Source organism: Lissotriton helveticus, chromosome 5_1 (genome assembly GCF_964261635.1).
Source record: "Lissotriton helveticus chromosome 5_1, aLisHel1.1, whole genome shotgun sequence".
Taxonomy (NCBI): Eukaryota; Metazoa; Chordata; class Amphibia; order Caudata; family Salamandridae; genus Lissotriton; species Lissotriton helveticus.
Genome location: NC_136065.1, coordinates 1,424,774,812 through 1,425,928,244, shown reverse-complemented (window position 1 = coordinate 1,425,928,244; position 1,153,433 = coordinate 1,424,774,812). Strand labels below are relative to the sequence as shown.

At 45.3% G+C, this 1,153,433-nt stretch overlaps 2 protein-coding genes across 7 annotated transcripts in view; one reads left to right on the top strand and one right to left on the bottom strand.

The window, feature by feature from the left end:
* The window catches only part of MAGI3 (membrane associated guanylate kinase, WW and PDZ domain containing 3), a 1,411,302-nt gene extending 911,336 nt beyond the window's left edge, over positions 1 to 499,966 (top strand). Inside the window, exons 10-22 of one of the 3 annotated variants that reach the window (XM_078644435.1) lie at positions 8,821 to 9,429; positions 106,096 to 106,127; positions 203,534 to 203,696; positions 231,913 to 232,004; positions 249,469 to 249,661; positions 260,204 to 260,389; positions 341,089 to 341,274; positions 393,800 to 393,902; positions 415,374 to 415,482; positions 427,939 to 428,082; positions 490,794 to 490,932; positions 495,567 to 495,655; positions 497,741 to 497,873. In XM_078644435.1, the coding sequence (XP_078500561.1) occupies positions 8,821 to 9,429; positions 106,096 to 106,127; positions 203,534 to 203,696; positions 231,913 to 232,004; positions 249,469 to 249,661; positions 260,204 to 260,389; positions 341,089 to 341,274; positions 393,800 to 393,902; positions 415,374 to 415,482; positions 427,939 to 428,082; positions 490,794 to 490,932; positions 495,567 to 495,616 (2,006 nt within the window). In that variant the 3' untranslated portion in view covers positions 495,617 to 495,655; positions 497,741 to 497,873. Of the gene's footprint in view, positions 1 to 8,820; positions 9,430 to 106,095; positions 106,128 to 203,533; positions 203,697 to 231,912; positions 232,005 to 249,468; positions 249,662 to 260,203; positions 260,390 to 341,088; positions 341,275 to 393,799; positions 393,903 to 415,373; positions 415,483 to 427,938; positions 428,083 to 490,793; positions 490,933 to 495,566; positions 495,656 to 497,740 lie in introns of all 3 variants that reach the window. The other 2 variants (XM_078644433.1, XM_078644434.1) reach the window with 2 other exon arrangements.
* Positions 499,967 to 659,953: 159,987 nt separating this feature from the next.
* Positions 659,954 to 1,150,166, bottom strand: PHTF1 (putative homeodomain transcription factor 1). Of its 4 annotated transcripts, XM_078644429.1 has the most exons (21): positions 1,149,973 to 1,150,144; positions 1,114,912 to 1,115,097; positions 1,112,602 to 1,112,676; positions 1,072,026 to 1,072,082; positions 1,066,727 to 1,066,796; positions 1,017,365 to 1,017,523; positions 985,365 to 985,518; positions 977,277 to 977,402; positions 941,219 to 941,239; positions 937,384 to 937,519; positions 863,611 to 863,787; positions 863,431 to 863,520; positions 859,534 to 859,755; positions 855,188 to 855,316; positions 830,692 to 830,964; positions 819,732 to 819,863; positions 804,605 to 804,691; positions 726,210 to 726,365; positions 678,219 to 678,314; positions 664,160 to 664,285; positions 659,954 to 660,620 (listed from the first exon to the last, which is right to left on the bottom strand). In XM_078644429.1, exons 3-21 carry the CDS (start codon positions 1,112,644 to 1,112,646, stop codon positions 660,600 to 660,602), a joined length of 2,277 nt encoding a protein of 758 aa, XP_078500555.1. In that variant the 5' UTR covers positions 1,112,647 to 1,112,676; positions 1,114,912 to 1,115,097; positions 1,149,973 to 1,150,144; the 3' UTR covers positions 659,954 to 660,599. The 4 variants fall into 4 exon arrangements, with proteins under 4 accessions (XP_078500555.1, XP_078500556.1, XP_078500557.1 ...); XM_078644430.1 differs by lacking the exon at positions 977,277 to 977,402 and having other exon boundaries at positions 1,149,973 to 1,150,166; XM_078644432.1 differs by lacking the exon at positions 726,210 to 726,365 and having other exon boundaries at positions 660,239 to 660,620.
* Between the last annotated feature and the right edge of the window lie 3,267 nt (positions 1,150,167 to 1,153,433).

Genomic DNA, 1,153,433 nt, shown 5'->3' with positions numbered 1-1,153,433 from the left:
CATTGAAATTTATCAACATTGGCATATACCCACTTAAATCAGTGGTCGCTGACCAATGCCAGGTATCAGTAACTTTGTTGTCCTTACCAAAGACATCTTCTCAAATTTGATCTCCTTCAAGTGTACATAGTGACCTCGAATCCGCTGATACTACGTTTTTTAACCATCTAACAATATCATGCATTCAGGCATGGTATGTTTCCTGCCATCACAAACGCTCAACAAATCTTTAAAATCAGACACACTCAACACAATATTCTTCACTCCTACTTAAACTGCTTCAGTGTGGCTCTCAATACCCCTCTCTTCTCTTTGTAATGTAATGTAATGTAATGTAATGTGTGTCTTGTATAGCGCATACTACACTCCAGGGAGCATCTTTGCGCTTTTCGAAAGAGAGCCTGAAACCGGGGGTCTGGTGGATTGGTATAGTTTAGATTAGGGATATACTTTGTGTTTCGGATAGAGTATAGATCCAAGTTTTAAGGGTCTTTCTAAAAATGGATTCATTTGGGATTAAACGAATGTGTGGTGGGAGCATGTTCCAAGCTTTAGAGCCCAAAACTGCCAAGGCTTTCCCTCCTCTCATTTTGAGTCTAAACTTGGGAATGGTGAGGAGGTTGGCAGTTTGGGATCTAAGACAACGTGAGGGGGTGTAGCGTTTGAACATACTCTGTATGTAGCTAGGTCCTTTACCATTAAAGGCTCTGTAGGTGATCAGGAGAATCTTAAAGAGCACCCGTTTGTGAATAGGCAACCAGTGCAGGATGTTCAGTGCTGCTGTGGCTGATGTTCTCCTTTTCCATCCTAACACCAGTCTGGCTGCGGCGTGCTGCACCATTTGCAGTTTATGGCAGATTTCTCTGTTGGTCCCTGCATAAAGGCTGTTGCAGTAGTCAATGCGGGAGGTTATAAGGGCCACTGCAACCATTTTCCTTGCTTTCTTTCCTCTTCATACGATTTTATGTACAGTCTCTTCTTTCCCACATTTCCTGCAGGTGGAATTCCTAGAATAGCAATTGGGACTGTTAGCCGTAAGCATATTACTCCCACATCTGTAACACTATACTACAGTATGAAAATACTGAACGATCCATGATGATTTTACAATATCTTCTCCATTGAGACCTGTTACTTCTTCAACTTCAGAAATATTGTGTTCCTCCTTCTGCATCTCCCTCACAGACCCTGAAGTATGTTTCATTAGTTCTTTGATGGCAATTGCCTCCTTCAAATTGGGATTTTTAGACAATAACTTTTCTGGCACTTTGTGATTATTAGTACAGCACACCAACTGATCCCTCGTTAACAAATCTACAAGTTCTTGCCATGTTCCGGCAGGCCCGGACTGGCCATTGCAGGCACGGGGCAATCCCCCGGTGCGCCGCAAGGGTGGGGGCCGGTTTTGGCCCCCTGGGGGCCGTTTTTGTTACAGGGCCACGGCCCTGTAACAAAATCGGCCAAAAACCGGCCCTGGCAAAGAGCGCGGTCGCACCCCCAACCCCCCCGGGAGGTGGGCGGGGGGCCGGCCGAGCACTTTGCCAGGGCCTGTTTTGGTTCCCAGTCCGGCCCTGTGTTCCGGAAACTGAAAAATAGAAAAAAGTGATAAATGGAATCCTCGAATGAATCATAAGCACAGGCAATTACTCAAGACCTCATCTCAATCCATCTTGTTTTTGCTCACTATGCCACATAACATTAGACACATCCATTTGCAAATCAGCCTTGACCCTGTTCCAATAGGAATATCCTAGTCCAATCTGCTAAACTAGGTCCTCTCTGAACTGGAACATAAGCTCAGAAACCATGGACTTGGATGCTACCGGAGTAATTTTCAGTGGCTGTGGTTAATTCAAGCATTCCTTCCACCAGTTTTTAAAAATGTTGTTGATCTAAGTGAGAGAGGTGTATGCCCAGAAGTGTGTCCTGTGCTCACTGTGAGCAAGTTGCCTCTGATTGATAAGCTCAAGTAAGCTGGAACCAGTCTTTGGTTGTCTGTGTACCGGTTCAGAGAAGACCTGGTTTGACAGTTTGGGCTGGAATGTTCCTATTGGAGCAAGGTCAAGACTGATTTTGCATATGTCTTGGCCTAATCATAGGTGGCATGGTAAGCAAACACGGATGGACTGGGATGTGGCCCTGAGTAATTATCAGTAGCTACGATTAATTCAAGAATTCAATCCATCTCTTTTTTGTATTTTTCGATGTTCTGTACACTGACAGCCTTGTCTTTCCCTGCTAACATGCGAAAAAATAATCTCTGTCCAATGCAACATTTATTTATGTACCAAAATACTATTTAAGCATTCTTACATACGTCTTAAAGAAATCCATGAGTTTGCCTTCTCCGTAACTAGTATTAATGCATTTCACTCTTTCGTAGATATTGCTTTGCTCCTCCCAGGTTATGCAATAACATGCCTTCTTTCCTGGCCACACAAGTTCCCTAAATAAGAGTCAGGTCGTTTCTTACATCTGGCCCAAGGTAACAAGGGTTCTCTTACATCTGAAAGGAATTAAGAGGGCCGTGAGATTCTTGTGGCTACCATTTTGCTGAACACGAAAAGTTAACACAACAGACTAATTAACCCAATAAACTAAAAAACAAATCTAAAGTAATGGGTTAAAATAATTAGGAGTACTCTTATAAATTCATATAGCTGGCACATATATATTTTTTTTTAATTGTGTTGCTGTGCTGGGTCACAAAGAGAAGGAAAATAATCAGCAGTTTATTAAATTCCCTTATGACACTGCACTCTCAGTGCACTTGCTGCAGAACACCACAATACTACGATGATCCTTGTGTGTGTGTGTCCAGTGTCCATCCCATTCAGATGGGCTCATAGTTGACAGCTGTGACAGGAACAGTGCCAGCATTAGCACTGGTGACACCCAGCACGACAAGCAGTATTGGCGCTCTCTTCCCCATAACCTCCTTTCGCCATGGATTCCTTCACCACCACCTTCCAACAATGCCCCCTCATCTCCCCATAGCCCCTCTCTCACAAACATTATATTTGTTTTATAGGCCTACTCATACCAGTGTACGGTGTCAGAACAATTTACATCACACACATGTTCTACAAAGACAAGGAATCATATATGTGTAAATCAATCTGTAGGTAATGTTACAAAAGACCGCGAGTATTACATGGTGTAGACGTCACATGTCACTGATACTACTAGGCAGTGTATCTTGAGAGTGTGTGGTCTACAGAAGCACAAACTCAGTATTTAAAACGTGTCACAGTGGTTGGGGTTGGCTTTAATGATGAGAATGTATTTCTACCCAAATTAAGCCTTTTTAGCAACAGTAGGATAATGAAAAACTTGGGGAGAAACATAACGTTCTAACCTATACAAACTGTAGAGTTGGTTCGTAGGTTGCTCTGCTGTATTAGGGTTGTAACTTATGTAATGCAGATAACAAAACGATCTCTGTGACAAAAACAGTAACCTTTCGAGCTATCCACATAAAATACAGTGCTGTGACCTGCATGGTACACTTTTTTTGCAGCAGGCATGTTCTCTATCTGCGCTACTTTAGGATGAGTCCAAACTACCACTAGACAAAAGAACTCTCTCCAGAATTAACTTGACATTTTTATTGTTGTTGAATACACCAAGAACTCTGCAGCAAGTGCTTTTAAACACATAAGTTCTTTCTAAACACAGCGCCCCCCTCCACTGCCCCTCAGCTCAGCGCCAGGTGCGGCTGCACCGGCACCACCCTAAAGGCAGCTGTGGATAGGAATTTGTTGCAATCATTTCCACAGTGGGGAACTATGGCCCTGAAAATGAACCTCCGACATTACCTTTGCAGTATTGCACCATGGCGTACGGAATGACGCGCTTCAGATAGCACGTGGCTAATACCGCCATGTGTGCTGATTAGTGCTTGAGCTTGACTGTAAGCTGAATTTGAGTGATGACGGGTGCTATGGATAAACACGCACTAGCTGTGCGCCCCTAAGTACAACATGTACTCAATTAAACTAAAAGAATAAAACTTACGTCTTTTAGTGTACCGGTAGAATGATTCCTTAGTCCTTAACCAAGGCACTGCAGCAAAAATAGGGAATTTCGGCTTCATCATCAGGCCTTGTGTTAAGATAGATTAATGATTGGTCTGTCCAAAACCTGCCCATAGCACAGGCCAACTTGTCTCCAAATATGCTGTGTTCTCCAAGGAATAGTGCTCCTCACGGGGTTTACAGAAGATGAATTAGATTAATATAGGATGTATCAAACGCCCTGCAGAGCAGCCAAATCCTTCTCATCTGACCCTGGTTCTACCGTTGCAATTCCAAAAGTGAGCTACATGACCCACCAGCATTCTAGCTAAACCCATGAATGAAGTTAAAGGCACACAACCTAGCAGATTACTGGTGGACTATGCAGTTTCTGGTTACGAATAGACGAGCAGTATGTTTGAGCTTTTTAGCCATATGCTTTATGGCCTTCGTGCATTTGTAAATAAAATGTAAATCCAGTATTTGTGCATTATTGGCCCTGTGGTCTTTCGGTGTGCTTAAAGGGCACCCAGTAAACACCATTATCGTCTGATGGTGTATTCCCAATCATCCCATTACTCTGAGGTATAAAACATTATATTTTCAGAGCAGTGGTTTCAATACAGTTGTTTTCCCCCCATCTCTTTCTTCTAACCCAGTGGTTCCCAAAGTGTGCACCGCGGCTCCCTGGGGAGCCGTCAAACCTTGCCAGAGGAGCCACGCACCAAGCACTTCAATGCATTAAATGTTGAAGGGTCTATTGGCTTCAGTTAAACTAATTAGACTTAAACACATGATGAAGATGATTTGTAAGGGACATGCCTAAAGCTGTAAACGTAGTGCTTAATTGAAGGCATGTCGAGGGGACTTGACCCATATATTTTTACTGGATCCCCATGTTCCAACACTCTCAAAGTAAGTTGAAGATGCCTGATTTATTTGGTTAGACTCGTTAATAGTTTTGTTTTTTCCAAATGCATTTTACACCAATGCAAGTTATCAGGAAAGTACAGTTGTCCGGTCTAATAAACACACTAAGTATTGAAATTTGTACTTGAATCATAGGTATTTTCAGTACACATTTCTTTCAATACCCACACATTTCTAGACAGTCTTGCTCTCTCCTTGAGCAGGGCAGTAAAACACCATATACGGCATAATGCCAACATTTGGAAGCAAGAAAGAGGGATGTTTAAAAAAAATAATTATGAGGAATTTATTTTACTTTCATTGATTTGGAGGGAATTATAGGGAGGAGACCGCAAAAATAAAGCTGTATGTGGTGTAAAAAAACTTGAGTCATCCTACTGAGACAGGTGTTGACACATATGGCATGGGTAGAAATGGAAGTGCATGCAAATTTTCTTCAAGCACAGAAACACTTTGGCAAAGGGGCCTACAAGCATAGGGGTGCTATTAAGCACCGTAAGTGGGATAAACATCTTTGAGAGGGTACTCTAAAAAAGGCATGGGCAAAGAAATGTAACTAGGAATATTTTATTAGAGGAGCTGCCTTGGTAATATTAAACACCCTGCTTATAGGATTATAATACCTTCATCAACTTCATTCCAATTATTTTCAGAGAGAAAAGTGCAAGGACTGCTGAGGACGAGCTTACATCCACCCCACCTTCCAAAAAAAGTAACAGTGGGGAGCCACGGCCAATGGCCAATGGGCCAAGGGAGCCACAGGTCAAAAAAGTTTGGGAACCACTGTTCTAACCTACAGTCACCACTTACGATTGAAAGCGCTAACCACAGTCTTTCCCTGAAAGTGGGAACATATTTTGTCTTTGGCTGCCAGCTTGGATTTAACCTCTGTTGTGGGAGCTTTCAAAAAGTGTACAATACAAACGCAGTTGATGCATTCATTTTCATTGTGTTATTTTTGTTTAATTAAGTGAAGCTTTTTTCCTAATTTCCTAGTGCCTGTATGTGATTGTGGGTGTGTGTCAGACTTGACAACTTTAACAATATTTGTACTATTGAAGAGGGGACAGGCCTTAAGGAGGTGGGGTCTGGGACGAGGTGCACAGCTTTGAGCCCATCCACCTGCCAACCATAGACGGGCAGGGCTTAGAACCTGTCAGTGCTCCAGCCAACCTTTCCCCAAAAACGAATTCAAAGACTTTTGATGGGTGTTGGCTAACCAAAGCCTTCAGACACGAGCTGGAAACCCACTCTATGCGGATGTTTGTAGTTCACCTGGTGCCCAATTACACCTAGGGGGCACTGTCCCTGTTTGCACCAGGCACAGCTTAAAACAAGTGCACTGGGGAAAAGAGCACCCTATTACATTGAATGTGCTGCCCATAGGTCGGCCGTAAAGTCGAGCTGCCCTGGGGCATTGCTTTCAAGTGAAAAACGGACCGGCTTTGAAGCATCAGTTCCGTCTTTCAGTGTGCAGGATGCAACTTACCTTCATTTTGAAGAGGGACAAGAGATCCCTGTGCAGGCGGGTGCAGTGAGTGACTGCACCTGCCTACAAGGGGATGTCTGGAGGGGTCCATAGGACCCTCTTTGCCCCCTCGTGAGGGATGCCATCAGGGGGCGCAACAACAGTGCGCCTGCTGACAGTTTCTTTGCCTCTGTGCCCATGTCTGTAATGCAGCGCAGGCTCAGAGGCAAAGGGATTCCGTCATTTGCATGAGGCCACGCCCCCATTCAAATGAGGGAACATCCTCAGGTGATATGTGCACCAGCGCTATCTGTATTACAGAAAGGGCTGCATAAGCGTTGGTGGCCTTTTCTCTAAATCCAAAGTGCCCTGGGGCACACAAAGTGGGCGGGGCACTTTTCATAATGCAGCCCCTCGTGCTTACCGTTTTATATCTACTCTTCATCGGGAGACGGATTGAAGGCAGCTGGTATCGTGAGAGTTAACAGGTCTTGTGTGTGTGTGTGTGTATACTTTTTCCCTTCTCTTTTTCCGCACAGGTCTGCAGCTGGTTTCCCCTCTAACCTGTTCCATCCTTCACCTTGTAGGGGCTGGGTTTCCTCCGATTGGACAGCCGCTCACGTCATTTAACTACCTCTTTCGAGCCCTCCATACTTGCCCCTTGTAAGCTTTCACCCATAGCAACGACATCTCCCTTTTCTGGGAATCAAGCGTGGATGTCGAGACTAAGGCTGTTTCCCCCGGAGATGATGTTACGAGTCTGGGTGAAAGGTGAATGGGAAGTACCTGTAAGGATAAGTTACGCCTGTCATCCGCCCCCTCTTTTAACCCCACGGCCCGGGACCTTATCTCTCCCCACTGGCTTCTGTTGATTTCCATCTGCTTTATCACTTTCTATGTTTTTCACACGCCACCAACGCCCATCCCTCCTCTTCTTTCTTCGCTGCTTGAGCTCTCTTTTCCCGCTCACTCTTTTAGCAGTATCTCACAGTTTCGTCACGACCCTCCCTCAGTCTCCACCTCTGGACCATCCTTCCTTGGCTTCCAACATTCTGAGCGCCCGTCATGTTCGTTTTCGCCTGCTCCTTTAACTCTTTCCCAGTGCTTTCTCTAATCCTTTTTCTTCACGAGGGGTGTCTTGGCTTGTTCATTTACTCTAGCTATGGTTCGGTTGTTTCCCTCTGTTAAGTTTGCACTGTGTGTGCTCCTTCGTTCTACGCAGGCTGCATGTAAATGAAATACAATAATAGTCCGCGGTAAACCTTCAGTTGTGCAAGCTGATGTGCTGCCTCCACCCCTGGCTTGGAGCATTGATGAGTCTTGCAAACCCAAGAGTCACTTACACTTCTGTCCACATATCTATCGTCTTGTCTTTGGGCTAACTGAATGGTCAAGGTTTCCGGTGTTCGGTGTAGTATGTTGAAGGACAAGGTGATGTAAATCATCTAGTTATTGAGCTATTTCGAAGAGTGCTGAAGCCTTGGGGAATCTGATGTCTGTATACACCAAAGCGCGTTTCTCAAACTTTGTTTATGCATGTTGTGGAAGCGGCCAATTAAAACCTAAGAAAACCCCTAATTTCAATTAAGTTAAACCTATTAGTTTAATGGCATATTTCAGTATAAGAACACGTCTGCTGCCTAACTCTTAACAAAAAGTTTTAGGGTGATTTTGTTGATAATTTACATGAACCAACATCTCTGCTTCAATTCAATAAATGCCATGTTATGTAGTTAACTCCTATATAAACCTGTAACATCATGCACAGATGGGAACTTAAACACGATAGAGTACTTGCTGCAGGTCACTGGAGGTGGTACTCAAACATTTGCTTTGATATACTGGGACCCTGCCATAGAAGACTCGAATGTGTGTGTGAAATGTAGGCTTACCTTCAGTGCTTGTTGAGAAAAATATCTCTGCTCATCCGTTGTCTTACATAACATAAGGTGTATTTGTAAAGCAAACGTTCACCCCATGTGGCAACTTGGCGATAACAGCTGCTTATTGTAAGCAACAAAATGGTACTTATTTTGTATCAACCTTAGAATGATGAAAGGCTGAGTAGACCCACAGTGATTTGATCCTGTGACCCTGCAGTAAACACAGATCCCTGGAGTGGATGCCTTATTTCAGTGAACCACCAGATGCGGAGCGGGTATTTATTCTTCACAAGTAGTGCATTGGACCTTACTCATTTAGAATAATCATTTCTTATTCTGCCCACAAAGTTCAGTAACCACGTTTTCCAAACGTACGTACGTTCCTGTAGTTCTGCACCCATTGATGTATGGGTGCTTCAAGCTTCGTTATATATATCTTAGTAAATTCATGAGAAGAATGTTGAAAGTCATGTGATTTGTTGACCGTACGCCTAATGACTTTCTCTCTCCCATTCTCTTGCAGGCGATGTTATTGTTGACATCAATGGCACATGCGTTCTTGGCCACACCCACGCTGAAGTCGTGCAGATGTTTCAGTTGATACCTATTAATCAGTATGTGAACATGACACTATGTCGCGGATACCCTCTCCCGGACGATGCTGAAGATCCAACTGTAGATATCATCAGCGCTTCACCAATTGTCAATGGTCAGACGGGAACCAAAGGAGATCCCAACATGAACAACCTGGACTTGAAGCCTGGTGCTGTGGTTGTGGACCAGAATGGGAAACCAGGCCATATTTTAATAAATGGCCGCCTCAATGGACCCTCAATGGACCCACTTGAACAAAGAGTTTCTACGGCCTCGTCTGGGAGTTCTGTGCCCGAGCTGATCACAATTCCCTTGGTGAAAGGTCCCAAAGGGTTTGGGTTTGCAATCGCAGACAGCCTCACAGGACAAAAGGTGAAGATGATTTTGGATAGCCAGTGGTGCCACGGGCTTCAGAAAGGAGACGTAATCAAAGAGATATACCATCAAAACGTACAGAACCTGACACACGTCCAGGTGGTGGAGGTTCTCAAACAGTTTCCCATAGGAGCCGAGGTGCCGTTACTCATCCTACGGGGAGGTAGGTTTCTTCCAGTGGCTGCTCTTTTAATTACTCCCCATTAGGCACCATGGAGACTGCTCTCCCTGTGGACTGTCCTGTAATTAGTTTGCATTTAGCAGATGACTGTGCTCCTGCTCCAAGTTCCCTTGCAACTTAGCCGTCTTGTTCAGGTTGCCCTTTGCAGTAAAGCTTGATTTCCTAAGTGAGCATGCTGCTTTGGTCTTGATAATTAAACATCTTTTTACTTAGTTGTTTTTTTTGGTATCGTATTGGGAAATATATGTCGTATGAATTAGCTTTAACAGAAGTGGTAGCAAGCTGGTACATTAACTACTGTGGTTGCAGGGTGTGATTTAGCAGCACTGGTGCTCAAAGCACGGAATGGCCATAATGCTGGATCCACGGTGACGTTTATTAATTTTCAAGTAGGTATGGTGAAAAGGCATATCAGAATTCACTCTTTCACGGTCTTAGAACATACTTGGCGCAGCCTAGTCTAGACGATCGAAGCCGAGCTGCTAGAACATGCCTCAGTACTATCTATTTCATCAAAGAGCTTTTTTCAAGCAGTTACATGGGTATCATTTTGGGTGAGGTGAACATTGACTTCCTTGTGGGTAGAATGTTTTTCTGCTTTGGCAACAGACTTATATTATAAAATAGCCCTATTCCTGTACACAACTCGAGGTTACAAAGTGCTTTCAAGTTTCTAGTCTGTTTGGGATTGTGACAAAGTTGCTACTTCAAGTTATCATTATTCAGCACCACTAATATAGTGGGTGAGTTCAGTAACTTGATAGCGTTAATTTAGAGTCTTACACCGTGAAAATGACAGTTTGTGCAGATATTTCATTATGTTTCTTAACCCATCATTTGACGTGTAAATATTGGAGCTTCCATCACCATTTTTATAATTGCACTTACTGGAGGATGACTCTGTTACTCACATTGCACGAGGGTAAATATTATTCAGTACCCCTAAGCAAAGGGGGCAGGTTAGAATTCATTTTATTAGAGAGAGCTCTCTGCATCGTTTTCTTAGAAAAACGTTTGTTGAAAGTAAAGTAGTAAACATGTTTGCACTGCTTTCTAAAATGATTTCGTGTTACCTCGAATTAAATCTGAAGGCTGTAGAAAAATGCTGCAGCACAACTGAGCTGAAACAATATTGATTGACTGTTGATAGAACCTGAGACTACACACTTAAAATACACGACGTCCTCCTCACGTCCTGCATCTGTTATGATCAGAGTCAGCCCTTTAAATGGATAAAGGGATCTTCAGGTCATAGATTTTATAAGTTTCAGAAAAATAGCCATCTCCAACATGCAATTTAATTTACCTTGAGTTTCCATTGCATTAATTGAAGTTGCATTTCTCAAACACTTGGTACCCAGACCTGGCACCACAGCTGTTTTGATGGACGTGTAGCAAACAACCATAGTACACCATACTTTTTGGACTGTATGTGAGAGCTCAGCGGAAAGAGTATGCGCTTTTATTCTCTGCCTCAGTTGGATAAAAAAAACATTCTGCTGGAGGCGTCCCTGCCCAGTGATATACTCATTTTGCTAAAGAACTTTACAAAAGCACATCAGCGTTACAAATTATTTGCCACTTTACAGTTAGGTATTTTTGGCTTTCCAAAGAATTGACCTTTCATTTGGTTTTTAATAAACCCAATTGTACTGATTTTCACAAGAAAACAAAGCAAACCAAAACCCACCCAGCCTTGTACAACCACCACAAGCGTGTATCATCATTCTGTGTGCAGTCAACCAATCGTGCCCTGCAATCCATAATAATCCCACCATTTCACCCAGATCTTTTTATGTTTATGAGGACATCCACGAGCAGCGTATATTGGCTCCTCCAATTTCACGCAGCAGTTAATGGCTACTTGCCACACGGCCACAATCGAGCGATGTCCTTTTTAGCTACCAGTGTCCCCAGACCCACCAGCAGGCAGTCACTTCTGGAACCCCCAAGGTCTTACATCAAACCAAGAAGAGCAATGCGAGAAGTAAAGCCAGTTGGGCCGTGCAGTGTGTGTAGAAGTGTTTGGAAGACAGTGGACCAATACTTCTTGATCACCGGACAGGACCAAGTCACATGGAAGAAGTCTGCTGGGTCTCTATTGCACGTGGAGGAGGCGGGGGGTTGCCGTGGTTCCACCTGTCAAAGCTTCAGCGATGTCAAGTACGTGGTGTGTAAAATTTGAGCTGGATCATGCAGAACTTAGACGATCAATTCTCTAGGTGCCATAAGAGCCTCCCTCCATTTACTGTCTTCCAGGAGACCAACCCGCGATTCCCAGTGTGCCTTCAAAGTCCGGTGAATTGTTAACAAGAGAACATCAGACACTAGAAGTAACCCCCTTTCCCGGGGGACCCATGAGCAATTTAGCCTCCTGGGGGCTAAACAAAGGTGCTTCCCCAATAAGCTCTTGGTGGGAGTCCAAGGCGTGGCGGCACTGCAAGAACCTAAAGAACTGGGACTGCTTTAAATGAAAGTGGGCCTGTAAATCTTGAAAGGATAACATGTGTACCCTGCCACACATCCCCCTGTCTAGAGATGCTTATGAGGTCCAATGTGCCGAAACCTGCCAAAGGGGGTGTGTGCAGTGTGATCCTGCCCGTCCACCTAGTCCAGGGCAATGATGATCTCCATGTCAGGAACACAGTTCTAGTGAGGTCAGGGAGGGTGTGAGGAGTGGGAGTTCCATACAGCTGTTCATAGTGGTGTCCCAGCTCAAAGATATCATTTTGATCTTAAAGGCTGGGTCGCCCCACCCACTTCAGGAGCCAGTTATATAGAACCACCAACTGAGAGGACCAGTTATAGAGCTGTAAATATGCTGCTGCTACCCCCCCCCCCTCCATCAAAAGTAGCGTACACACTTCCCAAACACAACGGGAGGCACCCAACTGGCCCAGAGAAAGGAGCGCACAGCAGAGTGTTACCCTGTGAACCAGTGTTTGGGCAGGGGGTGGGGAAGGTTCTGCAAGACATACAAGAACTGTGGTAAGATCATCATCTTAAAAAGAGCCACTTTCCCCGGATGATTACGTGGCAGTTGGGCCCATCTATATAGATCTTTCCGCATTTTTACGGAACTGAGTCAAGTTAAGCAACCAAGTGAGTGTAGGAAGCAGGGAAATATATATGCCTAGGTAAAGGAGAGGGGTTGGCCTAACGGCTAAGGCGCTCGACCTCGGACCTGGGGATCTGAGTTCGAGTCTCGGTAACGACGCCAAAAACCTCCTGTGATTCTGGGCAAATCACTTAATCTCCCCGTGCCTAAAATGAAAGTGTATCCTCATGTAACGTAACTGGTGCTATGTAAAGCGCTCTGATTCCTGATTCGGTTCGGGTCTAGTTCGCGCTATATAAAACTCTGCAAAAAAAAAATAAATAAAAAAGGAAGCTCAATCTGCGGATCGGTAGCAGAGAGTGCTAAGATGTAACTATAGGTGGCCTGTTCAAGGGGACCAAAATCAATTTGGATGTATTTACCAGAAGGCCATAGGTCTGCCCATATTGTTTCAGCATATGACGTAGCCTTGGACCAGTAGTTTCAGGGGTAGAGACGAAAAGCAAGATGTTGTAAGCATACAGAACTATCCAATCTTCTATACTGTCCCTCCATCAGAATCCCTAGACTTGGGTGCCACACCGCACACAGAATACCAGCGACTCTATTGCCACGGCGAAATGGAGGGGTGACAAAGGACACCCTTGTCTGGTGCTGCATTGTTGGGGAAAGCCGTTGACAGTACCCCATTAACCTGTACTTGTCCGGCTGGGTCAGCATACAATGCTCGCACATATGATATGACTAGAGCCTTCTCCGGGTATCCCGCAGGAAGTCCCAGTCAAGGGAGTCGAAAGCCTTTTTGAAGTCTATCAGTAAAAAAGTGTTGGACCCTGCTAGATGCTGTTGGTATCCACAACTGCCTGAAACCTGTGGATGCAGTCCTGTGTTCTGCGTTGGGGCTTAAAGTCACATTGGTGTGGGTAAATCAACTGATGTACGACCTTAAGGACCCTGTTAGCCAGGACTTTGGCTTATATTTTGAGCTCACTGTTGATCAGAGAGATTGGGCAGTAGGATGCGCAGTTGCTGGGGGCGTCAAGCCTTCTGAAGAACCACAATAGTGGCCGCATTGAGCCCATCCGGAAAGTGACCCTTAGCAGAGGCTTCCCTGTACATGCCAATCAAGTGGGGAAGTAGTAGTGTGCGGCGTTTTTGGTAATATTCAGCCAGGAAGCCATCTGGGCCCATTGTTTTTCTGGTTTTATATCAGAGAGGGATACATTTCTTTTGTTGGGGGTTGGGGTAATCGTTTGCGATCCAACAGGACCGGGCCTTGCAAGGTTACTCTGCCTCAGGTAGGCTCTGTCAATCCCCACCTGATGGGAGTCTTTTTTATCTGCACCCGTGTGCTCTTCCACATGAGCTATACAGAGTTTTGACCTATCTTGGGCCCAGATATACAAGTCGGCAACACCACGCATGTAAGCCTTGCCCGTCGCCTACAAAGTCCTGGGAAACTCCATAGAGCCCGCGCTTAGGGTGAGGTTAGTATCCAGCTTCTGAAAAAGGAGGTCAATAACCTCAGGATTACTCAGACACCACGCATTCAGCCGCCAGATAGGATGATTGGAAGGCACAGCCATCCAAAAACGGTTTAATACTGGGGAATGGTCCGAAAGTCCCCGGGGGAGAACGAAGGCACCCATGGTAAGAAGCAAGTCAATGGTGGGCAGAAAGAATAGGTCAATTCGGGACCGTGCCTTGTGTGCTGCTGACGGGTGAGTGTATGCCAAAGTGTATGGGTTCCAAACTCGCCAGACACCACAGAGCCCAAGACTGGTCGTCCAGTCTGGCAGCTCCTTGTTCAGGAACAGGCCAGTGTGGTCTATGGAGGCCGAAATTATCATATTGAAGTCTCCACCCGGCACTGTAATGCCCTGTGGGAGAGCTAGTAGTATGGTCTTCACCACTTTGAGGGTGGGCCCAAGCAATTGGGGTTGTAGACTTTTAGGCGCACCAGGGTAAATGCCTGGCTCGCAATTGCGCCATCCACTACCACGTATGTTCCCGCTGGATCTGACAAACTGCGAGAGGCCTCCATAGGGATACTTTTATAAATAATGATGGTCATCCCTGGCTACTACCCATCATCCACCCCCTGGTGCCTCTGGAGTATACTCGTATTGGACCTGTAACGGGCAGCGGGAGCCTAAATTATGTGTCTCCTGTAGCATCATGACATCTGGTGTTGTGTCTCACAAACCCCAACACCGCGCTACATTTAATGCAGTCATTAAGGCCGTTAACATTCCATGTCAGGATTTTAAGCACAGCCGTGGTATAGGACAAGGGAGTAGCGAGACCACTGCACTTGTTTTCCCTCAACCTTCTCCAGGGTAACCCACAGGAGGTGATTAACGCTCTGAAGCCATGTACAGGGAGAAGAGTGCAAGTGATCAGAAGTGTGATCTCCACTGCTAGGAGAACTGAGCCCAACGGGGTCAAAACCATCTCTCAAAAGTCCCCCAAATACCCGTCACCCCACATCTCCACCAAAGAAGCATCTGTTGCCCCAACAATAACATAACACAAAGGAAATTATCATTGCTGGGGACCTCCACCTAGATTGTCCCTCCAGGGGCAGACTCCACAAGTAGGATAATGAGCTGCTGGCAAAGCTAGTCACATTAACTCCCGGGTAGAGTCCTCGTATCAGCCGGCCTGGTGCTCAACATTGCTCCCTTGAAAGGATAAGCCATTCGGCTGCGGGGTCCCACTCAGTGTAGGGCTTGCCATCCTGGCCATACCGCACCGGCGTCAATGCTTAGGATTGTCAGCCCCCACAGCAGAGGAGGCCGATGAGCCATCTGTGCTAGCTCTCCTCCTGCTGGCCCGCTACATTGCATGTGGCTCTGGGGGACTGGCTCTGGCCACCTGGCGCCTTTCCTGGTGTGATGGTTCCCAGGATGTAGGAGTGCGTCCGCGCAAGGGTCACTCTTCTGTCACCCACTCCCTTAGGAGTGTAAAAAAAAAGGTGTTTGGAAGCATAAAGGACTTTGATTCGGGAAGAGGAAAATGCATGTGATGTTCAAAGACCTCGGCTTCTGCTTGACACCTTTGAACAATTTCCACTGCCACTGGCCAAAGCGAGTATTGTCCAGGAAGATGATAATCTTGGCGGATTGATAGCGGGCTTTTTGCTTTTCCCTGGCGGAACAAAAGGTGTGATCTCGGTCCTGACAGTTTGGGATTTTGGCTATCAGAGGTGGAGGATGTCTCAGGGCCATCTCCTCAACCCCCTTGGGAATCCCCAAAAACCTCTGGTTGTTCTGCCTGGCTCGGTTTTCAGTGCCTTTCTATACGAACTTCCAAGATGCGGGACAGCAGCGTCAGAAGAGTAACCTCTGCCTTTAAGGGTCACAACAGAGTCTTCCAGGTCAGATATGCTCCCCTCCACAGGTCGCTGAAGGGCAACAATGACCCCAGCGTTACCAACCTTTGTTACCATGACCAGCCAGGAGGCCTGTATAGCTTGTATTATCTGTGGGGGCAGACTGTGATGCTGAGGCACTGTCCCCGCCATCCAATTGGCCATAAACTTTTCGATTTTCGTTTGTGCTGGAGTCAGGGTGGGTCCCCATATTGAGACCAGGCATGGCAGGGAAGCCACAGCAGAACATTCCAGGGGGAGCAGCAATGGAGAAGGAAGCAGTAGAAAGGTGGGGTGGAACTTCTGTCCCGCAGAATCTATCTCATCGACCCACTTACTCAAAAACCTGTCCGTGTTCCCGGCAGCACGAGTAGTCAGGAAGAATACAGTGGCAGGGGTCCAACCAAGGGAAATCTAGGGGCACGCTGACCAGCACCCCAGGTCCCCACGAAGGCAGGACAGGAAAAGTCCATGGTGGCCAGACCCCACACTGTTTACGACGGTCCAGTGGGCAACAGGCACAGGAGTGGGGGTCAATGATGAGGAGGCCTCTCTGCACGAAAACAGGACTCATTGGACTAGGTTGGCACACACCAGAGAGACTCGGGCACCCACCAGCACTGGGGAAGGACAGCGGCCCAGCAGAATGAGCAATTGGGCTCCCCACACCAACTCTAGCGCTAGGCCCCCCTGCCGCACCCTGCTTGGTACAGGGGAGGAGGCCACTAAGGAGATGAAGACACTTCAATGGAGGGGCACCCCGAAGGCCTCTTTCCCACCTGTAATAATATATATTTATCCTCCCGAATACTAGCTGACCGTATTTTCAGTTGTCTGCAAGTCCAAAACAAGGGGTCTATTTACTAGTTTCATGCTCAATTTTTGTTTACAGCAAATAAATGTAACATTCACTTCTTTACACTTTTTCTCCATAAATGTGTGTTTTGTTTGGATGTATGACAGTACAACGCGTACCGTTTCAACGCGTGCCTTTACAACGCGTCTTTAACAACGCAAGTCGTTACAACGACTTGCGTTTTTGGGCGCGGATAGTGAATAGTATAATTTACTATTCTAACACTAGTCCCCGTGGATAGTAGGGAAGGTGTTGGAATAGTAAATATACTATTCTTTATCCTTTAGCGCCCTCCAGCGCAAGTCGTGGTTACGACTTGCGTTGTAAAGGACGCGTCGTAAAAGCACTGCGGGGTAACATCCGCGTTGAAAAGGATGTTCCCCGTTTTGTTTTGTCATAAGTGTTAGCAATCATTGGCAAAGGCATAAGTCTTGCCTTTGGGACCCATTGACTTAGTACATGTCCGAAGCAACGACGGACAGAGCGGGGCCTCTATATCCTGAGCTATGTCCAAGTGAGGTGAGGTGAGGTGAGGTCCAGTCCCCGGTCAAGATGGATGCCATCTGCATTCCTTGAAGCGGAGGATCGGTATAAGTAGGTTGTATTCGTTCCAACCTCAGAGAATGTTCGTTTTTTTACCATAAATAGTTTTTTCACTGTAAATAGTTTCTTCACTTTACATTTTGTGTATACCTTGTTTTTGCAGTAGCAAAGTTTGAGAGCAGAGGCCATGAAGAAAGCCGAGGGCATTATTTCCCTAGTGTTGGCCTTAATCATTGCAGTTATTTGTTGAAACTGCCCCTTGCACTGTTCTGTTTTTAGACTAGGGGGTGAGGTGACATTTAAAATAAAAATTTCTTGTTTTTTCTCCTCATTACCCTATTTTAATCACCATGCACTGCACGTAATTCCCTTGTGATCTGTAATTTAGAAACGTACTATCGTTTTCTCTTTTCATGTGATTTTGGGTCTGATACTATTGAGCTAACCTACTCTGGATGGAAGATAGTCTCTATGATCAAGAGACACACCATCCATATGGGTGGATGACCAAATGATAAGATTGATCACAGCGATAAATTGATGGGAATCCAATAATTTGCGCCAGGATCGCTCTGTTGAATACTTTGTTTTAGCTCTTTACTTTCTCTGTTTCTCTTTCTTGCTTTTGTTTGACTTGTGTTCTGACTCACTGTTTGGAGGAGTTTAAGCTAGTTGGCGATATTGTTGACTTGAGACCCCCAGTTCTATATGTTGTTGGTATTGAAGTAAAAGGGGGTGGGAACCTGGGCAGGTCTTTAAATATCCCTGTGACCCTATATCTCTCTGTTGTGTTTATTGACCCATTGACTTTGCCAATTGCTTGTGCTGGTGCTGCACAGCATTAGAGCACTGTGAGGCATCATTAGAACAAAAAAAATGAAACCAATGAATTGCGTTCTCGTCATTCGACTGACACTCACATGAGAATCCATTTGCTCACCAGTGGATTGACACTGGTGCCATTTGCTTTAATTTTTTATTTTCCGATCCAGGGAGGTGGTGAATGCCACTTAGATTGGGGGACGTGAGTAGAAACACAGAAGGGAAGAACACCACAGAAGGACATGGTCAGAGAGAGCAATGCGGAGAGTAGGGAAGAGAAGCACATGGAAGAGGGAGAGAGAGAGAGAGAGAGAGAGAGTGCATCATGGGAGAGACATTATTTTTGGTAGTGCTGGAAATTCTGCCCATATCACCCCCAGCACCACCAAAAATAATATGTTGCTCCCTACCGAAGGACTACTATCCTGAAACATGTGTCTAGAGATACACAGCTGCACCAACACTGGTGAAAAACTAAAACCTGACACTGAAGTAAGTGTTATCATGCACTGCATTTACTATGATGCATTGGGGTAAACTGAGTGCTGGGTGTGAGGCAGTGTGCGCCCCCCTCCGCCTGTCTGAAAAGGCTCCCTTGAGCTAATGAGCTGACGAGCTCTGGTTGATGCATGTGCGCCCAGCGAGTGGTACAGAGACCTGAGAAGACTTTGGGCAGCGTTTCCAGCACCCCTGAAAAGAATGTGTTGCTCTCTACTGTTATCATACACTGCATTTACTACGATGCATCGGGGCAAACTGAGTGCTGGGATGTGAGGCAGTGTCCGCCTACCCTCTTCAAATATGAAAAAGTAGTTCCCTAAAAGTGAACAGTGGAAGGGCACAAGTAAAGAGAATGTTCCAGTGGAGGGGAAAAACAGAATATGAACACGTCAAACATTTGAATAAGAAGCAAACAAATGCGAGTGACAATCAAGCTAACCAGTTGGAAGCAACACTTTAAGCCCACTGTGAGATTTTGTTAAGCTGACAATCAGTCTTTTGCAATCAGACACCTTGTGCTAAAAAGATCACCTCTGTTCTTTTTTTTCCTTAGAGGGGTGTAAAACAGAAGTGTTGTTCCTTCTTGTTATTTTATGTTCTGTAAACTACATTTATTAATTTTTCAATCGGATCTATTGTTAACTCTATATATGACCTACACTTTTTGTGCTGTATTCTAAAGACTTCTTGCAGCCGTCAGTCACACCTAGATACACAGTCTGCAAGAGTACGGCTATGACTAAGAGGCTAATGTGCAAGAAATGCCTGCATTTGACTCGCAGGTTAGAAAGGAGGGCATAGAAATGTTTATCGGGGAGGTAGTGTGGGGGGCGGAAGAGCTCAGAACTCGCCAGTCAAACTGACACCACTGTTCAGCCCAGTGCTTATCTTAGTAAAAAGAAAGCACTTTGATGGCACAGCAAAACATGCACCCACACAATTCAATGGGGCCCAACTACAGGGTTGTGATTCCAACTATGATTCCTAGCTAAGCGTTTACACCCTTTATGGTGACCTCTCCCCACTTCTTCTAAGAGTTTCACCAGTGTCTATGGAACTTCAGCTCAAGCGTAGGCATAGTTCATTGGGTCTCTACTCATGCAAACTATTTAGGAGTTCAGTTCTTCGGTCTGTACTCAATAAGGTGTTGTTTAATTAACAGTCAATTTTTCTGCCACAGAACACAGTCCGCACATCTAGATCAGTCCTTCGCATGTGAGGCCCCGTCACTTGCTCACATTGCTGTGGTTGTGCGTTGTTGGCAGGTGTTCTCCTGGCCGGCGCTTTCAGCTGCTGCTCTGCTGACACTGGACTGTAGCATGGCTTCACTCTGGAATTTGGCTGCAACATGTGCGCATGGCAGGCCAGCTCCGTGGTCGCCTATTCTGTCAGACGCAGGCTCAAGGCTATCATCTGATGGGCACTCGTTGCGGGCCGTGGTAGCCTCCAAATCATGATCACACAAGTTGCTTCTCTGGCAGGTGTAGCATCTGGGCCAGGATCAGGTGTCTGCTTCAGTGTTGATTGCAGTTCTTCCACTGGATGTTGCTTTAACTCAGGCAGCAGCAGAACCAAACATTCAGACAGTACAAAGGTGCTGGACAACATGTAGTTACTTTTCAAGCTGGATTGCTGCACATGGTCCACTTCTAGGGCCGCAGTGGGAGACCTCTCACAACACGGGTTGGCTTTGGCACACTAGCAGCAAAGCTGGCGTCTTCCCCTGAACAGCATCTCCTTCCGCTTCCTTGTCTGAGCAGGCAGGCTTCTAAGCTCTAGGCAGCCCTTCTGCTTTTTCAGCAAGGTGTGCTGACTTCAGCTGGCCTTACCTAGTGGATACTTGCTGCCCGATAGACACTAGCCCTGGTTGCACAGCAGCTCTTAGAGTACTCCATGGAGAACTCCATTCTTTGTTCAAGAAGAACCTGGGACTGGAAGAAAGTAAGGTGATTTGAATCCTAATTTTATACACATTTTCCAGGCAGCATTGCCTAGGGTTTTCAAGAACCAGTTTTAATTTGTTCTCTTTAAAATTTAATTTTTAGGCTGCTCTGTTAACACAGCCTTTGTGGAAAGTGATGTTTCTCATCACAGGTAACAATAGGGCTGGCTCAAAGTATGAGTACCCAAAACATGGGCACTATTAAGTATGAGTTGCTTGCACGAGGCGGTCATCAGCCTATCTGAAGAAACAGAGATGGACAAAAGAGCCGGCACTGCCTACAAACTTTCTTAGCTTGTAAAACACAAACTGCCCCCCCCCCCTTTACAATCGTCCAAATGGCATTGCTCAGGAAGAAATAATCATCTGCTCCTTTTCTAACAAGCACTTAATTGGCTATCTCCATCTTTAAGTCCTGCTCTCTCCAGTGCCTAGGTCTCCCCTTCCAGACACAGAAATGGAGGCAGTACACCTCCACTAACTGAGAAAGCTATTCTCATCATCCGTCTTGTACCATGCTAAATCATGGCCATCTGGAATGGGTGCCACTGTCCCCAGTACTCACTCATGCAACTCATAAAGTCCTAATACCATACATATGCTACTCATGCACTGCACATACACGCACTTGATATACACACAAGATGTGAGTGCAAGCTTGTCCATTTTGCATAACAGCAGAACTTTACACATGAGGGTCAGTCGACCGTACTCTCACTGATAAAGAAGAAAAGCTCTGGTCTCACTACAGATTCACAAAACACTATATATCGCTTAACATAGTGTAGCGACAGCAGCACACTGCTTATTGTGAGGGGACACTTCACACTTGATGTGCTCCTCCAGGTTCTGGACATCACATTGCCAAGGACAGACATATGCCTTTTCACACGTTAGGTTGGCATGACGTCAAGGCCAAAATAAAAGAATACTAATTTCACATGCAGTTGTGCACTCGGGACAGAGATATATGCCCTTTTCACATGCAAGGAATATAACCAACCCAACAGGATCTATCTGGGCTCTACCACCCACCCCGGTTCTAGCAAAGAATCCTGGTGCAGAAACGAACAAATCCAGGCCAGGACACAGTTCCTGATGAACGTTCTGATCTTCATAATACTAAACAGTATCTCAAGGTTGATAGTAAGCAGCAGAAAATGACTGGCTCCACCATTATCCTGTACACGTTGAACATCACACAGCACCTGCAGAGGGTTGTATGACACAACCACGCATGCCTTAACCATGTGCATCTTTACCATGCATGCCTTTACAATGAATTTCATTGTAAAGGCATGAATGGTAAAGGTATAAGTGTGGTAACGATCCCACTCCAGCCCCCCTGTCCTGAGCCCTAAATATCAGCCCTCCTGCTTTGTTGTCTACCTGCCCTAGCCCTAGCCCTATTAACTACCCTGACCCCCCACCTTGAGCCCTAAAATCAGGCCCTCTACTCCAAAGAAACGACACTGTCCCCAGCACCCCTGCCCTGAACCCTAAAAACTGGTCTCCAGCCCTGAAAACTGCCCCCCCCCCCAGGCCTTAGGCCCTTAACTCATCTCCTGTCTTAAAAACTACCCCAGCCCCTCACCCTGAGCCCTAAAATCACTATATAGATCAACAGCAAGAGAGAGCGGGAAAGTCTGAAGCCACTCATAGGCAATACTAAATAAACAACAAAAGAGTGTATCACAACTGGGATAGAGCTAGCAAGGACACTCACTGTGTTTTAAAAGAACCCTCACTCACCAACCTAGGTGGTGACATGCTTGATCATAGGGTTCCCACCAGAGAGGCCGAATGCCTCTCTGGTGTGCTTCGACGCCTTATTACAGCGGAGCAGGTTTTTGTGAAGTGGGTGCAGATCGTGAGTAGTGCAAGTAGGTGATTGTCTAAAAAGTACCTCAGTTTAATCCCAAAATTATTTTCATGGTGGAAAACTGGGCACTACTAAAATCAAGTGTGACAGATGTGTAAAAGCTGGTTTTAATAGACCAGTTACATCCTAGTGTGAAAAGAAACTGATGGTCAACATGTTTCTGCTTCTAGGTGTATTCAGTGAAGCATTTGTCAGGACCAAAAAAGGGGGGGCACCACAGCAGTATGCGCTCTCTAAGGCGCACCCTGACCTGTGGAGTCAAGGACCGCGTACACGCACGGTTCTTGTGAAGCCTTCAGGATTTCTGAAAGCCTTTAAATGTGAAGTTTGAATAGACCTCACTACATGAGTCCCGGTGGAGGGCGGGACTCTTATTCAAACTTAGTTCTAAGTTTCCACCCGCTGGACACCTGCCTGATTCCTCCAAGGACTCCGATGATGAAAATCACTACCCACCACTAAAACCTACCACCACCTCCCCCCCCAGCCCCAACCCAACTTACCATGATGCTTCCCGGTCCTTCCTGCAGTGATCCTTCCGGTTCCCCTCCCTGTTCATCTGCTCAGACAGCTCGAACACCGCATGGTTTAAGGCATTTGCGTGGTTAAGGCAAGCAGTGTTCAGCTTTGCAGGGAAGTGCCACACATGCTTAAGACCACATTGTAAAGGCTATTTCCCCCTGAAGGGTGCCTGCTTCAGTGCTGCAGGTAGATCAAGAATGAGACTGATAGGGCATGTAAAGTTTCACACGTTTGCCAAATCAACCTGTTCTAAAGTTGTCCTCCCCCAATGCACGAGCTGTGAAGGGCAGGAAAATGTCTAAACAAGCAGCATCCAGTTCGTATTTTTATGACTGGTGTGTAATGGCCCTTGTGCCATTTATGGCAAACATATTGTACTTAATACAAACCCCCTTCAGCCATTGCCTCCTTTCGCACAAGAACCTTCAGACCTTGGGTTGAAACATTTTTACTGACATTTAAGATAATCCCAGTGGATTATTGTAGTGTTGTGTTTATTCTATTTGCTGTTTGTGTGTATCCTACTGTCTCCTTTGGAATGTTTGCGGTAATATTTTACATAGGAAAAATTCACTCCGTTGTCACACATTTATTTCTTTATATCATACATGCTTTGCTTCCACAATCCGGTCTTTTTCTAATTATATTGCCCTATGGCAGGCATTTTTAATTGCTGTTGGCTGTGTCAGACCTGTTGGCTTTGCCAATGCTTGGTTCCATAATACACTGACTCGTACATATTTGCCTCTGTCCTCACAGCAGTATTGTGATGGTCCGTGGGGTGAGAAAGTCAGGACGAAGTATTTGCCGAGTGTTGTGTGCCAGAAGAAAGTGGAAGGGTGTGGCAGAAGGAGTTGGGGGAGACGTCATCGGCTCTCTATTCGTTAGCACCCAAATCAGATGTAAATTGCACTTTGGATATTATGATAGGCCCATCATGCTTGGGATATTATGATAGCACTTACATGCTTGATAAAATCAGCTCGCACAGTGAAATGCCATATTTGTCATATGGCTCGAGGTGGTTCTCTTCGTGCCCACACCTTTCAAAGCTTTTAGTATGGTAATTGTTTGAAGAAATGGACACTTTTTTTCAGTTGCGCTATAAAAATGCTTTGTCTCACGCGTCTCTACTCTGTACCTCTTGTAAATGCCCCTGAACTGCGCCTTTCTTGCTGATGTGAAGAACCGCCGCGGGTGCGCAGTGCATCCAGCGCGCGCCCTGTATCTGTGAGCCAATTGCAGTTTGAGCAGACTTGAGTTAGACGGCCTGAAGCGCGAGGCTCACCTGTAATCCTCCAGTGCTTGTTTGTGTGTCCTACTTGTCAGGTCTCCACACAAAAGAAGCCTTGTTTACCCAAGTAGCCGCATTACTAAAACTGGCCTTGCTTTGTGGGCACTTTTAGAATTTGACTTTGAAGCCAGGCTCTTTAGTTGTCATTTTATTGATGCGTTTGTTAGTGCTCAAGGCTCTGGGCCTGCATGTTACTTAATAACGTGAGTTGCTAGTGAGCGTCAAGCAACGACGTCCTTGTTCTTTTTTTTTTTTTACATGAAAACATTTGATGAAGGGCATTCTGGGAATGCTTACAATTGCTGAAGCGGGCCGCAGCGCTCGTGTGAAGCAGAGGCGACCGCTGCTTCGCAGTAAAGCCCTACCCTTCGGACACCCCTCAACCAGGGACTGACTGCTTCTGCGAGCACTGTCCGAAGGACCGGTGTCACCGTTTCTCAGTGCCCTCTGTGGGCCGTTTTTAGGGCTCGCCTGCCGATACACTTGCGCATAGCTGGCGAGCTATATTGTGGCTTAACGAGAGTTTAACCACTGGCGATTTGATGCAGTGCACGTAAGCGCGTGCACAATGCCACCAGCCTCCCTCCCACAAGCTTCCCCCAGGCCGTGTCTGCATTTGTCCTCCCCTAATTATTCACGCGCGCTCGCCTTTATGTAGTGCCTCGCTTTCCCCATATGCTTGAAGGCAATCTGCTTCCCCGCACCCCTGGTGTTTCTGGCTTTTCTCGCTTGTCTATTTGATTAAGCACTCTGTGATAGTGGATACGTTTTCCAGCTGTCTCCTTTGTGTACTTGTCTTCATCCTGTGCTTCATGTTGCTCTTTCTCTCCCATGTGCTTTTTTTGTTATAAATGATTCACTCTCCCTCGTTTTCTTCTCCCCGCACCTTTATGGGTTTCTCTCTCTTGTGTGCGTGTACCCCCACCCTTCATTTTGCTAGTTTCCTTTTGGACTTCTTTCCCCCCCCCCCCACCCACCAGCCTTTGATGCCCTCCAAACCATGCTTTCTAATTTATAAAAATAAATAAATATATATCTATTTTTTGAAGGGCAAGACAAGAAATTGTGTGCCCCCCCCCCTCCATTTTCGCAAAAAAGTGCTTTTGCGTTATTACGACTTCATTTATTTCTTTTTTCCAGATCCATGTTGCTTTGGTATAAAAAATAAATAAAATGGCACCCACATAATTTCGTAGGCGCACACATGCTTGGTGATGCATGTGCCCTTCTATGATAGCACATGTGAGTGCCTACAAAATGATGCACCCGCTGACAGCTGTGTATTCGTGACTTTTTTCTTTCTTTCCCTTTTGGCCATACAGCATCAGCAAGAAATGTTTCCTGCTGATTCTTTACAGCATCCCCAAAGGCATTGGCAAAGCCAATTTGTCCCAAAAGCGAGACCTATTGGCTTTGCCAATGCTTGTTATTCTCCTTTCCCAGTCCACAGAGGGCACTGGGCACAGTGACGGCTGGTGAACTTCATACATGTAGGGCGTAAAACGAGGTGACATTTCAATGATTGAGTGTAACTCCTCTTACCACTGCTCCCCCTGTATTGGGGGAGCAGTGGTAAAGTCATTCTGCTACTTTATGTTTACATCTTACTCTCTACCGCTCGGTTTTCCTCTATTACTAGTTCTTCACCTGTGTTTATGTTGCAAACCTTTTAGCTCTGAATTGTCTCCAGCTTTCAATCTCTTGGTCCTATCTTTTTCTTGTTTTTCAATTTTATCCCATCCACTTTATCTCTTGTTTCTCTCTTTAAAGCTTTCTTTGTCTTCATTTTGATTTCTAACACCCCAAAGTCTTCCTTACTCTGTAACTTTATCTCACACTTTCATTCTCTCGCCCTTTGACTCACACGTGTTCATTTTTCTGTTGTTATTTCTCTCTCTTTCTCTCACATACAGTAATACACGTGAGCAGTTGTGCCACATTAGAAAGGTACATAGCTATTTATTTTAACACAACAATTAAAATGTAGCACCTACTGGAAAGCATGGCCTAGAATATTTTTGCATGAAGTAGCTCCACAACTCAGGCACCTTAACTCACTAGTGGGGAAGGAAAGTCTAACAAAACGACCAACACCAACGTCAGTGTCTCGACTGCTAAGGGCTTGGACAAGTTTACACACAAATGTAAGCATGGTACAGTTAAATACTACATATTTCTAAAAGTGGCCGGCTGTTTGTGTCGATGTCGGGGGCGGCTATAAAACAACAGTTAGAAAGCTTATGATGAGGTTTTTTTTTTTTATTTCAAAGTATTGTATTGAGTTTTTCATACAGGTACATTCGCTTTTCTGTTACAGGGTACAAGTCAATCTTGGTTATAGTTTTCTGACCTGATGCGTGCTACGGGCTGGAACTTGAAGGCTGGTATCTGTCTTTCGCAGGCAGATTAAACCGATCAATGGGCCTCCCGGTGATCAATGTGTGCCAACATTTGTTATTCTGCTCACTGTTGGTTCCTTCTTTTGGGTCTCTGTTGTACGAAATGAGATGAGGCACCCTCCGATGCAACAGGTTTGGGCTCAGTCAGGCTGCTTTCTTACGTTTTCATAAGCAAAACCATGCAGTTTAGTTTAACACGTGATAAAGCAAATTATTCAGGAGAGGCACCCCTCCTACACCCTGCCCCCTCTCGGGATGACCAATCCACTACCTCTTTGTCTCCTTCGGCCGCAGACTGGCCCACCCCCTCTCACTGAAATGAATACAGTTTTGTTAACTCCTTCCTGGGCCACTGTAATGTGCACCAGAAGGCCTCCTTGTAGATGGCAATGTAACTCGCCACTCCCTCTGAAATGATGTCACTGCTGCAGCTTCTGCCTGCGGGTCAAGCAATACCTCACCCTTGGCACATGCGCAGCAGAACATGTCCACAATGAATTTAACATGTTTTTTGCCGATCAGCAAGTCCAGTCGTCATTTGTTTCAAGCTGCTGGGCGTTTTTGCTCATCTTGCTTCTCCCTTTGGGTGGTAGGAAGGGCAGCGCCCTCTACGCCCATTAACACCAGCCACCACTGCTGGACAGGGAGAGTAAAGCAGCCTCGCTGGGCGACCATGTGATATGGCCGTTCAGCGATTATCAGCTGTGTCCTCTCCTTGACCCCCTTCCCTGCCAAGCAATCACGCTGATGGTGGCCTGGAAGAGGGTGATTGGGTGCCAGAATCGGCCTCCCTGGCCAGGTGTTGAGCCATTTTCACCTCGGCCCCCCTGGGGCCCAGGCAGCCCAGAAACAGGGTTTGCATTTGCCACCTCACCCACAGCCCTTCTCATTCAGGACAAACTGGGTGAGAAAGAATGGGTGTAGCTGTGGGGGCCAGGCAGGGCACCGGGTGCCAAGCTCGGGTGGGGCGCTTAAAGCACACATGGTTTGGAGCTAGCAAGGTGCGTGCCTACTCGCCCTTCTTTCTGTCCTTGATCTTAGAGGCTGTGTGAGAGCGCTCACACCACTCCTCACACCAGTAGAAAGATTATGACAGCAGCAACAGTTTATTATTTAAAAAGATCACAAGCTTGCTTGCAGTGACGTAGAAAGATCAGGTGGTTCTCGGTGCGGACAATATTCTTGTCACTCCCGCTTGACAAAATGGCAAAAATATGTGTATAAAACACATATTTGTGCCATTTTGTCACCCCCCTCAGTGACGTCACCCGGGGCGGCCCGCACTCACCGCACCCCCCTTCCTACGCCACTGCTTTCTTGTCTTTCTTTTGGTGCGCAGCAGGGCAGGCAAATTCTGTGCGGAAGAGGGCCAGAGATGTCATTGGCTTGTCATGGGAGCAGGAGGCCCTGTGGCTCCAAAATTACCATGGAGGCTTTTTAGGTTTCGCCTGGCGACCTGCTGCGCAGCAGCGTTCGCGCAGGCGAAAAACTTTTGTTTACAGTATGGGGGACTTGAACCCGCCCCTTCTTCCATTGGCTAGCTCCATTAATGGAGGCTAGCCATTGGAAGAGATTGGCTGTCAATCACTCTTTCCCCGTCGGAACGCGATTCGGGGGCGTTTCCATGTCTTTTTTTAAGTCCCGCCCCCCACACCCTGATTGCTTGGCAGGAGCGCGAGCTGTGCTCTGATTGGCCGCCTGCGGGTGTGCACGTGAAGGGGGCCGTGCAGCAGCCGATAAGCAGCCAAGCCAGACTTCACGTCTTGTTAAATGTAATGCAACATCCTTGTTTATTTTCATTGCAACAACCGTTGGGAACTATTGTTTCTCTAAATATGGCATGTACATTTTTGCCTAGGGACCACTGTAGGTAATTTTATAACATAAATATTATGACATGCAACTATGTATGGCAAATTCCACAAGGAACTTTCAGCATTCAATACACACGTGAGCATTGCAACGGAGTTCTATTAAAAAAAGGAACACCGATGGCCTCCAAACACCCTGCAGCAAAGTGTGAATATGATAGATTTCACAAACACCCAAGCTGAGGGATCTACAACACAAATAGCCACAGTGCGACCCCTATAGCAGAGTGTGAGCATGATGGCTCACCCAAAAAAATACAGCTCGAAGTGAATGTACACTACTATTGCACAGGTGTGCTCCTCCAGCCCCACAGGAGATTGTAAGCACTTTAGCTTCATTCTCCCTGGGCAAACTGAGGCAAAGAGTTTTAAGGCTTACCCAGCACTCACTGCTGATTTAGCCAGAAGTACACATTTGAACAGACTGTGCCCGATGGTAGCAGAAGCTTCTAGTGTTCAGGCAGACATCATGGGCTTGTCGCGATGACGGTGCTCTGGGTCTTTTCCATTTATGCAGCAGCGAGAGCACTGCCTCTCACACGAGAATAGAAGGACACGGCCCAAAACTCATCGGCGCCACTGTTGGTGTGACACCTCAGTGTCCAGATGCACACAGAGTTTACACAGCTGACCGAAAGAAGATGCTATTAAACTGTGCCTCGAGCTCGGTGCGATGCCATGCCCGGAATACCAAATGCGTGCTGACGATGGACGTGTGCCTCTGAAGCAGCACCGCCCGGCGGGAGCCTGGCGGGCCGAAGACAGGGGCGAGTAGTCGCCATTTGTTAGAATAAAAGAAACAATTGCCGGAAAGTAATGGCAATTCATTTAAAAGGTGTTTTCCTTTCCATAACATAAAACATATTTCCTATATGTTCACAGTTCCTCAACTGAAATAGAATGTTACCTTTTCAGGACTTGAGTTTTTACTCTCGATTGTACGTTTTTCACCCGCCTAACATACATCTGCCCCTGGGTTCCGCCATGAAGGCTTATTTTGCTGTTATCGAAAGCGCTTCCTTTATTCTTTGGAAACAGCCGTCTGCGCCGACCTTATTTCCGGAAAGCTGCTCCATGCCCCATTCTAAGCGCTGTCCTACAAGAAGATGCCAATAAACACAACTTCTTGCGTCTGTCTGGCCATATGGTCAGAGAAACTCTATGATATAGATAGTTCGGATATTGACAGACCCTTCATTCCCTTGCTCTGAGAGAATGTTTTTGAACTCCGTCACTCAGCCTCGAGCATTCAGTCCTGGTGGCTGAGCCTTCCTAACTGCAGTTCATAGGTTCAGTATTAAAGTCAGACTAAATAAGCTCTTCGTCTTTTCTAAGGTATGAAAAATGGTGACTCTTGTCAATGAATTATGATAATATGTGTGGAACTTTCGAGAGCATGAGACTGGCAGAGCATTATGTGCATCGCTAAGCAGATGACCTGACCTTTCTCTTGGAACGCAACATTTCTAGGCCATTAACACACAAATAAACTGCTTGCAGGTAGAACACTAATACTGACCATCCAGGTCAGACTTTTTTTTTTAAGGTTAACATAATGAATATTCCAAATCTTTTTCTCAGAAATAAGCTTATGGAACGAGAACCGGTATGCAAATATAGGCTTTGTGATTGGATCATCTAATCTAAATGCCCTGCAAGGCGTGTTGAGCTTAGCTAATATTCCATGCTAATGTGGCATTTGCTGTTTTTAAATTTTTTAAACTTATTTATTGGGGTTTACATTGCAAACAATCATTGGTACTTGCATGGCGTTTGCTGTTTTAATTGGTAAGTAATGGTGTTAAAAAAGCTCCTCCCTTTACGGAACCATTGAAAGAGAGGTCCAAGTGGGGATTTTTTGCTTTCTGAAATGTTCTCTAGTCCCCCATGTCAGACAGGGTAGCTTCTGGTCATATTTATTTTCTTTTACATACTGATACTTCCACCCTCAAACTTGCATTAGAAAATAAGAATACGAATGCAAAAAAGAAAAAAAAATGACTGGCACTAAACATGACTAAGAAATTACAACTTGTGATCTCCCGTCCTCACCCTGTACCCCTCCTGCACATTATACCATGGCAGTTACTGCACATCGCCCTTTTCCGTATTAAGAATGCAACAGGGCGCCTCTTGAAACACATCAGCCTGTGGTCCCCTCATTTGTACGATCCTGTGACCTTCAGCTGTACATCATCAAATGCTTTCCAGGGGTCACATTACATAAAGTGCCCAGAGTTGTAATGGACATGTGTGCCCACTTTGTGCACTACTGTGGGAAAAACCCGAATCCCTGGGGTTGCTGTAATGAGCCAGGGCAGGAGGTGACGAGCAGAGCGGTCCTCTCTCATCCCTTCACCCTTCAACGAAAGACAATTGTAAGTACGCCCTAGCATACATGAAACATGCCTGGAAAGTGCTTAGCTACGCTTTCAACCAAACACCAATTTTAAATAAAGTAAATGTCTGAAATTCCAATTAAATAACTATATATGTACATGCCTTCCTCCTCAAGAGGAAATGCCCAATCATTCTTTTAGGCATTAAAAAGGTTTTTAACTAGTAAGCAACATGGTGGAACTAGTGTGTTGTTCCAGACAGAGAATATGTGCATTTAACCTGTTAAAAAAAAAGTAATTTTACATTTTTAAGCACAAGTAGACATGTAGCCACACTATTTTAACCTTCTATTTTTTCACAAAACTATAACAAAATGTCAACTCCAGTAAGGCGTACATTTGCTGCAGGATTACAGACCATGTTCTCGATGGTGTTATTGTTAAACAGTTGCATGCTTATCTTATGGAAATTTTGGGAAACATAGAAAACCCCCATAATAAATGTGATCAGAAGTCTTCCAGTCTGTGTGTGTGTGTGTGTGTGTGTGTGGCTCTGTGTGTGTTGGGCTCTGTGTGTGTGTGTGGCTCTGTCTGTGTGTGTGTGTGTGTGTGTGTGTCTGTGTGTGCCTCTCTGTCTGTGTGTGGCTCTGTCTGTGTGTGTGGGGGTCTGTGTGTGTGTGTGTGGCTCTGTGTGTGTGGCTCTGGCTCTGTGTGTGTGTGGCTCTGTGGGGGTGCAAATGCAATAGGTCTCGCATTTGCGAGAGATTAAGCTATTGGCATTGTAAATGACAATGCCATTTATTTATCTGTTTTCAAAACCAACACATAAATAACAATTTTGTAATTTACAATGCCAATAGCTCTAACTTTTGCAAAGGGCGAGACCGTTGCATTGTAAATGCTTGTTTTGCTTTGAGAGAAACTGTCAGGAGAGCCACAGCATTTACTTTTACATTTCTGACTGTGCTGTGTGCAGGGAAGGGCCCTGCCAGTGGTAAGCACTTTAAGTAAATACAGCCTACCATTGAACTGTAATTCTATGTGCTCTCATATTAAAGTCTTTAACTTTTCAAATAAAAAACTCTGATCTGGTTCTCGGCAAAGACGGTAAAAACCCTTAAAGTAATTCAAGACAGCCACGCAGTCCTCTTACATTTCACTCATTTTGAACATGTTGCATGGTATGCTCCTAACCTGTAGTAGTATTTCCTTTTCTCTGATGATTTTCTGTAGTTTTGGTTTTCATGTAATATGAGTCTTGTAAAATGTGACTTTAAAGTGTGAATGGGTTTTGAGGATGGGACATGATTTAGAGCTGTGGAGCTGAGACTGAAACCAGTGTATGTTCTTGTCAGTGCTTGTCACTGGGTCAAAAAAGTATCCAAATTACATGATCATCTATTCATTGACCTCTTTGCAAGTACAGAGAGAGAGAGACGAATTTGGTTACATATGGGCCAGTGGGTACCCCCTTTCCTGCGTGTTCCCTCCTTATCCCGCACTACATCATCCATCCCATGTCCACTGCCCTCCCTGGTAGGAAGATCAGATGGAGCACGTGCCTACTGCACATCTGACAGCTCTGGAGACAGATTAATGGTCACATATGGACCAAGTGAAATTGTGATTCTATCGAACTATGCGGGTACACAGCTGTGAAAGCACAGGCAGCACCAAAGAAAAAAATGCATAGTTTGATGTGTGGGTAAAGGGGGCGCCAACAGTGGTTGTCGCACAGGGCGCAACCATTTCTAAAGCCAACCCTGGGGCCAGGTGATGTTGTAAGCTCACACCATCTTCACCTTGAATGTGGGCCACTTTATTCGACAGTCCCTGGGCCAAATTGAAATCCCAATCCGACCCTGCCCCATACCCTTCAAAGATGGCCCTTTCATTCCAAGGCCAATGAGTATCAGTGAAATTTGGGAGAATCAGGGTCTCTCTTAACATTCTGTGGGGGGCCCTAGCATTTAGCATTACCCCACTGGTATGAAGGAACAACCGCCTTGTGAATTTGATGAAATTTTAACCCTGCCGTGCTTGTTATATATGTTGTGTCCATTTCCATCAGCATAGACAAGCTAGTTTGTGAATCCAGAGGTGACAGACATTGTGAAACAAGTATCAGATGTATGTTACTGATTCACATCAGTGACACGAGATTAGGTTTGATGAGATTAGATTTCATTGATTTTTATTCAGAATATAAACATTAAAATCATGGGCTACAAACAACATTTTACCAACACTCTGTTATTCATCTCGATGTCCCCCAAAATACCTGGAGAAGAAGGGTAACATCCACTCAACAATGTGACCTGTTACCAACTAAGGACCTCATTACGATGTCCAACACCATTGCGGGAAGGAACTGTCCAACCATAGGACAGCGGTTCTGACCGCAGAATTAGGATGTGACCGGAAACATCCATTCTACAATAGCAGCTTGTGCGGTGCGTGGAAAAGGCCTGCAGCACAAGCTGCCATTGTAAAATGGATGTTTGTAAACATTGCGGTGCCTGTCACACAGTGCAGGGATGTTGCCCCATTGCCCTATGGTGGAGGGCCAGGAAAGAAGGGGGCACGGCTTGGGGTCCCCAAAGTCATGTTTTGACAGCCTTCCATGTCGAAAAAGCCGACATTGAAAGGCTGTTGCAACATGACATCATAATTCCGACGATGAACCTGAGGCTGGCACAGCTGTCATTAAGGGATCATGAGCATTTCCGATGCTCTGACGGGCTCCACCATAATACTGCCGCCGGACCGCAGTGCCAGATGTCAGGCAGACCGCAACAGACTGTCAGTCGGTTGCTGTCCACCCAACATCATAATCAACCCCTTAGTTCTATCACCTTGAAAATGAAAAAAAAACCAGCATCTTACTTACAGAAGAGCAACTTCAGTGGAGAGGAGAGCCCAGACATAACAGGAGAATGAACCGTTGATAGTATCTAGCTATACAGCCTCCACCCACCCTCTGAGGCTTAGATCTCGACCCACAATACTTGAAGTAACAACCCCTCCTCATATGCATAACCTAAGCACCCCAGTCAAACAGCAGATTGAAACACAACTCTGACCCCACAAGAAGGCTGATGCCCGGCCTTCTTATAAGGACACAAAGGTTTCCCATTATGAACACTTTTAGCTTTACCAGAATTTTCTAACACTCGTCTACTGTAACTCCTGCTTGATAGATATTGAGGACTTTTTCCTATCTTTTATGTAAGCCATGACTGCAGTCTCTAGAGGGCGATTTTTTCTAGTAGGGACAGAACAAGATGATCTACAGGGTGCATTAAAAGGGATCAGCGCAAGTCAAAATAACTACTCAGTAGTACTGGACCTCCGCTTACTGATCCAATGACGCACTCTCACATACTGGTCCCGGACCAGGCTCATACACAGATGAGACACAGCAAGGACCACTTCAGGGTGTATCCCAAATTGTGGGCCTTACTCAAGGAGGGGTGCTTCAGGAAATTTGCCTTTCTGCAAGGTCACCCTGTATTTTCTGCCTTTTTATGGATATTATGTTTTTGCTTGTTGTAGAACTCTGCTTTTTAGGTCTCGGCTAGCGTAGGCTGCGCACATGCGCAGTCTCGGTTGCGAGATTTAATGACTCTGAGTAGTGAGGTTAAGCCCCACCCCTCTTCTCCATTGGCTGGCCTCCTAAACGGCGGCCAGCCATTGGAGAAGAGGTCTCAGTGACGTTCTCTTTTCGATCTAAGCCCCATCTTTTTTGGATTGGGGGGGCATGTTTTTGACTTTCTTTCTACCTATTGACGTTCTCAGGCAAAAACACACACCCCAGTCTGAAAAGGACGGGGCTTACAGCGGGGTATGTTAGCTTGATTTCTACTTTGTTTTTCGTATACGGGCTTCATGGACTATTAATTTGGATCAACGCAATGCATCCCACTCATTTCCAAAAAAAGACAGTCCAAACAGCCTTAAAACTGATATATAGAACAGCTTAGAGATGCACTCACACCAACTTCTTAGTACTGGGACTGCATGACCCTCATCACTCGTAAGAATTGTGAGGCGGCGAGAAAGGCATATGGGGTGCGGGGGGGTTTGATCTTGGCGGTGCGTACCCCATTTACTTAGAAATGTTTTCGATGTCCCTTTGGGTGCTCACGCTCACAAACACAACCTCACACATCTTTCACCTGGACTGGTCTGGAGCTTGGCTGCTCTTGCTTGTAACCGCTGCCCGGTGCGCCGTGAGCCTCATCCCCGTGTGGACTAGGATGCCTTCCATCAGTTGTATGGATGTGCTTGCACTATTGCGTGTCTGTCATACACGGAAACGCTTCCGCTTTCATTTCCCATTCAAGCACGTGCAGCTTTGCGGGGGCTTGCAGTTCCCAAACGGTTCTTCAAAGCCCTTTCACAAGTTGGTGCCACATTACAACTCCTGTCATACGAATGGGCGGGACCTACACGTAACACAGAGACCACCTTGATAACATCTCATTGGTTGTGACTGACGTACGGCTTGCTCAAGCCAATAGGAATGATAGGTCGGATTAAACTTGGGCGGGGCCAAGTTAGTAACGGTGGCCATGTCTTGGTCAGGCACAGCTTTGCTAGTTGAGAAACATTTGCAAAGAAGTCATTAAGGAGAGTAGAACTTGAAGAGGTGGCTGTAGTAAAGGTAAACTGTGCTGTCGACTGTTCTGTCAAAGAAACAGCTGAAGCCCGCAGTTTACTTAATACATGTTGAAACTCGAGAGAGAGTCTCTAACAAAAGAGAGGGACTCAAAAACCAAAGGGGTAGGGTGCCAAAAGACAAATTGTCAAAAGAAGTTTCCCCTTTGGATGGACTAACAAACAGCTAACACTTATATCCACATCATTGCATCCACAATTAATTTGAGCAACACGTACAAAACAAAAATAATAGAAGTGATAATAATAAGTTAATAAAAAGTATACAATTTATTCCAGTACGAATTAAAAAGCATAATATACAATATTATACTGGTAAAATACAGTTAAACACATAATATTAAAAACACACAAAAGTGGGACAAAAAAGTACGGAAAATGGTTCCAATCAGAAAGAAGTGAATACTTTAGTCACAAAACATATTCAAACTCCAACTCATATGTTCAATATCACAATTGGAGTAATTATTTCCAACGACTTAATGTATCACAATCTCCAATTTGCATCGACACGTTTCGGTTTTGGCACTTATTCCAAAGGCCAACACCTTCTTCAGGATTAAAAATCAATTCCCACTAGTAATAACAATACATCTGAAACACAAAAATATATAATACACAAAATAAGAAGTGCATCAAAGAAATCTTTTTTTTACAAAGAACATATTACATCACTCTACACAATGTTATTTTCTACATTAAATGCTCAAAAACAAAGACAATTCTGCCATACATCACATTTTTGTTTCCAGTTAATTTATCGGTGTATCCCCAATTGCATAGCAATTTAACTAGAGAACACAATAACATAGCATCTTGTTCCTCACCTTTCTGTGTAATAGCATACAACAAGAAGATATATACTCACTAAGGATTCCCATTAATACCTTTAGTGGTCTGACTTTAATACTTGTTGAATTTAACTAAGTTCTCACTCAACAGCCAGCTATGTGGTATCCTATATATAAGGGTGGTATCTACATAAATCAACAAGGTTATTTTTACCTTTTCGCAAGATACCTATAGGCCACAGACCTTCTGGTTTTTTCAGCGATACCATATAATGGTTATCTAAACAAATGGAAAAGGAATAGGGATTGTATTATGCTGTGCCAAATTTCCTCAAAGTATGCTATAAAAAAGTTATTCAATATTTCATATAGCTTGCACACCTGTATTGGAGATGAAAATCCTATGTATAACAAGATTTGTTGAGACAGAGGGAAGTGTTTCGATATACTCCCCAGTAGTTTCTACATCGGAAAAAAGGAATACCATTAATTCCATTCAACAGTACTACTGTATACATCTGCTAGAAACGTGCAATTTTACGCGTCTACACAGCAAGAGGTTTATTCAAATCAGTTCATATTAAGTTTTTTTTATAGAAAAACAACTAAACGCATATCGCTAAAAACTCTAAACCCTTGTACGGAGTAGTTAGATTAACAAAACGTCTAACCGCCTCCCTATCGCTCATCACCTTCGCGGTAATATATTTGTACGAAGCACACATCTCTCTTAGTGTATCTATATTAATTCTAGCCCATGCCGCATCCCGACTACAACATATATCTAAACTCCTACGGGAGTTTTAAATTCAAGGAAGAACTTCCTATTACTGTAGGGCAAGCGATCGGCACACCAGCCTTTCCCCACATGCCTATTTTCAATATGATGGACTATTATTCTTTGTCAAACCATTTCTCGAAAGTAACTAACTATACTTGTAAGAAAAATGTGACCTTTTTATTAATCTTAAACTCGAAAGTAACTAACTATACATGTAAGAAAAATGTGAAATTTGTATTAATCTTAAACACAAAACTCACGATTTTCGGCTATTGCGTGGAAAACACAATTACCTAAGAATGTTTGCAATTTCAAAATGGCTCGACGTTTCAGAGTACTGATTACGATAGAAGTCCAACGAAGCCTTGCTTCTCCCGTCACCTTGTGGTTGAAAGGCGTGGTAACTCATGTACGCTTGAGCCGGAGAGCGGCAGCAGCGCCTCTACTGAGAGTGTAGACTCTCTTCCTGGAGGCCGGTGTTTTCTTGCGCGTGCGCAGTGGTAGCGCAAGCGCAGACAAGTTGGGGACTCGCGGGCGATATAATGGTAGGTGAATAAATCCCCTACTGTCTTCGGGTGCTGTCACTGGAGGTAGGCAACCATGCTAAGGTTTTGACTGTAGCCGCCTCGCCTCTGAGCACATGGCAATGGGGGAGGGTGGCTGTAATAGGGTCTGTGTTACAGCAGAATCATGTGCTTGGACCCCTGTAATCCTCCTAGCTGGGAAGGTCACTGTGGGAGGAGGGTGGCGAGGGAGGTTGGTATTTTCAGAGCTGAACCTCGTACCTTTTTCTTTTTAGGAATTTGGCAGTTTGTGCTGCTGCAGCCTTCTCTCCACTGCACGCATTGCAGATTCCTGCCCACGTCTTCAAGATAAAGTACATCCTTAAAAAGAGAGAGGACAGGGTGAACAACTCCCTTCCCCAGTATGTGTACACACAATAAATTTACGATCGACCGCTGGAAGTTTCTAATCCCACCCACCTGATGTAGAAATCAGCAGGGCAGAGTTTTACGGTCAGCTGTTTGTCACAAGAGCTTGGGTGGGGGCTTGTGCATGTCTAATGTCACCCCCTCGTTGACTAAGAAGACATTCTTAGGTGTGGTTGATGTATTTTTGTCTTGCATTAATGTTGTCTTGGGTGTGTCTTGTTAGCAGAGATATTTATCTCTGTGTTTTGTTAGGACAGTATCTCCATTTCTCGCGAACTGACTGACCCCTACAGCCCTCCGCCCAATCGACCACTTGCTTTCACTCTCATCAGATCTCAATCAGATCTCGCTATTGGGGAAGCAGAGACGAAATGGGCACTGGGAGATCGTCACCTTCGTTTGAGTAGCCGCGAGGTAATGGAGATAGTGGGAAGACTGCACCCCTCACAGCGTCACTAAATGCAGCAGCAAGACTCATCACTGGATCAAAAAAACATTCGCATATCTCCCCTGACTTCAAATCCTTGAACTGGCTGCCTCTTGAAGCCAGAATACAGCTGAAAATTGCCTGCATGACGCACAAGGCTATACACCTGAAATCACCCAGCTACTTCACTCATAAGTTGACAATTTCCGGCGGGTCCAGAACTACCAGGAGCACAAACAATCTTCTGCTGAAACCGCGGAGATTCCGGAAGGAAAAAACGTACAAACGCTCCTTCTCTGGAATGGCGCCCAGGATCTGGAACGCACTTCCTCTTGAAACGAGGCTCATCTCCTCCTCTCTTCTTTTTAAGAAAGAAGTCAAAAATATCCTTATGGCTAAATGCACTTGAACAATTCGTCTGATTTACATTGCGTCGAACAGTATTACCAGTATTTTATTATGATATAGCCTATATATGCCTATGCACGTGTGTTTTGACTTATATTAGTCTAAAGTGCTTAGATCCTTTGCTCCTTCATATCAGTTTTTTCTCTATTTCTGTATTATTTACATCGTTTTGATGACCTACGCTCCAACTATGCCTTGCTACCTCATACCTATACTATACGTAATATTTTGCTATGTACGTGAACTTGATGATCTACCTCCCTACTATGCCCCCTTGTTCCCCTACCCACCTGCCTGTGTAAAGCGCTCTGTTATCTGCAAAGATCTTGTTCGCGCTATATAAAACTTTCAAAATAAAAAAATAAAGGTATGCGAGAATTTAACTTACCTTATTTTAATATAGGACTATCCCTCTGAGTAGAGAACCGGTTGGATTATTTCCTCCAATTTGCGAGCTGTTTCTTTCAAATTAAACATATGCCCTGTTGTACTAGTTAATATACTTAACCCGTTCGCTGCTGCCGTCGGCCGTTGGACGTCGCGTGAGCTACTTCCCTGGTGCTGCGCACGTCCAATGGCCGACGCGGCCGCACCCGTTTCTTCGAACGTTCAGCACTGGCGCTGAACGTTCGAAGCAGCAAACGGGTTAAAGCTGAGTTTAATTATGCATTGTTCTGTTGTCATGCATCGTGGTCCATATCACTTGACATGAGCCCAGTCAGGGGAGTCAAACTGACTGAATGTGGATAGATCACAATTGTGGTGATATCAAATTTTTTTCATAGCTTAGCATATACAGCTTACAAAGCTTCTCAGCGCTTTTGATTTTGTTGTGGCGATTTGTCTCAGTTAAGAGTTATTCCATACCTTTAATTGCCCGATGGCTCCATGTCACGGGCAAACAACATTTCTACTCCCTCACTATTATAAAGTAACTCACTGAGTTGTGGGAGCTGAACACTTTGGTGAGGTTGGTCGAAAATATGACCATAACTAGAGACTGAATTTTAAAAACAAAGTGGTATTCTGGTGACATGACGTCCTCTTTTAACTTCTTTTCTGGGGAGTTTTATATTCTAACCTTAGACAGTACCTGTACTTGTACGTTCCTGTCCACGTTCTTCTGTTCATACTTTGATGTTTCTTCTCTAGAGCCATATTCATAAAACTCATGGTTGCCACAATTTATTGATTTGTTATTTATGTTTTTGTTGGTGCAATCCGTACTTTGTTCTGGCTTTTTATGGATTATTCCCGTAGATGTCTACATCGGGAAGAGGGAGCTGGGTAATGCAACCTGCCTGTCTGTGCATATCAGAATATGCATTGCTAATGGGTGATACTGGAAGTTGTGCTGTTGTTGAATCCCATGAATGGGTTACTTTACATGCTGTCTATTGTGTAGTGATCTAGCATTTTTTTTCTCATACAGTGTTCCCTTTCTGAGGTGGCAACCTGGGATGTTGCTTGTTGACTCTGGTTAACTCTGGTAGGACTAGTTGGGAAACATCCTTTACAAAGAAACTTTTACAACGCAGTGCTATTACAACGCAGGTTTTACAACGAAAACCATTACAACGCATTGCACTGGGGGGCGCTCTAGGATAGGGAATAGATTTAATTTACTATCCAACACCTTCCCTACTATCCACGGGGACTGGAGTTGGAATAGTAGATTAAACTATTCACTATCCAGCACCCCAAAGCGCTATGCGTTGTAACAGCATGCATTTTAAAAACTGCGTTGTAACAGCATGCGTGGTAAAAGCATGCGCTGTAGTGTCATACATCCAACTAGTTAAATCATATCCTGTTGCCTCTGTGTGTGTATATGTATGTGTGTGCAAATACTAAAAGTACTACTCTCACTACTACTCACTATACTACTCTACTAATGATACAACTTTCTAAAACTCCATAATCAGTCTACTACTCACTCTCTACTGCTAACTATATTCACTACTACTCACACAAGTACTCTCGCAAAACTGTATTACTCAGTGCTACTCACTATTGATAGCTATTACTCTATAGTACTCACTACTACTCTACTACAAGCTCTCTACTCCTCTACTACATACTATCTACTACTCACTATTACTCACTCTACAATTCACTCTGTACTATTAACTACTCAGTTTCTACTACCCTACTCGCACTTTACTAATGACTATCTACAAACTACTATACTCTCTCTTACACCTCAAATAACTCTACACTACTCACTCAAATACTCTATAATACTCTACTCACTAATACTCTCTACTGCTCGACTCACTACTAATCATTCTTTACTACACACTCTCTACTACTCTAAATAATTATACTACTCACTTTCTACAACTCTATCCTAATCACTCACCACTACTCTACTACTCATTACTACTCGCTAAAATACTCTCTATTATAACTGTCTAATACTCTACCACACTTTACTAACTACTAGTCACTCTCTACTACTACTCTAAGCTACTCGCACTACTCAATCTCTACTACTCTCTAATACTCTCGATTCACACTCTAGTACTCACTCTACTAATCACACTTCAATACACCCTCTAACTACTCTCTACTACCTACTAGTCACACTCCTCACAACTCACTCAATTACACTATCCACTATCTTATACTCACTCTCTACTACTCTACCACACTCTACTACTCTATTGTACTAACTACTGCTCTCTAATATCTACTCAATTTTAATAGTCTTTCGCTACTCACTCTACTAAATATATCTACTACTCCATATACTATCTACAACTCACTAGACTACATCTATTTCTATCTAGTACTCTTCATTACTCTCTACTACTGTCTCGACTACTCGCTAACTCCTACACGCTCTCTACACACTATCTACTACTCACTCTATACTACTCTCTACTAATCTATACTACTCTCTACTACTGCCTACAACTCACTTCTACTCTACTCTATACAACTATACTCTATTAATCTACTAGTCACTCTCTACTAACTACGAGTCACTGCCACTACTCTCTACTGCTCACCTATTGCCATTGTAAATGACAATGTCATTTATTTATCTGTTTTCAAAACCAAAACATAAAAAAAATAATTTCATTTGCAATGCCAATAGCTCTAACTTTAACAAAGACGAGACCATTGCATGGTAAATGTTTGTTACCCATGCTAACAAGTGAAGCAGTGCCTGTGCTCTCCCTTTCAACATGGTGAAATTGGCATAACCCTGACTGGCATGTTTAACTTACTCGTAAATCCCTAGTGCATGGAACAAAGTGTTTTTTCTGTAAATTAAATTTCACTAGTGGACTGCTACACCCATTGGGTCATCCACTACAGTGCAAACATAATTGCAGGACTACCATATGTGTAGCCTGGCTGTTGCAATTTTAAACTGCAAGTTCAGCTGCCCAAAAGTTTACTTTTAAAAATATATAAGACACCACATTATAGGTGTTATTGCCCATAAAGCAGGTTGCATGATATTTTAAAGTAGGAATTTAATGCTGAACATGTCCTTAATGGGAAAAAAAGTTATTTTCACTGTAACATGGATAGCTGTTCATAGGAAAACCCTGTGTTACATAAGTACAATCAATAAAAATAATTTTGCCTATGAAACAGCTAGAAAAATAATTAAACAACAATTTTTAATAGGTATTAAAAGTACAATTCAATGGTGAAGTCTGATTTTGATAAATATTAAGTAAAAATTACTTTTAGACAGTTATCTATTCCCTGCCTAAAGTCTCTGGACCGCGCTGTGTACCTGGACGGATTCACTTCCCCCTTTCCCGACGTTGTACTTATTGACGACGGTCTACAGAGCAGCGGTTCCTCCACAGTGTGTCCGACCTGCGGGGGGCTCCCGAACACAATCATCGACACAATCATCGACTCAATTGGATGGCAGATTCACCATCATCACCCACTGAATTGAAGTTTTCTTGCCTGGAAGAGTTTCTTCTCCTTTTCATCTCCACCTGAGACAAGCAACCGGCTGGTCTCCTGCCCCGTCCTTGTCCTGATGAAGACCCCATTGCAAGGAACTAACTAACGCCTGCCACCTCCAGGGGGTCGAAACGTCGATAGCTTTGTCTATTTCTCCAGTTTCACCCCAAAAACATAACATTGAATGTATTATGTGTAGCATGTTCATCCTATTCAATGTTTACATTGATGGTCCTTATGTCTATGTCTGACTAAAAATACATAGTACAGTGAGGCCGTTTGGTCGTTTTTTGTCACTATCCTACCTACACTACCCTTCACTATATCACTCCCTTCCTCCCAAGGGGCACTCCTTTAAATATCTTTGAAATACATGATTATGCAAAGTGTGTGATATACAGTATATTCCTACATTGTGAATAAATAACAATGTATGTGAATTAATTACTCTTACTTTGTTCTATATGATTATTATCTATTTCAAGTATCTCTGTTTTTCAATAGCTGGGACCCCTTCTCTCAGTATCTAAAGTCTCTGGAGGCTCATATGCCCTGACACTTCTGAAAGCCAATAATTAACATTTGAATAGGTGAGCATGGGTGTGAAGTGCTTCCCAAGAACAAATAATAGGCTGATCTGAATGGGCAGTGATGACTCCTCGGAGCCTGACTGAATGTGCTGTGTGAGGCTGTGGGTAAACGTTTGTCATTATAGTGCCAAATTCTTCTTGAATGTCAAATCCTGCTTGGCAGGTCTGCTGAAGTTTTACTTATAACACTTGGGACACACTTTTGAAGAGGCTTCCCCTTTCACAGTCATATTTTAGCTGATACCTGGCCAGCTGGGTCCTTCCTTTGACCCCAGCCAGGCAGGCTCCAAACACAGTGAGCCTCATTTTGACATTACAGTGTCAAGTCCGGCTTGAATGCCAAATCCTGCTTAACAAATCTGTTTGAGTTTTACTTGTAACACTTGTGGCACACTGCAAAGGGTGTCAAAGGATGCCAAAATAAATCATGTATATCCACTGACTGGTTGCTGGAAAACTCTGCTTTGTTTTACCGGGTTTCTTTTTATCATTGGTTTTAATGGAGGTTCAGTAACTGCCCAAAACTGGATTTTAGTGTTAGATGTGGGAAGACACTAGGATTATTTAGCGTTTAGTACGCACACTCCCAGCCTTCAGAGTTAAATGTGGCCGAAGACCTCCGCCATCTTGAAAATACCCATAGTGGGTAGGGTTGGCCCTAGGACCTTTTAATCCGTTGGTTTGGGCATGCCCAGGAGTGATATCCACCCACTAGCTTGTGCCAATCATAAACGTGGCACCTCCAGGCATCCAATTGAGAACACTTGTGATCCTGGAGAAGGTCAGGGGAGGACTGAACCTGCAGTCTGAGACCGGAGAAGAGCCAAGAAGATGCAGCCTACTCTCTCCCTCCTGTACCCAGGACAAAGAAGTGGACTCCAAGGGTCATGAGGCTGACCTCCTATTTAAGCTATAGGAACACAAGCAACAAAAGGCCTTTTCCTGCAGTCATTGCCAATAACAACGTTACATGTTCAAAGCAGTGGAGAGGCTGGTGGTGGGCAGAGAGTCACAGCTCAGTAATGGGCTACTGTCAGACTCAAACTCCAGTGCTCTGGTTGGGACTGCACACTCCTCCCGCTCTGTGGATTAAACAGTGACTCCTATACTCCGAGAGGGGTATGGATCGGCAGGTGAATGGGACCAAATAAAGAGCTCACAGTACATGCAGCCATCTCGGGCCCAGGTCAGGGCTCCCCCAATGACATAAGAGTAAGCTTCATACAATGCAACAATTCACAATACTGCTACCTATCTTCTTTTACTTAGCTAAGTTTGTTGCTTCGTCTGTTGGATTAGTTTCCTGCTCTCCTAAAAGTCAATTTTTCCAGTAGTTAGCCTTGCTTTTTTCAGCCCTACATGTATTCATTATTGGTTCCTCGTAAGAGACTGGAGGCTTACGTATCTATTTTTAGTTTTTTAGTTGTATGGCACTTTCACCATATCTGACAGTCATGTAATCAATACTACTTTGAGGGCTTTTGGGTCTGCCTCCTGCAGCCATTGGCTTCTGTTGCTCCTGAACCTTCAGTGATTGGCTGGAGACATTGTCAATCAACTTTTGGATCAGTCCAGAAAAATATTTTTTTCTGTTTGCCGTTTGGGTGTGTTCCTCCGCTTTCTGTGGGATATTGTTTAAAATCAGTCAGCAAGTCGTTCAGTAGCAGAGTTAATTACTGCAAAAAGAATCTGAATAAGGGATGCTACAGAGAAGGAAGCAAACCCTGTTTAGGTCTCACCTGAGCCAGCGCATGCGCTGCTCTGTGAGACATTTAGTAAGTGAGCTTTTAAAAGTGCTACCACACGCTTTTGCTGGCCTCAAGCTTGCGGTTACGCACGTGTGCAGCCGCCATCTGGCTTTTTGTCGTGGCTCATTAAGCCTTACAGCACGCTAATCACTTTCGTTTTAATGCTCCTCCACCCCCTTGCTCTCTGCTTTCACTACCCCCTCCCTTCTCCCCCTCCCTCCCTCTCTCTCACTACCCCCTCCCTTCTCCCCCTCCCTCCTTGTTAGTTACCGGGCTGAATTTGTGCGTCCGATGTTTCTTAATGTGGTGCTCTTAAGCTACCTGTCTCTGTACGGGGCAAAAACTGTCTCAACAAGCGAACCAGCCAACAGCGACAAAAAGTCTAGGGGAGGTCTTCAGCACGAATCACTTTTGTTTTAATGCTCCCCCACCCCTTGCTCCTCCACCCCTTGCTCTCTGCTTTCACTACACCCTCCCTTCTCCCCCTCCCTCCCTTTCACTACCCCCTCCCTTCTCTTCCTCCCTCATTGTTAGACACCCGGCTGAATTTGTGCAGCCGATGTTTCTTAATTTTGTGCTCTTAAGCTACCTGTCTCTGTACAGGGCAAAAACTGTCTCAACAAGCTAACCAGCACAACAGCGACAAAAAGTCTGGGTCAGGTGTTCAGCACTTTACATAATCTCCCCTGTAGCTGTCTAACTTGGTGGAATGTTGGCGCCTTACTCCTGCTAAATCCCTTTCAGCATCCGCCATCAAACTTACAGACATCGGGTATTTTTAATTAATTACTTCTGCGCAGCACTCATGAAGTGTTTCTGGGTTGTTTTCAGCCCTTTTTCTCATCTCCCGGTAGCAGTCTAACTTGGTGGAATGTTATTGTCTTATTCCTGCATACATCCCCCCCGCTGCCCTGCCGTCGAACTTCCGGACATTATATATTTTTATTTATCTCTGCAGAGCTCACGAAAAATGTTTTTGGGATGTGTTCAGCTATTTACCTGATCTCTTCATAGCTGTCTAACTTGGTGGAATGTTGGCCGTATTTCTCCCCGACATCGTGTATATTTAATTATATCTGCATATAATTATATTTGAAAATGTCAGAGTTCATCTTATTCATCAACTAAGCACTAACAGGCGCTCTTAAAGTAGCAGTCTCTGCAATACCATTTGGTCCCACAGGTGTACACGCAAGGCAATATTCCCAATCTCTTCAAAGTGGATATATGTCAGAAACAGTGGTGCAAATTTAAAGTTTTTCAAATCGGATGTGGTGTGTTGCTTTTGTGATTTTTTTAACTTACCAGGATTCAAAACACAAATGTTGATAAACTCCCAGAAGATGGCATTATTTCTCGTTCGTGGCATCTGGAGAGTTGAAGAGAAGGGTTTGTTTTTAAGTGTTCTGAGTACTGTCAGTGGTGCAGAACTTATATGCAGAGGCAGAAGGCTACAGAGAGAATTCCACAACACAGTACCACCAGCCCTAGCCTGTAGAACAATAAGTAGAAAATAAATAGCTGTGGCATGTTTTAAAGGATTATTTCAAAGTGTGGCTACCTGGCAGCTCAAACTTTTTGTACCTACCAAAATAGTTTACAACACTATGTTCAACATCATGTTATTTGCTATTTAAAAAAAATCCAAACTAGAGCATACCAAACTTAAAAACTACTATGACGTACAATTACGCAACCAGATTATGAACAAGTTAATGAATGTGCTGGATGCCTAAACACTTATAAGGTCCCAAAAGCGAGACCTGTTGGCTATGCCAATGCTTGTTACTTTTGGTCGGTGGCTGTATAACTTACGAATAAGGTTCACTTGTTTTGACAGCTTGTAAGTGAACGAGGTGCATGGTCTCGTTGTACGTTTCTTGCAAACTACTACATTAGGACCATGCAGTGCAATTATTGTGTGTTTTTAGCAGGTGTAGAAAGTATTGTTGCTTTTATATGTGTATGTTATGGCGTTGTGATCGGTTGCACTTTACTGCTAGTAGTGTCTTTAACAGAGAGCAGGTCAAAAAAAGCTTCTCTGTGTTTACCTAATAGGTTTTTACCATATTGAATCGCACTTACACGTATCTGTTATCCTCAAGTATCCCTGTTTACTTGTTGCATGTTCTTCCACTTCTCGAAATAAATGAGCATCACCGGGGTCTCTAGATGGGAGAGGGAGCAGGTGTGGCTCATATGCTTCCACATTAAACAGCGGTAGTTGTTGATCCAAGCTCCGTCTTGGGTCAACCACCACAGCTTTTCAACGTGGCGACATAGAAAATAAGCATTTGCAATGCAATAGGTCTCGCGTTTAGGCGAGTTAGTTATTGACCTTGCAAATGACAATGAAGACATTGTCATTTACAATGCCAATAGCTTAAACTCGCCTAAATGCGAGACCTAACGCATTGCAAATGCTTGTTTCCCTTAGCATCTATTTTTCTGATGTTTTCGCTGGACAAACGAGCATTGGCAAAGCTGCCATGCTTGACTTGTGTACAGTGTGTCTATACTCCATCCGCTCAACATACAAATGTCTAACCTATTGACAATTCTTGTTCCACTGGTTAATCCTCTGGATTTTGCAGATGTAAACTTGTCCTTGCAATATTTTTTCCTGTGAAATGAGTGATACGTGTGCCAGCTTTGACTACTTTGCTACACTAATGTACTGTTAGAGGTCGACCGCAGTAAGTTTCACGAGACATCATTGCATTGCAGCATATTGAGCAAAAATGTTCATGTCATGGCGCTTTATCATGAGACAGATGCTAATCGGATGAAAACCATTCTCAATAATTTAGCAGCTCGAAATCTGAAATGCAAATGTATTCAACCAGCTGCCAGGGTGGAATACAGCCCCTCTAGAGAATGATGCTTCAATCTAAAGCACAACACAATTTGTTAAGTAAGGGCCGTGCTATGAATCTAAAAAAAACATTTAAAACGCAGGGCTGGATTGATGCATGTTACAGAAATTATTTCTATGAACCACTGCATCTGCAAGGACATCAGCTATACCCAAAGGGAACACAACTTCTGCTGGCTAGGTGCCAGGTAATAAGCTGAGGGCAATCACCTTTCCGCTTGAGACAATGCAAAATATATTCGGATGGGAGACCAAATTTGTTCAGGGAGCTCAAAAGAAAAATTGTGGTCCACATTTGCTGAGTACAACCTTTGAAGAACACATTGCCCGGTCAGTAAGTGAAGGGTAGTTTGGTGAGCAATTCACAATAAATGTATTGTTTTAAACTTTGTACGGCCAATAACATAGCTGAAGACAAGAACACCATTATCACAATGCAGCTCACCTGCCAGCTGATCTACTCTAATTTTCTGGTCTGTAAATCTTTCTTTGCCCATTAGGTCTCTGAATCCAGTCCTCAACCTTAGGTTAATTAGCTCATGCTCAACCTTTGACCTCACTGCCAGCAGACCTTAAATATCCTGCTCTTGCTTAGTGATTCTCACTTCCCATTGACCAACAGTTAGCCAGAGATGGGGGGGTCATTTTATTTGGGCAAGTCTGAGAAAACATGGCATTAGTTCTAAGGGTAATCTTAAGGGGTTAGCACCTTCAATCAATCCAATTTCCTTTCCAATGAAATCCCAAACGCCTTCCTTAAATGTCTCCCTTAAATAGATAGGCAAATGCAGTGAGAGCTGGATAGAATCTGACAACAGGCTCTGGGAATTGCAGTTTAAACTCAGCATCAGCTTCCTGGGTCCCAATTCCTATACCATCCTGTATAATATATGACGCAGTTCAACTTGCAAAAGAGATCGCTACCTAAACAGTTTACAGGATCCGAATAAATTGATAGTGTTCTTTGATATCTACTATTTTTATTGGATTAGGGCAGTGATTTGATTAGTGCGCTGCTGATTCATGATTCATACAACTTTTACCTCTTTTCCAAATAGGAATAGATTAGGGACCTCAAAAGTTCTAACTGTCAAATGACTAGCTCCTGTGTTTATTAGAAAAGATACAGGATACTCTCCTTCAACATATGGTTCACTCTAATGCAGGTCTAGGACTGTGCCAAGTACTCAATCCTCTTCCTCCCTCAAGTACCACCATTGGTCCTGATTTAGGGCAGTTTCAAACATCATGGGGGACTGGGCCTCCTTGCATTGTCATGGTGTTTTGGGGAACTCTCTAATTTTTCACTTGGTGTGGAATATTTCCCTGCTTCTGCATTGAATTGTAACTGGTAACACTCTGGCCTTTGGACCTTTCTGAACGGATATAGGGCTTATTTTTATTTATTTTTATTTTGAAAGTTTTATATAGCGCAAACAAGATCTTTGCAGATATCAGAGCGCTTTACAAAGCCGGGAATACCAACAAGAGAGTTGCATTAAACATATTAGGTGGGGAGGGTAGGTACGTGAGGGATCAAAGTAGTACAACACATCAATAATACAAATAATACAGTTGAATGCGTACATAGTCAGTAGCGATAATCATACAGGTGAAATACATAGTCATAGAGTTCTGTGTAGAGTCTTTCCAGCTCCATGCTAATACGTCAAGTGTATTTGGCCATAAGAATAGCTTTTACTTCTTTCTTAAAAAGTGTGATGGAGGAGATGAGCCTGGTTTCAGGAGGGAGTGAGTTCCAGATCCTGGGTGCCATTCCTGAGAAAGAGCGTTTATAAGTTTTTTCCTTCCGGAATCTTCGAGGTTTTAGCAGAAGATTGTTTGTGCCTCTAGTGTTTCTGGAGCCGCCAGAGATTGACAGCTTCTGATTGAGGTATCCGGGAGAGCTCAGATGTAGGGCCTTGTGTGTCATGCAGGCGATTTTCAAATGTATTCTGGCTTCAAATGGCAGCCAGTCCAGTGTTTTCAGGTCAGGGGTGATGTGCGAGTGTTTTTTTGATCCAGTGATGAGTCTGGCTGCAGCGTTTAGAGAGGCTCTTAGGGGTGCAGTGGTGGTTAGCGGGAGACCGCAGAGGGCGGTGCTGCCGTATTCAATTCGTGGGATTACTAGTGCTTGTACTGCAGTTTGGAAGTCTTTGGCTGGTAGGAAGGGTTTCAATTTCCTCAGGGTATTGATTTGGAAGTTCGCTCCCTTAGTAGCTTTGCTGATATGATGTTGCATGTTGAGGTTGGAGTCGAGAGTTATGCCTAGGGATTTCGCTGAGTCCACTATGATTGGTTGGACATTGAGTGCAGTTAACTGTTTAAGCCAGTTTTGCGTGGTGGAGATCTTCGCTGGAGGTGAGATCAGCAGGAATTCTGTTTTCAGAGCATTGAGTTTGAGATGATTATCAGCAAGCCAGGATTGGGTGCTTCTGATCGTTGAGTTCAGTAGTAAGATGTCTTTGGGGGATTGTAATTTGAGATATAGTTGGGTGTCATCTGCGTACATGTGAAAAAGTACATTGGATGCTTGAAGCAAGGTGGTGAGAGGTTCCATAACTAGGTTGAACAAAGTTGGTGATAGGGAAGATCCTTGGGGGACGCCTAACGAAACAGGTATTGGAGAGGACATCAGGTTGTTACTCTTGAATTTCTGCGACCTGTTGTGTAAAAAGGAGGTGAACCATTTGAGAACAGTCCCAGAAAGACCCATTCTTGTGCTCAAAAGATCGAGTAACTTCTCATGTTTAACAGTGTCGAATGCTGAAGAGAGATCAAGAAGGATGAGGAGGCAGGTGTCACCTCGATCTAGTATTTGAAGGGCGTCATCAATTATGTGAGTCATAGCAGTTTCAGTGCTGTGTCCTGCTCGGAAGCCTGATTGATGAGGGTTGAGGAGATCAAACAGATCAATGTGTTTAGTCAGTTGTAGTTGTGCACATTTTTCCAGTAATTTGGCGAGAGTGGGTATATTGGTAATGGGACGGTAGTTGTTTAGGTCAGATGGGTCGGCAGTAGGTTTCTTTAGCAAAGGTGTGACTTGTCCAACTTTGAGGGAGTCAGGGATGGTTCCTTCTTGGAGCGAGCTGTTGATTATTTTAGTCCAGACAGGAAGGAGCAGTGGGGTGAAGTCTTTGACAGCGTTAGCAGGGAGGGGATCCGTGAGGTGATTGGAAGGTTTCAAAGTGCTGAGCAGTTTGCCTATTTCTTCTTTGGAGTAGGTTTCAAAGGTTGACCATGTTGCATTGTTTTTAGGTTCGGTGGGTGTTATGCAGTTGAGTGTGTTGTGGAGTCTTGCGTCAGCGCGGAGATCTTTCTTTATGTTGTCAGTTTTTTGGGTAAAGAAAGCGGCGAAGTCTTCACAGGAGGGTGCTTCGTGCAAAGTACTGAGAGGTTGGGGTTGTTCCTTGGCTTGTGTTCTGATTAACTCAAACAGTTTTCTAGGACGATTTTTTGCTTGGTCGAGCTGGAGGCTGAAGAAGTTTGCTTTTGAGCGCTTTATTTTCCTGAAGTAGGCGTTTCTCTTTTTCTTCAGGGTTTTCAGGTGCAGTGCAGAGGGAGCTGTCCTCCAGGTGCGCTCTGCCATTCGCATGGCTCGTCTATCTTCATTGAGACTCCCGTCGTACCATGGATTGGAGCTTTTAGTGGAGACTCTTTTTAGCTGCATGGGCGCCGCCTCATTAATTATTGAGGTCACGGCGTTAAGATAGTGGTCAGTCAGGGATTGGACATCTGTAACGCCCGTAGGCGGGAGTAGGAGGTCGCGACTGTTCGGGGGTATGGAGGATGGGTTGAATTTTTTCAGGTCTCTTTTCCAGACTTTAGGTCTGGGGGGTTGAACCGAGTTGAGTTTGACTTTTTCATTGATGTGGAATGTGACAATATGGTGGTCTGACCAGTCACATGGTTGAATAGACTCAAGTTGAGTAGCGTCCTCTTTGGCGATGATAAGGTCGAGGATAGAGCCTTTCTCGTGGGTCGGGCTGTTGCATAATTGTGTGAGGTCCAGGGCGCTGAGGAAGCTTTTAAGACTATTTACCACCGCATCATTGAGGTCGTTCCAATGGAGGTTGAAGTCACCCAGGTATATTTGGGTGAGCTGTCGTCCGGCGTTGGTTGAAATCAAGTCCATCATTTGTTGGGCGAAGATGAGGTGGTCTCTGGGAGGGTGGTAAATGCTATGAAGAGAGCATATCGGTTTGCCATCACTGATGATATCGAGGCAGATGTATTCGTAGGAAGTTGGAAAGGGTGGGGACAGCGCGGAGACTTTCAGAACAGAAAGGCTGTTCCTGTAAATGCATGCGATTCCGCCCCCTATCTTGCCAGACCTGTCAAGCCTAATGATGTGGTAGTTAGGGGGGACCAGAATGTCCATTATAGGTGTAGATGATTCGGTTAGCCAGGTTTCAGTCAGGATGATTAGGTCAAGGTCCAATTTTAGGATGAGATCAGCGATGGCGGAGGAGTGTTTAGAAGCCGATCTGCAGTTTAGGAGAGTGCATTTGAGACTGGGTGTGTCGGGGGAGGAGGAGGGTACTAGAGAGAGGGGGACTTTTCTAAGGTTATTCGGGACAGATATTCTGTTGTTAAGAGTGGAGGGTCTACATGGATTTGAGTGTATTGTGGGAATGGGGAGGTGCGAGGCCGTTGTGAGGTTTAGGGGAGCTGGGTCGTAGGAGCGGAGGAGGGAGAGAGTGTCGAGGTCCGAGAGAGGGTTGCATGTGCGCCGGGGGCGGTCGTTGCGATTGTGGGCAGGGATCGCGGTCCAGTGAGTGCGGCGGGTGTGCTTGTTGCGATTGTGGGCATGGATCGCGGTCCAGTGTGAGGGACGTGGCTTAGGAGCGTCAATAGGACGGGAGGGGAGCAAGTTGAGAGGGGGGGTGGTGGTGAGTGAGGTGAGTCTAGGGGGTGTGGTAGCTCTTTGATGGTGTGCATGTCTTCTTTTATGGTGTGGATTTCTTCTTTGAGTTGAAGGAGGGATGACATAATCTTGTCCAGCGTGGGGTAAGTATTAGTGCTGGGGGTGGAAGTCATGGGTGAGTGGCTGACCTGGGGCTTATCGTGCGGGTGGGGGGGAAGGTTGGTGTTGGTGTTCATGCATGGCTCCGTGTTGTCGTCGTCGTACGGGTTGGTGTTAGGGAGGAGAGAGGGTAAGGGGGCGATGGGAGTGGATGAAGTACGGAGGATGTTGGAGGCGTGGAGGCGGGAATTCGTGGCAGGCGGAGAGAGCGAGGTGGAAGTAGAGTGTATGATGGTGGAGATGGGGGAGACTGACGGGTATTGAGGGCTGAGAGTGGGGGGGGAGCTGGCATTGGAGATGGTCCTGTCGTGGGGAGGGGGAGTTAAGATAGTGAATGTGGTGTGCTCTGCATGGTTGGTTAGCGTGTGAGAGAGGGGGCTGAGCGAGGGGGGGACAGAGTGTGGGATTTGTCGCTATGTGTGTTGTTCTGGTGCTGCGCTACGTTAGGGGGGTTGTGGGCGGGGTCTGTGATGTCAGGGGGGAGAGGAGGAGTGGGAGTGTTATGAGTGGGGGTCCCCGGGATGGGAGTGTGGGGGCGGCTGGTGTATGATGGGAAGTTATTTGAGTCTGTGATTGCGGAGTGTGGGGTGGTTACAGCAGGTGGGTGAGTGACTGGTGTGGTGAGGGAAGAGGTGAGGTGCTTGTCGTTCTGGTGCTGAGCTGGGTTAGAAGAGTTGTCGGTGGGGGGTGTGAAGTCTGGGGTGATATTACTGGAGGGGATGTGAGTGGAAGTCCGATGGTTGGAGAGATTCTCTTTGAAAGTGGGGAACAGGTTGTCTAGTAGTTCCAGGTTCCTGTCTGTGGATTGAATTAGGACAATCCCGTTATTGTAGATAGTAATGGTGGTTCTGCCTAGGAAGAGTTGGGATGGTGTGATGGAGAGAGTTAAGCCATGAGCAGATTTCCTGGTGGAGGAGACAGTGAGTAGGGTGAGGAACGTTTTTCTCCATTGAGCTCTGCGAGAGGTGTGGAAGATGATATCGATGTTCGGGGATCCATTGACCGGTGAGAAGTAGGTGTCGACAAAGGGGGTTTCAGGGTGGGACCTCAGGAAGTTGTGTTTAAAGCTTAGGGACTGCTAACTTTTTTAATTGCCTGATCAGATGTACTCCTTTGGAATCTATTTCTAATCGTTCTGGGTTGTATCTGTACCGACCCCTCCCACCCCTTTCAATGCCTCACCTTGTGGCATATGTTACATGCGGTACCTTTTTGCAAGGCCCTTATGTTAGACCCTGTCTCAGTTCCCCTGCCTCTTCCAGGTATATGTCCACCATAGCTTGTGTGAACTCCTTGCATTTGTGATACACAATTTGGATCTAACTCTGTACCTGAACTGGGCACTTCAAACCCTTTGTCCCTAAGTTCTGAGCAAATTGGGTCTGGGCGATTATGAACCTTTCTTTCAATCCCTTTAGTTTTGCTTTGAGATTCTCACTTAGTATAGTATAGAATGTCTTCCGCTGATTTGCTCTGCCAACAAATAACTCCTTGAGTAATTTGATTACTAGTTTTTGGTCTCCAGCTATGCACAAAAGAAGCATGAAATCCTCCCATATTTACGGCTGTAGGATCATTCATTCCACTATGCTTTCTATACACCTGCATTAATCTCTCAAAGTACTTATTCACTGATACTTTTTGAACTTGTGAGGTTCGAAATATTCTTGGCCAATTAATCTTCTTTTGTGGGACTTTAGTCTAGAAATGTCACATTACTTCCTCATATTTGGTCTTAACTATAGGTGAAGGGGCATTACTCCCTTGCACCTGCGGTGGTTGTTGTGTGGGCCAGTCAATGTGGTTGTTCTGTGGGCCAGTCAACGGCTCTCTTGCATCCCGCCCATTAGTGTTTTGGGGCATCTACTTCAAGTAACACATATAAAACTTCCCACAAAACCTTTGATATGGTCACAATGTGCTCCATCTTGGTATACCATTTATCAGGATTCCCTCTAAGTTTTGGAAGAGTATTTGTAAAGTGCATAAGATCTGAAACGAGACCTTGGAACATGTACATATGCGCCACCCTGATTCTTTCATAGTGGCAACCTTTTTATATTTTCACCTGTCTCGGTTTCTTTTCCCTCTGTCCTCTTTAGTTTTGTCTTAACCTTCTCTTTCTTTGACCATAAGTCTCTGAATTTCTCTGTATCACTCCATTCTCTAATATTCTCAATTAACTCCTACATATGCGTTCGCAATCCTCTAACTTTCAGCATTCACAGCTCTTTTTTTGGTTGCATCCATTCTAGTATTTCTTCACAGCTCCTTTCGTTGTGTTATATCAACGCCACATTCATTCACCACTTTTCCCATCTTTGTGAATAGCTCTCTTTGCACTTTCGCGGCTTCCTCGCATAAATAAAGCATTTTGTTTTCCCCATAATATCCCAGGTAATCTAGTCTCATATTTCCTTTCACTAACTCTTCAAATTCTGTTTTTAGCTGTTCTAAATACATTTTCTGTGTGGGTTTCCCTTTACGGGGATAGGCAATAGATAAATTCCTACTAGTTGATTGTCCCAGACTTTCTCAACAAATGTATATTTCCTCCTTGGTAAGGAACTATAGTCATACTTCCTGCACTTGGTGCTGCATATTTTGGAATGCTCGGGATAAGTTTCCTTTGGGTCAATTTAGCGGAAGTCTCCATTATAGAAGCTGGTACTATACCAGGTAAAGGTAAGCTCACATTTGCAAATGGTACAGGGGTCAGAGTCGGGACAGATGTCTCCACCAAAGATCCCACAGTTACCGTATTCTTTGGCATTACCCGTGCTTTCAAAGTAATGGCAATCTACAGGGGTGGACTAACACTAAGCAATTTTTCTGTCAGGGCGTCTTCTTCCTCACTTTCAATATCTGCTTCTTTCCCATGTTTTACTTTCACCTTTTTCCTTTTCCAACAAATTGTATAGGTCTAGGTTGCGGCTTTAATTCATACATTTTTCTTCTCAAATTCTCTGTTTTTGGGATGTGGAAGGTTCCACTCAGAGGAAACCATTCCCCATCTTGAGCTGTCTATTCATGCCATTAGGTAATTCGTATGAACGCTGTAAGAAAACAGGCCTTTTTGCAGGTGTCCCCGCACTTTTTGCCCCCATTTAGACTACTAGATTCTGGTTTTCTACTCTGACAGTGCACTGAAGCCTGCATTCCAGGCCTCAGTGCCAGTGCTCTCTCCCTAAAGCTGATACATGTGAATTGGCAGCCCCAATCAGCAAGGACTTTAACCACCTTATAAGTCCCTGGTATGTTGTACCAGTTGTACCCAGGACAAGGGAGTTAAAGGGGTCACCAGGGCCTTAAGAACTGTTTGTGCCACCCTGAGTGACCAAAGTAAACCGATGACAGCAGTCCTACCATTGCAGACTGCAGGAGCAGTGCAAACTGTTTGAACTCAACTTTGCCCTCACCATGTGTGGCAAGCCAATGCACTATTTTTAATAAATGCCAGTCAGCCCTAGGGAAGGCCTCCCGAGCCCAGGAGGCAAGGTACATTATATTAAAGATGAGAACATGCAAGTGCAAGCGTATATGTCTTTATAGTGGCCTTTTCTATTAAAGTCTACTATGAGTAATCAGGGTCTATTTGATAACATGGGCTGGCACCCAGGCAAACCCGAGATTGGCAGCTCCATTATGGTACCACTGAAATTTGTCATGTTTGATATCAAACAACCTGCCTCATCACCTCTGACATGATTCTTGTGTCTTGATTAATGAGGCATTCACTCAGGTGGCTACCATGGAGGCTGCCCACCTGGTTTCCCCAGCCTTTCCTATGCTCTGGGTGCCAGCCTTCAGCTGCTGCCACCAAGACAGGAATATGTCCCCGTGCCAGGAGGTGTGAACTCTTCCAGGAGTCAGAAACAATGGCCTGGATTAGAAGGAGGTCACACATGCCTCCATGACAAGATGGCTATTGAAGTGGTACATCAAGACAGTGAGCGTTAAAGCCTTCACCGCCTGTGATATGCAACCAGGCTGCCTCCAAAGGAAGAAACAACCTTCCTGCTACCCGCAGGCACATTTGCACCTGGGCATGGAGGAAAATGTGGTATTCTGGTGGTGTACACCCCAGAAGGCTAGCCACACCCCTACGGGGGCTACCTGGTCTGTACAGCTAAGAAAGGTTTCTGCCAATTTTTAAATGTGGATATGTTGAGGCAGGTGCACCGCCTTGTTTATTGGTTTGAATCGCTTATATTGTTCTTTTGAACTTATTTGTAGGTGCTCCACAGGAGGCGTCTGTCGTCCTGAGACGCTTGAAATTGTAACTGAAAACCGTGCTCCTAATGAGACATTAGTTGCATCCCTGTAGGCACTCAGTCGCCCCTCAGCGCGAAATGAGGGTTCTAAACACAGTTTTTGTTTCAAAATATTTTTTTGTTTAAATGTATTTTCAAGTCTTTTTCATATTTTCCTTCATGTTTATCTCAATTCATTCATTTCCTTATTTCACTGTTATCAATCACAATCACTGTTATATATGCGGCATTATTTGCGTGAAATCCAATGCATTTCGGGCATAATTCACTGCCCTTCATTAGGGAACAATACTAAGAAAAAGAAAAAATACACGATAAACCAAAGTAAACATATATCATATGATCTTAAATGTGGCGATGACACTTGTATAGCCTAATATCCTGTGCTTGTTTGTGGATTTTCAAATGTCACCTTGTAACCATGATACTCCCGTGGAGTCCACAAAATCAACTCTGTGTAACATGCTGTCGAAAAACAAAAGAGGCGTATTACCATCCGGTCGTGAATTTAATTCGGCGCCCTTAATAACCTTAAGACCCGTGCAGTACACAGCCTTCAGAATTACAACGCACTTATATGCCGGTTCGGTCGCGTTTAAATCGTCCGTGTATCAGAAAGCTAACAAGAAACATCAAAATAGGGATCAGGTTTTAGTACCATGTTTCATCTTATGGGTTGCATTAACTGTCTCCATCTATCGCGTTCTGATCAAACTAACCTGATTTATACTCGCGTGTCAGACTTCCTCATGCTCCCGAAAGTTCCAACCATTGAAAGCACCATGGTTGCTTCCTTCAATATATCCGGGCGCGTATTCATTGGGTAAAGTTCCGATCACATGATTAATCGAAGTAGACAAAATACTTCTGCTTAAAACGTTACCATTGCTGTGAACCAGGCGGATGCTAGATGGAGTCTAAATTATCAGGGGATGCTCAACTTAATTGGATGTCACATAATAAAAATGATAAGTCAATGAAAAACAAACAGGGGATACGAACTCTGCACTATCTCAACTGTGATGTAAAAGGTCTGCTGGGATGTCGTGTGTGTTGAGCTACCATGTTCACTATGGTGACCATACACAAAATGTAGAAGTATTCACAGGCGTGGAAATGTCACATTCAATACTAATCATACTAATATACAGTATAAAACATATAAACCATATAAATCATGAATTCGCAAGAATCGCCTCCTTGACCAAGGAATATTCCCCAAGTTCATAGATAGCATGATAGTTCAATTCGGTCCTTGAGACCATTCGGTTTGTGTGAAGATAATTTCTGTATCCAAAAATTCTCCCGCTGTAGGAGATATTTGGTGTTGTCCCTTCCTTCTTTTTTGTCCGCAGTCTCCAGTACGATGTATTTTAACTGGGATATGTTATGTTGCTCCTTAATGAAATGTGCAGCGATTGCAGACTTCATATTTTTTGTACTTTGGATTTGTGTTCTGTGAGTCTTATTTTTATCCGCCTTCCGGTTTTCCCAATATATAGTTTTCCGCAAGGGCATTTCAAAGCATAAATAACATTTGCTGTGTCGCACGTTGCATTAACCTTGAGTTTTATCTCATGCCCTTTCATATGGTGGTTGATCTTATTTCCCTTGATAATGCTGTTGCAATTTCCGCAATTCAAACAAGCTTTTGTTCCTTTGAATATCTCAACCTTTGGTGGTTTATTTTTCAGTATTTCTCCTAAATTGCGAGCTCGGGTGCAGGCGAACAGAGGTGGTCTCTCAAACACTCCATTGAAATCTAGTTCTGAGTTCAGTATTGCCCAATTTTTTGTGACTATTTTCCTGAAACGTTCACTGAGTGTAGAAATTTTTGAAACTGCTACAATTCTTGTCTCCTCCTTTTTAGTCTTGATTTTTAGTAGTTCTCTTCGCTCAATTGAATCCACTCGCTTCCTAGATTCATCAATAATGTGTTCTGGGTACCCTCTGCTCAAAAATGTTGTCGCCATTTCATCCTTTCTAGATTTTAGTTTGGTGTTATTGGAAGTAATTCTTTTTACTCTCGCCATTTGGGAGAAAGGGAGGTGTTTTTTGAGGCTTTGCTGGTGAAAGCTCAGAAAATGAAGCATGTTATTCCTGTCAGTACTTTTCCTAAATATATCAGTTTCAAAACCTTTGTCTGTTATCGAGACTTTTACATCCAGGAAAGCAACCTGTGTTTCTGAAATGTCCCAGGTAAGTTGTATGCGGCCATCCCTTGCATTGAACTCTGTGAGTGCATCATGTAGTTGCTCTTTTGAGTTTTTCCAGATAATGAATATATCATCTATGTATCTCACAAGTAATTTGAGGTTATCCTGCCATTTTGTTTGGTTGAAAATGTGAGTCTCTTCCAAGTCCTGCATGAATATATTGGCGTATACCGGCGCCGCCGAGTTGCCCATGGCCGTTCCAACTAGTTGTTGGTACCATTCATCTTTATAGCGGAAGTAACTCTGGTACAAAGTGAATAGCATCAGTTCCATGAGGAATGTCTGGAATGAAAGGTCTAGGTCAGTATTGAGCAAGGCTTTCTCCACTGCCTCTATCCCTAAAGAGTGGGGTATCGATGTATAGAGTGAACGTACATCAGCTGTACATAAGATCAAGTGTTCTCCAGGTTCGATTGTTATTGTTTCTAGTTTAAGTAGAAAGTCGGTGGTGTCTCTAACATATGTCCTTATGTTCTTGACTGTTGGCTGAAGGTACTTATCTAGCAGCAGTCCTATCGGTTCATGTATACTTCCACATGTTGAGACGATCGGTCGGAGAGGAGGATCCCAAAGATTCTTATGGATCTTAGGTATCATATATAATACCGGGCTACTTGGGTTGGTTTTAGTAAAAAAATTCTTTGTCTTGTCGTTGATTATCCCCATTTCATGGGCTTTGTCAATAATGTTCCTTAAACATTTCATGTATTCCATAGTGGGATTACCTTCCAATCTCATATAGGTGTTAGTATCCGTTATGTGTTCTTTAACCTTGTCCTCGTACATTGTGGTGTTCATGATAACTAAGGCGCCACCTTTGTCAGCCTTAGTGCATGTAATCTCAGCATTAGATGCCAGTTTTTTTAAAGTATCCATATCTTTTTGGGTGATATTTTTTGATAGGTTTCTGCCAATTTTTAAATGTGGTCATCTCCGGGGCGGACTAGCCACTGGGACTAGTAGCCAATTGCCCACCTCCCTAAATCTAGGATTTATGGGACAACCCTGGGACCAGAACATCAGTTCTGATTTGATTTGCAACAAAGGGCACAGGAGAGACCCAGTCTGAGACAATAGGAGCTGCACAAACCAAAGTTGCTATGCTCTGCACCTGTCGCAGTCTTTCTAGAACTGCATGTCTGTGACTTGCCCTGGTCCAAAGACCGGTTCCCCCAGACAGAGGGACTCCTTTCAGAGCTAAAGGCAACTCTAGATTCCCGTGGACTAGTGGCACTAGTCCCCTGCACTATAACACGGAGGCATGGGGGAACCCCACACGGAATCCTGAGGAGCTCCTAGAAGGTCCTAGCCTTAGAGATTTCAAAAATTAATCAGGTGCACATCCAAAGTTTTCTGTACAAATTTAATCCATATGGTCATATATTGAAATTCATATAGACAAGCGTGGATACTTTGGTGAGTTCAATGTGTAGGTTTAAAAAATGCAACAACTCACCAAAGTATCCAAGGCTAAGATCTTCTAGGAGCTCCTCAGGATTCCGTGTGGGGTTCCCCCACGCCTCCGTGTTATAGTTTCCAAGTTCGTCTCCACTAGCCGGAAGAGACGCATTCCTGAGGCGCCCATAAAAATCGTACACAACCTCGTGTTTGCATTACCTGTCTGTTGAAGTCACGTTAAATTATAGGTGTGCCACACCACCTTTCACTAGTCCCCTGCACACCACAGGTAAAAACAAAATACTGGAGCCAAAGATTCACTGGCCATCAGACCCTCCGAGTGATCGCCCAAAAGTAGATGGTTATTGCATTGTGGGAAATGTAGTCCTGACCTCCAGCAAGTTTCAGGCAGCTTCCGGTTTCCCACTGACCTTCACCCGACATAAGCAGTGGCTTCGGTGTTGATTTTTGCACCCATTTTCTCCCCCACACAGTGTAAGCGGTAAAACCAGATCCTCCACGGTTCTTGCTTCAAGGACAGCCAGGACAGTCTGGCACCCGGGCTTTTGGAGCCAGGGAAAATTGAACTGACTGTCGTAGCTTGGTCCTGGGACCCGCATCACCTTTACCCGCCTTGGATTCCATGCAACTCAACCGGCAAGTGACTGATTGTCACTAGTGCTTTTTACTAATTGACCGCTATGATAAAGTTTTGCAGTATTGTCTTGCGCTGATTTAATTTTGCTTCTAAAATCCATAACTCTGGTTATACTTATCCAATTAACTTCGTTTTGGTGTCTAAATTCATATAAAAATCGACTTTCGTTTTATAAATTGGTGTTGAATTTCTTTCTAGTCATGTCAATTACTTATCGTCCATGTTGGTACTCTGAAACGCTTAACTCATGTTCCTGTAGTAAAGCCTGACTGCTCTTTACCACTCTACCAGGACTGAGCTAATAATTTATAATTGTGACTCCAAGGACCATCTTTCGGGTATTGTGAGAGTATTGCATAGTGAAACCTAACCAGCCAGCATAACTACATAATACACCACCTTCCTACACTTGAATGTAACCCTTTCTTTGCTGTCATTTCCCTAGCAGGGGTACCTTCTGGAGGCAACTTGTCTTCCTTATATAAGTCTTTCTCCTTTGGACAAAGGAATCCCCATTTTAATTTAGATTGCAAGTAATTCTAAATGAAACTTCCAACCTTTCTGCACTGACAGTCTCTGTAACTCGTCCACTAATACCTGCATGTGTCTGTCAAAGGTCACCCTATCACAGCGCAGCTTTGCTACTTACTAGCCAATCACTGCATGACAAAGCAATGCCACATCGCCCCAATCACAGCGCGGCACACTAATGAGTGAACACCTCAATCATTTCATTGTGTCCCAACTGTATTCCATTTCCTGCTCCTTCTACACAATGTTTCCTATGAAGAAAAATGTTCTACTTGCTCTCACACTAGTGAGCTCTTGACCAGCAAAAGTCACAGTATGTCCACCCCTTGTACACTCAGGAGCAAAATCATTACCGAGCTCTGTAATACATTCACACAAGGAAATTAGACTTGTAACTTGGTGTGACTGATAGCGCGTCACAGTATAACTTTCCTGACAAGCAAGATTACCGATTCAAATTATAACTTGAGGTACTTCTTGTCTAGAATTTGAAAAACATCAGCAAATCCACAACGATAACTCCAAAAAGACCAACAATCAATCCATTTGTTATTCATGCCCGGTTTTTCCCACAGCATTCCTTTCTCACAGTGCTTACTGTAACTCCCAACATGCAATGCAATGCTTAATTCATGCAATCCCTATTGATGAGTTGTTCTTCCATCAGCCACCTCTCGTCTCTCTGGAACCAGGATCGAGTTGGTGGGGTCAATTTAAATTTTGGGGCAAACTGTATGGACCATGAAGGTACTGTACCCGGTACTACAGCCAATCAATATTGACACATAGGTCAGTTCCAGTTGGAACCGTCCTCTGCTACCAAGATCAGCCGGCGTGTGGGATCCTTATAAGATTCCTAACTAAAGCCATACAAATTCAGCGCTGCAGTTTTAAACCTCGAACCGGTGTAGTTCCTGTAGCTCGGACTTTGGTGCTCCCTGATTGGAACTGTCACTTTAGAATGTAATCAAACCCACGTTACACTTCTAAAACATTCCTATGAGACTGACAGACTTTATATCTTTTTGAATGCTTTATGTAAGTATTTATTTCAAAATAAAAAATATGCCATCAGTAAATTAGCAGCATAGCATATAAACCATAATTAAAAGAACTCTGTACTTTTCAGTATGGAACCCGGCATAGATTCGCATTCTAAGAATGGGAGTAGTGGTCTCTGCTAATGGGAGAAATGGGCACTCTTTTATAGGACTTTGAACAATGGGATTCATACATTCGGTGGGAACACATGAGGAAACAGTATGAAAAACATTTCTACATAGACCATATTCAGTGATTTTGCCACCACCAATACATTGTGGTTCTATCGTTCTAACAGTCTTGGATACAATCAGCGGCGTAGCTAGACCCTCTGGCTGCCTGCTTTTGCTGCCCCGTGGCGGCTGCTTGTAAGGGGGGAAATATGGGGGCTGTCAATTCCTGCGTTTGCCACCCACCCACAGGTAAGAGGGGGGAAGGGGAGGCCACCGCCACCAAAACACGTGCTGCCCAGGGCAGATACCCCAGCTCCCCTCTTGTTACACCACTGGATACAATGTTCGCAGAGCTAGGATGTGCAAGATTTGTCCTTGCCTTAGTACATTCAGGAAGGGTTTTCTGAGAACCTATTCTGCTGACGTGAGAAATTATAAATGTTTATTTTAGAAGAGGAATCAACAATATCACATGACATACGATGATGTCTTAAGATGAAAGCTGGTGGAAACACAGTTCATAGTTATCAATAGTCCAAATATAGTGCATTATTTTATTAACAGAAAATTAACGCCCACACAAGCACACCTGTACGTGTCTGCCCTCTGGGGAGGACCATATCCTCTATGCTGACTTTTTAGCCCACTGCAACCTGTTTGGCCGTTATCATTTTCACCTATTGCTTCAGTACATTACTGTACCTGATTTTACCAGTGTGAGCCAGTATGTTAAAGATGTAAGAGTTTTTAAAGAGTTTAACCTTCTTTATCTACAACTCCTGCAGAGGCTGAGAGGGTATTTTTGCAGGTTTCACTTTTAAATGTAAAATAGGCTCTCAGCTACAGAATGGAGTTCTTTGACGGATTAACAGCGCCACGTGAAGTACACAATTGTCTTGTGCGTTTCATGTCATTATGGGTTTGCTGCATTTGCCTCATAATCCAATTTATGCTGTATAATTTGCAGATTACAAAAAACGAAGTTTCTCACTCAACCATATCAAAAGGTACTAAACATCAGTGAAGACTGGTGACCTTTAAATGTAGGAGGGCATCACATTTGACTCATTTCAGTGAACCCACCTGATGTCTTGGTGTTTTTCAGTGGGGGACTCACTCACTCAGTCCCACTCTGACTCACTCACCCTCACTTAGTCTCATTCCTGCACTAACTCACTCAATCACATTCATTCTCAGTCAGTCAGACTCAATCTCACTCATTCTCACTCCATTCATTCTCACTCAATCAATCTCATGCTCACTCACTTATCACTCAGTCTAACTCTTACTCCCCTAGTCTATTTGAGTCTCACTAATTTCCATTTAGTGCCACTCATTCAGTCTCACTCACGCGGTCCTACTCATTCTCAATCAATCAGACTCAATCTTACTCATTCTCACTCCGTCCCATTCATTCTCGCTCAATATATTCTCGCTCTGTCTCACTGATCACTCAACCGGACTCTGACTCCACCCAGTCCCACTCATTCTGACTCAAGCTCACATTGGGCCCGATGTAGGTAATCCCAGATTACTGATTCTTAAATACCGAATCATACCGATTCGGTATTTTAGAACGGGCAAATGGGATGTAGGTAATTTTTCTTTGAAAATTACCGAATAGTTAAGTTTCGGTAATTGCCGAATCGGTATTTACCGATTCAGTAATTGCCATTCATTCCTATGGGCCTGGAGGCCCATAGGAATGAATGTCAATTACAGAATCGGTAAATACCGATTCTGTAATTTACCGATTCGGTAATTGGGTGAAACATTGAAGGGTGGCAGGGTGTCACTTTGACACCCTGTTGCACCCCTCAATTGTGTATGGGTGCACATGTTGTAGACATACATGCCCTGAGGGCATGTATGTCTGCAACAAGGCACTGTTGGAAAAGCAAAGAAAATGCTTTTTCAAAGGTTTTCATTATTTACCACCAACTTGTAGTTGGTGGTAAATAACGAATCCTAAAATGGGAAAATCACTCATTTGAGTGCTCCCTACATATCAGGATTCGGTAATTTACAGAATCGGTATTTAAGAATTCGGTAATTTACCGATTCCTTAAATGACATTCGGTAAAATACCGAATCCTTAAAAAGTGCCACCTACATCTCAAAAACCCAATACCGGTCGGTAAGGGCCGAAATTACCGAATTTCGGCCGTTACCGACTGGTATTTGGCTACCAACATCGGGCCCCTAGTCTCACACATTTTCTGACTCACTCAGACTGTGATTTACTCAGATTCACTCACTCAGTCTCACTCATTCTCAGAAAGCCTCACTTAGCCCCACTCATTTGAACTCATTCTCCACCAATCTCACTGATTCAATCAGTCTCACTGACTCATTCTCAATAACTCTCCCTCATTCCTACTCAGCCCCATCCATTTAGACTCATTCTGAGTAAGAATCAATGATACTGATTTTGTCAGTCACTCATTCTGTCTCACTCAGACTGTGACACTCATTACACTCACTGTCTTTCTCCCTCACTATAATTCATTCTCGCTCATATTTGATAAAGTCTTCTAGCCATAGATTCTGTACCTTAGAATTATCCCCACGTGTCAGACTGGATCTGGACATATTTCGCGAGCAGTACACCTGCGCACCAGCAGGTGGCGTTGTTCAGCTCCACATGGCGTCATCTGTGCCGGAAGTGTTGTGCGCAGTGCCTATATAAGCGCTTCCCTGGCTCACTGACATCCGTCCGTTTCTTTCCACACCAGTCAGCACAGATCGTGAGAGAGCTGACCCCAGTCATTTTCTGAAAGCTCTTTTTTCAACATTTTGTCAAAGTTTTTTGAGACTTGTGTTCTGGTGTGGCAGAGATGTCTCCAAGGAAGTCCGGATTCAAGCCCTGCAGTGCCTTTAACTGACACATATCTGTGACTGACCCGCACCTTCTCTGCCTACGGTGTCTTGAGTGTGACCATGACGCCTATACCTGCATCAGTTGTTGCATCATGCACTCCAAGGCCTTGAGGGCAAGCTCCTTGCCGCTCAATGTGCTACGCTCCTAAAGTCTCAATCCTCCTCAAGAGGCAGATTCCAGTATTGATTACGGACCCATTGACCTTCGTCTCAGTCAAAGTTGTCCCACTCCGGTAAGCCCTACAAGAAGAAGCATTCGAAGTCGAAGCCATCTTCCACCTCACCCCACCCCTCAGTCATCCGACAAGATGAGGGAGCATAGTCACTCGAGGCCTAGCGCCATGGTTGAGCCTGTCCCTGGCCCATCTGTGTCTCCCCAAATTTCCGGGAGCATGAATGACCCCCGTCCAGCTCAGAGAATTTTATGAGGTCATGCACCTTATATTTGGTGTCCCGTCCCCGCTGGAGCGCCTTCGGGTTCCATGGGTTCAGTTGCGGCCCCTACTGGTTTCCCGCCGGCGGGTCCGCCCCCGACACCAGTCGGGCCCCTTGGAAACACAAATGGATCCTGGCTGGTGCCAGTCGTACCACCTCCATCTTCTCCTATGCCAGTCCCGATGTCAAGGCTCCCTGCAGCCTCCCCATTCTCATCCCCAACTCCGACATGGAGGGGTACCACCCGACGTAGACTCCGGTGCCGACTGAAGCCATATCCTCCAGACCAGACTGGAGCCTGAGCGATATTCCTATGGGTTGGGACGTGGGGAAGATTGGGATGTGCCACTAGACTCATAAGAATGCCAGCCCCGCGACCCATATATAGACTGGTGTGAGGAATTGGTGAGTGTCAGGGGACTGGCTTGGTCTCTCCTGCTAACCATCGCTACAGAGGAGGTAGCTTCTTTTGCTATAGTAGTGAGGAGGGCGGCTGAGGTCCTGCACCTTAGCCTGCCCTCAGTGCAGTTAAGACTAACATCTTGACAGAGGTACTTCAGCCGCGAGTTACCCCCTCAGAACCGCTTCTTCGATTTATTGAAGTCCTTACTGACGTCCCGCTTGGGGCCTGGTCCAAGCCCTACACAGGGGATCTTTTGAACAGGACAATTGACTTCCACCATCGTCCTGTCCCAGGGGACCCCAGTTTCTTCATGTAACACCCTTCACCAGAGAGCTTGCTGGTCTATGCCTCCACTTCTTGCGTAAACCCTGGTGTATTAATTACCACCACACCGTATAGAGTCCAAGAGGCTGGACACTATAAGGCAAGAAAATGCTTTCTTCAACCAGCCTGATACTGTGGTCTGTGAACACCGCATGCCTTTTGGGCCATTACTTCCATTTACATTGGGATTTGGTTGTACAGGTGCTGCTCATGGTCCCGGAGAAGGCCCGGGCCATACTCTCTCAAGCTACGGCAGACAGGAGTGACACAGCTAAGTTCACGATCTGGTGTGACTGGACACGACCTGCTCGCAAGGCTGAACGTTTTCTTCTGTTGCCTTTCAGCGCCAAGCCTGGCTGAGAATGAGTGGCCTTTTCAGGGCATGTCCAAACTTCACTTATGGACATGCCCTTTAATGGCTCCTGTCTCTTCGGAGACAAGGTGGACTCAAAGCTAGAGCCCTTCAAGGATAGAATAGCTATGTCCAGTTACTTGAGTCTTTCCATGAGCCCCGCCAATCCCAGTCCACCTTTCGCTCGTCTTTACCCGCCCAGCCACCACAGCACGCAAGCTCCCCAGCCTCTGCATGGCCGAGGATGTGCTACCCCCAGGCCCTGTGTATTAGACAGCCAGAGGTTGGGCCAGTATACCCCCCGGCAGCCGCAGCCTCCAGACCTCTTTAGTAAGCCCTCTAACTATCATGGGCAACCAGAGGGATGCTGGATACCCCATCACCTAAACCACTGGAGGTCGATAGCATCAAACCGCTCGGTTCTCCAGATTGTCCGAAGGGGCTACCACCTCCCCTTCATGACTGTCCCTCCACCCTTGCCACCCATCTGCGACATGCTGATGGAGGACCACCTCTCCTTACCCCGCCAGGAAGTGCCGGCCCAATTGGCAAAGAGAGCCATAGAAAGGGTGCCAAAGTCGTAGAGAGGGTGCTGATGCCAGATGTAGGTTGTGGTTCTTATTCTCGCTACTTCCTGGTGCCCAAGAAGGACGGAGGCCTTTGTCCTATCCTAGACCTGAGCCCTCTCAATTTCTTCTTGAAAAAGTAAACATTCAGAATCCTCATTCTGGCTCAAGTTCTGTATGCCCTCGATCCAGGAAACTGGTTGGTAGCATTGGACTTGCAGGACACATACTTCCGCATCCCCTTCCTGTCTGCCCACATAAGTTACCTGTGGTTTACAGTGGGTCACGACCACTTTCAATTCGCTGTGCTCCCTTGTGGCCTTACCAACGGCCCATGAGTTTTTACCAGCTCATCTGCAGGGACCAGGTGTACCAGTTTACCCCTATCTCGACGACTGGCTGTTGAAGGCGGGCTTACCCCTGGCAGTCATTGCCCACCTCCAGACTAATGTTGACCTCCTGCACTCGCTGGGGTTTACTGTCAACGCACCAAAGTCACATCTGACCCCCCTCTCAGAAGCTCCCTTTCATCGGCAGGGCCGGACTAAGAACCAAAACCGGCCCTGGCAAAGTGCTCGGCCGGCCTCCTGGGAGTGCGACCGAGCGCTTTGCTGGGGCCGGTTTTCGGCCGATTTTGTTACGGCCGATTTTGCAGCTATGCTGCTAAAACGGCCCTGTAACAAAAACGGCCCCCAGGGCCCCATACCGGCCCTCACCCTTGCGGCGCACCGGGGAATTGCCCGGTGCCCGCAATGGCCAGTCCGGGCCTGTTCATCGGAGCAGTTCTAAACACATTGCAGGTTCGGGCTTCTCCTCCTGAACGATGAGTCCAGGGTATTCAGGCTATAATACAGATGTTTCAGCGTCTATCCTGGGTTTCAGTGAGACGGACTCTGAGGCTGCTGGACCTCATGGCCTCCTGCATCCACTTGTGACACATGCCTACTAGCATATGCAGGCTCTGCGATGGGACCTGATGTTCCAGTGGGCACAGCATCAGGGGAACCTCTCCGACATGGTCCAGATCTCGGAGGGAACTGCAGAAGATCTGCATTGGTGTTTAACAAACTGTGATTGGCTAAGCAGCAGATTCCTCTCCTTTCCCCTATCAGATCTGACAGTAGTGGCAGATGTGTCACTCCTGGGATGAGGGGGCCATTTGGGAGAGGTGGAGTTCAGAAGCCTCTGATCTCTGGCTGAATCCGGACTCCACAACAACCTACTGGAGTTTCGAGCGATCCTGCTGGCATTGAAAGCCTTTCTACCCTCCATGAGGGGAGGGTAGAAAGGCTGTTCAAAGACAACACCATCCCATGTGGTACTGCAACAAACGGGTCAGGGTGAGGTCTTGGGCCCTTTGCCAAGAGACCCTGCGCCTCTAGACTTTGCTTGAACATCAGGGCATATCCTTGGCGGATTCACACCTGGTGGCATCTCTGAAAGCCAGGGCGGACAAACTCAGCCAAAGATTCCTTGTATATCCCCAATGGCATCTCCATCTGGAGGTGCTGCAAGGTCTTTTTCAGCAGTGGGGAGCGCTTTGGTTCGATCTGTTTGCTATGCCTGAAAATGAGCAATGTCAGCTGTTTTGGGTGCTGGATTTTCCTAAGCAGCTCTCGGTCTCAGACGCTTTTTATCTTGAGTGGAGCTCTGGCCTCCCGTATGACTTTCCGCCCATACCACTCTTGCCCAGGGCTCTCAAGAAGATCAGGAATGATCCTGCCCAACTCATCCTTGTGGCTCCAGACTGGGCTTGGAGAGTTTGGTATCCCAAGTGGTTCAACATGGCCATAGATCCTCTGACAAAGCTGCCCCTTACGTAGGATCTTCTGTCGCAGCAGCAGGGGAGGGTTATCCATCCAAACCTGGAAACGCTCCGCCTTCATGCATGGAGATTGAGCAGCAACAGTTGACAGCTTTCACCTTCTGGTCAAAATCTACAATATTATCTTGGCAGCCAGGTGTCCCTGCACTAAGACAGTATGCACCTGCTGTTGATGTGCAGAAAAACAGGTTGACCTCCTGCCCGGCTTTCTTAGGTCATTCTGTTCATTCTTTCTCTTGCCCAGCAGGGTTCTGCTTTGGGCACCTTAAAGGGATATCTTTCAGCCATCTCAGCCTTTCTGCGGTTGCCAGATCCGCCCTCCCGGTTTAAATTCCCTTTTGTGAATAGGTTTTTGAAAGGTCTTCCACTCGTGTTACACCTTCACCCTTCATCATGCTTCAGTGGGACCTCAATTTAGTACTCACCTTTCTGATGTTTGCTTCTTTCGAGCCACTGCATAACTGTCCTCTCAAGCTCCTTACACTCAAGACTTCCTTCCTAGCGAGCATAACATCCACCCGGAGGGTCAGCAAATTCCAGGTTTTGCCATCTAAGCCTTCCTACTTCAACATCTTCCCAGACAAGCTGGTCATTCACACCAGAGCTTCCTTCCTTCCGAATGTGGCCAATCCATCACCCCACCTACCTTTTACGCTCCTCCACATCCCTCTAAGGAAGAGCAGCGACTCCACTGACTGGACCCAAAAAGAGTGTTGTTCTTCTACCTTGATGGCACAAAAGGGTTCCGAGTGGATGATCAACTCTTCGTGGGATATGTCAGAGCAAAGAAGGGAAAGGCCTTACAGAAACGGACCATCTGCCGATGGATCATGCTCTGCATTAAAATCTGCTGCCCATTGGCCCAGAGAGATTGCGTGCTCATTCCACCAAAGCAAAGGCTGCGGCCACTGCGTTAACTTGCGACGTCCGGGTCCCGGACATCTGCCAGGTAGCAATGTGGATTTCTCTGCACACGTTCACCAAGCACTACTGCCTGGACAATCAGTTCTGTTGCGACAGGCACTTTGGCAGTTCGGTCCAATAGGACTTTTTGGTGTGAAATTGTTTTGCAGACCCATCTCCTGAGAGTTACTTGGGTCTCTATTCTAAGGTATGGAAGCTGTGCCTAAATGTCTCCATCAGATGAGCAAGTTACTTACCTTCGGCAATGCCTTATTAGGTAGAGTCTCTATATAGCTGCAGATTCCTTACCAACATGCTCATCCTTCCCTCGTTGCGAACAGATTTCTTGGGACAGGGTTTTTCCCTTTCAGGGACCTAGATTTTCAGTGGTCCGTGTTCTTCGTGGCTCTGCGCTCCTGACATGGAACGTCGTGAAAAGAAACTGATGACAGAGCACTGGGGTGGTGCATATCACTTCCCGCGTGGACAATGCCAACAACGCCATGCAAAGCCCAGTGATACCACCTGCTGGTGCACAGGTGTACTGCTACAGAAAAATGTTCGGATCCAGTCCGACGGCTGGAGTTAATTCTATGGTAAAGAATCTGCAGCTAGATAGTGTGTCTATCAGAAAAGTCATTACAGAAGGTAACTTGCTCTTCTCAATTACTGACTCCCTCCACTGATTCTCTCTCACTTTCACTCACACATCACAGACATGCTTCTCCATACACATGAACTCTCTCGCTCACAGATACACTTTACCCACAGACACAAATTCTTACCCATATGCACAGCACACTACATTTATAAGTGATTTATTTGTATTTATCTTGCTTCAAATCCCGTTGGACTCTTGCTTCTTTCTTCTTCCGGCGCTGGGGCATAAAACTGACACCTCTAACCTACACAGTCGCAAGGACCAGGTTTCAGTTTCTACTTTTCCACCCCACCCTTTCCCAACTATGTGACAAGTTGGGGAAGGGTGGAGTGACAAGCTGATTGTAGCCACATGCACTGCAGGGCTTAGGCCTGGTGTGCTTGTTTTTAGTAGTATTTCAGGATTGATGCAGTATCTTCGACATTTCTGCCACAACTTTTCTAGTGACCACTAGGTGGCACTGAAAAGCATCAAGCGGTTGTTGGTTAACCCCTTTCTTGCGCACGTCGGCCAACGGCCATCGTGAGCACTACTTCCGTAGTGCTGCGCACGTCCGTTGGCAGGGGCGGCCCGCCCACTTAATGGAACGGCCCGCACCCTGGCTGAATTGCCACCGCAGTTAAGGCGTTAAACAGTGCTCTGTTTGCGATGCTGTTTTTGGAGTAGGAAGAATGGGAAACCTACTGACTACAAAACCAACAAGCATTGAAAATGCAATAGTATTCTATAGCAAAGCAAATGGCTTTAACATAATGAACGGCGAGACCTATTGCATTTTTAATGCTTGTTAATGATTCGCAGGGTCTCCAGCCAAAGTTTACCAGAGTGGGGAAGGGCTCGCAAGTATGGACTCTGTTTCCAGCCTTGGAGATTTTTGTGATAACCTAATGCATTCTGGGAGTCGTAGTCTTGCTCTGCTCCCATGGGACTAATTAGACTGACAAACCTAAAAACAATCATTTGTAGGTGAAGAGGTGAGACACCACCCCCTTTTGTACCGCTTTGGCCGCCATAAGTGTGGCAGGGTATGCTCAGACGTGAGTCCCTTGCTCACTTTGCCACTGGATTCAAGCAAGCCGGGCTGAAGACGGCTGGAATGCCAGAAACCGGTCCTCTGAAGCTTGTTTCCGGTTCAGGGAAGGCATGGCTTGGCAGTTCGGGCTGGACTGTTCCCATGAGGCACAGGGTAAGACTGATTTGCATATAGCCATGTCTGAACTGGGGTGGCAGAGTGGGCTAAAGAACGGTGATGGATCAAACTCAGATCTTTTGACTGGGTGTGAGTGTTTGATTGGTTCAGATGCTCCGTCCATCACCACCCCCTTTTGTACCGAGGTGAGACCTGGAGACAGGGTCCATAAATATTTGGAATGAGGTGGTCATTCTAATCGCTGACCCTGCCCATCCTGGCTCAAGTCAGCCAGGTGAAGGCAAACGAGTGGCTTTCCCTGTTGAAGGAGAAGCCATGGGTGCCACTGCCACCCAGCATCTCTTCCGCGCTAGCAGTTTGATACTTGAATTAAAAATGTGTGCGTGTCTCTCACAATTAGTAAAGTGGTTAGAGCAGCTGTTATTTCATATCAAACGTACAAGTATCTGGCCCTTGCAAACCAGGAAATCAGAGCACAGTCACCTCAGTTATGTATAGATGCTCTAAAATGAAGTAGGAAGCTGAGCTCCGGCAGACACCTGCTCAAATTAAGCCCTGTCAAGGCATCTCCTTCTCTAGGCACCACCACCCTCCCAGGATAGAACTTGGTAAGGTTCTCTATCAACATGCGCTCCAGTGACCTAGCTAAATAATTGTTGTATACACCTTTATATAGCTTCTCCTTCCAGCCCTAGCGAGACAGCTCGGTAGGTTAGGGCTCCTACTACAGCGATGTACTCCCAGGGCATACGTTTTAGTCCTGCTAAGACTATGTAGTGAGTTAAAGTGCATACAGCACATCTTTGTGTACTACACAAACTGTGTGTAACCTCAGGTGTCGGGGGTGTGCCTATTACAATAGCTCAGTGGGTTTGTTCGTCTGCTTCAAAGATCTGTGTATGCATGGAATCCACATGCACAGGTTTCAACTCCACTAGGATAGCTTACTGGGTTAATGCACCTGCAGCACAACTCTGGATGTAATATTCAGGGTCTGTACGACAGGTCGGTGGGTTACAGCTCCTAGATCACACGTCTGTGCACATCCTGCAGGCCTCCTGCTCTGTTCCAGTAGCACGGCTCAGTGGGCCACTGTGAATGGCTACAGGGCAGCGTTGGTTACTGATTCCTACTCAGTGAGGTAGCTTAGTGGGTTATCATACATGCTGCACTCCTGAGTATACTCTGCAAGGGAGGGATGACTCTCAGTGGGTTTACCTTAGATGTTAAAATCACTTCTCTGTGCACGCTAAAGCAAGTTCTAAACTAATTTAAAGTCATAGAGATTGTGGGCTGAGGTGCCTACTGGGTTTTTGTGATCTTCCTGCAAGTCAGGGTTGAAGTAGAGGCAGAGCCAGCTACAAGATTAATAGTGAGTTTATCCTTCATTACAAGGCTGACAGTGCGCGTGGTCCGAGTGACCCTCACTGGTCTGAGTGTCCCTCACCCCAAGAAGGGAGAGAAGCAGAGGGGGTCTATGGTCCGAGTCTGTCCCACACCCCAATAAGTCTGAGAAGCAGAGGGGGTCTATGGTCTGAGTCTGTCTCTCACCCCAAGAAGGGAGAGAAACAGAGGGGGTTGTTATGGTCCGAGTCTGTCCAGTGAGAGAGACATATGACACGCGTAGTCTCAGTATGTCCCTCACCTCAAGAAATGAGTGACAGAGGAGACTCACCCTCTGAATATATCCCTCACGTCATAGTATGGCAGAGACAGGTGTGAATCATAAAATGTGAGTGCCCCCACACTTCAAGGAGGCAGAGGGGACTCAGTATCTTGATGTCACTCACCTCACGTGAAAGTCGAGGACTGAGCCTGTCATAGACCTAATGTATTCAAAATCTCACGCCCCACCTGGTCTGTGCAGCCTCTCTACCCTACGCCGCACTCCCTGCCTCCCCACCACACCGGCCTCCAGGGACTCACTTGGGGCAGTGAGAGCTCCGGATAGAGATTCGCTGACGCCTGCCCTTCTCTCCCTGCACTCAGAGGGGTTCCAGGGATGCACAGCGACGGCATCGGAGGCCTCTCACATCCAGTGACCATCAGAAGTGACGGTGCCCTGGGGCCCCACCAGGGGACAGAACTGCAAGTTGGCCAGATACCTCGGTGTGCGGCCTCGGGCTATCTGGGGGTGGAAGCGGGGGTGGAGGTACGCTGGAAGGCATATCACAGGGCACCTTAGAGTGAGGGGGAGGGCGACAAAAGCCGGGCCGCAGGGTGAGAGAGAACAGGAAAGAAAGAGGAGTCGAGAAAGTGTGGAATACAGAGACAATTGAGAAAGGGAGGGATGGAGGAGAGGGAAGCAGAGCGGGAGAGAGGATAGATAGACGCGGGACAGGGAGAGAGAGGGGAGGAAAGAGAAAGAAAAGGAGAAAATTAGAGATGATGTAACAGATAAAACAGGAGGGGAGAGAGAAAAGGATGAAAATAGAGAAGATGTAAGAAAAACAGAGAGGGGGAGAGAGACACAGGAAGGTGAGAGGGAGAGCGCGAGTGAGAAAGAGAGGGAATGGTGGAGGGGGCAGGAACAGTCAGGAACGAAGCAATATGCTGCTGTGTTTTTTGAAGTGACTGTTGTTTCCAAGCATGCACGACCTCAGAGCACACAATCAGCAGCAGTTGTCGCCGCTGTCCGTGCAGCGCGAGCTGCTGGGAGCAAATTGTGTAGAACTCCTTGAGCCCGGGCATCTCATGCTGCTTGCCCTTTGAGTCGATGTTTGCACCATCATGAGCGGTTCTGTGCACGCAGACCCGGTGGGGACGGAGGGAAAGTGAAAGCACGCCACCATGCATATCAACATTTGAAAACAGGCAAGTCGGAGAGAGGGAGGGAAAGCGAAAGCACGCCACCATTCACACGCGTGCCCATCTCTTGTCAATACGCAGGCCGCCATGTCGCCAGTGTGAAAAATATAGTGTGGCCGTGTCTCCCGCCGTGAGTAAAGCATCCAGTCCCCGCGTGCACATTTTCTGTCTTGGCAGTCCTCGTGCACATCTGGAATCCGTATTGATTTCAAAAGGCCCTCGCCATGGCGAGAGTAGCGCATGCAGGCTGCTAACGCCAGGCGAGACCTAAATAGCTCCTGTGGGAGGTTGAGAAAAAGAAAGGAAGGAAAGCAGCAAATAGAAGTAATGCACCTGAGACTGACACAAAAATCATCCAATCTTGAGCAGGAATTGGCTCTGTGGAGTGTGATATACAATGATGTATTCTGACACATAGCTAGAACTTTGATGAGACCTCAATAATGACCTTTATTCTCGTAGCGGCGGCTCTTGTGCTGGCACAGAGATCACCACAGGGCTGCTTTTGATATTTAGATATGGCGTAAATGTAAAGATATATTTATATAGTGCGACTATCACTCCGAGGAGCATCTTGGCGCTAAGGCGGAAACCAGAGATGGAACTCCGAGCTGTAAAGGATAGGCGATCAAATCAAGTATTGCAGAGTGTGTCCGATGCACCAAAAATCCAGGTTTTAAGTGCCTTCCTAAACAGAGACTCGGATGCAATCTGGCGAAGTTGAGGAGGGAGTTTATTCCATGCCTTTGAGCCTATGACTGTGAGCGATTTTCCTCCCTTCGACACCAATCTGAAAGTTGGAATATTCAACAGATTGGCGTTTGATGATCTTAAACTTCGGGAGGAAACATAACGCTTAAAGCCAGTTCGAAGATATTGGTGGCCTTGGGAGTGGAAGGCCCTGAAAGTAATGATAAGGACCTTAAACAGAACACGTTTATGAATTGGCAGCTAGTGCAGGATATGTAGTGCCGCAGATGATCTCCTGGGCCACTTCAGTACCAGCCGTGCAGCCGCATGCTGGACCATTTGAAGCTTGTGCATAACTAATCTGTTAGTTCCTGCATCTAGGCTGTTACAATAATACAGCCTAGATGTAATAAGGGCAACAGCAACAGTTTGCCTGGCTGAGATGGGAATCAGGTCGAAGAATTTCTTTAGGCTTTTTATGATGTGGAAGCAGGTACCCGCAACTGCCAATGTTTGCTGTTTAAATGATAGGGTAGTATCAAATTTTATTCCTAGATTCCTAACCACGTTTATTGTGTTGGGTGAGTAGGGGGGAGTGCATTATCTGGCCACTAAAGTTTAGGCGAGAAAAGGTTTTGTTGACCTAGAGGTAGGATTTCGTTTTTTTCAGAGTTACACCTCAGATGTGTGCAGAAGTCTGGCCATGGTGACAAAGGTAATGACCCCTGCCTCTCTAATGGATGATGGCCTACCTACCATTTCATAGCTCAATCCCTTAGAGTTCAAAATAATCTTACTAAGTTACATCTCTTTTTAAGGTTTGGTGGTTTGATTGTTACTGCAGGTTTGATTCTTGTTGACAATAGGAGCCTCCTTGGCACAGTGACATGGAGTAAAGCTGAAACTGAAGAAAATGTTGACACATATGGAAACAAGACACCTTTTTTTTGTTTAAATTTGTTTTATTGAGTTTTATTGATTTCCCTTGCATCAAACACAAAGCAATGTGACAAACATAGTCCCCGGGGCCACCCCGTAAACCAGTGCTGTAACCCCCCCCGCATCAATGAGATAGCTACGCAAGCTACCAGGTGGTGAGGTGTGTCCATGACAGCAAGTAAGAAAGGAAAAACTTGGTCAGTAGTGGGTCTAGATGCCCCATAAACAAACAATCCCCCCCCGCTCCTTACCCAACCCCCTCCACTCTCCCCCCAACCCCCACGCTGTTTCACTTCTTTCTTCATAACAAGACACCTTTTTAAAAAAAAAATATTTTTATTAACTTTTCTTACAGGGACATAAAACACATAGCAGCTTTCATTTAGTAGGAGAGAGTCCGTAATCACTTGTACATACAATGGGCGGGTCCAAATGCGTTCAAATACCACCACCCATATTACTCCCCACCCACCTCCCCCCCCTTTACCGCGGTATTTCCGCCAGTGACCCCAGATCTTCCTCCATTTCTTCACAGACCCCCTGGCCTTGTAAATTGTCTCCTCCGCCCTCTGGCACCAATCCAGATCCCTCCGCCACTGGTCCCATTGTGGGGCCTCCTGCGCCCCCCAACCCCGGGCTACATTTCTTTTTGCCACCCGGCCGCCAATACCAGCCAGATCTCCTTATACCTGGACCAGTCAGTCGGCCCTTTGATCATTAATAAAAAAACATCTTGGTTCCACAGGAACCGACGATCCCACTACTATCTCCATGGTGCGAGCCACCTTAGACCAAAAGTGGGCCACGCTTGGACAGTCCCAAAGGATATGGAAAAAAGTACCCTCTTCATGTCAACCTCTCGCGCACAAAGGAGATAGGGCCCTGCCCCATGAGAATAAATGAGTGCGCGGGTAGTAGACCCTAGGTAAAATTTTAAGTTGGACCAAACAAAACCGTACCCGTATCGCTATCTCACGCAGGCTCTGCACGGCGTCCTGCCAATCATCATCGTCTAGGGTACCCAAATCCTCCTCCCACTTTGCCCGCAATGACCGCAGGGAATCAGGCATGTTATTAATCAATGTGCGATATATAGTGGCCGTGAGCCTTTCTAAGATGGGGTCAAGTAAGAGCCTGTCCTCCATTGGCGAGTACTCCGGGATTGAGGTCCCCGCCGGGATGTGAGAGCGCAGAGCATGTGTAAGACGCAGGTAATGATAGTGTTGTGAGGCGTGCATGTGGTATTCCTTCCCCAAGAACTCAAAGGACCTAGGGGCATCTCCCTTCCAGTCCTTGAAGCCCGTAAGGCTCTTCACCTCCTTTAGCTTGTCACCACACCAAAGCGGGGTCCTGCTGGTTACAAAGTTAGCCCAGCCCAGGAACTTGTTAGCCTCCTTCCAGCATTGCAGCACCACCCCTGTATGCAAGGGCAAATCCTTCCGGCGCTTCCGCCAATAGAGAAGAGGCTCACAGCCACCCTCTGGCATGGCGTACCTATCCACTCTGTAGGCCAGCTGTGAGTCCGCCGCGTAGACCCAGTCGTTGATAACTTGTAGCTGAGACGCCCAATAGTACAGCCGAACGTCCGGTAGGGCCAGCCCCCCGTCGTACACCCCCCTCGTAAGTTTGTTCAGTGCGATTCTCTGGTTGCCTCCATCCCAAAGCAACGTCCTCAGGGCCTGGGATATGCGTTGGAACACCCCGTCTGGCACCGGATATGGCGAGTTTTGTAGGATGTATTGGAGGCGCGCCAACGCCAACATCTTAAAGAGTGCGGCGCGCCCCATCAGAGTGAGAGGCAGGGAACACCAGTGAGCGACGTCTGACACTAATCTTACCAGATGCGGCTTCAGATTTTTGGAAATGAACTCTGCCCTGTCCCTAGTAATGTTACACTCCAAGGTATTTAAAACCCTTCGTGACAACCACGGCTGGACGAAGCGACGGGACCCTGGGGGGGAGCCCTGAGAGGGGGTAAATCAAGGATTTGGACCAGTTGATCCGGTAGCCAGAGTAACTGCCAAATAGTTTGAAGAGTTGAAGCGCCTGCGCCATGGAGTGGTAAGGTCTGGCCACATAGAGGACTATATCATCGGCGTACAAAGATATACGCTCCTCCCAATCGTCCGTGAGCACCAAGCCCCAGAATGACCGTTCTCTCATAAGCCAGTGGGCCAATGGTTCCAGCGCCAGGGCGAATAGAAGAGGGGACAGAGGGCACCCCTGTCTCGTGCCATGCCGCCGGGGGAACACCCGGGAAAGTATTCCGTTGACCCTCACCCTTGCCACCGGCCTTTCATACAACAGGCGCACCCAACCACAGATGTCCGGCCCAAATCCAAGACGTTGCAGGACCATAAATAGATAGGGCCATTCGATACTGTCAAAGGCCATCGAGGCGTCCAGCGCCATCAATGCCATTTGAGTGTCACCCACGTCCTCCGTCATATACAGCGCTCCGTAGGACTTTCGTAAATTGTGTCGCGTACTCCTATGGAGCATAAATCCCGACTGGTCAACATGGACCAGATCTGGCAGAACTGTGAGCAGGCGCGTCACCAAAACTTTAGCCAAGACCTTGGCCTCCACGTTGATGAGAGATATAGGTCGATATGAAGAGCAACGGTCCACCGGTTTCCCAGTCTTATGAATTACCACTATCGTGGCCTTGCGCTGGTCTGGTGGCAGTGTCCCAACCTGCTTCGCCTCTAGAAACATGCGTCTCATGGGCTCCGTCACGACACTGGCCTGGTGTTTATAGATTTCCACCGGGAGCCCGTTCGGCCCCTGCGCCTTCCCAGCTTGAAGCGCTTTGAGGGCTTCACCCAGTTCCAGGACCGTGAGGTCTGACTCCAGGCTGTCAGACTGCTCCCTCGATAGCGAGGGAAGCGCAAAGTCAAGCAGGAACTCCTCGCAATCAGATTTAGATCTGGTGCACACCGGAGTGTACACCGCCTCATAATATGAGGCAAAGGCCTCCGCTATGTCCACTCCCGCCGATACCAGGGTCCCTGCTTCATCGCGACCCAGGACCGCCCCTGATTCCGGCGTTCTAACCACGCCAGTAGCTTCATGCTCTTATCCCTGGCATCATATATCCGGTATTGTGTGGCAAGGGAGTAGGCCCGCGCTTCGCCCTCCGCTAATGAACAGAGTTCCCGCTGCTTGAGGGCCAGTTCGTGGCTATGCTCCACCGATGGCCACCCCTCTCTCCAGCGCCTCTACCTCCCGCTCCAACTCCGTCATCCGGAGCGTCTCTTCCTTCTCCTTTGTGCCAATTAGCGCCTGGGCCTGACCCCTCAGAACAGCCTTAAAGGCTTCCCATGAAATCACCTGGGAGTCAACCGAACCCTGGTTCTCCTCAAAGTAAAGCTGAGACCCGTCCCGCAGTTTGTCCATTATTGAATCATCTTTGAGACGCCATGTGTCTATCTGAGGGTAGGCCGCTCTTGTCGTGATCGCCCCCTTGAGAGTGACCCCCACTGGAGAGTGGTCTGATAACCCCCTGGCCAAGATACACAAATCTACAAAGTCTCCCACATGGTCTACTCTGGTTAAGAGATGGTCTATTCTGGAGAAGGATCTATGCCTAGCCGAGTAGAAAGTGTACTGTCTTTGTGTGGGGTGGTGAACTCGCCAGATGTCACTGAGGCCCAGCGCTGAGGTAAAACCACTCAAACCCGCCTCCCCCCTATGTCTCTGCCCCACTCCCGAGCGGTCTAGATTTGAGTCTATAACCGCATTAGTGTCACCTCCTAATATCAGAGTACCCCATGGAAGCTCCGCCAAGTGGGACCCCAACTTTGTGCAGGTCGAGGAATGCAGCCCCGGTGGAATGTAGCAGGAGCTAAGCAGTATCGCGCAACCCTCCCACTTGGTCGCAAGTGTCACTAAGCAGCCAGAGTCCTCCTCCCATTTATTCGTGACAATCAGTGGAAGAGCTGTGCGGATTAAAATTCCCACCCCCTCGAACCTGACGAGAACCCGGAGTGGGCCAGTAACTTATATCCGAACCGGTCCAGCGCCCTGCAGTTATTCCCTCTCAAGTGAGTCTCCTGTAGGAGAACTATATCCGGGCCATGGCGTTTCAGATGCTGCAGCACTAGTGTGCGCTTTATTTTATTGCCCAACCCATTGACATTCCATGACGAAATCCTTAACCTTGACTGATCACCCATGTACGTAAAGAGTCCTAGAATGCGCCAGACCCCCTTCATTCCCTCGCTGAAGACCGATGACCACCCTATGTAGCTGCCATACTAACACACCTGGAGCCATACAAAAACATTTCCCCCAACACCCCCCCCCCCAACCATACCCCCGCCCTGCCTCCCTGCTCAGTGGGCCCCCAACCACCCACAATCGTAATACGCATAGTGCCTGTCGCCCCGTAACCCCACAAACAACCTAGTCAGGAAACGTGAAGCTGCAGCCGCCGAAGAAGGCATACTGTAGAAACGGAGTACACACCCCTATTGAAATTCTGCAAAACAACCCCCTTCACCCCCCATTATTACACCCAGTACCAAAGGCTCTGTGAGTCCATCATCTGGCTCAGTAACAGCTTGAGGCTTCCAAGTTCGTAGACCTCCACGGAACTTCGGACCCCCCTCTACGGAGAATGAGAGGCCGGGACCCTGGGGGCAAGCCGCCCCCCTTACCTTCCATATCCAGGCCCCTCTCAGTCAATGCCCCTCAGTTCTGTCACTTCAAAGGAGGATGTCCAGCAAGAGGAGGATCTTGCGACGGGGTGATGCCGGACTGGGCCCCCTGGCCCCTGTTGTTCTGGGACGGGCGTTGCGATCCACCTCGGCGGCCCACGGTCCGCCATCCTTCCGTCCAATCGCTCGCCTCCTCCGGTGAGTCGAAGAAATACGCCTTCTCCCCGTCGAGGACCTTTAGGCGTGCGGGAAACAGCATCATATTCTTCACTCCTTGATCCCTAAGGGCCCGCTTCACTCCCTCAAACGATCTGCGCTGACAAGTCCGGGAAGAAGCGGACAGTGGCATTCTCGATTTGTAAATCGTCAGACACCTTTGAAGCCTGCAGGATGGCGTTGCGGTAGTTCAGGATCCGAGCCCCCGGCTTTGCCTCCCCACTCCCCCCCCCCCCCAGCGCAAGGTGGGCTTGCTCAACCGAGAAAAAGTTGGAGAGGCGTTGAGGTGATTGAGTATAAGATCCTCCACAAAGTAGTCCATGGAGGGGCCCTCCAGTCCCTCCGGGACCCCCACGATTAGGATATATGCATTATATACTTACATATAAGGGCTTTCATCTAATCCATTGGTCTGTTGTTGTCATTCACATTTTGCTTCTGTCCTCTACAGCATATAGCATGGGGCAGCCTACTTAGCCACTGGTTAACTTCACTTTGAGTGACTCTATTTTGCTGTCTCACAAGGGTGCATTTCTGCACATAAACTAGTTCCCTTCAGTGGCACTGTTTTTTGTTTTTACTTTATAGTTACTTTAGCGTTGCCTTAGTGCTTAGAGCGTGATGTGATAGCAGGACCATTCTGATCCACATTCCATCTTTATCAGATTTCATCTCCCTTCATTGCTGTTGTAAATTCGTTTTGGAGTGTTTTGCTTTTATTACTGTTGTGTTTTTTCAGAGCATATCAGATTATATCCATCTGAAACTTTGTATTAGGATATATTTTTTTTACTTTCTTGCTTTCTCTCCTTTCTTTCTTTCTTTACGTATTTCTTTCCTTATGTTTCATTTTCTTCTTTCTTTTTCTTTTTCTCTTTCCTTCTTGCTTTCTTTCATTCCTTTTTCTTCTTTCCTTATTTCTTCCTCTTTCCTGCTTTCCTTTTCTTACTTCCTGTTTCTTCCTTTATTCCTTTCCTTTATTTTTCCTTCTTTTCCTCCATCCATCCTTCTTTTATCCTTCTTTCTTTCCTTCTTTCATTCTTGCCTTCTTTATTTCCTTTCTTTCACATTCTCGCTTTCTTTGTCTTTTCTTTATTGCTATATTTTCTTTCTTTCTATTTCTTTCTCTTGTTCCTTTTTTCTTTCCTTCTCTCTTTATTTCTTACTTGTTTCTTTCATTTTCAGACAGATTAGCATCACCATTAATGTCAAATATAAAAACAGAATAAAACGTTGGCTAGAATAAAACCATCATACCGTGGCAACAAGTGATAAGCAGGGTGCTTATGCCATAACATGTTAGAAGCATCATCTGAATTCTTCTCACCGACATACCAGTAAAGCATAGAACATCGCCACATGAAGTTATACTTTAAAGTGCATAGCAAGTTCAGAGTGCAGCCAGATCCCCTCCTGAGCCTGGATTTTTCTAAACTACAAAGTATGACCGTGACAGTTTCCAGGAACTTTTGGCGTCCTACAACTGGGAGGCTTGTGGAGTTTTTGGTGTGCCCCCAAGACTCTTCAGGCCTCCATAGACCGGATAGGGGGTGCAGTATTCCTCTCACACCAAATGCACCCCCTAGCAGCCCATCTTTCAGGCACCTTCTGTGCCCAACCGTGCCCTACCATTGGCACCTTCCAAATATTAAGGGACTCTAGGGCCCCACCTACGTAAATCTTTACCCTTAACCAAACTTTTAAAAATATCAAGAAACTGCTCCCGCTGAATGTTCACCTTGATGTTTCGAGGATTTAGAGATTCCATGGCCGCTGAGCTGCAAGCTCGTATTCCTAAGGGTGTAAATTCATTACATATCAGGACCCTCTGATGCACAAGTAGGCATGAACAGAGGCAGAGGACATGCAATAATGTTTCCTTTGCCAGATGGCATAAACAGCACCTCATATTCTCCTGTTGCCTCTCCTCCTGCCACTTGGGCTTGAAATCCAGGTTAAGTAACAGCCCCAGTCTCCTCGCCATACATTTTCTCTTGAAGTTTACAGAGTAGCAGCTTTGAAGTAGGACTGTTCGTATTGGACATCGTAAGAATTTAGCATTAGCCGCCCATGTGCCTGCTTGGCTTTTGTCATTTGTTTCTCCCACCGACTTTTCAGCCAGATACTTTTGTTCCCAAGTTTCTTAAAAACATGCTTACTTGTGTCCAGGTGGCATAGTTAACGGAGACCGAGGGTCTCAATAGTGTCCTGCAGATACTTTTAGAAGCAACCGTTCCCTCTTTGTAAATTGATTTCAGACCATACATAATGTGCCATGGACTCTTTAGGGATGTTCCTCATTCTGTGAAGTAACAATTATGTTAAGGACTTGGAGACATGGATTATACTTTTTTTAACTACATAGAAGACAATCTCCTCGATGATCCTTAACACCAGGGTGCAGCACAAAGACAGCAGTATTACACGTAGCAGATGGTACATTACAAATCGCGGTCAAAGGTATATCGGATATTGCAAATCGCCTAGAAGTAAATGCTTTAGACAATGTATAAAACATGTCACCTCAACAGCAGAGAGTTCCACAATGATCCATCAACTCTCCTAACTCTTCACTATGTACATGTAACCCTACTGTTATCTCCCGAGACAAGCAACTCTTTCCACCTAAATGCAGATGACACTCAGCTCTGACTCCAAGTTGTCTGATCAAAAGACTTAGCAGGTCCAGTACAGACCCTATGTTACTGGCAGACATGGATGACCAGACACCATCCTAAACTGATCACCCAGAAAATGAAATTACTTTTGTTCCCCAACCCTCTTCACCGTGACAATCTACTGAAAGTTTGTCTCTGTGTAATCTGCTCAACTGTAAGCCTGCCATTGCCAGAGCAGTTCAAAAAGAAAGCCTGTTCAAAATGGAATATATAGTGCATAAGGTCAGCAAATTACCGAACACCTCAAGTGGTTTCCACTCCCAAATTGCGAAATCTCTCCGTTTGTAAACTCCTCACTTCAAAAAAGGAACAACACTGATGCAGGCTTTCTCTAAGAATGGTGCGTGTTAGACCTGACATCAAAGACGCGGTATTCCCTCAAACGCTATGCCTTCAGCCCTCCTGTTTGTAGAATTTATTTTTGTTGGCATTAGGACTCTGTGCACCTGACCACCGCTATTCAATGCTTGCGTGCTTTCCTTAAAACATGGTAAAATTGGACTACACCTAATTGCCACATTTAGTTTTCCTGTGAGTCCCTACTAAACAGTACTACCAGTACCCAGGGCCTACAATTTAAATACTATTATGGGGCAGCAACACTAATTGTGCCATCCCCTAAAGTATATTTTTAAAAACGTGTCCCAGGCCTGCCACTGCAGCCTGTAGTGCACTTTTAAATTTTCATTTCTACCTGGAAAAATAAAACTTTTGCCAGTCCTAAACATTCCTTTTTTACAATTATAAGTTACACCTAAGGCATGCTTTAAAGGCTCCTAGGTCAGGGTGCATGTATTTAAAAATGTAGGACATGTGTTTAAGTTGGGCAGAGCGAGAGTTCCGCTGAGTGAAATTAAAGCGCCCACAAAAACAATATAGGATTGACACCTTTGGAAGACACTAGATTTATAATTTGTAAACGGCTTTTATTGTTCAATTGGATTGAATAACAAAGAGCACATATCTTTTCTCCACATTGGTTTTGTGTTTCCTAAATGTGAAATGTACTATGTATAGTAAAGTGTACTGTGTATAGTAGTGGAAAATCCAATCAAGTGGGAAGGATTGAATTGTGTGTACATGTAACTGTTTGTATATGTTAATTGTATTTATTTGTCAAGTAATGTGATAAATGTTAGTAAACTGTATGTGTGGTTCTGAGGAGAACGAAGTCCTTTTTACCTAAAAGAATGATATTTTGAAATAATTAGGTGATTAAATACCCCAACCACAAACAGAAGTTAGTGTGGTTATTTCATAAATAATTGAAACATAAGGAACAAGGAGATCAGGTCATCACTTTTGATACTATTTGTAAAAGGCCCTACCTGGCTCCGGTCTTTTGGGCCTATCCCCCCCGTTTAACTTTTAGAAAGTTAGCATTTTCGTGCCCCTACTAATTGGGCCTTCTGCCAGTGTACTGGGTCACATGATGGTGAATGTCTCGGCGTGTGTGTGTGTGTCTGTGTGTGTCTGTGTGTGTCTGTCTGTGTGTGTCTGTGTGTGTGTCTGTGTGTGTCTGTGTGTGTGCCTGTGTGTGTGTGTCAGTGTGTGTGTCTGTGTGTGTGTCTGTGTGTGTGTCTGTCTGTGTGTGTGTCCGTGTGTGCGTGTCCGACCTCCCTCTAGAGCCATTAATCAGCACACTCCTGGATTAGTGGCAGATTCAGAAGAAGGACTGCCCTCCTGCCAGAGGACTGCTCTGCTGTCTTAAGAAGGAAGGCTTGCTGCCAGGCTACCCAGAGTGACACCAAGGGTCAGTTGGCTGATGTTCTTCGTGCACTACAGGGACACAACACGCTTCAGAGGCTGCCCAGCTGCAAATGGTTCAGCTTGGACCTGCCTGAACCCTGCTGCTTGTCTCTGCTGAAGTAATTCCTGATCCCCAAGGAGTGCCCACCTAGGTCCTGGAACCTTGGTTGGCATCAGTGGGAGCTCCACCAAGAGGAAAATGTGAAAATCCTGATGTTTGGGCTTCTTTCAACCATGAACGGGCCTGTTTGCACTGAAACTTGCCCCGCAACTTCCAGCACTAAGCTCCGGTGACACTTGCTGCTTTGGGATTTAGGTGTAATTTTTACTTAAAAATTTAAAATGGAATATCTCTGGTTCCACTGATTATATGTTTGTTGTTGTGGTATCATTTTATGTATTACATTTTACTCTATTGTTCTAAATTGGTTTGGATTTTTTCTTGTGTTTTTTTCTCTTTATTACGGTTTGAGAGCTGCATAAATAGTTTATACATTACCTTAAAGTTAAGCCTGACAGCAGCATAGGTTAATCTTGGGCTAGATTTAAAAGGCACTTTTGCGGTACGCAAACAACCCTATTTTGCGAATTGGACCGTTTGTGACAGCAAAAATGCTTTTTGTGTACTACAAAACCCAATTTGTGATTCATAACTTATTACTGAATTGCAATTTGGGTTATGCAATTCAGTATTTGGAATTGGTGTGTTGAGGGCATCGCTGCCAAATTGGAATTGTATATACAAATGTTTTACGACCGAAATGAGGTCGCAAAGCATTCGTAATTTACTACCAAAGGACTTCTTCTCCCTGGAGAATGGTTGAAAAAATATTTTTGAGATCTGGTAGTGGTCCAAGGGACCATAGTCTACTCTTAAAAAATCAAAGTTTAAAGTTTCAATTTTTTTTAAAATGTAAACATATCTCGTTTTCCTTTAAGGAAAATGTTCAGCAGGCCACCATGTCTGTGATGGCAGCGAATCGTAGTGGGTCACAAAAGCCTCCTACACCTCTGTAGTGTGGGTGGTCATAGGCTATGAAGCAGTATATCTTTGTCCAAGGTCAATGTTTACTTATTGGGACCTATGTATGCTTAGCACTGTATCACTGTAATGTACTACCTAATTTCAAATGCCTTTGGCGGCGCTCTTGCTTTCCATTTGGACAATATGATCAAATAATCAAAAAATGTGTATCTATTGAAAAACTAACAATCTTAATTTACAGATAGGAAATGTAGGGTAGCTAACAGATGAGCAAAGAAACAAACCAGAGAGAAGAGAGGATGTAGCCTAACGGTTAGGGCGGTGGACTTCAAGTCTGGGTAACTGGGTTTGAGTCTCGGGAACAACGCTCAACATCCTGTGATTCTGGGCAAATCACTTAATCGCCTCATGCCTAACCAAAATGAATATGTCCTCATGTAACGCAACTGATGCTCATGTAAAGCGCTCTGATTCCTGATTTCGGGTCAAGTTTGCGCTATACAAAGCTTTGAGAGAAAAAAAAAGGCCCGAGTACCATCTGGAGTCAAAATATGACCACAAGCAGCAACTAGGGCGAAACTGTTCCTGGGTTGGTTGTGTTCCAGTTCAGAAAGGACCTGACCTGGCAGTTCGGGCTGGACTGTTTCCACTAGAGCAGGGTCAAGCCTGATTGTTATATGGTTGGGTCCAGACTGAGGTGGCATGGTGTTCAAGATAACAAAGGGCTGGAATGCAGCCCAGAGTAATTACCAGTGGCTGAGATGAATTCAGGCATTCCATTCATCACTTTTTGTAACCCAAGCAGCATCTATACAGTGAAATAGTACAATTCAAATAACGCAGGCTTCTGTGAATAATGTTGTCCTACAGGGTACAGTACTGCGTTTGCAGTTATCTTCTTCAAATATAATTGCCTTAGTTCTGTGTCCATTGCTTTGTTTACAGCTCTCCACAGTAAAACTCAACATGTTGGACAGACAGTTACCATGTTTCAGGTATACCATGATACATCTGAACTTTTCCGTGTTTTTGGGCAGTCCAGTGTATGGTGGGATGTCGGTGGGAGTGACATTCTGTGGGAGCTTATCTGACCAAGTGGTCAAACTGGTTTAGGGGAGACTTGTGTTCAGTCAGGCTTCTCTGCTGAAGATGATTTCAGACAGATACCATGAAGGAAATTGCAGTTAGATACCATATAAGGGTGAAAATGTGACTGGGCTTCTACGGCACACGCCCAGGAAGGAGCTGCTCTAAGGACAGGCAGAAAGAAATGATTTTACCCTGATTAAGGAACAGTAATGTTGTGTTCTATTCAGTATAAAATCGTAAGGGTACCATTCATACCTCTCATGGTTTCCACGCCACATGGCAATGAAAGTAAAATACACGCTTTTGGGTGAGAGAAGAACCTCCGTTATGGGGGACTAGATGAATTGTTCCCAGAAATAAATGATAGGTTACTTTTTAGGGGATAAAGGTTAAAAGCCCTTAATCCCTCGAATGAACAGGCTGGATAGCATAGATGCCCTGATTGAGTCAGTGATCAGTCACTGATCAACTCAGAATGTAGTTGGATTGACTCTGCCCCCTGTTTTTCCGCGGTAAATCGGGGGCAGTCAGAATTGTCAATCTTTGAACATGTGTCTGAAATTAGAATCTTTCTTCTCCTATAAACCTATCTCTCCCACACCACTCTTCCCTTTCTTCCTCACAAGGATCAGAGGCTGTCATTATGCATAACATGTGTATTGCTACTCCTCAACTGCCATAGACAGCACCCGAGTACAACTGAATTTTCAGAATTAGAACAGTTTAAACCCAAATACTTCTACTCTTCCTCTGCTCTTTGTCATCTAAGTGCTTTTATTTGTTTCTTTTTCCAATGACATTTTTTTTATAGGTGTGACTGTTTTTAACGATTTTGAAGTGTGTGCGGAGCGTTTCTGTTGGCTTTGCAGCTCGCTTGGTTTATCGAGGTTTCCAATTCATTTAGACTGCTTAGTTGTATGAGTGGTTTGTTTTGTGGTTCGTTAGTTGTAGGTTTGTGAGTGAGGCGATTATCTAAAAACGAACAACTGAAATTATCTTGTAGACTTCTTTCCACATTTTGATGAGTTTTGAATATGGTCCATACCATGTTGGGATGGTGCTTGAGGTCGCTCTTAGAGTTGTTCAGGGTTCTTTTTATGAGTTCACCATTGATTTTTGTAAACAGTAGCAGTGTGGAGGTGGAGGAAATTTCATTGAGCGTACAGTGAGTATAATCATTGCATTGCAAGCACGACATGTTCTGGCTCGATTTGCCTGGCATGGTAATGACAGGTGCTGTTTGTGATGATCCCGTCAGCAGTGTTAAGACATGTGACTTTTAGTAGAGCTGAAGAAGGACTAATTTTGTCATGTGTGATTTTATTTGTTAACATATTGCAATAAAATTATTGTTTTTGTATGGTTGAGTCAGTGGATTCAGTTGTGACTACCACTAGGGAAGCTGCCCCGGAGCAGATTCTTATGAGAATGATTGAGGGTGATTCTCAGCTACATTCAAGAGGCTATGAAGTCTCTATTTTTGTGGAAGCGAAGGATGAATGAAGCTTCCAAAAAGGAATTCTGATCAGTACATGCGGGTGGTGACAAAGAAGGCAATAAAGATGGTAAGAAAAAACATAAAGAAGCATTTGACTCAGTTGAAATAGATTTTCTGGCAGAGGATTTGGGCTAAAGTTAAAAGGGGACTGTACATAATCATGGAGGCGAGTACATGTTATATCCTGAAATGATTCACCATCCTCAGAGTGCAGATAAGTGGCCATTGAGCCATGTTAGTGAATATGTATTAAGCTGTGTTTACCTGCCCCCTTGGAAAAAGAGGCAAAGGGTGTAAGAGAGCTCAGTGCTCTTCTACTATAATGGAGGACATGGTGTGCATTACCACAGATTGGACCCGGATCTTATTCGTTTTTAGGTCGAGGGACCGTAGGCTGGCTTGCCAGCCGGAAGTCAGGAGAATTAATGTGTCTTAGTGTGGCAGCTTAAACCCGCCTCTCTCCTTGTCTCTCCTCCATTGGCTGGCTTCCTAAACGGAGGCCAGCCATTGGAGGAGAGAGGCGTCCCTCGAAAGAAGCTCTGTCTCTTTCGGATTCGGGGGCGTGTTGGTGCTGTTCTTTCCACTTTTAAGCTCCGCCCCTTTCGGCCAAAAACGTCCCCGAATCCGAAAATTTTCGGAAGCTTGCGGCCGCCATTGTTGCCTGTACACCGCCGAGTCTTCAAGTGCAGAGAGCCTCCTCCTCGAGTCGCCCGCGAGCCTGAAGGCAGCACCGCAGTGAAGGTGAGCCGTTTTCCTGCCTACCCTGGCCGTTGCAAACAGCGCTTGAGCCCGCGAGCCTGAAGGCAGCACGCGCAGAGCGCTCCTCGTGCTCCACCCCCCCCCATTGTCGGCGCCGCACTCCAGCTGCCTCGCGCTGCTTTCCTCCTTCCTGCCGCCGCTGAGCACCGGCAGGAACCGGCGGGTGGGGTCGCCCGATTTGGATTGGTCCAGGGCCTTTCTGATCAAAGGCAAACTCTGGGTATAGTGTTCTAGAGTGATTGGAGGCGCCTACTTGTCACTCATTAGCGCTGAAAAATGCTATACACACCTCGTTATCTTTTATTATTAGTGATCGCGTATTTAGAGATGGTGAGCGGTAAACGACTGAGGGGTGAGCTTTGATGATAAGAGCTTTCATTACCTAAACAAAACACTCTGCCTCCAAACTCTGATTCTTCACTTTGGATAATTCACTTCATCTTCATATGTGTCATGATCAGAGGGAATGTAGCTTAGAGGTGCGTAAGTGGACTTTATTGTCAGCAGCAGTTACTGTATGGACATGTTAGTGGTATTAAAATAGCACTATCTTGGCTCGCTTCAGTGTTCGTTTGCTGCCACAGAGCATGCGGGCGCCCAATAAAATCTCGTGCGGAATGCATTTTTAAACGTTTGCTCTGTCAGAACCTTGCCTACATCCAGCTTGCTTATGATTTGTCATGAAACTAAGACGCCTGTTTTTGGAATTCAGCCACTTTCTGAAGTTCCGAAGGCAGGTGCGCAGAACCTCAGCGAAGAGACGAGGAAGGCTTGACTCACGCGCCTCTCTCGCCGGCTGTGACGTCACTGACACGCTTGGTATCAGTCTTTCGCCTGGCGCGCACGGCTCGGCGCGAGCCCACATGTGACGTGTGACCTGGGAGGGACAGGGAGCGACTGGCGGCAGCGGATGTGAAGAGACAGCTCACTCAGGTGAAGCCGAGCCTCTCAGAGTGGTAATTTCTCTGCATTGTTGTGGGTGGTTTAGAAAGATGCCTAGTCGCACTGACTATCGGCGGGGGGAGGGGTAGGAGGGGGGTACACAGCCCCACCCCTCGCACCCTCACAGCCCCATCCCTCTGTCACCTCTCACCCTCATAGCCCCACCCCTCGCACCCTCACAGCCCCACCCCCTGCATTATACTACTGCTTTCACTCTCTGCGGTGTCTCTTCCCATCCTCCTCACGCCCTCTTCCTCTCAGCTCCCCCTCCCCCCACAGTGTTAACCCTGCATCACCACGAACCGTCTGCCCACCGACACTCCTTCCCTGCATTTCTCCACCCTTACATCCTCACCGTGTGTAGCCCCCCGACCTCACATCTCCCACTCCTCCGTCACCCACCCTGTCACACCTCCCAGCCTCGCGTCGCCCCCTCCTCACCTCGCCCTCACAGTCATATCCCTCACCTGTCACGCGCCTGCATGCTCTCACCATCCACTCACTTCCTTCCCATCGTACCTCTCACCCCTGCATCACCTTGCCCCCTGCTTCACCCCACCCTTACACCCTCTGCCTCACCCCACCCTCATTTCACCACCCTCGCAGTGTCACTCTGCATCATCCCTGCCCCTTTCTTCATCCCTCCCTGTGCCTCACCCCAGAGCTATTGGCATTGCTTATGTTTAAAAAAAAAATGAAAAAATGTCATAAGCAATGCCAATAGCTCTACCTTTAATAATGCCGAGACCATGCTTGTTTGGTTTGTTAGGTCGTGATCCTTGGATGGGTTTGGAGCTAGCTTAGAAACCGGACAAGCTGCTTTATATTATTGGTCCCTTGACTCGTAGTGTGGGTATGGATGTGGAGGCACCTTTGAAAATAGTGCAGGTGGATATCTCCGTTTTATGGGCAGGATTCAAAGGGCTATCTTTTTCTTGGAGCAAGCTAACTTCTTGAAGTTGGCAAGAGATTTGTTAGAGAGTCTGGGGTTGTGATGAACATAGAGAAATTCATTATGGAGCCATGCAAACAGGTGGAGTGTTTTTGGGTTCCACGTGGGTATAGTAAGGGCAATGCCGAGGCTTCTGGGAAGGAAGGTGTGATTTATCAAGTCAGAGGTGTAGCAAACCTTATGCACAGAACTGTTGTTTTTGGGAATGTTCGCTTATGTGCTTGATCTTCTTTCATTGTCCGGTCATGTGGTATTTCATGGCCCTATGCACTACAGAGCTCTTCAGTGCTTAAAAGCAAACAGTTTGAAAAGAGGTTTTTGATATGATGATCAAGTGAGGTTGTCTGAGGATGCAAGAGAGGAGATGGTCTGGCCATTTCAGAACTTGGAGGCCTGGTATGGTCGATCAGCTTTTGGTAAAGGTCCCGATTTTGTTTTGAAATTGGATGCAAGTCTTTATGGTTGGGGTGCTTGCATCAGTTAATCAGAGATAGATGGTCAACGAGGAAGAAAGATTTACACATGCTTGGTGATGAAAACAGATTTTTATTATGCTCTGAAGAGTTTTGAATCGAAGCTAAACAAATGCAATGTTCTTTTGAGGATGGACAGTGTGTCTGCAGTACGGTATTAGGGGGAGTTGGTCTCTTAGGTTGTCATAGTTAGAGTTGGAAATATGACAATTATTGTTTGAATCACTAAACTGGGCTCAACGCAGAGTACCTACTTGGTCAAAGCAATTAGGTTGCATATTTTAACGCCAAGAGTTTGCAAGATTAGAGTAATTGGATGTTAAATTGGTAAAATTTTAGTTTTGTACTGTAACATTGGGGACCTTTGGAGGTACATCTTTTTACGTCCAGGTTAACAACCCCGTTTCAGAGGTAGTTAAGTTAGATACCCGATCCAAGTGTTGGTTGGGGAGATTTTAAGAGGGTATGCGTCCCCTCCGCTTGCAATGATCCAGAGAGTTAAATCGGGGGGATGAAGCTGACTGTAAAGGAACCCTTTTTGATTCTGACAGAAAACAATCTTTTGAAGAGATCAGGAGGTGAAATGGATCCTCTGGTTGTTAGCAGGGTTATGAGCCTTCCTATTTGGAAGATATTAGGGTACAAGATAATTTGAGTGTCCTTTTTCAGGAGGCATGTGACAACCTCCAGGGTTCCTAGCCACCCTGTTCCAGGATGAGATATAGATAATCAGTAAGAGATATAGAGGGTCTTGGGATGACTGGGTTCGTTGGTGCTTGCAAAAGAACATGGATTCCGTGTAGGCATCTACAGTAGTGTTATTTAATTCTTTTTATCAGAGTTATTTTGGAAGAGTTCATATTACAGATAGGTCATCGGTTGGAAGAAGGGAAGTCTGTTAGTAGAGATGTTTCCATTTGAGAAGTTGATTGATATTAGGGCACACAGAGCACCTAGACATTTCCATGTGGGATGATTTTTCATTTGTTTGAAGGATGATCAGAGAACAGAATTTTGACTTTACATCAGTTGGCTAATTAGTGTGCCTGTTTGTTTGGCTTACTTTCAGAGGGTTTTTGATTTGTGGCTTTTGGAAGTTAATAGGTTTTAGAAGTGGGATTGGGGATTGTTTCATATGACTACAATGACAAAAGCTATGACTGCATCAATTTTGTTTAAGTTTGATGAGGATCCTTCTTTGTTTGTTCTTTACTTGAACGAATATGAGGGAAGTTCCTTAAAGATGACGATCCTCAGTTGTTGCTATCTTAGTGATGAATGTTAGCTGGGTTAAGATGAGTGAATGAGGCTAGAGTGGACTTGCCTGGAGTTGATTCATTTATTTTTATGCAAGGGGTCCTATGACAATGTAAGTCTGTTTTTCAAGAGGTCATTTAGAAGACATTTTGAAAGTGGCTGTTTGAAGGAATGTAGGCGTTTCTGTGAAGTGTTACGTGAGGCTGGTTCACCACATAGAAAGTGGGGCTTTCAACATGCATAATGATATCTAATATTTCCTTAAAATGTATATTCTCTAAGTGTCTCTTAAGGGGAATCTGGATTTTATTACAGACACGGAGGCTGGCACTGTTCCTTCTTACTCATACCTCTTATTCTACCCAAAACCAAATCTCTCTCTCTCTCTCTCTCTCTATATATATATATATATATATATATATATATATATATATATATATATATATTTGTACTGCATATTTTATCAGTGTATATATTTATTTATTTAAAGGCCACCTTAAAAATTCTAATATTTATGTCTACAAAGTTAAGATGATTGGTATAAAATGTGCATCATGCTATATCTTTATCTTTTTACATCTTTGCATTTATGCTGTAATGTTGTGCAAATTACGTACTAAATGAGTGAAGGAGGTTTGTACAAACTACAAGTCCCAGCATGCTTATTTATCAAGTGTTTCCTTCATTTTTATTTATCACATGGAGGGGGTGAAAGCATCACTAATTGAGAAACAAACTGTATAAAAACTAAAGGTGGACTACAAGTTTGTAATTGAGAAAGAATACAGAGGTATTCGAAACGCGTCTGACGAACTGGTGAATAAAAGACCTGCATTTTCCACAAATACTTGGAGTCTGTTATTCGTTCTTTGGTGGTGGTCCGGCTGGGTGCCACAGAGAGAATTGAAGATATCAAGATATATATATATATATATATATATATATCTATCAAGATGGATATATTTACAGATATAAATGAATCACCCTGAAACTTTCTAAGTAAGAACTAAGGGGGAGTGCTTTTTTAGGAAAGTTTCGTGAAGATTCGTCAAGTGGGGCCAAGAAAGATCGGAGTACCAAAATGTTGTTTCTCATCATAATTCCCATAAGACATTTTTGAAAGCGATGCAGAAAAAACTGTTGAACAGAATTACATCAAATTTGTAAGAAAGTTAGAACTTTACTTTCATGATTTGGTGTCAGTCCATTCATTAAAGATGTGATCAGTGGGCCTGAAAGTGTTAAAAACAACAGGTATATCTGGACAGTTGGGTACTGCAAATTCAAATAGACAGCTTAGATTGGCTGAGTGAGCTTTTTACCCCCTATCGGTCATCACGGTTCCGCTGGACAGAGCGATCCGATTGGCTGATGGACCTAAACAGAAATGTTGCAGCTGCCGTTACAGGACATGTGGACTAGGTCCGCTGGCGTTTCTGGGGCAGGATGCAGAGGTTGCAGCGGGACCTTGCAATTTTCAATAAATGAAGCTTGCATAATTCTGCGGTACCATGGAGGTGGAAATTGTGCGGCTGAACTGCAGGAATACTGTAGGGCTTGCGTTTAGCACCATGTGGTTGATGACCAAAGACGGAGCGTGGCGAAGGATTGATCACCCACAGGGGTTAGAGTGCAGTTAGTGGGAAAAATATGGTGTTGGCTGTTCACAGGGGATTAGGCGCAGAGCCTTGCCATAGTTAAGGATTGAAATAATACAGAAACTAATGTTTAAAGCAAAAAACGCTGTAATTCAGTTATAGTTTACTGAGCTAGCTATAACGTGTGCCCCTGCCATGCACTGCTTATGAAGTCACATATTGCATCACTCATGACATGTTGAATGACATCACAGATGATATTTCAAATGACATAGAGTGATTAATTAATTTATTTATACAGTGCCAAACAACACACAACAAACTGACCTATTTCGACAAGATTAGGTCTTGATCCTGGCCAAGAGATAGCTAGATAGGCAAAATACATTAGTTCTTCTTTTGTATTTTTTTTGCCAGAAGGACAATAAAACTGGTGAAAGAGTTCAACTGAGACTTTTTTGGAGTTTAGAAGATAATATGAAATAGAGTTTGTGTTTTATTTTTTTCTCAAAGGTCGTGTACCAGATGTGAAGAGGAAGCTGGGTGAGGTCAAAGGGTTTATCTGGACTGTTACTGTTGATAATTCTGTGGATTGTCTGCCTGGGTCTGCTCACATATAATAATACGTTATCATCATGTAAGAAAATACCTTCCTCCCACTTGCCCCCCACGTCAATACCTCGAATCAATCGGTCCTTCCGGACTCACGCAGAGCGTGGTTCCATCATCATTGCGAAGATCATGGGGTATAGGGGACACCCCTGATGTTTGCCCCTGTTCAGTGCAAAAGATCTGGAGACCGATCTGTTTACTCGAGCCATTGGGTCGCGGTACAGCAGGCGGACCCAAGCACAGAATTTGGGGCCGAAGCCCAGCCTAGTCAGGATCTCTTGTAAGTAGGGCCATTCAATGCTGTCTAACGCCATGCGCAGGTCCTGTTGAGTTCGTCGCCGTCCAATGCATTACACCATAAAGGCGCCGGAGATTCAGCCTGGTGCTTCTCTGGAACATAAATCCCATCTGGTCTGGGTAGATTATTGTGGAGATAATGGGATTGAGTCGATTGGATAGTACCTTTGCAAGAACCTTTGTTTCGAAATTGAGTAGGGAAATGGGCCGATAGGAGCCACACTGCTTCTATGGTTTATCTTTCTTTGGCATGACCACAATCATGGTCATTCTCAGGTCTTCATGTAGGCTCTCCTCCTGAAGAGCAGTATGAAACATATCTATCATCGGTTGTGCCACCATTGATGCCAAACATTTAAATAATTCCGCTGGCAGCCCATTCGGTCCCGCAGTCTTTCCCGATTGCAGGTCTCGGATGGCCCCTTCTAGTAGTTCCTCCTTACGGTCTTGTTCTATGTCTTCCAGGTCCTCCTGTGAGTGTTAACAGAGAGAGTTCTCTGAGCAGTTCAGCACTCTCCTCTCCTGTCCTAGTTGTTGCAGGTTGGTATAGTTTCATAATAGGATGCAAAGGCTTCAGCTATATCCTTGCCTGAGCTTCGTACCCTACAGTCTGTCTCTCGAATCCTAGCAACCCAGTTCCGCTCCCTATCTCGCCTTTCCAACCATGCCAAAAGCCTGTTAGTCTGATCTCCCAAATCGTATAGCCGTCTCTGGGTGGCTACTGCATGCTTGTGTGCTGCAACTTCCTCTGTCTCTCAATTCTTATTGTTTGAGGCATATCTTCTGTCTCACTTCAGGGCCATCTGCCCCATTGTATAGCAGTGATCTCTCTAGGGCATCTATCACTTTACAGTTTCTTGCCCATGGCTCTCCTCTTTTTCCTCTGCCTGCACATAACCCCGGGCTACTGCTTTGTGTGCTTCCCAGAGGGTACTGCCCAATGCCCCTGACCCAGAGTTTTCACTAAAGTACAGTTGCGTTCGTTCTCTAAACTTTTCTTGAGAGTCTTTGTCTTTAAACTACCAGGGGGCTAGGCATGGTGGTAAGGAATAGGCTCTAATTGGACCCTGGAATTGGACCTCTACAGGAGAATGGTCAGATATGCCCCTTGCTTTATGTTGCATCCCTCCGAAATGTCACACGTGTATGGATTGTATAAAGAGGTGGTCTAGCTGTGCCCCGCTACCATGTGCTGCCGAAACGTGTGTGTATTGTCTGTTGGTCAGGTTGTGAAGTCTCCAGAGTTCCGAGAGGCCCATCGCTTCTGTAAACAACCTTAGGGTGGCTGGCCTCCCACCACGGACTATCTCCGTGGTCCGATCGAGATCGGGGATCATCACTGCGTTCGTGTCCCCTCTCAATATTAGTATACCTGGTGGCATATCTAACAGTGTTTTTCTAAGCTCAGGGATAGTCCCCCCATGGAGTTTTGGTGGAATGTAAATGGAGCACATGTTCAAATTCCACCTCTCCCACGTCCCAGCTATCCCCACAAACCAACCCAGCGGGTCCTGCCAAATACAATTTGTCAAGAGACTTACTGCATTTCTTGTTATTATCGCCACTCACTGGGAGACACATGTGAAAGCCATGTGGGCTCGAAGGGTGTACCCAAACCTGTTGAGTGCTAAGTAGTGGTTGCCTCGTAAGTGCATCTCCTCTAGGAAGACAAGGTCAGGGGAGTGCCTACAAAGGTACTGTAGAACCATGTTCCTCTTTATTTTGTCACCCAAACCATTGAAATTCCATGTCATGATTTTCAGTGTAGCCGTGGATTGTGGTGCCATGTCAGAAATTGAAAATTTGGCATCCCATCCCCCCTCCTGCGTGCCCGCCCTGCCCCCTTGTACCGGTGCAATTGCCCTACATAATGTGCTTGGAGTGTTCTCAGAAGTGGATTGCATGAACCATAAAATAACCATAACTTTTAAACTTTATAAAACAACCCCATTCCTGATGACCCTCCACCCTGCTACCCTGCTCTGTAGTTTTAAACTACCCACGTCCCCAATTTGCAGAGCGCCTGTCGCCCAACTGGAACCATTAGTCTATAAACTGGGGTTGGGTAGCGCTGCCACATGTAATCCGAGGGCAGCCCTCCCGCTCACCTTCCTTTATCAGTTTTGATACTTGCCCTTTAGCACGACGTTATTGAGGACCCTACTTCTGTACTCCCTACAAATGTGAAGGGCATCTGTGTACAGCCATGTTTCTCAATGTTTCCACTATTTCTTGTGATCAGTACCACTTCTCTTCTTGCCGTGGCCCTCCAGATGTGCCCCCTGCTATTCCCCTGACTTTTTCTTTCATTCTGGCTCAGGAGCAGAAGAGGGCTTCTCCCTGAGCTTTCACTGTGTTGCTCTTGTGGCGACAGACATCCTCGTACTCAGAACCACCCCATCAGCATGGACAACACCTGGTGGGCTACCGCACTCTGCAGCCCTCCGACCCCCACGGACCATGCCAGAAACCTCGGCATCGTACTGAACACCTCCCTCTCCATGAACACGCAGGTCAACGCCGTCCCGTCCAGCTGTTTCAACACCCTCCGCATCTGCCGAAAGACCTTCAAATGGATCCCTCCGGAGTCAAGAAAGACTTTCACCCACGCACTCATAATCAGCAAATTGGACTACGGAAACGCCCTCTATGCCGGTATCAACATGTCTCTACTCCACAAGCTCCAGAAGATACAGAACACTGCAGACAGACTCGTTCTCGGCATCCCTCTACATGAGCACATCAGCCAACACCTACGGAACCTCCATTGGCTCCCTGTCGAGAAAAGAGTCACTTTCAAGATACACACCCACGCCTACACAATATAGGACCTCAATACCTCAACGAGAGAATCACCTTCCACGTACCCAAAGGAAACCTACGCTCCACCAATCTCGCCGAAACCCCGCGCCTCCACAGAGCCAGAACAGGGGGAAGAACCTTCTCCTACATCACGGCCAAGATTGGTAACGAGCTCCCTATTGGCATCAGATGCGTCCCCTCCCTGAACACCTTCAGGAAGGCGCTCAAGACCTGGCTCTTCGACTGAACGGAACTGCTGTCTCTCCACCCCCCCCCCCACCTCAGCGCCCTGAGACCCTCATGGGTGTGTGGTGCGCTTATAATTCCCTGATTGATTGGTTGTGTCTTTTGGGTCCCTGCGTCTTCGGGTGTTTTCTTGTCACGGTTGTTTGTTGCCTGTTCTCCCTTCTTCCAGCTACAGCCCCATTCCTCATCAGGTGATGTAAAGTACCAAGACTTGCCGTTGTCTAGCACCCTGATTTGGCTGGAAAGAGCATAGTATATTTGATGTTCTCAGTCCGCAGTGCTCTTTTGACCTCTTGGAATGTGCCTCTTTGACCATGAAAGTGAAGTCTGGGACGAAATGGATTATAGTATTTTCATATGGCAAGTCATCCTTGATATGAGCGACTTGTAAAATTGTGTCACAATCTCGATAATTAGAGGTCCGTGCAATAATAGTCCTTGGGATGGTCCCCAGCTTTGACGGTGGTATTGGTGCCCTGTGTGCCCTTTCCACTGAGAAAAAGGTTGAGTGTCTTTTGGGCTGTACATGGTTCACTATGAGGTCCTCCAGGAACAGATCCACACTGGGGCCCTCTGCACCCTCCGGAACGCCCACCACCCTAATGTTGTTTCTGCAGCCCGCCCTTCTTGATCTTCCAACTTCGCCGTTATTATCTTGTGGTGATGTGTGAGCTGTTGTATCTGTTCTTCCATTTTCTTGGTGGCGGATTGCAGTTCTTTAATGTTTGTTTCTGCCACAGCGTGCTTCTCTGAGGTCTTCTTCATGTCTGCCCGCAGGAACGTCACCTCAATAGTGACTGTTCCGCCATCTCTTGAATTTCTGGTGCTGTAGCGCCTTCTGTTATTGTCTTCCTGGCTAACGCGTATTTATCCAACTTGTTGGTCCGGGGGTGGCACCCTTGGGCCGCACGTCGTTCCAAAGTGTGTGTGTGGGGGTGTGTGGTCTGCTCTTTCTGTCCCGGCACCAATCCCTTTTCAGTTCTGCATGAAGTTGCCTGCTGAGTTAGCGAGTGGGGGTGCCTCTATGGCCCCCAATAAATGGAGATGTGACCTGGAGAGAGCCTTTCTCTCAAGGCCAACGATTCTTTTCCCCTCACCGGCTTGATACCACAGTCTCTCCAAAGAGCACTGTTTCACCAATCAGCCCACAGTCCTGTATGAGCTTGCATCGCCCAGGATACTCTCCCCGTTCCGGGCTCTGGGATTTCACCTGGTCGGGGCAATCTTCCTCCGCATCTCTAGCCTCTGTCCCCCACACATCTCACCCGGCCTCTGTGTAGCGAGTGCCTGACGTGCACCAACCGGTCTCTCCTACTCTTCCGTTGCCTCTCCCCACGTCCGGCAAGCAGGGCAACATGTCTTTGCCTTTTTCTCTCGGACCCTCCCCTCCTGCCACTCGATCCCACTGGGGAAGACTGTGTCAGGCCTTGCCAACTCCCACTGCCTGTCAGTCTGGCCAGGTTACCTCCCGGCCCGCGGCTCCCGCAACCCTCGGCCGAGTCCCCTCTCACATTGGGAGATACACAGGGGACTCTAGTTCGGCTCCCTGTGCTAGTGAATCCATATGTGGCTGCCCATCCCCCCCTGGCCAGGGATAAGGCAAGCCACTGGGTCGTTTTTGGCCTCTGCATAGGCCCGTGAAGCTCTTTCAGCACCTTCCGGTGCCCTCTCACACCACTGGGGCAAGGTGTGCCGAGGAGGAAGGGAGTTTGCAGTACGTCGACCGCACCCTGGTGTCTGCAGGGTCTCACCTCCAGGCAGGTTCAATCTTCAGCTGGAAGGCCGGCGTCTGCGGCATCCTGCCGGGCCACTCACAGGCCCGCCACCCCTTCCTCCGACCTGCCTCTATGGATGTCCTTTTTCGGCCTCACTTCGGCCCCAGGCGTGAGTCGCTCCTTGCAAGTTGTGCTGAGGGGGTTCAGAGTACGTCGCCTGCACCCATGTGTCTGCACGGTCTCACCTCCAGTCCGGTTCATTCTACCACTGGAAGGCTGGGTCTGTGGTCTCCTGGCGGGCCACTCGCAGACCTAACGCTCCTTCCTCCGGGCCTCTAGGGACGTTCTTTTCCGGGCTCGCTTCGGCCCCAGGCGCTCCTCACATCGGCACTCCGGTGACCCTTGATTCATAGAGTCGGGCGGATGATAGGCGGATTATGCTGATAGCCGGTGGGCCGCCTCGGAGCTCTTCCTGTTATGCGGCCATCTTGGCTAGCGCCAAGCCACGCCTGTGAAAAAGATATTTAATAGTTTTAAAAGATTTTAAATGAGACCTGTGCGCTTGTTTGCTAAAGTTAAACATAAACTAAACCAGCAGTTCAAGCACACTCCTGATAATAACAGACCTAATTATATAAATTGTATTAAAGTATCACAAATACAACTCAAGATGGAAGAGATGGGAAACTGTTTTCCTGTCATGGCAGAAAAACACATTGAGGAGGACCCTAAAGTAAGAAGCCAGTATTCTGAACCGGATACTGCTTCAGGATATAAAACTTCAAAAGACTAGGACATATCTCGAATGTGAGCGATGTCTTCTGCTGACAGTTTGTAAGGTGCATCTTTACTTTAAGGCAGATGAATGAAGACGTGAAGTGTCAGCACTGTCTTCCAACCAATGGGGACTATAACCCCCATTTGTTTGGGTATCGACAACGAGAAGCACATTTGGCAATTTAGTGTCTGCCTACAAAAGGGGATTGTTTTCACCTCCTTTCATCACCAACTTCATCTTTAGGGTTCCGTCCACTAAAGCAGACCTGCAGCCTGGTGGTGACGTGCAGAGGACCACAGAGCAGCGGAAGAGTACACGAGGATACAGAGACGGATGTCCATTATTAAATATTCCGTTGCCAGTCGTATAAGACAGGCAAGCAGAGACAAAGGCGGTCCCAGTGGCACATTCTGCACAAGTATATAACAGTCTGATCTCTTACTGCACATTCCTATTCTGCATACTGCTCTAACAGCGTTAACATCTCCTTCCTTAGAATAGATATTCACCACAGAACATAAATCAAGCCTTTCCTTAACTTTTCTGTATTTGCTTGGAATTCATATATGTAATTTTTTTATACAATAAAGTCGAAATCCAAGCATTCAAATACCACATTTTTCAGCTATCTTTATGCTGTGCCTAGTTCCTTCATGCTTAGCTTTTATAGCATAAATCTAACCCGCAGGGATGACAGAGATTTTGAAAGTGATGAAAAGAATCGAACATAACCCCTGGCTCAATGGACAACAGAAAAAGGCCAGTGTGCAATACACAATTAACAAATATGCATAGGAACAGGGAAGTGGCTGCATATCTGGTCCTTTGTGGTCATGCAGAGAGGCAGAATCGATGTGACAATTCATTTGTTTTAAAATAAAACCGGTAGTTGAAGACTATAAAATGGAACACTTAAATTATAATGAATTCACAAAATATTTATAAACTGAATAATTCAAATGAAGATATCGAAAAACCCAAAAGGGGGACAGTGGTGTGATTAAAAAAAAAAGGAACTTAACTATAAAAACATTTATTTATAAAGAAATGAGAGAAGGAGGAATAAAATGCATTGAAGCTGGCCAACGAAAGGCAGCGAGTTTGAATAAATATTTTATGGAGGTTTAGGAAGTCCATCTTAAGAATAAGAACGTTGACTACAGGTAGATTTCCCTGTTAAAAAATGGCTAATGACCAGAAAGTATTAGTTTAATTACATTTTGTATGGAAAAAGCATACCCACTATCAGTTCTGTGGTTTGTGCAGCTCCCCTTGTACAAGCATTGTTTTTTTTTATTTTCTTTATTTATTTTTTAGGTACAATACGAAATGATATTCAACATTGTTTGCAAAAGCATGGTTAGAACAATTTAGAAAACCCTTTCCCACATGAGGACATTTTCTGAAAAATAATCAAAATAAAAAAGATGTAATATTTTATAGTTATTAATATTAGTATTGTCCAAAAGAGAACCCAATAATACATTTGAGAAAGTGAGAGGTACGTAATTTTTAAAAATATAATTTCCTGTATACTTTGTTTCTGTCCATAAATTAAAAACTTTAACACAAGAAAATAGCATATGATATTTGTCAACATTGTTTTCAGGAAATGACGAACATAAATTATCGGCAACAGTAACACTTATTTAGGTTTTTACTGGTACAACTAGTAATACAGTTAAAATAATGCTTGAGTAATTGTGAGAGTTTTGGAACATTTGTTTGTATTGACTCAAAGAAAGTTTTAGTTTGGATTGGGGGGGGGGTGTTTTGTATCTTTGGGTAGCTTTGGAGCAATTCTCAAGAACCATTAGGCAAGAGTTCTTTGTTTCCTGTAATGCAGAGGTTCTGATAGAAGAGAGTCAGATTTCGTAAAGGACTGTCTCCCAGGTCAGCTAGACTGCTTTTGTGTCAAGCGTTTCAGGTAGCCTGAGCATATGGCTTGCGACTGAAGGAGGCATTTTAAAACTAATCTGCGCTACTATAGGAAAGCCAATTAAGAATGATGAGGAGGGGATGCTTTGTTCAAAACGTTTTTCTCCTTTCATTGTGAAATTAAATCAAAAAGCCTAGAGAACATCCAAAATAGTTAAGGTAGGGTTTGGTGAATCCTGACCTGACATCAGGGAAAAAAATGTATCCATTGTCTGGAAGTTCAAATTAATTATCAGTGGTGCATTTTAATTTCTATGTTTCTATGTTTTTCCTCATTCATTAGTCAAGGGCATTGCCATTGCAGTTCCATAGCAGCTTATCATTCCACCACTGTTTCTAACTCAGAAGAACAGCACGCAAGCCAAAGTGTTTTTGGTCCTAATGGAGGAGGGTGTGTTGTGATCAATTTCCAGGCACTAGTGGTCAATGTTGTCCTCAGTCAATCTTTGATTGGGTTATATTATATTTCTGGCATTTGCAGGGCATACAACGCTCATTGATAGGGCCTCAAAAATGTTGTTCGCCAGGTGGTGCCTCTCTGGACCCGCACAGACCAGGGAAATCATTAATGGCTGCCAGGGCATTGGGTCATGCCCATAGCCGTGTGCATTGTGTTGATGCGGATACTGCATGCACATGTACTGCATAGGAAAGTTTGGTGCTGAGAACGGAGGACAAACCAGCATCCCTAGACTAAATAGGTTGTTCCTAGGGTCCTGGGTTGGCATATGACCCTGGTAACAGTATATGTGGTGTCATTGTGTCCTGTAATGTAGTCCTCCCGTCTAATGCGTGCATAGATACGAGGGCAGTGGTTTGGGTTGCGAGATTCAAGTTAAATCAAGCAGTTGTTACATGGATGAGTAGCTATGCTGCTGCTTTTGTGAGAGCACCCCAAGTCAGAAATGTCTGTGTCATGAATAGTGGTCCCTGAGATTTTACTCTAAGCTAAGGCTTGATCTCATTGTGCACAAGTCGCATTAGTCACGTCCATTTTTTGCAGCTACCTCTTTTGGGACGACTTAAATGAATATTGGTTGAGTGCATAACCTGATATTGTTTCATTGATATTGCTGAATTATAATTATTTTGAGTGACTCAGCCTCCCAAGATTTTGTGAGGCTAGGCCATGGCAGCACGAAGAGTTCAGCAAACTCGCAGAATTGTGAGACTGACTCGTCTTATGAAACATTAGATGGCAGCGGACTATTTAACGGTAGATCGTTTGATTGTCACTAGTATTGGTGTAAATGTTTACTCTGCACAGTCCATTTTCATGCCACTTCAGTATAAACCTGATTACTTCTCAAGTTACTTATTCACCTCGTGGGGTTTTGTGGCATCTGCATTTTTTTTTTCACCTCCATCATCTACAAACAGATGTAAAGATTTTACACCAGTTGCCGTATTACCAGCTATGGCATCAAGGATTCGACTTATCACGTGATGTCAGTTCTCACTTGTGTTATACAGAGCAATTTGGTGTTAATGCTGAATATTTGTACTCTGGGAAGTGCTTCTTAATCGGCAGTCATCTTGCGCTGAACTCTAAAATATTTTCCCTTCATTTCCCGCAGGTCCGCCTTCACCAACTAAAGCTACAAAAGTGGTAAGTGCTTGCATGGTTCAAATGTTAATAGTTTTGAATGTATTGCCCTACAATATGTGGTTCAAATGTTATTAGATAAGAATGTTTTATCCTGCAATCTGTGGTTCAAACGTTATTAGTTGTCAATGTCATGTCCTACAATCTATTGTTCACGATCTCTTCTCTCTCCCTTAACCTCTATTTTCACTCATTCTTATTCTCTTAGCGGGACAGTGGATAGGGGGACAGCCTAACAGTTACTGTGTAACTGTAGTGTCTACAACACAGCCAGTTTGGGCTGCCACCCTGTAATGACAAAGCGTTGATGAATATATGTGTAAAAATCATTAAAAACATGTTGAAATAAACATTAATGGTTGTGAATGTCTATGCCCTACAATCTGTGGTTCAAACGTTAGTAGATGTGAATGCCTTATCCTACAATCGGTGGTGCTGACGTTAATAGTTGTGAATGTCTTGCCCTACAATCTGTCGTTCAAACATTAATAGATGTGAATGTTTTGTCCTACAGTCTGTAGTTCAGACGTTAATAGATGTGAATGTCTTTTCCTGCAATCTGTAGTTCAAACTTTAAAATATGTGAATGTCTTGTCCTACAATCGATGGTTCAAACGTTAATAATTGTGAATGTCTTGTCCACCAATCTGTGGTGAATATATCGCAGTCACATGGTTTGTGGCATCTTTTACAGCAGAATACTTTGCACATTAGCCATTTGTTCTTTGTTAGATGTGTAAAAGATGTAATAAAGGTATGCACAATGTTTTTCATAAATCAGATATAGAGTATATTAGGAGAAGTCCTGAATGTAATTTTCTATTTATTATATATGTTTGGTGAGAGAGGGGTCATTGGTCATGAAACGAAAAGCCTTCAGTGTATAATGACACAACCCTCTCCTCCTTCAACTCTGCATGTATGGTTTACTTGGTTGGACTGACCTATAGGGCAATCAGGCAGTACCTGAGGGGCTGGCCTGGCACGCCAGTGTGTGGCTATGTTTTTTGGAGATTTGTGTACCTGTCTTGTACCATGGTAGGTCGGCTCTTACTGTTGATTTCCCTGATATTACCACCTACCGTGCCTGTAGCTAGTACAAATACATGCAATCTCCCATTCCTTACTAAACATCTATACGTATTTAAAAGTTCAAAGCTGCCCTATTTGTAAACATGGGACTTTTTTTTTAAAGCTATTTGATACGCTAATGCAGCCCATTTTGGTTTCAGTCCGACCATGATGGTTTATGCAATGCGTTTGTGTTGAATTGATTGAACAAGGTATGTACCCAAGATCAAAGCGCAAAATGTGTTAGTCACTTTAATAAAATCCGTGTTTCACAAATAGCTGTGAAATATTTTCCACATTTCACGGTTTCCTTTGAAAAAATGTTTTTGTACCACTCCATCTAGGGCAATTAAAGCACCCAAACATACATGTATATGTGCTGAATGTAATATGCCAAAGGCAAGCCCATCTGCGCCCTTCCATGCCTGGACTGCCCCCAATGCCAGAACGCCTGGCTCTTCCACCCAAAGAAGCCACATCTCCGAAAACCTTCCTGCCCTGGACCCCACCCGGACGCACCAACAATCTCTACTGATGCACATGCCCACGGACCACCAAAGGACCATGCTCTTGCCGACACTATGCCTTCAGCACTGAAACAACCGACGACACCAACAACAACGCCAATGCGTCCGCACATGCTACTTCAACTGAGACCCCTGCGATGACACTCCAGTGCATCCTACTCAACACACGCTCTCTCGGGAAACACACCACTTAGTTTTGGAACACGATCTCCTCCCTCACCCCGAACGTCATCTTTCTCACAGAAACCTAACTCCACTCTGCAACTGCACCGGACATCACCACCGCCATTCCCGAAGGTTACAAGACAGCACACCCGGACAGAACCAACATGCACGGAGGTGGAATCGCCATCATCTACAGGGACACCATCCGCTGCACAACATCCCCGACGACTCAACACCTGTAATGAAACACCTCAACTTCCAACTCCACGCAGATGGGAAATGCACCATCAGAGGTACCCTTGCCTACAGACAACCAGGACCACGCCCCAGCTTCGGCAGCACCATCCTGGAAATCATCGCCCCGCGAGCAATTGACTCTGAGGACTAGATCTTCCTAGGGGACCTCAACTTCCACTTTGACTGCCCCAGCAACGCCAACTCCACCGATCTCCTGGAAAGCATGAGCAAAATTGGACTCAAGCAGCTGTTCACTGACCCCTCCTACACAGCAGATCACATGCTTGACCCCATGTTCACCTCCAGCGACCGAGTCAGATACATCCACAATACACCACTCACCTGGTCTGACCACCACAGTGTACACTTCACTATCGCAGGACCCAACTACACCGACTCCTCAGATCAACACTCAGACTAGAAAAAGAGATCATACGACCAGTGAAACGAATCAGTCTGCTCCCAACTCCCAGCCCCAACACACAACCCCAAACAAGCAGCAAAGAACTTTGCCCTGTGGATCACAGAATGTGCCGACGTCATTGCCCCCGCCAAGTCACCCAAGGGCAAAAAGCAAAGCAAAAGAGCAAGCTGGTTCACTGAGGAATTACACTCCACTAAATGCAACGGCTGACAACTCGAAAGGAAGCGGCATACCAGCAAAAAGCCAGAACACTGCACCGCCTACAGGGCTGCTCCCAACCAGTACCACCACCTCCTGAAAGAAACCAAGAAGAATGACCTAGCAGAAGTCAGCGTGAACCACAGCAAAGAACTCTTTGCTATTGTGAAGGAGTTCACCAATCCTGCAGCGGTCATAAACGACATCACCCCCTCCCAGGAACTGTGCGGCAGCCTTGAAGATTTCTTCCAAAACAAGATTGTGGACATCTAAGAAAACTTTGAACGCCATCCCTCATCCACAGACCGCATCAACCAGGTCACACCCATGAACACAAACGCCGAACACCCTCTCACCCACTGGGATCTCCTCACCATGCTTGACACCACCCCCATCATGAACTCTGGGGTACCCACAAACCCATACCCTCACCACGTTTTCAACCTCGGAAGCAAAACAATTGGCAACCAGCTCAGAAAGGTCGTGAACACCTCCATCACACTGCCTCCTCCCTGAGGATGGGAAACATGCTGAAGTGAGGACCCTCCTGTAAAAGTTGAAGAACTACTGCCCCATCTCACAGCTCCCTCACCCAGCAAAAGTCCTCCAGAATGTGATTAACCAGCAACTCCTCAAACACCTAGAAGACCACAACCTCCTGGACTGCTTCCAATATGGATTTAAAACTAACCGCAGCACCTAGACAGCCCTGATAATCACTGACGACATTAGAGCTCTCCTGGACCATGGGGAAACCACAGCCATCATCTTCCTGGGCCTGTCCCCCGCATTTGACAGTCTCCCACCACATCCTGGTCAACAGACTCCACCACATCAGGATTCACCTCAGAACCCAAGATGATTATCTGCGGAGTCCCCCAAGGAGCATCCCTCAGCCTGACTCTCTTCTACACCTACATGACCCCCCCGGTCGACACCGTCAAATCACACAGACTCAACATCATCGCCTACTCCAATGAGTCAAGCTCACCCTCTCTCTCTCTCACAATGAGTCATTCTGTCCTCCCCGTGGAACGACTCCTGGTGAACGCCCTCTGGCTCACACAGACCACGTTCGCAACCTCAGCATCATCCTGGATAACAAGCTATCCACGAAGAAAAAAGTCAGCGCAGTCTCTTCCGCCTACTTCCACACCCTTCGCATGCTCCGCAACATCTTCGGCTGGCTCCCAGTAAACACCTGAAGGACCATCATGCAGGCCCTCATCACTAGCATATTGGACTACGGAAATGCGCATAATTTAGGAATCACCATTCTCCTCCTGAAGAAACTTCAAACAATACAGAACTTAGTGGCAAGACTCATAGTCGAACTCCCTAGAAGGACCCTCATCACACCCCATATCAAGAAACTACACTGGCCTACAAGGCCCTGCACAACGGAGGATCAGCATACATAAATAATCACCTAACCTTCCACCAACCATCCAGACACGTCCGCTCAGCCTCCCTCTACTTTGCAGACACCCCATGGATCCGCCGAACCAACAACACAGGGTGCTATTTCTCGCACCTGGCAGCCAAGGCTTGGAACAACCTCCCTTTGCACCTCAGGACCCCACCGTCACTCCAACAATTCAGAAGAGACTTAAATACCTGGTTGTTAGAATAAACTACCTCCACGCAGCAGCGTTCAGCTCAAGCGACTCAAGACCCTCACGGGAGATTTGCCACACTATACAAATGATTGATTGATTGATTACCACTGTATAGAGTGAGGAGTAAGTCATGGGTTTTGCCGTGACATTTTTTTCAAGTATTTCTGTTTTTGAAGGAATATTAGCTATATAACCCAAACCATGATGGATGACGTTATGTTTTGTTGAAGACTCTTTCGGCTGAGCAGTAAACACCTTTTTTTCTCATATCAATTTTCTATGCTTTAGTAATGTGTGAATGTACATTTATTAGTACAGTTCCTCTAATTAAAAAGTGTTATTGGGCCCCAAATTTGATATATTTAATATCAGGATGCAAAATTGTTAAATTGTTGACCTATTTTGCAATAAGGGGATCTGGTGACGACACAAGCAGATAAGCAACTAGACCAAAGGCTAAGCGGTTTGTAAATGTTACCAGAATGGCAATTAGGGGGACATATCACCAATTATGTATTTTTTATAATACATGTTTATTTGGTGGTTATCTTGAAAAGGCTGATTTTTTAATAATAGACTCTGATTAGAATTAGAACACTTAAATTTTGTTTACCTTTCATGAATAAAATGATGATAAAATATTGGTACGGCCAACTGGATGTATGCAATGCGATGGCTGCAGCATTTACTGCATATTGATGCATTCATCACGTTGCCACTTAATTTGTACAAAGAAAAATTCTATGCAATATAATTTTCCCCTTTTCGCACATATTTTAAATACCCATGCTGCATAATGTGTTGCTTACTGATGTATAATCCTAGTAGCTCTGACAATGGTAAAGTTCAGTAAAGTGGCTTGGGGGAGGTCTGTAATTACGATGAAGAAGACTGTATTTCATATAAACGTTCAATAACAACAATATGGCAAATTCCTATGGGATTATCCAAGTTATATAATGTGTGTTTGTTTTTTAAAACAATGTTTCTAACTTCTGAGAGGGTGTGTTTAAAAACAGTCACCCGGGTGAAATTTGTAGTTGTTGTAAAAGTGAATTGTGTATTTTTATAGCTTTTATGTGTTATTGTGATTTGTAGTGTGAGCACTTAGAGTTCTCCTGCAATGTGTTTTCGCTTCCCTCTGGAGTGGCGCATAAATCCTTTCAAAGCCCCAGTCCCCGGAAGGATAACTGGTATGACAGTTGCTCATATTTCTGGCGACAGAGGAGCAAGTGCCCACGTAAAAAGGCAGTGTCCTCTTAAAAGCAATACTGCCGTGCAAGTGCCAGGTGTCGCTTGATTGTGTTGAACACATTTCAACCCTGTCAAGTATTCGGGGAATCAGGTTGACGCGTAAAGGCCCTTTCAGCAGAACAGGAGATGTCACCGAAATTACATGTCTGACAAACTGTCAGCAGAAAGGAAAGACTCCAGCAAAAGTACCGAAGGAGGATTTCCTTTCAGAACGCCACACCTGCGTGTGGCACCGCAATAAAACCGCCGCTCGCGTGCACATTACCAGCGTTGCTTGGCCTGGTAAACGCGCAGTTTCGTACCATTGTCAACAGACGAGGGATGAGTTATATAACCTTTGTGTGTCTTAATGAATTCTGGCGCTCGCTCGCTCGCCCGCCCGCCCGCGTTTCTTATCGATGTTCGTGGTCCTGAGTCAAGTTAATTTCCTGGAAAGATGAAAAGACCCTGAAACGAAGAAATGTTATGAGTTCTGTCATTCTCATCACAGCAGGGCAGAGGTGAAAAAATGTAATGCGTTTTGCCCGACAAATATTTGACTAGGTTACAAAACTGATAGTAAAGTAAGAATTCTGCTAGTTATAACCATATAATGCATTTTAAAAACAGTTTTTAATATGTTGTAGGTGTATGCAATAAACCTATCCATGGTTCTGTTTTTAGGTCTAGTTTGGGCAGCAGATGTTCTGCGCTGCGCTGTGCTGTGCTGCACTGCGAGGCATGTTGTATTCGAGTATAGACTTGCGGCCCCGCCCACTCTCCACCTATATTTGTCATTGGCTTGTGTTATTGTCCTTCGTTAATGCTGGTTTGTGATTCGTTAACTGGCTTGTTAGTCCCTCCTTAGTACCGCCTTGTCTTCATTTGTAAACTTCCATGAGGACTGGCCCTTTTACTTCTGTTGTTACACAGTATGTCTTATTTTACTCTGAAAGCACTATTTTCTTTAATGAGTTTCTCCTACGGCAGGCACAACATGCTTTCCTGCAACATTCAGCGCACGCTGCACGCTTTCACTTTCCAAGCAGCCCGGGACAATGGCGGCTGCTTCTTTGAAATGAAATAGGTCTCGCATTTACAAGTGTTTGAGCTATTGGCATTGTACATGACAATTACTTTTATTTATGTTTTTTTCAAAACAGATAAATGAAAGGCATTGTCATTTACAATGCCAATAGCTTAAACTCTCGCAAATGCGAGACCTATTGCGTTGCAAATGCTTGTTTAATGACTAGCTTGTCAGTAACAGGAATGCAGGCATATGTCTTATTTGAAGGCAACGTGGTTCTAGCTTACTTCTGTTACTGACTTTTTGTCTAGTAGTATCTTGCTTGCTGGGACTAGTGTGCATAATTAGGAGAAACGCTCTACGGACCTGCCAACGCTTACCAACTGTCATCATCATAATTTTCTTTCACCATATCTGCCATCAAAGTGCACATAATCAGCACATATCACTGCTTTTACAAACGATTAAAAACGCCATTACATAGAAAACGTAAAATAGTATAAAAACTTTGCTATGCATTTATACAACTAAGATACATTAATTCATCAAGTGATGAAAAGAATAAAAGCATGAACAGTTCAATATCAATGCATGCATGTGATAAAAAAAATCCTGTGTCATATAAATAGGCATAATAAGGGCAAAGGGAGAACCTAAAGGACTGCAGTTCCAATTATGCATTGACAACTGGACCTAATGCTGCATTAACCTTTTTCTTTCTAAGCCTCCTGATCATTGAAACCCGTGAAACTGCAAAAACTACACATTGGCTTCTTAGTTTTTAGAATTCTCATTGCAGCTTTATACTCTCTGACATCCTTATTGCGACATAGAGGTAAGATCCACTTTTCCCTATTACTTTCATATGCAGGGCAGAATAACAATATGTGCTCTACCAACTCTGTAATATGATGGCAAGATGGACACAGCTTTTCCAAAGCTCCAGGTTTTTTTCAGTTAACTGTAAAAGAGTGGAGCAGCAGGGACTCATATCTGAATCGTAGATAGAGCTTCTTGGCCGCTACAGGCTTTATTTCTTCGAGGAACATCACTTCTGCAAATTCAATCCTTCACCATGAGGAAGGAACAGGTCAGCTGACCCAAGCTAGACTGACCTTGCATGGAGCCCTGTTTGTGTTGCCAATAACCTCTTTTAATTGTTTCTATGGTAACTGAGCAAGCCTCCTCGGGGGTAGCCCAGTTTGTCCAGGATTTTTTTTGACATGCCCAAGCCAGGAAATGGTGCCTGAACCTGGAATACGCAGCACCTCCTCAAGGCCTAGTTGGTATGTGCGATGCTCTGGATAAGCCCAGAGTCTCCTCCAATATAAAACAGGCCTAACATCAGCTCTATCCGAAATATGCCTGAGCCCAAATCAGTTCTTAGGGGGATTACCGGGGAGATAATGGAGAGGCCAGTCAATTGTCTCATAAAACAATTTTCAATTTCCCCCAGCGTGGTTGCTTCCGTCTTGCCCAACAACTCATCCCCATAGAGTACAGTACCTAATGCCTCGCTGTTATACATTTAAAGTGCTGGTGTAATTCGGTAGAACTTTACTATTAAAACCCGATTATTCTCCTGTGGATTATACTTCATTTTTTCATAATTGTAATGTGCCTATTAAAGTTCGTTAAGAGTTCGAAGACTCCGCCTTCTACCATGTGTATGGGATAGACTCAAACGCATCCGGAGTGCCATTCCTGAGCCAAGTAACTGATGTAACCCATCCAAATCACTTTCAAGCTGCTTTAAATCAATGCAAGCGCTGAACTGTAACAACAAAATACGTTTGTTCCTCTATTGACATGAGGCAATGAACATTAATATCTGGTGTAGCCCTCTGCATTGAAAAGAACACAGTAAAGGGCTTCCTTTGCTATAACGTCTTCCATGGTGTTTTTTTTTGCTTCAAAATTCTTGTGGCTTGCTCTCTGACAGAGACTAAGGATGGTTGATTTTGGCTGGGATGCTTGAGAGCCATGAGAAGATGAGCTGAAGAAAAAGAAGGCCTTGTCACTGTGCATTTATGATGCCGTTCTCCAACTGAATGAGATTCACAGCACCGATTGTGCATACTGGTGTACATTATTTCTCTTGTAATACTACATCCAGTTTACTCCAGTATTGGAACTTTCATAGATTCCCATTGCTTGTATCATTCCCCGTCGTCGGACTGGGAGCCTCGGTAATAATAAATATATATATATATATAAATATATACTTAGGTAAATACACCCTCATAGGTGTAAAAAATAAAAAATTAGGCCTAGGCCTCATTATATTTTGTAGCCTATAGGTGTCCTTATGTAAAAAGACCCAAACTCACATTAGCAACCAATCAGATTAGCCTCACCCTGTGGAACCTTCCTGAGAAAGCTCAGAGCCTCAGATTTTCTACCGCATCGTTGATGACAGGGAGTCTCCTTAGAGCTCTGCTCTAACTTCTACTTTGAGGTACTATTTAAGCTGTTTTTGACAGGATTTCTTTGAATTTTTACTATGGCTGATAAGGAAAAGAAGAGCCTTTTCAGGCCTTGTGCCACTTGTGGCAAAAAACGACTTTATACTGAGGATAAACACAAGGATTGTATATACTGTTTATACCCTGACCACAAGCCAGAGGGTTGTAAGATATGCAGAATGATGTCTGTTAAGACCCTTCGTGATCGTGAAGGAAGGTTACTTCTTTGGCTTAGAAAGTTGGAAAAGAAGGAGGAAGTGGTTTCTAGTGACGATGAAGATGCCAGATCATCATCTTCCAAGACATCTTTGAAGAGGGGTGTACCATCTGTGGAAGTTTCATCTGAACCCCCCTCAAAGGCTATGCGTGGGACCTCTGATAGGTCTGGCAAGCCCGGGCCTAGCGAATCTCCTCACGAGAGTGTAAAGGAGAGGGAAAGGCAAGCACCTCAGGTGCAGAAGGCAAAACTGGATGAGGGCTCGGCTGGGCCTTCACATCAGGAGAAAGTTTCTAAGTCCTTCAAAAAACCAACTGTAGAGGCTTCAACAGTGGTCAAAAAAGGCTCTAAAGCCTCTGTGGTGACTTTGTCTCTTCATACGTCGACGAGCCATCCATCGACGACGAGGATGACGACGACGACGGCGTCGACGAGGACCTCGACGACGATGCCGTCGACGAAGACTGGGTCGACGACAGCGTCGACGACGATGACTACGTCGACGGTTACCACCTCGTCGACGAAGACAATTCCGTCGACGATGACTATCCCGTCGACGGTGGCAATCTCGTCAACGATCTCGTCGACGAGGGCGAGCCCGTCGACGATGGCCGTTCCGTCGACGATGACGAACCCGTCGACGATGACGGGCCCGTCGACGATGGCGATCCCGTCGACGGTGAAGTTTATTTCGTCGACAGTCCCGTCGACGACGGTTCAGACTATGGAGATGCCGTCGACGGCAGGTGATAGAGAGGGCGCCAGGAAGAGGAGAATAACTCCGGATATGACTTCACCTAGAAAGGTGTCATCATTACCCCCAGCCCTATTGTTGGACGAGGATGAGTACTCGGAGAATGAGATGTATGGGGATGCATATAGTCCATCTCAGTTGCATCTGAAATACCACGATTCTGACCAAGATGATGAGTACTATTATGGGCAGGAGCCGCGACAACAAAAACAGGTCGCATACCAGGAAACTCAGGCACAACAGGGCACGGTTACAATGCCTATGAGTCTTTTGACAGACTTGAGAGCAATGCTGGAGGAGTATAGAAGCAGGCAAGGGTCGCGACCAGTGGAAGGTCAGGCGCAGGTTCAGCCACAGGTGATGGCAGTTCAGTCTGTAGCTCCTTCACAGGGGGAAGAAGAGAGGGAATATCCTCGGCAGACACAAGTCCAAGATGATACCTCGGATGAGGATGAACACAACCAGGATCAGAATCCTGATAACGAATGGAACCAGTATATAGCACAGGATCCGGCTTCTCCGGTGCCGGACCCGGTAGATTCACCTCCGGCGGATGTGGGAGGTTTCTTCAGCTTGATGGAAAGAGCCACGGCACGCTTTAAGCTAACCATGCATACCGTAAGACAGTGCGTTCGATTCCCATTGTAGAGCACATTTGGGATGAAGGAAAGAAGGTGATGCAGTCTCCAGCGACAGTCATTCCAACACTTCCACGCTTGGAGAAAAAGTATAAAGCTCCGGATGACAGTCCCGCCTGCTTGATTGGACAACCTAGACCAGACTCGGTCATATCGCAGGCGACGCAGAAGAAATCACGGAATCCTGCGGCCACCCTCACAACTCCACCGGACAAGGAGGGTAGAAGGTTAGACAACGCTGGAAAGCGATTTTCGTCTATGGCTAGCTTGCTGGTCAGGGCGGCCAATGCCTTGGTGATTCTAGCAAGATACGACCGCCAGATGTGGAGTGATGTGGCACACTATGTGGAACTGCTGGCGGATGACCCTAGAGCCGAAGCACAGAAACTTCTGGAAGAAGGACAACGGTCTTCTTCGGAAATTATTGATTGCGCGATGGACATCGCCACCATTTCTTTCCGTGCTCTGGGCAGCGCGGCTGTTCTTCGACGGCAGGGGTGGCTACGAGCGACTTACTTTCGACCAGAGGTCCAAAATAAGATTCTGGACTTGCCCTTTGATGGGGACATGTTATTTGGGAAACATGTCGATGACACCCTACAGGGAATAAAGAAGGACACAGAGACAGCAAGGGCTCTGGGGAACCTACAATATAGAAAGACACCATTCCGTGGAGCGAGAGGAAGAGGCTTCACTTCGCCAAGAGGTGGTTATCAGCAACAGCGATACTCGTCGCAGTCGTACAGACCGCAGTACGGCAATCAATATTATCAGCGACAGTCACAGTCTCAATCGTTCTCTCGTCAGAACGCTCGTGGACGTCAAGGGCGTCAGGGCAAAGACGCTGGCAAGCGTCAATAGCGGCCTCCTGACTCTGCCAACTGTTGCTCCGCCTCTGGGATCTCCAGTGGGCGGCAGGATATCTCAACATCTGAGCAGCTGGGAAGAAATAACATCGGATCAGTGGGTATTGAACATCATCCGACATGGGCATACGCTAGAATTCCAGGAGTTTCCACCTACAAGAGCTCCCCACGCCACTACTTCAAAACATCTAAACCTTCTGCAATTGGAAGTTCAACAAATGCTTCGGAAGGGGGCGATCCAACGTGTTCCCCTATCACAAAGAGGAGAAGGTTTCTATTCAAGATTTTTTCTGATCCGCAAAACGAAACTAAAGTGGCGTCCGATCCTGGACTTAAGGGAGCTCAATACCTATCTCGTAAAGCTGTCGTTTCGGATGATTTCACTCCAGGACATATTGCGCCTCTTGAATCCAGGTGACTTCATGGCTACACTAGACCTGGAAGATGCCTATTTTCATATCCCGATCCATCCGGCTCACAGACGTTTTCTTCGCTTCACAGTGGGCAAGAGTCACTTCCAGTTCATGGTGCTCCCATTTGGATTAAAATCCGCTCCTCTGATATTCACAAAGGTGCTGGCCCCGGTAGCAGCTTTTCTGAGAAGACAGTCGCTGGAAGTATTCCCGTACTTAGACGACTGGCTGCTGAAGGCACCAAGCTTCCAAGAGGCAACAGAAGTAGTGGACACATGCTTGAGCCTCTTCATTCATCTGGGTTTGCAACTCAACAGAGAGAAATCGGTTCTTCAACCGTCAGGTACGGTGAAGTTCTTGGGAGCGATACTCGATACTCAGGTGTGCAAAGCCTTCCCATCGGAAGAGAGACAGATGAAACTCATGTCTTCAGCCGCTCGGCTGCAGAGGAAAACTTGGATGACAGTCAGGATGTACAAATCTCTTCTAGGGTCGATTTCATCCTGTATTCAATTGATTCCGCACTGCAGGCTGCGAATGCGCCCCTTGCAGGAGGAACTGGACCTTCAGTGGAGACAAGTGGAAGGGTCGTTCGACGACAAAGTAACGGTCACCCAGCAGATGAAACGGACGGTTTCATGGTGGATGAAGAAATCTCACCTCGCAGTGGGTCTCAGTTTCAGAGCGGCACCGGCTCCTCGCGTCATTACCACAGACGCCTCCCTTCAGGGTTGGGGAGCGGTCATGCAAGATCTCCAGGTCAGTGGCCACTGGACACCAGTAGAACGTCGCTTGCATATCAACGTTCTGGAGCTAAGGGCTATTCGGTTGGCAATGTTGGCGTTCCTTCCAAGGATTTCAAATTCGGCCATCCTGGTGCGTACGGACAACACCACCGCAATGCATTACGTCAACAAGCAGGGCAGCACAAGATCGCAACTGCTTTCTCAGGAAGCCCAGCTGCTGTGGGAGTGGGTGATCTCACAGAACATCACGCTCGTGGTGGAACACCTTCCAGGAGTATGCAACACGAAGGCGGATACGCTAAGCCGCTTGAGGGCAGTCTCACACGAGTGGGAACTGGACAACACAGTGGTCAAGGACATCTTCTCCCGTTGGGGAACCCCAGCGATCGACCTGTTTGCAACACCGAGGAACAAGAAATGCCGGTGTTATGCGAGCAGGGAACACCATTGGGGGTCGCTGGGGAATGCCCTTTTGATGTCTTGGTCCGGCGCATTCGTTTCCGCCTTTCCGCCATTTCCCCTGATTCCTCGAGTCCTCAAGAAGCTCAAGCTGGACAAGTGCAGGATGATACTAATAGCGCCTGCCTGGGCTCGCCAGTTCTGGTACACGGAGTTGCTTCTTCTATCGGAAAAGCGGCCCATTCATCTGCACCCCAACCAGACCCTTCTATCAATGTACAACGGCCAGGTTCTCCACCCGAACCCGAGCTCGCTTCAGTTGACAGCTTGGCTCCTGAACACAGAGAGTTTAAGGATTTAGACATTTCAGAAGAATGCAGGAACATTTTGTCACAGGCACGAGCTCCTAGCACTAATAAGACATATAGAGCGAAATGGAAAAGGTTCTATTTATGGTGCCAGAGAGAAGGAGTGCATCCATTCTCATCAGCTCCGCATCAACTCTTGCCATACATTCTATCTTTGGCACAGGCAGGTCTGGCTCATGCTTCCATCAAGGTCCACTTGGCAGCTATTTCCAGGTACAGAAGAACAAGATCGGGCCCTTCTCTACTATCAGCAAGGATAATAAAGCAATTCCTGAAAGGACTGTTTAGAGTTTTTCCGCCAGTTAGGCCCCCACCTCCGGTTTGGCACTTGAATGTGGTCCTGGCTCAACTGATGAGATCGCCATTTGAGCCAATACATAGGGCGGACCTGAAGTTCCTATCATGGAAAGTGGCGCTTCTTCTGGCACTCACATCTGCAAGGAGAGTAGGAGAACTTCAGGCTTTAACTATCAAAGAACCTTTCTTGCAGTTCAAGAATGATACATTGATCCTACGAATGAACCCCAAGTTCATTCCGAAGGTACCGACAGACTTTCATCTTAATGAACCGGTGGTTCTGAATTCTTTTTTTCCTCGGCCTTCCACTCAGGCTGAGAGGACACTTCATTCTCTGGACGTTCAGAGATGTCTGAAATTTTATCTGCAACGCACAGCTGGATTTCGGAAGACGCCCCAGCTGTTTGTGGCTTTCGGAGCTCCAAGAAAAGGATTTCCTTTGTCAAAGCAGGGAATTTCCAGATGGATATCGAGTGCGATCCGTTTCTGCCACCAGGCGGCAGGCAAGCCGTTGGAAGGACAGGTGAAGGCGCACTCCACAAGATCGATCTCATCGTCAACAGCACTGTTTGCTGGAGTATCGATAAAGGAAATTTGCAGAGCGGCCACCTGGAGCAGTACTCACTCATTCACGAGGCACTACTGCCTGGAGGCGGCTGCAAAGGGGGATTCGGCTGTTGGACAAGCAGTCCTGAGAAATCTCTTCCAGTAAGAGGTGAGCTTTCCTCTCTTCCCTCCTCCTGTTTTTTCAAACATTTCGTTTATTATGCTATGGTTACTGATTTATTGTTGTTATGATGTATAATATCATTGGTTTATAATGGTTCTATAACTATGCACGAAATGTTTGAGGTATGCTAACTGCTATCTACTCTGATACAAGCAATGGGAATCTATGAAAGTTCCAATACTGGAGTAAGAAACAAGTTACTTACCTGTAACTTTAGTTCTCCAGTATTGGTAACTTTCATAGATTCCCATGCGCCCACCCGCCTCCCCTGGGAAAGCTCACTTCTGGGCTAGGTGATTATTTGGCAAAGCAACGGCTACGAAAATCTGAGGCTCTGAGCTTTCTCAGGAAGGTTCCACAGGGTGAGGCTAATCTGATTGGTTGCTAATGTGAGTTTGGGTCTTTTTACATAAGGACACCTATAGGCTACAAAATATAATGAGGCCTAGGCCTAATTTTTTATTTTTTACACCTATGAGGGTGTATTTACCTAAGTATATATTTATATATATATATATATATTTATTATTACCGAGGCTCCCAGTCCGACGACGGGGAATGATACAAGCAATGGGAATCTATGAAAGTTACCAATACTGGAGAACTAAAGTTACAGGTAAGTAACTTGTTTCTTCAAGTAGATGCCACAGGCAGTGGAGGAGGTGTGTGGCAGAGCTCTTTTACACATCCATTGTCCTGAGAAAGCAAGTTTTGTTAGGGTAGCCTATCCATCTCCTTATAGGCTTTGCATGGCAGTCCGGGGTGCTGATATTTTCCTGCTCACCGTGTTGATGCCTTTGCATCAAACTCACTTAAATAGTACCTGGCTTACTCTGTTAACCGCTACCGCGCTAGCGGGTTTTCCCGCTGTGTGCTGAAATTAAAAAATCGCGCCGTTTGTGACAAAGCCAGCTCGTCATCCGCGTAGCGCAGGTAACGCCCTTGACGAGCTGGCTTTGTCATCCGCATCGAAGGGGTTAAATAACTTGGAAGATGAGTGGTTATCTGCCTCTAAAAACGGCCTGTCCAGTTATGAATCACAAAAGACCACCTGTCCAACGGAGGCTGCAGTTTACCCGGTCAAAAGAATATTGATTATGAAACCTTTTAACGTCAACATTTTAGGTTATGCAGATTTGTAGAGCGCACTATCACCCATGAGCGTATCCTGATGCTGAGCAGGTGTGAGCCAGCCTAAGGCCTGGTGGGACTATTTGAAAAGCCAGGGCCTCATTTTCCTGCGGAATTTGAGAAGTGAGGAGGAAGCTTTTATGTGTAGTGACAGGTTGTTCCACGCTTTAGGAGCGATGTGGGCAGATGTTCAGCTGTCTGATCTGGTTCTCCGAATGTGTGGGATCTGAACAAGTAGGATTCCGGACAAACAGAGGTGTCTGTAAGGTTTGTGAAAGCACTTAGGGATGTTGAGGGTATGCTGGGCCAGTGTTATGTAGTGCTTCAAATGTAAGGTAAAGAGTTTCAATTGTGCTTGTTGGTGCATGGGAAGCCAGTGGAGCTCCTTCAGGTGTGATGTAATACGAGTGAGGCATGGGAGGTTCAGAGTGATTCTGGCTGCCGAGCTCTGAATGATCTGCAGCCTTCTGATGAGTTTTTTTGTTGAGCCCGGCATAGAGGGTGTTCCCGTAGTCCAGCTTGGTTGTGACCAGGCCGTCAAGCGACACAATTACACTAGTCATTTCAGTTGTTGGTGCCTTTACGTGTGATCTACATTCTTTTCTCCCCTTTCAATGATTTATATACTACTGTAGGTCAATATTTCTAAATCACATATTTGTTTATTAATTTATATTCCAGCAACATAAAGTGCTATTCTCTTACTTGTTTCCTGCAAATTGAATATATTATGTTAATGCAGTGCATTTGTGATTACTGATCAGTTTTTGTTGGAGTTCCCCATAGCTCCCTCTGCCAAATTGTTGAAAGCTTTGTGTTAATTAGTGCTCCCGAATGCCAACATTTGTATCATATTACTCGCATTCCCGTGTTAATATTTCAAAGGTCCCTTATTTCACTGATTGTAGTGATTTAAAATCTGCTGGTTTGCGGACTTGCCTTTCCCTCCATCTTGTTCAATCCGGATTGCCCATATTGTTGCTAATAGGAGTTAAAATGTATGTAACTGATATAGTTTCTCTGGATTTCACCACAATAAACGAATTTCCAGTCACTAAAACTCTTTTGATTTTCTCTGATAAACATTTGAAACTTTGTATTTTACTTCGCTTTTAATAGTATGTTCTTTAATGGAGATATAAAATAAGACATATGTCTATTAGTAACTAAAGCTCACCTCATTTGCCATTTAAATTTTTTTTTTTTTAAATAAATGGCTGAACACTATTTTCCATCATTTGAAGTGTCGTCCTGTGCCCCTCGTCTTTAACTCTGCAGGTGTAATTGTTGTTTTTCTATCGTTCTTCTTCTATGATTGGATTATATGATATGTAGAATTCGGAGCTGGTTGCAAATATATTGTTAACTTTTGCTGGGTGGTGTTACAAATAGAAGCCATGCCTTTTATTACATGCAGTGTGCACATACATGCTTAATTGTGTTGCTGAGTGCAGCATTCTGTAATTTACCATATTTTGTTTTGGTAGCCTAAAAGGGGCAATGTAAATAAAATGGCATTTCACTGATCCCCTTTCAGTGCAGCGCCCCACTCCTTTTGCGATCAGTAGCACAGCTTCATTGTGATAGGGGGAGGACCTGCGCAGAGGGTGATGCGGGAGGGAGGCATGTCACTAGGGAGTACGTTTTAGGTCACAGGGCAGCTTTAGGTTGATTATGACCTCATGTCATCAGTTCATCAAACAGTTACAAAAAGAAGTACACAAAAAGAGTGGGCTGTAGATTATCACCTGCCTTCAGTCACTGATTTAGATATGATTCTCATGGTTTGCCGTTGCTTCGGTAGTCTGTCCATCAAGGTCTTTATATTTTGTGGATGGCTATATTGTCCCATTTGCGTTCCCATGAGGTTTTGACAGTCTGGCTCAATTGTCCTTTTGTAAGACTTGAGCAAGTGTGTGCTCTTTTATGCATTTACAATACTGGGCTAATCCTATGCTTAAAAACTCAGAGAAGCAGATATTTGATGTGAGCAATTTTGGAGTGTCTGTGGTTTTGTAGGGTGCTCCATATAAAGGAGCTACTCTCCACCTAAACTTGGGAACCTACCCAGAGTGACCGATTTCCTTTTTTGTGTATATATTTTATTTGATCGGACATGGGACTGTTCTCCTAGGGGTCATGCAGCAGTTGGCAGGACTGCTCAAACAAAAAGGAGAGGGAGAAGCGTAGACCCGTTCGCCTTCCCAACCATTCAATTAATTCAACAGAAACAGAACAAGTCTCCTACTTATTATACCTATGTTCCTAAAAAAAACAAATTTTTTGCATGCCGTCTAGTTTCAGTGACACTTTTTACTAGGAACCCCTAGTAAATGACATGCTTCATCATTGGGTTCCCACCCTGGTTGCCAGATCCTTCCTTGGTGTGCTGCAACGCCAGATAACAGCGGACCTGGGTTTGGTTTGGGGGGTGATCTTGTGACTATGTGTGTCAAAGTGAAGTGCTGATTTTAAAATTGTCTCGAGATTCCTTCTCACATGTCTTGATTTTATTTGTGGGATTCTCTGTCTATGTTAAAAACAATGGTGGATAGATGTGGGATAATTAGTTTCTCCCACTTATCATAGGTATGGTCTACATGTTTCAGCCATCTTCATATGCCTCTCAGGGTCGGTGTGGTTTTCATCAGGACCAAAATCTGATCATTAGCATGAGTACTAAGGTATGCAAGTGCAGGGTGGCTGTAGTAGATTAGTAGATACTTACAGACCCCCGACGCTTTTGAAGACAATACATCTTGTCTCTTGTCCTATAAGACCAAATGTTTTAGAAAAAAGTCGAAATTAGCGACATATAAGTAGTTTTTATGGAGCCAGGTAAGGTACTTACAGCCTGATTCATGAAGCTAAATTGCACTCGCAAAGGGCAAGATTCTCAGAATCTTGCCTTTTGCGAGTGCAATTTTGGCATTTGGGATTCACAATCCCAAATGCAAAAATCGCTAATGAAGAATTAGCTAATATGCGAGGATTAGCATTTAAGGAATCTCTATTAGAGATTCCTTAAATGCTATTCATGACACTTTCAAAAATTGCGATTTTGCAAATTTGGGCCGCTATTTACCGAGAGGTCAGACCTCTCGGTAAATAGCAAAAACTTAGAAAAATGCTTTTAAAAGCATTTTTCTAAGTTGCATGTTGCACACACACATGTCCTTTGGACATGTGTGTGCGCAACACCTGTTCAAATGTGCATTTTAGGGGTGCTACAGGGTGTCCTTTGGACACCCCTGGCACCCTTAAAATCGCTATCTTATTTGCGAGTAGTAAATTGCTACTCGCAAATAAGGGATACTCCCCATTCATTCCTATGGGCCTTTTGGCCCATAGGAATGCATGGGGAGTTTTTCCTTTTTTTGCGAGTAGCAATTTTCTACTCGCAAATAGAGAACATGTAGGAATCGCTATTTATTTAGCAATTCCTACATGAATACCGTTTTGCGTGTCCTCAATAGCGAGTCGCTATGATTCGCTATTAGGGCCACGCAAAACGGCCCGTACATGAATCAGGCTGTTTCTTCCTGATGCTCCTTAATTTGAAGTTGTATATCTTACATACCATTATAGTATCATATACTACGATACAGCACATTGTTTGTGAAAGAGGTTCATATTCTTATTGAACCTATGAGTATTTACACGAAAACCAACAAGAGAATAGAGTACTTGACATTTGTTTCTTTTCAGTGGAGTAACCCAGTGGTTGTGCTTTATTTCACTCACCCAGGTTGTGTGTGAATAAATGTGCCATTTCCCCTGTTCATTCGTAGGGGTATCTAACCACTGTTACTCCTTACTTAAAATTGCATTTTCATACTGTCATGCATTGTGATGTTACATTATTATTGTGAATGTGTTTTACATTCTTTATGTACATGCAACATTGCATGTACATAAAGAACCAGCAACAAAACCATGCAACAAAACCAGCCTCATTTATAATTTTGTGCACTTTTATTTCGTATTTTTGTGTGATACAGGTTCACATCCTTTTATATCATGCAGGTGTTCAGCCACAGTCAACATCCAAAAAACGATGTTTGACCTTTCCTTCGTTTTAGTGAACATACGAAGTGAACAGGTCTTATTTTTCCCAACCCGAATGAAGCACGCTTGCCCTAGTTAATTGAAAGTGGTGTCTCGCCACATGCAGTGTATAACTAGTTTGTTTTGGCAAGCAAAGTAACTTAAATTTCATGGGGTGATTGTTTTTTTATTATTGTCACCCAGTGTGGTTTATTGCTTTTGCACCGTCATGTCGTGAGGCATTTTGTAAAAACGAATCAAAGTAACTAACTTATTGTTATTTGGATTCTTGCTTCCTCGGATACTGCAAGGGGGTGGGCCCTGTAGGCACACTCTGCAGACAGTGAGAAAGTTATTAGCCCAAGTGTGTGCTTCACTCAATTCCCCATGATTCAGACTCCCCATTACACTTACTTCCTCAAAGTGCCTCACCCGCTTCTGAACCTTCCGCAGCCTAAGTAGTTCTATATGTGGTGGACTGTGCATGGGCTGCTTCATTAAATGGAGGATTGCATCTTCATAATGTCCCGCTTCGCGCTGAACACCGTGACTGGCGTTTGACCCTAAGGGGGGAGGGCAGAGCTTGGCCACATCGCGTTAAGCGTAAACCGTCACCGTGCATATAGCCCTACGTTTAAGCGTCTTGTGATTCTCTATTGTATACATTGTTCATTGTCTGGGTGACTAAATACCTCCTTGTCCCAAGTGTAGACTGAATGTGCTTATGTAGATCCCCGCCTGTTTTCTGATTTTTAGGTCTTGGCCTAGCATGAGAAGTGCAAGCGCTGCTCTGCCATGAGAGGCCTTTTGAAATTGATACGATTCCCGCGTGCACACGGGGAGACAAACGAGACAAAAGATGTGCACGCAGGGATTGGATGCTTTACTGAGGGCGTGATACACTGGGGACTTTTTTATTTATTCGCCACCAGTAAAGGCAGGCCCCGTGTGCAATCTTCTGTCATTACAAGCACGAGGGAGCAATTCACAGCATGTCAACGGCTGGTGTTAAGGGCACGCTTGTTCTCATAGGTTTCATTGACGGAAGACTGGGCTTTGCCAATGCTTGCTCTGAAAAGGTGTCTGGATTAATACACAGCCATATCATGGCTAATTTCAGGGTCTTCCTATATTTAAACCAAATAAAGTCCATTTCATTAGCTACACCCCAGCATCTATCTGGGGCTGATTGGCACAAGTGTCCGTTCAAGAGATTTCTAGGAAATGCTTTCGCTGATCTAAGCTATTTCATTGCAGCTCTTGCGATGAATGCGATACACACAAGCCTCCGGGTGAAATCCAGCATGAGATTTTCCCTGCAACAGTTCACATACAGATACATTGTATTGGCAAAGTGAACTGTTGAAACTCGGCGGTGCTTGCCTGTTTTGCTTCTACCTCCCCCCGCCTCCCCCAGGTTTTGGTTTCGTTTCTCCAGCTGCTGACTGTAGGGAAGAGGTAGTAGGAATGAGGTTCTCTCTCGGTTCTGCTGAGAAGCAGAACCGGGGCAGGAGGAGAGCAGGCAAGCTGCCGGCCCTGCAGAAAGGCGAGGGCCACCGTGGCAGTGAATGGCCCCACACAACATTGAGGTGAGAGCCGGAAATGCCACACCGGAGAAGAGGTTAATTTCCGAGGTCTTCAGAAGTCATTACACCGTTGGCAGCCTAGACCCAGGAGTAACTGGCGTCTGGGGTCTTTATGTGCTTACAGACACCTTTAAGTAATGAGGTATCCACTACGTTTGCTTCATAGTCCATCTGCTGCCCAATTTGAAGATTTTAAGAATTGTTTCTAGATCATACACATTGAAAGTTCTCCAAATGAATACACACAGGTTGTAACACTGTGACAGACACCATACAAAACCTAACTGGTCACCTAAGGCAGTTCATTGCGCTAATCTTCCTTTTAAAGAGAGGAAATGTGGCCCAAATAGTATAAACCGGGCTTTTCCACCCGGTGGTTCGAGTGCTACCAGTAGCTCTCCACCTACCTATGAGTAGTTCTCCTGTGTCCAGCCAGCCAACTAAATTTGGATTACTTGAATTAATATATTTAGAGAAACATTGAAAAGTGTGCGTTCGAGACAACGGTGTGTGTATTTTGATAAATAATAAGCTGATGGTTGGGGAATAGTGACAACATTTTCTAAATATATTTACAGCTGATATTTGAGTGACAACTCATAACTAGACTTTGAGCATTGTCTATGCTATTGCAATTCTGTGTACGATACTCCTTATTACAACCCCCTGTTAGCCAATTACTCCTTTCCTCCACGCTTGAATATATGTGAATGACAACCCTCTGGGAAGAGATGTAAGCTTTCTGCGAGATGTACATGTGCCTGAGTTAAAGCCACTTTCTTTGCTATACAATACCATTAGCAAAGCAAATGGCTTTAACTTAATCAAAGGCGAGACCTATTGCGTTTTCAATGCTTGTTTTTTTAGTGTGCGTATACCTCTGACTGGCTCTTTTCTCGTTTGCTACATACGAGTAAAACACGATTTGGCGTTGTTTACATAACTAGTTGTTTGTTGTCGATGAGACAATGTGCCTTCAAGTTCCCTGTGTGGGGTAGTGTCCATGTGTAATTCTCTTACTTGATGTGGTTATATATTCTGCTTAATGCCAATTTTCCTGACATTAGTACTTTTTTGTGATGTGCTTATCAGGAGATAAGCCCATGTTCAATGAGAATCACAACGGCAAAGTGATAGCCACAGTACCACTGTTAACTTCCAATTGTGGTCTACAGTAAGGCAAAATTTCGAGATCAGATTATCTCGTAGTGGGTTTAGAGGCATAGTCCCTTTGTTCCTTCTAGAATATAGCCCTATGCATTAATCGTGTTTAGAAGCAGTTTTCTCACTCTAGCCCCGGGATGCCAATGGTTTTGTGCATTTTCATCTTAGTACTGTTACTGTAGTTATAGTTAGTTGGTCCAAACTGTTTTGACTATTGTTCGCTTCCTACTAAGGTCTTGTTGTATCCCATTCTTCCAATCTCTTGTTCTTCATTGTGCTTGTCTTTTGTAAGCTATTATTCCAAAGAATATTATCATTCAAGCCTGTCTTATATGTTGACATCCAGTAAATTCAATGATGTTCTTTTTCAAACAAACGGCCTTCCAGATTTTCTGAGGCGTTTTCCAATTGCGCTATTATTACCCAGGTCATATCATTGGGAGTATGTCCTTGATGGATAAAGTGCTCTGTCATTTTCGTTGTTTCTTCTGCATCATATATTGCTGATGTACTCGCTTATCCGGTTCTTGAATTTTCTTGTGGTCATGCCAACATATCGTAAGCCATAGGTGCATGTGATTATGGTCATTGAGTTGCAGTTGGTCTGTTCACGTAATGTCCAAGTTCTACCTGGTTCTAAGTTTAGGATTTTCATTGTACTGGCTACAATTCCCAAAAGGAGTGGTGGCCTGTCACCTCGGGTAAGCCCCATAGGCTCTTACCGTGGTTATCAATGGAAGTAGGGTTTTGGGATCTCGTTCTTACGAGGTTGTCTTTAAAGCTCTTAGCTCGTTTAGAGGAGAAGAGTGGTTTCTCCCACTTTAGATTGCCTTATTGGACTATGAGCAAGTTTCTGTTTATGATTTTTTTGGCGTCGTTTGAGATAGTGTTGTAGGTACACACAACAGTAGAATTCCATTCTCATTTCTGACAGAGGGTTCAAGAAGACCTTCTCTATTCTGGTTACTTGCTCTTTTGTAGGTCTTTTTGATGATCTTCTCTGGATAGTCACGGTCCTGCAGCTTTCCTTTGTGTTCTTTAGCTTAAATGATAGTCTGGGTTTTTTTTTACAATTTCTTCTCAATCTAAGAAATTGCCCGGATGGTAGATTTTCTCTGAGGGTCCTTGGGTGGAAGCTGTCAAATTTTAACATAGTGTTTTTATCCGTTGGTTTTTGATAGGTCCTTGTTCCTAATTTTCTCTTTTCAGCATATTTAGTGACATCCAGGAAAGGTAATGGCTTCCTTGTTGATTGTATTCGTAAACTTTAGATTAGTGTCACATATGTTGATCCATGTTAGAAATCTGCTCATAGGTGTGCTATCTCCTTTCCATATCACTAAGATATCGTCTATGTAGCGTTTCCATATTTGGATATTGCTTTTGTGCCTATTATCATTATGTAATATGTATTTTATTTGGTTGCAAAACTGCATACGTAGAGACCCGCTACACTGGGGGCTAAGATGCTGCCCATCAATGTTCCGAAGGTTTGTAGGTAGATTTTCTTTTCATAGTCAAAGAAGTTTTCTTTTAGTGCAAGACAGGCACATTCCATGATGAAGTGTTAGGGTGTCATAAAGTTCCATGTTTCCTGGTCAGAAGTATTTTTTTATCACTTCCAATGTGGTGTCTTGGGGTAAGCTGGTCCAGCGAGAGTAAGGTATAGGTTTCCAGATCAAATTCGATGTCCTGTAGTAGGCTGAGAATATCTTTAGTGTCCTTCAGATAAATGTTAGTCTTTTGTACCTTGGATTTGAGGTAAAAATCACAGAACTGGGATAATGGTTCTAACAGGGATCCGATTCTCGACACAATGGGTCTGCCTGTTGGGATTTGATTTGTTGATCTCCGGTAGTGTGTAGAAATATGGGACTCTTGTATTGTGAGTAATGAGGAATTCTGCTTCTTTTTGTGAGATCCAGTCCCTATCCTCCGCCATTTCCACTAGCTGTGTGATGTCTGATTTCTGCTTTCAGGCTTGTGGTCGGATCATCTTTTAGGATTTTATAGTTTTCCCCAACTACTAGGAGGCGTTGGCATTCCTGTCTATCGTCCTCTTGGTTCTGTAGGACTATACCCCCTCCCTAGTCAGCAGGGTTTATGATCACTTTCAGTTCTTTCAATCTCCTTGGTTGCTGGTCGCGGAGTGGAAATCTGGTCCAGTGGTGGAACTCCTTCTACTCAGCGTTATCCTGAGATGTTTCCCTCGCCGGGTGTTACTTCGGGACACATTGTCTCGCCTACCCTTGGATCCCACAACCCACCTACCCGTCGATCGATCCACACGCCCCCTCTGTGGACTCTATACACCTTGATGCTACAATATCGTTCATTGGCCATCTTCTACGGTCCTTGATGCTAGGACCTACACATTCAATCTATTGAGTCCAAGGCAATTGCCTCAGGCATTTATACTTTTGTTCTGAAGGTGATCCCTGTATTCATGTAAAGGAATCTAAACGTCGTCGACTTTTCGCACCCTGACACAACTGTATAATTTTATTAATAGGTGCTAGGGTATTTTCATTGGTGGCCAGGTTGTTGTATGTTGTTCGGCCACAACCTTTTGTTTGCCTGAATCTTTTTGTACATTTATGTTCCCACTTGTATGTTTCTCTTTTACTGGTTACATTAAATAATCATGTACAATAGGACATAAAAAGTAGATGATATTGTATTTCTACGTTCATTTACTGTGACTAACCAACCTTCTTGTCAGGGACCATTGTCCCTTAAAACAGCTGACTCCAGTCTCGTCATGATTTTGCACGTACTGGCTGTATCTCCTTTTAATGTTTCTACCTCATTAGATCATGCTTGTTCAAAAGTGATTATTTCAGCGGGTACCGTAGATGTTGGGAGACAGAACCTTGATTTTGTTTTCAAATCTGTGTCCTCTTTTGGAAGGGTCTCTTCTGCTGGATTTCTCTTCTCAAAGAAGGCTTTTAGTTTTAGTTTTCTGAAGAATTCTGCTAGCTCGCAATGGAGGTGGAACTTGTCCAGTTTGGTGGTGGTTACAAAGCTGAGTGTCCTTTATTTAATACTCGTTTTTGTTTGTTTGTCAGTGCCCATGTTGAGAGGTTCGTTATTATATCTTTCCTCAGCTCATTCCTGGTTGATCGTCTTTTGACATGCTCCTTTTGACACCAGTTATTTCTTTTTCAAAATGGATGTAAGAGGAGGAGATTTACCTTATGGTGATGAGGTCGGTGTTTAAACACAAGATGTTTTTAGGGGTACTGAGGTAGGTGAGATCATGTACATTGCTCACTGTTGACCCCCCCCCCCCCCCCCCCCCCCCCTCATACCTCTGCACTGCTGGTCTGAGCCAGGGAAGAGGAGTGGGAAAGCAAAAAGTTGTAGATGTTTGGAAAACAAATTCGTTTTTGGCAGTTCCCATCTAGAATTATGTATATTTGGGGAATAACAGTTTCAGTAGGATCTAGTCAATGGTCATACGTTTATTTCTGAAGTATTTGTTTTGAATATCATTGAGATCCAGTTCGTATCAGTATGTGTTAAAATGAAAGAATGGTGACCTAATACAGCCACAGATTTTGCCGCAAAGTATGAGCTTCTACTGCTGCATAATTCCAGCAGCCCTGAAAAATACTTAAGCAGTCAGTAAGCCAAAGCATAGCCATTAGAGGGAATATACCCACCCTTCAGCTAGCAACAGGAAGCAATGACACATAGTCAAACTTGTTTATAATCAGACAGGCATGTTGAAAAATAACTATGGCCTGTTTTGCTGAACTATGTAAAGGCTTTTAAGCAGTCACAGTCGCTGCAAATCGAAAGGGGGAGGGTTGGTCGAGGACGGGGAATTTAGGGGGAAAATAATCGTTTTTTTAAATGTACCTGTCGCTGCCGCTGACTGCTGCCTCGGAGCTTCTCTCCCGGCAGTCAATGGGAAAGGCCAGGCTCCAAACCCAATCCGGGCGCTGCTCTCATGCTACAGATGCTAGGATTGGTCTGGGCGGTCTGGTCTGCGGCTCAGACAGTGCCTGGGAGTCTGTGCCTTTTCTCCAGCCCAGCTGTGCTACACAGCTAGGTTGGAGAAATAGAAGTGTGAATGTCTGTCTGTTTGGCCGGCCTAAGACTGCCGGCAAAACTGACATGCGCACTTGTAAGTGCTCACCGCTCCTCCTTGTTATGGCTCAACCCAGACCACTCTACACATGCATGCCTAAGTCAGAGCCAGTTACAAAAAGCATAAAATGATATTACTGTTTTATTACCATTTTTTTTCTGTGACTGACTGTCCAGTGGAGCAATGCTCCTCCGCCATTGGCTGGAAAAACCCAGAGCGCCCCTGCACATTAACTGGGCAGAGGTGCTTCTGCCAGTTGAGAATTGGTTTTCAACTCAAACGAGAGAGAGAGAGGAGCTGCAGCACAGAACCTGTCCTGCCAAATATAGCTTTAGAAACACATTTGTACCTTTAAGAATGTTAACACTTACTGTGAAGTGGTACAAAACTGGCAGTGGCGTGGCCCAAAGCTTTCAATGCAGTCCAGCCCCTCCAGCTATAACCCTTTTGCCAGACTACTCCAGGCAAACGGCAACATGTTTAGATGTCAACGCATCCTTTTTTTGTTTTGTTTAAAAAGGAGTTAATTAATACACCTGTTAAATGTACACACATCAGTTGAATTCGATACAATCCACAAATATTTATCAACAATTATTTCAGAAGTGAGTTAATAGGATCTGATGTATACAGTGTATTCGCTGCACAGTAAGTCTGATAAAACGAGTGACAATCGAAAGGTTTAATTTTTTGATTCGAGCAAAAAAAGAAAAGAGAAACAAAAAAAACCCTAAATAAATAAAATTAAATAAGTATGACGAAGTAACCAGGGAGTCATGCTAAAAAAAACTCTGCAAATATATTTATGCGTTCAGAATAGAATGACTAGTAATACATTTAGTAACCTATTACTAATCAATCCAAAAACAGTTAAAAAAGAAATGCTCATAAATACGTAGAAGGTTACTACATTAAAAATATCACGCTCCGAAACCACAGAGGCATCAAGCTTCGCTGTGATCTGACACTATCTTTACATTTCCTGCTTCCAATCCTTAGTGTGTCTTATGTATTTCAAAGCAGAATGGTTCCAAGTCTAGAAATAATTATGAATTCTACAGATTTACAGTTTTACCTCGAGACGTAATCTTCAACCTATATATGTTCCTTTAAGGTGAAGGACTGCTGGAGCGCTTGGTGCTTGGTCTACTGCAGCCCAGCTCCTGGCCCGAGAATTAAGTTTACACATTGTTGCTGGAAAAGGAGTTGAGTTGGACTGCAGTGTCTATCATAGCTGTCTATAAAATCAGAGCTAATGGCAGGTCTCTGTGGGCCTTTGGTGCTAAAACTTGATTGGTTAGGCTCAGGGCAGGTAACCAGAGACCGCCTTATTACTGAGGATGAAGAGCTACACAACCGTCTCTATAACAAATAATGCATTCTGGTGTTATAACATTAATAAACATCAATTGAATCAGCTAAACTAACGGATTACACTGGTTTGTAAAAAGGCAAGGCTCGAAATATAGAGTTGTTCCTGAAAACATTGAATCACCTGGCATATCACCCCATTGCCTGAGATGCAAACAATGGGGAAAGGTGATCAACAGTATTATTGGGCCGCATCAGAGAGAAGGGCAGCAAAACCACACTGGGAGGGTGCCTGGGGCTCCAATTGCAGAAATATGTATTCGTGCTTGTGTGCTCATGTGGAGCCCAATTGGGCATGGCTTAAGTACAGTGTAATACCTCTATCTCCTCTGGGTAAAGTAATAAATAGGTTCGCAATAGCTGCCATATATATAGGCGGCTGCAGTGTAGCATACGTGTCACTAGTAATGTCCCAATACATTAGGTCCAGAATCCAGGCCTTCACTATTGGGACAGTGGTTCAACCCCAGTGTAAAGAATCCTGCTTTTTAGCTAGAAGTAAAGCACTGGCACGTAACACCAAACTCCCGTGGCTAACGGCTTAACATAGCCCAATAGTGCTATCAGAGGGGTCAGGCTGAGTACGGATTCAATCTTGCGAAAAAGATGCTGAAAAACTTCCTCCCAGTACAACAGTACTGGTGCACAATTCCAAGCCAGATGTGAAAAGTCAGCATGCTCTGCTGGCCACGTAGAGCAGCAGTGTGATTTGGTGGGATCTATTATTGCTAGCAAGTGTGGCATAGCATTGCCCTCTGTAAATATTTGTAGTAATTTATACCGATGATTGCTAGATATGAACCGAGTTTGCTCACAGCAATAAAGCCATGTCGTGTCTGACAGAGGGTGGCCCAGATCTTTCTTCCACACTGCTCGGGCGCCCCACCTCGACCACTAGCCAAAGTGTCAAGGATATGTGATATAGCTGGGAGACAGGTTGACACCACTAGTAGACGTGATGACTAAGGTAAGTGGGGGAAGTCCGCCAGCTCCGCAGTGGAATACAAAAGTGTGGTCCGAATGGTATTATATAGTCTATGTAAAAAATTAATCTGTCCATATAAGACACACCATGTCCCTCCGATAGGGCAGCTACCGAGCACAGCAGGGCATCATGAAAAAGGTCGTCCAGAGTGCGTAATTTACACAAGGCTAGGGTTCGCTTGGTTAGTGCTTCTGTGGTTAGAGGAAGCCAAGGGTGTCTTAAGAGTGGTATGTGTGAGGAGTAAAGGAGGTCAGCGTTCAGATATTGTAACTTAACCCAGGCCCAGTAATTGGTTGGGAGTGTTTGTATCTCTGAAGGAGTCCTAAGTAGATCTCCTGGTATGATAGTGGAGAGTGAGCATGGGCGAGCCTGAGACCATTCCGGCTTCAGGAATTGCAGCCGCATGTCAGGATGGTACCATTGCAAAATTTGCCTGTGCAACTAGGTAGTACAAATAAAAATCGTGAACACCAAATCCCCCACACAGATGCAGCATAGTCAGTGTTTGCCAGCTGATTACTGGCCCAGACAAGTCTAATGAGCATACTGGGGAGGGTGATTTGGGAAAATGGGGACCCCTACAAGGAACATATGAACTTGCTAGCCGTAGGGAAAATAACACCAGGGGGAAAGAAAGATGCTAAATGCAAGTTATTCAATAATTATAGGTTATACTTTTCAGGCTACATATCCAAGATGATATATAAAGCAAAGTGCATTAAATATATACACATGACTATGTTGTTTAAATTGTTTAGGTTTGTCAAAAAACTAATTATTCAAAGTATTAAATAGATTTTTGTTAGAATACTGAATTTCTTGTTGATAAGTTTCAAAATGTATTTTTATATACATTTTCTGATAAATATTAATACATAAAACATATTACAACATAATCAAATATCCATGAAAAACATATGTACAAACATATAGAATACACAGAAACAACTGATTGACTTCGTTATGTATTGACATACAGATAGAAAAAGGAGCAGATGAACTGTAAACAATTGGAAGGCTGGCGGTAGATGGAAGAAACACGCGTTTCGGCTGGGGTGCCTTCATCAGGGGAACGTCTCCACTTTCTCTGCATCAAATACATAATAGACATGTACTAAGGATACATTTGCACAAAAAAATGGTCTTAGCCTGAAATAGAAACTCTCTTTATGTGAGCAATTATTGCATCTTAAGGATATAAGCTACTTGTTCAGTGCAAATACTTCAAGGGAAAATGATCATATATAGTGATTTAAAATATTGGTTAGATTAAAACACATGCCTCAAAAATGTGTGTGCAATATGGCAAATAACACCACCCATCACCGTTCTGCATTGTTAAAAATGCAGCTCCTTCTATACCCAGATAGTGAGATGTTTATGAACGATGCACCTCAGTGCCAATTTTGGATAAGCTGTATATGGACCATCAGAGACTGCACCCATGCGGCCTTGCAATATTGCATCCGGTGCATAGTGATCCAACGCAAGCTTGTGTGCAGTTCATGCAAGACGCAATGATAGCAGAAGTACATTTTACCTATTTTCTTATATATTTATATATCGATCTGGGTACTAGAATCAAGCTCAACGTTTCTTACGGTTCCTCACCGTCGGGGAAAGCCAGTTTTACTTGAGCAGTAGAGAAGGGAAAAGATACAGGTTTACCCAAAAGGGACCTGTGACGCTATCTGTTTTTTGTTAAAACATATAGAGGTAAAGGGTATGGTATGCCTGTGCTTAAATTGAAAGGAAATGCTGAATGTGTAGACTTTGTAAATCGTCAGTTTCGTTATTTGAAGCCACTCTGTAGAAACAGATATGCAGAATACCTGTATTTTCACAGCTGAAAAATATGTACAATGTAAGTATATTTTAGTACGTATTGGGGCACTAGAAGTTGCACATCAACCCCTGTGTGATCGTACGTACAATAAAGCTTGAATGGGCCATAATGTCAATATGAAAAACGTAGTCTTAAAGGGAATCCTTGAATCAAGTACTCCTATGTTAATCCTGTATAGGTCGAATGCTAAGGCAAAGACACAGCATTAAAGGAGTGTGAAAAGAGATCTATCTGGTAGACCCCTTAATTTGTGATGATAGTAATAAGCTGTACATACAGTGAGGTTTATATTTAGTGGGCTATTGAGTCCATGCTGGCGGTAAATAGAATAAAAGTCCAAACTTCTAAAAGTCGACTGGCAAATGCCTATTTGGATGAAACAACACCAATGAGGGCTAGGACCGCAAGGGACATGTATTTATACATGTAATGCAAGAATGCAAAATTAAAGCTATCGCGTATTGACAAGCCTGGGATGTGAAGATCGATTAGCCTGGGTCTAATGGAATGATATAACACTACTGGGCAGTGCGATTTTAAGCCCTGATTCTGTTCAGGCCATGTGTTAATATCAAACGTATAAATCGAAACAAATACTTACTTGCACTGTGGTAATGTCGGGAAAACATCTCTCCGTGGTCGGTACAGGAAAACTAACCTCCCCGTGTGCCGCTGTTTTATACGTGATGGCGGACATCGAGAATGCGTCTAGGATCACGTGTATTACATAGCCTGTGACGTAAGTGCAGAGTAGAGACAGAAACTGACTCTGCGAACGATAGTACGGTTCATGGAGATAAAGGATGTGTAGTGTAGTTCCTATATTCCCAATAGGCTCTGCGCATTGGAATAATATATCCTATAGATGAGACGTAGGACTTATGTCTACTAGATCCCTATTGAATATATTAGACTTAATTGTGAGTGCCAGCTAGCTCAGAGGTCACTAGAAACTTTCTCGAATTCACAAGAAGGGATTAGTCTCTGACAACCGCATAAACATGACAACTTTGTTTCCCCAAGATAAAACTGATCTTCAGAGTCGTGAAAACAATAGATGGATATTTCACTCAGTCAATCGTGCATACTTCGTTTCACCAGAGGTGTAGAGAAAATAGAAAGACGGGCGTTTTCAATAAAAGGATTTATTGAACAGTCTTCTTTCTCAAGCATAAGAAATGAACTGCTACAATCGTAAAACGGGTTGCAAAATATAATGCATACAGTAAAAATAGTAGTATAAAATAATACTGTAAGAGCATTTTATGGTTCCTAGACCATAAATAAATACATACATAAATAACAGAGACTAAAAGTACTCAACTGGTGCTTCTAAAATACGCCTAACCCGGTGTACCTAACCTAATCTTAGTATGAGGGAAGAAGTAAGTGAGGTGTAGAATAAATAGATTATTCTTTTGCCAAGAATCTGTCCAAGAGTTCTCTTAGGGTCTAATCAGCTCCATGCCTTTATTTGGAATGAAGGCGGTCAGGCTCAGGACTCGATTTCCCAACAACCCGCAAGGGTATCTTCGAAACACTGGAGCTGGATTTCTCGGCAAGAGAAAAGACAGCGTCTCCTGGAGGGTCGGCTTCCTTCAGCACTTGCAGTAGCAGGGCGGCGCGTAGGGCAAGTAGATAGTCGAACTGCTCCAAACCACCGTGTGTTTGCTATGGCAAGTGTAGGCATATTTATACCGTGAAGTTGCCGAGTTTGACGTAAAGGTGGACATAATAACGTCATTAAAGACTCTCAGTTCTTTGAAAACACCATGAGTTCTTGGACAAGTCAGTATTCGAGCAAGGGGAAGTCCCTAGTCGTTGAAGCTGAGTTTTCCAGGAAATCGTTGTAGATTTTCGGAACTAGTGGAAGTAGCCCTGCGTATTTGGACTGCAGGAGCTGTGTCTAAATATGGCTATGATTCTTATGCCTATATAAGGGCATGAATCGGGAAATTTACAATAGTGTCCTAAAATGGTTCACAACACCCACTCCACGTTATCATCATGTGCATCTAAGATCAAGTACTTAAAACATATAAGCTAGAGCATGTGTTTTTACAATCCCACCCAAAAATACATGAAATGTATTTAAAAAATGGTTGTACACAAAAATGAGCATTTGTACAGTATGCATTTAAAAGCAATGATTTCATTGTAAGCATATGATATTAGCAATGCTAACCAAATTAATCACGAAATGTACATTTTATGAAATGGCTCTAGATACAGAAAAGAAAGAAGTCAAGACCATCCCATAGCAGAATATACAAGCTATTTTTGTTTGTGTATTAGGTCAATATTGTTTCTAGGAAGTAGTCGAAGAATTCTTGTTCTCTAAGAATAGTTCTACTTTAGGCAGATCACTTTGTACCAAAGTTTAGTTAGTTTTGGAAAAAAGTAAAATTAAATCGAAGTGAAATAGAGTTCCAAACTTGGAAGCTTTTGTTTTGAAAAAGTGAAGGTCGAATTTCAGAGTTCGGAAGAACGCTGTGTACTTATTTAAAAAGTTATTCTCGGTGTCAGGAGAAAACATGAAATCATCAAGGCTGACAAACCTTCTAAGTATTCATGTTTTCTAAATGTTGCTGACATTTCCAAGTCTGCCATCATGTTATTAACAGTTTCAAAGTCCCAATCATCAGAAAATGTACTTGGTGAAACAAAATCACTCAATGAAATCTTAAATTGGTGTGGAATCTTCAGCAGCTCGACAGGGCCATAAATGTCATAATCCGTTCTATCCCATGCTATACCACCAGGTAGAGGAACGGCTGTGATGTTCACTGATGACAGGTCTCGTTGTTCACGATTAGATGATTTGTATGGTTTCAAGAGCAAGTTGATGTTCTTACTTGCTGTGTCCATTTTACTATATTTTCCATCTATCAGCTTTCCCAAACTTAAAACAAGTATGAGCCATAGCAGGAGAAACAGTACACCTAACACAATCCAAAATTCAACCCATGCTGAAACTAGTTATGTATTTGTGATCTGGTGACAAAGTTCCATTAATTGTTCCTTGAAAGTTTTATTTGCTGGCGTTGTTTCTGGCTCACTTGGTTCTTCAGAAAACGTATCGAAGTTGATGAAATAGCCAGAGGCAGTACTGTCAATAGTTGGTATTGCATCCGAATTCTTTGAAATTGCTGTAGTTGCTTGTTCCCTTGACATGTTTGTACAGTCATATGTGTAATATACAAATTAGAGCGATTGCCAGAGAAGCAAGGTATATGCATTTTTTTAGAGAAAAACACAAGAAATTGGTGAAAGGACCTGATCGAAAGGCTAAAGACTGGTTAATGCCTAGGCCCATATCAGTTTCTAGTTGTGCAGTGGCTTCTATAATCAAATGCTAATAATTTAATCTTATTGCTTGTTCCCAGGGTATTTCCTGGTTCAAACCCTTTTTGAAGGTATCTAAGGTGAAGATCCAATAGACCTCCCGGCGCTTTCTGATTGCTTCATTATCCTGACCCTGTTTGGATTGGATTTTCTCAGTGATGAACCACTGAATATCATCCCTGTGTGGTTCAGTGCAATATAGTGTTGTACTGCGGAGTGTGTCAGAAAACCTAGCCGTCAGAACTAGGAGAATGTTGAGAAACAGGTATAAAAAACGGGGCAGTAGCACCATTTTGATGATGGCAATTCTGTCAGCAACCGATAGAGGGAGCTGAATCCAACGGTCAATTTGGGTTGATAATCTATCAACTACGGGTCTGTAATTGAGACGATAACCTCTTCAGCGCTACGATGTAGAAAGACGCCTAGGTACTTGGGGGATGTCAGTGCACTAGCGCAGAGCGAAGTCTAAAGTTAAGACTTCATCCCATGTAATGGTTAGGCCCTTATAAATAGAATGAGACTTCACTTTCATATCTACTTGTGTTACTTGAGACTGTTTTTTTTAAGATATTTGAAACCTCTCCTACATCTATAGATTTTAGGAGACTCCGCAGAACCTAGTTCTGCCTCGCTCTGGCTCTGTTCACTGGAGAGCTTTAGCATCACCTCCTGCAGTTCTGGGGAACCCTGCTCTGTTTAGGTTGTGCGTAGGCAGCGCTGTCTACAAACGCTACTCTACAAGACCTGCTGTAGTCAATAACCTGATTTTGTACACGTCTGCTGCTTACCATAGGTGTAATGTTGCTGTTACCATAAATGAGGACGCTGCACATGTGAAGGGTTATCTGGTATTTATTAGTAATCAAGCTCTAAGGAGCGCCGAGCCACCAGCCCTGCCCTCGGCCTGAGTGCTAAACCCTTTTCGCGCCTCTTGCGCGCGCAGCCTAACATCGCCGTCTGCACGTCACGTGGTGTACGTGACGTGCGAACACTAGAACGCGCCACTACATATCTCCCCTTTTTTCCCATACAAAACTGTTAACTCACAGTCCGCCATTCATGTCAAAGTCTCGGAACCAGGCTGGCTTGACCACCGCTCTCCCCCTCTGGGTCAGTCTCACCGGGGTGGACGGGGTACTTCCTTCCTGACTCCCTTCCCCGCACCTTTCCCTTGTTAGTGCGGCCACCTTACTTTCTCTCCAGTCCGTGTTGTCTTCACTGGCCAATGCCTGGTTGGCACCACCTGATCTCTCCTCCTGTTGCTCTCTGCTCCTCTCCTCGGGATCTGCCTCTGGATGTCCATGCTCTACGGTTTCCCCTTCATCGTTTTCCAGGTCTGCTCCAACTCTGTCCCAACTCAGCACTTTGTTGCATCTTGCCATGCGGTCCATAGACCATGTGTTTCCGTCGCTTAGCCGAGCTGCTCTGCCCAGCACCTCCTCAACCTGCATAGGTTTGCTGTACTTGCTGTCACCCTTCCTTTGTAGGGTGGCTAGCTTCACTCGCACCCATTCTCCTTTTTCCAATCTCGTCTCTTTCACGTTCCTCCTGTTGTAGTATTTCGAGTAGACAGTCTGTGCTTTTTCTAAGTTGGCTCTCACTACTGCAGGGGACCATTCGCTCATTATGATTTTTTCTTTCCATACTCAGTTGTCTTGGGTGAATGGTTCACGGCCCCTTAGTATCTGGAAGGGACTGTATCCTGTCCCTGTAGGGGTAATCCTGTATGCCCAGACCAAATGCCATAACTCCTTTTCCCAGTCCTTGTTGCTGGAGATGGCTGCTTGAACCGACCCCATCACCACTCTGTTAAATCTCTCTACCAATCCGTTTCCGGCTGGGTGATATATGGACGTGTGTTTCATCAGTATACCGTTTCTCTGCAAGAAATCCATCCATTTCTCTGACTTGAATTGGGGACCGTTGTCACTCAAGATGGACTTTGGGATACCTTCCCTCACAAATGTGTCGGCCAGGAACTTAACGATCGTTTCCGCATCCATCGCCTCACCTATTTTCAGTTCCGGCCACTTGGAATATCTGTCCATCAGGACACAGACATACTTTTGGGCTCCTTGCGTGTCCAGTATTGGCCCCAGAATGTCCACCGATAACTCTTCCCATGGGTTACTCGGGAGATCGAACTTTCCAAGGGCAGGGCGTAGTGGTTTGAGGGTCTTATCTGCCCCTTGGCACTGGGCGCATTCCCTGACATGCCTCTCGGCCCTTACATCCATCCCTGGCCACCAGTAATTTTGTTTAGCTCTCAATTTCAGTTTTGCTATTCCTAAGTGACCTTCATGGAGCATGCTCAATAGCTTGGGGATGATTCCTGCCGGGGGAATGACCTTCTCTCCCCTGTATACGAACACTCCTAGGTCATCCATCGACAACTCCTCTCTGACTTCGAAATAGGGCTTGAGGTGCCCTCGTGTTTGTTGCTTGTTTGGCCATCCTCTGGTGATGCACGTCTTCACTTCCTCCATTATCTGGTCTTCCCTGTATGCTTCCTTCCATTCCTGAAGCCCAATGGTTTTTTCTTGGTCTTCTGTGAGCGCCACCATCTCTTCCGTTCCTGCTTGGTCTTCTCCACTCACGTCCGTAGCTGCTGCTCTGCTTAGATAGTCAGCTACCCGGTTCCTGCTGCCCGGGATATGTTCTACATCGTACCTAAATTCCAGTAACTTGATCGTCATCTTTGCAATTCTGGGCGTCGCACTGGCATGTCCGCTGGACGTTAGTACTTTCAATAGGGGTTTGTGATCTGTTCTCAACAAGAACCGTGTGCCCCACAAGAACTGCCTGAATCTGGTCATGGCCCACACTACCGCCAGCATTTCCTTTTCAATTACACTGTACTTCTTTTCGGTTTCAGTTAGCGTGCGGGAGGCGAAACTGATCGTTTCCATTCTCCCATGACCTCTGTCTTGCATAAGGACAGCACCCAATCCTTTGTCGCTGGCATCGGTGGTGAGCACCATGTTACCTTGGGGGTCATACCCTTGTAGCGGTATTGCTCCAGCTACCTCTCTCTTTATGACTTCAAATTCACCTTGTGCCTCCTTCGACCAGTCGAATTCTGTGTTGTCCCTGGTCAGCTGCCTCATGTGGTGGGTCTTGGAGGCGAAGTGCTGGACGAATTTGCTATAGTATTCCGCCATTCCAAGGAACGAACAGACTTCCTCTTTGTTGGAGGGCGGTGGAGCTTCACAAATGGCTTTCACATTGTCTGCTTTCGGGGTAACTCCTCGTACCCCAATTTCATGTCCCAAGTATGTCACAGACTCCATTCCTATCCTGCATTTGAACCATTCAGCTGTGAGGCCCTTACTCTCAAGGATTTCTAGTACTTTCTTGAGTTTGTTGTCGTGATCCTGCTTGTCTTGTCCCATCACCAGGATGTCGTCCTGGAAATATTGGACGCCTTCGGTGTTTCTAAACAGTTGGTGCATCAGCTTTTGGAACACCGCAGCCGCTGAGGCCAGCCCGGACGGCATGCGGCAGAATTGGTAGCACCCAAACGGGGTGATGAAGGAGGTGAGTTTACGGCTTTCCGGGTGCAAAGCAATCTGATGGTAGGCGGAGGTCAAGTCTATGGTGGAATACCATCTGGCCCCCTTGGTTCTAGCCAGCATTTCCTCGATCCTAGGCAGCGGGAATTTCTCCACCACGATTCTCTTGTTCAGTTCACGCAGGTCGATACATAACCTGACCTTCCCGCTGGGTTTCATCACTACTACCACCGGCGCGAGCCACTCGGCGCACGTGATGGGTTCTCTGATTCCTTTCCTCTCCAGCTCTTGTAGTTCCTCTTGTACTGCGTCTCTCACTGCCAATGGTATATTTCTCACCTTTTGGGCAACCGGCACGGCGTTTTCCTTCAGGATTATTTTGTGGGCAAATTTCTCCATCTTGCCCACGGTGCCTCCAAATACCTTGGGGTGTTCTTCTTTCCATTTTTCTAGATCCGGCGAGGATGCCGGTTCCGTGAGAAGTATCTGTTCTTTGCCCCCTGGGTCCAGCTTGATTCCCAGGTCACCTTGGTCAAGCCATCCTAGCACCGAGGGCCCCCTCTCCGATACATAGAGTTTGCAGAACGCTGACCGGCCTCTGAACTTGAAATGCAACGGCCTGAACCCTGCCATGGGAATGCGGTCCCCGTTGTACGTCACCGGCCGGATGTCCAACTTCTCCAGCTCCGGGCCCAGGTGCGGCACAAAACACTCCTCCCATACTGCTCTCTGGACGATGGTGTAGGGCGAGCCAGTAACGGCTACCACGGTTGTCGGTACTCCTCAATCGACATCTCCAAGACTGGTTTCATCGTTCTCTTGCCGTCGACACTCATTACTTGACCGTCCATATCTAATACCTGGTCCTCGATGTAGATGACTGTGACGACCTCTTCCCCCACTTCTTCGTCTTGCTCTTCGCTGTCTTGTCCAATGTACTTTACTACGCTCTTCGATGCCTTTTTCCGACATACCTTCTCGTAGTGTCCCACGATTCCACAGTACATACATTTGGCGCGGAACGCTGGGCATTTCCTGTCATGCACCTCGTGGGAGCAGCTCCCACACCTGTAACATGGCTTCTTGTTGTTTCCCGCTTGTTTGCCTGGTGGACCAGGGTTGCCTTGCCACTTGTTGTGTCCTTTCGCCCCCGACCCCCTGTACTTGAAGTCTCGGCGTGGTCCCTCATCATCGACTCTGTTCACCATGGCAGTGGGCACCGTTTCCTTCCTCGTTGCTTCCGCACACCTTCGCGCTAATTCTGCTCTTTTGACGATCACCATCACTTCTTTTAGGGTGGTGTCTCCGCTGGCCCATAGTTTGTCTTGCACGGCTGTGCACGTGGTGTGCATCACCACTTGGTCTTTGATGAACTCTTCTTCCCAATTGTCGTATTTGCACGTGGATGCTAGTCTCTTTAAGGCCGCCACGTATTCCTCCACTGTCTCGCCTGGGCGTTGTTTCCTCTGTTGGAAATTAAATCTATCCACCGATACGCACACCGCCAGTCTGTAGTGCTCATTCAGGTCATCGATGGCATGGGCGTACACGTCGTCGTCCGTGCTCCCTCTTTCCTTCGGCACCAAGCTCTTGTATATCCTCAGGCCTTCGGGGCCTAGATTGAGTAATAGGATTTGTTTTTTCCTCTTGGAATTGAACTCCTCCTCACTTTCGTCCTCCAAGACTCCTATGAAATTGTCTATGTACTCTCTCCAGTCCTCCCACTTCATCAGTGGCTCACCCGGCCTGGGTAGAAATTGCACCGGCGCCATCGCATATCCCGCTTGCGCACTCATCTTTTCACTTTTGACCTTGGTTGGCGCGCTCCCCTGGTTCCTGGGACTTCCTGGCGTGTTGTCCTGCTCCTCCTTACTTGTGTGCTGCTGGGGACTACTTCCGTCCGCCCCCTCGCTCTTTGGTGGAGGATCCAGCGCTGTTTCTCCGTCTCTCCGGTCGCTGTTTGATTCGGCGTACCTCGTCCTATAGCCGTTTGGTTGGGCGCGCTGTCTCTTGGGTGGCGCCCCGCCTCTACAGTGTCTATTCCTGCTTTCTCGAGTGTCCCTGGGCTCTGCCACGCTCCTTAGGGCTGATACCTGTGTGTGTTTCCTTCTGTATTGTTCCCTTCTGGCTGGTCACTCCTGGCGTCCAGCTCCTTTGCTCTTCTGGCTCCCCGTTCTCTTCCTTGCAGCGTGGCGCAGTGCCCCGGTGTGTTTGTTGGTTCCCTCGGTGGCTCCTGGTCTCGCTGTGCTTGGTGGGGTTGGGTCTGCTATCCCACCCTCGTCGCCATTGTAATGTTGCTGTTACCATAAATGAGGACGCTGCACATGTGAAGGGTTATCTGGTATTTATTAGTAATCAAGCTCTAAGGAGCGCCGAGCCGCCAGCCCTGCTCTCGGCCTGAGTGCTAAACCCTTTTCGCGCCTCTTGCGCGCGTAGCCTAACATCGCCGTCTGCATGTCACGTGGTGTACGTGACGTGCGAACACTAGAACGCGCCACTACAATAGGTTTTTTCCACTGTCGCTCTTCTTTCCTGCCTATTAACTGGTTCCTGCAACCAAAATATCACTTTCTGTACAAGCTGAGGAGCACCGGCCAAGTACGGTTATCTTATGCTTACAGTGTTTAGCTGTTGTTGGGAGGAACTCTATTTTTTATGTTTGTTCTCCCAGTTATGTATCGATATCACCTTTGTTTCGAGCATTTACATGATGTCTCTATCTCCTTCGGGCCCCCATCTACATAAATAAAGTGCGGGATGTTTTTGTTGGGTGTGTGTGTGGTGAGAGCTGGTTAGGTCCTCGGCTGTCACTTTGCGTTGTCATTACCGGACCTTCACGGTGTTTTTGGAGATGAGATTTTGTCTGAACTGCTTCTGGTTCCAGTGGGCCGCCACACCCAAGTGTTCTGCCAAAAGTCACCGTTGGTCTGGAACCTTATGTGTCGTCTACAGTTTTCTCCAGGCAGCTAATTTCTTGACCAGCAGTCCTGGAAACTGAAATATTTAGTTTAGGAACCCACCATGGTGTGTGGCGAGAGGTGGAGGGGTCACCGTGCCAGGTATGTAATAAAGTGCCAAACCGAAAGGCCCTTTGAGCCCCAAGTACCACCAGAGCCGAACACACCTCAGCGCGGCGGCTCAACTTGAAATATTATTATCAACGCTCTTGTACGCAACAGCATCTCCTTCGCTGTTTTCCTTTGTCGTTTTGGGCGTTTTCCCTTCCTTTTTCTCCAGCAACAGTGCTTTAAGAATGGTAAGAAGCTGAAAATTCAAGGGGATGGTGGTGAAGTCCAAAAATGTTTTACAGTGAAGGACGATTACTGGGGTCAAGAAGGCTAATGCAAGGAGGATTGTGTGGGCACGGTGCATGTTTCTGTTTAATGTATTTAATTTCTTATTCCCGTGAGCCTACATTGCGGGACCTATTTAATAATTAACCCAACATTTCACTTGTGTTAGAAAACCGCATTATTTACAGTTGCTTCACATTATAGTCTATTAAATATTACTTGACTACGACGTATAAGACAATGCTATGGGGTGGTGCAGTTTTAGGCCTACTTCTGTTGCACTGCTACTGACTAACTTCCTGTTTGATTCAGTAATTAACAACACTCTGGGAACTCAAAATGATGGTTGTTATATTTTTCTGTCCAAAAAAAAGGTACAAGGAAGCGCATTATTCGTTTTCATCATCGGATGAAACATTTATTTTTCAAAAGACCTGCCATTACAGTGCTACATCATCCATTCATGCCAGCATATAAAAACGGTAAAGTGGGAGATTTTGAAAAAGAAAATCGGGGGAATGTATATTCTCCATTATAATTTATTGGTTTACAATATAGAGTGCCTACTCCTCCTATGTGGGGGCACTGAAGCGCTTGCCTATACACCATGTAGGGTGTATGGTTGGAAGGATGTGTTTTTTAGTTTAGCGCATATCTGGGAAGCATACCTGCCAACTTGAATCCTCATATTTTTCTTGCTGTTGTTTCTCTCAGCCTCTCTTGTACTGCCACCACGGGCCCTTTAATTTAACACTCATTATGAATAATAAGGCATCAGCACAGCTAATTCTGTGGTAGTCTCCCTTGACGGGATTCTAGAGAACGTCTGGAAGCCACTGTGCAAAGAAACTCCATGTAAAAATATTTTTCAGGCACTGGTTAATTTCTTTCCGCAAAGCTAATGATGGAGACTCTTGGAGCCAACTGGTGCTGAGTGGAAGCTTCCCAAACCCACGCTGGCCAACCCTAGCCAGCATGGCTTCCGAGTTCCCACAGGATCAAAGCCCATGGTGATGTGGCTTTAGACCAACATAGAGTTCCAAAATAAACATCGTATGTGCTGTATTTCTTCTATTTCTTTGAGACATGGAACCAGGAAGTATTTTTCTCTCTCAGGACCGCCTGCAGTGTTTGATGATGGAAACTCCCGGCTGCTATCCCTCTGAATTTTAAAGTGTTGTCATACATATGGCATGTCTGTGTTTACCTGCCAGCGAAGCCGGAGTCCGACCTGCACAACTGGTACTTGTGTCACACAGGCCAAGCTCCACCGGGCTCGCGTTTCTAGGACAGTCTCTGCAATATGCTGCTTCTGCTCCTGGCAGATGCTGGATCTGGATTAGCCCGAGTGACACAATTTATCAATGTTGCATCTGTTCAAGGACACGCTTTCAGAAAGCCATTTTCCTGTTCACTGTAGAAAGAGGCCAGCTACTGCCAATGCTTCTTTCCCCATTGGAACTTTCCACTTTGAGAGAGGTGGCATCCGTATATCCAGCCTAAGATCTCAGGCCTGAAAAGAGTTTGCACTGTGGTTTCATACTCTCTTTGTGCTTATATGCTTTATAATCAATGCCATTTTGCACTCATTGAAAACAAGCATTTGCAATGCAATAGGTCTCGCACTGAAGGACTGGACTTTTTAACAGTACCAGCGGTGCCAGGGAACAACACCTATAACCTTCATGGGATACCTGTTTCGGCGCACAAACTACAGAGACACGGGACACTTCCTTCGGCGTCAAAGATTCAAGGTTTATTACTGCAGGGAACACAGAAGTCACGACAAGTACAACACGTGCAACTTGGGGAGACTGCTTCAAATTGGTTCTGTGGATCGCTCCTTTTATACAAAATTAACTCATAGGACAACATGGTACACAAAAGTTTACAACCTGGTTCCCATAATTATCCCCCAGAGGGGTCGCTTTGGTCACTTTGGTACACATAAGGTCCGGAACATAAGTGCGGAAACATTTGGCGGTTCCCAACTGTAAAAACCCATCTTCCCAACATTAGTGAATTCCAATCGGCAGTAAAAACAGATCGAAATAGGGACAAAGACAGGTTCAGAGGGAGATGGAGACAGTGGGGAAATCGAAAAGGGTGTAAAAGGGGAGGTATCGGGAAACACGAGATACAGGCATCAAAGGGACGTGCCTAATGAGATGCACGGCTGAGACAATAAACCGGACGGCAAGATGAGCCTCGAGCGGGGCCATCTGCCTTACAGTATCATCCCCCTCATCGTAAAAGATATTTACAAAGTACATGTGTCTTCCACAAATATCCTGAGAGTCCCAGGGTGACGAAGCGGACAGTGTCCGTTCGCTGGCTACTTGAGGGCAAGAGACAAAATGGATGCCGTATCTAAGATGGAACCCGTGGGTACAGATGAAAAACTCACATATCAAATGAACGGTTTAAGTTAGCACAGCGAAACTGCGCACACTTACTAAACTCGTCATTTGCGGTTCTTAGATACCAGACTCGACCATATTCGTGCGAGTCGAAAACATCACTTAAAATTGTCACGGAACCTCAGACGCTCCTTTTGCCCTCATGTAGGCAAGCACTAGTCGGAATCATATTCGATATTCATCAGACCCTCGAGATGTTGTTGTAGCATAGCTCTGTCCAATCGAGACCCTTTGGTAACAGGTGGCTGTCTCATACACGTTGTAGCACAGAGGCCACATAAGGCAGGACCGCACTGCACGCAAAGGCAACACGTGAACAGGAACACTACAACGACTCCAATGATCGTCAGAATTTTCCAACCCCAAGTCGACATCAGGCCCCAAAACCATCCAAGTAGCGTCCAATCCCCTACATCCACGTGTATGGATTCGGAAATCTTATGCAACTTCGAGATGGCTTGATAGACAGTCGGGGCGTTATCAGGAATGAAAATACAGCAGCTCGAATGGATCACCTTACATACCCCACCTCGATCTGCTAAGATCACATCTAAAACCATACGGTTTTGTAACGTCATAAGTCTATCCGCCTGAAGTTCTGTGGTGATATTACCAAGGGCACTGGCAGTAATATTAGCTGTCGATTCTACCACTCGAGTCAACTGTCTTAGGTTCCTACTATTAACCATAGGTCCCCAGAATGGGAGGAAACCCTTGAAAAAGTCTCCTACTTCTTGACCGGCAGTATCCTCTTCGCTAATTACGCCCCTCACAACTCTAGTTTTGTGATAATCTGCATCTACAGTAAACGTCGGAGGCAACAAGTTTGCGATAAAACATGAGCCCATGAAGTCAGAGGGCAACCATGCATATGCACGATCATGACAAATAAAGTATGTACCCTTGGCAGCCAAAAACACAGGGGACGAGACCATTGGCAATATATAATTTTCAGTGCAAGCACTCTCTCCAAGTCGGGCTTTCGATCTACGGCCGCGACCTATTAAACAAAAATTACCAATGTGGGGTACGACCCATATCGGAGGCGAGCTTTTAAGCTGTTTTTCACCAGTGAACACACTATATTCGCCTCTACTTAGGACCCTATAGGCTTGTACCTCTTCTTCAGGGATAAGCGAGGGATCATAGATATCGCTATCTAAATCCTCTAGAGCTATAGACAAAGATTTTTGGTACGAGGTAGGACCAGAGTAAGGGGAACGTGGTTCTCGAATGGGGTGGAAACCCAGTGCGCTTCGAAACATTGTTTGAAATGCTCGAGCAGACCCTTGGGAGCTATACGGTAACACCAGATATGGAATTCCCTTATCCGTAGTATGTGGCATCAACCCACACACCCAACAATTAGTAGTGTTAACCACTAACTGATGCTGATGAAGGAGTTGAATAAAGGAATTGTTGCGGAATTCTGCACGTCTAGCCTGCTCGTGTTCAGGTAAGATGTGAAAAGAATGAGGAGAGTCAGTGGAGATGAGTTTAAGATTAGGGGTAGGAGTAGGTATAGTAGAAGGCAAGAAGTAAGACATTGTGTAATACACTCCACCCGCTAATAACGCAGAACCAGTCACAAACAGTACAAATATTTGGAACACAAAACATTTGGTACGACTGAGTTGCTGCAGCTTGAATCTTTGTGCTTGAGCTTTTTCCAAGTCCATCAGCTTCAAAAATGCCATTCCCTATGACCGTCCGCAACGTTTCTTGACGCACTTCGTTCTGTGTAGCAATAGTCAATTCCTAGGAGTTCCCAGGAATCGACGGTCTTTAACCTAGCGTCAAGACCTACTAACCAGGAGGAAGTACACGCGCGGCCCTACGGCCTTTATTTCACAAATATATATATATATATATGTATAAAAACAAATGTCTCTCAGCTGTGGAAACAAAAAGTGTAAGGAACGAAGCTCAATGAATATATACAAAATAATTACAATGGTATGAGTGTTCAAACTGATCATGGAAAACGGGATAATGCACTTGTCAAGGGACAGAACGGGGTTTTTTATTAGTCTTTAGTGCTGGATCTTAAAAAATATCGGGTTTTCCCAGGACGTGTCTGTTCGTTAAACAAAAGATCCGTTGAAGGGACAACGCCCTGTTGATCAGCTGAATGTTCTGGTCTTGAGTTTTCTGATGACAAGTGTTCAATAATGCCTTTTTGCTGCACTGAGGATTCTCCGACAGGTTGTGCGTCGCTGAAAGGTACCAACGCCGGCAATCCTTCGGTTTCAGTTGATGCAATGCCTTTCCTTACCCACGAGTCTGCTGGCAACGGAATGGGGACTTTCTTGGTATGGGTGGCATGTACCCAATTTTTCCGCCCCTCAAGACGAACTGCAGTTCTCGTGGCAAGGAGGACCTGATAGGGTCCAGTGAACCTGGGATCCAAATTGTTCTTGCGCGAAAAATTGCGCGTTACCACCCAATCTCCGGGCTGGAGCTGGTGGCCTGGACCCTCCGTCTGTGTTGGCAATGCTTCGTGAACCTGTTGGTGAATTAACCTCAGTTTAGCAGTCAAGTCATGAAGATAATCGATTAACATTGGATACTCAAGTTCACAAAAGGCACCCGGTCTAGGGACCCCCCAAACATTGGCAGGACGACCGAACACTATTTCATAGGGACTGAGCCCTACTCGGGAGTGTACAGTTGCCCTTGTTGACAGTAATGCTAAGGGTAAAGCGTCAGGCCACGAAAGACCTGTCGTAGCCTGAATCTTTGCTAGCTTAAGTTTAAGGGTGCCATTGTACCCTTCAACCAAACCAGCTGACTGAGGATGATTGGCACTATGAAATTTCTGTACAATCCCTAACCCGCGACACACACTCTTCATCACGCTCCCAACAAACTCACTTCCGTTGTCTGACCACACAACCCGAGGCATTCCGTAGCGGGAAAAATACTCTTTGAGTAAAATTTTTGCCGTGGATAAAGCCGTATTATCCTTAAGGGGGTAGGCCTCAATCCACCTAGAAAATGCACACACCACAACCAGCACATACTTCAAATTATTACATCTCTCCATGTGGATAAAGTCCAACTGGATAACTTCGAAAGGGTACGCAGGAGGGGCAAAATGACCAGGTGGAGTGGGAGTGCCCTTACCAGGATTGTGCATCAAACACACCATACAATTCTTAACCAAGCGTTCAGCACATTTCGTAATACCATCATTCTTCCACACAGGAAACAGCAATTTACAGATACCTTTCGCGCTAATATGTGCTAACCCGTGTGCCATAGTCACAATAGCCAGCACATACGCATCAGGCAACATCCATCTTTTCTGTTCCGATAAGTCAGTCCAACAACCATTCGCATCCAACTTTCCCGTACTTTCTTTCCACTTCGTCTTTTCAGTTTCGGTGGCCTCATTCTGAATTGCTTTCACACTCTCGATAGTGTTTTCACACATACTTGATTCTGCAGGCCACCTAACCGAACTCGTCACATACATTCGAGTGCTAATGTTTCGGGCAGTCTCTTTAGCAGTCTCATCCGCAAACGCATTACCACGACCAACATCATCCATCACTTTACGATGCGCACTACATTTAACAATCGCCACTTGCTTAGGCAACGTAAGTGCATCCAAAAGATCATTTACAAGCTGGCCATGCTGAATCTTCGTACCATGTGACGTAAGGAATCCTCTCTCTCTCCACAGTCGTCCAAAACTATGTGCCACACCAAATGCATACTGGCTATCTGTAAACACATTCACCCGTTTATCTTTAGACAATACACACGCTCTCGTCAAAGCAATTAGCTCAGCAGCCTGAGCCGAATTTTGATTTAATCTTGCACTTTCCACAATCGTTCTCAATGTAACTACAGCATACGCGGTCGTCACATCACCGTTCGGCAACTTGAAACAAGAACCATCTACATACAAAGTACCATCGGGATTTGTCAATGGAGTATCTTTTAGGTCAATGCGACCCTTGGTTTCCTCTTCAGTTTTGAGATAGCAGTCATGTACTGCTTCACCACTTGATTCTGCGTCGATCGGCAGCAATGTTGCTGGATTCAACACATTACATCGTTTTATCCGTATATGACTGGCCAGCAACGTCAACTCATATCCGGACAATCTTGCACTTGTCAGATGTTGAGTTTTCGTTCGGTTCAATAGAGTGTCGACTGCATGCGGAACCATTACCGTGAGTATATTATCCATGACTAGACCTGCAGACTGTCGAATGGACGCCGCAGCTGCCGCTGTTGCTCTTAAGCAACTTGGCAAAGCCCTTGCTACTGGGTCTAAAGTCGAAGAAAAGTAGGCACATGGGCGTTGCTTACCACCAAAAGATTGTGTCAAAACACTCAACGCGCAACCATCCCTCTCGTGAACGTATAGTGTAAACGGCTTACTGTAGTCAGGGGTACCCAACACAGGAGCCGAACACAGCGCATCACGCAATTCAGAAAAACTTTTCTGACATTCTTCAGACCAAGGTACTGGGGATGAAACATCCTTGCACGTAAGGGCTATCAATGGTTTCGCCAACAATGAAAAATTTGGAATCCATTGTCTGCAGTAGGACGTAATACCTAAAAAGGCACGAACATCTCTCTGGGTTTTTGGCACAGTCATTCGGGAAATCGCTGCAATTCTCTCTGGGGTCAACCTTCTCCCTTCTTTTGACAATAAGTGACCTAAATAGGTAACTTCTTGGCAACAATACTGTAGCTTTGAAGGTGATACCTTGTGGTGCAAGTCATGTAGATAGTGCAATAATGATACTGTAGCCGTCTTGCAAATAGCTTCTGTATCAGCTGCCACTAAAAGATCGTCAACGTATTGAATCAAAGCTGCACCTTTAGGCAATACAAAGGCATCAAGCTGACCTTTAAGTGCTTGGCTGTAGATTGATGGACTCTCACAGTAGCCCTGTGGAGCGCGTTTTAGCCTAAAACTGCGACCTCCTAATGAGAATCCGAACAGGTCTCTGCTTTCCTCTGCAATCGGGATGCTAAAGAAAGCATTCTTTAGATCGATCACTGTGAACCAGGAGGCAGATGCCGGAATCATTGTTAACAAAGCCGTAATGTCAGGGACCACAGGAAATTGCGGAACCACTATTTTGTTTACCTCTCTCAAATCTATAACAAAACGATACACAGGAGGTTTAGTTGGGTCAGTTCGTTTCAGAATTGGCAATACAGGGCTATTACACACGTTTCCACGAGTTTCTTCAACAACACCTTTTCCAATGAGATCATGAACGATTGCTAACAGTGCTCGTTCGCCTTCAAGAGAAATACGATATTGAGGTAAACGCGGTAATCGCGCATTTGGTTTCAATTGAATCACATAGGGTGGAATGTCTAACAGGTCCACATCATTGGGACCTGTGGCCCATAAGGACGCAGGGAGGGAATTCAATTCCGGTGGGAATTTATCGACCGATAAATACATGGGAGAGATCACTCTCCTTCCCAATGTAAGCTCCACTCCTTCGGGGGAACAATACAATGTTGCATATAATCGTTTCAACAAATCCAGGCCCAAAAGATTTTCACCACAACCTGTAGATAGAATCAGTGGAGCCGTTAGCTCACGAGGTCCAATCATAAGAGGCAAAGGGTTAGAGACTGGGTTACTAACAGGGGCGCCAGAGAATCTGACGGAAACGTTCGTTAAGCCAGACAAAGGTGCGCCAGGGAGTTTTGAATGCATGATGGAACTTTTCGTCGCACCAGTGTCTAACAGAAAAGGCTCAATTACACCCGATGTAGTCACTGCAACGTAAGGCCCACTCTGATCGACCGGAACTGACACTACTCCCTCTCTTTGTCGTTGGCTGTCCTAGTAGTGGTCATTTATAACAGTCTCGTGGTCTATATAATAGTCATCAACATTATACTGTGCAGATCGAACTGACCCCGCATTTCGCTGGTCAAAATAATTATTTGCATCCGATTGATTTTGATGACGATCAATCTGATTGTGGGATGAACCACGACCTCTACCACGTGGTGCCGGTTGGGGACCACCGCCACGATTTCCTCGTGTCGACACACCATTCAGACGGTCCCGTAAAGCAAGACAATCATATTTTAGGTGTCCCTCTTTCCTACAATATGCGCACTGATTATACCCAAGTGAAGATCTGTAATCAAAGTTGTCAGAGCGCGGCTGTGTTCTATCGAGCTGTGCTCGTGGTCGATACTGCTGTTGTGCATCATTTTGATTTGATCGTGGAGGGTATGCTTGCTGCAACAAAACCTTCGTTTTGAGTTCTTTCGTTTTCTTTTCTACACGATCACTTTCTTCCTTTTCCCTATTCTCATAATACTGAGCCGTTGCTAATATTTGCGCAGGGGTTGAAACTGCCCACGCACTTTCTGAATTCTTTAATTTGTTGCATAGCTCAGGCAGCAAATTTGACACAAATTTGTCAACGAATAACCGCTGACCTCCTTCAGCGCCCATGTCCTGGCCGCTGTGGTCGACAAACGCTTCCTCAAACCTTGTAAAGAAATCTGAGACACTCTCGTCTTTCTTTTGTTTACAAGCTGATAACTTATCCCAGTTCACCTTCATCGCTGGCATGAGAGTTTTCATGAGCGTAATGATTCTCTGAGGCAAATCCAAGATCAACTGTTCAGGTTTAGCCCCACCAACTTGTAATGCATCAGCTGCTAGCAGTGCAGCCCAATCACCCCCTAATTCAGTTGCGTGATTGGCTTGACGAATTTTAGCCCAAACTGGTTGCGGTACAACATTGCCAAACAACATGTCGATGTCGGCAATATTCATAATAGAAGCTTATATCAGTTGTGATAACTCCTTATAATAACCAGCCGGATTTTTACGCGGATCGGGTAAGGATTGCTTCACTTGCAAAACTTCCGATCGTTTCCATGGAAGATGTATCCACACCCTTCGAAAATGTGGTAAAACCGGAGGGTTTGCACCGGGGTCACCAGGTACCCATAGCGGCGGAACCTCTCTCATAGGATACTGACCAGGAACCGCTTTCCAGTTCTCAGTGGTATCATCTAATGACACCCGAGAATGTGCTGTGGGTCTGAATGCTAATAAGCGTTCCACAGCACGTCGTACATCGTCTCCTATAATCATACCGTTCGAAAAGTGACTCTGGAGTTCAATTATGTCGGATGGTACATTCTCTACTTCATCATTGTACCATTCTTCTCTCAAAAAGTTACACATCTCCTCAAATACGAATCTCTGCGTTGGCTCATTAAACTGAGAAAACGTATCAAATACTACACGCGGAGTGTAATTAGCAGGATGTCTTATCCACCTATGTGCCATTGTTACTAACGTCTCTTTCTCCCTACCACTAGGGATCTGACTCCGTCTCTGAGGAGTTTCAGATGAATCAGACGAAAATAACGGACCAGAAAGAGGTGAATAAAGGGTAGCAACAGAGTTAGGAACACGCTTACGAACAGAAGGAGAAAGAAAAACAGGAGCAACAACACTAGAGGTGAAGGAAGGCATAGTAGGAACAGACAAGATAGTCGGAGTAGCAGAAACAACAGTCTGCAAAGGTACAGGTACAGGAGCAGTAGGAACGAGGACAGGTGGTGGAACAAACGTAGGGTTAACAGCGGGCTGGCCCGCAGCCGCTGGAGCAACAAGAGGAACAACAGGAGGAGCTATAGGAGGAGCTACAGGAGCAGTAGCACCCTGTACATAAGGAGGTGGTGATTTCATCAAGTATGATAGCAAGGAATCCTCCTTCAAATCTTCTTCTTTCTTTTCTGATTTATTCGGTAAAACTGGGTAACATTTATCTATTTTCATGTGATGCAATCTAGTAGCGATTTCCATATCTTTTTCTTCTTTGTCTTGTCTACATTCTTTTATAGCTTGCATTATCGGAACAAATTCTTGCTTTTTATCCTTTTTAAGTTGTTTGATTTCTTTCTGTTTGGCCTCTTTACGCCATATCCGAAAGGAATCAAACATAGCTGGCCTAGCTTTCTTTAAAAATAATTTAGCTTCAAGATTATCTAAAATCGAAAGTTCAAAAGTTCCGTGTGGTGGCCATCTAAGGTCACCGTCTTTCTTTGTATAGTGGATCCAGTAATCATTATAAATTATAGGACCCACCCCATGTCGACTATATAGATCATGTATCGGAGTTCCAACTGGAGGTATCGGACACGAGTCCTCCAACCGGGAATCCATTGCGCAACATTTGAAAATACGAAACAAATCACTATGGCTAGGCATCGTGCACACTAACCTAGTATCAAACTTCAAGGATTACCGAAGCAATAAAAACCTCGTGTAAGTCAAAACCCTCGGTTTTTGGCAATTGCAACTGTCAAATAATACTAAGAACCAATACTAAGAACCACAAATGCAATGGAACCATGCAATACAACAAAGCCTTAAGGCTATTACAAAGCTCGGAGAGCTATTACCACAAAGCCTTAAAGACTAACCACAAAGCTTTCAAAAAGCTAGAACAACCACTAAGGACTGGGAGCGACCCACAAATACTTAACTCAGAACTTCAATGGCGTCACCAGGAAGGCCCGTCTATCGTCTCGCTTGTACATAAGGTCTACGCCGGGCGTCGAAGACAGGTCGACAGTCAGGGCATCGGTCCGTCGCAGCCGTCAGGAGGCGGGAATCTTCGCAGGGAAAAACTTCGGGCCACTTATTTCGACAACAGGATCGATGAAGCGGGGTGCACCTTCCCTCGGAGATTTCACACGAAGTTCCTCACGATCATCAGGCTTTGGACCGGACCGGTACCGCTGAAGTCGCCCCACGTTGGGCGCCAACTGAAGGACTGGACTTTTTAACAGTACCAGCGGTGCCAGGGAACAACACCTATAACCTTCATGGGATACCTGTTTCGGCGCACAAACTACAGAGACACGGGACACTTCCTTCGGCGTCAAAGATTCAAGGTTTATTACTGCAGGGAACACAGAAGTCACGACAAGTACAACACGTGCAACTTGGGGAAACTGCTTCAAATTGGTTCTGTGGATCGCTCCTTTTATACAAAATTAACTCATAGGACAACATGGTACACAAAAGTTTACAACCTGGTTCCCATAATTATCCCCCAGAGGGGTCGCTTTGGTCACTTTGGTACACATAAGGTCCGGAACATAAGTGCGGAAACATTTGGCGGTTCCCAACTGTAAAAACCCATCTTCCCAACATTAGTGAATTCCAATCGGCAGTAAAAACAGATCGAAATAGGGACAAAGACAGGTGCAGAGGGAGATGGAGACAGTGGGGAAATCGAAAAGGGTGTAAAAGGGGAGGTATCGGGAAACACGAGATACAGGCATCAAAGGGACGTGCCTAATGAGATGCACGGCTGAGACAATAAACCGGACGGCAAGATGAGCCTCGAGCGGGGCCATCTGCCTTACAGTATCATCCCCCTCATCGTAAAAGATATTTACAAAGTACATGTGTCTTCCACAAATATCCTGAGAGTCCCAGGGTGACGAAGCGGACAGTGTCCGTTCGCTGGCTACTTGAGGGCAAGAGACAAAATGGATGCCGTATCTAAGATGGAACCCGTGGGTACAGATGAAAAACTCACATATCAAATGAACGGTTTAAGTTAGCACAGCGAAACTGCGCACACTTACTAAACTCGTCATTTGCGGTTCTTAGATACCAGACTCGACCATATTCGTGCGAGTCGAAAACATCACTTAAAATTGTCACGGAACCTCAGCATTAGGAAAGTGTGAGCTATTGGTATTGTAAATGACACATTTTTTAAATATGTGTTGGCTTTTAAAATATATAAATTGATAGCATCGTTATTCACAAAGCCAATAGTTTAAACTTTCCTAATGCGAGTCCTATTGGCTATGGCAATGCTTGTTGGTAGCAAGCAAGGACAGTGCTGTTGTGGTGCTGACTGATGATGTGGTTGGGCTGAGTGATGTGGTGGTGTATTAGTGATGTGGTGGTGTCCCAGAGTGATGTGGTGGTGTTCCCATGGTGGTGTCCCCGAGTGATGTCCCCGAGTGATGTGGTGGTGTGCCCGAGGGACGTGGTGGTGTCCCCAGAGTGATGTGGTGGTGTGGTGGTGTGCCCGAGTGATGTGGTGGTGTGCCCGAGTGATGTGGTGGTGTGCCCGAGTGATGTGGTGGTGTGCCCAAGTGATGTGGTGGTGTGCCCGAATGATGTGGTGATGTGCCCGAATGATGTGGTTGTGTGCCTGAGTGATGTGGTGGTGTGCCCGAAGGGTGGAGTTGGAGGGTGGAGTTGGAGGGTGGAGTTGGAGGGTGGAGTTGGAGGGTGGAGTTGGAGGGTGGAGTTGGAGGGTGGAGTTGGAGGGTGGAGTTGGAGGGTGGAGTTGGAGGGTGGAGTTGGAGGGTGGAGGTGGAGGGGGAGGTGGAGGTGGAGGGTGGAGGTGGAGGGTGGAGTTGGAGGTGGAGGGTGGAGTTGGAGGGTGGAGGGGGAGGTGGAGGGTGGAGTTGAAGGTGGAGGTGGAGTTGGAGGGTGGAGGTGGAGGTGGAGGTGGAGGTGGAGTTGGAGGGTGGAGGTGGAGTTGGAGGGTGGAGGTGGAGTTGGAGGGTGGAGGTGGAGTTGGAGGGTGGAGGTGGAGTTGGAGGGTGGAGGTGGAGTTGGAGGGTGGAGTTGGAGGGTGGAGTTGGAGGGTGGAGTTGGAGGGTGGAGTTGGAGGGTGGAGTTGGAGGGTGGAGTTGGAGGGTGGAGTTGGAGGGTGGAGTTGGAGGGTGGAGTTGGAGGGTGGAGTTGGAGGGTGGGGGTGGAGTTGGAGGGTGGGGGTGGAGTTGGAGGGTGGGGGTGGAGTTGGTGGAGTTGGAGGGTGGGGGTGGAGTTGGAGGGTGGAGTTGGTGGAGTTGGAGGGTGGAGTTGGTGGAGTTGGAGGGTGGAGTTGGTGGAGTTGGTGGAGTTGGAGGGTGGAGTTGGTGGAGTTGGAGGGTGGAGTTGGTGGAGTTGGAGGGTGGAGTTGGTGGAGTTGGAGGGTGGAGTTGGAGGGTGGAGTTGGAGGGTGGAGTTGGAGGGTGGGGTTGGAGGTTGGGGTTGGAGGGTGGAGTTGGGGTTGGTGGGTGGAGTTGGGGTTGGAGGGTGGAGGGTGGAGTTGGAGGGTGGATTTATATATTGTTTACTACTCTTGGTCGATCTGTTGAATTCATTTACACCGAGTAGCACGCTACTCTGGAACCCAGGTTTACTGCTTAATCTAGTTGTTATTCATTATTGCTTGCTATTTGGGGTTAGTTATGTGCTCCCAAGAAAATCATTCTATACATTTGCTCCAGTTTAATTGTGGTAGATTAGCTTAAAAGCACACACTCTGGCATCCACACAATTTCCCCCTAAGGACCCAGCTCAGGTGTGTTTTGCCCTCGTACTCAACCCTCTAAAAGGGCCCCAGGTGGTCAATGGAGCTGGAATGGCATCAGATACTGGAAACAATTGACACCCTCTAAAAAAAACAATAAAGTCTCGAAAACAAATAAAGTTTGTTGATGCTTTGAATTCACTTTTGAGCAAGTTCTAGAGAATTTTTTATCACCTGTAGCCTGAGAGATGTAGCAGGGCTCGGTCTCTGGGGCTTGTTTGGGGCTGGGGGTGCGGGACGTGGTGTGTGGGGGGCCTTACCCCACCCAGGTCTGTCAATCGTATAACATATTCATGCCGTCCCAATGCCATGACCCCGGGCCTCATTGAAGGCTTGGGAATCCAAGGGCTTGCGAGGGCAGCATCACCTCCTCAATGGAATCCTTTTATATGGAAATTGGTTCAGTGGGCAGATGGAAAACAGCAGGAGAGAGTGCCAAAAGGAGCTGGGGAACAGGGGCCTACGGGGAGGGGCGCTGGCCGCACCAGAGTGGCTGAGAGACTGGCAGGAATGGGGTCTGAGCCACGGGGCGCATGCATTGGTGCCGTGTAATTAGCGCCTTCTCTGCTGCGAGGCTCTGGAGAACTATTAGAGGCGTTCATAATTGAGTCTGGGCGATCTAGGCAAAGAGAGAGACAGTGAGAGATAGAGAGAGAGGGGAGCTGAGGTTAAAGAGAGAGAAGGAAAGAAGGACGGAGAGCGAAAGGGGAGAGAGAAAAAGAGTGAATGAGAGTAAGAAAAGGAGAGAGCCGAGGATATTGGAAAGAGAATGCGTGGAGAAAGAGGGGGAGAGGAAGGATGAGAGAAAAAGAGAGAACGCAGGATTGACAGGGGGTTTGTGGTACAGTCAGGAGTTCAAAGTTAAGATTTTAAAAGGAATACATACACATGCACGAGGCACGAAGGCTGGGGAGCAGGGGATCATATGAATTAATCTAATTGGCTAAAGAGAAGATGCAAAAAATAGGTTCAAAGGGAGAAAGCAAGAAGGAATAAAAGTGGATTAAAAGGACTGCAATTTCAATTAGCATGGAATGCAAAAATAGAGGAAAAGGTGTAACAAAAAGAAGGTAAAAGAAAAAGACAAGCGTACAAATAAAGTAGACAAATTAATGCAAAATGAGTAGGAATTAAAAGTGGACAAAAGAGGGAATTATTGAGATGATGAAGGGGGAGAGCGAATAAAGGTGGCATGCAAGCAGCCTATGAAATGAGATTCCGATAAAAGAGGACTGCGGGAATGAATTAACTGTTGGATAAAAGATAGAACTAAAATAACTGTTGGATAAAAGATAGAACTAAAAAAACAGTCATGTGTTTTCTCTTCTACTTGTAAAATGTGCGCACGCTGACGTTAGCTCTCTGTGACAAGGATTATTTTCCACCTCTGCACAAACTGGAAAGAGTTACTCAGAATCCCCCATTTTGAGGCTGACAAAGGAGCCTGTATGATCGTAGACGGCAATCAACGGACATCAAACCAAGTTGCTGTGAATTGCTTTTGAAGGACAGGCAGCGCTGGGAGGAGGGCTGATTCTGCGGAGCGCATGAAGTGGCCGAGGGGGGCAGAGCATTCCTTTGAAGTCTGAAGCTCTCGGCATTGCTGTGGCGGGTCTGATGCGATGATGCGATGCGGCTGGGGGGGGAGCAAATGGCAAGCGCGTGCACGGGAACATGCACTGTGAGTAATCCGCCTGCCAAAGCCCTTGGTTTCAAGAGTTTGTTTCAACTGCTATAAACTCGCCTATTAATCCCTGCGGGATATAATAGGCGAGCCATAAAAAGCAAGTGCTGTGAGCATTGAAGGAAATATATGATTTTAGGCGTGCACCCTTTATAATTTGCTGTGTCTACAGCAGAAATGAATTCTGCGGCTCCACGTGTGTTGGTTTCTAAATGATGCGCAATGTTCTATGTTAGGCACATTGCAGGTTTTGTATTCAACCGGACCTATGAAGGTGCTCTATATATGTGCATGGTCGGACTGGCCTATAGAGCCCAGGAGCAGTGCCCGAAGGGCTGGTCATACAGGTCAGTGTAAGGAACGTTTTTGGGCGGTTTGTAGGCCTGCCTTATTGTCTGCTGGGTCGGTATTTAGTGTTAATTTCACTGACATGAAAACAGACATTGCCTGCAGCAATCTTCAATCAATGGATCTTCCATGCCTTGCAAAACACTTATACAGTGTCTTTACAAATTTAAAACTGCCTTAATTTGCAAACATGGGCTTCATTTTTTAGGTCTCGCCTGAGCCAGGGCACGTGTTGCTCTGGCGAGACTTTTAGTAAGGGGGCTTTAAAAAGCTGACCACACAGCTTTTTGTGTGGTCTAAAGCTTGCGGTTACGCGCACAGGCGCCATCTGGCTTTCCTTTCCCGTTACGGCTCATAAAGCGCATCGCTGCCGGGCACCCTTACAGTGCGCGCACATCACACACAACTTGCCAGACGTTCCTCCTTGTTTACAAAAGTGTTTGATCTCTCATTCCCCTAAGCCCATTAGAGGCCCTGTCTTGCGTCCTGCACTCCATTGCATAGCCCTGTGTGGGGTTGATGTGAACTTGTTTCTCGGCATGGGCGTCCGCAGTGGGGGGCAAGGAGGGGCGCTTGCCCCCTCCTGGAGCAACCCTCCTTACTCCCCCTGAGGACGCCCATAAAAACCGTGACTTCAAGACGGGGTTCTCACTCTCTTTCCTCTCCTTTCTTTTATTTGCTTCCCTGTGAAATGGATCCAAAAAAGAAAGACGCTTTTGCTGGAAATGTCATATTTTTCGGACATTTTAATTCCAAAGTGCAGCATTAGGAATAAAAAGCTAAAAATATGAAAAATAGATAAATAACTAATTAAAGTAAGACAGAGTGGTAACAAACTGGCCTAACTGATTTTATTCACACTGAAACACATTAGCGCCACTTTTACAGAGTTTGCCAGTGAAGCGCTATTTTTGTCTTTGTTTTCCCTGGACTTGGAACTAGTACCCCAATCCTGGAGGTACTGCAATGTATGGATTGGAAAACAAAATGTGTGCTGCGGCTTTGCATCCAGGGATGTGGTCTTTTTACCATTCTGCTTACGTTTTGTAAGGATATAGGCAATGGCCATTGAAATGGGTCCATTCAGGGCCCTGTAGTCGTGTCCTTAACTTTTCAGGCAAAAGCACTCACTGATTTCTGCATAGTGAGTGTAAAAGCATTAAGGTAACCATGTTGTTCCTGCTTACACTTCCCATGGTTTGCTAAATTTTGCATTCCCTATAAGTGTTTGCTTTTTCCAGGATGTTGTTACTGGTTTTTTTTTGTAGGCCGCATATTGCTCTTGTCTAGCGCTTAATTTAATTTGAGCCGCATCCAGGTGTTTATAGCAGGCAACAATGGGGTTGTAGTTGAAGACAGTGGGAGTTTTTCTCAGTGGGGCAAAACGGTGTTCAGTGGGGGAGAGGATGTGGCACTATGGTCAGAGCTGCTGAATTTGGAACTGGGAACCAGGTTCAGCCTTAATAACCAGTCCACCAGACCACTCTCCTGCGAGAGCACAATCACATGCTAGACCTTAGAAGGCTTCGCAACACCTTAGAAGTCCTGGTTTCTTCGCTCCAGCCGGTGGACCCTACCATGACAAGTGTAGGTTAACCCTCAAGGCATGTCCACCACTATCCATACTGAAGTTCACCTCCAGTCTTGCGGGTAGGCCTATGAAGCAGCACACCCTAGAACAACAGTCACTGAGGTCACAGGACCCTTGAGAAGGCCCACCTATAGGGCGTTGCAACCAGTGTGACCGCACCGGGCGCTGACTTTAGGTGGAGGCATCATGTTTGCAAGTATATTATGGTTTTAAAAACGCTTGCTGCCTCCCTCCTGGCCTCCAGCAATTTTCGGCAACAATAAAGATGTCATGATGACTCTGGTGATTAATGTTCTTCCTAGAGAGAGATCAGAATTTTGTCTAGTGGACATTTTGACTCATGGAAAGGTAGCTCAGAGGGTTAATGTACTGGCTGCAAAGAACATACGCCATGCAGATCACAAAGTACACATAATGTAAATAGGTCAGTGGGCTACGCTTTTGTCAGAGAGATCCTTTTGTTACTTGCAGTTTATAAGTTAAAATCCTAACTTAGAACAGTGAGCTATTAACTGTCATCTAAGAGCTGCATACAAACTGCAAGGTTTAAATTAGAGCGTTATGTTCCATCCCCCCACCCTCCTCACCCACAGTCTTTGATTATTCTAATGTCCCAAAAAGTGTTCTTTTGGACCGAAATCAATTCTGATTATTAAGGAGAACCCCCAACCATGGTATTACGTTTTAAATTCCGGGTATTGTGTTTCTCCAGACCAATCACTATAAAACTATACGGGCTACTAGTATGGTTGTCATGTGACTTCTACACCTTGTAGTCCTTAGTCTTATGTAACATTTTCTAAACAGTGATTTACACACATATTGATTGTCTCTGTGTAATGTGTGTGATGTAAAGTTCACTGACACCCTACAATGGTATGAGTGGCGCTGTAAATCAAATTAAATGCATCTGAGAGAGAGTGGTTATGGAAACTTCGGGGGCACAGTTAAAGGGTGGTAGTGAGGGAATCCATGGCAGAGGTGGTCATTGGGGGGCACTAAGAAACATTAATGCACAGGACACCACCAGTGCTATGGCTGGCCCTGCCCTTGAGGCCAGCCTGCCTCACCCATAGGTACCTCCATTTGCCTTGTTTCAGCAGTAGTAGCTGCAACTCACCAAGGATTGGCAATGCAGGATTTGCACGCACACCAAACTAAGTTCGCAAACTTACAGTCACCCGGCTTCATTCACAAGCACTTTTAACATGTGCTGCCTGCTGTGGGGCCAATGGAATTAATTATGCAGCAAAGGATGACAACATTATGTCGTAGTGTTGACTAAATTATGCATTAAAAAAAGGCTGCAGCATAATGCAGTATATTTTCAAATATTTTATTATTTTGACGTGTGTACACATGCTAACAGTCTCTGGAAAGATTTTGCCTTATTAGTACCAGTGTAACATACAAAAGCAGCAGTGAGAAAGGTGACCAGTCAGCCTTTACAATAGGCCATCCACTCCGCAGCAACACAAGTCACATTTTATATTAACTTTTGATATTTTTGAGCTACAAACAATGTATTAGTTTAAATGGTCAAATCATGCAGCAGATCTTGCATTATGAGGCAAATATGGCAGAGCCATAATTTTAGAGAAAACATTTGCAAACTAGGATATTTTGGCATTCATGTTTGAACTGCTGTTGTGGAAAAAGGGAGTAGTGCTGATTACAGAAACTCCATAGCTCGGAGACAAATGGCTTGTGTTTCCACATTTTATCGTATTTTGTACATTCTGTGATTAGAAGCATATCCCACTTTGTGAATATATTTTAATGTCAATAACTCATTATAACCTTAAATAATCCTGTGTATCCATTGGTTGAATAAACTGGGCAGCGAAATGCCAAACGAATACTAAAAATTGGGATGTCTGCGCATTCTGGCCACACCTCTAGTTCCACCCACAGATCCAATCCTTGGGTTATTCCTGCCCTTTGATTCTCCGCCCACTGTTCCCCTACTTCCCCCCCCCCCCATCTACCACTGTGTACGACTCAGCATCCCTGGACCTGTGATGTGCCGCCGCTGCGGGCGCTGCATGTTCCACACATTTACGGTGACGGGCTTCCGTATAAGGGAGCTGGCCATTATTGTATCCCTAAATGTAGGCACGTTGTCAGTTTGACACTGACTACACGTAGCGGGACTCTAAGTTTCTTTTAAAAAATATAGCTAACATTTGGACCTATACATTTTATTTTGTATAAATTAATTGAATGTTTGTAAAATTTAGCAATGCCCGGGGAATTCCTGTAAAGGGAGCACCCATTGGCGAATCACTAGCGTGTGTGATTGCTGCATTATTTATTACTAACTTTGACTTTGTGCTTTAACTTTGGATAAAAGTTATCATGAATTCTAGCACCAAAAAGCCAATATTGGTAAATATGTGTGCAACAAATAATCCCTAACATACACTGTGCATACAGTATATTTAATCTGGTGCTTTAATCAAAGACTGTTTTAAAGTATTCTGATAAAAATCAAATCGTGCTGAAGACCGCCTTGATTTTTGTTGGATCGAGGCCCCGGAAGTCTGCACACCTAGCAGACAGAGATAAAGCACCTTATCAGAAAGTTTAGCGTTTTCCCTACAGGTGGTGTTTGTTGGCCTGTGGCAGGGTCAGTCACATGTCCTGGATTCATGGCATTTAATTGAGTCTATCCCAGTTCTGCGCCCCAGTGTTTCTTGTGCCCCACCTGGCACACATGTCGGAGGATGGTGATGACGTTAACATTTTGCCACCCCCTCTCCCCCCCCCAGCCCCCTCGGAAAAATGTCTGTGGACGTCCATGTTTCTCGGGTCTGCGTTTAGTTCCCAGTCCGGCTCGGATTCTACCTAAGTCTCCTCAACCTGATAAGGGCACTTTTAAGGAAAGGAATTTGTCGCGCCTGACGGCTATGGCTCCTGCATCTGCTAAAGCATGGCTGAATTCTGGGATGGTAACAGAAGAGGTCCGCATCTACTGTTTCCACTCCCAAGTCCCGAATGCAGTCATGCTTTAGTTGGTGCAGTACTTGTAGTGCCCCGGTGTGACGTCCACCCGTCCGTATACAGCCATGCCTGTATTCTCTACACAAATAGGGCATGGGATTACGGCATGCGTGCTGTTCACCAGTGTTGAGAAAACAGTTCTTAGCAAGCATCTCCAACAATCGTCAATAATTGTTCTAGAATTAGACTCTATTTCAAGAAGGCCGCTTGGGGTTTGAGTTATGATGTAGTTCAGTGGATGGCCCCTTTAAGTCATCCACAACAGGATGGCTAACTACATGTCAAGAACCAATCGCAAATGTAATGCCTGCGCACCCCTTCTTCTGACAGCACAAACTTTGCAAAGGCACCTTTGTATCTTCTGGTGTTTGCTCAGTTCTATTGGAGTTGAGTACTTCATTTCAGGAAGCCCACGTAAGAGGGAAGCATTTAATAGCATGGGGTAATGCATGTGCTACCTACACTTCTGTTCTGCCTGCACACCTCACGTGTTTACATCATACTGCAGCAGCAACACCCACGACAGATGCCGCTTCTAGATCACACATTGCAGTCGCTTTACTGTGACAACGCACCGAGCTCCACTGTGTTCTCATAGGTGTGTGCTGTATAAATTCCACACTCGTACAATCACTGTACGGAATGGAAGGCAAATACTTCCTCCCCACCCGCCTCCAAAAAATAATAATAATAATAATAATAATCACGCCCCTGTGTTCGTTCAACCATGTCTCAACCAAAGAGTGTGGGCTAGCTCTCCGAGCCACCGCCGATGGGGAGGGTCTGATCTGCAGTGAGTTTCCAGCGCCATCGAGGGAGCCCAGGGCTTGAATGCTTCAGCTGCAAAGCACAGTGCGTCACGTGCAGGTGATCACATGCGGCAGTTAAAGTAAGGGTGATCGAAGGGTTAATGCACCTGCTTATGTGTTGTGTTGGATGCATGTCGCAGGCTCTCAAACAACGGTCGGTGGCAGGGGGTTGTGTGCAACCCCCAGATGACGTATTTGGAAATATCTCGTTTCAGTCCTCCAAGGTCTTATCAAAACAAGTCAGTGTTGATATGTTTATATATAATGAGAGATTGTATTTTCAAATTCGGAAGTAGCGTTTGAGTATTTATTACGTGGGCTCCCTGCCCACCAACCCATTGTGTACAGAAGAAAGGCGCCGTAGAAGTCATCATTTTGAGCTGTTGCATAGTGTTTTATTATATTCACAAAGACACAGCACAAGTGCTGCATGTCAACAGAAGCAATAAGCATTTACGATGCAATAGGTCTCGCAGTGACATTGTTTTTAGCAATTGGAAATGTCTTTTAAAAAATTAAAAGGCATTGTTATTTACAATACCAAAATCTATTGCATAGTGCGGCGTCCGTGAAGACGGCGCCGGGCTTATTAAAGTAAAAAAAAAATTACAATGCCTTTTATTTTGGTTTTAAAAACCAAAACATAAAAAGGCACGTAAATGTGAGACCTATTGCATTGCAAATGCTTGTTAGCTTTCTCACTGTCACTCTTATTTCACACGAAATATGTGCATTTATGCAGGCGTGGAACAGATGAGCGTCTCTCACTCCAGCGAGTAGTTCAGAATCTGCAAATAGATAGTCCAGGCTCAACAACCCTCTCCTGTATCTGAGCTCGGGTTTATTTCTAGTTTGGACCACAAAACATCAGTATGTTTTCCTGAAGGAGAGGAGGGGGCCTAGAGTCACTTTATGCTTATTTCCAACCAGCAAAGTCGTGGGCTTGCAGAGGAAAATTGAGTTTGCAGAAAGTATGTCTGCAGGGGCTAGCTCACATTAAAATCAAACGCAGGGTTCCGGGCCCATGGGACTGATCTTATTAAAAGTGAATTAGCGGCGCGGATAGGTATACATCTTCCCGTCATGTTCTGCGGATTGGGTGCTTTTAGAAAGGATTTTGAATTGGGCCTACATTAGCTCGCCTCGCACAATAACAGAAAGAAAGCATTCACAATTGAACACGGTCTGGCAGGCATGGCCTTTTTTCTCTGATTCAGTTGTATTTTATCAAGTCTCGCTCCACTTTGCTTCCCCCCCAAGGCACGGATGCTCGTTTCAGCACGCGCTTAGTCCCCCTGTGTGCCTAAACCTGACAGGGTCATTAGCTTCCCGCCTTCAGCCATAACTGGGGCTGGTGTTAGCGGGTGATACTCTGTCAGTTCTCGGATTAAATAATGCTGATTTACCGTACACGACGGCAGGTGCAAATATTGAAAATAACAATATCTCAATTGGCTTCCGTTTTCTTGAAAAATTGAAAGATGGGCTAAAAATGAACATGAGCCTTTGTCGTCCTTAGTTTCACAGCAGAAATGCATGTTTTCTCAATTTATCGGAGTCTCCTTCTGCTAATGACAAGATGTGTTTAGAGAGATCCAGACAAGGGGGTGTGAGCTGCACACGTGTGTGGTGAGGAGGAGGACAGTGTGGAGTAGTGTGGCTCACTGGTTAGAGGCGGCAGACCCGGAAGCAGAGAATGGCCCGGGACCAGGGTTCAATTCCCGACGCGGCAGGGTCGTGGACTTGGGTCAGCGGACTCGATAATTCTCGCTTCGGTGCTTACTCTAATCAGGGGTTCCACTCGGCAACTCTGGGCATTAGCTTGCCTAATCTCCACAACGGCCCCATCAATTCCGGGGATGCCTGGCTCCACCTTGGGGACTCCCAGCAGGGACCATCCCACAGGGAAAGCCAGGACGGGTTCCTCAGAGTTATACAGCGCCAGGAAACCTATGGACGGGTACGGGTAGCAGTGCGCTTTACAAGCTCAAATACATTTACATTTACATTTACAGGTTGAGAGTGCCCCATAGGCTGCGCTGGCTGAGGCGAGAGGACAAGCATATAATATCTCGAGATTCTACATTAGCTATTCAACCTAAGGCATGGTGCTGATATATTCTAGTGCTTAATTTGTAAAACAAGCACACAAAAAAGTGCCAGGGCTCGTGTCAGGAGGCCGCTGCAGCTCGCACCACCCATAGAACCTGCCAACGCTGCCTACGACGGCACCTACACACCTGCTAACCATCGCACTGCTACAACAACTGAGGCAATTCAGACTGTCAGGGGCCGAAAAGCCCAAAGAATGGTTACGGGCGACATGCATTAGTACTTTTCAATTAATAAACTACTGTTCTTGTACTCATCTCTAAATTACACAAATAGATGGCACCTGTCACAAGTGTCGGTGTTGACAATTAAGTGCCAGTGCCAAGCACCGGAAACCACCGGCTCAAATTAAGCACTGATATTTTCACCTCTCACCTTAAAAAAAGAATTACTGAACATGTCTGATAGTGCAGCACCCTTGATTTTGTGCTGTTGCAGTCCACAATACACAAAGCAGTCTGGAGGAGATGACCACACTGTCACTGTGATCCCTCACCCACACTTAGTATGCCTTGTGTCACCTTGACAAAGGATGCCACATGACCAGTGGCTTGCCACTGAACCTCTTACAGGTCGGTATATTCAACACATTAGAAAGTGACAAAGCTGAGTGAAGCTTGTGAAATAAATTGCATGTATGGTCTGTACACAGGGGTGGGAGATTAGTTCTCAGTGTGTTAGCTGCATGTTTGTTGCTGAGAGGGTTGGTGCATAATATTACAGTATCAAGCAGTGTGCCTGGCATTGTCTAGTAATATGCCATAGGGTGGCGTTGCGTGGCATAATGTGGTAATGCAACACAAAAAGATGATGGACGGAATGTTGAACATTGTCAAACATTCGCCCCCAGTCACAGATCTAGGTTTAATCCATCGTTATTTTGCTCACCACGCCACCCCAGTTGAGACATAGCCGTATGCAAATCAGTCTTGACCCTGTGCCTCATGGGAACAGTCCAGACCGAACTACCAGGCCATGTCTTCCCTGGACAGGAATCAAGCATCCTAGGACCGGTTTCGAGCTTGCAACCCTCGTCAGCCAGGATAGCCCACGTCTAGGCATACCCTTCCCACCTAGGGTGAAAATGCAACACAAAAAGATGATGGACGTAATGTTGAACATTGTCAAACATTCACCCCTTGTCACAGATCTGGGTTTAATCCATCGTTATTTTGCTCACCATGCCACCCCAGTTCAGAAATAGCCATATGCAAATCAGTCTTGACCCTGTGCCTCATGGGAACAGTCCAGACAGAACTGCCAGGCCATGTATTCCCTGGACAGGAATCCAGCATCCTAGGACCGGTTTCTCCTTTTGTGTTGCATAATGTGGTAATACCTGACATGGAAATGTGTACTTAACAGAAATAAATGTGAGCTAACCATTACAGTGTGGACACTGACCATTCAAATTTTCTAGAGAAGTGTGTCTCAAACATTCTAGAACCACAACCCATTTTTAGGCATGAAAAACATTCGTCACCCCCCCCCCCCACCCCCCCTTACTTTAATGGGCATGAGGTGGGCAATTTTTAATGTAACTAAGGCAACGTGTGGTCGCACACAGTTATTTACAGACATACACTTTTTCGTTAAAATGGTCACTAATTTTGTACTGACATACAGTGTTACTGATAAAACTATATTGCACAGAAATGGTAATGTGTGGGAATCGGGTTTCAGTGAATACTTATCATTTGTACATCACCATATAAGTGTCTTGATTTTATTTGGTCCTATTAAAATCTTTGTTTCCATCATACTTCAGAATTACACAACAATATGCTTCATTTGAGCTCTTCTGAATGCTGAATGTGTACAGTTCATTTACAGGTATTTACATTTTGTTGTGCTTTACAAAAACAAACATCCTACAGCCTTTCCTTTTACACTCTTTGTACATCAGCAAGATTGTCACATAATTCACTTTCCTTGTCTCCGACTGCAAAGTGAAAACAGTTTGTAAACCTCAATCCCCATGTAAAACAAACATTTTTAATTCAATAGCTCTAGCATTTGTGAGAGTTTGAGCTATTGGCATTGTAAATGACAAGGCCTTTTATTTGTGTATTTTGAAAGCCTGCAAGCGTGTGTAAATATGCACTTTGTCCTTGCTTACGAAATGCACGGCTGGCAGTAAAACAGGCACAGTTACTGATAGCCTTGCTTCTCGTAAACAACTACTACTATAAGTACAAAGCGTGTGTTTATGCACTGATTGCAGGTTTTCAAAACACATAAATAAAAGGCATTGTCATTTACAATGGCAATAGCTCAAACTTGCGCAAATGCGAGACCTATTGCATTGCAAATGCTTGTTCTACTTTTGGCCACTCCCAAGTTGTGGGATCCCACAGTAAGTAAACGTTCTTTTAATTTCGAGCACAGGTTCCAAATTGCTCTTTCGTGCCTTTTAAATTTAGTCAGTGACCTTGCTAGCTGCAATCTAAGCAGAAATGCTGTAGTATCAATTTAGCATCACAAGCCAGATGCCAATGCACATGCACCTGTCTGTATCTATTTTACACTGTTGCCATCTGTTGGCTGAACAATCCGAAGATAAAGCAAAATCACAGCACATCCACTTCACAGGGGTCTAATTACAGACATGCCCTCCATGCAGTGTTATTTTCTCACTGGTAGACCTATTCCCGAAACAAACACCAAATGGAAGTATTCAAATAATGGGAAACTGTAACCGATTATTACAGCACATTGTTCCAGGCAAGTAACACTTCTTTTTCTGCAAATCGTGTCATCATGGTACTGCATAACGTTTTTTGTCTCAATATTTCCTGATACCCCGACCCAGGCAAATAGCCACACCATCCTCACTCGTTCAACACTTACTGCTAAAGCGAAGCACTACCTGTACCTGCACTGTAAACCTTGTATATTTCCTGTAATATGAAGTTGTATAGCCTCATGGAGGTATAGCTCCGTACTGGTCACCCACCAAATGTTATGTTATGTTATTTATGGGTCTTGTATAGCGCAACGGCTACTCCAAAGGAGTGTCCCGGCGCTTTTGTGCTCCAGACCCAGAAAAGAGACTAAAAGACATAACAACACAGGAAGCTAAAACATAGGATGAGGAAAGCAGAGCTCTAATCAGAGAATAACCAAGTCTTAAGACCCTTCCTAAAGGCCAGCAGATTGGATGTGGACCGTAATGACAAGGGTAAGGAATTCCACAACTGAGGGGCCAGGAATCTAAAGGACCGCCCTCCCAGGCGTGCCCTCTTTATACGTGGAACTGCAGCCAGTGCTAGGGACTCCGATCTTAAAGATCGCGTCGGCCGGTAAAAAGCCAGCCTCTTCTGTAGGTATTTTGCACCCGTGGCATGCAGTGCTTTGTGGGCTAATGTCAAGGCCTTGAACATTATCCTCTTCCGTATGGGAAGCCAATGGAGGGATTGCAGCAGGTTTGAGGCACTGGCTCGACGATGCAGGCCGAAAATAGCTCGTGCTGCCGCATTCTGGGTCACCTGCATACGCTGTAAAAGGTATTCTGGGAGACCCAGATACAGAATATTAGCATAATCCAATCTGGATCCAATGAGGGCCTGTACAATTATTCTCCGGTGTTCCTGGGACAACAGAGGGAAAAACTTTCGAAGCATCCGGAGGATGCCGAAACAAGTTCCTGTAAGGGTAGCCACCTGGGAATTGAGCGTAAGCCCATTGTCGATTTTGATTCCCAGGTTCTTGGCCCAATTGGAAGCCTGAGCTGGAGGGAACTTGTCGGCAGGCCACCAACCATGCCAGTCTGGTTCCAAGGGACATCCAAAGAAAAGTATCTCTGATTTTTCCGAGTTGCACTTGAGGCTGTTTAGATGGAACCAATGAAAAACAGCCCCAAGGCACTCACGGATACTTTCCCCATCGAATTCTTCGCTCTTACGGCAGGTGAAGAGAAGCTGGGTGTCGTCAGCATATGAGACGATCTGGGCCCCGTAGGACTCCACCAAAGTCGCCAGAGGGGTCATAAGGATGTTAAATAAAGTCGGGCTCAATACTGAGCCCTGAGGAACTCCGACTCCCAATGGCGGCATTTCGGCAGATCCAGGAGGGGCCCAGACCGTTTGTCGGCGGTTGGCTAAGAAGGAGCAAAACCAATTGAGCACCGTCCCCCCTAGACCGATGTCATGAAGTCTTATGAGGAGATCCTCATGGGGGACGGTGTCAAAAACCGCCGACAGGTCTAACATGACTAACACCACCCTGCCTCCGTCATCCAGCACCTCCTTTACAGTCTCTGAGACTTCCAAAAGCGCCGTCTCGGTACTTAAGTTGGATCGAAAGCCCGATTGAGACGCGTGGAGAAGCTCATTTGACTCCAGGAAGTTGGAAAGCACGCTATGGACGTGCTTCTCCAGGATTTTAGTCAGTGCTGGAAGGAGCGAAATTGGTAGATAGTTGGACGGGACTTCTGGGGCAAGATTAGGCTTTTTGAGGAGAGGAATCACCATAGCCTGTTTCCAGGAAAGTGGCAAAACTCCCTGACTCAGTGAAAGGTTGAGAATAGGATTGGCTAATGGGTTGACAACATCTGCCATTCTGGCTAAAAATTTTGCCGGGCAGGAATCACATGGTGAGCCAGATTTAAGGTTCCTCATCAAGGCTAAAGATGAAGCAATTGTAAGAGGCGGGAAGTCCAACAGAGCCGGACCATAGATAGGCTGGTGAGCTATCTCATTAGACAGAATCGAAGGATCAGCTGTCGGTCTCGGAGAAAAGGAATCCTGAATCTGTCTAATTTTGGTCGTGAAAAAATTGGCAATAGTGTCTGCCCAGTTCTCATCAGGCGCCTCCTGATCTGAGATCGAACGCGAGGTGGTAAATTCTCGTACGATCAAAAAGATTTCCTTACAGGAGTTAGCTGCTTCCTCAATTTGTTTAGCAAAGTAGCACTTCTTAGCCTGTACAATTAAAGCATGATAAGATTTCATCATGGATTTGTAGGTCCGTTTTGCCTCAGCGTCATATTGAGCCCTCCATGCGCGTTCAGCGACTTTACATTGTCTGCGGGAATAGGCGACCTCTGCCGTAAACCAGGGGGCCGAGGACCGCTTGGTGTCAGATCTAGGTGGCTGTATAGGGGCTAGCTCATTCAATCTAGCTAAGAGCCAGGACTGCAGGGTGTCTAGGTCAAGCTCCAGATCACCCGTGACGAAAGGAGGATGGTTCACCAGGGCCTGAGCTAACATGTCGGGAGATACCCGATGATACGCCCTATAATTACTTCCCAGTTGTCGGGAGGCCCTGATAGATGGTTTCTCAGTGCCAAATATTTGAAAATGAGCTAGATGGTGATCGGACCACAGTACCGGCAAGAGTGCAGTAACCACAATTGGTGAGGTGGAGAAATCCTGATCTAATGTGTGACCTTTATCATGGGTCGGGCCGGAGAGATAAGGGAGCAGGCCCAGAGCAGATGTAATATCTAGCAACTTAACGACATCCTGAGCCTGCTGATCTTCCATGTGGAGGTTAAAATCTCCCGCCAGTAAGCACTGTTCCGATCTAAGGACTAGTATAGACAAGACCTGCTGGAGATCCTCAAAGAAAGACCCCACAGGACCAGGGGGCCTATATACTAAGAGACCCTTCACAGTTTGTTGAGGTGATAGGGACAGGGTGAAGGCAAGGGATTCGGCACCCGTGATGGTCTGCGTGGGCACAACTGCACACGTGAAAGATTTTTTTACAACAAGGGCGACTCCTCCCCCTCTTCCCTTAGCTCTATCTTGTCTATACATAATGTACTCAGATGGAATGGCTGCCGCTATGTCCGGGTGCGATGATTCATTAAGCCAAGTCTCAGTGAGGATAAGACAAGTGGGGTTGTTTGTAGAAAGGAGATCAAAAATCTCCTGAGTATGTCTATGCAGCGACCTAGTATTGAGGAGTAAACAAGAATGTTTGATGCTACACTCCTTCGTGTGGGAAGTGGTAGGGAGAACACTGGTCAGATGCCAATTACAGCCTGGGCATTTATATTTGCCCCTGTAACGGCCAGGAAAAACAGAGTGGCAGGAGACCTCCACAGAGCGCAAGGAGTGGAGCTCCTTGGATGTATACGACAGCATATTAATGCAGGGAAAAGAGAAGTAGCGACCAAGAGATCCTGCCACGCCACACGCCTCCGGGACGCTGACGGGCGCAGACGGGCAGGACTCTGGCGCGACTCCGGCGCAGATCCGGCGCGTCCGCAGTACGCGTCCGCTGCGCGGAGGGAAGGAAGAGCTTTATGTAGCGCTACTAGAGCGCGAGGGCGGAGAGTCCTACCCCCAAGATGGCGGCCCGAAACAGATCCCAGCCCTCGGCGTCAATACTCGGCCGAGTGGGTGTTCCAAAACTACCCCTTTAAACCTCTCACATAAACCTTCTCAGAGGATTGGCTACAGTTAATACATTTCCAGTTTTTCTCACATGCGTTCCAGAATATTGCAATTACAGCTACTTCTTGACAGGAAGCTTCCCCTTAATGCTTCATTACAAAATGTTTGTGTTTCAAAGTAGGCATACAGGTGAAAGATTCTTATGCATTTACATTTTTCAACATCACAAAGTACTAAGAGCTTTGCAGCAGCTTGAACCAACTGCTGCGAGGTAGTAAACCAGCATTGTCACCTCTGCTAAAGCGATCTATACAATTAAGGCGCAGATTATCTGGTCTAGGCAGATAGTCCCCGAGAGCCTAGAACCTCATGGAAAGAGTTCTAAGGAGATGGCACACGTTACTATGCACAGCCCACCAAAAGTGATCTTGGGTAGCTCTTTCCTAACTGGAGGATAGAACCATGATAAGAACACAGGAGAAAGTCTATTTTACAAAATTAACCTTACTTAATCAACTGTCCACTGTGATAAAAAATAATAATAATGGGGATGTTTTTACACAAGCTTAAAACCGCAGGACAGGCTGTTGTTTCTAATTGCAAATAATTTTGAACCCAGAAGGGAACTGAGGGAGAGATTAGAAATGAATCACAACATTTGAGTAAGCTGGTGTTAATGGAAAATAACTTTACTACTAGGCTGCAATCATCTTAAACTTCCTAATGAATGGGTTAGATCATTTCTGGACAGGCGTTCTCAGGCAGTGCACCTGTCTACTTTCTCTGACTCTTATTCCTCCCTATCCTGCGGAGTCCCACAGGGCTCCGCTTTATCCCCTTTGTTATTTAATTTGTACATGCAGCCCTTGATTGTTTCCCTTCGCAAATCCGCAGCCATCATCTTCAACTACTCGGATGATTTGCAGTTAATTTTCCCCATTGACACCTCCCTTTCCTCCCGTACCAGTTTCCAATTCACCATGCTTGAGATATCGGAATGGATGTACCATAGCCAACTCAAATTAAACCCCACCAAGACCGAGCTTGTGCTGGTGGGTGGAGCAGCCAACCCATGGAACGACAGCTTTTGGCCTCCCTCACTAGGGCCCCTCCCTTGCCCCGTCAACTCTGTGAAGAGCCTTGGCGTAGTCATCTCCAGTGACCTATCTATGAGGCCCCAGATCAGTGCAGTTACGTCATCCTGCTTCTTCCACCTGCGCAGGATACGTAAAATCTGCAGATTTCTCACCAGAGATGCACTTATCCTTGTCATCATGGCCCTCGTCACGTCGAGAATCGACTACGCCAACACTTTGTATGAAGGAATTCCGGCATTCCTTCTCCACAGGTTACAGCTGGTGCAAAATCAGGCAGCACGCCTGGATTACCATCAACCTAAGCACCAGCATGTTTCGCCGCTACTGCGGAGCCTGCATTGGCTCCCGGTGGCTAAGCGTTGCATCTTCAAACTGGGCTGCACTGTATTTAAAGCTCTGTCTGATCTGGCCCCTGTTTTTACTTCTTTGAGTCTGAAGCGATATGTCCCCTCCAGAGATATCCGTTCCTCCTCTCACAACCTGTTAGTCATCCCTAAAATCAAGCGCAAAAAACACGGCGGTTCTTGCTTTTCTTTTTTGGCCCCTAAGACCTGGAACTCCCTCCCGTTTGCTTTCCGACATTGCCCTTTCTACAATTGCTTTCATAGGATGCTGAAAACGTATCTCTTCCAGTCAGCCTTCGAGTAATACCCGTTCCTGCCCGCCGTATTTGTTATGAGCGCCATGAAACCGTTTGGTGACCGAGCGCGGTATGAAAAACTTTAACATAACATAATAAAAATGTATAGCTAAAGACAACTCAGATCTAGAATTAGTGGACAGGATTACCAGTTTGAGGGCTTCGTTGGTCTTTGATCTGACACCAGTTACCTTTTCAGAAATAACGGTGTTTGACTAGTATGTTTTTGTTCTTTCCTGACCTTTGTTCAGTTACATACTCTGAATGCCCTTGAAACAAATTCCTATCCTCAAGCGGTCTTGCCATTGTCTAGGCTGAATAGTTCAATTAATCATTCTGTAACAAGAGGGAGGAGTGCCTCTTAAGTAAGGAAGATGAACATTAGCATATTTTCAAAATGTCACGGCCGATCTTGATTAGGATGGCCCTGGGTGAGATACAGAAACAAACAACCAGTACACTTTCTTATGGTACTTTTATTGCATGAAAAGCATCCACTGCAATGGTTTCTGCAGATCACGAAACCTGCACTTTCTCTTTCCGTTTAAAGTTTGTTGGCCACAGATGACAAATTGTTCGGACAATGCCCAGCACAACTGTCCCTGATGCATACCCACGAGGCATGCACAGCAATAAATGCTGCTGTGCCCAATTACAGCCTCAGACTAGGGTGAGCTTCCATGCCTGTTTACGCCAGACACTTGTGCTTGTGTGTTTCTTCAATAACAGATCATTTAGAAATCACATCCCAAGAGAGGCTGAAAGGAATCTGTGCGAAGCTGAACTTTTCTTCGGTCCGACCGGTACCTCCATAAAGCACAAGTCTCCGGTCATGGCATCAGGAAGGCCACGGCGTTGCCGTGTAGCGAGGCGGTACAGAGTGCGGTGCCCACAGGTCGCGGTGCGAGCAGCGGATCGGTGATGGCGTCAGCAGGCGGCGTAGGTGAGACCAGGGTCGCGGTGCGGCATGTCGGCAGTGCCCATAGCGGTGCCCAAACTTCGGCGTGAAGCAAGGCGGTGCGGTGTGCATTGTCAACAGGTCGTGGTGCGAGTAGCGGCTCGGTGATGGCGTCAGCAGGCGTCGTCGGTGAGACCAGGGTCGCGGTGCCCTCTGCGGTGCCTTCAGGACACGGGTTCGGCAGGGTCTTCATAGACGTCGTCGTGTGGCGTTCTTCGGGTTGCAGCACAAAACACACAGTCCCCAGTGCTGTGGGTCGAAGAACCTGAAATCTAAGCTGTTCCTGAGACTTCGTGAACTGGGGGCAAGCTCTACCTCAAGCCCTTAGAGAGTCTCACCAATTTGGTGCAGAAAGTCTAGTCCAGGCCTTTCACTGCCCAAGACAGACGCAGCCACGCAGGTCAGCCCAGTACAGGTTTCCCGCCCCCCTTGCCCTTTCTCTGATCACCTTCTTGGGCCGCCATCGCCCCCCCCCCCCCCACTCGAAGGGCACTTCTGCCACCAGACACTGGTGCTCTGAATTGTCGACTGCGATGACCTGGTGGAATGCCCCGGGGACTACCTGCGCTTCAGGGACCAGGTGACACCGAACTGAGGTAACACTGGCTCCAGTATCTCTGAGGGCCTCTACCCTTTTCCCGTTGATTTCTTAGTGTTAGGGGGCACCTGGGCTTCTGGGAACATCTCAAAATCTGCGGGGTCCCCACCCTCCTGTGGGTACTCCTCCTCCTCCCCAAGCTTTCCTAGCCAACACTTTAGACTGCCCACCAGTGGGTGGCTGCGCCCCCTTTGAGAACCTGGGGTCCCCCTTCATGTGCCCCACCTGGTCCCATGCGAAACATCTGGGGGGTCCGGTCTTAGAAGGCTTTCCGGTTGAGACCACTGGCTTCTTATCTCCAGGGGGATGGGAACCTTTACCCTGGTTGTTATTTTGGGGCCCTTTAGAGAACTCCTGTGTTTAACCCTTGTCCCCCCCACCTTTCTGCTAGGGACCCTGCCCACCTTTGGCTGAGTCTCCCCCAAACGCCTTCTTCCTTCTTGTGGACCCTGGTACTCACCCAGCAGTCTGTCTCCATAGCAAGCTTCCTGGGGTCATTCAGCTTACTATCAACTAGATGCTGGCGCAGATCTGCAAAACATAGACTGGACAGGTGCTCCCATGCAATTAAATTGTAGAGCCCCTGATAATCTGTCACATTACTGCCTTTTACCCAGCCATCCAACGATCGGCAAAACACATCCACACACTCCAACCATGTGTTGGCATCGGACTTCTTACTGGACCTAAACTGGTCCCTGTACTTCTCAGGGGTAAGACCATACTTAGTGAGGAGGGCGTCCTTCATGTCTGGATAGGTTACCCAAAGCTATTAAAGTGTTTCTCGCTTCTTCAGGGAAGAGAGGCCACAATCCTGCTCCCCAATTCTCCTCAGGGACCCCATTCATGTGGATTGCTGCCTCGTACCCCTGATTCCACCTTTGTATGTCATCCCCCTTCTTGAATTCTTTGCCCACATTCTTAGGGATGTGCACGATTCTGTCTGCCTGTCTTGACGAGTTGCTGCCACCATGTGAGCTGGTTCTTTTCGATCCAGCTCCTTCATCCTAACTTCATGTTCCAAAACCATTCTATTCTCCTCCGTGGCTAATCTAATCTTTTCTAGCTCCATGGCGGCTCTCCTTGCTTCCCGCCTGTCCTCCCGCTCCTCTGGGGACAGGCCACTGCTGCCTGGTCGGAAGGGTTCCCCCCTCCCAAAAGCACATCAATCCTAGGACTAGACTCCCCCACCTCTCCACTAAGGTCACCGGATTGCCCACTTGCATCTCTGGCTGCTACCCAGGCCCTCAGCACCTTTTGTAGTTCATCCTTCCTAGTGGGGCCTCTGACTTGGACTTGGAGGTTTTTGAACATAAACTTCCATTCTCTCACCGTGTACAGCTCCAACCTATCCTCAAAGGCAATGTCCATGGATGCAACAAATGATGCTATTGATTCCGGCATGATGAAGCAGAAAGTTCACCTGGCAAGATCAAAAAAATCAGCCAAAAAGAAAACTGGTTAGTATGTGGTACGTAATAGTCTGCGATATGGCAGTAGTGCACACCAATCACTGTAAGTCAAGTGCAAACGCAAGTCCGATCCTCACCGCTGACAACCAATGTTAGAAATGGGATTTCTGGCTAGCTGAGACTTACGGCAAAGCGAGGCAGAAACCACCACTCTAGTCAGGATAAGGGAGTTACACTTTTAAAATAACCCCTGCTCACCCCCTTAGTAGCCTGGCATAAGCAGTCATGCTTATCTTAGAAGCAGTGTGAAAAGCATTTGCACATAACCAACAGTAATACAGTGTACGCACTACAAAAGGACACCACACCAGTTTAGAAAAATATCCAATTTGTATATACTTACGACAAGACCAAATACAATAAAAATCCACATTAATATACTTCAAAATCTTCACTTATCAAAATATGCTTTTAAAAATTGTTCCTTAATTGTCGATAGCTCAGTCAGGGGCTATTGTGTTGTGAGCAACAAATCCAAAAACAGTTCTGTCTGGTTGCAGGGTCGCAGGCTAACTATGGTGTCGGGAAGACCCGCAAACAGTACCTTTCAGAGATGCAGGGCTATGGGGCCCTTGAAGTCATTCGTATTGCAGGTCGAGCTCCTTTCTGATAGGATCCGGAGCGCTGGCGCCAACAGGCGTTGGGTGCTGCGGTGTGAAGCGCAGCAGTGCGGCGTGCATTACCCCCAGGTCGTGGTGTGAGCAGCGGCTCAGTGGCGTTGCTGAAGCGCTGTCGTCGGCTGACGAACTAGAGTCGATAACATCAGCGTCAGCAGGCCAAGGCTGTGGTGTGAGATGAGGGCAGTGCATCATGTAACTTACGAGCAGTGCCCCCGAACCACGGTGCAGGCAGCGGCATTGATTTTGGCGGGAATTTGCGGCATCAGGAAGGCCACGGCGTTGTCATGTAGCAAGGCGGTGTAGAGTATGGTGCCCACAGGTCGCGGTGCGAGCAGTGGCTTGTTGATGGCGTCGGCAGGTGGTGAGACCAGGGTCGCGGTGCAGCATGCCCTCTGCAGTGCCCAAGCTTCGGCGTGAAGCAAGGCGGTGCGGAGTGCAGTGCCCACAGGTCGCGGTGCGAGCAGCAGCTCGGTAATGGTGTCAGCAGGCGTCATCGGTGAGACCAGGGTCACAGTGCCCTCTGCGGTGCCTTCAGGACACGGGTTCGGCAAGGTCGTCGTAGACCTCGTCGAGTGGCGTTCTTAGCGTTGCAGCACAAAACACACAGTCCCCCGTGCTGTGGGTCGAAGAACCTGGAGTCTTTGCTGTTCCTGAGACTTTGTTGACAGGGGGCAAGCTCTTTCTCAAGCCCTTGGAGAGTTTCACCAATTCGGTTGCAGAAAGTCCAGTCCAGGCCTTTTCACTGCCCAAGACAGAAGCAGCCACCGCAGGTCAGCCCAGCAAAGCACGCAGCAAAGCGGTCGTTCCTTTCAGCAGTTTCTCCGGCTCTTCTTCTGTGCAATCTTCTTGATCCCGATGAGTTCTAAAGTTCAGGGGTCTGGGACCCAGCATTTGTATCTAAAAATTCTTTGATCTTTCAGGCAGAAGGTGTCTGAGTCTGGCCAGAACCAGTTGGACCACCTCTGGCGTGAATGCCTGGCAGGAGTTGGAAATGGCTTTGTCAGAGGCAGACCAGGCCCTTTGAGGTGCAAGGAGATTCTCTCCCTCTTCCCCCATCGTAACCCAGGTCTATTTAGCCCTTTCTTGACCTACCTAGACTATCGGGAGCCACCCCGCTCCCCAGCCATCTGTCATCCCCAAAAACCAGACAGGCAGTCCACATTCCAGCAGAGGCACACGGGAAGACTGAGCAAAATAATACCCACTTTCTAAAAGTGTCCTTTATGAACTCAGAATGAAAAGGGCACCCTTGCTAAAGGCTTCGTCTTTAGACCCTGAGTTCAGGCACACCAAACTTCATTCACTTATACCTTTTTCGGGCCACGTACATGGGTGGCACAATCCGTGCTGCAGGCCCATGAGCAGCGGTGGTTTCACAAGCCCCGGCACACACAGTGCCCGTTACTGGGGGCTGACAAGTAAGTTGCACATCCAATCATAACACAATTTACCACAGGAGCACCAGCGCTTTACCACTGATCAGCAGTGAAAAAAGCACGCAGAAACGTTATACCAGCAAAAACAGAGTCCCAACCGGGAGGGCCAAAAGCAAAAATTCGGGGGACACACGCCAAAACATGCCAAGTCTAACAGACGTTCCCACGCAAATGAGGGAATCCTTTCGCCTCTGTGCCCACACCGTATTACAGACTCGGGTACAGAGGCAAAGAAGCTGTCAGGAGGCGCACGGTGGTGCACTCTCAGGACGCCGGCTGATAGAACTCTGGAGGGGGAAAGGGGTTCTTAGGGACCGCACAGACATCCCCTAGCTGCTGGGTGCAGTCACATATTACACCTGCCCGCAAAGGAATCTCTAATCCCCTTTAAACATGCAGGCGAGTTGCCGTATGCACTGTGAAACATGAAGGAAGTGACCCGAATAGGGCCACCTGGGTCACTCGCGACCACCTCTCAGCTTTCCATAGAAATAAAAAGTCGGTCAGACAGTAGAGAATACGAACCAAGTATATTTTATTCAGGTGCACTTGAGCGGAGCCCAGTCTGACCAGCCTCCTAGGATTGCTGCAGATGGACTGACTTCAGCAAACACAGAGATACATTTTGTACGTTTCTGAACTATGAATGCCCCGCCCATAATAGAAATCTGCTAGCAGGTGCAGCTAAAACAAAGAAGTACAGTAAGATGAGTCTCGACTCTGAGACCAGGCATACATTATCTTTATGCCAAGGTTGTTCTGTTCGTGTCTATCGCTAGGCTAGTGGGAGAAAGCCTCCATCTATGGGAAAGGAATGCATTAATAAGAACAGTGTGTTCGAGGCATATGGGCTGCAGATGGTACATTTATGAATAGATCGCCATCTGGTGTTGGGCTCGGATGATTGCACTTTGTTTTTCTTCTGGAGAAGTCTTTGTCGTCATAGATGACTCCTCCTCTCGGTGTTAGTGCGCATGGGCATCGGCTCCATCCTTAGATTGTTTTTTTCCGCCATCGGGTTCGGATGAGGATCGAAGCGCTCCGGACCGACTTCAACAAAGAAGGTTATAACCGGCGCGTATTCCTTTCCAAATCGACGGTATCGTTATCGAACGCGACTTTACTCCATACCGACGCGGTTCGAAGGACGACGACTACGAGAAACTCGACGTAGTCCAGCCCGGGGTCCATGGAAAGAACTCCATTCAAAAAATGTCCAACGTGTGGTGCTAAGTTCCCACACAAGGACCTACATGAGGTGTGCAACCTCTGCTTGTCCCCTGAACACGAATCCAGGGACTGTGAGGCCTGTGCAGCGTTCTCTTCAAAGTCGACGATTAGAAACCGTCGAGCCCGAAGACACGAGGTATCGAGAATGCAGTCACAAGCAATCCCGGAGCTGTTCGAGGACCAGCACCCAGAAGAGGAGGAAGAAGAGGCCGACGAGGCGGGGTCTGAAGCGGACGAGTCTGACGTCGAGGAAATCGACGTCCAACAAACCGTGAGTGACGACGTCCCTTTACCAAAAAACAGACCCCCCACGGTATCGACCCCGCCTTCGAGCCCGGTCAGACAACCGAAAAAAGTTTCCAACGCCCCGCCTTCGAGCCCGGCAACGAAACAGAAACCGAAACACTCGGTCTCCCATCATAGTGGTTCCGGTTCCGATAAACGGACCACATCGACACCGAAGCACCAAGTCAAGGAAAGCTCGAAGTCGAAGCAGTCCATGTCGACACCGAAGCACGCTTCGGCGTCGAAAACACCCTCGACACAGGGGACATCTTCGATACCGAAGAAATCGGATCCGAATAAAATCTCGGCACCGAAAATACAAATGGACATTCAAAAGAAAAAACACCTTTCGGACCCGAAAACTGCGGTACCGACACAGGAACACGGGACTGATCCTAAACAAAAGACTCTGTTTATTGACCCAAAGACTGGCAAGGTAGTCACAGAACTACCTAAAAAGAGGAAGAATGAACATTCGGACGACAAGACTCATCCGAAGAAGAGAACAATGGGGACGAATACAACTCCTCCCTCTTCTCCCAAACCTAGACACACACCATCTTCTCATCTTCCTCACAATAGGCCAAATATTCCTCCCACACGACCATCTACACCTACAACAGATGTAGAGAGTGACACAGGGGAGGGGGAACAGCCTGGGGATGATGAAGACACAATCCCAGAGGAGGCAGACCCATGGGAAGAGTATAATGTAGGGTCAGATAATGATACCGACCCTGAATTGTATCCCTCAAAACCTTCACCTCCTGATGACAATACTGGGTTTGCACAACTCATTAATAGAGCAGCAACATATCATAAGGTAGATCTACATGCAGAACCTCAAATACAGGATTTCTTATTAGAAACACTACCTACTGCACAAAGAACATCAGGAACACTACCAATGCTTAAGGGCCTTCTCAGTCATACATCTGAGATATTCAAAGACCCAGTGAGGGCTAGGGTATTGAACTCAAGAATCGATAAAAAATATAGGGCAGCTCCAAAAGACCCAATATACATTAAAGGGCAAATTCCTCTAGACTCACTAGTGGTCACAAACGCTCGTAAGAGAGCAAACTCTTTATCTACAGGAGAAGCTCCACCTCCTGACAAAGAGTCTAAACTAATAGATGCCTCTGGCAAGAGAGTAGCATCTCAAGCGGCAAACAGTTGGCGCATAGCTAATACGCAAGCACTACTTGCAAGGTATGACAGAGCGCATTATGATGAGTTAGAAAAACTCATCACACATCTCCCTAAAGAACATCAGAAGAGGGCAGATCAACTCATACAAGAAGGGAAGTTAATTACTAACACTTCAATAAAGTGTGCCCTAGACGCGGCAGAAACTGCAGCAAGGTCTACAAACACAAGCATCATGTTAAGGAGACATGCATGGCTCAGAGTATCAGGGTTCAAACAAGAGGTACAAACATCGTTACTGAACCAACCTTTTGATGGGAAAACACTTTTCGGCACAGGGACAGATGAGGCCCTAGAAAAGATGAAGAAGGATACCGAAACGGCTAAATCAATGGGAGCATTGCAACAGCCGACACAAAGAGGTTCCTTTCGTAGATCCACCTATAGAGGAGGATCCAAAAATACAGGTACAAGCCAGCAGCAAACCTCTTTTACACCTACATCACCCAGAGGTAATTCCAGAGGTGGCTACAGGGGTAACAACAACAAGGGTAGAGGTCGCGGAAACAACAACAACCGCAACTCTCCAACCCCAAAACAGTGACTTCATACAGCTCCCCCCAGACCATATAACACCGGTCGGGGGACGCCTATCACAGTTCCTACCTGTCTGGGAAAACATCACATCAGACAGGTGGGTAAGACAAATTATCCAACATGGTTATTGCCTAGAACTCACAGCTACCCCACCAAACATCCCCCCCAAACAGCGTCCAATGAAACAAGATCACCTGGCACTGTTAAAACAAGAAGTACTATCACTGCTAGAAAAGCATGCCATAGAGAAGGTTCCACAGCACCAACAAGGAACAGGAGTATACTCCCTATACTTCCTAATTCCCAAAAAGGACGGGTCTCTAAGGCCAATACTGGACCTAAGACCTCTCAACGCATACATAAATTCGGAACATTTCCACATGGTCACGCTCCAACAAGTACTTCCTTTACTGAAGAAAGGGGACTTTCTTTCTACACTGGATCTAAAAGACGCTTACTTTCATATCCCTATTCACAAAGCCCACAGGAAATACCTCAGGTTTGTGGTAGAAGGACAACATTATCAGTTCAAAGTCCTTCCGTTTGGTGTCACAACGGCACCAAGGGTGTTCACAAAATGCCTGGCAGTGGTAGCAGCTCACCTAAGAAGACAACAAATTCATGTCTTCCCATACTTGGACGACTGGCTAATAAAGGCCAGGTCACAAGAGGAATGTCTTCAAAACACACAAAAGACAATTCAGCTACTACACCAGCTAGGGTTCACGGTGAACTACACAAAGTCACACCTACAACCAAACAAGGTTCAACAATATCTGGGGGCTACTATAAACACAGAAAAAGCCAAAGTGTACCCCAACCCAGTCAGGATCCAAACAATGCTTACAATCATTCAAAGATTTCAGCCACAACACTCACTAACAGCAAGAGTGTTCATGCAGCTATTAGGCATGATGTCATCCTGCATACTGCTAATACCATATGCCAAACTACAAATGCGTCCGCTACAAGAATGCTTAGCGACACAGTGGAATCAGGCTCAAGGGCAGATTACAGATCTGGTGTTGGTAGACGACCGCACACACCGCTCTCTGAAGTGGTGGAACATAACAAACATTACCAAGGGGCGGTCGTTCCTAGAACCAATTCCACAGGTGACAATAACAGCAGACGCATCGCTCACCGGATGGGGAGCACATATGGACAAATACACAGTACAAGGAAGGTGGAGTGTGCAGGAAAGAACACTGCACATCAATCATCTAGAACTACTAGCAGTGTTTCTAGCATTGAAAGCCTTCCAGATACATGTTACCAACAAAGCAGTCCTGATCAGAACAGACAACATGACAGCAATGTATTATATTCAAAAACAGGGGGGGACGCACTCTCTCCAACTATCCAGACTAGCACAGGAAATTTGGAGATGGGCCATTCCTCAAAACATCTATCTGTTAGCCGAACACCTACCAGGAGTCCAAAACCAGATAGCAGACATCTTAAGCAGACAGTCGGAACAAATACACGAATGGGAACTGCACCACCAAATACTGCAGCCATTCTTCCAAAGATGGGGACAACCAGAGATAGACCTCTTTGCCACTCATCAGAACGCAAAATGCCAAAGCTTCGCGTCCAGGTATCCACATCACCTGTCGCAGGGCAATGCGTTATGGATAAATTGGTCCAACAAATTTGCATACGCTTTTCCCCCTCTCCCACTAATTCCATTAGTGGTCAGGAAGCTGCAACAACATTCAATGACCATGATACTAGTAGCACCCACGTGGGCAAGACAGCCGTGGTTCACCACGCTCCTGCAACTCTCACAAGTGCCACATCAAAAGTTACGAATTCTACCCATGCATCTTACACAGAACCATGGAGAAATAATGCACCCAGATCCAACTCAATTGAACTTAGCGATCTGGCTCCTGAAATCCTAGAATTTGGGTACTTAGATCTACCCCCAAATTGCATAGAGATAATTAAACAAGCGAGACGTCCAACCACCAGAGCATGTTATGCAGCTAAGTGGAAGAGGTTTGCTATACACTGTACTAATAACAATATCAACCCTCTGGACGTATCAACAAAGGAGATTATTTGCTACTTATTACACTTACAGCAATGTAATCTAGCGTACACATCTATCAGAGTACATCTAGCAGCTATAGCAGCGTACCTACAAAGCAGGCAACACATATCACTGTTCAGAGTACCAGCGATAAAGGCATTCATGGAAGGCCTTAAAAGAGTCATTCCACCAAGATTACCACCTTCCCCAGTCTGGAACCTCAACGTAGTACTCACCAGACTAATGGGGCCACCCTTCGAACCTATGCATAGGTGCGAAATACAATTCCTTACATGGAAGGTGGCTTTCCTTATAGCCATTACCTCACTCAGGAGAGTAAGTGAATTACAGGCATTGACAATACAAGAACCATTCCTACAGTTACACCAGAATAAAGTGGTTCTTAGAACGAACCCAAAGTTCTTGCCTAAAGTAATTTCAGCATTCCACATCAATCAGCCAGTGGAATTACCAGTCTTCTTTCCAAAGCCACAGACGGTGGCAGAAAGGGCTCTACATACACTAGATGTCAAAAGAGCCATTTTGTACTACATAGAAAGAACACAAAACTTCAGGAAAACTAAACAACTATTTGTAGCATTTTCCCCAACACATAAGGGCAATCCTATCTCTAAAGCAGGCATCGCTAGATGGATTGTAAGATGTATACAAATATGTTACATTAAAGCAAAGAGAACATTAACTGTTCCTCCTAGAGCTCATTCTACACGAAAACTAGGAGCATCTATGGCATTCTTAGGGAACATTCCCCTAGATGACATATGTAGAGCAGCAACTTGGTCTACACCACATACATTCACAAAACACTACTGTGTTGATGTACAGGCTGCACAACAAGCCAGAGTGGGCCAAGCTGTATTAAAAACTTTATTTCAAACAGTTGCGACAGACACTGGTGACCACCGCTAGGGAGGTAACTGCTTTACAATCTATTCATAAATGTACCATCTGCAGCCCATATGCCTCGAACGGAATATGCTACTTACCAGTATGCATCTGTTCTTGGCATAGAGGGCTGCAGAGTGGTACATGCCCTCCCAGCCTCCCCGGAAACCTGTGTCTGTCCCAACATTATCTTATTTAGATACACTTACATGGGCATATCTTTATGTACTATACTACACTACTCCATCTAACCCTACTATGGCAAAACAATCTAAGGATGGAGCCGATGCCCATGCGCACTAACACCGAGAGGAGGAGTCATCTATGACGACAAAGACTTCTCCAGAAGAAAAACAAAGTGCAATCATCCGAGCCCAACACCAGATGGCGATCTATTCATAAATGTACCACTCTGCAGCCCTCTATGCCAAGAACAGATGCATACTGGTAAGTAGCATATTCCATTCATTAGCAGAGCAAGGCCTAACCTTGGAGAAATTAACATTTCCACAGCCTGCTACTTGAGTCAGAGAATACGTAGCTGACAACATGATTTAACATGGTGGCTGAACATAAAAAGGTGCAGTGAATGCTAACTTAACACGAGAACAAAGCACAAACAAAATAGCAAACCTTTTTCTTTTCATCACATACGGAGCAGCAGCTTCATATTTCACTTGATTGCGCTGCCCTGGGGGCAGAATATTCCATGTAAAATGGCGCACTTTCCCTGTTTGCACCCAGTGCACAAGGGCACAAACAGGGAAAGTGTGCCCTATTCATAATGGGGCCCCTGAACAATATACCTTCTGTATGACTCAGATTAATGAGTGGATGAAGCTTAACTGCTTTAAACAAAACTCCTGTAAAAAGGAGGTTTTACACCTGGGATAGGACATCTCTTTTTGGTCATCTAATTGGTGGCCTACAGTCATGGGTGGACAGCCATCGCCAGTAAGTAAAGTACAAAATCTAGGAAATATCTTTGGCAACAGGCTGACCTTTAAAGATCAGATTAATGCCTTAGTTGCGTCAATCTTCTTTGTCCTAAAGATGAAGAGGAAGGTCTGTCCCTTCATCCCACCCAACCTCCAAAAGATAGTTGGTACCACTTTGCCCTTGTCCAAACTTGACTGTGGAAATGCTATATTCTTAAATCTTCAAAAAAGATTTTTGCAGTAACAACAAATGCTACAAAAAGCTTCGGCATGCCTACTTGTGGACATTCCTACACCAATCTGTTTCACAGGGATTGGCCAAAGTACACTGGCTCCCAATTGACAAAAGGATCAAGTTCAAATCCCTCTGGATAGCTTTTAAAGCGATGCACAATGTTGGTCCAGACTAATTAAGACATCGTTTCACTTAGTACACACAATCTAGGTATCTAAGTTTGGCTACAGCCAAGCTCTTAGTGGTTCCTAGAACTAAAAGAGCCTACTGGGGCGGGAAAACCTTTGTTGCAGGAACTACAAAATTGTGATACTTGCCTCCCATCACACTAAAAGATAGTCCTATCTTATGGTTCTTCATGAAAATACCAAAAACCGGCGTTTTAATAACTGACACTGCACCTTTTTCTTTTATTCCTCGTACATCTCTCATTTCAGATGCAGATCCAAGACACCTTATGGTATTCGAGCACTATATAAAATTAAAATCAATTCACAATCAAATTGATATCAAATCTACGACACTGCTCGCCACTCCATTCCCCTCCACTCCACACCACTCCATTCCACTAACTCCACTCTACCCCACTATCTTTACTCCAACCCAATCTACCCCATTTCAATTAATTAAAAGCTACCCCACTCCGTTCTACCTCCCAATCTGCTCCACTCCAAAGTACCCCACTACACGCTAATCTACCCCCACTCTTCTCCACTACAATCTACCCGACTCCACTCCAAATCTTCCCTACTCCACTCTACCCCAATCTCTGCCACGCCACCCTACATTGCTTTAGTCCATACTGCACTCTACCTCACTCCAATTCACCCCACTCTATTCCACTCCAGTGTATTCCACTCTACCCTAGTCTACCATGCTCCACTCTACCCCACTTCACTCTAATCTATCCCTCTCCAATCTGCTAAACTCCAATCTAATCCAGTCCACCCCAATCTTTCCCACTCCAGTCTAGCACAAGGTACTCCACTATAATCTACTTCACTTCAATGTACTCCACTCTACCCCACTCCACTCCAACCTACCCTACTCCACACCAGTCTACCCCACTTCAAACTATAACACTCCAATCTAACTCAGTCCATCCCACTCCAATCTGCCCCACTCCACTGGACTACGCAAATCCACTCCACTTTTCCCCAATCTACACCATTCTTATCTACCCCAATATACCTCTTTCCACTCTACCTTGACTACCGCAATCCACCAAATTCTACTCAGATTTACCCCAATCCACCCAACTCTACCCTACTCTAATCTACCCCACCCCATTCCAATCTAATCCATCGCACTCCACTAAAATCTACCACACTCCAGTGCAATCTACCCACCCCACTACAATCTACCCCACGCTACACCACATTAATTTACCCCACTCCACTCTAAACCAATCTACCCCACTCTACGTTACTCCAATTTACTCTACTTTAAACCATTCTACCCCATTCCATGCTACCCCAAACTACCCCACCCTACTCCACCCTACTTTAAACCAACCTACACCACTCCACGCTACCTCAGTCTAGCCCTCTGCACAGTACTCCAATGTACTCATTCCACTCTACCCCAATCTACCCCATCTTGTCCACACCACTAAAGCTTAGCCATGCTAAATAGCAGCCACCCTGGTGTACAACATGGCTAAAACACATTGCCAATAGCTCAAGCATAGGCGAATCTATTCGCTTTGCCAATGCTTGTTTTTTTAACTGTCCATTTTGTCCCAGGGATTCCATACATTGAATGAGTTTCATATGTTATTCAATAGGAATGAACCTAATTCGTGTCCGGGGCAGAGGGTAAGTGCCATTCCTTTCATATCTGTTGCTGTCCAACTTCCAGTGGGCGCAAGGATGTGCAGTAAAGAGGCTCTAAGTCTAAGCCCATGGAAACAGACAGCCTCTCTGCTATCGTCCGGCTCCACTGCCCCTCCAAGGCTTGGACATCAGCTGGATTTAGGTGTGGCAGATGCCCTCGGCTCCTCTTAGGTGGAAAGGAGTCAATTATGCTGTATATTAAATAGGATGTCATTAAGTAAATATTTTGGCTCAGTTTTCTTTAAGAGGAAGTGTTGACTTCGGGTTTTACTGTCTCTCTGACAAAACAGGCCCCAGTTCTTGAAATGTGTTCATTTCATTGTATACAGCGTGTTGGACTTAGATGATTTGGGCACTTTGCCACTGATGATCAGTGTCAAAGTGCAAGTGCTCCCTGTGTAAAGTGTAATGGTAATTGGTTGTCCTTGATTGGTATGTTTGCCTTACGAGTAAAGTCCCTAGTAAAGTGCACTATGTGTGCCAGGGCTGGTAATGCAAATGCTACTAGTGGGCCTGCTGGGAACAAAAGGGGTTAGGTCCTTTATGTGGTGAGGGCTAGACCTAATAACATTAGTAAACAACACAAAATGCCCAAACCACAGTTACTCAATACAATTTTTTGATATAGGGTAAGAAACACTTTATTATCGCTTCCCTGGACACCATTATTTTGTGTCAATCATTTTATATTTTCTATAATTTGAAAAAATTGCTGACAGAAAAAAAGACATTGATTGCAAATATTTACAAATATTTACAAGGCTGGACTAATGTTAGCAAACATTAAAGGCAAAGACTATTTACACATTTAGAAATCATTAGAACACACAATAGAAAATATTCTCACATCAGATATTATTGAAAAAATAATAATACAAACATATCAATTACGAACAACAAAAAGCTAACAAACACTGAATGAGAGAAACTAGGGGTTGGGAAGATAAATGATTTAATATCTTGTATATTTTAGTGCTGGACCAGCCGGTCCTAGCTTTAGAGCAACAGTAATACTTTATATCTCCCAACCAATACTGCCGACGCGTTTCTAGACCAGACTGGAGTCACTGGTCTGTCATCAGGGCTGTATGTATCTTGTATCTGTGGGATACAAAAGCAATGTTTTGCTTAATCTAGTGTGTGGGCTCCTTTTTATCATACAGTAGCTGTAATGTCGGTGTGCGCTACATACCAAGGCTGCTCAGTGTTGAATTTCAGATCGGGTCTTTTGGGGGTCCGTTTAAATGAAATAACGTGGCCAAGCAGAGAAGCCTAAAAGAATTTAAGGGATGTTTTTAATTTTTATCATTACGAAATTGGTACAATATATTCACTAGCTAAAACAAGTTGGGGAAGTGGAAGCATACCTTTTACTTTCAGTAGTGCCGAGTGCTGGCATGGTCCATTAAAAGCGGCGTGACCATCAGTTTGGGTTCTGAGATATGGGAAAGATTAATATTCAGGCGCTTAGCGGTGTGCACGTTATGTTAAACACTCGCTTGGAGAATTTGAGAAGGGATTGCCTACCTTGATTTAATCTCTCATTTGCGCATAAATGGAATTGTTGATTTCAGCATTCTACAAAGAAAAACAAAGTGCACCCTTAGTAGAATATTTTAACTGATTCAGCGCTCAGCAAGCGCGTATTAGTGCAAGTGGGACAAATACCAGTGGCTGGAGCTGCTGCTCTGTACTGTGGGATTCGAATTTCTCTCAGTAAAGATGGCCGCCGCTATTTCCTGTTTGTTATATGCAAAAGCTGTACTGATGCATTGTGGGGCATGTAGTCCCATGAGTCACATTTGCTTGAAAATAGAGGCTAGACGTACTGTCTACAGCACCTTATCTTAGTCTAAAGGTAATGGGTACGTCCTTCCAATTGTTTGTTGTATCATGTATTTTAAAAACAAAAAATGAGTACGCTAGATTGTACTAGAATTTTGGGTGGCTTCTCTGGGTCAGTGACCTGTTCTCATGCAATAGAGGACCAAGACCAGCGGTCAAGCCAGGGATGTCTAACCGATGCAAATCAGGACAGATGTGGTCAAATATGCGCTATCTCAGACAGGTTATTTAAACCAGTCTGTGCACTATTGAATTTTAAAATTAGATACGCTTCTTTTTGTAACAGAACGCGTTCGACGTCATGGCATTTTGACCTGGAGTTTACAGTGTATAGGACAGACCATTTGAATTCTTGCTCATTGTGAGACTTCTCGCAGAAATGCGCCACCATTGGAGCAGACATGACCTTTTTCTTAATCCGCGATCGGTGCTGACTTATTCTGTGGTTGACTTGCTGGCTGGTTTTTCCAATATAAATTAGTTGGCACGGACATAGAATCAAGTACACAACGTTCTTTGTTCTACAATTAGAAAATTCTTTGTGCTTCCACTTGGTCCCATGGTGTACAAACTCGTCGCCTTCTATTGTGCTAGAGCAGGCGGTGCAGTTACCACACTTGTGGTGACCCTCGATAGGCTTGAGATTCCATTGCGCCAATAAGTCACTTTTGGGCTTGGGAATAACCACGTCAGCTCGGATGAGTTCCTGGCCAATGCTGCGTTTTTTTCTGTATGCAAAAATTGGTTTGGGGAACGGGCAGCTCAGCCCCTCCAACAAATGCCAATTCTTTAATACAGCCTGTCTCAATTTGTGGGTGTCCGGACAGAAGGTAGTGACGCACACAAGTTTCTCTAGAGGTGCTCGCTGTTTGGTTTGCAGTAGACATTCTCTAGGCGTATATTTTGCACGCTTAAGAGAGTGTTTGAGGAGCTTACGTGGATAACCACGCTCTTGCATATCACAGCAAAATGCTTGGGCATGCAGCTCATAGTCTTGTATTTCTGAGCAATTCCGTCTTATTCTTAATAATTGCCCAAAGGGTAAATTAGCTTTTAGACTGCGGGATGTGCGCTTCTGTGGTGTAAAATCGTGTTTCTGTCAGTGGCCTTCCTGAACAAAGACGAAACCAACCTCCCGTCCACACACCTCATTTCAATATCCAAAAAAGTCATACGACTAGGGCTATTTTCTATCGAGAATTTTATATCTCTGTGCCTAGTATTGAGCCATCCATGAAAGGCCAATAACTCGGTCTGACTCCCCTGCCACAGGAGCCAGACGTCGTCTATGTACCTGTACCACTGTAGTATTTGATGTTTAAAAGGGTTATTCATGTCCACGAACCTTTCTTCATACTGCGCCATGAAGAGCACCGCCATTTCTGGGGCATAAGGACATCCCATGGCGGTGCCCTTCACTTGCATGTAGAACTGGCCGTTGAAAGTGAAGTAATTTCTCTTCAGTGCTATTGCTGCCAATTCTAAAATGAAGGCAGTCGGAACTCGATGTGGTCTTTCTCTCATGTCCAGATATATCTGCATGACTTCTAAGGCTTCTTCCTGGGGGATTTGGGTATACAAGGACGTAACGTCCATTGTAACCATGATTTGCGATTGCGGATCAAAGATGGTACCTTCGACTTTGTTCAAAAAATCGGTTGTATCGCGCAAATAAGATTTAACCTGGCACACAAATGGCTTTAAAAAGAAATCCACGTATTGCGCTATTGGCTCTAAACAAGAGTCACAGCCCGACACGATGGGACGTCCGGGGGGCTCTGTCAAGCTCTTGTGTATCTTCGGAAGAAGATAGAGGACAGGAGTCCTGGGGTACTTCTTTAAGAGGTAATCATACTCCTTATTACCCAGGAAACCACTTTCTTTGCCGGATTCAAAGACTCTCGCAATTTGTCCCTGAATATCCTTTGTAGGGTCCTCTGTTAGTGCGCGATACCAGATGGTGTTGTTGACCTGCTTGCCACCCTCTGACAGGTACATCTGGCGGGGCCAGATGACTATCGCCCCGCCCTTGTCCGCCGGTTTAATAATTATGGAAGGGTCATTTTTGAGCGAACCTATTATGTCTCTCTGTTTTTTACTCATATTTTGTTTGGTAAAGATCTTGGCTTTCTCCATCTTAGTGATGGAAGACAATAATGTCTGTTCGAAGGCTTGAACCTGTTTTGGGATGTTAGTGTAAGGAACAAAAGTAGATTTGTTCCTCAAACCGGTTGTTTCTACACTAGAAGTTAATGGAGCATTGGCGAAAAATGCCTTCAATCTGATTTTGCGGCAAAATTCTATTGCTTCCATTTTCAATTTAGTGAAGTCGGTGTTCCTACTAGGTACGAATTTTAGACCAAGATTGAGTACTGTTTCCTCCTCCGTAGACAGAACTCTAGATGACAAATTAACTACAGTCGAGGAGTTACCTATGACTTGTAATTGCTACTCCGGGTTCGCATTTCCCATGGTACCTTGTACCTGGGTTTTGTTTGTTTGCCTTTGTCTAAAAAAGACACCCCCTTCTTTTGATTGCTGTTGTTAGACCCCGATGAATCTGAGGAAGATGTGCTTGAGAAAGTACTAAATCGGTTTCTAGATCTGCCCTGATATGTTGATAAGGCCTGACGCGAATCTGATTGTGAATAGTAATCCTCGCGTAGAAATGGATACACTTGTTCTATTTTAAACGCCTTGACGTCGCGCTCGTATCTGTTGTTTTTGTCAATTATAGTGTTGTCCTTAAAGATTTGAATATCTTTGTCTATTTTGTCCAGAAGGGACTTTGCATCGGTGACCACCTGGCTGGTCTCAATGGACTTGGTCAATTCCTCTATTTCTTGTGCTTCCTTGTTGCATAAACGTTGTGCCGTTTCAATGGTATGGACCATAAGGTCCCGGCTGCATTTGGTATTAATGTAGCTAAAACCTTTTTTATATTCAGCGTCTTCTGTAAAGATGACAGGCACGTTTTTCACCTGGAGGCCCCAAGGGATCGTTCCACCCTTGAGGTGCTTCAAGAGAAAGTAACCGTGTAGCTCTGTTCTTGCGTGTTTTTTGCGTAGTCGAATCAACTTGTCTGATTCGTTCTGCTCTTTTGCGCTAGTGCTCAAAGCTACCGAGGAAAAAGGAGATGAAGCTATCAAATTTTGAATATGTGTCTCAGTGAAAGACAGAGTATCTTTTTCTGCCATATTGTGGAGAGACTGAAAGTCCCTCCAGTCAAATGACTGTATTTTAATCAAAGGACTATATTCAGTCCAAAGACCCTCGCGGGTATGCACCCGCTCTATCAATTGGGAACAAAAGGGGTTAGGTCCTTTATGTGGTGAGGGCTAGACCTAATAACATTAGTAAACAACACAAAATGCCCAAACCACAGTTACTCAATACAATTTTTTGATATAGGGTAAGAAACACTTTATTATCGCTTCCCTGGACACCATTATTTTGTGTCAATCATTTTATATTTTCTATAATTTGAAAAAATTGCTGACAGAAAAAAAGACATTGATTGCAAATATTTACAAATATTTACAAGGCTGGACTAATGTTAGCAAACATTAAAGGCAAAGACTATTTACACATTTAGAAATCATTAGAACACACAATAGAAAATATTCTCACATCAGATATTATTGAAAAAATAATAATACAAACATATCAATTACGAACAACAAAAAGCTAACAAACACTGAATGAGAGAAACTAGGGGTTGGGAAGATAAATGATTTAATATCTTGTATATTTTAGTGCTGGACCAGCCGGTCCTAGCTTTAGTGCAACAGTAATACTTTATATCTCCCAACCAATACTGCCGACGCGTTTCTAGACCAGACTGGAGTCACTGGTCTGTCATCAGGGCTGTATGTATCTTGTATCTGTGGGATACAAAAGCAATGTTTTGCTTAATCTAGTGTGTGGGCTCCTTTTTATCATACAGTAGCTGTGATGTCGGTGTGCGCTACATACCAAGGCTGCTCAGTGTTGAATTTCAGATCGGGTCTTTTGGGGGTCCGTTTAAATGAAATAACGTGGCCAAGCAGAGAAGCCTAAAAGAATTTAAGGGATGTTTTTAATTTTTATCATTACGAACTTGGTACAATATATTCACTAGCTAAAACAAGTTGGGGAAGTGGAAGCATACCTTTTACTTTCAGTAGTGCCGAGTGCTGGCATGGTCCATTAAAAGCGGCGTGACCATCAGTTTGGGTTCTGAGATATGGGAAAGATTAATATTCAGGCGCTTAGCGGTGTGCACGTTATGTTAAACACTCGCTTGGAGAATTTGAGAAGGGATTGCCTACCTTGATTTAATCTCTCATTTGCGCATAAATGGAATTGTTGATTTCAGCATTCTACAAAGAAAAACAAAGTGCACCCTTAGTAGAATATTTTAACTGATTCAGCGCTCAGCAAGCGCGTATTAGTGCAAGTGGGACAAATACCTGTGGCTGGAGCTGCTACTCTGTACTGTGGGATTCGAATTTCTCTCAGTAAAGATGGCCGCCGCTATTTCCTGTTTGTTATATGCCACCCACACAAGTAGCCTTAAATAAAGAACTCGGGCCTGCCACTGCAGTTTGTTAAACTGCCATGTTGTCCTGACAAGTGCACCCACTTGCAAGGCCTTACGCTTCCATCTCTATGCATATCAGGCACCTCTATGGTAGGTCCAAGGTAGCCCCTGGGCAGGATGCAGCGCATGTGAAAGGTAGGACATGTACTAAGGTGTGTACCATGTCCTGACAGTGAAATACTCTCAATTTCGTTTTTCACTGTTGAAAGGCCATCTTGCCCATAGGACAGAATGGGGAGGCTGTGTAAGATGTTTTCCAGCCTATCTTCCCAAAGGCTTAGGATGGAGAGGTGAAGTTTAGTGAGCCTGAACTCACAATGTAATAACACATCTTTTTATGAAGTTGGTTTTTGCATTGTGTGTTTAGAAACCACTCTTTTCGAAGTGGCTGGGTTTTTGTGCTCTTACATTTCTGTTTCTCGTTGCCTGGTTGTGGATTGACTGTCTGGATTTGAAAGTGATAGGATCTGGGGAATGTCTTGGCCCAGGGGAGGAGGTGAGACAGCAGCAGGCTGACCTGCATCTGGAGTGTAGGGGAGGAGTTGCCACTAGAGGTGAAGAGGCCTGTGTTGCTGCCATAAAACAATGGTCCCATCTCCTGCTGAGTGATTGAGAATCCAGACCCCCACTAATCAAAGGAAGAAGGTGTCACTGGCAGGGAGGCACCCAGAACTGGTTTGAACAGGGGTCAGTGCCCTCCTGAACACAAAGACTTCAAAGACATTTTGGGTATAACTATGAGAGCTGAAGCCCCTGAACTTTAGAGAAATAGATTGATCAAGACTGAAAAGGATTAAACCTACTTCATGGTCAAGAGGAACCTCTGCCAAGGAAGAAAGAGTTGAAGAGATTGAAGGAAATTACTGACACTTGCTGTGTGTTCTGGTGCTGGCCTGCAGTTTTCTGTGTATTGTGTCCCCCTGCTTGAAAGGACTTTGCTGTGTGCTGTGTCCGGAAGTAACTTATCCCCAAGGGCCGGAGGTGAGCTGGCTCACTATTGCGGAAACTCAGGAACACAAAAGTTTCCAGGAGAATCTCAGCGACGCTGTGTGCGTGTGCTTTTTGCAGACTGAGACCCTCATAAGAATTGTTCTGTGATCGTGGGCACCTGGAGTCCAAGACAGTCTCAGCGACGCTGTGTGCGTGTGCTTTTTGCAGCCTAAGCCCTTCGTGAGGATTGTCATGTGATCGTGTGCACCGGAGTCCAAGTGAGTCTCAGCGACGATGTGTGCATGTGCTTTGTGTAGCCTGAGAACTTCGTGAGGATTGCCCTGTTATCGTGCACCCGGAGTTCCAGTGAGTCTTAGCGACGCCGTGTGCCTGTGCTTCGGGCAGCCTGAGACCGCCGTGAGGAGTGCCCTGTGATCGTGCACGACCGAAGCTCAAGTGAGTCTCAGTGACGCTGTGTGAGTGTGCTTTCTTGCAGCCTGTGATCTTCGTAGCACCAGCGGCCCGGACCGGCAGTCCCAGAGGAGCTGAGCCTCCGGCCCGAGCCCGCCGTTGCCAGAGCGGGGCCTCGAAACAACCCCGGAGAGGGAGGGCCCGAGTCCCACTGCCCGGAATTCACAAAGTTGCATCGGAGGCCCAAGTCGTGGGAAGAAGAGAGGAGAGCGAGGTCGCACCCCCCAGGTAACGTTTTGTCAACGCCTGGGGCAGGGGGCGGGCTTGGAGAGAGAAGCTCTCTGCCTCTCAAATTCCGGCAGTACGAGCCTCTACTTCGGCTCGTATCGCGGCCCGAACTTGCCAGGGAGTGGCAGTACCGGGGCCGTAGTGCGGAGCTGCACTTTTGGTTTACATCATACCCGTGTGGGGGCATCTGACGGAAGCTGACCGCGAGTCAGTACAGGAGGCGGAGAGACCGCCTAAGGCACCGTGATGGGTGCTGGAGTGTATTACGCTTTGCATTATTTCTGCATTACGATCTACCTGAAGTGTATTAAGCATTGCATTATTTCTTCATTACGAGCTGCCTGATTGTTGCATTACGCATTGCACAATTTTTGTATAGGGAACTACCTGGTTGTTGCATTACACATTGCGTTAGTTGGCACAACGAACTACCTGATTGTTGCGTTACGCATTGCACTATTTTGGCATTACGAACTGCTTGATTGTTGCATAACGAACTGAATTTTTTTACATTGCACAGTGCCTGATTCTTGCATTTCGAACTGCATAGCATTGTATTAGGACTGCAGTGGATCATTTAGAAATATTCATTAATATCACCAGAACCTACAAGGGCTGGATGGCCTAATAATCGCCCAGGAGGAATATTACAAATACGCATATGCTGGATTTATATCGTGTGGCCTCATCGTATATCTTTTTATATAAATTTATACTCGTTTTTATAAAACTCGTGTGGAGTCCATTTGTGGTGTCATCATTGAGTTACTGAGGGCGTGGTTGAAAATACTTTACACACTTGCCCTGAAGATAAGCCTGGCTGCTCGTGTCAAGCTAACAAGGGGGTGAGCGGGGGCTATCTGAGAAGGTGTCCTTCCTTTCCTTGATGTGGAAACAAGGGTCCCTATTAGGCCTAAGGTACCTACCTCCGCCAACAAGCGACCCCCAGGTATAACACAGCGCAACCTAGTTGAACAGATGTGCCTGTATGAGCATATACTTGTTTTATTCCTTTAATCGCACTCTTAAACCTTTTCAGAATAGCCAGAATGACACATAACATGAAGCCTGACCTAGAACCGGGGTTTTCTAGACGTGGCTCTGGGCCCAGGACTCAGCTAGAAGTTTTAAATATCTGCAGGAGGTACTAAACACCAAAATACGTTCAGTAAAAAGGATTTATCCCTTAGGGTAAGAACTATACCTTTAAGTATCACCAACACACGGAACCATTACTCATTCAGTTGCAACCACAAATCTTGATGAACTACAGTGAAACACTTACAAAAAAAGTTTATATAACAAATTATGTCGAAAATCCACTGTTTATTCTGAAAATTTAAAAACACATACTATTGCAAATTAAAATGAAATTACATGTACATAAAATCAATTTTCATTAAAAAACAACATTACAATTCATACAATTATGCAGGAGAAATCACAAATAAAGACAATCAAATCTGTCGTATACTCAGTTAATTTAGAAACATTTGGTACAACGTGAAGTTTGGAACTAATTCCTTATCCCCTCATAAGTGTTGACCACTCCAAATTTAACTTGAATTGAGGCGTCGACGCGTTTCGGCGGTATTAAATTATTCTAACCACCTTCTTCAGGACAATTTAATTGACTTCTCCTTTTAATCAGCGTAACCTAATGCAAAGATAAAGCATTCATTTATCCAGTGTAAGTGCACAGTTACTTAAACAATCTTATACAAAACGTCTATTATAAAACCACAACTATTATAATCAGAGTCATATGAATTTTTTCCGAGACATCCATTGGGACCCCTTATGTACATGGTCCTATTTTCATAACCTTTACAATGTACCAAATGTTTCTAAATTAACTGAGTAAAAGACAGATTTGATTGTCTTTATTTGTGATTTCTCCTGTATAATTGTATGAATTGTAATGTTGTTTTTTAATGAAAATTGATTTTATGTACATGTAATTTCATTTTAATTTGCAATAGTATGTGTTTTTAAATTTTCTGAATAAACAGTGGATTTTCGACATAATTTGTTATATAAACTTTTTTTGTAAGTGTTTCACTGTAGTTCATCAAGATTTGTGGTTGCAACTGAATGAGTAATGGTTCCGTGTGTTGGTGATACTTAAAGGTATAGTTCTTACCCTAAGGGATAAATCCTTTTTACTGAACGTATTTTGGTGCTCCATTCCCTTTGGGGTTGAGAGGGAGCAACTCTCATTGTGTTTTGAGGTACTGAACACCTCTAAATAAAAACAAGTGTCGCCCAAACGTAAAGGACAGAGTTTGTAGAATACAGAACAAACTACTTTCAACATCCTGCAGCTGAGAGAGCGTTAAGCCTCCCCTATGTTTTTATAGGAAGTATTTTCTTTATGCGAATATGTATGTGCTGTTTAATTTGTACAGTCAATCTTTCTGCAGTGAGATGTGTCACCTTATAATACTGAAGACGTTTAGGGATGCTAATAAACGAAGGCTTGCATCTGTAAAGCAGCCTTACCTCAATTCTTCTACTACTGCACGAGGGATTGTGATTGTCTCAGGCTGACAGTCATGATCCCGAAAGGCAAAGCAGCAGGTGCACCCATCTGGGACATACTTTGATGATTGCTCATTGCTCGATTTGTTTGCTCAGGTGTATGCTGTGCTTTCATAATCTGTTTCTGTTTGAAGCTGGTAATATAAGGCATTCCAATTTATGATGCCCACATTTTTTTTAAGTGTTTGTCTATGCAATATGAAATAAGCCTTACACAGCTGTGATTCTCAGCTGTCAATCTTGAAAATTAAAGGCTCTTGTTCGAAACATTCTGCCTTTTTCGAAATTCTGTTGTATGAAAACATAAAGGGCGCTCTTTTTTTGATTATAGAAAGGCGATAAGCAAGAGCTTACTGGAAGTTTGGAAGCTCTTGTCCCAAATGAATCCGCTCCGCAACCCTTGCCTTTCCCGCCAAATCTGGTCCGATCGGGCTCGCCAAAACTGGACCCTTCGGAGGTCTACATGAAGTCCAAGAATATCTTCGAGGACAAGCGTAAGTAGATGGAAAACCCTTCTTTCAAGATTGTCACTTGTGCTTCATACTGTTTTCTTCAATCATCTGTGCGGATGTCTTACCACCCTGTTCATCAAGCCCAAGTTGTAGAAGTTTGCAACATACTTCCTGGATGGTTACGATTGTGTTTGAAGTAGATTTCCAACGTTTACAAGATTTAAAAAAAAAAATAGATGGTGCCGGAAAGGCAAATGTAGATTTCTAGGAATACTCCTGCAGCAATTACTCACTGGGAATTCTCTTCTGGTAAAAACGTACACCTACTTAATTAAATAATGCTGAATTCTGCATTTGCACATGTAGTTTAGTATATCTTTTTTCATAGGTAAATACGTTCCCTATGCAGAAGCCCCTACCCTCGTGCCCCCTGAAATATAGTGGTGTTCTCCCCTCTTGTACTCCTTAGAAACACTCTAACACATGATTTTCACATAAGTGAGTTTGTTTTTGTTTCCAAGGTGATAAACTACGTGCAACTTGTGGTTGAATATCTATGAATTTACAAGTTCCTGTGTGTTCTCGACAGTTTGCAGGACCATCGTATTAACTCCTCTCGAGCGCCTGCATTTACAAATCCACCAGAGAGAAAGATGTTTCAAAATCTTAATGCAGTTTAAAATAATTTTTTCATAGGTTATTCACACTCGCAAATTGTTTTTTTCTGTAACCAACTGGGTCTTAGGTGAGCAAAACCTTTCTGAGTGCGGCCATTGGGCACCATTAAATCTTACTACACATCTTGGCTCGCCATATTGTGAAAATTACTGTCACGATGTGTTACCAAATTAAGGTTTTCAATTGCTTTTTTTCTTGATACACGGCTCTGGCGTCAGGAAAACAGTACTGTGTTTCAAGAGAAGACCTTGAGCAAAACTAAACTAATATCTTTACTTTGTTAGCCAATGCTTTTATTGAGATCAGGGTCTTTCTTTTCATGGGGAAAAGGCTCACAGCCTTGAAGAAACACAATGCTACTTTGAAATGTCTCGCACGCTTCTTTCGAATGCGCACAGCCATGGGGAGACGCTAACACAGCAGCGCTGCAGAGATGACTGTGTGAAGCATCCCCCCCCCACCCCCCGGCCGCGAGAGCTAGACAGCCACAGAGGAGCAGAGAATAACAAGAAGAGCAAGGCTGGGAGGGGGTAGAGAGGTGAAAGTAGGGTCAGTTAATGCTGTATATCCCACAGCTCCCAGGACACTCTCCGTTCTCAGCTCCACCTGCATTGCAAAGTCAATGTTAATTCGGAAGATCCCAGGCGCCCAGACTCGATGGCCATGTAAGATCCCGGTGCTCTCTGGCCATAGACTCTAGCACCAGGAGGGAGATCGGTAGAAACCTGCCCTCTATAATGTGACATCACACCGGCTAAATAAAAGGCCTTCCATTACATAACATCTCACAGCGTCAAAACCACGATGCTAAACTTTACCAGGGCTTGACCATAACCAGACTGAGAGGAGTAATTGATACATTATTCTCCGCTTCCTCTAAATTCTTCCAATGCTTGGTGATAACCAGACCGGTTGCCGTTTTGAAACACAACCTTCCAAGTGTCCCCATCCTCCCATTGCAAAGGTTCAAGTGCCTGCACTGCCAGGCCAGGGTTAGACAGGATACTTAGATAGGGCATCTCCTTACCCAGGGCACAAGTCGAGGGTACAGTTGGGTAGACGTTGTCTTGTGGAAAAGTAAATTTTGCCATGTTCTGTGTCCCTACGTGTCATCCATCATATGTTATGTGTGCATGATTAAATATGCATATGCATTCCCTATGTTCGATTAATGACGCAATTACAGTTGTGTCCACCTCTAGTATGCCAGTTTCCAGTTCTCGTGAATACTACGAATATCAGGCCTATGTAAAGCTACGTTGCCACGTTTCTCAGTGTGCACGTTATTCTATTGAAAAGTCCCCGTTTCTAGGCCTCAAAAGGGCCCGGACACCAGATTCAGCTCCTGTCTCCTGAAGCCTCGCTGAGGAGCGATACAGCCCCCACCTGTATCCTCGACCCTTCACTTACTTCCTGCCTCGCAGTGCCCGGCTCACCCTGGCTCTGCCTCTGAGTCTGCCAAGAATATGTTATGATTCCAGTTATCAGTTCAGTCCTCCTTCTCTGCATTCCTAAAGCTACTGAATCACATCGATAGTTTCCGTCATTGTCTAGCCTTCACGTCTCCACGTTAGAGAAATACTGCATTTAATGGTCATTTAATATTCTTCATCACGCACTACATGTAGAATAATGCATGGTCCAGTCTTAGAATCAAGTTAGCCTTTCCCCTCTTGACTTCTAGTTTATATCAACATGTTCTCTAAACATCGGATACTAGATACTGTTTAGGTACATGTCGCCCTGACTCTCCAGACTTCAGTCTCTGCTCCTAGCACAGAGTTCATAGCCCCCAGCTTCTCCTAGTAACACGTCATTGCTAGTTTGCGTGCACCATCAGGTTAGAGGTCCCGGCTCCTCAGGTAGCCCCCTCCATGGTTTCCGCCCCATTCATGACATATTCTGTTACGTTCGCATCACATGTCTATGTATACGCCCTGTTACACCTCTTTTCACCCTTATCTTTCGCGACTGCTACGCGTCACGCCTATTGCTCCACCCACTGCTACGCCTATTGCAATGTAATGCTATGTGTTTGCGTTATGTATATATGCTCATGCACTGTTATTAAAAAGTTATTCCCTTGTCCCGATCCTGACCCCGGCAGCGCTGCTGGGCCTTGCCATCCTATTCCTGTGCAGGTGGTCCTGTTCCTGTCCTTTATGCTGTAATAAACCTGCAAACTCCTACTACCTCGAATCTTGACTCTTATTTATTGAGCTATCTGTTATTCATTTATTCATTCAAAAATAGGGTATTATTTATTTATTTACCACATAATGGCGCCCGAATAGGGACTTGCCCTTTCCCCACGCGTCGGTGAAGCCACGCCGACCCCCTGACCCTCTGCAGTCGTGACGGAACTCTTCTGCGCACCGGCAGATATTTCTGCTTCAAGTATCCCTCAGGCCCACGGAGGAGACGGAGAAGGCGGTCCAGCATCCAGACGAGACGGTGGAGGAACGCGGCGAGTCCCGACCAGAGCCCAAGCCGAGAGTCCAAGGTCCGAGGTATCCGGAGGCCCACCCGTAACAGAAGTCCGAAGTTCGTCCGTCCGACGTCGAGGCAGTCCAGTCCAGTCTGAGGCCTTCCGTTCTTGCTGCCCGGTGAGTACCATTACTGGGGTAGTATCTAGACAGGGTCAATTTAATTGACTCTGGTCCGTGGGTTGGTGGTACACAGACCCACAAACGAAGTGTCCCCTTCGGTGGATGCGGGTCCTGACGTGTCTCTGTATGAGACCGGTAAGTTTCGTACTGTTTCAGCAGTGCATCTAGTTCCTGTTCTAGTCAGTTCTGTTCTCGAGAAAATTCATGTATTCTGTGTTCCGTATTCCAGGTAGTATTCTGTTCGAACTGTTATTTTTAAATGTTCTTCATGTATTTTAATGTCGTGGTATGAATGGGGAATAAGTATCGTGTTTATTGTGTATTGTATTGTGTCTAGATTACAGTCCAGTCATGCCCTTGTTTTCTAAGTTACGCCAGTTAAAAACTAGAAAGGGTCTGCTGGAAGCTGCAGTTCCTGTCCCGCCTAGGGACAGTCCAGGTCATTTTATGTATCAGAAGCATGGCATAAGCGCCATACTGTATCTAGATTTATGGGTAGAGTATACCAAACAGTTAGAAGAAAAGTATAGATGGCCCGTATCGGGTACATGGGATGCCGAGTGCATCATGCGAGTAGAAGAGGCATTATGGAAAAAGAAAGCCAGACAGTCACAGAAAGATGCCATCGAGTTATGGCGCAAAGAAGCTCATAAAAGTACTGAAAAAGAAATCAGAAAGTCAGAATTAAGTAGAGAATCCTTGGAACGAGCCCATGAAAAAGAACTAATCGAGATAGGTGAACAAGTCAAAGCCGAACAGTCAGACAGACAGAGGCATGCCCTTATTAGGGGTATGTATCCTCTCCTTGCCGAGGGCTTGCCAAAAGCGACCCCAGAGGCATCCAGTAATTTCCCGCCACCATTAGTTCCGACCAAGCTACGTCACAAACAGACCGCAGCTGATATTTTTATTTTGTCCTATTTGGACGACACAGTCCCAGAATATGCAAATCCTGTTCGCGCTCCGCCAGTCCCTGTAAATCAGGCACTTCCCGCTCCTTCAGACACCGGAGTACCTGTTACAGTACCCCCGGTCCAGCCCGCCATACAAGTCCAGCCTACATTTCCATTTCCCACTCTGCCAGGACGAAGAGCCTCAGTAGACGACTCTAGTTTAGGGGCCGCAGGGGGAGGTACTCCTCAAACCCCGCCGCCACACAAGCGTTTAACGACAGCCGAATTACATATGCAAGCATCACAGCGTACGCCCAGACATCAGACTGTAGCAGAAATAAGAAAATCCCTTGCCGAATGCGGCTATGATCCAGTCCCAGGCGAGGATAATATGGTTTTATATTCATTCCGCGTAAGAAAGGTGGCCGAGTATCTAGTCACCTTACCGAATATGAAAGAAGATCTAGACAGAATATATCGTTTCATCCGTACAGGGGATGATCCAGAAAGCATTGGCGAGGCCATGTCTCAAAGGAAAGCTGAGACCCAGCTCATGATATTAAAGTTTCTGATCAATTGTCTAATAAGAGAACAAGATTACCCGTCTAAAGATCCGGCTGAAATGAAAACCCTGACAAGGTGGAGTGATAATATAGCCGAGGGTAAGCACAAGACCGTCGGTGCTATGGAGAGTATGTACAAGAAAATCCGTAAAGAAATAATAAAGTTACACGAACAGCGTAAAGCAGCACAAGTAAGCGAGAAAGAAAGTAACTCTGATCCTGAAGAGTTAGACGACGAGAATCCCGACAGAATAGCGTATGTAGGAAAATCTAGATTTCCAGATCGCCATTTACGCCTAGAACACAAGTCTATTTTCCATCATCCAGCACCAGAACAAGGTTCTCTAGAACAAGTGTTTCAAGCTACCGATCACATTCTGAAATCACGAATCGGTTACAGTGAGTTAAGTACCATGCATGAACAAGAACTAGCCCGATCAGCAGTCCGATGGATTACTGATTCTACCACTTTTCCAGACGAAATAGTGGCACAAATGTTTCTGAAAATGCCCCCAGCCGAACAACGACTGGCGGGTATGTATATGATTCAGCACCTCATTACATTGTATGAGGGTCAGCACTCTGATCCAGGTCCGTTACACGATCTCCTGAACGAGTTACTCCAGTATAGATGGAAAGGTTTAGGTACCGACTTAATTAGTGTCATTCTAGAACAGCGTCACAAATATAGAACGTTTTTGAATCCGCATTTTGTCCATGTCTCACCCCCAGAAAGTAAACCATTTTACATAGAGAGACAGAATCCGTTACGAGAAGTCCACCCAGTTAGAGGAACGGGTGGCGAACTAGAACGAGTGTTTGTTTACACTCCGATTACAAAGATGGAACTCCTAGAGATGAAGAAATTAATTCCCTGTCATGACAAAGATCCAGCAGGGTTCCATAGAGAATTAAAAGACATGCTCCGTATGGGAGAATACACGTATCCAGATATAATTAAAATGTTAAAGGTTCTGCTGCCCGCAGGGGTGTATGAAAAGCTCAAGGAAAAAGAATGGGAGGTGGGAGAGAAAAAGATCGATTGGGCAGTTCTAGAAGCTGAAGACAAGGCACGAGTACCAGGTACCGGTCTTGGAGCGAAATGTAAAGAATTACCAGAATTATTAATACAATTTTTACCTAGATTATTGACAACTAGAAAAGAAGACTGGGATGCAATCTCAGCCTGTAAACAGAAACAAGACGAAGACATTAGTGATTTTTATTCTAGATTTGAGAAATGTTTTAGCATCAACAGTGGCCTCAAGACAAGTAGTGAGTCATACCCTCACCTTTTTGTTACTAAATTAGTCGAGAATTCAAGTCCACAAATTAAAAATCGAGTTTTGAAAGTCGAAAGTACCTGGCAAGCTAATACCCCGTCCCAGATGTTGCAGATGCTCCAATACCACCAGAATAGGATCAGGGAAGAACAAGAACACGAGAGAAAACGTATGAAAGACACGAAAATGAAAGTACTAGTTGCACAATCTGTTCCTCAAGACAGTCAGAAGAGGGGTCCGAATCAAGCCAGTCATCCTGCAGCTCCCGTTAAAGGGAACTGCAATTATTGTAAACAGCCAGGTCATTTTATAAACGAGTGTGCAGTTCTAAAACACAACATAGCTACTGGTAAGACTAAAGAAAGACCACGTCCGCCTAGACAAGAACAAGTTTCACAGATTCCTCAGTCACAGAATGCACCACAGACAGTTACAGCACCGCAGCCCATCGCTGCAACACAGCACGTTACACAGCAGATGTACCAGTATGCACAGTCTGAGTATCCAGAGTATCAGCAGTATTCATGAAACAGCCTAGAGAGGGAGGTAGGCTTGCCTCTCATCGAGATACCTGTAGATCAAGAAGGTCCCTATGTTCACAGTCAAGTATTAGGGAAAGACAGAAAGTTTTTGATTGATACAGGGGCAAGTAGGACCACAATTAGTCACGCCGAAGTTCCAGGGGCTCCGCTCTCAGGCTCAAGAAATGTTTCCCTTGGATTTTCAGGAAAACCCATTGTAAATGAAATATCAAAGCCAGTTACTCTAGAAGTAGGTCCATTGTCCCGCACTACTGATCTGTTACTTACTAAGTCATGTCCAGAAAACCTATTAGGCATTAAAACACTGAAAGAGTTAGGTGCAGTTATATGCTGTTCCCCAGAGGGAATACGATTGTTCCTACGTGACTTTAAGGGTCACTATGTATTACGAGATTTTGATCCCAGATTGTCTAATGTTCCGCAGCATCTATGGGCGCAAGGTCCAACTGATGTTGGTTATATGCAAATCACACCCTATCGTGTGACTCTCAAGCCAGGTGTAGTGTTACCACGAATCAGACAGTACAGATTGCCACCTGAGGCTGTAGCAGCCTTATCCAAAATTATTGACGAGCTCATGGCTCAAGGAGTGGTTGTAGAAACTGACTCCAATGTATGCAATTCTCCGATCATTCCAGTCATGAAACGTACTGATCCAAATGCACCCCCAGTATATCGATTAGTGATTGACCTACGAGAGCTTAATAAATGTATTATTCCTCAGTACCCAGTCGTTCCAGATATCTCTTCCCTATTGACAGCCATTGATTCCGAAGCCACGTTCTTTACTGTAATCGACCTCAAGAACGCGTTTTTCAGTGTCCCTATTCATCCAGACAGCCAGTTCCTTTTCGGATTTTGTTTAAATGGAAGGAGCTATATGTTCACACGAGCTCCTCAAGGTTTCACAGAAAGCCCTAGCATTTACAGTCAAGCACTTAAAAGACAACTAGACAACATTCACATGCCAACTGACACTGCCCTGCTCCAGTATGTCGATGATCTCCTGATCACAGCCCGTTCTGAACGTGCTTGCGAGCGAGCATCCCTTACAGTCTTGTATTTCCTAGCCGAGATGGGGCACAAGGTGTCCCCTTCGAAGCTTCAATTCTGTGTCCAGCAAGTGGTCTACTTAGGACACTTACTGTCCAAGAGGGGTAGGCAGTTGACACCAGACCGTATCCAGTTAATAGCGAGTCTTCCTCAGCCCAAGACCCAGAAGGAGGTACGTGCTTTTATCGGCCTTACTTCTTACTGCAGACAATGGATTCCTCAGTATGCATTTCTAGCCAAGCCACTGATACAGTTAACGACACAGGAGGCAGCCGTATCGACTGTCCTCCCTTGGACATCTGAACATACACTTAGTTTCAATGAGTTAAAGAAAGCCCTATGCCAAGCTCCAGTTCTAGCTACACCGAACTACAGTAAGCCTTTTACACTTTTCGTCACTGAACGCGAAGGTACAGCATTATCTGTTCTCACACAAGATCAAGCAGGACAATACAAGCCCTGTGCTTATTTTTCGAGCACATTAGATCCTGTAGCCCAGGCTCTGCCTGCGTGCCTCAAGTCAGTTGCAGCCACAGCACTAGCTATCAGACAAAGTGATTCCATAGTCTTAGGACATACCTTGACAGTACAAGTTCCACATTCCGTGGAAGTTCTTTTAAACCGAACACAAACTCAGCACTTGACAATTGCACGTTTAACAGGTTATGAATTAACACTGTTCCAGCCACACATAGAAATCAGACGCTGCAACATCCTGAACCCTGCTACACTGTTACCATCAGTTACTCCGAATTCTGCCACACATGACTGCGTGGAAGTAGTTAACATTACGACAAAGCCAAGACAAGATCTGACAGATATTCCGTTACCAGACCCCGACCTGACACTTTATGTGGATGGTTCATGTATGAGAACAAGTACAGGAGAACTAGTCGCCGCGTATGCAGTGACTACCGACACTGAAGTTATTGAGACACACCGTATTGACACCCTGTCCGCTCAAGCAGCAGAGCTAGTTGCTCTGACACAAGCTTGCATACACGCCAAGAACTTGAAAGTTAATGTTTACACAGATTCACGCTACGCATTTGGAGTTGTACACGACTTCGGAGTGCTCTGGCAGGAGAGAGGTTTCATGACTTCTCATGGAACCAAGATTCAGCATGGTCTCCTTATTCAAGCTCTGTTAGATGCCATACATTTACCGACATCTATCGCTATCATGAAGTGCAAAGCACATACGAAAGTTACTGACACCATTTCTCAAGGTAACGATCTAGCAGATCGCACAGCCAAGCTTACAGCACAGACTCTAGACATTTCAGTTAACATGACACACACTCCAGATCCGATTACATGTATGACAGTTAAGGACCCTACACAAGATGTCATAGATATCCAGTTACATGCTACTCCCGAAGAAATCAAGAAATGGTCCGAACAAGGAGGGGTCCAGACAGATCAAGGATGGTTAACGAAGGGTAGAGCCACATGGTTTCTCCCCGACTCTATGGTTCAAGTCATTATTAATACCGCACATAGTCCAGCACATTTAGGAGAAAAAGCTATGTTAGACAGTATCCAGAACATTTGGTTCAACAAGCATTTACGAGCTGCAGCCAAGCAGAAAGTCCGTACCTGTATGATATGTTGTCAGTTTAATCCAGGTAAAAGTGTCCCGGTGGAACAAGGTGGATTCCAGCCCCCTGACCACCCTTTTGAAGTCCTCCAGATGGATTATATTCAGATGGAGCGATGTCGAGGTTTCAAGTATGTTCTTGTAGTTGTATGCGCTTTGTCCAGGTGGACAGAAGCATATCCAGTTCCAGATTACACCGCCGCGACCACTGCCAAGCAGTTGGTTCGTGAGTTCTTCCCCCGTTATGGACTCCCTAGAGTCGTATATTCTGACAACGGCCAGCCATTCTCATCTGAGTTAATGAAGCATGTTTCCCTTTTGTTGGGGTACCAGTGGAAGTTTCATTGTGTACGCCATCCTGAAGCAGCCGGTCTCGTAGAGAGACATAACCAGACTCTGAAAATCCGCATCGCCAAAGTGTGTAAAGAGAAAGGTGTGGACTGGCTAGTAGCTCTGCCAGTCGCTTTATTTTATATGCGCATGGTCGCACATTCCAGATCAGGTCTGTCCCCGTATGAGGTCGTTTTCGGCCGCCCCCCTAACATGTGGGGTACTCCTAGACCCCGAAGTATTACCGATGTTTCAAGTAATATGCTGACAGATTACCTAGCTTCCTTGATGTCTGCCCTCAACTCTTGTCGTTCACAGGTTGCCGCCGCATTTCCAGACAATACCGAGGTGGCACCGCATGAAATCGTTCCAGGATCCATGGTTCTTGTCCGCAATTTTGACCGCTCAAGTCCGCTGGAGCCACGCTGGAAGGAGCCCCGACAGGTCCTCCTCGCCACCCGTACAGCCGTGAAGTTGGAGGGTCGCAAAGGCTGGGTGCACCTTTCACATATAAAAAAGTTTTATGGACTGAAACCCGTCTCAAAGAACATTTCCCAGGATTTGAAGGATTGCCAAAATATTGTTCTCAAGGACTGTCCCGCAAAAGACATTGCTACAAACCCTCCCCTGTTAGAGAAAACTCCGCAACAGGAGTATAAGTTGAAACTCCGGTCTAGTAAAATAAGTCAGCCAGTTTGATTGTCTAAGTCCTCCCCTAGGTGAAACGGTTAGACTGTTTCTGACATGTATAAAATAGACCCCCATAGTGAGAGAGTTAGTCAAAACTCAATTCGATGTATCGTTTTTCTATGTTTCATATTATTTCTCAGCATTATGATTTCCTGCACCAGTTATGCATTTTTCTTGTATTTCCCAGTTCTTCATGTAAATAAGTCTGCTAATGCTACAGTAGAGCACACGTTTAGTGATCTGCCTCCTCATGAACTCTCTTACCGCCTCGCTATGAAAAATAATTCTTTCATCCGCATGTTACATTACTCACATCAGACCAGCAATGCCACTAATTGTTGGGTGTGTGGTCGACTCCCCCCTTTCCAGATACCGAAGGGAGTTCTGCCACTTTTTCCTTATCCATTTTCACATAATGGTTCGTGTGGAGCATGGTCCACGTTAACGTCATCCTCAACAGATATGTCTTTTCTTAACAGTACATGTTTTCCAGACAAGCAAGGTCTTCCCCACAGAACCGGGTTAGATCTAGAAAATGAAGTGTATAATTTAGGTAACTATTCTTCGAATTTCATGGTCCTGAATGTTCAGTCTGATACTACCCCAGACTTACCTGCTATTTCAGTACTACCAGTTAAAGGCGAATTATGTGTCCGAAATAATGGTTCCGTACATGTAGGACATAGTGATTGTACTACTATTGTCAAGTATAGTGACAGTGGGAAATCCATTTTCAAAGCTTCACGTCATTCTTATTTTATTTGTGGTCAAACTGCATATGTTCGTCTGCCCCTCGATTGGGAGGGAACCTGTTACATTGCCTTCCTACTGCCACCAGTTTTCCTAGCCCCACCTGATTATCATAGAAACACACATCTAGTACACATTAGACATAGAAGGGAGTCCCCAATTGTCGATTATACTGAAACTGCTCTAGAACAGTATACAGATTTCAACAGAGGTTTCTTTTTCTTTATAGGACCTATCCAGAATAGTAAGCTAATCCGTAGGTTAACCAGAACCCTCGAAGCTGTAGTAAATGAGACTGCCTCTGCTTTAGGTAACTTAACTGAAGAGCAATCTGCTATGAGATTTGTCGTTTTACAGAATCGTCTCGTCCTTGACGTCATACTGGCCGATAGGGGCGGGGCCTGTAGAGTCATCGGATCTAGTTGCTGCATTTTCATTCCAAATAACGCGCCGTCTGTTTATTCAGCTATAACCAGACTCCATAAAATTGCCCATCTGTTACACCAAGATCCAGGCACCTGGACATGGTCCGGTTGGTTCTGGAATATAATTTCCGCCTGGGGATGGAAAGTCTTGTCCTTTCTAGGTATTGCAGTAGCGATCATATTCAGCTGCTGCCTCTGTATACAATGTGGCCCTGCGATTTGCGGCATTTGTGCTACCTCTTGTATTCCTAGTCCCAAGCCCCGTTCTAAATCCCGTTCCAGGATAATTCGAGACGAGCAAATGATACTGTATGAAATGATAGATGGTATCATGAATATTGATGTTTCCTGATGGAAACGTAGTGACAAGGAGGGAATGTGGAAAAGTAAATTTTGCCATGTTCTGTGTCCCTACGTGTCATCCATCATATGTTATGTGTGCATGATTAAATATGCATATGCATTCCCTATGTTCGATTAATGACGCAATTACAGTTGTGTCCACCTCTAGTATGCCAGTTTCCAGTTCTCGTGAATACTACGAATATCAGGCCTATGTAAAGCTACGTTGCCACGTTTCTCAGTGTGCACGTTATTCTATTGAAAAGTCCCCGTTTCTAGGCCTCAAAAGGGCCCGGACACCAGATTCAGCTCCTGTCTCCTGAAGCCTCGCTGAGGAGCGATACAGCCCCCACCTGTATCCTCGACCCTTCACTTACTTCCTGCCTCGCAGTGCCCGGCTCACCCTGGCTCTGCCTCTGCCTCTGCCAAGAATATGTTATGATTCCAGTTATCAGTTCAGTCCTCCTTCTCTGCATTCCTAAAGCTACTGAATCACATCGATAGTTTCCGTCATTGTCTAGCCTTCACGTCTCCACGTTAGAGAAATACTGCATTTAATGGTCATTTAATATTCTTCATCACGCACTACATGTAGAATAATGCATGGTCCAGTCTTAGAATCAAGTTAGCCTTTCCCCTCTTGACTTCTAGTTTATATCAACATGTTCTCTAAACATCGGATACTAGATACTGTTTAGGTACATGTCGCCCTGACTCTCCAGACTTCAGTCTCTGCTCCTAGCACAGAGTTCATAGCCCCCAGCTTCTCCTAGTAACACGTCATTGCTAGTTTGCGTGCACCATCAGGTTAGAGGTCCCGGCTCCTCAGGTAGCCCCCTCCATGGTTTCCGCCCCATTCATGACATATTCTGTTACGTTCGCATCACATGTCTATGTATACGCCCTGTTACACCTCTTTTCACCCTTATCTTTCGCGACTGCTACGCGTCACGCCTATTGCTCCACCCACTGCTACGCCTATTGCAATGTAATGCTATGTGTTTGCGTTATGTATATATGCTCATGCACTGTTATTAAAAAGTTATTCCCTTGTCCCGATCCTGACCCCGGCAGCGCTGCTGGGCCTTGCCATCCTATTCCTGTGCAGGTGGTCCTGTTCCTGTCCTTTATGCTGTAATAAACCTGCAAACTCCTACTACCTCGAATCTTGACTCTTATTTATTGAGCTATCTGTTATTCATTTATTCATTCAAAAATAGGGTATTATTTATTTATTTACCACAGTCTACCCACGATTTCCACAGGGTGGATGCCTTCTACCCTCCAAGAGGGTGAGCCCCACAGAAATATGCTAAACTTGTCCCGTTGTAGTTTTCAGGCACCAGGACACTTTCAGCAGCGCCTGCACTTTGTCTGCTTTTGTTCTGAGCAGCAACGTGCAGGTGGGAAAGGGGCTTATCAAATTCCACCTGCGCCCATATCAAAAGCCGAAGTTAAAGGGTCACCAGGCCTCCTTTTGTTGAAGTATCTTGGCTGGGAGTTATCTGGAGCCTCCCACCTAAATGCAATGGAGGGGAAACAAAGCCGCATAAGCTACTATCACTTCACAAGTACTCAAGAGAGGCATGCTTTTGAGATTGTTCAGTCCCTGTATATAAGAGATATGCATGCTCTGTAAGAATGCCAGATGCGTAGGTGTGCATTGCAGCATTGTGATTGGTATGAGTGCTGTGGTTCGGCGCTGAGATGGGGAATGAGAGCCAGGCTGTAATGCAGCCTGGGTGGAGAACATGCACAGTGCGCATGAAGGATTGGCTGGGCCAAGACAGCCGGCCAAACCGTCATGCACACTTTAGAGTGCAGCAACCACTGCTCCTTCCTCATCACAGGAGCCTGGCCCTGCCACGCCTAAACCTGGCGGATACTAAAAATAAAACTATAATCACTCCTGTTTTTCTTTACACTCTCCAAGTGCCGTGGGGCAACGCTCCTCCACTTTAGCAGAGGATCCTCCACTGCAAACAGGTTTCAGAAAATCCTGCTGTAAATGATCACATTGCCTTGAACTGGCTCTATTTATTTGGTTTTCATTTATTTTCCTAATATCACCATGCACCTCACTAATAGTGCTGACTTGGTGCTCTTATAACTGGTGCAATGGCCGTCACAGGCGACAGGGAATCCTACCGACTTTGCATAGGAATTGCAAGGTGCTCACTGCTGCCACCTAAAGGCCAGTGTAGAGAAACACTTGCATTGGCTATCGTCTTTGAATAAATAATATGAATAACTTCTGTCCCTTATTCCAAGGTTGTTTGATAATTAGGCTAAGCTAAATATACTTTTGCCAAATGTGAGAAATAAACCTAGTTCAGGAGGAAATATGCACCACTGTGACGCGTCAAACATGTTTGTTTTTCGTGCTTGTTTATATATTTTTTTACCCTGAAATTCGATTGGATTTTGACTTTTGTACTTGGGTTGAAATAGATCAGTTCTTGGCACCCGTTTCGCTGAACAGGTCCAACTAAACAACCCTCTGAGAGTCTGTAGCACCTGCGGCCCAATTAACTGATGATTGATTGAAGACAAAAATGTTTGCTTAGGCCTAGTAGTGCAAAACCAACCGTGAGTTTACCAGCAAAGAATGTCGAATATGGTATCGCGGACGTAAGTGACGCTATCCATACAAAATGCTACAGAGCAGTGGTGTCAATATTTGAAAGAGGAAGGGACACATTTTTGATTTGAACTTCTCCCTCTTCTGTAGGGCTCGAGAAAATAAGAGCATGGTGGTTAGAGAACAGGTTGACGGAATGAAGCAAACACGGGCAGCTACAGTGAGCAGTGAAGTCAGTGGCGGCACCTGCACTAAGGCGGAGGAGCGTCGTCCCAGTGCCTGGAGCAGCATAGGACCCGGACCCCCCAGCAATGTCCCCGCCTCCTCCTGACTAACATGCAAGCCCACATATAAATCACCAAAGAGATTTTGCGTGGGTATAAAAACGGCCATGTTTATTCACAAACAATCCATAAACATGACAAGCAAATAACATGCATGAATGATAATTCAAATTCACACTTTTAATAATGACTTTTATGCTTGATCTGATCCTCATGCCCCCAGCACCAAGGGGGCCCTCTGGCTCTCATCTCGCAACTGAGCATCCTACGCCAGGTGCCGTGCACCTGCCCCTTAGAGTGGTGGGCCCCAACCTCTGATCCTTGTTCGCCATTACCAGGGCCCACCCCTCGACCACCAGGCTGCCCAGGGACCCAGGAGGCTCGAAATCTGTCGCCCTAGCCTCCCCAGCCGGTGGTCACTTCTTCCCAGCGGAGAGCTTACCGTCTCCCCCCTTAGTGCCTATGGAGTGCGCAAGGCGGACTCCTGTCCATTGTGTTAGTCACTGTTCACTGATCGCAGGTCTCTTTACCGCCACAAGGGGGGCCAAGGCCCACAGGTCTGCCACCCTCCCCACCTGCTTTCAGACTAAACAACCAAAAGTTCCTAGATAAAATTGTCTATGCCCAAGTCCGGCAGATTCACCCCATCGTGGTGATACATAGCGTCCCCTGAAATCCTCCGGTGCTGGATATGACACAAGCGGTAATATTTGACCTTCCATAAACATGACAAGGCATTTCAAATCCATTCTTTAAAATGATCCCACCATTTTATTATTGACTTTCCAAATCTTCTTCAGCCAGATTCTAATCCTCCAGCACTAAGGGGCCGTCCAGCTCACATCTTCCATGCAGAGCAACCACGCAAGGTGCAACCCACCTGCGCACATGAGGAGTGGGCCCCAAACCTATGATCCTTGTCTGCCCTTTCCCGGGACCCACCCTCAGAACCCCCGGCTGACCAGGGACCCAGGAGGCTCGTAACCTGTCGCCCTAGCCTCCCCAGCCGGGGCCATAATATCCAGCGGAGAGCTTACCATCTCCCCCCTCAGTGCTGGCCTAGGGAGTTCGCAAGGCGTCCATTCCGTTGGTCAATTTACTGTTTCAAGGTCTTTCTACATTCCATCATTGTGATACCGTACCTCACTGATAGACATTCAGTGTGGAATGTGACGCGAGCGGCCCTTCGCTGAGCACAACCCGGTCCATTCCCCCTTGAGCCGCCTCGCCGAGACATTCCAGGCTCTTGGCCACGCTCCGGGTCCATACTTGTGATACATCAACTCACCGGAAACCATTTTTTGTGCAGAATATGACGCGAGTGGCCCTTCGCTGAGCACAAGCCGGCCCATTCCTCCTTGGGCCGCCTCACCGCGACATTCCAGGCTCTCAGCTCAGGGGCCCTCCGCCCTGCGTGGAATCATGCCTGACCATGCGAATTCTGCCAAGGGCAAGACCCTTCCCGGAGAGAAATGGAAAAGTTAGGCACAGTCATTACCAAGTTGCAAATATCATTTACCAGCCACCCAGGCTTGATATCAAGGCGAACCCAGCCGACCACCAGTCTCCCATTGTCCTCCCAGTCTTAGCTGATGAGCCTGCCCTTGCTGCTCAAGCGGCCGCCCTAAAACCAAGATTCATCAACTGAGGCTGCTGGTACTTTAGTGCAATAATTTTGCCCCCAACCTATGGAGCACCTGCCGCGGTACAGTTATACCATTAGGGCAATCAGGGCCCCCGACGGCCCGAACTATCTTGCGTAACTCAAGCATAAGGAATGTACTGCTACCTTCGCAATACTGGTTATAAAGTACGTCGTAATAATCACTCACAGACTTATAAAGCCTGATATGGTTTCAACAGGCCATATATTGCTTAAAAAGCCTAAGTCACATACCATGATACAAGATAGCTAAGAGTGTTCAACTGGTGCCTATTGAAATTACGCCTACCCCGATGTACCTAAATCTAGTACGAGGAAAGGACTACGAGAGGAGTGGCCTACATTTAGCAGTTCTCTGCCCAGAGTCTATCCACGAGTCTATCCCAGGATTCTCTACGCGATTAACCAGCTCTGTCTCTTGTATCTCTCTCACAACACTAATACGTTCCTCCTATCCTACGGGGCCCCCTCTGAGATGGGTGGGCCTCCACCCCCCTTCCAAGCATCCTTGGTCGGTGCCCTCAACCAGTGCGCACCAATGACTTGTGGCCAGTAGCTGGTTAGCAACCGCAACTCGCCCGGGAATACCTGTACAACAGCTGACCCTCACGTTACACCATCTAATCCTGTGCGCTCTGTCAGACTGGCCACCCCTGCTTTAACTGCACATTAATGGTACAAGAGCAGACGATCGTATAACTTAGCCTAGTCAAAAAGCTCTCTAACACCATAGCCCGCTGCAGGCTGACCCCTGTTTTTTACTGAAATTCCAGCAGGATAACGGACCATGGTGAATCCTACTACAATCTAAGGCCCTCTGCTACAACGGTGCAGTGCAGACCACCCCCTGCTTCTACATGTTCTCCCATTCAAGCAAACTACACCCTGTTTTGTACTTTGCATCATAAAACAGTGCAAACTGTGCCCTGTTTTTTTCCCTTTGCCTCCCTAAAGCAGTGCACACTACAACTTGCTTTACTGGCATACAAATATAACCACAGGCCATCGTATATTACAGCCAAGTGCTCTGTCCCAATAGTATGCCACAGTTTACACTTTGCCTCTTTAACGCAGAGCAAAATACACCCTGTTTTCCACTTTGACTCTTTTTCAGCAGTACAAAATTGCACCCTGCCCTACACTTCGTCTCTGTAACGCATCGCAGATCAGGAAGTAATCAACTACCCTGTCCCGATAGTATACTACGGACCACCCCCTGTTATTACTGTACTACCAGCAGGCCATGGTATAAACAATGTAGCCACTCGTACTCAGCCGCATTAGTACAGACTTTGAGGTGGAACGCCAACCAGTAGAATAGAAAGCTGGTGTTGTAACTTACTGGGACGTGTGCTCCGAAGCAACGATCCCCGTGCTATCGAGGCGATCTACAGAACGAGTCATGCTGTTACCATACCGTATCTAGGTGAGACATTCATGGCCGCTTGTATAATACCCTGCAGTCCCATCTTGTGTTAATGTAACATTGGAAAATACTACTTACGTCGTAGTCGGACATTTCGGAAAAGGAGTGTCCTGCAGTAGCCTGGTATAGGGCGCCTTTTTTGGAGCGTACTCCCAACTGCCTTGGGACCTGTACTATATAGTGCTTAAGGTCTTCAGTATTAAAGCATAGGGTCGTGAAGTCCCTGCCGTCGTATAGGTCAAGCATTGTCGCTATAGCAATCCCACCTGAGACATGCCCTATAGGGTGGATAGTTAAAAAAAACTGTTACAGAGCGTAGATATGCAGCGCAAAAACAACGCGTGCTTTGTAAACACCTAACACAACGTGCCTGATGAAAGGACCCCACTACAAAAGGTGAACGCGCCACTGACTGCAACCCCCACTGGCAGCCGTGTGCGGGGGACCAACTATACAAACTGCGCCATTCCTTCTAGAAAGAGAGGACACAGCACCTTTCAAAACTGAGGACTATAACCCCTGACGAGCGCCGGGCACGCCGGTCTTAGTATTCGTAAATCATGCCACAGACCATGTACCCCAACACAGTGCCGGAACAATAGCGCGGAATATGCCATGCGGTCCCGAGACAGAGCGCAAAACCACCCTGCCCTAAACACACAATAAAAGCAGACAACACCGTGTGCTATAGACAACGCACCACACATCCCCCGTGGGCCCCAAAGCAGTGCCAAAACCCCCTCTTTCGACATCAATGCACTTGCCGTGTTCCACTGGTACAACATGCCATACTGCTGCAAAAACGGAGTCGCCAGTGTGCTACAGGAGCGAGGGAGAATGTGCTCCGAGCCGCACCCTATAGAGAGGACCTTTCCTGGATACTCAGCCTTCACATGTGTCCCGAGAGGACATTCCCTTAATACTCAGCCCTAACATGTGTACAGCGAGGACGTTTCATAAATAGCTTGCCTCGACATGTGTACAGAGGATGCTAACCTTAACGTGTGTACAGAGAGCACGTTTCATAAATACCTAGCACTCTGCCTCAACATGTGCACAGAGACTCAACAACATTCGCTAAATGCCCAGCTCCCAAATATATAGCCTCAACCTGAGTACTGAGAGAACATTACACCACCAAGCCGTATCACGTATGTGCGTAGCCCTTTCATAAACACCTGGGCTCACCCTATTCACCGGGAGAACTTTCCATAAAACCTCAGACTCCCCCCTGGCCAGAGAGGATATCTAATAACCCCTCGGGCTCACCAGGCATACAGGATGGATATGGCTCACTGTGTATCCAGAGAGGACATTTCGTAAACATAGCCGCTCACCCGGCAGGAGGTAAAGAGAAACTTTCATAAACGCCCAGCTTCCCCTCTGCACTGCAGCCACTATTCTATGTACACCTTTATAACAGAGAGGGCGTATTTCTTAAATACCTGGTTCCCCCTTGCCAGATGGGGGATTTAATAAACACCCAGGCTCGTCATGTCAACTGAGGGGATATCTCTTGAACACACTGATTGACCGCCGCAACGCAGCGAAGACACAGAGACGGTTTCCTATATACCCAAGCTCTTCGTGTGCACGGAAAAAAACATTCCGTAAGCAGCGAGGACCACCACTGTCCTGTGCCCCCTACACTAACAGGCATCCCTGCATCGAGATTACCTTTCATACGCACATTGGGTAACCTCAGTCCCGAGAGGCAATTTTTGAGCATTTTTGAACACCTCTGACCAGAAAAGGACATTTTCGTGAGCACATTGGCCGTCGTGAACACCTTCGATCACCTACCCTCGCACCCGCTCTGCTACGTGCTCGTCCCGGGCTCAAACCCCCCCTACCCGCTCGCTATTGCCCGTCACCCCTATGATGCAGCCGGCTGCCCCGAATGCCCCTGATCCCTGGGCCCCCCAGGTCGGGAGTGAAGATGCCGGTGCCCGCAGCGCACCAACAGAGACGCGAGAACACGAAGCCGTCTCCAGCACAGCGGCTTCTCTAAACGGCCCCCCACCACCCCCACGGCTGCCCACAGCTCCCCGGGACCCCCGACACCCTACCTGCCGAGCTGGTTCCCACCCAGAAGGACGATGCCGCTTCTCCGCCGCCACGTGGTCAGGGATCGTTCTCCGGCTTCTCCCCTGGACGCTGCTCTCCGACGCCGAGCGGTATGAGGCCGCGCCACAACTTCCCTGTTCGCCCACGCCAACTCCGGACCCGGCTCCCATGAAAAAGTCGAAACAAAGGCCGGGAAACAGTCCAGGGGGGTCAGGAGCGTTGGCGCGAGGTCTGGGCGACCGGAGTGGCAACAGGAACAGAGACCGAGGCCACAGGGATTAGCCCCTAAATAGGCCAAAGGTCTCCGCCCTCTCACCCCTTCGGAAGCGCCTGCCCCCTTTGACCCGGAAGTGAAAGCGAGACCAGAGGCGGGGCCCGGGGAGCCGGGTCCTAAGGGCGTGCGGCATGAATGACGCACTTGACAAAGAAAGCAACAAATAAAATTATAATAACTGAATGTTTTCATCATTTTATTTTTTCCTCCTGTTGCGGCAATGGGTGAGAGGGTGGGGGGAGCTGCAGGGGAGGAATGGTAGAACACTCCTGTGTGCAATGACTGTTTGGTCGGCCCTCTCTGGCTGCCCAAAACAGTCATGCGCACTCCCCTGTTCTCCATGAAGGCTGCAGTACAGCCTGCATGGAGAACATGCCCACCCCTCTAGCCCCTGGCTGAGTGCCGTGTCATGGTGCTCAGACCAATCACAACGCTACAATGCATTGTTGTGATTTGTTAAGGGGTTGAGGCTGGCTGCCTGCTTCCTGTTCCGACCTGGAGTCGGACACATGCGAGCAGGAGAGAAGACGGAACACCCGGCGGTGGCAAGGTAAGTTTTATTTTTTATTTTTATCAAAAAGCAGCTTGCGCCCCCCGTCTTCTTCCCTCCCGCCCAGCCAACTACCCCCCACCCCCGCGAGATTTGCCCGTGCCTGTGCTCTGAGTGAAGGTGGTGATCGAAGCCCTGGAACAGGACTGTTTTCAAGAGTTAGGCGCCCAATTGTTTGTGGCCCCTAGCATTTCAGAGCAGGTGGCCCTTCTATAGAGACCTGCTGAAAGCCTGTTGTAGTACTACAGGTGTTAATTAGAGGCGGGCAAGCTAACAAATCAACAGGGAGAGCAGAGTCTAGTGCCTGGCTTAAAGAGCTTATGCATGAACCGAGCCTTGAACATATTTTTCTTGTAAATAGTGCGACAAACATGACATAAAATATGATAGGCTCTTCAAAATGTAAACCCAGTATTTCCTTTACATGCCGAGGTGTTTCTTCTCAGTACATCAGATTATATCACCACATAGAAAGGTATTTAATAGAAGGGATATTTTTTTTACATAAGCTTAGAAACTTTCCTACCCCCGCCTCACACTCACTCCACCTCCTCGACAATACCATTAGCGAACTGAGAGGCATGTCAGTCGTCATGTATACTCAAAATGTGACCTAGATTCTTATTATAGATTGAGCAACAGTATAGCATATTAAATCAAACACAAGAGGTTTTAGTACAGCGCCCAACCTGATCTCGCGTATTTGACGCTTCTCCCACATATGATAACGAAGGAAAAGGAGGCTAAGTGAAATAAACTATTTGCCAAGGATGACACGATTTGCAAGTAGGGCAGCTAGGATTGATCACAGTTTTTCTTGGATCGCAATGTGTAATTCAGCCCTAGATGGGTCTTCTTTTCCGTGACTCCGTTTTACGTCAAAGGTTAGTGCTGTGTCTTAATAGCCGGGTGCACCAGGTTAGAGGTGGCAGACAGAAGACACAAGCTCTGGTCGTTTGGTACTCGAGGGTCCAAGAAGACTTAGAACTGAACCAGACGAGCTTTCAGTGTCTCCCCACCTGTGGTTTGAGTGCGGCTGCCAGATTACGTAGTCATAATGGGCCATTAACCGTTTGGCCCCTTTGGAGACGCTCCAGGTTCCCTTGTTGCCGGATATGGGGCCCGCCCTGTACAGTGTACTGACAGATGAGCTGAAAAACGTAACATTGATGGCCCTTATCACTCTGTGATGACTTCTTCACTTGGGTGGTGTCTATATACTGTTATTGTTCTCTCTTGAAGTGACGCCATGTTTCTGCACTGGGCTGCTGTGCTGCTCTGTGCAGTCCTGTGCTTAGACTCCTTCTGCCGCTCGCACGTGCTTCCAGTGCAAGAGCGCAGCCCCTTTAAAGGTGGCCATTTAATTATGCTCCCTCTGTGATTATGTTTAGATTGCTTTATATGTGGCGCTGTCTCTTTATTTACTTGTAAATTTCACGGCCCTGTTAATGAAGGGAATGGCGTTCCCTTTCATGAGCAGTGCGCCAGGGGTCTACATCTGTCTTGCGTTGTGTGGTTGTGCGGTGCTTTATCACGATGCGCCCATCTCGATTGCATTTCATCCCGTCGATGTAGGTTGGAATGTAAACAACATTAACATTCTCCCCTCATAATGCTCATTAAGCAGCAATAAATTGCATACATAAAGTCGGAGAGCGGCAGCGGCTTCCTTGACTTTGACCTAGTTAGTATTATGTGACTGTCATCAAGATTTAATGTTCCGCTGCCTTTAATTTGCACTCTCCTCCCCGAGTGCTTGCTGTGCGTGCTGTCTCCACTCTCTCAACCCGCGGTGGTGCAATCAGAGGCTGGTCTGTGAAGACACCTGCCAGCGCTTGCAAGGAATCTGGTATCATGAAGTGGGTTTGAGCTGTATGCTTTACGTATACAGCTCTAAAGGAAGGGGTTAACTCTCGTGTGAGGTCCAAGCTTGGCTGACCTTCTGGCAACGGGGTGCACGTGGATCTCAGCATGGACCGTGTTAGTTAGGGGCTCGCACCAGGAATTCAGCTTCATTTTACAGCTTTGAAGCTGTAAGTTACTCTGGTTAGATGCCACTGGACTCTTTCTTCACCTCAGGTGTACCCTAGAGAGTGCTAGATGTCATGTTTCTTGCACACGGTGAATGTGGAGTAGGTATTGCTCAGTGCGTCTTGCTATTTTTGTTATCCGCCTGATATATCTGGTGTCATGTTAGTAGATCTACGGCCAGTGGAGCGGAGTGGGCCAATGAGGGACCGTTGTCCAGTCCATGGAAGATCCTAGGACCCTAAGCAGTAGTTTCTGCCCATTGAAGACGTGTTGCTTTAGCTCTGGCTCAGTTGTAACCCACTCGCGTGATTCAGGAAGTCCTGAGCTTGAGTCGAGACTCCTGACTGACCCTCTGTTATTGTGGGTCCATCACCCCAACGGATGGTATCTCTGTTAAACAGACTGCAGATATTACAGCCTTGGTCCCTGGATTGAAGCATGGCATGTGTACCATATTTATGAAATGGAAATTATTCAAATAGAGCATTTTAGCAATGAAACTGAAGTGCATTTCCAAATGACACTCTTGATGTGTGTGTATCAGCTAGCTTGCGGAAATCATCTGCTAGGACCCCCCCCCCTTGCAGGTGCTCGTAAGATTGTTGTTCGGTGCATTGGACATGTGGCGCACGCTTGAGATGAAGTATCATCACAGTTTGCATGTGATCATTGTCGTTTTGTTCATAATGCATTTGCCTGTAGTTCCTGTAGCCACAAGTGGAACAAACCTGCAACGGATGCTCCCTACCAGCTCTTAACGCCCCAACGCCAGTCAGTGACTGCGGCAGTCATGCACAGTGGACAGAAAGCTTTGGATCTAACTTTGTTTTTTTTCCCTATCAATTTTTCACTTATTTCATTGTCTCTCGTCTTAATTGTATGATCCGTTTTAAGTAGTGACGCCCTCAAACTAGTACTTTCCACCGCCACATTGTGCCATGTTTTCTTGCTGTCTTTTCTGAATGTACAGCTGTAATTTTACATATACTGCTACACCTACTTATTTATATTAATGGAAAAAAACCTGCAAATATACATTAAACTTTTACCTACGAATATAAAACGGGTTACATTAAAAATGGACGAAGCTTTAGTTATTAAAGGACTTGTGACTCTATCCTGTACTGAAGCACCAGAGTGCAATTGGGTGTACATCTAGCAATTTAAATAGCACGGCGAGGCGCCTAGGATATGAATTTCACTGCCATATTTCATATATAATCTTATGAATGCTGTCCAACTATGTTCGGGGGCCCATGGGCCAAGCAGGAGCTGCTGGACTTCATGTGTGGAGGTTGAGGTCATTGGCCTCTGTCGCCCATGGGTCTATCGTTCTATGGCTCTGCAAACTGGATCAAGTGCAACCCCTTCAGCCCTTTACTCTGGTAGTGATGGTGAACCGTAATAGGCTTCTCAGGAAGGAAGAGTGAGAGTACTTGCACTCAGGACTCAAAAAATACTCATCCATGTTAATACTGATTGTCCAACCTAGTGCTTGACTAGATCGCAAAAAGATATGCCCGTCATGCAGTGTAGTATCCTGGCATTTGGAGCGGGTTAGCTCCTGCTCTCGCTGCTTAGCCTGCTTCTCTCTCTCTCTCTTATGGTCCACATTTTTCCCACCACGCCGGGTCAGGTACTTAGAGGGATTAGCCTCAGGTACATATTATCCCTGTACTTAAGTGTAAGTGCTCAGCCTTACACAGTTTGCTTTTTGTTCTCACCTGGAGTCTTTCACTGTCCATGATGGGTGCTTCTTAAGTGGCTGCCCAGCTCCTCCGAGGCTTGCTCACTCACTTCTGGGCAGAGTACAAGCCAGCAGTCTTCCTCTGCCTCTTCCACGATCGCATTGAGCAATGCGATTGCGAACAGGAATACCTGTGTATTGGAGAACTGGATTCTTTGGGCTGGTCCAACAGGTGGTCATTGCAGGTCCACTCGGGCGGTTCAGTTGAGCCCTGACAGTACCGGACTGGAGCAGAGGTGGAGGTCTCGTGCAGGCCTCTCAGGTCCAATGTTTGGCCACAGCTTCAGGCACGTGCAGTCTTGGTTGAACAGCAGCTCTGGGTCATGCTGCAAACTGGGCTGATGCAGTGACTGGAACCACACTGTGAAGTCACAGATCGGGCTGCATTTCTCAGTTCATGCACAGTAGCTCAGGCTATACCATAGCCTTCATGATTCCTGTCAGGAGAATCTGGGACCTCCAACACCAAGGCACACTGATCACTTTTGGCAGTCATTCTCAACCCATTGGTCCAGAGTCATACGGCACCTCGCTTCTCCTGGAAACTCACTCTTCCTGAAGGGATTACAAGCTCCTTTACATCTCTCAGAAGGCATGCAGGCTTCTGGGAACTTCAGAACAGGTAACCAGCTTTGGCAGCAATGTGTGACTCAACTTACATGATGTCCCCTCACCTCTTGGAATCTGGCTGTCAGGCAGACACCAGCTCTGGGTGCACAGCCATCCGCTGCGGAACACACATTTCCTTGGTGATCGAGAACTTTGAAGTGGAACAACAAGTGGGTAAGTGGTTCCATTTTTATAGAGTCAATACAGACAAGAGATGTGGAACCACTGGCTGTACTTTCAGAATCCGTTTTATTTGCTTCTCTTTTCAAGTGTCCTCTTCGGGCACCTTTTCAATACAGCCTTTGTTTAGAGTGGTTCTCCTCACAGAAGGGTAGTCTTCAGCATTGAGCACCCACAACAGAGGGACAAGCTTTCTGCACCAAAGAGAGACTGACAAAGGACTGACCTCACCTCCGGGGTCCCTTTCTCCTTGAACATGTACTGCAGTCCCTCCATTCAGCTCCACCATCTACAGTGCTACAGGAAGCTCTTCTCAGCAAAAGGCCTTATACATTTTCAATAGAAACCTTGTCTCTTCTTTACACACTTGAGCGTCTATATTTCTTCCCATCTGCTTCAGAAATGTCAGCAGTACACTTCCACTGTCGGGGAAAACAACCTTCCCTCATCTTGCCCACAAGATCCAGTTTGGGTTATTCAAAATGGCACCCTCGAGCCTCCGTTACTCTGGGGCATGTATGTACACTATCACTGTACGAACCATGTAGGCTGCATAAAGAAACATGCACAACATAAACTTGAGATGTTAACTCTATGCTCCAGGTTATCATATCGAAGCAGAACTTTGCTTGAGTGGGTTAGTAGGCCTCCACCCTAATGACAGAGACATAAAGTTCTGGTCCCAACTATAGATGTCCAAAACACGGCCCATTGCCACCACCAATCCATTTGCTAAATCTATGAAAAGAACAGTTGTCCACTATCAGTACAGTGAGGGCAGGCTTGCTGCTCCCTTGCAGGGCAATGGAAAGCTCCAAGACGTCACTCATTTCAAAGTACAGACGCACACTAAGGGCCTCATTATGCATTTTCATTGTTTGCGCTGAGCACACCTATTAAAAGGTGCGCCCGGTGTAAACAATGAAAGTGCGCCCTGTTACTGTGAATTCGCTGCCCCTAGGGCAACGCATTCATGTGAAAACACAGAGCGGCTGCTTGCATGAGCTCCGTGTTTTCACAGGGCCCGCCTGCACTTTCACAGAGGATTACAGATCCCCTTGTAGGGGGCAGCAGTCAGTGACTGTGCCTACCTGCACAGGGTTTTCTGGGGGGGTCCATAGGACCCACCTTTCTCTCCTCCAGAGAGCTGCTCTGAGGGGGCGTACTCACAGTGCTTCTTTGCCTCTGCGCTCGTGCTGATAATACGACGCGGGCGCAAAGACAAAGGAATTCCCTCATTTGCATCATTTGCATAAGGCACGTCCCCATGCAAATGAGGGAACGCCCCCTGAAGGTAGCACTGGCACTTTAAGTGCGCCAGCGCTATCGGTATTACTGAATGAGATGCACAAGCATCTGTGCCCCTTATGTAATAGCAAAGTGCCCCGGGGGTACGCAAAGCAGGCGCAAACGCCCATTGCGCCCCAGGGCACTTGCTGTAATATGCCAAAGATGAGTGTTAGCGTAGGGTAAAAGAAAAAGAAAAACAGGATACAAGATACTTAAGCAGAGTAACCCGTCTGCACTTCATGCAATGGCTATTCCAGACCCCAAAAATACAGTTCAGCATGTTTCCCAATTGCAAAAATGCTGTGTACATGTGCATAAGGGATTAATTCAGCGATACCACAAATGGTTCACAGTACTGGCTCATTTATCAATTTCAGGACAAATGTCCTTAATACTCATTTGCACTCCAGAAGCTTTTTCTCAGCCAAGGCCTCATTTGCACCTATGATGGAAGAGCGTGTAAGCTGGACATGCCACATGCGATGATGAGCTAGCTACCCAAGACCAGTCCCTTAATGCCACATACTATAATTTTGTACACTTTCCTAGTCTTCTTTACTCACTTTATGATCATACTGAATACCAAAAGACAAGCAGCTGTCTGTGTCCTTGCCTTCCAATCTTCAGTGCTGTCGTTATGTCTTGGTGGCTCAGAGGCCAGGAAACTGGGTCGCAATGTATAATTTGAGGCTTGTAAGCAATAAGTATGCCAGCTTTCTGGTTTGAGGGTAAGGCGAACTGCCTCGCAGAACACCCTAATTGGTGTTCCTTGTTTCTTGAGACAGTGATGTGAGTAGCTACCACATATGAGTACCGAGGGACAGTAAAATAGTCAGTGTTTGGTACGTGTTTGAGAAATACTCAAGATCAGAAGACCCGACGGAAGCTTTTTCCAGGTACCCACTTGTCCATTGAAAGTAGCCCCACCCCCTCTCCCACCTTTCCTCAGCCTGTGGAAGCCTGCTGACGGAGAGGCCGCCTGTAGTTGAATGTATGAATATGGGCAGAGAATGGTGATCGCACAACTCAATCACATTTGTAAGGGCTTCAATCAATCAATCACAGCATTTATATATAGCGCGCTACTCACCCAGAGCGTCTCAAGGCGCTGGGGGGAGGGGGGACCGCTACTGCTCGAACAGCCAGGTTTTGAGTTGCTTCCTGAAGGCGAGATGGTCCTGGGTCAGGCGGAGGTGGGTCGGGAGGGAGTTCCATGTCTTGGCGGCGAGGTAGGAGAAGGACCGTCCCCCTGTGGTGGCTCTTCGGATGCGGGGGACGGCGGCGAGGGCGTGGCCGGTCGAACGAAGCCGACGTTTGGGAGTGTAGAAGTTGAGGCGGCTGTTGAGGTATCCTGGGCCTTGGTTGTGTAGGGCTTTGTGTGCGTGGGTGAGGAGTCGGAAGGTGATTCTCTTGTTGATCAGGAGCCAGTGCAGGTCTCTCAGGTGTCCGGAGATGTGGCTGCGTCGGGGGATGTCCAGGATGAGTCGGGCGGAGGCGTTCTGTATGCGCTGGAGTCTTTTCTGGAGTTTGGCGGTGGTACCGGCGTAGAGGGAGTTGCCTTAGCCATTGGAGCCACAGCCAGAGTACAACACAAGCCACAGATGTACCTTTATCCAGCAGAGGGGAGGGGGTGGCGGGTGTGTTGTGGGTCCTTTCTCTCTGTCTATGAATAATCTTCTATTTGGATTTTATTCCAAACCTAGAAGTAATGGTGTGCCACTTGGCTTCGCTTTGTGCTTCAGACTTGTTTCACTCCGTCATCGGTGGTTAACTTTATCTCTTTTTTCTTTGTTGCCAGCTCCAAATGCAAAAGATTTGGATGTCTTTCTGAGGAAACAAGAGTCTGGTTTTGGTTTTCGGGTCCTTGGAGGTGATGGACCAGAACAGGCGGTAAGTGAAATGTTACCTTAAATTATGAGGCATACAGCAGCACACCATAGTACCAGTGATTGATTCTCTGGTAGAGTCGTTTGTGTTTCATTTCTGCATGATTCATTTTGGGTTTAGATAAATATGCTAATAGTAGGGCAGTAGCACCATTGAAATGAAGGGCACCGTGTACTTTTTATAAGAAACGGAAGAATAGTCTTCTGTCTCCATGTTTACCTTTTCCATCAATCCGGCGAATGGGTGATAGTCTTAAAAAAGTAAACTGCGCATGAACACGTGCAATTTGGTGTCTGTCTGTCTGTTAATTTATAGAATTAGAGGAATGCCACTTTTTACCACGGGTTCCTTCATACAGCGTACTGAAGATGGCATGGACAACAACTGGTAACCATGTCACCAAATTTAACTTGCACCAAAAACCGCCTGGGCAACAGATGATTTTAAAGTATGATGAAAAATGATCAGGCTGTGTTCTGGAACAGAGTATAAACAATATCTAGATTTATTTATAATTCAGTCATTTGCACAACAACGCATTTCACAACTGGAAAACAGAACATTGGTAGCGATAACGAATCCATTGTATGTCTTGGCAGTAAAGGTTAACAAGTGTACATTAGGACATTATATCAGAACTCGAATCAACAAATGCACTTAAACACCTACAATGCAAAGGGACCTCAAAAGCGATGTTATATCAGAAAGAGTACATAACTGGACATGCACATACAAATGCACCACCAAGGGAATGTGTAAATAATACATATTCAGACTGTATAGTCCGCACTGCGCGGACAGTAACTGAATGCTTACAAGCTCAACCTCATTGTAAGAAATTGGATACATTATTTGGGGGGGGGGGCGTGACTACCTGCCTCAAAGAATAATCACACCTCTTGTCAGGGTGAACCCTCAATCCCTAAATTAACCTGGACTAAACCCCCTAGAAAAATGTCACAGAGCAGACAGGCCTAATTTATGGCAATGTGTAAAGAAAGTATTTATCCAGTACCAAAACAGTAATGAAGTCGAAATGAAAAAAATAAAAATAACAAACTGAATTAGTATTAAAATTAAATAAACAAAACTAGACTGAAATGACAATAATCCAATAAGGGAACCCAGAGATATGATTTTTCAAAGTTTTAATAGGAATAGCTCCAAGTGCCAATGATAGTCAATGGTCATGGGCGAAACCTAGGTGCAATTTGATGCTAACCGCAATAGAGTGCTCGTCGTATACACCAACCAAGTTCTTCCTGGTCAACAATTTTACTTGCTGACTCTAGTACATTAAGCTCCACTCCACCAGAGGGGAGGCACTTAGAAACTGGAAGGGTGTCGGGTAGACATCAACAGCAGTGTCCAGTTCAGGGTCATTTTCCACTGGTCAGCTGAACCATTGGAAGAAAGGGCCCTTATAGCTTGGTGTATCCCTGTAATTTGAACAGGTCATCAACCTTATGACCCTTGGAGCCCACTTATTTGTCCTGGGCTTAAGAGGGAGCAGGTCCAGTCCTTTAGGACTCTACTAAGGTCACAGACAGCTTTAGCCTTCTTCTGATTCTTCTACAGGTCCAGTAGTATTCAGAAGGGGGTACCTGGCGATGCTACATTTATGCCTGGTATGCACTAGTGTGTGGGAATGACTCCTGGGCGCACACTACCCAATGGGGTAAAAGTTCCTGGGGCCAAGCCTATCCACGTTGGGCATTTTCATGATGACAGAAGTCTTCTGCCACAGTATACTTGGGCTCAGAGTTCTGTGTGTGTATGTTGGGAGTGTATTATAGTAATCCTAGTATCCTCCCACATCTAACACTAAAATACAGTTTGAGGCAGTCACTGTATCCACAGTAAACCCAGAGACACAAGTTTAGTACAACAAAGCAATGTTTTCCAACAACCAAACAGTGAATATATATGATTTGTTTTCGCATCCTGTTTTCTCTCTTTGAAGAGCGCCCTAAGTTTTATATGTAAAACCCAAGCAGTCCTATCAAGCAGGATTTAATACTCAAGCAGATTTTGACTTTGTAATATCAAAAAGAATGCTCTAGGGGTCTTCTCTGCCCCTTCAGTTCAGCCTATTGTTGACTCCTGTGAGGTATTACACACACATTCACACCTACTCAAATGCTAATGCCTGCCTGGCATTAGCAGGAGAACAGATGCAAATGGGCCTCCAGAAGCTTTAGGCATGGAAAGGATAACTTTCTAAAAGTACATTTCCCCTAATATTCATCAAAAATCTGACTTCAATATTGACTTGGAATTTTAATAACTATTAAAAATATTTGTTTAATTTTTTACTAGCTGTTTCCTAACCGAAGTTAATATTATTAAATGTAATAATGTAACAGTATATTTTCCTAGCGAACAGCCAGTCTTGCTACAGTAAAAATACCTTTGGTGGCTTTTTCACTTAACGTCAAACATTAAATTCCTATATGTCTTTCTTTGAAATGCTATGCATGCTGCCCTGTGAACAAGTAGGTAACAGATAGGGGTAAGATATTTAAAAGGAAGGTTTTGACCTGCCAGTGGGTTATTTAAACAGGTCAAATTTGCAAATTAAAATTTCAACAGCTAGGCTACAAACGAAAGGCCCACAGTCATGTTTGCACAGTCAATGTAGTGGATAGCTAGCTTGATGGGTGCTGAAGTCCACTACTGGTATTTAACTTACAGGTACTAGATCCCCTATGTACCATATACTAGGGGCTTACAGGCAAGTTAAATATGCCAATCAGGGGAATGCGAATTTCAGCAAGTTGAAAGGGGGAGCACAGGCAATTTATCACTGGTTAGCAGGGGGTAGCATGCACAAAGTTCTACAGACAATACAAAAGCGAAAATCCAAAGCAACCTTGCAGAAAGGGCACATTTCCCGCAGTCATTTGCCTGAAAAGAATAATGAATGACTTTGGTTATTTTTTCTTGCAATAGCCAATAGGGCTGACGTTTTATGCTACCGTTTTAGCTTTGCCAATGTTTGTTTTGTTTCTTTTGTTTGTGAATGATCTTTGTAAAACTTTAATAAAAAAAACAACTATTCACAGATATTCGTCCGTGCATGCGCACACATGCTTTTGACACTAGTCTCTGGAACTGAAAGGGACTACTATTTTCTGCGCAGATGTGCACTTTGTCAGGAGAACAATGCCATCACTCAGTAATGTGAGGCAATGGCTTAAGTGGTCTGACTGTGTATCCCATGATGAATGCTTTCGTTAGCAAAGGCAAAGTGTGAAACACACTACGATATAACAATGGGTAAAGAGAATTAACTGTAAAATCGCAATGTCTTGGCTAATGCTAGACCCAATAAAGGCCAAATTCCTAACCAAGCCAGACTGTTTTCCCATTGGGAAACAGTTTTCCCCAGCACTGGAAATTAAAACTTGGGTGTATACTTGTGCCACAATTTCATGCGTGAAATGTGGTGCTCAAAATGAAGTGTACTATAAACGTGTCAGTAAGTTTGAAAGCAATCGACTAAACTTATATTCTGCGATGAAAAGTTGTTAATTGTTTATACATATATATTTTTTTTAAGTTGTACTGTTTCTGTAGATTGCGCCAGTGCCATCTGACTCTATATTCAGATTGTCTTCAAAACATTATAGGCCTGGATTTATTTTTTGTTATTTCCAATTAATAGCTAGTAACTTATTTTAGTAAATGAAAACATAAGTTAATACTTATGAATGTAAAAATAATATATATCGTATTTTAGGGATGTAAGTAATCTTAATTTCATACAAGAATTCCAGAAATAGCAACTGCTTACCTTTTTTGATCAGATTGACAGTGCAGCCTTTGGGTGCCCATACCTATGCCGTCTCTAGCAGCTGTGCTTCCCTTGCTTCCTGCATCATTCATCTGCAAGTTACACCACAAGGTTTCCCATCATCCATCTGCATAGGCAGCGAACGATCTAGAAGCTAGTCACCCCTGTCCAATCCTAGGATGTGACATCACTTCTCAACTGCTGTCCCAACCCTTCTGCACACCATGCTGGGATAATTCAAGATGGTGCCATCAAGTGGCCACTGTTCACATCTCCTCTGGGGACGCAAGCTCTGCTCCTTGCTGATATCACTGTCATGGACTTTCCCATGAAGCTTCAAAGGGAGCATCCTCCTGTATTGGCTTCCTCCTTTGTTTAGTGGATTGGGTACAGTGTGACAGCTTATTAACAGATGCAGATTTGTTTTCCTACCCCTTTTAATTTCTCATTTTTGTGGGGAGACCTTTGTTCCCTCTGCTGGAAGCAGAGTAATGAACTTGGCCCAGCAATGTGACAAAATGACTGGACTCTGATCCTGAGTTGAGAAAGATAAATATGGAAATTCTGGAAGACCACTAAAGTGTACTTCTGGTATCTTAGGACCTGCCTATTCAAACTGGGAGCACACATTTCACCCCAGTTTCATACATTTTGGTACTTTGTAGCTCCAAGGGAAGCAAAACTGCACTCTAGGGCCCATTTCTGTTATGTGTATAACATAATGTTGCTGCAGATAAAACAGTAAACATTACTGACCTTACCTATGAGTGGCCAAAAATATTTTAAGGCCTATCCTAGGTCCACAATTAACCTTGTAGAGCCCCCTCTCCATAAGCTACCTGTGTGCAGTTACTGGACTGCGCACAACAGTAGTCTCACAGGCACAGTCCGTGCACGTGTTCAGGTGTAACCAGCCAAGTGCACCTTATCTTAAATGGTGGACACTGGCAGTAAACACCCACAGTCCATTCACCATGTGATTAACGTCGGTGACACACAAGTTGTGAGACTCACCCACAATAATAGTCCAAAACGTAGTGATCCGAAAGCAAACAAATCTGGTTGTACTGAATGGATGGACTCCATTTGCAAAAGCCACCCCATACTCATCCAATGCCTCATCCAATATTGGAATCCAAAGACATGCACTCCTATGGATCTGCTCCTTCCTTACTGGAAGAACCTAATGAGTCAGCCTGACAGGGGACACCTTGGATGCCTGCGACCTCATGAAGTTCTTGACTGAAATCTCCCACTTGATGAAGATCCACTGTATGAAGCTGAACACCGACAAGACTGTAATCATGATCTTCGGGGAAAGTACTTCACCTTGGGACTCCACCTGGTAGCCGGCAGAGATATTACCGACACCCATCCCCACCACCCATTCACAAAGAACCACAAGATCCTCATCAACAGTAAACTAGCCATGGTCGCCCCAGTCAATGCCGACACCACCTCATGCTTCCATACCCTAAATACGCTGACGAAGATTTTCAAATGGCTCCAAATAAGCACCTGCAAACCATCACGCACACCCTCATCACAAGCAAGCTGGACTACAGAACACATCCTATGCCTGGATCAACAAAAAACTCATCACACGCCTGCAGACCATTCAGAACTCAGCCGCCAGAATCACTCTCAACCTCCCATACCACTCTCACATCACACCAGACCTGAAAGCTTTCCACTGGCTCCTGATACATGAGCAAACTCATTACCCGCACTTTTGAGGCACTACATAACTGGCCCACCATACCATGGCATTTCCATCTGTTTTCACAAACCTTCAAGAGACCTCAGAACATCTGGACTCCTAAATTCACACATCCCACACACATGGAAAATTAGATGTGGCAGTCAAACCTTCTCCTACATCGCTTCTAAAGCATAGAATGACCTGCCACTACACATAAGAGCCTCCTCCTCACTTTCTGAATTCCGCAAGAAACTGAAGATCTGGGTTTTCAAGTAGTCTCACTAGGCCCTAGGTCTGGCCAGACTCAGCCTGCTCAGCACCAGAATAAGCTCCCAAGAAATAGTGCACTGTACAAATCTGCATTACATAAATCTTCCTATAACCCCCTTTCCCTGTATCTCCCTGAACCAGTAGCCCTCTCTGCCATCTTGCCACTAGCCTGTATTTTCACCCCCCTTCGCCTCCTTTTCCACTGCTTAATTGCACCTGACTATCTGACTGCTTATCAATGTGTTCTACATGTGGAAGCTTGTGCGTCTCTAGCCCTTCATCTCTTGTGTCTCCTTGAGGTGTACCCTCTAAGCCTTTTTGACATTATTATTCCTGCACCTCCTTATCTCATGATCCTTGTTGCCCTTTTTGTTTGGGTTTCCTTGCAGCTGATTGCGCATAATCCCTACATTTTCTTGCTCCTGTGCCCTAGCGCAAACCAACATCAGCCATGTTGAAATAGGAATGACGTATTGCACAGTGTTGAATCATTTGTCCCTGGTTGTCTCTTCTGTATGAATGAAGCTTCCACAGTGCTGTTCCAGTTTTCTATTTAAGGGGAGCCACACAGCAACTACCCATGTCTGTGAGTGTGACAAAACCGTTGAGGAAACCTTTTCACTAAACAACAACCATTTACTGCATTGCGTCGAGCACTACCTTCATGAACAGGTAAAACGAAGTCTGCCCCACGCCTTCCATTCCTGAGCTCGACAGCTCTTTGACTGCTCAGACAAAGCAAGGCCAATCACCTTTTATACTATGCTGTCTGGCCTGTGGGTGGGAGCGACCAATATATTTAATCCCTATTGAAATCCATTCCAGCTCATGTGCGTGATTGGCAAAGATAGTGACAACTTTTCAGTCTCGACAGTGGCATCAAGTAAGAATTGAAAAAAAATGTAAGGATCTCTTGCAAGCAATGAAAAATACCAATGAAGTGCCTCTCAGTAGTATATGAAGGAAAGTATTGTTTTAATCATACACAAATGACCCTACAATTGCTGAAGAAGCGACCAATGTTTCAGATTTGTGTTGAAAAATTTAAGAAGTTTCAAATTCCATAGAAAACATAGCTTCCCAAAAGTACAAATTCCTGTCCTCTTTGCGAACAAGCACTAGCAGAGCTCATTGGTTAGCCTTTTGTCAATGCTTACTTTACCATGGTTGTTGCAAAGCTTGATTGTTGGGAAAGCTTGCAAGGCCCTAGTCAGTATAAACAAAATGGCTAAAAGTCAAAATATTTGTTGGTGCTAAAAGCGCTCATTGCCATAGGAGTCCCAAACACTGGACGGAACTACCTTGTGTTTGGATGTGCTCCTTATTAAAGAGGAGGATTCCATCACTCACAGTGAAGCTAGCTTATTGCAAGGGGGCTGACCCACTGCCGCATGATGTATGCTGTTGCAGGTGCCAGAAAAATGTGAATGACACAATAACAGACCAGTGAATGAAGTGGGCTGGCTGAAAGTTCCCTAACAATATTAGACATATAATTTTAGTTAAATCAGAAGGTTTTGTCTAATTCCAGATCTAAAAAAGAGCACTCACTAGGATAATATGCAGCTTTTTACTCTATCTCTAAAATGTGTCTCCCTTTAGTGTCCGAGCACTCCGCTGTCCTTATAAGTAGATGTTAGTAATGGGGTTCATTTTGATGGGGGGATCCCTACCAACCAGTGGCGTGACAAAACTTTGGGGCCCCCCTGCAATGAATCGTGATGAGGTCCTTCCACAATGCCTACATACTCACAGTAACCAACCACCCTGTAGAAGCCTGCATCAACATAATATCAGCGGTAGTTGCCGTGATACGTTAGCACAGAGAAAAAAGTTATACTAGTCGGATGCTCGTGCTCTACATACATCCACACCAAAAATCGAACTGTTTATATTTTTTAATCATATTATTTTTACCAAATCAGAAAAACAAAACATTGCGTTTCATTCTTCTGCTCTGTTATTGTAAATGTATCATGATAATCATAAAGGAGAAATTTATAGCAATATGTTTATTTTTTGCCCTCCTAAGGTACTTATAGAAAAGGTAGAATCTTTCTGCATGCTTCTATACATTTCCAGCTGATGCACCTTTTAAAAAAAACGGACTCGAACTAAACCAATTCTAATATCTTTTTACAGTTAACGTAGAACAACTTTTTAGAAGTGTTTCATTTTGCACTAGAGGTTATATTTTTTATTCTTCATGTTTGTAAACACGCTTTCTCTTTTTATGAAAGATCTACACACCAATGATTCAAGAGGTTTGTTAGAATGGTGATGAATTGACCTCGTATTATAAGGATTATTGTAAGGATATATACTTCCTGGAGTACATAGTAAGGATGTTGGAAGTCACGTCTCCGTTCATAACCTTATAAAGGAACTTGGCCTTCAGCCATGTTTCTCCATATGGTCATGAAACTCCTCAGTAAGTTGCAATATCTTTATAATGTACGCCAGGGGGTACATTATCGCTTAAAGTACTCCCAACAGTTTAACTATGGCCTAACGTGTGCCCTCCTACTATTTGCTTCTAGGTACGCTACAGAAAGTTCCAGAAGTGGTATTTTTAACAATGCATATAATAAAAAACACATAGAAAAAATAGTGCAGATGTATGTGATAGTCCGCGCAGGCATGAGTAATTGCAGAGTTGAGCAATATATTTAAATGTTTGTAATTGAATTACCTTTTCATATTATCTGCATGGATTGAAATATATTACGTTCCAACAGAACACCTCCTCTTGATTTATTGTATTTGCAGAGGACAGCATGCCTGCATTTAACTATTTTAAAAAGTGCTATCCCTGTCCCCTTACTACAGACCAAGAACAAAACAAGAACTCTGTGCTGGTCATTGAGAAAAAAGGCTGGTGTTGTAGGAGAAGCTTTTGGGGAGGGGGTCAATTTCCTTAGGGCTCACCTACCACAATCACTCATGTGCAATAACCCCTTCACTTTCTTCCTCAGTCATTCAACATTATAGCTATATTTTATCCCTCCACTGCCTCTAAGCAGATTCCTGGTTAATGTTCCGGAGTTGCACACAACCTTTTTTTAGGGTTGTCACCTAACCGGTTTTATATGGGCATGAGCTGTATTTTAATGTCCTAGAGAGTACAACAATTAGAAAAATCAGATTGGTATTTTTCCCCTTATCAGCACAAACCTTAAACAGGTAATGTAAGATGAAAACACTTTAAATGTGTTCTACAGCTTCCCTGCTGGCCCATGATTGACAATGACAAAGACAGAATGGCCATATTAAAACCAATACAGATGATTTCTTATCTATTTAAGAATCATGTTGGGGACTTTGCAGAATGTTAAATTGTAAGCAGATGACCATATCTGTCTCTTGGAAAGATAGGAACCTTACCACTGCCTCCATAAATTCTGTGTGGCCTCTCCCCCTCTCAGACAAGCAATGGTCTGTGGAGGACGCTTTGTATGAGGGGAGGGGGAAGGCTATCAGCGCTTCTAAGGGACCTGCCTGGCGCAGAGTGAAAGTGAAACAAAAGTTATTTTGTTTCTCTTCTGTTCTGAGTCAGCTGGTGTCATCTCAGAGCCCCTCAAAGCAGGCTGAAAACTGCATCTGTTTTACAAGAGACACAAACCCTGGACAGAGAAGCTGATGGGGCTCCCCTTCATATATAGAAGGCTGGGACCTCCCCGCACCGCAGTGGCTGCAGTGGTGTATGTTACGCCACTGCTACCATCTCAATAAACCCACTGAGTTGAGGTTAAAACACAGTTATGTGAGCATCTCTGCTCAGTCCCTGGTAGCTATTGCACAAGCAGTTAAACCCCAGAGAAGTGTGTGCTAAGTTCAGGAAGTACCAGTCATTTTAAGAGAACAACACAATCAACTTCCCCAACCACTTTAGAATACTAGCGAGACATTTAATGTGTGAAAAACACCAAGAGCATTAAAATAAGTTAAGGGAGCTGGAAATATGGGTTTAGGCACAAGAAAAATGGCAAGAAGTTGATGTGCCCTTCAATTTTTCCCTGTCCGTCGGCCTGCGAGACGAGGGAGCATTGGGCTATGAGATGAGGGACCGTTGACGCTTGAGGCATGGTTCTTCGGAGCCTGCACCTGGGCTGACTTTGCACCTCCCTGACTCACCGAAAGCCGAAGTGACTACCGCCCAGTTTCATGAGGCCATGCTTCTCATCTTTGGGCGGCCTGACCCTGTCGACACACCCTTAACCCTGTGGAGTCAAAAGGAATCCCATCTTGTTCTGCCCCGACTGCTCCGGTCCTGGCTGTGGTCGGCCATCCATTCGTGGATCCGGCCCAATGCTGGTCGCGCCATCTCAGTCTTCCCCGCACCGGACCCGAGGCAGACACTCCCAGCGCCGACAGCGACATCCCAATTGTGATCCCTGACACTGACACGGAGCCGGATGGGTGGGCAGGAATCACGCTTCCTAGATCAGAGCCTGATCACCAGGTGCTCGGACGCAGGGAGGAATGGGAAGGATCTCTGGACTTGGAAGAATATCAGCCATACATAGAAGACCCTAATATGGACTGGACTAAGGAACTGGATGAAGCCCGTGGTTGGATACTTCTCCAGATATTGGTATGCTTTCTCCCCCTATTGTAGCTACGGAGGAGGGCGCCTCTTACGCAATGCTGGTGCAGAGGGCGACTGAGGTCCTTGACCTTTAGTTGTACTCAGTGGCTTCAAGACCAACATCTTGACAGAGGTGATGCAACTAGGGATCTCCTCATCTCAACCTCTACTCCTATTCAATGATGCCCTGATGCCTGGTTCAAACCCAACACACTCCTGTAAATAGGGTGATCACCTGTTGCCATTGCCCCGCTCCAGGGGGCCCAGACGTCCTCACCCACCACCTTACCCCTGAGAGCTTGATGGTCTAACCCTTGACTTCCCTGGGCGCATTCCCTACCACTCCCTTGGACAGGGAATCCAAAAGGCTGTACTCTTTGGGGAGGAAATCTGTTTCTTCTGCCAGCCTAGTATTTCGGTCTATGAACACCACATACCTTTTGAGTCATTACTCCCACACTCTGTGGGACACAATTGCGCAAGTGCTGCCACTGGTCCCGGAGGAGGCTTTGGCTTTACTCTCTCATGCTGTTGCAGACGGGAGAGATGCAGCAATGTTCACAATTTGTTGTGGATTGGACATGACTGGCTCACTGGGAAGAACGGTTTCATCGACAGTGGCCCTGAGGTGCCAAGCCTGGTTGAGGACAACTGTCTTTTCGGAGGATGTCCAAGCTTCACTTATAACCTTTGATGGCACCCGTCTTGCCTTAGACTCAGCGCTGGAGCTCTTTAAGAACTCGTGGGCTACGGCCAAGTCCTTGGATTTCTCTGCTGCCCCACATCACCCTAGTCTGCCTTTCGCTCCTTTTGTAGATACGGAAGGGGTTTTGATGGTGTCAGTACCCTGCCAGCCCCCTAACTACACATGCGTGGATGAGGGCTCGGTACCCACAGACGTTGTGGGTCCGTTAGCAAGTGGTCTGGTCGGTCCACCACCCCACCAGCAGCTGCAACCTCCAAGCCTACCTAGTCTTCCTCTTTACCACCATGATCATCCAGTTGGCGGCAGGATTTGCCATCACCTGCCCCACTTGCAGTCAATTACATCGAGCTGCAAATTGTCGAAGAGGCTAATCCCTTTCCTTTAAGACTATCTCCCCCCCCATGCCACCACCTCACGACTGAATGATAGGTTCATTTGTCCTGGCTCCCTGAGCAATTTATGACTCTCTTGGCCAAGGGAGCCATAGAGAGAGTTCATGAACCAGAGGTAGTTTGTGGTTGCTATTTCTGCTACTTTGTGGTCCCAAAAAAGTACAAGGGCCTTCGTCTTATCCTAGACCTCCAAGCCCTTAACTTCTTCCTCAAAAAGGAGAAATTTGAGATGCTCTCGCTATCTCAGGTCTTTGCTGCCCTGGACCCAGGAGACTGGATGGTAGCGTTGGATTTGCAGGATGCCTATTTTCACATTTCCATCCTGCCTGCCCACCGGCATGCTCCGTGGTTTGCGGTAGTCCACAAGCATTTTCAATTCAACGTTCTCCTTTTTGGCCTCACCAGCATCCCTTGGTTGTTAACCAAGGTGGTGGCGTTGGTTGCAACTCATCTGCAAAAGTCAGGGGTCCCAGTCTTCCCCAAGCTTGACGACTGGCAGTTGAAGGTGGGCTCGCCCCATGTTGTCGTCTCCCACCTCCAGACTTCAGCGAACCTTCTGCAATCACTGGGATTCATTGTCAATGTGCCACAGTCACACCTGACTCCATCTTAGACACTCCCTTTCATCTGACCTGTTCTGAACACAGTGCATTTTTGGGCTCATCCTCCCGAGCGGTGAGTCCAGGATATTCAGGCTATGATATCGTTGTTTCAACCTCTATTCTGGGTTTCGATGAGACTTACTCTGAGGCTTTCTGGTCCTCATGGCCTCCTGCATTCTGCTGATGACACATGCCAGACGGCATATGTGGGCTCTGCAGTGGGACCTGAAGTTCCAAGGGGTGCAGCATCAGGGGAATCTCTCCGACTTGATCATGATCTCGGAGGGAACTGCAAAAGATCTGCAGTGATGGCTAACTAACTGCGATTGGGTCAGAGGCATACCTCTCTCCCTTCCCAACCGGATCTGACAGTAGTAACAAATACATCACTTCTGGGATGGGGTGGGGTGATCAGAGGACTCTGGTCTCTGGCGCAACCAGACTCCACATCAACATGCTGGAGATCCGGGCAATCCGACTGGCATTGAAATTCTTTCTACCCTCTACCAAGTAAAGTCTAGTGCAGGTGTTCATGGATAAAACCACTGCCATGTGGTACTGCAACAAACAGGGCGGGGTGGGGTCATGGACCCTTTGTTAAGAGGCCCTGCGTTTCTGGACATGGCTGGAACAGCAGGCCATTTCCCTGGTGGTTCAACACCTGGCGGGGTCGCTGAATGCCAGTGCGGACACACCACGCCTCGCGGATCAAACATTGAGTCTCAATCTGGAGATGGCAAAAGGTCTCTTTCAACAGTGGGGATGGATATGTCTGCCTTCGTTGAGAATGCGCAATGTCAGCAGTTCTGTATGCTCGAGTTTTCAAGATGGCTCTCGCTCGGGAATGCTGTTTGTCTGGAGTTTAGCTCAAGCCTCCGGTACGCCTTTCTACCCATACCACTCCTACCCAGACTTCTCAAGAAGATCAGGAACAACCAGGCCCCAATCGTTCAAGTGGCTCCAGACTGTGCATGGAGAGTCTGGTATACTGAGCTCCTGAGCATGGCCATCGATCATCTGATCAGCCTGCCTCTTTGAGAGGATTTTCTGTCACAGCGGCAGGGGATAGTTCTCCACCAGAACCTGTCTACCGCTGCCTTCTTATGTAGAGATTGAGCAACAGCAGCTGACAGCTTTCAACCTTTCTCCCAAAGTCTGCAATGTAATTCTGGCAATCAGGTTTTCCTCCACCAAGACAGTGTACGCCTGCCTTTGGAAAACATGTGTGGCATGGTGTGCAGAAAAGTCCATAGTTCCTCTATCTGCCTCTCTTTCTGAAGTTTTGCTTTTTCCCTTGTCCAGCAGGGCTCTGCACTGGGCACTAGTAAGGGATATCTTTCTACTCTGCCTTCTTGCAGCTACCTGACCAACCCTCCTTGTTTAAAACCCCTTTTGTACATAGGTTCTTGAAAGGGCTCATCCACCTTCCCCCCACCTTCACCATTCCTAATGCCCTCAGTGGGACCTTAGTTTGGTTCTGATATTTTGGATGTGTGCTCCATTAAAACCTCTACAAAACTGTCCACTCAGGCTCCTCACGCTCAAAACAGGCTTTCTGGTAGCCATTACATCCACCGGTAGGGTGAGTGAGCTGCGGGCATTGCCCTCCAAGTTGCAGTATATCTCTATTCACACTGACAAAGTGGTCATTCTCACCAGCGCCTCCTTCCTGCTGAAAGTGGTCACACTATTCCATGTAGGACAGTCCATCACCCTACCTTCCTTCTTCTCTCCTCCACATACCTCTAAAGAAGAGGAGCGACTCCAGTGTCTGGACCCAAAAAGAGCGTCTACCTTGACCACACACATGATTCTGGGTGGGCCACTAACTCTTCGTGGGTTATGTTGGTGCGCAGAAAGGTCGGGCAGTGCAGAAGCACATCATCTCTGGATGGATCATGCTTTTCATCAAAATCTGCTGTGCACTGGCCAAGAAGCAACCTCCTCAAGGCTTGCAAGCTCATTCCACCCCAACTAAAGCTGCGATCACTGCGCTAGCTTGCGGAGTTCGAGTTCTGGATATTTTCCAGGCAGCAACGTGGACTTCCCTGCACACATTCACCACCTGCCTGAACAGTGAGGTCATAGAGATGGGCATTTCTTCCGTTTGGTCCTACATGACTTTCTAGTCTGAAATTGGTCCACAGCCCTCCTCCGGGGATGGTATTGGTTGGGTATCTATTCAAAGGTAAGGAATCTGCGGCTGGATGTCTCCATCACAGGAACAATTTCCTTACCTTTGGTAACGCCTTATCTGGTAGAGACCATATCTAGCTGCAGATTCCTTACAGACCTACCCGTCCTCCCCGCTCTAAGGACAGATTTCTAGGGTCAAGGCTGGTCCCTTTCAGGTCCCTGGTTTTGGACACACTAGTGTCACTGCACTGGCATAGCTCTGTGCTTCTGGAGTTGAAAGTCTGGGAAAGTAACTGACGTCAGTGCATGTAAATAGGTGCCATGGACGTTACTTCCGGCATGGACAATGCCGATGATGCCACGGGAAGCTGATCAATGCCACCTACCAGCGCGCAGGGCTACTGCTCATGAAAAATCTACCAGATCGAGTGATGCCTGGGAAAATTCAAAGGTAAGGAACCTGTAGTTATAGTCTCTACCAGATAAGGCTTTGCCGAACGTGAGTAACTTATTCTTTAATCCCTCCAGGGGCTATTAGAGGGAAGTCTAGCCAGGCCTACCAAGTTTGAGGGTACACTAATCCTAAAATGTAGTGTGCCATATTTTTACATATTAGTACCCTGCCTCGTGGATTTACAAGGCACACTTTAAAGAAGATTTATGAATATATAAAGATACTCTATTGCTACAAGGCAAAGGCAGTTTTCTGTGCCATATGTCATTGCAGTGCATTAAAATGGCAGTTTAGCCAGAACACAGTGGTGCACCAGATGGAAATATATTTTTGTTGTGTATGTGGGTCGTTTAACAGCACACCCCACGTATGACATTTACCTTTCCATGCCATAGACTCATTTATATACACAAAAATGTGATGGATGGAATCCTTTAATTTCAGCCACTGGTAATTCCTCTGGGCCACATCCTGGTTAATTGTTGTTTCACATCATACCACCTCTGTTTGTACCCAGCCATATACAAAACATGGAGGATCTGCCCTGGCAGTTCGACCTGGACTATTCATATTGAGGCAAGGCCAAGACTGATTTGCATATGACTTTGTCCAAACTGAGGTGGCATGGTGGGCAAAAGAATCATGAAATGGTATTCTAACCTGAGCGCTTGCCAGTGGCTAGACGAATTGCAAGCATTCCTCCCATCACCTTTTGTGTATTTCATCTGCCCTAAGTGGCAAGGATATGCCGAGATGTGGATCCCATGTTAACTGTGCCACTGTGTGAAAAGCAGCAACTCTCCTAAGACCACCACGGCACCCTAATAACCCGCCTCTACAACACTAGGATCCAAGGAAAAGCGCTGGACTGGATCACCTCGTTCCTCTCCACCAGTACCCAGAGAGTCCGCCTCCCGCCGTTCCGCTCCACGGCCACCAAGATCATCTGCGGCATACCCCAAGGCTCCTTGCTCAGCCCAACCCTCTTCAATATCTACATGAGCCCCCTCGCCGCCATCGCACGCAATCACAACCTCAACATCATCTCCTACGCCGACGACACCCAGCTGATACTCTCCCTCACCAAAGACCCAACCACCGCCAAAACCAACCACCAGGAAGGAATGAAGAACGTCGCGGAATGGATGAAGCTCAGTCGGCTGAAACTGAACTCAGACAAAACGGAGGTCCTCATCCTCGGACAATCCCCATCCGCCTGGGACGGCTCCTGGTGGCCCACAGCGCTGGGCAACGCACCGTCACCCACGGACCACGCACGCAACCTGGGATTCATCCTGGACTCCTTGCTCACGATGACCAAGCAACTCAACTCCCATTTCATCCTCCTGCTTCAACACCCTGCGCATGCTCCGAAAGATCTTCCGGTGGATCCCCACAGAAACCAGAAAGACGGTCACGCAGGCCCTCGTCACCAGCCGACTAGACTACGGGAACGCCCTTTACGCAGGAACCACAGCCAAACTTCAGAAACGACTTAAGCGCATACAGAACGCCTCCGCACAACTCCTCCTCAACATCCCTCGCCACAGCCACATATCGGCCCACCTGAGAAACCTGCACTGGCTCCCCGTCAGTAAGAGGCTCCTCACCCACGCACACAAAGCACTCCACGACATGGGCCCCGAGTACTTCAACAACCGCCTCTCACCCCTCTCGTTCTACTCTCCTACCCGCCAGCTCCGCTCCGCCAGCCTCGCCCTTGCAACCGTCCCACGGATCTGCAGAGCCACCCCCGGAGGAAGGTCGTTCTCCTACCTGGCCGCCAAGACATGGACCTCCCTCCACGCACACCTACGACTGACCCAGGACCATCTCACCTTCAGGAAACACATCAAGACCTGGCTATTCGAGCAGTAGCGGCCCTTCCCTTCAGCGCCTTGAGACCCTCGCGGGTGAGTAGCGCGCTCTATAAATGTATTGATTGATTGATTGAATGTGCATCTGTGGCACGCACCGGCCTGAGATGAGCTTTCAAATATACTTCATTTTTGGAATAACAAGTGTATTTCAGTATTAGCACAGAACCTATGATATTGAGGACAGAGGTAGCTGTAGTAGAACTATAGACCTGTGGAAAGATACAAAATACTTCCTTGGAGATGTTGTAAAAAGGCATAGTGTCACTGGTTGAAATTCAGAATTGAAGGCTTACATATTCTGGGTTCTGCGCCTCATCATCCGGGCTTAGTGAGAGAACCAATGACTTAAATTAACAGTATGTTTTCTTCTTTACTGAGAGCTGCTTAAAGTAGCATGGGTTCTGCTCTTTGTGTAGTTACAGACCCATTGGTTTTACTGGTACTTATTTATCAAGTGCAGTGATTATCCATTGCTTCAAAAATTTGAAACTTTGATCAGGAAAAGAATGAGGTTCACCTTCAGGTTTTTGTACACATAAGTTCCGGTGTGTACAGGCTCACCTGAGAGACCGTATGCTCACCATAGACCTTTGTGATCTGATACACAAACTAGGTCCAAAGGGTGCATCTTGCAAAGATTAAGATCCCTATGTTTCACAATCGAGGATATTCCCAAAAAAGTGGCTCTAAAAAACCTTTATGGTTGCCAGCTGAGTTTCCGTCTTCACCGGGGGAGGGGGTGACGGAGGGAGGGGGGGTTATCCTATGAAGATGTGCTTTTCAAAAGAACTTGTGTTTCTGATGAGCAATTTTTGTGCAAAAAACATATGATAGCCACTTAATGTATTCCTAACCTCATGCTTAGCATGTATGACCTAATAAGAGGTTGGTGCAACTGTGCTGGTCAACGAAGCAACGCCTGTACTTGGTTCTCTTTTCAGATATTTATCGGAGCCATCATCCCTCTGGGCGCAGCTGAGAAAGATGGCCGCCTGCGGGCAGCTGATGAGCTGCTCTGCATCGACGGGGTGCCAGTGAAAGGAAAGGCACACAAGCAGGTCTTGGATTTAATGACCAATGCAGCTCGGAATGGCCATGTACTTCTCACAGTCCGAAGGAAGATCTACTACGGGGGTACGTTTGAAAGGAGTGTCTACCCCGCTGTGTCGGCATCCATGGCCCGTGAACTGTAAACGTTGGACATGGCTTGTGTACTTTGTTTCTTTGCGTTATGGAAGGGGCACTGTTAGTGCATTACAAAGGTCTTTGAGTAACTTAAGTTAGAACTGATGGAACGACTGTGTTTCTCTGTTAATGTTTTTGCGCTAATATGAACAGTACTGTTTCTTGAAATAGGAATTCATTTGGTTTCAGTTATTATTTATACTACTTTTGATACATTGACAGAAGAGACTAGTACAGGAAGGATTCCCGAAATCCGAATTATGTTTACTTTGAACATATCTATCTTGCTGAATGTAATCTTGGTGAAGATGTTATGTTATGTCATAGAGATTTTTAAAGCGTGCGATTACCCGGAGGTGTCCTGGCACTAGTTACTTCTCGTGCAGCAGAACTAGGAGGGAAGAATTATTTGTTAAAGAGCCAGGTCTTCAACCCTTTCCTAAAAGCCAGCAGGTTGGTAGCATTCCTCAAGTGGACTGGTAGACCATTTCAGGCCTTGGCTGCACCTAAAGAGAAGCTTCTGCCACCCCACAGGGCCTTTTTTGAGGGTGGGACTACCACCAGTTTAGCTTCTGATGATCTCAGAGTTCTTACTGGTCTATACCACTGAAACTGGCGTCTCAAATTATCAGGTCCTCCCCCTTGCAGCGCTTTGAAAACTATACACAGGGACTTAAACTGCACCCGATTTCTGACCGGAAGCCAGTGCAGTTTTTTTATTTCTTTGGAGATTGGGGTAAAATTTGGGTGTACCCGTAAGAAGTCTGGCTGCAGCATTCTGAAGCAGCTGGAGTTTATACAAACACTTTTGCTGAATATTTAGATATAGGCTGTTACAATAGTCCAGCCTTGATAAAACCAATGCTGTGACCACTGATCTCCGGCATTCTAACGGAAGAAGCCGTATTACCTTCTTGACAATTCTCAAAACATGTGCTGTTTTTGAGACCACTGCATTGACCTGGGCTCCCACGGTCAGTTTCTCATCCAACAGAACTCCAAATTTTTCACCTTGTTGGTGGGTGAGGGGAGCGAGCCCAGAGATGCCGGCCACCATTTGGGAGTCCAAAAATTGGGATAATTTCCGAACAACATCACTTCAGTTTTATCAGAGTTCAATTTTAGGCAGTTTTCTGCCATCCATCTTCCTACTGCCTCCATGCAGGACTGAAAACAGACGTCTATTCTCAGTTCTTGGCCGGGTAATAGAGACACCACTGTTTGTGTGTCGTCTGCATAAGATGTGATCCCAAATCCAAAAGCCCTGATAACAGGGGCCAAGGATGAAACATACAAATTAAAGAGTGTAGATGAATCACCATTTCCGTTTCTACATATTATTGACATTCATGGTTCATGCCAGAACCTCTAGACTCGTGACTGGGTAGAGGTCATACACATGTTAAGGATGCTGAAATCAAGAGGAGCCTCCTGGGTCCAGTTGTCCTGCTAGGCAGCCATAGTGTTGTTCCCTTCTTTCCTATGACACTGGAGCGCCTCTTGCTATTTCAGGTGGTATAACTTCAGGTGTGCAGCTTGCTGCTCTAGTTGCTCTGTGTGCCTTCGTATGTATGTCCTCTGGTCATGTTGGGAGATCCTTCTGTCTTACTTACACACGCAGAGCCTACGAAGACATGAATTCATAGCTTTCTTTGTCTCATCACCCCACTCCAGCTTGGCAGTATCTTAAGTCCCACCAGCCAATGATCTGCATTCCCTTTTTAATTTTACACATGTGCTTAAACCTGATGTGAGCACTCTGTTGTCTTTCCCTGCTGTATTATGTTTAGTGCTTGTTTCATTTTCTCAGAGAACCACCTTTGATTCTGGCTTCAGCTACCAGAGTTGAGGCTAAGGTTGTCCGTCCCAAAGCTGCTTGATCACTGAAGGGGCACACTATGTGTGATGTGGATGCTCGGACACCACTCCCTTTAACTCAGTTGCCCTTCTCTGCTTCTTGGGAGCTCTTCTAGCAAGTGACACTTTCCATTACACTTGTTAAACATTGCATACTATTTTTGTGTGCGAGACTGACTAACCCCACGAAGACAGAGTAATTATTGAAAGTGCATAAGAGTACTTGCAGACATCGTGGGATTCTGCCAGTAACCGTGTAACCCGCAAAAGTAACATCTATTTACAGTTTCCTGCAACAATAGCTACTTCTCTTTTAGTGTGCTTGAGTGCATCAGACACATCACTAGTAAAACTTCTTAAGAGTGCGCAGCTGTTGGGATGCAGATGTCCGATACTTGGCGTGGTAGATCGTGAGCCACTGTCCTGAATTCCCTTGTTACCAAGTCTCTGTGCATTTTCGATTTATTGCTTCAGCCTGCAGAAAAGTCATGCATGCCCCATGAGGGCCTGTAGGAAATGGATTCAGGCCAAGAATGGGGCTGTGTGCTCCAGAGGAGCAGAATAAGTGCAGGCCTCCTTTTTCTGTGAGTGACTTTTTTCATCTCACTTGCTTGAGGAGACCTTGCAGTGGAGACAGCAAATCACTCTAGTTGAAGTAACAATCTTTGTTAGGTCTCGGATGCAGTCAGCATAGGTCGTGTGTTTGCCTGACCTGTTGTTTTCAACCTAGAAAGACTGGTCTTCGGATCAGCCCACTAATCATAATTGGAGGGCATGGCTGTCTCTCTCACGTCCCTGATCCTGATTAAATGGCTCTCCTCCCTGTTCTTGTGCTTGTCTCTCCCAGATGCTTTTAGTTCTCACATTGGTCTGATTGGTTGACTTGTATTCTTCCACTTCTGATGCTGCTTGTGTTCAGGGAAGTATTTTTTCTTTAAATTTTAGAAGTCCATGAGAGTGTGTGTGTTTTCTTGCTCTCTCCCTAATTGTCTCACGCCCCCGACAGGGAACAACCAGTTTCTAGGACCCCCTTACTACCAAATCTGCACTACAAAGAGATATGCCTGAGCAACTGTTGTGAGCATAAAACAGCTCCCCTGAAACCAGATTTAACCAAAAAGTGGACTGGCATTTTAGTTTGTGTAGCCTGGTGTAGGTATGGAGTACATTTGTTAAGATTGTTCCAGGAATCTCTCACTGCTCAGTGTCCATGCAGCCCACCCCTGTGTGCTGGGGATGATGTCTGAGTTCCAGGGCTGGTGTCTTTGGCATATAGTCTTCTTGTCAGGTCAGCAACAGACCTGAGGTCCTGCAGCAACTCCACTGGAAGTGCGGCTTGGGAAGAGGCTTGAAGGAAGGCACTGTCACTAAGAAGAACTGGGCATTGAAGAAACGCACATAGTTAGCTGCTGCCTAGAAGCGCACAGCCAAACTGCCTGGAGAAATACTGAGCTGTGTGTGAAGCACAAGGACCGATCAAGAAACGTGGAAGAAACTGCTTTGTCCAGAGTTGTTTTGCCCCCTAGCCCCCACACCGCCTCCCTTTACTAGTGCATCACCTCGCAGTGTCCCTCTGGAGTTCAGACGCCAACCTCTGGAATTTGCAGAGCTGGAGGAGAGACCCCTTCTGAACCAGTACTTGAGTTTCCAGGGCTTGGATGTGACCAGCTGCTGTTACTGCTATGATTGCCCTCTTTGCATCTGATTGTCCTCACTACTGCTGCTGGATCTTGGTGTGCTGGCATCAAACATCAGCCACAGCCTCCCATTGGCCTCCTCTATAGCTCCCTCCAGCACCTTGATATCGTGACTTGACTTGGTTGGATCTGCCCTCGTATTGTGGAGGGTGGAGCTAAAGGATGTTGATTGGCTCCTTCTGTGACATCCCAGAGCTGGTCATATCCTCCGCTCCCTTGCATTAGCTCATGGCCTGCGTGCTCCTTCCTCAACGTCCCAGAGCTGGTCATATCCTCCGCTTCCGAGCATTAGGTCATGGCCTGCGTGCTCCTTCCCCGACATCCCAGAGCGGGTCATATCCTCCGCTCCCTAGCATTAGCTCATGGCCTGCGTGCTCCTTCCTCAACATCCCAGAGCTGGTCATATCCTCCGCTTCCTAGCATTAAGTCATGGCCTGCGTGCTCCTTCCCCGACATCCCAGGGCGGGTCATATCCTCCGCTCCCTAGCATTAGGTCATGTCCTGCGTGCTCCTTCCCCGACATCCCAGGGCGGGTCATATCCTCCGCTCCCTAGCATTAGGTCATGTCCTGCGTGCTCCTTCCCCGAGATCCCAGAGCTGGTTATATCCTCCACTCCCTATATCCTCTGCTCCCTAGCATTAGATCATGGCCTGTGTGCTCCTTCCCTGACATCCCAGAGCTGGTCATTACCTCCGCTCCCTAGCATTAGGTCATGGCCTGCGTGCTCCTTCCCCGACATCCCAGAGCTGGTCATATACTCCGCTCCCTAGCATTAGGTCATGGCCTGCGTGCTCCTTCCCCGACATCCCAGAGCTGGTCATATCCTCCGCTCCCTAGCATTAGCTCATGGCCTGCGTGCTCCTTCCTCAACCTCCCAGAGCTGGTCATAACCTCCGCTCCCTAGCATTAGGTCATGGCCTGCGTGCTCCTTCCCCGACATCCCAGAGCTGGTCATATCCTCTGCTCCCTAGCATTAGGTCATGGCCTGCGTGCTCCTTCCCCGACATCCCAGAGCTGGTCATATCCTCTGCTCCCTAGCATTAGCTCATGGCCTGCGTGCTCCTTCCTCAACATCCCAGAGCTGGTCATATCCTCCGCTTCCTAGCATTAAGTCATGGCCTGCGTGCTCCTTCCCCGACACCCCAGGGCGGGTCATATCCTCCGCTCCCTAGCATTAGGTCATGTCCTGCGTGCTCCTTCCCCGACATCCCAGGGCGGGTCATATCCTCCGCTCCCTAGCATTAGGTCATGTCCTGCGTGCTCCTTCCCCGACATCCCAGAGCTGGTTATATCCTCCGCTCCCTATATCCTCTGCTCCCTAGCATTAGATCATGGCCTGTGTGCTCCTTCCCTGACATCCCAGAGCTGGTCATAACCTCCGCTCCCTAGCATTAGGTCATGGCCTGCGTGCTCCTTCCCCGACATCCCAGAGCTGGTCATATCCTCCGCTCCCTAGCATTAGGTCATGGCCTGCGTGCTCCTTCCCCGACATCCCAGAGCTGGTCATATCCTCTGCTCCCTAGCATTAGCTTATGGCCTGCGTGCTCCTTCCTCAACGTCCCAGAGCTGGTCATAACCTCCGCTCCCTAGCATTAAGTCATGGCCTGCGTGCTCCTTCCCCGACATCCCAGAGCTGGTCATATCCTCTGCTCCCTAGCATTAACTCATGGCCTGCGTGCTCCTTCCTCAACGTCCCAGAGCTGGTCATAACCTCCGCTCCCTAGCATTAGGTCATGGCCTGCGTGCTCCTTCCTCAACGTCCCAGGGCTGGTCATATCCTCCGCTCCCGAGCATTAGGTCATGGCCTGCGTGCTCCTTCCCCGACATCCCAGAGCTGGTCATATCCTCTGCTCCCTAGCATTAGCTCATGGCCTGCGTGCTCCTTCCTCAACGTCCCAGATCTGGTCATAACCTCCGCTCCCTAGCATTAAGTCATGGCCTGCGTGCTCCTTCCCCGACATCCCAGAGCTGGTCATATTCTCTGCTCCCTAGCATTAACTCATGGCCTGCGTGCTCCTTCCTCAACGTCCCAGCGCTGGTCATAACCTCCGCTCCCTAGCATTAGGTCATGGCCTGCGTGCTCCTTCCCCGACATCCCAGAGCTGGTCATATCCTCTGCTCCCTAGCATTAACTCATGGCCTGCGTGCTCCTTCCTCAACGTCCCAGAGCTGGTCATAACCTCCGCTCCCTAGCATTAGGTCATGGCCTGCGTGCTCCTTCCCCGACATCCCAGAGCTGGTCATATCCTCTGCTCCCTAGCATTAACTCATGGCCTGCGTGCTCCTTCCTCAACGTCCCAGAGCTGGTCATATCCTCCGCTCCCGAGCATTAGGTCATGGCCTGCGTGCTCCTTCCCCGACATCCCAGAGCTGGTCATATCCTCTGCTCCCTAGCATTAACTCATGGCCTGCGTGCTCCTTCCTCAACATCCCAGAGCTGGTCATATCCTCCGTGTTGGAACCTGGGATGACAGGTTACCTAGGGTAGCCTGGCCTAGGGTAAGACACAATACTAGAGGCTTAAGTGTGAAGGTTGCAAACCACCCAACAGTAAATCCACGCAATAGCACACAAAAAGGACACTACACCAATGTATGTAAAAATATGTACTGGTTTATAAAAAAATAATAATATCTCTGCTCTTTTGTTCCAAAATTTACAGCTTAGGACATTTCAGTTTGTCTTGGAAATAGCAAATATACCTTATAAACTGCTAAGCAAATTATCAACTAGCTTTTTCAGTACATTACATTTAGTCAAGCACTATAACCATGTCTGGCAGGTAACACTAATATTTTCATAGATCAGATAATTACACAATGTACTCTGCTTTTACTCCTCCATAATTCTACTCCATCAGGGGGGGCAAGTTGTCACTAATTGTCAAGAACCAGGGGTTAAATGAGGCCTTTATATTCCTTTCACCCCACAGGTAAAGCCAGGCTTCTTGAATCGGTCAGTTTTGGGAAGTTATGTCACTCGTTTTTCAGGCCCTCCACCCTCTTCCTCTCAATCAGGGTTGCCCAGTGTGAGGAGGAAGCCAGACGATCAGGAGGCCTAACCAGCTCTCCCTCGCCACCCCTCACTCTTCCCTGCTTACTTGCGAGGGTGGCCAGCAGGCGGTTCTTCCGCTCACCCTCTGTGCCTCAAGACGCTTCTCCTCAGCTGATCGGCCCTCCCGCCCCCTCACAGAGGAGCGGAGGCCCTCCAAGGAGCAAAACCGAGGCGCTGTCACGGTGATTCAGCCACTCAACAGGGCTGTTCCTCACCGACAAGGATCTGTCCCTCGGCGCTCGGATCGGTCCCCAGCCACTCGACGAAGCCGCCTCCTTCTCTCAGCTCTCCTCAGCGGCGGAAATCGTCGATTCTCACACACGGGTTCTTCTGCGCATGCGCGGAGGTATAGTGTCTCCGCACCGGGCCTGCTCGGCATTAGGCCCCTCCTGCAAGGTAGTCCCCAATTCAGTGGGAAATTAGCGCGCTGGCGCCGGACATGAGCACTTCGCTCTCACTCTCCTGATCCAGCCGGGCGCTGTCACAGAGCGCGGAAGGCGCCCCCGGGGTCCCGATCACAGCGATAGCCTCACAAGACTGCCCAGGCCTAATGGGACCTTTCTCCGCTCTCCGCCACCTTGACAGTTGGGAGAGTGATTGCTCACTTCAAGTCCAGATACTGGTAAGAGGAGCCCAGCGCTACCCAGGCCAGGAGCTTACTACTTGCCCTAGGGAGGGAGGGGGGATCAAAAGGGGGCTCCCACAGGATTAAGCCACAGTGCACTTTTCCAGCACTAGACCACCAGCCCTCCTTACTGGACAGATTTAGGGGCACAGGAGACCTCTTAATTCAGTTCCCAGATCACGAAAGTTAACCCCTACACCTAACTGTCCAGGGTCAGCAGGATGAACTAGCTTGGCTAGGACAACAGGAATGGGCGGTGGGAAAGCCTTGACAGAGGGCTACTCTTGTAGAGCAATCCACCCTTCAGGATCCTACCCCTACCAGACCTCAGCCTTCACTCTAACTGCTCCTCACTGACAGACAAAATGGCTGTCCAGCATTCCGCCTTTTATAGGCTGACCCTCAGGAGTCCAGAAGGGACCAGAAAGTTCTGGAACGCCCTATACTAGTCTATGGGCAAGTTCTGGGTTTGGCAGTTAGGGCAGTTGGTAGCCACCATTTTGTGGTTCCAACTATATTCCTGTCAGAACAGGCCTCTAGGCCTGAGGTGAAAAACTATGAGGGGGGAAAAGAACACCTATCCCCTTGACCAACACCTAGAAAAAGTTAGTGGACACAACAATTAATTAAGGTATGAGGGGCAAAAAGGGGACAAAATAAATAATAAATTGGAGGGACTACGCAGAAAGCCAGACAGGTCTAACACTCCGCTTCCTAGCATTAAGTCATGGCCTGCGTGCTCCTTCCCGACATCCCAGAGCTGGTTATATCCTCCGCTCCCTATATCCTCTGCTCCCTAGCATTAGATCATGGCCTGTGTGCTCCTTCCCTGACATCCCAGAGCTGGTCATGACCTCCGCTCCCTAGCATTAGGTCATGGCCTGCATGCTCCTTCCCCGACATCCCAGAGCTGGTCATATCCTCTGCTCCCTAGCATTAGCTCATGGCCTGCGTGCTCCTTCCTCAACGTCCCAGAGCTGGTCATAACCTCCGCTCCCTAGCATTACGTCATGGCCTGCGTGCTCCTTCCCCGACATCCCAGAGCTGGTCATATCCTCTGCTCCCTAGCATTAACTCATGGCCTGCGTGCTCCTTCCTCAACGTCCCAGAGCTGGTCATAACCTCCGCTCCCTAGCATTAGGTCATGGCCTGCGTGCTCCTTCCTCAACGTCCCAGAGCTGGTCATATCCTCCGCTCCCGAGCATTAGGTCATGGCCTGCGTGCTCCTTCCCCGACATCCCAGAGCTGGTCATATCCTCTGCTCCCTAGCATTAGCTCATGGCCTGCGTGCTCCTTCCTCAACGTCCCAGAGCTGGTCATATCCTCCGCTCCCGAGCATTAGGTCATGGCCTGCGTGCTCCTTCCCCGACATCCCAGAGCTGGTTATATCCTCCGCTCCCTATATCCTCTGCTCCCTAGCATTAGATCATGGCCTGTGTGCTCCTTCCCTGACATCCCAGAGCTGGTCATGACCTCCGCTCCATAGCATTAGGTCATGGCCTGCATGCTCCTTCCCCGACATCCCAGAGCTGGTCATATCCTCCGCTCCCTATATCCTCTGCTGCCTAGCATTAGATCATGGCCTGTGTGCTCCTTCCCTGACATCCCAGAGCTGGTCATAACCTCCGCTCCCTAGCATTAGCTCATGGCCTGCGTGCTCCTTCCTCAACGTCCCAGAGCTGGTCATATCCTCCGCTCCCGAGCATTAGGTCATGGCCTGCGTGCTCCTTCCCCGACATCCCAGAGCTGGTCATATCCTCTGCTCCCTAGCATTAGCTCATGGCCTGCGTGCTCCTTCCTCAACGTCCCAGAGCTGGTCATAACCTCCGCTCCCTAGCATTACGTCATGGCCTGCGTGCTCCTTCCCCGACATCCCAGAGCTGGTCATATCCTCTGCTCCCTAGCATTAGCTCATGGCCTGCGTGCTCCTTCCTCAACGTCCCAGAGCTGGTCATAACCTCCGCTCCCTAGCATTAGGTCATGGCCTGCGTGCTCCTTCCTCAACGTCCCAGAGCTGGTCATATCCTCCGCTCCCGAGCATTAGGTCATGGCCTGCGTGCTCCTTCCCCGACATCCCAGAGCTGGTCATATCCTCTGCTCCCTAGCATTAGGTCATGGCCTGCGTGCTCCTTCCCCGACATCCCAGGGCGGGTCATATCCTCCGCTCCCTAGCATTAGGTCATGTCCTGCGTGCTCCTTCCTCAACCTCCCAGAGCTGGTCATAACCTCCGCTCCCAAGCATTAGGTCATGGCCTGCGTGCTCCTTCCCCGACATCCCAGAGCTGGATATATCCTCCGTTCCCGAGCATTAGGTCATGGCCTGCGTGCTCCTTCCCCGACATCCCAGAGCTGGTCATATCCTCTGCTCCCTAGCATTAACTCATGGCCTGCGTGCTCCTTCCTCCGACATCCCAGAGCTGGTCATATCCTCCGCTCCCTAGCATTAGGTCATGGCCTGCGTGCTCCTTCCCCGACATCCCAGAGCTGGATATATCCTCCGCTCCTTAGCATTAGCTCATGGCCTGCGTGCTCCTTCCCCGACATCCCAGAGCTGGTCATATCCTCTGCTTCCTAGCATTAACTCATGGCCTGCGTGCTCCTTCCCCGACATCCCAGAGCTGGTCATATCCTCTGCTTCCTAGCATTAACTCATGGCCTGCGTGCTCCTTCCCCGACATCCCAGAGCTGGTCATATCCTCCGCTCCCTATATTCTCTGCTGCCTAGCGTTAGATCATGGCCTGTGTGTATATGCAGTAGTGAGCAGTGGGACGGGGTAAGCAGTCTGGGGCACCAAGACCAACAGGAAGGGGAGATCGAGCTAGAAACTCCAAAGACAGTGACAGGTGAGAAGAGTCGGAGATGGCCCCGGGCCCTGACCGCTCGACCCCGCTGCGCAGAGTGCACCTGTGCAGATCCAGCACGCCAAGAAGAGCCTGTGGCCGTGGGGCAGGGGCCCTCTCTCAAATGTGTTCCACAGACCTCCTGTGGCTCCGATCCAATCAAGTAAAAACCTTTATTTGTATTCTTGAATATTCAACATTTCATCCGAGGGTATAAGAAAGTACAGTATATTTTGGTAAGACAAGGACACACGTGGCTGTTGACGTGTGACATGCTGCACAGAGTTCTGGGCATGTTTGAGCTGCACGGCTTCGCTGCCCTGAGATTTATGTTCGGTGTTTTTGCACCAAGTGGGTGTAGTTTGTGGCAGTGTGCTGCCAGTCTAACTAACGTCAACACTTCCTTTGTGTCACAGAAAAGCATGCTGACGACGACGACCCGCAGGCCCTGGCCGCTGCGCAGAACGGCTCCCCCCGACTCAACCGCGTGGAGAGCATCAACAGGGCCCCCCCAGAAGCATACGATGTCCTCCTGCAGCGGAAGGAAAGCGAAGGCTTCGGCTTTGTGATCCTCACCTCCAAAAACAAGCCGCCGCCTGGAGGTAAGTGCCAGTCGGAGCAGCGCCCCCACGCTTCACCTGCGCGGCGCTTGCATGATTACAGAGCTTGGTGGCTTTCAAGCCGGTGTTTGCTTGCTCCCATGCAGGGAGCATCTGTCCTCGCTGCGTGCTTCCGCCTCCTTGTTTTGCCGCTGAGTTGGTATCATATCATACTATTAATTATTAGATGTAAACTCTTTCCTGTAGTCGGTCTCTCAATGAATTCATTCGTTGTGAATCTGGCTTCGTGTTTTATTGCTTCGTTTGTTCCCTTTCACTTTACAGTTTCAGGTTTCAACCTTTGTGTTTTTTGTATTTCTAAAGAAATGCTTTTTAATTTTTGGACTTTCATACGCACCATTGCGACTCTGAAACCTAAGGTACAAAATGCAAATTGAGGTTTACAAAATAACTTTAGGAGTATGCCTGCTTGAAGCACGAATGAAAAGCAGATACTTGGAATGGGACTCCATACTGCTCTAGGACAGATTACAGAATTGGCACATGAACTTGCATTCTTTTAACCTAGGTGAAGGGGTTAACACTCCCGTTGCACGGGCCTCTTTTTGTGCACCTGCCTCGTCACTACCCTCTCTCTGCCCTCTCTAGCCATGTACAAACCCCTCACTCTTTACTTGTCTACTCCACTCTGAGCATTGTGGGTAGCATAAGTGATTTCATGCGCTCTTTGACCCGTGATGACATCACAGCGTTGAGCCCTGGCCCACCTTTGCCCATTATATTTTCTGCTGACGGACTATGACAATTAATTCTTGCCCCCGTCTATAACATCTGAAAGCCCTTTGGTGGACCTAGAGATTTGTTCCAGCCTTGTTTTGACTTGAGAAGGTAATGAATTGTGAGGCTGAAATGTGTCAACTATACACCAGGAGAAGTCCATTTTGAAAGGACAAAGACAAAATTCAGCTGCTGACCGTTGCCGCAATCCCAGTAAGATTTACCACACGTGTTAATATGATCACTTAATAACATTTTATCCAGCTCAAGGTGCTAAATTTAAATATTTTGTATGTCTCTTTTAAAATATTTGTGACATTGGTTGTTTAAATAGAGGCTGCCAATTATTACTGATTATTCAATGATGCTAAAGATGATGGTTTTAACTTGCTGTGTTTTATGTATTTTGCAGTTTTATGTTTTTTAATTACTGAATAAAGTATTTGTGACTGACTGACACCACACATGTAGAGCTCGGTGGTTTGTGACAGTGTACTGTCTCAGGACGAACCATGCTCCGAGTTTAGGACTGGTTGTCTTATTGTTAAACATGTGTTCTATGCAAGGACAGTGCAGATTTTTAACTTTTGATTGCCGCATTATGCAGAATACATTATTATGAAATGATAAGCCTACAGATTTCATGTTTTCATTTAGGTATCTGTTTAGCTATTATGGAGACCTTCAAAGGAGATATCCGCATGGAAGCACTGTGAATATTGTATTGAAAATAATTTCTTACTGTCCAATAATTCATGTTTTATGGTTGACAAAGCACCACGGGTGGGTCTGTCCTGCTAGTACTTCTCTCTTAGTTTGATTGACATGGGGAGGGCATGGAGTGGAATCACATGTCACTGAGACCCCAGATAGGAAGGCGGGGCCGGGAGGTTCAGAGGCCAAGCCAGCATTACCCCCATCCCACTGCTGCTCATCGGCATCTATTCGAACAAGGCCCTAGGGTAAAGAAGGAAATATTTATTTATTTTTATTTATTTAAAGAGTTTTATATAGCGCTGGCTAGACCCGGAGGTATCAGAGCGCTTTACATGAGAATCAACAATTTAACAGAAAAAGTTCAACAATTACACAAAACATTAAAAACATAAGCAATACAATTAGGAGAGGAGAGAAGAGAAAGGAGAGAGAAAAGTAGTGGAGGGGGCAGGGGAGGTGAGAAAGGGAGGATAAGGAAAGAGACAATAAGGAGAGACGAAAAGAAGTCTGTCAAAAGACCGACTGGGTAGGTGACGACCACGGAGGGAATCCACGGCCCATCTCCCCTATAGCTAAACCGAGTAGCTCCATCGGGCATCAGACAAAATAGTTGAGTCTCAAATAAATTGAGAGAGGAGAGGAGAGACATAGATAGAGGGAGGATGCGGGAGGAGCCGACAGGCGAGAAGAAAGGAGGGGCAACAATGTGGTTCAACAATATACCAGAAAAAGATCAGCCAGTAAACATAATATCAAACAATCAGCAATACGTTAGAAGAGGAGCGAAAGGAGAGAAAAAGTAGTGGGGGGTAGGGGAGGTGAGAAAGTGAGGATAAGGGAAGAGACAACCATAGAGACGAAAGGAAGTCTGTCTAAGGACCGACTGGGTAGGTGACGACCACGAAGGGAATCCACGGCCCATCTCCCCTATAGCTAAACCAAGTAGCTCCATTGGGCATCATACAAAATAGTTTGGTCTCAAGTGGCGGGGGAAGAGGTTCGCAGAAAAAACAGGGTGGGGACAAAGGGCAAGGGCAGGTGAGGGTAGAGGACAGAAGCTGGAAAGGGTAGGAGCGGAGAGGGGGAAGTGTAGGGGGAAGGGAGAGGGGGAATATAAGGTTAGTAGAGATGCAGAAGCGTTTGCCCGAAGTCCGGCTGGGTAGGTGATAGTCAAAATAGGGAGCCAAAAGTCAATCTCCCCTATAGCTCGCGGGGTAGCTCTGCCGGGCATCATACAGAAGTAGCTAGGTCTCAGCTTTCCAGGGCAGGGGAGGAATGAAAACATCATAGAGGGTCCCGCTTCTCTGCTCGTGGGACGGGTGTTGGCTCAGCAATGCACGCAGGAGTTCTTAGTAGGGGAGAGTATGGAGACAGCAGGATGTCAATTGTCTCAAGCGGTGGGCCCTCCAACCTGGAAAAAGCAGTCAGTCCTAGCACACAAAACGGGAGTAGCGGTGATCGCCGCCATGTAAGTAAACCACTGCCTCTTGATACCGGTAATAGATCTGAGGTTCTCCCATACAGTCTCTTGTTGCTTTTACTCCCATCTTTGTCTATTTCTGGAGTTTGGATAAGGCCTGCTGGGATACTGCATGACTATATACCCTTATCGGGTTAGTAGCTGATACTAGAACTCTATCCGAAGACCAGGCAGACTCTCGTATACTTACCCGAAACGCCTATATCAATCAATTCCTTTAAACCTTTGGGCACCTGGAACATAATAAGTCACAGAAGGACTACCCTGGTTGGAACCTTTTTCAATTATCATACAAGAGTGCTTCCAATCTCCCCCTTCGTGATAGGCCTCAGCATTACTACACTACAGTCCTGTAAATCAACATCTCTAGGATTTACAGAACATAAAGAACTGTACAAATTAAATCGTATTTAACCTGAAGTATTGATACATTTATAAATAGTCAAGAAGTACCAGCCCCATCATATATAGATCGGCGGTCCATATCAACACAGGAATCTGTGGCTCGATTCCCAGAAGAAGGCTCAAGTGCAATTCCGATAAATCTGAGGTACTCTTTTTCGGGTGCGATACAGAGCCTAGCTGGCAGGCCTGGTGGCCCGTCGCCATGTTCCCTCCGTCCGGCTCTTCCCCTATGGCTAAAAACTTGGGGGTTAAGATGGACAAGGGGCTGACGATGAAAGACCAGATCCTTGGGGTGACCGGTACCTGCTTCGGCCTATTAAAAATGCTGCGGAGGTTTTTGCCTCTTCTGTCAGAGGAGCATAGGAGGCTGACTGTGCAGGCTCTGATAGGCTCCAGGTTGGATTATGCCAACATTCTTTACCTGGGCCTACCAGAGTACCTACTACAGCGGCTTCAAGTTGCACAGAATGCGGCGGCCAGGGCCATTTTTGGTCTAAATCGACGTACCAGCGTCTCTGGGCTACTGCTGACGCTGCACTGGCTACCCATCCGCAAACGGATTGCCTTCAAGGCTATGACTTTGGCCTACAAGGCGCTCCACGCGGTGGGGGCAAAGTATCTCCAAAAGAGACTGGCCTTTTATCATCCGGCTCGCTCGCTGAGGTCGGAATCTCTACTCTTGGCGGTGGTTCCTCGTGTTAAGAGGGCCCGCCTGGGGGGCCGCTCCTTTAGTCTATTGGCCCCACAGATGTGGAATTCGTTGCCGCTCCCACTGCGGGGGGCTACTACTCTTCTGGAGTTTAGGAAAGGGCTCAAAACCTGGCTGTTCTCTCAGTAGTCTTCCAGGTAGTTTCTCTTTTTTATTGTCTGCGTGTCGTTTACTTTCTTTTAACTGTGTTATGTTATCCTGCATTACTTTCCCTTACCTAAAGCGCCGGGACACTCTTTTTGAGTAACCGTTGCGCTATACAAAAGAATAAATAACATAACATAACATAACATAACAGGCGCTGTCATAGCGCCTAAACGCGCATCGGAACTAATCACAATCTCGCCACACTACTATGTACTATACTAGATAAAGACATATCTCTGATTTTAACTGTACTATTATAATTGTTTATTTTGTGTTTAAAATTGATTGTATGCTTACTGTTTAAAAATGAATTGTAGAACTTATTGTACCTTTTACTTTGCCATGTTTTAATAAATACTGACTTTTTAAATAAAATTTTCCTTGCTTGACATTATATTTTTCCCTGCTCAAAAATGACACACTACCTATAGACGCCCACATTTATTACTGCTTAGGAAGATATTTACATTGTGCTTTACCCTGTCCTAGAAGTATTCTACTGAATCAGGGGGTCCTTGTTACTTTAAATATATACCCTTATCCCACATCTGTGTCAGAGATCAGCAGCATGTTCAAACATCAGTGTTTTGGGGCCTGTTCTCCTCTAAGGTGATGGCGCAAAGAACTCCGTCGCCCTGACAGAGGTGCTGACTGGCAGATTTTTAAATGTTCGTCGGCCCATCGGGTATTTCAATCCTTGACGGGAACCAATGTGTTGTAACTTTGGCGGACGGCTCAGTCAAAACTGAGTTTGCGTTGTTAGAGCACCCCGTGTGTGTGCTTTTGAAAAGCAGTGCAACCTCTGCTGTCGACTGGATCTCACCCACAATCTGTGAGGAATTTGATTCTCATAAATGACACAACAAGCTGATGCCTTTCAGTCTGCTTCTAGTTTGTCAGCTAAATTCTCTGCCAACAAACTTGGCATCTGAATTTTGGCTGAAAAACACGTAATGGAGGGATTGTGGCAAAATAAGTACGGTTCATTAGTCACAAACATGCTGTGTTTAGTGCCTCAAGCTGTTCCTCACCGATGAGGCCCAATGAGGACGTGGTCGCCTTTATTGCCTCCTTAGAGGCCATTGCCCAGCAGTTGGGAGTTAGACTGCTCCTTTTCAGGCGGTGGCAACTTTGGTCAGTGTAGGCTGAAACGTGATGTGATGGAAAGCTACCCAGATCTGTGTGGTGAGACGCACTGGCTCCGGTGACCGCACGCTTCACAGTTTGTGGCACCTGTTCATTAGCACAACACCGCACGAGGAATAGTAAAGCACAGTAACACACAATCATAAAATGACAAAGAATAGTGGTTCATAGGTCGCTTCTTGTCCCTAGTTGCACTGTTTACACAATCTTCGGGTAGATAAAAGGGCAAAGAAACATTTCTATACCAAGATTTGTATATTTTCTTTAACTAGAACCATCTACACCAGGAAAGTGACAGAAGGATGCCCAGATTTCGGGGTTGCCCTTACACCCGGCTCTCCTTGTATCCTTTCCTTTATTTACGTGCTCTGAAGTATTGAAGGTGACTTGAGGGCGTTTAATAAAGTTTATTTATTTTTATTCATTTATGTATTTGTGTAGCACACTAATGCGTCTAGGCGCTGACATCACTGTCTCAGACCGGCCACAGGGCATCAAGAGAAGAACAAGAATCACTGCATAGCTTTAGGCCTGAAAGAGCCAGGTCTTTAAGCTTTTCCTGAATGATATCAGGTCTGGTGAGTTTTTCAACGGGAGTGGCATTTGATTCCAAAGTCTGGTGATAATGTAAAAAAAGCCTTTTCCTCCCCAATTGGCAAGGCGTGCCTTGGGGACCTCCACCAGCCGAAGGGAAGCAGACCGCAACATTCTAGGAGGAGTGTACCAACAAAAGTGGTCGATAGGCAGGACCCTGCTTGTGCAGCACCCTAAAGGCGATGCAAAGGGCCTTAAGCCTGATCCTCTTATCCACCGGCAGCCAGTGGAGGGAATTAAGGGCCGCCTTTGCAGACGCGTATTTAGGTAGTTTGAATAGCAGGCGGGCAGCTGAATTTTGCAAGCCTTGCAACTTGGTAAGAAGAGCTTTATTCATACCAATCTGGAAGCTGTTGCAGTAGTCCAGCCTAGACAGCACTAGTGCTGAGACTACTGTTTTCTGTAAGTCAGATGCAGGGGCGGCTGGTGACATTTGAAAGTGGTGAGGCGTAAACTAATTTGCATGTTGCACCGCAGCGAGCGCAGCGAGCGAGCCCGAACCACCTTGCATCCATCCATACATCATTCATGCATCCACCCATCCATCCATCCACCAATTCTGCATCCATCCTGCATCCATCATTCATTCATGCATCCACCCATCCATCATCCATCATTCATTCATGCATTCACCCATCCATCCATCCTGCATCCATCATTCATTCATGCATCCACCCATCCACCCATCCATCCTGCATCCATCATTCATTCATGCATCCACCCATCCATCCACCCACCCATCCTGCATCCATCATTCATTCATCCACCCATCCATCCACCCATCCAGCATCCATCATTCATTCATTCATGCATCCACCCATCCATCCACCATCCATCATTCATTCATGCACCCATCCACCCTGCATCCATCCTGCATCCATCATTCATCCACCCATCCTGCATCCATCATTCATTCTTTCATGCATCCATCCATCCATCCATCCACCCATCCAGCATCCATCCTTCATCCATCCTGCATCCATCCATCCATCCATCATTCATTCATGCACCCATCCATCCACCCTGCATCCATTATTTATTCATTCATCCACCCATCCTGCATCCATCCTGCATCCATCATTCATTCATTCATGCACCCACCCATCCATCCACCCATCATTCATCCATCATCCATCCATCATCCATCCACCCATCCTGCATCCATCATTCATTCATGCACCCATCCATCCTGCATCCATCATTCATTCATCTACCCATCCACCCATCCTGCATCCATCCTGCATCCATCATTCATTCATGCATCCACCCATCCATTCATCCACCCATCATTCATCCTGCATCCATTCATGTGTCCACCCATCCATCCACCCATCCTGCATCCATCATTCATGCACCCATCCATCCACCCATCCATCCTGCATCCATCATTCATTCATGCACCCATCCATCCATCCTGCATCCATCATTCATTCATGCACCCATCCATCCATCCACCCATCCTGCATCCATCATTCATTCATCCACCCATCCATCCAGCATCCATCATTCATTCATGCATCCATCCATCCACCCACCCACCCATCCATCCACCCACCCATCCATCATCCATCCTGCATCCATTCCTGCATCCACCCATCCATCCATCATTCATTCATGCACCCATCCATCCACCCTGCATCCATCCTGCATCCATCATTCATTCATCCACTCATCCTGCATCCATCCTGCATCCATCATTCATTCATGCATCCACCCATCCATTCATCCACCCATCATTCATCCATCATCCATCCATCATTCATCCATCATCCATCCATCCATCCACCCATCCTGCATCCATCATTCATTCATGCACCCATCCATCCACCCTGCATCCATCCTGCATCCATCATTCATTCATCTACCCATCCTGCATCCATCCTGCATCCATCATTCATTCATGCATCCACCCATCCAATCATCCACCCATCATTCATCCTGCATCCATTCATGCATCCACCCATCCTGCATCCATCATTCATGTATTTTTATGACCATATAACTTGCACACAGCTTGTCAGTGTTTAATACCAGTCTCGAACCTTGTACTCCAGCACCAATGATACATGATTAATATTAATTGTTTTTAAAAACATGTATTTATTCGACACCAATTTCACACCTTAGTCGGAACATCATTTTTATTTGTTTTTTAAAATATCTATTTATTTAACACCAAAGTAAGTCATGTATACATTTTTATGGTTCGATAAGAGGCTCGAACCTGGTTTCCCAGCACCAAAGTCGGCCGTGCTATCCGTCAGGGGTTATGTAACCGGGCTATGTAGTGACCAGCCAATCCTGCGCCAGGATTGGCTGGGGGGACACCATGACTCCTCGCCCAGTCGCCCTGTGTAACCCCGGGGGCTGCGGTCCGCCCCTTGGTCCTCTCTCTAAGGGGGAATTCACAAGAAAACGATCTGCGCATGCGCGGGCATGTTTGTGCCCAAAAATACACTTGCGCAGCTGCAGCAGCCCGATCCTTCCCACCCCCCCCTTGCGCACTCCGGGAAGGTCGGGTGTCTCCCGGTTTCCCGGCCGGCAGATAGCGCGATTTTTTAAAATAATTGTGTTTGGCTTCTAGTGACGACGTGGTGGGTCCATGGGGCTTAGTGGGGCTTCGCCCCTACGCCCCAATGGACGCACCGCGCCTGGTCAGATGGTATGAAGCAGAAGATTTTTCTTAAAATCTTTAAGATGAACCAGTTGGCTGATGTGATTGCATTCACATGTTGGGAGAGTGAGAGAGTTGTGTCAACGATGACTCCCAGGTTCCTGGCCTTGGGAACTGGCGTGGGAAGGGGGCCAAGTTCACTGGGTCACCAGTCTGAGGACCCATGGGTGACATCCCTGCCAAAGAGAAGAACCTCTGTTTTATTGGAGTTCAGTTTAAGGCGGTTTTCAGACATTCATTGGCTCACCTGTGTCATACAGGCATGAAAGTTGTGGATGGTACTACGAGGGTCCTCTGAGATGGACACTATAATCTGCGTCTCATCAGCGTAAGCATCCGAAGGATTTATAAGCCTGGCCAGGGGAACAACATACAAATTAAAAAGGGTTGGACTGAGAGACGAGCCCTGTGGAACCCCACAAGGAAGAGTAAAATTCTGAGATCTCAGGCCGTCCTTCTCCACAGATTGTTCACTGTTAAAAAGGAAGGAATTGAACAGTTGTATGGCGGTACCGGCGATGCCTGTGTCTTGAAGGCGACATAAAAGGAGGCCATGGTCCACCGTGTCGAATGCTGCTGACAGGTCAAGAAGGATAAGTGCCACCATGCCTCCCTTATCTACTGGGGCGCCTAATTTCTTCCATGGCCATGATCAAGGCAAGCTCTGTACTGTGGCTGCCGCGAAAACCGTTTTGAGAGGGATCCAGAATGTTATTGTGATTGATAAACATAGTTCTTGATTCTGTTATTTGTCAAGGACTTTTGCTGGCAGTGGCAGACGAGCTATAGGACGGTAGTTGGCTGGATCTGATTTGTCCAAATTCGTTTATTTAAAAGTGGTAGGATGGAGGTCTTTTTCCATAACTCGGGGACGATACCGGTTTTCAAAACAAGTTCCTACTGGAGCCATGGCGCAACAGGCCAGAACACCACCGGAAGAAGCAATGCATGTAGGTGCATGCCATAAGGTCTGGGATTGCGGCTCGGCTGGTGAGGTGGTCGGGCAGTTCGATTTAAAGAGGCTCCTAGACACTTGGCTGTGCCGGCCGGGGGAAGGGGGGAGCGGCTTCTGCAGGGACTTCCAGAAGCAGGACCACTTATTCTTGCGTTCAGTTGTTTGTGCATCCCTTGGTTAATGTTGTAAGGAATCGGCCAGATACTGCAGAATGGTGTCAGAGGGAGCAGAGTGCAATGCCCCTGGAGAGGAACCTGCCTTTGGCCTAATTCGCGGTTGCTAGTGGCTTGTCCAAGGTCACACAGCGCGTCTCCGATTAATCTGGTATTAGATCCCAAGGCCTGCTGGGTGCCTCTTCTGAGAAGCTCCATGCAATGGCGTCTCTGCCAATCTGTCATTTATGCGTTCAGCGGTGTGCCCCTTCTCCCAAGTTGAATACTACAGGGAGCCGCTGCCGCCAAGTTCTGGAAGAAAGTCCGGCTTCAGAGCGTTTCAATTATGATTCCAGCATCAGGTCAGCGGTGGTGCTGGTTTCAGTTTTTGCAGGAGCAGTTGCCATGGCAACATTTGAAGGCTTCAGCCGTCTGATGCTGAGAGGGTGATTATGTGCTCTTTGTTGGAGATATCAGAAGCCTCTCTTGAAGAAGATTGCGCCTTGCATTTGGGTGCCTAATTATTCAGGAATCAGTGAGGAACGGCATACTCAAGTCCCACCACTGCACAGTGTAATCATTTTAAAAGGCTTAGTGTGTTTAAAGCCTATGCAGATTGAAAAGTTGCGGCAGCAGGGCCTGCTGTACTGGGGTGCCTTCTGCACAGGGCTCCTCCTTGAGCGAGGGTGGTGAGGCTGGTGTTGTTGAGAGTCCTGCCCTGTGTCAGGAAAGAACGTGGTGGCAGTCGACCCTGAGAGTAACTAATGGACGAGTAGTTGGTGTAGTGTTACCTTTTTGAGGGGGGGGTTCTATTTTTTGAACTAGTAATAATGTTTTTTTTATACCTACATATATACGCTGATTTGACATAATTGCAATTGAAACTTATTTGGTATGATGTTTAGGAATGGGTTTATTAATCTGTTTTAATTATGCCACAGTTTCATGTAAACAAACATTTTAGGCAAGATAGATGCCATCACTATTCACTCACTCCTGTCCTCCCCAGTACATCTTCAACCCCCACCCCTGTATATCCTCGCCCCATAGGCTCCGCAGAGCACAGTCAAGCGAACGTGTAGTAGTTTATTCCCACTGCTATGATTACATTGCTTTTGATTAACTTTCTCCTATACTCTGTCTTGATACATTGTCAACATCCCTTCTTCTGCCTTCCCTTGTGATCACTTGTCTATTTATTCACTGAAAGTCCTATTGTTTAAATGTTTCATATTAGTTGAAATATCTCCAGATGGCATTAGCATAGAGGGCGTTGAATACATTTTTCAGAAATGGGATGTTATTGTGTGTTAAGGTATTTTTCTTGTGTTCTAATTTTCTAAAGAAATTATACTTTTGATCATGTCACAATGATTTTGCAGTTTTTTTTACAAATTTGTTATTCAAGAAATGTTTATAAGAACCCCTTGATTTTGAGGGTGAGCCAGAAATTGCTGAGATATTTTAAGAAATTGGTTATGCTAGGGGTGCTGTCCTATTTCTTTTTGATTTCCCTGCTTATTTAGGAATTAGAAAGGTTTCTGATATTGCATGCCTGTATATGTTTGCAATTGGGAGCTTATAATGGATTCAGTAACGCTTATTTTTTTAATTTTGTAATGAAGCCCTTTACTTTATTGCGATCTAGAAGTCAATTATTGAGTGGGACTCAATACTGCTAATTGATATTTATATTTATGGGGTGCCTTAACGCGCCGTTTAATCTGTGGGAGAACCGGATGGTGTAAATTATCGGGCTGATTTTTCGTGGTGTGTGTATTTTGGGGTATGTGTTTTTGCTCCAACAGTATCAATCAATGTAAAGAGGGCGACCTCCTCCGGTCGTTCTTTCTCTGGCTGTGTATCCCAATATCTGTCTGTAGACTCGCATCGCCCTTTCTCTAGATCTCCTCTCATTCCCTTCTTAGCTCTCACTGCACCCTCTGAACCCACTGCCCTCTTCAGCTGCCTCCCATTTAACACTCCTATCCTTTGATAACTTGTCACTGTCAGAAAACAGTGAACATTTTTCTATAATCTTTTTTTAGATGTTTACATTTTTTGCTGTTTGAACCTGTAACATCATTCATCAGCGTTTCCTCTCCACAGACCAAAATTCCCAGTAGAAATCAGATACAATTTATTTTTAGCACTCCTTTTTTTAAAAACAATTTTATTAACATTTCGCGAAGCGTGCCATGACAGTATAATTCACACGGTGTACAGTCGTAGATACAATATTGTGCAAATATAAATTCTTTCGTTTTTCAAAGTGGAGACCTATCAGTCCAGTCCCCTACGCCCAAGTGATTCCCAAAGTACGATCAATAAATCTCATTTAGTAGAGTGTGCTCATTCACTGGCATCAGACTCGGACTCTTCTAATGGGGGGGTTCACATATATCACCTCGAAAGGCGTTCCACCCTTCCCAGACCTTCATCCATTTTTTGGAACACCCTCGGTGGACATATACTGACTTTTCTGCCATTATCGCCATGTCCAGATCTTTGCACCATTGATGAGCGTAGGGCTAAGTCTGGACACCTAACGTTGTGCAATGTTTCATTTTGCTACCATCATGCCTAAAGTTACCCAATCTTGAGCAACCGCGTTTAAATCCGTGGGTTCCCAGATGTTGAGCAGACAGCACCTCGGGTCTGGCAGAATTTTTACATGTATGACCTGGAAGAGCGTGCGCATCACCGCCATCCAGTAGCGCGCTATATTCGGGCAGAGCCAAATAGTATGGTAAAAAGTACCTGCTTCTCTGCATTACCGGAGACAGAGCAGCGTATTTGTGCAGTGTATTTTATGTAAGAGTGTCCTAGTGTAGTACGTGCGGTGTAAGATTTTTAATTGCACTAATCTAAGTCTAGATGTTATTGCAGCCTCTCTAGCGGATGCAAGTGCCTCCTGCCAGTCAGCCTCATCAATGTCTCCCACTTCTAGTTCCCACGTGATCTTCAATGTTACCGTGGGGTCAGAGCAGTTATTTACTATTTTACGGTAGGTCAGTGAAATTGCCTTTTTGTAAAGATGGTCCGTTAAAAACCTATCCTCTAGTGGGGAGGATTCTTCGGGTCGCGTACCCGGTGGAAGGAGGGACTGAAGTGCATGCCTGATCTGCGTGTATCAAATTATTTCTGTCTACACTAAGCCGTAGGCGGCCTGTAGATGGGCAAATGTGACCATCTCTCCCTTCTGCCACAAATCCCCAACTTTCGATATTCCTATTAAATCCCAACTGTGAAAGCCCTTGGTGTTGCACAGCATCCCAAGTCGCTTGGTATCCCATGAAGGCATTGCTTGTGTGACCACCCCTTCCCAGCCTAATGTTCGTGGCGCCTCAAACCATATGCGTATTGTGTGCGACGTTGGACCTGTGAGATTGTACTGTCTCTTTTTGTTGTAGAGTGCCCCCATGATCCCAGACGAGCCTAGAAGGTGCCTATCCATCCGAAATGCTGCATCCTCTTGGGGGACATGGAGCCATTGGTTAAAAGCCACCAGCTGGGAGGCCCAATAGTATACTCTGATATCGGGAAGAGCAATCCCGCCGTCGTACCAGCTTCTGGTGAGTTTGTGCATTGCTATACGGGGAGTTTTCCCGTCCCAAAGCAATGTCGTCACTTCCGCATTTATCGCTGTGAAATATGAAGAGGGGACCGGGAACAGTGTATTCTGCAGCGCATAAAGAAACCTGGGAAGTGCCATTATTTTAAAGAAGGCAGCCCTTCCCAGTAGTGTCAATGGTAGTGTGCGCCAATACTTGACGTCTTTTTTTAATCTTGTCTGGGGCTGTGTCAAGTTTTTTTCCGTGAACTGTGCGTGGTCATGCGTTACGAATATCCCAAGGTACTTAAAGCCGTCTGTTACTATCTTTAGTGCTCATCCTCGCGGGAGCCGTGGTGGGGAGCCGTGTAGGACATAGAGGAGTGACTTTTCCCAGTTGATGGTGTATCCTGATACACGGCCATAGGCCACACATATATCCAAGAGGCAGTTGATGGATCGTGCTGGGGATGTCAAGTATAGTAATATATCATCCGCGTAGAGCGAAATACGGTCTTCCCAGTCACCTGCCCATCGCAACCCCCGTATCACCAGGTCCTGTCTGATCCATGCCGCCTGAGGTTCAAGTACTATTGCAAATAAGAGTGATGATAACGGACAGCCCTGCCTTGTCCCTCTACCCAACGGGAATTCAGTTGATAGATGGCCGTTTACTACTACCTTTGCCATTGGCTGAGTGTATAATAATTGGATCCATGCACAGAATTTTGGCCCGAATTCCATATGTTTAAGGACTGCGAAAAGGAAAGGCCATTCCACTAAGTCAAATGCCATTCGCGCATCCAGAGAGAGTATTGTGGCTGTGTCCTCTGCTATAGTCGATCTACGCTCCATCATGCCATGCTGCCTTCTTAGATTAAGCACTGTGGTGCGGTGGGGCATAAATCCGGATTGATCCAGATGGATCACAGCTGATAAGTGTGGTTGCAGCCTGGTCACTAGCATCTAGGTCAGTATTTTTGCCTCCGCGTTAAGGAGGGAAATAGGTCTGTAGGATGTACACTCTTGTGCCGGCTTGCCAAATTTATGTATCGCAACTATGGTAGCAAGGTGCTGGTTCCTGGGCAGGATCCCTTTGTCCAAGCTATCTATGTACATGGCCAAGAGGTGTGGTACAAGTTGAGGAGCTGCTCGTTTATAGAATTCGACCTGAATCCCGTTGGGTCCTAACGCCTTCCACCTGTGTAACGCTCTAATTGCCTGTGTAAGTTCCTCCGGTGTGATATCCTCATCTAGAGCTGTCATTCATCTGTGCCTAAGGTAGGCATGTGTATATCGTGGTGAAATGCGAGGTTCTCTTCTACCGTTGCGGTGGCTATTGGTGTGTACACTGTCTTGTAATGTGTCGCCAGCGCTTCAGTGACTTTCTGTGGTGCAGTTACTAAGCATCCGTCATTTAATCTGATCTGAGTTATCCAGTTATTTGCTCTTTCTTTTTCAACCAGGCCAACAGGCGGCCTGCTTTATCTCCCTGTTCGTTGATCATATGTTGTGTTTTGGTAAGCCTACTAGTGGCCTCTGCACGCGTGAATGCACTATACTCCTGCTGTGTCAGGTGTAGTCTGCGCGTCGTCTCTTCAGTAGTGTCTGCCACCTGGACCGCCTCCGCCAAAGAGACCTCCAATTCTAACTTGTCAATGTGTTTTTGTCGATCCCTCTTCTGTCCCACAATTAAGGAGATTGCGTGTCCACGAAGTACTGTCTTATACACCTCCCATAAGGTTGTTGAAGAGGGGACTGAGTGTTGATTTTCTTCGAAATAACACTTTGTTGCCTTAATGATGCCTTTGCTTATTTTACGATTCTTAAGACACCCTGGGCGAATTGGGAACAATCTTTGGTTTTGTGGGGCAAACGGTGCATATGCGTTGAGCACTGGGTAGTGGTCTGATATACCTCTGGGCAGATGCCTGATCTCTGTCATGCCTAGCATCCCTGTGGCTAAAGAAAAATGTAGTCGAGTCTGGAGAGGCTATTATGTACTACAGAATGAAATCTGTATTGTCGTTCCTCCGGATACCTGGTCCTCCACACATCTAACAATCTAAGTGTGTCTACAACTTCTAGCAACCTGTGGATGGGCCCACTTGGGTCTCTAGGGGGCTGCCGGTCTACAGATGCATTCATGGTGGCATTGAAGTCACCACCAATAATTAGTTCTCCATAGGGAAGTGCGAGTAGGAATTTCCCTAGGTCTGAAAAGGCAGTCTGGTGTAGTGTCGGCGGTATGTATGCTGACACGATATTATATAGCCTACCATCCCATTGGCATGTGATTACCGCAAATCTCCCTGATCGTCTCTGTGTGACCCGGTTACTATCAAAGGGAAGTTCTTGTTCATGAGGTTCTGTAACCGGAAGTAAAATCAGAGTGGACTACCATCCTAAAGCCCCATCGGTCCAGGGCCTTAACAGTCATTCCCTGCAGGTAAGACTCCTGGAGGAGTGCTACCGCCGGATTCTGCCGACTAAGGTAGTGCAACACTAACCTACGTTTAATTTTGTCCCCAACCCATTCACATTCCACGAAATCACAGTCCGTGGAGGGTCTGCTTCTGTAGGACAGTGTCAACATCATCTCAGTTTGTGTCTGTCATAATTATCATTTGTGGTCAATCTATCTTGGACTGTTTTGAACTTGTCTCCTATGTTGTCACCTATAGTGATCCTTGCTGTAACACCACACAGAAAAGCTTCATTCTTAACTAAAAAAAACCTTCAATTAACTGATCCCAACCCTCCACCCCCTTCCTGCACAGCAGATTTAAAACTACCAGCCACCCCAACTCAGCAGAGTGCTTTAGTCCCCTAACTGTGTACTTGCGTAAGGGGGGGGGGGAGAGTCACTCTGTGACCCCCGCGCACCCCCGAGAGCGTCCTTGTAGTCTGCGATGTGCACCGTGCTTCTTTCCAATCCGGGGTGCAGTGTTTATGTATCTTCTCATATGGTCTTTAAAGTATTTATCCTTCGGCCTGTAAGTTCATTGACCCTTGTGCCGGCCTGGCAGCCTGCCTGTAGGTCGTTGTTGCCTTGGCATGATGCAAAGGTGTACCCAGGCGTGGCAACATTGCTCGGGTCATGTCTCGTGGCATTAAAGTGCTTCATCCAGAATGTCATTCAATATCACTCCCGTTCCCTGCACCAGCGTTCATTCCTGTCGGTGTCTCTGTCTCCTCGGGCTGAGCAGTTTGCGAGAGTTGTCTTCGTCTTGCCCCTTGTCTGTTGCTTCCCTTGGCTGGGCGCCAACGCTCCAGCCAATCTTGCGCCACTTCGGCGATGTGAAGAACCAGCTCTTGCCTTCTGCTTCGACTCTCAGCTTTGCCAGAATGAGCATTGCATATTTGAGTTCTCTATTGCGTAGCTCTCATTTGACTTTTCATAAAATTCCGCCGTTGCTTAGTGACTGCCGCTGTGTAGTCCAAGTAGAGGGTTACGTCACTGTTAGCAATCCGTAAGGGGGTGCGACTCGGGCCGCCTGTAGGATCGCATCCCGATCTTTGAAGTTGAATATTCGCGCCAGATTAGGTCACGGTGGGGCTCTAGGCTTGGGTTGTTCGCCCGGGAATCGGTGGGCTCTTTCCACCGAAAAGAATTTTAAGAGTCCACGAGGTTGTACTTGTGTTTTGATCAGCTCTTCCACAAAGAGATGAAGTGCTGGCCCCTTGACACATTCCGGGACACCTACCAGGCGAACGTTGTTGCCCCGCGAGCGTCCTTCTTGATCGTCCAGTTTCTCCGCCAGCTGCTTGGTCGTAAGTTCTAGGTGGCGTACCTACCGTTGCAGGGTTGACGTGTCCGTCGAAAGGGCTGCCGTGGTGGTTTTAACCTCCGCCATTCTTGTGTTCATTTTAGAAATATCCGTTCTGAGCAGCGTTATGTCGTAAGATATAGCGTAAATGGAGGTTTGCATTTGTTGAAGAGTGGTCATAACGTCGTGCAGGGTGATCTCTTTTTGTTGCACTGGCTGTTTGCTGTTTGTAGGGCTCGGGTCATGCCAGGTGTCTTGTTGCTCTTTGGTGATAGCATTGGTGATTGGTCGAAAGGGCTGCCGTGGTGGTTTCAACCTCCGCCATTCTTGTGTTCATTTTAGAAATATCCGCTCTGAGCAGCGTTATGTCGCAAGATATAGCGCCAATGGAGGTTTGCCTTTGTAGAAGAGTGGTCATAACGTCGTGCAGTGTGATCTTTTTGTTGCACTGGCTGTTGGCTGTTTGTAGCGCTCGCAGTCGTGCCAGCTGTGTCTTGTTGCTCTTTGTTGGAGGGGGTCAGTATTTCTTAGCGGGCTGGCTTGAATGATTTATTCTGTTCGGTAATGAAATGTCACTGTGGCTTTACCACCGATTTTCCGTCCAGCCAGCCGGTTTCCCCTCACCGCTGGTGACAGTCTTGTGCAGCCACTGATCGTCGTGCCACTTCGCTGCGAGGCGATCCAATACTGCTGGGTCGCCCTCGTTGCACCTCCGCCTTTCAGCGTCTCAATGGCCGCTCCGCTTCTCCGACTATCCGGTGCCACAGCTGTGCGTTGCGTTATTTACTTTGTGGCCGATGCTGGTCCCCACGTGCCGTCTTCCCTGAATTGCTGTGGGCAGTATGTGTATGCCTCCTGCTGCCATGCGATGCTCAAAGCCACTGTGCACCAGTGTATTTGATCCCCCATGGGCACTTACGCAGTTCTTCTGCCCCTCAGCGCTTGTCCTAGTCCCGCAGTGACACGGGCCCTTATTTACGTCTCACCTCAGCGCTGTTGGTGTTCCGGGCGGCTGCGATGCCAATCCTGTTGCCTCTGCACCACACGTCCATACACCGTCAGAGGCCTACGCACAGTCTGTCGATCATGCCCCCTCTGTGGGCGGCTACTTCAATCACTTGAGGCCCCGGCTTCGCTTCAGGGTCTAGCAGAGGCGCAACTAGAGCCAAATTTCGGGGGGGCTAAGAAAAAATTTCGGGCGGGGGGGGCTGAACCTTTAATCAGTAGGCAGAGTGGAGCTGCAGGGCCTCCAACAAGGGGTGGAACAACAGCAAGGCCTAATGAACATTCAAATGGTCTTTTAAAGACCTGTGAAACGATCGGATGTGGCTGTGTGTGTGCCCGGGATCTGTCTCTTCCCGGGCTGCCACACACGATGGGCTCCATATATTATTGTCTCATTGCTTAACACTTCCAAAGTTCTATTTAGTATTCTCTGGTTGTAATTGTGCCTCCAAGGCTTTGGATCAGGTAGATTCTTAGGAGCCTTTATCTAGTTTTCTTCGATTGTTACCTGTGCCACCAGTTTTCCATACTTACGTTATGTTATGTTACATAGATTTGTAGCGTGCACAGATACTCACGAGTTTCCCGGCGCAGTGCGTTGCGGGGTGAGGAAATGGACTTTAAACAAAGAGATATGTTTTCAAGTTCTTCTTGAAAGCCACTGGGTCCCGTATATTACGTAAGGCAAGAGTAAGGGCATTCCAAGCTCAGTTAAGGTTGCTTAACTGTGCTGCCATGGCTTGGTCTTCAGTTGCTCCTGGGTTGGCTGTACATGGTATTCTGGGCCTGCTTACCCTTACTGTGAAGGCTCATAATCCGGGTCGGATTGGTCATGTTTATGTTTATGTTTATGTTTATTAAAACTTTTATAGCGCGCTCAATTACCACAGGGTATCCTGGCGCGGTCATGCAGGCACTCGGGAAATGGTCGAAGGGCCGGTAGCCGAGTTCTAGCTGTGGGCTGTCTTTTTGGGTAGCCTGGGGGCTGTCTTTTTGGCTAGCCTGGGGGCTTTCTGTGCTGTTAGGGTGAAGCCAGCGGCCAGTGGGTGCTTGAGTGGCCTTTCTAGAGGCAGATGGGTGGAGCTATCACTCCCTTTCTCTCGCTGGGCCGGCCCATTGAAGTATGCTGATTAAACGGGGGCAGGGGGGCTGAGCAGAAGTGGTCTCACTTGCATTTATGTGTGGCTCAGCCGTGTGAACTAATCTGTAATTTTTTTTATATCTAGATGAAGTTAATAGAACATGCCCCCCACCCCCTTTCTTTTCAGAAAACTTCGCTGAAGCAGTGTTTGCCGAATGGCAATCTGCAAACATGGGCCACTTTTTTTTGGTGTGCCCGGGCCAATTTTTGATCCCAATCCAACCAACTATTTTAGAGTTTTTGTTAGAAGTCTGGATAGACCGAGCCAAGGGTCCCTGTGCCTCAGGAACATCACTTGGGGACAAGACTCACTCCAGTAGAGGCCACCAGCAGGGTCCAGTTCAGGTTCAGTTCCTTCCGTTGAGCTGTTCACTTCAGGCAAAAGGCCTTTTACAACTGCTTTGTGACTTGTTGCCACACAGGAGGTCAGCAAACTGACCCTCGGAGCCCACTTCTTTGTCCTGGAATCAAGTGGGAGCAGGCCCAGCCCTTCAGGTTTTTCCACAGATCCAGAGAGTGTTTTGATGGAGGGTCCTTGGTATAGCACATTTATGATTGGTACCAGCAATGGGGTGACTCCGGGCTCCTTTTTAAACAATAGTCTAAAAATTCCCTAGCAATGGTACCCATTTTTGCAGCAGTGCTTGTTTGTCCTTCTGTAAACAATACCGAAATCCAAAATAGGTGATCCCTTCTTCTCTTGTGCAGAGCCTTTGGGCACACCCAGAGTTGTTACCAGGAAAATGTGTAGTCCCTTCCTCGGTGATCACTTCTAACCAGTTCAGGGTGTAGATTCTGCCACCTCATCCCTCACTGTGTTTGGTGCCAGCTTGGCTGAAGAAACAAAGGGCTCTCTTCTCCAGGTCTCACATTGCATTTTTGAAGTGCTGTCCCTGTTATAAGTTAATGAAGTTCCTAAATCCACCCTAACTGTTCTTCTTGCAAGAGGATGAAAAGCATTGTTCTTGCTCTCGGAGTCGTTTTCAGACCTCATTAAGGTCAAGCACTGGCTGAGCTCCTGCTTCAAATTAACCTCCAGGAGTTTCCGGCAGGGAAAAGGTAATATTTTGAAAGTTATTTTTCCTCACTATTTATTACAAATTCAACTTCACTGTTGAATTGGGATTTTAATATATATATAAAAAAAATAGTGGTTGAATTATTTTTCCGGCAGGTACCAACCACAAGATAGTCTGGATTTACTTATTGGGCAGCCAGGGCCTGTCAGAATGATTTAGGTGCCTTGCCACTGTAGTGATATGTTAACATTTCATTTCTACATCCCCACTATTAAATACCATGCACCTTTAATTGTGGGCTACAAGACCTACATATTATTATTTAAAGGCAGGTTTCTGTGTGTCAAAAGGGTAATTATTACAGGTTGAACTGCAGGTTTAAACTGTACTAGCCAGGCTACTCCAGTAGGCCTGCAGCCATGTTTTCTCTCCCACACTAATGGATGGCACAACAGTGCTACAGTCCAGAGGTGACATTTACCTTTTCATGCCATGGGAATATTTCTGCTCCATCTGCTATGGCCTTATAGAAAGGTTATATATGCCTATCTGATAGAGACCTCTAGCCGCAGATTCCTTACCGTAGAATATCCTAGGCGTCAGGCTAGATCCAGAAGAGTTTTGCTCAAGCAATACCCTTGTGCTCCAGTAGGTTGCTTCGGTCTGCTCCGCGTGGCATCGTCTTCCACGCTGGAAGTGACGTCCGCCTCACCTAAAATGGCACCACCTCGGCACGCTGATGTCAGTTCTTTTCTTGCCAACTAGAGTAGATACGTGAAGAGAGCCACTCTCTGTCAATTTTTGACAGACTTTCCTCTTGACTCTTTGTCGAAACTTTTGGGTGTGTAGGTTTTTTCTTCAATAGCGAAAAAGACTTCTGGATGCAAACCGTGCTGAGCCTGCCATCGCGTCATGTCGGTGACAGATTTACACTTAATTTGTCTCTGGTGCCTGGAGAGTGACCATGATTCGAAGTCATGCTCCGACTGCTGGTTCATGGCTCCGAAGACTTCGATGAAGGGTTCCCATGTTCAGCCCCACGCCATTCGGTTTGAAAGTTTTGTTCCAAGGCGCAGTCGAGGGGCAGGTCCGGGCACCACTCTGAAAGTCTGAGGTCCTTGTCCTTCCACTCGAAGTCGTTGAGTCTATCATGTAAGAGGCATAAAAAGCACAAGAAGTCAGTCGTTCTGCGGAAAGTGTGCCTGTGTCGGCCGAATGCTTCCCTGCTGTTCTAGGAACAAGTGCGACCCCCACCCAGTTCAAAGAATTCTATGATGCCCTGTGCCTCATATTTGGGCAACCTGACCCTCCGGACGTGCCTGCGAGCCGAGAGGCTGAGAAGGGACTCCATCGGGGTCTGCACTTATGTTCCCTTGGGACCTTCCCCGGCCCTGTCCTGAGACTCCCTGTGCCACCTAGCGGCGCCAGTCCCATTCTCAGCCCTAATGACCCGGAGCCTTATCAGCACCTATCAACACCGATGATGGCGCCAATGGCAACCTTGGGTCCTAGGTTGAGTCTGCCTTATTTTGAGGGGCTAGGAATAGAGCAAAATTGGGATGGCTCACTGGACCTTATACAGGACCAACCTGAGCCTGAAATGGACCGGTATGCAGAATTGGGTGAGGCCAGGGCCCTGGATACCTCCCCAGATTCTGGCTTGCTATCACCCCGTACGTGCCTATGGGGGAGAGAGCTTCATCTGCTATGGTGGTGAGAATGGCATCCGCGGTCCTGGACCTTCACCGGAAGACAAGCTGAGCATCGCTACAAAAGTCCTGCAGCTGGGTGTCTCCTCCTCAGAACCCCTCCTGCTTTTTAACGAAACCTTGACTGATGTCCTTCTGGGAACCTGGTCCAAGCCCAGCAAGGGATCTCCTGTCAATAGACCAGTTGCCCACCGTCATCACCCTGCATCAGACGACCTGAAATTCCTCACCAACCACCCATGCCCCCGGTGGTCCTGTCTTCTACCTCATTGGGTGCGTTTCCCTCAGCACCCCTGGACAGGGATTCCAAGAGCCTGGATAGTTGGGGCAAGAAGATTTTTTTTCTTCCACTAGTCTTGTGGTAGATGATCACTGCACGCCTTTTGAGCCATTACGCCCACTGCTTGTGGGAAACTGTTGCGCTGGTGCCTCACAGGTCCCAGAGGAGGCTCAAGCCATTCTCTCCCTAGCGTTATCAGATGGGGAGATGCAGCAAAGTTCACCATTCGTTGTGAACTTGACACCACTGACTCACTGAGCAGAATAATGTCATAGACTGTGGCTGTTCGACTCCATGCCTGTTTCAGAACTTCTTGCTTTTCAGGGGATGTCCGGGCTTCCCTTATGGACATGCCCTTTGGTGGCACCCATATCTTCGGAGACAAGGCAGACATGACCCTTTGCTTTAAGTGCTTTAAGGACTTCTGGGTTATGACCAAGTCCTTGGGCCTCTTAGTACCCATACGTCCCTTGTCTGCTTTTCACCCCAGCTTCGCCAGCCAGATCCCACCCACAAGTTTTGCGGGGGCGGCAACCTCTGCATGGCTCTTTTAGACCCCGTGGGTAAGGTGGCCAGAGGTCCAGTCAGTCCACTCTTCCCCTTGCAGCCTCTAAACCTTCCTAGTTAGGCCCTTCAAGATCATGTATGGCCGGTTGGTGGAAGAATCAGTCATCACCTACACCACTGGTAAAAAATCCCATTGGAGAAGTAGGTTCTTCATATAGTCCGAACGGGCTACACCCTCCTCTTACAGACTACCCCTCCCTCCATGCCTCCATCTTACAACCAGCTGATGGAGAACCACCTGAACTTGCTTCAGGAGGAAGTCAGAACTCTGTTGGCGAAAGGAACCATAGAGAGAATTCTGGTGCAAGAAATAGGCTGAGGTTGCTTTGTCCGCTACATTCTGGTCCCAAAAAAGGACAAGTACCTTCATCTTATTCTAGATCTACAAGCCCTCAACTACTTCCTCAAAAAGGAAAAGTTCAAAATGCTCACTCTGACTCAGGTCTTGTCTGCCCTAGACCCCAGAGACTGGATGGTAGCGTTGATCTTGCAGGACGCCTTTTTTCTCATTCCCGTCCTGCCTGCCCATCAGCGCTTTCCTCATGGTAGGCCATGAGCACTGTCAGTTCACAGGGCTCCCCTTTGGCCTTACCAGCTCCCCTCGGGTGTTCACCAGGATGATGGCTGTGGTCGCAGCTCATCTGTGCAGATCAGGGATGCCAGTCTTCCCCTATCTCGAAGAGTGGCTGTTGAAGGCGAGCCGTCCCAGACTGCCCCCTCCCACCTCCAAACTATGGTGAATCTCCTGCTTTTGCTGGGGTTCGCTATCAACGTGCCGAAGTCATACCTGACTCCCTCTCAGACTCTCCCTTTCATCTGAGCTGTTCTGGACACAGTGTAGTTTCAGGCCTATCCTCTCCATCAGCGAGTCCAGGATATTCTGGCTATGATAGCAATGTTAAAGCCTCTAGCCTGGATTTCGGTGAGACTGACTCTGAGGCTGCTGGACTTAATGGCCTCCTGCATCTTGCTAGTGACACATTCCAGATTGCATATGCAGGCTCTGCAGTGGGCCTTGTAGTTCCAGTAGGCTCAGCATCAGGGGAATCTCTCAGACATAGTCCAGATCTCGGAGGCAACTGCACAGGATCTGCAGTGGTGGCTGACCAACCGCAATTGGGTCAGAGGCAGACTCCACTCCCTTCCCTAACCAGATCACATAGTAGTGGCAAGGTGTTGCTCCTGGGATGGGGCGGCCGTCGGGAGAGGTGGAGATCAGAGGACTCTGGTCTCCGGCAGAATCCGAACTCTACATCAACTTACTGGAGTTCCAAGTGATTCATTTGGCATTGAAAGCTTTTCATCCCTCCATCAAGGGAAAGCAGGTTTAGGTATTCACAAACAATACCACAGCCATGTGCTATTGCAATAAACGGGGTCGGTAGGTTCCTGGTCACCTTGTCAAGAGGCTCTGCGTCTCTGGACATGACTGGAACAGCAGAGCATATCCCTGGTGGTTCAACACCTAGCAGGTTCCTTGAACACCAGGGCGGACAAACTCAGCCATCAGTGCCTAGCAGATCACAAACGGCGTCTCCATCCGGAGGTGGCACCAGGTCTCTTTCAGAAGTGGGGAGAGCCTTGTTTAGATCTGCTCACCTCCGCGGAGAACGCACAATGTCAGAAGTTTTGCGCACTAGAGTTGTCAATGCGGCACTCGCTCAGTGACGCTTTTCGTCTAGAGTGGAGCTCAGGCCTCCTGTATGCCTTTCTGCCAATACCACGCCTGTCCAGAGTGCTCAAGAAGATCAGCAGTGACTCGCCCAAGTCATTCTTGTCTTCTCCAACTGAACATCGATCCTTTGATCAGGCTGCCCCTTCGTGAGGAACATCTGTCACAACAGCAGGGAAGGGTACTCCAACCGAACCTGCCAACTCTACACCTTCTTACATAGAGATTGAACGGCGGCAGTTGCTAGTAATCGACCTTCCGCCGGAAGTCTGTGATGTGATTTTGGCAGCCAGGTGGCAGACCATGTATGCCTGCCGGTGGCAGAATTAAAAAAAATATTGTACAGAAAGTTCTATTGATCCTCTTTCTGCTTCCCTCTCTCAAGTCCTTCTCTTTATTTTGACCCTTGCGCAGCAGGCCTCTGCTCTGGGCACTCTTAAAGGGTACCTTTTGGCCGTGTCTGCAGTCTTGAGGCTGCCAGACCAACCCTTTTTATTTAAATACCCTATTGTAAATAGTTTTATAACAGGGTTTGTACATATGTTCCCACCTGCCCCATTCATCATGCCTCAGGTGTACCTTAATTTGGTTCTTACCATCCTGATTTGCTCTCTATTCGTACCTCTCTACAGCTGCCCCCTCCGGCTTCTTTCCATCAAAACAGCCTTTTTAGCGGCAATAACTTCTGCCAGGAGGGTCAGCTAATTGCAGGCTCTGTCATCCAAGCCTCCTTACCTGACCATCTTCCCTGATAAGTTGGTGCTTCGCATTAGGGTCTCTTTCTTACCTAATATAGTAACACCATTCCACGTGGGGCAGTCAGTCACCTTGCCCACTTTTTATGCTCTTCCGCACCCCTCTAAAGAGTAGGAGCGACTAGACCCAAAAAGAGCATTGTCTTTCTATCTTGACCACACTAAAGAGTTTAGGGTGGCCGAACCAACTCTTCATGGGGGTACGTTGGATCCAAGAAATGTTGTGCTGTGCAGAAGAGGACTGTCTCATGATGGATTGTCCTCTGTATCAAAATTTGCTACCCTGTGGCCAAGAAACAGCCTCCTGAAGGATTAAGAGCTCATTCTACCAGAGCTTAGGCTGCAACCACAGCGTTTCAATGTGGTGTTCCAGTCCTTAACATTTGGCAGGCAGCAACGTGGGCATTGCAGCACACGATCACTAAGCTCTACTTCCTCGACAGTGTAGTCCGGAGGGACCGCCTTTTTGTCTGCTCTATCCTGGTCTAAACTTGTCCGCAGTCCCTCATCCGGAGATGGTATTGCTTGTGTATCTATTCTAAGGTAAGGAATCTGCGGCTAGATGTCTCTATCAGATGGACAAGTTACTTACCTTCGGTAGCACCCTATCTGGTAGATACATAATCATGCCACACATTCCTTACCAGCCCAATCCAACCTCCTCGCCCTGCGGACAGGTTTTTATGGTCAGGCTGGTCCCTGTCAGGGCCCTAGTTGTTCTAAACATACCACTGTCAGTGTACTCCATGGATCCGGGCTCCTGATGTGGAAAGTTGTGAAAAGTAACTTGCATCAGAATGCTGAGGTGGTGCCTATATAGGTGACAAAGACGTCACTTCAGGTGCCGACGACAACGCCACATGGAGCTGACTGATGCCGCCTACTGGCGCTCAAGGTTATTGCCCGAGCAAAAAAGTCTTCCAGATCTAAGCTGATGCCTAGGATATTCGAAGGTAAGGAATCTGCAGCTAGATTATGTCTTTACCAGATAAGGCATTACAGAAGGTGAGTAACTTGCATTAGGGGGTTGGCCACATTTTAGAAGTCAGAACCTGGGGCCTGATTACCAATATTCCAGTGCACACAAAGTAAAAAAACAGAGGCATCATTCCAAAACAAATATGGGTGATCACGCCAAAAAGGTCCTTTTTCCCAGTGGGAAATACCAACTTCTGAATAAGCATTCTGTTTACATTGCTATTTCGAGAGAGAAAGCCATTAATGTTAATGCATGCTTTATTAAAGTTCTGTGTTATGCAAAAAATAATTTAATGGGATAATGGATTTATGTCACACAATAGGGATTTAAAGAAATCAAAATGATTGTTATTATGAGAGGTGGAAACGCAAAGAAAGCTGGGGCTGAATATATAACTCTGACTCGGACCTTATACTTTAGGACTGGTGAGCCAGGACAAGAGTTGAGCCAAACATTTATTGTACATGGCATACTAATTTAAGTCACAACATAATTAAATAAGTATTCTTACTTGGTGATAAAAGGAAGACAGCAGGAGATATTAATCCAGTGGATTCATTTTAAAATGCGCAATCGGCAAGCCTGGGCGCAAATACCGACTTCCTACTTGCCTCAGCTATGTGATCCTGTGCAAATCGCTTTACTTCACTGTGCTTTAATTAGAGTTTCAAATTTGAGAGCACTTTAAATCCTGTAAATGCTATGGATATACAAATCCTCACTTGTTTACAGTTTACTAGACTGTATTGCTCCTCATATAACAACACTATTGTCCATGACAAACATACAGTGTAGTTAGGGCCAGATGTACGAAAATGCAATTTTCCATTTCCTAAATAGCGACTTCTTAGAAATTGCTATTTAGGAAATGCTAAATGATTTGTATGAAATATCCAATTTCCAAATAGCGATTCCTACATAGCAGGAATCGCTATTAGGAAATTGTAAATTGGAAGTCCCATGCCATTTGTTTCATTGGGCCAGTTTAGCATTTCAAAAATAGCGATTTTGATAATGCTAAACCTCAGATGGCTATGGGCATAAGCCCCCCGTAAATCACCCCAAAATTAGTGGTGCACATGTAGAGCTCTAGGGGCATGTGTGCACTCTATCGCACTTCAAAAAAGGCATCTTTGGGTGGTATAAAAAAAATTGCACATGGTAATCATCAACTTGGAGTTGATGATAAATTGCATTTCCTAAATTTAGGAAATGCTTTGTACATGTGCATAGGAAGAGCAAATAGGTAATCCCTATCTGCGATTTCCTATTGAGGAGATCTTAGGCCCACATGCATCAAGCATTTTTGCAGTCGCAGACGGTGCGATTCCTTAAAATCGGCCGTTTGCGAATGCAAAAGTGCTTGTTGGGATGCATCATGCCATTTTAGAAGTCGCATCTTTTTTACGATTTCTAAAATTGCATTAGCATTTAAGAAATCGCAATTGTGCGATTTCTTAAATGCTATGCATCATTATAGAAAAATATGCGTTTTTTAAAATTGGAAGTGCAAATTACCACGAAGTTCAACTTCGTGGTAAATTGCGAAATTGATTAAAAATGCACAAAAATGCATTTTTTAAACTGTAAAGTTACACACACACATGTCCTTAGGACATGTGTGTATGTAACTTATGCTGAAAAGTACATTTCAGGGGTGCATGGGGGGGTCCTTTGGACCCCCCCCTGCACCCATGAAATTTTCTAAGTGCCACTCGCAATTTCCATTGACTCCTATGGGCCTTTTGGCCCATAGGAATCAATGGGAATTGCGAAAATTAAGTTAAGAAATCGGTATTTCTTTGGGATTCGGTAAAAAATGCGAATTTTACCGAATCCCACAAGAATACCGAAAATATTGATGCATATCATTTTGCATTTCTTAATTTGCGATTCCTTATTTTTCGCAAATTAAGAAATGCAAAAAGACACAATGATGCATGTGGGCCTTAATACCGATTTCTGCAGGGTAGAAACCGCAAATTGCGATCGCTTAAAGGACTTTGTAGATACAAAAAGGCCATTTAACATTTCTTAACTGCCCGATTGGCAGGTGTCAAGGCAATGATGTTATCTAATGTACTGGAGTGAAGCATAAGACTTTGAAGAAAAAAATATTTGTAATTGTGGAGATTCTTTATTCTGTTACTTGTTGTTTGCTGTGTCATTTACACGTCATATATGTGTTTTAGTCCAGCTGTACTCGTGCTTTTTTCCTCTGCCCAGACTCACAAAGTTTGTCCGAAGCAGCCTATGGGTGTCTTGCAACTCGAGTTTTTACGCAATTTCTGCCGTTGTTCGAGACCAGCGGCCTTTTAAGTTTGTCTGCTAAATCACTCTTCTGTCTCACTCTGAACTTTGAATCGAATGTTCTGAAGCTCTCTTAAGTTAGCCTTCTATTAACTATTTATACACGGAAGAAAGCTAAAGTCTCGCGAGGTATTGACTGGAAACAAATCACAGGAGGGCTGAACATCTACAATGTATGCTTTCATATCAAGGATAAACAGCAGGTAGGTCTCCTCGCTGTTAAATAATTTATTTTTAGGTAGAATACTGCTGAGTCGGCAAACCTCCTAAGTGGGATGGTTAACGACTGCTTACGATTCGTTGAATCATAGCCTTTAACAATTAATATTGATTCTGTCCTGAACAGGAAACCGCAGTGGAACTGCATAAATATGACATATCCTCACATCTACTGCAAAATGTAAATGTATTGGTAATATACTCAATTCGCTGTGGAGAAATGATACAATTTACAATACTATTTAAATCCATTAAATGCCCCATTACTGTATGATTCTGTGCTCCCTTACTGCCATTGGAGCCATTATGTTCCCAAATATTAGGACCTTCTCGTGATTGACGTCCATGGTGAACCATATTGCACACTGTGGTGATATGTGCAGGATGTAAAATGAGCTGTACCCCGCGGTTTTTATATGTTCCAGCTCACGGGATTCATGGCGCGGAATTTTATTGAAGGCTGTTAGCAGCATTTCACAAACTGTGATGTCCTAGATTTTATGGCTTAGTGTAGAGAGAGGGAAGCTGAACACATGGTCGAGTTTCTGATTATTTGATAAAGCAAACTTGATTCTCATTCAAAATCTTTGTGATTTTAACCGCGTCTGTCTGTCTGTCCCACGATTGTATCGCTCACGATTTAAGTCATGCCTTCTGTGTGTTAATGTGTGTCTACACGAGTGACCATACAAAAGTGAAATATTTACAGTATGGATGGTGACCTATAATCAGTTACTACAAATAGAGCAGTGTGTAACCTCAGCCTGCTGACTTCATACACCTATCGGGCTGTGCTTAATTTGTAAAATATTTAGTGCCAGGACCCTTCTCAGAAGGCTGCTGTAGCTTGAACCACCCATTGCCCCTGTCAGCACTGCCAATGAAAGTACCAACACAACTACTGACCATTGTACTCCTTAAATTGTGACAGTTAAGACTTTTCCAAGCCACCGAAAGCTATAATAATGGCAGTAGCAGCAGGTATTATTCATTTTTAATATATATTGACTTATAACCTGTTGTTGTGCTAATAATTAGACAGACAGCACTACCGTGTGGTGGACTGTCATTAGAGCCATTGCTGGCAATTAAGTACCGGTGCCGAGCACGGGAAAGCACTGGCTCAAACTAAGCTCTGCTATCAGGTGATATAAACAGCACTATAAAGTTGTATATAATATATGTGTGTGTGTGTGTGTGTGTGTGTATATATATATATATGTACGAATGTCTATATCTTCTTGTGTTTATATGTGTGTGTGTGTGTATATATATATATATATTACCTAGTTATAGTTATGACCTATTATCCATAGGAAAACCGCAACATTCTATTGCCAATAATTTTGGCGTCGATTGATGAATCTTCTTGAAATTTTCCAAACTTTTGGCCAGCTCAGTTCCGCTGAAAGTTTGGGGGTGATTGGTGAAGCGGGGGCCGAGAAAAAAGGGGGGTCCAAAACCTGTTTTCCCCATGCAATTTCCCATAGGACCTTTAGCCACGGCTACAGCTCGAACAGCTGAACGGAATTACACCAAATTTGGCAGAGAGGTAATCCTCAGTTCCGACTTGTGCCTTTCGCATATCTGGTGTCAATCTGTTCAGTAGTTTCTTTGAAAATTACGGTTAAAGTCATTTATACGTCTATGGGCGCAGAGGATCCGCGGATTGTGCGAGGATTGGCCTCGTAGGATAAGCGCACCGTCCCGATCACGCGCTCAATTCTAATTGGCTGCCAAGCAGTTGTAAACATTCGCAATCAGGAACTGTTGGCAGCCATTTTGTGCCTCGGTAGAAGCGAGGCTGAGGAAGTCAGTGAAATGTGTGCAAAATGTGAAAAGGGGGCAGGGAAGACACACCCTGACCCCCTAGACCTGCTCAGGGGGTCACATAAGGACCCTTAGGGCCAAAAAAGTAAGATAGTATATATATATTTTTTTTTAAGTAGCGAGATGCGCGTACGATCCGTGCATTTCGCCGCTGAAAAAAAAGAAGCATGTATTTTTGAGATATACATCAAGCTTATGTGTTTAGATCCTGGGTGGCTGTAAAAAGAGCCCTTCTGTTTATTGAGAGATTTTAGTGCTTGTAGTTAGGACCTATTATGCATAGGAAAACCGCAATATTCTATTGTCAATAACTTTGGTGTCGACTGTTGAATCTTATTGAAATTCTCCAAACTTTTGGCTAGATCAGTTCCACTCCTTCCCTGAAAGTTTGGGGGTGATTGGTGAAGCGGGGCTGAGAAGAAAGGGGGGTCCCAAAACGTATTTTCTCCATGCAATTTCCCATAGGACCTTTAGCCACGGCTACAGCTCGAACGGCTGAATGGAATTACACCAAATTTGGCAGAGAAGTAGTCCTTAGTTCTGACTTGTGCCTTTCGCCTATCTGGTGTCAATCTGTTCAGTAGTTTCTTTTAAAATTACGGTTAAAGTCATTTACATGTCTATGGGCGCAGATGATCTGTGGATTGTGCGTGGATTGCCTCGTAGGATAAGCGCACCGTCCCGATCACGCGCTCAATTCTAATTGGCTGTCAAGCGGTTGTAAACATTCGAAATCAGGAACTGTTGGCAGCCATTTTGTGACTCGGTAGGAGCGAGGCTGAGGAAGTCATTGAAATATGTGTGGAATGTGTGAAAAGGGGGCAGGGTATACACACCCTGACCTCCTAGGCCTGCTCAGGGGGTCACACAAGGACCCGTAGGGCCAAAAAAGTAAGATAGTATTTTTCCTTTTTTTTAAAAAGTCACGGGATGCGCGTAGGATCCGCGCATTTCGCCGCCGAAAAAAAAGAAGCATGTATTTTTGAGATATACATCAAGGTTATGTGTATAGATGTTGGGTGGCTCTAAAAAGAGCCCTTGTGTTTATTGAGAGATTTTAGTACTTGCAAGTAAGTACTGATGCAGAGTCTAAAGTTCATGAGAAAGACTTTGTTCTCTTCATCTGTAAAATGTCAGCATCTCTCCTATAGATGCCATGCACATTAAAATGCATATTTTGGTGGTATATGGACACCATTCTATAGTCTCGGAGAAAAGTAGAAACCGATTTATTCACATTTTTTCTTAACTTTCTCAATCTGTGGACAAAATAGATTGGAGTAGTTCCATTTCTGCCTTTTGCATATGTTAGAATAGACAAAGGGAGTTTGGGGGAAAAGTGAAATTAGAACAGAAAAGAAATGATTGGTTGTTTGACAACATTATACACAGAAAACTAGGGTGTATGTTTTTGATTTTTAAAAGCATGATTCTTATTGGTTATCAGAACGTGATTGAAAATAATATTATGTAGGATAAGGTAGTATATTCAGAAGTCGAGCACACTTTCTGTTTTTTTAGCAACATTGTATGATGAACTTTTGCGTTCTCCGGGAGTCATTATTGCTTTTTTGCATGGGTAGATGCTAATTTGTATATGGAAATGCAATTTGCTTTGGATTTTGAAAGTGAGAATAGATGTCACTGCTCAGTCTTTCAAAATGCAAACTATGTTTGCTATGGGAGGGCGGGAGTCGTGAGAGTCCCGCTCTGTCAAAGCAAACAGCAGTATAGCGGGGGTAGGCACCCCGGGACACTGCAGGAGCCGATCATAGTAGTTTCCAGGGCCCTCGAGATCACCAGGCGGAAGGCCACGCAGTCTGCCTCTTGTAATGAACAAATTCCCGGAGGTGGTGATTCCCGGAGCTCGAGGGGGGTTGTTGAGGCGCACAGACTTGTAATTTTGTAGGGGGTGGAAGGGTTGGATGCGAAAGTGGTGCAAGGGAGTTGTAAATCTGGAACACAGTGTTTTGTTTTACTTTTCTTTCCTTTCTGTCATGTCGAGGATCCAGGGTAAATATAACGGTTTCTGTACAGCCAGTAACTTTTAACCCTACCCCCAAATGGCTTTCTGCCTGTTACTATAGTAATGGAACACTTACGTGAGTACAGAGGTTAGAAGTTCACCCCACTATGTTGCTAATGGCATTGTACTTTTTATTTTTTTGAATTGGAACTGTAAGTTGTAGCTATACACTCTGGTAAGATCTGGTGAAGAACTAGCCTCAGAATTAAACTTCAAATTATAAATATCATTTCTATTGTGGACTGCTAACCCCACAAAAAAAAGACGTATGAACTTTTAAAATTAACTTTTATTAAAACAATAAATAACTGGAAGTATAACTAAATGATAACAATACAATAAATAACTAGAACCATAACTGTAACAAAACAATATAACACACAACATATAATATGGACTCCAATAGAACTAGTGTGGTTAATCTGCAAAGCAAAAAAGAAAATTAGTGTTTAAAATTAGATCGATGTGACTAAATGAGGTCACACATTACAAGTCAAAGTAACACTTGACGATATTTTCTATTTTTTTAATGTGTGCAGTGTACCTGATAGATTTCACTTATGTTATAGGCTTGCATTCAAACGGTGTTTGTATAAAAGTGCCTAGTGCGTCATATTTGTATTACAGATGAACAGGGTCTTTAAAATGATTCACAGCTGAGACAGAATTAGGTGAGAGATGAAGTCATTATGCAGGACAATATTTTTTAGGGCTTATTTACAAAACTCTTATGCCACTTTTGTGTTAATTTTCTCATGTTGAAAGTGATGCAAAAGTGGCGCAAGGTGTTTGTAAATAAGCTCTTTTATTTCTAATGCAGTTAACTGGAAGTATTGAATATATAGGCCTCTCTACTTACCTTGTGTAAACACTGTGGCCAACAGAGTTCACAACTTGAACTCAGCTTTTTTTGTTACTTGCCGGATATGCAAGACTGCTTTCAAGAGGAGACCCCAATAAAGAGTACTGGTGTGGAACTGCAAGTATGCGGAAGGACTTGCAGACTAAGAATCCAGTCAGCTTTGGAAAGGGGAGAGTTAAGGATATTGAGAGAGGCTTCATGAGAAGGCCCAAGTACCAGTGGAGCAACACCGTCAACCTCTACTGCACAGCCTAATATTCGTCCCCAATTTGGAACCCTTTAAGAGAAAAAGTAAGAAGGTTGGGAGCTTTGTATGCCATTCTAATACCTAATTATCCATTAGTTATACAGAGATCCACCCTGTATCAGACTCATCCATACAAGTGTGAATTAGACATTATCTGATATCAAAAACTCCTCAAGTACTCATATCGGTTACTTTTTAACTTCGTCGACTACTCATATTGAGAGTATTTACCCTAACGTTATCCGTAAAAAATGTGTGAATTTCCATAGTTCAGACAACTAGTAAATGCCATATTTGAGACATCGGTGTAATCAGCTGGAAGAGGAGGATATACTTTTTTTCAACCTCGGCAATTTGCTGCTGATTTATGTAACATTCTGCAAACTGAAAAAAAGAGTTAAACATGTATATGTTGTACATATGTCCAAGATTAATTTTAATGTACTGTGCTTCAGATACTATTTCTTGTAGCAGTGTAGCTCCGCGAGGGCCAATAGTGCAAGGAAGGTTGAATCTTTCTTTCCAGCAGTCAGACTCACAACCTGCCTGAAACTGCATAGTTCAGTGATGGTGAAAAGCTCACAGACCCATCCAACTGTGTGTGGTAATTAGCTCACTGAGCCATCCTGAGTGGAAGGCATGTCAGGGATACAGGCAGTGGTGGGACCACTTGTGCTCTATTCCTTCTGACCATTCACTCATTATTATGGTAACAATGAAAATTATTTTTGTGTTCAGTAAGCCGGATGTATATACAAGGCATACGGCTGGCCAGCAGTTCAGAAACAACTCCTGTCCACGGTCATGGTTATAGTGGATGAGGCTGATTTCTCATACACTCTGCCACAGAACGAAAGTACAGTTGCCGTCTCCTGCTGGACAGTGAGCCCTGATGCCATGTTGGCTTCATCAGCATTGGTCCTGAGTGGGATTTTCGTTGCTGGTCTTGGTGCCAGTAGCAGTGGAATGTCCATTGTATTCAATACTATAGTGACGGCATCTGGGCAGCCCAAAGCGCAGATTATAGAGGAAGTCCCTGTTTTCTTCTCTTCCCATCCACTGTTGTTCTTGTTTCTTCTTCCCCTTCTGCCCGGTATCTGTTTCTACTAGTCCCACACGCCTCATCCCCCTTTCATCAATCTCATCTGCCCCATCACCGTTTCTGCTCCTCCCCACACCCGCCCCGTCCATTTCTCCTCTACCGTCCTGAGCTCCGCCAGTGTGCTTGCCCTTCCAATCACCACCCCAACCGCCTTCTCATATACGACCCCCCCATACTGCCAAAGCCAAGGGCTCGCCCATAGGCAAGACCTTTGGGCTTTGCAATGCTTGTTTAAAATTAAAACCAGTGCTCTTTTTGCATGGCGACCATAGTCAGTTTATTTTTATAGATAAGATGATACTGAAGAACTACAACCAATCCTTCCCCGGAGTAAGCCTTAATTTTTTAGAGTAAATTGATGGATATTTTTCAAGGCTAGGCCTCTTTCGTCCGATCTTCTCGTTGACAGTGGTTCATGTATCCAAGTCACTCCTTGTCACCTTGGGAAGGCCATTCCAGTCTGAAGATGTATTTCAATTCAAGCTGTTGAAGTTTTTGGGTTCAATCTGTTTCTCTCTCATTTTTCTCCACTTGATTTATAGAATAGAACTACAGACTCTGAATCACTGTTGTGTGTTCTTTCATAAGGTTTTGCTATCGCCTAACTGTAGCCCTTTTTCTAGATAGCTCTAATGTGTTTAAATGATCTTTTGTTCAATTTTCAGGTCGGGCTTGCTATATTTTTCAGTCCACATGGACATTCAAAAACGTAAATAGAAAAACGTCAGTTACATTTATTATGACTCTTGATATCTTTAGTTTTTGTCCATTTCTCCATTTAGACTTCTTTTCATTAATCCCATTCAAACATGCTTTGCACTTTTTACAGGTCTTAAATCATTTGCCATTATCCTTTCTCCACTGCTCTTCAATTTTGTCATACTAAAATGACTATGCAGCAATAAGTCTTTGATTGGTTTGGAATTTCTATGTTCCACTATTGTTCCAAGTCCCAACTGTGTTTTTCTCCCACCAGCCATTGTGAGATTTCCATAGCTAGTGGGAAGGAACGGCTAATAAAACAGATAGAGGTGGGTGGATCAGACTTATTATGAAGTTTGCATGAGTCAAAGCAAATTACTTTTTTCTAAAACATGGGAAACTAATTAATGATGATCCATCTACTGGGAGCACACTGGGTGAAAGACCAACAGTGACACAAAAAGTCCAAATCAATCAGATTCTTATTGGTGTATAGCAGGTTTAGTATGTGGTCTCATAACCGCACAGCACTCATTAACGTCTCTGCAACCTTGTTTTTTTAGTTAATTTCTATATTTAAAAATTGCAATTTAATAACTATAATGTCCATGTAACCTTTTGTTTTTTTAGTAAATTTCCTAGGTTTTTGTAATACTATTTCCTACCTATAAAGTCCCTGTAACATTGTTTTTTTCCAGTTAACTGCAAAGTTTTTTTAATTTTGTTTCCTAACTGTAACCTTTCTGTGTGGGTGTGAGTAGAAGTATAGGTTGGTGTGTGGGTGTGTGAGTGGCTGTAAGGGGTCGGTGAGCGGGTGTGTGAGTGACTGCATGGGTCTGTAAGTAGTTATGTGGGTGTGTGAGTAGCGGTGTGGGTGTGTGAGTGGGTTTGTGAGCAGGTGTGTGAGTGGCTGTATGGGTATGTGAGTTGTGAGTAGTTGTGTGGGGGTGTGAGTGGTTTTGTGAGTGGCTGTATGGGTCTGTGAGTGGGTGTGAGAGTGGGTGTATGGGTCTGTACAGTGTGTGGAGAAAGGGGGCAGGGCCTACAGCGAGCTCTTAGTCGTCCCACTGTGTAGGACTTACTGGTGGTTAAAAGGAGGTTTATTTTAGCCTTAGGACCCTCAGCATCGTAGGGGACTTAATCCCCCAACGAGTAGTGCACAAGCTGGCATGTTTGCAGGGTGGTTGAGAAAGAGGGGGGCCTCCAAGCTCTTAGCAATCACACTGTGTGGGACTTAGTGGTAGTAACAGGGGGGATTCTTGGCCCCTAAGGATTCTCAGAATCAAAGGGGACTTCATCCCCCAACGAGTATTGTGCCAGGATGGATGTTTGCAGAGTGGTGGCCAAAGTGGGTGGAGCCTCTGATGAGCACTCAGCAATCCCACTTTCTGGGACTTACTTGGAATAACAGGAGGGGTTCTTGGCCTCCAAGGACCTTCAGCGTCCAAGGGGACTTCATCCCCAACGAGTAGTGCTCCAGGAAGCACATTTGCAGAGTGGTTGAGAAAGGGGGTTGGGCCTCTGATGAGCTTGGACGTGTCAACGTATTACTGTTGGAGGATAAAGCCCTGGGGAGGTGGTGGTCCCTGGCGCTCTTAAGAGCCTTCAGGGGGCTGGACTGTGTGACCCCCTCCTATTAAAATAGCTATCACTCTGCCCAGGGGTTGTGACGGTCCCCGGGCCAAGAATGGCCTTGGGCAGGGAGGCCGCATGCGCCCCATACTCCCATAATATGTAATATTAAGCCCCCGGGACCAGGCCCACCCAGTGGCTAAAGTGTAAACAAGCGCACAAGACTTTGCTTTTTTTATTTAATTTAGCTGTGAACATTCGCAATTTTGTGGCACTTTTTTTATTTATTTTGTTTACCCTGGGGGGTACCTGCGGAACCCCAGCACCAGAGCTAGGGGTCAGGGTATTCCTTGGATGAGGTGTTGGTAGCCTATCAGAGCTCTGCATTTTCCTGCACAAGTTTAACACGGTTATTCACAGTGGACCACCACGGCCCTAGGTATACAAATTTGAATTTTCTTTTATTTCTTGAAAACTACTGAATGCCTTTACACCAAACAACTCAAAGCGTGATCTGTGTAACCAAATCTCCCTTTCTGCCAAACTTGGTGTAATTCTGTCTAGTGGTTCGGGTTCGACTAAAGGGCCTATCGGAATTAACATTGAAAAACACACTTTTCTCAGCCCCCACATGACTGATTAGCCCTAAACTTTCCATGCACAAGATTCACAGGGTTACCTTTTTTGACAATTTCGTGAAGATCCGTCAAACGACACCAAAGATACAGGCAAGTCAAAAACACACTTTTTTTCAAAGGTAGCATTGTAAGAACTACTTACTGGCGACTATATATTTTTGTAGAGCATAGTGTTGGCATCAATGATGTCATTTCAGATGTCACTAACATGTCATGGGTGATGTAATATGTAAGGTCATAAGCAGTACATGGTGAAGGCGTGAGTTATAGTTACTTCAGTTAGATCACCTGGTGCATTTCAGTATATTTTTTAGTTTAAAATGTTACGCATAAACTGACATTTTTACGCAACTATAACATACAACATCACATTAACCTTTTTTTAACGTTAAGTAAGATTTTATTCTTAGGCATAACAAGGCTTCAACTGTGCACAGGCGTGGGTTGTCCACAGGCCTGTATGCATCTACCCCACCACATACACCCATGTTCCCCTTTTTAAAAAACTATTTTTCTTATCCCGCGGGAACCAGCGTGGCTCTCTGCTCCTGTGGGAGTAAGAAGAGGTCACTTTGTCTCCCACAAGAGTCCAGCAGTATGGCGGGCAACCCAAAAATATATTTTAAAAAAATTCCTCTGGTGTGTGAGGGGAGGTAATTCCTCCGGGACCACCTCTTTGCTCCAATAAGGAGCAGGGGGCCAGTGAACCCCTATCTTGCCCGATTATAACTTTCTTTATTTATAGGACACATGTTCTGTAATGGTGGCCGCACCATTTGGCTTTGTCTTGAGGCAAGCCAATCAGGGCGCAAGTTCCCGCAGCACTCAAGTGAAGTGGGTGACAGGAAATAAAACCCTCCTGGCCAATCAAATTGCTCTATTATTTGAGGTTTGCTCCCACCGGGATCTCCTGCAAAACCCAACCGCCCAGAAATCTATACATTTAGAACCTTACTGTCTCAAAAACGATTGAAAAGATTTACACCAACTCACACAAGGCATGATTTGAGATGCCTAAAGATCTAGCTTTCTGTCAAATTTGTTGTAATTCATTTTATCTGTTTTGGTTGTAGCAGGACCTAAAATTCCCATATGGAAATTGAATGGCAAAATAGACTTTTGGTACCCTTTTCCTCCTTTTTTCTTTTTTCAGTGAAAAAAAGAAACCATCATTTATATCATCTGTGATGTAATTTAACATGTTATGAGTAATGTATCATGTGAGGGCAACTGGGTCTGGTGGCTTAGTGGACAAATGCGTCCACTATAAGGGCCTTTGATTGACCTCGTGGTCACAGGTTCTAATCCCGTCGGGTTCACTCAGCCTTTCATCCTTCCGAGTTTGATAAAATTAGTACCGTTGAATAAACATCTGTTATTCAGTGGCAAGATACCCTTGGGTGAACATGCACTTTACAAGGCACATGTTATGTTTTGTTAAGTGGTCCATGGCGGGGTGCAACTTATAGTTAGCTCAGTAAACCATAACATACTCATTTCTGTGTTTTTTTTGTTTAAACGCTGCTACTCGCGTGACTTTTTCAGTTCGCTCTAACGTCACTTCAACCTTTATCTTTTTCTGTGAATTTCTGGGCACCTGTAAGTGAAGGAGAATTTTCCATACCTAACTATATAACTTCTCGTTAACCTTTGTTTTTTATTCAGTGAATGTTAACGTTTTTATCATATTCTGTTAACTTACCAACTACACACAGCTCCTTTGGCCATGCGCTGAGGAGGGTTGACCCAGGCATAAGATGGGAGGTGCGGCCAACATGACTCGCAGGTTGGGGGACGGGGGGGTCACGCGGGGAGGTTTAATTTTAATTATTAAAAAAAAAATGTTTTACCTTGAACGCCCAGTTCCGGTCCTGCGTCGTCTCTGCTTCTCAGCTGCTCGCAGGAAGCAGGCAGTCTCCCTCCCCTCTGCCAATCACAACGCTACAATGGCAGCGTTGTGATTGGTGGGGACGGCGCCCAGCCAGTCGCCTATGGGGAGGCTCTTTTCTCCATGTATGTAGCCTTCGCGGAGAAAATGGCAGAGTGCGCATGACTGGTTTGGTCAACCCAACAGTCAGGGCCCGCAACATTGGGCTAGCCACTCCTCCCCTGCCCTGTTGCAGGACAGCGCACCCACCCGCCTCTTCTGCTTTTCACAGTGCGAGAAGCAGTAACATAAAATGGTATTTTTACCCAGATCCTCAAATACTTGAAAGACAGCTGCCGAAGAGGAATCGACGATTGCCAGTCAAAGCACTTGCGAGATAAGTGTAAGGGGACGAGGATGGACTTGGCTGGGTTAAGCTGCAGGCCGGAAGCTCGTTCAAAAATAGCCAGTGCCCGAAGACAGCGAGGTCCCGACTGGGCTGGGTCCGCCAGGAACAGCAACACGTCATCCGCGTAAAGAGCGATTTTATCCTCCGCTATGCCGGGCCACCTCCAGCCAGTCAAGGAACGATCACTGTTGACAAGGCAACCGAATGGCTCCATTGCCAGAGTGAAGAGGATCAGGGAGCGGGGGCAGCCCTGCCTTGTACCCCGTCCAATGGGGAAGGGGCGGGAGAGAGCGCCATTGACGAGGACCTGTGCCCGAGGACGGCGATAGAGGAGTCCCACCAAGACACGGAAAGGAGTGCCAAAGCTCATCCGTTCCAACACCGCATCCAAGTAGCTCCAGTCAACGGAGTCGAAAGCCTTCTCAAAATCAATAAGAAGGGACAAGTATGGCGTAAGCAGGTGTCGGTTCTCAAGGGCGAGGTGAAGGCGTCGGAGACAGTGTCTAGTCCCTCGGAGAGGCATGAAGCCGCATTGATCAGGGCGGACAAGCTGGGCTAAATGCGGTTGGATGCGATTAGCCAATACGGAAGCGAAGATCTTGAGTCCCGTATTGATGAGCGAAATGGGACGATATTCCGAGCTGCACTGTGAGGGGGGCTGGGACTTAGGGATCACAATGATGGTAGAGAGATCCATCTCTGGCCGGAATGATCCACACTCCGCTACTTCCTTAAACATCGCCACGAGGGGTGAAAGCAGGGTATCGCAGTAGGACGTCTAAAACTCCTGGGGGAGTCCATCTGGCCCATGAGTCCTACCAGCCGCCAGGCGCGAAATGGCGTCTGCCACCTCCGCAGGGGTGAGTGGAAGGTCCAGCGCGGCCGAATCGCTAAGGCGTGTAAGAGAGAGCTCCTCCTGTTGGAGGAGGTCAGGGAGAGAGAGACCTGGTGAACAAACCGAGTATAGGGTAGCGTAGTAGGAGGCAAAGCATTGGGCAAATGCTACCGGGGCACGGTGGAGCGTTCCATCTGCGTCCGTCATCTCAGGTACGATACGGTTGGCCATAGGGTATGTGACGAGGCGGTGGAGGAGCTTCCCATTTTTGTCTCCTCGGGACACGGACGACTGCCAAAGAAGTTTAGCAGCTTCCAGAGAGGTCTGACTCATCTCATCATATAGAAACGCCAGCCTCCGTTCCTGGGCATCGGATCTATCGTCTGGGTTCAACGCCTCAATCAGGGCGGCCTGTGCCTCCAGTCGCGTGAGCTGGGATCAACGCGCCGCACAAGCGAGTTTCAGCTGGCCCTTGGTGAGCCCCCTAATAGTGGCCTTACCAGCCTCCCAATGGGTGGGAGAGGAGGACACCAAGCCTTGATTAGTGGTAAAATAGGTAGCAAGTTCAGTACCAATGCTGTCCTTGAACTCCTCGTCCTGGAGGAAACAGGCATTGAGTCGCCAGAACGGCCGGGAGGCTGGGGGAAGGGCCCCTATATGAAGTAACACTGGGGAGTGGTCCGATAGGCCCCTCGGGAGGATAGATATGGCCTGGAGCGATCGGCAATCCTGAACCGGAAGGAAAGCATAATCGAGGCACGCATGAGTGTGGTGAGAGGCAGAAGTGTGGGTGTATTGCCTAGCAGTCGGATGCCACAGTCTCCAGGCGTCTCCGAGCCCCAAGCTGGCCGCCCATGAGGCGAGAAGACCGGACTGGACAGTCCTGGAAGTAGAGGGAGGGGACCCAACGTCGAGACCAGGGTCCATAACGGCGTTGAAGTCACCCCCAACCACGGTCAGTCCAAGGGGTAAACCTGCGATCAGGGGGGTAAGTCCGCGGAGCTTATGGGCCAGCAGAGCAGGAGGGGAATAGACAGACAGCAAGGTAACGGGCAATCCCCAAGGGTTCCCTCTAAAAGAATAAAGCAGCCCTGGGGGTCGTGTGTCACCTTACGCGCAACTAGGGGAAGAGTGCGACGTACCAGAATTGCCACCCCTTTGGAACCCCTACCTAGCCCAGAATGCCAGACCGCGCCATAGCCATAACGGGCAAGGAAAGGACATCGTTGGCCTAGTAGATGGGTTTCCTGAAGCATGAGTATGTCTACCGCCTGGCGCTGGACGTATCGCAGAACGGCTGCGCGTTTGATTTTATCCAGCAGGCCGTTAACATTCCAGGACATTAGGCGGAGAGGGGAGAGCACGCTAGACTCGCCAAGGAGGAGGGGGCCATGGGTGGAGCCGGGTCACAAGGCAGCTTAGCTGGGATAAAAGAGGCGCGGTAACTCCAAGAGCCTGTGGATAGAGTAGCGCAGCAGTGTATGGGATGTGCTCTCCCAAATGTAGTGGGTCAACGGTGGTGCAAAAGACCGCAACTTTGAATAAAAAAACAAACAGGAGCAGAGGCTCCAACCCCTCCCATCCCCACCCTACTCCACACTACAGGAACGGAAGCATCTGTCGCCCGAACAGTAGCAGAACACTGAAACACCAAGCTTAAAATGCTTGGAAACGGGGTAAGTCGTGGAGGACCCCTCCTCATAGTAGGATGTTCATGTCTTATACCATCAGCGAACAGTTAGTGACCAAATGGGATACTAGACTCAGACTCAGCCACTGGCCACAGACGACTCCAGCCAGGAACCCAAACATTGTATGAAAGGCTAACATCGCTGCGATGTGATCAGGCCGGCCCGGTGAGAAGAGCCGGGCTCCGGGAGAGATCGGTGTCTGGAAGATCCATCAGGGACGGTCGAGGCGAAGACAAACTGGGGTCAGAGTGGTTCAAGGAGCCAGAGCGCCGTCCGGCCGGAGAGGTCTCCCCGGAAGGCCCGCGCATGGGGCCCCGCGAGGAACCCGCCCGAGAGGCAGAGCACGCACGCTGCTGGCCCCTGCACCTCCCCGAGCATCTGCGGCGCGGGCAGAGCACAGGCACGTCCCGCCGAGTGCCTCCGGTGGCAGCTGGCTGCACATGGTCCTGGACAGGCATCCGCAGCGGGCGCTCCTCCCATACGCAGTCGTGCTGGAAAAAGGAGCCTGTATTGAATGTTAAGCGAGCGCAGCTTCTGCTTGACCTCAGTAAAGGAGCGACGTTGGGATTGAACCTCCTTGGTGTAGTCAGGGAAGACCATTATCGTCAAGTTCTCGTGTTTGAGCGGCTGTTTCTTCCAGGATTTGGCCAGGATAGCGTCTCTGTCCCGGTAGTTGAGGATTCGCAGGATAATTGGTCGCGGAAGGGCACCCGCTGCGGCCGGGGGGCAAGCGATCTGTGCACCCTCTCAATCGTGAACTAGGGGGCGATCACGCCCTTGGGCATCTAGGAGTGTAGCCAGCATTCTACTAAGTCCGCTGCCCGACCCTGCTCCACGCCTTCAGAAAATCCAACCAGGCGAAGATTGTTGATGCGGTGTGTGATTTTCCGCATCCTCAGCCCGCCGGTGTAGCTCCTCTGTGTGGGATTGGAGATGGTTCATCTGGGCCTTGAGTTGTTGAACATCGTCCTCCACAGCAGACACTCGAGACTCTGCTTCCTTAATCCGGGTGTTAGCGTTACGAAGGTCCTGTCAGATTAGCGTTCTGTCTACACGGACCTCTGCAATCTTGCCCTCGACCGAGGACTGCGAAGCCTTCATCGCCTGAAGAATCACGGAGAGATGGGGCGCGGCAAGGGCACCCGCGCCAGCAGGACCACCGGCAGCCCCAGCATCAGTGGTGGTGAACCGATCTATCTTGGTTTGGGTAGCCGGATTCTTGGGTATCTTGTCCCGGACCATGGTGATCTCTAGACCGGACGGAGATGCGCCTCCCTTAGGGTAATCCGGACAGGTGGGAGGTAAGGAAATAGGATGGAGAAGAGGGGCCCAAGGCGCAGCCAGCCCTCGCCGCCCTGCTTCGAGCTGATCGTACTCCGCGGGGACCTCTGAAGAGTGTCAGGTTCGCCAGTTCGCCGAAGATGGACGCCAGGGATGCAGCGCTGGGGTCAGGGCCGGACTGGGAACCAAAACCGGCCCTGGCAAAGTGCTCGGCCGGCCCCCCCTCCCCACTCGGGGGGGGGGGGGTGAAGGTGCCGCCGAGCGCTTTGCTAGGGCCGGTTTTTGGCCGATTTTGTTAGATAGGTTGTTATGGGACCAGGAGAAGCACAAACTGTCACTTTATCAATATGTTGATTGCTGAATGCACACTGTTGAAGAAGTGTTGTGATCAAAGTATAGTTCTGAAAGCAAATTATGACTTCTCGTCCTGCCAGTTCAATGCACTCACAATTAAAATATATTTGTTGCAAAAGAGTTTGATTTAGATCCTGGTTCCTCGATATGCCATTAGTAATGTTGCCTCATATTGTTGAGCCTGTTTTGAGTACGGGACATTGGGGAATGCTTCCATTTCTATATTCTTCGACCAAGAATCTTGCAGACTATCTAAATAACAAACGATTCCCTCCTTGAAATTAAATGTAATTAAATGAAATGAAAATTGTTCTTCTATAGCGCATGGCTACCCGGGAGCATCCCAGCGCTTGGAACCACAGAAAGGCAGAAGTCTGACATTGCTCTTGAGTAATCTTAATTATATAGTTTCCGGGAAAAGCCATGTTTTTAGTTTCTTGCGGAAAGTAAGGAGGTTGGGTTCCTGACGAAGGGAGAGAGGCAGAGAGTTCCACAGTTTTGATGCATTGTAAGTAAAGAGGCGACCTCCGGAGCGGGACTTACTTATTCTGGGAACTTCTGCCAGATTGAGGTCATTGGACCGCAAGTTTCTGGGCGTTTTATAGGGTCTGATAAGGTTAGTGAAAATTGGAGGACCTTTGCCTTGAAGATTTTTATGGGCGATACAGAGGGCCTTAAAATGTATCCGTTCTTTTATCGGTAGCCAGTGGAGAGATCTTAGCGCTGGTTTGGCTGAGGAGCGATGGTTAGTGCTCGTCAGCAATCTCGCTGCTGAATTTTGGACCACCTGAAGCTTGCAGATCACCGAAGTCGGGGCTCCCAGGTAGATCGCATTTCCATGGTCAAGCCTGGATAAGATCAGGGCCTGAACTAAGAAATTTTTAGCTTTGTCAGGCAACTGAGGAAGGATTTTGCGTATAGATTTTAGCAGGCCAAAACAAGTGGCTGCTGTTTTCTTGGCTTGTACTTTAAACGAGAGATCCTCGTCTAACCAGAGTCCCAGGCTCTTGATCTCACTTTTCGGGGTAGGACCAGGGCCCATCTAAGGTGGCCATTGTGTGGGGGCATTGAATGATGCCTGCCTGCCTAATAACATAAGTTCGGTCTTCTCACCGCTGAGTTTGAGATGGGACTGACACATCCACTTAGCTACTTCCTCCAGACAGACACTCAGGCTCGTGGGGGACAGCTCTGCTTGGTTCAGAGAGACCACGAGCTGCGTGTCGTCGGCATAGCTGACCAATTCGATCCCATAGGGAGCCACTTTCTCAGCTAAGGGAGACGTATATACATTAAAAAGTGTGGGGCTAAGGGAGGAGCCCTGCGGGACCCCACACTGCAAAGGTACAGGGGAGGAATGGCGATCCCCTTCAAACACCTTGAAATACCTCTCCTGAAGGAATGATTCCAACCATGCGATGGCCTTTCCCGAGACTCCAAGTTTGTTTAGGTGGGCTAAAAGGATACAGTGGTTCACCGTATCAAAGGCGGCGCTGAGGTCCAGGAGGATAATGACCACATTACCACCTGCGTCCAGAATCCTCCTTGACTCCTCAACCACCTTTACGAGAGCCGTCTCCGTCCCTTGCCCGGGGCGGAAACCTGTTTGAGATGGATGGAGAAGATTGAAAGTTTCCAGAAATGATGACAATTGGCGGTTTATAAACCTTTCCGCCAGTTTACTGATACCTGGGAGAAGGGAAATGGGGCGATAATTAGACAAGTCTCCAGGGTCAAGGTTAGGTTTTTTTATCAGCGGTTTGACCATGGCCAGTTTCCAGTCCCGCTGGACTATACCTGCTTCAATCGAAGAATTTACCAAATTAATGATTGGTGCAGTGATAATGGGCAAAACTGATTTCAAGATGTTAATTGGTGCAGGATCGAGTGGCAAGCCACTTTTTATTGCTTTGAGGACAGGGGGTAACAGTTCCTCAGTGAGCGGGGTAAAGTAAAAGAGTTTGGGGAGATTCCCTTGGGAGGGTGTTTCGACTTGCAATTGTGGTTCGGAAGTAGGAATGGGTGGAAGGCCCAGAAGAATCTTTTGGATTTTGCTGTGAAAGAAGGTTGCGAGTTTTTCACAGCGGGATCCTATTGCATCTGGAATTGAAGGGGGATCGGGAGCTTTCAGAAGAGATTTAACAATTCGGAAGATCTCTTTCTGTGCGTTAGAGGATGCAATAATTTTTTCTGCATAAAAAGTGGTTTTAGCTGCCTTTAAAGCAGATTTGTAGGCCTTGATGGAGGCTCTATATTTAATTTTTTTCCCTAAATTAAAGTCCTTCCTCCATTGTCTCTCCACTCGTTTACAGCATTGTTTAAGTTTCCGGAGCTCCGGACTAAACCATGGATGATTGGTTGATCCCATCTTTTGAATTATAGATTTCCTTGGGGAGCACTGTGTCCAGTGAATGTTCTATCCATTAATTAGACTCTGAACTTGCTGTAATGATATCATGGTTAGCGGGGGGTTGGATAGCCCTTAATGCTTCCGACCATTCATTCATCTTAAGTTTGGGCCAATCTCTTGCCTGCGTTCTGCAGAAGGGTTTGATCAGAACCACGAGGGGAGCACTCCAAGTAAATGGTATTACAGAGTGGTCTGACCATGGGACCGGGCTCGGATCCTTGGTAATTAAGTCTGTAATATGGGAGAAGATTGGGTCAAGAAGGTGTCCCTTTGTATGGGTGGCTTGTTGGATTTTTAAAACCATTTCACATGTCGCCAGGTCTTGGGCCAGATGCATAGCTATTGTGTCTTGTGGATCATCAAAGTGAAGATTCATATCTCCTAATACGGTAAAGTTAGAAGCTGAGCTGGCGAAGTTCACTATGGTTTCCAGTAGTGCCTTATGGAATTGTCCTAGAGATCCTGGTGGACGATATACCAGAAGCCCTGAGAAAGAAGCTAATGGTGACAGGGCGATGGAGAAGTGGACATTTTCACAGTCAGGGAGTGGGCTGCCTAGCAAACGACAGACTAGATGTTCCTTATAAAGGATGGCAATCCCTCCTCCTACCTTCCCTGCTCTGTCAATATGCTGAATCAGGTACCCCGGGGGCAGAGCTTGGACAATGTCTGGACCCAAGCTTGATCCTAACCATGTTTCCGTAGGAAAGAATACATCAAGTGCAATGTCGTGCAGTAGGATTGAAATTTCTATGGCGTGTTTGGGCAGGGATCGACAATTCAATAGTGCCATCTTAAGCTTACACTCAGGTTTCCGTCTATTCTCCTTTATCCCAATCATTTGGAAGGGACAGTGTCGGCATCCATGTTGGTTTTTCGCGGGGTTTAGCGAGTACCTACATGGAGAGTTGGTTGTGTCTCTTAATTGCAGGAGGGAGGTGCGCGAGTATATAAAAGGAGCTGCCGTGACTGGGGCAAGGGTACTGGTACCTGGGCCGACCTGGCGCGGACGGGCGCAGACGGGCTTGCCTTTGGCGAGTCTTCGGTGCGCCGCCGGCCCAAGGTCTGCACGCGTCCGCTGCGCGTCCGGTCACGTATGCTCATTTTATTGAGGATGAAGAGGTCAGGAACTATCCCCACAACTAGCCCGCCGACCCTGCACCCACCCAAGATGGCGGCTCCGAAATTGCCCGGCCCTACCCCGTGTTCCAGCAGCCCCAAATCGACTAGGGACGATTGGGAGGGTCGGGTGAGGAAGCGAGCACAGGAGGGCCTCAACCGGTGCAGGTAGGACAATTGCGGGCGAAATATGCAATCTTTAAAATCAGTGCAATATTTACATCTGTATCAGGATATTTTAAAATTACTAAGCGCGGTCCCGGCTTTCCGCCTCAGGACTCCTAAAGTTGCGGGCGAAATATGCTATCTTTAAAATCAGTGCAATATTTACAATCTGTGTCAGGATATTTTAAAATTACTAAGCGCGGTCTCGGCTTTCCGCCTCAAGGACTCCTAACTCCTTGACACTGTGGTGGCAGTTAAAGATGCTTGCTGCAATTCTCGCGTGAAAGGCTGTTCTTGGATTGTCACCTTAAGCTCGCCTCTGCGTGCTGAGGATGGATCTAAGTAATGGAGAGACCTGGAGCGAGGAAAGGACAGCAAAAGAAAGGAGTTAGTTTTCCCAAAACACTAGTATACCAGTGGGTGGCCAGTATGAAGTATCTTTTTGGCAGATGATAGAGAACAGTGCAACTTCCCTTAAAGCAGGAGGCTCGGAAGGAAATTGGAAGTGAATGAGATAGATTATGCATGTGAGGTATCCGATATTAAGAAGAACTAGTCAGTGCCTGACAGTATTCAATCTCAAGATACATTGCACAAGAGATCCAAGAGAATGGCAACAAGAGCGCTGGATGGAAAACCTACCTCCCACCTCACATAATGTATGCAGTCAGACCTCTCATGCAGTTTATCGCAATCTGATACATTAACCCAAAAATCCACAACAGTTGAAGTAGTTGAATAGCGGGAGAGGTGCTCTGATCAGGATCAGACAGACTCTTATAATAGCTTACTGAAGACTTGGTCTACGCATTGCTTTAGTCTGATATGGCCTAAACATAGATTTCAGTACTTGGGGCCAGATTTATAAACCTCTAATGCGGTTGCAAACCATCTGATTCAGCAAATCAAATGCTTTTTACAGCATACCAAAACCATTTTAAGACTCAGAAAAGGTTTTGTTGACTCGTAAAAGGGATTTCAAAATCCTATATGAATTGCAAATAGGAGGAGGTGTGAAAGAGGCGTCCTACTACTGGTTCCAATTCGCAAAGCGCTGTATCAGTGATTTGTGACCAAAGTTACTACTGGGTTGGCATTGAGGAGGCGTATGGGTGGAGAACTAGCAGTGGTCCAGAGGACCACTTTTTACTCCCCCAAATTTTTCCCAGTGGTATTTTATTTTTTGAACCCTCGCCTGCCTCTTTAATGGACACTGGTTACTTTTAAATGTAACAAAACAATGTTTAAAATCTGGGAAACAAAATTCAGGGATGGAATTCTGCTGCCCCTTGAAGACCTCAATCCCCACATTTGCAACTCTTCACAAGGGGTATCAAATTGTGATCTGTCTAATTGATATTAGTTAGGCAGGTCATTTTTGCGAATTTTTGCGAATGGACAATTTGCCTTACAACCTATTACTACGTAGGTCGCTTCGCAAAATTACAATTCCATTAGCAAACCAGTCAGTGTGAAAACTGTACATCTCTTTGTTTATTTTGTTTTTTTTACAAATTTGAATTGTACATCAGGCCCTATATAGGGGAGAGGATGTAGCCTTACGGCTAGAGCGTTCAACCTCGAAGCTGTGGAACCGGGTTCGAGTTTTGGCAACGACACTCAACATCCTGTGATTCTGGGCAAATCACGTAATCTCCCCGTGCCTAACAAAAGTCATCTGTAACAAAACTGGTGCTCATGTAAACCGCTCTGATACCTGATATCTTCGGGTCTAGTTTACGCTATATAAAACTCAAACAAATAAAAAATTGCGAGCTGATCTGTTGACCACAAAGGCTGGATCCAAAAGGTAGCACTAACTCAAATTTATGACATGTTAGGGAAGGATGGTGTAAAACCCTGGCAATTTCCCTTTGGTATTGTTAAAGATCAATTCAAAATGGTCAGGCGATTTCAGTAGATGTTTCCTAAGTTAAATTTGCCCGGCGTAAAACGCCTCTAATACCATACGAAGTTATTCAATAAAGAGGCAGGCGCTGGAGACAGGAAGACAGGAAACAAGTTTATTCCGTCGGAGTAGAACACATCAGACAACAAGGTATCGTCTCGAGGTGCTCTCTCAACCTCTCTGAGACCTGGTCTTTTATACACTGGTCTAAGACATGTGAACATTCTTTATTACAGCAAGGACATTGTGAAGTATGAGAACGACATCCCCGGCACCCCCCCCCCAGTTCCGGCCCATTCCAACACATGACAACAGTAGAGGCCCTTTCCCCTCATATGATTGGGAGGGGCCATCACGCAGCTGAGTGTTCTGCCGATTCCTTTGGCATGTGTGCGCCTGATCGAATCTCAGGGGGTGGGGACGTCATGATCAATAGTGATCTCTTTCAGGAGAAGCGAGTGCATGCAGTAGTGGGCAATAAACTGTATCCTCGGGCTAAGGGATGACCAGCGGTTCGTACAGGCAGTCGGGCTCAGAGGAAGGGGTCATCAAAGGAGGGGTATTCATGGGCGGAAAGGAGGTGTTGGTCAGGCGCGGGGTGTGATTCCCTGAGACAGAGTCATGGGGGGGTTTCATGGCTTGTGCATGTGAGCACGGGGGCAGCCAGGAGGCGCGGGGAAGGCTTGCAAGGTTCAGGGAAGTGTGCTGACGGGCGATCGTGAACAGGGAGACCATGGTACCTAAAATGGCTGTCGTGTATGCTCATACGTGAGTCTGCAAGATGGCATAGATGATGTTCAGTACATGAACTAAAATTCCACAGTCCTCCCTTTAACATGTCTCGCCAGCTTGTCAGTTCGGATCAATCCCCATGAGACCACGCACCTCTATCTCGTATAGGGGACTCATGTGCTCAGGTTTAAAGTTCAAAGTCTTTGGGCACATACAGTTGGAAATGAGTGCACATAAAGGTGGTAAACATTGAATACCTAAGCAACACCCACATAGTATCATGATTGGTATCAATAAAAACGTGAACAATCTCCACCCCCAGTTCTTCAAAGTGTCCCAGAACCAGCCTCCAAGCGACCATCCTTCCTGCTCCTGGTGAACCTCCGAGGACAGTCTGTGGAGGTGTTCGATTGCTTTGTAGACTGAAGGTGAGTTATCTGGCACGTAGGTGCAACAGCTGGAGCCGATGATGTGGCATGCACCTCCGCGGTCGGCCAGAACCACATCTAGAACAAGACGGTTTTGAAGAGCCACCAGGCGGACGGCCTGAAGCTCAGCCGTGTTGTTAGCAAGGATGCCAGCGGTGATGTTAATGGTTGTTTCTAATGCCTGAGTCAGGTGTCGGATAGCGCGGCTATTTGCCATTGGTCCCCACAGAGGAACAAGTCCCTTTGCTGCATCCAGGAACTGTGCTCCGGTGGAGTCGGCTTGTTCAACATCTCCGGCACGCTTTTGCCGGTGGTGGTTGGCTGAAGCCACATACGTGGGAGGAAGAATGAAGGCGATGTAGCACGTACCCCTCCAGCCTCTTGGGAGCCAAGTGTAAGCTTTGGTGCCACAAACAAAGTACATATTCGGGGAAGCAACAAAGGTGGGGGGGGTCAGCTGAGACCAATGTTTTGGTGATGCGACAAGAACTGTGACCCACCAGCTGCGTTCCTTGTCCTTCGCGGCATACGAGTCCTGTGACATTGATGACAGACAGGGCCACGGTCAGGGTGGCAGCCGTTTGTTTCCGCAGGTGGGAGAAGGTGGGTCTGGCTGGATTGTGGAGCACTTGCATTTCGACCCTTTCTTTGGCAGGGATGTTCGTAAGGAAGGTTGAACCTGAAATTGCAGGACAAAAGGGCTTTCCTGTCTTGTTCAGCCAGAACCCATAGTAGAAGTGTGACACGGTTTGACCAGAAGTGGCGTTGTCCTTGTGGCTTTCCTGCATGAGGATCAACCAGGCGAGGCAGGAGCCGTGAACTGAGAAAGGAGAAGGGATGAAGGGGATGGAGTGTCAGGTAGCATGTGGGAGCAACCCACAGATCCAGCAGTTCGTGGCATTTGCAGCAAGGTTGTGCTGGTGCAACAGTTGTACGAAGGAATTGTTCCAGAACTCCCTACGCCTTTCTCGGAGCTGAGGTGAAAGGGTGATCAGGTGGTGCTCTTTCATGGTGGTTGGCTGGGCAGTGGTTGGCAACATCTGGTGAGCGGGTGTGCTTTCCTCCAAGATCCAGAAGGAAGTCATGAGGAGGAGGCAAAAGAGGAAGACAATGAAGAGAGCGATTGTCTTTGATTTGTGCAAATTGTCAGTCTTTGGGTTCCTGTAGTGGGTATTTCCTGTTGCTTCCGACGTCTTCTTATCTGGCGCTTCCATCATCTTCTTGTCTGGCGCTTCCATCATCTTCATCTTCAAGGTGCTCGGTAGTGGGCAGAACCACAGACTTTGTTTAGCTTCTCTCCGGGTAACCCTTGGTTGCTTTGGGTCACCGTTCTGAGATTTTTAACTTAGTCAGTGGCCTACTTAGCCGAAGCTCCCTCCTTTCGACGCAGGAAATACCCTTCTCGGGATGGCACAGTGGGATCAGAGTGTTTTGCAAGTTCAAGTGCCTCGGTATCAGGATAGCAGTTCAGTGATGGTCGGTCTTTGTTCAGGAGCTCTTCTTGGGTGCTGACGTTGTCTGTCATGGCCAGGGTCAAGGAAACTTTCTTGCAGTGGTGTGCATGCAGCCAGTTCTTTTTCCCCTCCACTCGAAGAGCCGTCCGAGTGGTGATCAGTACTTGCCAGGGGCCCGTCCACCGGGGTTCCAGACTCTTCGCTCGTTGAAAGTTCCGGATTAGGATGTAGTCCCCCGGTTGGATATCGTGACCGGGACCCCTGGAAGCATCGGGGATGGCCTGCTGCACCTGTTGATGAATGACAGACAATGTTTTAGTTAATTTGTACAAATAATCTGACAGCAGGACGTCGGGGACGTCGTGAATGGAGGTCGGTTTGGGGGCAGTCCAGAGGTTCATAGGCCGCCCAAACACAACTTCGTAGGGGGTCAAGTGGTGCTTAGTGGGAGTGGAGCGCATCGATAGTAATGCCAGTGGAAGGGCATCTGGCCACTTAAGTCCTGTGGTGGCCACTATTTTTGACAGTTTCAGTTTCAGTGTAGCGTTGTGTCGTTCAACCAGGCCAGCAGATTGGGGGTGGAAGACTGCGTGGAATCTTTGTTTTACCCCCAACCCCTTCAGGATTAGTTGGATAACTTCAGCTACGAAGTGGGGGCCATTGTCGCTCCATAAAATTCGACAAAGGCCGTAGCGAGGGAAAAACTCTTTCAGTAGTACTTTGGCAGTAGTCATGGCAGTGTTATCACGGGTCGGATAGGCTTCCACCCATTTGCTGAAGGCACATACAATGACCAATACGTACTTCAAGCCTTGGCACCTCTCTAGCTGGATGTAATCCATCTGAAGGACCTCAAAGGGGTGGTCGGGGATCCCAAACCCTCCCCGGGGTACCACAGTTCCTTTCCCGGGGTTGTGTTGTAAGCAGATAAGGCACTCCTGGACTAGGCGTTTGGCCGAGTCGGGGATCTTGTTGTTGTGCCAAACTTTGGAAATGAGTTCAATCATGGGGGCAGAGCCTATGTGTGCAGGGGAGTGTGCCATTGTCAGTATGGGGATCAAATATGCATCAGGCAGCAACCATTTGTTCGTGTCTTTTGTCCGCCAGCAGCCTTCATCGTCCCTTAGACCCACCCGCGCCCACTCAGTCAATTCGTGTGGTGTGCTGGCCGATTGGATGTCCCTGATTGTTTCCCTAGCGTCGGTCCATTTTTCTGCTTGTGACCTGGTCACATACATGCGTGTCGTTGTCCTATTCTCAGCTGTGGTTCGGGAAGTGGTGTCGGCTAGTGCGTTTCCCTGTCCAACTACATCTGTCACCTTCTTGTGTGCCTGGCATTTGATCACTGCTAATTGTCTGGGGAGAAGAACTGCTTCAATCAGGGCGGAGACTAAATCTCCGTGAAGGATGGGTGTACCGTGGGACGTCAGGAATCCCCTTTCCCTCCACAGGAGCCCAAAATGATGAACCACCCCGAAGGCGTACTGGCTGTCCGTGTAAATGCTTGCCGTGGTTCCTGCTGCTATGATACATGCTCGTGTGAGGGCAATTAGTTCTGCTGCCTGTGCGGATCGTTGTGTGATGCGAGCGGTTTCAACTACTGTTCGAGCTGTCGTCACCGCATAGGCAGCAGAAGTGGTGCCGTCTGGGAGTTTGATACAAAAAAAAAAAGTTTGATACAAGAGCCATCTACCCATAGTTCTCCATCAGGATCTGTAAGAGCAATGTCTCGGAGGTCAACTCTACTCCTAGTCTGTTCGTCCGTGAGGGTCACACAGTCGTGTATAGGGGGCACATCGGGGTCATTTTCGGGCAAGGGTAACAGTGTAGCAGGGTTCAATGTTGTGCATCTCTTCAGGGTGATGTGGGGTGCAAGTAGAGTCAATTCGTACCCTGTTAGTCGTGCGCTAGTCAAATGTTGAGTCTTAGTCTGGTTCAAAAGGGTGTCAACTGCATGGGGCACTAATACCGTGAGGGAGTTTGAAAGCACAATTCCCTCACTCTGGTGGATAGAGACAGCAGCAGCGGCTACTGCTCGAAGGCAGGCAGGTAGAGCTCTGGCGACTGGATCAAGAGTGGCAGAGAAGTAGGCACAAGGGCGTTGTTTGGCGCCGATGGGCTGAGTTAGAACAGACAATGCGCATCCCTCCCTTTCGTGAGTGAAGAGGGAGAAGGGCTTGGAGTAATCTGGTGTTCCTAGAACGGGTGCCGAGCAAAGGGCATCCCGCAACTCCTTAAAGGATGCTTGGCATTCGGGAGTCCAAGGGAGTGGGAACGGAACATCTTTGGCCAACAGGGAGAGTAGGGGTTTTATAATGAGACTGAAATTTGGTAACCATTGTCGGCAGAAAGAAGTAAGGCCCACTAATGAACGGACTTGCTTCTGTGTTTTTGGAATGGGGGTGTCTAGGATGGTTTGGATTCGGTCGGGCGTAAGTTTCCTCCCTTCTTTGGACAGGAGATGGCCTAGGTATGTTACTTGGGGCTGGCAGAACTGCAGTTTCTTTTTGGAGACTTTGTGGCCATTCTCCGCAAGAAAGTGCAAGAGTTGGATAGTGGCTGTGATTGCAAGTGGAGTGGTGTCGGCCGCCAGAAGGATATCATCGACATATTGGATCAACACCACTCCATCTGGTAGCTGGACGGCGTCCAGCTGTCTTTTGAGGGCCTGGCTGTAGATGCTGGGACTTTCAGTGTAGCCCTGGGGAGCTCTACAAAATCGGTACGAACGTTTTTTTAAAGTGAAGCCGAAGAGATAACGGCTGTCTGGATGGATGGGGATAGAGAAGAATGCATTTTTAAGATCAATAACGGTGAAGGTGGTGGCAGTGGACGGGATGAGAGTCAGAATGGTGGCGATGTCTGAGACTACGGGGTACTGTGGTACCACCACTTTGTTGACTTCTCGCAGGTCGATGATGAAGCGGAACGCTTTCTCATCTCCCTCACCTTGCTTCTTAACAATGGGTAGGATAGGGCTATTGCAGACATTACTTACCACTTCCTCTACCACTCCTGCATCTACCAAGGACTGAATAATCGCTACCAATGCCTTCTCGCCTTCGGGCGATATCCGGTACTGTGGGAGTTTCGGGAGTATTGCATCTGGTCGAACAGTTATGTGTACAGGATCGATCATCATTCGTCCTACATCCGAGTCGTTTCTGGCCCATAGGTACAGGGGTAGGGTATCGAGCAAGGATAGGTCAGCATCTGTTATGGCGTACATATGTCGTGCGGGGTGGGGTCTGGACATGCTTGGGTTGTCGTACAGGATGACTCGGACTCCATCCGGGGAACACCTAATAGTAGCTCGGAAATGTTTCAGTAAATCAATACCCATAATGGCGTCAGGGGAGTTGGAGGAGAGCAGAAACGTTGTGTCAGTGGGATTGTTTCCTAGGTGAAAGGAGATAGGTACAGACAGGGGATTAGTGGAGGGCGTTCCATTGAAACCCATCGAGGTAATGTGTGAGCCAGACAAGGGTGCCCTTGGAATCAGTCGTTTTGATAATACACTACGTGTCGCTCCAGTGTCTACCAAAAATGGAGACCTTGTACCCAGGACCTTAGCAGTGACGTAAGGACCTTGCTGGTCAACACAGAGCTCGACTGGATCCCTCCCTTGCCCCAGGCAGTCCTATGCAGAGTCGTGAGCATTGTTGCAGTCGGACTGTTGGCACTGATTCTGTCGGGGGCGGTCAAATGTGTTTGGTCTGTCAGATCGGTCATTGGTGGTGTCGCGGGTCTGCCCTCGTCCCTGCCCTCCAGTTTTGGAGCCATTTGTCATGTCCCTTGTTTCTTTATTTTTAATCATTTCCCGAAGGGCCAGGCATTGAGACTTCCAATGCCCAAATTCTTTGCAAAATGCACACTGGTTCTCATCGAGGTCGGTTCGTGGAGCGCCAGGTGTGGGGTTGCGGTCTCTAGGGGCCGAATTCCTAGGGGCATTCGACTGGTAGTTTCCCCTATACCGTTCCCTTCCTGTAGTCACTCCCTGCAGTTGAGCAATCATTACTCGTTCCTTTAAGTCCTTTTTCTTTTTCTCAGTTGCCCTTTCGTTCTCGTTCTTTTGGTGTTCGTAATACTGAGCCATCTGAAGGATAGCTGCAGGTTTAGAGGCTCCCCAACTACTCTCGCTAGTCTGTAACTTTTGGGAGACCTCTTGCGATAGCCCCTTTACGTAGTTTTGCACGAATAGGTGTTGTCCGGTTGCGGTGGTCATATCTTGGCCACTGTAGTCGGAGAACACTGTTTCAAATCGTGAGAAGTATTCTGATACATCTTCCTGAGGTTTCTGGCGACAAGCCGTGACTACCGACCAGTCTACCTTCTTCTCTGGGATCAACGTCTTTAGCTTCTGCACTATTTTGTCGGGGAGTTCCAGTATGTCTTTTACAGGTTTCTTTCCGGGCTCTCGCTGCCTATCTAGGTCATCGAGTTGTTTCCAGGTGTGTCCGAACAGGTCTGTGTGGTCGGCTTTCCGGATTTGCTTCCACACATCAGCCGGCAGACACAACCCGAAAAACAAATCAATGTCCGCTAGAGTCATTATGGTTGAGCCCAAGGCTGTGCCTAGTTCTGTATAAAATGCCGTAGGGTTCTTTCGTAGATCGGGCAGGGTTTGCCTAAAAGTTAAAATATCTTGCCGATCCCATGGTTGTTAAACCCAGTTGTACACAACCCTCCCTTTTGCATCTGCGTGGTTGATATCATCGTTTGTTCCCTGACCTCTTGGGGGAACCCAATAGGGGGCGGCTTCTCTGATGGGCATCATCGTGTTGGCTGCTTCTACTGAGGGCTCAATCGTCTCAGGGACTGTGATCTTGACCTCTGGTTTCTGTTCCGTGAGGTGGCGGAAGACCTCAAGCGTTTGCATGAAGAGGTCCGTCACATCGCTCTCAGTTCCATCTCCAACATCGACCCTTCTATATAGAGCCGTCAATTTAGCAGGACCTTTATTCTGGTACCTATCCTCATACGCGTTCAGGGTGTGGTAGCTGAACCGTAAAATGAAATGCCGTCTGTGACTACCGGCATGTGAATTATGCATATTCATCGTATATTCTTCGCTCTCCTTCCGTTCTACCAATGTTTTTGCTATCTTGTCGATTCCATCCCGCTCATCTTTGCTCAACCTATTTGGTCTGGCTGTTAGGTGCCTGCTAGTCTCATGTTCATCTGCTGTTGTTACCAATGCGGCTGGTGCGAAGGCCGTAAGAGCCGGGGCACTAGCGCTAGAGTTACCCACGCCTGCACTTTGAACTGTTGAGTGTTGTGCTAGAGGCTGGCTGGGAGCATAAGGAGGAGGCATGTAGATAATTGGAGGACCGAGTAGTAACTCGTCATTTGCCTGCTGTTTGGAGGGCATCTCCGGGTAGAGCGCAGAGGTGGTCCTGACAGGGCATTGGCCTGCCAGTCCTGATTCTTGCGTTTGTTTAACTTCCTCTCTTCTTCTTATTTCTTCATCTAGTTCTTTTGCGGCCAGATGGGCTGTTTTTCGTAACTCTTTCACTATTTTCGCTTCCTCTCTTTTCCTGCGATGTTCTGCTTCTTTGCGCCACATGCCAATACTATCAAGCATAGTGGGCGTTGCCTTGTTTATTTTTACAGGTACATGTATAAGTGGTCGGAGTCTAATACAAGCAATAGGAATAATCTCAAGATGTCACTTTTTTTCTCAGCGAAATACTTTCATTCTATCAAAGGCACAAATGTCGCTCGACAAACGGAAAACATGTCAATATATTCGGTGCACATTTATTTAGCACATCTTATATTTGTAAATTCCATAAATTTCAACCCATACGGTAGAGGATATTGCAATTCATGCATTGGCAATATAAACTTAGAAACAGCACATTTATATACAATAGATGAATTCAAAAGAGTGTCAACGCGCTCAAGGTGCATAGAGAAAAGGTATTTAGAAGGGGTGGGTAAGTGGGGGTGAAGGTGGGGACCGGGTAAAGGTGGTGTGACTGAGTCAAAATCACAGTGAGGAGTAAAAAGCCTTTACAGTCTGTATACAGATCCAAAGGTTCCAAAATAATCTCAAACATAGGTTCCGTAGTCATCCCTTATTAAGTCCTATGTTTGGAACAGTGTACAGTAACAATAGTCGACGTTTCGACCCCTGAAAGGTACGGGTGATTCAGAACCTCAGGTTGGGGTCTTCATCAGGACGTGAGGTATAACAGGAGCGCCTATAAACAATACGGAAATCATGAATGTATCTAATGTTCCTGTGTACTAATTAATGCACTCGAAATGAGGTGAAAAGTTACCTACTTCGCATGCGACCCGTTTGGGCCTACAGCATTGGGACCCTCCAAGGTTCCTCTATGGTGCGATAAGCCTGTAATTAAGTAAAGGGGGTATTGTTACAATGGGCTGGCCCACCTGGGGATGAGGCACCAGTGTAACATATCATTCAAAAGTAAAAGGGGGAGCACTTACTGGGAGCTTTTCATATACTCGTTCGAATGAGTGGGATTCTGTGGTCCACTGGACCGCCGGTCCGTGGTGGATTGTCGTATGTCTCTGAAAATAAAGTAGAGCATCAAACTCAATACTTGGGGTAGATCAATGTTAAAGCGCCTAAAAGTCACAGAAGGTTATTTTATGAAGAGCGCGGTTAGCATTGAGAAGGCCAGGTGTCTCTGGAGGGAAACTAGAACACAAGTCTCAGTGCTTCGGGTAGATTAATGTTAAAAGCACACAGAGTCACAGGAGATGGCTTTTTTTACCAAGCGCGGTTTCCAACGTATGAAATAAAAGTCTCATTGCTTTGGGTAAATCAATGTTACAGCACCCAAAGCCACAGGGGATTGTTTAATCACAAACGGGGTTTTGGACGTGAGGGATTACAGTTACGAGGGCCATCATCCAAACCATGAATCAAATCACCAAAAGGTAAAAGTACGGGGTGGCCCGAGGCGCCCAACCCGGTGTGGGCAGTGTCTTGAAGGGCACTGACTCGTTCCGCCGGTAATGGTACAATTAAGGCGCAACCCCGGAGTTAAAGACTCTCCGTCATTTGTGTAAGGCTACGCAAAAGCGCTACATTATAGATTTGTGCGCAGAGTTAAACTGCCCAGGGGGAGATGGAATGCGGCCCGGGCTCACCTTCTTATTCGCAGCGCTAGTGTGTCTCTTCTCCTCTCCTCTGGCTGTCAGCATTGAAAGGAGCCGCCTCGAGGTGCCGGCGCTAAATGCTGCTTGGGGGCTCGCCCTGCTCAGGCCAATCAGCCGCGAGTGGCCCAGGGGGTTGGGAAAAAGAGTATTACTATCCGCTGAGAGGGGACTGTTTCTGAACAATGAAACTTCGGTGCAGTCAAACATGTAGAGAATATGTGGGTTGGTTTCAATTACTTATTGTGCAAGTGTGTACCAGCAAGTAATATAACACAGTCCGTAGCATCCAGGTGATCTTATTGCAATGTCCCACGTGGGGAAAGTAAAACTCGTAGGTAACAAATTATCTACCTGAGCAGATTCAAAACACAGTTAACACGTAAAGTATTCACATGATTCACTAAGGATGACACGACCCGGTGTCATCAATATTAAGTGAAATGCGGAAGTGGTATACAGTTCTGTCCTTGCAGTGCCTGTCGTTGCCATTTGGGTAACACATAGAGGAGACATGTATGTGTCTAAAGGCTTAGTATCATAGTCGGCCAGTAATTTTAGGTAAGGGGCTGCAACACAGCCAGAGCCAAGACAGCAATTCTTAAGTGCAGACATTGCTAAAATATACATTGATCAAGTGTGAAAACCCCATACATATGCACATCATTCTATAATATTTTGGTTGGTCCCAGAATAATCCAGTGTACATATCAATGACATACAGTGTGGATATATGAAAAAGTCATCATTACAGCCTAGATTCGGGCAGCCAGTCGCTGGTTCAATCCGGATCCAGAAGGGCCATCTGGGAGAAAGTGGTTTCCAGTTCATTAAGGCCCCTTTGCACAGAGTCAAAAGATTGCATCCATTTGCATTCGCGCACATTGAGGATAGAATTGAGATTGCCACCCCGTGGGCCCAATGTAATTTTCTCAATGACCACCCACTTGAGTGATTCAGGTGTATGTGAGTGTTCCTGGAAATGCTCTACAAGAGGGGCTCCCACTGTTTTGCACCTTATTCTACTACAGTGTTGTAGCACACAATTCTTTATCTTTTGTCTAGTCTGGCCTATGTATATCATTCCGCAGGGGCAGAAGATTGCATAAATCACCCCTTCGGTGTTACAATTCGTGAAAGTTTTTAAGGGCACAGTCAGACCGTTGTGTGTTATTGTTCTAGTCTCTAGGCACAGTTGGCAGGCCTTGCAGCTTCCGCATTTGTGGTTGCCCAGGATGGCAGGAAGGTTCCACATTGATTGTATTGTGGGGGCTGTCGGGCTGTCCAACATGGAGCATACTACTGAGTCTCTGATACTCTTTGCTTTTCTGAAAGCATGCATTGGTAGATTGGGCATCTGGAGGGTCTTTGATACGATGTTCCAGTATTTGTTCACGATCCTGCGTACTGCATTGCTTTTGCTGCAGTAGGTGGTCACACAGATCATCCTGTCATCCAACGGTTGGCGCACCTTCGGTGTCAGCAAAGATTCTCTATCGCTAAACCATGCCCTTTTCCGTGCCTTCTTGACCAGTCTCTTCGGGTATCCTCTTTCAATGAGTCGGAGGATGAGTTCATCGGATTCATGAAAGTAGTCATCTTTCATCGTGCAGTTCCTCCGGATCCTGAGGAACTGTCCGAATGGTAGGTTGTCCCGAAGCGCCCGGGTGTGATGGCTAGAGTACTGCAGCAGAGTGTTTCTTTCTGTTGGCTTTCTGTACAGGGTGGTATAAAGGACTCCCTCACTTTCTTTAATGGTTATATCTAGAAAGTCAATAGATTCATTACTGCAGGTGCTAGTAAACTGGATGTCACTTAATTGGGTGTTGAGCCAGTGCGTAAAGGCCTCCAATTCTTCCTTGTCGCCTTCCCATATTATCAGTATATCGTCTATATACCGACGATACTCCAAAATTTTCTCATGGTATGGATTGTTAGAACAAAGAACCCTATGTTGTTCGTACTCGTTCATATAGAGTATTGCCAGATCCGGGGCAAAGGCCGCCCCCATAGCTACTCCCTTCATCTGCATGAAAAAATCATCTTGGAATATAAAAAAAAATTTTTTGGGTCATAGCAATCTCAAGTAAATCAGAGATAAATTTGGTTGGGACTTCCGCTGGTTGTGGATGGGATTCCAAAGCCCTTCGTATGGTTATCAAGGCTGGTTCTTGGGGAATGCTCGTGTATAAGGACACGATGTCCATGGTTACCAATAGTTGTTTCTGTTTGTCAAATGGGCGTTGGTCTATCAGGTTGATCACCTGCATCGTGTCTCTCAAATAGGTGTTGGTGGCTTCTGCCAGAGGCTTCAGGAAAACATCAATGTATTTGCAGAGGGGTTCGAGGATGGACCCACACCCTGATATAATCGGTCTTCCTGGCGGCTTAGTGGGGTTCTTGTGGACTTTAGGTAGAACGTAAATCGTTGGTATGCGTGGTTGGTCCACATTAAGGTAAGCATGTTCTTTCTCAGAGAGGAAACCGGCTTCCTTTGCTTTGGCCGTGATTGCGACGATCTGTCGTCTGATCTCGTTGGTGGGGTTGGTTGTCAGGCGTCGATAGCTCACATTGTCCCTCAACTGCGAGTATATCTCCTGTTTGTAGTCCTCCGTCCCCATGATGACGATCGCTCCGCCTTTGTCCGCCGGCTTGATGACCAGCGATTTGTTGTTTTTAAGGCCATCCAGTGCTGCCCTTTCGTTCTTAGAAATGTTGTGTCTTACGTATGGCCTCTCCTTCCACATCTTGAGTACGTCGTTCATCACAAGGCTTTCGTACGTCAGAATACGATGGTTGGTTATGGCAGTGTGAGGTGTGAAGGTGGATGGGGGTCGTAGTTGGGTGAACGATCTTGATTGAGTGAATGGTTTATTCAAGAAATAACCTCGTAGGCGTACCTTCCTGAAGAATCTGGTCAATTCTGTTTTGATGGTGAAGAGATTCCCTTGTGAAGTTGGTACGTAAGAGAGGCCCTTGCTCAGGACTGCTGTCTCTGCAGGAGAGAGTATCTGCTGAGATAAATTCATAATGGGGCTTGATCTGGTTACCAGCGGTAAGTCTTCCTCCGTGTGCTGATTTCCCCGTGGTTGGCCTGCTGGAATCTCACCTGCTTGCTGATGTTGTTGTAGCCTTGCTGCCTCGAATCGTCCCAGTTTTGAGGGTCTTGACCTCTGTTCGGTCGTCTGTTCCATCCACCGCCTCTCCCTCGGGGGGGTCTCCATGAGTCGTTCTCTAAAAAAGGCTGTTGTTGTCTGTTGGAGGGATCCTGCGCTGGTTGGTACCATTGCTCTTGGTTTTGATAGTTGCTTGGTCCAGCCGTCTCGTTATCACTTCCTCCACTGTACGAGGAGTCTGAAAAATTGGTGTATCGTCTCCCTCCTCGCTGGCCGCCCTCGTAACCTCCTCTGCCTCTGTAAAAAAAGCGCCCCTGAGTATCTTGCTTAAAGTAATCCTCAGCTAAGTAGGGGTAAGTTTTTTTCTTGTTGTAGTATTGTATATCCTTAGCTAATTTTTCCAACTTTTTGTTCTGGGTTTCAACATCAAAGTCTTTTAATGTTTTGTTGAGGCGGTCAAGGGTGTCCTTCGCACTCGCAAATGCTGAATGACTGGCAATCTCCTCCTTTAGTTCTGCAATTTCCTTGCTTAACTGTTCCACCTGGTCTCGTGCGGTTTCGACTCCTAGGACCATCCAATGGCGGGAACAGTTATTCGCCACAAAACTGAAGCCCTCCTTGAATTTTGGATCATCCACAAAGATTGCCGGTTCGTTGCGGACCTGCAATCCCGTGGGTATGACGTTGGCCCTGAGATATCCAGTGAGCAGGTGGCCATGTAATTTGGTTCGCACTAGTTTCTTCTCGAGTCGTTCGAGTTTATTGATTTTCTCATTGAGTGAGAAATCAACAGTGGTAATGTTGGTTGAGAGAAAAGCTGTACCGGTGTCTCCCCCGATTAGTTCTCTAATGTGATCCTCAGTGTAGGAGAGGGTTTCAGATTGAAGCATGATAGAGCCCTCAATTAAAAATGGTGAATAAATGTCAAGAAATTATTATCACTACTCTGTGCAAGAGCTGTCTTGCGAGGGTTTTTTCTTTCCCCGTTGTAACTCACTATTGTTTATTTTTACAGCTGCTTCTAGTGTTTTTATTTTATTTTTATCAAAAGAACCTATCAGTGGCCACTGATTTTTAGGATCCTTTTTTGTATATTTATGCCATAACCTACTATAAGCTATAGCGACTAGTCCTTGCTTAGTAAACATGTCCTTATTAGGGGTGCCTTCCAGTGGAGCTGGATGGTTCATCTCTAATAAGCGGTCCGGGTTGACCCAACTATGAACCAATGGGGAGAAGATAGGCATGACGGATTACAATGGGGGGCAAAAGCTTGCACTACCTATCTTTTCACTTCTTGCAAAGACTGGACAGAATATTCTATTCTACGCTATTTGCAAATAGAGAATACCTCCGAAAAGAACCAATTCCCAAAACAGTCAATGTTCGGGCAAACAATCAATCAATGAGGAACGAAATAGGCACGACGTGTTAAAGGTTTGCGTTACCTACCCTTCACTATCGGCAAAGGGAGAGAGAATATTCCTATTCTTCCCCGTTTGCAGACAGAGAAGATCCTTAAGAGAACCAACTTCGAACAATTCAATGCTCGATTCAATCAATCAATCAATGAGGAGAAAAGTAGGCACGACGTGTTAAAGGCTTGCGTTGCCTACCCTTCACTATCTGCAAAGACTAAACAGAGTATGGCGATTCTGTGCTTGTTTGCAAATAGAGAATTTCTCAGAAACAGTCAATAAGTAATACTAGTATTTTCAAACAATCAATCAATCAATTTCGCAATTTGTCGTGTATCACGACCTTACCCGGACCGCATGGACAGTTTCTCGTCTTCCGCTTCCAGCGCCCGATCGTCCTCTACTCTCTGTTGCTATCGCGGCACTCCTGGTGGTTCCCAGTCAGGACCGTAGATCACTCGGGAGAGGTCAGCTCGGAATCAGTGAAGTTCAGATGATCGGCTGTCAGACGAGGGTCTATCGGACAGGAGCTCTTTCTGATCGTTGCAGTTGTTCACTCTGTCGTCGGGACCTCTCCCACTGGATCCACGTGTCGCTGATGGGCCCCGCGTTTGGGACGCCAATTGTTAAAGATCAATTCAAAATGGTCAGGCGATTTCAGTAGATGTTTCCTAAGTTAAATTTGCCCGGCGTAAAACGCCTCTAATACCATACGAAGTTATTCAATAAAGAGGCAGGCGCTGGAGACAGGAAGACAGGAAACAAGTTTATTCCGTCGGAGTAGAACACATCAGATCAGACAACAAGGTATCGTCTCGAGGTGCTCTCTCAACCTCTCTGAGACCTGGTCTTTTATACACTGGTCTAAGACATGTGAACATTCTTTATTACAGCAAGGACATTGTGAAGTATGAGAACGACATCCCCGGCACCCCCCCCCCCCCCCCCCCCCCCAGTTCCGGCCCATTCCAACACATGACAACAGTAGAGGCCCTTTCCCCTCATATGATTGGGAGGGGCCATCACGCAGCTGAGTGTTCTGCCGATTCCTTTGGAATGTGTGCGCCTGATCGAATCTCAGGGGGTGGGGACGTCATGATCAATAGTGATCTCTTTCAGGAGAAGCGAGTGCATGCAGTAGTGGGCAATAAACTGTATCCTCGGGCTAAGGGATGACCAGCGGTTCGTACAGGCAGTCGGGCTCAGAGGAAGGGGTCATCAAAGGAGGGGTATTCATGGGCGGAAAGGAGGTGTTGGTCAGGCGCGGGGTGTGATTCCCTGAGACAGAGTCATGGGGGGGTTTCATGGCTTGTGCATGTGAGCACGGGGGCAGCCAGGAGGCGCGGGGAAGGCTTGCAAGGTTCAGGGAAGTGTGCTGACGGGCGATCGTGAACAGGGAGACCATGGTACCTAAAATGGCTGTCGTGTATGCTCATACGTGAGTCTGCAAGATGGCGTAGATGATGTTCAGTACATGAACTAAAATTCCACAGTATTAACAATAGCAAGAAGACAGATTTATGGGAACTCAATTTCATAGTGAGTGACAGCATTTTTCCTAATCACGTCTGCATATCCACATGAAAGGAAGTGCACTTCAGTGCCGTTGCTGGTAGTTTAATACTTTACTGTCCAATATTTTACTTTCCATTTTATATCCACCACAACTCGGAGCTCATCTGCAATCAGAGAGATCAGATGGATGACTGATCAAGGTGCAATTGAGAAAGAGAAAAATGGGGATTGGAGAATGGTGACCTTTAAATAATGATGCAAATCGCTCGCACTGCAGAAACACTGAAAGTCAGCAGGATACCACTGTGGGCTGTCACTTTACAGCCTTCAGGGCTGGGATTGCGGCAGTGGGAGACTGATCAGGTTGCTTCAAGCTTAGCATTTTCCTGAGCTAGAATCCCCATTGAGGGCAGTTATTCTAGGACAATGCTATAGATTTCTATCCTGGATCACTGTGCCACTAGTTCCTTCTTTCCTTCTCACCACCTGTGCTTTTCTGCCTCCCGGGTTCACCCCTCCCCCATTTCCGCAGCCCAAAATCATTCTTGCTGGAGCCTGGTGTCTCTTTACCTGTTCCTCAACCTCGCAGCCTCCTTGCCTGTTTTCCCGAAGCCTCTTCTTTCTTTTGTGCCCAAAGCCTCTCAATGACGAATCCTTTTTGCACAACTCAGTACTTTACCCATGCTGGAGCAGAAGTCACTTCCTCACTGCTCCGTGATCTGGAGCAATGGCCTCGTTTAGCTATTGTCCGTGAGTGAAGCTTGCACTTCTGCATGATGTGTTGCATATATTCTCAGGGCTACCACTAGGTGGGTGCAGAGTGGGCCTTGTGCCCCCGCTTGTGCTTTTTAGGGGCGCAGTGCTGTTGCAGTAAAATGTAATTATAGATTTCAATTTAAAGCAATGTTTTAATAATAATAAGAAGTCCACTTAAGTGACTAAATCGACCAGAAAAGCCAGAGGCAATAACTGTCATATTTTTTTGTTTCCCTGAAGGACTTTTTGTGCTACAAAGTAGGGGCTTTAGGGCAGCTTGCAAAAGCGGACGAATCGCCCAGTGTGCCCCGAATCAAGTTTTTGGTTCCGGCCCGAAAAACCCTCTGACTGGCCTGCATGCGATTTCTCCTTCTCTGTGCAGGCTTGTCTGGTTAACTATTCCTACCTCGGCTGGACATTTTCCGTGTGTAACGCTACTGCTGCCTATGTGCTGCTGCCTCTTGTGATGACCGCTCCACCTTGGCAGTTTGCCATTCCCGGGAATTATCAGACTGGTTAATTTCACTTTCACTATTCCTGTTATTTTAGGGACATTATCCCATTGCTTGTTAAGCCTGGTTTGTTATTCCTTCTCACTGCGTCCCTGCATACACACACGTAGCCGAATGTTCTGTCTCAGACACTGGAATTAGTGAATTGCCATGTGTCCTGTAGGCGTCTGTACTTTTAAATACAATGGCTTGGTGTCCATGGCTATAATCTGCATTGTGACTTTGTATGATTTTCGTTTATTATTCAGTGCGAACCTGTAGTAATAATCCTAAGGCATTCTTTAAGTAGTTGTAATGTATTATAGCCTTATAGCCCGCCGTAGAGGGCTATTCGGCTATTAAAGGCCCTCTCCAGCGTTAAAGGCCCCGAGCCAAAGGCAAGGGCCTTTAACAAGGGAGAGGGACTTTAATAGCTGGTATAGCCAACTACTATAAGGCTATTAGAACATTCTGCCACTAGAGGGCAGAATGTTCTAACAAAAAAGAACAAAGCCTTATGGGAGCGTGAGGGGATTGGAATCCCCTCAGGGTCCTTGAATTCTTTGTTCACAGCCAGAGCTGTGAACAAAGAAACATTGGAATGTTGGAGCTCCAGGCTTATACCAGCCATTATAAGCCCGGAGCTACTCCATTGTTTTCAATGGAGCTCCCAACATTCCAATGTTCTAAATAATTATAGAGCGCAGTGTATTTCTCAGTGGTCAAATGCCCTGACGAACCATCTTTTCCAGGTTTTAATGTAGCAGAAATATTCTAGCCAAAGTGGGTAGCATTCCGTAAAGCCTAACACTGGCCCACAGTTTCTGTGGTTTGGGGTTTGCCGAGTTGTAATACTCTTGAGGGAAGCGGTGCGCTTGGCTGAATCTGAAAGGAGCATTTCTTCACTAGGTCTTCCAGTGATGACGACGGCCTCCAAACCATTGCTGGAATGTGAGCCATTACTGGAATGCGAACTATTGGTGCGCTACGATCTTTTATAAAGTCCTTGAAAACTGCTTCCCACTTTTCTACTCTTTGCTGCTTTGTGTGGAAGAGTTGTGATGTGGTAGAATGGGACATGTTGGCATTGACCTCCCTGGCACCAAAACAGTAGCTGCCCCTAATCTCCACAATTTCTGGCTCTGTTATGTGCATTTGTAAAGCACACTATCACTCGCAAGGATTTCCAGGCACTGAGTAGGTGTGCGCCAAGCTGTACCTATGGCAGGTTGGTTAATTGAAAAGCGAGGTCTTCAACTTCTTGCAGAATTCACAAAGATAGGAGGCTCTCATGTGGAGAGGGAGGTTATTCCACGCTTTAGGTGTGATGTAAGAACGCGCTTGTCCTCCTGATCTGGTTGTGTGTGTGCATGGTATGCTGGCGAGTAGGATCCTATGGAGCGTGGGTGTCAAGATTGTTATTGTTTGGGGAGATTGAATTGAGCGCTTTTGTGTACTGGAAGTGTTGTTTGGTTTCTACTAATCTGTAGGACCCGCACGTTTGTGGACGACATAAACGTTAGGATTGTGCCAGACTAATTCCGTGCATCCCTGCAGGATATCTTGTCCCATAAAGCAGCTGTTTCACAGTGCCACTAAACCCCCCTCCCCCCAACCTATACAGGGAGTGAACAGTTATCGCAACCACTGATCATGACAACCCTGTTCCCTCAGGAACCATGGTGATAGACCTAGAACATTTCACTCATACACTCGTGCTTTCTTTTGTTTAGAGAAATTTACAAAGGATGCACAAAGGGACGTTTTCAATGTTTATTGCACCAACGTGATTCTTGTATAGAATATATGTGCAGCAATGATAATAGACAGAAGCAGATGAAAGTTCTAAGAAGTATCAGGACAGTAAACAATACAAAAAGTTCCTCCATCCTGCTGAAACGTATATATGCAAGCATATAAAATAATATAACAATCTGGTGTACTCGTACTATGCAGACCCTAACCTACGTGTCTAGGATGTATGTGTATGTTCTGCCAAGAATTCCCTTACTGGATGATCCAAACACAAATTGTCACAAAGGCAAATGTGTGTCAAAAGTTGATGTGATAAGTAAAGGCAATCTTAACCCCTTGAGTGCTCGTGACGGAACCACTCCGTCACGAGCCACGGATGCGCTGTGCTGGTGACGGAGTGGTTCTGTCACGGCGCGGCTGCCCCACCTACAGGGCGTCAATTCTGCGCCTGCGCGGCCGTTTTATTGAGTGGGCGGGGCCGTGACGGAACCACTCCGTCCCAAGAAACAGCGCGCCCGTGGCTCGGGACGGAGTAGTTCCGTCACTAGCATGGCGGCGCCGCGCGGACCCCCCTAACCCCCAGCGCCGCGGCAGAATTACCGCCACGGCCAAGGGGTTAAAACACATCACTACATTAGGCGATAACATTTGCACACATTATCGTTCGTGTTCAGTAAAACCTTATTTTGGCGCACATGTAATGGTCATTTCAATTGAAAATGTGTTGTTTGCAATGGCAGTGCGCTACCACACCATATACTCCACACTATGCATCTCAACTCCACACAACGCCCTTCCACTCTATGCCATGCCATTGTACGACACTCCACTCTACGACATACCACTCCACGCCCCTCCACTCTCCGCCACTCCACCCCAATCTACGCCACTCACTCCACGGCACAACACTCCCCTCACCCCACTGTACCCCTCTCCATTCTAATCTATTTCACTCCAATGTATACAAACCTACCCCACCCCAAATCGCTACAGTCTACCCTATACCACTCCAATCCACCTCAATTTACCCACCCCACCCTCCTCACCTCACCCCAATCTACTCCAACCACTCCACCCCTCTTCAATCTACTCCACTCTTCTTCAATCTACCCCACCCCTCTTCAATCTACCCCACCCTGCTTCAATCTACCCCACCCTGCTTCAATCTTCCCCACTCTAACCCAATCTACCCCACTCCAATCTAGCCAAATACACCCCACTTCTATCCAATCTACCCCACTCCACTACAATCTACCCCCACACCACCCCAATGTACTCCACTCTACCCCACTCCACTCAGTTTAACCCATTCAACCCTACCCCAATCTACCCCACTCCAGTCAAATTTACCCCACCCATTCCAATTTACCCCACTCCAAACTCCACTGCAATCTATTCATCTCCTCGTCACTCTAATGTACCTCACTCCACCACAATCTACCCCACACCAATCTATCACAATCTAGAATCTCCACTCCAATCTACTATACTCCAGTCTACCCCACTCCACTCTACCCAAATCTACCCAACTCCACTTCCCTATCCCACACCTCTAGATCTTCCCCACTCCATCCCAATCAAATCTCCCCCATCCCAATCTACTCTACCCCATTCTGCTCCTCCCCCCAATCCGGCCACCCCAATCTACCCCTATGGACTCCAATCTACCCAATCTACTCCACTCCAATCTACCCCACTCAGCCTTAATCTATCTGACTCCCCTCCAATCAACCCCACTCCCCAATCTACCCCACACCACCCCAATCTACCACTCTCCACATTAACCCAATATACCCCCACTCCATTCACCCTTCTATAATCCACCCAATCTAACCCACTTTAGTCTACCCCAGTCCACTCCATTCTACCAGATTCTACTCAAGTGTATCCCACTCCACTCTAATCTACCCCACTCCACTCTTCCCCAATCTACCCCACTCCAATATACCCCAATATATCCCACTCCTATCTAGCCTATTACTATCTACCCCACTCTAATTACTCCAATTCAACCTACCCCACTCCAATATACCATTCTAATTTACCCAACTCCCCCACTCCAATCTACTCCAATCCACCCCCACTCCACTCTTTCCCAATCTACCCCATTACACCCTACCCCAATCCACCCCACTACAATCTACCCCACTCCACGCCACTAAGTTTTAGCCATGCTGACCAGCAGCCACACTGGTGTACATAATGGCTAAGACACATTTCCAAAGCCAATAGCTCTCGCATAGGTGAGACCTATTGGCTTTGCCAATGGATGTATGTATTGTCGGCATGAACGAAGCTCTGCCTAGTGCACCACAGCCCATCACAGTGCAGTGCATGGCACAGATAGGGAATGGTGCTGTGGCTCGTTTTTGCCACCATTGAGAGGGGCAGGAGAGGTATGACTGCTTTGCCAGCTCAGAGTCACAAACCAGCCCGGCTTCTGCCGCAGTGCATGTCATTCCATAGTATACAAGTATTTGCAATGCAATAGGTCTTGCATTTGTGAGAGTTAGAGCTATTGGTATTATAAATAACAATTTATCTTATCTATGTGTTTTGGTTTATAGTGGATGTATGTTGTTTGGAGTGAAAATATGTGGTTTGAATTGGAATTGTTATTTGTGGAATAGTGTGGTGTGGATTTGTGTAGTGTATTTATGTGACATGGTGAATAGAAAGGGGTGAGAGTTGCAGAGAATAGATTGAAAGGAAGATAGGGCTTGCCAGTGTGTGCACGAAATGGTGAATTAACTCTAGATAGAGGAGCAGAAAGAGTGTGTGAGAAAGAAAGAAAGAAAGAAGGGTAGAGTAGGCCATAGATGCATAGCGAGTGTACGCAGAAAAGAACCTAAGAAGCGTAGGAGGGCGTTTGAAGTAAGGAAACGTTCAACAGGCACAGGAAAAAGAACTGTGCTTGAAGATTTGAAGTGAACTAATGTGAGAGTGGCGGAAAGAGTGCATATGAGAGAGAGAGATGGACAAGAAGAAGGGGCACTCAGAGGGTGGGGGGAGATGAGAGGTGGACTTTTGCACAGCGCGAGGTGATACAGGAAGGTAGCATGTGTGCGCAGGTAGTATAGAGGAGCTAGGGAGTGTGAGGGAGCGATCAGGAGTTTGAGTTATGAGAGGATAGAATCTCCTATTGAAAATCTGATTTTAAAGGTGACGGAAACAAATTTGGGAGCCCTGCAATAACCTTCAAACAGTTTGGCTGGTTTTACACCAAATTTGGTAAACTTTAGGATATCTTCCTATACATTGTTCCTGTAAATCTGTCAAAAGACAGATCAGAAGGTTGGACAGATCTGCTAAATCAGCACCAGTTTCCCTGCGACCTTTAGGGTTGAAGATGTGGGCTTTATTTTTTATAACGGCCTCAAATTGTTTTCTTATTTTCCCTTTCGGATGCAATATCTCGCTGGTTTTAGTGTAACTTTGAGACGTCACTTCTGCAAATACGCTATGGAACATCCGTGTATTTATTTGCAAGAACGAACAAATCAATAGAAAGTTATTACCTCAAGTTCTGGCAGAGTTCTACTTTTTACACTTAATTTGTCTTCGTCATTGGGATATCTATACAGATAGCCTTCAGAACTGTTGAATCTGCCCTTGTGTTTTTTTATTAATTTCAGCCGGTCGGTTGCTAGTTGTTCATAGTGACGGAATCAGCACGCTTATAATGCTGATTCAATCGCTTAACCTTCCTTTACAACTGTAAAAACTTGAATCTCTTTTCACGTGAAGGTGTTGAATCCGGAATAACAGTATTGATCAATAAAGCTCACTGTTCTGTGGACATTCCTAGTAGGTACAGAAAAGAAAGAGGTAGGCTGTGCTAAATAGGTGTACAAATAGGCAAAAACTCGTTAAAACTGAGACAATACATGTTTATTTAATGAGAAGAGGGGACGGAGCGATGGGTTAATTCAAAATTCAAAGTCACTGGCTTCTAACTACCAAGGTAACTCGGTGAGCTAAGCACTCACTGCTGATATCTGGTGTAATCTGCAACTCAAAAGAGAAACGGCTGACAATGTTTTTCACACCTTTCCAATGTCAACGAACTGAGAACCGTTAAATTGTGAAAACGAAAATCATTTTTTTATTGCTGAAAGCTGGCCTCCATCTCTTCCGCCCCTCCCTAGGAGCTGGGTAGATGATTCAGGGGCGGCGGGAGGAGGCGATCTGACCAGTGAATAAATACAAACTCCACACACCTCTCAATTAAAGCGCTTTCTTACCAAGGGCCATATTCAGGGCTAATGAAACTATACAACACTGGGGCGGCATCGTTTTCAGCATAATTATGGTTTTGCCACACAATTCATCATCTGCTGCGTAATCTGCACTTTTCAACAGAAACATTGTTTATTGCTCAGACGGATCAAAAGTTAATATACACTCTGTGACATATCGCCGAGCAGTGAAAGGCACTTCGCAAAGGTTGACTGGTCCCTTTCTGTGGGCCATTTCTGTATTTGGGTGGGAAAGTGGTACCAATGAGGTGACAACTTTGCCTAGATACTGTTAACATGTTTAAAAATTACAAGATAATAACACTAATTGTGCTGCATCATGCTGCATAATTTGCCTTCCCTTGCCATATAATTTAGTTTACCATGCCGCATTATTTGGTAGCCCCTCTCCACATAATGCCAGTGTCCCTGGCTATCATGTACTTATCCTGCACTCCTAAGCAGAGGAGGATTTGTGGGCGCATAGCGGCAATATGTTTGAAGTGAGTGACGTCAGAAGCAAAAGCTCTAACAGAAGCAGTGTACGTTGAAGACATTTTTAACTTCCTCTTGTTTTTGCTTCTGTTTTAGACCTCTGCATGGGTTCTGTAACATCATGGCCCAAAATCCTGTTACGACAATTTGGTAGGAAAATGTGCCTTATGATTTGTACACAATGTATTAATCATACACTTCACTGCCAACAGTGCCTTTTCTGGCATTCATCCTTCTGAGGTCGATTACACCTCAGTTTCATTGATAAAATAGGCAGTGTGGTCTTTTTTTTGTTTTTAAATCTTTTTTATTAACAAAACCACAAAAGAAAACATCAGGTGACATGCCTTGCTTCACATTTGTCTAACATACTTTTCCGTACCACAGGATAACACATACAGAGTAACATTTGGGGTTCACGGGGACTCCTGCACTACCACTTCATCACGGACAACTGGAGGAGCACAAATATCACCACGATACCTATTCCAGGCTCCCCAAACCTTCCCCCACTTTGCGAGGCAGCCCGTAGCAACATAGACCGACCTCTCTCTGTACATGCACCAATCCAGGTCCTCCATCCACTTCTCGACCCGGGGCGGTTGACCAGCACCCCACAACAGGGCAATGTTATGCTTGGCAATCATACAAGCCAGGGTCGCCCACTGTCTCTCATTCACACTCAGGTCCGTGGGTTCCCAGACATTTAGAACACACCTTCAAGCCTCCATTGTCATCTCCACCCCAGCACTTCTCGCATCTTACCATGAATTTTACGCCAATAATCCTGTATTGCTGCACAGTGCCACAAAATATGCATGAAGGTTCCAAGCTCCCCGCACCCCCTCCGACACTCCCCCCCCCCCCCGACCCATGTGCACCAACTGGTGCCCCGTGCCCCGTGACATATGACCTATGTAGGATCTTTAACTGGACTAATCGGAGTCTCATCTGAATAGCCACTATCCTCGGAGAGGAGACTGCCTCCCTCCAGTCCTCATCATCTAATTCCACGCCATTGGCGCCCCATTGTGCCCTAATAGTTACCAGCGGGTCCTCCATGTTGTTGATACGTTTTTTATATATTAATGAAATGGTCTTTTCCGGGAGATGACCGTCTAGCACTCGATCCTCTAGAGGGGAGGCTTCTGGGAGTATAGTTCCTCTGGGAATATGAGTAAGCAGGGCATGTCGGATTTGGAGGTAGCGATAATGCTCACTCTCCCGCAGATGGTACTTGTCCTGGAGGGCACCGAATGTGAGAATTGCGTCCTTTCCCCAGATATCTCTAATCTGCGTGATCCCGATGAGATCCCATTTATCAAATCCCTTTGTTTTCCACAGACTACCCAGCTTCTCCGAGTTCCACAGTCGGGAGGCAAGTGTGAGCTTTCCATCCCATTTAAGATGTAGATTAGCTGCATGCCACACACACTGCATGCGCCGATGGTCCAACGCGGGGAAATCAGCCAGCCCTGGTATATAACGCCCTAGTGAAGTCGCCCCCCAGTACCGGTCCACGGTCACGGTCCATAGCATACCTGGAGTCTCCGGGAGACCCATAGATAGCGTGGTTCACCGCCGCTAGCTGGGAAGCCCATTAGTACTTGCGCAGATCTGGCAAGCCAATTCCACCATCATACTAGGGGAGAGAGAGTTTAGAGAAGGCGATGCGCGGCTTGCCCTCCCAAAGAAGCTGTAGTTGAAGGGCCTCTATCTCCTTAAAATAGGACGACGGCACGGGGTCCATTGCATTCTGAAGCACATACAGGAATCGGGGGAGGGCCATCATCTTGAAGAGCACCGTCCTGCCCAAAAGAGAGAGCGGTAACGCTTTCCATCTTGCCACATCCCTCCTAAACCGGCTCAGTGGGGGGTCTAAGTTGTTTGCATATCGCAACCGTGGGTCCAGAGTAGCATAGATGCCGAGGTATCGGAACCCCACCGGCTCAATCTGTATCGGGCAGGAACCCGGGAGCACCGGGGTATCTCCCCTAAGGACAAAGAGCACTGACTTCGACCAGTTAATCTCAAAACCAGAATATTCCCCAAATATAGCAAGCACGTCAAGAAAATAGATCAGGGATTCCCTATGAGTGGTGAGGTATAGCAGGATGTCGTCAGCGTAAAGTTAAATTTTTTCCTCCCATTCCAGTGTCCAATGCAGCCCTCTGATCGACCGGTCCCATATAACCCACGCCGCCAACGTCTCAAGTGCCAGGGCAAACAAAAGTGGGGACAAGGGACACTCGTGCCCCTGCCCAGAGAAAAGTCAGCGGACCTCCGGTTATTCACCATGACCCTGGCGAGGGGGTCTGCGTACAAGAGACGGGCCCAGCTAATGAAAACTGGGCTGAAGCCCATCTTCCCCAAAACTGCAATTAAGTAGGGCCACTCGACCCTGTCAAAGGCCATGGTGGCATCCAGAGACACCAGCACCGCCGGCTCCTGAATCCGTGGGACTCCTCCCAATATCCTGTGCAGCCTCCGCAGTGCGGCATAAAGCCGGACTGATCTGGATGAACCAGGGTGGTAATGACTTTGGCCAGTCTCGTCGCCAGTAGTTTAGCCAGTATTTTAGGCTCCGCATTTAAAAGCTAAATGGGCCTGTAGGAGGAGCAGTGCAACCTAGGCTTCCCTGCTTTATGAATGACAACGATATTAGCTACCCGCTGATCGTAGGGGAGTCGACCCTCCTCTTTACTCTCTACAAACATTGCACGAAGAAACGGAGCCAGCCTGTTTGCGCTCAGTTTGTACAGTTCTACAGGGATACCGTTTGAACCAGTGGCCTTCACGGAATGCACTCCCCACTTCAACATTAGTGAGAGGGGAATCCAGGTATTTCTGGTCCTCCTCTGAAAGTATGGGCATATGAATATCGTGTATCCTCGACGCGTTTTCTGCCTCAGTGAATCCCCCCATAGAGGTATACACTTCACCATAATATTCTGAGAATGCATTAGCTATAAGTTGTGGGTCGATTACCTTTCCGTAGTCCCCTCTCTGCAATTCCAGCACCAGCCTTGATGCCCACTCTCCCCTCTCGAGCCACGCTATCAGTTTACCTACTCTATCTCTGTGTTCGTATATCTTGCTCTGAACATCCGCGGGCTGTGATTTGGCCCTATCTCTAGCTAGATTCCTGTACTCATTCTGAAGGAGCCTCAACCGGTGCACCCCCTCGGGGGTCACATCCCTAGATACCTCAGCCTCCATCCTGACTACCTCCGTTTCCACTTGGTCTACTTCTGCCCGACTTTTCCTTTTTTCCCCCGCAATTAAAGATAATGCCTCTCCTCGGATAACCGTCTTGTACGCCTCCCACAGGTTCAGAGTCGAGTCAACAGACCTCGCATTCTCGTGGAAGTACCTTTCTGTGCACGTGGCAATTTCTTGGCAGCGGGGTCCCTCAGGTGCCATGCATTTATGGGGCTATTCTTCCTACATCATGCTGATCAATCTCTATCCGGAGCCAAATCGGTGAGTGGTCAGAGATTCCCCTACCTAAGTGCCGAACCTCTCGGACCGTTGCTACCTGAGCCGCCGGCACCAGTACATAGTCTATTCTGGATAGGGCGTTGTGAGCAGCCGATGTGTGTGTGTGTGTGTGTGTGTGTGTGTAGTGTATCTCGCCTGGGTTTCTAAATCTCCAACCGTCAGTTAGCCTTGTTGTTTCTAAGAAATCAGGAAGCCACCTCTGGGGCGGCCTCAGAGTTCGAGCTGGGTGTCTTATCTACCTCACCATCGAGCACCGCGTTAAAATCCCCACCCATCACCAATACGCCCATGGGCAGAGTAAGGAAAATTGCACCCAGGTCTCAAAGTATCAGTTTGCAGGCCTGGTGGAACATAGACAGACACAAAGGTGACAGTCCTCCCCTCCCACAGCCCCGATATGCCGATATACCTGCCTCTATGGTCAGTCCACGTGGCCTGGATGGATAAGGGAAATGAGTTTTTCATTAGGATTCCTGTCCCCCTGGTTTCGGTGTTGAACCCAGAATGAGCCACCAGTTTGCATCCCCCCCTTATGCAGTGCCATGCAACGATTACCGACAAGATGCGTCTCCTGCAGCAGCACTACATCTGGGGAATGACGCCTAATCAGCTGGTTCAACATCCCCCTCTTGATTTTGTCCCCAAGACAATTCACATTCCAACTGAGTACATTTATCCCCAATCCCCTGCTAAGAGTAGATATTATGGTGGTACGGAAGCAATCCTATTATAGCTATGTCACCAGTTGCATTAAACTCGCATGAAACAAACCAAAAAAATCGCAAAATCAAAAAAAAACATCGCAGTCAACCCCCAAACCCCCTCCCTGCACCCCTGCCTATGGCCAATGCCCAACCCCAACTAGCAGTGTGCCTGTCGCCCAGCATCTCGACTACAAACTAAGCTACTAATTAACTAAAGGTAGAAAAGAGGAGTCAACCAGGACCCCGCCTCCCCCCCACACTCCCCCATCGAAACAACCGCACTATGTGTCCTTAACAATCCGTCACTCTGGGATCGATAAAAAACAAAGTACACGTGGGTCTAGCCGACTACCTGACAAATGTCAAAAGTCCCAAATAGTCTGTATTCGTCGTCATTCCTGCTCCTCCAGTCCGCCACCTCCATCACGATCTTGCTGTTCCGATCCACCTGGGGGACGATTTTCCAACCAGTCTGAGGCCACCTCTGGATTATCGAAGAACCAGACTCTACCCTCAGCCTCAACTCTCAACTGGGCGGGAAACATCATTGCATACTTCAGACCTCCATCTCTAAGCTTCTTCACTCCGAGAAAACGTTGACGCTGTTTCTGGACTGCTTGGGTGAAGTCCGGGAAAAAAGGAGATAGTAGAGTTTCCGAATTTAAGGGGGCCTCCCGACCAAGAGGCCTGCAGGATAGTGTGGCAGTGTGGTCTTTAAATGTACAGCTATCTTTTGCAGTTTCCTCCTTTTACTGTATAAGGGGTGTTATTGTTATCAGCCTGACATCCTTAAATTCATTCCCTCCCAGTAAAATTGGCTAACTGCAGTCAAAATGTTAATGGCTTTGTGAACGTTTTGCCAGTTCTGGGCATGTGGAGCCTGCTAAGTAAACGAGCACCATTAAGCTGCTGGGTAGATTGTGCTGATGGTGTAATACAAAAACCCAATGCTCTTCACAGCGCTATAAAGGTACTGCTGGAGACCGGAGGAGAGGAAGGGTTTCCGCTTTTCAGTTTGTTTATCGAAGGGGGAGGGGCCAGCCTCGGCTCGTGTTGGGCTCCAGGCTCCAAGAGGCAGGCACGCATCGCCCCTTTGGCTCAAAGGGCTTCAGCCACCCCCGTCGTGTGTGTCAGCCCGGGCTGAGACAGCTTTCGGGGCTGGCGACTGTCTTATTGCAGCCGCACCTGAGTACTTCACAGGTCTTTAAAAGACCATTTACTTGTTAACGACGTTTTGTTGTGTTTTCACCCCTTTTTAGAGCCCCTGGATCACCACTCTGCCTATTGCTGGAAGAATTAGTCACCTTCCTACCCCCTGAAATTTTTATTAGCCCCCTACCCTGAAATTTGGCTCTAGTTGCGCCTCTGCCAAGAGGACCTCAAGTTGAGACAGAGCCTTCAAGGGCTGGCCCACCTCTAATGCACAATCTGTGTATTTCTGCTGACTGACCGTGCTCAGTTTGAGAGGAGGCAGACGATAAAAGTGACTCACACTTCTCCTAAGGAGCACTGTCTGTTAGCTCTGTTCACCAAAGGTAGGACCATTATCAAACATAAACAAGAGCCACCTTCCGACTGCATGGCTGCTCCTCCTTCTGAAGTAGCTATAGGCAGGCCCCACTAGTGGAGTGGTGTGGCTCACTGGTTAGAGGCGGCAGACCCGGAAGCAGAGAACGGCCCGGGACCAGGGTTCAATTCCCGACGCGGCAGGGTCGTGGACCAGGGTCAGCGGACTCGACAATTCTCGCCTCGGTGCCTACTCTAACCAGGGATCTCACTCGGCAACTCTGGGCATTAAGCATGCCTCATCTCTACAACGGCCCCCCACAGATGCCGGGGATGCCTGGTTTCACCTTGGAGATACCCAGAAGGGACCATCTCACAGGGAAAGCCAGGACGGGTTCCCCAGCGGTCTCCAGTGCCGGGACGCTTACGGGCAGCCGTGCGCTTTACAAGTCCAACACATTTACTAGTGCCTTGTTCAAAACGGGTGACTTGAATCTTGTGTTGATTAATCTACCCTGCCGAAAGCCACAAGCATGCGCTTTGTAGCTAAATTTAAACGGCTAGGGGGAAGGGGTCGGTAAGGACGACAACCGTAAACATTTTAATGCACCAAGGTTTTTCAACTGCCGCTAGCAGGGTATTTTGAAATGTTGCATGTGCAGGGAATTGTAATACGTGCACGGCCGTGTGCTGTGAGTGACCTGGTATTCTGGTGGCTAATGATTCAGTATAAAAGAAATGCACTGCATCATTGATGTCCCGACGAGTTCCCCACAGTTGAGGAAAAAAAGTATCTTAAGAAAACATACAAGAAAGCCAGAAGTGTTGCGCTGCTTTAAAAGTAATATATAAAATGGGGTAAGTTCCGAAGAAAATAAAGTTGCGCAGACGCTATTGTAAAAGCGTGTCGCATTGCCAAATAAAAAAAATGCGTACATGAAAAGGTGCACGTTTGCCCTATTTGTAATAAAAATGTAAAAGCAGGTGCCATGCTGAAACCGTAGCGTCGTGCCCAGAGGCAAAGCGGGCACGTTTGCAGGAAAGTACGTCGTAGGTGGAATAGGGGGAAATCATTAAAGAAAATAGTGCTCACAGACTGTAGATAGAACAGACCTAGTAACCACACAAGTAAAAAGTCCAGTCCTCATGGGAGGTTACAGATGCAACACAAGTAAAACGTTCAGTCCTCATGGGAGGTTACAAATACAGACAAGGCGGTATTAAGGAGGGACTACTAAGCCTATTCTTTAATAAAAAGCAACGATTTCGAAAAGACAGTAACAGGAGCCAAATTGAAAGCTGGGCAGAATATGGGCGGAGCTTCAAGTCCATACCTCAATACAGCATGTCTTGAAGAGACGGCGCATGTGCTGCCCTAGCTCAACCTAAAAATGTGATTGGTTCTGCTTCAAGAAATATGCCATGAACTAGTAACTTGAAATAAATTGTTGAACTGAAAACTACTACAGCATGAAAATCTCGAGACTTTGCCAGACCATTCCAACACCTGAAACAAAGCTTGCCATCATTTGTTAAATTATCTCTGCAGGTTTCCTGTCCTTATGTAATGTTTTCTCCTGCTGTATCTTAACTTAGTCACATCAGATTGATCTCTTGTCGCGGTCATTGTGCAATGACCTCTTCTTTACTTCCACTCCTTACCTGTAAATATAATTACTAGCCTTTTGTGAATTTTGTATGTTGAATTCTCGGACGTCAAGTCTTGTGTTTTTGTGTTTTGCAGTGATACCCCATAAGATTGGCCGCGTCATTGAGGGGAGCCCCGCAGACCGCTGCGGGAAGCTGAAGGTGGGGGATCGCATCTCGGCGGTGAACGAGCAGTCTATAATCGAGCTGTCCCATGACAGCATCGTGCAGCTGATCAAGGACGCCGGCAACAACGTCACTCTCACCGTCATCGCAGAGGAAGGTAAGAAGCTTGCTCTACTTATGCTTATTTCATCAGGTAGATCTCTCTTTCATATACAATTGTTTGATCTAAGCAATTCTCATTTTATCTTACTCATTTCCTCTTAAAAAATGATTTAGACGGTGAAAGTGTCGTTCTAACATTGTGGTGCCTTCTACAGTTATCCATTGTTATGTGTAACACAGAATATAACCTTCATTACGTTGGGCATACCTGCAGTGGCGGCTGGAGACATTTGAAAGTGGTGTGGCGCAAAGGTTGCAGCTGAGTGCACTGTGGCGAGCGGGCATAGTGCACGAGCCCGACTGTCATAAGAGGGGATCGGGGTGGTTCTCCCCCGAGAAATGTTTGAAAAAAGAGCAGCCAAATGGTGCCTTTTCAAGCAAATTTGAGAAAGCAAGATGGTTAATAAAGCAATTGTGGAAGTGTAGCTTTGACATCAATAAAGAGATATTTCATACGATAATAATGTAGCTAGCTGCTTATCAATATAACCACAGAACTTCATAACAGACTTCTTGATATCAATGCTGAGTACCTCAGCGATGTCTGTAAACATCATTTTAGGTGAAAAGGGCTCCTTTGGATTCGTTTTGGCAAATCAATGGTAGGTATTGTCAGAGGTGCTGCTGGGTACTATAGCTCACTACGATTTTTTTCTAAAAAATGAGCGGATTTACTGGTTTTGTAATGTGATCTATTGACCTTCACGCTTCACCCAGTACCTGCCCAAGCACTGCCCTATCCTAGGAATGTGCGCAGAGCAGTGGTAATGTGCAGAGTGTTTATATGCCTGCTGCAAAGAACGTGTACCAGGCAGATCACAAAAGTGCATAGAATGTAGATAATTCAATGGGTCAGTTACTGCTTTTGTCAGAGAGATGCTTTTGTTACTTGCAGTTTAAAAGTCACATGCCTAACAAAGCATAGAGAGCTATTTACTATCATTAAAAAGCTGCATAAAAACTGTAAGGTATAGGTTAGAGCGTTATGATTTTGCTCTCCAGTCATCATCATAATGTTGCTAAAAAGGGTTTATTTGGGTATAAATCCGTATTAGTGAAGTCAACACACAGAGAGTGCTAGGTTTTAAATTATGAGTTTGTGCTGTTCCAGACCAAACAGTCAGCCTTTAAATATACTGCTTAGTGTCTACAAGTATGGCTGACATGTGACGCCTGCTGCACCATGGAGTCCTTTTTGTCGTATGTAACATTTCCTATGAACTACGAAACTCACTGTAGTGCACACTTTAGCGACAAGCATTGAGACAAGTAAGTCCCAGGGGGAGTGGATTCGCATGAAAATGAATGCATGTAAGAAATGGATGCATCAGCCTATGTTCTGATATTTAAATCAATGGCTTGAATTTTATTGCTTGCGTTTTGAAGCGGCTGCTTTTAGCAAACCAGTGTGTTTATTACTTCCAAATGCAAGCAGTAAACTTCAAGCCACTTTGCATGCAATAAGCCATTTGCCAAAGGCTTGAATTTTACTGCTGCAAAGCTAGCAAAAGCGTGCCTTGGAGACCACGCCATTGCATCGCATCTCAGCCGAGCCAATTTTGCTCAGCACACATGCATTGCACACACAGAAAGTGTCCAGGAACTTTCCGCCTTACTTTAAGAAATTTTAATACAGCAGGAGCAGCTTAGCAAAGCCTCCTCTGTGTGCATTGCGCTTGTTGCTGGCGGTACCCCACCGAGCCTAGGCTCAGCTTCCTCCCACCACATGTTGCCCTCAAGAGCTTACCTTTTCTCCAGAAAGTCCTGCTGCTCCTTTAGCCTGTCCCTCCTCAGCTTCACGTGGTTGTAATCACGCATTGGTCAGCTGGTCCCGATGTTCCCGCGTCTTTTTGAATCGCTGCTGGTACACGCCGCATCCTTGGGTCTCCCAGGACTTCAGAATGTTGAGCTCCACCAGGAGCTGCGCGTTGTGCTGCTCCAGGCTGCACAGCTTGTCTATGAACGTGGCAAAGCGCTAGATGAGCTTCTGCAGCTCGGCCTTCTCACTGGAGCAGCGGTTCCAGAACTTCCATTTATCCTCCTGTGAGCTGGAAAATCTCAGTTCGTGGTAGGACGGCAGCAATAGCTCTGAGCTGCGGGTAGACTAGTTGCGTTGGCGGATATGCAGGATGACTCGACCTCCCAAGGTTTGTTCAGCATCTCAGCGGTCTCCTCAAATTCTGAGCGAGAGAAGCTAGACGTGGCCGTGCGGGTCTCTGTAGAACTCATGGTGCTCTCATGAACGGAGGAAGTAACCTCTTTCTCAGAGGGCACTGAACTGTGATGCAGGAATGAACTGAACGTCTGAAGAACAGACATAGTATGTAATAGTCAATCTTACAGCTCTTTTTGCTGATCAGGTAACCTTAAAGTGTACCATCCAAGAGCCACAAAGCTGTTGGCATGGAACACCCTTGCTCTTCAAATGAACAGCCTAGTGCACATGTACGGGCTGGTCGAAAAAATTGTCAGCGCTAAACTGAACATGCGCACTCTTGCTGTATGCTCGCCTCCGCCGACCACCTGACAATGTCATCACTTCACTTGCACAGCACGGAACTCCTGCTGCCCTGCCCCCCTTCTGAGCCGACTGCTTCTGGCGGGCGTGGTCCTGTGGCCGGCCGGCCCGCCTGGGAGAACGGGATTGAATATCTATGTAAATGTGAGTGACTGACGGCCAGCACGTAAATTATTAGTGGGGCAGCGCCTAAGCACCCCGCCACTGCATACCTGACAGGCCTCGTGTCGTCATGAAGCCACACTGACCTCTTTCTGGGACCTGTTCAGGTTCAAATAAACTAGGGTGATTAGAATTTTAAAGCCAATAACCAGGACATTTCACAAAAACAGAAGAAGGACTACAATTTGACTTCAAGTGAGTGCACAGATGACAGCGCTCCTAAGCACAGAATTGCAGTACAGGCAGTAAGAACATACATACAATACATTTTTTAAACCCAGTAAGCTTGCCAGTTAATTAAATTGCCTTCTTGAAAAAACTGCTCACTATCCCTGCTTTGTAAAACATAAAAATATAACCTCCCTCCGTTTTCAGATGACCCTCTCTAAAAACCAGGACAAGAGCTAATTTCCTGAAATCTACTGGGACAGTTGGTGAAAACTGGGACTGTCCTGGCAAATCCGGGACGCCTGGTCACCTTAAAGCAGACTCTCGTTGATAAAGGCAGCTTTCAGATGGCCCCTAGGCTTCAGGATACCCGACTTCGAGAAGTAGCCCTGTTAGGAGTCGGCTAGTCAAGGCGTCGTACTGTGGCATGATATGATTGCAGGTGTGTGGAATAATTGTGCTCATCAAGGCAAGGCTTGGTTAGCCCTATTTTGCAGCACATTCTGTACCATTCTCGTATTTATCTCGGAGTACACTTCATGAATAACCGTGGCAACTGCACCGCTTGCCGCACTGGATCTGTGCCGTTGACTTCAACGCTTAAGCATATCTAGAAAGTGCAAATACCGTAAAGGCCCTGCTGTTTTCTAAAACGATTCAAAAGGGGGTGGTGATGGACAGAGTATCTGAATTAAGCAGAACACTTCTACCCAGTCAAAAGATCAGGGCTTGATCCATCACCGTTTTTTAGCTCACTGCACCATCCCAGTTCAGAACCTGGCTACATGCAAATTAGTCTGACCCTGGCCCAGTGCATCATGGGAAAAGGGCAGACCAAACTACCAAGCCAATTCTTTACTGGAAAGGAAACAAGCTTCCGGGGACCGGTTTCTGGCATTACAGCCGTCTTCGGCCCGGCTTGCTTGAATCCTGATGGTGCAGTGAGCAAGGGACTCACATCTGAGCATACCCTTCCACACTTGTGGTGGCCAAAACGATTCAAAAGGGGGTGGTGATGGACAGAGTATCTGAATTAAGCAGAACACTCCTACCCAGTCAAAAGATCAGGGCTTGATCCATCACCGTTTTTTAGCTCACTGCACCATCCCAGTTCAGAACCTGGCTACATGCAAATTAGTCTGACCCTGGCCCAGTGCATCATGGGAAAAGGGCAGACCAAACTACCAAGCCAATTCTTTACTGGAAAGGAAAAAAGCTTCCGGGGACCGGTTTCTGGCATTACAGCCGTCTTCGGCCCGGCTTGCTTGAATCCTGATGGTGCAGTGAGCAAGGGACTCACATCTGAGCATACCCTTCCACACTTGTGGTGGCCAAAACGATTCAAAAGGGGGTGGTGATGGACAGAGTATCTGAATTAAGCAGAACACTCCTACCCAGTCAAAAGATCAGGGCTTGATCCATCACCGTTTTTTAGCTCACTGCACCATCCCAGTTCAGAACCTGGCTACATGCAAATTAGTCTGACCCTGGCCCAGTGCATCATGGGAAAAGGGCAGACCAAACTACCAAGCCAATTCTTTACTGGAAAGGAAACAAGCTTCCGGGGACCGGTTTCTGGCATTACAGCCGTCTTCGGCCCGGCTTGCTTGAATCCTGATGGTGCAGTGAGCAAGGGACTCACATCTGAGCATACCCTTCCACACTTGTGGTGGCCAAAACGATTCAAAAGGGGGTGGTGATGGACAGAGTATCTGAATTAAGCAGAACACTCCTACCCAGTCAAAAGATCAGGGCTTGATCCATCACCGTTTTTTAGCACACTGCACCATCCCAGCTCAGAACCTGGCTATATGCAAATTAGTCTGACCCTGGCCCAGTGCATCATGGGAACAGGGCAGACCAAACTACCAATCCAATTCTTTACTGGAAAGGAAACAAGCTTCCGGGGACCGGTTTCTGGCATTACAGCCGTGATGTGAGCACTCGGTTGTCTTTCCCTGCTGTATTATGTTTAGTGCTTGTTTTCTAAAAGGCAGACATGATTCCAGATTTGGGGCAGTGTTTTTAATGAGCCAGTATACTTATCCACACCCTTTTAAATTATTTGCTCCGTTTAGTTAGGAATCATGACTTATTACAATATAATTTTTAATTTTTTTGTTAACCTGTCCTCGCTTGATATCAACAAAAACAGCAAGCTAATACTGGTCTTGGTCTATTTTGGAGAATCTGTCATTGAAGTTGCATCATCTAACCCAGAACAGAAGCCACCAACCTTGTTTATTTTCAGAGCTCAGGGGCTCTGTGCTTCTGAAAAACTCACTATCCCACACTCTCACTGTCTTTTTGGCCTCCCAGTTGTGAACAGGTACTTATATTAACTGACAATGTTGTTAACGTGTACCTCTAATCGGCATTCACTGTAAATTAATCTACAGCTTGTTTACTTGTTTAAATTGCGCTGCAGTTTAAAAAAAATATTGCATAGAACAAACAGACATTCTACACACATTAATAACACATTTACATTTTGCTTTTTTGCACACAATAAACATTGATTCACCTACCCCAAAATAGCTCATAGGGAAGCAAAGTGGTGCATTGTGGATAAAATGTTCCAAAATAAGTACGTGAATAATTTTTTATTAGTTTATCAATCAGTCAATCAAGCAGTATTTATATAGCGTGGCATATCACCTCTGAGGGTATCCTGGCGCTGAAGTCCCATAGGCCTTTAATCGAAGAGCCAGGTTTTGAGTCCCTTCCTGAAGTTGGCGAGTGATGGCGTGGTTCAAAGGTGTAGGTCGTTCAAGGACTTGGCGGCAGCTAGGAGAAGGAACGACCTCCACTGTGACTTCAAAAGCAGGGGACATGTACGAGGGCGCTGGAGCGGAGTTGTCTGGCTGGTTGGTGGATGGTTAGGCGGTGGTTGATGTAGGTTGGTCTGATGTTGTGAAGGGCATCTCTTCTGGACACGGAGCCAGTGGAGGCTTCTAAGGTGGGGGTGAGGCTTGTCTGTTTGAGGAGGTTGAAAATGAGTCTGGCTGCAGTATTCAGTATGGTCTTGAGTCCCTCGAGGCGCTGGTTGGTGGTTCTGGCATTGAACGCGCTTCTGTAGTCATCGGCTGGTTATGAGGGCATAGGTGACTGGTTTCCTGGTGTTGATGAGGATTCATCTGAAAATCTTTCCAAGCATACAGAGGGTGAGGAAGCGGGAGGATACATTGTTGACCTGGTACTTCATGGTAAGCTTGCTGTCCAGGACGATGCCAAGATTGTGGGTGTGGTCAGTGGGGGTTGGAGAGGGTCCAAGTTTGGTGTGCCACCAAGTGTTGGCCCACAATGAGGTGTTCCTTGTAAAGATAAGCACTTCTGTTTTGTCTGTGGTCCGCTTCAGGCAGTTGGACCTCATCCAGTCAGTGACAATGTTCAAGGCGTTCTGGAAATTGGATCTGGTGGTAACTGGGTCTTCCATGAGGAAGAGGATGAGTTGAGTGTCATTGGCGTAGGGGATGATGTTGGACAGCGGAGTCATGTAGACATTGAACAGGGTAGGGCTATGGGATGAGCCTTGGGGTACGCCGCAAATGATGCTCTTGGGCTTGGAGGTCAAGGGCAGTATGCAGATTCTTTGCATGTGTCCTGTAAGAAAGGAAGCAATCCACTTGAGGGTGTCACCCTAGATGCTGATGTGGTGAAATCTTGTGATGAGGGTGCGATGGTATACGGCGTTGAAGGCTGCTGAGAGGATGAGGAGGATCAAGGCTGCTGTCTCACCTCGGTGGAGGAGGGCTCTAATGTCAGTTACAAGGATCAAGGTGGTCTCGGTGCGGTGGTTGGAGCAGAGGCCGAATTGGGAGGCGTTAGGGAGGTTGTTTACATCCAAGTGTTCGGGGAGCTGGTGGTTCATGGGTTTCTCCAGGAAATTGCTGGGGAAGGGGAGCAGCAAGTTGAGGTGGTAATTGTTGAAATCAATGGGGTCGGCGGAGGGCTTCTTCTGAAGGGGTTTCAGCACTGCGTGTTTCCATATGTCGGGGTTGGTGGCCTTGGTGTTCGATGAGTTAAGGATGTCGGTGAGAGCACTGCTGATATCCTTCCTTCCCAGGTTGAAGATGTGGTGTGGGCAGAGGTCTAAAGGGGGCTCCAGAGTGAATCAAGGTCATGATTGCTGTCATGCTCAGCCTGGTGAACGCTTTCCAAGCAGTGAGCAGGTGGTGGCGGGTGGTGTGCATTCTTGGCAGGAGGTGCCCGAAGTCGGTAGGTTGTGGGACGAAGTTGCTGTAGATGGTTGATATCTTGTTGTAGAAGTAGTCTGCCAGGTGTCATAGAGATCTTGGGAAGGGCGGATCGTGTTCTATGTGGCAGAAGAACTCTCTATATGAAAGAGACTATTAGTTATAGATTCCGTACCTTAGAATAATCACTAGGCGTCAGACTGGATCCAGAGAATACTTTCGCAGCAGTACCCCTGCATGTCGGTAGGTGGCGTAGGTCGACTCCACGCTCGTTGTCGTGATCGCCGGGATGACGTTGTGGTATCTATTTAGATGCAGCCCCTGCGCGCTGACATCAGTTCTTTCTTTTTCCACGCCAGCCAGCACAGATCCGTTACCCTTAGTCATTTTTTGACTAACATTTTTTGACTTTTTGTCGACATCTTTTTTGAAGTCGTACGACTCCTGGTGCATGAGGGGTGTCAAGTCGTCGACCCGGTTTCAAGCATTGTGACTCCTGTCACAAGCTGATGTCGGTCACCGATCTGCACCTCATGTGCCTTTGGTGTCTGGAACGCGACCACGACCTGAAATCGTGCTCCAACTGCCGGGCCCTGAACACTAAGTCTTTGCAGGAGTGGTCACAAAGGCTTTCGCCGGCTCCGTGCTGTTCGAGGTCCCGGTTGAGGGGAAGGTCGCAGGACTGGTCACAGAGCCACCACCACCACCATTCGTCATTAAAGTCTTTGTCATCGGGTAAGTTGAAGCACAAGAAGGCAAAGAAGCATCGTCGCTTCGCCTTCTCCCCAGCAGTTGGCCGACTCGATGCAGGACACAAAGGGTCGTTGTTCTTCGGCTCTGCCCTCGGAGCCTGCTGGGACTGCTCCGCGCTTCCCTCCCTTTCCGGGAGCCGGAGCGTCCCCTGCCCAGCTTTGTGCTTTTACAAAACCCTCCACTCTATCTTTGGGTAGCCCGACTCTGCTGGCGCGCGTTCGGGCCCCGCGGACTCGGGTGGGGCTCTAGGCCTTCGATGCAGAGGTTCCAACCTTGGCGCACAGGGCCCCCAAGGATCCAGGCCTTGGTCTGGATCGACGACGGTCAACCACACTGTACCTTCCCCAGCGCTGATCCCTCTGACGACGCCTCCGCCGTCTCTGACACCGGTTGCGCCCCGGGCCAGCGTCGACCCCAGCCTCCCTCTCAAGTTGGACAAGGAGCCGGACCGGCATCAGAGGGTACTTTTGTACCGCTGCTCTTTGCTGTGAGGAAAAACAGCCCAAATTACAACCGATGCCCAGGCTGCTGGCACAAGACGCCTCTTAGTTCCCATTTTGATCAGTTACCAAATGAAGAGACGGGCGCTGGAAGCGGGAGTGCAAGAACAGATTTTTATTTCTCATGAGGAGAGCCTGTCATTTCGGACACGCGCACAATGTCTTCAAGAGGTGCTCTAACAAGTTTCTCTGAGGCTCCGTCTTTTATACACAGGTTTATGATGCACAAACATTCCTTATTGCAATAAAGAAACTTTGAAGTACGAAAAGGCATGTTTGGAATCCCAGCTTCAGGCCTATTCCCACACCCGTCGCTCGGATGTCGTTTCCCCTCCCAAATGTAACATGTGATTGTAATCTTGCAGCCGGACATTCCAACAGGACACGAGGGCAAGAGGGGGTGGTCAGATCTAAGGTTGGGCAGGCGATAAGATCGGGCACTTCAGTTGGTGTATCACGTTTTGCTATGCGGGGCCAGGGGGGGTACATCCATGAGGCTTCGTTTCATGACTTGGGACCGGGTCGAGAGGCCAGGTGTAGCCGGGGGGGGGGGGGGTCATCAGAAGAGGGGAAGGGTGTTCCTGGGAGGAATGCAGGGGGGTGTCGGTCAGGCAGGGGTGTCACTTTTAGAGCAGGGTCGCGCAGAGGGAGAGGGTTTTATGGCCTATGCATGAGAGAGCGGGAGTGTTCAACGGGGGGGGGCGTGCTGGGGATTTAACAAACGGGCAGAGAGGCCTTGGTGCCTAAAATGGCTGTCGTGTACGTGCGTGCATGGGCCTATGCTGGCGGGATGATGCGGTCAATGCTTCGCGGTATTCGTTCTGCTTACAGCGAGGGGTATGGTGAACACAAATGAACGCCGCTTATGTACATATACATTGTCATTTTCCACAGTCGCCGCTTTTTAACATAAGTTAGTTCATTTCCGTGTATCATAACTGACGGGGTGTACATATAGCCATGTGTGGTCAATGAAATAGCGTTTGTCAATACTGGCGGATTGCCTATAACCATGTGCAGTCGATGCGATAGACGAGGTGCAATACATATGAATTTACATTTGTCGTGTTATATATACGAGTCTAGAGATCGGTATACATCTCAGTCGGAGTCAATCAAGGAAATGTTCCGACACATTATGGAACCATGTTCTGACTCTCTCTCTGGCGGTATCAATGTACAGTTAAAAGTGACCGATGAAACATTTTGAAAGCAATACAAAGTGGTTGAGGGAGGAATTCAGTTCAATACAAGCAAGTAGTCAGGGGGGGTAGAAAGTTCAGAAAGGGGAGAGGGGGTCTTCGCCACAGTGTCTTTTTAGCAGCGAGCCATCACTGGTAGGCTCTAGTAGTTAGTCTTCTTCTGTTGGCGCTGTTGAGCACCGGCAGTGGAGCTATAGGTCCAGCTCGAATCCATCCTTACACGTCCCAGGGTGCGATCTGTCCTCTGCTGTCAGACCACAGTCCTGTTTCCTAACTAATCTTTTTAAGGGTGCCTCATGCTGGGCACCTGCATTTCTTTCTCCTTCCGTGGCAAACCCTATTCTACCTAAATGCTGTTCTTCTTCTATGAGTCAAAATCCATGTGAAAAAAGGGGGGGTTGTCGGATAATCGAAGGAAGAGAGGGCGGAGTGGGATCAGATCTTTGAGACAAACCAAGGGAGCAAAGGATAACGAGCAGGCAGGCCCATCAATCGGGCTCAAAGGGGCGGGGACTTCTGACACGCGTGGGTCAGCAAGCAGAGGGCTTCAAGGCAGCCCTCCATCCTTTCATTTTCCGTGTTTGAGAGTAGTGCCTCGTCCCGCGTCTCGTTGCTCTGCGGCTCCACCTTTGGTCGAGGTCACATGTGCTTCATGATCTGCGGCTAGGCTGTGCGTCACGTCCGGCCCCTCTCCTCCGGTGATTGTGTATCTTTGAATGGGTACAAAACAAGCTTTAGAGAACTGGCAGGAGAAGACATTTATACATTTCAATTCCGCCCCCAATCTTAAGTAGTTGGGGATACGTTCATCGGTCACGGTCAGAAGTTATCACTATGGAGTATGTATGCGGGCATTTCTACTGAGTTTGTACTAAGTCTATTTGGCGTTCATTCATGACGTACATGGAGAGAAGTCAGACTCCTATCAACTGCGTATTCCATCAAACTCTAAATCGGATCCTTCGGTAGAGACTCGTCTTTCTAACCCAAGCCCTGGCAGTCTTCTATCATCATGAGAGAGGGACAGAGGCTAAACATTCTTTTCTCAGGGAGCAACGGTTAATCAGGGTCATCAGTTATACTTCGGGATATGGAGCTGGGGTCAATCGGGAGAAACGAGGACGCTTTGGACATCCGTACTTGGGTGCAGAGAGGTGGGGCAATCTGGGCATTGGGGATTGTGTTTCTAACGAACTGAGAACAGAAGGCCACTAACATATAGTCCCCCTATAAAAAGCCCAGATTAGGGGACATCAGTCGTCTTACCTGTCCTTTCCTTCTTAGCCAATTCAAGTTCCATCATTTTACAGAAAGGAGAGGTAGTAATATGGCAAATTACAATTGTTTTAGTTTCTGTCAATTTTGCCGAACACCTTTGTGTTAAAAAAAACCAATTAGGCTTGTGTCGGCGGGGCACAACGTTACCACACAAAGGAAGAGGGAACAGGGGGACCCTCAGAGAGAGAGAGTCGTCCGCATTTTAAACGAACTATTCGGTACACGTACGACATGGAGAGAGAGAGAGAAAGAGAGAGAGAAACGTGTACAATATTAGGCCATTTAGTGCGCACACAACACAGAACAGCAGGGGTCAAGTTATATAGAAACACAGGCTGAGGGACGACGTAGATCCATACATTACGTACACATGAATTCAGGCGGGGGGGGAATAGTACATGTATTATATACAAGAATCCAAGACAAAACATAGAACAGTACTTGGCCAAAAAGATTTCTTCCTGCATGCGGCGCATCCTTAGTATCCTACTTAATTCATCTGGCTGCCTTTGCTGGTGGCCTCGTTGCAAATACTTACACCTTTGTCAATTGTTCGGGAACTAACCTGGTCGGGCTAATACTCACGGTGGGATCTTCGAATCATTTTTAGCGAATGGGTATCCAGGCTGAGGCAACGGAGGGTGTCAGTCGGGAGAACAATGGGGCAGCTTTGAGTTTCATGTCTATGAGGGTGCAAGAAGGAGGTGGTAAATCTTAAACATTGACAATATTCCTAGTCTTCCAGGAGGAGGGTACTTGGGTAAACCTCACCCCGGAATATTCCTGAACCTTTCCCTATTTAGTTACCGTATGAATTTACTCCTGGGTGCACGTCATTCTTGGTGGCATTATTTGGGGTGCCGGTTGGAGTCATATTTTGTCATACTGCAATAACCTGCCAAGTTTCTGCTTCAGGCCACCCTCCCAGTCGCTGGGTTCAGAGAGAGAGAGACAGTCGTTTCTAAGTAAGGGAGTGCTATATCTTTGTTTGTTCGTCGTGTATAGGCACCATGTTCAGACCCCTTTTCCCCATTCCATCGGCCGTTCGATCATCACTTAAGTCATACATAAAACATTTCTCTTATCAATCCAAATGTGTGCAACGTGTATTCAGTCGAGCTATACACATCAGGGCATACACGCGTGCATTCATATCACACAAATTTGTCACGTTCTCAGGGGCAGTCCCCATAGACAATATACCATTTTTCCGTGCGGAACCATGGCGTGTTGCTTAGGTCTTCTTCATACTTTAGTCGACGTTCCGATGTGACCTGCAGAAAAGAAGGGAAAAAGAAGGGGTGGGGGCAGTGTTTTAAAACACATCAGCGCGCATAAACCCGAAAATGCTTTTACTTACCACATACTCGACCTATCTCCGCGGGATGCAGTCCCTTTCATCTCGGCGTTTAAGCCCAGAGGGACCGGTAGTCCGGGAGAGATAATCATTGATGGACTGTGTATTGCATAGATCGCCCAAGTGTGGTATTACGGATCGTGTGTAGGGAAGGGTCAAAACAAAGGGCAGTCAGTGTAAAGTGGGGGGTGAACTCGTGCTCTCCTTCGAGGAGGAGGGATGGTCTACAGTGGTACAGGGTCGTTTTTGTTCATCAGGCACGGAAACTAGAGGGGCTAGGTGGCATTCCTTCGGAGTGGCTTAGGGGCATCTGAAACAATTTCCCTGATACATGTGGCACATAAAGTAAAGGCTAAATACGGGGACCTTTATCGATTGCTTTACGTTGCACAAAAATAAAAATATAATACAAAAAAAAAAACACACACACAACAAACCTGGACCATTCACATTTGCAATATTTCTGTGTACTTTGCTTTTTAACCTTTAAGTAATCGAGTTGCTTCATTTCACCTGTATTTTACTTATATCGGAAACAGTGGCCATTTATTCGAAACTTACCAATCTAAGCGCTACAACTATGTTTGCTTTTCAAAAAAAAAACTTTATTTAAAAATGTTGGTGCACAAATACGGGTCTACAACCACGTGGGCCGGCCACGGAGCAGACTGGAACTGTACATGAGGGGATATTTATTTGAGGAAAACGTAACGGAGTCGGTGGTCGCTGATTTCATAAAGGTGCGACAAGTGCAATAAAATCATATCGAAAATTCATTGTGGGCAAGTACCATAATTGTCAAAAATTCGAACTTTCAATAATACGGTAATCAATGACGCGTCAGAACTTAATATCAATTCATTGTCCGAATGTTCAATCAGTACCCATCCCCTCCCTCCATGCGCTTCAAAAACTGCATACATATCTCATGATATCAAGGCTGAGCAACCGGAACACAACAGGGAGTTGTGAGTTTCATTTGTACCGGCGCCATTTTGGGTGAGGTCAGGCAGGTCCAAGTATAGTCAAAATGTCTCCACCAACTCGTGGTTGGACCAGAGCCTCTTTCGGCAGTCCAAAAGTTTCGTTAAAGGGCAACAGAAAAGGCCGTCGATATGAACCATCAATCAAAGGGGGGAGGGAGGCAACAATCTTTCCTACCGGGTCATACTGGTGTTCCACCGGAACTGATCAAATTGGTAGTCTGCAGGATTTTGGTCATTCAAACTGAGGCTGGCGCCAGCATGAGAGCGCCAACGTCTCGTGGCTACGTCTTGGTCGTTCCGCGGGCAATCATGGCAGTCATTCCCCATCGGGGGGCCCGCGGGGGTCGGGGGCCCCTGCAGCTCTCATAGAATCTTCAAAGCTGAGGAGAACGCTTCTGGACGGGGGACTCATTTTCTAGCTGGCAAGCGACCAGGCCATCTTTGCACGCCTGGCCCAATCTTGCAGAGTCGACCGTCATTTTACGAGTTCCGCGGCAACCGGCAGTCGTTGGATCGCAAGAGCAGACGGACTCCAGCCTGTCGGGCGTGGCGTTGCACCGCAAGAGTGGACGAACCCTTGTCGGGTGAGTGGAGCGTTGGGGGTGCAGCTGAGGGGCCTCCACCTGGGGAGGTGGGAGAGGCTCGTCCGCGCCGCCTCTCCCTCCCAGTGCACCCCACGCCGTCTTCTGGCGCTGACATTCGTGATGGCCGGACCAGGCGATGAGAGAGGGGGGGGGTCAGAGGCATAAGCAAGACATCCCCCCCCCGTGGCCTGCAAGGCGCTAGAAGAAGAGGATGGGAAGACCAGTACATTCCGGGCCATCCACCCCACGACCTCTCCGGCCGATGGCGGCCAGCCGGGCCCCGCCCTGCACGTGTCGAGGCCTCGTCTTCCGGATGGGCGTGACCGTGGACCTGTTGCACTTCGGGAGCTTACGGAATGGGGGTAGGTATCTGCTGACTTGTATCTATCTTATGTTACCGGTATTGGGCGTGGCGGGCGGTGGGACAGACATGTTAGGAGCAGTGAGGGGCGGCGCAGCCTAGCTACCTCGTGGCTGTCGTAATGTCAAGCTTGGCTTCTCTCACCACTTTCATGTTTCTTATTGCGGGCTATTTCTAACGTTTCTTATTTCTAGCGAAGTCAAAAAGAACTCATCAGTAGCCTACTGATTTTGCTCGATTTCTTTTTCCTTCCTTTTCTAGTGTGTTTCATGCTAAAGTTTCTGTTAACAGGATACAGTGATTACTTCGTATTTTACATATGTCCTTTTTATTAGGGGCGCCCTCCGGTTGAGCCAGATGATCTACCTCTAATAAATGGTCCGGGTGGAACTAGTTTACCAATCAGTGGGGAGTAGATAGGCATGACAGATTACAACGGGGGACAAAGGTCCGCATTACCTACCCTTCACTACTTGCAAAGACTAGACAGAATATTTCTATTCCACGTTATTTGCAAACAGAGAATACCTCAAAAGAACTATTCCTTGAACAATAAATGTCCAGACAATCAATCAATCAGTGGGGAGAAAAACAGGCATGACGGATTACAACGTGGGGACAAAAGTCCGCATTACCTATCCTTCGCTATCTGCAAAGGGAGACAGAATATTCCTATTCTTCTCTGTTTGTAGGCAGGGAATATCTCAAAAGAGCGATAATCAATAAAAAATCGATAACAAACAATCAGTGGGGAGAAAGATAGGCATGACGGATTACAATGGGGGACAAAAGTCTGCATTACCTACCCTTCACTATCTGCAAAGGGAGACAGAATATTCCTATTCTTCCCCGTTTGTAGACAGCGAATGTCTCAAAGAGCAACAGAGCAACCAATCAATCAGTGGGGAGAAAAATAGGCATGACGGATTACAACGGGGGACAAAAGTCCGCATTACCTATCCTTCACTATTTGCAAAGAGAGAGAAACGTTCCTATTCGTCGCTGTTTGCAAACAGAGAATGTCTCAAAGAGAACCAATACTTCAAGTAGCAACCAAGGCTAAATGAACCAATCAATGAACAATACCAGTATTTAAATACCGATTATCAGACGTAAAGACGTCCTACTTAACCTTACCCGGACCGGACCGTGTGGACAGTTCTTCGCCTTCCCTTTCCAGCGCCCGATCGTTCTCTTACTCCATGTTTTTACCGCAGCATTCCTGTGGGATCCCAGTCAGGACAGTAGGTCGCTTGAGAGAGGTCCGTTCGGAATCGGTGAAGTTCATTCAATCGGCAGCCGGCCGAGGGCCCTCTCAAGGCAGGTATACTCCAATCGTTCAGATGTTCTCCCCATCGTCTGGACCTCTCTTACCGGACCTTATGTCGCTGATGGGCCCCGCATTGGGACGCCAATTGAGGAAAAACAGCCCAGATTACAACCGATGCCCAGGCTGCTGGCACAAGACGCCTCTTAGTTCCCATTTTGATCAGTTACCAAATGAAGAGACGGGCGCTGGAAGCGGGAGTGCAAGAACAGATTTTTATTTCTCATGAGGAGAGCCTGTCATTTCGGACACGCGCACAATGTCTTCAAGAGGTCCTCTAACAAGTTTCTCTGAGGCTCCGTCTTTTATACACAGGTTTATGATGCACAAACATTCCTTATTGCAATAAAGAAACTTTGAAGTACGAAAAGGCATGTTTGGAATCCCAGCTTCAGGCCTATTCCCACACCCGTCGCTCGGATGTCGTTTCCCCTCCCAAATGTAACATGTGATTGTAATCTTGCAGCCGGACATTCCAACAGGACACGAAGGCAAGAGGGGGTGGTCAGATCTAAGGTTGGGCAGGCGATAAGATCGGGCACTTCAGTTGGTGTATCACGTTTTGCTATGCGGGGCCAGGGGGGGTACATCCATGAGGCTTCGTTTTATGACTTGGGACCGGGTCGAGAGGCCAGGTGTAGCCGGGGGGGGGGGTCATCAGAAGAGGGGAAGGGTGTTCCTGGGAGGAATGCAGGGGGGTGTCGGTCAGGCAGGGGTGTCACTTTTAGAGCAGGGTCGCGCAGAGGGAGAGGGTTTTATGGCCTATGCATGAGAGAGCAGGGGTGTTCAACGGGGGGGGGGCGTGCTGGGGATTTAACAAACGGGCAGAGAGGCCTTGGTGCCTAAAATGGCTGTCGTGTACGTGCGTGCATGGGCCTATGCTGGCGGGATGATGCGGTCAATGCTTCGCGGTATTCGTTCTGCTTACAGCGAGGGGTATGGTGAACACAAATGAACGCCGCTTATGTACATATACATTGTCATTTTCCACAGCTGGCGTGCCCTATCACCCTGAATGGCAGCCAGAGGAGTTTGAGGAGGACTGCGAGGGGTCTGTTGACCCTCTGGCAGACCAGCTTGAAGAGCTGGACTGGAGAGAGGAGTTGGGTGATGCCATTGGTCTGGATACCTCCCCAGACCTTGATATGCTTTCTTCCCTTACCATTTTTCACTAGAGGACGGAGCTTCCTATGCTGTGGTGTTGTGTAGGGCTTAGGCCTTGGGCCTTGAGCTTCCTACGGTGGCAGTCAGAACTAATCTCCTGACTGAGGTTCTTTAGCCGGCAGTATCCTCTTCGGAGCCCTTGCTGCCTTTCAATAAAGGCCCTCACTGATGTCCACAGAGCTCCTGGTCCAAGCCCAGCACTCCTGTGGATAGGATGATTGCCCGACACCACTGCCTATCCCCGGGCGACCCACTTATCCTCTCCCTACACCCTTCCCCCGAGAGCTTAGTTGTCCAAGCCTCATCCTCGAAAGGAAGTGCTTTCCCTACAGCTCCTCAAGATAGGGAATCCTAGAAGCTGGACTATCTTGGGAAAAAGATGTTTTCTTCCGCCAGTTTAGGACTGCGGTCGGTGAACACCGCATGTCTTTTGGGCTGTTACACACATTCGGTGTGGGACACGGTTGTGCAAGTGCTGCCACAGGGCCCAGAGGAGGCCTCGGCCGTACTCGCCTGCGCGGTTGCTGAGGGTCGAGATGCAGCGAAGTTCACCATCCAGTGTAGACTGGATACCGCTGACTCGCTGGGTAGAACGATTTCCACGTCAGTAGCCCTGAGGCGCTACACCTGGCTGAGAACCTGTGGCTTCTCTGGGGAAGTCCAATCTACCCTTTTGGACATGCCCTTTGATGGCCGTCGCCTGTTTGGTGATAAGGCGGACAATGCGCTTGAGCGCTTCAAGGACTCGTGGGCTATGGCCAGGTCCTAGGGCCTTGCAGCAACTTCTCGCCCCATGCAGTCTGCCTTTCGTGGCCACAGGAGGGGTGCCCCACCAAGTTCCACCCACAGCCACAGGGCCGCACAAGCTAGACATCCTCTGCGCGGCCGTGGACTTGGGACCCAGCATCGTGGGTCCGGGGGCCAGAGGGCGGGTCAGTCCACAAAGAATGTATGTTAATATGCCGCGGGATTTCTCCCTGCAGGGAATCACAAGGCAGTGGTTACAACAATCGCGTTGTGATTCCGCATACCATTACTCCGCAAGTCGGAAGAACGACTTGCGGAGGAGGGGCGCTGGATGTTGGAATAGTATAATTTACTATTTCAACTCCAGTCTTTGCGGACACCTGGGAAGGTGTTAGATTTTAAATCCAACGCCCCCCCGCAAGTCGTTGTTCCGACTTGCGGAGTAATGGTATGCGGAATCACACCACTGTCGTTGTAATGACCGCGTTGTGATTCCCTGCATTGAGAAAAATTTGTGCCCCCTCTGCAGCTGCCTCCAAACTCTCTAGTTCGAGTTTTCAGTGCCACCAGTTGCCAGTGGGTGGCAGGATCTCCCCCCACACTGGCACAACATCACATACATTCTTTGGCCCCACAGGGCTCTGCTCTGGGCACCCTAAAAAAAGTATTCGGCTATTTTGGCCTTTCTTCGCCTTCCTGATTAGCCTTCTATTTTTTCAAGTCCCGTATTGTAAACAGCTTTCTTAAGGGCATTACTCACCTCTTTCCTCCTAATCCTTTCATAATGCCCCAGTGGGACTTGATTCTTGTCTAAACTTATGTGCACTCCTTTCTAGCCACTACATAATTGTCCTCTCAGACTCTTGTCTTTAAAAACTGATTTTCTGGTTGCCATCACCTCTACTCGCAGGGTGAGTGAGCTTCAGGTGCGATCTTCTAAACCTCCTTTCCTTGCCCTCCATCCGGACAAGGTTGTGCTTTGAACTAGGCCTTCTTTTGTACCCAAAGTGGTAACCTCTTTCCACATAGGACAGACCATCACTTTGCCCATATTCTTCCCGCCCCCGCATCCTTCCAAGGAGGAGGAAAGACTCCACCATCTAGATCCAAAACGTGCATTATCATTTTTCTGAATTTCACAAAATCATCCCGGTGGACGATCAACTCTTTGTTGGCTATGTGAGCGCCAAGAAAGGTCGGGCCGTGCAAAAACGGACCATCTCTCGATGGGTTGTCCTTTGCATTGTGGAGAAGCGTGGCTCAGTGGTTAGAGGCGGCAGACCCGGAAGCTGAGATCGGCCGTGGACCAGGGTTCGATTCCCCGCCTCGGCGGGTCTCGGGCTCAAAAAATTCCACAGAGTCGACAATTCTCGCTCCGGTGCCTACTCGACTCACGGGGTCACACTCTGCGACTCTGGGCAATAGCTTGCTTAATCTCCACAACGGCCCCTCGCGGCGGGATGCCTGGCTTTCACCTTGTGGATACCCGGCTGGGGTATCTCACAGGGGAATACCAGGACGGGTTCCCTAAGCAAGCGCCTTGAGACCCCTGGGTTAAAGTGTTGCGCTATATAAATCGAAACACATTTACATTTACATTTACATTAAGATCGGTTATTCCATGGCGAAAAAGGAGCCTCTGGTAGGACTGCGCACCCATTCCACCAGGGCGACCACAGCCACTACTGCTTTGGGACGTGGAGTCCCCATAGTGACATCTACCAGGCAGCCACGTGGGCATCACTTCACACGTACACTAAACATTACTACCTGGATAGTGAAGTCCGGAGAGACTGCTTCTTTGGCCGTTCAGTTCTCCAGGACTTTCTGGTGTGAACTTAGTTTTGCAGACCCACCCCGGGTTTGTTATTGCTGGGGTATCTAGCCTAAGGTAAGGAATCTATAACTAATAGTCTCTTTCAGATGAACAAGTTACTTAACTTCAGTAACAATATATCTGTGAGAGACATATATTAGTTATAGATTCCTTACCGCCCTACCCATCCTTCCCGTTCTGCGAACTGACTACTAGAGTAAGAGCCCTAGTTTTGTGCACCAGTGGTCAGTGTCTTGCATGGCTCTGCCCTTGTGCCGTGGAATGTTGTGTAAAAGAACTGACGTCAGTGCTCATGGTCAGTGTCTAAGTAGATACCGGAACATCATCCCGGCGATCATGACACCGACGACGAACGTGGAGTTGTCCAACACCACCTATCGATGTGCAGGGGTACTGCTGAGAAGAAAATTCTCCGGATCCAGTCTGATGCCTTGGGGTAATTCTAAGGTAATGAGTGTATAACTAATATACGTCTCTTACAGATATATCGTTACCGAAGGTAAGTAACATGTTTGACGCTGAAGAGCTCCTTCATGTGATTGCCGTTGCCTTGATGCAGTTTGTTAGAGTGTCCTCCTTGGCTTCCTTGAGGTGATGGTGGTAGTTGCTGAGAGTTGATTTGCAGTTGGTGAGGTCTGACAGATTTCTGCTAGAGCGCTGTTGTCTCTCTAGTCGCTTACATTTGTTTACTTTAAATGTATTCCCTACTCAAGTTGTCTTTCATCTTATCAGCAAGGCCAATCAGATGTTTGTAATGTTTATATTCAGTATAACTGTGTTTACAGTATGTATGTGACATGATTCCAGGTGATAATGTGTTTAATTCCCTATTCTTCTGCGTGCTCTTTGCTCAATGATTTCCAATGTGTTTATTTTGTTTTTGTAGTTTCTGGATTCGTACAACTGGATTACTTTATGATCGAAACATGGTTTCAGTCACTAGTATGGATTTGAGTTCTGCATCCTAGGATATATAATCAATATGAGTAGGTCTTGCAGGAGAAATCTTTTTACTGATTCTGATTTTGACGTTCCACTGTTGTAGGTTATCTAGTATTGGATCTTTCATAGATTCACATGCTTCAGTCATTCTCCATCGTTAATTATTTCAACATATCAATTAACAGTATTAACTTGTCCTGGTTTAGTAGCACATTCACCTCATTTGAAACTACCCACATTTCAGCCAATGAATCCACCTAGAGGCTTACATTTCTACCACACAAAGTGTGAGGGAGACAGCACTCTCCTCTGTCTCTCTTTAGAGCATTTGTCTACCTAAAATCGTTGGGGCTGATTTGTGAAAGCTTTTTATGAAGTTTTACACGCCTTTGCACATCTCCAACAAAAAGACTGTCACTTTATTTAGTGGAAGTGCAAAAAGGCACAGTTGTTTCTGTGTGTACTAATTGTGTATGAATATTTCCAATGTTTGAGCCAATTCAAAAATGTATGCAAGAGTACACAAAAGAGTTCCACAGGAGTCTTGAGGGATTTTCTTTGCAGAAGCACATTTATTGGACTATTCTAATATTAATATTATTTATGCCCACGTTCTGCAGTTTTGTGCTTTGCCGAGCGAGCAGAGTGTTGATTTAATTAGCGATGGTATTTAGGAACTGGAGGAAATGGGGAATGTATGTGCCTTTGTGACTGGACACCATAGTTTTTTTTAGCTCCCCTGGAGATCATGGACCATGCTTAGCTTCAGCTTCTTGTGTCTCGTTGTTACTCCAGTGCAGGGGAAATAATTTGTCTCATCATAGCAAAAACTCCTTTGAAGGAGAAGACCTCACTTTTCAAGGCATATGCCACTTATAGTAAATGAAATACTTTTGCTCATCATCCTCACAAGTAATGCTTGTAGTGCCCATAGCCTAACACAAAACGTAGGCTATGGGCACAGGGACATCTCAAAGGATTTTCCCTTCAAAACACTGCATGACAGGAAAGGAGATTTCAAGAGAGAAATAGAATTTCCCTCCTCACCGGGAAAGCCTCATTTTCTGGTCATAACATCCACGAAGAAGATGCAACAACGGGAGCAGCTGGGGTTACTGGAGTAGAATTATCAAAGGAAAGACATGCAAGAGGGGCTCTTGAGATAAAAACAGCGTCTTCTGTTGCAGCCAATCCTGTGATTGTTTGAAAATGCAGTTGGAGCACTCTGAACACAAAATATTGCAAAGCACTTTGCGGCTCAGAACTGTGTCCGTCTTTCCTACCAAAATCATCTATGGCAGCCTCCTCACTTGTTTCTAAGAAGGAGAAGCAGGTGCGTCATCAGTGCATTTGTTAACTTCTTCACCTAAGGTAGCTTGGGCGTTCCTTCTTTGTTGGCAACTTCATCATCAGTCCAGTCAGTGCTCTTTTGCTCTTCCATCAGCAGCAAAACAGCAAGTGGTCTAGTCATCAGCCCACTTGTTGATGATGCCGTTCATGGGAGTGAAAATTCCCCGACAACTGGATTTTGGTGTTCCAACCTCACCGGAAGTTTCATTTACTTTTACCCTTTTCTCCAGTGAAGGTGGCACAGCTGCCTGTGTATATTCTGGACACTGAGAAAGAGACTAGGGACAGTGAGCATGGTCAAGACTTCCTACAATTCAGACAACTGAATGTGAAATACATCCCGGTCTACAACTCCTATAAAGAAAAGACCATGCTGCTGAGTGTTGACTCTCTTCACCCAAGAGGTTGTGGACTGTGGTTCAAGTGCAGCAGAACAGCACAATGAGGTGAAAAATCGTAAAGATGACCTACTGCAGGCTATGACCTCCCTCAAAGCTATGGGTTTGCCAAGTTTTACCTAAGGGGCTTTCATCATTACTAAAAGCAAAGATAATTACATCAGGGAGACTCCCATGAGAAAAATAATTCTGAAATTCTTGCATTCTCAGCAGATCCCTAGTGGTATTGCCACCATAAGCTGTACCACTGGGGCCTGTGCCACCTCTGCCAGTGCCTCCACTACAACAGCTAACACCACTTCCACCACTAAAGCCATTAAAGCGTATCCCTCCAACACTTCGGGAGATTTGTTCGGGTTAAGACAGCATAAGGGAGAGGTGGTCAAAGAAGAGAGAAGAGAAGTTAAAAATTCAAATATGGAGGAGTAGCAAGTCTGCGTTGTTCCCCAAGAAGGGTAAAGGACCCGTCTTGGGCAGATACCCTTCCTGGCAACATACCTCGCTTCCATTCACCCAGGAAAACGGTCTACAAAGGGATTTAACTTGCCAATGACCTCCGTAGAGAAACATTGCTTCTTCTGCAATTTCAAGAAACAACCCAGAAAGTCAGTAAAAGCAATTCTTCTATTGAGTTGCCTTTTGCAGGAGGGCCTAAAGCTGAGGAAGGCTTTGACTATATAGTACACGCGATAATCTCTCTCTTGGGAAAGAAATAAGGATCCTCGGCTGTGCTCTGGCATATCTCATGATCTACCGCAGAGCCGATTGCTGCAGTTCATAGATGTAGAAAAGTAGGCAAAAAAGACATGGGGCCAGAGGGTGTGTTGTAAAGGTTATGGCTGCCCCAAGGACTAGGAAGGCACGGCTTGTACAGAATTAGAAGACCCAGGCCTTCAGTTGCTTCCTAAAGATTGCTTCGCTCTGGTGCAGCGGAAAGGTGTTACAATGTTTTGGCTCCAAAAACCGGAAGGAATGACCTCACTGTCTGGCTCTTTTATTCCTCTGTACAAGAGCTAACCTTAAAATAGATGCCCTGTGGGACCTAGGGGGCTGTGTACTCCTGAATCGGTTGTCTGAAATAACATGTTATACGAGGCAGAGGGCCTTACATAGTTTGCTTGCTTTTGGGTGTGTTCTATCAGAGCAGTGATTCCTCTGTATCCTCATTGTAGCAAAACAGGATTGCATGGTATGTTGGCTGCAACTTACGTGATCTTGCTCGGATATTTTTGGCTATTTGCAGTAGGTAAATTGCAGAGTTGTCTTGCTGTGCTTCATGAGTATTGCGTAGGATTTAGAAATAAAATCCTAGCATTACCATGATGATAGGAAATGTGCCTGTGAGAAAGAGATGGAATTATTCTTTTAGAGTGTTCGGTGTCTAAATTAACCTTTACAACATTCTGTATCAGCTTCCCAAAACATTGTCAGTCTTCTCTACATGTTTATTGTGCTCACAGCAGGTAATATGTGCCGTTCCTTTTGAAATGGAATACCACAGGGTAAACCCTCCTTTGATAATGTGGGTTAGAATGCTGCCTGCTCCCTTTTGTATCTTTAATTTGCTGAAGTCTGAAGGCCTTCAAACTAAGGTTGCTTCATTACAGTGAGGTTCAATACTTGACTATTTGCCTGTTTGCAGCAAATAATACCTATTGTATCAGGTTTTCTTCTGTCCTTGGATACTTCATTATCCACTGGTGTTGTCCATAAAGCAAGTCACGATCTCAACCTTCCCGGGAAAAAAGGTAGACTAGTCCAATCTTTTAATTTGAACCTGATCCCTGGAGGTAACAACGTTCTGAAAGCTGCTGTAGCCACTCAGCTTCTTGTTTTTGTGGAGATGAATAATCTTTCTTTATGGTTTCAAAGTTGGTTTCTGTGCCAGTTCTGATTTTCAACATGTCCTCTTGACAGTAGTAAACAATCTGCATTTGCTGTTTGATGTCCGTGGTTGAAGTGTATTGTTCCTGCTCGTCCTTTCATCACCATGTGACATGGTTGGCCACCCTATTTTCTTGTCAACCAGTGTCAGTACTTTGGACCATCTGGAACAGTTCTTCAGTGGTTGCAGTCTTTCAGGATAAGCAGACTACAGGTGTGTCCACTCCAAACACTACTGTCCGTGCAGTTCAACAGGGAGCCCACCAACATTCCTCAAAGTTAACATCTGTGTGGAGCACCTTGATGTGCTTGCGCTGACATTTCAATGTGCCTGCTGATAAAACACTGATGCCCTCTTATATGGATGAGACCTGGGTGTCGCCGCTCAAGTGTTTTCAGTTATGCCTGCTGGTTGTCTGGGGCTGGAAGAACAGCAACTGGCTCAAGCTTAACTCAGAAAATGCACAGATTGTGTGTGTGGGAAGTATTACACTGTACGGATGAGCCCTTTCCCCAAACCAGTTTCATTATTTACATATTTTATGTTAGACCTCTCATCCTTCGGGTCATCTTTCCACCAACATTTTGCCTCCCACTTTTGCTGATTCTTTTTGTTGGCCTTAGGACTCTGAGAACTTTACCACTGCTAACCAGTGCGAAAGTGCATGTGCTTTTCCCCTAAGCATGATGACATTGGTGTACACCTGATTGGCATATTTGCTGTACTAATAAGACACTTGTAAAGTGGTATACTATATACCCAAGGCCTGTACTGCAAATGCTACTGGTGGGCTGCAGCACTGATTGTGCCACCCACAGAAGTAACCTTTCAAACTTGTCTCAGGTTTTCACTCCATTGCCTGTGTATGCAGTTTACTGCCATCTCGACTTGGCATTTAAAACTACTTGCCAAACCTTAAACTCCGCTTTGTTTCATATAATTCGCCCATAAAGTAGGATCAAAGTAACCCTAAGGGCACAGCACAAATTGAGTAAAAGGAAGGAAATGTACTTTTATGTTTTGCATGTCCTGGTAGTGGCAAAAAGCCTGTTTCAATTTTCACTACTGTGAGGCCTACCGCTCTCGTAGGCCAGCAGTGGGAATTCCTTAATATACTTTTAAGCTGGAATTTCTGATCAGAGAGGGAGTAGCCTCTTCATGTTTAATATGTTTGGAATGATAATAATAAATCCTCCTTACTGATGAAGTTGGCTTTAACATTGCTGTTTTAGAAATACCACTTTTAGAAAGTAGAGATTTCTCTGTACTTACTGCCCTTTGTGTCTGAGAGCCTGTCTCTAATACACGTTTGGGTTGAGTGACAGCTACACTTTGTGATTTCCCTCTAGATAGCCAAAAGCACAGGAAAGTGAGGCTCATCTGCAGCCTGAGTACTCCTCTGTATTCATCTACATTCTGATGGGTCTTCCTGGGCAGGAAGGGAATGGGAGGGGCTGACAGACTTCAAATTGTAGTGTCCTGTCCACACACAAACACTGATTTTCCTCCCATGGTTAGTCTGGCAAACAGGACTGGGTTGAACGGGATCCTTGTGCATTACAGAGTGTTCATTTGAAGTCACCCTGTAATTTAAAGGCACGTTTGGGTATAAGTACTGGGTCTCTGACCCCATAAAATCAGACACTTCTGGACCTTGAACTGAACCTCTGTCAGAAGGACCTCTGTCCTGCTTAAAGGACTAAGCTGCTTTTCTGGAAGGACTGCTTTCTGCTTGTTGCCCTGCAACCAGCTGCTCCCTGGTTCTACTGGAAGGGTTCTGCTTTCCCTCCAAGTGATCTCCAAGGGCCTCCTGTTCTTTTAAAGTCTCAGGGACACAAAATACAATTCTGCTGGTGCTGCTGGACTCTTCCTTGTGTGAGTCCTACCCATGCCTGAGATGCCCCCTCCAAACTCTGGGCCTCAGAAGTGGATTCTGCATCCTTTTTTATCAAAAACTGATGCATTGCATTAACTGCATGAGAAATTCTGCCACATCGCCCTTTGATGCTGAAGCAGAAGCTGCCTGATGAACAGTGGTTCCACAGCCTGCGTGGCTCCACGTGGATGCCTTGCATTCACTTCACTGGAGTTCAACAATGCAGGCCCGCCTTTGTGTGGCTCGACGATGACGCAGTAGACTCCCGACAACAACAATAGCTCCATCAGAGGTAGTTCTTCTGCAGGACCTGTCTGGGTCCTGTAACCAGCCTGCCGTTGATTGCCGTCAGCCTGAACTTTCGACTTGAACGGGTCCCTCGCAACCTCAAGTAACCTTTTGGCCACTAATGACTTCTAAGCACTATTTTTTATTTAATCTGTCAGAATTGATTGCTCGACTTGCACTGATTACGTTTTTGTTGTTTTGGTCTCATATTGCTCAGGATTCCATTATTCACTCGGTGAGGTTCCCCAGATTCCAATAACAATTCAGTGGGGTTCTGCAAATTCCAGTAATGATTAAGTGGGGATCCACAGCAATCACCTAGAGCATCTGCTGTGCAAGACTCCTATTTCTACTAAGTAAAAAGACAGTAAGGACAAAGGAGGAGCCAGACTTGAGCAGTTCTGATTGAAATGGGAAGAGTCCCGGTAGAAAGCAGAGAAATCTAAGTAGGTATGGCACGCACTCAGAAGGTATCATATAGTAAGGAGACAGTCTCCAAAAACAGTAGTAAGAAAAGAAAACTCAGAAATAAAAAACACAGTAGACTCTAGAGGTAAGCGCATATGTATAAGCAACCGATAGACGACAAGAAAAGGTATGAATATTACACTGGTGGTTAGGTCAGAATTTCCATAGGATAGGCATTTTTTGTTTTCATAATAACTTCGGTGTCATTCAAATCTGCAATAAATTTCACCCAAAAAATTAGCGCCATTTCCCATGTTAATCCCCCTAGGGTTTTTTGATGTTCAACATGGAAAAAAGACTGAACTGAATTACACGAAATTTAGCACGAAGTTAGAACTTTAATCAGGGATTTCTCTTTTGTCTATTTGTGTAAATCTGTTCTTTACTTTTCAAGAAATAAGCATGTTAAACAAGTGCTCAGGTTGGACTCGAAGAGGTTGCATTTAGAGGATCCTCCCCCAATTCGGGAATATACAGAAAATATGGCCCTGCATTAAAAAAACAAAAAACAAAGGCGCCCATTGAACTAGGGACCATATTTTCCATTTGCACATTGCGAATTCGCAAACCAGCTCCATACTCTCAAATGAATGTCTGACCATCACAGAAACATTTCTGTAAAGGCACCATTTCCAAACATTGTTTACTGAGCACTGTGTTTGGACAGGGAACAAGAAAAAGGGCAGAAGGGGACAGGGTGGAGCCTGCCCTCAACCCCAGGCCAAAAAAAACCATTGGAATCAAAATTAAAACATTATTTCTATTGCAGGATTTACCGACCTGTGGAAATATACCTTTTTAGGGGTACACTGGTGCAGGGTCACCTTTTTGTCCAAGGGTTCAAAGACCAACAAAATGGAGATCTGCTCTGGAGTTGGAAATAAAAAACAATTGTATTAATCACTCATGAGTGGGACCACATCCACACAGCACTCTCAAGTGCTGGAGGAGGTAGTACACTGGCTTCGCAACCAGTGCCCTTTTATACAGGTTTTGTGCAGTGTACGCACGTGAACAGAAATAGGAAGAACATGTTTTAGAAATAGTGTTCAGCAAACAAGAGCAGATGAATAAGTACGTGATCAGCAAAGTGGGAGGGGGCGCATAAATGCTTATGGCAGCAGTAAATGATTGACAGTTAACAGGTTTACTGGCAGCTACAAACTCTCAGCACGTACTTTGCTTTTAGCTGAGTCAGAAGGTTAACTAAAATAGATAACAAGCACAGTAAAAAACGAGCAGCAGAGGATGGGAGAATTACGAAGGAAACTAAATGGACACCACAGCCAAAATGGCTGCAGCTTATGCCAAGTAAAATTGTACACTTTTTCCACAGACCGTATCCTGGATTTGCAGATCTGGTACCTCCCTAGTTGCTACAAACCTCCCGGGCCTCAAGATGTGAGAATCCTACAAAAATAGACAAAATAAAGTATTTAGAGTACTAATACGTTGCATGTCCAGTGGCTACATGTGGGGGTGACAGCAGAGCCTTGCTGCAGTATATTCGCTGCACACGGCCAAAGGACGAGCGCAGCAGGGGTTGGCCGCCAACGGAGGGTGGGAATTTGACCAAGTCTGCTGCACATGTCTGAAGGCCCTGTTGCCAACCCCACTTCACACACAGGCTGTTCACAGCAGGAGTAGGCTGCCTTCAAAGAGTTTGGTGCAGGTTCTGGCAGCAGGCGAAGCCCTCTGGTGAACCCCCTGCAGATTGCTAAAAGCTGTGTGCTGCAGTGGTTGACAAACTAAGGTGAGGTGAGCTAAGGGTCTGGATAAATGCCAGATCCTGCAACCAACCACCATCTAAACACAGCCGAAGACCCTGATCACATAGGCAGGCCTGAGACCATTTGGTGCGTGAGTTGTGGTTTGCTTGGCTGTAATGCAAGCTATCAGTTGTGCTTCTAACCGTAACTTGCAAATTTCACTGTTTCTTTCGATTTTAATTCGTAACCATCAGTTCATTTTACATTGTAGGGGAGTGAGAGCCTTAAAGGGGAGAAGGGATTAGGAAAGGAGGATCACAGGTTTCTTCCACATAGCATTGGGGGATAGTACAAACATTACCTGTAAATGGACACAAACAAATCCAAATGAAATATCAAGGTATTAAAGCAAAAAAAGAAGGCAGTTGAAATTAGTCAAACAAAATAAATGAAAAAGAAACAATTGGAAACTAAACTAATGCATCGATCCAGATAAGGAACAAGCAGGAGTATCCGTATTAGTTAGTCGTGTTCTAAAAGTGTGTTCCCTGCAATATATAGAGTTGTTCGTGCAACTCAACAACCTTTTACATTACCTTGTACCATACGGTAGTTTAAAAGGCACAGAGCTCTAAGTGTGGATAAAATACCAAGCAAAATGGAGGTACTCTGGTGCAGAAAATGTTCTTTATTTAATACAATTTAATGTTCTTCATAGTAGCAGTACGCGAAGAAAACTGTACATTTTTGTATCAAACTTCACTAGATATTTTGAATGCCAATCACTTTCATGAAAAATAAAGGAAGTCACTGCATAAAAACAGTAATGGATTTATTAAAGTCAAAAAGCCGTGCTTCCACATTCTGAGCATCTGCAAACAGCTTATTAAGTGTTTCAGAGTCTGAATCTGACAAGCTCAAGAAGACGGCACATTAAATATTTGCCAGGAATAGGAAATGAGAGTGAACAGTTAGTCCCTTAATCTGTACTCCGGATTAAGCTATTCATTATTCAAATTTATGGAAAGCCTGAGTGCTGAAAAATGATGATAGCTCGTTAGATGTAAACCCACAGGCAACAATCTGAGTGGAAAACATAGCACTAAGCTGAACTAGAAATTAATTTCACCATTTCATTTTTCCATAGCCAAGTTAGCCGGTGCCCCCTACCTGCAGATGGAATTGAATAGTGCTAATATAATTGTAAAAACACTAGATTGTTTTCCAGATTTTCGTCATGTTTCTGACTCCAGTTCTGGTGTCTCAGCCATTAAACACCTACTTGTGGTATCGTCTTCCATCTAGAATATAAATATTTCTGGATAATGTTTCACCCCTCCCATTGGTATGTTAAGATCACAGCATGAACATATTGTTGGAGTTATTTGTACATGAATGAGGACTCCAGGTCAGAAATAGTCCTTAATTTCCCTCCTTATTCATTCGACTTCTGAAGCAGCAAATTGTAATTGAAAAAGTTGAGGGCTGGGACAGTTAAAATATGTGGCAGAAATATCTAAAATGGTGGAAGATGTAATCAAACAGCAAACGCTTAGTCTTGAAAGTGAGGGATAAGGAAGGCAGAGAATAAAAGTTACCACTTGGGAGTTGGTAGGGGATCAGGGTGGTAGAGCAATAGGTAAAGGACTTAGAGAGAAGAGGAACGGAAATAGATGACTGTTTAGTGAGACCAGATCTGAGAAACTAGTGGTGAGAAAACAGACTCACAAAATTCCGTTGTTGAAGGAGCAGAGAGAGGATGAACATTAAGGTCCGAAGGATGAAGAGGAGAGATAGCAAAGGCAGAACTATGGAGATATATCAGAGAGGAGCAGCAAAGAATGCATGTTGTAAGAGACAGAGGAGGAGGAACACCAGGAGATAAGCAAGACAAAAACTGAGGAGGGAAACACTGCAACTCTAAGGAAGGCAGGACTAGCTATGGAAAACACATTTGTAAGAAGTGAGATAAATAAGGGCGAAGGGGACAGCAAGGGGTGAAGACCAGAGAAGGAAAACTGCTAGTGGACAATGGGAAGCACTCTAAGACAAGAAATAGCAAAAGATGAAAACCTGAGAGAGGAAAAGCAAGTGGTAAGGATGCGGACTGAAAATCTTGGAGTGAAACATGAGAGGCAAAAGAACAGTGGGTGAGAAGGAGAGATGCCAGTGGCAGCTAGTAAATTTGAGTGTCTTGGCTTTACCATCTCTCTTTGCATTCCCTTTTTGTGCTTTATTTTGTTTGCAGCCTGTAACATAAAAGAAGATGCCAATACCTCCATTGCTTGACTGCATCTCTGTTGTCCTGTAATGAAGGACCATTCCTGATGACAGTTTACATGCAAAATAGCAGTAGAATACTGTGCGTTGGAAATCCGTCTTTTCTTTGTGGTCACTCTGTATTTTTCAGGTTTTGCTGGACACTACCTTTTAGTTGGAATTAGAACTCTCTTCACTTTACCCCTACTAACCAGTGTTCTCACCTTTTATTCATGGTCATATTGGCATACGCACAATTGGCGTATGTAGCTTACCTATAAGTCCCTAATATATGGTAGAAGGTGTAACCAGGGCATGGAAGTTAAATGCCACTACGAACTGCAGCACCTATTGTGCCATCCACTACATTGGTGGTGCGAGCAATGGCACCGGCCTAACCTTTATAGCCTGGCTGTACCACTGTAAAAACTGCAATTCAACCTGTCCAAATAAACCCCTTTGATGGGTCATAACCTCTCTTTTAAGTATTAATAAGTCACCACTATGCATGGTATTTAAAAGAAGGACAGGTAGAAATTTCATGTCAACATGTCCTTATAGTGACTGGCACCCAAAAGCTATTTTTCGCTGTAGCAGGTCTAGCTGTCCTATCTGGAAAACCAGAGCACAAATTAGAATCCTTATACTTAATCTCGTAATGGACTGGTTAGAAAAATAATGAAACAACTATTTTCAATTGCTTATAAAAATCCAATTCAATGATTAAGTCAGATTTTTAATAAATATTAAGGAAATGTAACTTAGAGAAAGTTACCATTTCCCTGCCTGAAATTTCTAAAGGCTAAATTTATCTTTGGCCTCCCACTCCTGCCAGCCAGAAATTAGCATTTGAATAGGTGTGAAAAAGGTGTGTAATACTTCTCAGGAGCAAAAAACATCCTGACCGGAATGGGCGGAGATGTCTCCTCTGAACCTCACTGAATATGCTGGGTTGGGGCTGTGAGCAACCTTTTTGACATTACAGGGTTGAATCCTGCTTGACAGGTCTTCTGGGCTTAGATATACCAATTTGGGGCGCACTTCAAAGGCTGAGAACAGGATGCCTAGATAATTCTTGTGTATCCACTGTCTGATTGCTAAAGGGCCTGCTTTGTCCCACAAGCTTTCTGTCTCTGGGTTTTACATATAACTCTGGGGGCGTTCTTGAAAGAAAGGGAAACAGGATGCCTAAACACTTCTTATGTGGCCACTGTCTAGTGGCTGGTAGCCATTTATTTCCTACCAGAATTCTGTCTCTGGGTTTATTGTGTGTATAGTGGCTATCCCTAGGATTTTCATAGTACACTTCACATACACACTCACCTAGCCCTCAGAACCCACGTTTAGTGTGGCCAAAGACTTTCCACATCATCAAAATATGCATAGTGGGTAGGGTTGGCCTTGGGAACATTTACACCATTGGTTAGTGTGTGCCCAGGTGTCATTCCCGCCCACTAGCTTCTGCAGGCCTAAATGTGGCACCTCCAGGTACCCACCTCACAATACTTTCTGTACCTGAGGAAGAACAGAAGAGGAAAGGACCTGCTGTTTGTGATCTGAGCGAAGCCCTGAAAGACTGGTCCAGCTCCCTCATGTACCCAGAATAAAGAAGTGGACTCCAAGGATCATACGGCTGTCGTCCAGTAGAAGCCATAGGGGTAAAACAAGTTATAAGATGCCCTTGGCGAATGGTCCTGGACTGGACCCTTCGGCTTGCCACTGACTTCCTGTGAGTCTCTAAGCACCTCCCTAAGGTCCTGGGGGACTTTAGAAGTTTACTCCTGTGATAATTAGGATTTAAAGGACTAAAGTCAGAACGTAAAATCATTGACCAGGGAAAACCTGGTTGGTGTGTCTGACTTGTGCTCCATCGTGGTCAGCACCAAAATGCGCCTAGGTCCCTTTCTACAGCGACCATTAACTATCAATGACACTTTATGCTTCATATCTCCGGTTCCCATAATAAATTTTTGTCATTTTTGTTTGTTTAAATGTTATTCTATTTGTCTAATCCGGCTTTGGATTTTTATTGCTTTGCTTCTCAACTTTAGTACTGTTTTGGTACTGCATAAATACTTTACACTTTGCTGAAGGTGGCTGAACTCAAGTTAATTTATGGACTTTGAGGTTTCCGCTTGACAAGGGTTGTCATTGTTCCTTGAGGTGGGTAGTCACCCACCTGAAATTATCCAATTTCTTACTGTGCATATAGAACTAGCACCGATGTAAATCTACCTCATGGGGAATGTTCTATAATTCTTCGTGTTTTTTGTAGGAAAAACAAAGCATGGGCGTCAGATGTGCAAAATGATTTTGCTATTGTAAACCCTCCAATATGCAAAACCACTGGGTTTGTGACCACAAAATCCCTGTTTGTAACATAAAAAACACAGTTTACGAATCAGAAAATGTTTTCCAACTCATAAAGTGGGTTTAGTATTCCATGTGGAATTTCAGTTTGGAAGGGGTATGGATGGGCTTTGCTTCTAATTTGTGATTTGGTATAACCTATGTATCAATGGGTTGCGATTGAAATTTAAGCTACAAAACATTAATAGGTTACCAACTTGTTAAAGGAGTTGTGTGACCCACACACTGGGGATTCCAATTGCAAACATTTGTGTGAGGGGCCCTTGTTAAACAGCAACATTATTTTGTGATTAGAACAACATGCACCTTCAATTTATGTTGTGCTTTACAAAAGTTTCATGAATGAAGAATTTTGCAGAGTTGATTATTCCGGATTAGTCTGCAGGCAGCCACTGAAATATGCATTTAAAAAGAGAATAATATGCACATTTCACAGGCAGCAGTGTGATACTCTCTCCAGATATCGGGAATGAATACCACTTTTCTCTTTCTTAATTATCATCCATCTTTGGCAGGCAGTTGATAAAACTAGAAGCTGGCATCCAAGTTGCCATCCATACCTCTGCATTTGCCTCGTAGACTGTAGACAACACATTTTTTGTTCGGACTCTTATCACCAGAGCACCCTTATTTAATTTATTTTCAGATTAGCACAGCACTTGCTTTATTTTCTCGACATACTAGGCAGCCCAGAGAATAAGTGGCTAATTAAGGGTGCTATGGGCCCTGGTGCAAGCAGGGAAATACGTAGGATACGGCCTGTGATCTCTGGTTAGGTGGTAAGAGTCATAACTCGGTGGTATTTGTACCTTCTATCCCATGAACACCAGCACTGAGCACCACTCTGTGTACCTCTTACCCTACACTGTGTCCCCAATCTTGTTGGAGGAAAGGTGATTTGTGAAGCTCAAAATTCTTGGATATCAAATGAATTTGTGGGGCGCTAGAGAGTCGGCGAGCAAGATGGCCGCACTCACGTGAGGCTCCTGCAGCCCAGGAGCACTAACCGTCATTATCCTGGAATAGCGGTGCACTCTATAGCCTGTAACCTGTACCTTAAGTTAGTCCAGCATGCAGAGACACTGAGTCGAGCCTAACGCCACTGTAGAGCTGCGAGCTGCTGGTGTGGGAAGATGATCTCCTGTCACCCCGATCGGAGGTTCGTGCTGCTGTTACATTGAGGGGACCTCCTGCTGTGCGCTGCACAGACATTTTCGCCTCCCCGGTGCTGGCTGCCTCGAGGTTGACCCTGCACTGACGCCCTGAAGCGGCTGCGGTGACTTGCTGATGGAGCTGCTGCTACTAAGGTGAGCCTGCCTGGGCGGAGCTCTTCAGGCCGCGAGATTTGCTCGTCTCTGGATCCCTGGACCTGCTGGCGAGATGCTGGAGTACCGGCGGCCCCCGCATGTGGGTCGTGGATGTACCACTCAGGGTGCAGAAGCCTGTACACTGCTTGATCTGCCACCGACTAGGACTGTCGACATGAGGGAATAACAACAGACCCTCTGAAACTGGCACGGGCCGCTTGAGGGGAGGCAGCTGAGCAGAGCGCTGCGGCCCGTTGCACGGGGCAAGGACGGGCCCTGAGCAGCCTGGTGAGCGGCTTTGGCGGTGCGGTTGAATCAAGAGGGCCACTCCTTGCTGCAATGCACCTTCGCATAGCACCAGCTACATCATTTTAAATCGGGGACGGCATTGCGACCTGAAGAGCAACCATTCCTTTCCCTCTTCTCTTCCTTAATTTACGACCCTCAGAAGCAGTAGCCATAATCATTACACTCCTTGGATTTCGAGACATACAGAATACAAGCTACTGGAGTGATGCAAACTCTGCTCACAGTACCTGTACTTTGCTGTGGCGACAATGGGCCGGGCTGATTGCAAACAAGCTAAGCTGCAATTTGAAGGGCGGAAATCCACGTGCACCCCTGCTGAGGACACCGAATCCAATGGGGAAGAAGAGCATTCATCCTCATCCTCACTGTCAGATGCAGATCTGAAAGCTTTACTGCTGACCATGCGGCAGAGTCACACGGCTATCGAGTCCAAAATGGACTCAATGAGTATGCGCATGGACTTTATAGCACAGCGCCTGGATAAGCATGAAGGACGCATTAATGAAACTGAACAAAGGATTGGAAGACACCTCATCGGCAGGCGGAACGACTACAAGATATGGAAAAGCTCCTCAAAGTCATTTCGGCCAAAAATGAATATCTGGAAGCGCACTCACGCAGAAACAATGTGCGAATAATGGAATTCCGGAATCCACATCTACTGGCCGCATGGAGGATTACATTAAGCGCCTGCTGATTGGCCTCTTCAGAGCAGAGGCCCTGTCCAAACTATTAGTGATCGAGAGAGCCCATCGATCTCTATCCCCCAGGCCCCCTCCGGGGGCACCTCCTCAACCGATAGTTGTACGTTTGCTCAATTATAGAGACCGGGACGTGGTCTTAAGACTCGCCAGAGAAAAACGGGATTTGGTTTATGAAGGGAACGTCGTTTCTATATACCTAATTTCACCATAGAAGTACAAGAAGCACAAAAGAAATTCACCCAAGTGAAGCGTAGACTATAGCAGGCTAACATCCCCAACGCTATGCAGTACCCTGCCCGACTCAGGGTTTCCTACCAGGTGAAAACGCACATTTTTACCACTCCTGATCAGGCGCAAAAGTTCCTAAAATTCATAAATTGCCGCTCACCCACAGCCCAGGGCGGAGGATCTGGACCTCGGTCACTGTTTCCAATGACAGAAGTGGAGTAGCTGCGGAATCTGCACATGTACTGCAGATGCACTGCGGCGATACTAACACTCAACATATGCCTATTGAATGTTATTTCCACAAAATTCGAGACTGCAGCACTGATATGAACAACAGAACTACCACATGATACTTTCCTCCCAGGCACCCTTGCACGTGCGAGGTGAGGTGCCTGGCTCTCTGACGCACCCCCCCCATGGGAAACCCCCGGGCTATGTTATGGTTTGTCTTATTCTCTTCTCAACTCTACCTTTTCTATACTGTAGCATATCTTCTAATGACTTTACTCTTTTCTCGCCCTTTGAATGGTCAAAGCTTCTCCTTTAACTGTAACTTTTCTTCTACCATCTTATGTAGGAGTCATTGTTGGATATCTGGGGGGTTATTCATTCGCCTATTGGATGTGGGTGGAGGGAGGTTGGGGGGATTGTTTTTTTCTTGTGCACAGTAGCACTGCATGTAAAGGTCAAGATTGTGGCGCCGTTAGAATGGGTATGAACATCGTGGTAAGAGGCTACTTATGTAATGGTATAGATTTCATACAATCATTGGTATTTCTGCTGTCATATGTGTACACTTAAAGCGCCTGCGGAACATGCTTTTAATCTATTAACGTGGAATATGCGAGATTTATGAGATCCCTGCAGGCAAAGACATGTACTCAACTATCTAGACAGACACCATGTCCAAGTGGCAACGTTACAGGAAACACCCCTAGACCCCAGAACACGGCCCAACTTTGCATGGGAATGGGCTGCTCATAGATGCTTTTCATCCTATTCAACCTATTCCAGGGGAACTGCCATTTTAGTCAGGGCTGGGGTGAGATATTGCCCAGAGGGCACACAGCAGGCCCCGCAGGGAAGATACTGTGTGATGTGACGTAGACTAGCAGAGCAATTTATTACACTGGTAAATTGTTATGCGCTCAATGTGCATGATGCTACATTTTTCGATAAACTCTGGTGCCTCATATTAGACATCGGGTCCACACATTTAATATGGGGAGGAGAATTTAATGTGGTACTGAACCTCATCATGGACCGCTCACAAAGCACTCTTGGCCCCCACACCTAAGCAGGGAAACACTTAAACAATATCATTGCAGACCACCATTTGTTAGATGCTTGGAAATCCCTACACCCCACGCATAGAGAGGACACTTTTTATTCTAGCATGCACTCCAGCTGGTCTCGTATTAATTACTGGGTACTTTCGGGAGGCCTTTGTACATGGCTGAAAGAGGCCAAACATCTCGCAAGGACGTACTCCGACCATTCCCCTGTGTTATTAAAACGATGTCCCCCCGCTAAAGAATCTCCGCACCGATCATGGAGGTTACAACTCAGTGTTACTGGATGATCATTTTCACGAACAGTTGCAGCAAGAGATCTTCGCATTTTTTCCTAGAAATATAGGAAGCTTGCCGTCAGTCTACGTCTGGGAGAGTTTCAAGGTCACCCACCATTCGTGGGCTATCAATTGCAAAGGGAGGGAGAATCCTCAGGGACATCAGAGGGTCGCTGCAAAAACTAGAATGCCACATGATGGCTGCAGACACTCGCATTGCTGAAGCTCCTATGCCGCAGTTACGTGCACATCTCAAGGAATTACTGTTAGACTACTCAGACACTGTGGAGAGGGAATCTGTTTTGATCCAAATATCATCGCGCCTGAGCATACGGAGAGGGTGAGATACCTGGTAAGGCACTGGCAGAGAACGCGGTCCTCCAGATTTGCCAACAATATTTTTCGCATAGAAGACGAAACAGGGAAGTTGCAAACAGACCCCAAGGCAATACTCAACATCTTTGCTGATTATTACTCAGGAATCTATAGCACATATAGAACTGGGCAGATCAATATGGAGCTGTATGTTGAAGATGAGCGTAGAGAATTTTTGGCTGCTGCATTGTAGATGAGCTACGTGCAGCGATAATGCAATTACGGTCAGGCAAAGCCCCTGGTCCAGACAGCCTACCGCCTGACTTCTATAAGTGCTACTTCGGCAAATTAGTACATTCTCAAACAGGTGTACAAAAAGCTCAGAGCACCGGCACTCTCCCATCGTCCATGAGACAAGCCATGATTATTTCACTTCTGAAGCCGGGCAAAGATGCCACTAAATGTGAAGCCTACAGATCTTCATCTTTGATAAATTGCGACACCGCGATCCTGGCTAAAGTGCTAGCCAACAGGTTAAACCTACTGATGGAGGGGTTGGTACTGCCCGACCAGGCAGGCTTAATACCAGGGAGGGCAACTTCACATAATTTACGCACTATATTTGCACTGTTACAGGACATAGACCCTGAGTCGAACGCAGCAGCTATGTTTTTGGACGCCACAAAGGCTTTCGATTAATTGGAATGGGACTGTATGTGTGCGATATTTCGCAGAATGCCTTCCTTTCCTTGGATTGCGCTACTCTACAGCCAGCCTTTGGCTACTGCTCGGGTGAATGGCCTGTATTCCAACCTCTTCCCAGTTTCGAGAAAAACCTGGCAAGGTTGCCCCCTCTCTCAATTGCTCTTTGCGCTAGCTGTTGAACCGCTTGCTGCTAAACTCCGGCAACACCATAGAGAATATGCGATACAGTGCACCTCCCGGCATATACTAGTCTCACTCTATGCTGACGATATTACCCTTTATATACATGAACCGAACATAAGTCTAAACCCCATTCTCAGGGAATTCATCCGGTTTTGCGATCTCTCTGGGATTTATATCAATTGGAATAAATCACAGATATTCCCTCTCACCCCCAACCCTCCAGAATTTCCGCTTGACTTTCCGCTGATGTGGCGTCCCTCTGAAATAAAATATTTGAGGGGTGATCTCCCAAGATAAAGAGGAGATATTGCGTGCAAACTATGGAACTGTTACTAACTCGATAGCCTGCTGGATCTCACAGCCGCTGTCATTGGCAGGACGGGCCTCATTGATGAACATGGTGATTCTACCAAAACTTCTTTACTTATTCCTCAACATACCGTACCACCCCAACCATCCTTTTTTCTATGCACTCAGATCCCAGCTCATAAAGCTGGTGTGGGGGGGGGGGGAGGGGTAAACAGCCCCGAGTGAGTTGGCAGACTATTACACAACCATTTTCACGGGGCGGCTTTGAAGCGCCAACATCAAACTATACTTCCTGTGCTGCCAGGCGCACCACGTGGTATATTGGATTCACCCACCACCATTCATGCCTCATCTAGCCATTGAACAAGGTTACATCACCCTCTGACCCTCGACCTCTTTCCTGGGAGTGCAGGTTCCGGGTGAAGGCACCACCTACCCCACAGTTCCATGTACGAATTTGGCATGGAAGCGACTTGTTAAAAAAGTGGGCAAGCCCTTACTATACTCACCGCTGATGCACCTCCCATATCATTGCCTTACTCCAGTCACTCATGAAGCCACCTGTAGAGGCATTCTCCGTAAGAAACGCTTGCATCTATTTTGGAATTACCTCTATCATTGGGGGAGTGTGCGAAGAGAAGCAGACACTCTTGGGTCGGGGAGTTGCCACGCTTTTGGAAATCTTTCTATACATTAGGATTAGACAGGCACAAGGTGAAAGCAAGTACCCCTTAATTCCTCCAAGGACCACCAACATGCGATTCCCTACATGCCCATCTGCAGATGAGTGGGCCCGCACACGCAGTGTCTAGACTTTACTGCGCTGCTTTACTAGAGCCCCCAAGCACACAACATGAAGTGAGGAAAGGCTGGGACCTCGAATTAGAGGCCCCGCTAACTGATAAACAATGGGTATATTGCTGCATGCAAACAGATGTTATAACAGCAAGTAGCCGTCTGCGGATAATACATTTCAAATGTATACACCGAGTTTACTACATACCCATGCGATTACACGGATACAAATTGAGGGCGTATGACCGCTGTGATAGATGTAGACAAGAGGGAGCGAGTTTTCTCCATTTGGCAGTGTTAGTGCATGTGGAGGTACTGGGTGAAGGTGCCGGGCGCTCTTTACAAGATGTTTGGCTCCTCCAGCCCTGTCTCGCCGCTTCAGGCATTGCTGTGGTACACTGAAGTCATAGGACATTCATTGTGCTGAGCCTGCTACTAGCAAAGAAAAGAGTGGCATGCAGGTGGGGCCAGGGGTGCGCCTCTAAGTTCAAGTGTTGGCTCGCCAACCCGATATACTGTAAAGACCAATTAACAAATTATGCAGAACTTTTACCACTGTTATCTCATCCTAAAGACATCTGGGACCCCCTGCTGACCTACCTGCACGATCATAAAGCGTGAAGGAGCATGCGGAGCCCCCCTTGCAATAAGCTGATCCGACCTATGTTATAGAGTTGAATGAGCTTGTTCATCAGGCCAACACACCATAAATAGACACTGAGCTTTCCAGATGCCTAATGTGTCCATTGTCCTGTATGAGAGACCATCTAGCCACTGAATAATGTTGAATGTCTTGTAGCTGATATTTCTGCACTATCTTCCTCAGTGCACTTAAGCAATTATATTGTATGATGTACACTGCTTGAAAACAATTATCTACTTTCTAGATAACAAAAGATGTCTGCCCATGGAAACAGGACTGTTCTTGGTTGAAAACCCCAATAAAAAATATTAATACATTTGTTTTTAAGATAGCAAATGAATTCTCCTGCACCTGCTCCGAAATATTTGGTGGCAGGCAATGACATGGAGACATGTATGGGCATGGTTGGACCAACTGAGATCAGGGGAAAAAATCTTAAGCAGCTATATAGCACATCATGTAGTCAGGAGGGCTTTGGGTGGTGAAAAATGATGTAAGCAGGCAGAGGAGTTAGTCGTGATGAGCAGATGGAGATTGCTGTACTCCAGGTTGTTGGAATACTTTGTAAGTACCCGCTGTGGGCAGGCTGGGTGAAGTTTGTACCTTAGCTACAATTGAAAAGCCTTGCCTGGGACTTAATTGGGCATTGGCTTATTGCATTTAGACATATCCTGACTCCCTTCTCAAGTGTAACTTGCTCAATGTTAGTATGCTTTCCTGGAGGCGCATACTGTACAGTATAGAATCTTAGCACCTCTGGTGCTAGGATTTGAAGATTAGCACACACTGTTGTTTTTGCTGTTCAGGCGCTCCCCTTTTCTATATCAAAGAGGTATTTTTTGAAGCAGGACTGAAACATCTGTGGTGGATACATGCAGCCACTTTAATGTGGAACTCTAGCTCTTGGGCATCTGCGTCTTTGGAACTTCAGGAAGATATTCTAGAGTCCTAGATGAGGATTCCAGTGCATAGAACAACCTGCTCTAGAATCTTTTGTGCCTCGCTGGTCACTAAGGAGGAAAGATGTTTGTAAGGTAAGTACGTCTAAGAAAGGTATCGAAAATTTACACCAAGATATTAGAGCTACTGAGATCACGAGGCATTGTATACAGGCATGGCTATACAAATGGTAAGTGATTGCTGTAGACAGAGTAGTGTAGGTACGTATTGTTTTAAAAGTACTGGCAGTTTTAGTTATACGAGCAATTATAGTGCAAACACTATAGTATAAACATGGTACTATGTTTTAACAATACTTGCTTGGTAAACCAAAAATACTATATTTAGAAACAATTGCTTTTTGGAGGATTTATTAAATAAACTTTGATTGAAAATGCACAATTTTACCTCATCTTTAAACCTTTTCTTAGATGTAGAATCCGCCAGACACTCACAGAACAGCACAGGACAGTGTTGGGAGTGGTCTTAACCCCCTACCACTTTTGGAGCTTACCAGTCGAAGCTGGATATTAAGGCAGTAGAACAGAGAGAACGGCAATGATGCAGTCTAGGTGTTAGAGGAGACATCTTTGATGGTCTGTTGCTTTTTCAATGTACCTGTTGCTTCCTGCCTGATTTCTTTTACCTACTTCGGATGCAACAGGAATCCACACAAGCCCTCGCTCTTGCACTCTTGATGAGTGTTGCTATCACTATATAAACACTACAGATCCCTGAAAATAGAAACATGTGCACCTAAATCCTTCACTGCTTCACATATTTTATTACCTTGATACACCTTTAGTTGAAAACAGTAAGGCTAATACTGTGTGTGCTCTTGTACTTCTTTGTTTTAACTTGGAGTGAAAGTGAATTGTCTCAATATCAGTAGTTTCAGTCTCTTATTCTGAAACATCTCTATGCAGAAAGAGCACAAATCTTTGAAGCTTTGTCAACCTGAACCTTTTGATTAAACATTGATGTGTAAACTAGACAGAAAGGGTGCATAACATGTTTGAAAAAGTAATTTTGAAGGTGGGTCAACAAGATAAGGTAGAAAAATCATTAATTGCTCCCCATTTACAGTAGAAGAAACGTTGTCTTGAATAATTCTAAGCAGAATAAATATGCTTCAGTTTGAGGGAATACATTAAATTATTTTTGGCTGCGAGACAGTGTTTTGTTGTTCCCCTAAGTAGATCTGTATATAAAACAAGTTTCTGATGGATGCATCTACCTGTGGATTGCTCACCTTTTTAATTACCCCAGGCACAGCCTTCCACAGGAACTTTTCGACTTAGCTCTCCCATGTCGACAGGAAAGTCATAATGGAACAGCTCTGCACGCGACTCTGCGTTATGTCATCGTAGACCATGTCGCCGTGCTGTCATCAGTTCCCTTCTTTCCGCACTGATTATGCTTAATGGTTTTCCCAGGGCTCTCCATTTCTGGGAGTTTCTTTTTTGTAAGTACTTTGTGTATTTGTAGCAGTGATCATGGCTACCCATGATTACATCTACTCCTGGTGCACGAGGGATGCCCAGTTTTAAGGCCTGCGGTTCCCGTTTTCCACTGATGTCAGTGACTGAGCCGCACTGCATGTGCCTCTACTGCCTGAAGCGCGACCACGACCCCAAGTCCTGCTCTGACGTCCGGACCATGGCCCCGAAGTCTTTGCGGAAGCAGTCCCAAAAGCTCCTCGAGGCCTGGCAGTCGGCTTCATATCATTCGAGGTCCCAGTCGTGTGGGAGGTCACGGCACCGATTGCAGAGCTATCATCACTCCTCTTCGAAGTCTTCGAACTTGGGGTCAAGTCGAAGCGCAAGAAGAAGTCGAAGAAGCATTATCGCTCTTCGACTTCCTGCCGGCCGACACGAGAAAGGGGGCAGGTGGTGCCACTTCCGTGGCTCCGCATTTGGAGCCTTTAGGGTCGACTCCGGCCTTCCTTCCCTTCCTGGGACCGGGAGCGACCTCTGCCCAGCTTCGTCAATTTTACGAAGCGAAGCATGACATATTTGGGCAGCCCGACTCTGCCGGTGCACCTTCGGGCCCCGCGGACTCAGCTGGGAGCCCTAGGCCTTCGATGCCGGCGGCTCCGCAGGGCCCCCTTGAATCCAGGCTTCCACTAGCACCATGTCCGCAGCCAGCGCCGGCTGGACCTCCAGCCGGCGTCGTCCCTGGCTTCAAACCCGATGTGGATACGGAGCCGGACCAGCGTCAACCAATGCCGGATCTGGCACTGATAGGTGCTTTTGTGCCTACATTCCACCCTGGCTATTTTCAGCCAGTTTGGCAGCCAGAGGAGGGTGAGGAAGACCGAGAGGGGTCTGAGGACCCTCTCACTGCCCAGCTAGAATACGATCCGGACTGGAGAGAGGAACTGGGGGATGCCAGTGGTTTGGACACCTCACCAGACCTTGGCATGTAGTCTCCTCCTACTGTGGCTACGGCGGAGGGAGGAGCGTCTTACGCAGTGATGTTGCTGAGGCGGCCGAGACCCTATACCTCGAGCTACCTACTGTGGCAATCAGGACTAACCTCCTGACAGAGGTGCTTCAGCCGGCAGCGAGCTCTTCTAAGCCCCTGCTGCAATTTATTGAAGCCCTCATGGACATCCTTTTGGGCACCTGGGCCTGGCCCACCACAGGCGTTCCTGTGGATAACATGGTTACCCGGGGCGAACCCACTTTCCTCTCCCAACACCCCTCCCCCGAGAGCTTGCTAGTCCAAGCCTCAGCTTCCAAAAGTGCATTTCCTACTGCCCCACCGGACAGGGAATCCAAGAAGTGGGATCAGTTTGGGAAGAAGTTGTTTTCTTCCTCCAGCTTAGGGCTGCGGTCGGTGAACACTGCATGCCTCTTGGGCCGTTATTCCCACTCCGTGTGGGATACGGTGGCACAAGTGCTGCCTCAGTGTCCGGAGGAGACGGGCCAGTCTGCCACTCCCCTCTGCAGCAGCCTCCAAACCCTCCTAGTCTGACCTTTCAGGTCCATCAAACGCCAGTGGGAGGTAGGAATCGCCATCCCCTCCCCCACTAGCGCACCATCACGTCGGACAGATGAGTTTTGCAGATAGTCCGAAGGGGCTACTCTCTCCTCTTCTGGACTATCCCTCCAGACATGCCACCCCAGTACCAATGAATGTCGGGGGGACCATCTGGTCCTTCTCCAACAGGAAGTTACGGCTCGCTTGGCCAAGGGAGCCTTCGAGCGCGTTCCTGCCCCAGAAGTAGGTTGTGGTTGCTATTGCACTACTTTCTGGTGCCAAAGAAGGACAAGGGCCTGTGTCCTATCTTGGATCTCAGGGACGTCAACCGCTTCCTCCGGAAGGAGAAGTTCAAAATGTTGACCCTGGCTCAGTCTTGTCTGCCCTTGACCCTGGAGACTGGATGGTAGTGTTGGACTTGCAGGATGCTTATTTTCATATCCCTGTCCTGCCAGCCCACTGGCATTACCTGTGGTTCACGGTAGGCCACGAGCATTTTCAGTTTACCGTGCTCCCCTTTGGCCCTGCCAGCGCCCCTCGGGTGTTCACGAAAGTGATGTCAGTGGTCGCAGCTCAGCTGCGCAGATGAGGGATTACAGTCTTCCCATATCTCGATGACTGGTTGTTAAGGACGGGCTCGCCCCAGGCAGTCGTCTCCCACCTCCAGACTATGGCCGACCTCCTGCATTCACTGGGGTTCTCCATCAACGTGCCGAAGTCGCACCTGAGCCCCTCTCAGAAGCACCTCTTCATCTGATCGGTTCTGGACACGACGCAGTTTCGGGTTTATCCTCCCGAACCGCGAGTTCGGGATGTTCAGGCTATGATTCCGATCTTTCAGCCTCTATCCCGGGTTTCGGTCAAGATGACTCTGAGGCTGCTGGGCCTCATGGCCTCCTACATCCTGCTGGTCGATCATTCCAGGTGGCAAATGCAGGCTCTGCAGTGGGTGCAGCATCAGGGGAATCTGTCCGATTGCGTCCAGATCTCGGAGGGCACTGCACGACCATTGCAGTGGTGGCTCACGAACCAGGATTGGGTCAACGGCAGATCCCTCTCTCTTCCCCAACCAGAACACACAGTGGTGACAGACTCATCCCTTCTGGGATGGGTAGCCATATGGGAGAGGCAGAGATCAGAGACCTTTGGTCTCTGGCAGAGTCCGAGCTTCATATCAACCTTCTGGAGCTCCTGGCGATCCGTCTTGCACTAAAGGCACTCCTTCCCTCTGTCTGGGGAAGGGTAGTGCAGGTGTTTATGGACAACACTACAGCCATGCGGTACTGCAACAAGGTGTGGTGGTCTCGTGGACCCTATGTCAAGAGGCCCCTCCGTCTCCGGACATGGCTGGAACATCAGGGCATATCCCTGGTGGTTCAACAACTGGCGGGTTCACTGAACACCAGGGCGGACGAACTCAACCGCAGGTGCACGATGGATCACGAATGGCGTCTTCACTCGGAGGTGGCGCCAGGTCTCTTTCAACAGTGGGGAGAGCCTTGGTTAGATCTATTCGCCACTGAAGAGAACGTGCAATGTCAGCAATTCTGCACGTTGGAATTTCCATGGCAGCATTGGCTAGGCGGCGCTTTTCGTCGCCAGTGGAGTTGCTATCTTCTTAATGCCATTCCACCTATACCTCTTCTACCCAGAGTGCTGAAGAAGATCAAGTGCGACCGTGCATAAGTAATTCTTGTGGCTCTTGACTGGGCACGAAGTGTCTGGTATCCCGAGTTGCTCAACATGGCCAAAAATCCCCCGATCGGACAGCCTCTTCGGGTGGATCTTCTGTCGCAGCAGCAAGGGACGGTCCTGCACCCGAACCTGCCTAGCCTCCACCTCCTTGCGTGGAGATTGAGCGATGGCAGTTGACGTCCTTTGACTTGCCTCCCAAAATCTGTGATGTAATCTTGACAGCCAGGCGTCCCTCCACCTAGACGGTATATTCCTGCAGATGGAATACGTTTGTGGCATGGTGCACAGCAAAGGCAGTGAATCCCCTTTCTACCCCTCTTTCAGACGTTCTCTTATTCCTCCTTTCTTTGGCCCAGCAGGGCTCTGCTCTGCTGTTAGAGGCTACCTCTCTGGCATGTCAGCCTTTCTCAGGCTTCCTGATCAGCCTTCTCTTTTCAAGTCTCCTGTTGTAAATAGATTTCTTAAGGGCATTACTCATCTATTTCCTCCTGTTCCCTTCATAATGCCTCGGTTTGACTTGAACTTGGTGCAAACCTATCTTATGTGCGCTCTCTTTGAGCCGCTACATAACTGTCCTCTCAGACTCTTAACTCTAAAAACTGCTTTTCTGGTGGCCATCACCTCTACTCGCAGGGTGAGTGAGCTACACGCTCTGTCTTCCAAAGCTCCTTTTCTGGCTGTTCATCCGGACAAGGTCGTCCTCAGAACTCAACCTTCCTTTCTTCTAAAGGTGGTCACTTCTTTTCATATTGGCCAATCCATCACTTTGCCCACCTTCTTTCCGCCTCCGCATCCTTCAAAAGAGGAAGAGAGGCTCCACCTTCTGGATCCAAAATGTGCGCTCTCCTTCTATTTGAATCGCACCAAACAATTCCGAGTGGACGACCAGCTCTTTGTCGGTTACATGGGCGCTAAGAATGGTCGGGTTGTGCACAAATGGACTATCTCCAAGTGGGTCGTTCTGTGCCTCAAAGCCTGTTACTCTTTGGCTAAGAAGGAGCCTCCAGTGGAGCTGTGTGCCCATTCTACAACGGAGACGGCAGCTGCTACTGCTTTGGGACGGGGACACCTCCTACATGACATCTGTCAGGCAGCTACGTGGGCATCACTGCACATGTTTACAATACACTACTGCCTGGACAGCCAAGTCCGGAGGGAGGGCTTCTTCGGTTGTTCAGTTCTCCAGGACTTCGCTCATGACTTTTATATGCAGAGTATCTGTGCTCGCTGTGCAACACTGCATAAAACCCCAGCTTGAATAATGAAACACACGCGAGGCCCCTCGCTTTCCTCATTTGAAACTTTGTGGCGTGTAGTTATTCTTTTAACCAGTTATGACTTTTTATGAGGGTACCTAAACATTAACCTCTAAGATACCTGTTCCAGGGACTCAGCACTGCAAGTTCTATTTTTTCTCAAAACAAGTTAGCTTATTGTGTTATTTCGTTACAAAGATTCAGTAGTCTATCCTTTATCCTGTACATTAGCTGCTGTCTTAGAATTATGTCGCGGTCTGCACAAAGTGTTTTGCTGAAAAAGAGGGTGAAATTTACCTGAGCCTACCCATACTAACCTTTGGACCTAGACTCATTTTCTGACTTCGTAGAACTTTGGTGCTTAGTGCAGAGCAGAATGAGTTCATATTAACACAACATATAATAACACTCACCTATTTGAAAGACATCCTGGTGTTGTCATACTGCTGCAGGTGTTGCCTCACCCTCCCTAGACATCACCAAAGTGGTCTCTTCACGAGCTCTGCCAACGTCGCCATTTTAGAATGACTGAAGCTCTTGCTTTCACATTCAGCTGCAGAGCATCTCACTAGTTGTATAGTCCAGGCTAATATTGATTGTGAATACAAGCTGCAAAACAGCCTCCTGCTATTGGAGCAAGCAGATAGACTAAAAGCTTGGGTGTATAGCAAGACTGTGCTGTGCTTCCATTAACATGTCAGCCATGCATCAGTCTCTCACGGCTGACCGAATGTGGCAAGATGACGGGATAATTCGTTTTTTGTCATGTCTTTCGTTAGCAAAGTATCATGCACGCAACACAGAATCACTAGTAGTTAGTTCGACCAGTTTTGAATAGGGGGTCTTTATATATTTTCAGAAAAGCGTGAAATAAAGTCAGCATGGGTGACAGCCATGTTTGATTTGTTCCAGAGCTTTCATGCCTCTTGAAGCCCCATCTCTGAATTTAGACTCTCATCTTCTGCAGTGAACAATATTCAAATTTTTTCGTGCAATATGATATTTATATTTTCTAGATTTATGTCTCTCGTAAAAAAAAAGTATTTCAAGTGCTCATCTTTTTATGGTTGCTTGCTTTCTTCCATAAGCCTTGTGCTCTTGAAGTTTGGTTCTGACGGGTTGTCATCCTGCATGTTGAACAATTCGTATTTTTCAACAAAACGCAAGTTGCACCTGAATCTGGATTCTGAGTTGTGGTGGAAACACCATGAAATCAATGTTGCCCTGAAAGACATTCTGCCAAGTAGCGCCTTATTATTGGGAGGAAATCCCTCGCCTGGAAATTACTACACACTTAAGTTTCAGTAATTGCAGTGTGTGTGATTTTGTACCCGATTTTATTGTCACTCGGAATAAGCACCTTTGTAGAAAAGCTAGATAAACTCCCCCTTTACTGTTAACACCAAACAACTCTGCTGCAAAAAGATCCGAATTAGTACTTTTATTCCCTCATTGTTCTTTCTGTGTGGTCATTTTTACAGTCAATAGTCCACGTGCCCATACTTTCACATAATTGGAATAAATGTATCCAGAAGGGGACACTTTAAATAAGTTTTACTTTTAGTTCAATTATGGGAGTCTTGATCGTTCTTGACTTGGGAATTTACTGAATTAGTAAAGACCATGCTATTTGTTAATTTAAAAAAGCAAATTGTACTGCAATTTAAAAGTCTGATATTGAAGAAACTGTAAACTTTGTGAAGTTTGGGAACCTTTTCACAATCTTTCCTATGAACGAAATTTCCCCTAAAAAAACAAGCATTTACAATGCAACGGTCTTGCCTTTGCATAAAATTTGAGCTATTGGCATTGTAAATGACAACATTTTTATTTATGTGTTGATTTTGAAAACTGGTAAATAAATGGCATTGTCATTTACAATTCCAATAGCTTAATCTCTCGCAAATGCGAGACCTATGCATTTGCAATGCAATAGGTCGTGTATTTACGCGAGTTTGAGCTATTGACATTGCAAATAACAATGCATTTTGTTTTTGTTTAAAAAAGCAAAACGTAAATAAAAGGTGGCACATACATATATATATATAAATGCATAGGCATATATATATATATATATTCCACAAAACCGCCGTCTCAATCAGTTATAAAGACAACAAGTCGAGGCCCAAACTGCTTTTCGAAGTGAAATTTATTCGACGATTACACCCAACACGAGCAAGCGGCTGAGGCTGCGAAACGCGTTGGGTGTAATCGTCGAATAAATTTCACTTCGAAAAGCAGTTTGGGCCTCGACTTGTTGTCTTTATAACTGATTGAGACGGCGGTTTTGTGGAATTACTTGGGGTAAGACGAAACCCCGTCGAGGCCCGCCATGAGAAGAGGCGCGGGCTTATCTTCGTCAAATTGATTGATATATATATACACACACACATACATATATATGTGTGCGCGTAGAGGTAGTGAAAGGTAGAGAGGAAGAGAGTAGAGAGTGAGTAGTAGAGAGTAGAGTGTGAGTAGTAGAGGGTAGAGAGTGAGTAGTAGAGTAGTACAAAGTGAGTAGAGAGTAGTAGAGGGTGAGTAGTAGAGGGTGAGTAGTAGAGGGTGAGTAGTAGAGGGTGAGTAGTAGAAAGTGAGTAGTAGATAGAGTGGATAGTACAGAGTAGTAGAGAATGAGTAGAGCGTGGTTGAGAGTAGTAGAGTGAGCGGAGAGTAGTACAGTAGTAGAGAGTAGTAGAGAGTGAGTAGTAAAGAGAATTAGAGTATTAGAAAGTAGTAGAGAGTGAGTAGTAGAGAGTCAGTAGTAGTCAGTAGTAGAGAGTGAGTAGTAGAGAGTGAGTAGTAGAGCGTGAGTAGTAGAGCGTGAGTAGTAGAGCGTGAGTAGTAGAGAGTGAGTAGTAGAGAGTAGTATACACGTACGAGCTTCTGCAACTCACGCCCTTGGAGGTCTGGTGGCTGTGGGGACTATTACGCCCACTGCAGGGACCTGTGTGCCACGTAATGGTCACATGTTCAAATCCCAACAGACCCTCTCAGCCTTTCATCCTTTTGGAGGTCGATAAAATGAGTACCACTGAGGGGGGGTAACAAACATCCATTATTTAGCACCCATGTGTGAACGCGCGCTTTACAAAGACACGTTCTGTTATCTCCGAGCGCTACACGGTCTGTAACAGACAGGTTTGTCATAAGGGTCCCTCTGCAGTATGGTGGTATGTAAGCTTCTCAAGGATATATATGTACATCACGTTTTACCCATTGGTAACCACCTGACAGATCAGATTTTGCGCACCAGACTGATTAACCCAGCAGAAGCTACAGGATTTATTAAAGACGGGGTGGGTGGGTTGAAATGAGAACGCGGCGGGGGCTGGCCTTTTCATTTCCGTGCAGCACGCGGGTGTCCCGTGTTTTAATTCCCTGCTTTGGTGGAGAAGGAATGCAGGGCTGGTCTGTTCAATCTGGAACCCCGCTTGTGGGGGGTCCAACTCCTCTGGGCCCCCCAAATCACACACCGCTGGAGAGACCCGGTTGCGGGATAGGAATCCAATATTCTAGCTTTTAATAAAGTCAGGTGTGGGGGAGGAGTACTTAATCACAGACACAGCTTGCGGCCCCGCCACCCCCTTTCAGAACTGTGCCAGACCTCTCCGCTAGGGACCTCTAAAGAAATATATTGAAAGTTTACAATACACATTTGTACTGTACTGTTCTCCCTTGATGTCAGCTTGATTTTCCGCCCTGTGAACTGAACCCAGCAGATCCAACACATGTCGCTTTTTCCGCAGCTCAAGCAGACCCCACACAGGAAGGTTCACTCGATGACGATCTTGCTAGAAGTGGCCTGATCGACGGTTGGATATTTGACACTGGTATAAAACCATCGCTTCTGGATCCTGTTAATGGGAATGCTGAGTGTGGTTGGTGTCCACGCCTGGTACAAGAGTCTCACAAGTTCAGCAGCTCTGTTACCTTCCAATAGTTAATCATCATCTTGACAGGAGCTCTTTAAATTTGCCTTTTAACCAAATTCTTCAAGTCTGAGTAGAAACACCTGTCTTGTCCCATCCTTTCACTGTGCCTAAATATATTACATTAAAATCTTTAAAAGCTATTGCTAGATTACATTAAAACCTTTAAAAGCTATTGCTAGATATATAGTGGTATGTTATTGTTTTTGTAACATAACCTATCATTTCCTTGTTCTCTAAAGGTACTATCAAGACTGCAATAAGCTACTGTTACGTATGTTATGTATGTAGCATAATATGCCACACACGCTATTTGTAGAAACGTGAATGTTGCCTCCAGATTTCAGTTTCGAGTCTTGACCAAAACCACTTTGCCATTCATCCTTCAGAGGTCGGTAAAAGAGTACCGTTTACATGAGTCAGCAACTCTTGTTGAGACATTACAAGAGAGTGCCAGTGATGCCATACATGAATGATTTACTTATTTACACATTCACCAGGCGCCCCGGTTTTGTCGCGACAAACTCAGGAAGTGTCAGAAAATTAAGCAGAAGCTATGGTTTTTCGAGAGGGCCGACTGGACTTAAAAGGAGGCCAGTCTTTATGTGATCCATTGGAGGATTAGTTGGCATCCATTATCAGGAAGTCATTTAATTAACAAAGATGATTGTGTTTGTAATAGATTGTTTTTTTGGGCGGGGGTGGGGGGAGAGTTTTATATAGCGCAAACTCGACCAGAGGTATCAGAGCGCTTTACATGAGCACCAGTTGGGCTACAGATGTGTTAGATGTAAAAGTTGTATTCAATTCAAACATTTCACAAAAATATTCACAGGTTTCACGCAGACCCACCGAGCTACCTGCCAGGCTGGTGCTCGCGCTCGACTCATCTTGAAATGAATCGCATTTCCGCTCAGATCTGTGCCCGGGGCCAGCTCTTGAATGTACCACTGTAAATATGTCAGGGTATTTTAATAAATGTAAACAATAAATTAAACTGATTTCTTCTAAGCAGAAAATGACTCGCCTGAGATCAGAGCTGATATTACTTCTCATTTTAAGTACAAGACGGACGGTAGAAGTGCGATTCTGACATCTGAGCAGCCGCCGCGGTGCCTAGGCTGCATTATTTGAAGACTGCTGGTTAATTTCCGTTCTCCCACAAACGCCCTCTTTCCAGTGGCAGAAACGAAAGGCAATGTATGCCGAATTTTGGCAAATGTAGGAAAACCAGTTCTTGTGGCGTTCGATCTAGTTTGGAGAGCTTGGACACAAGTTCCCCCTCTGTACCTGGGCCGGGCTGCGCTGTGTGGAGAGGAGGCAGAGTCTGCTCACGCTGCCTGCAAGCGCCAGTTGGCCCTCTGATTGGTTAATAAGGAACACCAATCAGAGAGCTGACTTGAGCGTGCAGGCAGCGTGATGAGGGGCTGCTCTCTGCCGATGACGTCAGGGAGAGAAAGAACACCAAAAACACCCCCCCGAATCCCACCTTGAACTGAGTGACGCCCCTCTCCTCCAATGGCTGGCCTCTGTTTAGGAAGCCAGCCAATGGAGAAGAGGGGCGGGTTCAAGCCCCCACACTGTCAACATAAGATCTCTCCCTGCGACTGCGGAAGCGCAGCCTACGCAGGTCTCGACCTAAAAAGGTTTGTGGGAGCATTAACAAACATTTTCCTATGTGGGTTCTCTTTTTCTCTCTGTTTGCTTTCCATGTGAGTTCTACTTTTTGCACATTTTTATTTTTTATTTTGCAAATTTCATTTTAATGTGTAGGCGTGAGGTTCCTCCATATTGCATAGACCTAATTAAGGGATTTTTGATAGAGACATCTCAGAATCCTTCATAGACATAGATGGAAGCCTGTGTCCCACTTTGAGAACCTCTGCATTACATTTGCTCAAAAAACTCAATTTCAGTGATAAATTCCATTGTGATTTAACATTATTGTCTTTTGCTTTAATAGAACACCGTGGGCCTCCTTCTGGAACAAACTCAGCCAAGCAAAGTCCAGCCCCACAGCACAGGCCTATGGGCCAAGCACAAGTGAACTACGGAACCTTGGAAAGGTGCGTATGTTTCTGCTAGACTAGATCATCAAATTGTGTCAGATATATAGGGTTAACTTCTCTTGCACTTTTTGGAAAATATATACACATGATGGGGTCGGGTAGAAGGTGTCCCTTACTTTGGAAGTTAATTGTAAACTAATGGTTCTAAAGAAATTGTCTTGGGGTCAATAGTAGTTGTACTGTAGTAGGAATATGAGTGGCATCAGTAGTTTTACCTCTAGATTGAGAACTAGTAGTCGTACAAGTAGTTGAGGACCTGTCACAATAATAGTTAAGTGGTGTGACCCATAGTAATGGTGCAAATAGTAGTGATAACAGTAAAAATTGTATTTAAAGTAGTCGTATTAGTAGCAGAACTAGGCTCACTACTTCTGGTAGTAATTTATTGGGATATGGAATAAAGGTATTACTAGTGGGAATTGAGTTGCATTGAATTTATAAGGCTGTTACCCAGAGGCATTCTAAGGGAGAGAGGCTTTAATAAGTGAAATTATTCCAGGTTAAAAAAGCACTTTTTTAACCATCTACCTGAACACCGGCGGTTATGGTGTATTTCTGCTGAAGGGAGGTAGTATTTCTGTATATGTCAGGCACATGAGAAAAAGAGCATTCACCTAAGGTTCTTTGAATGTATGATACAATGCTAGGGAAAAGTGTTCTTCTGTTGAGGTGAAGACACACTACTGCATTGGGTACACAGCATCATCACTGCTGGATGATGTGGACGCTGTCCCTCAAGGATAGGGGCTTGCATCACCTGTCACTATCGCGTCACTTCATCTGCTGGCAGCGGCTTCACCTACTTTCTCCAGTCTGGTGGGTTGTCTTGGCAACCTAGAGCAGGGAATGGAGGTGCAGCACCAGGCATTGGAGCGCATCACCAGTCTACTGCAAGAGGAGCCAGTCCGGAGCAGCCGTAGCACAGCATCTTCTCCAGACCCCACATCACAGTGGCAGGCACGGTCAGCGTAGCAATCCATTGACTTCCATCATTGCCCCGTAGCTCGCGCTGCTGCTCAGCCTGCCAGCATGGTGACCGCGGTGGGTGATGTGTCCCGACCAGTGCAAGAGCAGACCCTGCAGGCACATCGGCACCAGCAGCTGGATGGCCGACCACAAATACAGCGGTAACAGTAAGAGGCAGCAGTAACAAGTAATAGTACCAGTGGTGGTAGTACTTGTATTTGCACCTGGTATTCTAATAACACTATTAGCAGTACTACCAGTCAAAATCTGTAACATAGCTGAAACAGCTATTACCTTTTGTAGCATGCTCCGCAATAATATTGAAAAATGAAGTAATAACAGCGCCAGTAGATAGCTGTAAGATTTTGTAAATCCGTAGCTCTCTCAGTATCTTGGAATTCATGATCTGCTCCATCCTTGCCAGTCCGGCTTTAGACTAAATTTCAGTGCAGAGACAGCGCTGATGGAAGTCCTAAACATATTGAAGGCACCTTGGACCCTTGAGGAAGGCCATTCTGATTGTTACAGCTGTCAGCGGCCTTTGATATGGTCCCTCGCTCCGGGCTTCTAGCACGCCTCCAATATATCCAGATAGGTGGACTGTCCTAAACTAGCCTCCTTTCTGAAGGATTGAGGATAGGAAATAAGGATCTCTCCTTTTTCCTCAAGAGCATATGAGCTGACAGTGTGAGTGCTACATGGCTCGCCTTGATCCCCTCATTGTTCAGTGTGTACCTCACTCCTTTAGCCCAGCTGGCAGGGGCTTTGGTGACAAAGGTGATTACATACGCCAATGACACCCAGCTGCTGTTCACATGTGGGAGGGGAGAGGAGATTGTGTGAAAGTCTATTAAAACCTGCCTTTCATTGGTTTTTCACTGGATGAACACCCATCAAGTATAATGTAATGCAGAAAAGACCGAAATATTAGTCTTCGGTTCCAATGCCTCGGATGCATGGCAAACTGTGTGGCCTAAAGATGCCCCACCTGCAGGCCCTCGGGGAGCGAGGGATAGTTAAGAACCTGGGCGTTAAATTTGACCACTCCCTCTCATTTCAACCATAAATCAGGATTTCCCTTCTTTCTCTGCAAATAAGGCAGGCAGTTAGGCACTCATACCCTCCAGGCTGGATTATGGAAATGCCCTATACCTGGGACTTCCGGACCATCTGCTCCACAACCTTCAGGTCTTCCAGAATATAGCCACCCGCATTCTCCTCAGCCTACCTCCAAGAACACATGTCCTCGCAACTGCATGCCCTTCATTGGCTTCCAATAAAGAAGAGACATTTCTTCAAAACGTTAGTTTTGGTTCATAAAGCACTGCCCCATAAAGGTGCACGTTATCTTGGGGCCAGAATCAGTTTCTATGCTTTCTCTAGAAACCTGCGGTCAGTCAATCGCCTTCTTGCATGGCTTCCTAAGATTCGCCACTTAAGAACAGGTGGATGGACCTTCTACTATCTTGGACCAATGGCATAGAATAAACTCCCTCTTGAGCTACGCTCAGTAATTGTTACCTCATTGTGGAAGGAAAGATTGAAGGCCTGGCTCTTCCTGCAAGAGTAAATGATCTCACTGCACTCTGTAGATGACCAAAATGAACAGCACATGGATACTGCAGGGAATAGCTGTTCGCTTTACAAGTCGCATTCATTCAGTAGACCAAGTGGCAGCTTTAAAATCACACTAGCAGGTATTAGTAGCAGGTATGGAGCACTATGATCAGAAGAGACGACATTCACTATTGATTGTTACATTGTTCGAAATACTGAATTTTATGTTTTGTGTCCCTTTTTTTAAAAAGTAGATTGATTGTGACACTTAAATTGACTTAGGTTTTCTGATGACATTGGCTCTGGGTTTGACAGAAGATTCATTTGGATCCTACAAAATAACAGAACCATTCCTACTACTGTTTATTCCTCATTGAAGGAAACAAACATCCCAACAAAATCTGTGTTATTTATTTTGGGTTGTTAGCTGCAAGAGGGGTGATCGGTCAGCCTTGCCCAGCCCTAGGAATAATTAGAGGAGCTTGACAGGATTGTTTGAAAGGCAAACTCCGAGTACTATTGCTAACTTAAAATAATTGAAGAATGTCAGAATGTCATTAATTGCTAGCCTGATTGAGCATGCCCTTTTTTAGGGTATTTAGTGAAGGCGTAAGTAATAGTTGACCGGATGGTGAAATAGCAATCGGAAGCATTTCTCCTTGGCACAGCGGCTATCACTTTAGATTTACACTAGTCCTGATTCATGGAAGGTGGCGAAAATGGATGCCACCTCCACTTGCCTCTGGTGTCGGATGAGGGGGACCGTGTGGGTTGTTCCTCTGTAGGCTTCCTGCTTCTGCCAAGGAGTTCTTTCCTCCTAGTTTGGTACATGCAGACACTTCCCGGGATCACAACACAAAGGTTCCTGGGGTGAGGGCATCTGATGTGCTTTAGTGAATCAACTCTTGCTCATGCCTTCGTGTGAAGCATCATGCGGAGAGATGTGTCTGCAGATGAAGATCGCTGTTCTCAGCAGCACTGGTGCAGTCGTTGTCTTCTACACGATTTGAGTGGATGAATGATGTGTAAACAGCTCCATGCGTGCCAGTACGTCAGCTCCATATTACTAGTCAATCATAATACAAGAATGTCTGCATTTTAGGACTATTAATGACTCCCGTTTGAGCAGGGACGACTCGTAGGATTCCCTTCTCTTGGTTCGGTCTGGATTCATTCACAAACTAACTCCTCGTGCAGGAAGCACATGGATGTTGAGGTTTGCTTTTTACAGGCACTTCTCATAGGAGGTTGCGGAGGAGTGCTGAGCCGACTGAAGTCTTGCAAGCTAGCGAGTACGAAGAGCGTTGCAGTCCTTCACGGATTATGACAGGTCTCTAGTCTGAGGAAGAAGGAGAGACTGAGGTTTACCCAGCACTGGCTGAACCAGAATACAGAGTGTGAAACCCATGACACCAAGGAGGGCCTTTCAGTGCTTCTGCCGGTTCCCCGGGACACTATCCGAAAAAGGAACTTTACGAATTGAGGGCAGTTTTCAGGACTAATTACTAAAGCCCTAATTTGGTTGTAATGCCCTATGCTCATGTATTGTATTGATGTCTGTCATCTTTCTGTCAGAAGACTTTTTAACTCGAGGCTTGATCAGAATGTCTTTCTCGTTCGACTACATCTTGCTGAAGACAATAATATCCATTTAGTATGTTACTCCTAACAGATCACTTACATCCTGATGTATGGACTAATATCTGGTACCCGCTGTCACTGTACACTATTCCACAGTGTTTTTAACCCGGACTACAATCCTAGAAAACAGGATATATATATATATATATATATCATCTATGTACATGCAAAAACAAAAGCCTTAAGGGCAAGAAAACACTACCAGGGAAAGAGCATTAGAGTTGTGTATTTTGTCAGAGTTTGATACTGTCCTGGCTTTGGCTACTTCGTGCATATATTGGGCTACAGTAGTGAATGCTGTGCTAGCGTGGCTCCTTTCTGTGTCCGCTGTTAGTTCAGCCGGGGTTGTTGGATGAAGCATCCGCGGTTGACACTACAGTTGAAGGATCTCGTCACCATGTTCTGGCCTGAGGGCTGTTTCTGTTTGAAAGTGTAGGAAGAAGGTGGTGTATCTCACAGGTAGCAGCTGCTCACGAACATTCATTGATATGGGTCCTTTTCTTCCGTCTTCTGGTTGTCCCTGTCACACTGCTGGTAGTGGTGCTTGTTGAGATGCTGCTCGTCAAGGCCAGTAAATATAATAAAATCTGTGTCCCGACCCTCTGTAATAGCCTGCATGGGAATTGTGGGCCTCCTCGCTAGTTTACCCCTCAGGCTTACACCTATTGGTCAGCCATTTTCCTTTCTACTTGTTAAAGTATTAATATCATGGGGAGTACACGGCACGTGCCAGTGGGTATCGCGCGTTGGCCGGTATCGCAGCAGTGGATGAATGTCTTTAGTTTAACAGCTCCTCGAAAAACCTGCAATAAAAGTTGCAGTGAGACATAGGCATGATAAAGTGAGATGTCATGCATTATGCGCATCTCATCAGCACTGCACGTGTATGAGGTAATTTGAAGAATATCTCATCTCTTGATTGGATAAATACAACTATCAATTTACATTTGATCCGATTGCCAGATGCTTGAAGCAGTTGATGTGTCATCTCAGAAAAGTGCCCTAATCAATTGGTGGGTTTTTAATTATGATGTTCAGGAATGAAGGTTGCAAATAATTTCCGTTGTTTCTGTGCCAGGCTTGGTTGTCAACTATGACATACTTTTTATTGAGGCCTCATTTCAAAGCCATCCACCGCTGGCCCATGGAATGGAAACAAGTACGGCCGAAGGACATTGTAACAGCCAGGTGTACCTAACTGAAACACCCAGAGATGCTGGGAGAGTGCGTGGATCCCCCGAGGCTGCTTTGACAGAGTAAGACAGGGAGGAGAGAGGCCGGTTTTGTATCTTCTGCTGCATAGAATCATTCCGTTCGGTGTGATCCGTTTGCAGTGCATGCCATGAAAGTTCCTGCAGTGCTGAGAACAGGAAGGGTGTATGACTCATTGAAACATACCCGCTAGTGATTTTGTTAAAGATAGGACATTGTTTGAACGTTAAACGTGGTTACTTTCCTGATAATCACTTGTCTAAAGTGTCTAGTGGAAGACCGTGTCTGATGGCGTTGCGTGAGATAGCGGTGGCAAACGTGTGCGTGCTTTTTTCACGCCCTGTACCTTGATAGTTTAGTGAAGTTCTCTTTTTTAGAGTACTGCAGCGCCCCCAAGAGCCTCTTTTGTGACTCTCACAATATAGCAGTGCACATGCTATATTAGTATTGCAAGTCTGTAGCACTATGCCGCACGTTTGCAATGACAATAGATTACTAGTAGGCTACAACCAAAGTGAGGTCACAACCAACCAGTGTAGGCCAAGGAACCCAAGGGCATAGGCAGTCCAAACAGAAAAAAAATAGCTATAGAATGCTTTAGGTTTAGTAGCGAAGATTTTCAATCCACCCTCAACATCCTAAAGTGATTGCTTAGGATTCCGCTTTCTGGCCAGACCTTGAAGCATTCTGTTAGTGTAAACAATCATTGGTGAGCAGTTAGCACGTGTGATGTTTACATTATTGAATTTGCAAACACATGCAATATGCTAAAAAAAATCTTCAAATGTATTTAAAAAAATATAACATGGGGTGGCCCAGCGCCCCAGGCTGTCACTTTTTTTCAGGCCGCAGTGTACATGTGATCTGGAAAAAATGTTGTTGCGTGAGACAGTCAGTTGATGAAGTGGGCTGACCCTTTGCCATATGGTATATTCTGTGGTGGACAAAAATAAAATGTTAATGACAGTTGAACAGACCAATGGGTGAAGAGGACTGCCGAAATTGTATTATATTAGTAACCAGTGTAATCCTTTTCTGGACAGCGCACATCTGAGACAGCTCAAATCCCATTCTCCACCTCTCCCACCAAGGTGGGTGGAGAAGGAGGAGGTAGACGGCTACTTGTGTTCTTCGTCAAGGAGCATCAGTCCTAAAATAAACGACAAATCAAATTATGGAAGAGACTGCAGTGCATTATACACAATAATGGCTGGTGCCATATTGCCACATATAAAATGTTCTTAAAGGCTGAGTGTTCGGAGGACAGATATTCCTTATGTTCTAAAGGCTGCATAGAGGTTTATCAGCAAAGAGTTGGGTCCTTTTCCTTGTTTGTTCGCACATGACAGATCTGAGCACTCATTACTGCAGTGTGCTCCTCCTCTGTATGCCATAGTCCGAATGCCACCATGTTCACAAAGATCACTTCAGTTCCAGTCCGTGGCATTTACCATTTACCTTTGGATTAATCTATGTTGTTTATACGATTTGTAAAACGCTCACTTGATCACGAAGCACAGGTGTGCCGGAGGAGAGGGAGTGCAGGCGCACAAATGTAAATGTAAATCCAGTATTTGTAAAGCGCACAGCTATTCGGAGGCATCCCGGCGCTGGGGGCCATTGGGAAGATTAAGCGAGCTATTGCCCAGAGTCACATGGTGGTGGGCAGACCCCTGCCGCTGGAGCTGGGGATCGAACCATGAGCCCCAGCATCCGGTATCAGTCGCCCTGGCCAGCTGCGCCACACCTCTTCCCTCATGCTGGAGGAGCCGAGACGTTACTGGGACCCGGAGACTGAGTTTTCAGCTTCTGTCTGATTCCACTCAAGAATGAGAGTGGAAGGGAGTTCTAAAGAGTAGAGCCTGGACTGTTCAGGGATCTTTCCTCGTAACATTTGTTCCTCCTTTAATGGAGTGATCACATCTTCAGGAAGCTAATCCTTAGGCATCTTGTCAGCTGAAAGGTAGGAACACATTGGAAAGACAGGCTTAAGGGTGATAGGCAGACATCTTTGAAGTCCATTCAGTCCTTGTTAGAGAGCCACTGCAAAGATTTTCTTGCTTCCCTAATTTGCTCAGTATTGTAAGTGAAATCAGCTCCGGGAGTCAAGGTAAGTGAGAAGTAGTTTGATTTATTGAGGAATAGATAAGTTCAGAGTATCCTGCCTCAGCAACCGCCCCATCGGAATGATCGGAACCTGGAATCAAGTGGATGTAATACATGACTCCAGATTCCACATTCCACAGCCCGAGGCAAAGACAGCAATATGTACAACATATCTTCTTTTCTTAATGGACAAAAACAGAATATAATGCTACAGAATAGTGAAAGGAGCATAACAGCAAATTCATTTTGTCAACTAAGAACATTGGATGAGAATGCTATAATTATGATAGCTCAGAATAATTTAATACAAGTATGAACAGGAAATGCAGAAATACACTCTATAGTTGAAACATATAAAGATTAAAGTACTTATAGTTAATCATGTAAATTAATAAAACTAAACTAATACATCATAAAATCATCATATTTCTTGGGAGTACTACGCCGTCTTTAGGAACGAGGATCTTCTTGCATAGGCTTATTTACTCGTCCACACTCACCAGGGATGATTTTGGAATTGACAACAACTCTAGAATTATCGGATCCAGAAGCACCTTTGGGACCAGAGACATCCTTGACAACACTACTATTCCCTTTCGCAAATAAAGCAATCCTTCTGAAATTCCAATTTTGACCATTCTCTAAAACCACATGCCACTTATGTACCTCCTTAACTTTAAGTGGACCTGAAAACTTATTCACTCCAAACTCTTTCCTACCTAATTTGATCTTGACATAGTCACCAACATCAACTCTACCAACCTTCCCTTTAAAATAACTACGAGAATTCACAGAACTGGTACTTGGACTCTCAACTCCTCGAAACTTAAGCTCGGACAACCACTGAGGGACCATCTTGGTCTTGGGAACCCTACCACGCATGCGTTCAAAGGGAACCTTATTGGTAACACTATGAACAGTTGTATTGTAAGACCAAACAGCTTCTTCCACAGCACTATGAACATTATGTTGACTCTGCACAGCCAGTTGAATTACGCCTTTGATCAATCTATTCATGCGTTCCACAATACCGTTGCCCTGTGGATTGTATAAAGAGGTATACATGTGCCTAATGCCATGATTAGATAGAAATGTCTGCATGGAAGAGGAGGTCAGTTGCGTGCCATTGTCTGTCACTAATATATTGGGAAAACTTTCTTTCATAAAAATAGATTTAAGATGACTAATGACGCTTTCAGTGGTTATATTTTTCATAAACTCAACACATAACCATCGCGAACAAACATCCACTAAAACAATTGCAAAACGACAATCACCAGGCAAATAGTCCATGGGACCAATAAAGTCCAAACATACTTTGCTCCAAGGTAAATCTCCACTGCTAGCAATCGACCCTAAAGGACGTGAATCAACCTTCAACCTTTTTTTACTCTCCTTACACAATAAGCAGTCTTCAACCCATCGCCTCACATCATCATCTAGACCTGGCCACCAGAAGTTGGCCTTCAGTCGTTTGCTAGTCATACTCTGACCAAGGTGACCTTCATGGGCCAAAGTAAAAAGTCTTTTCTTAAGGGAATGTGGAGGTACAAACCGTTCTCCTCTCAAAACAAAGTCCTCAGAACTACCCACACTGAGTTCTTCTTGCACCTTCACATAACTACGCAGAGAAGGTTTAACGTCACCTTCTCGTTTCCACCCCAGACGAATAGCATTAATCAATTCTGTAAAGTCTGGGTCAGCCACAACAGCCTGATGCCATTCCTTTCTAGAAATAGCGTTAAAACAACTTGAACAAGCATCATCAAAACCAGCAACTAAACATACAGTTTCATCATCATAATCAAAGTACTCTTCAGGATCAATAGGAAGGCGAGACAAGCAATCCGCTTGAACATTCTTCCACCCAGAGATATGTTGTAAAGAAAAATCATATTCTTGTAATTTTGCAGCAAATCTCACCAGGCGAGGAGAACCTTTATTGGCACCACCAGGTGAAAGTATTTTAATGAGTGGTTTGTGGTCTGTTCTTAATGAAAAATGCGTGCCCCATACATATGTGCGAAAGTGAGACACTCCCCAAACAGCAGCTAACGCATCACGCTCTATGACCGCATAATTGCGTTCAGAGGCAGTAAGAGTGCGTGAAGCGAAAGCCACCGTTCTCTCTGTGTCATTCATTCTTTGAGATAGGATAGCGCCAATGCCGTGGGCACTGGCATCAACAGTCACAAAAGTATCTCTACCCGGTTCAAATGTAGAGAGAATACCTGCATTGATGATCTCAAGTTTAATTTTTTCAAAAGAATCAGATTGTTGTGGACCCCAATCAAATTGTACACCTTTCCTAAGAAGTTGTCTTAATGCTTCAGTCTTGTGAGAAAAATTAGGAACAAATTTGGAGTAATACTCCACCAACCCCAAAAATGATTTCAATTGGTCCTTATTTGAGGGAAGAGGGGCATATCTAATGGCTTTTAATAGATCTTCTTTGGGTTTAACACCAGAATGGGATATGGTATATCCTAGATAGTCTATTTCTGTTAACAAGAATTGGCACTTATCTTTCCTAAGAGTGATACCAGCATCAGAAAATATATGTAAAACTTTGGCTAAATTATCATTGTGTTCTGATTCGTTGATTCCTGTGATCAAAACATCGTCTTGAAAAAAGTGAACCTGTTTTAAGTCTTTTAACAAAGAATGCATCATGCGTTGAAACACGCTGGCTGCAGAGGTCAGTCCAAGTGGTAATCTTTTGAATTGGAATACTCCCTCTACAGTGACAAAAGCAGCAAGTTCTCTGGACTTAGGGTGTAAAACAACCTGATGATAGGCCGAACGGAGATCTAGCTTGCTAAAAAATTTGGCTTTGTCCATTAGAAGTACCATCTCAGAAATGTTAGGGAGGGGAAATTTATCTACAATAATATTCTGGTTGAGGGACCTACGGTCCACACAAAAACGCAGTTTTCCATCCTTTTTCTTTGTTATAAAGTGTAGTGTAGTGTAGGGAACAATATGTTGTACATGGTTTCTACTCCTTTCTAGTTGCTCAAGCCAGAGTGAATGTGGAGTCTGTGTGGAATGTTGGAGTGCGTGATGTCAGAGTTTAGAATGTGTGTGTGCCTGTGTGTCTGTGGAATGACAGTTGAGAAGAGTGGGCTGAGCAACTAACATCTAGCTCCTGGTGGGACTATCTATTTACTATTTACTTATATTCTTGATATTATCTGAGACTTACATGGAACTTGTATTAATCTTCTAATAAACCTACATCTTGGATAAAGAAAATCTTGGATAAATTATCGTGGCTACCTGTACATTATATCATCAATTACCCACAACATTTTGGCGACGTTTGAAGAAGCGTGCAAGATACTACTTTCAAGCGAACTAAGGTACCTACAAGCAATGAAAATAGAAGGAAATGAAATGAATTAAGGTAAAAGATTTTTAAATGTTAAACTTTATTTAAGCTACCTGGCACTACAAAACCCCACCAGTGACCCCGAAATCGGTCGCCCTACACTCTAAAATAAGTGCCAGATTAAGTTTACTTGTCCATGGTGAAGTCATCTTTAAATGATGTTATGAGCAGTGGAGTGTGCCATGTTTTGTTGCTGCTTGTATTTGAACTGGTGCTGTTATGATACTGAGAGCAACCCACTGATTTTACAAATGAAATATGACCTGCCGATCTCAGGTTGACAAGGAGCTGCAAGAGCGTTTAGAAGCTTGTGAATGAATACAGCTACTGGGAAGATTTATGAATAAATCACATTTAGTGGAGAGCGAAAGACTCTTAAACAAATAGCTTACTGGCTTGGAACATCGTTTTTAAACTGTGTGTTCTCGAGGAAAACGAAATCAGATGTCGTTTTAAAAATGGAAACTGTGAAAAAAAAAACACTCAGGTCTGGATTGTGACATCGTTTTGAAACTGTATGTGTGTAAATTAAACTGCCAAGCAACTATGTTTGAAAGAAATGAGCCAGGTGGAAAGGAGATTTACAGTGCACGTTTGCCTCTTATTTGAAACCGATACACTTGTGCTGTTTATACTGAAGCTTCACTTCCAACTAGTTCCATGTATTTTGGTGTCTGACAGTGTAGGGAACAAGCGCCATCTGGGGGGGCTTCCCTGTTCGTGCGGAGCCACTGACGGCAAGATCAGAAACGAGCTGATTGAAATCTCTTCAGTTTGCTGCAGGTTAGACAGCACAGACAGTACGTTGGAGTTACAACAGTTATACATGCGACATTTGAATTGAAGGCACATTCTTACCTTGAGCCTCTGTCGCGCGATCTTCCATTGTGCCACATCGTACGCTTGAGGGCTCCAGCACTGCTATGATGTTTTGCGAGGCAGTAGGAGCACGCACTGGCCTTGAGCCACCCGGTGCGACGTGCCTTTTTGAAAGAGAGGTCGCAGTGGGACAACCGGAGTGTCGTCGGAAGAGTAATGTACATGGCCAGACGCAGTGTGTAATCTGGATTGCTTACAAGACTGTGCAACTACATCGCATTACCTGAAATCCTCGCTTCTACATGAGTGAAAGTATTTATCCTGCGCAGACATTAACAAATTCGTGAAATTAACCGAATGCAGAGACAGTTGTCAACTCGGGTGAGAGAGTTCGCTCACCGGTGTTGTAATATACATTGTTTAAACTGTATTAATTATTCTACATTAATTTTGAGCATGAATAATCTAATCTAATCAAAAAACTTTTTAGCAAATAATACGGTCTTATATAATATAACACAATTTTCCTTCTAGCTGTATGTTATATTATTCACTGCTTCTTTTAGCCTTCTCATAAAGTAGTCAGGTACTGTATTTATTATTTTGGAACACATATACCATCTTTATTCGTAGGATATTGTTAGGAAGAAGCTGGTCTTCTTGCTCTTATTAATTTATTCAGTGAGAGTAGTGCGCACACTCTTTAACTGTTCAATACCTACATATTTATGTGATGCCTGACTTACTTTCACTATACATCCAGCAGTGTAAGTTTTGTTCTTTTAGCCATGTTTTTAAATTAATTTATTAATAGTGCACTCTAGTTTGTGTAACTTTAGGTGTGTACTATTGAACTTTAAAGCGCAAGTAGTAAGACGCAATGAAATTCTATAATTATTTTATGGTACAAGTATATGGTGCAAGTATTATAGCACAAACTTTAATATTTAGATAATACAGGTATTAACCTCTTCAGTGCTGCGCGAATTTCGCTGCAGGGCTGAAGGGTCATAAATCACATTGACTCATGACGGAAATGTTCCGTCATCAGCACCGGAGCACCGACGCTGATGACTGAACCGTTCCGTCATGAGCATGGAAGGGGTTAAAACACGTTATTCTTCAATTTAGTAAATACAGGTATCAAAACACGGTATAGGTATCAAAACACGTTAGCTTCAATGTTTAGGAATTACAGGTATTAAGACGTGTTAGCTTCATAAATTAAAGTACAGGGTTTAAGACGTGTTAGCTTCATAAATTAAAGTACAGGTTTTAAGACGTGTTAGCTTCATAAATTAAAGTACAGGTTTTAAGACGTGTTAGCTTCATAAATTAAAGTACAGGTTTTAAGACGTGTTAGCTTCATAGATGAAAGCGCAGGTATCAATATGTACAACACTCAGATGACTTTAAATGAACCATCTGTCACTTCAAAGTACTGCATCCTTCTGAGTTTTTTAACATTCTGTTTGTGGAAAGATCCGAAGACAAGCTATTGCAGTAGCCAGACTTGACACTTCCATGGCGTGGATGTGCTGAGCATTGTTGGAGACACAACTTCTCAAAAATTGTAGCAGGTAGAATGTGCACCTTGCAGCAACATTGATTTGAAGATCGAAACAGACGTCACAGTTTACAATACCTTCGTGGTTGTGGACAGTTTATTTAGGCGCTGGGGTGAATGTACATTGAGATCAGTCTATTGAATGGAAGAGGTGAAAAGATGACCAAGATGAAGTGAAGTACAATGGATTGGTGGCCGTGCACTGCGTGTTTTTCACTGGTAAATGTTCTGGAGTGAGTCGTGCTCCTAGGCAATACCCCCCGCTCTGGAGTATTAAATTGATAAGGAAAGATTGCACTAGCACTGACTAGTGCAAGTGTCTCCTAGGGCACTGACAGTTGTTTGCTGAGTACATCAGCTATATATTGATCAATAAAGTTTCTCAATAAAGATTCTCAAAACAATCTTTTGTCTTTTTCACTTTTCATAAGTATTTTATTCATACTCTTGAAGTTTTTGCAAATATTGTTGTTTGACTTTCCACAATGTTTTATCATCCAACCATTAAAGGTATTCCTTTCGATTTATTTTTCAAATTAAATACATTCCAATGCATTTCGGCCTACTGGCCTTCGTCAGGGAAATCTGTGAAACAAAGGATGTATCTATCACTGTATTATACATAATCAAATATCAATGTGTTATACATTGCATTGTTACTACGATATGCTGTTATATACAAATGTTGCCATTACGGTTCAGATTGTGCAAAATAGAGTATACATATGTATTTACAATATAATCACATGAATGTAAATAAGTAGATCAACAACGCCTGGCTAAATGTACTAGATGATCATAATGATTAGGCTTCCCTCATAAGCAGTAAATTATACTTTCTGCTATGTAAATCAACGTATATCGAAATTTAGCCGGATTGTATTCATGTATAAACTGGTAGCTTCACTGGGAGATACGCTAATGCCAAAACGTGCGTGCCGGGTTACGTGTTCGTATTTGAGCAGCTGTTTGCCAGGATGTTAGAAAATATTTAGATGTTCGGACGCTTTGCCTGAACATGCTGCTAGTATTAAAAGTTAACAGAGCAGTTAAGAGTCACTCGCCTAGGTTTTAAAATTCTACCGGCAAGTGCTTACCGAAATGTTTAATCTTCTGAACGCTTCATCTTCAGACTTTACGCCCAAAAGGGATGAATGAACGGACTGAATTTAATTGCTATTTAGGAGTTATTTTGTGTTTACCATGGACTACTTATTAGCACTGTGCTGAGCATATCACCGCATTGTTTATTACACATGATAAATATTGAATCATGAGCCTCACTTTGAGCGTGCACGTTGCCTTAAAAATATAGAGTATCCTCATCCTGGTTAAACAATGTAATCGTTCTACATCGATCTCGCTTCTAGTAATACACATCATCATGGCCCTTTAAATAATCTTTTTTGACATGGCCCCTTAAATATAACGCGCGTAAACCCTCAGGTAACCACACCCCATAGACGTCAGACGCCGACACTGCCGCGAGGAAGATAGCAGAGCTGCCAGCGCGACTGAGCGTTCAGAAGATTAAACATTTCGGTAAGCACTTGCCGGTAGAATTTTAAAACCTAGGCGAGTGACTCTTAACTGCTCTGTTAACTTTTAATACTAGCAGCATGTTCAGGCAAAGCGTCCGAACATCTAAATATTTTCTAACATCCTGCCAAACAGCTGCTCAAATACGAACACGTAACCCGGCACGCACGTTTTGGCATTAGCGTATCTCCCAGTGAAGCTACCAGTTTATACATGAATACAATCCGGCTAAATTTCGATATACGTTGATTTACATAGCAGAAAGTATAATTTACTGCTTATGAGGGAAGCCTAATCATTATGATCATCTAGTACATTTAGCCAGGCATTGTTGATCTACTTATTTACATTCATGTGATTATATTGTAAATACATATGTATACTCTATTTTGCACAATCTGAACCGTAATGGCAACATTTGTATATAACAGCATATCGTAGTAACAATGCAATGTATAACACATTGATATTTGATTATGTATAATACAGTGATAGATACATCCTTTGTTTCACAGATTTCCCTGACGAAGGCCAGTAGGCCGAAATGCATTGGAATGTATTTAATTTGAAAAATAAATCGAAAGGAATACCTTTAATGGTTGGATGATAAAACATTGTGGAAAGTCAAACAACAATATTTGCAAAAACTTCAAGAGTATGAATAAAATACTTATGAAAAGTGAAAAAGACAAAAGATTTTTTTGAGAATCTTTATTGAGAAACTTTATTGATCAATATATAGCTGATGTACTCAGCAAACAACTGTCAGTGCCCTAGGAGACACTTGCACTAGTCAGTGCCAGTGCAATCTTTCCTTATCAATTTAATACTCCAGAGCGGGGGGTATTGCCTAGGAGCACGACTCACTCCAGAACATTTACCAGTGAAAAACACGCAGTGCACGGCCACCAATCCATTGTACTTTAGTTTTACCTGCCCAGTGACTGTAGCACGCATCTAAATCAAAAATGCAATATGATGAAATCACTAATCTCACAGAAACCAAAGCAGATACATTTGCTTATTCAAATGAAGAGTCGTCGAAAATATATTCACTCATTCATGAAGAAGCCATTGAATACACCACCACTAAGTCAAAAGACCAACATGTGAAACAACTCCTGTACCTATCACGAAAAGTCATTAATCAGCGACTGCATGCCAGCACCATGATAAGATATCATAAAGCGTCAAGAATCCCAAGGGGCATGAGAATACTTTTGAAACCATCCCTTTGCAAAAACTCCAAAAAGTTCACTGATAAATGGTATGCAATTCTTAATAAGTGCTCCTTAGATTTAATCCTGCTAATCATTGAAGAATTGTCTCAAATCCTAGAAGAATTAGAAAAAGATATCACCACAGTTAAGGAAGAACTAAGTAAAATGATGACATCTGAAGATTTGAGTAAAATAGTGGATGATATTAAAACCCAATTGGAAAAACACACAGAAGAAGTGAATGAGAGAAAATTACATAAGTACCGGCGAGACACCATTGATTATAAATTGAACGAAGTGTATAATTGGGCAGAACTGTATGCTAGAAAAAGACAAAGCCGGCCATACACACAACAAACAGATACATCTTCTTCAGATACGGAAGGCACATCTGAGTCATCAAGAAAGAGACCTACGGTACCCAAACCCCAGGCCGGGTCAAACACGACAGTGCAGCCTTTTTTAGAAATAGGCCCCAACACAAGAAACGACCCAGGAGGTCAAGAAGAAAATATAGAACAAGAGAAGGAAAGGGAACACCCACAAACGCGACAAGCGGTGACCAAGAAGGACAAGAAGAAGAACAGATAGATAATCTAGTGATCAACATATCTGATGTAAACTTTTCTAAACTACAAATCAAAACTCTCCACAAAGGAACATCATTTGTGCCCACAGCACAAACTAACCTTCTAGAAGTCAACATCAGTCTATTTAAACTCATGAGAAAGCTTAGACTGCGACACTTCTTCAGTAATATTATAGGAGAGACTCAACAGGCAAAAGAAGATTCCCTCAAAGGATTGACCATGACAAGCAGCTATATGGCTCCTGTCAGCCACAAGACGTTGGATTTGTTTGAACAGCTAGTTAAACAAGACTTAAATAACATCAATTACCGAAAACAAACAAAGGGCAGGAATCTCACTCAAAAAGAATTTGCTATACTAAAAACCATAGCCGACAATCCTAATATCATTTGCCAAAGAGCGGACAAGGGTGGCGCTCTTGTGATTATGAACAAGGACTACTATAACTCACAAGCTGCTGTACATCTACAAGATGAAAACACATATATGACACTCCACACTAACCCCACGAAAGAAATACAAGCAGTACTGCAGACCATCATTGCAGAGGGCATAACCAAAGGATGTGTAGACGAAAAGATGAAAAAATATTTAACCATGGATTACCCCAAAACACCGAAATTTTACTTGACTCCAAAAATTCATAAGGATGTCATCAAACCCCCCTGTCGCCCCATAGTATCCACCTGTGGGAGCATTCAGGAACCAGTGGGCAAACTAATTGATAAGTACCTTCAACCCTATGTCATCACGATGAATTCATATGTTAAGGATACAACAGACTTTTTGAATAAACTGGATAGTATAAATCTTGACCCAGAAGAAAACATAATCATGTGCACGATAGATGTTCAAGCCTTATACACGTCCATACCCCACCTCATGGGGTTAGAAGCAGTAGAAGAAGCATTACTCCAGATGGAGTATGAAGAAAATATGAAAATATTCTTGATGGAACTCCTCAACTTTACCTTGATGCATAGTTACTTCAAATGGGAAGATAAATGGTACTTACAAAAGTCAGGTACAGCCATGGGAAATCCGGCAGCTCCAGCATATGCGAACATTTTTATGCATCATTACGAGACTGAACATATCCTACAAATACCACAATGGCAACAAGGGTTGCGCCTATACCTAAGATACATTGATGATATCTTCGTATTGTGGAAAGACACCAGAGAAAGTCTGATTTCAAACATCTCACAGCTCAATCAAATAGACCAACGAATACAATTCACTTATGAGATTCATGAAAGTCAAATCAACTATCTAGATGTAACTATCAAGAAAGTAAATGATAAGTTTGAAACTACACTTTACACAAAGACCACAGATCGCTACAATTTGCTAGATTACCAGAGCTTCCACCCAACTCCCCTCAAGCAACATCTACCATACTCACAACTACTAGGTGTGAAAAGAATAGCCTCAGACCCTGAAGAATCGAAGGCGTAAGCCCAAATCATGATAAATAAATTCAAAAAAAGAGGATACCCAAACGAAGTATTACACGCAGCTCTTGAAAGAGCACAATCAAAAGACAGAAAGACATTACTTTCAGCGCCTAAAACAGAAAAAGCCAAAAAAATTACATGTGTAAGTAAATACTCCACAGTAAGCGCACAGTTCAAGAAGATCATCAAAAAACATTGGAGAATTTTATAATTCGAGCTAGATTTTAACAACATCTTCATTGATGAACCCATCTTTGCGTTTTCTAGAGCCAAAAACTTAGGAGAAATCATCAAGAACACTACAAGCTTGAAACCCAACGTAAAATACAAAGGTACTGTCCCATGCAAAAACTGTTGCAATTGCAATAACATTATGGAAGGCAATACGATTGCCCACCCCATGAGAGGGAATAGAATCAAGCTACGAGTCAATGGAACGTGCGACACAAAAAATATTGTTTACATGATCAAATGCCCATGTGGCAAAGCCTATATCGGACAAACAGAACGTAAACTAAAAACAAGGTTAACAGAACATAAAAGTAACATACGTACAAAAGCACTGAAATCGGCTGTAGCAAACCATTTTGTGGAACATAACCATCAAATCAATCAAATCAAAGCTTGCATATTGGAAATTGTGGAAAGAAATGAAGAAACAGACAACAAAAAGGCGCTGTTAAAACATGAAAATCACTGGATTTACCATCTTCAGACTTTACGCCCAAAAGGGATGAATGAACGGACTGAATTTAATTGCTATTTATGAGTTATTTTGTGTTTACCATGGACTACTTATTAGCACTGTGCTGAGCATATCACCGCATTGTTTATTACACATGATAAATATTGAATCATGAGCCTCACTTTGAGCGTGCACGTTGCCTTAAAAATATAGAGTATCCTCATCCTGGTTAAACAATGTAATCGTTCTACATCGATCTCGCTTCTAGTAATACACATCATCATGGCCCTTTAAATAATCTTTTTTGACATGGCCCCTTAAATATAACGCGCGTAAACCCTCAGGTAACCACACCCCATAGACGTCAGACGCCGACACTGCCGCGAGGAGGATAGCAGAGCTGCCAGCGCGACTGAGCGTTCAGAAGATTAAACATTTCGGTAAGCACTTGCCGGTAGAATTTTAAAACCTAGGCAAGTGACTCTTAACTGCTCTGTTAACTTTTAATACTAGCAGCATGTTCAGGCAAAGCGTCCGAACATCTAAATATTTTCTAACATCCTGGCAAACAGCTGCTCAAATACGAACACGTAACCCGGCACGCACGTTTTGGCATTAGCATATCTCCCAGTGAAGCTACCAGTTTATACATGAATACAATCCGGCTAAATTTCGATATACGTTGATTTACATAGCAGAAAGTATAATTTACTGCTTATGAGGGAAGCCTAATCATTATGATCATCTAGTACAAGATGAAGTGAAGAAACCTCTCCCTTTCCTCCTTGAGTTTGGTGTGAATTCTGTGTAACATTTGTATCTTTTGAGTGGAAATTTGAGGAGCCAATGAGTACTGAATATTGTTGGTGATTAGCCTTGTGGCACCCTGCTTAAGATGGGAGGTGATAGAAAAGTGATACATTTCATTTGGTGAGTGCATGATAAAAGTAATGACTTGAGACATTTTCGGGGGCACTCCCTCAGTGCTAGTTGAATCTTGGAAGCTGTGGAGTTGATTGTGATGTTTTACAATCATTTATGCTGTGCAGACGTAGAGAAGCAAGCGGGCACAGCCCTGGTCTGTCAAAGAGAGCCACTTGTGCCTTATCCTGAGGATGTCGGTTTCTGTGCCACTTTACTGATGGAATTCTAAAAGACTCCTGAGTTTGTGATCTGTCAACTTGCTTGTAAGTCCTCTTTTCCGATAACTTAATACTACCTCGATCAGCTATATTATTCTGCACTTGATTGTTGCCAGTCCAATGTTTCACTTTATCATGTGTACTAGAATTATCAAGATTATAATAGATAACTCAGCAAAAAGTAATATTCTAAGAATCCACAGGATGACCCTCCCAGACATTATTTATCGCACATCCCCAACATAGTCTGATCTCCCTACTTCCCCTTGGCGGGTTTATTATAACTATTATGCTGCCATATTGCCAAGTCATGTAGACCCTCCCGGGATACCTGCTGGAGCCCTGATGGGCTTCAGTATTGTGTCCTGGGACAGCAGGTCTCCCAGCTTCTGATCTCTCCTTCCCGCCTTACGAATACCCTATATTCCATAGTATCTTTTTGCAGGTGGGGGAGTGGATACCTTCCTCAGGACCCCGTGCCACATAAATTACAAACAGAGTCATGTTTCCAGAATCAATGCCTTCATTTGAAGCATCTGGAGCGTTGGCATATCTTGCGTTTGAGACCGGTAATGTGAAAACTGGAGACCTGGCGGGGGCAAAGAAAGGAACGCTGTTGCCTTCAGACTGTTGTCAAAAAGTAGTGTAGATGCAGAAAAGTGCACTCCGGGCTGCAGCTTCAAAATACGACAGTGCATCTTTACATTTTATTCTGTGATATTCTGCTTAAGTCAAGCAATACTTACACAGGCCAGAAAAGTTGTTTCAAGGTCCATCACACCCATGCTAAGGCATTATGTTAATTTACAAGAGCACCATAAAACCTCAGCGTGTTTAGACACACCACACTACCTCCAACTTCCAGGGAGGAGTCCTGGATGTACAACATATCCTGGGGTGGCCTCAGTGCTTCAGCCTCCAGCACAAGGCCGTGCTGCTTCACTTCCTCTCACTGTTTGACACTGCTCTCTGAGGGCTCAGTGAGCAGAAATGAAGGCTGGGCTTGATGCATTGCCGGCACACCGCTGCCAGTCCACCTCCCGCACCGTCCAGAGTAGGGGGGCTTCCTGTCCTGCGCGCTGCCCTGGGCCAGTGCTGAGGAGGGTCTCGGGTGTCCAAGAAGGTATTACTTATCTCGGTTATTCGCTTCCCAAATAGCCTAGCGGTGGCCCCACACCGGGCAGCACCATTAACAGTACTGTGGGGCTCGCCGACCCTTCATGGATAACAACAGTATGAAAGAGGCCCTTTGCAGGCGCCTACCAGTGGCCATGGAGGTGAATGAAGCACTACAATGGCCTGCTGTTTGGGACGTGCATTAGATTCCTTTTCTTTCTCAACCATAGAAATAACAAAGGGCGCGGTGCGCCCCCAGTGCAGTGTGCCACATCTGGAGACATTTATAGGAATACAACGCAGAGTTTTTCAACCAGTAAGAGAAGCTGAATGCTCGCTATTGCTTTAACAAAGTGTAATGTGTTTCTCAGCGTGTTTCAAATACTTTAATAATATGATTAATAACAGTGTCATCTCAGTTAAGATTTGTATTTTCATCTGACCTTTTTCCCTGTTGCAGGAGTGTTCTAGAAACCGAAGGTGGAAACTACAGGTTCTCCTGGTCCGACCAGAAGCATCCTCCGCCCTCTGAGGCCCTAGCCTTGGTCCCGGGGAGCCGGCATTCTCAGGTACGGCACTCAGGAATGACTTTTGTTTTCACTCTTGCTAACATTCTTAGGGCGATCCTTTCAGGCGCTCACGGCCGGCGTTAAAAACCACCTACTCATGGTTAATCTGCTGGTGGGACTTAAAGACTCTAAAAGTGGTCATCAGCAATGCGTTAAGTCAGTGGCGCGACGCAGGGCCGGCCTTTAGCACAGCGAGCTGGGCCAAGGCCCAGGGCGCCAATTTTCTGAGGGGCGCATAGAGCTGTGTGCATTAATGAATGAAATGAAAATTAAACTTATATAGCGCGTAACTACCCTGAGGCCTCACAGCGCTTTAGCCAGGGCCATTCTGACAACAGGATAGGGCGCTAATAAGCTTTTGCAAACAGATGAGTTTTTAGTTGTCTCCTGAAAGTCAGCAGATTGTTGTTCTCTCTCAGGGCAAGCGGAAGGGAGTTCCACATTCTGGCGGCATTGTCCGAAAATGAGCGACCACCCCAGCGGGCTTTGTTTATTTTGGTCGTAGTGGCCAGGTGCAACATGCTGGGTCGTAGGGCTCTAGAAGGAGAATAGGGAATGGCCAAGGGAAACATTATGGATGGGCCTGTCTTGCGAAGGGCCTTCTGAGCCAGGCACATAGATTTGAATTGTATCCTGGCTGCTACCGGAAGCCAGTGTAACTTCCTCAAGGCAGGTCTGGCCGACTGCCATCGAGGGATCTGGAAAAGCAATCGGGCTGCACAATTTTGGGTAACCTGGAGCTTATGTATTGCGGCCAGAGGGGCTCCAAGATAAAGTGCATTGCCGTAGTCCAGGCGGGAGAGGATCAGAGCCTGAACCATGATTCTCCTCCCCTGGAACGGCAATAACGGGAGGACTTTCCGGAGCATTTTCATAAGTTCGAAGCAAGTAACAGATGTCTTGGTTGCCTGGACAGTGAAGTCGAGTGATCTGTCTAACCAGACTCCTAGGCTCTTTATCTGGGGTTTGGGGGAGGGGGAAGGACCGAGACAGGGGGGCCAAATAGGAACCAGAATGGAAGGTGAAGGGTTCCCCAACAGCATAACCTCCGTCTTTTCCCCATTTAATCTAAGGTAGGAGAGCTCCATCCATCTGGCGACCGCCTCAAGACAGGTACTCAAAGTGCTAGACGACCCCTCAGCATTGTTCAATGATACCACAAGCTGAGTGTCGTCTGCATAGGTGACTATACGGACACCAAATGGATGGACAATCTGTGCGAGGGGCCTCATATAGACATTAAAAAGTGTGGGGCTCAGGGCAGAGCCCTGAGGCACCCCACAACTGAGTGGCTGTTTGGAAGAAACAACTTCTCCTTCAAAAACCTGGAAGAAGCGTTCCTCCAGGAAGGAAGTGAACCATAACAGAGCCACGCCCGACACTCCCATGCCTCTAAGACGATGTAGTAATGTGGCATGGTTAACCGTGTCGAACGCGGCGCTAAGATCTAATAATATAATGGCCGCTTTTCCTCCCTGGTCTAATACGATTCTGGCCTCCTCAGTAACTGCTAATAGGGCTGTCTCCGTCCCATGTTGGGGGCGGAAGCCCGTTTGAGAAGCACAGAGCAGATCGTTAGACTCAAGATGTTCCACTAAGATGTTATTAATGTGCTTCTCAAGCAGTTTGCTCACCCATGGCAACAGAGAAATGGGGCGGAAGTTGGCTAAATTATTCTGGTCTAGATGTTTTTTTTTTAAGAGTGCCTTGACCATTGCACATTTCCAGCATTTGGAAACAACACTTGAGGTGATTGAAGAATTTAAAGCGTCCAGGATTGCTGCGCGAATTAGCTCCATGACTGAGGTAAGAACAGGTGGCGGTGCAGGGTTCTTAGGAGAGCCAGAGGTGACTTTTGGGATTATTTTGTCCAGCAAGACCGGATCTAAGAGAGTGAACTTTTCCAGTGTACATGGGGGGAGTGTGTTGGGGCTTGGTACTGTTGCAGCCTCCAGGTCAGTTAGGTCATCGGTGAATGAGGAGTAGATGGTCTGGATTTTTTGATAAAAGAAAGATGCTAGGCTATTACAGCAGGCAAGTGCCCCATCTAATGGTGTTTGTTCGGGGGGGGGGGGGGGGGGGGGGAGGTGATCAATGACTTTGCTATTCGAAAAATTTCCTTGGGGGCATTGGCGGCTAAACTAATTTTAGACTCATAAAACTGTGCTTGTGTTGCCTTAATTTCAGTTTTATAGTGCCTGATAGCGGCTCTATAGTCTGTCTTCCTGCCCTGTGTGCGATCTTGTCTCCAAGACCTTTCCAATTTACGGCATGAAAGCTTCATGTCCCTCAGTCTCGGGGTGTACCAGGGGGCTACTTTTTGCCTTCTCATGCAGTTTAAGGCTTCCTACGGGAGAACTGAGTCAAGGGTGTTATCAATCCATTTATCAAAGTTGGCACTGGCTATGTCAGGACTGGAGGACTTCGGAAGCTCACGTGCTGCAAGTGAATACCCCCACTCAGTGGAGGGGAGTTTTGACCACTTAGGTATTTTTTAGGTTCCTGTGCGGAGAGAGGGGACTCTGTGATCCAGGTGATAGGTAACAGATAATGATCAGTCCATGGTAGTGGAATGGGAGGTTCAGTTTTTAACGTATCAATGTTACTGAACACATGGTCCAGGAGATGACCTTTATTATGTGATGGGAGAAAACCCTTTTGAATCAAGTCAATTGCTTGAAGATTCAGCCGGAGGCTGTTGGCTGCTAAATCCTGTTGATCATCTAGATGGAGATTTAGATCACCTAAAACGGTGAAGTTGGCCGAGGTAATTGCTAGATTGGCAGTTAGGTCTGCTATATCTGATGTAAATTGACCTGGCGCTCCAGGAGGTCGATAGACCAAGAGGCCCAAGAAGGAGTTTGTGGGGGATAATTCTAGGGAGAACAGTAGGCTTTCACAGGCTGGTAGGATAGTGGGGGTCAGACGGCATTTAAATCTATCTCTTTATATGATAGCCAGGCCGCCTCCTCTACCCTTAAGATTAAGATTGTGTCAACATCACCTCTCTTCACGCTTCAGCCTAGTCCTTGTCCTTGCCTATTCGTTTCTGTCTGATTTGGCAGATTAAAGTGGTTTTAGTCCTTAATGATCATACACACCTTTAGCCATCTTTCTTGCCCTTCCTTCACCCTCTGACCCTTGCTGGCACACATCAACAAAACCATCATCTGTGTCCTGCAGCTAATCGCGATTTAGGGATTCAGGGTGCGGGGGGGCGGATCTGGGTCCTGGAATGTCCCTGCTCATCCAGGTACTGACCAGGGAGCACAAAAGGGACCTCATTTAATTAATATCCATCAGCAAGGGGCCAAGTTTATCTCCGCCCACGCACTGGGCGTTATTTTAGCAAATGCCGGCTCTGCGTGAGGAATATCATGCCTTCCTTTGTACCTACAATTTTCGTTTTATTGGCAATTACCGAGTTGATGCATTCCAGTAAATTGAAATATTTCATCAAACGACAATTGTAATTGAAAAACAATACCAGGCATCATTAATGACTTCTCTTCCTTTTCTGGTTACAAGATAATTTGGGATAAGAGTGAAGCATTACCCATGACCATTGGTACAACAAAAGATGTGATTGCTGAGTTCCCTTTCCATTGGCAATCATCCCGGCTTAAGTATTTAGGAATCTTACTTAATAGAGGGTTGGATAATATAGTCACGGACAATCTGACTCCTTTAATCGCACAAATGCAAAGAGACTTCGATAAATGGAAGGCTTTGGGCTTATCCTTATGGGGACGGATCCAGGCGGTCAAGATGGTTACTCTTCCTAGATTTCTTTATGTTTTGGGTATGCTTCCTTTTCACATCCCCTTAACCACTCTGAGATCCATTGACTCCAAAATTAAACTTTTTGTCTGGGGCACGGCTAAACCGCGTCTTACCTTTGCAAAATTAAAATCTCATCAGTTACAAGGGGGTTTGGGTCTCCCTTCTATCGAGCATTACTCACTTGCTCTTCATCTTTCGCAACTTGTCTTTTTTTTACCTAAATCTAAAGACATACCTCAATGGGTCCCCCTTGAACGTCACTTATTAGCTTCTGGTCTTGGTTTGTCCCTTCTATATGGTAAAGGGGTCAGTTCTTCTGATCCTAAAAATCCTATCTTCTCTGCAATGTTCAAATCCTGGCAGAGAAGTCATCGTATACTTAAATCTAATTCACGTATCCATATTAAAGCTCCTTTATGGATTAATTCTGCCGTTCGTGTTGGGGGTTGCACTCGGTCCTGGCCCGTATGGCAGGAAGCTGGTATTCAGACTATAGATCAGTTTTTCATAATAACACTTTTAAATCTTTTTCTCAGCTGTGTGAGCAATTTCATCTACCATCCACACAATCCTACAAATACACTCAGCTTCAGCAAGCTCTCACAAAACACCTAGGCCCTCCGCCTGACTTGATATCTGTATCTCCTCTTTTGTCCTACCTACAGGTATTGGGGAATCTTAAAGGTATAACTTCTGGTCTTTATAAAACTTTTTTGCATCCCCTATTTTCACAGCCTCTCTTGCACGTTCTTCAGTTGAAATGGCAATCTCGCCTTTTTGTACGGAAGACGTTGGTCAATACCATGTCACTCCCTCTACCCCTTACTTCTCTGAATATTATTTTGCATGATTTTCGTAGCCTTCAGAAGCTTTCTAGACCACAAACTCGTCTTCTCCATACGGCTCTGGCCACGGCAAAAATTTGTATACTGCGGCACTGGAAGTCTCCTCTGCCTCCTTCGCAGGAAGAGTGGTTGGTGGCGATGATGCAAACAGCTCTACATGAACGTACAATTTATAATTTGCAGGATCAAGCTTCCATTTTTCTCCAGGTGTGGTCCCCCTTTCTGGATGCTACTGTGCAGAATGATTCTGTTTCCACTCCTTCTTCTCCTCTGATTGTTCCACCTTCTTAATTCTATTCTCTTGGGTTCTTCTCGTATTGTTCAGCTTTACATTTTCTTTCCCTTATCTCTTTTTGTGTTTACTTGTGTTGCTCTGGGACTCTTGCTTATTCTCTTCTTTTCTTTTTTCTCTTTTTTTTCTTTTTTTCTTCCTTTTTCTTCCTTTTTCCTTTCCTTTATTTTTCTTCTCTAATGCATTTCTTTTGTAATCTTCTCATTATTATTGTATTTAGGATTATGGAATATATGATATCTTTATGTCCTCATATTTATTATATTTTGTGTAATACTTCTCATTTGTACTATTTTTACTTATCAAAGTTATTATTTTGCTTTATCTTTTGCATCTGTACTTTTATCTTAAAATTTCTAATAAAAAATGTCAACACAAAAGAAAAACAATACCAGGGTTGAGTTGTGTCCTGCTATCTGATAACTGCCTCATAGAAACCTAGCATGCTCCGCAGATTGCAGTCGTTCCCTGCAGCTGGCTCGACTTGAACCATGCGTGAATTACATTTGATTGAATCTGCCGAGCACGTAATTAATGCGCGCACTGTAGACGGCGTAGCCACGTTTCACGTCAGGATGCACGCTTCAGCTAAACAGATGGATTTGGCTTTGTTTTCATTTTTCAGCAGTACCTAGGTCAAAGCCAAGTGCTCTCAGCTATTCGTTTTTTTTCCAACCGTTAACCCAAATGTTTCCAAAACCTTTTTTCGCGCAACGTCTTGCACGCAGCAACAATACAATTAGCTCTTAATAGCGTTTGCCGTTGCCATGCGTGTTGGGCAGCGTTTTTTTATTCTTCGAGTTTATCAGGTAATGGCAGGCCTTTAATTGGGATGAAAAAGAGAGGGGGTCTCTAAAGGAGTGTGGCCTAAGTAATTAACAGCGTGGCTTGAACACACAAACTCAATTTCTGTGATTCCTGTTTCTGTGCCACTTGACTGGTATTTTGCTTACACTCCGAACTTTCTGTTTTTCTATCCAGATATAATACACCTAAAGCCAGCCAGGACCACTGGCTTTGTCGATGTTAGCTGTTGTAGATAATTGATTAACAACATGATTTTGTTGTACATAATTAATATTGGAAATGTTTCAATTCTGAATTTGTGAGACTGAATTAAACGTTACTGAGGCCTGTGAAAGGGGTAGTGGTCTTCAGAGTGTTTCAATCACTCCAGTTATGTTTTCTCTGTTAGACATATACACCATTTTTCTCTCCACATCTTGTCCATCTGCATATCTTAAATCGTATTCCTTACTTCATCACCCTCTTTTCACTCTTCCAAATGCACTCCTACAGCACACTCCAAACACACTATGCACCTACTCACCTCTAAGCACTGTATTATCTTTTACTTTTGCATTACCAATATGTTGACAACTGTGTAACTTCCTTCACACGTTTGCTCAGAATCAGAATTTCTACAGGAAATGTAAATGTAAATGTCGGAATTTGTAAAGCGCACAGCTACCTCCACCGGAGGTGTCCCGGCGCTGTCTGTATACCGCTTAGGAACCCTTCCTTGCTTTCCTCGGAAATGTCCACTCCTGGGCACCCCCCAGGTGCAGCCAGGCATCCCAGCGCTTTTGGGGCCGTTGTGGAGCCTAAGCAAGCTATTGCCCAGAGTTGCAGCGTGGGACCCATGATCAGAACAGGCACTGAGGCGAGAATATCCAGTCAGGGGAATTAATGAGCCGGAGACCCGCCGAGGCAAGAATCGAACCCTGGTCCCTGGCCAGAGCTCTGCATCAAGGTCTGCCTGCTCTAACCATTGAGCCACACTATAGGTGAACATTGTGCTGTGCGCTCTGCAAAGAGGCCAAGGATTGGATGACCATGTATTTTAAACATCTTTTTGACCCACTGACAGGCACAGTAAGAAACTCACGGAGCTTTCAGCCTCAACTCCAGAGCTCTCAATCTCAGCCAGTCATAAACACCTTATGGCGAATCAGTACAAAGTATGCTCTGTTCTAGAGTAATATGCTGCTCCAGCAGAAACACAGCATCCTGGAAATAAATAACACTTTTAGGGATTGTAAGATTAAGTAAGATGTGAAATATAAACAGGATCAAAATCGCTGGCAGTAACTTATTTACATTGATTGTTCAGAAATCAATTGGTGTTTTTTTGCCAGTGAATTTGAGGGCATGAATATAAGCCCTGATATGAACCGATTTCAGTGTCCTTTTAAAAATGTTACTGGGTCTGAGCCCCACTTACAGCTCTAGATAATCGTATATTACAGAGGAGAACATTGCGTATCTCATTCTTTGGGGATGAACAATACAGCTATGGTACACATTTGTGAACGTTCACATATTTTAAATAGAGGCAAACGCTGGCAAAGATAATGGGTCTGGCTTATAACTGAACATTTGTAAATGCTTCCTTCCACGCAATCACTATTATATCTGTCTGCACTCTCAATATTCATGCTATCAGTCATTCATCCTTACTTTCATGGTTGTGTTCATCCCATTGACTCATGCCTACATTCACTCACTCGGCCAACCACAATACTGTGCACACAAAGTCCATCAGCAAAGAGGAACTGCTGCCGATATGAATGAATGAATGAAAGAAATCTTTTATCTCGCAAATTAGCCCAAGGGCATCAAGGCTTTACAGATACACTTCAGAGTAAAGCCAGGTTTTCAGTGCTTTGCGGAACAGAGCAATCAAAGGTTGCCCTAGGAGTTCGGGGGGAAGAGAGTTCCATAACCTGGGTACAACCGTGGAAAATGCTCTGCCTCCCCATTTGGCGCTTACAAACCTGGGAACCTCAAGGAGATTTTTGTTGGCGGAACGAAGGGGTCGACTAGGAGAGTAGAGGTGAATAAGTGACTTGAGACCCTCAACACCCGTACTGTGGAGGGCCCCATGGGCAAGGCAAAGAATCTTAAAAGAAATCCTGGACTGAATGGGAAGCCATTGTAGGCTTCTCCGGGCTGCCGAGGCCGAGGCAAGTCTAGGGAGGTTTAGAACCATCTTTGCCGCCGCGTTCTGGACCATCTGGAGACGATGGATGAGGCTCTTGTTTATGCCCACATAAAGGGCATTATAGTAGTTCAGTATTGAGGAGACTAGTGCCACAGTGGCCAGATTCCGGGCATCAGGAGAAAGATAGTGGGCAATCTTTCTGAGGACCCTGATGATGCCACAGCAGGTGGAAACAGTCCTACTGACCTGGCAGTCAAAGGAGAGTGCAGTGTCCATCAGAACCCCTAGGTTCTTGGCAAACTGGCGGGGAAGAGGGCAGTCCCCGTGAGAGGCAGGCCACCAATCATTAGACCAGATATCCTGACTGCCCCCAAAGATCAGCACCTCCGTTTTCTCCCCGTTTAGTTTCAAGAAGTTCTGTACCATCCACTGAGACACAGCCTCCATACAGTTCATGAAGTTCAGGGCAGAGTCCTTCAAGGGCTGCGTGAGGGAGACCATTATTTGGGTGTCGTCAGTGTACAACAGTAATTCCAGCCCAAAAGATCTGTCTACCCTGGCAAGTGGGGCCAAATAGATGTTAAATAATTTAGGGCTCAATGAGGAGCCCTGGGGGACCCCACAATGCACAGGTTTAGGGGCAGAAAGAAACTGACCCAGCTTCACTCTCTGTTCCCTTTCATTAAGAAAGGAAGCCAGGAGGCTCAGTGCAGGACCTCCGACCCCTAAATCCCCGAGGCGGGTGACCAGAATGGATGGGGACAGAGTGTCAAAAGCCAACGCCAGGTCTAGCAGGACCAGGAGAGTGTTATGGCCCTTATCTACAAAGAAGGATATCTACAAAGAAGGTAATCCAAACAGGAACACTGCCTCAATGATCAATGTAAGAATTATCTTAAATATGTTGAGTAGTTTGTGCGCCAGTATGGACAGGAAGGGAAGGTACAAAGTGTAGCTGTAACAAAGTCTAGATGTAGAACTACCCTGTATATACTTATCATTGTTGTGAACATTCACTCTTGTAAATCGCTGGGCCTCGGAGGCTCTGTATAGACTTGATATCTTTGATGTGAACATTTACTGTTGTAAAGTGCTCTGATACCTTCAGGTCTAGCTAGTGCTGTATAAAACTACTCTTGAATAATGCTTTCTTCATCATAAGGACTGTAACAGCTTCCCTCCTGTTTTCTTTGAGGGCATGGTTGATGACACACCGTGTACTTATTTAGCAGTGGTCCAGTTTTGCTTGTGAATTAACACTATAGCAATCTTTTCTAAGTGAAATCCTCTTCCAAGGGTTGTGAGACTTGTTGGCCTTCCTTTCCCTGGCTAACAAGGGTCCCAGTCCATCATCCCCATAGCAATTTTAGCACCCCTGCATGTGTGGCAGAGGGCCCTTATCATGAAACGGTACCTGTTCAGTATACTGTAGGATCACTACATTTCGCAAACGCCAAACTACCTGTGTTTGCGCATGCACTGAAGGCCACCTTGCTTGTAGACTAAAACTGGATAGTGCAGCACAGACCCTGCCCCTGCTATCGCATACTGGGATGGAGAGGAAGCAGCTTTTGAGGAAAACCAAGCAGCGGTCAAAATATGCATCACCGCTTTGGAGAGACAAAGAGCACATCAGAACTGCATGACCTTATGACTGATTCCTGTAAAATTCACTACCCACCCATCTTTATGTTATGACAAAGCGGCCATCTTTGGAGTAGAAAATGCACAGCGCCCATGCTGTACTTGCTCTTCTTGTGCACCACTTTGCTGGTCTGTTGCTATCCCTTGTGAAATGCTACCCCAAATTTGAACCACAAATGCCTATTCCCATGAAAGCATTCATAAGTCTCTTTTGAGGTAGTGTGGGTCCCACTTTCACTCAGGGAGTTTAAGAGATCCAAATATACTATAAGGATAGTATTTCATCCTGCAACAAACCCAGGAGGCCCTAAACTCAAGCATATTCCAGAAAAGGTATTCCTTATGCTCACTGATTACAACAAAAACATGTTTAGTTAGTAACAAGTTCTCTCTCTATCCCCTCTCTCTGATTTAAGAAGCCCCTGGAAGAAAGTAAATATGGTTACTTCTCATTTGAAGCACGTCTCTTGTCGTTTCTGCCTCCATGATGCGATTTCTCAGCTGCTTAATCACACTCCACTCTTTCACCCTTTTAAGAGAGTGGATGACTTCAGTCGAAACCGCACCTCCCCTTTGCTATCAGTTCCTCCTGTAAGATTAGCAAGCTCCTTTGCCATTCAGACAGAAATGTAGTTGCTCAAGTTCACTTTTCCTTCATCTAGCACTCTCAAATTCCTTTTTTTAAATTCATTTTCCAATCTCCAATTAATACCTATCTGATTTTTTTTAACTGCCACATTCTTACTTTAAAGTTTTTGGGGATCCTTTCATTTTTGGGGAGGGTTTGGATTGATTTTTCTTGGTTGTTGGATTCCATTTTCTAATGCAGTCATACTTTCCAAGCTGTCGAATTTCGCATTCAGAGAGGATGTCTTTTTGTCAGTTCTCTGCAGAATTTTCAACCATTGCTCACATTGCTGTGATCTCCCAATTTGCTCTTTAAAGGCCCCACCATCTGATCTTTTAGGTGAGAAGAAATATGATTTTTAATTCTTCAGCTGCTAACTTGGTCGGACCCACGATACACGTGCCGGCAGAAGTCACCAGAGCGGAGTCAATGTGCCACCGAGGTGGTGCATTTGGCGTGCAGGAAGGATTCCTTGTCTGCTTCACTGGAACGGTCTATATTGCTAAGGAGTATTTTTTTTCTACTTTGTGACCTTTCCCTTCTAAAGGGGATGCTCTTAAGAAATATGCAACACTCTTCACATATAAGTTAAGTGCATGATGACACCGTGGCTACTGGGAGAAACGCCCTTCCTTCAGGCGGTCACAGTGGGAGCAAGAGTGAGCTTCACTGCTTTCATCCTTTGGTGTACTTTTACTTTCACAAGGAAAAAGTACATTACTTCATACACTTCTTAATATTAAACATCAAATTGCGATGTATTCCTTAAAAACCAGAGCTCTGGCTGTCTCAGAAGAACTCACATGTTCAGCACATTAAAGCCCTGTCCAGTGGTGTCTGTTACGGGTTTGCAGAGTAGAGCCTCTTCCTGTTGTGTTTGAGTGCAACCTCTCACCATTCTATTTGTCAGAGTTCCCAGTGTAATGTAAACCATTCCCATGTTGCATTCGTTGGCGTTCACTGTGTAAATGTTATTCTTGGTGTATTTGTCACACAATTCCACTGGTATGTGGCAAAAAGCACATGCATGATCCCTGTCTCTTAAGGCCATATGTATCAACATTCCGTTTTGCGATTTCTAAATAGCGTTTTTTAAGGAATCGCTATTTAGAAATCGCAAAATGGTATGTATGTAGAAAATCGCTTATTTTTAGCGATTCCTTAAAATTCCTTAATTGCGATTAGCAAATTGCTAATCGCAATTAAGGAATAATTTCCCATTCATTTCTATGGGCCAGGAGGCCCATAGGAATGAAAGGGAAATTTGCGATTCGCAATTTGCTAATCGCAAATTGAGAATATTTTCAAGGGTGTCCAAAGGACACCCTGTTGCACCCCTGCAATCTGCAAGGGTGCACATGTGGCGCACATACATGCCCTAAGGGCATGTATGTGCGTCACATGGCACTTTGAAAAATGAAAAAATATGCATTTTGAACGGAATTCGCAACTTACCACCAACTAGAAGTTGGTGGTAATTTGCGATTCCTTAAGGCCAATTAGCTATTTTTTTGGGCTTCTTACATTGCATTTAGGGAATCAAATAATTTGAGATTCCTTAAATGCAATCGCAAGATAAGGAATCGCAATTTTTGCAATTTCTTATTTTTCAAGCATATTTGCTTGATACATACCATTAGTCCAAATTGCATTCGCAAACGCCGAAATCCTGCGAATGTCGGCGTTTGCGAAGTTAATTTGGCTTGATACATATGGCCCTTAGTTATGAGTAACTGAAATACTTCGAAGACGGACTTACGCCGCTGGTGCCAGGTCAGGTTCCCAAACAGAAGATCGACAAAGGGGTGGGGCTGAATCATCTGTGTTTCTGTACTGCTTTTTGTGTGAATTACGACAGTTCTAGTAGAGCAGCAAAGCTGCCAGACCTTAAGTAAGTGCTTAAATTAATTTAGGGCACACTCCCATCCAGTTTTTCTAGGCAAGAGACAAATACGATCAGTGACGGAAATGGTTTACAGATTCATTCACCCCTTTAGTTTAATTAAGAATGTGTCACTGTAGAAACCATTCATTCATGGTTAATATAATTGTTTTTGTAAGGGCACCTATATTTCTGTGGGTTTATTCATAATGTATGCATTCAACAATATTTATTGCCTTAAGCACAGATTCATTTTTCCATGGTTAATGTAAACATTTAGGAAATTACATCAAGGCATTGCTTTGTTTGAATGTACTGTACATGCTTATAAACAATTGAGGAAACAATCATAATGTAGTCATTTTTTTCCTTCATACGTATTTAAGAAACACTGAACAACTCCTGATCAGTGCTTTGCTCTTGCCCTTTACTTTTCAGAGCGTTGGGTGTTATCCAGTTGAACTGGAGAGAGGACCTAGAGGCTTTGGCTTTAGCCTTCGTGGAGGAAAGGAATACAACATGGGGCTCTTTATCCTTCGACTCGCGGAAGATGGTCCTGCAGTCAAAGATGGACGGATCCATGTAAGTTTGGTGCTGTGCACTCTCACACCTGTTATTAAAATGCAAGTCTCTGATTGGAAGTTTCCAGTAAACCTAGGATAAGTGAGCAAGCATAGATTTTTGGCCGAGCAGATAGCAAGACAGAATTACATCTTTTGTATTGTATGAAAAATCACATGCCATATGAGACCAAAGACAGATTTTAGTCTTATTTTTGATAGCTTTCTACAGGCATCCATATACCGAAAGCGTTCATATTAAAATCACTATTCTAAATAGCAAATAAGTAGAAAAGTACAGATTGGATTGTGATGAAGCAATTGTTAGAATATTCGCAATTTTTATCTTTGGGAGTTGAGAGACCAGAAGTATATATAAGTAAATAGCCCAACATTACCACTTCACACATGCATGATGGGTATCCTAAGTTCAGTATGAGGGGTGCACTCAAATTCGTGTGTGGTTGCGAACGGACCATTAGCTGCATCAAATCATCCGCGAGCCTTAGACCTCCACAGACCAGTCTTATAGACCAGGTTACCCCGGAACCTCGCATTCCATTGCTTATCTCAAATCGGAAGTAATTACACAGCCTGTGTACGGGTGTGAGTCTACGACCACCTGCCCGAGACCCAAGAGGTAACCCCGGTACCTCACTTTGCCTCAACCCACAGAAAATCCAACTAAAATATTTCAAGGCGAATTCAAGGTCCAACACCACCGGTCTGCCCATGGGGGCCCCCGGTAGGTTTCCCGCTGACTCCACATTTGGCCTGAACCAGTCGAACAGGCCACGTCCATCCTGCGCCCACAATCTTTTAGTGAGATCCCAGTCCACCGTGAATCGATGAGACAGGTGACCTGCTTCTAAGACGCTCAGACGGAGGTTCCCCTCTCACATCATCACTGGTGTTCAATCCAGACAACCTGCTGGACCACGGCCTTCCTCCCCCAATACCACTGTTTTTTGTCCTGAAGAAGACCCGCAGCCGAGGTCTCAAACACCCCTGGAGCAATAGGGTCGAAATGTCGACGGTTAACCTTAATTGGCCTGTACCTCCCTCACCCGAATTTTACCCCCCTTTTTAATTAGACGTGGACAGGCTTATAACATAGCGGCCAGCTACCGCCTCTTTTTGTAAATAGTATTATTGTATATTATAACAATTGTCTCTTCTTTCCTTCCTTCTCAAAATCACGAGAGCACCCCCTTTTCCTTTCTTCTTCGACTGTACTCTGACAGTCCTGTACGCCGTATATAGATATGTGTTTTATGACGATGTAAATAAATAGACACATCTTGGTATAACAAGAATACAAAGTGTGATTAACAATTACTTTTTGTTTAGCTCAAATTGCCTTGTTTGGGTACTGTTTTTTCATTGCATTTAATGTGTTTATAATTAACATCCAAGCTAATATATATCTCTCTTTTGCTTGAATCAATGTGTTTGGATTTAATCGCACAAATAAGTTACAATTTATATTTATACATTCGTATTTGAACCAATATCGAGGACCACCTTGTTTTCTATAGTGCACTCAAATTAGCCTTAAGTTTTTAGGTCTTGCCTGAGCCAGCGCATGCGCTACTCGGTCGAGACTTTTAGTAAGTGGGCTTCAGAAAATGCTACCACACGCTATTGCTTGTAGCGGCCCAGAGCTTGCAGTTACGCGGGCGGGCTCGCGCTTACGAGCACAGGCGCCATCTCGCGGGCACTCTTACAGCCCGCGATCACTTTCACTTTCGTGGCCGCATCACCTTCACGGCCACGCGGCTAATAATTTTTTTTTTTTTCAACTTTTATTGTGCCTGACTGCAAGCAATGTGAGGTGTTCCTGACGAAGATTGGTTTTCAATTAGTTGGCAAGTACGAGCATGCAGGCGGTGAACTTCTTTTTTTTGTTTGGATTCTTGTTTTGTTTGTCTTTTGTCTTGAGGTCTGTTTGTTTAGACTTCTTTTAAGCTTGCATAGGTTCTATAAATAGACCACCGCAAACCCAGTTTTGTGTTCACTTCTACGTCAAAGTAACTGGCTGAAATATGAGAGGGCATGAGGTCACCCCTGCCTCCCCTCCCCCCCCAAAAAACAATAGGAGGCAATTCTTTTTCAACTTTACAGGTCCCATGAAAGCCCGGCCTCTAATCCCAGGGTTGTCTGGGCGCCTTTCAGGCTGGGACCGAGGTAGATGCCGCAGCGTGGCTGAGCACCCACTGCGGAGATGTGTACAACTGTCATGTTACAGCTCTGAATATGAGCTTGCATGGGTCTGCCTTCTTTTGCCGAGTTGGCTCACCCTTTCTTCCTTCCGTGGTAAAGAAAATGAAACCACTGTTGTCTCTGAAGACGCATCGTGTAGCGATGGCTCGCCAGCAAGAATATATTAAATCTTTACACTTGTCATGTGCTTCCAAATAAAGACACTTGCCCCCACGCTAGAATCACAGGCCTTCACCCTGCTCAGGGTTCACATGTGGATAATCTGCACAGTACCACATGCGCACCACTGATGCAACGCCCACACATAACAGAACTGCACATTACAGGACAAGCATACCTCCATTCTTAATGGGAAACGCACACAAGCCACAATCATCCACACCTACCAACCAAAGACCAAACACAGGAAAAAGAAAAAAGTATTCCAAATAATATCCGAGGCATCCTTCTCAGACCCAGCTCACAAGGCACACCTCAACCCATTCTCCTTTGTTACACTCAGGAAGTGTGCGTCACTAAAAAGGAGATGGTTTTCATCACCAGGCAAGGGCAACATTGGGTACATTCAAACTGCATGCTGCTACCAAACTAGCCACAATAACAAAATAGTGGCTACACTGAGCCTCACAGCTATTCAGTGTGGACTAAATCTGCGCACTGTCTTCCAGATCCAGCCCTCCTACCACAACAACAGAGTACCCTGCACAATTTAACAACCACACAACTTCATATCTTAAAAAGCATACTATGAACACACACTCACATATGAACATGCCACTGACTGACAACATTGGACGCACACAACTGAACCAGCTCCTTCCCATAAACTGTTCATCCCAGCATCACACAAGCCAGTTAAAAATGAAGGGAAAACACTAACTTCAGCAAATGAAAGTGTCATGCCAAATTAAGTCATCTCCGAATCCTCAGGTACCATTATGCAATGTGCACAGTGTATACTACTTTTCAATTCATTGTTGACTAGTCCTGTATGGGCATAACCACAAGTATGCAACATTTTGATTCACCTTCAAAGCACCAGCTAAGCAGTTCCATTGTTTGTCCCTTTACATGAAGAATACATCTTTAAAAACAAAAATAACACACAGTACACCCAAAATTCCCTGCCTTCAAATAAACAATGTTACAGTTACTTTCTTTACAAAAATGGTCACGCAAAGACCAAGAACCGTTTGATTCACATCTTATCCTTCAACCAATTTCACGGTACCTAACCTCCACCAAATAAATGAGTCCTTTCATCCAATCTGCCCTTAAAAAATAACAGCTTTGGGAGACTCCCCTGCCACTCATTGGCATCCGTTGATTGGAAACGCCTTTAGCCATCGGCCAAGACAGCATCATTTTGAGGCACACACACTCAAGCAGTAGATCTTCCTAACTAGTGATGAGAAAACAAGGTTTGGGCAACATAGAGAACAAACTTGAATCATAAAACTCGACACAGCTGCAAATAAAAAGTGATTAAACACCTTCCCATCCAAAAACAAGCATTGGCAATTGGCATTACCAATAGGTCTCGCCTTTGGGACCTTATAAGTGTTTAGCCATGCAACACTTGATGTTGTTGCACCAAGGATATTGTGTTGGATAACTAAACACTTATAAGGTCCCAAAGGCGAGACCTATTGGCTATGCCAATGCTTGTTATCAAAGGCACCTGAATATATGTAGAGAGTAGGGTTTTCCAATCTTAAAACCTTCAAAATGCATTTCACGTTTAACCACACACATCATTAAGGTCAGTGAAATGGGATGTTACGTCACATGCTTTAGTTGATTAGAAGTCACATATATAAGATATGTGCTTTTTTATGGAATATCTTTGGGGCGGAAATGAGAAGAGCCCTTCTGTGCCCGGGATCAGCTATTATACTATAAAATTCAAGAATGCACTGACATGCACATAAGATATGTTCACTTGTTTTTGTGAGAATTCAAGCTGTTCATGCTTGGTATTTGTATAACTAGTATACTGCCTGATACATCAAAGATCTAGTCACAAAGTACTGCTAAGCAATCCAGTTTTTGCACTGCGATGCAGCACAAAATGGCCATTCAGCAGAATTTGCGAATAGCTACAACTCCGTTCCATTGGTTGTTATCCTGTCATTTGCAACCGCAGAAACGGCTGCCAAGAGGATGAGGCCCCTTTAACGCCCCTTTAGCTTGTAAATTGCAGCGTGGACATTGGCAGTTGTAAACGTATTTGTTACTTGCAATGACTCTTTAGTGCATTCTGACCCTGCTGGGCTTCTAACCTGTGACCTAAGGTCATACACAGATCACTGTTGTGGGTTCTGAATCATTTTATTGCTAATGTCTACCTGATGTCTGAGTAGTACACCACTATAAAGAGGTAGTGTTCCCGGTGAAGCTTTTGAATACAATTGTCTTGTTTGCTGCAAATGTATATACTGTTTCATTACAGTAGTAGATCCCTAAATGCGGTTTTTATGTGGAAAACAAGACCTGTCATCTGGTGTGACCAAGCTAATTTATTTTCAGAGACTAGAACACATTGTGATTCCACATACATTATTTTGAAAGACTGTGACAAAATAACAGATGTGAAGAAGGCTGTGCAGTGATTGGTGTCTTAATATGTGCAAACAATCACTTTAAAAGAATCGGAAGAGACGCTTATTTAAAAATAGCACAGGCAATTAAAACGAATACATTTTATTTTCATTTCTATGGTCTAAATGGTTAAATTTGCTGATATTTCAACCCTGTTTTCCCAATTGGACACAGTCTTCTTCAGGACAGGAAGTCCTAATTCAAGTTAAGGTAAAAAAGCAGATTCACTTTAAAATGACATTCCCAATGTTAATGCTCTTCTGTGTAGAAAAACAAAGCAAAATCCAGTGAATACTGCATAGCACGTCTCTCTCGAAGCCGAGCTGTTTTGACGACCAAGATCTGTTTAAAGATTGCTTGCTGTTGGGCATTATTTTACACCGTTTGTCTGTTGTCTACAAAGATTTTCATCTAATATACAATTGCAAAGGCATCAACATCAGGCAGCCAGAATGTTCCTTTACGCACAAAAGTCTGACCCTGTAAATGCTGCTTTGAAAACAATGCAGGGGCTTCAAGTGGTTGCAAGGATGACGTTCACGTTTCTCTATACCTCACTTAAAGCATAATGGGACATGTGGCTAGGCCACCTGCAGAGGCTAGCACCCCACTATGTGCCGAAGAAGAATTTATGCACGTCAGTTACATGCATGATTACCAATAGGGACACTTGCTTGCTCCTGAGGCGGAAGCCGGGAGCTAGATCTAGTTGTACAAACTTTTTAAATAGCGTCCTATTGCCACTGCACTGTTTTTAATAAAATTGTTATTTTCCCCCACCTTGTGTGTACCCCCTTCACTTTTGAGCGAGTAGGCTCACCTTCATTTGCGCCACATTAAGGACCTGATCGTTTATCTCTTCAGCCGATTAGGAGCTGAATCTATTGCGGGGCTCGGAGGGGCCGATTACTTTCAGCGGCCATCTTGCGGAGGAGCAGGTTGCTGCTCTAGTGTTTGGGGAGGAAGCGCTTGACACGACGCGCTAAAGCGCATAAATTGAGTGGGTCATATCGGTCGGGTAAGACCTAGGGACACTTGCTTGCTCCTGAGGCGGAAGCCGGGAGCTAGATCTAGTTGTACGAACTTTTTAAATAGCGTCCTATTGCCACTGCACTGTTTTTAATAAAATTGTTATTTTCCCCCACCTTGTGTGTACCCCCTTCACTTTTTAGCGAGTAGGCTCATCTTCATTTGCGCCACATTAAGGACCTGATCATTTATCTCTTCAGCCGATTAGGAGCTGAATCTATTGCGGGGCTCGGAGAGGCCGATTACTTTCAGCGGCCATCTTGGGGAGGAGCAGGTTGCTGCTCTAGTGTTTGTGGAGGAAGCGCTTGACAAAACGCGCTAAAGCGCATATATTTAGATGGCCAATCTTACACGCAGCATACGCGGTGCGGACGTGCCCCTCTAGCGCCAAAGGAGCGCCTAAGGAAAGCCTGTCTGTGCCCGTCCGTGCCAGGCCGGGCTAGGACGTGGCCAGGGACGTGAATAATGGGACCCCCTCTATTGGAGAAACTATGTTACAGTGGCGATCAGTTGCGGTCACTGAGAGATAGTTCGAACGTTCTCTGTTTCAGCCACACCCCTTTAGAGGAGGTAAGGATTTTCTGTCCACATTGCAATCCTATATGGCTAGCGAACTGTAAAATCAAATCATATTCATTCACCTTAATTAACTGTCGGTCCCTCCCGAAGCACGCGGTGGAAATCCGTCTGCTTTTGGAGGGGCGAGATCCAGATGTCCTTTTTCTGACTGAGACGTGGTTAACCGATGCATCCGATCCTGATATAGTTCAGGCTCTACCACCTAGTTATTTAATCTGCAGGCAGGATCGCCCAACTGGCGGAGGAGGAGGAGTGGTCATCATCTATAAAAACACAGTTGTCTGCCGAACCTCTGAGGGCCCACTTTTGGAGTGTGAGAGCTTAGGGTTCTCTATGTCCTTCTCCCCCACTTGTACTTTCTCGGGTATTCTAGTCTATAAGCCACCGGGAGCACACTATAGCTTCTGTAGCAATCTCCTGGACAAGATCACCCTTCCTATTAGTCGTACATCTAATTTTTCCATCTTAGGTGATCTCAACATTCATCTTGATAATTCAGAGGCCTCCTCATCGCAAGATCTATTGGACAACCTAGGGGTAGTCCAACTGAAACAAATTGTGTCTGGATCCACGCACCTAGCAGGGCATTTAATCGACAATTTTTTTACTAATCTTGGTAACATCAGCTGCGATCAGCCCATCTTCGTTCTTTGGTCTGATCATGCCTTGCTCTCATTTGTCTGGACCCCACTTGACCCAAAATCATATAGTTAGTCTATCCAAAAAGTTGAATCGGACATGGTCGAAATTATCTTCGGAGGAATGGGAGGCCGCCCTTAAGAGGTCTTCCCCGGTGCCCCACGACAATCCTGTCATCGCCAACGAGGGCTTCAATAAGTAGTTAGATACTACTTTAGATTTAACCCTGCCTAAGAAAGAAGTGTGTCATCGGACGGGCCCAAATAAAAAGCTGTGGTACTCAGGGGAATTAAAGGGTCTCAAACAATGTTGCAAACGGGCTGAAAGGAAATGGAGGAAAGATTTCTCAGTCGTCAGTAAAAACTAATACGGATTAGCGCTTAGAACATATAAGAACCAATTAAAAAACGCGCAAGCTGTGTACTTTCAGGAAAAAAATCTTGGACGCAGCCAACATGCTTAGGGAAATCTTTAAAATATTTCAATCTTTGGTCACGCCCCCCCCCCCGTCTCCTTGGTGCAGCTCATGACCCTCAGAGACGATGTGATGACCTTGCCTCCTTCTTTGCTTCTAAGGTGACTAATATCTACTCTGGCTTTCCGCCAGGTGTCCAGGCCCCTGCCCCGACTGAGAGTATTGACAACGACTCTGCGGCTGCCCCAGACTTCCCGGGACTCCTTCCCGCCGCTCGAGCTTGCCACTGTAGAAAGACTCCTTGGCAACCTTAAATCGGGTTCCCCTTTGGATGCCGCTTCGCCATCGGCGCTTAAACAGGTTTCGGGGACTGTCTGTCCCGCTATAATGCATGTTATAAACTCCTCCCTGGCGGCAGGAGTGGTGCCCCCTACCTGGAAGCTGGCAAAAGTCAAGGCCCTTTTATAAAAATCCAACCTGGACCCTGAAGACCTAGCCAACTATAGGCCCATTTTGTTGCTGCCTGAGCTTAGCAAAATAGCCGAAAAACATGTTAACCAGGTACTATCCTCATTTGTAGAGACCATGGGAGCCCTCCACCCTACCCAGACGGGATTTAGAGCTAAACAAGGGACGGAAACTGCCTTGGTGGCGGTGGTGGAAGCAACCAGGAGCATTGTGGATGCCGGAGGCTGCGCTGCGGTGGTCCTGTTGGACCTCAGCGCAGCCTTCGATACAGTAAATCACCCCCTCCTGTTACACCGTCTGTGCCGGGTGGGAGTTTCCGGAATGGCCCTCAAATGGCTCCAGTCCTTTCTATCTGAGAGATTTTTCTCAGTATTTGAGGATGAGGTGTCATCTCAACAACTTCCACTGCATCACGGCGTTCCCCAGGGATCCTCACTTAGTCCTACCATGTTTAACATCTACATAAGACCACTTGCTGAGGTGGTTCTTCCCTGGGGAATTCAGCTTGTCACCTACGCCGATGATACGCAGCTGGTTGTCTCCCGCCATAGACCAGGGGATTAACAATCTGACCCCTTGCCTCACCAAGGTCTTAGAATGGATGACCGCCTCATTCCTCAAGCTAAATGGGTCTAAAACCGACATCATGCTGGTGGGTTATAAAGCCCCCATCAACCTCGATCCATGGTGGCCAAATATCCTGGGCCCTCCTCCCACCCCTAAGAACCAAATTAAGAGCCTGGGGGTTTGGCTTGATTTCACCCTGGGATTTCAAGTTCAGGCCAAAAAAGTGGCTGCGACCTGCTACGGTCTTCTTAGGGTCCTCAGGAAGGTCTTGACTCTTCTTCCTTTTGAGGCCAGACGCGTGCTGGTCCAGTCGTTGATTCTCTCTCGGCTGGACTATGCAAATGCTGCCTGTCTTGGGGCCCCTGCAGGTTCCATTCAGTTTTTGCAATCGGTGCAGAACTGTGCAGCCCGGCTACTTTTGAATGTACCCAGACGCAATTCGGCGAGGGCTGCACTTCGATCCCTTCACTGGCTGCCGATACAGGAAAGGATCCTGTTCAAAACCATGTGCATGGCTCATAAATCCATTGCCAATACCGGCCCGACTATTCTTAGCCCCCTGTTCTGCCGTCATCAATCCCTTAGGTCTTTGAGATCCAACCAGCGTAATCTGCTGGCAGTACCGAGGGTGAAGCGGGCACGCATGGGCGGCCGCCAGATTTCCTTCCAAGCAGCCAAGTTCTGGAACCTTCTCCCCGACAACATCAGGCTTGAAACTAATCATCTGGCCTTCAGGAAGCTATTGAAGACATTCCTGTTCCACTGAATGACTTTACCCTGTCCTCAGGTCTTACAGCGCTGGGATGCCCTAGGGTAGCCATGTGCTACAGAAGAGCATATTCATTCATTCATTCATAGTGTTTAAACAGATGAAAGATGGAGCCAGAACTCAGGCAGTCATGGGGCTCAGACCTGTGGGATGATCTAAACCAAAGACTAAAAGCAGAATCTTACTATATGTGCTTCAGTAAAAGCCTTAAAATGAAACCCTTCTGGCTTGCCTACAGCTGAAATCCACAAGAAAGAGAGTCCTGATTTCATAGTATTGGATTCGGATCATCCCTTTACTAGTAGGATTTTAGCTTCCCGCAACTCACAAGGTATTTTTTCTGTCATAATCTCCTTTCTTATTGAGCGGAAGTGCTTTTCAAAACTGCACAGTGTATATTACTGGAACATGAAAATGTTGATAACCTCATTGACGACAATCAAGTGGCAACAGGCTATAAACACTAGTATGGGACCGTGCTATCAAAGTACCAGTGCTGTAAACCATAACATCTGATTCTTTCTCCTCTGTTCCTCCGGAAGAACTGTGCAGTAGAGAGTGGGAGACAGGTTATGACTGAAGCAAACTCGCAAGGTGTGCTTCCATCCTCATCCTGTGGCTCATGTTGTTAGAGAGCCTCAGTAGGAGGGAGGGATAAGCCTCTCTGCTTCAATAAATGAGGTAAAACAATATGGCAGAGTCAAGGGACATGGAAGGAATATGGAAACCGCACCGCTCCTGCTGTTCCTACTAGACTGTTGGTGCTGAATAGGCCTGGGCGGTAAATTCCGTTCCGCCTGCAGAATTTACAGAATTTGGGTAATTTCATGTTCGGCAGAGAACGCGGAATTGCCGAAAATTCCCCAATCTGCTGCTTCGTGGAATTTTTGGCTTGTTCGTGCTTTCAAAATGCGTGTTTGCAAGATATTTCTCCCCAAGCGCACACACAGCGTTCGCGAACAGGAAAAAAGCATCGCAAACGGGGGGACCAAGCAATTCCGCGTGTTCGTGGAACTTTTGTGTGCTCGCAGAGATTTTTTACCATTTCACAGAGCTTTGTGTAGCGCGACAACGCAAATTCTGCCCACCCGTAGTGGTGAACACGCATGGCACTAACTGAACAGTGAACAGCACAGCAGCGAAAGTAGAGAGATCAAAAAGCATCCAAAAGTTGTGGGGGTTTTAAAGACTCCTTGTCTGTTAGGAGGATCTATTTTTAGGAGGTTAATGTTCTAATAGCTTTATTGCCACCGCAGCGCTCTATGAGTCAAGTAAAGTCTCGCTCTTTGTTAATAGCCCTCGCCTTCAGCTTGTACCAGGAACATTGGAGTGAGCCTCTACTCGCTGGTGTAGCACAATGCAGACTGTAAAGCTATAATAAAGATTTCTGAATCTGAGCCCTTTGAATAGAGTAGATTGCAGTTGGGGAAACGCTGGGAGTATTCCAAGCTGGGCAGCTTGGACTCCTCAGTTTGAGCTACTTCGTGTTCTAGAAGATATATATCTTGCTTTTGTGATACATTCATGGTGGGGCATGTATGCCAGTTGCCACTAGGTGGCACCATATTTTGTTCCTGCCTCTAAATATTTCTGAGGCCTCTGTTTTTCATTTGAATGAGGTCCTCGTATATCAGAGAGAGGATTCATGCACCAGGGAGAGGCCTCCAAGGGTCTGGGCACTAGAAACTCTTTTGAAAGGCCTGGAGCCCTGAGTTACGATTCAAAACCCTTTACAGTGAAGCAGGATGCTCGTTGGTGGTGAATCCTATCATGGGGAGATGCTGTGTTCACTGAAGAGGTGGGTTTTAGTTGTTTTCTGAATTGCAGAAGGATTTGGGCACAGCAGGAGTACAGTGAACAGCTACTAAGGTACATTCAAAGCCTTTGGGCAAGTGGGCATGGACATATATTGTACTTTTACGATACAGACTTGATCCCATTCCGATGATGGTATAGTAGGTCATGTTTCTTTGTAAATATTGCACACTATTTTTTTGGGCTTGATTGTTGATCAACTTGTTCAATGAGTTCTTATTTTAGATCATTGTATATGGATGTTCTTAAGCTTGCTCCGTTTCAGTTCGCATGTTATTCTGTCTTGTAACCAATACCAATATTTGAGTTTGAGTATTTTAATTTCTTTGCATTGTGGTGCTTGTGAGGAATACAGAACTCTGTTACGTATGTAAGCATGACCATCTTGTTTTCCAGCTCCTATTAAAGTACTGCTATTGCACTTATTCTTTGAAAATTGTTACATTTCAATCTTCTCTTCTTCCATATTTACTAGGCGAAGAGTCTATTCAAAGCATGGGATCAACTCATTCCTAGTGCAGTCTATAGCAAGTGGAGAGGGCCTATTCCCGCCTCTTCACAGGGCCTTGACACCTCCTTTCCCAGAAACCGTATTTCATGTAGCTGTGATCACGTTTTAATCCTTTTGATTAGAAATGTTGAGCAGTGGAAAGTATATTCTCAAATGCTTTATGCTTTGACTTCCTGTCTCAAAACATTGTTTCATAGGGGGTTGCACCTGCTAGCTCGGCATTGGTATTCACAGCGCATGCGGTTCACTGTACAAGCACTAAAGAACTGGTGTAACCTCTCGAGAGCTTACCATGGTAGCTATGCACAGAGTTCGAGTCAGTCAGGCAAACATGTCAGTTTAGATATGAAGTGGTTAAACAATGCCGTTCCATCACGGTTTCAGGGTCCACATCTCTTTTTCTAGCATTGATATGATTTAACGCAATGGGTTATCTCATTGTATTATCAACACTTAACCTTAGTTTTAGTAAATCTTTTCAAGGCATTCTAATATATTCAAATAGAAAATACATATCCGTTGCTAATGCAAAGAGGTGTAGATTATTATTGTGCTGTGTACTCTGTCTGATCAACCATTTACAAATGTAGATGACTCTTAAAATAGGAGAAGTGGAGCCTGGCATACACCTTGAACAAGGGTATGTTGATTAGCTGTCAATAAGGATTCAACTGTAGTTCAAGCAAAGTTCAGCCAAAATTCAGATCTAGGTGTTTGGCCAGCTTTTTTCACAATTGAGTAATGGAATAAAGTACTTAAAGCTACCACTTACCAGAGTATCCTTAATTAGCAGCCCTTTTGTTGCCTCCTTGGCTGTACTCCCCAAGTTAAATCCCTAAGATTTCAGCTTGAGTTCGTATCACTCTAGGTTAAAATTTCCAGTCCTCTATTGGTGTTGCTCCCAGTGGCGGCCGGCACTGATCGGGGGCATGGGTGGGATATGAGGGGTATACAAAAGAAAGGAGGGTGGCAGGGGGTGAAGGGGTGAGGTAAAAAAAAAGGAAATACAAAACGTACCCGATTGCTGCGTCTCTCCTCTGTCATCCCTCCATCGTCTCTCCTCTGTCGTCCCTCCGTCGTCTCTCCCAGTCAGAACAGGAAGCCACAGGCTCCCAATCACAATGCTGCAGTGCAGTGTTGTGATTGGTCCGAGTGCTGTGGTTCAGCACTCAGAAAGGCAGCGGGAGCCTTGGAATGTTCTCCACCCAGGCTATAATGCAGCCAAGGTGGAGAACATGCAAAGTGCACATAAATGTTTGGCCGGCCCAAGACAGCCGGCTAAACATTCATGTGCACTTGGAGTGGGCAAACCACTCCTCCCCCTGCTCCTGTGTGAGCAGCCCAGCCCGCCCCGCCTGCCAAGCTGCTGCAGCAGGAAAACATAAAATGATAATAACATTGAGTTATTATCATTTTATGTTTTCTTTATTTCACTGCTGCAAAGCAATGGTGTGACGCTCCTCTGCCTTAATGGAGGATCAGCCACTTTTTGCTCCCCATACAGGGAAGGCAGAAAACCTGGACACTTCAAAGAGAAACCTCTAGAAGTTTCTCCCACCTCAAAGGAGCTACCGGGTATAAATATTGGAACTCCTACACAAACTCTTCAGTACACTTCTGGACCTGTGAAAGACTCTGACAGGAAGGATTGCTGTGCTGCAGAAAGGACTGCCACTCTGCTGGACTGCTGCCTGTTATGCTAACATTTTTCCTGGCTGAGAAGGATCGGACCTGCAACCTGTACCTAGTAACACCAGTGTGACTCGAAGGGCTAATCTCTTCTAACCAGTATCTTAACTCTGTAACTTTGAGTTCTACCCTGTCAAGTGGTGCCACCCCAGTCCTGGACCCTTTGAAAGTGGGCCTGAAGGTGCTCTGCCAGCCCATCTGTGGATTCAGCTCAACTGACGCATCTCATCTGCTGTGTAGTGCAACCCCGTGCTGAACTGACACATTGCCTCTGCTGTGAAGATTCTTCTATGGCAAGGCCTCCACATCACCCTCGCAGCCGGCAGCCTCATTGGAACATGCACAACACATCCCAGACGTGGGCCCTTGCATCGCAAGTCTCTTGTTGACGACAGCCTTGAGTAGGTCTGAGCATCGAAAGCTCCGCAGTCTCTTCGGAACCAGCCGGTGCTCAACACATCCTCCAATCAGGATTTCACATTGCAAGATTCCCTCATCGACAGCCTCCACGACGACAATGCATGACTTCGCATTGCAGCCCCTCGTAACTTCTGTCGATGTTCAGTAGAGCATTGGACTAGAGGGAAATGCTCAGTAAAATTACCAGTGTCATAACTGCTTGATGTTTAGCCCTGATTCAACTGTGGTGTGCAACCGCTGTATGTGGAAGATAACCTGGAAAACTGTGTTTAATTTTAGTGCAGTAAATGAACAGCAATTACTTATTTTAAAATCAGAAGACTGTCGTGCTATGGACCCCTGTTACCGGTGCTGGTAACATGCACTTTCTTCATGTATTACCCCACTGACCAGACCTGCTTAGGTGTCTGGTGGCGGAAAGGCCACTGCTTATATATAGGCACTTGGCCTAAAGAGAGGGACAGCAGTTGGAGGGAATGACATGTGGCACAAACGAAACTAACACCTTCCCATGCTGTAACCCTCATTTGACAAAGTCCGTGCCCTTTAAAGGAGCCTGGGAAATGGAACGAGGAGGAACCGAGGCTTGAACTCTTGATAACAGACAGCCCCAAACCGAGCAGGCCAAAGAATAGTGAGGCGTCCTTTGAAAGAAACTGTTGCTGTTCCTGGATGGCAGCCACAGAATTAAACCCGTACAAAATCTTTAAAACCACAATTGTTCCAAAATCTGATGTCCCTTAAGATGATAAAATGATTGACAGGTGGTAGCTCTCGATTCCTATCCCTTCTGGGTGCCATTGGGAGCTTTGCATGCCGTGCATGCTCATTACGAAGCAGCATCAACAGCATTGCGTCTAAGCCGCATTCGTTAATCATCTTTGTACCCCCAGAGGCCCTCCAATTGTACTTCGTCCTGTTTCTCGAGGATTGTAAATTTAATTATAAGATCATACCGATGTAACTGGAAGCAGCCAAAATCGAGAAGACTAAGGAAAAGAGCCTTTGCCCCTAAAACTGCAATGGATCCCATGCAGATATACTACACCTTAACACCGCCCTGAATAATATTCAAACCTGGTTCTACTCCGATCATCTCAAACTCAATCCAAGCAAAACTGAAATCCTCCTTTTCTCCCCCAAAAACAACTCACTTCCCATCCAAACATGGATGACTGACTTCAACGCCCTTAACTGCCAACTCTCCTTGTCCAAATCAATAAAATCCCTCGGTAGCACCATTGACAAAAAGTTAACGCTCAATGCCCACATAAAAAACTCGGCTAAAGGAGCACTTTTCACGCTCCACCATCTAAAAAAAAATCAAGCCTTTCATTCCAGCTGAAGATTTCAAATCTGTGGTCCAATTGCTAGTCCTCTCGAAAATTGATTATGTTGTATTTGATACCAATGTTCTGTATTTCATGTACTATCGTCACTCCTATGTAAAGCGCTCTGATACCCCAGGGTGGAGCCAGTGCTATATAAAACCTTTAAAATAAATAAATGAGGGAGGAACATAAACACCAGGCACAAAATGACAAAGCCACATCCTCACGCGCCTTCTTCTCCACCTATGAAGTCCTTCAGTTGCAGAAGTGCTTGTTGAGGTGTATATTGGAACATACCTGCCAACCCTCAGGCGTTTACGTATGTGTTCAGTGATCTCGGAAATCGAAAGCCATTACATAAGCCTGGGTGGAAGGCCAGCTGAAGATTTCAAATCTGTGGTCCAATTGCAAGTCCTCTCGAAAATTGATTATGGCAATGCCCTACTTGCAGGTTCTCCTAAAATTCACCTTGCACCCCTCAAATCGGTACTCAACCTAGCAGCCAGGCTTATTACTGACTACAAACGATCTGATCACATCTCGCCTGCACTTAAGACTCTTAAATGGCTTCCTATCGAAGGCAGATCCTCCTATAAAATTGCATACGTTATGTACAAAGCCCTTCATCATAAGACCCCACTTTTTCTCTCAAACAAACTCAATAGACCAGGTAGTGCCCGACCGATGAGAAGTACCAACTCCCTCCTCCTAAGGCCCCCCTCTGTTAAAAAAGAAAGCTATGCAATCTTGCTCCTTCTCTGGTAAAGCCCCCAGCATCTGGAATGCCCTCCCTAAAGATTTACGACTTAACCCTTCATACGTCAGTTTCAAAAAAGACCTAAAGATACACCTGCTCAACAAATAATGTGGTCCGAAATACTGCCGTTTCAGATTGGCTACTCTACCTGTGAAACTCAAGCCCTCTCGCCCTCTATTAACCTATCCTGTACTGTTCAAGTTGTTTTATTTATTGTTTTCGCTAAGTAAATGTTGTCTGTATGTTGCATTTGATACCAATGTTCTGTATTTAATGTACTATCTATGTTCAGTGACCTCGGAAATCGAAAGCCATTACATAAGCCTGGGTGGAAGGCTAATTATCCTGCTTAATACTCATTTTAACGTGTTACTGTTACCAAAGTAATGGAAACACACGGAGATGATGTACGGAGCGCTGAAACTTTTCAGACACTCTCCCCCGTCACAGATCTGGGTTGAATCCATCATTGTTCTTTAGCTCACTTCGCCACCCCAGTCCAAAGTAATGGTTCTCAGTTTGATGACCAGGTCCATCTGAAAGGCGGATTTGGCCATGCTCTGATCCCCTGGGTCTATATGTAACAGCAGCACTTAACTCACCCAGCCAACTTAGGGGCTGCTGGAAGCCCCAAGACCCTGAGACCCTGAAAGTAGGGTTATTCATTATTGGGTCTGGCTTTCAGTGGGCTTTCGGTCAGTGCCCTTCAGCCATCAGCGTGTTTGGGTCACACACCTTCAGCCACTGTGTTTAGACATCAGCCACCTCATGGGTTAGCCCAGAGGTCCATGCGTCCAAGACCTCATGCTCATGGCAGTTCGATGGATTGTGCAATGGATATTAAAAGAATATGCCACTTTATTATCAAAGGTCCAGGGCTATCAGACTAACCGTCAAGTCCTAAACTCACCTTAACTTCCCTGGATTTGTCAGCTTCTTTCCCCTCTTATAGAACGATGGAGACCTTCAGAATCTCATACTGGGAAAAACAAAGGTTTTTCCGTCTCACGCTAGTGTTCGAGACTGAAGCCCTCTGCCAGTGCAGGTTAGAAATGCAAGCATCTTTCAGTGTCTGGGTTTTTGTTTCGTACATCTGGTCTGCAGGTTTTGATGTTTGACAAGCTTAAAGGTTGTTTTATTCATGAAGCCTTTCGTTGACATCCAAAATGTCACTTCAGAATTTCAGATGACTAGAGATAATGATTTTTTTATTGTAGTTTGAATTGCAGAAGCGTTTCTCAGTTCATACAATGTTTTTATCATAAGCAGTCTACAAACTTTACATCTAATTTGCCCCCTAAAGATTTAGCATGCATAATTTCATGAAGTCTTGACGCACTGGAGTGCTTACTTCTCACAGTTGTCAAGGTGTTTCTGACAATAAATGATGACTGCACTATTAATATTGCAGTGTGTTTCCAACGGTATGAGGACATTTCAAATTGAGCTTAAATGTTGTGGCAGTGTAGGTATTAACTATTAATTATGCTCATGTACTTACACTTCTAGATCCCAGTTTGTTGTGGACTGTCGGCTTTATTCGCACCCCATGCAATACAATGATATTACTAAGAAAGAACCCAGAGTGTGCATTGTCAGTGGCCTCACTGAACCTTTCAATGCACTCCCACCACTCCCCTATCCCAAGTGACCACCGTATTATTCTGTGTTAGTTGGGCTTTACTAGCTATTCCTAAGCACCAGCTGCCAGATTTCTAGGCATTAGGGCGTGAACTGGTGCTTCCTAAGCCATGGCACATCCCCTCTGTGAAGAAAGATTTCTTAAATCAACCTGTACCCGCAGTCAGGTATGAACATGTATGCGGAGAAAGAGAGCTTGGTCTTCTATCACAATTGGTCATTTCTCTCTTAACCTTCTTTTGTTCCTGAGATTGCGTTAGTCGGATAACTTTGGTTGTACACAGAAAATTGTCAATGGCACTGCAAAAATTGTCAAAGGCGCACAGCCTTTTCGTCTATAGTTATTCACTTTTAACAGTAGGTGGTGACCGATTCCTCATAGTGCACTTTGTACAGTAGATCAGATCTGCTGCATTGAGAATAAACAATAACATATCCTGTACGTCTGAGGAAAACTCAAAAGTTAGTTACCAAATTTGCAGAGGTTTCAAGTTTTCCAGGTCCATGTGTGAGTAGCTTATCCAGTCTTGGTTTTATCTGTGAATTCTGGCCTGTGGAGTACTGCATTTCTAAGGGTTAAACAAGATTTTTTTTTTCTTCTGACTACTTTTAACCGCAGATTCCTCACCTTTAAATTTTTTCCCGGAGCCAGAGACTGTATCCAAAGGATTTTACAACAAAACCCCTGGGCACCAGTAGGTGGCGTCGTGCGGCTCCGCTTCAACTCTGCTCCTCCCTAAAAAGTGATAACTAGAGTCACAAATACGCCTCATTCAAGTGCACTGATGTTGGTTCCTTTCTTTCTGCGCCTTCATCTGTCGCTAGCTTCTAACTTTTTCTCGACATTTGAGGACCTTTTTCTCTAGATGTTTTTTTTCAGTATGTAGCGGAACATGTCCCTTCCTGGTAACCAAGGTCAGGAGGGGAGCCATTAATCTCGATAGACCACTTTGAAGCTGTTAGGCAATAGAGACAGGCGTGACCTGCATCAGTTTGAAGGTAGAGAGCTATAGAAGCAGGAGGGAATGTAGGTTTTGACACTGACCTGTTTAAGCACAAGGGACATATTATTGTCGTTTTGAAAAAGAATAGGGTTTCTGTTATTATTATTGTTTTTTTAAACTGAAATATATACATATACAAAAAATTTACTGAATTCGTTAAGCATTAAGCAATAATATGCATGTGATGATAGTCGCCATATTCACTGTTGGTTGTTCTTTATTAATTGTAGTGACCCCTGAAGAAGTGCCTTCAAGCACGAAATGCATTGGGTTTTTTAATGAATAAAACACTGCCCTGAATGCAGTATCCCTCATTCGTGTTCTTTCAAGGAGGTCCGGACGGACACAGTGGGAACAACAGAAATCTGGGAAATAGCAGTTTCACTCGCGTGTGGAATTTGAACAATGTAGTGAGAAATAATATAAACAAGCATTGAAAATGCAATAGGGCTCGCATTAGGAAAGTTTGAGCTATTGGTCTTATAAATCAAAGTTTTTTTATTTATGTGTTATTCTTTAAAATAGCTAAATTAATAGCTTTGTCATTTGCTATGTTTTGTTATGTATGCTATGTTTTGTTGGGTTTTGTTATGCTATACTATATTTTGTTTTGTTTTGCTATGTTTTGTTTTGCTATGTTTTGTTTTGCTATGTTTTGTTTTGCTATGTTTGGTTTTGCTATGTTTGGTTATGCTATGTTTGGTTATGCTATGCTTTATTATGCTATGTTTTGTTGTGTTTTGCTATGCTATGCTATGTTTTGTTGTGTTTTGTTATGCTATGCTATGTTGTGTTGTGTTTTGCTTTGCTATGTTTTGTTTTGCTATGCTTTGTTTTGCTATCCTATGCTTTGTTTTGTTATGCTATGCTATGTTTTGCTATCCTATGCTTTTTTTTGTTATGCTATGCGGTGTTTTCTTATGCTATGCTATGCTATGCTGTGTTTTGGTATGCTATGCTATGCTATGTTTTGTTATGCTATGCTGGTGAGGGTGAGGGGTGAGAGGGTTGTGAGGGTGAGAGGGTGTGAGGGTGAGAGGGTTGTGAGGCTGAGGGGGTGTGAGGGTGAGTGAGGGGTGTGAGGGGGTGTGAGGGTGAGGGTGAGTGAGGGGGTGCGAGTGTGAGGGGGCTGTGATGGTGTGTGAGGGTGAGTGAGGGGGTGTGAGGGTGAGTGGGATAGGCGAGACCTAAAAATCTATCCAACAGCCGTACTGAATGAGTAAAGTGAAGTGCAAAAACCAATCAAATGTCAGAAGTGATCCTTCTGGTGTTAATAATCTTTATGAATTCATAGTTCTTGAACATGCTGGAGAGCACCTTCAAAGCGCAAACAACGTTTTTAACAGCTTAATCGTTGTTATTGGGTGGGTTTTTGGTGGTCAAAAGGACAGCATTCAGGCTGGTTTTCTCAACAATGGAAAATGCTGCATAACCAATGAGTCACCTCTAAATGCACAAAGGCATTAAAGGGCTTTACCTGCAGAGCGGTGTGAACTGCAGTGATAGATCAGCTGCTGCAGGGGAGGAGGAGAGGTGGGCTGATCACCGTGGCCCCTGCAGCTATAGAGGGGATCCGGGAGAGGCTGACCCCGGGCGGCCGATGACGAAGGGCACTCTACTTAACCCGGAAGTGGGGGTGGGAGGAGTGTAGATTTTGGTGTTAAGAGGGAGGGCACCAAACGGGGAGAAATGTTAAAGGTTAATGTGATTAAACAAGTTAAACAAGTTTTTTTAAAAAGTACACTGGGGGGAGGAGAATCACCAAAACGTGCACTAACCCTCTATGAATTTCACGAGCCCGCATTCTGGCGTCATGATGTAACACGGCGTCCCTGCCAAAAGACCCCCCATTCCGCTCCCCCCAAATGATTCTGCATTTGCTAATGTTTTGTGACATAAAACCGGGAGATTATTATTTTTTTCCCTGCCTTAATTGAAGGAAGCATTTAGTGGAGATTTACCCATTATTGGCTCTTGGCGCGCGTGCGGCGCTCTCGCACACTCCGGAGCAGGTTTGGACGAGCTTGCAGGATTTATGCGAATGGGCCTGCGGGGAGAGGCAATTTGTAGCCGAGACGGACAATTATACGTGGCCCATGAGTGCAAGAATGACTGCGCCAGGCGGCTAATGGGTAGTAAGGCTGCGCCGGCAGCCATGAGCCGCACAGCGGTGTGACGGTGGCTCCAGAGAGCGCCGAGAAGGGGTGCTGCGAGGCACTGGCCGCAGCCAAAGAGAAGGCTCGCGGGGAACTTTAAAAGTGAGCGAGGGAGAGGGGCTGGGGTAGAGAGTAGCCAGAGGGTGAGGAGAAAACAGGAGAGGGATACAAAAAGAGTGTGTGGGGAGTTAATTCAATAGATTAGAGTACAGGTGCGTGGGTGTGGGAAGGAAGTGAGAAGGCAAAAGAGCATTAGAGATTTTAAGAGACTGCGAAAAGAAAGTGAGAGTGGGAGAGACGATGGGGGACAGAGAGGCAGTGCTGTAGTGAGGAGAGTGAGAGATGAGTAAGTATGAGAAAGTGATAATGAGAACGAAGATAGGTGGGAGGAGAATTAGTTGGGGTGAAGGGTTAGCAGTAAGGATGAACTGGGAGAGGAAGGAGGAAAATTGGAGGGGAAAATGAAAAGAGGGAGGAAAAGAGGAAAACAATGAAGTGGAGATAAGCGGAAAGGATGAAGAGGGGGAAATAAAATGGACAGGTATGAAAATGAGTGAGGGAACGAGAGTGACGACGAGAGAAGAATACGGGAACAGCGGAAGCCAGAGAGAAAGATGGAGAGAAAGACTGAAAACCTGAAATAGAGGGAGGGGGGAAGAATCACAAAGAAGAGAGAGACAGACTGAGGCTGGAGAAGTGATTTAGAGAGGCACCGAGAGAGTAGCACTGAAAAACAGGTCCAGGGCTCGAAAAGAGAGACATATATGGTCGAGGTGGGAAATGCAGAAATCAGAGACAAACGAGCCAAAGAGAGGGAGGAAGATAGCGAGACGATGAGAGAGAAAGCTGGCCAGTGAGAGAGGCGGTAAGAAAGAGAAAATCAGAGAGAGAGAACATAGCATGTAACTGGGTAATGTGGCCCGATATTGCCATGAGGGGGTTCTAGTAATATCATGAACCACAAGGTGACGAGGCAGAGTGGTTTATAAATGTCACAGGAACCCTAAGATGGCAATGTAGGGCCATATTATGTACGCATGGTACCCATTGTGTATTTTAAATGGTATACATTAAGTTTGGGAAAGTTAGCTTGAAAAAGCAGTTTTCTAAAAAGTGAAGTTGGCACTGGGATTTGATTGGAATTATATATAATGTTTAAGCTTCTTTTAACTCTCCTTTAATAAATTGGTAATTGAAAAATGGTGAGGTGATTGGATTTAGAAGATTCTGTGACTGCTGTGTTTACCGCACAATTATGGACTTACACTGACATTGAGGGAGAAAGCTGGACAGTGAGAGAGGCTGCAAGAAAAAGAAAAGCAGACAGAGAGAGACGAGAGAACATAAAGGCACAGAGAAATGGAGAATCAGAGACAGAAAAAAGACGAAGAGAAAAGCATAAAAGGAGACACGGCCTGCGGCCGTGAAACTGAAAGTACGGCCGGCCGGCCGTGAATAATTAGGGGGTGAGAAATGCGCTGGGAGGGCTGCCTTTGATGTGGTAATGCGAGGCAGGCAGGCAGGCGGCTGGTGGCATTGTGCACGCGCTTTTTAGGGCTTGCGCTTGCGCAATGACCTAAAAAGCACATGCACTCCGTGGAATCGCCAGTGTAATCGTGCTTGATTAAACGCTGTTTAAGCCCCTATAGAGCTTCGCCAGCTATGCGCATGCGCACAGCAGGCGAGCCCTAAAAATGAACCCAGATGAAGTTGGAACAAATGCAAATATATAAAGGAGCCTGTTTATAATGATGTCGCTTATGATGACACAATTCAGCAGTGCGATTGGTTGGGGCGAGATGTTGCCCCATTGTTATGGTGTTTTGAACTACGAGTGCTTTTTGGGCATTGCACTTACCAGTCTGCACGCAAAGCAAAGAAATGTGGTAAAGTTATGGAAAAAACGTGAAAAAGGTGTGCATCCTGGCCCCACACTTAAAGTTTCACAAAACCTGCCATTTCAAAGTCATTTTATTGGGCTTTCAGGGTCCGTATAATCTGTGTGTCCTGTGTGCTCCCGCTCAGACTGTGGTGGTTTATGGTTGTGTCCATGGAGAACAAAGTTATATCTTTCCAGGTATCTGGAACCTCACTAGAAGTAAATGTAGCAGTCTGCTATTGTCACGCTGGGGCATACCAACATTATTATGGCCAACTTGGATATTCCCCACTGGCATCAATTTGATTACTTTGTCTCCTTGTCCCAGACCATGCCCTGGAAGTATACCAGTTCATGCAGAAATTAGGCAAGGAAATGCAAAGCAGAAGCTGCTGTGGTCCAGGGACCACATTGGCATGGCAACTGGAACCCTAAATAACAGTATTGTCGTCTAGCAGCAGTCATGGCTCAAGTCCTTAAACTTAAAGCCAAAGGGCCAGGAGAAAATAGATAATATCTCTTTTATGGGAAAAAATGTTTAGATCCCAGAACAGAAGAGCATTTCCAACATGACAGGCATGGTCATGGCCAAATGGTTGAATGCTATCCAACTTGTGTGGGCCAAGTCATATCTTCTTTACCAGCAAGGGAAGACCTTCTAGTCTTTTCAAAGTCAGGAATTAATGTAGACCATGGGCCCCCAGTGGACCCTCCTTTTCATCAAGAAGCAGGCAGGTGAAACCAACATTTCAAGGAGAAAAACAAGTGTGCATCCCCAACCGAGGCTAAGACCTCCCAGTTACTTCCCCATAGACCAGCCAACCTTCTGTTGACTCACTCCTTAATAGTGGGTGATTGCTTTCTGTCTGCTACCCAGACAACCAAAGATGAATGCTTCCTCTCAGTGGTGAGGAACAGCTGTGCTCTACAGCTGCCACATCCTCCACTATCTAGGCTACTTCTACCCCAACCAGCATTTTAAGAACCTAAGCAAGCAAGCTGGTTTTCCCTCCAAATAGTGGGAAGGGATGCTACTCCCATTACTTCCTTGTAAGGAAAAGTGAGGAAAACTCCATTACTTCTCTACGGACTTGTAGAATGTTGACTTTTACTTGGGTACTACCTACTGTACAAAGTCATGATTGCCTTGATCAGTGGCCCATCAGAATGCTTGCTTTCGTGTGCCCATCCTTATGGTTCAAAGGCAGAACCTTTAGTCCATGGTGGAAAACCAACAGCACTTGTACAGGAAACTGCCAGTTAGTCTCAATGCTGCCCTCAGACACCATTATGAACAGCCTGGACATGGTCGAGGCCTTCCAGCATCAGCAGAAAGTTCACTGTTAGCTTAACCTAATCGTCTAGGGAGAATTCCAATTCCTTATTAACCCCAACACTGGAGATGTTCTACAAGCTTGGGTTATCAGTAAACTTGCTAAAATGTTTTCTGGTCCTCTGCCCAAGGGATGACTTTAGACTTAAGCCTTGCAACTCCTCCAGTGGGTCATTCGTTGACTAGTTAGGTTGGGGCAGCATAGTGTTGAGTGGTGACCCAACCCGAGCTCAGCATGCTTCTCCTACAAACACATGTGGCGGAATACTGGGACCAACTCTAAGAAGTCCTGTGGAAGCTTGTCCTGGCCCATCTATCTTTGGATCTGACCTTGGAATGGTGGGTCCATTCCCCAAATGTCTTCATGTGATACCTTTTCTGGCTGCAGCTCGCCATCAACAACAGTTAGGTGGTGAAAAAAATAAGGGAGAGTATACTTGTTGGCTTTGCAGGCTTTTGCACCAGTACTGAGATAAAGACTTGTGATTGTCAATACAGACAGTACCATGGCCTTGTTCTACATCAGAAATCAAGCAGGCTCACTCTCCCCATAGCTCCATCAACTGGACACCGGTCTCCTAAATTATGAAAGTTAACAACACCAAACCAACAGCATTAGCATGTTCCCATTCTATACAAGAGTGTGAACATCTCTGGGAAATCTCCCCACTCTGTGGGGCAATGGGTTAAAGACTTTCTAAAAGTATTTGCAGTCCTCCTCAAGACTAAATACCATCAGTTCACCTCTTGAACGGGCATGGTTTGGTGAAAGATGGGATGGAGGGGTTTCTTTAACCTACCCTCCTTCACCTTCTGATGAGAGACTATGTCTGCCTTCCCCAGAAGAGAGACCTCCTGTCCTTGGAGAAAGGATTAGTCCTCTCCCTCCTGTTTAGCTCAGCTTGAAATCTTGCTTCCCATAGGAATGGATTGTAGGGCTGTAAACATTAATACCTAGAGGCACTGGTGTATGCCAGGAAACCCTCCACCAGAACGCAGCCTAAAAGCAAATGCTTGTGGTTCTGTCATCAAACAATATGACAGTGTTTTGTTCGTTTTGCACCACATACCTTACATAGGTGAAGGAGAATACCTGAACGACTTATCTTGTGGCCCTTGTCGCCTACTGGAATATGTCTAGTGGCCTTTAACTTCTTTCATGAAAGGGAGCCTTTTGAGCAGCCAAATCGTCAGATGTACACAAAAGCAAGTTTAAGGCAAGATGTTCATATTTTCATGATGTTTACACGATACTAGGTACCCTTCTTCCATCCTGAAAAGGTCTGTGTTCCATCTGGTCGAGGAGATCATTCTTATGACCTTCTCAGTTCCCCGAGGCTTCAGAGGTTGAGGAGATCCTACACAACTTGGATATAAAGTGAACTTTAAGTTTTCAGCTTGATGTAGTCATGGGTCCGCATGCATCAGAGCAACCATTTGGGACTTTTTGGACTAAACATCCTGGCTGAGCAGTAGCAAAGGCCACCACTGCTAGACTGGACATGTGCATCTCCCATCATCCGGTGTCAGGACGCACTCCATCAGAGCTATGGTGGCCTAGGTTGCATTCAACAAACATGGGCCTGCCAAATAAATGTGGCCTACCACAAGCATTCAGACAGTATTACATTTTAGAGGCTTCCTCCTGAAACAATGCTATTTGAAAGGGAAATTCTCTTTTCCCATGCCCAAGCTACCCATGCTGCCTTCTCTTTCGACCTTACTTTCTCGTCCTTTTCTGGGGACCCTTCTCACGTGCAGAGCAGGGAAAGGAGCCTGTGCTTAGGTGTCGCTACCTTTATAGAGGCTATATTACAATATTACTTTTAGCCGATAGGCAGTAATAATGCCCTTGCCATTCACTCCTCTGCCAGTGTTCAGAAAACAAACATTAATTTTCAATTTTATAGGAACTGCTGTGGGTGCACATGCTCAGAGGGATTGGGTGTGCGCCAAATGACTTGCATACTCTTGACCTGTAGATCACTGCTTCGCTAGTAAGTATTCAACTCACTGAGCCATCCTACCAGCATAAAGTCAAGTTTTATAGAAGTGCAGCCTCATTTTGATGCTGGAAAGTACACGAGTGCATTCTTGCACGGTCAGTCGGAACGCCTAATTAAGCATGACCGTTTCCCCGGCCGTAAACAACTGGATAATAAATTGAGCAAACCTTGCAAATCTATGAATACTGCCTAGGAAGCCAGAGTATTTTTGAAACAGCATGTTGTGCCCAGAGTAAGCTCAAAAAGAGGCCAATAAGTTTTGCTCAAACCTGTCAACTTCTCACTCTGCATCTGAAATCTCAGTTAAAAATGGTGATTTTCTCGCTGCTCTGGTATGGTCTCACCAGCATTGGAATCCAAGCAATGCCAAGGACACCGTAATAAAATATACATCTTGTGTGTGAAAGAAAAGGAGGGGTATCTCATTGTTTCCCTTACAGTCAATTATTGAGCAGGCGCATAAGAATGCTCCAGGGCGCACGCACGAGCCCGAGAAAGTGTGACTTATTCATAAGGTGACTGCTTTGTTGTAAATCACTCCAGGGCTGAGGACGACCTCGGCGCGCGGCTCTGTAATGTGCTGCGGCTGACGCGCTCCCAGCTCCCGCCTCATGGCGTAACTAAGGCCCAGAGCGGTGGGCTCTGGCACCTGACATCTGTGTGGGGTGCCGAACAAATACAGTATGTATTGGTAATTTTTAATGCGTTTGTGTTGCTGGAAAGAGGTACTTTAAGGTACTTGGATACGGAGAGAGGCAGCTGGGAAGACGACGCATGCCCTGTTGTAACTACTGTTTTTCTAACATGGTTCTCTTTTGGCGCTGACAAGTTAGTTGCTGCGGCCTTGCAGTGAGCACTTTGGTGACTTTTAGAATGTTGTTACCTTTAACGTCTGAAAGACGGCTCTTCAATGGTGAACATATCGCCATCTTCCAAGCCACCCCAACTCCGCCACTTATTCTAGGTCGGTCCATCACACTCACCCTGTCATAAGTCTGGGAGCCACCCTCTGCTTAGAAAAGACCACTGTCATTCCTACCACTGCCCCTTCTATTCTGATACAGTCTTTTAACTCTCCTAGAGGACTGCCCACTACAAATGTTTACAACCATCATCTACTCTACATGACTGTGCAAACTCATCAAAACCCACTCTAACCAGAGAGAGGCATCAAGCTTTCTAGACCACCAGTGATTACTTTGTTTAGGTATCGAGGAGGGCGGACAACAGGCCTGGTGTACCCCTTTTCTGCTCCCAGGGAGTGTGGGACACATACAGCCCAGTACACCACCAAAGATGATTGAAAGTAGGAGTTGGGCCACTGGCCCATCCTGACATTAGGCTTGCGCCTACGACCCTGGGCCCTTTCCATCATCCCCACTCTTGGAGGGGACAGAATGGGGTGTTTACTCACTCTCTGCCAGTCCATATGTCACAGATGTGCCTAAAGCAACCCAATTTCTTCTTTCTTGCTATGGGGGCTGGCTGCAGTATTCGGGCATTAGGTTGGCTTCTACACAGGGAAGCCTACCCAGGGAATTGCCAACCCTGGCATTTCTGAAACTTATAGACCCAGGGGAATTGTCGCTTGCATGCATCCCAGCACATCTAACTAAGAATGCCTGGCGAACATCCAAACTTTGCCTAAAAACACCCGTGATGCTCTCACGTGCCATCTGGGATCACTGAAGTTTTCAAGCACAGGGTTGGCTAAAACTCCAAAGCCCTACCAAGCCTGAAATTTAGAAACCCAGGTGAATCTGTGATTGTGCAGTTTACATGGATTCTAGAATGCTGTTTTAGGCAGAATACCCTGTAAACCACAAAATTGTCCCTAAAACACTGAGTTTCTTCTACTCTTTCCATGGCGGTCGGTTGCAACTTTTGGGTGTGGCGTCAGCTGGTACCAAGAAGACCCCACTAATACTTGACATTTGTGAAAACTTGAGACATGAGGATTGACAGTGGATTGGGTTGCATGGATCCCAGCAAGTGTTTTTACCCAGAATGTAAATATGTGAAGACTACATTGACTTCACACATTCCATGTTTTCACCAGTGCCTGTCCAGTCCAATTGCCCATCCACAAATGAGGGTACAGTTTTTATGAGGACAAGTATGGGCATTGAGAAAAGTAGAACGTGTGCCGTTGGCTGCAATTTACAAAATCATCTGTCATATAAATAGGAGAACATTGAGTTCTTTCGGCCTTATTTTGAGATTTATAGAAGATTCTAGGTAAGCCCTGCCATCCTAAAGTGCCACAGATTTCTAGTTTAAAAAAAATATCTGGGACTGGTAGATTTCCCTCGGTGACTGCCGACCTCTGGGCTCAATATTGCAGCCATCACCTTTGGCAATGCAAGGAAACTATCGTTTCTTTATGCATAGTTATGACATGGTTAACCTTGTTGCCTGCCCACCTCGGCTAATTTTTCCCCAACTAACACAATCAAGCAATCAACTTCAAATTAATAATCTTGACATTGGCACAGTGTGTTTTAGGGCATTTTCTGTCCCATGCCGTAGGCCCACTCACACATATGGGGTACCTACCGCTTTCATTGGTAGACATGTGGGAATACAGAATACTCGAACTTTTATTATCTGTCGAATTTCTGTAATTTTTTTTGCTTCCATATGTCAGAGTGCAAAACAAAACTATTTTTATCAAACGCCCTCTGACTATTGGAAGTCCTAACTTCAAAGTGGTACAAATAGCACCTGTTCCTAAAGTCTGATTCTTTAGCACTTTTAAAAAATGCAAAGCTCTACTTCATATCATTCATTACATTTTACCTTATAAATTGACATTGTGGAATTGGACGAAATGCAATAAAAAAATGGTTATACACTGCAGCTCAGTGGATGGCTCTGAGAGGCATGTGTTTTGGACATCTGACTAACACTGCATACCAAAGCAACAGACGTAAAGGTATAATACTTTTGTAGATTGGTCATCAGGGCAAACAATTTCAGGTGAAAACATTAAGACCTATTTGTATTTTATCCTACTTACATTCGCAATCTTTTATTTCAACAATTAGCTTATTTAGGAAAACCATGAGTAGTCTATACAAAATACCCCATTCAGTATTCAGAATTTTGTCTACTTTTCAGAAGTGTATACCTTTTACTGTTTGTTCATGGGCCTCACACCTCTTAAACTGCAAGTAGATAGAAACTGCAAAATGGGAGGAGTCAATTGGCATGTACAGGTCCATTTCAATTCTAACAATTTGGCTTGAAGTGGGCTTGTGCTCCACTATAGTGAGACTTTTTTAATCTACAGTGTGCATTTGGACAGTGAGAAAATAACTAATTAGAATGGCCTGCTTTCTTTGTAAGCAACAAAATAAATACTCCATGATTGACTAAGGCCATACGGTCAGCAGTATATCATGGACTATGGTATATGGTATATGTCTGAGGATTGCACAATTAATGAAGCCTCTTTCAAATTAACCCTGTAAAAGCTGTCTATCGGTGTATAACTTAAGACAGGATTGCATTATATCTAAACAATACTTACTCGTCACTCTTCATGGTGATTAAATAGATGGTATTGCCTAAATATTGTATCACGTCTATTGATCCATAATAAACTTAAAGTTTGTAGAATATATTTTATTGTGCTAACTAAATGTATCTAACTTTTAATAAAGAAAATGCATTCTGATGAATATAATATTGCATGCGATTCTTTGTGGCCACATAAATTGAGAGGCGCCATTTGTAATATAGCAACATTACTGTAATTTCTCAAAATTGCTCGTAGATTTTGTGTGTGTAAGTTTGATAAATTGTATATAATGTTTCATGGTTTATATAACCTAATTAGAAAATTGAATTGATAAGTAATGAAGACATACCTGCATAGGCTAAGAAGTAAGCAGGTATTGGCAAATGTCCCCATAGCTGGTGGGACGTCCCACAGTTTATTTTACATCAATAACAAATGACCACCTGGTCGGGCCCATGGCTGAATGACTGTAGAATTATGTATTTTATTGTATTGAAGATAATATACGGTGATTTGCACCCTGACAAGATCACAAAGTGTTCTAATTTTTCTTTTGGGTCCTGGCACCATGTCAGAGTGTATAGTGGATTGAGTGTTGGGTGTAGTTTTGTCTTTGTGGTAGATTTAGCTAAGGATCGCGTGCTTTAAAGACTTATTACCAACATGGTGTGGTGAACGTTTCTGTGCAAGTGGTGTTGCAGAAAGTGTGAAAATAGATGTTGCTACGCACACACACAATTTTAGGAGTAATCAGTATTCTAAATTTGAGACCATCATGGGTTCCTAGCATGTGGATAGGTGAATTAAACCGACCGGTATGACATATAGGCCTGAGGACCATCCTTTAAGGTACTGTTAAATAAACAAGTTATATTTTTTCTATGATGCACACAAAAGTGAGAGAGGACACATTGTTAAAGAACCAGGGTACACAAGATTTTAAGTAATGGTTCTAGGTGTACAATCTGGAGCAGTGTATATTCAAGAACTCTGGTCTTGGGTGCAAACCTGGGAGCTTTGGATAATATCTAACCCAGGGCAGGCTTCTCCAACGAGTGGTAGCTCTCCAGCTACCTGTAAGTAGCTTTCCTGTATGCAGTCCTCCCTCCTAAATTAGAGGCTTTTTTGCATGGCTGAATTAATATAAGTATACCAAAGTTGAGTGTCTAAAAGATGAAAATTTGTGTAATTGCAGATTTCATAAGTGATGTTCAGAGAAAAACTGGCACATTTACAAAATATGCAAAAGCTCACATTTGAGTGATAAATCACATTGGGGAGACTTCTACAAATGTATTACCTTGGTGCCAGGGGTATTGCGGCCATAGCTATTATGTCTTACTCATGTAGAGGCTCCCAAAATTGGAAAAGCTTTTGGTAACCCTGTCTATCGGTGTATAAATTAAGACAGGATTGCATTATATCTTAACAATACTTACTCTGCACTCCTCATGGTGATTAAACAGAAGGTGTTGTCTAAATATTGTATCAAGTCTATTGATCCATAAAAAACAATAATTTTATGATGTTACTTATGAATTATTTCCTGTTCTTGGAACTAACAGGCTCCTGGTATGACATTGCTTTGACGTTGAGGTATTTTAAACTTTGCAATAAGTACTTAAAGTTTGTAGAATATATTTTATTTTGCTGACTAAATGTATCTAACTTTTAATAACGAAAATGGATTCTGATAAATATAATATTGCATACGATTCCTTGTGGCTACATAAATTGAGGCGCCTTTTGTATTATAGCAACTTTACTGTAATTTCTCAAAATTGCCTTTCTGACTCGTATATTGTGTGTGTAAGTTTGAAAAATTGTATGTTGTTTTATTATTTGTATTACCTGATTTAAAAAAATGTAATTGAAACGTAATGAAGACATACCTGCATAGGCTAAGAAGTAAGTAGGTATTGGCAAATTTCCCCATAGCTATTTGTGACGTCCCGCAGTTTATTTTACATCAAAACAAATGACCACCTGTTCGGGCCCATGAATGACTGTAGAATTTTGTATTTGATTGTATTGAAGAAAATATACGGTGATTTGTACCCTGACAAGGTCACAAAGTGCTCTCATTTTCATTGTGGTCCTGGTACCATTTCAGAGTGTATAGTTGATTGGGTGTTGGATGTAGATTGGCCATTGTGGAGATTTGGCTGAGGATCGCATGCTTTAAAGACTTATTTCCAAAATGATGTGGTGAACTTTGCTGTGTAAGAGGCGTTGCAGAAAGTGTAAGAATAGATGCTGCTGCGCACACACACAAATTTAGGAGTAATCCGTATTCTAAATTTGAGACCATCATGGGTTCCTAGCATGTCAATAGGTGAATTAAACCGACCGGTATGTTATATAGGCCTAAGGACCCCCCTTTAAGGTACTGTTAAATAAACAAGGTCCTTTTTTTCTATGATCCACACACAAGTGAGAGAGGACACATTGTTAACGAACCAGGGTACACAATATTTCAAGTAATGGTTCTAGGTGTACATCCTGGAGCAGTGTATATTCAAGGACTCTGGTCTTGGGAGCAAACCTGGGAGTTTTGGATAATATCTAACCCTCTAACCACATCTACTGCTTTGAGGGTGTTTGCATTGTCTCTGGTTAGCCTCCTTGATTCAAGGAGATCTTTTCCAATCTTGCAGACCGTAATCATTCCATAGATTTCAGCTGCTGAGTGTTTTAAATTGGCCTCTATTTGGTTACACTCACTGCCAACTTTGCAATTTAAACTCCCATAAATTTGGGTAGGAATCTGCTAGCTTTGTGGTGGCCATATTAATATGTGAGTCGGTTGGGCACTGCACCTCATGTCTGCCATGCTTTAGAGGAGGCTTGTTCCCTCAACTTCTTCATCTAAGAACACTGGCCATTAGAAGATATTTTTTAAATCTTTTGGCAATGTCCAGCTATTTGAAGCGCAAGTCCAAAGATTTTCATTAGCATTTCCTTTGGAGAGTAGCCAAATGTGAAGCTTCTTCCTCAATTGGAAATGGTCAGTGGTAGACTGTAAGGGCAACTTCTTCCAGGCTGTGGAGATAAGAGGGAAAAGCAACAATCTACCTTTCTTTTGTCTGTTAAAGTGTAGATTCTGAGGGAAAGATTGTGTCTCTAAGCAAAAGAAGTTTTGAGTATGGTGATCAACTTTTTCTCAGAAAAAGAGTCACTGTGGAGAATTTGGTGTACGCATTTCAGGAAGGAGGGTTACATTTCCAAACAAGCGTAAGTGTACGGAATAGAATAGAGAGGCAGACAGAGCCATTCTGCAAGCACCCACTGCTACTCTTGTCTGCTGCATTCTGGATAAAGTGAAAGCGATCCAGTATGTATTGTGTCAAACCAAGGTGCAATGAGTTGTCTTAGTCTTATCTGGACCTGACTCCATAAACTGGAAAATGTACCGAACATGCAGTGGAAACTTGAGGGGAACGGGTTTCAAACCCAGGCACTATCCCAACTTTTGGAAACAAAACGCCTGATAACAGAACTCCACACTATCACCATGAACCATGGCCTCTGCCATATCAGAGTTCATTTTCGGTAAAGTGAATTTGACCAGAGACTTGAAATCAACATTGTACAATGGGGCTGACTGATAGCAAGGGTCAATGAGGGACCCCAGCTGTAAGTAAATAGAATCACTCTCTGCCACCCCGACCTGTAGCTTGCAAGAATTTCATTGTTAAGGCTTGGTCAATGACGTCCAGTGCTGTACCGCCGATAGTGCTAACCTCTGATGGTACAATGCATTTAGAATCCAAAGAAACTCCAGGCAAACACAGCAAGAGCTGGCACATATGCACATGGAAACACACAGAAGTCCTCACTCGCACACCGTACGCACACACACACACACTCACTCTTCCTCATATATTCTTTTATAATATAATATTCTCGAAAAGCCATTCATTTTAGCTGCCCAACAGCAAAGGGTGTAGCCAGTACAGTCACAGAAGGGATCGGGAGGCAAACTGTTCAGAATTTTTGGGCACTTGGTAGGAGTGGCAAAGTGGAGTGGGGGACACACTTGGCAAGTTGAACATTCTGTGAGGCTGTTAAAATTTGTTCGAACTTTGGATTAAAAAAGGGTTGAAGGTTTTCACCTAATTATCCTTTTCCAAAAATGTATTGTGCGTTTGTGCAGTTTAACCCAGAATAGTTGGAGAAATCGTATTTTAGATCAATGAAACTGTAATTCCTTTGCGATGCTATTAAGACTGATTCAGTGTGTGACTCTGTTCCAGAGTTGTTTATGTTGGAATACTGGAATTAGTTGCAAAGTGTTATATGGCCAGAAGGGCGTCACAGGGTTTGTCACTAATAAATCTACAAGTCAACCTTGGAAACTTTGGCACATTGTGATTACAATATAAACCTTCAGGGGATCCTGCCCTCAGAGAATCGTCCAGCTATTGATGAATATGGTTACATAAAAGGCTTAGGTGTCACACAGCAGTATGATCCAAGAGTGACTCAGACGCACTGGCTGTGACATTAAATAGCAGAGTTGTACCCAACAGCCACAGAATTGACCCGCTCAGGCACCACGCTGCACACCTCGCTCACACAACACTGGCTTTACTTTACAGTGGTAACTAAAGAGCTGAGCCGTCACACACCTTAAACAGATGTGAAATCTTTTGAACAGCAGAGCTGTACTGCAGCAGTCACAGACCTGAGAGTTGTTGGCAGGAAGAAGCTGGTAGATATCTCGGGGCCTACAGGATCTACAGGCTCTGACGTCAGATAGCAGAGCTAGCCCTCGTTTGAAGTTGAACTTAAGCCCTCACGCTTCCCATTACAGTGTTATGACAAAGACCTCAGAAGTGCAGGCACCGAGTACCTGATAGTACCTGATGATTTAAGGCACTGCGCGTCACTGTTTGTATAGAGCTATCAGGTGAATTGTCCGTGTCTCACTGAGAGTCCGCGAGGAGCGCCCGCCTGGCTCTCAGCCCCCCGAGTTGCTGGTCTGCTTTCCATTCCACCCTTCCAGTTCTCTGACAGATACTCCATCAGGTTTTTTCGGTGCTCACTACTCCCACTTGAGATCTGTTTCTGTTTTACACATTTTTTTCCCTCTGTTGCTGGCTCTCGCCCTTGCAGACTTTTGTGGACTTTTTCAGTTACAAGCTTTGGTAAAGCCAGCAGTTCTCGCTTTTGAAAGGCATTAGCAAACATTTTGGCATTTGCCTTTGTTTCTTGCCGATACTGAACAGCAAAAAGAAATAAAAAGGTTGTTTCCGATACTAAAGTGCATTAGCCCCCCCCCCCAAAAAAAGCTTGTTAGATTCAGCATGATGAAGTATAAGCAGTTGCCCTTTTTCTGCCCAAAACAACTGTGTCGAGCCAGAGTCCCAGATCACATGGCAGTGAATGACTCTGCTGTTGAGGGTTTTCTGTTGCTTCCAGTGAGGTAGACAAAGGAAGCCTAGGTATGACAGCAGAGTGTCTTCCTGGCATGATGGCTGGGGTGGAGCTGTCCCCTGCCCTGATTATATTTCAAAGGGCTCTTCCTGCAGCACACAAAAGAACCTGACACGAGGCCTGCCCTTGCCTTTGTCACGCTAAACATTTTGGAGCCAGGACCAGGGTAGGGGTAAGAAGTGATTGGAACCAGTTTTGGGGGTAGTTCAGGGAATTTCCCTCTCACAAAAGCTTGGCACAGGATATAAAAATGGGGTCTTCAGAACCTCTAATCTAAACACTCCTGGACCTGTGGAAGATTCAGAAGGAATGCCCTGCTGCTGGATGAGCTGCCTTGTTGTCTGAAGAAGGAAGATTAGACCTGCTTGCCTTGATCCCAGGCTACCCAGAGTAAATGTAAGGGTCAGTTTGCTCACCTCCTGTGTGAGATACAGGGACACAAGCTTCCAGGTGTGCCCCTGCAACTAGCTAGCTAATTAGCACCAACTGGACCTGCCACAACGCCCTGCTGGAGTGAGTCCTGATCCGCAAGAGGTACCCCCCACCCCCCAGATCCTGGACACTTGGCTGGCATCAGTGAGAACTTTTCCCTGAGAGAAGGTTAAAATCATCAAGTTTGGGCTCCTAGCGACTGCAGACTGACTTGTTTGTGCTGAGGATCGACTGGCCATGACGAGCGCCAACTTGAAGCTCCAGCGTGACCTGCTCTTTGCGCCAACAGCGACCGTCTGTGACGACCAGCAATGCAATTCCTGCACTTCGCAATAACAGCAACATTCCTTGGTGATGGACCTGCTCCTAGTGCCGAAAGCCTTCTCTTTGCAACATCTCCAACACAAATGGAACTCTTCGCTCCGGACTTGAGAAGGTCACTCTTCAGGGGGACTAAACTGATCCCTTTATATGACCCATGCTTCAGCGCAGTCAGCCTGAACTTGTGACTTTTCCCTGGTCTAGGGCAACCAGAACACTATCAGTGGCTGTAAAGAAAAGCCTCTTTACACCCCTAGCATTACTTACTTAGAAGCCCCTAGTATATGGTACCAGTGCCTGTAAGTTAGTGTCTCACGAAGGTCACAGCACCTATTTTGCAACCCTTGATGTGACATCAGCAAAATATGCCTCCCAGCCTGCCACTTTAAACTGCTAACTTAAATTTACTATTTAAACTAATGGTGAAGCCCAAACTTCCTCTTCAATATATATATATATATATATATATATATATATATCACCCCCTACAGCAGGCCTATTGAATCCCAAGGCAGGGAGCTGTATAAGAAAGAGTAAAACATATGGTTTTAAAACATATGTCCTAACAGTAAAACCCTATATTGTCGTTTAGTACTGCAGAAACGTTATTAACCCTATTGCCAAGTGCAGGGTTAGAATCTGGCATCTCAGCTTTGCTAACTTCTGACTGGGACTACTGAAGCTAATACTTCAAGGTATAAAAATAATCATTGCATTTAACACAACGTGATGCCCAAGACATGTTTAATGTAACATTTTAAGAAATGCAACTTTTAGATAGTTTCCACACTGTTGCCCAAGTCTTTCTGTGGCCACTTGCAGATGGTGGCCACAAGATAGCCTTCTGCCCTCCTGGGGAGAAGTGTACCAACAATAGAGGTCTGTCATAGGAAGAGGTTTTTCCTCTCCATGGCAGGAAGCCACACAGGGTGTGAGCCCAAAAGGCAAGCTTCAAAGGGGAAGCTGCCTTTGAAGGGCAAACATTGAACACAGACAAGAGGGGCTGCTTTTTTGTTGAGGTAAATGGGTTGGCGTCGTAGACAGAGAAGGGGAGACCAGTTGCCAAACTCTTTTTTCTGTGGCTGTGTACCCCTCTGGTAGCCGCACCTCTAGGGTGGGCTGCCAAGCTCCACAAACCAAGAAAGAGGCCTTGCCATCTTGGGAGTGGGCAGGATAAGCCACTCTGGAATAGCTAGATGCCACACATTGCAGAATGTCACCATCAGGCGGGAGGGTCCTGGAAAGTCATTGACTAGTAACCGCTGAATTCCCAGAGGCCACTTTTTGACCATAGATATGGCTCCCCGGGCATCCAGAACTCGGCTCGACTGAGAACGGACTACCCTGCTGATCCCTGGACCTGGCAAATAGAGGCTGCACTGAAGTCTGGTCTGCACTTGCTGTGCTTGACTGTGCTTGTGGTGCCTGGTTTGAGGAAAAGTCACTCCTGAGCTCCAAACAGAAGAGATGAACTCCAAGAGTCAGTTGGCTGACTTCCTGTCAAAGCACCAGGGCCGCAAAAGCTGAAGAAGCCTGTTCTTGCAATTCGGTAGTCACAATCACCTGATCACCACTGACACCTGACGTGCATTTTGGGTGACCAAGTTCCAATGTTCAACCAATGCCGGACCTGGGAGAGTTGTCGTAGTGCAATTTGGTCACCCAAGACGGACACTAGCCTTCACCAAAGGGAACTGATGATTTTGCTGTGACCAGGGACCACTAAGCCAGTGGCAAATGGATCCACTGGTATGGCTATGACCAGGGACCACTAGTTTAGTGGCAACTGGATATAGCTGGCACAAAGAGCACTTAAAGAGACATTGACCACGTGGCGAAAGTCCCCATCCCCCCTCACCCCCCCCTATCCCCGGACCGTGGACCAAAGAGTAGTGGCCCAGGAAGACCCCCCATTGACTGCACTGCACTGCATCCTCAGCACCTTACAGCCTCCTGTATCACTTGCATCAGGACCACTCTGTCGAAGTCAATAGCGGTTCACCCAAAGCACTTTGAATTGGGCTTTCACCTACTTTGGTGCCAAGGTAGCTGTCCTACTACTCATTATTTGCCCCCTTACCTTCCCCCAGTTAGATTTGGATGCCCAAAGTGGGCCCGATTAGCTGAACACAACTCTTTAAAAGTTTTACAAAGTTTCTAAGCTTGCGCATGTTATCGAGGGAAAATCTGAGATTTGCGTTTCACTTAACAATCTGTATCTCTGGAAGCCTCCAGTGGATTTTGTTCTAAAAATTCATAAAAATGAGGTGTTCACTAATATTACCAGGATGGCCTGCATGCGGACTCAAGCATCCTGAAGTGTGTCATATGTAATGTAGCATGTAAAACTGAAGCCAAATGTAATGTACAACGACTGCTCCTTTCTCCGTGCCTGTCCTACTTCTCCTTTGACTCACCACTAATTTTTCTGTCCTTTCCTTTGTTTCCTTTCTTTCACTCTCAAAATACAAACAGTAAGGGTAGCTATATAAACACCAATGTATAAACGACTACTATTCATTCTTGGCTAACCCTATGTACGGCCAATCGTGATTGTATACTTTATTAAAATAATTCCCAAAAAAATAATAAGATCTATTTTTATACGTTGTTGTTGGATTTCTCTCGAGTTGTCTGGTTTTCTTTGTTGTTGTGGAACTTCTAAAAGCGTTACACTTGTTCCTTTGTTATGCCTGACTGCTCCAAGCCACAGCTGCCTAGAGTTGAGGTAAGGTTTGACAAATGAGCCTAACTGGACCCAAGTTAGTTTCCTGAGTGTATTGCACTGTGAGTTTGCACAGCTACAGAAACACATATGAAACGCCTGGGTCTATTGGAATGGAAGAATACTATCAAAGTAAACCTTCTAAAGGACGGTTTCCCTCACCCACCCCTGGGTGGCATGATTCATCATATGGTAACATCCTCACAGTGTGAACCTTGTCACAAAGCAGTCTACACCCCCCTCTCTGAGAGGGAGGAGCTCGGGATGTTTTGATAGAGAGTGGTATACTAAATACCACAGATGAGCTTGGAGGGGTGAAGAGCAAAAGAAAATATAGTAGGGAGTCTACCCTGTGGGTCTTTAATCCTCCTCCAGCCCTTCTAGTGTGTTGATTGGTTGCACAAACACACCATGTAAATCCATCACATTTCCTCACAGTGGTGCTCTATGCTTCTTGGAACTATTGTTATGTAAAAATTTAAAAACAAATATCCCAGTTCTACTGATTGGATTTTGGATCTGGTATAATTTTATTCATTGATATTTACTCCATTTTTCTAAATTGAGTTGGTGGGTTTTTTGTATTGTGTTTCCACTTTATTACTGCTTGTGTGCTGTATAAATACTTTACACATTGCCTCTAAGTTAAGCCTGGCTGCTTTATGCCAAGCTACCAGAGGGTTAAGCTGCAAGCATAGATAAAGGTAGTGACTTTTGCTGTTCAGCTGACAAGGATTTGGCCTGAGTACATGCGAATGCATGTCTCATGGTACTGCACGGACCATATTTTAATTATTCTTTTTATTTTTTTATTTTTTATTTATTTCACCAAGGAGGTGGACCCCTCCTATGCTCATGACGAGCTCAGCTCGCCATGAGCCACGGTTCTCGTGTGCTCATGACGAGCTCAGCTCGTCATGACCGTTAGAACGCTCAGGTGCTGGGCTAATTCCCCTCCTGTGCTGGGCGTTCTAAAGAACGGGTGTGGTCATGACGAGCTCACATCGTCATGAGCACACGAGAAACGTGGCGCACCGGGGTGCTGTGCGCGACCCCCCCAGCACAGTGGGGGGAATCGGCCCCGCAGCCCAGGGGTTAAACAACGAGTGTACAAAATCACTTTTGAGATACCGGAAAGCAGGCCATAAGTATTGGGATTTGTACAAAATAGATCTTCGACACTAGACCGCTAAAGCTGGCTGTAGGCGAAAAACAATTCAGCCCCAACCTCGGCACCCTACCCAGTTTCACGTTTTGCGGCCTTGGCTGTCGCTTAACTAACGCAGAAGTAGCTGCGTTGCAAGTACAGACACCTTTTCCAGTCGTATATTAAATTACCACAGCCAACGCATCCAGTCAAAATGTAGGTACAGAGCCATTGTATTTAGAGGTGGTGTCAGTTTATTCTCTCCAGTCAATGTGTTTCATTTAAACAGCAGCGCTACCCCCACAGCATTCATAAGGCAAGCAAGTAAATCGCATGACAACTTACCTTTGAATGTGCATCCAGTCATGGCGGAGCTGAGGGGTCCTTTCCGAGCCCATTTCACCTTTCTTGAATTGTACCAGTATCCCTTCCGAAGGCCATTCTATCCACAACACGGGGCCCACGTGGTCCTCGAAAGATGCAAGACGTGTCTCAGCGTGTTGTGTTATTACTCAACAAATTGTCACCTTTCCATCAGCAACACCCCATTTGGGCCGGCTGCTAGTGTGTTTTTTCTCATCAGTTGACCCCCTGCCGCCCATATCTATTTAATCGTTCCCTTTCATGGACGGCAATGAGCAGTGCTGTGGTTGCTTAATGTGTCCGTGACACAGGAGTGAGGGCAGCAGCAGGTATGAGAGATGCTGTTGTCAGTTCCCTCCCCATCCACACACATGGGACCGCTGCAATGAGGGCCGAGCAGTGCGCTGACATTTGTGAAATGACTCGAGATTACATATATTTCACCCGGGCCTGCAATCAATCACTCACCTGTCAGGGCTCGGAGATGCTGGATAATTCCGATTGCAAAACATGCCAGAAATATGCACCTGCAGAAAGAAAGGCTCCAGGGACCACAAAACCCAGAGGAGATGATTTAGAATACGCGCATCTCAGCCTTTCACCCTTTGATAAAATGGGTACTACTACAGAATATTTAAAGTGCTGAAAAATGAAACCTGCTTTAGCAAGGCGTACGCAAAAAGAAATTCTATAGTTAAATGAAAAAACAGGTTTCAGAAAAGTTATGATAAACTCATTACATACTACTAATAACAAAAAACGTCTCAAAAGTACTGAAACACAAGAGTTCAGTTGCTTTTAAAAATCTAAACCTTTTACATGTATCTTAACCCTTCCAGTAATGCATATTGTTGTTGCTGTGTGCTATGAAGTAATGGTGGTCATTCTCTAATAGTTCCGAGTTCTCCATTAGACTATTGCGTTTTATTCAACAACACTTCAATTAACGGCTTTCCAAAGCATAGAGCTGTATATTTTTGTGTGTTGTAGTCTACATCATTGTAAACTGAACTCATGTACAACACTTTGCATTAGTTGGGTTATGAAGTGCACAATCAGGCCTTTAAGAAAAAGTGTGTTCTCTGAAAGGTGCATGGCTTAAGTAGCATAACTAGACTTTTTCCCAAAAGGCTTAGCCTATGAAATTAGGGGATTGGCTTAAAAATTGTAAGCTAAAATCCAGCGCTTCCCATTACATGCCACCTGATGAATATTTTGATGCACCAGTGTGAGCTTTCTGTTATTGCATCCAGACATGTATCAAGACAATGGACATATGCCTGAAACAAGCCAGTATGGCTTTGGTGAGATGTGTCTTGGTGTGATGACAAGAGAAGTACTTTCTTGTGTTGCAGCAATATTGCAAATGCGCTTAACCTTGGAGTGGAGGTCAGAGCAGTGGGATATTCATTTGTCTATGATGATCAATGTGGTTTGTGGGCTGGTGAAGGCAGGTACTGTTTGAGATGTCACCTCTTCTAGAACAGTCATGTCTTTACTGCATTTCTGAATTCCCAGTGGTCTTGGATCTTTGTTGGGAGTGCTTTCCAGATTATCACTCCTGAACAGAGAAGGAAATTCACCAGTGTGTATGTTTTTAAAAGACAGGATGGTTAGTAGGAGTGCTGAGTATCAGGCTCTAGTTTGCATGCATTGCAGAATAATTTAATTCCCCTGTAGACAATGAAACGTGCTTGAAAGAGAAATGGCTGGCCATGGGTAGCCAGTAAAGTGTTTGTAGAGCTACAATTGTTGTGGTCAGCTAGGTGTATTGTTCCTTAACCCCTACCGCGCTACCGCGTTTTCCCGCTGTGCGCTGAAAATTAAAAAATGGCTTGTTTATGACAAAGCCAGCTCGTCATCCGCGTAGCGCAGGTAACGCCCATGACGAGCTGGCTTTATCATCAGCACTGAAGGGGTTAATTGCCTTCCTGCTGCCTTCTGTGTGTCTTCTGAGTAGGTACAGCGAGGTGCCCAGATTAATATGTAATAAGAATGTAATCGGTGGAGGACCAAGTTGCTGTCTGGTGCTAATTCTCCCATTTTCCTCCTGTGAGGATCTTGGTTATTGATGAGCTGAGTCTTGGGTGGTTGGTTACTATCCATTGGTTTCGTGGTTTAGAGAAGGCCGTCTAGGCTGGAACAGTTTAGGTGCACCCAGTTATCCAGCTTGAGGGTGATTTGAGTGCCATCTCTGTAGTTGTAACAGGTTAGACTGAAGGGCTGGAGGAGATTTGGTGATGGTCTGATGTAAGCACTGAAGGGGAGGAAAGAGAATAGATTCTTGCAGTACTCCAGAATTGGATGGAATTAAGTCATTAAGTATGGTGAGAACAAGAGGATGCTGGAGAGGTAGGTGAAGCTGCAGGGTTAGAGTAGTTTGTTGTAAGCAGAATCTTCTAGCCACTAGAATCTATTAGCCGCTTTAGGAGGGTGGAGTGGTGGGATTATCACAATCAGTGGAGAGGTCTAATAGCAATATGGAGCAATCCATTCATATTAAGCCATGGTCTGCAGGTGGTAAAGAGGGTGTATGTCAGTCGGAGAGTAGTTTGTTTTCTTTCAGGAGGTTAAGCTTTCAGCGTAAGCAGCTCTTTCCATCATTTTTGTATGTCCTGTTGGAGATTGGTCAGTAATTGACAGGATGAGCTTGATCAAGATTCTTCTTGTGTATGATTCGCTTGGTGTAAAAGGTCTTGAGGTCATTTGGGAAGATGCCGGAGCTTAGAATTGTTGATGATGGTTCTTACTTAGATGGCAGTGTTAGTGAAGGGCTGGATCTCCTTGAAAGCTTGATCTGCGAACTCGGAAGTTGGTCTTCAGCAATTTGTTTTGATGGGAAGAGTTGCCACAATCTGGTGTCTGTAAACAGCCATTGTAGTGTGTTTTGTGGTCTGAGAATGGAGCTTGCTGAGTCAATCGAGGTGTCTGGCAGAGGCCAACAGCATAGTCCACTGCCAGTCCAGTTGACACTGGTCCTTTGGGAGTCTTCACAGGCATGTTCTGTTAAGCTTTTCTCTGATCCTGGAGTCATCTGGGGCATCACCCTTATAATTCTTGGTGATTTTTCTGTTCCTGGATTTCAAGTTGAAGGGTGTCCAACCTCCACAGATGCTTCTCACAGGTCACAACTGCCAAATGCAGTATGGTTATTCTTCCTGGTATTCTTTCAGTCCAGCAGTATTCTGAGGATGGATGGGTCCAGCTTTGTAGGGTTACCATCCCGAGGCTGGGGGGATCCCTAAGACACTCCTAGTCCCTCTTTGACCAACGGAGTAAATGTTCCCCAGTCCACGCTTCCACGCTTTCAGTAATCCAAGATGGGAAACACCTTCAGCCACTCTAAACTTGGGCTCCGAGATCTGGGGTGTGTAGAGGAGTGCACTATTGAAATTAATGTTGTTCTCCCACTTCTAACACAATATCCAGTTTGAAGCAGCTCCTGGAACGGCAACATAAAATGAGATAGAAGTCTAGAAAGACAAGGCAGGGTCCTTCAGGAACCTGATAACGGATACACAAGAATTGTGATCTGGCCGGTTTGATCCCTTTCAAAGACACAAAAGCTTTACATGTGCTGCAGACGGCTTTTGTGCATGATTTGGCATTGTTGTACCCAGTGGATGGGCAGCAGCAGCACAACCCTGAATATTCTGCTGAGCTCATGCACATTCAGGTCGACCTGTCAATCAGAATGGTCCATTATGAGGCTTCTGGAATGAATTCCAGGCCAGCAGCGGCTGCGGCAGGCTAAGGCTAATGAGCCTACACTGGCTCAGACAAGTAAATCTAAGTTATATGAAAGTTATACTTCCTAACTAGTCAGAAATAAATCTGGCTTTTCTAATGAACTGGATTTTTTAAAACAGAACTTTTTCTGTTGCAGTTTTCCACTGGATAATGCAGAAATAGTGATGTTATCTATTTTACCAGTATTCCCAACAGGAACAACTAAACTAAATACAATGAAAGTCGCATTTGATGATTTATTCACGGTAGGTAAGTGCTAACATTAATTTAGGTATGTACTACTGCACTCTATTTTATGGGCAATAAGGTCATTTTAGGAATGATTTATTTATTTATTGCTTAGAAGCAGGTTTTTAGAGCTGTAGTAGTCTACTTTTAGCAGATCTATCTGCAACCATGAGAGCTGGTAGGCTGCAGGGGACCAACCTTCATTTGAGGCCTGTGTTATGTTTTCAGGGTCCCAATGTGACTGGCACAATTTAGTGCTTCGGTCTATATGTGGCATATCATTATTCCATACCATAACACAATGACCTTATAGTAAACATAAATATGCCAACTGGGGTCCTATGCCCATTTCAACTAGGGATCAGATCACTTACATTGGGCACTGGATAGCATTGTCCCAGGGTTAGAGTTCAAAATTACTAGCAGGTGAGTCTCAAATAAAAATGAAATAATGGGGGCCAACCACTCAAAAAGTGTCCCTTTGCAATAGGTATGTGGCCAGTTTGGGTAACATTTTTGTACTGGGTGCTCATGCACAAAAATGGCAATAGTCAAAGTGCCATCACATGTATTTCACCGCTAATGGATCACCAGTTGCCCCACACATGTGGTATATGATTAAGAAACAACCAACTAAGACGGCCACTAATGTAAGACTGAATGTCACGAAAATATCTGGCATCTCATAGGTGTTTTAGTAAAACCCTCGCACACCAACCTAGTTGGTGTCATGCTTCATCATTGGGTCCCAGCTGAGTAGCCGAATGCTACTCAGCTGTGCTACGACACCTGTTTACAGTGGAGCAGGTTTTTGAAGTGTTAGTGAGTGTGATGAAGTGGAAGTGAATGTAAAAAATGCCTCTGGATACTACCTGTTAAATTTACTCTTGGTGATCCAGGGTATAATTAAAAACGAGTGGATAACTGGTACTATGTGGAGCCTTATATTTATCCAAAGGTGGTCAATGTTTCAGCCCACTAAAAAAATGGGGGGGCTTTCGTCAGGACCTCTCAATTAACGTGTAACGTGCAAGTGAGTGGTAAAAGAAAGCAAAGAGGATTTTTAGAGCTGTGTTTACTTCTATCTTGCGACTTCCTTTCTAACCCCTTTGGCGCGAGAGGTAGCAAGGGCTGGTACCTCTGGTAAATCCAAATTGACGTCCATGTGTGGTTTGAGATTAGCACGTATAGCCAGTCTTGGGTGCTCAGTTTCTGCCCTTCTCTGTGATTGACGTGTGTCCCTCAGTGGCAAAGGTATGTCCACACATGGGTCCCATGCTCAGTATTTCACTGGAACCATGCTACACCCGACCGACGAGCAACAATCAGGGGGGAAACGGTATTGGAGTGTTTTTGTTCTGGTTCACGGAGGGCCTGGCCTGGTAGTTTGGGGTGGACTATCCCTATTGGAACTGTGTCAGGACTGATTTGTATATGGCTGGGTCCAAACTGAGGTGGCATGGTGGGCAAATGAACGATAGGTTGGAATGCTACCTTGAACGACTGACGATGGTTAGACTTATTGCAGGCATTCCTCCCATCAGCTTTCTGAGCTTCATGCATGGTGCTATAGCAATTCTTTCGAAACGTGGGTTACATTTCAGACAACAATATATGATGAGAGTTGGAATACAGAGTACAGCCGAATAAAGATTAAGCATTCTATATGTCCTACATCTTGGGCGGGAGGTGTCCTAAGGTGTCCTCCCCTGACAGCAAAAAAGAGGTCTCCTATACCAACATCCTATCCTGCAAATAACACAAAATATTGTGTGCTGGAAGATGCAGCACAAACTGTACAATGTCTAAGAAATGTGTTTACACTGCCCGATTTGCTATTTTCTAAAACTTTCTATGGGGCAAGAATGTTCAAATACTTTTGAAACGTGTTTTTTATTCTCATGTCTTAATATGTTGATGGACCTGGCACAGTGTGTTCAGAATGTGCTATTTACCGCATTTGTGCCATAGACCGCCATCTGACATTCCACACCGCACTAGGCCTGCTGGCCCCATGTGTGTTAACATAAATCATTTGCCATCATTGTGCTAAAATTATGTGAGGGAAAACCTCAACCCCACCTCAGCCTTAAATATTTAAAATAATCCTGTTTTACTGTGAACAGTGTTTCTGCCAAATGTGCTTTAAAAATGCAGTGCTCACCACTTTTTGTCCAGAGACACGACTCGCCCTGTGTATTGCATAGCACTGGAACAGAGAGAGGGGCCCTCACTCTGAAGATGCCACCCGCCCTCTTCCCTCCATTCCTCCCCCCCTTTATCCCACTGCTCCCGAAGTGATTCTAGCTGCTCCCGTGTTCACATCATAGTTAAAAAAAAGTACATTTTCTGGTCACCAAATCACAAGATGTTCTTATTCTGAATCACAAAGAAAAAGTTGTTGATACTTAGAAATGCGATTTTTAATTTGCTAAACGTAGCCTGTGATGGCATTAGAAGGTATCCAATTAGCACCCACTGATCAAGCAGTGGGTTCAAACAGAATAGAGGAAGACTTGAAAGAAAATGAGGAAGAATGTCAATTTTTTTCTAAATATGTAATACCATTTTCAACGCTTTGTTAGGGTAATAAGCCTTATTTAGAGAAATACACTCGCGTTTCGAAATGTTTTATTTTGCGAGATCTAAAGCTTTTAACTTTATATTGGACCACAGTGCCACTCTGTGGCCAAGTTGTAAAATCATTCTTTGCTCAATAAAATGAATACTGGGACAAATTCACACAGAAGACATGCACGTCGTGTATTTGTTCACCTATTTCTTATATAGATTTCCTACTTTCCCGAAATGAACAAAATATTTAAGAGTATGCCTCACAAATTTGTGGAAGTCGTGGATTTCCAGGCATACTTCTACTTTAATATATTTACTCCTACAGATTGTTGTTGTGACGTGTGGTCTAACCAAAGGAAAATGGGACGCTTTACAAATATCCATGATACATGTATCGCTTATTTCACCTTGTTTGTCCATATGAAAAACATGTTGCCAGGTGTAGAAAGGGCTACTTCTAACCCCCTACGAAAATATGTGGCGGTTTATTTATTTATTTTATTTTTATTTTGAAGGTGCTATATAGCGCGAACATGATCCTAGCGGGTATCAGAGCGCTTTACAAGAGTGGTAGAAAAACCAAAGGAGACCATGTACAAACGAAACATAGTAATTTAGAAATAAAGCTTATGTTCCAACTGGTTGTTCTAAGAGTCATCATCAATATTTAAGTACATTTCGACATAAGAAGAGATTTTACTTTTTTGGAAGTAGGCAGATGAGGGGTTAAGTCTGGTTTCTGGGGGTAGTGCATTCAAATCCTTGGAGCCATACCAGAGAAAGCTTGGTCATATGTTTTCTTCTTGGTAAATCTTTGAGGCTTTAGAAGAAGGTTGCTGGCACTCCTGGATGATCTGTTTCCACATGAAAGCTCCAGTTTCTGGGCCAGATAACTTGGTGTGTTGTTATGGATGGCTTTATGCGTCATGCAAGCAATTTTTAATTGAATTCTTGCTTCGAAGGGTAGCCAATTGAGCGCTTTGAAGTCCCGGGAGATGTGGCTATTTCTTTTGGAGCCTTTGATGAGCCTGGTCGCTGAGTTAAGTGATGCTCTTAGGGGGGTAGTTGTAGATCTAGGGAGTCCACAGAGAGTTGCCCTACCATAATCTAGTCTGGGAATTACTAGCTCTTTGACTGCCAGATTGAAGTCGTTTACTGGGAGGAAGGGTTTTAATTTTTTCAGAGTGCTCATCTGAAAGTTTTCTCCTTTTACTGCGGCACTGATGTGTTTTTGCATGTTTAGGTTACTGTCCAGAGTTACTCCCAGAGATTTTGCTGAATCAATTATAAGAGGTTGGCAGTTGAACGCTGTAAGTTGTTTAAGCCATTCGTGTATGTTGGATGGCTGATTGGGTGGGGTGATTAGTAAGAATTCAGTTTTGAGGGCGTTTACTTTGAGGTGGTTTTCAGTCAACCATGCCTGAGTATTTTGTAAAGTTAGATTGAGAGATTTGATGTCTTCTGGAGAACTTATCTTTAGGTATAGTTGCATGCCGTCTGCGTACATGTGAAAGTGGAAATTTGATGAGTCGAGAATCTCAGTGAGCGGCTCCATGAATAGATTGAACAGTGTAGGTGAAAGGGAGTATCCCTAGGAACTCCTAATGTGACAAGGACGGTTGTGGACAGAGATTGGTTGACCTTGAACCTTTGGGATCTATTCAGAAGGAAAGAGGTAAACCAGTTTAGAACTGACCCCGATAGGCCCATTCTGTATTGCAGGAGATCTAGAAGATTATCATGTTTGACAATGTCAAAGGCCCAAAATATGTCAAGCAGGATAAGTAGGCAGGTTTCGTTCTGGTCTAGGATTCTTAGAGCGTCATCTACTATGTGGGTCATAGCCGATTCCGTACTATGTCCTGCCAGGAACCCAGCAGGTGGAAGTTGGTGATGTGGTTGTCTAACTGGCTTAGAAGTCTTTACAGCGCTCTGCCCATTATTAAGCATTTTAGGAACATAGCTGCATGTGAAATAGGATGGGAACAGCAAATGGAAATGTCTTGATTACTACAAAGTTTGTTTTGTGAGTTTCTTCAACATTCTCTATTCCCAATCCACGGAATTTGATATGTCATTGGCAATTGTATGGCATGTTCTACCATTAGTGTGGCAATGTAGCACTTCACTCAACTTTCAACATATCCAACTTTGCGGATTTTCTGAAGTATTAGTGGGAATTTCCAGTCTGAATATTTAGTAAATACTGATTAAGGGTTCGGGGTTTGGGAATTACGACTGTGAAATTCACTTTTATGGTTGTATCTTATTCTAGGGGGTGATTTACATAGTGCCTTGTCTTTCATTAGTATGGCCTCACAGCTCTGGTTGTAAGTTCACTTCGACTCCACAAAGGTTTTGCGAATCGGCCTGCCTTGGTTATTTCACTTTCTGTTTTTGTTTTTCTTTTTTGCTTACGTTGTATTGAGGAAATACGAAAGATAACAACGAAACCTGTTGTTCGTCTAAACTCAGCCACCAGCATTCACTTTATATTGGCCGAAATAACATTTTCTGAACTGAACTTTACTATTCTGTACATCATCAGTCTAAGGGGTTGGCTGTCTTGCCCTCAGTTGTGCCTTTTAGCGAACTAACCGCTATGTGGTGCTGTTGCAACCTAAACATGGATGTTTCTGTCTCTGGAAAGTCCAAAGCATGAATTCAGCAGAACCTCCCGTGGAGTGCCTATTGAGACGATGCTCATGTGTGTCAGTGTGCACAGACTGCACAAGAGCTCAATTCTTCCAGAATAAGGACTTCATTTCAGCTAACGACATCACCACACTCAAGAGCACCAGAGTCCACCCCATACACAGAGCACTACAGAAAGCTTGCCTTATTACTTAAACACGGCAGAACCTATGGAGTGCCATTGACTCCACCACGACGGCACAAGTATGTAATACTCTCTTCAGGAAACTCTGAAGCAGAGGCCGCTCTCAGCAGTGTGAATCGGTGCAGGACAGAGGCCAGGTGGCGGCTGGTGCATGTGCTTTCAAAACCTTCTACAAGTGGTTGCCTCTTGTGTGCCTGCCTTAAACGCAGGCTTTCAGGCGGTGGCGCCCAACAGGTACCGCTACTGCAACCAAAGTCCAACAGTTTGTAAGTGACCCAGATCTTCATTTTGTTACTTTTCACGGCTAAATATCCCTGTCGGAAGTGACTATCACGCTGGTATTTTGTTCAATTGTGGTACACTGCTTTATTTCCATCTGTGTAATTTTGAACAATGATACTTTTTTTGCACTGGTCCTTGTCAGCATAAAAGCATCCTTGTGTGTGTGCTTTTGTGTGAGTGAAGAATTGAAAGTGCTTGTGAAAAGCATGAGAGAAAGACATGAGCTAAGACAGACTAGAGTATTAAGTACAGTGCTTAATTTGTAAAATATTAAGTGCCGGGGCCCAAACGTTTGCTCACAAGTGGTCACTAGTGCTGCCCCATGTCGTGGAGCTGAATAGCAAGACTGCAGAGTCTCTATTCCCACTCATGCATCTATAAGCCACCAGCAGATACTCCCTGCCACTCAAACTCATCCCTGTATGTTCTCGTTCACGGCTTTCTCCCTTTGTAACAATTTGTTCTGCCTTTATCTTCCTCCTTTTGTGTGTTTCTCCCTTTTTCTCTGTGTAAGTCTGAGGGAAAATATGTGCCAGTGCTATAAAATAAATGTTGGTGGGTCCCACCTGCAACCCCGGCTCAAATTAAGCACTGATAAGGTAGGTTAAGGTGTGTGAGAAGGGAAAGTAAGAAGAGTTTGCAAGAGAAAATAGGGAACGAAAGAAGGAAGGAAGGATGTACGATGAGAAGTGCTTCATTGAGAAATCATGTCAGTCTTAGTGAGATGAGAGTAAGAGGACTTGTGAGAAAGCAAGGTGTAGGGAAATGTCTCTTTTTGTATGATCACCCCCAAGTTTTTGCATTCAAGCTTCTGCTTTTTCGACTCAGAGTACACAGGTCTACTAACCAGACTTCCGTGCCCGTGCCATGTCCCATAAATAGTTATGTGATAGGAGGAGGTAAAAGGAGGTAGATGATAAAATGGGTCAGTAAGTGGAATAAATGAGAAGACTGTAAAAAGAGAGTATGGGATAAGGTAGAGAGAAGAGAGAAAAACAAAAGGCTGTTAGCGAGGGAGGCAAGGCTAAGAGGAGAAGGTGAAAAGATAAGAAAAATGAGAAGTGATTGAGAAAAGTAAGGTGACTGAATGCCAAAGAAGTAAGCATGAAGGGGGGGTGGGGGGGGGAGCAAAAGAGATTTGATTGAGCGAGGTAAAGGAATATCTAATAGTGATAGGCAAATAGAGCGAGCACAAAGGGCGATGCAGGAGTTAGAACATAGAACCATCGTTTTTTAGTTTTTGCCATTTTGTCTTGAAATGGCTGCTCTGGGCACCGACCTCTGGCTCTTGCTCCTTTCACACCACAAGAAGGGAACATCCCTGCATGGGTATGGCAGGGCTAGCCTGTGAGGTCGCTGGCAGCAGGTGGATCACCGTGACGGGAGCAAGACTGGAGGCTAGAACAACAGTGTGACAACGGTTATTACAGGAGGACTTGCAGGTTATGAGAGAAACATCACTGAAAGCATCACAAGTCAAGGCAGGAGGTATAACCGAGAGTGGCAGCAAGTGTGCTGACATGCGAAGTCATCTAAGTGCAAATTGTGGCGGCACTCACAGGCTCACTCACTCATTCACCCATACTCTAAGCTCAGTAGATTACACACCTTCTCCAGGGCTCTCTGTGTGAACTACATGCCACTTATACCTTAACTGTACACGTTCTGTAATCGATGTATACTTGCACTACTGATGATGTGCTGAATCTGTTCTGCACGGAAGAGAGGTTTGTGCTGTCTACTGTGAGACAGGGAGGCTTGTTTGTTGGGGACATGTTGTATGGTTTTCGAGAAAGCAAAGCTTGCACTGTTTGTCTCATTTCCATCTGTCTTTGTGAGAGGACAGCTTTCACTACTGTTGTTCGATTGTACCTGTTCTGTAGGGAAGGTTCATGCCTACGCCTGTTGCCCAATCTGTACCTTTTATGTGAGAGCAAGACACTTGCACTGTTGATGCTCCAGTTGTATCTATTCTGTGAGGAAGAGACGCTTGCACGGTTGCTCCTGGTGTTGTACCAGTTCTCTATGTGTGAGAGAAACCCTAGTGCCCTTTCCTCCTGCTACTGCCCACTGTCCTTTACCTATTCCTTATTTTAGGGAAGCATATACTGCTTCCCCGCATGCTGTGCCTGTGTTGTGCATTAGAAAGATGTGGTATACATTTTTTCACAATACAAAGGCCAAAAAAGCGGTATTGTCAGTGCTTGGTTTAATGCATGATGTGAAAGAGAGTGTGAATCATCACAAAATGTAGTTAGAGCCTAATTTTCGTTTTGCCCTTAACCAAGCACAGTTTTTGAAGTGGCCTATATAGTTGTATGACATAGTATTATCTGCCACGGGCCTCTAGGTCATGTGTGATATCTTCAGCCAATTCTGGCCTTGTAGCCAATATTATTTTGCAAATTGGGATGTTTGAACCTATAATGTGTGTCAATGCTGAAACATGAAAAAAATATACTCCACGTTGGCATGTCTTTGCGAGTAAGGGGGTGAAAACAGATAAGAGGCGTGTTCACAACTAGTGGAGTTATGTGGAGCAAAGTCCAACAGCCCGTGTATACTTTTATCTTGTCAAAAACTCTGCCCTCCAGAGGAATTGGCAAGCAGAATACATGTGATAGTATATCTGTTGTGTTTTATTTAATTGGTCACAACAGTTTGAAATAGGTTACCAGGTTAAGGTCCCTGCTGCAGAGATCTTTGTGTTCCTACCAAGGTCGCCGATATAATATTCGTAAGATAACTCCGATGGTTAATGCACTTGCCTGAGAGATCTGTGTGTGTCTAGTCTAAGGACTGACTCACCATGAAATAGTACAGATGGAGATGTGTAGGTGTGGCGCCACCCTTCAGACGCCCCCAGTCAGCCTAGTCTTGTAAATAACTGCAGGATAGGTGCAGTTGCCCCTCAGCACATTCTGCAGTGGGACCCTATTAATTTCCCCTATGCCAGTGTTAGCGTGCCTGCTACAAAGCATAGGTTGTAACATGCAGGTCATAGATTTATATTTTATGTAGATGGCTCAATGGGTTAAGGGAAACAGCCGCAGGAACACTTGTCTTAAGCAGCCTTCCTCCTCTCACTCACACCATTCAACGTCTCCTTCGAAGGCAACTCCTTCTGCATCCAAATGCGGTTACATTTTGACCCCGGAACTTTTCCTTTCATAAAGACTCAAGGTGACACTTTGATTTCTGAGTTAGGAGTAGTGCGAATTGCCCACAATAAATGTTTTACCTCCAAAATCCAGTCTAAACCATTTACCAATGACTATTGTATGTTTTCAATAATTACTCTGTTGCAACGCTCCACCAGACAATTGCTCCTGGGGAGATATAATGACGTTATGATGTGCTTAATCCCAAACCCCTTAAAGAATTCTTCAAACTCCAGGGAGACAAATTGTTTCCCATTATCAGAGTGAGTTCATCTGGCACCTAAAGGAACAATTATAACTAACTATGGCCAATGTGGACCATGCTTTATCAGGAACAGGGACTGCACTCATACCACTAGGAATTGTCACCTGTGTTTTATCACTGGCCACACAATACACACATTCCCTGACAAACTGTTCTACCTCCCTGTCCATTCCAGGCCACCACAAAATGCCCCTCACTCTCCTTTGATTGGCCCTCATCCTTATATGTCCTTCATGTACTAAAGCCACCACTTTGGACTTCAAATTCTCGGGAACAACTAGAAATCTGGCCTATAGAAGAACCCCTTGACCACAGAGTTTTCAGGGTTAATATGTCTGTACACATCCAACATGGCATCCGATTTTACCACTTGTTCCTTTTAAGTATTTACTTGCTTTAAAGTACTGTCTTTCTGTAAGGCTTCCATCCAGTCATGCTCAATGATAGCATTGTGGAATGCACTTGACAATTCATTGACCACAGTCTCATTATCAGCCTTCCAAGATGTTTCCCCACTTATGACTCTCAACTAGTAAGAGTAATCTCGAAAGGCAGTCAGCCATCACATTTTTAATATCAGGAATATACACCATTCAATAACAGTAATCCTGTAACCTGTACGGCCAATTAGCAATTCTCGATGAGGATTTATCAGCTCCTTTTTTTATAAATAGATCGAACAATGGTTTGTGGTTCACTTGTGCTTCAAATTCTGATCCCCACAAATACCCACAGAAGTGATCTACTCCCCACCAGCAAGCTAACACCTCAACTTACGTTCTACCACAGAATAAGATGCTTCAGCACCCCTTAGACTTCGACTTGCAAAAGCAGCAATTTGTCCTTTCCATTTCTCCTCTGCATTAAGACTACCTCCAACCCAACCTGGCTGACATGTGTGACCTCAATGCTGCAATCCTTGGTATCAAATGGTTTGAGTGGAATGGCTTTAGCCCCCACACTGTTGATATGCTCAAACTCATGGTTAAACTCCTCACCCCATACATATTTGTAATGCGAAACGCGTTAGGCAAGAGCTTGCTTTGCCATGTGGACTTACTTGGATTGTCACATGAAAAAAAAATTCTATCTGTGAGTGCATCTTATCTTGGGTCAACTCGTTTCTTTCCATTAATATGGCTGGCCCGGTGGTAAAATGACACCACCGCGAGTGAAAGTGGGTCTGCAGCTGCCTTGACTAGGGCGGCAATGTGTGGAACAGGAGATGTCACAAGCATTTGGGAGCAATCCTTTTGTTAGTTTCGTCAGCAAAAAGGACATTTCCACGGTGTCTGGTGCCAGCAACCCACTTGGGGAGTACTTGGATTTCCAGTCCCAGAATTCTTGGTAACAACCAAATCGCTCACCTGAGCGTGATGATATTTAAATGAGGAAAAAATGGGAAGCAACGTGTGCTGCGCTGGTCACAAGTTGCCTTTGAGGAAGGGGGTCACCCCGAAACGCGTTAGGCAAGAGCTTACTTTGCTATGTGGACTTAAAATAAATTCTTCCTGTGAGTGCATCTTATCTTGGGGGATATATATATATATATTGAGTTGGTATTTTACCAATTCAAAGCTGTAATATTGTGCCTGGAGTGATAAATGGCTTTTGTTATTTGACAGCTCAGCAAGGACTGCGCTGTACTAGTCCTATGCTTAAAGACTTTGCTGTTTAAATGGCGAAAGACTTTGTCATTTTCTATCTCGGCATGGATAGCACTGTCTAATCCTATGCTTAAAAACTTTGATAGAAAAACAGACATTTGAGGTGAGCAGATCTAGAGTGTCGCTGGTGTTGAGAGTGCTGTAAAGGAGCTGCTTTCCACCTAAACTGAGACCTACCCAGAGTTCTCTCCTTCTTTTTTGCATAATTTATGCGTCACTCTATGCCTGAAAGGGTTTTGTTTTGACTTAATACTGGGTGCTCCCTTGTGTCTGGACAAAGCTATACCTCTCTGAAGAGCTCTAATTAGAGCGAAACACTGTGTCAGGGGTTGCTTTTAATCATTTCAGGTTGGCTTGAGTTGGTATTTTACCAATTCAAAGCTGTAATATTGTGCCTGGAGTGATAAATGGCTTTTGTTATTTGACAGCTCAGCAAGGACTGCGCTGTACTAGTCCTATGCTTAAAGACTTTGCTGTTTAAATGGTGAAAGACTTTGTCATTTTCTATCTCGGCATGGATAGCACTGTCTAATCCTATGCTTAAAAACTTTGATAGAAAAACAGACATTTGAGGTGAGCAGATCTAGAGTGTCGCTGGTGTTGAGAGTGCTGTAAAGGAGCTGCTTTCCACCTAAACTGAGACCTACCCAGAGTTCTCTCCTTTTTTGCATATATATATATATATATATATATATATATATATATATATATATATATATATATATATATATATATATATATATATATATTCCTTCGAACCTCTCTCCTCCTTTCTTCTCTCAGCGGAAGTCACGGCACAACAGCAGGTTGGATTGTATAAATTATTTATTTTCAAACACCATGTGCAAAACGTGCATGAATAGGACGGCCTACGCGTTTCGGCTACAATTAACCTTCAACTGGACCATATATATATATATATATATATAAAACTTGATGCTGGTTCAATTTCAGTGCATATTTATTTCGTAGTGATCGGCATATATATATATATATATATACACACTCTCTCTCTCTTGAGCGCTCTCCCTCTCTCTCTCCAACATCCACATCCACCGGACAATAAGGTCTCCTAACCCTGGAGACATCTGCAAGCAAAACATTTTTGTTCAATTTTGGAATCTGTTCTTTGACGTACTGAATAACACTTTCATCACTCGATTCTTAGGTTCTAGAATCATCCACAGCACTGACAACTTTTTCTCTTTCGTTTTCCTTCTTCTTCCCTTTAGACTTACATACTTTAGCAAACTGCCCATTTTTCTTTCAAATTGCATACCATTTGCCAATAGCAGTACAAAAAGTAGTGTTTTCCAAATGATTGGCACTCCCACGCCTGTAACATTTCAGATTCTTAGATTTGACTTTGCACCTGTCTTTGGTTCCCAACTTGGCCTCTACTCTTTAGATGATTTGGATACAGACATTTGCTCCATACCAGATGCAGTGCTTTCAATGCCTGCAGCTAATTCTAATGCCTTGTTCAAAGTTAAATTGGGAGTGGTTAGTACAACTATTTGAACCTTTCTGTTATAATTATGCTCTACTACTTGATACCTGATCAATTCGTCTTCAAAGTCTTTGTATTCACATGTCGATGCTAAAGTTCTTAGAGAACCCATGTAACTTTCCACAGATTCACCAGGCAATTGATGTCGTTTGTATAATTTGGGTCTTTCTAGAACCACATTTTTATGGGGTTTAAACCTCACATCCAACATTTTACATTAAGACACATATTCATATTTCACATCCTCTTCACCCAATACAGTCCGGCCTGGAAGATGCTTTAATATTTACCACCCTTCCGGACCCAAATAATGTTTCAATAACGCAAAGTTCTTTATGTGAGTAAAATCATCCCCCTCAATAGCATCCTAGTAAGACTCAAAACCGTCTTCCATTGTTCCCAATCTATGGAAGGATGGCCAGGACTATGAAGAAATGAAGATGGAGGAATTATATTTCGCTGCATGTTCCCAAAAAGTGTTGCAAACCTGCCCAAAATATATAAGTATTACAAGTATGATTTCATCAACCACCTTAACATCACATGTAATGCTTAAAGTGTACGTTACTGATGCAAGGTTGTTATAGTTTGTAGTTCAGTAGAGCACAACACACAGTGATGCACAATATCCACATGCCACTATGCCAACATACTAGGTGTGCGCACCACTGAATGCCTGTGCCAGGGGTAGCTGTTTCCTGGATGAGACAGATGTATAGGGTGTGTGCATCACTGAGTACACAGCTGTAATGCTGTAGAAGAAGGTTTTAAAATTGGCTGTAAATCGATAACTGTCATACACAACGGCTGAAACTTTTTGCCTTTTCAATAATAGTAATATTCACATCAAGGTGTATGCATCACCAAATGCACTTAATGCCAAGACATTGTGATTATTCTGTAAGGTGTGTGCGTCACCGAATATACTCTGAAATTTCCTGAATAATAGCTACAGCGAGGTGACAATTGTGGTTAATAGGCTCCCATCGAGCCCAATATGGCCACCAAGTGACGTACAAACCAGCAAGCAGGCAGCTGCGTGTCCTAGTGCATAAGATGGCGGCCGTTGTGACGTGCACGTCACAGTGCATGTAGTGAGCGATGTGAGCGATGTACCGTTTGCCACCTTGAAGCTGCTCGAGACACAAGATGGTGCTGCTGTGGCATGTACACATAGCAAGCGCTGTACCATTTGCCTTTACTTGAAACAGGCTTGATTGCAGCATCGAAATGCCAGGAACAGCTTGAATTTGGCAAGACAGACCCCTCTTAAAACAACAGGCATCCCTTACCCAACATCACTCAGATGCTTCGCTTGGTAAAAGGAGCCAAAGTATTTTCTACCTTGGATATGGCATCTGCTTACCACCAGGCCATCGACGGTCAGAAAGTTTGACATTCAACTTCCTTTACCATCCCTGAAGGAGCCTTCCATTTCATAGAGTATATCTTTTGGTTTGGCCTCTGCATCTGCTTTTTTCAGCGCTTAATAGATACTATGTTTAGAGGAGTGGGGGAGCTACCTACTTCCAAAACGATCTGTTGGTGTATGTGGAGAACAAAACTGAGCATGACAGGAAAGTGGCTCAGGTATTAACGATTTTGGAGAAGGGTGTTAAGTTGAAGACATAAAAATTTAATTGTGGAGTGGAAACTCTGGATTATTTAGGGCACTAGTGACCTGCGCAAGGAGTGGAACCAAAGGAGAATTGGCTGAAGGCCATCGTTGACGCTCCTGTTCCTGAAGGCAAGTACCAATTGTGATTCTTTATGGGCCTTATGGAATTTTATGCAATATTCATTTCAAGATGTGCTGAGAGAACACAGCCTTTGCATGCTCTCCTCAAGAAATGTGAGAAATATGTATGGGGTGAGGAGTGTAACCATGAATTTGAGGACATTAAGGGTGTGGTGGCCAAAGCCATTGCACTTAAACTATTTGATACCAAGGATTTCAGCATTGTGGTCACAGATGCCAACCAGCCTGGGTTGGCAGCAGGCTTAATGCAGAGAAGAAATTGAAAGGACAAAGTTATTACTTTCGCAAGCTGATGTAAAGGAGTGCTGAAGGATCTTATTCTGTGGTAGAAAGTGAGGTGCTAGTTTGCTGGTGGGGAGTAGATCGTTTCCGTCAGTATTTGTGGAGATGAGAATTTGAAGTACGAGTGGACCAGAAACCGTTGGTTGATCGATTTACTACAAAAGGAGCGGGTAGATCATCACAGAGAATTGCTAATTGGCCGTACAGGTTACAGGATTACTGTTATCGGATGGTGTATATTCCTGGTGTTAAAGATGTGATGACTGACTGCCTTTCGAGATTACTAGTTGAGAGTCAGAAGTGTGAAACATCTTGGAAGGCTGATGATTGAGCTTGTGGTCAATGAATTGTCAACTGCAGTCCAGGAGGCTATTATTGAGCAGGATTGGATGGAAGCCTTGCAGCAGGACAGAACTTGAAAGCAAGTAATGACCTATGTTAGGAACGGATGTCCATCGGCAGAATATTGGATGCCATGTTGGATGGATACAGACATATTGGCCCTGAACTCTGTGGTCAAGGAGTTTTTGTTTGTCAGATGTTCTAGTTGTTCCTCATTTTTGAAGTCCAAAATGGTGGCTTTGGTGCTTGAAGGTCATATAGGGATGAGGGCCATGAAGTGGATAGTGAGGGACATGTTTTGGTGGGCTGGAATGGAAAGGGAGGTGGAACATTTTGTCAGGGAATATGTGTATATTGTGGCCAATGATACAACAAAGGTGACAATTCTTAGTGGCATGAGTGCAGTCCCTGTTCCCGATAAAGATTGGTTCAAGTTGGCCATAGATATAATTGGTCCTTTAGGTGTAGGGAACAGTCAAGCCAAGTATGGCATTGTGGTGATTGATTATCATTCTAGATAGCCAGAAGTTGAGTTTGTAAATCACATTATATCTTGTGCAGTGACGAGTATGTTGGAGAATTTGTATTTGAGAAAATGTGTGCCAGAAGGTGTGCCAGATGAGCTAATCTCCAATAATGGGTGTCTATTTGTCTCCCTAGAATTTGAAGAATTCCTTAAGGGCTTTGGCATTAAGCGCATCACAGCGTCATATCACCCCAGGAGCAATGGCCTGGTGGAGCACTGCAACAGAATAATTATAAGCGCATCACAACGTCATATCACCCCAGGAGCAATGGCCTGGTGGAGCGCTGCAACAGAATAATTAAGGAAGACATACAATTGTTATTGGTAAATAGTTTAGACTGTATGTTGGAGGTAACAAATGTATTGTGGGAATTTCGCACTACACCTAACTCAGAAACCATAGTGTCACCTTTTGCCTTGATGAAAGGAAGAGTTCCGGGGGCAAATTTGAGCCACATTTGGATGCAGACGGAGATGCCTTCTAAGGAGACGTTGGATGGTGTGAGTGAGAGGAGGAAGGCTGCTTAAGACAAGTGTGCCTGCGGCTGTTTCCATTGCGGGAGCGAGCTTTGAAACCATCTGTTAATTACAAACAGATGGTTTTAATCCTCGCTCCCACAAGGGAATCGCCAAACGTGCACACGTTGCCATTGAAAGCAATGCAACGCGTGCACGTTTTTTTAGGGCCAAGACAGAATCCATTACTAAAGGTCTCCTATGAAGCACATGCGCGCCGCGTAGGCGAGACCTAAAAACAAGGCAATGCACAAACAAATTTGCTGCCTAGAATGAGATCCTTCATGGCATTTTGGTACTTAGACGCAGAACCACACAGCCTACGTTTCTCATGTGATTAGCAGTTCCTTCAGGCAAGTGTTTGGTGTGCTTTAGGTACTGTTGCTGAAACACCTCTGTGAAACACCATCGCATGAACATCTGTTGTGTAGCAGGCGCTGTGCTAAAAGGGCCAACAATGTTCGAAAGCCTGTACTGTTCTGCTAGGCATTGCTGCAAGAATATTCGAAACGTTAGTATTGCTTTCGGTAGATATCATTCGTTTAAAATGTTGATTTAGGAAATTTGATTCCATAAAACAACAATGGATATAATACAATTACAATATAATATAAACATTGAATGCAAAACAAGTTTATGGACGAATAGTAGATGTATAGACCGTATCCTAGTTCTTACTGTTCCAGTGCTGTCCAACCAACGCCTAATGTGGAACTGAGGCTCTAAACATTTGTATGCATATAGCAGCATTAAACACAGCAATATACAAGCTAACATACTGGATCAATAAAATGAAGAGGAAGGAAATATTTAAAAAGAGAACAGTAATAATATGAGGTTTAAACTCCATAAGGTCAAGAGATAATTCAAAAGTGCATATGCTGCCCTTTAAAAAATCTGTTGTAGATAACTTGTGCAACCTGTACTCCAAAAGACCTGTTTTGTAAACAGTTGTATACATGAACAAGTGCTATATACAGCCCTTTGGCTCAAAACCTATGTAATCAATAAAACATCTTGCATAGTGGGGGATCAGCCTCTAGGGTTTAAGTGTATCATAACTCTAGGAACAGGATTTCAAGTGTCAAAATAATAGTGCTTGCTGAGTTATTAATACGATAGTGTACTTAATTGCAATACCCAAAGTATGAAGTTCAATTGAACTGACAATTTCAGTAATTGTATTTCCTGGATAAACTCTAAAATAATAATGAACTTATAGATATAACCCGCTCGGATTTCTATAGGGCTATAACTTTAGATATCTCTGTTTTCTTAGTAGCCCCACTTCATATAGGTATTTAATCAGGGAAGTGTCTCTTCTTTGTAACCTTGAAGCTTCCCAGTAATGTCAAAGGCCAAGCCAATTACAGAATGAGCAAATTGCATAGGCAATCAAGAGTTAAACAGTCCAGTGCGAGAGAGGGCTGATATGGTTTTTCAGGTGCAGTTGGGTATATCCCACTGCTAATGGGCCAAAGGTAACACTCCTTATTTAAAAAAAAAAGGGCAATGCATAAAGGAGTTTACTGCCTAGAACTTGATCCTTCATGGGGTTTTGGTACTTAGACATAGGACCACACACAGCCTACATTCCTCGTGGGATTAGCAGTTCCTTCACTTTAAAGTTTGTTGTGCTTTATGTACTGTTGCTGAAACACCTCTGTGAAATGCCATCACGTGAACAGCTGCAACATGTGTAGCAGGCCCTGTCCTACAAAGGCCGACGACAGTGTCCGAAAGCCTGTACTGTTCTGCTAAGCATCGCTGCGAAACATTTGTAACGTTAGTATTGCTGTCTGTAGACATCAGATACATTCTGTGTTCCATGATGGTGATCAGCACAATTGACCAGTTCTGGTAACTCCTTTTCCCCATCCCCCAGAAAGCCGTGCAATCCATTCAACATCCTCAATTGCCAGTTGATTATATGTCTGTATTAAAGCTCAAAGAAAGACCATGGTGAAACAGGGAAACTATATAATGTAGGTCACCCTCTGACAGCGATCTCCTGGCTCCCTGTGAGTTTCCAAATCCAGTTCAAGAGAGCACTGACAGCTTCTCGGGCACATTGGGTCCTGAATCGTGCAATTATTTAACCAACTAATTTGTAGATGCATATTTTCAGATCTTTATTGGTAGCCCAGCTTATTGGCTGATGTTGGTCCATGGACTTTTTATTTAATAGTCTTGTACAAGCCAAGCGACGCTTCCTTTACTGTTAGTGAGTTGGTCCGTACTGAAATAAATAGTGGTCATGATTAATACTTCAGGCTAGCACCCTCTCCTCCCAATTTGAGGGTGCATTGTTTGAAAAAGTGATTGAAGGGATATCACAGCTGTCTGCTGACCAATTCTTTATAATTCCTAAATATGAACAGAGTGGGTTTTGGCTCCACCTAGAGAAGTATTGCTCTTGCGTCTCATGGTATGGGTTTGTATTGTATCATTCTGCCCTCTAGGATCTACTTACATTGAAAGGCATAAGGAACTAGTTTACATCTGAAGAGTAAACTCAACCTTCAGACGGTCACATTTCATTATTTACAGCCTGTATGCATTCTATTAAAAAAAATCCTAATTTGCTACTTTTTTCAACAGCTTCGTCAAAGCCAAAAAGCCGGGCTTCAAATTGCTACACAGCGTTTGTGCATGCAAAGAGCATTTGTGCATGTTAATACATTATAGCCAGAATTATTGCTTTTTAGTCATTGCCTGTTTCAGATGCTCTCTACACAACATTGTTAGCTAACTATACTTCTGTAGGAATTTACCCATTTGTCAAACTATGGAACATTGCCAGTGGCGCAACTAGAGCCAAATTTCGGGGGAAGCTAAGAACAAATTTCGGGGTGGGGCTGAATCTTTAAGCAAATGCAGAGTGGAGCTGCAGGGGCTATTAGAAGGGGTGAAACAACAGCAAGGCCTCATTAATATGCAAAAGGTCTTTTAAAGACCTGTGAAGTGCTCGGGTGTGGCTGTATGTGTGCCCAGGAAGCGGTCTCATCCTGGGCTGCCACACACGATGGGAGGGGGGCTGAAGCCCCTTGAATCCAATGGGTGTTGCGCGCCTGAACATTGCCCATAGCTGGCTATTACAATTAAGTAATGGTGTGGACTCTTGCCTCTGCCATGACAGCATTGCATCAGTCGTGTGTCGTGCACCTTATGTTTTTACTGTTGTACACAGAAACGGCATTGAACCCATTGGTGACACTTAATATCTGTTATTTCTTTTGGTGTCTTTTAGGTTGGTGACCAAATTGTTGAAATCAACGGAGAGCCTACTCAAGGTATCACCCACACCCGTGCCATTGATCTGATCCAAGCAGGGGGAACTAAAGTTCTTCTTCTTTTGAGACCTGGAACAGGCTTAATACCAGACCACAGTAAGTCACATCATCTATATTGCGCTTTGGTGGTGGGTACCTGTAGGATTTCGTTGGCTTGTAAGTTGCATCATGAAAGCAAAACGCTGTGTTGTGTTCATAAAGAATGATTTAATCTGCAAAAGGTTACTTTTCAATAACCATAGTGCAAAACGTTACAGTAGAAGTGCTCTTATGTCTGACTCTTGATAGTCCATCGATATTTAAACAAATATTTTTAGGTGAGACATATATTTTACGAAAATCAGATAGAGGTAAAACAGGCGCTCATGCAGAGGCACTGTCTTCTAAATCTAACTTAATTAGTGCGCTTTTTAAATTTTTTATATATAAGTAGTCACATTTACACCCTAAACCGGAATAAGGAGTGCGAATTTTATGTTTTCAGTTACTCTGCGAAGTAGCTATGTCCTTTCACTACACATGATTGTCTGTACACTCACGTTCAAAAACTCTGTATAATTTGATATCCTAGAAAAACAAACTCAACATCTACCATACAAAGCAGAAGATGGGGACAGTTTACAAAATGGCGAGCGACCAAGTCAGAAGAAACATGAAATGTATACAGGACCTTACAAGCCAAATAACGAGAATTAATTGATCTTGGATGATGCAATTTGCATTTCATGGATTGGATATGGTTACAGTAAATATTCCTCTGTGCTTTAAATATGCAGTGGTTGGGTGTCCCTTCTTGTGCTCATCAGTACAATCACTGAAGTAAGAGAAAAAGTAACGGTTGGAATTCTTAATTTAATATCAGCCACTGTTAATTACCAGGGGGTGCATCCCAGTCCATTGTTTTTTTGCCTACCCTGCCACGTGTTAGTAGGCCCAGCTATATGCAAATCAGTCTTCGTCGTGCTACAATAATCAGTCCAGCCCGAACTGCCAGGCCAGGTCCCTCTGAACCGGACTGGCTTCACCCTACTTAGGGCTCTTCAGTTGGGTGAAGTTTTTTTCCAGTGACCCTATTTTTGGCATACCTGTCGAACGTACGGCATCACACCGAAGTACATAAAAAAATGGTGGGTGGGATTCTTGAATGAATCTCAGCCACTCGTTTGGGCTGCATACCAGTCATTCGTTTTTGTGCTCACCATGCCACCTCACATTGTATCAAGCTATATGAAGATCAGCCTTGGTCTTGCCCCTGTAGGAACAGGTTGGCCCGCACTGCCAGTCCAGTTTCTCTCTGAAGCGGAACACAAGCAACCCAAGAACAGTTTCACCATAGTTGGTACACTCCTAAGAGCATATGTGCCCTTTACAAATCAGCTTCATCATCATCTTCAGACGGATGCAACTTTGCTCCAATAACATGGTGAGCAGGGGACTCACTTCTGGCTATACCCTTCGCACTCGGGCGCCGCTCTGAAGTCAATAAAAAGTGATAGGTGGAATGTTTGAATTAATCTCAGTCACTGGTAATTACTCGGAGCTGCATCACATTTAATTTGTTTTTGGCCCTTGTTGTTGACATTTTTTTTTCCAGTCAGGCAATCATCTCACTGTATATGTAGGTGATCTGGAACTTAAAAAAAAAAGGAAAGGCTTCCTCAAGTTTTAGAAGACCTGACGAGTTTCCGCAATCTTTATGGTGCATTCCCTGTGAACTGAAGTGTATAAACACATTTTTTACAGTTTGAAAGGCATTAGTCAAACCGGAAAATTGACTGGTAAGTGGAAATGAGTCTATATGTGTAAGGGAGCCCTCTAATAACGACCATCAAGTACATATATAATTTGCCGATGACCAGTGAAAAATTTGCAAAAGGGATTGCGCTGCGCATAACTCAATAAAGTACCCCCATCAAGGCATGCTGTTCAGATGTCTGAAGGATGGATATTGGGTCAGTAAGTGTACAGAAAGAATGCAGCTAAAATACTTTGAAGGGAATGGGACCTCTCCACTACTGCAACTAGGCATCACTCAGCGATTCCTTGTTAATGCAATGCCACCCTCTCTCACAAAGCTATCAGTGCTAGTGGAAATCATTCATTTTAGCCATTGTGCAAAGAGCTTTCAAATTCAATGTTGTTTGGCAAAAGCCAAAGAAATCACTCATCCTGCTGACATGATTTAGTGTTCTGGGAATATTGCTTTGATTTTAAGGTTGACCACTTCCAATCTGACTTTACATATTGTATGGCCTTCCTTTTATGTACATATCCTTCACTGTTACTGACGTTGTTAAGGTTGATTCCAACGCCTCTAAACTGAAAAAAGTCACACGAGTGGCACTGATTTAAGTAAGACGAGTATCCGTGATTAACTTGTAAAATAATAATAATAATAATAACTCTCGCCCCCGATGCCACCGCAGCTTGCACCACCCATGGCACTTCCAGTGCTGACAATGACTGTACCTACACAATTACTAACCATCATACTGCTACAAGTGTGACAATTCAGAATGTTTGCGGCACCCCAAAAATATAAGGATGGATAGGATGGCAGGTATTAGTTGTATTTAGTGTGTATTGAATTAATAACAGCTGTTGTTCTGCTCATCTCTAAATTACGCAAACAGTGCCACCATGTGCCAGCTGTCATATGTGCTCGTGTTGACAATTAAATGTCGGTGCCGAGCACCTTAATTCACCTGCTCAAATCAAGTACTGAGTATACGTTTTCATTCGTAGCACCGAAGTAGCATAACACCTTAACTTTCAAAGGGACCCAAATATTCTGCCTAAAAAACCTCAGACCAGGTTTAATTGAGTATTACAGCTAAGTTTTGCGGCAGAGTGAAAGATCCCTGATAAACCTACAAGTTCGTTTACTACGACTAAGTTCCTCTACAATATAATAGATGTTTTGGTTTTTTCTAATATGCTCCTAAAATGGATTTTGTACATCACTCTTGTACTATGTGTGCTTTTTCAATCATTGTCAACATTTTTCTATTAGGCTATTTAATGTAGCTCTTAGCATGGTGGTAGTTCACAATCTGCGAAACACATATTTAATGCTTTAGAATTCTCCACATGTTAAATTCTGAAGTTTATCTTTGAAACATTTACATAAACTGCTGCTGATTCCTTCAGTTGTTGAAGATACTGCATCAATAGCGTAAATACCATCTGTTTCATTCCAGAGGACTGAAAGTTATGTCTAAAATGAAGCTTTACTTTTCAAATAGTGAATGCCATTCATTAATTCAGAGCACAGAGATAAAAATATGAATATTGCAACTTTGAAGATGTTAGCAATCACAAATATTGCATTAATTTAGCTAAAAAGGCCAAGTCGGGCATCAATAAGTGTGTATTTTTGATTGTTGGTGGGTGTCTCGGATGTAAGTGGGGTTCTCAAACTAGTTAATGTTTTCACTAATAAACTTGTAATTCACACATCTAAACTCCATGCAAAGAAAATCAGCACATGCCTTGTTTTAACCTCTGGGTCTGAATAATGCAGCTTTTTGCTTTGGGGGCAATATAGAAGCTATACAAAAAATCAAGGCACACCAGTTGGAATGTAACAACCGGCAGCACCATACACCTTAACCCATACATGCCAACATTTCAGGAGAACAAAGTGGGAGATAAAAAAAAAAATCGGGAGAATTGGGCCTTGAATCAGGTTACTGGCATGTATGGGCTTTGGAAGTGTGCTGCTGTAGGATCGGACATTTGAAACGCAAATGCACGTTTTTTTCTTACCTTTCAGAAGCATGGAGCATAATGGCAGGCAGAGAGAGGGTGATGCAAGTGTTGTACACTGGCCTGGCAGGTTGTTGGCAGTGCATGCATCCCCCCCTTCCACCCCCCTGTGGCAGCCAGGGCTGAAACAGGCCCCCCCCCATCCCCCAGTACTTCGCAGGTCTTTAAAAGACGATTCCCTTGCTAATGACGCTTTGTTGATTTTTCACCCCTTCGAGAGCCCCTGCATCGACACTCTTTGCTGGAAGAATTAGAACTTTACAGAATACCAAGCCCTGTCAGCTGAAACCCCCAAGGAATCGGGTTTTTGCTTGTAGGAATCGGGAGGCGGGAGACTAGCCTTCAAATTGGTAGTCTCACGCCTGAATCGGGAGGGTTGGCATGTCTGCCTTAACCCCTTCCGTGCTCCCGTCGGCCAAGGGCCAACGGGAGCACTCCCTCCCCAGTGCTGCCGTCCGCCAACGGCCGACGCAGCCCCGCCCACCCTTTAGAACACCCGCAACACGGTGGAAAAACCGCCGCGGTTAAGGCGTTAAAGCATTCACAACGTAGACCATGGACAAAAGAATGGACGTAGTGTTGGATTTCACACATGGTAGACAGGGGTTGAATTTTTATGCAAATCACTTTAGTTATCGAATCGTCCTTGTACTTGCCCGGATATATTCCTTTGATGTGTTTGAATAGTTTAAAACTCATTCTGAAACTTTATTACATCAAGGTGGTTTTAAAAGGTTTGTAAATTGTGTTGTGCATGTAAGTGCCGAGATAATTATTTGACAACATATATTCTAGGTAAGCTGAATGTGTTTTTAAAAAGGGAATCAACATTTCACAGCTCCAGTTTTGCATTTCATGATCTGCTTGCCAATTATATTTTCTGGTGCAATCTTTTGGTGACTGCTTTGTGATTTTGGTGTGAATAGTACAGTAGTCCTAGGCTTTTTCTCTTCCTTCTTCAGGTTTGGCTCCTTCCGGTCTCTGCTCCTACGTGAAACCTGATCAGCATTAAGGCTTTCAGTGCTTTTCTTGGTCTTTCCTTAAAGACTTGGTAAATTTGCATGTCTTGTGATTGAGCTCTATCTTTTTTCCTTATCACAATCTTTTCATAATGAACCCATTTTCGCCTTCTTTTGAATGTTCACTTTACGGTGGCTTGACTAGCAATACCCGCCCTCAGTAATTGCAAATCTAAATTCCTTGCACTTAAAGTTATAATGTAATTATATACAGTCCATATTAGTAATTGATTTGGTAGACAAAGATAACATTACATCAAAAAAAAAAAAAAAAAATATATATATATATATATATATATATATATATATAATATACATTCACCACACACACGTGCTACGTAGCTATGTACTCATGTCCTAACATCATGCTGTGGAAAATTGTGCAGCTTTGGTGATTGTGGCAATCCCTGCTCTTATCTGCATGTTTGCATGCTTCAAGTTATGTAAATTGCTGCCATGCACTCAGAAGTTATTGGATTGTCTAATGAAACTGAGTTTTTTTCGTTTGAACCCCGGCTTAGGTGCAACTTATACCAAAATGTTGTATAATGCTCGTTACAGTGACTTAAGCTATACTTTCACGCTGCCAGTGGCTCAGGATTTGCAAGAGTTTAATTGCTTGCATGGCAGAGCATCTCCAGTCACAGAAAGCTTATTAGAAAATTATTAGCTATAACTTGATCTAAAGCGGAACATGTTTCTAACTCGTAGGGAGGCAACTTTATTAGAATCAGTAAACGACTTCTGTCTGTTTACCCGTTTCTCAATTTAATGTTGATTCGTCTTCCAAATGTTCATATGGTGGAGAAGAAAAATACATTTTTAAAAGGTTTGTGAGGCATAGTTGGCATTACCTGCATCATCTTAAGGTTTAAGAGCAGGACAGGATAAAAGGAGTTTTTAAAAGTGGTTGTCATGCCATCGAAGAACTAGGGTGTAGAACAAGCTGATGTTCCACATCATTGTCATCATGTAAATCTACACTCTGCAAACCTATTGCTTTTCATTTTTGAGGATCAATTTTTCATGGAAAAAATAAGCTAGTCTACCAGCTGAAGATTAATTGGTTACTGTAAGTACTGCAGTGCCATGATTTATTCTTTGTAATATCATGTGTTCAATGCCTAGTACTATCTCCGTGATCCTGTCATCCAGTGGCAAAATCCTTTGGCCTTTGCAACATGTCCCACAGATACAGATCATAGATTTGGGTGAGATAGTTGTAACCCTTCCTGTTTCTCCTGACTGTCTGTCAAAATCCAAAGAGGCGGAGAACTCTTACATAGTAAATATACAGAGAATGTGTACTTAGGCCCATGTGTTACACTAGGTACTGGAAAGTAACCTAATGAATCATTTATATTGATCAGCGTACAAGTCTTTGTTCTACTAATCCAGAGTTCAGCAATGAGGTTCTTTTGAGATTTCAGATGAGTTTCATAAAAATACATCAGGTGAGCCAAATTGTTGCTGCTTCAGTAATTATTAGAAGGTGGCATATTTTAGCCCTTGCTCCTTTTCCAGCAACTTGATATCGGCTGCAGACATCTGTAAATCACAGTGTAGATTTATCTAACTTTGCATTTGATCACCTAAGAACCCAATGTCATATAATAAATTTGCTGTCCTGATTTTGTTTACCAGGATAGATAACCTTATTGTTTATTATCTTGTTTTCTAAAATATAATACAATGGTTGGCACATTTACAAGTTATTGGTATTATTGAATTAGAATGTGTACCAACTATTTAGAAAGATGCAAATGCAGTTGGGCTTATGCACATTCATAGCAAAAATTTAAAAAGAAGGCTTCCGTTTACCTCATTCCACATCTGGGCATGGATTACAGGAAAACACAATTGTCTTCAGATTTAGTGGTTCATATATTGTCACAGCAAAAGTCAACTTGTGGCAAAAAACATGAATTTACAAACAAGCCAAAATAGTCATTCAATCCTCCTCCAGCACTTAATTTTCCAAATTGTGATGAAAAGATTGTCCGTATCTCAGTAGACTAAAGCACTCCTGGTATTGTACTGTGAATACAAGTGTTTATTCATGTCGGATTATAGTTTATGAAATATTGAATAATAGATTTTTTGTTGGTTTATTTCAGGTGAGGTGGATAGTTTAAATCCTTCTTCAAGTGTTATATACGATGAGATGCTACTGTTTTCTTCTCCTACCCATTCTGATTTCACAAGTGAAGTAACTCATCAAACAAAACCGGATGAAGCGGTAAGGAAAGTTCACATATCTGAGAACAACGATGAAGCAAACAACAATGCTCCTGATGAAAACAGGAACAAAGAGACTGCATCATCTTCTCCCCAACTGGAGAAAGAAAGACCTGAGATGAAGCTTGCAACTTCAGTCCAGAAGAAAGCCAACAAGAGAGACAGGTCCAACAGTCCTAGGACAGCTGAGAAAAAGAAGCCATTGGAAAGTGGGAAAGGTGACATTTCAAGAAGAAGCAGGTCTGTTAGTCCAAGAAAGCCGGACAACAAAAACTCCAAGGAGCATCAAGAACTGGTAGTCAGTCCAAGCAAAAATGATTCAAGAAGAAAACATAGAGATGTTAGAGACACATCTGTGAGCCCAAGGAAATCAAATATTACAAACCTGGAAGTCATTACAAGAGGTACTGTTGCTGCTAATGATCATCCGAAAAGAAACCGAAGTAGATCTGTCAGTCCTAAAAAGCCTCAAAAGACTGACGGGAGTAGAGACAAAGTATACACTGAAAAGGAAAAACCCACTAAAGGTCACAGTAAAAAATCTACTCTTGATAAGGCTGAAAATGTTCAGCACCCAAAGGACAGAAGGGAAAAGGCTGGAAATACAAGACCAGATACTGGACAGCATAACAGCCATAGGAAGAATGAGAAAAGATCTCCAGGAACAAAGGGCAGAGGTGTTGAAGAAAAAGCTGAGTCATCAGATAGGACCTGTGAGTCCTCTAAAAAAATAAATGGAGATGACAAAGTAAAGAGAGTTTCCTCTGGTGATCCAATATCTTATCAAACCAAAACACAAACAAATAGTCGAAAGAGGTCAGAAAAGACCACGGAGGAAAAGAGACGAGCTGATGAACCAGCTCTTTCAAGCAAAGAGCAAAAGAATGAAAAGATCTCTGAGGTGACAGATAAAACCAAAGATGATGCATTGTCAAAGATTGAGGGAAGTTCTGGGATGAGGAAAGTACCCATAACTCCTGGGCCTTGGAAAGTTCCAAGTGCCAGCAAAATCACAGAGACAATTGTGAATGACAAACGGGTGTGATTGAAAAAAAACGTCTATAGCTGTAATTACTTTAGTAATCGATGTCAACTAAAGCATCGCTTGTTTCAGATTAGGTAGTTTTCAGAAGAAATACATACTGTACAGGGGGCAGAGAATGTGCCTATTTCAATTGACTGCAAACAAAAGCAACTTACATGAAGGACATCTAGTGTTGCATAAAATGAACAGTCTTCCACAACTTCATGGTGTGTCTCTTCCTTTTATGAAGGTGTTCTGCTTCTTTTTTGACATTGTACTGCTATGTAGTTTGGATATTCTTGTGGAGCTTGAACAAAATTATATATTGCCAATGTGATAATTTCTCACTTCGTGTTATTGTGCCAAGCTATTTGCCTGATTTGTTTTGTCCTCATCAATTGCAGTTTTCCTCTTTAACAGAACATGCAATATTTTGTTTCAAATCGGATGTCTGCTCAATGGCATGTTGCATGTGTGCATACCTTATGATAAGACTTTGTTTTGAGCAAAAGTAAAAAAAAAGTATCCTCACACTGCATTCAGTCTGGCAAATATTCTAAGTAGGGTTTTAAAATTACACTGGTGGTGCAAAGGGGAAATACCCTGCTATGTATAATTAGGCTGAAACATAATGGAAATAGTGCTAAGTATCTAACAAACATCCTAATATAACTAGAGGTTCAGTAGCCACCTAATTTAATTGACATCTATTTAATAAACACTTTTCAATTTTAATCAAACCTTCTGTATACCAATTACTTTACAGTCAGGCCCTGTGTGAAATCAACCTTAGTGGATTTGCAGCATCAGTGGATTACTACTTTAATGTTCATTTGAAACTATCCATACCAAAAATATTTTTATTTATATATTTGCCTATGAGTCTCTGGGATTTCCCTGTAACCAGTAGTGTGACAAATCTTGTATTTCTAATGATGTAGGGACACTGTGAAAAGGTACAACATATTTAGTTTGTAATTGGGTTATAATTAGAATAATTAGTTCGCATATAAACGAAAAAAGTCCTATTATGTAAAATGGATGCCAGAGCCCAGCTCCATTATCTCCCTCAACCACGACCTCACCTGTTTACAATACAACCCATAGTAAATTGCTTTATCAGTGAGATATGGATGCAAACTATATCATTGACTCTGTTTTTTAAATATCTGACCAGAGTACAGCATTACATATTCAATAAATAATTACCATTCTCGAGTGCACTGTTTAAAACAGAATGAACTACAATTTCTCTCTCATTGAGTGGTTTAAATATGTCTTATGTTATGCTGTCCATTGATATCTGTGTAATTCATAACTTTCAATTATCAGCCAGGGTCACTTGATTGAAAACAAAGTTACACTGTAGAAGTATTCCCCCTGCACTTACTAAAGATCTAGTGAATAGCATTGTAATGAACTGAAAAAGTACTCTGAGGAATTGTTGATGAAACTTTATTGTACATTTAGAAGATGAAATGCAATGATTTTTGTTTTCTATTTTGACATCAAAGTTTATTCTTATAGTATTGCTGCACAAAAACGTCTCTGAAATCAGGCTACATTTCAGTGCCTATTGTGGAAAAAATTTACTTTTTAATGTTTGTGATTTGCCTTGTTAGGAAGGAAGGATAATGCATTAGGGAATGGAAACATAATTTATATTTTGACCTTTTCAAATTAGATTTTAAATGAGTAAATACTAATGGCTGAAACTAAGTAAAGCATTACATTCTCTTGTTTTTTTACCACTCTAAGATGAGAAAAGATACCAAAACAAAATTGCAATTGAATATTTGAATGAGATGAAGGTAGTGTCATTATCTGGAGTATTTATATGCCATAATTTCTTATGGCTGATCAGAGTTGAATTTGTAGCAATGGATGACGAGTGATTTTAAAAAGAGCACCAACAGTGGCAAAATCAGTCAAAATGTTATGAAAGTGTGTTTAGTAACTTATTACGTTGATCTTTTATCGAAATCGGATCTTTATTAAACTGTGATGAAATATGCGCCCACTCTCTTGACAACCATGTTTTCAAAGTTTGATATAAACTCAGTCGGCTCATCTTGAATTGAGTTAAATAAGAGAGTGAAAAACATTGTACCCAATCCATTTAGTGGGAGAAATATGATCAGAGATCATTTCTAAAACATGAATGGTAGTGCATGTATGCATAAAATGTTAATGGGCTTGCTCTATCAGTTTGCTTTTTGTATCTGCATAGACTATGTGTACAAATCCTCTCAAGTTTGACTGTGAAATTAGTTTATGTATTTTAAAATATCTCCAGTTAGGTATTTGAGAGCAACCTGTGTTCTTTTATCTTTCTGCACCTATTATTGCTGTAAAATGTAATATCTTATTTTCCAACCATTGCTCATGTCAGCAGTTCGTGGGAAGCAAAGATTATTGATGTAACAAAAAGGTTTGTTTTCTTCCATACTCAGAGCATTGTTTTATTTGTCTCAGTGTGACTTAATTTAATGTAATGTGCTGTATGTTGGTATGATGTGAATCCTCCTCTCCTGAGAAATGTGTATCTATATTTACTGTAAATTGACTACGAATTGTGGCCTTGGAATGCCAAGAAGAAACAAAATGGATGTACTGGTTGTAAATGTTTATATATTGTACAGCACCTTTATATATAAATATATATATATTATACATACCTCTAACGGCTGCAATTAGAAAAAGACACCTGTAAATTGCTCATTATTTTTTATATAGATATATTGAAAGACAATTCAGCTCATGGCCTTTGTTCATGCACTGCTAAATACATTTTCTGTATACTTAAATTTGAACATATTCAATATTGTTCTACTGTATTATTCTGCATTATAGGGATTTCTCACACATGTAATATAAATGTTGGTTTCCCATAAAATGTACATTGTTTTAGATTATATTTTAAAATTATATGGGCAAATAAAATTACCCGTTGGCATCCTGTATTTACTGTACCGGCCTTATCTTTTGTGTTCACAATTTAGCATTGATTTGACTGCTTCTTGGAAGGACCTGCAATTGGCCCTTCTTCAAAGATGTTTTTTCTTGAAGGTGTAGCGTCCAGGTTCTCTGAAAATATCACATTATTTAAATAAGTGGCGCAAATTTCATATTGACTTAATCATAACCATAAATTGAGTTTAACCGATGCATCCAATATGTCAGTAATTCACATGTAGCCCAAGACAAGGTTTATTGGATAGTTATTAATGGTATATGCCCTCAAAATAAAATGGAATAATACCAGTTTAATTCTTCTGTAAATTCTGCTTGATGTATGTCGCATGGAATCCACAAAATATTTTATTATTCTTTGCACAGTCTTTCTCCATACACATCATTATAAAAACGAAATCTGTGCTCTTTCAGAAACTTTGTCCTGTTGTATACATGTACTACTTCTGAATTTGGAGTCAGACGTTTGTTTCAGAAGTCTTATTGAATTTAATATGCCCGTTATATCGAATAAATTAAAATAAATTAAATGAAAGAAACATTTATAGAGCACATAGCTACCCTAAGGCATCACAGTGCTGTTTGCGGACCAAGACAACACCTTTACTGAACAGTGACTTTGAAAAGCCACGTTTTAAGTAATTTCCGAAAAGGCAGATGGTTGGATTCCTGACGTATGTGGTGGGTGGGAAAGGCATTCCACAGCCTAGCCACATTATAGGAGAAAGAGCAGCCGCCGCTTCTTGCTCTCTTTATTTTTGGCACTGAAAATGGTTTTGAAAATAAACCTATGTGGAATTTTTCACGAAAGTGTTTGCATTCCAGCCTTTACTATATAACCACTAAATCTGTTTATAGCATTTGTAACTTATTATTTTTACTTTGAGTATGAGTCTTGCACGCTGTCATACATTTTATATTAAAAACATTTTCTGGAAGCATAAAAGAGGGCACAGTGTAATGGGTCTGAGTTACAGAAAAGATTGTGAATGCTCAATGTGTTAACATACACCTGCACACTTGGACAGTTAAACCTTTTTAACTAGTTCCAAATGGCCTGTGATGATGGGTAGAGTGAAAGCAGTACGTCTGTAGGCATAGGTCATGCAAGTGTACATTTGTACATTTTTCCCATTTCTTTTTAACCATATGGAAAATATTTTTTCTATTGGAAGAATTCCCTTACTCTACTACCAAATAAAATAGTGGTGTTATCAACACCTTTCCACACTTTCTACATCACCTGTATCTTTATAGGTATATGTTTTAAAAGCTCATTTATTGTGACCACATTTATACTACCCAGTGCCACAACACTCGTCTTGGAAAATGCAGTTTTCCAATCTTTGGTTAGATTTATGACTGCAGATAAATTCATATTTCATATAGATCTTCTGCATTTGTAAATACAATTGCCACATGTATTGATGGAATGAATCTTCGATTTCTATGCAGAGATCTCACTTTTTAGGTCGAGCCTAGAGTTAGCACACAAGCGCTGCTCTGGTGAAGACCTGCTGTAGTTCAGTACCTGAGGGAAGCCCCGCCCACTCCCCCACCTATATTTTTCATTGGCTTTGGGGCACATGCAGCTAGCATTTTACCGATGCATCAAGCCTAAAGGCAATCGCAATTAAGGAAATCACAATTTTTTGTGATTTCCTTAATTGTGAATACAGTTAAGGGATCGCAAATTGCGATTCCCTAAACGTATTCATCATGCAATTGCAAATTGCCATCAACTTCAAGTTGGTGGTAGTAAGTAATTTCTTAAAAAAATACACAAAATACATTTTGTAAGGGCCATGTGGCATACACATATGCCCTTAGGGCATATGTGTGCGTCACATGTGCACACATGCCAGTTTTGGGGGTGCAGCAGGGTAGCCTTTTGGCCCCAGAGCACTCTTCAAATAGCATTGCAATTTGCGTGTACCTATTTGGAACTCACAAATTACAAATGACTTCCCATTCATTCCTACGGGCCTCTAAGCCCTTAGGAATGGAAGGAAAGGCATTCCTTGATAGGGAGTTGCAATTTGCGAGTAGCTATTAAGGAATTTGTAGGAATCAAATTTGTTTGAGATTCCTACATGCATAAGGAATTGAAATTCCTAAATAGCGATTCCCTAAAAATCGCTATTTAGGAATCGCAATTCCATTCTTTGATGCATGTGTCCATCAGTCCTTCGTAAATGCTTCCTTCGGATTCGTTTATAGGCTTGTTAGTCCTTCCTTATACTGCCATGTCGTCATTTGTATCCTCCCATGGCTACTGGCCCCTTTACTTTGAGTGTTACACTGTAGGTGTTATTTAGACTGTGAGCACTATTTTCTTTAATGAGGTTCTCCTACTGCCTTCTCTACTCCCCCCCTCACTCACGTTGTCGGTGCCTTCTCACCCCCTCCCCGGCCCGCACTCCCGTTGTCTGTACCTTTTTCCCCCGCCGTCTGTGCCTTTTCCCCCGCCCGCACTCCCGTTGTTCGTGCCTTCTTCCCCCTCACTCCCATTGTCTGTTCCTTCCCCCGCCCTCCCCCGCTGTCCGTGATGACTACCGTTTGCAATGCAATAGGTCTTGCGTAAATGCAAGTCCTATTGCATTGCAAATGGTTGTCCTGGATAGGTGCCACCAGGAGTTTTTTCATTGTTTGTGTAGGCATTAAGGCTTAGTTTTAATTTATGCACAATCAGTAAGTTTACTATGGCCGGCACGCCTGACTTCCAATAAGTATCCTGTGCGCATGCGTACTCAGGGTATGCGGTGCCCTTTCTAACTCCAATAAGAAGAGCCCTGCACATCTCTGTCCTTATTGGGAAGACGCTGTAGAAACAAGTCAAGGCGCAAACTTTCATTTTGGCCTCAGACGAGACACATTTGTATCCAGTACTCTGATAAACTTTCCTCGACCAGCTTGCCGCAAAATATATTTTCTTCTCACCGCTGGCACATGTTTACCAATGGGGGGGGACTTTCTCCATTTAAGTCTTGAGGCAAGATACCCCCATAACCAGTGCAGCATGCTACAGCTCTTGGCTCCGTTGTAGGTTTGAGTGGTGTTACATCCCGCAATCAATGGTCATGCATCCACAAGCCCCAGGCACTTCCATGTCTGGAAGAGCTGCACGTGTAATTCTTCACTCCATTCTACTGCGGGTCAGCTTTGTAGAACTGCCAGATTTTAAGTCTTTGGGGGATTAAGCACTGTTCTCCAATCAGATCTTGTTTGTTGAGTAAACATGACCGACCTAGGCATTCCTGAGTAGTCTTTTTTGTAACTCTTTTTATTGAAAAATAAAGCATGGTACACAGGTAAAGCAGTTGCAATTGTACAGAGTCAAGCCCCACTGGTGATATCCTCTCTAGCTCTCGGAGGTTCACAAATCTCTCCCCTGTGAACATTTGGCTGCCCCCATATTTGAGTCTATTTGTTCGGACACCCCCTGGCTTTGTAAATGGATTTTTCTGTCACCATACACCAATCCATATATTTGGCCCAGCCTGCTATGCTCGATGGGGTCTGAGTCCTCCCACAAGAGGGTAATATTCCTTTTGGCAATCATCAGTCCCAATGTGACCCATGTTCGTTCCCTGAGTTCAAGTCAGTGGGGTCCTAAATGTTCAACAAGCCCAGCTTAATATTACAGTGGATCTGTTGCCCCAGTGCTTCCTCCATCCGGCGCACCACCCTGTCCCAATAGCCCTGGATCCCTGTGCGTTCCCAGAGAGTATGAATGAAAGTTTCCTCCTTTTTTTTGTTTAAATCTTTTTATTAGGGTTTTACATTGCAGATTCCCATGTAAGACTTCCGATATATCACAGGTTAACCATTATGTTTGCAATTGTGGAGCATCAACGATGGCTACAGCATAACAATTCCATTTAGGTTCTAATCTTCCAAGTACAGTAACATATCGCCCTTAGTTCTATTATTAATTTGCCTCATTATGTGATGATGCATCCTGCTTTGTCTGGTCCCTTAAGCTACATTGTGGTGAGGATTGGTATAGCATCCTCCCCGTTATCTGTGTATGCTATCCCCGCAATGTGTCTGGTCATTGGTACTTTACGGGTAAGTCGGCTTCCAAATCGCCCAGCAGAAACTCAACTGTAAACTGTGGGATGAAATATCTTCCAAATTGGGAGGGGAAGGGAAATACAAGGGGCGGGCGAGGGGGTGTGGCTGTGACAAGTGATCCGTGAGTTGGCTACTGGTCTGAGGGGCGATTAGCAGGTTAATCGGTGTGGGGAGGGAGCTGCCATGAGAATAGACAATAAACCCGGTAGTGTTGTCTATCTACTCTGTTCTGTCCTCCTGCCTGGGTATCACTCGGCCGGCACTGGGATCTGCGATCTGGGAGGTTGGGAAGGGACACACGGCGGGGGCTGTGTTGTCTCTGGTGTCTCCCCTTCTGCCGTCTCTTGTTTGAATTGAATTAATAACTGCGCCCATTCCAAAGATATTGGGTGTTTGCGGGTACCCTTCACTTCCTCCTCTCTTAAGATCTCCTCCTCTGCTGCCCCCCATTTGTTTACCGCCCCTATCCAAGCTGCCTCTGGTGGCTGTTTCTTTTTGCCAGAAGGATGGCTAATGACGCAAATCGCCATTGTAATTTCTCTGACTTCTTTTTCCGGAAGACCCCTAAAGCGCATGCCTCCCATGTGATTATGTTTAGGATGCTGACCGTTGTTTGAAGTTTGTGGTGTACTGTGTCCCAATATTGCTGTATTGATGGACAATCCCAAAACATGTGCCTAAAGTTTGCCGCTAGTGCCTGACACCGGGGCATGTAAATAGAGTATCTGGATAGTAGCGAGGTAGTTTATCTGGCGTGAGATATGCAGGATGATAAACTGTATGTGTTTGAATCGTGCATTTCTGGAGACCTTTTTAGAAATTTCCAAGGCTTGGTTCCACTCTTTATCATGGAATGCCCGACCCACGTCTTTTTCCCAAGTCTGCCGCAATCCGTCCAGGGAGGCATTAGTCAGTAACGTAGTACTGGATGTATCGGGGGCTCCCTGTCCCGCAGGTCCCAGCATTGGCTACTGCTGCCTAAGAGTTGTCTATGCATTAGAAATTGTCCTTGTGGGAGGTCATACCATTCGACCATCTGGGCATATGTCTTCAGTTGCCCCTCGTGAAACAGAGCTTCCACCTCTGTCAGATCATGATCGGTCCATACCTGCAAGGCCTTCGCTGTAAAATATTCCACCTTTCGGGGGAGTCCCACCAGGGGAAGCAGTGGAGAGTACAGCGGCCGTCCCCTCGACATTCGGTGCACTCGCATCATGCATTTTCGGGCTATTGAAACCTGTAGCGGATGTGTGCGGATCGGCTTGGTGCCCAGCAGCAACATTCTTCTAATAGCGGGAAGGGGTAGCCTGCCCGCCTCAGTGATCATTTCCCCTATGTGCCTCTCTGCTGTCCAGTAAGATAACCACTGGAGCTGCGCCGTTAGTAAATATGACACGAAGGACGGAGCCCCCAAACCTCCTCTAGTCGCGGGCAAATATAACATGCGTAGTGCTACTCTATGACGGCCGTCCCCCCAAATCAGTGCTGCGAGCAGCGCGTCTAAATCCCGTAAGAGGGATCGCGGTGGGATCACTGGGAGTTTCGTGAAGTAGTATAACATTCTGGGAACCATTATAATTTTTGCTATGGCTACGCATCCGATGGGTGCTAGAGGTAGTGTCTTCCAGAAACCCACCGCTGATCGTAGGCCCGCCAGTGCTTTGCGGTGGTTACCCTCATAGAGGTCTTCCGGGGAATTATATAGTCGCACCCCTAGGTATCTGGCGCCCGCTGCACTCCTTATTAGAATCACGTGAAAATGTGCAGGATATGGTTCTACTCGAAACGCCAGCTTCACCTTGCTCGCGAAGGAGATCATACCGGTTGTCTAATAGGCGAGTCTGTGCTGGTAAACGAGCCGCGACGAGTCTTCCGAGAATGGTGTAACCATCGGTCAACGCGACACATGCGTATTAAACCGGTGGACTGTCGAGACAAACGGCGGACTGCGGACCGTGGCGGCCATCTTGAAGGAGTGTACATGAACGAAAAAACATGTGTGTGGTATTTGTGCGGTGATTTAAACCCCAAAAATTATGAGATAATAACATAAAATAACTCTTTGTGTAAAATCAGATATACATGGGGTACTGCAAGAACGATTGTGAAATATATTGTGAGTTCAAAACATTTCAAATGAAACCTGAATGTAAACAAAATCATAAGAAGCAACTATACTCCATACGTTCATTTAAAACCTTTGGGCTACAGGAATCCAGTTTCTTGATCCAGTACATCTGTCGTTGTAATAATCTCTTTCTGTTGTCAGTACCTGATTGTACAGAAACAACCTCCAAGACCATGAATCTTATCTGACTGATGATGTGATTGTTCGAAGTGAAGTGTGCGGCTACAGGTGCTTTCATAACTTTGTTCCTGATTCTACTCTTATGTTCCGTCATACGGACCTTTATCTTTCTCTCGGTCTTGCCGACGTATGGAAGTTTGCACGGACATTTATATTAGATTTTTGGTATCACAAGTGGCATTGGTGAAAAGTTTAATGGTCCTGCCGGTGGTTGGATGGTTGAGTGTGTTCCCACGTATAATGTTATCACAGTGCCCACAGTCCAAGCATGGGGTGGTACCTGCTTACGTGATGTTCTTGTCAGTAGGTTCGTTTTCAAGCAGATCTTTCAGGTTTCTGGATCGCTGGTAAGCAAATAATGGTTTTGAAAAAATACCATTGAAGTCAGGTTCATTTTCAATCATGTGCCAATTTTTTAATATGATCTTCTTAATTTGATTACTTCTGTTGGAGAATTTAGACACGAACACTGGCCTGTTAGTGATGGTTTCCCTTGTTCGTGTTGATAACAACTCCGACCTATTGATTGCTCTTGCTCTCTCCTTAGCGTCGTTCAGAACCATTTCAGGATACTTTCTCCCTCTGAATTTGGCTAGTGGTTCGGTTTCATTCTTCATATATGTACTGGTTTCAGAAGAAATTCTTTTAATTCTCAGTAGTTGAGATATGGCAAGTGACGTTTCAATGACATAGGATGACAACTGTCGAAAAGTAATGAGTTGTTTCTATCTGTGCTTTTGGTGTATACATCGGTCTTGATCATGTTATCCTTGCATGTTACCATAACGTCCAGAAATGGAATTTTTTCTGTGCTGACTGCATACGTAAATTGGATGTGGTCATCTATATTGTTAATGAATGTTATAAACTCCTTGATTTCATCCGGAGGTCCTTTCCACACCAGGAAAATGTCGTCAAATCTCAAAATCTTGTCATTCCATCTTGCATTGGTCAGAATGTTGTCAAGTTCCAGACGGTGCATAAACAGGTTGGCATAGCTTGGAGCCACACAATTCCCCATCGATGTACCAGCTAATTGTAGGAAAAAGTCATTGTTCCATGTGAAATAACTATGGTATATGGTGTATTGGAGCAGTTCTAAGAGGAAAATCTTTAATTCCTGTTTGATGTTGTGGTTGATTAGAAATTATTCAATGGCTTCAATGCCCCTCTTGTGTGGAATAGATGTATAGAGCGCGCATACATCAATTGTACATAAAGTAATGCTCATAGTTGGATCCAAGGTCATATCATTCAATTTGATCAAGAAGTCTGTTGTGACAGTCTTTTACACATACAGATAGCTTTGTAACAGCATGCATTATTTAATGGGAGATTTCTACCTCCATATATTATACATACATTTGGTTTGTTTTTTTCGTAGATTGAATGCATTTCCCCTGATGAAGGGCAGAGGCCCGAAATTCATAGGGAATAATTGAACATATCAACTTTGGAAACTGTGACGTGTCTATCAGAATAACATGAGAATGTACGGGACAGTTCATAAAAATTGTTATGCAACAATGAAATTGAATTAATTTTGTCAAGATTAAAAACAAGAGACATCAAGTGAAATTTGAGTTTAATGTGATCATTTGAATTACTTACGAGATACATTGGAAAAACGAGCAGAAGACGCCTGTCTCACAAAGGAGTGTTGTTTGGGCACACTGTTACTGTTTTAACAGTACTTCCACGTTGCATTTAAGTTCAACTCCCCTAGGTCAGAGGGAGCTACCCACCAGCACCCAAACAATACACAAAGGATTAATTATCAATCAAAAACTAGGAGCAAACACAGTGTGCAACACACAACCATTGAGTTTACACTACTGGGATTCCCCACGCCTCCCCCTCCCATCTCATTCTTATGGCCAAGGGCTCCACCGCTAGAGCAAAGAGGAGGGGGGAAAGGGGGCACCCCTGCCTAGTTCCCCGCTCCACCGCTAGAGCAAAGAGGAGGAGGAGGGAAAGGGGGCACCCCTGCCTAGTTCCCCGCTCCACCAGGAATGGGGCTGATATAGGTTTGCCGACTCTTACCCTGGAGGCAAGGCCCCTGTACAGGAGCTGCGTGTACGCCAGTAATATGGGGCTGATATTTATTTTCCGGAGAACTGCGAACAGGTGGGTCCACGTTAGGGTGTCGAACGCTTTCTCTAGATCTAAGATCAAGCATGCCGCTCGTGGGAATCGGTCGTTGGCTCTGTCCTGAATATGAAACAGCCGACGTAAATTATGTGAGGTGTTACGTCGTGGTACAAAGCCACACTGATCAGGATGTATCCGGGTTGGGAGGATTTGGCTGTAGCGGTCGGCCAGTAATTTCCCTAAGATCTTGCAGTCTGCATTTAAAAGTGTTATCGGTCTGTAAGAGGCTGGGAGTGTGGGGTCCCTGTGGGGTTTCGGGAATGTCACCAGTATCAATTCGAGAAGTAACTCCAGTAGCACACCTCTGGTCCATTCATCCTCGTACATAGTTACGAGCCTGGGCACCACTTGGGCCGCAAACATGCTATAATACTCGAGTGGGAGGCCATTCATTACCGGCGCCTTCTTCCGTGCCAATGACCCGATCGCATACTTTACGTCTGAGGGCGTAATCTTCCCATATAACTCTTTCCTGTCCGCGGGGTAGATTTCAGGCATGGGTGAGGGGCTCATAAACTGCGCTAGCTCTCGCGGCGTCTGTCGCTGGGGCTCTATATATTTCTGTGTAATAGTCATGGAATATGTGTAATATGTCGATTTGGGAGTGTTTGAGATGCCCATCCCTGTCTGTGAGTTCTGTAATGGGGTGTGTCGCTGTGTCTTGTTTGGTTAACCAGGCCAATAGTGCTCCCGTTCTGTTACCCTCCCGGTGTGTCCTAGTTGCATACACTCGGAAGTTGTATTTGCGTAGGTCTCGCATCGTCTCTGCGTGTGAGAGTTTAGCTGCTGAAAGTTGCTCTAGCGTAGCTTTCCCCTGATCTACGTTTTTGGACAGTTCTGCCAATTTTGTCTCTGCTCTGTGTAATGCATTTTCTAGTGTTCTCAGCACCCCACCACCTGTTGGATACAGTGTCCCCTGGCGCGGACCTTGAATGCGTCCCACTCTATTAATCTGGAGGAAGCCGTGCCAGCATTTCGCAGAAAGTGTTCCTGGATATATTCCCCTTGAATGTTGTGGAATGCCTGATCTGTGAGGCATTCTTGGGGAAGTTTCCATGTTGGTACTGGGGGGTGGGGTGGTTTCCATCTAAGGGTCCCTGTGTGTGCGTCGTGGTCCCATACTATCCTGCCCAGGTTGTAGAACAAAGAAACTTTCTCAGGGGTCCCACTGATACTTGGTCCTTTTAAACCAACAAAGAAGAAATTTGCACAGAAGCTGAAATATAAAAGGCCCTCTTTATTAACCTCAAATGAGTGAGACTACGTCACACAGAAGCCTTAGCAACTGAATGAGGCAGTCTGAGGAGTGTAGAAAACAGAGGCCTTATATATGCTTAGGGTTACATACTCAGCATAAGACCCAGGGGCAGTCCTGGCTCATGTAAGCATCCAAAAATGACTAAGATGGGCATACAAGATCTGCTTGCTCAACAAAGTGGGAGGAGAGTTACTTCTCCATGCAGCAGCAAAAATAGCCTGACAGTTATACTAGAGAAGCACGTGCATTCTACTAGCTAGGCCCTTCTGGGCATGTGCGAAGGTGGAAGATGCTAAACATAGTTTGTCTCTCGGCACCACTACAAGAGCAGTTAACAAAGTTAGGACAGAGCACATGGCGAGCACATGGAAAACAAAATGACTGCCAGAAATACAAAATGGCTTTCACAAAGCGGATATGTAACTTCTAAATACAGGATGGCTTCTTCTAATGCTAACCCATTGCTGCCAATTTACAACAGACAACCGTTTTAGCATTAGCTGAAGACATTCCTATGATCCAGTAGGAACATAGAAAATATTTGCATGTTAATTTTTCATAAATTTATCAATATCCTAATTCATTGCTAGGTGGGCATTTTCCATTCTAAACATTTCATTAAGCGGGTATAAACAGGAATACAAAGAGAACGGAGCATCAGATCATAATTAACATTCCGATATCAGGAGAAAGTAATGACCACTATCACAAACAGAATTATCATTTTTCCTAGTCCTAAGCAAAATCAAATCCTAAAATCATCTAGTAAACATTATCAGGGCTCCTATACATTTCAGTGACTATTCATTTTAAATTTCAGAATAGCCAACAACACATATCTAATAAAAACATTTTCCAATTGACTTTTACATTTTCCTTTTATGAGGGCTAGAACATCAATCATATCTGGGACCAGGAGGACCACACAGGGCCATAGGAATTAGAACAAAGGGCTGCTCCTCCTCAAAAATGTGACGACTAAAGGGGTACATTATTGACAAGAAAAAGAAGTCGTCCTTGGGGAAATTGAAGTTGCTGTACAACCTTCTCCCTGTGTCTGTTTGAGCCTCAGAAGCAGGCTCTTGTTGTTTCCACGGTGGAGCTGCACAACTCGTAACTCAAAAATCAAAGCCCAGTTTCAAGGGAAAAGTCTCTTCTTTCAGGATAGGGCAGTCACCCACCAGGCAAATGCTCTTAGCGATCCTGTCCAGTGTCTCAGGCAGTGCACCAGTTTTCTTCACTTCAATCTAACAGGCACCAGAGACGCAGCACCTGTACCCTAATCTCAAGTCCTTCCCTAACTCCTGTATTGCTCTGCTGGCGCACTGCTCATTCGTTGGGGCCAAACATTGCATCCAGTGTGCTCAGGCACCTCTTGACCAACAAACAAAGGAGCAAACTTGTATTCACTTTAGGACCAGGATTCAGAGGCCTGATGCTAGGATCTCTGAAGCAACCCTTGTTTCAAAAGTGGGCACATCAAGCAAAGCTTCCTCGCCATTCTGGTCGGTCTGTGACTCAGCTGGGCATGATCGACGATTTCTCCTTTCTGATTTGTGACCCCGTCTTTCGCTCAAGACAGTGGCAGGGGTACACATTTGATCAAAGGGCTTCCGCCTTCACTGAGGTCCTAGTTACCAGCAATGCCTGTGCTGGTTATCTTCACTTTGGCTTCAAGCTGGACTGGTGCTGACTCCCCAGGCTGAATCTGATGTCCAGGCCCCTCTGGCAATGGTTGTAAAGCAGCAAATATCTATTGGTGGACAGAACAAAAGGTCTCTAGACAAGGAACAGAAACAGTCTGTCAACAGAGAGGATAGTTTCAAAATACTTCCTAGTCTTGGGACGCCCCATATATTAGCAAGGCACCCAAGAACCACTTTTATCTATCTATGAGAGAGTTAAAAAAAACAACAGCCTGGACCTATTGGTAAGTATAAAAGGAACATCACCCAATCCCAAGCAGCCAAGGAAGTCTACTAAACTCAGAGGAAAAAGATAAAAACAACAAAGACATACCCTAAATTCTTACATTGGTGTATTTCTGTGTACTAATCTGAAAAACCCTAAAAAAAAGGAAATGTTCTACACTTTTGCTCATAAACTTTACATTACTTCTACAGGACTGCAGACACTTCTAAAATGATTCTTTTTATTTTTTTATTAATTTTAGTATCTTATAGAGCGCGAACTTGACCCGTGAGGATATCAGAGTGCTTTATAGGGTATACAAGGTCTACAAACCAACATAAAATGCAGAGAAATACTAACACATCTTACCCTTACTCCTACATGTAAATGATTACAATCATAGTCCGCTTCAGTGCTCAGAACTGAGATAGGTGTGACAGATTTGTGGTCTATACCTACATTGTACGCTTTAGGACCATGCTCTCATGTTATAGGAGCAGCAGGAAAATCTAAAACTGCTAATTTAACAGGGCTTCCCCCACGGGACTCACAGGTTACCAAGAGTGGAAAACTTTTTCACCAATTGGCCCAATCCAAACAATTATTCTGATCATCTCAGAATCAAAGCCTCCGTTTCTCTGGCTAGCATTTTTCCAATACCCGTGTCATCTTCCTCCACCACAATGGAGGATGTACCTGGGCTCAGTTTCGATGAGGATGCCATAGCTGAAGCATTAAGAGCTGCTCCACCTCTGCTGACCGATCCGACTGCCGCCACATCTGGCACGTCTAATGACGATTGGTCCACCCTAACGATAATGAAAAAAGAACTCATTAAAATCACGCTTCATGGTAGGATGATGACCGAATACTTAAGAAGCAATATTGCTCCACAAGGCTTAATTGTGAATATCATCCCAAGACTATTTTTGGAGGACAAACTATTTAAAGTCGATTGGTGCCAGGTGTCCTGGAAATGCACCAAAGACCTACTTTTCCTGATTTCTCAAACAGCTAAGCGCCTTGCTGATGCCCTACAGGACAAAATTTCAGCCATAGAAGCTACTATGTAAAGTGCCATCAGTAAGAATAACAAAACAGCCTTCACTACTAAGTTAGCTGAAATAAATCAAGAAATGTCAGATCATCATGATTTTCTCCTTAATCAAAAAACAACCAAACTCCAGAAAGACATTACCAAATTCGAGAAAGAAAAAGTCTACCCGTACCTTAAGGATGGTTTCAAAGGGAAGAAGACTAGCTATTCCTCAGATGAGAATTCGGACAACAACATGAGTAGACGAGGTTCCACGAGTAGTGATTCCAGTGGTGGCCACCCTGGCAGGAACACTCGGTTCCAACAACGCTCCACCTGGCAGCAGGGCTACCAACCAGGTCCTACCTTCATGGGTCCCCCTCCCCCCCATATGACACCACCGTGGCAATATCCGTTCTTCCCACAAGGCCCTCCACAATATTACCCTCCAAATCCGCCACCTTTTCAAGGCAGAGGCTGGGGCAGAGGAAGAGGGCGAAAGCGAGGAGGACAGAAAGGAGTACAGTGGCAAGACCAACCGACCCCATCAACCACAATGGAAACCAGGAGCATCACATCCAGGGGGAGAAGAGTCTGATCGTCAATCTCTCGAAGAAAGTACTCTCACCTGTGGAGACCAGCATTTTGGAGAAGGGACTCGGATTCGTCCCGACCCCTACCCCAGACAGCTTCCAGGAGATGATTGAGATCCAACAACTATTTAGGAAAGTACCTCTTCGTGCCTTTTTTGACAACAAACCTGAAACCATCAATGATGACACTGGACTGAGAAAAACGTCCACCTTTACTCCCACCGATGGGATGGTCCCCCCGGAGATCCTGACTTTCGAACGAGCTGTCCTGACTAGCCTGAAGAAAAAACCATTAGTCAAACAGTTCCACAACCTTACGTCCAAAGAAAGACAAGCATCCATAAATCTGGGCCGGGATCAATCCATCGTCATTAAACAGGCAGACAAGGGGGGAGCAACAGTCATCCAAGATTATGAGGACTATGACCGTGAATGCAGACGACAACTGTCCAATACCAAGCATTATCGACCCCTCACTGAGGATCCTACCAAACGGTTAACCACAACTATCATGAGCCTGATAATTGAGGGAGAAACCAACGAATGGATTACCAAGAAAGAGGCGGACTTCCTTACCACCACGGAACCTATCACGCCTTATTTCTATACCCTCCCCAAAATTCACAAGGGGATTACCCCGGTCCCGGGGAGACCCATAGTCTCCGGGATTGGGTCACTCCTGGAGCCACTATCCCAATTTTGTGATGCCTTCCTGCAGCCCCTGGTGAAGCAAATTTCATCATATCTGCAGGACACCAGAGATGTCCTTCGCCTCATTGATGAAGTGGATGGCAGAGAGGATGTTGACCTCCTCCTAACTTTAGATGTGGAGGCATTATACACCAACATCCCTCAACAAGCCACCTTGGAAGCCGTGGAATCTACATTACGACTGGAAGATTGGTCCTCTCCAACTCCCATCGCTTTCATCATGGAACTAGCCCACATAGCTCTCACAGAGAACTTTTTCAGATACGAGTCACATCTCTATCACCAGGTCAGCGGGACATCTATGGGTTCTACCTTCGCGCCCAGCCTGGCCTGTATTTATATGGCAACTTTCGAAAAGATTCACATCTACCCACCCGAACAGAACCCGTTCCGGGCACACCTTACCCTTTGGCGTCGTTACATTGACGACATTCTAATATTCTGGAAAGGTGATCGAACGAGCTGTGAGGCCTTTTGTACATGGATTAACCTACAAGACCCCTTTCTTAAGTTCACAGGCACAATTTCTGAGAAGTCGGTCCCCTTCCTAGACCTAACAATCAGGTTGGATCCCACAGAAATTACTACTACCCTCTTCAAGAAAGAGACTGACCGGAATAGCCTGCTCCTGTACAAGAGCCACCACACCAGATCTCTGAGAGACAACCTGCCGTTCGGGCAATTTCTACGGCTCCGCAGGAACTGTACCTCAGTATCAGACTACAAACAAGAAGCTAAGACTCTACAACATAAGCTCTTGGATAGGGGGTACCCAACGCAACTCCTAAAGAATTCATCGAAAAGAGCCCTTAACAACAACAGAGACTCGCTCTTGGAAACCCACACCAAGGAGAAGGATGACTTGATCACCTGCGTTACGTCCTACACGAGAAATTCCTCGTTCATAAAGAAAACTGTGAACTCACATTGGGGAATCCTAAACACAGCGGGCCTTGATCTACCTCGACCCCGGTTTGCTTTCAAAAGGACAGCCAACCTCAAGGACACTTTAATCCACACCCGCCCTAAGAAGTTCAGCACACGTCCTCTGAAAACCCTGTGGGACCTGCCCCCTGTCGTGGGTCATCATCGGTGTGGCTCCTGCGTGGTATGCCCTCAGACTCTCCAGGGCAAAACTCTTGAACTCCCCAACGACTTCACTTGGCACCGTAATAAGCATACGAACTGCAACAGTGCAAAATGCATTTATATGCTTATGTGCCCGTGCAAATTGCTCTACATCGGGATGACGGTGCGCACTGTCAAATTGCGCATCATGGAACATTACAGCAACATCCGATGCAAGAAGACACACACGAAGCTGTACGAACACTGTAGACAACAAAATCACTTGCCTGCAGATATACAATGGACCATCCTTGAATGCCATCCATCTATCAGTCAACAGGCACTGTACAAAATGGAACAGCGGTGGGTGCACCGCCTTCAGACTGATGCCCAGGGTCTTAACGATTCTATTCCTTGGAATGTGCTGGCCAGATAAATTAAACTTAGCTTTTCCAATTATTAATTGGTGGACCCTATCCGTGAGATTCATTTCTCCCCCTTTGAGCCTGAGAGCCTTTCGGTAAATCGCCAACCTGGTACCGATTATCCTTATGCACATTCAAATTTCCCCACTTCAAGATGGCGCTCCATTTTTGGCCGGCCTGAGGCGTCGCTGGGCTAATTGTCCCTCCTTTCTTTCCACATGACGCTCCCTCGCGCCTCCTAGCAACGCACCCTCGACACGCCCACCCACGGCGCCCGCGGTTACCGGCTTTTATACCTCGCGGACGGACACCGATCCACCGGCTGTCCTGCGATACCGCCGCCGTGGGATGGGTAGGTGCTGACCCGCTTTGCCTCGAGCAACTCAGGTAAGGTGCAGGGGACGGGCACGATGGATGCCCGCTTGATCGATACTCATTAGTATCTGACAACAGTGTGAGACCCACTTCTGTGATCACGCAAACTGCGACCAAAAAAATATATTCCGTCTACCCTTTCATGCAGGGGACTCCTCGCTGCTCAGGCCTTCCCAAGGACAGCCCGTGGGGCCCGGCTACCAGGGATTTAGGGTAAGGAATTGCCGAGAGTCACCCGTCTGATGACCTCGCTATTATTACCCTAGTGAAACACGGTTGGCTTTGTTTTCTCTGTACCCTCAGAATTCCTTTTCACAATTATACTACCGCTAAGCTGTAAAACACGACTGGGTGTCATAGCATGGAGTATAAATACTGGTATATATTCAACCTATGTATTCCTAGCAATCTTTATCTATGGTATACATCATTACCCTCCCGCCCCCCCTTTGAGACATCACACACACTCTCTCTCTCCTCCCTTTTTACATCACCAGGCTATGGATGTACACTCTCTGAATCATAGTAGATTCTTTAGTATGCTTCTACATGGAAGATCCTGCCTGATTGTACCCAGGACTGATTGTGTCCATTTCTTCCCAACATTTAGGGCATGGACCACCGCAGGATCATTCCCTGCCCTGATATACAGGTTGTATATGAAATTTTCTCCAATTAGGTTGAGAATTCGCACGAACTGATGAGCTTCCATAGGTCCTGAAGAATTGCCTTTACGGCATGAAACATGTTGACCACACCATAGGCGAGGGTTGAACGAGGCCAATTTACCTTACCCGTTGTGCTTCGCAACCCCTCCCTTTACCAATTTTAATTAAGCAGTGAGCCATATCATTAAAGTTGTCCTAATGGACTCTACTGACTTAATTTAATCTGTCACTCACGCTCACTATTGCACTCCCTAGGTCCCTCACACACATGCACCCATTGGCTAGGAATAAAAGAACTCCGCTAAAAGAGTAGCACTACGTGCTACCCGGCAGGCATTGCACCGCCAGCCTGTCGCTGGAGCAGGAGGCCAATGATGATACGATACAGTCATTAGGTCGGATGGCTACAGTTGTCCAGCCTTTTAATTGTGTGAGGCATCCTTTATTCCGTTAAGGGTTCACTTGATTCCCTGCTGCATTTTGCTATCTTTCCTAGAGAGAGCGATTGTCTTTTTCCCCTCCCTTAGTTAACTTACCCCTTTGGGGAACTCTGTACACTTTCTTGTTATTTTCCTATCTATAAAACAACATTTTCTTCAAAACAGACTAGCTAATAAAAAACTAGCAATGCCCTTGCAAAACTACAATAATGGTGTTATCACCTAAGACTTGTAGAACAAAACTACCCACATCTAATTCCCCTTAAAGATCAAAATAAGGGAACAACAATCTAGACTACTGATCCTGTCATAATTTCATCAAACAGGATGGGCAGTAATAAAACATATTTGTATTCATTTTATTATTGCTAACAATGTTTAAACAGTATTACTGAATAGCCAATTAAATGTCTCATTGCTATTTCACAGACAGTTTAGACAGGCTAAAATAAATTTGAGAAAAGGAGAGAGCACCATACGTATTACCTAGCCTTAATTTGTAGAGGACCTAGCCTCCTTCCCCCATTTTGACAGTAGGAAACCTGAAACAGGTTTCACTTCTGTCAACACTATCAACCCCTATTTGGAGCAACTGGGCACAAACAAAGTTATAGGAGGTACATAGCACTTTTGAGAGGGCTAAAAAATATGAATACCCAAACCCCAATCCTTTTAGCAAATGTACAAATTTCATTGCCTCAGCTTTTAAGCATTAGTGCTGTATAAATATGGCAAAGCTCATCTGTTAATCAAAGTTCACATATACCATTATATCATTGTCTATCACATGAGTGCATAAAGTGCTTGTTTTTTGCCCCCAAAAAGAAAAGAAGGTAGAACTTCCCCTTTTCCCCTGTCCTCTTTCAAAAAATTGCAGAGGCCAAAATGGCAACGCAGACCTTGCTCTAGGAGCCATGCTATGCTTCTAAATATAGAGCTGACATTTAACGCTTCCCAGCTGTCCTATTCTGTGTGCGAATGCAGCTTTCCCTAATTCAAAGTCACCGTTAAAGCAGAAAACTGACCCATTCCCCTGTTTGTCAGTTTAATAACTTCTGCTGGTTTTTTATACATATTTTCAATTATAATCAGTGTGCAGTATACTTTTGCAGCAATATAAAGGTCAGCTATTTGTTTTATACCTAGATGTATGTATTTACTGGAGTCTAAGTCGCTTTAAATGAAAAAAATGCTGTTTAAATAGTCAATTTTGCCCAATTTCGACTTTGATATTTGGGGCACTTAAAAATGAATATCCAATATTTTTTTGTATAATGTGCATTATCAGAATGTTCTCTACATAGCCCAGAGATTGGACATCAGAAATATCTCATGTTTACCCTTATAAAAATGAGTTTTTTTACGCCTGCGCAGAGTGATATTTCATATGCAAATTTCCTCATTATGCGGTACAACTTAAATTGAATTTTAATGCTAGGATGTCACAGTATGAGTATTAAGCTTTATAAATATTAAAAAACGAATTTAAAAGCACTTATTTTTTAAATAATTTTTCATAATTAATAAAAAAATAATTATAAAACCAATCATTTTGAAAATTCCACATAGGAAAAGCAAGCTGCATCCCTTGCCTATCATATTTAGACGCATTCATTCATACGCCTAAGCACAGAAGCCTAACTTGAAACATTTTTGCGCCACTTTTTTTTAAAAGGACAAATATTTAACATCAGAACCAAGAACGTGCTTATAAAAACGGCTTTAAGAAAAGAAATCCTCACTTGAAATGTTTTCCTGTTATACAAAATAATGAACCTGATTTTTGTAACTTTTTTTAAAACAGCAGTCTAAAATGCAGGGTTTTACCCTGTGTTTAACTGACAAAATCCTGGCTGAGACAACATTCCTGTCTCTCGGTGGCCTACAAAAACAACAGCTGCTTGCTTAGCGGCAGTAAAAGCACAGCCGTCGTAAAGCTTTTTTTAGCGTTGAAATGTAAGCTTGGGGACAGTGTATTTAAAACTGAGACATTTATAGTTCTAAAATGTGTGTGCAGTTCAGCAATATCCAATGTATTTAGATAATGTGTTTGCCTGTTAATATCTAATACAATGTATCTAAGGAAAATGCTGTAAGTATATTTATTGCAAAACACACAATTTCGTTTTTGAGGCCTTTTTTTTATTCCTATTGAATGTGAACTCTAATTTTATCTTTTAAGTATTGGCAGTTTGTACATGTGCATAGTTGCTTTCTCTATCATTTAAATAGTAACATATAATTGATTTAGCATATCATATGGTTCATTTCTGGATTTTTATTTAATTTTTATTTAATATTAATTAAATGACATTTTGCATAACAAACTGAAGACAACAAGAAAAACCACAAACACACACATTGAGCTCATTCCAGACATGTACAGAAAGGGTCAAACACTCAGGACACATAATACAGCACGCTTAATACCCATTATTTCTTAAATAGCGCACTTGCTATTTACTTACAGAAGTATCACTAATGTGAAACCACACAGACATTTAAACACACATTTAACCCACAGATCAACACTTAGGACAGAAACAAAGGACAGCCCACAGACTGTACTTAAACCAAACCATTTGTAAATACTAGTTGTAAGTCACATTTACAAGAAGCACTTCTCAATAGTATTCCAAAAGACTGCAAAAACAGCCCAACAAACTGTTTTATTTCCAAGAAGCCAAAATAAACTCAATTCACTAGCTTTGTCTGGCAGGACACCCAAAAATCGCTCTGCATATCTCCATTCATAAAATTGCACAGAAAAAGGATTCATATTTTGTTAAAAATGAGATCTCTGGCTGACTAGGGCTCGCGCCAAGACCAGTCAGAGACCACCACTCTAAGTCAGGGCACGGGAGTTACACGCCAAGATAACCCCTGCTCACCCCCTTGGTACCGTGACACGAGCAGTAAGGCTAAACTCGGAGGCTATGTAAGTTAAGCGTTTGCGCGCGCACCCAGCAACAACACCCAAGGCCCACCACAAAGGAAACTCCACACAAGGTTATGTATAAAAATAACCTTTGTATTGTAGCAAACACATTAGATAAAAAAACACACTTTACAATGTGCCAACAGGCACAGGCAGAATTTACAGGGGATATATGTACAGGACAGGGCCACGTGGACCACTGTCAGGAATATGCACTTGTAGATTTAGAATACTTGTAGAAGTAGCACTTAGAACATAGAGTATAAAATCACTGTAGCACAAAATAGAACATAGAGTACACAACCATTAATCATTAACAGGTAAGTACCACTTACGCAACCCTAACCACCTTAGGAGAAGGCCACACAGGGAACCAGGACCACACTAGCAACACCTGTACTAGAAAGACCAACCACCTAAGTATCACTATACATGTAGGGGTATAGGCATAAGAACATTACACGTGATGCAAAAACATACATTCAGCGGTGTAGGGAAAAGCACATGACGCATAAAAACACATTCACAGGTGCAGTAAAGAACAATTGCGCAGAAATCACATTAGGCAGTAACACATTCACGCACAAATCACATAAGCCACCACCTGTGACTGTCCCTAGGCCAACCTGGCCTTTCTGGGGCTATGACACCCTGTGTCTCAAATGTCAGGGCAGGCTGCAGGCAGCCAAACAAGACTGCAGGGGGGCTTAAACGGAGCAGCTGCCCACTAAGTGCTGGGCAGCTGTAAAGATGATGTGGCCAACACGGTGGAGCCTCGCAGGCTTTGGCCAAAGCACTCGTGTCCCTGTGAGCCTCGTGGGCTCGAGAACAAACTGTGGGGCAAGTGGGAGCTGCCCGCTGCCTTCCGGGGCCGCTCTACCACGCAAGAACAATGCCCTCTTAGGTGTTGGAGTCCCTCTCGGGGGACTCGAGAACAAATGGGAAACTAAGAGCCTCTCAGGGCTCGCTAAACAAATGTGCCGCTTGGAGCCTCTCAGGGCTCAACCACAAAGCAATGCCCCTGAGCCTCTCGTGGGCTCCAAAAAAAAGCTCTCACGTTGGGGGTGCCTAAAGGGGGAGTGTCCCGCTGCCTTCCGGGGCCGCCCCCAGGAAAATGCCCGGGCCCCCACGGAGCCTTTAAAGAACAATTGGTGCCCCCGGAGCCTCGTGGCTCCCACTCGAAGTCAGCACCGGCAATAGGGGAGGGGCGGGCACCGGCAATGTGCCCCGACGCCCCCCTGCACAACACTACACACCGAGGCCCCACTCACCGGCTTTGCAGAGTCCTGCTGACTCCTCTGTGCAGCGGCTGGACTCTGCTGAGTTTCTCTTGCCAGAGGGCGGGCTTTGCTGGTGCCGCGGGCGGGGCTCCTCTTCGTCGGGGCCTCGCTGGCGGCCGTTCCTCCGCTGGGGCACTCCGGGCAATGCAGGAGCGTGGGTAGGCTCCCGCTGCCTCCTGCTCGTCACCTCTGCTTCCGGGTCAGGCTGGGCACTTCCGGGTCGTGCTGCAACCAATAGCAGCGCGGCCCTGGGGTGTGGAGGCGGGACAGTGCCTCACAGCGGATGATTTTGAGGGGTAGGCTCCCTCTGTAATTATCTCAAAGTTCCTGGTGGGGTGAGCACCCGTCAGGGTTCAAAACACACGGGCGCAAGGTTCCTGGTGAGGTGGGCACTCGCCAGGGATTCCACACTTGCAATCTTGCGGGGAAAATGCCGGGTGGGCACCGGCTACGAACAGAAAGCGCTCCCTAGCGCTAGGGCAAAATAAAGCGCTCTCAAGCGCTAGGGACCAAATAAAGCGCTTCTCAAGCGCTAGGGGCACAAGAGTCCAGCAACAGGTCCTTCAGGAGGTGTTGGGGCAGGGCTGGGCCCAGGTGCCAGCTCACAAGGTCCTCCAATCCCCAGTGGCGGTCCTCCTGGCGCCCAGCAGCAGCAGCAGGCCTCCCCTCTAAAGTAAGATCAGCAAGAGAACCTTTTGTAAGGGGATACAGCCCCTTTTTATACACCAAATCCCTTTGTCTCAGGGTGCAGGGTGGGGGAAAAACCAGTCGCAGCTGGTTTTGGAGCACTTTGTTTTCCTCAGCCACCCTTTCTATTCACTAGGCAGGCTAGGGTCATTAGACACACCACAGGGGGCGGAGCCAGCATGTGTGGGGAAAACCCAGCCCTATTCAGGTCCCAGGTGTACTCCTCCCTCACATCACTCATGCTAATCTCAACACTCACCACCGGGGCAGACCCATCATGACTCATGGAGCCAGGCTCACCAGCCAGCTCCAGCCAATCACAAGCCAGACACAAATTACACAAACATGCCAATTTCTAGAAGTGGCACTTCCACACTAGACACAATCACGCCGCATACATCATTGCGCAGCATTTAATCACACGAGTCCGCACATACCAAACTCGAGCCTGCACACCTCACCATCAGGAACTACCAGGGACACACATTCCCCATGCTTTCCTATGGGAGGGCAGGCCAATCTCACCACACATACGCAGAGTGCGCATGCACTTTCCACTGGGACACAGTGCACGTGCGCAGAAGCTAAAAATCACTATCACCAGGTCACATACCAACAGCAAAAAGTTCAGGGGTGAACCTGCCAGAAGGGCCAAGTCCAACACAACCTCCTTCCAGCCAAAACGCAGGGTAGACCAATCACCACCGTGATGGGCTTCCCTGCTTGGGGTGATAGAACGCGGACGCCGGCCCGCAACTGCGGGGACACCCTCCTGTTCTACGCCAAAGAGTGCTTTATAGGGTATACAAGGTCTACAAACCAACATAAAATGCAGAGAAATACTAACACATCTTACCCTTACTCCTACATGTAAATGATTACAATCATAGTCCGCTTCAGTGCTCAGAACTGAGATAGGTGTGGCAGATTTGTGGTCTATACCTACATTGTACGCTTTAGGACCATGCTCTCATGTTATAGGAGCAGCAGGAAAATCTAAAACTGCTAATTTAACAGGGCTTCCCCCACGGGACTCACAGGTTACCAAGAGTGGAAAACTTTTTCACCAATTGGCCCAATCCAAACAATTATTCTGATCATCTCAGAATCAAAGCCTCCGTTTCTCTGGCTAGCATTTTTCCAATACCCGTGTCATCTTCCTCCACCACAATGGAGGATGTACCTGGGCTCAGTTTCGATGAGGATGCCATAGCTGAAGCATTAAGAGCTGCTCCACCTCTACTGACCGATCCGACTGCCGCCACATCTGGCACGTCTAATGACGATTGGTCCACCCTAACGATAATGAAAAAAGAACTCATTAAAATCACGCTTCATGGTAGGATGATGACCGAATACTTAACCCCTTCGACGCTCATGACGAGCTGGGCTCGTCATGCAGTAGCCTCCTGCTACGCTCATGACGAGCCCAGCTCGTCATGAATGTGCGAGGATCGCGAAATCCCAGCACAGCAGGGGAATTCCCATAGCATCCAAGAGGTTAAGAAGCAATATTGCTCCACAAGGCTTAATTGTGAATATCATCCCAAGACTATTTTTGGAGGACAAACTATTTAAAGTCGATTGGTGCCAGGTGTCCTGGAAATGCACCAAAGACCTACTTTTCCTGATTTCTCAAACAGCTAAGCGCCTTGCTGATGCCCTACAGGACAAAATTTCAGCCATAGAAGCTACTATGAAAAGTGCCATCAGTAAGAATAACAAAACAGCCTTCACTACTAAGTTAGCTGAAATAAATCAAGAAATGTCAGATCATCATGATTTTCTCCTTAATCAAAAAACAACCAAACTCCAGAAAGACATTACCAAATTCGAGAAAGAAAAAGTCTACCCGTACCTTAAGGATGGTTTCAAAGGGAAGAAGACTAGCTATTCCTCAGATGAGAATTCGGACAACAACATGAGTAGACGAGGTTCCACGAGTAGTGATTCCAGTGGTGGCCACCCTGGCAGGAACACTCGGTTCCAACAACGCTCCACCTGGCAGCAGGGCTACCAACCAGGTCCTACCTTCATGGGTCCCCCTCCCCCCCATATGACACCACCGTGGCAATATCCGTTCTTCCCACAAGGCCCTCCACAATATTACCCTCCAAATCCGCCACCTTTTCAAGGCAGAGGCTGGGGCAGAGGAAGAGGGCGAAAGCGAGGAGGACAGAAAGGAGTACAGTGGCAAGACCAACCGACCCCATCAACCACAATGGAAACCAGGAGCATCACATCCAGGGGGAGAAGAGTCTGATCGTCAATCTCTCGAAGAAAGTACTCTCACCTGTGGAGACCAGCATTTTGGAGAAGGGACTCGGATTCGTCCCGACCCCTACCCCAGACAGCTTCCAGGAGATGATTGAGATCCAACAACTATTTAGGAAAGTACCTCTTCGTGCCTTTTTTGACAACAAACCTGAAACCATCAATGATGACACTGGACTGAGAAAAACGTCCACCTTTACTCCCACCGATGGGATGGTCCCCCCGGAGATCCTGACTTTCGAACGAGCTGTCCTGACTAGCCTGAAGAAAAAACCATTAGTCAAACAGTTCCACAACCTTACGTCCAAAGAAAGACAAGCATCCATAAATCTGGGCCGGGATCAATCCATCGTCATTAAACAGGCAGACAAGGGGGGAGCAACAGTCATCCAAGATTATGAGGACTATGACCGTGAATGCAGACGACAACTGTCCAATACCAAGCATTATCGACCCCTCACTGAGGATCCTACCAAACGGTTAACCACAACTATCATGAGCCTGATAATTGAGGGAGAAACCAACGAATGGATTACCAAGAAAGAGGCGGACTTCCTTACCACCACGGAACCTATCACGCCTTATTTCTATACCCTCCCCAAAATTCACAAGGGGATTACCCCGGTCCCGGGGAGACCCATAGTCTCCGGGATTGGGTCACTCCTGGAGCCACTATCCCAATTTTGTGATGCCTTCCTGCAGCCCCTGGTGAAGCAAATTTCATCATATCTGCAGGACACCAGAGATGTCCTTCGCCTCATTGATGAAGTGGATGGCAGAGAGGATGTTGACCTCCTCCTAACTTTAGATGTGGAGGCATTATACACCAACATCCCTCAACAAGCCACCTTGGAAGCCGTGGAATCTACATTACGACTGGAAGATTGGTCCTCTCCAACTCCCATCGCTTTCATCATGGAACTAGCCCACATAGCTCTCACAGAGAACTTTTTCAGATACGAGTCACATCTCTATCACCAGGTCAGCGGGACATCTATGGGTTCTACCTTCGCGCCCAGCCTGGCCTGTATTTATATGGCAACTTTCGAAAAGATTCACATCTACCCACCCGAACAGAACCCGTTCCGGGCACACCTTACCCTTTGGCGTCGTTACATTGACGACATTCTAATATTCTGGAAAGGTGATCGAACGAGCTGTGAGGCCTTTTGTACATGGATTAACCTACAAGACCCCTTTCTTAAGTTCACAGGCACAATTTCTGAGAAGTCGGTCCCCTTCCTAGACCTAACAATCAGGTTGGATCCCACAGAAATTACTACTACCCTCTTCAAGAAAGAGACTGACCGGAATAGCCTGCTCCTGTACAAGAGCCACCACACCAGATCTCTGAGAGACAACCTGCCGTTCGGGCAATTTCTACGGCTCTGCAGGAACTGTACCTCAGTATCAGACTACAAACAAGAAGCTAAGACTCTACAACATAAGCTCTTGGATAGGGGGTACCCAACGCAACTCCTAAAGAATTCATCGAAAAGAGCCCTTAACAACAACAGAGACTCGCTCTTGGAAACCCACACCAAGGAGAAGGATGACTTGATCACCTGCGTTACGTCCTACACGAGAAATTCCTCGTTCATAAAGAAAACTGTGAACTCACATTGGGGAATCCTAAACACAGCGGGCCTTGATCTACCTCGACCCCGGTTTTCTTTCAAAAGGACAGCCAACCTCAAGGACACTTTAATCCACACCCGCCCTAAGAAGTTCAGCACACGTCCTCTGAAAACCCTGTGGGACCTGCCCCCTGTCGTGGGTCATCATCGGTGTGGCTCCTGCGTGGTATGCCCTCAGACTCTCCAGGGCAAAACTCTTGAACTCCCCAACGACTTCACTTGGCACCGTAATAAGCATACGAACTGCAACAGTGCAAAATGCATTTATATGCTTATGTGCCCGTGCAAATTGCTCTACATCGGGATGACGGTGCGCACTGTCAAATTGCGCATCATGGAACATTACAGCAACATCCGATGCAAGAAGACACACACGAAGCTGTACGAACACTGTAGACAACAAAATCACTTGCCTGCAGATATACAATGGACCATCCTTGAATGCCATCCATCTATCAGTCAACAGGCACTGTACAAAATGGAACAGCGGTGGGTGCACCGCCTTCAGACTGATGCCCAGGGTCTTAACGATTGTATTCCTTGGAATGTGCTGGCCAGATAAATTAAACTTAGCTTTTCCAATTATTAATTGGTGGACCCTATCCGTGAGATTCATTTCTCCCCCTTTGAGCCTGAGAGCCTTTCGGTAAATCGCCAACCTGGTACCGATTATCCTTATGCACATTCAAATTTCCCCACTTCAAGATGGCGCTCCATTTTTGGCCGGCCTGAGGCGTCGCTGGGCTAATTGTCCCTCCTTTCTTTCCACATGACGCTCCCTCGCGCCTCCTAGCAACGCACCCTCGACACGCCCACCCACGGCGCCCGCGGTTACCGGCTTTTATACCTCGCGGACGGACACCGATCCACCGGCTGTCCTGCGATACCGCCGCCGTGGGATGGGTAGGTGCTGACCCGCTTTGCCTCGAGCAACTCAGGTAAGGTGCAGGGGACGGGCACGATGGATGCCCGCTTGATCGATACTCATTAGTATCTGACAACAGTGTGAGACCCACTTCTGTGATCACGCAAACTGCGACCAAAAAAATATATTCCGTCTACCCTTTCATGCAGGGGACTCCTCGCTGCTCAGGCCTTCCCAAGGACAGCCCGTGGGGCCCGGCTACCAGGGATTTAGGGTAAGGAATTGCCGAGAGTCACCCGTCTGATGACCTCGCTATTATTACCCTAGTGAAACACGGTTGGCTTTGTTTTCTCTGTACCCTCAGAATTCCTTTTCACAATTATACTACCGCTAAGCTGTAAAACACGACTGGGTGTCATAGCATGGAGTATAAATACTGGTATATATTCAACCTATGTATTCCTAGCAATCTTTATCTATGGTATACATCATTACCCTCCCGCCCCCCCTTTGAGACATCACACACACTCTCTCTCCTCCCTTTTTACATCACCAGGCTGTGGATGTACACTCTCTGAATCATAGTAGATTCTTTAGTATGCTTCTACATGGAAGATCCTGCCTGATTGTACCCAGGACTGATTGTGTCCATTTCTTCCCAACATTTAGGGCATGGACCACCGCAGGATCATTCCCTGCCCTGATATACAGGTTGTATATGAAATTTTCTCCAATTAGGTTGAGAATTCGCACGAACTGATGAGCTTCCATAGGTCCTGAAGAATTGCCTTTACGGCATGAAACATGTTGACCACACCATAGGCGAGGGTTGAACGAGGCCAATTTACCTTACCCGTTGTGCTTCGCAACCCCTCCCTTTACCAATTTTAATTAAGCAGTGAGCCATATCATTAAAGTTGTCCTAATGGACTCTACTGACTTAATTTAATCTGTCACTCACGCTCACTATTGCACTCCCTAGGTCCCTCACACACATGCACCCATTGGCTAGGAATAAAAGAACTCCGCTAAAAGAGTAGCACTACGTGCTACCCGGCAGGCATTGCACCGCCAGCCTGTCGCTGGAGCAGGAGGCCAATGATGATACGATACAGTCATTAGGTCGGATGGCTACAGTTGTCCAGCCTTTTAATTGTGTGAGGCATCCTTTATTCCGTTAAGGGTTCACTTGATTCCCTGCTGCATTTTGCTATCCTTCCTAGAGAGAGCGATTGTCTTTTTCCCCTCCCTTAGTTAACTTACCCCTTTGGGGAACTCTGTACACTTTCTTGTTATTTTCTTATCTATAAAACAACATTTTCTTCAAAACAGACTAGCTAATAAAAAACTAGCAATGCCCTTGCAAAACTACAATAATGGTGTTATCACCTAAGACTTGTAGAACAAAACTACCCACATCTAATTCCCCTTAAAGATCAAAATAAGGGAACAACAATCTAGACTACTGATCCTGTCATAATTTCATCAAACAGGATGGGCAGTAATAAAACATATTTGTATTCATTTTATTATTGCTAACAATGTTTAAACAGTATTACTGAATAGCCAATTAAATGTCTCATTGCTATTTCACAGACAGTTTAGACAGGCTAAAATAAATTTGAGAAAAGGAGAGAGCACCATACGTATTACCTAGCCTTAATTTGTAGAGGACCTAGCCTCCTTCCCCCATTTTGACAGTAGGAAACCTGAAACAGGTTTCACTTCTGTCAACACTATCAACCCCTATTTGGAGCAACTGGGCACAAACAAAGTTATAGGAGGTACATAGCACTTTTGAGAGGGCTAAAAAATATGAATACCCAAACCCCAATCCTTTTAGCAAATGTACAAATTTCATTGCCTCAGCTTTTAAGCATTAGTGCTGTATAAATATGGCAAAGCTTATCTGTTAATCAAAGTTCACATATACCATTATATCATTGTCTATCACATGAGTGCATAAAGTGCTTGTTTTTTGCCCCCAAAAAGAAAAGAAGGTAAAACTTCCCCTTTTCCCCTGTCCTCTTTCAAAAAATTGCAGAGGCCAAAATGGCAACGCAGACCTTGCTCTAGGAGCCATGCTATGCTTCTAAATATAGAGCTGACATTTAACGCTTCCCAGCTGTCCTATTCTGTGTGCGAATGCAGCTTTCCCTAATTCAAAGTCACCGTTAAAGCAGAAAACTGACCCATTCCCCTGTTTGTCAGTTTAATAACTTCTGCTGGTTTTTTATACATATTTTCAATTATAATCAGTGTGCAGTATACTTTTGCAGCAATATAAAGGTCAGCTATTTGTTTTATACCTAGATGTATGAATTTACTGAAGTCTAAGTCGCTTTAAATGAAAAAAATGCTGTTTAAATAGTCAATTTTGCCCAATTTCGACTTTGATATTTGGGGCACTTAAAAATGAATATCCAATATTTTTTTGTATAATGTGCATTATCAGAATGTTCTCTACATAGCCCAGAGATTGGACATCAGAAATATCTCATGTTTACCCTTATAAAAATGAGTTTTTTTACGCCTGCGCAGAGTGATATTTCATATGCAAATTTCCTCATTATGCGGTACAACTTAAATTGAATTTTAATGCTAGGATGTCACAGTATGAGTATTAAGCTTTATAAATATTAAAAAACGAATTTAAAAGCACTTATTTTTTAAATAATTTTTCATAATTAATAAAAAAATAATTATAAAACCAATCATTTTGAAAATTCCACATAGGAAAAGCAAGCTGCATCTCTTGCCTATCATATTTAGACGCATTCATTCATACGCCTAAGCACAGAAGCCTAACTTGAAACATTTTTGCGCCACTTTTTTTTAAAAGGACAAATATTTAACATCAGAACCAAGAACGTGCTTATAAAAACGGCTTTAAGAAAAGAAATCCTCACTTGAAATGTTTTCCTGTTATACAAAATAATGAACCTGATTTTTGTAACTTTTTTAAAACAGCAGTCTAAAATGCAGGGTTTTACCCTGTGTTTAACTGACAAAATCCTGGCTGAGACAACATTCCTGTCTCTCGGTGGCCTACAAAAACAACAGCTGCTTGCTTAGCGGCAGTAAAAGCACAGCCGTCGTAAAGCTTTTTTTTTTTTTTTTTTTAAAAACCTTTATTGTACAATGAAGCTCACAAATACGGGCCTACAACCCACCAGGGCTGGCCACCACATGGTAGAAAACATAATAACCGAAAATAAGTTCTTTACAGGATACGATCAGGAGCATAGGTAAAACAATAAAAGACATCGAGCAATCAGAAAGAACAGGATAATAAAAGGTTAATTTTCTAATGCTGGGCGGGGTACAGAAGAACAACGGGTCGTGTAGGAAACAACCAGGGAGGAGGGGCCGCGGCAAGCCGCCATCTTAGGAACACAGAATGAAAAAGAAGCCATACAAACATCGCTATCCAAAATAGAAACAAAATCGGAATATAAGGAAACGAGAATGGCAATAATCAAACCGCGCCCATCCATCACCGCCCCCACCCAAAGTGAGGAGGCCTGATCAAAGGGCCCGCAGTGTAAAAACAACACGAAACGCACCCCGACAGAAATAAAGGACCCTCATAAAGGAGGAAAAAGGGGAGAGAGAAAAAGGGATCAAAGAAGGGACTCCCACCAAACCATGCACCCCCAGGAGATAAAACAGGATAATAGAATCCGGCCAGCAACGTATCAAAAATCGATACCGAATAACCCAGCAAGCCACAGTCAGACACCCACCGGATTACAAAAGTCACAGAAACTCCCCAGGGGGACACAGGAGGAAACGGAGTCCCGAAAAAGTGAACACACAAGAGCCATAGAACAAAAAAAGAGAACATAAGGGAGGAAAAAGACCCCCCAATACAGACAGACCCCCCCAACCCACCCCGAAAGCCCACCCTGCACCCCTGCAGAAGGCTACGGCCTACCCCCCGGCAGCGTGCCTGTCGCCCTAAATAGAACCCGAAATATAGCGGAGCAAAGTGAAGTCGGAATCAAAAGACAAAAATGGGAAGGGAGGGAAGGGAACAGGGGATGGGAGACACACACACAGACACATATACGGGGGAGGGCCGGGAGACAGAAGTAAACGTACCCCATCACCCGCCTGAATGAAGAACCAGGTACCCGGGAAGCCAAAAATCATCGGGTAAAGTCCAGGAGCACTCGCCAGTCATACATAACCATACCGGGACATGTTGACCCTCCAAATCAGTGCAAGACTACCGCACACAGACTCCAGCATACATCAGCCCTGTCCTTGTTTGTCCAAAGTGGAAACTGCCCGATCCAGCGAGGACCAGGCCACGAAGAACAGGAGACAGACAGCAGGAAGATCCGACGGCAGTCCAGAAAAGGAACGGGAAATGAGACACGGAAGATCCAGGAAAGTCACTAAGTGGAGCAAACGATGCAGGCACAAGTCCAAGGATATGTCCAGAGAAACCGACCCCTCTGGGCCAGAACAGGAGACATCTCCGGGCAGCGGCGGCCGAAAGGAAGCGGGAGAGTCATGAAGGTCCGGCCAAACAAAATCCAGTTCCCGGGCCCGAGAAAAGGGAGAGAGCGCAGGAGGAGGAGGCGCCATGAAGTCCCACACATCCGCAGACGCGGTCGGGACCGGAGCCAACCCCGCCAGGATAATTCCAGCCGCACCCCGCGGCGGCGAAGTCGCAGTCAGCCGTGGGGGCCCCAGAGGCCCGTCGTGAGGAATCACCTCCGAAGCCATAACAGGCGCGGTTGTACAGAGTCGCCAGGAGAGCAAGGCGTCCAGGATCTCATTAAGTGTAGAAAAACCTTTACAGTGTCCGGCACCCGGGTCATGCGGCGGGCCCCCAGCGCTCGCCCAGGCCCGGCCAGGACACCCGGGGCCGGTCGCCATTTTGAGAGTCCAACAAGGCCGCTCGGTCGACAAACTCCGCCGGGGCGGCAGCAAGGCAAGTGAAGTCCCACCGACCGGCAACAGAGCACCCCAGGCAGGAAGGAGGGCCACCAGAAGAAAGGGGTGTGCCGGCCGCCCAACGCCGCCGGCCCCGTTCTCCGAGCCCGGGCGGTAAAATCAAAATGGCCGGACCGGAGAACAAAGGGAGAGCAAGCCGGACACACAAGGAGCTCCGACAACGGAAGGCAGCGCCTTCAACATGGGTCTCCCGCCAACGGGATGCGGCCAGGAAGGACCTCCGGCCCACACGAACAACGGCCTTCCGACCACCTCCACAGCGCCCCGAAGGGGAGATCCGCAGGCTCCGTCCGGCCCGGGAGCCGGGAAGAAGATCCAGGCCAGTCCGCCCTCCACTCCCCAAGACAATCGGGAAGGCACTGCGCCGGAACCACAGCAGCCAGGACAACCGGAGCAAGAGGTAAGTGCCTGCAGAGCGTTGTAGCACCAGCACACAGCAAAAGGGGCTTCCCGGGGCAGGATAACAACAGGATAAATGTGAAAACACAGGCGGGCGAACGGAGCCGAGCTAAAGCGCGGCCATCACGGTCGCGAGCTAGGCTCCTCCCGTAAAGCTTTTTTTAGCGTTGAAATGTAAGCTTGGGGACAGTGTATTTAAAACTGAGACATTTATAGTTCTAAAATGTGTGTGCAGTTCAGCAATATCCAATGTATTTAGATAATGTGTTTGCCTGTTAATATCTAATACAATGTATCTAAGGAAAATGCTGTAAGTATATTTATTGCAAAACACACAATTTCGTTTTTGAGGCCTTTTTTTAATTCCTATTGAATGTGAACTCTAATTTTATCTTTTAAGTATTGGCAGTTTGTACATGTGCATAGTTGCTTTCTCTATCATTTAAATAGTAACATATAATTGATTTAGCATATCATATGGTTCATTTCTGGATTTTTATTTAATTTTTATTTAATATTAATTAAATGACATTTTGCATAACAAACTGAAGACAACAAGAAAAACCACAAACACACAAATTGAGCTCATTCCAGACATGTACAGAAAGGGTCAAACACTCAGGACACATAATACAGCACGCTTAATACCCATTATTTCTTAAATAGCGCACTTGCTATTTACTTACAGAAGTATCACTAATGTGAAACCACACAGACATTTAAACACACATTTAACCCACAGATCAACACTTAGGACAGAAACAAAGGACAGCCCACAGACTGTACTTAAACCAAACCATTTGTAAATACTAGTTGTAAGTCACATTTACAAGAAGCACTTCTCAATAGTATTCCAAAAGACTGCAAAAACAGCCCAACAAACTGTTTTATTTCCAAGAAGCCAAAATAAACTCAATTCACTAGCTTTGTCTGGCAGGACACCCAAAAATCGCTCTGCATATCTCCATTCATAAAATTGCACAGAAAAAGGATTCATATTTTGTTAAAAATGAGATCTCTGGCTGACTAGGGCTCGCGCCAAGACCAGTCAGAGACCACCACTCTAAGTCAGGGCACGGGAGTTACACGCCAAGATAACCCCTGCTCACCCCCTTGGTACCGTGACACGAGCAGTAAGGCTAAACTCGGAGGCTATGTAAGTTAAGCGTTTGCGCGCGCACCCAGCAACAACACCCAAGGCCCACCACAAAGGAAACTCCACACAAGGTTATGTATAAAAATAACCTTTGTATTGTAGCAAACACATTAGATAAAAAAACACACTTTACAATGTGCCAACAGGCACAGGCAGAATTTACAGGGGATATATGTACAGGACAGGGCCACGTGGACCACTGTCAGGAATATGCACTTGTAGATTTAGAATACTTGTAGAAGTAGCACTTAGAACATAGAGTATAAAATCACTGTAGCACAAAATAGAACATAGAGTACACAACCATTAATCACTGGTAACAGGTAAGTACCACTTACGCAACCCTAACCACCTTAGGAGAAGGCCACACAGGGAACCAGGACCACACTAGCAACACCTGTACTAGAAAGACCAACCACGTAAGTATCACTATACATGTAGTGGTATAGGCATAAGAACATTACACGTGATGCAAAAACATACATTCAGCGGTGTAGGGAAAAGCACATGATGCATAAAAACACATTCACAGGTGCAGTAAAGAACAATTGCGCAGAAATCACATTAGGCAGTAACACATTCACGCACAAATCACATAAGCCACCACCTGTGACTGTCCCTAGGCCAACCTGGCCTTTCTGGGGCTATGACACCCTGTGTCTCAAATGTCAGGGCAGGCTGCAGGCAGCCAAACAAGACTGCAGGGGGGCTTAAACGGAGCAGCTGCCCACTAAGTGCTGGGCAGCTGTAAAGATGATGTGGCCAACACGGTGGAGCCTCGCAGGCTTTGGCCAAAGCACTCGTGTCCCTGTGAGCCTCGTGGGCTCGAGAACAAACTGTGGGGCAAGTGGGAGCTGCCCGCTGCCTTCCGGGGCCGCTCTACCACGCAAGAACAATGCCCTCTTAGGTGTTGGAGTCCCTCTCGGGGGACTCGAGAACAAATGGGAAACTAAGAGCCTCTCAGGGCTCGCTAAACAAATGTGCCGCTTGGAGCCTCTCAGGGCTCAACCACAAAGCAATGCCCCTGAGCCTCTCGTGGGCTCCAAAAAAAAGCTCTCACGTTGGGGGTGCCTAAAGGGGGAGTGTCCCGCTGCCTTCCGGGGCCGCCCCCAGGAAAATGCCCGGGCCCCCACGGAGCCTTTAAAGAACAATTGGTGCCCCCGGAGCCTCGTGGCTCCCACTCGAAGTCAGCACCGGCAATAGGGGAGGGGCGGGCACCGGCAATGTGCCCCGACGCCCCCCTGCACAACACTACACACCGAGGCCCCACTCACCGGCTTTGCAGAGTCCTGCTGACTCCTCTGTGCAGCGGCTGGACTCTGCTGAGTTTCTCTTGCCAGAGGGCGGGCTTTGCTGGTGCCGCGGGCGGGGCTCCTCTTCGTCGGGGCCTCGCTGGCGGCCGTTCCTCCGCTGGGGCACTCCGGGCAATGCAGGAGCGTGGGTAGGCTCCCGCTGCCTCCTGCTCGTCACCTCTGCTTCCGGGTCAGGCTGGGCACTTCCGGGTCGTGCTGCAACCAATAGCAGCGCGGCCCTGGGGTGTGGAGGCGGGACAGTGCCTCACAGCGGATGATTTTGAGGGGTAGGCTCCCTCTGTAATTATCTCAAAGTTCCTGGTGGGGTGAGCACCCGTCAGGGTTCAAAACACACGGGCGCAAGGTTCCTGGTGAGGTGGGCACTCGCCAGGGATTCCACACTTGCAATCTTGCGGGGAAAATGCCGGGTGGGCACCGGCTACGAACAGAAAGCGCTCCCTAGCGCTAGGGCAAAATAAAGCGCTCTCAAGCGCTAGGGACCAAATAAAGCGCTTCTCAAGTGCTAGGGGCACAAGAGTCCAGCAACAGGTCCTTCAGGAGGTGTTGGGGCAGGGCTGGGCCCAGGTGCCAGCTCACAAGGTCCTCCAATCCCCAGTGGCGGTCCTCCTGGCGCCCAGCAGCAGCAGCAGGCCTCCCCTCTAAAGTAAGATCAGCAAGAGAACCTTTTGTAAGGGGACACAGCCCCTTTTTATACACCAAATCCCTTTGTCTCAGGGTGCAGGGTGGGGGAAAAACCAGTCGCAGCTGGTTTTGGAGCACTTTGTTTTCCTCAGCCACCCTTTCTATTCACTAGGCAGGCTAGGGTCATTAGACACACCACAGGGGGCGGAGCCAGCATGTGTGGGGAAAACCCAGCCCTATTCAGGTCCCAGGTGTACTCCTCCCTCACATCACTCATGCTAATCTCAACACTCACCACCGGGGCAGACCCATCATGACTCATGGAGCCAGGCTCACCAGCCAGCTCCAGCCAATCACAAGCCAGACACAAATTACACAAACATGCCAATTTCTAGAAGTGGCACTTCCACACTAGACACAATCACGCCGCATACATCATTGCGCAGCATTTAATCACACGAGTCCGCACATACCAAACTCGAGCCTGCACACCTCACCATCAGGAACTACCAGGGACACACATTCCCCATGCTTTCCTATGGGAGGGCAGGCCAATCTCACCACACATACGCAGAGTGCGCATGCACTTTCCACTGGGACACAGTGCACGTGCGCAGAAGCTAAAAATCACTATCACCAGGTCACATACCAACAGCAAAAAGTTCAGGGGTGAACCTGCCAGAAGGGCCAAGTCCAACACAACCTCCTTCCAGCCAAAACGCAGGGTAGACCAATCACCATCGTGATGGGCTTCCCTGCTTGGGGTGATAGAACGCGGACGCCGGCCCGCAACTGCGGGGACACCCTCCTGTTCTACGCCACGGCGAACCCAGCGGGTTCCTTCTAGAACCACTATCTGGAACAACTGTGCTACCCCACTGGTACTCCCAAGCTGTCCGCGGCCAGGACCAGGCCCTAGGCCACCCAGGTGCCACTGGTCCCTGCCTATTCACAGAGCGAGGGGTAGTAACCCCTGGTACATAGTAGCCATGCTCCACTCTTCCTGTCTGTAAGACAGGGCTAGACTGCCACTGGTTCTCCAGCCTAGGGTCTACACCCTCAGGCGGACCAGGAGTCTCAGGGGAGGCCATCCTCCACCTACCTCTCCGTCTAGGGTTCCTCCTCCTCCTGCGAGGGGTACCCCTAGAACGCCATTCTCCCAACCTAGGGTTTAACCCCTCAGGTTGCACCGGGGTCAGAGGCGGGCTCTCCCACCCTCTGCACCCCCTTCCAGAGTTCCGCACCCTCCAAACTGGAGTGGTACCCCTGGAAGATGAACCGGTCAGGACGCTGGTTACAGACGTCCTACCCTTCAGGTCAGGCGGATCCTGAACCTGACCTTCCAACATCTGGTCTACAACCTTTGGAGGAATAACTGCCTGGCACTCCAGGACTTTTGGGGATTTACACACCATCCGCCTGAGGCTGACACATGACCCATATTTCATGTGACTGTCTGTCTGGCACAGATCTCCCGTCCCCTGTCCTTCTGACAGTGCGCGACGATCCCCCAGAACAGAAGTGGTGTCACTCTGGTCACTACGCAGGAACTTATCCCAGCTGGGTAGTTCCTGACCCACTGGTTCTTCCACTAGGGAACTCATCCCCCAATCACTCCGCACTTCGGACTCCTGTGCCCTCCCAACTGGAGTAGCACTGCCGGACACTGGAACCCCTCGAGCTCTAGTTACAGATGCTCCAGGTTCCCTAGGAACTAGGAGATCCTCCTCAAATGGACTAACAGGACAGCCTAGGTCCCCAACCTGGTGTTCCCTCATGAAACCACCCAGGTTCTGAGATAGGGCTTCGGGCATCTGGGGACTCTCAGCCACCCACTTACTCCTGCTCCACTGAGCCAGGTAGTAAGCCTCTACACCCCTCTCGCTACTCTGGGACCTAGCTGGGCTACTCAACCTCTTCCACCACGCTGGGCTGGATGATACCTGAACCACTACTTTTGGAATCACTCACTAATGACTCTAAAGAACCTCTGGTACTCTCCCAGCGCTCTGCTTCTTCTGCAAGGGTGTCAGGATCAGCCAACCCATACTCCAATAGGTGTTGGCGCAACCCTCGCAAACAACTACTGAGCACCTGCTCTCTGAGAACCAGATCAAACAGTTTGGCAAAATCAGGTTCCTTGTGAACCTCTAACCAATCAGACAGTGCATCTTGACATTCATCCACAAACTCGCCCCAAGACTGGTGAGACAGTTTCCTACTGCCCCTGAATCTCAACCTATACTCCTCTTCTTGGGAAACAGGTACCATACTCTGGGAACTGAGAATGAGATTTCCTGCACTGATACCTATATAGCTGCCACCACTGGACTCAACCCGCCCTAAGGAGTCCAGAAAATTAAAACTGCGCGCAGGGGATAGTCTACCCTCCAGAGGTAATCTCTCTCTGGTGAAGGCCGTCTCAGCCTCCTCTATCCTCTCCTGCGCTAAGACCCTCTCAGTCTCTAGCTGTTGCTTCTTAACACCCAGCTGGGCCATAGCCTGGGCATGCTCTAACCTGACCTTTTCTAAAGCCAGCTGGTGCTCTCTTTCTTTCCTCCTATCTTCCCACTCCTCTGGGGACAGGGAAAGGGATGAGGCGCTGCCTCCTACACTAGACCCAGCAAGGGACTCCCTATCTATGGCTTCTTCACTCTCTACTGGTGTCCAAGTACCGTCATCTTCTCCCTCTTCTTCAGAATCCTCAGGGCTCCCCACAGACCCACCACCCTCATGGCGTGAGGCCCGGGCCCTTTCCTCACTGCGCTCAAGATCCCATTGACCCTTTTGCCATAGGATCAGGCTGTTCTTAAGTTCGGACTGAGTGTAGGAGTCATCCACCCCTATGTCTCTCTCTCTCTCTACAGAACCTTTGCAACTCCCACTACTGTATCTACTTAGATCACAGAAATCAAAAGCAGGCTCCATTTTGGCGGACGTTCTTGAGAAAAGTTTAACACAGGGAACCTAGGGGTCTGAGCTAACACAGGAGTACACAATTCACAAAGGATTCAGCAAGCCCCCTATCCCAGAGAACTCACACTCACTTGTCCAGGGCAACACATCATTCATCCACACACAACCCCACCGCCCCTCGGACTGGTAAGGCAGTTTCTACCACCCCTGATTTCTCAACCTGACCACACGTGACACAGGTACCAAACTCTGGGAGCGGGGCGGGGAACAAATGTGCTGGACACTATTTGAAAATGACACTCTTAGGAGAAGAAATAATGGAACTTCAAAAACAATAATCCCCCAAAATGTGATTTATCTAAAAATGCAGAGTTTTGTGGTGCGGCCAGTTGCTACTGCAGTACAACGCAAATGCAAATCCTTTTCCTTTCCGCTGCCGCCAATGTTAGAAATGGGATCTCTGGCTGACTAGGGCTCGCGCCAAAACCAGTCAGAGACCACCACTCTAAGTCAGGGCAAGGGAGATACAAGCCAAGATAACCCCTGCTCACCCCCTTGGTAACGTGACACGAGCAGTAAGGCTAAACTCGGAGGCTATGTAAGTTAAGCGTTTGCGCGCGCACCCAGCAACAACACCCAAGGCCCACCACAAAGGAAACTCCACACAAGGTTATGTATAAAAATAGCCTTTGTATTGTTGCAAACACATTAGATAAAAACACACACTTTACAATGTGCCAACAGGCACGGGCAGAATTAACAGGGGATATATGTACAGGACAGGGCCACGTGGACCACTGTCAGGAATATGCACTTGTAGATTTAGAATACTTGTAGAAATAGCAATTAGAACATAGAATATAAAATCACTGTAGCACAAAATAGAACATAGAGCACACAACCAGTAATCACTGGTAACCGGTAAGTACAACCTACGCAACCCTAACCACCTTAGGAGAATGCCACGCAGGGAACCAGGACCTCACTAGCAACACCTGTACTAGAAAGACCAACCACCTAAGTATCACTATACATGTAGTGGTATAGGCATAAGAACATTACACATGATGCACAAACATACATTCAGCGGTGTAGGGAAAAGCACATGACGCATAAAAACACATTCAGAGGTGCAGCAAAGAACAATTGCGCAGAAATCACATTAGGCAGGAACACATTCAAGCACAAATCACATAAGCCACCACCTGTGACTGTCCCTAGGCCAACCTGGCCTTTCTGGGGCTAGAACGCCCTGTGTCCCAAATGTCAGGGCAGGCTGCACGCAGCCAAACAAGAATGCAGGGGGGCCTAAACGGAGCAGCTGCCCACTAAGTGCTGGGCAGCTGTAAAGATGATGTGGCCAACATGGTGGAGCCTCGCAGGCTCTGGCCAAAGCACTCGTGTCCCTGTGAGCCTCGTGGGCTGCAGAACAAACTGTGGGGCAAGTGGGAGCGACCCGCTGCCTTCCGGGGCCGCTCTACCACGCAAGAACAATGCCCCCTTAGGTGTTTGAGTCCCTTTCGGGGGACTCGAGAACAAATGGGCAACCAAGAGCCTCTCAGGGCTCAACCACAAAGCAATGCCCCTGAGCCTCTCGTGGGCTCCAGAACAAAGCTCTCACGTTGGGGGTGCCTAAAGGGAGAGCGGCCCGCTGCCTTCGGGAGCCGCCCCCAGGAAAATGCCCGGGCCCCCACGGGGCCTTTAAAGAACAATTGGTGCCCCCGGAGCCTCGTGGCTCCCACTCAAAGTCAGCACCGGCAATAGGGGAGGGGCGGGCACCGGCAATGTGCCCGGACGCCCCCCTGCACAACACTACACACGAGGCCCCACTCACCGGCTTTGCGGAGTCCTGCTGACTCCTCTGTGCAGCGGCCGGACTCTGCTGCATTTCTCTTGCCAGAGGGCGGGCTTTGCTGGTGCCGCGGGCGGGGCTCCTCTTCGTCGGGGCCTCGCTGGCGGCCGTTCCTCCGCTGGGGCACTCCGGGCAGTGCAGGAGCGCGGGGTAGGCTCCCGCTGCCTCCTGCTAGTCACCTCTGCTTCCGGGTCAGGCTGGGCACTTCCGGGTTGCACTGCAAACAATAGCAGCGTGGCCCTGAGGTCTGGAGGCGGGGCAGCGCCTCACAGCGGATCCCCGGGCCGGCGGCGGTGATTTTGAGGGGTAGGCTCCCTCAGTAATTATCTCAAAGTTCCTGGTGAGGTGGGCACTCGCCAGGGATTCCACACTTGCAATCTTGCGGGGAAAATGCCGGGTGGGCACCGGCTACGAACAGAAAGCGCTCCCAAGCGCTAGGGCAAAATAAAGCGCTCTCAAGTGCTAGGGACCAAATAAAGCACTTCTCAAATGCTAGGGGCACAAGAGTCCAGCAACAGGTCCTTCAGGAGGTGGGGGGGGCAGGGCTGCGCCCAGGTGCCAGCTCACAGGGTCCTCCTAGGCAGGGAGGCAATCCCCAGTGGCGGTCCTCCTGGCACCCAGCAGCAGCAGCAGGCCCCCCCTCTAAAGTAAGATCAGCAGATCAGCAAGAGAACCTTTTGTAAGGGGACACAGCCCCTTTTTATACACCAAATCCCTTTGTCTCAGGGTGCAGGGTGGGGGAAAAACCAGTCGCAGCTGGTTTTGGAGCACTTTGTTTTCCTCAGCCACCCTTTCCATTCACTAGGCAGGCTAGGGTCATTAGACGCACCACAGGGGGCGGAGCCAGCATTGTGTGGGGAAAGCCCAGCCCTATTCAGGTCCCAGGTGTACTCCTCCCTCACATCACTCATGCTAATCTCAACACCCACCACCGGGGCAGACCCATCATGACTCATGGAGCCAGGCTCACCAGCCAGCTCCAGCCAATCACAAGCCAGACACAAATTACACAAACATGGCACTTCCACACTAGACACAATCACGCCGCATACATCATTGTGCAGCATTTAATCACACGAGTCCGCACATACCAAACTCGAGCCTGCACACCTCACGCATCAGGAACTACCAGGGACACAGACATTCCCCATGCATTACTATGGGAGGGCAGGCCAATCTCACCACACGTACGCAGAGTGCGCACGCACTTTCCACTGGGACACAGTGCACGTACGCAGAAGCTAAAAATCACTATCACCAGGTCACATACCAACAGCAAAAAGTTCAGGGGTGAACCTGCCAGAAGGGCCAAGTCGAACATATTTTAATTCCCAAGGGATACAGAATCACCAAGGAAGAAATATGTTTTTATACCTAAACCTATCTAGCTATTCCCTCGAGGGAGCCGGCCAATTTAATTCACATCTCACTATGGTACCTCCAAAAAGCAACACATTCTTGGATGTGTGCTTGAAACAGGCATGCCAAAAATATTGCAAAATATGCAAATATTATATAATCAAAGTAGCGCTTGAGGTACTCTTCGTACGTTGCACCGTTCAAACAAAGTCAACCGGAGAAAATCTCCTCATTACCTGCCTACATACATTGCAATTTACATATCTATCCCATAAAAATGCAAAGTTGGCCAACACAAATCTAAGCCACAGTAAGTGTTACTAAACTACCTTACCAATCCAAGGCATCAAACCAACAGCAAGAGTCGCAGAACGACTCTTACCAAGCAAATGGTGGTCCAAATTCTAACTGCCAAGTTCTGAATGACCTAACGGTACTTTTTTTTTCTATACTCACGCCAAAAATATTCTCAGTCAGGGGTGACATCATGTGGAGGATCAAAATCAGGAAGACCAGAAATATACTGGGCTGCAGAGATAGAGAATCCCCAGAATCTCTGTGCACAGAGTACCGCCTTAGTAGAATCCTGTCCTGTCCTCCTCAGTAGATTTCTGTCTCCTAACAAGATCACTCCAGATAGCCACTTCTCTGATGAGGTCCAAGTTCGAGCGCCATTCTGTAGAACAAAGAAACTTTCTCAGGGGTCCCACTGATACTTGGTCCTTTTAAAACAACAAAGAAGAAATTGGCACAGAAGCTGAAATATAAAAGAGCATCTTTATTAACCTCAAATGAGTGAGACTACGTCACACAGAAGCCTTAGCAACTGAATGAGGCAGTCTGAGGAGTGCAGAAAACAGAGGCCTTATATATGCTTAGGGTTACATACTCAGCATAAGACCTAGGGGCAGTCCTAGCTCATGTAAGAATGCAAAAACGACTAAGATGGGCATACAAGATCTGCTTGCTCAACAAAGTGGGAGGAGAGCTACTTCTCCATGCAGCAGCAAAAAATAGCCTGACAGTTATACTAGAGAAGCACGTGCATTCTACTAGCTAGGCCCTTCTGGGCATGTGCGAAGGTGGAAGATGCTAAACATAGTTTGTCTCTAGGCAGACTACAAGAGCAGTTAACAGAAAGGTAGGACAGAGCACAATGCGAGCACATGGAAAACAAAATGGCTGCCAGAAATACAAAATGGCTTTCACAAAGCTGATAAGATAACTTCTAAATACAGGATGGCTTCTGCTTATGCTAACCCATTGTTGCCAATTTACAACAAGGTAGTCCGCGTGTTGTACCCTGGGTAGGAGCTCCGCGTAGCATAGAAACCTGTCAAGTCTAACTCGTAAATTGTGGGGAATGGAGTGAAAGGAGTAGAGCCTGGTAGTCGGGTTCTGCACTCTCCAGGCGTCTACCAACGCCCAGCGATCCACCCAGCTCCGGAAGCGTTCGGTTTGCTTGTGTGCAGACAAATAGACTGGAGGGAGGGTGCGACCTATCTAGGTGTACATCTAGTACGCAATAGTAATCTCCTCCCAAGAGCCACGGGACCGTTCTGTGGCGAGCCAATACATTTGGAAGTTTGTCCCAGTATCGATCTTGTTCCACATTGGAGGCATATATGCACCCTATGAGTATTGGCTGACCCTCCAGTAGCCCCGTCATTAATACATAGCGCCCGTCCTTGTCTATTAGTCGTGTTTGCTCCTTGAATGACACCCCCGGTCTAACCCATATAAGTGTGCCTCTAGGAAAGGCAGAATATGTCGTGGGGGGAAGAGGGCGTCGACCTCCTACTTACATTGGATGTCGAGGCCCTCTACACTAACATTCCCCAACAGGCAACCCTTGATGCAGTGGAGGACACACTCCGGATGGCAGAGTGGACTTCGCCGACACCCATCCCTTTCATCATGGCCTGTGCAAGTATAGCCTTGACGGAGAATTTCTTCCAATATGGGTCCCAGCTATACCACCAAATTCGTGGGACATCAATGGGTTCTACCTTTGCCCCCAGCTTGGCATGCATCTACATGGCCACCTTTGAGGATAACATCATTAGATCAGACCTCAACCCGTTCTCTGAGAATATCATCCTCTGGCGCAGGTATATCGATGATATACTTGTCCTGTGGCGGGGGGATCGTGAAAGATGTGAGGCCTTCTGCTCGTGGATTAATCTACAGAACACTTTCCTGAAATTCTCAGGAACGATTTCAGACACCACTATACCTTTTCTAGATCTGACGATCAGTCTGAACCAAGAGGGACTGAGTACCAGCTTGTACCGAAAAGAGACGGATAAAAACAGTCTTCTTTTATACAGCAGTCACCACCCTAAGGCCCTAAAAGATAATCTCCCCTTTGGACAGTTCCTTAGTATACGTAGAAATTGTACCACTAGCACCAACTACAATAAGGAATCTGTCCTTCTTCAGCACAAACTCCAGGATAGAGGTTATCCCACCAAGCTCATTCGGAACTCACACAAAAGGGCGCTTAACAATCCCAGAGAGGCATTACTGGAAACACACCCAAAAGAACAAGACAATTTGATTACTTGTGTGACCTGCTTTACTAAGAATTCGACCTTCTTCAAAAAAAACGTGAACAGGCACTGGGGGTTATTGAACACAGGGGAGTTAGACATCCCACGACCCTGGTTCGCCTTCAAACGTACATCTAATCTCAAAGATGCCCTCATCCACACACGACCCAAAAGACCAACCCCCACCGGTCAAAACACTCTCTGGAATCTTCCACCGGTGGTGGGCCACTACCAATGTGGGGGATGTGTGGTATGTCCTCAGACAATCCAATGCAAAGACATAAAACTATCTGACACTTTCACCTGGCATCTTAACAGGCACACAAACTGCAACAGTCCCTGTAGCATCTACATGCTCATCTGCCCTTGTGAGAAACAGTATGTTGGCATGACGATGAGACAGGTCAAGCGGAGAATAATGGAACATAAGAGTAACATTCGTTGTTCCAAAACACATACACGCCTTTATGACCATTACTTGCAACACAACCATCATGCTGACAGTATCAAGTGGGTGGTGCTTGAATCACACCCCTCGATCACACAACAAGCACTGTTCAGAATTGAGCAACGGTGGGTCCATCGCTTACAGTTAGACACCCTTGGCCTTAACGATTCGGTCCCATGGGCATCCCTGACCAACTAGGGATGATTGCCTCACTGCCCTCCATTGGCATCCCAATAACAACCCCCCCCTTTGTTCCCCCTTCCCCCTTGGGTTTTCAGTTTGACAGTGATGATACCCCTGAGACATCACCTTTCAGCAACACTGATCCCTCTCTGTTTACCCCATCATGATTTGGAACACACTCACTCCTGACTCAGGGGTGAATGCATTCTCGTAATTCTGTGCCAAATGGTTGTCTCTGCCCTGTAGCGTCAGTGCCATTTTCATTGCTCTATTTTTGAGACGCTAATACAACCCTTCCAAGATGGCCGCTGTGTTCCCTTGAAGTGCTAGCCTCCGTTGTGGCAGTCTTTGCCTATTTCGTGCCTTGGTAGCCCGGACTTTGTTACACTCTCCGGGTGACACCTACGCCCCGATTTTACGTGGTACGCACTCTTGTGTCTGTGCGCACATTCTTGACTTGACCTGGTGCATCGTTACTGCCAACATTGCCTTTCTGGAGGGTTACTTCCCCCACTCCAAGATGGCCGCTATGATGCGACTGTGGGATAGTCTAAGCGTGTGCACTCTGTCCACGCATGCGCAGTTGACCCGGTTTCCAAACCACGCCCTCCCCGCCTGGCCGCCGAAGTGGAGTGTCGGACAGCATTTAACTCGGTCACACCGGCATGGCCGTGACCAGCTGTTCCGCGCCTGTGTTCGAGCGCTTCGCGTGTGGGTAGGTTGCAAGCCAGGGTCTGCACTGCCAACATGTAAGAGTGCGCTGCTTGTCCCTTGCCTTCCTCCCACGAGAGCTAATGTTGACCTTTGGTACTGGCCGACACGGACCACGAGTCGGTGTTGACGATGTCTGGCGAGTTTTTGGAACAGATGCCCTAGACTCGCTGACCCGCTCCGGACTGGGTGGGTGCGTGCGGCCGGGATGGGGTTGCACGCCGGGGGCACTCTATTGCGTGCTTCTCGAAGGTTACGGACCGACTGTCCTTGAGTACACTTCTCTCAGTGGACACGGTTGCCGTGGTGGCGTGCCCCTGTTTGCGTGCATACCGATATTTGGGGCCTCTCTGCACACCTCCATTTACCCCCGGGGGGCCGAGTGATCTGGTACCTGGCTCTGAATACCCCGGATGTCGGACACTGGTTTTTGGCGGTGCCCCCGCCTGACCACTCGTTAGTGTGGAGCTCCCACAGCCGTATCATATACGCTGGCCCTCTCACTCATCTAAATAACTACCTTGAACCAGTGTGTTTTTGTTTGTTTTTTTGATTATTGTTCCCCCTTAGGGTACCTTCCCTATTGTGCTGCCCCACGGGAACAGACTGCGAGGCCCATTAGGGACTTCTATTAGGGTAAGCATCAGCCTGTATGCAGTTGTTTGTGTTGTTGCCATCGTCATTAATTTTAATTTTACTATTTATCCTGCAAAGACTCTATCTTCCGATAGGGCTTCTGCCTTTTAATCCCCCCTTGGAGTGTGTATATATTTTCACAAGAAAGAATTATGTGTGACCTACCTCTGGATGAGTTGATGGTGCTAGTATGAAATTTGTGGCCAAACTTCTCGTATCCTTTTTTATAGGTTTTCCCTTCAATGCAGAACCTCCCGGTATGCCCCTTTACAGACCCTGAGAGGTTGTATCGCTTCATTTTCACTTGTATATTGTTCACTGTGTAGTACTTACTGTTTTAGGTCCTGAAGAATTGCGCTATTAAGCAAGAAACATGTCGACCTGATCAGAGGGTCGAGGTAGTTTCCCTGTGCCAGCTACAGCCTCTATCTCCCCTCCCACCTTTTAATCAAGGGAATCAGTCACGCCAATAAAAATCTTTGTGAATTGACTCACCTTTTTTAATCTCACACTCTCCACTAGACTACACCCTTATTTCTCCCCCTCACATGCACTCAACCGTTGGCCTGAACTGAAGATCCCTGACAAAGAGCGCCCTTGTGGCGCCCGTCAGGCATTGCAGCGCCAGCCTGTCGAGGAGCAAGAGGCCAATGATGAAGCATGACATCTAGCTCGCGGGGTGTGTGAGGCCTCTGAGTTCTAACAAGGGAGCTCTTCGCTCCCTGACTCTACCCACTTTAGGTTACACACTCCTTGTCCCCTCCTTTTTAGCACTCTTGGGGAACTTTGTACTTTCTGTGCTACATGTTTGACTGGACGTGTACACTGGACCCCATTAAATATTGTCCAGAATTGGTCCCCCTTCTTGTATTGACAGATAATGCCCCGCCATTTTTTGCGTAGGCAGTCTACTTCCTTGTCTGTCAAGTGTGTCTCCTGCAGGAGGGCCACTTGGGCCTGTTGTCTCTTAATGTAGGCGTAGATAGAGTATCGCTTACTGGCTGTATGCATCCCTCTGACGCTGAGTGTGACGAGTTTTATGTCTGTGTTAGGGACTGTATTTGGCATGGATCATGAGAATAAATCAGTGGTCTCTCCATGCATACCATCCCTGTTACCTGTCAAGCTCACCCAACCGCTCGCCGCCCAACCCCCTCGAAAAGTCTGCATTATCTGTTCTCGCCTCCTCGCCCGCTGAATGGTGCCTGGGGAATTAAGGATAAAAGGGGGGGGGGCAAACTGAAACTCTGGGGAACATTCCCAACTTGGGGGACCCATTGCTCGAGGCAATATGTCCAAACTGGTTAACATATGTAGACTTTAGTTCGTTGCTGTGGGGTGGTGGTTCTTCATCTCCTCGGCTTTCATTGGTGTGGCTTCCCGTTCATAAGAGACTCTGGGAATGTGCCCACTTGCACCATCTCTGCTCTTAGTTGCTTATGCTGGGCTGGGATATTGGTTGTTGTTACCATCAGAGCGGGAGCTCCCGAAGTTCGTGACGTCACACTTCCGGAGTTGGATGTTGCTCCGGCTGTGTGGGATCATGTTCGGGGCGATGTCGCTCTCACTGTACGCCTTGGATCTCCATTGGTCCTTTATATCAGTGTGTCAGCTGTTTGGGGGGTCACAATTGGAGGTGTCATTGAGCCCTCCCGAGAAGCGGGCCCGTCACTGCCCTCGTCCTCCGAGCTGAACAGGTGTGGGCCTCTCTCCAAGTCCGACTCTCGACTGGATTCAGGGTGGTCACTGCTTGTAACGCTTCCCTACATTCTGCGATGATTTGCATGAGATCCGGGGAGACGGTCACCCCTGGGCTGGACTGCGCACGGATTTGTGTGAGGGTGACCTTTCGGAATCGCCGCCCGACCGTCTGGATGGTTGTCCACTTTGAGTGTCCGTAGCGGTCGTAGGGTGTGATGTGTGTTGTTCCACCCAGGCATCCGCGTCCTTGGGGTCCGTGAAGAAATGCGTGGTGCCATTGTGGATGATTTTGAGTCTGGCAGGGAATAGAAGGGCGTATTGTATGTTCTTTTGACGCAGGGTGTGCTTAACCGCCAGGAAGGTGGCCCTTTACGTGCATCAGCAAAAGACAACATATTGAGTGACTGTCCTTTTACCGTGGAACTAATCTCTTACAGACATTCTCATTCATTGAAGGTTTTGTGCCACACCTTTTGAATTGGCCTATTTTCCACCTATGCATATATCTGATGAACATTAAGCGCATACATATTCCTTCTGATTTCATGATCCCCATTCCTTGTTGGTTTTAGATTTCTGAATTATAGGTTGTCCTTTCCATTCCACAGTAACCTTCCCTTGTGCTCGCACACCCATACATTTCCATATATTCTGAACTAACAAACTGTGCCATATGGGTCAGTACAATTCTGATTATGATTGGTAGAGTAGTTCCCCTATGGGTTCACATGTGGAGCAAGTTTCTTCAGCTTCCTTGCCCTCATTGTGAGCACTGCAGTGGTGGAATTCTTTCTCTACAGAGAGGGACACAACTTGCATGTTGTCACTCTCCACCTTTTATATTAAGATCCAATTGGGTTGAAAGGTCACTTGGCAAAAATTTCTCATGGAGAAGGTTTGTGACCACAAGTCATCCACCATTTTTAATGTATTATATATTATGTAATTATTGGGCTTAAGAGATTACTCAATATGAGTGCAGGTTCACACAATTTTCTTGTGTGAAGGTGGCTTTCCTGATAAGGAGTTGATCTGCCTAAGGCCGCGTAGATAGACAACACAGGATGATTTTATTTCAAGCCACTGCTGTTACATCCACATAAAGCATCAATTGATATAAATGGATCTCAAAGATAAAGAAAAATAACATTGTAATTGAATCTGAAAACGTATATTAGATGGAGAAGGCTCAAGTTTTGTCAAGGTTGAAGGCTCAAAAGCTCATTGTGTAGAAGTGTAATGGTAGGTGCCCATCTGTTTTGAGTTCCCGACACACCCGTGGATGCTCTCAGCAGTGCAATACAGCTGTTTTTGCCACAAAGTTGGAAGGGTGAATAGTTAGGCCAGAGAAAAACCTGTAGAACATGTCAATCCCAGAGCAGCGTTCCCATACTTTTGAGTCTGATGGCGGAAGAAAGCAATCTGAGGTGGAACCAATATACAGGTGCACTGTAGACCAAGGATGGAGTCATAACAGGTCTTGACTCGGTTGTATGAGTTTCTGACAAAATACATACTTAAAGTGTTTTTCACACATTTTTATTGTCAAATATTTTTTGAAGAATCTTTCTGTATTCATGGTTTTCTCCAGACTGACAAAACTAAGCTGGAGAAAAACATTTTGAAGAAATATTTTAAAACAAAATCCATTTGTTTAGTGTCTACCAAGGGTTTCACCCTCCCCAGGACCGACCCTTTTTTAAGGGGGTTGCCCCCTTAATCCTCCTCACCCCTTTCCTTTCTTTAAACCCCATACTTCTTGAAATCTTCAGTTTTACTCCTTTTAAAGACAACTTTTATTGCTTCCTTCTAACCCATTAATTCTCTCCCCATCCACTATACGCTCCCTATTACCGTTCCACTTTTACTCCCTTCTGTTCTTTTATCTCCCCTTTCTTTAATACCATACGACTTACACTCTCCCACTTTACTCTGTCTTAATTTTACTTTTACTACTTCCCCACCCCTGCTTCATATCGCCATCCTTTACCCTATCCCCTGCTACCTATTCCCCTTTTACTTTCCTTTCCTTTTTTATTAAAAACCATACATCTTGTACCTGCTGCTTTACTCCTTTTTTGCAGGTTTCCTACATCCTTTAACATTTTTATGCTGCCCCATCAATACATTCACCCACTGCTACCTTTCCCTCTTTCAGTCCCTATTTTTTTACCTCCCCATCCATTTCTTTATTTAAAATTTTTTTATTTGCATTTTTAACCAACATAAACACATTTGGCACGTCACCAGCGAAGAACCACACTCCTCTGCACTCCTCCAACCCCTCACCTCCCACCATAATAACAATACCAGAATCCATAGCATCTCAGGACCCCGCCTCCGCCCCGTACATCTGTTCGTATGATACATTAAACAGTCTTCGACCCCTTGTCAGTCCAGGGCTCCAGGCCACTTCTCTAAACCCCTGAAACCTGGCCCCCTCCAGCAGGGCCCATAGTACATCAGTCAGAGCCCAGCCCCCCACCCAGGCCATGGTAACTTCTCCACTTTCCCGAGACTCGTCGGAATTTTCTGGGACAGCCGCTTGCCTTTTAGGTGACCCTTTCCGCTGCCATATACAGGGCCAGCATGGTAAAAATCAGATGCAGGCGGCTCAGGTCCACATCATTAGTAATTCCTAGCAGGACAAAATTAGGTTCCATGGTAAGCTCAGTCTCCAGCACCTCCCCCAGCTCTCCTAGTATCCGTGTCCAGTAAGTGCGGATAACAGGGCACTCCCATAGAATATGATAAAAGTCCCCCTGTGGGTGTCAACATCTAAGACAGCAAGAGTCACTGGCCCGTCCCATACCATGTAGCCTGACTTTATCGTTGTAAGCCTTATGTAGTATTTTTTATTGGATGAGTCGTAGCCGTGACTTTATTGCCACCTCCCTGTGGTGCATTAGGGCTGCTTCCCAGTCCACCGTGTCCATCTCACCCACATCCTGTTCCCAAGCTGCCCTAAGTTTCCCCAGTCCATCCGGTGCATTATTATTCAGGGTCTTGTATGTCAGGGAAACCAGTTTGTTGGGAACTTGTTCTTTCAGCAAACGCCCCTCTAACAGAGCATACTTCGGCAAGGGGGAGGCGAGCGCCGGTTCAGCCCTCCATGCATGGCGCAGTTGTGCATATTTAAGGAACTGTGTGTGACGGAAGCCAAACTCCGCCTGCAGGGTTTGGTAAGATTTAAGGTCTCCTCGCGCCACCAAGTACCCCAGAGTGGAGATCCCAATGTCATCCCACCCCTTAAACCCCCTGAGTTTGTGGAGCTCCCTCAGCCAAGAGCAGGACCATATCGGTGTCTGTTTCGTAGGTTTGTGCACCCACCCCATCATCTTTTTCGCCCTGTCCCAGACCCCTATGGTTATTTGTGTGGCCGGAAGAAGTCGCCTCCTACCCGTTCCTCCATATAAGTAGTGCAAACTGGTACGTCTTGCCATAGTGTCCCTTTCCAAACGGTATGTAGTGTGGTCAGCCGATGCATGAAGCCAGTCATTGATCGGCGCTAGATGTTCAGCCCAATAGTAGGTCTCCAGATCCGGTAGCGAGATCCCTCCATTATACTGGTTCCTCTGGAGCGTGGCAAGAGCTATTCTAGTTTGTTTCCCCAGCCCCAGCAGGGAGCGCAATTCTTCGTGAATCATTGTGAATGTCTGCCGGGGGAGCGGAAAATATTCATTTTGTAGGGCATACAGGAAGCGGGGCAGCGTGATCTTTTTAAACATTGTGGCCCTGCCTAGTATCGTGAGGGGGAGAGTTTTCCATCTACGAGCACACTTCACAAAGTTTGCCAGGACTCGCAATATGTTCTTTTGATAGGACGTGGCCTTCTCAATTGTCAGGTCAATACCCAGATATGTAAACCCTGCTTGAGTGACCTGGAAGGCCCTAGGCAGGGGCGGCCGTGATACTTCCGTCCGCGGACTATACAGAATGGACTTGTGCCAGTTTATCGTATACCCCGAAAAGGAGCCATATCGGTCCAAGATTCTAAACAAAGCGGGACTGTAGTGTCTGGCCGGGTGATATAAAGTAGTATATCATCCGCGTATAGTGAGATTTTCTCTCCCTGGGTATCCGTAGGTGATATCCGAAATTCGCTCACCTCCACCTCCTGCGGAACCGCACATGCCACTATTTCAGTAGTGAGGGCGAAAAGCAGTGGGGACAGAGGGCATTCCTGTCGTGCCCCCCTCCTGAGGGGAAGTCCTCCGAAAGGATCCCATTCACCTTAACTGAGGCTCTAGGATCAGCGTACAGTAGTCCCACCCACTTACGAAAGTTAGGGCCAATGCCAAACTTAATCAGAGCCGCCTCCAGTAAGGGCCAATGGACCGTGTCAAACGCTTTTCCAGCGTCTAGAGAGAGGAACATGTGTGGGTCATCCCGCCCCTCTACCTCCATAAGCCAATTGTGGGTCCGCCTCACATTTTGCCTAGTCGCTCCATCCGGTAGGAACCCAGTCTGGTCCTGGTATACCAGGCCCAAGATCATCCGACGCAGGCAGAGAGCCAAAATCGTCACCAGGAGCTTCACCTACACGTTCAAGAGATCGGGCGGTAGGACACACAGGACTCCCTAAAAGGACTCCCTAAAAGGAGCTGAATCCCTCGGCTTCTCAATTAAACTTAACGAGTCAGCTTCCTTCTCAGGAGGACTCATCTATCGCCCCCCGAGTACCGCCACTGGGTTCCTTGAAACCCTTAGTGATGCCCTTGGTCAGCTTTTAACCCGATACCCACACGTCACCCTCTTGGGCGACTTTAATCTACACCTCGACTCCACAGAGGACGCTCAGGCACTAAATTTCCACCAAACTTTGGAAATTTTTAAACTTCAACAAAGGGTCAAACAACCCACTCATCTAGCCGGACACACACTAGATGGGCTTTGTACTAATTTTCCTCTTCTAAATGCCCAGACCCCCGTCCCACAAATTTGGACAGACCACAGCCTGATCCCGTTTACCATCAAGACCACGCGCCCTAAATACTCAATTAAATCTAGCCCACTTCCTGACAACCATATCAATTGGAAAACGGTTGAAGACATTTTTAAACTTAAGCCTACCATTGAGACCCAATCCCCTAGCCTGACGGGTAACGTTGAACAGGACTCCAAACTTTTCCATAATTGGATCCAACAAGAAATCAAATCACGCGCCCCTCCCAAACATTCTAAGAAAACAGAGAAAAAAGGCAAAATAAGTGCCCCCTGGTTCACGCCAGAATTAGCTAAAGCACATCTACTCTGCAAGAAAGGGGAACGTAAATGGCGTAAAACGTACGATAGCACGGACAGAAACTCCTATGTCCAACTAAGGAAAAGCTACCACCTCATCATAAAAAGCGCAAAAAAGGATTTCTACATTAAAGCCATCAATGAGTCGAAGCAAAAACAGAAAACTTTGTTCGCAATTGTCAAAACCTTCACTCATCCCAAAGCTTTACAGCCTGAAATTCCCCCTTCCCAAGATCTCTGCGATCAAATAGCAGACTTCTTTGAGGAGAAAATCAACCTCATTCACAAAGATTTTCCCCCATATAAAGTTCCCCAATCCTTCATCCTCTCGGAACAAGCAGGTAATACAGCAGGAAATCTAAAATCATTCTCACCGGTCAGTCTAGAACAAACCCGCGAAGTAATTCTAGCGTGTAAATCAGGGGCCCCCTCCGACTCCTGCCCACCCAGAATTCTTCACCAACTGATCGAAGCTATTAATCCCATCATAAATCAAATAGTAAATACCTCCCTCACCACCGGCACTGTCCCGAGAAAATGGAAACAAGGCACCGTGAAGCCTTTGATGAAAAAACCTAACAAATCCCCCTCAGATCTCACCAATCTCCGCCCAATCTCACTTCTCCCAATTCTGGGAAAAATTACGGAACAGATAGTTCACAAGGAACTCAAAAACTACCTGGAAAAGAATAACATTCTCCACCCCCTTCAATCAGGCTTTCGCCCCCAGCACTCGACGGAAACAGCCTTGATCGAATTAACGGACTCCATAAAACTCCTACAGGACCAAAGAAAGAATGCTGTGCTGATTTTACTTGACTTAACAGCAGCATTCGATACCATCTCTCATGCCATACTTCTAGATAGGCTTAAGGCAATCGGCATCTCCGACCTAGCACTGGACTGGATAACATCCTTTCTAACTGAAAGATCACAATCCATCACACTAGGTCCCTTCAGCTCCACAGAGAAAAAGATTTGAGCCGGAGTCCCACAGGGCTCAATCTTAAGCCCTCTGCTTTTTAACGTCTACCTCATCCCCCTCATTTCTCTGATCGAATCATTTGGCATTACTGTTACATCGTACGCCGACGACACCCAACTCGTCGTTCCATTAGATGATAACACAACAAATGCCGAACAAAATCTCAAAAATTGCTTAAAAGATGTCTTTCTGTGGATGGAAACTAACCACCTCAAGTGCAATACAAGCAAGACAGAAATCCTCCCCATGGGGAAAAATGTAAACTTCTGTCCTAATCTCTGGTGGCCAGAGGATTCCACCGCTCCCCCCCAGACCGTCACAACAGCTAAAAACCTTGGAGTCTTATTTGATACTGATCTATCCTTCGATCAGCATGCCAGGCACCTGGCAGGAAGCTGCTTCGGGATTATTAAATCCCTAAAAAAATTCTTTGACCTTCTACCAACGGAGGCAAGAAAGGCGGTAGCGGTCGCACTAATCTTAGCGCGTCTCGACTACTGCAATGGTCTATTAGCAGGTGTGAAGAAAATCACACTTAAAAAACTCCAGAGCATCCAACATTCCGCCGCTAGACTGGTGCTTAAACTCCCCAGGAGGGCTTCGGCCTCTACCGCTCTGAGAACCCTCCACTGGCTGCCTCTGCACAAAAGGATCTTTTTTAAAATCCTTATCATCGCTTTCAGGGCATTTCACAGCACTGGCCCCAAATATCTAATTAAACGCTACCCACACTACATCCCCCTGAGGACCCTGAGATCCTCCAACAACAACCTGCTAAAAATTGCCAAATTCAACCTAAAAACTAAAGGGGGTAAAACCCTGACCCATCTATCCTCCAGAGCATGGAATTCCATGCCGCACCATCTGCGGTCACAAACTAAAGAAACTCAGTTCAGAAAACAGCTAAAAACATGGATTTTCAGCCTCCCAGATGAGTATGTCATGGCCGCCATCTAATTCCGCCTCACTAACCGCATCTGATTTCTCACTTTCCAGCCAGCGCCAGGATGCTCCTTTCGGAGCGATAGTTGCGCTCTACAAATATCCAATACAAATACAAATACACAGTCCTCCGGAGGCTTGCCTTGCTTATATATGGATGCAATCGTGGCCATTCGCAGATCCAGTGGAAGAATACCCTCCTGGGCTGCATCTTGGAACAATGCTCTCCATCCATTTCTTAACTATCCATATGACTTCTATTTTCCCGCTTAACTCTTTAATTTTACTTTTATTATTTACCCATCCCCCAACAACATTCTCCCCTTCCTATTCCCCATCCCTTTTACCTTTCTCTTGATGACATATACCTTTTTCCTGCAATCATACTATATTTGTGGAAAAGGTAATACGTCATTTTGGTATTTCTCTAACATTTCAGGCTGACTTCCGTCATCTTAGAAAATAGTCAAAATGACTGTATACCTTTGACTCGTACATCTTTGAAGAAAAATAAGTTGCAAACATCTGGGCCTAACACTAGATGACACAAGCATGCATATCATGTCTACCTACAGGCTCAAATGTGACAAGCTCACTATTAGGCAGATTAACAAAGCAATGTGTTGCCATGGGTTTTTTACTAACAGATTTGCCTTCTTTATCTAGTGAGAGACTAATACTTGATTGTCTCAACTCAGATAGTAGGCTCTCTTTTATCTCCCTTTTCCCTCAATTTGGCAATCAGTTAGAAATGACCACCTAGAAATAGTCTCTATTCATTTTATGTCTGTCAACAGCACCCAAATACCAAGATACCGTTGTATGGTCAGATGGACTGGGGCTTCATGGTCCCTTCCATCACGTGCGCTATGAGAAGCACCTCGGCAAGTCTCCACCTTTCTAACACAGAGAAAAAAAAACAAATCCTACTGAACACCCCTACAAGGTACTGCCACCATTGTGTACTCCCCAAAACAAGCTATGGGGATTACTGAAATATCGAACAACTTGGTCTACACTACAAATTGTCTGACCAGCTATCAGTGTAGTCCACAAACCTGGGCCCCCTCGCTCTGGCACAATGGTGGGTCATAGAGGCGAAGACTCTAAAGATAATAGAGACTCCAAACACAATGAGTCAACCCTAAATTGATCCAAGGCAGAGCCTCTTTTACCAGACTCTCGGATCAAACCAAAATCAGGCCCGGGGCAAGCCTGGAATGATACTGCAAGGAAGTGGAGCACCTAAACTATCTAGCTCAAGAAACAAAGGCAAACACAGATGCCAGGCATCACAATCTTCAGAACCTAAGGTATGATTTTCAAAGAATGGCGGGCAGACTACCAGAAACAGAGACAAGGATTGGTATACTAGAGGACTCTGTGTTGTCCGAGAAGAAAAAAGTTGATGCAATTACCAATAGGATCAAATCTCTGACGATAGATATATCTGAGTTGAAAGATTGTAACCTCAGAGGCAATTTGAGGATATTCGGGCTCCCAGAATAGGTGGAAGCTGATTCAAACTCCCATGTAGAGTTTCTGAAGGCGTGGATACCACGCACACTTGGAATCAAATTTGACAGGGACTTTGAGATAGAAAGGGCTCATAGAGTGATAATGGGCAAATCCCACTCATCCTACAGAGCTATGATATTCAGACCACAAAAATGCTGCCACTTAGCAGCCATACTCACCCATATAAGGAAAACACACCACATCCTCTGGAACTGATCCAAAGTCAACATTGCACAGGACTATTCAAAAGTTACGGTATCAGTCAGGAAGGGTTTTCTTGCCAACCGTAAGTCCCTCTAAGATTACAACATTTCATTTGGATTTGCTGGCCCTTCTAAATTCCATACTATATTGCAGGGGAGGACACTGTTCTCTACATGAGGAGTAATGAAGCAGGCAACGCTTGGGTTTAAATCAAGTTGCACGCTTTAAATAAATAAATGTTGATACGTTGATTGTATAAAGAACGTAATATGTTCCACAGTGTCATCGTTAGAAGAAGATTTGATACCGTCTTAAAATCTGTCAAGCTACTCCCAGTTCCTTCCATCATCTCACAGCTTTACCTCTTCTCCGATTCTCTCTGTTCTTTTCCATCAGTTCTACTCCCACTGCATTTTATTTTTATTGGCACCTTTCGATGCACTTCCCTTAAACCACTGATCGGCGGATCAAGTATGCGTCACCTTTAGGCCAGGACCTGCTTCAATTACTAGAATCTGTGCCTCCGCGATAAAAATTGAGTTGAAGTTAATGAAAGAGTTGATGCAGGGGTTGGTTTCACAGTCAATGCACCCATGTCCCCTCCTTTGCTCAGTTTATTGTGGAAATAATGCTTCAATATAGGGAATGCGGCGAAAACTAAATGGGGTGAAACCGGTTAGACAGCTTCTTATGGCGGCAAGGCCGAAAAGCTAGTAACCAGATGGCATGAGCACCACCCACCCGCATTGTTGTAGAAACTGGATTGTGGTTAGATATCCGTGGCCCAGTACCCTGGCTAGACTCAGATCTGAACTGAGCGACGTAGATGATCGCACTAAGATGATTCAGTGCCAAGTTATCTGATAGATCAGAGAGGTGGTAAGTTATTCCAGCCTCAGTCTTACCGAGCATTGTTTCATTGCCTCAACAAGCTTTCTTTATTTTTCAGAGAACGGATCTCACCCCAGTGGTCAGAGCTGTAATGAAGCAAGTTGATGCTATCGCTTTGGCTGTCTGAACAGCACACAAGTGATGTGCAAATGACTGTGGACATTAAACAGACACAAAGCAGAGAGCTGTGTTTGTGGTGCAGTGGCTACTGTCATCCCACACTTAGATCGTTATTCACAACTACTCTCTCCAGTTACAGTGTCATATTCTCTGCCTATGGGCACAGCCCCATTCCTATTTTCTAACATTACCTACAATGCCCACCTTCCTTCTACCCCAGGTACAAGGAGTCCTGCCCTCAAACCTTCGACACAGAATCCAGCATTTTCCTAGCCTAGGAGTAAAAATGGGCCTCTGCTAGTTCTACTACAGGTGTAGTAGCTTTCTCCTTTGGCCAGCTAGTGCCTAGTGTGTTGTTCTTCCAGAGGCGGACTGTTGCTATCCTCTTACAACAGGTGCAGTTCCCAACACCCTCCTACATCAGGAAAAGGGCTGAGTGCTGGTTGGCAACTAGTTAAAGTGCCCACCGTTCCTTTACTATGGAAGGAATAGTGCACATCATGGTACTTCTCCTGGCAAGATATCCCTAACAATCCTCTCATATCAGGTAGAGTACACAATATCTTTAAATGCAAGGTGCAATGACCTTGTACATCCTTCTGCTGCCAATACAGTAATCAGGAGACTTCCCCTCGCGGTGTCTCAACTATCAGCAATAGATTGTTAACTCAAAAAACTGAAAACATGGATGTTTAAAAATCCACAGAAACAACAACTTTGCATCAAAACATCCCTCAGTACCACCTCAGTATCACTCAGCACCACATCCGCACAAGGGAACCACCACCTCAGTAACACTAAAGCACCACCTCAGCACCACTGCACTACAAAATTCCATTACACTTAATTTCATTTATTTACTATCCACATAATTCTATAACACACCATGCCACATATTTCCACTACACAACTCCATGCCACATAATCCCACAACAAACAATTCCAATGCAATCCGTAGCCCCCTCACACTTTCACCAACCCTGTCATCTCTTCACAAGACACTCACTGCCCCTCTCATCCCCATCACACTCCCACTACCTAGTTTCATCTTGCAATCCCTCTTATTCCTCCCTCACACTCCCTATCTCCTCTATAATACCTGCTCATGCATGCTACCTTCAGGTACCTCCTCGTGCTGTGCTCTAGTCCATGTCTCGCCTCCCCCTCCCGGGGGAGCCTCACCCCTATCTCTATCTCACTCACTCTCTCTGTTTCTCGTACCATCTTTCATCCCTCTCTCTCACGCACTCTTCCTGCCTCTCTCATGTGGTTCACTCCAGGTCTTTCTGTACAATATCTTTCCCGTACCTTTTCAAAGTTTAAGTCCCTCAAACCCATGCTCTTCTCCTTTTTACGGGTGACTTCTACATACACAATCTCTCTCTCTTTATATGTCAGGGCCCTGCTGTCCACTTCTTTCACTCTTTCTACTCCTGTCTGAAGTTGATTCACCACTTTGTGCGCAAACTACCTATCCCTCTCTATCTTCCTTTCTATCTATTTTCCATAGTTATTACCCCTAGCTTTTCATCATTCCACATAATTCCACTCCAAAGATACACTACATCACACAATACCACCCCACACAATTCCACAAATAACAATTCCAGTCCAAACCACATAATTACACTCCACACCAAATACACCCCCAAGACTTCAAACAAAAACACAACGCTAAGAGACAAAATCATTTACAATGCCAATAGCTCTAACTGTCGCAAATGCGAGACCTATTGCATTGCAAATGCTTGTTGTGCATGCAATTGCATGTTATGTGTGCCAAACATTCCGAGAATTGAGCCAAAATCTTTAAAAAATGTTCACTGAATTTACATTGTCCTTTAATTTGCTTGTAGTCCTGCTCAATATGTATCATAAATTATTGAATTTGTATTTCATGCTGAGAGGAAAGAACAACCCAACTCCATATTTTGGTCACACTAAAACACATGCCATTAATTCAGAGTAGCTTGTATTTTACAGAGAGCAAGAAGCTTTATTTTCCATTAAGTTAAATACATAGATTTGACTGTCCCGTTGGCACGGTACTTTGTCCATTATGTTTTTGTGGTTAACACAGTCTACGAGTTGTTGGTTGAGGGGGTGTGAGCATTTCTTAAGCAACAGCCGCAGTGCTTGTCAGGGTAAACCATGAAAAATCATAACATGAATCTGTGCTTAACACTCTGGTAGTTTGGCATAAAAGCAGTCAGGCTTAACTTGGAGGCCACGTGCAAAGTGTTTTGCTGGACTTAAACAGTAATAACATGAAAACACAACACAAGAAAAATCCCAACACCAATTTAAGAAAATCGAAAACATTTTAATAAATTATTTGACACCAAAATGCCAAACATCCAGTAAGTAGAACCGGAGCTATGATTTTTTTAAGTTTAAAGTGTAAAATAGCATCTAAACAATCAAAGCACCAACCGCAGACATCTAGTCGCACAAGACCAGGGCGAAGTCGAAAGTTATGGCCGACTGCAATAGAGCACAGTTTGGATACACAAAGTGAATTAGGCCCGGTCTCCACTTACCTTTGGACTTAAAAGAAAAATGTCTGAGAAGATAAAGTTTAGTGGGGCAAGTCAGCCGGCGTTGTCCGAGGAGTAGGCATTGTCGTCGGGGAGCATCTGGAAAATGTTGCGGTGAAGATTTCTACGTTCGGACTCTTTGAGACTAAGCTGCCGGCTATAGCTGATGAGGGCTGTAGGAGGCAGGATACCCCTTCTGTGAGGAACAACTGAACAGGATTTGCAGCTGCGAAGAAGAAGATAGCGGGACCTACCGCAAATTCAAGATGACCGGCGATGTGCATTGGGCAGTTCGGTAAGAAGGTAGGTCCCAGTCTCCTCTTGGATCTCAGAGCACTTTTTAGATGAAAAGTTTCTAAGCCCCAAGTTTGGGACCTTTAGCACCACTTCCAGGGGTCTAACATTAGTGGAGGGGCAGGACTCACTCAGGCGGAGTTCAGGTGCAAGGTCATGATGGTTGGAGCCATTTCTGTCTCTGAGGTTCTGATCAGGGGACTAGCCACCTAGTCCTTGGAGTCATACTGGAAGTCCTGGGTTCAAGCAGAAAAGCATGTCTCAAGCAGCAGGGCTGGGCTTTGAGGGCACACAGGAGGCTTCATGACAGTCCTCTGAAGTACACAGCAGACCAGCAGGGTAGTCTTCAGAGTCTTCCACAAGTCCAGAAGTGGACTGAAGAGTGAGTCTGAGGGTCCTAGTTTTAAAACTTCTTGCCAGCTTTCAAGTGGAAGGAAGGAACTTTTGGAGGTTTCTCCCGACAGACGTGTCTGGAATTTCCTGCCTCCTTGCCCTGATACTAGGATGTCCGGATTCACAAATGGCTTATGTTAAGTTTTTTATGTGTGTGCTGAGGCAGTAACTTTGTAGTGCACAGCTCTGCCCCACCCCAATCCTGCTACACCCATTTCCCCCTATAGTGTGGCTTTCTGAGAGGAAGACACAAAGGCCAACCACACGTAGTCATGTGACCCAGGAAAGAAGCTGCAGGCACCCAAATGGTTAGGACAAAAAATGACAACTTTCTAAAAGTGGTATTTTTAGAATTGTGACTTAAAATCCAACTTTTCCATTAAAGAGGATTTTACATTTCAATTTTAGACATGACATTATCACTTATTAAATGTAATATGGTAACCCAATGTTATCCTATGGAAAAGGTAGACCTCACTGTAGTTAAAAATGAATTTGGGACTTTTTCACTACCGGAACATGTAAAACTTAAAAGTACATGTCTAGCTTTTTTAATACAATGCACCCTGCCTGTGGGCTGTTTAGAGCCTACTTTAGGGGTGCCTCATATGTATTAAAAAAGGAGTTTTAGACCTACTAAGGGGTTTATTATTCCAGGTCGAATTGGCAGTTTAAAACTGCACACATGCTGCAATGGCAGGCTAGAGACATGTTTTAAAGGGCTACTTAAGTGGTGGGACAGTCAGTGCTGCAGGCCCACTAGTAGTATTTAATTTACAGGCCCTGGGCAGATATAGTACCACTTTACTAGCAGCTTACAAGTAACTTAAATGTGCCAGTTGAATGTAAGGCAGTTCTACCATGTTTAAAGGGCAGTGCACAAGCACATTAGTGCTAGTTAGCAGCGGGAAAGCGTGCCGAGTCCTAAAGTCAACAAAAATGAGTTCAGAAAATAGAAAGGTTAAAGGCAAAAAGTTAAGCAAGAACCATGCCAAGGATTCCAGGCTTAACAGCACAGGGGAGATTAAAAGGGAGCACAGTGAATAGAAAGAGATTCTGTCTCCCCACAAACCGCAGGTAGTGCCGTTAGGCCTTGCAGGAGGGGCATATCGAAATAGGCATCCTGCAGGTCCAACTCCACCATCCGTTCACCTCTCATTTGGACTCACTATCAAGGGGAGTAGTGGGAAAGGAATTTGGATTCCTCTGACTTGTAGATGCCTGCACTTCCAATTTTTCAGGGGATGGGTGCTGAGAAAAAAAATGCAGGTTCACTTATAGCAGGGCGATGGCATCCCGCAATCTGGCAATTGACCAGGGAACCAGAGTACGGTTTGGCCAAAGCCTCCAAAAGGGTATCTTTAGTTGGCTTTTTGAAGGGTAAGAGGGGCTCAGTAGATGTGTGCCCCGTTGAGAGCACTCTAAATGGGAAGCTGGTGGTCAATAACTTTGGTCCCCCTACACATGACCATGGTGTAAGAAGCCCTCTCCTCAGGGGGTGAGAGGATGCCCAACTCACAGGAAGTATCAAGGCCATGTTATAATACCAATTATATTGTGGTATGGTTGCCCAGTCTCATCACCTGCACCACAATCATTGTTCTTCCTTGTGGGGTTGGTAAGTCAAGTGGCCGACATGGCAACTTGATGGAAGCCATTGGTTCCCTGTCCTCCGCATTGATGTGGCTGCTCCAGAAACCGGTGTGGAGCGTCATGGCAGAGTTGGGATGGGAACAAGGGGAGGCCCAGTGGAGGATTCGGAGGGTCCAACTTTCACAGTTGATGAACCTGCTGGCTGTACCCCAGATGGAGGGCCTCTCAGTTCCTTGGGGCCTGAAGGTACACCAGAGGGAGTCAGTATGTGTCTAAAGAATCGAAGCATAGCCCCACAGAACTCTTTGATCTGCCCTGGAAACTTTGGCTGTGGCGGGACAAGTTGTGGGATAGTCTCTGATGTCGATTGACTTGGGGAGGGATATCAAGAGGCATGGTGACACCTTCCCAGGATTGTGTGAGTGGCAGGAGTTCTACCTGGATTTTTTGTTTGACTTACTCCTGACCTCGTGAAGGACTTCTGGACCGACCCTTCAATGTGGACTAGTCTCACTATCGAGTTTTCCGTTGCTTGGAGACAGAGTTTTGCCTTGTGGTCTCGTATGGCCTTTGGGTTCATCGATGCACATTCAATGCAGGCCTTGAAGTTGTGGCTCGACCCCATGCACCACAGGCAAATCTGATGAGGATCTGTCACAGACATGTGTTTGCAATAGTCCTTACAGGGTATAACACCATTTTTTTGTGAGGTGACATTTCCCTTACACACTGGATTTCACATTTCTTAAAATGTAAACAGGTCTCTGAGAGATGAGAGGTAGTTCCGGATCCATGTCTGAGAAAGAAAGGAACTGATAGCGTGCAGGAGTTGCGCCTTTATAAGCTCCAACATCATTTCTGGAGTGGACCTACACAGAGACACTTACCAGTGCACAAAGGTACTGCTAAAAAAAAATCCAGATCCAGTCTGACCCCTGGGGTGTATTCAAAAGGTGAGAAATCTCTATCAGAAACACTGAGACATAAATAACAAAATACTAATCGAACAGTTAAACAATTATACACACCTCATACTACTCAACTATACAATCCCAAAAGTAAAAACAAACATTGGCATAGCCAATAGGTCTCGCTTTTGGGACCTTATAATTATTTAGTTATGCAGCACAATATCCTTGGTGCAACAAAATCAACTATTGCGTGGCTAAAAACTTATAAGATCCCAAAGGCGAGACCTATCTGCTATGCCAATGTTGTTTTCTACGTATTTTAAGGCGTTTTATTGCATTGTGGCCATTGTCAACTGCTTGCCAATACCACAATAGCAGCATCTAAGAAGAGCTCTGCATTAGAGGAATAACATCTGCTATTTTCAAAAACAATATAACTCCTTCGCCCTGTCATTAGATAGACATGCGATCTAGCGACGATGTTCAGCACGTCCCAGAAGGCTCATTTTCTAGAAGCGGTGGGAGCATTATCTCGCCTCTGTGTGTTAATTTCCGTGCGTGTTGTGAGGAAGGGGCTGAGGCGGCACACGTGGCCTTTCTTGCTAAGGCGATGTTTACATTGACCCCATCACATGATTAGAGGCTGATTGATGGCCGTCCGGACGGAACGCAATTGGATGATACACGCAGTGACAAATGGACTGTCCTTTTCCGTCAATCTCATTGATCAAAGGCTCAATTGAGGCAGTTTTCAGGTGAAGAGCTGATCGTACATTCTCCTCAGAATGAAATATTTTGGTGTCTTTGTGTGCTTTTCAAATTGCACTCATTTTGAACAAGAAAAGCGTGCGCGCCTCAAGTAAAAAAAATAAAACGGTCGGCAAAAGTGAAAGCGATTCCCTTGCTGGAGCGAGCAGCACCAGGAGCGATAATTGCTAACACATGGCGCCAAAGCTCTCTCCCCCAAGGGAATCGCCAAACGTGCACGCGTTCCCATTGAAAGCAATGAAACACGTGCACGTTTTTAGGGCGAAAAGCGAACCGATTACAAATTTTTCCTAAGCAGCGCATGCGTTCTGCGTTCGCGAGACCTAACTAATGTCCTCATTGATTTTCATATTTTGATGCAGAGAGAACATTTTCATAGACTGAAATGTTCTAAATCAATACTTATTTGGATACATTCCCATATCACTAACTGTATATTATGCATGAACCAAAAGAAGGGAGGAGGTTTAAATTCCACTGAAATGTAGGCACAATTGGAAGTGTTTATCGGTAAGTGGGTAGCAAGAGCAGCATTAGCAGCAAGAGATCTTCTAGCTCAGGAAAGCTATTATGACTTGTCATGTTGTAGAGATAAAGGAAGGCAAGAAAGAATAGAGGAATCTGTGTGTATCTACTGTAAAGAACTGAAGACAGAAACATGCCATCAACCATTGTTCATGTGTTTTCAAAGGTTGATGGATGTGGGTCATCTGTCAAGCATGACAGATCTGTTTCCCAACCTCAAGATTTCCCTTGCAAAAGTGGTGGAACGACTGAGTTTCTACTGGTGCAGCCTTAATAACTCTTCGGGGCGCAATTTCTGACAAGGCAGTATGCCCACCCATAGACTCCTGGATCACAGTGATGATCGCTGTCATCTCACTCTGTTCAGAATGGATGAACGTCATAAGATCTTCCTGTCAGCAGTTGTCATGTAAGGCTTGGCAGACTGGAGCAGACCAAGCAAACAATGGCCCAGTTGTACTGGGAGAAACAAATTCCCGGTTACACAACAAAAACTGGGCACACGTTTTTCAAATCAACAGTATAGATACTATTCAGGTATTCAAAAGGAAGGTGACACCTGTGGTTTCAAAACAGTTGTTTTTATAGATGGTATTCTTCATGTATGCAAAAACAACGCCAGCCGACACGTGTTTCATCAACAGGACCAAGCCTGTGACTCTTCAGGGCTGCAAAGGCGTGGTGATGGCGCAGATCGGTGAACCGGTGATAATTCCGACCCGGTAGCGGGGTTTCTCGAGGGCCACAAGCGTGGGTGGTCAAAATGAGTAGAAAATTAGCCTTACGGATGCGTTAGTGCTAAAAAGACGCTGGTTTAAAGGTGGTACACGTGCGGGTGCGAGCGTGTACGGCCGAACCTTATTGTCTCTGGTTCGGGCTCTGCTCCTCTCGCCTCGGAGTTTGTGAACAACTGTTTTGAAACCACCGGTGTCACCTTCCTTTTGAATACCTGAACAGTATCTATACTGTTGATTTTAAAAAACGTGTGCCCAGTTTTTGTTGTGTATTTCATTGTGTTATAGGCTTTCCGCCCTTAACTCCTCTAGAGGTTTTGGGTCCTCCTCTACACTGGTAGCACCGTTAAATAACCTGTCAAACCAATACTCTCCTCCAATAACCCACTCCTGCCTGAGCGCCATTTTCCTGCCCCCTCCCAAACCCACCATAGAAGCATAAATTCCCGGTTGCGGAGTCAGCCATATCCCAGCTACCATCCTGTGCAGACTCCCCAAGTTAAGCGAGGATGTGGATGTGTTTCACTCTGACCTTGGAATGGTAGCCAGAAGCCTTCTGCCACCCAGCCCTCGGAAGCTGCAGCTTCCAAGCATTCCTAGTTTGATTCTGCAAAGCCATGTTATTCCAGTCGGAGGGAGAATTCAACAATATCTCCTCTGGAGGTCCATAACATAAGACAAAAGGGTCTTGCAGATCTTTCAGGAAGGCTATTCTCTACTTTTTCTTTCTTTTCCCCCTCCTTTACCGCCAACTCAAGAATGGTTGGCGGAGCATCATCTAGCATTACTCCAAGAGGAAGTTACAAGGGAGCTGTAGAAAGGGTTTCAGAAGTAGGCAGTAGTTGCTACTCTCGCTACTTTCTGACACAGAAAAAGAACAAAGGGTTGTGGCCCATTTTCTACCTTTGGACCGTCAATCTATTCCTTAAAAAGGAGAAATTCAAGATGCTGACTTTGGCGAAGGCCTTGTCTGCCCTAGACCAAGGAGACTGGCTGATAGCGCTGAATCTGCATGATGCGTATTTTCACATCCCCATCCTGCCTGGCCACAGGCGTTACCTGTGGTTCAAGGTAGGCCATGAGCACTTTCAGTTTACCATGTTTCCATTTGGCCTTGCTAGAACCCCACGGGTGTTTACCTAGCTGATGGCAGTGATTGCAGCTCATCTACGCAAGTTAGGGGTGTCAGTTCCCCTAGCTCGACGACTGGCTGTTGAAGGCGCCTTCGCCCCAGACTGTTGTCTCCCACCTCCAGACTACAAAGAACCTGCTGCATTCATTGGGTTTCGAAGCACCTCCTGCATTTGCTGGGGTTCTCTATGAACGTGCCAAAGTCAAACCTGACATCTTCTCAGACGCTCCCTTTCATTGGACGTGTTCTGGATGCAATGCCATTTCAGGCTTATCCTTCCGAGCAGGCAGTCCAGGATATTCAGGCTTTGATACAGCCTCTGTCCTGGAATTCGGTGAGAATGACTGAGGCTACTGGGACTCATGGCTTCCTGCATTCTGTTGGTAAATCACACCGGATGGCGTATGCACACTCTGCAGATCCGAAGTTCCAGTGAGTGCAGCATCAGGGGAATCTCTCCAATATGGTACGGATCTCAGAAGGAACTGCAAGGACCTGTAGTGGTGGTTGACTAACCACAGTTGGGTCAGAGGCAGACCCTTCTCACTACCCCAACGAGATCTCACATTGAAAGCTTTTTTTCCCGAAGGGAAGTTAGGGTAAGTGTTCACAAACACCACCATCCTGTGGTACTGCAACAAGCAGGGCTGGGTGGGGTTGTGGACTCTGGCAAGAGTCCCTGTGTCTCTGAACATGGCTGGAACAGCAAGGGATAATGCTGGTGGTTCAACACCTGACAGGTTTTCTGAATGCCAGGACGGACAAAGTCAGCCGTCGATGCCTAGCGGATCACAAATGGCATCTCCAGTCGGAGGTGGTGCAAGGTCGCTTTCAGCAGTGGGGAGGGCCTTGGGTAGATCTGTTTGTCTCAGTTAGAAAACACACAATGTTAGCTGTTTTACACACTGGAGTTTCCAAGGCGGCTATCATTCGACTACGCTTTTTGTCATGAGTGAAGCTCAGGCCCCCTGTACATCTTTCCGCCCATACCACTCCTGCCCAGAGTTCTCAAGAAGATCAACAATGACCAGGCCCAAGTCATCCTTGTGGCTCTGGACTGGTATCCAGAGCTTCTTTAAATAATCATCGATTCTCTGATTATGCTGCCCCTTTGGAAGGATCTTATGTCACAGCAGCAGGGGAGGGTCCTCCACCAATCTGTCAACTCTCCGCCTGCTTGCATGGAAATTGAGAGGCAACACTTGATAGCTTTTGACCTTCTTCCGCAAGACAGCCTTTCTGGTGGCGATAACATCTGCCCAGAGGGTGAGTGAGTTGCAGCCTTTATCATGCAAGCTTCCCTACATGATGACTTTTGTGGATAAGTTGGTGCTTCGCACACGTGCTTCATTTTTACCAAAGGTGGTGACCCCATTCTCTCTGGGTCAGTCAATCACGCTGCCCACCTTTTTTGCTCGCCTACGTCCCTCCAAGGAAGAGGAGTGTCTCCACTGCCTGGACACCCCTGGCAAAGGCCCTAGCTGCAGCCTTAGCTCTAGTATAATGAGTATGAAGGCCACCAGGAGGCACCTTTTTAGCCCAGGCATATCACATTTTTATGCAAAGAATATCTATTGAGACAAGGTCCATTTCTGGAATGCCTTTCCCTTCTTTGCACTGGAGAACCCCACAAAATCTTGGTCATCCACCTGATGCTTCTTGGTCTGGTCAATATAAAAACGAAGTGCTCTCTTGGGGTCCAACCAGTAAAGCCTCTCCTCCTTAGAGAGATATGCTAGAGACTAGAAAGCATGTAGCGTGATTGACTTCCCCACATAGAAAGGCAATACTGTTTAACGGTACAAAAATGGTATTCTGTTAACTTAGCCTCTGCTTCCAGCCATTTTGCCTGCCAGCCCCATTTTGTGTTTCTACGGGGACTTTCTAAGTTAGCAATTGCGTGTTCACTGAAAGCTGGTCACACTGATAATGTTTGTGTGTCAGAGCAGCTGTCCTGCCCTGCCAAAGGGCCTACGTGCACAGATGTTTAAACTGTTAGCCCACCAATGCCTGGAACTTTCCTTGCTTATCTATGAAAGTGACTTGGGTAGGGGTTTATCAGGATTCTACAGTGCAGCATGTAGGCGTTGTGTAAGGGGATTATGTAAGTGTTATGTAAAAATGTCATAAGAGGGTTATGTAAAGTGTGATGCAACCATGACTAAGGAGTTTTCTGATTAACTCCTATGGTGCCTCGATTGCATAAAAGGCAGACCACAAGCTGTTCTAGTTCGTTCCCTCTCAGGCACTTGTAGTGTCTGTATGACGGAGCCATCTCATGAGATATAATAAACTTGTGTTTATTTCCACTCCAGTGCCGATCCTCATTTATTGAACCCGTAGACGGAAGGATATCCTTGCACCGGTGAGACGGATAAGAATCTCACTTCTACAATACCACCTTAGGCAGAAAGAATGCCTGGGTCAAAGTACCAGCTTGTCCCAAAAGGTGGTGTTATATGGTGTTTGCACGGTCAGTGCCTATAGTTCAGAAGTAATCACAACAAGAGTGACAGTCTTAAGGGTCAGTACCATCAAAGAGCAGCTATGTATGAGCTTGAAAGGTGTGCACATTAAAAAGGTAAAAATCAAATTATGGTCCCAGTGCGACAGAAAAAAACCATATATGTTAGCCTAAAAAAAGAAAAAAAGCAATGACGGATGACTTCAACAGGGAGGCCTGATCAGGTAATGTAAAAAGGCCTATGCGTACTAAGAAATAACCTTTGAGCCAGATCTTGCCAAGCCAAAGGCACCGCTTACAGTAGGTTATCACAAAGTTTAGCCTGCCGCCGTTCCACAATGACAGTCTTTGAAGCAGGCCACAAGCTTTGGCCAAGAATAGATTGATATCGTGGACAGAGGGTGAGCTGCCATGATAACATACACCACCTCCCCCGAGATTGAATCCTGTAAGCTGGTCCTCCACAATTTGTGCACATGGAGGTGCAGGTTGTGGAGAATCAGGGAGATTGATGGGATAGCAAGTCCTCCACAAGAGTTAGATGGAGCAGAGAGACGTTGAGACTCAGAAGGATAGCGTACCAGGCCCTCCAAGCCCAGTCCAGGGCTTTTGGGACTAGCTGAGCCTGGTCCCTCAGGACCTTCTTTAGAATCCATGGAAATAGAGGCAGCGGCATGACCAAACAGAGGAGACTGGAGTCCCATGGAAGGCAGAACACATCTCCCACAGAACTTGGAGATGGAAACTGTAGATTACATAAGGATAAAAAATGAGCTTTCTTGGCAGAGGAGAAAAGATTTGCTCAAGGCACTCCCCACTGGGCAAAAATCCCCTGAACTACCTCTGGATGCCAAAACCACTTGTGGTCAGCTTTATGACATTTGATTAGATCATGCGCCCTAATGTTCAGGGACCCTGCTAGATGGTAGATAGTTGTGGAAATCCACAGCTTCAGTACCTCCAGGCATGGCACACATGACCCCACATTACCCTACTTCTGGCAGTACTCCATGCCGTTATCCTTCAAAATCTACACAGTGATGGCCTTGATGAAAGGCCTTGAGTTTTAACCGATAGCAAGTAGCTCCAACAGACAGATTTTGTGCTTCTGGTCTGTCAGAGACCAGAAGCCTCTGATCTCCACTTTGTCCAGGTAGTATCCCCAGCCCAGTGTGGATGCATCTGTCAAAAATGTCAACTCTGCATCAAGTAGGGAGAACTACCTGCTGCAAATTAAGTTGGTATTGTTGTCCTGGTGGCCCCCCCTGCTCAAAGTTGATGCATCTGTCAATAGTGTTAACTCTGCCTCAGGTAAGATGAATGGAGAGTTACAAACGGCTCACATTGACCATGCTTAAACGCTAGAAACACTCAGGGTAATAGATTATAGGGAATACACGCAACGGAAACACACAAAGGTAGATAGACCGAGCACACTGCTTGCTCGACTGGTAAGGGACCAGCCTGATCCACCACACATCACCTGCATACATAATCAGATGGTGGTCATAATTCACACACAAACACTATACACTCCCCGAGCCAATAGATGGTGCACTGATTAGCGAATATCCACAAGATCTGCCATTCCCGACACTGTCAGAAGCTACTAGGAAAGAAATTGATGGCCCCATTACCCAACCTGAGATCCGCGCGGATGGTCTCCTTGTGGAGTTTTACCTAACGTACTCTGACCTTCTAGTCCCGGTACTGGAAATTGTCTTTAAGACGGCATTTGATACGGGTCACTTACCCGAGTCCACCATGCAGGCGTTAGTTGCGTCGATACCAAAACCCGGGAGGGATGTGTTGGACATGACCAATTATAGACCCCTCTCTTTGCTCTCGACCGAATACAAGATTTTGAGTAAGGCCCTTGCAAACCGGATACAATCGCACCTCCCCACACTTATTCACCAGGACCAGTGCGGATTCCTTCCGAATCGTAGCACCTCCCTGAACACTCGCCGATTACACTTGATCATGTCGGCTACTACTAGTGAATTCCCTCATGTGGGATGTATAGCGCTGGACCTCAAACAAGCATTTGACTCCCTGTCCTGGGAGTTCATGTTAGAGTCCTTAAAACGTTTTGGGTTTCCGGGTAATTTCCTGAAATGGGTCCACCTACTATACACATGTCCTACGGCTAGGGCTGCACTGGTAGGTACATCTCAGACGGTTATGAGGTACACAGAGGCACGAGACAGGGTTGCCCCTTGTCCCCAATGTTATTTGTCCTTGCCCTTGAACCCTTGGCACTATCTCTTCGTGGTGCGGCTGATCGCATGGGCATCCCTAGCAATGGAACGCACCATCTTATATCCATATACGCGGATGATATACTGTTATATTTCCGAGACCTCACAACAAATCACGATCCGATACCTGACATATTCGACACGTTTGAACAGTTATCAGGCCTGGCGATAAACCCTGTAAAATCGATAGGTTTCTTCTTCCAAGAGACACCGTGCCTCACTCGCATACAGTTTGGCACCCATTATATGCCGGTGGCCCCTGATACTTTTAAGTACCTGGGAATACAGGTGTATAGATAGCCTGCAGATCAGATTGGTGGGAACATCCAAAAGGCAATAACAAGACTTCGGAGTAGCGTAGGGTTCTGGACCTCTTTGCCCCTATCAGTGAAGGGACGCATTGCCATCTCAAAAATGGTTATGCTCCCTCGCCTCTTATATTATTTTGTGAATTTACCTGTGAATCTCCCTCAATCTATTTTTGGCACAATGAACACCATTTTGATCAATCTTATTTGGGGGACGGGCCGGAGACGGATCAGCCTCCGGAAACTCCAGTTGTGAACGAAGGCAGGCAGACTGGGGGCCCCTGATTTTCGGGGGTATTATTATGTGAGCCAGCTCCAATGGCTATCCTATTGGACTGCAGGTAGGAACCTACACGAGATCAGCTTCACGCCGGACAGACTTAGCCGTGGTGAACTCCATTCCCTATTGTTGCCTAAGGCCAGGATCCCCCCGGACTGCCCTCCCCTGCTAAAAAGTGCTTTGACTTGTGGGAGAAAAGTCCTTTCTTATACATCAGTGATCCCACCCTATGTGGCAAACACCCCCTTATTGGGCATCCCCACACCGCAGGACAGACTCACAGTCTAGTAGATGTGGGATGGAAGATGTGGGTTGCTTTTTTGGAGATGACGTGCTATTAGACCATGACACATTTGTGGAGATCACAGGTGCTCCACCACGTTTAATCTGTTGCACGCCACGGTAGCACACTATATTAGGACCACCTGGGTGCCACAACGAATTAAACCCACACAACATGAACTAGTACACCTATTATATTACATGGGACCTGGAGGTCATTTGGTCCGTTAGCTGTATACGGTGAGAAGGACCCACATGCAGGGCTCCCGCTTATGATCCTAAGAACACGCTGGGCTGACGATACAAACACAGAAATTACAGACAGAGCATGGCAGACCATGTTGGAACATCCCAAAAGAGTATCAAGCAATGTCAGATTTCAATTTATCCAAACGATGGTACTCCATAGAGCATATCTTACCCCCAAGAGAATACATCTGATGTTCCCGGACTCCTCTCAATGCTGCCCTCGCTGTGGGGAGGATGAAGCGGACTTTATCCATATGATATGGCTTTGCCCACGATTACGTGGATACTGGAGCGAGGTATGTCGAACCCTCAACACCCTGACACAATTGCCAGCCCCTACTGAGGCCTTGTTCTGCTTATTGGGAGTACGACACCGCTCCGGGAAGCAGAAAGTCAAGTTAAAATTCATAGACCTGGCACTCGTCTTGGCCATTAGGGCCATAATGATGAAGTGGAAGTCCCCCAGACCCCCCTCAGTGCCTGCGTGGCAGGCGGACTTGGTGCAGTGGGGTCGGGCGGAAGGGGCGGCCCTCCGGAGAGAGGAGGAAAGGGGACTTCGTAAACACCCTATAGCATTAGAGTGGGAAGCTATATTGATCGCTCTTGAAGCAATTGATCTCACCCCAACATTAACGGCTAGGTCCCAGTAAGGCACATTCGCCCCCAGACACCTTGAGGTTTATGACCCTTTATGCTGACGATCGGTATCTGTCCTATGTACCCTATAGTTTATGTGATGCCCGGGCTACCCACGGGCAATGTATGTCTGGGTTGGGCTGACCGGGAATGGGTGGGGGGTGGGATTGACAAGGTTGGGGTGGGTTGGGTTTCTAATAGGTTTGTTTATTGAAAAATAAACAAACCTATTAGAAACCCAACCCATACTGATAATTGGATTGTACATAGAATGCTCCTGCAATGATCGGCTGGGGGGCGTTTACGATGTACTGAATATATTGATAAGGGATACACTGAACTGTACATGCAACAATGATATGATTTTCTGTACCCGATAGACCTGAGATTTGGGAGGAAAATGACTGTTTACGTCTTTAACTGCTTTGTGTCTTACCATGTCAAATCACAGTCAACAATAAAGTGCGTTAAAAAAAAACTCTGCCTCAGGTAGAAAGAACGAACTGCTGGAAGCTAAGTTGGCATCGTTGATCCACTATTGAAGGTCCCAAGTTGCCTTATCTGACACATGAATATTGTCTGAGGGGCAACCCCAGAGCTGAGCCCATTGGAGGTTCCACTGCAGAGACCCATGTGTCAACAGGCCAAGAGAATACAGGATTAAGCCTAAAGCACTGTTATTATATCCTGAATGTCACGGTCTCGCTGGAGGTGAAAACGCTTTGGAAAATCTCAAGGAGACCGGAATGAAATGGTCATCTGCAGGTGGTCTGAGACTGACAGTGACAAAACCTCCTTTATAAGCCAGTCATTGAATATGTGCACTCCCGTCTTGCAAAGATGGGCTTTGGCTCCCTCCATCACTTTTGTAAATACCCATATACCCGTGGGACCGAAGTGTAGCTGAAGGACTGGACCTCTTTGATAAAGAGGGAAGAAGCATTTCCTGTCAAGGTTTGAGTGAAAATAGGAGGAACTATTCCACCCTCCCACTGGACGGAGATGACTACTAGGGAGAACCAGTGGAACTTGGCAGTGGTGGCAGTAGGGAACGAGGATGAAGACTGACCCTGCTATTAGAGGCTCTGTCCTTTGACACCACACTCACCTTGGAGCATTGAAAGGGCTCGACGGGCTGAGATGGCTTTGGTGGTAAGCCATTCCCTAACAATAACTTTTTGAATTTCCAGAACTGATGATGGAAGAGGGCAAGTCCAAGAACTGAGCATACCAAGGCTATCTTTAAACCGCTCCAAAGCTAAATCCCCACTGCCTCCAAATATTCTAGAGCCATCAAGAGACATACTCATGAAGGATGACTACAAATCCTCACACTAGTGCCCATAATGTTGTGGGTCCAAACAAGACCACAAAATATATTTGGCTGCTTCCTGTCTGTCATGGACTGTTAAACGGTATTTATAAACTCCTTAGGGAGGATAGGCAAAATCTCACTTGCCATTTCCCAGAAGGCATGAGTGTATCTGTCCAACTAATGGATAACATTCACAGATTACGATGCCAGACTCGGAAAAATACAGTCTTGTCAAGTGCTTAGCCCTCCCATCTGGCAGAGCACAAGGAACGGCATTCTGGTTTACTTTGCTGGCCAAAACTTGCATTATGAGGCTTTCTGTTGTTGGGTGATGTGTTAAAACTGGTGAGTCACCTGGAGCAGGCACGTGGCACCTAGCTGTAAGAGAACTTACCAGTGGTACCGAGCAGGGCTTTGCCATACCCACAGTCAGGGTCTACCAGAGCTACATTGAAGGGTAATAAAGGCCCTAAATTTGAAGGGCCAGGCTGCTAAAGTTCAGACTGCCTCTCCGAGAGGATCTGCTGTCTCAACAACTGGTCAGGGTTCTGCACTTAGGCCTTCGCGATCTCCACTTTCATGCAAAGAGATTTGAGCAGCGACAGCTAAACACATTTAATCTTCCCCAGATGTGGTTAATGTCATTTTGGACGCTAGAAAGCCCTTGTAAAAACTGTATACGCCTGTCACTGTGACAAGATTGTGGTTTTCTTTGGTACAAGCCAGATTTACCTCCTCTAGACCTAGTTATTTGATGTTCTGTTGTTTGTCTCTTGCCCGGCAAGGCTTTGCTTTGGACACAGTTACGGGGTACCTTCCAGCTCTTCCAGTCTTTTTATTGTTGCAGGACCAGCCCTCATTATTTAACTCTCTGGTTGTGATGCACGTTTTTCAGAGGTCTCCAACATTTGTTTCCTTCTCCCATTTTGTTATGCCTCAGTGGGACATCTACTCGGTCATAACATATTTGATGTGGCTCCCTTGAAGCTGCTTCACAGCAGTCCCATATGGCTCCTCCCCCTCAAGACTATGATCCTCGTCGCTATCACCTCTGTACGGCTAATGTGTGAGCTTCACAATCTTTGTGTTAACCTGCCGTATACCACCTTCTTCCCAGACAAACTAGTACTGTGAAACTCTTTCTTGCCAGAAGTTGTGACTCTGTTCCATGTAGGTTAAACCATCATCCTGCCAGCATTCTATTATCTGCCTAAACCCTCTGAGGAGGACCGACTACATTGCTTGAACACCAATAGTGCACTGGGGTTTTAGATCGATTGTACCAAAGAACACTAGGTGGACAGTCAGCACTTTATGGAGTTCGCGAGAGAAAGCAAGATATGCCGTGCAGAACAGGACCATCTCCCATTGAATAGTACTCTGGATCAAGGGCTGCTACCCATTAGCTAAAAAGCAGCCTCCAGAAGGTTGGCAAGATCATTCCGCCAAGAGAAAAGCTGTGACCACCGCGTATGAACTCAGAACTCCTGTGCTAGGCAGTTATGTGGCCATGGCTCTATACGTTCACGAAGCACTACTGTTTGTCTGGACAGCCAGGTTCAAAGAGAAGGGCATTTCACCCACTCGGTGATACAGTACTTCATGGTTTGAGCCGGTCCACAGATTCACCTCCTAATAGGTACTGTTATGAGGTCTAGTCTATGGTGAAGAATCTGTACTTAGAAGTCTCTATCTGAAGGAAAAATTGCTTACCTTTAATAATGCTCTTTTTGGTAGAGACTCTAGCTAACCGCAGATTCCTCACAGATTCTCCCATCCTCCCTGTTCTGCGAATTGTACTGTACTCATTAACAAGAGCCCAAGTCTAGGAATCTGCACACTGCTCAAGGACAATTGTCTGCTGTGGCTGAGGGTTCAGACAGCCTCGAAAGTAGCTGTCAGTGCGTCGGAGTGACGCAAATATAGGCCTGGCATGTCATTTCCGGAGGAGAAGAACAGCATCCGTGTGGAGTCACACAGCTTCGCCAACTGGCGCACAAAGGTATTGCAAAAAAATGTGCAGATCCACACTGACGCCTGGGAATATTCAAAAGGTTAGGAATCTGCAGTTAGATAGAGTCTGTATCAGAAAGAGCATTAACAAATGTAAGTAACTTGATCTTTTCCGCTGTTCTCTTTTACATAAAAAACATTTTTCTGCATTGAAGATTTTGGTAATTGTGTAAGTCTCTATTTATGCCCCTCTCAAATTCCCGGGTCTCTTCATGCTTTACTCCCCAGTGATTCTCTGTGAAAAGGGGAGGAGAAGCTCCTGCACAGCCTCTTATATCTGGAATTTAGAACATGAACAATGCGTCTAAGCCAAGCTCAAAAGACAAGCAGTGGTAGCCAATTCTGCTCCCTTCCTTGTTCCATATGAGGCCAGGTGGTATTGCAGTGCTGAACACTACCTGTTGTCCTCTGGACCAACGCATGGAACATTCCTTTTTACTCCGTTTCTGTTACGTTTGTTAGTGTGATTAATGCCACCCTGCTGCTGCAATAACACTATGATACTATCTTGCACATAGTGACAGCCTCATTTATTAGTTCTCTTGGCACTAAGCCTTATATATACATGCTTGAATAAGTTAGTGCCCTTCATGTTGGTATATAAGGAGGCATGATTTGTATATAACATGTATATAGCACCAATAAAGCCCTGCAATTCACAACACCTCAACAGCTTATGCCAGACCAGTGTAGGGCAAGATTCAACATTTCTTCCCTGGCTGGAAATGTACTATGTTAGTAAAATAGGTCTTTTTTATCGTCCAAATGGGCAATGCCCAGCCCTTTCTTTCCTCCCCCTCTACTCCTTGCCCACCCTTTCCTCCACCTCCATCTACCTCCCAGAGCAGAATGGATTTTAGAAGAACACTTGGCAATCTTGATGCAGGGGATGCATCTTTTACACTGTACGGATGCTATTGAATGAGTACCAGATGTTATAAGGCACTTCTTCATCATTATAAAAGGATGGCAGCCTCAGATCTATCTTGGACCTTTGGCTATTGAATACCTTCCTGAAGACGGACAAATTCAAGTTGCCCACTCAGGCTCATATTCTATCTGCTCAAGACCCAAGAGATTGGATGGTGTTCTTGGCCACCTCCAAATGACAGCCAGCAACTTGATAACATTGGGGGCTCTCCGTCAATGAGCTGAAGTCCCACCTGAACCCCTGACAAAGGATTCCACTCATTGGGGCAGTCCTGGACATGGTGGCGTTCACGATTTCCCTCCACCACAGTGAGTCTTGGATGTAAAGGCCATGATTCATATGTTTGGAAGCCAGTCCTGGGTTTTATTGGGGATGGCTCTGAGACTTCTTGGCATCCTGGCCCTGTGCATCCTCCTTATCTATACTCCGTATGGCACATGAGGGCCTTGTAGTGCAACTTCACGTCTCAGTGGGCTTAACATCTGGACTGGCTGACTGACACCGTATGGACAGTTCTATTCTGCTGTGGTGCCTCAAAGATGTCCAGCTTACCTGCCATAAGCCACTCTTCCTTCCACACCCAGAGCTCTTGGTAGTACCAGAGGCATTGCTGATTGATTTTTTTGGGGGGGGGCACATAGGGAAGGTGGAGAGCAGTGACCTCAGGTATTCAATGGAAAGCAGACTCCATAGAAACCTTTTGGATTGGGAGTCAATCTGCTTGGCCCTAAAATCTCTCCTGCAATCTATCAAGGGAAGGCTGCTGTAATGGACCATCATGTAATACTGCCGTAAATACAGTGGAGTGGGGTCTTGGGATCAGTCAGCGGGGAGAGCCCTGGTTAAATGTATTCACCATCACCAAGATCATGCAGTGTCACCAGTATTGCGTGCTAGGGTTCCACCCTTCCATGTTGGCCAATCTGTCGAAGGATGGAAAAGGCTCCATCAACCTAATCCGAAGAGGGTGCTCAGTTTTTATGTCAACCACACTAGAGACAATCAAATAGATGATCAGCTTTTTATTGCGTTTTCAGGTGTGAAAAATGGCAAGGAGGTGCAGAAGAGGACCATAGCAAGGTGGATAGTACTCTGCATCAAGATCTGTTATGCACTGGCCAAAAAGCAACCCCTTGAAGGTCTGACAGCACTTTCCACCAGGGCCAATTCAACGGTGTTGGCATGAGGTGTGCCTGTAATTGACACCTGCCAAGCTACGATGTGGGCATCAGGATACACAATGACAAGGTGCTACTTTATTGACAGACAGGACTCGGTTGAAGGTCACTTCGCATGCTCGGTTCTACAGGTATTTTTGGTTTGAGTCCACCCTACAGGCCCTCTACCTCTGAGAGGTACTGCTTTGGTATCTATTCAGAAGGTGAGAAATCTGTGGTTAAAAGTATCTATTGAAAGAACAAGTTACTTACCTTTCGTAGAGCTCCTTCTGGAGAAAATTCTAACTAGATTGCTCACTTCCTTTCCACCTCCCTATTCTGTGATGTGGGCTCTTAGCCTTCTAAAACGTTTTCAAATTACGAATCAGCAAACTGTTTCTAACAAATTGTTCTATGCTCAGCGTCCGAGGGCACACGAAGGGAGAGAGACCAGAGACTTCAGCATAGGGGGTGGTGTCACTGTTAATCTGTGGCTTCGCTCAGTCACTTCTAAGGCAGTACACGGCACCTACCAGCATGCAGGAGCACTGCTCCTGAAGCTCTCCCAATCAAGTCTGGCACCTGGAAATCTCCAAAAGGTGAGGAATCTGTGGTTAAAAAGAGTATGCAGCAGAAAGAATATTACCGAAAGTAAGAAACTTGTTCTTGAATTTGTTTAGGATCCTCTGCAATACCACTGTAAATGGATCTATAAGTCTCTCAACACTATTTTGGTTTGCTTAAGCAGCTAGAAGCAACCCCATATGTGTGCGCTCTCTCGTGGTATTTGAGCCCCGAGCTAGTAGAGGCATTAGCAGCCTCTTCTGCTTAATATACTCGAGCTACTAGCCATCTAACTTAAATGGCAGTGGATCGTAGTCTCAGGAATTCTGCACATGTACTTGTTATATTGCTCTTGAGTCTTGAAATGTTGTATTTTCTTTCCATAAAATGACCAATATTCATACTAGTTTCAGCCGATTGAGCTGACATCTCCTTTACTTCCCTCCTATGCTATCTTTCTACCTGAAACATCTAGTTGAATAGAAACTTGAAAGGAGCAACTGTTCAGAATGCTAGTGACCTAGCTAGACTTATCTTAGGCCCACCTTGCTTCCTTTCTACCTTCTCAAGAGGATTCAAAGTTATTGCACTGTATACAATTAAGGTCCCCCACCTATAATGAATTCAACCTCAGTCAGTATCAAAGAGACTACCAGTTCTTGTAATCTGTGGGGTTCGTTTTCTATAGGACAGTATAAGCACCTATTGTGATGGTATGAAAAGTTAGCCAGGTCCAACATCCTTTGGTGTCTTATTCATGATTCGGAATAACATTTTATCCCCTCTTGGAAAGAATAGTGATGTCTATGAGGCAGATTCATACAGGTATCCCACACATTTGACTCAAACACATAATGCCTTTGATTTAAATGGGTCTCTTGCAACAGGGCAATTGATGAACAATGTTCAAAGGCCCATCTCTTCACAGATTTATGCAAAACATTAACAATGAATGAAAAAGATTTTAAACAAGATTTATTACGCCAATGAGATTAACTAAATTAAAGATTATATTAGTAATTTTTATACTGAATATGTACATATGAAAAACTCTTATTTTCAATTACATTTACCCCTCAAAGCCTTTTATAACGTGTTCCCACCCTCTACTCTCCTATCCCAGACCCCTTTCCACTCCTCCTTGTCACCAGGAACCCCACCCACTGGGAGCCTCAATTGTCCCTTACATTCTGCTCTTGAAGTGCCATGATGTGTGCTGCACTTAGATCATGGTCTGTTCTATTGTTTATAGGATGGAAGCAACTGAAAATCAACTTCCTAACACACAAGGGAAGCTTATTTGTGTTTGGATACAATAGGTTTAAGTTCTTAACTCTTTAGTGCTGAGGCTTGAAACCTACCTCTACTCCCCTCCTGTGCCAACTTTGAAAACTGGGAAACTTCACATTTAAGCCTTCATAACATTTTCCCACAAAGGATATCCAAGTCACATTTGCATCCATTTTTCCTCACATATTGAGGACTCTAAAGGCACCCATGGTTTGTGGATCTCCTAGAGGGTACCAAGGAAATAGCTAGCATTTAGTAAAAGTTAAACAGAAAAAAGGGAAACAGTGGTGTGCAAGAAAATACGAGTTTTTACCTCAATAAAAGGACTTGTCAAAATGTTTGTTGGGCTAAGATCTTCTTTTCCCAGCTGTCAGAAAGAGGCAGAGTTGTAAAATATTGTTTTTCAACAGTTTTGGCAATTTTCAAAGTGGTAGTCAATATTTCTTATTTTTGTGGGTTTTACCTACCTGCAGTTTGCAGGGGAACACGATGTTAAACCCTTGCTTGAACCCAGAAATGTGTACATTTCTGAAAAGTAAACACAATTATGACTTTAGCAAGTGGCCATTTATGAAGAAATGTCTCATGGTTTTCCCAAAAGAAACTAATTGTTTAAATAAAAAACGAATGTGAATAAATAGGAAAATATAGGAATAGCTGACCATGTTTTCATCTGTAATTGTTTACCCTATGGCTAAACTACAACAGTGATTCACTGTTACATCTATCACACTCTTCTGGTCGCATATAGTAACGTGTTTGTTGGTTGTCCAAAAACATGTAATACCCAGAGACATCAACCAAGTTGCAGCTTATTGTTTTTTTTTGCATACTTACCATGCATCTATTCTTCGGGAAGAATGACTATGAAGGAAATCTATGAATTGTATAAAGGTGGGCAAGAAAATGAGTTTAAGAATCAAACAATCAGTACTTGTAAAGTGCAGCTAATCACCCATGAGAGTATACAGGCGTTGGGTTTAGTCGAAAAGCCAGGTCTTGAGTCCTTCAGAGACGGTGATGTTCTGAGGTGGAGGGGGAGGGTGTTCCAAGACCTAAAGGCAAGGTGGGAGAAGGAGCAGCCTCACCTGTAGCTATGACAGATGGGCAGGGTTTGTGCAAGCGTGAGGTAGTGGAGTGGTGGTTCCTGGGTGGTTGGTGGAAGTGCAGTCTGTGGTTCATATATGCTTGTCCTTGGTCGTGGAAGCTTTGTAGGTGTGTGTCAGTAACTTTAAATGGCATCTTTTTTGGATGGGGAGCCAGTGGAGATTTCTCAGGTCTTTTGTGATGCGAGTCCGTTTGGGGAGGTTGACAATCAGTCTAGTTGCTGGGTTCTGTATCGTCCAGAGCCTGTTCATGAGTTCGGTGGTGGTTCCTGCATACAGTGCATTACCATAGTCCAGTCAGTTGGTGATTAATTAAGTCTTGAGTAACTGTTTTTCTTGTGCTGATGGGGAGCCTTTTGAAAATCCTTCGGAGCATGTGGAGAGTGTGGAAGCAGATGGAGGAGGCTGAGCTGATCTGATGTTTCATGGTGAGTTTCCTGTCCAGGACGATGCTGAGGTTGCGGGCATGGTCTTTTGGTGTGGAAGTTGGTCCTAGTTCGACTGGCCACCAGGTGTCGTTCCTGAGGGAGGTGTAGTTGCCAAAGATCAGCACTTCGGTCTTGTCAGTGTAGAGTTTCAAACAGTTGTCTTTCATCCAGTCTGCAACATTCTACATGCAGGTGTGGAGGTTGGTCTTAGTAGTGGTCTACTGAGAGTAAGAGGATGAACTGGGTGTCGGCATAGGATATGATGTTAAGATTGCGGGCTCTGACGGTGCTAGCTACAGGTATCATGTATGTGTTGAAGAGGGTGGGGCTGAGGGGTGAACCTTGAGGGGCGCCGCAGATAGTGCTCTTGGGTTCCGAGGTGAAGGGTGGAAGTCGGATTCTCTGCGTTTCTCCTGTGAGGAATGATGCAATTCATCCAAGTGTCTCCCCTGATCCCATCTGGCGCAGTCTCTTGATGAGCATGGGGTGGGAAATGGTGACGAAGGCTGTGAGAGGCCGAAGAGTATCAGGGCCACCAATTCCCTTAAGTCGAGTAGGGTGCTGATGTTGTCCATGGCGACGATCAGGGCGGTCGAGGTGCTGCGGTTTGTGTGGTAACCGGTTTGGGAGGCTTCTAACAGGTTGTTTCTCTCCAGTTGTTTGGTAAGCTGCCGGTTGACTGATGGCCTTCTATAGGACTTTAGGGGGGAAAGGGATCAACGATATGGGATGGTAGTTCTGGAGTTTGCTCGGGTTGGCTGAGGGTCTATTGAGAAGGGGTGTCTGACTTCTGTGTGTTTTCATGAATCTGGAAAGGTGACTGTGGCGATCAATGTGATGAGGAAGGTGGTGAGTAAGTGGCTGGTCTCGTTGCTTCCTGGGTTGAAGAGGCAGTGGGTACAGGGGTCTGTGGGTGCTCCAGAGTGGATGGAGTTCATGATGACTGAGGTGTGGAAGTGGTTAGATAGGGCATAGCAGAGTTCCTGTGAAGGACGAATCGTGTTCTCTGTGCTTATTAGGCAGGAGAACTCACCGAGGATGGTGAACAGTTCCTTGGTGTGGTTACCGCTTGCCTTGATGCAGTTTGCTAGGGCGTCCTTTTTGGTGTTTTTGAGTTGGTGTATTAGTTGAGGTCCGACTTGCTGGTTGCTTGGTCTGTGTCGTCCCTGCTGGTGTGCCACCTTCTCTCCAGTTGGTTGCAGCTTTGTTTCATTGTACTGAGTTCTGGTGGGTACTGCTGGCTGGCTTGCTTGGTGGATCTGTAGGTTTTGGCTGATTTGATGGGGGTGACTTGGTCAGTAGTGTTGGTGATCCAGGTGTTGAAGTTCTAGACTGCTTGTTCCAGGTTGGTTGTGGTGTTGGCTGGGTGTTGTTGCTGGCACTGTAGACAGGGTCCAGTGTTTGTCCTGCTTTGTGTGTGGGGTTTGTAACCAGTTGTATGAGGCCAATACTGTCCATTTGTTCCAGGAGTTTGGCAGAGTTAGTGTCTGTTTGGGTCATCCAGCTGGAAGTTGAGGTTTCCAAGGAAGATGTAGTGCTCGGACTCGATGGCATGAGGGACGATGAAGTATGTTATGGCGTCAGCTAGGTCAGTTCTTGGTCCTGCGGATCTATAGGTGAGGTTGCCTTTGATGGTTGTTTTGTTCTCTGTGTTGAGTTGAAATTGAGGTGTTCCATGATTGGTGTGGTGTCGTCTTCGGTGGTGGTGCAGTGGATTGTTTCTTTGTGATACTCCCTCCGAGCTTGTTGGTTTGGTCGCAGTGTGTCACCTAGTAGGCATTGCAGTGGCGATGTCTGGGGCAAAGGAGAGGGTTGAGCCAGGTCTCTGTGATGAAGGTTACATCGGGGGTGAGGATGGAGATGGTGTCCCACACTTTGGTGGCATGTTTGCAGAGACACCTGGCATGGATCAGGAGGCATCAGAGTGGTTCAGGGGGGTCAGTGAAGTGGGAGTAGCACTGGTGTCTATGAGGGTGGCAGGTTGAACCTCGCATGGCGCTGGGAGAGACAAGCATTGAGGCCACAGCTCACCTTGACGAATGTGTGACTATAGGGAGCTGTCCTCGCTCCCTCGCCAGTTCAAGTTTTGATTTTAAATGAACTCAATTCCTTGTGGAGAGCAAGGCCCTCTACCACAGTTTATCTGAGAAGTTACTCAGAAGGGTGTCTTCCCTCTACCCTTGGATCAAAGGAGGTAGGGTTAGTACCCAGGGGATCCTTTCTATGTGAGTGGAGGGGTTGGCGACTCATTATAGTTTCCCATACCACCATCCACTGATCTTGAAGTGACCTTTTTACTCTGGACAGGGTACCCAATATTAAAGTTGTAATAGGGATATCCTGTGACCAGTTTTAATCACTACTTCTGCACCTATGTTCACTTGTGATCCCATACTATTTTCACTTATGTGTTGTATTGTCTTCCCCCTCCCAATTGCTCCACCTCTAGTATTGGTCCGCGCGGAGGTGTGTTAGGTCAAAACTATTCGTGGATCGACAAAATTCCTACTACCCAGCCTTCACACACTTCTGATTAAAACCACACATTTGTGGATGGGCTTTTCATACCCGATAGGAACCAGTGAAACCTTAGACCATATAAAATCAATGTTGTCTTCACTTGGTAACATACAAGAACTTTTCCAATCACCTTCTTTAGGCCTACTCACACGTGTTTTATGTCTGTTTGGGGAATTCTGCATGCCAAGACTTCCGCCATAGACTTGAAATGTAGGGGTGGGCGAAATTTGTGAAATTCACTTTCGCAAACTATCGCGAAAATGTCAAAAATCTCCGCAAACACGCGGAAATATTGCGAAGACGCAGAAGTCTTTTTCCCACCTGTTCGCGATATTTTCTGCCTGACTGAGTTAAAAATGTCTCGCAAACTTACCCATGCGGTCGCTCATGGGCGCAGCCATCTTGTTTTCACTTGTCCCGCCCGCTCGTGATGCTTATGTCCTGTTTCAGGTCACGCAATGCATGCTCGCGCCGTTCACGATACGTATTTCCTGTTCGGGAACGCTTTTACGTGTTCGCTACACTTTTGGCGTGCTCAAGGAGAAAATATCGTGCGAACTTGCCCACTCGGTCGCAATGGGCGCAGCCATCTTGTTTTTCACTCTATTGCATGGTTCTGGGGCCTGCTTTTGAATCCTCCCTCTATCTTTTCAATCCTTTGTTTCTAGACACTTTTTTTTGATCATTTATATTTATTATCTCTCTGACTATTTTCCTGCTTCTATATTTTTGGTTTTTGTCTACTTTTTGTGTTTTTTAACTACTTTTTCACTCTTTTTCTATTACCTGCTTTTTCCATTTCTTTTACTTACTGTTTTAATTTTTACCTTTTCTTTTCCACCCCCGCCTATCCCAGAACCATGGCAAAGGGTCACAGGGCTCATCGCAGCCAGAGCCGCGACCGGGGGTGCAGACACGGGCCTTATTTGGGGAGGTGGAGTTGGCTGCACTCGTTTTCTTTGTGCAGCGCCACCTCCCCTTAACCCTGGCAGCAGGTGGCAGGCCTGGGTCCGGGTACGGGCTCTGGGAGCGTCGGTAGCGGTGGGGGAAGGTGCGCCAGGCAGTGTTTCGCTGCTCTGGGGTTCGGCGCACCCAGAACCATTTGACGCACCAGTGGTCCGATCTCCTGGACCGGGAGCAGGACCTGCTGGACCTGCTAGGAGTGGAGGTCCCGGGTCTTGGTGAGTAACTATTTAATTATTACTACTTTGTGTCTGTTCTTCTGCTCTGTGTTATATATTGCGAATATTTTTTTTTCCAACCAGCTAGAATGCTGCTGCTTACATTACAGGTAAATTATGTTTAAAAGTCTTCTGTGATTGTTATGACACAGGTGCTCTTCTGCTCTACTAATCTTACTTGTTTGCAACTTTGCGTTTGCGCTCGCTAAGCGTGATTATGTAAGAGTTTATTTTAGAGAAATTAAGTTACCTAATGCTATAGTGACTCTAGTCCTTACTTTGTAATTTGTAATTTGTATTTATATAGCGCATTATCACCAACGGTCTCTAAGCGCTGAGAGAGAGAAGCCTGCTAAGGATTACTGGTGGGGAGGCAGTACTTTACTGTGTGCCCCATGCTTCCTTGAAGAGAATGGTTTTGAGTAGTTTCCTGAAAGGAAGCAGGGAGTGTTCCTTTCGGAGGTTTTCAGGGAGTTTGTTCCAGATCTGTGGGATGATGGTAGAGAAAGCTCTGCCTCCAAGGGATACCAGGCGAGAGCGGGGGCAGACTAACATCCTGGCTTCCGAGGATCGGAGTGCTCTCGTTGGGGCATAGTTGGTTAAGCCCTTTTTGATGTATTCCGGTGTCTTGCCGTAAACGGCTTTATGAGCAATGCAGAGGCCCTTGAATTTTATCCTTTGCCTGATGGGAAGCCAGTGAAATTGGCGCAGGAGGGGGGAAGGCATGAGTGCGACGCGGAACCTTGAACACAAGACGGGCCGCGTCGTTCATAATGATCTGGAGTCTAGACAATTGGTAGTCTGGGAGTCCGAGGTAGAGCGAGTTTCCGTAGTCCAGTCTGGATATAATCAGTGCAACTACCACTCGTTTAAGGGTTTCGAAAGAGAGGAGAGGGGCCAGTTTCCGCAACTGCCTTAAAATGCTTGAGCAAACCCCTACTGTTGTAGATACCTGTAGGGCCATAGTTAGTCTATTATCGATCTTGATGCCCAGGCTTTTAACTGCCGGGGCAGGCTCGGGGTATATGCCCAACTCTTGTGGCCAGAAGAGGCTATTCCAAGGGTTGGTGTCAGTGGTGATGGCCAGTATCTCAGTCTTATTTGGATTGATTTTGAGGCTGTTGGCCGACATCCAATTAATAGTGAGTTCAAGGATGTTCTGCACTCTGTTGTGGGCAGATGTGGAGTTGTCAATCTGTATGATGATCTGGGGGTCATCTGCGTAGTTGTATATTTGGCACTCCAGCTGGTTGAGTGCGGCTATCAGGGGTTGGAGGTATGCATTGAACATGAGGGGGGACAATGCCGATCCCTGTGGGACTCCACATGGAAGAGTACCCGGCCTGGACACCGCATCACCCAGCTGCACTCTCTGAGAGCGATCTTTCAGAAATGATGTAAGCCATGTCAAGGCTATGCCCTGCACCCCAAAATTAGACAGCCGCGACAAGAGCAGCTTGTGGTTTACGGTGTCGAATGCCGCGGACAAGTCTAAAAGGATCAGGGTGCAGGGTTCCTTAGCGTCGGCCCGTAATCTCAGTCCATCTAGTTCTGCCAGCATCACTAGTTCTGTACTGTGGTGCGCCCGAAAACCTGCCTGATTGAATTGCAGGAGGTGGTTGGCCTCTTGATGGTGTGCAAGTGAGGCGAGTACGTGCTGTTCAAGTACCTTGGAAAGAAAAGGGAGCTGGGATATTGGCCTAAAATTCTTCAGGTTTTTAATATCGGCCCTGGGTTTTTTCAAGAGGGGGATCACACGCGCCTCCTTAAAGTCTCTCTGGACCACTCTCGTTTCGAGGGAAGAATTTAAGAGTGATAAAAACTCGTCTTCAATCCCAGGGAGGGCCATCTTGTAGGTCCTGGGCGGACAGGACTTTGTCCTGTCACTAAGAGATAGGGGCGGATTGATACTTAGGTTTAGTTACTTTGTATGAGTTTGTAATTTTTTTGTGGCATGCGTGATGCCCCCTCCGTTACGCCATGTGCTGCTAGTACCCCATTCTTTAGTAGAACCTTTTCTAGTTTGTTCAATGAGTGGTAATAGGCTTAGCACTAGCGGAACATCAGCATCAATCAATCAACCAAAAATTTGGTGTATACAAAAATGTAGTCATGTTGTGTCCTCCATTTGACTATATGCATCGTTGAGGCCTAAAAGAAGTGGAAATGCATACTTAATGTACAATTGGCACGCCTGGAATAGGTGGGCCTGGTCTGGTGGTACGTTGTACTTAGGCTTAGTTAGTATTCTGGAATCAGAATGGAAGACTGGATTAGTGTTGATAAATAGTAAGTAGTCGATCCGCGAATCCCACGATACTACTTGTTGACCAGATGAGATCGATCAGTTTAGTTATTGCAATTGTTGTTTACATAGTGTTTTTTTTACTGTTTTAAAAAAATATTTTATTTGTTTCACACCAATCATCAATGTTTGTCTCTTTCTTATATCTTTCCTGTTCAGCACCCAGGGGCAGGCAGACAGGGTCGCAGTCGGCGGGAGGAGCACAACACCAGCAACAGGAGGACACCAACGAGGGCTCTTCTGCTGGCCCTAGTAAGTCTTCTTGTTTTTAATATTAATAATTCTTATTCTATAACTTTGACTGCACCATATTTTTTCCAAACTATTGTTTCCATTTCCTAATGCTATTTTTACCAACAATTATCCTTTGATCTGAACTATCTGTTTCAAAATTCTTGTTATCCCTGCCTCTGCTATGATGACTCTCTGTACTACTACTATTAGTCTGTCTGTAGTAGCTAAGCTTGCCCAGTTGGCCACTCTTTATTTAAAAGGTTTTAAATAAAACTCAGATTCACCAGTAGCTTTAGCCATTGAGTCCAGTCCTTTGGGTTGTCCTCTTGTACTACTTCTAGTCTTATTGATCTTGAGTCTTTGTTAATCTTGAGGCTTTTCGACAATTCCCACCAACAAATGCCCAACCAGATTTATTACTATTTTGATAGGATAGGACACACTAGTATTGTTGTAGGGATTTTGCACATACAGAACTTTGCACAAGAAAATTGGATGCTGCTGATGGGAGGTTGGACATTCCTTACACCTCAATCAGAAGTTCAGAACCCACCACAATCCCCTGCCCGACTAGTTATAGTAGTGTCTCATCATAACTTTTAGCTCTCCGAACCCTCCCCCAAGATACCCAACAAGTAGACAACCCAGAACACAACACACCCGACCTCTCAGTCATGCAGGCAATGCATATGCACACCCTTCCTTTTGCTCGCTCACTCGTGTACGTCCACACCACATACCACCAAGTCTATGTAAGTTCAAAAGTTTTATTTTGAATTGACAAGCTATCTACGTTGTTCTATAATGCAGAACCAACACGAAAATGCATAACATAAAACAATAAAAATTGCTACACTTACAGTTACAACAACTAGAAGTCCATAGGGAAAAAAAGGGAAATCATGATAACTGAACAATGTCGGAAGCACCACCCTTGTTAGGAATATAGTTTATATAAAATCTTAAATGAAGATCTCTGACCGAATTCTGGGGACCCCTCACCTTCGAAGAACCTAGTACTGGTAGTTGTTACATCATAAGCTCTGCAAAGCTCTGGTTCGTAGAAGGGAATCTTCTGTCTGTAATGAGAAAAATGCTACGCGTTAGTATATTGCAAGCATTTCTCAGCCGTGCCAAAAAGTGTAGCTTTTATATGGATAAGCAATATGGATTAACACCACAACTTCATAAAAAAGTGGCTTGTTGATGTTTTGGTTGACCTTGTACGCAGCGCTTACACAGTAGCAGTATGAGGTCATGTGGGCTCAAAGGTGTCTTATACAACAAGCTGCGAGGTAACATCACGTGTGCAAAAATAAAAGACACAAAGGTAAAATGGTTGCATGGCTTGGGCTAACTAAGCAAAGACTGGAATGACCGTAGGGACCATATAACTACTAGTGTCTACTCTACTACTACCTGATTTGTACTAGTGATGTATTGTATACTATTAACAAATTTTTCAATCTTGCTACTGAACAATAGGGGGAGGTGTATATGACACCTAAAAAATGTGTAATGTTTTTTCTAGGCGCACTACCAGTGCCGGGCTCAGCAGCGAAGGCGAGGACGCGGCAGTTGCGGATGGAGCTGCAGGGGGCGAGCCAGCACCAATGGCAGGCGGTTGTAAGTTAGATTCATAATCCTTAACTATTGACATTACACTCACTGCAAGGGTGTACTGTATGTATACTGTACTGTTGAGACTTAGGGCCCCAGTAGGATGGCAGGTGGATTGCCCCCCCCCCGGGCCGGCGGTAGTCACCGCCGGCCCGGTGACGGCAAACCACCCGCCATCTCTGTAGAAAAGACCCCCCCGCCATATTACAATGGCTGGGGGGACCGCCGCGGATGGAAAGACTGTTCGCCGCTTTTCCGCACGGTCGAAATGTCGACCGGGCGGAAAAGAGTTCAATATTATTATTATTTTTATTTATTATTATTATTATTTTGTTTCTTGTATAGCGCAGGAATTCGACCCCCGAAGGGGTATCTCCGCGCTTGCGTTCTTACCACAAGCTGGTTAACTTAAAGACAAGCAGACCGGAATGGTGGGAAATTACCAGGTCAGAAACAGATGGGTCTTGTATTATTATGTGATGGCGGTGTCTGAAAGCCGCCGCCAGCCATATTAGAATGTGCATTTTGGGATGCCAACGGCATGCAGAATATGCCTGGGGGGCCCGTTGTGGGCCCCCCCATGGACTCCGGCGGGGTGGGGGGTGCACATGGGGGGTGCCTATGGTAACCCCTGCCTTTCAAAGCACAACGTGGCAGGTGCCTGTCACGTTGTGCTTTGAAAAGCACAACATGAATTTCAGCCCTGCCCGCGGCAATGTTAAAAATACGGGATGCGCCAGCCACCGTGGCGGGTGTATCCTAATTGCCCCCACGGGACCCCCGCCCTTATGGCAGGCGGTCCCTTTTAATGTGAGGATGGCGGGCGGACAAAGTCCTCCCGCCATCCTAATGATGCTCTCAGTAAGTAAGAGTTGTTGTGAACATTTGAAGAGTCAAGACACCCTTTCATTGGCATTAGTTAAGGCATTAGGGGCGGGAGAGTTGAGTAACCAATGGCCTCTTCTATCTGATTTCAACTCCAATTTGAAAGTTTTATGGAGAAGACTAAAAGTCAGATCAGATCACCTGGTGTTGAACTAAAAGGGAAAGACGGGTGGAAGGAAGAAGGACGGGCAAGATTTAATATTTATGTCTGACAGAGCGAAGGATACGTGTGATGCAAGCATGCAAATTGCAATGGTGGCTGATAGGAATTTGATGCATGGTTGGTTGAATGCCTGAAAAAATCCCGCAAATGTTAAAGACCAAGCAAGTGGGAGGATCGATACATACCACAAATGTTATGTACTGTGCTTTATAGTGCTACCATGCCACTATGTGTATAATTAACTTGTCTTACTGTTTTTCTAAGAGTATATTTTACAATAGTCTTGTTTTTTCTTTTTGATATACAGCTACTCCTTCCAAACCAGATCGGAAGGAGTTGGTGACCAAGGCACGGCGCCAGAAGCGATACAAGTGGAATATCGATGGCTGATGGTCCTGGAAGAGGAGGTGGAGGAGGCGGCATCAGCTGAACACTCCTCCAATGCCCCGGGCCCCAGCCACTGCCCTCCAGCGGTACGGCGCCACCGTCTGGCCAGCCGCCACCTTTCCATCACTGTGGCTAAAACTGCCGCGCTCTAAAGCGCCGCATCGCCCTACTTGAGGAGGCAGTGCGTGTTCTCCAAAGACAATCCCGCCGAACCTAGGAGACCCTGTTTATTGCCCCTTTTGTATATATTGTTTTGGTGGGTGGGAATGGGCGTGGGGTTTTGGACATTTGGTTGGACTTCTTTATGGACATTGGTTGATGTTAGGGAGAGTGGTGGGTCAGGTTTTGTGGGTTTTTTACATAGTTTATTTTTGTTAGGGTTATAATTAAATCAATATTTCTAATTTACATACAATGTTGCTAATGTTTTGTGGGTGGGGTTACTGTTTTACATCACACTCTTTCCTTGATGGTGCAGGGTCGCCCATAGCCAGTTTTTGATTTAAATAATTGGCTGACTTTGTAAGACACAAAAATATAGATGCGGCACCCCTCACTCATTGAGTTGTCCTACTAGTAATGTCAGTCTCTCTCTTCTAGTCTCTACATTCTTTAACTGGACTCAATGGGGTGTGTGAATTCATTGAAAACATGTCCATTATTAATTATGCCTCCCCAAACTTCTCTTACCTTTGCTTGATGTTTAACTTAGGCACAGCGATGGCTGCATGGTGATGAAGGTTTCCTTTCCTAACTTGCCATGGTTGTGGTGGTGGTAGTAGTAGTAGACACTGGCAGGGCAGCAGCATTTGCAAAAAAAGAAAATGAGACAGTCAGTCACCTGAGAGAGACTGTTCGAGGAGTAGTAGAATGAAGTACAATACAGAACTTACCGTGAAACAATAATATGCAAAAAGAGTTTACAACAAAACATAACGGTGGTGGGGATAGCCTACTAAACAGATTTACAAACTATAGTTGTGTTGAGTCACTTGACTAGGCCTAGAGTACACTTAACACAAGCCTAACAGTTAGTGCTGTGTATGAGGATGACAACAAATCCTATCAATGCCGGCAATTAATGTGGATGTATATCTTCATTTGGTAAATAAAAATCACCTCTAAAATATACTGCTCATGGGTGGCCCAGCAGAAGAAGATCCCCGCTCTGCCTTGAAATTGAAGTACTGTTGCTTTCGCCACATCCGCCCCAGCAAGCGTGTGATAAATTATTAGTGTACATTTGGGGGCGCGAGGTGGCGCACAACCGAGGTGGTGCACGACCAAGATGGCCGCGCACCAGTAAGGCTCCAGCCCGGCCAGGCAGAACAGCATCCTGCAGTCCCATCCTCTGCTGTGTAAGAACAGAACTGATCACACCGGAGGATGCCCGAGATCCTACTGATTCCAGGGATACCTTAAATGCATGCCTAACCTGCAGGATCGCATCCGAACGAGCCGACGGCTGAAGCCTGGTGAAGGGGCACAGAAGCGGCTGTGACGTTTGAGCAAGACCGAGGCCGCGGCAGCAGAGGGGAAGAAAGTCTCCACGCGACGATTGGCCGTGGGAGTGCTCCGCCGCCCCCACAAACTTGGATCGAGTGGCCGCAAGACAAAGAGCCAGTGGTGGAGGCGAGGACCTCCCCCCCTCTTGACACCGAGACCATTGACTGGCAGCAAATTGCAGCGCTAAGGTGATCTCGGGCGACCAACGGAGGAACTCGAGGCTGGGGGTGACGGAGATGAGCCTGTAGAGTGATGGAGCCCGACCCGCGCTCAAGTAAGGAGCCTGGCCCGTATTGTCCAAACACAGTAATCTCCCCAGCCTGGATATCCCTGGCAGACCCAGCGGCAGTTACGGGGGGGACCAACCACCATCTTCACTTGCCAAAGCACTCCCCGCCATAGCGGGAAACCGTCATCTCTGCCGCAAACTGTACTTGTGCACTGCCCTTCATCTTGGTCATCTGCATTGACTTTGGACAATACCGCCAGCGGGGCCCCCACGCCATTACACCCAAACCTATTGGCTGCAAGTTTGAGCACCAGTGGCCATTTTGAAGCGGGCGAGCGTAGTCTATGACCGGGTGTGAAGAGCACAGAGCGACACAAGGTACCATATGTATGTGCATACAATAAAACCCCCCACGCCTACGATCCAAAGTAACTGCCTATATTGTTTGGAGGCCATACCCCTACTATTTCCTGGAGTGCTCACAGAATCTACTAATAAACTTTAAGTCTGCCCAGGGTAGTCCAAGATAGTATCTCCAGCTTGGGTGCAACGACACGGCGTTTTGAGTTAGTGATCGCCCCTGATCTATGTGGAGGTGCATCAACGTATGCCCCAGCCGCAACGGAGGAATTCCTTTGGGAGGAAACATCTACTGGAGCAGCCTGCCCTGCAGCAAAACCCAGATCTTTTGACTGGGTGTGAGTGTTTGATTGGTTCAGATGCTCCGTCCATCGCCACCCCCTTTTGTACCGCTTTGGTCGCCATAAGTATGGCAGGGTATGCTCAGACGTGAGTCCCTTGCTCATTTTGCCACTGGATTCAAGCAAGCCAGGCTGAAGACGGCTGGAATGCCAGAAACCGGTCCTCGGAAGCTTGTTTCTGGTCCAGGGAAGGCATGGCTTGGCAGTTCGGGCTGGACTGTTCCCATGAGGCACAGGGTCAGACTGATTTGCATATAGCCATGTCTGAACTGGGGTGGCAGAGTGGGCTAAAGAACGGTGATGGATCAAACCCAGATCTTTTGACTGGGTGTGAGTGTTTGATTGGTTCAGATGCTCCGTCCATCACCACCCCCTTTTGTACCGCTTTGGCCGCCATTAGTGTGGCAGGGTATGCTCAGACGTGAGTCCCTTGCTCACTTTGCCACTGGATTCAAGCAAGCCGGGCTGAAGACGGCTGGAATGCCAGAAACCGGTCCTCGGAAGCTAGTTTCCGGTCCAGGGAAGGCATGGCTTGGCAGTACGGGCTGGACTGTTCCCATGAGGCACAGGGTCAGACTGATTTGCATATAGCCATGTCTGAACTGGGGTGGCAGAGTGGGCTAAAGAACGGTGATGGATCAAACCCAGATCTTTTGACTGGGTGTGAGTGTTTGATTGGTTCAGATGCTCCGTCCATCACCACCCCCTTTTGTACCGTTTTGGCCACCATAAGTGTGGCAGGGTATGCTCAGACGTGAGTCCCTTGCTCACTTTGCCACAGGATTCAAGCAAGCCGGGCTGAAGACGGCTGGAATGCCAGAAACCGGTCTTTGGAAGCTTGTTTCCAGTCCAGGGAAGGCATGGCTTGGCAGTACGGGCTGGACTGTTCCCATGAGGCACAGGGTCAGACTGATTTGCATATAGCCATGTCTGAACTGGGGTGGCAGAGTGGGCTAAAGAACGGTGATGGATCAAACCCAGATCTTTTGACTGGGTGTGAGTGTTTGATTGGTTCAGATGCTCCGTCCATCACCACCCCCTTTTGTACCTGCATTATATAGGGACATTCTGCATTGCTTATTCCGCGACTCGGAGCCAATTGTCTACTATTAAACCACAATCCCCCGCTAGGCATGCAAGCTTGTAAAATGGGGCTCACAGAGGCCAAGCAATCCAAGATCCCATTTGAGACACGCAAAGCGCCTAAATCACAATCAATGGAGCAGACGTGCTCCGAGGCCACGGAAGAATCGGAGGAAGACTGGAAGGCACTCCTAATCGGAATGCAGCGCAGTCTCAGGTCTATTGACACCAAAATGGACACAATGAACCCGCGCATGGAGGCAGTGGTGAATAAACTAGATCAGCATGAGCAGCGTATTAAGGAAGTCGTAACCAGGGTATCTGATCTCGAAGACGGCGCCACCACTAGTAAAGGGCAACTCACATAGATGGAAAGCTACTCCGAGTTATAGCCGAGAAAAATGAGGATTTGGAAGCGTGTTCTCGGAGGAACAACGTACGCATCCTAGGCCTTGCGGAATCCACCATCGTGGGCCGCATGGAAGAATTTTTCGAAAAACTGGTGGTGGACTTATTTGGCAGGGAACCCTTCTCAGCACACCTCACTGTGGAGCGAGCACATAGATCTCTGGCAGCTCGCCCCCCCCTTCCTCCCGGAGCAGCGCTGCGACTGTTCATAGCCCAGTTTCTAAACTTTCGGGACAGAGATACGGTCTTGCGCATGGCCCGCAAAAGAAAGCAAGTACAGTACGAGAACAAAACATTAGCCTTCTTCCCGGATTTCACGCAGTCCGTGCAGGACGACAGACGCAAATTTTCCGTAGTCAAGAAAAAGCTTAAAACGCAGGAAATTCCCTATGCCATGCTGTACCTAGCGGAATTGGAGATTACTCGAGGGAAGCAAAAAAATTTTCAGAACCGCAGCAGGTAGAGGACTATTTTAAACGGCACCGCAAGGCTGCATCGGCGGGCTCGGGAGTGCGTTACCGCTCCAGATCTCATTCACCCCTATCAGACCCTGGCTGATGTCTTTACTCATTCCGGACCTCCTGAAGGGCTCCCGGATGCACTGCTGTTGGAAGACTGACCTGCAAGGGTGATGTATTCAACTGTTCATTACGCTTTAATTCTGTAATCTGCTCGGCAATCAGCCTTCCGTCCCAACGTGACTGTCTGCTGCAAGACGGCACAAAGCGTGTGTGAAAGTATGGAGGGCAGTGGGCGGGTCGTGTACCCCTGGTATATTCCCCATGAGGGCGTACCCCCCTACAGACTCATTAAGAAGGGACAGTAAGAGTTGCATTATGCAGGTTTTCTGGGTGGGATGGAATTATGTCCCCGGCAAGTTGGGGGAGCTGGCATTGGAGGAGGGAGGGAATGCCTCAAGTGCCAAAGGGCGACTTACTCAGTCATTAATGTATGTGACAGCGTTGTTGAATATAAGCTATTGTCACTGCAGTAATGGTGGAAGGCACACATGACATAAACAGTACTAAGATATTGTTGTGGAATGTGCGAGGACTCAACAACCAGAGAAAGAAAAGACAAGTGTTGGGATGCTTAGATCGGCACCACATTGCGGTTTCGATGTTGCAGGAGACGCACTTATGCCCCAAGACTTCACCCTTGTTCGCCTCGAGGTGGGCTTCACATCGATGCTTTGCATCTTACTCTACCTCTGCCCGAGGTGTCACGATTTTAGTTAAATGCGGGGTAGCATTTGTATCAGGCGGATCGGATGCGGATGTAGATGGGCGGTATTGTCTTCTCTGGGGGAGACTGCAGTCCCATGCTGTAACCTTTGCCAACTACTATGGACCTAACACTGATGAACCTAGCACTCTCCTACGGCTATGGAGTAAAATTCAGGAGATAGGTACCACCTACGTGATCTGGGTGGAAGATTTTAATACAACAATACAGCCTCGACTAGACAGATCCAACGGCTCCCCTGCAAATTACACTAACTCATGCAAGACATTGCAAGAACTCATAGCAGACAATTACTTATTGGATTCTTGGAGGCATATGCACCCCGCTGGGCAAGAGGGCACACACTACTCAGTGGTCCATGCCTCATGGGCTAGGCTTGATTATGTTTTCTTATCTGCTGGAATGGCGCACTGGCTGCGGCAAGTGGTACACTTAGCCCGCACGTTCTCTGACCACTCCCCTGTCATGGTGGAATTGCAGGCCCCACTACAACACTTCCCTATAGGAGCTGGCGTCTCGATCCCCTATATCTCCAAGACACCGAATTTAAGACGGAAATAGTGCAAGACATACATGAATTCTTCGAGCGAAATATAGAATCAGTGTCTAGCATTACTACTGTGTGGGAAGCTTTTAAAGTCACGGCCCGGGGATGGTCCATTTCCAAAGTGGGTGGTATCCTCAAAACGCTGCGTACTGATCTTGATAATTTAGAAAAGAAACTCAAACAGCTGGAAACTGACATCAATTCGAATCCTGACGGACACGTACTTAGAGCCACCATGCGTGACACGCTGACAGAATATGAGGCTCTGGCTGACAGAGAGAGTAGATTTCGGACTAAACCACATGTGGCTATGGTGTATGGTGAGGGAGACCGACCAGGGAAAGCTCTGGCGACCGCGATTAGACCTCCTGGGTTCTCCAATTACATAACGGCGATACAGGATGGGCAGGGCAACACAAACAGGAACCTCCCTGATCAACTCACTACATTCAGAGAATTCTATAGCGACCTATACTCTTCCCAGGGAGGTGCCCCACTAGACTTGACAGGATACCTAGAGGACACTGCACTGGCATGGTTAGGAGACACCCAGCGGAAATTCCTGAACCTATAACCTGGAATTAGATGAAATCACAGATGCCATCATGCAAATGAGATCGGGACGCGCCCCAGGATCTGATAGGCTGCTGATAGAATTTTATAAAGTATATGCCCATATATTAGCCACCATTCTCAGGGAAGTCTTCTATGCGACGCGCAAGGAGGGATGTTTGCCAGAAACCATGCGAGAGGCCCTACTCACATCCTTACTTAAACCAGGGAAATCCCCGCTATACTGCGACTCGTATCGGCCCTTATTGTTATTGAACTGTGACAAAAAAATACGCGCTAAAGTCCTGGCGACCCGACTCAATTTGCTAATGCAGCGCCTTGTACTACCTGACCAGGCAGGATTTATCCCGAACCGCGCCCTGGCACACAACCTCAGAACCCTGGCTGTGGTCCTGCAAGACATAGGCCCCAACTGTACTGTAGTGGCGGTCTTTCTAGACGCTACCAAAGCGCTTGATTCCCTAGAATGGGACTACCTGCTGGGTGTCCTGGGCCGTATGGAAATGCCCACTTCCTTTCTCCAATGGATACAGCTGCTCTACTACCGGCCAGTGGCATCGGTACTCCTGAATGGTGCGAGGTCCTCTCCCTTTCCCATCTCCAGAGGGACGCGTCAGGGATGCCCCCTATCTCCCATCTTATTTGCCATAGCCATTGAACCTCTAGCTGCTAAATTGCGCCAACACCACAATGATAAGGCACTGATATACCCTGCCAGGCTACTGCTCATTTTGCTACACGCGAATGCTATGACATTATACGTTCACAGACCACAAGACAATCTAAACCCCATATTGAGGGAGATCACAAAGTTCGGAGCCATATCGGGCATACAGATACATTGGTCCAAGTCCACAATTTTCCCTCTAACAGACAATACCCAACCGCACCAACTTGACTACCCACTAGTCTGGGAGACGAAGGAACTCAAGTACCTGGGCATCCACATCACCAGAGATAGGAACGCTCTTATGAGAGCGAACTATGGCACTGCCATGGACAAAATTACTGACACCATCACAAAATGGCTGCCCCTGTCCATGGCGGGTAGGATCTCGCTGATCAAGATGGTGCTGTTGCCTAAGCTGTTGTACCTTTTTATTAATATACCGTTTCACCCCCGTAGCTTTTTCTTCCGTACACTTAAGACACAACTCGCAAGGCTCATATGGAGCGGGAAGCAAGCGCGCCTTAACTTACGCACAATGATGCTGCCCTATCATCAAGGGGAATACGATGTGCCTAACTTAAAGTTCTACTACTACTGTGCACAGGTGCACTTTGCGTGGTATTGGTTCCACCCACCGCCCTTTATGCCTCACCTGGCAGTTGAGGATGGCTACATGGCCCCAACGCGTCAGCGGCCTACCTTTTCAGGTCGGTGAAGGAGCGCGGGCGGGATCCAACTACTGTGGACAGCACCATTGTGGCGTGACAGCGAATAGCCCACAAGTTGGGATCCCCGATGTTATACTCCCCTAACATGATTTTGATGAACAATCATTTATTGAAAGTTACGTGCGAAGCAATCTGCCGAAAGAAGCTTACAGGCCGTAAATATTTCACTTGGGGAGATCTGTACATAGGAGGAGAATTCCACACTAAGGAGCAATTCTTCGAGACGCACACACCAACAACAATGGACACATTCTTCAATGCTTGACTCCGTCAAAGTGTGAAGGCGGCCACCTCTGCGTTTCCCAAAGAGGCGACCACACTGGATCCCTTGCACACTTTTCTACAGACAGACCCCCCTAGACATTCTGTGTCTCTACTATACAAACATACTCAGACAGCAAGGCCATCTCACACAATTAGAGCTAGGTAAGAATGGGATAGGGACCTGGAAGCACCGTTGTCATACGAGCAATGGGAATGTAGCTGTCTACACACAGAAGCTATCACCGGTAACAACAGACTGCGCCTCATACACTTCAAATTTCTGCAAAGGTTATATCATACCCCGGCTAGACTCTATAGATTTCATCTATGAGAAGATGACAGGTGCGTTAGATGCGGTAGGGAGGCGGCAGATATTTTACATCTGGCGTGGAGTTGCCCCCACGTGGCAAGCTTCTGGACGCAAACATTCGAGGGGCTCTCAAGCATGCTCGGAATTCAACTATATCCATGTCCACTTGTGGCCCTCTTAGGGTTGTCCTAGGACATTAACACACCGCACAAAAAAATTCCTAACTATGGGATTGCTTCTAGCAAAGCGTCAGGTTGTTTGTCGCTGGGGAAGGAGGTGTGCTCCTAAATTCAAACACTGGGTCCATACCATGACCACATGGCAAGACAATCTGAGCTATTATGCAGAAATGTTACCCATTAAGTCACGCTCGAAAGACATCTGGGGCCCACTCACCGCTTATCTACTACTGCAGGAAGCGGGTACTGATGAAGAGGTGGCAAGAACTGATACAGAGACCAGGGATGCCACGGAGCCTGAGATTAGGTCCCCGACCTCTTAAGGGGGAAGTGCTCGGTAAAATTGTGTGCGTTTTGTTGTCAAGTAAAGGTAGATAGTCATGGAGATGATATGTCTGTATATTCAATATAGGTGGGGAGTGGAGGTGGTAGCTGGGAAGGGAGATGATCTGTTGTCATTATTTCTTATGCACTGTAATGCCTAAATCCCCCTATCTTTCAATAAAGTTATGCCTCTTACGTCACACGTTGACATACTTCAAGAGTTGAATTCTAGACTATGCTGAAAGACTTTTTCATTGGCATTGGGGGCACTTGAGGGGGAAGGGTAGTTACTGTTCTGAATAGATTGTTACGGGATGGTGACATATACTCGTGTTGTAATGCATCTTAAGATCTGCTGACTGCATATTGCACTGATGCACCGTACAATTGTTCAATAAAGGTTTTTGAAACGTAAAAAATATATATATATATTATTGGTGTACATTTAATTTAGTCACACCTCAATAAGTTACACAGCCCGGGGGAAGAGGGTTAGGGTTTATTGAATGGATGGGAAGGGGGGTTTGGGGGAATGAAAAATAGTACCCATGGACAAACAACAAAAGACAATCTCTGTAGACTACCATATCCATATCAATATGTTAAGGGAGAAAAAGGAAATGCATGCATGATGATAATTGATAAGGAGACGCGGATTACATACAGTTCTTGTTCAGTTGTTCCGGGCTTACTTTTACATATAGCAAATAACATTTTTAAATATTGGTAGGGATGAATCATAAACAGAGAAGAAACCTAATGATAATAATAACAACAAGAAGAATACACTGTTGTAAATATTGTAGACAAAAAAATGAATACAATTATTTAAAAGATGATGAAAGTTGATACTGTTACTGTGTTATCCTGGTCAAAAATGTGGATTTGCATCTCGGCATTCCTCTTGGTCCTCGCGTCCATCAATCTTGGGTGTCGCCAGTCGCCACTGCCTGCCTGGCAAATGTAGATTTATTGGTAAGTGTGCATTGTAATGTTTTCCCAAGTATAGCGCAAGGCCCGGCCTGTAATTGTAGATGGAAAAACAAAAGGGATATTGAGAAACAAAGTTGAATAAAATGCACAAGTTATGGTGTAGTGTAACAAGAACACTTTCCGAGGCGGCATGTATGCATCATCTCTACTCTAGTCTGTTTCCAGCATTGACCTTCAACAACAACAGGACAGAGCAGGCCCACAGTGACGGCATGTCGCTTAGCACATTCTCCGTTTAGAGTACATTTTTTAAAAGAGTTGGACAAAGCACATATCCAGCAACATAGCATTTTACAATTTAAGTGACTATAATCAATGCACCGCAGTCATCCCACGGCTACACTCGACTCCACTTCTACACAGACATGTAAGTCTGCTGTGGTTGTTGTTGACTTGTTTACCTTTTATGCCACTCATGAAACGTCCTCGTGGCTTGTTATTATTCCATCAATCATCTCCGATACTTGTACTGACTGACTGTGAAGATCGGCCTGCAGTAGAAGTACAATTTTGTTATTACACAACAAGAGTAGAAATATTATTGACTTGAGTCACTCTTTAGTGTGTGCAGTAAGACTACTAGTACACTTTGACTTCACTTCATGCACAACAAAAACACAAACACCAATCACTCAGAGTCAGGTGTCCAATGCATGCCATTCATTTTCATTACCATTTACCTGTTCCTTCTCATCTTAAGTTAACGGGCCGTCTTTTTCGCCATCATCATCATGGATGGTGCTGTTGTCATACTCAGTATGCAGTGTACAGATTGCGTCCCCTTCCTGTATTCAATCAAAAGCAATGTATCAAGCTGCAGTAGAAGTACAAATGTCTTATTAAAAATAGTTGCAAGAAAGGGAAAATTGCCTTGAGTTACGTTTAGTGTGTGGAATGATGAATAGTGCACAATGAAATAACTTCATGCACAACAAACAACAACAAAAACACTCAGTCTGCGTCCAATGCATGCCATCATTCATTACCTGTTCCTTCTCATTTTCACTTTTCAGTTAATGGGCAGTCTCTCTCGGCTCAGAAAGGAGGAGAGCTATAGTAGTCATCATGTTCCACTTCTTTTGGCAGGACTAGGAAAGATTTTATTTTTTCATCTATTTAGCATCATCCAATCATCATCTGTCTTGAAGGCAATGAATTGAGGGAGATTCGGGAGGATGGAGCGGAGGACCTGGATTCAGAGGACTGTACTGTGAAATGCAGACAGCTGAAACTCGTATATTGAAATAAGAAGAGTAGAAGACGGTGGTGATGGATTTGTTGTGATTCAAAGTTTGTAACCGGAAAGACAGACACGCAAATAAAGGAAAATAAGGGAGAAGACAGTAAGTGCAAGCCTAATTGTCAGGGAAGTATAGCTCATCCTCAAACTCTGGGGGTTCAACCAGTAGTAGGTGATCATGTAACACACTACTTCAGTCACCTGAGCCGCTGTCCTCATCTCCCCCCCTTGATTCATGTATTGTGCAATTCGGTGGTATGGAGTGCTGATTCATTTTGATCATTGTTAACCTCTCCACGTTTTTGGGCGAGAGACTGGTCCTTCTCACTGGTACAATGGAACCAGCAGCACTGAAAACACATTCGGAAGAGACACTTGTGACAGGGCAAGCCAGATAGCTGATTGCCAGCCTGCTGAGCTGTCGCCATTCGGCCATTTTCCTATAGCAATAATGCAATGGGTTTTGATCAATGTACACCTCTGTTGGTTCGTCCAGATAGACCTGGACCATCTGCTAAATGTTCAGGGGTGCTGATGCTAACCTTTTTTCGGGCTCTTTTCTCTGTGCATCTGCACTGTTGTTAATACCAATGCCAAACTGTAAATACCAATCGTGTAATGATTCTACTGGGCCTAATGATTCAGTTATTGTTGCTGTTGTCGATAGTGATGGTGAGTGTACTGAGCCAAACGCACTGCCGTCAGCCTCCGAAGTTGCACTTGATGCCGGATGCTCTGCTGCAGTACTTCTTGTGGGTTGATCTAGCGGGATTTTAATTAGCAGCCGTTCATTTTCCAACTTACTCGCTGGCTCAGCGATCCAAGTTTTGTAGCGGGCAACATCCATCTCTGAAAAAGGAATTAATGTCTTCAGTGCTAATTTTGCCCATGGATCCAGAATTGTGGCAGAAATGTAATGCTCTTGTGACAAAATCTTATTTTGAACCCTTGTATTTTCAGCTAAGCGACTGGCTAAGCTCTCCACCAAGTCATAGGCTTCTTTTTTTCCCCTCCACACCTTTGTATGATTCAGACACCTTATTCAGCTGATGCTCTAGCATTTGCAATAATGGGCTAGCTTGGCCCATTGTATAGTCCTCCTTGCTGACTTCACATGTGAAGACCTCAAAAGGACAAAGCATGTCAGTCAGGCATTTAACTAGGCACCATTGGTCCATCTGAAGGGTCATGCCTTTCACAGTAGCATGCTGTCTTTGCATTACATATTCATTGAGTGGCCTGTACTGCTCAAACAGACGATCAAGCATGTAAAACGTTGAGTTCCAACGTGTTGCCACCTCCTGGATGAGTGCTTTGAATGGCATGTTATAGTCATGTTGAATGATCCTCAGCTGCTTCCGAGCTTTAAAAGAATGGCTGAAATGAGTGCATATTCTTCGGCAGGTGGTCAGTAAGTTGCTGACTATGGGTTCTTTTTTCAGAAAGTCTTGAACTATAATGTTTATGCTGTGCACCAAATAAGGAACCCTGAAATAGGAACCAAGCTCCATGGCCTTAAGTACATTACTGCCATTATCTGATGCAACAACACCAATACTAAGCCCTCTTGGGTGCAGCCATTCAAAAACCTTGCTGCAAAACTCTTCCAAAATGTTTATAGCAGTATGAGATTTCTCCATGGCGAACATGGCTACAGTGGCATGCTTTTGAGTAGCTTAAAAAATCTCAGCTGTGTCAACAGCACCTCCTTCAGATAGCTTATCTCTAACCCCAAGTGTGCAATGATGCACATGTAATCTGTGGCTTGGCAACTGGTCCACATGTCTGTTGTCAGGTGAATAATGTGAACAACACTCTGCTGCAAAGCTTGTCCAACCAATTCCAGCACATCATGATGTAGTGCCTGAACAGCAATTCTTGCAAAATAGTACTGGCTGGGAACCTTCCATTTATGGCAAATGGCTGACACAAATGCAAGGAAACCCACCCCTTCCACGAATGAAAAAGGGAGAAGGTCCAATGCTAACGTTTTAGCCAGCTTCGCATTGTACAACCGTGCTGTTGGGTGGTTGCGTTGGAACTGCCCCTCCAACCTAAACATGCTCTCAATGGTAGGCTGGATTACTTTCCTTTGTGGTGCTGTTGTTTTCATTAACCCACTTAGGCTCAACGAAGCAGTTTGTCTCATTGCAGTACTCGGTCGCCTTGGTGTCTCAGCCTGACTGAGTATGGCTCTTACTGCGGTGCCACTCAGATGTTGCTGAGGAAGATGTGGGCAGTACCACTACACTACTGGGGACAGGGCTAGAAATGCCTCCCTCTTCTTCACCTTCCACCGCAATAATATCGTCCCCTGATTCTTCATGCCCAACTTCAATGGGTTGAGTTTTTTTACTTTATTTTAAGTGAAGTAGGTGATTCTCCCACACAATAGGGTGGTGTATTCTGAGATGACTTGCTTGGCCTCTGGTACCATAGTTTGTACCAAGATCACCCCGCCGAACACCTTGTCGACAAATTGATCATATAGTAACATTCTCCTCCTTGGTGCTAACAGATAAGAAGTCCCAAACTGGGGAGGAGAACTTTCTGGCACTGCTGGCTGTGCCACTGTCAATACCAGATGAACTGGAGGGTGTGCTTGGAATGTGACTCTGTGCAGCTACACTGTGACTTTTACTACCACTACCTACTGAGATGGTTGAGCTGGATGTAGGTCCCTGCCGGGCATTTGACAATATGGCAGCTGGAGGTCGTGGTGGTGTAACCTGTGTTGGTGGTATCCGTGCTACATTCCACTCAGTAGCAGCCTTTCTGGATAGGGTGAGAATGTTGTTCTCCATCCCCTTTGGGGTGGGAGTGATGTGCGTGATGACTGGCTAGTCTTCATCAACACCATCCCCCTCTTGTACATCTACCTCCATAACTCTAAGTTTTTCTGGAACCTTACTTTTCAGAAGCATTGTCTTGTGGCGTGCATCACTCTCAGACTGAGCTGGTGGCTGCATCACGATCATCAGAAGCGGGGCTTGAAGAAGAAGATGATGGACTAAGCCTCCTTTTCCTTGCTGGTGGTCTGGAAGACAATAGATCTTCCAAAACAGTGATTTGCTCCACTCTGTCTGCAGGAAGCTCAATTTCCTGAAATGCCCCTACTTCAGGAGCAACAACTACTATTGTTGGCTGTTCTTGCGGCTGCGGCTGTTCTAGCGGCTGCTGCTGTTCTAGCGGCTGCTGCGGTTGATGTTGTGGCTGCTGCAGCTGTTCTTGTGCAGCTGCTGCTGCTGTTCTTGCGGCTGCTGCTGCACACTTATCTGCTGAATTCCACCTGCGTTGATTGCGTACTACTTTGAGATAATGACATTTCAACATTGCTGCTCGTTAGTAGACTGACTACCTCTGCGACACTCAAGGGCTTGGTCCTAGGTTGGTGGGGTTGGACCGCTGGTCCGGAGGTGCTGCTCCCAGCTTGGTTCCCGGACAACGCTGCTGCAGGCGTAATTTTTTTGGTCCCAAAAAAAAACATTGGCCGGCCCACCAGTCGTGGTTAGTGGCACTTCCTTTTTCTGTTCCTTCTTCTCACCGGCAACTTTCTTGGTACTGGAACTGGTACGTCTCTTTAGGGCCATCTTCAGATGTCAGGCAGGACGCAGGTGCACAAGTTGTGGTCACACGTGGACGTGATGCGCAGCAGGACTTCTGTCTGGCTGGCAGTACAACGGGTGATGATGATGACACCTCCTCCTCTGGCTTTTTGTGCACCTACAAGCAAATAAGCCAGGAGAAGAACATCAGTGAAATGTTACATTTGTTGTTGTTGTTCAGTTACTTCTGTACTAGTACAAACAAAAGAAGATATAGTCTAGCCATTTCTGAGACTTTGTCAACAAGGGCTATGTTATACTACTGTGTACACACTACACTCTCAGGAAGGATAGGAAAGAGAATAAGAACCACCAAAATACAAATGTAATGGAAGTGGGGTGGACCCTATTTGGCATTAAATTATTTGATCATCTTATCATTCATGGAGCTGCTGCTGGCAAAGGGGGTGGATGGATGGAAGCAGTAAGCCAATAGGAAAGCCATGCAGGCCTATATGGCAAAAGCAGGACACTAATAACTCCCACCACAAAAAAAGGCCACCAGCTACTCGGACACTCACAAATCACAAGCAGGAGGCCTGGGAAACACCATGAACTTACAAACGGCCTATAAAAGCCAGGCAAAGGATGCAAGCTAAAGCACACTGCTCTGCCTTTTTAATGCAATAAAATGCAAAAACGAGAATACACAGGCCCAAAAAAGGTCCGCAGGGTGCATGCATTGCACACCAACACACACCAGACACACACAACAAAGGCATGTCTTTAAGACACCCAACATCAGAAAGCCCACCACAAAAAAAAAATGTCACAACTCAACCCAATGCCATCCATGCCCTAAATGATGTCTAAATTCAACAGACCACACAGAAACACTTGTTTAATGCAGCTGTGGCTACCTGCTCTGAGCCTACTGGATGAAAGCAGGCCTGTTGGCAGACAAGGCCAGACAAGCTTGCAGCCCTAGGCTTCAATGTGAGAAGTTAGCCTGGCATATGATGTTCACTATTCTAGTGGGCACCTTGCACCAGTCTAATCGACCGTTATTGATGGTGGTTGTAAAGTCAACCTTATAGACAAGCTATCCTAGTGGTAGCATGGACCAGCAGTCTTAGGCTAAGACTTCAGAGAGAATGCGAAGCAAGCTGTTTTACCAATTATAATCCCTTGAATACCAAATGAAAGGACACCACACAAGGTATATATCAAATATATATGTATTTATTCTAAACACAACCCCTCTGCACTCTTGATGAGGTCAGAGGTAAAAGTACATCACAAGTTACTCAATTAGCATACGATAAGTTGCACAAATACAGTTATGCCCTAGGGGCCTCACAAACCATATACTAAAGAAGTGGTATAAGAACCGCGTGAGAGTTAGACAGCAGGCCTAGAGCCTGTAGAATCGCTGGGGTACACTAAACAACCAAAGGTTAGGAAGTAGGAGGCACAAGAGAGACGCGTGCAGTGTCTAAACACAGTCGCGAGTTATCATTGACTTATAATGGGAAACGAAGAAGTTACAAAGTTACTGTTTTAGGACACTTTCGGATGGACTACGATAAAACCCCTTTAGACTAGGACACTTCGAGAGTCAAGACCCACGGGAGCACCGGAGTACTCGTGTTACCTCATCCAGGGAAGCCAGGTGCATAGGTGCCTTTTGGTGTCGGGTTTCGTCGTCATTTTCTATGGAGATCTGCAAAGAAGTGCTGCTGGCGACCAGACGAAAAGTGTCCGGGTGGATCCAAGGGTGGATCGGTGATGTGAAGAACCTGAAAGCAAAGGGGACAGAGTCTGGGTCACTGGCCAGTGACCAGGAAGGAACCAGGCGATGTTGCATGCTTGAAGGTGAAGAAGGTGAGCTTGTCTCTTCAGCCACGAGGTCCAGAAGGCATCGACGATGACCAGGCGCTGGATTCAAGCTGTCCCATGAAGGATCTAGTTGACTGCGGTGTTGGTATCAGGATTGGACCCAACAAGCCTTGGCAACCGCAATCCACGCAGGATGTCGAGATTGGCTTTGTTGCAAACCAGCAAGGTCTGTGGCGCTTCTCCTTTGAAGGGAAGCTGGAGCAAGCCTGTAGCTGAACCAGGAAAGCAGTTTAGTTTAAAAGGAAAGTCTTCAAGGGGCTCACTAGCCAACGGGCAAGGAACCGCGAAGACGCGTCAAGCTGAAATGCAAGAGCGCGCCCCACGCGGCACCCGTGGAGTGTGGAAGGCTGAGCTTCGGTGCAAATGGCGCTCGGGTCTGTGGCTTCTCGTACCCCAATGCACAACTGCGAGGGTACCTTGGTAGTCGAGCTGTTAGCAAAATTCAGGAGGTCCAGGGTGTCCGGTCCCACATCTCTTGTGTCCGCCACGGGTCTCAGACCGGCAAGTTACTGGTGGTGCCTGTTTGCACAGGGTGGTCACTCCTTGACCACGAGGGAGATGTCTTCCATCTTCTAGTCAGAATAGAATGTCGAAGGTCCAAGAGTTCTGTATCAAAGTTTCTTTCCAGGATAATCTAAAGTCCTGGGGACACAGCTCCTATACTTATTCTAAGCTAAGGGTCTGGATTACCTGTCTAGGTCCCTCCTATGGGTGGACCTGAGAAGGGGGTGGTTACACCCCTTTCCCTTTGTCCAGTTTCACGCCAGAGCTGGAGCTGGATTGCCCCAGCAACTGGTTTGAACTGGGCTATGCTTGGAGCACCTTGTGTGCCCTAGGCAGTGTATCAAAAAGCATCTGCTGATGCAGCCCTTCCTATCCCAATACACATCTGCCTGTCTGGGGAGGTGCTGGCACCTCCCTGGACAGGAAACCTATTGTCCAGGCCTCCCCTGCTGGAGTTTCATCCAGCAGCAGGAGGTCAGACTTGTGTCTGTGGCAGCAGCATCCATTTTGTGATGCTGGGGCTCTGTTTAACTTTAACCGGGTAAAGCAGTAACATATATGTCTTTTCCCTCTAGAAGGGTGGAATGCTACCCCCGCCGCCAGAATTGGTGGGGGTAGTATTCCAAAGTGTTTGACACCTTACACAACATGTTTTGATAAAGCCCCACCAAAGTTAGCATTAACCACGAGCACTATAATGCACTTAAGAGTATATGGTATGGCTATATCATAGAACAGTTATAAGGAGATGGTTCCGAAAGCTGCAGAGGGGCTCAGCTCATGCTAGGGCACCCTCTCACATAAAACCAAGCACTCGGCCTCCAGGATTATCGAGGCCTACCATAGGAGTGACTTATAGGTGCATATGTGTCTATATATAAGGTAGATATAGGTACACTATATCTAAGTAAGGGGTGATTACACCACCTTACCCAAGCTGAGTAATCAGCCTGTGGTGTCAGTTTGGAGGGCCAGCCAGGGGTGGCATGATACATGCTGCATCCCCCGGTAGGCCTTGGATGCAAGGCCTACCAGGGGCTAAGGTACACTATACAGGGGCTCACAAAGGTGACCCAATACCCAATCTGGTATGCACCTAAAATACATGGTATCAATTTAGAGAGAAAACAGCTGGGCTGTGGGTCTGATTAGCAAGCACACAGCCACACTAAAGTTGAAAAACCAGAAAATCACAGCAAAAAGTGGGGGTGACCATAGGAAGCAGACCCTACTCTCCTACATTCAAAATGGCCACCAGCCACATGGCCAGGCCCAACAACAGAAAGCCCACCCCAAAAAACACATTTCCCAACTCAATCCAATGCCATCCATGCCCTAAATGAAGTCTAAATTCAACAGACTACACAACTTGTTTAATGCAGCTGTGGCTACCTGCTCTGAGCCTAAAGGATGAAAGCACGCCTCTTGGCAGGCAAGGCCAGACAAGCTTGCAGGCCGAACCTTTAAAATGGCCACCAGCCACATGGCCAGGCCCAACAACAGAAAGCCCACCCCAACAAAAACACATTTCCCAACTCAATCCAATGCCATCCATGCCCTAAATGATGTCTAAATTCAACAGACCACACAGAAACACTTGTTTAATGCAGCTGTGGCTACCTGCTCTGAGCCTACCAGATGACAACAGGCGTGTTGGCAGACAAGGCCAGGCAAGCTTGCAGGTCTAGGCTTCAAAATGGCAATCAGCCACATGGCCAGGCCCAACAACAGAAAGCCCACCCCAAAGAAAACACATTTCCAAACTCAATCCAATGCCATCAATGCCCTAAATGATGTCTAAATTCAACAGACCACACAGAAACACTTGTTGAATGAAGCTGTGGCTACCTGCTCTGCGCCTACTGGATGAAAGCAGGCCTGTTGGCAGACAAGGCCAGACAAGCTTGCAGGCCTATGCTTCAAAATGGGCACCAGCCACATGGCCAGGCCCAACAACAGAAAGCCCACCCCAAACAAAACACAGTTCCCAACTCAATCCAATGCCATCCATGCCCAAAATGATGTCTAAATTAAACAGACCACACAGAAACATTTGTTTAATGTAGCTGTGGCTACCTGCTCTGAGCCTACAGGATGAAAGCAGGCCTGTTGGCAGACAAGGCCAGACAAGCTTGCAGGCCTATGCTTCAAAATGGTCACCAGCCACATGGCCAGGCCCAACAACAGAAAGCCCACCCCAAACAAAACACATTTCACAACTCAATCCAATGCCATCCATGCCCTAAATGATGTTTAAATTCAACAGACCACACAGAAACGCTTGTTTAATGCAGCTGAGGCTATTTGCTCTGAGCCTACTGGATGAAAGCAGGCCTGTTGGCAGACAAGGTTAGACAAGCTTGCAGGCCTAGGCTTCTAAATGAGAAAGCCCACCCCAAAAAAACACATTTTACAACTCAATCCAATGCCATCCATGCCCTAAATGATGCTTGAAAATTAAATACATTCAGAAAACCCCAAAGGAACAGTTGCTTCATCATGCACCCACCCATGACTAGCTCTGGGCCTACTGACTACTACTACCCACAACATTTAAAAAAAAAAGGAATGATAGTTACCAAAATTAAATTGTAGTTGCAACAACTGCAATGCCCCAGTCAAACAGACACAACAACCACTTACTAAATATCCAATTAAAAAATCCTCAAATCCAATGGCAATGATGCAGCAGACAAAAAGATTGATCTTTCCAGCTCAAAATCCAAAGGCAGAATGAGCAGGAAATGGACAAAGCACTGGGGGAGCCTGCTGGACAGGAACAGGAAGTTGGAGATTCTGTGGCACTTCCTCCCTCTCCCCCCATTTTAAAAAAGGACTCCTTGCACAAAAAGGACAGCCAAATGTCAATCTGAGGAGTTTTTTCATCCAAATCATCATCTGCAGAAGGTTTTATTCTGCTAGAGCTGATATTGTTCTCCAGATTGAAAATTTTATATGTTTGAGTTCTTGAGCTTCACCTTACTTCCGCCAGATGTCGATGGCGCGTCCAAAATGACGTGTTTGCGTTCTCTCGCTCCCTGTCGCGCTGGATATGACGTGTTCGCGTCCTCTCACACTCGCTTGCGGTGGAGAATTACGTGTTCGGGTTGTCTCGTTCCTTGTCGCGTTCGATATGAGGTGTTCGCTTCCTCACACTCTCGCGGTGGAGAATGACGTGTTCGAGATCTCATACTCTCGCAGTGCATGATCGCGAGACGAATGATGTGATTGTGGGCGCAAATTCGCGCGAGATAGCACAAACGGCGACCAACATCTCGTGGAGCACGCGACTGGATCAGGAAAACTTGTCGGCGAACGCGGGGATCCAGGTAAGGCGATTACGTGCGCGAGATCGTATTTTTAAAGCGCAAGCATGAAAAAAATTTCTGGTACGCTGCGGATCCTAGAAATGTTGCCATTTTCGTGAGCGGAATGGAATTTGACGCCCACCCCTATTGAAATGCCCAAGACTCCTGTCTTCTAAACGTGGAGAAATAGCATTTTTTTTATAACAAATTCTATTAGGTTATTTTGCATTATGAGGGGCTCAAGCCCTACAATGACCTGTATAAATGAGAGGATAATGTTTGCAGCGGTAACCATTTTTACGATAATAAACAATACCTGCCAAACATGCAGGTAAAACAATACAAACAGTAGGCAGACAATTTTCGATCTCCATAGTAAGACACATAATAACCGGATCCAAGGTACGTGGCACAGCAGAGCAGCAATATTTTATAATGATACAATACAGGGTGATACACATCAGATATCAAAGGGTGCCACTCATGGATCCACTGCAGGCGGGGGGGGGGGGGGGGGGGGCAGGTCAATTCCTTGATATATCGCCCACCGTGTCCAGATTTTACGATGTTTCATGGGGCAACCCCGGGTCTCAAATACAGTAATCTCGGCCCCAATACATTTGTCTAATTCATTCTTCCATTTGCCTATGGTCGGGGGAGATGTCGCCTTCCATCCCTGCGCAATATCCCTTTTGGCAATAGTAAGGGCCAGGAACAGCAGATGCTGTTTATATCGGTTCCCCCCAATATCGTCGGTGGAATGAAGTAAGGAAAGCTGTGGGTCAAGTGGAAGCACCCATGTCAGCACTTCATTAAGACATGACCGAACCCTGTTCCCAAAGGGTTGCAGAGCTGTGCAGCTCCAAACTGTATGTAGGAATGACCCCTCCTCTCTGCCGCATCTCAAACATGTAGGGGACTGAATGACACCCATCCGCCATAGCCGCAGCCTAATGTAGTATACTCTATGCAGATATTTGAACTGGATGAGCCGGTAGCGTGTGGAGACTGCCGCACCCCTTGGGCTGGTGATCCCTTCGGCCCAATCATCGTCGGTTAATTCTGGAATGTCAGGCTGCCAGGCAAGTCTGGTCTTGTCAAGGGTGGTGGGTGTGTGCATCGTCAGTGTCTGATATATTTGTCAAATCTTGTGTAGACCAAGGTCACCCATTAGCAGGCGGCCCTCCAAGGGCTGGAACTCGGGAAGAGTCTCCAAATTGCGGATCTGGGGAGTGAGTGTGTGACGAAGCTGTCGAAATTTGTAGAATTGTGACTTGTGGAAACCGAAATCAGCCTGTAGTTTTTGGAATTATTTTAATGTGGAGCCCCGTAATACGGCACCAAGGGTCGAGATCACCACCATCCCTGGACCGCGCCCAAGGCAGTAGCTGATTGAAGGTGTGTACCGTTTGCTGAGTGAGTTTCCCCTTCCACCCCATTTGTCTGGTCTTGGCCCTCAACAGCTGTATGACCACTCTGCCTGCGGGTGGTAAATGCTCTAGATGTGTGGAGCTATACAATAAGTAAAGAAGCGGGACCTGCTCCATTGCGGTGTGTTCTATGGCATATGCCGAATCTGTGGGGGAGTTATACCGCCATTCGTTCACAAGAAGGATGTGAGACGCAACATAGTAGGAGTAGATATCCGCTGCCGCTATCCCCTACAGTACGTGGATTGTGCACAAGTGTGGAGTGCTACACGAACTGCCCCGCCACCCCATAGAAATTTGTTTTTATGGCATTCACTTGTGCGAACCATGCAAGAGGGAGAGGATATGGAAAATTTTGGAGGCGGTTCACGATCCTAGGCAGATAAACCATCTTGAAGGTGGCCGAACGTCCATAGAGGGCGAGGGGAAGAGAGGACCATATCAGTGTTTTATTCTTAAGGCCAGTCAGCAAAGGGGTGATGTTGTGTGCCAAGGAAACCTTGGGGCATGGGGAGATGTAAATCCCAAGATATTTGAAACCATCTGTAGCTTGGAAGAGCTGTGCCGCCCATGATTCGCAGCCTTGGTGTTCACTTACTGGAATAAGATGGATTTGGCGGGATTGGCGTGCAGACCCGTGGTGCCTCCAAATACCTTAAAAATGTCTAATATACGGGGCCCAGAGTACCAAGGGTCTGTCATGAAAAAGAGAACGTCATCTGCGTATAGCGCTATACGATCCAACTGTGATCGGGACCAATCAAACTCCCTAAGCACTGGGTCCCTCCTGACCCAGCCCGCCGGAGGCTTGACCACGAGGGCGAACAACAATGGGGACAGAGGGCAGCCTAGTCGGGTGCCTCTCTGGATTGGGAAAGAGCGTGATCGATGTCCCGCGATACGAACTGATGCAGTCAAGTTGGTGTATAGCAGGCGTATATATGTCAAGAAGTGGGGTCCAAAATTGATAGCCTCGAACAGATGAAAAAGATATACCCAGCTCAGAGAGTCAAAGGCTTTAGCGATATCGGCTAAAAGCAGGGCAGCAGGTCGACCCAATGCAGGAGCAGCAACAATGGCATTATGGACTCACCGAATGTTGTGTCTGGTGGCTCTCTGAGGCATAAAGCCAGACTGATCAGGGTAGATCAGGTCTGTGACACACCCCTGAAGGCGATCCGCCAGGACTTTCCCTAGCAATTTGGGTTCAAAATTGATAAGGGAGATGGGGCAATAGGATGAGGGGTCGTCTGGAGGTCGGCCAGGTTTGAGAAAGAGCACAATTTCTGCATGTAACCAGTCCACCGGTAGACTTGCTAGGTCTGTGGCTTCCTCGATAGTCACCAATAAATGAGGCCCCAGGAGGTGCATGTGTGGTCGGAGGAATTCCATAGAGAATCCATTGGGGCCCTGGGCGCGACCAGGAGGTAGCGCTTTGAGGGCCCCAGTCAATTCTACCGTGATTGGCGTCTCTAATTGCTCTTGGAGAGAGTTGGGGTGCCGGCTAGGCAGAATGTCCACCAGGAACACCGCAATGAGTTTGGCCGAGATCTGCTCTTTTCGGGCATACAGGGATGCAAAGTGCCTCGCAAACTCTCCAGCAACACCTTCCGGTGTCGCATATAAGGTACCCATCTGGGCCTCGAATAGTGGGTGTAACAGCCGGGTTACTATCTGATTGGCACAGTCTGTGGAGCATTTTACTGGATTTATCACCCCACTGATACATCCGATATTGTGACGCCTCCCAGATCTCTTGGGCTTCGCTCAGTAGATACTGACGCAGCTCCTGCTGTGCGAGTATCAAATTACAGCGGAGGATGGGATTCGGGTTTGAGCTGAGTTGAAAAGATAGTCACCTGGCATGCTTCTAGGATCTCAAGCTGCTCTCGGCGAGCACGTTTCTCTGTAGATCGGTAGCGGATTTTGATGCAGCGAATGGTCGGTTTAAGGGCCTCCAAGAGAATGTTACTAGAGGGGGGGGAAGGGACCGTTATCTACCAGATAATAATTATTCGCTATTTTGAGCATGTCCTGGTAGGCTGGACTATGGAGATGCCAAGGAGAAATCTGCCAACGGAAGGGGGGCTTGCAGGAGCATGTATGAAATTGCATGGTGACTGGGGAATGGTCTGTGAGTCCGCTGGGTTGGTGTAGTGCCTGCAAAAATCTATGGAGAAACACCAGAGGGACAAAAAAAGAATCTAGTCCGGACTGCGACCCATGGACGACCGAAAGATATGTGTAATTACGCTCTGTAGGGTGAAATTCACGCCATATGCCAGCCCATTCCAGGTAGAGGCTAATGTATGCAGTTTAGTTGGCCCCAGTGATTGTGGAGTGTCTAAGTTGCGTTGTCAGTCCAAGGGCCCCATAGTGTCATTCAAGTCGCCCCCTAGCAGGGTCAAGCCTGTAGGAATAGTTCCCCATACACCCAAGAGTTTATCAATGAATGCTGTCCCTAATGAAGGAGGAGCATAGATACTGCAAATGGTGACCTGTTCTCCATACCTCGTACCCGTGCAAAGAGAAAACGGCCCCCTAGATCCGCCCTATGTGCTGTGTATTAAAATTGAACCCTGCGGTGGATAAGAACAGCCACCCCCCTGGAACTCCCAATAAACCTGCGTGATAAAACATGATAAAAGCAGAATTGGGCAAGGCAAGGGACTTTTGTACCCATCAAATGGGTCTCTTGTAAAAGCAAAATATCCGCCCTACACCTCTTCACATGACGTAAGACTGCACCACGTTTCACTGTATTCAATAGACCCCGAACATTCCACAAGACTACCGTTAGGTCACCAAGGGGGTAACATCACTGGGTAGCATTAAGTCCTAGGAAGGAGATGGAGAGAATGCGGAGATCTGCATCGTAAAAAACCTGTCTGCATAGAACTGAAACACACTAACATTTTGAAACTACCTTCCCCAAGGAGACCACCCCCACCCGATACTGCCAAAAACAAGGAGTATCTGTCGCGGTGCATAGAACAGGAGACCCCCAATGGGGCGACCCCCAGGTCCTGCACCAAAGGTTCTCTTCCCACCCTATAACCCTATGAACACAGGGGTGCAAAAAGTTCCTGGCTTGGTAGCCCATTATCTTACTCCCACGCCAGCGCAGAGAGAGCAATACAAATATAACGGTTACAGTGCCCTATAACTTGCTGTTTGAGCGCCGGAATGGCCCTGGAACATTCAGGGCAGTCGCTCCGGGCTCGATGACATCCTGTCCGATCCTGAACCTCGCCGCTTCTGAGACTTATTGCGACGCGGTCATTGACTACGTGAGCTACGAGAGGAGTCTGTGACTATGACAGGTGGAGAATTCGCTCTGAGTTGTGGGCGTTCTCCAGTCCAGGTAAAGACAGCTTCAGGGGTATCGAAGAAAAAGGACTTAGAATTATAAATTACGTGCATTCTGGCTGGATATAGCAACATATATTGCACATTCAGTTCTCTAAGTCTTCTCTTCTCAGCCGTGAAGGATTGGCATTGTTGTTGGACCAGGCACATGTAGTTCTGAAATACCATGATAGATCAGGACGTGTGTCTAAAACTGTCCTTATGAGTCCTGGCATATCACAGAACAGCGTGACGGTCGGCATAATTCAGGATCTTTGCAATGACTGGCCTGGGGGCCATGCCCAGGGGGGCTTCTGTGTCAGGGCCCTGTGTGGTCGCTCTACCACGAAGGCAGAAGAGAGGAGATCATTCGGTAGGATATCCGTGAGCCACTTAGTGATGAAGTCTGTCATGGAAACCCTTCGCAGCCCTCCGGCAGGTCTACGAGGCGCAGATTGTTCAGTCGGGCGCGGCCTTCCACCCTAGAAGCCAATTCTTGTGTTACCACCGTGAGCTTGTTCACTTTCATTTGAAGGGAGGAAACAGTATCTTCCACAGTTGAGACTCTCGTTTCAGCCTCGGTGATTCAGTCTACTGCTTTGCGGAGGCCTTGATGCAAAAAGGAGACCTCAGACCCCACTGCGCCAATCTTTGAGTCCAGTGTGTCTCGGGCACTGTTACTCGCCGCCAGGAAGGCTGCATTGTCAGGAGCCGAGCAACCCCCATCTCCACTCGTAGCACCCCCAGTAGATGTAGTGAATTGGTTGATGGTGCCTTGTATATGGCCGGCCCCACCTGGCCTGTCCTTGGCCATCTGGAAGGATGAACTGGGGTGGTGCGGCTGTACAAGGGAGGGAGCGGCCAGCCGGGCCCATGCCTCCGGGGTAGGTGGCCTCTTCGCCAAACTGGCTAAGGGTGTACAGGCCCGGCCTCTGGTGCAGCGCCAGGCATGGGAGCTGCCTAGATAGTCAGGATCATGCAACAAGGAGGGTTGCAGCTACAGCCATATGTACCAGGCCTGGCAGACAAGTCCCAGGGGGCCCACCAAGGAGGATGTCAGTTGGGCCAGACCAAACCAGCCAAGTGTAAGCACTCGGCGGTTCTGGAATGTAGATCACCCCTCACGCGGGACCGCAAACAGCCATCAGCAGCAGGGCGGGTTTAGTCAGTGGGGGCCCTCACAGATTGTCACCTCCTCAAAGTCACTGTGCCCCCAGGGCCTTAAGCATGTCCCCACAGCTGGTACGACGGGGTAAGCTAGCCCAGCCCTCGAGGCACTCCGGGGCCTAGAGATCACAATTTGAGGCCTCACGGCTGCACAATGCCCTCGGCGATAAAGGGAGGGAGAGGGGCAGGATCGCCAATGGCAAAAGCGCTGAACAGCGTGGACGGGGGCCTCTCGCACACCTCCTGAGGCCGCGACCTGGCTTCGGCATCACCAACTTCATCCGCATGCGGCCCGATCTTCTTTGGCCCAATCGCATCATCAGTGCAGGTAGGGCTGCACCCCTATGACACAAGGGGCGCCAGCCGAATCGCAGCCCCACCGGCAGGTCTCAGTCAACTGGGATCCGGGCTGCATTCCAGGACTGGTGTCGCCACACCCCCAGCTCCGTTCGGGGAAGATAGTGGGCCTCGTAGTGAAGGGGCAGGGGCAGCGGCACCTCCACGCCAGCTCTAACCCTCCGGCGTTTGGCGGCGGGCTCAGCGCTGCTTCACTCGGCCTCGATCAGGGCCCGACACTGCAAAGTCGCCGTGCAGGCTCCGGTCGGGTCGCAATGGTGGAATCGGCTCCCAGCGCGCTGAGTCGGAGACACAGGGGAATCACAGATACCACACAGCTTACAGCCGCAGCGTAGGGGTCCCAACACTTCAGGGAAGTTGGGGCTTCTGTTGCAGCAAGGTGAGTTGTCTAAGGGCAGGATTAGTAGAGGATACTAGGCGGATTTCGGCATGGAGGAACGGAATTCGCTCAGGCATCGTCAGCCATGATGGCTTGCTAAGCCACGCCCTGAGAAATTGCATTTCTGATCCACAGTTTGACATTTACAAGGCATTCTGGGTAAGAAAGTGTGCTTGAATCCACACAAGCTGCACCACCGTGGAGTCCTATTTTTCAGAAATGGTCATGGTTGATAGGGTTCCCAGGGTGCTAGTCTGCCCCAGGATCTGAATTTAGTGCAACAAAACATGCCAGAATCAATGCAGTCTGCGCCACCATGTATCTCTAGTTGTCCAAAATCTCCATCATTCGTAGGGTTTCCTGGGTGCAGGCCAGCCCACAGCCCAAATACTGCAGCCATCCCCCATGGCAAGTGACAGGAAATTGGTATTTCTTAAGGCATAGTTTTGCTTTATGGACTGGCACAGAAAAGGTGAACCTTGTGCATAGACTGCCACCCCATCAAATAATCTTTCTCAGTTTTATTTCCCTGGTGGACTTTCTAGGAGGGCATACTAGTAGTTAATCCCATGATCTTCCCTCTGAAGGGAGATTACAAAAACAGCCAGGGGCAAAAGGCATTAGGTGGGGGAGTCTGATGTCAGAAAGGGACTGTCCTCAACCGTACTTTTTTTTGTTTTTAATTTCTAGGCCTGGTGGTCATTTAGCCCATCTGGTCCACTGGGTGAGCAGATTGGTGTGTTTATCCCATCTGCTCACTCCAAGAGAGGACAGAAAGCCCTCTAGACTACCAGGAAAATAAGTGAAGAACAAAATGGGGTGCAAGGCTCTAATGTCTTGGCTCTTGCTTCTTCCCCCAGTGCCCGAGTACCAGCCAGTCTTTAGCTCACAAGAGGTGCAGATTGGAGGGATCAACCCAAGTGTTCCCTGTTGTGGGGCATAAAAGCCACTAGACACTAGAGATTAGTGTCCAAAAAAGGAATGGTGCTGGGCTCTGTCATGACGTGGTATTGGGTTCACCCTAAAGCAAGAGATAGTATTTCTGATCTAATGGATGGCTGAAAGGGGGGATTTACAAAGGAATTAACATTTCCTTCCACTTGCCATGGTAATGACTGCAGAATTTTGGCCTTGGGGTTCAGGATGGGAGAAAGACCATCTTGGGCCATAGGGTGGTGCCAGCCATCAATCCCATTCCTTTTTTTAAAAAAAATCATTTCTTTGGTGTGTGGTGGGCTTTGTGCTTAAACTGTATTGAGTTCGTGAGGGTGGTCCAATGCCAAGATGGGATGGCTCACCACTTCATTCCATTTTGTATTTCTGTTATACCCCCACCAAGAAAGAAAGACTATGCTGCAGAGGTGCGGTATGCAGCCCAATGCTAGGTCAGGCCAGACCCAACTCCACTCCTTTCTTAAACCAAAAAAACCCAACAACTATTTCTGGTGTTTTGTGAGCTTTCTTTCCTACCGCGGTGATCCCAGAAAAGGATCCGCTAGGAAGAAGTATAGGTGGAAAAGGAATTCTCCCCTTACCAACTGTAACTATCCTTTCGTTAAAGATTCCCAGAGGGATTTTTTCTGCTCCCAAGCACTGAATACAGTGAAAGCTTAATGGCTCCTTCTATTCAGCTTTCAAGAGGGATGACACCAGCATGCCGTGTGAGCAGATAATCATTCACAAAAAAGTCACCGTCTTCTCGGAAAGCTCTTTCCCAAGCAACATGATGTGGTAGCCTACCAATGGAAGCCCTCTTGCGCAAGCACTAGAGCATCTGCCCGCCCTTAGTGTTTGGGCATGATGACCACATTCTCCACACTATAAAGGCAGTGTGTGAGATGTGAACATGATATCCACCACACTAACAGAATACCTCTAACCTCGGATGCCCCACCGTAGAATAGATACAAAAACTGTCCCTCCTCAGGTGAAGGGCCGGTGAAGTGGACTCAGACCTAAAGAAATCTTGCTGGACAGAATGGATGCAATGTTCTTCCAGCTGGACCTGGGTGTCAAGGCAGTAGTGCTTTGGGAAAGTGTGCATAAAAATAGGACTAAGCTCGGTGCCCATCTTGCATGATGCATTACAACGATACTTACAGGCACAGAAACACTTGAAATTGACACAGAACAAGTGATGGTTGGGAAAATGGAACATGAAGGGTGTCAGAAGCTCCCTTCGAATTCTGCAGAAGCCGAAGATGTACCCAATGCCCCTCCGCTAATACATACTCAATCTAAAAGAACCTTCCTTTTGCTCTGGCAACATCAGGGGGAAAGGGCAAGTGGATAAACAAGAGAGACTGCCCTGCTGATTCGTCTTTTTTCAGTTCTTCTATTTTGCCACTGTGTGCAAGTGTACCTGCAGTGAAAAATTAAACACAATATCTTTTCCTACAGTTCAATTCCACTGATGATGATTTAGTTAAAGATGAATCTTGGTTCGTTGTAGATACTCCTTTGATATATTCTGTATAGAGTATAGTGAACTCCACAAATATGCTGATCAACTCTCTGCGATTAGACTGAATAATGGTTGCAAAGTTCACAAGGAATTGCTTCAATAAATTAGGATAACGCTTACCAAGTCTTTATTTCTGGAAACTCTGGAGAAGAATTGAGGCAAAGACACTACCTGGAATTCGCCAGGACTTTACCTGACAGGGGTTATTAACCAGGGAGACGCTGCTACTATTTCTAACTAACATTTCAGAGAAAATATACTATTTCACATGCCTCAAAAATGAGACCCTAATCTGGAGCTTGAGTACTAAACACTGACTAAGAAATTGGCACTGGGCAAGTGCACTGAGCAGCACTACTCCGGAATTGAATTCTGACTAACTTTCCTCGGAGAAACGCATGGCGTCCTCCGTAGTGGCCAACCTTTAATGCACTATTATTTGAGAAAATACAAATCAGGAGTGATTTGACAATGTGAGAGCAGTTCGTCATCTGTTTCAAGAAAATAAAAAGAAAAGAAAAGAAAGGAATACTTTCAAGATATTTATGATCAAGCCAAATCTGATTGAGGATATACTGAAATTGACATATCAAGTCAAGTCAAGTCAGGACATTTGTAATGCGCACATATCACGTCCAAAGAGTCTCATGGCGCTTGCAGACGGCTCTGACGGGGGATGGACAGCTGAGTTAGCAAAAGAGCCAAGTCTTGAGTTTCTTGCGGAAACAGATATGTTCTGAAGTCATACGCAGGCTCAAGGGCATTTTGTTCCAGAGGGTAGATGCCAGAAAGGAGAAAGCACGACCCCCGTTCCTGGTAGTTTGAATTCTCAGAGGGGTGAGCAGTACCTCAGAGCTGGATCTAAGTTGCCTACTCGGCACATACCAGGTGAGTTTACGGGACCAGTATTTAGGGCCATTCCCATACATCTGTTTGTGCGCCAAACACAATGTTTTGAACATGATTTGCTTTTTTACAGGAAGCCAGTGTAGGCTTCTAAGGCACGGGGCAGATGGCGACCTTCGTGGTAAATCTAAAACAAGCCGCGCTGCAGTGTTCTGCAGGACCTGTAACTTTTTCAGGTGGTGCTCATTTATTGCAAGTAATAGCGAGTTCCCGTAGTCCAGCCTATTTATGAGACCCTGTACCAAGGGTTTTCGTGCTTCGGCTGGTATCCACTTGAAAACTTTGCGCAGACTGCGCATGATTCCAAAACAGGTTCCTACAATGTGATTTATTTGGGTTTTCATGGAGAGTTTGTTATCCATATGAAAACCCAAATTGCGCACTGATTCCTTGGGGGCTGGACAGTCGCCCAACTGTACAGGCCACCAGTCCTGGGTCCAATGTTCAGCGGCATTGCCAAACAACATGACTTCTGATTTGTTGCAATTTAGCTGCAGGTGGTTCCTGCCCATCCAGTTCTTAACCTCAATCATACAGTTTTTAAAGTGAACTTTTGTTTCGTTAATATCAGGGCCAAGAGTGACCAGAATTTGAGTGTCGTCGGCATAGGATAAAACATCAAAGCCGAACGCTCTGATCACATTGGCCAAAGGCGCCATATAAACATTAAAAAGCGTAGGGCTCAGAATAGAGCCCTGCGGAACACCCCTTTTGACAGGTCGAGTACTTGCTATATTCTTGCCCACTTGCAGAGTGGTTGCGCGATTAGATAGGTAGCTGCTGAACCATTCTAGTACCTGCCCTCTGACACCAATCTCCCATAGCCGTTGAATCAAAATGCAATGGGAGATGGTGTCAAAGGCCGCAGACAGATCCAGGAGGACAAGAATGGTTGCTTGATGTTTGTCCAGGTCAAGCCTGATGTTGTCTGCGACCTCGACCAGTGCCGTCTCCGTGCTATGGGCGGCACGAAAGCCCGACTGTGAAGGGTCCAGCAACTCCTTACTCTCCAGATAGTTCACCAGTTGTCCATTAACAAATGATTCCAATATCTTTCCAAAATAAGGCAACAGGGAGATAGGTCGATAGTTCAGAAAAGTGTTAGCGTCAGCATCCGTTTTTTTCTGTATCGGCCTTACTCTCGCCGCCTTCCATATTATAGGAAAATCGGCTTCCAAAAGAGATTTATTGAAGAGGCTGGTAAGACAATCCACAAGAGCCGGGGCCAATATGGTAAACAGTTTAGGGGATATCTGGTCATTAGGGGATCCTGATTTAATCTTTAGCCCTACTGCCACAGTCTTGTTATTGTCAAGCATTTCAAATTTAGTCCAACTATGGGGGGAGTCATCCGAAGTGGGAGTTGGGTCTTGATACTGTGTTGGCGCTGTGTCGGGACAGAAGGATTCATGTATAATGGTGATTTTATCATCAAAAAATTTTGAGAGCGCTTCGGTCCATTCTACAGAATCGGGGGTGGATAATGAATTCTTGGGAATGGTGAATTCTTTCAGAATGTGGTATAGCTCTTTGGAGGAATTTTCAGCTTTAATTATACGCTCCGCTAGGTACATTCGCTTTGCTGATCTTATGTCCCTCATGTAATTAGTATGCAGAGTTTTATATATATTACGGTCAGTTGGATCCTTGCTTTTCCACCATTTTTTCTCAGCGGTTCTTGTGAGCGACTTGCTATTTTTTAGCTGTTCTGTAAACCAAGGTGCCGGTTTCCCTTTACATTTGACCATGCGCCGGGGGGCGATTTTGTCCAGTGCTTTTTCAATGGCTATCTCAAGATGTTGTGCGGCTATACTAACACTCGCGGTTAGATTTATGGAATCTGTCTGAAATTGGTTAGAGAAGGAGGATAGTGTAATATTTTTCAGAGGTCTGCAAACTTTAGAGTCCTCTTCGCGGGTTGGTCCCGTGATACGGGCAGGGATGGTAAATTTCACTAAGTAGTGATCGGTCCAGAGCAGTGGAACCCGAGGGCTCGTCCTGATGTTAGGGGAATTGGTAAAAAGGAGATCTAGCGTGTGGCCGGCCCGATGGGTTGGTCCTTCAATCCTTTGACTAAGATTCAGAGTGCTCATGTTGGAGATTAACTTTTCGGTTTCTGCATCTGACTGTTCATCTGTGTGATAGTTGAAGTCGCCTAGGAACAGAAACTTGTCTGCAGTCAGTGCATGGGGTGCAATAATTTCTAACAGAACGTTAGCAAACTATCCCTTGGTCCCGGGCGGTCGATAGAGCTGGGCCACCTTCCAGACCTCCTTTGAGGGACCGCTAATTTTAAATACTATGATTTCTATGTGGTCTATCACAGTGCTGTCTATGATACAGATCTTAGTGGTATGTGTTGCTGCAATCAATAATCCCCCACCTCTAGAGTCCTTCCTGTCATACCAAATTATTTCGTACTGCTGGGGAAAAGCTACGTGAAGGTCAGGAGTGGCAGACTCATGTAGCCAGGTCTCTGATTCAAAACATAGGTCTGGGGCTTCTACGTCAAGAAGGCTCCAGCACATGTCTGGGAATGGAACGGGCGTTAAAATATATAGCAGTAAGTTCCTTGGAAACTACAGTGGGCGGGTTGAGACTTAGGGAAGCCGTATTGGTCCTCCGGCCAAAGGATGAATCAGAGCCGAAGAGACACGGGAACCTGTCAATGTCGGCTATGATAATGTTATAACACAAGTTCATTTTCTGCCCTGAAGAAAGCCGTAAAGGATGAAACGCGTTGGCTACGACTACAGTCTTTTACTGAAGAATAAATAAAGAATGAACTACAAACACTACTGATTCTGCTATGAATGATTTATATTTGTACTTAATAATTATGGTTATTGTTGAATAATTGTGATCAAATTAGTGTGCTGGACCAATTTGTGTCAAATTTGAGAGTAAGGACAGCTTCTGTCCTAGGAGATTTAGGGGATTTTGAATCTCTGGTCCGTGGCACCTAAAGGATTATATAAAGCAGCACTCAGGATAGGTGCAATTGTGCTTAACTCCATTCCCCGGTAGCGCTTCTTTCAAATGTTCATGTTGTTTGCCTAGTTTGCTTCTAGTTCCCTAGCCACCCCTTCCCAATATGTAGTGTCATCTGTGTTTGGTGCGTATATGTTTGTTACTAGAATGGTTTCTTTTGAGTTGGGTGATCAGAAGTCTACCTTCATTGTCGTGCTGTTCTCTCTCAATGGTTAACTTTGACTTAGTATTAACTATGGTGATTACCCCTCTTTTTTGCCAACCAATGGAGAGCAGGCTAGCTGGCCAATCCATTTTGCTCTAAGTCTACTTGCGTCTTCTAAGGAGAGTTTCGTTTCTTGTAGGAGAATGATGTCGCCCTTAGTCTTTGCCAGGTAATCTAATATTTTCCGTCCTTTTAATTGGGTGGTTCAGGCCCTTGACTTTGAGAGAGACAATCTTTAGGTCAGAAAGCAGTGTATTATTGCTACTCATTGTGTTGGCAAATGGATCGCTGACTCGATCTGATGACTTTACTGAGTTTTCGGGATTCTATTGCTCTTTCTATGTGCGTGGCTGAGTGTGTGTTGTGGACGTGGACATAACATACTAGACAAACATGACATATAGGACAGACATGACAGACGACACAAAGTAACTTCTCCCTTTCCCCCTCCCGACCCTTCCCCTACCGATGTGTCGAACTGTAGACGTGCGACAGCAAGGTATCTCCCGCTCTCCTACATCCCCTGGATTTCTTAGTACGTTATTCTTGTATAGCTGTTCTTCTATTGTCTCGTTAGGTTGGGGAATAAGTCTAAGATCATTCCCCGAACAGTGTCAGATAGACTGAAAAGATTTTCAAAGGATATAGATAGTTGCTCTTCTTCTTTAATGCCTGTAGCAGCCTTTTATCTTGTTCCAACGTGGGGTAATTCTTCTAGGTCTTCTGTGAGGTAGGTTTTGTTGTGAGCTGCGGTTGTGCTTGTGTGCACATGAGGTAGAATTCGTTGGATTCAGGGTCTGAATTGTTCTTTTGCTATGTCTTCTCATTTTCCGTAAGGTGTAGTCTTTGTGGTCTGTTTCAAGCATCCCTTTCTATGTCTGACAATAGTGTAGACTGATCTAGTCCGCTTCATTATGAGGGTCTGGTGAGGCTCTTCTTTTGCTTGACGTGGCTGTCATTTCCATTTCTTGTTCTGTGGGCCCGGATAGGTATCGTGATAGTTCAGCTGGGTCTTCGAAGGTTATCATGGTTCCCTTATTGTTTATCCTGAACCTTGATGGGCCGCTGAAGGAGAAGCTGATGTTTTCTTTCCTTAGCCTTTCTCTCTGGGCCAAGAACCCTTTTCTGATGTCAACAGTTGGCTTTGAGTAGTCCTGCGTGAGGATGATCTTGCTACCATTCCAGTGTAGGTTGGGGTTCTTCCTCGCTACCCCGAAGATGGCGTCTGTTTGATGTGACCGTAGTGGTTTACAAATTATTGGTCTTGACCCCGACCTGTTAGTTTGTTTGAAGGCTGGGACTCGGTAGGTTTTTTCCAGCTCGAAGGGGTTATCGAATTTGAGATTTGTTAGTTTTGGTATCAGGTCTTGTATCAGTGCAACGCAGGAGCCAGTTTATCTTCTTCTCCTTCGGGTACTCCCAGGATTCTTATGTTACCTTTTCTTTGTCGATCTTCAAAATCTGCTGCTGCTTTCGGAGGTCTGTTGTTGCCTTGGCAATGTTGCCAATCGCCTTGCTAGTGAGCTGTGACCTGTCTTCTATGTCGCTGATTCTTTGTTCCACTGTTGATATTCTATTGTTGGCTGTGTGGATATCAGCCCTAACTGCTGCTAGTTCAAGTTATATGGCGTCGGTGTTTTTTTTCATAGATTTGTTCAGGTCATGGACTTCAGCCAGTTTATTCAGTATGCTATCTAACGTGCTACTGATGTCCGCCTTCTGTTTGAAGAGGGATTCTGGGTGTCCTTCCGGTTTGGTTTTTCTTAGGTTGTTGTGTCGTTTTCCCTTCGTTTCCTGGCATTTTCGCTAGACCTCTTTTGGCTATTAAAAAATCAAATCTTTTGCTGTTGCCCAGTGGTCTGGGGTGTGTCGTCTGCTCCTGTAGGCCGGTTGTGCTCCGCTTATTTGTACTTAGCCTTGAATTTGGTTTTGGGCTCCTCTGCTTGGCTTCTTTCGTGCCCTCCAGACTTTGGGGTCTCCTGTGCACTTTGTTACTTGTGAACCTCCTCAACGCCGTTTTGCTTGACTTTTGTGGTGTGTTATTTACCTTATTTACAAAGAAGCATCTAGTGCCACAAGGAAAAAATACCCCCCACACAAACACTCTATGGGAAACGGCGACACCAGCTACAGCCCCCTGCAGTGATCAGTTCAAAGCGAGCTCTGAAGAAGCAGCGGCATGGCGTGTTAAGGCTGTGAGGTGTGGCAGCAATGCTAATGTTTAACTCGTACGGTTGAGCCGGGGGGTAGAGACCGTCGGATTAAGTTTCACTACAGTTTGTCTCTCTCTTCAGTTTGAACCTCCTGCAGAACGTGACTCTGTCCAGTTGTATCTGATATACGCCCTCAGGGTGGGCACAAATAGCATGAAAGATCTGGCCGCAGCACCACCAGTCCCCACGACAACCCCTCTTCCGGGCATAAGGACGTTTGGATATCAATTTGCCAAGGAATGGCTCATACTCTCTTACTTTTGCTTGATAACAATGAAATAAATATAACCTTAAAAATGTAGAATTATCCAGCTGCCTTTAGAGATTAAAACGGACTCAAACAGTGAAAGGGTGATATCCACTTTAAAACTTAAAAAATGACATAATAGTCCAGCATTACACAGAATGAAAAATAGCAGACTGGCTTGAGACACAGACTTGGGTGTGCCAGGTTCCTTAAATATTGTAACTGTACAGTGAAGGAAAATAAGACTATTTTATCCTCAAGGATATTCTTGGCTACCCACCCCTGGTTTCTTCTTACCTACAGAATCCTTCAAAAATGTCTCTAATTCTTCTTTTGAGCTTTCAGGAATGTGAATAACCCCATGATATTTTACTGCACTGAACTCTAGTTTTTCCAGAACATGAGCATGGAATTGGTCAATAGTATGTGGTATCTAGTGCGTGTAAGGCATATTTTGCTCTAAGGGCTCTGAGATTGTTATGATTGGAGTGAAGTGGGAGTTGAAGGAAGCTGGAGAGGAGGCAGGTTGGATGATGTCGTTATTTTGGATTCTTTAATTAAATCTTCTACAACTATTTTCCATCTGTGTCTTCATCCTTTACCACACTGGCGACGAACAGAAGAACTGAAGAACCCATGAAAAATCCATCAAGGGATTCTTTTTCTTTCTATGGACTACATTGAATTCCTGGCATACAATTACAGCTTAGGGCTTCCATACAAGTCTGGCGGTCCACGGGCTGCCAGACTTGCGGGGATGCAGCGTTGGCGGTCTTCCGACCACTCTATCATGACCTGGGCAGTTGAGCCACCCTCGGACATCACAACTGCCAGGGATCAGAGATCTCTGGCTGTGACACTTGAGGGTGACTTGAGTGACTCTTGAGGGTGCAATATGCTTGGCAGGAACTCTGTGGCAACACCACTCTCATTGAGACACGAGGAATCAGCGGTCCACAGAGGGTTCTGGCCCAAAGAAAAGTCCACCACGAAGTCAGCACATTTTGGCATAAGCTGGGCCTAAAAAATGGGCAGTGTAGGCTTTAGGGCTCACAGGAACCTAGAGCTCAGACAAACAGCATCCTACTAAATTCCTACTAAGGCCACGCCTCAATGACTTTAATTACAAAGGGTTTTATGATTCTAAATTGAAAGGGAAAGTGAAGTCACACAAACCCCACATTAAATCAAAAGGGTATGGTGGAGAACTTACTACATTACTAGGTTTTTTCAAAAATGTTATGGAATTTCGTGGTAGATTTGTGGCAGTTATGGAATAACTTACCAGAACTTGCATGCTTAAATAAATCAGTTACTATGATTTGGGAGCATTTGAAGACAGACCTGTTCTAATGAGGGAGCTTGTTTCTCCCACATACTAAGCACGGTGTTACATAGGATTATGAACACTGCATAAAAGACTAGTTAAAAATATTTATGAGAAAGCATCAGATTATCTGTCCACCTACAACACAGTCAGATTTGAAACCAAAAGTAGAACGTTAAAATTTGATGTATAGTTACACTTAAGATACCTCAATGCTTGTTGAATATGTTTGCCTAATTACGAATGACTGGCAATATACGTTTCCCAGCCAAACTGCTCAAGTTTTGCTACAAGAACACAGAACACATCTTTATATTCACTGCACACAGAGCTCTCAATTCCAATTTATTTCTAGCACTTAGACTTTAGGAATAAAACAGACTTGATTTTTTTTCAAATTGGGGCAAGATGGCCGCTATGCTACTGTAGAGAACAGTCGCATTTGACTCCTTCTCCTGATCCGAGGAATATGAGGCTGGAACTTTGACTCTGACATGCTGTCTCTCCTGAGGGCAACCAGCAATAAAAGAAGTATTGGGGTGCTACAGGAGGCGTTGTCAGCTCTACGACTTTACCTTGGCGAGTATCTGAGAAGAGCGCTCACGCAAGGCATCACTGCAGTCATTGGGATGTCACACCGCGCCGGGGCAATCTCGAAAAATACAGCTATGAATAAACGAAGTACCGCAGCAAATTCTGCCGCCCAAAAGAATTTGACCAAGAGGAGTGAAAAGCTGGATAAGGCTGTCAAAGACAAAGACAAGGAAAAGGCGGAGCCCAAAGCAACAGCACAAGCAGGGACCCCTGGAGCAAAGGGTCCACAACAGCAGAGGCGCCTTCATTCTGAAAGTGGAGCGCCGAAACACGCAATCACCTTACCTGTACCCGGTAAAGATCTGAGACAGTCAACCGTCACGGAGGCTTTCACGGGCAAAATTCAGCCAGCGATCCAGCCGGCAATCCAGCTGGCAATCCAGCCGACGATCATGGTTACTGGTAGTCCTACAGGTACAAACACGGAGGCAGACACGGAGGCAAAAACGGAAGCCGCCGACCGCGAGGACGCAAGTACGGCGGTCGCTAGGCAACCGGGACTCCGGGAAAAATGCCGAGAAGGCAGCCGAGGAGCCTGACATGGAGGCAGACGCTGGTGCAGTTGCAGTAACACCTATGGAGAGCAGCACTGGCAAACTAAACAATGAAGGTCTTGAGGAGGCAGAAGAAGCGCTGGCGAATGTTAATAATGCCCAGATGCTTGAAGCCCTAATGTAGGTAAATCTTGCTCTCACTCCTGGGGACAGTAATATTCTAGTTCAGTCTAACTGGGGGAGCATGAAAAGCTTGAAAAGCTTGGAAAGACATACAGCAAGGGGCGGCAAAGGGGACAAAGGAAGGGGAGCATGTTCCCCAGAGGCAGATAAATTCTATTCTGTGACTGAGGGCTCTGACTCCTCTCTATTGGGCTCAGAGGAGGAGGGCATTACTACAGATCTGTCATCAGGGACTGAGTCAGAAGGGTCCCACACTAATGAGCACAGAAGCAAGGAAACGCAGAGGAAGAAAAGAAGGACTATGATAAGACGTGATAGAGACATAGATAGAGAAGCGTCAAGTACAAATCGGAAATTGCTCTGGGACTATGGCAGTATTTCTAAAACGTATCAGAAGCATGACCCAGGCGAAGCATCTGATAACCGCCCCACTAATACCTCTCAAGATACAGACGAAACACCGCCTCAAGCAACTCTAGATGGAATGTGCGCCATGTTGAAACAAATACAGATGGAGGCCAGATTGGAAAGCAGGAGAGCTAGACAGGACACTAAAAAAATACAAGCAAGTATAAGAAAAATGAATAAAAAATATGAGGAGGTCGAAGAAAGAGTTGTGCAGGTGGAGGAGAGAACAGGCAGACTGGAGGACGAAGTCACAGACTGGCAGACATCTAGAACGGAACAAGGAAAGGTGATCGAGGACCTGCAGTGGAAGCTGGAGGACTTCGAAAATCGCCAGAGGCGGAATAATCTGAGACTCTTGGGTTTGGAGGAAGGAGTGGAGGGGAAGAATCCGAGGGAATTTGTGGTTAAATTGTTAAAAAGCGCATACCCAGAGGTACAGTGGCAGTGGGAATTAGAGGTCCAGAGAGCACACAGATTCCCACTGACGCAGAAGAAAGCAAGAGGCGCTAGCCAAAATGTGTTGCCAAGGGCAATGTTAGTCTTTTTTGGTAATTTTTTGGCCAGGCAGGAAATTATGGATACTGCCAGACCAGATAAAAAAATGTCAGTCGAAGGGGTAACATTCTTTGCTAGGCCGGACTTCTGTCACACAACTGTTGAAAGGAGGTGGAAGCTTAGACAGTTAATCACACCATTTCAGCGCCAGGGGTCCGAAGCGTATCTGATGTACCCTTCCAAACTGAAAGTTATCACAGGGGGCCGTGTCAGAATGTTTTACTCAGAAATAAAGGCAGGCGAGTACCTGACAGAAATAACGGAGATTCAGAGGAATAAAAAGAGTAGAGATACTGAACCAGCATAAGATTCATAACACAGCACTAAGGTAGTACTGTATATGGCAATATCTTGGGCAGGTTGGGTGGGAGAAGGAGGCGACACTACAGCAGTGAGCAGCCACACATAGGTCAGGATTGACCTATTTGCCTGTAGCAGGGGGGGGGAAGTAAGGGGAGGGGGGTGTTTGGGAGGTGGGAGGGGGGGTGGGCTAGGGATGGAGCAGAAATAAGGTCATGTACAGCACAAGGTAAGCAGATATGTAAGAGAAGGAAAGTGGTAGCAAATTTAAAGAGGGTGTCGCTTAATGGATTAATGTCTAAGACTAGATGGCGTTAAGGGTCGCAACCATTAACATATGTGGTCTAAATGACAGTGGGAAAAGGCAGAAAGTTGCAGCTATGTGCAGATTATTGAGATTGGATGTCATATGCTTTCAGGAGACACATGTGAGGGGGAAGGATAAATACATCATGGATCAACTAGGCTATGAAGTTTTAGCATGTACACACCAAGACTCAAAAACAAAAGGAGTGGCTATTTTGGCAAAAAAAGGAATTTTCCAGGTGGGGAAAAAAAAGGAAGATATTGGAGGGAGATGGGTTATGGTAGAAGGGAAAACAGCTGGGGGTCGATATACAATTGTATCTGTATACGGTTCTAATGAAGACGAACCCGATCTATTTGACCTGCTAGATGTGGAGTTAGCATTATGGCCAGAACCGATAATCTTTTGTGGGGACTTCAACATCAATGGATTATCAGGGTTGGGTTTGTTGGGTGGGGGGATGCAGGGAGATCGCAAAAAGAGGTCACGGAGGTCTATTGCTAATCTAATGTCTAATAATGTATTGGTTGATGTTTGGTTAGCACATAATCCCATCGGTACTGGTAGTACCTTTTATTCCGCTCCCCATAAGGTTATTGCTAGATTGGATTACTTCTTAGTCACTAGCTCTCTAGTATCAGATGTAAGAATAGAAAGGCTTCCGCGGGTCTTCTCGGACCATAACCCTCTAATATTAACTGTCCCTCAGAATCTAAGCCCTATCTTTAAAGAATATAACTGGACATTTGAAAGAGGGCTACTTAAAGAAGAAGATTATGTAAATAAAATGAAGGTATGGATTAGACAATTTTGGGAAGTGAATAGAGGCACAGCATCAGCAGGAGTGGTCTGGGACACCTTTAAAGCAGGGATAAGAGGGGAGACATTGGCCTATACTCTCCGTAGGAGCAAAAATGAAAAACTCGAGCTAACTAATAGGCTACATGTCCTAATGGAATTAGAACAACAGCTTGTCCAAGCGGTAATAAATCAAGAATCTGTCGAGGAGGTGTTATTAGAGATAGAACTCAAAAGAGCAGAAGCCAGCGAAAAACTGGCAAATAAAGCGGCAAGTAATTACTTAACAAAAAAAGAACAATGCTATGAATTTAATGAGAGGGTAGGGCATATGCTAGCAGTTCGTATTAGACAAAATTTGGCAGCGGGAGAAATTAAAGAAATTAAGGATAAAGGGGGGAAAGTGGTGACTAAGGTAGATGAGGTGAGGGAGGTGTTTAGGGAGTTTTATTCTGATCTATACGATCAAGATCTGGGAAATGTTGAAACTGAGATAGAGGGATATTTAACAGGAATTGCACATGAGGTACTGAGCGAGGAGAATAAAGAGGCATTGGAACTACCACTATCACTGGGAGAAGCTCAAAAAGCGGTAACCAAACTCCCCTCAGGGAAAGCAGCGGGACCCGACCAAATTCCAGCGGAATTCTATAAAACTTTTTGGGACACCGTGAGGGTCGATATGCTGGAAACTTTAAGACAAGCACAGAGGGGGGAAAATGTACCACAATCTTGGGCTGGAGCAAACATCATTGTAATCTTAAAAAAGGATAAACCACACCTAGATCCCGGCTCATATAGGCCAATAACACTCATGAACGCCGATGCAAAGATCTACTCCAAGGCACTCTCACAGAGACTAAGTAAGGTAATTGAGGGTTTGGTATGCACAACACAACACGGATTCATACCTGGCAAGGGGACAACGCAACACACAAGACAGATGGTTACCATATTGGATGCTGCAGGGGCCACAGGGAACCCTGCCTCGGCCATTTTTTTGGACGCGGAGAAGGCCTTTGACAGGGTCTCCTGGAGGTATTTGTGGAAGACTTTGGAATGGTTTGGGATTGGAGCAGGCTACATAAAGGCTATACAGGCATTGTATTTAGATCCTACGGCCAAGGTAAGAATAAATAGGGGATATACTGCGGGAATACACATAAGACGCGGAACCCGGCAAGGTTGTCCGGCCTCGCCATTGTTATTTGCTTTATACCTTGACCCCCTCCTGCGCAGAGTGGAAGGGAATCCTAACATCCTACCGATAAAGTTACAATTCCATGAATATAAAACACTTGCTTATGCAGATGACGTGGCGGTGGTTACCCCAGATCCAGGGTCAGCTATCCTTGAAATTGAGCAAGAGGCTGTAGCCTTTGGGACAGTGTCGGGTTATTCATTGAATAAAGGAAAAACACAAATTATACAAAACAACTGGGTGCACTTCCATGACATAAGGGTAGCTCCCGAAGTTACCTACCTGGGAATTAAGATCACAGCTGACTTAGATCGGCTAGTGGAAATCAATATGAGTCCATTGCTGGCAAAAATAAAAGCGAATACGGAAAGGATTAACAACTTGCATTTGACCTTGATGGGCCGAATTAACGTAATTAAAATGACAACATTCCCAAAAATTTTATTTTTGTTTAGGTCTATCCCATTATTTTTTGACAACATGTGGTTTAACAAACTGGAAGCAATTCTGAACAAATTTATCTGGGTTAAAGGGAAGACAAAGAGAGCCTATAGACATCTAACAGTATCTAGAGAAAAAGGGGGTTGGGGGGCCCCAGATTTTAGGCTCTATTATTGGGCTGCTGTGCTACAGTACTGTCAGGGGTTAATAGGCGGGGGAGGCGCGGATCACACAGCGGAAATTAGGACAAGGTTAACTAATGTATATGCTACACTACTGGGAGAAGGGGCGGAGAATGCGTTTCTGAACACAACCGACTTTACATATTTTAAACATACACGGTTTAAGACTCTAAAGGCGGCTTATAGGGTTTGGAAAGGACTGACAAAAAATTTTGGATTAGGTAGATTCAATAACTATACGAGATTGTACACAAACTGTTCACTACCGAGGGATATCTTCAGGGACACGACTATGAGGGACTGGCACGATAAGGGCATAGTGAAAATAGGGAATTTGCTTGATAGTCAGGGGAATATGCTACAGTTTGGGGTGCTACAAACAAAATTTGGGATAGAACACAATAATTTTTATAAATATCTACAAACTAGAAGTTTTTTAATGCAAAAACAAGGTGGCCCGGCAGGGTTGGGGCAATGTAAAGTTATGGATTATATAGAAACAGCTAGTATCTGTACGATAAGGCAGTTGTACGCGGAGTTGAAAGACAGCAAAACGGATGAAAGGGCGAAATACGCCCAAAAATGGATGGGAAAATTGGGGTCAGGGCTTGAAACTTTTCAGTTATCATTGGATCTCGGCAGAACAGTGATATGCTCTGCTACCCTACAATCACAACACTTTAAGACAATATTCTCTTTATATCATACCCCGGCTAGAATCGCCCAGTGGGGCGGCACAACTGGGATAACATGCCCCCGATGTAACTCAGCTGAAGCAGATATTGTGCATATGTTTTCTCAGTGTCCACAATTGTTTACCTTGAAAATGGCCATTGAAGAGTTCTTTGTTAAAACATTTAGGATTAAGATTAAAATGACGGATTAATTAATTATCTTGGGGGTCGGGGACACGGCAGCTGCTATCTCAGTAGAGTTTACTTTTGTTTCACTTGCAGTTTATCGTATATGCATAGCAAGAAATTGGCTGGACAAGGCTCCGCCTTCATTTCAGGTCTGGATTGCAAACCTTTTATCTACGTACAATTTAGAAAAAGCAATCTATGAGAGGAAAGGCAGGAAAGCTAAGTTACTAGGCAACAGAATATGGCAACCTATCACTAGCTGGAAAAACAGTAGGGTAAACCTAGGACAGTTATCGGAAGGTTGTCAGAATACTTAATACTTAATAAGTGTATATTTCTGCTTCATTGTATTAGAATAGGTAATATATAGCCATGTATAGATTTGTTGAACTTTTGCAAGTCACACTGTATTAGAATAATGTTGTAATGTATAATATCATTTGTAAACTGTTTTGTGCTGTAACATATACAGGAATATGTGGAAAGATTTCCGGGGGGAAAAAAAAAAGAATAAAAAAAAAAAAAAGGAATAAAACAGACTTGAGTAAACTTTATATCACCGAAATGAATATTAATCGATTATATAAATATTGGAGACATTAGTATAGTTATTAAATTTCATAATTGTATTAATGTGTAAGCATGGCCTGAGGCATCAAGATGGCGGTCGCACTCTGAGAGTGCTCTGGATCCCCTCCGTCATACGCCTTGCATCCGCCGTCAGCAGCCGCTGCTTACCTCCCTCTCTGCCCGCGGAGCTTCCCTGTATCTTCAGCTCTGCTCTGATCCCTTCTGCAGGTGGATCGGAGTTTCCAGTTCCCCAGGGATGCTCCCCTTTATCCTGCGGCCTCGGGTCCTCAAAATGGCGGACCTGCTGGCGCTCCGACCCTGGCCCTGATAACTTCCCTGGACGGCCCGGCTCCCCCGACTGCATTGGGGGGGGGGGGCATGACATATGGGCGGAACTGAGGGTGAGACGGCTGCCGCGGCTCGATCGGACTGGGGACTTCAGTCGGCCTCCTATTTCGGCCAGCTGCCCCAGGGGGACTAATCCGGAGCGCCTCCTTGAATCTGCCACCGGACCTCGGCCGCCACTGTCGGGTGGTGGCACAGGGAGCGGGGCCCTCTTCCGGCCCTTCCATGTGTTTCCCCCCTGGCTCGGTGCCCGGTTGTCTCATTGGGTGAGGGTGGCAGAGGGACACTCCTGGGCCTATTCTTCAAGGGCCCATCGCTGTCGCTCGTTGGACCCGGAGAGGGGCGCTGCTTCTGGGCCTTCCTGGTGTCACCCGGGGAGCTGTGGGCCCCTCAGCAATGCGGCCTCTGCGGGGGCCTTTCCCCGGTACGGAAGCCTGGGCCGCCCTGGGCCCGAACCCGCCCACTGTCTTGCATCATCATGGGTGCAGCAGTCTCGCCGCTGCCGCCGAGGCGAGTGACCTTGAAGGCGCCCGGGACTCTCCTGTGGCCTACACCAGCTTCGCACCAGTGAGTGGGTACTGGGGTTGGGGACCGGCCATCATGGCGGGTGGCAGTGCGGAGGGGTAACTTTGGTGCCCCCCTTCCTCCATCGTTATCCTAATCCCCCTCCTCACAGTCCTGTGCCTACTCCTCAAAGCTCTCATCGCTGTCGCCCGCTGACCTAAAGAGGGGCGCTGCTTTTGGGCCACCTGGTGTCGCACGTGGAGTTGTGGGCCCCCCATCAGTACGGCCTCTGGTGGGGCCTCCCCTCGATGCAGACACCTGGGCGGCCCTGGACTCGAACCCACCCACCATTGTAAACCTACGTGGGTACACCGGCCTCACTGATGCTGCCGGGGCGATTGGCCTTGGGGGTGTATTAGACTCTCCTGTGGCCCCCACTATCAATACACCGGCGAGTGGGGTCTGGGCTTGGGGATCGGCCATCATGTCGGGTGGCAGTGCGAAGGGGTAGCATTGGTGCCTCTGCCCCCCTCCTCCTCCTTCCCACACCACGTTTCTCATCGGGGGTGCCTCCCTGTGATTGCCGTCCAGGGGAACGGGCGGGATCAGTTGGGCCTCACCCGTTACGGCTGGCCCGTGCCAGCGGCGGAGTCCATCACAGAACTCGGCTCCTCCTTGGGCCCATCTGACCCCAACTACTTTCTTGGAGGCGAGGCTGATCCTGCCGGACGAGGGGCCGTGCTGTGGACCCGTCGCTGCGGTCTGGCCCAGCCTAGCCGCCTTCCACTGGAGTGCTCCATACGGACCCGCCAACGACCCCTGGGCACTGAATCAATATTGGTTCTTCACGGTGGACCTGAAGAGGTGGCTGAGCGCCCGGATCGGAGTATTGACAGTCTGGGTGTACGGGTGCCCCCCTCGTCTTTGGGATTGCTGTTCACCCCCTGCCCGCGCAGTGGCCGGACCCTGTCCTTGGTGGTGATCGACAGGAATCGCACCTTGCAGAATCCTACCCCTCCAAACTAAACCAAAATGGATCAAATTACCACATCAGACCGAGATCCTGGAGGAGGGGATTCTTATGCTCCTGGCCCGCCAGGGGCGATCTCTCCACCATCCTTCAGGCGATAGGCGCAATGCCACGGCGCAAATTACGGAGGCGGAATACCCTAGCTCCTTGGCCAAAGACGACATTGGCCAACTTAAGACCCAAGTGGCTCGCCTCCAGACCTCGGAGCTCCACCGACCAGCCGAAGACTCCGAAAACAGTTCGAGGAGAAACAATCTACGCCTTATAGGATTTTCTGATGGGGTTGAGCAAGGCCATGCGGACACGTTTGTGGTGAATTGGGTGCGTTCCTGGATGCCCAAAGAGTCCTTCTCGCCCTGGTTCGATATCGAGCGTGCCCATCGCTCCCTGGCCCCCAGACCTCCACCTGGGGCTCCCGCCCAACCCATTATCTTGAGGGTCCTCAATTTCCGGGACAGAGACGCCATCCTCGTGGCGGCTAGGGCGCAGGGTCCACTGATGTTCCAAAGCAACAGTATCATGGTCTTCCTGGATTACACCAGGGAAGTGCAGGCCCAGCGTCGAACTTACGATGATGTCAAACAGAAGCTCCGCAACCCCGGTCTTCGCAACGGTCAAATTTTTCCGGCCCGGCTCAGAGTTTTTCAAGACCAGACATTCTTTTTTGACAGCCCCAAGGGAGCGTGGACCTGGCTCACAGAAGAACGGCCCCTCTTGAATCGGCCGGTTCCCTCCCCTACGCGGTGGGACCCCCTGCAGCCCCACCCAACCCTGCCTAAACCCGAGACGCTGGACTAGGTCCCGCAAGAAAAACGACCGTCGTGAGGAGGCTTCTCGATCACCGGATGCACCGGCCCACCGCTCTCCCTCTCATGCTTTAACTCGGAGGTCCAGAAAAGGGGGTGGTGATGAACAGAGTGTCTGAATTAAGCAGACCACTCTTACCCAGTCCAAAGATCAGGGCTTGATCCATCACCGTTTTTTAGCTCACTGCACCATCCCAGCTCAGAACCTGGCTGTATGCAAATTAGTCTGTCCCTGGCCCAGTGCATCATGGGAACAGGGCAGACCAAACTACCAAGCCAATTCTTATACTGGGAAGGAAACAAGCTTCCGGGGACCGGTTTCTGGCATTTCAGCCGTCTTCGGCCCGGCTTGCTTGAATCCTGATGGTGCAATGAGCAAGGGACTCACATCTGAGTATACCCTTCCACGCTTATGGTGGACAAAAACGATTCAGAAAAGGGGGTGGTGATGAACAGAGTGTCTGAATTAAGCAGACCACTCTTACCCAGTCCAAAGATCAGGGCTTGATCCATCACCGTTTTTTAGCTCACTGCACCATCCCAGCTCAGAACCTGGCTGTATGCAAATTAGTCTGTCCCTGGCCCAGTGCATCATGGGAACAGGGCAGACCAAACTACCAAGCCAATTCTTATACTGGGAAGGAAACAAGCTTCCGGGGACCGGTTTCTGGCATTTCAGCCGTCTTCGGCCCGGCTTGCTTGAATCCTGATGGTGCAATGAGCAAGGGACTCACATCTGAGTATACCCTTCCACGCTTATGGTGGACAAAAACGATTCAGAAAAGGGGGTGGTGATGAACAGAGTGTCTGAATTAAGCAGACCACTCTTACCCAGTCCAAAGATCCCCTTTTCTGTATCGTTTTTGGCCACTATATGTGTGGCAGGGTATACTCAGACATGAGTCCCTTTCTCACTGCTCCATCAGGATTCAAGCAAGCCGGGCCGAAGAGGCTGAAATGCCAGAAACCGGTCCCCGGTAGCTTGTCTCCTTTCTGGTGAAGAATTGGCTTGGTAGTTTGGTCTGCCCTGTTCCCATGATGCACTGGGCCAGGGACAGACTAATTTGCATATAGCCAGGTTCTGAGCTGGGATGGGGCAGTGAGATAAATAACGGTGATGGATCAAGCTCTGATCTTTGGACTGGGTAAGAGTGGTCTGCTTAATTCAGACACTCTGTTCATCACCACCCCCTTTTCTGTATCGTTTTTGGCCACTATATGTGTGGCAGGGTATACTCAGACATGAGTCCCTTTCTCACTGCTCCATCAGGATTCAAGCAAGCTGGGCCGAAGAGGCTGAAATGCCAGAAACCGGTCCCCGGTAGCTTGTCTCCTTTCTGGTGAAGAATTGGCTTGGTAGTTTGGTCTGCCCTGTTCCCATGATGCACTGGGCCAGGGACAGACTAATTTGCATATAGCCAGGTTCTGAGCTGGGATGGGGCAGTGAGATAAATAACGGTGATGGATCAAGCTCTGATCTTTGGACTGGGTAAGAGTGGTCTGCTTAATTCAGACACTCTGTTCATCACCACCCCCTTTTCTGTATCGTTTTTGGCCACTATATGTGTGGCAGGGTATACTCAGACATGAGTCCCTTTCTCACTGCTCCATCAGGATTCAAGCAAGCCGGGCCGAAGAGGCTGAAATGCCAGAAACCGGTCCCCGGTAGCTTGTCTCCTTTCTGGTGAAGAATTGGCTTGGTAGTTTGGTCTGCCCTGTTCCCATGATGCACTGGGCCAGGGACAGACTAATTTGCATATAGCCAGGTTCTGAGCTGGGATGGGGCAGTGAGATAAATAACGGTGATGGATCAAGCTCTGATCTTTGGACTGGGTAAGAGTGGTCTGCTTAATTCAGACACTCTGTTCATCACCACCCCCTTTTCTGTATCGTTTTTGGCCACTATATGTGTGGCAGGGTATACTCAGACATGAGTCCCTTTCTCACTGCTCCATCAGGATTCAAGCAAGCCGGGCCGAAGAGGCTGAAATGCCAGAAACCGGTCCCCGGTAGCTTGTCTCCTTTCTGGTGAAGAATTGGCTTGGTAGTTTGGTCTGCCCTGTTCCCATGATGCACTGGGCCAGGGACAGACTAATTTGCATATAGCCAGGTTCTGAGCTGGGATGGGGCAGTGAGATAAATAACGGTGATGGATCAAGCTCTGATCTTTGGACTGGGTAAGAGTGGTCTGCTTAATTCAGACACTCTGTTCATCACCACCCCCTTTTCTGTATCGTTAACTCGGAGGTCCGCCACTCCCAGCCCGACTAACTCCCTGATTGACTTGAGCCATATCCTGAATCCCTCTGAGACCTTGCGCACTGCCATATGCGACTCCGACCTGTCTAGGAGCCCTGCGCTTCGTGGAACCGGAGAAGATGAGGGAACTTGAACTCTGGCCGAAAGCAGGGGTTCCCTATTCAGTCTCCCAAATAGCTCCTGCACCCGATTGTTATCTTATCTCTACATTGGAAGCGATCCACCTTCAATGCATTCATGTTTTGCGAAATGCTTCTTATTTCAGTTCCTGGACTTATATGTATTTCCTTGTTCCATAATTGTCCTAAAAATCATTGCAGCTGTTGATGAATTTCTTATCCGACTCTATGGAGGGGGGTCCATCTCTGCCATGTCCATATTCTGCTAACTGTTTTAGCTTAGCACTTAGACTCATTGGTGGGTTGTTGTTTTACGTTGCTTTCCTTTTCAGGGTGACAGATGCTTCATCTTCAGAAGTGAAAAACGACTTTCCCCCTGCACTCAAACAATTTAGTGAAATCAGATTGTAACTGTAGTGTTAGTTTCTTTCACTTCGTAAATAATACATTGGACAAATCTAAACATGTAGTCAATCTCCGAGAATAAACTTATATGCATGGAAATACGTAGATAGAAACACAGTCTATTCTTAGTGTGGGCACTTCTGTTTTATTGTTCCGTTTCAACAGCCAACACGTGTTTCATCGCAGGGAACAAGCTGCGAATCTTCAGGGCTACTAACCTTATACCTGGAACACGGCAACCGGGAAATCTAAAAGAGGGAGATCGACAACTATAAGGTTAGTTGCCTACGTTGACAAGACGGCGTACCCGCCCACAGATAACGTAGTTCCCCTCCCGGTCAATTCTTCTCATGGGGAGTAATAAGATATCTTACAACCGGCTAATCTAATTGGATATCCAAACCAGGATTCCACGTCACGCCCGGACTGGGCGGGTTTCCGACCGAATATCTACCAAAACTTTTTCTCACGAGGACATGGAACAGAGCCGTGTACACTGACCGGCCATTTCCTTCAGAATTCACTTACTCAACAACGACAGATGACTAGACATCCGCACGGATTGTTTCTAGTCCTAAAGGCTTTCCTAATCTAGCCCTGAAGATTCGCAGCTTGTTCCCTGCGATGAAACACGTGTTGGCTGTTGAAACGGAACAATAAAACAGAAGTGCCCACACTAAGAATAGACTGTGTTTCTATCTACGTATTTCCATGCATATAAGTTTATTCTCGGAGATTGACTACATGTTTAGATTTGTTCAATGTATTATTTACGAAGTGAAAGAAACTAACACTACAGTTACAATCTGATTTCACTAAATTGTTTGAGTGCAGGGGCAAAGTCGTTTTTCTATTGTGAGTGGATTAGCTTGCTGGTCCACAAATTGAGCGGTTCAGAGGTATTACCGCTCGCCTCATTGCCTAAACTTGTTACCATCTAGAACATTACCTTGCGGTTACTAAGGAAGTGCGCCCAGTAATTCTGGAAAACTAAAAGACCTTTTAGCTGTTTCTGTGTTCATCTTCAGAAGTGTTGGGGGTGTGGGTAGACCGTTGTCTCCCAATTGTTTGTTGTTTTTAGCCACCTACAGGCCTCCGTTCTTTGTTTTTCTTGGTAGCTATCTATGCATGTATGCCATTGACGACATGAGAATTACCAGACCGCACAACATCCACCCAAAACCCCCGGCCGGGGGACTCTGCCTCCCTTGGGACCCGGGTCCACTTGCACTTGCGCCATTTCTTCCACACACTTTCCACCTGGATGATGTGACCTTAAATAGACCCCTCCATATCCTGTCGTGGAACGACAACGGCCTACTAGACCGCATAAAATGTACTGCTTTTCTTCATAGCGCCCAATGCCTGATATCTTGTTTATATAAGAAACACACCTTCTGGGCACACAATGCAACTTCCTCGCCCGGTATGGGTTTGACAGGGTCGGGCATTCTGGTTTTACACGGCGTTCCCGGGAGTTGCCATACTGCTTCAGAAGGGGCTTCCCTTTACCCTGGCGCAGGCCGAGACAGACACACAAGGTCGCTATGTGACCCTGATGGGTAAGATCGAAGGACACCCTTTAAATCTCCTGTGTGTATACATTCCTCCCGCCACCATGGCCTCTGCCCTTCGCCGTCTTACACTTGTAATATCCTCCTTCCCACAGGGTCTGATGGTCATTGGAGGCGATTTCAATGCCGTTCTGCACCCCTCCTGCAACACAACAGGTATTCCCTCGGCGTCCTTCCTTGCTTCTGCTAAGGGCCTATCTGACTGGTCCTCTGCCTTGGGTCTCTGCGATGTATGGAGGGTGTGGAATCCCCACCGAGAACAATATACCACACTTCGGCGGCCCACCATACCCACTCTCGTATCGACTTGCTCCTGCTGCCAGCCCCAGACTGTCAATTGATGTCCGGGGCTACTATTCTGCCCCGAGGCATCTTAGATCACTCCCCCGTCTCCCTCTGTCTTGGGAACTCCCCTAATGGTACTTGTACGGCATGGCGGATGAATGCCTGATTCCTGCCGGATGCAGAATTCGCGGAATCCCTCAGGCAGTAACTGAGGCACTATGTTTCGACTAATACGTGTTCAGTCTCCTCGCCGGGAACATTATGGGAGGTCGGCAAGGCTAATATACGGGAGGTGGCTAGAGGTTTGGTTGAAGCTCCCGGAACAGACCGCCTGACTTGTGCAGCTGGAGGCCCACGCAGCACAGCTGGAGGGCGCCCAGGCTTACACTGACAGCGACGACTCCGCTCGACAGCTTACCCGTATCCGCGAAGAGATCTGTCAGATCTCACTGGAGTCAGCTAAAATGCTATGGTGCTCCTCAGTTATACAACAGAAGAAATACCAATGCTGAGACTGACTACTATTGACCGACCTGGTCCCTGTTCACTCAGAAGTTAATATTGTATATAAGAAAATAATTATTTTGAGAAAAGGGTGGATTATCATAAATTGTTGGTTTTCCGTTGCTTTAATTGTCCAATATACATATAAATGTGACAAAGGGACCTTTGTTTGTAGGATGGATGCTTGGGTGAATGTGAAATGAATGCGAAATTGGCCAAGTGTATGGGATAAATGTTGAGAGGGAGATTTGTGAATATTTCAAAATGTTGTTTATATATTGTCATATTGCAGTGTCCATGTTCGTTTTGTACTGTGATGCACAAAAAATTATGTTGTTTTTTGAAAAAATAAATGAAGATTGAAAAGTTTATTTACTACTAAGGTGCAATTTCTAAAGCAGATTTTCATCTTTTATTTTTATGAAACTGGTTAACAAATAAGATAGTAGTCAGTCTCAGCATTGGCATTTATTCTGTTCTATAGTTGTAGGGCTCAGCCTTGCTGAGTGTGAGCCAAGACCCATCACTGTTGTTAGGTTATGGTGCTCCTCAGTGGCGCGCGTGTATGGTTGGGGCAATAAAAATGGCAAATTACTTCACAATTTAGTATTATACTCCAAAGCCAACCGTATTATTCCCGAGATCCATGATGAGACCGGCGTTCATCACGTCACCTCTCGAGCTATCACTCAAACATTTGCGGGCTACTATGCTGCCCTTTACACGGCCCTACCTCCCAGAACCTCTCTGGCTGACTTGCTGTCCGGGACCAGGACTCAGCTGCTCCGCCTCTCCCAGACGGTCACAGAGACTATGGATCTTCCCTTCACCCCGGAGAGATACATGGGGCCATTTCACTTTTACACTCTGGCAAGACGCCAGGGCCCGATGGCTATCCCCAAGAATATTATGTGACCTACCGTGACACACTGGTCCCACACTTAGTGGAATTGTTTAAACATGTAGTGGACAAGGGGTCCTTTCCCCCAGAGACAGATATGGCCACTATTGTGGTCCTCCCAAAGACACAGCCACCCTCCCTTGCATGCGCGGATTACCGCCCCATCTCCCTCATAAATACCGAGGTAAAAATTTTCACCACTGCAGTGGCCCAACGACTCCACCCTCATTTGCAAGATTTGGTTCATCCAGATCAATGCGGCTTTATGCCTGCCCGGGGTACACGAAACTGCATACGCCGCCTTCACCTCACCCTTGCACACCGCTATCACCTCACCCCATATCTGTCCCTGCTTTTCTTCGATTTTGAAAAAGCATTTGATACGGTAGATTGGAGCTATCTGGGAGACGTGTTAGAGGTGATGGGTTTCGGCCCCCCGTTTCGATGCCTTACCTGGGTCCTATATTCCAGTCCTAAGGCAAGAGTCCTCATTAATGGCGTGCTTTCGGAAACGTTTCCCATTCAAAGGGGCACTCGCCAGGGCTGCCCGCTCCTGCCGCTCTTTTTTGCATTAGCAATGGAGCCCATGGCCTCTCTCATCCGTCAGGACCCCCACATCCGAGGTTTGGCTTGGGACCCATGTCAGATTGATAAGATCGCCCTATATGCCTACGACGTCCTCCTTTTCCTAGCGGAACCCAAGAGCTCAGGCCCAAGGTGCTTGGACGCCCTCTCTGCCTTCGAACGGGTCTCCAGCCTCCGGCTCAACCCGGCGAAATCCACACTGGTTCTCCTACACCCGTCCCTGACTTGCTTCGACTGGCAAACAACCATTCCCCTACGCAGTCAGTTGTTCAAGTACTTAGGGGTGTGGGTCGCCTTCCTTCCAGAACTCGAATGGGCCCTGAACATTACGCCCCTGGTTACCAAGGCCAAAGCAGACCCCAGGAAATGGCAATCCCTCCCTCTCAACCCCCTTAGCAGAAGTGCCCTTTTTAAAATGATGGACTGCCCCCGTTTTTATACATTTTACAAAATATTACCCTTCAACTCCCTGGGAGCTGGTTTCGGGAACTAGACAGTGCCCTCACCCAGTTATTATGGGGGGCGGAAGGCTGCGACTGTCCCTGGCACACTGCCGCATACCTCCACATGATAGGGGAATAGGGGTAACCAATCTCCACCTCTACTACCTGGCCACGAGGCTCATCGTGATCCATTACTGGTTCGCAGGTGGCTGGTCCGACCTGGCGTACCGGGTAGAACTCCGGTTATTGGATTTCCCACAGCTCCAAGCTTACCTGTATGGGGCCCCCATATCACAGGCCCTTCCCCATCACCCGAATGGTGCTCATGACCCTACGCCACACGAAATGGGACGGGAAACTCAACAGGCAACATATCGGGATCTGGCTACAGGGAGACGTCTGGGTAGGGGACCACATAAGATCATTTGCAGATCTACAGCAACGCTATTCACTCCATTCCTCCCAATTTTATAAATACTTACAGCTAAGGCATTCCCTCCGAGTACATATTCCGTCTCCCCCCTCGTTCCCGGAATTCAGCCCCCTCGAGGCCCAAGTGATGATGGGGATCCTGGGCATGGGGGGGGGGGTCGCGGATTTACCTCTCCCTAGTGAACAATGGCCCGGCATCCCTAGACTTGTTACGTGCCCGCTGGGAGGAGTGGCTGGGTCCCCTGGAGGAAGCGGACTGGAGAGATGCCCTATGGCCCCCAAGACCTTGACGACCTCCTCCAAGTTGGGTCTAGTCCAACTATATTACCTCCATACGGCTTACCTCATTACAGTGCGCCGATACAGCACCCGTATGCGGCCCTCCCCATCCTGCACGCGATGCAACCACGCCCCTGCGGACTTCTACCACATGATTTGGCAATGCCCCATCCTTGCACCATTTTGAGCGGGGCTGGAACTAGAACTTACACAGACCCTAGGGTGGGAGGTTCCTCATGACCCACAACGCTTGGTCCTGGGTGTGTTTGACGGCTCGATGGCTCCCGGGCCAATAAGCGCTTCCTAGGAACAGCGATGGCGGTGGTGAAGCACGATATAGCGGCACTCTGGTCCCAGGCCAAGCCACCTACTATGCGGAAATGGAGACGGGGAGTGGATTGGTGTGGAACTCAGGAGGAACCCCTCTTTGAGGCCCGGGGTTGCCCCAAGCTTCTTGGCAAGATATGGGGCAAGTCGTTCAAACTAAGGCCCTAAGGTGCGCGTGTGCATCTTGTACAAGAATGATCATAGGCAAGTGCTTTTTATTTATTCCAAAATTGCCTTACAAGTCTCTGTCGTCTCTTTTTCAAATGTATCTATCCAAATAATGTGCTTGGTTTTCCTGCCAATGTATCTTGTGATTTGTTCTTTAAAAACCAATAAACTTGATTATCAAAAAAAATTGTACTAATGTGTAATGAAACAAAATATTCTTATATTAAACGCCTCCTTCAAATCGGGCAGCAATAGTGGGAAGTCTCCTTGTTGTCGTACCATGGGCATTGCTCAGAGCTGCTAATCAGGGAAGTGCAACAGTGAAAACTCAAGCATATTTTTTACTAACCATTTCAGTTGTCTGAAGTACCATTTCTACCTATTATTTTTTGTCCTGTCCAGTATGCTGGTGTGGTATCTCCCACCTCTGGTTCCCCCCCCCCGGCAGCTCCGCATGTAATGGAGCTGCTCGCACCCCCTTCGAGTTGCTCAGGGCAAGAGTACCTAACACCAAGCTATCCCCAGGATGGATGGGGTGGCACTAGGGATGGTCGGATCACAGATCAAAAGGATGCCTTTCGGGTAGTAACATCCTTATGGCTTGGGGTTTCTCTGTTGTTTTAGCGCTTTGTACACTATACCATGCAGAGTGTGACTCCCCAGCCCTTCTTCCTGACTAACCCAGGTGATCCTAGTATTCAATGGAAAAAGTGGAAGGAAGTATTTTTGAATTATGCCACTGTGTGCGGGCCAAATCTTGGACTTGAAAGGAAGGTAGCATTACTAGCATACTATTTAGGGGCAGAGGGAGAAGAAGTCCTAGATCATCTCCCAGAGTTAGGGACACAGGAAGCGAGGGGCCTCAATGAGTTAGAAGTGAGTTTGAAGAAGTTAGATCTACACTACCTCCCTAAGACAAGCACCATTATGGAGAGATACCATTTTGGGAAGAGAGCACAGAAGGAGGGAGAGTCTATTGAAGATTTTGTTTCTGAGTTAAGAAAGCTAGCTGCGACATGTAAGTTTGGTGGTGCTAGTGAAGAAAGGATCAGGGATCAGTTTGTGTTAGCATGCAGAATGGAACGTGTACGTGAGGAGTTATGGCTTAAGGATGATCCGCCTTTGAGAGAGGTTTTGATCATAGCTAAACAAGTCGAGCACATGTTGCAGTGTGTCAAGGAAATAAAGCAAGACACTGGGGAGAAAAGGAATGATGATAAGCCCGTTGTGAGCGAAGTGGTGACCGAATGTGAGGCCGTGTCAGTGATCAAAGGCCAGAAAGTAACGGGAAGGGAACAGAAGGAGAACAGAGTGGGAGGATCATTCAAGGGCACTTGCTACAGATGTGGCAAGCAGGGGCATCTAGCCAATGACAAAGAGTGTCCCGCCCTCAGGTTCACATGTAACAAGTGTGGGAAGAAAGGTCATGTTAGGCAGTATTGCAAGAGTGGACAAGGGTTCAGCAGACAGAGTAGAGATAGGACGATCATAGTCTGTGATGAAATTGTAGTGCAAGTCAAGGAAACTCAGGTCAAAAGCCGCATTGACACCATGTGTGAAGAAATTGTAGTGCAGGTCGATGAGGGTCAGGTCAGCAGCCCCAAAGACACCATAAAAGTGGGGAACACTGAAGTAGAGGCATTGTTTGATTCCTGCTCTAGGATAACTATCATTAATGCCAGAGTATTCACAGGTGTGTCCAAGGGGAAGATAACTCTGAGAAAAATGGACGTGAGACCTGGAGGGTATGCGGGACGCCCCATCTCTATGAAAGGGTACTTCTGGAGCAAAATAGAATACAGGAACAGGTCAACAGTATCCAAGGTGTATGTGTCTACAGTCGGGGACAACATATTGGGTTGGCAAGCACAGAAGGAGTTGGGGGTCCATCTCAATCCCAATTGTAACCCCCCAGATCTTGATACAGGAGATGCTGGAACTAAAGGGAGACGTAGTGTCTGAGTTCAACGAAGTTTTCAGAGAAGAACTAGGATGTCTAAAAAACTACTGTCACAAGATAAAGTTGAAGGAGAACGCTAAACCAGTCGTGGCCAAGGTCAGGAAGCTTCCTATTGCCATCCAAGAAGAGGTGAAGTCTGAACTGGAGAAGCTATGCAAGGCAGGAGTCATCGAACCAGTGGAAGCGACCGAATGGTTGGCACCCATTGTGGCCGCAAAGAAGTAGGATGGGTCTGTTCGGCTCTGCATCGACCTGAGGGCACTGAACAGAGAAGTCGTGGTCGATCGATTTCCCTTCCCGAACATCACCCAGATGATGAGCATGCTTGAGGGGGCAAAAGTGTTCTCCACCCTCGACCTCACCTCGGCGTACTTTCAGATCAAACTACATGAGGAGTCGCAAGAACTTACAGCGTTTGTGACACCCATGGGTGCGTACAAGTTCAAAAGGATGCCTTTCGGGTTAGTCTCGGCGGCTGTCGTGTTTCAGAGACTCATGGGGAACATCCTGAAAGACATCCCAGGCGTTGTGTGTTATCAGGACGATGTGCTGATATTCGCGAAAGACCATGAGAAACACGATGAGACGTTGAGACGTGTGCTAGGAAGGTTCAGGTCGCAAGGTCTAACTCTAAAAAAGGAAAAGTGCGTCTTTGGCTGCGCAGAATTAGACTTTTTGGGACACAAGGTGACAGCCGAAGGAATATGCCCCAAAGCCGAGCTCCAGAACACCATCGTAAGTTTGATGCCCCCCACAAGCAAGGATGAAATCAAGTCATTCATGGGAATGCTAGAGTTTTATGGGAAGTTCATACGGAACCTTGCAGGAAGGACGTACGCAATCAGGTTGCTATTGAAGAAGGAGACGGAGTTCAACTGGAGTAAAGAGTGTCAGAGGGAGTTTGAAGATGTAAGGAGGGCACTGGCGGAAGCCCCCAGCTTGAAGTCCTACATACCCAACCGGGCGACAGTGGTCACCACCGATGCAAGCGCTAAAGGGCTGGGAGCTGTCCTCACACAAATAGGCAGAAACGGTGAAGAAACTATTGCGTTCGCCTCCAGATCACTCCAGAAGTCCGAAAACAACTACTCAGTTATTGAGAAAGAGGCTTTGGAAGTTTCCTGGGCATTAGGAAAATTCAGAGACTTCCTGTGGGGCACACAATTCACGCTGCGTACGGACCACAAGCCGCTAGTTGAAGTCTTCAGCAAGAAGGGCCTTGATGCCATCTCCAGCAGGATCAGGCGATGGGTGGTCAGTCTGCAAGAATATACCTTCTGCGTCGAGTATGTCCCGGGAACACGCAATTTTGCAGCAGACTGTTTGTCAAGACTAGTGAATGAGGAGGAAGTGGAGGAGGCGGATGTTGAAGCGGATGAACACCAGATGGAGAGGGTCTGTGCCATCCAGAGGGCAATAGGAGAAGGAGCATGGAAAAGCGCTATGAAGGAAGATGAAATCTTGGAGGAGGTGTGCAACAGAATAAAGGGCAGGTGGAAGCACGAAGACAAAAAGGAGGAGAATCTATGGCCGTACTGGGTTGTCAAAGACGAGCTATCCATGGCCGATGAATGCCTGTTCAGGGAACAAGACTAGTACCCCCTGCGTCGGTGAGGGAAAGCCTAGTCGAGTTAGCCCATGAAGGCCACATGGGTATCACCAAGACGAAACAAAGGCTAAGAGAAGACTACTGGTGGCCAAGCATGGACCTTGCAATTGAAAGGAAAATCAGGGACTGCATTCCGTGCAGCAACAGTGACAAAGTTTTGAAGCAAATGACACCGCCAATGGTATGTAGGACTCCACCGTCAGGACCCTGGGAGGAATTGGCACTGGACATTGTGGGTCCATGGACAGGAGAAGGGCGCACACCGTACATTCTGGTGCTCATGGACATGTATTCTAGGTGGCCGGAGGTGAGACTAGTGAGCGAAGTCACGACGAAAGTTGTCATTGAGTTCATGCAAGAGTTATTTGTCAGAGAAGGGCTACCCAGCAGCCTATTCACTGACAATGGGGTGCAATTGTGTTCCAAAGAGATGGAAGATTTCCTGGAGGGGAGAGGCATCTCTCACAAACGTTGTGCCCTGTATCACCCTCAGACCAACGGCATGATCGAACGTTTCAATAGAACCCTCAAGGAAAGCATACAACTCGCAAAAGCCAGTGGGCTAAGCTGGAAGGAAGAGATGTGGAAACGCGTGGAGGCATACAGGTTCACCCCACACCAAACGACGGGAGTCACCCCCTTCGAGTTGCTCAGGGCAAGAGTACCTAACACCAAGCTATCCCCAGGATGGATGGGGTGGCACAAGGGATGGTCGGATCACTCAAAAGAAACAAAAAGCCTGGAGAAACAAGAAGGAGCCATGAGAGAAAGGAAAGAAAGGTACGACCGACTCAAATCTACGCGGGATGCCGAGTTCAAAGTAGGGGACAACATCAAGATCAAGACACCTACTGGTAGAGCAAGCTGGTCAGGATACAGTGGTCCAACCAAGATCACCAAACTGTTCAAGAATGCTGTGAAGACTCGGGAAGGGAAAATATGGAACCTAGGAAGAGTAGGGAGGTTTCACCCACCCGGGAATGACTCCGATAGTGAAGGGGAGGAGAAAAGTGATGTGGGAAGAAACTTTTGTCCCAATGTTAGGGAGCCCTTGCCAGTCCCGCACCCAGTTGGTAGGTCTAGCAGGAGAGTGACCAGACCCCCCAGACATTTGGATCAATATGTTGTGATGTGATTCTCTGTATGCTACCTTCAAGCTAATATGTAATGATGTGTTTCTCTGCATGTTTATGTTCTTCTGTTTATTCCCATCTTTTCATTCCGCAGGGGAGGGGGATGTGTGGTATCTCCCACCTCTGGTTCCCCCCCCCCGGCAGCTCCGCATGTAATGGAGCTGCTCGCGGTGACATCACTTAGAATGTCACCGCGACCAGCGTTCCTAGGCGAGCGCCGGGGACTGTGTGTGAAGTTGACCCTCGTTAGAGGCTGTGGCTGAGGTCGCTAGGATATCGCTTTTACGTAATAAAACTCCAAGGCTATTCACGCTTGGCTTCTTGTATATTTTGGCTAATTCTACAGCTGGTTATACGGAGTAAAATAGCTAGGTACACTCTTTATCCGATGTCTTGGCTTGCAACTAATAATGTTCAATGTGGTGCAATGTCTTTGCAGTAGACCTTGCATCAATAGACCATAGACTTAATATAGCAGACACAATCTCTACTCAGCAGCTAATTAAAAAGGGCTTATTTTAGCTACCACTGTCTACACATCTACCTCGTCAATATGTTTAACCATCTTTCTAGCTTCCATGAATCCCAATCTTTGTATGTGATATATGTAATTGTCACCTACTTTTAATAGTTGGCATTTGCATTGTTCATAACTTTTTACTTCCCTTCAAGTAAGGCTTCTCACTTCTCAAATGTTCCCCCATTTCTCTCTTCCACCTCCTTTTGCCCTCTCTTCCCTTATAATTCTTCCCATTCTTTCCTCTCCTTTTCATATCCTTTTCCCCAAACCTAATCTTCCCAAAATTACAAAATCCTAGTTTACTATAGACATTTGTTGCATGTTTCCTACTATTTCTTTACATTGGTATACTACTATATCAAATAGTCGTAAGTGTCAGGTTTTAATATCATTACTCCTACATATCAATATCTGAGCTAATCTTCTTGAGAATATGTTATCTCTCATTTTCTTTGGCATTCTTTTAATAAAGCATTTTTCAAACAAAAAGAATACATCAATAACATACGAGCCATGAATCTGTTTGATTTTGAGAAAGAAAGGCTTAAGTAAATTTGGGAAGATAAGCTGGCAAGTACGTGTATAACCCACTGACCACAACCTCTATTTTACCTAGCAGTTTTGACCAAACAAAGAAATGCTCACTGCTATACATGTTTCAAAACTGTATTCTCGTTAGTTTCACAGGATTTCGAGCTTGAATCACCTCTATCATTATGCAACACTTGCTACGAATAATAATCATGTAAAACAGGGATTTGAAAATGCACATATATATTTATGAATGAAGAAATGTGTGCATAATGCAATATTTTCCTGGGTGAAGAAATACAACTTATTGTACTACACAATCTATATCTTACCAGTTATTTATAATAGAGTTACAGAGATCGCTCCTTAATTTGACCTCTCTATAATTCCTCTTCCAATGAAAAGTCATTAGCAGCTTCTCGAAATGTTGGCTTGATAAGGACCAGCACTGCATCCAATCTCTTCAACAAGTATGCATTAAATGTCATGGATGTTCTTCTCCAAAATGCTAGGGTATTCTCACACAACTGACCGCTTGCCCCTACTTTGCCAGGGACAGCAGTTACTATTCCTGGGTATCCTTAATTGATGCCTATGAAAAAGTATATGACAACAGTAGAAGTGCCATTTTTCTACAATGTTTTAAAACGTAGTGTGATTATTGAATGATGCAATGGAAAATAGTCCATAACTGAAGATAAAGTCCAGAGGTTTGTTACATCCTTTTCACGTTTTTAAAACACTAAAATATGTAAACCTTAGATTACAAATGTTGATTTTACAAGCTATTGTAAAGTCAAAATCTTATTGAGGACAAACGGATAATAATTATGCCAATTTTGCACACTATACTTTTTTCTTTCTTCGTAGTTTATCTGTGATTCATAAATTGAACTGTGTAAGTGCCATTATGAAATTGTAGAAAATGCCTTTATTAAACACAGGAATTTATATTAATCACTGAATTTTTATAAATAATCACTTATATATTAATTCATCAGAAATTACAAAAGCTTTGAAATCATTGTAAATACATTTGTTGTGCACTGCTCAAAACTTTACAAAGAAATATAGAGGATTGTCTCAATTTCCTTCCCACACAAAGATCACTATTTTTGTCCTTCAACAGTCCAATCCAAGTTACAACAATGTGAGAATATGACAAAGTTGATCTCCATGCCAGTTACAATATTTGTAACTGAGAGAAGCCAAATTGGCTTAGTTTATGAGGAATCCAGGAAACCTATATTCAACAAACTGTCACCAACATTTGACCTTCATTTAACAAATGAAGTTATGTGTTATATAGTTTCACGCTAATGAGCACTTGTGAAAAATGACGATCAGGAAAGCCTTCTCCTTTCAAATTCTTATGTGGTTGGATACTGAGAAATTACAGAGATCCATATTCTGACCAATAACAGGGTGAGATATAATCAATAGAGCATACATCATAAAATGTTCTGGCCTGTTTTTCTCATTAAACGTTGTGCTAGGGAAAGTAGAAACACCAGTATAAACAGATGCAAATTAGTAAATTAGGATTTGCTAAGCCATGTATGGCTTAGCAAATCAGTTAGTACATAGGTTTGGATGAAGTAGAAAACAGGGTTACTTATGCTTGAACTTTTTCCACCTAGACATACTGAACTCTATGTTCAACTCATGGACCCAGAAATCCAATACCCTTTAATGTGAAGTGAGGCATACATGCATGGTCAGTGTGCCTGGCGTAGTTTTATGAGAGATCCTCACTGGATGGCCAAGAACAAATCTGCCACAGCACTTTATTCACATCCCAAAGCTTACCACATGTTTTCTCTAGAAGGTCTGAACTGCTTGAATCCCTGGAGAACTCTGCACACCACCGAGTGCCCAGCCACTTTGGATCCATCCACAGAAGCATGACCTGCATATTTTTCACCAACTGTGATAAACTGTTCAAATTCAGAACTACAATTGCTTTAATGAGTTTGCAAAACTAGAATTTCATATAGTCCTATGGGTCAGATTCTTATCAATCAAGAAAGAAGTTTATGCAGAAAGGAAATATGTCAGATTTCCCTAAATTCCCACCTACTACTAGCTAGAGCATATATCATTTAATAAACGTATCATGGATAATACAAAATGAAGAATTAAAAAATAAAATAAAAGTGGGAAATCCTGCTTGGGATAGCTAGAAAAGTGTCAATGGAATCAGTAATGCAGTGTATCCCTGAATCTAGGTAAGAAGGTTGTGGAACTTGCTCCAATCCCCTGAACATATTTACTGACCCCGTTTCCAGATTGAGGTACCAATTGAAGAATGTCAAACATTAATGAAATATGCCGACACATTGTGTCCACTGTTAGATCACTGCCTACTAGCATTAAATTGGTTAAAATTTTGAAAGGCGAACGACAAAATCTGGGTGCCTCTATTTACATGACTTTCAGGGCCTTGTAATTGCTAGATTGCTGGCATATTTCACCACAAATGTGAGAATCCTCCTGTCTTTCTATCTAGAGTGTAGTCCTCACACTTCCATCAATTGACATAAGGGAGCATCCAGATGTAAGATTATGTCTAATCTTTTACACTTACAATTATGGATCTAAACAATATAAAATATTCAAATTTATCAAATGAAATGAAAGAGCCTTTATAAAGCGCATGCCTACCAAAGGCCTCCCAGCGCTACAAGACACACCCAAACCAGAAATAGTGACACGATCAAGCAAACAGAAAAGTTTTAAGGAATTTTTGGAAGCGAAGATGATTATCCTCGAGACGGATAAAATCTGGTAGTTGATTCCACCTTTGGGCAGAAATAACAGAAAAGAGACGCCTCCAACTAGCTCTTAATTATAGAACCCCCAAGCAGTCCATCAAAAATCATAAGATTTAATTTGTTACATTACTTAAATTAATGGATCCATACATTTGTAACTTTTGCACATTTTTTGTTAATTCCCTGGAGGCAAAACAATATGGCTTATATACTTAATCATGATAGTCTTAAACAGCGATTTTCCTACATTCCAGCAACCCAGGTCAAACAAAATGTGAGCTACAGACTCCTCATGTATCTTGCATCTATAAAATACTGGCACTGGTCTCTTACAATATTACTATCCGCATAAACTGTGGGATTGTTACTTCGACTAAATGCCTCAAGGGAGCTGGTGCTGGATAAATGGGGGAAGTGTTTGCCCACTTTTGCTGGTCATCGCTAATCTCTTGTCCTCTGCAAACCTACCATTTTTTATTGTTGGTTTCGGCAAGCTTTTAAATTTGACATGGGCAGATTATTCTGTCCCATAAATTTCTCCAGCCACAATTGTTCAATAACTTCTTTCAAAATAAAGCCTTAAGTCCATTTCCATTTCCATTTAATGCCATCCCAAGATAAAGAACAAATTGTTACTGTGGCGCTCATTTTCCCTCATCGTAAATTAAAAACAATACAAAAGTGTCAACTCATCACATAATGTTACCCCTAACTCTAACCATGCTCTGGCCAGGGGAGTTCCCCAATTTTAATTTTAATGTATAACTTCACATTTTATGCATTTTTGCTATTAAGCCCTTCCTGGATGAAGTGGTACAAATCTGCTCCATATTTTGAATGAAATCACCATACTTCCTGACAACACCTTACACACTTTGGTTCTAATAAATTTACTTGAGCAGCCAGAGTCTTTTTGAGAGTGAATTTTAGACTGGTGAAATAGTATTCTCCAATCTGCTCTAATATTGTCCATATAGTTTCCAAATAAAGAGTAGCATTTAAGTCTTTGATAGATCTATCAATAAATACATTTGTGTACAATAATTAGCTACAAACTTTAATTACTTTTGAAGACCCAACTAACTATCCGTATAAATCAATATCAGTAAGCTGATGTCTCCTATTTTGGGCAAAAAGCATTTTGAAGCTGCCTTCAAATGGCTGAGAAGTACAAATTACACAATGAGGGTGCACGCATGAAACCTTCCTTTAAAGAACTGCAAGTTTGAATCAACTACTGGAAAAAAAGGTTCACTGCCAGTCTGCACTTGTAGGGATGACATAAAACCATGGATAACTCCCACAAGAGATGGATACATTGAAAAGCATGCAAATATGTCCAGAATTTACTTTCGTGACTTCATGAAAAGTGTTGTTACATCCACATAATTACCCGTATACATTGCATTCTTTATTCTAGTCTCCTTGTCAATAACATTACTTAAAGCCATCAGGTTAGCATATCTGCTAGAAGCTGCCTTAAATCTGATTTGCCCCAAGAATAACATTTCGGACTACAGAATACAATCTGCTAATAGATGCTAAACATGTTTAGCAAAAACCTTGCTACTATATCAAGGAGAAATGCCAGTTTGTAGTTATTGGGTACTTTAGATAATGCAATAAAAAAAAAATGTTTTACATTCCTCTTTATACCAAGGTTTCTAATTTGATGAGACCTTGTTATTTTTAAATCGTTCTTTGGCGATTGCTTTGCTTTTGAACCTTCAGCCTAACCAACTAAACCACAGCTCTCTGCCCAGATAAAAAAAAATAGTTCCTTTTACTTGTGAGTGCAAGCTGGAGTCAGCACTGTTATTATTTATCCAGCATTAGAGTAGCCGTTTAAATTGGCAGTTATTTCTAATTCCTGCAAGTGACACCACCCAGGTGGATTTCCAGACTTAAATCTTAAATTACATCAATTGTGGCAAATAGTCACGATCAACTCTGTTTTTGATTAAAAAGTAATTCCCTTCACAAATAAAACTTTTCAGCCAAATATAGTTTAAGACTGGGATCTCACCTACTAAATACATAAGAGTTATTGTACCAGTTTGATAAATCCCTAGGAGGGGTAATCTTTTCCTGTGAGTGTAACACTGCTTGCAGTTGTCAATTGTGAATGTTGCTGAGCACGCTATGTTACCAACTAGGGAACTGAAAAGTGCTTGAACCCAGAATAACTGCTACTGTTGGAGCAAGCTTGGCCTACATGTGCCTCACCTTGGTTAGTGTAGGTGTCCTCCAGATATAAATGTTTGTCTCCAAACTGAAGGGCAGCAGAACTCTAATATACAACCCACAAGTGCCTGTGGGTACCAATTTGCGACCAGTATGTTTGGGCTCAGTGAAGAATTTTAGGAAAGAACGTATGTACTAATATGTAGGTTCTTAAAATTTCACATTGCAGTCGGTCGCAATATTTATGAATAATAATTAGGTAGGTTTTCAACCTACTATGGTTGGAGGCCATCAGAGGGTTGGAGGTCCCTTGAGGTCAGTAGACAACCATGTCTGTAACTGCTTTTAAGCAAAGCAATTTTTTTATTTATTTAAATGCAACCTGTTTTTCTTAAAGTGTACGGACTCTATTTAAACGTTTTGATCCATTATCCTATTACCAAACTTGTTTGCATTCACAATAGAGAATGTGTCCATGGGAACTCCTTCCCTTTTTGTGAACGGTATTACCAACTACTTTGAGTTGCCGATAAAATGTCAGTGTTTTGCAACTAAGTTTCATTTGCAACACATTGGTATATTCCACAGCCTGGCAGTATCTGGAAGGGATGCCTTCCAAATACCATATCGGAATCCCATTTTAGGAGTCAGAAGAACAGGTTTCGCTACTAACATTAGATAAGCATATATGGTAGGAAAAACACCGGCAATGTTTATGAAAATACACAATACTCTACTTTGTGACTCGGCACAACATTTATAATTGACACAACTTCACTCTCTCCTGGACATATTATTGTGTCACCACATTTTTTTTAACCGTACACCACCAGATATCTTGTGGGAGTTTTGCAGGTGTACCTGCCATCTTCAATCATAAATATACAAGTACCTCATTCTACTGTACATAAAACACGAAGGATATTGTATTTTCCATTCAAATATATATTTTATGATATGAAAACAATTAGTTTTCATGTCTTCGCAAGCAATCTGAGGCCTCTGGTTTACACTGCGACAGGATTTCATAAATTAAATACAGATGATTGTATTTGAATGGATAAAGAACAACGGATGAAGCAGAAGTTATGTGGTGCCTGAAAAAAAATACAACATGCCACGAACTCAAGCTCAAGCCGAAGGGATGAAGGCGGGGTGTTTACTGAGGGGGATAGGTTTCCTTCTGTCATGATTTAGTGTACTTGTCTCAGTGAGCAATTTCTTAAAAAATCGTTATGAAAAAATTCCTGAGTAACTGATGCTGAGTGTCATAGTTTTTGAAGAGATTCCTGCACTTGACCTTTGATTGAAGCAGCATCCCATCATACAAAAAGAGACAAACCAATGGAATAAAAGAAAGGTTTTAGTATTGATTCTCTGAAATCAAACTCGAATCTAGTTATCATTAGATACTTGTAAGGGAGCAGCTAGAGCACATGCCCGAACCATGCTTCCGATACTGGCAAACACGGGGAAGTTCAAAACCTAATTTTGGTCCTGAGATACAAAGTCATCTTTGAAAACAGTCACACACTACAACAGACGTAAGAGAGAGAATTTACCTACATTGAACAACATAAAAGTATAAAAAGTTACCACCATTTTTTAAAATGTATTCGAATACTCTGCCTTCACACTGTATAAAAAAGCATTTCATTTCAGCTTGGTGTCCTTGTTTGGAGAACATACATATATAATTGAAACCAAATTTAGCAGAAGGTTTCCTTCTTCATAATCTGACTTCCATTACTGCATTTCAGTTGATGACCTTTGTTTCCTGATGATGGTACTGTTTTGTAACATGATTATTGTAAAGAAACAAGCACTTTTGCATAGCAGTGTTTCCTCCTTTCTCAAAAGGTACAGCTAGGTCAGATACTACTGTGTCACAGTTAATGCGCTACAGGCAGCGAGTCCTTTCCGTTTTGTCGCTAAGCAGCGTGCCTGAGAAGTAGTTCAATCTGCAATGACAGTGGGTGACTTGTAGCCACTCATGGCTTTATTTTCCACAGCTGAAAAGAGAAATGAATTGTAATAACATGTTACAATGTTCACAGCAATATTTTAAGTCCTAAAATACATGTGGCGTCTGCTAAAAGGCCAGCAATGACAAAGTGAGATCTTTTACATGGGACTCTTGGCAGCTATGAGTGTCCAGACAAAAGCAGCATCACCTTAATGCACTCATGCAAAGATTTCAGAAAAGCAGAGGCGAGCATGCCTAAAGCATAAAGTCTCATGTGATTGGGCTGCAAAGTAATCTGATGTACTTTAACATTTGGAAGCTTTCACAAGGCACTGTGCTGTTGGGAGTGTTGACCACCCCTGCAATGTTCTACTATTTAGTACGGAGTAGGGATATGAATATTCCACTCTTACTTTATTGAACAATTCATTGTAAACTAGACAAGGTTCTGACAGTTTATGTGTGAGAGGTAATGAGATGTGGGAGAGGGTAATGAGATGTGGGAGAGGGTAATGAGATATAGGTGTGTGACAGTAAAATACATAGACATTCCATACTTAAAATAGGGGTGGTCTCAACCCGGTTCTGGCTCTTGAAGTGCCTTTTAGAGTGTGGCAATGCATGATTGATCTCCATGCCTGGTGAGGAGAGGGAACAGCACTTTCTCTTATCACTTTCCAAAGGTCCATTGTATTGGGGCTGCTCCCACATCGACATGTGGTTTTAACTTCAACAAATCACCTGTCTAGTTTTCAAGCATTGCAAGTGCAACTGGTGGGTGGAAGTGAGGGAGACTATGGAGTTAGGCCAGGCCTCACATCACTGTCTAAGTTTGCCCTCCAACATGCTGTCAGGGAAGGGTAGGCATTTGAGTGTCCTCAATACTACACGGTCATGAAGCAGTCTCTCAAACCCACCAGGCAAAACTGCTTATCAGCTCCAAGAAATACATCTACTCATAGATGTGCTCTTGTGATACAGGATCAGCAATTATGTCTATAACAGGGCCAGTGACTTGGAATTCGGGTAAAGGTCAATTGCACTTGCAGTCAACTGCAGGCCACACATCCCTCCATAGCAGGTGCCGGCACTAATCTCAGCAAATGCAAATCATTCATGATACCCACGCAGCAGCTCCCACCCCCAACATCCATGGGAATTTGCATTTTATATCTAGTCCCTGTCAGCAACACTGTTAGGTGCCAAACATGCTCAGTGGTGGGATTCCCTTCCGTTGAGACAGGAAAGTCCCCTAGATGGTGACAGATGAGCAAACTTTCCCTGCTCTGAGTGCCCCGGATGTGACTATATCTGGAACTTGGAACTATTTTTTGCCCATAGTCCAACATAGATCAGAACAAGAACTAGGCCTATATCATGAACTGTGGTCTTGTTAGACCGACAGGGGCTCTTGTAGTGGTGAATGGCTACTGCCTTTACCAAGAGTTAAGTAGCACAGGTGCAGTGGTGGCAGCATACCATATTTTTGTAATAAGGATCAGTAGGGTGAAGAGGTCTTTTTATACATGCCTGCAGTGGGCCTACTGGTCCACTCATGTAATGTTCTGCCGGGTTTGTGCTTAACTCGCCCTTGGAGTACATCATGATGTGATAATGTGCAGTGTATGTGTGTGCGTGCTGTGAGTGGTACAATACATGGCGGCCTGTAGGTTCCATATTGGATAGCCAGGGCCTTGAAAAGGCATATAGAGGAGCCCTCCCGGACAGATTTGTTGATTGCCACATTCTTGAAAACTGGGTGGGAAACAAAGTGGTGGAAGGGAGAGCCAAGCTCTCTATTACACTTCAGAAGGACTCTTTGATTCTGGAAATGTCACTGGTCAGTGAGGCCTGAACACATGTCAAGAAGAGGATGGGACTGGAAAGGGAATCATTGAAGACATGGAATCATAAAAAGCAAGGCTGGGGGCTTTGTAACTTTTTGTCAGGCATATATCAATGTGGCTGACATTCAGATGTGCTCTTCGAGGCACTCTCATCACCTGTTTTGTAGGGCTATCAAGGTTGGAGGGGCTTCTGTTGTGACAGACTGTATCCTAGATGAATGGTAGAACAGAGGAGTTGGCATTTCAAAGGAACAAACACCCACCACAAGAGTTTCAAAGGAAATGACAGACACTAAATCACATATGTGCCTGGAAAAGGGGAGCTTGAGGCTCACAAACGGTTGACTGTCAAGCACTCAACTGTAGCTGTACATCGATGTGGAGAAGCTCAGAAAGACTTCTGCCTAATGTGACCAGGACTAGGAACCAAGGTCTGCTAGTCTCTCTGCTGGGTTAGGGGATATCACCCAAGAGAATCAAGACCACTAGCCCTTCAGCACTAGGATCTGCCTGCAGAGACCAGAGGGCAATGTCAGAAAAGTGTCTGGAAGGAGCAAGGTACAGTGATGTATCTTGTCCAGTGGCCCCCAGAAGTGGATCGTGAGATTTATGGCATTCAGGGACTGCTGCACCAATCTGGCCTGGCCACCATGAAGATGCGTTTTGCAGCACGAATAGAGCCTAGGTTGGCAACCCATATGCCCGAAGTGGCTGTTGTGAAGAGAAGTGTTGCCGCACCAATCGGGCCATCTGCCTGTGTGCTGCCCAAGTAGGTAAGCCGTATGCTGGAGAAAGTAGCCATGAAGTGAAATTATAACTGCGCCGATTGCCGGTGTGGCACGCAAGTCAGCAGCCTTGTATGCCATAAGAGACTGCCATGAAGAGCAAGGGTCTGGTGCACCACTGTGAAGATGAGGGACGTGGTCCAGGTGCAGTGTGCGAACATCAAGAGCTGTGGTTTCTGGCCCATGCACACGGGGAACTGACGAGCACTGAAGGCCTAGCAACTGCCGTCGGGATCAGAGGAACTAATCTTATCACCAGAGAAACGCCTTGGACGCCCAGCCGCTTCACCAGCAGAGACGAGAGCTACTGCTCTTCGACAGCACCCACTCCAGACTATCGCAATTAAGAACTGTTGAATGCTTTCAGGGTCTTCCGTATCGCATGACAGCGTCTGCTGGGAATTTGGAGAGAGCAGACCTTGGACAAATTCATGCAAATGTTTTGTAACATGGGGAGCGGAATGGTCTCAACCCTTCAAGAGTGGGAAATCAACCTGGACTGGCGTATGAGGACCAAACAGCTGGTGTACAAAGGTGCTGAGCTGCCAGAGCTAGTTTGATAAAATACAGGGTAGATGGAACAAAGCAGAAGACTGGGAGGAGGGAGAGATGTGGGGAGGCCATGGGCACGGGATGGGAAGAGTGGATTTGGACCTCAACAGGGACCCGGGTGATAGTGGTTTGTTTTGGTGATTTGCACGATATCTGCGCTACTGAACCATGACCAATCCCGAGTGCAATACGCACCTGACTTGTACGTCTCGCAATTTATGTTTACAATTCTTATAGTACTTTGTTTATGTACTGAAAATACAAAATATTTCCACACAAAAAAGCATGCAACGTTTACAATGAAGAACCAAATATCAGCTCAGAAAACAAAATAACTCCTTGTGATACATGTTGCTTGTCAACACATTTGTTTGAAATTGCAGTACTGTTTGCCAACTTACTCTAATGTTGAATCCAAAGAGATCGCTTACAACTCCCGATACGGCCGAGAGGATCACAACTCTGGTGATGTTGTGAATTAACGGGTTCTTGGTCAATCCATAGAGTCGAAATGGTGTGTCCAATTCCTAAAACAGGAAAAGTAAGTCAAAAGATGTAGGTCTCTTTGCAATGCCAACTTCTCAAAGCTGTATTTCTCTTAGTATGTATCCATGGCAATAACTTTGTTCATTATTTACTCACGGAATGTTAGGATAGTGTTCTTCACTACTATTCTCTGCAATAACTGCAGATGCCTGTCTTAGTAGTAATAAAGTATTGTAGTAAATAAAAGGAATAAAGACAACTAGTGTAAAGCGACTCAATTTTTCGACCTCGGCCAAATGAAAGGCTGATCTATTACCCACACATACACAGGCCAGCAGTGAGCGCGTACCTCACTGACCCATCTTGCCAGCACTATTATTTTCTTTAGCTCATGCCAGCCTCTTTCCATAGTTTGCACAGTGTCATTTTTATGCGAACCAAGCCTGGGTGGTACTGCTCTGATTTTTTTAAATTCTCGTTGGACCTATATCGATCAGCTCTGTTTTATTTCACTTGCCGACAGATTCCGATTGCATGATTGGATTTTTCACATCCGTGTCAGGATAGAAGAGAAGCATGGCTGCATTGATAGTACTATGGTGAATCTTGTGGTTCACATTTTTTTATTCTTTGGTTGCTTTTACAGTTTTCCCCTGCATACATTCTGCCAGGTTGTACATGGTGAAAACTGCGGTAAAAACAATTGACACAAACTCCCCTTTGCACTCGAACCAAGATTCCTACAGGAGCTATAATGACAACCTTAGATTTGAGTGGTAGAACTTACATAGCTCTATGATGCAGTAACTCAAGCAGACTCCCTGGCAGGAAATACTATTTGTAATTTTCAATACCTCCTGACTAAAAGGCTAGAAACACACATCAACAGACACAAAACACAAGCTGCAATGCCCTTCAACATAAATAGAAGACTAGAATAGTATATATTAATACATTGTGTTTAATTAATTGCATAAAATGGTATATTTCAGGAGCACAGCCTAATTACACAAAACCATGGAAACGCAGATCAACAGAGCCAATACTGGAATGTCAGTAGACATAATTAGTGAATCAGAATTGCATATGCTTAGGAGTTTAATTCATTACATCAAACATGGGTTATATTTCAGGAACATTTTAAGTATACTCTATACAGTGCAGAACCATATTGGCTACCTTTTCAGTTAAAGTGCATGGGGTCAACACAGATGTTGAATGCTCTGATTTTAAAGAACACACGCCCTGACCGTAGAAATTCTAACTATTTTCCAGTTGCAGAAGTCATGCATATTCAAGCTTTCATCAGCAGAATAAACTCTGTTTTACATAGCTGTTACTGCAGGCTCAGATATGACAAAGCAAACTATCCTCCAGGGCTAACATACTCATACAAATCTCTCAGGTAACGGATCTTGAATGCTCAGACCCGTACCACAGGTTACAGAGAATGCAAAGGCTCAGACTTCAGGCAGAAGAGCAATACCAAGCTACACAGATCGGATAGGTGAGGTGTCAGAGAGAAAATTGATTCCCAGCCAACATTTATATTACATGCTCAGCAACCTGACTGAAAGGCTACCTCTAAGATTGCACAGGTGTTACAGTCAGCAGAAGGCTATAAATATCTTATAGACATGAGCATCTGTAAAGAGCCAATCTTATCTCTCACAGATTTTGCAGGCTCAGGAGTATGACAACACAGCTATCCTTAAAGTTACACAAATTCTACAGACCATGTCTTTGAAAGGAGAGACCATGTTCAGGTTGCAAGTTCTTTAAAGGCTCGGCCTCCTTACAGCAAATCACTCACAAGAGGTTACATAGATGTTATAAGCTCTTAATGCTACACAGATCTGTATAAACTCACATCAATCCTTCAGATTAAAGTATTCATACAGGCTCGCCATTTGACTGTAAAGCTCAGGCCTCTGATACAGCTATCCCTCCGGTCAAAGAGATATTACTGGGAAGGGGAGGAGTGGGGATGGGTTTGACTCATGAGAAGATAGTCTATTCAGCTCCATGACGACCAGGAAGGATTTCAACAATGAGAGCGGCGAATTTATATTCTACATAGCAAACCCACAAGATAACAATGCGTGAGTCGTCCCTTATTTCACTACTGAGCTCAGAAACTATTTTTCAGTGGGCCTTGTAATTGAAGGGCATTTTACATGAAGCAACTTGATGTCTTCTCAGGTCATTGCCGCCATTTCATTTAATTTACCACAAAGCATGCTGACTATAGTTCTGACCTTGCTTTCTGAGGCCTTTCTTTTTTCACCCACTTTGTTTTGAAAGCAGTGTCATTGCACTTAGAATAATGTGCTGGCAAGGTAAAAGGCATTCATGGGCGTCCGCAGAAATTTTTCCAGGGGGGGGGCGCTAACCTGGCAAATGAAGAGGCGTGGCTAATGTTAATCAATAGGGTCCGGGGCTAAAATGGCAGACAATCAGGATCGGGTAATACCCAGGCCAAGCTGAGAAAAAAAAGTGGTGAATTCTGCATGTGAAACTGGACAACAATTACAGCACACATGAACCCTAAAATTACCCTCCTGGCCCCTTAAAACTCATACATTTCCTGATCCCTAAAATTAGCCCTCCGGCACTCCAAAACCCAAAACCCATACCCGCCCTGACCCCTAACATTGTCCCCCTGACACCCCAAAACCCATACCTGCCCTCAACCCTAAAATATCCCCCCTTGCGCTCCAAATCCTATACCCACCCTGAACCCTAAAATGACCCCTGCCCCCTCAAAAGTCATACCTGCTCTGAACCCTAAATTACGCCCCTGGCCCCTTAAAACCCATACCCGCCCTGAACCCTAAAATTATTCCCTGGAACCCCAAAACCCATACCCACCATGAACGCTAAAATTACCCCCTAGCACCCCAAAACCCATACCCACCCTGATCCCTAAAATGACGCCGCCCCCCCCAAAACCCATACCCACCCTGATCCCTAAAATTAGCCCCCTACCGCCCCATTACCCAAACAAGCGTTGAACCCTAAAATTACCCTTGGCACCCTAAAACCCAGACCCAACCTGAACCCTAAAATTACCCCCAGCACCCTAAAACCCAGACCCATCCTGAACCCTAAAATTATCCCCCTGGCACCCCATAACCCATACCCACCCTGAACCCTAAAATGACCCCTGCCCCCTCAAAAGTCATACCTGCTCTGAACCCTAAATTACGCCCCTGGCCCCTTAAAACCCATACCCGCCCTGAACCCTAAAATTATTCCCTGGAACCCCAAAACCCATACCCACCATGAATGCTAAAATTACCCCCTAGCACCCCAAAACCCATACCCACCCTGATCCCTAAAATGACGCCGCTCCCCCCAAAACCCATACCCACCCTGATCCCTAAAATTAGCCCCTAGCACCCCATTACCCATACAAGCGTTGAACCCTAAAATTACCCTTGGCACCCTAAAACCCAGACCCAACCTGAACCCTAAAATTACCCCCAGCACCCTAAAACCCAGACCCATCCTGAACCCTAAAATTACATCCTGGCACGCCAAACCCATTACCACCCAAAACTCTAAAATTACCCCCTGCCACTCCAATACCCATACCAAACCCTAAAATTACCCCACTGGCCCCTTAAAACCCATACATTCCCTGAATCCTAAAATTACCCCCTGGCCTCCCAAAACCCATACCCACCCTGAACTCTAAAATTACCCCTTGGCACCCTAAAACCCATTACCACTCTGAAATTACACCCTGGCACCCCAAAACCCATACTCACCCTGAACCCTAAAATTACCCCTGGCGCCCCAAAACCCATATCCACCCTGAACACTAAAATTACCCCTGGCACCCCAAAACCCATATCCACCCTGAACCCTAAAATTACCCCAGGCACCCCAAAACCCATATGTTATGTTATGTTATGTTATGTTACAAGCACTTTTATAGCGCACAGCTGCCCCAGCCAAGGGGCGTCCCGGCGCTTCATGGAGAATAACAAACACAACACAGCAGCTACGGATAAAAGTGCACAGAAAAAAGGCTAAGCTGAATGAGGGAAAAGATGCGTTTTAATGGCCCTCCTAAACTTCAGGAGCTCATCCATTTCACGAATATGGAGCGGAAGAGAATTCCACAATTTTGCGGCCAACACCCTGAAGGACCGACCTCCAGCCCTACACAGCCTAAACCAAGGAACTACCACCAAATTTTGTCCCAAGGATCTCAAGGTTCCGGCAGGCACATAAGGCACCAAAAGATTGTGAAGATTCTGGGGGGAGGCCAACTTGAGGATCTTAAAAGAGAGGCACAGGGTCCTAAAATGAATCCTCTGTGCCATAGGCAACCAGTGCAGTGAACGGATGGTACTTTCCGCAGAGCAGAATCTAGGTAAGCCCACCAGGGCTCTGGCTGCGGCGTTCTGGACAAGTTGCATCCGAGCAATCTCTGCCTGATTGGCTCCCAATAGGAGCGAGCTGGCATAATCAAGCCGGGATAAAACGGAAGCCTGTATGACCAGCTGCCTGGTGGAGGGATCGAAGAACCTTAGAATAGGTCTTAACCCTCGTAAGATGCCAAAACAAGTGGCCGCCACTTTTTTAGTGTGACCACAAAAGCTAAGGGCAGGATCTAGCCATACCCCCAAGTTTTTTAACTCCAGAACAGGGATGGGAGTCACACCCAGCTCAGAGGGCCACCATGTATCACCCCAGAGGTCAGTCCGCTTGCCCACAATCATGACCTCAGTTTTTTTGGCATTTAACTGGAGACAGTTGGCATTCATCCACCTGGCCACCGCAGAAAGTCCATTCCGGAATCTGGGGGCGTCAAGGTCGGAGTCACCACTCAGGACGACCGCCAGCTGAGTGTCGTCGGCGTACGAGACCATAGTAATGCCCCATTGCTTGACGACACCCGCCAGCGGTCCCACATAAAGATTGAATGATGTGGGACTCAACTACGAACCCTGCGGAACACCCAGCTGCAACGGATAGGACTTGGACTCAAAAGGTGGGGTGACTACTTTAAAGGTCCGGTCAGCAGGGAAGGATCTGAACCAGTCGAGTGCAGTGCCCGATACTCCCGCCTCACCAAGACGTTGAAGTAAAATCCTATGTGAGACCGTGTCGAACGCGGCACTGAGATACAAAAGTATCAGTGCCGCAGTCTGACCAGAATCAAGCACGGAGCAAAGGTGTTCTGTCATAGAGAGCAGTGCAGTCTCAGTGCTGTGACCAGCACGGAAACCATTCTGGGATGGATCCAGAATACCTGCACTAGTAAGGTGTTCAGACAGCACCCCGTTCACAAAGGCCTCAGTGATTTTAGCAGCCCAGGGAAGGAGTGAAATCGGGCGATAGCTCTCAAGTTTGCGAGGGTCCAAGGTAGCCTTCTTCAGTATAGGTGTCACCACAGCCTGTTTCCATTTAATTGGAACGACACCAGAGGCAAGGGAAAGATTAATAAGGTGGCGCAAAGGAGGGAGACAGAGATCCGCAGAGTCTTTGAACTGAGCTGGACGCAGAGGATCAGTAGGCGAGCCAGATTTTACCTTGCTGACCAGCGTAAGAAATGTCTCAGAGGATAGATTCGGAAGGGAGACAAGAGCATGACCTCTGGTCAGTATAAGGTTAGTGGGCTCAGCAACCGGCTCAGTGCTAGGGAAAGCACGGTAAATAGCTTGGACCTTTTCAATAAAGAACACGGCCAAGTTTTCACAGTGGGCCGCTAAGCAAATTTCTGCCGTAGCGGCTCTATTGGCCGTCAGGTCTTTAAGGACCTTAAAAATAAGTTTGGACGGGTTAGGACTATTACTAAATTCCTGAGAGTAGTAGGCAGCACGGGCTCTACACACTGCTCTGTGGTAAATTTTGACTTTCGCCAAATAGAACGTTTTTTTCTCAGCCTCATAGGATTTCCGCCAGTCCCTTTCTGCCAGTTTACAAGCTTTTTTTAACGGCAGCAGGGAACTGTCGTACCATGGGCTGGAAGCTCTAGAACGGCGTTTAGACCAGACAGCAGGAATCAGTGCGTCCAATGCCCGGGAAACCCAATCAGAGAAAAGGTTATAACTTGAATCGACATTAAGAAGAGGGCCTAATGGATTGAACTCCAAGAGATGATGGAAGTCCTCCAGATTGAGTTTCTTCCGGTGACGTTTAAGCACTACTCTGTCCACAGGCATAAAAGGATGCTCTCTAATCGGGAAGGAGATCTTCACTAGAAAAAAAATATCCACCCAAAACCCTAAAATTACCCCTGGCACCCCAAAACCCATACCCACCCTGAAACCTAAAATTACCCCTGGCACCCCAAAACTCATTACCACCCTGAACCCTAAAATTACCCCCTGGCACCCCAAAACCCATACCCACCCTGATCCCTAAAATTAGCTCCCTGGCACCCCATTACCGTTACCAGCCCTGAACCATGAAATTACCCTCTGGCACCCCAAAACCCATACCCAACCTGAACCCTAAAATTACCCTTGGCACCCCAAAACCCATATCCACCCTGAACCCTAAAATTACCCCTGGCACCCCAAAACCTATATCCACCCTGAAGGCTAACATTACCCCTGACACCACAAAACCCATACCCACCCTGAACCATAAAATTACCCCTGGCACTCCAAAACCCATACCCACCTGAACCCTAAAATTATCCCTGCCACCCCAAAACCCATACCCACCGTGAACCCTAAAATTATCCCTGCCACCCCAAAACCCAAACCCACCGTAAACCCTAAAATGACCCCACTGGCATCCCAAAAGCTGAACGCTACGCTGCAGATTTACAAGCCCCTTGCGCGCACTTTTGCCTCACTTTTAACATGGGAAAAGTGATGCAAAAGTGGCCCAAGGGGCTTGTAAATCTGCCCCTACAAGCTTACACTACATTTTCATATTTAGAGGGGGACTGTCCTTCTTGACGTTTCCATGTATGTAAGTCAAGAACACCGTTCACGTAGAGTAACCTAGATATGCAGTCAGTAGGTAATGCTGATGCTGTAGAATGCCTTACAGTTACTGGAACTTACTTAGAAACTGCTGCCTGCTCTTCTGATACTATTCTGTGGAGTCGGGCTGAACAGCAGCACTGTCGTCCTGGTATCCAGCCCCTCTTGAAGGTCTCACTGTGTACATAGATGTGGGTCAAATGTCTCCTGGTTTCTTCTTGCCTGGGCCTCCTCTGCTTCTTCGTCGGTACCCTTGGATGCAAAAAGAGACAGATCCATGGCCCTGTTCACAATTCATCTGGTGAGCAACGCCGTGGATGTGTATTCCATACAAGTGCACAGACAGCAGGGGGAAAGGGATGGCGAGTGCAAGTGAGGCTTTTCCTTTGTAAAGTAATTCCTGCTGGCGTCATAGCCCAGGGTTTGCTGTCTTGGCACTTGATTGGAATACACATCTATACAAGTGCACAGATAGCAAACCCTGGGCTATGACGCCAGCAGAAACTCCCATACAAAAGAAAAGTGTCAACTGCACTGGCCATCCCTTTCCCCCTGCTGTGCACATCTTCTCACTCCCACCCCATGACGAGGCAGCTAGAAGTGGTGATTTGTCATTCTGCGGGCTGTGAATGTTATAAGAATGTGTGTGCCCGGCTGAGACAGCTTCTCGGGCACACACACACAGCCACACTTCACACAGGTCTTTAAAAGACCATTTACTTGGTAATTAGGCTTTGTTGTGTTTTCACCCCTACTTAGACCCCCTGCATCTCCACTCTGCATATGGCTTTGGCTGGATGGATTAGCCCCCCACCCCCGAAATTTTTATCAGCCCCCTCCCCCCCGAAGTCTACTCTGACAGACTTGCAGACAGCAAATGCTGCTGCCTTTCCAAGGCGACTGAAGGTTTTTTTTCTGGAAGTTGGGTCGACGAGCTGGTCGGGTTCTTTTACCAGCCGACAGCAGTCGCCTCTTCCTTTATGTGGTGGTAATGAGTGGGTTGCAGGGCGCCTGCACTTGTCGCCTCTGTCATCGGTAGCCCCCTGCTTCCATCTGAACGCTGAGGCTCCACCCCCCAACCACCAGCACCTGGAGGGGTCACCGTGAAGACCTGCCTGAGGACGAGCCCCAACGCCAGGCCTCCCTCCGGGGTGCATTAGTGTACATGGGTATGCACAGGGGGGCAAGAGGGGTGCTCCAGGGGGGGCAAGCGCCCCTCCTTGCCCCCCCTGTGGACGCCCATGAAGGCATTACATTACAAGCTCCAAAGGAAATACAGACTGTAATGCGTTTATACTGAAAACCCACTTAGGGCCTGATTACGAGCCAAACCCATGATGGTGGTCCTTGGACACCAGACTGGTGATCCCCCTGCCGTATTACTAATACAGAGTTAAAACCACCACAGGACTGCAGCAACCACCAGGAATCATGGATCCCACGGTGGTGGCACAGCGGTCAGAGGCCCGAATATGCTTAGTGGGACCCCAGTGCCTCAGGGCCATGAGATGCATGCAGGGAGGCACACGGTGTGCCACCCTGTCTGCATGCACCCCTCTCTCCTGCACTGTAAAGTCCATATCGTGCAGGAACGGGCTTTGGCATTGCCCCTGCACAACCATGGGAACCCCAAAGGACTGCCCGCCAGACCACTAGGAAACTCCTACCCTGGTGGGCGGTCTGATTAAGGGTCTGGCAGTCCTGGAGCAGAGCGCTGGCATAGCGGCCCACTCCAGGACCACCAGACTCGTAATCAGGTCCTTAAAACTGGGTTCCTGGAGTGTCCTATGTTACAATACTTGGCTGGCAATCTAATATTTTATTGATGTGCCCACAAGTAAAATGGCCCAAACCAAAGAGATAATGTTTTAGCTTTATGTTTTTTAACCTGTTGTGGCAGCAAGTTTAGAGTACAACAAATGCGCTGTTTATTTTCACCTACCACTTCACTTATCCTGCCATCATGGAGGGCCTGAGCATGGCTTGGACCAAGTGGCCATATGGAAGACTGAATGAGCATTGTTGAATGGCAATAGTGGCTAGGAAGATGTTTAAGGATCTCAGTTAAGAAGTATGCCTTAGTTTCAACCAATGCAAAAACAACAAGGTGAAGGAGTATGGAATGCTTGAATTAATCTCAGCCACTGGCAATCGCTCGGGCAGCATTCCAATCCATCATTTTTTTGATGAGAAAGACAAAGTTGAAGATAAAAGAGTGAAAGAACCAAGGAAAATTATTTAGAAAGAAAGGAGAAGAAAGAATTAGTGGTAAGAAGAAAAGGAGCATAGAAAGGAAAAATATAAAGAAAGAAAAAAGCATGAAAAACAAAGAAGAAAAATAAAAAGGCATAAGTAGAGTAAAATAAAGACAAGACAAAAAAAAGGAGGTGAATTGAAGAAAAAGGTAGGGAAAGAAAAAGCCTAAACAGATAGCAAAAAGAGAAAGAGGGAAAGCAAGGAATAGAAGAGAAACGAAATGGAGAAAAGAAAGAAAGACAAAAGCAAGGAATAAAGAGGGAAGGAGCAGCGAGAACAACAAATAAGTAAAGAGAGATTTTATCAGACGTGGGTACATTATGCTGCACTGTCATTTTTTGTGGATTTCACAGAAATCAGCACAGATTGCAGAAAGGGCCAGTGTACCCAGTGTATGCCTTTCCAGCATCGATTTAAATAGGTAGGGTAGGGGCCCAAGGAGCAGTTAGTTTTATCATGAGGTGGAGTAGCCGCTTAGTGTTATCGCCACAACTGCGCCCTGGTATAAAACCTGCCTGGTCGGGATCTATTAATCCAGGCATTAACTGCCCTAGTCGGGGTGCTAAGAGGCCTGTAAAAATCTTCGCATCTACGTTTAGTAAAAAAAATAGGCAGGCAAGAGGCACAGAGGGCCGGCTCTAGACCGTTATAACAGCTGATTTCATGGTGTCAGTGATGGAGCCTTGGGTGATGAAGGAGTTGTACAACTTTGTCAACTTGGGGGACAAATGGGCAGCACATTTCTTGTAAAAAAAGATGTGGGGAAGCCATCTTGACCGGGGCCCTATCAGGTTTGAGTCTCTCAAAACTTCTTGGACAGAGATGTCTCCATCCAGTAGAGATGCCTCCCTCTCCAGAAGCCTGGTTAAGTGCACCTGCGCTAGGTAAGAGTCGATGTCGTGCAGCTGGATTTTTTCGGCAGAGTTCAGCACAGATTAAAAACAGCTGAATTCTTCTGCGATCTCTTCATTTCCCTTCACTGCTTGACCAGAATAGGTAGAGATTTCTGAGATCCACCAGCGATGGGTCTGTGCATGTAGATGATGAGCAAGAAGTTGGCCTACCTTGTTTACCCCTGCATAGTACTTCCGCCTAGTATGGAGCACTGCGTGTTCTGCTGCATCCATGTCTAGTGCCCTGATTTGCTTCCTCGTCATTGTAAGTTGCCTGCCTCTCTATGGGTTTCTCAAGTGCTGTTAGCTCAGCCTCAAGTGAAGAACGCTTGAGCTTGCGATCTTTGTTGACTTGTATGCTCCCCTGACCACCAATTTGAGTGCCTCCCACAGTAAGGCCAACGATGTCTGGGAGTTGTCATTAATATTGAGGTAGCCATGCATCACCTCCCTGATTTCTTTGACAGTGGGTTTGTATGTTAAGTGTTTAGGGTTAAGACGCCATGATTGTATATTGTGGATGGGTAAGCACAGAGTAATGGTGATCGGGCATGAACCGAAAGGGGCACCACCCCAATATATGTGTTGGACACAGCAGGCATTAAGGCTGGGGTAGCGAGAAAATAGTCTATACAGAGTAAGATTGGTGTGCTGCTGAAAAAAGGATTAGGCCCTTGTTGTAGGGTTCAAGTGTCTACACACACCCACCAAGCCTGCCTCACACAACCACTGAGGGCCCTGTGAGGTGTACGTCCCAGTCAGTCCCATCCTTTGTACAGAGCAATCGAGGAGCGATTCAGGTACCAAACTGAAGTCCCCTCCGATCAAGATATTAGCATCTGGCGAAATGAGGACGTCCCCAAGTGCCTGACACATGAAGGATTCTGGGTTATTTTTAAGGGCATACAAGCATGCCACCGTAAAGTGGTGTTGGTGCAGGAAGAAGCGCAGAGAAAGCAAGCAGCCCACAATCTCAGAGTATGTCTGAGTGACTTGCTCCTGAAAGTGTGTCGCAAGAAGCACTACAACCCCAGCCTTCTTCACAGGACCTGAAAAGAAGTATTGACGGTCGAACCACTTTGATTTCAGAAGGCCCCATTCTTTTCGAAGGAGATGCGTCTCTTGCAAAAAACATTTATTGCACTGGGAGGATTTCAGTTGAGACAACAAGGGCAATTGCTTGCCAGGGTATTCAAGCCTCTAACATTAAAACTCTAAACCATGACCATAGCTATGAGGAATATAAGAGCCCAGGATCAACCCACCCCGTGATTCCCTTGTGTGTCATGATTGAGTATGCAAGAGCAAGAAAAGGACAATGACAGAAAGACTGTAAGCATCCATAACAATATAAATAAAGAATACAGAAATATGAGCTACACCAACAGGTGAAGAGCAACACGCCTGACTTAGAGGGTCCATATCACTGGGATCATTCCAGATAGCAGCATGGAGATGTATGTGCACGGGAGCCCGACACCAAAACGGAGAAACATGGTTTCCAGGTAACTCGGGGAGGGGGTGCCTCTCAAGTCCCCAGGGGGGCAGCCAACCAGCACCACACCCGGAGTCGAACAGGTCGTGGCGCAGAGGTCATTCCAGTGTGTCCATTCCTTAGTGGCCACGGAGAAGAGGGGGCCTTCCAATTCCTCACTCCACCGCTGAATCTGGTAACGCTCCCCTGTTTGTAAGCTATGTTAGCAGGGCGGACCTCTCTCTGAGACTTTCTTTGGCTGATGGTCTGCTCATCTTCTTCCTGGTCCGAGGTCTAGATCTGCAGGTCGATAGGCGATGTGAAGGTGGATGGAGGAGGGGTGGGGCACCGGGGTGGGGTTGTATGACCTATTGTGACTAAGTCCAATTTCTCCAGGAGCAGACCAAGAATTGGCGGTGCCTCCACCAGTGTGCGGACCATGTGGGTTTCTCCCCGCCCGGGCAAAGATGAGGCGGAATGGATGCTCCCACTTATAGCAGATCCCTTTCTCCCATAGGAAAGAGCTCGCTGGCTTCAGGGTCCTGCGACGTTGCAACATGATGGAGAGGTCCTGGTAGAGCCTAATCTTGGTTCCTTCAAAAGTGACATTCGTGAGGTACCGCACTGCTGACATAATCAATTTCTTTTGGCGGTAACTGTGGAGACATGTCAGAATATCCTGCGGAGACCCAGTTTGCCTAGAAGGACGGCCTGCCCGGTGTCAGCAGTCAAGGATCACTTCCTTATCAGCGAGTTCAGGGATGATATGATGGAATATTTTGAGTACATAGTCCTCCAGCTTGACTGTATCAGCCTGCAACGTAACTCCTTTAATACGAATATTAGATCAGCGGGATCTGTTTTCTAAGTCCCCCAAATATTAATTGAGGTCTGTGTTTCAATCCCGAAGTTCAAGAATCTGGCAGCTCCTCCTCTCTGGCGTCAGCCCAACGATCCAACGTGTCCACTGTATTAAGTTATCTTTTTATTAGGCATGCAGTACACAGACTGAAAGCTTCAGTCTTATACAGTATTCATAAGCGGACAATCCTTCAGAACGTGTTTCTTCTGGACTCAGTTTCACCAGTAGATCTTTAATAAACTTTGACCAGGGAGAAAACTGGTCTTTATTGTGTTTAATTTGCAGCAATTGTAAAACATTTGTCATTTCATATTTTTTCTCTTGCCTTCTTTCTTTCCTTATTTTCCATTCCCTCTTGCCTTTTTTACTTTCTTCTTGTTTTTCCTTCCTACTTTATTTTCTTCCTAGTCATTCTTTCTTTCCCCTTTGTTTTTTCCTTTTCTCCTTCATTCTAATGTTTTTTGTTCTTGCTTTCTTTCTCTTTTGCCCTACTTTTCCTTCCTTTCTTTTTCTTCTTTCTTTCTTTCTTTCCTTCCTTTCTTCTTTCTGGGATTCTTTTTCTCTTGCCTTCTTTCTTTCCTTCCTTATACCTTCTTTTTTCTATCTTCCTTTGTATTCCCTTTCTTCCTTATTAATTCTCTCTTTCCTTCTCAAAGGCAAGAGGATGAAAGAACAACTAGTTTTCTTTGTGGTCTGTGTTAGTCAAAACCTTTTGATTTTACTAAAATTATGTGTATAACATAATTACTTATAGAGGTTTACAGCCACACATCAGCCATTCGTGTGTGTTTGTGTCATTCACTTTAACCTCCACCCTCTTGATCATGCATCAAGTGACACTGCATCAGCTCACTTAATCCATTGGCTGACTTCACTATGAATTATAGCATGCTTCCCTTTCACACAAGGAGCAGATCCCCAGACAAAGTAGTTTCCTTCAGTGCCAGGGAGTACTATGGCAATGTCTGCTTTTTTGAGACTAAAAATATTTTTTGACTGCTTCTCCAACAATAAAGTTTTGCAAGAATCATGACAAAGCAATAGAAGAATTTCCAAAAGGCTGGCGACAAACATCAGAACTATTAGCTTTCCCAATGCTTGTTGTTATATTGGTTGTGATTTTCCTGATAAGGTAATCATGTTTTTACATATTTTTGGCATTACCCTGCTTTCTTACAAACTGACAGGAAAATGTAGCATTTTATACAATTATTCCCTAAGGATTCCAGAGGAACCTCAGCCCCTTCTGTCATACACCCACCCCCGCGTTCATCCCCAGATCGCTGGTCTGATCTCCACATCCTTATCAACTCAAGACATTTCCCCAATTGAAAATGTCTCTCCACATTTGGGCATATGGTACTCTCAAATGTCTGTCTATATTCGGACATACGGTACTCCCAGGGAACCCACTGCTGTGCACAGTAGAATAGTTTAACATTGAAAACAAAGAAAAAGGGAAATTCAGACCTTGTAACAAAATGAGTGCATACTAGTGAAGTAAATGAACGAGAAAGATAAGTGTGTGTCTCTTACTTTTAATAACTTAGTTGATAGCTTTAAAACATTGTTTACTATCACAAGTTGCTCTTTCTTGTCGGGTTTCTTTTCCATTTTTAGATACAGGTTTATCTGCAATAAAAAAGAAATTGTGATATGTTGAAATTGTCACAAATGAAAACAAATAAGGGTTTACAAATTGTTTTAGTCTCCGTGTACAATTTAAAGTATCGCCAGAGGAAATAAACAACTGTGTATTTCCACTGTGAGGTCTCAAGTGATATGCCAGTGCTGAAAATTAAAGCCACTGTTAACAAAACTACAAAGAGCAGTAGAAATGAGACTCATTTAATGTCTTATTTTTCCTTTATTTAAGTCTTTGGCATTGGGCCCGTCCTCCACCACGATTATCTTCTATGGGCTAGCTAGCCCCGTTTAGCCATTGCTCGAGTCTCCCTGAACTGTACTAGTTCACTGCAGCATTGCATGGTTTTACATTGTGCAGTGGTGCATTATGGTGGGGCAATTCTGATCCTGCAGAAAGAGGCCGCTGCAGTGCTTAATTTGTAAAATACAAAGAAAAAGCAGCTTGCATTGCCCATTGCCCTTGCCAGCGCTGCTAATCACTGTACCAGCACCACAACTAACCATCTCACTCCTAAAAGTATGACAGTACAGACTATTTCAGACCATTAAAATCTATAGGAATGGCTCAGGTAGCAAGTATTTGTCATTTTAATTGCTTATTAAATAACTGCTGTTGTGCTCATTTCAAAAGTAGCAAACAGCGCCCCAAGTGGCCGACTTCCATAAGAGCCGGTGTTGACTATTAAGTGCCAGTGCTCAACACCATAAACCACTGTAGAAATTATGCACTGGACCACGTGTTCCAGGCAGGGGCGTAGCTTAGTTATTTTGATTCAGAGGGTGTGAAACAGAGATTTCCAAACCACCACTGGCACTGCAATCACAGTGAGATAGCTTTGCAGACTTACACAGGTATGTGTCTTTGTGTGTAACCTCAACTTTGTAGCTATTTTATATAATTTATTAAAACAGTACAGGTTCAACTCAGCACAGCTATATATCAGTATGAGCCCTAAAACTTTACGTACAGTACATAGGAACACATTCTGCATGTAGTGAGTATTTGAAACCAGACTATGAAAAAGACAACATGAAATGAAGGTGCGTGATAGTAAAATGTAATTGGGAAGATGCATGCATTACCTACATCTCTCCAGTAAAACATAAGTACAGGGAGGGATGCACACTTATGGCTTTCATTCAATCTGTCGCAGAAGAAAAGTGCTGCCAGTTGACCACTGCTAATTACCCTACTTTCTTCGTCCCTATCACATTTAATACTTTTTGTCATTTCACCTCAAGAAAAAGTAAATCTTTTGAGAGCAGAATGCTAAAAATAGAGCCACATTTAAAAGATTTCTCTGCACCACATAAGAGACGCCCTGTGCTTTGTATTTCTGGCTTGTTATGTGTGTGATAGAGGCGGGGTGGGTACATGCAAGCTTGGCAACGTTTCGCTCAGGTGAGTGTCTGATATGAGGGCTGCTTATCATAGTGGAAACCCGACCAGACACTGCTAGCACGACTGCAGGCCCCTGGACCCACCTACCCACATCATAATCCATTTATTAGAGGGGCGTTACACCCCAAACACATATTCCCCCCTCCGCTCCCCAGAGTTACGCCCATGGTCACAGGCATGCCCCCTTGACACTGTTCGTTCACTATAATCGTAAGGATAAATGTGGCTATCCCTGAAAGGGATTTTCGTCTTAAAGTAATGCATACCCCTCTCTAAGATGACCGCTATTTATCCAGATAACTGGAGAAAATGTAAACCAGCTGGCAAAGGTCTGGTTGATTCATCAAATGGTTGGGTACCTCTCAGGTAAGGGGCATGTAAACCTGATGACTCTGTAGCCATCCAAGCCACCCCGTCCACCCTTCCGGATGATTCAACATCCCACAGAGCCAGTGTACACCCTTCATGCTGGGGCACATGTAAGCTCGGCAGCTGTGGATGGGCCCTCTTGTGGGTCAGCATCAACATGAGGATGCACTTCAACAGTATGCTGCTGCAGGTATGTGCTGGTTCATCATAGGGGGTGGGATCTAAAGAGGTCTGAGGCAGCGCTTTAAGTGGGGTGAAAAAACTGGAGGGTCTCTAAAAGGGGCGTGGGCAATGTAATAAGGGCGAGGATTAAAAACACTTACGCTAAAAACCTGTGCTTAGCATAGTGTACCGCCTGACTTGTATTTTGCTGTTTCTGTCATTGCATCTAAATATATGATACAACAAGTAACATCATACCTACAACAAGTCAGGACTATTGGCTTTGTCAATGGTTGTTAGTTGCATAAGATAAATAAGCAGCACCTATGGCTTGTATATAATATTGAAAAAGCTTCCACTTAAAGTCCTGGTGACACCACAACAATGTTGCTGCTCCTGAGTTTCAAAAAGAGAAGGGAAATCCAGAGAGAAAATTACTCTCTTTCCCCTACAACGCTCACCTGGCATGACGTGATGCCGTAACTTCTCCACTAGTGAGAAGTGAGAAGTGTGAGCACACGCACAGCGATGTCACTGCAGTCCGGAAAAAAACGGACCGCCTGTGCCAGGGCACAAAACAGAGCCCGATAGAGACCCACTTCGAGGCCTCCTTTAAAAAACTGCCGGTGCTCAGACCCGGTGAGACCCGGCCAACTTAAAGTCCTGGTCTGGAGGATGCAGAACTAGTGAAGCCCATATGGGGTGATGAAGAGAAACTCACCTGAATGCAGGTTGCAGGTTTTCTCTCTCTGACACACTTCATGAGAGCCAATGTTTGTGATGAGTGGCTGTGAACATAGGTGACGTAAGCGGTATTGTTTTGACATTCATGTCCTATTGTGCTAACACCAAGGCATGTTTCCCCCGCTCACTTAACATTTTTGTCACATCCTGCTTGTTACAGATGCATTTTTATGAAGGCGATACGCCGGTCATCTCCCTCTTTATAAATGTGACTCCCTTCCTGGGCTCTAAAGAGATATATTTTTAGGTTAATTGGCTAGATGCAACGTCAACATACTAGGAGTACAATGTGAGTGACGTAATATAAGTAGCTTGCGAAATATTTACATTTTTGTACCAAGGTCTTATGTTCTAGAACGTAAAGGACCACATGCATTGCTCTGTAAATATTAGCTGCATGCTTTGTATCATGTGCTCACAAAATTAGATTCTTAAGCTGGGGCGGTTGGCGGATTTTTAAAGTGGTGAGGCGAAAAATGATATCCTATTATAACGAGCGAGCCCGAAATGCAAAAGGAGGGTGCAGGGTGGTTTTCCTCCCGCAAGAACATTTTTCAAAAAATGGATTCAATGGTGGCTTTTACACCACATATTTACTGTAAGTTGTTGCAAACACGGGGTCCAAATATACCATTTTAAAGCACAAGTGAGAAGAAAACATTAGAAACATATCAAAAATGTGCCCAATCCTCTAACTGGTTTGGTTGCAAAATGACCCCAAAGCCAAGCACACAACCAATGGAAACAGGCCCTCTAAGTGTTTTCTACCTGTAACACATCTCTGCCTCTGTACTGTGTTGGTTGATGAAGTAATCAAGGCTCACACCATTGGTAAAACAATGAATACTGTCCATTGCTACTGGAAACAAGTTCATTTATTTCTGGAGCCTTGAGCTATTTGGGACAGGATGTGGCTTAAACTTTGGAACGGAGGATTTAAACTGCCCTGTGTGCGGCCTCATAGCTGTCAAGGTTTCAGATTTCTATGTGTGACATTTTCATAATTTCAGTGTAATTATTTCAATGACTATGAGTGACACTTTCTCGTGAGCAAAAATAAAGCAGTGAAGAGGAGGAAAACATAAATATCAGAAATTACTCCCATTTGAGCAACAAGAAACTCTAATAAGATCTTAAAACTGCCAGAAAGCACCAGAAATGGAAGGGCACTAGTCTAACTGACATGGCACACAGACCCAGGTCATAACAAGGGTTGTGTTGCTTTTTCCATTCTGCACTAAAATCCGCTTAAAGTAATGCCTTTAAAAAGAATAGTCTGGGTTTCTGCTGTGTGTATTCACATGTGGCTAAGAGCTGCCAGATCTCACAACAGCCATAAGGTCTGTCAGTTGCTGGTCATGTTACACACTATCTCCGGGTAAGATGAGGCATATGTGTGAGTTACAACTGGTCCACTCGTCTAGCTCCAAATTTATCAATTTGTCCATACTTGCACTGGATAAAGCGCCACCAAGGCTCTACCAGGCCGTGCTTATATAGTGCTGTAAAAAAGTACAAACTTGTCCCCTTCTTTACTCAGATCGTTTGACTGAATGGTTTCTCCTTAGAGAGGCCAGGTGGACCACTTGGTGTCTGTTTTTTTAAAATTACGTTTCCTCTCCCAGATGGAAGAGAATTAATTGTAATCCAACCTGAGATGGAAAATAAAGAAAATAGATTTCCAAATAACAAGGGAGGGGTCTATGGAGGGGTTATGTGTTGTTGCTCGAGGTCCAGGTTTAGGTTGGAGATGATATGCGGGATTCATGAGCGTGGTCTGAGGTCGACAGTGGGTTCTATCCACCAGTAAGTGGAGGGGAGGGAAGTCTTATGACAGTCCCACCAGCAGGATTCGGCACTCAGCACTGGTCACTGTGTGTGTGCAAGTTCTAGTGTGAGCAGTGCTGAAGTGCGAACTCATGGGAGGGGGGAGGTGTTCCTGGGCCCAGAGCTGCTCTGGCCGGTTTGAGTCGTTTCTCTGGCAGCTTCTATCTGGAGGTGAGGGGTATTAGAAAGCCCTATCCTCTCCCCGATGAGGGCCTCAGGCCTGCTTATTAAAACACACACTGTGACCTAGGACATGTGCAGCAAAGCACTAACACCCTGTACTGCTGACAAAAACTTCTGACACCCACTTAGAGGCACCCTGCCACTTCTCCACCACAGAGCTCGTGTTTGCTTTGTTAGTTTGTGGAAAGGGGTTTGTTGTGTTTTTTTAAGACCCTGAACTTGTTCCCAGTTTTAACAAGAAATCTAGACAAAGGACGTCATTGTGGAGTTGGGCAATTCGTCACGCAGTAAAAAGTGCATATTGTCGGGTAAAACTGATATCTGGTATTTTTAAGTCTTTCATTTCGATTAACCCTGGATATGCATCTTTTTATTTGCAGACTGTTGATTCTCCTTCGTGGCGGTGCTGCACGGGGGCCCCGGCTAGTGTCCCCCATTGGCAATATACACCACATGACACCTTTAGTTTTAATCATCCCCGTGTATTGATTTCTACCAAATCACGCTTAATCTCACTTCCCCAGTTTATTACAATGTTATGTAGTAACATTTCTAATGTATGAAAGCTCTGAAGAACAAAACCTACATATTTGTAGAGGGAGTAGAAACGAGAACAAGCGCTCTTCACTTCGCATTAATGGTAGATAGGGGCTTATTGGGTGGTCGTGAATGAGGCTATAGAAATTGAAAACAAATTAATTTGATGATGCTTAACCCAGATTTGCCAGTGACCTGATGCACCTTCATTAAAATGACAAAGTGGAGGCACATACGGACCGTATTTAGGGGCCTAGCTATCAGCTGTGCAGCAGTTTCTGTGGCACAGAAGCTCAATGGTGTAGGACGCTCTGTACCCATGTGTTGATATTACTGCCTAATCAGAAGGTGCACATTTCTCATGCTTGCCTGGAATCCCATGCCCCCTTTCTGGCGCCACTGGCTGCTTCTGCAAGCTTTTTCCAGAAGTATTTCACACACCCCCACCCTCGCTTTTCAGCATGGAGGTGTCCCCCGGGCTTTTGGAATTTATTTTCGCAGGGGCCTGCATTTACCGTGAAAAAAACAGATGACCCCTGGCACGCTGCAGCCTCAGGCCTGTGCAACCTCTGCTCAGATGACGCAGGAGCACAACGCTTTCCCATGAAATCAGCTCTGCCCGGGGCCTGAGGGAGCACCCAGTAAATTCGATGGCGTAGGACGTCTGTACCCATGTGTCGCTTTTACTGCCTACTCAGAAGGTGCACATTTCTCTTGCTTGCCTGGGGTCCCATGCCCCCTTTCCGGCACCACTGGCTGCTTCTGCAAGCTTTTTCCAGAAGTATTTCACACACCCACTCCCTCGTCATACAGCATGAATGTGTTCCTGGGCTTTTGGAATTAATTTACCCAGGAGCATGCATTTTCTGTGACAGATGACCCCTGGCCTGTGCAGCCTCCGCTCAGATGACACAGGAGCACGCTTTTCCATGAAATCAGCTCTGCCCAGGGCCTGAGGGAGCACCCAGTAAATTAACCGACCCTGATTGTTATCTACGCCAGTCACCAGGCCTGTACAACGCCATCATGACAGGGGCTCATTGATCGCAGTCGCACTCAAGTCACACTCACAGCCAAGTTACAAGTCTCGCACTTGACGCTTACCTTTCTCTTTGTCACCTTAGTGTTGCGAGTGTGACTGTCCTGCTCAACGTGGCTCCAGAACCTCCGAACAGGACTGCAGCAGTACAGAGTTGCAGAGACAGTGTGCAAGCAACGATATAGCATGCAGCCCCAAACTGAAAAATACTAGATTTGGTCTTTGGACTCCTCCCCAGATCCCAACAAGCAAGTTTCAACTGTTGCTGGGTCTGGTGGAAGAGGCAAAGGCCACTGCCACACCCCCACACATCTCTAAACCTGCTGGACTGCCCCGCCCACAGCCATTGGAATTAATGGAGGGCCTCCAACTCTTCCCTGAGCCAAGCTAATAACGCCCAAAATCAGGATGCTATTCTGGCAGTGAGACACAGGCTGCACCCACCAGTGTGTCGTCACTGCCCTGCTTTCTGGCCCAAGGTCGAAGAAATCTTCACCCAGCCAAAAGCGTGCGCAGAGCAAGGGCCATACTCCTCCATCCACTTACGAAAACCACAGATTTGCACATGTTTGTCACGAGCAGCCAGCCAGCACAATTTATTGCCGCTAGCGGCTCAGTGTTCCATCAGGCATTTTTGTTTAGTCCCCCATGGTGGCAGGGCAACACCCATCTCACTCATGTACACCAGTCACCCCTGCTCTTAAGTGCTGCTTCTTTCAGACTAACTTCCTAAGCATTGGGGGAGGGAGGGCGTGGCCTGACGCAGAGGGAAATGGCCGCCTGAATATGAGAGTGAGAGCTCTGTCTCCTCGGTGCTGCGCTCTCTGCCCTGTTCCGAGTCTCATGGATTAGAATCGGCTCAGACCACAGGGAAAAGTCCCCCCCAAACCTCAATGCAGCACTGAATTGCTACCTTTGCCCACAATTTAACAGCAAGAGTGACATTTTCCTGAAGGAGGTGTATATTGCAGGTCCAAACTCTTTATATTCAACAGTGATTCTGCTATTTAAATAGGCATGCCTGGGCTTCTGGAGCAGGCCTCCCATACACTCAGCTGCTCACACATACTCGGTCCAACAGGGCTCTCTGCTTTTTAAGGACCAGGCCATCTTCTCCCTCTCTTCTCTTCGCAAGCCTAGGGCTGGGAACCAGTTGTGAAGGAGGCTTTTAATACTGCCGCTTGACACCTGCAGGGAAGATATTCCTAGATCTATACTGTGACAATCCCTAATCTGCGTCACAGTGATGAGTTATTATTCTCTGCTATGCATCAGTGCTATTGGCATATATGTCACCAACGTTTGACAGCCCAGGCCCAGGATATTAGTTTGACGTTGGAGCACAGTGTCGCTGAAATCTCTCGACCTACTGCATTACCTACTGTTGGGGCTTCACAACTCCTTCAAGTCACCTCCCTAATGCCAGATAGCCATTGGACGTTGTCACAGAACCTACCTCCACCCTATCGGTCATTGTCGGACCACTTGGTAACTGCCAGTTCATTCATCCAGTGGAAACAAACCCCACTTACATCTCCCAGTCCCAAACTCGCACTAGTGGGCCCTCTTACTTCTACAGAGTCTCCTACTCATACATAGCAACGAAAAGTCAGAAAAAGACTCAAGGCACCAAACAGACCAAACAACAACTTCCTTTCCAGAATCCCCATTAAAAGCAAAACAGAACTGAAAGAAACAATGGATATCATCCTCAAAAAACTGTGGGATGTGCTACAGCTGGCACAGACAACAAAAATAAGCATGAATATCATGCAATAGGATGTGTCTGGAATGAGATCCGACATAACAAATCAGTGACAAACTCTCTGCAGTGCAACAACAGATCAGCAACCTTGAGGATAAATCTCTATCCACAAAGAAAGATCTCAGCGCTCATTGCACAAAGTATCCATCTCCAAGTAACGAGACAATGCTGAACTTCAGGGCAGGAACAGGAGGGGTAATATCAGATTCTTTGCTTTCCCGGAATGGAGCGGAAGAAAACATGGCTCATGCATTACCTTTCTGGAGGATTGGCTTCCACAACACACTATGTTCTTTGACAAATGTTTTGAACTTGACAGAGCTCATCGAGTACTCTCATGCCAAAGGGGCCACTCTACCACCTCTGGCCACCCAGACCAATCATATGTAAACCCCTGCAATACCGACATGTTGAACTAATCCTAAACTTTATATGAAAACTCAAATTCATTGCATGGAAAGGTCATCGGTTCACCATCTTGAAAAAGACTACTCCAAGGCCACAGTCCAAACTGAGGAAAGGCTTTCTGTCCCTCAGACCCAGACTACAGAAAATTACATTCCGTTTTCCTTTTCAAGTCCAGCCAGATTTCACATCACAAACAAGGGATCTTCGCACATCTTCCACGAATATTGTGACCTGTCATCATTCCTTGACAATATCCAAGATGCTGAGATGGGTACGTCTTCCTTCGATGCAGAAGCATTGTTGATTGTCTTGTCCTCTTATTGCCAATTTAAACTTCTTTTCCTTCAATGACTATACTTGACTTCTCTTCCCTATGATCATAATTGTATTACAGATGTGTCTACAATACTGGTCTATTGAATTGTTCCCTCTCATGCTCATTGCTTTGACATCTGCTTTCAATTTATTACCTAATATAGCATCTCATTCCTGTGGCGGATTATACACGGGCCTTAACATGTACCTGCTCCTCCAGATGTTTCCCTATAAGTTTGTGAGGGGATGTGCCCTCCCTGATTTGATCCCATACACTTCCATGTACACCAAATATTTGGTTCACTCACTCATATTGCTCGAGTGGTGCTCCAGTTGAGCTACACATTTATGCATTCTCAACCCTGTTTAGACTACTCCTGGTTGGGTTGAGGTGGGGTGGGTTGGGGAGGAGGTGGCTTTTAAGAGTTAGTGGGCTCTATTTTTATGTTATCCCTCTATTGTTTGTTTACTTTCTCTTCCCTTTTTTCTTGTTCCCTATACTTTTGCATGGCGCTTTATTCATATTTGATAATCACTGTTCGCAGTGTATGCTTAGTTTTGTCTCTGTCGCACGATGAACATTCCACCTGTGGGTCCTTCACACACTATCCTGTGGTGGGTCTGGGTGACGTTTCTCCAATCTGTTACCTTTTGTCTTTCGGATGATGATGACAGGCTCCCTACAAATGGTCTCACTATACACGAGAGAGATGAATCATTCGGAAGATTTTCAAAAATTACTACAAAGCCAAATGCGATATACTTCTGTTATAAGAATCTAAGTTATCTGCCAGTGACATTTCCTCCCTTAAGGCCCCCTAGATCTCAGAGGCTCACCTGCACAAAAGAAAACAAATGGGGTGCTCGCCCTAATTACCGAACAAGCAAAGATTACGGTTCTAGATACTCTTGCAGACCATAGTGGGATGTGGTTACTCAAAATGTTATCTAAAGCAGTTATAGTTTTATGTGCTGAACATCCAGGACCCTAATGTAAATGATATGAGTTTCTGGAAACACATTGAGAAGCTGATCTCTGGGCTCCCTAACGATACTCGACTGATCATAGGGGTGAGTTTAATCTTCCACTTGATCCCACTGTTGATCAAAGTTTGAGATCCAAATGTAGTCTCTCCTCATTCCATAAACTGCTCCACTAAATGTTCTCTAATCTCCCCCTATCTGGCTCCTGGCACCTCCAACACCATGAAACCCGGGACTATACATTTTTACTCCTCCCCCCACCAATCGTATTCCAGGATTGACTATGTCTTGGCATCCAACAACTTAGCTAGAATGAACACCGACTCTAGCATTGGACCAAAATCGATATGGGACCACTCGCCTATATAGGCTACATTGAATTGGTCTACCTCTAGCCCCATTGACAAATCCAGGAGACTCAATCCAAACATCTTTAAAAAAAACTACTCAAATTGAAACAATTTGTTTAACCATTTTAAACGTCTTTGAAGACAACTGTCCAAGAGACAGTTCTCCCCAAGTATGTTGGGATGCCTTTAAATACACTATTAGAGGTGTGATAATATGAATTAGCACCCATATTAATAAATCTACAAACACACAGATGAAAAACCTAGAAACTGAAATTAAGAAATCAGAAATTAGACATCACTCTGAGACGATAACTCTCTTATTGGACACCCTAAATCATAAAAAAAATATGACTATAACAAAATCCTGAGCCCAAGGGCAGGTCAATGGGTAACCAAATTCAATTCAATAAAAGTGTGTGCTGGCAACACTGTCAGAAAAGGCCAAGCTCGATATTTAAAGTACAAACAAAATCTCCGCCAAATGACTCCTGTCAGAGATAAGGATGGTCAACTCCACGTAGATCTTCAATAAATCTCCTGTATTCTTTTTTAGACTTCTACAAAAATCTGTACAATGAAAATGTGAATGTTAATTTCACTGAAAGCCTAGTATACTTAAATAAAAGTAACCTTCCCAAACATACTCAAAGTCAATTCTGTCTAAACTAGGATATCACAGAATCCGAACTACAAATTGTTATCTAATCCCTCAAACTGGGGAAAGCTCCCACTCCCAGTCCAGATCACCTGTTTCTATGTACTATTCACAAAGGAGCTACGCTCCCCCTTCTCGATCTCTTTCATAGCTATGCCAGGTCTTGGGAGTATCCGTGGTACTACTGCGGAAGCAATAATCACGCTCATCCACCAAGAAAGGAAAAGGCCACATCTACCCTAAAAACTACAGGCCAAAATCACTCATTAATTTAGATTGTAAATTATACACCAAAAACCTAGCCTAAGGGCTTGTGTGTGCGCAACATATGTGCACACATCAATTTCAGGGGTGCAACAGGCTGTCCTTTGGACACCCCTGCACCCTTGAAATCGCAATCTCAATTTGCGAATCGCTAATTGCGATTAGCAAATTGAGATTGTCTTCCCATTCATTCCTATGGGCTTCTAGGCCCATAGGAATGAATGGGGAGATATTCCTTAATTGCGACTCGCAATTTGCGAGTCGCAATTAAGGAATTAGTAGAAATCGCTATTTTTTTAGTGATTTCTTGATGAATAGCATTTTGCTATTCCTTAATAGCGAATCGGTATTTTACGCTATTAAGGAATCGCAAAGTGCTTTGTTGATGAATCTGGGGGATAATGAGTTGTTCGTTATACAAAAAGTTGAAAGTTTCTGGTGGGCTGGTCACTGAAGTTCCTCACGTTGTGGGGTAAATTAAAATCTATCAAAATGGTCATTACCCTGGTTGTCAATAATCTCTTGCACATGGCTCCGTTAATCTGCTCCGATGAGATTTTTCACAACATAGACCGCTTACTTAACATATTAATTTGGAACTTTAACAAATCCCGCATTTCTCTCCATAGGAAAGATTATAGTGGGCAGATGGCATTTTTCCTGTCGGTGACCTCGGCTACAAACACCCCCTTTCATTCTATGCTATCCGAATGAAATATGATGTCAGTCCCACAGACTTTAATGACTTTCTTAAATTAAAGGTGGCCATTGCAAAGCACAGAGCATTCCCTTTTAAAGATACCACATTGCCTATGTTTCTTAGTGTCATTAAGAAGGGTGATCACTTTGCTTCCAAAATATATGCTAAATTGAGACCCCTAACCACCTTGCTGCTTAATCCTGTTTAGCAGAAATGGTACTCGGACTGGACGCAAGAATTTGCTGGCCAACACCTTGAGAAATGCCTGGTGGGAATAGTTGATATATATCAGGGGAGCACAGTCAATTATGTCTACGTAATATCCCTGGATACCGGCCAAAAAAGCTTTGTGGAACAACTTTGACTGCTATTTAGAGTTAGTTAAACCCCCATAGTATTCTCTCATTGATGGTGTCTGCCAATAACAACTGAAGGCACTACAGGATTGTGCTGTGATTATCAGAATAGTGTCTGACGTTTGACCATTTGTCAGTTAATACTTACCTTCGTACTAGGTTTTGGCCTAAATATACTCTAGTACTTTGTTCCAGCTAGTTCTCTCTCTTTCTCTATCCCCCCCCTCTCACTTTTTCTTTGGTTCGCACCTTAGCGGTCCACCAATGTATATCATATATACCCTATTGGACATGTTGTTATCTGTTTATTTGTGCTTTTATAACTGCAGTGTTGTGCTCATCTGAAAGTATCAGTGGTAATACTTTTACTTCCTGTATATTTGCTAACCGCTCTGTCTTTGAATTGAAAACCCAATAAAAACTTGTGAAACAAAAAAAAAGAACTAATTATTGAAACATGTGAGTCAGAGGTGATCTGTAAAAAATAACTGGCAAGACTTCCTGTAGACAACATTACTATGACCTGCACAACAAGTAGTGAAACTGTTTGGGATTTGAATATGCTTGAAAGAAGTGTGTGCCGCGATTTTACCTGAGAAGCAGCCACTGCCTTACCCTTGGTTAGTTTCATATATGGAAATGCCCCCATTCTGTGTTAGTTCTAATCTGCACAGAATTACAGATCGGCTGGAGAGCTGCTATTACTATCAACTGACGAGCCTTTGACTTACGCCTGTGCTACTCACAGGAATATAAATCAATGTGGGTGGTGGAATGCACACCTTTGTACTCAGTATTTGCCTCTTTACTTAATTGCTCAATTTCTTCATCACAATAACGGCGTGCAAACTTGCTAGCGCTTCGCCCGGTGCGCTTGAAATACATCAAACAAAAAGGAACCGGGGTAGATCCCTGTACAAGATGCACAGCAATGAATGCATCAAATGAATCAAAGTCTCAATTTTAATCCTCTATTAATCTTTTTCATTGTTACTCAATAAGTTTCTCAACCATTTTCTCCATGTTTTCAATTCATTTTATACATTCAACTTCTCTTGAGAAAGTCTTTTGTAGAGCACAGAAGAGTGAAACGTTTCCACCACTCACGATAATTCATTTAAAAATCCAATGCATTTCGGGAATGTTCCCTTCATCACAGGATATCTAAAATACAAATATTCAGAAAAGACAATCAATGTCATCATCCCATTCCTCACCCAATTACCAGACATAAATACTGCATGTTTTTGCAAGCTCTATCTGATGTGTGCCGCATTTCATCTCAAAAAGCATCATACGCATATGCCTAGCTTTTACCAAAATAATCCTCAGTACAGAACCTATACGTTTTGTGACACCTCACGATATCCTGTTCCACCCCTGCATATCTTGCTGCAACGTTATCACTGCGCTGGACTACGCCCTTCACCACTTTTACCTTGAGAAAATGGTTGAGAAACGTATGGAGTAACAATGAAAAGGATTAATAGAGGATTAAAATTGAGACTTTGATTCTTTTGAGGCATCCATGGCTGTGCATCTTGTACAGGTATCTACTCACAGGAATGACACTAGTTTCTTTTTTGCGTTTTAGAAGTGATCTGCTCCACCTCACTGGAGAAAGTCAGCTGCCAAAATGTCTGCCTTTAATGTGCTAATGGCAGTAAAGAGCATGTGTGAATGCTTCTGTTTGCATGGGTTAACACATTCAATTGAGACCTATTACTTTTGCCAATGCTTGTTTGGGCATGATCTTTAATGCTTAGCTAACTGATAGGTTGGTTTACTGAGGAGCTAAGCAGGACCACATGATTGAATGTGCTGCACTCTACTCTTTACAAGCTATTTGTTTTTCACATACCCTGGAATCACTAATATTGGTTTCTAAAAAGATGACTTCCCTTCCAACTCCCTCTTCACTTTTCACCCTCCACATTCCTCTTGTTGCACTCCCACGGACAAGCAACCCACATCTCTTTCATGTGCCCGATGTTAACACTTCTTTCCCCTATATTTCCTATCTCCACTCCTCACTTTACATGAAGCTCCTCCATAGCCTTTCTTTCCCGGCTCCTTTGCACTATAGCTTGTGCACAGCACTCTCATGTTTTAGCTAGGCTTGAGCTGTATTAGTCTCACACACACATGATTAGAAAGTGAAGAAAACTGCTCTGCTGTTCTGGCAGGACTGCCCTTCCGAAAGACCAACAATTGTGGCTGGCCGAGTCGGGCCTGATCTGCAACATTTGTGTCCTAGCATAAAACAGTCCTATCCGTTGATGCAGAGATAGTTTCTTTAATGTATACATTCATGAAAGGATAATTAGGCTGAGTGTAAGATAAAAGAATGCTGAGGATGAGAGTTTTCTGTTAACAGCCCAGGGCTGCAGCTACCTCCATAATTACATTTAGCACTCCCCAGTACAGCGGGGGCCTGGGAAAGGCAGGCATTAGCTGTGCACTATGACACATTAACAGCAGTTCCCTGTGGCTTGATGCATGCTGGGGTCATGGTTCCTCTGCTCTGTATACACGGATGATTCGAACCTGGCTGTGATGGCACAGCATGCCAACAGATGTCACTGCAGAGCTATAAAAATAGTTTAATAAAATGCAGCGGTGCGTCCATTGGGGCGTAGGGGCGTAGCCCCACTAAGCCCTGGACGCACCGTGACAAGAGCAGCCAGCACCTCAATTAAATAATTACACAGGAAAGCCCCGCAGCGCTGCGCTTCAGTCCGGAAAAAAAACAGATGCTTAGGGGGTGGGGCTGGCCAGCCCAGCTTGAGTGACAGCCTGAGTCTGCAGAAGGCCAGCAGCAGTACATGCGCAGAGACACTGTCTCTGCGCATGAGGATTTTAGGGTTGCACCTAGCCGACGCATGCGCTACAAGGCTGACACAGGGGGACCAAAGGGGCGGGGGGGTGGGGTTGCTGCTTTAGCCGGGCCCGGGGTTACAAAGGCACCAGAGGGCGAGTAGGCAGTGTGCCCCCCTAGCCAGGATTGGCTGGTGGTGGGTGGCACACTGCCTCAGCACTGACTGCATATCATGGCCAATCACAGCATGTGAAGCCATGCAGTGATTGGCCATTCGGGATGTGCGCGCGCCGTGACGTCGTTGTCACTTTTTCAGTAGTTAAGTTTCTTTCGTGTAGCGTCTCAGGAGCGGCAAGGAAAGAACTGGTCGTGCAGCCTGCTTCTGTTGTGGAGGTTCTTCATGTGCCAGTGTATTAAGGTAGAATTCATAAAGTTTTGAAATGTCCACTTTTCCTCATCTGCCGTTGTCAGCTGCCCCGTCTCTTTCTGTCTCACTCGCTGAAACGGTGCTTCGATCCCTGGTGAAATGGATCCAAAAAAGAAAGAACAACTTTTATTGTGATGCCTGTTGTACAGTCTGTAAAGTAGTGTATCACGTATATTTCCGTATAAAAACATCTGGAATCATGGAGCCAGGATTCTGCAGCAAATGGTGGATAATGGTGGTGGTTTTTGTTCGTTTGTTGTATTTGAATTTCAGGATGGAGAAAGATGGACTCGGTGAGAACTTAAAACATTTTTGGGGGGAGGGGGGTTTCGAGAACACACAGTGTCCCTCCTAAAGGGCGTCGGGTTTGGTGTTTATTCAGGCTGTGGGTGGTGTATATAGGTCCAATTCCAGATATTGGATTATTGAACACGTCACCTTCATTACATGAGAAAAACGTGCAGGAAACCTCATGTTAGACAACAAGGAAGTGAGGCTGGGCGAGTGGCAAAAAGAAAGCAGTCAAGTTTTCCATCCTTCGAACTAACCCAGTTCAACTAGTATTTTATTCCAAACAACGTCAGGATGACGGAGGTGGAGAGGGACTCCTTAAGTACACGAACACCTGTAATAAGACAGGATGTCGAGGCTGGATTTACACAGTTTCGTTTTTGCCACTTTATATATCCAAACTAAACCCATGTGTACCATTCACTAGTCTTGGGAGCTTCCCGTAGTGCCAGTCAGCCGTCACCTATGCCCCGACCTTCCGAGGGTAAACACGTAACCTGGTATGCACTTTCCTACCTTTTTTAGCAGCTCAAAATCTACCCTGTCAGATACGTTTCAATGGAGAGGTGTTTATGGAACTCTTCACCACAGCATAATAATTTTGTAAGGTTCTGATGATCAGGGTTATACTTGCAGAGTTGTCCCAACGAATACTGTAATTTTCAGCTACAGTAAGCAACGACCCCTCCCCCAACCACCTGCCCAGGGAATACCCTGGTTGTCAGGAGAACACCTCTCTTGGAAGCAACCTTATCAATACTGTTGTGTAGCAACGGCGGCTTGAACGACGTTTTACTGATTTCCACGCTTCTCAACCAGTCATTCAAAGTGTTTCTCTGTTCCGGTAATTTCAGTAATAATTTTTTCGCCCAAAGGCTCAAGCTGGGTCCATACACAAGTTTTTCTCCAAAAGCACTCTGGCGGTAGGCGATGAGATGTGAGCCCCTCTTTCAGAATGACCCCAAAAAGCAGTTTGTGTACCTCTTAATGAACATGACTCATTTTAGATCGGGAGATGCAGCTGTGCACTCTTAGAGCCAAAATAAAGTGTTACATGTTGACATGGGAAGGGAATGTCTCCTGCATAATGTAGAGCCTGCCCTCTGTACCCAATCATATCTGTGATCCTGGCATTTTGGTGGGGACAGCCACCACCAACCTAAAGTGGAGGGCCGGCCGAGGGTTTAGGGGAGTCCAAAAATAAAAGAATTACCTGCGCTAACGCTGCCTCGCTGCTCTTCTCCAGCTCTCCTCCGACCTCGCGGCAGTCCATGGACTTCATCACAGGCTCCCCACCCAATCCAACCGCTGCTGTCATGCTTGCCTGAGAGAAGCGCCTGGATTGGCCTGTGCGGGCTGGCCTGACGCTCGCTCGGACACAGGGAGCCTGTGACTTTTCTCCAACAGAGCTGTGCAGCACAACTGCGTTGGAGAAATAAAAGTGTGCATGATAGGTTGGCCGACCTAAGACATTGTGACATGCCAATCTGACATGCATGCTTCGGAGCTCCCAGTCAGTCACTGCTCTAGTTTTCTGATGCCAATTCGCAGCAGATGACACCCCCCCCTTTTTTTCCTGGTTCGGGCGATCCATAGTGAAAAATAAAATGGCAATTAAATCATTTTATTTTACATGTTTAGCCCACAGTGCTTGGGGGCAACGCCCGAATGAAGAAACCGCTGCTGCTTTTTGATCATCCCACACACCAATCCTGTGTGCACCTATTGTCCAAGGCCTGGTCTTTCAACATTGATAGGTGCTGAACCTGGAGGGGAACACCAAGAACACCCTTCTAGTGACGGTGTAACCGTCTCTCTCGCAGGTTTCGTGCAGGTAGCATGGTGGGTACAGTATACCGTATTAGTGAATTCCAGTGACAGGCATGTGGTCGGCCCGTGAAGCAAAAATAAGCGCATGCTGACATATTCCCCACAAGTAGACTGCCTGACCATGGCACTGCCAATTGTGTTGTTACTTTGGGGCCAGTCTGGAAGATTCAATGACCCGAGATATGCCCTCTGACGCCTCTTGAAAAATGTAGGTTGTCACCTCCAGACACAGTATCCTGTAGATAGTGCCTGATACCCGAATTGGCGGCGGCAGGTGTATGGCTGTGACGCTCAAGAAGAAGCTCCAACTAGTTGTTGGAATGAGCTACATTGTGACCAAGTACACAGCTGATCGTCGGAGTGAGCCACGATCTGCAGGTGCTGCTCAGAAAAGGGCACAATGTCGGAAGCCTCTGCTCCTGCCACAACCCTCCAAGCGACGTGCTGTGCTGCTGGCAACTGGGCTTCTCCTGAAAGGAATGCTGCCTTGTGGATCCCGTTGCTGTCGAGATCCCACTGCCATGGGACCCTGTGTTGCTACTACAAACTTGGTTAGAGACTTGATAGACCTCTGCCAGAGAGACTAAATGCCAGCAGCGGTGCGTCCATTGGGGCGTAGGGGCGTAGCCCCACTAAGCGTTCACAAAGTGGCCAGATTAGTTTTATTAACACCCAAACACAGTAGTGCCACTTTACAGAGTTTGCCAGCGAAGCACTGCTTTTTGTTTTCTCCTCTTTCTTTGAACAGCATTGTTTTCCCTGGGTGATGAGGTGCACCATTCCTGGAGGTACTGCAATACCTGGTAGATGGGTGGAGTGGAAACCGATTAATGTGATCCTTATCCGCTTTTTTCCATATTTTAGTTTATAAAATGCGTACCACAGCTCTGGGTTTAGGAATGTAGTCTTTTTAAACCATACTGCTCACGGTTCATAGGATATAAGCAATGGACCGTGATACTGGTCCCTCCAGGGATCTGTAGTGGTGCTTAAAGTTTCAGTAAAAAACACTCTTGATTTCTGGATAATGAGTTTAAAAGATTTAAGGTAGCCATGTTGTTCTACTTACATTTCACATGCTTTACTTAATCTTGCATCATGTTTGCTTTTTCCAGGAAGGTACTTTTTTTTCCAAGCAGCATATCACTCCTGTGCATAATTTGAATTGAGCCGCATCCAGGTATATATAGCCGGGCACTACTGGGTTGTAGCTGAAGGCAGTGTGGGTGTCTCAGTGGGATAGTATGGTGTTCATTGGGGGATGTGGCACTACGCCAGAGCTGCCGAATTTGGTTCTGGGGAAGCAGGTTCAGCCTTCATGAACAGTCCACCAGACCACTCTCCTGAAGGAGCACATTCCCATGGTAGACCTTAGAAGCCCCAGCTAGACCTTTAGAAGCCCAGGCCCAGCCCCACAGCACAGCCCGATGGCGGCACGTGACATGAGTGAGAGTCACGACGCCGCAGCCGCACTACAGTGAGTGAGTGAGCTCAGCTGACCTCCGGTAAGTGGGTCTGGGTTACGGACGGTGCCGGGTGGTATTAACTTAAAACCGCCCACAGACTTCTCCCACCCTCAGCTGCCACCTGCCAGCCTGGCCTGTAGACTTTGCTGATTTTGCCTGTCTGGTGTCCTATCGGTCTCCATTCACGCTATGCTTTTGCTCTTCTTGTGGTATTTGTGCTTGCTGTAGGGAGTGTTTGTGGTAATATCAGGGAAATCCATAGCAAACGTTGGCCCACCAGACCATAAAATGGGCCCTCAAAACAGAAAACACGTCTGCATACTGATTTTTCAGACCAGTCCTTTAGGCACTGCTCGATGCACTGTAGGCCAGCCTCCCTGGAAGATGGTAAACAAGAATTGATGCAATTGTATTTAGTGATAATGTAAAACCTAATAGTGATTGTATGTAGGTTTAAGACAACTGTGGAGGGGTAAAGAGCGTATGGTACACAAGAGAAAACTGGCCCACTTGCATTGTAAATGCTTCATGTTATTTAAAAACATAAACCACTTTTATCAGTTTACAAAGCACTTGGAAGGGTCAAGTCAGTGTCCAGAATCTATTCTGCGGAAACTAAAATAATGAATTCCACAACAATGAGATTTGTTATGGTTTTAACCTTTGGGCAAGGGGTGATACATGCATGTAGAATGTATGTAATCTGTATAGGAGACACCGTTTTAAATCCAGTCTCATTCGGAGCAGCAGGAGAGCGTAATGTCCCGCCACAATGCAGCAGCAGCACCTTCACTTTCACTGCAGGGTCTTTCAGTTCTAATATTACATTTTAAATATGTGGAATTGAATGTCAGTTACACAGCGGAATAGCGTGGGTTGGTTGCCAGCGCCAGGAGCAGGGCAAGTATTCTTTCACGTTTCGTTAAAAAATCTGCGCCTCTAAAAATGCCCCTAAGAATTTTACGCAAGCCACCAGGGCAACTGCCTCTGTGCGCCCACCCCCTCACGCTGCACCACACGTACATATCCAAATTGACTTTACCCTCAGAACAGGAAACTACACTAAGATGTAGGTTTCATAAATTAGTACAGAGAATATAGTTTTTTAATACCACTTACATATGTTTTCGCATTGATAACCTTTCATACGATTGAGTGTCTAATGTGTTATTTTGCTAACTTCTAATTCCCATATTAATTTAAACCATCTGTCTTCCTGGCAAAGATCTTTATAAGGCAGAATTTTACTAGCACTGTTTGCTCCTCCTTTCTTATCCGTCTCAGTGCAGTGCTGGATGAACAATATGCTTCTGCATTTACCAAAGCAGGCCTTCTACCTTCTAGTTTGCAGCTGCTTACACCCTCACATGCTTTCTGTGACCTCAAAGCTAACATTTCATACCATCGTTGCATTGTGTGTATTAGTCAGACAGTATACAGTAGAGAGTGTGCATGCATAACACAGGATGTCCTTCTTATACGTAGACTCTGGTCAGTATGCAGGTCAAGGTTTAAACCTTTTTATATGTGTGACCTGTGATCAGTTCACAGTCAAGCAATGTACACTTTCATAAATATGTCTTGTGGTCAGGGTACTGTTCTAGGACTGTATGTTTTGATAGATGTAATGTGTTGCAAATGTGCAGATCTGTTACTGGAAAAGCTCATACACGTGGCCTGTGGTCAGTACCAGTAAAGGAGTAAAACCTTTTTATTTGTGTGACTTATGCTCAATGTGTGGGTCTCAGATTGGACCTTTTCATATCTGTCACTTGTAGTCAGTCTGCAGGTCTCAGACTGGACCTATCATACATGTGACTTCAGGACCATGTGCAGTCCAAAGACTTGATCATTTCACATATGTGGCTTATAGTTTGCATGTAGGACAAACAATGGACGGTTTGATATACATGATTTATGGTCTGTGTGCAGGCCTAAGACTAGACCCTTCAAGGCACATTCCCACCATAACTATGGCCTCAGCGCCTATTGTGAATGCTGCCGTCTTTGCTGTTCTCTGTTGATTTGGAATTTAGTGGAGTTTCTTGTTCTCTTGAGGAGAGTAGTCTTACTGGATAGTGGTTGGCATGATGGACCCGATTAACTTATTGCCCAGTGATTGACTATGTTGGAGGAGGTGGTGGCTAAATCCTCCTACTGGTGTCTGTGTTCACCACCCTCCCTGGCTGGCTTTGCTATTCCTTGCTCCTTGCAGTTGTTTCTGAATTTGTAAAGGCTGTTTCCCAACTGCTGTGCAACTTCTGCTACTCTTAGAGCTGAGATTTTCATGAAAGTCTTATAGTCTGAATTCAGCAGCGTAATAGGACGGAATGTATGAAGCTCTGTGGTTATACTGAATAAGCAGCTACCTATGTTATGCCATCTATTAATGTAATAACTGCACTTTCACAATTGCTTTATTAACCTTCCTGGTTTCTCAAATTTGCTTGAAAATGCATGATTTTTCTTCTTTTTTTCCAAAATTTTCTAGGGGGGGGTTATCCCCCCAAACCCCCCTTTTGGGGTTCGGGCTCGCTCGCTGCGCTCGCTCGCTACGGTGCTGTATGCAAATCACTTGCGCCCCACCACTTTCAAATGTCACCCACCGCCCCCTGTTAATAATAGAATCTAACAAATCTTGAAGCATTCCCAGTTTTGGCAGGCAATGGGATTGAGACTGAGGGATATTGAGTGATTTACCCAGAACCCCACGAGCTGCAATTATGTTACGAAAACCTGTTAAACCCATATTTACTGAATCTTTCATGGATCTGGACTAAAACACAGAGCTATCGGCGTTTGAAAATGTGTCATGATTCCATAATAACTGTAACTGACACTTCAAATACAATATCGCATGGATGGTTATTTGGCTCGAAGTAACTTTATTCGGTGTATAAAAAACAACCATAAAAGCAATACAATAAAATACATTAAGACAAACAAACATGAATCATACTCAGAGAAGATCGCAGTTAAATTACATAATACCAATTTCTGGTCAATTGCAAAACAAAACAATGCCTTTTCGTATGTTTATTGCCTTTAAAATAGACATAGTAACTTAAAAGAGACCCCATCATCATCAGCATTTGTAGAGCACCTGGTTACACCAATGGTGTGTCCCCGCGCTGAGCAGAAACTCAAAAATGACACGAGATAGGTAGGAAAGCCCTAGCTGTCATGTTTCAAGGTCTATTCTGGTTTATCGGTGGTAGAAAAAACAAGTTTTCAGCTTTTTCCTAAAGGCAGCTTCACATGGCTCCTTTTTTCAAATTCATTGGTAATGAATTCCAATGTTTTGCTGCCAGGTATTTGAAAGAGCAGCCTCCTAGCCTGGCCTTCTTAAATTTGGGTACTATTACCAATGACTTTCTTTCAGATCTTAGGCTTCTATTGAGGGTGTAGGATGTACATGTCTTGAAGATAACTTGGGCATTTATTTGCTAGGATACGATGGCAGAAGCACATTGCCTTGAACTGGATCCTCTTGCCCACAGGTAACCAATACAATATAACCAGGGCCTTTGTGTTGGATGATCTTCCAGGTAGATTCAGCACTAGCCGGGCAGCGGCGTTTTGGACTGATTGCAGCTTCATCAGCCTTTTTTTTGCTACACCGAGGTTTAGAACATTTCCTTAGTCAATCTGAGAGGTGACCACTGCATGTATTATATTTTTTCTGGCTTGAACCAGTAGTAGGTTAATGACTTTCTGTAGGGTTTTCAGCATTCCGAAACATTTGCCTGTTATTTTTCCGATTTGATTTTCATATGTCAGGTTGGGGTCAAGCCATACTCCAAGGTTCTTGACTTTGGTTTCAGGGGTTGGGAGCTGGCCAAGTGCTTCCGGCCACCAAGTTGATGTCCAGATAGAAGGCGCTCTTCCCATTACCATCACTTCTGTCTTACTGCCATTAAGTTTTAAGCAGTGGTCTGATATCCATTCGGTCACTTCCTCCATACATTGGGAAAACTGATGTGCATTATGTTCTGGGTTTTGCAATAGTGTGACGATAAGCTGAGTATCGTCAGTATAAGATACAATGGACAATTTATGGCCTTCCACTATACTAGCAAGGGGTCCGATATATAGGTTAAACAATGTGGGCTCTGTATTGACCAGACCCCTGATACCACAAGATTCTAATCTCTCTAGGAGGAGGCCATGGGAGAATGTATCAAATGCTGCACTGAGGTCCAACAGATCAGTGCTGCTGTGTGTCCTTCGTCCGCCCGTTGTCTTGGAGTTTCTGTGGCCAGAAGCAAGGTAGTTTCAGTGGAATGTGCGGCACGGAAACCTGATTATGAGCAGTGTAGTAGGTCATTATTATCGCTGTGTTTTGTGAGCTGAGTGTTAACTATATTTTCTATGATTTTAGCAAAGAAAGGTAGGGGCGAGATGGGGCGTAAATTATCTAGTACCTTGTTAGAACCGGGAGTCTCTGGTTGGCAAAGGTAAGTACCTTGGCCCAAGTAGGGACCCCTAGCTCCGGTCAGGGCAACGGAATAACCCTCTGAGATAACCCCTGCTCACCCTCTAGGTAGCATGGCGCGAGCAGTCTAGGCTAAACTCGGAGACAATGTGGATAACATTTGCACTTAACACAACAATAATCCCCAATCCACCACAAACTGAGACCACACAGGTAAGTATATTTTTATAAAAATATATAACTTTATCTAGTTTCAGCAAGGTAAATCAAGCAGTTGCACGATAATCACTTCATTATTAAAATGAGGCACTTAATCTTAATGGTGGTACGTAGTTTCAGGAAGTTGTCACATAAAAACAAATGTCTCAAGTCTCTTCAAATCAGTATTAAACCTAATGCCACCGATTTATAATGGCTACGCTCTAAAAACGAGCAGTCCAAACAATGCCAACGTTTAGAAGATATGCCAAAGTTATTGGGTTGACAATGCTCTCCAAATGAGCAAAGAAACAATGCCAGCGTTATTAAATTATGCCCCAATGGTCCCCTGGCTTCAGGGACCACAAGCGCTCCTAGCGCGTCTCACCCGGTATCCTGAGGGAGGGGGGACTTCTTTCCCCGTGCTCGCGGTGACGCGGGTCCCCCAGGGGCACCTCGCGGGGGAAGGCTCAGTGTGGCTCCCGCCCGGCCGGTCTCCGGACGCTCTCCGCCCGCTCTGGATCCTTCAAAGAGCAGCGGGGAGCAGAGACGGCAGGCCAGGGGCTGGAGCACATGCGGAGATCCCTCGGCGAGGTCAGGTCACTTCTTCCCGGGCCCGGCGGTGATCGCGCTCATTCCTCGGCTTCTTCAGCTGCCTCAGCGACGGCAGCCAATCCCCTCGCGGCTCCTCAGGCGAGCCTCCACAGCACCCGGGAGTCAGCCAATGGCAGTGCGGCTCCCGGGACAGGCAACGATGACGCTCCGCTCCCTAGGCCAATCACGGCCCAGCACTGCTGATGACGCTGCGCCGCACGGGCCAATCCCGTCGCGGCGTTAGTGAGGGGGCTCGGCTCCCTCCACCAATGGGAGCACGGCGGCTTCGTTCTTCGCCGTTTCAGCGCCGATCAGGATGGCGCTTCCCTCGGAGGTTCTCTGGCCCCGGGCAGCGGCGGTGATACGGCCAGCAATTGTTTTTCAGCGCCCCTTGCGCTGCAGAGGCTCACAGGTCTCCGGTCTGCCCCACACACGTGTCGATGAGCACGTCGACTTTGGCCCTGCAGCAGGCTGGGTCAGCGCGGCGCTCTCAAGCAGTAGAGAGCAGCCAATGCGCTAAACAGGCAAACCACACGGTTGCACGATCTCCTCGCCACACAGCAGCTTCAGGGGGGGGGCACAGCAGATTCTTGTAGCCTTGGGCAACCTTTATGTTCCTGGGTTGCAGACAGGGAGCCAGCTCTTCTCAGGCCCTTGGAGATTCAAGCTGTAGGCACAGCACACAGCAAAGTCTCAGCAGTTTCAAGCAGGCAGGGACACAGCCCACAGCAAAGTCCCTTTCTCCTCCTCAGCTTCCAGTGATACAGCAGAACAGGTCAGCCCTTAGAGCACACAGCAAGGCAATCTTCCTTTAGTTCTCTCGCCGTCCTCCTTCCAGCAGAGGGTCCGTCTTGATTGTAGAATTTCAGAATCTAATCTTCTGTAGTAAGGGGTCCTTCCCTTATACCCCTGAACGCCTTTGAAGTCCTTTGTGCAAGGGGATCCTTGGCTCTGGAATGTTTCTGGTGTTCTTCTTCCTGACAGCTTCAGGGCCAGAGGTGACAGTGGATCGGCAGGGGAGTTAGCCAGCACGGTGGTCAGGCAGGCACAGCCCAGCACTATCAGGCTCTTCTCTCTCCCCTTCCCCGGGCAACAGATGTCGCCTTTCACCCCTGGGCTGACTCCAACCCCCTCCGGGGCCCTGCAGCTCCTGTCACGCAGGCATTCCACACACAGGCCCAGGCACACAGAAAGGTTTATACAAAAGAACAGCCACTTCTAAAAATGCTATTCTCAACCCCAGGATCCAAAAACAACCTTCACCAAAAGATGTGTCATTTAATTCTGAGTTCAGGGATATCTTTCATGGATGTTCCATCTTGTTCCTATAGGGAGATAGGCTGGGATCCAATGGGACCAGCCTCCCCAGGCTACCCTAGGGAGCCCTACAGCCCTACAGCAGTGAGCACACAAAGTGGCTGCTGCTCTCTACCAGAGCATGTTACCTGCACTAGTACACGCTCTACCCTATCCATTCACTGCACCCTACCCAGGGGGGTACCTGGAGCCTTCCATAGGGGTGGCTGAGGTGCACAGACAGGGGAGGGTTAAGCCTAGCCAGTGGGGACACTGGCCAGGCTGACATGGCAGTCACTGACTGCACACAGGCCCTGCGCTGGCGGGCCTGAGTCACCTTTTAAAAGCTACTCATGTGGGTGGCGCAATCTGCGCTGCAGGCCCACTAGTAGCATTTGTCATCACCAGCCCTGGCACACACAGTGCCCTCTACTAGGGACTTCGTGGTGATACAAATATGCCAATTAGGTATACTCAATCAATATGACAATTTACAGAGGGAGCACTTACCCTCTGACACTGATCAGCAGTGGCAGAGGGTCCAAAGCATCTAAACCAGCAAAAACGAAATCCAGCACAGCATCAAAAAATACATGAGTCAGAGGCAAAAAGATGGGGGAAAACCATGCCAAGGATGTCAGGTCTAACACGTGTCCCCTCCAGCTGAAAGTGGGGAGAACTACCCAACCTCTTGGGAGTCCTCATCACTAAGGCGGAAGAATCTGGACAGACCGTCAGCGTTGGCGTGTTCTGTACCAGGGCGGTGCTCCACCGTAAAGTCCATCCCCTGTAGGGAAATGGACCACCTCAACAATTTTGGATTCTCACCCCTCATCTGCATTAACCATCTGAGGGGCCTGTGGTCGGTCTGAACGCGGAAGTGAGTCCCAAACAGGTAGGGCCTCAGCTTCTTCAGAGCCCAGACCACAGCGAAAGCTTCTCTTTCAATGGCACTCCATTTTTGTTCCCTGGGGATTAGCCTCCGGCTAATGAAAGCCACAGGTTGGTCTCCTCCCTCATCATTGATCTGTGAGAGCACTGCTCCCACGCCTTGCTCTGAAGCGTCAGTTTGCACGATGAACTCACTTGAAAAGTCAGGTGCCTTAAGCACCGGTGCTGTGCACATGGCAGTTTTGAGGGTGTCAAAAGCAGTTTGACAGGCCTCAGTCCAATTCACTTTCCTGGGCTGATTCCTAGATGTCAGCTCTGTCAAAGGGGCCACAATGGTGCCATAGCCTTTGACAAACCGTCTGTAATACCCGGTGAGACCTAGAAAGGCTCTCACCTCCGTCTGGGTCTTGGGGGGTTCCCAAGCCAGAATGGTGTCAATCTTCGCCTGTAGGGGCGCCACCTTGCCGCTCCCCACCTGGTGTCCCAAGTACACCACAGATCCCTGCCCTATCTGGCATTTACTGGCCTTGATAGTGAGGCCTGCCTTCTGCAGAGCCTTCAACACTTCAGTGAGGTGTTGCAGGTGTTCCTCCCAAGTGGAGCTGAACACCGCAATGTCATCCAGGTAGGCTGCGCTGAATTGCTCCAGCCCTGCCAGTACCTGGTTGACCAATCTCTGAAATGTGGCGGGGGCATTTTTCAACCCAAAGGGCATGACACGAAACTGGAAGTGTCCTTCGGGCGTTGAAAATGCTGACCTCTCCTTTGCCCCGTCAGTTAAGGCAATCTGCCAGTACCCTGAAGTCAAATCAAAAGTACTCAGGTATTGGGCAGCTCCCAACCGATCCACCAGCTCATCAGCTCTGGGGATGGGGTGCGCGTCAGTCTTCGTGACCGCATTGAGCCCACGGTAGTCCACGCAGAACCGAAGTTCTGGGGGGCCACCGGGGGTAGCAGCTTTCTTAGGCACTAAGACCACTGGGCTAGCCCAGGGGCTGCTGGAGGGCTCAATAACCCCAAGCGCCAACATCTTGGAAACTTCTTCCTTGATGCTAGCTCTGACCTTGTCAGCCACCCTGTAAAACTTCTGTTTCACAGGCATGCTGTCTCCAGTGTCCACGTCGTGGACGCACCATTTGGTGACACCTGGGGTCAGGGAGAACAGTGGGGCGAACTGACCCAAGACTTGGCGACAGTCCTCCTGCTGTTCTGGGGTCAGGGTGGGGGAGAGGACCACACCATCCACTGACCCATCTTGCTCCTTGACTGCCAGGAGGTCAGGGAGAGGATCACTATCCTCCTCCCCTCCAACATCTGTAGCCATGAGCATAGTTACTTCAGTCCTCTCAAAGTGGGGTTTGAGGCGGTTCACATGTAGCACTCTCAGGGGCTGCCTGGGAGTCTTCAGGTTAACCAAATAGGTAACCTCGCTCTTGCGCTCCACCACCTCATATGGGCCAGACCACTTGTCACGGAGCGCACAAGGCTCCACTGGCGCCATCACCCACACCTTCTGTCCAGGTTGGAACTCAACCAGAGAGGTATTCTGGTCATACCACCTCTTCATTTCCTCCTGGCTAGCCTCCAGGTTCTCTTGAGCGAGCTTCCTGAAGCGCTTAGTCTGGTTGCGAATGGCCAGCACATAGCTGAACACATCCTGAGGGGTTTTCCCACGGGATTTCTCCCACCCCTCCTTCACCAGAGCCAGAGGCCCTCTGACAGGGTGGCCATACAGCAACTCAAAGGGACTGAACCCTAATGATTTCTGAGGCACCTCCCTGTAGGCAAACAACAGGCATGGCAACAAGACATCCCATTTCCGCCTCATGGGCTCTTCCAGGCCCATAATCATGCCCTTCAACGTGCGGTTGAATCTCTCAACCAAACCATTTCCTTGAGGGTGGTAAGGAGTGGTGAATTTGTATGTCACCCCACACTCACTCCACAGGGACTTCATATATTTAGAAATGAAGTTTGTCCCGCGGTCCGAAACGACCTCCTTCGGAAATCCCACCCGGGAAAAGATCCCCATCAGGGCACGGCCCACCACTGGGGCGGTGACTGTCCTGAGCGGAAGGGCTTCCGGGTACCGAGTGGCATGGTCCACCAAGACCAGGATAAACCTGTTGCCTAGGGCTGTCTTGGGATCCAGGGGCCCCACGATGTCAATGCCCACCCGCTCAAAAGGGGTGCTCACCACGGGAAAGGGTTGGAGGGGTGCCACGCGCTTCCCTCCACTCTTGCCACTGGCCTGACAAGTCTGACAAGACTTACAAAAGGCAGAGACGTGCATCTTCATCTGGGGCCAGTAGAAATGGGTGACAAGCCTGTGATAGGTCTTGTCTTGCCCCAGATGTCCTGCGAGAGGCACGTCATGAGCCAGACCCAGTAGGAAGTTCCTGAAGCGCTCCGGTACCACCAGCACACGGGCTGCGCCGGGCTCAGCGAACTTAGGCTCACTATAAAGTAAGTCATCCTCCCAATAGATCAAATGCTCCTTGGACCCCAGGCCTGCGGCCTGGTCAGCAGCCTGCTGCCGCACACCAATGAGAGAAGGGCACTCCTTCTGAGCCTGGCAGAATTCCTCCCTGGAGGGACCACCTTCCTGCTGCCACTGGGACAGCTCAGGCAATTCCCCTAGTTCGGCCACCTGCTCCCCCGTCGGTTCCAGGGCATCCCCCTCTGGGTCTGCCTCCTCCTGGACCGTGGGAACAGTGGGGGCCGGTTTCCCGCGCCCTCTACCCCTTCCTCTCTTGGCAGGTCCCTGGGCCATTGTTCCAGGCTCCAGCTCTGTTAGACCGCCCTCTCTTGCTGTCATTGCACGGGTGGACACACAGATCCACGCAGGCAAACCCAACATCTCCAAGTGAGTCCGGCGCTCCACCTCTTTCCATGGGGAGCTCTCCAGGTCATTACCTAATAGACAATCTACAGGCAAGGCATCACTTACTACAATCTCCAAAATACCGGAGACTCCTCCCCATTCAAATGGAACTTTCGCCAGCCTGCAGTAGCGCACTGAACTGTCAGCCGCCACCACAGGCCGGAGTACCTGGGGAACAATTTGCTCTTCAGACACCCACTGACACCTAACAGATGTCACGCTGGCCCCTGTGTCTCTCAGAGCCTCCACCACCTGTCCATTGATGGTCACCTTCTGCCCGTATTTCTTAGTGTTCTGGGGCAGCAAGGTTTCCTGGGCCATCTCTTGGTCTCCTAGAGAGACAAGGGTCATCAATGCTAACCCCTCCTCCCCACTAGAAATCAAATCCCCTCCCAAAGCTACACTGGCTATCGCCGGAGCTGGAGCTGGAGCACCAGTGGGTGCAGATTTCTTCTTTGGACAGTTTGGAGCAATGTGCCCCACCTCCCTACATGCATAGCAAGTGAGGGTCTTCTTGTCCTGCGGGCCCTTATGGGGCCAGGACTTCTTAGACTTGGGGGGTTGAGACACCTTCTCTTGGGAACTACTTTGGGGCCCTTTAGAGGACTCCTTTTGATTACCCGTGTCCCCCCCACTCTTCTGCTGGGGACCCTGTCCACCTTTGGCTGGGGTACTTACCACCCCCTTGTGGACCCTGGTGCTAGTCCACCGGTCCGCCTCTTTAGCAAGCTCACTGGGATCAGTTAACTTACTATCCAAAAGATGCTGGCGCAGCTCTGGGACACACAAACTACTCAAGTGCTCCCTACTAATCAAGTGACACAACCCCACATAATCAGTAACTTTGCTGCCCTTCATCCAACCTTCCAGTGCACGCGTGTACATACTCACACACTCCACCCAAGTACTTGAATCAAGCTTCTTGAAGTTCCTAAACTTCTGGCGGTACTGTTCAGCAGTGAGCCCATACCTGAGGCACAAAGCCTCCTTCATGGCGGAGTAGGACAAAGCATCCTTTGCTTCTAAGGGTGCCAAAACATCCCTCCCAGAGGCCTCAAAATGCTTCCACAATCCTGCTCCCCAATTCTTCTCAGGCACCTCATTCATCTTTAAGGCAAGTTCATACGCTCTGAACCACGCATAAATATCCTCACCCCTCTGATAATTCTGTACCAGATCCTTTGGTATGTATACCTTACCCGCCTGTACTGGTTGTGCGCTGCCACCATTAGAACTGGACACCCTCTCTTTATATTTGACGGCCAATTCCTTCATGCCCCTCTCATGAGCCAATTCGAGCTTCTTCTCCTCCAAAGCGAGAGCATCCCTTCTCTCCTGCGCCGCTCTCTCCTGCGCCTCTCTCTCAATTTCCAGGCGCAGTCTCTTCTCATCGGCGTCCGCTCTGAGTTTCAAAAGCTCAATCTCATGGGCCCTAGTTCTCTGATTCTCCTCCACTTCCTCTGGAGAAATATTCCTACTGGAGTGGGTGCTGCCGGCCCTAGACGCTGGCTTCGCCACTGGCAATTCACTGGGCAAAAACCCAATCTCCTGTGCGCCACCCTCTTCAATAGGAGCTTCTGGGACACCATGTTGGGCCTCCCACCAGGCCCTCAGAGCTGTCCGTAGCTCTTCCTTATTTGCGCCGCCCCTCACTGGGCATTCAAGCTGTTTGCAGACTTTTCTCAGTTGCTCCTTGTTATAGGTTAACAACTTCTGGATTTCAAATTCCACCTCCACGTCTCCATTCACGCTTGGCGCTTTCCGAGACATGATGCTTCCTACCCTTTTTCACTAAAAAGGTTTCACCAAAAAGAAAAAATCCTACGCAACCTGTTCCGCTACACTAGACTAGTGATGTACAAGAAATCACTGCAGGTCAAGTGCAATCATTAGTTCAAAATCCGCACCGCGAGCCACCAATGTTAGAACCGGGAGTCTCTGGTTGGCAAAGGTAAGTACCTTGGCCCAAGTAGGGACCCCTAGCTCCGGTCAGGGCAACGGAATAACCCTCTGAGATAACCCCTGCTCACCCTCTAGGTAGCATGGCGCGAGCAGTCTAGGCTAAACTCGGAGACAATGTGGATAACATTTGCACTTAACACAACAATAATCCCCAATCCACCACAAACTGAGACCACACAGGTAAGTATATTTTTATAAAAATATATAACTTTATCTAGTTTCAGCAAGGTAAATCAAGCAGTTGCACGATAATCACTTCATTATTAAAATGAGGCACTTAATCTTAATGGTGGTACGTAGTTTCAGGAAGTTGTCACATAAAAACAAATGTCTCAAGTCTCTTCAAATCAGTATTAAACCTAATGCCACCGATTTATAATGGCTACGCTCTAAAAACGAGCAGTCCAAACAATGCCAACGTTTAGAAGATATGCCAAAGTTATTGGGTTGACAATGCTCTCCAAATGAGCAAAGAAACAATGCCAGCGTTATTAAATTATGCCCCAATGGTCCCCTGGCTTCAGGGACCACAAGCGCTCCTAGCGCGTCTCACCCGGTATCCTGAGGGAGGGGGGACTTCTTTCCTCGTGCTCGCGGTGACGCGGGTCCCCCAGGGGCACCTCGCGGGGGAAGGCTCAGTGTGGCTCCCGCCCGGCCGGTCTCCGGACGCTCTCCGCCCGCTCTGGATCCTTCAAAGAGCAGCGGGGAGCAGAGACGGCAGGCCAGGGGCTGGAGCACATGCGGAGATCCCTCGGCGAGGTCAGGTCACTTCTTCCCGGGCCCGGCGGTGATCGCGCTCATTCCTCGGCTTCTTCAGCTGCCTCAGCGACGGCAGCCAATCCCCTCGCGGCTCCTCAGGCGAGCCTCCACAGCACCCGGGAGTCAGCCAATGGCAGTGCGGCTCCCGGGACAGGCAACGATGACGCTCCGCTCCCTAGGCCAATCACGGCCCAGCACTGCTGATGACGCTGCGCCGCACGGGCCAATCCCGTCGCGGCGTTAGTGAGGGGGCTCGGCTCCCTCCACCAATGGGAGCACGGCGGCTTCGTTCTTCGCCGTTTCAGCGCCGATCAGGATGGCGCTTCCCTCGGAGGTTCTCTGGCCCCGGGCAGCGGCGGTGATACGGCCAGCAATTGTTTTTCAGCGCCCCTTGCGCTGCAGAGGCTCACAGGTCTCCGGTCTGCCCCACACACGTGTCGATGAGCACGTCGACTTTGGCCCTGCAGCAGGCTGGGTCAGCGCGGCGCTCTCAAGCAGTAGAGAGCAGCCAATGCGCTAAACAGGCAAACCACGCGGTTGCACGATCTCCTCGCCACACAGCAGCTTCAGGGGGGGGGCACAGCAGATTCTTGTAGCCTTGGGCAACCTTTATGTTCCTGGGTTGCAGACAGGGAGCCAGCTCTTCTCAGGCCCTTGGAGATTCAAGCTGTAGGCACAGCACACAGCAAAGTCTCAGCAGTTTCAAGCAGGCAGGGACACAGCCCACAGCAAAGTCCCTTTCTCCTCCTCAGCTTCCAGTGATACAGCAGAACAGGTCAGCCCTTAGAGCACACAGCAAGGCAATCTTCCTTTAGTTCTCTCGCCGTCCTCCTTCCAGCAGAGGGTCCGTCTTGATTGTAGAATTTCAGAATCTAATCTTCTGTAGTAAGGGGTCCTTCCCTTATACCCCTGAACGCCTTTGAAGTCCTTTGTGCAAGGGGATCCTTGGCTCTGGAATGTTTCTGGTGTTCTTCTTCCTGACAGCTTCAGGGCCAGAGGTGACAGTGGATCGGCAGGGGAGTTAGCCAGCACGGTGGTCAGGCAGGCACAGCCCAGCACTATCAGGCTCTTCTCTCTCCCCTTCCCCGGGCAACAGATGTCGCCTTTCACCCCTGGGCTGACTCCAACCCCCTCCGGGGCCCTGCAGCTCCTGTCACGCAGGCATTCCACACACAGGCCCAGGCACACAGAAAGGTTTATACAAAAGAACAGCCACTTCTAAAAATGCTATTCTCAACCCCAGGATCCAAAAACAACCTTCACCAAAAGATGTGTCATTTAATTCTGAGTTCAGGGATATCTTTCATGGATGTTCCATCTTGTTCCTATAGGGAGATAGGCTGGGATCCAATGGGACCAGCCTCCCCAGGCTACCCTAGGGAGCCCTACAGCCCTACAGCAGTGAGCACACAAAGTGGCTGCTGCTCTCTACCAGAGCATGTTACCTGCACTAGTACACGCTCTACCCTATCCATTCACTGCACCCTACCCAGGGGGGTACCTGGAGCCTTCCATAGGGGTGGCTGAGGTGCACAGACAGGGGAGGGTTAAGCCTAGCCAGTGGGGACACTGGCCAGGCTGACATGGCAGTCACTGACTGCACACAGGCCCTGCGCTGGCGGGCCTGAGTCACCTTTTAAAAGCTACTCATGTGGGTGGCGCAATCTGCGCTGCAGGCCCACTAGTAGCATTTGTCATCACCAGCCCTGGCACACACAGTGCCCTCTACTAGGGACTTCGTGGTGATACAAATATGCCAATTAGGTATACTCAATCAATATGACAATTTACAGAGGGAGCACTTACCCTCTGACACTGATCAGCAGTGGCAGAGGGTCCAAAGCATCTAAACCAGCAAAAACGAAATCCAGCACAGCATCAAAAAATACATGAGTCAGAGGCAAAAAGATGGGGGAAAACCATGCCAAGGATGTCAGGTCTAACATACCTCATAATCTATTTGTGTTTTTTTCCTTAATGGGCGGACCATAGTTTGCTGCCATTCATAGGGAACTTCTCCAGAGTAGAAGGAGTGGGAGATATGTTCTGATATGAAAGGTACAATATATTTTGCTCCTTGTAATAAGATTTCAGGACAGGCTGGGTCCCTAGGTGAACCTGATTTGATTCCGTTTGCTAGTTTCCTTATTACATCTGGCTCTGACATTCTAAATTTCTCTAGGGTTGCAACTTTGACTACTGTGGATGTAGTGTCTTTGGAGCTGTGGCCTGACGTACTTCTCTAGGGAAAGTATCATCGATTTTTGTCACTTTCTCTACAAAGAAGTCAGCAATTCTATTGCAGGATTCCTACGATGTGGAGGGGGGCCCTGTTAGTCTATCTGCTGATTGTAGAGATTTTAAAATGGCAAACATCTCTTTTGAGGAGTTTTTGGCCATTTCAATTTTCCCAGTGTAGAACTCACAACGAGTTTTCTTTATCAGAGTGTAGTATGTTTTTTGTTGTTGTTTATATTCTCCTTTAATGTTTGCGCAGTAGTTCTTACGCCACCTGTGTTCCAACTGTTTGCACTTTTGTTTGGCCTTCATTAAGGTGTCACTGAACCATGGAGCTGAGATGTTCCCCCTTCTTGTATTTCTGGTCGTCCAGGGCGCTATTTCATTCAGCGCTTCGGTTATCCATGATCCCACTAGTCTGTCTGCCAGGTTAATTTTCTTGTCCAGCTTCGGCTCATTTTTTCGTAGCGCCTGAGTAAACGAGTCAGGATTAAACTTCTCCCACTTCCTACGGGTTACTGACTTTTTAGGTAAGCTGACTCTTGGGTTTGTGTGTGGGATCTGAAACGGGATTATGTGGTGATCGGACCATGGGATTGGCCAAGATGCTCCCACTTCCATGTCAGTTATGTTAGTGAAAATAGGATCTAAAATGTGTCCTGCTTGATGTGTAGGTGCGTGAACCTTTTGGGCAAGGTTGAAGATCATGAGGTCTTTACACACAATTTGTGCCCCTGGTCTAGTAGTTTCATCAAAGTGTATATTAAGCTCCCATAGAACAAGGAGTTTGCTGTGACGTATAGCTGTGTGTATGATTTTATCACCTAAGCTGGTTATGAATTTTGTTTCTGGCCCTGGAGGACGATAAATCAGGAAACCAGCTATGGTATCGTTACCTGCTATTGAAAGTGTGAAAAAGATCCCCTCACATCTATCAAGGTCTGATTCTTTAATGTCGCATTTTATAGCAACCCCCCCCCTTTTGTCCAACCCGGTCCTGTTTTGCTATCCCGTAGCCTTCCGGTAAGGCATCTAGGATATCAGGGGCAGAGCTGTCATTGAGCCAGGTTTCAGTCAAAAACATGGCGTCTGTTTTGTTTTCTCCAGTAAAACGGGAATTTCATGTTTATCTTTAGTTAGGGATCAACAGTTCAGCAGGAGGAAGGACAGTCCTTCTCTCTGTTGAGTATTAATTATTGTTGAGGTGAAGTCTTGTTGCAATTGCCGCAGGAGAGTTCTTCCATGTCTCCGTGTATGTTGTGTTTACATGCCTCCATAATGGGTGGCATCAGGCTCTTTAGCTCATTCGCTGTGTATTTAACATCATGATGGGGTAACCCACAGCCAGGGGTCCTGGTCCCTGGGCCAGGTCGGGCACGGACAAGCGCAGACGGGCTTGCCTTCGGCACGCCATTGGTGCGCCCGCTGCGCACGTCCGCTGTCACATCAGTTAAGTAGGGTGTTGCTCGGTGAAACTTCTCCTCCACTCCACCCCCTCCTCTTTGAAAACCAGGTGTGGCTAATTGCACTCTGCTTTGCTACATCGTCATTAAAATCAGTCAAAAGTTTCATAGCAGCTTTATACGTTCTCACGTTTTGCTTTAAAAACATTGGTTTTAAATAATAATGCCTAAAATTTAAATCACAAAAAAGAATAAAGTGGATTGTGCTTTTTTTAGACTGTCCAACACAAGGACAGGGGGTCAAATCTGAGGGACACGATTTGATTGTTGGGAAAGCAACCAGGTGATGGTCAATTCCAAGTCTAAGTCTGGTTAGTACAAAACGGTGTGATGGGTTTGTAACCTGGGTTAAATAATTAAAAAAAAACCCTCTCAGGCTGAATTATTTGATAAAATTTAAAAGACGGTTTGTCCGCTGCCAAAACCATTTGAGATTCCATTTTATAATTCATAAAATTATACTTAATTAACAGTTTAGTTAGGTCAGTCACCTTTGAGTGGATACCTTAAGTATCACTAAAGTATCTGAGCCAGGGGATAAGAATTGCCTTATCCAAAGACAGACAACCTGTAATAATTGCCTTTGTGAAGTTAGTCTCTTCCTTGGCCCAGATTGACCTCCATAGCAAAAGAGGACACAGTAAAATTGTATCTGCTAGGTACTGTAATCCTAACTCCTGATGGTTTCGTTCAGTAGGGGCTAAGGCTTGTAAACTTAAAAGGCGCTTAAAAAAATTATTTTCTTCACTCTGCAATGTCTTATTACAATAATAACCCCACACTCCAGCGCCATTAATTACGGAAGCAACAGCTCTAGCCTTATAAATAGTTAACATATCCCTGATCAGTCAATTACCCAGTTTAGCAGCAAACCTAAAAATCCAGTGTGAACTTCAGTTCATTTTAGATCAAACATTGGTTATGTCACCCTACAAGAAAAAGTAATTCCCAGGTAACACAACATGTCAACAGTAACTATTAGGGTGTTATCAATATAAAATGTGTTATATTTCATTGATTTGGGGCCACATATCATGGTATATATCTTAGATTTATTAACTACCAGATTCCGTGCAGCGATGAAATCCCCAAAGCTGTTAATTAGTTGCTATAAGCCCACTGTGGTCCTAGATAATAATACAGCATCGTCCACATAAAGTAGCACTGGGGTGGGATTTTCAGAGATTTGCAGGGCGTCTGATTGTACCTCTTGTAGTTTCTTATCCACCTCATTGACGAACAATGAGAAGAGTAAAGGAGCAAGGATGCAGCCCTGGTTTCACTTTAAGATTTGAGGTCTAAATCGCACAACCTTCCTTTTCCAGAAGAGAACTGTCAATATTATACAATTATGATCACTCAGTGCTGGCTGGGCTACCCTTGGTATTAAACACTGAATGCTAACATTTTATGAAATCATCACATGATCAATAATAGATTTGGCATTCGTGCCTATGAAAGTAGGTATTCGGTCTCCGTTAGCATCACAGGCACACTGTAGTAGCTCCAGATCATACTTAGTGATCATTATGTTCAGGGCCCCACCATAAAAAGTATGTGGAAAATGTATATATCCTTCCCCATCATGTTTGGCTACCCGTGTACCCTTGTAGCGGGCATAGAGGAGGTATGAATGTTAAAATCTCCCACCCAAATAAGCGCAAGGCTATTATTAATTGAACTTAATAGGGTGTCTTGCCTACTATCCAGTTCTGTGACTATTTTGCTGCAGGTTGAATCAAACACATTATTATAAAAATTGACCATAACCAGGTCCCTTCCACCTTTAAAAGTCAGCCACATGATTTGTGAGTGCGACACAATAGTGACAACTCTCTTGACCTTTACTGGGAGCTTATTTGTTATAAGAAGAATCATAAGACCCCCTTGGCCCTACCTGTGGGAGATGGTATCACCTGTAAAGAATAGGGGAAAAATCCCTAATTATGTATTCCTGTAAACAGATTACATCAAGTACATCGATAAAATCAGCCCAACCTAAAGAGCCCTGCCTACTCGCTAGTCTAGCAATATTCCATGTAGTAATTTTATAGCCACTATCCATAACCTGGCCAGAATTGCTAGTGACAGACATAATATGCTTATCCTTGCAATGACAAATGCAGCTGATCAGTACTCTGGGCATTGATAGATTTGGCAGTAACCTCTATATTGGTCACAACAGGATCACTTTTCCTATCCCCCGGTATTATAGCCTTAGTCATTAGAATATGCCCTGATTCTTGTCAATCGTTTTTGCTGTAGGGAGCTCAAAACTTGGTACCTATCAGAGACAGGCAGAGCTAAACGGGATAGATTTTCTCTGTTTGATGCCATGCACAATCAACAAGTCCACTCCTCAAAACGCGTCTTAGGTGCCTGTAGAAGAAACCTAGGGGCTCAAGTGACACATTCTGGTTCTGCTGGACAGGCGGGGTTGCCCTCACTAGGGTATGTATCCCTAGCCCAGTTCGGGTCTCTGAAGTTAATTATAATACAATCCCCTTTAAAGCTCTTCCATAGGAGGCCAACCCAACTCACTCTCTGTGTTAGCAGGATCTGATCAGCTCCTCCCACTGGGTATTGGCAGTTCGTATGAAGCCAATTTACCACTCTATTCTTTAGCAAGTCGTGTGTTCCTACTTGACACCAGGTCGCAAAGGGGGGAACATTGACCAAGACTGACACATACAGACAGCATTTCGGGGGTAGGTTTATCAAAGTGGTGGCTCCTCCACCTTGCACATCATTATTCCCCACTAAGTTATGCGTTACGTGGTTTACCTCGGAACCTGTCATATCACTTTCTTTTGTATTGCCTTTATTTCCTACAACCTGCTGTGTAGAGGGCCTCATAGTACCCAAGGATGTAGGTAAAGTCTCATATTCCCTGTAGCTGGGCCCTGCAGCAGTAACACACCTGTACCTCATCTCTAATTGACATTCACATCCCTCCTTTTTAAATACTAAATTGGTGGTGATATAACATATGGTAGTTGTTTAACCATTTCACCCTCCCCCTTTTCCTCCCCCATCAAGTCACCATTAATGGGAGTTCTACAAAAAGAACTAATCTTATCCACTTCTTTAATCAAGCTATCAAGTTTTCTCGGATAGGTGTTAACAGATCTTCTATCTTAGTTACTATAGTGGTTACTATTAGGGCTAGCTGTGTCTTTACCAGGGTATCTGGCCATTTGTGTCTTTCTTGGCAACCTCAAGAGGCTTCGGATTAGATCTTTTCTGACCTCTTGGACTACCAACCTCTGTTTGGACCTTCTGACACCTTGTTTTCCTCTTTGGTGTGGAAGATCCAGCTAGTACGAAGGAGGCATCTTCTGGTGCATCTAGCCCTTGGTCTGTGCTGGTTTGGACAGTTAGTCCTTCATTAACCTTCGAACTGGAACCAGCCCCCCCTAATTGCAACTTCCCTATCAGGGGCGGGCCAGCATTGACAATTGTTGCCCCTCCCACCTCCACATCTAGCCCCAATGAGAGACGAGGTTCTATCCTGTCTATTTCTTCAGCGATAGCATTAACCGCTCGCACTAAGAATTAATCACTTGTTGTGCGTGGAGTATCCGCTGCAGGGGGGGGGGGCGATTGCAGCCTTGCACTTGCCCATATTAGCCTAATAGGCGTACCCAACTTTTGTCAAAATATAAAATGTTCATAAATATCATGTAAATCAGTTAGTCAGTAGTTCAATCAAATAGGCAACTAAGGTACGTTTCGTTCATATTAATACAAACATGCAAGTCAAATAAAAGTTCCTATGAACAGTCAATATGAGGTCCTCCTTGTTTGAATATGATATAATATCTAACCAATGGTCTTGAGCAGGATGGAGAAAAACAGAACTCAGTACCTTTCAAGATGCTTTTCATAGGGACATTTAGTAAAAGGGTAGTCCCCCCTCCAGGGTCGAACAAATTATAGGGCAACAAGTCCCTCCAATATCAGACAGGCAGCAGCACCAGTCGGGCAGGTGTACCTTGTATTATAATATCCAAGAAGCTCCAAATGAAAGCGAGGGGGCCCAGCCCAGCCTCTGTCGGTTGCTGATGGGCGCGGATGGGACTGCCCTTGGCTCGTGCGCATCCTGAGCCACATGGATGCAATAAAGCTTATAAGTGCCTCCGGGCGCGGAAAAGTCACTGAAGGGGACCGGGGAGTTGGGGAGTTGTATTCCTTCCTCAGCCCGAACTCCTCAAAGAATGCGGCTAGCGGTGAGTTTTTCCAGGGCCACAGGGCTGTGATGATACTTGTAAGGGCCTCCGGGCGAAAAAATATCGCTGCAGGGGACCGGGGAGTCTGGGAGTTGTAGTCCTACCCCGGACCGGTCTCTGTGAAGAATGCAGCTGCAGCAAGCTTTACCAAGGCCACAGGGCTGCGATAATGCTTATAAGCGCCCCCGGGTGCGAAAATGTCACTGCCGGGGACCAGGGAGTCTGGAAGTTGTAGTCCTCTCCGGGGCCCGGTCTCCATGAAAAATGCGGCAAGCTTTATCAAACAACACAAAGTTGCGCTAACAGATGGCATAACAAATTATATGAATAGTAACATCACTGAACATATGACTTATGCAAGATTTATAATTAACCCTCTGTTCCCAGCACTCATTAGTCTGAGGGACAAATATTTGACTACTTAGGATACCAGGAGCACAAGTGTACTCCTCACACTCAAAAGGAAAGTGTTGTTCTTCAGTGAATAGTAATTCAAGGGAAGTAAAACTAAGTATTCATGAAGAACCAGTAATGACAAATAAAGCTATAGATAGCATGCTCGAAGGGTATTTATCATCTGTAGAAAACAATCAATCGTTATCTGAGAACAAAACATCTGAATACAAGTCTCCAGCTATGACTCATATACAGTACACCCTACCACATATCAATATGGGTTTCTTAATCCTCCCAACAAGCAAAACAGAAGCAAACGAGACATTAGACCTCTTCAATAGCACAACAAGTGAAGGTCACCTGCATACAGATTATCCCGCGAATATGCTTGATTTTCCCCTGCACATTTCCTTTCATTTACAAGGAGATTATGTCCAATTATCCGATTGCCTTACATGTTCTACAGAGAATTTTAGAGTCAATGTAGCTACTTTTAGAAAAGACAACATTAAATTCGGATCACAACCTTGCAATTTGAACAGTAATATTTAAATTGCTTATTAATACAGTGTACATCCAACGCTACTTGATGATTATAGTAAGACCAAAAACACAAACCTAATCTCTCATCAAAAGGAGTTTAAAACTACAAAGGAAAGCAAAATTCACAAAACGACCAACTGACCCAAACTAGAAAAACAGACAAAGAGGAAATCATAAAGCAGAAATTGACACAGAAAAAGTGTTTTACCTCCGAAAAATATTTTGTGAAGATCATACTCCTCAGCAGCAATTGCCAAATGCAGCCCCCCATTGGTCCTTACCATATTTGCTGATATTTAATCAACAAAGGAGAAAGGAAGCAACAGATTCTCAATTAGATCTTCAAGAAGAACCATCAATAGAAGCAATTAAATTACAAAAACATCAGAAAAGGAATGACAAAGGATCACCAAGAAACATTAGCCACTACCTCTCCCCCAAAATCAGCAAGGATAATGATAATGACATAGACACAGTCACTATATCCCAATTACAACAAACCCAGGATTTGTGACTGATGAATGATCCACTAATGGCAGTCTTTGTTGACTCAAGTGAAAGGTTAAATCCTCTAGCACTAGAATTTAAGAACTCTTCCCTTCTTCACAAAGGAAAAATATGTGCATCTTAATAATGCTGATAATCAAAACGTCAAGTCCTCCACATTTACTCTATACCTTTGATTTCATCTCACCAATCATTGAAATTACAAATCTTTTTCCCAGAGAAGTTAGTCCATTAAACAGGCAAAAGAAATGTTGTTTGTTATGCATGCATCCACAGATTTAATCCTTATCCTCAGTCGAAATAAAGGTGGTTTATTTTCTAAACAAACAGAATTCATCCTTAGTGAGAATCAATTTCTGATATAAATTGATACCAACAATAAGTTTGCAAAGAGGCAACTTTCTTTGTAAAAGTGGATTCAACAACTTAAATCTTCAGTAAGAAATTTAGGATGATCTCACTTAACTGAAGCAAATCTAATAACTTCAACTATCAATCCTAGATCCTCCATGGGCTCACAAATTCACTGATCATCCCATTTAACTGTGATGCTGGTAATACAAGTCCTTGAACTCATTTGACCCTCAAAACTCCATATAATTAAATGGTCTTGGCTCTCAGGAAAATTAAATGGAAATAAACTGAAATAATCTCTAAGTAATATTTCAGCAAAAAGTTCCTCCTTTTTGGAAACTTGGCAGCCCACATGAAGGAAAAATCAAATATTTAGGAAGCTTAAATGCATCAATTCTTTGTTACAAGAGACTTGGTCGACAAAACAATTTTCTACTACACAATAGATAGTCCGGCACAGAGTTCCAACAAAGGTCATGCAAACCGTGGTCTAGTGACTATTAACAGTTGATTACAATTGGGATTATGAGATTATACCATCCCGCAGCAAAAATATACAATGCACTCAATTAAATATTATCAAAGATGGGAGCCCCACAAAAAACCCTCCTTTTGTTTAATGTATATGCCCTTCCTTACCAGCAAAATAATTCAATAATAATTCAAATATTTGAATTAATCAAAGATGCAGTTGAAAAAAAAGTAAGATAAATATTGACTTCGATGAGAATATCCAATCCTTTGCTGAGCTCGGAAAGAAACAAGGAGCTCAAAGAAGCATGGAATATTTCTGAATCAATCTTTCTAAGACACTATAAAGCAGACAGGCATGGCAAAATATTGCTTACATTTTTCAAAATCAAAGATGAAGTTTTATTCTGCAGAAGAGTTGGGTCTGATAAACCAGCCAAACTAGCCAGAAAAAGCATCTCAGGCACATCAATATTAGATAACATAATTTCCAGTTACACCCTATTTGGTCAATTCATAGAAGTAAACATACATGGTCTTGAAATCAACGATCATGCAATCCTTTTATATAGCACAATTGGACACATGGATCATGGAATGAATAAAAGTTAACAAGTAAACACCTAAAAGGAAGGTAACACTGATAAAAGATCCAACAGATGCAAAACTATGTGAAGAAATACATTTACACTGAAACAATTTATGCAGCAGTCCACAACCAGGAATAAAGAAATACAGGACCTGAGGAATAAACAGGAAAAAGTATTGAATTGCCCAAAAAAGAAAGGTATCTGATAAGCATTGGCATGATCTCCATCAAGCAGCTCTCAGCCAAAACTCAAAACAATTCTGGACAATTGTAGCATTCAATTCTGGGTCCCAAAAAAGTTCTCCAACTGTTTCCATCCTACCACTTGCATGTAAAGATTATACTGCCAAGTTGTATGCTGAAAAGTTAGATGTATATGCAAAAGAAAGTCACTTATGTTCCCTAAGGACAACCATTACTCAGATGGGATCTCGTCACCAACGAGTAAGTAAAAAGTGAACTTTATATACATTTAAATACAAAATTCGATACACTCTGGAGCTATGAGCCCTGACCAAATTCTAATTTAAGTATTGGAAGATAATCCAGATGTACGGGGTAAATATTTGCTCTTGTTTTTTACACACTGCTTTAAAACAGGCCATATGCCAAATTCCTCAAAAGGAAATCTTATAATTCAACTGCATCAGAAAACTACAGACAAAGTGAAAGGAATCCTCTTCACAAGAAATATATTATAACATGTTTGCCCCTACAGTTACAACAGTTAGAAGTTGTTTTTGGGCGGGAGAAGATATACCCCCACCGCTAGTTTACTGGACAGACCCCCTGATCCGTAGGCCCTGACGACACATACAGCTATGCATCATGCTGACCTCGCTGGCGCTCTATAGGACAACTGCATGATAGATTGACGCGCCACAGGATCGTCATACAAATGGGTCATACACCGCGCCAGACCTATGCCTGCCCTGTGGGTAGGCCACGGACACTCCCGGGATCTTTCGATGTCTTCTACCGAACTGAACGATTTGCATCAGCCACTCGGACCATGCCTACTGTATGATGAAAATCACTTTGTGTGTATTGATGCTGTATCCCTGTGGACATATACGAATGTACTGTATAACTACTTTCATGCTGATTGTATAATGTAAACTAAAACCCAATAAACAAATTTAATCTGAAAAAAAAGAAGTATATTATAACATTTGCAAGACTTCGCATACCAGAAAATAATTATTCCAAGAGAACAATCAGGTTTTAGAACAAACATGTTAATCAGGTTTTAGAACAAACATGTTAATTTTAAATCACAAATTATTTTCACTGCTTTTATAATCTTTTTCACAGCTTTTGATTGAGTAGACAGCCCAACCCTGTGGAGTTGACTTACTGAATTAGGCATTCTATCAAACTTACTAAGAGTGATAATTGCTTTACACACATGCACTTAGTTTAGAGTGCTGATGGGTGGGAGTAGAAGCTTAACCTCAAGGGTACAACAAGCATTTGCAAAGCAATAAGTCTAGCATTTGCAAGAGTTTAAGCTATTGGCATTGTAAATGACAATACCTTTTATTTAGCTGTTTTGATAATTATCACGTAAAAAAGACATAGTTGTTTGCAATGTCAATAGCTCAAACTCTTGTAAATGCGAAATCTATTTCATTTCAAAGAAGCGCCCGCCATTGTCCCAGGCTGCTTGGAAAGTGAAAGCACGCATATCGTGTCTGCAGTAGGAGAAACTCATTAACCGCATCGATGCTCGCAGATTTACAACCATGCGCTGGGATTTTCAAAAACCCATTATTCATGACGAGCTGGGCTCGTCATGAGCGTGTGAGCAGGCTACTGCATGACGAGCCCTGCTCGTCATGAGCGTGGAAGGGGTTAAAGAAAATAGTGCTTTCGGACTAAATAAGACATACCGTGTAACAACGATTGTATGATGGAACAACTACCACATGAACAACTACAGTCTAAACAACGACTCCTCAACCGCTACTTAGTCTAAACCACTAAAGTTTTAACAACTATTATTTTTTACAACTACTATGCCTTTACCAGGATTGCCTTTACCCCATTAATGTATCTATTTTCCAGGTAAGTATAATCCCATATGTGTGTGTGTGTGTGTGTGTGGGTGTGTGTGTGTGTGTGTGTGTATATATATATATATAATATATATATATATATATATATATATATATATATATATATATATATATATATATATATATATATATGTTGTGTATGTGTGATGGATTTGTATGTGCCTGTAAAAATCTTACATTTCGTGGTAAAGGCATGCATTCTAAAGACATATGCGTTGTAAATTTAATATTGATCAGTATTAACACTATACATACATACACACACACACATATATATTTGTATGCCTGTATATATACATACACACACACCCCTATACTCACTTTTAATGTTATGAATTCCCTTTCCACCCAAAAACTTACACCCACCCCATACCTTAAAAATTCCCTTTCCACCCAAAAACCTATACCCCCCATAACCCTAAAAATTCCCTCTCCACCCAAAATCCCACACCCACCCTAAACCCTGTAAAAACCTTTGCAATCCCAAAATTACCCTTGCCACCAAAAAACCCACAGCCACCATAAAATTACTCTTGCCACCCAACCATGTCCACCTTTAACCCTAAAAATACATTTGCAGCCCAAAAACCCATACCGCCATAAAATTACTGTTGCCACCCAAACACCCATACCCATCCAAAACCCGAAAATTACCCTTGCCACCCAAACACCCACACCCACCCTAAAAATTCCCTTTCCACCCCAAAACCCATACGCACCCTAAACCCTAAAAATACCCTTCCAATTCAAAAACCCACACCCACCCGAAATGATAAAATTATCCTTGCCACCCAAAAAACAAACTTAGCATAAACACTCAAATTACCCTTTCCACCTAAAAACCCATACCCACCCTTAACCCTAAGAATACATTTGCCAGCCAAAAACCAATACCCACCCTAAAATTACCTGTGCCACGCAAAAACTCATTCCCACTCAAAATGTAAAAAATACCCTTTGCAAAAACCCACATACACAATAACCCTAAAAATACCCTGCCACCTAAAAACTCATACTCATGATACACTTGCCACTATATATGTCATAAGCAATCCAAGAGTGCCATCTACTGGTCTCAGAAGGTAAATTTAAACAACATACATTTAGTAAGATTGCATAAATAAACATAGAAAATGTAAAACTGTTAATTATTTTTACACAATGTTACACTCTATGAAATAAACAAATCAGACTGACTTAACTTACTATAACAAAAGAAACAACTGATCTCTTCATGCAGGTCATTGTTTAGACAGGTCGTTGTTTAGACTAGGTAGTTGTAAATGCTGTAGTCGTTGAGGGATCGTGGTTCAGGCCCCTCGTTGTTAAAGAGTAGTGGTAAAGTTTGTTTCCCGTAACAGAAGTAAAGGGGCTAGTCCTCATGGGAGGATACAAATGACGACAAAGCGGTACTAAGAGGGGCTAACAAGCCTATTAACAAATCAGAAGCCAGCATTTATAAAGGACAATGACACAAGCCAATGAAAAATATGGGCGGAGAGCAGGAGGCTTCCAGTCCATACTCGAATACAGCATGCTTCACAGAGCAGCGCATGCGTTGCCCAGGCTTGACCTAAGAAGGGAATGGGTGCATACTGGCTTCGCTTCTGTTCTCTGTGTCTTTATGACTTACTGGCCCAATTTACACTCCTCATAAACCTACTCCAGAACTATCCTCCCAATCACTACACACACTGATGCATGGAGATGATGTGGTCATCTTTGATTTATCCAAGATTGGATTATAGGGCAATCTAAATGCACCACATATAACGCTAAGAAGAATTTTCTCAAAACTAACATCTTTAAAACTAAGGTGGTTGCTTTTAAGGGCAGGAAACATTGCAAATCCTTTGGCTTGTACTTAGGAGACGAGAGAATATAGCAGGTTAAGACATATACCTACCTTAGCAGAATATTTTCTCATCACCTTGAAAATACACATCATTTTACACAAATAAGGACTAAAGCATTAGCACACACCGGTGCATTAAACACATTTCAATACACCCCATAGATAAATGATAAATGGTCTACTTTGAATGTATACAAAGGCCAAATCTTACAAATATTTTGTTCAGCAAGCCCAGTAGTTCCAGTTCAGGTATTGAGGCTAGAATTTGACTTGGCTAGTAGATACACCCGGGAAATTACAGAAAACGTTTGCTGGGCATACTGTAAAATGTACACCTTGAATGGTTCCCTGAGAGACCTATTAAATTATGAAACCTTGGTAACCTCAAAAGGGTACTATACCTTCATGTAAATATCCAATTGGCACTAGAAAGACTAGAGTGCAAATGGAAAATGTTCATTTATTGTCTCCTGCATAACAGAGACTACTTCTGAGAAATATTAACTCACAGTTTGGACCTTTACAAACATGATATGCTACAAACAAGCCTAAATGTATCTATCGTTATCTTTAGAGCATAGTGTATGAAGACAAATACTACTGTTAAGGCTAGGCATCCTTCCACAGTATGGCTACACAGGTGAATATAGAGATCATAAAAAAAGATTCCATGTTCTGTCATCCCTGTCCAGGACGAAAGTAAATTTTGAGACATGTACTTTTCTTTTGCCTAGTAATTGTAGAACCACAGAGATGTTTAAGTCCATTATTATATAAAGTTTTTTTATAAAACTAGATTAGATTAATTAATTTTAGCATTCCTTAACAGATTGGATATGTAAGGTATGTCATAAAGTTTTAAAAATGTTAAGTGCTGTTTAAAGATATTTTAATACTAATTTATAAATGTCTCGATTACTGTTAATATTATTGCAATCTTGAAAGACTCTTTCATATCATTGATCTCAATTGAGGTCTAAAACGATATCAATAAACTTAAACGTGATGTAAACGTAACCACTATAATTGCCTATTTTTAGAATTATCATCTTTGATATAAATTTTGTGTTTGGAGCCATAAATTGAATTGCCCATTATTAAAACATAGATAGTATGACCATTATTATATGTTGGGTGGGCTGTCCTAAACCAGTCCATTACATAACAGTTTAATTGTTAAACTGCCCATGTTCAATGTGTACTCTTCGACAACTGAATGCATAAACAACCAAAATGCCAGTACCTGTTCCGTCAGTAAAATAGATACATTGCTGTACTTTTTGTTTGTTTCCGATCCAAGTGAAGTTAAACGCAGCAGAAAAATCAACAGTGCTGTTTCCCAGATTAACAGTTCCCAGTTATAAACATAGCTTAGGAATGTTGTGTGACCATGCAGGACCTGCCAAGAGAAAAAAATGCAACATCAGGAGAGGACACAGATTTTGTCTTCCATAAATGTGAGTAGAACAGGAGGTTCTTATAACACCTTACAAGGCTTCTGCTTTTCTTACTTATTCTATACATTAGTGTCTTGAAACCACCTACCAAAGGTGTCCATGTGTGAAGAAATTGACTTTCTGAAAATTAAGTTAAACCCTTGATTTCCACCAGTCCTCCTCAAAACAGAATATTTATGGACGCTTACTATATTTTTTATAGCCAATTCCTCATATGTGTTTCTGCACAGGAGACAAGTGCTCTGAAAAAATATTCCTGCCTCAGGATCTGATCAAAAACAAGGATTGGCAAAGCCAATAATCACACGGGCATGGAGAAAATAAGTTTTTATGCAATAGCGCATTAAAGTGAGACCTAATGGTTTGCCTAGTGCTTAGCAAGGTGGGAGAGGTATGCTATTGGTGGTGGTGATATTGACAGTGCTGTTATTGGCAGGGGTGGTGGTGAGGTAACAGTGTTGGTACTGGTGATGAAATGAAACTGAGGAATCCAATTGAGATGCATAATGTTGCAGAATGTGGTCATTTTTGGGAAGTTCTTGGCTTTAATAAAATGTTCAACAAATGGACCTCGTTTAAAGTAATTTTTAGGTCCTGCTGTTTTGCCGCCTGCTGATTCCTGGTGGAGGCCGGGACCGGAGAGTACCATTAGACGCCCGGGACTACAATCCCAAACAGCCCTAAGGCCAACCACGTGCATTTAAGTGCAAGCAGCCCCGCAGTCAGGGTAGCTGTTTTGCCGCCTACTGATTCCTGGTGGGCCTGGTATGAGACAGTGCTTCTGAAGTCCCGGGACTACAAATTCCCAGCACCCCCAAGGACAACCACACGCATCTAACTGTGACGCATCCCCGTGGTTGGGGTACCTGTTTAGGCGTCTGCTGATTCCTGGTGGGGGCCGGTACCGGGTGGTGCTGCTGGACGCCTGGGACTACAATCTCCAGCAGCCCCAAGGACAACCACGCTCATTTAAGCGTGAAGCAGCCCCGCGATCAAGGTAGCTGTTTTGCCGCCTGCTGATTCCTGGTGGGGCTCAGTACCGCAGTGTGCCGCTGGATGCCCAGACCTACAATCCCCCGCAGCCCCAAGGACAACCACGCGCATTTAAGCGCAACGCAGCCTCGCGGTTGTTGTAGTTGTTTTGCCATCTACTGATTCCTGGTCGAGGCCGATACGGAGAGGCCCACTGGTCGCCTAGGACTACAATCCCCAGCAGTTCCAAGGACTACCACGCGCATTTAAGCGCGACGCAGCCCCACGGTCGGGGTAGCTGTTTTGCCATCTGCTGATTCCTGGCGGGGGCCGCCACCGGAGAGTGCCACTGGACCGCCCGGGACTACAGCAGCCCCAAGGACAACCACGCACATTTAAGCTGGACGCAGCCTGGGGACATGGAACTCGTGCGGAAATGTGTCAGAAATGGTCCACCCTGTAGCGTTTGTGGTGAGGCTAGCGCTATGCAAGCGGCCGCGTTACGCTATTCAGGACAGGAGCCAAACTTGTGGTTTGCGTGTGGCTCCGACTGCCCGTCGTGGCCACGCCCCTTTATTTTTATATTTCTCGCGTCTGACGTCACGTGTCAGCGCAGGGACGCTACGGCGGCGCGGGACGGCTATGGCGCTGCCTCGCGCCTCCGAACATCACATTCCTTTCAACCTTTATCAAAACAGTAAACTCAGAAATTACAAAATACTGATAAACGATGGATCTGTTACCAGTCTGTCAGTGTTCATTCGGAGCGTCACTCCATCAGGTAATCAGCCAGCTGGGAGTAGGGTGCAGGATTCCGCCGTAGTCCATATCTGGATTGGCCCCCCCTGTGCGTCATCACCCTGGGTGTCCCCGGGGTTGGGGTGCTGTTTCCTCCGGCCGGAGAAAACGGGTTGGATTCTCTGCTCACCTGGGTAGCCGGGATCTGGGGATTGTCTTGATCTCTCAGGCCTTCATCTTCCAAGATGTACGGGTCAGTCTCTGGTTCTTCTTCTTCATGTTGCGGACTCGGGCTGGACTGCGTTGGGCTAGGTGAGGCACTCTGGTGTGCTCGCTTGAAAAATGAAATGTCTCTGGTCACTGTTTCGGCTCCTCTCTGGGCGGTCACCATGGTGCCCGTTCGGCGAGTGACGGTCCACGGTTGATGTTCAAACGGGAGTCGGAACTTGCTACCTGGGGAGCGATCTTTGACGTAGACTTTGTCACTTAGTTGTATCGTGGATTCCCGTGCTCCTCTTCATTTGCTGGCTTGCTCGTTGGAGCGAGTCCGGTTTGCCAAGGCCTTCTCCTTGCTGGCCTGCTGAGGAACCCACGTGGGGTGGTTCGGGAGTGTGTCTTGCACTATCCGGACCATGGTCGATGCACTGGGTGCCGCCTCTGTTGTGACGTGTGGGGTCATGCGATATTCTCTTAGGAAACTGTAGATGGCCTTTTCTAGAGGTGACCCATCGGCGAGAGCTATGCAGATGGTCTTGTTGAGTGTGCGCATGAACCTCTCCACCTCCCCGTTGGCTTGGGGCCAGCGCGGGGTTATTTTCTGGTGGCGTATGCCCCAGCTCCTTAGGTACTCAGCAAACTCTTGGCTTTGGAAGGGTGGTCCATTATCAGTCTTTACCACTCCAAAGATGCCATGAGTGGCGATAGTCTTCTCGAATTTGGCGATGACTTCCGTGGCCGTTTGGCTGCCTACTATCTTGATCTCCGGATACTTGGTGAAGTCATCAATTATTACTAACGCGTACCGCCCATCCTGGAGATGTCCAATGTCCGCACTCACATACTCCCACGGCCTCTGAGGGTTGTCTTCGGTCACTACTGGGTGGGGGCGGCCTGGTTGCCCCGCGGCCTGGCACCAGTTGCAGGTTTTGACAGTTTGTTCGACCATGGGGTCCATGCCGACAAACCATACCTTGGCCCTCAGTCTGCTTTTGGTTTTCACCATTCCTTGGTGTCCGCTGTGTGCTAGTTCCACCGCCTGGTGGGTTAGGCAGGCCGGCAGGACTAGACGGGGACCTCGTAGAAGGCATCCTTGGCTGTCGAGGGACAGTTCTTCTTTGATCCTCAGGATGGATTCTAGGGTTGCCTTGGCTTGGGGTGTCCTCTTACTTAGGGAGTCTTGGATGGGGCGCCAGTTGCCGGACCGGACTGCGTCGGCGACCAACCGAAGGCATTCATCTGCTTGTGAAGCTTCTATGATGGATTCAAGGCTCATGGGCAGTGGTCGGGATCTTTCTGTCATCAGTCGGACATATTCCTCTGTGTCTTCCGCCTCCTCTTTCTCCGTCAAAGTGGCTTCGCTGGGTGCCTTGACAGCTAATCTGCGGGGTTTGTCGACCCTGGCTTGTATTCTACGCGGTAGTCGTAACCCTGTAGTTGAAGAATCCACTTCTCTATTCTCGGAGGAGGTTTTGATACTGACCCATGGAACAGGGGTAAAAGGGGTTTGTGGTCCGTGGTCACAGTGAAGGGGTGACCGTACACATAGACATGAAAGTGTCGGCAGGCCCAATGGATGGCTATGGCCTCTCAATCTGCGAATACCTCTGCTCGGTGTCGGTCAACGACCGGCTAGCATAGGCGATGGGTGCCCACTCTCCATTGTTTTGAAGCTGCGTCAGCACTGCCCCTAAGCCAAAAGGGCTGGCATCCACGGCTACGTTGGTGGACCTTGAGGGATCGAAGTATGAGAGGGTGGTGTCCGCAGATAGGGCTGCCTTTGTGTCACGGAATGCTTTTTCTTGTGCTGGGCCCCACTGCCACGTGGTGGCTGATTTGGTCAGTTCTCGGAGTGGCTTGGTGAGGTTGGAGAGGTCAGGGATAAACCGCCCACAGAAGTTCACCATACCCAAGAAGCTCCTCGCTTCCGAGACGTTGGTTGGGGCTGGGGCCGCCTGGACATCCTTTACTTTGTCGGGGTCCGGCGCTACCCCTTGGTCCGAGAAGGTGTATCCGAAGAAGCTGATTTTGCTCTGCAGGAATTGGCATTTTTCTCGGTGTAGGGTTAAGCCTTAATCTTTGATCCTTTGGAGGACACCTCGTAGTCTTTGGTGATGCTCCTCGAGGGACGTCGCGTAGATGAGCAGGTCGTCACTCACGTTTAGAAGTCCCGGGAGTCCACTTAGGACCTCGCGGATGGTGTTCTGGAATACTTCTGCTGCACTCGATATCCCGAAGTTGAGACGTCGGTATCGTCTTAGCCCTACGTGCGTGGAGAAGGTTGTTATGTACCTTGAATCGGGGTGGAGCGGTAGCTGGTGATATCCCGATCGAAGATCTACTTTGGAGAACCATCTTGCACCGTTGAGTTCCCCTAGGATGTCGTCGATCGTGGGGGTCAGGTGCCGTTCTCTCTTCACTGCTGCATTTGGGAGACGCATGTCCACACAGATGCGGACTTGTCCGGGCTGCTTTGGTTTTTGGGCCACTACAATCGGGGATACCCAGGGGGTGGGTCCACGGACCTTCTCTATGATCCTCTGTCTTTCTAGTGTTTCGAGTTCTTCTTCGACTTTCTTCCTTAGGTGAAATGCAATGCGCCGATGCCTCAGCGCGACAGGCTGGACCGATGGGTCGATGTGGAGAGACACCTCCTTCCCTTTTAGGCATCCAATGCCTTTGAATACCTCCTCAAACTCCTCCATGATGGTGTATAGCTCTTCCTCCAGTACTGCCATGGCGTAGGAGATGAGCTTGAGGTCTTCTGCTGATTGTCCGCTTAGCAGCATGCCACTGCCTTCCTTGGTGACATAGATCGTCGTGTGCACTTTTTCCTCTTGGTGTTGCAGTTCTGTTCTGAAGCACCCAATCAGGGGGATGGGCGTCTTCTGGCCGTACGCGAATACCCGGATCTTGGCTTCCCGTAGTGGAGGCCTGGCCTGCAGTTGATTGTACACGTTCGCCGCCATCAGCTCGATGGACGCCCCCGTATCTATGGTGGTTCTCACCTCTTGCTGGTGAATCTTGATGCGGCACTTCGGAAGGCAGCGTTTCTTCCTTGTTGGCTGGTCGATGGCATATACGTAGTGAATCGGATAGTCTTCTGTGTCGTCATCCATGTCTTCACTGTCCCTTTCTTCTCTCACCGCGTGTGCAGCCTCCTTCTTGGCTCTTGTAGACCTGCATACGGCTGCAAAATGGTTCATCCACCCGCATGCGCTGCACTTCTTCCCTCTTGCTGGGCAGTCTTGCATGCGGTGGGGCTGGCCTCCGCAATATCCACACTCCTTCTTTTTGTCTGGCTGCCTTCTTCCGCTTATTTGTCTCCCTTTTGGCTGTACCACGTTCACTTTTTCTGCCGTGTTAACTTGTTCAGTCTTGACAGGCTGGTGGAGGGCTGACTCCATGTGGGAGGCTCTCGCCTGAGACAGTTCTGTAGAGCGGCCAAGTTTGAGTATATCGGCGAGGGGTTTATCATCTTCCTGGAGGATTGCGACACGGAGTTTAGAGGAGAAGCAGCCTTGGATGATCTGTCCTCGGATCTCCTCCTGTTCGTCCCGGAACCTGCACGAGCTGGCTAGTTCTTTGAGCCTGCCATGGAAAGCGTCTAACGATTCATTGGCCTCCTGTTTCGCTTGGCGGAAGATGAACCGCTCATATTCCTTGCTCGCCATAGGTGCAAAGTAGGCGTTTAGCGCCGCGAGGAGTGTTTGATATGTCTTCGGTGTGGCTCCATCAACGTTTTGTAGATGCGATGTATGTCTTTACCTCCCAAATGTAGCAGCAGAGCTCTGCGCCTCTCTCTGGAAATTCCCACTCCCTCAAAATAGATTTGGAGGCGGTCTGTCCAATCCCTCCAGCGTGGGGCAAGGGATGAGGGAGCTCCGTCAACCGCAAAAGGTTCGAGGGCGGGAATGGACGCCATTTTGGCACGTGCGCGGTGCGCTGCAGTGGGTCCTCGATGTTTTGTGAGGTGGCACTGGACCGGGGACTAAAGATCGTCCTGCCTGTGAGCCAGTTGTGTGGTCCCTCCCTGCTCTGGGCGCGCTCTCACGACCTGGCCTCTGGGGCCTCGGCGGCGAAGCATGAATAGCTTACGGGGTGACTCCAGGCATGGGGCACCGGTGGGATGTGTTTGCCTTACCCCCCTTGTTGACGTGGGGTGCTGTCGTCGCACCACGGGCGGTGAATACGCCTCCTTTTCCTCTGTAACTGGGTGCCTTGCGAGTGCGGCCTCCGGACACGTGGCCTCGGGCTTCACACCTTTGGCCCCTGAAGTTGCCCAAAACTGAATCTGCCACATGCAGGTGAGGGAGTGGGTTCTGTGGGACCCTCGTCACCAGTGTAGCGTTTGTGGTGAGGCTAGCACTATGCAAGCGGCCGCGTTACGCTAATCAGGACAGGAGCCAGACTTGTGGTTTGCGCGTGGCTTCGACTGCCCGTCGTGGCCACGCCCCTTTATTTTTATATCCCTCGCGTCTGACGTCTTGCGTCTGACGTCACGCGTCAGCGCAGGGACGCTATGGCGGCGCGGGACGGCTATGACGCTGCCTCGCGCCTCCGAACATTACACACCCCTCTAAAGTGATTGAGTTCCCAACGGCAGTAGATTTTCTAGGGCGAAAGATGGGAAAAAGGAAGAATAACCCAGTAGAACGAGGAGGTGAATCCATTAACACCCTGAAATCTTTCCTGCTAAGGGCATCAGATGCCCTGGAGAAAGAAATTTAACGTACAGCGAGCAGGCTCTCTATGGGGAGGATGGACTTCCATTGGTGCCATCTATTATTGAGGATCTACCTGGTGACCATTCTGTGTCAATTACCGACACCCCAGCGGACACGCTAATTACCACCCAAAGGCACGACTAAACCCACACACGCTCAACTAGACCTACGTGCTCTCCCTAAGAACTGCCTACCAAGAAGAAAAAGTGAGGGATAGCGACCAAATGTAGCGCTACGTATGTGGACCCTACTCTGCCCTCTCGACCAGACTAGGAGGGAGTCCTCCACAGAGGCGAACAGATAATTGTAAAGCTGCTGTAGCCAGTTTCGGAAAGACTTGGCAGAATAGAGGCGGTAGTCCACCATAGAGAGAAACCCCCGGGAGGTCCCAGCTTAACTACTGCTACTCATGACACCGCTCCGGTAGGACAGGCATGGTGTCTCTGAATAAGTTCCGCAATATTTCAGCTGACAGACCGCAAGGAATTACTGCCCCCCTCCCCAGCGTCTCAACTCGCACTTGACTTGACAGTGAGGGAACTATCAAGTCCACTGCAACCGTCAAAAATATCTACTTCCTGCCTCCCCCCTCCCTTTGTTACTGCCCAACTAGAGGTAGTATCAATACAGAGATCTTATTGGGGGGCTCCTGACCACCTCCAAGGACAGTAGGTACTCGAACTGAAGACTGGAAGGCCAGGAAGTACTTTCGGAACTCATTCCCACTCAAGATTAGACTTACGGCTTGCAACCTGTCCTTATAGAATTATCATGGCCAACTCCCCGGAGCTGAAAAGTATGCAAATGGAAACAACTGATCAACTAATTCTAAAAGAGTGCCATTGGATTAACAAATATACAGAGAGGTGGCCAGGAGCATTCACCCAGATCCTAATGGCAAGAAAGGTGGGCTGGGTTGGAAACTCAGATGAAACAATTCAGTGGAGGGCACTGTGTTGTTCTAAATTTTAATTCACATTTTCTGGTCCGAAAACATCTAACTGTAGTTCCTAAGGCCCATCACCAGTGTCCCAGATAATTGCTCTGCCTTTAGGCTTTTTCTACAAACCTGTAACTCAATGTCCCTGGGAAAAGTGAGCTAGGACCGCTGTTAGTTACCCCCATAACAAACCATCAACTACCATTGAGGCTAATATCCAACTCTTTTCCAACTAGTAATCATTTCATGGCATTTGCTCACTTAGAAGCTTGCTATTGACAGATGACATAGGGGGTACCTCAATACACCTTATCAAGCAGTCATAGAAGGGGGACGGAGTATGCATTACAAACCATGGAGGAAAATGATCAGTTAACAATGATTTTAGGGAACATAGCAGGGTTAGGTTTGAAAAAGTGTGATCAAATATGGTCTCACTACATAACTTCCTTCGACATAATCTGTTTACAAGAAACCTGGGAATTAAATCCCATCAATATGGATGGCTATTGTACCTTCCATAACCCAGCCCTACAGTCCAAATCCGGTCAACCAAAGAGTGGTATCATGACGCTATTAAAAAAGACCCTTAAATTTCAAGTCTTGTCCTTATGTAACGATTGTGCATATTTTTATATACTACGTCTATCAGACCAGGGGGGCAGTACAACACTTTTAATAAATTACTATAACAACAACCTTGGGGTGAGATGGCTAAAGTTGTAGACCTCCTTGAAGGAAAATTAAATGTAGTTTTTAAAGACTGCAAGAAGATAGCCAACATTTTATGGGTAGGTGATTTTAACGCGCTCTGCTGTCCCTTGGTAACAAATACGAATTGTGGATTATTTAATGCGGAAGGTGATGGCATCATGGTTTTCACACACAATCTGTATAGTGACGCTCTCAATAGACTTCTTTTTATAAAACATTTCGATATACTGAACCCCATAATTGAGTCCTCAGGGTGCCCGCAGAATGTGTTTGGATCCACGCTTCAGGGATCAACTATAGATTTTGTTATTGCATCAGCATCCCTTAAAAAGTCTGTTACAGACCTAAAGTAACATTCACTACGTTTAGTGATCACACAGCAATCTCCTGCCGCCTGGATTGGGTGGGGATCCACACCCAACATACAACAAGCACAAAACCAGCCATAACAAAGCAAAACAGTACTGTTTTAAAATGGGGTAAAATTGACAATGCAAAACTCGTCCCTTCGTTAGTCGCAAATGGATAAAATGAAATCAAGATATGCCTAGGAACGAACAATGATCCAATCAAGGTTGTGACTGCTTTTGAGTCAATATTATGGGAGGTAAAAAATAATTTAACAAAAAATGCTGTAGCCACTAAAATAACTGCTCCACGTTGGTTCGACCAAAATGTACTGAAGCACGTAAAATCTGCAAAGATGCTAGGAAGGCTAGATTACAAACAGTGAAGGAGGAAGCATGGGAACAACTCCAGCAGGCTTCCAACCGAAAAAACGCTAGGGAATTTAATTAACACCCTATTTCTGAAAGCATCTTCAGATCTCAGCTTAGACAGCCACACGGACGAAAAATCGTATGTGGGATCACTATTCTAAAATATTCGACCACGGAGGAAAGGCAGGTATCTGCCAATGATTAAAGATGGTTTAAATACAGCACTCGTCCTTACCTTCCATCTCTAAAAGATAAGAGAAGCCCTCCATCAGAGCACAAATAACAAGGCCCCGGAACCAGACGGTACCCCAAAAGATTTCTTTACTGAGTTCCCGGACCTTTGGGGCCTCGTTTTGACCAATTTTTTCAACATGGTAGCCAAGATTGGCCCACTAGACTCTTGGTCAAAATATATTATAATTCCGATTTTTAAGAAGGGGGATAAAATGGAACAAAAAGCTACAGGCCCTCTCACTCCTGAACAGCAGGGTTAAGGTCATGGGACGGGTTTTACTGAATAAATTAGACGAATGGCCACAACTAATAATGTCCTTATCCCAACCCAGTATGGATTTAAGAATGGTAAATGCACCCAGGACCAGTGTTTAAACCTGAGCCTGCTCTTCGTCAAGTATTCACAAGCTAATCAAGGCAAGATCTATGAGGTTTTATGGACCTTTCTGCAGCTTTCGATTGTGTTGCTCGCCATCATCTGTGGAGAATAAGGAGGGATATGGGGATCGAGGAGACCATTATCCTCTTCATCAGACAGCTATACTCAAGGGCTGCAGCTTGTGTTTTCTTTGGGAGGCAGGGCGAGTGTACCAGGTGATTCTCTATTAACAGGGGGGTTCACCAGGGGTGCGTTCTAGCCCCCTTTCTTTTTTCTTTGTACACCAATGGAGTAGAGGCCCCCTTGCTGGACTCAACCCATGAAGTCCCAAGGATAAATGGAGTCTGTATCCCCATCCTTCTTTACGCAGATGATGGGGTCCTAATAGCACACACTAGTTTGGTGCCCGAGAAGCTTTTAGTTACCTACGTTAATTTCATGCACAATCTAAATTTACAAACTAATGAGACAAAATCCTTTATTTCAGTGACAGGGCCCGAAGGCGAAGAAAGCCCCCTCGTTTTATATAGCAGGACGGAGAGTGGCCCAGACAGATACATATTCCTACTTAGGGATGACATTCGACAGAGCACTATCATGTTCTAGCATGGTGGGAAATAGGGGCCTAATGTAAATATAGGTGCGCTGTCCTCCTTTATGAAAAAGTTAGGCTTAAAACCCTTAGATGCAGTAAAAAAGGTTTACTCAGCTAAGTTCATCTCAGTAGCCACTTATGGAGCTGGTGTGTATGGTCACACTAAGCATGCCATGCTACGATCTATAGAAGATACATCCTGAAAGAAACTCATAGGTCTCCCACAAAGCTATTCCAACTACAATTGCCACCTTGAGCTGAGAGTCCCCTACATTCCAGACCAGGTATCCCTAGCTCCAATTTTTCTATGGTTTTCTATCTGGAGAAGGGACCCAGCTGACTTCACACAGCCGTTCCTGATGGACTGCCTTGCACTGGACTATGCACATAGGATTTCTTGGCTATCGTATGTTAAAAATAACCTGAAATCCCTAGGCCTAGAAACTATTTTCGAAACACCAAACACCTGTCAGACTATTTAAAAAAGCAATTAAACCTCGCTGTTCTAATTTTATTGCTGAAGAAAGGAATTGACTCAGTGGTCCTAAATATATGGTGAGAGCTTATCACGAGGCTCCATCAACAACCGAGAGACAAGCTTTTTATTTGACGGCCGTGACAAACCCACGCCATCGATTCATATTGCTGAAGTTTAGATTAAACCTCATTCCTTATATGTTAGGGCACCCATCTGGTATCTTCTCTTTAATAGCACTACCGCCCTGCCCTTGTGATGGGGTGTCGCCACAATCGGACATACACATTCTATTTTTTTGTAAGCTCTTACGGGAACACCGAAATAGGTTTATCCAGCCAATCTTGCGCAAAGACAATTTTAGACAATGTTGCCACGGATTATCTTTTAAAAAAAATGCTGCCTGTCCATTATGTCTTATTGTGTCGCATCTTTCCTATGCCTCTCCTTAAATGCCAGACGACTGTATAATCCCCCTGAATGAATAATGGATCTCTTACAATGCTTTTATGATTGCATTTAACATCATCTATTATTGAATCATTGATGAATTGTGTATTTATGATTAACATAGGTGCTATTCAGTGGCATCTTTCTTAAACCTCTCCCGAAAGTTCAGAAGACTGTACGATCCCCCTGAATGAATAACACATTTCTTTTAGTGTTTTTATGACTGTTTTTAACAGTCAGTCAGTCATCAAACTTTATTAACATTAACTGGGTTGTCACAGAGTCTCTTTTTAAATTTTAAAATGGCCAGGCGTGTTAGATGGCTGGGGAAAGGTCAGAAGTATCAGGGGATTAGGTGATCTTGACTTTTAAATCCCTAACCCTGGTTCATCAAATTTTGACAAGGGCTCACCCACTCTATGTCAAATTATGAAATTAATGTGATTTCCCCTCGGGTTTTTCTACCAAGTGTCCTGCCCTATTTATCCTAACCCTTTTAATGGGGGACGCTACTTCCCGAATCCTCCCCCTTTGTGTAACGTTCCAGTCCACAACCGCTTCGACCTTTTCTCCCACTTAGATCTAGTGGATTGACTTTTTAGAACCCCTCAAGGAGGAGAGATGGCAAATTGGGACCCACTTTGAACCTGGATACTTGTGTTACTAGAACAGGGGAGAAGGGCAGGGTTGTGAATCCCGCGAGTACCTCATTAGGACTAGATACTGGTCTTTTGGGGTCCCAACAGGTCAACACGTATAGAACGTTCAAAGTATGCCTTCATAGAACTGTTAAAATCAAGCTAAGAGATAAAAGAGGCTAGAAATTAATATCTTCTTGCACAGGTGTCAAGGAAACATTTTCTAAAGGAGGAAGCCTGGACGGCCTTGCGTGAAGCCACCGAGAGATTCATCAGCATTCTGGAAAGCGGTCAACGCTCCCTTTTTAGTCGATTCAAAGAGGGTAACTATAGAAAATGCTATAACGAAGGGAGAATGGGTTGAGCATTTTTCTAAACTATACAAGAATAATAGCCCTCATTCAGACTTAATAACCCATGACCGTGTTGGAGTTAGGAAAGAATCCCAGAACATAAGTACTGTCCTGCATCCCCAATTTGAATTGTGTGAAATCACGTAGGCCATAACACTGAGTAAGGGGGGGAAGGCACCCACCACCACGGTCCCTGTGGACCTTTTTAAATACAACTCTGAGCTCTGGGGACCCATTTTAACGTAGGTAATCAATGCATGTAGTTCCCTTGGTTTCCCCCCAACCTGGAGCAAATCGATTTTGGTGCCAATCTTCAAAAAAGGGGATAGGCACAGCCCGGCCTGTTACAGGCCGATTTCATTATTAGATTCAACAGTTAAAATCATCGGGAGTGTTCTTTTAGCCTGTTACAGGATTGGGCAGAAGACCATCAAATAATCAGTAACATCCAATATGGCTTCTGTAAAGGGCTGGGGACCATTGATCAATGCTTAAACTTGGAACTTACTATAGGAAAATACACTAAGGCCAAGGGGGGTAACTTGTACCTGGCGTTCGTGGATTTAACCGCGGCTTTCGACTGCGTTATCCATGATAAACTCTGGATGATTTTGGAACGCTTGGGAGTGGACCCCAGTCTTATTTCTTTTATGAGACAATTTTATATCGGAGCCAGGGCCAGAGTTCGTTACGGGGCAGGGGGTGAGCTAAATGATCCCTTTGCCATTAGAATAGGAGTGAGACAAGGTTGCGTCCTGGCACCCTTCCTATTTACACTGTACATTAACAACTTAGGAAACGTTTTGATGGATGAGTGCCAGGACCTACCGTTGGTAGGGAAGTGCCCACTCCCTGCATTTATGTATGCAGATGATGCCGTCCTAATGGCTCGGACCTTACAGGAAGTTATTTCTAGTTTTGCTAATTGTATGTCAAATTTGGGTCTCACAATCACCACCTCCAAAACTTTGCGGACAAGGGAGTAAGAGTTCCCGCTCGTTTTTTCTTGAGCAAAACCGCCTTGAATGTTTTAATACTTTTTCCTACCTGGGGGTCTTATTCGATCGTACTGGCTTATGGACCCAGGATATTCACTCTAGGAAATTGTTATTTTTAAAGGCCTTGGCCGCTTTGACCAATTTTAGTAGGAAACTTAGTAAACGCCTGCCCCCAGAATTACTTAAAATTTATAAAGCCAAATCTGTTGCTATTGCAACCTATGGGGCAGGCATTTGGGGTCACATCGATGTGAGCACTCTTCAGACGGCGGAAAACACATTTCTCAGATTTTATTGGCTGTTGCGGAATGTGTGCCCACTTTTAATTGTCATATGGAACTTGGTTTGCCTTATTTAACGTATGTAATCCGTACTCAACCAATTCTTCTCTGGTATCGAGTCTGGACTACCGAGCAGACTGTCTTAAACCGCCAAATTATTACCGATTGTTGTGGGCTGGATGGAGTTTCTTGTATTGGTTGGCTGAAATATGTCAGAGACTTTTTGCACGGAATGGGCCATCAGGAATATTTTGACGACCCTTGTACTTTAGCCAACTTAGACAAGAAAGAATTTAAACAAAGTTGTTTTTACTATTTAGAAAATCTTAGATTTAATACAAAGATATCAAAAATCTCTGTCATTGCTCATCAACATATCCTGATCACTCCTAAGATGCAGCCCTATCTGAAACTGGCCACCTCTCATTACGATAGATTCTTGCTTACCCGCTTCAGGCTGGGCATTATTCACAGATCTCTCAGCTTTCCTGCCAGAAAGGACGGGTCCAGAGTGTTAATCAAATGTCCACGCGATGAGTCCTCAGCACAGACGCACCATGCATGTTTTATTTTTTTGTAAATGTTATCAAGTTCAGAGGAAGAGATGGATTCTCCCTGTTCTTAAATCCCTAGGTCATCGATTATGCCGCCCTGCTTTTTTGGTCATGCAATCGCTTGGGGACAAACTCTTAATTGTATCTATATCTACATTTCTAAAGTCGGTTTTCACCTGTAGAAAGTCTATGCTCATGTGATACATGGTTTTAAACCTGTAAACATAAAGATTAGTCAATTTATGCTGCAGTCCACTAAATGTTTGCAGTGTTTGTATCTTTATATGTTATGTTTTAAATGGTTTCCACTTGTAGAAAGTCTATGACCAAGTAAATTGTGGTTTTAAACCCGAGAATTGAATGACTAATCAGTATATGTTGATGTACATCTAGTTTTCGTTGTGAATGTATTTTTATAGGGCATGTTTTTAAATTGTTTTTTCTGTATACACTTTTATGATTATTCCACTAATAGTCCAATAAAGCTCGATTTGATTTGACTGTTTTTAACATTATCTTTAATCGAATAATTGATGAAATATGGATTTCTTTTTTATGAACTTTTATGATCTCTAAACACAGTTCGAATAAAGTATGGTCAAAGTAAAAATAGGTCGAGTCTAGAGGCAGCGCGCATGTGCTGCTCTGTGAGGCAATCTGTAATGTCTCTGGGAAGTTTGAAGACACCCACCATAGTTTTGCTTCGTGGATAGAGTACATTTGTCTTGCCTTGTGACTGTTTTGTTTCTGCCATGCCGTTTGCCCCAGCTGCATGGATGCTTTCGATAAGGGCCTTATTTTTTGGTACCCACACTACTTTTTCTTTTGCCCGGCTTCTTTAGTAATTTCCTGCCGTCTTTTACTTTCCTTCCACCCCCTGCCATTGTTCTTGTTCACTTTGCTCCCGCCCCCCTTCCATTGTCCATATTCTCTTTGCTCCTGCCCCCTCCCCCGTTGTCTGTGTTGTCTTTCTTTTATGCCTCCTCCCATTGACAGTATTTCCTTTGCTCCCGTCCCTCTCCCCGTTGTCGGTGTTATCTTTTTTTCAGCCCAACTCCAGTTGTCCCTATTCCCCTTTGTTCCCGCCCCCTCCCCTGTTGTCTATGTTGTCTTTTTTTCTTCCCCACTCCCGTTGTCCGCATTCCCTTTGCTCCCGCCCTCTCCCCCCATTGTCCATGTTGTCTTTCTTCCCGCCCCCTCCCGTGCTCACCAGAGACCGGCACAGCCGTAACTGGATGGGGAAGAGGTGCGTTCAGCATCTGTGCTGGACAGGTAAGGGAGGTTTGTTTCTATTCACCCCCACAGTCAGATGGTGGGGGAGAGGAGTACTGCCAGTGGTTGAGAGCACACATCGTGTGCCTCTGTTCTTAAAAATGGTTCTCTTGGCTTCGTTAGCTTTTTTTTTTTGGGCATTCCAGAATACCGATGCTTTTAATTTACCAATCCAACTCAGATAGGTATATAATAATAATTTTTAAAAAAGCAAAGCAATTGCGAGATCTAGTGGCTTCGCAATGCTTGTTAATCATTACGATGCCAGGATGGATAAAGCTTGCAGTCTTGTAGATTTGCCCTCTCTGCTATCAATACTGTGTTTTCAACGTACTGCAGCGAGCGCCATTTAGACCTACCTTTGAATGGGTCAGACACATAATGTCTGATGCACTTTCAAGATTTCGTGATCCTGGTATGGCATCAGCAAGGAAACAAGAATGTGTCTGCTGTGTGAAATTAAATGTGAGACACCGTAAAATGTTACTGTTAAGTGGCATATTCTGCAGGAGCTAAGGCACTATTCCACTGTTATTGGAGCAAAGTATGTTAATACATATACGTGTCTTCTGGAGATTAAGTGATTTGCCCAGAATCACAGGACGTTGAGCATCGTTGCAGAGAAACAAACCCGGTTCCCCAGCTTTGAGGCCAACTGCTCTAGCCGTAAGGCTACATCCTCTCCCCATGTTGTAACTCTTCTATAGTTTGTATGGTTTAGTAAACCTGAAGCCTCCAGAGTCACGGTGTCTGGCTGATGTGTTGCTGGTGAGTCGCCCAGCTACGGGTCGCGCCGTGCCGCAGGGGGGGGGGGGGGGCAGTGCTGCCACAGATGAGTTCACGCTCCGCCGGTCAGAAATGGTGGCCGAGACCGCAGTCCCGCCTCAGCGCGGCCTGCGGTTAGGTCTCACAGCATCAGGTCTCACTTCCAGCGTCGGTCTCCAACGATGGCCGGGGCCTCACTACTCATCGCACTCGGGTCCCGCTACCCAGTGCTGCACCTCCAGTCCGTAGGCTGCGAAGGGCCAGTTCGGGCCTCACAGGGTCCTCTCACTGGATGGCCGACGGACCATCACGCCACCCGGCCTCACATAGGACCTCCCTCACCGGCTCCTGATCTCCAGGCAGGGGGGCAGGACGGCCTCCGAGCAAGGCCCGCGCGGCGCACGATTCACAGGGTCCTACTGGGGGGGCCTCCTTCGCGAGTCGCATGAGAGGACGACTCGCACCGGGCCACCAGGGAGTGGGAGCTGGTTTCCGCGGGTCACCGGTCTCCGCAGCAGCCCCTGGTCATGGCGGAGCGAGTGTAGGTCACAGTCTCACAGCAGCAACTAACATATCATTAGTATGTTTCACCATACTAATTCAACACTAATCCTGATGGGTTCCAGAGTAGCGTGCTACTTACGCTTCAAAACCCCATCAGGGTTAGCAAGCGCTATATAAATACAAACCTCTTTCCCTCTTCTCTCCTGCCACCTCCCTTCTCTACCCAAATAACTGAACAATATATTCGCTACTCAAATTACTTCATATTTTACTATACTAATTTTCAACACTAATCCTTCATGGGTTCCAGAGTGGCGTGCTACACGCCAGAAAAGCGCTTCAACACCCATCAGGAGTAACAAAGTGCAATATGAATGCAAACCTTTCTTCCCCTTTTATCCCTCCGCTATCCTTCTCACTCCAAATAATCTGACTAAATCTCCACCACTGAAATTACTTCATATTTCACCATATTATTCACCACTAATCCTTTATGGGCTTCCTGAATAGCGTGCGCCAACAAGCGCTATATGAATACAAACCTTTTTCCTCCTCTATCCTTCTGCTATCATTCCAAATCCAAATAACTGACTAACCTATCCAACACTTAAAATGTACTTGCAAGTTTCACTATACTAATTCAATTATAATCCTCAATGAGTCCCGGAGTAGCGTGCTACTCGCGGAAAAAGCGCTTTGACGCCTCATCAGGGGTAGTAAGCGCTATATAAGAACAATTACAATACGATACAATGCTAGAACACTGTGGCGTGGAGGGCGGGCACCGCCATCTTGAAGAGCTGTGGCGCAGCGGTGATCAGGTTGGCACAGAAATGTGAGGCGGTTATGGAAATATTCGGGCGTATTGGTATGGCAGCGGTCGTGGCAAGACGTTGGAAGACGGATTGGCTGCCGATTCTAGTGGATCTTGGTGCGGATGATGGTGGGGTCTGGAGCACTCTTAGAGTGCCATCTTGACGCATCAAGCAACACCCACAGAATGCTCCTTATAGCAGCCAAATGATGGAACTCTTCTAATTAGACAGGAACCTTCAGAACGAACCACTGTTCCGCAAAAAGCTAAAAACGTGGCTGTTTAGGTCAGCAGTAAGGGCCGTGCTTCATCTACAGTTTATTGTGTTAGGGATATGGGTCACTTTACCTAGCGCTGGGACACTTTGGTGCGAAGTAGCCATGCTAATCAGAAGTGATTTTATTATTATTACTACTTGATTTATCTTAAAGACTACATTTCTTTAACATATTTTGCGACAGCCTATCTTATATGTGTACAATATAATATTTCGCCCCCAAAAAAATAACATATATTCCCAGTGCTTTCTGTCACAGGTTGGAACGTTGTAGCTTTATAAATACAAGACTCTATTCTCCACTATGCCAAATATAATTAAATTCCTTAACTCCCTCCCACCAATATAATTAGCATTTATTATTTTATTTAAGGTGTGCAAGTTATTTTATATGTAGTTAGCTGAAGTGGAAATATCAACAAAATAGTTACAAAGTATTATGTTGTTTTGAGCTATATATTTGACCCCCCCACACACACACTGCTCCCACATCCATGGTTCTCAGGCCAATTTTCTGCACTTCAAACGCTGCTTTTACTGAATACTAGCTGGGTTCCACATCACAGACATGAAAACGCGTTGATGCTCTGTATTGTATGGAGAGTTTATAGAGAGTGTTGCGGTTCTAGATTGTCGTAGTTGGTAGATTTTAAAAGTGGTGGGCGAAATGCTTTGACCCAATTAGTACAGCAGCAAGCAAGCCTGTGTTGAAAGAGGAGGCACAAGATTTGCTTCTCTCACTCGGGCGCAAATTGTGTATTTTACCGAATACATTTTGATAAACCTTAAAACATTTTTTTCATAAACAAATGGTGTAAATGGTACCACCCTGCACTCAACACAATGCACACACAGACCCAAAATTCACCCTATACTCACTCAAACAGACACATAGCTCTCTCTGCCTCACTCAGATGCAAAGCTTACACTGCTCTCACACACCGACACTGTTTTCTCTACACTCACACAGGTCACCTTGCATTTACAAAGGCACATCACTAACCCAGACATCACTCACCATGCTCTCACACAGCAACACTGCTCTACCTGCACTCACAAAGACACACAAAGAATGATGCAGGGTTCACAGTCATGCAGTCAGCATCTCTGAGGTCCCTACTTTTGTTGAGGTCTCCAAGAGCCCTGATCCCTCAGGGCCAGATTGAAAACCAGAATGCTCAAGCCAGTCCCACACATTGTGGTCACTACAAATTAAAATTAGCTTTTTTTGCCTATATGTTAACAAATTATTTTTTTAAGAGTGAATCTAGTGTGCACGTGATGGAAACATACAACCGAAAAATGCCCAATGTTCATTTTCATAATAAATCTGCTCATTGCCATATGCTGTTTGTTGGCGCTAGGAAAGGCCTAGTTGCTTTATCACAGCTTGTCAGAGTAACTCCAACTATGGGCATCTCTTGGCAGGACATTGGGGAACACATCCCGCCTCTCCTGGACTGTCAGCAAGTGCGCCATGTGGCCTCTTTCTATGAGCCTAAACATGAGCATTGCTCTTGCTTTCAGTCTTTCTGTGGAAAATACATGAACTTTCTATAAAATACCTACACACCCAATACACTTTCTATCTTTTGGTTGCGAGCTCTGCACATACCAACCAAGAGGCCACGATCGAAGAATATGAGACACAGGAGCTCGTCCATCTGGTAGACTCTTAACTTCCCTGCCCCTTTTCATCAAACCTTACCTATAGATTAATTTATTTATTTATTCAAAAAGTTTTATAAAGTGCGAACAAGACCGCAACGGCTATCAGAGCGCAGTACAAATTGGAAAACTGACGTTGAAGTGCAGTGACAGTAGAAGTACAATACAATAAGCAACATGAGAGGAACCTGAGGCATAAAGTAAATGAGGGTGCTAGGGGAAGAAGAGGTAGTAAGTGATCAAACAGGTAAATGCCCACCTAGATGGGGCCGAGCAGTTTCTTCATCGAGTTACTTCGAAAGAACGACGAAATACGTTTAAAACCCCAAGTAAAAATTATTGTCAAGCACATATTTCAAACACAAAGTAAAAATAATTGTCAGGCATACATTTCAACACACAAAGTAATAAAAATGATTGTCAAGCGCGAAAGGTAAGTGTCTAGCAAATGACAGAGGCTATTGCAGATTAAGTTCTTTCAACAGTAGCTATTTGACATGTTTTTGATTGAAGCAGTCGAGGCGTTGGCTCTGATCTCCGTTGGAAGGGCATTCCAAATTCCTGGAGCCAGCCCTGAGAAGCTGCGATTGTAAGTTCTTTTTTTGTTGAATTTCGGTGGTTTCAGTAGTAGGGAATTGGAGCTTCTAAAGTTTCGCCTGGAACCGGAGAGCTCGAGATTTTTTTGCCAGGTAAACAGGGCTATTGAAATGTATAGCTTTATGTGTCAGACAGGCTATCTTGAAGCGGATCCTTGTTTCAATGGGAAGCCAGTTAAGCTGGATTAAGTCAGGTGTAATATGATCATGCTTTCTGGCGCCTGTGATTAGTCTTGCAGAGGCGTCCAAAGTAGCTCTTAGTGGAGCTAACCTAGATTTAGGAAGCCCACCTAGGGTCACCAATCCGTATTCTACTCGTGAGATAACTAAAGATTGAACTGCTGACTGGATGTCCTCGGGAGGTAGGAAAAGTTTGATTTTCGTAAGAGTGTTGAGCTGATGGTTGGCAATCTTAACACCTTCGACGCTCATGACGAGCTGAGCTCATCATGAGCCACGGCGCTCCGGTGCTCATGACAAGCTCAGCTCGTGATGAGCCGTGGAATGCTCCGGTGCGGGGAGAATTCCCCCGCTGTGCTGAGCGTTCCACGGGAGCCAATGCACCTGTGACGAGCTCAGCTCGTCATGAGCACCGGAGCGCCGTAGCTCCTTACGAGCTGAGCTCGTCATGAGCATGCGGGCGCTGTGCACGCCCCCCTCCCACACAGCACAGCGGGGGAATAACCCCCGCAGCGAAGGGGTTAATGGTTGCACTGATGTGACCTTGCATGTTTAGAAATTTGTCCAGGGTGACATCTAAAGAGCAAGTGGAGTCCACCAGATGTGCTCTCTAGCTATGATGAGGTCAAGGGTAGCGCCCTTGCAGTGGGTGGCTCCATTGCCGGCCTGTATATAGTTGAGGTCGTAGAGGAAAGTCTTAAAAGAGCAAACTAATGGATTATTAGGGTCATTCCAGTGAAGATTGATGTCACCGAGGAAGATATGATTAGGATGGAGGGCTGAGCTGGCAGAGATGGATTCCATCAATTGTTCTACGAAAAGTAGGTTGTTGTCCCCCGGGGGATGATAGATCGAGTGAAGCACACACACAATCTTGCCCTTGTTCCAAATTTCAGCGACTAGGAGCTCACAGGAGGACATCCGGTCCTTATGAGTCTGCTTCAAAACGAGGCTGTTCCGAAGGATGCAGGCAATGCCCCCCAAGATTTGATAGCCCTATCGCATCTGACAATGTCATAGCCAGGTGGAATTAAAATGTCAAGTATTGGGGAGGCGGCCTCTCCATTGGAGGACAGAGTTCTGGATGGTCACCTTCCCGAAAATACAATCTCATTAATTTATAAAAAGCTAATCAACCACATGGCGGATCCTCTTCAGGCATTGAGGGACAGGTGGGTACAGGATGGGATAGAGCTTGATGGCGAAGATTGGCAGACAGCGGTGTCGTCCCACAGAGTGGTTGCAATCCCAGCTGACCTGAAATTATTCCAGCTTAAGATTCTGTATAGGATCTATATCACAGAATCCCGACTGGTAAGCATGGGGTTGTCTGTCGCAGGGCTATGCAGTGGTGCAATGTGGACCACAGGTACATTCATGCATATCATCTGGGAGTGTACACATATTAACATTTACTGGCCCAAAGTACATGACACAATTAAGCATGGGCGGCAAATCCGTTACGTTCGCGGATTTTTCGGATTTTTGGTGAATACGCAATCCGTGTATTTTACGTATTTTCCAAAAAACCCGAAAAAATCCGCGGATGTAACGGGTTCAAAAGTTGAACCCCCACCCACTCATGTAATGGCGCCAGCAAGCTGCCAGCGCCGTTGTAAAATAGTTACAAAGTTAGCTTGCACAGGAACCACTAGATAAAACGAAGCAGGTGCTGCTTTATTTTATCTAAGTGCTTCCTGTGCAAGCTAACTTTGTAACTATTTTACAACGGCGCTGGCAGCTTGCTGGCGCCATTGTAAACACACACATGGTCGCTGGAACTAGTTGAAGCTCAAATGCAGTGACTCATTCATCAGCCCAGAAACAATCGAGAGCGTTGTCGAGGCTGGGCAATGTGCCTTCTTTACCACATCTACCGTCGAAAGTCAGCTGTGATGCTGGATAGAGGCCTTTGCATCCTTGACTTTCACGAGCACAATCCCTGTGCTGTTCCTGTGATCTTCATCTGCTGCTCTGATCGGCCTCTGACCTTTTATACACACAAGAGGCATGTGCAGCACAATCCCTGTGCTGTTCCTGAGACCTGGAGTCTCTGTATCTTCATCTGCTGCTCTGATCGGCCTCTGACCTTTTATACACACAAGAGGCATGTGCAGCACAATCCCTGTGTTGTTCCTGTGACCAGGAGTCTCTGTATCTTCATCTGCTGCTCTGATCGGCCTCTGACCTTTTATACACACAAGAGGCATGTGCACTCGCATGGAAGCCCCGTCCGTTTGGCCATGAGTAGGCACATTGTGTTCGCACGGGTTTCTGCACGTTCGCGAGCGTTTTGTACAATAAAACCCTCGCAAACTTGCAGAAACCCGTGCGAACACGCAAAAAAAAATACGCTAGGATCTGCGGATTTTGCGTATTGTCGCAATCCGCAAATACGCAAATCCGCAGATCCGCGGATTGCCAATACGCAAAATCCGCTCATGCTTAGACACAATGAGCAAAGTATTGAGGGTCTCACCTTTTCCCGGAGGCGAGGAGGTTCCTCTTGAATATATGGGAACCCACCGACTTGAACACTTCTCAGACACAATTGGCCACTCTAGGGTTTATGCTGGCTATAAGAAACATTGCTCAACTGTGGGGGGCAGTGCAACCGCCTACCCTGGAAACATGGGAAAGCAATTTGGATTGGTGCATGTTTAGGGAAAAAACGTTGTATCTTGCAAGGGGATGCCCCAGGAAGTTGTCGCTTGTCTGGGGCCCTTGAAATGGCTACAGAGGGGAGATTTCTACACCACCCGGAAATGCTGCTCAGGATGACCTCCCCCCTCCCCGTGAAGTTTCTTTTCAGCTGTATTTGATGACTATCCTGTAACCCTCAAATGTGAAGACTGCAATTTGAATGATCCTCTGTATTGAATTTTCTGCCAATGTCTTATTGCAATAAAAAGAATTATTAAAAAAAAAAGTATTGGGGAGGAGGAGTCATTAAGCCAAGTTTCCGTAAGAATCAGGAGGTCTAAATCTTGTGATATGATGAGTTCGGAGATATCAGCTGTGTGCTTCACTGCTGATCTGCAGTTGAAAAGCATTAATTTGATATGAGAGCTTATAGTTGCTTCCACTAGGTGCAATATGACGACCTGAAGTAAGTTATCCTTATTCAAGGATCCAAAATTAACGCTAGTTTCTCTATCCGGATCAGATGTGATAGTGGGTATGATGCTAGGAGAGACCGTATAGTTCTCATATGATAGTAAGTGTGCGGGCGTGTCATCCTTCGACATCTGAGTCTGGAATCTAAAGGGTCTGGAATGGAGGTTGGGAAGAGGATGAGAGGTCCAGGGTGGGTTACTCGGGCAAGTAACAGAGGACCTTTCCATTCCACCACTTAAAGTAGTTGCAGCGGGCGTGGGCAGATCCGACCCAGGGGGAGGATGTGGTTTGTAAAACTTCTCATTCTTTAGTGAACATATTGATTGACTCATACCCACAGAAAATAATAGCGATGTAAGCCTGGCTACCAGTGGCTGCTCTGGCCCAGAAACACAGGGTGTACGTGGGACTGAGGAGAGCATCCAAACTGGGAGTACAGACTTACCGCGGAGGCAGGGGGGAACCAAAGTATCTAAAATAGATTCACCAATAGCTGGGGAGGACAGATTAATCCTGACACCCATAACAAAAGGCAAGGACAAGATGGAGGGTCTGACCATCCTTTCTTGGAATATCGCAGGGCTGGAAGCCAAATTCAAAAGTAAGGAATGGTTAGAATTTATAAAGTGTTTCCATGTCATAGCACTCCAAGAAACTTGGGCAAAGGACTCAGGCCCATGCCAATTGGAGGGCTATAAGTGTTTTTTTAAACCTGCCCAAGGAACAAACTCGGGTAGAGCAAAAGGAGGCTTAGTAGTCTATGTAGATTTAGATCTGAAAGGTAACTGGCCATACTCAGATTGTCTCTCAGACAATATACAAACAGTTAGACTTCTTCACAAGGGGGAGAGTCTACTGTTTGTAAACTTCTATAACTCCGGACCAGTGGAAGGGAACTTCCCAATACTAGCGGAGCTGGAAAGTAGACTAAATGAGGAACTAGAGCAAAGGACAACGGGGCCAGAACCAACTGTTCTGTTAATGGGGGATTTTAATTGCCATTTATGCCCCAAATTACTCCCCCCGACCCCTGACTGGTCAGCTTGTCCATTAGAAAAGGGCCCCCACTTTACTCATTGCAAAGAGGGAATAACCTTGATGAAGTTAATAGAAAATTTTGCCCTCGCTCATGTTATGGATTTAGCGGCTCTCAAGGTAGGCGAATCCCCAACAACGACATTTAAGGGTAAAGGCGGGGGGTCCATAATAGATTACATAATGATCTCAGCTAGTGCAAGAGATCAGATTTTAAACACAAGGACAGAGTGGAGTCCCTTCAGTGATCACAATCCCATTATAATAGAAATAAAAGGGAATGATTTAACCAAAAAAGATCCAGGGTTGATTCACCAATCAGAAATTCAACCTATTGCCCAAGGGAGACGCTTAAGGTGGACAGTAATTAATCCCCAGGAATTTTACGTCAAACTAGTGGATGAAGGGAAAGCCCACATAGAGACCTGTTTAGAACATACAACAGAGGACAAAGGAGTAGTAGAGGCATTTGAGAACTTGACTAAAATAATTGAGAGACTCGTGACAACCAGGAAGCCAGTAACGCAGCTATCCACGCCAAGATGGTTTGACTCAATCTGCTCTAAAGCGCTAAGAGACTTAAAACTGAGCCTGAAAAAAACCCCAAGAGACAAGGTTGAAATCACTCGCTGCAGAAAAAACTATAAAACCCAGGTAAAGATCAGGAAAGGGACTCTTCAAAAAGAAGTTTGGGCAGACCTAAGGGAGGCCGGTGAGAACAAAGACTATTCCCAGTTCTGGAAAATCATAAATAGACCATGTTTTCGTGATTCAAACTCCCCAGTCATCAGTTCTAACATCTTACCAGAACAGTGGATCGCTCACTTTAAATCCCTGTACAATCAACAGGAGATAGACACTGGTGATGGAATATGGAGGGGACCAAGGGCAGACAAATTAGAATTATCTTTGGATGAAGTACTCAAAGCAATCTTAGGTCTAACGCGAAATAAAGCCCCGGGTCCGGACGGGACCCCCCCTGATCTTTTCCTGAGTAACACTGACCTATGGGCCCCAATGGTAACAAGAGTATTGAATGCAGCAATCAAAACGGGTCTGCCGAGATCATGGTCCACTGCGGTGATTGTCCCGATTTACAAAAAAGGCTGTAGGGACAGCCCGCAGTGTTACCGTCCAATCTCGCTCATTGACGTTTCTGCCAAGGTACTAGGGAGGGCACTTCTCAACCGTCTACTAGATTGGACTGACACCAATAACATCCTGGTGGACACCCAGTATGGGTTCAGAATAGGCAGGTCAACTACCGACCAATGCCTTAACCTGTACTTGCTCTCCGCTAAGTACACCAAGGCATCGGATGGCACCATTTACATGGGGTTTATGGACTTAGCAGCCGCTTTTGATAATGTTAACCGAGCTAAACTCTGGACACTCATGTCAAACCTAGGCATTGACCCGGATCTCATTAACATCTTAAGGGAGCTACACTGGAACACTACTGCCAAGGTCCGCTACAGCGCGGGGGGGGTGAGTACTGATCCCTTCCTGTGCTCGGGCGGGGTGAGGCAGGGGTGTATCCTGGCGCCATTCCTGTTCTCCCTCTATATAAATGGCCTGGAGAATGACCTCATAGCATTGGGAACCGACTGCCCTAAGGTGGGCACGCGTCATCTGCCAGTACTTTTGTACGCCGATGACGCGGTTCTCCTAGTCCGAACGGCTGTTGGTTTGCAATTGTTAATCAAGGGTTTCTCGGATTTCATGAGGAAATTGGACCTCTCTGTCAATATGACAAAATCATTTATCATGATAGTGGGGAAGAAACCTCAAAAGAAATTTGCATTCAAACTGGGGAATCATGTCTTGGACACTGTTAAAACATTCCCATGTCTGGGCCTTTTATTTGACGAGAAATTAAACTTCGCCCCTTTGATTGAGGAGAGGGCGAGGAGACTAGTATTAGCTAATGGGGCCATATTGAACTTTGCACGCCGAATGGGTCGCTGGTCCCCAGAACAAGTGATGACTTTGTATAGATCAGTGAGTATCTCAAAGACCACTTACGGAGCAGAAGTGTGGGGCTACAGAGATGCACAACTAATCCAAAGGGAGGAAGATAAATTTCTAAAAAAACTACTAAAACTTCCGCCGAGCATCACTGCAGCAATCACTCACGAAGAGCTGGGAACCACATATATTGTTGATACTATTAGACTGAGACCTATAATGGCCTGGCTCAAAATTTGGACAAATCCCAAGGCAGAACTATCCAGACAGATTATCCAGGATTGCTTGCTGAAAGAGAAATACCTTCAAATCCCATGGCTGAAATACGTCAAAGATACTCTGGGGGATATTGATGAACAAATGCTATTCTTGGACCCCACCAGGGTGGATATATACTCTAGACATTCTGTACAAAGCCTATTGTTGGATAAATTTAATGGCAGGAGGAGGGAGTTGGATTTAATTAAATCCTCGGCAGTTGCCCACTCCCTTGTCTCTAATCAAGCTGGCATGGAACCGTACCTCTTTTTAATGTACAGTCAGCACGAGAGGTTTTTAATGACTCGTTTTAGGCTCAATTTGTTGCACCATATTTTAGCTTACCCATCAGGCTTTACTCAAACAATTGAGCAGAAGGGTGCCTGCGGCTGCGACAATAGGTCTCCGCAGGACACCCTTCACCTTGTTTTATTGTGTCCTTTTTATAAAACACCGCGCCAAAGGTTTTTGGTGGGTGTTTTGAAGGACTCAAATATTATCCATGCTAAATCTGCCTTATTGTTCCTGCAAAGAGCCACTGAAACGCGAACCCTATTTGCTGTTATAAGTTTCCTTAAAATTGCTTTTAAACTGAGAAATACAAGGGGATGATGAATTGGTGGGTTAGGGAGGTATCTGAAATAGTATATGGGGTCCTGCATTACATTTGCTTACAGGTTTTTATCTGTCACAAAAATCCTTCTTTTTTTAATTGGATGTCTTTTTCTCTGTCCTCTTTTTAACAATTGTCATGTTGCTCAGAATGTTCCTTTTTGTGATTATGCATTATGATGATTATGTATTTTTTATGATGGTTTTTTAACCTTCGAAACAAATAAATGATTTGATTTGATTTGATAGTGAACATTGTAGGAGGGTCTGGAGGTTATCTTTTACAGTAACGAGGTCCCGCTTCAGTTTAATCCGTCAAAGGCTGTCACCATCAGGGCAGGGAGAGACCCCTTCTCCACACTGCATTTGCATGGGGAGATGACCCCTGCTTGAGCTCAGTTATGGGCTCCAAAGGTGGAGTGGGATTGGCATAGATGGACTCAGGGATCTGAGCAGGAGGTTGAGGAGAAAACCTTTGAGTATGCAAAAGGGGGGCCCACCGGTAATATCCTGTGTCCTGGGTGTAGAGCAAGAGGATGCGGTAGGTCTAGGGGAGTTCAAAGGAGAGGGAGGCCCTAAGGTAGAATCCTGAGCAATGGGTGTAGAGGTAGAGGAGGAGGGTGGACATAGGGGGTTCAGAGGAAGGGTGCTGGGGGTTAAAGTTGTGTGCAGGGACGGAGAAACAATCGGATTAGAGTTACTGGTACTAGAAGACGTAGTCAAATTAGAGTTACTGGTATAAGGCGGTGATAAGCAAGTAGTGTCAGTGTTTTGGGAATGTTAAATTCAGTCGAGTTAAGATCGCTAGTCGAGTGGATCAACAAGAGAGAGGTGGCGGTAGTGCCCCCCGAGTGTGAGGTAGCAGGTGGTTCCGTAGTATTTGGAAGACTCGCATATTTTTGCCTGGTAAGTTTGGGGTCTAAGCTTCGGATGTTTGGAGGGGAGATAAGATGAGAGGACGCGGCAGGTGTTGCCGTAGAGGGGGGATTGGGAAGAACAATCAAAAACACACGCGGGTCCCTGGATTCAGATATTAGGGGAGGTGGCAGGGAAAAAAACCAGTAATCATAAACACAGGAAAACCCCCCCTAAATCTATATATATATTGGAGGCATAAGCTCTAATCTATAAAGAGTGTCACAGTCCCACACAGAGAGAAATTATTTGGGAAAACATATCTATTTATTATTATTTTTTGAAATTTTCATTCATAGATTCAACAATCATAATGACATAAATGTATATACAAAATCTATTTACATATCAAATTATATGCGACACAACCCTCTCATACCCTCATAGCAACCACCAATCACACCCATCCAAACCATCATCAGTCATACCAATTCACAATATATACAAACAGTTAATAAAAAAATATATATATACACCATGGAAAACAATTAACACAAATAAAGCAGGAAACAAAACAGAACAGGGCGCCGACGCGCGTTTCGGAACAGGACCGATATTCACCAATCCTTCGTCAGGGCGCAAATAATTTTAAACAATCTCTTCTGTAACTAATCAGAACAAAATAATCAATACAATGAATGTAGACAGTTAGATTCAGGGCTGCCGCTTCAAATCGTAATGTTCAGTTTGAAGACAATATCTGCGGGGACAGTAAGACACACCATAAATATGGGCATTTATTATGATAAAAATTGCTGGAATAAGAGGAACAAAATAGGAAGAAATGAGAGATTATAGCAAAGGTTTAAGAAAATAGAATGTATAAGAGACACCATATTAAGACCGTGTGCAGGTAGTGGTTTCCTAAGGTACAGGAAATCATGTGCAAAGTGAAAGAAAAAGAGAGAGGGTAAACCATCAAATGTCCAGATATAGTCCAGAGAAAAAGGAAAAGAACTTCAAACCCTTTATAAAGGAAACGATACCTTAAAGAAAAAAGATTCAACTGGCTGACATCATGCAATCAGGGACATGATAGAAATTCAGTGAGCTGATAAGTCCCAATTCCAAGGCGAAAACTAAAAAAGAAGAGTACTGTAACATACCCCTATCGAAGACACGGTAGAGCGTGGATGAAAAGGTTCAGGGGCAGGGAGTAGCCCCTACGACTTGGAGACACTCTAAAAAACAAAAGAATTAGTTAATAGAGCAGATGTCCTATAACGGAATTGAAGACACAGATGCTCCTATGTATATCCAAAGTCACGAGAGATACCAATAAAGGGGTGATCAGCCTGAGCCAAAGTGTCCTATTCCAAATAGTTAGCCTTGCCTATATCGTAAGTCTGGCTCCTATCTAGGTGTAAAGAAGTATAAAATTCTATCTGTTACCTCCAAGGAGGGCCATTCACGTTAGAGTAACTACACACTAAACCAGTGTTGCACTCACCCAAATAAACGCGAAGGTGAATTAGGACGAGATGTAGGTCAGGAATAAAAATATCACCTAACAGAAATTTGTGTCCACAAAAAGGCTCTTCCAGGCAGTCACGAAAAGATACACCTCCCGGTCTAGAGGGGACAGAGCGACAAAATAATTATATATCAATAGATAGCCGCGACACTATAAGAAGCTAGGATGGAGTTATAGGTAAACTCGTTTTTCCAACTTCTTGGTGAAGAGGGTGGTTGACAGACAAGCCTGTAGCTCTTTTATCTGACATGCTGCACTGTGTCAGATATGTATTGTGTCTGTGTGAGGCCAGGCAGTAACAGCCCTTGCCTGACATATGCGTAACACAGCCAGTGTAGCCCCCTTCTGCTGCCAACCTGACATTACAGGTTTTACATGCAGACAAATGATCTGTGAGATCATTTGTTTTCATGGAAGAGCAATAAAAGGTAACACAACCAATTAGTGGCAGAGCAAAGTTGCGGGTCATCGGCTTGGAGCCCCCTAAAGGGGAGTCAAAGCTGCTGAGACGGATACTTACCCTGATTACAAAGAGTCTGCACCAAAGTCACGGACCTTGGTTCCAACATGGACACATATTTCAGCCTGCCATCCAGAATACCCCCCGTGGCCTACCTGTGCATTTACCCTATCTTATCACAATTCTACATTGCGTTGTTTCACATTAACTTTAGATCGTTTTCATAAATGTTGAAAATTGTTTTCGAAAAGTCCTACAGAAAGCTGCTGACCTAATGCTCCTTTTCTTTTTTGCTTCAAAGTATGTTAAATTCCGTACTTTGACTTACACACATTAATCGTACGCAGCATGAGAGAAGCACCAGGATTGGCTGGAGCACGCTGGTTCGCCGATCCTTCATGTTGAAGATTGCAGGGATTTGTTAGCATGAGCTGAAAGCCATTTTGTACTAGGCAGCCATTTTAGTTAGCCATGTGCTCGCCATGTGCTGTTTCCCTCTTCCAGAGCCTTGCACATGCTCAGAGAGGCGTAGCTAGTAGAATGCACCTGCTCCTAGTATAGAACTGTCAGGCTATTCTTGCTGATGTAAGGAGAAGTAACTCTCCTCCCACCTTGTTGATCAAGCAAATCTTATATACCCATATTAGTCATTTTGTATGCTTACATGTGCCAGAACCTCCCCTTGGTTTTATGCTGACTAATGTAACCTAAGCATATATAAGGTCCCTGTTTTCTGTACTCCTTAGAATGCCTCCTACAGTTCCTGCGGGTACTGTGTGACGTAGTCTCCCTCATCTGAGGTTATTAAAATATGTATTTTATATTACAACTTCTGTGCCAATCTCTTCTTTGTTGGTTTAAAAGGACCAGGTGTATCAGTGAGACCCCTGAGAAGGTTTCTATGTTCTACAAATGGCGCTCCAACATGGACCTCAACAGAGAAGTGGCTATCCAAGGGAGTGATCTTGACAGGAGACAGGAATCTACTGAGGAGGACAGGAAAGGACTCTACTAAGGAGGTACTCTGTACACGGAGATTCTGGGGATTCTCTGTCTCTACAGCCCATTATATTTCTGGTCTTCCTGATTTTGATCCTCCACATGTTTACCACTCCTGACTGAGAACTTTTTTGGCGTGAGTATTCTAAAAACGACCGTTAGGTCATTCAGAACTTGGCAGTGAGAGGTTGGAGATTTGTGCTTTGGAGATTTCAGTGAGAGGTTAGAGATTTGTGCTTTAAGAGATTTGTGCTTTGGAGATTTGTGCTTTGGAAAGGTCGTCCACATCTGATTTGTTTTGGAAATTGGCCAATATTTGGAATATGGAAATATATAAATTGCAATTTGTGTGGGCAGGTAATGAGGAGACTTTTCTCTACTGTTTATAAAATTTGAACGGCACATTACGTAAGTGCTACTTTGCGTATAGTATTGTATATTTTACAATATTTTTGGCATGCCTGTTTCAAGCACACATCAAAGAATGTGTTGCTTTTTGAAGGTACCATAATGTGATGTGAATTGAATTAGCCGGCTCCCTTAGAGGGGATACCTAAATAGGTTTAGGCATAAAAAAAATGTATTTCTTCCTTGGTGACTCAGTACCCCATGGAATTAAAATATGTACAAGGATCCTGCTTTGTGCACTTAGTAATGATGCAGAGTGTTTTTTATGGTGTTCCTTCCAGCCAAAGCTAGTGAATTGAGTGTATTTTGGCTTCTTGAAAATGGAACAGTCTGTTGGGCTGTTTGTGCAGTCTTTTGGAATACTATTGAGAAGCTCTTCTTGTAAATATGACTTACAACTAGTATTTACATATGGTTTGGTTTAAGTACAGTCTGTGGGCTGTCCATTGTTTCTGTCCTAAGTGTTGATCTGTGGGCTAAATGTGTGTTTAAATGTATATGTGGTTTGTGGTTTCACATTGGTGGTACTTGTGTGAGTAAATAGCAATTGTGCTCTTTGTGTAAGAATGGCTAGCCTTAAGCGCGCTGTATTATGTGTTCTGAGTGTATGACCTCCTTCTGTATATGTCTGGAATGAGCTCAATGTGTTTGTGTGTGTTTTTTGTTGCTGTCATCATTCTGCTATGCAAAATGTCATTTAATTATTATTAAATACAAATCCAGAATTAAATTATATAACATGTTAAATAGCTACATGTTACTATTAAATTGACGGAGTAAGACACTATAGATGTGTGCACATTGATAAAGATAAAATTAGAATTCACATTCAATAGGAATAAAATAGGCCTCAAAAACGAAATTGTGTATTTTGTAATGATTATGACTAACATATAAAATGTTACAGCATTTTCCTTAGATACATTGTATAGATATTAAAAGGCATTTCACATCATCTGAGCAAATTGGTTGTTGCTGAACTAAACACACATTATAGACCGATACATTGAAATGCCTCAGTTTTAAATAGACTGTCACCGTGCTTACATTTCAACACTAAAAAAAAGCTTTGCACAGCTTTGTTTTAACTGTCACTGAGAAGCACCTGTCCTTTTGACTGTAGGCCACAGAGAGAAAGGGATGCTGACTCAGCTAGGATTTTAAGTCAGTGTCAAACTGGTATAGAGGCTTGCATGCTTTTAAAAAGTAAAAAAAAAAATCAGTTTCATTATTTTGGATAACAGAGAACAGTTTGACAGTAGGGATCTTTCCTTTCTTAATGCCTTTTTACATAAGCACATCCGTGGTTCTGATGTTAAATAATGACTGTCCTTTAAGAAGTGGCGCAGAATTTTCAGATTTCAAGTTAGGATTCCGTGCTTAGGCTTATGGATGAATGCGTCTAAATATGATCAGCAAGGAATGACGCTTGCTTTTCATATGTGGAATTATCAAAATGATTGGTTTTATTAAAAAAAATTATATGAAAATAAATTATTTAAAAAGATATGCGTTAAATTAATTTTTAAATTTTTATCAAGCTTAATAATCATACTGTGACCTCCTGGCATTAAAATTAAATTTAAGCAGTGTTGTATCGCATAATGAGGAAACTTGAATGTGAAATGTCACTCTGCGCAGGCGTACAAAACTCATGTTTATAAGGATATACCTTGTACATTTCTGATTTCCCAGTCCTGGGCTATCTAGAGAACATTCTGGGGATGACTATTATGCAAAAACATTGTAGGATATTCATTTTTAAGTGCCCTAAATATCAAAGTCGAAATTGGGTAAAATGCACTATTTAAAAGCAATTCTGCCACTCAGAGCAACTTTTAAACTGCCTTAGGCTTCAGTAAGTGCACACATTTAAGTATAACACAAACAGCTGCTATAATGCTAGAAAAGTATACCACACACTGCTTATAATTGAAAATAAATATAAAAAACAGCAGATGTTATTCTCTTACCTCTAAACTGGTAAACAGGGGAATAAAGTTTGCTGTCCAGCTATCTGTCTCCAGGGTGACTTTGAATTAGGAGAACCGCATGGAAACCCTTGCACTCAAAATGGGACAGCTGCTAATAAGGTTGAGTCCTGCATTTAGAAGCCTAGCAGAGCTCACAACAAGGTTTGCTTTGACATTTTGACCTCAAACATTTTGAAAGACAAGATGGCAGCGCAGGGCACACATATGAATAAACGGCAATATAATGCTATATGTGAACTTTGATTAACAGATAGCTGTGCCATATATACAGCACTGATGCTTTTAGTTTGAAGATTACTGTACAAAAGCTGAGGCAATGAAATTTAGTTTGAATCCATGTGCCCTCATGTTACAACTAGTTTACTTGCTAAAGGGATTGGTGGTTGGTTGTTCATGTTCTTTAGCTAGCTCAATGTGCTATTAACCTCCTATAACTTTGCTTATGTCCAGTTGCTACAATTAGAGGTTGATAGTGTTGACAGAAGTGAAACCTGTTTCAGGTTTCCTACTGTCAAAATGGGGGAAGGAGGCTGGCTCCTGTACAAATTAAGGGTAGGCAAATATATGTTTTCTCTCAAATTTTTTTTAGCCTGTCTAAGCTGTCTGTGAAAGAGCAATGAGACATTTAATTTGGCTCTTCAGTAATACGGTTTTAAACATTGTTAGCATTAATAAGTATATGTATGTTATATTACTGCCCATTGCTGTTCCCTTATTTGACCTTTAAGGGGAACTAGATGTGGGTAGTTTTTGTTCTAAAATTCTTAGGTGATAACACCATTATTGTATGTTATTCTCATGCTACATAGTTTTGCAAGGGCATTGCTAGTTTTTATTAGCTAGTTTGTGTAAATAAACTGACAGTCCTTATTAGAGATGATGTTGCATAGTTTGGATCATGAAAAGTAAAACGCAGGGAAGATGCCCATGTGATCCTTAGCAAACATTTTTGAAGAAAATATTGTTTTATAGGTGTTTGTTTGTCATAACATGTTCTGCTGGAGAAAATGTAATCCCTGTTAAATTAGCAGTTTTAGATTTTTCTGTTGCTCCTATAACATGAGAACATGGTCCTAAGCGTACAATGTAGGTGCTTTTATTAAGAATAATCATTTTAGAAGTGTCTGCAGTCCTGTACAAGTAGTTTAAAATCTATGAGTAAAAGTGTAGAACATTTCCTTTTTTTCTTGAGGGTTTTCAGATTAGTACACAGGAATACACCAATGTAAGGATTTAGGGTATGTCTGTGTTGTTTTTCTCTTTTCCTCAGAATTAAGTAAATGAACATTGTCAGTTCACCAAAGAGTTCCTTTTATACTTGCCAATGGGTCCAGGCTGTTGTTGTTTTACTCTCACATAGATGGAAGTGGTTCTTGGGTGCCTCGCTAATATATGGGGCATCTCAAGACTAGGAAGTATTCTGAGACTATCCTCTCCCTTGATAGACCGTTTCTGTGCCTTGTCTAAAAGTCTGTCCACCAATAGATATTTGCTGCCTTACTAACATTGCCAGAGGGGCCCGGACATCAGATTCAGCTTGTGGAATCAGCACCAGTCCAGCTTGAAGTGAAAGTGAAGGGAACCAGCACAGACGCTGCTGGCAACTAGGATCTCAGTGAAGGCGGAAGCCCTGGGATGAATTGTGTACCCCTGCCACTGTCTAGGGCGAAAGACGGGGTCACAAATCAGAAAGGAGAGATCATGCATCAAGTTTTTGATGCCCAGCTGAGAGTCACAGACCGACCAGAACACAGAGGAGTCTTGAGGTGACCCCTTTTGAAATGAAGGGTTGCTTCAGAGATCTTAGCATCAGGCCTCTGAATCCCGGTCCCAAAGTGAATGCAAGTTTGCACCTTTGTTTGTTGATCAAGAAGTGCCTGGGGACACTGGATGCAATGTGTGGCCCCAACGAATAAGCAGTGCGCCAGCAGAGCAATATAGGAGTTAGGGAAGGACTTGAGTTTAGGGTACAGGTGCTGTGTCTCTGGTGCCTGTTAGATTGAATTGAAGAAAACTGGTGCACTGCCGGATACACTGGACAGGATTGCTGACAGCGTTTGCCCTGGTGGGTGATTGCCCTATCCTGAAAGAAGAAACTTTCCCCTTGAAACTGGGCCATGATTCTTGCGTTGCGAGTTGTGCAGCTCCACGGTGGAAACAACAAGAGCCTGCCTGTGAGGCTCAAACGGACACAGGGAGAAGACTCCCCTCTAGCTGGTTGTACAGCGGCTTCAATTTCCCCAAGGACTTATTTTCGTCAATAATGTACCCCTTTGGACGTCCCGTTTTTGAGGAGAAGCAGCACTTAGCAGCTCTTGGTCCTACTTCCTATGGCCCTGTGTGGTCCTCCTGGTCCTAAATATAATTGATGCTCTAGCCCTCAAAAAGGCAACACTGGAAAAGTCTAGTGAAAATGTTTTTATTAGATATGTGCTGTTGGCTATTCTGAAATTGAAATGAATGGTCACTGAAATGCATAGGATCCCTGAAAATGTTTTTACTAGATGGTTCTAGGATTTGCTTAGGACTAGAAAAATGATGATAATTCTGTTTGTGATAAAAGTGATTACTCTCTACTGCTATCTGTATGTTAATTATGACCCAATGCTCCGTTCCCTTTGTATTCCTGCTTATACCTCATATATACCCACTTACTGAAATGTTTAGAAATGAAAATTACCACCTAGAAATAAATAGGGATATTGATAAATGTATTAAAAATAAATGTGCAAAATATTTTCTTTGTTTCTACTGGATCCTAGGAATGTCTTTAGCTCATGCTAAGAGGACTACCTGTTGAAGATTGCAGGGATTTGTTAGCATGCGCTGAAAGCCATTTTGTACTTGGCAGCCATTTTAGTTAGCCATGTGCTCGCCATGTGCTCGCCATGTGCTGTTTCCCTCTTCCAGAGCCTTGCACATGCTCAGAGAGGCGTAGCTAGTAGAATGCACCTGCTCCTAGTATAGAACTGTCAGGCTATTTTTGCTGATGTAAGGAGAAGTAACTCTCCTCCCACCTTGTTGATCAAGCAAATCTTATATACCCATATTAGTCATTTTGTATGCTTACATGTGCCAGAACCTCCCCTTGGTTTTATGCTGACTAATGTAACCTAAGCATATATAAGGTCCCTGTTTTCTGTACTCCTTAGAATGCCTCCTACAGTTCCTGCGGGTACTGTGTGACGTAGTCTCCCTCATCTGAGGTTATTAAAATATGTATTTTATATTACAACTTCTGTGCCAATCTCTTCTTTGTTGGTTTAAAAGGACCAGGTGTATCAGTGAGACCCCTGAGAAGGTTTCTATGTTCTACAAATGGCGCTCCAACATGGACCTCAACAGAGAAGTGGCTATCCAAGGGAGTGATCTTGACAGGAGACAGGAATCTACTGAGGAGGACAGGAAAGGACTCTACTAAGGAGGTACTCTGTACACGGAGATTCTGGGGATTCTCTGTCTCTACAGCCCAGTATATTTCTGGTCTTCCTGATTTTGATCCTCCACATGTTTACCACTCCTGACTGAGAACTTTTTTGGCGTGAGTATTCTAAAAACGACCGTTAGGTCATTCAGAACTTGGCAGTGAGAGGTTGGAGATTTGTGCTTTGGAGATTTCAGTGAGAGGTTAGAGATTTGTGCTTTAAGAGATTTGTGCTTTGGAGATTTGTGCTTTGGAAAGGTCGTCCACATCTGATTTGTTTTGGAAATTGGCCAATATTTGGAATATGGAAATATATAAATTGCAATTTGTGTGGGCAGGTAATGAGGAGACTTTTCTCTACTGTTTATAAAATTTGAACGGCACATTACGTAAGTGCTACTTTGCGTATAGTATTGTATATTTTACAATATTTTTGGCATGCCTGTTTCAAGCACACATCAAAGAATGTGTTGCTTTTTGAAGGTACCATAATGTGATGTGAATTGAATTAGCCGGCTCCCTTAGAGGGGATACCTAAATAGGTTTAGGCATAAAAAAAATGTATTTCTTCCTTGGTGACTCAGTACCCCATGGAATTAAAATATGTACAAGGATCCTGCTTTGTGCACTTAGTAATGATGCAGAGTGTTTTTTATGGTGTTCCTTCCAGCCAAAGCTAGTGAATTGAGTGTATTTTGGCTTCTTGAAAATGGAACAGTCTGTTGGGCTGTTTGTGCAGTCTTTTGGAATACTATTGAGAAGCTCTTCTTGTAAATATGACTTACAACTAGTATTTACATATGGTTTGGTTTAAGTACAGTCTGTGGGCTGTCCATTGTTTCTGTCCTAAGTGTTGATCTGTGGGCTAAATGTGTGTTTAAATGTATATGTGGTTTGTGGTTTCACATTGGTGGTACTTGTGTGAGTAAATAGCAATTGTGCTCTTTGTGTAAGAATGGCTAGCCTTAAGCGCGCTGTATTATGTGTTCTGAGTGTATGACCTCCTTCTGTATATGTCTGAAATGAGCTCAATGTGTTTGTGTGTTTTTTGTTGCTGTCATCATTCTGCTATGCAAAATGTCATTTAATTATTATTAAATACAAATCCAGAATTAAATTATATAACATGTTAAATAGCTACATGTTACTATTAAATTGACGGAGTAAGACACTATAGATGTGTGCACATTGATAAAGATAAAATTAGAATTCACATTCAATAGGAATAAAATAGGCCTCAAAAACGAAATTGTGTATTTTGTAATGATTATGACTAACATATAAAATGTTACAGCATTTTCCTTAGATACATTGTATAGATATTAAAAGGCATTTCACATCATCTGAGTAAATTGGTTGTTGCTGAACTAAACACACATTATAGACCGATACATTGAAATGCCTCAGTTTTAAATAGACTGTCACCGTGCTTACATTTCAACACTAAAAAAAAGCTTTGCACAGCTTTGTTTTAACTGTCACTGAGAAGCACCTGTCCTTTTGACTGTAGGCCACAGAGAGAAAGGGATGCTGACTCAGCTAGGATTTTAAGTCAGTGTCAAACTGGTATAGAGGCTTGCATGCTTTTAAAAAGTAAAAAAAAAAAATCAGTTTCATTATTTTGGATAACAGAGAACAGTTTGACAGTAGGGATCTTTCCTTTCTTAATGCCTTTTTACATAAGCACATCCGTGGTTCTGATGTTAAATAATGACTGTCCTTTAAGAAGTGGCGCAGAATTTTCAGATTTCAAGTTAGGATTCCGTGCTTAGGCTTATGGATGAATGCGTCTAAATATGATCAGCAAGGAATGACGCTTGCTTTTCATATGTGGAATTATCAAAATGATTGGTTTTATTTAAAAAAATTATATGAAAATAAATTATTTAAAAAGATATGCGTTAAATTCATTTTTTAATTTTTATCAAGCTTAATAATCATACTGTGACCTCCTGGCATTAAAATTAAATTTAAGCAGTGTTGTATCGCATAATGAGGAAACTTGAATGTGAAATGTCACTCTGCGCAGGCGTACAAAACTCATGTTTATAAGGATATACCTTGTACATTTCTGATTTCCCATTCCTGGGCTATCTAGAGAACATTCTGGGGATGACTATTATGCAAAAACATTGTAGGATATTCATTTTTAAGTGCCCTAAATATCAAAGTCGAAATTGGGTAAAATGCACTATTTAAAAGCAATTCTGCCACTCAGAGCAACTTTTAAACTGCCTTAGGCTTCAGTAAGTGCACACATTTAAGTATAACACAAACAGCTGCCATACTGCTAGAAAAGTATACCACACACTGCTTATAATTGAAAATAAATATAAAAAACAGCAGATGTTATTCTCTTACCTCTAAACTGGCAAACAGGGGAATAAAGTTTGCTGTCCAGCTATCTGTCTCCAGGGTGACTTTGAATTAGGAGAACCGCATGGAAACCCTTGCACTCAAAATGGGACAGCTGCTAATAAGGTTGAGTCCTGCATTTAGAAGCCTAGCAGAGCTCACAGCAAGGTTTGCTTTGACATTTTGACCTCAAACATTTTGAAAGACAAGATGGCAGCGCACGGCACACATATGAATAAACGGCAATATAATGGTATATGTGAACTTTGATTAACAGATAGCTGTGCCATATATACAGCACTGATGCTTTTAGTTTGAAGATTACTGTACAAAAGCTGAGGCAATGAAATTTAGTTTGAATTCATGTGCCCTCATGTTACAACTAGTTTACTTGCTAAAGGGATTGGTGGTTGGTTATTCATGTTCTTTAGCTAGCTCAATGTGCTATTAACCTCCTATAACTTTGCTTATGTCCAGTTGCTACAATTAGAGGTTGATAGTGTTGACAGAAGTGAAACCTGTTTCAGGTTTCAACTGTCAAAATGGGGGAAGGAGGCTGGCTCCTCTACAAATTAAGGGTAGGCAAATGTATGTTTTCTCTCTCTTTTTCTCAAATTTTGTTTAGCCTGTCTAAGCTGTCTGTGAAAGAGCAATGAGACATTTAATGTGGCTCTTCAGTAATACGGTTTTAAACATTGTTAGCATTAATAAGTATATGTATGTTATATTACTGCCCATTGCTGTTCCCTTATTTGACCTTTAAGGGGAACTAGATGTGGGTAGTTTTTGTTCTAAAATTCTTAGGTGATAACACCATTATTGTATGTTATTCTCATGCTACATAGTTTTGCAAGGGCATTGCTAGTTTTTATTAGCTAGTTTGTGTAAATAAACTGACAGTCCTTATTAGAGCTGATGTTGCATAGTTTGGATCATGAAAAGTAAAACGCAGGGAAGATGCCCATGTGATCCTTAGCAAACATTTTTGAAGAAAATATTGTTTTATAGGAGTTTGTTTGTCATAACATGTTCTGCTGGAGAAAATGTAATCCCTGTTAAATTAGCAGTTTTAGATTTTTCTGTTGCTCCTATAACATGAGAACATGGTCCTAAGCGTACAATGTAGGTGCTTTTATTAAGAAGAATCATTTTAGAAGTGTCTGCAGTCCTGTACAAGTAGTTTAAAATCTATGAGTAAAAGTGTAGAACATTTCCTTTTTTTCTTGAGGGTTTTCAGATTAGTACACAGGAATACACCAATGTAAGGATTTAGGGTATGTCTGTGTTGTTTTTTTCTTTTCCTCAGAATTAAGTAAATGAACATTGTCAGTTCACCAAAGAGTTCCTTTTATACTTGCCAATGGGTCCAGGCTGTTGTTGTTTTACTCTCACATAGATGGAAGTGGTTCCTGGGTGCCTCGCTAATATATGGGGCATCTCAAGACTAGGAAGTATTCTGAGACTATCCTCTCCCTTGATAGACCGTTTCTGTGCCTTGTCTAAAAGTCTGTCCACCAATAGATATTTGCTGCCTTACTAACATTGCCAGAGGGGCCCGGACATCAGATTCAGCTTGTGGAATCAGCACCAGTCCAGCTTGAAGTGAAAGTGAAGGGAACCAGCACAGACGCTGCTGGCAACTAGGACCTCAGTGAAGGCGGAAGCCCTGGGATGAATTGTGTACCCCTGCCACTGTCTAGGGCGAAAGACGGGGTCACAAATCAGAAAGGAGAGATCATGCATCAAGTTTTTGATGCCCAGCTGAGAGTCACAGACCGACCAGAACACAGAGGAGTCTTGAGGTGACCCCTTTTGAAATGAAGGGTTGCTTCAGAGATCTTAGCATCAGGCCTCTGAATCCCGGTCCCAAAGTGAATGCAAGTTTGCACCTTTGTTTGTTGATCAAGAAGTGCCTGGGGACACTGGATGCAATGTGTGGCCCCAACGAATAAGCAGTGCGCCAGCAGAGCAATATAGGAGTTAGGGAAGGACTTGAGTTTAGGGTACAGGTGCTGTGTCTCTGGTGCCTGTTAGATTGAATTGAAGAAAACTGGTGCACTGCCGGATACACTGGACAGGATTGCTGACAGCATTTGCCCTGGTGGGTGATTGCCCTATCCTGCAAGAAGAAACTTTCCCCTTGAAACTGGGCCATGATTCTTGCGTTGCGAGTTGTGCAGCTCCACGGTGGAAACAACAAGAGCCTGCCTGTGAGGCTTAAACGGACACAGGGAGAAGACTCCCCTCTAGCTGGTTGTACAGCGGCTTCAATTTCCCCAAGGACTTATTTTCGTCAATAATGTACCCCTTTGGACGTCCCGTTTTTGAGGAGGAGCAGCCCTTTGCAGCTCTTGGTCCTACTTCCTATGGCCCTGTGTGGTCCTCCTGGTCCTAAATATAATTGATGCTCTAGCCCTCAAAAAGGCAACACTGGAAAAGTCTAGTGAAAATGTTTTTATTAGATATGTGCTGTTGGCTATTCTGAAATTGAAATGAATGGTCACTGAAATGCATAGGATCCCTGAAAATGTTTTTACTAGATGGTTCTAGGATTTGCTTAGGACTAGAAAAATGATGATAATTCTGTTTGTGATAAAAGTGATTACTCTCTACTGCTATCTGTATGTTAATTATGACCCAATGCTCCGTTCCCTTTGTATTCCTGCTTATACCTCATATATACCCACTTACTGAAATGTTTAGAAATGAAAATTACCACCTAGAAATAAATAGGGATATTGATAAATGTATTAAAAATAAATGTGCAAAATATTTTCTTTGTTTCTACTGGATCCTAGGAATGTCTTTAGCTCATGCTAAAAGGACTATCTGTTGAAGATTGCAGGGATTTGTTAGCATGAGCTGAAAGCCATTTTGTACTTGGCAGCCATTTTAGTTAGCCATGTGCTCGCCATGTGCTCGCCATGTGCTCGCCATGTGCTGTTTCCCTCTTCCAGAACCTTGCACATGCTCAGAGAGGCCTAGCTAGTAGAATGCACCTGCTTCTAGTATAGAACTGTCAGGCTATTCTTGCTGATGTAAGAAGTAACTCTCCTCCCACTTTGTTGAGCGCGCAAATCTTGTATACCCATATTAGTCATTTTGCATGCTTACATGTGCCAGGACCTCCCTTTGGTTTTATGCTGACTAATGTAACCTAAGCATATATAAGGTCCCTGGTTTCTGTACTCCTTAGAATGCCTCCTACAGTTCCTGAGGGTACTGTGTGACGTAGTCTCCCTCATCTGAGGTTATTAAAATATGTATTTTATATTACAGCTTCTGTGCCAATCTTTTCTTTGTTGGTTTAAAAGGACCAGGTGTATCAGTGAGACCCCTGAGAAGGTTTCTATGTTCTACATTCAGGCACTGGGGGCCTGTGCTTGCTCTCTACCCAGCTGCCTAAGACAGCTCGGGTTGGAGGGTTTAAAATGTGCATGTCTGGCTGGCTTTTGCAAAACAGACGGCCAAAGTTACTGCTGACCCCGTCCTCAGACTCGGTTGCTGCCAGCATGAAAAATAACATGGTAATAATTTTGTATTATTACCATTTAATTTTTCGTGTTACCTGCACTCGCAGCACAGGGGCTATGCTACTCAGCCATCATGGAGGCACCAGCCGCTGACAGGCAACTTAAGATGACAAAATGCTGCTAGTTCTTCTAACAAGGAGAACTGTGTTCACTATTCCTTTCGGTGACTGCATGTTTTGGGTATTGTGACTGGTGACACTCTTTCTGGGTCAGGTACAGGTGAAAGGAGAAGGCTATGGTATACCATCTGTATATAGAGATGTGCTTTTTTGGGGGAGAGAGAAACCTTATTTATGGTTTTCCAAACAAAATAGTACAAAACACAGAGCCCAACATATTGCTATATAGTTTAACAGTCCATAGATAAGGACCTGGGGGAACAAAAACATTGGCAACAGGTACAGCAATCAAAGGATTACATTTTAAGGCGGAGCAAGCACAGGAATTACAACCACATTGAAAAGCGGAGCATTCAAGGGTACACAGCTGTGTGAACAATGAGTCAAAACCATATGTTGGGGAGCCTAGCCCTGGGAGTCAGTTTCAATGGTTAAGTGGTAGTCCTGGAGAGGTTGCCAACTGTCTTTCGGTTGTAAGGTAGGCAGCTGTAGCTCGACAAATACTTCACTAATGTAGTCACAATAGATCAAACTGTTAATCCAGGCCTTAACAGTAGGACGAACTCCGCTGTCCCAATACAATGCTATCTCACGTTTGGCCAGCAGCAATTCAATTGCTGTGTATCTGCAGATAGATTTGGGGACATCTGTAAAGTGACCCAGGAGAGCTATAAGGGGGTTGGGATGGAGCTCAACATCAGTCATCAAGGAGAGGCGCTCAAATATCTCACCCCAGTATTCCCTTATGTGAGGGCAAGTCCATGTAAGATGGACAAGATTAGCTTCAGGCATGCTGCACTTGGGGCAGTTGGAGGATCTGGTGGGATTTATTTTGGCAAGCGTGCTGGGGGTAACGTATGCCCAATGTAGGAATTTAAACTGGAGCAGCTTATGTCGGTGATTGGGGGAGACAAATTCAATTTGCGCCCAGCAGTAATACCACTCTTAGTTAGGGCACGGCATAGGTCAATCCCCCATTGTACCCTTATTCTCTCCACAAGAGCAGGTTTCATAGACATGCAAGCTTTGTAAAGTCTAGAAATCAGTCAACCCCCTCGGAGTTGGTGATTAATAAAATCAATGGGGTGAAATAATCGGGAGCTGTGGATTAGGAAGGAACACAAACACGAACAACTGCGTGAAGGCGACGTAAGAGGATAAGGTACATCTGAGTAGCTGAGGAAAATCTAATGTCTTCAGTATGTGAAAGGACATGCCTGTTAGGGTATAAAGACGTGCTTGACAGGGTGACCACCTGCCCACATGTTCACAGATTGTCAGTAATTTCTCCCTGCTTGTCTGTGAATAATGGTTTAACGGATGGCATTTGTCCATAAATTTAGCCTTTTAGCTTAAGGACAAATGTTAATTCCAGTAAATGAGAATTTCGCCAGCTGAAGTGGAAGGGAGGGAGTCTCCTGAGCTGTGCTCCTGAGGAAGGGGCAGACAGAAACAAAACAAAAGGAGCCAAACAAGCATGCTGAGCTCGGCAACAGAGCAGCACTGCAGGGTTGTGCCTGGATCAGCGAAGGCGCCACTCTGGTAAGGAAAAACAAAGATGTTGCTTAAGAGGCAATCAAACACACCACATTGTCACAGTGGCATAAACAGGCCAGGCGCAAATCCCCCCAGATCCACGTGAGGAAAGTCACAGCCACATCCAGATAGTAGATTGTGCTTATTTACCAACTACGTGCTGACTATGTTAGTATGATGAGTGGTACTTGGCAGACTGACAGGTGTTAATTGATGGAGTCACTTGAAGCTTCCTGTGACAGATATTTTCTTTTTGAGAGGCATCATAAGGGTGATCCAAGCTGAGTTGTGGAGAGTGTGCTTTTAATGGACAGATACAAATCTTTTGCACTAGGTATAATCTGCATATTACTGAAATCAAATCTTTAGAAGCACTTATATTTAATGTAAATGTATATGCACATTTTGTAGTAACCTATAATATATTGTGTGTAATGCATGTTTAAAATGATGACTTACAATTTACCTGTGCTTTCAGGGATTTCGTAGCACTAAAAATACATAAGTCCGTTTTCCTTGCTGCACCAAACAGGATTCAATTCTATGGGCCTCAGCTTGCAAACATAAGCATCTGTAGTGATCGCATAAACCAATAGAGGTTCCATAACATAAAATAGTGCTTTTTCTACTGATTTGCTTAACTTTCATTTATTTATCATTTAAGGTGTGCGTTATTTAATATGTCGTTCCTGTAGTGTCATGTGAGGTTTGCAATAACGGGACCCTTGTCGCTCCTGATGGACTCCTTAGAACTGTGATGTAAGCGTTAAATCAGAGTGAAGTGAATGCAGGTTTAGAATGTTAGCTTGCGGTTACACGCAGAAGAATAAAGCTGTGTTATACTAATCTCCGTGTGTGGTGTAATCATTTGTGAGTACCCAGGCTGGGGGGGGGGGGACGTTACAGTTACTTGATAGTGAAAGCAACAAAATAATTACTGAATATTTTGTTCTTTTTAGCCATGCCTTTGATTACGCCTCCGGGTTCCCTGACCCCCTCCCCAATGCAGAATTCATACCTTTTTAATGCACTTTGACTGCTACATTGACTAGTTATGCAAGCCCAGATTTAACATGTTTTTCATGCAATGCAGCAGGACAACTTGCTGCGCTGCGTGAAAGGAGGAAGGCAGGGATTTGCCACATCTAACAAGATATGGTGCATTCCTGCCCTCTGCATGCACTGGGGAACAATCTGCTGCCTAGCGCCAATGCAGCCACCATGACGCTGTAGTGCAAAGGTGCCTGTGTTACACCTTCCTGCATAAAAACAATCCGTAGAGACATTTTCCTCTTTCTGAGTGTGCTGCACAATGGAGCACACTTAGAACAAGGAAATAGTAAAGAGAAATAAAGATATTACTCCTTGATGCACATCCCCTTATAAGGCATACAATCTCAAAAGCATTCCCAGGTTCACCAGTGTTGGTAAAACTGGGAATCCTTAGAATACATGGGTGGATGTGTGGGAACACCCATGTAACGCCTTCCCGGCGTAGTGTAACACAAGGCAGCGACTAGTGCTGCCTTGCATTAGAACAGATTTACCAAGCCACCCTGGGTGCCAGTGTGTGGCATGGTAAATCTCAGTCAAGATTTTTATTTGCCTTGTGTGCGACGCAAAACTTTGATAACTCTGCCTTGTAATGTCTCAAAAAGCTAGTGAAATTAGCATATGGTGTCCTGCCTTCTGTTACCTTCATAATGGACCTTTTACTTTTTTAGAGATGTATCAGATTATCATGTGATCTGTATTTATTTAACACAGTGTACTAATCATATTATAGAACTGTACAAAAACACTATTTTCTGATTTTAAAGGGGATTCAGAAAAATAAATTAATCTAGTCAGTGGCTTTAAGTACACTGTGTGGACTAGTAAGCATGGGTCCAAACCCCAGATTACATGGTTGACCTACATTTGTTTAATTTAAGTCAAATCAATTCACTTCATATGCCTAATTTACTTGATAGTGACATTTGAGAGCACTTGCAAATAATTCAGTTTAAGATGGACTGTGTACAAAATCTCACTTATATGTTTTATTAGCCAGTAATGTTTTACCATTCATAACGGTAATATTGGTCATAATGTAAGGGACACCAGATAATTAGTTCACTTTGTACACTCCTGGTGTTGTCAAGAGGGAGGGTTAAACAATGTTTTAAAATTGCGCACTGAATATATCGGCCTTGCCACTGAAGCAGTACGTAAGCATATGCTAGCCACACAACATCGTCTTTACAAAATCGGTGACAAAGCCAGGAAACTGCTGGACTCACTGAGTCACCGGGATATAGAAGATAGATGGGTCTCACAAATACAGAATGCAGAAGGCACCAAGGCAAGCTTTAGGGCAGTGTGACTGGTGGGGCCACACTGGGTGCTGACCTGGAGAGGGGCGCGGACCTCGGGGGCCCTGTGTTGAGCAATAGCTTTCGATTGGAAGGCACATGCTGCAGAGTTGCATGTGAGTCCAGCTTTCAGGCAGTAATAAAAATGTCAAAATAACTCTTGTGATTAATGTTCCTGCTAGACAGAGAAATATTGAGTTTTGCCTAGTTTCAGTTTTGACTCGCCATAAAGTAGCGCAGAGGGTTAATATGCCTGCAGCAAAGAACAGATCTGCATTTTTTGTTAATAGCAGATTGGATTAGTCTAACCAGCCTTTGCTAGTGCTTTAAAACAAATGAAATGAATGTGAGAGAGGAGCTATGGAGAGATGAGGGGCACTTTTGCCAGATGGTAGTGAAGGAATCTGAGGTGGAGGTCATGGGTGGGTGCACTGACCAACACCAGAGCTAAAGCCGGCCCTGGAAGGCACCCTCTAATCCAAAGATGCAGAGATTATGAGAACATTTGCAAAATACTATGCAGCCTTCTATGACAAACAAATCCCTAGAAAATATTGACCAAATTAATGATTATCTTATGGAGATCCCTCTGCCAATTCTGCCCAACGAGGACAAAGTCCCTAGATGCAGATATTACCCTCGAGGAAGTTCAAAATGCCATTGCTCGATTAAATCCTGGTATAACTCCAGGGCCTAATGGTCTTCCAGCCTAAATTTTTAAGAAACAAGCAGATATTCTGGCCTGCATCTATTACAATTATACCTCAAAGCGCTTGAAGACGGTATCCTCCCGCCTGATCTGCGCAGAGCAACAATAGTGGTTATACACAAAGCTGGAAACCCCCCCACCTCTCCTGTGGCTCTTATCGCCCGATATTATTGATTAATATAGAAACAGAAATCCCAGCTACCATCCTGCCCACCAGACTCTTAACAGTGATCACCCCATTAATCCATACTGATAAATCGGGCTTCATGCCGAAGAGCTCCACCAGGGGGAATCTACGCAGACTCCGTAATTGGATGGCAACGGTCTGAAATAGACAAGACATTCATCTTTTTGTATCACTTGACGCCGAGACCCCCTTTGATGCAATCCACTGACCTTTCATGACTCAGACCCTGCTGAGACTGGGATTGGGACCACGTTTCAGAGAGTGGGTAAACTTACCCTATACAGGGCCGACAGCCACCATGAGAGTCAATGGTAGGCTTTCTCCTGAATTCCCTATTAAGAGGGGAACCCAACAGGGCTGTCCCCTTTCCCCGCTCGTCTTTGCCCTGACCTTAGAGCCCCCGGCATGCCTGATTTGAGCTCATCCTGAGGTCAAAGGGTTCCACATAGAGGGTTCTCCCACCCCAGAGACAAAAATCTCCTTTTGTGCAGACAACAACCTGCTTTATCTCTCCCATCCCACAGATTTGATTCCAACAATTCTCCATGAATTCAAACACTACCAGACCTATTCTGGATACACAATAAATTGGGGGAAATCCTTACTTTTTCCTGTCAGCGGATACTTTGATCAGACAGACCTCCCCCAACAACTCAAAGAAACTAGAGAGGGATTCCAATACCAGAGGATCTATGCTGCAATGGACCCTGAGCAATGCATTGCTCAAAATGTTAAGAAAATATTAACTTACTTCAAAGCAGATGCCAATCGCTGTACGAGGCTCCCTCTAACACTCCTGGGAAGAGCGGCAATATTTAAGATGATCACCCTCCTTACATTTTTATATTACCCACATAACACATAATATAAGCTCCCTGATGATATCTTCATTCGAACTGAGGGTGAACTTAGAAAAATACTCTGGAACAAAAGCCACCCTAGGATAGCCCGTCGGAAACTGCAACGCAACCACTATAATGGAGGTATATGTCTCTCAGATCTCCGGGCCTATTATTGGGTGTTGGACTTGGCCCTTTTTGGCTAACGCCCCTAATCTTTTTTTCTTTCCCCCTCGACCTTTTTTCTGACATGGTGTTGCCAACTAAGATGCTTTGAATACTTTGCCACTGGTGCACTCACTTGCCAGACCTTACCCTTCCCTTTCTATGCACATCAGGCATCCCCATGGTAGGTTCAGGGTACCCCCGGGGCAGAGTGCAGTGCATGTGAAAGGTAGGACATGTACTAAGGTGTGTGTCTTGTCCTGATAGGGAAATAATCTCCATTTCCTTTTTCACTGTGGAAAGGCCATCCTGCCCATAGGATAGAATAGGAAGGCTGTGTAATATGTTTTCCAGCCTATCTTCCCAAAGGCTTAAGATGTAAAAGTAAAGTTTAGTATGCCTGAATTCACAATGTAATAACACATCTTTTATAAAGGTGGTTTCTGCATTGTGTTTAGAAGCCACTCTTTTAGAAGTGGCTGAGGTTTTGTGCTCTAACATTTCTGTGTGCCTCTGCCTGGCTGTGGATTGACTGTCTGGATTTGAAAGCGATATGATCTGGGGAATGTCTTGACCCAGGGGAGGAGGTGAGACAGCAACAGGCTGACCTGCATTTGGAGTGTAGGTGGAGGAGAAGCCCCTAGAGGTCAAGAGGCCTGGGTTGCTGCTATAAAAATTGTCCCATCGCCTGCTGAGTGATTGAGAATCCAGACCACCACTAATCAAAGGAAGAAAGGTGTCACTGGTAGGGAGGCACCCAGAACTGGTTTGAACAGGTGTCGGGCCCCCTGAAACATAAAGACTTCCAAGCCATTGAGGGGTATAACTCTGAGAGCTGAAGCCACTGAACTTTGGAGAATGGCTTAATCAAGTGTGAACAAGACTGGAGCTACTTTGTGGTCAAGAGGACGTTTGCCAAGGAAGAAACAACTGAAGATACTGAAGAATAGGACTGACCTTTGCTGTGTGTTCTGGGGCTGGCCTGCAGTTTGCTGTTTTAACCAAATAAAGGCTAAAGGGACTTTGCTGTGTGCTGTGTCCCCCCTGTGTGAAGGACTTTGCTGTGTGCTGTGTCCTGAAGTAACTTATCCCCAAGGGCCCGAGGTGAGATGGCTCCCTGTTCGGAATCACAGGAACATAAAACTTTCCATGAGAGTCTCAGCAATGCTGTGAGTGCATGCCTGTTGCAGCTGAGACCCTCGAAAGGTGTGCCCTGTGATCGTGGCCACCTGGAGTCCAACCAAGGATCAGCGACGCAGTGTGCATGTGCTTTGTGCAGCCTGAACCCCTCTGTGAGGATTTGCCTGGTTATCATGTGCGCCGGAATCCAAGTGAGTCTCATCGACGCTGTGTGCGTTTGCGTTGTGCACTGTGAGACCTTCGTGAGGATTTGCCTTGTTGTTGTGTGTACCAGAATCCAAGTGAGTCTCATCGCCGCTGTGTTCGAGTGCGTTGTGCACCGGGAGACCTTTGTGAGGATATACTTTGTTATGGTGTGCACCGGAGTTAAAGTGAGTCTCAGCGAAGCTGTGCGTGTGATCTTCGTGCAGCCTGAGAATTGTGTGTGGAGTGCCCAGTGATCGTGCACCCAAACCTAAAGGAAGACTCAGCGACGCTGTGTGCGTGTGCTTTGTTGCAGCCTGAGATCTCAGTAACTGAAGCGGCTGGAACCGGCAGTCCCGGAGGAGCTGAGTTGCCGGCCCGGGCCGCCGTTGCCAATTCACAAAGCTGCATTGGAGGTCCAACCGCTGGACGAGGAGAGTGGGTTCGCGCCCCCAGGTAACATGTGTCAACTACTGGGGTGGGGTACGGGCTCGGAGGGGGAATCTCTTGGCTTCTCTCTTGTGTTGGCAGCATGAGACTCTGCTTCGGTTCATATCGCCGCCCGTTTTGCCAAGAGAGTGGCAGTACAGGGGCCTGAGGGTGGAGCTGCACTTTGATTCCATCGTACCCGTGCTGGGGGCACCTGTTGAGAGGCTGACTGTAAGTCAGAAGGAGAGGCGGAGAAGACCGCCTAAGGCCCGGTGATCGGGGCCTGAGTGTATTACGCATTATTCAATTTTTTGCATAACGGAGAACCTGACTGTCGTATTACACATTGCATCATTTCTGCATAACGGAGTACCTGATTAGTATATGACGCATGGCATTTAATCAGCATAATGAATTACCAGATTGTCGTATGACGCATTGCATTGTTTCTGCATGACGAACTACCTGATTAGCGTATTGCGCATTGCATTGTTCCTGCACAACAAATTACCTGATTAGTGTATTATGCATTGCCTTATTTCTGCATAATGACATACCTGGTAGTTGTATTACGCGTTGCACTATTTTACTTTGCAAAGTGCCTGATTGTTGCGTTACGCATTGCATTCTTTTTATTGCAGTGTGTATGATTGCTACGTTAGGTCTTACAGTATTTTTACATTGCAAAAGTGTCTCCTTCTAGTATTACGAACTGTATGACATGATATTAGGAGTACAGGAGAATGTTTAGAAGTGCTCATTAATACCGCCAGAACTTACAAGGGCTGGCTGGCCTAACAACCGGCCAGGAGAATTATTACACAACCTCATATGTTGGATTTATATTGTGTGGTTATCGTATATCTTTTTACATAAAGTTTATACTCGTTTTTATAAAACTCGTGTGGAGTCTATTTGTGGTGTCATCATTGGGTTATTGTGAGCGTGGCTGCAAATACTTTACACATTTGCCTTGAAGATAAGCCTGGCTTATCGTGCCAAGCTACTGAGGGGAGGGGGTGAGCGGGGCTATCTAAGAAGGTGGCCTGCCTTTCCCTGACGTTGGATAAGGGGTCCCTACTTGGCCTAAGGTACCTACCTCAGCCAACCAGGGATCCCGGGTCTAAGATTGGGCATCCCACCTAACAGCCATCAATGACTGGGGTTTCGTAGACAGAGATCATCCCACTTATGCCATAGAAATGACCCAGTTCCAAACACAGCCACATCAACATTACCTCTATGGCAGTAGCAGAAGAAGTGACATCTTACTAGCTACTCAAATAATGTTAGAGGCATGGTACAAAGCCAAAGGCTATATAGGTTGGAAACAAATATTCCTATGGATGGGAAAATATTTGACAGAAATAACCAAATTGAGAGGTTCTACACCCTGGGATTGAAAAGGTATTTTTAAAGTATTAGATTTATTAGAAGACAGAGTTTTAATGCCTTTCTCCTCCCTCCAGGGGAAATTCCAACTCCATGATCACCAATACTATTGGTACATAAAACTTGAACATGATTGAAAAGCTGACAATATTCCCCCGGAGCTCCCAGTATTCGCTCCTACTAAGAGAAAAAGCAGTGTTGTACACTTATAAAACCATTAACAATAATATGCCAAATACCCTCCTAAAATTGAGGACTACTTGGGAAGCTGATGTCGATAAATTCAAATATCTTGACTGGGAGATGGCATTGATGATCCCGAGAGCAGTGGCAATTAGCGCCTGTCTGCGTATTATCCAATTGAAAAATTTACACAGGATTTATTATAACAGGGCCCGATTGCATAAAATAGGCAGAGGAGCCTCACCAGATTATTTACGATGTGGGAAGAATTGGGACACGTCATCCGCACACTGTGGTCATGCTAGGCCATACAGCATACTGGCGCCGAATGCTCCCCGAAATTAGCACAATCCTAGAGGTGCACGAACCGGAAGACCCTAAATATGTCCTTTTAGGGATATCCACAGATTTTCATGTCACACGGATGAAACTCCGGTTGTGTAATCTAGGGTTAATAGTAGCCAAATGAGCATCTAACTGCATACAGCAAGGATATGCATCTTGGGCTCCGTGGTACATTTTATTTATTTGGGCAGGTGTGAGATAGGCACACTTCAGACTAATAAATTGAATATACTTAAAAAGGGATCTGCAGGATACTTTATGGGGATATTCCCGTATTTTAGTCCAGTTTGCCAGCAGTCCCTATCTTGGAGAGCATGTGGCACACCTCATCTGTGATTGTTGCTTGGTGACGAACATAAATGGGGCTTTGAATGATTTGCTAAGGTGTTCGTAAGCAAGGAATTTACCTAGGTGAAGATTGTAGTCGCCATAAGAGTTTGGAAATCTAGTAGCTCGCCATCAACAAACAAATCCCCCAATTTTTAGAGGGCAGCCACTGATGGAGTTGCCCTGAGTGAACCCTTCCTGTGTGAGTGGGGAGACCTTGCAAAGGTTGTGCAGGAACGTAGTTTTTTTTTCTCTGTTAGTACATTTATGGGTTCTAGTAAGGCAAGAAAAAGCAGTGTGGAATAACCCTGTGTGGCGTTGGGTAGAATGGTCAGTAGGAAACAATGAGTAATGCAGTAAGCCATCCTTAAAGTCTTTATTGGGTAAACCCTGTCTCATGGTGGGGGTGGCCAGACAGCCAAGCAAGCCACCCATTGGAGCTGGGAAGCTACATAATAGCGTTCCAAGTCCGGAAGAGCTAATCTACCTGCAGTCATAGGTAGCTTTAGCGTGGAAAGAGCTAACCAGTTGTGCTCTAGAACAAATGAGATGTGGACCGTGTCTGAAGAAAGAATGAGCGATGCGCAGGGGCAGGTTTGCAAACAAATACAATAACTGGAGTAGCAACACCATCTTTACTAGTGCGAGGCGGCCCTTTACTGAAAGTGGAAGAGAAAACCAAAAAGCAAACTGGGTCAGAGGGTCCGTGTCGCCAGAGCACCATCCTCCAAATCCATGGGGGAATAGTAGATATTAATCCGTAGGTACTGAACGATAACTGACTCTCAGTTCGATCTGGGGTATAATTGTATATTGCTTGAGAAATTGAGATTCCAAATATTCTGAAGATTCTACATGTACTTTGGCACTGAGAGATGGGCCAGATTACTGATATGGCCTAGCTCGACTGCAGAACCATTTTAATACATGGGCAGAATTGGCAATTGCCCAGCACAACTTTCCAAGAGGTCTGGCCTCCGCTCAATCTTGATAACCACGACCAGCGGATCATTGAACCAGCAGAGTTTGACAGGGTGGGTGGGTGCTGTTCAACCACTTGACAGTGCCTTTTCTGTTTCTCTCCTGTCTACTGAGACAACTCCCCAGGTATGCAATACTTTCTGATACTTATGGCGGCCCCACCTTAGATTTTAGGAATTGTCCCACCTTGTGTTTTTCTTCCTTATTTGTCCATTTCTTAGCAACAACCCTTTGAATCAATTTCCGAGACTCTCCAATCTGATCTTAATTTCATCCTGCTCTTTAATTCCAATTGATTGGTAGTAGATCTGGCTTCCAGTTCTGAGATAAATGTAGAGTCCCGGACATGCATTCTAGAGCTGTGAGACTGCAGACAATTTGTGATACCTCACATTCTGACATTAGTAATGAGACTGTTGCACCCACCATTTGCTCTTCCACATTCATTTTTTTTTTTTTTAGGTTTAAAGTCCACTGGAGGTTGAGGTGAGCCAAATGTTTTTGTTCAACTTGTACAAACTAGCAGAAGGCCACTTACCTTAACATTCCCCAAACTATTTGCCATAGGTGTTTAGAAACATATTCAAATTGTTGCTGTTGCTTTCTCTCCAATAAAGATTGGGTACATTTGGGTAGAGAGGATGCCCTTGACACTGTGCTCAAGGGCATTAATTTACTATTGAACAAGGAAATAATGTGCCACCTGAATGTAGCGTACCTAGAGGCAGTCACGTAAAGACAATAGTGTATAAATGGTGCTATGTATAAAATAGTATATCAATGCCTGATAAAGTAGTGGGGTGGGGCATCTCCTGCAATGTATCAATAAATTAACCTTTTGTCATGAATTTTGACTCTTTGTCCTGGATTATTTTACTGTCCTGTCCAGAATTTGCCTCCATGCCAGGTGGTCATCCTAACTTGATTTACAATGTAAACTAACATCTCAACATAATCATCACTAGCATGAAAAAATATACATTCAAGAGTTAAATAAATGTGGAAATATACAATTTTAAAACTTAATTTATCCTCAAAACACAAAATAAATATGGATCAATACCAATAAGGTGGCCAAAAAATAAATATGGATAAATACAGACGGAAATGTTAAAAAACAAATACCATAAAACTGGGACCCCTAATCATAACAAATAACACAAGAACGTAGCAGCAGGGACCCTTGAAGACGAGGCGCTCTCCATGGAAAAGCATGGTGCGTGAGATCCGGATCAGACCGGAAGAAAGAATCCAGCATGTGAGGCGCAAGGGGAGAGAGGTTGGAGGGGGGGGGGTAAGGGGGACAGACACTGGTGAACACTTTTTAATTATTTTTTTATTTAATGCGATTTTATATAGCGCAAACTTTACCCGAAGGTATCAGAGCGCTTTACATAAGAACCAGTTGCAAAACATAAGGACTTAGGATTACATGCGTTACATAAAAGATACACACAGAAACAAATTGCAAATGTACAAGATGTAAAGTCACACAAAGAAGAGACTGGTGATTATAGTTATTTCTATATACATAGGGAAGAGATATGAATGTATATACTCTAAGCGTCACATAGGAATGGTAGAGAGTACAAAGGTCTACTGCATATACTAGTGATTAGAGTTATCTCTATATACATAGGGAAGGGATACGAATGGATATACTCTAAGAGTCACATAGGAATGGTAGAGAGTACATAGGTCTACTGCATATACTAGTGATTAGAGTTATCTCTATATACACAGGGAAGGGATATGAATGGATATACTCTAAGAGTCACATAGGAATGGTAGAGAGTACAAAGGTCTACTGCATATACTAGCGATTAGAGTTATCTCTATATACACAGGGAAGGGATATGAATGGATATACTCTAAGAGTCACATAGGAATGGTAGAGAGTACAAAGGTCTACTGCATATACTAGTGATTAGAGTTATCTCTATATACACAGGGAAGGGATACAAATGGATATACTCTAAGAGTCACATAGGAATGGTAGAGAGTACAAAGGTCTACTGCATATACTAGTGATTAGAGTTATCTCTATATACACAGGGAAGGGATATGAATGGATATACTCTAAGAGTCACATAGGAATGGTAGAGAGTACAAAGGTCTACTGCATATACTAGCGATTAGAGTTATCTCTATATACATAGGGAAGGGATATGAATGGATATACTCTAAGAGTCACATAGGAATGGTAGAGAGTACATAGGTCTACTGCATATACTAGTGATTAGAGTTATCTCTATATACACAGGGAAGGGATATGAATGGATATACTCTAAGAGTCACATAGGAATGGTAGAGAGTACAAAGGTCTACTGCATATACTAGTTATTAGCGTGATCTCCATTTACAGAAAAGCAGAGTTCCATTAAGTGGGGTCGGAGGGGGGATGCAGTCACAGCACCAAGGGAGGGACAGAGAAGGGAAGGAAAGTGAGACAAATGAGAGAGGAAAGCAGATAGTAATGATTAAGACAGTAAGACAGACACTAGTTCAGTTTCAGGCACAGCTCTAGTATCCGAGAAAACAAACACTCGTTGCACCTTTGTGCCGTTTTATTAAATTATTACGTTAGAAAATGGAAAGGAACATCAAACAATTATTCATAAAAAGATTTAGTCACAATGCAACACTAGGTGGCGCTATAAGATCAACCCGGGTAATGATCTTACACGGGTCAATGGAAAATGGAAAATGGAAAGGAACATCAAACAATTATTCATAAAAAGAATCGCAAACAATTGGTCACAATGCAACACTAGGTGGCGCTATAAGATCAAACCGGGTAATGATCTTACACGGGTCAATTTCATTTTAAGTTCAAGGAAGAAAACATCTTATTTACAGTGCAGTAGGTAAATATTGGCTAAGATCACTGCCACGCCCCTTGTACCGCGTTCCTATGGTGGAGCCAGGGCTCAAGCAGCGAGAGAGGCCCGGAGGGGACTAATACATCAGGACCTCAGTCGCAGATTACTAATGAAACTGCTGCTTGCACGCACCAGAGGATACCAGCAACAAGTGCATTGGAACATGGGGATGGAACAGGCCTTTGAATGGCAAGCGAGTTATTTATGGAGGGAAGTGAAACAGGTAATATAATGCCACCTTCCTGCAGTAATCTTTGGAACCGTTGTCTGTAAATCAATCTCTAGGCATCAGCACGTATTTTTAGAGTCTGGGCTTTTTGTATAGCGTTTCATGCAGTACTAACAGCTTCAAGGCTGCTTTCTGCTGCTATGAGGAGGGCTCCTGAGGAGAAGTCGACCCAGCAGGACAAGTAAACCACTCTTCAGGTGTTGGAGCCTGCGTCTCAGGAGATGGTGTTTGAAATGTTTTAAAAAGTCCTCAGATTAGAAATTTTCAAGAGCTGAGCGGGTGACAGCTGCTGATCAAGAGGCAATGTAATCAACAAGCAGTGGCAAAGTCGAAAGGTCTTGCCTATGCTATCAATACTTTTCTTTTAACTATGTTGTGCAGCACAGTAGCTGAAAGTTAAAAGAAAACAAGCATGTACAATGCAACAGGTCTCGCATTTACGAGAGTTGAAACTATTGGTATTGTAAATGACAATGCCTTTAATGTATTTGTTTTGTTCATTAACACATAAATAAAACGAATTGTCATTTACAATAGCTCAAACTCTTGTAAATGCGAGACCTATTTCAATTCAAAGAAGCGGCCGCCATTGTCCCGGGCTGCTTAGAAAGTGAAAGCCGCATCCTCTGCTTGATAGTTGGGTGAGGGGACCCTGAGTGGGGTCAGCTATGTCTGTGTCGGTTTTTCCTGTCATCCTGATTTCACTAAGAGGGTTTCACTTTTTCAATCTGGATCAGGCACGTAAATATATTTAAGCGCAGGTTTACAAAGATTTTGCATCACGGTTGCTTCACTTTTTTTGATGCAGCCACAACGTGAAATCTTTTTTTGACATTTACAAAGCCCCGCAAATGTCAATTTGTGTGGCTTTGCAACAAAATGTAATGCCAGCCAGCGAAGGTAGCTTTGTTTAACTAGGCAAACCCATCCCCAATATGACCCCCTCCACACATATCTTTCCCCGCCCCCTGATAACCCCTTCAGATCGTCAATCATTTGTATAGTGACAATACCCTCTTTATCTGGTGGAATCTATCTTCGGCTCAACTCGAGGAGGAATTACAGTATTAGGCTTTTGTGAGAACTCCAAAAACACAAGACAATACATTGCTCAAAGTTAACCTGATCATCTCGTTTCCTGTGATCATGGAATTCAGCCTGGCATCAAAAAGCTAGGGAACATGGCTTAATGGTACAGAAGGGACTCACTTGGAAACTATGAGCACTGCAGTCCTCGGTCAGCTGAAACAACGAAAACATATTTTGCCAAGTCATCCCAAGGAAGATCCAGATCTAGTGGATTTCAGTGGGTTTAAAACAGAGAGCCCATGCGTCTATCATGAGCCAGCCAATCACTAAACAGGTTGTCGAGGCCATGGTTACATATGTAATGTACAAAGCTTTGTTAGGCAATATTCCGAAACACCAGAGGCACTATTTCCACAGAGCTTTCTCTCGAGAGAAAATCACATTGAGAGAGAAGAATTGAAATGTCTGTCGTTAAGAATGCAAAGCACCAAAAGATGAAAGTGTTCCATTTGGTATATGCTATATTCATCCATTCATTCTTTCTTGCAGCACAGCTCACTCTGAAGAGAAAGTGTTGAGATTGGTTCAAGCTTCCGAAGTGTGTGACAAGGTCACATCAAGGAGTTGATGAACCCACTAGACAGGCCATAAAGTTCCTTACAGGGAAAGCACTTGCCGGCTTCCACCTTCTCCAAGTCAAACATTTCTTGAAGGGGAGGCCCAGGTCATGCTGCAATTTCAGTGATTTCCATGGGATAACATGAATCTGCCACTTGGACTCTGTAGCAAACACAGTGCACATCCATGTAAAAAAAAACACACCCACAAGGTACTCTTGATGGGGAATGGGGTGAGAGGCTAGCAGTCATATGAAACATGAACAAAGTTCACTAAAGGGGGTCAGGAGACCGTCTCCCGGGGGAAGGCCAGTGTCAGTGTATTACACATCCCCGCACCACCAACCAGTCAAGGGAGGCTGCCTTAAACAGTACAGCCCTATGCTCTGTTGAGATCAGACGGAAAATGTGGACTAGTCTACTCCTGCTCTTAGGACATCAAGTTCCCTGGGGAAAAGGCACAAGGCAGAAAGAAAGTGTTTGGGAGTACAGGTTACTTAGTAGGGCAAGACTTTTTTTTTATAACAACAGCATGCTATAATGCCTTTGATAAAGCCTGAACAAAAATAATTCAGTTGGCCCAGACTCCCAGACTTTCTTCTTATAAGTGGCTCGCAAGGCAGGGATGGGGGCATCTGTGACAAGTAGATGCCTTTCTTTTTTGCCTTGTTAAGGACTTGCTTGCTTTGTGTCAGGCTCCACGCTTTTTTACGTTCTGACCTGGATTGATTTTGGCTGCTTCTTGATTGGTTGGTGTTACCCAAGTTCTTCTGTAAATCCATTATCAGTGTTTCCCAAAAATGTGTGATGTTCTTTATATCTTATGTCTTTAATTCTGGCTCCCTTTTGGCTACATAATCCGACAGGCTGTGACTGAGGTTGGCCGTCCATTTTATTCTTTTGAAGACTAGATGATGTTCATCGCCTGTGGTTGCTCCAATTATTTCCTGGGCTTCCACCTGTTCCCGCGCCAGATTAAAGGAGGCGCAGAGAGGCCTGTGGTTGCTTTTGTCTCTATCGTCCACAGTGAAGTCACATAATTTATGGGCCAGCCCTTCATTGATGAAAATATAGTCAATGGTGGAGACATTCCTGAAGGTCGGTTTAGCGATCCATAAGGAATGGCTAATTTCTTTGTCCCATGAGTGGATTGTAAGTTAAAGTTTGTGAGAAGTGAAATCAGTGGGCCCGACTTCTTCCCTTGGGGTGCGACAGAGGTCTGACCCAGACCTCTTGTGTTGAAGTCTCCCGCAATTTTCACGTTATGATGTTCAAATCTAATGAGTATGTCTTCCAGAATGCTGGTGAGGGATTCCATGGCCTGATGCGTTTGATGTTGGTTGGGTTAATGTAACAATTGATTAATACAGAGGATGGGGCTGTTGTCCCGTTTTCAGCCCCTCTATTGTAATGGCTTGAAGGTCAGATGACTCTACTTTTATTTCTTTGATTTTAAATTTGCAAGCGTGACTTACAAAAATGGATAAGCCCCCAGAGGGGCGTCCAAAGATAGTCCTATTGGTCGCTCGTATGTAATGTTCGTAGAAGCCGCCAATTGGGGTAGTTGACCTAGCCCAGGTCTCCTGATTGCACAATACGACCCCCTTTGCGAGATAATCTAGTGAGGCCTTGTCTCTAAAAATGGTACTTAACCCGGCAATGTTCCATGAGATAAGGGTTAGCTTACGATCTTAGCCACTAATTAGGTTTGAACATCTTCTGTTTTCATTGCTGTATATTTGATTAGAGACCCTGTCGCCATATATCCTCCATGTGGGCCAGTACTTGCTGGAGCGGCTGCACTCTTCGCTGCATGTCTCTATGCGAGATATTAATTTTTAGCGGGGTTCTTGGCCTCCCTGTTTTCGCCCCCCCCACCTAGGCTTTTGGTCATTGTACCTTTGAGGACTGATGAAGATTCTTGCTGATCATGATTAGGCGTAAGGACGTGTGGATATTTTGGCGCACTGAGGACAGTAACTTCAATACCCCATTCTGCCAGATGTGGCGCTTCCTTGAGGACGGCATGTTGAGCCTGCTGTTGTAAGAATCTGACCAGAGTGGAGTCACCATGGGTATCCTTCTCCAGACTTCTAAACATTACCCACTCTATCTTATCTGAGGTGATTTGTGCCAAGGATTCAATGTGACCAAAGAGGCGGACAATGTTAGACCTATTTAGAATGTCATAAGAGCCTTTGGCTGTATATCTGGGAGTAAGCAACACCTCATGTATTGCAGGTTGATTTTTATGCTTAGAGGTGCGCAATGTCTGCACTTCACCCTAGATGGTATACCTCTGGAAATTCAGATTTAGTGGGTTTTTATGGATGTCTCCTGGCTGATGTCTGCCTGTCGCCCTGTTTGGCGGTTCTGCCTCTATTTGTTCTTGTTGCGGCTCATCCTGGTTTGTTTTAGGATTTTTTTCAGTCCTGTGTTGATGCTCCCAACCTGGGGAGCTAGAGGCCCTGGATTGTGTGCAGGCTTTCTTCCTCTTGTAATGTGCTCTGCTGAACTTCCTCATCATAGGTCCTCGCTAAAGTTTACCCGACTAATTGTGGGCCCTCCCAGTAGGTATTCTGTTGGCTTTGGGCCTCCCCTGACACAGAGAGTTCGTCCCTTGTCATCCTTGCCTTGGTTACCTGTTTGAAGTTAAAAATGGGGTAAAGTGGCGTCAAGCTGTTTTTGTTCTCTGTGGCACCAGAAGTTGATATTGCTGGTAATATTTGTCTTCTTTTGGCTTTGGATTTCTTCAGTTGTTTCTTCAGCTTTTTCTTCACCCTCCTTGACAGCGGTGCTTCTGCCCCTGCCAATACTCCATCCACCTTCTCTGCCGGAGAAGCAACACCATGTGAAACGTCAATAGTTGTGTCAAGTGGTAGGGCCTCAGAGTCCCCATTCCTTTGTGCTTCTGTGGTGTTCTTATTGCTTGGACCTGCTGGTGGCTCCTTGGGTAGGCGGCTATCTGCTGGGCAATAGTTGGTCATTTCTGGTATCGCCGTCTTCGCAGCTGATGTCTTTAGGATTGTTTGTTCTAAATGGAGCGTCTCCCTTTGTCCCTTGGTAAATGCCAGCATGTCCTTTAATACTTCTGGTAGCCCTGACCATTTTTCTATGATGGTGGCAAAGGAGTTAATATTTGCCGCATTGGCATTATGGACTTCAAGTGACGCCTCTAGTTTGGCCAGCTTGTCGTCTTGGTGCACCAGGTGCTGAGCCATTAAGTGCAGTAAATCAATTTGTACTTCCATCTTTGTGAACTGCCATAGCAACGCCCTAGCCATTGTGTCCTGTACTTCTCTTATTGCTGACAGGTTTAACTCTTTGAGAGTAGCTTCTTCCGTTGCGTCCTGCTGATCTGCTAGGCCCATCAAGCTCCAACCCTCTATTTGGAGCGTTCTCAGGTCAGCGGTTCTTCCTGGATTTATTGGTGTTGCATCCAGTGTTCGTTCGATGGACTGTTCTAGTTTTTGCAGGAATGAGGTAGTTAAGGCATCTATTCCAGGGGAAGATGTCTTCTGATTTACCCAGGGTGTCACTGTTGGGTTCGTTCTCTTGCATGTGCTCATTGGGGGATTAGCTGCGACCACCTCCTTGTGCACATCATCCTCTTCCACTATGGGCCACTGATGGATATCAGCTGTGATCCATATTGGGCTTTTTGCCCTGGCAGTGGGCTTAGGACTAGTCTCAGGACTCCCAGTTTTCTCTGTGGTGGCAGGCTCACAGGAATAGTGCCCCCTCTGACCCTTGTTGGTCTTTGGGGTTCCTGATAGTTTGGAGATGGTCTCTGTCTCCACTTGCCCCTCGGCCAAGGCTGTTGGACCACTGGTGACCTGAAAGAAGTGAGTGATGAGTCCTTGGGGGAGGGTGTTACCATTGATTAGTTCCTGGGATTGTTGAGAAGTTATACTCCTTGTTATCCTTCTTTGTGCTGGACCTACGGGGTCAACCTCAACCTCCACCTCCATGCCTGGCTGTGTCTTTTTAAGCGTCATCTTTAAGCGCCGGTGTCTGGGGCTCTGGAAGGATCGATTCGGTGCTATTCAGTACTTATAGACCCCCTTGTTAATATATATGACCTGGGCTTGGTTTGAAAGGCTAGCTCAGCAAACACCAACCGAGACTACAGCACCCAGAATGCTTTAAGTCAGCACGTTGATGCCCGAATCTGGAAGCGGTGTTCGTGTTAAAGTTGCATAGACTATGTCTTTATATTAGCCGCCTTGTGAAAAACTTGGCAAGGGAGTACAAGAGTCAAAATGCCGGTACAAAGCCTCTGTAAAGCCTCTGTAAACTGGTATGACACCCGGAGTCAGCGAATCCTCTATCAGAATCTCCTGTTGGACATATATATATTGTTTTTATCTAGGCAGTCCCTTGGCACTGTTGTTCTCCTACCTGGGGGATGCCTGCTGCGAAAGGTGAGCTGGGGGTGCTATCAGTGATCCCCTATTTCTGCCCGGAATAGCCCAGCGGCTCCTGTGTTGTTAGGGAACAGCCCACGGCCGTGTTTTAGTGGTACGCACGGCCCGCAGTTCCACTACTGGTGTATTGCCGCCACTCAGACCACTTCCAAGGTGGAGAAGTTTGTTCTGGAAGCAGGATCTTAGTTTGTTCTGGAAGCAGGTAAGACTAGCGGTAACCTGAGTCCCGCGTCCCACACGCGTCCGGCTACTCTGCTTCCCCACTTCACGGCGCAGCCTGTGCTGTCTGGGCGTTGAACAGCAGTCTCTCGTCCGTTGGGGCAGCCGCCGCCAACCTCTTGGCCACCGCACTGCACCGCGCCTCGCCTCACCTCCGGCCCTCTCTGCCCCGTGGGTCCACAGGCCAGCAGAGATCCTCTGGGGACGGCGCGGGCGTTGGAGACACAGCGGGGGCACAGCGAGATCAGCAACGCCAGCGACTCCCTGCTGCACTCGCGGCTGTGGCCAAGTGAAAGACCCGGTTCGGAATCAAATATAATAACTTGGCAATATAAGTGCTTGGATAATTATAAAAGTCGAAATGAGGGCGTTTGAGATTTTGGATTGTAACCATAATGCCCATGCAGAGATGGGAAGGGATGGAGGAAAACTGACAGGGGGGCAGGGGGTTGGAGGAGAAGAAGCCACACAGATCTGATGATGCTGTTAAAAATTAAAACGTGTACATGACATCATATTAGCATCAGCCACAAGAAGTCAGCAAAGAAAAAACGAGGATGAGAGGCAGGTATTTACGAAATACGAAGTGCCCATTTGGTAAAAAGATTATTCCATCAAGTACTCGCTACAAAAGGCCTGGACTCTAAGGCACAGCACTTCACTAATTTTGCATACGTGAAATTACAAGTGCAATACACAATCTTTATTGTTTTAAATCACATCCTCACCGAAAGTAAATGAATAAACTATCTTCAAAGTTCTCTGTATGGTAACGGCTGAAATGCCTCACCTGTTGCTGTGTAGCGTCTCTGATCCTGTGAAATGGAAATGATAGAGGGAGAGAAGCGAGGCACAAGTCCTAAACAAGCTGGTGAGGGAGCCAGAGCTGAGGCTCAGCACCACAGAGTGTGGCTTGCAGATAATACTGGCCACATGACAATGCCAGGACTAATTAGGGTGCGAGGCTTTATTTACAACTCTTCAAAAAATTAGAGTGGAGGCCTGATTGTTCTCCGGGGGACTGTGCAGTGTGTACTGAATGGGAGCACTCTAGTCGCTTCTCTGGAGGAAACTACGAAATATGGGATTGCCTGCCCCCCTGTTATCCTTAATCATAGCATTACATTCTCAAACCTGGTGTCTGGTATTAATGGGTGGAAACCAAGGATTAACATCTGTATTCCCAATAGAAAATGGTTTGAAACAAGGCTGTTTATTAGCACCGATACTTTTTTCCTTATATTTAGCAGATTTACCGACTATCTTTCTCAGCGAGAGGGCGATGCTCCAAAATAGGTAGCCATCCTTTCGCTTGCCTCTTTTATGCAGACGATATTGTTGTGATGGATCTAACTCCAATAGGCCTAAATAAAAAATTGTCGTCATTACAGAAGTATACAGCGGCTCATTTCTTGAAGGTCAATGTTTCTAATTTTTTTTTGAAAATTTCTTTATTTGCAAGATAAGTCACTGCATATTGTACATACGGTCATATAGTGTATCACTGTATCTTGACATATAACTCAGTATGCATTTCAATTATAACATTTTTCCATTTTCATCGTATATCAACCTCCCAACTCCCCGACTCCCTCCCTGTTCCCTCCCCCTCCCAGCACTTACTCTTTCCATATAACAACACTATGACGGTTTTGTGTCATTGTTCACATTACAATCAGCATCCGATAGGGTTGCCGGTCCCCGTTGTACATCATATATGTATAGCATTTAGTTCGTTGTGTGTGTCTGCATCTCAGTACCCGCGTATATTCGGCCATGGGTATTGTGTCCCCCTACGACGGTCGACAGACTCGCACTAGTCCCCTTGTTCCTGCATACCTTGTTCGAATGCTATAAGTAGGGCATTCCATTCCATTGAGATGGGATGTTTCCTGAGGCCTCTGCGTTCTTCCCTGCCTAGTTCCTGTCCCTCAGCCTTACCCCACCTGATCACCTCCCCGCTCCAGGTCCCTATGTCTGGCGGCCTTGCCGATTTCCACCTCATCGCCACTGACCTCTTTGCTAGTAGCAGCGCCAAATCCACAAATCTGGATCCCACACTCCTCTTCTTCTCTTTGTGTCCTATCCCCAGCATGCAATACGAGGCGGATGTGTAGGGTCTACCTGGTGCTATGGCATTCAATATGTGGTGTATTGTACCCCAGTAGTGTCCCAGCTTAGAGCATTCCCAGAACATGCGCATCATACCTGCATCTTCCTGCTGGCATCTGGGACAAGTATCAGCCGCAGACGGGAACATTATGTGTATCATGTGGGGAGTCAAATATGCCCTGTGTATTACTATCAATTGTATAAATTTAAACCTAGGGTTCCGGGACACTTTCTTTGGCAATCTCAAAATCAGGTCCCATTCCTTGTCGCTCAATGCCACCCCTAGATCCACCTCCCATCGCAATTTCAGGGGTTGTAGGGGGTCAGCCCTGCCTTCCCGTATCCCAGCAGTCAGCCATTTGGTCAAGTGACTACCCGTCCCCATGAGGTATTGCATCGTGATCAATGTGTTGGTGGGAGGCTCCTCCCCATCCTCCAACCAGTGGGTGCCTATGTAGTGAGTCAGTTGTGCATGTTGCAGAAAGAGCGCTCTCGGCGCCCGATGGAGCCTGGCGAATTCCTCGTATGGCAGTAGCCTGTTATCCGAGAAGAAATCCCCGATTTGCGTTATTCCCGCCTCCTGCCACACCTGCAGTCTTCGTTCCGTCATCGGGCCTGTCCGAAGTGGAATGCCCAACAGTGGTATCGAGGGCGCATAAATAGAACGTCCATTCGTATACCTGATCGCCCTCTTCCAGTATGTAAGAGCCAGTTTGAGAAGGGGTGGGGTCGTCTTCGGTGTCTTGGCCCCCGGCAGTAACAGTCGATGGACATCCCCCCGGCGTCTATCACCCTCCGTCATATTCAGCTCGTGTAAATTGCGACCGGCCAACCAATAAGCTAGCCATTGCAGTTGGCACGCACAGCCATAAGCGAACAAATCAGGCACTCCCAAGCCGCCCTTATCCGTGGGTAGTTGCAGTCTGATCATGCTTATGTGTCTCCTGCCCTTCCCCCATATTAGTTCGAGTAGGAGAGTGTTAAGTTTCTTAAAAAGGGCATAGGGATAGAGACTGGTAGATTCGTAAAGAAGTACAACAAGCGCGGCAATACCACCATTTTTGATATAGCCACCCTTCCTGCCACTGATAGCGGCAGAGTATTCCAGAATTGCACCCGTGTAGCTAGGTTAGTCAGGGCACGCCCCAGATTCCCGTCCAGCAGGTCCTGCGGTTGTCGGTAGACCTGGATACCCAGGTACTTAAACGTCACGAGTGCCACCTGGAAACAGTGCGGTGAAAACTGAACTTGTGGTCCCGCCACCGGGCCGCGAAAGCCAAACCCGTATGACTTCGTCTCGTTGATGGCGAGGCCTGACAACTCGCGGAAGACCTCAAAGATCCGCGGCAACGGCGTCACTGGGTTATTCATGTCTCTTAGGAATAGCAGTATGTCGTCGGCATATGCCGATATGACATGGTGAGCGTTAAGCCTATTAATCCCCACCGCAGTCGCCGTAGATCGTACTTTCAGCATTAAGGGCTCCAGGGCGAGTATAAACAGCAAGGGCGAGAGAGGGCACCCCTGTCTTGTGCCTCGCGCTATCTCAATCCGATCAGAGATACATTTGTTGGTTCGAACTCGTGCCGTAGGTTCCCGGTACAATAGGGACACCCAGGCTATAAATCCGGCGGGTATCCCGAATTTGGTCATGACCGCAAACATGTAGTCCCATCTGAGCGTATCAAAAGCCTGACGTAGATCCAGTGAGATACATCCCTCGGTGTCACTCCCCCCTGTGATCGGAGACATTAGTTGACTGAGTCTCCGTAAATTTAGCGCCGTGCTCCTACCCGGCACAAACCCACATTGATCGGGGTGCACCATCTCTGGGATGTGCTGGGACAGGCGCACCGCCAGTATCTTACTGAGAATTTTGGAGTCAGTGTTCAGAAGTGACACCGGTCTGTAGTTGTCTAGTCGCAAAGCATCCCGTCCTGGTTTCTGGAGGGAGACAATTAGGGCTTGTAGTGTCGTATCAGGCAGGCCATTGCTCCTCGATGCCTCGTTATATAACTCATGAAGGCGGGGGGCCAATAGGTCTATGTATGTCAGGTAAAACTCCGCCGGGAGTCCGTCTGTCCCGGGCGCCTTGTTTCTGGGCAGAGCCCTAATGGCCATTCTAATTTCCGCAACCGTAATGGGTTTTGCCAGTTCCTCACTGTGCGCCGCACTCAGTTTAGGAGCGCATACGTCGGAGAAAAATTCCTCCAATGCCGGTTCCGAGAGTGGGGCGTGAGGGCCATATAAATTAGCGTAGTAACGTTGGAACGTCGTGTTAATTTCCCGCTGTCCCTGGATCAATTCCCCGGAAGGATCCTGAATCTCCATGATAGGGGTGGCTGCCGGTGCGGTCTATCCTGGTGTGGAGTTTGTGCGGTGGGGAGTAGAACGTGTATTCCCTGTGTGATGCATGAAGTGCCCGCCATGTGTCAACAAGGTCCCACCCCTCAGCCCATCGTGCCAACACCTCTGCCTGCCGTCTACTCTCTGCCGCATGTAGAGGGGGATGTGATCTGTCGAGCGTGAGATCTAGTACCGCATTACAGTACCCGCCTATAACCCAATCGTACTCCACCCAATCCGCTAGCGCCCTACCTAGGTCTGCAAAAAACTGTGATTGTTCTACATTCGGGGCATACAAACATCCAAGCACTACACACACACCGTTTAGCAATCCCTTAGCAAGCACGTAGCGGCCTTCTCCGTCTATTTTAGATTCAATGAGTTTAAACGGGACCGTGTTATTAATCCAAATGGCCGCTCCCCGGGAAAATGCAGAGTACTTAGTGGCGAATAGCTGGCCCTTCCATTTCCTCAACATTTTGGCCCCCTCTGACTCATTCAAGTGCGTCTCCTGGAGGTACGCTATGTGCACCCGCCGCCTGCGCAGTTGCGCTAGAACCCTGTGTCTCTTGTGTACCGAGCCCAATCCCCGTATATTCCAAGTGCAGACCACATAATCATTAGGGGATGTCATTACCCCGGATACCTTCAAAATATTCCAAAACCATTGTCCGTATCAATATTGACCACAAAATGGAAAGTTTCAGTGCTACCTTTGTGAACATTACCCCAACTCGTAGGTCCCCCTCTACAACTTCAGGAGACCAAACCGTACCACCCAACATGGGTAAATGAATTCTGGAACCGTGCCTAGGCTTGGGGGTGTAAGCCCAGACAAACTCTCACAACAGTTTACCTCAAAAAGTCTCATAACCATTGTCCCCTACTTTCAAAAGTGTCCCAAGTTCCTGACCCCCCCCCCTCGAAACAGATTAGAACATCCGCTACATTACCAGTCCAGCGCTGTAGGGGCTAGGATCACATGTCTGCCGCCATCTGGGCCGTAATTTGGGGAAACAACTGTATGCTGCCTTCCGTGTCCGAGGCCGCAGTATGGGAACTTGTCCGACTCGCTGATGGTGACCCGACGTGTGCGTCATGTTCCGCCAGTGCGTTGGTGGTTAAGCGCACTATCGCTGCCGAACCGTCTTCTTCCTCCCGGTCCTGCTGATCAGTGCGGGGCTCCTCCGTGTCCGGGCGACCAGGGCGACCCCGAGATTCCGTCCGGCTGTCCGACCTCTGCGTCTCCGGCACCTCCCGCTCTTCTCGTGTGGAGTGCATCGGGGTGAGTGTAACCTCCAGCCACTCCGAAGCTTCCTCAGGAGTATCGAAAAAATAAGTTCTGTGATCGTGAATGACCCTGAGGCGCGCCGGGTAGAACAAGGCGTATTTCATGCTGCGCTCCCTTAGTATTTTCTTCACTCCCCAGAAAGACGCTCTGGCCCTCTGCACCGCTTGCGTGAAGTCTGGGTAAATGGATAATGAGTGGTTTTCATATTGTATGGGGCCTTTCTCCCTTGCGGTCTTCAGGATGACATCTCTGTCCTTAAAGTGGAGAAGGCGTGCTATCAAGGGGCGAGGTGGAGCCCCCGGCTTCGGTGGTCTGGGAGGGACCCTGTGTGCTCTCTCCACGCTGTACATCTGGGTTAGGTCTGCTGGGTCTGCTACGGTCTTTAGCCATTCCTCCACAAAGCGGGTCGGATTTGTCCCCTCACTGCGTTCCGGCACGCCCAAGATGCGTACATTGTTGCGTCTCGAGCGCCCTTCCGCATCGTCGACCCTTTCTCTCAGGTGTCGCATTTGCTTCTCCAGATTTTCTAGTCTCGTGGAGTGTTCCGTTTGTTGGGGTATCAAATCGGCAATCGCAAGTTTCTGTTCCGACACCTTTCCGCTAGTTTCTTATGGTCATCTTTGAGTAGCGATAGGCCCGTCGACATCGTATCCATACGAATGTCAAGTGCCTCCCTGGACACCCGGATCTCCGAGAGTATGAGGTCCAGCTTAGCCTCGTGGGAAGTAGTTCCCGTGGGCGGGATCACGTCTTCATTAGAAGAGGCCAGGGGATCGTCCGAGCCAGAGGCCTGCGCTCCACCACGGGGGAGTCTATTCCTTCCCATTTTTCTCCTCCGCAGCGTTCCCCGTGGGCGATATGCCGTAGCCCCGTCTGCCCTCTCTCTTTACCTCCGGTCACTCACCGCCGACCGGGCTAGTTATGTGCAGCGCCGTGCAACCGCACGCCCCGGGGGGTGGTCCGATGCCTCGGTATTCAGCTCAGCTAGTGGTTCTAGGCACGTCCGCGGCCAGGTCCGGTGTCTCGTCCTCTCCTCCAGTCAGGCCAGCTGCGGTGTTGTGTCCTCGGAACCCCAGACAATGGGTGGGCCCGCGATGGGCACCCGGTGCGACGGGTGAGCGGCGCAGCGCGCAAGGTGACGAGCCTCTTGTGTTGGGGCGTCCAGACCGCGACAGGTCTGTTTAACGATCGGACAGCGCCAGCGACTGTCCGGTGGTCGGCCCCCTTCGGTCACGGGTTGTGGCGTAGCTCTCCCTATGCCTCCTCGTTCCTGTCACAGCTCTCGGCACCCTTGGGGGGGGGTGGGGGGGGGCCGGCGCTGCTGCTGGAGCCGTTCGGTAAGGGAAGCCTGGCACGCCGGTGAGTGGTGAACGGTGTTCTCAATTGTCCCGTAGGCTAGTGTCTGGGCTCGGCCATGCAAGTGTTCCCCTGGCTCTGTATTAGGAGCCGACCCGGATGGACCTCGTGGGATGCCTCCGTGCGTCAGGCGCCGTCTATGCCTTGTCTCGCAGCCCCGCCAGAACCAACCAGCAAGTCCGTCCCTCACCTCGCTCGTGCCTTCCACCCACAGGATATGTTCCTCGGCAGTGTGCAGCGCCGTGGGTCAGGCGCTGGCCGCGGCCTCGGGTGTCCTAGCCCTCGCCGTGTTCCCGGGCCTGGACGCCAGTTGTCCCTTGTCTCCGGCGGCTCTCCGGCAAGTTCCGATGGTCGCTAATTACTCCGCAGGGGGCCTCAGCAGTGGAAGAGCCCGTAGCGGTGCTCCGGCGGGTCCAAAACATCCAGAGTCGCTCCGCTGTGCTCAGCGTTCTTTACTCAGCCGGGCGCGGATCACTTCCGGTCCGCCCGTCAGCGTACTGTGGGTCGCGGTCTCCACGGCAATGGCAGGCCTCCCTTCCCGCGTGTGGCGTCCGCAGTCGGCGGTGCTTTGCAGGGTTCCCAGTGCCGGTAGCCAGACACCGGCAGTGCGGACCAGGATTCAGTAAGGTGCATGCGAGGGGTAGGGGCCAAACCCCACCGTTACAGGATGATTTCCAGGATTTCAGGGGAAACTTGGACGGAGCGAACCTAGCTCACGTCCACCATGTTCGGCTGTTGTCCACGCCCCCCTCAAGGTCAATGTTTCTAAAAGCATTTTGAAAAGTGAAAGAAGCAGAAAATTAAGAAAGTTTAATTGGCATATTGGCAAGGAAAAGTTGTAGGTGGTTGATTCATATTTATATCTAGGGAAATTAATCACGAGCAATAAGAAGCATAAACTCCATATTGAACACAGTACCAGTAAAGCTATGTCCCACGCTACTGGTCTGCGCATTTTTTACAATACAATGGGTAGAAGGCATTTTATACATCTACTGACGGTGCTGAAAGCAAAAATTCCATCAACCTTACTTTATGCCATTGAATCAATCTCTGTAAAGGAATGGAGTTTTCCTGAGAAGATAGAAGGTCAGATTTTACGAAAACTGTGTAATTTTAATATGTTAGTTTCCTCAGCTGCTAATAGATTGGAATTTGGACTGATAAGCACGTATATCCAAGGCATTTCTAGAGTCTTACGTTGGGGATACCAGTTAAAAAATAGTGATCATTATTCACTAAGGGGTTTCATGTGTAAGGAAATTTTCGGTAGTATGGGGGAGGAATACTCTCTAAATCGAGATTTCTCTCTGGCCCTAAAACTTTTTTGTGTTCAGGAGGAATCCCTGATATCCCTCCCGCCTTCAGAATTCAAATCCTTTGTAAAACACTTAAGTTGTATGATCAGCTTTAATAGAGATATTGAGTTCTGTAAGACTAAAGAGAGACTAAAGATAATAAATACTACTTCCCCGAAACTGCCTCAGAAATATCTAACTTGGAACTTAGATCATGGAACAGGGCGCTGGTTCTCCTTATTTAGATTAAATCTTCTACCTTTGAATGATCTAACTGTAAACTGGTTGCAGAATCCTAAAAATTGAAAAAACTGTAATTTTTGTGAACAGCGTATCCAGAACTTGGATCATGTTGTGTTTGTTTGTCCGGCCCTAGACTTTCATCGCCGTCGCTGGCTTAGGCCAATGTTTTTACAAAATGGTATTAAGGATGTAGCTTCTGCTCGCAATTTTCTTTTTAATCCTAAAAATGAAGCAGTATGCGTAAAAGTTGGTTAACTTTTTAAAGGAATGTATGTATATCTTTTAACTGTATATTTCCCAAGTGGGATTTAATTTCTGAAAAGTTGACCTTCTATCTAGATGTTTTATCTTCTCCTAATTTTTGAAGGTATTTCGCATTATTGTGTCTTCTACACTAAAGGCTCTGTGTTCATCTAATTTTTAATTTGCAAATTTGCACATGAATCGGTTGCTTTCTATATGTCAGTTGCATATTTCCGGATATGTCCTGTTTTCTCATTTTCTGCTGCTAATTGCAAACTTTGATCCATGAAGGTGCTCTATGGTGTCCTGGCTGCTACCTATTTGTTACTTCCACAATTCATGATATGATCTGCGTTCTCATTGTCGGCTGCTAAATTTTAAATTTTCTCCCCTGATACTGCTGTTTCCTCATGTTGGCTGCTAAATTCAAATTCTTTATTTTTTGATACTGCTATATGTTGAAATATTTTGTTCTCCGACCACCTTATCATTTTGTATTTTTATATGGCTTTATTGTATTTTATGTATTAATTGGTATGTATCCTTTTAAGTCGACCTCATTAGAGTTCCAAAACTTTAATAAAACTGAATTGAATTGAGCACTCTAGTCTGTCCCTGCTTGTGCCCCAGGGGCACTGTAAATTGCACACTCAGTGGGAACAAAAGGAATGAACAAAGACACAATAAAATCAACCCTCTCCACAGGGTGGATCCTTACAGCAATCAGGAGCAGTTGTGTGGTGTTAACCTGTTTACTGCTAGAAAATATTAAAAAATAGGCTTCATTTTGCCTCCTTTTAAAACATTTTTTATGGGGGAATGGGGGGGGGGGGTGGGGGTGGGAAGGCCGAAGTGGCTGCCATGCTGTGCATAAATCAAGAAAGGGGCATGGCTTCCCGAAGCGTGACCCTGCTCAAAGCTGAAGCATGGCATCTGTATTGTATTGTATTGTATTGTAATTGCATTTATATAGCGCTTACTACCCCTGACGAGGCGTCGAATCACTTTTTCGGCGAGTAGCACCCAATTCCGGGACCCATAGATGAATAGTGTTGAATTAGTATAGTGAAACATGCAAGTACATTTTAAATGGTGGATAGGTTAGTCAGTTATTTGGATTTGGAATGATAGCAGAAGGATAGAGGAGGTCAAAAGTTTGTATTTATATAGTGAAGCAGCGCTGCAGTAATCAAGTGAAACACAGGAACATTTGTGTGAAGAGCGATGTGTAAGGGGGGGAGGGACGAATGCTGCATTAAAATGCAAGCAGCTACAGGTGCTGAACATGAACATACGCAAACAGAACAACTACAAAAATTAGTCTTCCAAAAGAATAAGGATACCGTACTAGGCCAATGCTTAAAGTGGGAGGAAATAAAAGACAAGCATTGGCATAGCCAATAGGTCTCGCCTTCGGGATCTTATAAGTGTGTAGCCATGCAACAGTTGATGTTGTTGCACCAAGGATATTGTGCTGGATAACTAAACACTTACAAGGTCTCAAAGGCGAGAACTATTGGCTATGCCAATGCTTGTTTTTATATCGTAGCTTGCCTTTCCAGTTTACATGAGAAGGCTTATTCCTGCCCTTGTAGGATTTTCTCCCAGGTAGTTTTCACTTTTATTATTCGCAGGGAATATTCGTGGGGGATGACAAGTCACGGTAAACCAATCCAGAAGCAATGTGGTGAAACAACACTTATCTGTTACCTTTGCTTTGTCTAGGGTGCCACCGTGGCAAAGATCTGGTCCCAATGGGAAAGGGTCTTAAATTCTAGCAAATGTTGACAAAACTTGAAACAATCGTGAAGCTAGCTCCCTGCACGCACCCCCGCTGGGTATACAATGTTCCATTGTCTGCTCTTCTATGGTTTGATATGCCCTGGTGCTCCGCCCTGTTACCCGGTTCACACTCCTGATACATGCACTCGTGAACAATGTAAAGATCTCCCATGAGTTCACAGCATCCCATAAAGATGAATGTATTTACAATCACCGGCATTTCAAATCATGACCTAAACACCAGATGAATTGGTGCTACATGCGTTTCCCATTGGATGCTCCACCAGGCAAAACCTTGACTGAGACTGTTGTGAAAGCCTGACCAATGAAAAGTAATAGCTTTAAGCTACTTTCCTGTGGGTGTACACAAAAGGTAGACCCGGTCATCCTGTGAAAACACTGGACCAGGTGCCTCTCTAATTAGCCTCTCTCTCTAGTGACTTGGCAGCGTGTGCGAGAATTTCTAACTAAAGGACTATGGTGGGGTGGCTCTGTTAGTTTCAACACAGACTCTTGTGACCATGCCTGTGACACTCTGAACTATTTTGGAGGTGGATGTATTTTGATTAGATCGATTTGGAAAATGTTTGTGGCAAAGTCAGCAATATGGGCTCAACTCACTGAGTTGCCTCGCCTCGCACATAGGACTAGAGTGGACATTTATTCAACAGATTAAACTGCTTACTTACAACTGTCATCAATATCCCATTGACAACATGGAAGTAAATACAATTTCTCTCGTAGGATAACTTCAACCCCACAGCCCCATGTTAGAAAAAACCTAGCACCTAGGTAGTATCTTTGTTTCATATGTTTCTGGGTGTTGTGTAGCTCCTAATTTTGTCTAGCCTAGATTTTGTACCTATATACGAAGATCGACCCTTCAAAGAAATAATCACTGTGCAGGTCTGGCTAGACTTTGGGTTTATTGATTGTTCTTTACCGAGTCATGATGTATTGGAGTTCTTGCCCACTACCATGCCTCAAAATGACCATGGGAAGTAACTTGATTACTCAGCTGTAGCACCTCTCTGGTGCTTTCAATACAGTCAATCATGCTGTATTGACTGACCATTTCTACTTTCTGGGCATTAGGGGGGTAGCTCCCACTTTGCTCAAATCGTTTTTATCTGAGAGAGAACAATTTTTGGCCATGCATGGCTATACATCCACCTCTTTCTATCTCCCATACAGGGTACCTCAGGGCTCTTCCTTGAACCCTACCCTTTTTCAACTTTAGCCAACTTAATTTAAAAGTTCGAGCTTTTGGTGGTTAGATACGCAGACAACACCCATGTGGTCCTTGTGTCTGGAAGCCATGAGGTCTCAGCTGCCAAATTCCACAGCTGCATGCAGCAGATCAGTCACTGGATGGCCAACAATTGGCAGAAGCTGAACTCCAGTAAAACCGAAAAACTCCTATTGGGTAACTCCATTTCCTTTTGGAACCCTGCTTAGTGGCCATCAGAATAAATCGCTCTACCAGTTCTGGTCTCCAAAGTAAAAGATTTGGGGACTGTGTTTGACAAGAAACTAGCATTTGACAAGCAGATAAATTCTTTGACTTCTGCTTCTTTGTTTGTATTAAAGATCTTGAGAAAGGTTATTCCTTTCACCCTGCAAGATTTGCAGAAACTTGTTGTTACTGTCTTCGTTCTTTTTAAACTGGAATATTGCAAGGCCTTTACATTAATATGTAGCTTAGACTATTAAATTACAAGTCCTACAAAATGCTGTGGCACGTATGCTGATGGGGATTCCCAAGCACCAATCAGCATATCAGGCTTTAGCCCAACTCCAGTGGTTACCTGTGGGTAAACACACTGACTTTAAAGCCTTAAGTATTGTCTCAAAAGCCCTGCATGGGACAGGTCCAGATTATCTAAAGAGGAAGTTTATCTGGCATGCATCCTTCAGGACCCTGCAATATTCTTCAGCATTTAATCGGACCATTCCAAAATACAAACGAGCCCATTGGGGCAAAAGTTTTATCTACAGTACAGCTAAACGGTAGAATGTCCTACCGTTGCAGCTGAAGAAATGCGCTAGTCTTATATCATTCAGGAAGTGCCTTAAAACTTGGCTTTTTAATATTTAGTTTTAGAGTCCCTTTTTTTTCCAGAGTCCCTTTTTCTTTCGTTGTCTGGCAGCACCTAGACGCCTTTGGGCATTAATGCACTCTATAAATCCTATTTTCATTTAATTTCACCAGTACTTGTGGCTCTGACAGAGCTGGAACCGAAGGACACTGATGGAGTGAGGGGCTGGTAAGAAGTGTCAGCAGCAGGCAGCGCTGGACCTTGTGAGGAGCTGGGACCGATGGGCTGATGCTGAGGCCAGTGTGAGGAGCTGGGGCCGATGGGCTGGTGCTGATGGCCAGTGTGGGGAGCTGGGACCGATGGGCTGGTGCTGATGGCCAGTGCGAGGAGCTGGAACCGATGGGGGGTGCTGATGGACAGAGTAAGGAGCTGGGGCCGATGGGGGGGTGCTGATGGAAAGTGTGAGGATCTGAGACCAATGGACAGCGGGAAGAGCAGGAATTACTGGACAGTTTAACTATCGGCCACTGTGGGTAGTATGAGAAGACTGCAACAAGTGTCATGATTTCACTCTATTGTAAAGCCTGCCCTGCTAATCAAGCCACAAATACTCCCATGCACCGCAGAAGTTTCGGCTTCCTCTGCACGCAGTTGCAGATCAAACTCAAGCCCCCCCACTCTCATCATCCTAAAGCGAAGGATTTAAACATGCATCACTTACAATCCATCCAACCTCCCTGATCTAAAATGGAAGCTTTACTATCTCAATGTCTGCAAGACCCTGAAGGTCTCACAATCACACAACCCTGCAAGGCCAGGTATGAGGGACCCGCCACAACCTGCATAAGAGAGTCCTCAGCTGTCCCTTCATACAACATGCATGCAACACGAAGGGCATCGTGGGACCCTGTGCACCACCGAAGGACGAACGCCCCTCCCTCTGGGCAATGAAAGAAAGAAGCTAACCAGATAAACCGTTAACAGATAGAACCGCCAACGTACAGAACCAGGACCACCGCCCGACTGCGACACCACACCCAGAACACCCAGAAACCTCAAACTTGACAGGGCAGTGTAAGAGGCGCTACAGGAGGTCTGCACCTGGAGACACTTTCAGGAGGACGACCCGCTCATGACCCGGATGAAGACACTCGAGCTGCAGTCGGACTACTGTATCCTGTCAGCAGCGCGCCACTCTCAAGCAGGGGGCCACCCCTATTTCACGTCTTAAGAAAGTAACACCCAACAGCGACAGAGAAGGCAGACCGTGAATGGACCACAACACCGCCAGGGCAGACCAGACATAAGGACTCCTGTCCCACCAGCGCCTCACCTCGAGGGTTTATGATAAAGCAGTGATTTCACACACCAAGTGACATATGGCAACTCAGGACACCTCCGGCAGGAAATGTTTACAAAGAGCCACACAGTGCAGTCTTGTACTAAAAACGACGGGGCGACCGGACCACGGCCGTTTCTTCTTTCTAAAGCAAAGTTAATACAAGACACAAAATAACAACTGTGGCGCTGCACACCCGCGACGCCTCCGACAACTGACCCTCCACGCCCTGTCCAAACTGAGGAGAGGGGATGTTCAACACTAACCAGAATGCACAGATATATGACGTAGATAGCCTGGGTGACAACTGGCAAGAAACCTAGGAGAGAGAGTAGCATCACACTAACACCAAGAAAATACGTTAAACTCTTATCAAGCCCGGGAGTGGTGCGCGCGCGCGTAGTCTTCATTTTTCAAGCACTGCACTCGTGACGCGCCGCTGCTCGCTTCCGCAAGGTGGATGTTGCCACAAGCACGAGTGTGTGCTTGAAAAGGAGCAGAGCGATGGCTATAAGCCCTCCTATGCAGCCCAAGCACGCTGCGTAGGCAAGACTTAACACAAAGGAGGGACTAGAGGAACAATTGACCACTAGCAATTAAGGATTTTTAAAGGACACAGACAAATAAAGCAGTGGGCGGGCTGTGAACCCGCAAAAAATATATACATAAATATATAAGTATATACTAAAGTATATTCAAGAGGTTTCGAATACTTGAAATAGCAGATCACACCATTTGAAGGGTGACAAACTATTTCAAAATGCACTCTCAGAATGCAATACTAAAAGAATAGTTAATGCATTAGGGATACAGTTACAAAATACGCCATATAACTGAATGAGCTACATGCTTTCAGCTAGCAAGTGTAATCACCCAAGTCAATGCTGTTTCTTTTCAATGGCGTTGAAAGGATGAAATAATGAAGTGGCTGTAGTGCGAGTCTAAAGCAGATCTTTGACCGGTACACCAAACTCCTGATATATTTCACTAGTGAGGATAAACACACACTCTCTGCCGCCAGGACAGCTTAACGCTGATTCGGCTAGGGAACAAATGTTAACAGCAGACAAGTGCTGGACAGAACCACTGGACTTGAAATGTGAACGGTGCTAATACCAGTTATTATAATTCCTGAACCAGATAAAAACTCATGTAGAAACATTAACTTTGTATTCACAGACTTCTCATTACACTCGCAATGTTCATAAGAAAGCCACTGAAAGTCTCACCTGAGCACAGCAAATAAATGCGATGGAAAGAGTGAGTAAAAACACTGAAGACACTATAACATCCACTGACCGCTGCGGACCACGCCTCTGTAGGAAAGAGAGATACACACGTATTATTCAAAGGCAACGAATCTATAACAAAAAGAAACATTACACACTGAGAATGAAGCATGAATTTGTGATTTAACATTTTTCTTAGCTTTCAAAAAGTGTAGTGCGCACAAACAAGAAAGTCCACTTGGATGATATTTTGAGAGAGGATATTTATGTCATTCCCATATTCTAACAACGATATTCTGGTACCATGCTGTAACCCATGCGTAGACCATTCGATCATGTTTGGAAATTAATTTAACTTGATATCACACTTAAGAATTCACAATTCCTATCATTACTAGTGACAGCCAAACGTTGTAGGTGAAATGTGAAAACTATGTGAAACTGCAGGATGTTTCAGCTAATCTGATTGGCTTCTGATTAAGGCCAATAGTATTATCTAAAACAACCACAAATTTCCTGGACAATATTTGGGATTCAGTAAGACCTCTGAGAATCCCAGGGGGTAAAAGATTTTCCCCAAACTAATACATTTTAGGCTTTCTTATCAGGAGTGGCGTATTGTATTGCCAACAGGACATATTTGCAATTTTTTGACTATGCCATAATGATTTCCCAGTGGGATGGTGATGATGACAAGCACATGATTAAGACCATAACCTTGTTTGGTTTATTGTGAATTGTTATGTGATAGAGATCTGTTATGTTTTTTATGAAAAGTTACTATAATGGTAGTATGCCTAATGTATACATTGTGTAAGCATATGTTACAGACAGTAGGCCTTTAATGGTGGATAGCTGTTACACTGTGTTGAAGTATGTATAAAGGCATTTGACTACATGGAATCTTACAGATTAGTGTAATTGGCAAGGGTCTGGTATTTGTTGCCCCCTGACGGATCCTGAGGGGTGCAAGATTTACCACTGTGAAAATCCTTGTTGGGCCCTTTTAGTAGGGGGTGCAAATTGTTTTGTTAAGTGTAATTTTGTACACTTGTCATTTTCTACATATTTGTCTTTTAATCACTGTTTACATGATGATTTCCATTTGGGAAAGCTTATGCTCAATACAGCAGGCCTTTAGGCGTGAATAGCTATTACACTGTGTTAAAACCTGTAGACAGAAAATGTGTTACATGGGATCTCAATGATTACCATAGTTGTGGGTATTCTAGACTCCTGAGGCGTGAGCATAGACAAATTATTTTAAACTGAGCTGTATTTTCTGTTCGAAAATTTTAGATTACTTATTGTTATTCATTTTGCTTTTTGGGGGACTGAATTTTAATTACCTTTGTCACCGCGCCGCTTTACTACAGTTGTTGCCCTCTGGTCATCACTTGGAGCCACTGCTCGGGGCTAGGAGGGGACTTTGGGCACCATCTTGGGTGAGGAGGATCGGGCGAGGTAGCTGCGAGGTAGCTGGCTAGTGGCTAGGGAATCACCTGGCTGACACCCGGGGATCCTATAAATGTCCACACTAAGGCGCACGCGGGGGGCCGGTCGTTTGGCCTCTTGGCAGGCCCGTATGCGCCCGTCCACGCCAAGAACGCGCTAGACGCCAGGACCCCTGCATCTTCAAAGGGCGAGCCACTTAGGTATACCCGCGACGACCTTCTGGGATTGGCCACTAGGTGCTCATCACCACTATGGGCTTTTCAAGAGCCTTATTTTGAGTGTAAGCATTGTAGTTTTAGAGTTAACTCGGAGGTGCATGCCACCCGCCCATCACAGGACACTACATTTAACTTTCTCAGTCTAAATTGCCACTCTTTGGTGAGCCATCATGCGGATGTGTTCGATCTTTTAATGGCCGAGGCCCCGGATGCCATGTTTCTCACAGAAACCTGGCTAACTGAGGACACTGTGACAGAGCCAGGGCTTGCCCTTCTTGATGGATACATGATATATCATGTCAATAGAGAGGGGAGCAGAGGGGGGGTATCGCGGTAATTGCCAAGGCAACAGTCACGGTTAATTTAGTAAAGGAAAACATCACGGGTTGCGAGAGTACTCTCTTTAAATTAAGGTTGAGCTGTAACCTGACTATGTCTGGCCTTTTAATTTATCGACCCCCCTGGTCCCTCAGGACACTTCTGTGAAGACCTAGCAAATAAAATTGGTAGCATGACTAGTAGAGCGGCCAATTTTACCATTGTAGGGGACCTCAATTTGCACCTCGAATTGGAGGATAAGGTCAAAATTTCACATTTCTTAGCTGATTTAGAAGCCTTTCAGCTGCCCCAATTAGTCTCAGAGAGCACACATGTGGCTGGGCATTTGCTTGACCCCATTTTTTCCAACCTTGCCTGCCTAAACATCCTCCCCCCGGTCCCGCTAACGTGGACTGACCATTCAATCATTCCATTTTCTCTACGGTGGCAGAGTAGAGCTGATGTGCTCCGCACGGCTTCTGTGGTAAAACGGACATGGCATAAACTTGAGCAGGAGTAGCTCGCTAAGCGTTTAGCAGAATTCAGATCTCAGCTCCCTTCTGACATCGAGGAAGCGCAGGTGTGCTTTCAGGACTGGCTGATTGCCGGCCTGGATAGATGCATCCTGGCTAAGCGGGGAGGAAAAGGCCACGTTTTTTCTAATCCTTTGTTTTCCGACCTTCTAACGCATGCAAAAAAGGGATGCAAGCAGTTGGAACGCGCATGGTGTCGCTCTTATGAACCATCGGCTAAAGTGGTATACCGTAAGGCAGTAAAGGATTATCATAAGCTTATCCGTAAAACCCGGGCAGAATTTGTAGCTGACCAAATTCTGATAAGCTCTAACCCTACTAAAACCATCTTTAAACTGCTTAAAAATATGAAAACCGCTGGTCAGGTTAGAGCTTCCCCAGTCGTTTCTAATCAGCAGTGCGAGACTTTAGCACTCCACTTTGTGGGTAAAGTGGATCAGATCTATCAAAACCTCTCTTCTGGGGATACACTTAAGGTAAACGTCGAGTTAGCAGGGCCAGCTGATGCGTCGAATAATGGCTTGGCCTTCCTGCCATTGCTGTCGCTGGAAGAATTCCAGACTATAAGCGCCAAGATCAAATCTGGTTCGCCCGCTGACCCGCTGGCAGCAAGTCACTTCCGTCAGATCCTACCTCTTATCTCCCCAGTGGCCTTAGAACTGGTTAACCTTTCGCTGAAGTCAGCCTCCGTTCCCAGGGCATGGAAGCATGCAAAAATCATTCCACTGTTGAAAAAGCCATCCCTAGACCCTGAGGATCCGGGCAACTATCGCCCAATATCACAGCTCCCGTTTATGGCGAAAGTGGTTGAGGCCCACGTAAATGCCATCTTATCCAACTACATTGATGAGCATAACATCTTCGAACCATCTCAACATGGGTTCCGCCCCCGCCATAGCACGGAATCTGCCCTTTTGGCGGTCACGGAATCAATTCGGAGTAGGTTGGATGAGGATAAATCAGCGGCCTTGATCCTATTGGACCTAAGTGCCGCATTCGACACGGTATCACATGAGATTCTCCTTCATCGTCTTTGGACGATTGGTATTAGGAATGCTGCTTTGGAATGGGTTCGGTCCTTTCTGGCTGAACGGTCGTTCCAAGTGTCCGTGCCGCCGTTCCACTCACAGGTACATGCTCTGGGCAGAGGGGTTCCTCAAGGCTCTATCTTGAGTCCCCTTCTGTTCAATTTGTATGTGGGACCTCTGGCAACAGTGGCCAGAGACAGAGGGCTGACTTTGGTGTCGTATGCCGACGACACCCAGTTGGTGATTGCCTTCTCCAAAAAATGTAGGACCAATCTGGAAAATTTTAAGGAGGACCTAACAGCTATCTCGGCTTGGATGAAGGTGAATTACCTTCAACTAAATGCCAGCAAGTCCGAGATCTTGTTGTATGGGAAGGACCAGGGACTCTGGTCAGAGAAATGGTGGCCCGACCATTTAAAGCCCGCACCGGTACCAAAGGAGACGGTGAAGAACTTGGGCGTCTGGTTCGATACCGGTCTTACTTTCGATAAGCAGACAAAAGCCGTAGCTTCTGTCTGTTTTGGGCTTCTGAGAGGGTTGAGACCCTTGCTTGGTTTCTTCCCTCCCGGAGTACGTCAGACCATCCTGCAAGCTACCATCTTCGCAAGGCTAGACTATGGAAATGCCCTATATCTTTGTGCCAACAAAGCTAGCATCAAACGCTTGCAGAGGGTCCAGAACGCAGCCGCACGTATGTTCGTGGCTCTCCCTAAATCGCACTCTGTGGCCCACGTTCTTGTGAAACTGCATTGGCTGCCAATCGAAGCTCGCATCCAGTTCAAGGTGCTCTGTATTGCGCACAAAATCCTAAGGCTTCAAGCCCCAGTGGGGTACTGGGCCTATTGAAGCCGTACCTGCCTAGCAGAGCCTTACGATCGACCAATCAAGGTCTGGTCTGTGTCCCTCGTGTTAGGAAAGCAAGGGCGGGGGGCCGGTCGTTTGGCCTCTTGGCGGCCAAACTGTGGAATTCTCTTCCAGTTTGCATTCGTGCCATTCCCAATCTTCTGGCATTTCGCAAGTCCCTGAAGACTTGGTTGTTCCCCACACTGTGATATTCCTTGCTTGCTATGTTCTCCTGTTCTGATTAGGTTTCTGGTTGCGCTGGGACGCCTCGTCGCTGAGGCAGCCATGCGCATTATAAATCTTGTAATAATAATAATAATATTGCCACAAGTAGTTGAGTTCTGATTGATTGTTTGGATGAGGGGTCATGGCCTGCTTGTACTGGGGAGTTGGGTTGGTTGTTGTTTGTTCGGTTTTTGGGCACCCATGAGTTACGAGATCTGAAACAAATGGTCCATGATCCTTGACAAGGAGCTGTTATGCAGTGGGTGGGTGGCAAGCTGGAGGGACACAGAGAGCCACATAGCTGGTACATGGCTGTTCCAATAATGTACAAGTTCCTACCATGGAACATTAGAGGTATGCATGCAATGTCAAAGCGTTACAACGTGTTCTCCTATTTGAATAGAAGAGGCATCCATGTCACATTCTTGCATAAAAAGCACCTAACAGCTCTAACAGCTACAAAAGGGATAGTATTACAGCACAAGTGGCGAGGCCAGGCATACTATACAAACTATTCAGCCTATGTCATGGGAATAATGGTGTGGATTCGTTTTGGGTTCCATTTCGACATACGGGAGACTTGATTGACCCAACGGGCAGGTATCTGGTGGTGATGGGCTGCCTGGAGGACAGGGACATAATGCTTGTGAACATATATGCCTCTGATGTAGAGCAGAGCGCCTTCCCGACTGGCCTGTCAGGTCCCTTAGCCCCATACCTAGTGCAATCAACCATAATGGGTGGATACTTTAACTGAGTGGCAGACCCACAACTAGATCACTCACACCCTTCGTCGTGGGACTCTCAGATGTACTTTTGCAGGCTGCCAGACCAAATGGGGGTTACTTGACACATGGAGACAGACCCACCCACAGGGCCGGGATTACTCCTTCTCTACTTTGCAAGAACTATGCATACGCTTTGACACCTTCCCCTGGATGTCCATGGTTTAGTTTATGAAATTGAATATTTGGTCTGCACTATCTCGGTCCACAATCCGGTTCTCTTGCAACTGCGGTGGGGACCATGCATTACTATGTGGATGTTGAAGCCTGAATCCCTGGAAGATCAAATGTTCCAGGAGGGAATGAGGGATAAGATATGACGGTATTTTTGGGACAATAATGGAACAGTTGCCTCTTCCCAGGTGCCGTGGGATGCCTTCAAGGCATTCAGAGGCCACTACATCTCTGAATCAATGGGAGTTAAGGGCACCCTGACTAAGTATCGGAGGCAGAAAAGGAACTGTGAAATAGAACGTCGGCTGGAAAACCCAGAATTGCAACAGAGCCCGATTGACTCTAAGGAGAAAGTTGCAATACAAGTAAAGCGCCTTAGGTGCATTGATTTTAGGAAATATATGGAGCACACTCATGCTGAGCAGGATCGCCCTGGGCCCTTGCTGGCATGGTTAGCCAATCCAGCGAAACGTGCGTCAACCATAGTGGATATTGAGGCAGAAGAGGGAACTCAAATGCATAGTTATGAGGGGTTCGATAAACATTTTCACCAGTATTATTCAGAGCTCTATCAGGGTGCAACAATATATAATATGGGAGCAATACAGGCCTATTTGACACCATCACCCCACTAGCACCTCACAGAGGAGGAAGCGGAGGAGCTAGGCAAAGATATCACTTTACAGGAGATACGAGCAGCGATTAAGTGCTTAGCATGTGGTAAAACAGAAGGCAAAAATGGCTCCAGCTCGAGTTTTACGCTGCCTATACTGAGGAGCTGTTTCCAGATATTAGTGGGACTATATTGCACATCCAGGGCAGCAGGGAATTTTCTGGACACCACCCGGAAACGTTTAATAATCCCCCTGCTAAAACCTGGAAAGTCTTACCATGATTGTAAAGCATATAGACCACTATCGAGGTTCAACATCGATTATAAGATTCTGAGACACATTTTAATGACCAGGCTCCTCCCGTTCATGGACAGACTTGTACACACCAATCAGGTGGGTTTAATACCTGGCCGTAACATGGCACATTACATTAGATGCCCCCTGACACTGATGGAGGCTGAAGACTATGACCGCGGGTGGGGGCAGTGTTTGCAGTGGACATTGATAAGGCCTTTGACAGCCTAGAATGGGGATATCTATATGACATTATATTGCACATGCAGCTGGGGAGAGGCTTCCTGTCATGGGCCATGCTGCTGTATGCCAACTCAGTGGCTTGAGTGTGCACAGGCAGGACCATATCAGACAGCTATGGAGCAGGACGTGGAACAAGAGAGCAATATCCTCTATCACCCCTCCTTTTTGCATTGCCTTTGGAGCTACTAGCCAGCCACGCAAGAACAAGGTATGACTATGGGGGGTTGCAGGTTCGAGGACATACACATCACATAGCCCTTTATGTGGATAATCTCCTGATCTTCCTCAAGAACACAACTGAAGCACTAGATGGTGCTAGATTCATTTATGCGTGCTTTGGCTCCTTATCGGGCTTACAGGTAAAGTGGCAGAAATCTAGGCTATATCTGATAACATATGGTCCCAACCCTCCGGAGGGACTGGCAACCTTACAGTGGGAACGCTGGTGTCTGTCCTATTTGGGAGTTAAGCTGTATCACAACTGAGCTGACCTACTTGAGGGAAACAAAGGACTAGTTGTCAGGTCACTACGGTCGAATTTTGATTTCTGGAAAACAAAGTTGGTATCTGTTGTGGGGCAAGTTGCACTACTGAAGAAGGTGGCACTTCCATGCTTACTAAACTTTTTAGTTACGCTCCCAGTCTGAATCCCTCTGGTTATGTTCCGAGAGCTAGATACCTTGATCACTACCTTTATATGGGGTCCAGGCCACATGAGAGTGGCACTCTCCACAATGCAATACCCAACAACTGCTGGGGGTCTAACAGTGCCTTACCTTGAGGCATTTTACAGTGCGGCCAAACTCCAAAAGTTCGTACAATGGCAGGCGAGCAGGCAAAATCCAGATGGTAACCCATAGCCATTTGTGGCAGAGCTCTCCCACTTGATTCAAATGCTGTTGCGGATTGGGCGACCCTTAGCATATCATACCCAAGTGTTCCTAGTACTATCTAAGTGATGGATCAGACGCTTACAGAAAACACTCAGTAGTACTTCATACTCCCCTGACTTACATGTCACTTTGTTAATGGGACACCAACATGGCGGACTCTGGAGAGGATTGGAAGAATGGGTTGGGGCTGAGGCAACAACAGTGGAGGACCTATTAAGGCTGGCAGAACTATCACCTTTTGAGGAGTTGCGCTTAGAATTCAACCTCCTGCAAGGGCATTTCACAAACACCGGAAAACAGCCACTTCTGAGCTGCAGCTGTACAAGAGTTGAGACTATATTGTCGGATCCTCAAGCATCTTCAAGGCGGTCACATGCCTATACAGGGCAATTTGAGTGGACATGCTCCAGCCACGGAGCATTCTGTGGGCGCGCTGGGAGGAGGACTTGGGCATTCCCATCTCAGATAGGGACTAGGACTGTATACTACACGGGGTTCCCTAGATATCCAGGAATACCCAATTCAAATTGATTAACTATTGTGTGTTACAAAGAGCATACCTCAAACCGCTAGGCATTAGCAGATACTTCTATGTGACCGATGCGGCATGCCCAAGATGCAGGTAGGTGGGGGCTGAACTCCTGCACATGTTGTGGTCCTGCCCCTCGCTCCATAGTTTCTGGGAAGAGGTTACAGGACCAGTTGCCGGAATTATAGAGAAGGAGGTCCTTGTTCCCCAGGCCATTGCTACAAACCTCCAAAACCAAGGTCATAAGTAAATTCCAAGACCTAGCATTCATACTAGCAAAGCGGGAAATCATGAGAAACTGGGAATCTCCTGGGGGACCTAGAGTGATCACATGGTGCAGGGAACAGGAAAGATGGGCAGGATATGAAGGTGGTGTACTACTGAAGGAAGCAAGGAGAGGGACTAGAACCTTAGAAATGGCCTGAGCATGGGAGGCATTAGTGGCAAGCCTCAATTACCTGGAACACAGTTCCCCAGAATCATCACCCACGGGGGTCACCTGTACATGCAGTGCAATAGGACGGGGGGCTTTAATGACTATAGACTGGGAATTTAAAACACCCTGCAAGCCCACCCACGCAGGACTAAATATGTTTTGTTGTGTGCACTATTTGTCTCTCTGAGGATCCACTGGACATTGAATGATATAGGTACACGTGTAACTCTTAATGTAACTTATCGGAGGGAGGGGGGGTCCAGAAGAATTGCAAGGGTTATAAGTGCATGATTGTGGCAGGATCTGAAGAGCTGCTGTAGGTGAGCAACAACAGATATGTTATATCACTGCTATGTATGTATAATGCATTTAACATAAAACACAATAAAATCTAGTTTTTAAAAAACCCAATGATTACCATAGTAGGCAAGGGCTTTGATGTTTATTATCTCCTGGACAAACCCTGAGGGGGAGAACGTTTCACTTTCATAATTCTACTCTGGTGACAAGCCAATAATAAAAGCTGTAAGTACCGATAGGTTCATTGGGAAGTTGGGACAGACGCCAACGGTCTGATCTGTTCATTATGAAAACTTATGACAAAGGTTGTAGGACCAACTTATTTTTTTATTTAAATCATATGTGAAAGCATTTAGGCCTTCAAAGGTGGATTGTTATTGCCCATGTTAGAGCCTGTGATTAGGTATTTTGTCACGCAGAATTTCACAGATTAGGGTTTTAGACGAGGGTATTGATCTTGTGACTCCATTTTGACAAACCCTGGAGGTAGAACATTCGTACTTTAAAAAAGAAAATCCTGCTATGACACGGTCAATGGTGGCCTCGTCATTGCACATGTTGTTTCTTTTACTTTAAGCCATGTTGCACAACAGCTCGTGCTGCTGTGCAATATGTATAAACCTTTTTTTTTTTAAAGCATTGGCAAAGCCAAAAGATTTGCATAGGTGCAATCTATTGGGCGTGTCAATGTGGGTTTTTTTGTGCAATTTTACAAGCTAGTATTCCTATTTAGGCACAGTTGAACCTGGGACTTGTTTCCTAGTTCCAAAGTCGGCAGCCCTGGCCATAACGCCACCTCCTCTTCCATGATGATGATAATGATAATAAATTATGGGACAAAAGCATGTGACCTCCAGTAGGCGGTTTCAAAGGCACCGGAGAGAATGGCAGCCTTTGCAGTGCAAGTGGCCAACTAAAGCAATCTCCCTGTGCCATCAGAAAGCAGGGAAGGAAGGCTTCAATCAGGGATGGACTGGGAGCAGCAACTAGCCCTGTGAGTGTGGTGGGAGACGGTGTCGAAGGCTGCGGAGAGGTCGAGTAGGATCAAGGCTGTGGTGTGGCCTTGGTTGAGGAGGCTGTGGATGTCGTCTGTAGTGGTGAGTAGGGTGGTCTCTGTGCTGTGGTTGCCACTGAATCCAGTTTGCGAGGAACCTGTGAGGCCTATTAAGCCTACAAAAACATATGAAGTTAATCAGGAAGCTACAACACACACATTCCTCGGATTCACTTATTTCTCAGCACAACATGCCTGTCTTTAACCAAGAGTGCAGCTTTTTACTGGTAAAATAAACAATGCGGCATGAAGTAGAGACGGCAAGCAAGAACGAGACAGGAGGGAGGCAGTGGGTAGCAAGGACAAAGCGTATGGATAGGGAAAGCATCAAGGACAGGAGGGGTGGGAGGGATGGAGAAAGACTTAAAACACCTGCACTCTAGGGACCGCTAGTTTAAGACCCTCTACAAGTAGATGGCCAGTAGAAGGACACTGGCCGCAGGCAGGAAACTGAACTAAATCCACGCTACAGTGGCAGATTGGAAGAACCGCAGAGAAAGTGGAAACAGGTGGTAGGAGGCACAGTCCAATAAGAAGCAAGGAAATGAGAGTGATGTGGAAGCCAAGTAATGGTAAGGGGCGGGCTATAAGCTAGTTTTTTTCTTTTAGTTTGTTTACAAGCGGTTTCTCAAAGAGCATGCACTGTTCAGGTGAAACCTAAAAAGAGGCTGTTTATTGAATAACCATGTTTACAATTGTCTCCGAAATGCCTAATGATTACTAATATCACAGATATCCATGGACAGTAAATTACAGCATTTCTGTTGTTTGCAAAGTAAAACAATGGCCACCTTGGTGGTGTGCTTAGCAATTTTTAGAAGAATGATTAGCCTGGTCAGAGACAATCTGAGAGAAATGCAAGGCGTATATGATTAACAAGCATTTGCAATGCAAATAGGTCTGGATTATGAAAGCACTGTCACTGTTAAGCCAGACCTAGTAACTATTGTATGTTAATAACTGCCCTCCTTCATCTGTGCTGCTGCCGGAGAAAAATACCATAATACATCATTATCAAGACACTTTAATAGCATGTGTGTGCGCCTCTGAACATTCAAGCTCAGGCAACTGGATAAATAAACAAAATGAACACAGCTGTGTGGAGGGCAATCACTTTTTTTGTGGAAGTGTACCACCTCTGCCCAATCAAAATAAGTACTCCTGGCTCCCAACATGTGGGGTGAACCAAAGCCCCCCTCTGCGATCCTCATATAATGGTCTGGCAAGCTGTCTAGCTAGATCATAAAATCCTTCCTCGAGGTACATGGATCTCAGATCATTAACAACATTATATATAAAACGACTTAAGTATTTAGCTATCTGGAGAACACTATCGTACTGGGTCAGAATTTGGACAACAGAGGAGCTAGGAACCTATAGAGAATCCTTGAGCGAACTGAAGGAATTGGATTCTCGAGTCACCTTCCCCTGGTTGGCTCATATCCAGACATGGCTCCTTGAACTAGGCTTGAGCAGATTCTGGATAAACTCGAAGCTGCTAACACCTGAATCAAAGTGCCAGATAAAGTATGTTTTCGAGGATTTTATCAGGCATGTCATTTTCAAATAACACACTGGGAAGGCGCACGACAATTTTTTGCGTTCAAAATGACTCCTTGTTTTGAATTCTCCCTGGACGAAATTGAACCAAAATTAGCAAAATCATTGTACCTGAACTTTAGATATGAAATATTTCAGTTAAACACTTTTACTTCCAAATGGGCGTCATCGCAATATATGGGAGGGGACCCCAATTGTAATCTATGCCAACTAGTAGTGGAGAAGGATGTTGCACACGTTTTATTTTTCTGTCCTGCGTATGCAATGGCCAGGAAGAAATGGATAAAAACGATCGGTAGGAGTCTGAATGTCAGGAAGTCCAAGATGTTAAGAATATTAAAACAGACAATTCAAGACTCATTGTATCTGGTCTTAGCTGATTTTTATTGGCTATTGTTTGTATAAGGAAAAAAAAGAGGGCTAAAATTGAAAATAAGACGACCCAGGCCTGAAACTTTTCCACCAAAAAGGTATTGCACTGAAGCCCACAAACTATTTTAGTACAATGATTGACAGTTGTGTACTTCTGGAAAGGGTCGATTCAGTATGCACTTGCACTGTTATGTATTTCTCTACCTATTATACTTCTGAGAGGGGTCGATCTAGTATGCACTTGCACTTTATATAAACAGACAAATTCTCCTAGAGGGAAAGGATCATTGGAAATGTTACCTCGCTGATTCATAGTGCACTTTTACTGAAGAGGATGATTTTTAATGTATCAATTAGTGGAATCTACGTTTTATGTATTTTTCAAATCTTTTATATTTTTAAGAAATGCTTTGATGATTCTTTCAATCAAATAAAGGTTTGAAATGACTTGAATTGAATTAACAACATTATGACACAAGCCTAAGCTTTTGAAGTCAAACCACCTGGCTACAGTACAGCTCGTTTCCATGCCCACAAGTAAAAGTCCAAGTAGAATTAAGTCTGCCTAATGTTATGAGGTATGTGGGAGACCCAGATATAGTGAGTTTCAGTAAACCAGTCGGCTGTGAGCACTATCCAACCGACCAGACCCGTTCGCACTGCTTCCCTCTCCCTCGCAGACACCCCAAAGATACGGCGAGCCAACAGCGGAGGACGCTCCTTCTCGCACCGGCCTGCCAAGGCCTGGAACAACCTTCCCCTGCCCCTCAGGACCGCACCTTCGCTCCAGCAATTCAGAAGAGAACGAAAGACCTAGATGTTTGAATGACCTAACCTTCACGCAGCAGCAACAGCTCCGCCGCCTCGAGACCCTTAGGGGTGAATTGCTGCACTATATAAATGTACGATTGATCCTGAGAAGTTGAAAAGGTAAAAAGAAATTAATCTGCAGTGTTGTGGTATAAAAGCAGTGAATAATCAGATCTCAAATCTAGTATTGTAGACAGTTATATAGTTGCTCGTCACTCCTATGCACAAGTTGACATCAGCTGTGAAACAGTGATTCTTGGTTCTCCGCAGCCTAATTCTGGTTATTGATCTAACTCTTTTTAAAGTAATTTTGTGGACCGATCAGAAGCACCACAAACATAGGTGATAATACAAGACTACCAATAGGGAGACTTGGAAAACTTAATCCGAAATATACACCATTTCCCAGCTGGAAGTGAATTAGAATGTGTCTTGCACTTGACAAGCACATGTAAAAAGGAAGATAACCATGTGCTAATTACTGATAAGGTCCAGCAAAACCTGTAATATCACTTCAGGACAGTGGGCATGTTACAGATTAAGACCAAGTGATTTTCCGAGCTTGGGGCATTACAGAGAATTCGTAAACTGACACCTGCACTATGCTTTAGGGAGCATTTACAAACATTTGTACGTCACATGAACATAGTAACACCACGTGTTGCATCTTTGCAACCTGGATATCCTTCTCTATAAGTAACTCATGAAAAGGGCAGACTACTGTCTTAACTGTAAATACAGCTATCACACCCATAACAGGATTTATATACAGTAGTCTTATTTACTGACACATTGTTTAGTATTGTAAGTGCCTTTCCCAGTCGAAGTGATCAAATGTATTTTAGAATCTAAGAGGTCTACTGGATATTGGTCTATGTGTGCCAGAGTTTTTAAGCTTGTCTTGGACAAATATCTAATTTAATTTAGAGAGACAGGGTGACCTTGATAAATATTAAATAAAGCAACAGCGTTCTGCATATATGCAATTTAGAAATATTTATGTGACTTAAGCATTGCTGGGTTTAAGAAAACCGACAGAGCATATGCAATAAATGTGAAAGGGAGTCTGTGTTGATGTGAATGTGGTTTGACATTTATTGTACTGATGTTATCAATCATTAAAAGTTAGAAAGTGGCAGAGCAATTTAAAACATGAACGACACAGTGCAGGCGGGGCAGTTACAAGTGGTGCAGAGCATGCTTAATATACACAGATAAAAACAGAATAGACGAGGCATTAGTACAGAAATCCACAGCCTATACATCTAATTTAGGAGCTATTCTCAGGCCAAGCATCTGTGGGTATGAATAAAGTGTTGACATTTGAGTTTGGGTTTATTGAGAACAAAAAGGCAGGAACATAAATGAAGAAAACAGGTAAATGTTATGATCTTAAAACTGGACGGGGTCATCTTCAGGGCAATACATATTTAGTATAGCAATGTTTCTGAAAGCAAAATAGCACAGACAAAAAATGTAATTAACCAATTATTGTGCTGCGGAATGTCACATCTATAAGAGAAAAGCGAAACACGGTAAACACCATGACCAGATAGTGTCTAAAACATGGCAAGGCAGATGAAAAATGATCAATACAAACATGTAGGATCCCTTGAATGTCAAAGTTGGCAACCGCAAGATGTGCAAAGACAAACATCAAACGAGATATGTTGAGCAGATGTCCCGAGATTATATATATATATATATATATATATATATATATATATATATATATATATATATATTTTAGCAGAACAACTCAGCACGGAGTATCCACAGCTCAAAGAATGTCCACAGCACGGCAGTTTTTCTTCAAGGTAATTTTATTTTCCTTCTCTCACACCATATATACACACACACCATGCAGTTATCCGCCATGCCTGTAATGGTGACAAAATCACAACTAGTAAAGGGACTTTATGCTATCATGAAACATAAGTTACCACAAGGGCTTTTGACATGGCCAAAATTAGTCTATTATGGGGAAAAACAAGGCATCAGATCCAGGAATTGATGAAGCACAAGAAAAACACACGGAATATAAACAAGCCAATATGTCCAATCGCATCATAATGAAGATAATTCCCAAGTATTTAAGGCCGCTACAAATTAGATAAAGAGCAGGCGATATAAGGTATAGTTTGTATTTATGCTCAAATATGTCAAAAGTACGTACCAGTGACTGTCTCACCAAAGTCTGAGACAGCAGGCGGTTTGGTAAATTTTGATCAAGCTTCACACACTTTAAAGATGTGCTTTAAAATTTTAACTGTATGTAATCATAAACTTGTATATTATCAAGCAGGGGGCTAATTAACGCTTAGTACAAGATCGTATATTCAATTAACTATTCAATATAAATTAGCGTGTTCCAGCCCTGCATGTGTGTAAATCTCACTGGCAACATCCAACTCGCAAAATATGGAGAGGCAACATCACATACCTTCAAATATGCACGAAGGGATAACCATATTTTGATATTGTGGACTTTATTAAGTCTAAAGTGAGGAATTTCAGACTTTCTGGCTTTTCTTGCTGATGTGAGATGGCTGAAAAGTTTGGAAAACAAAAACCTCTGTAAATGAAAAAAGAAACACTTGAAGAAACCGTCTTACTTACAATCCTTTTATGCAATTGTGTTAGTTCTAGCATCTGCATTGGAGTTTAAGTATATGACTACATTGAACAAAGATTTAACATAATGAACTGATCTTTAATAAGCAACATGTACCATTCACTGCTGTTGAAGTCGCTGGGTCACTGCCAAAGCGACGTCAGGCTTATTGTTAGTACGAAAAAGGTGACTCTAAATATGTCTAAAGTAAACTGTGCTGAGTAAAAATGTAAACATGTGAAATGTAATGTGCTTCAAAGGTGCAAATTCCCCACTTGATATACACCTGTTCCAATAAACGACAGCACTTTGCGTCCCACACCCAGCTAGGGGTGCACTATAGTAAATACACAAACACATAAATGGAGATCCCAAAAAAACGCATCCTGGAACAGGATATTTTTAGAAATCAGCAGAGGCATCTGGTGTCCTAGGAGGCTCTCTAGCTAGTATGAACATTGTAGATCAGTAGTGTAGTCTTTTGAGGTGATCCTCTACCCACTGCAGCAATCTAGAAGAAGTAATACATTAACTAAGCGTGCTGATCTATCTACAGAAGTAAGCACTCTCAAAAGTTCACAACGTGCTCAGTTTCTGTTACCCACATAAGAGTAAACCCATCTAAAAAGTCACATTTCAATGTCATATTTCCATAGTGTTGCGCATATTTAAAACGCCCTTTTGGTTCTTATGTATCTCGCTCATTATTTGAGTGTTGAAGCCTTAACCAGCCGGGTTGGAATTATCACCAACAGAACGGTAAGCGCTCATTCCATTGTTTTCACATTTCTTACACCACCGCCTGCCCGTCTTTGTATAGTCACTCATACCTTTTTACCCTTATCCTTCACAGAGTACATGATTATCAACTTCTTATTCAGGTAGCATTTTATTGGTATTCATTGATAATTTAAAAAAATCCCCTTCTTTTCCTTCATTTCTGTAGGGACACATGTTTTTCTTTTTAATCTGGGCCTTGTTTCCCTTCCTGATTTAGGCCGGTTCTCTTCAACCTTTACTTTTATCCTTTCTTGCATACCATTGAACTACAGATAGTGTCTAGAATAATAGAAATGTAAATACCTCATCAATCCCTACCTTAGTACTTTCATCATCCACAGTGCTCACAAAGTCACTAAAGAACTGCATTTTGTTATCTCATTTAGCCACACAAGGTTGTATTGCTTGGATTTATAGGGTTTCCACTTTTAAGGTGTCGAGTTACCACTACTTCTGAGAAAACTGTTTATTTGTTTTCCGTTACTGCATTTGTTTTGTTTAACAACTGTATCTTTCCCAGCCCTATGTAAGTCGCAGGATTTTTTCCATAAGCGACGAAACACGTGTTGGCTGGTTTTCTTTTTGCTCTTGTTTGAATAAATCACGAACTACGATATGAACTCTTCAAAATTATATATTGACTTTACTTCATATTGAATTATACCTCAGTTTACGTGTGCCCAGGACTTTTCATTATGGAAATAGGTGTTCTGCCCCATCCAGTCTTCAGGGTTGAGGCCAGACAAGACCTGGTCCAAGGTAAACATTCTAAATATCTCCTTCCAAAGGAAGACGTTGAAAGGGAGCCCCTCTACCAAAGCCACGAAAGTAGCAAAGGAACTGTTGTGGTTGGCGAGGATGGCGGAAAGCCCCAGAGAGGAAGCAGTAGCCCTGCTCTCTTTAAAATGCTAGATAGTGGAATGTGATGTGTCCCTTAACAGGTGAGTCAAATCAAAGGGCATGTCTATCAGGGAGGACTGTACATCACTGGAGAATTTAGTCAATCACAGTCATGCAAATGGCAATGCTGGTAACTATGACCAAGCTATAACGAATCATGAACTTGACTGAATCACAACAATCTTGATTTTCCAGAGATAGCACAGAGTGAAGGTCTATGGGCACACCGAATCCCTGTTAGGGCGTGTGATTAGCATCCCCAACAAACGGCTGGTACTAACAAAATGGGTGGCTATGTTTGTAAAAAAAAAAAACATGTTAGCTGTTAGGGTAAGTGGTGGGACATATGTTGGGATTAGAACGGCTGGGAGAATCCTTCACCACTAGGCTTTCTGTTGGGGTGTGCTGCTGAAAAAAAATGGGTCGCCAGGAGCAGAGTGTTTGTGCCTGGTAATCTGTTGACCGACTAATGATGCCAAAACAAAGTTTGACCCAAGCCCCCAATAATCTATCCATCAGTCTTGTTAAGTGGAAAAAGGTACTCAGAAGATGTTTGCCTCAGTTAGAAGATGTCTGTTAAGACATTGGTTTTAACTGCCACGGTGGGGAGCTGGATGTCAAGTCCTTCAGTCGTCCTACACATGACCGGATGTGGATTATTCTGTGGCTGGAAGGGGGAGAAAGAAAGACCCATCTCCGGGGAGGTATCGAGGCCACTAGCCTCTGTAAGGGCTAGTATGAACTGTCATCCTGGCAGGTCTGAATGAACTCATCACCCGGGTCACAGTCATTATCCAAATCAGCTTCAAGATGGGAATGCACGTTTTGTCAATTGTCACCTCAGGGGGATTCCAGCATGACGTTGATCGAGGTCGGACAGCCGTGGACTCAGCGTCAAGGAGAACAATCAGGGCACCTCCTGAGATGGTGAAGTCAGCCTTGACATGCCTACTGGCAGAGTCTGAAGAAGAAGCAGAGGTAAGATAGGCTCAGACGGCCCAGCTGGCAACGAGGTTGAACCCGCTGGCATGATTCCATGTGAAAGGCATCTTATTCTCTGGGGTCTGAAGGCACGCCAGAGGGAGTAGGCTGGGATCCAAAGAGCCAGAGCATGGTTTCACAGAACTTTTTGATCTAACATGGCCTAGCTGAGGGTCCCAGAAACTTGGGCTGTGGCGAACCAGCTGCAGTAGACTTCAGGAGCGAGATCGAGAAGGCTGGCACTGGCCCACGCTTGGGCAGCCGAAAGAGAAAGGTGTAGGGAGTGGATCCTGCTTCATTTTCTTAAGAATACCTGAAGACTTGGAGCAAGAGGAAGACCGACCTCTGGAGCAGCTCCGTCGGCTCCAGGAACAAGAGCAAGTTTGAACCTTGGACGGAAAGCATGACTTAGAACAATCCCAGCATGAGTCCTCTTGTGCTTGGCAATGTAAACTTTCGCCTCCTGTTCCATGACGGCCTTCGTGATCGAAGTGCAGTTGCCACAGGCCGTAGCTCAATTTCAGGAACCACAGGTATACTTTATGGGGATCAGGTACAGATATTTGTTTGAGTCAGTCTGTACAGGGCTTGAAACGTGTCATTTTATGAATAAAATCCCTTGAGTACTGAAGCAATTTTATGGAAAAGATTGAGGTAAGTGTCTCTGAGAGACAAGCAGGAGCTCTAGATCCCAGACACTGACATTAGTACATGTGAGTGGTGTCTATAAAAGTAATTTCCAGAGAGGAGTAGTATCAGTGCAGAGCCACACAGTGCCACCTTCTGGTGCCTAGAGGTATCGCTGAAAAGTTTTCTGATCCAGTCTGATGCCTGGGTAATACTCAAAAGGTGCGGAATCTGCAGCTAGATGGCTCTTTCAGAAAGAAATTACATAAACTGAAAGCACTTTGCATGAAGATAATATGTCCGGCATTTCTGTAGGAGTGTTCGGAGGGACTATAGTGGGTTGTTTTTAACTGATAGATCCTATACCTCACAGAGAAAATTCCTGGGGGCATAGGTAGTGCAGCCCACTCAGGTAGTATTGACTTTGTATGTGGCAAATCAATTATATGGACTGATAGATCCTATACGTCACAGAGAAAATTCCTGGGGGCATAGGTAGTGCAGCCCACTCAGGTAGTATTGACTTTGTATGTGGCTAATCAATTATATGGTCTGAAGGTGCACGAGGCGCTACTTACATATATGAATTTTCGCATGGTTTTTCACTTTAGTCAAAAAATTGTACAGTATTGATATCACTGGGTTGAAGATCAAGTGTCATCAATAGTCGTGATGATGTCCGGTATCAAAAAGCCAATGTCACTTCCACAACCCTGGTCATTTATGTGACTTCCAAGCATGCATTACTAAAACTGCAGTATATCACCAGTATAGCAATGGTTAAAAATACTTTTCAATTTTAAACATGTTAGAGAAAGCCTAAAAAAACTTCTTGTAATACCACTGAAGTTTACAAAAGAAAAGTAGTTCAACTATCAATTGATTTATACTAAAGACACCTTTCTTTATTATTCTGAAACGTAAATTAATAAACGAATCCATAAAAGTCTGAGCCCCTATTTGATTGTGATTAAACGTATGATAATAGGAAGAGGCTTAAACGCATCTACAATGTTTTGTGACTTTTCTAGCTAGTCGCGGGCGACTGAGGGTTGAAGACTAAATCCTGCACTCCAAAAAAGAAAAACAATCTAATACAATTTTCTAGGTTTTTTTTAATACCCAAAAATTGTTTGACTGAAGATACAGCTTTGGGGCTGTCACCTAGGATCTCCTTCTCGAATCTTCGTTTCTGGTGTTAATAGCAGAAGGAATACTTCCAAATCACAGTGCACATATAAGTAACAGACTGATTACGAAGTGCAAATTTCCTGCACATTTTTAAAAGTATGCATTTTTAAAAACAAGCATTAGCAAAGCCGCAGGACTCGCCTTTCAATGGTGCTACTGGATCTTTTGGCAGGACAATGTGTGTTTTGCCAATTTATGCTTATCTGGTGATGCAGAAGCGCCTCAGAGAACCCATAAAAAAACCTGCCGCAGTCAGATGATGTATATGTGTTTGTGCATCACCACAGCAACTGTGCTGAGGCTCAAAGGGCGTGCACATAATAAACGTCAAGACCAGGTCCACACCCCACTGAAGCATTAAAAATGGTTTAGGGGAAATGTTGGTCAAACCTTTAATATAACTTATCACACCAGTGACTTAAACAAGGTTGCTTGATCCGGGAAAAACAGAAAGACCTAGCAGGCTGACAGATAATCCTCCATGGTACCTGCAGCAGACATTTCCTGCTAGTGAGAGATCAAACAGAAACCCCCCTGGGAATTTGGCCCTGGAAAGAAGTTCGTATTTCGGGCACCACACCAAGCAACACATTTACTGCAAGTGCCCCACATAGATGGATCAGAGAGCTTGACCTGTAAGGGCTAGGGATTTCGGGCAACATATTGCTTGAATACATTTTTCCGATTGCCCTTCCTAGATAGACTTTGTGGATTTACATCAGGTTGCAAAACTTACAACCACCTTGGTCAGAAAATCAAACATATTCAGGTGCTACCATCCAATCTCTGGGCTTGGAGTTGCAGGTTGTGGAGACATGGATGCTGAACCCTGCCCTGTAGTTTTTAAGAAAGAATGTCCTACGAAAGCTGTAATCAAACCTTTCTTGCCCCCTGCTTATCTTCAATTAGCTGTCCAATCCCTGGTCATGTCCTGTTTCGACTACAGGAGCTCTACTCTGGTAGGACTACCCAAAGTAAGGCTGGCCCCACTATGGGCCTCTTTAAATTCAGCTGCTAGTCTAATCACAGGATCCAAGATCACCTCTGATCTCAACCATCTAAAATGGTCCCCGTTTAAAGCTAGAATCCAGTTGAAGATAGCTTGCATGTCTCATAAGGCCATCCAACACAACACACCTGGCTAAAAAACTTGAACTATCAGGTGGTAGTCGCTCATCAAAAGGCTCTAACTCCCTGCTGCTGAAGCCACAGAAGTTCATCATCCTTCTGTGGTCTAGCCCCCAAGAATATAGACATACCGCTCCTCTACCTTCTTCAAAAAAGAAGTATGAAAGTTTCAATTGAATGGATTCTTCCACTAGTTATCTTTAGTCACTCAGTTCGATCATTGTCTTGTGGACTCATCTGGATCATGGATCTACCAAGCTGTTGTAGTTTTATGTATCTGTTTCTGTGTTTTTCATTGCCTCTACATGTTCTGCTTTGTATTTTACCTGTTATGTATGACCTGACTGCTATATGTGCATTGCTCTGATACCCGGAATGGTCATGTTTGCGCTTTCTAAAACTCAGCAAATAAATTAAATAAAAATAACCTGACTGGAGGACAAATGCACAGGCTGGTTGTGACCAAGAAAAGGCCACTGTGGAGAATTGCCCTAATGAATGCAATCCCTTGTGTAGAAGTTAGGTGGGACTTGGGCTCATTGATAGGGAATCCCAGCGACACCAGGAGTTCTTTGGTCATCCACAACGGACTGCAACAAGCCAGTCTTCAGCAACCAGACGTCACAGTACGGGAATCTGGGTACTTGAATCTGTGTTTTTTAGATCTCCAAAGATGGGAAGCAACCACCACCATCACTTTTAGTGTAGAGCCAAGGTGAGGGAGCATGACAATCTGAAAATGGTCTTGGCCCATCTGCAAGTGCATGTAATGCCTCTAGGACTGCTGGATTGGTATATGGCAATGCATGTCCTGCAAGTCCATGAATATCATCCACTCTCCGGGGTATAGAGCCATAAAGATCTGAACCAGCATAAATATTTTGAACTGGCTGTTCCGTAGGGAGGCACAGAACAGTTTCACAATGCAGAGTCCTCCTCCAAAAGTCTTTCTAGCGTCGGAACAAGGAAATGAAGGGAAGGACACAGCCCTTTTGAACAATCTGTAAGGCGTATCTGTCTGATGGTACACATAGCCAGCCAGGAGAAAATCTGATATTGTCCTGGGTTGTTAAGGACAAAGTAAAGCTGCTTGATAGTCGCTGCAGCAGGGGAGAAAGAACTGGAAGACTGCAGTACATTCTGCCCTGTACGATCCCTACTGTTGCGGCGACCATGGCCTTAAAAGTACTGGGCTAGCTGCTGCAAAACCAATGGAGAGGGCTGTGGTTTGGTGTAAATGAGCCCTATAAAGTAACACCTGAATTTCCTGAAAGGATGGGCAAATTACTTTGCAGGCATGAATAATCAGGATCTAGCAGTGGCACAATTGTCTCTGAATCATTGTAGTCATAGCTGCCAAGTTTTCAGTATTCATGTGAGTGACATTTCTCTGTTTTCAGGGCACCTATGAGGGACATTCGCATCTCTAATGTGTGACCCCTGGAGGGACACTATCATGAGCAGTGGATTAAGAAAATCTATGGTATAAAACGAAAATCTTGTTTTATTAAATAAAGTGCAGGACCTGGATTAAATAAACTATTCACACCCGGACATGGGATACCCTCCTGTAATATTTTTTAGTAGCAACAAATAAGATGCACTTGGTAGCCTAAACTAAATAAGAGCTGTCTTATTTCATTGTGGGTCTGCTTATACGTTTTCTTCTGTGAGTTAGAAATTAATTTTGGAGTAAAAATGTTTTATGCTTGTTTGGTATTTCAATGTCCTGCAATTGATAAGTGTTGTTTTTACCCAAATGAATGACGCACAATTTTCATGTCTCACAAGGATAGAAGGCAGCTTTAGTCTTTTGGGGACTATAATCTTGAACTTCATTTAACAAGACACATCTGCTTTGAGTGTTCAGCCTAGTGAGACGCTCCCCGCTTTACTTAAAGGGTTGATCATGAGAATCACAGTCCTCCCCACCATCATAAGAAGCTGTGGCTCTTACCACTATCGATGCATTTTGAATGTTGCAGCCATGGTCAACTCAGCTGTCGCCAGCCACTGCATTGCACAATTATCACTGCTCGCTGCCAAATTGCTGCAGCTGGCTGGCCGCATCGTCATGCTGGGCTGGGTTGGACTGTCTTCGAAGTGCTGCAGTGCAGCTAGCCTTCTTCTCTCTGGGACGGAGCATGGAAGGCATCTCAGGACTGGAGCTTTTGACAGGGCTGGCCACAGTCATGCTTAGCTATTGGCCTCTCCCAACTGAAAAAAGCTGGGCTCAGGTGATCGAACAACAGGTTCCCTAAAACACATGTGACGGAGGAGCAAGAGCTGAAAAATTGACTTTTTTTGTCAGCAATCTCTGCCAATAAGCAGGCCGTCTACCGACTCCACTATGAATCAATCAATCAAGGAGTGCTACTGTGATCCCTTCCCCAAACCATAATCTCAGGTGCACCCACCTCCGCTTTTCGCCCGCTGTCCATGCTCAATATTGACTTTGGCAAAGGCACAGAAGCACAGCCTGGTGCTGGCAAAAGGATGGGCTTTGGCCTAGTAGGGTAAGTCAGCACTGGGGAAGGTCCTGCTCACAGATGTCAAACTAAGGGCCCTGGTGAACCCATGGGACCCAAAGATGCTCTAGGTGGATCCCTGAATCATCAGAAAAAGTTACAACATCGCTTCCTTAAATGCCTCAACTTCCTGCAGAGTCAATATTGGTCCAGAAATTTGGGGCTCATTGGCTCAAACTGAAGAAGGGGGTTGAGTTGGATGAAGGTGACTGAGCCAAATCCATAGAAAGCTGACAGCATGACCTCTTTCTGGAGTGGGAATAGTGGGGAGGGGAGGATTCCCACTTAAATGTTTTGTGCTTGCTTCAGGACAGGTATCTCAACTTCACCTTGGACTTACGCGAGGACGGTGATTTGGTCAGGAACCAAGACTATGATTGGGAGCGAGCGGATTTGATTTAGACAAATTTTGCTGCTTGTGCTCAGTGACGTATAGCTTCATTTTACACTAACTGATTGCACTGGGTGTGTCAGGGGACACTTGCAGCAGACCTCTGAGTCATGGTGCATTCTCAGGCACCAAAGACAGAAATCATATGGTTCCATGACCACATAAGCTTTCTGCAAATGTGGCAAATTACAAAACCTGCAGTCGTCGGAGGGAACAGTTTCCTTATGCATAATGTCAGTAATTCGGTAAACATAGATGGAGAATTTGTGAGAGGAGCTTTGGATCCATGTCAGTGAGCACAGAAAGAAAGAAATTGATATAGGTGTGTATGGCTGATGCCTACATACATTTCTGCGATGTCACTTTAAGAGGCAGGGCGAAGCCAATGGCAGTCTAATGTCACTGCATGCAGGAACTGTTGCATGAAAAGTTTCCAGATCCAGTCTGGAACATGGGGGAAATTCAAAAGAGGAATCTTTGGTTATCAGTATCTATCAGAAACGCAATTATAGTTGATCTGGAAATCCGCAGATGGTGGGCGAGCTCTTGAAGATAAAATATAGAGGGAAAGACAGAGAGAATGAACCTTAAGAAGTAAACTTAACTAGCCCTGTGCATTTCTTTCACTGCTGTCTAAGCTAACTGCATGATCAGTGTCCTTTGAGCCACAAGAGATGTAAAAGGATTAAACCAGCCATTTTGCCCAAATCTGGGAAAGGACAAAGATAATCCAAAATTGCCACCAACACAGAATCTATTGCCATTGACATCCAAACCCAGGTTTCATGAAAGTAAAGAAATGCAGAAGATCCAATATAATCCCATTGCCAGTCTGTAGCTGCGCTATTTGGACCAAATTTGTTCTAATTGTGAAATAAGAAATATTAGGTTGAAATTGGCAAAGATTTTTTTATGGGAAGTGGTGCAAAAGTGGTGCATATCTGGTCACTATCTGATGACCAGATAAGAAACTCTCAAGTAAAAAGGATATTTTTAACTTCCTACACACACCTTCTTGATAGAGGAAAAAAGTGGTAATCTGGAGAAACTAAAATATTGTTCCTGATGTGAAAGATTTTATCAATCAAGGATTTGATGAGGTTCTTACATAGCAATTCTAATGTAGGAGTAATCATAGATGTGTTGGTTCCTTCATAATGGCAAAAGGTCATTTGGATTGTGAGAGGCGATTCGGATACAAGACGCAAAATAGTTTATGACTGAATGTATGTGAATGATTATATACTACCAAAAACTCTAGAGGCTGTCAGTGTTATCAGCTTTAAAGAAAATTAGTGCCTAATTTTTTACTTTTACTGGAGGATATCCATTTCCAAATAAGACCATTTCCAGTTTCATTCACACTGCCTGGATTAAAGGTTTCAGTAGCAGAGAATCAACTTCCTCTATTGTGCTCTACTCCTCCTGCACCTAAGGAGCAAATCAATTTTTAAAAAGGTAATTCACAGTTGTTAGTTCAAAGAATCAACAAAAAGGACGTCAGGATTTTTGACTTTAAGGCTTCTTGCCTTCCAGGTTACCTTGATTATTAATAGGGAAAATTCGTTTGAATAAATAAAAGAACAAGCTATTTTTGCTGCATGACCCTGGCAGTAATGGTTTTGCTCCTGTAACAGTACACTACATAAACGGTTTATAACTTGAACTCTTCCATCTTCCCTGCAGTCTACAGAACTGTACAAAATTTGCCATGTGGATTAATTCAGCTAAGGCAACCGCAAACTAATACCAGATTCTCCATTGCCACCAGAAGGTTAGCCATGTTAAATTGACATCTTCTGGTGTCATTGACAGGTTGGTTTATGCCATCTGCCTAGTATGTCTGTCTAACAGATTTAATTTAGGTTTATAATCTGGAAGTAGCCTACACTCTCCATCATACTTCTGCTTAATATTTCTACAATGCATAAGGACTGCCTTTTCCACACAGGAAGTAACGCTAGGTGAAAATCTCCCTCAAAGCACAACATCAACCGATGGCCATCCGAAAGCCATAAATCCCTAGACACTCCCCTATTCATACAGCTGACCTGTGTTTGCATCATGTACCTGACACATACTACTACCAAAAACGTAATGATTGCAATCAATGCAGAGTTTTATAAATGGCGAATAACTTAATATTAAATGGTGCAATGCGTTCCTGTAGAACTAGAGCAAGTTTGTCTTTGCGTGTTAGTTTTACTTTTCCCTGTATAAATAGCTGCACATTTTCCTTGAATTTAATACATTACATACCAACCTGTTTGTATGTTCGCTCCGCTACACACATCATGAAAAAGAACATCCATGTGAGGCATAAACGCAGAGTCAGATTAATAGCCGACAAGGTGACATGAAGTTTGTCAGGAGTCGCCCCACAGAACATTGCCAACAGCTCCTCCAAACAAACTCCAGGGATCTGGTCAAGGTCCTTCTGCCGGAAGAGTTGATAGAGGAAGGGAAACAATGCCAATCCAAGGGTCACCAAGTTGCCCAGCATTTGATATCCCACTCCATGCTCGTAGGAGCTAACCTGAGGAATAATTCAACATCACAATTAATACACGGTTCATCATTTTCCACAGGAACAATTAAACAGTTTTCATGAGAAAATGTGGTTTCAAACACTATAAAAGGAGCACTTCACACAAGACGTTTTTGAAGACTGTGAACGCTCGTTAAGGAGCGCAAAGTTTACTTTACCATGCATACACTTAATCTATAACCAGTAGTTTTTCTGTTGGTTTGCAGTTTCATTAAAGGTGCAAAAGCACCAAACCCTTTTTACTTTCTTCCACAGAGGTATTTTTCCTGTGGCAAGCCACCTTCCTCTACACCCTCATGAAGTATGATCATTTTTGTTCACTGTGTTTCACATCCAATACACATACCTGCACCAATACTTGCTGCCCAAAAAGTAAGGTGCATCATTTAGGTAAGGAAACCATTGAAAATGTTTTCACATTTCTGATATTCCAACACCCACCCCCATTGACACGTCGATCTGCCAAAATGACGGTCCGCCCACTCTATTTAGAGTCAGAGGACTGTCTTCCCTCTTTTTGGTGAATGGTTTGATGTTGTTTTTTTTTTACTGTTCTGTAGAGCCAGTGAAACCAGACCCACACAGAAAAAAAAGAAAAAAAGAAATGACCCCTACACCCAAAGTTAATGTTTTGTTTTGCCAATGATGTGCAGCTTCTGCAAACAAACCTCAAAAAGAGACGATAATATGGCAGAGACATTCACTAGCCTGCGCATGCCTCACTATGCGTGCACAAGAATAACGACCTGGGTAGCAATATTTCTGCTTTAACCCGTTCCATGCTCGCGTCGGCCAACGGTCGATGTGAGTACTCCCTCCCTGGTACTGCGCACGACCGTTGGCCAATGCAGCCCCGCCCACCCTTTAAATCGCCCGCATTTCGCCACGGTAAAGGGTTAAAAAATATATATATTTACAGAGAATGGGCTGGTGGAAGCAGAGGGGAGTGGGCAAGCTGGGGGTACCAATGGGGAGTGGGCCAGCAGGTAATGGAAATAGGGAATGGGTGGGTGGAGCAGATTAGTGCCAGGGAGCGGCGGGCAGAGGAGCAGCAGGGCCAGCAACAGGAAGTAAGTAGGTGGTGTTATGTGTTAACGGTCTAGTAGTTGGGTGGGAGGAGTTAGGTGGGCAGGGAAGGAAGAGGAGGATGAGGGCAGATAGTGTAGGGACAGGGCAGAGATAAGAGGTGTTTAATAAAGCTCCTTGATACTCAGCATAGTGTCTGTCATCATTGACCCCAGACACTACAACTGGCGACGAGGGTGGGATGCGACATTCCCCACCGGTAGCAGAACCCTGACGAGGCGCCCTGTCCCGTGTAGCGCTCAGAAGAGGAGCGCTGCTGCCGAAGCTAGCGCTGCCGCCCAAAGCGAAGGGCCAGCAGCCGGTGTCCCTACTCCCAGCCTGGTCACTGTGTAGGAGTCCAGAAGGGCCAAAGAAGCAAGCGCCGAGACGCTTGAGGAGCCAGGAATCAGTTTGACTGTTGGCGCCGAAATCGCGCCTCACGCCGGATGCGTGAGGTTTAGCATGGCAGCGCCGATCGAGCGCGCAAAACTGCAGGAAGCGAGGCGGGGGGCCCGCCCGACCTTACCTGAGCCCAGCAGTCGAGGCCCTGAGTGTGGGCACCAAGAAAGCTTTGATCACCCCTGCAGCCAGCAACTGGTGAGTCCCAATGTGCTGATTGAAGCCGAATGAACCGAGAAGAAAACCTCGTGTGCAGTCAGTGACGGCGGCCATCTTGGAGTCAGGCAGCTGCGGGGACAGACTCCACGGTCAGTGTGGGGCAGCCATCTTAAGGTCAGGCAAAGTCACAAACAGCAGAATAAAAAAAATATATATATATAAAAGAAAGAAAACAAGCCACAGAACAGCACAGTGACAAGCAAACAAGCACGAGCTAAGCCAAGCAAAATAGACATTCTGAACTATACTGCGCAGACGCCTGACGTCAAGCAGTACCAAGTCAATCGGAAGTCACCAAGGCAGGATTTTGCGGTGCCACGATGTCGGCATCGCCGCGACGAGACGAAGTCAAGCCCATCATCGCAGGAGGGTCGCATTTGAGGGCTCCAGAGCCAGTCACCCTAACGACAGGTGGAAGCATGGGCCCCAAGTGGCAGGAATGGCTCGAAGACTTCGAGGACTACATCGAGGGATCCAAAGTGACTGTTGATAAGGACAAATTGATCGCTCTCCACAATCTGGCAGGGCGCGAAATAAGCAAAATAATCAAGGATCTCCCACCCGCAGATACCGGAACATACGAAAAAGTGCGGGACGCGCTGAACAGGAAATTTCTCCATAAAAGGAACGTGGACTATGAGCGTCACGCATTTCATCAGGCACGTCAAGGGAAAGACGAGGCAATGAGCACATTCATCACACGCCTGCGGCGACTGTCGAGACACTGTGAGTTCGACAACTTTTCAACAGACGCCGCCATCAAATCACAGATCATTGATGGGTGCCACTCGGAATCGCTCAGGAGGCGACTGCTGAGGAAGCCCCACGGACTTGACGACATCGAGGAAATGACTCGCGTCTACGATCAGGCCGAGGAGCATGCCGCCACCATTGAATCTGGGCGCAAAGTGAGTCATGAGCAGGCACATCGAGTTCAAGACCGTGGTGGCAGAGGGACAAACAATGGAATACCCGACCGTCGTCTCGCTCGAGACGCTCGGAACACATACGGCGAGAAACGGGTTGGAGAGAGAGAGAAGACCAGAGAGAGCGAGAAGATGCTACAGGTGTGGATATGATTATCCTCACGTAGAAGTCTGCCCAGCCATGGGCCAGCGGTGCAGAAAATGTGGTCGGACGAACCATTTCGAGGCAATGTGCGGCGAATACAACAAAGAGAGGCGAAGTGGACCCGGGAGGTCGTCTCGGTCGGACACCAGAAAACACCACGTAAGAGCCGTCCAAGAAAAAAATACAGGGTCCTCCAGCTCGTCTCACTCCAGCAGAGAGTCGCGCAGATCGCTATGGGAGCGTAGGTCCCCCTCCCTGGAACTCCAGATCTTCATCTCGAGACTCTGAATACACAACTCACCATGCGAACATGATCGCAGACCCAGACCAACTGAAGAAGTATCCTCGGTTGCACATAAAAGTGGGGAATCATGACACCAGATTTGTGATGGACAGTGGAGCCTCGCTAAACTACATCCCCGTCACCGAGTATGAGAGGATGCGGCCCAAGCCCCCGCTTGCACATGCACCCGTCCGAGTCTTCACTTGGATGTCCAGGAAGCCGCTTCAATGTCTAGGCAAATTCCCGACGACGCTTGAACATGACAACTTTACCATAGATGCAGTCATCCATGTCATCAAGGGCCCCGAAGCTGATTGCTTGCTCAGCCTGCCAACTGCGGAACGGTTCCGTCTTGTTGAAATCCTCACAAAAGTCTGTGATGACCAGAACATCGTCAACCGTTTTCCTCGTCTCTTCATGGGGCTAGGGAAGTTGAAGGGCCGCCAGATACATCTGCACGTCAACAAACAGATTAGGCCCGTCGCTCAGCACCCTCGGCGTGTACCCTTCCATCTTCAAAAGGCCGTCGAAGATGAGATCCATGACCTTCTGTCCGCCGACATCATTGAACGCACGAATGGCCCGACCCCGTGGGTATCGCCAGTGGTCGTTGTGCCAAAAAAGGGCACCACCAGCAAAGTAAGACTGTGCGTTGACATGCGAGTTCCCAACACTGCGATAGAACGTGAGCGCTATCCAGGGCCACTTCTATGTGACATGATCTCAGCCTTAAACGGAGCCAAGGTATTCTCAAAGTTGGACTTAAACAAGAGCTATCACCAGCTGGAGCTGGATGTCCAGTCATGCCCCATCACAACTTGAGCGACACACCTAGGACTCTTTAGGTATAAGAGACTGAGTTTCGTGTGTATCATCGGCTGCCGAGATTTTCCAAGAAGCTATTCGGCAGATCATCCAACATATCCCCAATACGCTCAATTACAGCGACGACATCCTTGTATATGGCTCCGACACCCGTGAGCACGACATTGCACTTAACCGTGTCTGCCATGCCCTGCTAGATGCGAACTTGACACTGAACAAGGACAAGTGCGAATTTCACCAGTCCACATTAAAATACTTCGGCCATATCTTCTCGGGAGCGGGAATGAAACCTGATCCGGAAAAAGTGGCAACCTTGAACAACGCCAAGTGTCCTCATGATGTCAGCGATCTAAGATCTTTCCTGGGGATGGCCAGCTATTGTGCCCGTTATATCCGAGACTACGCGACCATCAGCCACCCGCTCCGCACCTTGACCAAGCAAGGACAGCCTTTTGAATGGACTCCCCAGTGTGAGCAAGCATTCACAGAGATCAAGCGGGCAGTGGAGTCCGCCGATAACCTTTCTTACTTCAACCCCAGACGAATGACTGAAGTCACCGTAGATGCTAGCCCCGTAGGGTTGGGGGCCATTCTGGCACAATACGACAATGACTCTGACCAGAGACGTATAGTTGCTTATGCCAGCCGCAGCCTGTCCGACCCTGAGAAGGCGTACTCACAGCCCGAAAAGGAGAGTCTTGCAGTGGTCTGGGTATGTGAACATTTTCATGTTTTCCTCTACGGCAAGTACTTTACCCTGATCACTGATCACCAGGCGCTAGTCACCATCTACGGCAACCCCCGATCTAAAATGCCCCTCAGAATTGAGAGGTGGGGCCTGAGGCTCCAGGAGTATACTTTTACGATCATACACAAGCCGGAAAAGTCTGAAAACCCGGCGGACTACATGTCTTGACACCCGCCTGCATCAACCAATTCTAGTCCTTCAATTGCAGAGGAATATATCCATTTTGTAGCTGATCAGGCGCTACCTCCTGCCATTCCCATGGATGCGATCCGAGACGCCACTGTGCAGGACGCCGTCCTGCAGAAGGTACTCCGCAAGACTCGAACCAACAGGTGGAGGCATGATCCTCATGATGAAGACAATGATCTGGACACCAAGCAAGAGCTGCAAGCGTTCCGGCACGTCCACGAGGAACTGTCGGTGACCTCAGATGGAATCATACTGCGTGGACAGCGGATTGTGATCCCCAGTCAACTATGGCAAGGCGTTATCGATCTTGCTCATGAAGGCCACAGGGGAGTCCTGTCCACTAAGCGAGCACTCAGGGAACGTGTGTGGTTTCCCCTCCTCGACCAAATGGTGGAATCCAACCTGAAGGACTGTCACCCGTGTCAGCTGACAAGCAAAGGTGATCCCCCGGCCCCATTGCAAATGGCCACCTTACCGGCTGGAGTAGGGCAAGAAATTGCTGTGGACTTCTATGGACCCTTACCTTCCGGCAAGTATGTGATAGCCATAATCGATGAATACTCTCGCTTCCCTTTCGCACAGTTCGTGCCTTCCACTGGTGCCTCCATTACCCTTAAGGTGTTGGACGAACTATTTGCAACCTGGGGTGTTCCCAGAGAGGTGAAGACAGACAATGGTCCTCCCTTCAATGGGCATGAGTTTGGCGCATTCGCAAGACACTTGGATTTCCATCACAGGAAAGTCACACCCCTTTGGCCACAAGCAAACGGCACAGTTGAACGCTTCTTGGCCACGATCAAGAAGACATTCCAGCAGGCCAGTGCCGAAAAGAAGGGCCTACAGATAGCTCTCAACGAGGTCCTCAGAGCTTACAGGACAACCCCCCATTCAACCACCGGCAAGTGTCCCGCCACGCTGATGTTGGGTCGCCCCATGAGAAACCGCATCCCAACCTGAGATGGAGCTCTGCGAGCTGTGTCACCCACCCACAACCATCTAGAGATGACGGAAACGGACAAGCGGAACAAGGACAAGATGAAGTCATACGCCGATGCCAAGAGAAGAGCGAGATCACCCTCTCTACAGGAAGGGGACTACGTATTGGTTAAACAAGACCAACAGAAGAAAACTGACTGTCGCTTTCGTGATGAACCCTTACTGGTCAATCAACAGAAAGGCACCATGCTGACTGCGGAGTCTGACCACCGGAGAATTACGAGAAATGTGTCTCACTTTAAGAAATGCTCCAGAGACACGACAGGATCTTTGCTAGACCCAACTGCGTCACTCAGTCCTGAAACCCCTGAACAGAACACTCTGGAGGATCTGGGTCAATTGGGTGTACCCCAGACTGATGTGAACACTGAAGAAGTGAACGCAAGGCCGCGTCGAAATGTCCAGCGACCAAAGAGACTCATTGAAGAGATATGAATGCACACATCGTTTGTTTTGTTAAGAAAGGGGGAGATGTTATGTGTTAACGGTGTAGTAGTTGCGTGGGAGGAGTTTGGTGGGCAGGGAAGGAAGAGGAGGAGCAGGGACAGGATGAGGGCAGATAGTGTAGGGACAGGGCAGAGATAAGAGGTGTTTAATAAAGCTCCTTGATACTCAGCATAGTGTCTGTCATCATTGACCCCAGACACTATAGGTGGGGAAAGCAAAAGGGAACAGGCGAACAAGGGGAATCAACAAGGGCTTAAGCAACAGGTAGTGGGCAGTGTAGTGGAAGCTCAGAGAGTTAAGCAATAGGGAGTTTAAGGGTGGGGAACAGGGCACGAGTCGAGGGTACATGCAGGTACACGGTGTCCACCCTCTATTTTCAGGGGGTGGACGCTGTCCCACCCTGACAAGAAGTTGAGGGCCGGTGGGAAGCAACAGGGGCCGGTGAGAAGGAACCGGGAGTGGGCTGGTGGGAAGCAACAGGGGAGGGTGGAAAGCAACAGGGGAGGGTGGAAAGCAACAGGGGGTGGGCGGAGGCAAAGCAACAGTTGAAAACTATTTTTTTCTCAACTTCCACATATGATGTTAAGATTTGTATCCCACTTTTTGGGCACCCTGTTTATTTATGCAGCAAGATAAATTTGACCTAGATTTCTTAGCATAATTGTGGGAATAGTGAAAAGATTTAGTAGAAAAATGCTAGATCTGTAAAGCAAAGGCTGCTGTCAAATATAAGTGGAAATCTGGCAACTCAAGTTCTCCATCTCCTTTCGCTAGTTGCAGAATCCTTATTTTGGCCCCGGGGTATTTGTGATTCAATAAGAAAGCAACAATTGCACTAATTTGGCAAAAGAAATGATGTCCAATTTTCTAGATATGGTAAAACAAAATTTTAAAAGGAAGGATCGACATTTTAATTATGGCAACCCTCCCAAGCACAGAAAGTGGAAGAGTTTTCCATATTAGCATAGGTTTATTAACCTTCTTCAGTAGAGACGTAATTTGTTATAAATAGGTCATCGTGTTTTTCTGAAAAGAACTCTCACATTATTGTACAGGTTATTTTTCTAATTCCTTTATTGGAATAATTTCAGGACTTGTGTTGGATAAAAAGAATTTGGTCTTCAATTCATTTATCTTTTAGTCCCCGCAGAATAATACTTTTAAACATTGTCTGCAAAGCTATTTTTATGTAGGTGGTATCAGATGCTAAAAGTAAAGCAAGGTCATCTGTGTATAGTTTGATCTTGGAGGCTTTGTGAAATGGTGCAGAAATTGCTTTACTGGAGAAAATATATTGTGTCAAAAGTTCAATAAAAAGGACAAAACAATTTGAGGAAAGAGGACAGCCCTGTCAGGTGTCTCTGTTGGGGAAAAACAACAATCAGTATGATTACTTATTATCACCCAAGTTGACATGCTATGCTATAATGAAGAAATTAACCTTGTTAGCAGGAAAGGAAAGTCTTTTTTTTTAAAATTTTGAGCTTTATCTGCATCTAATAAAATGATAGCTTCTGGAATTTTATACACGGTCACTAAATCAATACATTTGGACATGTAGATTGCATGGTAATTGTCGCAAAAAATGTGGCCTGGTGTGAATCAGTGTTGATCTGCATATACAAGATATGCGGTATATATACGATTAGCTAAAATCTTAGTAACATTTTTAGAATTGGTATTGACAGCATCATGGGTCTGTATGAAGATCTGTAAGAAGATGGATCAGTATTTGGTTTTCCTGATAAAAAAAATATATATCGGATGCCCTTTCCCAAAAGAGGGAGGTTAAGCCTTCAACCTCCAAATTAAATAGGACCACTAAGGGTTTGACCAGACGAGTTTCAAAGGGCTTCTAAAAATCTGCACCAAAGCTATCCTCCCCAAAGGCTTTCTGATATAGGATTTATCAGTAAGCTGGCCTCTTCTGGAGTCAGAGGTGATACGTTTATTTCCTGAAGAAACTTACCCCTGACTTTAGAAGTGCTGATTTGACAGTGATTTAATAAATAGGGCCTCATTACTAAGGCGGTCAGATGAGCATCCAACTGCCATTGCCTCAAGCAGGTGACTGTATGTTGGTGGCTCCACCTGCCTGATTACAATTCGACCGCCGCGCAGGTGGTCGCAAAACTGCTCTTTTCCACTGCAGCTTGTGCTCCGGCTCTAGAGAAGGGCTGCAGCACAAGCTGCAGTGGAAAAGGGCAATTATCAAATATCCATGCACCGTGTGCCAGGCCCACAGTGCATGGATGATTGGTAGGCACAACATTTTACCCCCTGGGCCCATTGCCGGCCCTGCTAGGGACCCCAACGTCTAATTCCGTCTGGCTTTACATGACGATCGGACAGCCATGTAAAGGTAGAGGGAAAAGGGTCAACGGAACAGTGCCTCCGCAGGCACCACTCACATTGTAGGGATTACACTCCACTGGGGACGCGCATATCAACTTTACCTACCTTGTGACACTTTGAAGGGCGTTTTCATCTCCAGACGCTTCTGTCTACTTGCCATGAGGGCAACGGCCACCAATCCAGCTTCCCGGTCTCTCCAGCCATGAGGGGAACGGCGTACAGAGACAGGGACCACAATACCCAGCAGCCTTTGCTTGTCGCCTGCCTCTGACGCTGTGCAGTGCACCGGGAGGCAGTATTTCAGCACCCCCAGCCGCGCGGGCGGAGCCCAGTCCGAGGGCGGGCACGTCTGCGCCCGTCAGAGGCAAAAGGAGGCCGGGCAGGGCCATGTCATTTTCAACTTCTATCCCGGAGATCATATAGACAAACAACGCACCTAAGAAAAGGTACTGTCTGGCTGGCTGGGGTTTACCCATTGACCAGTCCAGTAGAGTAGGGCAGGGGTAGTAGGCACGTTGGATGCCTTCTTAATAAGAGCAAAATCGGCACTCATACATGAAACAGAACTAACAGAACGTAGACTGTCCCTGTCTATGGATCTCTCTGCTTTACCAGCACTTGCTTTTAATAGCCCTGGTATTCTGGGCCTGCCTTCAAGCCAGGATGACTGCCAATCTCACCCACAAGGCAGTGGGCCGCTTTCACAAAATATAACACCAGAGAATGCTACGCCACAAATATCTAAAGAAACCAGGCAAAAAATTATAACTAGAGGCCAGTCATTAAAAAATAATGGGGGTGGGAGTAAGGTCCCACAGCCAAGGAAAAAAAAGGGGCAGGTAGTAACTAAACCTCTTAAATAGACCGATGTACTACCTAGGCTAGACATTGAACAGTGTGAGCACGTAGTCCATGACCATAATTTGGAAGCCAATTGGCCCATATCACAAGTAGAGGTGACCCCCACAATGATCGCGCCATCAGTAGAAGGGGGGCCTTTTTGGGACAAACTACAAGCGGTATTAATAGCACACTTAAACCCTATCCTCCTAAAACTGACTGATATTGGGAATAGGCTAGATTCACTTGAGGAGAAAATCAATGTACTCCCGCCTCCACTGCGGTTGGGGCGGTTGGGGAGGAAATACGGATCATGATTTCCCCAGTTGTTCACAGGATGGCTTAAAAAAGGAAGGCCCACCTATATGATAGCCACCTAGCATTACAGATCCAGGATCCCATGCGAAGAGATGGACAGCCCACACAAAATAATTCTTCTGATATGAGAAGGGTAAACCTGGAGCACGCTAAATCAGCCTCTAATCCCGTAAGTCAAGGCCCCACTATGGGTCAGCAGAGTGACAATCCGATCACAAGTGATACTGATATTAATTTGCACCTCCCGCCACAAGCTACACCTTACATCATCATCACAGCTAACATCCCAGTACTACCGTTAGGTCAGAGGGAACATTGGTCCTCATTGAGGAACAGGACATTACATTTTTTAAATACAAAAACAGGATTGGCTAATAAATTGTTATTTGCAGAGTAGGATTAGGTGGGTGGGGGCAACGACCAAAAATTTAGCAGAAGATTGTGTCGTGCTGACCTTTAGATCTCCAGGCCTAGTCAAATCAATACTTGATATGACAAATCAAAACCAAATTGGATACAATCATACTATCTCGGTACTTCCACTGGGCTTTTATTTATCCTCCACCCAAACTATTAAATTATTATATGGAAGAAGTGAGATATACTTCAATCTACCAGGGCCCTAAGAATTTTGAGATACAACCCTGGTTCAATAGAAACCAATTTGCCCCACTGAGTGATTTGGCCGAAATAGATTGACTCCCAAGCAATGGGGGTAGGTTGGAGGAAAACATCCTTGATTCTCATAAAACTGGTGTGGGTGCTATGGTACTTAATGATAATTTTGGGCGACATTCTTTGAAGTCGAGTCAAGGGTTTGATAAGTGCCCTTTATTCCAGCTACATATTATGAGTGATAGTCTGGGAGGTTTGGGCTTAATTACTGCCCCATCCGGCCAGACCCCGAGTGGCCCTAATGGACAAGCTATCCAAACACCTAATCTCCAAAGAAATTGTCACCAGCTACGTCTACTTTCGTGGAATGTAGCAGGGATTATCCCAAAGCTGACAGATGAGGTCTGGGCTCGGTACATTAAAACATTTGATATTATTTGTACCCAGGAAACATGGAGTAGAACGGACGTTAACATAGATGGATATTTGTCGCTAAATGTTTTGGCGGAACCATCATTGTCCGGGAGGGCAAGGGGGGGGATTGGTAACATTGATCTCAGTGGGGTATGAGGCGCTCGTAATCGAAAAGGTAATTGATTCACCCTGGTACCAACTGATCATGTGTTTTAATTTGTTAGATTTAAGTCTATTATTAATCAATTGGTACTATAATACTTTCGATGAGCAAAGCACGGGGGTCATAAATCACCTACAAGAGGAAATTGACAAAATAGCACTAAAATCACCCCTTTATGTATTATTTGGGTTGGAGATTTCAACTGTACACTATGCCAGCAAACCAGTAACAAAGTGCGGGTTGATTGATCTTGATGATTCTCCGCTTGCCCATTTTAAACATACTCCTAAGGGGGATGCATTAAACTCAATCATTCTTGTTAACGACTTATCCCTGGCAAACAATTTAGTGGACAGCTCAGTGGCATACTTCCCGACATTTCAGGGTGGGGGCAGAACCAGTACAATTGATTTTATGTGGATTACCAGGAGATATTCCGATCTTCTACAAAATTTCCTGGTCGAACTGAACCCTGCCAGCGACCACAATCCTCTAACAGCCTCTCTAAAAGTTAAGGCCTCGAAGGGGATGGCTGTGGACTGTCCTATAAAATAGAACTGTAATCAAGGGGTAAGGTTGAATTGGAACACTGTGGATCATGTCAAATTTGAGGAGAATATAATTAAGTCTAACATAACTGACATGATGCCCCCCCCCCCCGCCCCCCGAATCCGTTATAGGGAGTTTCGAAATCATATGTGAGGATGTGGCAAAAAATCTGCTAAAATCAGTAAATAAATGAATCCCCCTGAATATAAATGGTTTGACTCGGAGTGCTCGGCTGCAAATAGGGTCTTAAAAACAGTATTAAGCACAGTACCACGGGATAGGGCCATGATTAAGGAAGCTACACGGTCTTACAAAAACACAATAGAGCGTAGAAAAAAAAGAATTGAGACGCCAGGCCTGGGAAGATTTAGAAAAGGCAGGAATGCTAAGAGATTCTAGGTCCTTTTGGGAGGTGATTAATCGTCAATGGGCAAGTACAGGAAGGCCAGGGGAGAGTCGATCCACCTGGCTTTCATGGACTTGTCCAGTGCCTTCGACACAGTGTGCAGGAGCAAGTTGTTGGCACTGATGGAAGATCTGGGCTTTGAGGAACCACTTGTCACTCTCCTCCACAGACCACATGCTTCCACCTCTGTAGTTATCCATTATGGCCCGGGGGAGAGAAGACCAAGCCCATCGCTTCGACAGAGGGGGTCCGGCAAGGCTGCATTCTAGCCCCGTTTTTACAAATGGGCTGGAGCAGTTTCTGTTAAACAAACACTTGGACTTCCCAAAAATAGCAGGTGCCCAAGTACCTTTATTATCGTATGCTGATGATACAGTCCTGATGACTTTGACTGCCAACAGCCGTCAGGGATGTTTGGATCCTTTTACCGAATATATAACGTCACTAGACCCGAAGGTGAATTATAAGAAATCCTTTGTCATGGTATGTGGGCCTGAATTAACGAAAACACGAAATTACACAGTGAATGGGACAGATATTGAGAAGGTAAACATTTTTAGCTATTTGGGGAATGTTTTTAACTCTAACTTAAATTGGGATCAACTTTTGGTATCTCGGTTACAACAAACTTCAAGAGTCATTGAGGGGTTGTTTCGATTTGCGGCCAAACCTGGTCATTAGCCTGTTGCAGAGCTGATAACCCTGTACAAAATCAAAATGTCTATCAGGAGCAACTTGCGGTGCGCAGGAGTGTGGGGATACCAAAAGAGTACCCAGATTCAAATAATCGAGATTTTTTTTTTAACAGACTCTTATTTATCGCGTCTAGCTCCCCTACCTCATTTTGCCACTCAGAGGTGGGTATAGATTATATTACAGACAGAATACACATGGCACCCCTGTTTTTATGGGGGAATATCTGGTCCTCAGAGGAACTTAATTTTTTCTGACTTGTCTTAAAAGATTGCATGAATTTAGACAATGCAATGGAGGTCCCCTGGTTAAGCTACGCTAAAGAACCTTTTTTATAAGATTGGATTAGAAGATTTTTATGATAAGCCTGAATGTATACCGCCAAACATGAAAATGTCCATAAAAGAAGCTTTTGAATCTGAGCTGAGTATATCATCTAGATATAGATATACAGACAGTCCGGACCCCCCTTTTTGAAAACAGCAACAATTTTATTTGTCTTTTAGCTCACAGGGAAATTCATGTTTTTTAATGACAAGATTTCACTTAGGCATATTGCACTTTCTTGTGGCTTTTCCAAAACAGGTGGGGTGGTGTGAGAGGGTACACCCCCTGTCCTTGTAATAGCACATCCCAACAAAATACTATGCACCTTATGTTATTTTGCACATTATATAAAGACCCCAGGGCGCGCTTTCTTAAACCAATTTTAAACAAAACCTGTTTTTGCTCCCATAAAGAGGGTTTTAATTATTTACATTCCCTAGAAAATGCTTCCATTTACAGCTCTGTGCTTAATTTTATAAAAACTGTTTTTATATAATAAGGAAACGATACGCAATGTAAAAGTATGTAATTAGGTGTTTGTCTGCGAAAGATATTTTTTATGCTTTTTTGTAAATATTGTCGTATTTTATGATTGTATGTTTTCCTTGTGAACTTTTATGATTCATTCGGAATCGAATAAAGGTTTATGACTGACTGACACTCCAATCAACGGGCTCCTTGAGCCTGTCGGAGGCGTCGGAAGGTCCCTCCTCCTGCTGCGCTCCGACCGACCGCATCATTATGCCGTGGTGAGACTGCAGCCACAGATGTCGGACAGACCACCACTGACGGCCTGTCAGTGGCTATCTGCCCGACATCATAATCTGGCCCATAGTGTTGTGTAATAATATGTAAGTATATTTGTAATCTTGCTATTATCCAAGGTACAATGGGCCAAAATCGAGTCTTGAATGCATGTAATCAAATTTAGCTCTTCATAATTCAATATATTTTTTGTTGCAAGCTTACATTTATCTGAGAGGACCATCTAATATGCCCTAGCTAATTCTCGTTGAATTGAATTTATGGCAGCTCTTTTTTTTTCTGGTGTGCTGTTAATGATATAAACACCATCTAATTATTTCCAGTACAGCTTCCAACAGTACTGATCTATCCATTTTTGTCTTGTTATATAAAAAAACATGCTTACATTTTGTGCTCATTAATTCTATGCTATCCTCTAACAAAGTAAGTTAAAAAATTGCCAGCAAGGGAATTTATTTAAACTGATAATTTGACAGAAATCGGATTTAGTTCTTGCATATATTAATAAATCTGGCCCAACTTAATTGGTATCTGATAATGATTTGTTTCACCTCTGTGTGAGAGAGAGAGCAATCATATGAACGAAGAAAGAAAAGCAACACGGGAAATCTTTTTATCAAAAAATTATTATTTCTTTTTATATCTCTTATTGTGCAAAGAATTTTTATAAGGGTACATATCAATCATTACAATTGATCAAAATGCATTCAGATGAACAAAGGAATCAAACAATTTCTCCTATAGTACATCAGAATAAAAAGTCCAAAGTCAAACAAATCTTTGAGAGACTTCTAATTTTCACTAGAAGATAGTCTCTTCAGTAGTAAATAACAAATATACAATAGGACTTTGTAGTCGACGTTTCGGTCTTTTTGTTTTACTCGTCAAGACCTTCTTCAGGACAAAAGTAATTTGCATCTAACGATGACCCCTTGTATTACAGATGACTGCTGGTTTTCTCCCTTGACCGCGCCGTTACACAGTTTTGCTGACAGGAAGGACTCGTTCGAATGCCAACAGCTTTCTCACAAATCCTTATAAATGAAAAAGGAAAACAGAATAAATTTCAACCATGGAAGAAAACGTATTGGTGCTTCGACTAGTGCGTGATATACACTCAGTAAACTACAACTGTTAGAAGAGTTTTGAATCTCAGTTTCAAACAGTACCGTCAATCTGTATTGGTCACGAATGTGGGATCACTGGGGGGTCGCCCACAAGGACAAAGAGCACCGACTTTGCCCAATTTATAGCCAACCCGGAATATCTCCCGAAAATGGCGAGCATATCCAAAAAGCTACGCAAAGATTCCTTGGGACTGGTAAGGTAGAGCAAAACGTCATCCGCATAAAGCGAGGTTTTATCTTCCCAGTCAGGCAACCATCGTAATCCCCGTATCGATCTATCCCATCTGACCCAGGCTGCCAAGGGTTCCATCGCGAGTGCGAAGAGTAGTGGGGACAGTGGGCATCCCTGTCTCGTACCTCTTTCCAGCGGAAAATCACTAGACTAACAGTTATTAACAACCAACCTAGCCAGGGGATTAGCATACAATAGACGGACCCAACTGATAAACTCACTTCCAAAGCCCAGCTTCGCCAACATCGCAAATAGATATTGCCACTCCACTCTATCAAAGGCCATGGTGGCGTCTAGGGAGACCAGCACCGTCGGCTCGTGGATCCTTGAGGAACCCCCAAGGACACCATGCAGCCTCCGCAAATTTAGCGCCGTGTTGCGACGCGGCATGAAATCAGATTGGTCTGGGTGAATCAGAGTCGTAATCACTTTAACTAATCGAGTGGCAAGAAGTTTCGCTAATATTTTGGGCTCCGCATTAAGGAGCGATATGGGCCTATAAGAGGAGCATTGTGTCTTAGGTTTACCTGCTTTATGTATAACCACTATGTTGGCCACTATTTGGTGGTAAGGAAGCTGACCCTTCTCCCTGCTTTTCAAAAACATGGCACGGACATGTGGGGCAAGTCTGCTGGCATTTAACTTGTATAGCTCAATCGGTATCCCATTAGGGCCTGTCGCTTTACCGGATTTTATCTGTCTGATGGCCTGTGCAACTTCATCATCAGAGAAAGAAGAGTCTAGGTAGCTCCTGTCCTCCTCCGACAAACTCGGCATAGCAATGTCCTTAATCATATCGCTATTCTCAGCCTCAGTGTACTCACTGCCGGCCTTATAGACATTCTGATAGTATTACGAAAACTCGTCTGCCACCGCCTGCAGATCTGTGATTCTACGGGACTCCGTCCCCTCCAATTCCGGTACCAGCCGAGATGCCCGCTCCCCGTGCTCAAGCCAAGCAATCAATTTGCCAGCTTTATCATTGTGCTCATATATACGACTCTGTACTGCATTATTCTGAGCAATTGCTCTATCTCGGACAAGGCCTTTATACTCCTCCTGCCGGAGTCTTAGGAGGTGGAGCACCTCAGGTGTTTGTGACTTAGCGACCCTCTCCTCCAAAAGTAGAACTTCTGCCTCTTTCTGAGCCACCTCTGCCTGACTTTTCTTCTTTTTCCCCGCCACCAAGGACAGGACCTCACCCCTCGCTACTGTTTTGAATGCTTCCCAGAGGGACTGCGCCGTGTCGACTGACCCCACATTTTCCAAGAAATAACGGTTCGACATCCGAAGTACCTCCTTTTTAATAGCAGGGTCCTGTAACTGCAAGGCGCTAATTGGAGCTATCCTGCCCACTGTCGGTTGACCAAGGGCAAACTGTAACCACAATGGAGAGTGATCAGAGATACCTCTGCCAAGATACTTCACCTCTTGGATCGTTTTAGCCATCACCGCCGGCAGCAGTATGTAGTCTAACCTAGACAGGCTACCATGCGCTGCCGAAATGTGAGTGAAATGCGTCAGCGTTGGGTTGCGGACTCGCCAACTGTCAACCAACCCCAGCGTATCCAGGAATTCTGAAAGCCATCTCTGCGATTGCCCAAGCACCCGGGGTGGGCTACGGTCAACCCCTCCATCCAACACGGCGTTAAAGTCGCCCCCTAGGACTAGGCCACCAAGGGGCAGCGTGAGAAAGACAGAGCCCAGGTCACAAAAGGTCTCAGCTTGGAGGCCCGGCGGTACATATATAGATACAAAGGTGATCGTCCTGTCTCCCACTCGCCCGACACTCACGCATACCTGCCCCTCTGATCCAACCACGTAGTCTGCACGGACATGGAGAAGGAATTTGTTGTAACTTGTGTTTCCCTGCTGCTCAGCTAGTATGTATGATGAGTGGAATGTTAGATGATTGGAATGTTGGTGTGCTGTGAATGTCAGTTGAGTGAGGGCTGAGCAGCAGGACAGCTGCTCCTGATGGGGTTATCATTATATCTTAAATAACTAACTTAAATAAAGTAACTTGATTTATCCTACTTGAAGTATCCATCTTCTCTTTGAGTACAACATTTTTGGCGACATTTGGGGATTTATCTGAAAAGAATCAACGCGTGCAAAGGATATAGACTATATAAAAACCTCATTCTGACCAAAGAAAGATGGGAAAAGGAATAAAAATACTGATGAAGAGGAAGAAAGAAGACTAAAGGTAAATTTAAGTTTGGATGAATAGTGCGTGTGTAACCCCGTCTGGCAAATAAACCCCATCAGTGACCCAGACATCGGTCGCCCTGAAACCAAGGTTTGCCAGATTGGATTTGTGTATTTTACCAGCGGCAGTGTGGAGTATCACTGTAGTCTGCCTGAAGAACAGTTTTTTTGTCATCTTGATAAGGCAAATGACATTGACTCTGTGACTGTTGGAAAAGAAATTAAAACTTTGACAAGGCACAAGAGATCAGCTGTAACTGTCAAAAAAAAAAAAACGAAGAGATTAGCGCTGTGAAATTAACACTGTTTATGTTAAAAGAAAATTTTGTCAAGGCAGAGGAGATTAGCGCTGGGACAGTTAAAAAGAACTTTGACAAGACAGAGGCAGAACTAGCGCTGTGATTGTGAAGTGCTCCGTCTCTGTTAGAAGGAAAAAAAATAAAACTGTGCCAAGACTGAAGAGATTAGCGTTCCTACCGCTGAAAGGAAAATTAAATAAAACTGTGGCAAGCTGAAGAGATTAACCCTGTTACTGTTTAAAGGCAAGTGTGCTCTGTAACTGTCAAAAGGTAAATAAAATAAAACTGTAGCAAGGCTGAAGAAATTAGCGCTGTGGAAGTTTAATGGAAATTGTGCTCCAAACAGAGAATAGACTGAAACCGATTTAAACAGTAAGGAAAAGCCTTTTTGGTAGTTAAATTAAAACGTAGTTTAAGCGGTAGAAACGGTTAGACCAAGCAAAAGCATCCTTTGAAAGTATGATAATCTGTGGCTTGAGCAGAGGAACACGAGCCTACTCACTGTTGGAATCTTCGTCATGGGGCCATTGTTGCTGACCGGGAGGCAAGAGGAAGAAGCGGCGTCACTGCAAGAAGTGGCAAGAAACGAGTGTCAGCAAGAAACGAGCGTCATTACAAGAAGTGGAAATGACGTAATGACGTTACGTGGTGGCCATATTGAGACTCTGTTATGTTATTAGTTACTGGGCAACCCGTTTCTGGTGCAGCAGTACGTCTGGAGGAGATATGTGAACACATTATCTTATCAGAACCGGGTAAGCTGTGTGGTAATAAACGCTGAAGTGAGCAATACGTTTTGTTGACATAACGAGTTTGGTGGAGACATCGCGTTTCAGTGAAGGAGCACCATCTAGTGGCAACAAGTAGTATGTACAAGAAGGAACACGATCTAGTAGCAACAAGCAGTATATACAACAACTGGGTGCAAGACTTCTGTTTGTTTTTAATAGGAAGAGTGGAAGTACCTTACACGAGGAGAATACTCAAGGGTCTGCATTTAAGAGATAAACTGCGAGTGTGCGAACAAGAGACAATAACTTTGATAGAACCTGAGGATTACCACTGTAGAAGACAACAAAAGCTGTATCTGCAATGGAGAATTATGCCGCTGCGGACACCTTCATGAGACAGTTGTCGCTGAATTTGATGTGCAGTGCAATGCTAAGGGTGTTCTTGAGGATGGGTGTAGTTTACTGCTATGAGTGAGTGGAGATCTAGGAAATGTTTCACTTTTAGTTTCGTGTGTGAGTAGAGATCTTGAAGCTACTTCACATTTGGTGTTGTACATATCGTGGGTTTGTAGTCGCTATATAGTATGTTGTCACTTGGTTATTTGAAGACTATGCTGCATATAGTCACTCTTTGGTTATAATGTTTGGGTGTCGGTGATTGTTTCACCAAGAGTTGATACACAACTGGTGTTGTATGTGAGTGTCTCTAGATGTTAAGCAACTCATAACTCATGTTTGTAGGGACTATATAATATATGGTCACCCCTTGGTTGTGTTGTTTAGATGTTGAGGTTAATTTAGCAAGAGTTGTTACACAGCTTACGTTGTGTGTGAGTGTGTCAGGATGTTTGGCGACTCATTAACTCATGTTTGTAGTGGCTATGTGGAATGTGGTCACTTAGTTATTTGGGAGCTATGCAGTATATAGTCACTCATTAGTTATTTTGTTATGGTGTGGTGATTGTTTCACCAAAGAGTTGTTACACAACTGGTATTGTGTGTGAGTGTCTCTAGATGTTAGGCGACTCATTACTCATGTTTGTGGGGGCTATGCGGTATATGGCCACCCCTTGGTTGTGTGGCTATGTGGTATGTAGTCACTGGGTTAATTGGGGACTATGCTGTATATAGTTACTCATTAGTCGTTTTGTTTTGGTATTGGTGATGATTTCACCAAAGAGTTGTTACACAACTGGTGTTGTGTGTGAGTGTCTCTGGATGTTAGGCGACTCATTACTCATGTTATGGGGGCTATGTAGTATATAGTCACCCTTTGGTTGTGTTTGTTCCCAATGGTTCTTGCGTGTGAGTTGGCGTCAGGTTGTTGAGCCACTCATCAACACAAGTTGTTTGTCGCATACGTCCAGTTGGGTTTGTTGTGTACACGTGGTTACCTGGCTACGTTGTACTAGTTATATGCATGCTGAGGAATGCTTAGGTGTGTGTGTGGTTTCCCGCAGTATGGATGAGTTGTTGCGTTAAGTTTGTTCCTTTGTGTCTTACTTGTTATACTAGTCTGGCCAACTTGTATAATTAGTGACATAAGGACGTAGGATGAAGATAGTTGTTCATTTCTGGAAGGAATGCGGATTGTGTTTAAATTATTTTGTTTGTGTTGTCCATTTGTACTTTAGTACATTGTTTTAATATCTTTGACTATATGTACTAGAGTGCATCTTATTGACAACCATTTTATTGCTTTATGCAATTGTACCCATAACGAAGGGAGATATGTTGTAACTTGTGTTTCCCTGCTGCTCAGCTAGTATGTATGATGAGTGGAATGTTAGATGATTGGAATGTTGGTGTGCTGTGAATGTCAGTTGAGTGAGGGCTGAGCAGCAGGACAGCTGCTCCTGATGGGGTTATCATTATATCTTAAATAACTAACTTAAATAAAGTAACTTGATTTATCCTACTTGAAGTATCCATCTTCTCTTTGAGTACAACAGAATTCTTAACCAAAATCCCAACCCCCCGTCGAACCGGTGGTAAACCCAGCGTGTGCCACCAACTTATAGCCCCCATTATGGAGTGCTAAGCATCTATTGCCGACTAGGTGTGTCTCTTGCAGCAATACCACATCCGGGGAGTGTCTCCTAATAAGCTGGATGATCATCTCTCTCTTGATCATATCACCCAAGCCATTGACATTCCAACTCAGCACTCTCACCCCAGATCCACGACTACTCTGTGCCATTCAACCCACGTAGAGATCATCGCGCTACCTTATAATCACCTGACTCAAAAACAGGGGGGGGAAGAAATTTAAAAAAGTAAACAGCAACTACACAAAAACATTCCCAACCCACCTCCCCCTGCCCTGCACCCCTGCTTGCAGCATTCGCCAACCCCCAATTCGCAGTGTGCCTGTCGCCCCATGATCTAACTAACCAACTATCTAATTGTACTAGAAGTAGTAACGGGGAGGTAACCTTAGCCCTGCTCCCCCCGCCTCCAAAATAGCCCCATACACCCGATGCATATATATTTCCTGAATCGGCATCGCAGAGGTGCGTAGCTTAATTGTCTCGGCATTCTAGTCTCGCCACTCATTGCCAGCGGATCCCTAGCAACAGTCTTACTGTTCAAGTCCCTCTTCAACAGGTCTGTATTCACGTTCCTCCGCACCAACCACGGGCAGGCTATCGATCCATACTGCTGCCACTTTCGGATTTTCGAACAACCAGGCCTTGCCTTCCACTTCCACACGCAGACGAGCCGGGTACATCATAGCATACCGCAACCCCTTATCCCGTAACCTCCTCTTCACTGGAAGGAAACTCAGTATTCATTTCTGGACAGTCTCGGTAAAGTCTGGGAAGAAGGAGAGCGTCGCATTTTCATACCGCAGTGGGGGTCCCGTTCTTGCTGCCTGTAGTATGGCATCTTGATCCCGAAAGTTAAGCACCCTGACAATCATCGGGCGGGGGGGCGCCCCAGGTTTGGGTCTCCCCCCTGGTACTCTGTGGGCCCGTTCAATTGTGAAAAAGTTCCTGAGACCTTTTGGCTTGAGGTGGTTTAGAACAATGTCCTCAACAAACAGATTTGGTGCTGGACCTTCGGAGCGCTCGGGCACTCCAAGAATGCACACGTTGTTGCGTCTGGGTCTCCCTTCATAATCGTCCAGCTTCCGATCCGTGGCTTCCAGAGAGGCTTTGAGGGCGCGCACCTCCTGTTGTAGTTCCACAACATCGTCATTCAGGCTCGTCGTCTTGATGTCTAACGACTTCACCTTTTCGTTGGCTTTTGTGAGATCTGCGCGTATCAAATTTACCTCTATAGTAACCGTATCCAATTTATTGTCTAAAGACTCCATCTTGCCACCCAGGGAAGATTGAACTCCACTAATTGCTGCCATGACATCTGCCAACGTTAGCTCTAACGGGGCATCTCGAGCGCCATCTCCCACCAATTGGGCCTTTCTGGGCTCCACCGGTGATCCCTTGGGCAACGCATATCGATCCAATTTGTTAGATTGTACCTGCCTCGCCCCCTTTGAGGATCTGGACATTGACTTGTCAGAGTCAGGCTTCGACGCCATCATCTTACCGTAACTCCCATGCGGAGGACCCCCAGGTTCAGCCGGGCGCCACAAAGCGAATATCAACGACAGTCCATGCGGCCGGTGTTGCAGCACTTCGAATCCGATGGGGCTCCTCTCGCAGCTCAAATCAATATCGCCACCTACGCTGTATCACACTTTTACCCAGGGTCGCCGGATCAGCCCGTCTGCCGATCCGCACATTGACGCCACAGGAGTGCGGCCACCTGTCAATCCGAACCACAGATCGGGGCCAATTCTCCATGCGGCAAAACCTAAGAGCCCTGCTCCCGGCCGCCCTGAGCGACGACGTCTGCCGCCTTCCTGGCTCCGATCGTCGGCTTATTTAACCGCTGGAATAGCTCATGCACAGCTTGATGTGTGGGGAGTGGCTACCTCCAGGGCCGGTCAACAGCTCTTAGTTGCCGGTGCAAATCATGGGGCCGCGTGGTAAAGAATTCAAAACAATCCGTCCTTCCCACGGCAGCAATGAAAAGCAGCATGAACTGCAAACAAGGCACCCCCGACCCCACCTCGGGCCTGCACGTGTCACCAGCCTCCTACGTCACTGGCTAAAACCAGCAGCACCGGTCAGTCCAACCTCGATGGAGCCCTCCGCTCATCGTACTGCCTTTTTCCCACTTGGTCATGCATTCAAGTGTCAGTCGGGCTGTCATGCATCCAGCGCAGCTGCCCAGATTTCAACCACACGTGGGCTCTCCCAGGCATCACAGCCTGATCTCAGCCGCAATGCAGATCACTCCGATGTGCCACATATACTCCAATGTGCGAGGTTGAAGGCTGCCCCCTCAGTCTCGGCCGCTCCCACGCCGTCGGAAAGTCCCCAGGTTGTGCACTCCACCCACCGGCCCCAGGACTCCCCGCCGCGATCGGCAGACTGTCTCATCTGGCTCACTGCCAGCGTGTGCACAGTTTCCTGGGCCGGGGTCCGCTTCTCTTCGGGGGTGCCAGTAAGTGTCCCTCTCTCCAGTCCGGGAGAGCCATCCAGAGTGGGGCCGCCGGCGGGGGCAATGAAAATCCGGAGCACTCGCGGGGTCGGACCGGGCACTTCCGGCAGCCGGCCCAGCTGTTGTTCCACTGCAGCCGGGGTCAGAAACAAGGCAAGACCCTGGCTCCCCAGCTCAGAGGCCGCAAACTTGCAGGCAAAGTCGCTCCAGTGTGGTATGCCGCAGCAGTTCGGGGAAACCAGCGTCCGGCGTCGTTTGCTCTCCGCCACCAATTTCTGGGCACAGGATTTAAACCAGGATGTCTCCGGAGACGGCGGGGGTTGGGGGAGCTACGGGCTCACGCGGACATCTTGGACTCGCGTGTGGCTCCTCCTCCTTGTTATTCTTTATAATGCTTTAAAACAATAGTGTGTGAAAAGTTGTATCATCAGTGTATTTCAGTATAATTTATACTTTTTATGTGCAACTATTCGCAAAGCAAGATGTTTTCTGACAGGATTATGAGCCACCGCTGCCCACTTTGGATATAACGCCAGCATCGTTTAACCTTCCCAGTTTCAATTTAATGCTGCTCCCACCACCTCTTACTTCTACTCATTCATCCTCTCAAATGCCTGACAATGACCGGACAAAGGGTCACTTGAGATGTTGAGTGGAAACCAGGACCTCAGTGAGGCAGATAGAGTCTGCATTGCAGGGGGTGCACAATTACCCACTGTCTGCTTAACAAGTCAAATCTTTTCCCTAAACTGCTGAATAGGTGAGCTCCTGGTATTGCACCTATACAGTAGCGAGACAGGACTTATCTGGACGCACACACGCTAGGCTTGAGCCACCTTGATTGCGCATGTCAGAATCTTCTGCCATTGTTCCTCATGGACCAGCAGATGTACTGCCTAAAACACTGGACTATAACGATGCCTAGAAGCATTCTGATAGGTTAAGCAGAGTTAGCTTAAGCATAGCCATCCTGCACATTTATTTTTTCTTTTAGGTACACAATCTTTTTAGTACCTTTTCTAATATCACCATAAGTCATGTTGCAGTGCATGGGCAAATTATTCCTTGTACAGTGCACAAAAAGTGCTTACCTTATTTCTCAAGTCTTCTTTGTACATTGCAGAAATGCATGAATGGAAGAGAATGGACGAGGAAGAAATATTCCTCTGAGACATTTGGAATCTCAAAAAGATTGTACCTTTTGGGACTCTAGTTGTTGGATTTAGACTAACAAAGTGATCTGTAATGTATGTTTCTCTTGGTAGCACTACAGTGCTATCAATAAAAGGACAACTATATTGATAAAACTCACCCTCATTCACTACATGCAATACCGCCTTCAACATAGATATTTAGTGTTCCACAAGCATTAAAAGTTGCTCCTTATTGAGGACGTTTGTATTTGCACGTACCCTTTTCATGATGATTCCGCTTATTTCCAGTACTGACATATCTGCTTTTTTGCACTCATTCCCTTCCCAAATGACAGCACTCACTTTCTCAGACGCAGGGCTTGTATTGGGATGGCAAAACATGTGACTCTGAAAGAGAACGCAAAGTACTTTTTAGAGGACCAGTCTAAATTCCATAACATAAAAACATTTACAAGGAACAATACCAGGCATGATGCTATCTAAACCAGATAATTATTTTATTTATAATTTTTATAGGCCTATGCAAAGGGGAGCAGACCGCTTTACATAAAACATATTGAGGCTAATATAGCAATATTAGGATTTTACATTTAGCCATATTGTGAAAAGGAAATAAAATAAAAGTAAATTTAGGGCTAGTAGGAGGATGCAACTCGCATTTTTAGCATCTTGTAATTTGCGATTTGCATAATGAAATGTACTAATATGTCTCAGACACATCAACGATTCCCAATGGGGTCGCAAATGACCTACCTCATCAATATTCTTGAGGCAGGTCGCAATTTGCGTCCCATTGGTAATGGGCTACAATCATTGGGGACAGCATGGGGTCATCATGGGGACAGCAGACCACCATGACTTTGTTTACATTTGAATAAAGCAAGTTATATATATTTTTTTAAATGCAGACCATTTTCCTTAAAGAAAAACGGAATGTGTTTCAAAAAGAACATTTTTACGTTTCTGTTTAGTTTTTTAAGAGCAGGTAGCGGTCCGTTGGATCACTGCCTGCTCCTAAAAAAGTTTTCGCTATCAGTCACAAAGTGGAAGGAATCCTTTGGGGAGCCCTTCTCATTTGCGACTGGCTTACCACCAACTCGCGTGGGTGGGTATACGCTACATTATTCTGTACAACACTAATTTGACAACTAGTTAGTTCTGTTTTACAGAAAATATAATTGGTGCAGTGGGATCAGAAACTATGTTAAAGTGTTTAGAGAGGCAATCTTCGCTTGTTCGAATGTGCAGCTGATATGGGACAAAAGAGTTTTTGCCCATACCACAGACAGATTTCCCTTAGCCCTCTACAACTTTTATGTAGCTGTGGATTTGCTGAGCGAGTAAAAGAGGCTTGTCTCACCAATTCTTCCATGAGCAAAGTTCACATGTTTGGATTTTAATGGAGGAGGCATATCAGACCTACCAGAGGCTCAACAAGATAAATTTAGTAACTCAGGATCCCCACCTTCCTCTGATTAGTCAATGACAATGGCACCTGTAGTTGCTTTGATAAGAAAAAAAGGTTTGATGGTTATATTTTAGAATTCTTTATTTAACCCTAACCTGAATCACACTGAATGTTTGATTTGGCAATGTAGTGCAGGTGGCAAATGCCCATCGGCATTTAAACCGTGCCAAAGTCTGCATATTCTACTGCCCGACATATTCTTCAACAGCGTCTGTGAGACACAAAAGTCTTAATTTATGGCTTGGAAACGGTCTCTTAATATCAGACTCTGTAATAGAGAACTATTACTTCGTTGAAAGGATCTGCTGTCCACATTAAAATATATGCTTTACTCATTTCGGTTACGTTGACTTTGTAAATATGTTTGCTATTCTGAAGAGTAATTCAGACAATAAAATTATAATTGCAAATTAAATAAAATATGTGATTCTGAGAGAATATACTCGGATTATTTGGTTAAATTATATTAGGGGTTCTATGAATATAATTAGTAGATATAGTTGCAAGGGTTGACAGCCGTAACCAAACTCCTGTAATATCTGACGAATGGTGAATTATTTGCTTGAAACATGGTGTGTCAGTGAAGAAAATGCTTCTGTGAATTTGACATTACATTGTATGATTTGGATTAAAAACAGAGAAATTCTTTATACTGGAAGTGCAGTAGACTGCCAGGTTTTGATGCTGAAGACTTGATTTAGTGGTGATAAAAAAAGTTTGATAGCTGGGTACCTTCTGTGGCATTTCCTTTCCTACAAAGGGGACACTCAATTGAGCAAATTAGTTCCTGCTTGTTATTTATGGATGTGCATGGTGTGGATTATGGTTTCTACAGCTGGCTATATCTTTTACAATTTTCTTTTACTTAACACTAACTCAGTGTTGTATATCGATTTAGATTCCGTATGCATTTCCCGATTCACGCCCTTATATAGGTACATTTCACATTGCCCTTATATAGACATAGATATCCAGTCCTTATTTAGGCATAGCCCATGCTACCCAAATAGAGGCATGGCTACTTCCATCCGTTCATCTACGTCACAACGAGTTCTTGGAAAACCAGACTCTTAAGCCGTTAGGGACTTCCCCTTGCTTGGAAATTGATTTCTCCAAGAACTCATTTATTATGCATGAATATCTATTCTTTAGGGGTTCATTCATGACGTTCATATGCCCGATTTTACGTCAATACTGGCATTCCTAAACACCTTCAAGGTATAAATATACCATCACTTGCTATGGCAAAGCACGGTGTGGTTTGGTGCAGTTGGACTACCTACTTGCTCGACACAGCTCGCCATAGAAAGTCCCGAAGGAAGCCAACTCTCCAGCTGACGCACTGACTAGACGCTGTCATCCTCCTGCCGAGAATCCAGCTCCAGTGTTTCTGACTCACCTTGCGGGGTGTTGGGAAATCGAGTCCCGTGAAAGAGATACCAACCTCTCTCATTCTAAGGTATGGAGCTGATTAGAACCTAGAAAAACCTTTGGCAATTCTTGGCAAAACTAAACTTAGCTAAAACAGCACCTACTTCTTCCCTCGTACTAGACCTAGGTTAGGTACACCGGGGTAGGCATATTTTAGAAGCACCAGTTGAGTATTTTAGCCTGTGTTATTTATGTAAGTATTTTTATATATGTCATAGCAACAGACAATGCTATTACAGTGTTATTTTATATTACTGTTTATGCTGTACGCATTATACTTTGCATTCTGTCTAACGATTGTAGCAGTTCATATCTCTTGCATGAGAAATAAGACTGTTCAATAAGCCCTTTTATTGAAACGCCCGTCTCACTATTTCATGCACAATTGACTGAGTGAAATAGTTACCTATTGTTTCAACGACTCTGAAGATATTGTTTCGATTCTAGGGGAAACAAAGTTGTCATGTTCATGTGGTTGTCAGAGACTAATCCCTTCTTGTTGATTCGAGAAAGTTTCTAGTGACCTCGGAGTTTGCTGGCACACACACAATTAAGTTTAATATACCCGATAGAGACATACTGACCTCAGTCCTATGTCAAATCTATAGTGTATGTTATTCCAATGCGCAGAGCCTATTAGGGATATAGGAACTACACTACACCGACCATGCTGTAATCAAGGCAATTTTAGTTAATGTTAGAAAGAAATTAGAACAAGTGAAGATTAAAAATGTAAATATACAGAGCGATACCTAACATTTTATTAGGAGTTAGGAGCCTGCATTGGAATTTCTGCTGATTTGGTGGAAATATACACCTTCGAAACCCATTATACCTCTTCCAGGGTCAACGATCGTGAAGTTCATGAGTCAGATGCTAAACTGACCAGCATAGTAGCCCCTGCAGTCCTGTATTCAGTGACACCCCTCTCCTCTGTACCTAGTGTGCTTCTCCAAAGTCTTTCCTCTGGATACCGGTTATTGACAAGATGTGTCATGGTAGACAAACCTTCTCTCAATCTACTATACATGTCTTTAGAAAATCTTATTAATTCACTTAAGTCATCAGATACCCAGCTTATATCGCCGAAACACACACAGGGGAAGGTGTTTGTCCAGTGTAAATTAGAATTATCATCATCGTCACCACCAGATAAAATAAAAAATAATCTGCTTAGTGCAGAAATATTTTACAAATTTAAAAGTTGTTTGCTAATGATGTATTAGTTCCCCAATATTTAAAATGTTTTACGCATACATGCTGTTCAATAGAAAATGTGAGATGAAAAGAAAGGAGGTGATGTAATTTTCAAGGGTGTCTGTGCTTTTCTGGTAGTTAGAATGTTTTTATTAGACATAGTAAAACCTTTCCTGCGATTTTCAATTCAGGTTAAATATACAGCTGAATTATAAAATAATAGTATTCTTGATGACCTAAAAAATATTGTCATGAGGTAATCTTAACATTTGTAATGGTACCCTAATTTGAGGTGTCATTACATATCACAACAGTACTCTTTTTATACATCTTAGATGCATAAAAGGTTAAGTTGGAGGCAACATTGGCCATCCCATCATTCAAATGAGAAAGGTATAGACTATAAGAGCATGAGTTCAATAATTTAAACCAGCCAATTAGATCCCAGGAAGCATCATGTTGTTGCCTACTTTACTCTTCATAACCGGTGGAAGTTCTGCTCACTCACCTTCTGGGGAAACCTCTCCTTGAGACCCTTTTTGCTTCTTTGGCCAACTTGAGGAGCAATACTCTGGTCGCTGTCGCTTGTGTAGGACGAATGGCATTCGGGCCCATGAAGCAGATCGTCCCAGAGCATGTCCTCGGTCTCTGATCCACGATGTGAACTCTCGGAGTCCCTGCGAGAAAGGTCTAAGCTTCGAGAGCTGCCACTCACTGCAGATCGAGATCCCTTAAAAAAGAAGGTGGACAGTCTCAGCTGAAAATATGGTCACTACAAATATAAAGTGTTTATTGCATTGCACATACTGTCATGAGTAGTGCCTTAAATTACCAATGTAGCTATTACTTAAGTTGATACTCTACATTTTATCTGTCTCAGAAGTATGACAGGTAAAGTAGCCAAACTGCACCTGTAAAAGAAGAGCTCTCACGGACAGGGGCAGATTCACTACCTATTAAAATTCACAAACATTTTTCCTGATTCACTGAGGCAAACTTACACTTTTGTGTAAGTTTACTTTTTTGGTATTCACAAACTACAAGTTCATAGTAAGCTTGTGACTGCAGAGACTCCACGGTCGGGATGGAGAACACTACACATAAAAAGATAGACCTGTCCTATTTTGTTATGTACAGAGTGCGCCACCCAGACTGTTGAGTCTCTGCAGTTGTTAACTTACTTTTAACTCATAGTTTGTGAATACCAAAACGAACGTAAACTTACACAAAATTGTAACTTTATCTTTGTTTATCAGACCCATTGACAAGAGTACACCCGGAATAATGTGGCAATTGGAGGTCTCCAGACTCACCACTGGCAATGCCATGTGACATTTCTATGTGGTCTTATTTCGCCAAAGTGGAATCATACCCAGGCAGTGCACCTGGGGAAACACAGCCAGTTGTGTAAATACACATTTTCTCATTGTTTTCCTCAGGTAAAACTCCCCTGTGAGGAACCCCTTTCCCTACACTATTAAGATGTTTGGTGGGTGTTCTGCCCCTTTGACAATGACTAAGGTACGAAAGGATCTGTATACAAATACACAATAGTAAATGCCATTGCACTTGCAAAGTATTCTGTTGTGAATACCGGACAGACGTAAATGCATCCATTTAGTTTATTGGGCAAATTGTGAATTGGGCCCTGTGTCATCAAAGTATAAACTGCAGGATGGTATACAATTTCTTCAGGAGACGCTTTCACCCCTTTTACTTCCTTAATAGCTTCGATTTAATATTGCGAATAATATGTTTTAGACATACGAGATTCGTCATAACTCACTGAAGCTAGCTACTAAGCATCTAGACGAGTCGGTTTCCGCAATGAGCTTGGTCTCTAAGGAAGAACAAAGAATATTTAACAACAAGCATTTGCAAAGAAATAGGTCACGCATTTGTGAGAGTTTAAGCTATTGGTATTGTAAATGACAATGCCTTATATTTATCTATTTGATAATTAACACACAAGTAAAAGGCATTGTCATTTACAATGCCAATAGCTGAAACTTTCATTTTAAAGAAGCAGCTGCCATTGTGACGGGCTGCTTGGAAAGTGAAAGCGTGCATGGCATGCTTAATGTTGCAGGAAAGCATGTCGTGCCTGTAGTAGGAGAAATGCATTAAAGAAAATAGTGCTTACAGACTAAATAAGACATACCGAGAACAACAGAAGTAAAAAGGCCAGTCTTCATGGGAGGTTACAAATGAAGATAAGGCGGTACTAAGGAGGGACTAACAAGCCTATTAACGAATCAGAAGTCAGCATTTGCGAAGGACAATGACACAAGCCAATGAAAAATATGGGCGGAGAGTGGGCGGAGCCTCAAGTCCATACTTGAATACAGCATGCCTCGCAGAGCAGCGCATGCACGGGCCAGGCTCGAACTAAACACTGCTACTATATTAATGCACTAGAAATCGCTTCACAACCAGCATGGAGTCGCTGTGATTAGAAACGGTGCAAAAGTTGAAAACTAGGCATTTACTGGTTTATGAAATGGCAGCCACGTGGACAGCACCGCCTGCCTTCCATGTGGTCACATGCCCTTGATCTGTAAAGGGAATTGGCTGCAAGGACTAGAATGAATCATTCACAGACTCCCAAGGCTTCATCTCTGTTTCTTTCTATCACTCAGCAGTTAACATACACCTGGGAAACTCTAATTCCGTGAGTTGGCTCTTATGCTTATAAGTTTGGAGCAGTGCCACTTTCTGAGAAGGGCAGAAAGTAGTTGTTTAAAGCAGTTTAAGATTAAGCGATGGCACTGCACATGTGTCCTTTCCCTAACAAAAATAACTTGCCCGTCAACTTGTACATTTTTATCCAGACTACGTTACTGTTTATGGAAAACCAATTAGTGAAGCTGGGTTACCAAGAGGAAGCTTTGTTCTTATAAGATAACAGGGTGCAGACTTGAGTCCTTCTCAAAAAGCCTCAATGACCCTGAAGGTGCAAACAGGTTACTGTTTCCAAAGGTCGCAAGTATTTGTGTCACTCGTCATAATCACTTAATTGGCTGTTATGCTTTCCCATTATTCAGTGTGTGTCAGTCTGTCCATGCTGAGAATATATGTATTAATAACCAATAGCGCAATCATATCCCTATGACCACCAGTGAGCCAAAGGTAGATAGATCAATCTAGTGTGAGTTTGTGTGCTTGGGACACCTGATGCCAGCCTCCAAGTATCCTGGTCAAACAAAATATGGGGAAAACCCTATAACCCGATGGAACTAGCTAATAAAAGCCACCAATAGACAAGAGATGTTCCAAAGGCAGTAAGTGAGGAAACACTTAATAAATAGGCAGGGGAACAGGGTACAGTGAATCATGCTTCTAGAATGAATACTTATTCAGTTTTAATAATACAATTACTCATATTCATTGAGTAACAATTCCAGACAATGATTCGGTGCTACACCACGGTGCACAGCATGTGAAAATACGGGACTCAAAAAATACTTCAGAAATATATACAGTGTGCATAACATAAAATTGTCTCAAACAACAGGCCGAAGAATCCGATCTAGAGGAATACCCATTCAATCAAATCAAGGTTTTTGTTCCGAAATAGTCCTTTCATTAATGTTTGGGTAGCTAAGACATGGCACGCAACGTTTCGACCCCATAGAAATGATTTAACAAGGTCTTTCTCAGGACAGTTGTAGCAACCAGGCCAAGAAAGGAGTGTTGTCGAACAATTAGACCATCAGGTACAATGAAGGGTTGCCAAGAGTATGCATAAAAGAACCTCCTTATGAATTGGAAGGAATCTGCAGGGAGCGTGGACAATATTACTGTTGTGCTGACCCGCCTATCAGCGGCACCTCTCATCCATCTATGGGCTGGAAAATGGCTACCAAAACAATATTTTCTGCATGCTCTCGACAAAGATACAAGACACCAAAGCCATAACTCATGAGGGACAGTCACACACATTTGCTTGTGACAATCCATACAAGGTTTAAACCCTTTTACTTAAGGGGGTGACATGTCCTTGCACACTGTTTGAAATTTAGAAGAAATGCTCTTGTAAAGACGAAAGAGTGAGGGAAGAAGCAGCAGCTCTGGTTCAGAAGACATGGAAACAAAGGGAATGACATCAGCGCACAGGAATGGTGATTATTTGTGGCTCCAGCATCAATTCTGGAGCGGGTCGGAGTCAATGCAGGCTACATGACACCACTTACCAGCGTGCAAGTGAATTACAGAAGAGGTCTCCGGATCCAGTCTAGTGCCTGAGGGTATTCACAAGGAGAGGAATCTGTAGTTAAAAGTATCCTTCAGAGTATATAATATATGGCCATGACATTCGGATGAAAGAATAAGCACTGTTTATTCAAAACCAACAACAGAAAACCGGAATATTAGGCAATAATATTTTGGTCTGATAGCACTATACCTGACTAATGGCTGGGGACTCTTGCTCTGAGTCTACAAGACTATCCGAATCTTGAATAATGCGAGTCCATCCCGGATTTCTCTGCTTTTGCTAGCATAGAAAGACACAATAACAGCAACTGTAGGTAAATGTTGCACTATAAAGTAAACATCTAGATTTCCAACTACTCAAGAAGATTACCTGTAAGCTCTTGCAAGACTGAGTTGACCTCGGCCTCCTCTTCTTGACGACACACCTGTTAACACTGGAGGCCCCTTCCACACTCCTGCGCAGGATCACCATCTGAGCTTTGGCTTCTGTATTCTCCTCACTTGACAGTTCATCTGACATTCCATTGCCAGGCTGGTTGGGGACCACCTAATGAAGTGATATCATCGTGCAGGACATTACATGGCAGGACAAGCACAAAGGTAATTCTAAGAACTTCAACTCTCACACTGACAGCTAGGTTCGCTCACTCATGTGTCATTGTAACCCCTTAGACCATGCAGCCCCATTTCAGGGCAATCCTTTGAAGCACAGATTCATTTATAGCAACGTGTAGAAAATGTATTGTTTCAAAAAAGTGATAGGGTTAGGGTGTAAAGACAGAAATACAATATGCAGTTGCATAATGTCTCCTAATACTTTTTATCATGTAGTGATATTTCAGACTTCAAATTGCTTAATATTCGTGTCTAAAACCTCAGCCCACACCTGTGTTAAAGGCAGTTCAGGTTCCACGGAGCAGGTAGATGGTGCAGGGCCTCAACCATTGGGGCTGTACGTGTTTGCCAATGACGTCCCCAGACTCATAATACTATGGCTCTGCAAACTTAGCCAAGAATAATCCTTTCCGCACTTGACTCTCAGTGAGGAATAGCAGTCATGGGCTTCTCAGGGAGGTAACGTGTGGGTGGTGGATCTCAGCACTCAACAGTGAACCAACAGACAATAATTTAAATGTCCAGACCTGTGCATATCTTAACAAGAAAGTACTTTAATCACACAGTTGCACTTAATACTACACAATGCAAGAATTCATCGACCACACAGGTTCCTGGAGGGTGCAATAGCATACCCCTGAAGGCACTACACTCTCCACACTCCCTCTACTACTCGTTCCAAAGTAGTAGAGCTTAGTACTGGCTTCCCTCTTCATTGTGAAATTAGGAGTAGAATGAAACAGGCTCAGATGCAGTTTATATGTGGCAATTCAAATGCACTCAGTTTCCCTTTGGGTTTATGGCGCATTGATATAAGTGGCACTTTAGGAGTCCTTGCACTCTGCCTTGTACCAGGGGTGGCCCTCCAATGTATCTGGCAGGTGTCACGATGAGCCGGTAAGTGCACTAGAGTATCAAAATGGGGCACAGGCTACATCTAGCAGCACACTTGTCCTGTATTTGTCAGAGAAGTGATGGGGCTGGGGCCTGTCCAGGTGCTGGAGAGGGTTCGACAACTGCAGTCTTTGTCTGTTGCAATGCTGCAGCACCCCCTGGGCCAAAGTACATTGAGGTAGAGGATGGGGTGGCGGCATGGAGAAATGTAGTGGTGGCATGGAGAAATGTAATGGCAACATGTCCTTACACTATTTTTCACTGTGGCAGGCCTAGCTGTCCTATGTGGAAAACCAGAACACAGATAAGATCCTAATACTGTATTTTGGGAATAGGATCAAGCTAGAAAAACGATAAAAAAACTATTTTTATAGTTAATAAAAATTCAATGCAATGGTGAAGTTGGATTTTTGATTAGGGAAAAGAAACATTTAAAATGCTTCCTTTTCTCTGCCTGAAGCCCATGGACGCTAATTTGCATTTGCTCTCCAATTTCTCGCAGCCAGGGATTTGCTTTTGAATAGGTGTGAAAAATGCGCGACATGCCTCTCAAAAGCTACACAATAGGTCACATAGATCGACAGGCTGACTGGAATGGGTAGGGATGACACCTTAGAGCTCCATACAAGGGTCAGATCTATGAGCATTCTTTTTGACATTACGGTGTCACATTCTGGTTGACCGGTCTGCTGGGGTTACATATAACACTTTGAGGTGCACTTGAACAGGAGGAAACAGGATGCCAAGATAATTCCTGTGTATCCACAGTATGGTTGCTGGAAAACCCAGATTTTAAACTACCAGACTTCTGTCTCTGGATGCAACTGCCCAGATGTTGACCTCTGCACGACACCCTGTGAGTTTCTATGTGCCTTCACTGAAGTCTGAAGGGGCTTTAAAAATGAACACCGGTGGTTCGTTGGGACTTCAAAGACTTTGGGCCTGATTTATCTCTCTTTGGACGGGTTGCTCCTTCACAACGGTGACAGATATCCTGTCCGCCAAAATTTAAATCCCATAGGATATATTGAGATTTATATTTTGGCGGATGGGATAACCGTCACCATTGTGACAGAGTAACCCATCTGCCGAGATCTAAATCAGACTCTTAATCAGAAAGTACAACCTGTGACCAGGACAAATCTGGTTGGTGTATCCAACTCATGGTGCATTGTGGGCGGCCTCAAATTGAGCATAGGTCCTAGTCTACCGCGATTATCATTGGCAATTTAGGCTTCTTCTATTTCTACTCCTAACTTTGTAAATTCAGATCTCCCTTTCTCCTTGTTGGATTTCTGTCATTTTGGTGTAATTTGGCCATTTTTTTCATTCGGTTTGGGATTTTTATTATTTTGCATTTTGACTTAATATCTATTCTGGTACAGTAAATAAATATTGCCTAAGGTGAAATCTGTCTGCTCTGTGCCATAGCTACCAGGAGACTGACTCCAAGTTAAGTGTGTGACTTTGAGGGTTCACCCTGACATGGGTTGTGATTATTTCTTGAGGTAAGTAGTAACCCAACCCAAATAATAATCCAATTTTCTACACATATCCTATAAAATGTTCAACATCCTTGCCACTTGCAGCTAGATGCAGCCACCGATAAAAACCCCCTCATGGTGCAAGAAACTGAACCTGTGAGAAGGTAAAGTGCCCAACCACCCACATAAGCATCATGCTCAGATAAAACATATACACACTGACAACCATGGTCAGTGGTAACCTTTGTTTGATGACCACATACCCTACTTAACATGTATTGTATAAAAAAAAAGGATAACTTCAGAATTCGAACAGTAATAATGAGGCAACCATAGTCCACCTGACGTCCACCTGAGGCACCAATCCACTAAGGTTTTGTAAAGTTATGCGGATATTTGTGTTGTACCAATGAAAACAAGTAAATCTCCAAAATGAGGTGATAAGTACGGTTACACTGCATCGCCAGTGTTTTGTGGCGCAATCAGAAATAGTCACACTAAAATGCGTTGAGCTCATTCTTAAATCAGCAACCAATTTCTTTTTTTGATTTCAAAGTATTTTATTAATTCTTTTTTTTATAAAACAAGTACATTAGCATTTCCGTTTTGAGGTTCCAGCCAAACGTGGTTGGTGTTGCAGTAATTACAGATACTTTGGTATACGTGTTTAGTTGAGCCCCGCTACGTTGACTTGCAGGGAAATTGCCAACAATCAATCAATCATACGCGTGAGGGTCTCAAGGCACAAGGGGGGGGGGCAACGCTGCTACTGTTCGAAGAGCCAGGTCTTGAGGAGTCCCCTGAAGGTTAGGAGGTCTTCGGTCTGCCGTAGGTGGATGGGGAGGGTGTTCCACGTCTTGGCGGCGAGGTGGGAGAATGATCTGCCGCAAGCGGTCACTCTTCGGATGCGGGTGACAGTGGCGAGGGCGTGGTCTGCAGAGCGGAGCTAGCGAGACAGGGTGTAGAGGCTGAGTCGGCTGTTGAGGTACGCTGATCCAATGTCGTGGAGTGCCTTGTGTGCGTGGGTGAGGAGCTTAAAGGTTATCCTCTTGTTGATGGGGAGCCAGTGCAGGTCTCTCAGGTGTGGTTTGATGTGATGTGGCTACGGCGCGGGATGTTGAGGATCAGGCGTGCGGAGGCGTTCTGGATGCTTTGGAGCCGTTTCAGGAGTTTGGCCGGGGCTCCTGCATAGAGTGCTGATGTAATATGTAAGTAAGGTCCACAGGCACAGGTAAGCTTAAATTGAGCTTTATTGCAGCACAGAGACAGTAGGTCAGCTCCAAGTCCGACCAGGGCTCCAACTGCCAAGAAGGCAGGGAGAGCGCTCCAGAATACAGAACACAAGAAGGAATCTAGAGTGCAGGCTCAAGGAAGAGCAAAGCACTGTACAACATATCTCCTCTCCTTGCAATAAAAATAAGAGACAAAGAGCAACAGAAAAGGAAATGCTAATGTACATAGTCATTCAAATACAAAGGAGGGCGTCGGGAGCGAGGGCTCCTCAAGCAGACATCAGATAAGGAAGAGGAAGGAGGAGCAGGAGTACAAGGTAAGGAAGGAGCATCAGGAGTAGTAGAACTGAAATCAAGAACAGACCTATTGAGGTAGGTACCCGAGGAAGTGGAAGCATCACCACCACCCACCTCCCTCCGACTAGCTGACAGTGGAATGGGAGCAGCAGGAGAACCAGAGGACAATAAGTAGCCATTACAACCATCTACATTGGCAGGAGGCAGGTCATCAAAAGAAGAAGCTTTACATTTCTGGTAGAGAGCTACTCTCCGGTAATTCCAGCTCTCACCATTGGATAGAACAATGAAGTTGGGAAAAACTCTCCTAACTTTGTAAGGACCTCTAAATTTACTAAGGCCCTTAGCAAGTCTGCCCGGCTTAACTTTGACCAAGTCACCCACGGAAATGGGTGAGGAGGCACTGTCATGGACCAAAGGAATTTCATGGCTGGAACTCAGCCAAGAAGGGGTCAATTTGCTCGTTGGTGACCGACCCCGCATTAACTCAAAGGGAGACTTTTCACCAGACTTGTGGGGTGTGGAGCGGTAAGCCCAAACTAATTCCTGGACACGCTCATTAGAAAAAGAGCCAGAATCCACAAACATTTGAATCACGCCCTTAACCAGGCGATTCACCCTTTCGCAAATGCCATTGCCCTGTGGGTTGTAAAGGCTCGTCTTCTGATGCCTGATGCCACAATCATTAACAAAAGAAGTCATTTTAGAGGACGTGAGTTGCGTCCCGTTGTCAGAAATGAGAACAGAAGGATACCCCTCGTTGTTGAAAATACCCTTCAAAAACTTAATAGTAGCATCTGTAGTGATTTCCTTTACAAACTGCACACATAACCATTTTGAAAAACAGTCGATAAGGACAATTGCAAACCTGTGATCGGTAGGAAGCTCACACATGGGGCCTATGAAGTCAATGCATACACTATGCCAGGGAGTATTAGCAAAAGAAATCTTGTGAGAGGAGTGGGAGCCTAAAACTTTGAGGCGCTTCTCACCCTCCTTACAGAAATTGCATTTCAAAACACAATCCACAGCGTCATTATCAATAGAGGGCCACCAGAAGTTCAATTTGACACGACGTTGCGTGAGACTTTGACCCAGGTGTCCCTCATGGGCCAAGTCTAGAATTTTCTTTCTCAACAAAACAGGGGGAACAAAACGATCACCCCTCATGAGAATATCTTTACCTTCTAAGGAAAGTTCGTCCAAAATTTTTAAAAAGGGCCTGACTGAGGGATTTACTGCACTTTCTCTCCTGGGACCATTAGAAATGAGACTGATGACGGCCTTCAAGGTCAGATCCTCCTCCATACCTTTGGACCAGTCATCACGAGTAAATGTGCCCCCACACACAGACAAGACATCCTCTATTACAGCAACTGCGAGATCATCGGACTTGGTCCCAGAACTACCGTCAGTGGAAGGCATGGGGAGCCTAGACAGACAATCCGCTTGGATGTTTTTCCACCCATGAATGAATTCAACCTCACACTGGAAGTCCTGTAGCCGAGAAGCCAGTCTCGCCAACCTGGGAGAACCTTTACCAGCTCCACCAGGAGCAAGGATGTTGACAAGGGGTTTGTGGTCGGTACGTAACACAAATTTATAACCCCATAAGTAGGTTCGAAAGTAACTTGTACCCCAGACCGCAGCAAGAGCTTCGCGCTCAATTACTGAGTAGTTAGACTCAGAAGAGGACAAGGGTCTAGAAGCGAATGCGATTGTCTTTTCGACACCGCCATGTTTCTGTAGAAGAACAGCGCCCAGCCCAATGGCACTTGCATCTACCATCAAGATGGAGGACCGAGTAGTGTCAAAAGGGGTGAGAACATTGGCAGATTTGAGTTCCTTCTTAATCAAATTGAAACAGGATTGGTGATCAGAGGTCCAGTTAAACTTGACACCCTTTTTGAGCAAGGATCGAAGAGAAGCTGTTTTAGAGGCAAAATCTCTTACGAATTTCGAGTAGAACTCGATTAAGCCCATAAAGGACCGAAGTTGATCCTTATCAACCGGGGGGGGTGCAAGTTCAATAGCCTCAATCAAATTCTTTTTGGGTTTAATGCCATCCTCTGACAAACAAAAACCAAGGTATTCTATCTCTTTCAAGAGAAAAGCACACTTCTCTTTCCTTAAAGTCAACCCAGCCTCGTCTACTCTATGTAAGACATCCTGTAGAATTTTATTGTGTTCCTGTAAAGAACTACCATAAATCAAAATATCATCTTGAAAAAATAGCACCTTGTCAAGACCTTTAAAAACTTCAGAGACAAGTCTCTGGAACACGCTGGCAGCTGAGACTAGCCCAAAAGGTAGTCTGGTAAATTGGAAGGTGCCCTCACTAGTGATAAAAGCAGTTAAATGCTTTGAGCTATCGTCCAGGCAAATTTGGTGGTAGGCGTGCTTAAGGTCCAACTTACTAAAGAACCTTGCATCTCTAAGGGTTGACACCAATTCGCCAATGTTGGGGAGGGGAAACACATCCGCTACCACACACTTATTGAGGGAACGAAGATCCACACAGAACCTGATCTTGTTGTCCGGTTTCTGCGAGATCACCACAGGCGAAATCCAAGGGGATGCTTCAATGGGCTCAATAATCCCCCCTTGGAGCATTTCCTCCAGAGTGGCCTTGACCTCATCCCTCAAAGCAAAGGGCACTCTTCTAACCTTGTGCTGTACAGGCAAACTTCCCTCTTTGAGAATTATGCGATGAGAGTATCCAATAAGCTCACCTAACTGGTCTCTAAACACATTTTTAAATCTGGCCAAAATGTCTTCTACAGATGAAGTCTCAACTATGGAAACTGGGTTATCTGACCTGGGATCAACTACTATATGGAGATCGTATTGGTGATGACGGCCCAAGATTGCTGGACCGTCAGCTGATATATAAATTTTCCCATATGCTGATCTGCCTTTGAATACAATTTCAGCTTCAAAGAAACCCAGCATGTCTATTCTCTCCCCCTGGTAACCAGACGGGAAGATGTCGCACTCTTTCAAAGCTCTTTTTCCCCAAACATTTTTCAAAAGGGAAAAGGGAATTATAGTCCACTTCGACCCTGTATCAACCATGAGTGTAACAGTTTTGCCATCAATTATGAAATCATCCTTGAAAGGATTACCCCTCTGGTTATCACACGCACACACAGTGTCAGTCAAAACTAAAATTTTGTTCACATCACGTCTTAAAACATCGCATTCATCAACAACTGTAACTTTAGAGTAATTCCTATTCTTACACATTTTAGCAAAGTGTCCCGTTTTACCACACTTTAGACACTCTTTGTTATTAGCATAACAAAACTTCCCATCTAAAGGATGAGAAGAAGTACCACATCTTGAACACATTTTATGATAATTCTTGTTGAGAGATGTTGCTTGCACATTCTTTCTTTGAAGAATGTAACCTTTTTTTCTGACGATTGCGATGGCAGCAGATTCCTCATCGCTATTGTCACTTACAATACTTTTATGAGAGACTCCAGAATACAGAACACAAGAAGGAATCTAGAGTGCAGGCTCAAGGAAGAGCAAAGCACTGTACAACAAGTGCGTTGCTGTAGTGCAGTCTACTGCTAACGAGGGCCGGGTGACCGTCCTTCTAGTTGTGGTGGGGATCCACTTGAAGATCCTGCAAAGCATGCGGAGGGTGTTGAAGCCAGAGAAGGAGACAGCGTTGACCTGTTTCGTCATGGAGAGTGTGGAGTCGAGGATGACCCCCAGGTTACGTGCGTGGTCAGTGGGTGTAGGGGGTGCTCCTAACAGGAACAGGATGTTAGAAAGAGAGAAAACAGATATTCAGATACCCAGAAATTACATAATTAGAGATTTGAAACTTCACTCCACTACAAATATAACAAGCACAGTGGTGCAGAATCACCCATTAACAGTGACCAAATAGCACACTGACCGAGCATGAGTTCTCATGCAGGTATACAAACCATTTCTCATGCAGGCGCACACATGCAGACACACAAACTCATGCTTTTCAACCTGCACAGACAAAGTAACATCAGACACACATTTTAACTTACATTGGTTCAGTTACTCTAAAGTTCTGCTGAAACACATCTACCACTCACTCTCCATGATTTGTTATTCCAGTAACTTTGTGGCACGTAAAAGTGCACGTAGAGTACAGGGTGGTCGGACAGAAAAGCAGGGGTGAGTTTACGAACAGAAAGACCTGCCTCAAAGCCTCTCCTAGATTCTGAAAGGGCTGGATATTCAATCCTATCACAAGCAGGGACAGGACTTGAGACCCCTTCCCTGTGATTATCATTGGATTTCAGATGGTCATAGGGATGTACTAATGACCTCCCTGACAGAATCGCTTATGTCCTGTGCTGCTAAAGGCATGCGCAGTACGTCTCCTAAATTACATGGATGGGGCCTGTATGAGGGGACATAGCTGAATTACGCCCCTCACACATGCACAATCCAAACATCAAGGCAGGTTTAGCACTCAGACTGATGGAGCAGATTTCATCTGCAGTCAGGCATTGTTTTATTTTTGTGCTTCAGACAGACTGCATTTAAATTGCCACGCACATTTTGGTGCAAGTTAAAAACATGGCACATAAAAAACATGAAAGTGAGGCCTATTCAGTCTGAAACGCTTTTGCTGAATTTTCATGTGTTTTTGCAATGTAGAGAAAAGTGGCCCTTTTAGCTTTGAAGATTAATAGAATGTGTTTCTCTCTTTTAAGCTCATCCCTTGCAATCTAAATTCACTATTTCTGTCTTAAAAGACTTTGACTTGTTGCATATTTTGATAAACATTTTCAGTTAAAAACACCTCTTTTTATAATGTGTGTGAATTAACAAATGCACCAAACACAACACAGGGGGCTAAATGCTTTTTGCATGAAAAGCTATCTAAAACACTAATGCATGTTGCTGTGTGCGCTGTATTAACTGTGTGTGCTTTTAAAATTTACACTAAAGCATGAAAATGCTATGTTGCACATTGCACATTTATTTTGCATGTTGTCATAAATAATAGAAAAGCTGCTTTATACTAATAGCTTGGCTAGGTAAACATTTATAAGGGGTATTAGTATGGAGTTGGGAAACATAATGGGCTGATTTACATGAAATTATTATTCTCTTTGTGTCTGTTTTATTTTTGGGGCCTACACAAAACATGGCTGCCTGTGAATCCAGCAAGGCTATGACTTGCAATTTTAATGAAAAGGGAGCATGCACAGACTGTGGCAGCTTTCCTCAAACCACGAAGAAGTCAAGGCCATCTTGAACTGTACATTCTTGTGATTGTGCCAATGTACCAGTTAGTTAAAATATCCGTCCTACTGCGCTGTGAAAGGAAGGAAGAGAATTAGAATAAAACATTTTTCCTAGTAAATGTTGCAAACGTTTATAAATGTATTTATTCATGTATGCTTCTTTTGTTAAAACTGGTATAGTCAGGATTTTAGAATGAGTCAGGGTAGTGAGAACTCTTGCCATCATGACTGACCAATCACGTACAGGTTTTCCTGAAGATGCAACATCTTTGTGTAGTCTGCCAAGAATTAGAGTATAAATAATGACCTCTCTGGTAGGGGGTTGGCTTTCTCAGCTCAGCTGGTTTCTTGCTCATTTTTGGCTTAGGCTTTGCTTCATTCTATGGGTTAGGTACGAGACACGTCCCGGGAGATTGCTGAAGGGCGGAGTTTGCGTCCGAGGAGAGTCAGGGGGAGGTTTCTTGCTTCCACATCATATTTTGGCACTGCAGGCCACATTCCTTTGAGGTCTGGTGAAGGGCGGGCTGTCTCACTCCTTTCTTGCTCTTTAGACACAGACAGGAGCAGAGAATGCAGTGGATCAGGATAGAATTAGATGCTAAACTTTACGTTTATGCTTTGACTAATTAATAGGTCTAAAAAGATTTATTTGACTTATGCATTTATTTCTCTTAATGGGAGATTTTCTGCAAACTATTTAATTATTGATTAGCTTTGCAAGACTATTTTTCTTGGAAACTCTTTCAGAGTTTTGACTGATATTTTGCGCCACATTTTCTTTCCTACATGTAATGCTTATATGCAGACTGTAATGTGTTCGGTTTTAATGCTATTTTTCCTGTTTTCCAAATTCTGTAACCTGATTGATATTTTACTAATGAATAATGGGTCAGAGAAAAATTAACTTTTGACTAGAAAATAAAACCCTTTAATATACTCAACAACTCTCTTTATTGACTTGAATAATAATTGCATTTTTGACTGTTCAGGATTATTTAAAGTCTCCTGAAGGTAATACATGGTGTGAAGGGCCCAACACCTTTTCAGCTGTAAATTAGAGGTAGCATGAGGGTTTGCATTGAGAAATTACCAGAAGAAATTACGGCTCCATCAAGACCCCGTTCCTCATGTCAGATCGCCGTGCAAAACAGCATGACTTGTGTACACCTCCTACTCCAGTTGCATGAAAACATGATCAGACAAGATCTTGTTTCCATACAACCTGGCTCACGCAAACAGAGAAGTACTCAGTGCAGTGAGTATGCATGGGGCCTGTGTGTCAGGGCTCACAGCAGGTTGGAGGTCACCGCCCAAAAAGCCCCTGTTCACAAGCTGCTGCTGCATTGAGGATTTCTCTTTTCTTTGATGTTCTAAACCTCTTAAGGTCATTCTATTGTTTCATCAGCTATTTAATACTGCACTGTCTGGGCATGCTTTGCTCCAAATAGCTCTTGTACCGAGATCATCGGTCCTTAGATTATAAATGTGCATATTTAGGCAGGGTGTTTCATTAATGACTTGTCAGCCACTACCAGCCCACTATCAGCCCAGACATCTTGGCTGAATACACCTACTAAATGTATAGTTGTACACAAAATACTTTGTGCACAAAGTTTTATGAGCAGAATCAAAAGCAGTAATGTAATAAAGAATAGGAAAATGAGCAACCTCAGTATCACTTCAGATAATGTTTCGGCCTCTAAAGGCAGTGCCAATCACACTGGGGCTAAATCTAAAAGTATTTTTTTTTTTAACTCTCCATCACCTTTGGAATCATACTCCAGTGCTTTGTTAGATAAAAGTCTTAATACATTTGAGGGGCTACAACTCTTCATGAAAAACATTAGCAAATAGATGGCACTGGTTTGCATGGAGAAGTGCACTGCAGATACTGAACATAGAATAAATGAAGTACAGAATGAATCTACTAAAGTGAACAAAGTAAAAGTTGAGGTTTCATCTCTACAGAAACATGCTGAGGAGATTGGAAATAGAAAGAGATACAACAAATTGTGACTCTAGCAGAAGGTAACCTTCTGAAAATGTTTATCTCTTTATTAGTTAATCTTGCAGCATTGAAATCAATCAACCTAAACAAAAAAAACTCAAGCAATAACCAATGAAGATCTAGAGGCGTCGTCCTATTGTTTTTGGAGTATACTTCAGGATGTTGTTCTCTAGGCTGCTACATTTAAGAAAGCTACCATGGTCTGGAAATGAGCTATGTATCGCTCAGGATCCTAGCAGAGCTACAGAAAATGTCCAAAGAAATCTAGAAATTAGAACTACTTTGAAGCAAAAAATTATTATATACGCATTGTTCACACATCCTTCTTCAAAGTAACTCACAAAGAGAAAATGCTCTCGTCTAAAGAACCTGTAAAACTCAAGGACTACATTAGAAAAGATAAATGACAGTACATTGATATTTCAATACTTGCTCTAGTCACGTCAGAAGAACCGACACACAGTGCCAAATGTTATATTTTGTGTTGTTATTATTCATCCATTTCCTGACTTCACGTTGTCAACATGTCTTACTAATTTGTTTTTTATGTATGCGCTCAGTCAATCAGTATAACTTTTATTTTGGTTAAAAACTATTAAAAGTATACATAAAAAATGCATTTCATACTTTGCTTTCCTTAAAACAATAAAATACATACATGGATAAATATTACTGTAATCATCAGTAATATAGAGTACTTGATACTTTGGAATGAATTGATGGGGATTTAGTTCTCCATTACAATTTAATAAAAAATGCAGGCCCACCTTGCCACGTGCAGATCCTACCGCTAGCTAATATTTGGTCAGGCCAAAGATTGTATACGGCGAGGTATCACATTTCATTATTCTTAAAACTTTTTGATGTCTTCTAAACCCCAGTCTTTTACACAGTGGGCGGATCCATTCCTTCCTCATCTTATCATAGACCATGCAAAAGAACAAGATGTTTGCAATATCTTCAGTGTGGTATAAAGTACATTAGGTGCAAGAAATATCATCAAGTAACTTCCATTGTACTATATAGGCCCTGATTTAAAGGATTTCCTATCCAAACTTCATGCATAGGATTCTCACCAGATGGGGTGGGAAAATGTCTAGGAAGCCCCTGAAGCATGGGGCTGATTTAATATCAAGACATTTTGTTGTCAGCCTGCATACGTTTTGATTGCTATCGAGGTTATTTAGGACATGTTCCAGTATAGTCATTTTAAATGCTTCTTTGAACGTTGCATCAGGGGTTGTGGCTCTGTCTAATAGGAGGAAAGGTGAAGCTTGATATGCCAAAACCAAGAAAAAGTTATGTCCTGTTGAGTTCCAATAGCTCAATGGCACCCTCTCCCTATTATGCCAAATCCTGCATCATCCACAGTGTAATCCAGTAGAGCACTGGCCGTAAGATTGCAATGTGCTCCCTCTGTTTGATGTTTAGGTCATGGTACATGGGCACGAGGGTCGTCGCTGTTGGTAAAACTAGTATCTTTCTCATGAATTTATTCTTACCCACTGTGAGATGTTTAACATTGCTTGAACCCCACAACTCAGATGCATGGAGTGCAGTTGCCTGTGCATTGTGTTTGTAGATCTCTAGGTCCTCCGTGATCATTTTGGCCGTAGATGCATTATATTTGTTAAGAACTGCCCTTGAACTGTGTGTTAGCACCGTTCTAGCATGATTTTTTTGTGGGTTCCATGACAATATAGAGTTGAGTGTTATACCTAAATAAGTTTGTTACGTGTTCTAGATTTTGTTCACGAGCTGTGGTGTGCCTTCTAAAGTAATAACAGTAATACCCGCCTAATTAGCAGCATCTCTCCTACAAATATTCTACCCTCTGATGCTACTGACACCCCAAGATCTCATTCAACCGATCAGATTGATGGAGCAGACGGAGGGGGAGCAGATGGTCCCGATAATAATACAGATAACGGTACAAATCAGGATGATATGGCTGGGAGTGATAATGTCATAAATACAGCAATAGAGCCAGCAATAGAGCCATCAATAGCCACAGCAATAGTCACAGCTACTACTGCTGGTCATGGGGGTCTTATCAGCCAGGAATCAGAGGATCTCACTAAATACGCAGAGACTCATAGAGAATTAACTAGTAAACATCTCAGTCCAAAACTCAATCGCTCAGACTCCAACAGAGTTGGCGCCAGATTCAGAACAACGTGTCCAGGACTCAGCGCTCAGCACAAAGAATGGATGCAATACCCCTAATGTGAGTTTTAAAACGCCCCAAAAACTTAAAGGAGGCAAGGGGCGCGGACGAGGGGTAAAACAGCAAGTAACCAAGGCAATGGGGCGACTAAAGGATGCAACTGTCAATGCTTCTAAGGCCGGGACTAGGATCAGTCCTTTTCGCAAGTGGATGTCGTCTAAGGGAGAGGTCAAAACCATTATCTCTAGACTTTCAAACGCCCATCAGTCCGCACCCTCCCCGACTGAAACATCCGTGGAAACACAGTAGGAAGAGCTCCTTGCTAAAATGTCCGCTGGAAGTCTGCATTCAGTCCGCATACAGTGAAACGCCATAAACGCTTGTTTCTACGATGACCTACGAAGCGCACATAAACGCAACACACACCCTCACCTCCTGTTTTATACCGTTACTTCCAGGGTAGTAATAATTGTTTGGTAGTGTTGGATTGTACAGAGGAGCCCCCGGGACGAAGTATCACTACCGAGCTAGTGCAGCAGTGCCTTAGATGGAGTTCTGAGGGCACGGGAAACACTCAGCTCCCCCTGCAGAGCCTTGATTTCCTGGCCAAAAAGGGCAGGCTCCGCAGGAGGCTAGACTCCGCCAGGAAAAACCGACTGCGTAAGTACCTTTCTGGCTCTCTGCGGTCTCCAGCCCCGATCACTCCCTTCAGACACCACCTTCAATCTGCTGCATCATGTGCTTTCTCTACTTCACTCTGCAGCCTAACCTAGACATTACCACGCAGGGCAAATTTGGAGCATGTACATGCCCTTACCAACCATGCTTTTACAACAATAATTTCGTGGAAAAGTCATGTGTGGTAAAGGAATATGCGCTGTAAAAATGTTTGTTGTGAATGCCTGCGTTTTAATGACGCATGCGTTATATTGACAGCATAGTAAAGGCATGCATGACAATTGCATGCATGGTTACGTCATACAACCTCTATTTCTATGTCAGGACTGGAGGCGAAAATTAAACTTTCTTTTCTTTGCATTTATTTTAACAGCAGCCATATGAAAACATTAACCAAACTACAAATCCCATGAACAATTGTGAAATAAAAGTTCATTACAGGTCATCCAAGCAGGGGACATATGGCCCCATTATAGGCCCTTGTCTACATAACACCCTCCTCTTTCTTTGCTGCTCCTCGCAGCCGTCTTTTAAGTGCAAGGCCTGTGGGCCATCCTTTCTATTATGTTGCAGTTGTGACTTTTTCGCCGCTTTTGTGAGAGATTTGCATGCTAGTACCATTTAAGTTTATTCTTTCCATGGAAGCGCAATTGCTCTTATGGGGCTGAGGCACACAAGTGCATTTACCTAGCTGAGATGTGTCAGGGCTGTGCAGCGTGGTCCTCCGACGGCTAGGGGCGACCACATGACTCTTTGGAGGCTGTTCTCTTTGAAGAGCGCCGACCCGCTGCTCCGATCGTATTCTTCAGATAGCGATTGGATCAGCACAAATGGCTGTCTGCCCCTTGTGCTGCACTTCGCTGACAGGTGACTTTTTTCCTACCCACGATCGTGCGGGAACTTGCACTCAAAGTCAGGATCTGCCTCAGAGGTCAACAACCTTGTTTACTTCAGCGCATGTCAAATGCTTGTAAAGACTACATGCTAGCCCTCTATAGGGCATTGGGGACACTGCACCCAGGCCTATAATTGTATAAATTATACAGTTTTGCCGTCTGATTAATTCCCTCCCTGTACTTCTCAGTTACCCGGTGATTCAAAGGGCAGTTAGTGTCCCCATCGTCATAACGGTGCCTGCTCAGGTCCCCCTTACCTGTCTGGTTTCACCAGCCCAAAGTGCCTCTTATGTACACGACATACACAACTCCTATACGGAGGAGGAACCTGCCCACTGATGATGACTTCTGTGAGGGCATCCACTCAAAGGGCGGTCTCAGAAACCAGGGCACCGCGGGAACAAAAACTATTTAATCTGGCAACGCATTGCCTTCAACCCCTAGAAGCCTTTGACTGCCTGAAACGCACATTCCTGGGTCATAATTTCCTAGACCCAATCAATGCCCCCAACCCTCCTCCCCCAACACCCTCACCTGAGCATACCCCACTCCCACCCCGTCACCGGATGCTGATGAGTCACCTCCCTCATAAGGGGACTTTGAACCAGAAAGACCCTGGTGTCCCAGCACTGCAGCGAAACCGTCTGAAGGCGATCAGCCTGCATCAGGGTCAGATCCAGGAATGCTGGACCTAGAGAACCTCTTACTTCCTCGGTCCTCAGACTAGGTCCCTGCTGACAAAGTTGCCAAGTATGTGGTGGAGAGACTTAGGAAGTCTCTAGATAAGAAAGTCCCTTGCCCTTACCCGGCGGGTAAAGTTGTTGGTATCCCAGAGATAGATCCATGCATGGAAATTTCTATGCTAAATACATGTGTGACCCTAAAAAGGATATCGATCTGTCCTGGATGACCTGCCAGGAGAAACTTCTGGACATAGCAGGACCCCTCACAAAAATATTAGACATGGTGGAGGATGCCAAGATGCCCCTATATCCCCAGAGGTCCTGACAGGGTGGGCACAGAGGTCCATATTCTTTTTTGGCAATGCCAATTGTGCCCTATCAATATAGTGAGGAGGTCCATCTTGATCAAAATCGACCCAAAGCGAGGGGACTTGGGTACCTCAGAGGCGGGTCCAGTGGCGCAAAGTGGCTTGGTAAACAAGCCTTTATTAAAGGGTTTAGCATGGTTGTTGCCATGTTTAATTTGCTCATTAGAGCTATTTAACCCCTGTCTTTTCATCCATGCCAGCCGTGGGAGCGGGCGCTCAGCTGGCCGTGGACAGAAGCAGGCCTCTTTCTGGTGCCAAGCCGCTAGGCGGGACCAAAACCAGGACCAGCCTAGATTTGGTGGGTTGTACTTCACCCGCAGATACCCTTGTTACCAAGGAGCCAGATTTGGACACCAACAAGGTGGAGGGCAGGTTGGCAGACTTTGACCACAACTGGAATTTTCTGATGTCTGATGCTTGAATCTTACAGACCCTCCGAGGGTTCCAGAGAGAGTTTAACGCCTCCCCGATGATATCTACCTTGCACTTTTCAGAAGAGGAGTCTTCCCCAGTCGATGCTGAGGTTCAGGACCTCTTGTCCAAGGGGGCCATTGTCCAGGCAAATCCACAACCATACGGTTTTCTCAGCAACCCGTTTTTGGTGGACAAACCTGGCGGTAGCAAACACCCGGTCATCAACCTGAAACAGTTCAATGAGTGGCTGGTCTACCACTACTTCAAAATGGACGGTATTCATCTTCTCAGAGAACTCCTCCTGCCCAACAACTGGTTAACGCATCTGGATCTAAATGACTCTTACCTAACGGTCCCAATATACCTACCTACCCGGCACTTCCTCCAATTCCAGTGGCTTCAAGCCACATACAAGTTCACTACTCTCCCGTTCAGACTGCTTCTGGAGTTTCACCAAGATTCTTCAACCCATGGTGGAGCATCTCCAGGCCAGAGGCGTCTGCTTAATCATGTACTTAGACAACCACTTGCTAATGGACCGAAGCGCTGCAACCCTGTGGATCCACCTTCAGTAGACAGTTTCTCTACTACAGTCCCTAGATTTTCTCATCAATGAAAAGAAATTGTTTTACCCTCGACGCAGTCTGATTTCTATCCCGGGTTTGTAGTGGATTCCATTCAAGCCACCCTGAGCCTTCCATCCAGGAAGTTGGCCAAGATCAGACAAGAGTTGACTTGCACACAGGCCAGACCAGTTACGGCCCTTTGCAGATTGCAAGTGTGGTAGGACTTCTCTCGTCTTCCATCCAAACCATCTTTTCCAGTCCTTTACACTACAGGGCCCTCCATAGGCTCAAGATCTCACGCCTCCGGAAAGGCCTGATGTACTCACACTGTGCATCCTTAAAGCGGAAATCCAAAGGTGGTTATAGTCACAAGAGAGGGTTTTCTGTAATTAGGAAGTAGTGGCGCTCAGCTAAATTTGCGTGTGTGTCTGTGTGTATTATGTACAGAACAATGGTAAAGGTGGATATGGTGCTAACCAGGTAGTGGGGACCCTGTAACCCCTATATCTGTGTGGGAGAATCCCACAGCAATAACGTACAACCAAGTCCCTGGCACTCATATACAATAGTAGATATAGAAATAATTCTTTAAGTGTAAGTCCGTAGAAAAAGGTCCATTAATAACTACTGCGGAGGACTTGTTCCATATTTCTTTTAATTTTCTTTGTGTTGTAAATCACTCAGCAAGAACAACCAGCAGACTCTTGTTTCGTCAGGGTGTCAATTAACCTCTGTCTCTTCAGGGCTGCGCTTGTGTGAGCAAGGCGGTGCAGTCAAGACACCGGAGTTAATTCCAACCCAGTGTGTCTAAACAGGCGGGTATTTGTACTTTTGTCGAGTCTAAAGGAATATCTGTGCTTGGATGCTCCAGTTGGTGTAATCGAAATGCTGGTGTTAATTCCAACCAGGCACGTCTAAACTTGCGGTATTCGCACTGTGTATAGGGATATCTGAAAATTGCAGTTGCGGGATGTGTGGCCACAGAAACTTGCATGTACGCATACTAAAGAGGTAGTGTTCAGTTGAAAGCAAAAGCTGTAGTCACCGGAGTCACGTCCGATCCACGTGACAAGGGAAAGTGTTACAGCGGAGACAAGATGCGTGTGGAAGTGCGGTTTGTGATGTAAGAAAAAGGTCCTCCTGTGATGTATTTACTATGGGTACTGTATCGATCCCCCTATTTCTGACCCTTGTCTGGTTAATAATTAACTAGCAGCCATTCAACTGCACAGAAACCCGTTATCTGATTAGCCATACAACGGCACAGAAGCCCGTTATCTGATTAGGTCATAGCGCATGCCATATCATTAGGCAAGCACTATTTCTCCAGCCCCCTAATAGGCATACGGTGTTCTCAAAACAAATCAAACCTACCACGACCTGGGAAATCCCCACAGCCATTGTTTTGATTTAGCCGAGAACTTCAGTAAAGAATGTGCGAACGACCAGTTCGTATGACATCCTTATTGACGTATTTATGTCCATCCTTACGTCAATCTCGGCACCTTTCAGGTATAAATAATACTGACATTGCCTTAAGCAAACACACGAGGTGGTGACAAGATTGGAGAAGCGAGACTTTCCGAGGAGCCCAGCTGACCGCGAAGCCCACAGACGCTGCCCCTCCTTTCTGACGCGCTGAGAGAGAGACGCTGCCTTTTCTCCTGCCGAGAAATCCAGCTCCGGCGCTTCCAAGCCGCCCTCGCAGGCAGCTGGAATATCAAGCCCTGAGATAGAGATACCAACCCTCCAGCCTTCTAAATCCCAGGTACTGAACTGAATAACCCTTTGTAGAGAATTCTTGAAGCAGACCCTTGGCAAAGCAAACTTAACTTAAACTGCTACTTATCTACTCCCGCCCACGTATTAGGCTTAGGTCAGGTACATTGGGGTAGACGTAGTTAGAAGCACCAGTTGAGTACGATTAGTCAATGTATATATGTATGTATCTATTTTATCCATTTTAAGTATCATATGGCTAAGAAACCATATCAATGCTTTTACAGTATTATTTTATAATTCTGTCATTACTGTATGCACTTTACTTAACAATAAGTATTGCAATAATAGCGATTCATTTCTCTTGTATGAGAAAAGAGACTGATCAATAAAGAACATCTTTTTATTGAACACGCCCGTCTCTTCCTTTTCTCTACAATCTGGTGAAACTAAGAATGCACTGAACTGACTGAGTAAAATAAGTTGTCTTTTTTTCACACGACTCTAGAGATACACTCTTGATTAGGGGAGAGCAAAGTTGTCATGTTCTATGGTTGTCAGAAACTAAATCCCTTCTTGTCTATCCAGGGAGGTTAAACTCCTCCTTGTCTATTCGAGAAAGTTTCTAGTGCACTCTGAGCTAGCTGGCAAACATTAAACTTTAAGTCTAATATCGACAGTAGAAGACCTAGTTAACCTCTGTCCTACGTCTATACTATTGAAGATATTATTCCAATGCGCAGAGCCTATTGGGATAATAGGAACTACGCTACATGGCGCCCAACGGTTTGGATAGGCGATAAATCTAACGTAAAACATTAGAGTAACTCAGTCGTGCTTTTTCACACAGACCCCTTTTCCCCATAATACTCCAAAGACGTCTGGAGTGGGTGAAAGGTTAAATCCGCCAAACTTAGTAGGAGGAGACTCCTATGTATGGTTCTTGGTTTATTCAACGTTGAAGGATACACTGTTCCAAAATATTGTGCATCTAATCTTTGTTTCCATAGAAACCTGATCTGCAAATAAACAAAATAACCTTCTTGATAGTAGAATGTCAGAAGCTGAAGAAGAAAGGGAGACAGCTAGAATAGCAGCTCAACTGCTAGCGGCTGACAATAGTCTCCTACAGCAAGACCCGGAGGCAATACACATCCCGGTCAACATAAGGAAATCTATAACTTTAAAACTTATAGAAAATGGGCTGACACCGAGAGGTGGTACAGTCATATTCGTAATTGAGGCACACGAATATCGGCAGACAGAGGTATTCTATTCATGGATAAACTTTCCAGCAGCAAACGCTGTAACAAAGGACTTCCACTATTACAAAATAGAGGAACCTCCTAATGAGTACACTCCTTTCGAGGAGGTGGAAATACCACTCAAATACCAAGAGCACCTGCTCTGGTTTAATGGCGCCCTAAAACATAATAATCACATCACCAGGCTCGGTCCACTAGGTAGACCAGGAGCAATGTGGCCGGTCCTATCCGGATACACACCACATCCAGACATTGAAGAAATGTCTGCACCAGAACTTTTAGCACAGCTAAAACAATTAATTAAAATACATAGACAATTAGTCCAATATGTAATGCGGACTTCAACAGTCCAACCAGCTATTAAAATTCCACAGCTGATCCCTCACCAGGGAAACACAAATAAAATTACACCACAGAACATACAGTCCTGTCTAGGTAAAGTACCCGCAAAACGGGAACAAATTCCATTCTGGTTAGCACAAAAAATCACTCAAATAGAGGCGGTATTTCCAGATACCACCCCGGTTGAGAAACACAGGATTCTGACTATCTGTCTTCCAATGGGAATCGCACCACATGTGGAGGACTGTGACACTTGGGGTACAGTCTTTGCTTCCATTTACACAAAAACACATGGTGTTCCATCCATGTCAGTAATACCAGATGTGCTAAAACAAATTCAAGATGAATACGGTCCAGAACCTGCTTTAACTCTTGGTATGAAATTACTAAAAGACTTCAAGCAGGTCTCGGCAATATTATTAGCAAATATAAAGGGAGAAGCAGCAAATGTGGCGATCCGCCAGAGGTTGAAAGAGACAGATATAGCAGACCAACCATTTGAAATTGCCAGAATCATAGAAAAATCCTATGAAGAACTAGGAAGAGATAGTTTGGGTGGAAAACCGGTGAAACCCCAACTTATTGAAAAACCTGAAAAAGTATTTATTAAAAATAATCTAAACACTCAAAAAAAGAGCTGGGATGGAAATAAACAATCCACTCCTAAAGAAAAAAGATTCCAGTCCAGAGGAAGGTCTCCTCGGCGGAGAGAAAGATCTCCGGACCAAGGACACAAGTCTCCCCAGAGGGAGCCCTCTGAGAAAAAATACAACCTTAGAAATAGGGATAATCTGAAGAAACCTGATAGATATCAAGATATTGATACACGTCCCTCTCAATCTTTTCAGACTTCCTTGCAGAAATCGGAAAGAAGAGGACGATCAGAACACAGGGAAGAGCACGTCAAGTCCAAAGACAAGGAACCTGCTCATCAAAATAAAAAATTACAGTTTCCAAAAAAGAAGGTAGCCAGTATTAAAGTAATCAACCATGCCGAGAATACTGAGGACACAGCTGAAAAACGGAGAATGGGCTCAGACAATGCTAGACAGAGCAGCAGAAGTGAGCATAGCTCGCAAGATCCTTATGAATCATCTGGAGACAGTGGAAACGAATGAATACATTCAGGTGGAAACTGCAGATACCAGGGTTAGCAAAACCTCATAAAATATATGAAATAACATTGCGTATAGAGGGGGATCAGACTAGGAAAATAAGGGGTCTCTTTTGGGATAATCTCTCCAAGGGCTATGACATCCTTCTAGCTGAAAGAGACTGGCCACCAGAGTTTGTCAGGGAGTGCCCTCATGGCGAAGAAATAATTATGCCTGCCTTCTCAAATCATATTCCAATTCATAAAAAATATACACTTGCAAGAAAGTGGGCAGTAGCCCAAGCTCCTGCATTATATAAAAACCATGTGGGATGGGATGAGGACTCTCCTCCTCACAAAATCCAGTTAAAATCACAACCTACTGCACAGAGGCAGTACCCAATTAAGCAAGAAGCTAGGAAACGGGTAAAAGAGATCCTAGATCAACTTGAATACCAGGGGGTGATTGAAACTTGCACCTCACAAATGAATAATCCTTTGTTTCCTGTCTCCAAACCAGACAATTCATATCGTCTTGTTTTGGACTACAGACACCTTAACTCATGTTGCAAAACCTTTGCAGTACAAAACTCGCATAGTGCTGCACTAATGAATAACAGTGCGCAAAAAATACAAAACAACATTAGACATCTCTAATGGATTCTTCTGTCAAAATATAGCACCAGAGAGCAGATATTTGACCGCGTTCTCAATAAATGGCGCGCAAAAAAAATTCTGTCGTTTGCCCCAGGGGTTTAAAAACAGCTTAGGATTATTCTCAGCAAGAGTAACAGAGTTACTACAAATATATGATGAAGAGGCATTATCTTATGTCGATGACATCTATCTAACAGATGATGACTTGGATACTCACTTGAAGAGAGTGAACACCATAATACTTGGGTTCGCAGCAGAGGGTTACAAATTCAACTTTAAAAAGTCAAGAATTGCCCATCTAACTGTCCTGTTTTTAGGATATGAACTATCAAGTGAAGGCAAAAGCCTGGCAGACAATTTCCTAGAGAAATGTGCTGTAATCCAAGCACCTAGAACACTAAAAAACTTACAATCAATTCTAGTTTTCCTGAATTTCGGAAGAACTTACATTATAAATTATGCAGAGAGTTAAACCTCTCTATGATCTTATAAAACCAGATTTTAAAAGAATCAATTGGACTCAAAAACACACAGAAATTTTGAGATCTTTACAAACAGATATGTTGGTTAAAACAAAATTACAAACACGTGACAACACACGCAACCTTGTGATTCGAGTCATCCCAGGAAGATGCGGATTCACATACCTGACCTCTAATGAGGGAGAGAAGATACCAATTGCATACAAATCACATTTGTACACAGAAGCTGAAAAAAGGTTCAGCATTAAGGAAAACATTGTTCTTGCGGTTCAAACAGCCGTAGCAAAAGAAACATACCAAGCCGACGGTAGACAGGTTACAGTCAGAACAGCAGAATCAGCTTTTGAGGCATTAACAACACCATGTAATTTACCGACAACGGCACTGAATCCAGAATGGATACAATGGGTAAATTCTGTTGCTACAGACAAAGTAAAATACTATTTTGACCCGGAAATGAAAGAACTAAAATATCTAGAATATGAGAGAGAATACCCTCTGCCAATCGACATTCTGCCTTTACGACAGTACGCCTGTGTAATATATACAGACGGTCATGCTCAACCCTCAGTTTGGGGAGAGCTGGCTTACAACGGCACATGCGAAATTGTGAAAGAAGTGTGGCGCGGAGGTAAATTAAGACCTCTACTTACAAAAACACACTCAGTAGAAAATAATTCAGAACAACAAACTGAAATAATAGCGTTAAAAATGGCGCTAGATAATGCCGATCGCGAATTCCCGACACTTATAGTGTGCGATTCGTATTACTGCGTCAAATCATACAATAACGATTTACTGAAATGGATTCAAAACGGTTACAAAGATGACACAGGTGCAACAATAAAGCAAAAAGTGCTTTGGGAACAAGTAGTTCTTTTACAGAAAGAACTACCAAAAACTCACGTGATACATTCACTGAGTCATCAGCGTGATGGCGTTCACGTTGCAGGGAATTCATTGGCTGAGACAGCCACAGCGGTAGCAACTAAATCGGCTTCCGTAGCTACAAAAAAGCGTGCAGTAAAATACATTGACGGAGAAACTGTGCTGGCAGTGAAAACGTCATCAAAAGGCGACTGCTCAGCGCTACCGATCAATTACCCACTCAATTATACATACATAATCGATGCAAACTCAGTCCCTTTTGCTCGAATCCCTGGAGTGGGGGATAGAGTAATTCCAAACACGGACAGGAGAGGCTTGTTAATAGCAGACGCACATATGGGTGAGGGTCTCAGACACCTTAAGCTAAAAGATTCTCTGGAAAAATTACAATCAGTGTACTGGTGGCCAGGCATGAGCCTGCATCATCACATTTTTGTAAAAAACTGCCCAGACTGCAACAGAGATCGCAGTGGCGAGAGAAACGGTTTACTACCATGGCGCTTCACTCCAGAATGTATCAAATCAACAAAAAAATTATAAATACACAGTATGAATAATGCGTCGTATTAACATGTAGAGACTATCTTCACTTATAATGTAGACCCCAACTTTCGGCTGACGTCGGAACTGTTATACAAAGATTTGCGAGTCTAGAATGGCATATACGCTAGAAGCATGTTCGTATGACCAAAATCTTTCCTTTAGCTCTAAAAACAGCTTATGGGGGGTGACTGGCCAGAATGAACATTGCATTGCGGGACTCTTCTCACTTCCTTCCTGAGGGAAACGGGATGGTGTAAAGAAAAAACCAAGGCATAAAGCAATCTATAACAGCAAAGATATTAGGTTCAGGAGTTGGGTGGGTCAAACATTTAATAAGTGTCCAACGTAGTCTAAATAACCTGCCAAGAATTTCTCTGAAAGGACTCAGTCCGTACGAACTATTGTTTGGGACTAGAATGTTAATCCAGGACTTAGATAGTCAGACTTCAGTGGTTAAAGAAAAATGCTTTGATATCAAAGATCGCTTCGCTATTTTACAGGACTTAAATGAAACGAGAAAAGACCTGAGCAACATAAAGTTGAACCAGCAGCCAGCAACCACTGAAGAACAACCACCTGTCCCAGCAAGGCCTGTCTGGATTCCAAAAGTCGGGGATCTGGTCAGAGAGAAGATCGCAGTAAAGAAGGAATTTGGGCCTTCTTACAGAAAAGCAGTTCCTGTCTTGTCTATCAACGGGACAAGATCAGTAGTACTACCGCCCCTTGCTGGTAAAAAGGAGAACCGAGTCATATCCATCGACCTGGTTAAACCACAATCATGTGGCCGATAACAAATAGTAGGCCAAGTGGACTCCCAAGAAGTAGCAGAACACCAAAGTTTGCTACATCCACAGAGGTTCAAACTGAAAGACTGATCACATTTGGAAAATCTACAGTGAAACAACAAGGACTATGCAACAAAGCAATGGAACTTGAACCTCTTAAAACCCAAATAAAAACTTCTCATCAAGGAACAACAACCTACGATGATGTAACTACAGACTTTGCTAATGAAATAAAGCAAAATCCAAAAACAAAAAGTAATCCAGAAGCAATTGGAACAATTGACAGAACGGCATCCGGCTACTTCATCAACTTCGATGATGTTTCAGAAGATCCAAGTGAAACAGAAGTACAGACATCAACAAAAACTTTTAAAGACAAAGCAAAGGAACTTTTTCATCAACTAAAGGGAACGTATCTGACTTCTCCATGGATTGAAATTTGGGTGACATTAGGTGCATTTATCCTCATACTTTGGCTCATCATGGTACTATGCTTGGGACATTTCATTGAGGGAAAATATGCTAAAATGGACACAGCAAGCCAGAAAATCAACTTGGTCCTTAAACCACACACATCTTCACACGTCAAGAAAAGAGAACTTTCTTCAGTGAACTTCACAGCCAATCCTATACCAGGCGGTGTAGCATGGGACAATACTGATTATGAAATCTATGGCCCGGTTGAAATCCTGAAGTATCCACATCAATTTAAGATCTCGTTAAGTGACTTTGTAAAACCAAGCACATTTGCTGATGATTGGGACTTTGAAAGTATAAATGATATGATGTCTGACCTAGTAATGTCTGCTAAATGTACAGAACATGATTATTTGCAGGGTTCGTCTAATTATGATCAAATGTTCTGCTACAACCACTATGGTAACCATTATCTACATAAATCTGCACAACCTAGACATGTTTTAAATTATAACCAATGGGAACATTGTGCTACTCAACCAAAGGGTAGTTCTAAAACATTTTATGATAAATATGCATGTTTTTCAGGGTTTAACACAAGTAATGCAGAAACATTTTATTTCAAATTGTCGAATAAGACAGGTATGAAGACCATGCTTACAAACACGAAATTGATATATTCAGATTCATTTTTTGAGCAAATGAATACATTTGGTTTTGATTTCTGGAACAATAACATTGAAACAAAAACTGTTTGGGGTACAAAAGATTGGCAAGCACAAGGTATAGAATCATTGTTCAGAACCTGTATGATCCCAGAACAAATTATATTTTTGAATGACACTATTCAACAAACTACCTGTCTTGGCTTAGCCAAAATCAAAGACTTAAACAAACCGTCTATTCCAAAGCCAACAACGAACAGTAATAGCTCTATAGATGTTGAGATAGACGTGAACCATATTTTAAACCAAAACAGAACAAATCCTGATTGGAAACAATGGTTGATCTGGCCCACAGACACAAATAACTGTCAAGACAGATTCCTGAACAAAATACAGGGGTTCAAATTGACCAGGCCAGACCCTAGATATTCCCAAATACATTATCCAGGGATAGTAACTACTTACAGTGTGGGCAAGCTCTGCCTTCAATGGCTACAAACATCCACACTGGCAGAAATTAAGCAACACCTAACTTTACTTCAAGAGGGTGCTGACTTGCGTGGTTTCATTATGGGACCACGCAAACAGCGTCAAAAACGTTTCATAGCGGCCTCTATATATGCAGCTTACAATGAAGCCTGGAAAGTAACTCAAATTGAGACAGCAGAAAAAATACGGGAAATTGACCGTATTAATTTGGAAAAATCACTTTCTGTTATGGACAATGGGTTAATGACTCTGTCCTCCAGAATATATTCACTGGACAGTATTGTGTCTTCAGCAATCGATATAATATCGCAAGACTTACTGATGTTACAACACGGTCAGTCCCAATTGCGTTCTATTGTACAACTTGGCTGGACGTTACAAAATCTGCGTTCAGGCTATGTGCCTTGGCGTTTAATCAACACAACGTCACTATTTAATATCTTTAACCTTACTGATAAACAAATCAGTTTGGCACAGAAGGGTGCTGACTATACAATTCTGAGCATTGAAAAACTTGAGAGATTACCATTGACAATGTCAGAACGACCTGTCATTGAATGGATAATACATGGGATAATAAATATTCCGATAACAACTTTCCAGTTTCAATACTGCCAAAAATATATACAGGCAGGCCAGTATGAAAGGTTGGGTAAAGGATACATTAAGTCAACATGGAACATGCCCTATACACACGCATGTGTTAGTAATAAAGGACAAAGTGTGTTCCTTAGTGGCAATAATTGTGAAAGGTCACTAAGCGGTACACTTCTGTGTCAGGGTATTAGTTTGCATGGAGCATGTGAAGGGACTTCAAATAACCTTTCATGTCACCAGCTAGGCACACCTGCAACACAAATAGAACCATTCTTTAGGAGACTCTCGAACAGGAGTTACATTCTAATTGTAGATCGCAGATGTTGCAGTCTGCTGCCCGGAAAACCTTATCTCATAACCGTGACTACGAAGGTCATGTGCTGTGAACGAGTATTGTTCCCAAACGATGCCCGAGACAGGGAGGCAAGGTTATGGCCCAGTTTGAAAATTTCTTCTATTCGAATTGATACTTTAAGCAGAATGAAGACAGTGCTCCTACAGACGCCAACCATGTTAACGTCATCAAAAGAAACGTATGATCTCCAAGTTGCAAGGACAACTGCTGAGATTCATTCACTGTTATCAACCAATTCCCCCATACATTTCGCAGAAATACTGAGCGAAATCTTAAATATTTCTGATACAAGTGGAATCGCGAGTGTATTTAAGACAGTGTTTTCGGGAGCTTTAACCCCATTCAAAGCCATCCTGGGTATTTTTCCTGATTTTGTCCATTCCATCTTTGGCGGACTTCCTCTCCTTTTGGGACTAGTGGCAGGCATCCTATTTTTGATCCTGTTACTTCGCTATGGCAAACCACGTCACAGACAAGGCACCAGCGATAATGGAAGAAACAATCTGAGCTATTGGCTACCGGGACCGCATAACTAAAGTCCTTGGACTAGCGCGGCTACGAGATTTAAACATGACTTGGTTTCTTTCATTTAGACCGATGTGGCAAAGTTGTGTTATGCCTGTATTAAGGTGCTTGCTATGCGGCGAAGAATGCGTGTTGGACACCTGTCTGACACTACAATCGGATGTGCCAATGGACGCAGAGACTTTGTTGGGTCCGGTAACGGCTCATGCATTGTGCTGTCCCCAGCAGCTACCAATCCTGATGACGGCATTCGTGGAGACTTCACCACTACGATTGAAGAGTTGTGAAGTACAAGATGAAAGCAGCATCGATCAGGTACGACCTTCTGTCAGCTATGCTGATCGAAACATCAATGAAGGCAATCATGCTCATGAATGCACGTTACAAAATTTTTCCGAGTTAGTGGAACTTTCGCAAGAAGCAGTTGACAGTTTTTTCGAAAGTCTCAACAATATGATGTTTTCACCAGAGCAGAAAGAATGACTTTGAACAAACTAGCACACGACGTTCCATACACCCTGAATTTGGCCTTCAACTTTGAAAATAAAACAATAAGAAATTTTCTCACCAGTTTTTACGGAGAGCGAGACATTTTTTTTCCCCCTTCCATTTCCAAAAATATTTACGATTTTTTGGGACACTTATCTTCTGCTTAAAGTAAAACTATTCCTAGAGAACAACATTTCTATTTTTAGCTACTCTAGAGACATTAGCTACCCTCTAGCATGTTCGCAAGTATTATGATTTTTGTGATGAGATGGTCTCGACCTTTTCTTCTGTATTAAGAGACATTTCATGTGTAATTTCCACATTTCGTTCATGCTGATTTCAAAATATGCGTTTAGATTTACCATTATTATACTGCTTGAAATGCATATAGTAACTATACTCATCTTTTCGTGTATTTCGCATTTTCCAAATTTCAAAATGCCTTTAATTGTATTTTGGGGTGGTTCGGTATACACATGCACTACTAGTTTTGTTTACTATGCCTAGATTTGTAAATATGGACATAGATTACGTGGAGTGGGTGTGATGTATTTACTATGGGTACTGTATCGATCTCCCTATTTCTGACCCTTGTCTGGTTAATAATTAACTAGCAGCCATTCAACTGCACAGAAACCCGTTATCTGATTAGCCATACAACGGCACAGAAGCCCGTTATCTGATTAGGTCATAGCGCATGCCATATCATTAGGCAAGCACTATTTCTCCAGCCCCCTAATAGGCATACGGTGTTCTCAAAACAAATCAAACCTACCACGACCTGGGAAATCCCCACAGCCATTGTTTTGATTTAGCCGAGAACTTCAGTAAAGAATGTGCGAACGACCAGTTCGTATGACATCCTTATTGACGTATTTATGTCCATCCTTACGTCAATCTCGGCACCTTTCAGGTATAAATAATACCGACATTGCCTTCAGCAAACACACGAGGTGGTGACAAGATTGGAGCAGCGAGACTTGCCGAGGAGCCCAGCTGACCGCGAAGCCCACAGACGCTGCCCCTCCTTTCTGACGCGCTGAGAGAGAGACGCTGCCTTTTCTCCTGCCGAGAAATCCAGCTCTGGCGCTTCCAAGCCGCCCTCGCAGGCAGCTGGAATATCAAGCCCTGAGACAGAGATACCAACCCTCCAGCCTTCTAAATCCCAGGTACTGAACTGAATAACCCTTTGTAGAGAATTCTTGAAGCAGACCCTTGGCAAAGCAAACTTAACTTAAACTGCTACTTATCTACTCCCGCCCACGTATTAGGCTTAGGTCAGGTACATTGGGGTAGGTGTAGTTAGAAGCACCAGTTGAGTATGATTAGTCAATGTATATATGTATGTATCTATTTTATCCATTTTAAGTATCATATGGCTAAGAAACTATATCAATGCTTTTACAGTATTATTTTATAATTCTGTCATTACTGTATGCACTTTACTTAACAATAAGTATTGCAATAATAGCGATTCATTTCTCTTGTATGAGAAAAGAGACTGATCAATAAATAACATCTTTTTATTGAACACGCCCGTCTCTTCCTTTTCTCTACAATCTGGTGAAACTAAGAATGCACTGAACTGACTGAGTAAAATAAGTTGTCTTTTGTTTTCACACGACTCTAGAGATACACTCTTGATTAGGGGAGAGCAAAGTTGTCATGTTCTATGGTTGTCAGAAACTAAATCCCTTCTTGTCTATCCAGGGAGATTAAACTCCTCCTTGTCTATTCGAGAAAGTTTCTAGTGAACTCTGAGCTAGCTGGCAAACATTAAACTTTAAGTCTAATATCGACAGCAGAAGACCTAGTTAACCTCTGTCCTACGTCTATACTATTGAAGATATTATTCCAATGCGCAGAGCCTATTGGGATAATAGGAACTACACTACACTCAGTGGCTCGTCTCCAGCGAATAGTAATGGAATATGGGGAGGTGTTGAACGCTCATGCTATTTCCAGATTTCAACCAGACCTTGTGATGGAATCTGATGCCAGCGGTGTAGGCTGAGGAGCATGAGGTGGAGAAATCTCCACCGGTGGAAAATAATCAGAATAAAAGAGCTCTCTTCACATCAATTGTCTGGAACTCCTGTCCGGTTCATTTGTGGTTGAATATTGGACAAAGGAACAGATCCAATGCAATGTCTTCCTCAAGATGGACAATGTGGCGACAGTCAGAAACATCAACACCCTAGAGGGGACACAGTCTATGCCTCTATCGGCTTTGGCCAGGAGTTTTTGGGAGTATTGTCTAGAGAATCAAATCTTAGTCATGTCAGAACATCTCCCAGGCTCGGACAATCAAATAGCAGACTGGCAATTCCGATATCTTTGAGATCTCAGTCTCTGGAAACTGAATCCATCCGTGTTCTGGGCACTGACATCCGGGTGGAATTCCTTTCAGTAGACCTGTTCACGTCAAGGTTTGACCATCAGGTGGCCAACTATTTCAGTTGGAGGCTGGACCCCTTGGCTTGGCTTGTGGTTCTGAAATTCTGGACCCTACTGTTATCCCGGTATCGAGGTCCAATACCCGTGTCCCGAAACATCAACGTACCATGACGAATTTGGTGTCGACGAACCGATAATGATTAGGACATCATTCCTATGCATTTGCGTCATGATCGAGGTATGCTAACACCCCTGAATCGTAGTTTCCGTCCCGACCCCTCAGACTCCATTTTGTAAACGGTATCCATCTTGTGTCTTGCCCTTATGATAAGTCAATTAAAGGTCGAGCTTGATCTAAAAGGACACGTCCACCTTCCCTGACTTCCCCCTGACCCGTCCCAACTGACTCCATTGCCTCCAGCCGAACCTGTTTGGGCAGCTTCTCGCCCAGTGGCCTAATACGATAGCATCAATACATAACATGCCACAAACCATTCACTACATCCAGATCATGTTTTCTACACACAGACACACCTGTCCACGCTCCCTGTTTATGGCCAGTTTTATGACTAGGAGGTGCCTTCCTTTATTGGGGTTTCATCGATATCTGATGGGAGTTCCGGGCCTGGCTGGGTAATCCATCACGAATTGGACGTCTAAAATACGGGCTTGCCCACATGACTTCGCTCTTTTGTATTATTGTAGAAATATGTGTATAGCCATATCATAAACTCAAGAATTCTTGCTTGCAGCTATTATTTTTGTATATAAGGAGAAGGCTGGTTCTGTAAAAACGAACAGTCTCCTGAGAACACATGACCCGTGTTTGTCGTGCTTCTAGGACACCTGTTACTTGGTAGCTAGCAATAAAATTCGATCTCTGACTGCGACTAGAAGACTCAGTGTTTCTGTGGTCCGGAACAAGGGAGAACTCCGAGGTCTTCGGGTGTTATCCCCTGGCACCAAACGGGTTCCTAAATACCCGTTACCTCAGTTGGCGCCCAACTCGGGGCGGTATCAAGCGGCAACGGTCCAAGCCAGATGTTCGTGAGGAGCTTCGTGTGAAAATTCCAGAGGACGGCCAGCCACTTCAGCGACCCCTTTATGTCGACGTGGTTCCGAAGGTCTTTGCTGCGAGGTTCCCCGCGTCCCGGCGGCTACGAAGGACTGCTGCCCTGACTATCGCCTTGTTTTGGACCCAGTGATCCTTGGTAGAGCGAAACGATAGACGAGTCTTCTAGCGACGTCACCGATCTTCAAATACTTCAGTTAAGTATAAGTGGAGCGTCTCCCAGTCCTTAGTTTGTCCTTAGTTTTTGGTATCCTTGAGATACGCTTTGATTTGGTACTTGCAAGCCCCAAAGCCGAAGGACTTGTGTATTCACGAGAAATATCATAACAGATAATCCTTTGAAGTTTGAAGCTAGACTAGTGAGCGAAGATGCCTGGTTTTAGCAGACTTGGAAACTTGTTTTGTCTTGGTTATAGTAAGGACTCCCGATTAGAGGATTCCTGTCCGGTTCCTCCGATTGGAACTCCAACATATGAGCTCTACGTGAAGCACGGCGTAGGTCCCATCACATATAATGAAGTGTGGATAAAATACACCCGCAAGGATGGTGTTTTAAAATGGCCCCAATATGGTAGTTTCGACTCAGAAATATTAGATAACCTAGAGGTCAAATTATTCAAGAGAAAAGCCCGGCCGGCGATGTTTGACTCTTTCTGCTTATGGCGCAAAGAAGCCAAACAGAAAGAAATAAAATTAGCAAAAAAGAATAAAAGAGGAATGTCGATGGTGCAAGCTGCCATAACATACAGGGATAACGAGGAAGAGCAGGAAAACGAACAAATGCTTAGGAGCAAGAAACTAGCAGTAGATAAATGCTACCCGATGTTACCAAATAAGGGACAAGGTCAAGAGGAGAGATCTGAGAAAGATCCATTAATGTCCCACTTATTAAGCTCACCTCCACCGTGTGCGTTAGACGCTACTACAACGCCAAAGTATTTTACTATACCGCGCCCCGGCGCACGGAACACAGCTATTGCACAAACTCCAGCTACTGTTCAGCTGGTTCCTATTTCTTCGGCGCAGCCTTGTCAAAGGCCGCCGTCTCTGCTACCTACTCCATCTACTTCTACGACTTTGCCTACAGCTCCAGCTATTGTCTATGATACTACGTCTGCTACTACTTCAACTTCCTCTGCTATTGCCTCTACTTCTTCTTTGCCTCAGCCTGTTTTTTCCGATGCACTTACCCCTCCGCAAGGTTCTCCTTCTATTAGACAAAGAGTGACAGGTACAGTCACTAGTCTGTTTTCACCTTTCTTTGGGTCGCCTAAAACAACGCCTAAAACAGAACATAGACAATCCCGTAGTCAACTGCCTGATTACGAGGAAAGAAGAGTGCTAAATGAACTGGCCCGTAAATGGATTACGGATACTGTTAGATATGATGTTCAGTCTGTTATGGACGTTTTCCGTCAATGGAATGCACCCACCCAGAGATATGTATTCGAAGAAATGTGTGTATATCTGTGCGAAGATGTGAAGACAAATGATTCCAAATGCACAATGAACGAACTATGGCGTACACGCTTTAAGTTCTATGAAGGTATGATTATAGGTGCAGATGTTGAGAAAGCGATAGAGTTATTGCTCTCTTATAGGAGTAAGGGAAACGTCTCTAGATCATGTCACGAAGACGATTTACCAGGTGGGAAAAGAGCGAGACAGTACCCCATGAGAGAGGTTCCTCCGGTTTGGAGGGAAGGTGATGCGAATGCTAATCCACCAATTCTGCCTCATTTCCAGCGTGTATGGGTACATGTCCCCTGGAAACGATCCGAAGTCTTAGCACTTAAGCAGACACTGCCTGATCCTCGTAAAAACCCGACTGGGTATTATAAGGAGTTATCGCAAACTGCAAGCTCATGTATAATGAATTTAGCGGATATAGACATGTTGTTTGGGAACGTTGTTCCACATCCTTTATGGAGCAAAATCCGTCATACGAACCATGACCAAGAACTAGGTGACTCATGGGCGAACATTACCGCTATGGATGCTAGACAAATAGGTGGTTTTAAACCTGAGCCGTTAATAGCTGAACTTCCCGGCAGGATTATCGCGTACATGAAAACAATAATGCCTGAAGTACGCGTAAACTGGGACAAGCTATCTGCATGCAAGCAGAAGAAAGATGAGAATGTGTCTGACTTTTTCACAAGATTTGAGGAGACTTTCACCGATCATAGTGGTCAGGATATGGCTACCGAGGGTGGCCAAAGATTGTTTGTAGACAAATTCGTACATAATTTAATCACTGAACTGTGTAATAAACTGAAAGATTCAGAGAGTGCTTGGGCTGTCTCTACGTCAGCGCAAATTTTAGCTACAGCCCAGTACTATGAAAATAGGCGCAAAGACGAGCTAGATAAAGCAGACAAAAAGACAAAAGATTTAAAAACTAAAGTTCTTCTCCAGCAAGCCTATCCGCCTCGTACGGCTAGTCAGCCCAATTATCAACAACAACAGCAGTATTCGAGAAACGCGCAAGGAAACGAGTTTTCCCATCAGCGTATTGCTTATGGCCCGAATCAATGTGCGTATTGCAAGGAAGAGGGTCACTTTAAAGGTAATTGTCCGGCTCTTGCGCGATGTTTGAGCGGTGCTTCAGGTGTAAGGGGAAGAGGTGTTCAACATGCCCCTAGAGGTAGGGGCCGTGGAAATTTCACCCAGAATACAACTTCTTTTCCGCCTCAGAATTCGATGAACAGCTTTGACCAACAGAATAATGCATCGTCTAGGTCAGCTCAGTACTATGCTGACGACTATTACACCGAACACGAAAATGAGGGTAACGATTGCTAGGACAGCCATGGACGCAGAGAGGGAGTTGTTTCAGTTCCAGTAGATCAGAATGGACCTTATGTCGAGGTAATTACCTCAGGAGTGTCAGAGCCATTTTTGCTGGATACTGGTGCTACAAAAAGTTCTATCATGCACTCGAAACTTCCTGGCGCACCTTTGTCTGGCGAAATGAATGTTTCAGTAGGTTTCTCTGGCGCCCCTGTTAGAAACCCGATCTCTAGTCCTATATCGCTTTCTATTGGCCCGTGCGAATTAGAAGCACCCGTCATTCTTACCACAGGTTGCGGTGAAAATTTGTTAGGTTTGGATTTGCTAAAAAGGTTATATGCGACTTTGTACTGTTCCCCCTTGGGAGTACAACTTACTTTAGGTAAGAAAGTCATTTCTCCAATGTATTTGTCAAAGGACAATATTCCAACTGAATTGTTGTCACTTCCTGATATACTTTGGGCTAATGGCTCTAATGATGTAGGTCGTTTGGAGATAGCACCGTATGTCATAACTTTGAAAGCCAACGTTAGGTTGCCACGTATTTCTCAATACAAAATATCTAGCGAATGCGAGAATGCATTGTTGACGATCGTTTATGATCTGATCGATAAAAATGTCATCGAAGAAACAACAGGTAATGTTTGTAACAGTCCAGTTCTGCCCGTCTTAAAGCGTACTGATCCTTCACAACCGCCTGTGTACAGGTTCGTGATTGACCTCAGAGAAGTAAATAAGGTAGTTATCCCACAGTTTCCAGTTGTCCCCGACATTACTGCTTTATTGACAATGGTTCCAGCTTCAGCAGCTTGGTTCTCGGTGATTGACCTGAAGAACGCTTTCTTCAGCATCCCGATTGCCGAGGAAAGTAGAGATATTTTTGGCTTCAATTTAGGAGGACGAAGCTTCCGCTTCAAGTGTGCTCCTCAAGGCTACTGCGAAAGCCCATCAATATTCAGTCAGGCCCTGAAAACACAACTAGACACGATTATTCTACCGAATGGCTCAACTCTGATTCAGTACGTAGACGATCTGCTGATCGCTGCAGACACTGAAGAGATTTGCAAGAAAGCTACGTTATCATTATTACGTGACTTATGTGACATGAAGCACAAAGTCTCTCTTTCCAAACTCCAATTTTGCCGACAAGAAGTAACCTACCTAGGTCACATCTTGTCGAAGGAGGGAAGGAGACTGACACCAGAAAGAATACAGGCAATTGCAGAACTGAGTGCCCCAAGGACACAGAGAGATGTTCGGGCCTTCTTGGGCATTACATCGTACTGTAGACAATGGATACCGAATTTCTCACTACTAGCTAAACCCTTGCTGGCACTACTCTGCAAAGACACGCCAAATCCTATGCCCTGGTCTGAAGATTGCCAAACGAGTTTCCACAAGTTGCGTGATGCATTATGTTCGGCTCCTGTGTTGGGAAACCCCAACTACAGTAAGCCTTTTACATTATATGTCCATGAGAAGGAAGGTTGTGCATTATCAGTTTTAACACAACATTTTGGGGACAGACAGCGCCCATGCGCGTATTTTTCGGCAACTCTAGACCCTGTGGCTAAGGCACTACCAAGTTGTCTGAGAGCCACCGCCGCAGCAGCTGTCTGCATTCGACAGTCTGCTGGATTAGTCATGAATAATACTCTGATCGTTATGGTCCCGCATGCAGTAGACATTTTACTAAACAGGACGAAGACACAACATCTTACTAGCGCTCGACTATCCAGTTATGAACTTACACTGCTAGCAAGTCACATCCACATAAAGAGGTGTGATACACTGAACCCCGCAACGTTATTACCCATTCCGACAGAAACAGACAAGATTGATAACCATGACTGCTGTTTTAGGACAGAAGAAGAGACAAAAGGGAGAGTAGACTTACAGGACACTCACCTTCCTGAATGCAACGATACTTTATGGGTTGATGGTTCATGTTTCAAGCTGCCGAATGGTGATACGACTGCAGCATATGCCGTAACGACATTACACACCATTATAGAGACCGCGCGTATTTCCCACAATTCTGCACAAGGCGCAGAACTGATTGCACTCACCAGAGCATGTGTGTTAGCAAAAGGAAAGCGAGTAAATGTGTACACTGACAGCCAATACGCCTTTGGCGTGGCTCACAGTTTTGGGAGATTATGGCGTGAACGTGGGTTCCTTACGTCACATGGTGCAAAGATACAACATGGTCAGTTAGTTAATGAACTCCTCGAGTCATTGACCCTGCCACTACAAGTTGCGATTGTGAAATGCAGTGCCCACAGAAAGATTCAGGATGATGTTGGCCGCGGGAATGCATTTGCAGACGAGGTTGCGAAAGAGACTGCAAGGAACACGATGAGTCGGATGTATGTTGTAGGTCCCGCTAGATGGATTACGGATGTAGGAATGTGTGAGGACACCATTGAAAGCGTGAAATCTATACAAGCCGAGGCAACTGAGAAAGAGGTGAATGAATGGAGAGAAAGTAAAGGTAGATTAGACGCGAATGGTTGTTGGGTCGAACTGTCAGAACACCAGTGATGGCTATTACCTAACGCATATGTACTTGCAGTAGTAACAATGGCTCATGGAATTGCGCACATCAGTTCGAGAGGAATCTGTAAACTATTGGCCCCAGTATGGCAAAATGGTAATATCCCGAAATATGCAGAGAATGTGGTCAGAAACTGTATGGTGTGTTTGAAGTACAATCCCGGTAGGGGAACCCCAACTCCAGCTGGTCATTTTGAGCCTCCAACGTATCCGTTCGAGGTTTTGCAGCTCGATTTCATTCACATGGAAAGGTGCAACAATCTGAAGTATGTGCTCGTTGTTGTTTGCGCTTTCTCCAGGTGGGTGGAAGCGTACCCCCTTAAGGACAATACTGCCTTGTCAACTGCCAAAGCCCTTGTCAAAGAGTTCTTCCCTAGATTCGGTATGCCTAGAATCGTCTGGAGTGATAATGGAAGTGAATTCGTAGGACGCGTGATGAAGAAAGTGTGTGAGTGTTTAGGCATACAACAAAAGTTTCACTCTGCGAATCACCCCCAATCAGCTGGATTAGTAGAGTGCTACAATGGCACTTTAAAGCTCAAATTAGCCAAGATCCAAGCCAGTACAGGTCTTAAATGGCCTGACGCCTTGCCCCTAGCACTCTTGTCAACCAGAATGACAGTCCATTCCAGGTTAGGACTTAGTCCTCATGAGATAGTGTTTGGCCGCCCAGCCAACGTCTGGGGCGTGCCAAGGCCAAAGAAACTCAGCGAAATAGAGCACCCCGTACTGCTTGACTATTTGTGCGAATTAACAACTAAATTGCGTGTTTTACACCAACAGGTTCACAGTTCCTCTCCGCCAGCCTCTGACGATCCAGGTACCTCCATCGAACCCGGCACGTGGGTCTTGGTGCGGAATTTCCAGCGCACAAATAACGGACAGCCGAGGTGGACCGGACCGTACCTGGTACTTCTTTCCACGAGATCAGCTGTTCGGGGGGAAGGCAAAAAGAACTGGGTGCACGGGACCCATTGTAAACGGGTCCCTCTACCCCTCCCATACGACCGGTGAGTCAAGGAAGGACTTGCCGACTCTGAGACAGAATCCATACCTCGCTTCCTCCCTTTCAGCAATGCACGTTTGAAAGAAACTAGTACCGAAAAGGAGAGTGATCATATTTTACAAGGACTTGTGCCACCGTCTATGAAGTTGGACACTACCGAACCTGAGACATTGTTTGAAGACCACACCGTACCAGGAAAACGACGGTACAATTTAAGGTCTAAACAAAGAGACTAATAAAAGCAAACCAATGTGATTTTCTTTTCCCCTAAGAACTATTTTTGATTTTTCAGCTCTCTCGCCCAGGGAACTTGCTCATTTTTTGATTTTCGAACCGCCATCCGGTTCTGCTGCTAGGGTCGCGGTTGAAGTCTGGGGAGTGCAACTGGGGACGTTTAGGTCAACGGTTCTGGTTGGTCCAAGGGAGTTACCCCGGACTGAACAGAGCGCACTCCCTGGCAGAACCAACCTACCACCGCGGGCAGCAAGTAGAGGATGGAGTTTCCTAGGGTAAAGAGACCTGCCAGACTCACGGACTTTGAAAGACAATTATGCACGATACTGGCCAAAAGAAGGTTTTTGATAATATGTATTTTTATGTTGTGTAGCATTGCAATGTTCTTGACTGGTTATACTCTATTCGTCTTTCAAGTTTCCTTGTTCTCAAATGACACTCGGCCAACTCCTCATCTCACTCTCTCCACACACTCCTTTCACCCTCTACCTGAACACGAGTCTGCCAGAAGACTCGAATTTGTAAATAACTCATTCATTCAACGTCTACACCAACACCAGTCCATAATGAACACATCGAACTGTTGGGTATGCGGACTCATGCCGCACACGACTGATAAGGGTATCCCATACTTCATCCTGCCTTTCAGTTATTATGGTTCTCTGTGGGCTTTCCAGACCATGTTCCTATTCGCCCTAGAACCATACCCGACCCGTTCTACTGAGAGTGATTCCAGTAACAAGGCACTAGTAGCAGGGATAAGAAATATGAGTAGAGAGTTCGACACATATCTAACGATTCCCAAAGATGAACTCACTCCGTACACTCGTTGGAACGTGACTAAATATGGGGTTTACCTGAGTAAGAGCCAGACAGCAAAGAAATCCCGCCCAGTTTGGATAGTACCCAACCGAGGCCACTTATGTTTACAAGGTATCGGCAGGGATCCCAAACCACAATTAGGAAAGAGTATATGCACGGAAACATATGTGTTCGCTTCCCGAACTTCCCCTATACTATTAGCAGCCAAAGGCACGTATTTCGTCTGCCATGACCAAGCCTACACCTGGTTGCCCCCTGACTTCTCAGGTACATGTTTTATCTCATTTCTGCTGCCTCCCACCTACACGGCCAGGGCAGATTACCATCGGACAAGGACAGCTAGGGGTGTCGTGAGCAACGACGACACCGCGGGTCAGGAATTCGCTGACTTCGCGAAGGGTTTTCTGCCATTGTGGGGGCCTATGGGGAACAGCAGGAATATTCGCCAGTTATCGAGGATAGTTGAATCCGCCGTGATTACAACGGCCGGAGCCCTTGGCAATTTGACGACCGAGCTTCAGTCGGATCGACTTATGACCCTTCAGAACCGAGTTGCCCTAGATATCATACTCGCCGATCGTGGTGGTGTGTGTAGAGTGATCCAATCCAGTTGTTGCATTTTCATCCCTGATAACGCACCGACAGTGTACCAGGCCATCTCTAAGCTACACGAGATATCTGGTTCCCTTCACGTAGAAAAAGGGGACTGGTCCTTACTAGGGTGGTTCTGGGAACTGATCGCCACCTGGGGATGGAAAACACTGATCTTCATTGGGATGATCTTAGCACTTCTGTTTATGTTCTGCCTGTGTGTACAGTGCGCTCCTGCACTATGTGGCCTCTGTGCTACCTCATGTGTACGGAAGCCTGTGTCAAGGGACGAACTGAGCAACAGAATGATGCTACAGCAGCATCTCCACGAATTCCTTCATACAGATTTAGACTCGGATTAACATGAATTATTGCTTTATATGAGGGCAAAAGGAGGGTCTGTGGTTCTGAAATTCTGGACCCTACTGTTATCCCGGTATCGAGGTCCAATACCCGTGTCCCGAAACATCAACGTACCATGACGAATTTGGTGTCGACGAACCGATAATGATTAGGACATCATTCCTATGCATTTGCGTCATGATCGAGGTATGCTAACACCCCTGAATCGTAGTTTCCGTCCCGACCCCTCAGACTCCATTTTGTAAATGGTATCCATCTTGTGTCTTGCCCTCATGATAAGTCAATTAAAGGTCGAGCTTGATCTAAAAGGACACGTCCACCTTCCCTGACTTCCCCCTGACCCGTCCCAACTGACTCCATTGCCTCCAGCCGAACCTGTTTGGGCAGCTCCTCGCCCAGTGGCCTAATACGATAGCATCAATACATAACATGCCACAAACCATTCACTACATCCAGATCATGTTTTCTACACACAGACACACCTGTCCACGCTCCGTGTTTATGGCCAGTTTTATGAATAGGAGGTGCCTTCCTTTATTGGGGTTTCATCGATATCTGATGGGAGTTCCGGGCCTGGCTGGGTAATCCATCACGAATTGGACGTCTAAAATACGGGCTTGCCCACATGACTTCGCTCTTTTGTATTATTGTAGAAATATGTGTATAGCCATATCATAAACTCAAGAATTCTTGCTTGCAGCTATTATTTTTGTATATAAGGAGAAGGCTGGTTCTGTAAAAATGAACAGTCTCCTGAGAACACATGACCCGTGTTTGTCGTGCTTCTAGGACACCTGTTACTTGGTAGCTACCAATAAAATTTGATCTCTGACTGCGACTAGAAGACTCAGTGTTTCTGTGGTCCGGAACAAGGGAGAACTCAGAGATCTTCGGGTGTTATCCCCTGGCACCAAACGGGTTCCTAAATACCCGTTACCTCAGGCTCACGCGATGGATGCCCTCACAAAACGCTGGGACACGGAAAAGGGCTACGAATTCCACCCAAATTCGGAGACCGCGAGCGAATATGGTGGTAATCACTTCCCTTTGGTGGTCTCAGGTGTGGTTTCTGGTTCTGATGCAACTTTCTTTGGAATCCCCAATCCATCTACTCCTGCTGCCAGCTCTCCTACTAGATCCCTCAGGGAACCCCACCACCTGGTTCAGGAGTGTTTGCTGCAACTCATGGCATGGAGGATTACTGGGATGATGGCATGTCCTGGGACTTTCTCTGCAGATCTTCTCTCCAAGGCATGGGCAGCTAACAGAGTTAAAAGATAATGATACGCTTGATTAGGTGTCATCAACAACATCTACATCCTGTGGGGACAAACATTGCTCATAGCCCGAACTTTCTAGCCTCCCTAGCATCGAAAGGCATAGCCTATATACACTGATCAATACTTTTTGATCAGCGATATCAGTAGGGCAACCCCCCCCCCCATCGACAGGCATCCTGTGGGTGAGCATCCTTTAACTCGGAAGCTACTGAGAGGCATACACCCATCTCTTCCCCCAGAACACCGGTCCTATGGAATGTGAATGTGGTGCTTAATCGGTTTCTCTCTTGGCCAAGGAGAAAATATATTTCGCGGAAACAACTGCCGGCTAAGCTGGCCTCCCTATCATGCTTAGTCTCCTGTAGACGAGTGTCAGATGTCAGGGCATTAGATATCACAGGATGAGTATTTAATCCGGAAGGGGTTACTTTCCACATTTCAGGAAGAACAAAGACCAACTGGTAGTTTCCAGCCCGGCATTTCCATATTCTCTGGAATTATGTGTGGTGAAATGCATCATCTCTTATGAATCCATGACAGAGCGACTCTGTCCCCCAGGAGAACAACAACTCCTTATTGCTCTTAGAAAGCCATACCAAGTGGTGTCCTCCCCTACCATCACTAGATGGGTCAGTTGGGCCATGCAGGAAGCAGGCATAAATATACATGTTTGGGGCCCACTGTACCATAGACCCTATGGCCTTTAAGGCATTGTCCTTGGGAGCTTGTTTGAAGGATAGCATGCATGTAGCAGATTGGTCATCAGACATTATATCATAACTGTTGAACTAGCATAATCCTCGCCTCCTGTGAGGATTATCCCACCCGGGGTTGTGGAATGACTATGCCCCTCCTCCTCCCTCCCCCCCCCCGGTGTAACGGGATAATTCGTAATGACTGTAAGTAACATTTTCATGAATACATATGATCTTATCATGCAATTGTGAATATTTTTTCTAAACTGTAGTATCAGTACAGGATGGTCAAACTAAATTGCTAAGCATGACTTTAAGAATACTCAGAGGGTGTTTATAATACTGTTTTGCTTTTACACGAAATATTTGGGCAAGCAGGAATAAAGGCTAACTTTCCAGCTAATTGTCACACGAAGAAAGAGGAGATTATGTATACAAGAGACTATAATGGGGCAATATGTACCCTGATTGGATGACCTGTAATTAACTTTCATTTCCCAAGTGTTCATGGGTTTTGTAGTTTGAATTTCTTTCATCACCCCATAGTTATCTAACTACAATTGACTACCTATTTAATAGTAAATCTATTACCACTAATACAATTACATTGGATATTGTTTTTTTTTTTAATCAAACAATTAGTATGTAATATTGTCTACAGCCTATCGTTTCTTGGGGGAAGTAATGGTAAGTAGGAATCTAATAATGCCCCATATCTGATCTAACCTTTACTAAAGAATTAATTAATTTCACAAATGATTTTTTTTTGCTATAAAAGTTGCTTAAGATATATCTGTACCAAACCGAGGCACCTACAACGCTGCTTTAATAGCCTTTGTATTGTCTTATTTTGCTTCATATATGTTCTAATTACATTTTTGGAGCACTAATATCAGATTCTACTTTCCCCAATGTTACCAGATTTAATGAAGGTAAACATTTAACTAAAGTTTGCTACATTAAAAGCTAATAATATCATTCTCATACTCAAAGCCAAATATTATGGTAGAAAAACTAGGTAAATTGGCTGCAAATTATGTTAAAAATAATCAGGAATGTAATACTGAAATCTGTGGTTAATGGGGTGCACAATAACGTTACTGTTTTGGATAAGGGTATTGATAACATGTTTAAGCAGTTCAACTCAAATCTACACACAGAAGATAATCATCCCCTCAAAAAAGATCTGAGGGAGTATTTTGAAAACTGAGTTTGGACTCTAATAAACTAGAGGCTGTCATTGCTTTGCAAAATGTTAAAAATACGATTGCCGCTCTTAAAATGTCCTTCTGGCTTGATGGCCTCGCAACTGAGGTTCTAGCACATTTCTCTGATTTATTGACTACAAGATCAATTAGAACTCTTCAATAAATGTTAACTGACAGTTGTGCAAATGATACGTTTTTAGAACAGCATAAAGATCACTGTTTCTGCAACAAGTTCATTCACAGTGGGTGCAAAATGATGTATGCCAAGATAATGGCTACTAAGCTTGAAACATGTGTCCCCCCTCACTTCTAAAACTGGATCAGTTTGGTTTCATTAGAAGCAGACAATTTAACAACAAAAAAGTAGGGTTTTTCCCAGTGTTATTTTAAAACTGGCTTCTCTTAACCAACCTACTGCCACCATTTAGCCTGGTTGTTTAGTGAAAGGTGGAGCAAATCACAGAACTGGTAAAGCATATGCCCTCTCTTTTCAAGACCACATTAATAGGGATATCTGTTGATGCTATTAACACATTTTCTATAGTCTACACACAGCCAAAACAGTTCTATTATTTTACAGAAATAATTTCAGAAATGCCTTGTAATTTTGCATTTATATTATTGTCTTTATTTTTAATTTCTTCTATATTTGATAGCCTTCAGATCTTTATTATCTTATTTCTCTCAAAATAAAGACCTTGTCTTGAACTGATTCTATGATATTCTCTTCTATTTCGTTCTTTTCATTTTTCCTCATAGCTTTAATAATTCTATTGTGTTCTATGTTCAGCATTTTATTTAATCACTCTAGATTAGGCTTTAAATCATTGTATTAGGCGCTATGTGTACTTGTTTAATGCTTGCATTAATCCTAGGATGTTACTGTTCATCCACATATCTTAGGTTTCAATTTAATATTAATTGTTTTTTGTATCTTTTTTTAATATTATCTATTTCGAAGTACTTTAATTGATGGCTATTAAATGAATGAGTTTACTTTTATTCTATGTTCTTTAAAGCAAAATAAAGATTGTCAAACAAAAAAAAAAAGAGGCTCCAAGAAATACCGAAGAGCGTACAGTGCAAGATGAGAAACTGAAGGAGCTCGGTACTGTCCACAACAAGGAGATACACAACATTGAATGCTGCACAAACTGCATGGACAGCCACTGCATACACTGTAACATGGGCACCTTAATTTCCTTTGTTTTATACATATTAAGCAGTAGTGGGGAACACTGTAGATTGCACATTTATTTATTTTATTTATTTATTTAATTTCTAGAGCGCTCTATCACCTAACAGGCATCCTGGCACTGGCAAACTCAGAGCACGTGGTAGAGAAAAACGTACAGAAGAGCGACGGGGGTGGGAAAACCACCCAAAAATACAACCCACATCATTCATCCGCAGCTCCAAAGTTCTGCATTCCCTGCTTCTTGCTCAGGGAGGAGGCAGCTCCGGAAAGACAGAACTACAGATGTCGAAAATGAAACTGAAAGTCCTGAGAAAATGGTACCCCTGGTAACTAGGGCATGGGTACTTAAGAGGGTGCTCTGGGGCTTCAGCACTGATTGTGCTATCCCATGGCCACCTCACTAAGACTATGCACTGTGCCACTGCAGGCCACGTGTCTTGGTGCAGGAAACTCCAAAGATTCGGCATGGCACCTATGCACTGCATAAGGTATGGATTAGCCACCCCTACGGCAGGCCTTCAGCCCTAAGGCAGGGTGCACAATATCCTTTGTGTGGGCCTATCTGCATGAGCAGATGGGCCCCGACAATGTCCCTCCTATTCTGTGATGTTGTAAGTGGGCAGTGAAGCCATCAAGAGTTCATGGGCTGGATACTCGTCAAGACAAGTTTTCTAGCTCCATGATGGCTTCACTGATTTCTAAGGTAATTGGTCCCAAACATCTTGTCTTAATACATGTTCACTGATGCCAGTGTGGGATTTGTTAATACATTCACACAGGAGACCCTTTTACAGGGTCCCCTGAAACCTAAGCAAACCCTAGTGGGGTGTCTGGTCGGTTTTCACCCGCCTGCCACCACTTAATATGTTTCTTACCTCTTGGGGTGATAGCCAGCTCTCTCAGAGGACAGACACAATATCTGCTTTCAGCTTGGGTGTTTCACTCCTCCTGAAAGACCTCCTCCAGGACAGGCTGGTCTTCCAGGGCTGGAAGCTTCAAAGGTGATGCCGTCTTTGCAATCCAACCCAGGAACCCCCAGATAGTGGGGGTGGCCCAGCACCCTTTCCTGCTCCACTTTTGGCAGGAGGAAACGCGCGAAAATTAGTTGAATGAGGAGCAGGGTCTTCCCTCAGTCTACATCACCCTTACGGTGGGGCAGGCAAGGTGAACCCCCTGTCCTGCAATTCCTCCATCTTGAAATGGTGAGAAAACCTCCAATCAGGGCTAGGGTAGTGCCTCTTCCCACAGGAAGTAGTCTCTAGAGGGTGTAGACACCCTAAATGTAAGTAGTCCATTTGCTACTTACTACCTGTTTCCCCTTGTAACACCCCTAAATACAGTATTTGGGTGACTCCACGAGTCCTTGACTTCAGATTCCAGAGAGCTAAAAACAAAGGAAGAAGACCGATTGCTGATCCAGGAAATGAGCTCTACTGCTGAAGAAACCGGCCCCAAACCCTGCCAAATGCGAAAGGACTTGACAACTGTGGTGGGCCGTCCCTACCAGAGACCTGTGCAGCCTCCAAGAACCTTGGAGCCCTGCCAGCCTTCACAAATTGCCTGGGACCTCCCTTTGGACTAGTGGTACTAGTCCCCGGCACCCTGTCGGTAAAAGAACACCACAGGGGGAAGACTGACATGGACTATGTCGATGTGATTCACCTCATAACCCAAAAGCTGGAGCAACCAAGGACTCTTAATCATTTGTCCGGTAACCAAACCCCTACTACGCAACCACCATCCTAAGGGATGCTCACAGTAGCTGCGACCGATGCTCGAAACAGCCACCCTGTTAGCCTGTACCTGTTTTCTGGTGGCGTCGACTGTGTGAAAGCAGCAACTTGGGCACGACCGCCCGACCATGATTGACAGCCCTCACCACACCTGTAGACTAATGCCCCCACTGAAGAATCAATTCTGCATCCCAAGATCTCCGGTACCTCTCATCCAGGTAACCCAGAGCTGCCTGCTGTGCCCGAGCTCTGGGACTTCCAAAACTCTGACTCCCCTGAGGTAGAACTTCCTCTGAACTCTGGGTGACCGTTGGCCCCCAAAACCCAGTGGAGGAGTGGTGCTTCCATCGACCACAACGGTATGTACTCCACTATGTGACCCAATACTTTTCTTCCCCTTGGACTACATTTGGTTAAAAATCGACATACAAAGCATTTATTAACCAGTGAACAAAGCTCTTGGCTTCTAAAAATATATATATAAAGATACAATTTTATTTTTCCTAATTGGTATCAGATTTATTCTTGAGTGTGTGTCTCATTTATTGCCTCTCTGTGTGACAACAAATGTTTAGCACTACTCTCTGTTAGCCTAATAGCCTAATTGCTCGCCCACACTACCACCCACAAAAAGAGCATTAGAATTATCTGCTTTTACCTCTCGACAACTATTGGGGATCCATTGGACTCTCTGCACAGAGCCAGCGTCCTACATTCTCACATGCCATGTTTTCCGGTCTGCTCTGACACCAAAGCTGTCAACAGACCGATGTGATCAGCGAAAAAGGACTGGAAGAGCACTATTAAAAGAGGGGCTTTGGAACCACCAACATGTTGAAAAGAGTGCCTGCATTGCACATTGAGTCTTCTGGGAAAGCATACACAATGCAGTAGGTCTTAGTTGGTTACGGTGACAAACCAATGAAGAAAGTCAACAGCCTGATCTGTTTATTATGAAAATCATGACAAATGCAGTAGGCCTGCCACATTTATTCTGAAAGCATATGTGAAAGCCAATAGACATTTAGAGGTATATTGTTCTTATACCGTGTGAAAGCCCGCAGACAAGGCACTGTATTGCATGGAATATCACACATTATTGTTATAGGCAATGATTTTGACAAGCCCGGGGGGTAGAACATTTGCACTTTACTACTCCTTGTTTAATCCTCTTAGCTGATGATGTATATTATTTTGTCAATTCTAATAGTGTACAGATTTATAATTCCATCACTGTTTACCTGATGGTTGCATTCTGGGTAGGCTCATGCACAATATTATAGGCCTGGTTTGGGTATGGTGATGAGCCACTAATAACTTTATGTCACATAGGTTCATTGGACACTATCGTGTCATGTGCCACCGGTCTGATCTGCTTATTATGAAAATGTCTGCCAAAGGCAGTATGTCAGACTTATTTATTTTGACGCATATACTAAAGGCAATAGGCATCTATGTCTAGATTTGTATTATATTGTCTTAAAGGCAGCAGACAGGGGTTTTGGTACATGAAATCTTACATTTTACAGTATTAGGCAAGGCTTTTGCGGTCTGTTACCTCCTATGACCAACCCCAGAAAACTTGCACTGTAATTATCCTTGTTGGACCATCTTGGGATGGATTGTATATCGTTTTTCCAAATCTAATTCTGCATATATTTAGAGGTTTGTTATTTTATACTTGAGGGTTGCCTTGTGTGAAAGCTTATGCACAATACAGTAGGCCGGAGTTGCTTATGATAAAAAATGTAGACCTGGTTGGATCATTGGCAAATTAGGAAAAATATTGTCAGGGGTCATAGGTCTAATCAGTTCCATATGAAATGTTACAACAAAGGCAACAGACTTGGGCCCAGATGTAGGTAAATGCCATTTACCGATTCATAAATACCGACTCATACCGAATCGGTATTCCTGAATCGGTAAATGGTATGTAGGTAAAAAATCGGTAAAAGATACTGACTCGGTCTGAGTCGGAAACCCAAATCGGCAACCACCGAATCGGAAAAATCCGAATCGGTAAATACCGAGTCGGTGATACGCATGCACCCCTATGGGCCACATGGCCCATAGGAATGAATGGGAGTCACCGAATCGGAGAAATCCGAGGCTGAAAAAACCGACTCGGTATTTAGCGAATCGGTATTTACCGACTCGGGATTTTGAAAAATGCCATGTGAGCCTGCCAACCAATCAGGGACAGCCTACACACCCCACAACCAAGGCCCTGTGATTCCAACCAATGAGAGTGAAGCACCCCACCCCAGCACCTGGGTGTGGCCACACCCATGCAGGTGGAAACCAACAGAACAAACAAATCTTCAGAGGTGAGAGGAGCACAGCATCCAGAGGCAAGCAGAGTGACAGAATGGAGGTACAGGAAGGCCAAAAGGAAGGTTGTGAGCGAAAAAGGAAGACAAAGTTCAGCCAAGAGGAACTACAGGTGGCTGTGGAAGAGATAGTCAGACCCTCCAGTTTATCGCGATTTCGCGATTCACGAAAAAAATAGCGAAATCGGCAGATTACTGCGATGGCCGCGATTATAAGCATATTGGCCGCGATATTTACAAAAAAGTGGAGACAGCAAAACAAACAATGCAACAATGCCTTTAATTGGCTGTGCGTCGCCCCCCCCCCCCCACTCGTGTGTGTCAGCAGCTTGCCGGGACACACACAGACACCGCACCAGAGTACTTCACAGGTCAAAAGACCTTTCACTTGTTAATGAGGCTTTGTTTTTCACACCCCCGCCTGTTATCCTCGGCTCTGGCAGATGTCAGGGGTTTGCGGTGGTTTTGGGGTCAGTGTGTGTCATGATTGCACGAGAAGCCAACCCCCTGTGTCCTCCCATTAGCGGGGCTGTCTAGACTCGCAGCGGGGCTTCTAAGCCCTGGCACGGCCCTCCCTTAAACAAATGCAATATGAATTGAATGGCGGCGGTATTTAATTTCTTAATGCGCTCTCGCCACCGCATGAAGGAAACGCAGGAATTATCGCCTCAATATGCACTGGAGCCCCAAATTGCCACTGGTGCCAGAGAGGGGTCGGGGCAGAGAGCAGGGAGGAATAGAAGCAGAAACCTAGGGCAGCGTGCAGGTAAATGTGACAGAAAGTGCAGGAGGCAGAGAGCACATGAAAGGACAGTGCACAGTGAACTCCAAGAGTATAAAGGGCAGAGACAGAGTGCTGCGGGCAGAGAGGAGAGGTGGAAGAGACCCCAAGGGTACAACAGGCATGGAGTGCAGGGGGAGGGCAGACAGGACAGGGACAGTGAGCAGAGGTAGCGAGCACGTGAGGGACAGTGCACAATGAACCCTGAGGTTATAAAGGGTGGAGGTAGAGAGCTGTGGGGCATAGAGGAGAGGTGGAAGAGACCCAATGGTAGAACAGGAACGGAGGACAGGGGGAGGGCAGACAGGACAGGGACAGTGATTAGAGGTAGGGAGCATTTGCAGGGACAGTGCACAGTGAACCCTGAGGTTATAAAGGGTGGAGGCAGAGAGGAGAGGTGGAAGAGACCCCAACAGTAGAACAGGCACGGAGGACAGGGAGTGGGCAGACAGGTCAGGCACAGTGAGCAGAGAGAGAAGATGCAAAAGAGTCCGAGGGCAGAATAAACTAGGAGAACAGGGAAGAGCGGGCAGTGAGCATAGGGCAGAGACTGAAGGAGACAGATGGCGTAAGGGTGAATGTGACAGTAGGAAAGTAGCAGAGGGCTTTCAAAGGATAAAGGGCAGGTAGCACAAGGCCAGTGAGTACAAGAGTACAGTGAGAAGTCGGGATAGGGCAGAGAGCACAAGAGTACAGTGAGAAGTCCGGATAGGGCCGAGAGTATGAGAGTACTGTGTGAAGTCAGGATAGGGCAGAGAGCACAGAAAAGTGAGAGGTAGAAGTGAACGAAGGGTGGAGAGGGAGAGCACAAATTACAGAAGACTGGGTAGACAGGGCGGAAGCAGTATCGGAGCACAGGATGGATAGAGACGAGTGGGGGCAGAGGTGACAACAGTAGGGGGCACAATAATTGGGGCAGAGAGCACCTCACCCGCTCCTGCACCGGGGTATCTACAGCGCCTCACTGCTCACCAGCTCCTGCCTTCTGGGCTTCGCGGTGTTTGAGGGCTGAAGGGGAAACCCAAGGCGGGCAGAGCCGGAGAGGGAGGAGATTAGGTCTACATGTGCCTGAGTTCTCCTTTTAGTGGTAGGAGCTCTCCAAGAAATACGGCAGATTGAGGTGAAAATCTAAAGTGTGGATTTTGGCAAGTAGCACTTAGTTATTTGAGACACGAAGTACTACATTTTTCAGACACTCACTCCCAGCCACAGATCTTGGTTGAATCCATCATGTTCTTTAGCCCACGGCCCTCCCTAGGAACAGGACTCATTTCCGCATCATTTGTACTCTGCGACTGCCCCTCGAATCCCAGGCAGGAGCCATGACTTCAGAGGCAGGAGAGCTTTGGGGGCAGAAACCAGACATGCGGGGGGGTCAGGTGTGGGTGAGTGCCTGTCACTCAATCCCTGCATTGCATCCGCGCTGGGGCGGCCCTGATGGAGACAGGGATGTTCTCCCCGATTATGGGTAAACGGATGGAGGAGGCCTGTTGTCTTGTTTTGTCTTTATTTCACTTCTTAGGAGGGCACAGGTCCTAAAAAACAGAAGTGGGGGGTGTCTAACCAAGTTAGGCAGCATAGCGGTGATATCACATTGAGTGACATCATTGAGCGCGACATGGCACGTCGCATTACAGGAAGTGGCATCAAGACCCACGACCTCACAGGAATTGACATCACAAAATGTGACACAACATTTTAGACCTCACACTTCTGTTTAGCCCAACTGGCAGATGAAGAATTGCAATTCCAAGGGATAACAGCCTTCACCTGTGAGCTGCTTCATCTATTCCATATTCCAGATTGCCTAATCAAAGTGGAATACTGTGCTAAAACAGTTTCCATTGATTTAAGGCTGAAAATGAATGCTTATGAGTAAAATAAAGTGCCGCTAAAATGCCGCTAAATTTCCATATTTGTGCCGCTAAATTTCCATATTTGTGCCGCTAAATTTGCGAATCCATGCCGCTATATCCTGGGGGGTCTGGATAGTAGCCCAATATCCAAAAATTTTTGGGAGGCAGTCTCTGCATGTTGCAGAGACTGTGAAAAGGAACACTTGGATTGCAATTCAGGCAAAAGTCAATGCCATAGGTGTCACCCACCGGGATATAGAGGACATCAAGAAGAGGTGGTACGACCTGCGAATTGTGACAAAGAAGAAGATTGCTGGCCAGAAAAAGGATGCTGGTCTGACTGGAGGTGGCAGGAGCAAAGCTCCCAAACTTACACCGATAGAGGAGCTAGTGGAAAGCACCATGGAGGCAGAATGCATCCATGGGATTGGAGACCTGGATAGCACAGCGAAAGCAACCAAAAAACAAGGTAAGAGGCATGTTCCCACATCCACCCCCACCAACCCCAACCCCTACCCCACTGTGTACACTCATCACACTGCAGATGAGCTCATACTCACTGACAGCAATGCATCATGGTAGACGTAGTCATGTAAACAGAGATGCAAGGTGTGCAGACTATTTTATTGAGAGACACACACACATGAACAACAACATTGACCCTATGTCAATTTGTTTCTACAGGAGAGTCCTCACGCAGTTCTGTTCCACCGAGGGAGGAGAGTGCAGCACCAACTAAGAAAGGGGATAAAGCAAAGAGGAACAGTTGTGAGAGTGCAGTTGAAGGAGGAAAGATCACACCCAGGAGCCATCAACTCCTGTCCGAGCCACAACACCTGTCCCACTGTCCCCTCTGTTGTTCGGATCACCTGAGCTCACAAACACACCCATACCAATGTCCAGAGGGTCCTTGCCGGGAGGGGAAAGTAGGCATGCGGAGCCCCCGCATAGGATCCTGCAGACCTCTGAATCAGAGGATGAGGAAGATGTGCCCCAAACTAGTGCAACAGTGGCTGACAGGCCAAGACCAACAATTCCAGCAGCAGGCGCTGCACACACCAGTGTCCTTGGCAGGAGGGCACGTGAGGGTGGGGAGGGCCAGGAAGGGGGGAGCGTCTTCTGCGGCCTGGAGGGCACAATGGTAAAAGTGCAGCGCCAGCAGGCCAAATCAATGCAAGCCATGCATAGGCAGGTCCGTTGTATCAACACCAAAATGTCCAACATGGACAAGGGCATAAGCCAAATGGCATCTAGCCTGGAGCAAATGGCAGAAGGGATCACAGACATTTCGACATACTTGGGAGTCCTGTCGGACAAGTTAGACAGGGATCATCTCCAGCGTGCCAAGGAATATCAGTACATGCGCCAACATACTAAGGCCATGAACAGGTTTGCTAACAATACAGCTCTCCTCTGCAGACGCTCAATTTCTATGCAGGAAGCATTAGTGCACTGCTGCACTGACTTAACACGGGGCATGGGTAGAGTGACCTCTGCGGTGGAGCAGATGCTGAACTCCAACACAGTCAATGCTGGTGACACGGGTGTGGAGGAGACTGAGGGGTCAACCAGCAGGAGTGGCTGTAGTACACCTGTACAGGAGGTGCGCAGGAGCGGGAGGCACAACCAAGCTGAGTCAGGCACCAGCAGGGAATTGGAAGGTCAGGCACCAAAATCGAGGACGCAAGCACTGACCTATGTGGACTGACTCTACTGCACACAGTGACTGGAACTGAGAAGGTGCAGCCAGTGACATTCACGTACATTCATGGATCCTCTTCAGTTGTTACAATGATGATGTAGTGCTGATTAAACTACACATGTCATGTAGTAAACCTGTGTATGTGTCATACTTTACCTAGAAATAGCGTTGTGTTACATCTATCCGTCTCATTCTACCATCTAGTGCTGCTGGTCCTGTTGCCTGGGGCTCTGCACGTTCTTGGTCGTCATCTATGTCCTCATGATGGGTCATCTCAACCTCTGTGCCTTCCTTGGTAGCAAGATTATGCAAGATGGCACAGGTCACTATTATTTTGCAACACAGGATGGGGGTGTACTGTCGCGCACCTCCTCTTTTGTGGAGGCACCGGAACCTGCCCTTCAGGAGTCCAAAGGTTCTCTCCACTACATTGCGGGTGGACCTGTGTGCCACATTGTATCGCCTTTCTGGTCTGGTGGTTGGGTTCAGGTACGGTGTCAGCACAAAGGAGCGCAGGGCATATGCACTGTCACCTGGGAGAGAACTAGAGGTACATGAGTTACATTCACATTGCACATTTAGATGAGGTCTACTTGAGGGTGTGTACAACTTTTTTACCTAGCAGATATCCATCTCCAAAATCTCCATTCAATAGCCTGGTGTATATTCCGCTGTTCTGGAATATGTAGGAGTCATGCGTGCTGCCAGGGAATTTGGCAACTATGTCTGTGATGATGATCCCTGCATTGCATATCACCTGCACGTTGATGGAGTGCGTCATCTTACGGTTTCGGTATATGTGTTCGGTGGCTGCAGGTGGGCATAGGGGAATGTGGGTGCCATCGATGCAGCCTATCACATGCGGGAAGTGTGACAGTACATAGAAGTCTGTTTTAGTTTTGGCAAGTTCCGCAGGTGTGTCAGGGAACTGTATGTAATGTCCCATTCTCTGAGTCATGACATCCAGGAATTTCCTGAAGAAACGGGACAGACAGCTCTGGGATACACCTCCTACTGCAGCTATCACACTCTGGTAGCTCCCAGAGGCAAGCAGGTGTATGCTACACAGCACCTGGACATGGGGAGGGATGGCGTGGGCCCTGGGTGTTGGATGATCCAGGTATGGGTGGAGATCCCTTATTAGGGCCATGATGGTCCTGGGGTGCAGCCTGTACCTCTGGAGTATCTCAGGCTCAGTCAATTGGAACAGAGTGATCCTCTGCCTGTACACCTGCTCCTCCCTTTGCCATACCCTCTGACCTGCAGCCTGTAGCCTTCGCCTCCTCGCAATCACATAGAGTGCCGCCATTTTGCCAACAGTGTTGCATTTTGGGCCCTTTTTATAGCCTGCACCTGGTTACCACCTGCTTTCAGTCCATGGTAATTACCGACTCTTAAATACCGATTTTTGTTGAAATCGGTATTTTTTTCCTTTCCTACATCTCGATGGCCATTTTTTCCGATTTCTTATTTACCGATTCGGTAAATAAGGACTCGGTAAATAAGGTGTCGGGGAATACCGACTCGGTAAATATGTTATCGGTAAATACAGATTCGGTATTTTACCGACTCATATTTTCCGATTCGGTACTTTTTAGACACCTACATCCCGTTTTCTAATTACCGGTCTGTAACGGACGATTTTACCGATTTTGGGCCGTTACCAACCGGTATTCGCCTACCTACATCTGGCCCTTGGTGTATTTACAATTTTTTTTTAAAACCAAATAGGCTTTTAAGGGCAGATTGGTATTACACTGTTATAAAGCCTGTGAACATGTGTATAGTACCATTGAATCTCACAGATCATTGTAGTACCCTCAGATTTGGTCACCCCCATCTGACAGGCTCTAGAGGTAGAAATTTGGCAGTCTGATAATTCCTATTAAAATTTTTTAGAAGGGGTTTTATATTGTTTTGACACTTGTAATTTGTAAATATTTTTAATTTTATGATTGCATGTCCCAAGTTTGCCTATGGGAAGCTTAAAAATCTATGCACAACGCAGTCACCTGAGGAGGTTATGGTGGCAAGTCAAAGCTTAAGGGCACAGGCCTGATAGAGGTATTGGGAAATGTTATGCAAGAGCCATAGGTCTGAACTGTTTATTATGAAAAGCTACATTAAAGACAGTAGCCCTGACTTATTTATTATGCATAGCAAATGTTTAAGCCAATTACATTATAATATTATAGTGTGTTAACACTTGTAGGCAGGTATTCTGTCACAAGGAAAGTCAAAGATTATCCGATTAAACAAGGGTTTTGTGGTCGCTTCGCCCCACTAATAAACCCTGGGGAAGAACACTTGCAATGTGATAATCGTTGTTAGACTTTCTTCAGAGGGCCTGGCAGGTTGTCTGTCAGGCTTATGAGGCCAAAAGTTAATAGAATCTACATACATACTTATACATGTGCACACACAAAATAACATAGCCATGATTATGAGGACCAGTCATTGACCGCAATGAAGTGTGTATTTACTATTCTAACTCAAACGCACGCTTTGACAGTGAGGTAGGTTATAAAGCAGATCAAGGCAAATATAACTGCCCAGATACAATCGCTAGTACATACTTAAACACACTTCCGGCCCAGTCCTCCTAAAGATAGTGTTTGTCTGCTTCTATCAGGGTTGACCCACGCTATGAGGACCGATCCGTTCGAATTCTTCCTTCCTTCCTTCCTTTTTCTGCCTTCCAGCCTGCCTGCCTTCCAATCTTTTCTGACATTGGTCTATTTCTGCGTCATTCAAATTTGGTTTCACCCATGTCAGCAAGGGGCAGTAAGTTAACTTATTTCAGCTATTGGCTCTAGTGCCCTGCGACTGTACTTCCATGACACGGCTGGTGGAAAAGTAATTTATTTTACCATTTTCTCCTTTTATAGGTCCTTTCAATTTTTTTCTTATCCTTTTTTTATGTTTTTTTTTTTTTAAAGCATCTTTCACCTCGCCAGACAGTATTGTCAGATCTAAAACTTGGCACTCATTTCAGCTGTTGCGAGCTGCATCCTCTGAAACTGCAGCTATTGTGGAAAGATATAATGTCCATGTTGAATTATTGTTCTACCATTCCAAGATGGCCACCATTTTTGGAAGCATTATAATCCAAAATTTGGATTGGTACAACAATCATGCACTATAGAAAATATCATTCCAGATGCCTGTCCACAGCAAACCTTAATGAGCAGCCATATTGGAATGATATTGTGCATAGTGTGTTACTAACCACATTGTTTCACAATTTGTCAGCCATACTAGAACTTTTAAATAACAGTACACTTTGTACAATACTGTTGCAAGGCAACCTGCCTCTGCTATGTTTAGCTATTTTTTTATTGCCGACATATGTCTGGCACTCTTTGACTGCAAATTTTTTTCGACTTTTAAAAAATATTTATCTTACAGATGCTTGTTGAGCTTGTGTCTGGGTTACTGGGGATGGGTCAGAGGGTGAATGGAAGCAGGAGTCCTTGGGTAAAGAATGGATACATGAGTGCAAGAATGACTGAAAGAGTGCATTTATGAAGACACAAACACCTATTCTCACCAGTAAAGGAAGAGGCACTTTTAGTTATAAGTCAGACCTAATGCTAATGATTGTTTTTTTGGGGGGGTTTTACGGAGTTTTATACAACGCAAACTTGACCTGGTATCGGGTATCAGATCGCTTTACATAGCACCAGTTGCGTTACATGAGGACACGTTCATTTTTGTTAGGCACAGGGAGATTAAGTCATTTGCCCAGAATGTTCAGCGTCATTGCCGAGACTCGAACCCGGGTCCCCAGATTTGAGGTCGCCCGCCCTAGCCGTTAGGCCAACTCCTCTCCCCAATGAGGTGGCGGCCCACTAAAAAATCTTTTTGTGATTTTGGACCCTGACAGTGCTTCGCTCTTGGTCGAATTAACATGGTAGCCAGAAAAGAAGAATTTCTCGATTAGGAACACGATACTGGGTGTAAATGCAGTTGGGTCAGAAAGTGTAATGAGTATGTTGTCAGTCTTCCGGGCAGTAGCCGTTGAAGTAATGGTCTTCACAGTTGGCATATGGCAAATCTCAGTTACCAATATATTCAAGGGCCATGATGAGTAAGAGGTGTGCTAGTAGGTTACCCTTGCAAGTCCCTCTCTGAATGGGAAATGCATCAAAAAGAAAGCCATTTGGGTAGAGGGGTTTGTATAAACGAGCGAACATTGCTTATAATGTCTGCAAATATTCATGTAGTTTAGGGGCCTGCCAAAGGAAAGCCCACTTCATCAGGTCCAACGCTTCTCAGCCTCAAGTGAAAAAGCCACTTTTTCATCCTGGTCATCCAAAACTTTCCAGAGGAGACTTAATAATTTTGCAGTACTCAATCAGGAAACCATCTTCTACGGGTTCTTTCCCAGAACACATGTCATAGCATTCCCTATATCTTCCTCTGAGATGTTGCCCCCCAAAAGGGCCCCGGTTCTGCATCTTGTTGTGACAACACAATGCCAGCAAAGAACTTGTCTTCCAGATGAGTCACAAAAATTCATGAAAAAGTTTGAGATCGCTCTGAGTATATGTATCGGATGGGTCAGTAAGGTTCTTTGACAGTGCTTAATTTGTAAAGAAAAAAGGAAGTGCAAGGGCTCTCACCAGGAGCCCACTGTGGCTTGCATGCTGCCAATGATAGTAAAAACACAGCTACTAATCGTCACACTCCAACAAGTATGTCAATTCAGACTATTCCAGGCCCCCAATGCTGTAAGAATGGCTGGGACGAGGAGGAGCTGCGCGATCATCCAAGATGGTCGCGTGAGCACAGAGCTCCCGGGACCCTCGCCGCCCTTCACAACTATCCTGACATATATCCTGATTCCGGAGATGGGATTTTGAAGACGCGCTTTGGCTGATCTCAAAACTTTTTCGAGAATTTCATTTGGACGTCGGGAACCACTGCTACATCGACTTCAACTTTTGCGGCCTGCCCCAGGACGTGGCCGGGGGCTCTCTTAGCCAGCAAGCCGTGGAGTAGTTGAATAACATCGGCCGAAGGGGGTTCCCCCAGACGGCCTCATCTTAACTTTCGGTTTCGCTTTCCTACTCCGGGCCTCGTTCGATTGGAGAACGGCTCAGATCTACCCTTGATCCGGCCTGGCTTTGCCCCTCTGCAACGTGTTACGTCTGTGAGCATTTTGCCTTCAATTTTTCCGGCACTTATCCCACTGTGTCTCACTTTTGCTGACTTTTGGCCTCGCCTTAAACGACCATTTTCACCAGGTCTCGCGGGCCCCTTCGGGGCACCCTTTTCAATATGGCCACCAGACCTGACCCAGAGAAGCGCAAGACTAAGACGCCTCTCCGAGGGGGACAGATTCAAACCAATGTTATGGATTGTTACACCCATCCTAAGGGATCTCCCGGTGGTACCGGCAGTACTCCTGAAGATCCTGGGGCTGAATCTGCCGCTTCTCCTGAACCCTCCCTACAGGATTTCATGAGTGCCATCGCCGGCATGAAGGCTTCGATGGGTCAGCAATACGAGGCCCTTGCCTCGAAGATCGACACGGTGGCTGTCGACGTCACTTTGATTAGAGCGGACCTGGCGAAAACTAATGAGAGGGTCAAGTCCTTAGATTTGAAGACCTCCAGCCTAACTACCGACGTCTCCGACATACAGACTGAAGTCTGCAACCTACGTTCCTCGAACGACTTGATGGCACACCGGCTTGAGGATTTTGAAAATAGGGCACGGCGTAATAATGTACGCATTATTGGAGTCCCTGAGAACCATGAACATTCTTCGATCGATCTCCTGGTGGAAGATCTTGTTTTAAATCATCTCGCCCCCTCTGGGCTCAGCAAATTCTTCGCCGTTGAGCGAGCCCATCGAGTTCCGGGTGGAAAACCGAAACTGGGTGCCCCACCGAGACCTATCATTGCAAAACTTTTTCACTTTCGTGATAGAGACGCTATCCTGCAGGCCTCTCGGGTGGGCGGCCCGGTGAAGTTCGAGAATACGTCCGTTCACTTCTACCCGGATTTTACTCAGTTGGTTCAAAGGCAGAGAATGGGTTTTCAGGGTGTGAAACGGCGGCTACGTGACTTGGGCCTTAAGTACGCCATGCTGTTCCCAACTAGACTTCGGATCGAGTATGAGGATCGGACATTTTTCTTTGACCGCCCGGAGAGTGCCGGTGACTGGCTTGACTCTTTGCCTAAAAAGGATGATCGATCCGAACACCCTGGTGGTGCCGAGGGTGGTTTGCCGGAACAAGAGTGACACTGTGGTTCTTGATGTCTGAACTTTTTATTCGTATTTCAGCGGAGTCTAATATTTGGGTCTTCTTATGTCCTGTTCTATATTGGCCCGGGGTGGCGGGGGGGGGGTAAATCGGGACTCTTTCCTCCTCCTGGGTTTCTTTGTTTAGATTAGTTTAATGACTGGGCGACAGGCACACTGCAAGTTGGGGTGGCTATTGAGTCTCACGCAGGGGTGCAGGGTGGGGGGAGTTGTAACGGGTTCCAGTTGGGGGGTGGTGTGGGGGTGTTTGTTCGTTTGTTCTTTTTCGCAAGGCATCGTATTGTATTCCTTATTGCTTCGATGGATGTGTTCTTTGTGGGGTGTGCTCTGCAGTCTCTTCGGGAATGGGGGGTAGTGAGTTGAGACTGCTGTCTTGGAATGTCAACAAGTTGGGGGACAGGATAAAACGAGGGATTGTGCTGCAGTTTTTGAGACGTCATTCTCCTGATTTTGTCCTTCTGCAAGAGACACACCTAATTGGCAACGCTTGTCAAGCCATGAAAAGACAAGGCTATCGCTTGGTTGCTCATTCCGGATTTACTTCTGGCTCTAGGGGGGTGGGTATTCTGGTCCGGTCTTCCCTCCCCTTTGAGATTGATGACGTAATGCTTGATGATAGGGGGCGCTACGCCGCGCTCAGTGGTAGATGGGAGGGGAAGACGCTCTCCATACTCACGATCTATGTCCCCTCTGGCCTGCAGACTTCCACCTTTGCTGATATTGAACGGGTTGTTTTAGGGCTTCCTGAAGGTCTTGTAATCCTGGGTGGGGACTTTAACTCTGTCATCTCTGGCTCCTCGGGCCGCTACCCTCCCAGAGATTTGGCTAGATCTCAGTTATGGATGAGTGGGTTTTTGGAAACATTCGGGCTGGTGGATAGTTGGAGGTTGATGCATCCTGTGCAGTTACAATATACCTTCCATTCAAGAGCCCACGGAAGCTTCTCCAGGCTTGATTATTTCCTAATGCCAGCGGCTCAATCCCCCTCTATCAGGGAAATCCGACACCTTCCCAGGGGCATCTCAGATCATTCCCCCTTGTGGCTCTGTGTGGAAGCTGGGGCGTGCAGGGAGGGCAGGGTTGCTCCCATCATCCCCTGGTATCTCCGGAATCCTAAGATCCGCTCGGAGCTGATAAAATCTATTGATCATTACTTCCTCGATAATGTGGGATCTGTTTCTTTATCTGTGTCATTGTGGGAGGCTTTCAAGACTGTTATACGTGGACATTCTTTGTCGTTAATTGCTGGCGCCAAGAAGGCCAAATGTGAGGAACTGGTGCGCATTGAAGCTGACATAACTGTCATTGAGAGTGACCTCAAGGCGGGTGTCACCCGTGCTAAACTCCACTCCCTCAGCTTAAAACAATCTGATTATAAAGCCCTGGTGACCGACGCTGCCAAAGTAATGGACAGAGAGCAACAGGGTAGGCTGTATGATGTGGGTGACAAGGCTGGTAAATTGCTTGCATGGCTTGATAAGAAGGAAAGAGCGAATCGTGTCGTTCCTGTGATTGAAAGGTCGGATGGAGTGTGTGTGACTGAACCGACTGGGATCATTGACTGTTTTGTGGATCATTTCCGTACTGTGTATTCTTCAGTTTGTGATAGGGACGAGGAGGATTCCCAGTTGTTATTGCGGGACATTGCATTGCCCTGTCTCTCTGATGTTGATAGGGATTTTATGGACGCATCGCTTACGACAGATGAAATAGCGATTGCCATCCGCTCCCTTCGCTCTGGTAAGGCTCTGGGCCCCAATGGCTTGCCTATTGATTGCACAAACTGCGGCCTGACAAAATGGCTCCCTATCTGAGGGATATGTTCCTTGAGGCGCTGAAATCTGGTTCCCTCCCCGCAGATCAGCGGCTGGCCTCTATCGTGGTAATACACAAGGAAGGTAAGCCGCGCGACCGTTGTGCCTCTTATAGGCCCATCTCCCTTTTAAACGCCGAACCCAAAATTTTAGCCAAATTGTTAGCTAACCGTTTGGTGAAGGTGATCTGTGATTTGATCCATCCGGATCAATCCGGTTTTATCCTGCATCGCAATACTGCCCTTAATCTTCAGCGGATTCATGGGGTTCTCGCGAGAGCCGGGACCCTCTCTGAGCCGGCCATTTTGGCTTCCTTGGATGCCACTATGGCTTTTGATACTATCGAATGGCCTTATCTCTGGGCGGCTCTCGCCAAATTTGGTTTTGGCCCTATATTCATTGCATGGGTTAAACTTCTTTATGAGAAGCCTCTGGCTCAGGTGGTGGTTAATGGGAAGGTATCTGGCATTTTTACTCTCGGACGGGGCACTCGGCAGGGCTGCCCGTTGTCTCCCTTGCTTTTTGCCCTTGCGCTCGAACCTCTGGCCGCATGGCTCCGCTGGGAGCCCTCGATAAGGGGCATTAGGTGGACTCCTGACTTCGAGGATCATATTTCGCTTTATGCGGATGACATCCTTTTGTACCTCACATCCCCCAGAAATCCCTGAATGTGCTTTTTGACATTTTAACTTAATTCGGGAAGAACTCAGGTCTTGTTATTATTTGGACGAAATCCTGTGTCTATGTGTTAGCAGGAGGGCTTCCCACGCTGCCTCGCAGATTCCCGATCCAAGTCACCGAGTCAGGGTTCACGTATTTGGGGATTTATATCTCCCTGGATCCTGTGGTTCGCTTCGAGCGCAACCTGCTTCCCCCACTCCAGCGACTGAAACTTGATGTCTCGCGCTGGCGTCGGTTACCGTTGTCGCCGCTCGGGCGTGCTGCTCTTTTTAAGATGATGTCACTGCCGAGATTTTTGTACGCACTCCAAAACTCCTTTGACCCTATTCCCTCCGGGTTTTTTCGGGAGGTGGAGAGCCTACAGCGACGTTTGTTTTGGGACGGGCACGCGCGTATTGCTCTCCCCAAGCTTACGCTCCCTTGGTACGATGGGGGCATCACTTTCCCAGACATTAAGCGTTACTACTGGGCCTCTCAATTGAGTGCGATTAACCATGCCACCTATGTACCGGGTCCATCACCGGCTTTCGAGATGGATAAACACCTTTTACCGGGCGGGAATTATAGTAGGGCGCTTTACTCCAAGGGTATTTGCAGGACGTTAACTGGGCCTACTAAGATTACTGTGCGAGTTTAGCGAGATGCAAATGCGGCTTTGGGGTGGGGTGATAGATTGACTCGTGCGGCTCCGTTGTATGACTCTGAACGTTTGGGTTATTTATGGAGAACGAAAGGTTTTGAGAAATGGGACATGATTGGTATCAGCAGAGTGGGTGACCTCTGGACTAAGGGAAATGTTAAAACCTTTGAGGCGCTGAGGACTGAATATGAGCTCGGAGACAAGGAATTTTTCAGATACGTGCAGGTGCGCCATGCCTTGCTGTCGGTTTTCGCTGCAGGCACTGACGTTCCCGAGTCCTCTCCTCTCGAAGACCGTATATTAGACAGTGTTAGAAATGGGATCCCCGGCTGGCCAGGGCTTTCGCCAAAGTCAGTCAGAGACCACCACTCCTAAGTCAGGGAAAGGGAGTTACACACCAAGATAACCCCTACTCACCCTCTAGGTAAAGTGGCGCGAGCAGCAAGGCTGAACTTGGAGGCGATGTGAGTTAAGTATTTGCGCACGCACCCCAGCAACAACACCCAGGGCCCACCACAAAGGAAACTCCACACAAGGTTATATAAAAATAGCCTTTGTATTACACCAAAACACATTAGATAAAAACACACACTTTACAATGTGCCAACAGGCACGGGCAGAATTTACAGGGGATATGTACAAGACAGGGCCACCTGGACCACTCTGAGGAATCAGCACTTTTTAGAAGTAACACTTTTAGAACATAGCACATAGAATGTAAAATCACTGTAGCATAAAATAGAACATAAAGCACACAACCAGTAACTACTGGTAACCAGGACCTCACTAGCACCACCTGCACTAGGAGAAAAACAACCACCTAAGTATCACAATACCTGTAGGGGTGTAAGCACATAACACATGATGCATAAACATACATTCAGCGGTGTAAGGAAGGAAAACACATGATGCATCAACAATACATTCAGCGGTGTAACAATAACAATTGAGCAAAAATCCCATAAGCCACTACCTTTGGTAGTCCCTAGGCCAACTGGCCTCTCTAGGGCTAGGACGCCCTGTGTCCCAAATGTCAGGGGCCTAAACGTAGCAGTTGCCCACAAAGTGCTGGGCAACTGGTGCAAACAATGGGGGTGGGGGCCAACGCTGGAGCCTCGCAGGCTCTGGCCACAAGAAATGCCCCCTAGAGCCTCTCTGGACTCGCAAACAAATATGGCACTTAAAAGCCTCTCTGGGCTCGTAAAACGAACTGGCACCCTGAGCCTCTCGGGCTCGCAAAACAAATATGGGCTGTGAGGAGCCTCGGGGCTCTGAGCGACAATGGGGCGGCGTTGGAGTCCTTCGTCTGGGGACTCGGCAACTCAGGATGGCGCCTCAAGCCTCGCAGGCTCGTGAATACAAATGCCCCAAGTAACGCAAGAACCCTGCTCGGGGCTCGACACAAAGATATGCCCCCTGAGCCTCTTGGCTCCAACAAGGAAATGCCGCACACGTTGGAGCGGCCCTCTGCCAACTGGGGCCGCTCGAAGAACCCAAAGAACCTGCCCCTGCACTCACCGGGACTTCACTGGTACTGCGGGGGGCGGGAAACACTGCCGGCCTCTGTAGGTGGAGTCCCGCTCGAGGGGACTCAATTCACAATGCCCCCTGCACTCACCGGGTCTCGCGGCGGCTCTGCTTCTTCTCCCGGGGCTCTCCCTTCGCTTAGCATCCTCAGCAGGGCACGGCAGGCTGCTTGCTTCTTGCTCCTTCGTTCCTCCTTCGGCTGCTTTCCGGGGAAACCAATCACCGCGCAGGTCTCCCGGCGAGCCTCCCGCAGCCTAAGTCAATGGCAGCGCGGCTCCCGGGTGACGTCAGCGGTGGTTCCCTCGGCTTTTCCTCGGCGTCTCCTCGGCCCCGGGCTGCGGCGGTGATTTCAACACGGGCCAATGCCAGGTGGGCTCCGGCTTTAAATAATCCAATAAATCAAGGCAAGGATGCGGCGTGGCAGCCGCTCGGGAAAAATAAAGGCGCTCTCAGCGCTAGGCGGGCAGAGGAAAGAGCTCACAGCGCTAAAGGACAAATAAAGCGCTACCAAGCGCTTAGAGGGTTCCCAGCAAAGGCAAAGCGCTCCCCAGCGCCAGGGGAAAGTTCAGGCCCCCAAAAGTCAGCAACCAAGTCCTTCAGGAAGGTGGGGGCAAGGACAAAGCTCCAGCCAGGTCTGGTGGTAGGTAGGGGGGCAAGGCTGGGCCCAGAGCCAGCTCACCGGGTCTCCAGGCAGGGAGACACTCCAGGTGGCGGTCCTTCTGGCCCCAGCAACAGCATCAGCCCCCTCTGGTAGGATCCTAGAACAGAATAGTTTGTGTGGGGGCACTGCCCCATTTTTATACACCACATTCATTTGTCTGTAGGTGCAGGGTGGGGGAGAAACCAGTCGCAGCTGGTTTTGGAGCACCCTTGATGGCCCAACCACCCCTTTCATTCACTGGGGAGGCTAGGGGCTTTAGACGCACCACAGGGGGCGGAGCCAGCATTGTGTGGGGAAAGCCCAGCCCCATCAGGAACCAGGTGCACTCCTCCCCAGCCATCAGCATGCTAATCTCCACTCTCACCACTGGGCAGACCCATCATGACTCATGGAGCCTGGCATCCCAGCCAGCTCCAGCCAATCACACACGCCAGACACATTTTACACTAATATGCCAACTCCTAGAAGTGGCACTTCCGCACACGACACAATCATGCCACATACATCATTACGAAGCATTCAATCACACAAGTTCGCACATAACAAACTCGAGCATGCACACCTCACGCATCAGGAACTACCAGGGACACATACATTCCCCATGCATTCCTATGGGAGGCCAGGCCAATCTTACTCCACGCACTACTGAGACACAGTGAAAGTGCGCAGAACCCAAAAATCACCATCACCAGGTCACCATTAAGAGCAAAAAGTTTAGGGGTGAACCTGCCAGAAGGGCCAAGTCCAACAGACAGTTATGTCCCTGACAGCAAGATCTCATTGATTTATAAAAAATTGATCAATAATCGGATTGATCTACTTGTGCGTCTCAGAGCGGTATGGACTGAGGATGGATTGGAATTAGATGACGAAGACTGGCAATCCGCGTTGTCATCACCCAAGGAGGTTGCTATTCCTGCCCGTCTTCGCTTTGTCCAACTTAAGATCCTTCACCGTATATATGTTACTGGTCCGAGTCTGGTGCGAATGGGCTATTCTCTGGATGGGTTGTGTAAACTTGGTTGCGGCATGCCTGGAACCTTCCTTCACATTCTGTGGTAGTGTTCGGCGGTGGCGGGGTTTTGAGCCCGAGTGCATGCGGTGATGGAAAGAGTTACCGGAGTGTCGTTGTTACCCGAAGCTAGGCGCTGCCTGCTCAACGTGTGGGAGCTGAATGATTACACTGTTGCTCAGATCCGTTGGGCGACCCTTGGTAACATGATAGCTAAGAGAGACATTGCACAGTTGTGGTGTTCCCAGAGGTCGCCCACGGTCTTGGTGTGGAAGGAGGGCATGGATTGGTGTATGTTTAGGGAGAAAACGGTGTATCTGGCTAGGGGTGGACCTAGGAAATGGAACAGTGTCTGGTCTCAGTGAAATGCGTATCGTGGGAATATATGTACTCCCCCACAAGACTTATTACTTGATGTTCCCTTGTCCCCCTAAAATGACGTTCCATGTACCGTTTAATACTATGAGTGTTGCACTGTTTCCCCACTGCCCCCCCCTCTCGACGGATTATAAGTGTATGATTTTTCCTGAATGTTTGGAGTAACACTCTGTGCGAACACATGATCGCTAGTATTGTCTCTAATGCCTTGATTGTTGTTGTTGTATTTTATTTATCAATAAAAGTAAAAAAAAAAAGAATGGCTTGGACGGCAGGTAATAATCATTTGTAATGTATATTAAATTAATAATTGACTGTTATGGTCTTCTTTAAATTAACCAGACTGTCACATGCACCAGTGTTGGCAATTAAGTTCCGGTGCTGATCACCGGTAATCACTAGCTCAAATTAAGCACTGTTCTTTGAGCTGTGCAGATCACTGTCATAAACAGATAGCTCCTACTTCTGCTGAATGATCCTCTAACAGGTCAAGTAACAAGCATCAGTCACTAAAGCAGCCTATGTCAGGTCTGACTGACATGAGTGTCTTTTAAGTTTAATATAATGCATGAGCACATGGACATTAAGGGTCTCTGGGCTGTTTCCATCACATTGATTGACCAGTTAGTGCCTTTTCTTCAAAAAACGGAAAGTTTCACACTATGCATTAATTTAAAATATATACACAAGGCAGATTGAAGATATCTCAGATGACAAAATTAAATCACATTTGACCCCTAAAGGGTCATCACCCTCAAAATCACAGTATACCACACATATACCAGATAGCACCTCACAATATAAGGGGATATCACTTTTAATAAGACAGGCCTTTTTAAGGGGCTTCAAAACATATCAGGTAAGCCTAGTGGCCTTATCTAAGGTTCACCATGTTAAAAGGCAACAAATCACTTGCTAAAAACACCATCATTTGCATGAATGCAATAATCCATAATAACGTGTGAATGCAGTAACCGTGTCTAAATGCAACAATCACTGTGAATATAGCATTTTAACACCGCTCAATAATCACTGTGAACAAAAAATGGTTAATAAAAAATTAATAATGCCATTAACAGGTGTGCGTGGCTTTTTGTTATACATAAACTGTTACCAGAGAACCAGTAACTAGAGGCCACTGCACTCCCAGCTGTAGAGCAAAGGCTCCAGCCTTGGAAGTGCTTTAAAAAGAAGTAAATTCTTAGGGTGATTATCATTTTTTAGACCCCTCTCTAACTTAGGGAGGTCAAGTTCAAGTTCAATAATTTGTATAGCGCACTACTCACCCAGAGGGTCTCAAGGCGCTTGAGTGAGGGTGGGTGTATTATTTATCGAATAGCCAGGTTTTTAGTTGCTTTCTGAAGGAGAGGTGGTTCTGTGTGAGGCGGAGGTGAGTGGGGAGAGAATTCCAGGTTTTGGCCGCTAAGTAGGAGAAAGATCTTCCTCCCATGGTGGATCTATTGATGCGCGGGATTGTGGCGAGGGCTTGATTGGATGAATGTAGTTGGCGGGTGGGTGAGTAGAAGGATAGTCATTTGTTGAGGCATTCGGGTCCAAGGTCGTAGAGGGCCTTGTGTGCGTGGGTGAGGAGACGGAATGTTATTCTCTTGTTGACGGGAAGCCAGTGGAGATCTTTCAGATGACCAGAAATGTGAGCTTGACGGGGGATGTCCAGTATGAGTCTGGCTGAGGCGTTTTGGATGCGTTGGAGTTTTTTCTGTAGTTTGGCTGTGGTTCCGGCGTAGAGGGTGTTTCCATAATCTAGTCGGCTAGTGACTAGTGCGTGGGTGACTGTCTTTCTTGTTTCGGTGGGGATCCAGCGGAAGATTTTTTTGAGCATGCGTAGGATGTTGAAGCATGATAATGAGACGGCGTTGACTTGTCTGGTCATCGATAGGGAGGAGCCTAGGATGAAGCCCAGGTTACGTGCGTAATCTGTAGGTATGGGTGCTGTGCCCAGGGCCGGTAGCCACCATGAGTCGTCCCAAGCCGAGGGGGATGATCCTAAAATGAGGACTTCCGTTTTGTCCAAGTTTAGTTTTAGACGACTGTGCTTCATCCATTCGGCTACTTCTTTCATTCCTTCGTGTAGATTGGTTTTGGCGGTGTTAGGATCTTTGGTGAGGGAGAGGATCAGCTGGGTGTCGTCAGCGTAGGAGATGATGTTGAGGTTGTGTTGTTGCGCGATGGATGCGAGGGGACTCATGTACACGTTGAAGAGGGTGGGACTGAGTGATGACCCTTGTGGTACGCCGCAGATGACTTTAGTTGCCTCTGATTTAAATGGGGGGAGGCGGACTCTCTGGGTTCTTCCGGCTAGGAACGAGATGATCCAGTCCAACGCTTTTCCTTGTATTCCGATGTTGCTGAGGCGTTGTATGAGGGTGTTATGACAGACTGTGTCGAAGGCGGCGGAGAGGTCAAGTAGGATGAGGGCAACTGTTTCTCCGTTGTCCAGTAGCTTTCGGATGTCGTCTGTAGCAGCGATGAGGGCGGTTTCGGTGCTGTGTTTGGCTCGGAAGCCGGACTGTGAGGGGTCAAGTGAGTTGTTGGATTCAAGGAAGGCGGCGAGCTGACTATTGGCGGCTTTCTCGATGACTTTGGCCTGGAAGGGGAGGAGTGAGATGGGGCGGTAGTTCTTAAGTTCAGAGGGGTCCGCTGTGGGTTTCTTCAGAAGGGCGCTGAGTTCGGCATGTTTCCAGCTTTCTGGGAAGGTGGCGGAGTTGAAGGAACAGTTGATGACATCGCGGAGATGGAGTGCGATGATGGAGTCTGCTTTGTTGAAAATGTGGTGGGGGCATGGGTCGGTTGGCGATCCTGAGTGGATGGAGTTCATCAGGCGGATGGTGTCTTCAGTCGTGATAGGGTTCCAGGCGCAAAGGTTGTGAGAGTGTTGTTTTGGTTCGGAGGTGGGTGGAGTGGGTTGTTCTTCAGACAGGTTTCCAAAGCTGTTATGAATGTCGGCGATTTTGTTGTGGAAGAAAGAGGATAGGGAGTCGCAGAGGTCTTGGGAGGGAGTGATGTCGTTGGTGCCGGCGGTGGGGTTGGTAAATTCTCTGACGATGTTGAATAATTCTTTGCTGTTGTGGGTGTTGTTGTCGAGTCGATCCTTGAATGCTGATTTCTTGGTGGATCGGATCAGTTGGTGGTGTTTGCGGGTGGCGTCCTTGAAGGTGGTCAGGTTGTTCGTGGTTGGGTTTTTTCTCCAGGTTTTCTCGAGGGTACGACAGAGTTTCTTGGATTTCTTAAGGTTATCGTTGAACCAAGGGGCCTTTTTGCTACCTGTTTGATCTGGTGGTTTTTCAAGGGTGCTAATTTGTCAGCGTTGTGGGTGATCCATTGTGTGAGTTTGGTGGCAGCTTGGTTTGGGTCCGATGATATGGCGGGGGGGTTTTGGTTAAGCGATGTGAGGAGTTGGTCGGTGGTGATTTTGTTCCAGTTTCTTCGAGGAATAGGTTGTGGTGGGATGTGGGTCGTGGTCTTTTTGTAGCTGAAGTGAACGCAGCTGTGGTCCGTCCAATGGAGTGCCGTGGTGTGGTCGAAGGAGATGTGTTTGCTGGAGGTGAAGATAGGGTCGAGCGTGAGTCCGGCAAGGTGGGTGGGGGTGTCAACAAGTTGTTTGAGTCCGAGATTGGCCAGGTTGTCCAGAAGGGTGATGGTGTTGTTGTCGTTATTCTTTTCCAGGTGGAAGTTGAGGTCTCCCAGTAAAATGTAGTTCTCGGAGGTAAGGGCATGTGGGCTGATGAAGTCAGTGATGTCTTCATTAAATTGTGTGTGGGTTCCTGGTGGTCTGTAGATGAGGGTGCCTCTAAGTGTGGTCCTGGGGTCGGTGTGGATCTGGAAATGAAGGTGTTCGGCGGTCGCGAGGTTATCGTCGGAGCTGGTTGTGATTCGGATGGAGTTCTTATGGGCGATGGCGATGCCTCCTCCTGTTTGGTTGGTGCGGCCTTTTCGGATGATCTTGTAAGCATCCGGGATGGCTATGGCGATGTCGGGCGCTGATGATGCGTTCATCCAGGTTTCTGTAAGGAAGGCGACGTCTGGTGATGTGGTGTCGAGTAGGTCCCAGAGTTCAGTGGCGTGTTTGTGGATCGAGCGGGTGTTCAGCAGGATGCACTTCAGGTGGGTAGGGTCGGAGCTGTATTTGGAGGAGGACGATTTGGTGTGGGTCCTGATGCAGGCGAACTTGCATGAGTGGCATGCGATTGGTCCGTGGGTGTGTCCTGGGGTAGCTACGCAGCATTGTGGGGTGCGTCCGGGGTTAAGGGCGAGGAGAGTAGCGGCGTCATACGTTAAGCGAGTGGGGTGGGTGTTGCGAGGACCAGGGGGTTTGGCGCTGGGCGCGGTCCAGGCGCGGACGGGTGTAGACGGGCTTACCTTTGGCGCACCTTCGGCGGGCATGGGGCGCGTCCGCGGCGCGTGAACGCTGCGCGCAAATGCATCTGTCATAAGTGGATAGTGTTGGAGGGTGGGGCGAGGGAGGGTCAGCTGGGAGGCGGGAGCGGGGCGGAGATCAGGGCAGGGAGGCTCAAACAACAACAAACAAGATGGCTGCAAGCCAATAATGAAACGGGACTGGGGCACGATAGACAAATGAACGAGGCAAATGGCAGTGGCGTCGGCAAAATCTGGCAAATTAAATCAGCAGGCAGCACAATTACAAGTTGGACTAGCGCACCTTGGCAATACGCGCTGCTATCTGGAATACCTTAGCGATAAGCAAATAATTATGCAGGCTATCAATTGCGATCCGATAATTATGCAGGCAGTCGATTTACACTAAATATATTGTGCAGGCTCAAGCAGTGCAGTGCGAGATCGCTACTGTACCCTGTACCAGGTGAAGGCGAGGAGTAGCTTGTGGAGCGACCGCTTCTGCTGGGAGTAGGACGGTCACAGTGCAGCTACGGCGGAGCGTGATGATCAGTATCAGTGGGAGGGAGGGTCAGCTGGGAGGCGGTAGCGGGGCGGAGGGCAGGGAGGCTCAAACAACAACAAACAAGATGGCTGCAAGCCAATAATGAAACCGGACTGGGGCACGATAGACAAATGCACGAGGCAAATGGCAGTGGCGTCGGCAAAATCTGGCAAATTAAATCAGCAGGCAGCACAATTACAAGTTGGACTAGCGCACCTTGGCAATACGCGCTGCTATCTGGAATACCTTAGCGATAAGCAAATAATTATGCAGGCTATCAATTGCGATCCGATAATTATGCAGGCAGTCGATTTACACTAAATATATTGTGCAGGCTCAAGCAGTGCAGTGCGAGATCGCTACTGTACCCTGTACCAGGTGAAGGCGAGGAGCAGCTTGTGAAGCGACCGCTTCTGCTGGGAGCAGGACGGTATTTTGGGAAACTTTCTATGGAACCGCAGGGGCTGCTGCTCTCCTACAGCCCCCTCACAATCTCCTCTGTCTCTTGGTAGTTCCCCTGCTGTCCCGGGTGCCACTAGATTGACCAAACACTTTGGGCCTAGAAGAGCCCCCAAGGCATTTTGGGGCACACTCTCCTGGGAGTGTCGGTATAGATGAGTGCTCTCCCGCTGTGCTGGGGTGACCTGCAATGCTGTTTTTTTGCGGCACATGCCTCACGCTGCGCATCTCTTTTCGTTTTTATTTTCTTTGGATTGCTCAGCACTCCTCCATTTGTTGGGGGCGGCTGGGTAGCTATCCCCGACTGGCTCCCTTTTTTGGTGGCAGGAGTTCAGATATATAAAAAACGGCCCAGGTTTGGGATCCCTAGGCCTCCAGAGCTCTGAGAAGTGGACACAGGCATGTCCCATCACAGGGTTTAAATTTGAAATGCTCCTGGTGCTAGGTGGCCAAATCCGTACAAGAGAATTTAACTCCTGGCTGAATTTCTCTCCACATATCCACTAGATATTTCACTATGCTTCTCTCTGTCAATTGAGTGGGCAAGAAATTATGAATGTCGAGCTTCTTCCTAAATCAGCGGTGGCGTCTCCCGGGAAGGGTGAAATTTGCACAGCATGCTGGGACTAGTCAAGTGACCCCAATGTGCTTGACTAGGATACCCATCACCGGGAATTGGCTCATTTGGTTTTATTCCATTATTACTAGTTTGATCGCTGACATAGTAACTGCGGTGATCATCTACAGGCTATGATTCCTTTGCCTTCCTATTCCTGAGGATGCCTTGAATGGTTACAGGCTAAAACGCGTCGACCTTTAATTAGGAAGAGCCCCACAAGATATAATATGACAACTAGTTCGGTTAAAATGAGGAGCATGTGCCCCAGGACTCCTCCAACTTAGTTGCTAATTCGCAGTAAATTAGAAAAACTGGACTTTATTTATCCACCTTTCTTAAAGCAAAAATGAAGCAAGGGGGAATGAAAGGACAATGTGTCCCTCAGCAGTGTGCGAACTCGGGGAACCCACAGCATGTTCAAGTTGTACAATGTATTGTTTATAATATAGTGTATATAAATGCATTTATTTTTGATTATTTTATTTTGTGCATTAGAGACCCCAAAAAAATAATAGTGTGTAAACACATGTACAGAAAGGTTTATGTAGTTGAAAATAAATTGAGCTAGGCATGATTACATTCATAATCCAGTGGAAATGTATTGTTTAATTGTGGATCAAATGTGTTGTACATGAATTTGTCCCTAGGATATACCACATTAATATCCAACTCTGCAGAGTCCCCTCTGCGCCAGGCAATCTGGGCGGTTACCGAGCTGGGCACGAAAGTAGTCTCAGACGTGCAGCCATGAACACATGTTCACGTGTAACCAGACAACTGCCCCTTTCCCTAGCTGCATCGCATCTGCCATATAGTAAAACGCAGACACTGGCAGTAAACAAGTGCAGTCCATTTGCCATGTGATTACAGTAAGTGAGGCACAGTTGTGAGACTCACCCTCTGTCAAAAGCGCAAAACCGAGTGACCAAAAACGCAAAAAATCCAGGTGTATTAAATGGGCTGAACAAATTTTGCTGCAAAATCGGTTCTGCCCATTTAATACACCTGGATTTTAGATAAAGAATACACCCAACACACATACTAATGATCTCAACAAAGACAAACCAGAGCACATCCCTCTAACACTAACGCTAAGCAAACAAACTGAACTTTTAAGCCCTACCAGCCCACCTCCTGCTTGAAAAATATAAGGATGACATATAGTAGAAGGCATCGGAGAAAAGACACACAAGGTTAAACCTAGTTCAGAAGACAGTGTGTGCAACATGTGGACGGGACTGCACAACACAACAGGCCTCATTGAATCTGGTGTCAGGCATCCTTCTTTAGAGATGTTTTCATGCAACTTTGATAATTAACTATATCTATTCATAGCTGAGAGACAACAATGAGACACACGTATCCATTACTTAACAAAATAAAAAACTTTCCAAATTGTGGGTGCTCCTTATTCTTGTAATTTATTCACATTGACCTCAGGTTATAATACATAGCTCTCTATTCTTCCAATTTATTTTGCCTGTTTCAGTTTACAAGAGACTAACAGCAGATATAGCTATTAACACTGTATAATACAATTAACTCGAACAAAGCATGTCTGTGAATGAGTACACCTATGTATGACACACTGGACAATGGGCACAACTGCCTCTAATCTTGTCGGGGAGAAGCAAATCCAACCAATAGGGACTAGCAGGAAGTGTTAGGACAACATATCTTACCCCGTGTCTTTCTCCATCAGAAATAATCTTTCCTTGGCTAGTTTCCTCGTCGTTTTCTTTATGGCCATTAATCATTGCTGAGCTGAAGCCATTGTCATTTTCAAGTGCTCCGTCAGGAGTGTTTTTCTTTTTCAATCTAGTACACAAAAATAAAAAAGATGAAGAAGCAGGCACCCCCACAAAGTGCTCACATTTTTTCTGAAGGTTTGTGAAGGTAATTTATAGTTTGTTTTCTAGGATCCTTAAGACGGCTAATAAGGCCAGAAATCCATTATGATGGTTCGGACGTTCAGGGCGATAAAAACAGACTGACGTATAGGCTAAACAAGTCTGGGCCAAAAGTGTGAAAAGTGAAGTTATCAAGGTCGTAAAAGAAACACGTTGCTGAAATGGGAAAACGCACTTTCAAAACCAATAGGTCTGTTTTCCTCATTAATCGGCATTTTTGGTTTTGTGGAAGGGCGACTACATGAATGCATGAGTAAGTGCATGGATAACATGAGTGAGTGACAATTGTATTGATAATTAATGGATGAGTGAGTGCAAAGGTGCATTGATAACGAGGTGATTAAGTAAGTGAGTACATGGATGGCTGATAAATTCGTGACTGCATAATGACTACCTACATGTACAAGGAAAGCTCTAGGGAACTACCGGAAGAAGTCTACCTACCAGCGCCTTATAATGTGGGTGAGCAATGTTAGATAGCCCTGACTTACTCATCTAAGTTGTGCTCCCCACTTAATTCATAAAAATGTAGCTTAGTCCAGACCCCAGCACCCACTCTGCTGACAATTAAACTTGCTAACATTATTGATACCTGCAGCTCGCGGGACTACAGTGGCTTAGCAGATAAAACAAGCAGGTAACTGCAAGCATGAACACACAAGATGTCACCCAGCAACAAGGCTGACAATAATGCAGAACCATTAAATGGAAATGTGAACTAAAATTTGACTCATCACAAAACCAGGAAAGACTAACCACAAATAAGCTGATAGTACCAGAAGACATAAAAGGCATTATTATAATGTGTTCCCACAAAGGCACACACCAAGGCTATGAAATGGTAGAAAACTCCCATTGGCACAGCACTTTCTCTAACTATTGAGAGGAAAATGAGGGGACCAGTCCATGCGCCTCTATTTCAAATGTCCCTGGAGCCTACAGAGGGCCGTGACAAACCTGTATGTAGCACCAACATAACGAAGACTCCCACAGTAAGATAATAAATACCTAATCTGCACGAATGATACCTGCAGTGCCACCCCATCTCACCTGCTACAAAAACAACATGTGTATGAAGTCCATCTACATTCTTTGAAAGAAAGCACTCAAGAAGAAGAAAGGATGCACCTCACACCAGACACCATATTATTAAACATGTGACAGATAGACATGAACATGTGTGATACAGGTACTGGCAGTTCCTGCATACTTATTTTGCTCGAAAGCTGACCAGCCCTCACCAGGGAAGGGTATGACAGAGGGTGAGACAACGAATGAAGCAGGTAAGTTTATGCAGAGAGATGTTTCAGTAAATTTAGCAAGAGATGAGGCACCGGAGGGTTGCACTCCTTGCTGAGAACTTGTCTGCGCAGCATTCGAAGCACCAGGACCAGTAGGAAGACAGTCCCCAACGAGGTGACAGGACTTCATTTGTAATTTCTTTTTCTATTTCTGCTATGGAAGCAACCTTGTTCCATGCAATGCCCAGAAGGGTGAAAATGGGACTGCCGTGATGAAGTGATTGCACACTAAGGGGCCTATTAGGATTGCGGTTTTTCCGCATCCTCCGGGCCGGCGGAAGTCACTGCCGGCCCAGAGGATGCGGAAAAACCGCAGCGGACCCACCAGAGACCCACCGCCACATTAGGATGGCTGGTGGGTCCTGTTTTCTGTCTGCAGCTATTCCGCCGCGGTTGGCTTACCACCGCGGCGGAAAAGCTCTAATATGGTGGAGGTGTCTCTCAGACACCGTCCACCATATTAGGAAATGCTTGAGAAGATGCTTTTCCGCGGCGGATTTTCCGCCGTGGAAAAGCATGTTGAACTTCACTGCGGGGGCCCGTTGCGGGCCTCCTAGGTGAAGGGGGGGTGGGGGGTGCACATGGGGGGTACCTATGGTACCCCCCTGCATTTGTATGCAGAGATCGGCAGGCACCGCGCGGTGCCTGCCGCTTTCTGCATACAAAAGCAAAGTATGCATTTTTTACATTGCGGCGGGTGCAGCTTGAAGCTGCACCCGCCGCAATGTTAAGGATAGAGGATGTGACCGCCACTCTGGCGGTCACATCCTAATCTTCACGGGGGGAACGCCGCTGCCCATGCGGACGTTCCCCCCTACTCTATGGTGGCGGACGGACTCAGGTCCGTCCGCCATCATAATCGGCCCCCTAATGTTTTCTTCAAACTTTTTTATATACAGTAAAAATAATCATTGAGAAACTATACATTATGGAAAAATTCATTATGTTAAAGATAATTAGTATATAGCACGGGGGTTATCAAGATTTATAAGCTGCTTACCAATGGTGGGACAAGCTAGTCAAACCAGCGGGGCACTCGTCTGCATTTTACACATACGGCATTCATGGTCAGATGGTGAGTTTTTCATTATACTATGTGGCTATTATAAAATATGATTCAAACTATGTGGATTCTTTTTTTTACGGAGTTTTATATAGCCAAACTTGACCCGAAAGTAGTGGGTATCGGAGCGCTTTACACGAGTACCATTTGTGTTACATGAGGACACATTCATTTTTGTTAGGCACGGAGAGATTAAGTGATTTGACCAAAATCACAGGATGTTGCACGTCCTTACAGAGACTCGAACCTGGTTCCCCAGATTTGAGGTCGACCGCCTTAGCAGTTAGGCCAACTCCTCTCCCCATGATAATGATGGGACATTTATGAATGATAAAGAGTTGTTGCAATCAGGGACATCCGTGGATAGATCACAAATAAAGCACACAACACAGCACAAGAAGTGAAGTAGCTGCGGTGCGTGAACAGGAGAGAGCAGAACAGCAAGATAGCCAAAAAGATGTGCGGTGCTCTACTCTCTCCATGGGCTGGTACATTTTTATGCAGTCGTGCCCCAACACGGGCACCCTTGAACCATAGTGTAAGAGTGTCGGTGTTGCTGTCTGCATACTTTGATGAAGGAAGGGGTCCCTTTATGCACAGCAACTATGAGGGAAAGCAAGTTTCTCTTTACGTGTGTGCTGTGAAAAGGTAGACGCATGCAAACAGGAAAAAACAAGGAAAAATACAACTATTTTAATTTCTAAACAACTGCCCACTTCTAAAGAACAACTGTGATTTTGCCACATGGAGATTATTTCTACAAAGATTGCATGAGTCTATGCACAAAGTAAATATACAAGTGTATATTTACTTACATGTATATTTACTACTATACTTTTGTATAAGTCTACTTTTTTTGCTATTCACCACTTAACGAAAGTACATTTACACCTAGTTTTAAGTCAACACTTTTTCTTGCTATTAACCACTTCAGAGTGAGGATTTTTACCTAGGTGTAGACTTGCATACCTATATACCTCAAATCTGGGAGTAAAGCCTCCTACAACAGGATTTATTACTGTAAAGTTACTACTTGTGGAGATCTCCCTAGGTGAAAGCAGACGGAAAATGATTAATATTTATTATTCTTTAAAAACAAATCTAAAAAATCAAATATATGTATAAATGCACATATATAAACATACATACAAACACACATACACATGTACACACACACATTCGCTAGAATACCAAAGGATAAAGTGACGTAATAGTTTGGTACGGTAATCAGATTTTAGCTTACCTTAACAATCCAAGAAATTCACTGAAAAAAAACAAAGGTTAAAGTGACAATATAGTTTAGGTTTTGAAATGAGACAAAAATGTTTAAAAAACTATATCCCATTAACACTCGCCAGTTATAATTTTGTGAACTAACTTTAACTTGTGTCCCTGCCATGCACTGCGTATGACCTCACATATTATATCACTCATAACATGACATTATTGAAGACATCACTGACATCTCAATGACATCACAAAACTGACAGACAGGAGAAAAGCTTCTTCGGAATGGACAATTAGTTTTTTTATTTGTTGGTACAGTGTGAGGCCCAGGTGACCAACCGTCCAGATATCACAAACATTTTCTGAGGATTAACCCCTTCATGCCTAGAGTCCCAAATTTCTCAAAAACAGCTGAATGTATTTTAGCCATATCCCAAAAAGTGTACTGTCTGAGTAAAGTTCTAATTTTCTACCACACTTGGTGTATTTTTGTTTAGCTGTTTTTCCTGTATTGGAGCGCAAACTTTTCCAAAGGAAATAACACTTTTGGGCCTGCCCCCCTCGTTTTTGACAGATCGGCTCAAAACTTCCATTGAAGGAAACAAAGGCAGGGGAATAAAATAAAACCCCAAAGGAGAATGTTTGTGTGTGTATATGTATGTATGTATACACACACACACACACACACATATATATATATATATATATATATATATATATCGCAAGCAAATAACTCCATCCACTTCCACCAAAGCCTCGGCGGCGAAGAAGGAGAAGCGAACCACTTCTTTATCAGGCAAGATGTTTTATTTCAACCTTCAGCAGCAGTCAACAGATGACGCGTTTCGGGCTCAAGCGCCCTTGATCACATATATATATATATATTCGGCATAGAGACGTCCAGCAGCAGCATGCAGCAGCAGAACAGACGAGGCAAACCCAATATTTGTGAGTAGTGATTTTTAATTACTCATCACCATGCCGCCATGACGCGTTTCGATGCAAACAGCACCTTGATCACATGACAACGATACAAGGCGGGCGTGCTCAATTTCTTTTTTTTTTTTTTTTCCAAAACCTTTATTTGAGCAAGCATAGAAAAATACAAAAATGGGCCCACAACCTCACGGGCTGGCCGCTAATAATAGGGCACAAAGAAATAAATAGAAATGTACTCCCGTGGTCAGGCACAAATCAAGTACCAAGCATTACTCCAATCATATCACAGAGCATATTGATTTTCTGTTTTATACATAAACACAACAAACACTAAAAAGGCGAATGCATAGTAATCAAGGTCAGCCCAAAGAACGGAGGGGATGGTCAGCAATCAGGAGAACATAACAAGAGCCCTGAGACTCTAATAAGGTTGGGGGGGGGGGGAAGCAGCGGGGAGAACCGGAAATGCACAAGACAGTATGAAAAGGTTCCGGGAACGCTCGCCTAGGGAGATAGAGTAACATCAGTAGTGCCAACAAGGGGAGGGGTACAGATACCCCACGATATTCATTCCACTGGCCCCAAATCTTCGTCCACGCCCTGGGTCTGCCCCTGGCCACGTAAACAGTTTTCTCACGAAACATGGACCAGTCCATGTTGTCCTCCCATTTCGAGACCTCAGGGGGTCTGGATGCGCCCCAGAGTTGCGCAATATCCCGTTTGGCAATCATGTAACCCAAGGTAGCCCATCTGGTCTGGGCTACAGAGTAGTCAGTGGGTTCCCACACATTCAACAGACACCGTCGTGTCTCCGGCCGCAGGGCAACACCAGTCACAGCAGTCATCACCTCAAGCACAGCAGTCCAGTAGGCCGCCACCACTGGGCACTCCCAAAGAATATGTAAAAAAGTAGCACTCGACCCACAACCACGCTTACATAACCCATCAGGGGAAAAGCCCATTGTCACCAGACGCGGACCAGTGACATACACTCGATGAAGGATTTTAAGTTGAACCAAACGGAGACGGGCAGGGATGGCTACTTCTTTCGGAGAGGAGAGTGCCGATTGCCAATCCTCGTCGTCCAGTTCCAACCCATCGCCGACCCAAACCTCCCGAAGTCGGACCAATAAGTCTGCCCGATTATTGATCAGCTTCTTATAGATCAGGGAAATAGTGCTATCAGGCAGGTGGCCATCAAGGACACGATCTTCGAGGGGGGAAGACTCGGGCAGGGTCTCATCAGGAGTCAGGACTGAGGCGAGAGCGTGTCGGACCTGCAGATAACGAAAAAATTCTCTACCATTCAAACCGTATTCCGCCTGGAGGGCCTGGAACGACTTCACACTACCTTTCGAACAGACATCACCCACCTTACATATCCCAATCATATCCCAGCGGTCGAAGCCCTTAGTAGACCAGAGGCACCCCAAACGTTCAGAGGCATAAAGCGGCGTCGCCAATGTCATTCGATCCTCCCATCCCAAACTCACATTCGCGGCTCGCCACACAGTGACTGCAATCCTGGACGGACCCACAAGATGGCGCCCGGCTGATCGAGAATAAAGCGCTCTATTAAAGTCCCCACCCGGCAGCTGGAGTTTATCCATCTCAAATGCAGGATTTCGACCCGGTGAAAACATCACGTGATTAATAGCAGACAACTGGGAAGCCCAATAATATCTCTTGATGTCGGGGAGCGCCATGCCCCCGTCGTACCAAGGGATGGTGAGTTTCGCGAGAGCAATACGTGGACGCCCGTCCCAAATCAATTGCCTTTGAAGACTCTCGATCTCTCGGAAGTAGGTCTTGGGGATGTCGTCATAGGAATTCTGGAGCGCATAGAGGAACCGCGGCAAGGACATCATTTTAAACAGAGCCGCCCTGCCCAGAGGAGACAAAGGGAGCTTACGCCAACGGGCCACGTCCAGTCGCAATCTAAGCAACGGGGGGAGGAGATTACGCTCAAATCGGAGCGAGGAGTCCAACGTAATGAAGATCCCTAAATATTTGAAGCCAGACTGGACCACCTGTATAGGAAGTCTGCTCGGCAATGGGGGTAAGACACCCGAAAGAACATACACGGAGGACTTTGCCCAGTTAATAACAAGGCCTGAGTTGGCTCCAAATGAAGTAAGAACATCAAATAAAACAGTCAGAGATTTACGCGGGGAGGTGAGATATAAAAGAATGTCGTCCGCGTAAAGCGAGACGCGGTCCTCAAAGTCCGGTGACCAGCGAATCCCTTTAAGCGAAGGCTCCCACTGAAGCCATGCAGCTAACGGTTCCAAGGAAAGTGCAAAAAGCAACGGAGACAAGGGGCAACCCTGACGGGTTCCCTTGCCAAGGGTGAAAGGGGTCGAAACTCTACCGTTTACCACTACTTGTGCTAGGGGTTCAGCATACAATAACTTGACCCAACCAATAAACTCAGGCCCGAAACCAAATTTCTCAAGAGCCGCCCAAAGATAAGGCCATTCCACAGTGTCAAAAGTCATCGAGGCATCCAACGACGCCAAAATGGCCGGCTCCGTCAGAAGCCCCGCCCTCGCAATCGCACCGTGGAGACGACGTAGGTTAAGAGCCGTGTTGCGATGCGGGATAAATCCGGATTGATCTGGATGGACCAAGTCACTAATGACCGTCAGAAGGCGGGTCGCCAGGAGTTTCGCCAATACCTTGGGCTCAACATTCAGCAGGGATATGGGTCTATAGGATGAACAAAGGTCCCGCGGTTTACCATCCTTGGGGATGACAACTATCGTGGCCAGACGCTGATCATATGGGAGAATACCCCGTTCCCGGGACTCCAGAAACATAGCGCGAAGATATGGCGCCACTCTGTCGGGACGTAGCTTGTACAGTTCAATTGGCAACCCGTTCGGGCCCAATGCTTTGCCCGAACGGAGTGAACGGATGGCAGTAGCTATCTCATCAACAGTAAAGGGGGAATCCAACGCTACACGATCCAAATCGGAAACACAGGGCAGAGCTATATCACGCAACAGAAGGCGAGAGTCAGCCACATCCCTCACAGACACAGGGGTATAAACCACGCGAAAATACTCAGCAAAACAGTCAACTATTCCAATCGGGTCCGTCACACTCTCACCACTCGATGACTGAATCACGGGCACCACACGATTAGCCCTCTCCTTCTTATCCAACCATGCCAGCAATTTACCCGCTTTGTCCCCCACATCATACAAACGACCCTGTTGCTCCCGAAACATCAATTTAGCAGCATCCGTGACCATAGATTTATAGGCAAATTGTTTCAGACCCAGGGCGTGGAGTTTCGCAGACGTGACCCCCGATGCCAAAGCAGCCTCCAATGCAGAAACCTCCCCCTCAAGGTCCACCACCTCCCGATTCCTCGCCTTCTTAGTTTCCACAATAAGGGAGAGGGCCTGCCCACGAATCACCGTCTTAAAAGCCTCCCACAGGGACACCGCAGAGGAAACCGACCCCTCGTTATCCAGAAAATATGCGTCCAAAGACTTAAGCAAAAGGCTGCGGGTCTCGGGGGAGGTAAGGTACCACGGGTTGATAGGAGCCACCCGGCCCACCGCCTCCACTCCAACCTCAAAACGGAGCCAGAGTGGAGAGTGGTCAGAAATGCCCCTGGGTAGGTGTACAATCTCACGCACCGCTGGCGACTGAGCCGCAGGCATCAGGAAATAATCCAGTCTAGACAGACTCCCATGGGCCCCAGAGTGAAAGGTGTATTGAAGCTGAGTAGGATGCAAAAGCCTCCAGCAATCCACCAAGCCAAATGTATCCAAAAACCCACCCAACCACTGTTGGGCCGCAGGAGTATCTCTAGGGGGGTGGCGATCGTGTAGACCGGAGAACACCGAATTAAAATCACCAGCCATAAATAGAGTACTATTAGGGAGGTCCAACAACACACGGCCCAAATCGGAAAAGGTAGAAGTCTGCAGGCCGGGGGGCACGTAAACCGTAAATAAGGAGAGGGCACGACCCTCATAGCGACCCACAAGGACAGCATATCGCCCCCGATCATCCAGAATCACATCATCAATAGCTAGTGGGAGGGAAGCCCGAACAAGGATACCCACACCCCTAGAACCCGAGGTAAACCCCGAATGTGCTACGAGGCGATAGCCCCACCTATTCATCGCATGACAGCTATTGCCCACCAAATGAGTCTCCTGCAGGAAAACAATATCTGGAGATAAACGTCGTATGCATTTCAACACCACACTCCGTTTGATACGGTCCCCCAGACCGTTAACGTTCCACGAAACAAATCTCAACCCGCTACCCCCCATCCCACCCAACAACGCCAAAACTCCCCACCAATGAGCATGACACAAGAAACATCATCAAATACAGGATAGAGTCGCCTTGAGAACAGAACACACAAACAACGAACTTCCCAACCGCCCACCCCCAACTAACAAGAGAACACCCCCCACCCTGCACCCCTGCAAAAAGCTAAAAAGCCACCCCAACCTGCAGTGTGCCTGTCGCCCAAGAACCCCCATTCTACACAAAGACCCCGGAGGAGGAAAGGCTCCGTCCCACCCGCCACCCCGATCAAGACCAATAACGAGAAAAAACATACATCAAATCACATAAGCAATAGAGGAACGTAGGCAGACACTCCTGGAAAAAGTTATTCAAGACAAGGCACCAGGCGAAGACGAAATGTTCAGCTCTCTACACCACCTTCAGCACCGCCCGGGTGGGCATCGGACTCAGTCTCAGGGGGTCGGTCAGGCAAGGAGTCCAGCCAGTCATTCACAGCATCCGGCCGATCAAAGAAAAAAGTTCGGTCATTGTACTCAACCCGCAGCCAGGTCGGAAAAAGCATAGCGTAGCGCATCCCCATGTCCCTAAGACGCTTCTTGGCACCACGAAATCCCATTCGCTGCTTCTGGACCTGTTGGGAAAAGTCAGGATAAAAGTTCACCGTGGCATTCTCAAAGGCCACCGGGCCCTTCACTCGTGATGCTTGCAGGATAGCGTCCCGATCCCTATAGTGGAAAAGTTTTGCAACAATAGGTCTCGGCGGGGCACCTGGCTTTCCCAGGCCCCCCGGAACACGATGTGCACGCTCCACTGTGAAAAATTTACTCAGTCCAGATGGAGAGAGGTGGTTTTGGATCAGGTCTTCAACCAGGAGATCAACCGAGTGGGGTTCTGGATTCTCCGGAACACCAACCACGCGAACATTACAGCGACGTGCCCTGTTCTCAAAGTCTTCCAAGCGCCGGGTCATGAAATCGTTCACCCTACGGAGATTGCCAATCTCCGTCTGTATCTCAGAGACGTCTGTCGTGAGGCTGGAGGATTCGATGTCCAACGATTTCACCTTTTCATTGGTTTTTGAAAGATCGGCTCGAATTAAGTTCACATCAATGGCCACGGTGTCAATTTTGTGGGCCAAGGTTTCATATTGTTGGCCTATCGACTCCCTCATGCCAGAAATGGCGCCCATGATGTCCTGCAAGGAAGGCTCTGTCGACGCATCCACGATGTGGTCAGACGCGCTGGAACCGGGCAGGGCAGCTCCGGGGGACCCCTTAGAGTGGGTATAACGGTCCATGACGTTAGATTGGACCGGACCCCCGCGCAGAGGTGTCTTCGTCTTCCGTGTCTCCCGGTCCCCTCTGCCCGCCATTTCGGATATGCGTCACAAGGAGATTCACCAGGGTCAACGGACCGGGCACCAGAAAGGGAGGCCTCAGGACCAAAGGACCGCCACAAAGGTACCGCTAGGATAGGGACAGCCAAATAGGAGAATAGTCCAGCCAAAGGCCCGACAGCCGACTCGTGCCTTGGACCCAGCTCTGGCCCGACCCTCTAGCCGATGTCTCAGTCTGAGGCAGAATCGAAACCGAAACTTAAGAGGGGGACCCACAAGTCCAATCCCCCTGCCGTTGTTGTTCAACTCCAAGACGGCCACTGAACCTCACCCAGTCCCGGGCGCACCTCAAGGGCGGAGCCCAAAAGTTCGAATCACCGTAACTCCGGCACCCGGTGTCAAAATAAATTTCTGAAAGGTCCAGGTAGATCAGCTCAACGTCCTCCATACAAATCCTCGTGGAAAATCAGGATTTGTTCAGGATATTATGCCGGGAGTGGCGGGGGTCCGGGGAGCGCTGTGCTCACGCGGCCATCTCGGATGCCCGCCAAGCTCCTCCTCGGGCGCGCTCAATTTCAAAGGCTCAGAACCAATAGCCATTTGCCAAATGCATAGATATAGAAAATATACTATCACAAACAGGTAACTGCATAAATGCATAATCGTATTATTGTCACACGTGGGCATAGTTGTGGCCATTTGGTTATACAATTTAAAAATATTTAGATATTATACAATATTTGTTCAGATCTTATTTATGCACTCAGTTTAGAATTGAATAGATAAACAAATACTCATATGTACATAATTGTTTGGAATTCATCAATTTACATCACTAGCAGCAACAAGTAAAATTTAAAAACTTTGTGCAACAGTACGCAATGTAAAGAACTAAAGTGCATCGGGGAAGAGTTTCCTATATGTCATATACGCACCAGGCATTGTATGTATAAAAATATAAATATATAAAATAATGTATACCTATGTACATATAAAAAATATATTTGTATGTAAAGATCATAAAATATATACATCCATAGAAATTCTGTTGACCTTATGATGTAATTCATATAGGACTCCCTATTTTTTAAAATTTCTGCTCCATTGGAGTAACCGTATGTCATAGGGATGAATCCCTGAGTAAAATATACTTATATGCCCACTTGACCTATAGGTGACTAGTGGTTGACTGACATTTGGTTCATGAGCTGTTACGTGCAACCCTGTGAAAAATATAAAAAAATCAGTGTTAATTTAAAATATGATATTAGGATGAGGCAGATACTATGTTCATTCAGGATTGTACCGCAATATTTGGATTATTCAAAGATAAGTGTGGCAATCTTCTCCCGCATTTAATCCATTAGGACTTTTTGTGTCAAGCAGGATAATATAACGAGTTTCTAATCTGCGCAGCAATAGATCACGGTTACCACCCCTTCTCTGAGGAGGAACAGTGTCTATTACAAAATAGCGCAATTCAGAGGCCTTTTTGTTGTGTACTAAGCCAAAGTGCCTAGTTACCGGGTACGCAGTGTCCCCGTTGGTGATGGCTCTTAGGTGCTGGAGTATACGCTTGTAAACCTGTGGCCTCGTGCTACCAACATAGCGGAGGCCACAGGGACACTCCAGCACATACACTGCGTACTCGGTGCGACAGGTCAGCTTATACCTGATGGTAGTCGGAATCTTATTGAAAGGCGTAGCATAATCTTTCCTGCTGACCCCATTCTTGCATGCCTTGCAGGTAGAACAGCGCAGAAATCCCTTACTCTTGTACACGTGTTTCTGGACTACTAGATACCAGGCAATTACCAAGTGTTCTCGCTCGCTTATAGGCAATCATGGGAGCCCCCTTAATCTAATACTGGGTCACTCGTAATGAGTGCCCAGTTGCGTTTGATAATGTTCCTGATAGTACGGTGTTGGTTGCACGGTGACGCGGGAAAATTTAAAAATGGTGTCTGATCAAACAAACCGATGTAACACTGACGAAGGAGCAGTCCGAAACGCGTCTGTTCTTCATACCTCGCTGAAATAAATCATTTTCGATGCACGCTTCCTGAGTGCCTGAATTTCTGTTGGTAACTGACGGAATTGGTAGCGCAATAAATATATATATATATATATATATATATATACACACACATTTTTTTTTACCCTGTAAACATCTGTTTGTGACATTTAGTGCTGTAGATTCACATGTTGTGCATCCCCATGCCATCTAGTGTTGGGGCCGGACGTGTGCAAGCTATTTATCTTCGAAGAAGTCTTTCCTGTCACGAAGTACAGTGACTCCACCTATTGCAGATAATGTGCATGGACATAGGCACCACTGTTAAAGTTTTATCCACACAAATGGTGAGGAGGTAGATGGAGCATAGAGCTACAGAACAAGATGGCCATGCGAAGGAAGATGAAAGAATGTGCAACATTCGGAGGCTTCCAGGGAGGTGAGTGGGCACATATGAATCTACAGTACGACATGTCAAGAACAGATGCTTACAGGGTAACATTTCTGTTCATTACATGTGTAGCTGTAGATACATATGCTGTGCATAGACTGTAAAGCAGTCCTCCGCAAAAGCAATGGCTAGCCTGAGGATGTTGCAGTAGACTGAAAGAGCATCTGAGGGATAGCCGGTCCAACATTAGCTTGATGGTGAGCTAAGACATCCACATAGCAATGTTAAGTAAAAATGTGGAAGGTAGGACATGTAGCTGCTTTGCAGATGTCAGCTATAGAAATGCGACCTAAGAAAGCCATAGAGGCACCTTTTTTATGGGTTGAGTGTGGCTTACGAGGGACAGTCAAAGGTCTTTTAGCTTGGTATAAAAGGACTGTACACACTTGACCAATCAGTGTGCTTTACCTTCCTTAGAAAGAGTGCACCCTTTGTGTGGTTTGAGGTACTCAAGCTCTAGGACTTCAGAAGCCAAATCGCAAGATTGAGCTGTTTGGGTTTGGGATGCCCGAGTGTGCCATAATTTTGGGGGAGAAAATCCGAATGGATGGACAGCTTCTCGAGGTGCAATAGAGAGAGGCTGAGGAGGGCTGTAAACAAGGGATGCCTGGCCCAGGTGGGCTGATATGAGAGTGAGAGATGTTTGCCAAGCTTCTTAACCCCGAATCGATGAAGTGGTGGAAAAGTGTAGGCAAATATACCTGACCAGTTCATCCATAGTGCAATTCCCATTGACTTTGGGTGTGGGAGCCTTGAGGCAAAGTTTGGTCATATTGCTTCTATAGCAGCAGTGAAGAGGTCTATGTGGAGAAACCCCCAATGGTCAGAAGCCAAATCGCAAGATTGAGCTGTTTGGGTTTGGGATGCCTGAGTGTGCCATAATTTTGGGGGAGAAAATCCGAATGGATGGACAGCTTCTCGAGGTGCAATAGAGAGAGGCTGAGGAGGGCTGTAAACAAGGGATGCCTGGCCCAGGTGGGCTGATATGAGAGTGAGAGATGTTTGCCAAGCTTCTTAACCCCGAATCGATGAAGTGGTGGAAAAGTGTAGGCAAATATACCTGACCAGTTCATCCATAGTGCAATTCCCATTGACTTTGGGTGTGGGAGCCTTGAGGCAAAGTTTGGTCATATTGCTTCTATAGCAGCAGTGAAGAGGTCTATGTGGAGAAACCCCCAATGGTTGAATTATTTGAGTAGGACTTGTGGGGTCAAGTTCCCACATGTGGACTTGTGGCTGCAGCCTGTGGAGGTCTGCAAAATTGTTCTCCACTACTGGTATGAATTCTATCGACAGATGAATCCTGTGATGCCAAATGCCCTGGGTCCAAAACAGACATCTGTACAGGATTAGTGCTGCCTTGGTTCTGTGAGTAAAACATTGCAGTTGTGTTATCTGTGCGAACAAGTATTACCTTTTGTTCAACGGAAGAAATACTTTGAAGGCTAACTGGATGGCTAGTAACTACAGGTGGCTGATGTGGCGTCTACATGTCTTAAACAGTCAACTCCTGTAAGTGCACCCCCAACCAGTAAGGGAGGCGTCCGTTGTGAAAGTCCTATGCAACCCTTGTTCACGAAAAGGCCAGCCTTGTGACAGGTTACTGGCATTACGGGAAGCGATGAGTACGACCCTAGATCAACACTATATTCTGCCAATGACTCTACTTGTGACCACTGCGCTGCTAGGCACTCCTGGAATGGACACATGTGTAATGTGGCATGTAGGACTAAGGCAATGCAGGAGAGCATCATACCTAGGAGCCACATGACTTTCCTGACTGTTACAGGATGATATGGCTGAAAAAGAGGGATCAGTGTTTGGAAAGGCTGGACCCTTGATGGACTGAGAGATGCTTTGTCTGTGACAGTGTTGAGTATGGCTTCTAGGAAGGGCTGGACCTGTAGGGGCTGGTGATGAGATTTTACTTTATTGAGAGGAAAGCCTAGGTTGTGTAAGAGCTCTACGGTAACTTGAGCGCGCGACGGGTACTGCTGCTGCATTGCAATCTTGGTCAGCCAGTCTTCTAAGTAAGGGAATACGTTGATGCTGTTCCGTCTGAGGTGAGCAGCTACCACATCGAAATACTTGGTAAACTCCTTGGGGGCTGTGGTCACCCCAAAGATCAGCACGTTGAACTGAAAATGCTGACCAGTTTTGGCAAACCAGACAAACCGGTGCAGGGTGGATGGGGAGGTAAAATTAGATGTCCTTCAGGTCGAGGGCAGACATGAAGTCTCCTTGCTGTAATAGAGGGATGACATCCTGGAGTGTTACCATGTGGAATTGTTCTGACTGGAAGTAACTGAGGGGCATAAGGTTGTGAATAGGCAATAGTGACACACCCTTTTTGGGAATGAGTATTGGGATACCCCTTTGCCGTGGTGTTGTGGTGTCACTGTTCCCCTTTTCTGAGTAGTCCATTTATCCCCTCTGGAAGCAAACACTGATTGTTAGACCTGCCAGCATTAGGGTTGTCTTTCCCCCTACCTTTTGCCTTCCTCCTCCACTTTTCTGACCTCGGTATTGCTAATATTATGACTGTGCATACTTTACCACTGCTAACCAGTGCTAAAGTGCCTGTGCTCCCGCCCCTAAACATGGTAATATTGGCTTACCCCTAAATGGCATATTTAATTTATGTCTAAGTCCCTCGTAAAGTGTGTTACATTTGCCCACGGCCTGTAAATTACAGGCTACTAATAGGCCTACAGCACAGATTGTGCCACCCACTTAAGTAGCCATCAAACCATATCTCAGGCCTGCCGTTGCAGAGCCTGAGTGTATTGTTTACACTGCCATGTCGACCTGGCAAAATAGATCTTTTTCCTGGCCCAAACCTTCCCTTTTGATACAGATAAGTCAACCCTAAGGTAGCTCTGGGCAACCCAGAGGGCAGGATGCAATGCATCTAAAAGGCAGGCTTTACGTATTACATGTCCTGGTAGTGAAAAACTCATAATTTCTTTTGCCACTACTGCAAGACCCATCTCTACCATAGGATAACATTGGATTACCTTATTACATTTTATAGGAGCAATATCCAAATAGTAATATTTAACTGATTCAAGTTTCTTATCTCTGGAGTCACAATTTCAAATCCAAACTTATGGTGATGTCGGATTTAGAATGCAATTATAGAAATGCCACTTTTAGAAAGTTGGAATTTTCTTTCTTTAGCTATTTAGTGCCTGCTGCCCATTTCTGATCGTGTCTGGGGTGGTTGACAGTTGGGCTTTCTGTATTCCCTCTGGACAACCACACACAATGGGAGCAAAGATGCGAATTGATGAACATCCTGGCAGGATGGGAGGGAGGAGCTGGACCCAACCTCACAGACACCAGAAAAGGCTGTGTCCTGTTCCCACACAAGGGGCTGTATACCCCCCTGTAGTGAGTCTGGAGCCACAGCAGGAAAGGAGGACCTCTGTGAACTTCATTTCTCCCTCACTTCAAAAGCACCACTGGTTACAAGTACTGGACACCCCCACTTCAGTTCACTTATGGACTTGTGGATACTGCTGTGCTGCTGAAGGACTGCCACTCTGATGGACTGCTGCTTTTCTGGACTCATGATTTGCTGTGCTGACCCGGTGGCCTGATGCCCTCCTGATTGGGTGAGGACTAGACCTGCATTGCGTGACCCCAGAACACAGAGTGAGTCCAAGGGCTAGCTGGATGGCCTCCTAATCTGAAGCCTCAGGGACATAACAGGCTTCCAGCCCGTGCACATGGACTCTGCCATCTGTGAGTCTACCCGGCCAAGTGGTGCCACCCCAGTCCTGGACTCTTGGAAGTGCCTAAGGTGCTTGCACCAGAATTAACACATCATCTCTGCTGAGTGACGCATCACAAGCAAAACCAGGGCATCGCTGCTGTAGCGCAAATTAGACCTGTCGCAAAAGACTTGCATCGCTGCCTCCTCCTGGAACTGGGACCGACGCTTCATTTTCGGAACCCTGCTGTGCCCACTTATCCCGGGGCAAGCTCCTCGCATCCCTCGTTGACAGCAGCCTAAACGAGGGATGTGAGGATTTCAGGGGCGTGGCCACACAGGCGACTAAGATGGCCGCCTGCGCTTGAAGCTCCACCGGCAGGCACTGTACGAGCCTGATTCCATCGATGTGGGCTTCCAATAACTTTGCGGAGCCTTCCCATGATGCCCAGGAGGAGATGTGGAGCTGTTGATACCGGTGACGGGCAGATCCGATGAGTGGAGCGGCCTTTTTCCCAGACCTGCGCTGCTGAGATCCGAGCTTGGGGTCAGAGGCCTGGCTGTGTGCGACGCTGCCGCGTGAAGCGCTGCTACGGAACATTGAGGTGAGCAGAGGCCCCTGGTCGGTGCCCGGTGCCGGATTAGGCCCTCCCGTTTCTGTGGTAGCCCTCCCCCTGCCCCTCCGGTTGATGCAGTGTGATGGTCCTTCTGCTGAGGCGGCGGCTGCAGGGCTTTGCCGACCTCGCGATCTCGGTCGCGCTGGGCCATAGGCGCTGTGCTGCGCTGGGGGTGTGGCGGGCTAGTGAGGGAAACCGACTGGTTCACGTTTCGGGGGTCGTGAAGCACTGGGCCTGATCGGGTGTGCTGGCTCCCTCCTCTTCCCATGCATGGCCCTGGAGGCGGTGCGAGACATCGACCTGCGTATGTGGTAGCTGTTGCCCCGACGCCTGCCTGTGATTTGAGCTGCGCTGGTACCTACTAACTCTGGCCTCATCTACTGGCTTACGACCGACGTGGAGAGGTGTCATTCTTAGCCTCTGCGCTACTGCTGTGGTGCCACAGCGCGTAGGGCCTCCATCTTTGGGTAGGGTTGCCTCCTGCTGGGATAAGACTGGATTGACAGGGATAGACCAGGCGCTCCTGGACTGCCTCTTTGGTGTTAGATCTTGGCCACAACGATTGTATCTTCCACATTGTCCGCTGCGCTTTTGTGGTGCTTAGCTTACTCCCACTGCCTGAGACCTTCTTTGTCTGGTTGACCGGCGCAGTGCTATCCTTGTATCATATCTATTTGCACAGTGGTTCTCTGTCCCTTGAGGCACTGGCTGCTTTGAGCAATCAACTGACTTGAAATAAAAAAAACCTGCGTTCTGGGCATGAGTTGCATGTTTAAGCCCTGAGGTTCATTAAGATACAGATATCCGCCATTTCGAGGTTCTGCTTGCAGGCTTGCTAATTAGGGTGCGACTATCTCTTTTTCCGCTTGTGCTTGTGGACACAGCCAGCTTCGTGGAGCCATGGGGCGGACGGATCCTAAACAGCAGACACTGCAGTTTGACAAGGTCTCTGACGCCACTTCTGACGACCCTGTAGACTTGGCAATGATGATGTTGACGGCTCTACGTCACTCACTGCGGCAATGCTCAAGGAGATGACGGCTGGCTTCAAGGCCCTTGACGGCAGATTTTATGCGTTGGATAAGAAGATGTCTGATATGGGTGCGAAGGTCCTAGCTCATGACCGTCGGCTCGATTTCGTAGAGGCTAGGGTCTCAGATGTGGAGGATGGAGCGGGGCAATCGCAGAAACGACTAGAGAGGGTGGAAAGAATTCTGAAAGAAGTTGCGATAAAGAATGAAGATTTAGAATCCCGTAGTCGGAACAACGTACGCATTATTGGTGTGCCCGAAACTGCCACCTCTGGCCGCATGGATATCTTCGTGGAACAACTATCGGATTTTTTTGGCAGAGAGGCCTTCACGTGTGGTGGAACGTGCGCGCAGGTCATTGGGGCCCCGCCCCAAACCAGGGCAACCTCCGAGACCCATCATCGCCAGGCTTATGAACTTCAGGGACAGGGACACAACACTTCATTCTACCCGTGAGCGGGGAGAGATCCAATGGCAGGGGAGTAGGCTATCACTTGCAGCTTTTTCACAGTTTTTCAGAAATTATTACACAGGTTAATGGTACGTGGCTTGTTGTAAGGTCTACTAAATGGCACAGTTAGGCTGGCAGCCCGGTCCTTCTGGGCTCTCTCTGATGTCTTGGAATGTCAGGGGGTTGAATAACACGTGCAAAAGACGGCAGGTCCTCAACTACATTACTAGGCATAGCATTGACATAGTTTACATGCAGGAGACTCACTTGTCCAAGTCCGATGCACCACCTATAGCGGAAGGCTGGGATCCCATAGATATTTTTCTAACTATAGCAGTTACGCAAGAGGGGTGGCCATATTCATCCATAAAAGGGTTCCTTTCTCGCTGCACAGGGTGGTAGCGGATGGGGAGGGCCACTTGTTGATAGTTGTTGGCTCTTTTATGGGACATAATGTTGCTCTGGTGGGCATATATGGTCCTAATGTAGACTCGTCTGAATTCTATCATGTGTTGCAGGTGCACCTTCTGGCTTTGGATCCTTGTTTATTGATAATGGGAGGGGATTTTAATTTGTTGTTAGACCATGCTAGGGACAGTACCACCTCCTCACCGGACTCCAAGCACCACTCGCGCCTTGCGTTACAGGACATCTGTCGGCACTTCTCACTGGTTGACATTGAACGCACGCACCACCTGCACCTCGCATCATACACACATTATTCGGGGTTCCACAACACTTGGACCAGAATAGACTACTGGTTGGTCTCACCGGGATTTGCTGGTTGGTTCAGTGGGGTGGATACACTACCATGGACGTTCTCGGACCATCTGCCGGTCCTGCTTCGATTCAACATTCCGAGGCCCGGGGGTTATGAGAGGCAATGGCGTTTCCCTGGGAAGGCACTTCAAGATCAGGTATTTCTTGAGGAAGTGAGGAAGGCTATTGAGGACTATTTTGGTATTAATACGGGATCGGTGGATACCTGGGCGGTGCTTCGGGAGGGTTTTAAGGCCTATATCAGGGGGGTTTGCATAGCTAAATATGTAGGGGTCCTGAGAGCTCTGCGATCCACTTTAAGCCGCATTGAGCAAGAAATTGAAGCCCTAGATTGCGAACTGCTAGAGCATGGGTCGGAGGCCGGCGAGGCTCGATGATTAGGTTTGATGTTGGAATTTCGGGAGGCTGCTGAGCGAGAACTATTGTACCTCAGCAAACAGCACATAGCCATAAGGTACGGGGAGAGTGAACATCCCGGTAAGATTTGGCACACATGCTCCGCCCTCCGCGCGACAAAGCCTATGTCACTGAAATCAAAGGCCCGAACGACCAGGTGTTCCACTCCACTCCGGTATATGTAACACCTTCCTCTCGCACTTTAAAACTTTGTACACCTCTAGACTCACTGGGGACCTCCGTGAACAAGGAGAGTACCTCGCGGAAATTGCTTTGGTTTATCTTGAAAAGCATATGCAGGAATTCCTTGCCATTCCCATATCTCAGGAGAGTGTATTGGAGGCTATTGATGCACTTAAATGTTCCTCAGCGCCTGGCTCGACGGGTTCTCCGCTGATTTTTACAAAGCATATGAGGATATACTGGTTCCGAGGTTAATAGAGGTGTATGCGGAGGCTCTTGAAGTAGGTATCCTTCCTCTAACTTTCAAAGAGGCGGTCATTATCCTTCTCCCCAAGCCTGGAAAGGACCCTACACTCTGCGGCTCCTACCGGCCATTGTGCCTCAATTTGCGGACCTTATTTACAGTATTACATAGGATTGACCCCAATACACCCGCTGCTGCTGTACTCCTTGACACCGAGAAGGCGTTTGATTCCCTTGAGTGGCCCTTTTTTCTTTCGATGATGCACCGCAAGGGAATGCCTGAGTGTTTCGTCTCTACGGCCGCTCTGCTGTACACGGAACCCATAGTTAGACTACACCTGAATGGTACTATTTCCTCGTCTTTTCGCCTGTCCCGTGGCACCCGTCAGGATTGTCCCCTGTCCCTATTACTTTTCATTTTGGCAATGGACCCATTGGCTCGACATTTTCAAGAGAAGCATTTGCATCGTGGATAGCCCCAAATTAACCTTGAACCCCTTATTAGGGAAATTATATGATTTGGCAGGTTCTCTGGTCTTAGTGTTCACTGGCACAAATCTGTGACTTTTCCGTTAACAAACAGTACAGCTGCATGGGAATGTGACTTTCCTCTGGAGTGGTGCTGTGATGCTGTTAAATATCTCGGGGTTTATGTACACTTGGATGCAGCTACTATCATTAGATTAAACTATGGTCGCACAATTAGCTCACTGGAATCCCAAGTAGAGGTGGCTGCGGCTACCTTTGTCAATGGCGAGTAGAGTGGCCATTATTAAAATGGTAGTACTCCCGAGATTTTTATATTTTTTTAACAACATTCCTATCCCTCTCACCCAGGTTTTTTTTTTTTGCAGCCGCGGCAACTTCTGTTACGACTATTATGGGGTGACAAGAGACCGAGGGTGAGCTGGCAAACTTTGACACTGTCATATGAGCGGGGCGGGTTTGGAGTCCCTTACATGTATCTATACTATTTGACTGCGCAGTGTTGCTATTCCTATGCCTGGTATCACCCAGACGCACGTGACCCCAATCTGAAGCCAGAGGCGGATTTGGTACTTCTGCAAAAATTGTCCTCAGCCTAAAGGGATCCCGAGAGACCCGCAGGACATTCAGACGGTATATACCACTTGCTGGGCATGGGAGAAGTTACGTAGATTGTTGGGATTAGATCTATTGTTTTCCCTGGCATTGCCACTACCAAATCCCACGTTGCTCCCCATCACAGGTGAGATTTTAGTGCAGCGCACACTGGCGAAATTTCAAATTCACACGATAGGTGACCTTTTCCCTGACAACCACGCTTTCTCAGTACCGGAGGAGGCCCGATTCCAAGATTGCTCCTTTATGGATGTCTTTGTGCTGCGTCAGATGCATTCCATGTTACGGGCTGCCTTCCCTTCTTTTCCGGTAGCTCCTGAACCGGCGGCTCCTCTGACATTAATTATAGAAAGTCCAACTGGCACGCATTTGATTTCCGAATTGTATAAACAATGTGTGATGGATCGCCCCTTCTCTGACGTCAAAACTCACACAGCATGGGAACAAGATTTGGGTCGACCAATAACTTTTGATCAATGGGAGCATTGCTTCTGGGTCACAAGGGAGGTGTCCCCGAATAGTAGGCATAAGCTGCTACATTTCAATTTCTCCGCAGGATGTACCACACTCCGCATGGTCCCACAAGATCGATCATTCTAGGCCTCACCAATGCCAGAAATGTTCTGCTCCACATGCTGACTTTGCTCATCTCTCATGGACCTGTCCAAAGTTACAACATTTCTGGGTACAGATACACACCACTCTGGGCGACATGCTTTCTATGACTCTGGTACCCTACACCTGAAATTGCACTGTTGGGATACATGGTTATTTTTCCCCAAGAAGGTTAGAAAGTTCGCAGCTCTTGGATTTCTGTTGGCCAAGCGGGAGGTGGCGTTATTATGGGGTAGTAGGAAAGTCCCTACTTTACAGGCATGGCTTCGCAGTTTTGTGTTTTGTAATATGAACTGCGAGGAATATGCTACTCTAGTGCCCAGTTCCTCGCGACCTGTGGATATATGGGGCCTGTACAGAGCATACATTACCAAGAAACGTAGTGAGGCGAACACACAGGTCGCAAATGGAATTGTCCCCAAAGGGGTTGGTTAGGACGTGATGTAACAAATTGTATTTATACGACATGACTGTTCCTCTGTGCTCATGCCACCATGATTCGGGGCGAGGTCTGGTGTGGGATGGCAGGACTGTGATAGATGCTGGTATACACCTGCAGGTTGGGTGGTGATGTGACTTGACTTGCATACTTGTTCAATTGCTTACTGTTGCCATGGATATAATGTGTAACATATATTGCGTTCCACTTTAGTATGAAGACTCACTCGCTATGTACCGCTGTGATTATTTTGTATTGCCATGTATGTGTAAAACTGAAAATAAAGATAAAAAAAACAAAAACTCTGCATTTCATCTTCACCGCTCAGCAGAACAGACGCATCTTCAAAATCAGAAATCACAACGCACAACGACAGGATCCTTGTAGTCCACACATCAGGACCTAGCACCACAGCCCGTCACAATTCGTAACTGACACACTGCCTCTGCTGCACAACACATCTTCGACCAGGAGCCACGCAACTCTCCGCAACCATGATTTAAGGTACTAAAGGAGTCTAGCTGGGTCCCTGCAGCCGGCACGATCGCGATCAGCCTGAACTTGTAACTTTGTACTGGTCTGGGGTGACCAGATATCCCCAACTGCGATTTTTGCTTCTTGGATCTATTTTACTTAAAAACGTTGAAAGTCAATATCTCTGGGTCTGCAAAGTGGATTTGTGTCATTTTGGTCTTTTATTTATTAAAATCATACTTATTTTTCTAACTTGGTGTGGGATTTTTTTATGAGGTGTTTTCACTGACTTAATGTTTGAAATGTTGCACAAATACTTTACACAAAGCCGTTAATTTTAAGTGTGACTACTCTGTGCCAAGCTACCAGAGGGTGAGCAACTAGAGTTTGCCAGCCACTTGCCCAGGCTAGGACTGTGATTGGTGCTTGACTAGGGTCACACCCCAGTCAACCAACAACCCATTGTTATAACCCTGATGTTCCGGGGAGAGTTTGAATTTGCCTGGGGGATGTTTGGTTGTGTTTGCATGAGTTCTAGACAGTAATCTCTGTCCAACAGGACAGAAACCTCTAAAGTTTTCCTCCAACAGGTGTTAGATGGTTGGGGGTAAAGCAGCGCCAACTTTAGCACTGGTGGTGCTCGGTGCAAGAATATTTTTTGACTCCCCACCCCATGATTTCCTCTTCAGATTTTCTTACTAGCACCCAGCAAACCACCCCTCATCGCTCCATAGCCCTTCTCTCACATACATTTCATTTGTTTTAAAGCACCAGCAAAGGCTGGCTTTACTAATCCACTGAGCTATCCACATAAAATACAGATCTGTTCTTTGCTACTTTATGTGGCGTCAAAACTGTCACTAGCCAAATGATCTCGCTCTCTCTAGCAGGAACATTAATCACAAGAGTTATATTGACATTTTTATTGCTGCCTGAAAGCTGGATGCACAAGGAATTCTGTAGCAGGTACTTTTAAATCGTAAAGTTATGCTAAATACAGTGCCCCACCTGAGGTCAGTGCGCACCTCTCCACCCCCAGATCAGTGCCCAGGGCAGCTCCACTGGTCACAGCACCCTAAAGCTGGCCCAGGGTAAGGGAGTCACTGATTGTAAGGTGCTGACTCTTTGGGGACTGTGCGTTTTCCCCTGCTTCTGCCATTATTTTTATATTCGTACCTGTAGTAGCCCAAAGAGGGTGTTTGTGCTGCTGTTGTCTGGGGAAGGAAGTGGATGCCTCAGGTGGTGGTTATGTTCCCTCCACAAAATAGTGTACGGCAAAAGGATCCAAGGATAGATTGGGTCTGTAGGGCACCCATGACTTTAGCCGTTTAAGTATCCTTTTTGATTTTTCCAGGATCTGGCCAAACAGATGCTCACCATCAAAAGGCAAGTTGACCAGATGCTGCTGTACCTCTGGCTTAAAACCAGAAACACGCAGCCAGGTGTGTCCGCGGAGGATACTGGTATTGAGAGGTCTGCTGCCCCTAGGGCGTATCAAATATTTTTCTTAGGTATAACCGTCCCTTCGGCTACTAATTCCTCACCTCTCTTCTTATACCGGTCCGGGAGTTGTTACAGAAGCTCCTCCATCTCGTCTTGGGATGCGATCATACCGGGACAGTAATTCCACAGACTTTGTGATACACCAATGAGCAAGATTGGGCTTCAACGTGTTTCCCTGTCATGCCTTTTTTCTTACTCTCCTAGTCGGGAGGGGAATTTGAATGTTTCCGTGCCATGTGCACAACTATGGAGCCAGGTGGCAGATGAGCCCTGATGGAGGGAGGCATACCTTCAATCAATCAATCAGGGTTTTGTAGAGAGCACTACTCACCCATTAGGGTCTCAAGGTGCTGAGGGGTGGGTGTGAGCAGCTCCTTTGGGGTCTTTCGAAGAGCCAGGTCTTGAGCTCCTTCCTGAATTGATGCAGTGTTGGGCTTCGCTAGAGGTGAAGGGGGAGATCATTCCAGGTCATGGCTGTGAGGTAGGAGAAGTACCTTCCACCTGCTCTGGTCCTGTAGAAGCATGGGCCAGTGGCTAGGGAGAGGTTGGCTGAGCGGAGGTTTCTCTTCGGGACAAGGAAGGATATGCGGTCGTAGAGGTATTGGAGTCCGGTGTTGTGGAGGGCCTTGTAGGCATGTATGAGCAGCTTGAAAGTTATTCTTCTTTCGACTGGGAGCCAGTGGAGGTCACGGAGGTGTTGAGTGATGTGGTTGTGCTGTGGGATATCGAGGATTAGTCATGCTGCGGCGTACTGGATGGTGTGGAGTTTGTGAAGGAGTTTTTTGTTGATTTCGGCATAAAGGGCATTGACGTAGTCCAGTCTGCTGGTGACGAGTGCATGAGTGACGTTTTCCTGAAGTCGGGGGGAGGAGATCCACTTGAATGTCTTGCATAGTATGCAAAGGGTGTTGAAGCATGCGAAGGAGACGGCATTGATCTAGCGATTCATGGTGAATGATGAGTTTAGTATGATGCCGAGGACCCCCTGCATGGTCCGTTGGAGTGGGCGGGTTTACGAGGGCAGGGGGGCTACCAGGTGTCGTCCCATTCAGAGGGGGTGGAGCTGAGGATGAGGACTTCTGTTTTCTCAGAGTTGAGTTTCAGGCAGCAGTTCCTCATCCAGGTTGCGACAGCTTTCATCCCTTCTTGGAAGTTGTGCCTGGTGATGTTGGGTTCTTGGTGAGGGAGAGGATGAGCTGGGTGTCATCAGCGTAGGAGATGACGTTGAACCTCTGAGCTTTTGACGATGGTTGCGAGGGGGCCATGCAGAAGTTGAAGAGGGTGGGCCTGAGGGAGAATCCTTGGGGTGCTCCGCATCTGATCTCTGTCGGTTCTGAGAAGAAGGGCGGGAGCCTTATTCTCTGTGTTCTGCCTGTGACGAATGATCGTAGCCAGTCTAGGGCCTTTCCTTGGATGCCGGCGTCGTGGAGTCTGGTGGCTAGTGTGCGGTGGGAGATGGTGTCGAAGGCTGCTGATAGGTCCAGGAGGATGAGGGCTGCTATTTGGCCTTGGTCGAGGAGGGCGCGGATGTAGTCTGTGACAGCGAGGAGGGCGGTCTCTGTGCTGTGGTTGCTGTGGAATCCTGATTGAGAGATGGTTAGGATGTTGTTGGTTTCGAGGAAGTGTGCTAGCTGGGTGTTGAGGGCCTTTTTGATGACGTTGGCTGGGAAAGGAAGCAGTGATATGGGCCTGAAGTTCTTGAGGTCCATCTGGTGTGCGGAGGGCTTTTTTAAGAGGGGGTTGAGGCTTCCTGTTGTCGGGAAATGTGGCGGTCTCGAGGAAGCAGGTGATTGTTCGACGTAGCGGGGCTGTGATGGCTGTAGTGGTCCTGTGGAAGATGTGCTCTGGGCAGGGGTCAGAAGCTGCTCCGGAGTGGATGGTCTTCATGATCTTTAGAGTGTCTTCTGTCATGAGTGGGATCCAGGTATGATGGGTCTGTTGGGTGGCATCGCTGGGGGTGGGGGTTGGGGTGGAACAGAGGTCTTGGTCTTTGAAGTTGTCGTACAGCATCTTGATCTTGAAGTGAAAGGAGGAGCCGAGTCTGTCACAGAGGTCTTGGGAGGGAGGGACGACAGTTTCGCTGTTGGATTTAGCAAATTCCTGTATGATGGCAAAGAGTTCCTTGGAGTTATGTGCGTTGGAGAAGATTCTGTCTTGGAGGAAGTTTTTCTTTGTTGATTTGATGAGTTGGTGGTGTGCCGTGGTGGCTATTTTGTAGGCAGAGCGTGTTTGCGGAGTTTTGCTGTTCATCCAGGTCTTTTCCAGTCGGAGCACTTTCTAGTTGTGTCGTCTCGTGGTGTTCTGGAGGGGGGCGAGTGTGTTGGCACAGTTGGCGATCCATTAGTGGAGGTTGCTTGCTGCGGTGTTGACATCTGTCGTAGTAGGGGATGGAGTGCAGGTGAGGGCAGAGCTGAGCACCTGCACTCCACCTTAAAGATGTCAGGGACTGGTCTAAGCATCCCCCTAAGCATTGGCAAATATTGCATATATCTGTGGGTACTGGACAGTGTCTCCATAAGGAAGTCGTCCTACTTTTGTGAAATGCAACTGCCCTTTACAAAACCATGTGGTTGGGGTCACCAGCGGAGAGGGCCTGGCAGGATAGAGGTCTGGGTCAGTATCACCCGGGGACTCTAAATCAAAATCATCCATGGGTCGTCGTGGGGTTGCGGCTTATAAGGTGCATCATACGGGTCATTGAGAGACCATGGACTATCACCCCAAACCCTGAAGGAGGAGAAACCTGAGGTGACTGTCTAGCAGTCCATTGGTAGTAGTGGGGAGGGTGGAGGTGGTGGAAAAAAGGCAAAGGAGGAGTCAGAGGAGGTAATAGTGGCAAACGAGGTGGTGGAGAGATGTCCGTGTCATGGTGCTGAGGTTGTTTGGGTGCCGTCTCTGAGGGTGGATTCAGGGCCTCCTCGAAAGTCAGTTTCCTCTTTGGATGTATTGTAGCCAAGCCTGCTCATCGCGCAAAGGACTCTATTCCTCTAGTCTCTGGATGAATGTGGATGTGCGGTTTTCTGGCATCAACCTCCTCTTGAAGGTGCTGGAGGATTGGCTAATCCTGATCCTCAGATGTGGTAGAGGATGTTGCCCTGGAGACTAGTTTTCTAAGAACAGAAGATGTCCTTTGGTCTGCTGGTACCGAGCCCGATTCCAAATCCGAAAGGTTTGGACTCCGAGGTTGGCTTCACAGGTGTCTTTGATGCCAGTGCCGAAGATGCAGCCAAAGTCGAAGGGCGTTGCCGAGACAGTGTGCCAGGTCTGACTCAACAGTTCGATGCCGACCACAGTCTTGTGGTAGTGGTGGACTGGACGCCTCATGACTGGCCTGCGAGCTCGACCCGCCACCCCCAGGGAAAATGCTCAGCTTCTGAGTGATGTTGAAGGATCTTTGGCGTGAAGGTAGTACTCACAGTGGCTGGTTTTGTGGTTGGGTGCTGTGCAAATACCTAACAACTAAAAAGGCACTGTTCATCTCTTTATCTTAAATTCCAATGGGATCCTGGACCCCATATACAGTGGTGCAGTGCTGAAGAGCGCCAAGCATTACTAGGCTGATGTGCTGCTTCTGCAAAAGACCCACTTGGTGGCCATAAATGCTCTTTTCTCGCCAGTATGGGAAACATGAAGGTGTTCTGTACAGGGGACGGTCATTTTGATACATAACTTGATAGTAGATAGTATAGGGCATGACCATCTTAGCTGCTACCCTGCGATATCTGGCCTTTTTCACATTTATCCCATCAGAATGGCTAGTATGTACTTTCCTCCACCACTCACACATGAGTTTTTGCAGAGCCTGGGGGCTCTGGTTACACAATTGCCGCCTGGGTGCTTGGTTCTTGGGCAGAGTTTAACGGGGTGGTGGACTGGGGAATGGACCTTACCTCCAGAACAGAGGGTGCCAGCCAGTAGCAGTTTATTGAGGCTATGGGTTTGATAGAAATGTCACAAATCTTGCACCCAGGGAAGCGGGCTACACCTTTTAGTCAGTGGCCCACTGGGTCTTCTTCAGGCATTCTGTCCTACTTCTCATGGAAACCGATGGGGGCAGGACACTCACATACATGCCAGAGGTCTCTCAGACCACTATCCCTTGAAACTATGGCTGCAATTCGGTCCATGGCACTCACGGTTGGACCAGCACCTGAATGCTTGATGGCTTCAGGACGCCAAGGCCAAGACTCTCATCCAAAAATGATATGTGGACACCAACTTTGGCATGGTCAAGTCCCTTTAGACCCTCTGGGAGACCTAAAAGATAACTGTCAGGGGTGACATTATTGGCTATGTCTTGGGAAGGCGCAGGAAAGAAATGATGGACTTGGAGACAGGCATCCTAGAGCTAGAGGCAGCTCATGGTGCGTCCAGCTCCGTCACTTTCCTGAGAGATGTCATACATCATCAAGTTGGCACTTCATCAATCGCTTATGGATGAGGCCAGAGGTGCTTGGCTCGCTACTCTAAGTCACATTTATCAGTGGGGCGACAAGACTAGCAAGACTCACACCTATTGCATACATAATTGATAGGAAGGCGGTCAGGCATGCAGGGGACACAGCAATTGCCCAGTACTTTGCCACCAATTCCTCATCATTACACACTCAACCACATGGGTGGACCTTGAGGGACTTTGTGACGGACTTGTCTACTTGCCCCCTGACGGGCTTAGAATTGGACTTGTTAGATAAAGACATTTCCTGCAAAGAACTCGGGGAGGCTCTGTCACAGCTCCACCTGGGCAAAACCCTAGGCCCAAATGGGTTCCTGGTTTAGTTCTTTAACCCTTTGCGCCCAGCGCTACTTTCCTGCTGTGTGGGCGAATTAGAGAGTGGGTGGGATTCGGACGGCTCCTAGCCGTCCTCCGCACACGCCCACTGTCACGTGGAATTGCCGGGGGGGCGTCTGCAGCACCGAAGGGGTAAAAACCTATATAGGACTACTAATGGACCCTCTCAGGAATATGTTCAAGCTGGACCAAGAGACAGGCACATTTCTCCCCACCTCCAACTAGCCAAAATAGTTGTTATACCAAAGAAGGGACACCCACCTGATGATTGTTGATCTAGTTGTCCTATTCCTTTATTAAACACAGAGGTTAAGATTTGTGCTAGATTTGGGCTAAGGCCCTGGCCAATAGATCACGCTTTGTGATTACATCCTTGGCCTATGCTGATCAATCTGGCCTTATGCCCAAAAAAGCCACACAACATTACATTTGGTGTGTACAACACACACTGCCATTAACACATATACTTCCAGGAGCACACGCACTCCTGCTGGTGGATTTCTGTAAGGCATTCTATTCTCTCTGACTAATACAGTGTGACTAACTACACAGGGCTTATTACACTACTGACTGATTTTGGAAAATGGGGGCATTGGCACACACCGACTTGCTTACAATGCCTATCGGAAAGGGGAGACTTCCTGCACACAACCTGGGCATGTGTTTTACCGGCCTTGTTTTCCGAAGGGGTGTTGCCATGTTTGGAATGAGTGATGGGCTGGGTATTGTCTTGAGACCCTAAGCTGGTCCCTCTTCATACCACAGAGAAGGTAGATACTGACAAATATCGCACTGCCCTGCTATGGCTGGGTCTGGTGATCGCGGAAAGGGACATTGTAAAGTAAAGTAAAGTCCACATTTGTAAAGTGCACAATCACCCGTAACGGTCTCTAAGCGCTGGGGGCCGTCGGGAAGATTAAGCGAGCTATTGCCCAGAGTCACATGGTGCTGGGCTAACCTGCCGCCGGAGCCGGGGATCGAACCGTGGTCCCCAGATTCCAGCGTCAGTCGCCCTGGCCGCGGCGCCACACCTCTGCACCTCTCCTCAGGTCTTGGAAAGATAAGCTCCTCCATCCTTGAAACAGTGGAAATATGGGCTGGGCCATTGCATGAGCTTGGAAATTGCCATCTACAAGGCCAGGGGTTGCCATCTTAAACACTACAAAATATAGGCTTCATTGAGCCAATACCAAAGCATCGTCCTGCAAAGAACAGAGAATCCGGGCCATTCCCTGGAGGATGAACTTTGGCCATACTAGGGCCGGGGTTGAAATAGGGTCACAGGGGACAGAGAGCATTCAAGGGGTGTACGGGGTCAACCACCACTAGCTCGACTCAAGCAGGGGTAGATCTTTTATTTATCTCTTTGCTTATCTCCACTAACTTGTACTGTTATACTGTGGGCTCGAATAGTCGCTCCTCTGTTGTTATGTGCGATCACTTATGCTATGTCTGGTGTATCAGCTGTGCAAAACTCAATAAAATGTGGCCATAAAAAAAAATTCCCCCTCTTGAATCTATTTCCTGGTAAACTACCCCCACATGCATAACAAATACTATTCTACTGTACATGCAAAAGTGTGTGTGTGTGTGTGTGTGTGTATATATATATATATTCACAGAAAAAACCATAGGTTATAGACCATATATAGTTAGGAATTAGCATTTACAAAACCTTGAAAATTCACTGAAAAAACCATAGGTTATAGACCATATATAGTTAGGAATTAGCATTTAGAAAACCTTATTTTACTCACACAAAACCATTGAAATTCCATATATAGTTAGTTGCACTAACTATATATCGCGCACCCGCAATCCACTGCTGATGATGTCACATATTACATCATTCATGACATGGTCAGTGACATCACTGATGACATCACTGATGACATCTCAAATGACATCACTGATGACATCACTGATAACAACATCCAGTGATTTTTTGTTTCTATAAAGTTTAAATATGTCTTACATATTGAAGAATGAGTGGATGTGTAAGTGTCTGGACGAAGGATTTAGTAGGTGCATGACTGACTGTATGAGTGAGTGATTAAATGTGTCTCACTGACTGCATGGGTTAGTGACTAAACTGTCTTAATTTGTGCATCATTATGTCTGTTGTTCTGTAAACTGCTGCATGTGTTGATCAGTAGCTATATGAGTAGCTATATGGGTTATTGATTGATTGCCCAAGTATTTGTATGGGAGACTGAGTGTGTGTGTGGCTAGCTGGGAGGTGTGTGACTCTGTGCAGATCAATCTGTACTTGTATCAATGATTGTATAAGAAGGTAAGTATGTGTTAGTATATGTTTGAAAATGTAAGGTGCTCTATGTTTAACTGTATAGACAAGAAAATGGAAGTGTCATTGATTCTTTACAGGACTGACTAGGTGTGTGAGTAACTCCATGGATGAGTGGCAGACTGTGAGTGTCTGTATAGGTGTATGAGTGCATATGATAGTGTTGTAAAGATGAGTGATTGTATGTATGAATGATTGTATGGGTGAATGAGTGAAGGTGTGTGTAGACGTAGCAATCAGTGAGTGCGTATGTAGTAACTAGTATTGGTGTGTCAATGGTTTCAAAAATTATACTCTCTTTTTAACACTGGGTGAAACAGAGGTTATATTAAAATGTGAGGAGATGCATTGTATTGTCACATGAATGATATCATCAGTGATGTGGTCATTGATGTCAAATGAGATGTCATCAGTGATGTCATCAGTGATGTCATTTGAGATGTCATCAGTGATGTCATCAGTGATGTCACTGACCATGTCATGAATGATGTAATATGTGACATCATCAGCAGTGGATTGCGGGTGCGCGATATATAGTTAGTGCAACTAACTATATATGGAATTTCAATGGTTTTGTGTGAGTAAAATAAGGTTTTCTAAATGCTAATTCCTAACTATATATGGTCTATAACCTATGGTTTTTTCAGTGAATTTTCAAGGTTTTGTAAATGCTAATTCCTAACTATATATGGTCTATAACCTATGGTTTTTTTCTGTGAATTTCATTGGTTTTTTAACAGCTAATATCTGTAGCTGTAAAATGTATTCTTCTTTAAATCCAAAAATATATTTTATATGTTTATGAATAATTTTTTTTTAAAATATTTTTTTTTCTTCGTTCCCGCTTCGCGAATCGGGAAGCTTCCCGTTAGCTGACCTTGATGCCGCGAAATAGACCGCGAGCCGGTAAACGTTTCTTTACCGCAAGTGCCGCGTTAGAAAACAACATCGTGACGCCTCCCGTCCGCATGACGTTTCACGTTGTCGCGTGATACGTCATATGACGTGCTACGTTAGCGAACTGGTACGCGAAGCGAGTCGCAAAGCGCAGGATTCTGGAAGCAAACCGGGAGGCCCTGCAAAGCGCTTAACGTAAACACAGCAAGTCATGTGACTTGGTAATAACACTTTTCATTGGTTCATTTCACTTTTGGTTTCCTAATGATGTAAGACTAGGTCATATAATCTAAAATGAACACTTTTGATTGGTTGAGAACTCTTGTTTTTCCCAAATGATGAAAATCCCTCCTTCTTTCCTCACACTGACTTTCATCATTGTGAGAGAAAGACCCTTTGTGATCACTGAGCAATGGCTTCTTTAGTAGCTTCAGCTGGTGCTTCCCCACCACCTCCACCACATCCAAGGAAGAGTGGACCACCTGCTCAAGTTATAATTCAACAAGAAGAAGAAGAAGAGGAACAGGACGACGAGCACGAAGAGAGGCAGTTTTTGCCTGAGCAGCCCAGGACGTCTCACCGGAAAGAAAACTTCATTTGGCAATTTTTTAAAATTCCCAAAGGTCAGAAAAAAGTAAATGCAAGATACGTAACTTGCCTTATATGTCAAGATAGACTGTCCAGAGGGACCGAGAAAAAATACAGTTTCGGAAACTACACAATGCATCGCCATATGACTAGGTGGCATCCTAACAACTACAGTGCTGCACAGTTTCGGAACGACCTAGATAATCTCCCTATTATGGCTAGAAGATCTGTTGTACCGGAAGTAACGGGACCAGAGGGCAGGGAGATGGTGCCAAATATACAAATGAAATTTGGTGAAGTAAAACACATCTGCGTATTTTGCGATGGATTCATTTCCTACGGAGAAAAAAGCATCACTCTGATCAACAGAGCTATTGACTATCATATGCAAGTTTGTACGAAACGCCCAAAATAATAAATACTTCTTTTTTTGTTTTGTTGCTCCTGTTGAGCCCTTTACAATGAATCGTTTTCATTGCCCCCTCCAAGAAAAACCCCAAAAAATATAAAACTGTTCAGAAAAATTCAAAAAAAGTAAAAAAATGTTCCGAAAAATAATAAAAAAAATATAAAACAACAAAAACAATAAAAAAAAAGTTCTTTTCAGAACTACCTCCCCGTTATTAAAAAATTGGTACAATATTTGGAACTGTGCCAACCTCTATTTCTCTTAGTTCGCTTCCCAGTTCGCTCGCCGGTACGCGAACCAGAAGCGAACCAAAAACAGTAAGTATAAGGGAAGGAAACAGACACTTATGTTAAAAGAAAGACAGCTATAGGGGAGTAAACTAGAGATACTATTACCCGTAATCCACTGCTGATGATGTCACATATTACATCATTCATGACATGCTCACTGACATCATCAGCAGAGGATTGCGGGTTTTTTGGCAACGTGCCTTATCCACGGTTTAATAACGCTGCCTTTTGCTTTATATAAGTTTTCAAATTGTATGAAATATATACCAATAGGTCGTTATGAACCTTTAGGTAGTGCTTTTCTTCATGAGGTCTGGTCGCTTCCATACACATACAGATGTTTCAAAGATGATCAAGAAGTTTATCTGAATGGAGAGGAATGCACTGAGACGCCAGATCATTCACTAATGTGTAGGCACATACAGTTACACGGTTCATGCAACAAACACCGACCAAATATGGCTTGCGTGTTGCAAGGCACGCCAGTTCCTGCTATCATCCCCACGTTCAAGTTGTTGGAAAATGGTAGTTATTTGATGCTCAATAATGAAGATTGTTCTGAGTTAATTAAAAGTATTCCTTTTATCGTAACAGTAAGTGAACGGGTTATTTGCTGCAGAAATGTTCTATTTCCTCCCACACATGAACATAGGGAGTTTTCAATCTGGCCACAAATACCAACCTTGGGACAGATTTCAACGGCATGGCAAGAATAAGAGCTCTTTTGTCTCAGAGAGAGGTGGCCTTGAGTTCAGCCCGTGAAACTTTCGTGCTTCACATAGCGAACACCCGTACAGAGGTGCAGACCCTTTTCAATTCAGATTTGCCTTTCAATTTCAGCAAGATGGTTCCGACTATCTTTAACGCATCCTCCACAAAGACCCTGGCGCACTTTTTTAAAGTTGTTACCAGTGGTCTCGTGACTTCATTTGAGAAAATCTTTGGAGTCATCCCTGCTTCCTTTCATTCTATTTTCTCCACTCTGGTTCGTGGATTGGCATTTTTACTTGCATTACCAGCGGACGCTCTTGTGCTTTTTTACATTTTTAAATATGGATGTCCCTCCTATGCAACCTCCCACCCTGCAGCTGCTGACACTGTTCCGCAATCGCATGCTAGAATATTATGGCACAATGCCGTTGGCGATATTAAGCACGGCATATGGATTATCTTTTCGATTCTCCTACTTCACCTGTGTCCAGCCTGTATTTCACTGCCTGACCTGTGATTTCGATTGGGCCATTGATTTGTGTCTCTGCGGACCGGTTTCTCCTGACGTCGACTTTAATCAGCTGATGACTCCTATCATTACTCACGAGTTGGTTTGTCCTGGCGAAAGGATTATGGCTGTGGCATTGATGCATGGACTACTTGGTCCCTGGAATTTACTGGCGGCAGCACAGTCTTTCTTGGAACAGAGCTTTCTTGAAAACCCACCGAGCTGTCCTCTGATGGTGATAGAGGATCCGGTGCTGGGAGAGCACGTATGTTCTTTTCCGCTTTTAAATTGGATGGCTGAACTGTTTTCGGATGAAGACGGTGACTTCCTATTGGAGGCTGTTGCAGCTTATTTTGCATACACAGTTATGTCATAGACCTTTTTCATGTTTGATATGCTGAGTACTAGCATTTCATTGACAATTCATTGACTTATTTGTCAAGTTTTTATTATTTACCTTGCCTATTGGCTTAAGACTCGATAAAGTACTTGGCTGTTTTATTTTTCTTTAGCATTAAATTTTCCTAGTTTTTAATGCTTTACCTTGTGGACCGTCCACATATAAACTTGCAATCTGCTCTCATGAGATGGCACTTCTATTATCTTATTCAGTTCGTTTCCGGATCATGGGGAGGTGTCATCTAGGTCCTGGATATCTTTACACCGTGTTAAGTTAGCATGGGCTCATTACCGGTTTAAACGCCATTTTTCCTTTTTTGCAACTTCTGCACACGACACTTAGTTGTTGCTTTAGCTTTCCACCTAGTAGTTCATCGTGGTTTACATGAGAATAATATGTTATTGCTCTACTATCTGCTTTGCTTGTTAAACTATATCTGTACAGCGAGTGCTAAAGTTTCAAGAACAACACGATACAGAATTGTTATGAGGTCTGATCTCCACGACTTCATACTCATAACATAAGTGCAACTTCTGCCAATTCTGGGCATGAGGCGGGTTTTATATTGCTTTGCCGAACACACATACACAACAGTTGATGCGGTTCACATGAAGAGAGAGCTGGTGTATGCTGATGTGATTCCTTCAAATCTAAGACACTAAAGTATGGGCACGCCCTAAACCAACACAAAGAGACCTTCTTAGCAAATAATATAATATGTGTATTAGGGAGGGTGAGATATAAGCAGCCGCGGGCCGTGGAGGGAGTTACGGTGAGGCAGGGAGGCGGGGAGGGGGAGAAGCAGGGTGGAGCCCTCTCTACCTTGCCCCTCCCCCTCCCCGCCTCCCTGCCCCACCGTAACTCCCTCCACGGCCCGCGGCTGCTTATAAGTGTTGCTAACTCTTATTCATTTACAGCATGTTAACATACTGTCACCATTCGCTTTTTATGTACTAGTAACTATGCTGGTAATTTTGCTACTGATAATATGTGTACTTGTATTCTCCACCCTGCTTCTCCCCCTCCCCGCCTCCCTGCCTCACCGTAACTCCCTCCACGGCCCGCGGCTGCTTATAAGTGTTGCTAACTCTTATTCATTTACAGCATGTTAACATACTATCACCATTCGCTTTTTATGTACTAGTAACTATGCTGGTAATTTTGCTACTGATAATATGTGTACTTGTATTATCTAAGATACTACGCCTGAGAAGACGGCATTAGTAAATAAACATTTCAAATACACATGTGTTCTTCTTAACTCCATGTTCTGGTTTCTAAGAAATATATAACGACCGACTGTTCATGAGTTCCACGTATCCTGAGGTACTATAAGTTCATATTCTGGATTGTCTAAACATTGAGAGTTTGTTATATCCAATGTGACACTGTACCTAGCTTGCTAAGGAGTTTTTGATTACTAACGTGAGTTTTGGGACACCCTAATTCGCCGAGGTTCCAATCCTCTGTCCACAGTTCTGTGTGAGAACAGAAACCCTGCGACAGGGGCACCCCCGACCCTTGCTGGAGCTTCATCACACTTGCGATACAACTCCAGCAATGCGCCACCTTTACGGCACAGATACATCACGCATCTGTGCTGTTTTTGCCCCATGATGCGCCGCATTGTAAATGCAGCACACCATAGGTGACGGAACAGCGGCACAGAATGACTAACACATCCCTGGTGATGCGCCAGTCATCATAAATGTATCCCTATGCTTCTTATCTTGTTAGAGATGAACCGCCATATGTATCATCAAAGTTTTTTGCATTTCCTAAATAGCGAACTTTAAGGAATAAATAGCGATTCTTTACCATTCCTAGTTTGCGATTAGCTATTTGCTAATTACAAATTACCCATTCATTTCCTTCATTTCCATAGGGCGGTTGGACTCACTTTTAGCTCGAACGGCTGAATGGATTTCCACGAAACTTGGCAAAATTGTAGGGACTGGTAGCCCGATGTGCCTTTGCTATGTCTCAAGATATATGCTCCAGTGGTTTTTACGAAAATTAACTTTGAAAAATATATATTGGGCTACATTGGCCTATATATATGTTGGAGCCCAAATGTAGCCCAATGTAGCCCAATGAAGCCCAATGTAGCCCAATGTAGCCCAAAGATGGCCGCCAGACACACAAAAAAACAAATGTAGCCCAAATATCAGCCAGATGTAGCCCAACTATAGCCCAGTGACAGAATGACCAATCAGCTTCGCAAACCTCCGTTACGCGAAGCGGAGCGCTGTTACAGATATATATCTTTTTTTGAACGTTAATTTCTCAAAATCCACTGGAGCACATATATTGAGACCTAGCAAAGGCACATCGGGCTACCAGTCCCTAATATTTTGCCAAGTTTCGTGCAAATCCATTCAGCCGTTCGATTATTATTATTATTATTTTTTTTTGCCCCGAGGGGCCCTTTTAAAACCTCCACATCAAACCTAGGGGGTCAGCGAGGATCTACTATGCCCCCTTATAGTTATTTCCCCCTTTGTTTTGACCTCCTCTTGTCTCTCGATCCTACCGAGAGACAAGATGGCGGCCGCTACGGACTTTTTGGAATGTTGACAGACGCCGGAGAACCAATCAGCTTCGCTTCACAAAGCTCCGTTGCGCGTAAAGTACGCGTCCTGGGACGCTGCCAGGTCCGCTGTTACAGATATATATCTTTTTTTAAACGTTAATTTCTCAAAATCCACTGGAGCACATATATTGAGACCTACAAAAGGCACATCGGGCTACCAGTCCCTACAATTTTGCCAAGTTTCGTGCAAATCCATTCAGCCGTTCGGGCTAAAAGTGAGGCCAACCGCCCTATGGAAAACTCAATGTTAAAAACACGTTTTGGGACCCCCCTTTTTTCTCGGCCCCCCCTTGACGAACCCCCCCCAAATTTTCAAGGGCTGCTCAGAAACAAAATGTGCCATTTTCCTGAAAATTTCAGCCAATTCCGTCCACAAACGCCAAAGTTATTAGACATAGAATTTTCAAAAATCCCATAGAGAAAAAATCCTAACTATATATACCTACTGGCGACCGCCAGTAGGTAATATATATATACACACAGATACATAAATGTATATTTACACATTTATGTGTATTAAGTTAACATTAGTTCCTTTGAGTTATTATTTAATTTCCCTGCCTCCGCTGTTTTCTATGTGAGAGTATTGTACCAGTGAGAGGCCATGTGAGGTGTCCGACATACTCCAAGGCTGTGCTGGAGTACATTTGTGCTTTTTTTCACACATTTAGAGCTGTAGTAACTTAAGTAGGGTAACCAGTGAATAGTAATTGTTCTACTCTTGTCTGAGTGTGAGTTTGCATGAGCTTGTCCCTCTCTCTAAACCCCTCTGTAAAATGTAACAAAATCCCTCCATTTAATAGTAAATATTCCCCAATTGCAGCCCCTCCTTGTCCCCCCCACATTTAATAAAAAAAAGCTATACGTATGAGTGCCAAAACATCCGCACAGAGTTCTCTGGCCAGAAGTTTTTGAACAGCATGTTTCCAGTTTGCGAGTAGCGCTACTTTGCGTGCTATAAAATGCAGTTGGGGAATAGGCCCCACAGTGGCCCACTGCAGGGACTTATAAGTGAGTATATTACATCGAATTGCTAAGCTGTTCTCATCTAAAGACCTTCTTTACAACCATACTCTGCCTGGATGTGTACAGCAGGATCATGGGTGTGTGTATCATCACCTCTGTGTGTTATCTCAAATAAAGCTCGAAATGTACACTCAGATTTTCCACTTAGGACAGAACTAACAGCCAGATTCATCATTCTCCCGTTTTGCGAGCCCCTAATAGCGATTCATAAGGAATCGCTATTAAGGACTTGCAAAATAGGATTCATGTAGGAATTGCAAAAAATATTGCGATTCCTACATGTTCCTTATTGGCGATTAGCAAATTGCTAATCGCAAATAAGGAATAACTCCCCATTCATTCCTATGGGCCTACAGGCCCATGGGAATGAATGGGGAGTTATTCCTTATTTGCGATTAGCAATTAGCTAATCGCAAATAAGGATGCGATTTCAAGGGTGCAGGGGTGTCCAAAGGACACCCTGTAGCACCCCTGAAATGTAATCTACATTGGTGTTGCGCACACACATGTCCAAAGGACATGTTTGTGTGTATCATGCAACTTAGAAAAATGCATTTAAATGCATTTTTCTAAGTTTTTGCTATTTACCATGAGGTCTGACCTCTCGGTAAATAGCGGCCCAAAATTGCAATTTCGCAATTTTAAAATGATTCATGAATTGCATTTACGGAATCTCAAATAGAGATTCCTTAAATGCAATTCTTCGCAAATGTGTGAATTCTTTAATAGCGAATTTTGCATTTGGGATGATGAATCCCAAATGCAAAAATTGCACTCGCAAAAGGCAAGATTCTGAGAATCTTGCCCTTTGCAAGTGCAATTTAGCTTGATGAATCAGGCTGTATATCTGGATTGGCTCTGATTTGGGAGTCCAATTTGCTTTCACACTTACCACAATCATATGGAGGCAAAAATCTGAATTCCACACAAATGAACAATCCTAACGAGCAGGGAGGAATTTTTACTATATTACAAGATAAATGGCAAACCTTGTGTAAATGAAAAACCTGAAGAGATTACAGGCCAGTGATGACACTTCTTGTTCCTCTTCTTTACTGCAATGCCTCTTTTCACCATCTTCACCACAGCCACCCACTCCTGACTTGCGTAATTTCCTATATAAAATCGTAATTGTTCAACAATGTAATTACAGTTCAAATGAATATCTTCCATTTACGCGAAAGCCCTCTTCGACTCAAAATCCAAGGTCCGTGGCACTGGATACCACTAAACCAAGGATATGAAATGAATATTAATTTTCCCCATCTTCAGTCTGTTTCCTAGTAAACTACCCCCACATATAGGACAGATAATATTCCACTGTACATGCAATCGTCCATGGTTAAGAATTCAAGATGTGCTTAACACTCGACACTGACAACCGTCCAGACCAAGCCACACTCTGAGTCGCTTCAAGGAGAACACTCTTCAGTACTTCAGCAGCAAAACAAACCCCAGACAGGGATTAATACTGAATAGAGGTCATTGAACCTAAAACGGGGTGTACTGCGTAATAAGCATCTGGTCACTAATTTGATATTTTTAGCTGCATAATGGGGTGGGGAGAGGGGAAGGGGGGATATTTTCGGCCCATTTTTGCAATTAAGCTGGGGACCTGTCCAGTTATACGCCCTCACCTCTGCCCTTTTCTGATGCTATTATTTGAAGGACTGGATTTCCTGTGGGGTTTACAAAGCAGGTCTGTAAATTAGAGGTAACAAGTTACTGTAAACTAGGTCCTGACAAACAAAGCATTTTACACAACACTTCAAATCACAAAAATCACAGGGTGTGTAGCCGCAAAAAGCATATCTGCTATGTACTAAACTAATTTTGTAGTTCAGAAATGCATTTCTGACTCGCAAAATGCATTTTCCGATCCATCCCAAATCTCAGTTAGGAAAGGAGGTGGAAGGCATTGGTCCCAACAGATTTTTTTTTTTACAGCACGGGTCCTTTAAGGAACAAGAGCTGCTTAAAAAAAAATCATATTTGGAACTGCAAACATAAGGATTGTAATCTGCTGTTCCTTCCAGGCTCCCATCCCTTTGTATGTAGAGAAACACGGACGGTCCCAATTAGCGATCTGCTATTTAATATTTAATATGCAGGTCGTACTGCGTCCCCCTGTGACTGCAGATTATGCAATATGACCTATTTGTGAATAGGTTGCATTGCAAAATTAAAGCTGCACTCAAAATGTTGGATAATAATCATATTTGCGCCACTTTGTACAACCAGTTTTATCGTACATCTGGTACCAAGTATGTTACAAGTACATGTTTTAAACACTGAAACAGGAACTGCAGCATTTTTTTTCCATGTTTAGAGGATGTGAGTCATTTCCGCAACCCCACCCCAGCTTTTCGCAGCCTGAAACGTTTGGGGAAATGACTGTGAGGACTGTATTATCATAGTCACTCATCCCGGTAACTTCTGCAATGATTGTAAGGTGGCAGAGAGTGGAAAAGGTTGTATGTTATTACAACGAATTCCGTTGCAACGCATGCCTTTACCACGCATGCGTTACAACGGAATGCTATTTCAACGAATAACCTTTTCCCCTCTTTGTTCGTGATGACGTCGTACGTCGTTAAGAGGAAACGGGTTTCTTTCCGTTTCCTCTTAAACGACGCCGAGTGACTTTAGGTAAGTTTCTTTTTTTGGGGGGGGGGGGGGAGACCCCCCCAAGCCCTCTTTTTTAATGTTAGCCTTTACCATACATGCCTTTACTACGTACCTCGTAGTAAAGGTATGCGTGGTAAAGGCTTTCGTGGTAACCACGCATGCGTTGTAATGCATGCGTGGTCAATGTTTCCGTGGAAACGGCCGCGTTGTAGTGGCCGTTTCCCAGTGGAAAAAAGGCCCGCTAAATCCAGTTATTGGACATTCCCCCTTATCCACCTCATTACTTTCAGTTTCTAAACCAAGAGTGCTACAGGTTGTAAAAACAAACCAAAAGCTAGATTAAATTACTTTTTTTGTCCACTAAAAAGGTGGGTAGAACGAACACATTTTACAATACGCTAGATGCACTTGTTTCCATTTGTTTCCATTTTTTATACAGACTTTATTTTTTCGTTTTTTGTAACACTGAACGTAACATTTCGGCATGTCCCAGATATTGCCATCATTCCATCTCATTGTGTCATGTCCACCATCTCCCCACACCCACGAAAGCCATAGTTTATATCATCACCTTGAACATGCACCTGCCCTTGGTCTTCACTGCGTAGTCTTTATTAATTCTCAGATATTGCCATCTTTATTTGCTGATGAACTGTCGTCATTAGACCAACTTTTATTCAAACCAACATACATTGAGATAAGCATAGGGTTGCACAGTATTCATTTCAGTCACAGTTTACAGTTACAATTTTATTTACAAATCTCAATCTCCAGAGCCACACTTGATGCGGGTTGTACCAGCAGGCCACAACCCATCTCCATTGCTTCCAATTTGAGGTAACTACCAGGCGTCTACCTCTAGACGCGGCCACCAGGGGACTGCTTTGCGCCTTTCTTGCGCACCAGTTCTCACAAAGTTGCTTCTTACCTAGCACCGGCATCTCGGGTAGGGAGGGAGAGTCTAGGACCACCAGCAGGACGGCCCACTCTCCCGCCAGCCCGGAGCCCCATTGACTCCCTCCCTGTTCCAGGATCAGACAGTCCCCGCCAAAAAGGAGTCCCCGCCATTTCCTTGCCCGGGACCTCGCCAATTCTACATTTAAAATTAGGGTTGGGTGGGTGGGCAACTCGTTTACGACTGCACCCGCTGGGCACCAGAGGCGAGAGGCCAAAGAGGGGTTCTCCCTCGTGTCCAATGTTTTTATCTCTTTCTGGAGGAGGGGTCGCCTGGGCACCTTAATGACGCGCTAGGTGCCTCCCTGAATCCTCACATTTCCTTGCGACCCCTCCCACTCCCCTTGACCAGCTATAAGCTGATCCTGCTTGCCTCTAGCACGAAAATGCCACAAAAGGCACCCCTCCCCTAGACGTGGGGGGTGCCTCTCATTACTTTCAGTTTCTAAACCAAGAGTGCTACAGGTTGTAAAAACAAACCAAAAGCTAGATTAAATTACTTTTTTTTGTCCACTAAAAAGGTGGGTAGAACGAACACATTTTACAATACACTAGATGCACTTGTTTCCATTTGTTTCCATTTTTTATACAGACTTTATATTTTCGTTTTATGTAACACTGAACGTAACAATACGGCGTGTCCCAGATATTGCCATCATTCCATCTCAGTGTGTCATGTCCACCATCTACCCACACCCACGAAAGTCATAGTTTATATCATCACCTTGAACACGCACCTGCCCTTGCCATACTTCCATCTCCCTCAGTTTATGACTTATCTTTGCTATAATCCCCACCAACAACTATCAACATGGCGGAATCCAGCCTGCTTTTCTACCTACCCCCTCCATCGTTGACTGCATCTATGGGAGTCTGCTCTACGTCAGCTTTCCTCAAGGTGGTCTCTTATCTCTTGGGGGTGAGGATGGCTGGGAAGGGACAACAATAGCATAATTGTCAACCAGTTAGTTTGTCACCTGCCCTTCATCTGCCCTCATTGGTCACTACACTTTTAACCATATCAAACACCTCACTTTGGTTGGAGATTCAACCAGTGACCTGCTATGAACTTTCTAACTAGGATCACCCCAGCACCACAAACCTACATCTCATTTGCCCTTTTTTAGTTTTTCGACTGTGGGATCCCTCATAATAAACAATATTAGGTGCAAGTTGGTGTTTCCCACCAATTATGGGGTGTAATATAGACAGCATATCTTTCCAAAGTTTCTCTACCACTCTACACAGCCAGGACAAATCCCAAAAGTCTGCATCTGCCTCCCCGTAACTCGGGGCTTACCGGCTATATTATTGCATGTTCAACTGTTGTAATGTAGGTCCTATGACAATAATTAAACTATACTTTTGTCAATCTGCCTTTGCTTAATATTTTCTAAATCTGAGAGCAGGTCTTCCCTCATTCCATGTTCGTTATCAGTGCCAAGCTGACCTCCCTCATTGTGTTCTAGCTGTTAAGTCTTCATTGTCGTCATCTGTTTTTTGATAATTGTTTAGATTAGGCATCTGTTTAGGTTTCTCCTGCACAGCACTTGCGCTGTTGCTTGTGACATCTCTTGCAGTTAATAAATCTTAAAAGGGTGCTCTTATTAGTTCCCAACAGCGAATTACTGTGCTCATTCGCTTTTGTGTGTCGCGTTTTTGTTTTTTTACGTCTCCTGGCTGCACACATGTACAATACTTCCCACGGAAAAGGCAGACAGCTTCTAACAGTATGCTGGAATGCTTGCTTTTTATTACTTAGTTGTGTAAAGCAGATGCTTGAGCCTTAGAACATATGTGTCATTTCCTATTCATGCCTCAGTACCTTTCTTTGCACACTGTAGGAATTATCACATTGATTTTTTCAACTTAAACTATTTGGCATTATGATTGAATTCTAAATGTTGTAATAAACACTGCACGTTAAAAATAAAGTTAATATACATGAGCTATACTCTATTTTACTACTAAAAAGGCAGCTACAAGTGCAGTTACCTTGCAGACAACAGGGTTATATTTTTGAATGGTGCAGCAGGTGCAGTAGCACCGGGCCCAAAAGTTGTCAGAACTACTCTAAACACATAATCTTGCTATATCTTACTATGAAACAGGCAGTAACAATTGCAGTTACTTTGCAGTTAAACGAGTCTTGATTTGAATGGTGCAGCAGGTGCAGTGGCACCGCAGCCAACATTTCTAGGGACCCCACTAAACCCAGATTATTGCTATCATTTAAAAGTAAACAGGCAGTTACAAGTGCAGTTACCTTGCAGTCAACAAGGTCATGATTTCAATAGTGCAGCTGCAGCGGCACCGGGCCGAAAAGTTGTCAGAACTTCTCTAAACACATAATAATTCACAACTTTACAGTCTGCCAAGATGCAGTTATCTAGCAAGTGTTAGGGTCATGATTTCAAAAGTACAGCGGTACTGGGACCAAAAGTTCTAGGCAGCCCACTAAACACTGATTATTGCTATATTTTAAATTAAACAAGCAGTCATAAGTGCTGTTATCTTCGAGGCACTAGCGTCATGATTTGAATGGTGCAGCAGGTGCAGTGGCACCAGGCCAAAAAGTTGTCATAATTCCACAAAACACCAAATATTGTTATATTTTACTAGTAGTAGTCTTTATTGTTTTTAAGTTAATTAAAACCATAACAATTCCAATTAAATTAAGCAGTCTGCAGAGGAAAATGTGCTGTACATATTAAAATCTTGATTACCCTTAATAAAATGTACAGCTTTTGATAACATCATATCAAGACAGTATTGGCACCAATGCATATACATGTTAGACTTATTGGTTGTCCGCTGAAGAACCGGTTACAAATAGATAAAACAATATTAAATAGTATATCAGAGGTTTCATCTCTGCAGTAAAATACCATTTAAAATACCAGTTCAAATAAATTTTTCATATAAAAGTAAAAACTTTACCAGTCTACAATACATTTTTGGTCATATGGATCAAGACACTTTCGTATAGCTGACCTACAGGTGTGTATGCCCCGATCTTTAAAAGGATTTTTGAACAAAAAAAGACGATTCAATTTTAAAACAGGACATATACAAATCAGGTGAATAAAGTCCTGCTTCGGAGAACCACATAATGTACATCACGGTGGACCACTGTATTTCCAGAGGGGTTGATCAGCGTATTGCTAGTAATTTCCTTATTAGATGTATGGAGTACGTTATGTCCAAGTAAGCCGCTGGTTGTAAGATCGTATAGGATTGCAGTACCATCCAGGCATGAGAGCGCTTGCTGAATTTAATTTTGTCCTCCGTTAATGAGTGTCTATTTGCTGCTTTATTTAATAGTTTTTGAAATGTTGTGAATGGTAAATTCAGGTTCCATAACTCTGACACCTTTGTTAACTTTATTGATAACTGCAAATACTTGTGATAAACTGATCGTGAATTATTCTCTTGAGCTTCCCAAATGGCGCTATTAAGCGGTTTCTGGCAGTTTAACCGGATTATATTTTACTACTAAACATGCAGTCAGAAGTGCAGTTATCTTGCAGGCAACAGGACCATTATTTGAATGGAGCAGGTGCACTGGCACTGGGTCCAAAAGTTGTCAGAACTCCTCAAAACACCTAGTATTGCTATATTTTACAACTGAACAGGCAGTCATAAGTGCAGTTATCAATAGTGCAGCAGGTGCAGTGACAACGGGACCAAAAGCTCCAGCACCCCACTAAACACCTAATATTGCTATATTTTATTCCAAAACAGGCAACCACAAGTGCGGTTACCTTGAACACAACATGGTCATGATTTGAATGGTGTAGCAGTTGCAGTGGCATAGGGCCCAAAAGTTGTCAGAAATCCTCTAACACATAATATTGCTATATTTTATTACTATACAGGCAAACACAATTGCAGTTATCTTGCAGTTAAAAAAAGGCTTTATTTGAACGGTTCAACAGGTACAGTGGCACTGGGACCAAAAGCTAAAGGGACCCCACTAAATCCAGATTATTGTTAAAAAATACTACTAAACAAGACAGTCACAAGGGCATTTATATAGCAGGGTCATGATTTGAATGGTGCAGTGGCACTGGGCCCAACATTTGCCAGTACTCCTCTAAATACATAATATTGCTATATTTCACAACTAAACAGGCAGCAGGCATAAGTGCAGCTATCTAGCAAGCACTAGGGTCATGATTTCAACAGCGCAGCAGCAACAGAACCAAAAGCTCTGGGCACCCCACTGAAAACCTAATATTGCTTTTAATCTTTTAATAATAGACAGGCAGTTACAAGTGCAGTTACCTTGCAGACAACAGGGTCATGATTTCAATGGTGCAGCAGGTGCAATGGCACCAGGCCCAAAAATTGTCAGAACACCTCTAAACACATAATATTGCTATATTTTACTACTATACAGGCAAACACAATTGCAGTTAGTTTGCAGTGAAAAGGGGCATGATTTGAATGGTGCAGCAGGAACAGTGGCACTGGGCCAAAAGCTCTAGGGACCCCACTAAACGCAGAATATTGCTCATTTTTACTACTAAACGGGCAGTCGCAAGTGCAGTTATCTTGCAGGCACTATGGCCATGATTTCAATGGTGCTGCAAGTGCAGTGGCACTGGGGCCAAAAGTTTTCAGAACTCCTCTAAACACCAAATATTGCTATATTTAACTACTAAATAAGCAGCTACAAGTGGAGTTACCTTGCAGGCACTAGAGTCATGATTTCAATGGTGCAGCAGGTGCATTGACACGGGGCACAAAGCGCTAGAAACCCCTATAAACACCAAATATTGCAATATTTTATTTCTAAACAGGCAGTCACAAGTGCAGTTATCTAGCAGGCAGTGGGGCGATGATTTCAATGGTGCAGCGGGTACAGTGGCAGCGAGGACAAAAGCTGACATAACTTCTCTAAACACCAAAGATTGCTATATTTTACTACTAAACAGGCAGTCAGAAGTGCAGTTATTTTGCACGCACAAGGGGCATGAATTGAATGGTGCAGTGGCACCGGTCCCAAAAGTTGTCAGAACTCCTCTAAACACATAATATTGCTATTACCTCAATTATTTATCAAAGGTTTGCTATTACTTACCCGTACTTAACAGTAAGAGCACAATAAATTGCCTTTTTGTACATAAACAAATCATAACACTTTAACATACTTTCTGTAACTTACATTGTACAACTACTCAGCAAGCTACAACTTACAACAAAAAAACATTTTATTAATCATATAGGCGAAAACCAATGCATTTACCAATGCTTGTTTTTTCACCAGTCACCACACTCGTTTCCACTATCTTTTACTAGTGTCAGGGTCGCCACTTTTGAACTGCTCAGGCCAATGCACACCAGGACCATTTCCTGGGCAAAAAGCGTAAATATAACATGTATCATGTTTCAGGTAAGCAACATAGATCACCACGATGAACTAAAAGGGACCATGGGGTGCTAAAAGAATTTGCAGTAAATGGATATATGAACGTGTAGCTGCCGCTTACCTCCTTCTCTTGCTTCCGTGGGCTGCCGAAGTCTTCGTCTGAGTGGACACGATCTGACAGTGCACCGTTCCCAGGAGCAGCATTAGGCACATGGGCCCTGCGAGATCACACGAAACTGCAACGGGAGCCATTACATACAGAACAACTGCTGTAACTGCAAAGAACAGGAAACAGAAATCATAAAAATGGAGCCACATTGGTTAGGAAAACAATACCGTGGCTTTTGAGCCTGCATATGTCAACAAGGGAAACTCACCAGCCCATACCTCCACACTAAGCAAAACTCATGTTTATTACGGAGTGTGACGTGATAATAATGTTCCTGCCTGATATCTTCTGTGTTAACGAGCGAGGAGTATGTGTTTTACTAATCTACGCGAGTGATTGACCATTGCTACATAAGACATGGCAGACTCTGACCTGTGCTTCCGGGAGCACCTACCTGTGGTATACGCCAAGGTTTTCAGGCAGCCATGACATTCCGCCATTAGAGGTGAGTGAAATCCCAGAGAATGGATGCTGCTTAGGTTGCTGCGCTAAGGACTCTGTCCAGTGCAAACAAGACTTCTTCAAAGCTCTGCCTGCTCCTGTGCTGCTCAGTGTCACACCTGGGGCTCGCTTCTTGAGCAGGGAGGCATGTGGGTGACTGCAGAGTTAACTCCTCGATTCTGTTTACAGGGGTTTTGGCAACATCTGCGTATGTATTCAGGAGGACAAATACACATACCTACTGTTAGAAATGAGATCTCTGGTTGGCTAAGGCTTGCGCCAAAGCCAGGCAGAGACCACCACTCTAGTCAGGGCGTGGGAGTTACACGCCAAAGATAACCCTTGCTCACCCCCTTGGTAGCTTGGCACGAGCAGTCAGGCTTATCCCGGAGGCCATGTGTAAACATTTGCACACGCACACAGCAACAACATCCCATGCACACTACAAAAGGAATTCCACACAAGGCTATATCAAAAATAGCCTTTGTATTCTCATAACACATTAGAATAGTAAACACATAATATACATGGTGCCACCTGGCACTAGGTCATATCTACAAGGGATTATATACTCCTGACAGGGCCCACTGGACAACTGTCAGAACCATCACAGAGTGAACGTAGTAAAACTAAAACATATCATAAACATACAACCAGTAATCACTGGTAATCACTGTACTTAGCATCAGCCTGTAACAAACTACATTATGCACAGTATCACATTAGGCGAAAACTACATTCTGCGCCAACCTCACCAGCCTAAACACATTATGCAATCCTCTCATAAGTCTAGACGCATTAGACCCTAACCTCCTAAGTATAACTCACATTAGGGGTATAATCTTAATGGAACATAATCTTACTAGCATAAACCATAATACGCAAAACAACCTCATAATCATAAAACTACATTTAGAGGTATAAAACAAGTTGCGTAACTCATACTATATAAATTACATTTCCTATCACCCTATAAATCACATTTAGCACATAGTCTCTAAATAAAGACCACAGTAGAGGCATAAATTACATTAGGGCCTGGCGCCCTATTTACCTCCCAGTCCCCCTGGCCAACTGGCCATCTCCAAGGGGCTCAAATGCTAGGCGTCCAGAATGTCAGGGCTGCTGCCTAGCCGCGGAATCCGGAATGTGCCACTGCACAAACCTAAACGTACCAGCTGGCACTAAGTGCTGTGCAGCTGTGAAGATATGGTGCAAAGGAGTGCATCTCACTCCTAACTCAGACATGTCCCCCCAAAGAAAAGAATGGCCTAAATGTTGCAGCTGCCCACTACTTGCTGGGCAGCTGTGAATCTCAAAAATAAGGCCTGGCACCACTGTGCCCACTTCTGCAAATGTGCGGCAAATGTGGCCATTGCCCTCTTTCAGGCGGGGCAGCGGGGAAAAATGGCCTGAGCCCTGCTCTGGGGCTCATGAACAATAAAACGTGCCCTCTCAGTGCAGCTGCCCGCTATCAGGTGGGGCAGCTGGGGAAATAAAGGTGGGCAGCGTCCAGCACCGCTCGGGATCTCTGAAATCGCAAATAGTGCCCAAGCTGTTGCAGGGGCCAGCAACTGCAACGCCGCTGTGAAGATGAGCACGGCACTGGGGGCGGGTACTGACTCTGTGCCCCTACGCCCCCCCTCCATCGCAGGATTCAGCCCCACTAACCGGGCTGCTTGGAGAAGTCTGCGGCTTCTCCAGCGATACTCTTCTCTACGTTGGGAACGGCATCACAAGGTGCCGCGTCGGTTCTCGGCCACGTCTCTACTTCACCCGGGCTCCATCCTGGGACCCGGGACTCTGTATCACAGCTGCTGAACGCGGGGCTTCCCCGGGGTCACGGGAGCCCCACTCGGCTTCGGATTGGCATCTCCTCACTTGCGGGGCTTCCCTCTTCCTTCTCGGAAGCCCCGCCCACATGAAGCGCTGCCTTACTTGCCTTCCGGGTCACACTGGGCAGCGGCCCGGAAGAGATTTCCCTTAGCGGCTCGGGCCGCGGTGGTAGAGCACGGGATGGGCACCCGCTTACCAAATGAATCCTCAAGGAGGGGTGGCCCCCCGCCCAATGAACGGTGCCCAATGCGGGGTGGCACCTGCTATTTTAAACATTCAGGAAGCGGGGCAGGCTCCTGCTCCGAAGAGGCACAAACACGGGGTGGGCACCAGCCAATACCCACGGCAATGAGGGGGGAATCCCTCTGAAAGGGCAGCAGCGCTGCACTGCGCAGCCCGCAGCCCATGCTCCTTTTCCGGTTGGGCCAATTCAAAATTATAGCGTTCCCAGGCGCTAGATGCAAATGTCCTGCAGGGGAAAAAGAAAGAATAAGTCCATAGAGAGGAATGGGCACAGCTGGGCCCAGGGAGACCAGCACACAGGGCCCTCCAGCAGGGAGGCTGCCCCCATGGCGGTTCCTCCTGGGCCCCAGCAGCAGCAAGCCCCCTCCGTCAGGAACAGTACCAGCAAAGGAACACTGCACATTTTTATGGAGTCACAGCCCCTATATTTATATTGCAAAACTCCCTTTGTGTCATAACACAGGGCTTGGGGGATACTAGTCAGAACTGGTTTAGGGGGGATTTGGAGCACTTTGTTTTGCTCAGCTCCTCTCTCCTTTGTCAGATGGGGGCTCAGGGATCAGGTGCACCACATGTGGTGGAGCGGGCATTGTGGAGGGAAGGCACAGCCCTATTCAGGTCCCAGGTGCAACTCCTCCCTCCCATCTGCATGCAGATCGCTCTCTATTCATGACTGGAAGGACTCATCCTGTCTCCTGGAGTCACCACAACCCCTCAGCTCCTGTCAATCACAAGCCAGACATGCAATTCACATCAGGCAGGCAGACACACAGTACACAGAAATGCCAACATCTAAAAGTGGCTTTTATCCACCAGTCACCATAAATCTGAGCACAACATTGCGCAGCATTTATCCTTACGAGTTCATACATACTAAACTCGCCCCTGCACTCCTCTCATACCAGGAATTACCATGGACACACACATCCCCCATGCATTCCTATGGGAGGGCAGGCCAATCTCACCCCACACACACTCAGAGCGTGCACGCACTTTACACTGGGCCACAGTGCTAAAGTGCCCAGAGGCCCAAAATCACTACCACTATGTCAGAGCTTAAGGCAAAAAGTTCAGGGGTGAACCTGCCAAAAGTGCCAAGTCCAAAACCTACCATTTCAGCTAACACCCTATCCTCGAAGAAAATCAAAATAAGTATCTAGGTTAAGCCAGGGAACCAGTGTGTTTGCTTCCGCGATGAAGCCCATAAAGATCCTACTCTTGGAGGTGACACAATGCAGCAAAATCCGCCCAGGGAAGGCTGTGATCACTTAAAAAGAGGCAAATGGCAGCTGAAGGTTCTCTTTATTTTACTCTTTGGAATTTGGGATATTATTACCCGTGTACGTTTACATTGTGTGGGCCCATGCAAGTGTATATGAATATATATATATATATATATACTTTATTGCAGTTCATAGACCATAAAAGTGCAAGTGCAAAAAGCTAACAGTACATAAAAGCAACCACCAGTATATGAGCAAGACCCCAGAATCCTATATTACAAGTGTACCTGATATCTCACACCCCAATAGGTTAGCAAAAAAGGTAACAATACATACAAAGTTCAATTTTACAAAAATATACAGCTATTGGCCAGAAATAGAACTTAATACATTCCATATTATTAAAACACAAAAAACAGTCTATAAAATCACATAAAAATGAATTGGTTAAAAGGGAACATGTGCATTTATGAATAGGCAAAAAAGGGTGGGCACAAGCATGCAACCCTGTCTTACCCCTCTATAGCTATAGGAGTGGTAAGTTCACCTTGTTTGACAAACTGATTTGGGCATAATTGCCTTTGTGCAAATGCCTGAGCATATAGCAAAGATAGGACGGCACCCCCAGTCCCCCTAGAACAGCCCACATAATATCTCTAGGTACCAGTTCACTGTTTTCCAGTACAAGAGTTGGAGCCTAAATATTTGGTCTATGATTTATTTATTTTGAAAGTTTTATATAGCGCTGATGAAGCAAGGTACAGAACAATATTTTGTTCAAACTTGCGAAGTTAATCTCCCATAATCATAACTGCATTAATATGTTTGTGGTGAAAATACTAATCAACATAGTTTAAGAGTTTTTTGCATCACAACACGCGGGTTAACTAATGTGCTCTTATGTCGCAAAGGCAAAGAAGAAATAATAAACTAATCTTGTCTATTGTCTTTGTCAGTATTGAATGTGGGTGTTTAACTAATGGCATGTGCTTATTTTGTGTGCTTACGTTATGTCTTTCTGTGACAAAACGCATAAAAGAGTTCCTGCAATCCTAGAGAAAAGGTAGATATAATGCTGCTTATATGTGCTTCAGCCAGGTAACATAATTAAAAGGATTAATTAGTAAAGGGGGTGGGTAACAGAATGGGTTTCAATTCTTTAATTAATTGATGTCTTGTGTTTGTTTAATAATAGTTTTCAAAAGTGAGGCCTAATGGTGGTTCAGCTTGTCCAGAGCGAATTCTTGCATGTGCGCAGCTGTGAAGACGTTTACTGCAGAAACATCACGTTATTTGGAAAAGCAGTTTTTCAGCTGAATTAAATGTGCTCTCGGAGAAAAAGGCTCAAGGACAGGAACTCGTTGTATCTGCCAAGGCTAGGAAGCGAATAGGTAAACTCGAGGAAAGTAACTTTTTTGAGGAAGCAGAAAGTTGTGGAAGCAAGAGACAATTGGGCTTATGTAAAAAGCCTGATCTTGGTAAAGAGTCGGACATGACTTCATACTTTATCGTGGACTGACACTGGACAGCCAATAAGAAGCCTGGATTTGCTTGGAAAGATGTAATTTGTAGAAAGTTTAGCTAGAAAGAAAGGTATAAAACCTGACACTTGGAGCGGAGAAAAAACTCACTTTTCCGATTGCTGATTGACGTGACATGCTGTCGGACTTTAGGCGCACGTAAGGACAGCAGACTTTAAATGATTTTTCCTTTTTAGGTGGAGAGAGATACAGTCAGGGAAATAGATTTAGGGAATGGAAACTTTTATTCTGCTTTAAATTCATGTTTCTGTGCTTGCTTTAAAGATGTCAGTTTATTAATTCATTTACTCACTAAATGCTGCTTTCTTGATTGCTTATAAAATAAAGATTTCTAAATCGTAAATGCTTTTCCTTTATGATAATAAAGTTAATAAAAATTAGTTCTGAAATGACAAGCTGGTCTTGTTTATTCATGATCTAGTTACCATCAGTTGATTCAATCGCCTTAGTGGCTTGATTAAAGATATATGATGTTTAAAACCATGGTGATTATAGTTAAAACTGCAGTTGTATATAATTTTGTAGATAATATGTGAATGAAGTTATTAATCAGGCCACTTGATTCAGTTGCTCAAAAATTGTCTCATTGGTGTTATGGGCCGTTATTAGTGATTCATGATTAATGGTGAGTATTGAGGTGATAGGTAGCGTTATTGGGACAGTTTTTCAATAGGAGCGTTGGATCAAATCACTTGGTAGCAGAGTTCGGGTACTATGGTAACTGACATGTTACATGGTAAATACATAGGATCAATGTCTAAACATATGTTATGTTTGTTAAGTTTGTTCAGTTGTTATATGTAGTCGTAAGGTTTTTTCCAGCAGTGTGAAAATTCCTGGTTGTGCCGGCATGAGAAGTGTGACAGGTGAAGTTACACAGTGCATTTGCTCGGTTTCAAATAGTGGTATCACCGTATATCACTAGTGTTGTGGATGTACAGCACAAGTTTAGGGATTTTAGGTGTGTAAGGTAGAATGTATAGTGAGGATTGTCTATGAAATTGTAGCTTTTGAGTATAGGGACTTGGAGCCTGTTTTAAAGCTCACTGTGAAAAGAGTAGTAGAATTTATCCAAGCTTGAGTGAAGGGTAAGGAAGGGTCGTCTATCTTACTGGTGAATGAGGATTTCTGTTGGTGGGTTAGAGTCCTACTAAAGATTTCATGTATGTATGGTTAGGGATTTCTCAGCATGAATGTGTGTAAATGAACCGAGTTTGTTATTATCTGCTAGAAGGGTAGAGTAGCCTTACTTTATCGGCCAATTTAAATATTCTGTGAAAATAGCCTTGTCTATTTCACGCGAAATGAATACTTGAATGATTGAAAAAGCTATCACTTTATTTAGCGAAACAGGCACATTTTTTATTTGTGGAGTTATTAATTGATATCAATTGAAGAATTTGTAAATATGGCGCACTGATTGGTTCACGTGACTAAGGCAAGCTTACAACTGATTGGCTTACCCTGAAAAGCAGCAATTCTATTGGTTGAGCAAAATACTGATGTAGCTTAACCTGATTGGCTTGTTGGTGAGTTTCGCGCACGGATTGGTTGGTGTTGCGGAATAACACAGAAGTGGTTACGATCTTTTCCGAAGTAAGGGAAATAGTTTTAAAACATGGATTATTATTTCAGGAAAGAGAAAAAGAAGCTTTCATGGTTTCAGAAATTGAAAAATAAACTTAAACCTGATAAGAAAATTGCAACACGAGGTGGAAAATTAATTTCTAAGTACAAAACACCTGCAGCGTATATGTTGGGTGAATATGGTTATCATACTTGTCTTTGGATTGAGAATTGGATGGAGTATACTAAAAATGATGGTGTATTAGCATGGCCGGAAGATGAATCTTTTAACATGGCAGTTTTGAAAAATGATGAAACTTGTACCAAAGCCTAGACCTACTCAATTTGAAGCTTTAGTTGAATGGGAGGATGAGATGTTTGAGTTACAACGAGAAAGTAGAGGAATATCAAGGAGTGGAGGACTAGATCTTAATAGAGAAACACATCAGGATAGAATGCGTCGATGGAGGAGTGCAGACATGTGTGATGGTTTATATCCAGTGAGACTAATTAGTGAGGTTACTGGACAAAAGTGTACTCAAAAGAGAAATAATATTATTGAAGAAAATGAGTCAGAAGATGCAGTATTAGAAGAAATTTATACTAGAAAACCGCCACCTTATCAGCCAGTTTGCACTTGGACTTCTCCAAGTGCCCCTCCAAGAGAGATTATTGAGGCGGTTTCTCCTAAAACAAATCCTAATCATAGAAAAACACCTGAAAGAGTAGAAACAAGATGTAGTTCAAACTTATCAGGAGAACATAGAAATTATGCTGAAACACCAGTCCATGGAAATGAAACTCCAGTTTATAATAATGAAACCCCAGTCCAGAGAAATGTAACCCCAAATGGAAAAAGAACAGAAAGGTATGAGGAATTACCAAGTACCTCAGAAAATATTTGTTCTACGAATGAATAAATACAGCAGTTAACTAAAAGTATGGAAGCAGTAACAGTACCAGTAACAATCGGACCTGTTCTTCCAGTATTTGATCATAAAGAAATTAGACATTCAGCTTTAACTGTTCCATTAAATTCAGAAATACAGAGGGTGACTGAATTTTTTTTTTCAGATTTGTCTAAAATTCATCGAAATTAATGATGCCTGACTGAACTTTTAATCAAAGTTTGACAAGTAAAACTCCATCTGGTGCAGAATCAGACTCTGGAAATCCGGAGAAGATTACAAATAAAATAGATTTAGCACAAACCCCAGAATGAAAGTTACTTAATGTTGCAAAATTGAAAGCAGATATTGAGGAATTAATAATTGGAACAATTGGAACTGACAGTTTGAAGCTATATCAGGATGATGAATTATTGTTTATCTGCAAAAGCATAACTTGGAAAACGAAAAATAAATATGATCAACTTGAGGAGATGGCTGCTGAATTAGAAGTAGATTTGAGCAAGCAAAAGATTATGCAGAAACATTACAGGGTGGATTTCTCTGAAAAATATATTGAAAACACGAATACCACAGGAAGAATGATTCATATAAAAGACTTAATTGTGGTTTTGAGAAAATGGGGTGATTTAGCCAAATGGAGAGTAAAATGGACAAAGAAAAGAGATGAAGACAGAACAAGTTTAGCTTTTCCTGTCAGAGAAAAGGAAGAGGAAGTAGTAAATGAACTTCCAATGAGAGAAATTCCGAGAGCAGGATATGTGCATGTTCCTTGGACAAGGCAGGACATTTTAATGTTCACAAATGATTTTCCAAAATGGTACAGAGGGAGAGGTGTGGCGCCGCGGCCAGGGCGACTGACGCTGGAATCTGGGGATCAGGGTTCGATCCCCTGCTCCGGCGGCAGGTTAGCCCAGCACCATGCGACTCTGGGCAATAGCTTGCTTAATCTTCCCGATGGCCCCCAGCGCCTAGAGACCCTAACGGGTGATTGTGCGCTATACAAATGTGGATTATTATTATTATTAAATCTTTTTAACTGTTACATCATGTATATCAATTTAAAACCATTATGAAGGTTGTAGTAACTCTCAATGTTCAACAAATAGTTTTATCAAAGGATTCTCTGAACAGATTTTTTGAGATATTAAAATCTATTTTATACCTGAAAGCAGTTGTATAATGTTTTTGTAGATATCATGATCTGCAATTGAATACGCTAGTAATTGTTGTGTATGCCTGGGTATTTTAGTTTACATACATTTCTCACCCTGACCCAGGATCGCTATTCGCACCAGGGGGTCCCTGTTCCTTTACACACAAATGATTTTCCTCTATTAAGAGAAAAACCTGTAGAATGGTATCGACAAGTAGACAGATTTGTGAAAGTTTCAATAGTTTTGTGGGGTGATCTTGATGGATTCTTTGATATAGTTGTCCCATCAGATCTTTGGGCAGAATGCAAACTTTCTGTAGATTGGCCTAATGAAGAATTTGCTCGAGATAGAATAACAGTTGCTCCTTCAAAAGAGGTGATGTGAATGTACGAAAAAGTAATTTTATTTTTGAAAAACAAGATTCCCCCGAAAGAAATAGATTGGGTTAAAAATAGATAGAACAACCCAGGAGCCAACAGAATCAGTTCATTCATTCTATGAGAGACTACTGCTGGTATTCAAACAATACAGTGGTTATGAGAATTTAAGTGCAAAGGATATGAGCCATTTTATATACAGATTTGTATATGGCTTGAGACCTGAAATTGGTGAAATGATAAGAACTGGAATAGTTGGTTGGCAATCAAATTCAGTAGATGAAATCCTGAGAAAGGCAAAATACTGCAGTGATGAAATAGATGCTAAACAAAAGAAGCTAAAAGAAAAAGCTATGTGGGCACAGGTAAAAGTGGCTGAACAACAATTGGCAAATTTGGGAAATAAAAATGTTGACCAGAATCAAGGAAAATTTAAAGGTAATTATAATAAGCCAAAATTAATGGGAAATATAGAAGAGTTAAAACAGAAACTCCCATGTTTTAATTGTGGCGAAATTGGACACTGTAAGCGTGAATGTAAGAATCCGCCAAGAAATTTAAAAAATGCATCATTAAATCCACAGATGCAATGAGATAAATCTGCAGCAACAGCTACAGCGACAGGTAGTGAATCAGCAAAGTCAGATACCACAACCGCCACTTCCAAACTGTGTAAATGTGCAGAGATACAGTGCAGAAACAGGATTCACCGGAGGTAAACAGGTAAACCGACCACCAAGAGTGAATGTGTCGAATGTGTCACAACAATTCTGGTTGAAAGAAGATGGTGGGAGTGAATCTGATGATTACTTCTGACGGTGCCTGAGAGGATAGGAAGAAGAGTGTGTGCTTGGAGCCACTTTTGAGGTAGATCAGTCTGGTCCATTTGTAAATGGTAAAGTAAATGATGTAGAAATTACTTTCCTAGTGGATACAGGTGCTACCCGTTCTACTGTTAGATCAGTGGAAATAGAAAACCTCCCTCTCTCAGGTGAAAAGATCCAAGTAGTAGGTGTAGCTAATCAGCAAATTAAAACAGATCTAACTGAACCAGTTGAAGTTGAAATAGGTAAATTTAAAGACATGCATAAATTCATAGTTTGTAATAGCAGCCCTGTAAATCTTTTAGGTAGGGATATTCTTTGTAAGATGAATTGTAAAATATATTGCTCACCATATGGTATTGAGCTACAAACACCAGAAGAAGATGGGCTTTACAAATTAACAATGTCAATGGTTGAGGCAGAGAAAAGTAAATTATTTCCTGTGTTTGACAAGAACAATCTACCTGAGGAATTAAAAGACACAGTGAATGTTAAAATTTGGGATTTCACTGGAGATGAAATGGGTCTGATGAAAAATGTAGATCCAGTAAAAATATCAGTAAAACAAGGAGCAGAGTTTCCAAACATTCCACAGTATAAAATGAAAGCAGAAGTGATTGAAGGTGTTATTCCTGTAATAGACAAATTCATAAAACAAGGTGGTCTAAGAGAAATTGAGAAAAAGCCAGGCGGTACTTTCAGGATTGTTCAAGACCAGAGAAAGGTTAACAAAATTGTTATTCCATGTTGCCCAGTTGTGCCAAACCCAGCAGTAATTTTATATCAGATTCCGCATGATGCAGAATGGTACACGGTTATTGATTTATGTAATGCTTTCTTTACTGTTCCATTGCATCCAGAAAGCCAGCAAATTTTTGCGTTCAGGTTCAAAGAGCGTATATTAGCATGGTGTTGTATCCCTCAAGGGTACACCGAAAGTCCATCAATTTTTAATCAGTTGCTAAAGAAATCATTGGAAAATCTAGATTTACCTGGAAAATCAACATTGGTGCAGTATATTGATGATCTCCTTGTGGCTGCAAAAACAAGAGATAATTGTGTAACAGATACCATTACTCTTTTAAATCATCTGGCAGATGAGGGACATAACGTGTCTCCTGCAAAATTACAGTTTTGCAAACAAGAAGTAAAATATCTTGGTCACAGAATTGCAAAGGGAGTCAGACGAGTGACGACAGAAAGAATAAAAATGATTCAAGCAATGCAACCTCCAAAGACTCAGAGACAAGTTAGAATGTTTCTAGGAATGGTTGGTTATTGTCGCCAATGGATTAGTGGATTTTCAGTAATTGCAAAACCACTACAGAGACTGACAAAAGCAGACATAAAATATCTGATTAGCCTAACAGATACTGAGTTGGAAGCTTTTGAACAGTTAAAAAGAAGTCTGTGTGAAGCTCCAGCATTGGGAATGCCTGACTACGAGAAAGAGTTTGAGCTGTATTGCAGTGAAAGAGAATGATGTGCATTATCAGTTCTGATTCAGAGACATGGACGACTGAGAAAGCCAATAGCATATTTCTCAGCTGTTCTTGAAGGGAGTAACAAGGGTATAGCTCTGTTTATGGTGATGTTGCTTGGAATGGACTTAATATTTTAAATTCGTCCATCCAGGTCTGGAGACAAGCCAACAGTACCCGGGCAAAACATTTTTGGCGAACGTCAATTAAACTTATGGGTCTGTAGTTGGAGGGAAGAACTGGTGAACCCTTTTTATGAACAGGCAAAATTTCCACGCCAGTCCACGTTGCCGGGAGTGTCATTCCATGCAGTATAGGATTAAACAGGATCCACAAATAGGGGCCACAGATAGTTGGATCAGTGCGGAAGAGATCCCCTGGGATCTTATTAAATCCAAGAGCTTTGGAAGAGCCAATTTTGCTTAGGGCTCTGGCTATTTCTGTAAGAGTTATCGGAGGGGCCTCTAGGCAGATGTCCGGTGGTGGGGTGATATCTTTAGCTGTACTAGTGCCCCTTAGGTAAAGGACCTCCAGACATCAGCTGCAATGTTAGGTTCAATAGCCTGCTTCCCATCACTGCTACCTGTATTGACTATGCACCAGAAGGCCTTCATGTCATAAATGGATAGGGCCTGCTTCAAAGAATCCCACTTGTCCAGCTCCCACAGTTTTTTGGCTTCAGTGATACTGGCTCTCTATAGCGCCCTCTTTTCTCTGATTAGGGATCTATCTTTAGTTTTGATTGACTCTATCAAAGCTAAATTAAGCATCTGACAGCTGTTCTTAAACCAGGGATGTTTGACCTTTTTGCACCCACTTGAGTGATACAGAGGAAAAATATGTTGGCTAGAGTAGATGTCAACACCTCATGGATCTCTGCAACTTGTGTAAGAGAGGTGAAAGTGCCATCGCTAGAAATGGACTGTTCTGCTACCACCAAACACGGAATGGCTGAGTCGGTCAGGAAAGCCATCCTATCACAGGATTGCTGTATGGCTGACCATCGGCCTTTTCTTCTGTTATTGGTCAGTATTAGTATATCATCTGGCGATGTGTCTAAACAAGAGACTGCCTCATTGATCGGTAATTCCAGCTCCATGACTAAGGCATTATGATCACTGTCATGTCGTGTCAAAACAGCAAAATCCACCACCCTGTGCCACATCCTGATATCTATCAGGATGTAGTCTATGAAAGAGAAGTGTTCTGGTCGATTAAAAGTGTATTTCTCTGGTGTATCTGATTTGGTTCAGCCATCGCATGCTCTAAGTGAGTGATTTAGGGTGAAGGAACTAATTTAGAGGACCAACGGTGTCCAGGCCCTTGGTGGCGGGATGCTTGCCTCAGAAATTGCCCAGTTTAGATCTTTACTGGGAGTTCTTCTATTAAGACCATTCAAGGGCTCAAACTGGCAGTTAAAGTCGTCACCAATAACCAACCAGTAGTTGTTGGGGATGGTAGATATGGAAGCCGCCAGTTGGTCAAAGTTCGGCGATTCATGGCTGTTGCTCACAGTCCTAGAGTAGATATTGACCAGTGCAATTTTGACCTTGGGTGTAAATGTCAGGAGAATGCAAAGGACATAATTTGAAGAGAATTCCAGCTGCTTAGCTAAACAGCCTAGGTGGGACCCAACCCATATACAAAGTCCACCCGAAGGCCCACCCTTGCCCCTTGTGGTTGCAGCAATTCTAAATGTTAACTCATCCGCTGTGTGTCCTACCCATCCCAGGTTTCCTGGAACATACAGGTGTCATATTGGTCTACAAAAGACCCCCAATCAGGATTGTCCAATTTGTTTACAGACTCACAACATTCCGTGATAAAACCCTCAGCTTAGATGGAACAGTGCTTTTAGCGGGCATGGGTATCCTAAGGTTAACATCAGGTGGCATTATTTCCCTCCTTTGGGCACTTGATCTAAACGTTGAGGTTCTATTAGGGACCTTACTACTGTCTACTGCGGGCACTAGAGGGTTGAGATCTAGTGGGATTACTGGGGCTTTGATCTGGGCCAAAATATGTGGCGGACCCAATGGTGGGCTTGTAGGAGCAACATTGAGCGACAGCCCCACATCGGTTTGTCCTACATGGCTTGCATTCTTTTCCCGGCCTAATTGGGTTGTGTCAGGAGGCTCCATCATTCTGTCAACCTCTATCCCAAAAGTGGTACTATGGGGAAAGGACTCCCTGTTTAGAGTTGTACGCTCCCTGTTTCACTCCTTACTATTGTTGACTGTACTGGGTGCAGCACTGCTTTGGGTCAATCAACCTCTTCCAAGATCTCAAATATATTTGCTGTGGGTAGATTATATAGTAGGGGTCTGGGGGGTTGATGCCACTGTCTACTATGCTGGAAGTTTTGCCTCCACAACCCCTCTCTGTGGAATTTCTGGGCTCTGGATGCTGAGGCTTGGTGTGAAATATAGAAGTATCATAGCGGAAGGGAACTTATTCCCACATCTTGGCAATATGATTTGAATATAAAATACTTTGGACAGTCATTCCATTTTTAAAATTGACCACTATACATTCCCCGTGTACATCTTTTGGGATGTTGTCCACCCACCTGACCCTACGTTTCATAAGAATTTCACCAGCTTCCTCATAGGAGAATTGTCGCTGCCTAGCCAGCCAGAACAGGCATTTGTTCTTCAGTTCAAGGTGCGCTCCCTGCTACCCTTGTTTGAGCTAAGGTACACCTTCTAGAACAATGACCCATGTAACTTAGAGTTGATCCTCTTGAGGCAGATGTCAGGGGGTGTGGCCCGGTCCAGACGCTTCAGGGCAAGGACAGACCCGCCCTTGGCCTGGGTTTTGTCCGGGTGCATCGCACGCGCGTACCGCGCTGTGGGAGCGCGAGGCTCCTTATGAGGCGTAAGCAGGTGGCTCCACCTGTGTTGGCTGCTAGGGGTTGTGGGATATGTAGTCCCCAGCGGTGGCAGTCTCACCCGCCACTGCTCCCCCTGTATTGACAGAGTCCAGGAAACACCTCCTCACACGTTGGGACAAGCTAGCAGGATGCTTTGCCCTACTGGATTGCAGCAGGCTGCCCAAGAAGATCCAACAGTTGCTCCCGCGCTGCGGGGGTGCGAGGCGCCTTATGAGGTGTAAGCAAGCGGTTCCACCTGTGTTGGCTGCTAGGGGTTGTGGGACATGTATGGGTGGCGGTCTCACCCACGATGGCTTCCCCTGTACTGGTGGAGTCCAGGAAACACCTCCTCACGCGTTGGGGCAAGCTACCAGGATGCTTTACCCTACTGGATTGCGGCAGGCTGCCCAAAAAGGTCAAACAGTGAAATAAATTAAATGAAAATGTGTTTTGTAAAGCACAAATAGTTGCCCAGAGGCGTCCAAGCGCTATGGCTAACGATGTCTAGACAGCTGAACAAGTGAACGGAAAAAAACAGATTTATTTATTAAACAAAAAAGTTTTCAGGTGCTTCCTAAAAGAAGTAAGATCTGAGTTGGACCTTAAATACAGGGGTATACTGTTCCATAGCCTAGCCGCATTCAGGGAAAAGGAACGACCACCTGATCTGGACCGTTTGACCTTTGGCACGACAGCAAGAAAAGCATTGGTAGACCGTAGCTGTCTGCTAGGAAGGTAAGGGGTGATTAAAGGGCGACTAATCGCAGGGCCAGTTTCCCAGAAAGACTGATGAGCAACACATAGAGATTTAAAACTAATCCTATCCCTTACAGGGAGCCAGTGCAGTCTTGTTAATCCAGGTTTGACAGAGATCCTGCGGGGAATTTGAAGCAGGGTCCTGTAGCTTCTTCAATGTGAAGTCTGGGGCTCCAAGATAGAGTGCGTTCCCAAAATCGAATCTGGAGAGAATCAGTCCCTGAACAACGATTTGTTTGGCCTCAAAAGGTAGCAAGGGAAGGATCTTTCTCAACATTCTAATGAGGCCTAAACAGGTGGCAGATAGTACGACAGCTTGATGGTCAAGCGTTAGGGACTTATCCAGCCAAATACCCAAGCTCTTAATAGCATCCTTAGGGACTGGAGGAGGGCCTAGACAAGCTGGCCAGATCTGGTCGACCGCCGATGGCGCCGAACGGCCCAATAGCATGACCTCTGTCTTGTCCCCATTAAGTTTGAGACAAGACAGGGTCATCCAGCTGCTGACTTCACTCAGGCAGCCTACCAGATCCACCGTACCCGCAGGGTCTTCAGCCCGCGTCAAAGAGACCACCAGCTGGGTATCGTCCGCATAGGTCACGATCTTAATACCATATGAACGGACGATCCCAGCTAGTGGCCTCATGTATACATTAAACAGCGTCGGGCTGAGTGAAGAACCCTGCGGAACTCCACAGTCCAGGGGCCTGCTGGTAGAGGTGGTGGTTCCCTCAAAAACCTGAAAATTTCTATCGGTTAAAAATGAGCTGATCCACTCCTACGCTCCGCCTTGAATCCCAATGTCCTGGAGACGCTGCAATAAGATTTTATGGTTCACAGTGTCAAAAGCGGCACTTAGATCGAGGAGGATGACTACTACCGATCCTCCCCGATCCAAGATGCCTCTTGTTTCCTCCAGGACCGCCAATAAGGCGGATTCAGTCCCATGCTTGGGGCGGAAGCCTGTTTGCGAGGGATCAAGCAGATTGTTTTCCTCTAAAAAATTGATCAGGAGGCTATTAATATATTTTTCCAGTAACTTACTGGCCCAAGGAAGCAGAGAAATCGGACGATAATTACTGCAGTTGTTAATAACCATATTGGGCTTCTTAACAAGTGCTCTCACTCTAGCCTCTTTCCACACAGATGGAACTGTGTTGGTGGAGATTGAGGCATTAAGTACCTTCAGTATGACCGGAAGGATGATGTGGCTAACAGTCTTTAAGAAGCTCGGAGCGGCGGGATCACTGGGAGAGCCGGATTTAACCTGAACCAGCAAGGTAGCTAATAAGTCCAAGTGGAGCAAAGGGAAGTTCTCCAACACAGGTGGCACATTATCTGTCGTGTCGTGTTTGGAGTACACAGGAGTGGCTGAATGAGTAGTTAGAAAAGAGGAATAAATAAGATCTACTTTATTATAAAAGAAATCCGCCATCTCATTACAACAAATTTGTAAATTGTCACTGTTTATAGGGGGCTGGGGGAGAACAGTGAGACTCTTAACAATCCGGTAAATTTCCTTGGAATTAGACCTAGCTTCAGTATCTTTTGTGTATAGTACCAAGATTGAACTTTCTTAAACTCCAGCTTGTAGACCCTGATGGAGTTCCTACATAGCGTTTTATCTGAATCTATATAACCCAGATGCCATTTCCTCTCTAACCTTTTGCATTTACGCTTAGTCTCCCTAAGCTCCTCAGTATACCAGGGGGCAGAGATCCTAGATCTTTTGGCCCGAGTTGTCTTCACTGGGAGAATGGTGTTTAGCGATCGAATTATCCAATTATTAAAGTTATCATTGGCTACCGTGGGATCTGTGATGGTGGGAGGTATTGTAGCTTGTAGTTCCTCGGCCCACTTATCTATTGGCAGTTTAGACCAATTTCGTGCGTCCCGTAGTCCGGTCATAAGGGCAGGAGGTTTGTGAATGTGCCAGATTAACGGGACTAGTCGATGGTCAGTCCACGGAAGCACAATAGGGGGCTCTATCACCAGGTCCGGGCAGTTGCTGAACACAGGGTCCAGCAAATGCCCTTTCACATGTGTAGGTGAGAGGACAAGTTGGGTTAGCTGAAGTGCGGACAAACCAGCGATCAGTTCCTGGGCAGCGTGGTCACCAGTGTCCTCAAAATGCATATTTAAATCGCCCAGCAGCGTGAAATTAGGGGATTAGAGGAAGCAGCAAGATCTGCAACTGCTGAGGGCGCAGAATCTATAAACTGTCTGACCGAGGCAGGGGGGCGGTACACCAATACTCCGGAAAAATGTATATTTGGTGACAGTTCCAAACTAAACGACATGCTTTCACAGTCCAGGACAGAGGTGGGGGCGCATCGACAGGTATAGCTATCTTTAAACACTATTGCTAAACCGCCGCCTTTCCCAGATGTACGGACTGCCCTAGCTATTTGATAGCCCTGTGGCAATGCTTGAATGAGATCAGGCTCAGAAGACGAAGTTAGCCATGTCTCAGTAAAAAAAACTACATCCGGATTATTCTCATCAAACAATAAGGATACTTCTGTTTGGTGCTTGGGTAAAGATCTGCAATTTACAAGGAACATCCTGAAAGAGTGCCGGGGTTCGATAGTCATAATGTCTTTAAGATCAGAATAGCAGTATTGACATTGGGAGGGCAGATTCAAAGGGCAATACAGATGATCACACGTTTCTTTTACCGGAGGTCTCAGGCTGAGCAGCTCACTGAAGTCATATCTTCTAAAAGGGCCGTGGGAATGGGCAGGGGTCGTGGCCCCTGGCCCCGTCCGGTCGCGGACGGGCGCAGACGGGCTTGCCTTTGGTATATCATTTATCATTAACAAATGTAACATGAACATGGCAACTTTTGTGAAAAGTGGCTATGTCTTTTTGGGCATGTTGAATAATACATTTTAACAAGAGAAACTGACAAACTCCTAACAATTAATTGAAAGAGAATTATGATATATACATATACAAGATGCTCAATTAAAGCAATGGCATAGGTAAAATTGCTCACATTTGTAAAATGTAATTCAGGTCTATGATCCGAATATAACACAAGAGAATTTAATTTAAAAAAACAAACTGCTGTAGGAAATACATTATGTGGGTTACACAAAGAATGTTGGCAACTTAAAATCATATTTAGAATTTAACTTGATAACGGATGTTGATGTATGTAATGTAAAGGACTAGTAGAACAGATGTTTATAATTGTACTTTTTTTGTAGAGCTCTGGAGACCTGTCCTGATGATAATCTCATGTATGTTTGTTGGAGACAGTGATAAATCGACTTGAGGCTGTTGTTTCTTGCTAAGCAAATATAACATGTGTAGAGCAACCAATAACAGCTGAGGGCAACTAGTGAAGTTTAAAAACTGCAGTCAAACGGAATACATACCAACCCACCTGTTTCAGGCGAGAAACTAGTGATTTTAAGGCTAGGCTCCCGCCTCCAGATTCCTGCATGCAAAAACCCAATTCCTCTGCGGGTTTCAGATGGCAGGGGCTGGTAATGTGTGACTTAGATTATGCACTGCCAGCAATTCTTCTGCAAGCAAGTGCACAACATTTTTGTCACGCTTTTTCTGCCTGCCATAGCGATTTCTCTGTGCTCCTGACAAGTATTGGAAAAACGTATATTTACATTTCTGATATGTCCTATATGTTATGTTTCATACAGGTTCCCCAATATGGGCTTTGGTAGTAACCAAACCTTTCACTTATATTCCCCCTGCTATTACACTACTTAACAAACCTTGGTACTGACCTTTTACCTAGTTACAGTACTGCTTAAATGACATTCATTATGCATGATGATTCTTGGAATCTCAGAAGGATTACCATCTCCTGCATAATAACTATGTATAAGGGTCATTCCATCCGTCATCCTAGTCAGACATGACACAGCAAGGTTGATCACCAGAGGATACCACTCTGGGTATGTAAACACCATATCTTTGCTGAGGAAGGGAGAGGAGAAAAAGGGCTTCCATGCCGACACACTGACGCAAGTTGCTGAGGTTCCTGCACTCAGACACTCCAACTCAGAGTGGTCTGACATCCCTTGTGGGGTGTCCATCTCGAGACCAAGACTGGGTCCCTCAGTCTTTCACTTCAGGTAATGGGGTTGACTTTATCCTAGAGGGATTCTTGGCTCTACACCTCCATACATGCTAAGAACACTTCGGTACATCTAGTTAGGGTTGCATTATAGGAGTACGCATTGAAAAGCAGTAGTACCAGATGTATTAAGACAAATACAGAATGAGTATGGAGCAGAACCTGCTCTGAACTTAGGGAAAAATTGTTAGGAAACTTTTCCCAGGTATCAACTATTATATTAGCAAACATAAAAGGGGAGGCAGCAGCAGTGGCAATATGCCAACGCCTGAGGGATTTCACTCCTTTACAACAGGAGCGTGAATGACCTAAAATTATCGAGGGTACCTATGCCGAATTAGGTAGAGATAGTTTGTGAGCCAGAGCAACAAGACCTTAACTCATGGAGGATCCTAAAAAAGAGAACACCAAGCAAACACCTGATTTTTCCAAGAAAAAATGGGATAATAAGAAAAAACAAAAGCACAGAGAAAATAGGTTGCAATAAAGGGATGGGTCTCCTAAACAGGAGCCCTCGGAAAGGAGGTAAAACCTTAGGAATAGAAATAACATAAGAAAAAACCTGATAGGTATCAGGATACTGATACACGTTACTCTCGTTCCTTTCAGGGTTCAAAAAACTCTGAGAGGGAAGGACGGTAGAACACAGACAAGAAGAGCGTTCAAAGTCCAGAGACACGCAACACGCTTCAGACTACACTTAAAAAAAAAAAGAGAAACCAAAATCAAAACCTCAATTTAAAAAGAAGGTGGTGGCAGGTCTTAAAGTTAGACATGCCCAGAATTCTGAGGACTCAACTTCTAAGCGGGGAATGGGCTCTGACAATGCTAGACAGTGCAGCACAAGTAACAATAGTTTGCCAGAACCTGATGGAATTTCTGGTGAAAGCAGAGTTGAATGCACATATCATGGTGGAGACACCTGATACGAGGGTAAGTGTCCTGTATAAGTTACATGAAATAAAACTCCAAATGGAGGGGGGGACCCAGAAAAAATAACGGTCTCTTTTGGGAGAACCTGACTTATGGATTCAACATCCTTTTGGCTGAAAAAGATTGGCTGCCTGAAATTGTTATGGAGTGCCTACAGGGAGAGAGATTAATTTTACTGGCTTTTTTTTTTACATTGTTCCAATATACTTAAAACATAAATATGCACAGGAGTGGGCAGTAGAACTTGCTCCAGCATTATATCGCAACCATGTTGGGTGGGATGCTGAGTCACCTCACCATGAAATCCAAGTAAAAACTACTCCAACTCCACAGAGAAGGTACCCAATAAAGCAAGAAGCAAAGAATGGGTCAGGGAGATCTTAAATCAAGTTGAATACCAGGGTGTAACTGAAACTTGCACTCTTAAATGAATAATCCTTTGTTTCCTGTAACGAAACCCAATATTTCATACCCTTTAGTTTTAGACTACAGACATCTGAACACACGCACTAAAACATTTGCAGTACAGAATGCACACAGTGCTGCATTAATGAATAACACTGTGTAGAAAAAATACAAAACAACACTAGATAACTCAAATGGATTATTCTGCCAAAATATAGCACCTGAAAGTATATATTTAACAGCATTCTCAGCACTCAGTTCTCAGCGTCAATTCTCTCAACTCCCCCGAGTGTATAAGAATAGCTCTGGGTTAATCTCAGCTAGGTTAACAGAGTTACTTCAGAAATTGGATGAAGAGGCATTGTCCTATCTAGGTGATGATTATCTGACGGATGATGATTTAATGGATCATTTGACAAGAGTGAGCAACATAATTTTGGGATTGGCCTCTGGGGGCTACAAATTCAATAAAAAAAAATCAGAAATAGCCCACCTTAATGTCCTACTTTTGGGAAATGAGCTTTCAAGTGACGGGAAAAACCTGGCAGCTAACTTTGTTGATACGTGTGCGCTGCTCCAACCTCCTAAATCTTTGAAGAATTTACCATCCATATTGGTATTCTTAAATGTTGGCAGAACTTACATTTTAGATTATGCAAAAATAAGTGAAACCTTTCTACGACCTAATAAGACCTGATTTTTCAGTTAGGCATTGGACACAGGAACACACAGATATGTTTTGCTCCTTGCAAGCTGACATGATAGCTTCAAAACATCTACACACATGTGCAAGCACTTTAATTTTGGTGATCCATGTTACAGCGGGTCAATCCGGGTATACTTACCTAACCTTCAATGAAGGCGAGACAGTAACTATAGCATATAAATCACACTTGTACACAAACGCAGAAATGCACTTTGCTTCCACAGAAAAAAATTCTGACAGCAGTAAAATTGCTGTAGTGAGAGAAAGAGCACTGGCTCAGGGGAAACAAATAATCGTCGTAACTGCGGTACCGGCCTTAGAGGCTGTCACAAAAGCAAGTGTTCCAAATGCTAAAGCTTTACATCCAAGATGGATACAATGGGCTATTTCTCTCACCGCAACAGATGTAGGTTACAAATTGGACTCTACACTTAAAACGCAAGCATTCCTGCAATATGAATAAGAATATCTTCTCCCAAATGAAATAATGCCTCTAGATCAGCATGAATATATTATTTACACTGACGGATCTGCTCAGCTGGCCATAGGGAGAAAACAACAACACAGCACCGCATGCGCATGTGCGATTGTGAAGGGTCATATGCAGGAAGGCAAGTTCCATTCTAGCAGTACGAAGACAGTCTCTAGGAGACTGCATGGCACAGCTGGCAGAATTAAAAGCCCTGTTACTGGCACTAATAAATATGAATCAAGAATTCCCCACACTGATTGTGTGCAATTCATTTTACTGTGTCCAGTCATACAATGAATATCTTTACTACTGGGGTCAGAAAGGGTTTAAAGACGCAAAAGATTGCACAATTAGGCATAAATCGCTATGGGAACAGGTAGCTGAGTTGAAAAACGAACTACCAAGAGCTCACATGATACACACGCTGAGTCAACGGGATGGCGTTCACGTTGAAGGGAATTCATTGGCTGATGAAGATGCAAAAGGGGCAGTACGAACTGCTGCCGTAGCTGCAATCGCTCATTCTAGCACGAGAATAGATGGACAGATAATGGTAGCTGTAATTGCTTTACGTAAAAACAACAAAGCCTTGACGAAAGGTTTTCCACTCAAGTACTCCTACAAGTTAGATGCAAATAACATTCTGTATGCTCAATTTCCAGGAGAGGGGGATAGAGTAATACCAAACATGGATCGCAGATTAGGCTTAATATTAGCTGCACACAAGGGTCTCGGTTCTGCATACGCAGGGATTACAGCAGCGGTTTCTTTACTGAAACAATGCTATTGGTGGCCAGAACTAACTAAACAGATGAAGAATTTTGTCTAAAAGTCCAATAACTGTCAGCAGATGAAGGGTTCCACAGTTGAACTTCTGGCACAGACACCATTAATAATATCGGACAGACCACTTGCTTGTGTCTATTTGGACCACTGCTGCCCCCTACAATCAGATGGGGCTTACAAGTATATCTTGGTGGCAGTGGATTCATGCTCTAAATTCCTGTGGGTTTGGCCTCAGAGTTCGGCTGAAGCTTGAACTGTTATAAAAGATTTGCGAGTCTTCATAGGGACATACGCAGTTGGCACATTATATTCTGACTCTAGGGCTTACAAGGAAGCTATGGGAAGTTTGGGTGTTGCACTGCAGTACTCCTCTCCATACCATCCCGAGGGAAATTCGGTTGTGGAAAGGAAAAACCGAGACTTAAAGCAATCTTTAACAGCAAGGGTATTTGGTTCGGGTGGTAGTTGGGTCAATCACTTATATGGAGCCCAAAGCACTCTCAACAATATGCCAAGAAGTTCCCTAGGAGGTGTCACTCCTTACAAACTCCTATTTGGGACGAGAATGTGGGTACCTGATCTCGATTTTGAAAGTACAGTGGCGGGTGAAAAACAATTTAACATCAATAAACGTTTAGCTGTTTTACAGGATCTCAATGAATTACGGGCACTACAAAGCAACGTGCCAGTAAAACGCACGGCCACTGGGGAAGTCAAATCAGTCACTGCAAGACATGCCGGGATCCCAAAAGTCGGGTCAAGCCATAAAACACGTTTGGTATTGCCTGTTCTTTTGCCTCATACAGCCTTGAACAAAGTCATGGGAAGATTTCCTGTTACAATGAAACACGTGTTGGCTGTGAAACAATCTCCTGAATAAATTACACAGGAATAAAAGTGGACAACAAAGAAAGAAAAGAAATATCAATGTATTTTATTACATCTGAATACATGTGGAAACACTCACTGACTTGTGTTTAACAAAATTATCACGTGTGCTAAGGAGTGATTTAACCAAAGAAGAATTTGGGCCATCATACAGAAAGCCTGTACCTGTCCTGGCTGTCGAAGGAACAAGAGCAGTACTTCCGCCTCTTGCCGGCAAAAAAGAAATGAGATTTGTCTCCATCGATCTGATCAAACTACACTACGTGGCCAATAATGAATAGTAGGCCTCAGCTGATGCTCTCCTCTCGCTACCATACAGGAAGTTCAGACAGAAAGACTCATAACATTTGAAGAGTCACCAATACAATGTAATGGACTTAACAAGAATGAAATGGATCTAGTTCCTGTTGAAATAGAATATCAAAACACAAATGAAAGACAAATATCAATTTGGCCTACCACCGATATCTACATGAATATGCCTCCACAAGAAATGTTTGCCAGTTCAACAAAACCTGCTGAGCTACCATAGATAGATTGAACTGCATCTGGCTACTTCATCGATTTTGATACCTTTTCTCTTGATCCCAGTGAACCTGAAACAACGCCAGCTCAAGTTTCCCATAAACAACAACTTCGTGAATTATACATTTTTCTGAAAAAGACTTACCTAGCCTCACTATTGCTACAGCTCTGGATAATAACTGGAATGCTGTTTTTTCTATTCTGGATTGGCCTAGTGACTGTATTTTGCTTACTCATGAGCGGACATTATCTCCCAGACACTCTGCAGTATTAAATGTGAACTTGGTCCTGAAACCTCATACGTCATCTCATCATGAACAAAGAGACCTGTCCTTCGTGAAAATTACAGCTGTTCCAATTCCTGATGGTATAGTTTTGACAGAGTTTCATATGATGTATTTGGTCCTCCAGAACTTTTAAAAATACCTCATGTATTTAACATTTCTTTAAATGATGTCATTACCTCCAGTACATTTTCTGATGATTGGGATGTTGAAACTATAAATAATTTGTTGTCTGATTTAGAACAATATGCTGCATTTTAAAACATTCAAATGTTAGAGGACACAACTGATTATGACACAATGTACTGTTACCAACATTATGGTCATCACTTTTTGCATAAATCCAGTATTCCAAGTAATGTTTTTACATACCACCAATCGGAACATTGCCCAACCCCACTGAAAGGTAGTTCAAGAACGCTCGCACAAGCGTTTTCTTATTGTTAGAGTTTAACACTTCTGACCCGACCGCATTTTACTATGAGGTTGCACCTACAACTGTATGGAAAAATATGCTAACAAACACAAAACAGATCTACTCTGCATCCTTTATTTCCGTACTGTCAGAACAAGGTTTTGACTTATGGAAAGACACTATGGACATAAAATCTGTCTGGGGTTCAAAGGAATGGCAAGTTCAGGGAACAGAAGCACTATTTCGAGCGTGCTCAATTCACAGCAGATCATATTTCTGAACGACACTGTGCAACAGACTTCCTGTCTTGGATCAGCCAAGAACAAGGATTTGAACACACCTCAAATTCCCTCACCATCACACTTTGAGGGGAGGCAAAACTTTACAACACATGGTAAGGATACAGTAGATGACATCATACAGACAGTTTCATACAATTCATCAGACTCCGATTGGAAGGGATGGTTAGTTTTGCCCTCAGACACAAATAGGTGTCAGTCAAAGTTCAGGGGTACCACCGAAGGGTTTAGTATCCAAAGGCCGGACCAACGCTATGTACAACGAGAACATCTGGGGATGGTTAAATCATACAGTATTGGGAAGTTATGCCTAGATTGGCTAAAAACCTTGACACTGTCCCAGGTGAAACAACACTTATGCTTATCAGAAGACCTGGATCTTAGGGATTTTTTATTGGGTTCCCAAAAGCCACTTCAGAAACATTTCTTGTACCCTGTTTAGAATGAAGTTTGGAAAATCTCTCAACAAGAAGCTGCGGAGAGACTTTGTGAAATTGATGGAATTAACCTAGAAAAGGCCTTAGCGGTGGTAGACAATGGTATGACCACATTAACATCCAGGAGTTATTCACTGGGTAACATTGTATCTTCTGCTATAGATATACTTGAACAGGATTTGTCCATACTACAGCACGGACAGTTACAACTACCTTCTATTATGTTGTTAAGCTGGATGCTACAATCATTGCTTTTTGGTTATGTGCCTTGGCAATTTATCAACAGTACGTCCCTGTTCCCTGCATACAATCTAACTAAAAAGCAGATAACAATGGCACAGAGAGGAGCAAAATATACAATGCTGCGGATTGAAAAACTGGACCAATTACCTTTCACTGTGGCAGAGTCACCATCCACAGAATGGTTAATTCATGGCACTATATTGTTACCGGTCACAACTTTCCAGTTTCAATACTGCCTAGAACAACAGGCAGGCAGACATGAAGCAATGGGTGAGGAATTCATCAAGGGATCTTGGGAATTGCCGTATAGATTTTGATGCAGGAGTGGGGACATGTAAGTGTTTCTAAGTGGTGCAGACTGCGAGAACTCTTTAAGTGGATCTCTCATATGTCATGATATCATGCTTCATGTGGCCTGTAACGGTTCAGGCGCAAATTTATCCTGTCATTTGAAAGGGTCCCCGGCTGCAGTGATTAATCCAGTGTTCAAGTTGCTCTTGAATGGGAGTTACTTGATGCTGCATGATCAAGGTTGTTGTGGGATGCTTCCGGGCATCGCATATCTTGTCACTGTAAGCTCCAGGGTTGCTTGTTGTATGCAAGTATTGTTTCCACCAACCCACACAGTCAGGGAGGCGCCGTTTTGGTCTTCGTTGAACATTTTCTTTATACAGTTTGATACTTTGAGCCTAATGAAAGCCATGCTTTTGCAGAAAACCGTGCCCTTAACCTCCGCCTGAGAGACTTTTGATCTGCAGGTCGCAAGGTCCTCAGCTGAGATACAGGCACTTGTACAAACGAACTGCCCTTTATATTTGACAGAAATGTTGCAACCTATCTTTAACATGTCTGATACAATGGGTTTAGTACGGCTATTTAAGACCATAGATTCTGAACTGTAAAGCACCTTTCAGACAGTCTTCGGAGTGATCCCAGCCTTCAAACACTCCGTATTCGAAAGAATTTTTGGAGGACTTCTGCTAATCCTGTTACTAATAGCAGGAATGCTCATTGTACATTTTCTGCTATACAATGGAAGTCCCAGTCATTTCAACCAGTCTAGATTGACTGTTTTGTCTGTCCTCTGATGTCTGTTCTGTGGACAAGAATGCGTGTGGGATCTCTGTCTAACACTTGCATCTATTGCGCTACCGGACGTACATGCTTTACTGGACGCGATAACGGCCCATGAACTGCTGTGTCCTCAGCATAGTCCCATGTTGATGTCACTCAATCAATAAAGACATTTGTAAAGCGCACTACTCACCCGTGAGGGTCTCAAGGAAGGTTAGTAGGTCTTTGGTTTGCCAGAGGAGGATGGGGAGGGTGTCCCAGAACTTGGCGGCTAGGTAGGAGAAAGATCTGCCGCCGGTGGTCGCCATTCTTAGAGCCACCAAGGGATGCTTCAGTTCCTGTTGGAATGGAGACCGGCTCCTCTACAAGCACTCAGGCCTCGGAAGCCATACAGGCTTCCCCGGCATCGGCTGTGGGCAATACAAAAATCTGTGGTCGATTGACCTGATGTGTGAGGTGTTGCAGGGACCCTCGTCTGCGTTTGCAAGCAACAGTGATTTTGCGTCTCCCACACAGGACACAATTATTTGGCTCATTGTGTGCTGGGAAAATGTTGGCCATTTTCAAAACAACTAAATTTGGCATTTTAAAACAATAAACACTTTTCTTGCTGAACAGCCTGGCTTTCAGGCACTCATAATTGTTCGGACCGTATATACGAACATATTTTAATAGACTTACACAGCTTATGCTAGTATTTTAGCATTTTTTATGGACTTATTAGTTGTCTGCATATTTTAGAGGTACATTTAGCATTTTAGTATGTCATCCAGTCAGATGAGGAGTGGGTGTTATGTTTCATACAGGTGCCCTGATATAGGCTCAGGTAGTAACCAAACCTTTCACTTATATTTCCCCTGCCATTACACTACATAACGATTCTTGGTACTGACCTTTTACCAAGCTATGGTACTGCTTAAATGACTGGGGTTTTCTCCGAAAACTAGCCTCATTCATTATGCATGAAGATTCTTAGAATCTCAGCAGGACTACCATCTCCTGCATAATAACTATGTATAAGGGTCATTCCTTCGGTCATCCTAGTCCAACATGACACAGCAAGGTAGATCACCTGAGGGTACCTCTTTGGGTACGTAAACACCATATCTTTGCTGAGGCAGGGAGAAGAGAAAAAGGACTTCCATGCCGACACACTGACTCAAGACGGTGAAGTTACTGCACGCAGACCCTCAAGCTCGCAGTAGTATGACATCCCTCATAGGTGTGTCCATCTCGAGACCAAGATGGGGTCCCACAGTCTCTCAGTACAGGTAATGGGGTTGACTTTACCCTAGATGGATTCTTGGCTCTACACCTACATACATGCTAGGTACATCCAGTTAGGGTTGCATCGTAGGAGACCGCATTTTTACTGTCATGTATTTATATACCTGCCTGTATTCATTTAAATATACCTAGAGGTCAATCAACCTCGGCAGGAATTAGAGCACTGCATTGGCTCCCTGTACAGCAGCGCGTGGAATTCAAGGCCTTATGCCTGGTTTATAAAGCATTGTACGGGGGAGAGGCTAAGGACATCCCCAAAACATTTCTGCCCTATACCCCCGCTCGTGCCCTTAGGTCCAGTAACCTGGGCATCCTCCAGAGTGATAGGATTAGGTGAGAAAGATGGGGCGGAAGAACTTTCTCAAACTGTGCAGCAAAGTTATGGATCAAAATGCCAACAGCCATGAGATTCCAGTCAAATCGACAAACCTTGCGGTAGGATCTGAAAACGTGGCTGTTTGCTTCGATCTAGCTCCAGTAACATAGGCTGTACTACTTCCATACACACCAGCGCCAAGTCATCGTGGCATTCAAGCGCTATACAAACATATATATCCTATTGTTTTAGCACTATGGTAGGAATCTACCATCCTTTTACTCTGTTGGTGCTTATAATCATTTATATCTGTTTCTGTCTTATGGTTGTTTCAGCACACCTATTTTACACTAGAATAACGCTGGTTCAAAAAATGCTTATTGAAAAACGTCCCCACCGTTTATTCTGTGTACTTCTGAGACAAAGTGAGCACGAGTGACTGAGTAAAAAGTACTGCATTGTTCCCACGATCACTGATGGGACAGAATTGTCCTGTTCAATAGTTGCCAATGACTATTCTCTCCTTGGTAAGAGGAGTTTACAGTGGCACCCTGAGCTAGCTGGTATACAGGCTAACATACCCGGTGGGAGTGTCTGGAATCAGTCTGGACACCAATCCCAGTCTAGGTTGTCTAAACGCGCAGATCATATATAGGTTTATAGGAACTACACATCAGATCCTGTTGCAGCACATTAGCAAGTCCTATGCACGCCAATAGACCCGATGCAGGCCTCAATAGAAGTCAATGGGAGAAATACCTTCTTCCGAATATTTTTTTTTTTAAATCTCCCACTTTCCTCTTCCAAAATTTTGGCAGGTATGAAATGTGTTATTGGTCCACACTGTATTTTGTTAAAAATAACAGACGAAGGTCTACTAAACAACAATGTTCAAAAAGGTTGTTTTGCCTAGCAAGAGGAGTGTTTTACAGATTGAATTTATTAAGTCTTAAAAATATCAGTTGAAGATATATTAACCAAGAGAAATAATAATGAAGTGGGTCTCTCAAGGGTGCATAGTTGGTAAGATTACAGACCCATCTTCAACAGGGTTAAATAGACAGCTCTCTATAGTTGACAGAAGTGATGTACTGAATATGAATGCAGGCTTATTTTTAGAATAAACACATTCAAGAGGTATGTTTGATAGTGGATTGCTTGAAAAGGTTTCATTTGCATTTTTATGTCTGTCATAGAGACAGGGTTAGCATTCGTGACAGCCTCCAGGAATCAAAAACATTCTTAAATATATAATACATATGTTATACATTCTTAGAGGACCTCTGGGTCAGTCCTCTTCACCTATTGGTCCATTCAGCTGTAAAGGGGGTGTTACTTCCTCCTATTATGGCATACAGTCAGGTGCACTTTAGTACCAGGACTCATTGGCCAATATTTCACTTGGCTAATGCTTTATTTTCTTTCCATTCTTTAGCCTTTTTTTTATTTTTTCTGCCACCCATGTGAGTTTAAACTATACGTATTTTCCTTTGATGTTCATTCAAACTAAAAGGGCAACTCTAACTGTTGTAAGCGAACCTGCCTGCTAGGAAGCACACTCACTGTTATATTAAAATTGGATGCAACACGTTGTTTTATTTAATTTTTTATGTCCGGTATATGGCTGCCACTTTAAGGCAGCAACATAATTCCTTTTATTCCTTCTAATTTTTGTGGCATTTGCCTGCAGTGAAAAAAACAACCATCGCCCCAGGTTGCCAATGCCAGACCTATTGGCTTGTCAATGTTTGTTCTTTTCTGTAGGCAGAGTACTGGCTATGCGTCTGTTTTTTCTAGGACATCTGGCACGACACCTGTGCTATTGTAACATGCTTATGCACCTTCATCATAGATGGTAAGACTGGTACAGACAAAGAGTGATTTCAACTGAGATTGTGTGTATTTCTTGTTTTTCCTGTATATCCTAGTCGCTCAAGCTGAGAGGATTCTGTATTACAGATTGTTGGGACAGGGATGTCCCCTGAATGTAAACAGGCGTATACCTCTGTCCTAAGTGAGCCAACTGCATGTGTTATCTATAATTCTGACTTTTTACAGCCACACTTCAATCCAGAGTGTACACTGAGGCCTAGATCTGTCCTTTGACTCTGAGGTACAGAGCTTAGTTCTGAGAACTGTACAAGCACACCAAGCACTGCCCACTAGCAGACATGGGACTAGTGTCCATGTACTGGGTTAATGGCGACAAGCGATGGAGCCAGTGCACCATTATTTTTGTATACAGTTTTTCTTTATTCTAGTACTAAACATACCTTTTTAACTGATTAAGAAGGAGTGTGTTGCCTACTGGCCAAACTGGTGTCAAGTGCTGCCTATATGTGACACCTAGACCCTTGCATTGTCATTCTGTGTGCATGCGTAATGTGTAAAGCGTGCATATGGAGTGTAAGACTGCGGAGGCCGGCAATATCCATTTTGGACTTCCCCTTGCACAAGATGATGGTTTTGTTACAGTCTCCAAAAAATCAATGGGGGAAAGGATCACTTGTCCTGGGTCACCAGGGTTTATTAGTTTTTCGTTTCGTGGTACCGATAACAAATCCTCAATCACGTGCCAAGGCTTGGGTGGTGGTATATCTTGGTTCTCCGCCTTTTTTGGGTACGTGGCAGCATCATCATTGGGTTCGTTTTTATACTTCCTCCACCCGGAGGTGAACCACTGGTTGGTACAGTAGTGATCAGTGATGGTGGGCATCCAAAACGCCTCCGTCCGACTGATCGTCAATGTCCCCCGCCGCAGCCACATCATCCCCCACCTGAGAGACCTACACTGGCGCCACATCGACAAGAGGATCACCTTCAAGCTCCTCACCCACGCACACAAAGCACTCCACAACGCCGGACCAGCCTACCTGAACAGCAGACTCAGCTTCCACACCCCCACACGCCAGCTCTGCTCCGCCAGCCTCGCCCTCGCTGCTGTCCCCCGCTCCAACGAACAACCTCCGGCGGCAGATCCTTCTCCTACCTTGCCGCCAAGACCTGGAACACCCTCCCTACCCACATACGGCAGACCCAAGACCTACTCGCCTTCTGAAGACTCCTCAAGACCTGGCTCTTCGAGCAGTAGCAGCACCCCCTATCCCCTCAGTGCCTTGGGACCCTCACGGGTAAGTAGCGCGCTTTACAAGTACTCTGATTGATTGATTGATTGATTGATTGATTGATTGATTGAATGTCTACCACTGTGATCAGCGTAGCCACACCGTATGAGAAGTAAGCTTCTTTGTATTCACAGCCATGTCAATGGGCATGGAGAACTCCACTGGGGAAGTCATGCATCTTATATATAAGGGGCCTAGCAGGCCATGGGAACTTTGTAGACATATCTTAGTAAACACAAGTCATACTACAACTCTTATCATTCTTAAATTGTATTTGACATTTTTTTCAAAAGTGTTATTTCACTAGGGATGAATCTTCAACTTTATTAAAAAGTCAAATGATTTATGGCAGCATTTAGGTTTTGTAAGGGATTAGCATATACTTTTGTTTACAGAAAAAAGATTTCTTATACTTTTAAATGCCTACCTTGCAAGAGGTACAGGAGGAGCAGCCAGATAAAAACCCCTAATGAGGTGACCTGTATCCACCACATGCTGAATAAGGGAAAAAATACCACACGTACAATTCCTTTTCTTGTTAACGACGTCCATGGGCTTTCGGGCTTAGTTTTGGCAAAAGTGGATCCTGAAACAAAATAATTAAAGTAAGTGTCCAGATTAGAGAAACCATATTTACATTATGCCATCATGCTACGCATTTTTTTTTTAGCTATCCGTAAATGTACGATTATAAAGCACTGTAAACTTTTGATTGACAAAATTAAACATAAACCGAACAGTGAAGGGTGGATATATTTGCAAATAGGAGTGCTCCAGGAGTTTGGGGTCCAACAACATTTTTGACTGGCGACATGCAAGGATGCAGCGCCATAGGAGGCGTGTGTAATTTGTGGGAGGGGCCTAAAATAGAGCAGTGGCGGCCAGTGTAGCTGCTCCACACAGCTCCTTTCCTCGCTGTGGCTTTGAGATTTGGTGGCCTGCTAGCAACAAGGCTCTGCAACCTCGCAGGTGTGCATCTGACATCTTTTGTGGGGACTATCACAAGCTGGCATGGCTCAGCGAGTGATCAGGCAAGCCGAGGGTCACATGGCAATGCTGGGGACTCACCCATAAAGTGAACCTGTTGCACTGGTGGTTGGGATGGTGCACAGACCTGGTCACAAAGGTAGGGAGGTGCTTGGGGGCGGAATAGACGAGAGAGCTCAGCACAAATGCATTGACAGCTAAGGCTCTTTTGTATACAAATGGATCACCAAGGTGAGGAAGAGGGTCAAGGTGGTCCCCGGAATTGACACCGCTCGCACTGGCGAAATACCCACGTCTTGGAGCACACGCCCATGTCTTGGAGCACACGCCTTAGTGGATCTCTTTCCTTACAATGTTTATTTGGGTTTTCGACGAAATATACACAAATAAAAAAAACTAATAGGCAGTTACAGGAATGGAATCTCAGTAAGAGCAGCTCAGTACAACCTTTACATCTTTTATCTTTGCCGACAAATGTTTAATTCTATTTTATATCAAATAAATTAAAAAATATTATATAGCTGTGTCTTTTTTAACAAGTGCCATCGTCCTTTCAGTGAGGTCCCGTCACCAGATTTATGGCTGCTGCCGCACTGCATCCACCTACAGTGTGTATGCTTCATAAGGTGGGTCTGTCCTGCCATTCTGGTCCTTAGACGCCAGGTATCTCCTTGGTGGTTCCCTAATGTCCTTGGGTCATGATATTGGCATGAGGAAGGCTTATGTATCCATCCTATCACTGCAATACACTAAGTCAGCTAGCCACTGTTCAGTGGTCAGCACCTTCTTCATACCCCTTTTCATGGATATCCTGTGCTTGGCTAATAGCAGTGCTACAGAGGTGTATCTCCTTTTCTTTGGTAACCCCTTCACCCACCCAAGTAACCTCATCTTGGGGGGTGGTCTCATTTCCATGTCTAGCATTTTCTAAAGCATCTCAAACACCTCGATCTAATCCATCCAATATCTACTTACACTGGGACACCTCCAAGCCAGGTGAATGAAATCTCTCCATGCCCCCTCATCTTTGGCATCTGTTCTCTTTCCTAAGTCCTCTTGTGTGCAAGAAGTTGTGGGTGTAGTATAGTTGATGTGAATATTGTTTATTATTTACTCCCCAAACAACAGGAGAGTCACCCTTGGTAGCCAAAGGGGGCTGAGTAGTTAACAACTGAACAAGAATTGATTTCCATTTCATGCTTTGCTTGTGCTTTTTTATATCCACATTGGGCACATCAACACATTGAAAGAGTACACATCTGGGACAATATACAAGTATTAACAAACCACAACTTCTATCTCACTATAGTTAAAAATATATAAACCACATATTAATGTTAAAAGCACACAATAATTCATTAAAAGAATCTCATACATATATACAATATTCAAATACATAAATCATTTCATTTTGTAACAATACAAAATAAAGAATTGGTCAATAGCAATATAAACATTCGGTTGACGCAGCGTTCCGGTGGAAATCAGGATCGTTCACACCATCTTCATCAGGACATATACTATAAAACCAACAGACGTGTGATTGGTTTCATCCAAATCCGTGATTACATCTATGATTTGGGGAATACGTCGGAATGAGATGCACTTGATAAATGGTCAGCTGCTGCCAATCCTTGCTTCGTTTGATAAACAGAGACATTGTCTCCACCTGGCTGCATGCTTCTTGGTACTGACCCGAGACCCATCTACCCATGCCTTGAACATGTATCATCTTGGACAATATGTCTAGTGGCTTTGGTTTAGTTTATCTGGGGACCCACTGTTGTCAGATTTGACAGTGTGAATAACCTTGAAATATAACAAAAATGTTAAGACTGGACACACTACCTGATTATTAATCTCCTCCGGTTCCATAAACTTAACATCCTGATACAGGTGACTCACTTTAGTAAGCCCTAGATTATCCACCTGCGATACTGTTTTAGGTTAAAAAAGCACCTGAAATGCGGGGTTATATCTTCAAGGAATCTCTGGGGAGTATACTTCATTCAGGCTTTAGTGTGCTGCAAGCTGGTGCCTGTGCTACACAGTAATGTAGCTCGATATTTGGCACCAAAATGTACTCTCTAATGTCATTGTCGGTATGCGTTCTGTGTTAGCATATGTAATCTCTAGGCTGATCCTCTTTCAGATTAGTCTCAGCAGAAGAGATCGAAACTGTCTACAGAGGGTTGCTGGCACCGGCGAGGGTATGTTAGAACAGATACAGAAGCATATAAAACAACTATTCTCCCTCCCGCATATGCCGGCAAACGATCAATTGTTTTACCTTTTATTGTAACCTGAGGGGCACCAATCCATAGTTTCTTTTTTTTAGGATTATCCAGTATGGACCTTAATATTTGCGGTGGGGTGGCGGGGAGGGGGGATGGAGGGTGGAGGAGGGGGAGGGGAATAGGTCAGATTTGCTTGAACTGACCTCAATGCCCGACATCCTACCAAAACTCGAGATCCCCCCTAATAGTGGCAGCACATTTTCCTCAGGGTGTACATACAGTAATATGTCATCTGCATACAGTGCAATGAATGTATTCCCCTTTTGGTGGGATGCATATACAACCCTGGGGCTCCATCACCACCACAAACAGCAATGGCGATAGTGGGTAACCCTGCCAGGTGCCCCTTGCTATGACAGATGGTGTGGATTTAAGACCATTCACGCTGACTCTGGCAACCAAATCCGAATACCGTAGCCCTATGCGTTCCATTATCCCCCAGCCCATTCCAGTACAGCATACACATTCAGCCAGGACACCACTCGACTACAAATATTGCTGCAACAGGTAGATCAGGATAAGCCTGGTGTGACAAGACACGCTGAGGCATGTATCTTTTTCAGGTGAGAAGCTAGTGTGCTCCAGCAAGATTATGCTAGCTATGTATGACCTTAGGCCATTATTTTAGCCAAGATTTTTGTTTCTACATTAATCACAGACAGAGGCCTATGCAAGACGCATTGAGTGGGAGGAATTCCCGGTTTTAGTATGGTTAATAGTACTCCTTTGAATAATGTTGGGAGCAGAATACCTTGTGTTCAGGCCTCCTAATATATCAATAGAATTTGGGGAGCCAGGAGGTCACTGAATGATTTGTAAAATTCTGCCATAAATTGTCCACGGGCCCTTGCCTCCCTCCAGATTTTTAATTGCCTCTCTGATCTTGGCCACCATCAATGAATGCCAAAGGGGTTCAGGCTCCATCGCCACAGCCAATCCACTGTAGCTCTATTCAAGAAGTTAAACAGTTCTTGTTTTGGAGGTAACTCTAGTAACCTGTACAGATCTGAATAGAACAACTTAAATCAATTCCATATTTCTAGCTCTGTCTAAGTTTAGTTTCCATTTGTTTTTGAGGAGAGGTGTGGCGCCGCGGCCAGGGCGACTGACGCTGGAATCTGGGGACCACGGTTCGATCCCCGGCTCCGGCGGCAGGTCAGCCCAGCACCATGTGACTCTGGGCAATAGCTCGCTTAATCTTCCCGACGGCCCCCCAGCGCCTAGAGACCCTTACGGGTGATTGTGCGCTTTACAAATGTGGACTTTACTTTACTTTTTCTTCGATCACCACATTACATGTGGTAATCCGTTCTGCTTACCTATACTTAAACCCTGATGCATGCCTGGAAAGTCTGTCATACTCTGTCCAGGTTCGGTACAGAAGGAACCTATATTTACTATAAAAACACGCGGCAATGGTTTGTCTCATCACAGAGTTCAGCAATGGGAACCCCCGCTGTCCGCCAGCTCCAGTATACTACACTGTAATACGAGCGAATTATATGATAGCGCACGCAGGAGAATCAAGCCCTTCAATGTACAGGCATCTCTGCATAGGAGCCAGAAGTTACTACTTGATGAGGCATTGTGGCCTGAGAAGTAATATATGTAGTCTTGTGTCTCGGGGTCCTGTGTCTCCAAATATCTATCGATATAATCCATAGTGTCTCACTAACCCCAACAGCACCTTGGTGGTAGCCATTTGTGTGCAAGCTTTGACCAGTCTTCGTATGTGTGAGGTAGTATTAAAATTCCCCAGCCCCCAACCCCCAGAACAGGGTGTTCTGAGGCAACCTACTACATTTCGTGAGAAATTGTGGGAAGAATTTAGGGTCTTCTACATTTGGAACAACAACACTACACAATGCGGTAGAGTCACCTATTTTAAGCACTTAGCGAGATCAAAATTCTAATGTATATACTTAATCCAACTTATTTAGACACTCAACTTGGAGTAGTCCATCGCCAAGACCACTATAACAATAATACAAACACAACACCAAGGAGTATCTCAAATTTTAGAAAAAAATATTATCCAACGTCATATGTCGACAAAAGTTCATGTTCAAAGAAACTCTTGATAGCAGGTTTTGCTTCTTCTTTTTTTATTTTTCTCTTTACTTCTGTTATTCAAAATAAATTTTTCACAATTCAAATGATGATCACATGTATTTCCATACAGCCTTTCCATACAGCCTAAGCGTTTCGTCCTCACAGGGACATCATCAGGGCTGTAAAAAACAAAAAGAAAAGATTCTATGACTGCCCATTACTTGTAAAATAACACAATTGAATTCCTAGTTTCCAAACTCAAATGACAAAATATCATGGTTCACTAATATATAATATTCTTGATGCTGCCTATTTAACAATCTAAACGAGTATTTTGGAACTACCTGCCTATATAACATGCTGATCAACAATGCCACATTCCTATGAGAATATGCAACATAACTCCTACTCACATGTGGTGAAAGTACAACTATTTTACATGGTTCTGAGGCTAATTGCCAGAAAAGAAAAAAAATAGATTTTGGTATTTAACCAATTTTGTCTTAACCCCAGTTTTGATACACACATACAATCCTTATTTATTAGAATAATTAAGAATGCTCACCTAAATTACAGAAGCGGAAAAATCTTCCAAAAGAGCCCAATTATAACAGCGGATGCGAAACAGTAAGTCCTTAGCACTAATAGCTGAACTTTCTTGAATCCAAAATTCTAAACAAGGAAAAAGAAAAATATATGTATCTGTCTAATAATTTCTTGTGCCTTGTAAGGAACTTATTTAGTGATATTGTATAACCCCACTATGACTATAATATCTGTAGGGTAGAGAAACCAAATTGGTTCAAGGGCACATATAACACACAACTCCTACCATTTAAACATCAGCCACTGCTGTGAATTCAGTCTCCTTTTCATCAAAAATCGTCCTTAATCCGAAGTGAAAATTTCAATTTGGCAGTTCTACAAAAATGGGAAAGGTAAAAGCACATCTGACTAGAAAGTCCTCTGTACTTAAAAAATGAAACACAAGTCTTTTTACTTCCTATAAGTCTTCCCACGAAGAGTTCTGATATGCACCTACCTCAGTCTTAGAAGGTCAGCTTTACTCGCATCCGTACGCTCTGACGACTCTCCTGATAAACAGTCGACAATTTGCTGTTGCGGGCTTACTTAATTTAAACCCGTCATTGACCAATCAGGGCTTTTGAAATTCGCACAAAAAATCTTCTACTTAATTATGTTACATCCGTTCCCTAACAGGTCCGCATGATTATATATCCGAGAAACTTTGCCTAAAGCGGAAACCGGAGAAGTATTTCCGGTTACAAGATAACTACCTGTGATAGGCTCACATGTCCTAGTGTTATAGGCCAATCAAAACTGCCTCATCGACGCGTTGCCTAAAGCGGAAACCGGAGAAGTATTTCCGGTTACGTGATAATTGACTATGATAGGCTCATATGTCCTAGTATTTTGGGCCAATCAAAACTGCCTAATCGACGCGTTCCTGTTGCGGCAACCGGAATAGTCTTTCCGGTTGCGAAATATTCCCCAATGAGAAGCTCGAATACTCTGAAATGTTAATGCCCAATAATAAGGCTCGCACTCCGTCGTAACGTGTTATTACAATGGGAACCGGAGTGATCTTTTCGGTTTGTGTGTACGTCACTAAGAATCGATCATCAAAACTCATTCCTACTTGCCAATCAATCGTGCGGATGGACTTTTACATGTAAGTAATGTTACAACAAAACCAAAACAAGATTTTCTTGTGATGTAAAATTGATCCATTAGAAAATGGTACCATTTGCTTAGTGAGTTTAAAGCCAATAGTCCTGTTCACCGTGATGTTGGCAATCACACGATGATGGCCCATCAAGGCTCATGCCCAGTTATGGCAGAGCCATTCAATGTCTAAGTTCTCTGTCCAGTGAACGTGTGTTTATTCTTTTAAAGGCAAAGTCAATACCCGTGTGAATAATTGGTTGTGATCAACAGCACCCCTGATAAGGTTGCTGATACACAAGCAACCGAAATAATTTAGGATCAAAACGGGGGAACCTATAGTAGCGAAAAATACCCATCTTATTTCCATTATGAAGACATTCAAACAACTACATTTGTGTAAAATTCCCATAAAGAGATCACCATAATAACAAAATTTGTGACATCTGCTGTGGGGGAAGTCCTACAAAAAGTGGTGCATTTCTGATTCACTGTTCAGCCCCAGTTTCACTGTTCTACAGCGACTTATCCACCTTGCTTCCTCTCTCCTGATATATAGTTCCCAGTCTCCCCCTCTCACACTAGGCTCTATTTTTTGGAGACCATGAAACTTGAAGTCTTTCTGTCCCTCATGACATCTTTTTATATGAACAAAAATGGGCGATTTAATGTGTAACAAGAATGTTGACTCTAAAACTGTCATTAAAGAATCAGATATGACAATCGAACATTTACGTGAAGGACAATTATTAATGTCAATCACAGAAGGAGAAGAATTAAGCGTAAATGATGTTGCAAACTTATTGGGAGTTGAAACTAATTATAATTTAACAAGTGGTTTGCGGATGGCATCAAAGTTCACCCCACAGGGGATCCAATTCGCTGCTATAGACATATTCACTCAAAAAACCTTAGACGACTTACATCAATTTCAGGACAGGGACAAAAGACCACTTAAGACTTGGGTCAAAGCTCCTGACAATTTAACCATGGAAGAGCGTATGGCCATTAGGAATTTGAAGAATGATGAAACAATTGTAATAAGGGAGGCGGACAAAGGTGGGAATATAGTGGTATTGGATAAAACTAAGTATTGTGAGGAAATTGCTCTACAATTATCAGACCACACGTGTTATCGAAAGTTAAACCAGAACCCAGTTCCAGAAGCTGGTCAGAAAATAGCAGAACGTCTTTTCTCATGGAAGGAAGCTCGTTTATTAGATGAGGCAGAGTTTAAATACCTACGAATACTGAATCCTACTTACCCTTTTATTTACACCCTACCTAAAATACATAAATCAAGAACAGACCCACCGGAAGACCTATTGCGTCTAGCATAGGTAGCTTGACGGAACATCTGTCTGAATTTGTGGACGGATTTCTTAAACCACTAGTCCTAAATTTACCCTCCCACGTCAGGGACACAATGGACATACTTAACAAGCTGGAAAATGTGGTGTGGGAAGATGGAATGAGCTTCGTAACCCTAGACGTGGTGGGATTATATACATGTATTAATCACGAAATGGGGGAAGCGGCTTTGAAACATTTTTTAGGAAAGGGAAGCGCAAGTTTGATTGAACATTCAGAAATGCTCGTGGCCATGAGCTCTCTCATTCTTAACAATAACTTTTTCCTATTTCAGAATGATTGGTATCATCAAACCAGGGGCACGGCGATGGGATCCAGGTTTGCTCACTCTTATGCCAACCTTTTTATGGGTTGGTACGAGAGGGAGCATGCCTGGAGCCGGAGAGCCGCCAATTGGACGGATCATATACTTTTCTGGGGTCGTTTTATAGACGACATTTTAATCCTTTGGAGGGGGACTGAGAATCAGATGAATGAATATCTGACTTTTTTTAACAATAATTTGTTTAATGTGACACTGACCATGAATTTTCAACACGAAAGGATAGAGTACCTAGACGTGGAACTCTTTGTAGTGGGAGATTCGGTTAAAAGTAAACTGTATAGGAAAGAGACAGCAACTAACTCCATTCTGAGGGCTGACAGCTCACATCCAGCATCAGTTATTAAGGGCATACCATTTGGCGAAATGGTTATGCTTAGGAGAAATTGTAGTGATGATGGAGATTTTAAAGTAGAAATTAATAAGCTTAAGAACAGGCTTACAAGTCGAGGCTATTCTAAGGAGCTATTGGATACCGCTTGTAAAAAAAGTAAGTCTGATAAACAGACACACTACATTAATACCTAAAAGAAAAAATAAAGAGCTAAGGAGGCCAGTGGCATTTGTAACAACGTATAATACTGACAAAGATAAAATTTTCAGGATTCTCAAAAAGAATTGGCATTTATTATTGGGTGTACCGGGCCTTTTGGGACAAATTGGACCTACACCTAAAATAGTATATAGACGTAGTCCGACCATTAGCAATCTCATCACTAGAAACTATGTTGAACCTACTAAACAAGTCAGACCTAACTGGATGCCTGTCACCCCAAATGGGTTCTTCACATGTGGGGGTTGCAACATGTGTCCTTGGGGTCTTAATAGGACCAAGGAATTTCAATACAATAGTACTCGAACATATCAGATCAAACAGTTTATTAACTGTAATAGTACGGGAGTTGTATATGCAATTATCTGTGCATGCGATAAAATATACATTGGGAGTACGAAAAGAGCTCTCAAGATTCGCATGCAGGAACATAGAAGGGCTATCCTTAATGAAGATGTTAAATCGCCCATTTTTGTTCATATAAAAAGATGTCATGAGGGACAGAAAGACTTCAAGTTTCATGGTCTCCAAAAAATAGAGCCTAGTGTGAGAGGGGGAGACTGGGAACTATATATCAGGAGAGAGGAAGCAAGGTGGATAAGTCGCTGTGGAACAGTGAAACTGGGGCTGAACAGTGATTCAGAAATGCACCACTTTTTGTAGGACTTCCCCCACAGCAGATGTCACAAATTTTGTTATTATGGTGATCTCTTTATGGGAATTTTCCACAAATGTAGTTGTTTGAATGTCTTCATAATGGAAATAAGATGGGTATTTTTCGCTACTATAGGTTCCCCCGTTTTGATCCTAAATTATTTTGGTTGCTTGTGTATCAGCAGCCTTATCAGGGGTGCTGTTGATCACAACCAATTATTCACACGGGTATTGACTTTGCCTTTAAAAGAATAAACACACGTTCACTGGACAGAGAACTTAGACATTGAATGGCTCTGCCATAACTGGGCATGAGCCTTGATGGGCCATCATCGTGTGATTGCCAACATCACGGTGAACAGGACTATTGGCTTTAAACTCACTAAGCAAATGGTACCATTTTCTAATGGATCAATTTTACATCACAAGAAAATCTTGTTTTGGTTTTGTTGTAACATTACTTACATGTAAAAGTCCATCCGCACGATTGATTGGCGAGTAGGAATGAGTTTTGATGATCGATTCTTAGTGACGTACACACAAACCGAAAAGATCACTCCGGTCCCCGTTGTAATAACACGTTACGACGGAGTGCGAGCCTTATTATTGGGCATTAACATTTCAGAGTATTCGAGCTTCTCATTGGGGAATATTTCGCAACCGGAAAGACTATTCCGGTTGCCGCAACAGGAACGCGTCGATTAGGCAGTTTTGATTGGCCCAAAATACTAGGACATGTGAGCCTATCATAGTCAATTATCACGTAACCGGAAATACTTCTCCGGTTTCCGCTTTAGGCAACGCGTCGATGAGGCAGTTTTGATTGGCCTATAACACTAGGACATGTGAGCCTATCACAGGTAGTTATCTTGTAACCGGAAATACTTCTCCGGTTTCCGCTTTAGGCAAAGTTTCTCGGATATATAATCATGCGGACCTGTTAGGGAACGGATGTAACATAATTAAGTAGAAGATTTTTTGCGCGAATTTCAAAAGCCCTGATTGGTCAATGACGGGTTTAAATTAAGTAAGCCCGCAACATCAAATTGTCAACTGTTTATCAGGAGAGTCGTCAGAGCGTACGGATGCGAGTAAAGCTGACCTTCTAAGACTGAGGTAGGTGCATATCAGAACTCTTCGTGGGAAGACTTATAGGAAGTAAAAAGACTTGTGTTTCATTTTTTAAGTACAGAGGACTTTCTAGTCAGATGTGCTTTTACCTTTCCCATTTTTGTAGAACTGCCAAATTGAAATTTTCACTTCGGATTAAGGACGATTTTTGATGAAAAGGAGACTGAATTCACAGCAGTGGCTGATGTTTAAATGGTAGGAGTTGTGTGTTATATGTGCCCTTGAACCAATTTGGTTTCTCTACCCTACAGATAATATAGTCATAGTGGGGTTATACAATATCACTAAATAAGTTCCTTACAAGGCACAGAAATTATTAGACAGATACCTATATTTTTCTTTTTCCTTGTTTAGAATATTGGATTCAAGAAAGTTCAGCTATTAGTGCTAAGGACTTACTGTTTCGCATCCGCTGTTATAATTGGGCTCTTTTGGAAGATTTTTCCGCTTCTATAATTTAGGTGAGCATTCTTAATTATTCTAATAAATAAGGATTGTATGTGTGTATCAAAACTGGGGTTAAGACAAAATTGGTTAAATACCAAAATCTATTTTTTTTCTTTTCTGGCAATTAGCCTCAGAACCATGTAAAATAGTTGTACTTTCACCACATGTGAGTAGGAGTTCTGTCGCATATTCTCATAGGAATGTGGCATTGTTGATCAGCATGTTATACAGGCAGGTTGTTCCAAAATACTCGTTTAGATTGTTAAATAGGCAGCATCAAGAATATTTTATATTAGTGAACCATGATATTTTGTCATTTGAGTTTGGAAACTAGGAATTCAATTGTGTTATTTTACAAGTAATGGACAGTCATAGAATCTTTTCTTTTTTTTTTTTACAGCCCTGATGATGTCCCTGTGAGGACGAAACGCGTAGGCTGTGTGGAAAGGCTGTATGGAAATACATGTGATCATCATTTGAATTGTGAAAAATTTATTTTGAATAACTGAAGTAAAGAGAAAAATAAAAAAAGAAGAAGCAAAACCTGCTATCAAGAGTTTCTTTGAACATGAACTTTTGTCGACATATGACGTTGGATAATATGTTTTTCTAAAATTTGAGATACTCCTTGGTGTTGTGTTTGTCTTCTACATTTGGACCCACCGTGGATATTAATTAACATAGCATGCGCCGGCCACTATTTTTCCGGCACTGTGAGATACCTGCCCCTGTCGTGTTTGATGGTAGCCAAGTGATGGAACGGAATCAAACTGCATATGAGGGTTGATTCCACGAAAGTGGTCCCAGGTTGCTTATTTCTGGTTCACAAAGGACCTAGGTTGGCATTTTCGGCTAGACTGTTCCCAGGAGGCACATGGTCAATACTGATCTGCATATGCCTGGGTCTAAACAGGGCTGGCGAAGTGAGAAAAAGAACAATGGATTTAACCCAGATCTCTTGACTTGGTGTGAATATTTGATTTGCCCTGCATTCCGTCCATCATCTGTGTGTCTTTTGCTATCACAATACAAGACATATATTCTGGGTTCATATGATCTCTCATGCCTTTGGATCTTGCTTATGTCATACATTACACCAGCTATCTCTAAATTCACCTACCGGCTCGGTAGCACAGACCCCCCTTCTGGCGAGCTATTGCTTCCATAGCATTTATGACATCCAACATACATTCCATTTCCTCAACTGTCAAACTTACTCCCTCCCACTCTGGGCTTCAAGCGGAACAGTTAATCCCCAAGTAACTCCCTTTTACTAACAAGCATTGCTAACATAGGTAATGCATGTGGGATGCGTGGCCTTGCCTACTTCCGATTGGCAGGCCCAGCGATCAGTGTTATAACTCTGTATCTGCACGTTACATGCATTCACATTATGCATATACATTACCAGTTGTCCCTCCTCTTGATATATATAATGACACAGGAATTCATTTACTCAGAGCTTTGTCATAGACCTTGTGCAAACATTGGCATTATAGTCACCAATAGCCAGTCCTGCTCTCCATTTATTTTGGTGTTTCATGGGGATTAGTCTCTGCCTCCCGCAAATCCTGCAGCATTTCATAGTCTCTTTTGTTTGTTTAGGGGGCTACAAGTTGCTCTTACATCTTCGGTTTGCTCGGGTATACCATGGCGCATTGAAAGGGGTTTTGCCTCAGGATCTTTTTCCCCAAGAGAAATGTGCACATAGCAGCTTGCACAGCCAGGGTGGCAATCTTCGATACTCTGCGCTCCAAGTCCACTTTTTATCTAGATGTCCTCAATGTCAATTTAGTAGCCTGGTTCAGGGCCGGCCTTTAGCGTGGGCGAGCTGGGCCCAGGCCGACAATTTTCTGAGGGTCACACAGAGCTGTATGCATTAAGGTTGTACACATATATATATATATATATATATATATATATATTCTTAGAGGGAGCCATTGAGGGAAGAAGAAAACACAGACCTCCACTCATAAAGTCAATCCTTACAACAAGACCTGGTTTCAAAGATGCCTATTTTCTAATTATGTATTTTATAAACGTGTGCGATATGCTATAATTTCTAGAATGAAAAAAACTCCTCCTTCTATTCAACTATGAGGTAGTCGCAAGACGTTTCCCACCTTTACTTAAAACAACTTTTATAAAAGACAGTCGCCAGAGCAGTGAGGGGTTAAGTTCTCTTTTTAACTAAATCCAAAATCTGTTCACATTCTCAGTGATACAAAAAAGTGTGAGTGGCAAAATGACCCCTCACGTGTGCACCACCAACGGGTTCACTGGTTGGTATTCACCAGTTGTGCCCACTTTTATCCCACTTTTATCATCATCATCATCATCAATTATCTTTATTTCGGTTAAAACAAAACCATAAAAGATGCACAAACATTTTTTAAAAATCAGGGACTAAAATTCTAATTCTGAGCCCATTTTTCCACAATTCATTGTTCCTAATTGAAAATCCATCAGAGGCAATTGCGGTATTGAAACAAAATATACATATTTTAGATTTAAAAGAAAGCATACGCCATTGATTAACCTCTACCGCGCTAGCGGGCTTTCCCACTGTGCGCTGAAATTTGAAAATTGCGCGGTTTGTGACAAAGCCAGCTCGTCATCCGCGTAGCGCAGGTAACGCCCATGACGAGCTGGCTTTGTCATCAGCGCTGAAAGGGTTAAAGTTAATACAGTCAAATATCTTACACTTGGTATACATTTAAAACATACTTAATGTAAGTGGTATTACTTCCATTTCCTAACGGAAGAGGGAGGAGCTAAATATGCAAATTGTAAACAATGCTGACTCCAACTCTTAGTCCCCCAAACCCATCTTCAGCAGCTATATTACATCAGGTAAACTAAAATGTATGCCTATATTATTAGAGTCTGAGACTCCGTCTCCTTCGTACTATCTCCACAGAGAAAAGGTATCTACTTACACTAAAGACAATGGATTGAGTGGTTTCACTTCTGAGGACTCTTTCAGCCTCACTGAGGTGTCCCAGGAGGCGACAAATAGGTTTTATCCACTTCTTCCTTAAATGTGCAGGACACAGAAATAATACATGTGCCTCATCCTCTCTTGTGTCCACGGTACACAGTTCACATTTTACCAAGGCTTCTTTCCCTGCGTTATCCCCATTTCGCAGTATTAGCTTTAATTTGTAATATGCCATAGCGAAATTTTAAATACAGTGATTTTGCTACAGTTGGTAAAATCTCATCCATGAAGCCTTCAAATCTACTCACAGTTTTCATATTGAGAAACTTGAGGTTTAAAGTATCCAGCTTCGGGTTATATAATGTGGAGTTGAGAAGAAACTCCCAATATCTTTCTTTTAACAACTTTTTACAACTCAAGGTCTGACACTCAGGATCTGCCCAGTAGTGATGTAACCCAAGCTTCGTAAGCCAATCCTCAATATGATTCAGCCATACCAACCGCGTCGTATTTTTTATTTTCATGATTTCTTTTAGGGCTTCTCTGTAGTCTAGTAATTCATCTGTTGACCACAGACGTACCCAATATAACAGTGGTCGTAAAATTGCATGATCATCAGTGCGATGTATATTCAAATCCATTGCAAGTGGGAGTAGGGGTGTGCGACGTGGGATTGCTAATATTTGTCTAAAAAATATGTTTTCGTGTGTCATGAAGGCACATTTAGCAGTGTGGCCCCATAGTTCAGCCCCATAGAGTGAGGCTGATTGAGCTTTGTATTTATACAACTCTAATACTGGGGTAACAGCTCTGGAATAGCTTTTCTTGTGTCTCCTAGCTATTGGAACTAGATTTTGAGTGAGGATCATTTTACTTTTATCAACTTTGGATTTCCAATTCATTTTGGGGTCTAAAGTAATACCCAAACAATTAAAACTGTGCACATATTCGATCATTTCATTATTAACAGTCAGTGTTCTTCTAAAATTTCTATGAGGGTTAACCGCCATATACTTGGTTTTGGACGAGTTAATCTCCAATCCTTTATCATCACAGTAATACCGAAAGGCATCAAGTAGATTTTGTAATCCTCTAGGTGTCTGTGAAATTAAAATAGTACCATCTGCGAATAGCAGTGCAGGCACGTGATCGCCACCCAACTTGGGAGAGTCATGCTCGCAGCCCAAGAGGGTGTCCGGTATGTCATTAACGTACAGGGAGGACAGTGTCGGTGCCAGCACGCATCCTTGCCTAACACCTCTCCTTATACCAATACGCTTGGTTAGTTCTCCGTTTAGGCCCCATCTCACCCTAGCATAGTTGGCCTCATGCAGCTTGACAATCTGTTTCAAAATTTCCCCAGGGACCCCTTGGTATCTCAATCTCGACCACAGGGCGCCTCTAGGGACAAGGTCAAACGCTGCGCTGAGGTCAACAAAAGTCACGTACAAATGTGCTCTCTTTATGTTAATATACTTCCAGATGATGCATACAAATCTAAACACTTGATCGATAGTGCACATTTTTTCTCTAAAACCAGCCTGGTACTTGGTTAGAGTACAAGTTTTATCAATCCAAACACTCCGCTTACTTATTACTTGCCGCGCAAATACCTTCTGAAGGACGTCAATTAGACTGATAGGTCTATAATGGGCCGGGTTCATTCTGTCACCCTTTTTAAAAACAGTTACAATTTCGGCGCCCGCCATGTGTCAGGAATTGGAGCGCCCCTGGCAATTTTGTTATAAAAACAATTAATATATAGAGCCCATAACATGTCTTCATGCTTCCATAAGTCCCCGGGTATCCTATACGGACCAGGTGCTTTCCCAGGTTTGGTTGCCTTAATGGCTGCAATGGTTTCTGCCATGCTAAAGGACAGAGGTGTCACACTTAAATTTAATCCTAATTCATCATGATACAAAGTAGGCTCATTTTCAATAGGGAAGTATAGAGTAGCAAAATGTGAGACCCACACTTTGGCTTCCAGAAACATATCCCTAGAGGGATGTCCATCTCGAGTGCCCCTAGCAATCAGACCGCAGAAAGATGCCTGGTCATTTGCCTTGCAGACTTCCAACAATTCAGACCACATTTTTTCATCGCAACATTTCTTTGCCTTTGCAATTGTCCCCTTATATAATCTCCTTTTCTCCCTAAGTATTAGTACATCATTGCATTTTGAAGTCGCTATTAATTCCTTTTTAGCATAACGGCATGCCTTGTCACACCAATTATCCCCTTTTACTGAGTTTCGCTGACCAATTTTTAGTGGCTTAGTAGCTTTAGTTAATATTTCTCCAAGTCCCAGTGTCATATTTTCATGGATCCATGTAATGGGGTTCTCCTGAGCTGGGACACTTTTATCATCATGGTAGTCATTTTGCCAAAAAAGAAAAGAAAGTGTCCAAGAAAAAAGAGAAGACTAAGTGAAGTGAGAAAGGTCGCATCTCACAATGAGACCTAGTGCAAATAAGATAGACAATAACACTCTAATAGCAACCACTTTATTATTTACAGAGTGTATTTTGTCTAGTTTAAAACCTGCTAAACATGCATACCGTTTTCAAGCGCCAACATGTTTCATTGCCGTGTAGTTTTGAGGCAAATTCTTCAGGGCAAATCACTTCGCCAAGGCACCGATATTGGACACACCATACACTGTTATGGAAGACTGTCGATCATAAAAACACAACACCATCTAACATCAATATCTCGGTTCTGAACCTCAACCTGTGTGTTCACCAATATGTTATTATTAATAATGGGTATCTAATTTACCCTCAACAAGCTACTGTTTCTCAAACCAGCTTGTAGTGTCAAGATCTCTCGGAAAAACCCCTTATGTGAGTCCTCCTGGTGAGTGAATCATTCACCTGAAATGTCAATCTACACCAATGAAAATGGAAGAGACAAACCACAGGATTAACAGTTGGAAGTGTATTAAATAGGAGCATTGTCATTCTAAAGAACTCTCTTCTGTTTTTCAGGGAAATCCAAATGCTCTCACTTGGTTAAGAGCACTATCTCAAACTACTCAACAGACTAGCGTGTCACAAATACACTGCGTATATTCAGCTGTTCATATACTGTAGTGCACCGTGCTTACTCGCCTGCAGTTAAAAACACATCTATGTATGGCTATGTTTGTTAGATCTGCCATGTTGTTACCGTGGATATATTCAGCTGTTCTTATGCTATAGTGCACCATGCTTACTCGCCTGCAATTGCAAACACATCTTTGCACGGCTTTGTTAGCTAGATCGGCCACGTAGTTACAATGGTCAACCCGCGAGCCTTAAAAAACTACGTTTCCACCCCCATTACTCCTTACCACCGAAAGCCTCTTGGAGCGCGTTGACTCCTCCCGGTGTCATCCCGGGCTATCTCCCCGGATTTAACCACATGTGTGATCACGTGGGAAATCTCAGAGTGCAACCCTGCGGAAGGTGATGCCATATTTGAATAGAGTGGTATCATACAGAATACCAAGTATGATACTTATATGTCATTAAGGTTGTGCTAACAGCAGTGCCCTTCTAAGCCTTGTACTTGTACCAGACTATTTGTTTCTGTCTAATTTGTCAGTTTAAAGTGGTTCTAGTCCTGTATTATCATACCGCAGGCGATGTTTTTGCCACCCTTTTAGCTCCCTTTCTTGCTCTCCATTCACCATCTGACCCCTGCTGGCCCTCATCAACAAAACCATTATCTGTGTGAGGCAGCTAAGCTACCAGTGATTTACGTGAGCTGGGGGAGGTCGGGGGATGTTTGTTTTAAAGGACCATACCCTGCTCATACAGGTACTGACCAGTGAACGCACTGAACGCACGGTACTACTACTGCCTCATTTTAATAACTACGGCCAGCAAGGGTGCCAAATTTCTCTTTGCCCACGCCCAGGGCGCAATTTTCGCAAAGGCTTGTGATGATGGGGCCGCGATGTGCTACTGGGGCGGCCTGGAGCCCAGATAATGATGTGCACTTTCCGCCACCAGCAAATCCGAAAACCTTTTCCCACCAAACAAGGGATTCAAAAACAGTTTCCAGGCTTGTCACTGCTGTTGTTTCTGTACTGTTGTTTCCATTATTCAGATTATGGGACTTTATTTGCCTGCAGTATGTTATGCTTTACAAGTTACTATAAGCTTGGAAATGTTTTATAAGGATGTGGGATGTTATGCTTCACAACACCTGGGAATTGCAGAATGTTGTGAGCTCATAGAATCTATGAGCTCACAGGGAGAATTTTGTGGCTTCACTGGCCATGGTGGCGCCTGGCGTGTCATGTGCGCATCAGCAGCATGGCATCTGCACTATTGGGATTTTCTGCCATGTACAGCGCCTTATGGAAAGACCTTTGTAATGATCAGGGGAATACAAGTCAGCATCGCATGCATCTCCCCTTAACCAGCGCATAGTTGGAGTGTCACGCCTTTGTCTCGGATTCCCCATCGGCACTGAGGGAGGCATCCACTGCACATGACTTGAGCACGTACGCTCATGCTCTGTCGGCCATTTTGGATTGGGCCACAACGGATGTGCATTGTTGTCAGTAACTAAGGGTAAGAAGTGGTTTTTCACAATAGACTTGACATCTGCCTATCACCAGGTACCATTGCACCATGGGAGTAAACACCTAACCAATGTTCCCTCTAATATTTTTTCTCTGTGTGAGGCTGTGCAAGGTCCCTGTCCGCTGCAACCAAGGCTATGTGCGCCATCCAACTGAACATGCAAGCGAGTGCTGCGCTCAGCAATATAAATCTATGGAAATTCCCACTCCAAACTTCAGTTTACAACAACAGCGAAAACAGGTGCATTACACACACATATAGCTCTATATAATAGGGTCTTGAGACAGTTTTGGAACATAGATTAATACCCTTGGGAGACCTATTGCACTACAAATGCTTGTTTTAAATATGGCATCTGCTTTGGCTGAGGAAAGCAGCATGGAAAGGATGTTTCTTTATCTCATCACAGGGAAATTGAAGAAGCATACACCATAGAAAGTATTTATTAAAAGTAAGTAGTTAAAAACGAACTGAGAAACAGTTAGTCACATAACAAGAGCAACAGTGCGTACTATGGATGAAATGTAAACTGCAATAAATACATGTGTACAATACACTAATTTCTGCATTGTGCCCTAAAACGCTGTTGCTGATAGTTTTTTTTAAAGTTTTATACAGCACAAACTTGGTGTGCTTTACATGAGCACCAGTTGCATTACTGAAATACACATTCTTTTGTTTTTACATATGGGGTGTGGGAAGGTTAAATGATTTGCCCAGAGTACACACTTAAGCAACATTTTTCCTTGGGGCTAACACTGCCTTTGGTTAATATAAAGGAATTTCAGAAGCTTTTCTGGAGGGGGAGCACAAAAAAATAAAATTGATGCAAGCCTGGACTCGAACTTGGCTCCCCTGTTCCAAAGGCAGAAGCACTGCCATTATTCCATACTGTCTCTGCAGATCTGAACAGCCCCCTGACACTAACAAAGCAAGCAGAAGCTGCGAGCTCTGTAATGTGCAGCATATCCAGCCCTGCCAAGTACCACGCATCAGATGTTCGACCAACGCATTTCAGAGTGGTGGTCCGCATCACATCACTGAGATGCATTGTCACGCATGATAGCACCAACTCAGCTTTCCAGCTGGAGCGCTGCTTAAGTACCAGTTACTGGTAATTTGGGTTTAGCTGACAACACATTGCTGCGACTGGATTTGCGGCTTGGGAGCTCGTTCAGGCAACTTGCTCTGGGAAGTCAGGGCTGCCTACAATGTGTTTCAGTCACCCCGTTGGCTAAAGTCAGTGACGTAACATCGAGATTGAGTACTGTGACTTAATTTGTCTGTCAACAGGAAGAGGAGGGAAACATATATCAGAAATGGCACCCATTTGAGCAACAAGAAATGCTAAAAAGATCCTAAAACTGATGCAAAGCACTAGAAATGGAAGGGCACTAACAGGAGTCTCATAGCTGTCAAGTTTTTATTTACTTATGTGCGACATTTGCATGGTTTCAGTGTACTCATGAATGACATTCTGCTGACACAAGTGACACTTCCCTGGCAGTAAAACTAGGCAATGAAGTCCCAATAAAAAGGTAAATATACCAACTTCTGAGCAATGAGCAGCACCCATTCGAAGTAGCCCGATCCAACCCAGTACATCCTAACTCCACTGACAGCATCAGGTCTTTCAGCATCAGAAAAAGCTAGTCCAACCAAGGGTTCAAATCCTACAAAATTCCAGCAGGTCTGTCCCTGCTCAATGCACTGTGACCCTTTACATCGTTGAGAGCCAGCCCATCCAATTTAAAGCAATTCTAGACACATTCACCAAAACCAGTGTGGCCCTGCCAGGTTTATTCTAGCCCCATTAACTCCAAACAGAACCAGCCTGGTCCTGTCCAGCCCCATTCCAATCCTGAACATTCCAGCCCTGCGCAGTTCTGTTCAAACGCCATAAATATTCACACAACCCAGCCAGATCAAGCCATTCTAGCTACATGTACAACCACCAGAACCAGCCAATAGGGTTACTAACAGGATGTTCTGTTCTTTTATTGGCCTGACCAGTATATTAATGTCCAAGCATAAAGCCTGTATTGTTCCCTCATAACAGGGCATATATAAAACTTAAAACATATGAGTAAAGCACTTTAAAATGTGTTCTGTCGTGGATATAAAATGATGGATAGTCATGTAGTTTCTTGATGTTCTTTTATTCAAGTAGAATAGTAATAAGATATACAGGATAAAACCCCACCAGGAACAGGGTGGTCACTGCTCAGCCCACTCTCTTCAACTGTCATTCTACATTCACACCAGGCACACTAACATTCTACTCACTCTGTCATCCATCATTCAACATTCTACACAGACACCACATTCATACTGGCTGAGCAGCTACAAGGAGATAATCCAATGTACAACATATCCCCTTTTCTTCAATAACAATAAACAGATTAATATGTTGCATAGCTATTTAGATTGAAAAGATTACATAGTTATTTAAATTGAAAAGAGAAAACTTACAATACATCACACAGTTCATAATGACAGAAATGAAAGAAGTGATTAAGTATGTTAAAGAATTGGTAGCTATAAGTGATGAGGATGAGGAAAGGATAAACAGTCCAAACCAATGGCACACATCTCCTTCTGTTGGATGATTTAAACAAAAAAAAAACTAAGAAAGAAATGTTGTTTAGTAAAAGTGAAATAGTATAGGACTGAGAGAGGATAAAAACTCTGCATAGAGGTCTTAAAACTATGTATAGGTACTTAACGCATTGCCTAAGGCACAAAGGCCCAAAGACACAATATTGCATGAAGGCACAATGTATAGGTTAGATAACTATAAGTGCATAGTATATTGCATATTGACATTAATGTATAGGTACATGACCCATGTTTAATTGAAATGTATAGGTATATAACTAAGTGCATAACTTTTCAAATACAGATATAAATGTATAGGTACATAACCCACTGCATTTTATAAACTGAAGTGTGAACTCAACAAAGTAATTTGTAGTGTAGGACCAATGAAAAAGGTGTGCGCACCACCCTCACTGAAGAATAGAATAAATGTAAGGAGGCCTGCTCCTATACATAACTACACTACTAAACAAATCAAAACTGGAGTTCCACAACGGTCAATATCATTCAGATAAACATATGTTACTTCTTTAAACTCTAATTACAGAATATGTAACATATTGTGTATATAACATATAATCATAAATAATGAAAATACAGGAAACTTCAATTGCGTCTTAACATCAGTGCGCAGGAAGCGTTTAGTGACTTATAATATGTGTGATCAAAATTTGGGCTGTACATATATCAAGATCAGCCAAATTTAACATATAATAAGGAAAATTCTGAAAATGACAATATGTGTCTTGATACCTGTGCGCATGGAGCATCTTGCGACTTATAATATGTGTGACTAAATCTTGAGCTTTGCTAACTTCAAGATTCTTATTATGTATATGAGTCACGTAATATGTATTAATATTAGTGCATTCAGTAAGCATATCGCGACTTATAATGTGCGCGTTTTAATTAAATTCCCATTTAACGCGTCTTAATTAAGTGCTTTTAAGATCCCACAAAATACACATTAAATAAGCAAAGAATAGTGCAAACATAGTTCAGTATGCTAAACATTGTAAGAACAATAAATTAAAACAAATAAAGTTGTCACCGTCGTTTCAGGGATACTTCTTTGTAAATATTGTAAGTTAGTGCCAGTTTCTTTGTAATATAATTGTCCATCAAGGTGTTTATTTAATGGTTTAGTAGGATCTAATGTCCTTGAGAAACGTTATTGTCCCATCGGAAATTTACTTGCGCTGACTAAATAATGTACATTTAGCATGGTGCAGATAACCTAGCTGGCAAGACCTTGAACAGGAAACCACAATAACTCACAGTAAGGATACTTATTTCATTCACTAACTGCTCCTTCGAGATTGCGTTGAAGATTATGGAGAAAGTGAAAAGCTTGCAGCAGGTTAATGTTCGTCTGATAAAGTCTTTTACCTTGATTCAGTTCAGTTTCTTGAGGTTTATTCTTTGTAGATACCTTAGTTTGTTTGTAGTTAGTTTCTTGCACGCTTTAAGTTCTCCAAACGTCGCCAAAATGTCGTGGATATAAAATGATGGATAGTCATGTAGTTTCTTGATGTTCTTTTATTCAAGTAGAATAGTAATAAGATATACAGGATAAAACCCCACCAGGAACAGGGTGGTCACTGCTCAGCCCACTCTCTTCAACTGTCATTCTACATTCACACCAGGCACACTAACATTCTACTCACTCTGTCATCCATCATTCAACATTCTACACAGACACCACATTCATACTGGCTGAGCAGCTACAAGGAGATAATCCAATGTACAACATGTTCCATAGCTGTTTTAATGGTCCGTGGCTGATAAAGTAAACAAAGCCAAGCAGTGTTAAAAATGAATACGGACTATCTTGTATGACCTCCAGTTAATCATGTGTGGGTCTTCGAAGAATTTTAAAACATAATTTACTGGGAAAGCTAGCAAGGCTACTTACTGGCCTATCCCACTCCACCACGACACGTTCACAGCACAACTCACCAGTGACAAGTGCTGCAGAGTGACTTATTGCCAGGATAGGAACCAGGGGGTCTTCATTGGGCCAGGCGTGGCTGAGGGGACAGGCGGTGCTCTGCAGTGATGATTGCAGTATGCATAACTGTCTTGCTTCAGCCTGCAGGTTTTGGCAGCACTTTTAAATGCCTCTTTTCACATGGCCAGCATGGACTTTCAAGGACATTGGTGCAGGAATGGAAAGAGGACAGATGATGGTGCTTTCGAATTGCTCAGCAAGCACACACAACATGCGACGCTCTAATCATGCGCAATAGACTGCAGCCCCGCGAGTCAACACCTATGGGCCTGGGAATGCTTACATTCTTGTGGCAGCCGCTGGCATGTAAGTTAGAAGGGGAAATAGCCTTCCATGCATATATAAACGAAGCTTGCTGAAGGCAGCAGTAAAGTGTTATAGGCCTTATCTGAGGCAGTCGCAGAGTTGAGGGTCAGTGCATGTACACCAGGAGAACAGGGTAGGGGGTCTCAAGTTCTGAGCACCAGTGTCCAAGCACATAGTGGCCCATAAAAGGGCATCTTCTGCACCACTGCAGTTAAGTGCACAAGGACGCCGGTTCCTCCTCATCTCTGCAGTAGGTTCAGCGATGCAACACGGCAAGCAGCAGAGACAGCAGCTTGTCTTTTCAAAATCGGAGAATACTGGGATACTTGGCCTCAGCTTCTGATCTCAGAAGCTGCGTCAATGATCAGACTCTTTAACATCAGCAGCCCAATCGACACAGTGAACCCTACTGTAGACTCTCAGCAAGCGCCGCCCGTTGCCTCCGGTCTGAGATTTCTAACGTGCCCGTAACAGCTGCTCCTCTGTTTGGCTCTTCAAGCGTGCCGCCACTGCTCATATCACTTCACCAAGAAAGTGACAGTTTTACCATTGTTCTACATCATGTCGTTAAGCAAAATAATTTGAGGAACGGGCACTTGGTGACCGGCGCGCTTTGCAAGCATGTGTGCACGCTGGTGAAAGGCCCCATGAGCGGGGGTGCACCCGCGCATGTTAGAGGGAACTATGCACCTAACTGCATTTATAAGTCCCACTAGATGTTTCCAATTTAGGAGAGTACCGTTTAGTCCTCAGCTGCCCCCACGTTCTAAAATCTCATGTACAGGCTGCTTCATGGCAGAATTTTTTTTGCTTTCCAAGATGATATTTTGATCATTGGAAGAGATATGATAGGGGTAAACAGAGGAGAGAGCGAGTAAAATCAGAGGGGTACGCCCCTATCCCCAATTCAGACTATGAGTAAACAATGTGGCCGGACCAACTAGAAAACAAAGTATCTCAACTCACAGGTTCTAAAAGTCATAGCAGTGCCTGGGAACCATTAGGTTTTCTTAAAAGACCCCTCACACACCTACCTAGTTGGTGTCATGCTTCATCATTGGGGTCCCAACCGGGCAGCCGAATGCCACCCGGTTGTGCTACAACGCCTGATTACAGCAGAGTGGGTGTGGTGTGAACTGCGTGGTGCCAGTTCAAATTATCTCTGGGAATCCTTGCCAATGTAGTTTATTGTTGGCGGCCCAGGATAAGGTTAAAAATGTCAAGGGCAACTATTCGAGAGGATTACTCCAAGTTGCCAAAATGGTCTACATGTTTCAGCCCCCAGCAAAAGATAAAAGGGCTTTCTTCAGGACCAGGTGAATAAGTGAGTGGCAAAAATTACGCCATGTGACAGTGAATTTCAACACCCTCGCTAAGGTGTGTTGTGTTGGTGGTGTCGTTATACTTACAGACCCACTTAAAAACCCTGTGTGGAGAAAAAAAGAGACGACAAGACACACAATGAAACAATGCAACATAAAATGCAATCTTTTTTAGCAGCGATTAGCGCCACTATGCGTGTCTTAGGTAAGTGGCCACAATCGTGAGTCGATCTGTAGGTCAAAGCCGGGTGGAAATGCATGCTGTTCCGGCACATTGTGCTCATATTGCATGCAGCAACTCTAAGGCAGTGACTCTGTTGTAGCATGCTGAGTCACTACAACGCACTGTATTGCGGAGAAAGACTATTGTGAAGCATGTTGGCTTAATGTTGTGAACAAGGGGCTGGAATAAGCCCAGTGAGTACCCTAGGTACATTTTAGCATAGGTACTGGTGTGCCAGGTAATTGGTGTGACAAGGTACATGCTGATGTGGGCGCTAGTTACTGGTATAATGCATAAACAATGCAACCACTAAAGGGAAATATTAAAATTAGATTGCGTGCAAAGTAACATCAATGGTAAAAAAACAACATAGTTACACTAGATTGGTGGTGTGAGCGGCAATATTTCAGAGCCCGGGAGGGGTAGCCATCTGTGGTCACACACTACATGTGAAAAAAGAGGGGACATTGAATTAAAGAGTTACCGGAATGGTATGGCTTTGTTTGGCAAGAAGTAGGTCCCGCTAGCCATCAAAATGAAAGGAAAATCTTAATTCGTCAAGATGGTCTGCCCGCAAGAACATATTCCGGTCTCCCGCGGTCCTGGCTGCTTGGCGGACCCGAGAGCGAGGTATGTTTAAAGTACCGGAGAATGGCTGTGAAGTGTGTGCTTCAACGTGGTCGCGTGATGTCCAAAGTTCAAGTAAGACTAGACCGACAGGCTCAGAGTGGCGGAGGCGCGTGTGTGATGGGCGCTATATTGCCTATGAGAAAGCCGGGGTATAGGCATTACCTGTGATGGAAGTGAGATAAGGACACAATCTTGGAGCAGATTAATGGTTGTGTAAAATGGGGCACAATACTAAATTGCATTAAAAATGCGAAAGCCAGTTTGAATAGAAATGGCGTTGTAAATGGCATAAATGTCAGATGTGGACATAAGTATATTATGGCATGAGGGGCGTGGCCAACAGCATGGCCGGGTAGGACGTGCGTCAGCGAAGCTCCCAATGAGCTGCTGCAAATCCAACGTACTTCAAATCAAAACTCCCTAAAAAACGGCAAGGGCGAGACCGGAACGGACACAGAGCCCGTAGAGATAGAGGAATCGCCGAATCCTGCAGTTGAAGTGGACAAATTAGCCTTGGAAGAGCTGGCCGCGCGAGACCCCTTCACCAAGATGGCGGCCGGATACATCCTGTTGGGCCGGGAATAATACTGCCCTGGTATCGGGACCCACAACAATCGGTGATTTCACCTAACCAAGGCTCGCACAGAGAAGAATACGGGCTGTGGTAAGGACTCCCCCAGTCGAGTGTCCCCACGAGCGCTGGGAAGGGCCCGCGACAGCGGGTTCCGAGAAGGCGCCTGACTCTGGCCCGGGAGCTTGCTTGAGCCCTACACCAGGACGAGGAGGGGCCGCAGAGTAGGCCCCGCCGTAGACCCAGTCGGGACCCGCAGGCAGAGAGAGGCGGAGGAGCGGGGACGCCCGGTGGAGCCTGCCTGAAAGTCTCCTTCGACTGGGAGGTGAGGAGCTATCCGGGGCTCTGGTAGCTGCAGCTGCGGGAGGAGGCGCGGACTGGACGGGGGCTCGTGGAGGGACCGCGCCTCCGAGGACTGGGAACAGCAACGGATTGCCCAAGGAAGACAGGGCATCAGCAGACGGCTGTACACTGGCGGCAATCAGTGCCCCTACTCGGATAGCAAACTCGATTATACGCCCTGAACACAACCACTGAGAATCCGGGCTGGGACCATAAGAGGCAGATGAGGCAGCCGGGCAGAGGGCACACTGGTGGCGGTGACCTTTCCCGCTACTTTTCAGCGCACATACCTGCAAGGGCCATTGTACAGCGGGGACCACGACTCCTGGGCTCCGGCCTCCTCTTCCCCCCCCCCGGCATACCGCGCAGGCCCTGAGAGAGGCCAAACATAGGGGGCGCGCCACAGGGGGCGCATAAAGGGGAGCCAGACCCACACGGCGACGTGGGCTGCCTAGGAGCCCCCACAAACGGACAACTGGGAAGGGAGGAGAAACATCGCCACTACGGAGCACAGCCCACTAGCGCTACAAGAATAGGCGAGTTCCGCAGAACTCCCACGCTTCACAGTGACCCTGATACTCCCTGGGGGCAGTGAAACACAGCTACGGGAAGACTAGCAACCCCATATCCACCTCACCGGTTGGGAGTCCGCCCTCTGTCGCATGCCCTGGCGAATAGTGTGACCCCACCACAGACAACGGCCTATACAGAGGTGGTCCACGACTACCGTCGCAGCTCCCCCTCCGCTCATCCTCTCTCCCCCATGGAAGCCCAATAGACGAGGACGGATAAGAGAGTGACTCCTTCAGTAAGAAGTGGCAGCACAGGGAGACGAGATGGGGAAAAGGGATCCGGTGGCTAAAACTGCAAGGCAGGAAACCATGGACATCTATGCCACGACCTGTCCAGAGAAGGAGACGATTCCGGTGACATCTGGCACACGTGCCGACACCGCCATGCTGCTAGAGGCGATTCAAGCGTCTAGGACGGATATACAGGACTCAAGAGCAGCGCTGGAGGTCAAGATTGGCGAGGTGGGTTCGGAAGTGCTACTGCTGCGCCAGGATTTTCGGAATCTGAAGGAGAGGGTGACGACGGCGGAGACACGGATTGGCGAGGCAGAGGATTCCCTCACCACCCTCCAAAAGGACATGGCGGAACTCCAAGCGTCACACAGGCAACTGCTATGGAGGGTGGATGATGCGGAAAACAGGGCGAGACGCAACAACCTGCGCTTCGTGGGTTTTAGAGAAGGCATCGAGGGGACGAATGCGGCGGCCTACCTGCACTCCTGGCTAACGACAACGTTCCCGCAGGCTCAATTTTCGAACTGTTTCGTCATCGAAAGGGCACATAGGGCACTACTGGCGAAGCCGCCAGAGGGAGCGCAGCCACGACCGATCATCGCACGTTTTCTCAATTTTGCGGACAGAGATCTCATACTGAGAGAAGCCAGAAAGAAGGGCGAACTACGGCTAGACAACACGAACATTATGATCTTTCCAGAATACAGTCAGGAGGTACAGAAACAAAGACGCTCCTATGACTCAGTAAAAGCAAAATTGCGAGATCTACGCATGACATACATGCTGCTCTTCCTGGCGAAATTGAAAGTAGTTTTTGAGGGCAGGTCACACTTTTTTAATCGCCCGGAAGAGGCCTGGCAGTGGTTGGAGGACGTCCAATGCTACGGGGGCGGAGGAGGAAGGCCACAGAATAAGGTCCGAGATGGCGACCGCCAACCTGCGGCGGAGCCCTCCTAAGGCCCAAAGAGTCCAGAAACCGCGAAGACGCTCGCAGACAACTCCATATCCTGGTCCCAGCACGTCGGGACGGAGAAGACAGAATCCAGCAACGCCAGCGGAGAAAGAAGCGATGCCGGGGTCCAGGTTCAGCTGCCTGGTGAACCATACTGCCTCAGAGGAGGAAGACGACACAGGTGGCCGAACATCAGACGGGGAGGAAGTGGTAGAACAATCCTTACACCCCCTAGTCACCGCAATCCGAGACCTGGAGCAGGAGGCGACTGGCCCACCAGATGAACCGGACACTGAGACGCAGGACTCGCATTCCTGATGAGGGACAGAACTGAAATCCGGAACAGCAGCTCATCGTTAAGGAAGCACACAAGTTACAAACACCCCCTTTCCTATTGACTATTGTTTAATTGCAGGATGTGCATTTTATTTTTCTAGGTTGAACGAGCAAGGAAGAGAAACAGAAGCTCAGCGGTTGCGCAAAATTCCTTCTTTAGCTTAAGAGGGGGGGACACAAGCGAGGGCGACAGGCCTACTCCGCCAACAGGCTTGATTCTGTGGAAGTTGAGACTGAAGGGGGGAGGTGGGGTGGAGGGTGTGGGGGGTAGTTATGGACGTTTCCAGTTAACCGGGGGGTGGGACGGGCACCACGTTGGGGATTGGACAGGGGAGAGGGAGGAGGGGGGGGGAGTTGGGAACGGGAGGGGGGGACAATCATGTTACAGTGGCCGCGCACTTCTGAACTCCAGAAGACACCTTCACACACAGATGACAGACTAAAACCATGGGACACACACTCCAGGATGGCGGGTGAGCAGGTGGGACAGAGCCGAGACCGGTGGGGATACAGCGTCCTGACATGGAATGTTAATGGGCTTGGCAGCAAGATAAAGAGGGGATTAGTGAATTCATACATTAAGAGGCTGCACCCGGACATAATACTGTTGCAGGAAACCCATCTTGAAGGGACTAACTGTGCCTTTTTGGCCAGGGGTCAGTACAAGGTCTTGGCACACGCAGGATACACCACTGACTCGAGAGGGGTGGCAATTCTTATTAAAAAGACTAAGCCATTCACTATAGCCCAAACATGGACAGACCCGCAAGGGACATACGTAGGAGTTAAGGGGACTTGGAACAGACGCACGTACACGATAATGTCAGTGTATGCTCCTCCAAAACTGCAGGCCACTACGCTCAAGAAAGTGGCGGAGATACTCCTAGACACAGCTGACACCACACAGATCCTTGGGGGAGACTTTAACGATGTGATGGATATAGGACTGGACCGGACGGGAATGGCATCCAGGGATCGGACCCGGACCCCCCTGTCCGTAATGATGGACAATGTAGGACTCACAGATGTCTGGAGATGGCTCCACCCAGATCAGAGGACCTACTCCTTTTTTATCCGGGGCACACAAAGTATATTCGAGATTGGACTATGTGTTTATTTCTCGGCAAAACCTGACAGTAGATGACACGGCGGAATATCAGGCGAGGGGGATTTCCGATCACTCCCCGTTGTTAGCAAAGGTAGGAATGGGGCAACATGGGGAGGGAGGATCCTGGAGACTGGCGGCGTGGGACCTACAGAATGCAAACGTTCTCCGGGGGCTAAGAGCTGACATAAAGGTATATGTTGCCGAAAAAGAAGGGACGGTCCCCTCCGGGGTGACGTTCTGGGAGGCACTAAAGATGGTGATGCGAGACAGGGTACAATGCAGGCTGGCAGAGGAAAGGAGGAAGCTCCACGCTGAAACGACTGCGTTGGAGACGGCTATTCTAGACTTGGAAAGGGACTACCAGGCTTCCAAAGAGGATGGAATACTTAGGAAACTAACAGACCAGCAGAAGCAATATAGGGAACTAGTGACGGGGGAGGCCAGAACCCAGGCCCTAGCCACCATACACCGCCTCTATGATGTAGGGGATAAATCGGGAAAACTGTTGGCGTGGCTCAGTAAGAAGGAGCGCGCAGCCAGATGGGTAGAGCAACTCAGGAACTCAGAGGGATTGCTTGTTGGATCTGATGCTCAGTTCGCAGAAGTATTTGCTGATCACTACGAATGTTTCTACAGGGCCAGAGACCTGGGGACCAGTGAAGTGGCTTTACACTACTTAGAACAAATAGAACTACCCGCCCTGACCCCTGAGGCTCAGCAAACCTTAGAGTCTGACATCTCTATAGAGGACATATCGGGAGCCTTGCCAGACTGCGACCGGGTAAAACACCGGGCCCGAATGGGTTCCCCACGGAATTCTTTAAGCGCACGGAGGATCTTCTGACTCGCCATCTAAAGGGACTTTTCGATGGGGCTTTACAAGATGGGAGACTCCCCCCAAATTTGTGCTCGGCGACGATAATCCCCATACACAAAGAGGGGAAACCACAGGTAGACTGTGCCTCGTATCGCCCCATCTCCCTCTTGAATACGGAGGCGAAACTCTTAGCAACGATCCTGGCACTGTGGCTATGTACGGTGATATCAGACCTGGTATAACTAGACCAAACGGGTTTCCTTCCAGAGAGAGCCACCAGGTTAAATCTCCGTCGCACCCACAACTGGCTACAGGAAGTACAAGGGAGGGGGGACCCACACCGGTTCTTATCCCTAGACGCCGAGAAGGCCTTCGATGCGGTTCATTGGCCATTTCTTGAGGGCTTCTTGCAAAAATTCGGGTTCGGCCCCAAATATCGACAATGGGTTCGGCTGCTGTACACTGAACCTAGTGCCAGGGTAAGAGTAAACGGGTTAATGTCACGAGAGTTCCAGGTCCGCAGAGGGAGCCGACAGGGATGCCCGTTATCTCCCCTCCTCTTTGCGCTTACAATAGAAGTGCTCGCCGCTAAGATTCGCCAGAATGTAGCCATTAGGGGATTCAAAAGAGGAGAGGGGGACTCTACAGAAGAAAAAATATCGCTGTACGCGGATGATATCCTCTTGTATATCACTTGCCCAGAGACGACAATACCGGAAATGTTCCGGGAACTAGAACAATACGGGCAGCACGAGGGCTACCAGGTCAACTGGCACAAATCGATTCTTTACGACCCTAAGGGACAGGGAAACTGGCCGGACCTCCCGGGACGATTGTTGACGACCGCGGAGGGTTTCAAATATCTCGGTGTGTATGTCACCCTGGACCAACAGCTGTCATATCGACAGAACTTGCAACGAATTCTAGTGAACTTCACAACGGATGCGGTCCGATGGAGGCAGCTCCCTCTCACGCTCTTAGGGCGGGCCGCGATGTTCAAGATGATCACACTGCCCAAGTTCCTGTATGCCCTACAGAACAAGTATTATCCGCTTCCCCCAAAAGTGTTCCAGACAATACATGCTGAGCTGAGATCCTTCCTTTGGCTGGGTAAACAACCCAGAGTGTCGCTGAACACCCTCCAGAGACATCAGTACAGCGGAGGGATTTCACTCCCGAATCTAGAAGCATACTACTGGGTGGAACACTTAGTTCCGATCAATGATTGGATACACGCGCAGGCAGATCATCCCATGTACGCCCTTGAAAGGCATAGGATGTCCCACAGGCCGTTGATGTACTTTCTATATGGGGGCGCCAGATGGGGGAAGATACTCCCGGGTACAGGAATCACTTTGCAACTTTGGAATAAGGCTATGAAACGCACTGGGTGGAGAATGAAACCCACAAGACAGACACCGATATGGTATTGTCCATGGCTAACAGAATTAAACAAATTAAAGGGCTTCCAGAGATGGGATGACCTAGGTATCTCCACTTTGGGGGACATAGTGGCCAGGGGAGCGCTAAAACCATTTGCAGCTCTAAGCTCGGATTTTGGACTGCACCGTATACAGTTCTTCAAATACACGCAGCTAGGACATGCTTGGCGGGCCCAAGACATCCAGGTGAACAAACTGCCGGAGTACGTGCCTCTAGAGGGACGTCTCCTACAGGAGCGCATTCCGGAAAAGGCGGTCTCACTTACGTATAAAACTTTGACAAATAACATATTGGGCGATCTGGCTAAGCTTAGAAAGACGTGGGAGACCGAAGTGGGAGGCATGGAGGATATCGATGGGGATATTGTACTGATGCATCCCAGAGAGGTGACAATTAAATCCCGACTGCGCCTCATCCAGTTTAATGTGCTCCACAGAACCTACTATGACAGGGTGCGGCTCCATAAAATGGGGAGGACGGAGAACACGACGTGCCTTAGATGCAGAGACCTAGAGGGGGACTTCTACCACATCGTATGGTCATGCAGCAAGATACAGGATTACTGGGGTCAAGTCTTTGAGGAGTTGAGTGAAGTGCTGGAGATCCACCTCCAACCGGAGCCTAGGTTGGCCCTCCTGGGTATGACCAATGATGTGGACCTAACGCGCCCCTTACTGACCTTTCTGGTATTGGCACTGGTGGTGGCCAAAAGAGACATAGCCAAGTATTGGGGGTGTATCACAACCGCCAAGGCTGGTTGAATGGAGGAAAGGTCTAGATCTGTATATGGCTGCTGAGAGGGTCACTTACAAAGCAAGGGGATGCCCGAAGAAGTTCCGCAAGGTCTGGGGGAAATGGAGACACTATCATGGTTTGGATGGGAGGCTACGAGGGGTACTTGAAAAGAAGCCAATTAAACGACTGTATGAATACACCCCGGGAACTCAGGTGTCCCAAACTTATAGACAACCGCAATACGGCACTTTGGACATTGGGTGGGATCGGAATTACATTTTTAACGAAGGTACTGTGGGGAGGGTGGTGGGTGGAGGAAATGGAGATGCGTACTGCTGATTACATGATTGTACTGTTAAGTTATGATAAAATGCAAATAAAAAGGTTTAATAACAAAAAATAAAAAAAAAAAAGAACTGCGGTTTAGCTAGTTTACTTCTTTTATATTTGCGCTTGGACCTGTACCGTTACCAGCTTATTTCGTTTCGTTTTTCAACACAAAGCATCCGTTCAGCAGAACGCATGGAGTTATTTATTGCAGGCCGCCCAGCTAGTAACACGCTGATTATCAATCAATCAATCACAGAAATTTTTATAGCGCGCTACTCACCTGTGAGGGTCTCAAGGCGCTGAGGGGAGGGAGGGGGGGGGGGGAGTGGTTCGCTACTGCTCGAACAGCCAGGTCTTGAGTTGTTTCCTGAAGGAGAGATGATCCTGGGTCAGCCATAGGTGAGTGGGGAGGGAGTTACATGTCTTGGCTCTCAGGTAGGAGAAGGATCTTCCTCCGACGGTGGATTTCCGAAATCGTGGGATGGAGGCGAAGGCGAGGCTGGCGGATCGGAGCTGGCGGGTGAGGTACTGGGTTTTTAAGAACCGGCACAGACACCGGTAACCCAGCGGTGTCAGGGTACACCCAGAGACCTCGGGTTCTTCCTGATCCAGACCACAGAAACTCAGAGTCTTCTAGGTGAAGTCAAAGATTGGTTTATTGGCTGCAAGCAAGGTAACAAGTGTCCTAGAAGTACAACACGGGGAAGTATATTCTCAGGAGACTGCTCGCCTTTACAAAGTCAGGCTTCTCTTCTTATACACAATTTTAAGCTTCAGGCAAAACATTCTTGGTTGTAAAGTAAATAGTTAACATATCTCCAATACAAAGAAAAAGCAGAGTCATGATGACATGTACATATTTCACGTCGTGCTGCCCATAACAAATCACCTGGCAAGGCCCAACATTTCATCAGATATCGGTGGACCCCCAATAAAACAGGCACCTCCCCATCATAAAGTAAGTGAAGCAAAAGAGTAGAGACAGATGTGAGCAAGATACGGCAGGTGTGCGCGCTGAAATGGTTTTATGGCTTGTTGAGCCTTGATGCTATCTTGCTCGGCCACTGGGAGGGGAACTGACCTAACGAGTTTGGCCTGGGGCAATGGTTCCAACTTGCACAGGTCATGGAAAAGTCGATTAAGGAGTATGTGTCCTTGTGGAATTGAATTCAACTGGATTAAGGCCTATGTAAAGGCCAACACATAAATGGAAGCCAAGGGTTCAGAACGCAAATGACGATTTCGAGGTGAAATCGTCACTCGAATATGCTGAAAATATATGTACATGATGTACTCGTCATTCTCGGTCTTTTGATACCAAATTCGTCATGTTTCGACGAAGTTTTAATTCTCGGGTCCAGAACGATTACACGAATCCAGATTTTCAGAACCACACGGGTGGGTGTGTAGAATGTGAGGCGGCTGTTGAGGTACTTCGGGCCCATGTCGTGGAGAGCCTTGTGTGCGTGGGTGAGGAGTCTGAACGTGATCCTCTTGTTGACGGGGAGCCAGTGAAGGTCTTTCAGGTGGGCAGAGATGTGGTTGCGGCGAAGGATGTCCAGGATGAGTCGTGCTGAGGCGTTCTGAATGCGCTGACTACACGGGTCCATGAACTGGGAGCGTTGGTTCTCACCACGCCACTCGTAGTGTCGGGTAAGAGTCATTTTGGATGACATTAACTTGACAAGCCATTTCATAGATTTTAGTGCCTCTGAGGCTCATTATAACAATATCTTGGTATTTATCTTTTTTCAGTGACACATCCTGCGTCTTTTCATTATCAAGGGTAAGAGTCTATTGTTCTGACTTCATCGAACTTGGGGTAACCACTCAGCCTTTTTAGGGACATTTCTTTGGACCTATACTGCATGACTGAGATCGGCACTGGTCACATTTTCTGGTTATAGAATTGGGTTTCAATGAGCATTCCCACTATTCACAAGGTAGCATGCCAATCATTCATTCACTTTGTCCTTTCCCTTTTCTCTTCTGTGTTGCTTCACCATTCGAGTGCAAATCCTTTTCACTTTCATGTATTGTCCTACAACCTATATTCGATTGGTTGAGACTAATGTGTGATTAGTTCACATTTGTTATTATTATTATTATTATTATTATTATTATGCGTTCCTATATAGCGCTCGATTACCCGTAGGCATCTCGGCGCTTGCCTTGGGAACCCGTCCTGGCTTTTTTCCCTGTGAGATACCCGTACTGGGCATCCCCAAGGTGAAAGCCAGGCATCCCGCCGCGGGGAGGCCATAGTGGAGATTAAGCAGCTAATGCCCAGAGCTGCAGAGTGTGAACCCGTGATTCGAGTAGGCACCGAAACGAGAATTATCGAGTCCGTGGATATTTGGGCTCAAGACCCTGCCGCGTTGGGAATTGAACCCTGGTCCCGGGTGTGACCTCTGCTTCAGGGTCTGCCTCCTCTAACCAGTGAGCCACACTTCTCCTTTGATGTTGTGTTGTAGATTCCCAAGGAGAACACACCAGACCTTATACAACTATTGTGAGATGGAATTCATCCCCTGAAGAAGGGTTATAACCCCGAAATGCATTGGGATTGTCTCTGCTTATATACTATAGACAGAGATTGCTATATGTTACGGACTGTATACATATGAAGTTCATTGAATCAACTTGTTTCTTTCTTATTAGGATGTGAACTCTTATATTTTTCATATTATAATATTCTGTTTTGTATGGAATCAACTACACTAAGTAGTTTGCTACATTGTTGAAACTAATATTGATTATGTTTATTGAATACAGTATACTTGAACAGAAAAAAAAGTATATTATGCCATAGAAATGGGTATGCACATAATAAAAAACAATTCAGGAGATTCGAGTAATTCAAAGAGGGCAGTGCACAGGGCGTGAAGGTGGAGCTCAATTATGCTGGAAACTATCGAGCAATACAACAGGATGTGGTCTAGTATGAAGGCCTGGATATAAAGCTACTTCATAAGGGAGCTGATAGCATCCCATAGGAGATATCTGTATGGATACCAGCCGCAAAAAGAATATGCTGGTCTCGAGTGAATGCACTCTAAGTGTAAGTCATTACAGTAGCAGGTAGTGTCATAGAGTGGGAAGTGTGCAGAGGACTCAGTGAAGGGATTGTGCACTGGGAATACTCACTTTGCTAAGTCCCTGCCAGGGGTGCTGTTCGGAGGGTTATGCCCCGCTTGAGGAACAGATGTAGTGCAAGGGGCTGATCCCGTGGGTTCATGGAGGTCTACTCAAGGAATTCCATGGGATATTGTCATTTAGACCCGTCACAAGGGTGGATAAGCGGTAAATCCATCGTTGTTCCTTCTCCAGAAGGCGGCTCTGCAAGTTGGGCAGTTTGGTGTGAAGTGTTTCTATCATGACCCACTGCATATCGTTGGTAGTATGGCCTGCCTCCAGGAAATGAAGGTGGTAATGCATGTGAGGGTGATGTGCGTTGTGTGGTTTCTAACAGTAATTTTCGGTTTAGGTTGCGTTCGCCTTTTTTAGCCTTATCTGTGATCCACTTGGGATAGCCGCATTGCTGTAATCTAGTGCACAGGGAATTTTCTTGATCCTTGAAGTCTTGGATTTCGCTTCAGTTTCTGCGCAGGCGAAGAAATTCCCCGAAAGGGAGGTTTTCACGTAATGCTTTAGGATGAAAACTCGTGTAGTGTAGTAAAGAATTGCGTGCAGTGGGCTTGAAGTGGGCTTTGGTCGTAAGTCTCCCCTCTGTCGCTTGGATCTCCAAGTCCAAGTAAATCATATTCTGCCTGTTGACATTATGGTTGAACTTGAGTTTGGGGTGATAACCGTTAGTCCATTGGCAAAAAGCTTGAAGGGACTCTATGTTCCCATCACAGATCAATAGGATGTCATCAATGTAGGGACTTGGGGCATGTTTGGGTTGAAGAGGCATGTCATCTCAAAGTGGTAAACATATACAGCCTGATTCATCAAGCTAAATTGCACTCGCAAAGGGCAAGATTCTCAGAATCTTGCCTTTTGCAAGTGCAATTTTTGCATTTGGGATTCATCATCCCAAATGCAAAAATCGCTATTTAAGAATTCGCATATTTGCGAGGAATTGGATTTAAGGAATCTCTAATAGAGATTCCTTAAATGCAATTCATCAACCAATTAGAAATAGCGAAATCGCAATATTTGGTCTCAATTTACCACCAAGTCTGACTTGGTGGTAAATTGCGAAAATAGTGTAAAAAGCACTTTAGTGCATTTTTCTCTTTTGCATGTTACACACACACATGTCCTAAGGACATGTGTGTGCGCAACACATGTTCAAATGTGCATTTAAGGGGTGCTACAGGGTGTCCTTTGGACACCCCTGGCACCCTTAAAATCGCTATCTTATTTGCGAGTAGCAAATTGCTACTCGCAAATAAGGGATACTCCCCATTCATTCCTATGGGCCTTTTGGCCCATAGGAATGAATGGGGAGTTATTCCTTATTTGCGAGTAGCAATTTGCTACTCGCAAATAAGGAATGTGTAGGAATCGCTATTTATTTAGCAATTCCTACATGAATACCGTTTTGCGAGTCCTCAATAGCGAATCGCTATGATTCGCTATTAGGGGCTCGCAAAACGGCCCCTTGATGAATCAGGCTGATAGTGCTGCCACGATGGGAGCAAAAATGCTTCCCATGGAAGTTCCAAACCTTTGCAGGTAAATCTCTACTTCAAACTCAAAGTCATTATCTTTGAGTCCCGGAGGCGCACATTCCAATATAAATGATTTGGGTGCATGGTAGTTCCATGTCGTGCTATCCAGTGCCAATTTTAGTACGGCCAGAGTTTCGTCTTGTGGCAGACTAGTGTAGAGGCTTTCGACGTCGAGGCTGACTAGAAATTATGTTTCCGGATTGTAAGTCAAAGTACTGATGAGTCTTAGGAGGTCTTTGGTATCCTTTAAGTAGCTGCTCGTGGACTGCACTACTGGTTGTAAAAAGAAGTCACAGTAACAGGAAAAAGGTTCCAACAGGGACCCTATGCCTGACACGATAGGGCTTCGAGGTGGTGATATCTTGTTTTTATGTATTTTTGAAACTGTGTTAAAATAGGGGTTTCTCCCTGGAGTTGTAGTGAGAAACTGAGCTTCTTGTTTAGTGATCTTTCCAGAGTTTTCTGCTTCCTTATCTAGACTGTGAATTCTGATTTTCAAGGATTCACTATGATCTTGTGTCAGTCTTTGGTAGTTCTTAATGTCGCTCAAAAGGCGTTTGCATTCAGTGCGGTAGTCCTCCTTGTTCAAGATGACAATGCCATCGCCTTTATCAGCTGTTTAATGATTATTATGTCATTTGACTTGAGTGCTTTTAGGGCTTCCCGCTCCCTGTTGCTGGTGTTTTGGAATGTGTGGTCTTCCTCCATGGATTCAACCTTGTTGAATACTGCTTGTTGAAACACTGAAATTTCTGGCGGTATGGCACTAGGTGGTGGGATAAAGGTGGATTTGATTTTGAATTGGGTGTCACTTTGTGTTTCTGGATTTTGAAGAGCCAGAAGGTTTTGGAAAAATGCCCTGAGTTTCAGTTTGCCGAAGAAATCCGAACCTTGCATTGTAGTTGGAACTTATCAAAAGTTGCAGTTGGGGCATATCCTAGCCCTTTGTTGAGGACTGTTTCCTCTAGAGATGAGAGCACCTGCCAAGAGAGGTTGGTAACCAAGCTTAGCTCCAGCTGGGGCCTGGTTGGTGTTCCTTCTTCTTGCTCATTGTTCGAGTTCCCGGGTGTTGGTTTTCCTTTCATTTTGATGGCTAGCAGGACCTCCCTCTTGCCAAAACAAAGCCATACCATTCCGGTAACTCTTTCATTCAGTTTCCCCTCTTTATCCACATGTAGTGAGTGACTACAGATGGCTACCCCTCGCGGGCTCTGAAATATTGCCGCTTACAACACTAATCTAGTGTAACTATGTTGTTTTTTAACTTTTGATGTTTCTTTGCACGCAATCTAATTTTAATATTTCCCTGTTGTGGCCGCATTGTTTATGCATTATGCCAGTTACTAGCGCCCACATCAGCATCATGTGCCTTGACACACCGAATTACCTGTCACACCAGTACCTATGCTAAAATGTACCTAGGGTACTCACTGGGCTTATTCCAACCCCTCTGTTCACAACATTAAGCCAACATGCTTCACAATAGTCTTTCTCCGCAATACAGTGTGTTGTAGTGACTCAGCATGCTGCGACAGAGTCACTGCCTTAGAGTTGCTGCATGCAGTATGAGCACAATGTGCTGGAACTGCATGCATTTCCACCCGGCTTTGACCTACAGATCGACTCACGATTATGCCCACTTACCTGAGACACACATAGTGGCAGTAATCACTGCTAAAAAAGATTGCATTTTATGTTGCATTGTTTCCTTGTGTGTCTTGACTTGTCTTTTTTTCTCCACACAGGGTTTTTAAGTGGGTTCGTAGGTAGAACGACACCACCAGCACCACAACACACCTTAGCGAGTGTGTTGAAATTCACTGTCACATGCGTAATTTTTGCCACTCACTTATTCACCTGGTCCTGAAGAAAGCCCTTTTATCTGTTCCTGGGGGCTGACACATGTAGACCGTTTTGACAACTTGGAGTAATCCTCTCCAATAGTTGCCCTTGACATTTTTAACAGTATCCTGGGCCGCCAACAATAAACTACATTGGGCAAGGATTTTCAGAGGTAATTTTAACTTGCACCATGCACTTCACACTATCACACCACACCTGCTCCGGTGTAGTCAGGCGTTGTAGCACACCCCGTGGCATTCGGCTGCCCGGTTTGGACCCCAATGTTGAAGCATGACACCAACTAGGTTGGTGTGTGAGGGGTCTTTTAAGAAAATCTAATGGTTCCCAGGCACTGCTATTTTATTTTATTTTTTATTTATGACATTCATTAAGCGCGCGGCTACCCCCAGCGGGGGTGTCCCGGCGCTGTGGACAGCAGCAGCATAGAACCTAAAAGTTAGTAGCTGGAGAATAGCCATGTCTTCAGTTTGCCTCTAAACTGGGATTCTTATTCAATCAATCGAAGACTTAGCGGAAGGGAGTTCCATAGTTTTGACGTGACCACTGCAAACACTCTACCTCCTTTTCTAGCTCGACGGAAGCGGGGGGAGCAGAAGACGGAGATGGTTGGATTTAAGAGCGCGAGCTGAGTGGACTAGCTTCAGCCTACGTCTGAGATACCCTGGACTCTTCCCACTCAATGCCCTGAAAGTAAGAACCAAGGCCTTAAACTGGATGTGGGAGGATATCGGGAGCCAGTGCAGGTTGTTTAAATGAGGGGAGATAGAATGGCGATAGGGAACCTTGCAAATCAGCCTGGCCGCAGCATTCTAAACAATCTGCAACAGTTGTAGGAGATATGCTAGGGTACCCGCATATAGGCTATTAGAGTAGTCCAAATGGGAGGTACTGAGGGCGTGCACTACGGTCTTCAAGGAGTCTATGGGCAGGTAGGGGGAAATCTTTTTTATCATATGCAACTTGCCAAAGCAGGCGGAGGTCAATTTATGAATCTGGGTTTTATGCGATAGCTCATTGTCAATTTGAAAACCCAGGTTTTGAGCTACTTTCACCGGGGAAGGGGGAGGGTTCAGCTCGGACGGCCACCACATAGATGGCGGCAGAGGAGATATTTGATTGAAGAACAGCACCTCAGTCTTGTCGGTGTTAAGCTTCAAGGTGTTATGAGTCATGCAAGATACGATGTTGGACAAGCAAACTTTGAAATTCTGGAGTCCATTGTCAGAGTGGTCTCTACTAAAAGAAAAAATTAGCTGTGTATCATCAGCATATGAGACCACTCTGACTCCGTGAGCCTCTATTACTTAGCCAAAGGTAACATTAAAAAATAGGGGGCTGAGAGCCGACCCCTGAGGGACTCGGCAACTAAGGGGCTTTTTATCTTTGGAGAAGTAGGGTTGACACCATACCTGTTGTGTTCTATCAGTTAGGAATGATTTTATCCAGGCTAAAGGTGTGTCGCGTATCCCTACATTGTGGAGTCTGTCCAGCAGTATGGAATGGGAGATGGTGTTGAAAGCCGCGGACAGATCGAGGAGCACCAGCATGGCTACCTCGCCTCTGTCCACGCTTTCCCTAATTGTCTCTGTGACCTCCAGTAGTGCTGTCTCCGTACTATATCCAGACCTAAATCCGGACTGTGAATCATGGAGGAGATTACTGGTCTCCAAATGGTCGGCCAGCTGTTCTTGCACGATTTTTTCCAGTATTTTTGCTGATTTGGGGAGAAGGGATATGGGACGATAGTTACTATACACTGAGGGATCCGCCTCCGGCTTTTTTTAAATGAGGATCAGTGTAGCCTGTTTCCATGCTAGAGGGAAATGACCGGAGAGAAGGGAGGCATTCCAGATTGTGGTTAGAGGTACAATGATAGCTGGCGCCAGGGAGGTGAAAACCTGGGCGGGGACCGGGTCAAGGGGTGACCCTGATTTACACCGATGCATTTTTTGGAATGCCGTGTCCAGAGAGATAGCCTTAAAGATGCAGAGCATATTTTCACCAGAGGTAGTGAACTTTTAGCACCTGTGAGTCGAGATATTTTGTTTTCTAGTGGGTCCGTCTACATTGTTTTCTCACAAGAGATTAGATAGAGCAAAGCCTGGAACTGAATGGAGTTTTGAGAACATTGGAACAGCTTAGTTTAACTACTGAGGAAACCAAGTGCAGATATTTGGCATGAGATTAGTGCGTGTGGTATTAGACCTAAGACTGAATTGGTTGATGCCATAAGAAAAGCCCTCCTTTCTCAGACTAAAGATGAAGTATGCTCATTTTTAGGATTAGAGGAATTCTACTCCAAATTTGTACAGAACTTTTCAGGGAAAACATTCCATGTCAGGCAGCTGTTCAAAAAGGGATGTACATTGTTGTGGACAGTTGTTTTTCAGAGTACCTTTGAAAGCATTAAAGAGGACATTTGCTCTGCCCCAGCGGTCTAAGGGTTTGATCCTAATTGCAGAAACTTTATCACCACTGATGCTATTGTTAAAGGGGTTAGGGGCAGTTTTCTCTCAGTTACAGGAGGATGGTATGGAGTGCATGGTTTCCTAGTGGAAGAGGTGTGGCGCCGCGGCCAGGGCGACTGACGCTGGAATCTGGGGACCACGGTTCGATCCCCGGCTCCGGCGGCAGGTTAGCCCAGCACCATGTGACTCTGGGCAATAGCTCGCTTAATCTTCCCGACGGCCCCCAGCGCCTAGAGACCCTTACGGGTGATTGTGCGCTTTACAAATGTGGACTTTACTCCATTGGGCTTTGACCCTAATGGAGGAAAAATACTCCGTCATTGAAAGGAGACATTGGCTTGTGTGTTGGGAGTAAAGTATTTTAGGCAGTTTGCACGGGGCACCAAGGTGGTAGTGAGGAGAGACCACAAACCTCCTACTAAGGTCCTCACTTCACAGGACTTGAGCAATGCTTCTCTTAAAATTACCAGGTTGTCAATTCAGTTGTTAGATTTTGTTTATTAGGTGTAATATGTTTTGTGCCGAATGAAACAGGATAGCAGATTTTTTAAGCAGGACGACTTTACCCATTGGTGCAGAGACAAGGAAGGATTGTGTTATATTGTACTAGCTTGTATTATGCTAGCCTGTGTCACTTTACTTATGATGTACCTGCATTCTACCTGTGAGGTCATCATGCAGTAGGCAGTGACAGTTTGACCAGCGGCGTCTGGTAGGGATCGTTCTGTGTTTCTCCTGACAATAAAGATACATCCAGAAATCAAGGAACCACAATCTTGTTATTCATAACATTTTTGGCGACGAGGATAGGCCCGTTCAAAGTAAAAGCTGTTGGTGGGAATTGGGTGAGATTGATGAATGGACAGACCTGGAATTTTAGGCGAGTTGCTCTTTACCAAAGAAAGAATGGAAGGTGTAAGTTTGATATGGAGGGAGAATGTGAAAAGATGGGTGTGTCACCTTGGATGATGATGGATGATGAAGAATTTTGTGGAAATAGTGGCACTGCGAGACAAAGGGGGGATGTTTTTGATCGGGTGGTGAGACAAAGTGATGACGGAAGGAGAGGAGATGAGTTAGTTGTATCTTCTCGTGTAGTTGTATCTTCTCGTGTTTTGAGACAGGTTGGGGAAAGGAGAGCTCCTCAGTATCTTAAAGACTACTTAGTGTCTGTTTAATTTTTTTTATTTTTTATTTTCCTACTTTTGTTCTTTTCTTTTAAATGGGTTTTCTTTTAGTGTAAGATGGGGAGATATGTTATATTGTACTAGCTTGTATTATGCTAGCCTGTGTCACTTTACTTATGATGCACCTGCATTGTACCTGTGAGGTCATCATGCAGTAGGCAGTGACAGTTTGACCAGCTGCGTCTGGTAGGGATCGTTCTGTGTTTCTCCTGACAATAAAGATACATCCAGAAATCAAGGAACCACAATCTTGGTATTCATAACAGATTGGTATGAATGCTTGGAGGTTATGGTGTTTACAGAGGAATTACAGTACATAAGGCAGGAGTGGTCCAGTTCTTTTGCTCAGGATAACATGTTATCCACAATAATGGAGCACATCAAAGAAGGTTGGCCAGAGAAGAACCAGTTAGGAAAGGAATTTATTCCATTTTGGGAAGTAAGAAGTGACTTGTATGTGGAGGAAGAGTTTTTGTTGAGAGACCAGACTTAGGGGCAGATTAGGATGGTGGACGGACCTGCGTCCTTCCGCCACCCCAGAGTTGGAGGGACCGTCCGCAGGGGCAGCAGCGGTCTCTCCATGCAAATTACGATGTGACCGCCACCCTGGCGGTCACATCCTGTATGAATAACATTGCGGCTGGTGCTGCTTCAAGCAGCACCCACCGCAATGTCAAAATTGCATGTATTACATTTACATGCACAAAGCGGCAGGCACCGCGCGGTGCCTGCCGCTTTGTGCATGTAAATGTTGGGGGGTACCATAGGTACCCCCCATGTGCACCCCCCACCCCCCGACACCCTGGGGGCCCGCAAAGGGCCCCCAAAAGCCAAAGTACACATGCTTTTCCACGGCGGAAAAGCCGCCGCGGAAAAGCATGTGTCCGTGCAATTCCTAATTTGGCTGACGGTGTCTTGCAGACACCGTCACCAAATAGCCCTCCCCACCCCGCGGATCAGCGGCGGACGGACCTGCCATCCGCCGCTGGTCCAACCACACTCCCACCGCCATCCTAATCTGGCGGTGGGTCTTCTATTTCACTGCGCCGGATAATCCGCATACTCCGGGCCGGCGGTGGCTTCCGCCGGCCCGGAGTATGCGGATTATCCGCAATCATAATGAGGCCCTAATTCTGCAGAAAGTTTTCAGGGAAAAGTGAATAGTTTTTGCCATGAGGGACACCTGGGAATAGTGAAAACTAAGAGTAGAGTCAAACAATCTTACTGGTGGCCGGGAGTGGATAAAGATATTGAAAGACTGGTGAGGGATTGTGTCAAGTGTACCAATTCCAACAAGTCTTTAGTTACGAATAAGCCACCTTAACAGCCCATAGAAGTTCCACGCATGCCATGGGAGAGAGTAGAGGTTGATGTCTTTGGGACGGTACAACATGTGAATGGTGTGTCTGAACTCATTTTTGTTTTGGTGGACCTTTTTTCTAAATAGTTAGAGTTCAAGGTGGTTTTAAAAGCAGATTATTGGTATTTTGCTGGTGGTCGGTCGATGTTAGCGCAGCTGGTGCATGGGGTTCAAGCCAGAATAAACCTTTGGATCGTCGCTCTGTGTTGTGTGGTGATTCAACATAAGACAGTCCACCCCTAGGCCACTTTACACAACTGCCAACCCCACGGTCTTTCTCAATTACGTGATATTTCCGTCATGTGTCCACAATTTGTCTTTCGAGACAAACACTCTTTGCTGTGCCTTATCAAGCCTGTATGTTTACCCACTCTCCCTTTCAAAAGATCCATTCTTGGATAACACATCAATTTTGGAGTCTAGCGCAATCAGCCTGATGTTCATTCCTAGCAAGAGCTGCTTCAAGTAGGTCCTCGTTCTCCACCTGGACTGCGGTGCTGTTCGCCAGGTAGACCCCTGTTCATCTTGATTGCTCCATTTAGATTTCCTTTTGCATGGATTTGCTGCCCTTGTTTCAAAGGGAAGTTTTGGCTGTTTGCCATATGTTTTCACCATCAAGGGTTTGTTTGCACGTGTGTATTGGCCTGTGTGGTGTCCACACTTTTCAAAGGAGGCCCGCCACCTCCTCCTATTTAGCTGTCTGCTACTGTTAGCACTTGTGACTGTGTCAGTTCTTAGCCTCAATATTGCATAATTTGCATGCTAGCCGATTTGGCACGTCAGTAGGGAAAATGGAGACCCACTTTACAACTTTGCTTCCTGCCCTTTTCACTCAGGCTCTGTGGCCTACCCTTTTGCACAGCTTCTTGGGTTGGTTTAGTACTGCTTTTATTGCCTCCATGTGCACAGCACTTGCATGTAAGCCATGGACCCTCTGCTCCCCGTTCCTCACTTCACGGGATGGAGTTTCTTAGCCATGATCAGGCCCTCCTCCCTCAGGCTTGCACCCATTGGCCGCAGACAATCCGCTTGTAGAAAATGGCCCTTTTACAACCTTGTTCGGCGCGCGAAAAGTAACGCCTGCATCCCACGCAGCTGCCCCATCAACATGGCAGCGAGGGCATGGAAAGGCAGGGGCGTAGCTTCATGAGGGTTGTTACAGGCCCCTAATAAATGTAATTTCTGTTAAATAGTACGGTACAGGTGCTTTCAGTCGTGTATAGTGAGATGTCTATTGGATTTCACCAGGAATCTTTTCACACACACACAGACACAAAAAGCATACACACTCTCTCTCTCCATTTTGAAAGGCTTAAAAATGTTGTTTATTTGACAAAATATTGTGCTTTCTCTCACTTAACCCCTTCGGTGCTGCGGCCATCCCACGTGATGGTGGGCGTGTAGGGAGGACGGCCGTGGGCCGTCTGAACCGAGCCCACTGATTAGAATGTCCGCACCGCAGCAGAATTCGCACCACGGTCAACAAGTTAATACCCTCTACCAATCCGTATCTCCATTTCCACTGCCCCTTTAGCCCCTCTCATGCGCCCTGCTTGTCGTATAGTGTATTTTAACATGATATGCTAGCAGGATTGTTGGAAAATCTGAAGCTCAGCCTTCCCAATCTTAGTGACCAAGCTACGCCCCTGTAGACAGGACCCCACGTTTATGGCAGCCCACTCGCTCCTATGCCTCCTGAGGCACTGCTTGCACAGGCCCCCAGGTTGACTGTATCTCCCCGTCAGTTTCCCTGGTTTGCAACTTCTCAGCAGCCATGTCCGGTGTTCCGGCCTTCGTCCACGCCTCATGAGTGTGACTGAGGTTAGCAGTTCTGCATGCTTAATCTTATGTGGGCGCTAGCGATGCCACCAAATTAGTGGATCTCTTTTGATCAGCACACTTTCACCCATTGCATCTAATCTATTTTATTTGGTGACAGAGCAAAGAGGGGGAGGCATTAGGAGCCCGAATTACTCCCAGGGTACAGGCAGCAGCTGGTGGATCGTTTGCACACCCAGCCTGTTATCACTTCAAGGATCAGTCATTAGCGGACAGAATTCGAAAGAGAAGCCAATTACAGAAATGTTCATTGAAAAAAAGTAAGGCACGGAGAGAGAGTAAAGGAGGGTCACATTTGCAAAACTAGTGGTCTATGGGCAGCAAAGCAGACCGGGAAATAGAGCAGGTTGTGTCAAAGAGTTCTCAGAAAATAAAACGCCATCAAACTGCATTGGTCCAATTTCCATCAAGGACGATGGGTCAAATTCGAGTTTTATACAGATGGAGTAGAAAACACTGCGCTTCTCTAGAACCTAAATAGAGTAGTGAAACCACAAGTTTGGCAGGGCAGTGCTCCCTGAAGGATGAAATACGTTTAATCCCTGCAGATGTATGACCTTAAACCACAAACATTGGTAGGGATTATGTCAGATTTTTTCAGTGAACAAGTATTTTCATCATTGGTTTGCAAAACTTTGTTATAAGAAAAAAAAAACAACACATGTACACAATTTAACCCAGTGGGACAGGTCTTCAATTTCTCATATGTATCCGGAAGAGGTATACTTAACCTATATCACCAACACATCCTTATTATTATGCTCCCCATCTAGGATTAAACTGAGCTGATGCTCTTAGGTAACTCCCCAAGCCCACCATCGACGCATTGTGGCCTACCTGCCTTAGCCCTGCTCCCACACCAAAGGACACAATCAAGAGCCTGGGCATCTGGCTGGACAAGTCCCTTTACTTTAATTGTCAAGCAGCTAAACTTTCAGCCACTTGCTTCGGTCTACTTAGGCTTCTACGGAAAATTCTCCCCTTACTGCCTTTCCAAGCAAAACAGATCATGGTCCAGGGTCTCATCTTATCTCGCCTTGATTTTGGGAATGTCCTTTACCTAGGGGCCCCCAAACCACCCTGCACAAGCTCCAGATCATCCAAAACTTTGCAGCCCGAACACTCCTCCAGATCCCCCACTGACTCCCAGTTAAACCCAGACTAAGGAGCCTCCACTGGCTCCCAGTTAGAGAAAGAATTGAATTTAAGGCCCTGTGTATCGTCCACCGAGCCTTTTGGAAAACAGGCGCTGTCATCAATCAATCATTGTTCACTCCCTACCACACGAAGACAGCTTAGGTCAGCATCCTCTCTCCTCGCCACTGTGCCCAGGATTAGGAGAGCCAGATGTGGGGGCCGTTCGTTCTCCTATAACTCGGCCAAACTTTGGAACTCCCTTCCCCTACATCTGCGATCAGAGTCCAACTTACTCTCCTTCCGTAAACATTTAAAAACCATGCTTTTTAAAAAAACCCGAATAATCTCCAACTGTTCATTTGCACGCGTTGTCTGTAGCGTGGGGCGCCTGAGGGTAGCTATCGCGCTTAACAAATGGTCTTTTCATTTCATTAAAATTAATACTTGGAAATAATTTTTCAGTTAACAGAAACGAATATATATTTATCTTGCTCTATTAAGGATCATCTTATTCTATTACTAAACTCAGCTCCCTGTCACCTTCTATCAGAATCCCAGAGGACAAATGAGAGCCAGCCTCACTTAGAGATAGGCGGATGTTAAGATTTGTCAACGGAGCACCTAGTGGCTCCATCAACAGAACCTTCGTCCAATGGACCCAAGGAGTAGGGGCCATTGGAGGAAGGACTTTACAATGCTCCGTCCTATTTAGAGTGGACGGTGTCATCTCTTTTTTCCCCCGACGGCACCGCTATGAAATATCGGGGCAGCAAATAACCGAAAAATGCCCACCAACACCCTGGGAGAAAACTTGAAGTGTGGTCGTCTTTAGCTGTGAATTAATTTCTGGGAAACAAAAGGTTTAAAGTATGGGTAACGGCCATCAAAACAGACAACTACCATTCACCATCCTCTTTGTGCACTGAAAGGAACTGCTGTGAAGGTGGTTTCTTTCAATGTACAGATACGACCTCTGGGCCGGTGGTCCCCTGTAAATTTGATGAACCGTAGTATGTGTGAATGAATGCGGGATATTACCTCCGTCACCCTGACGGATGGAGTTCCGTCCTCAGTCTGTCGAATTCTAAATCTGGCCCTAAGTATGGTTGTCAAGTGGAGTGCATTCTATATAAATATCCTCAAATATGCATAAACAATAAAATACATTACAAGCAACTAGGTAAACTGAAGCATATTAGAATAAAAAACACTGCCAGTTATGAGCAGGCAGCAGTATTGTGCAGTAAAGGCTGTCCATTGTGGGTCACTATTCACATGATCAGAGCTTCGCGTCACAAAAGATAGTTGCTTTAAAATGGCAACTGTATGGAAATAGGCTAATGGGAAAATACTGCCCTTCCTTTCCTATCCATCCGATGCGTTCCTACATTCACCTTTGCGTACTACATGTCTAGTTTTCTCCTTGTCACAAAGCATGGGAATGCTGGGATTTGCTACAATAAACGGAAGAATAATCGACAAATGGATGACGTGTAATTTGGCACTTAAACCACCAGGCATTTTTTGTGAAATACATTCCATCAACCAAGAGAAGGTGTCAGCTTTCATTTGTACACTATGGTACCTAAGTAAGGGTACCCTATTAAGGTCATGAAGCATGCTACCAGATAGATCACTAATACAAATTGTCAAGCATGATGGGCATAGGATGTAACGTGAAGATAAAGTTACTCAATGTTGCACCTACCTCTCACCAAATCCACGTCAATCAGGTCTGGCTCTATGTGACCCATCTTTTTCGGTTTGTTTGTGAAGCTCTAGAATTAAAAATGGGAAAACATATTACTTTTTAACAATGTACTCACTGCACTTTCATAGACTGGAAGAGTTAAGGATACCAAAAAGTATATCCAATATTGTTAGTCTATTGGTTCCGCTCTATTCGAAGTATTTGAGGCATTGTGCTGCCCTGTACCAGATGTGTGCATTATCAGTATAATATAAATGGTGCAGCCAGGAGTTGCACAGTACACTTATCTTAGGCAAAGCCGACCCCATCCTCCGATGTTGCAAACGTGCCTCATGTCTCGTATAAGAAGATGGTCACTAAACTGGGGACGACAGGTGTGTGTTAGCAACAGAAAGGAGCCTGTAAGACTATGAACTACAAATGCAATGCTTGCCAAAAGAAGGCAACTTTTCCATTTCTTGTACACCAGCCTCCTCCCTAATAACTACTGAGAACTGATTACTGGCCACAGAATATTAGGGTGGTATTTGCTACTGTAATGTGAAATGGACTGGTTTCTGAAAAGCTGCTGAAGTTGGCTTTCGACTGGTGGAGTGGGCATTTCTACAAGTGGAGAGGCTTCCACTTTGTATGCAGAAGCAACTGGTGATGCTATAAAATCCATTCACAAATAGAGGTCGTACAGACGGTAATGCGAGGCATGATTATTCCATAATTAAGAACAGCCCAAGGATTACTATCTATGGCAAGGTAAATTCTTTGGTCATGGATACAGAAATTACTTAGTTGATATGGAAATCCAAGAATAAAAATAAATCATGAATGATTAGGCGAGTTAGTGAATAAGGACTCTCATATTTTCAATGTGAAAATGATGGATGAACAATGAATCAAACCTTTAACAAATCTCATCAAAGATGGCCAAATGGGCCATCAAATAATCTTTTACAGTGCACATTGCAAGGCCTTGCTGAGCTAAAGACAAGACCACCAAGCAATCTGTGTCCCGGGCACAACTTGTTCCAGTATCTAGCCTAGGTGGATTTCATAAAGGAGAGACTTGAGACGAGGATGACATCTTCTACTTCGGTTTGCAGATTGAAAGCCAATAACTGTCACCACTTAGTCTCCATGCATGGAGTTGTAAGTTGCGCAAATGCAGATGGAGGACTGAACCCTGCTGATGAGACGGGGCGTCCTTCCAAACTAGCAGCCTGATCAGAGGACAGATGCTCTTGCTCAGAAGATCACTACACTCTCCTGGCCAGACCTTGATCTTCTTCAGAACTCATTTTAAGAGAGGTAGTGGCAGTAGGTCCTACGGCAGTCCAATGGTTCATTCAAGCTAGAATGCGTCTCCTAACAAATGTTTTTGCAGAAACTCCAATGTGTAAAATTGCTGAAACTTTACGGTCTAGATCGAGGTGAAAAGATCTAGCCAGGATATGCGAAAGATGCCCTGCATCACCCTGGGATGAAGATGCCAAATGTGATCTACCAGACATCTGCTCAGTTCATCCTCTATGGCATGCAGGAACCCTGCCAGGTGGCTGCATCTAGAAAGAATCTTGCAGGCCCACTCACTATCTCCAGAGGTGCAAAGTCACCTGGAACAAAACACCTCTATGCCCTGCTTGTTGAAGTACAATATGGCAGTTGTATTGTTTTTCGAGTACCTGCGGCAGCCTCCTCTTGATGATTGGCAAGAAAGGCCTTCAAAGCCAGACATATAGCCTGTAGCTCAGGTAAGCTCATATGGAATTGAGACCAAAATGCTCTGCTCTTCACCTCCTCCAGGGAATCCCTCGCCACCCCACCAATGCGTCCATCACTGTTAATTATGAGTGGGGAAGGGAGTGTAGCCTGCCTCAGGACAAAGTGCAATTGGTCAGCCAAAATCGCAGAACTTGAGCACTTAAGACCTGGTTGGCCTTGACTGCGATCAAGACCTGGTTGGTCTTACAAAGGAAGCCTTGATGCAAGGCACACTGGGATATCAGGTTCCACCTTACAAGGAGGATGCACAGTTAAGAGGGTCAGAAGTCTCATTTGGACACAGGATCAAACTTGAGGCATTGGGATCACAGCTACAATGTCCTGCACTCAGTGCTGCACCATGCCCAAGAATACCTCCATGAATAGAAGTCTCTGAGAATCAGAAATACAACACTGCTAACAAGTCTCCATTCCTCCAGAGGTGGTCCATGACTGACTGTATCGAGCCTGCCTTCAGAAGCCATTCGTCAAGGTACAGGAATACACAAACGTCTACCCTCTGAAAATGGGCGGACGCCCCTACCATCACTTTTGTAAACACCTGAGGGCCACTTGTGAGACTGAATGAGAGATCAGTAAAACTGACAATGCTCCAGGCCCACAACGAACAGAAGAAAACACATCTTGGACTGCAAAACAGATATATGAAAATACTCAACCTGCAAGTACAAGGATATCACCCAGAATCCCGGATGCAGAGCACACAGGATCTCAGCCAATGTGAGCATTTTGAATTCATCATTCTGCTAGAAGGCATTCAGGGGTCGAAGGTCCAAGATAGGCTTGAGGCCCCTGTCCTTTTTAAGGACACCCAAAGTAACAACCCCTGCATTTCTCCAAGTCTGATAACCTTTCTATGGCACCCTTGGCAAGCAACAAACAGGATCAACAAATGTTATGCTGAAAATCAGTCAGGCTTGGGGCGAATATTGGGTAGGGAACAAACAAAAGGTAGGGCATAGCCTGTTTGAACAATTTGCAAACCCATCTGTCAGATATGATGGAATGCCAACCCAGGAGGACGTTTTGAATTCACTGGTTGGACATGTGCTGCTGATGAAAACGAAAGCAATTTGCTGTCCGTTTTTAGCAGGGGAAGGGGAATTGGAAGAATGGTGCCCCTGCTGACTCACACGTTGACTACCAGATCCAGGCCTGAGCCCCCGATAGAACTGGGCAGCCTGCTGCATCTGTCTTAAAATTATGTTTCTGCCTTCATGCCAGCATTTGGAATAGCCCCTACATTTCTAGAACTTTTGCAGAAAAAGACTGGAACGGTCAACAGCCCCAAAGAGCGTCCTGTAGCTCTACTATCCTTGGAGCATTCCGAAGCAGAGTCCACCTTCTCTCCGAAGAGGCGAGACCCATCAAAGGGCAAGTCCATTAGCAAAGCCTGTTTATCACTGAGAAGTATACGGACCTCATCCAGACATGTCTACTAAGGCAACAGTGGTGCCGTCCACTCTGAGGATGCAATCAGTGGTATAAAGACCAGGGTGGATAACATAGGTGGTCGCATCCTGGTTATCATGTATAGCACAAGCCAGAGTGGACCTAAGATCCTCCAGGGCTGCCAGCAAGATTCATTTTCCAAAGGTGTCAATCCTTTTAGATTCTCTGACCAGAGGGTTGGCTGCAAATGAGTTAGGGCTTGAGTTATTGGTCAAAGCCTGTACATTAAGGCTCACTGGAGTGGGGTGCTTGGAGAGAAAATACAGGTCTTCAGACACCGTCTATGACATCTGCCATCGCCTGTTCACAGGCAGGCAAGAACATGGTTTTGAGCAGGTAGAACTTCATTAAATAGGAACAAGTGCTCAGACGCTGCTGGCCCTGGAGGCAAGATTTTCCTCAAAACATTTGTCTTAGTCTCAATAGAGGGCAGCTGTAATTCTAGTACTTTGGCTGCCCTCCGAAACACCATAGTAAATGAGGAATATTCTTTCATATACAGGGTATGAGGCACATCAAGCTATGTCTCAAGGGAAGTATCAAGCCCAATGGCATTCAGTAAATCAAGGTATATGGCATCATTTATGTATTGAGGGGGGACCAAGCTATCCTCCTCCCCACTGCCATTAATATCTTGGGGCTCTGGCACAGGTTCAGAACCAGAGCTAAAAGAGAATGGAGTCTCTGCCGATAACTGCAACATGGTAGAGATCCAGGGTTAAGTGAGGGTGCATGACAACTGGGTGTGCTTTTGTAACCTCATAGCATGACATCAGTCAAGCTTGCGCAAACAGCGGTTTGGAATCAGACAAGGGCTCTGCACCCGATCATATGCAGGTGGCATCAGTGTAGGAGCGGAAGGAACTAGCGTGGCTAGTAGGGCTAGGTTGGAAATCTGTAACAGAGTCAGCATGGGCCCATTAATGGGTACAGAGGAGACAGACTGCACCGAGCAGGGACCTGTTGGCAGAAACCGGACTAAAGGCTCCAGAGGTTCTCCGGGGCTCAAAGGTGTGCGAGAGGGAGCCAGACGTGCACACAAATTAGCAGCATAGCTCTCTGCAAGTCTTCATCTGCTTCAGGCTTGATGATGGCCTGGGAAAGTAGGGGCATGTAGGGATCAATTGAGGGATCGGCTCTGTGGAGGCTGACCTCAATGGAATACAATGGATATCTTGACACCTTTCCACTTTATCTTTGAAGTCAAAGTGGTTGGATGGGGTTGAGTCCCATTTTGCTTTTTTATGCTCAAGTTTGGATTTGGACATCGAATTACCGGATGACTTTGAGCAGATACAGGAACAACCATTAGAGCATCCCTGTGGCCAAGCTTGCGACTTGGAGTGTGAAGTACATGAAGGCCGCAACTTCTTCTAGTGGTCAGCGATAAACTTTGCCTCCTGGCCTTGAATTGCATTCGGGTCATGAGGTTGTCAAACAACTGCACGTCTGGTCCTGAGATTTCGCACCAAAGGCAAACCCTGACCAGCTCCATGACAGACATCTTCTTACTGCAGTTATGGCACAGCTTGAATCTTGTCGTTTTCTGTGGGGACATCATTGCGTAACACTGTGGAAAAGTTTGGAGGCGGCGGAAAACAACAGACGGAAGCAGAGCTCCAGATCCACGCTGGAAGGAGCTGAAAGAAAGGAACTGATGTCAGCACACAGGGGTAACACTTATTGGTGCCTCCTCCCCGGCACTTTCAGGGCATATGGAATCAGCACAGAGCCGCACGTTGCCACATAGCAGTACTCAGGAGCGTTGCAACAAAAAATGTCTGGATACAGTTTGGCGCCTGAGTGATAGTCTAAGGTGAAGAGTCTGTGATTTGAATTATCCATCAGAACAGCAGTGATTGCCAGCATTCCGAGCCTTATGATTGGTAATACAGAGGTGAATTCCGATTAAGCTGTGTAGTTGTCAGAGAGCAGATTACTGAATAAGATGCTACCTCCTCTTGTGATGTACAGGTTTTTGTATCAGTGGTAAAGCAGTTCATATAAAACTGACACACAGTGATGAAGAAAAGTTGGCAGTTAACAAAATAATCCTTCCAAAACCCACCTTAATCTCGGTCTGCTCAACTGACTTTTCCCATATCTGCTGGTCATAGGCTCCAATCTGAAAAAGACCACACGGGATGAACGAGTTTCAGTGTCAACACTGACAAGGTGAAAAATCAATTTAAATTTAGAAACTTTATTGCAACTATAGCATATAAAAAACTTCATGAATACAAAACAAATATACTCATTGACATTCGAATGCTGTGGCAAAGATTGCCTTGACATATACAAAAGTAACGGGGTCACAATGGCTTCAGAGTTTGATACAAAACACTAACTAGGACTAGGGCTTTAGGGGGTTTCTATTAGAGCGCTCATTCCTGACCCCCGAGGCAGCTATTCTGTATCATAAAAGGTACGTGTTGGAAATCTCTCCAGTGGTGCCTGAATAGACAAAGGACTAACTCCATCTGCTCTCCATCCAGATGTGACTTCTCCAAAACAATGGCCTATTGGCTGGCACCCTAGATACATTACCCATAATGTTTCTCATCTCGATTGAAATACAGATATGTAACAAACACCTTGCAGCAGGACACCCCTCGATTACAGACCCTTTCAACTCTACACCACAAACAACCTCAAATCTTTCATTTTTTTCCCTGTAAAAACATGACCCAAAGAAATGGAATTGTTATATGATTGTGTTCCAGTGACCTGGACGCAAACCCAACCCTCCTAATGAAAACAGTCGTCCTCAGCCTTTTTGATAGACTACTGAATAAGTATCACTCCAGTTGCTCTCTTCCTTCAAATTGTGATACAATACCTAACCACAGTTACTGGCTTGCTCTTAATGAGACTGTTAGTGTCTGGAGTCAAGAACCTAGAGAAAGCAGCTACAACAACCTTGAATCTGTGTCGCTTAATCTGCTGGACTGCTGCTAATCTGGTTGGAACCTTATTCAAACCCCATAAAGCAACTTTAGTATGTCCAGGGTGTACCACTGTTGAACAGGCGCCTATGTGATGTAAACCCCCTCATCATCTTTGACAGCTGATGCACCTTTGTGAGGCTGGTCTACACCGGCATCTAGAACATAGCATTGGCCGGTCCAAAGATCTCAGCTCATTCCTTTCAAAAAGGAAACCCCGTCATTTACAGTAAAAACATACAGATGGTCATCCGCCAAGCTATATCAAATATTGTATCAATATTTGAAGGAACCCTTTCTGCAGCTCTCTAACTATATTATGGTAAAAGGGTTTATACCCAAGACACGGGCCAAGGCTAACATATATGTGATCCTAAAACAAAATATAAAACGATGAATGGGAAAGTTACAGGCCAATTTCCATTTTAAAGGTAGATATGGAAGGTTTTCTTTGTACCATCTCCAAAAGACTGAGGGCCATATGTAGGTGGTCGAATACCGGTCGGTAACACCGAAAAAGGCCAGTTTTCGTTGTTACCGACCGGTAATTAGCCATGTGAGATGTACGTAATACCGAATTGATTCGTTAATAACGAATCGGTAATAAATTACCGATTCGTTATTTTCCGAATCAAAATTACCGAAACAAATATTACCTAATCGGAAATAACGATTCGGAACAATCCCCAAAAATGCTATGTAGCAAACCTCGGTATTACCGAAATTGACCGGATTCGGTAATAACGAATCGGTATTTACCACTTTTCAGGAGCATGTGGTAATCAGGTGGAGTGCATAAAAACAGGCCCAAAATGCATCAGTGGGAACACAATGGCAGGACTCTACCTCATTGCAAGGCGGCTACGCTTGAGAGCAGCAGGAGTAAGGATCTGGAGACGGGAGGAGCAGGTGTACAGATTGCGCATCACATTGTTCCACTTGACAGAAGCAGAAATTCATGAAAGATACAGACTGCACCCTGATACCATCCTGGAGCTAATACGGGACCTAAAACCCTATCTGGAGCATCAGACACCAAGGGCCCACGCTGTCCCCACCCATGTCCAGGTTCTCTGCTGCCTGCACCTCCTTGCATCAGGAAGTTTCCAGGGTGTGATTGCTGCAGTGGGTGGAGTGTCACAGAGCTGTTTGTCCCGTTTTTTCAACACTTTCCTAGATGCCATGATGGACAGAATGGAACACTACATTTCCTTCCCCAGTACACAGGCGGAGCTGCAGAGGACCAAGCTGGAGTTCTACCAAATGGCACACTTTCCACACGTCATCGGCTGCATAGATGGGACCCATATACCCATCTGCCCACCTGCAGCTAGTGAATACATTTACAGGAACCGCAAATCCACCCACTCCATCAATGTACAGGTGATATGTGATGCCAAGTTCTTAATTACTGACATCGTGGCCAAATTCCCCGGGAGTAGCCACGACGCGTACATCTTCCGGAACAGTGGCATCCATACCCGTTTGCTTGCAGGTGAATTTGGAGACGGATACATACTAGGTAAGTAAATGTGACACACTCTGATGTACACCCTGGCTAAAGCTATTGATCACACAACATAATGCCACTTACATCAGTACATAGGTGACAGCGCATATGCCCTCCGCCCGTATCTACTCACACCTTATCTCAACCCAACCACCCCGAGGGAGAGGAGATACAATGTGGCACATAGGAGCACACGCAACGTGGTGGAGCGCAGGTTTGGATTGCTCAAAAGCAGATTCCGTTGCCTCCACAAAACTGGAGGTGCACGTCTCTACAGCCCCATCAAATGTTGCAAGATTATTGCTACATGTGCAATGCTACACAATCTGGCCATCAAAAAAGGAACAGCAGTGGAACTGACTGACTCAGATGACGAGGACGAGGACAACCCTCAGCCAGAGCCCAGCACAGCAGGTGTTGCTATTGAACATGATGGGAGACAGAGACGGGCAGAGATAACGGCAAACTACTTCTGAGTGAGTAACGACACAGAGCCAGTTCCAGTTACATTTCAAGGTGTTTATTAGGCACACCCCCAGTAATGTGAGCAATCTCCAATTGGACATGGGTTACATCACCCATCTCATGCTTGGCAACAGCCATTGGTCCTTACTTCTTGCGGCCACGTGCTGCCCGTGACCGTTCCCTATCTACACTGTCCGGTGTGTCGGACTGTTCATGTGAAGGCACGTTACGTTCACTACGCCTTCTGAACTCGGTGGGTGAGGGCGTGATGCTACCACGGCTGGTGGCCTCCTCACTGTCCCCCCCCCCTTCCATTGTGGCGGCCTTAGCATTCTGCATTTGCTCTAGCACTGAGGTCAAGGACACCATCCCCGCTGCAATGCGCCATCTCCTCCTGCATGGCGATGGACCTGCGACACATCAGTGATGTTGAAGTGGCGAGCCGGTTCACCGACTTGGTATAGGCCTGGAGCCTCTGTCTCTCCCTGCGCCTGGCTAGACGGTCCTGCTCAAGCTGGCTGCAGAGGTTGTCCACCGAAGTAGCCACTCTTTCCATTCCTGCACTCATGTTCTCCCCCATAGCACTGATGCCCTTCTCCATCCTGTGCATATGCTTGTTCATGTGTGCCACCTCCCTGTGTATTGACTTCAGTTCTTTCCATTGCAGGCGCTGGACCTTCAGCATGTTGCCTTCCAGTCCTGCGAACACACTGTCACCCAGCTCGGCTGCCTCTGGACTGTCCGGCCTTGCCCTGCGGCGTCTGGATGAGATGTGGGCACCCTCGGATGCAGAACTACACCTCTCCATGTTGGATCTTTCCCCTATGGGACTTTGTTCGCCCCCTCTGCCCTCCTCATCTGACTCCTCCATCTGCTGGAGGGTGGCCACGGCAAGCCTCCTGCCTGACTGTGGGGGTGGGGGTGTTGGTGATCTTCGCAGTGGAGACTGTGTGAGAGGGGATTGTGGACTTCCCTGGTGCTGTGGTGATGGCTGTGGTGGTGGAATAGATGGCCGTGATGACGCAGAGCTTGTGGTCCCTGCAGGCCTGCTGGCGTCTTCATTTTGCCTCCCCTCCGGCCTGGCTGACTTAGCTCGGCTGCTCTCTGCTGCACTGCGAGATGACTCGCCTGTAATTACACAAATGTAGATATACTCACTGCTCTGTATGCCATGTGATTTCATTAAACAACATGCCTACAGAGCACAGTGGTTGTCCTGACATTGCCTATTACTTTACCATGCTATTGTGTTTGCTAGCCTGACTGTCCTATTCATGTGTTCCCTCTGACTACATCACCCATAATGCATTGCAGGTATCCAGTAAGACATGGGGTGGAGTGGGAGCCCCTTTGCCACTATGGGGATTGGGGGTGGGGAGGGGGTAGCACAGCATGCTGGGCATGCTTCTTACCTTGTTTTCTAGCTGCTCTGGCGGAGCTGTCGGCGTCTCCCACGCCAATTACACTCTCCTGCTGGATGGTGGATTCAACCATCTGTTCAAGTGGTGTTGGTACTGGGGCTCTGTTTTTCCCTCCTCCTGTTTTTCCAGCCTGCCTCAGTCTCTCTGCCATCCTCAGTTTGGCTGTCTTCCTGAGGTCGTACCACCTCTTCCTGATGTCCTCTATGGTGCGCTGGGTCACACCTATGGCATTGATTTTGTCCCTGATGCCACTCCAGATTTGCCTCTTCTGTGACTCTGGCACTTGGTGGGACTGGGCTCCAAAGAGCTTGTGGTGCTCTTGACTGACATCCTGGATCAGGACCTCCAGCTCCTTGTCACTAAACTTGAGTTTTCTCTTTCTGTCACCTCCCTCCTTCTCCCTGTCCTGGCTTGCCATTGCAATGCTTGTTGTTGTTTTGCAGTCCTGCTTGTGGCTGTGTGGCTGTGTTGCTGCTGGCTCCTCCGCTCACAAGGCTGTCTGCCTGCCTGCCTGCCTGCCTGCCTGCCTCACTGTGAGCTCCAGGTCCTGTGCACCTGGCTGGGTGTGGCCACTTCCTGTTTGGGAGGTAATTGGGTGTATCTGGATTGGCTGATTCAACAAATTACGATTGTTTGAATTACCGATTCGGTATTTCCGATTCGGTAATGGATTCTGTAATACCGATTCGGTATTTCATTCTCATTTTTTACCGATTTGTCCGAAATCGGTATTTAATACCGATTCATAACGATTCGGTAATATTTAACGATTTTTTTATCTACATCGCGTATACCGAATCCTTAATACCGATTCGGTAAAATTCGGTATTAAGGATTCGGTATTCTCAATTTACCTACATATGGCCCTGAATGTGTTGTTCCTCATACCCAACAGTCTGAATTCGTTACTTCCTAAAAATTAATCTACTCTGATGAAAAGGGTTTTATAGCAGAATGTCACTGTCAATCCCTTTTCAGAGAAGACTTTTTACTCCTGCTATACCGTGGCCTGACATAAAATGGATTCCGAGTAACTTGGACTAGTTCCTCCTCTGCACTGGACTGTCAGGGTATGCGTGGTCCGAGCAGTCCTGGGCACCCTCAGTTGGTGCAGATATAGGAAAGTGAACACAGGCTCACAACTGAAAATGTATGCAGCAGCAACAATAAATCATCATTCAGCCAAATACTCACTGTTATGAAACAAGCATTTGCAATGCAATAGGTCTCGCATTTGTGAGAGTTTAAGCTATTGGCATTGTAAATGCCAATGCTTTTTATTTATCTGTTTTTATAATTAACAAATTAATAAAAGGCATTGTGATTTACAATTCCAATAGCTCAAACTCTTGTAAATGCGAGACCTATTTCATTTCAAAGAAGCGGCAAACATTGTCCTGGGTTGCTTAGAAAGTAAAAGCGCACAGAATGCTGAATGTTGCACGAAAGCATGCAGTTCCTGCAGTAGGAGAAACTCATTAAAGAAAAATAGTGCTTACAGACTAAATAAGACCTATGTGTCGGCTGCCTGTTATAGATATAAGCAGGAATGCAGCAAGTACAATCTATATAATTTAAAAAATACTGAAAGTCAACAAGGTATGGTTTCCATCCCTCCACAAAAACCTTTGGAAGACTCCTTATGTAGATATAATAGCATCTTCTAGAATGCCTTGCAGAGTGTTTCTGAATAACCTGAAAAAGGAAATCAACTGCATTCTGATACCTGAAAATGTGACACCCTATTGAACCTTGTTGCTTTAAACAATATTTGTGTAAATGTACCCAAAGCAAGGGTCAATCGGACCTAATTAAATCGTCGGCCTTTATCTCTCACTCAAAAAGAAAGACTAAACTAACATGCATCCTTTGTTTTGTTTACAAACTGATCTCACTATTAAAAACTAGGACAGCACGGCGTGTTTACATACCCTGACTTCTCTCGTGGACCGTGGATGGCTAGCAGTGCCTGCACAATATCTGATGTCCTTCTCCCGCCTGAAACAGGCACAAAATCAAGACAGGTATACAGATACACTGACATAAAACATGCATACAGGAACAGTGGAAACACAGGCTCGGGTGCATTAGAGGTGCATACGGATGCACATATTTAAAACTTGCAACAGACACACAAACCAGACATGAGTGCAGAGGCAAACACATAGGCCATGCATATAAACAGTGGTCGTAGTGGGGGGGGAAAAAGTAGGGGAACTGTGGGGAGAGACTCCAAAGGGCAGGGATAACCCAAGGATTGGATTAGTGGGCGGAGTCAGAGGTGTGGCCAGAACGTGCCAAACATCCCAATTTTTGGTATTTGTCATTTCACCAACCAGTTACAGTTTATTGTGTTATTTAATTCAACCAATGGATAAACTTGGTTTAATAGGTTTAATAGGAGTTATATCTGGGATATATTTCCAATCACACAATGTACCAAATACGCTTAAAAGTGTATTCACAAGCCATTTGTCTCCAAGCCATGCAGTTTCTCTCATTAGCACTTCTCCTCCCTTCTTCCACAAGAGCAGTTTAAACATGAATGGCAAAATATCCGAGTTTGCAAATATTTTCTATATAATTATGGCTCTGCCATATTTGCCACATAATACATCATCCACTGCATAATCTTACAGTTTTAACTAATAATTTTTGTCGCTCAAACGGATCTAAAGTTACTAAAAAACGTGACTTGAGTTGCTGCAAAGTGGACAGCCCTTTGCAAAGGTTGATTATCACATTTCTCACTGCTGCATTTGTATGTTATACTGATACTAATGAGGCAGAATCTTTGCAGAGACTTAACATGTGTAAAAATAATAAAGTATAAGAAAGTATAAGAAAATATATTGCATTATGCTGCAGCCTTTTTTTTGTTGCATAATTTAGTAAACACTGCAGCTTCATTTTGTCCCCTATTGCTGTATAATTCCAGGGGCTCCAGAGCAGGTAACATGTTAAAAGTGCTTGTGCATGAAGCAGAGAGACTGTGAAGTTTGTAAACTTAGTTTGGTGTGCTTGCAAATCCTGCATTGCCAATCCTTGGGAGTTGCAGCTACTACTACTGAAACCAGGCCAAGGGAGGTACCAATGGGTGAGGCGGACTGGCATCTATGGCAGGGCCGGCTTTAGTGCTGGTGGCGCACTGTGCAACAATGTTTGTTGGTGCCCCCAATGATCTCCTATGCCTCGGATTCCCTCACTACCACCCTTTAACAGTCCCCTCAAGTCTCCATAACCACACTCTTTCTCAGATGCATTTAATTTGATTTACAGTGCCACTCATACCAGTGTACGGTGTCACAGCACTTTACATCACAGACACTACACAGAGACAATAATTTATGTGTGTGTAAATCACTGTATAGGAAATGTTACATAAGACAAAGGACTACAAGATGTAGAAGCCACATGACAACCATACTAGTAGGCAGTATAGTTTAATAGCTCACTGTTCTATGTTAGGATGTTAACTTATAAACTGCAAGTAACAACAAGCATTGACAATGCAATAGGTCTCACCTTTGATTAAGTTAAAGCCATTTGCTTTGCCAATGGTATAGTATAGCAAAGCAAATGGCTTTAACTTAATCAAAGGTGAGACCTATTGCAGTTTTAATGCTTGTTTCTATGGGAGTAGTAACAAAGCCCTAGGTGAGGTATTGAGAACAGGGGGCAATATTCCAGATGAGTGTCTCAAAAGAGGACACATCATTCCAGATGGGAACTTATCAATAATGTGTTACAGGAGAAGAGAGGGGAGGAAAAAAAAGAGAGAGTTGCAATTTTTTTTTTTAGCAGAATGTTTACTGCTGCTACATGTCACCGCTATATGTGAAACATGTGCTGCTACCTGTGTTTTGTGTGTCCGTACTCTACCTTGTTGTTATCTGTGTAATGAAAGGACTGCAGCTGTGTATGCTGTAATTGTGTGTGTATTAGTAGAGCATGGCAAAAATATGTTACAACACAAAAGCGAAAACTATTTACTTTGACAATCCTCGTTTTATTGTATTCACTGCTGCGTTCATCAACAATTAATAAAATTTGTTTATAGTGCAAAGAAAGGTCTGCACCTTATTGCAGGTGCTCAAACGTCTTAAGAACATATTTCAAACTTGGAGATGCACTGCTGTAATGCTTACTCTGCAGCTTCCCCATGAAATATCTTAAACAAACAGTCCAGTACAATAGGACTGAAGTCTTTTACCTCAGGGCGAACCAGCATCCCTCGAAAGAATGAACTGCTCGGGAACTGATACGGTCTGTCGCAAGTCCCTCCTCTCTGTCGCAAGTCCCTCCTCACTGCTGCCTATCAGTCTGTCCCGCACGCGCTGCTCTGTAAATGCCTATCTCTCTTCCAGCGGGATCACGCTGTGCCCGTGGTGACAGTTTGAGATCAGCAGGTTCCGTGGTGTCGGAATATATAATGGACATGGTGGCTCGCGGCCAAGAAGGTGCACTGCCCATTCTCCACTCAGCAGCCCGCGTGCAAATCAATGGCCGGACCTGAGCTGTCAGTACTGCTCAGACAGGAGTTTTGTTTCATAGTAGCTGTTATAATGTAGAATAAATTAAGATATATAGTTAAAGTAGAGGCTGCCGCACCAGTTTACCCTAAAGTGCTTCTTTGATGCTTTAATTCTGAAATCGTTTAGGTATTTACCAACTTTTTGACGTGAAAAATGGGAGGTGGGTGAAAGGAGCTTTGTTTTCTGTCTGAATTTGTGGACCTTCCCTAAAAAAATGCTCTTGGATATTTTTTTGACTAGTTTTGACTACTGATCCAGTGACAATGGGCTTAGTTAAATTGTCCTTGCTATTTGCACTGCCTCTCGCCCCATCATCTACAGCGCACTGGGTGAATCTCAGTACTCTGTGCAGCTCATGCAGGGGGCCGGGTATCGCTGCTGGGACAGGGGGGCAGCGACCAGGGGTCGCCGCTGACAGCAAGGCACTGAGGACAGGCAGCAGGGGACTGAGGGGGTGCTGCGCACATAGCGCTAAGAGGTGAGCTGAGCAGATAGCGCTGAGAGGCGAGCTGCGCAGATAGCCTTGCGCAGGTGCAGTATCGTGGTTTTGGAGCTACGTGGAGGAGGGGACCACTGTGCAGGGCGTCAGTGACGCTCAGCAGGGAGTGGAGGCTGAAGAAGACTTATTGGGATCATCCTGTGTGGAGAACCCTGGAGTGACAGGAAGAAAATACCAGGGACCAGTGAGCTGCGTGGGGTGCAAGGTCACCTTAAATACAGCAAGTGAGTAGCCCTTAGAAGCACCATCTACATCTCTGAGCTTTATTGTGTTTGATTTCGCTCTGGGTATTCCTCTGCATGTCTGTGTCTTTTTGTTGTACACATGTGATTTATACTATGATTAAAGAATTGCAAGGACCTGCCAAATGTAAACTAAACTTTATGAGTGATCGCGACTGGGCCGCTGCAGGCCTGTAAACATTTGGAGTCTCGGGTGGCCTGGTCCAAGTCCTGCACTCACACACCTTCACATAGTGTTCGCTATGGGGCTCCTGCGCAGAGGATCAAGCGTTTGCGTGTCATTGGGATCTTTCTAGGGTTCCGTGATTCACAGCTGGGTAGACAGACTTCTCTAGGTCTACTACACTGTTGGGATTGGAACATGGGGGCGGGGGGGGTCTCCATTTCTGCAGATCCTGGGCTCTGAGGCGCCCTTAGGCCTCTTCCCTGGGTGAAAGGGTGAGCTGGGGCATTGCGGGACATGTCACGCTCAGATTCATCATATAGGCGTCCTAATCCACTTAATCGCTTTGCCGGGTCGTGACTGGATGGGGGTTTAAAAGCTTAAAACTCCGACGCCTTGTCACAAGTGCTTCCTATACTATTGACACTCCCCACCGTGGCATGCCAGAGAGGCCATCTACGGCTGCATTTACACTTGACCATTCCTGCTTATGTTTTTTGTCTCATGTACGCAGTGCGCGTGCCTCTGCGTTTGACCTATCACCGCTGCGCACGCGCATTCGGAGCGCTTTATGTTTCCTGTAAGTAGTCCTGCGTGCATTCTGCAGCCCACCGCGGCGCTGCCGGGGCCTTCATGCCCGCACAGCATGAGTTAAGTCAATGGCACAACACCCCCATTCTTGCCTGGATCGCTCCCTGGGTTCATTGTGGATTGTTTGACCCGAAAACACGTTTCCCATGCATTAGACCTTGTGAAGGGGTCTTGGCGGGAGCCCCTGCTTTGTCTGGCCGCGTTCCACTTCTGTTCCACTTCTGTTCTCCTAAGTTCTGGTGTGAACCGGAAGTATGCTGCATCTTCTCTTGTTTCTATCGCTGTCCACCTTTCCACCCCCCAAAATATAGACTGGGCCGTACTCACATCCTTGAAACACTGACTGCTTTTGTTTCCCTTCGCCACCACCCCAGAAGTATCCCCAAGTCACTGATGATCATATTTGTAGCGCTGTCTGCTACTGGTATGGCCACACAGCGCTTATGCACTGTGTATACTGAGTGAGGACTGGTTGACTATCTGTAGAACTTGCTCTGAATGTCAGAAATGAGGCTTTCTTGACTGATGTTTTATGCGGCACCTGATAAGTTTTGCTGTCAATGACGACATAGTGCTGTTATGAAACATCGCAGAAGAAACTTTATCGACCTCAGAAGGATGAAATGCAGAGTCAAGGGATTCAATCTCACGGCCAGACGTCTGCTGAGCCATCTAACGATTTTACAATATATTATTATTTCTCCCGCAGCAACCGAGTCCCCTTTCCTGATGTGGAATGCAATCTACGCAGGCTCCCCAAGGAGCTCTTTGACAGGCTGCATTCAAGTGACCCCACCCCAGCATCACAGCCACTGGCTCCCAGTGGAGCAGTGATGAAATGCAAGGCTCTCGCTTCATTCTCAAGCAAAGGTCACAGGTATGTGCAAAACTGACCCTTCTGCCAGGAAACATCTCGTCCACCAGCCAAGATCCCTCGGCAGGCCCTGAGTCCTGCTCTTTTGAAGAAATTAATTGAATGTTTCAGTGGGCTGAGCATTTTTGTAACGAAGCGCGATGCAAAAATAAACACGCGGCTTGCTTTCTTTCTGTCGTAAGCTATTTCTTGTCTTTATAGGGCCATGTGTTGGAAACACATGGCCCCATAAAGATAAGAAAGCATTTACGACAACGGAAAGCAGACGAGCCCGTCCAAGTGGGACGGTAGAAAAGGCCTAAAGTCCACGTCACAAAAAGCTCTTTTCCAATGGCTGGCCACCGTTTAGCATAAATGGTGACGCCGGCCAATGGAAAAGAGGGGCGGGGCTTAAAGCCCTTTACTGAAGCTACTCAGAAACATAAAATCTCACCGAGTGAGCTGTGCATGTGCGCAGCCACGCTAGCCCAGACCTAAAAAGGATCTCTCTGACAAAAGCAGCAACCTACTAACCTAGTTAACATTATGTGCACTTTGTGATCTGCATGGTACATGTTCTTTGCAGCAGGCACATTACCCCTCTGTGCTACCTTACCAGGAGTCAACCCTTCCACTAGACAAAACTACGATCTCTCTCTCGGAAGAACATTAATCACGGAAGTTATCATGACATTTTTATTGTTGCTGAAAATTGCTGGAGGCCATGAAGAAGGCAGCAAGTTTTTTTTAAACCATAATATACTTGCAAACACCACGCACTCACCTGAAATAGGTACCCAGTGCTTTCACACAGTTTGCACCGCCCTAGCCTGCTCAAGATTCCTGTGACCTCAGTGACAGAGTCACAGTGACTGAATCACTGTTGCTCTAGGGTGTGCTGCTTTGTTAGGCCTGCCCGCAAGACAGGAGATCAACTTCAGTATTAATTGTGGTGGACAAGCCTTCAAGGTTAACCCACACTTGCCACCACGAGGGTCCACTTGTTGGTGCTAAGACACCAGGGCTACTAAGGTCTAGCAGGGCCTTCTAAGGCCTAGCATGCGAATATGCTCCTTCAGGTAAGTGGTCTGGTGGAATGGTCATGAAAGCTGAACCTTGATTCCCCAGTTACAAATTCAGCAGCTCTGGCCATAGTGCGACATCCTCTCCCCCACTGAACACCATATTGCCCCAGTGAGAGAAACTCGCACTGCCTTCAGCTACAACCTAACTGTGCCCTGCAATAAACACCTAGATGTGGCTCAATTCAAATTACGCACTAGACAAGAGTAATGTGCTGCCTAAAAAATAAATTAAAAAAACAACCCGAAAAACTCAAACACTAGGGAATGCAAGATTCAGTAAAGCATGTGAAATATAAGCAGAAACAACATGGTTACCTTAAAGATTTCTCATTCACTATTTAGAAATCAGTGAGTGCTTTTACCTGAAAAGTTAAGGACATGACTACAGGGTCCTGAAGGGAACCGTTTCAATATTCATTGCTTGTATCCATATAAAACCTAAGCAGTATGGTTTTAAACAAACAATTCTATAAACACAGAGCCATGGTACACATTTTGTTTTCCAATCCATCCATCAACCAGGTTTTGCAATTCATCCAGGAATGGTGCACTTCCCCACCTAGGGACAACAATGCTGCTCAAAGAAAGACGAGAAAACAAAAGTAGCGCTTCACTGCAAAGACTGTAAAGTGAGGCTGATGTGTTTGGATGTGAATAATACCAATCTGACCACTTTGCAACCACTCTGTCTTGCTTTAATTAGTTATGTATTTCTTTTTCATATTTAAAACCTTTTATTTAACTCCATTCCAAGACTGCACTTTGAAATAGAAAAATGTCAGAAAAAGGGCATTTCCCCGCAAGAGTGTTTTTCTTTTTTGGATCCATTTCACAGGGAAGCAACTAAATGAAAGAAGGAAAGAGAGGTTGTGAACCGTTTCTTGAAGTCAAGGTTTTCAGTAAGTGAGGAGCAAGACAGAAAGAGAGGGACTAATAGGAAGAGGGGGGGCAGCTGAAAGTACAGAAAAAAAGAGGACATTACTCACTGATTCAGCGCTCCTGGGCAGTCTCCATCGAGGGACAGCTCCAGAACGTGAGCCATCATTCTTGCTGATAACAGAAACCGGCACAGCACACCCGGAGACACAGATAGGAACACAGTGTGCCAAAACATCAGATGCTCTCTGTACCATACACGCAGCAGCTCTGTTGGACGAGAGCACTTCCGGTGTGCAGCACACAAAAGCAAGAGGTGAATATGGAAGCCTGGGTGCGGGCTTCTCGGTCTGTGGATAGTTAAGAAAGTTCCCTTCGGACACAGATTAACCTGAAGAGCGGACAGAAACTGTAGTTAGGCGGTGCTGCTTCAGGAATAAACGGAAGTGAAGCATCGCCTCTACAGCCAATAATAAGCCTGATAAGAAAAGTTATGATAACGTTAAATTAATGGGAAGCGGCAGGAGAAAATAAGCGAGTTTCTCCCAATATACAAATTACTTAAACCCCACTAGCATTCCACGTCTCAAGAGTTGTCTCAAGAGACCCCATTGTCTCTTTTAACTAACAGTCAATAATGTTCCAGCGCTAATGTACTCATTAGCAGCAAGTCACCCCGGGGCCAACAGTCCCAAAATCAGTCTTACCTACATTAGCAGGTGTGGATCATCTGAAGATCCTGAGCATGACCAGTTTGGGGGTACTCGAAGCAGAGGAGTTCAGGTTATCTGTGGCTCCTCCTATGGGATAAGTGTCCAGTTTGTCTCCTGATGGGGGTTGGTTGGGATGATACTGTTAGTTAAGCCTCGCCTTGGTGATGATGCACAGTCCTCCCATGGCGTCCTCACTTCTTCAGCAGAGGATTGCAGATTAGGTTGCAGTATTTTATGCTTCTGTTGACCCTCTCTGGTATATAAGGTCACCGTATCTCACAGTAGACAAGCTCCTGCCCGATCGGCATGGTGAAGTCTCTGCCGGCAGCCCCTCCTGTCATAAGGTGTTACAGCCCGCTACTGCACAAGACTACGGCCTTTACTGCACAGCAGTCTTTTTCACGGTGACCACTCCAGACATATGGGGTCACCAACTTTGACGCTATGCACAGGCTATAGCCCAAATGGTGCAGCGTGCACACAGCTCACTTCAAGGATTCTCTCCCCTGGCATACGAGGGACTTTGACTCAGTTATGCACATGGTTAAAAAACCGATCAGTGCAGCAGCCATTCACTCACATCTCACAGAGGGAGTTTACTCGACACAGCTCTCACTGGACCTCACTCCATCCAATGTTCTCGCCTTTCTCAACATACACTGGTCTTGGCAATCAGGCAGGAGCTGATGCTCCAGGCTTCATGGTAGTTGGTCTTGGATTCCCCGGGTGTATGCCTGCAGGCTGTCTGCACTGTAAACAATCTATCTGCTTTTGTAGGGTTATAATGACACGTTTACACCAGGGAAACTGCGAGAATCAAAGGGCATGTCAGTAACTTGCGTGAATTACAAAACATTGGTAAAACTACCTGGATCAGAGGAGTACTGCAACATATTTGTTGACTTACACATTTTTGCCCCAAAAACATTTGTACAAGACTGCATGCATCATACCTATCAAACTTAAGGATATCTGTTAAAGAGCATCACAACGCTTTCCTGAACCCGTTTTAGTGATGGTCATACTGCGATGCACCTCGATAGCATTTCTCATCAATTAACAGTAAACATGAACTGGAATTATATACCTAATTCACTTTGCAACAATTTCACATTCCAGGCACAACTTGTGAGGGACTGTAACAAAATGTTTCACCTTAACAATAACATAGTCCTCCATGGGCCAACCTCTCACTCCACTCAGCAACAAGGTTCAAGACTTAACTTAATTTCTCCTACCACTATAAATTGCATCTATCAAACACAACCAAACAATCCTTGGCACTATCCGCTCCACCATCCTCTTCATCAATTAAGTATCTTTACACTGCTAGAGCCAAGGAAATGTGATATGCCTAGAAATGTCATCCATGAAGTCTCAAAGCTAACTCTGTAAGGCCCATGGTAACTTTTGTGTGATAACCAACCCACAAGAAACCTACTGGGATCTTATGGCTTGCAAGAAGAACAGAAAATGCTCCACCGATCTATCACATGCCAGAATTGTTCACTTAGTAATGACCCACTTCCCATAAAGGATACTGCAACATAGATTTTAAACACTTCAGCATAAAAAGGACATATTTAGCACATTAATACTTATACTATATTAATGCAGCAAAGTGGGAGAATTCTAACTTGTCTGCACGGTGATCCAGCGGGCTATAGAAAATATATCATAAACTACGCTACCCAACTTCATAACCTATAAACAAAATTCTATACTAAACATGGACCCATTTATGAACCTGATATATTTTGGGCCTACTGAATCAGGTGGTCAGAATAAATCTATATACACATTATCTACACACTATATACATATTTATACATTTGCAGAAAGAATATTGTCATTAGAATAAAACTCAACCATTTAAACGACCACCATAGGCGACGTGATCTAGCTAAAGGTAACCTATACTTCTAAATAATCAAGACCAGCTTGTTTGTCAAAAGTAAGATTTTATTTTCTAAATTATGGTATATATGTTGTAAGTTTTATAAATGAAATTTATTTGCAATAAAGCAAGCATGATAGTAAGAAATAAGAAAAATACAGTTTAAGCAATTGAATCAATTTAAAGAAATTATATAAAGTTTAGCATTTCTAAAACCTATTTCCCTAACTGAGCTAAATAGACAGAAATTAAAGTAAAGTTCTTTGAGGATTCTTACGTGCTCCACGCAAAGTCCAGCAGCACATCACCCTCATCGGAAAGTCAGAAAGCAGCAGCCAGCCCAACCCTAAGGGCATGACTTTTTATACCTTTCTACGCTAACTAAACTAGCAAAGGAAAATTTTCAGAAATACTCGACGTCCCATTGGCTGAGAGTGACAAGTGACATGTCACCCGATTCTTAAAAAGTTCCACAAAATCATGTCTTACAAAGACCATTGTCTCTTCCACGTGAAGCCAGAGGCTTCCTGCGATTGCAACTTTGTTTTAAGTCATCCTCGCAGCTTCCATAGTCTTACAGTGCAACTTCCGCGGATGCCAAGTTAAGGACTGACAAAAAGTTCACTTTCGACCTTGGCCATGTCCGACAGAATGATGTCAGCTCATCAGTTTTTGCTTTGTGAATGCAGCTTCAATAAACGTTTTAATTCAGAATGGGCGTCTCGTGACTTTCTGCAGAATTATAGTTCAACTCTCATTTTGCGGCTCAAATAGCTAGGCCTCAAAAGCAGGCAACTTATGATTTCTAGTATAAAACAAACACAAGAAAAGTATTAATGTAAGAAATAAAGTATATTCTGTATCCACCCCATGGTTTACTAAATAATTAACCCACCCGATTAATCAAAATGTTACCTAGCCATTGCAAACAAATAAAGCAGCGTTTATATTTACCAGTCTCCGTTTTTCTATGAGACCCATATGCACCTAGAATAGTAGAAATGACATCACACAGACAAGGAAAAGCAAAACAAGCACATGCTTATTTTAAATATGCAGCAGTTAGTAATGACAAAAACGAAAACAATAAATTATTTTATTATTTTGCACGAACAAAAAGATGCAACATTTATGCACGTTTATGAGCACACATGTTAGTCCCCCCACGTGTAAAGTTTAATCTAGGTTGTATTAGCACGACATATCACAAATCATTAATAATTTTATTCATGTTATGGAAATGTGACTTTGCGAGTTTAAACAAAATTTTGTTTTATATCTCGCTCCATCAACTCCCTCATCTGGTGATTAATAAATCACCACACCAGCACTCAAAATTTTGATAAATTTAATTTTAAAGAAATCGATTCAAATTCATTGTATTAGTAAACCTAAAAGTCTGTTTCAGCATAATCTTTACAATTAACATGACGCTCTCTATGTAACTCCTGCAACTCAATCTCCCTTTCCTCTTCTTTTCTGAGTTTATAAATTCTCTTCTTTTCTCTTAAATGCTTCTTTCTTTTATGCAACAGACAACCTACTTTAGTCAAAATAAAAATGAATATAATTATAATCAAAGGTGCCAGAATCTTGCCAAGAATTGAACTTCCGATATTATGAAACCAGTTTTTAATTGCTTGAAACCTATTTGAAAGTTTCCCAGTAAAATCTTCTTCTTCTAAAGGAATTATTTCAGAATGCATTTGTGTAATATTCTTAATATACATTTCAATATTTTTACTTTCATCCGGTATATATGTACAGCAATGTTGGACATGTAAAATGCCACAGACTCCTCCCTCTTTTGCTAAGAGTATGTCTAAAGCAAGACGGTCTTGAATTACCATGGATCTAATTGCAATAACTTCAACATTCACTAATTGAAATCCATCAGCAGTGTCAGTTGATAATCTATCAACTATAGTGGACAATTTTCTGATTCTCCCTGCATTTAGGGTTATACCAACAAAAGGTATTACAGCTTGGAAAATATCTCCCAGAACTTCAGTAAAAGTTTCTCTTTTAGCTCTATTTACATAATTATGAATTTTAAATAATCCTTCTGAATCTCTGTCAACATGAAACACTTTAGGAAAAACAATTCCCACATAACAAGTTCCATACCAATGGTCTGGAAGGTTGTAGTAGGCTTTGTCACCACAAACAAAATAAATTCCAGGAAAGATAGGATCTTTTCCACCTTTAAATCCCCAACCTCCCATAATCTGATAAGTATCTTCACAGTTGCTTGCACCTACAAAATAATTATCAAAAAGTGTGTTATCTCTTCTAATGCAAAGCTTTCCACTAACAGGTTTGTCTATGTGAATTGCAATATTTTCAAGCATTTTGCCATTTAATTTCTCATCCTCTTTTTGCCAGAATGATGACTTAGTCTGCTTGACTAATTCATTTCTCTTATAAATTGCTCTTCTCTCCTCAACCATATTCAGAAATTTCTTCCCTTCAGCACTTAATTTACATGTTAGATTATTCTTGTAAGCATACTCATATGTGAGTTCATTAGTAACAAGGAAATATTCTCTTAATTGTTTAGCTTTCTTATGCTTATTTAAAGCATTATCAATCTTGACATTAGCAAAAATCTCATCATAATTTGAATAGTAATATTCTAAACGACCAGTTTGATAAAATAAACTAGTTAATACACTACATGTAACAGCATAAGTGAGAGGAAGCATATTATATGTTACTCCCTCAGAAACAGAAGCGGGTAACTTAACGCATACATAACAATCCTTTGCATCCATTACCTTTACATATTCACTCAAAAGCTTCGTGAAAGTATTGCTTGAAAAATCACCTATTGATTTATCTTGATGAATGTTAGGCTGATGATCAATTACTTTTGCAGATGCACTATGTTTAGTTTGGCTAACCAGAGCTTTGCTTGTTAAGTTAACTTTGTGTAATTCTCTATTCATTTCTAAAGGTATAATCACAGCTAGTACCAACCAGAGCAGAACTAAAATGAGCAGACACACCAGAGTCATCTTACAGCATCTTTTAAAAACAGAGCATTTTGAAGTGCTCTCCTTAATGTAAGGCATTTTTAGGTTAGTTTTAGCCTCAAAATAAAATAAAAAATAAATTTTAAAATTTATATACACCCCCCTTTTAAAATATATTTTTCTTTTATAACCCTAAACAAGATTTCTTCGACCTTATGTCATACATAAGTTTTCTTCTATTAGACAGTTTTCTTCGACCTTGTGTCAACTAACAGGATTTCTTCAGCCTTATGCCAATTTAATAAATTTGTACTTCAATCATTGTCACTAATTTCTTGGATTTCGTTTTCTTCTTCACTACTATCATATATGTCAATAACAGGTGGAATTACTAAGTAAGTCCACTCAGGAGACTTGTATTTCTGGTTTGGTCTAATTATTCTCTTCCCTTTTCTTGATATCACTTCTATTTTCCTTCCAACTCCAACCTCTTTTCCAGGACTCTTTTGACTACTGATTTCTTCAACTTGTTCTATTGGCTTTTTAATCAATCTGACTCTCAATCTTCCACCAGGCCAGTAGTCTGCTTTTCTCACGTACTTTTTCTTTGGTTCAGAATTATTCGATTCAGATTTCCAAGTCCTTTTCTTTCTGTTTTCACTTCCACCTTCCACGTCACTTTCCTCAGTTTCGTAGTTTGAAATTTCAATTGACTCAGGAACTTCTCTATACGGCAATTTCACTCCTTCAGGAACTTCACTTTGTCTTCCATCACTGGTACTCGGTAATTCGTTCTCCTCCTCTTCCTCAATTACCTCTAGCTTCCCAGATTTCGGATTTTTGTTCCTTACTTCAGAGCTTGTTCTCTGCCTTTCGATACTCTCCTGGTCTGAAACTTCTTTTGGTTCAGCTTCTCTGTCTTCAACATAGACAACCGAATCCTCAGTTATCTTTCCTTTTAGCAGATTCTCTTCACCTTCAGAATCTATTTCAATTATTTCTAAGTCTTTTCTTGTCAGATTTCCATTCACTGGCACAGTTTCCAGATGTCGACTTTCTTGTCGATCTTCAGAATCTGGAATTATTTCACCTTCTGTTCTGTCTTCTGCTTCAGAATCAGAGTCATCTGTGGTATCACTTTCAACATCAGAATTCTCAGGAGTTGGTATTGGAATAGTATGACTTGGATGAATCCAGCGCTTCAATCCTCTGCACTTTACAGCATTAGTAGTGATCAAGATTACCTGCCTAGGTTTCTGCCATCTAGGAGATAGACAATTCCTCCTCCGATGTACTTTCGTTCTGACCCAGTCTCCAGGTCTCAGATCATGTGTCAAAACTTTGTCATTTGATTGTGCTTCAGTTCCCACCTGATTAGACACAGAAGTTACCATATCAGATAACCTTTTACAGTAATCCAAAATTGCACTGTCATTTATGCTCAACAGTTTACCTACAGGTACAAAAGCTTGCCTCATAACTCTTCCCATCAAAATTTCATGAGGACTCAAACCTGTCTTTTTATCTGGTGTACTTCTTATTGACATCAAAACAAGTGGAAGAGCATCAGTCCACTTAACTCCTGTCTCTAGACACATTTTTCCAATTCTGTTTTTGATAGTTCCATTTATTTGTTCAACTACACCTGATGCCTCTGGTCTGTATGCACAGTGTATTTTCTGCTCAATACTCATAGCTTCGCAAATTAACTTCAACAGTTTATTATCAAAATGGCTTCCTCCATCACTCTCAATAGTGACTGGAAAACCGTACCTTGGGATGATTTCTCTGAGCATTAGTTTTGCTACTGTAATTGAATCACAATGTCGTGTAGGAAAAGCCTCTACCCACCTTGAGAACAAGCATACAATTACAAGTACATATTTCAAACAGTTGTGTAAGGGCATTTCAATGAAATCTATTTGTAACCTGGTAAAGGGACCACCCTCTCGACCAATTATTCCTGTCCCCACCACTGATTTTCTGTTTGGATTCATTTGTTGGCATGATAAACACCTTTGACAAAAAGATTCTGCAATGGTTCTAAATTTGGTATTGAACCATGTTTCTTTAAACAGTCTGACCATAGAATCTCTTCCTAAATGTGCAGGACCATGATATAATCTGGCCATGTCAGAAATCATGCAATTTGGTAAAACTACTCTGCCATCTTTGTAAACCCACACTCCATCTTCATCACGTTGTCTACAATCTGATCTTAACCACTGGTCTTTTTCTTCATCATCTGCTTCGTTTTGTAAATCTCTAATCTCATTCCATGTTTCTACAATAGTTGTTAGCATTAATGAATTTGAATCAGTTTCTGTACTTCTATTCCGATTGTAAGAATAATTTTTCCTTGCGCAGTACTTTGCTGTTTCATCTGCGAAGGCATTTCCTTTGGAAATATAATCAGTCCCTCTAGTGTGTGCTGCACACTTGACTATGGCAATTTCTTTTGGCAATTGTATTGCTTCAATTAATCTTCTAATGAAAACTGCATTTTTAATTGGTGATCCTGTTGATGTCATGTATCCTCTCTGTGACCAGAGTTGTCCATAATCATGCACAACTCCGTATCCATACTGACTATCAGTAATGATGGTAACTCTTATATCCTTTGATACTTCACATGCACGAATTAAAGCAATCAATTCAGCTACTTGTGCTGAACGAACTCCTTCAAGACATGATGCTTCTTTAATGTTTTCGACTGTACAAACTGAGTATGAAGCTTTCAAGACACCACCTTCGGATCTTAAGCATGAGCCATCTACAAAGTAGACAAAATCCGATTCAGGCAAAGGTCTGTCTTTGATGTCTTTTCTTGGTTTTGTGCAGAATTCCATGACATCTAAACATTCATGTTCAGTCTCAATGTCATTAACAATTTCAGAATCAGGCAGTAATGTAGAAGGATTCAGATTCAAACATCTTGAAATCGAAACATTATCTGCTCCTAGTATGATTTTCTCATACTTTGTCAGTCTGCTACTTGTTAAATGTTGAGTCTTACCTCTTGTCAGTAATATTTCAACTGAATGAGGCACAAAAACTTTCACAGGAAATCCCATAATGATTCCTTCACTTTGTTCAAGACTGATACTTGTAGCTGCAACTGCTTTTAAACAACCTGGTAATGCTTTTGCAATTGGATCAAGAACTGCAGAGAAATATGCAATAGGTTTCTTTAGGTTTCCATGTCTCTGAATTAACACAGATAATGCACATCCTTCTCTCTCACTGCAATATAGTTCAAAATCTTTCTCATAATTTGGCATACCCAAAGCAGGAGCTTGGCATAAGCTCTTTTTCAAGTTTTCAAAAGATTCCATCTCAACATCATTGAGAATAATTGGATCTTTTACATCTGATTTGGTCAGTCTTTGTAGTGGTTTCGCAATTACTGAAAATCCACTTATCCATTGTCGACAGTAACCTACCATTCCCAAGAACATTCTGACCTGTCTTTGTGTTCTTGGCGGTAACATTGCTTGAATCATTTTTATTCTCTCTATTGTTACTTGTCTTTTTCCCTTTGCAATTCTGTGACCAAGATATTTCACTTCTTGTTTGCAAAACTGTAGTTTTGCTGGGGACACTTTATGTCCTTCTTCTGCAAGGCGATTTAACAGAATTATTGTGTCTGTTACACAATTTTCTCTTGTCTTTGCAGCTATTAACAAATCATCAATATACTGCACCAACGTAGACCTACCTGGTAAGTCTAAATCTTCTAATGATCTTTTTAACAGTTCGTTAAAGATTGAAGGACTTTCTGTATAGCCCTGAGGGATTCTTGTCCATCCAAGGGTCTTACCTTGGAATCTGAAAGCAAAGATTTCATAACTGTCTGGGTGTAGAGGAACAGTAAAGAATGCATTGCAAAGGTCAATGACTGTGTACCATTCAGCATCATATGGAATCTGAAATAGAATCACTGCTGGATTTGGAACCACAGGACAACATGGAATAACAATTTGATTAACCTTTCTCAAATCTTGTACGATCCTAAATGTTCCGTTAGCCTTTTTAACTCCCATAATTGGTGAATTACAAGAGCTACTCTTCATTTCTTCCAATACACCTTGCTTGATTAATTTTTTAATTACAGGTGTAATACCTTCAATTGTCTCTGTTTTCATTTTATACTGTGGAGTGTTTGGAAATTCTATTCCCTGTTTCAATGCAATTTTAACAGGATCTACATTTTTCATCAGACCCATCTCATTCCCAGTAAAATCCCATATTTCAGATTTCACTGTCTCTTTTAGCTCTTCAGGTAAATCTTTTTCTTCAAATGCAGGAAACAATTTTGTTTCTTCTGCTTCCATCATCATCATTGTCATTCTGTACAAACCATCTTCTTCCATTGTTTGTAACTCAACTCCTTCAGGAGAACAATATATTCTGCAATTCATTTTACATAGTATGTCTCTACCTAATAGATTTACTGGACTACTATTACAAACCACAAATCTGTGTTTGTCTCTGTAATTTCCAATTTCAACTGGTACTGGATCAGTTAAATCTGTTTTAATTTGCTGATTACTTACTCCGACAACTTGGATGGTATCCCCAGAGAGAGGTAGGTTTTCAATTTCCACTGATCTAACAGTAGAACGGGTAGCACCAGTGTCCACTAGAAAAGTGATGTCTACATCATTAACTTTCCCGTTTACATAAGGACCAGACTGGTCAACCTCAAGAGTGGCTCCAACAACACACTCTTCCTCCTCTCTCGGGCACCGTCAGCAATAATCATCAGAATCACTGTCTTGGCTTTCTGTTAATAAAAACTGTTGTGAAGCATTTTGCATTTGAACCCTTTGCTGCTTTTGCTGTTTTTGTGGTTTTATTACCTGTTCACATCCCTGAAATCCCACGTTTGGATTATATTTTTGAACTCCCCCACAATTCGGAAAAGGTGGTTGTGGCAACTGGTCTTGACGATTATTCACCTGTTGTTGTTGCTGTTGTTGTAATTGTCGCTGAATATTAAATTCATTTAACCCCTGTTGCATCTGTAGCTGTTGCTGCACGTTAACACCATTCTGCATCTGTGGATTCAATAAGGGATTCTTTAAGTTTCTAGGAGGATGAGGACACTCGTCCCTCCAATGTCCAATTTCGCCACAATTAAAACAAGGTAATCTTTGTTTCAGTTCTTCTATCTTTGGGCTAAATTTCTTTTGGAAATTATTACCTTTAAACTTTCCTTGTATCTGGTTCGTATTTCCAGTTTGAACAAAATTAGTGTTCTTATTTCCCATGCTGGCAATCTGTTGCTCAGCCACTTTTACCTGTGCCCACATGGCTTTCTCCTTCAGCTTCTTCTGTTTTACTTCTAATTCATCGCTACAATATTTTGCCTTTCTCAGAATATCATCAATAGATAGTGCTTGCCATCCGACAATACTAGTTCTGATCATTTCTCCAATTTCAGGCTTTAGTCCATAAACAAATCTATAGATAAAATGACTCATGTCTTTCTCATCTAATTTTTCATAACCACTGTATTGTTTAAAGATTAACAGTAGTCTTTCATAAAAAGAATGAACTGATTCTTTTGTTTCCTGCTCTGTTCTTTCTATTTTAACCCAATCAACTTCTTTGGGTGGAATTTTGTTTTTCATCCAAACAATTACTTTCTCGTAAAAATCCATTACGAGTGGATTTGGGGCACCTGTTTCTTTGATTCGCTCAGGTTCTGTTTTTGGCCAACTAATAGATATTTTACATTCTGTCCAAAGATCAGATGGAACAACAATGTCAAAAAATCCATCTAAATCAATCCACAGAACTTTTGATACTTTGATAAATCTATCGACTTGTCTGTACCACTCAACAGGTTTCTCTCTTAATTTAGGAAAGTCATTTGTAAATAACAGAATGTCTTGTCTCGACCATGGGACATGAACATATCCTCCACCTGCAACTTCTCTCATTGGAAATTGTTTTGACATTCTTTCTAATCTTTCATCTTCCTTCCTTTTAGTCCATTTCACTCTCCATTTGTTCAGTTCTCCTAGCTTTTTGATATAGACAATTAAATCTTTAATGTGAACTATTCTTCCCATTGAGTTCAAACTCTCAATGTCGCTTTCTGAGAAATCTAATCTGTAATGTTTTGCAAAATTCTTTTGTTTACTCACATCGATTTCAAGTTCTGCAGCTAGATCCTCTAATTGATCATATTTATTTTTCGTTTTCCATTGAATACTTTTGCAAATGAATAATAGTTCATCATCCCGATAGTAATTTAAACTATCTGGGCCAATTGTTCCAATTATTAATTCTTCTATATTCGCCTTTAATTTGGCCACATCAAGCTTTGGTGTAGTTACCCTAACTTCAGGACTTCCTACATCTGACATAGCACCCATTGGTGTTTTTGGAGATAAATCCTCATTAAAGGTTAAATCAGGCATTCTCGATCTAGAAGTATTTAATTCTGTCAAGTCTGAATAAAATTTTTCAGCAGGCTTTTGAATTTCTGTATTTAAAGGAATAGTTAATCCAGTTTTGTTTGTATTTCTTTGATCAAATACAGGCTGAACAGGACCTATTGTTACTGGAACTGTAACAGCTTCCATGCCTTTTGTCATTCTTTTGATTAATTCTTCTTTAGACCTTAAGTATTCATTATAATCGACATCCTCAACATTTCTTGTCTCTCTTGTATAATCTTTTGGAGGTTCCCTTGCTCTTGGAGTCATTGAAAAATGTCTACCCTCATTTCGTGCATTCTCAAATTCTGGTCTTCTAGGAGTTTCAGTGATTTCACAATTATTTGGATAAAGTTTTGGAGCTTCATTAATTGGAGGTGCACTCGGTGAAGTTTCAGTAGAAACCACCGGAGTAGACCATGATCTAGGAGGTCTCAAAGGCTGATTAGGCTGTTTATTTCTAGCAGTTGTATATATTTCTTCCATAATTGCATCCTCAGATTCACTTTCCATAGATTTCCCTGTAGGAGAACCCATTACCATTTCATGAATTAAATACAATCCTTCACTCATGTTTCCCTGTCTCCACATTCGTAATCTATCTTCATGAGTTTCTCTTTTCCATGATGGATTTTTAGAAGGTCTTTTAATTCCACTAGCTTCTCTTTGTAACTGATACATTTCATCTTCCCACTCAACTAAAGCTTCAAATTGAGTTGGTCTCGGTTTTGGAACAAGAGCATTCATTTTCTCTCGTAAGTTTCTTAAAACTCTTACATTAAATGAACCATCATCAGGCCAAGCCAAAACACCATCGTTTTTAGTATAACGTTTCCAACTGTCGAACCATAAGACAGTATGATATCCGTATTCACCTTCCATGTACGCTGCAGGTGTTTTATACTTATGAAGTAGTTTACCACCTCGCGTTTCGATTTTCTTGTCAGGTGAAAATAAATTCTTAAATTTCTGAAATAATGTTGTCTTTTTCTCAACATGTTTAAAATGATAACTCATTTTTAAAAGTTAAATTTAATTCACAAAATCGTTCGTAAAATATTTCCGGGATGTTCCGCAAAACAACCAATCCGTGCGCGAAACACACCAACAAGCCAATGGCAGTTGAGCTACGTCAGTTTCCTGCTCAACCAATAAATTTGGAGATTTTCCTAAGGACCAATCAGCTCACAGGCCGTCAGAGACTCAGGAGCCAATCAGAATACAGCTTGTGACGTAGGTCACCCAATCCCAGCGCGGCTCTGTGACGTACACAGTAGCTGCGGTTTCTCGCTTCTCACTCCTGGCGCTTACCCCTCCTTCACAAAATCTTTTCACAGCGCCATTTTAAGAACACTTTTCAGTGTAAATTAATTCTTAACAATGACTTATAAAGACAACATCTGTTCGTTTCACTAATTAGGATAGTTTACATACATTCAAGTATCCACACTTCGGAATAGACGGCGCTATTCACACTAAGGATAATATTCAATTGTCAGTAGAGTAACCTTACCCCACCCTTCTAACACGTATAATTATGAACTCGCTTTGCTCTGAACCCACCGCGAAGTGAAAGTTCTAAGAGTTCCACTTGAACATAAAATACAACTCAAACTCGCACTTTTACACGGAAAATTCCCTAAATTCAAACACACACGAAATCCGTACAGGACTCTCACCTGTTTATAGAAATCATGCACCGTTAGCAAAATAACGACGTTATCCGTACAGGGCTCTCACCTGTTTATAGATATGAAACATGTACCCGTACAGGACTCTAACCTGTTTATAGATAATCATGCACCGACGCTAATTTTACCCTTCATTCAAGCTCGAATATAACTAATACTCTCATCACAGTGAGTTTTATGGAAGGCGCTTTGTCCCTATTCTCATGCTGTTTTGATTTCTTAGAAAATCCTCACTATACAAGATTCAGACCTAGCCCTAAAACTGTGCTGCTCGGCGACAACACTATGGTACACGGCGATACCTCTTGTGATACTCGGCGATATCACTACAAACGAACAGATGGCTTGCGTGACTAATTTCTCGCCACACAATCTATACCGGTATAGCTTACAGATAGGCACGAAAAACGAACTTAACAAGTGTTAAAACATTGATCCTATTTTCATACCATGACGCAATCCTTAGCAACCAACATGTTACCTTGGTTACCGCTTAGCAACCATCAATTTCTGCTACCAGATAATTGATCCAGCGGGCTATAGAAAATATATCATAAACTACGCTACCCAACTTCATAACCTATAAACAAAATTCTATACTAAACATGGACCCATTTATGAACCTGATATATTTTGGGCCTACTGAATCAGGTGGTCAGAATAAATCTATATACACATTATCTACACACTATATACATATTTATACATTTGCAGAAAGAATATTGTCATTAGAATAAAACTCAACCATTTAAACGACCACCATAGGCGACGTGATCTAGCTAAAGGTAACCTATACTTCTAAATAATCAAGACCAGCTTGTTTGTCAAAAGTAAGATTTTATTTTCTAAATTATGGTATATATGTTGTAAGTTTTATAAATGAAATTTATTTGCAATAAAGCAAGCATGATAGTAAGAAATAAGAAAAATACAGTTTAAGCAATTGAATCAATTTAAAGAAATTATATAAAGTTTAGCATTTCTAAAACCTATTTCCCTAACTGAGCTAAATAGACAGAAATTAAAGTAAAGTTCTTTGAGGATTCTTACGTGCTCCACGCAAAGTCCAGCAGCACATCACCCTCATCGGAAAGTCAGAAAGCAGCAGCCAGCCCAACCCTAAGGGCATGACTTTTTATACCTTTCTACGCTAACTAAACTAGCAAAGGAAAATTTTCAGAAATACTCGACGTCCCATTGGCTGAGAGTGACAAGTGACATGTCACCCGATTCTTAAAAAGTTCCACAAAATCATGTCTTACAAAGACCATTGTCTCTTCCACGTGAAGCCAGAGGCTTCCTGCGATTGCAACTTTGTTTTAAGTCATCCTCGCAGCTTCCATAGTCTTACAGTGCAACTTCCGCGGATGCCAAGTTAAGGACTGACAAAAAGTTCACTTTCGACCTTGGCCATGTCCGACAGAATGATGTCAGCTCATCAGTTTTTGCTTTGTGAATGCAGCTTCAATAAACGTTTTAATTCAGAATGGGCGTCTCGTGACTTTCTGCAGAATTATAGTTCAACTCTCATTTTGCGGCTCAAATAGCTAGGCCTCAAAAGCAGGCAACTTATGATTTCTAGTATAAAACAAACACAAGAAAAGTATTAATGTAAGAAATAAAGTATATTCTGTATCCACCCCATGGTTTACTAAATAATTAACCCACCCGATTAATCAAAATGTTACCTAGCCATTGCAAACAAATAAAGCAGCGTTTATATTTACCAGTCTCCGTTTTTCTATGAGACCCATATGCACCTAGAATAGTAGAAATGACATCACACAGACAAGGAAAAGCAAAACAAGCACATGCTTATTTTAAATATGCAGCAGTTAGTAATGACAAAAACGAAAACAATAAATTATTTTATTATTTTGCACGAACAAAAAGATGCAACATTTATGCACGTTTATGAGCACACATGTTAGTCCCCCCACGTGTAAAGTTTAATCTAGGTTGTATTAGCACGACATATCACAAATCATTAATAATTTTATTCATGTTATGGAAATGTGACTTTGCGAGTTTAAACAAAATTTTGTTTTATATCTCGCTCCATCAACGGTCACTCCTGATTTTTGCTATTTCTGGACCTATTTGTTGCTGGTATTAGGGCTGTGTTACTTCCAATAAGTTGATTTAGCTTTCCTTTAAGGGAATGGTAACAGGGAAATGGAAGTTAGAAGTTATATGTAGGCTGCGGTGTGTATTTACAAAACCCACATATATGACAAAAATATGTGGCAGCAAGAAGCACCAATGTGCTCTGGCTAGGCTACAGTATGAAGATACTGCAGTAACATGCCAAGGAAAAGTGCATTGACTGTGTAAGAATCCTCATTGTTATATATTAATAAGTCACCCCTAAAGTACATATTGCAACCCCACCAGGCAAGGTGCCTAAAATATATATTTAAAATGTGTCACGCTACATGTTTGAATTAGGTGACCTCGGAGGGACTGAAGGTTTATAAGTTGTTTTGCCTGTTTAGGTTACCTTTTCCATAGATAGGCCTATGATTAAAATATTTATTTCTCATATTCGCTGGGGAAACACTTCAAAATAATTGTAAGTCATTCTACAACCAGGTGAAATTAGATTTCTGATAACTTCAGTGGGAAAAGGTAACTTTATAAAATAAATACTCTGCCTGCAACGGGACAATGACCTGACACTTGGACACAGGAAAGCAGGGTTGTTCTCAACAACTGACCACTCAGCACAGATCAGCCATGTCAGTGGGAAACAGGACAGATGGTAGAACAAAGAACTGCCTGCATTAACAATTCTTCTTTTGACTTGCTGATCTCAAATAGGACAGACATGATCCTTCACAATCAATTCCCAGAGCCATATTCGAGACTTTGGCTCCAAGTGTAGTAGGGTGAAGAAGCTATGTGGACAGTGGGGAGGTGACAACATTTAAATTGGGGAATAGCAAGGGATCTGTGTAGAGCTCTTCCAGAGGGAAGAAGGATTCAGACATTTTGAATTTCAGGGTCTTGTGATTGTTTTATTTTATACTGAAGGGAAGAAGTGCTGCAAAATTATGTGGTTATAGGACAAGAAAGTAGACAGTATCAGAAAATGTTCCCTGCCTAATCCTGGACAGTGGCCAGGATAATACTGGTACCTCACCACTACCACTTCAAAGCATTCAGAGAACTGGGAAGACTACACATGTAGAAGATGGAATTGCTAAAAGAAAGAAGACTTCTGCCTTGGAACTAGAGTCTGGGACTGTTTGCTAAGGTTCTGGAAGATGACCTCTTGTTTGCCTGCTCTAAAACTACAAAAAGCAGAAGGACTTCAACCATTTTGAGGCTGACCACACAGGACTGGGATCTGAAGGAGCCCCGGTTGGAGACAGACTTGAACCCTAGCGCTTAAAGCTTGCCTTGAGGATCTGGGAGCTCCAGGTGTGATCAGAAGGAATTTTCTAGGAGTGGCAGAAAAGGTAGCATGTTGTGACCACTGGTTGACAGGGACAAGGTGCTGAAACTTGCCGTGTGAGGTCAAACTTGAGGCAGGCAAGAACCAGGTTTGTCCTTAGATACACACAATGGGTGATAACTTTCCGAGTCTCTGACTTGGCGCTCTCTATTTATCTGTATATTAGTGTCCCCTACTATCTATTTCAGTGGTACTCCAAGTGAAGGAGGAATCATCCAACCTCCTAGATTTGAGATCCAAAGATCCCTCTCAATAGTACACTGCGACTCCCAAGCACACACTTCAGATTCAATAATATACACAGTACACAATATTTTTGAAAATCTCTGTCTTTTGTTCTTTATTTTCTTTGTTTCTTGGTGCCCAGCCAACATGTGTTTCGTCGTATCGGGGATTTCCCAAAACTTCCTTAGGGCTGTCTTCTTTTTACGTGACCGACCTTGTCTCCGGTTATACTTCCGTCCCCCTAGGCCTCTTGGGGAGGTCCCACAGGGTTTAATTTTCGGCAGGGCTCCCGCGCTTCTTTAGTATTGGGCCCCAGGGTGGGCCAGGTCCTGGGGGAATTTTCAAAATAAAAGAGGGTGGGCACCCAACCCTCCCCCTCCTGGGGCATATTAATACCCAGGCAACCATCACATCGCCAGGGCTTTTTTATTGTTAAATGGGAAGGCCTCTTGGCCTCTCAGACCCCTGGGTGCCACCACCTGCCTGGGGCCAAATTCCCTCCCAAAATTGGGGGGCCTCGTGGACCCCCTCCCCAGGCCCTGGGGACCACCACCTCCCCGGGCCCAGCTTATTTATTGTTATGGGGGGGGAGGAACTCTCAGACCCCCCCCTCTGTCCCCAATTTGTAGTAGGAGAGCCTCATGGACCCCCGAGGGCCTCACCACCTCCCTGGGTAAACTTTTTATAAAGAAATGGGAGGGGGCCCTTATGGAGCCACGGATGGCCCTAGGGACTGCCCCCCTCCCCTGGGCCAGCTCCTACTATGTCCCGGGTGCCCACCCCCAGGGCATAGCAGTTTGCTGTGGCTTGGCAGGAGCTTTATCACTCCCGCCAAGCCACAGCAAATGCTCTGCTTCCAGCAAGCTAGAACATTCCAGCAGCTCCCTCTGTCTGAAAACAATGCCAACTCCTCCCAGGAGGTGGGGAGCGGGAAGGAACTGGGGGGGCATTCAGGCTCCACCTGCGGTCACACCTGGCTGGGCCCTGGGGGATGGGGTACCTTGCCTCAACATCGGCCGGGGGAGGGGAGGTTTTAGGGGGCACGTGGCCTCTTCCACTTCAACTATTAACTTTTTTTTTTTTAAGTTGGCCCTGGGGGATGGGGACTCTGGGCCAAAATCGGCCTGTCCCCCAAATACATTTTTTTAAAGGCCAGGCCCTGGGGAATTGGGTCCCCTGGGAGATAAACATCAGAAGAGGAGGCCGCGGGCCTCCCACCATTGCAGAGAGGCCTGACCACGGGCAATTGGGGCCCTGGGGCCAAAATCAGGCCAAGGAAGGGGGCCATGCAGCCCTCCCTCCCCTACTGAAACAAATGTGTTTTTTTTTTAAAGCCAGGCCAGGCAAGTTGTTGGAGGTCCTGCCACTTTCATCATCACTCTGCAAACGTGCCCTCCTGGTGCACTACTAGTTGGGGAATGAAGTCCTCTATGCTCCTGAGTGTCCTTTGGGGCGAACTTCCCCTCTGTTACCTCAAGTCTACACAGCGGGATTGCTGAGAGAATTTTAGAGGCCACTCCCTTTTTCTCTACCACTCTTCAAACACATCTCCTGGCATACTACTGGTTGGGGAACGAAGTCACCTTGGATGCTGAGGGCCCTTCGAGGCCAGGGACTTTCTGTTACCTCTAGTAAATCCCACACAGTGGGAATGCTGAGAGGTCTTCAGATGATACAGCACCTTTCTCCACCACTCGGCAAGCGCGCCTCCTGGAGCACTACTAGTTGGGGGTTGAAATCCCCTTGGATGCTGAGGATCCTTGGTGGCCAAGAACCCCTCCTGCTACCTCCAGAAAGTCCCAATAAACAGGACAGAAGCCCCGTCCCCATTCTCCACCACTCTGCAATACGACTATTAGTTACGTAGAAAAAAAGTAAAAGAAACGGAAAAACTGAAATGGAAAAATCAATTGCTCACTAGAAACCAAAAAGAAGAAACATAGAATGCAAGTGCGAGGAAAAAAGAAAAAAAGTACAACTGAACATTCGGAACATTCTGAGAAAATTATATCAGAATAAATTGTAATTAATGAACAAGGATACAATCACTCACCAGAGAGTAAAAGCCTGACGAACATTGTTTCAAATAGGACATAAAAGCATATATGGGCAATCACTTACACAAATAATTATTTTAATTCACTTTGAGCACTTAGAATAGAGCACTGTAATTCTTTATTTAGAAAATTTACATGTTTCGTAAATTTCTGTAAAAGTTAAAGCCACATTAACCATAATGCACCACACTGAATACAGGAAGTAACTGTGTGCTACTAGAAATAAAAGAAGTCTGTTTCTAGTGCTGTGCATCCCGTGATCAAGCCTTGTGGAAAGGCTAAATGCGTTGGGTACATCAAGTTTCTGAAATAAAGCCGCTTTAACTTTCTAAAAACACGAGTGAGTGTGTTTTTCCACTACAATCTGCCTGCTGCCAAACAGGAGATTGGATTTTGCTAATATATATATATCCATACTAATATTATAAAGAGAGAGCCCAAGCATTTGAGGCGGGTAATCTCAGTAACCACAGCACCAATCACAACACCCAATACAGCGTTGGAAAGGGCAGTGGCAGCAGAAGGACATGGGCTAGGCAGACGGCCACCATATTTTTTTTTTTTTGCAGAGTTTTATATAGCGCGAACGTGACCCGAACTGAATCAGGTATCAGAGCGCTTTACATAGCACCAGTTACGTTACATGAGGACACACATTCATTTTTGTTAGGCACGGGGAGATTACGTGATTTGCCCAGAATCACAGGATGTTTTGCGTCGTTACCAAGACTCAAACCGAGGTTGAGCACCTTAGCCGTTAGGCCAACTCCTCTATACATTTAAAAGGTAAAAGAACCGTGCCAGCAAAGTAGTCACTTGTGGGCGTGTCTGAGTTGTGCTGTGGGCGTGGGCTGGGAGCGTGACTAATGCTGGGGGCGTGTGGTACGGCCATCACATCGTGGGCTGTGGGCGTGTGCTGGGGGCGTGACAAATGCTGGGGGCGTGACAAACGCTGGAGGCATGTGTCCACCCTTCATGCCATGCGAGTCGTACATACAAGCGCCAATTATGTTGCTGCGCAGCATCAAGGGGCACGCTGGGGGCGTGACACGCTGGGGGCGTGAGAAACGCTGGGGGTGTGTGTCCGGCCTTCATGCCATGTGAACGCAATTGCGCCACATCAGGGGCACGCTGGGGGCGTGAGAAACGCTGGGGGCGTGTGCTACGTTCCGCCCTTCATGCCATGTGGGTCGTACATTAATCAGAAGATCGTATGCTGTGGCCGTGTGCTGGGGGCGTGACAAACGCGGTCACCTGGAGGCCTGGTAAATAACATTACTGCAGCCTCTCCTGCGCGCTATTACTGAACTCTCTCATTCAACGAAATTACACGTGCCTGCTACCATCAACTAGGGCTCTAGTCGGGCTCAGGCGGTGGATCAGTACACTAATTACACGCGCCTGATAACATAAACCAGGGCTGCAGCTGGGCTTCAAGCGGGAGAACACATGCCTGCTAACATCAAAGAGGCCTGCATCTGGGCCTCAAGCGGGGGAACACGCAAATGAGCGTGTCTGCGGGGACAATTACTGCAGCCTCTCCTACTCGCAGTCAGTCAATTCTTTTATTAAACTGATTTACACGCGGCTGATAACTCTATCATTCAACGACATTACATGCGCCTGCTAACATCAACCAGGGCTGTAGCCGGGCTCAGGCGGCGGATCACTACACCAATTACACGCGCCTGCTAACATCAACCAGGGCTGCAGCTGGGCCTTCTCCGTCCCTATTCTAATGAAACAAAAAATGTTGTCTACCGCAAGATTTTAAAATAAATTGCCCTTGCCAAATACACACATTAAACACATTCTATTTCATTCCCGGACAACGTCAGGACGGGCTGCTAGTATATATATAAATGCAACAAGCTGTCTCGGCACCTCCTTACGGTGAGCCAAACAGACAACACAAATCCCAATGCTTCTGGCACAGGATCTTTATTTTTCAAACCGCACAATCTGACGCGTTTCGGGCGTCCACCCTTGTTCACAGATTGTCAGTAAGTGAGCTCACCATTTTCTTATATATGTTTTTCAAACCACCAAAAGTGATAATAGACATAGAAAACATACTGGGACCAGCCCTGTTTGCACTTTTTTCTTTTTTCTAGTTTCAGAAAAAAAGCTTTAAACAAACAATTCCAATGTCAGCCGGCAAATGAAAAATATATAGGGTCTTAGCCACATAATTTTGCTAAAACAAACATTGTCAAATATTACTGCATAAATGCAAAATATATCAGGAGAATCTTTTTAGGCTCATAAGTCCAGACTTCACATGTGTTTAAAATATAGTAGTATACAGTTAACAAATTTAAAACCCTAAAAAAGCAGAGAACGCCACTCCATATTAAAATGCAGAGCTTATAAATAAATAATGAACCAACAACTACTTATCGCAATCATTTTTGCAAACTATGCTATAAATATGTGCAAAATAAATGCTCATTTGAATCCGTCATTTTAGATATGTGCAAAACAATGCAATATATTACTGTGCAAATTTAAGCTCGTCACATTTTGTGCAAATATCGCAAATCTTGTAAACCATCATACTCATAAATGTGCAATTAACGCTTAAGATTAAAAGCAATATATAAATAAGTTAATTACAAAGCTCATAATCATTGTCCTATCCGGGTGGTTAACCTGCCTCTTCAATTATCTGCATAAATGCAATTGTATAGAACGGTAAAGTCAAAACTGTGTAACACATAATATCAGACAAAGCCTAAAAGAAAACGAAATCCCCAACCATTAGCCGTTTCAGCAAATCATTGTGGCAAAACCCATATCATCCCTACTTATTTTATATGCAACTATTCATTTTCCCTTTGCTAATACAGTACTATCCGTATCAAAAATAAATTTGAGAAAATTCTCCAAAGTAAACTTACTAATATAGTTATTAAAAAATTAATTACATAAGCCAATGACCTGACGGACCCTGAGCTGCAGTGGGCGGCGCTAGGTTTCCTGCTGATCAAGCGTTCTATAGCAATGAAGTGGGGTTCGCCGGATAGGATATTGGTGGTGAGCTGGGTGGCGGAAATGGATCGCTGTATGATCGCTGAAAAGACAGTGTTCAAAACTCGAGGGTGCCCCAAAATGTGGGACAAAAAATGGGGGCACTGGAATGCTTATCGGGGGGAACTATGTGAATCTCCTACGGCGGAACTGGCCATGTCCCGAGGTGGCCCTATGGGAGGACCTGTACTGTAAAAAAGTAATTTTGTTTGGTCTGTGTCTGACTCTATGTGCAATGCAGTGCTCGCTACTGATTTTTGACTCTGCTTTCTTTGTTTCAGTTTATAAAAAACAAAAAAACAAAAAAAACAGGTCGTCAATATATCCTTGTGGGAACTGATAGTTCTGTATGTACCCTACTCTGCTACGCCGCCGGACCCCAGGGTTGTCGGCTGAAGGGCTGTGTTGCTTTGACGCGGTTGTGATTATGTCGGCCGGCCCCTGGGTTGTAGGCTTGAAATTGTGTCTTACAGAACTGAATAATAAAGTTTTTTTATAAAAAAAAATTCAAAAAAATTAATTACATAAGAAAAAAGAGAGAAAAAGAATTAACTTTAAACCTAGCAGCAGGTAGGGAGTTTTTTTTAAATATATATGGCGTTATTACTCTTGAAATACTCTAACCATTCTCCTTAAATGCGAATTTATAAAAAGTGATATAAATCTTCTGTGATATTCAGTCCATTGGGAAATTTACTGTCCAACTCAAGAATTATCTGTGACTCCATTCTCCTCAGCATTTTATCCCTATCACCTCCCCTCCGTGGCTTAGGAATAGCTGTTATGACAAAGTATTTTAGGCACTGTAAGTCATTGTTGTGCATTGACCTGAAGTGCCTAGCCACTGGGTAGGAGCTATTGTTGTTCATGATAGCACGTAAATGCTGAAGGATCCTGACATGCACCTGCAGCTTGGTGCTCCCCACATATCTCAAGCCGCAGGTGCATGTCAGGACATAGACCGCATATTCCGTCTTACAATTGTAAGAACCCTTGATGTTAGATATTTCTGGACAGAAAGGCGTGGCATATTGTGTGGTGTTTATTCCAAATCTGCACGCTCTGCAGCTGGAACACTTTACAAATCCCGGCCGGGACTGTAACCACATCTGTTTATTACTCAACTCAGGAAAACTTCTACTGATTTGAGTCTTCATAGAGGGTCCCCTCCTATACGTAATTGTTGGAAGATTTGGCAATCTTGGGGCCAATACAGCGTCAGTTTATAAAATAGGCCAACTTTTCATTATGATGGACCATTTGTTTTTTTTGGGGTTTATTTGCAGAGTTTTATATAGCGCGAACTAGACCCGAATTGAATCAGGTATCAGAGCGCTTTACATAGCACCAGTTACGTTACATGAGGACAAGCATTAATTTTAGGCACGGGGAGATTAAGTGATTTGCCCAGAATCACAGGAGGTTTTTTTGGCGTTGTTACCGAGACACGAACCCAGATCCCCAGGTCCGAGGTCGAGCGCCCACTCCTCTCCACTATTATCTCCACCATATTTTCCACTCTTGGCGGTTGTAAGTTGTAACAAATCTAGGAGCCACAGAACTATCATTAGCCTCTGTTTCAGTGTGGATAGCTTCATCATGCTCAAATAAAGATTCCCTTGGTCTGGCCTGCATTTTATTTACAGCTTGTTTTAGAATCACTTCTTTGTATCCTCTCTGTCTAAATCTTTCTAATGCCTGAGAGGTATAAGTAGCCAGATCCTCTTCCGTACTACATATACGCTTGAGTCTTAGTAATTCTCCAAAGGGAATATTGTCGATGACCTGCTTAGGGTGAGCACTGCTCGCATGTAGAGTGCTATTCCCAGCAGTGCTCTTACTATGTAATTTAGTTGCCAATTGACCTTTATGAACAAAGATCTTAACATCCAAAAAGTCAACCTCTTGCTCACTTATTGTAGATGTAAATTTTAAATTTTCTTGATTATTGTTAATTGTTTCAATAAAAGATCTGGCACTGTTTACATCCCCCTTCCATAAAACAAAAATGTCATCAATAAAACGCATCCACTTAAGAACATGGCTATTAAAAACTGCGTTGTGTTTGCGCATGAGGGCCTGCTCCTTCCACCAGCCTACGTGCAAGCACGTGTAGCTGGGGGAGAAGCAGGCCCCCATGGCCACACCTCGTTTTTGAAGGTAAGTGTCGTTGCCAAACATAAAATAGTTATTATTAAGACACCATGAAGTTAATTCCAAGACCATTTTGTTGTGATTATAACAATGTATCGGTCTCTTTCCCAAAAAATGTTCCAAAGCCCTCTAACCGGTATCGTGTTCAATACTTGTATAAAGCGATTCGATATCCAAGGCTATGAATATCAAATCCTCGGTCCATGGAAAATCCCTGATTTTCTTTAGGAAATCGCTGGTGTCTTTAATGTATGTTGGCAAATTTTTCACTAGGTCTTGTAAAAAATAGTCAATGTATTCAGTGATGTGTTCTGCAACACCTTGAATTGCCGAAATAATAGGACGCCCTGGAACAGGAAATATTTGCTTATGCACCTTTGGTAGAAGATATAATTTTGGTAAACCAGGATTGTCAACATGCAAAAATTCATGTTCGTGCGTTGAAATCATCCCTTCCCTTTTCCATTTAAAGAGGATTTTTTTCGCTGATCCTTAGCCAAGTTGTATTGTTTTAGTGTGGTCTTAACATAACATAAAGGATCACCAAGTTGTTTCAATGCTTCTGCGATATATTCCTTTTGTGGCCAAATGACCACATTACCACCTTTGTCCGCAGTAGTGACAATAATCTGATGGTCATTGCTCAATTTCTTTATTAGGGATGCATATTCCTTCTCCTGTACACTATTGTATCTCCTATGTTTGACCTTATAGTGCAGTTTTTTCAAATCCTCCACAATTACATCGTGGAAGGTATCAATGGCGTCCCTTGGCATGTTAGGCATGAGATTTGACTTGGGCTTAAAAGGACTTATGTTGGCCCCAATTTGTGTGATTGTTGCATCTCTGAGTTCTTGTGGCGTTGACACTTGCTCTGTTTCCGCAACAATGTTGTTACGCTCAAGTTGATGCAAAGTAAGGTACATCTTGGTATCTGCTGTTGAGAGCTCTAAGTTGATTGTATTATTGGAGTTTCGCTCCACCTCTTTTAGGATCCCCTTAATACTAAAGAATTTATGCAATTTTAATTTACGGATACAACAAAAGACATCCACTCGTGTTCTAGTGTCAAACCAAGACTCAGAAGCTGTTTTTCCGCCTCGGTCAGACTTGTTGTAGACAAATTAATGATTTTGTTTTCATTTACTGCTTTTTGCGCCATTGCTGCTTTTTTGGCTTTTTGTATGGATTTTCGCTTTTTGCGGCACTCTTTCCTTCTTTTGTTATTTCTTGTCCTTTTTTCCTCCAATTGCGGGCCTTAATGTTTGCAGTCGATCTGATACTAAAAAATCCACCTCCTCACCTAAATCTAGCACCCTTGATTTGTCTGCCGTTAATGCTATACATATATACACACACACACATATGCAGGGGCTGTCATACTAAAATTATTGGAATAAGGACAAAGAAGTATATTGGACTTGATCCACTGCTGAATGTAGTGATACACCTGGATTAATATTCCTATCATTCTGTGCAGTTCACATCACTTTCACTTTCGAGATCTCTAACATTCTTGACTCCTGCATTACCCAGGGGCGAATAGGAATACAATGTATTCGCTCACAGAAAGGTCTCTTTTGTTTTATGATCAAAGCGGAGTTTTTTTTACAGGTCGGGCACATAATATACCTGTTTCAAATGAGGCCTACAACACCAATGTTTGCTTTACAAAATCAATGTGAAAAATGTCAGATGGGTGCACCTAAGAAATATAGTCGATAAAGGGAGCATGCTATGCTAAATTAATGTTCAGCAGGAAGCAATACCAACGCTACTGCATATAGGCACAGCACAAATCTCATGATTGATGAAAGTAGTCCACTGATATTAGTGAGTCAAAAGAGGTAACAGTAATTACTATTCACAGGATCAAATTAATCTGATGTAAAAATGAACAAAACTTCAGAGCTCAAGAAGGGAGAGGGGAATGCCACCAAAGCAATTGTATGCGCTGCAGAGGGACACAAAGCATGATCCCTATGAAAAAGCTCTTTTTGTACCTGTGGATCCAGGAAGACAATTGGTATCAGTCAGAAAGGTCCCTTTAAAATGGCAGCTTCGGTCTTGCATCCTTCAAAAGCTAGTTCAGAAATTCACAGATCAAGGCCAAGAAAGAGGATGGCTGCTGACAATGGTGTCAGTAGATTGTCCAAAGTGCCTGCACTTATCCTTACATTCTTGACCATCCAATAGATAGTAGCAACAGTGTAACTGCTAAATCTCGTGTACAAGAGCTTTAAATCCCAACAGTTTCACCCAGTGGAAGTAAGAATGGCATGGGAGGCGACAGACTGCACACTGGTGCATAAGCCACATAACACTGACCCTGTCATGTAACTGCAGTGTCTCCCAGATACAACAAAAATAGACTTGAATAGCTGCTTTGTTAGAGCCATTCACATTTATGAATAATATCTACCCCTGCAAGTTAGAAACACCATAAATCATTTTACTATCATGAAAATGTTACAAACCATATTTTAATTTATATTTAATTCTGATGCCATCCACTAATGGACAGTCAGACTTGGCAACTAATTGCAGAACAAAACGGTCCAACAGATTAGGCTCCACACTATGCCTCTCAAACCTTCAAGAAACTAAATGTACAAATCTAAAAGCCCTACCACATACTAACAGTTGGTAAATAACTATATTTTGTACCCAGGTCTTCACTCTGTGACACCAGCAACATGCCAACAGTGCTTCAAAAGGAATAAATAATAAACGTTTACCATGTTTCATTACAGTTGGGTCTGCTGACATCATGTTATCAGTGTATTTGTTCAACATTAGGATGCTACTTACTTTTCTTTGATACCAAGATATTGCACCCTTGTTCTCAGAGGCCATCAGTGTATCTCACTCAGGATACATTTCACTCTAGAAAAAAACAGAGTGTAAGGTGGACAGATCAATTTAAAACATCTAAGAAAAATCTCCAGGTAATAAGTTCAGTATGGGTCCATAATGGGATAGCCATGAAACTAGAGGATGAATAAACTTTGATATTACAGAAAGAAACGCAATTTCAAAGAAATAGGAAAAATAGAGCAGTTGCCAGATATATTTACTTGCCTATTACTGGCCTTGAAAGATTCCTAGAGGTACCTTCACAATAAGCCACCAACTACCCTGCATTCTCACTCTTTTCCATCCACTCACAAAAGTCTATACTAGATTAGGTTTCTGAAGTGCAAAAATATTTCATATGATGTGGACCGCCATCAGCATGATCCGTAATCCACATCCTAGAAACATTAATTATGCTAACTCATAATGTGCAGAACCCAGTGAGAATGAGAAGACACTTCCACAGACGAGTATGCCCAAATGGCCAGCATGAGAAAATTATCAATTACCCCAAGGCTTGAACTAAGAGGAGGAACTGCATCTACTACATATATGGCGATGCTGCCTGTGAATACTGAAAGTGTCCTAGGCATGTAACTATGTTCTGCTTTTTGTGATCTGCAATAACTGTTATAAAGAAGATTGTTTTGTGGTAATGACGTAGGCCAATTAATGGAGGTGATGTCTTGAGTGAGAGGGGCAGCATCTAATGTGAAAATAGACATATGGGTTTCATTTTTACACTAATTTTTTTAAATAATTCACTGTAAAGATTTAATCAGCATTTTAACGAGATGAGTGATCGTGGCTTTATATTTAAATATGTATCATAAATTGATCTGATTGGAAAGAATTGGCAGTTGTGGCATGTTTTTAATGTATTTAAAACAGTATTTTTCAAATCCTTCAAATACAACATATTTCTTCTCTCTCCATGGTTGTTTTCTATTTGCTAATAATTATTTTATCTTAAATTAACAATTAGACAGTCAAGTGCTTAATAATACAACACTTGGAGGAACATTCATTATTACACTTTTTACATACTTTCAAGCACTTTTTAAAAACCTAAAAGGGAAAAAACAGTCCTAGAGATTTGAAATATGCTTTTTTCCCTCAGAACAAAGGGCTTTTTACTCTTCAGGAAAAATCACTAGGGACTGTATGTGCCTATCGGTTGTAACTTCTATTACTTTTGGTGGATTCCAGCCACCATGAGGGCTTTGTGAGTTAAGCACTTACAGCTGCTATCTAAAAGACCTTTGAATCGTGGCAAGGCCAACTCAGTCTTTTAATCTTCTGGGGTTACAATTTCAGTATACCTGTTATTGTGAGCTCGTAGTTTGAAGGCATCTGTATGACAGAGGTGAACTAGTTCATTGATTTTTTCATGATTCATAGTTTTTTGGAAGCTAAAATCCAGGTTTGCTTTAAAGGGAAGGTGTGAAGAGAATTAATCCATTTGCCACCTCCAGATCTAGATATATTCTAGAAAGACTTCCAACCGCATCCTAAAACACCAAACTCCCTGAGAGATATTGGGGTGCTGACAAATTTTTTAAAAACTCAATATAATCTGTGAAAAGTGGTTACTCTTGTATAAAGCAACTATGCGTACGTAAGGATTCATACGTGGAAAAATACTGGTTTGAGGCCATGCCCCAACATTACTTTCTCGTGATTTGGCTCTGAGTAAAAGTCCCAGTCGGCGATAGAGCTATATTGTTTACGATCTCAGTTAAGAAAAAAGTGGCCTTTTTCGTAACTTTTTATACCCATTTGAGCCTGAGGAGGCAGAATTTCTAGCATTGGTCCATCTTGTTATAGTTAATGTGATACTGAACTGAAAGTGTATACACTAGCGGAAGTTCTGATAGCTTCAAATGCTTTCATGATGCATAAGTGCCTTAAGGGGGGTTTCAAATCCTCAATGTCAATAGTCTGCCTTGCTTGTCATGGAAATGTTTTGGATGATATTACACTAAACATTTAATGAACATCATTTATCAAAAAAAGGGGGGTTAAAATCATCTTCAGTGCAGCCTTCCAGTGATCCACGGTCAACTGGAAAAACTGGTTTATTCAGAATTGTTGCTTAATTTTAACTGTGTCCAAAATTAACATTAATGAACCTTTCAAATACCAAACGCTATGTATATGAAAATGTAGTTCCATTACTTCACAAAAGTCTTTAAAATATGATAGGCCGGAAATTCAGTCTCTTCCACCTAAAAGTTACTTGTCTCAAATGAATGGGTGTCTCACTTGCAGTACTAGACCACAATGCATTGCGATTTATTGGATGTCGCCAGTAGTTCTTCCCGTGCAGGACATTACAAAGAATGTTCTAGGCCACTTCTTCGAATCAGTTTTCTGCTGACATATCTGTGCTGCCACCGTATGTCCTTGGGTCTCATTCTGGCCCCTCAGCTCCAACACAAGTTTGAGAACCTGCAAGTTCAAAGAACACACAACAATTTGAAGAGACTAGTACACTTTTAAAGTAAGATGACAGGCAAAAGTTATTTATTAATATTTAGTGGAGCCCAGGAGTCATCAGAGAGCAATACATAATTAGACAGCACTCTGGGAATACAAGACAATATTGGTTAACAGAGACAGCATTATACAGACAGACATGATACCGTAGTTTAAAGCAACCATCATAAGACCAAAAGAGAATCTGTTTAGAATGCTTGAAGAGCGTTATATATACTCCAACACGGACACCACTCTGCTGAGTTAGTCTCCTCTATTTCCAAGTCTCTGACATGTTTCTTAAGGAATATAAACATTAACACACAATGAAAGTGTTTTCCATTTATGTACATAGTACATATTCACACCACTAGAGAATAGAGAGGCCATGGACACAGATGTATTGTACGGGATGGATACTTTACAACACAGTTTTAACACAAACATAGAGCACATCAGAGAGGCTTATCATGACAAGGACCAAGAGTGCAGATTATATAGTATAGAAAGGAACTCTATGTCTTAACAAGAAGACAGACTGTGGAAGAGAGACTAAATAAATAAAGATCAAAATCATTGAAAAAAGACCTTAAACTTTCTGGCAAAAGCAAGATTCAGCAGGAATGACAACTTTAAACAGTTTTTCCAAGACTTTAGATGGATGGAGCAGTTGGGTTAGTAATGTAACAAACTCACAACACTATGAACTAAGGTGTTTTCCTTTTAGAAAGGGTTCAGCAATCCCCATTTTTGATCAGATGATAATACTCTTTTCTTAGAAGAAAGAGTAAACAAAATAATTACAAAATTTCACATTTGTTGGTTGCAAGTCTGAAAGACCCAGGTGGAAAGGGCTTGGAATGGGTTTCTTTCGATTTCTTTAGGTTTGATATCCTAGAGCAGATGCAGCAAGGATTCGGCCACAGTAAAGAGAAGCGGAAAAAAACGACCTTCCATTCCCGCAAGGAAGTGGTCTTGTACAGAAGCAGTGAAAGATGGGGTTGGGTCGGATTTACAGTCAGTAGAGTGTTGTTGAGAACAGTGCATTTTTGAGGAGTCTTGTGTACCAGTTAAAGGATGGGAGAACGTTAGAAAATAGAATGAATGCCATGGTGAGAAAGTAGACCGGTCATGCAGGTAAGAAACAGACAGGCCTTTAGGCATCAGCCCAGTCAGCATTGGCGAAAGCCACAAGCTGTTATATCAACTGGGTAAAGGGAAAATAAGTAGAACATATTGGAGTGAAAGGAATGATGTATGGGAAGCTAATAGTCATAAGCTGCACAATTTGAAAAAAGAGGCAGGAAGGACCAAAAAGAGGGATTGGAGGACTCTGCCGCACCAGCTACCAAAGCCTTTATGACCACACTCTACACCTCTCTTCGAGAAGATTTGCTCACAAAGCAAACTGATTCCGGTCCAGAGAAGACATGGCTTGGCAGTTCGGGCTGGATTGTTCCCATGAGGCACAGGGTCAAGATTGATTTGCATATGGCCATGTCTGAACTAGGGGTGGCTTGGTGAGCAAAATAACGATGAATTAAACCCAGATCTGTGACTGGGGATGAATGTTTTGCCATTGTGCAACATTCCGTCCATCATCTTGTGTGTTGTGCAGTTCACCCTATGTGGGAAGGGTATGCCCAGACATGGGTCCCGTGCTCACTAAGCCACTGGAGTCAAGATACCCTGGCTGAAGATGGCTGACAGCCAGAAACCGGTCCTAGGATGCTTGATTCCGGTCCAGAGAAGACATGGCTTGGCAGTTCGGGCTGGACTGTTCCCATGAGGCACAGGGTCAAGTCTGATTTGCATATATCCATGTCTGAACTGGGGTGGCTTGGTGAGCAAAATAACGATGGATTAAACCCAGATCTGTGACTGGGGAAGAATGTTTTGCCATTGTGCAACATTCCATCCATCATCTTGTGTGTTTTGCAGCTCACCCTTGTGAGGCAGGCGGAGGGCTGACGGCGCACCCCCGAGAATTCTCTCACATTGACAAACTGATGTCACCAATCAAGATAAGATTGTTTATTTGTCCTACTGGGAATGGACATTTTGGGGTTCTTTTCTGGGTTTGTTATTGTTCTTGTTCCCTTTTATTCATATCGTCTCCTCCTCACCAATGCATGGAATTAGGGACTTACTGGCGGGACGGGGGCAGCAATGGGGTAAATAGATCTAATGCAATGCAAGGTTTAGGTAAGACTAAGCATTCTCCCCTTTTGTGCATATAAATGGTGAGCAAAACCTTTAGAATTGTTAGCCCTAATGTCTGGGGGCCAAAACCACCTGGTGAAGCGCTCAGCGATACTGTCCCTCCTGGAAAAATTTCAGGGGGACAGCTGCCTCTTACAAAAAGCCCACCTCCTGCAACGGAATGTACACCGCATGGGCTCATGGTGATTTACCTTCAGGTGTGTCCTCCAACACGTCCCAGAAGGTTAATGGAGTCGCTATTGTGTTTAGCTCGAAATTCAGTGGCAAACTCCTCCCTACCATTGCTAAAATCACAGGGCAATTATAAGCCGTCAGAATCCAATGGGAGACCTCACAATTCATGCTTGCCAACATTTACACCCTGAATACACAATAGGAGAACTTTCTGCGCTAAGCCCTGGGAGAGACTTTGGGATCCGCAGATGCAGAGATCCTTGTGGGTGGAGATCTCAACCTGGTAATGGACACGAATCTAGATCGCTCAGGACAGTGTTCCACACAATCGGGGGCCTTATCAGCAGATGTTAAATGCTGGCTCTCGGAGCATGGCTTCCTTGATGCCTGGCACACTTATCACCCGGACACCAATGATTACACACACTACTCGGTGGCTCATAAAACGTACGCACGCATAGACCATTTTCCAACCTCACCCTCACTGGAACCGAGCCTCTCTGACCCCACCATTGAACCTCGCTCTCTGTTAGACCACGCAATGATCACAGTTACACTACATAGAAAATCACAATTCCCACATCGGGCGGGCTGGCGACTGAGGGATAGTCTCCTACAATCCAAGCCTATTACAGAGGCGATACGCACCCGAATCTTAGACTATCTGCAAATTAATGACACAGAGGTTACTTCCTTAGCTGCAGTGTGGGAAGCATTGAAATTAGTGGTCAGAGGAGAATGCATAGCGATCTCAGCAGGAGAAAACAAACTGCGATGGAAAAAAAATCAGAGTATAGAGCAGGAAGTGAGAGAACTGGAAGCAATACATAATAGAACTGGGGCACCTAGAGTCTGTAGGGCACTAGAAAAGACTTTTGCTGGCGCTTCTGGACCTTGACAGGACAGAACATGCACTTGTGAGGCTACGAAACACATTTTTTCTAAGCAGCGACAAATGTGGGAAAATGCTGGTGCAGAGGCTTAGGTCCAAAACCCTAGCAACATCGATCCAGTCCATAAAAACAGCCTCAGGGGACACAGTGCAAGTAGACCGGGACATAGCTGGGATGTTTCAACACTTTTACCAGACCCTATTCGCGGAAGATGATATAGCCCCGATGCCCTCCCGCCCCTTTCTGTGAGACATGCATGTTACCAGACTGCCGGAGGCCACTGCAGAACAGCTGGAGCAGCCAATCCGCATTGAAGAGGTGATCACAGTTTTGCACTAGCACCCACATTTCCTAAGACCCTGGCACTGAACTACTCTGCTTTTATGACACAGACGTCGCAGGCCTTGAGCAGCTGGGGCCGATTGGATGTGGCCTGGTTCGGAAGGGTCGCAATTGCAAAAAACAACAGGTGATGGACTGAATGTGGATCAATGTCACACACTCCCCCAGTCAAAAGATCTGGGCCCAAATCCATCGTTTTTTTGCACTCCACACCACCCTGGGTCAGATAATGGCTTTATGCAAATCAGCTCTGACCCTGTTGCCCCATGGGAACAGTCCAGTCCGAACTACAACAGCCATATCTTTCCCAGACCGGAATCAAGCATCCGAGGACCGGACCGGTTTCGAGGTAACACCTCTCTTCAGCCCGGCTAGCTTGACTCCAAGTGGTGTGGAGTGCCTGGGACCCACGTCTGGGCATCCCCAGCGCACTTAGGGCGGCAATTGCAAAAAACAACAGGTGATGGACTGAATGTGGATCAATGTCACACACTCCCCCAGTCAAAAGATCTGGGCCCAAATCCATCGTTTTTTTGCACTCCACACCACCCTGGGTCAGATAATGGCTTTATGCAAATCAGCTCTGACCCTGTTGCCCCATGGGAACAGTCCAGTCCGAACTACAACAGCCATATCTTTCCCAGACCGGAATCAAGCATCCGAGGACCGGACCGGTTTCGAGGTAACACCTCTCTTCAGCCCGGCTAGCTTGACTCCAAGTGGTGTGGAGTGCCTGGGACCCACGTCTGGGCATCCCCAGCGCACTTAGGGCGGCAATTGCAAAAAACAACAGGTGATGGACTGAATGTGGATCAATGTCACACACTCCCCCAGTCAAAAGATCTGGGCCCAAATCCATCGTTTTTTTGCACTCCACACCACCCTGGGTCAGATAATGGCTTTATGCAAATCAGCTCTGACCCTGTTGCCCCATGGGAACAGTCCAGTCCGAACTACAACAGCCATATCTTTCCCAGACCGGAATCAAGCATCCGAGGACCGGACCGGTTTCGAGGTAACACCTCTCTTCAGCCCGGCTAGCTTGACTCCAAGTGGTGTGGAGTGCCTGGGACCCACGTCTGGGCATCCCCAGCGCACTTAGGGCGGCAATTGCAAAAAACAACAGGTGATGGACTGAATGTGGATCAATGTCACACACTCCCCCAGTCAAAAGATCTGGGCCCAAATCCATCGTTTTTTTGCACTCCACACCACCCTGGGTCAGATAATGGCTTTATGCAAATCAGCTCTGACCCTGTTGCCCCATGGGAACAGTCCAGTCCGAACTACAACAGCCATATCTTTCCCAGACCGGAATCAAGCATCCGAGGACCGGACCGGTTTCGAGGTAACACCTCTCTTCAGCCCAGCTAGCTTGACTCCAAGTGGTGTGGAGTGCCTGGGACCCACGTCTGGGCATCCCCAGCGCACTTAGGGCGGCAATTGCAAAAAACAACAGGTGATGGACTGAATGTGGATCAATGTCACACACTCCCCCAGTCAAAAGATCTGGGCCCAAATCCATCGTTTTTTTGCACTCCACACCACCCTGGGTCAGATAATGGCTTTATGCAAATCAGCTCTGACCCTGTTGCCCCATGGGAACAGTCCAGTCCGAACTACAACAGCCATATCTTTCCCAGACCGGAATCAAGCATCCGAGGACCGGACCGGTTTCGAGGTAACACCTCTCTTCAGCCCGGCTAGCTTGACTCCAAGTGGTGTGGAGTGCCTGGGACCCACGTCTGGGCATCCCCAGCGCACTTAGGGCGGCAATTGCAAAAAACAACAGGTGATGGACTGAATGTGGATCAATGTCACACACTCCCCCAGTCAAAAGATCTGGGCCCAAATCCATCGTTTTTTTGCACTCCACACCACCCTGGGTCAGATAATGGCTTTATGCAAATCAGCTCTGACCCTGTTGCCCCATGGGAACAGTCCAGTCCGAACTACAACAGCCATATCTTTCCCAGACCGGAATCAAGCATCCGAGGACCGGACCGGTTTCGAGGTAACACCTCTCTTCAGCCCGGCTAGCTTGACTCCAAGTGGTGTGGAGTGCCTGGGACCCACGTCTGGGCATCCCCAGCGCACTTAGGGCGGCAATTGCAAAAAACAACAGGTGATGGACTGAATGTGGATCAATGTCACACACTCCCCCAGTCAAAAGATCTGGGCCCAAATCCATCGTTTTTTTGCACTCCACACCACCCTGGGTCAGATAATGGCTTTATGCAAATCAGCTCTGACCCTGTTGCCCCATGGGAACAGTCCAGTCCGAACTACAACAGCCATATCTTTCCCAGACCGGAATCAAGCATCCGAGGACCGGACCGGTTTCGAGGTAACACCTCTCTTCAGCCCGGCTAGCTTGACTCCAAGTGGTGTGGAGTGCCTGGGACCCACGTCTGGGCATCCCCAGCGCACTTAGGGCGGCAATTGCAAAAAACAACAGGTGATGGACTGAATGTGGATCAATGTCACACACTCCCCCAGTCAAAAGATCTGGGCCCAAATCCATCGTTTTTTTGCACTCCACACCACCCTGGGTCAGATAATGGCTTTATGCAAATCAGCTCTGACCCTGTTGCCCCATGGGAACAGTCCAGTCCGAACTACAACAGCCATATCTTTCCCAGACCGGAATCAAGCATCCGAGGACCGGACCGGTTTCGAGGTAACACCTCTCTTCAGCCCGGCTAGCTTGACTCCAAGTGGTGTGGAGTGCCTGGGACCCACGTCTGGGCATCCCCAGCGCACTTAGGGCGGCAATTGCAAAAAACAACAGGTGATGGACTAAATGTGGATCAATGTCACACACTCCCCCAGTCAAAAGATCTGGGCCCAAATCCATCGTTTTTTTGCACTCCACACCAGTCCATCACTTGTTGTTTTTGCAATTGCCGCCCTAAGTGCGCTGGGGATGCCCAGACGTGGGTCCCAGGCACTCCACACCACTTGGAGTCAAGCTAGCCGGGCTGAAGAGAGGTGTTACCTCGAAACCGGTCCGGTCCTCGGATGCTTGATTCCGTTCTGGGAAGGACATGGCTTTTGTAGTTCGGACTGGACTGTTCCCATGGGGCAACAGGGTCAGAGCTGATTTGCATATCGCCATTGTCTAACCCAGGGTGGTGTGGAGTGCAAAAAAACGATGGATTTGGGCCCAGATCTTTTGACTGGGGGAGTGTGTGACATTGATCCACATTCAGTCCATCACTTGTTGTTTTTGCAATTGCCGCCCTAAGTGCGCTGGGGATGCCCAGACGTGGGTCCCAGGCACTCCACACCACTTGGAGTCAAGCTAGCCGGGCTGAAGAGAGGTGTTACCTCGAAACCGGTCCGGTCCTCGGATGCTTGATTCCGTTCTGGGAAGGACATGGCTTTTGTAGTTCGGACTGGACTGTTCCCATGGGGCAACAGGGTCAGAGCTGATTTGCATATCGCCATTGTCTAACCCAGGGTGGTGTGGAGTGCAAAAAAACGATGGATTTGGGCCCAGATCTTTTGACTGGGGGAGTGTGTGACATTGATCCACATTCAGTCCATCACTTGTTGTTTTTGCAATTGCCGCCCTAAGTGCGCTGGGGATGCCCAGACGTGGGTCCCAGGCACTCCACACCACTTGGAGTCAAGCTAGCCGGGCTGAAGAGAGGTGTTACCTCGAAACCGGTCCGGTCCTCGGATGCTTGATTCCGTTCTGGGAAGGACATGGCTTTTGTAGTTCGGACTGGACTGTTCCCATGGGGCAACAGGGTCAGAGCTGATTTGCATATCGCCATTGTCTAACCCAGGGTGGTGTGGAGTGCAAAAAAACGATGGATTTGGGCCCAGATCTTTTGACTGGGGGAGTGTGTGACATTGATCCACATTCAGTCCATCACTTGTTGTTTTTGCAATTGCCGCCCTAAGTGCGCTGGGGATGCCCAGACGTGGGTCCCAGGCACTCCACACCACTTGGAGTCAAGCTAGCCGGGCTGAAGAGAGGTGTTACCTCGAAACCGGTCCGGTCCTCGGATGCTTGATTCCGTTCTGGGAAGGACATGGCTTTTGTAGTTCGGACTGGACTGTTCCCATGGGGCAACAGGGTCAGAGCTGATTTGCATATCGCCATTGTCTAACCCAGGGTGGTGTGGAGTGCAAAAAAACGATGGATTTGGGCCCAGATCTTTTGACTGGGGGAGTGTGTGACATTGATCCACATTCAGTCCATCACTTGTTGTTTTTGCAATTGCCGCCCTAAGTGCGCTGGGGATGCCCAGACGTGGGTCCCAGGCACTCCACACCACTTGGAGTCAAGCTAGCCGGGCTGAAGAGAGGTGTTACCTCGAAACCGGTCCGGTCCTCGGATGCTTGATTCCGTTCTGGGAAGGACATGGCTTTTGTAGTTCGGACTGGACTGTTCCCATGGGGCAACAGGGTCAGAGCTGATTTGCATATCGCCATTGTCTAACCCAGGGTGGTGTGGAGTGCAAAAAAACGATGGATTTGGGCCCAGATCTTTTGACTGGGGGAGTGTGTGACATTGATCCACATTCAGTCCATCACTTGTTGTTTTTGCAATTGCCGCCCTAAGTGCGCTGGGGATGCCCAGACGTGGGTCCCAGGCACTCCACACCACTTGGAGTCAAGCTAGCCGGGCTGAAGAGAGGTGTTACCTCGAAACCGGTCCGGTCCTCGGATGCTTGATTCCGTTCTGGGAAGGACATGGCTTTTGTAGTTCGGACTGGACTGTTCCCATGGGGCAACAGGGTCAGAGCTGATTTGCATATCGCCATTGTCTAACCCAGGGTGGTGTGGAGTGCAAAAAAACGATGGATTTGGGCCCAGATCTTTTGACTGGGGGAGTGTGTGACATTGATCCACATTCAGTCCATCACTTGTTGTTTTTGCAATTGCCGCCCTAAGTGCGCTGGGGATGCCCAGACGTGGGTCCCAGGCACTCCACACCACTTGGAGTCAAGCTAGCCGGGCTGAAGAGAGGTGTTACCTCGAAACCGGTCCGGTCCTCGGATGCTTGATTCCGTTCTGGGAAGGACATGGCTTTTGTAGTTCGGACTGGACTGTTCCCATGGGGCAACAGGGTCAGAGCTGATTTGCATATCGCCATTGTCTAACCCAGGGTGGTGTGGAGTGCAAAAAAACGATGGATTTGGGCCCAGATCTTTTGACTGGGGGAGTGTGTGACATTGATCCACATTCAGTCCATCACTTGTTGTTTTTGCAGCTGGTTCGGAAGGGTGGCAGCAATCAAAATGACGGTCTTGCCACGTATCTTATAAATCTTTCAAACCATTCCGATGGCTCTTCCCCCGAAGGTCATCTGATCGCTGCAGCTGGCCATCAACAAATTTGTCTGGGGAGGGAAAAAAGCCTGATTAGCCCCTGCCCAATTAACGCCGCATAAACGAAAGGGTGGGGTGGGCCTCCCTCTGATTCATCGATACCTGCAGGCAACACACCTATGGTATTTACTTGAATGGAAACTCCCTCTGTCAGAAAAACATTGGTCATTCGTGACCCAGACGGTTGCAGGGTTCAACATATGGAGGGAGGTCTAGCTCCCTCGCAAGCAGAGGGCATGGGGATTGTACTCTTCCCCAGTGAAATCACACACTATGAAAATTTGTGACAGAGTGATGTATGCCAGGGACCTGATGTCTTTTCCCTACCCGATGACTCCGATCAGCGGGAACCCTGACTTTCTTCTGGGGCGCAACTCGACGGTTTTCTACAGATGGCGAGAACAAGGCTGTCAGCACGTTGGATCGTTATTCAACAGAGGCGGCTTAATTCCCCTGACCATCTGAAAAGGGATTACGAACTTCCCCAGTCGGACAAGTTTCATTACCTTCAATTGCGCCTTTGGGTCACCGAGCCCGCATTACGACAAGCAATGTCACGGAAGCCCTTTAAATCTATGCAAGACTGCAATATGGTTAATTTCTCTTGTAGCCCTGATGAAGTCAGTTGGGTTAATGTACATATGACAAAACACGTTTTGACTATGATTGTAACTGGCTACTATTGTAACTGGAGTAAATTCTGGAACTCAGAAGTGACTTGCAACTTACTGTGACGAAGAAAGAATAATAAAGACAAAGGATTACAAGTGAAGAACACAAATAATTTTTGTATTATTGTTTGAATTATGTGTTGTCCAGGAGCTATATGTATTTGTTATGGTTGTGGACCTTATCCACTTCACATTTTGAGGGTATAAGTGGCTACCCCTTTCCCCTTGGAGCACCGTAGGATTAGACAGATTTTACGTGGGGCTGCTGATAGGCTTGCACAATTGATACCCTTGCCACTTACAAGTTGTCGTGGATATTATCATAGGTGGAAACTTTAATATAGTTGTTGACTCTCAGTTAGATAGGTCTACACAGAAACAAGGTCAAACTGGTGCATTGTCCACTGCTTTAAGGCATTGGTTGACCGAGGTAGGGTTGACTGATGTGTGGCGACAGACATAACCACCTGCACAAGACTACATCTTTTTCTCTGCGGCACACCAAACAAACTCACAGATTTCTTTCCTACCTCTACACCCATCACCAGAGCCAAATCCGCAGTACACATAGGGTAGCTGCCCTTTCAGATCACTCCCCCATTACTTTACGATTCACGCCACTTAGCTCCACTCGGTCCCCCCAAACTTGGCGCCTTAACGTTAAGCTCTTCACCTATGAGAGTACGCTCACAGAGATTAAAGCCACTATAGAGGCCTTCACGCGACGAATGACATCCCGTCTACATCGATCATGCTATTATGGGACACCCTAAAGGCAGTGGTACTGGGTCAGTTTATTGCCAAAGCAGCGCGCCTTAATACAGACAGACGTAATAAATGAGCGCAGTTAGAGGCTACAGTCAGGGACCTCAAAGCTACCCACAAACGTACTGGTTTGCTGGCAGCCCAGAGTCAAGTCAATGCGGCCTGGAAGCAGTAAAAGTCTATAGACATAGACAGGGTGGAATATGCCCTGTTAGGTGTAAAGCAAAAATATCACGCTGGAGGGAACAAAGCGGGACGTCTTCTAGCTCACCAACTTCGCTCCCAGACTTTATAACCAGAGGGTGGTGAGCTGATGACGTCAAATGGTACCCTGACTCATCATGAGGGGCTAATCACTCCGGAATTTTAGTCCTTTTATGCTACTCTGTACTCCACTGAGAATCTCGATGCCGAAGGTATTGAGGCGTTTTTGGACTCTGTTCCCCTGCACTGCTTCCCTTAAGCTCCGTCACCAGTTTAGATAGAGACATTACTACCAACGAAGTCCTTATGGCAATACAGTGCCCCCAGGCTGGTAAAGCACCTGGCCACGATGGATACAGCATGGAGTTTTATAAAGTATTTGGGACACTGTTAGCCCCCATGCTAACAACGCTGTATAATAATTTTTGCCCTACAGGCTCTCTGACTGTCACAATGCAACTGGCTACGATTACTGTCATTCCTAAACTGGGAAAAGACCCTGAGTGCTGCTTCTCTTACTGACCCATTTAATTATTAAATGTAGATGTTAAGATCTTTACAGGTATCCTGACTTATAGACGGACTCCCTATATGCAGGGGCTGGTGGACCCTGATTCGACCCGGTTTAGACCAGAGTGGAGTTGTAGCGACACCACCAAACTCCTCTGCCACCTTCTGGACAAGATAACGCTCCTGCATGCCTGCCCTTCTCCTGCCTATTGACACAGGGAATACATTTGGCCGGGTCCACTGGCCATATCTCTGGGCGGTGATGACATGTTTTGGATTGGGTTCGCAGTTTTGCCGGTGGATCCAATGTAGCTATGCCTCCTCAAGGGCTACTATGGTAAGAGTTAATGGGCTCTTGTTTCTGCCCTTCTCTATCGCTTGGGGCACACGAAAGGGCAGTCCACTATGACCTTTATTTTTTGCCATATATATGGAATCTTTTGCTTAACGAATGCGCAGTCATACGCAGATCTCTGGCATTACCATGGGGGGCAGGTCACACAAAAATCATGCTTTACGATGTTCTACTTATTTTATCGAATCAGCATACCTCACCGACAGTGGTATTGGAGGAACTGGTGAACTGTGGGGGAGTCTCTGGATTTAAAACCAACCTTCAACCATCTATGATGAACTTCACCATTCCTGAAGCAGACAGGGCCTCACTGGAGGATGGTTTTCAATTCACCTGGGCAAGGCAGGGGGTGAAATACCTGGGCTTGCAGATGCATTCCACTCCTAATGAAACAGAAGCACATAATTACCCACACTTTTGTCAAGCGCTCACACAGATTTGCTTAAATGGAAAGACTATGGCCTCTCTTGGCTGGGCCGCTTGGCAGTGGTAAAAATGATGCTTTTTCTTAAAGTGTTGTATGTCATGCAGACACTATTGCTTCAAACTCCCCTGCAAACACTAGATAAATTGCAGCATCTTATTTGGGAATTCCTCTGGGACGGGAGAAGAGCGAGGATGGCGAAGGCTTATCTGCCCCAAGCGGCCAGGAGCCTGAGGGTCCCCCACATAGTGAGCTATTATCAAGCAGCGTGACTGCGTTACATGGTAGAGTGGTCACCATCCTAGCACTGAAAAGCACTGGTGCTTCATTGATCAAACAGTGGAGGGCATGCACATCTGGAAGGTTCCGTGGCTCCCAAAGGTACACCACTTGCCTGGGGTCTACATCTCCCCAATACTAAGTGGCACTATGGGAGTTTGAGTGAAGGTACAAAAACAGAAGTGTCTCTCCACTCCCATCGCCCCCTAAACACCAATAATAGGGAATCTGGATTTCCCTCACGCGCTGTCTGTACCCTCCTATGGTAAGTGGCAGAAGGGTAACTGTAAACAGGTAGGCAACCTTTTTGACACTGACCGGTATACAGATTTTACCCAGCTTCAGTCGGCCGAATGTCACCCACTGGCAGTACATAATCATTCGCCAATGGGTGTCCCAGACCTCGATTTGGCCCCATGCCAATAGATCTCTCACCCCCTTCGAATGTCTTCTTTCTGACATCTACATTTTCCTTGTTACGCCGCAGAAGTTACCTAAAACACCTGCACAGCATAGGTGGGAGGGCGAGTGTGAATGCACTTTTCCTGAAAGAGAGTGGCGTGATATTCTCCACCTTGCTGGTGCCTCTACGTGCAGCACATCTAGTAAAGAAGTGTTCAAGATAGCCCAGTACTGGTTTTACACCACAGCAAAACTTGCACATTGGAAAGCCGGAGGGGCAGCACATGTTGGCGATGATGCGGACAGGTGGGCACTCTTACTCATATCCTATGGCAGTGTCCTAAAAATCAGCTCTTTTTGGCAAGAAGTCCTGGCCGCGATAGACAGACTATATGAAACAGACAAATCCGATTCCCCAGCCACGTCCAATTGGGTCTCCCGAACTCGCTGACATATTCTCTAAAATCAACTAAGGAACATGCTGTCACCCTGGCGCTGGCAGCTGCAAAACAGCTCTTGCTCTCTTGATGGGGCTCAGAATCGATCCCAACTTTCTCAGACTGGCTCCCCAAACTATAGAATCTACGAGGATTGGGGAAGCCGACAGCAGTTGCAACACACACGCTGCCACTATTCGACAAGTTATGGTGACCTTGCACCCACTACCTCTCGGATGAATTTCGAGAAGTGACGTGCCCAACATGCCTACGAGTTCTTCTCCTAAGACACAATAACCGGGACCAAGCTTAAAAAATGGGAGGACGACTGTCCCTAGCCTGGCTCTCCCTCTCCACCAGTTCCCTTTTTAGCATGTTCTTGATGTCTTACTCCTTTCGCTGGTCGCCACCATACACCCAATCTCCTGATCTGCTTCCTTCCTAATTCTTTCCCTCTGTACTTACCTTTTTTCCCTTTCCTTTTAAAGTTGTTCAAGGCCTAACACCTTCAGCCACTGTATGTAGACAGAATGCGTGTTGTATTTGTTGAAAACACTGCTAATAAAAGAGATCTTTAACCTACATTACAATTAATTTAAGACCAAACTCAACATTGCTACCTGCTTTCAATCAAAAGTAATAACTTATTAAATGTAATAAGTTAACCCAAAGTTATCCCATGGGAGAGGTAGGCCGTGCAGTAATGAAAATGAATTCAGGTGTTTCACTATCAGGACATGTAAAACGTAAAAATACATGTCCAACTTTTTAAATACACTTCACTTGCTTTGTGGGCTATCTAAGGACTACCCTAGGGTGACATCTGTGTTAAAAAGGAAGGTTTAGGGTTTAGGCCTGGCAAAAGACTTATTTTGCTAGGTTCAAATGGCAGTATAAAACTGCTTATAGGCATGTTTAAACAAGCTACTTATGTGGGTGGCACATTAAGTGCTGCAGACCCACTAGTAGCATTCAATTTACTGCTTCTGGGTACAAGTAGAACCACATTACTTGGGACTTATAAGTAACTCACATGTGCCAATTGGGTGTAACTCAATTGTAGCATGTTTTAGGGAGCACAAGCACTTTAGAAGTGGTAAGGTTCACATAGTCCTAAACAAAAATGAATTGAGAAAAACAGGAAGGGTGAAGGCAAAAGGTTTGGGGGACTACTGCAGAGAGGGCCAGGTCGGACATGGATGAAGTGAAGGGGGGGGGTACCGAATTCCTTTTGTTACTTTGTGGTGTACCCGTACAACAGAAATAACAAAGACACTTGATTTACAAGGAATTGCAGTAAAATACACTGTTTATAATAACTCAGTTTAGGGCTATTCTTTACTAGTGAAAGATGCCTTTATTGCCTGAGAGTTCAATTTAATATGACCAGAGTGCATACTACAAATTGTATTTTTTGACGTTACTATAAATTTCTGACACTACCTCCCCAGTCGCAACATCGACAACCATTGCATTATCTTTTCCTTAAATACTAATGCCTCGACATGGTATTTTAAACAAATGCAATACCCTTCAACACAACATGTTCTTTGGAATAGAATGTCTCACAGGATACCACTGCTCTATATAAGTAAGAACCTCCTCTTTTCCACTTGAAATGTGTCAGAATAGCAATGTAATGTGAAAACAAAATCGCTGAAAAATTTAATGTTTCTTGTTTCTTCTGAATATTCAAGGAGTGCCGCAGCGCCGGAACAGTTTTTCCCGGGCCTTGGGTAGAGTTGAACATGTTCCAATGGCCCCTACAGCTGTGTTTATAGATTGTGATGATAATGTCTCGCCCCTCCCTGTTTTTTAGCTTTGGGCCCAAAGCTAAAAACGTGTGTACTGAGGCTGCTAAGAAGAAGAGATGCACTATTACAAGTTGGTTTTGGGTCCCAGGAACACACATCTTTTCATTCCCAGGGAATTGGTTGCTGCTGCTTAGAAGTAATGACAGGGCGCGTGCCCTGGTTGTTGCCTTTGGGACACTAGAGTGGGCTTTGTATCCGGTCTGTGTTGGCAAGGTGGAGCTGACTGGCCCCTTTGTGCTGCGTTTAGTTCTAAGGGCACACAGTGAGTCATTCCCTGTGAATAATTAATTTGTTGTTTTTGAAAGATAAAGAATCACAGGCTTCAACACTGTTAGGTTGATTTAGGGTCCCCAGAGCACATCACGTTTGTGCAGGTCCCCACTGCTTTAATGGGGGACCATGATGTATGGTAATTTAATGTCAGCTATAGATGACGGATCCCTGAATAGTGTCATGTATGTGCATGTTTGCATCGTGCTGAGGGGATTACCAGGTAATTGTTCACGCAGCTCTCTGATGGATGTCACTTGCGGTTTTTCTGAGTCCCCAGATAGATCACGCAGTCTTTGTGTTCTCTCTTGTACTGCCAGTCACTGGTGTATTCAACTGTGTAGCCTTGGACCGGGTCATGTATGTGCATGTAACTTGCATGATCGAGGTAACTATTAGCGGCGATACTACGTGTCTCTCGGACCTCTTTCAAGTGCTCACCGTCCTTTTTCCCCAGCACCCCAACCCCCCCTCCTCCTAGGGGCAGCAATCCGAGGGATAGCCCCGGGCGCCCCAAGCTCTAGCTACGCCTTTGTGGTGGAGTGGAGTATGTATGGTGTGATGGTGCACTGCTATTACAGGCAACACATCTTCATTTGAAATGACCATTCCATCTGCACAGACATACAGATTTACTGATAAAAATATACAGCACACAAATGAGAATGTGTGGAAATGTAATCACCTATTGTACTGATTTGTTTTGATTATATTAAAATATTTGTTTCCATAGCACTTCAAAATTGCCAAAACATATATGCTTCATTTGTGCTTTCCATATTCTGAAATTTCTGGACAATTCATTTACAGCCATTTACATTTTTGTTGCGCGCTAGAAAGAAAATAACCTTGTACAGCCTTCTATCCACCACACCCCAATAGCCAGCATTACTGTCACATAAATCCTCTCACTTTGACATCAGAGAAGGAAAAGTAAACACCAAGCTCCCTCTGAAGACAGAGCCTGACATTTGGTCACTGTCTTTGAATGGACAGCATATGTGACAAGATAAGAACAAGATTTAAAGGCCTGTTCACACATATGTAGTACTGGCAGAAGAATACAGCAAATAGGCTTTGAGCAAGGGAAGGGCCGAGCTCAAGCTAGAGAGGCTAAAACTAGGAGTCAGCAAATAGAAAGCAAGCAAATGTGAGTTACAAACCACAAAGCCAATGGTAAGCAATGGGTAGAATGTTTTCCGAATGTCCCCAGCACTTCGACCTAAAAAGTGGTTATTATATGTTGCTCAAGCAGCAGACATGTCAGTGGATGAGCATTTCATCTATTTAATACTGTGCAAGCAAGCTTTTAACACCATTGTGCGGTGCATTTTCCCGCTGTGCGCTGAACTTTTAAAAAACCCGCGGTTCATGACGAGCTCAGCTCGTCATGAGCGTACGAGAGGTGTACCTCATGACGAGCTGAGCTCGTCATGAGCGTCAAAGGGGTTAAGCACATTTCACTGTTCGAGTGTTCATTTATTCTGGAGTCAGCAAGAAAATCCAGGGTCAATGTGTCATGACATCTCGCCTCAGCTACCTGGGTTTAAACTGAAGGTAACGGATTCTAGCTAAAGGTTTTATGCCCAGAACTAATTTTTATTATTTCCAGAGTTTCGATATTATGAGGCTCATTGAGTTCAACATTCCACCCTTTGTTCCATGCCTTACCCTTTCCTTGCCATTATTAGCGCGAGTTACCTTGTCTAATGATTAGGGGAAGGGTTAGGCTATGACTAAGTACTGGAGTGAGCACTAGGGTTAAAGGTAAGTAAGAAACAAACAAAGGCTACTGTTTATTTTACAGGGGATGTTTCACCCTGATCGTTTATTGAGGGGGCTTGAGTGACCCATATAAAAAAGCAGACTAAACCCGTTATTTTATGTTTTCAATGTAACTTACGTTACTTTTTCCATATTCAAACTACTGAAAGTAACACTGGGCCGCTGCCATCTTTCGCTCAACTTCATGGTAACCAACAGCATTAAAAGTCTACAAGAAAAGTAAAATGATAATAATGTGTCAAGTACGGAACGGCAAGGCTTGCACACTGCCGGGTGGGGGTCACCTTCAGCCCCTGGTGTGTGAAAGGATGGGAGTGGAGGGGCCATCGACCGTTTAACTGCAGAGGATTAGGAGAGTCAATCAGATATTTATCAATAACCTGTTGTTCAGTGCCAAAGACCGCTCTGGCCTCATCCCAGATGAGAGGCCTGGGTTCCCGCATGCCGACCTCAGAATCTGTACCCCAAACATGGTAGGAGGGCCCCCTGCACAAGAAGGGTGAGGGGGAGGGAGACAGACATGAATTCATTATAGTAAATTCACTTAAAACAACACTAAGGTTAATATGACTTTATTGTTAGGTCTTGTAATAATATAAAAATATTCTTTTAGTTTGCAGCCCCTCTTAAGGAAAGTAAATGAAAACAGTAGGGTTATTTTTCAAATAAAACTTAAATTCAACATTCTAAAATGCTTTTTTTCTTGCTTTTCTATTAGCAAAATCATCGATGACATCTTCGAAGTCTACTTCATCACTCAGTTGCTGTTCTATAGACAGTATGGCAAGATTTCTTAAACATAAGGCACTCATTGGAGATCTTAGGTAATTCTTAATCAATTTCAACTTAGAAAAACTCCTCTCACATCCAGAAACACTTAGAGCAATTGTGAGGAAAATTTGCAGTAGTATTACAATATTTGGAACACAGTTCTTAAGACTGTATTTTAGAATCAACTGCAAAAGTTTAAGTGGACTGTCCTTCCATGTCTCTGTTTCGTGTTGCGTAGCAGCAACAGAAATAAAACTCTGAAGTCTTTTTCTCTCAACGAGGAACTCTTCCTCATTAATGTCATCATGATAATGATTTAGTTGACATTCGTAGTTATCATTCAAAAGATTCGATGGAGTAAGGAAAGCATATTTTTCAGCAAGAACACGAAGTTGTTGAAATCTTGTGGTGATTTCTTGGATCACTGTCCAGTGAAGAAAACATTAGTCTCCTCAACTCAGTTTCGTATGACAATTCTGCATCTCGTGCTTCTTCACCTGCCATTAGTTTCTTCTTTCTACACCGACGATCCATGACTATGCTAAGATCATCACAAATTTCTTTGGCGTAAGCTACTGAATTGTTAACTAATTCACACCTATTTTCAGTTAGAAATACTTTTAAAGCATTAAGTTTTATGTCGCATTGTTGTATATTTAATCCTTTGGTTTGGAGGTAGACCTGAGTGTTGTTAATTTCTACAAGTACGGATTCCCACAGGCAAAGAAAGCACAGGAAGGAAAAAGATTGCAAAGCCACAAGCAGCACACCAGCATCTGACCTGGTAACTCTATTTTCTTCTTCACCAGTTAAACGTTCTACAGCACTTAAGATTTTTGAGTCTTTTTTTTTTTACAACACTCTCAGCATCTCCCCATGCATTCTACCGAGTTTCTATTACACGCTTCACACTTTGACCAGTGACTGAAGTGAGAATATCCCAGCTCTGGGTTGAGGAAGAAAAAAACGCGAACAAACGCTCCACAGTTCCAAAAAAGGTAACAGATTTCACAGCAACAGAAGCTGCATATAAACCAGCCAAATTCAGCGACAGATGCGACAAATTCTCCTTTTCCATTAATTTCCCTGATGCGTCTTTGAACGCCAGTATGTTGACCAGCCATCACAGCAGCATTATCATATGCTTGTCCTCTACAATTTTGAATATCAATACCGTTGCTTTCTAAATTCTGCAAAATCATAGTTGAAATATTCTCAGTGGTTTTACCTTTTGTTTCAATGAAATCGACAAATGATTCCACAACCGTCACTTTATTTCCATTGATCATAACGTAGCGTAAAACTTGGCTTGTCTGATCCTTATGAGAACTATCAGGGGTGCTGTTGAATATCATAGAAACATACTTTGCTCCTTTCACTTGCTCAATAACTTTGCTTCTTACTTTTTCTCCCAAAATTTCTAAAAACTCATTCTGAATAGTAGGCGACATATAGGATTTAGCATACTTTTTTCCCAGCTTAATTCTTACAGTATGCTCACGTTGCACTGGATTGTATTTCGCCAACAAATGAACTAATTCCAGAAAATGTCCTCTATTTCCTGTTGATTCAGGTTCATCATCAGTTTTGCAATAATTCCTTCTTGGTGACCCCGTAAAGCCAAATTTTGTTTAGCTAGGAATCTAATGACATTCAACAATCTTGAAAGTATCTCCCTCCACTTCTTTACTTCGTTTTCAACTTGTTCTTGTGCCTTTTTATCAATTGTTGCTCTGCATCGGGTTCTAATTTCCAACTCTTTCCATTGTGTGAAACATCGAACATGGGCCACACTAGATTCATGATCGAAAATTTTAGGATTGAGTTTCCACCACATGTTGAATCCATCTGCGAACCAAAATTTGAATGACTTCTGTCTGCAAATAGTCTGCAACAAAAGCAGTAAAGAGATTTCTTGGAAGAAGTACACCAACCACGACCTCAAAATGTTTTCATTATGTGGCAGAGTTTGAAAAAACCACTCGTGTGTAAGTTTTCTGGTTCGTCCTTTGATTAAAGCACCCTCACGAATCACTTCACTAAAATCAGAATCTAGATGTTGAACCACAGACGCCCCTTGTTCTACCAGTAAGATACGTGTGTCATCTTTAATCTTACTTGGCCAAAGACCAACATCTTTAAGTCAACAGCTGGATTTTTTTGTCCATTACACCCCTTATTACTTGTTGAAGTTGAAGGATCACTTTACTTTGATGATGGTTTGAATTCAGAATCGGAAATTGCTTCATTAACAGTAGTAGTACTAGTAGATTCTGTTTCGCGACTGAGGTATTTCAGTAGTGTACCTTCATACGGTTTTAATTCTTCCTCTATAGCCTTTTTTTTCTAAAGGCTGCACCACTTTCTTTTATTCTCTTCATCTTAACTAAGCTTGAAAGAATAAGAAAAAGAAAGATATTCATAATAAAAAGAGTAATGGATTGATACATCCATTTTAAAATGTTAGCTTTTTGTCTGCTCCGTTTAAATTGCAATAAAAAACAGTCAGCTAAAAAGGGCATGCGACTCCTATACCTTGTAACCCTCACTGTCTTGTTATCTGACACATCCTGTAAATTGATTACCATACGGAGGGCGGCGTCACATCACGTCCCAGCTTGTCATTCTTTCATACACCTTGACTTCTATGACCAAAAGAAATTGTCAGAGCCACCGGTCGACTATCCCCTCGCCTTGGATAAAAATACACTCCAAAGTCCAAAAGGTTGTGCAAATTAATTTTGTATTAACTACTGCTCAGGATGATGTATAGATATCCATTTGGTTCCTACTCAGGGTTTTAGCCTGTCTGTTAAATTAGTAGATGTGCCAGTAAAAGTCTAGGTAAGTTTCTATTTGTGAATCGCCAGGACTCTAACTGAAACAACCATGCAGCCACTGAAAGACACCAACCAGGGCAAAATTCCAGGGTGCACAGCGTCCACCGATTATTTTCACAGGGTGAATGCCGTCCACCCTGCCAAGAAGTTGGCCCCACAGAAATATGCTGAACTTGTCTAGGTGTTATTTTCAGACTCCTAGACACGTTCAGCAGCACCTGCACATTGACTGCTTTTCATTCCCAGCAGCAATGTGCAGGCAGCGAGGCTTTTTTTCATATTTATCTCCAGCTGGACCAAAGCTAAAGGGCAAGTTAAGGGGCCATTAGGCCTCCTTTTGATCGAGTGGCCTGGAACCTCACACTTAAATGTAAATACAACGGGAAACAAAAGCTCACAGCTGGTTATCTCTTCACAGGTACTTAAGAGAGGCATGCTTTTGACTTGTTAGACCCCTGTATGTAAGTGCATGAACTGTAAGTGTCTCAGATGGGCTGGTCGGTCCCATTATTTACACACAATTTAATTAGCACTATTTTACTTTCTTTCATAATGCTACACACCCCAATGCAGGGTGTCAGAGCGATTTACATAACATACAGATTGAAATTAAATCATGCAAGCGTGTAAATCAGTGTACAAGATGTGTTGCATTAGTCAGTGTGGGTTAAAAGTTGTATCAGTCACATATCCTACATAGCTCACTGTGCTATATTAAAAGGCTTTCTATTTATTAACTGCAAGTAACAAAAGGATCTGTGTTCAAAGCAGTAACCTTACCTAGCTACATTAAAAACAATCTGTCATCTGCATATTACATGATGTGCTTTGCAGGCACATTAACCTTCTATATTACTTTGAGTCAGATCTGGGACTACACAAAACATACATTTCTCCAAGAAATACTTTAACCTCCAGGGTTGTCTCATCAATTATTATTTCGATAGTTACTGGGCACCTCTGCAGCAGATGCCTTCACCATATAAAAATATTAGAAAATGCAGACTTAGTAACCAATTAAGATTACAAGATCTACTAACATGCTTCTCCTTGTAGCCAATTTCTTTGTTTACAGGGTTTTTTAAAAATGTAAAATTTGTTGAGGCCCATATTTTGCATTGGGATCGCACCACTTTTTTAGCACAACCCCAAAGCAAAATCTAATTTGTTAAATCTCATAATGGGCTTAAATGCACTCATGATATACCTAATACAAACAAATGTGTGTGATCATAATAGCTGACTGGCGGGCATTAAATTACCAAACAAGCACACAAGAGGACATGAGAGCCTGCTACAGAAAGGCATCAAATCAAGAAGATGTTAGGAGATTAATAAATAGGTCTGTCACAGTGATATTCGCACTACCTAAATCTGCGGGTCCAGAACAGCTCTGCCTGGTATTGTGCGTATTCTTACTCGCACAAAAAACACATCGTCCTATAATACGATACGAGATACAACTGGAGATGAGAAGAGAACAAAGAGAAAGCAGTTAGAGGATTGAAGGGCTACTATTGATGAGAGGGTGTCTAGAAAACAACGAATGTGAGAAAATAAAAGGTGGAAGCGAGAGGAAAACATGAATGTGATAGAATGCAAGTTGTAGTTGCACTCAAGAGGTAAAACCAAAGGAGATGTAAGTGAAAGAAAGTGAGAGAAAGAGGATAAAAGTTGCATAGCGTGAGGAAATTGGAAGAAATAGAAATGAGAAAATTAGACTTGTAAAGATGCATTTGAGATATAGGCAAGAAGAGATTAAGAGTTGGACTTAATGTTGAATGGAGTAGAGCACTGTGAAGCATGAAGCTGACGGTAGAAGATAGGTAGGCAAGCATCTGAGCTGTAACTGAGTGAAATTCTCTGAGAGAATGAAAGAGTGAGGTATAGGACACACCGGAATGGGAAACTGGTGCAAAGGGGAAGATTTTAAGGTGAAAGGAAACTCAAAAAGATAGATGTGAGGGTAAGATTGGTGAATGTAAGATAAAAACAGAGTTAAAAGAGGCTTGGGATTATGTGAAAAGGAAAATGGAACAGTAGGTAAGAGGTGCAGGTCAAAGAAAGACCATTAATTTTTCAGAGGAGAAACTGTATAGAAGTGATAGAGGGTTGGGTTAGGGCACAATAGATGGGAGTTCAGCAGGAGACTGTAAAGAAATGAAAATAAGGACCTTCAAATGGCTAAAAGGCTCCCTAGCCTTAGCTCAACGGGAAATGTTTTGCGCTGCCAGAAAACTCAGTTGGTTGATTTGATCACTTCAGATGTCTAAGTCAGTAGCCGGAGGGTCACTGATTTGAATCGTTGTTGGTGCACAGAATAGTGACTTGTATTTATGATGCTATGAGGGCACAGCCTGTGACAGAAAGCAGAGTATGTATGCAATCAATTTAAATATTATATTACACACAGTATAAAATGTACTGCACACAGCATAAGATAAGATAGTTTGTCCCCTGGAGGAGGCCAGTGACATGATGGTTTGCAACACTCATGTGAGACGCATTAACACACATGCACAAAACACTGTTGCTGCATAATGTGTGTGTAATGTAAAGTCATCTGGTGGAAGTACAGAGATTCGGTGCAACGTTAAGAGTTAACCGTCACAAATGTAATTCAAAAATTAATTACACTAAAAGAAAGCGAACAAGGCAATGGAATGTTGAAATATGCTACCTGAGAATCAAGCCCTGGGGATTAATGGTTGATAGGTGGTGAAGCATGTTCTACCACAGTGATGTGAGCCAAGAATGGTCAATGTTTCGAAATAAAGAAATGTGCAGGGCAAATAAATAGATACAAGACAAAGACGACATGAAGCACGTTAAGTGTGATTGTCGGCTGCTAAAATGCAAGTGAAATACATCTAGATTAAAGGAAGTAGATGTACATAGGCGAGTCTTGCTGCATTATGCTAAACTTACATGAAATGCTGTTAAGTGTGTCTATTTAAATATATTGCCAAAATAATACCACACATTATGACTAAAATAAAGAAGACAATAACAATCAAACTGAAAATGAAGGGATGTAAAGCCAGGGATTCGAACCCTGGATGTGCATGAGATAATCATGGAGATTATGGGATGGGCTGTATTGTGGTACACTATTGTGACCCCGTTAGATGTGCCCATTAAAATATATTACCAACATAAGTTAAAACAATTTGAGTAAGCTACATCTGTATGATACATTAGAGAAGAAAACTGTGCAATCTATATAACTTATATCGGGGTACTGCTAAAGAGATTTAACCCTTGATGTGCATGGACAAGTCACAGATGATACACAGTAAGAAGCGTTCTACTGTACATTGTTGTTTAGAGTAGTTCCAACGTCAGTTGGTAAAGAGCAGCCTCAAAGTGCATAGCTGCCAAGTTTTCAGATTGCTAGGGTTACTCATTGCTCAAATGGGTGTAATTACTGATATATATATATATACATATGTTTCCCTTGTCTTCATTGCTTGAGTTTTGCTTGCAAAAAAGTGTGACTCATAGTCGTTGAAATGTCACTCATAATTACAATTTAATGATGAAAATTTCACACATAGCAATTTGAAACCTTGGCAGCTATGCTCATAGTCGTTGAAATGTCAATCCTAATTACACTGAAGAGTCTGAAGTTATGAGAAAATTTCACACATCTGAAACATTGGCAGCCAGGGCTTTAAGTGGGCCGGTTCTCAAGGGGTCTGAGCCCCAGCAGATTTTTAAAGGGGGCCTCGAAACGGGTCTCTATCGGGCTCTGTTTTGAGCCCTGGCACAGGCGGTCCATTTTTTTCCAGACTGCAGTGACAGCAGTTTGCTGTCACTGCAGTCCAGAAAAAAGTGCCAGGGGGCAAAACAGCCCGATAGAGACCCATTTCGAGACAGCAAGCACATCGATGTGTGTCGCTCACACTGCTCACTTCTCACTAGTGGAGAAGTTACGGCATGACGTCATGCCAGATGAGCGTTGTGGGGAAAGGGAAATACTTTAAAGAGTCATTTTCTCTCTGGATTTCCCTTCAATTTCTGAAACGCAAGAGCAGCAACATTGTGGTATTGTCACCAGGGCTTTAAGTGGAAGCTTTTTCAATATTATATTTAACAAGCCATAGTTGCAGCTTATTTATCTTATGCAACTAATAACCATTGACAAAGCCAATAGTCCTGACTTGTTGTAGGCATGCGCGGCTCTAGGATTTCATCTTTGGGTAGGCCATAAAGAAGCATGGGTGGGTGTTAGATCTGGGGGTCTCTAGTTGGCAATGGTTATCACCTTTGTCCAAATAGGGACCCTTACTTCTAAGTCAGGATAAGGGGATTACTCTCCTTAATAACCCCTGCTCACCCCCTTGGTAGCTTGGCACAAGCAGACAGGCTTATCTCAGAGGCAGTGTGTTAAGCATTTATGAATATACACAGTAATACAGTGAAAACACTACAGATGGACACAACACAGGTTTTATAAAAATAGGTATTCTTTATATAGACTTAACACAAGACCACAAATGACAAAAATCCACAATACGACACTTAAGATTACTTAAAAGATGATTAAAGTACCTTAGTTCAAGTTGTTGGTAAATGCGACAAAGTTCTCAACAAAGTACCTGGATACGTAACGCAAAGTGAACAAAAGGCTAGCAAAAGGGGAGATGCGTCGGTTCCGTGACCCAAGGGAACGGTTGCGTCTTACCTCAATGCTTGCGCAGAGTAGGGGACTCGTCGTGAGCCTTACCGGTGCGGAGGTGATGCGTAGATTCTCGGCCTGCAGGCCCGTTGCGGTGTGCAAGATGGTGCCTTGATGCGATGCGACGATCCAGTTGCGATGCGCGAAGATGGCACCCTTGATGCGGCGATGGAATGCCGTCCTGGCAGCCTTACGAGGACTCTGTACTTTGGAGCCGCGACAGGCCCTGCGACACGCTTCCCTGGTGATGCGATGGGGACCCTCTCGATGGCGTCACGCTTCTCTGGTGATGCGACAGCAGGTAGCTTCGATGAACACACGCTTCCAGGGAGATGCGGCGAAGGCTCGCTTCTCCGGCGTTGGGATGATGTCAGCTGCGGTGGCGACACGCTTCTTCTCAATGCGTCGCGCTTCCAGCTCCCAGCGGCACGCAAGTGTCTGGAGTCAGAATTCCCAGCAAGGAAATTCAGGAGGGAGCTGGAGGTGAAGTCTTTTGTCCCTGAGACTTCAGCAGGAGGCAAGCACAGTTCAAGCCCTTGGAGAATATTCTGTAGATGAAAGTCCTTACAAAGTTCCTTCTCCTTTCTCTTGGCAATGAAGCAACCACTGCAGGTCAACCCAGCAAACAGCACACTGGCAGAGGGACAGTCCAAACTCCTGCAGCTTCCTTGGTTCTTCTCCTTGGCAGAAAGGTTTCTTGTTCCAGAAGTGATCTCATTTTTTTGGATCAGGGTCCCAATATTTATACCCCAAAATCCTTTTTTTTTTTGTAGAGTTTTATATAGCGCGAACTAGACCCGAACCGAATCAGGTATCAGAGCGCTTTACATAGTACCAGTTACGTTACATGAGGACGGACACACATTCATTTCACTTTGTTCTCTGAAGGCAGAGAGGCCTCTGCCTAGCCTAAACCAGTTCCTGAGCACTTAGTTTACATTACTCTCTTCTTCCTTTCACTGTGCAGGGCAGAGACATCAGCCGCCCCACAGGAGGTGGAGCCAACACAGGGGAGGGAAGATACAGCTCTGGAGCACTCTGTTGACATCAGACAAGCCACAGGGTGCGGAGCCAGCATTGTAGAGCCCTATTCAGGTCCCAGGTGTAACTCCTCCCTCCCATCTAGATGCAGATCTCTCTATTCACCACTGGGCTGCCCCAGCCTGTCTCCTGGATTTCCCCAGCCCTGTCACACACAAACCCAGACAAGGAATACACAACCCAGCAGAGGCAGGCTCAAATGGTTAGGCAAGCAAATACCTGCTTTCTAAAAGTGGTATTTGCAAACACAGAATACTAAAATAAACTTTACTAAAAGATGTACTTTATTATTCGGAGTTCAGGCATACTAAATACGGATTTCTACCATGTTCCCCGAGTCAGTTAGGATTATAAGAATTTAATAATATAATTGCCCATTCTAGCCTATGAGAACAGGTAGCCTTCATTAGTGAAAAACGAAAATGGCTGTAATTCACTATTAGAACATGCTACACACATCAGAGCATGTCCTACCTTATACTTACAATGCACCCTGCCCTTGGGCCTACCATAGGGTGTCTAATATGAAGCAAAGGGAAGGTTTAGGGACTGGCAAGTGGGTGCACTTGGCCAAGTCGACATGGCAGTGCTAGACTGCACACAGGCCTTGCAATGGCAGGCCCGAGACACACTTTACAAGCTGCTCCTGTGGGTGGCACAACCAGTGCTGCAAGCCCACCACCAGCATTTGATTTACAAACCCTGGGCACACATGGTGCACTGTACTAGGGTCTAACAGATAAATCCAATAACCCAATCATGGAATCCAATTAGTATATCAATTTAACATAGGGAGCACTTGCACTGTGGCACTGATTAGCAGTGGCACAGTGCACAAAGCATAAATCCAGCAAAAACATATCAAAACAGAGTAGGCAATCCGTCAAAGTGGAAGGGAGACTCACGCCAATGATGTCAGGTCTAACAGTGCGCATGAAGACGAATGGGTTCCAGTAAGTATTTCAGAGATTCGATATTTTAGGTGTTGGCATCTGTCTTCTTTTGGCATTTCTAAGACAATAACTACCACCCAAAGAGCTACTGACTTCGCTTTCTCAGTTGCCCTTCTAGCTTTGGGAAAGGGGAATGACGTTGCTTCTAACAATTTTAAAATGTACATGGGGAAAGTTCAGGCTGAAGCATGGGTCAAATTATGCAGCAGTGTTGACTAAATTGTGCAGCATAATGCGGCACATTATGTAATAGTATTAGTTCATTATTTTGATATTTTTACGCTTGCTAACACTAGACATAGATTGCACCTCATTGGGACCAGTTTAACACCTGATTATAGCAATAAGCAATCAGAAGGCGACCAGTCAACCTGCGGAAAGGTCCTTCCACTTAGCGCCACCACATGTCAATGCAATTTTATAACTTTTGAACCATTCAAGGTAAAAAACAACCTTTTAAACATCTGCAGATTAGGCAAAAGATAATGGATTATGTGGCAAATGCAGCAAAATCATAGCTATGCGAAAAATGCCACACCTGCACAATCACATAACTCCAGAGGCCCTGCCCATAGATCCCTGCTCAAGGAATCATTCTATCACTTGTAACAATCGACATACAAATTATTGTGGTGTGAATTAATGAGGAGTAGAATGTTTTTTCACTTAGCCAATGGAAAGATAAAACATATTTTTGTTTTACGTTTTCCATTAATTTATTTTTCTGTGATACTGCAAGTTAGTAATGGCCTCAGAGTATGAAGATTTTTTTTAGAAACCTTAGTAAATCTATATGCTAATTATAAACATATTTTCACTAACTTTTTGGGGAAAAGGAAATCCTTTGCAAAGCGTTTCTGCCATATCACTTTTTGCAACTCCTAGGTACCTTGTGATGGAAGCCTGCAGCCTCTTTAGTGTGAGTGAGTGAAAGTGTTCAGGATGTCTGTACGGTCCTTTTGCACATCATAGCACCTACTATCCCTGCTGATTTCACACCTGTCCCCAGGCCTGAAACTAGAGTATGTCAATGGTTAATAATTAAATAAAGCAACGTCGCAGGGCACAATGGGGCTTCAAGCCACTGTGAGACATTAGGATGAAAAATGCTCTTATTTGTAGTTCACAATGGCCTAGGGTGGGCCAGGGCAATCCTTGGGTTAGCCTGTCCCACCCTCTAGAACCAGGCCTGGTTGTAGGTATGATGTTACTTGTTGTATCATATCTGGATGCAATGACAAACATCAAAATACAAGTCATTTGGCACACTGTGCTAAACACAGATTTCTAGCGTACATGTTTTAAATCCACACCCTTAATTAAATCGGCCACCCCCCTTTGAGTGACCCCCCCGTTTTTTCATCCCACTTAAAGCCCTGTTGGCAGCTATGCTGCCACTCACTAAATATCCCCTCTGAAAACGGTCCTCTTACCTCACTTGTGACTCGCTCCAGGGTCTCTATGCCAGGCAGCCAGGGGTGGTTGGTTCGAACTTAATCAGCAGCCAGAGAGCAAGCAAATCGCCCAGAGAGCAGCACTGCACCGACTGCCCCAGGCCAAAATGAGCGCGAGAGTGCATAGCGGTAAAGCGCTTGATGCGTCACTGCTACGTCGTTCTCATCGCGAGGGCAGGGCTGGCCAAAATATTAAATAATTTAATGTCGCCCCAGGGCCGTCATTGGTAACGCTCGCGCGCTAAAACCTTGATTGACGGCCCTGGAGGCTGGGACGGACCTGCGAGCCAACACTCAAGAGCTGAGCTCACTCAGCTCAGCAAATACAAACGCAGGACTGGGACGTCGTGGCCGCAATTTTTGAAGCACTGTGACTGACGCTGTGGCAGGTCAGGTGCGCGCAGAGCGCACTTTCAAACTGGCCGCACACGGCACTGGTGGCCCGTTGCGGCCGTGGTGGCCTTTATAATTTAAGTGGGGGCACAGTGTCCTCAAATAAATTATTAAGGCCGCTGTAACGGGCCACCAGTGCCACGCGGCCGCCCCCAAAATTGTGCCGCCCCCAGCTACGCCGCTGCTCCACCCTGAACCACTCCGTACCACACTGCGTTACTGTACTCTACTCTGCAGCACTCCACTCCACTTCACTTGATGACTCTCTACTCTAGACCACTTTACTCTATGTCAAAGCACTCTACCTGACATTACTCTACTATGCACTACTGCACTCTATGCCAATTCACTCTAATCTACTCTACACCACTTCACTCTATGCCACTGCTATCTACCCTGCGCACCTCCATTCCACTCTAAGCCACTCTATTCTACGCTGCTGCACTCTCCACTACTTGACTCAAAACCAATATGCTCTGCGCCAATCTACTCTTATATGCAACACTCTATGCTACTGCACTCTACACCACTTTACTCAGCACCACTCTATACCACTATACTCTACTGGTATGCACTCTACACCACTCTACAACACTGCACTCTGTCACTGAACTCTACGTCACTACACTCTACACCAATGCACTCTACTGAAATCCACTTTACGCCACTCTAATCTACTGTGCACCACTGCACTATATTGATGAAAAGAAATTTGCTCGAATGCGATCCACTCATTAACTTACTAACAAGTTATTAAATCATGTTTCATGAATAACTAATATGCACCACATTGAACACGCGGGTTAATGAAGCTTGCATATGTGTGTACTAATACAGATAACAATGAAGACGGACTAATACAGCGTTAAACGGGAAACTGTTTGCGCATGTGTCAACTACATCTACGTAGTATGACGTATTAATGTTTGGAGGGAAATTCTGGCGCATGAGCAGAAGACACTAAAATGGAGTCTTAAAGACTCGCGTGCATAGCATCTGCTTCCTTGAAATGAAAACAAGCTATTCTACTAATGCTAATGCGGGAAAAGTATTAATAAGTAAAGGGGGATAGAGTAGAGGTGGGTGGTATACAGTGCGACCACTTTATTTGTGAAATTAATATTGGTCTTTCTGACTTTATCATTAGTGCGTAGTTGGGCCTCTCTAGTATAACTGGATTAAGCTAAGTGACGTGAACGTTGCGCATGCACACTCAGTGAAGCCATGAAGGCCATGACAGAGCTATTGAAAGGAAGCCACAATCGAGTGTTACAAACTTGGGAACGGATGGTGAAGAGTTCAACAAAGAAAACTCTTATTCAGAATGTTAATAAAATGTTTCAAAGTGAACTTAGAAATGTATGAGAACTAAATTTATGAATAAAGTGGATGGGTTTGCGAACAATAGTTGAACTGATTTTAATGACATGTAAGCATGGTGTGATAGAGCTTCCTCCCTTGTCTGACCAATAAGATTTCGTATTGTTACGATATTGAAACATTAATGGGTGGAACATGCAGAACAAAAGGTATAATTAAGATAGCTTTAGTTAGTTAGTCAGAGAAGATGATTTCGGAAGGCTGTCGTTGCTGCGGGAGATGCTGTTGCTGGGAGAGATGCTGTGAGATGCTAATGAAGAACCGAATACAGAACTTGAAGCAGAACTTTCTATCCTAATTAATTGGGATGGATCAGAAGATCGCAGAAGAATCTTGAGGAGGACGAGAGTGTCAGAGGGGGGTGCAGCGCAACCGTCGGTATTCTAGAGAGGTCATCTACCCTATCCTGACTCCTGTCCTGGAGTCTTTGTCTCCAGCCCTATCCTGGAGGACCCACACCAGCCCTTTGGCCAGGGGGTTGGTCTTTCACATCATCCTTGGTAACTATATTTTTCTGGTTATTTGTTGATGTCCTTTTCTCTCTGTCCTCTCCCTTTCTGAGCATTGATTATTGTACGAGTCCGAAGTATATGCTTGGTGTTTTATGAATTGAATTTTCTCTCCTATGAGTGACTGCGACTCCACTGTATTTTGGAATGGTTTCACATACATTAATTTAGATAAAGATTTACAACTTTCCTGAGTCAGTGGTTATTTACATTGAATAAAAGAACAGTTAGTTTTATGTTAATTTTCACCATCAACTAGTTCAACTAATGGTCCATTAACCAGAGGAAAGAACTTTTTAATCAGTGAAAGGTTAGTTATGAGTATTAAAATAACTAATCTTGAGCACTGTGGAAATCACAAACTTAACCGACCCCAGCGATTTTTGCCACTTGGGAGTTTATGGGCCCAGATGAGTATATGGTAGTGGAGTATCTGTTGGTAAACCGCTGGATCAGTTTGATACTGCAGTCTACGTCTCTATACTCTGCGCCACTCTACTTACTCTATTATGCACCACTGTACCCTTCAACACTGCACCACTCTACTATAAGACACTGCACTCTACGCCACTCTACACCTCTGCACTCTATCCTGCACCACTCCACACCACTCCATTCTATGCCACTTAACTCAACTCTGAAACAATCTACTCTACTCTCTGCCACTCCACTCTTCGCCATTGCACTCTATGCCACTGCCACCTACTCTGCATCTCATTACTCTACGTCACTTTACTCAAAACCAATGCACTGTACGCCAATCTACTTTGCAGCACTTCACTCTAGTCCACTCTTCTCTACAACACTCTACTCCATGATACTCCACTTTGACGCTCTACTCCATTGCACTTGCCAATGAACATAAGTTTTCCGAGCACACACTTTATCTGTATACAGTACATCAGGTAATATGACACAAATTCCTTGTATTTTTCTTTGATTTTTAATTTTCTTTCTTTTGATTAGCCCAGCCAGCCAACCCATGTTTTATCGTCTAGGGTGTTCCCCAAGACTTCCTCAGGGCTGGAAAACAATATAGGCACATTTTATAGTGTACGGTACACCACATATATCTATTCAAAGTGTATACCTTTGTGGAAACCCAAACATTCCTTAACATTACATTTCTTCTGTGTCCCATAAGCATCATTGTTATATAAGAGTGAGTTCATGATAGTACACAGTACTGTGACACACTCCAATGGTTACAAAATCATGCACAACATATGTAAGTTGTCAAAAAAAAGTCTGTCCTAAAAAAACACTGTAGCATTAAACCAAAACCTTCTCAAACTACCCTAACATGACTGGACTGTATTGTACCCCTAGGAGTAAGACAATAAATGCAAAACAAGATCATTCCACATCAAGTGAGCCCTGTTGCTGCTAAAAAATAATTCAAAAAAGGTAACTTTAGCTACTACAAACTGAAACCAAACCGCCATACTGCCAACACTTGTTGACACATGTGATAGTGATATTATAAAAATGAAAAGGCTCCATACAATCAAAAGCTTTCAAAGTGCATGTTCCTTTTTGTAATCACAAATAATTTTTTAAAAAAAGAAACATTAAGATGTACTGATAATCCAACCAGACCACACCCGCTAAGCAGCCAAATGCAACCCAATTTATCTCATCCATACCCAACTCAAACATATAGAACAATCTTCTTGTCCAGCCTGCTCAAAGCAAGCCAAGTAGCTGCGACAAATTTGGGCTAATGCAAAGATGTTTGTCACTCTAGGAATACAGACTTTCTGTTCTCATCTCAATTCTCCTGTTAATGTCAGAGCAGCCAGAAGCTTCCATTTGTGGTCTTATTTGACTGCGAACACGCACATCCCTGTATAGAAACTGGTCTGTAATTTCCTTATACTAGTCGACTTGTGATGCAACCAGTCTCCTGTTATAAAGAAATGACAGAACTCAACTATAATAACTTATTACAGTTGAGCTTTGATGTCACAATGCCCGGTGCCAGTGTCATCTGTCACGGGTAAAGGCAAGGCAGGTGAGGTTGTATAATTAAAGAAAACTGTGGCTTTTCTTTCTTCTGCTTGGCTTTCTAGCTGTACATCAACAAGCAGGAGATATTTATGGCAACATGTTATTTTTTGTAATCTTTAGGTAATTATAGAAAAGTTGAAATCTTTGTACATGTTTCTTCACCTTTACTGCACATTTTTTTTTTAAACTGACTTGTAATAATCTGATTCTAATATATTTTTGCAACACATATCTAACAGCTTTTTTGATGTGCTTAATTTTGCACCAGACTATTTCTTCATGTTCACAAAATATGCTCTCTCTTTCATATGGAGGAGCTACGCACCAAGGATTTAAATGGTTTGTGGCAAAGGTGATGTGTGACCATGTATAATAAAGAATCAACAACACCAGGCCATTCATGATAGAGGACCGAGGCCGTGTTCCCTATCAGGTATGGAACAGCCTTGTGACTTGTAATAATATCCTGATAACGTCCGGGGCGGAGGTGCGGGATTAACCTATATATACATATATATATATATATATATATATATATATATATATATATATATATATATATCCACTGGAAAGTGATTAAAAGCGCTTCACAAAATTACTAAAATAAAAAGTCAAAATAATCAAATTGTGCTTATTGAGGCGAGCCTCCTGCTGGTGCCATAGAGGGCAAAGGGCTACATTGCCGAAAGGATCGTGACCTTATATGGCCCATCCAAACTGTTTTAACCGGTCAGTCACAGAATAAATATGAATTCAACACCAGGAGTAAGCTGCTCAGTGGCTAATCGTAGCCAATCTAGCACCAGATTTGCATCCATACAGGTGAATGAGAAACTATTCACACACTGTATGTAGCCAAACCTCAAAAACTGGTACATGCCGCAGAAAACATTGAAAAACCCAGCACCGCAGGTACGTTGATCACACCCCAACCATAGGTCCAATTGTTGCCACCGGGATCTACCTGTATGTTTCAACAACACAACACGGACATTTATTCACACACACAGTGCCTACATGCTTCCTTTCTGCTGCTTCGGAGCACTCTGAAGCACTGAAAAGCTTGCAGAGACCAAAGAGAAGCAATTCATTAGATCGCAGTCACAGCACACGAAAAGAGCCTTACACACTTTTGAGTAGTGGGTCTGGTGGCTCAGTGGACTAATGTGTCTACTGCAGGGGCCTGTGTTCGACCTCATGGTCACAGGTTCAAATCCCGGTGGGTACACTAAGCCTTTCATCCATCTGAGGTCGATAAAATGAGTACCATTGAGTTGGGTGACAACAAACATCTGTTATTCAGCGCCAAGATATCCGTAGTGGTGAACGTGCGCTTTACAAATACACATGTTGTGTTATGTTACTAGGTTTTGAGAATTCTGATACTTTGCTACGAACAATTTTACATGTAGGTAATCAAACAAACTCAAGGTCGGTTTCAAGCAGGTGCTCTAGCCCTGCCCCATGCTCCCAAAATGTGACGGCAGAATCCAGCTCCCCTCGTCCGGTTCTGCCCCCCTGCACAGTGGCACAACAATGCGAGCACTCTGCATGTTAACTGCACCTACCAGATGTTCCCAACATACAGGTAAAGGGGGTTTCTATAGCCAATCAACTCTTTGCTACTGATAGGGGAAGACAGGCGCCACTTGAGAAGTAAAGCGTACACTCATGAAGAGGAGAGAACATCACAGAACAAAAAACAAATACCAGAAGCTTCTGACAAACATCCATGTAAAAGTATCGACATGTTACTTCAACAAACAAGCTTTCTTTCATTTCAAAACGTCGTTTCAAGTGCACTGCACGGTTGCATACTCAATCAGCAAATATAATAACAGTACCTCGGCAGGCAGGATGCTTTCATACCGAAAGACACACGCGGAGAAGTATTTAGACACGCAAAGGAAGAATGTAACTTACTTTTTAGCCCCGTTGTTTTTACTCCGCGACTAAGGGAACTGCGCTTTCAAACCACAAGCTCTGGTTAAGAAGTGTAAATATTTGCAGACAGGTGAGCCCGGTACATACAGTTCGGATAAAGCCAGCCCTCTACCGTGCACTGGCACCGAGTGCGACGTGAAACAAGCACAGCAGCTGAGACACTTCCTTGTTCCGGGTCTCTCTCGCAACCACACGGTTGAATTGCTTAAAGGGATACCGCGTGCCCACCTGCACCTGCGAGAGACGTGAACATTGTAGATTTTTAGTTTGTATCTCTCCCGATCGGTGGTGCATTTCGAAGATAAGGTAAACAAAAAACGACCCTTTTAGATGTCCAACACGGCAACACCATAGGTGAAAATGCCATTTAACAATTTAGAAATGGTTTCTACAGCATCCGCTGGCAGGATTTAGACGCCTACAGCACTGCTTTGTTAGGGTTGCCCCCTGGCAGTTTACGATACCGGTATTTTAATGTCTCAACTGGTACAGAGGTTGAGAAAGTCAGTGTTTTTTCCTGTGATCAGTGCATACTTATAATAGCAAACCCAAGAAGTAAGCACTTTAAAATGTGTTCTAGAGGTCCCTTAATGATCCAAGATTGGTTCATTAAATAAAGCATTGGAAATGCAATAGGTCTCGCATTTTTTTTGAGTTAGAGCTATTGGCGTTGTAAATGGCAATGTGTTTTACCCTTGTGTTATGGAGTGTATGCATGTGGTTTGAGTAGAATTAGGTGGGTTGGATTAGAATTCTGTGGCATGGATTTTTGTGTGGTGTGGAGTGGCTTTGTTTAGTGTAAATATGTGGCATGGTGTGCAATGGAATTATGTGTATAGTAATAAGGTCATGTACAGCGCAGTGGTGTAGAGTAATGTGTATAATGGTATAGAGTGGCGCTGCACATATTACAGTGGAGTAGAGTGGCTCAGATTATAACAGAGTGGTTAAGAGTGGTGTAGAATAAAGTGTAGTGGCGTAGAGAAGATTGTTTTAGAGTAGAGTGTAGTGGTATAGAGTGTATGGTAAAGAGTGGATTGGAGTAGAGCGCAGTGCCATAGAGTGCAGTTTTGCATTATAGAGTAGCGTGGTGTGGTACACAGTGGAGTGGCCTATCCTGGAGTTGTATAGACTGCAGTGGCAAAAAGTGCAGTTGTGTATAGTAGAGTGGAGTAAAGAGAATTAGCATACAATAGAGTGGGGCATAATAGAATAGAGGAGCAGGGCTGTTTCTGCCATTAGGCAAGACTAGGCGGCCGCCCAGGGTGGCAAAACGGCTAGGGCAGCAAAAGGGGGAAACTTTTTTAATTTGAAGGCAGCAGCACCTGATTATGATTATGAGTGCAAGTGCACCTGCTTGTACATGCTGTGCAGCGCTGAGCACACCCTAGCATAGTGGTGTGTGGACCGGGCCGGCGGTACCAGTGTGTGGGTCCCAGGGCCGTCAATCTTGTAGTGCGGGAAAGCGCTACCAATGATGGCCCTGGATCATTAAGCCAGTGACGAGGACGTGCACGTCGCACAACCCTCTCTCGGCACATGGGGGACAGACTGTGTGTGTCGGCTCAGGTGAGGTGACCGCGTAGTTTCTTTCTCTTGCTGATTTTTGCTAACGGGGAGAAGTTTAGCGTGGCCCTCTAGGAAAGGGCTGGCAGGCCGCACGCCATAAACAAAGTTTTCACAAACTCCACCATTCCTTCCCCTTCCCACGATCCGTCGCATGCAGGTACTACAAATGTGTGCTGCAAAACCCCATCCCTACCATGTGGAACTGGGTCAGAGCACTGCTGGGTGAAGCCCTGAGGGGCTGCAGAAGTGATTCAGCGAGATCTATTGATGCAAGTGTTAATGTTATGGGTGTCTTATATAGCGCTCGGATACTCCAAGGAGTGTCCCGGCGCTTTCTGACCCATAGCTGAAACAGAAAGGGGAAAATGGATAGGAAGCATGCCTTATTGACTATAGAGCCAAGTTTTCAAACCTTTTCTAAAGGACAGCAGGTTCGAAGTACAACGGAGTGCCAGGGGGAGGGTGTTCCACAACTTAGGGGCGAGATGTTGGAAGGAGCGTCCGCCTACCCTAGCTTTCCTGATAATAGGGACCGTTGCCAGACCAAGAGATTCTGATCTGAGGGATCTTGTCGGCTTGTAAAAGGTAAGGCGTTTCTGAATGTACTTGGCACCTACAGCATGAAGTGCCTTGTGCGCCAATGTAAGTGCCTTAAAAACAATCCGCTTTTTGACAGGAAGCCAGTGAAGGGAGAGTAACAAATCCGAGGCTCTAGCATGGCGGGGAAGGCCAAAAATGGCCCTTGCTGCCGAGTTTTGGACCACCTGTAGTTTTTGCAACAGGTAGTCCGGAAGACCCAAATATAATATATTTGAGTAATCGAGCCTGGAACAAATTAAGGCCTGAACCGTTGTCTTCCTATGGACCAGAGGGAGCAAAGGGAGAAACTTGCGTAACATTTTAAGAAGACCGAAACAGGTACCAGTTAAGCCTATGATCTGGGACTTCAATGATAGCCTATTATCAAATTTGACCCCAAGGTTCTTAGCAACCGAGGAGAAAGATGAGGGAGGGAACATATTCACAGGCCACCAATCCTGCCATGACGGGTCAGCCTGACACCCGAAAAAAAGAACTTCCGATTTGTCAGGGTTGCACTTGAGGCTGTTTCGCTGAAACAAGGGTACTTCCTGTCCGCGCAGCGGGCGGGCGCAGCGGGCGCGCCGGAGGCGCGCCAGAGGCAAGCCCGTCTGCGCCCGTCCGCGCCGGAACCGGGCCCAGGGCCACAAATCTTGCCATAAATTTATCGGCAAGTATCATAACTTACGCCAGACATGATCTACTTGCCTCATGTCCACTCGACACGTCCAAATGTCTAAAAAGGAACCTTTCAGATATTCATAAAGACACGACCATCGTTTGTCCTCACTGCCTCTACTCCATTCCCCTTCCTTCCTCCCTTCAAACCATTGGCACTCCAATCAACTATGATGCAGGTGATACGACTTCCATAGCTCTGATCAATGCACGCTCTCTTGGCAAGCATAGGCAAGAAATATTTGATCTTATTACTGACTATTCTCTCGACATTTTGTTCATCACGGAAACGTGGACAGATGAATCTTCACAGCCAGATCTGGTCATCGCTGTGCCACCCGGATTTAAGGCCTACTGTCAGGACAGGCCCAAACAAAGAGGGGGTGGGCTGGCCATAATTGCCAGAGATACATACCCTGTCAGAACAACCGTCATTCCTTCCACCGCCTGTGAGGCCATGCAATTTTCTATTAACATCTCCCCCTCATTCAACTTTAAGGGTATGTTAATATATCGGCCCCCGGGATCAAAAACTACTTTTCTGTCTAGCTTAAACTCTATAATGGAATCTGTAGCTACAGAAACCAGTTTCACAGTTCTCGGTGACCTTAACT

What these genes read in the sequence shown, in the direction of transcription:
- PHTF1 (XM_078644429.1), bottom strand. Translation starts at nt 1,112,646, where the DNA reads ATGGCCTCTGAGAACAAGGGTGCAATATCTTGGTATCAAAGAAAA. An exon ending in GCGGAATCATCATGAAAAGG is followed by an intron (nt 830,965 to 855,187) that starts GTACGTGCAAAT and finishes ATTATTCCTCAG; the next exon opens with GTTAGCTCCTACGAGCATGG. An exon ending in CATTTATTTGCTGTGCTCAG is followed by an intron (nt 726,366 to 804,604) that starts GTGAGACTTTCA and finishes TTCTCTTGGCAG; the next exon opens with GTCCTGCATGGTCACACAAC.